General features: G+C 40.9%; 3 protein-coding genes and 1 long non-coding RNA gene across 8 annotated transcripts; 1 reads left to right on the top strand and 3 right to left on the bottom strand.

Annotated features, from left to right (window-relative positions):
- Positions 1-172,726: 172,726 nt before the first annotated feature.
- On the top strand, positions 172,727-947,584 carry DLGAP1 (DLG associated protein 1). Of its 4 annotated transcripts, none has more exons than XM_089678097.1 (13): positions 172,727-173,012; positions 265,279-265,351; positions 393,491-393,568; positions 549,344-550,383; positions 589,255-589,472; positions 649,891-650,068; positions 652,567-652,807; positions 830,574-830,938; positions 837,735-837,826; positions 871,101-871,525; positions 903,442-903,533; positions 910,354-910,506; positions 936,161-947,584. In XM_089678097.1, exons 4-13 carry the CDS (start codon positions 549,415-549,417, stop codon positions 936,374-936,376), a joined length of 2,949 nt encoding a protein of 982 aa, XP_089534223.1. In that variant the 5' UTR covers positions 172,727-173,012; positions 265,279-265,351; positions 393,491-393,568; positions 549,344-549,414; the 3' UTR covers positions 936,377-947,584. The 4 variants fall into 4 exon arrangements, with proteins under 4 accessions (XP_089534223.1, XP_089534243.1, XP_089534254.1 ...); XM_089678117.1 differs by having other exon boundaries at positions 936,066-936,168; XM_089678128.1 differs by lacking the exon at positions 936,161-947,584 and adding an exon at positions 910,829-910,964.
- LOC149473429 (uncharacterized) lies at positions 835,399-867,837 on the bottom strand. Its single transcript, XR_016312826.1, has 2 exons — positions 867,727-867,837; positions 835,399-835,745 (listed from the first exon to the last, which is right to left on the bottom strand). It is a non-coding gene; the product is annotated as an uncharacterized LOC149473429 (long non-coding RNA).
- Positions 947,585-966,946: 19,362 nt separating the features above from the next.
- On the bottom strand, positions 966,947-983,521 carry TGIF1 (TGFB induced factor homeobox 1). The gene is made up of 3 exons (XM_089678144.1): positions 983,116-983,521; positions 975,016-975,242; positions 966,947-968,385 (listed from the first exon to the last, which is right to left on the bottom strand). The coding sequence occupies exons 1-3, from the start codon at positions 983,129-983,131 to the stop codon at positions 967,819-967,821; spliced, it is 810 nt and encodes a 269-aa protein (XP_089534270.1). The 5' UTR covers positions 983,132-983,521; the 3' UTR covers positions 966,947-967,818.
- Positions 983,522-1,073,025: 89,504 nt separating this feature from the next.
- LOC149473431 (myosin regulatory light chain RLC-A) lies at positions 1,073,026-1,099,984 on the bottom strand. Of its 2 annotated transcripts, none has more exons than XM_089678145.1 (4): positions 1,099,826-1,099,984; positions 1,087,384-1,087,589; positions 1,083,521-1,083,682; positions 1,073,026-1,073,874 (listed from the first exon to the last, which is right to left on the bottom strand). In XM_089678145.1, the coding sequence occupies exons 2-4, from the start codon at positions 1,087,565-1,087,567 to the stop codon at positions 1,073,702-1,073,704; spliced, it is 519 nt and encodes a 172-aa protein (XP_089534271.1). In that variant the 5' UTR covers positions 1,087,568-1,087,589; positions 1,099,826-1,099,984; the 3' UTR covers positions 1,073,026-1,073,701. The 2 variants fall into 2 exon arrangements, with proteins under 2 accessions (XP_089534271.1, XP_089534276.1); XM_089678150.1 differs by lacking the exon at positions 1,099,826-1,099,984 and adding an exon at positions 1,088,650-1,088,672.
- Between the last annotated feature and the right edge of the window lie 32,247 nt (positions 1,099,985-1,132,231).

Below are 1,132,231 nucleotides of genomic sequence, written 5' to 3' on the forward strand. Positions count from 1 at the left end.
TTTCATTGTCAGGTCCCCATTCTGGATATCCTTTTGTCTACAGCTACATCTTTATGAAAATTATAAATTGGACAGACCAGAAAGCAAATGTGGTCCTGTTATTTCTTCATCACCTATCATATATTGAACTACATAGTCTTGCAATACTTAAACAACATATGTGGACTGTTTTGGCATTATTCCAAGTACCCCAATGTTCTTTGAGGGAGCACCCCTGGGACTTTTACCAGGCATATTGAACTAGTAGGCCCAAGAGTAGACAAACATCATGATGTTTAGATTCTATTTCCCAATCGGTCTGTTCATTCTTTGTAATTCTTTAGAAAGATGGAGTTTATGACTAGGTTAAAAGAAGTCTATACTGACCCATCTCAACCTTCCTCTGCTCATAACCCTTACCTTACAGTATTAAAGCAGAACTCCTGGTAAGCAGCCAAGTACACAGCTGAAGTACAATTAGAACTGCTTCATTTACCAAAGCATTTGTAAGTCTGTACAGCCAGTCTGGCATACATGCCACACAGTACAGCCAGGTCCTCGACCATCATTACAGCAGGAACATAGCCTCGTTAATAACACATATAACCAAGTCTGATGACCGGACAGTAAAGAAATAACAGTACAATGTGCACCAGCAGAGCTATCCTTATGGCAGCACAACAATGCAATACAGCCTATTGGCTTCATATCTTATTTTGAGTATTCTTATACAGTGGACTACCGGAGGCTGGTATCAAGACTAATTGGGGTACTTAAAGTACACCTGTGGCTAGATTATGGAGTTTAGAGTTGTTACATAGTCTTAACAAACAATAAAGAGCTTTAATAAAGAGCTACATGTAGCTACATGTATTATGAACTAATATTTCCTCAAAGATTACAACTGAGACTGAAGTAGGGTTTCATTCCATTATTAGCAGCTTAAAAGTACCTGATTTACAGTATGTTTATATTAAAGGGATGGCAAGCTGTCAGGTCCATGCTATTGAAGAAAAGGAGATCAGAGCAGTGGAATCAGTGGTTCAGTTGCAAGCTTAAGCTTTGTAGATGAATTTCTCCACATTGCCTGTAGCTACAGAGCTGAATGGGGATGATTTTAAAGTGCATTTTCTGCTTGTTTAGAATATGTAAATGATGTACGGTAATATGTATAACCTGAGCACAGGTTCACGTTGCCATTTTTTTTATATACTGTGCATATATATATATATAGTTGTGTTCAAAATAATAGCAGTCAGACATCACTAACCTGATCAATCACTGTTTTTGGTAGAAATTATATTTCTACATGGCAAATCATTTACTAGCAGGTGTAGTAGAGTAATAGAAATCCAACAGACCCAACAGTCATGACATGCATGCTGCTGATTCTGTGTAATTGAATCACTAATTGAAAGGGGCATGTTCAAAATAATAGCAGTGTGGAGTTCTATTAGTGAGGTCATTCATTCTTTGAAAAACAGGTGACAATTATTGTCCTTATTTAAGGAAGGAAGGCAGCAAATGTTGTATATGTTGGTTACAGTGCATTTCTCTCTGAAATTCTTAGGAAAATGGGTCGTTCCAGACATTGTTCAGAAGAACAGCGTACCTTGATTAAAAAGTTAATTGGAGAGGGGAAAACCTATAAAGAAGTGCAGAAAATGATAGGCTGCTCAGCTAAAATGATCGCAAATGCTTTGAAATGGCAACCAAAACCTGAAAGACGTGGAAGAAAGCGAAAAACTACCATTCGAATGGATAGAAGAATAGCCAAAATGGCAAGGACTCAGCCAACAATCAGCTCCAGGAAGATCAAAGAAGGTCTAAAGTTACCTGTGAGTACTGTTACAATTAGAAGACGCCTATGTGAAGCCAAGCTATCTGCAAGAAGCCCCCGCAAAGTCCCACTGTTGAAAAAAAGACGTGCTGAAGAGGTTACAATTTGCCAAAAAGCACATTGACTGGCCTAAAGAGAAATGGTGCAACATTTTGTGGACTGATGAAAGTAAGAAAGTTCTTTTTGGGTGGCCGGAGACAGTTTGTCAGACGACCACCAAACACTGAATTCAAGCCACGATACACTGTGAAGACAGTGAAGCATGGTTGCGCAAGCATCAGGATATGGGGATGTTTCTCATACTACGGTGTTGGGCCTATTTATCGCATACCAGGGATCATGGATCAGTTTGAATACATCAGAATACTTGAAGAGGTCATGCTGCCTTATGCTGAAGAGGAGATGCCCTTGAAATGGGTGTTCCAACAAGACAACGACCCCAAACACACCAGTAAACGTGCAACATCTTGGCTCCAGACCAACAAGATTGACGTTATGGAGTGGCCAGCCCAGTCCCCGGATCTTAATCCAATAGAAAACTTGTGGGGTGACATCAAAAATGCAGTTTCTGAGGCAAAACCAAGAAATAGAGAAGAACTGTGGAATGTAGTCCAATCATCCTGGGCTGCAATACCTGTTCACAGGTGCCAGAAGTTGGTTGACTCCATGCAACACAGATGTACAGCAGTTCTCAGAAAGAGTGCTTATACAACTAAATATTAATTAAGTGATTCAAAGGAAAGCAAAATCTTCAAACATTTTTCAGTTTATATAGTGAATGTTTGAGTTTGTAAAGAAGAATGCAAACACTGCTATTTTTTTGAACAGTCTAATATTCACTTTTCTTCAATTTTTTTAGAGGAACAACACAAATTTGATATATTTTTCTTCATGTTTTGATTTGGAATAGAATGTGTAGTGTTCCCAATGCATTTGTGTGTATGGAAATAAAAGCTATTAGAAGGATTTTGAGCTTTATTCACTTTTTTCAACATTTCAACACACTGCTATTATTTTGAACACAACTGTATGTATATATATTTAAAAGATTTATTTATTTAAAAATATATTTGTGATTTTAATGAATAGATTACTTTTATAAAAGGATAACATGAACAAAAGGAAGTGTTTAAACATTTTCTTTTGAACAACATAAACTGCAATATTTTATTTACTGTAGGCATGTCCTATTTTCTCATGATGCCTAAATTGTAATGTGGATTAGAATTGCTTGACTGTAGTTATATCAAACAGCTGGGACAACTGCATTTGTACTATGCATTGAAAAATGGTTTGGAGATGTAGCTGTGACATAATGATTATCCTGTAAGACTCTGAATACATATCTAGAAAAATGATAAATGGTTTAAATATGTATAGGGACCTGGGTCTCTGATTTTCTTTTAAATGGTAGCACTTTGGTTTTGATTGACAGTTTTGTATATCATCTTAAATGTTTGCTGTGGTTGTAGAACAAACTAGCAAAAGGTTAAGTTGATTTAATGAATGACATACGATAGCATTGGAAACAAATGACAGTAGAATAATCGGACTGAACAGAAGCAATAGTCATAGGTGAAATATCTAAGCAAAGAGGAAAAGGACAGTTTTGGTATACAATATACCAGTGGTAGATAGGGATACACAAAGAGGATCAGAATCTAATCTGTGCCTGCTATTAGCCCTAGTTTCTTTAAAGAAGGAGATAACTTACTGTGTGACACTTCTTGCTTATGGCCCTTGGATTTGCTCCACTGGCAACAACAGACAGCCAAACAGGCACAGAAGCTGTGCTGGTAGAATGCAAAATTAACCAGAAACAAGCAAGCGTTTTTTACTGGCAGAGTAACTATTGTACAGACTAAAGTGTAATACATTTCCCCTTCCCTTTCTCATATACCATGTGTGAATATTTTCTCTTATTTAGCAATCCATATTTCCCCTAGAATGTCAGATTATAATAGTCTTAACTTGCATCCTATGTTCCATTAATCCACAAAATGTATACACTACAAGAGTAAACTGCCTTTGTCTGTGATAGAACAGATAAATCCATCAACTTGGTTTTTATGCCCAGGCTTATTATATATTTTGCAGAACTCTCCCATGTAGTGTCTACGTTTTATCCCTTAGTAACTGCACCACTTTATCACACTTTCATATAGAATGGTAGAATGGTGAGACGCTCTTAGGAAGTTATGAAGGATTAAGGTAACAAGAGGTCTTGTAGTCTCATACTTATGTCTTTACTACTTACAGGGGTCATTTCAACACTTAAGCCTGGTGCACACATTAAGATTTTTTTTTTCGTTCAACCCAGTCGACTGAACAAAAAAAAAACAGAGAGATCACTGTACTAAACAAGCAATGATAGTGCAGTGATCTCTCCCGCCATGCCTTTGTATTCTGACAGGAGGACTCCCACTCTCCCCCTGCCCTCGCCACAACACACTAATAAGGGCTTGCAGCCATTGGTGAGCACTGATTGGATGCTGGTTGTCTAGTATGTCCCTTCAATAAAAGCCAGTCCTTAGACTGGCTTCTGTCAAAAGGACAGCTGTACACACGGTGCGACTGTTGTCCAGTTCCTGCTGAACTGGCCGATATTCAGACCATGTGTACAGTACCCAGCTTTAGGCTTTATCCCACAGCCTGTTTACCTTGGAAAATCCAACAAACCTGTAAAGCATTCAGTCTGAGGGACAGTTTACTACTTTTACTTCTCTCTGGGACAATCCAGATCTCTCAAAACTTTCCTCAGTCAGATGGATGATCCACCTGGCAACCATATGGCACTCTTAAACTACCTTAGTTACATGAAGTCATTTTCTTTACTACGACCTGAATTTAAACTCCTTACTTCATATTATTACAGACACATACAAATAAGACATGCTTTGCATGTACAATTCCCTTGTAACCAAGTACTAAAGCTGGCCATACATTATGCAGTTTTCTTTTTTTGTTCAATTTACTTTAGATTTACCAAAATCAGGGGCGGACTGACCATTTGGAAACTCGGGCACTGCCCGAGGGCCCGGGGTCAATAGGGGGCCCCATGAGATGCCCCTGGTACCTTTTTCATAGGCTTTTTTGAGTTTGGGCAAGGACACAGGGGCCCCATGATCCCCTATTGCCCGGGGGCCCCATGAATTGTCAGTCCGCCCCTGACCAAAACCATATAATATGAGGTCAAACCTAAACACTTTCAATTTGTATGCAGTCAGACAGGCCCTTGTACTACACAGTTAAAGATAAATCTAAAGGAAATGAAACAAGAAAATTATATAATATATGGCCAGCTTAAGGGTATCAAGGCTGTTTATTTGGACATCATTTTTCTTAGGATGATCAACCACTTATGCAGTTATGTACTAAAGATACTATCATTATTAAGAAGGACCATTGGTTCATTATCCTAGAAGAGACTACTAAAGTCTCTTTAAATCACCCACAAAGACTCAACTCTTCTGAACTCTAAAAAAAGACTGTCACGAACCTGTGGTAGTGAGCCCTTGTAGACCACCAACTCAGGGTTCCCCAGAGAGCAGAGTCTATGTCCCAGCCTGCTTGTTCTTCAGAGCCCCTGATGGTGGGGATGGACTTACAGCAAACTAGAACCAGGTCGCAGCCCCCAGGTATGCGCAGCCGAGGATGCAGAGACCACTCGCATTAGCAGAGTGTAATGGCAGGAGACAACAGGGAAGCCGGTAGATAAGCTGAGGTCAGGACGAGTGGAAATCACGCACAGTCAGTGGACGAAGCTGGGGTCAGTACACAAGTAATCAGATTCAGAATACAGGAGTAGCAACAGACAGGAGCTCAGAGAACTAAGAAGTTGCTCAGGCAAATTGGTTAGAATCAGGGGCGGACTGACAACTCATGGGGACCCGGGCAATAGGGGATCATGGTGCCCCTGTGTCCTTGCCCAAACTCAAAAAAGCCTATGAAAAAGGTACCAGCGGTACCATCTCATGGGGCCCCCTACTGACCCCGGGCCCTCAGGCAGTGCCCGAGTTTCCAAATGGTCAGTCTGCCCCTGCTTCAACGTCAGTAAGAGTAAATGAGACTCGATTGGAGTACTTTAAGATTACCAATGGTACGAGACAGGGCTGTCCACTATCTCCAATAATTTTCATTCTTACCTTGGAGCCCTTTCTCTGCTCGGTCAGGAGTAATCCCAATATTGTTGGCTACGTCAAACCTTCAGGGCATTACAAACTTGCTGCTTTCACAGATGATTTGATTTTCTTTGTCACTCGCCCGAGTATGAGCCTACCTAATATTCTGAGGGAATTTCATATATATGGGGGCTTTCAAAGTTCAAAATAAACTTTGCTAAATCAGTGGCACTTAACGTCATAATCCCACTCCAGGACCTTCAACCTCTCTGTAATCATTTCTCTTTCCACTGGGCAGAACGATCAATCACATACTTGGATACTGAGATTACCAATGACCTTGTGGATCTTTATCAGGTGAATCTTGTCCCCCTACTTCAAAACATTACTCGAGACCTGAAACTATGGTATGCGCTGACGTTAACGTGGTTTGGGAACTGCAACACCCTGAAAATGACTATACTCCCACAGATTCTCTATCTGTTTCAGGCCTTACCTGTGAACATTCCCCTTCTTTTCTTTAAACACATCCACTCCTTGTTTTGGGAATTTCTATGGTCCCACAAGCCATTTAGGTTAAAATTCCAAGCTGCCATTTTCTGGCTCTAGGTAGAGGGGGTTTAGGCCTCCCAGATATAGCATGTTATTATCAGGCCTTTCACCTCACGAGAATTGTGGACTGACACTGTAATAAGGACATGAAACAGTGGGTGGCAGTGAAGGGCAAGGACACTATCATTTCTCTTCGGGGCATACCTTGGCTAACTTCTTGGCTTCCAGTCAAGGTACAGACCCACCCAACAGTCGGAACCTCGATCCGAGTAGCTCATTCGGTATTCTACTCCACAGGCCTCTTCCCAATGACCTCACCCATGATGCCTCTTTTAGGAAATCCTGACTTCGCTCTACACTTTATTAATAGAAACCTCAGGGACCTTTGCCAGTCCATGAAATTTCGGCTGGTTGACTTTTAGTCTCATGGATGGCCCCCCAACCAATTCTGACTTATCCCTCTGTACTGACCCCATGATGTACACCAGCAAATGGTAGTAACAATATGAAGAAGTGGGACTTAAACATTGTAAATATGGAAATGTGAGTGCGGGGTTGGAACAGCTCAAAAAGAGATGTTTAAATGTTTTAACATTTTATATAGTCCCAGTAATTAGCTTAAACTCCTAAAAAAAAGATAGAGGCCCCTGGAGTGTGAAGTACGGGGGGCTCTATTATGAATCTTACCAAATAACAGCACAGAGAGAGTGAGAAAAAAGAAGAAAGGGAAGGGAGAAATAAAAGAGGAGGGGGGATTTGCCGTGGGGTGATAGCAGTCACCCTTCTACCCTCAAAGGTGGTAGGAAAGGGAGAAATAAATTTCAATAGGAAGAGAGGGTTCAGACATGCAAGGGTCAAAGGTGAAGTAGTTGTGTTGTAAAGTGGAATACCGGTTGGTAGTCCAACCAGGGTTGGCAGATAGAGAGAAATTTATCATGTTTGTCTTCCAGTATAGCCGTCAGTTTTTCATTAACAAGAAAACCTTGAATTCTGGAACACACACACAAATTTTCAATAAAAATTTTTTTATCCAAAAAAAGCATAATGTCCATTAGTGTTCAAAGTCATGATGAGAGCCAATCAGGAATACAGAAGCAGAAGCTTAGGGCAGGCAGCAGACAGGTTAGGGGCCAGGGGACAAACTGAGTCATTACCAGAGTAGCTGAATGGATATACTTTTACATGTACAGATGCATAGGTGAGGATCCAAAGGCAAACACAAAACAGTATCAAAAGGGCTAAGTTAATACAAGAACATAAAGCTATCAGTAAAATAACAATCAATAACACACAAAAACAACAGTCGATCTATGGCCAACTTTGCTAAGTGTAGCACTTTTGCACATTTCTAAGAATAATAAATATATGCATGATAGGATTATAAACTAATTAAAATTATTCAAAAGTTAAACATTCTAATAAAGCTGTATTTATATCTGGTGATCCAGCATGTAAAGTGTTTGCAGATGTAACCTGTTGAGGGTAAATTTGTTTCTTCAGATATCTATTTTAGGTGGTACTGTGACAAATGCAGATATCTTCCCTGTGGTTTCAGCTCTTTCTCAGCAGTGACTGCCCATTTAGAAGAAGCATTTTAATTTTTATACAATTTCAGTGTTGTTGACCCACCTGGCTCCTCATTTTTCACCTGTGCTTCACAATCCTTTTATTCCTATGAGTAGAGCTATATTCTGGATGACCTCTGGAAGTCTTCATGAGTACAGCTACCCATAAAATAAATAGGGCCTCAGCATAGAATAAAGAGCATCCATGTTGGCAGTAAGAAAAACAAAACAGTGCTAAAGGTAAGTATAAGCACATGGACCTGCACTCAAGGGGTGAGAGCTGTACACATTCTATTTTGATATGTTGCAGCTCCATCAGTTTCTATTTGCTAAAATGTCACATAGCAGCACTTTCATGCAAAATAAATGACAAGTTTTACTGGATATTTTTTTTATTTACAAAATTTTGATATACTCCTCTAACAGATGTGTTGACAGTGAAGGATCAGCACAATACAGCGGGTCAGTGTTGCCAACCTATCAGACTGAAATTCACTGACATGACACCCAAATTTTACTGGCATTTCCAAAAGTTAAAAAATTACAGTTTTAAGTGCAAACAAGTACAATATACAATTAGCAATGTGATTTAAGCTTGATATTAAGGCGAAAAACATATTATTTTATTTTTGATATAGTAGGTAAGTACCTCAGGGACAGGACTCTGGAGGGCAAGAAATTAGAATGGGCAGGCACACACATGAAATTGACTCTCACAGTGATACTGACAGCAGTGTGCAGCAGTACGGATGATAATGACACCTCACCGACATGACATGTCCCCTCCTGAGTCACAGGGACGGGCTCTCTCCATGCCGGGTGGTCCATTCAGTCCAAACAGCACTGACAGACCTCGCAAAGACTCCGGCTGCTCGGCTCCCTTGCACCATGACATCACACAACATGCTCAGGCACCACCTCTGCTAGACCCGCTCCCCGCCAGAACTGCCCAAACACGCTGTAGCAGGCACGTGGATGGTCTTGGTCAGTTCTGAGCTGAGCATCACAGCCATATTTTTACCTGACAGCCTTTTCCTTTCGCAGGCATTTACTCGCAGAAGAAATGTGCTTGTTTTTTTTACCCGCTGTCGGTAAAAATACTGACAGAAGACAACACTGCAGCAGGTATACACTCCACTCAAGACAAGACTACCTTTAACATGTACACATATCAGTCATAAGGTGGTAATGTTGAAGCTTGAGGAATCCAGACCATAGCAGGAAAATGATCTGGCTTATTCAATTAAAAAATGAAAAGCACAACAGTATATTGCAGTAAGTAAACTCATATAGGAGCAGAAATCTAATTTCAGTTTTCTGAAAACAGATAATTGAAAGTGGAAAAATGCAGAAAAAAAATATATCCATTTATTTTTTGCACCTGTTACATTGTCAGAATTTATGCCCTAGGAGAGAATCTTGGGAAAGATCCAGAAGAAGTAAAGCTGCAAAATGCCAGTAAACAGATTGTAGAAACTGTTATTCTTCAAGCAGTGCAACAAATCTCTCAAGAAGAAATGAAGGAAGAGAACAGACAAAACAGAAACACAGGTGAAACATTATCAGCAAAGAGAAGCAATGAAGGCCATGGCAAGAAATGAAAGAGTGGGGCCATGTCTCAAGTGTTGCTCTATGGCTGTAATAGAGCTTTCCTCCTTAGTCACAGAAGCACTTGCAGAGCAATTTTACCTTCCAGCAAACCAAAGCATTATCTGAATGTAGGACTGACTGTGATAGTTAAAAGCACCACTTGCTGTGAAACATTTTTTTGTCTTTTATAGGAGGAGAAAAATTCCCTGGTGGGATGATGTCTTTTAAACCAAGTGAAAGGAATGGATAGAGGCAATGAATTCTGTTCTAGTATGATATGGACAAATTTGCTGTTTTGCACATTTAAGTTAAAAACATTTAAGTGTATAATTTTCCTGTCATACAGTATGTCTACATGACATGGCATATATTTTATCCCATTGTTTAAATCTCATTCTCAGCAGGTTTATGGACTTTTTCAATAAAATGTTTGTATTAAGTGCAGTAACTTAATACCAACCAATAAGAATCCATCTGGTTGTGATATGGTATTAGCAGGGTAAATTACTATTGCCTGCTATTGGTTATGGCACTTAAAAATGAGAACCTTTTGTTGTATAATGCCACTACTTTTCTAAAATGTTGACAGTTTCAGTTTGCCGTCCACTGAATAGTATTGGGTTTTTATAGTAAGGGCATATAATGAGCAACTGTAATGTACAAAGTGCGCAATAACACATAGCAACAGTCAAAAGTGATCTCTTGGCTACTCTTTGCCCTACTTTACTGAATGATTTATTTCATTTTTAATTTATTTTCATTTTATTTCACAAGACTTGGTCTAAACATGCAGGAAGTATATGGCTATAACCGTAGTTCATGTATTACAAAATTATTTATGAAATAAATATTGAAAACAAATAAGATGAAATTGCAATACAAATAAATACCAGCATATTATTTTACCATGAGTATTTAGATTGCAACCACTTTGTACGTTTTCTTCTAACTTCAACATAGCCTATTGTATGAATTTTTATATCTTGCTCTTCATTTTGATCCAGCTGAGTAAAGTGATGTCTAAATGCTTTATATGAGATTCCCATTTTCCAACCACCCTCATTATAACTGACCTTTCATTAACAGTGACCCACGAGCAAATCCTCTATTAATGTAACATATGCCTGCTTAGCTAATTGATTGTCAGAACCCCTATGGCCACAAGTTTCTGCTGTGAGTAGTGTATTTGATGATTCCACTTAATTGATTCTTAATGAATAATTCTACCTAGCCTAAAAAATTCAGTTATGAGTGCTATTCTCTATCAAAGCTTGGCAGCTTCAAGCAGCCAATGGCTTTTGTTGTTTCCACTCTGTTGTGAATGTTAAAGGGTGCCAATGAAGGAAGAGACATGGCAGCTACTATTACTGGCCTGATTTTCTTTACAGGCACAGGCTCCGGGGCTGTAATTTTCTTACTCTGTGCACTACACATGTAGGGAGGCAATGTAACAAGTATGCATCAATTATGAGTGGGGATTCTGACCTGTATAGTTTTTCAGAGTCATTAACTCACAAGGTTGTAAAGTATGAATGAACACAACAGCCTTATAGATTACACCATTAAAATAAAGTTGCAAACAACAGCTTCCACTAATGCATTGGTTCTTGTTTCATAGATCACCAGGGCCCTTCTTCACACAGTGCAGATAAGAATAACCACTGCTTCTCCAATCTTGTCTTGGTGATTAATGAAAACTTGCTATACAGATTTTAGGGACTTTTGATAGCTACCAAATGGCAGGAATTGTACCAGTTTAGAAGCAGTCATTTTTATCTATCCTGGGTACCTGCTGACCACCTAGCAAGTCATGATTGCTGTCATTTGGTGTAGGGCCTCATTTTCTTCCTTGAAAATATATACAATTCTTTACCTACCTAATATTTCACTTGCTTTTGCTAACAAGATAATTTTACTAAATAATGGTAGATTAAGGAAGTGTGAGACTTAGCTTCAAATATAGTGCTTTGAAGTATGCAGTCCACAGCAAACTTACGTTTCAGGGCTTTTCTGCCCACTTTTGTTTAACCACCTCAATATCAGCATGTTACACCCCCTTCCTTTCCATGCAAGACTGTTGCCAAATATATTTGATACCTTTTTGTTATTAAATAGAGCTTTATTTTACTGATATTTAAAATTAACTGTTCCATTATTCATAGAAGAACGTTCCCTGGAGGATTGCATTGCATTGAGCGTGCATTGTGTGCATGGATAGATGTCATGGACAAATCCAAAATACCTTTAAAACAATTCTACATACATTCATTGGTGGTCAGTGGCACTTTAAGATGTCCCAGAACAATCCCACAATCATTGGTGTCCAGTGCTGTGCAGGGGGCATGCCAGCACAAGTCTTACTACTGGAGTACAGGCAGACTCTACAGGCAGGCAAGAAGAATGAAAAGAAGCAAACTGACCATGCTGGGATTTGCTTTCATGCCTGCCATGGTCAGCTTGAAATAGGAAAGTGGGGGGATTGGCAGGGTCACCAGGTATTCACATAAAGGAAGCAATGCAAAGAGAACAGGATACTTTTTAATACAAGTATATGGTCATGCAGACAGATATCAAAATCATGAAATGTTGAGGTAACATACACTTTAAATCCTCCTTCCCCTATCTCCATTTGGAAATAATAGGGTTGAGCTCTTCAATTTAACCACTTGTCCTCCAGAGGATTTACCCCACTTCCTAACCAGGCCATTTTTTACGATACGGTGCTGTGTTACTCTAACTGACAGTTGGACAGTCATGCAACACTGCACCCATATGAAATTTACGTTCTTTTTCCCCACAAATAGAGCTTTCTTTCGGTGGTATTTGATCACCTTTGCGGTTTTCATTTTTTGCGCTATAAACAACAACTGACAATTTTAAGAAAAAAACAATATTTTTTACTTTCTGCTATTAAACATGTCCAGTAAAAAAAATTAGAAAATCAAATTTCGTCATAAATTTAGACCAAAATGTATTCTGCTACATGTCTTTGCTAAAACAAATTCAATACATGTAAATTAATTGGTTTACGTGAAAGTTATAGCGTTTACAAACGGCGGCATATATACTGGAATTTTTTTTTTCTTTTGACTAGTAATGGTGGCAATCAGCAACTTTTAGCAGGACTGCGGCCGGAATTCTGACACTGGGGGAACTGACATAGTGTCGCTGACATCCCCAGTGACACCAATACAGTGATGAGGGCTAATAAAAAGCACTGACACTACTAATGGCACTGGGCAGCAAGGGGTTAACATCTGGGGCGATCAAAGGGTTAACTGTGTGCTGTTTCATTATGTTGGTTGTGTGTTTGCTACACTGTAAGCACACTGCTTTGTATGGTTCTCCTATGCAGAACCATACAAAGCAGTGTGCAGGACCTGACAGGGGAGAGATCTGTGTTGATTATATACAGGTCTCTCCCCCTGTCAGAGATACTCGGCAATCACCGGCCGGGACCCAGTGATTGACAGCCAAGGCCATGAATGGCAGCACAGGTAGGGCATGCGCACCTCCTACCTGGAACTGCAAAATCACGTATATATACACGTGATTTTGCGCACCCGTGCCACCCTGTAGCAGTATTTCTGCTATAGGGCGGCGTTGAAACCGGATAAACTACTTTACCGCTTACATTTGTGATCACTGTTTTTGGCCATCACAGCAACCATAATGCACAAAGCCTTTTTGAGCAGCTCTGTGCCTTTTGCAGATGCTCTCCACTGCTAATAACAGCAGAAGCACTACACAGTGCACATTTGATCATGCACATAAATGTAAAAAAAAGGTAAACAAAAAGCAGTTTTTAGATGGCCTGTCAGAATATTTACTCCCCCTAGAAAAGTTCCCCTCACCGGGGTTCTTAACATCACATAGAGAACAACACAATGCAATGCTTTTCAGCCTCCTGGATAATTTTCATCCACTCAGACCCACAGAATGGCTCCTGGCTACTGAGTTGCCCAGCCGAGGCTGTACAGCCTCCCTGCCTGTTCAAACACCATCTCTCATGTCTCTCACTGTGCATGACAGTGACCCACTTGCTTCTCATCAGACATTGGTCTGGTCAGAGCACCTGACTGTCATGCATGGACAAAGATATCTTGCATTTCTATCCATGCTCATATGTGGCTTCCTGTAGCATGACTTTCCTGGGGAGAGAGTAGCACTGCCTGTCCAGGCTGATTCCCTTTCGTGGGATGACACCCAGTCTCACACCTGTTCAGACATGCTTTCAGTGCTAAACTAGTCACTAACTCCTAAAAAAGAATACTGCTCATTTGCTACTTCCAAAATAACATAAAAATATAAAAAAGTGGACTTTACTGGCATTGAAGGGGAATACACAATCTTATAAAATACAAATGCTTTATTACAAAACATTAAAATACATAGGACTGTAAGTCATATAAAATCCAAATGCGAAACCAATGCATAAGGGACAGTTTATTCGCTAACAAAGAAGACCACTATAATAAATAACCAAAAATAATATATTGTATAAAGATACATAAGATGTGGTTTTGAGTCCTCATGAGTCAACGCGTTTCTTTTTTCCACTTCCTCAGCAGTGGTCACTAAACATATAGAAAAGCAGAAAAACACCTTATCCATATGCATGCAATCAGCATGATGGGCCCCCCTGGGTGGGCATTGAAGCACAAATACCCAGGGGGCCCACCATGCCAATTGCACGCATATGGATAAAGTGCTTTTTCTATTAGAGGATACAATTACCTGTACTCAATAATATTTTGATATATGTACAATACTGTTCTTAGGACATTCCTAGCACCTATCACCATCATAGGTACTCTCCTTCATTATAGTCCTTTCCTGGTTAAAACAAGCCTGCCCACTGCAGGACAGTATATGGCTTCTCAACAGGATGATTTCCCCATTCATTTCCAGTTCGGAGATACCTCTTCTCAAACAGTAGCTCAAATAACATTTAGAGGGGAAATCCCCAGTATGCAACCAAAAATACAATCTATACTTGGCTGTGACCACTCTGGCACAAATTCCCGGGGGGCCAGCTTAACCACTTGCCTATCGGGCACTTATATCCCCTTCTTTACCAGGCCAATTTTCAGCTTTCAGCACTGTCTCACTTTGATTGACAACTGCGCGGACCTGCAAGATTGTACCCATATGAAATTTTTATCATTTTTTTCTCACAAATAGAGCTTTCTTTTGGTGGTATTTAATCGCTGTTGGGCACTTTACTATTTGTGCTATAAACAAAAAAATTGCAACAAATTTGAAAAAAAAAAAAAGTTTCTTCGTCTCTATTATAACATTTTTCAAACAGGTAATTTTTCTCCTTCACTGATGTGCGTTGATGAGGCTGCACTGATGGGCACTAATAGGCGGCACTGATAGGCAGCACTAATGAGGTGGCATGGATAGGCAGCACTGAGAGGTGGCACTGATATACAGCACTGTTAGGTTGCACTGACTGGCATCACTGCTGGGCACTGACTGGTGGCACTGCTAGGCATTGACTGGCGCCACTGCTGGGCACTGATTGGCACAACCGCTGGGCACTGACTGGTGGCACTGACTGGCAGCACTGCTGGGCTGCACTGATGGGCACTGGTGGGCACAGGTGGGTGGCACTGGTGGGCACAGGTGGGTGGCACTGCTGGGCACAGGTAGGTGGCACTGCTGGGCACAGGTAGGTGGCACTTCTGGGCACAGGTTTGTGGCACTGCTGGGTGGCACAGGTGGATGCACTGTTGGGCACAGGTGGGCGGAACTGGTGGGTGGCACAGCTGGGCACCGATCACCAGGGCACTGATCATTAGTGCCCTGATGATTGGTGCCGATCCCCGCTCTGACAACTACCGGTTCTCGGCAGTACTTTCCTCACACTCTGACAGCACTGCTGGGTGGCACAGGTGGGTGCATTGCTGGGCACAGGAGTGTGCACTGCTGGGCACAGGTGGATGCACTGCTGGGCACAGGTAGGCGGAATTGGTGGGTGGCACTGCTGGGCACCAATCATGCCCTGATGATCGGTGCCGATCCCTGCTCTGACAACTGCTGTTTCTCGGCAGTACTTTCCTCATGCTCTGACAGCGTGAGGAAAGTGCAGCCGAGAACCGGCAATTGCATTTCCCGGTGATCAGCGTGTCATTGGACATGGCTGATCACGTGGTAAAAGGCCGCTGTGATTGGCCTTTTACCACATCACATAATCAGCTGTGTCCGTAGGACACAGCGTTCATGGAAATTGCCGGATGCGTGCTACCGGGGACGCGCAGGAGAGCGCGTTCTGGGAGGACGTCATATGATGTCCTCCCAGAACTGGCTGGCCGCAGTGTAGAATTTTTACAAGTACATTTCCAAGAATGTAATAAATGAATGAACAGTGTTATTAGATAAGAGAAGGATATTAAATGACGTGACAAATAAATCAACAGTACCGACGGGGTGGGGAAGTGGTAGTGGGAGTGGCAGGGGTTCAAGAAGATTGGTATCAGAACTGTAGCAGTGGTCTTCTTCAAACCTGAAACTGACACATTCACCTCTATAACCAGGCAGATCCATTGGTTTAGGTAATAGGCTGCTGCTGCTACATGATCTAGCTTTCTGTACAATACCTGAACCACTAGATCTGCTTTGTTATGGAAATGAATCTATAGAGTTGGGATACCATCCTTCTTGACCCCCCAGGTACTGTTTATATATTTATAACATCAGTCATTCTCTTTCTCCTGCAGACACTGGTTTTAATAAATTAATTAACAAACTCAGAGGATTCCATTCTAAGTACAGCCATAGGTTAAACCAGCCTTTCTCATTCAGGGTGCCTTGGCAAAATGTCTAAAAATTGCCCAAAACATGTATACAAGCCAGCGGGTGGAACAAGCCTGCTTTTTAGTTACACAAAGTCACAAGTTTTCATTACGCACCATTACAACCTTCTAGCTGCCGATGTCCTGACAACCAATGACATCATAAGTTGATAAGAAGGATTTCAGCTGCATGCACAGCATCCTAGTTTGACCCTTCCCTGCCCCTCTCCATCAGTGCTGGGGTCACATTAACTCAGTGATTATTATTATTATTATACAGTATATAGCGCCAAAAGGTTTGCTCAGCGCTGTACATTATAGTGGGGGACAGTACATGAGACAATACAGTAACAAAACAATACACGAGGGGTTCGAGGGCCCTGCTCTTTCGAGCTTACAATCTAGGAGATTGATGGAGAAATACTGAGGGGGAACAGAAACATTGGAATACTAGTCAGTGCCAGTGTGCAAAAGTGTGTTTGCTCTGTAAGAATAAATCACCTAACAGTGGGTGTCCTACATGTGTGGATATTGCTGCGTAATATAAAATTATTAGAATAGTTTTTCACATTTTAGAATGTGGTACCCTTTTAAAACTATGGATAGTCCCGAGGCACCCTTTAAAATTATGGACAGTCTTGAGGCACCCCATTCTAAAATGGGGTGCCCCAAGACTGTCTATATTTTTAAAGGGTGCCACAGGACTGTCCATAATTTTAAAGGGTGCCTTGATTGAAAAAAGGTTGAGAAACATTGGGTTAAATCACTGAGAAGGGCTTGCTTATTTTTAAAGTTGCCTAATAGTATTCAACTAGAAGAGAATATATCCTAGAAAGAAGTATTGAGTTACATGCAACAGTGTTTCCTTTTACATATATCACTGACAAGTGCTGCCCTCTATTACATAGAAGAGAAAATAGCCTAAGAACATTTGACTAGGAGAAAAAATACCATAAGAACATTTGATTCGGCTCATTTGTCCCAACAGCTGATTACTTCTCATAGAACACGTACACGCAGTTTCGCTGGATGAATTAGCTATGCAAATATTTTATAGTGCAAATAGCCATCTTAGTTTACCTTTAACTGCTTTTCCACCGGGGCAATTTTTAATTTTTTGCACACTTGTTCAAATCTGCATTTTTTGCTAGAAAATAATTTAGAACCCTTCTGAAAGCAGAGGCCTTGGAGAATAAATTGGTGGGTGTTGCAATTATTTATGTCTTATAATATTTGTGAAGCCTTTTATTAAATGCAAATTTTCAGAAAAAAAAATACGCTAAAGGTTGTAAATGCATTGTTTTAAAATTAAAAACATGTCACACTTACCTGCTCTATGGTTTTGTGCAGAGCAGCCCCTATCCTTCCCTTCTGGAGTCCCTTGCTGCATTGGAGTGCCATTAAGAAGTTATAGCACCACAACTCAAAGGAGTGAATGGCCCTTTAAGTGATAAATAAAACAATATTTGCACTCTTGCTGGCATTCTTTTCCCATAGCGGTTAATAAACTGGAAAGGAAAGACACCCATGGATATGAGCCTTGAAGTGAAACATTCTGGTGGTAGTTTTATGGTGTACACATTGTTCAGGCCCCATTCCATTAAATTATACAATGGATATTTGCAATTAAAATACCCCTTAAGACACTTTTCAAATAATAACAGTCTATTTTATAGGAGACACTTTTACCTCTGCATGCATTTTACTTTTTAATTTTCCCCAACCAGATAACAGCTAAATATATTCTTTTTTAGTTAATTAGAATGTGATTATTCTGTTTTCTTGGCCTGTGCGTAACAGCAGCTTTAATCAGGAAATAAGATAAATTTAATTTCTACGGATACCAAGTACATGTGTTTCTGTCCATTTTATGTTGTGATCTTTCCAGAACAGCATTGTAGAAGAGGACAGTATTCATTATATTTGTAGATCAAATAAACCCAATAATAAAATACATTGTTACGAATTTCTGTCAATCTCCTTCTTTGCAGTACTTGTTTTAATGAGCAGAGTGGGCTGGTTCAGGTATATGTCAAGGATAGATTTTCTTACACAGACCAGTTCCAAGGTTGGAAGCAGTGGCGGGATAAAATTCTCTTTCACCTAAAGTAAAAAAAGATGTCAAAGTGCATCAAAGTTTCCACCTGAAAAAGAGAAGTTTGCAAATTGTATTCTTGTAATTTTTATAAAGGCACTAGAATTGTTTCATGTACAACGCAATATATATTTTTCTTGAACCTGTGCTACAAAATGTAGGAAGTAAGCAAGCCTCAAGTTCTTGAGGTTTAAAAAAAAATGTGTTCAAATATGTATTCTTAAAAAAGTACCTTCTATTGATCTCAGCTTCCAAACTTCCAAATTCCTTTGTTTTTGCTGTTGTGATCCAACTTCCTCATAGAGTGTGGCTACATTCGTTCATCATGCTCCTGTAGGATCATAGCCACCCTCTCTTAGTTGTTCCCGAGATGGATAGGGACCACTGATTATGGACTAAGGAATTTGCAGTGGGCAAAGAGCAGTGTACATGACTTCACCTACCGTTCACTGCTCATTCCTAACAAACGTAAGTGACAGGAAAAGGAGAAGTTTGGAATCTCATTGAGGATGTTGCAATGTGCAGAAAAATGAGGTAAGAAACAATTTCATGAAAAATAGAATACAGGGCCATTAAGTAGAGGATGTATATGGAGTATTTATGGAAAAGAGGATATCTTTTAGTAACACTTTCACTGTTATCAGCAAAGCACTGCTGTCACTTTTACAGCCAGTCTGTTCTGCTCTGTTTATAAGAGGCATTGCCAGTGCTCCTGTGATCACCCAGACCCACAAAGATACTTTAGCATGGTGTCTGCTGGGTTCATAGCATATGTTTCTTGTTGCAGGAAACGTGGTACGGCACCCAGCCAAGCCTAACCAGCCCACCTGTGGCTGTAAAGTTCATACCTTGTAGAGGCCCCAGCAGTAGACCTCATTGCAGCCCACACCACACCAGTTCGTTCCCAGGAGACTGCTATCGGTGGTCATAATAACAAAGTGTCCACAAGATAGTTGCCTTTCCTTTACTGAGCAGAATATCAGAGTATTTGCAAGACGTTCATCCAGCCTTCCAAATGGAGATAGTACATCCTTAAATTGTATGTTACTGTGTACTTGTGTATTTGTGTTAAAAGGTATCCTGTTCTCTTTGCATTGCATTCTTTTTGTGAAATACTTGGTCATCCTGCCAGTCCCCCTGCTTTCCTATTTCAAACTGACCACACTAGGCATACTAGCACATCCTTCTCAGCGTGGTCAGTTTTCTGGCTATGCTAGGAGCACAGCCTGCCTATCCATCAACAGTCATACTTGTGCTGACATGCCCCCCCCCCCCGCACAGCTCTTTACTGGGAAAATCAATGTATTGCAGCTTCTCTGCATCCTGCTGACACACACCCCCCTCCCCCCACAGTCTTCACCCCCACCTCTTTTGCAGCTGAGAACAGAGGTTATGTGATCACTTTTAAAAAAAAGAAGAAAGGTATTCATACCTTCAGCCTAGCAGCACTAGGGTCGTCGGTTCAAAACCCAAACATGACACTACTTGCCTGGAGTTTGCATGTTCTTCATGTGCCTGCGTGGGTTTCCTCTGGGTATTCCAGTTTCTTCCCACTTACCACATCCCAAAGACATGTTGGGAGGTTAATTGGCTCCTGTGTAAATTGTCCCTGGTATATGTATGAATGTGAGTTAGGGATCTTAGATTATACACTGCTTGAGGGCAGGGACAGCACTACATAAGTAGCAGTAATAATATATATATATATATATATATACAGTGGGGATCGAACGTTTGGGCACCCCAGCTAAAAATTTGTATTAATGTGCATAAAGAAGCCAAGGAAAGATGGAAAAATCTCCAAAAGGCATCAAATTACAGATTAGACATTCTTTTAATATGTCAACAAAAATTAGATTTTATTTCCATCATTTACACTTTCAAAAAAACAGAAAACAAAAAAATGGCATCTGCAAAAGTTTGGGCACCCTGCAGAGTTAATATCTTGTACTGCCCCCTTTGGCAAGTATCACAGCTTGTAAATGCTTTTTGTAGCCAGCCAAGAGTCTTTCAATTCTTGTTTGAGGTATCTTTGCCCATTCTTCCTTACAAAAGTCTTCCAGTTCTTTGAGATTTCTGGGCTGTCTGTCACGCACTGCTCTTTTAAGGTCTATCCATAGATTTTCAATTATGTTGAGGTCAGGAGATTGTGAAGGCCATGGCAAAACCTTCAGTTTACGCCTCTTGATGTAATCCCCCGTGGATTTCGAGGTGTGTTTAGGATCATTATCCATTTGTAGAAGCCATCCTCTCTTTAACTTCAGCTTTTTCACAGATGGCATCAAGTTACCATCCAAAATTTGCTGAAATTTTATTGAATCCATTTTTCCTTCTACTCGTGAGATGTTCCCAGTGCCACTGGCTGCAACACAACCCCAAAGCATGATTGATCCAACCCCATGCTTAACAGTTGGACAGAGGTTCTTTTCATTAAATTCTGTGCCCCTTCTTCTCCAAACGTACCTTTGCTCATTCCGGCCAAAAAGTTCAATTTTAACCTCATCGGTCCACAGAACTTGTTTCCAAAATGCATCAGGCTTGTCTATATGTTCATTTGCAAAGTTCAAACGATGATTTTTGTGGTGAGGACGTAGAAGAGGTTTTCTTCTGATGACTCTTCCATGAAGACCATATTTGTACAAGTATCTCTTTATAGTGGAATAGTGTACCACAACTCCAGTGTCTGCCAGATCTTTCTGGAGGGATTGTGCAGTCAAACGTGGGTTTTGAATTGTTTTTCTCACAATCCTGCGAGCTGTTCTGTCTGATATTTTTCTTGGTCTTCCAGATCTTGCTTTAACTTCCACTGTTCCTGATGACTGCCATTTCTTAATTACATTCCGAACAGAGGATATTGACATCTGAAAACGCTTTGCTATCTTCTTATAGCCTTCTCCAGCTTTGTGAGCGTCAACTATTTTCAGTTTCAGTTTTCTAGACAACTGCTTAGAAGAACCCATGGTGCTGATTGTTGGGGCAAGGTCAGATGAGTCTGGGCATTTAAAACCTTTGAGATTGACATCACCTGGTCTTCCCAGACGATGATTGAGAACAATCCATGACACTGGCAGGTCTCAGCTTTGCAAAAGGGGCAGTGCATGCTATAAATTCTGCAGGGTGCCCAAACTTTTGCAGACGCCATTTTTTTGTTTTCTGTTATTTTGAAAGTGTAAATGATGGAAATAAAATCTAACTTTTGTTGACATATTATAAGAATGTCTAATCTGTAATTTGATGCCTTTTGGAGATTTTTCCATCTTTCCTTGGCTTCTTTATGCACATTAATACAAATTTTTAGCTGGGGTGCCCAAACTTTCGATCCCCACTGTATATACAGTCATAGTCAAAATATTGGCATTCCTTCATTGCAATTTTTGATCAAATTTTCTCTTTTGTACCGAGTACCGAACGTGTTTGCTGGAAGTGCGTTCGGCCGGCACCAAGAGGTTAAGAAATACAGACATACAGTACTTATGCCCCTTAGGGCAGTACACATTAAAGCGGAACTGAACTCTCTCAATCAATAATAACTACTTTTAATCCTTATACTACTAACCTTAGAAAATAGATAGGAAGGTATATTATATTTACTTGTTTCAAAAAATTTTTTTCATTTCTGCAGTAGCATCCTGGTTTCTGGCCTAGATCAAAATGATGTCATACATCTTGGGTGTCTTCATGGTATTTGTTTTCATCTGGAGCAAGGGCTTTTTCTGCTAAGCACACCTTCCTGCCTGCATGCCTGGCCTACAGACAGATGGATTCCAGGAAGTAAATCATCTACCATTACTCAAGATGGTTGCAGCTATAAATGGTGAGTGTTTTTCAAATCAATTTCTCAGCAAAATAAAGCATGAAGACATGGATGGAAGGATGTGTTTCTGTGAATAATACAAATAAATTAAATAGCTTTTTAGGTTTGTGGTGCTTGTGGTGTTTAGTTCTGCTTTAAATATCACCATTTGAGTTAGAGGTTATCAGATTAATTTTAGAGCAGGGGCAGACTGACCATTTGGAAACTTGGGCACTGCCCAAAGGCCCGCAGTAGGGTCCCCATGAGATGTCCCTGGTACCTTTTCCATAGGCTTTTTTGAGTTTGGGCAAGGACATAGGGGCCCCATGATCCCCTATTGCCCGGGGGCCCCATGAGTTGTCAGTCCGCCCCTGTTTTAGAGGCAAACCTTTAGTATAACATCATATAGGTTAAATAAATGTTTTTAGTGTATGTAGCTTGTGTATAGTTTTTTGAACCTTCAAACTGCACAGAAAAAAAGTTGGCAAACGATTGGGCTGGTGTCTTCCCAATGATTATTCTTGGGAATACAATGCCTATGAATAGTTAAGACACCATTTCCAATAAACCCCTAACTAGTCCACTCAGGAAGCCAATTCTATATCCCATGTGCATGCTTCCTGCCTTATAATCTATGTCTCCTGATCAATGACTAAATGGCATCCAAGGGCAGCAAGGGGAACAAAGGTTCAATCTTCTATGACTTAATTGGCCTAATAAGGGATGACATACTTCCTTCTAAGGCAGGATGAAATCTGAAATTGCATTACATCTCTATTTAATGAATCACTTCAAAGGTATGAGGAATATGGTCCTATAAACCTGTGCTGGACATCCAACCAGTGAGTGAAGGGCATGGAGAATGCACATGGTGAAAGGAACACCTTAAAACTTATCCAGTATTTCCACCGTGGGATAGCATATTACTATATAATATTATAGCAGTAGCAAATTTGAGAGTTTTCTTTTTCCTGAAACTTTTGGAAATCTCAGTGAACTTTCACCAGTTTGGCAAAAAGCATTGTCAATGAGGAATGCAACATTTATATTTTTATTAAGGCTGAAATGGCTTCTCAAAGTTACAAAAGCTTCTTTCAATAACTTTTTAAAAAAGTTAAACAAAAACATAGAGGTGACAGTATGTGAATAACAAAGAAATACGCAAAATAAATACATGATATACCCTGGAAAAATACACAAAAATACATAAAATACACAGAAAAATACGTGAAAATACATGAAAAAAAAACAAAAAACACATATACAACAGTTTGAGATAAAATTCTTCACTGTAAAAAAAAAATTGCTTAAGCAGCTTAATAGGCAAAACTGAGAGTTTCCACTTTGGTGACATTGTGGCAACAGTAAAATTGATTTTGCCAAAATCACTCCACTTTTCCCTTTTTAGAAGTCATTCACAAACATATTTTTCCAACTTTGTGTTAGGACGTGCTACGATATTGTTTCACTATTTGTGTACATACTGTTATAAGTATTAACACATTTAACTATCTCACCAATGCATATATCTCACAATACCCTGACACAGTTTATAGTTCTCAACATGAAAGGTTTCTTTTTGTGCTTAAATAGAAAGATCAATGCTCCCATCTAGTGGTTACATACAGACAAGCCAGCTGCTAGGAACCTGATGGAACAGAACCAATAATCAGTTTTTTGAGGTTAATGAGAAAAAAAAATATATTTTAGACACTGAAAATACAGGAGAAAATAATAGTCTCATAGATATTTACCAGTACATTAGCAATATTATAATAGATTTTCTCATTTTTATAACCCTGGCTCTGATACACAGTATGCTAACTGAAATAAGACTGGTGATATATTTCATACTTTTTTTTGCTTTTAAACCTTTGTATCCATATAGGCAGGAGTTTGTACTACATCAGGGTTTCTCATCCAGGGTTCCATGGAACCCTAGGGTTCTTCCAGAGGTTCCTAGGGGTTCTTTCTTTTCTGTGTCTCAGATAAGTTCCCACTGACACCATTGATCTTTTTAGCAATCTGTAAGGGGGCAATTCTTCCCAATGACCACAAGTGTAAGTAACATTCTTCGCACTGACCATCACACTAATGTATTATGAATTGTAGATATAGTCATTTTAATCAGAGACTGAGACTAAAATGCTATTTCAAGGGTTCCTCTGTGTTGAATAGGTTGAGAAAGGCTGTACTACATAGTTGATGGTAGACCTAAAGGAGATTGTATAATCAGATCACATAGTGTATAGTCATCCTTAGGCAAGTAAAAGGGTTCACCTGTACCCTTCTGGCAGACATAATGTAATCCAAGAGAAAAGAGCTGTGAGTAGGTTTCTTGAAGCAGAGAACTTGTGTAGTATAAAGCCTTGTGATTGTCAGGGCAGGAACGCTGGAACGGGCAGGCAGGCCTATGGTACGGTCACGCTGCGACTGACGATAGCCACTACCCACAGACCGGAGTCCCTCAGGGCGCGGAGTCTAAGCCCCAGGCTACCCTTCACCAGGGCCCCTGATGGTGGGGATGGATTTGACGCAGCCTGAGACCAGGTCGCGGCCCCCGAGTGACCCCAGCTGCGATAACGACTGCCGCCAGTGGCGTACAGCTGGTGGGAGCTAGATGGGAACACGAGTAGAGTAGTCAGACAAGCCGGGTCAATAACAACGGAGCAGACAGTACTAGACGGTAGGCAAAGAATACTCAGGTCACGGGCCGGGTTCAGCAACGGGAGGTCAGGTAAAGGGTTAACACAGAGAATAGTCTTGTCAAAGCCGGGTCGGTTACCAGGAGAGCAATGGGAACAACACAAGAGCTTGCAACAGGGCAACATACAGGACACAAGTGCAGAGCACACTTGCAGACAGCAGGTTTAAATGTGCTCAACCACACCCTTCTGAGGAGGAGCCGCAGAAGCCTGAAGGCATAAAGGTTCCCACCATGCTTTGCAGAAAACCAAGATGGATGCCAGCTCATGGAGATGCACAAGCTCTGAAGAAAGGTAGGACCTTGACAGTACCTCCTCCTCAAGGGCCCCTGCCCCTCCGCGGCTCAACAAAAGGTTTCCGAGGAAATCGGGCGTGAAAAGCGCGGAGGAGGGCAGGAGCATGAACATCCGCGGAAGGAACCCAGGAACGTTCCTCGGGACCATAACCACGCCAATGGACCAGAAACTGTACCCGACCGCGGACCAACCGAGAATCCAAGATGCGGCTCACCTCATACTCCTCATGGCCGTCGACCCTGATAGGACGAGGCCGAGGCGGAGAAGCAGTAAAGCGATTACAAATCAGAGGTTTCAACAGGGATACGTGGAAGACATTGGAGATGTGCATCCCAGGAGGAAGAGCAAGGGCATAGGCAACCGGGTTCACCCTGCGAAGAATGCGGAAAGGGCCAACAAAACGGGGGGCCAGCTTTGGTGCGGGCACCCGAAGCTTGAGGTTGCGAGTGGACAACCACACCCGATCTCCGACCTGGTATGAGGGAGCGGGCAACCGTCTACGATCAGCCTGGAGCTTCTGGCGCTGTGCAGAGTCCTTCAAGGACCTCTGAATCTGCCCCCATGAGGAGCGCAGAGCAGCCAGGTGGTTATCCACAGCCGGAATGTCCTGTGGAGAGAACAACTCAGGCAATACAGCGGGTTGGAACCCATAGTTGGCCATGAAGGGGGACATCCCAGAGGAGGAGTTGACAGCCGAGTTCCTCGCAAACTCTGCCCATGGCAGGAGATCGACCCAGTTGTCCTGATGATCCGATATATAGCAACGAAGGAATTGTTCCAGGGCCTGGTTGGAACGCTCCGCAGCCCCATTGGACTGAGGGTGGTAGGCCGAAGAGAAGGAAAGCTCGATACCCAACTGGGAGCAGAAGGTGCGCCAGAACCTGGACACAAACTGGCTCCCACGGTCCGAGACAATCACCTTGGGCAACCCGTGCAAACGAAAGATCTCCTTTGCGAAAACCGTAGCCAGTTCTTGTGCAGTCGGCAATTTCTTGAACGGAATGCAATGGCACATCTTAGAAAAGCGATCGATCACCATAAGAATGACCGTATGACCTTGAGACGCAGGAAGATCCACAATAAAATCCATGCCCAGGTGTGACCAGGGACGCTCCCCATTGGGAATGGGTTGCAAAAGGCCCAATGGAAGGTGCCGAGGAGATTTATTCTGGGCACAGACCGAACAAGCTGCTACATATGAGGCGATGTCAGAACGGAGAGATGGCCACCAGAATAACCGAGAAACGACCCAGGACAATTGGTTCCTACCAGGATGACCGGCAGTCTTAGAATTATGGTAGGTACGTAGCAAACGGGTACGCAATCCCTCAGGTACAAAACATCTTCCAGCCGGTCTTGCAGGGGGAGCGTTAGTTTGAGCTGCCAAAATCTGCTCCCCAAGGGGAGAAGTCAGGTTGGTACGAATGGCAGCCAGGATCTGGTTTGGAGGAATGACCGAGGTCGGCTCAGTGTCCTCCCTGGACAGCTCAGAGTATTGCCGCGACAAGGCATCAGCCCTGACATTCTTGGAACCAGGCAAGTAAGAGACCACATAGTTAAAACGTGACAAAAACAGAGCCCACCTGGCCTGACGGGGTGTCAACCTCTTAGCCTCCGAGAGATATGTGAGGTTCTTGTGGTCAGTGAGAACTAGGACCGGGACCACAGAACCCTCAAGCAGGTGCCTCCATTCCTTGAGAGCCAGAATAATGGCCAACAACTCCCTGTCTCCAATCTGGTAGTTGCACTCTGCAGAGGAAAGCTTCTTGGAGTAGAACCCACAAGGAAGTAGGGGTCCCTCGGGTGACCGACGCTGGGACAAGAGAGCGCCTACTCCTGTCTCAGATGCATCAACCTCGAGAACAAAAGGCAACCCAGGATTGGGATGAAACAGAATTGGGGCCGAAGTGAAGGCGACTTTCAGAGCCTTGAAAGCTGAGATGGCCTCGGGTGACCACTCGTGAGGGTTACTGCCCTTCTTGGTCAGGTCTGAGAGAGGCTTGGACAGTGTGGAAAAGTTCCTGATAAACTTCCGATAATAGTTGGCAAATCCCAAAAAGCGCTGAATGGACCGAAGACCACTGGGACGAGGCCACTGCAGAACTGCTGAAACCTTCTCAGGGTCCATAGAAAAACCCACCGGGGAAATGATGTAGCCCAAAAAGGCAACCTGGGATTGGTGAAATTCACACTTCTCGAGCTTACAGAAAAGCTCGTTTTCACGCAACCGTTGCAGCACCCGCTTAACATCCTGGATATGAGTCTCCATAGACGCAGAGTAAACCAGGATGTCGTCCAAGTAAACCACCACGCACTGCTGCAACAAGTCACGTAAGACATCGTTAATAAACTCTTGAAAGACCGCGGGTGCGTTACACAACCCGAAGGGCATAACCAGGTATTCATAGTGGCCGGTTCTGGTGTTGAACGCGGTCTTCCACTCGTCGCCCTCCTTGATCCGTACGAGGTTGTAGGCAGCCCTAAGGTCGAGTTTAGTAAAGACCGTTGCTCCCTTGAGGCGGTCAAACAACTCGGTGATCAACGGAATAGGATAAGCATTTTTAATTGTGATCCGATTGAGACCCCTAAAATCAATGCAGGGTCTCAGCTCACCTCCCTTCTTTTTCACGAAAAAAAACCCAGCTCCTGCTGGAGATGTAGACTTGCGAATGTGCCCCCGGGAAAGCGCATCCGCAACGTATTCCTCCATGGCCTGATTCTCTGCCACCGAAAGAGGATACACCCTGCCACGCGGAGGAGTGGCACCAGTTTGTAAGGTTATGGCACAATCGTATGGACGATGAGGAGGCAGAGCACCGGCACGCACCTTGTCAAACACGTCCACGTACTCCCCATATTCAGTGGGCAGCACAGAGTCCGAGGAGGTGCACAGCACCTTAACCGGACCACGGATGCAACCAGCCCCACACCGTGGTGACCATGAGAGAATCTCGGCCGATCGCCAATCAAAGGTCGGATTGTGCCTCTGAAGCCAGGGATAGCCCAAAACCACGGAGTAGTGCGGGGAAGAAATTACCTGGAAACAGGCCAATTCCCTGTGAACAGCCCCAATAGCTACCTCCACCGGCAGGGTCTCGTGGGTAACCTGCGATGGCTGCAAGGGCCTGCCATCTATCGCCTCGAGAACCAATGGAGTCTCTCGAGCCTGCAGAGGAATGGAGTACTGGGCAGCAAACGAACTGTCCATAAACAAACCGCCAGCCCCAGAGTCTACCAACGCCTGGGCCGTCACCGAGCCTCCTGCCCAAGAGAGGACAACGGTGATAAGCGGTTTATCTTTACGGGAAACCGGGGACGAGGAAACTCCACCCAAGATCTGCCCCCGACAGGATCTCAGGTGCGGGCGTTTCCCGGACGGACCGGACAGGACTGCCGAAAATGCCCCCCGAGTCCACAGTACAGGCAGCGACCCTCCCGACGCCGAGAGGCCCGCTCCCCCTCGGATAGGCGAGCAAACCCCAGCTGCATGGGCTCACTACCAGACAAACCATCCCCAGGAGGCGTGGGAGGAGAGGGAGGCACGGGTGGGACAGAAAACGTAGGCGCCAAACGTTTAGGAGGCCTCCGCAGACGCTCCTTAAATGAAGGCCTCTCTCTGAGCCTGGTGTCAATCAAGATTAGGAAGGAGATGAGTGCCTCTAACTCCATAGGCAGTTCTTTGGCTGCAATCTCGTCCTTCAATGCATCAGAGAGACCATGAGAGAAAGCAGCCACTAGAGCCTCATTGTTCCAACCCACCTCTGCTGCCAAAGTACGAAATTCAATGGCGTACTCGGCAACTGTTCGTGAACCTTGATGCATGGACATGAGCAATTTGGCAGCAGAAGCGGAGCGAGCGGGCACGTCGAATACCGTACGGAAGGAGGCAACGAAACGGGTAAACACGTGAATCACCGGGTCATTCCTCTCCCATAAGGGATTAGCCCAGGCCAAGGCTCTATCAGAGAGTAGCGAGATTAGGAAGCCCACCTTTGCCCTCTCAGTAGGGAAAGCGTGAGGTATTAATTCAAAGTAAATCCCCACTTGGTTAAGGAAACCACGACACTGACTCGGTTCCCCCCCAAAGCGCTGAGGAAGAGGGGCAGAACCAGTCATACCCCTGGGTACCGCGGGTTCCGCAACAGATGCGGAGGTAGGTGCAACAACCGGAGCAACAGTGGGAGAGTCCACCGGAGTAACAACTGACCTAATAGCCCCAGGAGTAAGGTGCGCTGTGCGTGCAAGCAGAGCCTGCAACGCCTGAGCGAACTGATCCAACAAGCGATCCTGTTGGTCAAGTCTGGCGAGTAACATAGGGATCGAAGGCGTACCTGCACCGTCAGGATTCATGGCACTTGTGTAATGTCAGGGCAGGAACGCTGGAACGGGCAGGCAGGCCTATGGTACGGTCACGCTGCGACTGACGATAGCCACTACCCACAGACCGGAGTCCCTCAGGGCGCGGAGTCTAAGCCCCAGGCTACCCTTCACCAGGGCCCCTGATGGTGGGGATGGACTTGACGCAGCCTGAGACCAGGTCGCGGCCCCCGAGTGACCCCAGCTGCGATAACGACTGCCGCCAGTGGCGTACAGCTGGTGGGAGCTAGATGGGAACACGAGTAGAGTAGTCAGACAAGCCGGGTCAATAACAACGGAGCAGACAGTACTAGACGGTAGGCAAAGAATACTCAGGTCACGGGCCGGGTTCAGCAACGGGAGGTCAGGTAAAGGGTTAACACAGAGAATAGTCTTGTCAAAGCCGGGTCGGTTACCAGGAGAGCAATGGGAACAACACAAGAGCTTGCAACAGGGCAACATACAGGACACAAGTGCAGAGCACACTTGCAGACAGCAGGTTTAAATGTGCTCAACCACACCCTTCTGAGGAGGAGCCGCAGAAGCCTGAAGGCATAAAGGTTCCCACCATGCTTTGCAGAAAACCAAGATGGATGCCAGCTCATGGAGATGCACAAGCTCTGAAGAAAGGTAGGACCTTGACAGTGATCTGCAGAAGGCCTCCACGTGGCCCGAGCGGCGTGAAATCACCGGCTAGGCTACACCCCTTTTTAGGATTAAGCCTAGCCGGTGACGTCACGCCGCTCGGGGCACGTGGAGGCCGGCGGCCATCTTTATTCCTGTCATTTGCTGATGTGAGTGTACTATCTTATGTGATTTATAAATAAATTGTAAATACTACACTATCGAGATCTTTGCTTGGGCTCATTTTATTACGAGCCCCTCCCTTTCAAGGTGGATCCCTGATTTGGTGCCCCATACCTATCATTGTGAGGTTTTCCATGGTGGATAGCATAGCATCTATGATACTTGGATCGTGACCCCCTGCTGGATGGATGAGTAATATCCCCTGGAGAGAGATGACACAGTGATCACCTGTCTTGCTGCTGGTTTGCCAGATGATCTCCTGACCCTTGCCTTTCCAGACCCAGATGACCAGGAGTGGTCAGACAACTCAAAGGCGCATATGTATGCACTATCTGGTTAGTGCATTATATACTCATTCGCAATCACGGGAGTCACTGATTTCACCATTGTTTGAATTTTGGACGTTATTTGATTATATGTCACTTACTGCACTGTAAACGTCATTACCATAGACATTTGACACATGTCATTATTTTAGCGCTCCACAGAGCACTTATATGTATTTATGTCACATTATTGCTTATTTATACCTTTTTAACATAGCGCTGCATTTCTTTCACAATTTTCACATCAAAGGTTTACAGTTTATACCTGTATGCTAGCTGCTCATTTCTCACTTAATCCTAGTATATCCCCTCGTTTTACTATATCAGCATGGATGTCACACCACTACCTTAAACTCAATCTTTCCAAAACTGAGTTTGTAATATTTCCTCCTCCCTGATTCCCCCACTCACGACTTTAGCTTTCAGATCAACAGCACAACCATTGGTCCTCCCCCTCATGCCAAGGTGCTAGGCGTAATCCTAGACTCTGACCTCTCCTTTGGGCCCCACATCCAATCACTGGCTAAATCCTGCTGCCTCAACCCCCGAAACATTTCCAAAATCCTCCCCTTCCTGACCAATGACAGCACAAAACAACTTATCCATGCCTTGGCTTTATCCTGCCTTGACTACTGCAACTCCCTCCTCACTGGTCCACCGTTACACAGGCTATCCCCCCTTCAGTCTATTATGAATGCTGCTGCTAGACTCATACACTTTACCAACCGACTGCTGCCCCTCTCTGCCAATCCCTTCACTGGCTTCCAATAACCCAATGTATAAAGTTAAAAATACTAATCACAGCTTACAAAACCATCCACAAAACTGCCCCTAGCTACATAGCCAACCTCATCCGCAGATAACGCCCAAATCCTCCACTCCGCTCCTCCCAAGATATCTTCCTCTCTAGCTCCCTCATCACCTTCTCCCACGCTCGCCTCCAGAACTTCTCCAGAGCCTCCCCCATCTTCTGGAACTCCCTACCACAGTATGTCTTGTCAGCCCCCACCCTGTCTGCCTTTAAGCGATCTTTGAAAACTCACTTATTCAGAGAAAATATAATACCCTCCTGCGCTTGATTGGAGACAATAAAACCTAACGAATAGCTGCTATCACCTAACCTGGTTCCAAAAGGTGCAATATAATTGTAAAAAAATGGTGAAACGCTAACAATACAGTACAAAACACAGGAAATATAAAATAAACATACACATGACAAGTAAATTGACATAAAAAAGTGATAAAGCAAAGTGATGATCCAAACGGATCGCATAAAGTGCTGCTGATGGTGAACAGGTAAAACCTGTACTCTGACAAGTGAAACCTTTCCCAATTTGGAAAAAAGACATCAAGTCAGCCACCCCTAGTCCACTAGGGGACTGACATAATAAATCATGTGACCCCCTATGGGGGTGAAAACACGGCAAAAGTGACCAATAAATAAATAAAAAAATTAATATAATCACTCCTATTGAAGTAAATTGAACATGTAACCATAAATAAAAGTCCAGAGGAAACTGTATAAAAATCCACACTCGTGCTGGAAAACAGTGAATATCCAACATGCAGAGTAACTGTTGGTCAGCAGCTGTGTGCTCGTGGTAGCTGATCTTCAAACACGGTACAAATAAATCCTAAATGGCAGAAATGGCCCCTCACCTCAAAGCGGTGACCACAAGGGCCAACTCGCCTTATGAATTTCAATCCGAAGCAACGTCCAGGACAGGAAGTAGTATGGAATCCACTGCTACTAGCAATCTCAGGTCACACTCCCCACATAATGTCAAAGATATAAAAACAGAACATCCTCCATAGTGTAAAACCTTTTATTAACATCAATAAGCAAAGAAAAAAAAAATGCCCACTCACATGTAGAAAATAGTAAAAACACATTACCACCACTTAGTATGGGTGTACTGCATGGATCAAAGAATGGAGCCAAGACATGCGTCCAACCAGAAGTGGGTCACTGGAAATGACGCACCGGGTACGTCATATTGTATTGTCTCCATTATGTTGTAAAGTGATGCGCAAACTGTTGGCGCTATATAAATCCTATATAACAATAATAATGCCATTGGGTCAGCATGGTAGACAGATAAAGATCAATTGTATAAGGTATCAGTACCATATTCCTTGAAATCATTGAGAATTAAACCATCTTTACAATTTACAAGTTTTACATTTTGCAATTGACAATTTGGGTTAGATTTACTAAAACTGCAGCACTCACAATCTGGTGCAGCTGTGCATGATAGCCAATCAGCTTCTAACTTCAGCTTGTTCAATTAAGCTTTGGCAATAAAACCTGGAAGCTGATTGTTTTCTATGCGGAGCTGCACCAGATTTTGCACTCTCCAGTTTTAGTAATATCCCTTTTGTGTCAAGAGGCAAAACAGTGAGAAAGAGGTCATTCAAATCCACATTTCTTCATGAATCAAAAGAACACATGCCAGCTTTACCTAATCATAGTTAATATAGTACCTCTTTTTGCCAAGAATAATGAAAACTGCTCCTGAGGTCCCTCATGTGACCTAAAACCTAGGCAAACATCACATAGTCACAGGTTGTTAGAAACATTATGGGTGGTTTATGTAATCAAACAGACCTTGTCTTCTAAATGATTATCAGCAAGGCACAAGGTAGGAAACCAAACCCTTATATGCAATAAACTAATATAGCCACCATCATATTTATGCATTACTGGGACATTAACAAAGGCCAATAAACTGCATATCTAAGATACGGCCATCTCTATTCAGGGACGGTCAGTCCAATCGAATTTTAATGTTTGTTTTTGGATGCATCCTGTTTTTCTACCAATAAATGTTTTACTTAACATACTACACTATGGGCATTCTTCCATTTTGACCCCTGTGGGGAGCATTTAATCCTTTAGACACCCAGCACCAGCCCATGGCCTCCTGAGAGGGAGCCTCCTGTTTAACCCTTGTGAGCTGCACCCACCTATCCCTTAAGGGGAACTCTGGACACCCCTGGATCATCAACATCCAAAGTCCCAGGACCCATCCACCCTGAGAGGGAGCCCTTGTTTCTACCTACTGGTCCAGATGATTACCTTGATGATATCAGGATAATATATTTAAACGTGCATTACTATTGCGCGTCCGGTGAGTGCGCATTTCTACCGCTATCACAAGCACAAGCACCTTTTGAAGCTTGGGGACTTTAAGAGCACTTTTTAGTCACCATTATGGATTAATTTGCCCAATGTTATTTTGTTTAGGATTGATACTCATCATATGTTTCTATATCTATATGTATTAATACTCATAAGTACGCTCATATTTTATTGTTTATTTATTCCTCCTGTGGTTATAATTTAAATCATCAATTTAGCGCTGCACTATTTTATTTACTGATTTCATTAAGGTTTTGTTGGTTACCTTGAGTGCACAGCTGCTGACGGGTCAGCGCTCGCTTCTTACACTTTTATAGTAAAAAAGACTACCATCCCCTTTAAAACAAGTCTTCACTTTCATTGATATAATTGTGCAGCCTACTGCTCAGGGATTCATTTATTATTTGTATTATTTACTTGTATTTTCCCTTTAGGAGCAGAAGTACCAAGCTGAATGTCAGACTCTAAAGTTGGGCATACACTAGTAAAATTTCATTTGAAAATGTTTGGTTTTTTGTTCAATTTTCTATTGATAAGTGGATTCAAATCAACATTCATGTTCAACAGTAATGATGAGAAAATGTGTTTTCCTGAATGAAATTCTAACTGGGAATGTGGTTTTCATTTGAGAAACATTCCACATATTGTAATGAAACTTGTTTACTATGTCTAAGATTCCATTCAAATAGCAGGTATGGGCAAAATTTTAGGGCCTTCTTACGAAAATTATTTGATGGCAAGATGGAATGTTCTGACAAATTATTTTTCAGAATTTCCATACAAATGTTCGAATGGAAATCTAAATTTGTATGGGCAGCCTAAGGCAGTCCTATCTGCTGACTGTGCTAATTACATACACTCCTAACATTGTCATAGAACAAAGATACAGTTAGGATTAAATGAAAGAAAACAAAATGCTTTGTTATTATAATTTACTCTTCTTTAACAGATTAGACAGAATGTCTGTTATCAGCTGTGACTAGGATTGGACATCAGGGACATATGCCCTGAGTTTTTCTTGGTGCCCTGATCAGCAGTACCCACAAAAGTGGTTAGCATTTTCCCTATCTAGGAGTCCCTGCAAAGCCATAAGGTGTGTTGTGAGAGCTTTGCAGGGGTCTTTCACAATCAGTGTGGTGCTTAGCAGAGGCGGACTGACCATTTGGAAACTCGGGCACTGCCCGAGGGCCCGGGGTCAGTAGGGGGCCCCATGAGATGCCCCTGGTACCTTTTTCATAGGCTTTTTTGAGTTTGGGCAAGGACACAGGGGCCCCATGATCCCCTATTGCCTGGGGACCCCATGGGTTGTCAGTCCGCCCCTGGTGCTTTGTATTAGAAGTTCTCCAAGGTTCCCCCTTGGCTCTAAAACATAACATAATGCAAAGCTGATAAAAAGCCTGGGAGCCTCGTTGTGCCATTGCTGGTGCTTCTTTGTTTCTGAGTTTGGATAAGGATATCTAATTGTGTACCATCTGTGATACTTTTTATTTGCACTAATATACAATTTTTCAGGACAAGCTTTTGGGGTATACCCCCTTCTTCAAGGTCCAAGCAGTACTAATACACAAAGTTTTGGCAGAATGTTAAAAAAAGACAAACAATGCTGTATGATCTGGTGATATTAATATCATCTGCTCATAAAGCTGCACCTCCAGTAATGTTGTGTACCTCATCCAGTGCAGTAAATGTAGCAAAGGATCTTATGCTGGCGAAACAGGACAGACATTACAAACAAGGATAAACTTTCACAGGCACACCATCCAGGAACATAAGAAAGAAGTTTCTGCACACCTGTGGGACATAATTTCTCACAACCAGACCACACTATGGAAGACCTCAATGTCTTAGTTCTTAAAGGGAATTTCAAAACTATTCAAGAAATGAAAACCTTTGTACTAAGAATGATAGTTCTATTTGACACAAAAGATAATGGCCTAAATCTAGACCTAGGTTTTCTAAATCGCTATTCAACAGTTTTGCGACCCCCTCTGTGACTTTTTCTGAGTTGTCTGAGGTACAGCCAGCACAGGTCCCTTCCCCCCCTCTAAGCTGAGTGATGAGTGATCTTTCAGTATGTAGCTCTTCACCCGCAAGAGCCGATAAGTATTTTTGGGTTCCCCATTCATTTATGAGCCCTAGCTGTGGCACAGCCCCTGCTGACACCACCGTAATACCTTGGTCAGGTATCCCCCTAGCTATAAAACACACAATAATAACACAGCGTTTGATGAACAGTAAATCAGTTTGCATTAAAGCGGAGTTCCACCCAATATATTAAAGCAAAGCTTCTGCCCCCTCCACTGCCACATTTGACACCTTTTGGGGGGAGCAGGAACAGGTACCGCTCCCACTTCTGGGTCATTTCGCCATGGCGAAGTGAGCCAGAAGTTTGTCCCCAAACTCCCCCCCCCCCACAGCCCTCTGGGACACTTCCAAAGTTCCAGACCACTGGGGCCCATGCACGAAGCGCGTTTTGCGGAGTCACAAGGATTTACTGCCGGTTTCCTTTCATGTAGATGGCGGCACCAGCAACCAACAACTTATTGAAGAATTGACTCGGGGTGAGGACACCGCTGGAAGCCTGGACAGGTAAGGGCATTAATATTAAAAGTCAACAGCTACAGTATTTGTAGCTGCTGACATTTAATTTTTTTTTGGGGGGGGCTGAGGGCCATTACTCCGCTTTAAGGTCAGATTAGCAGAAATATACACACGAAGAATCATTGGCTGACGTGCGCAAAAAGTGAACCACACAGGAGAAATAAACAACAGAGTAACGCACAATAAACTTTAACCACTTGTCCTCCTGAGGATTTACCCCCTTCCTGCCCAGGCCATTTGTTGCGTTACAGCGCTGCGTTACTTTAACTGACAATTACGCAGTCATGCAATGCTGCAGCCAAATTAAATTTGTGTCCTTTTTTTCCCACAAATTAAGCTTTCTTTCAGTGGTGTTTGATCCCCTGTGCAGTTTTTATTTTTTGTGCGATAAAAAAAAAGTCCGACAAATTTGAGAAAAAAAACAATATTTTTTACTTTTTGCTATTAACCGTTTCAATACCATGCAATTTTACACCTTCCTGCCCAGGCCATTTTTGAGCTTTCAGCGCTCTCACACTTTGAATGACAATTGCGTGGTCATACAACACTGTACCCAAACTAAAATTTTATCATTTTCTTCACACAACTAGAGCTTTCTTTTGGTGGTATTTAATCACCGCTGGGGTTTTTATTTTTTGCTAAATTAACAAAAAAAGACCAAAAATTTTGAAAAAAAAACATTTTTCTTTGTTTCTGTTATAAAAGTTTACAAATAAATAATTGTTCTTCATAAATTTAGGCCGAGATGTATTCTGCTACATGTCTTTGGTGAAAATAACCCAAATTAGGATGTATTTTTTAGTTTGTAGGAAAGTTATAGAGTTCACAAACTATGGTATAGATCTGAATATTGCTCAATCCTGAAGTACTGACAGCCAATCTAATTTCTTGAGGTCCAAGAATGTCAGAACAGTACAGATATCCCCCAAATGACCCCTTTTTGCAGAGTAGACAGTCCAACGTACTTCATGAGAGGCATTGCGAGTTTTTTGAAGTTGTATTTTTTTTGTCATAATTTTTCGGAAAATGAAAAAAAATTATTTTCACTTTTTTTTTTTTTACATACTGTCACCAGTGCAGTACAGCATCATCATATAACTGGCATGGCGGTTAACAGGGACACTGACTGGTGACAGTATGAAAAAAAATATATATATATTTTTTTTTTTAATTTGTTTTTTTTTTTTATTATATTTAATTTTTTATTACATTTTTTTTAATTTTTTTTAAGATTTTTTTTCATATTTTACTATGACCAAAGTAGTACAATGTTACCATAGTAACATTGTACTACTTTGGGGAAGTGATCAGTATTTTTTTTTTACACAATTTGCTTATAGCAAAGAATTACTTTGCTATAAGCAAGCATTTACCTGAATGAAATCGATTCATTCAGCTTTTTTTTTTTTTTTTTTTGTGCTTAGCTGTGATTTGGTCACAGCTAATCACATGACATGTGCATGTGATTAGCTGTGACCATTCACAGCTAGGCACTAGTATACAATGGATGGCATCATGAATGAAGCCATCCATTGTATACAACTGTCATGTGACCTGCTGTGATTGGTCACAGCAGGTCACATGGTACCAGCAACGGGAGCCGGTACTCGGATCTGTCATGGGCCGTGTCCGAGGTGCACGGCCGGTGACAGATTGCACTGCTGCGTCGTTCTGCATTAGCGCAAACTGCGCATGTGCGGGAGCACACCAAATGGCGTGCACCCGGAGTGCAGAGACACATTTGAAGCCGCCAAAGGGCCATTGGCCAGGCGGCTAATGGTTAAATATGTCCAGTAAAAAAAATTAAAAAATCAAATTTGATCATAAGTTTAGGCCAAAATGTATTTTGCTACATGTATTTACAAAAAAATTACCAATACGTGTAAATTAATTGGTTTACGTGAAAGTTATAGCGTTTACAAATGGCGGTATAGATAATGGAATTTTTTTTTTCAAACTAATAATGGCGGCAATCAGGAACTTATAGAGGGACTGTGGGCATTCTGACACTGGGGGGAATTGAATTGGTGTCACTGACATTCCCAGTGACACCAATACAGTGATCAGTGCTAATAAAAAGCACTGGTACTGTACTAATGCACTGGGCAAGAAGGGGTTAACATGAGGTGCGATCAAAGGGTTAACTGTGTGCTGGGAGTGTTTTACTGGGAGGGCGGTGTGTTGGTGCTTTATTGTAATCACACTGCTCTGGATGGCTGGGCTGTGCACAGCTATCCAGAGCAATGTGTCCCAGCTGACAGGGAGGACTGTCAGTAAACAAAGTAGCCCTCCTCCCCATTGAAGATCCCCTGTAATAACCGGGCCGCAGCTGGAGATGCAAGATCACATATATATATACGTGATTTTGCACACCCCTGCCGCACTGTAGCAGTATATCTGCTATAGGTTGGCGGGGATGTGGTTAAGTAGTCCTAATTATTAAGTGTTCTTTCATGGCAAGACCACTTACTGTTATCTCACATATATATTCTTATTATTATAGCCAAATTTACCACCCTAACTCCTCCCACAGTTTTTACACTACATAGACAGTAATATACTGAAACGTGCGGATTGTTCCCGATTGGTGTGCTATTACTTTGTGGAACGTTTCACCAAATGGTTCATGAAATATCGGCGTTTTTATGGTGAAATTGGTCCCATAGGAATGAATGGCGGAATGTTCAAAACTAGAGTGGGAGCTGACAAAAGCTACAGTGTGAGCTGAAAAATCAGGACATGATTTCTAAACTGCCATCACTCCCTCATTTTCAAGCCCACCTACACAAATCGTATATCAAAACGTTCAGCTATCCCTGCTGCCACTAAAAATGTCCACGGCTAAGCCATGGTCCTGATAGTTTTCACAATATGACCATTTGTTTGCAACTCACGCCGCCCATTGACATTCATTGAAACTCCACTCTAGTCACCTCAAATTTGAAGGGCAATTTCTAAATTGCGACTGTGCCTTCATTTTTAATATTTCAAAGACATACTATTCATCAAAATGTAGGTCTGGGTCTTGTGATTCTCACAATATAAAGCTCTTCGGTGTAGGATTTATAATTTTTAAACTACAACCATTTGAAGATGGCAACCGCCAGTGAAGTGAGCAAGTTGGAGTAGTTTGTTTTTAACTGCTCTTCTCTGCCCTTGCTGTAGAGTGAGTTGCCATAGGAACCCAGGTGTGTGAGCAGGCAGCAGAGTGGAGGCAAGAACACTTCACACAATTTCCCCAGAAATTGTAGCTTTTCTAGTTATTATCATTATTATTGTACAGTATTTATATAGCGCCAACAGTTTGCTCAGCGCTGTACATTATAATGGGAGACAGTACACGAGACAATACAGTAACAATACAATACACAAGGGGTTCGAAGGCCCTGCTCCTTGGAGCTTACAATCTAGGAGGGAGGGGATAGTGGTACAGGAGGAAATAGCTGTGGGGGATGGAGTGGTAGGAAGAGTGGAGGAGATCGGCAATTAGGTGAGGGTGGGGTAGGCTTCCCTGAAGAGATGGGTTTTTAGGCTGCGCCTAAAGGTGAGGAGGGTAGGTGACAGTCTGATGGATTGGGGTAGTGAGTTCCAGAGGATGGGGGAAACCCTGGAGAAGTCCTGGAGATGGGCATGGGAGGAGGAGACCAGGGAACAATTGTCCTCTGCAGGACTCAGAATTTAATCAGAGCTCTCCTACTGAGAGAATTTCTCCCAAATGAGCAGAAAAGGAGAGACCAAGAATGTTAGGCTAGCTCGCTTATGGGCTTCTAGTAATCAGTATCAGTGTTTAACTCTCTGAGGGTTTCACCAAGCAAAAAATCTCATATAGAACCTATCACACAATGCAGGAGAAACTCTTCTGCCAGCCTGCTGGCGCTCTTTACATTGGTGCACAATGGAGATGTAGTCCCTTTTTATTAAAAATGTCACTTCCCTAGAGATGATGACACAGCACAGTTCCAATTAATAAAGGCAACAAGCTAGGAGTTTACTTTAAATGCATCAAAAAGGGTATGGTGGTCATTCAAACTGAGGAGGGGGGAGAGCAGAATTTAGCAGGAGTATGTCCCTTTAACTGCAAGACATGGCTGGTGGAACTTGTGGCTTCTTCATATAGAATAGGACTGATGTAATATGCCTTTACATTTTACAGTTCCTGCCCATCAGGCAAGCAGAAATGTTTAAGGCTGATATACTGTGTGCAGTACTTAGATGGGCTACTGGTGTAGATAGGTCGCAGCACTGATTGGTCTCTATGTGGCAGCCCGTGTTGTAAGAATCCTGGACTTAAGTAACTGGCAACAACAACTGAACTTGTAACATATGGTGGTGTGGTATGGGTTAAGAATCCCCTTACGTGGTCCCTCAAATTAGCTGGGGGGCCCCTTTTTTTCACAGTCATCCCATGAAGTAGTGCCAATGACGATGACCTAGTCTACTTGAATGTAGGATTGACTACCCTGCTTCTCAGTATGATCAGCAATCTGGAAATTCCCTTCTCCTCTGGTCCTCTGGTTCAGTCTGATCCAGCCTGACACCTACTGGATAAGTACTCCGCTGTCACACACATCCTGCCTCTCTCTATCAGTCTTCTCCGCTCCTCCTTTGTATGCTCCTACCCCTTTGCTCACTCACTTGGGATCTGTAGATCTATTTCAGCCAAACTGAATGAAGACATCCTGCTTGTAGTATACAAGTCCCAGCATTCTTAGCATTGCTGTATGATTTCTTGTGTCAACTGAACTGCAGAGATCTGCCATCTTGTGGCCATTTAACAATCTGCAGTCAGTAACAATGCAGTGTGTTACAAGTATTATGAATGAACAATCAGTGTTGTTTGTTCATTCATAATAATAAAAGATCACACAGAGTTGTGGCTCTGTGTAAAGTATCTGCCTATACCCTGTATGATAAGCTCTGATTGGTGATCCCATTCTCCCCAGAATGCACCTCTATATGCTGGCTGTAACTCCACTCCCTTTTGAACCCCAAATTATGAGGATTCCTGCGGGGGAGATTCAACCAACACAAAGCCTTCACCCCACTCTCCACCCCTGATGTGTGCTCATTTGATGTCAGTCATATAGTTGAGCTATTTATCCATGGCTGATCATGGATCCATGATCATTTGCAGTAATTAGTGATAAGCAATATAAGGAAATATGGTGGAAGGTTACCGTGTTTGCTTTATCTCACAACTGAAACTCATGCAATGATCACTCTTGTACTTTAGCCTTTTTCAAAAAGGTCTAGTCTTTTCAAACATTTTTTTAAATATGTAAAAATGAACTCGTGAATAATATTATCAATGTTTGTCATTGCTTTAAAAGCATTTTTATGCAAAGTTTGTAATTCTGTAGGCGGTATCCATATTTGCTTATAACAGTAGTCTCCAAACTGCAGCTCTTTGCTTGCTTTTATCCGGCCCTTGGGGCACTATTTCATCCACTGATACCAACAATGAGGCATAATTCACCCCACTGATACCAAACTAAGGGGCACAATTTCTTCCAATGACACCAATAATGAGGCACAATTCCTCCCAATGACAACAACAATGGGGCAAAATTCCTCCCAATGACACCAACTATGGGTCACAATTCTTCTCAATAACACCAACGACGGGGCACAGTTCCTCCCACTGACGCAAACAATGGTTGCAATTTTTCCCACTGATACCAAAAACGCTGTCACCAAAGATGGGGCATTGTCTATTCCCATTGACGATGGGGAGTTTTCTATTCCCAATGGCCACAGTTCGGCCCCCCTAAAGTCTGAAGGACAGTAAACTGGCCCTTTGTTTAGAAAGTTTGGAGACCCCTGGCTTACAACATACTTAGGCTCTGCTTCCTGATTTGCAGGGCTGCACTATGGTTGCATTTTACTGACTTTTTCTTACAATGCAAGATCATTAGTCAGCCGACTCACTGAAAACATTGCAGTCCCTGTGTAGCTGATTTCCTATTTTAACACTTGTCTGGCAGGGAGGTTTGAAGAGCAGGTAAATAAAAATGTGAAAGTCACTAAAAAAAAAAAAAGAACCCTTACATTACCAGAGTCCATTGAAGCCACACCACATTTAGTAGCTTGACAATAATTCTATAGCTAATACACCTACATAAATGTGCTTTACAGTGTTTTGTAAGGAAACACAGTTTTGATTGATACTCTGCTGCTGTTTTTTTTATTGTTATAAGCTGAAAAATAGACAAAAATTTGTGGAAATACGAATATTTTCCTATTTTACACAGTTTTTAAGTCTTTGTAAAATAGTTAATTTTCAGACACTGTATTAGACTCTAACAGCTGCAGCCTGCCTGCTTTAGCTGTCATTGAGCCTTTCTCTGTTCAAAGCACAATGACAACTAAAACCAGTCGGTTTGTTTGTAAACAAATCAATATGATCAACAGGACTGGCTGCTGTGGTTATCACATGATCAGGAACAGTGCTGATTGATTCATATTAGTTAGAAGTTCATTAGCTGTCACTGACAGCATAAACCTATAACAATAAGCTGTAGATTAACTTTTCTCCCTAATGATGAACTGTGCTTGAAAACATTAATCTAGATATTGCAGGCATCTGGGTGTTAGGGCAATCTCTGCAATAAATATGTGTTGACTGAAAATGCACTATACCTATATCACTTTAAGAGGATCAAGGCTTTTATCATACAGTAACTCCTATGCACAGAAGGCTGTTATGCACAGAAGGCTGCTTTTGCTATGTGCACCGATATTTTACCATACTGCTCACAGTAATGATTTAACCTAGGTTTTCACTATGTCTCAGATCATACATCTTTACTTCATTCACTGTAGAATGCGCTGTAATATGACCAAAGTGAACAAAAAGGTGGTAAAATAGATGTATTATCAGCAGAAGAGGTCAGTATGGAAGCTAGAAATGGCCTGCTACCTTTATAACTGACATCTAATGTAATTTAAAGCCTATTCCAACATGCTACAAATGTGCACGTTTTATGTCACACAGATCTCTGTTTTTCCATCTTTTTATAGAAAGGCACATTATCTGACCATATGCATTGGATAACTCAGGAATCCCAGATGGCATAGTAATAAATGAAGCTTTTACAGCAGATGTAACATTAGGAAACTCAACCAAGTGTTCATTGTTAAAGTAACTGATCAACATTTTTGTCCTCTATATAATTTTATCATATCAATTATCTATGCTATAACTATAAACTGTTATTTCAGTTCATTTAAAATTGTGGCCATATGTTTTAAAATGTTTTCTATCTAGTTAAATTGTTTTTGAGTCAAAATCAGCTCCTATGTTTTACAATATATAAAACAATATACAATATATAAAAGAAAGTTGACGACCATTGCTATCTCTGGGGGGTCAGAGATGGCCATAGACTGTGCATATAGTACAGGAGATGGTCAGAGACTGCAGACATGATACAGGAGATGTTCTGAAATTGCAGACATGATACAAAAGACTGTAGACACAATACTTGATATGGTCAGAGACTGTAGACATGCTGCAAGATATGGCCAGATACTGTGGACATGGTATAAGAGCTGGTCAGAGACTGTGGACACAATACAAGAAAGGGTCAGAGGCACCAGAGCTCTAGTGAAAGATGTCAAATAGTATGCAGTACAGAACCATAACATGATATTTGACAGGCATGTTAACCCAAAATCTATATTCATTATGTTTGTCATTTGTTTTGCTTTGTACTTTTTAGGTAATTTGTGGTCAACTTTCTTGGGGGATCTGGGGGGGGGGGCAGAGATAGCCATAGACTGTGGACATAGTAAAGAAGAGCGTCAGATACTGCAGACATGATACAGTAGACAGTCTGAAATTGCAGACATGATACAAGAGATAATCAGAGACTGTGGACACAATACTAGATATGGTCAGAGACTGCAGACATGATACAAGATATGCCCAGATACTGTGGACATGGTATAAGAGCTGGTCAGAGACTGTGGACGCAATACAAGAGAGGGTCAGAGGCACCAGGGCTCTAGTGAAAGATGCCAACTAGCATGCAGTACAGAACCGTAACATGATATTTGACAGGCATTTTAATCCAAAATCTATATTCATTATGTTTGGCATTTGGTTTGCTTTGTACCTTTTCTTGGGGGATCTGGGGGGGTCAGAGATGGTCATAAAGTGTGGACATAGTACAGGGGAGGGTCAGAGACTGCAGACATGATACAGTAGATAGTCTGAAATTGCAGTCATGATACAAGAGATAATCAGAGACTATGGACACAAAACAAGATATGGTCAGAGACTGCAGACATGATACAAGATATGGCCACATACTGTGGACATGGTATAAGAGCTGGTTAGAGACTGTGGACACAATACAAGAGAGGGTCAGAGGCACCAGGACTCTAGTGAAAGATGTCAACCAGTATGCAGTACAGAACCGTAACATGATGCATGTTAACATGCATGTTAACCCAAAATCTATATTTATTATGTTTGGAATCTGTTTTGCTTTGTACCTTTTATTTAATTTGGGGTAAAGCAAGAAATACAAACCTCTGAAGTATATTATTGTGCTTTTACTAAACAAGAATGCTGTACACACAAACTACTTACACTAGTAGGAAAACAATACATGACATACAGAGTATTACAGGTAAGCATACAATATACACACACACACGCTTTCTATCCTACCTAGCAAATGAGTATTGACAATGTAGGGATACACTAAAAGTTACATAACTCAGGTTAAAGTGTAGATTTAGTGTCGTCCTTGTACCCAGGTCTGCTTCAAGACTGCAGTCAAGTCCTTTGTGTCCAGCACATGGCTGTGTTATCTCCTTTCTTTTCTCCCCCCATTTCCTGCCAACCTCACTTCCTGTTTACTAGCCTCCATGAACCAGTCAAATGAGTTGATTAGCATTTGAATAAAGGAAGCCCAGCCTCTGAAGTTACTGATTTTGGTAACTAAAATGTATTATTCCATATGTTTATGCTATTAAAAAAAACACTAAAATAGCCATAGCAACACAGCATTGTACCTCCTTCTATACAGTTTTCTTAAAGCAGTGTTAAACTCAAAAACTAAAGTTGAATATATTGTAGTTTACTAATCCTTAAAAAGTGGTGGCTGCATTAGTTTAGTTACTTTTTTCGGCTATTCCCCTTTATTTCCACTTAACACACTTCCTTTCTTAGGGTGTCTCCACTCTGTATGGAGGAGCAATAGAGATACCTTTAAATAGCAGCATTATTAATCACTTGCCCTCTGGAAAATTTGTCCCCCTTCCTGACCAGGCCACTTTGTGCTATTTGGCTTTGCGCTATTTCAACTGGTAATTGCACGGTCATGCAACGCTGTACCCAAACAAAGTTTGTGTCCTTTTTACGGACAAATATAGCTTTCTTTTTGGGGTATTTGATCACTACTGGGATTTTTATTTTTGTGATGTAAACAAAAAAACCCTGAAAATTTAGAAAAACAACATTTTCTACTTTCTGTTATAAAAAATATCAAATAAACTCAATTTTAGTCATAAATGTAGGCCAAAATGTATTCTGCTACATGTTATTGATGAAAAAAAAACTCCCAATGCGTGTATATTAAATGGTTTGTGTGAAAGTTATAGTGTCTACAAACTATGGTATATACCAGCAATGGGCAAACTACGGCCCGCGGGCCGTATACGGCCCGGCGGACCTTTTAATCCGGCCCGCGGAGCTAGGCTCCCGCTAGGCTCCTCTCACAGTCCGCCCTGAAGACCGGTGTAGCATGAAAATCTGTCTCCTATGAGGATCTGTCCCCCTCGACGTATCTGCGCATGTGCCGGAGATCGCCGATCGGCTGCTAATGCCTGAAACTGGCACATGCGCAGATATGTCGAGGGGGAAAGATCCTCATAGGAGACAGATTTTCATGCTACACCGGAACGGCGCGGGAACACGGCGAGAGGAACGCGCGGAGCAAAGGTAAGTGAATTGACACAGGGGGGACTTGGGGACTTAATATGGGGAATGAATTACTATGGGGGATGAATTACTATATGAGGGATGAATTACTATGGGGGATGAATTACTATATGGGGGATGTATTACTATGGGGGATGAATTACTATATGGGGGATGAATTACTATAGGGGGGATGAATTACTATATGGGGGATGAATTACTATGGAGGATGAATTACTATGGGGGATGAATTACTATATGGGGGATGAATTACTATATGGGGGAGGAATTACTATATGGGGGATTAATTACTATGGGGGATTAATTACTATGGGGGATGAATTACTAGATGGGGGATGAATTACTATGGGGGATGAATTAATATATGGGGGATGAATTACTATGGGGGATGAATTACTATATGGGGGAGGAATTACTATATGGGGGATTAATTACTATGGGGGATTAATTACTATGGGGGATGAATTACTAGATGGGGGATGAATTACTATGGGGGATGAATTAATATATGGGGGATGAATTACTATGGGGGATGAATTACTATATGGGGGATGAATTACTATATGGGGGATTAATTACTATGGGGGATTAATTACTATGGGGGATGAATTACTATATGGGGGATGAATTACTATGGGGGATGAATTACTATGGGGGATGAATTACTATGGGGGATGAATTACTATATGGGGGATGAATTACTATGGGGGATGAATTACTATATGGGGGATGAATTACTATGGGGGATGAATTACTATGGGGGATGAATTACTATATGGAGGATTAATTACTATCCTTACTATGGGGGAATATTACTATACTTACTATGGATGACACATACACATCATTCATCTACTCTTGGTCCGGCCCCCGGGTCCAATATATGAACCCATTGCGGCCCTCAAGTCAAAAAGTTTGCCCACCCCTGGTATATACTGTATATTGGAATTTACACAGCTTTTACTTTCTGACTGCCTAAAACATTTCTTGAGGTGCTAAAATACCAGGGCAGTACAAAAAAGCCCAAATGACCCAGTTTTTAAAAGTATACACCCAAAGGAATTTGCTGAGAGGCATGTTGAGTCCATGAAAAATTAAATTTTTTGCCAAAAATTTTTGAAAGATGACAAAACATTTTTTTTTTTTTTTTACACAAAGTTGTCACGTAAGTGATATATTGCTCATACATGCCATGGGTATATGTGGAATAACACCCCAAAACACATTCTGCTACTTCTACTGAGTATGTGGATACCATATGTGAGAGACTTTTTGGCAGCCTAGCCACATACAGGCCCCCAAAATCCAATGACCACCTTCTGGCTTTCAAAGGGCATATTTCCTTATGTCACTTCCTCACTACCTATCACAGTTTTAGAGGCCCTAAAATGCCAGGATAGTACAAACCCCCCCCCCCCCAAAATGACCCCTTTTTGGAAAGTAGACACCCCAAGGAATTTGATAAGAGGCATGGTGAGTATTTTTCAGATATAATTTTTTGTCACAGGGTTTTGAAAAAGAACAAAAGAGAAGAAAAAATACATTTTTTATTGTCTTTATTGATTTTCCAAAAACAAATGAGATCTGCAAAATACTCACCATGCCTCTTAGCAAATGTATTGTAGCGTCTACTTTCCAAAAAGGGGTCATTTGGGGTGTTGCTTCAACTATCCTGCCATTTCAGGGCCAACATTAGAAGCTTATGCCACACATCACCCACTCTTCTAATCTGTGGAGAGGGCAATGTTAGATGCACTAAAAGATTTAGATGGACTCAACTTACAAATTAAAGCTGAACTGCAAACAAGCATTTCAGCATTTACAGCAACAGTTGTTCTCCTTATAGGATAAAGATTTTCATAAATTAACAAAATATGACTATTGTAAACACCCCTGTCAATAGTTAATATTTTTTTTCTTAGCCCTCTATCTATCCCTTTTGCTGGGCAACTTAGTCTGTTAAATGAAGTTGCAAAATAACAGAAGTACTGCCTGGATCAATGGCTGAAATATAGGGGAAAGAAGTATTAAAAAGAAAACAAATGCAGCTACCATATCTAGGAACTGGCAATCTGCAATATATTACATTTTTGCTTTCGTGTTTAATACCACTTTAGGCAAAGTATTTTTTGTGAATATTCTGCAGTTTGTTTTTTACTTGCCAGTAATAGCACTTCTTTTTGCAGGCTGACACCACTAACCCACTATCTATCAATTAGAAGCACATTATGAGCCTTCAATGTGTGCTCCTTAAAGTGGATCTATACCGGTAATGCGATCCTTCGCCAGCTGCTGACATCTTTGCTTGCGACTTCTTCTGGGTTCCAAACTTAGGTGGTTGTGATTGGCCAGGCTGAGATGATGTCATTACCATGCTTGTATGGGAGATCATTCATCTCAGCAGATGCTGAAATTGTGTGGACAGGCAGTTGAGAAACTTTAATGCAAAAGAGTTGTAGTATGTCTTTTCTATATTAAACATTCCGCATGTTCACAAGTTTTTGTTTTTAGGCTCCATTCACACATGTGCAGTTTGCTTTTTGTCTGTTTTGCAGTGCTTTTTGCAATTCATTTTGCGTATTTTTACATACATTTCTGATGTGTTTTTACCGCATTTTGCATTTTGTTCAGCTCTTTTTTTTTTGTTAAATTGGAATTTTTTTGTTGCTGGGCAGAATAAAAATGCAAAATGTAAAATGCGGCAAAAGCACACTACCATGCATTTCAGCAGCTTCTCCAATGAACTCTATTGTAGCAAAAATGCTGTTTTTTGCTTTTAAAAAAGTCCCTGACAATTTCCAAAAACACAGCAGCTGAAAAAAGCATAGATGTAAACATGTTCCATAGGAAACCATGTTAAATGGGCTGTAGTGTGTTTCTGCAAAAAGCATTAAAAAACGCATGTGAATGGAGCCTTAGATTCAATTTCCACTTTAAGTTAGCCATTGGGATCAGGCTTAGAACCTCAATGTTTTAATAGGGAAACTGCATCTGTAACTGTGCTTGCAAGATGCACTACACTTTTGATTACATTGTACATGTTAGTACCTTACAAATCTCTAATTTATGCTTTGCAACTGGAGCATTCACAGGGAGATGGATGGCCATAGAAAAAAATTCTGTCTCCATTAGTGTTGTGCATTTCTCAGTCTGTGCCAGGTATGTGCAAATCTTTTGCTAGGGGTGAGTGGAGATGGCATCCGTTAGGGGTGGAATCCAGCAAGCACCCTTTAAATTACCATAATTAAAAAGTATATTTTATGTATTTCAAACATAGTACAAATATGACCTTCATTTGTAGAATTGTTTTTACTGCTTTTTATCTGGATGCTACAATAATTGCAAAAGACTAATTTGAATTCTTTGCATTTACTTGTTATGATTGACAGCTGGATATACTGGTGCAATTAAAAGAATTGTGGCCTGTAAATTAGTTTGCTTTGAGGGATCACAAGTACAGCAATCATCCTAAAGCAAAGTAAACTATTTCATAAATGCACACCTGCATGTTGCTATGCACCTCAGGAGGCCCTTTGAGATGGAAAACCTTAACTACAGCTAGAAAATCTGTTCATTAAATGCAGATGCCATTTAACAAATTTGCAATTGTTTTGTACTCTGCATTTCCAGCATTTTAAAACTCATGAATAAAAGGAGCACTATCACACAATAGCTAATTTAATTCATGTGGAATTTAAATGATTTTGGTAGAATGCATTGAATAAAAATGACAGCTTTGTTTAAAATGTTTTATAGATTGAACGGCGTGCTGCCCTTTACCAATACCGGCCAATCAACAGTCTACTATCCTGGGAGTTGCCAGCTTTTTTTGTGGCAGCAGGGTATGCTCTTCCTAGCAGATGTCAATTTCAACTTTTTGTCAGTGCAATTGAGGAATGTCTATGGAAAAGATTCTTATGGATACTTTCTGGTGCTTGCTTCTATCATTTTAATCTTTAATCTTGACTTTTCTACTGCCTTTTATCTATTCCTGACTACTTGGACCAGTCTCTCTGTTATACAAGGCTGCTTAATTACATCCTGCCCTGGTGTTTCCTTGTGTAGCACCAACCTATTGTAGTTATGTTGTGGGATGTTAGGAAAATGTTGTTGTCTTTGCCTACTTTCAGTGGAGCAGCTTTTGATTTCTTTTGGCTGTGCTAGATTTCACAGGCTGCAAATTTTACTGCTCTATGCTGTCTTCTAGAGAGTTCTGGAACATAGGGAGTGGAGCAAGGCAAATTGATAGCATGAATATTTATGGTGCTGTAGGCAATGCCTGGGAAGGCAGACACAGAAGGTGGCTGGGGGCACATAAATAATCAGGGCTTCTTGTTGAAGGGGTTCAAGCTGTTGTTCACCAAGGTCCCGGCTATGTGCATGCTCCCCAAAGCCAGAAGTTCTGGGTATTACTTTTGACTCCTATAGACCAAATAAAGCAGCAGGGCAACAAAGGTAAGTTGAGCTGCAGAGGGTAGGACTTAAGTGAATTCTTGCTTTGCTTGGCATGGGCTAATTTTAAGGAATTCAAGAAAAGCTGCTAAAATCAAATGCTTTGCTGTTACACTTTAGATTAACAATTACAAACTAACATAAAACACTGCCAATATGTTAGGGCCTAACTACGGTTCAGTTGTTTTGACTGTATTTCTACTGCTGCTTAGTGGGCAGCTTGAACTCAGAATGAAATGTATGACTGCTGTGTTCCCTGAGAGGTTCTACCAAGACTTCCACAAACACGTTTGGGAAATGATTTGGAAAATATCATTAAAGATTCCTTCCCCTATGTACTAATACATTTCTGTTCACACTGATAATTTTCTTAATTTGAATTCTTAAAAACAGATCAGATACTACAGTATTAGCTTTTCAGACATTGAATGAGTAATAGAACCTGATGGTGAAACTGGCAAATTCAACAGGAACAACACCTACAGCATCCTTAGTTCTCTTTTCTCAGTTCAGTGTTGTAATTATGCATTGTATGATGTGTGTGGGATTACTAAGTGGGAGCACTGATTTTTTTTTATAGCTAACTTAAAGATGTTTTTTTCTTAGAAAATAGCAAGTTTAAAAGCAACTGAAAAAATGCTCTTGCCTTTCAGTGACTTCTCTTGGGTTGTCCAGTGTTTCTTAAAATGTACTACTTATGCTTTAAAGTGGTTGTAAAGGCTCAAAGATTAAAAAGGCTAAAAAAAGCCTTCTGTTTGTAGCAGCCCTCCCAGCCCCCCTAATACTTACCTGAGCCCCATTGCGATCTAGCGATGTGCATGAGATCCTCGGCTCTCCGCAGAATCTCCCTCCTCATTGGCTGAGGCAGTAGCTATTGGCTCCCACTACTATCAATCACAGCCAGTGAGCCAATGAGAAGGGGGGGAGGGTGAACGAGCCGTGGTTCTGTGTGTGAATGGACACACAGAGCAGTGGCTCAGGAGTGGGACTGCTTGGGTGCCCCCATAGCAATCTGTTTGCTCTGGGGGCACTCGGCAGGTGGGAGGAGCCAGGAGCACTGGCAGGGGTCCCATGAAGAGGAGGATCAGTACTTCTCTGTGCAAAATCACTGCTCAGAGCAGGTAACTACTACATATTTGTTATTTCTTTTTTAAGCCTGCTTTTACTATCACTTTAAATCCCCACCTAACAGCTTTCTACAAACTCTCAAAAAGGGTAGGATATAGTGCAGTGTACAGGGACCATTAGTATGTAAGGAAGTGCAAAGGAATCATTAGTATGTAGGGAAGTGTGCAGAGGTTATATATATGTAGAGCAGTGTACAGGGGTCAGTAACTTGTAGGGCACTGTACAGAGGTTAGTAGTTTCTATGGCTGAGTACAGTGCTCAGTAGTTTGTAGTGCAGAGTGCAGGGGTCAGCAGTTTGTATTAGAGGATAAAGTAGTGCAAAGTTGAGGAGTCATTAGGGCAGTATACAGGGGTCAGCAAAACAGACAAAAGGAGTCAGCAGGGTAGTATACAGGGGTTGGCAGGGCAAAAGACAGGGGTCAGCATGGCAGTGCCCAGGGGGTCAGCAGGGCAGAGAACAGGGAACACAGGGCAGAGTATAGAGATCCGCAAGTCAGAAGATGAGAGGTGAGCAGGGCAGTGTACAGGAATCAATAGTGTAGTGCAGAAGGGGTCAGTAGGGTAGAGGATAGGGGTCAGCTGGACAGTGTACAGGCTCAGCAGTGCAAAGGACAGGAGTCAGCAGGGCAGGGGACAGGGTTCATTAGGGCAGAGGACAGGGGTCAGCAGAGCAGAGGACAAGGTCAGCAGGGAGAAGAACAAGGGCCATTTTGTCAGAGGGCTTGGGTCAGCAGGGCAAAGGACAGCTGTCATCAAGGAAGTATACAGGGGGTCAGCAGAGCAGAGGACAAGGGTCAGTAGGGCACAATACAAGGTCCAGTAACATAAAAGACAGGGGTCAGCAGAGCAGAGGACGGGGTCAACAGGGTGAAGAATAGACATCAGCAGGGCAGATGAAAGGTGTCTGCAGAGTAGAGAACAGGAGCCAGCAGTGCAGAGGACAGGGGTCAGTAGGGCACAGGACAAGGGGTTAGCAGGGCAGAGAACAGGGGTCAGGTGAGCAGAGGACAAGGCTCAGCTGGGTGGAAAACAGAAGCCAGTACAGCAGAGGACAGGGTCAGTACAGTAGAGGACAGGGTTCAGTAGGGCAGTGTACAGGGGTCAGTAGGGCAGTGGATGGGAGTCAAGTTGGATCATAGATTTCACCTATATGCAAAGCAGGGAATTGATGGTGATACATTGCTGTTTGCTCTTTTTTGGTGCACTGATCCCATCCAGCCCTTCTCTCTCATCCATCCCATATGATATCACATACATACACCTAGGATGGACAGGACAGGAGGGCTGGCAGGGATCAGTGCAGTACATTTCTGCATGTCCATTCCCTGCTCCACTCTGCAGGTGGGTGAAGAGCACTTCAGATTGAGGGTTGTCAAGGCAGTGTTGTAATCTACCTGTCACCTGCCCATGAACGACGAGTAGATTGAGATTGATGGGTTGCCGACCCCTATTTTAGACAGTATACTTCCCATCTCGACCAGGGCACTCTGTCAGTATATGTAAATTACCAGTAAAATGGAACGTATAAGCAACTCAGAATGCACAAATAATAACTGCATTACTGATCAAAAATATATTTTTCATACAAGGCTTCACTAAAAGAGGCTTCACTTCGACAAAAAAAAAGAAAAAAGAAAAAGCCAAAACAAGTCCCCAGCTGCAGAGTTTTCCATTTCAGACTTCCATAGCGCACAATCCATTACCTATAAAACTTCCCAGTCCTAGGTGCATATGAAAAATCTCCATTATGGACCTTTTTTTGTATGAATTCTCTTCTGGGCATCATCTTGGGAAACATATGAATGTATTGCTGAGGGGATACTTAATGATGGGTGAAGATTTTTCAAGGATCACAGTGCAGCACTAGGAACGGTGATTTAAAGGGGAAACCCCATTTGCACTGAATTGTGAACTTTGCACATTATTATTAATTATATGGACCTTTCATGTTAAGGGATTTTTCTTGTGGAAAAAAATGAATCGATTTATTTTTTTTATGTGTTTACACATTTGGAAGAATTTTTGTGTATATTAATTTTTTGCAGTTGTGGATTAATGCCTAAATTTACTCAGAAACCAAATAAGAAAAACAGAATCTCTAAAGGGGCAGTCCTCTCAATCATCCACCAATTATCCTGTTTTATTCATAGAAGCTATAATATGGCTTCTATGTATGGAGGAGCTGGACGGAAAGGGTGGGCATAGCTGAGCACTCTGTTTGCTCTATTAACCCCTGCTACATGATCAGATTATGGCGACAGGGGTTGTGGAGGAATTGATGGAGGAAGACTTCAGCTAATAGAGAAGTCAGCAGCGCAAGGGACTCATCCTTCTGACTGTAAGTAATGTCCCTTGTGTTGATTTTTTTTAATTTCTGACTAAACTTAGGCATGCTGCAATTGTAGTTTTAAGGGAAATTTATAAAGTGTAATGTTATTATGAGTTATGCACAGTTAACTATATATACATATAGTGGTACACTAGTTTATAATTTATACTTATTGGTGGTGGGAGATTTCCCTTAGTTGCTAGCAGCTTTATTATTGATATTTTTGGGGTCAGGCATGGTATCTGGGAATATAGTATTATAAAACCTATTACTGATAACAATTTTGAAACATATCCAAAACTGCATTTCCTTTTTTCCAGCAGCAGCAAGGGGTGTTTTTTTTTACTTGAACACATAGGTGACTTTGAGTTAGACTGTGAATTTGTAAAATTGTACAATGGTAAAAAGGGACAGAATTCTTTGTGATAGACAAGACTACATCACATACAGGGGCGGACTGACCATTTGGAAACTCGGGCACTGCCCGAGGGCCCGGGGTCAGTAGGGGGCCCCATGAGATGCCCCTGGTACCTTTTTCATAGGCTTTTTTGAGTTTGGGCAAGGACACAGGGGGCCCATGATCCCCTTTTGCCCGGGGGCCCCATGAGTTGTCAGTCCGCCCCTGATCACATACGACATGTACAGTATATTTCCATAATTTATTGTATTTGTGTTAAAAAAAGACATTTAATGTATTAATTAAAAAAAGACACTCTCCTTTCTCAGTTTTGGAACACTTATTATAATACAATGAATTATGTAGCGTTAATGAAGTATTATGTTCACACTTAGTTTGCAAACTGCCTTGCAAGTGACGACAATTGCACTGCAGAAAGTTAGCTAAACATTCATCTGTACTTTATGAAAATACAGGTTTTGAAGGTTTTTGTTACATGGCAAATTAAGATAGAAAAACGCTAGGTTTCTAATTCCTTCCCAAAGCAGATAATGCAGGACCCATATTTACATTTAAAGGGAAGCTCTACATTTATAACATTTTTCACTATGTATATAAAATCTTTATTTTGCAAATAAATATATAATATGAGGTGTATCCAGGGCTCAAGATTCACAGAGCATTACAGACCTACATAAATTATATGCATAGGCAAAGCTTTTTTTTTTTTCCATATAGGATGGATTAGAGAAGGGACAAAACCCGTCCCCTGTTCCCCACTGGGGAACTGGAGAGTTTTCCTTCACCTCCCAACATGAAAGCACATTGAGGAAATTTAAATTGGAAGGAATTCTCTTCTCAAACAAAAATTGGAAAAATATGCCAGTGTCCCCACTGGCATATTTTTCTCACCTCTTGTTCAGGTGACAACTGTACACATAAAGAAACAAAAACTAATATAGATTCTCCTAAAATTATCATCAACTCTAATATTATTAATATATGTGATTTGCATAGCACCAACATTTTGTGCAATGCTTTACAAACAAGTACAGAAAGATTTCTGTTGATCTGCCATAAATGCACTTAGCTTGTGAATCTTGATATGATGTCAGCCCTGCCTAGTTGTCTTTTGCTAAACTATTCAAACCCTCCCATTCTCATTATATAGTCCAGGATAAGAATTAGGAGGACTACTTAAACTTCCTCAGATAAAATGAAAATTGTGTACAGAACACATGCCAGCTCAGAATGTTTGACATGAACAATAGGCATCTTTTGAACTTTACAAAACAGATATAACAAAATGCTTTCAATTGTATATTTAATGGTCTGAATGATAGAAAATTAGATAACTTCATTGTTAGAGATTAGATGTGAGCTTGGGCATCCTCTGAACTCACCTCCATCCAAACTTCAAAATCACACTCTTTTTTAGTCCAGTCATCTGCAGGCTGGGTCGTTCACTGATCCACAACACGTCTAAACAAGGGGCAGAATGCTGGGGATATCAAGGCCCTTTTGAGGGCACATGGCCATATTTAGTCAGTGTCACTGACTACATATGGATCTGCATCCATATGAGGGCACTGATGTCACCAGCACCCTACCCCTTTGTTTATGTGCTGTGAAATGGTGAATGCCCCAAGCCTGCTCATGATTTGAGTAAAAAGAGTGAAACTTTGAAGTCCAGATAGAGGTGAGTTTGAAGGATCGCCAAACTTATCTCTATTAGGGATTACATACATAAAAGAGAATGCAACGGAAACTGATAGTTTTCAAATTTTCACTGTCTGAAACTCCATATGCTCCATCTGAACAGCACAGGTTGGGTGGAAAGAGGTTTGTTTGCTCCTCTGACATATGTCAGCTATATTTGTGAATTTCAACTTAAGCTATGGAGCTCTGTAAAGAGTCTATCTTTAGCAGAACAGCTACAGACAAATAAGTGAGTGAAACTGTGAGCAAAACCCACAGACAGCTGATATAAAATTGATTATTCAATAAACACAAATAGAACCGACCTCTGCCATTGGATGCCAGTTAACAAAACACTCAAAAAAATCCACAAAAATATATGATTTAATTCAACAAAATCACAAAATTAAAAATGAACAAAAGTATAACTTGTTTTTAAATTAAATAAACTGATGTTTAGTGTAGAAAAAAATCATTACTAAAGGCTACAATAGGTAATGCTTCCTGTTTGACCTTGTAAAACTCATGTAAATGATTTGTAAGCCAAGAATCACTTTGACTAATGGAGTACCTTCATACATGGGTGATGATTTTACCAAATCAGTCATTTTTTTCCTTAACCCTCATTTACTTTCCATACCCAGTCAGGTTATGGTGAAAATGTTGAAATTTGGTGTGCATGCAAGCAGGATAAAATAATTTTGTAAACCATCCCCCACAATGTTAACTTGAAATACCTAAACACACAAGTGGATGATAAATAGCAACAAATAAACTGACTGTCCTTCAGTGTTGTGCAGTTGCTAGTATCCAGAGCATTTCATCTGCCTCAAGAGGACAATTTAAATAATATGTTTGTTCTATAACAGATCATGTCACGTTAATCCTTTTTTTTTTCCCTGGTAGAATAAATTGAGTCCTGCTGAGCTGTATCCTTGCCTTGATCTCCATTAGAGCCAGCTGCTACTGAAACAGAAGAATAATCCTTAGAAGAAGACAGAGGAAAAGGTGGAGACAACATTTTAAGTAATTTGCTATCTGTCAGTAATGTAACAGAATCCCAAATTGAATTGGTGGTGAGCCTGAATGTGCTTATTCCATCTTTTGATGTTTTTGCATTACACATACATCCTATTAATACAGAACTACAGTTACTTTAGAATACAATTGCATGCCTGATAACTGTTTTATCTCTAAGAGGTAAAAAGTAATGAGGCACAGACTTGAATGTTTTTATTCTGGACTTCCATAGAGATTCCAAGAGAAGATGCCAGAGACTTTGGTAACTGCATATATTGTATAGCTTGTATGATGCCTCTAATCCTGGTGTTGCTCTGCCAGGGATTCTTATGAATCAACCACATGATCAGCTTTTACACTTGAACTATGGGGTTGATTTACTAAAGGAAAGTAGACTGCTAAATTTCCAAGGGAAATTGCACCATGCAAGGGATTTCAACAGAGCTTGGTGAATGAGGCAAAGGTCTGTCAACTTCCATCATTCAGTCATGTACAAGCAAAAGTACTGTTTTTTTTTTATTTTTCTTACATGTGATTGGGTAACTTTTACAAAATTATATGTCACCGTATTCTGTAAGCCTATGAAAAGTCTGGTGTAAAGTATAATTTCCTGTGCAAGATGAACAGCATATTTGCCTTTAGTAAGTCAACCCCCTTATACCTACATTAAGTATCCTCTCACTGCAGAAGAGACCCAGTTTGACAAAAAAATAACAGGAACTGTTCTCCAGTGGACCAGCAAAAGTTTCTAGGCCTCAGGTCTCGCAAATCAGAAGGAACTGCTATGAAGTGGAGAAAATCCCTAAGCATCTGTTCCATCACTTTGCTGTTAAACTTTAGCATTAAGGGATACAAGCTAGTCTTAGGGCAATAGGAGGTGCCATCTTGTAGTGGAAAGATGTACATTATATAACAAGGAACCTACCCAGTATATCCTGTATGTAGAATAAGTAACAAAACAGAACCAAGAACAATGACTATGTGCAGCATATAGCCTAGTAACCCAAGAAGACAGGATGGAACAAAGTAAGAACTATGAGAATCACTTAGGTAGCTTCCTTCACAACAGTGCTAACCTTTAATCCATGTTCCATTAACATACTGATAACTGGTATTTTATGTATAAAGAATACAGTTATGTTAGGGAAGGTCAGCTGAATAAAATTGTCTGCTCTGTTAGGAACACTTAAAAATATAGCAAAAAAAAAAAGACCTGCAAACATCATTCAATTATGTGTTCCTATCCGTTATGCAGTGTATTTTACTTACAAAATCAAAGTCTTTCTATTTAGTATTCTACCCTTAGACTTCACTTGCAGACACAACACTTACAAATAAGAAAGTAAATTGCACATTTTCATTTTTTTAATTTAAACCTTTTATTTACAATTATCCAAATATATCTTTGTTAGCATTCTAAAAAGGTCAAAGCTAGGAAGTATAGATTAACAGCACCATGCATGCAAGTATCCATCTATTTGCTCCAATTTAAACATATACCTAAAAACAAATGCAAAATTTAAATATAGAACAGAGTTTTGGTTATTAGATTGGTTGTCTTTGTTTTCTTTCTTCAGGTCTTTTTTCCCTTTATTTTCACCTGATGTTCTGACCAGTAATATATTTCCAGTCCTGGGGTGAAAACGCTCACTCACCATATTGTATTTATAGCAACATTGTCAAGTTAGGGCAGGACTATCCTTCTCTCCTCGTCTGCATAACATAGGGAGAGGTGTTTTGTATTATGTAGAGATATCTGGGAGCACTGCTACCTGATAACAGTCACAGGTTGAGAGCACAGGAAGTTCACAAAATTTTGGCAGGATTTTGCGCTGATGAAACAGATATAGTAAACACTTTTGCTGGTATATTTAACAGACCAAAAAACAAATAAGAGAAGTTGGGGTTTACATGCACTTTTAAGGTCCACAGACCTTAACCATTTGCCGCCTGCCCTATGGCCGAATGGCGGCCAGCAAATGTCATTAGCGTTCCGGGTGGACGCCATATGGCGTCCTCCCGCACATGCGCAGATTGCGCTCCTGCAGAGCCGCGCAATCTGTCACCGGCTGTGTACCTCGGACACGACCGATGACAGATCTGAGTATCGGCCCCCGTTGCTGGTACCATGTGACCTGCTGTGACCAATCACAGCAGGTCACATGACAGTTGTATACAATAGATGGCTTCATTCATGCCATCCATTGTATACTAGTGTCTAGCTGTGAATGGTCACAGCTAATCACATGCACATGTCATGTGATTAGCTGTGGCCAAATCACAGCTAAGCACAAAAAAAAAAAAACCCTGAATGAATCAATGTCATTCAGGTAAATGCTTGCTTATAGCAAAGTAATTCTTTGCTATAAGCAAATTGTGTAAAAAAAAAAAAAAAAATACTGATCACTTCCCCAAAGTAGTACAATGTTACTATGTTACTAATGTAAAATTATGACCAAAAAAATACAACTTCAAAAAACTCGCCATGCCTCTTATGAAGTACGTTGGACTGTCTACTTTGCAAAAAGGGGTCATTTGGGGGATATCTGTACTGTTCTGACATTCTTGGACCTCAAGAAATTAGATTGGCCGTCAGTACTTCAGGATTTATCAATATTCAGATCTATACCATAGTTTGTGCTCTCTATAACTTTCCTACAAACGAAAAAATACATCCTAATATGGGTTATTTTCACCAAAGACATGTAGCAGAATACATCTCGGCCTAAATTTATGAAGAACAATTATTTATTTGCAAACTTTTATAACAGAAACAAAGAAAAACGTGTGTGTTTTTCAAAATTTTTGGTCTTTTTTTGTCAATTTAGCAAAAAATAAAAACTCCAGCGGTGATGAAATACCACCAAAAAAAGCTCTAGTTGTGTGAAGAAAAAGATAAAATTTTAGTTTGGGTACAATGTTGTATGACCACGCAATTGTCATTCAAAGTGTGAGAGCGCTGAAACCTGAAAAGTGGCCTGGGCAGGAAGGTGTAAAATTGCCCGGTATTGACATGGTTAAATAAAACCAGTGCCTAATTCTAAAATAATTAAAACAATTTATATGACAACCAATATTTTCATTTAACAACAAATTGGAGCTTCCAGGTCTTAAGTCAAAGTTCATTTAGACAATATGGGGAAGATTTACTGGAACTAGACAACTGATAGCCAATCAGCTTCTAACTTCAGCTTGTTCAGTTAAGCTTTGACAATAAAATCTGGGAGCTGATTGGTTTCTATGCAGATCTGCACCAGATTTTGAACTTTCCCATTTTAGTAAATCCCCCATATGTTATTTTACATAGGTCATAAGTGGTTGACTCCTGCACAGTTTTGTGGCCATAACACAAAAATTATAAATTACCTAAAACACAGGAAACATTCATTAAGTGGGAGTAGAAGATGGAAGTAAAGTAAATACAATGACTAAATCATTTTTACTGTTGTGTACTATTTCACCCATCTGTTATTTCATTTTTGTTATGCATTGGCCTGCATGATTCTTTGGGTGAAAAGTAAAATTAGGATTAAAATGTTCGAAGCTTGCATTGATCCACCCAAATACTGCATTACATGTTATATTATTTGTTCTAAATCACATTCTTTTGATTCTCTTCATATGAATTAATTCAAGGCCAAACCTCCTTCAGATGATATTTTGGGATGGATGCAAAAAACACACTTATTCGAAGGTATTAGAACTGGCTATTTATTATACAGCATGAAAGGGTCTAACTTCACTAGCTCTTTGGAAATCCAATGCCGATGAATATTTGTTTGCTTTTCTGTATGGCCTGCATATGAAGAAACACGGTAGAATACCAAACTAAGCATACTGTGAATTATTCCTTAAATATCTTTAACAGGTCTTTTCCTCAGAGTTTGGCAAAAACAAAAAAAGAAGCAAAGCATGTGTGCTGCTTATTCAGAAGATGCGTAGGATGTGAAAATGAAAGTACAGACAAGGAATGTCTATGTCTTTGACTTATTCTTGTTATTGTCATGCTATTTTATAGGTGGAACAATGCTGTCTGTTAGTATCACTGTAGTACGCTTGTTAATGGCATTTTCAGTAACTGTCATTGCAGCAATTTGAGCGATTATAGAGCATGATCATTGAATAAACTAACACTTTTCCTACTGATTTGTCAAGTTATAATGTCTGGACTATGTTGTTTCATTGTATTTAGAGAACAGTTAAATGCAGATATATTGCTGAGAAATGTGGGAGGATCTGCTATTATTCACTCGGGAATGGGTTATCCAAGGTATACAACTTGTTGGTTCATAGGGAATAGTAAGGCTACTTTACTAAAAGTGTTAAGAATCTTCACTCAAAATTTATTGTGTGAATAATCAGTTCCAGTACACAACATTTTTTCCTTGTTGTTGCCATATCCAGCATTTGATTATTCTGGGCAGCTAAGCTGATAAATTGGAGGGGGTCAAAGCATACAAACTTGTGCAAGCTTATTTAGCACAAGGGCAGAATGTAAATGGGGTATTATTTACCATTCCACTGCCCTGTAGCACAAGGAGCAATATATTAAAATCCAGGATTTATAGGCTGCACTGATGAGGCGGCACTGATTAGGTGGTACTGGTGGGCATTAATGAGGAGGCATTGATGAGGCTGCACTCATATGTGACACTGATGGGTGGCACTGAGAGGCGGCACTGATGGGCATTAATAGGCGGCACTGACTATCGGCACGGATGGGCACAGATTGGCAGCACTGATGGGCACAAATTGGCAGCAGTGATGGCACAGATTGGCAGCACTGCTGGACACTTTTGGGGCTGCACTGATAATCAGGGCACTGATATTCAGTGCCCTGATTATCAGTGTACATGTCTGCTTTCACACCTGCCAGTTATAGGCAGTACATTCCTCATGCTGTGACAGTGTGAGGAAAGTACTGCCGATAACTGGCAAGTGTGTTTACATCATGATCAGTTGTGATTGGACATAGCTGATCATGTGGTAAAAGACTGCTGATTGGTTCTTTATTATTATTATTATTATACAGTATTTATATAGCGCCAAAAAATTTGCTCAGCACTGTACATTATAGTGGGGGACAGTACATTAGACAATACAGTAACAATACAATACAAAAGGGGTTCGAGGGCTCTGCTCCTTGGAGCTTACAATCTAGGAGGGAGGGGATAGTGGTACAGGAGGAAATGGCTCTGGGGGATGGAGTGGTAGGAGGAGTGGAGGAGATCGGCTGTTAGGTGAGGGCAGGGTAGGCTTCCCTGAAGAGATGGGTTTTCAGGGTGCGCCTAAAGGTGGGGAGGGTAGATGACAGTCTGATGGATTGGGGTAATGAGTTCCAGAGGATGGGGGAAGACCTGGAGAAGTCCTGGAGTCATGAATGGGAGGAGGAGACCAGGGAACTGGAGAGTAGGAGGTCTTGTGAGGAGCGAAGATTACGGGTTGGGTGGTATTTGGATATCAGGTCGGTGAGGTAGTTTGGGGCAGTATTATGAATAGCTTTGTACGTCAATGTTAGTAGTTTGAATTGTATGCGTTGAGCAAGTGGAGGGAATGACAGAGGGGGGTGGTGGATACGGAGCGGTTGGTAAGGTGGATGAGTCTGGCCACTGAGTTCAGGATAGACTGAAGCGGGGAGAGTCTGTGATGAGGTAAGCCGGTGAGGTGAGGAGGGAGTTGCAGTAGTCGAGTCGTGAGATAATAAGGGAGTGAATGAGTTGTTTAGTAGTGTCTGGGGTTAGGAACAAACGTATTTTGGAGATGTTGTGGAGGTGGAGCCTGCATGAATTTGCCAGTGATTGGACATGGGGCTGGAAGAATAGTTTGGAGTCTAGAGTGACGCCTAGAACTTTGGCTTGCGGGGTGGGACTGATGGTGGCGTTATTGGTCGTGATGGAGAGGTTGGGGCGGGGGGGGCTCGGGCTGGGGGGAAAACTAGGAGCTCGGTTTTGGAAAGGTTTAATTTGAGGAAGTGGAGTGACATCCAGTCTGATATGTCGTTCAGTAGGCAGGTGATTCGGGCGGAGACCGAAGGGGTGAGGCGAGGGGTAGAGAGGTAGATATGCGTGTCATCGGCGTAGAGGTGGTAGTTGAAGCCATGGGAGTGTATCAGTTGGCCAAGGGAGGAGGTGTAGATGGAGAAGAGAAGGGGCCTGAGGACAGAGCCTTAGGGGACCCCAACAGAGAGGGGGAGAGAGGGGGAGGTGGCAGCGTTATAGGTAACACTGAAAGAGCGCTGGGATAGATAGGAAGAGAGCCAGGAGAGAGCGGAGTCTCTGATGCCAAGGAAGTATAGTTTTTTTAAGGAGGAGGGGGTGGTCAACTGAATGCCGCGGAAGGCATAGGAGTAGGAGGACTGAGTAGTGGCAATTAGCTTTGGCGGTTAGCAGGTCGTTGGTGAGTTTGGCGGTTACCAGGTCTTTAGGTGTCATGTGATCAGCTGTGTCCAAAGCTGGGGGGGGCGCATTTCTGGGAGGATGTCATATGACACCCTCCCAGAAATGGATGACCGTGCTGTAGCCATCATTCGGCTATGGCACAGTCAACAAGTGGCTAATGAACCCTACAAAATCTTTATGAATTGTGACTAAAAAAGCTGCTGCAGCATGGAGAACACAATAGGCCACATATTTGATGTCATGAAATGCAGATTACTGGTCCAGTGGGACAATATTGTTTTTGACCTGGCACTATTGTTCACTCAGCTGAGTTTTAGGGACTATAAGTAAGATACAGTCATGGCCAAAAATATATCTGTCAGATAATGCACCACTTTGCCCAGAAAATTGTTGCAATTACAAATGTTTAGGCATTCTCATGTTTATTTCTTTTGTTTCTATTGATATGACACAAAAAAGTGGAGAAACAAAAAGCCAAATCTGACACATACCACGCAAAACCCCAAAAATGGACTGAACAAAAGCATTGGCACCCGCAATTAAATATTTGGTAGCACACCCCTTGGAAAAAATAACTGAAATTAATTGCTTCCTGTAATCATCAATGAGTTTCTTACACCTCCCTACTGGAATTTTGGACCACTCTTCTTTCACCATCTGCTCCAGGTCTCTCAGATTGGAAGGGTTTCTTTTCCCAACTTGTGTTTTGAGATCTTTCTACAGGTACTCTATGGGATTGAGATCTGCACTAATTTCTGGCCAGTTCAGTACTCTCCAGTGCTTTGTCTTAAACCATTCCTGAGTGTTTTTTGATGTGTGTTTTGGGTCATTGTCCTGCTGTAAGACCCATGACCACTGACGGAGATTCTGACACTGCACCCCAGAATTCTTTGGTAGTCCTCAGATTTCATAATGCCATGCACAGTCAAGAGATTCAGTGCCTGAATAGCAAAGCAACTCTGAAACATCAGTGAACCTCCACCATGTTTGACTGTAGGAACTGTGTCCTTTTCTTTAAAGGCCTAATTTCTTTTTCTTAAAACAGTAGAATGATGGGCTTTACCAAAAAGCTGTAATTTTGTTTTGTCTGTCCACAGCACATTTTTCCTAAAGGATTTTTGGCATCCTCAGGTATGTTTTGGTAAACTCCAATCTGGCATTTTTATGTTTCTGTGTCAGCAGTGCGGTCCTCCTGGGTCTCCTACCATAGTGTCCCTTTTCATTTAGATGACGACGTATAGTGTGAGCTGACAGTTGTACCCTATGGCCCCTTAAGGTCAGCTTGAATTTGTCTGGAAGTTGATCGAGGTTCTTTATCCACCATTCGAAAAATCCTGTTTGTTGTGATCTTTTCTCTTTCGTTCACATCACTTCTCAAAAATGTTGCGCACAGTGAACACAGGAACATTAAGATCTGTTAATTGATACAGGCAAGGCTTTTTTTTCTCAAAAAATAGGTTCAGGAACTCCCCCTTCTGAGTCACTTTTTGTCCCTGACCCCCTACTCAACTCCCAGTACTGCTCTTTTCAGAGAATACAGAGCTAAGAACCATTTTGTGGTGCCAAATAATTCCTATGGAATTTGTTAATGCTAACAAGAAAAGCAGAAAAAAAAATCCCCTGTAGCCTGCAACAATAGACCCCCCCAGCAACAATAGATTTCTCAAGCAGTAATAGACCCCCAAATTAAAATATCACCCCAGCAACAATAGACCCCCAGCAGCTACAACAGATGTACACATATATATTGTACATTTACATCAGTCCCTAACCCTCAAGTGGTGTACAATCTAAGGTCCCTAACTCACATTCATATATACACATACTAGGGCCAATTTAGACAGGCACCAATTAACCTACCAGCATGTCTTTGGAGTGTGGGAGGAAACCGGAGTACCCAGAGGAAACCCACACAGGCACAGGGAGAACATGCAAACTCCATGCAGGTGATGCCGTGGCTGGGATTCGAACCAACGACCGTAGTACTGCCAGGTGGAAGTGCTAACCATTTAGCCACTGTGCTGCCCCACAGTCAGATTTGGTTGTTTGTTTCTCCACTTTTTTGTGTCATAGCAATACAAACAGAAGAAACATGGGAATGTTGAAACATTTGTAATTGCAACAATTTTCTGAGTGAAGTAGTGCATTATCTGACAGAAATGCAGGGGTGCCAATATTTTTGGCCATGACTGTATATACTGTAGTGCACACATTGACATTAGGTTTCCTTTTCTGTTCAGGTCAGGAATGCCAGAGGCAAAGCAGCAAATAGGAGCTCACCAAAATCCATTTCCACTAATAATCCTTTAAGCATTTATCAGAGTTGCCAGATGTCCTGTCCAAACCCAATCAGTCTTGACATTCTCCTATAGAACTTCTAAATCAGCAGGTGGTTCACTAGGTGGCAGAGATTCTCAGGATTAGCAGAAAAGAAATACAGACATAATTGACACATTTCACTAACCTCCTCCTTTCCTACTGTCACAAAATGTTAAACTGTCCATACTCCTGGAGTTCTGATTGTTATAGTTAGCATACAGTGCTTGTCAGGAAACCTCCCCATACTATTAGTAACAGTTAATCACAATCAGCTGGTCTTGCTATGTAATGTTGAAGAGCTTTTTCACTCGTTCAAGTGGTTTCTTTAGTTCTAATGATTGTCAGGAACATACCCCAGGAATTATAGCCACATAGGTTTGGTTTAGTCACCTTAAGCTGGCCATACATTATACAATTTTCTTGTACAAACAATCACCACGGTGCCATGAAATGTGTCAAGCCAAATGTTAATTTCCAAGAACATGAAGGAAAAAGTTGAAAGTTTGTGCAACAGCGTGTTATATTTCCACAATTCAATCACCTGAGGGTGCCTTTAAGTCTAGGAACATAATGTAGGTAGCTAGAGTAAGGTAATTTTCTTAAATAGATATCAATAACGGGGTTTGTTGCTGACACTTATTAAATCAGAGTAAGCTATTTGGATGAGTGGCAAAGTGTCTTTAAAGAAGTAGTAAACACCGCTTGATGACTTTGTAAATACAGGTAGTCTTATAATAAAGCTTACCAATAGGTACAAGCAATATCTCCTAAATGTGCAGTTTAGGAGATATTCACTATTTCTGCAGCTGATCATGTCACTGACACATGCGCACTGTGCTCTGAATGGAAGCCTTATTTAGTATGCTGTCCATTCAGAACACTCTGCCATGATCATGGCTCCCGTGGAGTGACATTCTCATGACTCGACCATTCAAATGGCTAGGGCTTGTGAACTTGAAAGGAGGACCAGGTGAAGATGGAAGTCCTGTCAGCAGTGACAGCCCTGCTGGGAGGGCTTCATTTTAAGGTAAGTCTTTCATGATGTGCTAGTACACAATGCATACTAGCACATTATGCCATTGACTTGCAGGGGGAAGTTTTTGTTTTTTTTTACTACCACTTTAACATTACATGTGGCCAACTACTACTAGCTATGTCATGACCTGGAGAAATAAAAACATTCACAGTCTTCCCATACTGACTTTAATTGCTCTTCTACCTCTTCTGTATCAATAGCACAATTAGAAAATTGGAAGATATATTCCAACCCATTGGAGAACTATGACACACATACCTAATTCTAAAATCAATTGTTTGTGATCTCCATACAATATATGATTGCTCATTATTTTACATTATGATTTTGTGTACAGTACAACCATCAACCCAGCACATCACAGGAGGAGTTACCAAAATTCCTCCAAACTATACTTTTGTTTTTGCTTGCCTTTTACTTGCTTGTTTTTTTTGTTTCATTATGTAGCAAAGTACCCAATTAGGTAGATCAAATGAGTATTTAAGACCTTGCTGATCTGCTAAACTGAAGCCAGCAAAAGTGAAGTTAGATCCTGAATAGCAAACTGTTTAATGATTTTCTGTTTTGATATACCAAGTGCATTAATTAACCTTTCTAGAATTGATGTACCTTAGGAAAATTTCTAAAACGTTAAAAATGTCTGATTCTTTTCTGTAAACAGACTAACAGGTATTTCCAGTCTACACAGTACAGTTAGTTATATTCTCTACCCAAACATTTGTAGGTCATGGATGTGAACATTCTGCATATGAGGTGTTGCACAAAACTGCTATAACACCTTTAAAATTTAGCAAGGAAATGTTGCTTAACAAACAAGAATCACTATTAAAGTATAACATACAAAAGAGAAATTAAAAAAGCCTTGTTCTATTTCTTCTCTGCAAATGGGTGTGGCCTGGAGTTGTGGCTATTATTCTGCATCTTATATATTTTATCTAAAGTGGGAAAAACAATGATATTTGCAGATGTTGGGCTCATGCAGGACCCATAAGTACTACTTTCTTTTTTGTGTCATCTCTGTGCATCCTCCTCCAAATTTCTTTTTTTTTTGCTGCTGACTTCCAGTTAGAAGGCAGTTATGTTCATTCGGGAAACAAGTTTTGGGCTCATTTTCCGCATCCAACATCTATGTGAGAACTGAAACAATTTTTGCATAAAGAGTGGTGTTAGATTCTATTATCCACCATCCAAGACTTATATTAGTTACAGTCAGGTCCATAAATATTGGGACATCGACACAATTCTAACATTTATGGCTCTATACACTACCACAATGGATTTTAAATGAAACGCACAAGATGTGCTTTAACTGCAGACTGTCAGCTTTAATTTGAGGGTATTTACATCCAAATCAGGTGAACGGTGTAGGAATTACAACAGTTTGCATATGTGCCTCCCACTTGTTAAGGGACCATAAGTAATGGGACAATTGGCTTCTCAGCTGTTCCATGGCCAGGTGTGTGTTATTCCCTCATTATCCCAATTACAATGAGAAGATAAAAGGTCCAGAGTTCATTTGAAGTGTGCTATTTGCATTTGGAGCCTGTTGCTGTCAACTCTCAAGATGAGATCCAAAGAGCTGTCACTATCAGTGAAGCAAGCCATCATTAGGCTGAAAAAACAAAACAAACCCATCAGAGAGATAGCAAAAACATTAGGCGTGGCCAAAACAACTGTTTGGAACATTTTTAAAAAGAAGGAACGCACCGGTGAGCTCAGCAACACCAAAAGACCCGGAAGACCACGGAAAACAACTTTGGTGGATGACTTTCCCTGGTGAAGAAAACACCCTTCACAACAGTTGGCCAGATCAAGAACACTCTCCAGGAGGTAGGTGTTTGTGTGTCAAAGTCAACAATCAAGAAAAGACTTCACCAGAGTGAATACAGAGGGTTCCCCACAAGATGTAAACCATTGGTGAGCCTCAAAAACAGGAAGGCCAGATTAGAGTTTGCCAAATGACATCTAAAAAAGCCTTCACAGTTCTGGAACAACATCCTATGGACAGACGAGACCAAGATCAACTTGTACCAGAGTGATGGGAACAGAAGAGTATGGAGAAGGAAAGGAACTGCTCATGATCCTAAGCATACCACCTCATCAGTGAAGCATGGTGGTGGTAGTGTCATGGCGTGGGCATGTATGGCTGCCAATGGAACTGGTTCTCTTGTATTGATTGATGATGTGACTGCTGACAAAAGCAGCAGGATGAATTCTGAAGTGTTTCGGGCAATATTATCTGCTCATATTCAGCCAAATGCTTCAGAACTCATTGGACGCCGCTTCACAGTGCAGATAGACAATGACCCAAAGCATACTGCAAAAGCAACCAAAGAGGTTTTTAAGGGAAAGAAGTGGAATGTTATGCAATGACCAAGTCAATCACCTGACCTGAATCCGATTGAGCATGCATTTCACTTGCTGAAGACAAAACTGAAGGGAAAATGCCCCAAGAACAAGCAGGAACTGAAGACAGTTGCAGTAGAGGCCTGGCAGAGCATCACCAGGGATGAAACCCAGCGTCTGGCGATGTCTATGCATTCCAGACTTCAGGCTGTAATTGACTGCAAAGGATTTGCAACCAAGTATTAAAAAGTGAAAGTTTGATTTATGATTATTATTCTGTCCCATTACTTTTGGTCTCTTAACAAGTGGGAGGCACATATGCAAACTGTTTTAATTCCTACACCGTTCACCTGATTTGGATGTAAATACCCTCAAATTAATGCTGACAGTCTGCAGTTAAAGCACATTTTGTTCATTTCATTTCAAATCCATTGTGGTGGTGTATAGAGCCAAAAATGTTAGAATTGTGTCGATGTCCCAATATTTATGGACCTGACTGTAATTCACAGGAAAATGTAATCCGTCGTGGATGCCAAAAGCATCCTGGTGTCTCCATAATTTCTCCAAACAGCATTTCTGTAAAGATTAACATGTATTTTTGTGATTGATGACATGTTTTTAGCCTGAAAACTAATGTAGTCATTACATCTAAGGTCTGGTAACCTGCAATAGATTCAATTATTGGTTTTGGGTTTAGATATGCTTTAAAATTGTGGATCAAGCCAAACCTTTCTTTAGTTTTAGATAGAGTTAGGAAAATTTGGTATCTGTGTTAGGATTTTTTGGCTGTGTTTTCAATGACAAGATTTGCCCTCTTTATTTTTCCTGGTAAGCAATGTCACTGGAACTGAAAGATTGGAAAAATCAAAAGTTGTTTAACAAAAGGATTTTCCTTAGTTTGGAATGCTTTATTCTCACTTTCTGCTTTGTCTATATTGCAGAAGGTGAATTCTACTTAATGAATCAAAAATTAAAATAGTTTTATCCATTTCATATATAAACTAAAACAACAAATGTTTGTGTTTAATGACTAAAACTGTTTACAAATTAAATGTGTTTCTCAGAAGTCTTTACTTAGTCTTGTGGGACATTTTTTTTGTTTTAATGATAAAGCTGGTTGTAGTGGGATAATAACATATTTTGCAGCCTGCATATTTGAGGTTCTCAATAAAAACGATTTGCCATTTTTACAAATCAAGAATTTCTTAGGTTACAAAAGGGTTTGTGTAAAGTGTAGACTGGGGCCAATGTGTTCCTTTTTGAATGATGGAAGCCCAGGAAATAAACATAGAAATCTGTTACTGCAATTGTTTTTCTTTTGTTATTTTCGAAAACTGTTAGGAATTTTTTTTCTACAAAGTGACAGAATTGGACAATTACTGACCTTGGTCTGTTGCCATCTTTGGGTCTTTCAGGGATGACTCTGTGTGCTTTTTTAGTATTCATGGTTTTTAATTGTGTAGACCTAGTAAAAATGGAAAATTGAATATCAAATATGTGTGACATGTTTGAGACTTTTACAGCCTGGTCAAATACAGAGGCCCAACATCCAGGTAGCACCTTTAGGCTTTCAAGGGGCATATGTAATTTAATTTGTTGACTACCTATCACAATTTTGAAGGCCCTGGAGCACCAGGGCAATGGAAACACCCCACAAATGACCCCCATTTTGAAAAGCAAACACCCCAATGTATATTGTATGAGGCATAATGAGTCTTTTGAACATGTCAGCTTTTTCCACAAGTTTTTGGAAAATGTAGAAAGAAAATGAAAATTGTTTTTTTTTTTACACAGAGTTGCCTATTTAGAAGATATTTCTAAAACATAGCATGTACATACCAAGAATTACATCACAAAATACATTCTACTACTTCTGAGTATGACAATACCACATGTGTGAGACTTTTCAACAGCCTGCCCACATACAGAGGCCCAACATTCAGGTAGTACCTTTAGGCCTTCAAGGGGCATACGTAAATTATGCATCTAATTTCCTGACTACTTATCACATTTTTGGAGGCCGTGGAGCACCAGGACAATGGAAACACCCACAAAATGACCCCATTTTCTAAATCAAACACTACAATGTATTTTCTAATAGGCATAATGAGTATTTTGAACATTTAATTGTTTTGCTACAAGTTTTTGGAAAATGTGGAAAGAAAATTTTTTTTTTTTAAGTTGTCAATCTATAAGATGTTTCTAACAAACAGCATGTACATACCAAAAATTACACCCCAAAATACATTCTGCTACTCCTTCTGAGTATGGAAACATCACATGTGTGCACGTGTGAGACTTTTCCACAGCCTGTCCACATACAGAGGCCCAACATCTAAGTAGCACCTTCAGGCGTTCAAGGGGCACACATAAATTACACATCTAATTTTCTGACTACCTATCATATTTTTGGAGGTCCCGGAGCACCAGGACAATGGAAACACCCACAAATAACCCCATTTTGGAAAGTTAGAGAAATTTCTAACAAACAGCATGGACATACCAAGAATTACACTCCAAAATACATTCTGCTACTCCTCCCGATTATGGAGATAACACATGTGTAAGACCTTTTCAATGTCTGAACAGATTATGTACCTAACATTGCAACCTGCAGAACAGAAAAATCAACAAACACTGTATAGCAAACAATGTTCTGTAATGGTTGCCTCTGTACGAGTGGTCAGTGAATATAGCATAGTGTAGCTTCACCTACAGCAGTTTCTTTCCCTAAAAGCCAAGGAAGCCTAACCTACTGGTACGTGGCTGCCCTCATAGCATGATGCTATGTTCACTGGCTTGGAAATATAGGAGGCTGAACATCCAGGCAGCAGGCAGGAATATGGTCCCTAAAAAGTGCTTGGTCAGTACAGGGAGCAGGTAGAGATTTGGTAAGCACAGCCAATGTATTTGTCCAGACATCGGACAGGAACATGGCCCATAAAAGGTCCTGGGTCAGTACAGGCAATAGGCAGAGATATGGTCAGCACAGCCAAAGTGTCAGGAATGGACTGGCCAGCTATGGTGGGACTCACCTGCCTTTTGATCTGCAGTACCAGGGCTGGCCAGCGGGTGTTCCCAGCAATCAGAGACTCAACTTTGCAGCCAGCTAACACCTGTAACTGATTATGCTGGGGTATTTAAGGGATGGCCAGACCCACAGACTCTGCCTTGGTGTGTGTTTGTCCTGGGCCCTGCATCCTGTTTCTGTCCTGCATCCTGTTTCTGTCCTGCATCCTGTTTCTGAACCGCTGCTGACTTCTCCTGCTCTGATCCCGGCTCGCTCCTGACCATCCCTCTGTCTGACCCTCTGTACCACGCTGCTTGCTACCTGTTCTGATCCCTGGCTTGTGACCCTGACCAATCTCCGCTTGCTCCCCCTGTACCTACCTGCCCTATTGATATTGACCCAGCCTGCCTGACGACGCTTGCTTGTATGTACTGTTATCTGTGGGTGGTTTGGTTTGTTTGCACTGTATTATGTTTTAGTATTGCACTGCGTTTATGTTTGTATTGTTAGTGTTAATAAATTATATTGTTTATAACATATCTGAGGTCTGCGTTTCCCTGCGTCAGTCACACATCTCTGGTCACACCTGGGAGCCCTGACATTACACAAAGGCCAATCCTGACCAGAAGTGGCTGCACAGGGAAGCCATCTTGGCTTGTTGATGGGAAGGATGGATCTGGATGAGGTTGAGTATTTATCTCTGCTAGTGCTTGATGACAGAGAGTATGCTTATCAGACTCTGAAGGAGTATCCCCGGGATGAACTGCTAGAATGTATACGGCTCGCTCATGTTCTAGTAGATCAGGGCACAGATTTCTCTATGGTGCAGCCATTGATTCAGGTTTGTGTTGAGTTGGTTTCATCTGGTTCCCCCGAATGCAGGGATGAATTTTTGCCACCATTTAGTGCAGACCAGGTTGAGTCCCTGGTGTGGTTATTAGAGGATGATGTGGGTTACTTTCTGGAGCGTTATTCCACATGTTCACCACAGACACTAAGAGATTGTATAAACGCAGTGCAGTCATTGACCAGACAGGCTTTGTGTAAGCTCAGCTTTGTTCAACCCCTACTGCAGACATGGACAGACTTGTTGCACCCAGCCTCAGTCAGCTTACAAAAACCCAGTCCTGCTTCTAACTCTACTCCTGTATTCCCACCAGCTCCTCCAGTTACAGCCCAGTATACTTGGCTATCTACCGCATGTCAGTACCCTGTTCCCACTCGCTGCACCTATCCTGCCTTTAACCCTGTTAAAAAGCCCTCTGTAGCAACTGCTCCCTCTCCTGTTCCATCCTCCAGTTTTTCTCTGTCTCCAGCTGCTCCATTCGTTTGCAGACCTGCGTTTACTTGCAGTGCTCCAGTAGTTAAAACCAGAAAAAAGCAAAAATTCTTTCCAACCAATACCATCCTGCCAGTATCCAAACCGGTGAACCTGCCTTCCGTGACTCAGCCTGAAGCCTCTACTCAGCCGGATGCCTCTCTTCAGCCGGATGCCTCTCCTCAGCCTGATGCCTCTCCTCAGCCTGAAGCCTCTCCTCAGCCTGAAGCCTCTCCTCAGCCTGATGCCTCTCCTCAGCCTGATGCCTCTCCTCAGCCTGATGCCTCTCCTCAGCCTGATGCCTCTCCTCAGCCTGAAGCCTCTCCTCAGCCTGAAGCCTCTCCTCAGCCTGAAGCCTCTCCTCAGCCTGATGCCTGCATTCAGCCTGATGCCGCTACTCAGCATGATGAACTGATCCAGCCCGACGATCCTATTAGGCCAGTTGACTCGATGCCTGCTGTTGATCCAGATGATCCAGTACCTGATCCAGTGCCCGCTGTCGTGCCAATTGACTCAGAGCCCGCTGTCATACCTGGTGACCCAGTGCCCGCTGTCATACCTGGTGACCCGATGCCCGCTGTCGAGCCAGACAATCCGATACCTGATGACCCGGTGCCCACTGTCGTGCCTGTTGACTCGGAGCCCACTGTCTTGCCAGACGACTCGGTGCCCGCTGTTCCGCCAGTCGACTCGGTGCCCGCAGTCTTGCCAGACGACTCGGTGCCCGCAGTCTTGTCAGACGACTCGGTGCCCGCAGTCTTGCCAGACGACTCGGTGCCCGCAGTCTTGCCAGACGACTCGGTGCCCGCTGTTCCGCCAGTTGACTCGGTGCCCGCAGTCTTGCCAGATGACTCGGTGCCCGCAGTCTTGCCAGACGACTCGGTGCCCGCAGTCTTGCTAGACGACTCGGTGCCCGCAGCCTTGCCAGACGACTCGGTACCCGCAGCCTTGCCAGACGACTCGGTGCCCGCAGTCCCGCCAGTTGACTCGATGCCCGCTGTTCCGCCAGTTGACTCGGTGCCCGCAGTCTTGCCAGACGACTCGGTGCCCGCAGTCTTGCCAGACGACTCGGTGCCCGCAGTCTTGCCAGTTGACTCGGTGCCCGCAGTCTTGCCAGACGACTCGGTGCCCGCAGTCTTGCCAGACGACTCGGTGCCCACAGTCTTGCCAGACGACTCGGTGCCCGCAGTCTTGCCAGACGACTCGGTGCCCGCAGCCTTGCCAGACGACTCGGTACCCGCAGCCTTGCCAGACGACTTGGTGCCCGCAGTCCCGCCAGTTGACTCGATGCCCGCTGTTCCGCCAGTTGACTCGGTGCCCGCAGTCTTGCCAGACGACTCGGTGCCCGCAGTCTTGCCAGACGACTCGGTGCCCGCAGTCTTGCCAGTTGACTCGATGCCCGCAGTCTTGCCAGTTGACTCGATGCCCGCAGTCTTGCCAGTTGACTCGATGCCCGCAGTCTTGCCAGACGACTCGGTGCCCGCAGTCTTGCCAGACGACTCGGTGCCTGCTGTTCCGCCAGTTGACTCGATGCCTGCTGTTCCGCCAGTTGACTCGGTGCCCGCAGTCTTGCCAATTGACTCGATGCTCGCAGTCTTGCCAGTTGACTCGATGCCCGCAGTCTTGCCAGACGACTCGGTGCCCGCAGTCTTGCCAGACGACTCGGTGCCCGCTGTTCCGCCAGTTGACTCGATGCCCGCTGTTCCGCCAGTTGACTCGGTGCCCGCAGTCTTGCCAGACGACTCGGTGCCCACTGTCGTGCCTGGTGACTCGGTGCCCGCCGCTTCGTCTGGGGGCCCGAGACCTGTCGCTCCGTCTGGGGGTCTGGCGCCAGCCGCTCCGCCTGGGGGCCCGATGCCTGTCGCCCCGCCTGTGGGCCCGATGCCTGTCGCCCCGCCTGTGGGCCCGATGCCTGTCGCCCCGCCTGGGGGCCCGATGCCTGTTGCTCCGCCTGGGGGCCCGATGCCTGTCGTCCCGCCTGGGGGCCCGGTGCCTGTCATCCCGCCTGGGGGCCCGGTGCCTGTCGCCCCGCCTGGGGGCCCGGTGCCTGTCGCCCCGCCCGGGGGCCAGGTGCCTGTCGCCCCGCCCGGGGGCCCGGTGCCTGTCGCTCCGCCTGGTGGCCCGCTGCCTGCTGCTTCGCCTGGTAGCCCGATGTGCCTCTGCCCGGAGTCCAGCCCGATGTGCCTCTGCCCGATGTGCCTCTGCCCGGAGTCCAGCCCGATGTGCCTCTGCCCGGAGTCCAGCCCGATGTGCCTCTGCCCGGAGTCCAGCCCGATGTGCCTCTGCCCGGAGTCCAGCCCGATGTGCCTCTGCCCGGAGTCCAGCCCGATGTGCCTCTGCCCGGAGTCCAGCCCGATGTGCCTCTGCCCGGAGTCCAGCCCGATGTGCCTCTGCCCGGAGTCCAGCCCGATGTGCCTCTGCCCGGAGTCCAGCCCGATGTGCCTCTGCCCGGAGTCCAGCCCGATGTGCCTCTGCCCGGTGTACCGCTGCCCGGAGTCCTGCCCGGTGTGCCAGTCTTTGATATCCCGCCAGTTACCAGACCCGGGCGGTGGAACATTTTTCCCAGCTAGGACTGTTTGGAGCGTCCTGAGGCCGCTCCTTGAGGGGGGGGTACTGTCAGGAATGGACTGGCCAGCTATGGTGGGACTCACCTGCCTTTTGATCTGCAGTACCAGGGCTGGCCAGCGGGTGTTCCCAGCAATCAGAGACTCAACTTTGCAGCCAGCTAACACCTGTAACTGATTATGCTGGGGTATTTAAGGGATGGCCAGACCCACAGACTCTGCCTTGGTGTGTGTTTGTCCTGGGCCCTGCATCCTGTTTCTGTCCTGCATCCTGTTTCTGTCCTGCATCCTGTTTCTGAACCGCTGCTGACTTCTCCTGCTCTGATCCCGGCTCGCTCCTGACCATCCCTCTGTCTGACCCTCTGTACCACGCTGCTTGCTACCTGTTTTGATCCCTGGCTTGTGACCCTGACCAATCTCCGCTTGCTCCCCCTGTACCTACCTGCCCTATTGATATTGACCCGGCCTGCCTGACGACGCTTGCTTGTATGTACTGTTATCTGTGGGTGGTTTGGTTTGGTTTGTTTGCACTGTATTATGTTTTAGTATTGCACTGCGTTTATGTTTGTATTGTTAGTGTTAATAAATTATATTGTTTATAACATATCTGAGGTCTGCGTTTCCCTGCGTCAGTCACACATCTCTGGTCACACCTGGGAGCCCTGACACAAAGTATTGGTCCGGACAGCAGACAGGAACATCAGGCTTAGGGCCTTGGTCAGATAAGACCTGGGCACAGGGGTAGAGGCTTCTTCCCATCCAATCTCTTCGAAACCTCCAGACAAATAGACCCTGATCTGGGAATTACAAAACCTAGAAAAAACAAAAAAACTGTTTTTCTCTACTTTGAACTCTACTCTGAAGCCCCTCACATATGTAAGACCCCTATCTTGAATTCCACTACTACAATAGCAGAGTAATAGATCAGTCCAAGCGGCAGGCAAAAAACATAGTCAATTAACAGACTGAGGTCAGTGCAGGTTAAAGGCAAAAAAGTGGTTGATAAACAATCCAGACGGCAGGCAGAGGCATAGCCAATAAACAAGCCAGGGTGAGTTCAGGTTGAAGGCAGAAACATGGTTTGTCAATACAGCAGAAAAATTGCAGATGGCAGGCAGAGGCATAGCAGATAAGCATGCCAGGGTCAGTTAAGTTTAAGGCAGTGGCATGGTTGGTCAATGCAGCAGACAAATGATCAGCACAGGTATTAAAACTGAGGATATGGCAGGTTGTTAGAAATATGGACTAATATTTTAGTGACGTGTGATAACGTCAGAAGCAGTCTCCAATGCATAGATCTGGTTGGGAGGAACATTTGGGACAATGAAAACTGGTGTCTCTTCTAACTCCCACTCTGCTGCATACCCGATATCTTTTTTGGCATCTTCGGCCTCCTTCTGTTGGTGGAATGTTCTCAGCAAAATGGTGCTCATGAAGTCTGCTCACAGAATCAGAGCAAATGTTTTTTTTGGGGGGTCCTTTCTAGTAGATAAGGGAAGTGATGATTTCTTCTATATATTTGAGAAAGGTGGTGAGTCTTGCCATAGATTTGTGGTAGGTGACATACACATTATAAATGGCCAAATGAATAAGATAAATTGCAACTTTTTTATAACAGAAATGGGACGTTATCCTCTCCCCCATGTAGAGATTATGATTTTGGACTCACGCAGGCTTTTAGATGGGACCGTGTTTTATGGAAATTTCCATTGTGGTGTCATTGTGCATGGTGGACAGGACTTGCTTGTTCCCCACTTTGTAGCCTTGTGATCACTAAACTTTGTGGGAAGCCTTTCACATTTGTTTGGGTGGCCAAGGTCAAGGTACAGGTGGTAAAAAGGGGCAGACTTGTACAGGTTGATGTGATAACCCTTTTTAAAAAGTGGACATGCCAAGTCACAGACAATTTTTCCACTTGCGCTGTAGGCTGGACACTCAGAGGGCTGGAGCTGTGAATCTTTGCCTTCATACACGCGTTGCTGGTGGCTTCCTGGCTTTCAGAGATCCTTATTCTTTTTGGAGGGACCCTTTACTCCTCTAACGCAGTCGCTGATCCCTTACATTCGACGAGTTCATACACCGAATCAGAATTGGATGGTGAGAGCTGCCCGTTGCTCTCATCCGTCATACTGAGGATTTAAAATGCCTCCTCACTAATGTGATTTTTTTTTTTACATAGCTACCTCTGGTAACACTGGGACAGGTAGACTGCTGATGGTGGGAGTGTGACGGGTACCCTGCTGTTGGGCAGCTAAAGGACAGGTTCTCTGCTGATGGGCTGTTTTGTGATGGGCACTTTGGTGATCGGCAGAACTGATGGACGATGGGTACACTGCTGATGGGCACTGATGGGTGACAGGTAAACTGCTGATGGGCAACAGTTGAACTGATGTGCAACAGGTACACTGCTGATGGGCACTGATGGGTGACAGGTAAACTGCTGATGGGCAACAGTTGAACTGATGTGCAACAGGTACACTGCTGATGAGTGATGTGCACTAATTGGCACTGATGGATGGCAGTAACACTGCTGATGGGGGACAGATTCACTGATGGGCACTGATGGGTGACAGTAACACTGCTGATGGGGGACATATACATTGATGGTTACTAATGGGTGACAGTAACACTGCTGATGAGTGACAGGTACACTGATGGGCAACAGCTACACTGCTGATGAGCATATGGACGATGTGACAGGAGGTCTTTACTGTAGGTGTTGTACAGTACACTATACAGTATTCAGATCGGTAACTCACAGTTCCCTGGCTCTCTTCTCCTCACACAGGATCTGTGTGTGAGGAGAAGAAGCCAGTAACAGTGAGTTACCGGTCTTTGTTTACATTTGTGATCGGCTGTGATTGGACATAGCTGATCACATGGTAAAGAGCCACTGTCATTGGCTCTTTACCTCAATCGGTGATGCACTGTGTCCGAGGGGCACAGCTCACCACTGATCGCCATGATGTGAGCCCCCAGGGGCGCACATGTGTGGCAAGAATGGGAGGACTTCATATGATGTCCTCCCAGAACAAGAGTACAATACAGCAGGTGGGAACTGGTTAATTCAGTCACCATAGAGAAATTGCAAAACCGTCTTTAGAGGTATTTCAAACCCTTCCCCTGTTTTTCTTCTATCTTAAGGCATCTCACCAGTTTTACAAAGGAAGGATAAAAAAAACCTGAACAAAGGTCATCTTGTTTTTTGGAAACGTGTGGAGAAGGTTGGTGGCCTGAGGAAGCTCCAGACCAATTTACTGGTTTTAGAAGGAAAAATGTACATTGCCAGAATAGATGATCCTTGCACAAGGAGAGTTCAAACAACTCCTTTAGAGTGTTTTGATAACATGCTTGATAAATTGTGACAATGTGTTCATCATCATCCTAATCACTGACTGAACAAAGCAAGATCCATACAATTATGTTTATTCACATCTTCTTCTTTGGAAGAGTTTGGTGGAACTTGTATTTACCGATATTATGAGTTGGCATTTGTTTTCCTGCAGAAACAGAAGGAAGGCTAAAACAATGAGCTTGTTTGAGCTTGTTCAATGACTATTAGGCAGCAGTGCAGTGCCTCATCCACACTGAAGCTCAGTATCTCAGTAATAATAAATTGTCAGTGGCAGCCACCATCCATGATGTTGCACTGCTTCCCCACTGAAAGTGATTTACACTTCATAAGCTGCCCCAAAGACCAGTAGAGAGGTTCCCTGATAAACAATGCATTTAGCAGGTGAACACAGGGACCTCATCCCAGTGAAGCAGGATGGACAGCCCAAAGTTTATTCAGACCAGGTAGGAGATATGTGCCAATTTCCTGGATCCTATCCCTTCACAGAGTCAGTGAAAACAACTCGTTTAGAGTTTCTTAACTATGTACTTATTGAAATGAGACAACCTGTTGGTACTCATCATCTTAATCATTGACTGACTGAACAAAGCAGGATTCATAAAGTCATGTTGATGTCCTCCTCTTTGGGGGAGTCTAAAGAGGATTGTTTTGCCTGGGAATGCTATGAGACTATTCATTACCAGAATATTCACTCGCCGGCCACTTTATTAGGTACACCTGTTCAATTGCTTGGTAACACAAATTGCTAATCAGCCAATCACATAGCAACAACCCAGTGCATTTAGCAGCTAGACGACTAGTGAAGATGACTTCCTGAAGTTCAAACCAAGCATCAGAATAGGGAAGAAAAGGGATTTAAGTGATTTTGAATGTGGCATGGTTGTTGGTGCCAGACGAGCTGGTCAAAGTATTTCAAAAACTGCTGATCTACTGGGATTTTCACGCACATCCATCTCTAAGGTTTACAGAGAATGGTCTGAAAAAGAGAAAATACCCAGTGAGTGGCAGTTGTGTGGATGGAAATGCCTTGTTGATATCAGAACTCAGAGGAGAATGAGCAGACTGGTTCAAGGTGAACAACATTAACTCAAATAACTACTTGTTACAAGCAAGGTATGCAGAATACCATCTCTGAATGCACAACACATTGAATCTTGAAGCAGATGGGCTACAACAGCTGAAGACAACACTGGGTGCCACTCCTGATAGCTAAGAGCAGGAAACATAGGCTACAATTTGCACAGGATCACGAAAATTGGACAATAGAAGATTGGGCAAAAAATTGCCTGGTCTGATGAGTCTCGATTTCAGCTGCAACATTCAGATGGTAGGGTTAGAATTTGGCATAAACAACATGAAAGCATGGATCCATCATGTATCAGTGGTTCAGGATGGTGATGTAATGGTGTGAGGGATATTTTCTTGGCACACTTTGGACCCCTTAGTACCATTGAGCATCGTTTAAATGCCACAGCCTACCTGAGCATTGTTGATCCCTTTATGACTACAGTGTACCCATCTTCTGATGACTACTTCCAGCAGGATAATGTGCCATTTCACAAAGCTCAAATCATCTCAAACTGGTTTCTTGAACATGACAATGAGTTCACTGTACTCCAATTGTCTCCGCAGTCACCAGGTTTCAATCCAATAGAGCACTTTTGGGATGTGGTAGAACGGGAGATTTGCATCATGGATGTGCAGCCAACAAATCTACAGCAACTGCATGATGCTATCATGTCAATATGGACAACAATCTCTGAGGAATGTTTCCAACACCTTCTTGAATCTATGCTATGAAGAATTAAGGCAGTTCTGAAGGCAAAAGGGGGTCCAACCCAATAAAGTGGTTGGCGAGTGTAAAACTCCTTCACAAGGAGAGTGGGATCTTCCTTCAGACTCTACTGGCCACATGTTTGATGAATGTGACAGCCTAACAAGTTGTTATCTTTATTCCTGGTTACTTGAACAAAGCAGGATTCATATAATCATGTTCATCCGCATCAACTCTTGGAAGAGTCTGAAGTTGGTAGTTTTGCCTGGGTCTGAGACTGCTCCTTGTCAAAACAGATACCCTCTTCACATGGTGAGTAGAAACAATTCTTTTAGAATGCACTGACCAAGTGTTTAATGAATGTGACAACCTTTTAGGTGTTGTCAGGATTCACACAGGGCTTTTGCTTTTTAAAGCATGAGCGGCGCAGACCCAGTTTAGGTGTGCATGATGCATGCCGATCTGGAGGGACTAAATAGCAAAGAGTCCATTCGTTAGCTTCCCATTTACCACAAAGAAAACTCTTACCTGAAAGTTTCCCCTTACCTTCTTTACAATGATTGGCTATAAGAATGAGGTGACAACTCATGGTTTAGGAAAGTAAGCAAATGGCTTTTCAGCAAATAGGCAGTGGAAAATACAAGTAGATAACAGCACACAGCTTTGAAAGGCTCACAGAAGGACTGACAATCCAAGAAGAAATACCAGAAAGGAAGGTACTGTCATCCACCATCTGCTAACTTGCATAGATCAGTCTCAGCATAGAGGGAGCAGACTGCAGGATGCACAAGGACCTGTCTCAGTAAAAACTAAATCCCTAACAAACAGGGATACTGAGCAGGTATCTACACATAGTTAAGGATAAATATTTTACATGTACAATTGCTACTCATCTTAAAGATATTAAAAGTTACCAATCTACTTCACATTACAGCCCTGGAATTTAAAGTGGTTGTAAAGGTTAAAGTTTTTATACTTTCATGCATTCTATGCATGAAGGTAAAAAAAACCTTCTGTGTGCAGGAGCCCCCCCAGCCCCCCTAAAGCTTTTCTGAGCCTCAAAGCAATCCAGCGATGTGCACGAGAGCCACGGATCTCTGGGGACTCTCCCTCCTCATTGGCTCCCATTGCTGTCAATCACAGCCAGTAAGCCAATGAGGAGAGAGAGAGGGTACGGCTCTGTGTGTTACTGAATACACAGAGCAGCAGTTGCAGGAGCGAGCTTTCTTGGGTGCCTCCATAGCAAGATGCTTGCTGTAGGGCAGTCAGCAGGAGGGAGGGGCCAGGAGAGCTGGCGGGGGACCTGAGAAGAGGAGAATTGGGGCTGCTCTGTGAAAAACCATTGCACAGAGCAGGTGTGTATTACATTTTTTTAAATTGCCTTAATATCACTTTACTAAAGTAGTTCAGAAAACAAATTAACCCCTGGTTCACATATATGCGGCTGTGAGGGCCGCGTTTTGGGCGGGCATGAGAGCCCATTCATTTGAATGGGCTCTCGTGCCCTGTGACACGCAGAGAAGAAGTCCCTGCACTTCTTCTGAAAACACAGCCTGCACGGGAACCTCGGTTCCCAGTGCGGTTGCATTTTCCAGTGTGGGCGGCGTGCCATTAGAAGTAATGGCACCTGCCCGAGGGTCCGCATTCCTCTGTGCAGGTGGTGCAAATGCATGGATTTTCGTGCGGATCCGCAGCAGCACCACCAGCACACATGTGAACCTATCCTCAATGCAATAGGAATTAGCTTGTTTGGTAATACACCTCTAAAGGGTTAATTACTGCTAAAGGGAGGCTGATACCACAGATTCCCAGAACAGAACCTTGAGATTTCACCAGGTGGTTAATGAACCAAACCCTGCCATTCCAGAAAGCAGGTCATGATGAAAAAGTTTTGTTCAGGACAGAAGCAAAGGTAGGAATCTGTCACAGATTTACAATAATATTCTGCAATGTACACAGATCACACAAGGGAATTATCAATAACACCATTCATTTTTTATTAAAACAAAAGTGGAGTTACACTTCAAATAGCCCACGTGAGTCCAAGAAGGTGCTTTCATTTCACCCCAAGCTGCTGTGGAGCTCAGAAAGCATTCAAGCTGCCATAAGGGGATCCTTTTGATCTAGAGAAGCATCACTGAATTAAAGTAAGATGCATCACAGAGAAAAATAAAAAGGTATTACAATCAGGCAGAATTTACATGCCAGATAGCTGCACAGCCATGGTGTCACCCTTAGGAACAGCTGTGCACTTAGCAGGGAATCAATCCCAAATGACATCCGCCACACCCAAGCAAGAAGCCTAGGATATGTTCACCTTTTAGACAAAAATAATAAATGCACATTTTTTTGAACGTAAAAAACTGTGCATTTATTATATTTGTCTACAGGAGCCTGGAAAGCATTGCAACAGTGATCAGTAGATTGCTGATGCCATGCAGGTCTCCTGCAGACCTGTCAGAATATCTGTTTGCCGTACAGGATTCACAGGTAAGCAGATATACTGACAGGAAGCTTCAATGAACTACCACGACGCTCCAGAGTGCTGTGATAGTTCATTGAAGACTACAAGCCCACAGCCGCTAAGGCTGCCAGAACTTGAAGTTCATTCATTCACGGAAGTCCATGAATGAATGACGCAGCCGTGTGGGCGGAGCCCCGCATGGCCATGCTGGTTTCAAATTTGACAGTAAGAGGAGCCTTCTCCCCGTATTATCTTTCTGGGGGGGGGGGGGTGTCACGTGGGGGCTGCGGCTATGGGAACATGTTCCCAAAGGTGAAATTATCCTTTGAGGGTCCACACAGCAGTAACTGCACCTGGGAAGCAACAAGTGGTCTGCCACAAGTTTATTTCAGCCAGGTAAGGTAAACTTCTTGGATCAGCAAGGTGAAGAGGAAAAGCAAGGAGCTGGTAGAAGGAGTTAAAATTATGAGTTAGGTCCTGCAGATGGGGGCATGGGTGGGGCATACCCAGTGGCAGGCTAACATTGAGCTATCAGGAAACTAGTTTTCTAGATTGCTAGTCTAATAGGACTTGATTGAGTCATATGTGAATCATTTAAGCTTTATGGATTGGAAAAACACATAGGGGTTGATTTACTAAAACTGGAGAGTGCAAAATCTGGTGAAGCTGTGTATAGAAACTAATCAGCTTCCAGCTTAATTGAAGAAGCTGATTGGCTACCATGCATAGCTGCACCAGGTTTGTACTCTCCAGTTTTAGTAAATCATCCCCTATGTGTTTTTCCTTGTTCCCCTTTATCTGTTTTTCATGTTCTGGAGGGGCTGTTAAGTAGAAATCTTTCCATAAACCATTGTTGGTAAATTCTTTGCTCAAAAACTGTAGAAATCATATGTGCTATAATTGATATGCTATACTATCCCTATCTTTATCTTAGCTGCTAGGGCAAGACAAATTTCTTGACAGGAAGCAATGAAAGGAATGTAAAAGGAAACAGACATTGCAGAGGGAGGGGGGCGGAGCCCAAACATGGCGGCACAGGAGAGCGGAGAATAGGAGCTCTCCGATAGCCTCCCCCACCTATCCTCCCTAAATTGTCCTGAGGGACTGACTAGCTGAGTCGGAGGGCGGCTGGAGACTGACCTGATGAGAGGGGAGATCCCGGCGGTGATGCGGCTGTCGGCCGGAGAGCGGAGGGGTTGAGCCTGTCTTCCCCCATGAAGTCTGCCTGCGGTGATCCTGGAGAGAGAGTGTGAGGTTGCCGGGCGACAAGGAGGAGTGGCGATAACACATGGGCTGCCGAGGTGTACAGCTGGGAATGGAAGAGACCGGCCGGCGTCTTAGGAGACAGGGGAAGCACTGACATCCATTGCAGAGCTGTCTCCAGGGATTTCTCGGGGTATATGCAGAGGAGGACAAAAGAGACCCAAGGGAATTCCCTGGAAGAGGAGGACAGGGCTGCAGGAGAAAGGGCAACCCTGGACTGCAAACCAGAAGCTGCTCCATAGAGGAGGGTGAGTGAAAGCTGCGGGTCTCCCCAAGTGTTAGTTATTCAATTTGTGTTATTGACTATCTGACATCCAACATAAATAATAAGAAGGGAATTCCCAGAGAGGGTCTGAAGAAAGCAGTGACAGTTTAAGTATATACCCCAGAATCTTGGAAAAGCTCTAAAAATCCTTTATGTGATATGAAAGGGAAAAATAGTAAAGGAAGTATGCCCAAGAACTCCCAAACTGGAACGATAAAAAAATACACGTCGCAAGGGCAGTTAACTCCAGTAAAATCCCAGGAAATAAGTGATAGGAGTGAACTGGAAATAAGCCTTGATAATAGCTTAAGATCTTCCCTGGGACCAGTTAACAATAGCCAACAAACACTGGAAAGTATGGAGTTGGGAGAAACTGAAAAAGAACTGCAAATACCAAATAAAAAGGAAATGGCGGAGATGTTTAAAAATCTAGAAAAATCCATAAAGCAAGAGATGGGGATAATTCGGAAAGAAATGGGACAGTTGTTAACTAGAGTGGAAGAAACGGAGGAAACAGTTAAATCCCACACCCAAATCATCCCAAAATTAGAAAAACTGATAATAGATACTCGGAAGGAACAAAAAAGACTGCTTTATATGATGGAGGATCAAGAAAATAGGGACAGGAGAAACAACATTAGAATAAGAGGAGTCCTAGAGCTGCAACAGGGGGAAAACCTAAAGGAGATTATAGGAAAAATTTTGAACGCCATAATGGATAGATCTGGTGCGGAAATGTACAAACTGGATGGAGTCTACAGGATAGGAAAGTTTCAACAAGAACAAGGCCCAGAAAAATCAAGAGATACAATCGTTCGGTTCCATAATTATAGAGATAAGGATGAGATATGGAAGAAGATTAAAGGAAGAACGAACATCAATTATGGAGGGAAAAGTATTCAAATTTTTGCAGACATAGCAGCTGAGACACTGAGAAGAAAGAGATCATTGAAACCATTATTGGAATTGTTGAAGAAACAGAATGTGCAATATAGATGGGGTCGATCAGCATGTTTGATCGGTTGGAAAGATGGAGTTACAGCTTTTTGAGATACCCTGAAGATATGAAAGACTTTTGTAACAAATTTGAACTGCAGAGAATAGAGATACCGGGATGGGAAGAGGAGGAGAGAGCGTTATATATGTTGGGAAAAGAGGAATGGCAGCTAGTTAGAAGAGAAAACAGAGAGCAAATAGATAGAGGGACACCGGGGAGGAGGGGGGGCAGGTGAGCGGTACATGGACGGAGCTGAGCCCCCAGATAGGAATCAAAAGTGGGACTCTTTCCACAAATGATTTATAGGCAAATAAAAAGCCTACCGGGGGAGGAGGGGTTTATAATGGGGGAGGGGAGGGAGGGGGAGGGAGGAGAGGGGGATGGAGGGGGGGAGGAGGGCTGGGAGAGGGGAGGGGTGGGATTGGGGATAGGGAGTCTTAAAACTGACATCTTGTATGAGAGAAGAGGTATAGGGAAGGGAAAGAGGAAAGGAAATGGTAAAATAGGAAGAAGACAAATAAAACATGGAGGAAATACGCTTTGTAACCCATAATGTAAATGGATTAAATTGCCCGGGTAAAAGATTTCGACTATGTAGAGAACTACAACATAGAGAGGCCTCAGTTGTTTTTTTGCAGGAAACACATCTAGAGTTAAAAAAAAATATTAAGCTATACTCTAGACAACATCCTACATGGTATTACGCAGATTCCCCAGTTAAGAGAGCTAAGGGAGTAGCTATAGGATTTGCAAAAAACATCAGGTTTGAATTGGAAGATAGAAAGACAGACCCGGAGGGGAGGTTTTTGTTTTTGAAGGGTAAATTACATGACATAGAATGTACGCTTGTAAACATATATTGCCCTAATAGGAAGCCAGAGACGTTTTTGAAAGGGGTTATGAGAAGGTTGATGGACTTTGGAAAGGGATATCTAATAGTGGCGGGTGACTTTAACATATGTATGGATCCACAAATAGATACAACATCTGGAGTACAGAGAAGGGGAAATAGGTCCATGGGATTATTGAAAACGGTGATGAAAGAGTGCCAACTGGTGGATAGCTGGAGAATTGTCCACATAAGAGAGAGAGATTATACTTTCTTCTCTAGTGTACATAGGACATACTCTAGATTGGACTATATTTTGGTGGACCACCGACTTGTTGAGGATTTGGTTAAAGTAGAAATTGAAGCAATAACTATCTCGGACCATGCACCTGTAGTAATGGAATTAAAATGGGGAGGGAAAATGTCAGGTGGCCTATCATGGAAGTTGAATGAGACACTCCTCACGGATCCAGATACTGACTGGAAGATCAGGGAGGAGATAGAGAGGTTCTTTGAGGAAAATGAAACAGAGGATGTATCACTAGCGACAGTGTGGGAGGCACATAAAGCATATGTAAGAGGAATCCTTATTGCGATTGGGGCAAAGAAAAAAAGGGAAAGACGAGAGAAGATCAGTGGGCTTTTGAAGGAAATAGCTGAGATGGAACTCCTACATAAAAATAACATAAGGAAAGAGATAGAGCAAAGAGTGATAAAAAAGAGGGAAGAACTAGAGAAAGTAATGGAGGAAGAAAAAATGAGAACTTTTAATAAGATCACTGGTGAAAGATATAGATGGGGAGATAGACCAGGAAAATATCTGATGAGAGCCTTGAGGAGAAAGAAGAATAGGAACTATATAGATAAAATAAAAAACTCCAAGGGAGAGTTAGTCCATTCAACTAAAGGTATTGCAAAGGTATTTACAGATTACTACAGTAAATTATATAATATTGCCCCTAAGGATGTTATAAATAAAGATAAAATGATAAATATTGAAAAAAGAAGGGATTATTTAAGAAATGCAGGATTACCAAAACTAAGTGAAGAACTATTAAACTCCTTAGAAGCTGAAATCACACAGGAAGAACTAAAAATAGCATTAAAAAGTTTTAAGACGGGAAAAAGCCCAGGCCCAGATGGATATACTGTGAGGTATTATAAAAAATATAGTGATTTACTGTTACCTAAATTAAAGAGATATATGGAGGCGTTAGGAGGAGAGATGGAGATAAGAAAGGAATCCCTTCTGGCACAGGTGGTTTTAATACATAAGGAAGGTAAAGATATCACCCATTGTTCCAGTTATAGACCGATATCGCTATTAAATGTAGACACGAAGTTGTATGCAAAAGTATTGGCGAATAGATTAAGAGACCTGATGCCAGATTGGATCCATGGAGATCAGGTGGGTTTTGTCAGAGGAAGAGAGGGTCGAGATAATGGGTTGAGGTCCCTGATGCTTATACAGAAAAGTAAAATGGAAAAAAATCCAGTAGTGCTGCTCTCGATAGATGCGGAGAAGGCGTTCGATAGGGTTAATTGGAATTTTATGATGGATACACTGGAGGTCCTGGGATTGGGTAGTAGGATGAGAAAGTGGATTGGAAAGTTGTATGAAGGACCGTCCCCAATGGTAATGGTAAATGGAGAGAGATCAGAGACCTTTTCAATGTCAAATGGAACTAGACAGGGATGCCCACTGTCCCCATTGTTGTTTGTCCTATCATTGGAACCCCTGTTATCAACAATTAGGAAAAATATAGATATAAAGGGAATAAATGTTGGAAAGATAGAACATAAGATAGCCGCATTTGCGGACGATTTATTATTCTATGTTGGAAACCCGAGGATAACACTTCCTAACCTAATGAAAACAATGAAGGAATATGGGGAAATGTCAAATCTAAAAATTAACCTGAGCAAAACAGAGATATTAAATATAAACCTTCCAAAAAGTGAAAAAGAAAATATACAGAGAGAGTTTCCCTTTATATGGAAAAATAGAGAAATAAAGTACCTGGGGGTAAAACTTACTCCCTCACAGATGAATCTTTATAAAGCTAATTATATCCCAATGTTAAACGAAATCAGAGAGGAATTGAGGAAAATGGGTGGAGGAAATCCTTCCTGGTTGGGTCGTATCAATCTGATAAAAATGGTAATTCTCCCTAAGATACTGTATAAATTTCAGATGATACCCATTAATCTTCCAGAGGTGTATTTTAGGACAATTAAGCGAATGGTAACTAAATATATATGGAAAAATAAAAAACCTAGGATATCATATGAAGTGCTAAGTAGAAATAAAGAAAAAGGAGGGTTGGGAGTCCCGGACTTCAAAAGATATCATAGGGCAGTCATCCTAGCAAGAATTTTTGACTGGACACATAACTCAAAAAGTAAACATTGGGTCACAATTGAAAATACACTTAGTGGAAAGGATTTGGGTAGGAGTGTATGGGAGCCACCACAATTTAGAGAATTAGAAGAGAGCACGAGTGTATACACGAGGATTGTAATAAGGGAGTGGGATAAAATACACAAACAGAGGAAATGGGGTTTTAATTCACTATTAACCGCTTGCCGCCCTGCCACTGTGTATATACGTGTGCAGGGCGGCAGTGGAGCGCAAAACCACGTTTAAAAACGGGTTCCGCGCTCCCGACACTTTCGCTGGCAGGGGGCGCGCGCTCCCGCCGACCCGCGGGTGACACTATTTGATCCAGGAGGGATCAATCATTAGATTTCAGCCAGTGATTTCTGGCTGAAATCACATGATCGGTCCCTGTCCTATCCTGTCCTGTGTTGACATACACAGGGCAGGATATGATGTCATTCTTCTCTGCCTGGACACATTCCGTTCCAGACAGAGAAGAAGACATCCAAAAAGTGAGTACACAAGCACTACACTACAGTTAGAACACTCTAGGACACATTTAACCCCCTCATCGCCCCCCCCCTCCAGTTAACCCTTCACTGCCCTGTCACCAGTGTTACTGATCAGTGAAGCGATTTTTACTGATCAGTGTCGCTGGCGACTTCCAATAGAGTTAGCGCCCCTCCCAGATAGCGCCAGATTGCCCGCCAGTACACCAGTAATCCCGTTTAACCCCTTGATCGCCCCCCCCCTCCAGTTAACCCCTTCACTGCCCTGTCACCCAGTGTCACTGATCAGTGAACCAATTTTTACTGATCACTGTATCAGTGTCGCTGGCGACTTCCGATAGATTTAGCGCCCCTCCCAGATAACGCCAGTTTGCCCGCCAGTACACCAGTAATCCCGTTTAACCCCTTGATCGCCCCCCCCCTCCAGTTAACCCCTTCACTGCCCTGTCACCCAGTGTCACTGATCAGTGAACCAATTTTTACAGATCACTGTATCAGTGTCGCTGGCGACTTCCGATAGAGTTAGAGCCCCTCCCAGATAGCGCCAGATTGCCCGCCAGTACACCGGTAATCCCGTTTAACCCCTTGATCGCCCCCCCCTCCAGTTAAACCCTTCACTGCCCTGTCACCCAGTGTCACTGATCAGTGAACCAATTTTTACTGATCACTGTATCAGTGTCGCTGGCGACTTCCGATAGAGTTAGCGCCCCTCCCAGATAGCGCCAGATTGCCCGCCAGTACACCAGTAATCCCGTTTAACCCCTTGATCGCCCCCCCCCCCCCAGTTAAACCCTTCACTGCCCTGTCACCCAGTGTCACTGATCAGTGAACCAATTTTTACTGATCACTGTATCAGTGTCGCTGGCGACTTCCGATAGAGTTAGCGCCCCTCCCAGATAGCACCAGTTTGCCCGCCAGTACACCAGTAATCCCGTTTAACCCCTTGATCGCCCCCCCCCCCAGTTAACCCCTGCACTGCCCTGTCACCAGTGTCACTGATCAGTGAACCAATTTTTACTGATCACTGTATCAGTGTCGCTGGCGACTTCCGATAGAGTTAGCGCCCCTCCCAGATAGCGCCAGATTGCCCGCCAGTACACCAGTAATCCCGTTTAACCCCTTGATCACCCCCCTCCAGTTAACCCCTTCACTGCCCTGTCACCAGTGTCACTGATCAGTGAACCAATTTTTACTGATCACTGTATCAGTGTCGCTGGCGACTTCCGATAGAGTTAGCGCCCCTCCCAGATAGCGCCAGATTGCCCGCCAGTACACCAGTAATCCCGTTTAACCCCTTGATCACCCCCCCCTCCAGTTAACCCCTTCACTGCCCTGTCACCAGTGTCACTGATCAGTGAACCAATTTTTACTGATCACTGTATCAGTGTCGCTGGCGACTTCCGATAGAGTTAGCTCCCCTCCCAGATAGCACCAGTTTGCCCGCCAGTACACCAGTAATCCCGTTTAATCCCTTGATCGCCCCCCCCCCCAGTTAACCCCTGCACTGCCCTGTCACCAGTGTCACTGATCAGTGAACCAATTTTTACTGATCACTGTATCAGTGTCGCTGGCGACTTCCGATAGAGTTAGTGCCCCTCCCAGATAGCGCCAGCTTGCCCGCCAGTACACCAGTAATCCCGTTTAACCCCTTGATCGCCCCCCCCCCAGTTAACCCCTTCACTGCCCTGTCACCAGTGTCACTGATCAGTGAACCAATTTTTACTGATCAGTGTCGCTGGCGACTTCCGATAGTGTTAGCGCCCCTCCCAGATAGGGCCAGTTTTCCCGCCAGTACACCAGTAATCCCGTTTAACCCCTTGATCACCCCCCCCCCAGTTAACCCCTTCACTGCCCTGTCACCAGTGTCACTGATCAGTGAACCAATTTTTACTGATCACTGTATCAGTGTCGCTGGCGACTTCCGATAGTGTTAGCGCCCCTCCCAGATAGCGCCAGATTGCCCGCTAGTACACCAGTAATCCCATTTAACCCCTTAATCTCCCCCCCCCCAGTTAACCCATTCACTGCCCTGTCACCAGTGTCACTGATCAGTGAACCGATTTTTACTGATCACTGTATCAGTGTCGCTGGCGACTTCCGATAGAGTTAGCGCCCCTCCCAGATAGCGCCAGATTGCCCGCCAGTACACCAGTAATCCCGTTTAACCCCTTGATCACCCCCCCTCCAGTTAACCCCTTCACTGCCCTGTCACCAGTGTCACTGATCAGTGAACCAATTTTTACTGATCACTGTATCAGTGTCGCTGGCGACTTCCGATAGTGTTAGCGCCCCTCCCAGATAGCGCCAGTTTGCCCGCTAGTGCACCAGAAATCCCATTTAACCCCTTGATCGCCCCCCCCCCCCCAGTTAACCCCTTCACTGCCCTGTCACCAGTGTCATTGATTACAGTGAACAGATTTTTACTGATCACTGTATTAGTGTCACTGGTGACTTCCGATAGTGTTAGCGCCCCTCCTAGATAGCGCCAGTTTGCCCGCTAATGCATGGGATTTTTTTTTACCAAAAACATGTAGCAGAATACATTTTGGCTTAAATTTATGACTAACTTTGAGTTTACGATATATTTTTTATAGCTGAAAGTAGAAAATATTGTTTTTTTTCAAAATTTTTGTATTTTTTTTGTTTATAGCGCAAAAAATAAAAAGCGCACAGGTGATCAAATACCACCAAAAGAAAGCTCTATTTGTGTGAAAAAAAGGACATAATTTTCGTTTGGGTGCAGCATTGCATGACCGCGCATTATCATTTGAGTTAGTGCAGCGCTGTATAGCAAAAAAAGGCATAAATTACAGTATCTATACCATAGTTTGTAGACGCTATAACTTTCACACAAAGCAATCAATATACACTTATTGGGATTTTTTTTACCAAAAACATGTAGCAGAATACATTTTGGCTTAAATTTATGACTAACTTTGAGTTTACGATATATTTTTTATAGCTGAAAGTAGAAAATATTGTTTTTTTTCAAAATTTTTGTGGTTTTTTTGTTTATAGCGCAAAAAATAAAAAGCGCACAGGTGATCAAATACCACCAAAAGAAAGCTCTATTTGTGTGAAAAAAAGGACGTACATTTCGTTTGGGTACAGCATTGCATGACCGTGCAATTATCATTTGAATTAGTGCAGCGCTGTATAGCAAAAAAAGGCATAAATTACAGCATCTATACGATAGTTTGTAGACGCTATAACTTTCACACAAAGCAATCAATATACACTTATTGGGATTTTTTGTACCAAAAACATGTAGCAGAATACATTTTGGCTTAAATTTATGACTAACTTTGAGTTTACAATATATTTTTTATAGCTGAAAGTAGAAAATATTGTTTTTTTTCAAAATTTTCGTGGTTTTTTTGTTTATAGCGCAAAAAATAAAAAGCGCACAGGTGATCAAATACCACCAAAAGAAAGCTCTATTTGTGTGAAAAAAAGGACGTAAATTTTGTTTGGGTATAGCATTGCATGACCGCGCAATTATCATTTGAATTAGTGCAGCGCCAAACAGCAAAAAAAGGCCTGGTCATTAAGGGGGGTAAATCCTCTGGGGCTCAAGTGGTTAATGTCACTAAGAAATTCAGATTTTTTCCCCCCGGGTAAAGAGGAAATTTCAGGTAGATGGATTATAAAGGAAGACGCTCAGCTGAGAGATATAATGGAGGGGGTAAACTTAAGAACACTGGAGGATTTGAAAAAGGAAGAGGGAAGGATTTTCACTGGAATAGATATATGGAGATATAATCAATTAAAACAATTCGTGGAGAAACTGACGAAGCCCCTTAGAACTAGGAAAGAGTGGAATGAATTTGAGAAATACTTAGAAGACCGAGGTGACGGGAAACACAGCACTGCTAAAGCATATAAAGCTCTCATGGATTTAGATAGTAAGTTTAAATTAAAGTATATAGAAAAATGGGAAAAGGATTTAGGAGTGGAGTGGGAAGAGCACACACAGAGGAAAATATATAGAATGGTACACGAAAATATTAGTATGCGTGAAGTGGAAATGAATTTTAAATGTTTGACAAGGTGGTATGTTACACCGGTGATAGAGCACAAGATGAGGGAGGAGAAACAACCATGGTGTTGGCGAGGATGTGGAGGATTGGGCACGATGTATCATATATGGTGGGAATGTCCAAAAATACACATATATTGGGAAAAAGTTATAAATCAAATCACGATTATCACTGGAATGGAGATAGGATTGGACCCCGAAATCTGTCTTTTCCATAATTCAATATTATCTGGAAATAAATATAAAGAACTGGGTATATTGAGCTACCTAAATGCAGCAAAAAGTCTGATTCCTAAGTTTTGGCGTAAAGTTGAGGCACCGAGGGAAGAGGATTGGATGAATAGAGTGGACCAGATTGCTAGATTGGAAAAACTCTTTTATATACAGGAAGATAGGATGGTGACATATCATATGAAATGGGAGAAATGGGAGGAGTTTAAAGTAAAGCTAAAGAAAGGTACTGAGTAAGTAAGCATAAAGAAAAGGGAAAGAGAGGACAAGAAGAAAGGAAGGGAAAAGGGGAAAGGATAAGGGAAAAGGAGAAAATATAGTAATTAGCCTTTCTTTCTTACTTTTTCTTTTTCAAACCTCGGTATCCAGAGGATATGAGGTACAAGTCGATCTGACAGATGTCAGGGGTATATAGTAATGGGGTGGGAGGGTTATGGGTTAAGGGAGTTATGGGGAGAAAATGAAAATGACGAAATTAGTGTTTTAAGAGAAACTGTAATGTTATATTTTCAAATTATGGAAATGTGTATTGTTTTAATTGAAAAATGAATAAATATTTAAATTACAAAAAAAAAAAAAAAAAAAAGAAAGGAATGTAAAAAAGTTTTAAACATGTAAATATAATATACTGTACCTTCCTATCTATTTACTAAGGCTAGCAGCAGATAGATTAAAAATAGTTATTGCTTATTTAGAGTGTTTAGCTCCACTTTAATATAAACAATTGTGAACCCATATAGCTAAAGGTGTTAGGGGCAGCTAGACTAAAATTGTTAGACAGGGGTTGAGTATCAGCCCAGGTGCAACAGTGGGAGGGAGGTTAAATTCAGGTCAGAGCTGAGAGGTTCTGCAGGCCAGCTCTCTGAGATTTCCCCCTGCCCTAGAACTTTGGAGAAAGCTCTAGAAGCAGTGGACAGAGGTAAGGAGTGGCTGGTATGCACTCTTGAGGGATCCTGACCAATCCCCAACAGGAGTCTTGGCATTGGGTCAGGACTGCCCTTAAAAGTGACAGAGCCTGCTCAGCTGCTGGAGAGTTTGGGTGGAAGATAAGGTTGTAAGGCTGAAAAGTAGCAGCCTGGGAGGAGGCCCAGATGGGAGAAGGATTCTCCTCCAGGCAGGGGGACCTGGGACGACTGAAAGCTTGGAACTTCACCGGCCCCCCTGAGAGAGGACCACTTATATGGCAGGGAAGGAGCAGCCCAGCTAGAAGACCTGGTAGCAGCCATCAACCCACCACCAGCACAATAGAAGGACTAAGTGAGTAGACCTGCACTACCTGGGCCAGATAGGGGAAGGAGGCGCTCCAGTGGGAAACTGGATTAACCTGTCACCCAGGACGGTTTCATCCTTTTTATGTAGCAGACGATGAATTCCCTGTCCAGGGATTCCTCCAGGCAGCCAGAAAGAGGAGCATATGTTGCTGTACTACAGGAGATGCTGGCTAGCTCTCCAGAAGAGACTGTTTGCTGTAACCACTCGTACATAGTTCAGGAAGTTGTCCTCGGTTTCTCAGTTCCATTGGGCATCCTGTACACCTTTTATCCCATCCAAGCTCTAAATCCCGTAATAAAGCTTCAAAACAAGCTCAAGGTCTGGATACTGACTCCTGAATGCAAGTCTATGTGGAAATGCGTTTTCCTGGCTGTGCAGGACTATACAGGGGACCCAAAACTTCAGCAACTCCTAAAGGGGGTAGAGCTACAATATAAAATATACACACAATGTGATCGAATATCAAGTGTAAACTATTTGAAGTAAATTTACTAAAGGCAAGAAAATGTTCACTTTGCAAAGGAAACTTAGGTTACTGAGGTGAAGCTCTGCTGACTTCCAGCACCCAATCACATGTAAGCAAATATATCTTTTTTAAATTACTTTGTATGTGATTGGATATTCTTTGCAAAGTGAAATTTCACCACATTCACTGAGATAAGTCAAAATCCCCTTGCAAAGTAAAAATTGCTTGTATAAAGAACAGTCTACTTGCCTTAAGTAAATTAATCTCATTATGTGCAAGTCCATCTATAACAACGATTCCAAAAGATATCTTTTCCAATCTAATGCATGTGCACACTTCTCTTTTGTTCATCCAGTTTCCTAGTCACAAAACTGTGCTCTTTGTCACAAGCTTCTGTTCGATCAAAATTCACCATATGGGATGATGTTAATTATATATTACAGAAAGGTCAGTCTGTGCTGTTTGTCCACCCAGGGGCTCGTAATCCCTTAGACTAAATTACTGTTCTTCATTGTTCTATGAACAATATGAATCCTTATCAATCCTCTTATTGGTAAATGCTCATATAGTGGATCCACACTGTAAAAGATTAGTTGCACTTGCTCATTAGTTTTTTTAACTGATGTCCTGGTGTGGAGTGTAATGCAGGACAATTGTTATGCTTTTGAATATTAACTATTACAATAGGCTAGCTTTGCTAGAAAATCCTACAAAAGTGGGATGGTTCATAATTTGGAGTATTTTTAGTCACATATGTCCTAAAGTAAATTGTTATTGTGTTATCAACGTTAAGGTTAGGGTAATTGTGGATTGTGAAATTTTGGAAAATTATAGATAAAAGCAGCCTTTTATGAAAGTATGGCTTTGGTAGGAAACAATAATACCTTTCATTGATTTATTTATAGCTTTTCTAACTATTGTGGTTGTCCGTATGATATCTATTGGCATCAGTAAATACATTATTAAGAAACTATTCCTTGTTAATTCTTATTCAAACACCCTATTTTCCTGAAGGCTCCATGGCAGCACAGCTGGGTGAGGCCTCGCCCACCCCTGCATAATCAGGGCCTAACTCATAAAATTGTGCCCACCTGCAGCCTCGGCGTTCCTTTTCCTTCCTCCTGTGTCAGGGCATATGGCTAGGGTTGCCACCTCATTCCTTTAAAACTGAACGCATATTAATTACAAAAGTTCTGAGGCTAATTTATTGCAGATGAGGCACTAAGGCTACGTTCACACTAGCGTTGTGTGCAGGCGACAGAGAGGCATTTGGGAAGCGTTTTTACCGCTTCCCAAACGCCTCTGCCAATTCTGCACATTACAGCACATGGTGCTGTTCTAACGGAAGCGTTTGCGTCGTGTCGCATTGCGTCGCGGCAAAACGGACGCCTCTGGTCAAGTCAGGAGGCGTTGAAGCCTCCTATTCTCGCCTATGGTGCCACTCCGCAAACGCCCGGCTGGCATTTGCGGTTCGGTTGTGACGCGGCTGCGGGGCATTTGCGGAGCGGTAACACCACTCAAACTGCATTATAGGCATTTGTGGGGCGTTATTACCGCTGAGCAAACGCCTAGCAACTACCGCTAAACCGCGCATACGGCATTTGCGGAGCGTTTGCCGAGCGTTTGCCGAGTGTTAAAAAACACTCCGCAAATGCCGGACCAACGCTTGCCAAACGCTATAGGGGCGTTTTGCAAGCATTGGTAAAACAGCCAAGTGTGAACGAGCCCTAAGTGAGTTTAATTACCACCTTAATCAGCCACAGAACATGTGTAATAAATATCTGTTCAGTTTTAAAGGGATGAGGTGGCAACCTTACATATGGTGTCACCCCTCCTAGCCGTTCCAAAGGGCTAGCTGTCCATCCAGAAGCATCCACATGCTGGACATGGTACCTGCTGTGATCCGCATTCTGCTTGAGGTGCAGTGAGCCCCACTGCTGATCCTCGGGTTTTCGGTATGCTGGCTAAGTAGCCAGCTGTTGGGGGATGTGTATGGGCGGTTTCCGGCAGACATTCCTGCTTTGGCTTATATTGCGAGGCTGGCGGTTCTCTTTGCTGAAGATATGCCCCTGTTCAGGAGGGATGTGGGTCAATGTGGAGTGCAGGCTGGGACCCCGCACTGAGCATGTGCAGAGCTGCCCGGCCAGTCACGAGAGGGGGCGGAGCCAGACTTAAGGGAGCCAAATTTAAAGATGTTTTGGTCAGAAAGCATCTCCTGCAGTGTGTGCTGTGTCTCCTTGCTACCCACCCTGTCTGTGCCTGCTGCTCCCTCTCCTCAGGTATACCTTGCAATTGCAGGGTGTGGTCCTATGCAGTGCCTGTTGTAGATGTTGCCTTACTATGGCTCTCTTGTTTTTTCTCTGCAGAAGTGTAAATATGCCTTCCCCATCAAAAGACCAGCACTCGCAGAGAAGGTAGGGTAGGCGTCGGTGAATCTTCATCTTATTTCAACTCTGGTTTGCATGACTGATATTTGGCATTCTTTCTAGCTGTGCTGTCCCAGTTTCTCAAGTCGCAGACATGATCTTCTCGGCAATCAGAGGAAAGAAGCCCAGGAAAGAGTAGAAGGTGTTCATCCTCAAGAGAAGATCGATGCTCCCGCAGAAGGGTGGAGGTGTCACGGTCTCATTCTGCCTCTAGGTATCAACGCTCTCTGCCACGGTTTCAGAGAGCTAGGCACCATGAGCAACCCAGAACAGGAGGATGCTGGGCATGCCCTAAGAGAGCCATAATGGGCAAGACAGGAAGCAACCAAATACTGAGAGCCCGACAGGAGTGAAATGGTATCATTAATGAAGCAGGCGTTTGAGGAAACGCTAAAAGCATTTGCGACACAGACGCAGTCTTCAACTACTCCAGTCCCGTCCACCTTGTGCTCCTTATCACCTCAATTTCCTCCAACAACACAGGCAAATCCAGCAGTCCGTGAACCTGCAGCATCTGAGGAGGAGGAGAACAAATACGACGACTTCGCCTTAATCCAGCCCTTCATTAAAGAGTAGAGGTAGGCTGTCCTTTGGGAGAAAGAGCCGCAGAGGAAGTTCTTTACAAACGTGAAGAGAGGAAGGGTGAATTTCCCCTCCATGGACGAAATTCAGGACATCATTGATGATGAATGGAAGCAGGCAGATAAAAGAACTGCTTTCAGGAATTGGTTCCAAAAACTGTATCCCTTAAAGCTATATCACTTTAAGTACAAGAAGGTTAAGAATTTGGAGGAGCCTCCGCTGGCGGACGCAGCACTCATGTGCCTTGCGAGGCACGTAACCCTCCCACTGGATAATGCGGTAATGTTCGGGGATGTGTTGAATAGAAGAGTAGATGTAGATCTTAAAAAGATCTACACACTTGATGATGGAGCATGTAAGCTGTCAATGGCATTAGAATCTATTTCTAAGGCCATAGAGACCTGGATCCAGAAATCAGAAATGGTGGTGGAAAACGACCTTGGAAAAGCTGAGGTCCTAGCCTCATTTGCCAATTTAAAGCTAACAGCTTCCTTTATGGCCCAAGGCATCTATTGATCTGGTCAAGATGCTGGCCAGAGTCATGCTTAACCTGGTCACAGCCAGAAGAGCCCTGTGGCTGAGACCTTGGGTCTTGGATCCAGCATCCAAGCAGGGATGGTGTATGATTTCATTTTAAGGGCAATCCTTGTTCAGAAATAAACTAGATACAGCTATTGCAAAAACCACAGGTGGGAAATTGGGTTTCATTCTCCAGGAATGCCGCAAGTTGAACAGGCCCACTTCTTCTCTGGAAAAGGAGTCCCAGAAGTCTTTTTTGAATATCCACCAACTCACACTTGCCACGTAGGGGCCAGATTATTCAAATTTCAACAGGTGTGGGCTCTAAAGATAAGGGATCCTTGGGTAATATCAACCATTCAGTACAGTCACGCCTGGAAGTTCCTCAAGCATCCCCACAGGATCTTTGTTCCAACAAAAACTCCTCTGTCGAAGGGAAAACAGGATGTGCTATGGGAATACATCAAAACCCTGCTGAACCAAGTGTCAATAGTTACAGTACCCCGTCAAGAACATTTTTTTCTGGGGTCTACTCGCCTCTGTTCTTAGGACAGAAAAAGTCACGGTCATGGAGACCACTGAGAGACCTCAGGGATCTCAACAAACACATCAAGAAGGATCGATTGAAGATGGAATCACTGCCAGGGGACTGGCTTCTGTCAGTGAATCTCAAGGATGCATACCTCCAGGTGCCAGTCGCCATAGTCTATCAGAAATTCCTGTGGTTTGCAGTGGGGCAGCTTTATTACCAGTTTTGTGTGTCTGCCCTTTGGGTTAACCACATCGCCCAGAGTGTTTACAAAGATTCTGCTGTCCCTAGTGGCACATCTGAGGTTATTCAAATGTATCACTACTTAGACAACATCTTGATCTTAAGTCAAGACAGGGACACAATTCTTTCACATTGGAAGATAACCATGTCAACCTTGGAGAGCTTTGGGTGGTTGATCAATTGAGAGAAGAGTCACCTCGTGCCGACACAGACTGTGGTATACCTATTCCTTGCATTCTGAACACAATGTCAGTGGCTCAGGGGAAGTCATGCCTTCCAGCAATAAAATGCATGTGGCTTCTCGGGATAATGACTTCAAGCATCCCAAGGGTCAAATGGGTGCAGTGGAATTTGCATCCCTTTCAGAATGGGGTCTTGGAGCAGTGGAGATCAGAGGATCTTGTGCAGAGTATCAAGATCACATCCAAGATGAGGACATGTCTGGACTGGTGGTCAAGAGAGCAGAATCTACAACGGTGCCACTCTCTACTCACAACACAATTACAGGTAGTCCAATCAGATGCCAGCAAAATGGTTTGGGGAGCCCTATGCAAAGACCACTGGGCCCAAGGCCAATGGCCGTTCCTGGCTTCCAGAATGGTCTCCAATGTGCTAGAATTGAAGGCAGCCTTCTGGGTCCTCCTGGCGTTCAAGAGTCTCATTCAGGGTGCGGCCAATCTTAAGAAGCTGTAAAAAACTACGGCGGTAGCCTACATTCGTAAGCAAGGGGTCACTCACAGTGCTTACCTTTTGAGGGAGGTTGTACCGATTATGGAATGGGCTCAATCCAACTTACAGCTGCTAACAGCAGTATATGTGCCCGGCCAGATGAATATACAGGCAGACTACTTGTCCAGAATGGATGTGGACAATGAGTGGGCGCTATCACCACAAGTCTTTTGGGATATAGTGGCATGGGCCTTTCTCCCAGAGGTGGATCTGTTTGCCTCCCTGAAAAACACCAAACTGCCTTGTTGTTTTGCCAAGCTCAATCACCCACAAGCGATGGGGGTGGATGCACTTACTGCGAGATAGAGCCTCAGAACAGCATATGCCTTTTCTCCAATTCCTGTAATCCTCAACTTTCTGCGCAGAGCATGTCAGGAGAAGATGACCATTCTGGCAGTAATTCCAGATTGGCTAAAGAGATCCTGGTATCCGCTACTCCTTTCACTGAATGTCAGGGATCCACATCCCTTACCAGTGACATCAGACCTGCTCACACAGGGTCCCATCTTTCACCCGGCTACAGAGAGGCTGAGACTGATGGCATGGGTCTTTAAAGGTGAAGATTAATCAATCTGGGATTTTCGACCAGGGTCATGAATACCCTGATGAAGGCCAGAAAGGACAGCATTAATACTGCCTATGCCAGAATTTGGAATAATTTTGCCGAATTTGCAGGCAGGCATGATTTTTCACTAGATTCCCTGACAGTGTTGCACATACTGGAGTTTCTTCAAGCAGGTTTAGATATGGGGCTTTGAGTACACTGAAGACACATGTTTCTGCCATCTCTGCATTTATGGGTACTCAATGGGCATCGGGCGCCCTTTCCAAAATGGGACTTGCCCCTGGTATTGTATTTCCTTTCATAAGACACTTTCAGTCATCAGGCCTCGCTGTGGCATCTTTCGCTTAAGACAACATTCCTGCTGGCGATAAGATCAGCCATAAGGGTGTCAGAACTGGCAGCCTTAGGGTTCAAAGAATCCTTCCTCTTTCTTTCCAGATAGAGTGGTGCTTAGACCGACTCTTGGATTCGTACCTTAGGTGGCTTCCAGATTCCACATGACGCAAGAAATTACACTTCCCATGTTACTCTCGGAAAATTCTCAGGAAAGGAAATAAGTCTGCTGGATGTTGGGCATACGTTGAAAGCATATGTGGAAACTACTGCCGAGCTCAGGAGTTCGGATCATCTCTTCATAATCCTGAATGGATCATGGAAAGGCCTTAGGGATTGTAGTACAGTAATCGCCTCATGGCTAGTGAAGGTCATCTCCTTGACTTACAGAACAAAAGGTTTGCCTGTGCCTGAGGGGGTCACGGCACATTCCACCAGAGGTGTCTCAACCTCATGGGCAGCAGCAGGTCAGGTTTCTCTGGAAACAATCTACAAAGCAGCTACATGGACTTCTATCCATACCTTCATGACACACTATCCTATGAGCCTGCAGCTCTAACTACTGTTGGTTTTGTCAGGGGTGTTTTGGTGTCTGCTTCCAGTCAAAATTAAATTGTTCAAGCATTACCCTCCTATATGTGGCTAGTTTATTCCGACTGTGCTGACATGGAGCCATCAGGAAAATGGAAAATTGAATGACAGATACTTAACGTAATATTTCTTTCCTGACTGGCTCCATGGCAGCACAATTCCCACCCAGATTAGTAGGACAATTTATGGAACACTGAGGCTACAGGTGGGCACAATTTTATGAGTTAGGTCCTGATTATGCAGGAGGTGGGAGGTGGAGTCAGTCAAGAAAGGAAAATTACAGTAAGTAATTACATGCTGAACCTCCTAGGTGTGATGTAGTGATCTATATAATGGTGTTGAGTATGAAATATGCTACCATATGTTCTTTTGTACTACGAAGAAATGGTTAGCTGACATGGCTAGAAGGCTTCTGCTCCTAATGTAGCAAAATATAAGAAGGTGCAGTTTGTGATGACACAGAAGACTTAGATTTGCATTTTCAGATCTCGTATCTTGTGAACCTATATCTACCCTTTTTTTTTCTTTTGGGTTTTGTTGCATGATGTGGCAGTGTAAAATTGTTTTTTCTGTAGCTCATCAGCCCTGTCTTTACAAGTATGAGAAAACATTTAAAAAACCTTTTGTGTCTTACCCATACGTGTATATATAGAAGCAATCAACTATCATCTCTTGCCAATATTGTCTGTGAGTGAAGATTAGCAAATACTTACAAACGATTCCTTCATATTGAATCCCAGTTCATCCAAACTGTCTTGCTCATCTGCTCATCTTTAATGTTGCTGCTAGAGATGAGCGAATCGAACCAGGCAGATACACTTTTTGCTGTACTGGAATACTTCTTCTTTTCATTCTTCTTCTTCTTTTCATTCTTCTTCTTCTTCTTCTTTTCATTCTTCTTTTCATTCTTCTTCTTCTTCTTTTCATTCTTCTTCTTCTTCTTTTCATTCTTCTTTTCATTCTTCTTCTTCTTTTCATTCTTCTTCTTCTTCTTTTCATTCTTCTTTTCATTCTTCTTCTTCTTTTCATTCTTCTTCTTTTCATTCTTCTTCTTCTTCTTTTCATTCTTCTTCTTCTTCTTTTCATTCTTCTTTTCATTCTTCTTCTTCTTCTTTTCATTCTTATTCTTCTTTTCATTCTTCTTCTTCTTCTTTTCATTCTTCTTTTCATTCTTCTTCTTCTTCTTTTCATTCTTCTTCTTCTTCTTTTCATTCTTCTTTTCATTCTTCTTCTTCTTCTTTTTATTCTTCTTCTTTTCATTCTTCTTTTCATTCTTCTTCTTCTTCTTTTCATTCTTCTTTTCATTCTTCTTCTTCTTCTTTTCATTCTTCTTCTTTTCATTCTTCTTCTTCTTCTTCTTCTTTTCATTCTTCTTTTTATTCTTCTTCTTCTTCTTTTCATTCTCCTTCTTCTTCTTTTCATTCTTCTTCTTCTTCTTTTCATTCTTCTTTTCATTCTTCTTCTTCTTCTTTTCATTCTTCTTCTTCTTCTTTTCATTCTTCTTCTTCTTCTTTTCATTCTTCTTTTCATTCTTCTACTTCTTCTTTTCATTCTTCTTCTTCTTTTTCTTTTCATTCTTCTTCTTCTTCTTTTCATTCTTCTTTTCATTCTTATTCTTCTTCTTTTCATTCTTCTTCTTCTTCTTTTCATTCTTCTTTTCATTCTTCTTCTTCTTCTTTTCATTCTTCTTTTCATTCTTCTTCTTCTTCTTCTTCTTCTTCTTTTCATTCTTCTTCTTCTTTTCATTCTTATTCTTCTTCTTTTCATTCTTCTTCTTCTTCTTTTCATTCTTCTTTTCATTCTTCTTCTTCTTCTTTTCATTCTTCTTCTTCTTCTTTTCATTCTTCTTCTTTTCATACTTCTTCTTCTTCTTTTCATTCTTCTTTTCATTCTTCTTCATCTTTTCATTCTTCTTCTTCTTCTTTTCATTCTTCTTTTCATTCTTCTTCTTCTTTTCATTCTTCTTCTTCTTCTTTTCATTCTTCTTCTTCTTTTCATTCTACTTCTTCTTCTTTTCATTCTTCTTTTCATTCTTCTTCTTCTTCTTTTCATTCTTCTTTTCATTCTTCTTCTTCTTCTTCTTTTCATTCTTCTTCTTCTTCTTTTCATTCTTCTTTTCATTCTACTTCTTTTCATTCTTCTTCTTCTTTTCATTCTTCTTCTTCTTCTTTTCATTCTTCTTTTCATTCTTCTTCTTCTTCTTTTCATTCTTCTTTTCATTCTTCTTCTTCTTTTCATTCTTCTTCTTCTTCTTTTCATTCTTCTTCTTCTTTTTATTCTTCTTCTTTTCATTCTTCTTTTCATTCTTCTTCTTCTTCTTCTTTTCATTCTTCTTCTTCTTCTTTTCATTCTTCTTCTTCTTCTTCTTTTCATTCTTCTTTTCATTCTTCTTCTTCTTCTTTTCATTCTTCTTCTTCTTCTTCTTTTCATTCTTCTTCTTCTTCTTTTCATTCTTCTTTTCATTCTTCTTTTCATTCTTTTCATTCTTCTTTTCATTCTTCTTTTCATTCTTCTTCTTCTTCTTTTCATTCTTCTTCTTCTTCTTTTCATTCTTCTTCTTCTTCTTTTCATTCTTCTTTTCATTCTTCTTCTTCTTTTCATTCTTCTTCTTCTTTTTCTTTTCATTCTTCTTCTTCTTTTCATTCTTCTTTTCATTCTTCTTCTTCTTCTTTTCATTCTTCTTTTCATTCTTCTTTTCATTCTTCTTCTTTTCATTCTTCTTCTTCTTCTTTTCATTCTTCTTTTCATTCTTCTTCTTCTTCTTCTTCTTTTCATTCTTCTTTTCATTCTTCTTCTTCTTCTTTTCATTCTTCTTCTTCTTCTTTTCATTCTTCTTCTTCTTTTCATTCTTCTTCTTCTTCTTTTCATTCTTCTTTTCATTCTTCTTCTTCTTCTTTTCATTCTTCTTCTTCTTCTTTTCATTCTTCTTTTCATTCTTCTTCTTCTTCTTTTTATTCTTCTTCTTTTCATTCTTCTTTTCATTCTTCTTCTTCTTCTTTTCATTCTTCTTCTTCTTCTTTTCATTCTTCTTTTCATTCTTCTTCTTCTTCTTTTCATTCTTCTTCTTTTCATTCTTCTTCTTCTTCTTCTTTTCATTCTTCTTTTTATTCTTCTTCTTCTTCTTTTCATTCTCCTTCTTCTTCTTTTCATTCTTCTTCTTCTTCTTTTCATTCTTCTTTTCATTCTTCTTCTTCTTTTCATTCTTCTTCTTCTTCTTTTCATTCTTCTTCTTCTTCTTTTCATTCTTCTTTTCATTCTTCTACTTCTTCTTTTCATTCTTCTTCTTCTTTTTCTTTTCATTCTTCTTCTTCTTCTTTTCATTCTTCTTTTCATTCTTCTTCTTCTTCTTTTCATTCTTCTTCTTCTTCTTTTCATTCTTCTTTTCATTCTTCTTCTTCTTCTTTTCATTCTTCTTTTCATTCTTCTTCTTCTTCTTTTCATTCTTCTTCTTCTTTTCATTCTTATTCTTCTTCTTTTCATTCTTCTTCTTCTTCTTTTCATTCTTCTTTTCATTCTTCTTCTTCTTCTTTTCATTCTTCTTCTTCTTCTTTTCATACTTCTTCTTCTTCTTTTCATTCTTCTTTTCATTCTTCTTCATCTTTTCATTCTTCTTCTTCTTCTTTTCATTCTTCTTTTCATTCTTCTTCTTCTTTTCATTCTTCTTCTTCTTCTTTTCATTCTTCTTCTTCTTTTCATTCTACTTCTTCTTCTTTTCATTCTTCTTTTCATTCTTCTTCTTCTTCTTTTCATTCTTCTTTTCATTCTTCTTCTTCTTCTTCTTTTCATTCTTCTTCTTCTTTTCATTCTTCTTTTCATTCTTCTTCTTTTCATTCTTCTTCTTCTTTTCATTCTTCTTCTTCTTCTTTTCATTCTTCTTTTCATTCTTCTTCTTCTTCTTTTCATTCTTCTTTTCATTCTTCTTCTTCTTTTCATTCTTCTTCTTCTTCTTTTCATTCTTCTTCTTCTTTTTATTCTTCTTCTTTTCATTCTTCTTTTCATTCTTCTTCTTCTTCTTTTCATTCTTCTTCTTCTTTTCATTCTTCTTCTTCTTCTTCTTCTTTTCATTCTTCTTTTCATTCTTCTTCTTCTTCTTTTCATTCTTCTTCTTCTTCTTCTTCTTTTCATTCTTCTTCTTCTTCTTTTCATTCTTCTTTTCATTCTTCTTTTCATTCTTTTCATTCTTCTTTTCATTCTTCTTTTCATTCTTCTTCTTCTTCTTTTCATTCTTCTTCTTCTTCTTTTCATTCTTCTTCTTCTTCTTTTCATTCTTCTTTTCATTCTTCTTCTTCTTTTCATTCTTCTTCTTCTTTTTCTTTTCATTCTTCTTCTTCTTCTTCTTCTTTTCATTCTTCTTTTCATTCTTCTTCTTCTTCTTTTCATTCTTCTTCTTCTTCTTTTCATTCTTCTTTTCATTCTTCTTCTTTTCATTCTTCTTCTTCTTCTTTTCATTCTTCTTTTCATTCTTCTTCTTCTTCTTTTCATTCTTCTTTTCATTCTTCTTCTTCTTCTTTTCATTCTTCTTCTTCTTCTTTTCATTCTTCTTCTTCTTCTTTTCATTCTTCTTTTCATTCTTCTTCTTTTCATTCTTCTTCTTCTTCTTTTCATTCTTCTTCTTCTTCTTTTCATTCTTCTTCTTTTCATTCTTCTTCTTTTCATTCTTCTTCTTCTTCTTTTCATTCTTCTTCTTCTTCTTTTCATTCTTCTTTTCATTCTTCTTCTTCTTTTCATTCTTCTTTTCATTCTTCTTCTTCTTTTCATTCTTCTTCTTCTTCTTCTTTTCATTCTTCTTTTCATTCTTCTTCTTCTTTTCATTCTTCTTCTTCTTTTCATTCTTCTTCTTCTTCTTTTCATTCTTCTTTTCATTCTTCTTCTTCTTCTTTTCATTCTTCTTTTCATTCTTCTTCTTCTTCTTTTCATTCTTCTTCTTTTCATTCTTCTTTTCATTCTTCTTCTTCTTCTTTTCATTCTTCTTCTTCTTCTTTTCATTCTTCTTTTCATTCTTCTTCTTCTTCTTTTCATTCTTCTTTTCATTCTTCTTCTTCTTCTTTTCATTCTTCTTTTCATTCTTCTTCTTCTTCTTTTCATTCTTCTTCTTCTTCTTTTCATTCTTCTTCTTCTTCTTTTCATTCTTCTTCTTCTTTTCATTCTTCTTCTTCTTCTTTTCATTCTTCTTTTCATTCTTCTTCTTCTTCTTTTCATTCTTCTTCTTCTTCTTCTTCTTTTCATTCTTCTTTTCATTCTTCTTCTTCTTCTTTTCATTCTTCTTCTTCTTCTTCTTCTTTTCATTCTTCTTCTTTTCATTCTTCTTCTTCTTCTTTTCATTCTTCTTCTTCTTCTTTTCATTCTTCTTTTCATTCTTCTTTTCATTCTTCTTCTCATTCTTCTTTTCATTCTTCTTCTTTTCATTCTTCTTTTCATTCTTCTTCTTCTTCTTTTCATTCTTCTTCTTTTCATTCTTCTTCTTCTTCTTCTTCTTCTTTTCATTCTTCTTCTTTTCATTCTTCTTCTTCTTCTTTTCATTCTTCTTCTTCTTCTTTTCATTCTTCTTTTCATTCTTCTTCTTCTTCTTTTCATTCTTCTTCTCATTCTTCTTTTCATTCTTCTTCTTCTTCTTTTCATTCTTCTTCTTCTTCTTTTCATTCTTCTTTTCATTCTTCTTCTTCTTCTTTTCATTCTTCTTTTCATTCTTCTTCTTCTTCTTTTCATTCTTCTTCTTCTTCTTTTCATTCTTCTTCTCATTCTTCTTTTCATTCTTCTTCTTCTTTTCATTCTTCTTCTTCTTCTTTTCATTCTTCTTTTCATTCTTCTTCTTCTTCTTTTCATTCTTCTTTTCATTCTTCTTCTTCTTCTTTTCATTCTTCTTCTTCTTCTTTTCATTCTTCTTTTCATTCTTCTTCTTCTTCTTTTCATTCTTCTTCTTCTTCTTCTTCTTCTTCGTCGTGCCCCGTGACTGCCCAAATGAGTGAAGTGTGCGGTGATTCTAAGATCGACGGCACTCATCTGCATGTCATACTGACTGACAGTATTATTTCTCTTCCCCAGCAGACTCCAAGGGCATTTAAATTAAAGGTACAGTGTTCTGCACTAATATAAAGGCTCTCTGAAGCCTAGAAACCCTTTTAATAAGTTAAATTCGCATCGAAACGAATTTCTCCCGCAAATTCGGCGAATCAGCCGAATCGAATTTTTGAATAATTCGCTCATCTCTAGTTGCTGCATTAGGTGATTAGGTGGAATGATTACAAATGAATGGAACACTAGACGAAGATATTTTATACATGCATTAGTGTAAAAGCAAACATGGTGCTTCATGGTGAATTTCAACTGGGCTATTTTTTGACAAAAGGGAGCCATGGGAAGGTAAACTAAGGCCCTCAACAGGAGTACTTTTATCCACAGGACCATGAGGATGGTACTGTGGGTAAGGTGGTCAGAGGAGGATAATGTACAAGTGGTATGCTGGATAAACTGGGGTTGTTGCTTTGGGTAAGGATGGCTAATTAGGGGTGGTGCTCTGGGTGTTGGTGGCCACATATTCATGGCAGATAAAGCTGGTGTTTTGGGTAAGGGTGGAGGAGGTTGCTGTTTGAGTTGTGGTGTTGTAGGGAAAGGTGACCATAGATCCATTGCAGAAGAAGGTGGTGCTGTGAGTAAGAATGGTCATATGTGGGTGGCTAAGAATGGGGTGGTCCTGTGGGTTACGGGTGGCCACAAAGCCATAGCAGAAAAGGGTGGTCCTGTGTGTAAGAGTGTTGAGAGGAGGATCCCATAACAGTGGTATAGGGGACCAGTTGGGAGTGGCACAGGTAAGGATGGTCACAGAGCCTTGACAAATGATGGTTTAAATGACATTTCCAGATATGGGTGGTGTTGAGAGTTGAGTAAGGCAGGAAGATGGTTTGGATGGTGTCAAGGGTAAGACTGGTGGGGTTTTATTGGCTTTAATTTGGATAGACGGGTGGGTTTGGGCTAAGGCTGTTGACTGTGCCAGATGTGGGTGGGGTGGTACTATGGGCAATTGTAGCCATAGAACAATGGCAGATAAGGGTGGAGATGTGGGTAAGGGTGGCAAGCTTGAGGTGGTGTTGTAGTTATAGGTGGTCAGGTAATGGTGTTGTGGGTAAAAATGGTCATAGAGCCTTGGCAAGTGATGGTGTCAGGAATGGACTTGCCAATAGTGGTGGGACTCACCTGCTTTGTGGGCTGCAGTACCAGGGCTGGCCAGCGGGTGCTCTCAACAACCAGAGGTTCACTTTGGCAATTAGCCATCACCTTGGGCTGATTGCAGGTGGTGTATTTAAGGGATGGCCAGACCTGCAGTCTGTGCCTTGGTGTGTGTTTTAACATGGGCCCCTGTACCTTATAACCTGCATTCCTCTTCCTGTTTCCTGCCTGACTTGTTGCTGACCCTGCCTGATCCTGACCTCTGCTGACTTCTCCTGTTTGATCCCTGGCTTGTGACCCTGACCATTCTCTCCGCCTGCTCCTCCTGTACCTACCTGCCCGATAGTTATCGACCTGGCCTGCCTGACTACGTTGTGCTCTATATGTGTATGTACCTGTGTATCTATATCAGTTTAGGTTTGGGTTTGTTTCACCTTGTTGTATGTATTTGTGTTAGCTTGGGGTTTGGTGCACTGCGTTTATATTTGTATTGTTAGTCTTAATAAATTATCTTATTTATACCATATCTGAAGCTTGCGTTTCCCTGTGTCAGTCCACACACTTTTGGTCACACCCGCATCCCTGACAGATGGTGTAGATGACATTTCCAGATGTGTGTGGTGATGAGGGTAAGGATAACCATGAAGCCTTGACAGGTGAGGATTTAAGGGTTTGGAGGTCATACATGTAGGTCGTGTTGAGGTAAGGGAGAGTAAAAAACCTAGGTAGGTGATAGCTGTGGTCCTTGCCAAGTAAGCCCCACAGTAAAAATACACGTTAGCAATACAACTTATTATAAGCCCAAAATGGCAGGCCTAAAGTCAGAGGTAGTTGAACTGCAGGGCAAATCAGTGTTAGCACTGGACAAAGCAGAGGCCAGGCACCTCTGTGATTCCCTGGAGCGCCTGGCCAATTTAGACACAGCCTTCAGAGGAGATAGTGGACTGGATCACGAATCCTGTATTGTCTTCTTCCTCTCAAGACAGAGTAGCATGGTTTACTTTTATTAAAAGGAATCAGGCATGGATCACAGAGAACTTCCATACACCCTCTGTGGATGCCACTGATTAGCTGGGGCACACTCACTACACTCATACATGCACTTTTCCCATTTGTTGTTGTTGCTGCTGCTGCTGCTTACACCCATGTAAGAATTAATGCTGCTGCAAAAACCCAATAGTGATTTTTTGGGCACTTCTCCTTCCCTTAGAAAAAAATTGGAAAACAATTCTCAAAGTGATGTAGCACCCTTCTAGTTTAGCTAGGGGGAGCTAGACTCCAAAGATTAGACAGGGGCTGAGAAGCAGTCCTGGTTTAATTGCCAGAGAAGGGTCAAATTGTGGTCAGGGCTGAGAGGCTCTGCAGGCCAGCCCCTCTGGAATTTTCCCCTGCTCTAAGGCTTTGGGAGGAAGGCCCTAGAGGCAGTTGGTGGATCTGAGGAGTGGCTGGCTGCACTCTTGAGGGATCTTAGCCAATCCCCAACAGGAGGTTGGCAAGGGGCTGGGCCACCATTAAAAGTGTTTAAGCCTGCTCAGTAGCAGGACAGTCCGGATGGAAGATAGAGAGGAAGATCTGAGAGGAGGCCTAGTGGGTTGAGGTCTATCTGCAGGCCTAGAGCTGGAAAGGAGGAAAACTCAGAGCTCACTTGCTTCCAGAGCAAGGACTGTCTGTATGGCAGGAAAGGAGCGCCCACCTAAAAGGCCTGGTAGCAGCCACCAACCCACAGGAGAGGATCTGAGTGAGTAAACCTACATCCCCTGGGCAGATAGGGAAAGGAGCACTCTGGTGGAAAACCAGATTAGTCACCTACTAGTGACTGTCTATCTCTTAAAGTGTCAGGAACTGGATCCCCTGTTCAGGGGCACCTCCAGATTGCTGGGGGTAGAGGAGAAGTTCATCTAGGGTTTGGAGTAGTACACTAAGGAGATACTGACTAGTTTTCCTACAAAGACTGTGCTGCAGAGAAGGCTTGTAAATAATTCCAGGAAGTTGTCCTCAGTTCATCAGTACCCTTGGGCACCCTGTACACCCCTAACCCTATTCCAGTTCAAATCCCCTAAATAAAACAACACAACCAAAGCTCAAGGACTGATTTCTGACTCTGGATGCAAAATACATAATACAAAATTCAAAACAGCACTGAACACTACTGCACTCTAACATGAATATGTTTCACATTGTTCTAAATAGATATACAAGTCAAAGTACTTAATTTGTCACCTCTTTTGCTAAAAATGTTAAACAATTGATTCTATTTAAGTGGTTAGATCCCTATTTACATCAAATGAAGGATTAGTTCTAATCAACAGCATACAGCATATAAATAGACAGCTGTAAGGGGTGTTGTTTGCCAATCAGCTATTTTGTGTTTATAATTAACCATACAGTAAATCAGCATGAAGTGGTTGTTGAGCCACAAAATGCATTTCCTTACACATATATTTTTTAACAGTTTTTTTGTGCAGATGCCTACATACAAGCTTTTTTTGGTTAAAAATAAATTTTTAAAAAAACTTTGCATATTTTATTGTTTGTTTTATTTTACATTTCTTCTACAGTGAAAGAAATTTAAAATACATTCAATCTGACCAACAAAATACATGTATGCTATGCAGTCAGTTTTATAAACTGCAGAATTGTTTTTATATAACTAAAAATGCTGATTACATAATTAAATGTAAATATTTTAAATATAATTTAATATTTAATTATTATTGTATTATGTAACATTTATTATTTGATATTCATTATTTAAAATATTTTACATTTAGATGAAATGTAAATGATTACATTAAATGTTAATTAAATGATTCTATGTCACAAAAAAAAAAGTTGTGTTTTGGATAACAAATTCACACAAAAGAAAAGTATGGTATTAGAAGATAGAAGTATGCCTTTCATGTGTAAATTTATTGTGAACCCAAAAACTGCTAATCAGAATGGGTTTATTTTGATCATTCCTGGACCATACATTGTCCATTTGTAATTCTAATTTGTCCAACTAATTTAAACTGGGTAGTTTTGTCTTTCAATATGTGGCCAGCTTGAAGAGAATATTTTTACGCTACACCATACCCAGGTGCATAGTTTCCAACTTTAGAACTTGATAATGAGGGACACTGTAGGGAGAAAAGGACCTGCAGCACAGAAAAATAAGTGCCTGTGGTTTAATTATGCAGAATTTTGGACATGCCTTAACAGGGTCTGCATCTACTTGTAGTATACACCACATTCCTCGTACTCACAAACTACTCTTTAACTGCAGTGACACAATGAAAGTCCTACAGACATGCCAATCCCTCAGCACAAGGGATCATTTCTAAATTGGAAACTCTTTTGTTACAAATGACTTTCTCTGCATAGAATATAGGCAGACAGCTAAAGTCAGCCATAGACTGTTTGAATCTTGGGCAGTTCAGCAGGGACCAAAATTTAACAACATATAGGCAGGCTGAATATACCCAAGTTGTTTGATCGATAGCCACTAGCAGTTACTATTGTGTTCTCCTGATGGGGACGGCTTTCGCTGCCGCCCCCCCCCCCCCCACCGGAACATAATGGCTTTGTTGCAGGGATTCTCCCATCAACACTGACATGGGGAATTAAGTGATTTTTTTTCCCTACAACCCGTGGTTGCAGGAAATAAAATAGCACCATCTATGGATGGCTTAGCACTCTGTCTCATCCTATCTTAAATAAGGACCTTTTAAAACTAGTTGGGGACTACATAGCAGCTGGCAACTATGAATCAGCCATTCTACCCTGGGTTCATCGAACTTCAAAATTCGAATGCTGAGCCCAAAACTTAATTAAAATCATGGAACATATACTAGTGCAAAACATTTTTTTTTTTTATTCCATTTGGCCTGGGGCAGTGATTTTTTTTTAAGCACTGGCATCTATAAAGGAAAAATGGTTTTACATTTCTGGCAAATGGCATTTCCCTTCTAGCTTCTATTAACATAAAACAGCACACAGACACCCCCCAAAGGTCCCTCAAAATATTTAGTATCCTTACTCATTAAAAAAGAAAATGTACCATAATCACAAATGTTTGACAAGTATTTTACTAAACAAATAGAAAGTTCCCCAAAAAATCCCTTTTGTTGTAAATCTGTTGTCAATCACGTTGCCCACCGGCCTGCTGAAATTAAACCTAACAGGCATGCGACCAATTCTGACTGTGCTGCTTGCTGAGTAACTATCATCAGCTATATAAGCGAAGGAGCAGGGATAGGATATTCCCACTGACACAGATACTCGGGGGATTTTTCCTCCCACTGCCACTAATGCTGTGGGAATTCTTACTAATATCATTTCAATATGCTCAGCAACACCTCCAACACCTCCTTTTTTTTGTGGCATTAGCGCAGTAAAGGCTTTTTTCTGGCAACTCAATCATGCAGCTCATTTTTGTTCAAGTATCATCATATTGTGCTCCTTAAAAACAACCACACCTTCTTTTTCCAGAGCAGCTTGTATTTCTACTGAGGTTACCTGTGGGTTTTTCTTTGTAGCCTGAACAATTCTTCTGGCAGTTGTGGCTGCAATCTTTCTTGGTCTACCTGACCTTGGCTTGGTATAAAGTGATCCCCAATTTTTTTCTTAATAAGTGAATGAACATTACTGACTGACATGGATTTGGATATAATTTTATATCTTTTTCCACCTATATAAAGTTTCATTACCTTGTTACACAGATTTTTGACAGTTCTGTTTTGCTCCCCACGACTCAGTATTTAGCCCCCTCAGTGCATCCATGTGAGAGCTAACAAAATCATTGACTATTTATACACAGAAACTAATTGCAATTTAAAAAGCCACAGATATGGGAAATTAACCTTTATTTGCCATTTTAACCTGTGTGTGTCTGTACCAAGGCCAAACATTCTAGGGTGTGTAAATTGTTGATCAGGGCTATTTGAGTGATTTCTGTTGTCATTGTGATTTAAAAAGAAGCCAAACAACTATGTGATCATATATGGCTTCATATGATCTCTATCCTTATATAAAAGAGTTTTTTTGGCATGATCAGTCATATTTTCAATATGAATGCCACAATTTCCCGATTTCTGCCAAGGTATGCAAATTTTTGAGCGCAACTGTATATTACATAGTCCTGATTGCTGTACTCTGGAAATTGTACTGTACATTACACATACCTGACAGGGCTCGATCTAGTGGGGTTCAGGGGTGGGGTGAACCCCCCCCAAAGCTAACTGCCACCCTTCTCCACCCTGGACACTGTACCTATATGATGAATGATACTTCAGGCAGCTGCACTTTCTCCCCTGCAGCTTTATAAACATAGTATACATACTGCCCAGTTGATCAGCAGGTCAGTGGGGAAGGGGGGAGACCAGTGGGGTGGGGGAGGCTGCCTGTACCTCTCCCCTATCATCTAATACAGGTCGGCTATCTCTCCGTGATCTTCACTATCTTCCGAGGCAGTCAGAATTAGTGGGTGGGGCCAGGGGTGTGGCTACCTCCTCTACTGCCCCCACATATTCCTGCACTCAGGAAGATGAGAAGTGGATACAGCAGCCAAGCCCCAGGAAGTCTTCAACACTAGCCATGCTCTAAGTGACTGTCATTACATACTGCCCCAGCCTGCTGCTGTACTGCCTCAGCCTGCCACTGTATTTCCACTGTTTTGCCCCAGTCTGCCACTGTACTGCCTCAGCCTGCCACTGTATTGCCCCAGCCTGCCACTATACTTCCACTGTATTGTCCCAGCCTGCCACTGTATTGCCGCAGCCTGCCACTAAACTGCCACTGTACTACCCCAGCCAGCTACTGTACTGCCCCAGCCTGCCATTATAGTACTACTGTATTGACCCAGCCTGCCAATAAACTGCCAATGTACTACCCTAGCCTGCCACGGTACTGCCCCAGCCTGCCACTGTATTGCCCCAGCCTGCCCCTATAGTGCCACTGTATTGCCCCAGCCTGCCACTATACTGCCATTGTAATGCCCCAGTCTGCCACAATACTGCCCCAGCCTGCCAGGATACTTCCACTGTATTGCCCCAGCCTGCCACAGCTTGCCACAGTACTGCCCCAGCCTCCCACTATACTGCCACTGTATTGCCCCTCCCTGCCACTGTACTTCCCCAGCCTGCCTCTACAGTGAGGAACAGAAGTATTTGAACACGCTGCAATTTAGCAAGTTCTCCCACTTAGAAATCATGGAGGGGTCTGAAATTCACATAGAAGGTGCATTCCCACTCTGAGAGACAGAATTAAAAAAAAAATTAAGGAAATCACATTGTATGATTTTTAAAGAATTTATTTGTCTTGCACTGCTGAACATAAGTATTTGAACACCTGAGAAAATCAGTGTTAATATTTGGTACAGAAGCCTTTGTTTGCAATTACAGAGGTCAAACGTTTCCTGTAGTTCTTGACCAGGTTTGCATACACTGCAACAGGGATTTTGGCCCACTTCTCCACACAGATCTCCTCTAGATCTGTCAGGTTTCGGGACTGTCGCTGAGCAACACTGAGTTTCAGCTCCCTCCAAAGATGTTCTATTGGATTTAGGTCTGGAGACTGGCTAGGTCACTCCAGAACCTTGATATGCTTCTTACGGAGCCACTCCTTGGTTATCCTGGCTGTGTGCTTCGGGTCGTTGTCATGTTGGAAGACCCAGCCACGACCCATCTTCAATGCTCTGACTGAGGGAAGGAGGTTGTTGCTCAAAATCTCACAATAAATGGCCCCATTCATCCTCTCCTTAATACAGTGCAGTCGTCCTGTCCCCTTCGCAGAAAAGCACCCCCAAAGCTTGATGTTACCACCCCCATGCTTCACAGTAGGGATGGTGTTCTTGGGATGCAACTCATCCTTCTTTTTCCTCCAAACACGACGAGTGACGTTTAGACCAAAAAGTTCTACTTTGGTCTCATCTGACCACATGACTTTCTCCTATGCCTCCTCTGGATCATCCAGATGGTCATTGGCAAACTTCAGACGGGCCTGGACATGTGATGACTTGAGCAGGGGAACATTCTGTGCAATGCATGATTTGAAACCATGGCGGCGTAGTGTTCTACCGACAGTGACCTTTGAAACTGTGGTCCCAGCTCTCTTCATGTCATTGACCAGCTGCTCCCTTGTAGTTCTGGGATGATTCCTCACCTTTCTTATCATCAGTGATACCCCACGAGGTGAGATCTTGCATGGAGCCCCAGTCCGAGGGAGACTGACGGTCGTCTTTAGCCTCTTCCATTTTCTAACAATTGCTCCAACAGTTCATCTATTTTCACCAAGCTGCTTGGCAATTGCCCCGTAGCCCTTTCCAGCCTTGTGGAGGTCCACAATTTTGTCTCTGGTGTCTTTTAAAAGCTCTTTGGTCTTGCCCATGGTAGTAGTTGGCATCTGACTGACTGTGGGGTGGACAGGTGTCTTCAAAGAGCTCAGACAGGTACTACTAAGTTAGATTAATGAGTGGAGTAGAGGTGGACTTTTTAAAGGCACAGTAACAGGTCTTTGAGAGCCAGAATTCTTGCTGTTTCTTAGGTGTTCAAATACTTATGTTCAGCAGTGCAAGACAAAAAAATTCTTTATAAATCATACAATGTGATTTCCTGATTTTTTTTGTAAAATTCTGCCTCTCAGAGTGGGAATGCACCTACAATGTGAATTTCAGACCCCTCCATGATTTCTAAGTGGGAGAACTTGCAAAATCACAGAGTGTTCAAATACTTCTGTTCCTCACTGTATACTGTCCCAGCCTGCCACTATACTGCCACTGTATTGCCCCAGCCTGCCACTGTATTGCCCCAGCCTGCCACTGTACTGCCCAAGCCTGCCACTATACTGCCACGGTATTGCCCCAGCCTGCTACTGTACTGCCCAAGCCTGCCACTATACTGCCTCAACCTGCCACTATACTGCCATTGTACTGCCCCAGCCTGCCCCTATACTCTCCCATCCTGCCACTATACTGCCCCAGCCTGCTACTATACTTCCTCAGCCTGCCACTGTATTGCCCCAGCCTGGCACTATACTGCCAGTGTACTGCCCCAGCCTGCCACTATACTGCCTCTGTATTGCCCCAGCCTGCCACTATACTGCCCCAGCCTGCCACTATAGTGCCAGTGTACTGACTCAGCCTGTCACTAAACTGCCACTGTACTGCCCCAGCCTGCCACTAAACTGTCAATGTACTGCCCCAGCCTGCTGCTATACAGCCCCAGCTTGCCACTATACTGTCACTATACTGCCCAAGCCTACCACTATACTGCTCTAACCTGTCGCTACTGCTCTAACCTGCCACTATACTGCCCCAGCCTGCCACTATATTGCTCTAACCTGCCACTATACTAATCCAGTCTTCCACTATACTGCCCTAGCCTGTAACTATTCTGCCCTAGCTTGCCATTATACTTCTTTAAGCTGCCACTTTACCCCCACTATACAGCCCTAGCCTGCCACTATACTGCCCTAATCTGCCATAGCTTGCCATTAAACTGCTATATTCTGCCACTATACTGCCCTTACCTGCCACTATACTGATCTAGCCAGACACTATGCTGAACTAGCATAACCACATCTCTCTTATATACAGTATGTGTGATTAAAGTATGGCACTAGGTTAATAATATGCTGCTTTCAATACCACGCCTGTTTTAAATGAATACCTCATCCCTAATTTAAGTACATTCTTCATCTATAATGGCTCTCTGGGTGCATAGCATTTTTTTTTTAAAATGTAAGCAACTATGTTGAATGCCTTCTATCTCTGCACTGTACACAACCTGGGCAAAGGCAGCAGAGCTCCTGCTCCCCACACAGCACATAGCTGAGATCAGACTCCTTACACACAATGTGCACAGTGCGTAGCTGGCTGCAGTGTTGCATTTCTGACCTGTGAAATTCCATGGTCAGAATGGTAGCACTGCTGCAGTAGCCAGCTGCACACTGTGTAGATCATAGAATCCAATCTCAGCTATGTGTAATGTGTGGTGAGCAGATGATTTGCTGTCTGTGCCCAGGCTGTGTGCAGTGCAGGGATGGGAGACGTTGCTCTGCAGAGTGCCCTGCCAGCAGGGACTCCTAACCTCTGCTGAGTTCTCCCCGCAGTGGCCCCTTTCCTCTGCCCTGCCAGCAGTGACCTCTGCCCTTTGCCTTGTCAGCAGTGACTCCAACCTTTGCCTTTCTAGAAGTGACTCCTGTCTTCTACTCTGCCAGTAGTGATCCCTGTATTCTGTCCTGCCAGCAGTGACCCCTGTTTTCCTTCTTGCTGACCCCTGTTCTTTCCCCTGCAGACTTCTGTACACTGCTTTACAAGTTAATGGCCTCTGTCCCCTGCCCTACAAACTGATGACCTTATCCTCTGTCCTGCTGACCCCCTGTACACTGCCCTGCTGACCTCCCATCCTCTGCCCCCTGACATTTTTTACTGCACCCCCACATTAGGCAGGCTAGATCCAGCCCTGATACCTAACCAAGGTGTTTATTGCCCCAACAGTTGCTTCTTGCTAAATAATTCTTGACTATTATAGATCTTAGTCTCAGAGTCACCTCTCCATCTATATTTTGTGTGCAACAAATTATATGTTGTGCAAGTTTCATTTTTTATAACATGATTCCTTTGTGATATGATTTAGGCTGTATTTGCACAGGCCAATAGCGACGCTATGAATCCCAGCAGCAAGAACCTGCTGATTCCTGCAGCTGGGATTGACAGCTGTGTGTAGATAGCTGGGGCCGCCAACCCTGTACAGTGCAATAAAAGACTGTCAGGGGTCACAACTTTTCATGACTTTTTGTACAGCTAGGTATTTGCTGACAGTTATAAATAGCTGTGGCCACCAACATCCTGCTATTATTGCACTATATTTAGTTCAGTGGCTGCAGCTCTCCACACTCATCTGTCAATCCCAGATGCAGGAATCAATGTATTCTTGCTGCTGGGATTTACAGAGTGGCTAAATACCCTTGTGAATGCAGCCATATGTGTTTATCTGAGACTTTCATTTGTGAGGTCTTGAGAGGTGCTTGGAATACCGATAATCAGTGGTACGGTACTGTAGAATGTTCAAACAATTTATAAGGCTCAATATCCTTAGTGATGTTGCTCTTGTCAAACAGGGTTACCCTAACTGGGTACCCTAAAAGAGACAGAATTCAGAAAGAGAAAGACAGCAGCCAGAACACTCAACCACAATTTTTTTTGGTACAATTTATGTAGCACTATTAATTTACACAGTGCTTTACATACTATTCATTCACATTAGTCCCTGCCCTCAAGGAGCTTACAATCTAAGGCCCCTATCCTGCATACATAAATACACGCACACACATACCCGAGTAAATTTAGATGGATGGAGGAGAATTTTAACTGAAGGGGCTTCAGCACAAGGGACACATCCTACTGCCTGTAAATAGCATCCCTTGTGCTGATTTTTGTGTTTTTTACTTTGACTGCACTTTATAGGCTTTAATATCAGGGCATTATTCTTGCTTTTGTAACTCAAAACATTCTACGTCTTGTAACATGACATTGCTCTTAGTTCTGTCACCTGACAGCCCCAGCCCCAGTAAAATTGAAGCAATTTTGTTCTGTGTGTAATTTTTTCTTTGATAATTTAGAAATTATATAGAAATAATCTTCCTGCCCTTATGTTTGGTACCTAGTCCCTTGAATTGCTGAACACACAATGTCTCCCCCAATATTCAATTTACCAAAACGTCAGCTCTCCAACTCCCTACTATTCAAAACTTCCCCTTAGGCTGTATTCACACTTCGCAATTTTGAATCAGAATTATTGCAGTTCTACCTGTGAATCCAAATTGCACTGCAATCATAGTGTAACACTCTCCCAATCAGCTAGGGGAAGCTAGACTCTAATTGTTAGTTAGGAGGGCAGCCTGGGTGTAATAGCCAGGTGGGTCAAATTCAGGTCAGAGCTGAAAGGCTCTGCAGACCATCTCTCTGGAATTTCCCCCTAGTCTAGGGGTTTGGAGAAAGATCTAGAAGCAGTGGGTGGAGGTGAGGAGTGGCTGGGCTGTACTCTTGGAGGATCCTGGCCAATCCCCAACAGGAGGCTTGGCAAGGGGCCAAGCAGTCTTTAAGAGTAATTGAGTCTGCTCAGCAGCTGGAGAGTTTGGGTGCAAGGTGAAGTGTGCAGAATGGTGTGTGGAGCCTGGGAGGGGGTCCAGGAAAGGGCCTACCTTCAAGTGACAGAGCTGGAAGGGAGGATCTTTCTGCCTCATCGTCCCTTAAGAGAGGACAGCCTGTGGAGCAGGGAAGGAGCCAGGCCAGCGTAAGGCCTGAAGGCACCCACCAACACACAAGCTTGCAGGAGAGACTGAATGAGTAACCCCACACCCTCTGGGCCGGATAAAGGGAAACAGCATTCTGGTAGGGAACCTGACTATCCCCAGTCCAGGACTGCTTTAATTTAAGGTGGCAGTTTCTTGGAGCTCTTGGCCAGGGATTCCCTCAGGCAGCTGGGTGAAGAGGACATTTCATCTGCGGTCTGAGAGGGTACACAAAGAGAGGCTGGTTAGCAATCCAAGGAGAGAAAACCCTTCTGACTGCTTGTACATAGTTCCTGGAAGTTGTCCACAGTTTTGCAGTTCCTTGGGCATCCCATGTATCCCTCATCCCCATCCACGTTATCAATCCCATAATAAAATCTAAAAAAAACAAGTTCAAGGACTGTTTACTGTCTCCGGAATGCAAGTTTGTGAAAAATGTGTGTTGCCTGGCTGTGCAGGACTTTACGGGGACCCAAATATTTAGCGACTCCTAGGGGGTAGTGCTAGAGTAGCAAAATGCGCCATGCATGTTTGTGTGGCATTCTGGAACTACAATGTGTAAATGTCCATGCAGAAACTTCTTTCTGGTGACAGCTTTGAGCAATATGTTTTGCTGCTTTTGACACGCAATTCTGTCACACGACAATTGCAGTGAGATCGCACCAGATTTGAGGCGCCATTAAGAATGAATGGCACCCAACACACGTGGTGCATTTTGCCACGATTGCAGTGCATTTTGAAACCATGGGCATAATCGCAGTGATTTTGACTGTGATTCAAAATCGTGAACTGTGAATGCAGCCTTAACTAACCAATGAATCACATTACCATGATTATGCATGCATAAGTTATAAACAAGTCTCCATACATGTACATCATATGTCATAAAAATATTCCCACAGTGCTGGATGATTCTTAAAGTGCCATATAACACATGAAAATAAAGAAAGACAAAAACATTTAAAATTCTAATTGCCACTGAATTCTCCAACTATGAACACTTCAAAAAGCTTTACACTGTGTAATAATCCTTCTTATGTGATATCTCAACTTAAAATGTCCAAATACACTGCAATCACTACAGTGAACCTCCCCCTTTGTTGTACAATCTGTGTTCAATAGTGTATAGTGAAGTGACATTCCTTATGCTCCTTTAACACTGTAGTGCACCTTCTCCCTTGTGCTTGTTTATCACCCCTGTGTCTCAAACTCTCAACAGAAAGTGCAGACCCCTTAAATATAATCAGTACTTTTTGTTTACCATGCATGGGTTCTCTGTACTCCGTTCCTCCAGTTCTTCCACCAGGATGCAGGACCTCTTAGATTAGCCCTCTGGACCATGGCAACTCCTTACCCCAAATAAAGAATGTCCTTCATTTAGCTGCAATTTATTTCCATAATTAATGGCTTGCCGCCCACTCACAGTAGTTGTACTGCGAGGGGGCGGCCACTGCAGGCTGAGCTATGTACTGGTACATCACAACCTGTCTTCTGGGTTTAGGGCAGGCATCCGGATGAGGAAAGATGTCAGCCAAGCAGCCTACAGTGCATTTGAACTCACGGCCTTGCTTTCACAGACCCATTGCCTTACAAAGTGCACCACCAGCTGGATTTCGTTTTGTAGATTCTCAGCTTACTCGAAACTTGACCCCGTCATGCATTCATACATTGCAAAAAGAGGTCAGCCAAGCACTCAAAGGTGCCCACAGTGGATTTGAACTCACGACCTTGGTTTTAAAGAACCATCCACACTGCGTCTCCAGCTGGAATTGTTTTTGATGATTTTTTGCTTCCCTGATACCTAATCTGGTCAAGAATGCATACATTGCAAAATGAGAAAAGTGGTCTGCCAAGCATTCCAAGGAGCCTACGGTGGATTTGAAGTAACCAAATGAGGTGGGGGCAAAAAGGGTGCTGTTCTGATGGTACGACTGGTCACAGAACCTTGCAAGATATGGGAGGTGTTGAGCGTATAGAGCCGTGCCAAATATGGGGGGTCCACCCCCTCCTAACTTGGCAATTCATACCCACCCACTGCTTGCCTTACCCTGAATACCAGTCTTACCCTTTCCACCTCCACCCTTAAGCAGTCTTGCAGACTGTAGCCATATTTGTTTTCTCACAAGCCAGTGACAATGCACTCTCATCTGATACTTAAGCCAGTGCACTGTGGCTTGCACTTTAGGTTTTAGGTCCCATCTGAGATTCAAACTCACAACCTGGCCCATCACATTACACACTGCGCCACTGGCTGAGTGGATGTGTGGCCCATCAAAAACAGGCTGTCAATAGTTATATAAGCAGTACTATAGTTCATTTGCTGGATTTAATCCTATGAACACTTAGCATCCATGACACATTCCCATCCTTTTGAGCCACAGAGACTTTGCAGTTTTACTGGGACTACAATGTGTAAATTGCAAAATATGAGAAATAGCCATAAAAAAACCCTCTCTCAATTTTACATCTTTGGCTTCAACTATACACCTCTGGTCAATCACTGACTTCACAGGGTCCCTCGCTTTTTATCTGTCTTTTAAAGTCTTTCAATTACTTGCAGTGCTCTGACACAAAGCACCATATCACAAGTGCACATGATACAATTCTGCAAAGAATATTGTTGCTTGATTGATCCAATCCTTTTAATAACAAGCAACACCAGCCTCATAGTCCAATTAGACTTAAGAAAGGGGAACACACCCCAAAAACGCATTGCCTGGACAATCTGATTTTCTTCCATATAAAGGATGCATGTTATACTTGGCTCAATCTGTCAGCAGAGAGCTCTGGCATGGAACCAGATGGAGGAGCATTCATGTGCTTCTATTCCTGAACACTTCTGACAGATTCACAGTGCAGGGCTCATGAAGACTATCATTATCGTATAGCACCGCTGCTGGCCACAGCGTCTGCTGTTCCATACAATCCTCCAGCCTCCCCTCTCCTTCCTCGTGGATCTTATTGCAGTGCTGGACTGATAACCTTCCATGAAAGTGAATCACAATCCTTGTATACAGTATCTCAATAAAAGTGTAACTTATAGCTACAAATGAAGTTATGTTTTTAATTTAAGATAAGCTAAAGAGTGTGCTTTTCTCTCCCTCTTCTACCATTTGGACCATATACCTTCTCCCTGTATCTACCTTGTGCAGATAGGGAGGAGTTGAAAATCTACTAAACAGTAGAATATATAGAATGTCTGCTGAGATTGCAGGACTATGCCACTTTGCAAAACCTTTTCATAGCACAGAAATTTTGCATTTCTTTGCATTTTTTTATGTTTTCATCCTACCAGTATTATTGGAGCAGTTTATCTCCAGGAAAATGACTGCTTCAAAAAGGATGAGAACAGGTTTTTAGGCAAGAAGAGGCAGACATTGGTGATTTAATGGACTTGATTATTAGAAGCGTGAACAGGTTAATTTGCCACAAAGGCCATGTTTGCCAAATGATTTGCTGTGTACTGGTTCCTGGGTTCAATACATTGCGGATGTTGGGTGGGGCTGGGGAAGACCCAGCTGTCAGGACATACATTGGTCAAAAATTACAAAATCAGAAGATGATCCTAAAAAAAGATTTCAGAGACTTAGGTACCACGTTAAGGAAAAAGACCTCCAAGGTAGTATTTTAAGAAATACTTTCTGTGTCATGTGCCCCACTAGGAAATCATTTGGAGTATAGGGAGTCAAACAAGTAGCTGAGAAACTGGTGTAAGAAGGAGGATTTGGGATTCCTTGAAAACTGGGTTGACTTTTCGGTCAGTTACTGACTCTGCTATAGGGATGGACTAAATCTCAATAGGGAGGGTGCAGCTCAATTGATGGAGATAATGCTTAGAAGGCTGGAGGAGTTTTTAAACTAGGTTCTGGGCAGCAATGAGAAAAATATACTCCATATGGAGAGCAAGGGTCTTCAGGGAACCAGAGATAGAGGGGGTTGAATGTTTGGGTGAGCAGGACTCAAACTAGACTGCAGAGAAATTGTACCACCTAAGTCCAATACAAAAAGAATAGTAGAATCAAGTCATAGCTCAAAATAAAGCAATAATAGAATATTAAATACCAATACAAATTAAAATGTGAGTTCATGAATACAAGAAGCCTGACAAACAAAATAGATGAACCAGAATTTCCTTAATTTGAGGAGCACTTTGACTTTGTGGGAATTTCATAAATCAGGTTGACAATTCACATGAATGGACCACTAATATTGAATAGTATATTCTGTTTTAGAGCAGAAGAGCTGAAGGGGTATGTATGTACAGTATGTGAAGAGTAATCTGAGAGATAATATCACTAACAAGAACTATGAAAGTATAGAGTCATTATGGTTAGAGCTCCATAAGAGTGCAACAAATAGTAAATTACTTTAATGTTATAGGCCCCCTAAAATAATGGATGAGGAAGAGTCTTACACAGACTGAAATGGTTGGGAATCAGATCATTACTATGGGTGATTTTAATTATGCCGATATTGATTGGGCAAATGGAACTGCACACTCATCAAAGGCTATACAGCCACCAAGGTCACTTTTACATTACAACTGGAAGTTGGCCAAGGGAAGACAATGTAGGCTCATGGCTGCTGCAGCCATGAGCTTGTTTTGAACTCTTCACAGAGCTCATAACAAATGTGCAAGTTAGAGACAACTAGGATAATAGTGATCATGGCGTATTCACATTTGCTGCAAATTACACAAAAGTGAAGCAAATGACAGGGAAAAGTCACATGTGTTAATTTTTTTTTCTCTTCATTTTTTTAGATGAAAGATGGGTTTGATGGTCACAACTGTAATATTAATGACGTTTCACCAAAGGTATTTGGCTGACAGAAAACCAGGCATAAAAGAGACTAAAGAATGTGAACAAATCACCAGGTCCAGATTGTTTACATCCATGAGTTTTTAGGGAGCTTAATTCAATCACAGCAATTTTAAGGTTTTGGGATTTTTTGGTAAGGGCAGGACAGGTGCCACGAAAAGGCATTTATGATGAAAAATTAAGTGCTTTGACTTGACTTAAATATCGATTTATAGCAATGTAAAACACCCTCATGCTAGACTGAAGTAATGATTTATTGCTGTTTTGCATTTCTCATGAGATGCCATAAATTCTGAAAAGCTACAATTTTTAGAATTGTATTTTGTAACTTCTTTAACAACATCAAGGCAATACATTTCAGGTAAAGAAAATATTGTTACGATTGTTAATATTTGTTTAGGCATTGAAAGTTGTTGCCAACTTCTGACCAGTATAAACCATGAACCATTTGGACACAAGGCTTCGTCAGGATGAACTGGGGCTGTTATAGAGAGTGAGGTTATAGGCTACACACTCATAAGAGGAAAAGGAAAAGAGTAAAAAAAAGAAGAGAAAGGAAGAAAAGGGCATTTTTATAATGAGCAGCGCAACATTGTCATTATTACTGGACATCACAGCTAAAATTTGACACTGTTTTATACTGTAAATATGCAATGAGCAGCTGCCAATATCCAGTAATGTTTTCTCCCCATGTAAATGCCAGGAGTGTAGCTGTGTAGAATACAACATCCCTGTCACATGACTTGAAGGGACAGTGTTATACTATGCTTAGCTTGTCTCTCTATCCTAAAATGATTGTGTAGACTAGATTGTGATCTAAAAAAGGGGTAATAGATTAGGAAATAATAAGAGAGAACATGGTAGAAGAAAACAATGTAAGTCATTTGTTTCCCCCAACACCATCATTGTTTTTATGTGCTCAGATAAACTTGAACCCATAATGTCTTAAAGCTGAAGTTTAGTTATGGAATTTTTTTTTTGCATAGAGACACTGGTCCAGCTTGAACCAATGTAAGTATGTATGTGCCATTTGTTGCCGCTGTGCTGCCCCTGTGGAAGCTGGAAATCTCTGTAGTAGGCACTGTTACTGATTTTGACTAGCTTCTGAGTCCCGTGGTAGACGACATTCAGAGAGCAATATGCATTTTTTCAGCGAATGCAAAGCATTCTTGCATTCTCTGATTGGACAAGTTGGAGATGGTGATGTCACCACCTCACCTCTCCACCTCGTCTAATCCTAGAACACTTTGCATTCATTGTGAATAGTGTTCACCTAAGGTTGCCTGTGCCTGGATGATATTGGTGATCACGATAGTAGTGGTACCTACTACAGTGATATCTAGCTTCCACAGAGAATGACCAGGTATGACACATGCAGTTAAGTCCATATGTATTTGGACACATAAACAGTTTTAGTTTTTTCTGGTATTGACCAAAATATTCAAGCTATAGTTAAGTAATGGATATGGGCTGAAAGTGCACACTCAAGCTGGACCAATGTAACTATGCAAAAAACACCTAAACTTCAACTTAGATAAAAAAATAGAAGAAGAAAATTCTGGATGTTCTCTACATGATCAGAACATGCTATGAAAAAGCAAGTGGTTTGACAATGTATTTGTCCCCTCAGAAGTGCCTGTCAGGGAATGAGAAGATTGCCGCGGCGATCGAATCTGCACATGCGTAGAATCCTGACAAAACATACAGGCAGGCGGGCACTAGGACCCAGGTGCGCCTGTCACGAATGACGGCGCCGGGCAAGCACTAGGACCCAGGAGCGCCTCTCAGGAGTCGGGCGGGCTATTTAAACCCGGCTCTTGCAATGTTCAATTTCCGTATGGTCTTATCTGTGTTCCTGAGAGTAGATTGTTTGTTGCCGACCCTGCCTGACCCTGATTTACTGTCCGTCTCCTGTTCTGATCCCTGTCTTTGTCTGACCATTCTCCTGCTTAACCCCGCACGTTCTGACCTTCTGTTGATGAACCCGGCTTGTGACCTGTTTATCCCTCTGCCTGCTGATTCTGTACTACACCGCCACCACTGTTACTGACCCGGCCTACCCGACGCTGCTCTAGTTACCTCATCACATCAGACTCTTACCCACTATACACCTTCTACGGTGCCTCTACCACAGCTGGGTGAACCCAGGGGCCGCGACCTGGTCTCGGCCTGCTCCAAGTCCATCCCCACCATCAGGGGCCCTGGTGAACAAGCAGGTTGGAGCTTAGATTCCGCACCTTGGGGGATTCCGGTCTGTGGAGTGCTACAGGCTACAGCGGTTGGATTCCTGACAGTGCCAAGGCAAAAGGTGCTTGTCTTTGAGTCTCATGGTAGACTAAGGGCTGGGATGGAGAATCATTTCCTTTTTTCAAAACACAGATGTTTTGGAGATAAAAAGCATGGAGTTACAAAATGCTGCAGACACCACATAATTGACAGCAAAGGTCCAATGTGCCAGTGCTGGCTTCAGGCTGAAAACTTGCCAGCTTCTTGTTATTCTGGGCTTAATCCTCTGGCTGTTCTGCATTGTTCATTCCTGTGCATGTTTTTGGATATTTACTATGGTAAGTGGATAAGTGGATATGTTTGTTTTTACTGTACAATAAATGTACCTGATATCAACCCTTTCCTGCTTTCCATGCAGCTGGAGTAGCAGCCTAAGCATCTAAAAAATACAGTACTCAGCCTGGAGACTCTGTAGCATCATGGTGGTGAGCAGGAATTGGTCAGCACAAGCATGTAACAGTGTTGATCTATGAGAATCACTCTGAAAGAAGGGTACAGAAGTGAAATTCTGAACTAATCTTTTAAGACAACACCATCTTGGCCCTATTTAGATCTGCAGTTGCCTTGGTGCTGCACATGTAATCAGCTATGACACCAGCCATTTGAGGGCTTGACAATTTGGTTGAGGGCTGACAAAAGCACACTAACAACTAAGCACTGGAGTATCCTAATGTGTGCAGTGTATGCAGTGCACATGTGCCCAAAGAGGGAGGGCTTGAGAAAGGGGGTGAGTTTCTGAAACACATTGCCTGCCAGTTACACTGAATCTCCCCAAAAACGTGCATACACCACTCCAACGTGCTACTCCAGCTGCATGGGTAACAGAAGATAATTGAGGAAGGATTGCTGCATGGACCAGGGGTGTGGGAAAGGTATACAGAGCTAGTTCATCTTTGGTGAAAAGGTGACAGTATAGTGAGTTAGTTCACCTTCTCATCTTTGGTGAAAAGGTGAATCAACCCTTTAAGAGATAAGTTCATCTTTGTAAAATAAAATAATAGATGTAGGTAAAAAAGTGCATTATTTATTTATTTATTTTTACTAGAAGCCTGCAGAGCATTACACCCATGATCAGCAGACAACAGGTGCAATCTCAGGCTCCTATAGACTGTTAATGTATCTGTTTGCTCATGCCTCGTACAGGCAGGCAGCTATACGACAGAAAGAATCAATGAACTACCTAGAGAGCTCAGCAGCACCCTGGTAGTTCATTGAGTACTAGATGCCATCAGCTGCAAATCTGTCAGTACTTGTAGTTCTTCCATTCACAGAACTCTGTGAATGAATGGCATAGTGGAGTGGGAGGAGCCCTGTATGGGTGCAGGGAGAAGATCCCCTGCTCGCTGTCACAGGGAAACGAGGAGAGCCTACAGCTGCTGGAATATGTTCCATGTTCCACCCTAAATACAGATGGAACGTGTTCCAATGGTAAACTTATTCTTTATGCTGCAAAAGAACAGGAGAGTTTATTTCTACTTTAAAGTTCACTCAACCATTAAATATTAACACTAAAACACAAACTGCGTATGTTAACCACTTGCCCCAGATGGACATACCCATTTGTCCTCTGATTTCAGTAGTTATGTCAGGGTCATAGCTGCAGCTATGACCGTATCGTCTATACAGCCACTGGATCCCTTTTACATGTGGTGGATCTCAGTTTGATCAGGTAGAGGAGAGACCTGGGGTCTAATAGACCACAGGACTCTAAGTAAAGAGTACCTGTCACTGTCCAGCTATCAAAAGTGATGATATTCATATCTTGTGATAGCAATAAAGTTGATAAGAATAGAGAAAGTGTAAAAAATAAATTTAAATAAAATAAATAATAAAATGTAACAAAAAAAAATTAAAGTGCCCCCATCTCCCCATGCTAACACACAAATGCAAATGCACATGTCTGTCCCGCACGTATATGTAAACAGCGATCACACCACACATGTTAGGTATCGCCACGTATGTCAGAGTGAGCACAATAATTCTAGCACCAGACCTCACGTGTAACTATAAACTGGTAACCTGTAAAGGCTTGTAAAGCTTTGACTATGAAGATTTTTAATTACCACAGTTTGATGCCATTCCATGGGTGTGCACAATTTTATATCTTACCAGACAAAATCTTACCAAACAATAGATTCAACTAAAATTCATTAAAGTGTATTTAAAAAATTTTTTTTTTAAAAACACTGCGCAAATATCTTGTGTCCTATCGTGTGACCCCGTCACCTAGTGTCTGAAATATTTGTGTTTCCTCTGACCTAGCAGAAACATCAGAATAGTTTGTTATTCTTCCCTCAGGCCTTCATGCTAGTTTCAGGGGCCACCTAGTATATGCTTACCTATGATTCCAGGGACAGTGGACTTGAAGGGGTCGTATACCTGGGGTTTTCTGGGCTACTTTGGTAATTATCCTAGTAGTGGGACCTTCTCCCCATTACCTTCTCTGTTTTCCCCAAGGAGGAGAAGTAGCTATCCATGTGGGTGCTAAGGCTCTAGTAGAGCCCTCCCTTACTCACATTTGTTCAGGCTCCAAATCCTCGATGGCTGTTTGAGTTCCTGATGTTTTCTGTTTATTGGTATAGATGGATCATGGCCCCTGGCTTCTCCAAATCTTTTGGAGGGAGAACTGCATGGCTTGGGCAGACTCATACTTCAACCTTCTGGGGATTGGTGAGGCTGGAGCAGAGGCATCCAAAGTCCCTGACTACTTTAATATGGGGGCAAATGACATGACAAAACATATAAAAACACACCGGAATGCATCAAAAACACATCACAAAAGCACCAGAACCATTACTTGAAAAAAACACGAAATTGAGTAAAAATTTATTTTAACTACTCCCATGATCCTCTGACCTTTTCTGCCCACATTGTGAGAGAGTATGATGTGGAGAGAAAATGGAGGAGAGACTGTACATAGATACAGAGCAATTTATAATAATGGTTCAGGATCACCCTGAATTGTATGATTCCCAGGATGTGATTTATAATGGTAATGCCCGTAAAACATCGAAAAGCATTGGCATAAATTGGTCCTGCAATTATTCCCGCAATTCTTGTAGACGAAGAAAGCATAACAGCAGGAGATTGATAAGGAATTGACTTTTCTTTGCATTGCATATTCATTGTAACCTTCTCTCCTGAACCCTTCCACAAAAATCTGTGACTTGTTTGCAGAATGGAGAAAGTTTACAACATGTTTGCTATCTGTCCCTCTGATAACCCTTCAAATTGTCATGTTATCTAATGAGTTAACATAACATGTCACCAATTGAAACAGGTCCAAAAATCTGGAACAAATAGGAATATAATCATTGCATGCTTTCACAAATTTATAGTAAAGAAAAAGCAACAAATAGTCCTTAGATCAGACGTTCCTGCCAGTCAAGAGTACCCACAAGTGACATAAAGTACCAATTAATTTCTATTATCAAGGGCAGTCAAATCCCCTCTAGCATTGCTCTGCTCAGCCTGTTCAAGGGCATTGTATAAGGAGTCTTCAAAAGTATAGCCGTCTTTCTCTAATGTAATTATGAAGCACACGGGTTGCCTTAATGACATTTATTGCATTTTCAGGAATCAGCTACATATTTGTGTGCAATATACGCCATTTATTGGCTAGGATATCAAATGTGCATTCAACATTATACAGGCATGAGTTAACCTGTAATTGGATATGCCTTTGATGTGGCTTAAGACACATTGTGAGTACAGCCGCATTATATTTTCACTTAACCCAAATGCTTCTGCTTCGTCAGCCACAAACACATAAGGGTAGGTTCTGTGGTCCCAGGCCATGGTTTGTCATTAAGAATATTTAATTGTTTATTCCTCAATTGCTGTTTCAATTTTGAATGCTTAAATACAGAGGAATCACTACTGCTACAGTAGGACCCTATGTAAATATATGTGAATTTATAATCGGCATCAAGTTTTGTCAACATTATTATTGAAAATAACTTTTTATAGTTAAAATATTTTATTCTGCTCATTGCGGCATACATATTCTGTTATGCTTTCCATCTAGGGCACCCAGACAGTTTGGAAAATTGCATCTGGACCAAAATAAATCTGCAATTTGTAACCACTGTTCCAGGAGCTGTCATCACTACTTTCTGCAGATTGTGCCATATTGCCTTGCAAGTCCCATTAACAATGTAGTAGATCGTTGATTTGCCCAGGAGAAACTGGAAAGACATAAATTCATAGGAACAACCAGTAGCTAGAAACCTGTAAAGAAAGAAAATAGTTAGGAATCAAATAATTTTTTTTTCAGTTGCTCATCTCAAGACAAAATGGCATAACGTAAAATAATGCTACACGAAAGAACTAAGGATAAAGATACAGGAGAAAAGAAGTGGTTTGGGAAAGTAAAATAGACACTACTTTGTGGAATTTAAAATTGGAATGGCTACACTGAATTGTGGAGCTTCACCAGGATGTAGTGCTTATTTTGCATTTTAAAAGTTTTTTAAGCTAACAGCAATCATTATAATTTTTTTTTATCTCTCAACAGAACCAAAAGCAACTTTGATGAGAGAGGCAGGAGAAAGTGAAGAGCACACCCTTATGGAAGGCCCTTCATCTCCAACAGAATTAGTGACTCGATCCCCAAGTGTTGCTACACAATCCCCTTCTGAAAATTCTCAGTTGGAGCCAAATGATGACCTTCAAGGACCATCATGCAATTTGGGTCTAAGTCAAATTTCCACTCAACTACAGCCAAGAAGAGAATTCAGAAAGGCAGCAGGTCCATGTAGAAGGAGGTTATGCCTTAGAGATCCAATTGAGACAAGAAATGAAATGGTGGACACTTTGCAAGGCTGTATTGCAAAGATTAGGCAGGAAAGGGGGCCACATGTTTGCACTCAGCCTTTGAAAAACTGCAGGGCAATAGAATGGAGACCTTATATAATGATCCATTCAAAGTAATCAAGGCCTACCAAAATGATTCCCAATTTCTGGCATACGTTCCACAGTACCACCACATGCCAGTTGCCCCTGTCAACCAAATTATTAAACGACCTGCATCCCGAGAACCACCATCACAGTACTACTACTCCCAGTTGCCCCTGCAAACCAAACAACTGAACATTCTGTACTCCAAGCAGCACCATCACATGGTCCCCTCAATTACAAATGATTTAAGCGCCCCCAGCAGGAGTGTGTTGCGCCATGCTTCCCTTCATATTCTGGGCAAGCAAGGGGGATGATGCTGCTGAGGAGCTGGCTCCAACATACCACTATCTTTAAATAACTCTTTTTTTTATTTTGTGATTTGTTCCCATTGTTAAAAAAATAAAATCATCATGAAAAAAATCAGACTGTTAATAAAAAAAAAAAAAGAGGTGTTTTTTTTAAACATTGGTCTGCCATTGAATCTGGGCTGACAGTATGTCTCTAAACACTACAGAATTCATCCGGCTGCTTCTTTCACATCATCAATAAACACCAATGATCCAGTGCCACTGGAAGCCATGCATGCCCATGCCATCACACCGCCTCCACCATCTTTTACAGATGATGGTGTGTGTTTTGAATCATGAGCTGTTCCAAACCTTCTCCACACTTTTTTCTTTTTGTCATTCTGGTAAGGATTAATCTTAGTTTCATCCATCCAAAGAATGCTTTTCCAGAACTGGTCTGGATTTTTTAGATGTTTTTTGGCAAAGTCTAATATGGCTATCCTATTCCTCAGGCTTATGAATGGTTTGCACCATGTGGTGAACCTTCTGTATTTGCTCTCATGAAGTCTTCTCTTGATTGTAGACTTTGACAATGATACTCCCAGCTGCTTGAGAGTGTCCTTCACTTGTCTGGATGTTGTGAATGAGTTTTTCTTTACCAAAGAGAGGATCCTGAGATCATTAGCCACTGTTGTCTTCCGTGTACGTCCATGCCTTTTTATGTTGCTGAGCTCACCAGTGCGTTCTTCTTTCTTCAGAATGTATCAAACTGTTGATTTGGCCACTCCTAGTGTTGCTGCTATCTCTCTGATGGATTTGTTTCAATGACCTGTTTCACTTGCATGGACAGCTCCTTTGAACGCATGATGTAGGTTCACAGCAATAGGTTCCAAATGCAAATACCACACTTAGATTGCAGGAGACAAGCAGTTACTCTAGGAGAGCTGGACAGGGCCATAGAAGGTCCTTAACCCATTAGTAGGACCGGTGTTTGCTCCTTTGTGCATGTAGGAACAGGATGAGCACTGCCAGAGCCCTACAAAATGACCTCCAGCAGGCCACTGGTGTGAATGTAATGTCTCTAACCAAACAATTAGAAACAGACTTCATGAGGGTGGCCTGAGTGCCCTAGGGTCCTCTAGTGGGCCCTGTGCTCACTGCCTGGCGCCATAGAGCTTGATTAGTATTTGCCATTGAACACCAGAATTGGCAGGTTCGCCACTGGCACTCTGTGCTTTTCACAAATGAGAGCAGGTTGACCCTGAGCACATGTGACAGACGTGAAAGGGTCTGGAGAAGATGTGGAAAATGTTATTCTGCCTGTAACATCATTCAGCATGACCATTTTGGTGGTGAGTCAGTGATGGTCTGGGGAGACATATCCATGCAGGAACGCACAGACCACTACAGGCTAGACAATGGCTCCCTAGCTGCCTTTAGGTATTGGGATGAAATCTTTGGACACATTGTCAGACCATACACTGGTGCAGTGGGTCCTGGGTTCCTCCTGGTGCAGGACAATGCCCGGCCTCGTGGGGAGAGTATGCACGCAGTTCCTGGAGGATGAAGGAATTGATACCATTGAATGGCCCCCACGTTCACCTGACCTAAAACCAATAAAACACCTCTGCGATATCATGTTTCAGTCCATCCAACGCTGACAGGTTGCACCTCAGATTGTCCAGGAGCTCAGTGATGCCCTGGTCCAGATCTGGGAGGAAATACCCCAGGACACCATCCGTTGTCTCATTAGGAGCATGTCAGGCATGCATACAAGCACGTGGGGGACATACAAACAACTGAGTAACATTTTGAGTTGCTGCAATTAACTTTCAGCATAATTAACTAGCCTGCTGCATCATTTTTTGATTTACTGGGTGTCTTTGAATTCAGTCCTCTGTAGGTTGATAATTTTCATTTCCATCAAACAATGGGGCATCCTTACATTCCTAACACATTACCCAGTCCATATCAGTATAGATAGCCAACATGATGTTTTTCCCCATTGAGATCTGATGTGTTTTCAAAGTGTTCCTTTAATTTTTTTGAGCAGTGTATATTGTGATATGAGGTAGCATGGGAACATCAGCCAGCAGCCATTACTTTTTTGAAAACCAGACAAACCAAAATATAAAAAAAAAAAAACAGTCCAAAGTTCTAGTAAAATGGAATTATATAGCATACTTAATGACAATGTTTGAAGACAAACTGGGGTTAAGGTTCCTCTTTAAGGTTTCCAGACAGGCCACAGGGGTTCAGTAACCGTGTCTCAGTTTGACAAAGAGCTCTACACTTCCTTACAGATTGGGAGCCACTATCTGCACTTTACCTCATTGACATGGTCACTGTTCCTTTCCTGACTCTTCTCACTGAGGCTTAACCCCTTCAGGACCAGATTCTCCACAGTCAGGCTTTGGGTTTCTTCCCACCCAAAGCTTTTTGTACCTATCTATCCAGCGACATCAGTGTAAACGTTTCCGGATGTTGATGAAGGACAGAATAAAGTGTCCAAAAATAACCCTTGCTTTCTTTTTCCCTCAAAAATAAATGGACCCAATAACGCCATGTTCTCTTGCGGGAATTCAGTCCCAGCATTGCTATGGCCATCATCATGAATAAGCCTGCCAGTACAGACATTTTATCCATGCAGCCAGGGGCGGACTGACCATTTGGAAACTAGGGCACTGCCCGAGGGCTCGGGGTCAGTAGGGAGCCCCATGAGATGCCCCTGGTACCTTTTTCATAGGCTTTTTTGAGTTTGGACAAGGACACAGGTGCCCCATGATCCCCTATTGCCCAGGGGCCCCATGAGTTGTCAGTCCGCCCCTGCATGCAGCTAACAATGGAGACGTCCCAGGTAGAAAAAGGAAGTGAACTCACAGGAAATGTGACCTGGAAGCATTGTCTTCATGAAAATAAAAGTTTTTCAAGTGAAATAACCCGCCCCCCAAAAAAAATACAGGAGGAAAAGACACTTTTGGAATGCATAAAAATATCGCCCGGAATGCATCAAAAACACGACAAAAACCGCACGCAGAAACCCATCTGGAATACTTTTTTGTGGTGTGAACTGTAAGCAAAAACGCATCTGGAACATGTTTTCGTGGTGTACACTGGCCCTCGGTGTTTAAAGATATTCTGGAAGGAGCAGACCAAAAATACAACACAGTTGTTATCTCTTTTTCAAAATCTCAACCATTGCAGGAAAACAAAACAAACTGGTCATGAGATGAACATTCTGAAAGCTTAATTTTTTAAAAACAGTAAACAAGCTCTGAATTTCCCAGCTCTGTCCTTATAACTTCAGTTTTTTTAAACTTTTACATCAGTCAATAACTGCTAGACTGTGTGCTCGAAAAAATGGTGTCCTCTTTGTCCCTACAATAGCCTTGATTTTTTCTAATGATACAAACACATCTAATTGTACAAACTGATAGGCAGGCATAGAGGATGGTAGGGGCACATGTCAAGCAACACAGGGGAACAAACCAAAGGTCAACTGTAAATCAAAACTTTTTAGTTTGAGTGGCCAAACAAATGGATATCTGCATTGAGTGAACTGGCACAATCTAGGTTGAATCCTGGTTTACACAAATCAGTTTTCTGCTCTCTAATTAGAAGACTACAAGTCACAATAGTGACATTGTTCATTTATAAATACCCCACTGACTCTTACTAAATCACTAGGGCTTCCGCTGTTAGCTGGAAAATTAAATGTTAATTTTATCCCTGCTGTTAGATATATTATGAATAAGTAAACTACACTATCACAAATCATAAAGAGTTATTCCTTCATGTTTATTCAAATCCAAAATTCCAACTGCCTCTAGACATGCACACATCATATACTCTGATTTATACGCTATATGATTAAAAGTGTTGGTGAACACAAGTAGATACACTGAGTATTAAATCAAGGAGTCACCAAGGCTGTAACTCAGTTTTAGAAGGTATTACATCAATATTAAACAGTGTACTTTCCTGCAAGGTTTGGCTAAATTTGATGCACTGAAAATCCTTGTGGCATTTCATAATTAACTTTTTGTTATAATTAAGTACTGCATTTTTTTTAATTTTACTGATGTTATTAACCCCAGGCATTTGCATTTTATTTGGTTAATAGTTAAAAGTGTGCCTATAAAACTTTTTATTTTTGTAAGATAGAACAGGAAAAGGTTAGAACCCCTGTCAGCATTTACTGATAACTGGAGTTCTGTTGGAGAGATGTTCCTTTTGTACTGTGGACAAACTTTTAGCAGACAGGATGCGAGGGAAAATCTGCAAAGTTTCTGACAACAATAAAAAGCTGACAGAGGTTGCAGCATTTTCCTACTTAAAGAGAAGCTCTGGTCAGTTATAAAAAAATAAAAGTCAGCAGCTACAAATGTTGTAGCTGCTGACTTTTAATATATAGACACTTAGCAGCCCAGGGATCCTGCACTGTCATTACCCGGGCTGGTTCTTCACCGATCTTTGGGTCCCTGTGGGAAGTGACAGACTTGCTGGTGTTTCACAGCCAGCTTCCCACTGCACTTGCGCAAGACGTACTGCACTTTCTTAATTGTCCCGCAGTCTCCTGGAACTTGTGACTTGTCCAAGGAGGTTGCAGGCAGGTATGGGGGGGCCAAACATCCGCTCTGCTCACCTAAGCCTGGACGCAGGTACCTGTCAGAAAAAGGAACCCACTCCCAGAAAATAAATGTTCACATGTTGATGGGGGGGAGGAGAAGAATGAGCATAACTTCCCTTTTCCCACTTTAATGTAAAATAATATATTTTAACTCATGTTTTAAAAAGTATAAACAGTGCAGCAGCAAATGATTATACACCATATATTAAAAACATGTAATAATAACAGAAAATATGAATATTAACAAAAACAAAAAGTCCTCCACAATAGATTATAATGCAGGGCTCACATTCAGTGGTACAACATGCATATAACCATCAGCAGATGTACTCTCACCATCCTTCATTGACCTCACAGTAAAGTTCGGTCATACTGTGCTTTTGTCCCTTAGATGGACCATATTAAATTCCTGGGTACTGCAGATGTTAGTCTCCACAGCTTAAAAATCACCTCCTCCTTTAACTCCGCTCCACACCATGCAAACAAAAATACTGAAATAGTGCTTTATCCCATATAAAATGTATATACACACTCACATTAACCCATTCACGCCTAAGGGTAAAACAAATCTAAATGCCTAAGCACAATTCTGCAACGTTGACATGTGTTAGTAAAACTGTACATATCATCACAACTACTTTGTACATCCACGTGAATTATACCGCTTTTTTTTCAGGACAAATTGGGCTTTCATTTGGTGGTAAATGGTAATGGATATCTCTTGATTTTTTTTTTTATTATCAAAGGAAAACTGTCCCAATATAGTAAAAAAAACACATTTTTTTTTATTCAGCTTTGTGTTTCTTGTTACTACCATAACCTACCACCAAAGAACAACCCAAAATAAATTCTCCAGCTCTTGACGATCGCAGCGATACCATATATGTGTATGTTATTTGTTGTTTGTACCTATAGTACAGCCCAGAAACAATAGTGCACATTTTATTTTTATCTTTTTTTTTTTTTTTTTACCTAAAACACACTGACTGACACTGATACCAATTTTTTTAAGCCTGACCTTTTGACCTTGACCTTTGACCCTGACCTTGACCCAAACAATAACCGTGGCACTGAACTAGATCAAACCTTGATCTAGGTATTTTTTTTATTTTATTTTTTAATATTTATCTTTTTTTTTTTTTTTAACAAACATTTTTTTTCTCTCTATGCCAGGAGTTAGAGAGATACAATGTATCTCTATCCCCCATTCATTGAGAGAGAAAAAAACAAGAGGGCCGGGCTGCACAGTGACTGATCACTGTGATAGCCAATCAGAGGCTATCACAGCGATCACGTGACCCGGAATCGGGAGTCCCAGGTCCCAATCGTTAGAACGGGACCCTGGGCTGTCAGTGACACCGTGGTCTTTGTGCTGGGAGCGCACAGTGCGGCACGCTCCCAGCACAAAGACAGGTACGCATATATGCAGCCCCACGTAAAAAAGCCCAGTTCCGTGAGGCCGCATATTTGTGTGACGTCGGTGTCAAGGGGTTAAAAGGGTGCTTAACCACTTGCCCTCCAGAGGATTTACCTCCCTTCCTGACCAGGCAATTTTTTGCGATATGGTTTAACTAACAATTGTGCGGTCATGCAACAATGCACCCAAATGAAATTTATGTCCTTTTTTTCCCCACAAATGGCGCTTTCTTTCGGTGGTATTTGATCGCCTGTGCATTTTTTATTTTTCGCGCTATAAACAAAACAAACAATTTTGAGAAAAAAAAACAATATTTTTGACTTTTTGCTATTAAACATGTACTAGTAAAAATTTCGTCATAAATTTTGGCCAAAATGTATTCTGCTACATGTCTTTGCTAAAGAAAATCCCAATACGTTATGGCAGTTCTGGGCACTCTCATGGTGGGAATCAAGGTTATACCCCAGAATTTTCAACTAAACTGGTTGAGGGGCTCCAGAGGGTTTAATTAATGCAGAGGAAACTGGCTTTTCAGTTTCCTCATTTGTTTGTAAAGTCCGTTTTGGGACCTGTGGCCTGGAGATTTCAAAGTGATTTGGGAGGGATGAAATCTCCAATCCTGGTTCCATGTTTTCTGAATCCCCAGCACACTAATTATACAGGTGGGTGTAGGGCTTCAAATAATAACCTGACTAGGATTCTGACCTCCACCCTAGCAGACAGGAGGTCCTTGCCCAGGAGTCAGAAAGGCTCCACCTAGGAGAGCTGGGAGCCAGGGCAGCAAGAGGCTGCTAGCTGTGTACCCAAAAGAGCCATTTAGAAAAGAGTCTGCAGGAGACAGACATTGCCTGAAGTGGAAGGCCAGAAGCAGCAGGATTGTATGCATAAGCCAGGAGGCTAAAAGTCTGTGTTTGGAAAAGAGAAATGCTGAAAACCCCTGTGAGGGAAACCTATGTGTTGTATTTATGGAAATTTCTTTTAAATAAAATTGGGCAAAGACGGTCCTTAAAAACAGGAAAGCAAGTGGCAGTGTACTTTAAAGCTCTACCCTTGATGATAGTTCTCACAACGTGTAAATTAATAGGTTTATGTGAAACTCATAGCCTCTACAAATGGTGTTATATATACTGGAATTTTTTTTTTGTACTAGTGATGGCGGGACTGCGGGATTGCGGTGGGAATTCTGACACTGGGGGGCAACTGACTAACTGTCACTGACATCCCCAGTGACACTAATACAGTGATCAGTGCTAATAAAAAACACTAACACTGTACTAATGGCACTGGGCAGGAAGGGGTTAACATCTGGGGAGATCAAATGGTTAACTGTGTGCTGTGTGTGTTTTACTGTGTGTTGTGCTTTACTGTGTAAGCATGCTGCTTTGTATGGCTCTGCATAGCAGCATGCTGGAGCTGATAGGGGAGAGATTTGTATTGTTTACATACAGACCTCTTTCACGTCAGTGATACTAGGCATTGTCAGTGGGGAATCACCGGCCAGGACCCGATGATCGACAGCTGAAGCCGCTAATGACTCCCCCTACCTGTAAATACAAAATCCCATATATATACATGTGATTTTGCACAGCCCTGCCACCCTGTAGCTGTAGTTCTGCTATAGGTCAGTCGGGAAGCGGTTAATCACACCAGATACCTGTATACACAGCTTATACTCTCAGATTTGGCAATATTGTATAATATCGCCCCATAAAAACACTACAGGTTACCACACGTCCACCTTCGAATGAGTGTAGTTATTTTAACTGATGTCTTTGTTGCCATTAGAGAGATTTGCCCTCACTTTCAATCCTGGGAACAACCTTATTAGTGAAGGGATCTCTCCAACAGAGGCTCTGACTACAATAAAAACTGACAAGAGTTCAAACCTTTAACCAAATATTTCTAAAATGTTACTGCTGTTTTGTGAAAGATGGGGGGGGGGTGAAAGGTATTATTGAGCTTGGGTTCAGTCCAAACCTGGGTTCAGCTAAACCCGGAATGTAGCTGTCAGGTTAATCAGCTGTCACCAAGACATTCCTCGTCCCACAGCTGCACAAACACAGAGGAGGGGGGATGCTCGTGACATCATTGATCTAATATGACTTCATGCACAAGCATGTGGGAATGGGAATCTGCCTCCCACAGCTCATCAGTTGGCACTGACAGCTGACTTCCGGGTTTGGTAGAACATGGGTTTAGCCTGAGCTTAGAGCTGAATCCAAGCTAATTCCAAGTCCTGAGGACTGAAAGTGTTAAACCCTCAACAGTGAAATCATTCTGAGTATAACAAGCATGCTTTACTTCATATATACTGTGGGTAAGGGGTTAAGTCTCTGCATTGTGTAAAAAGGATGTTTGATCCTGTTTTCTCTGCCCCTCCTCTTGTTCAAATGTCCACCTGATAAGACAGACTGAACCTGTAGCCACATGCACATGCACAGTTTGGTGTTTATTGCTAGAGAGGTTTTTGGGTTTTTTTCTTGAGAGAGTGCCTGTGATCAGCACAGGGTCAATCAACACTGTCCAGACAGAGGGTCAGGGGTTTTGCATCCTACTAGAGCAGAAAAAAAACTCCTACAAGCTTTAACCAGTGCTCTGGTGAACACTGATAGAAGTCAATACAAGACTGCTCTAACTGCTGATGAGAAAAGGTATTTATTAGTTTATATTTACTAAAATAATTGCATTTTCATGTTCTGTGTACTGTGGGAGACCAGATATAGTGAATGCACGGTCCTGCGTTTAGTAACACTTTAAGCCAGGAGTCATCAAACTATGGCTCGCCGGCCGGATACGGCTTGCCAAAGACGTTTATTTGGCCTGCCAGGCCAGCGGAAAAAAAAAAAACGGGCGCCGGCCAGCAAATAGTTAGGCTGCTCGCTGTGTCCTCGGCCATGAGGACCCAGTGAGTGGCAGCCTGGAAGCCCGGGATTTCACCTGCTGCAGCCAGAGGCGCAGCAGGAGAGCACACCAGGCACCAGGTACAGTGTGTTGTCCAGTGCATTACAGTGCATTTTGTTGTCCAGTGAGTTACAGTGTACAGTGCATTGCAATGTACAGTTTATCAGAGTACAGTGCATTGTGGTGTTCAGTGCATTACAGTGTACAGTGCATGGCGGTGCAAAGTGCGTTACAGTGTACAGTGCATGGCGATGTCCAGTGCGTTACAGTGTACAGTACATTTTGGTGTCCAGTGCGTTACAGTGTACAGTGCATTGCGGGGTCCAATGCGTTACAGTTTACAGTGCATTGTGGTGTCCAGTGTATTGCAGTGTATAGTGCACTGCAGTGTCCAGTGTGTTAGTGTATAGTGCATTGCAGTGCGTTACAGTGTACAGTGCATTTTGATGCCCAGTGTGTTAGTGTACAGTGCATTTTGGTGTCCAGTGCATTACAGTGTACAGTGCATAGCGGTGTCCAGTACGTTACAGTGTACAGTGCATGGTGGTGTCCAGTGCATTACAGTGTACAGTGCATGGTGGTGTCCAGTGCATTACAGTGTACAGTGCATGGTGGTGTCCAATGCATTACAGTGTACAGTGCATGTCGGTGTCCAGTGCATTACAGTATACAGTGCATGGCGGTGTCCAGTGCATTACAGTGTACAGTGCATGGCGGTGTCCAGTGCGTTACAGTGTACAGTGCATGGCGGTGTCCAGTGCGTTACAGTGCATTTTGGTGTCCAGTGTGTTACAGAGTACAGTGCATTGCAATGTCCAGTGCGTTGGTGTTTAGTTCATTGTGGTGTCCAGTGTGTTACAGTGTACAGTGCATTTTGGTGTCCAGTGTGTTACAGTGTACAGTGTGTTACAGAGTCCAGTGCAGTAGAGTGTACAGTGCATTGCGGTGTCAAGTGCGTTACAGTGTACAGTACATTTTAAATATTGTATTGTTTTTTCCTGTTTTTTTTGCACTAAAAATAAGATATGTGCAGTGTGCATAGGAATTTGTTCTTATTTTTTTCAAACTATAGTCCGGCCCCCCCAACAGTGTGAGGTTCTGTGAACTGGCCCCGGTTTAAAAAGTTTGAGGACCCCTGCTTTAATCTATACTGTAGATGCTCTTTTACTTGTAAAGATACAATCATAGCAACTGACTATTTTAAAGAGCAGAGACAGTTTTAAATGAGCACTTAGCAGCCACATATCCCCCTGTCCTTCTCATAAAATATACTGTATCTGTAGTGAGAGATTGCTCATCTTATGATATTTAGGAAGGATTTCAAATGCAATTTGGCAGATTAGTGACGGATGATCTCCTGGTGAGGTGGTATCAAATGACTGTAATTATTAATGCCACCCTTTGTGGATTTGGCTTTCTGTTACATTCTACTGTTATTCTACCCTCTCAGTATATCTGCCACTGTATTTTTTGTGACTTATCACAGGCATAGGTCATTTTTTGACGTTAGTAACCTCCTGTTTAACTTGCCACTTGGCTGGATATCTATAGATATGTCTTAACTAGCTAAGTTTGTAACAAAAAGATATATGATAATATGAAGACGTGCTGAATAGGGATCACTTATATCTTTCCAACAAAGTGTGTCTTCCTTACTCTATGGGTATACATACTTACAGTCATAAACATACTATTTTATGTAAATTCCTAATAAAGGTTATATTTTAATCAGTTGGCCCTTGGGGAGTAGAGACACACATCTTTGTTCAGTTAGAAGTTCTAATTGCCACATAAAATTCATTTTTCAACTATACAAGACTTTGTTGTTGTATACAAGCTGCACCAATGTAAGTTTGCAAAAAAGATGATTCCTAGAGTTCAGATTTAACTTATGGTATGCTACATTCCTTACGACAATCCTGATTGCTTAAAGTGGTTCTAAATATTAACATTTTTTTACCTTAATGCATTTAGGTTCTGTGGTACTTTAGATTCCTAACAGCTCACATCTTTCAATATTGAGTATTTTATGTGTCATGAATACATATAATACTCATGTCTTCTTTTCATTCTTCTCTTTTTCAGATCTCAAATTTCCCTGACAGCACAACAAAAAATAAAATCTATTAAATTTGACTTCAATACACTTTTGCAGATTTTACAGCTCAGTGACCTCCTATCCTAACTTGACCTATGTCTCGTATCCATTAGAGCTTAAAACAAACAAACCTCTAATCTATGCCTCTAATTTGTTTTATGTAACCTTCACTTTCAAACTTGCTATTTTCAGCAGTTTAGTTTAAAAAGAAAATGTTAAACATCATTTTATCTGCTATTCTTCTAGTTTGTACAATGTACAGTTCGATTGGTTGTTTACTGTAATTACTGTAAAGATTATTCCTGTTTTAAAGTAGAATTACAGGAATAATTGTCTATAAAGCAGTTTTAAACCCCAAAACAAAAATATCATTTAGAAATTTTTAGATGTGGTGGCTGTATTAGATTTCTATTTTGGGCTTTTTTTTACCTGGTAATCTAGCCAGCAGTAGATCTGTTATGATCCTTGGGGTACACCACTGACAACCCTAGACCATTCAGAGTATGAATCATTACCCCTACTCTCTGAATACGATCTTTTAGCCAGTGTTATATCCATTTACATGTGGATTTTTCCAAGCCTGTAGACTTTACCTTACACATTAGCCGTGTGTGGGGAACTGTGTCAAACGCTTTTGCAAAATCCAAGTATACCACGTCCACCACCACCCCTCTGTCCAAGGTTTTGCTCCCCTCCTCATAAAAAGAAAAAATATTTTTTTGCAATCTGTCATTCATTTGAAATTTTTGCAGCCTTTATTTCCTTTTTGCATATCCTGTTATTTTCTTTGTAATGTTTAAATGATGATAGCGTTCCTTCATTTTTGTATTTAATAAAAGCTCTTTTCTTATTACACTGTTCAACAGGTAAAAAGTTTTGGGCATAAAATTAGCTAATCTTACATAATTTTGGGGTGCTGAAAACGAAAATGACCCTAAAAAATGTTGATTGGCTCTAGTTTCCATGATATATTCACCCATCTAATGACGTAAGCCATTCAAAATTATGATGCAACTTCAGCTGCATATTGCGCAATTGATACTGGTGACCAATAGAAAATTGCATGTATACTGAGATGATGCAATATTAGCCTTTAATTGCATCACTTCACTGCATAAAAGCTGCAGTATCTGTAGCTGATTGTAGTTCGACAGCGTCTTTACATTTCGTTTTATGCTTATATAGGCTACTCAGTAATGCCTCGAACTTGTGTGAATAAAGCAGATAATTTCTGCTATATCTGCGGTGAAATAACTTTTATCTCACAAAAAAGGAGGATAACAGAAATGATTAAGAAAGCCTACAACTTGTATTTTTGGCTGCAAGATAGGAGACCAGGACAAGAGCTGGGCACCACATATATGCTGCAATTCTTGTGGGACGGCACTGGAGCAATGGTTGAATGGAAAAAAGGCATCTATGCCTTTCACTGTGCCAATGATTTGGAGAGAGCCAACAGATCATGTTAGTAATTGTTACTTTTGTATGGTGCCTCCAATTGTAAAAGGGCTAAATAAGAAGAAAAAGTTATCTGTGCACTATCCAAATATTCCATCGGCAATACGTCCAGTTCCTCATGGAGAGGGGCTACCAATTCCTAAAGCACCAGAATCCTTCGTGGTTGAGTCAAGTGAGGAAGAACCTGAAGCGTGTAGTCACGTGCAGTTGTAAGAGATAGCCCTTTTCCTCGAATACAAGAGAAAAGCCAAGAGAAGCAAAACCGACACAAACTGAAGACAAAACTAGTGAGAATCCTAAGTATTAAAATAATTCAACTTAGCTTATGGCTATAATTTTTCTTGGTAATCCTATGCAATATATTATGCCATTTAGGCTTTGTTATGTAGTCAATATCACTTGCTTTATATTTGTGGAAAGACATCTATCTATATAATTATTGTGCATTATGTAGTCATTACGCCTATAGTAGAAAACTTTCCGTTTACAGAAAAACTAGAGCCAATTGACAAATTTCATTGTTATATTTGAACTCAGAATGTGAAATTCATTAAGAAATGGATCCTTTTGTTTCCAAAACTGGCAAAAAATAAAAATTTGTTGAACAGTGTTATCTATAGCTTTTTAACTTTGGCCGTAAGCCACATAGGTTTGATTTTTAGCCTTTTAAACTTGTTGCCCATGGGAATATATTTGGGGGATGGGGTGAGTGGCAGGTCTGGTGGGGGGATGAGGTGAGTGGCAATGCTGGTAGGATGGATGGGATGAGTGGCAGTATTGGTGGGGGGATGGGACCAGTCAGTGGTAGTGCTGGGGGGGCAGGGATGGAATCGGTTGCAGTGGTAGTGAGAAAGATTGGGTTCAGTCAGTGGCAGTGCTGGGTGGAGAAGGGATCAGTCATCAGTGGCACTCACTTTCTCTCCAGAGTCCAGCTCCCTCCATGCAGCAGGCGGTGGCACAGCGGTGACACCTATCCCAAGATCAGGAGATGGGTTCTCCTCACAGTTCACAACAGAAATCTCATCCAGCTCCTCCTCTTTCATGGGTCAGCTGACCTCTAGTTTCCACCCCCCGGCCCTGACGGCCATGCTGTGAATTCAATGGGTGGCTGCAGAGAGGTTGTGTGAGAGGCGTGAGCTCAAGGAGCAGCTTCTTTGGGCCTCTCCAGCTCTTGTTAGGACATGCGACCCTGGCTGGTGTGCCCTATGGCCTGCAACTGAGTACGGTATGGCCTACCATATACTGTATTTTGGATCCTATAGCATCTGCATAGGCTGCTATGGCAGTAGATCTGCCACTGCTTATATCCATATCTACAAATGTTATTAGACTGCAATCAGTTTATGAAAATTATAAATGTTCTGTTAAGTGACCCTTTACATCATGTGCATGAGAGAGTGCAAATTCTTTTCATGGCTTTATCAGGTTCTTCATGGCAGAAGCAGCTCGTTATATTCTCTGACTCTTTGTTCTTAGTTACAGATTGACATCTGCATGCACCAAAATATAATGTGTAGCAGTTCACAAACCATAAAAATAAATAAATAAATATTAAACCATGAAGACTTTGCAGACACTCCACAGAGGTTTGCTGCTGACTGGGTTATTTCTTTTAGGCCTCCTTTTACATGAGCGCTGAGGCCCAGACACCATGAACGGGTCGTTTGTTTATGTGCCCCTATCCGGAAGGTGCTGCAAGCAAGAAGCCCTGTGTATGAGAACGCAGTTGATGTACTGACACAGCTGCCTGTATTATAGTGGCAATCATGCATGTGCAGGTTAGCGTCTCTCATCTGCACCCTCACGTCTTTCACATTTGGGGCCACTCATGGCTAGGGACACATAAACAAATGGCCTGTTCCCAGTGTACGTGCTTTTGTAATTCTCTCTAAGCTGTGCAGTTCAGTGTATAATCCCAGCTGGGTGCTGGGATGAATAAACTCTTGTGCACATGCATTAAGTCATCATGGGCTGACCATTCAATGGCCAATGGCAGAAGATGCCAAACATCGCTTATTTACAGATTTTAGTTCTGCTTTAGGTCCTATTGGAGAGGGGGGGGATGCTCTTGCTGTAATTTCCAAATATGCAAAGGAAGCATGAGCACTGTTGATTTGATGATCCCACTACTAACACAGAGAATTTTAAAGGCTAAGTTCACCTTCTAAAAAAAAAAAAATAATAAATGCACATTTTTTGCAGGTAAAAAAAATGTGCATTTATTTTTTTATTTATTTCTAAAGAGTCTGCAGAGCATTGCATCCACAATCAGCAGATTGCTAGTGCAATATCAAGCTCCTGCAGACTCTCAGGATAGCTGTCTACCCGTACCTCATATGTGCAGGCAGTTACTTGAGAACAGGAAGAATCAATGGACTATAAGAGTGCTTGAGAACACCAGTTCATTGGGAACTAAAAGCCCTCAGCTGCAATGGCTGACAGTACGTAGTAGTCTATCCACTTACAGGAAACTGTGAATGAGCAGAGCCCCACACAGCCGCCATGTTTTCAAATTGTGACAACGTGTGTGGCGAGAAGAAGTTCAGGGGAGAGGTTGCAGGTGCTGGAACATGTTATATGTAACATCATAAAAAAAGGTGGAACATATAACATGTTCCAAAGGTGAAATTATCCTTTAACCCTTGCTGCAACAAATAGTACTGTTAACAAATAAAGTAATGAGTCCTTAAGCCCTGTTGCTTATGCAGCCTGACTGCATTTCAGTAGTAATATAGGAAGCTTCAGTTTGGCTTTAAGAATTAGTATGTAGTGGGACATGATGCCAAATATAGTCAAAAATAAATTTAGGGTTTACATACACATTAACCTCTCTACTCTTTTCTAAGCTAGAATACCTACTGATGGACACGTGTAATTATAATTGTGCAGGTAAGTGTCCTGGATCAACAGAGATAATGGAATTTCTTGAAAAACACTTAATATATACTGTACATTTGTATTATTATACACAAACACACATGTAATTTCTTTTTTCTAATACAATGATATTTTTTTTTTGCTCTGCATTATAAACGGATGCATTTTGCAGCATGTCAAACCCTGACAGCTTTTTCTTCGTCTCTACAAGTCAACATAGATTTCTACTGTGCCTAATGAGCACACATTTGGTAGTTTAGTACAAAATTAATTTTGAGTGCAGTCATTTTGAATAATTATCAGCAGTTTCCAGCGACAGAGCACTGTTGAAATCTGCTGACTTCGTGTAGTTTTTAGCTATAAATTGTGACATATACAATACGCCTGTCAGCAGCCTAAATGTACAGAACAAGCTCTAGCACTGCAATGTGGCATCTGCACATAGCTCTCCTCTACACCCAGAATCCTTCAGTCTCAGCCAGTTGCAATCTGCAAGTATTGCCACTTCCTAATGGTGTTGAATAATGACCAGGGTGGGAATAAAGAGTGGGGGGCACTCCCTTACCACATGCATACTCCAGATCAGTGGCAGAAAACCAGTGAGCAACAGCTTCATGTCTGCTCTGATAACTATTGCAGTCACATTGCACTCCAACACATGCCCACTCTCGACCCCATCCACCCACAGCTGCAACGAAGAACACACCATGCATGAGCTACTGTACATTCTAACTGCTAGAAAGCAAGCAATTGGCTATGCATGTGCAGCGCACACTCCATGTCAACCATTGGCAGGCAAAAATAAAGGGGGGAGAGAATAGGCATAGGGTTGTTCACCCATTTTAGGACATGCATGAACACGCATTAGCAATGGGGGAAAGGGGTTGCAGTTCTGCATCCTTGCACTGGGTGATGGATGAACCTAATATCTGTTCATGACCATGTACTTTTCTTCCTCCCACATCTTTCTTTATAGTGCTGGGCCAGTAGTAATGTGTGGGATTGGCAGGTGGTGGGGCTAACGATATACACTACCAGGATCTTGCAGATTACAGCGGCACAGAATAAAGAATATCAAAGTATGGGTGTGCACCACACATTGAATTGCTGGTGCTAGAAATTGTTGCAAATACAATGGCAGAGTATGAAATTTAGATGTATAAAGCTGAATAATTTTGGGGTATATATTTGGAATGAGTATTTAACAAGACACTGGAGTATGGAACCAATGGAAATGTATTTGTTTCCTGTGAGGAATACACAATTCCCCCTTTGAAACTTTTCATCGATGTAACATGCTAGGTGGAAGCAATTTGAAGCATTGAGGAGGACTGTCTACTGACAGAGCCTGATCTCTGGGTGGTTAGCATGCTAGACTGGATGCATGAGCCTGGAATTAGGACATGTTCCCTGATTTACTGGCTTAAGTACATGACAGGCTGTCTTCCTGAAAGCCACCTTTCCTTACTAAAGCAGAAATTTATCTTACCCCCATTACACACTCATTGGAAATACAGTACCTACCCTTAATGGTTTCCTGTCCCCCAACCCAAAATAATATAGCTGTACCATGGAGGAATGTTAGTGGTGACCAAGTATTTTTGGCTATTAAAAGGGAACTTGTCACAAATCTGGAAAACTGAATCTGAGCGGGTGGTTAAAAATCCATTAGCAGAATATACCTTTAGGAAAAACTGCAGGTCCAAATTATCAGTAGGGACAACGTTATAGGCAATTAAACTATACGCAAATCTTTTTTGGAGTTCAAGTGATATTAATATTCTCTTGCTGGAGGGTGTGATTGAGCCTGAGATCAGTTGGGTATGACTTAGGATCTCCCAGGAGAATGTTGACAATTGCCAGGTTTTAAATATTGTCATGGGGTAAGAAAAGGTATAATTAATGAGTATATAATTATTTATTAAATTAATATACATTTTGGTATTATTAAGTGTGATTATTCCGGCTGTCTTTTGTTCTTTGTTTTAAACCCTATTTTTCTTTAAGAAAAGGAGGTCTGCAAGCAATTGTATTTGAAGATGGCTTTTCTTTGAAATTGTCTGGCTTCTGTCTGGGGAAGCTGTGCAGATCAGGGGGATAAGGTGGTCACTACAGGGGATCATGGGTAGTTTTGGGGATGGGGGAGGCAAAGAAAGGTACTGGTGCATATTTTACCATAATTCAGAGAGTGATCCTAGTATTAAGTACCACTTTAGGCATGTCCTCCCTCTTTCTGAGCCTTCTTAAAGGCCTGCAAGGCCAACTTTTTTATTTAAGAACCAATCAGGTGATTCAGGCCTGAGGCAAACACAATTTTTACAGGAAAAGTTGAGATTTAGGGCTCATTCACACTAGCTTTGGTCTCTATAGAGTGATATACATTTAGATCACTATTAGGAGAGCTTTTGACAGGCAGTAAGGAGGCATTGGAGAAGAGTATCCCCATTTACTTGAATGAGTCACGTACGGCAGGCGCTTTTCCTGTCAAAAGAGAAAAGAAGTATTATTCTTGCCTCAAAACAAAACAGCATGGCATATGTACACCCCTGGCCACTGCAGTGAAAGGGGATAGTAGTTAAGGGGCTATAAAAGCACGACTCAACTGCAGTGTTTACAGCCTCCCCCAAACACTAGTACGAACAAGCCCTTAAAGTTTAAATTTAGCTGCCTATATCTCTGGATTTACTGATTGTTTTTATATGCGGTTTTCACAGAAGGTAATCTGTGCTTCTGCATTTTTCATCAAATGCCTAGTCTGAATTGCCGGGGGTTTGTGGCAGGTTTACTTAAAACAAGAAAGAGAAATAAAATTATCTAATCTAAACAGCAACTTGGTTAAACTTTACTAAAAATGAAAATTCAAAAATAGGCATACTGCACAACAAGATACACTAATTCTTCAGTTAGTAGTGTGGTAATTAGAGGAACATAATAGCGAATGCAGACTACTGACGCAATGACTAATTATCAAATCTCCATAGCAACGAGGAATTGCAGAAAATATATGCTGTATGTACTGTAGTGTTCCATTAAGTGATCATTCTCTGAGATGGTCCAGGAATATCTAATAGAAAGTGCAGTCTTAGTGAGATGCATATATGGAAGTGAAAAAGGTATACAATATCAAGTCAGGAACCTCAGTTATTAATTATCATCAATGCAAACATGAAATTTAAATACACATAGTGCAAAGTGACATATCTCTGTAAACATCTTCCCCCTAGCCCCTTATATTAACATTTCCTGCATTTCCTCACAGCTCCTTCCTTTTACACAGGTGGTACTGAAACTAGCAGTGTCGGCGACCCAGTGGAGCAGTGGTAAAAGTCACATGTTCTCCTTTTCCTGGAAGTATGGGTATTCCTGCCAATGGATGAAGAGCAAGAAACTGCAAGGGAACTTAGGTAAGGTGAGTATAAGTGGGTTGTGGGATGCCTTTTGTATATACAGTATATTGTGGCAGTGCGGTATCCTGCCACGGTGGAAATCACGATGGAGACCCAGGATTCTCAACCATATAGGTTGAGGGGCTCCAGGAAGATCTCATAATGCAGAGGAAACTGGTTTATCAGTTTCCTCTTTGGTTTATAAAGTCTGTTTTGGGACCTGTAGCCTGGAGATTTCTAAGAGATTTGGGAGGGATGAAATCTCCAATCCTGGGCCCATATTTTGGGAGCAGCCAGCGTGCTGATTGTACAGGTGTGTGCAGGCCTTTTTGGGGAGGCCAGGCCATGATTCTGAACTCCACCCCGGCAGATAGGAGTCAGGAGGGCTCCACCAAGGAGAGGTGGAAGCCAAAAGCAGCAAGGAGCTGTTTGAGAATAGCTGTGGGCTAAAACAACCCTGTGGAAGAAGTCTGTAGGAGACAGATATAGAGCGGTATAGCTAAAAGAGCCAGAAGGCTGAATTTTTTGCTTGATGGTGGATACCCCTGCGTGGGAAGCATTTGTGTTTCTGGAACTTTTTCTTTTTAATAAAATTGGGCAAAAAGGCCCTTAACGAAGCAAGTTGCTGTGTGTTTTAAAAGAAAAGCTCTACCACTTTGAAGCGAGTTCCCACAATATATATATATATATATATATATATATATTTATTTACAGCATGTAACCCTAACATTACTCCTTACACTAACCCTCACATCAACAGTAATTATCACACTAAACTACTTTGCAACCCTACTGCTATGTTATTCCTCACTCTAACCTAATCTGTAACCTCAAAACAAAAATTATTCCTTACAGTAATCCTCTCTGTATATCCAACTGTAAAATGAATCCTCACATTAATCCCCCTAACATGACCCTAACATTATTCCTCACACTAACTCTTCCTGTACCCCAACCCAAGCATTAGTGTCAGGAATGGATTCACCACTGGTGGTGGGACTCACCTGCCATGTGGGCTGCAGTACCAGGGTTGGCCAGTGGGTGCTCTAAGCAACCAGAAGCTCACTCCTGCAATCGGCCATCACCTGAGGCTGATTGCAGGAGGTGTATTTTAGGAATGGCCAGACCTGCAGTCAGTGCCTTGGTGTATTGTTTCCCATGAGCCCCTGTACTTGGTATCCTGTGTTCCTGCCTATCTGCCTAGTTGCTGACCCTGCTTTGATCCTGACCTCTGCTGATCGTCTCCTGTTTAACCCCTGGCTTGCCTGACCATCCTTCTGCCTGATCATCTGTACCGCGCTGCCCGTGAGTTACTGAACCCGGCTTGTGACCCTGACTATTCTCTGCCTGCTCCTCCGGTACCTCGCTGCCCACATGTTGCTGACCTGGCCTGCCTGACTACACCTGACGCTACCCAGACGATCCATCCATCCCGCACGGATCTCTCCCTGTTACCAGGTCTGCCAGCCTCTTCACGTCAGGCTCCTTTCCCCACACACCTCTGATGACGCTCTTTACCATTGCCGGGCATACTCAGGGGTTGCGACCTGGTCTCAGTCTGCTCCAAGTCCATCCCCACCATCAGGGGCCCTGGTGAATAAGCAGATTGGGACTTAGACCCCGCGCCCTGTACAGTACCTAACGGCCTGCCTGACCATTCCACCTCTCCAGCCCTGACTACGCCTGTGTTCCCACACATTTCTGGTCATACCCGGATCCCTAACAATTAGTCTTCACAGTAACCCTTTCTGTCACCCCCAACCCCAACATTATTTTTCACACCTACACTCCCTGTGACCCTAATCCAAATATTATTTCTCACACTAACCCCTCCCTGTCACCCTAACAGTAACATTACTCTTTAAGCTAACCCTCCCTTTATCCCCAATACCAACATTATTCCTCTCATTAACCCTCCCTGTAACCCCATCCCCAACATTATTTCTCATACTAAGAATATCTGTAACCCTAACCCTAACATTAATCCTCACACTAACCTTCCTTGTAACTCTAACTCTAAAATGAATCTTCACACTAGCCCTCTCTGTAAACCTAAACTTAACTGGGCTACAGCACAGTCGGTTGGTTCTGGGAGGGCGTCTATTGATGTCCTCCCAGGACTCCCCCTCCCTTGCGTTCCCTCGAGGCACACATTGGGAATACTATGTGATCGCTGTGTCCTTCAGACACAGTTGATCTCAGAGAACAGTAAAGGACTAAGTACAGCGACCCTTTACCATGTGATCAGCTGTGTCCAATCACAGCTGATCACAGTGTAAATAGACTTGCCAGTTGTCAGCAGTCCTCTCCTCACGCGCTGTGACAGCATTAGAAGAAAGCCAGTAACCGGTGATTTTCACGGGAACATCTACACTGATCACCAGTGCCCTGATTATCAGTGCAGCCTCATAAGTGACAATCAGTGCCCATCAGTGTTGCCTATAAGTGCCCATCAGTGCTGTCTATAGGTGCCCATCAGTGCTGCCTATCAGTGCCCATCCATGCTACATATCAGCAACAGAAACTAAGTAAAAAAAAATGTTTCCAAAGCTTTCGGTCTTTTTTTGTTTGTTTAGCAAAAACTTAAAAACTCAGTGGTGATCAAATGCCACCAAAAGAAAGCTCTATCTGTCTCAATTTTTTTTTGTAAATTTCATATGTACAGTTGTGCTCAAAAGTTTACATACCCTGGCAGAAATTGTGAAATTTTGGCATTGATATTGAAAATATAGTGACTGATTATGCTAAAAAAGCTCTTTTATTGAAGGATGATGATCTTATGAAGCCATTTCTTATCAAATAGTTGTTTGGCTCCTTTTTAAATCATAATGATAACAGAAATCACCCAAATGGCCCGGATCAAAAGTTTACATACCCTGGAATGTTTGGCCTTGGTACAGACACACAAGGTGACACACACGGGTTAAAATGCCAATTAGAGGTTAATGTGCCACATCTGTGGCTTTTTAAATTGCAATTAGTGTCAGTGTATAAATAGTCAATGAGTTTGTTAGCTCTTACGTGGAAGCACTGACTAGGCTAGATACCGAGCCATGGGGATCAGAAAAGAACTGTCAAAAGTCCTGCAAAACAAGGTAATGTAACTTTATAAAGATGGAAAAGGACATAAAAAGATGTCCAAAGCCTTGAATATTCCAATCAGTACTGTTAAATCACCTATTAAGAAGTGGAAAGTTTGGGGATCTCTTGATACCAAGCCAAGGTCAGGCAGACCAAGAAAGATTGCAGCCATAACTGACAGAAGAATTGTGCGGGACTCAAAGAAAAACCCACAGGAAACCTCAAAAGATATACAGACTGCTCTGGAAAAAGATGGTGTGGTTGTTTTTAAGAAGTACTATATGGTTATACTTGAACAAAAATGAGCTGTTTGGTCGAGGTGCCAGAAAGAAGCTTTTACTGCATCAGTGCCACAAAAAAGCCCAGTTACAATATGCCTGACAACACCTTGATATGCCTAACCAGGCCTTTTTGTGTCATTGATGTAGTAAAGGCTTCTTTCTGGCACCTTGACCATGCAGCTAATTTTTGTTCAAGTGTCATCATATTGTGCTCCTTCAAAACAACCAGAGCAGCCAGAGAAGCCTCTATTTCTTTTTCAATATTGTACACTGTCAAGAGATTAATTTTCCTAAAATAAGTGCATTATTTTATTATTATTATACAGGATTTATATAGCGCCAACAGTTTGCTCAGCGCTTTACAATATAAAGGGAGACAATATAGTAACAATACAGCTCAATACAAGAGGGTTTACATTTAGAAACACGGAACTTCAGTTTCCACTGCTTTGACCAATCTTCCAAAACACATTCCATGTTACAGACACCTCCAGAGATATCAGCTCTATTGTATAACTTTGTATCATATTTAGAGATGAGCGAATTATTCAAAAATTCGATTCGGCTGATTCGCCGAATTTGCGGAATAAATTAGATTCGCTGCGAATTTAACTTATTAAAAGGGTTTCTAGGCTTCAGAGAGCCTTTATATTAGTGCAGAACACTGTACCTTTAATTTAAATGCCCTTGGAGTCTGCTGGGGAAGAGAAATAATACTGTCAGTCAGTATGACATGCAGATGAGTGCCGTCGATCTTATAATCACCGCACACTTCACTCATTTGGGCAGTCACGGGGCCAAAACCAGAGTGTGGAGCCACAGTGTGGCGGTGGAGGCAGCAGCAATGGGAGGCCATACAGCACCCTATGACAAAATGGAACCCACCAGCAGTGTGAGGAGACCTGAAAGTGGCACATGGCAGAGTCTGGCGATGAAGTCAGCAGCAATGGGAGGCCGTACAGGGACCCATGACACACTCTGGACCTGGCAGCAGCATGAGGAGGCGGTACAGGGGCCCATGGCAGAGTGGCGAAGCGTAAGCAGCTTAAATTGAAGGCCATACAGAGGCCTATGTTAAAAAGTCCCCCCAGCAGCAGTGTGGGGAGACGACTATCAAGAGTCCAATGGCAGAGTGGCGGAGCAGAAGCAGCTTCAATTGAAGAAGAAGAGGATGAGGATGAAGAAGAAGAAGAAGAAGAGGATGAGGATGAAGAAGAAGAAGATGAGGATGAAGAAGAAGAAGAAGAGGATGAGGATGATGAAGAAGAAGAGGATGAGGAAGAAGAAGAAGAGGATGGGGATAAAGAAGAAGAAGAAGAAGAAGAAGAAGAAGAGGATGAGGATGAAGAAGAAGAAGAAGAAGAGGATGAAGAAGAAGAAGAAGAAGAAGAGGATGAGGATGAGGATGAAGAAGAAGAAGAAGAGGATCAGGAAGAAGAAGAAGCAGAGGATGAGGATGAGGATGAAGAAGAAGAAGAAGAATAGGATGAGGAAGAAGAAGAAGAAGAAGAAGAAGAAGAGGATGAGGATGAAGAAGAAAAAGAAGAAGAAGAGGATGAGGATGAAGAAGAAGAAGAAGAAAAAGAAGAGGATGAGGATGGTGAAGAAGAAGAAGATGAGGATGAAGAAGAAGAAGAGGACGAGGATGAGGATGAAGAAGAAGAAGAAGAGGATGAGGATGAGGAAGAAGAAGAAGAAGAAGAGGATGAGGATGAAGAAGAAGAAGAAGAGGATGAAGAAGAAGAAGAAGATGAGGATGAAGAAGAATAAGAAGAAGAGGATGAGGATGATGATGATGATGAAGAAGAAGAAGAGGATGAGGATGAGGATGAAGAAGAAGAAGAAGAAGATGAGGATGAAGAAGAGGATGAGGATGAAGAAGAAGAAGAATAAGAAGAAGAGGATGAGGATGAAGAAGAAGATGAGGATGAATAAGAAGAAGAGGATGAGGATGAGGATGAAGAAGAAGAAGAAGAAGAGGATGAGGATGATGAAGAAGAAGAGGATGAGGATGAGGAAGAAGAAGAAGAGGATGAGGATGAAGAAGAAGAAGAAGAAGAAGAAGAGGATGAAGAAGAAGATGAGGATGATGATGAAGAAGAAGAGGATGAGGATGAGGATGAAGAAGAAGAAGAAGAAGAAGAAGAAGAGGATGAGGATGAGGAAGAAGAAGAAGAAGAGGGTGAGGATGAAGAAGAAGAAGAAGATGAGGATGAGGATGAAGAAGAAGAAGAAGATGAGGATGAAGAAGAAGAAGAAGAAGAAGAAGAGGATGAGGATGAAGAAGAAGAAGAAGAGGATGAAGAAGAAGAAGAAGAAGAGGATGAAGAAGAAGAAGAAGAAGAGGATGTGGATGAAGAAGGAGAAGAAGAAGAGGATGAGGATGAAGAAGAAGAGGATGAGGATGAAGAAGAAGAAGAAGAAGAGGATGAGGATGAAGAAGAAGAGGATGAGGATGAAGAAGAAGAAGAGGATGAGGATGAGGATGAAGAAGAGGAGGAAGAGGATGAGGAAGAAGAAGAAGAGGATGAGGATGAAGAAGAAGAAGAAGAGGATGAGGATGAAGAAGAAGAAGAAGAGGATGAGGATGAGGAAGAAGAAGAAGAAGAAGAAGAAGAGGATGAGGATGAAGAAGAAGAAGAAGAGGATGAGGATGAAGAAGAAGATGAGGATGAAGAAGAAGAAGAAGAGGATGAGGATGATGAAGAAGAAGAAGAAGAAGAAGAGGATGAGGAAGAAGAAGAAGAAGAAGAAGAAGAAGAAGAGGATGAGGATGATGAAGAAGAAGAAGAAGAGGATGAGGATGAAGAAGAGGATGGGGATGAAGAAGAAGAGGATGATGGTGAGGAAGAAGAAGAAGAAGAAGAAGAAGAAGAAGAAGAGGATGAGGATGATGAAGAAGAAGAAGAGGAGGAGGAGGATAAGGACGAAGAAGAAGAAGAAGAAGAAGAGGATGAGGATGATGAAGAAGAAGAGGATGAGGATAAAGAAGAAGAGGATGAGGATGAAGAAGAAGAGAATGAGGATGAAGAAGAGGATGAGGATGAAGAAGAAGAAGAAGAGGATGAGGATGAAGAAGAAGAGAATGAGGATGAAGAAGAAGAAGAAGAGGAAGAGGATGAGGATGAAGAAGAAGAAGAAGAGGATGAGGATGAAGAAGAAGAAGAAGAAGAGGATGAGGATGAAGAAGAAGAAGAAGAAGAAGAAGTAGGATGAAAATAAGAAGAATTCCATTCCAGCAAAAAGTGTATCTGCAGAGAGCTCCGCTATTTCTGACAGTTCTCTGACAGTTCCTTCACATTTACAGCGGTTGAAACATTGTATCTATTTGTTTCCGAATAAAAACATCTGTATCCTAAATGGAAACAAATAGATACAATGTTTCAACCGCTGTAAATGTGAAGGAACTGTCAGAGAACTGTCAGAAATAGCGGAGCTCTCTGCAGGGACACTTTTTGCCGGCTGTAGAAGGGATGAAAATCGGCCGATCAGGGAAAATTCGATTCGTGCATCCGAAGTTTGCTAATTTTCGGATTCGGCGCGAATCGAATTTTTCCTAATATTCGAAATGAATTCCACTTCGCCAAGTTCGATTCGCTCATCTCTAATCATATTGCATAACTTTGATTTATGTCACTTACACATAGATTATGTTAGCAACCGCCTGGCGGTACCTCTAGCAGTCCACAGGACTGGATTCCCCAGAGCGCGGAGTCTAAGCCCCAGCCTGCTTGTTCACCAGGGCCCCTGATGGTGGAGATGGACTTGGAGCAGACTGGAACCAGGTCGCGGCCCCTGGGTATACCCGTCTGCGGTAGAGAAATCCGCTGGGGGTCTGTTCAGGTGGAGAGCCTGACGTGAAAAGGCAGAAGGCGGAAGCAGGGATGGCTGGATCTGTGCTGGATGGAGGGATGGATGGATGGATGGATGAGCGTGGTCAAACAGGCCAGGTCGGTAACAGAGGGGTCAGCGTAGTACAAGGCAGCAGACAGAAGAATAGTCAGGTCACTCGCCGGGGTCGGTACCAGTAGTTCAGATCAGGTAGGGATATCCAAAAGAGAGGTCAAACTAGCCAGGGGTCAGAGCAGCAGAAGTCAGCAGAGGTCAGGTCCAGGCAGGTCCGCAACGAATCTCAAACAACAGGAATAGAGGAACACGGGAATAAGACCATACGGCGATGAGTGTAAGTGCATGGCAGGTTTAAATAGTGCGCCCTGCCCTGCGATTGGTGCCAGGCAAGCGTCCGCGATCGTGAGTGCGCATGCGTGGCCGCCGCCATCCAGGTCCTAGTGTCCGCTGGCTAGAATGGATCGGCGCTCTGCTCATGCGTGGAGCCATTCGTTGCCGCGATCCCTGACAGATTAAATGGAACAGGACCTACAGTAGTGCTTGCCTTGTGGTACATGACTAATGACTGGTCTCTGTTCTGAATGAACCCAATTTACAACCATGCTCTGGTGGTTATCCTTTAGCCCACTGCATATCCACTGAAGCCCTTAATCCCTAAGGATTAAGTCCTAGCTTTTTCATTAGATCATTATGTGAAACTCAAATGCCTTGCTGAAATCAAGGTAGGCTATGTCCACAGCACCACCCTGGTCCAAAACATTAGTGATATAGTGAAAAAAATAAATCTGATTAGTCTGACTTGATCTTCCCTCACTAAGGCCATGCTGCTTTGGGTCCAGCAAGCTGTGTGTTTTTAAGTAATCACTTATTTTTCTTTTCAGGAGTGATTCCAATAACTTGACTAAAACAGATGTTAAACTCACTGCCTTGTAATTGTTAGCTTCTACCTTGTTGCTCTTCTTGTGGATAGCTACGATATTATCTGTCCGCTAGTCTTGTTATAAGAGATTGATTAAAAAGATCATTTAATGGTCGAACAACTATATTTCAAAGTTATCCTCGATCTCTGGGATGAATATCATCAGGGTCCTGCTATTTCTGTCTCCAGAAATCCTGAAAATGAACCACCATTACTAGAATCAATATGATCCCCCAATTGTAAGTACAGTTTATTTTGGAGAAGACTGAACAGAAGTAATTGATAAAATGGTTTGCTGCTTCCAAGTCTCCCTCAACATAAGTGTTGTGCCCATTTTACATTTTTGTGATCCCATCGTATTTTTTCCTTCTATCGCTGATGCACCTAAAAATGGTTTTGTCTTCTTTCTTAATACATTTAGCTTTGGCAGGACTGAAAATGTGTTTGGCTTCTTTTGTCTGTTTTTATACACTTCTCTATCAGATATAAATCCTGTTTCCTTTAATCTCCTATGAGAATTTTTTTCTCCTTTACTATCTTACTTACCTCTTTAGTGAACCATATTGTTTTTTTTATTCCATTTACTCTTACTAGTTTGCCTGACATTAAACCACTTGTTGACCGTGCTATAACCAAACGATGGCTACAGTGCGGTCATTCAGTTCTGGGAAGGCATCATATGACATCCTTCCAGAACCCCCCCCCCCTCACACACACACACACTCCCCCAGCGGCACGCACCTGGCACTCTTTGTGATCACTGTGCCCTTTGGACACAGCTGATAACATGACACAGCAAAGGGCCAATCACAACGGCCTTTTACCACATGATCAGCTGTGTCCAATCACAAGTGATCATGATGTGAACACACTTGCTAGTTATTAGCAGTACTTTCCTCACGCTGTCACAGGAAAGTACTACCAATAAACGGCAAGTGAAAGGAAGCATCTACACTGATAATCAGGGCACTGATTATCAGTGCTTTGATTATCAGTGCAGCCCTAAAAGTTCCCATCAGTGCCAGTCAGAGCTGGCAATCTGTGCCCAGCAGTGCTGCCAATCTGTGCCCAGCAGTGCCGCCAGCCAGTGCTGCCTATCAGTACCGCCAGTCAGTGCCCAGCATTACCGCCTATCAGTGCCACATATCAGTGTAGTCTCATCAGTGCCTCCTCCTCATCAGTGCCCACTAGTGCTGCTTCATCAGTGCTTGCTATCAGTGCCCATCAGTGCTGCCTATCAGTGCCACCTCATCAGTGGCCATCAGTGCTTGCTATCAGTGCCCATCATTGCAGCCTCATCAATGTACACCTGTGAAGGAGAATTACCTGTTTGCAAAATTTTAGAACAGAAACAAAGAAAAACATTTTTTTTTTTCAAAATGTTTGGACTTTTTTTGTTTAGCAAAAAATAAAACACCCAGTGGTGATCTGATACCACCAAAAGAAAGCTCTATTTGTATGAAAAAAATGTCATAATGGGTACAGTGTTGTATGACCGTGCAATTGTCAAAGTGCAACAGAACTGGAAGATGAAAATTGGCCTGGGCAGGAAAGGGGTAAAAGTGCCCAATAGGCAAGTTGTTAATCTATTAGCCTTAAGGATAGTAGCCTCCTGTCATTTTATGATCCAACCTTTCAATTTTTTTTTTTAGAAATTCCCTTATTTCAGCAAAATTTGTCTTTTTGAACTCTAAAACTTTGGTTTTTGAATATGATTTTTCAGTTCTTGTTATAATATTAAACCAAAGAAATTGGTGATCACTAGAAACCAGATTTCCCCCACCTCAACATCAGACATTTAATCCCCATTTGTCAGTACTAGGTCTAGAATATGATCACCTCTAGTTTGGCTTTTTACTAACTGTTTAAGAGAAACCCCACTCATTGCCTCATTACATCCCTGCTCCTGCTTGTAATTGCAGATTGAGAATTCCAGTTAGTGTCAGGCATGGTAAAGTCACCCATAATTAAAACTTCTCCCTTCATTGCCATTTGAGTTATGTTGTCAATCGACAAGTTATCTTAATCTTCAGTCTGTCCTAGGGGTCTTTTAACTACACCAATTCTAAGGGAAGATCCCTCTCTGCTTCAAAGGCAGACCCAGAGGGGTTTGAGTATTTAATTTGTTTTTTGAATTAATGTTAGCCTTATGCTATTTTTCACATATATATATGGCAGCTACACCTCTGTTGTTCCTGTATAGTATATACCCTGTTATAGTTACATATGTCCCAGTCATTTGAATCCTTGAAACATGTCTCTTTAATTACAACATGCTGCAAGTTTTCCCTAGAAATAACAGCTATTAGATGACAAAGCTTGTTGCCCAAACTACGAGCGTTACTGCTCATGATGTGACAAACTGCCCCACCAACCCAGTCCTTAGCAACTCAAATCCTCACATTTGTTTTAATGTGCTGGGGACAAAAATACTCATCAATTAAATCTCTATCCCATTTCTCATGTCCACAAAAATCCTGAATCATATAATAAGCAGAAATGACCTCTCCTGCGCTCTATGACCCAGAATAAGGGTGGATGGATGGAACTAGAACTTGAAAAATTTGACCACCAATGCATATAGGGTTGTGCAGCTCTAAACAAGGCTGGGGAAGCCCGACCAGTACTGTAAAGTGAAACAAAAAAGAAAGCGCACCAACCTTGCGCATTACCTCAGTAAACCATAATTTTATTAAATTCAGAATGATACAAACAACGAAGTAAATCAAGCATTTAAGTCCTCAAAGGAACTTGAGGCTTCACATTTCTAAAGTAAATTATGGTTTACTGAGGTAATGCGCAAGGTTGGTGAGCTTTCTTTTTTGTTTCACTTCTCATATACTAAGAAGCTCAGTGCCCTTGTGTGAGGGATGAATCTCTTTTGTACAGCTAAATATCACACCTCTTGGTAACATCATGGCTAACATAACCAAAACCTTCAGCTTTGCACCAATCCTTTAACCATACATTGAATTCTGCTATACTAAGTACTTTCCTTTGTTGTGCATTATGGACAAGTAAGACCTCTGAAAATATAACAGTACACTCTTAACTGCTGAAGGTCCTGGCCATAGAGAACACACATCGCTCTGGGACAAATCATTTGTGCCAAGGTGTACAGCAATATAGACACTGAACTCTTCACTAGCTTTCTTGACAAAACAGTAGCACCAGGTAAACACCTCAATTTCCTTTGACACTTTCACATGATTTCCTAAACAAACACTTCTTACAATTGACTCACCAACATATGATTTCTCCTTTTATGAGCCAAATCTGCAACACTTACCTGGTTTGCAACATGAGATATAAACAGTTACTTTTGGCAAAGCAATTTCTTTCTCAGGGACCTCCTTTCCTATGCAGAGAAGGGTTGCCACTCTCACAAGCAACTTTGTTGGCTACGAAAGAATACTATAGGGGTTATGCAATGTCACACCACAAGCTACATGTTTATAGTCCACAGGCCTCACTCTTCCCAACCCAATAGCCTTTCTCCTGTGCAGTCTTTGAGGAAGAGGAGGCTTTTTTCAAGGCAGCTCAACAGAACAAATTGGCTTAGACAGCCTCCTGATCTCACACTGAAGGGCTCAAACCGAGGAATTTAGACATGCAATGTCATCATGTAGACTATAAATCTGCATACAAATGGGACAGCAACCCAACATCGGAAAAGCGCCATAAAAAAGCAAATGCCAAGCAAGTATTGCACTGAATTAAAGCAGACATTGTAAAAATATTTATTCAAACACAGATACTAATCAAAGATAGTTGTTTTTCTCCAAACTCCTGCTGTCCTGCTGTTTTCAAACTACTTCTGTTTAAATTATGCACTTTTGTTTGCTGCACTTCTGTCCTGATGCACTCCCCAAGAGCACACTCCACAGAGTAAACCCTACAGATTTGCTACTCCTCTTAAATACCACTCTAATTAGCCACCAATTAGGACAATAGATCACCTCTCTTACCTATGTTAATTGGTAACACCCAGCACTCAACACTTAAGCCTTATACACAGGGGCTGAAAATTTCATCCAGTGTGAAGCTGTCTGTTCTACAGAAGTTTATCTCACGACTGACGTCTTTCAAATGGGCATGCTGGAAAACCAGAATCTGACCTGCAACATTTGCAACACTAACCTTCCTTGTAACTCTAACCCTAACCTTCTCTGTAAACCGAATCCCCACATTATTTGTCACATTTAACTTCCTTGTAACACTAACGCTGACATTAATCCTCACACTAACCCTCCATCTAACCCTAACATTAATCCTTTGTAACCCTAATATTAACCTTTCCTAGCATGTTTAGGAGAACCCAGCAACTGTAACCTTCATATTTCTCTCAATATACAATTTCTTTAATAGCTTTGTTCTTGGAATGACATACCATTCTTACCACAGAGAATAAAAAAAATTACAAACAATGTCTTAAATTGTTAGTCCTACCCAGGGGCGGACTGAGGGCCTGGGGTCAGTAGTGGGCCCCATGAGATGCCCCTGGTACCTTTCATTGGCTTTTTCATAGCCTTTTTTGGGTGTAGGTGAGGACACAGGGCCCCATGATCCCCTATTGCCCAGGGGCCCCATGAGTTGTCAGTCCCCCCCCTGGTCCTACCCCTTCCTAACTACCCTTCTCTTAAGCATGGGGTGAGTATATAAACATGTGGCCCCTGTATCCCTAAAGGTATGAATAATTATTGCCCATTCATACTCTCATACTATACAACGCCTGGAATGCCATGCAGCAGTCGGTAACTCATTTGATAAAAGGATGCAGCACTCAGCCACTACACACCCTAGCATGAAATTTGTTAGTGATAAGAACAGTTATAAAAGATCTGGGCAACAGCTATCAGTTACTTAGTACTTAGCTGACAGTCAACACATATTATAACAACCTAAAAGATTGATGGCATTATGTCACTGTTACCCAGAATATCGCTTGGCTTTTAATGCATGTGATGTACGTTGAAGTAAATTAATGTTTTATAACTGTACTCTTGTTTACCATTCAGAAACAAACAACCCCACTGAGCACTATAGAAACTGCTATTTATTCTGGTAAGTCAAGACAGTTCCTTTTTATATTTATTCTACCTATTTATATAGCAATGACACTTTCATGGCACATGGAAGTCTTCACATCAATCCCTACAGTCTACTATCTATTTCAGAGAAACACATGCTCACATTCAGAGAGATACCATTAAATAGATAACAATTAACAAATAAGTATGTACTTGGGTTGAGAAAAAAAACCTATGCAAGCGTAGTGGGAAAACGCAATGCCCATGCCCAGAGGTGTTTTATGAAGCAGTGGGCCTGTGTACAAGATCGTATCTTGGGCCCTCCTGCCCAAAGAAATAAGTGCAGTGCTTGCAGTTTACTGCATCATAACATTTGTATGGTTTTCAGTGACTTTAGGTGGTGCTCATTGGTTACATTGTAAAGTAAAGGTGCCTGGGAGTTGTGTGACTATTTGGTTCTCACTTGGCTCCTTTCTGGCAGGATTACCAGCCCCCCACAGCTTTTTTTACTGAAAAAACATGAAAAATATACTACTGACATGCATTTTTACTGACATCCTGAAATATTAGAAACTAAGAGAATTGATGCTAAAAATATATATAAGCAATATTTTACACTCAAAATATGGCTGTAACATGTAGCATGTTCAGAAGGCGAACTTACCCTTTAAGTTACATTCAACACAGTGACAGAGTGCACCAGTCAGAATGAAAGAGGGAATGAGGGGGGCAAAGAGAAAGGGGGGGGGCAGAAGGGGGAGGGAGAGAGATAGGGAGGAGGGAAGGGAGATTGAGAGGAAATAGGGAGAGGGAGAGAAAGATAAAGGAAGAAAGATGGAGAGGGAGAGAGAGAGAAATAGAAAGAAGGGGAGGGGGGAGGATAGAGAAGGGGGAGGAGGCAAAGAGAGAGGGGGTAAAAGAGAGAGAGATGGTAAGGGGGAGAGGGATGGGGTGAGGGGAGAGAGGAAAGGGGGAAGGGAGGGGGTTAAGAAAGAGGGATGATAAGAAAGAGAGAGAAAGAGATGTGGGGAGAGAGATGGGGTAAGGAGAGAGAGTGTGGAGGAAAGAGGGGGGTGACGGGGGGTAAGAGAAAGAGGGGGCAATGAGAGAGACACAGGGATAAGAGAGAGATAGAGAAGGAAATGAGGGGAGAGAAATGGGAAGACGGGAGAAAGGGTGAGGGGAAAGAGAGGGAAGAAGAGGGGAGGAGAGAGAGAGATGATCATAGGGAGGAGGGGCATGAGAGAGGGTAGGCATCTGTAAGCAGGCATTCTTCCCACTGACTGCAAGTGTAAGAAGCATTCTTCCCATTGACCATCACAATAATGCATACTAGTGATCTGTGGATATAGTACTTATTAACAGGGATTCCCTGAGACCACAATATTATTTCAAGGGCTTCTTTATATTAACATTTTGAGTAAAGCTGTTCTAGACTTCAGTACAGAAGGGTTAGAGTATTAACCACTCAGCCAACATACTGCCCACCAGTCCCAATTTGCCAGATTGGCAGATTTCACAGTGTAATTGTTGCTTCTTTGCTTTTAATTTCTACTTTAGAACACTTGTATAGTGAAAGGGCTGCTGCAGTATTTCAGTTAATTGCTACGTTTTAAAAAAAATGTTCATACGTAACTGACTTTTTCAGCATACTGTTAGATATATGCTAAAAAGTCACACACCTTAATACATGCTACCAGGGCCAGATTCACATTTCAGGAACCTATAGGCAGAGAATTCTGAAGCACCCCCCCATTCGCAAAAAAGCCATGGGCACTAATTCTTCTTTTGAAGCTTCATTGACAAACTGCTGAGATACAGGAAGGGAGGAAGTAAGCAAGGAAGGAAAGAAGGACTCACATGGATGGTTTGCCTCAGTCAGAAGCATCAGAGTTGCCAAAGGCTCAGACTACAATTTCCCACCCACACATCCCCTTCACAGAAGCTGCACAGGCTGGAGTGTGGGCAGGCACAGGGGGAGGCAGAGCAGATCCAGCCTCTCTTCTCTCCCATTGGTGCAGAGGATGGGGTAGGGGATGGGCTGCTGAGCATTGGGCACTGTGTAAGAATGCAACAGAAGATGGACATTTAAAAACAGATGAGGCATTAGAGATATAGGGGGGGGGTGAGGGGGGGTTGCAGCTAAAATCTGCGGGGGGCTCAGCCCACCCCAGCATCTCCGTATATCCAGCCCTGGGGAACACACAAGGGCTGCCCAGAAATGAAGGGAAATCCATCGGATAGTCTGGAGTGACTTGTGCTGCTGTGGGAGTAGTTACAAGTACCGATCTCCCTGTGTGCTTGTAACTGCCCCCACCACTGCACTGATCACCCCCGACTGTTAATTGCACCTGCTGCAGGAGTTACAAACCAGGGAGATATAACCTCCTCTACTGGCATACAGGTGGACCAAGGTCATGAGGTATGAAAAAAAGAAAAAACTCCTACAGAAGGGCACCCCTCTAGGAAGGGACCTGTAGGCACATGCCTACAGTGACTATTAGCATATCCTGCCCTGAATGCTACTTAAATCACGTAAGAAAAAGGCTTCCTATAACCTGCCTGGACTGTATATATTTATCAATCTTTGTAAAGCCTGAGTATAATAAATGTACCAATTATCTACAGTAAAGGTGTGTTGTCCATTATACAGTATGTCTTTACCTATGTTCCTTTGTCCATTTCCATGTTTATAAGCAGGGCCGTATTGGACATCATGCTGCTCTAAGCACAACTGGAGGATTGTGCCTTTAAAAGAAAAACTCACAATAGGCTATGCTAGTAAAGGCAACTTGTTTGTTTTAATTGCACTGCATCTTTTCAACCACACAGACCACCAAACAAGAAAAAGGAGAAATGACGTTTCCTGAATTATAGAGCCTTCAGACTCAAAACCACCCACACCTCTTTACCCCTACAAGCCTCTAATAGAATTTAGTCACAAATGTCCAGAGATGAGAAACTAAATAGGGAGAGCATTTGGCATCAGAGAATTTTATTCTTTCTGCACAGATTACACAGTTGATCTGGACTTTCTGCTTTGTATCTGTAGTGTCCTCCTCGTTAGGCTGCTGAGTAAATTTAGTTTTTGGCTGCTTTTGTAATCAGAAGAGCAGAGATTATTTTGCCTGATCTTTTCAGGGTTTCACAAGCTGGGAATTTGACTGCTTCCCCTACCTCTAGAAGAAGCTTCTGGACCTTAGAGTGGAGCTTTACCCATAACAACTTGATAAGAAATAATGTTCTTTAGCAAGGAATATACATTCCACATTAATAACTATGTTAACAAAATGAATGTGTGGTGTAAATGACCTCCAGCATTTTTCGTGCTTTTGCTTGCTGGAGACTGCCATTTTGCTGAAGCCCAGAGCCCCTGAACAGTAGTAAATCATACAGCAGAACTAAACCCATCGATTTAACGGTTTCAAAAAACAGATATATTCCTGGAATGCCAGGAATGCTAACTGTCACATTTGCTTGTGTCCTCAACCAAACTGTCAAACCATCAAATGGCTGAATTCATAACTGATCACATGTGCAGCATTATGACAGTTGCAGCTCAAACAGAAGCAGCTTCCTTGGCTGTAAAGGATAGGAGGGTTTAATTCCGCTTTAAGGTTGTCAGCAGATTGGCCTCTACAAATTCAGCAGTGCTGAGCATATGCAGAAAACGGTGAGACAGTGTATTACTGCATTTTAAACAGTATAGGCACTTATTTGTAATGTTTTATATAGCTATAGGGGTCAACCTGATGTGATCTAGCAGGACTTAATTTTCTGACAAAAGTTCCACTTTTAGGAGGGAAAATTAAAATAGCCAGTCTGACTATTGATCTGACATTGGCCTAGCCAATCCCAGAGGAGGTGCATCCAGATGGTAGCTGGGAAGCTGATAAATAGTCTAGAATTTTGGAGAGAGGGTCTTTCCCCAGCAAGGAGACTTCCCAGCCTTAGAGGGGGCTGTTGACCCTCTGAGGCAAGCCTTGGATTGTGCTGCTGTTCTCTCAGGTCTCGGGGCTGGAGACCTGGAAGGGACCTGGAACTGGTTGCAGGACTTCACCAAGGGAGGATTTTTCTCACTCATTGGGAGGTATCCAGAGGAAGCTGGAAGGCAGCAGCTGTCCTTGGGACTTATGTGTAATGATCCTGAACTAATTCCTGATGACTGTGTGCTTTTTGGGATATAAGTGCCAGATGTTTCTCTGATTGATACAGCTCCATTAGGGACTCTGGCCATTCCCCTGTTCTCAGGAGAATTCTGGACTGTGAGTTTTGTGAAGAGTGTCCACCTGTACTGTGCAGTGTTCCTGAAGTTGCTCTGGGTACCTACAACTGTGCAATTGTGCAGGGTAACCAGGTGCCTAGTGACTAGACTCATGGTTCCCAGCTGTGAGGGTTTAGACTGTCCTCTCATTATTTTTCTAGCCATTTGGAGTATCCCATGCCAAAATCCCTCTCCCGTTACAAGTTCTATATGCAATAAATTACAAAAAGACATCTCGTAGACTGTTTCTTGGAGCCAGAGTGAATGAACTGTTGCTTGGGTGACTGACATGCTCTATGCTATTTGGGAAAGAACCAGTTAAATATAGTGACCCCTGTGGGGAGTAGCACTACATATCTTTTAGTCCACTATGCAATACTGTCACATCTGATTTGTTGCCATCACTTCATGACACATATTAAGTTGATTAAGTTTTGATTTACATTAGTGTTTTTTGGACTATTATTTTTTTTGTGATCACACATCTTTTGAAGGTATAACATATTTATATTTATTTTGTTTTTCTTGCCTATGTGAGAATGGTGGCAGGGCATCCTTAAAAAAACATTTGGAAAACGGTAAAAAAAAAAAGGGATGCAGAGCCACATGACATCATCACGCCCAGAAGTCAGAGGTCAGCCATCTTAAATTTTATTCCTACTGATGTTTATCTTTAAGGGGCAATGTAAAAAGGCGATTTATCTAGTGCACTGGAGTTTTAGTGCTCTACATTGTGAGTAGATTTTTATTCCTTTGAGTTAAAAAAGCTACTGAGTGTGTTGTACTGCACCATGAGAGGTTATGTGTTTTTTCTCTCTTGCTGAATGCGCTGGGTCCTGAGTTACATAGCGAGTGATAGACCTGTCATAGACTCTTCTAGCGGATTGCTGCACATGTCGACCTTACTAGTGTGTAGATCAATTTTTGAGGTGAACAGCAACAGTGAGAGGTGGTGGTACACAGTGGTGGAGCACATTTAGGCTCCATTCACACCTGAGCGTGTTTTTGAATCGTGGGCTGAATTGCCGTAATTCTGCCTGTGTTTTCAAAACACTCTGATAAGATGACAAATTGTACAATGCAAATTTCAGGCGATGTCACTCTGGCGTACATGTGGGAGTTCAGTCAGATTCGGCACTGCTGAATTTGTACAGTGAGCTGCAAGTACAAGGTCAGACAGACAGGTAAGTAACTTTAATGTAGTTGAGACAAAGCATTGTCTCTTCTGCATTAAAAATCCTGCCTGTTCACCAATTTTAATTCCTTAGCCTAAAATTCCACTTTATTATCATTTATGTACTGTCTTTATTTGATTGTAATTTTAATATCTTAATAATTTTGTTTAGTCTAGTTCACCTGCTTCCCCGCTGCTCTATAACAAAACTACTGCTATAGGGTGGCAGGGCTGCGCAAAATCACGTATACGTGATTTCGCATTTCCAGGTAGGGCCCAACCCATGCAGCCATTGGCGGCTACAGATGTTGATCACCTGGCCAGGGGCGGACTGACAACTCATGGGGCCCCCGGGCATTAGGGGATCATGGGGCCCCTGTGCCCTTGCCCAAACTCAAAAAAGCCTATGAAAAAGGTACCAGGGGCATCTCATGGGGACCCTACTGACCCCGGGCCCTCGGGCAATGCCCGAGTTTCCAAATGGTCAGTCCGCCCTTGCAGCTGGCCGAGGAACAGTGACAGGGAGAGACCTGTGTGCAAACAACACAGGTCTCTCTCCGGCCAGCAGTAACATGCTGCTGTGTACTTGTCTGCACAGCCGGAGAAATACTCAGTAGGATGTTTTCCTATTAAAACACACACAGCACAGCACACAGTTAACACTTTGATCGCCCCAGATGTTAACTCCTTCCTGCCCAGTGTCAGTGCTTTTTATTAGCACTGATCACTATATTAGTAGCACTGGGGATGTCAGTGATAGTCAGATCCCACCCAGTATTAGAAGCCCGCCGCAGTCCCGCTATAAGTGCCTGATTGCCTCCATTACTAATATTAAAAAAAGGATAAAATTACAGTATATATAACGCCATTTGTAGACGCTATAACTTTCATGTAAACCAATTCATTTACACATATTAGGATTTTTTTTTTTAGCAAAGACATGTTGTAGAATAAATTTTTGCCTAAAGTTTGATTTTTTTTTAATTTTTTTTACTGGACATGTTTTATAGCAAAAAGTCAAAAATATGTTTTTTTTTCAAAATTGTCAGTCTTTTTTTGTTTATAGTGCAAAAAATAAAAACGCAGAGGTGATAAAATACCACCAAAATAAATCTCTATTTGTGGGGAAAAAGGACATAAATTTCATTTGTGTGCAGCATTGCACGACTGTGCAATTGTCAGTTAAAGTAACAAACCGCAAAAGATGGCATGGTCAGGAAGAGGGGGGGGAGTAAATCCTCTGGAGGGCAAGTGGTTAATGTTGTTTATTTATTTGATTGCAGTTTTAGTTATTTGTTGCACAGTTTGGCTTTTGTAATCACAATATTGTTGCACTGAACTTTGGGAGTTAGCGTGGTAACATACGACAGTGAGCAGCGACAACAACATATTTTTATTTTTTTTTTCTCCTGTAGGACTTGTTTTTGGTTAGTGCGGTGATTTTTTTTTTGGTTTACACACAAAAAAAAAATAGAATTACAAAAAGAAGTGCATGGGGGGGGGGAGATTAGATTGGGGGCAAACTTTCACTTGAAATGTTCATGCCTATAGGAGGTTTTAGTGGCTGGGGTGCATGTGAGGCTCTCCTTATCCTGAACACTGCCAGGCTTTTAGCAGGTTGCAGCACCCAATAAGCCTCTGATTTGCAGGCTCGGTTGCATGGGAATGGGCTGATGCTTCCAGTGGTGATGTGTAGAAGAGAAAAAAATCCGAAAGCCACATTAGCGTCGCCTTCTCCCAGGGAGCTGCAGCTGTGTGCTCCTCCTCCAGCCTCACCATTCACAGACTGGACTAGTGGAAGTGCCGTCTTCTCCTCCATCCACACAGCCTGCCGCCGCTCTGTACGCACTTCTCTCCCCTTCCATCATCAGCAGAACACAGCCAGCCTCATCCCCGGGAGGACGCCTCTCTCTGCTCCGTCCTTTCAAGCCATTCTATGCAGGATTAGCCAATCGTTTGCTCCTTTGCACAGACACGTTATTCCGCTTGGTTTTTCCATTGACTGACACGTCCTGTCAGAAAGGTAAGGCTTCCAATGCTTCTTTTTTATGATGGGGAACGCTCGGCCGCCGTCATTGCTGTAATAATGCAGGCTGAGCTTTCAGCACCTGTCGCTGTCCAATGCCGGCTCATTCATGGGAGCTAATGCTCGGCTCTGGAGGGTGAGCTGCGAACTCCTGTCCAGCTGCCTCTGTGCCTACAGCTCGTGTGCTGTTTATTAAGACACCCAACGTGGGGTCATCAAGACTCTCCTCCACCATGGGGATCATGAGGACTGTCACCCATCAGGGGGATCATGAGGACTGTCACCCATCAGGGGTCCATAGGGACTGTCACTCATCAGGGGGGTCATAACGACTCTCCTCCACCATGGGGATCATGAGGACTGTCACCCATCAGGGGGGCCATGAGGACTGTCACCCATCAGGGGGGCCATCAGGACTGTCACCCATCAGGGGGGCCATAGGGACTGTCACTCATCAGGGGGGTCATAAGGACTCTCCTCCACCATGGGGATCATGAGGACTGTCACCCATCAGGGGGGCCATCAGGACTGTCACCCATCAGGGGGGCCATCAGGACTGTCACCCATCAGGGGGGCCATAGGGACTGTCACTCATCAGGGGGGTCATCAAGACTCTCCTCCACCATGGGGATCATGAGGACTGTCACCCATCAGGGGGATCATGAGGACTGTCACCCATCAGGGGGGCCATAGGGACTGTCACTCATCAGGGGGGTCATAACGACTCTCCTCCACCATGGGGATCATGAGGACTGTCACCCATCAGGGGGGCCATCAGGACTGTCACCCATCAGGGGGGCCATCAGGACTGTCACCCATCAGGGGGGCCATAGGGACTGTCACTCATCAGGGGGGTCATAAGGACTCTCCTCCACCATGGGGATCATGAGGACTGTCACCCATCAGGGGGACCATCAGGACTGTCACCCATCAGGGGGGCCATAGGGACTGTCACTCATCAGGGGGGTCATTAGGACTCTCCTCCACCATGGGGATCATGAGGACTGTCACCCATCAGGGGGGCCATCAGGACTGTCACCCATCAGAACTGTCACCCATCAGGGGGGTCATCAGGACTCTCCTCCACCATGGGGATCATGAGGACTGTCACCCATCAGGGGGGCCATCAGGACTGTCACCCATCAGAACTGTCACCCATCAGGGGGGTCATCAGGACTCTCCTCCACCATGGGGATCATGAGGACTGTCACCCATCAGGGGGGCCATCAGGACTGTCACCCATCAAGGGGTCCATCAGGACTATCACCCATCAGGGGGGCCATGAGAACTATCACCCATCAGGGGGGCCATCAGGACTGTCACCCATCGGGGGGGGGCATCAGGACTGTCACCCATCGGGGGGGGGGTCATCAGAACTCTCCTCCACCATGGGGATCATGAGGACTGTCACCCATAAGGGGTCCACCAGGACTGTCACCCATCAGGGGGGCCATCAGGACTGTCACCCATCAGGGGGGCCATCAGGACTGTCATCCATCAGGGTGGCCATAAGGACTGTCACCCATCAGGGGGGTCATCAGGACTCTCCTCCACCATGGCTATCATGAGGACTGTCTCCCAACAGGGGGGACATCAAGACTGTCACCCATCAGGGGGGACATCAAGACTGTCACCCATCAGGGAGGACATCAAGACTGTCACCCATCAAAGGGTCATCAGGACTGCACCCACCATGGGGGTCATCAGAACTGTTACCAACCATGGGAGGTTATCAGTTCTGTCACCCACCATGGGAGGTCATTAGATCTGTCACCTACCATGAGGGGCTGCAGGACGGTCACCCATCGTGGAGATCATAAAGACTGTCTCCAGCCATGGGGATCATCAAGATTGTCACCCACCATGGGGACCATTGAGATTGTCACTCACCGAAGAGATCATCAGGACTATTACCCACCATGCAGTCTTTAACTATATTCTCCTCGCACACATTCCTGGAAGTATGGCTCATCATTGGAGGGTGCTGTAGCAACTACCAGCTGGGACTGGAAAAATCATAACCAAATATACATATTTGCCAGCACACCACAGATCCCCAATATGAGTCAAAAAAAGGTTATTTTTGCAAAAAAATCACATCACAAAAAGTGCAATATTTCGGAGCCGTGCAGGACCCCTTCATCACATGCCTGACGAAGGGGTCCTGCGCGGCTCCGAAATGTTGCACTTTCTTTTGTGATGTGATCTTTTTGCAATAAACACCTTTTTTGGACCATATTGGAAAACCATGGTGTGCTGGCAAATATGTATGTATATTACCCACCATGGGGATCATCAGGACTGTCACCCACCATTTGAGTCTTTAGGACTGTCACCCACCGTTAGTGGTCGTCAGGACTGTCACTCACCATGTGGGCAATGAGGACTATTACCCACCATGGAAGTAGTCAGTACTGTCACCCATAATGGGTGTCAGCAGGACTGTCATCCACCACAAAAGGTCTTTCAGACTATCCCTCACAATGGGCGGGGTCACCAGGAATGTCAGCCACAAAAGGGGTTTCAGGTCTGCCACCCACAATGATGGTCAATAGGAATCTCACACATCATGGGGGTCATCAGGACTGTTACTGATGGGTTACTCCTTGAACCCACAGTCATCCACCATGACAGATCATCAGGGTTGACAGTCCCACTAGGACTGTCACCTATATTGGGGGAGGGGTCACAAAGACTGTCACCCACCTTGTGGGTCACCCACAATGGAGTTAATTAGGACTGTCACTCTTTATGGGGGTCATCAGGACTGTCACCCCCAATGGGGGTCATCAGGACTGTCACCCTTCATGGGGGTCATCAGAACTGTCACTCACCATGGAAGGTCACCAGGACTGTCACCCCCAGTGGGGGTCATCTGGACTGTCACCCACTATAGGAGTCATTGGGCAATGGGAGCAATGCAGAAATACCTTCTTTCATTAATTATCATTGTTTCTGAAGCCAATGGCTCCAGCTTAGAGAGTTCTCCAGTAAGGTTACAAAGGATGGATAGACTTCCAGGCTTATTCCACAGAGCAATCATGTTACTGCTTGCTATAGTCTGATAACACGAAAAGATTGGTTGCTATAGAGGAGTGCACTTTACACACCATCTGTTATTTGAGTGAATAAAGCCTACGCATGTTGGGGTGTGTTGCAGTCCCACATGAATAGGATTTTCCTGTACATAGAAGAAGTAATTTGGTAACAGGGATTTGTATAGGAAAACCACAGCTGATTCAATGGCGAGTATGAGAGCTCTATACTCTAAATGGAAGTAAGCATACAGCAGAGTTTGTTCTAGCTCTTCTCTGCAGTGTGATGCCATAGTGAACATCCACAGTCTTGCAGCTACAGCTTTCTTTTTTTGTGTCTGAATGGGATTGGAGACACAAGGGGTAGAAGCAGCTGAATGTAGGGGCTCTTTAACGTAGTCTTTGAATGTGACTGCAGGGTGAGCACATGTGTGGGCAACGTGCACAGTCCGCTTCCCACACAATCTGTGATGTTGGGCTCCCATGCTGCAGGCAGACAGTGCTCCCTCTGTATATGCCCTGTGGCAGCAAAAAAGGATAATGTCAACTTCTCACATGTTGACCAGAAAGATTGTATTGCTCTAGGGCAGAAAGATGCATTGGTGGCACCATATCCCTTGGGCTTCTCAATCATTGTGACATTACATTTTATTGGAGATCTCACCCACGTGTGCAAACCATTTTGGTAATTATACTAGATTGCAAATATTACAAGTTAGCATGCTTGTGAGATAATTTGCATATGCTTGCTATCTGTCTATCCATCTAATCTACCTATCTCATATACTCTAAATACCAATTGTGTGATATATATATATATATATGCACAACGTTTGGTATCTCAACACCGCTTTGCTTGGATCCTTGAAACAGGACTGGTAATCTGAATTGGAATATAGAATACTGTGATAATATGCAACTAAATATATATAATATGACTATTCTACTTATCGCAGAAAACATATATAACCAATTAATTTACAGAGAAAAGTCACCTCTTTCTCTCTGGCATTTATAAGCACATGCCTTCTGTACTAATCAGAAATCCTTTATACTTACTGCATCTACTCTTTATATACCCTAATATTATTTTATATGGATAACTGAATATATCAATTGCATGTGTATTTATTAACTATATAGATTCAATACTAGTAAATCCTCTGGACCACAGCAGAAGCCATAGCATTCATAGATTAATACGTTTGACGACAGGTCTACATCACATCACTTAATGCATTTCCCCCACCGTTTTATCGCTGCAAGGAACAGCCAGTTCGCTGCACGTGGAGCTGTAAATGAACGCATATAACATACATCACTCATTTCATGGAAAAGATCTCGATGACTGGTGACACTCCGGCAGCTTTTTAAAGTTTACTTTGGGCTTATACCATTTCCAAACTGAGTGTGGCAGTGGAGATCCCTAGAACTAAGCTATTGAAGAAAAAAAAGAGGCTGTTTGAAACTGGCATTATCAGACATTAGTTACCATATACTGATCAAAGGTTAAACTATTTTAGACGTGTTTTTTTAAAAAAATGTGTGCTTTGTATTGCAGCTTCTTTCATTAAAACTGATATAAAAGTAGAAGGAAAACTGGCAACATTATTTTGCAATGGTTAATATTAAAGCAATTAGCAGTTACCTATAATGATGCATCAGAAGTCATGATATGTTTCTGACATCAGTCATAGATGATGGTACAGTCTGCTTTTCTTGGGTTACTATGAATCATCAGTCTTTGCATTGCCTTCATAAATAAGTCATATGCTTTGTTACAAGAACACTGATGTGCAGTTACCCACAATGACCACATATGCTTTCATCAGTTTAGCTGGGTCATCAGTATGTACTGATTTATGATTGATTATTGGGTATTGCATTTTGTATTTGATAAATGTTATACACGCTATATACATCTAAGACTGTGTGACGCAATAATTATCTGTTATTTTCAATGTAAAATAATTGCTAGTCTTTTTATAACATTTGAAAAACAAAAACAGACTTAGAATACTGAAAATATTTCAATGTGCTATATTATAAACACATGTATGGCTAACAGCATGCTTCCCCCTTTATCAGTCTTCCAGTACAATGCCCTATATGGACACTTCGTTGGAGCTAGTGTAAGAGGCGGTAAACCAGCCCCATTACGCATCCCATGCCTAAAGTGATATTCCTTACTTATGCTGATGTTGGGACTGCTGTCATTTTTTTTTTCCAATATATTTTTTCAGTTCCCATCTAGCTTTTATGCTTGGGCACTCTACAATTGTAAGCCTTTATTACAATATACGTGAGGGACTGAGAAGGTTGGGTGCACTTCAAATGGAGCGCCTCTGACTAATAAGATGGGGTTAATAGTTTTTGTCAGTGTTATTTTAGATTGCCATCCATATAAGTCATAATGTATGGTCCTTTAGCAACTTCACTCTTAATGTGCAAGGGTGGTATAGAGGGGACCAGTTGCAGCTGCTTTTTGTTTTTGATAATTAGCAAATCATAGTTTTATTTATCAATGTGCACACGCCTTGGGTATATTATTCTGAATCGTTAGGTTTGTGGATTAACAAAGATATATTTAGTACAAAATAGTTGATATGTGCTCAGCTATCTACTGGATATGGCATCTACATAGGAAATTGTATTATTTATGTAGAGGAGTAGAGCCTTAGCCAGGCTGTTATATGATGAAAGGGTCTTGCATGGGTCCAAAACATTGCATTCTGCCTGCATGTGTTCACCTTGAATAAAACTTCTGGACATTATTTAAATATTCCTGGTCTTCTTGCAATATGTAATTTGTTCCATGATGTTCCATGATGTTATACAAAAATGTTTTGATTTATAATATTTTGCTTAGACGTGGAGTGTGTTAGCATAAGAGCCCCACCATCCCTATGGCATCTCTAGTAGTGAGATCTTCCATTTTCAACTAGGTTTCCTCTAGAAGTTGCTAGGGAAGTTCCTTGAACTAAGCTGATTAACCTCCATTGTGATAGTACCTGTATAATGCCAGGTCCAGCATTACTTGGCAGGGCCAGCAGCATGAAACCAAGTCATTTAGCTGTCTGTAAGGGCATTCTTCCAATTGAATCGACACATTAGGTGGCACCATCCACACCTACAAATTCATATAAAAAAGTGTATAAGTAACAAAATAATAAAAAGGAAAGCATCTCTTAAGAGAGTGTAAATACCTTTTCATACCAATATTAATATTGGTATGAAAAGGGTATTTACATTCTTGCACCTGACCAGTAATGCCAGAGCCATTTTTGCCATTGATCTTTGATGAATTGATTGAAGTTACGGGTTTCTCAGAGACCAGAAAAGTATTTTAAGGGTTCCTATGGGGTAAGAAGTTTAGGAAAAGCTAATTAAGGGCTTTTGCCTAGCTACATAGATGTTTCTAGATGCCTGCATTCTTGATAACATAAAATTAGTACAAAATCCAGCATGGAGAACGGGACCCCTATGTATTACAGAACTGCATTACAGACCTTGAAGACCTCATTATAGGTGTTCCCAGGAATCATGACATGCCTGATGAAGGGGTCTTGTGTGGGTCCAAAACATTGCATTCTGCCTTGATGTGTTTACCTTGAATAAAACTTCTGGACATTATTTAAAGATTCCTGGTCTTCTGGCAATATGTAATTTGTTCCATGATGTTACCAGCTTCCGTCTGGCAATTGCAGCAGCACTCTATTACTTCTCAGCCTGCTATAGGGACATGTGGAATAGGAATATTATTTGTGGGACATTGAAAGGGTTCTTTCCTCTCTAGCACTCTTCAACCTGCTGTAATTTAACATTTGGGCAGATGTAGCAAATAAAGAAAACCCATGCTGGAAACTGTCACTGCTGAACTTTCCTTATGGAAATGCTAACTCCCTTGCTTTTGTGGTGAATCTCTAGTTTTTGACCCTTGTTAAATAGTTGGCAATAGTATGAAATATAATTAAACCCAGAAGCCTTTATCTTACCGGCACGCTTTCAAGGGAAGAGATAATGGGGAGGGGGTTTGATAACAAAGTGATTCATTTATTCTTCAACAAGAGAGATCATCTGCTTGAGACTTACTAAAGTATCTGTCACACGCAGAGCAAGCTCATAGTGGTATGGGGAAGATGGAAAGAGAGAATAAAGAGAATCTGTCACCTTCAGAAGAACACTGACATGTAAAGACAGATGAGTCCCTGCTGGTCTGCATTGTCTTGAATAATGTAATAATACATTCTCTCTGGATGCTGCCATGCTGAATAATTCTCTGCACTGTCCAGACATGGAACAGGACAGCTACATCAATTTTTAGGCTGTTGCCTACAAAAGGGTTAAAAATTACATCAAAGACACCACAATAATTTATTTTTAATGTTGAGCCCTAGGCAAAAGGCTCCATTCACACTTCGCAATTTGGAATCACGGGCAGAATCACCACAATTCTGCCAGAGATTCCAAATCGTGTAGCAATTGCTGCACATCCTTTATCCTGTATTTGGGTGCCATTATCCTTTTTTGGCACCCTAAATCCAGTGTGGTTCTGCCTTCATTGTCATGCGACAAGATCACGTGGCAATTGTGGCAAACCGTACTTTAAACATGGTGTAAAAAACAAAAAGGAGCAGGAGCTTCTCTTTTCAGGTGACAAATGCACATAGGGCAGCCAATGAAGTGAATTGGCTGCCCTATGTGTGACACGAGCAGGTATGCACCATTTTCTGCTGTGTCTGCTTTACTATATCATAATCGTTTTTTCATTTGTAACAGATAAGATTTAAAATCAGCAATTCAGCACCTCTAACTCTATAACTTAGTATAAAGCTGCTTGGGCTAAGCATATAAACAGTATCTTTGCATGGACACTAGACATAATTAAACCGTATGCTCAATGTGTATGTTAAACAGGGGCATCCCTAGGGTTGGTGTCAAACGGTGCCGGAACACTTGGTGACACCCCCTCTCTCTCTCTCTCTCTGCCCTCTCTCTCTCTGCCCTTTTTCTCCCCCCCTTTCTCTCTCTCTCTGCCCTCTTTCTCCTCCCCCTCTCTCTCTCCCCCCTACCTACTACATGAAGCAGCAGTGCTGTCACCAGGGTCCGGGGATTACACACTGACCTGCTGCATACTCTGCCTGCCCCTCCAGCTCTCCGACTTCAGCACCTGTGGCAGGGACGTGGACCCACCCCTCTGCTGAAACTCCAGGAGGAGAGGTGTCCGAAGTGCCTGCCTGACTGTCCGTCCCCTCAAGGCTTGCTTATTTCAGCAGTGGCACATACAGGGATGGACTGAGCCTTTCATGGGGCCATGTAGTGACCCGGGCCCTCGGTCAGTCCGCCCCTGGTGGAACGGGTACGGTGTCACCCCGTGCAAAAGGTGTCACCCAGTGCGGCGCGCACCCCCTGCATCTGCCTAGGGATGCCCCTGGTTTTAAATGCCATATTTAGAGGGATTTTACGGAGGGGGAAGGGGGTTCCTGCCCTTAAACACACCACCTATGTGTCCCTGTACAGAGAGGCATTTTGAGACAGGGGCATTTACGGGCAGAAAAAAAACCCAAGGCCAAACGTGTTCAGGAAAGGAACGTTACATCATCTAAAGGCTCTTTAGTGCTAGGCGCGTCAAGCACTTGGGTGTTCATTCATTTCAGTGGCCAGAATGAACTAATAAAAAGTCCTGTGTGCATGGGGTTTTAAAGTAGCTGTGAGCATAAAATGTTATAGGCACGTTCTAATACAGTTATAACTATGCAGTTTCAGAAATGATCTTTCTTACCTTTTTTAGAAGATTACAAAATTCTGTCATGTGACCATGTACTGTATCTCTTCTTCCTGATGATGGGAAGGCAAGATTACAGGACACTGTGCAGACACATGGTGTGCCTGTATTCCATAGTGTGTTTAAAGTGGAGTTCCACTCACCTGTCAAAAAATAAAAGCAGCTACAAAAACTGTAGCTGCTGACTTTTAAAAAACAGCCACTTACCTGTCCCTTGGTCCCGTGGTGTGTCCTCCGCAGCCTGTTTCACCGACCGTCCTGGATTCCAGGAGGCCGGCATCTTCAGTGTGGGCACCTGGCTGTGACCGCTTGCGGCTTCACAGCCGAGTACCCACTGCGAATGTGCAAGTAGCGCTGCGCTGCATGAATGGTCCTGTAGTCTTCTGGGACCTGTCACATGTCCCAAAAGACTACAGGAAGGGAGGGAGGGAGGACACCTTCCAATTCCGATCGCCTAGGTGATCAGACTGGAAATGGGTGCGGGTACCTGTCAAATTCAGGTACCCTCCAAAGGTGCCAATCCTTAATGGGGAGTGGGAGAGCAGTCCTTAAAGCGGAATTTCCCCTTTTGGGTGGAGCTCCGCTTTAACCTGATGCAGGCTGTGCCTGACCAGGGGGCATGTTCAAGAGGAAGACTGTGATTAGGAGATGGTGTGTGCCAGAGGCAGGCTGTGATTGGTCAAAGTGCATGGTGGCTAAATAAACAACCCAATACATGCATGCTGTGTGTCCTGTGCCTCTGAATGGCTAGCCAATGGATGAAAACTGACAACATTAACACATATCAGCTTCTGTACTTTGTGTGGTCAGTTTAGTTTAGAACAAGAAAGAAAGGTGACTGGCAGGATCAACCAGGCACTGTACTTCGGATGAAAAACATACATGTAAATGATAGAGACTATGATTTTTAAAATACATATTTGAACACACAATATATTTAGCCCTGGTTCACACCAGTGTGACTTGACATGCAATGCGAGAGTTCAAAGTCACATGACAAGTTTTACCCTATTAGCGGCAATGGAACCATTCAAATCTGTGAGATTCAAGTCGGAGCAACTTGGAAAAAGGTTCCTGCGCTATTTTTGTGCGACTTAATTGCAACGTGCATTAATATCTGGTAAATGAAGTCACACAGTGTGTCAGCAAGCCATATTGAAGTCACACTGAATAAACAGCTTTGAAGTTGTAGAAAGTAATGCGATTTCAAAGCCGCACTAGTGTGAACCAGGGCTAGAGTAACATACACTTAACCTGAACGCTATTATACTTGAAATTGAATTTCTGAATGCCCAAGTACTCTTATGTAGAGCCAATGGCGTTTTAGTTCTTAGCTAAATAAACCCTAATGCAAAACAAAGCTCTGGAATTTATAGAACAGTTTAGAGAAAATAAAGACTATCATAATGGACCTATTTCTTTAAAAATGCTAGTTGTCTGGCTGTGATGCTGATCCCAAAGCTTCAATTCTTTATAAATCACTGACCTGGAACAGGCTTTCAGTTCTGATTTTTCTCCATGCTTGTTTTTGTCAATGGTTCAAAAAGTGTTGAAGTCATTTTCAGAAGAAGGTCAGCAGAGACCGTCTCAATATTTTCACAGTAGAGGGGACTTGTAATGATGAATAGAACCATGTTGATATACTTAAAACTACAATAAATAGATAGAAAAAAAACAGCACTATTACAAGTGCAATATATATATATATATATATATATTGCTATATCTGTAAGTGCCACAACTGAATGAATAATATACTAGTGCATTCGCAATATCATATCTACATATAATATCATATACAATCCTACAAGTGTCTTCTTGTATAAATGTCTTTGTAAAAAGAATCGTTTTATAAAGTGACAGATGATTCAGCCAAAAGATTTTTTTTAGTCCCATACACCATCCAATCTTCCTGTGAAATTCCCGATCACATTGAAATTCTTTCCATCTTCAAAGACATAAAGTTCATATTCTCCTTCATGAGAAATACACTGAAGTGCCCATCATCACACCATATGGGTGTTCTCTTACCGGCTCCAATGAACCCCACTGAAATACTGTAGGTCGAATTCGCTTTCGTTATAGATAGTTTATATCAAGATCCTCCTTAAAGTATGGTCACCAGCCTTCCGTGGACAAAATGACATGGAAAAGGCACAAGAACAGAGAACCAGAAGTGCAGACTGCAACTCCTTTTTTATTAATATTAAGTTAAAATGCACTCACAAAGGATAAAAGGAAATGTGCATATACAAACACCACATTTAGAAGACTCTGTAAAAAAGGCCTCCTATCGCCATCCAGCATGATGACGTCACTGCCCACCCAGGGCAGTGCAGTGGCAGCTCATGTGCAGAATGACCATTGCCTTCAGTCATTCATAATCGGTCCAGGTTATTTAAACCAATGCAGCTCAACATTATGCTGCCAGGTGCAGCTGTACAGATGGACCCATAGACTTCTATACTGCTGGGTACAGATGCATACAAAAGTGTATGCTGTAGCTGTGGGGTTTTTGACACCCATGTGATTGAGCCGCAATGGTGGAGAATGCAACAAATTTGAAAAGTCTGTGAATACTGCATTGCTGATTGATTCACGCAGTAAGTGTTTTATCTCGAATTGAAATAAATAAAAATAATGCAATAATAATGCAATAACAAAATAAATATACATGTAAAAATGAGAAAAGAAAGCTGTGATGGTATCTTTCGTTGAAATGTGATATATCCTTTCAGCTGACAAGGAACTACAAGCCCCAACATGCCCTTTAAGCAAGAGGTGCCCCCTGTCCACCCCATCCAAGAACAATGCCGATAAATGTCTTATTTAGAAGTACGTTCTGCCAGCCAGCTTCCAGGGCTTCTTCTCTGTAGCTGCACTGAAGTTAGGACACTGACCCAAGGTCACACACTGCAGGTCTTCTGGAAACTGTATCTGTAGTTAAGTGGTGCCGGCTCAGAGTTCTAATGTAAAACTCAGATCATTTCAGACAATTTGGCTACCTCAAGAATTACTTTACTAAGAAAAGAATGCTCTAATACTTACCAAACAGATGTTTACTGTTTCAAAATGATCTATCTACATACAAGAAAAAATGTAATCAGCCTTTATTATATTGTACAATTCTTCTAATATCACACAGCAGTAATGGGTACAATTATATATGTTCTATTACACTACAGGCTTTTAAAATAATGTAGCAGGAAAAGAAAAATAAATGGCCGCTTGATTTAAACACCATAAATGTAAATGTTTTCATTTTTGTATATTTAGTTTTCTACCTGAATGCTATAGCATGTCCATTAAAGCCTACTTTCAGGCATAATAATATACTTCACATTGCCCCGTTTCCCCAGCTGATTCCAGGTATTAAAGTGGATCTAAAGGCTTATTTTTTGAAAGAAAAAATAACAAACATGATTATATTTACCTGCTGTGTGTGGTTTTGCACAGAGCAGCTCTGATCCTCCTCTTCTTGGGTCCTCCGTCGGTGTTCCTGGCCCCTCCCTCCTGTCGGGTGCCCCACAGCAAGAAGCTTGCTATGGGGGCACCTGCTGCTCCGTGTGTCCATTCACACAGGAGCCACCACTCAGCCCCGCCCCCTCTCTTCTCATTGGCTGTGATTGACAGCAGTGGGAGCCAATGGCTTCTGCTACTGTCTCAGCCAATGAGAAGAGGGAGTCCTGGGATAGCCAAGACTCCAGTGCAAATCGCTGGATTGAGAAGGTACTCAGGTATTAGTGGGGGCTGGGGGTGATGCTGCACACAGAACCTTTAGGACTCGCACACTTGAGCCTTTAGAACCACTTTAAGCTTCTTTTTTGAATCTATGGTCTTGCAATCTTCTCCTTCTCAGTTCTGGAATTGGAGATCAGTCCTTGAAGCCCCTCTTCTTGTCAGTCTCCGAGGGCTTTTGTTGCCTCCCCTCTCCAACATTATGCAGTATTTTTTACTGTATATGCCCATAGATCCTCTATAAGTATTACATTCATCTCAGCGGTATTTCCAAGAACCCTTCATTTATTTTTGGAGAACTCCTGAAGGAAGTAGGAGACCAGTTGGCATGAAAGGTATCCATTACCATCATTCCTATTTACACTACAAATGCCAAGCTCCCCACATTAACATACTGTGACATTTCAAATGAAGATGAACTAACTGACTTCATTTTACGACATGCTGATTTGTTTTTAATGTGTGTAATAGAATTCCTCTACTACGTGGGACAATAGGTCCCGTGATATAAAATTGCGTCTGTGGAAGCATGCATCTGATGGTGAAACATGATAATGTATTATTTATTGGACTGCACAGAATTTCACTCTATGCCCACAATTACATATCTAGATTAAAGAACAATTCCATACAGCTGGTGAAAGCTATCAGTGAAATACTGACACTAATCATCACACACTGCAGCTGTGCTAAAATCACACAGTCACTTAGCCCTGGTTCACATTTGTACGTTCCTGCGGGTCACATATTGCACGGGCACGAGAGCCCATTCATTTGTATGGACTCCCATGCCCCAGGACAAGCAGGTTAGAAGTCCCTGCACTTCTTTGGAAAGCACAGCCCGCAAGGGAACCTCGGTTCCTGGTATGCTTGCGATTTCCAGTGTGGTCGGCATGCCATTAGAATTAATGACACCTGGTCCACATTCTTCTGTGCGGGTGGTGCGGCTGCATGGATTTTTGTGCGGATCCGCAGCGGCACCACCCGCACAGATGTGAACCTAGCCTGAGTTTGCCTTACTACTGTATATAAAACCCAATCACTAACAACTTTTTTGCATATTATTCCTCATGAACACTGGATGTTTTTACAGCTGTTGTTTTTGGCTTTTTGCGTTCTTTTCTACAGCCCATAAACTCCCCAGCATGTTATCCTATCTGACCATGCACTCATAGGCTGTAATAAATGTTTTTTGGCAGGGAAAAACCCCCAGAACTAGTGGGTATCTAGAGGAGTTATTTTGTTGTAAAAATGCTCTACTGCTGAAAAAAGGTAAAACGCAGCAAACCGGCATTTTTGGAAATTTTTTGAGGCAAAAAAAATTTGAGGGGGGGTGGTAAAATACGCTAAAAATCGCAAACACGGAAAAACAGCTGAACGCTAATGCAAAATGCTGAAAAACTTGCATTTTTAACATGACTTTACACAACTAAAGCTACCAGCATTATTAAAATGCCCAGCGTGCATGGAGCCTTATTGTTATTGTCAAAACATTTTTTTAAATAATACCTGGTGATTCAGCCTTGGAGGTACTTGTTCAGGCAGTTCCTCCTTTACAGTGACATTGCTCTATCCGTTGATCGTGTCACGCATTCAATGGTGACTACAAGTAGCTGTGCTGATGCGTATTGCACATCCATGTTCCATTATTATTACCATTAGCTAACATGCCCTGAGAAATGGCATGCAGTTGTTTCAGGAAGTGGCTGCACAGAGGCTGCAGGAGATCAGCAGTGCTGATATGCAACAAAGGATAAAAAACAATATTTTAATAAAACAAAACCATAGTAACTGGTTATGATACATGGTTATTTGGCAATCTAAATGACACTCAGAAGTTTATGTATATTTTATTTTAAATAATTTTTTTTAATTTACCAATTTAGGTATATAAAATAGAAAAAAAAGGGGGATAAAGGAATAGGGATAAGGGTAGGAGTAGAGGCGAGGTCTCACACCATAGACAAAAATTCATTACAAAGGAAGGTTTCACAGTCATGTCAAGATAAGCCTTGAGATGTGAAGTCAAGATAAGCACAGGGATGTAGGAGGATAGGAGAGTAAGAAGGGAAGTGGTCAACAGCTGTCTCAACTAATAATGCCAAAACCGAAAATTCGGATGCACTTGCCGAAAATCAAAACCAAAACAGACAGTTTTTGTTTTTTTTTTAATTTTTAAACTCAATTAATATGGCTGACATTTTGCATTGAAGTCATTAGGGTGGGCGTTTTTGCATTGAAGTCAATATAACACAATTTTGCATTGGAGTCTATGGGATGTAATTTTGCATTAAAGTCTATAGGACACGATTTTGCATTGAAGTCTATGTGATGCAATTTTGCATTGAAGTCACTAGGGGATGTTTTAGCATTGAAGTTAATGGGGGCGTGATATTGCATTGAAGTCACTAAGGGGTGATTTTGTGTTGAAGTCAATAGGACACAATTTGGTGCTTTTTTTATCACCACCTTTATATTGGCTTTTTAAAATACTAAAGACAAAATTGTGGAGGTTAGATGAAAGGTTTAGTGTAGTTTAACCACTTGCCTCCAGAAGATTTACCCCCCATTTTTTGCTATTCAGCACTGCACTATTTCAACTGGTAATTGCGCTAACATGCAACACTGTGCCCAAACAAAATTTATATCCATTCTTTACACAAATAGAGCTTTCGTTTGGTGGCATTTGATCACCGCTGGGTTTTTTTTGTGATATGAACGAAAAAAGACCAAAAATTTTGAAAAGAAAATATTTTCTACTTTCGGTTACAAAAAAATACCTAATAAACTCAGAGTTAGTCATACATTTAGGTCAAAATGTATTCTGCTACGTGTCTTTGGCAAAATAAAATCTCAACACATGTGTCCTAATTGGTTTGTTTGAAAGTTATACATACTATGGTGTATATATACTGGAATTTACACAGCTTTTTCTTTCTGACTGCCTATCACATTTCTTGAGGTGCTAAAATGCCAGGGCAGTACAACGGCCTCCCAAATGACCCCTTTTTGAAAAGTAGATACCCCAAGGAATTTTCTAAGAGGCATGTTGAGTCCATGGAAGATTTTTTTGCCACAAATTTTTAAAAAATTAAATGTTTTTTTTACACAGAATTGTGACTTAAATGATACACTGCTCATGTATACCATAGGCATATGTGGAATAACACCCCAAAACACATTCTGCTACTTCTCCCGAGTATGGGGATATCACACGTGAGAGATTTTTCGCAGCCTATCCATATATAGACCCCCAAAATCCAATGACTACTTTCAGGCTTTCAAAAGGCATATGTCTTCATATCACTTTCTCACTACCTATCACAGTTTCAAAAGCCCTAAAATGCCAGGATAGTACAAACACCCCCCAAATGACCCCTTTTTGGAAAGTACACAATCCAATGAATTTGATAAGAGGCATGACAAGTATTTTGCAGATATAATTTTTGTCATAGGGTTTTCAAATGATAAATAAGAAAAGAAAAGTACACTTTTGTTTTCTTTCTTCATTTTCCAAAAACGCGTGGCAACAAATGAGATCTGCATAATACTCACGATGCCCCTTAGCAAATATCTTTGTGTGTCTACTTTCCAAAAAGGGATAATTTTGGGGGGTGCTTCTACTATTCTGGCAGGGTCTACATTAAAAGCTTATGCCACACGTCACCCACTCTTCTAACCACTTGAAGCCACTTCTACCCGTACATTGCTTTGCCTGTAGCTGTCATCCATTTGCAGTACATTGCAGGCGGACGGTTGGCAAGCGAATAATACTGTTGGTAGTTAAACCAAGATCTATACATCAGACCAAAAAGTTGTTAGTCCACCTTTTCCAAATAAATACCTATGCAGGTAAGGTGTGTTTGTAGATGAAAACAAACTGTGCATCTCTGACTAAAATTAAATAATGCTCTTGCTATAGGTGTAGACCATTTACCTACCTCCTGAAGCCTGACTTGAATTGGAGGTTGAAGTGATGAGAGGACTTCCCCTGGCAGCTCTGCATGAGTATCCCCGAGTGTGAGAAGAGGGGCACAGGGCACGAAGAAGCATGGGTGCCGGTAATCAGGTAGCAGGTAGTAAGTAGCCTTTGGACAGCAGTCAGCAGCAGTGCAGGTACACCAGAGGAAGACCAAGGATGGTGGTCTGCAGGAAGGGACCCAGGAAATAGACCTTAGAAGCATGGCGCTGAGACTGGAAGGACAATCAGTCAAAGGTATATACAGGTATCCATTGAGATAAAGGACGTGCTCAGATGGCAAGCCAGGGTCAGCATGGATGGACAGCAAGGACGTAGTCAGTAGCCAAGCCTAATGCAGGCCATAGATGGTTCGTTTATTGGCGGAAAGAATAATCAGCCGATTTTCGCACTATTAGTGGGGCAATGGCATCAGCCGATTTTCGCGGTTCCTCCTCATTTTGTTTATCGGTCATGCTGGAAAATTCATCATAGCCTGCAATAGACCTACACGAGGATGTGAAGTAAGCATAGTCAAGCAGCAACATCAGAGGCAAGCCAAGTCCCAAATCCACAAAGCAAGGTCTGGAGCAGACATGGTCAGGAAGAGGAGATCAGACAAGAGCACAGATCATCAGTAGCTGAAGAACATCTAGCGATTAACACACATCAGGACCTCCTTTAACCACTTGCCGTCCAGACACTGTATATAAACGGCCTGACGGTGGCAGTCCAGGGGCGGGTTGCTGTTCATAAACGGCACCCGCCATTATGGACTGTGCGCACTCCCTAGGAGCGCGCAGCACTGCGATCCGTTGCCCGCTGTGTCCTCCAGAAACAGTGGAACACCGATCGTCATAGGGGACCTCTGTGCGAGGTCCCGATCATGTGATCACTGATTGGCCAATCAGTGATCACATGCAGAGTAGTAGGCAAGATGTCACTTCTGACATCATTGCTTACTACGTGTGAAATCTGTGAATGATCGATCACAGAGGTTACATGGTACAAGGCTATTCACAACAGCCTTGTACCATGTGATAAGCTGTGACCAATCACAGCTCACACAGTAGTTCTCAATGGCTACAAGAATGCAGCCAGAGAGAAGGAGAAATGATTGATTTTACAGCCTTTATGGGTGTAAAAGCAATCAGTGTAAAATTAAAAAAAAAAAATCTTCATCACCCCCCACAAGTAGTACAGTGTCACCATGGTGACACTGTACTGCTAGGGTGACAGTATGTAGAAAAAAACCCATAAATAATAATATAAAAAAATAAAATAAAAATGTAAAAAAAGTTTTCAAAAATTATAATTTTTGGCTATAAACTAATTTGGGTTATTTTTTTTTACTAAAAAGATAACCGAATAAATTTTGGCCAAGATTTATGATGCAAAATTTTATAAGAAAAACACTTTTTTTCAAAATTTTTGAAGTTATTTATATAGCAAAAAAAAATAAAAATCCCAGTGGTGAATAAATACCACCAAAATAAAGCTTTATCTGTTTTAAAAAAATGCTAAAAAAATTCATATGGGTACAGTGTTGCATGACCGCGCAATTGTCATTCAAATTGTGATAGCGCTGAAAGCTGAAAATTGGCCAGGACAGGAAGAGGGTAAAAGTGTCCAGACTGGAAGTGGTTAAATAGGCAGGTTATTGCAATTCCATTGGACTTGCACGAGCATGCGCCAGTACGCACATGTGTGCGTGCCGATGCGCACTGGTCCACATAGATGTCAGTGCATGCTGGTCACTGGCCATCTGTGCACAAGCTTCACATGCATGAGCATTAGTTGTACGAGTATTGGTCTCTTGACAGGAATACTCCCAGGACATTGGTAGGATGTTTTTAAGTGAGACCTAGTCATTACTGCTCACCTTCACTATCACAGGTGTGAGCTTTTTCTCTGATTCAAACTCTCTTCCCTAATGAAGCAGCTCTGAGCTCAGCGTTTGAGAGCTTACTCCTGTGATGGTGGAGGTGAGCAGTAGCAGCTAGGCCTTATTTAGCAACACCCCAGCAGTGTCCTGGGAGTTTTCCATTCAGGATTCAGAAGGTATGTAAATGACCTTCACCTATAGGTTCACCTATATTCAGCTTTAGTCAGAGCTGCACTGTTTGTTTTTATCTACAGACAGCCCTTATCTGCTTATTCAGTTTTTTGGTAGAGGTAAACTAACCATTTAAGCAAAGAGGTTCAGAGTGATCTGAGTCCAATGTAAGGACAGTTCCTCCAAATGAGGGACAATAGGGAGATATGATGTGAAAAGCATCAGTTTGTGTTCCAGCTTCACTAGCAGGTGTGTTCCAGGATCACCACATTGATCGACAATGGGGACTACAATGTCTGAATGAAAATCTGAACTATTAAGCAAGTAGGCTGTGCTTCCTGGGGGCATCTCAAGGCATCATTTATATTTTACTGGAGTATATCGTTAAAGTGTGCCAATGGTTTTACCTTCAGTAAGCTCACATATTAACTGGATATATACAATTTTTTCATTGTTGGCTGCAATAATTGTACAATAGGGGGTTGCAATTTACAACTCAGCTCCTCACAGCTGAAGGTTAGCCTCTAATTGGTGAGAGAAGGTTCTCTGCTGGATAGAAGTGCATTGTGTATAACATCAATCCTTTTATCTGGTATCCACAGAAGCAGGGTATTGTTTGAGATAGCCTTCATTTCTCCCTACAGATCCAAACCTCCCTGGAAACAGCACAGTGAAAAGCAAACTGCAGAGATGGGCAACTAGTGATTCACTTTCCTTTGTTGTGGAAGGATGTTCTTTTTTTAAAGCTGAACTCCAGGTGTATATAAAAAGTGCAAATGAATGCAGATCTGCATTAATACACCATTAAGAGTAGTTTTTAAATAGAAGCAATGCAAGTACCCAAATCTGTTTCAGTTTGCAGACCTCTTTACAGCTGAGCTCAGACTAGAGTAGGGAGAAGCAGAACAAGGAGCCTATCAGTTGTGCTGCAGTGCTCATATGCCAACAAGGAGAAGGCTAATAGGAGAAAGAGTAGAGTGAAAGAGATAAGCACATAGGTTTGCTGTTTCTGCTTCCACTGTCCAGTCATAGGCTGAAAGAAGGATGAGACATAAAATTGTTACTTAGCTGCAGCAGAGAACAGTTGGGTCTCCTGCCCTGCCATAGTGGGCTGTGCAGTGTGGTAGAGCTGTATACATCTTAGGACTGGATGGACAGAGAGATATAGATTTTTTGGTATCTTAAATAGCTCTCACATATAAATTCTCTGTGTATAAAGCTATTTCCTGGAGTTCAGCTTAAAGCTAAAATACAGGAGACAGATCTTCATAATGACTGCCAACCAAATATAAAATTATTTTTTATTTATTTTATTCTTTATTTTTTGTGCATGTGCAAGCAAAATCTTTTTACATATTTTATATTGACAAGTTAAGGATTCTAGATTGTCTGAGAAATTTTGATAGTATATTAGTAGATTGTTATATTCAGGTATTCTTTATGTTTTCTTAAATAACACACCAGTGAATATCCCTGAACATGTATAATGGATCATGCATCTAGAAATAACTACACGGTACATGACCAGCATTACATACCTTGTTAATGCAGAGACCTGATATACAGGAATATATTTGACTCCTTTTCTTGAAATGGCATCACATTTTTGGATAAAAGTACTCCAACCTTTTCCTCTTTGGGATCCAAAACTGTAAAAATAAAGGTACAGGATTTAGAAATACATAATTTAAAGCCCTACTTAAAGTGGTATTAAACCCAAAAGGAAACATTTATTATTTTGCAGCTTACCAAACAATGTTTTTTTTATGCTTCCTTTCCTTTATTTTTTTACCTGGGACTAGTTATTGTTTTTCATAAGAACAAGCTCTCTTGAAGATGTACAGGGATGCAACAAACCATTTAACACTGACATGGGTGCTTACAATGATCAGCTTTTATTTATTTATGTAAAACCTTTATCCCAAAAGAAAAAAAAACTGTTTTCTGTAACTGCTTTTAAAGTGCAAGCTAGAGCTTGGCTTCAATTTACTAGTGTATCTAAATCTGCTAGTACATTTAACACTCCCCTCCCCCCAGATTAACATTGCTGCTGTGTAAAAGTGTCTCTGTTGCTCCTTCATCCACATTGTAGGCACTCTAATACAGGAGGTGTGTTGCTGGCCAGATCACTAAGTGAAAACAGAGAGGAGGAAAGCCTGAAAAAAAAAAGGAAAACTAATGCAGCCACCACATCTAATGCACATCTAAAGCTAAATTTTTGTTTGTTTTGGCTTTAAACGACTTTGTGCATCAATTACCTTATTCTTTAGTCTTGATTCCAAACACCTCTCACTAAGCCATCCTGCAATGTAATGGATCAACGTCACAGTTTCCTCTATGAGCCAAATTAATTTCCTGCCCTGGAGGCCAGGCATTTTTCCCTGCTTATTATCTTTTTTGGGCACTGGTCCACACACATCCTCTGGAGCCTATGAGAGAGGACCTGGTCACTGGAAGTGTTGCCTCCACCAATAGGGGGTGTCCACATCACAGAGAACAAGGGGGCACTCTTTATGTCTGGAGGAACAGAAATTCCATCTCCAGTGGAAAGGTTTCTTCACAGTGAGAGCTGTGAAAATGTGGAATAGACTCCCTCAAGAGTTGGTTCTCGCCAGCTCAGTGGATTGTTTTAAAAAAAGGCCTGGATTCTTTCTTGGATACACAGAATATAACTGGATACTACGATTTATAGGTAAAGTTGATTCAGGGAATATCCGATTGCCTCTCGGGGGATCAGGAAGGAATTTTTTTCCCCTGCAGGAGCAAATTGGATCGTGCTTTTTTGTTTTTTTTTGCCTTCCTCTGGATCAACTGTGGGTGTAGGATTATAACTTTTTTTTTTTAAATGGTTGAACTAGATGGAGTTTTGTCTTTTTTCAGCCAGACTATGTATCTATGTAACATCAAGCAGGCAGAATGTGGACACCTAAAGGAGGACACCAGAAAGTAGAGCAGAAGAAGAGAGAAGGCCACATGGCTTCAGGTAGGTAAGATGAGCACCTGGATAGTTTTTTTTTTTTTTTTTTTCCATACCAGGAGTTAGCTGGGGGTGGGAAGGGGGTTGCTGAGATCCTAGAGTTGGGCTTTGAGTTCGAAGCATCCATGGAAGTCGCTCGCTGACGGTGTGTACTGCATGAACTGATTTTACTGCTGTTTACAGCAGTCTTGTTTGATAACATCATTGCGTGTTCCCCAAAACATTCTCAATAACAAACATTCCTTCTACCATCAATGTTTTCCCCTATTAAAAAGAAAGAACTATATGTGACTCTGCAGCTAGCTTGAACAGATATGCCAGAAGTGACAGCCTGATTGGAAATGCATTTTATATAAATAGTGCTGTTATTTTTTTTTCTCTCCCTGGGACATCATGTTGCCATGACTACCAACAGGATGGTATATTAATTCCAGACATTTTCGTCCAAATAAATTGTCGAGTGTTTTGTGCGATGAAAAGTTTGGCTTTTAGTCTTCTGTTTGTGAGTTAAGGACTTTTTTCCTACTTAGCCTGCAAGCCCAACCTGCGTCAACTCAGTGAAACTGAAAATTATTCTGCATTTGTTAATCACATTGGTTGTGAAAATTTTACAAAAAGGACGTAGTGTTCGCAATGTGTTAATTATCACACATTCTTGCTTTTGCAAGAAGGGAAAGAATATACAGATAATGAGCAGGGAAGATAAGTAATGTGCAGGAATCCATCGCTGCCAATCAGATCGCATTATATTGCAGCCAAATCAGAGAAAAGTAATTGGTTACTTTGGATTGCTGATTATGGATAGGCTGCCACTCAGAACTTTGCTTTTTATCTTACTAGGTATTAGTTGCCTAGATTATGGTTATGTTAAAATGGATTTAGAACCTTAAACCTAAACCCATAAATAAAGATGCAAAATATTACAGCATACCAGCCGTTAAAGTGGTTGTAAATCTCTGATATGAAATATGAACAAAGCATATCCTTCTATGGTGTATGCTAGCCTCAATCCAAAACACAAAGTCTAATTTCTATCTGCAGTCTTGTTCCTCCGCTATCTGCATGAGTCATTTCTGACCGGTTGTGTCCACTCTAAAGAATCAAGGGGGATGGGAGAGGAAGACTCCAGCACACAGCATGCATTGACAGCCTAGCTGTACATGTTTCCCTATGACAGGGGTATTGAATTAAAATTTACAGAGGTCCAGTCTCTACAGTTTTCTTCCAGCAGAGTTCTGAATTGCATTTTTGATTCTTAATGGCAGCTTGGAGCATTGGCATACGCTGCACATTTTTGTGACCGCCAAACAAGTTTGGTGCAGCTCAATTTTAAAAAAAGGGTCAGGGACTTATTTTTCTGCATTTCTGAATGTAAGACAGCCCATTGAAATGAATTGGCTGCCTACAGGTAGCAATGATGTAAACCTAGCCTCAGACCCTTCACATTACAATTCCATCATTACAATAGTGTTTTCAGTCCTGCGCATCACAACCCCCCTTGACATCACAGCCCCTCTTCACATCACAATTCTACCTCCTTTACATCAAGATCACCCCATTACATCACAGTTTTCCCCTTCATAGCAATGTCTTCAACCCCCCTTCACATCAATCCCCCCCATTAATTCACCTCCCCTTCACATTCTTGTCCTCAACCCCCTTTATATTAGCCCCCTTCTCCTTCACATTACTGTCTTCAGCCCACCATCACAGTACTGTCCTCACCCCCCCATACATTCCTGTCCTCTACCCCCTTTATATTAGCCCCCTCCTCCTTCACATTTCTGTCCTCAGCTCCCCTTCATATCATCCCTTCACATCCTTGCTGTCACCCTACCTCCCCCCTTTTGTATCACCCCCCTCCTCCTTCACATTCCTGTCTTCACCCCCCCCCCTTTACATTCCTATCCTCATGCCCCCCTTTTTTTATCACCCCCCTCCTTCTTCACATTCCTATCCTCAGCCCCCCTCCCACTGCCCTTATATCACCCCCCTCCTCTCCTTCCTGTCCTCGGCCCACCTTCACAGTACTGTCCTTGCCCCCCCATACATTCCTGTCCTCAGCTCCCCCCTCCCCCCGTATATCACCCCCTTCTCCAGATTCATGTCCTCGGCCCCCCTTTACATCCTCCTTGGCTTTCCCCACACCCTTCACTGCAGTGACATAGTTCTCTTCAATGTCCTACCTACACAAGGTGGAAGGCAGGAGGAACATCCATCTAGAGCCGACATTAGAGGCAGGACGGGAGCTGCACAACTTTTCCTACTAACCAGCTTGTGATTGGTTGCTAGCATCCAATCACCTGCTGGTTAACTTGAAAAGTTAACTTGGCAGCTCCCACCCTCCATCCGGAACTGTTCTGCCTCCAGTGTCGGCTCGATGAGGTTGACAGCAGTGACGGCGGCTGACCGGAAGAGCTGGCTCCTAAATGGCAGAACCACAGCCAGTCCGGATGGGAGAGTGACCCGGTCCAGATCCAGACCGCTGCCCGCCATTTATGTGTGCCCTATGAGATTGTGTAGAGAGGGTGTGTTCGTTCCCTCTACTTTGGTCTCAGATTACACTCAGCTCTGCTGTCTGTGCTGTGCAGTGTGTGACATCAGATTCATTCCCCCTGCCTCTAGATGGATATAAAGCTGTGTAAATTCTGCTCTTTAAAGCGGTAATACACTCAAAATTTAATATATTGCAGCTTACAAATCTTTACACGTGGTAGCTGCATTGGTTTTCTTTTTTAGGCTCCCCCCCCCCCTTTTTCACCTGTTAATCTGGCCCATAACACACTTCCTGTATTAGAGCGCCCCCACTGTGGATGAATGAGCACAAGGGGCACAACAGAAAGCATTGTCATTCTGGGGTTGGCAGAGAGTAGTATTAAATAGGCTAGCAGATTTAAATACACTAACACATTGAAGCCAAACGCCAGCTCAGACTTTTATAATCAGTTACAGCAAACAGGTCTTTTCTTTTCAGAATAGAAGTTTTACATAAATAAAAGCTGATCATTTTAAGCACCCCTGTCAGTGTTAAATGGTTTGTCTCAACATTGTAAACGTATACATCTGGAAGAGAGTTTTTTTCTTTTTGAAAAAACAAGAGGCTTACTGGCTCGCTTAATAAAAAGAAAGAAAGCCTAAAAAGAAAACTAATGCAGCCATTACATCTAAGAATTGGTAAGCTGCACTATAATAAATGTTTGCTTTTGGGTTTAATACTGCTTTAAACTGATGTAGAGAAGAGAAGGCTGCAGATAAACAGGTACAGCTTATACAGGGGGATTTGTTTCATCTCTGTGCACCATATGATGCCAGGAACTTTATTGGGTATATGTAAGGGTTTGTTGTTAAAATTAGGAGAACAACCTAAAGTGATATAGATACAGCATGATGAGTTGTTACTGACAGGATCAGCAGTTATAATTATTGGGGAAAAAAACCTTTGGCAGGAAAGTTTTTCACAATATGCTGTGCATCCTTGTACATTATGGCAGAAGCCCTGGGGACCCTCAGTGGACATTAGTTATGCTCTAACTAGAGTATATGAAAGGATGTTTGATTACACATTACAGAGGACCAATAATTTCCATATTTAAAAGATGAACAAGTATTTAGTAATATTATTGGCAAGCTACAGAGCAATATGCAATACTCCGCCTAATACCTATCTCTCAGTTAATACTCTACCACAGGATACTGGAGACAGGATGTACTGGAGTTTGTTAGCACCTGTGTCTTGTAATTACAGTATATACACTTCAGAATAAGCAGACTTTATATATGTTTTGTTCAGTCATTAGCACTGCTCCAGTGATTTTGTTTCTGTATAGAGCCTGAGGCATTCAGGGCGATCATGACCCACTTAATCTACTACAAAATGCTAAAGTGATTGAGTGCATTATATAATTGAGTATACATCTAATGTAGGTGCGGTATTTACCACTGCAATTCACAGGGCCTGAGTTTGTGGTTTGTTGCATTTTTTGTTTTAGTCTAGATATGATGTAATGTAGCAGTGCAGCTTCATATTTTCACTAACGTTTTCACTAATAAATAAAAAAAGCTACTACTTCTTCTCGGGTAATTGTTGAAATCCCTGGCAATACAATATATCAAAGAATGACTCCAGGACATTATTGGTATCTGCAGCATAAATGTAAAACTTAACTTCAGGAAAAAGTCAACACATTGCACATATATATATATATATATATATACACACACACACACTATATTGCCAAAAGTATTGGGACGCCTGCCTTTACACGCACATGAACTTTATTAGCATCTCAGTCTGTAGGGTTCAATATTGAGTTGGCCCACCCTTTGCAACTATAATAGCTTCAACTCTTCTGGGAAGGCTGTCCACAAAGTTTAGGAGTGTGTCTATGGGAATGTTTGAACATTCTTCCAGAAGCACATTTGTGAGGTCAGGCACTGATGTCAGACAAGAAGGCCTGGCTCGCAGTCTCTGCTCTAATTCATCCCAAATGTGTTCTATCAGGTTGAGGTCAGGACTCTGTGCAGGCCAGTCAAGTTCCTCCACCCCAAACTCGCTCATCCATGTCTTTATGGACCTTGCTTTGTGCACTGGTGCGCAGTTATGTTGGAACAGGAAGGAGCCATCCCCAAACTGTTCCCGCAAAGTTGAGAGCATCAAATTGTCCAAAATGTCCTGGTATGCTGATGCCTTAAGACTTCCCTTCACTGGAACTAGGGGGCCAAGCCCATCCCCTAAAAAACACCCCACACCATAATCCATCCTCCACCAAACTTTACACTTGGTACAATGCAGTCAGGCAAGCACCGTTCTCCTGACAATCACCCAACCCAGATACGACCATCAGATTGCCAGGCAGAGAAGTGCGATTTGTCACTCCAGAGAACACGCCACGGTTGCTCTAGGGTCCAGTGGTGGCGTGCTTTACACCACTGCATCAGTTGCTTTGCATTGCACTTGGTGATGTAAGGCTTGGATGCAGCTGTTTGGCCGTGGAAACCCATTCCATGAAGCTCTCTACACACTGTTGTTGTGCTAATCTGAGGTTTGGAGGTCTTTAGCTATTGACTCTGCAGACAGTCGGTGACCTTACTTCCACTTTGTTATAATACCACTAACAGTTGACTGTGGAATATTTAGTTGCAAAGAAATGTCACGGATGGACTTATTGCACAGGTGGCAACCTATCACAGTACCACGCTTGAATTCACTGAGCTCCTGAGAGCAACCCATTCTTTCACAAATGTTTGTAGAAGCAGTCTGCATGTCTAGGTGTCAGATTTTATACACCTGTGGCCAAGGAGATGATTGGAACACTTGAATCCAATGATTTGGAGGGGTGTCCCAATACTTTTGGCAATATAGTGTGTGTGTGTGTGTGTATATGTGTGTGTGTATGTATATATATATATATATATATATATATATATATATATATATATATATATATACATATGTGTGTATATATATGTGTGTGTGTTGGACAAAGTTATGGAAATGCCAGGTAAAAAAACGTCATTACCTATTACGGTGTCCAAGACAGCCTAAATTCTCGAGAGAATTGACAAATATATGTCTTGGATGGTGGATAATGGAATCTGATACCAATCTTCATAAAAGAATTGACCCAGCTCTAGCAGATATGCAAGAGATAGAAAACAAGCCCCAACCTTGTTCTCCAAAGTTTTCCATAGTGGCTCTACCATATTGAGCTCAAATGACTGAGGTGCCCAGGGAAGGTGCGAGACTGCTGCTGCATGCTAGTTAAACCTCAATTTGACAGCAACATGGTCAGCCGAAATTTGTACAGTCGCTGGCAGTGACTCTACCTTTCAAGGTGAAGATGGGGCCTGCAGAATACCAAGATATGGCTGCCCAACCCATGATTGCGCTGCCACTATGCTTTACCACTGGCACAAGACAGTCATGGTCGTAAGCTTGGGACAGTGTTTGCTATGTGTAAACACATCTGTTGGTTGGGGACAGTGCAAAGCTTGGTTCGCTGGACCATGCTATAGTCTTCCATTGATCAATAATCCACAATTTATGGGTGTTGCACCACTCTCTCCTCTTCTGAGCATTAAAATTGGTCATGCTAGGTGTCTCATCAGGCAGCAGAAGCAAAAGAATGGCACATTACTTCTGCTTTCAGCGTGAAAAATGTCTTAACTTTTACACCTGCAAATCATGTAGTATTTCCATTCTTTTGTCTAACCTCTGGATATATATGGTGTTTGTATGTATATACAGGTGAAACTCGAAAAATTTGAATATCATGCAAAAGTTCATTTATTTCAGTAATGCAACTTAAAAGGTGAAACTTATATATGAGATAGACTCATTACATGCAAAGCAAGATAGTTCAAGCCATGATTTGTCCTAATTGTGATGATTATGGCTTACAGCTCATGAAAACCACAATCTCAAAAAATTAGAATATTACATGCAATCAATAAAACAAGGATAGTACATAGAACAATATCAGACCTCTGAAAAGTATAAGCATGTATATGTACTCAGTACTTGGTTGGGCCCCTTTTGCAGCAATTACTGCCTCAATGCAGCGTGGCATGGAAGCTATTAGCCTGTGGCACTGCTGAGGTGTTATGGAAGACCAGGATGCTTCAATAGCGGCCTTCAGCTTTTCTGCATTGTTCGGTCTCATGTCTCTCATCTTTCTCTTGGCAATGCCCCATAGATTCTCTATGGGGTTAAGCTCAGTCGAGTTTGTTGGCCAATCAAGCACAGTAATCCCACGGTCATTGAACCAGGCTTTGGTGCTTTTGGCAATGTGGGCAGGTGTCAAGTCCTGCTGGAAAATGAAGTCAGCATCCCCATAAAGCTCGTCTGCGGAAGAAAGCATGAAGTTCTCCAAAATCTCCTGGTAGAAGGCTGCGTTGACCCTGGACTTAATGAAGCACAGTGGACCAACACCAGCAGATGACATGGCTCCCCAAATCAACACAGACTGTGGAAACTTCACACTGGACTTCAAGCATCTTGCAGTGTGTGCCTTTCCATTCTTCCTCCATACTCTGGGTCCTTGGTTTCCAAATGAGAGGCAAAAGTTGCTCTCATCAGAAAAGAGGACTTTGGACCACTGAGCAACAGACCAGGGGTGTGTTCCTTTAGCCCAGGTAAGATGCTTCTGATGTTGTTTGTTGTTCAGGAGCGGCTTGACAAGAGGAATATGACATTTGAAGCCCATGACCAGGATCCGACTGTGTGTGGTGCCTCTTGAAGCACTGACTCCAGCCTCGGTCCACTCCTTGTGAAAGTCCCCAATACTTTTGAATGGCCTTTTCCTGACAATCCTCTCCAGGCTGTGGTCATCCCTGCTGCTTGTGCAACTTTTTCTTCCACACTTTTCCCTTCCCCATAACTTTCTATTAATGTGCTTTGATACAGCACTTTGGGAACATCCACCTTCTTTTGCAATTCCCTTTTGAGGCTTTCCCTCCTTATGGAGGGTGTCAATGATGGTTTTCTGCACAACTGTCAGGTCAGCAGTCTTTCCCATGATTGTGATTCCTACTGAACCAGACTGAGAGACCATTTAAAGGCTCAGGAACCGTTTGCAGGTGTTATGGCTTAATTAGCTGATTAGAGTGGGACACTTTGACCCTAGAATATTGCACCTTTTCACAATATTCTAATTTTCTGAGATTGTGGATTTTGGGTTTTCATGAGCTGTAAGCCATAATCATCACAATTATGACAAATCACGGTTTGAACTATCTCAGGGGTGGGCAAACTTTTTGACTTGAGGGCCGCAATGGGTTCATATATTGGACCCGGGGGCCGGACCAAGAGTAGATGAATGATGTGTATGTGTGAATTAATATAAATTAAATTACCTTTGCTCCGGGCGTTCCTCTCGCCGTGTTCCCGCGCCGTTCCGGTCTTCAGGGCGGACTGTGAGAGGAGCCTAGCTCCCCTCACGTTCGTCACGCTGCCCCGCCTACACGCATCCTGACAGCCAATCACTGGCTATCAGGATGTGAGTGGCAGCGAGACTGGCCAATCATTGCATTTGAGCGCGCTGAATGATGCAAATGTTTGCCTGTCCTGGCTGTTTTTTTTTTGTATCACGCTCCGCGGGCCGGATTAAAAGGTCCGCCGGGCCGTAGTTTGCCCATTGCTGGTCTATCTCATATATTAGTTTCACCTTTTTAAGTTGCATTACTGAAATAAATTAACTTTTGCACGACATTCTAATTTTTCGAGTTTCACCTGTATATGTGTGTGTGTGTGTATATATGTGTGTGTATATATATATATATATATATATATATATATATAAATTAGTATTTTTCCAGCATTTTACCTGTCAGAAGATTTTTGATCCAGACATCCCTGCCAAGCAGCATAGCTTAATTGCTAAGGCCAGTTTTCTGCATTGCTAAGAGCATGCTTCCTGGTGGTGACTGAGTAACTGCCTTGCTTTCTTGTTCTCCCTCTCCTGTCTGTAAGTTTCTAGTGTTAGACTGACAGCACTGTGCACTATCCATGTCACAATGTTTGTCCTGTGTAAGAGATTAAAGGAATTGACATCAAGATAGATTTAGAAACACATACTAGCTGCATTTGTATTCAGAATACATTTAAAGTGGAACTAAACCCTTCCATCTTTTTCAGCTAAGGAAGCTGCCATTTTAGCCTCTGTCTGATCTTCAACTGCCATGGTGATGCACATGTGGTCAGTTATGACATTAGCCATTGGATGGTTTCATGGATCGGTTGAGTGCACAAGCAAATGTGATGTTGCATTCCCAACACATGCCCGGAATGCAGCTGTTTTTTAAATTGTTAAATTGATGAGTTTAGCTCTGCTTTAAGGATTTTCTAGTGTCACATAACTAATAGTGGTAGTCTTTGTTTGCCAGGAATTCCATTTTAAAAAGTGCTAATTGTCTAATTTGGTAACATGAATATATACTTCAACTGTTATTTTTAAGATGTTTGGTATGCTTACTAAAATGACTAGGCATGGCATGACTAGGCATGACTATCTGCACATGATATGTATTTTTTCAGTGTAGTTTTGTGCCAGTTTCTTCTCTTTTACTGCAAAAGATGATATTGGCAGACCTCAGAAGGCAACTGTTAGGCTTCTTGCCCACTGGACATTTTTTCTGCTGATCCTAGGACCATCTGGCTTTTTTTTCTGCCTCTAAATGCCCCTGCACGTTAGCCTATGTTTCCAAGCACACATGGATAGGAGTTTAGAGGGGGAGGGGTGTTTGGAGGCAGACAAAAAACACTGCTAGTGCCTCCAGGAGCACCAGCATTTTGGCAGGAAAAAACGCTTGATGCCTGTAAACGCGTTTAAACGCACCTAAGCACTATGCGCATTTAGCACTTAAGCACTATTTCATTTCAATGGCCAGAATAAATAAATGAATTAATGCCCAAGCGCTTGACGCGCCTAAAGGCACCTTAAGTTTTTTACAAGTTTACAAGCATCAAGTGTTTTTTTTCTGCCAAAACACTGCTGCCAGGAGGAAAGTCATCTAGGAGAAATAGCAAAACATCCTGTGTGCATGAGGCCTTCATGTAACAAGAAATTCAACAGAATGGAAAGTTGTATCCAATATATTAGATTAGAGATAAACCAGTGATTCTCAGTGACTGTGCATGTCCAGCGAAAGGAGGACAATGATACGGTACAATCACGCCTAGTTTGAAGGCAACTGCATGTAAATTGGCTTGAATCATCATAAACAATTTTACTAATCCTTTAATTTCAAAATAATCTGTTTGTTTCCTTCAGAGTTCTGCTGTAAATTCCTTGAAGGATTGATTATCCTTTGAAATCACAATACACTTGAGGTGTGACACAATACGACATTGTTTCAATGGATATACAGAGCAGGTGGTTATTAGGATCTCATTGCAGTAACTAAAACAGAAATATTTTCCAGTCTCAAGTCTTCCAGTCTTGTCTGCTATAAAGTGTATCTAGCCCCAGATTTAAAAATGTCTTTACCCATATAATACCCCCCCCTCCACCCCTTTGAAAAATAGACACCTTGTCTGCTTATCCGTTAGACCAGCCATGCTCTAAGGACAGACATTTAGGGCAGCTGCTCCTGACTTGTTTTTTAAAGTGCATGCCCCAGCAGTGTCACCCTTTTCCTTCCTTTTTAGTTATTGACCTGAAGAACATGTGTGCATATTCAGGTGTTGGGACAGAGTATCAGCTGCTTTAAAGGAAAGCTCTACTGATAGATGCAAATTAATAAGCTTCCATTGCTAACCTTTTCTACTTAACCACTTCAAGTCTGGACACTTTTACCCCCTTCCTGTCCAGGCCAATTTTCAACTTTCAGTGCTATCACACTTTGAATGATAATTGGGCGGTCATGCAACACTGTACCATATGAATGTTTAGCATCTTTTTGAGACAGATAAAGCTTTATTTTGGTGGTATCTATTCACCACTGGGATTTTTATTTTTTTTGCTATGTAAATGTCCAAAAATTTTGAAAAAAGTGTTTTTCTTATAAATAAAATTTGCAAATAAATAGTATTTCATCATAAATCTTGGCCAAAATTTATTCCGTTTTGTTTTTAGTAAAAAAAAAATAACCCAAATTAGTTTATAACCAAAAATTATAATTTTTAAACTTTTTTTTTACTTTTTTTAAATTTTTTTATATTATTTGTTTTTTTTTTTCTACATACTGTCACCCTAGCAGTACAATGTCACCATGGTGACACTGTATTACTTGTGGGGGGTGATGAAGATTTTTTTTTTTTTTTACACTGATTGCTTTTACACCCATAAAGGCTGTAAAAGCAATCATTTCTCCTTCTCTCTAGCTGCATTCTTGCAGCCATAAAGAACTACTGTGTGAGCTGTGATTGGTCACAGCTTGTCACATGGTACAAGGCTGTTGTGAATAGCCTTGTACCATGTGACCTCTGTGATCATTCACAGATTTCACACGTAGTAAGCAATGATATCAGAAGTGACATCTTGCTTACTACTCTGCATGTGATCACTGATTGGCCAATCAGTGATCACATGATCGGGACCTCGCGCAGAGGTCCCGTCCGACAATCGGTGTTCCACTGTGTCCGGAGGGCACAGCGGGCACCGGATCGCAGACAAGCAGGGTGCAGGGAGGCCGTTTATAAACGGCCACCTGACCCTGCACTTTCACCGTCCAGCCGTTTATATACATGGGATAGATGGGAGGTGGTTAACCACTTAAAGTCCAGACACTTTTACCCCCTTCCTGTCCAGGCCAATTTTTAGCTTTCAGCGCTGTCACACTTTGAATGACAATTGCGTGGTCATGCAACACTGTATCCATATTAATTTTTTAGCATTTCTTTGAGACAGATAAAACTTTATTTTGGTGGTATTTATTCACCACTGGGATTTTTATTTTCTTTTGTTATATAAATGAAAAAGTCCAAACCTTTTGAAAAAAAGTTTTTTCTTATAACATTTTTTAAATAAATAATCTTTCTTCATAAATCTTGGCCAAAATGTATTCAGCTATCTTTTTAGTAAAACAAAAAATCCAAATTAGTTTATAACCAAAAATTATAATTTTTCAAAATTTCTTTACATTTTTATTTTATTTTTTTTATATTATTATTTATGAAAATTCCCACTACAAGCTGTAACCAGACACTGATAGAAGTCACAAGACTGCTATATACTGCTGATGAAAAAAGGTGTTTAGCAGTTTATATTCACTAAAATAATTGCATTTCCATGTTCTGTGTACTGTGGGAGACCAGCTATAGTGAATGCAGGGTCCTGGGGTTTTTTTTTAACAGTTGCGCCAGGGTCCTGGGTTTAGTAACACTTTAAGCATTGCTTAAAAGAACACAAAGCAAAAGGCTATATTGCATATTGCTCAATGCTGTATGCTCTTCTTATTACTGGCAATGTGGTAATGATGGTGGTGAGCAGGGGCGGACTGACACCTCATGGGGCCCCTGGGCAATAGGGGATCATGGGGCCCCTGTGTCCTCGCCCACACTTAAACCACAACCAAAAAAAGCCTATGAAATGTACCAAGGGAATCTCATGGGGCCCCCTAGTGACCCTGGGCCCTCGGGCAGTGCCCAAGTTCCCAAATGGTCAGTCCGCCCCTGGTGGTGAGATTATGGTATACATTTTCCTTTAGATTGTCCCCCATGTGTTTTATTTTGATAAATGTAAATCCCACACATTCTACCTACAGACCTTGATATGCAGCATCTTCCTCTTCTTAAATAGAATTGCTTCATTAATGGTATACATAATGAAAATCACCCCCTATGTAGAGAACTGGAATAAAATATGTAAAGTGTGCAGCCTGATGATAAAAGCATGACAGTTTACCTCCATGTCATCTGGTGACTTGTAAAATGTCTACAACAGCATTGTTCTGCAGTCATTAAATTATGATTATTGTTTTTCACAATGATTGTTGACAGTTATTGCTGGCATTACCAATCTCCCTGACAATGGTGATCTTCTTAGCTAGCTGCTACAATCATTTGGGTGAATTAACATCTGAATGACAGTTTAAATGCTCTCTGGAAAATAACATTTGTGTACAAATTAGTGTTTGTTTAATGAAGCCACAATAATGGAAAGAAAATGGACTGGGAATTGTACATTTTTAAGTTGTCTTTGTGATTTCTAGGACCGGTAATTTGTGAACCAATCTTTGACCTATTTATTCACATTACAGATAGTGCAGTGTATGCGTGACAGTGTTTTTTTTTTTTTTTACATAAATGTGAAATACCTTTTGTTTTTTTGCTAGATGTTAATGATATATCAAGGGAAACTGACAGCATAATTATTCCAAATATGTATATGTGTTTAGGGGCAGCATTCCAGATGTATTTGGGAAGTTTTGAAATCTCCACTGAATATTATAGGGTTCTCTATGCTGCAGTCATAGGGAATGCATTGGAAATGTATGAGAAGCATAGCACATGCATTTTCAGTGGCTTTGCCTTGTGTTTGTTGTGACCAAAAGGAGCTTGTAAAAATCAAAGCAACTTTAAAAGTATCAGTATCAAAGTGTTAGTAAATAAATATGTTATTCAAAGCAACTGGCAACACATTACTTTTTTTTACAGTGAACCTGTGGATAGACTATAGGAAGTAAATTCTTTACATATTCAGAGCAGTCAGTAAATTCATTTTAAAACAAATCCTTATTTATCTCTTTATCAGCATTGTGGAGAAATGTATCTTCAAAGTTCAGAAATGAGGCACTGACATATCAACTACTTTCCTCTTTGCTTTCTATGGTAGCAGAATGCCTTTTATGTAAACACACACTAGATGTAACTGAAACCTGACTTTGGGGTCTTTGTTGTGATCTTTGAGGAGCATTGAGAATTAATTACTTCAGGCAGCTAGAGAGGTTAGTGAAAGCTTGTTTTAAAAGTTCATTTTACTCATTGTTAACTACTTGAGTCTCATTGCCTTTTTCTGCCTAGGTCCACCATTTGAATTCCAGAGAAATGTTTTTGTCATATTGGTAATGTCTTGTTTCTACACTTTATACCTTTTAATATGTATTGTCTTCCCTAAGGTGCTATACGTTGTTTTTCAGGACAGATAGAGCTTTAATTTGGTAGCAGATTTAGAAATATATATTTGTTTTTTATGGGAAAAATGTGAAAAAAAAAATTGGGAAAAAATGCAGCCTTCTGTTATTTTTCCAAACGCAACACTTACGTAAATTGCACACCTCTGTCATGTACCTGATAGAAATCTGAATTGACAAGGTCAGCCTCTCTTGTATCTCCAACCCAGGCTCCACTGAAGGTGGAACAGATAGTGCCTGCACATATTGATTGCAGAACGTGCGGCTAGAGGTGTATCCTCAATAAATCAAGCAGGGCATTCAGTCAGGAACAGCTGAGCTTAAGGAAGCACTCCACTGGAACTGCAAGATCTGGGTATGTGGCTTGCCGGAACTTCTGATAAGTGTGAGACCGGAACACACCGTGACAACTGGAGCTGATATAATAGATAGCCAGGACAAGCACTCGGCAGGACTATAGAACCAAACTGGAGCCGGAAACATAGGAGTAATAGCTAGGGTCAACAACGAGCAGGCGATGAGATACCGGAACATCATACAGGGACGAGGTCAGGAGGAAGCCAGGATCAGAAATCGATGAGCAGAGCATAAGCAGGATCCAATAGCAGGTCAATGGTAAGCCGTGTCAGTAACGGATACACACAGGATACAGCAGGAAACAGAATTAGCTGAAGACCATTCAGCACTGACCGAGAATAAGAGCCTCCTTTAAATAGTCCATCTGGCACCAGAAACTGTGGGCACGCTCCCGCTTGCATGCACCTGTGTGCACACTTTTTTGCTTGCATGTACGAGCCTACGCTCATTTTTATTAGCGATGTGCCTGTGCTTGTTTCTATGCGCGATGTTGCATGCATGCGCATTTCTATGTGCCAGTCGCGTACAGGAATTCCCTTATAGCCTCCTCATATTTCCCCCCAAGTCTGCTGATTAAAATGATACCACGTTAGTGCAATATTTCTGTCTAGAGGAATAGTAAAGTTCAATGTGGACACACTTTATTCCCCTTTTGGATACTACAATGCGACATAAAGGAAAAAAAAATCAGTTCCTTTAAATTGGTAACATAGTGTAAGGAAAAGTTTGTTTGGCGAAAGCACAAAATTAGCACTTTTTCACGGGTTTGCAATTGCTAAAAATCCAAATTTCATTGCATTTACATGAGCATGTGCAGAAGTATTATCCAAAATGTGACAAAATTATATATAAATCAAAATAAAAATTAACCACAAATAACAGCGCTACCCACAAAACAAAATATCAATAAGTAAATGATTAAATCCACCACCAAATGATTATGTGCAATATAAATTAAATAAATATAAAGAATCCTCATAGAGTCCATTCAGTAAAGTCCACACATCAATATTGAATTTGATCCTCAGTAAATGAAGCTATGAATCTTCCATCACCAGTGCAAAATCCAGTGCTTTAACACCCCATCAAAATGCACACTCACCAGAAGCTGATGAATAACCAGCATATCTTTGTGTATCCAATGATAATACTCCGCAGCTTAGCTTACTCCAGCTTAGAGATATCCATAAACTCCATAGAGCACATGTAGGTAAGATAAAAGACACTCGCCATAGTGCAATAATGTATAAAACAATTTATTCAGAATTTCCCCCCATAAAACCGCACTCACATTAATTTAATAGAATTCAAGCATTGCAGATATGTTTCTCATCACATAAGAGCTCCCGTCTCTTCACAGCAGCGTCTCACCCGCCTACCTGCAACCAAGATGGTGTTGTTGCGATCACGTGGTCCAGACACATGGAGCGGCGTGCGTGATGACGCCACTGGTTAAACCAAGCTCTAATGCGTTTCATCATACGACTTCATCTGAGGGAGTGGTAAGCAGTGCAAGGAGCGTGCTGTTATAGAGCCGCCTCCTTGCTTATTGGTCACACTAATGAATAACACTTAATGGCTTGAATATGATGAATGATGCAGATGGTCAGATAACTCTAATCTGTCCATCACACCTCATCCAAACAACAGCATCATCTTGTGTCTAAACATAATATAACAGCAGGACAATTACAATAAATAAAATTAAATTAAAATAAATCAATATTAAAATAAATCATATATATCTAAATAATATTTCTAAACAATAAATAAACTATACATAATCATATTAATTAATAACATAAAATTAAACTAAACTAATTAGAATGAATAAATTAAAATGCAAATAATCAAAATAAATTAAATTAAGCATCACTGATAAAGCAATTTAAGTCAAGTTCAACGTTTAAACCATTCGGAGATAAAGCTTCGGTCCTATATATCCATTTTGTTTCACACTTGGATAATTCCCTAATTCTCTTTGATCCCCTCCAAGCCTTAGGAATGGATTCTATAGCCCAAAATTTAATGTTAGTTGGATCACTGTTATGATATTTTTTGAAATGTGAAGATACGCTGTGATATTTGTATCCTTTCATAATATTCTTTATATGTTCAAGTACTCTAACCTTTAATTGCCTATTAGTTCTCCAATGTAGATGAGACCACATGGGCATTCTAAACCATAAACCACATAAGTAGATTCACACGTTAATAATGAGGTGATGTCAAACTCTCTACCATTAAATTTGGAACTAAATTTGATTAGTCCTTTAAAATTGTGGTTAACAATACGGCAGGCAGAACACTTCTTACAAGAGTAGAAACCCTTCCTATCCACAAACATACCTTTGGGTTTGGGGGGATCTAAGATCTTTTGGACTATTTTATCTCCTATAGAGGGGCTTTCCTATATATGAATATAGGTCTATCTGGAATGAATCTCCCTAATATTTTATCCATTCCTCAATATGTGCCAATGTTTATAAAAAATATCCTCAACATCTTTATATTGTATATGATAGTCAGATATAAATCCCCATTGGGGTCTGTCATCAGATTCCAATTTAGGCTTACAGTCAGGTCCATAAATATTGGGACATTGACACAATTCTAACATTTTTGGCTCTATACACCACCACAATGGATTTGAAATGAAACAAACAAGATGGGCTTTAACTGCAGACTGTCAGCTTTAATTTGAAGGTATTTACATCCAAATCAGGTGAACGGTGTAGGAATTACAACAGTTTGCATATGTGCCTCCCACTTGTTAAGAGACCAAAAGTAATGGGACAGAATAATAATTATAAATCAAACTTTCACTTTTTAATACTTGGTTGCAAATCCTTTGCAGTCAATTACAGCCTGAAGTCTGGAATGCATAGAGATCACCAGGCGCTGGGTTTCATCCCTGGTGATGCTCTGCCAGGCCTCTACTGCAACTCTCTTCAGTTCCTGCTTGTTCTTGGGGCATTTTCCCTTCAGTTTTGTCTTCAGCAAGTGAAATGCATGCTCAATCGGATTCAGGTCAGGTGATTGACTTGACCGTTGCATAACATTCCACTTCTTTCCCTTAAAAAACTCTTTGGTTGCTTTTGCAGTCTGCTTTGGGTCATTGTCCATCTGCACTGTGAAGCGGCGTCCAATGAGTTCTGAAGCATTTGGCTGAATATGAGCAGATAATATTGCCCGAAACACTTCAAAGTTCCTCCTGCTGCTTTTGTCAGCAGTCACATCATCAATAAATACAAGAGAACCAGTTCCATTGGCAGCCATACATGCCCACGCCATGACACTACCACCACCATGCTTCACTGATGAGGTGGTATGCTTAGGATCATGAGCAGTTCCTTTCCTTCTCCATACTCTTCTCTTCCCATCACTCTGGTACAAGTTGATCTTGGTCTCATCTGTCCATAGGATGTTGTTCCAGAACTGTGAAGGCTTTTTTAGATGTCATTTGGCAAACTCGAATCTGGCCTTCCTGTTTTTGAGGCTCACCAATGGTTTACATCTTGTGGTGAACCCTCTGTATTCACTCTGGTAAAGTCTTCTCTTGATTGTTGACTTTGACACACATACACCTACCTCCTGGAGAGTGTTCTTGATCTGGCCAATTGTTGTGAAGGGTGTTTTCTTCACCAGGGAAAGAATTCTTCGGTCATCCACCACAGTTGTTTTCCGTGGTCTTCCAGGTCTTTTGGTGTTGCTGAGCTCACTGGTGCGTTCCTTCTTTTTAAGAATGTTCCAAACAGTTGTTTTGGCCACACCTAATGTTTTTGCTATCTCTCTGATGGGTTTGTTTTGTTTTTTAAGCCTAATGATGGCTTGTTTCACTGATAGTGACAGCTCTTTGGATCTCATCTTGAGAGTTGACAGCAACAGATTCAAATTGCAAATAGCACACTTGAAATGAACTCTGGACCTTTTATCAGCTCATTGTAATTGGGATAATGAGGGAATAACACACACCTGGCCATGGAACAGCTGAGAAGCCAATTGTCCCATTACTTTTGGTCCCTTATCAAGTGGGAGGCACCTATGCAAACTGTTGTAATTCCTACACCGTTCACCTGATTTGGATGTAAATACCCTTAAATTAAAGCTGACAGTCTGCAGGTAAAGCACATCTTGTTTGTTTCATTTCAAATCCATTGTGGTGGTGTATAGAGCCAAAAATGTTAGAATTGTGTCGATGTCCCAATATTTATGGACCTGACTGTATCCACTAACAGTTGATCTCTAGGTATCTTATGTATTTGTTCCACTGTATCTTTTTTTTACCAATTTTATAACCTTTATCAACAAACCTATCAACAATAATAGTAGACTGAGTTAGAAAATCACTCTCTTGACAACAATTCTTCCTCAATCTAATAATCTGGCCTTTAGGTATGTTCCTAAGCCATTGGGGATGGTGCCCACTGAACCACGGCAGATAACTGTTCTGGTCAGAGGGTTTAAAGTAGGTTTTGGTTAACAATACATCATTCTCCCTAAAAATAGTAAGATCCAAGATGTGCACAGCATCAGTACTATATTGGTACTCCAACTTAATATTATTAGGATTATTATTTAGCCCATCAAGGAAACTCAACAATTCATCCTCCTCACCTTCCCAAATAATAAACATATCGTCAATAAATCTCTTGTATAGCAACACCTGTTCACGTTGATGGTTAAAGACAAACCTATCCTCCCATTCTGCCATGAACAGGTTAGCTATACTGGGTGCAAAGCGAGCTCCCATGGCTACACCCCTCTTTTGAGAAAAAAAATTCACTATTGTACCAAAAGTAATTGTGGGCAAACAAAAGTCAAGAGCATCCCTCAAAAATTTCTTTTAATTATAAGGTATATCTTCCCTCCTACTTAATGCCCAATTAAGTGCCAGTAGGTATCATCATGCAGTATGATGGTGTATAGGGATGATACATCCACTAGATATATCTTAGAATGATTATTAATCTGAGTTTCGGTAAGGAATTTCAATAAATGTTTGGTATCTCGTAGGTACGTTTTAGCAGACGATACACTAGATTGTAGAAATACGTCTAGGTATTGGCCCACTCTCGCAGAAACTGATCCAATACCATTGACAATGGGTCTGGCGGGTAAGTAGTTCTTATCTTTATGGATCAGGTGTGTAGAAGTGCATTCGAAAATTTGTTTCGCTTATGTGAACATTTCACTCTTGTGCGATAAATGCAAATTTTCAACGAGATCATCCAATGTCATTGTTGGGATCTGGGAATTCATCTAGGAAGAGAATATATATATATATAATATTATTATTATAAAGGATTTATATAGCGCCAACAGTTTGTGCAGCGCTTTACAATATATATATATATACACACACATCAGCCAGCATTAGATCTCTGTAGCAGTGTTCTGTTGCTGTAGGGAGACACTGAAAAGAGCTGCAACTCAAGTCATTAAGAATTTGTTTATATGGTAATGTTCACAGCCTGGGTATGGGTTCACTTTCAACCTGCACTAGAAAAATGTGAGCTGTATTCAAGTGGAATTGATTTCTGTGCACATCATAGTTTTTTTTTTTATTTGAAATATTATTGAGAATTACTAAAGCCTCTGTCAGTTTTTATTTTGTTGTGTGTGTCTCACTGGGGAGATTTCTCTATTTCCTTTTCTGATGACAATTGATACTTGTGTTTTCAGATGTCTTGTTTTCTGTTTTTTGAGAAACTCCATTCAAAACCATTCAAATTCTGCATGCTGCACATTTTACAATGCACCACAACTTGTTAATACGAACAGAATTCTAAAAACAATGGATTTTCTTATGTCCATGATTTTAACTTGCAATGAAAAATAGGTGAAAAAAGGAAACAAGGGTGTACTCTCATCGTGCATTTCTGTGGTACACCACATATTTATTAAAAAAAATATATAGATATATACTCACAAACCAAAAGAGAATAAAAACAGAGCAGGTAGTCTGTAATGTCAGTCCAATGGAATACTGAATCCTTATAGGGATAGGCTAACGCATTTCGGGAGACGAACTCCCTTCTTCAGAGCTTTTTTTAATAAATACGTGGTGTACCACGGTACTGCATGATGAGAGTGCTCCTTTGTTTGCTTTTGTTCACCAGTACCAAGATTTCCCGATCTTTCAAGGGCTACACCTCAACGTTTGACATTCAGAATTCATTCTAGTCTGCGTGAAGAGTTGAGCGCTGGTTTTGTTTGTACTTTTGGGTTGCAATGAAAAATACAGTAAGGCCCATGGCGAGATATCTTGCCTGAATAAACCATACATGAATGAGGTTGTAATGCCAACCACTATCTTGATTTATTTACAGAAATTGTTTTTGTCTGCAATATAATACACATAGCTAATGCTGTTATACAGTACAAACACAGTGACCAGGTGAAGAGCTCACCATATGCTCTCTGTGTGAGAGAGTGCCAAAATTACATGGCTCGATACTCATCCTAATGTCTGCCAAGACTGTGCTGTCACAGCAGCCTTACACCTGGGATATCGGCCTGGTGAGCTGCTAGTTTTGAGGAAGGTTTAGTAATAATAAGCAGCAACATTCAGTAGCAGGTGCAATATGTACAATGAGTAATGTCATATTTAGATGTAGCACACTGGGCTACACGTATGAACTATTGGTCTTACCTTTTCAAGTTGCAGCTGTGTTCACAGTGGTAGACCCTTCTGTGTGTACTGTGAAAAATAAGTGAATGCGGGCAATCTCAGCTTTTCAGCATCCAGGTATACATACACAGAAAATTACTTAACGGTGGAAAGAAAAAGTATGTGAACCCTTTGGAATTAACTGTTATTCTGCAGCAATTTGTCATAAAATGTGATCTGATCCTCATCTAAGTCACAACAATAGATACGCATAATGTGCTTACTCTGATAACACACACAGTCCTAATTTATTGTGTCTTTATTGAACACACCCATTAAACAATTACAATGTTGGAGGAAAAAGTACATGAATCCATAGACTAATTACTTCAACGAAAGCTAATTTGCACAGTAGTTTGCACAAATTGGAGTCCAATGAATTTGGAGATGTGGTTTAGAGCTACTTTGATTAATAAAAGACACTCAGATATTTTGAAATTGCTGTTCATAAGAATCATTAGTTGATGTGAACCATGCCTCACAATAAAGAGTTCTCTGAAGACATATATTCAAAAGTAGTTGGTCTGCATGAGGCTGGAAATGGATACAAAGCAATCTCAAGGTGTTTAGACATCCATTAGTCAACAGTTAGACAGATTGTATATAAGTAGAGACAGTTTAGTACTGTGGCTACTCTTCCTAGAAAAGGGCACAAGCCAAGATGACTTCCAAGGCACAATGCAGAATTCTCAGTGAAGTAAAGAAGAACCTCCAGTAACAGCTAAAGGCTTGAAGGCATCTCTGGAACTTACAAACATCCCTGTTCATGAGTCTACATACATAAATCTTTGAACAGAGAAGGTGTTCATGGCAAAACACCATGGAGAAAGCTTCTGCTCTCCTAATAAAAATACTGATGGACTGATGAACTGATGGACTGATGAACTGATGAAATGAAACAAATTGAATTGTTCAGGAAAAATATTCAGCACTATGTATGGCACAAAAAGGGCACAGCTTACTAACATGAAAACATCATTTCAAAGGTAAAGTATGATGGAAGGTGGATTTGGGTTCGCTTCACTGCCTCAGGGCCTGGACCACTTGGCATCATCGAGGGGAAAATGAATTCCTAAGTTTACCAAAATATTCTACAAGATAATGTCAGGGTGGCTGTCTGCCAGCTGAAACTTAATGGACATTGGGTGATGCAGCAGGACAATGACCCAAAGCTCTGAAGTAAATCCACCACAGACTGGCTTCAGAAAAAGAAAACATGCCTTTTGGAGTGGCCCAGTTAGAGCCCAGACTTAAACATCATAGAGATGCTTTGGAATAACCCCAAGAGAGCCATTCACACCAGGCATTCTATAAATATGTCTGAGCTGAAGCAGTTTTGTAAAGAGGAATGGTCAAAAATTCCTCCTGAACGATCTGATCATGAGCTACCAAAAGTGCTTGGAGTCATTGGTGCCAAAAGAGATTTGACCAGATATTAACTCCAAGGGTTCATTTACTCTTTCCTTCAGCACTAGGAATGTTTAATTGATATGTTCAACAACGACACAAGAAATTCGAATTATTTGTGTTTTATCAGCTTAAAGTGCTAGTAAAGGTAATTGTTTTCAAATAACAAACGTGTTATACTTATCTGCTCTGTGCAATGGCTTTGCATTCTTTGCAGTTTTTTTTTAATTCTAATTTGTTTAATGTTGTTTGTCTAATGTTGTGACTTAGATGAGGATGAGATTACATTTTATGACAAATTACCATAGAAAACCAGTTAATTCCATGGGGTTCACATGCTTTTTCTTGCCACTGTATTCAGCTTCCAATGCATTTGGAACCCACTGTGGTAACCTGTAGGTGTTAGAAGTAAATAACATTGTATTCTTCAGTACTGCAATAGCCTGTGGCATGACATTTCATTAAGTTGATATGCCCAGAGGCAAACCTAAGTGCATCCTGGAGACAACTTTAGAAGACAGCAGTGATTTTCATTGCTGCCATGTTTTGGCAGAGGGAGAGGGAGCTTTTGGTGCCAATCTCTGGCAGAGGCATCCCATACTTTTGGTAAGAAGGTAAGCATGGAATAGAAAATTTTCTTAGTTTAAAGCAGTGTAAACCCAAAATCAAAAATTGTACAGTATATATTGCAGCTTACCAATCCTTAGATGTCATGGCCACATTAGTTTTCTTTTTTTAGGATTTGTACCCTTTGTTTTCTGGCCAGTAACTCTTGTATTACAGTGCTCCCACTCTGGATGAAGGAGCACAAGGGCACCTTTGGACAGCAGCATTGTCAGCCTGGAGGAGGGGAGTGTTGGATGTCCTAGCAGATCTACATCCACTAATAAATTGAATCCAAACTCCATCTCACACCGCAGTTACACAAGCAGTTACACAAGCAGTTACATCCAGGGGTGGACTGACCATTTGGAAACTCGGCACTGCCCGAGGGCCCGGGGTCAGTAGGGGGCCCCATGAGTTGCCCTTAGTACCTTTTTCATAGGCTTTTTTGAGTTTGGCCAAGGACACGGGCCCCATGATCCCCTATTGCCCGGGTGCCCCATGAGTTGTCAGTCCGCCCCTGGTTACATCAACAGTTTTTTCTTCTTTGGGGATAAAGGTTTTACATGGATAGATAAAAGATGATTGTTGTAAACACTCCTAACTGCTACATTTGCAGGGCAGCTTGTTCAGTTGAAAAACAAAAGACTTACTGGCCAGATCACCAGGTGAAAATAAGAAAGCCTAAAAAAACTAATACAGCTGTCCCATTTAAGACTTGGTAAGCTGAAATATAATAAAGGTGTGCTTTTGGATTTAATAGCACTTTAAGGAGTTAAAACATATACTGCCAATTTGCACATTTAGGGCATTGTGACAGTCTGTGTATGAAGCTGCCTCTCCCCTGGTTCTTTCAGGTATGGGGGAGTATGTGACCTCAGTGCATGCTGCAGCGCTCATGTCCAGGAGCCAACTGCTAGGCCTGAGCGCTATCACATGATAGAGGGGTGATAGTGGAAAAGCAGGTGTCAGGAAGGTCATTTCAGTACAGAAGTTGGTGCCTCTGTAGGAGCACAAGTGAAGGTTCGCTTGTGCATGACTACATAGACAAAAATGTACACAAATGCATACATGAGCTTGTTCTGCTATTCTTCACAATGAATAGACTTTTTAAACTGGATTGCTGCACATAGCCAGTGTTGACTTGTCTTCAACAGTACCTATAACCTGCATCCAGTATTTCCTGATTGACTTCTTGATCTCTACCTGGCTTGTCATGACCTACCCTGGCTATCTACCTGTACCGACCTCTGCTTGCTCCACAACCATGCTTCTGCCAGCTGCTCTTGTTCTAGATCTGCTCATCTAAAACCGACCACATCTCGGAAACTGACTTCACACCTGCTATTGATTTTGTATCCAACATGCATGTCAGCTGCTGACCTGGCCTGCCCAACCTCAGAACAGACCTGAGCTCCTGCACCTACCTCTGCTTACCTGCCTGCAGCTCCATTTGAATGCACCTGCCTGCTCACCAATCTGTTCATCCAGTTTTTGGCCATCATATCTGCAACTCCAGTGACTGTTTTACTGATTGTCATCCTATAGGGAGAGTTCACACATTACGAACTCATGACTCCTATTCACCTGTACCAGCATCCAGCAGACTATCAAGGCACTTGTTCCACTCCTTGCCCCTGCACTACCTGTACATCCCATTAGGGCCCTGGGCACCATATTTCTCAATACATCAGTGAACCTCCAACATGTTTGACTATAGGGACTGTATTCTTTTCTTTAAAGGCCTCATTTCTATTCTGAGAACAGTAGAATGATTGGCTGTACCAAAAAGCTATAATTTATTTTAGGCTGTCCACAGCACATCCTCCCAAAGGGATTTTGGCTTCCTCAAGTAAGTTTTGGCAAACTCCAATCTGGCTTTTTTTATGTTTCTGTGTCAGCAGTGGGGTCCTCCTGGGTCTCCTACCATAGCGTCTATTTTCATTCAGATGGCGACATATAGTGTGAGCTGACACAGCTGTACCCTGTGCCTAAAGGTCAGCTTGAGTTTGTCTGGAAGTTGATTGAGTTTTTTTTAGCCACCATTTGAACAACCTATCATTGCAATCCTTGATCATTTTTTCTCCCTCGTCCACGCCCAGAGAGATTAGCTACAGTGCCATGGGCTGTAAACTTCTTGACAATGTTGCGCACAGTGGACACAGGAACATTAAAATCTCTGGAGATGGACTTGTAACCTTGAGCTTGTCCATGCTCTTCTACAATTTTTGTTTTCAAATTCTCAGACAATCCTTCACTGCTTTTTCTCTTCTCCATGCTCCATGTGGCACACAGAGACACAGAACAGAAATGTTGAGTCAGTTTTTCACCATTTTAAATGCCGGTGTGATTTCTATATTGTCACACCTGTTAATTGATAGAGGTGAGTTTAAGTACAATTTACAGGAGCATCGCAAACTTGGAATGCAGTTATTTCTTACAATTTTGAGAAGGTGAAAGCAGTCACTTTCCTGCCAAGAGCATGTACTGGACAGTTAAGGAGCAGCAACAGATGGATGAGATTATCTGTCTCTTTTCTTGTCAGCATCTTCCATATCAGCACACGTGAATACATCTGATTGGTCTCCTAGGGCTGTTTTCCTTCTCCCAGTCTGAGTGCTTCTGTACAGGTGATAACAGGCAACTGGAATCAAGCAAGTTCAAGTACTTTCACTAGTTGCGTTTTTATATATATATATATATATATATATATATATATATATATATCATTTTTTTTTTTTTTTATCCCCTCCCTAAGGAGGAATGCTTTATTAATTGAAGACAGCAGTTATATGACGAGATAGCATGGGAAAATCAGCAGACACAGATCCATATTAGTAAGTAATATATGCTGTCAAATAAACATCAGGTACAGATGGTTCAGAAGCATTTGGAATAAGCGTGTACTATGAGATCCATTATGTAACCTTGCATTTTCCATTAAGACTGCATACAATAATTAACTGAGGAGATTAACATGATGTTGAACTACATTAGGGAACGCTTTGTGGTAAGAAAGAAGGTAAAAAATTAACAGGAAATTAACACATTTCTGTCTTGAGTGTGGTTTATCACAAATGGTTTATCATTGTGCTGTGTGTCTAAATTCTATATCATGTGATGGGTTTGGGTCCCCCCCACCAAGGATGTTTACAACCATTTATCTGATTGCATCATAACAGATCTTCGTGGACATACCACAACGAAAATGTATTAAATTATTTTTTATTATACATGTATGGTTGCATTAAATGGTATTTTATTTAAATCTGCCTGGAGCTTAGCTTTAAAAGTATGGTTTGAGTTATGGTTAGGGTCAGGAGTTGGAGGTTAAAGTGGTTGTAAACCTCTGACATGAAATATGTACAAAGCATATCCTTCTATAGTGTGTACTTGTCTCAATCCAGAGCATTATGTGTCTGTTCTCTGCCTCATTCCTCTGCTATAAGTCCCTTCTGACAGGTTTTCACAGCGCCAAGAGGTAAAAAGGTGACAGGGAAAGGATATCCAGCACACAGCCTGTGTTTTACATCCTAAGCTCTGTTCCTGTAAACTGTGTTAAGGGGGTGTGCCCCTTCCCTCCAATCAGCTCTCATATCTCCTCACTGAGCTCTGCAGAGTGTGACTTCAGCTCCCTACCCCGTTTTTGAAAGCTCAGACAAGCTGTATAAATTCTGGACTTTGAACATCTGTAGAGAAGAAAGAGCTGCAGATAACTTATTTTTGAGGATTTTAAGTACCAAAAAGTGCTGCGCTCCACTATTACTGATAAACATAAATGCATATACAAGTGCTCAAATAACATCTAGTGCAGTCCTCTTATAAATAACAAAACAAAATTGTCCATATACAATTCTTCAGAATTCTTGTGTTCACTCTTAATGAATACAGTACTTCTTAATACACCTCCTGTGTTGAAATTCACTTTTAAAAATCATGCACCCCCAAATGAAAGGAAAATGATGAAGCCACGTGACCGGTGGCGTAACGTGTAGGGGAGGGGCTTTGACGTCATGACGCTTGATGGTTCCATACTGACACCAGCTGGTTATACTTAAGATATCGTCCCTGCCAAAGTTCAGGAGGCTACACTTTTTTAATAAGGCAATTTCTGTTCATTGATAATGTGAGTGTGATGCATTTTTTAATAGTTGTTTAAAGGATAAAGCACTATTATCTGATTAATCTTTTAACATATCCACCGTGGGAGGAGAGCCAACGGAGGAGTCAAAGAGATCCCACTCAGCAGGACACCATTCCATCCACATTTGGTCCACTTAAAGCGGAGTTCCACCTGAAAAAAAGTCAGCAGCTACAAAAACTGTAGCTGCTGACTTTTAAAATACAGACACTTACCTGACCCTTGGTCCATCGATGTCCTTACCACCGATGGATTCACCGGCCGTCTTCTCTCCCTGGTGCCGGCATCTTCAGTGTGGGCACCTGGCTGTGACATATTGCAGCTTCACAGCTGGGTGCCTACTGCACATACGCAAGAAGCGCTGCGCTTTGTGAATGGCCCCGTAGTCTTCTGGGACCTGTCACATGTCCCAGATGACTACGGGGAGGGAGGGGGAGGACAACTTCCACTTCTGACCGCCTAGGTGATAAAAGCGAAAGTGGGAGCGGGTAACCTGTCAAATTCGAGTATCCGCTCCCCAAAGGTTCCAATCTTTAATAGGAGTGGGGGGACAAAGCATTAAAGCAAAACTTCCCCTTTTGGGTGGAGCTCCGCTTTAAGGGGACACCAGCTTTTCATGACCTCACTTAACGGTTTGGTCACATTTTGAGGTGAGAGCACAACTGGTGGGGGTGCACGATTTTTAAATGTGAATTTCAACACAGGAGGTGCATTAAGAAGCACTGTATTTATTAAGAGTGAACACAAGAATTCTGAAGAATTGTATATGGACATTTTTGTTTTATTTATAAGAGGACTGCACTAGATGTTGTTTGAGCACTTGTATATGCATTTATGGTTATTGGTAATAGTGGAACGTGGCACTTTTTGATACTTATAATTAATTTAGCACATTTGTATGGGTATGTGTTAGGTGCAGGTGATCTACTTATTTGAAAAAAATATATTTTGGATTGGCACATATTAAGCGTTCCAGCTGCTCCCAAGTTTTGATTATAATTTTGTTTTTGAGGATTTGTTTCATCTCTTTGTATCACCTGAGGCCGGTCACTTCACTGGGTATATGTGAAAGTTTACAACTACCTTAAAGTGGAACTTCATCCTCCTTGTGACGTTCCCCCCCCCTCGACCCCTCCTTCCCTCTGCATGAATAGGACAGTGTTGTTTTTTTTTTTATTTACTTTTTTCATTACAAAAGTATTGCCCCACCCCTCCATGCATTTAATTCACCTAGGAGAATGACGTGCACAGCGCTCGCTGGGCCTCCTTGGATATGCATGTCATATATCACAGGAGGCCTTTAGGCTTTCATTCAGCAAGTAGGAGGGGGTGAACCTGGAAAAGCTGGCGGGCCTCTTGATGACATCATGAGTAAGATGGCGACACAGGACCAAGCGGTGTCTGTTGACAAAACTATGTCATTGGGACAACTCTGGATCCAGTGGCTGGGTGAGTATCCGTACTGTGCCTACATCACCACCAGGTAAGTAGGGGTATAGAAAATAAAGGAAGGGAGGTAAGTGGAAGATCCTCTTTAAGGTTCAGATTAAGGTTACATTTTAGGGAGTTATGTGTTGGGCTATATTTTAGAGTTGTGTTAAGGGTAAAATTAGGGATAAATATCAAGGTAAAATTGAGGGTTAAGTGTTAGGCGGAAGTTAACAGAAACTTGTAGTGTAGAAATATGAAAGATACCATTGCCAACCCCACCTTCTGAAAGGAATATTTTCATGTCTCACAATTGATCGAAATGTCTCCTAGATTGTAATCTCCAAGGAGCAGGGCCCTCCTTTCCCTCTTGTATTGAACTGTATTGTTGCTGTATTGTCTCCCGTTATATTGTAAAGCGCTGAGCAAACTGTTGGCGCTATATAAATCCTGTATAATAATAATAATACTTTCTGAATCATTGACTGGAAATACGTATGTAGATTAGGAGATCTGATTTCACTCTGACTTTCACTATGTCTATTCCAGGCAAGTGACTAAGAAAGTATCTCAGCCTGATACATACAGCCATTTAGAATTTTAAGAAGTAAGACAGTTTGTCAGTTAAATGTTAAGGAAGAGTCTCAGACTAGGCTAAGGTTTAAACATTCAATTGTAACTCAAAGGAAAACAGCTATTTTTGACCTTTTGCTTGGTCCAGATAGGTTACCTCCAGTGCTATTTATACTAGGTGTAGATTGGCTTCTGGGGATGCTAAAAATCCTAGTTTTTATTCATGCCCAATACTACTGTCAGCTTTGATTCTCCAGGCACTGCAACTGACAGTTCAGGCTAGTGTACAGTGTAGAGATTCAGTCATTCAATCTCCCTTTTCTGTCCCCTCACCCATTTACAAAAAGCCTTTTCAGGGGAATACAAGACATCATGTGTTTGGATGAGAGGAAATGAGGGTAGAGATAGGTAGATGGGATCTCCCCTTATCTATTCACAGACTGCCTTGTATTTGGTGAAAAGAATACAAGGCTTTTTTTGTGTAAGGATGAGGGGACAGAAAAGGGAGAGTAAAGCATACAATAATTCACTGTTCTATAGCCAGAGATGTCTGTTGCAGTGCCAGAAGAGCACAGCTGAGGGTAATATCTGGCTTCAATAAAACTGGGACTGTTAATATCCCCGTCAGCCATCCAGGGCTAATGTAAAGAGCATTAGAGACAACATAGTTTTTCCTAGAGTTTCACTTTAAAGCCAGGTTACAATTAGGAGTCGGAGAATAGAGGAACCCACATAACTTTCAAACCCCACAGAACTGCCTGGCTCTAAATTCTCAGAACTAAAAACCAACATACTGCCTTTAGAATGTTTTCTGTGCAGGCAGTTGTATGAACACATTTATTTACTGTCACCCTAGTATATGGACCCCCAAAGCAATCCTTGGTTACCAAACAGGCATCAGACTTCTGACAGCATAAGTTTGTAGGATTGTCTACTTCAGCACTTGAAGATGAAAGGTGTGCAGTGGACTGTAAAAATCTTCATGTGAATTACACAGAATATAGATGCGATTTACCATGTGAAATAAGATCACATGATCAGTGTGCTATTAGAATATAGACAATTGTGACCACCTCTAATATTTAGGTTTCATTCACATACAAGAAGATTTTCTCAGCATTCATAAGAAAATTAAGCCCTGGTTCACACCAGTGTGACTTGTTATGTGATTTGAGAGATCCAAATCGCATGACAAGTCACACTCTATTGTCGGCAATGAAACCGTTCATACTGGTGCAACTCTGAATCTGAAGATAGTTCCTGCACTATTCAAGCGATTTCAGGTGCAACTTGCATAGATATCTGTGCATGAAGTAGCTCAAATGTCAGGTAAATCACACCTGAAATCGCACTGACTGACCTGCGGCTTTGAAATCACACTACTTCAAGTGAAGTCGCATTCAGTGTGAACCAGGGCTTAAGGGCACAATTCAATGATGCTTTTATGCCGTTTTTGATTAATTTTATATATACCTTTCTATACCTGTTACTTTTAACAAAGCGGGTTAACAAGGTGTTCATACAGTTCCTATAGACCGTAATCACCCTCTTAGAAGTTTTCATAAATAAATGTTGTAGAACAGTGGATTTAAAGAGGTATTAAACCCAAAACCAAAAATGCAATATATTGCAGCTTACCAGTCATTAGATATGGTGGCTGCATTGGTTTTCTTTTCTTTGGCTTTTTTCACCTGGTGATCTGGCCAGTAACACACCTCTTGTATTAATGAGACACCACTCTGGAGGAATGAGTACAGAACAGAGCAGACAGCAGCTTTGTTAGTCTGTGGGAGGGAGTGTTAAATATATTAGCAGATTTACATACAACAACAAATTGAAGCCAAATTCCAGCTAATACTTTATAATCAGTTACAGCAGTGGTCTCCAAACTGCAGCCCTGGGCTAGATGTGGCCCTTTGCTTGCTATGAGACACTATTCTGCCAGCTAACATCAACAATGGGGCACCATTTCTCCAACTGACACCAACAATGGGGCACTATTCCTCCCAGTGATACCAAGTGTGGTGTTGTTTACTCCCACTGATGCCAGGAAAATTTCCACTCCCCCTGGTCACTGTCTGGCCCCCTAAAGTTTGAAGGACTCCCGCTGGCTACAGTCTGGCTCTTTGTTTAAAAAATTGGAGACCCCCGAGTTACAGCAACAGTTTTTTTTCCTTTTGGGATAAAGGTTTTACATGAATACATAAAAGCTTATCATTTTAATCACCCCTTCAGTGGTAAATGGATTGTCTCATCCATGTAAACTGATACAGTCTGCTGGGGAGCTTTTGAAAAACAGACTTGCTGACTGGATCGCCAGATAAAAATAGAAGAAAGAAAGCCTATTAAAAAAAAAACTAATGCAGATATTACATCTAAGAATTCGTAAGCTGAAATAAAATAAATATTTCGTTTTGGGTTTAATATTAAGGGGAGGGATTTCCCATTGCTATTTAAGCGGACTATAACAGGAGGTGTGCGGCTTGAGAACGCCCTGTGGGTAGGGTGAAACGCGTCAACGCACTTCCGGTTGGCTGTCCGTACGTCCCGCGTCATTTCCGGTGAGTGGAACACACGCTGAGCGGTGCGTTCCAAGCGGCCATCTTGCTCATTGTTGAATGGTGTATCCTGTCATCCTGTTGTTGGATCAGGCTGTGAGGTCTCGGCTTTAAAGAACGTGGAACCTGTGAATCTGTGGCAGTTTTAAAAGGAATAAACGCTGTTTATGATCATGAGAAATTTGGAGAGAGGAAAAGGTAGGAGCGAGTGGAGGAATATCTTTCAACCTTGTGGTGGAAAGGAATCCTGGAGGTCTTAAAGGGGTTTAGGAGCCCAAAATAATCCTAAAAGGCGCAACACTCACCAACATCTGGTGAGTGTGGTTGATGTTGTTTTTTTCACTGGTGGATGGTGGAAGTATCATTTCTGGTACTGGGGAGAAAAGATTTTCCATTTTTATTTTTATTTTCATTTTTATTTTTCCTTTGGACTTTAGTTATTTTGGACACTTTAGTATGAATATCACACCATTATTTAATTTATTCACATATTGATTTATTATTTCTTGTCACAGTTATTATAGAAGGTGTATGTACATTTTTATATCTATTGAGGTGGTGATTTGCGCTGTTTATTGCTTCTTTGTATTTTGGTTTGTTTGACCTGTGTGCAGCAGCAATTCACAACCTTGGTATTTATTGGTTCTTTATGGGGTGGTCCTGTGCGCTGGGGTTTGTCGTTATAATTAATACCAATTTAGTTGGTTATTTTTACCATGATCTATAAAAATAAACTCTGTCAAGGTGAACAGAACTCCGCAAAATGATTAAGCTGCAGTTCAGTACTTTGAAAAAAAAAACCACAAAATAACTGATTGCAAATGTTTATACCCCCTTCTAAGCAGTATTTAACAAGATTAAATCCACTTTAATTCAATGTTCTGTGACAATAAAATGTGAACATTTCCAAGGGGTGAATACTTAGGAAACTGTAGAAACCTGATGTTGTTAGCCATGTGAATAGCACTATTTGCCAACATTATGCCTGTTTTAGTACACTACGTTAATACAGCTACATGCTGCTAGTTTCAATGAGGCCTTAGACTTCTATTGTCTGTATCTGTCTTTCCAAAACTTTGAATCAAAGAGTACTTGAATGTGACTGTAACAATTTGTTAAACAGGAAAACATTAAAGTAGTACTAAAGCCTTACATTTTTTTATCTTGAAAATACTGGTGCTGAGCAGTTGAACAGTGAATAATAAATGCATCTTGATACATCTTGCAGTCCAGAAACATTTACATTTAGAATGATCACCACTACAGCCTTAGGATTTCTCAAACTTATACAACCACTTACATACTAATCACCTTATACCCTGCTCCAGCTTTCTCCTCCTCCTCTTGAAGCTTCAGTCTGTGGGCAGAACCCCGATGTCATCATCAGGGGCAGACTGACCATTTGAAAACTCGGGCACTGCCCGAGGGCCCGGGGTCAATAGGGGGCCCCATGAGATGCCCCTGGTACCTTTTTCATAGGCTTTTTTGAGTTTGGGCAAGGACACAGGGGCCCCATGATCCCCTATTGCCCGGGGGCCCCATGAGTTGTCAGTCCACCCCTGGTCATGATGTACAATGTAGGGACATTAACCCAGTAGTACATGTTTTAGAGGCTGGAGTATGACCGCAGCCACTTGCAGCTTACAGAATAGATGTGTGGAACCATTAATAGCACTAGAGGGACCCCACTGGAATGAGGACAGTGGGCCCCCATGCACTGCAAGGGTGGATTTCTTTATTTTCATGGAGTTGGGCTTTAAGTTTTTACTATATTCATGAATGTATATTTGGTGCTATCACAAATGAATAAAAATCTTGTTCTGCTTCAGCAATCAAAGCACTGAAAGTGTGAACTCTATAACTGATCCAGTTATGGTGAGATAGCTTTACTTACAGTCTCAGTAGCTTAGCAGACAAGGACTCAATCCAAATGCCATCTTGCAGATCGTAGAAAGCTTTATTCCCAAAAAACTTGGGCAGATTATAACAGATAAACATCAGATAGGTCAAAACATCTTATTGTGTCTAGCTCCAGCAGAATACAGCACATTTGGTGAATGGAGGTTAAAGCATACATAAGAAGAGTGGGACTAACTAAATAGTGCATCCCATAGCTATGGAGTGGGGTAGGGACAAAAAACTATAAATCAGCACTCATTTTATATATTGGCAGAGCTTAGCATGGCATACATGATAGATTTTCAAAATTAGTATTGTGTTTACTGTAAGCAAGTTGTATAGGTTAGACACTATCTATTCAGTATTTAAATACTTAAAGCGGAGCTCCACCCAAAAGGGGAAGTTCTGCTTTAAGCCTTTGTCGCCCGCTCCCCATTAAGGGTTGGCTCCTTTGGGAAGCAGGTACCCGAATTTGACAGGTACCCGCTCCCATTTCCGCTGCGATCACCTAAGGTGATCTAAAGTGGAAGTTGTCCTCCCCCCCCTTTCTCCCCGTAGTCTTCTGCGACACTTGACAGGTCCCAGAAGACTACGATGCCATTCACAAAGCGCAGCACTTCTAGCGAATGTGCATTGGGTGAAGCTGCAAGCTATCACAGCCAGGTGCCCACAATGAAGATGCCAACGCCGGGGAGAGACAACGGACGGTGAAACCAGCCGTGGCGAGGACACCGCTGGACCGAGGGACTTGTAAGTCTCTCTATTTTAAAAATCAGCAGCTACAGTTTTTGTAGCTGTTGACTTTTTTTGTTTTCAAGTGGAACTCCTCTTTAAATTGGTTTCTATAACCAAGACATTTTTTACCTTAATGCATTTCCTGCATTAAAGATAAGTCTAGGCAAGCCAAAAAATGTAACGTTAGCAGCTACAAATACTGTAGCTGCTGACGCTTAATATAAGCACACTTACCTGTCCAGGGGTCCAGGGCCTTCGTCACCCTGTCTAGTTCTTCACTAGCTTCTGGCTTCCCAGCATCAGCATTGCAATTAAGGAAAATCAGAAGTGAAGCCTTGCGGCTTACGCAAGTCGCGCTGTGCCTTTTGATTGATCCTGTAGCTCTTCTGGGACCTGTGAAGTGTCCCAGAAGATTGCAGGGGGAAGGAAGGGAACCAGATTTCTGTCTCAGTTCGCCAAGATGAACTGAGCTGGAAGAGGGAGCTGGTACCTGTCAAAACCAGGTATTGGCTCCCCCCAAATAGTGCCAAATGTGGCAGGGGAGGGAAGGAGAGTGCAAACTAGGGGAGCTTAGCCTTTTGAGTGGAGTTCCACTTTAATGTAAAAATGTCTCAATAGCAGTATAATCCCCTCACCCCCCTAAAGACTTACATGAGTCCTCAATTCAGTGCTGTGCCCATCTACAGAGGCTCTCTTCTCTCTCCCTGCATTCACAGGACAGAGAGGTAGCATCGAGTCATTGGCTCCTGCTGCCATCAGTCAAATCCTGAGAGCAGGAGTCGGGACCAAGCTGCTGTGTGTGTGTCAATGCATGCACACACCCCTGCTTGGGACTTGGGAGTGAACCTGTCCCATAGCAAGCAACTTGCTATTGTGGCAGAAACAGAATTGGAGGGGCCGAGGGTGCCTGTAGGGGACTCCAGAAGAGGATTCTTAGGGCTGTTCTGTGCAATTCCATTGCACAGAGCAGGTAAGTATACCAAGTTTATTATTTTAGGGGAAAAAAATTAACGTTTACAACCACTTTAGGTTATTGGTTGTTTGAAATGTATTTATGCCACTTTTGATTGTAAAATGCACAGTATAATTTATTATCCAATTAAGTGTATGTAAGTATGGAAATGTTGCTGGATAGAATTTCTATATTTGTTTTTCTCCCTAGAGTTAATGTGTCTCTTGTAACAGTGAAATCTCACCCACAGTGCATCTGTGTGTCTTTTTATTGGTGTGTCTGAGTGGCAGTGATCAGTGAATTGGGGAAGACTTCCTGTTATGCACTTTCCTGAGACCATCAATAACACAGTAAAACATCTGAGCTCTTGAACTAATTCCCTGCAAGATTCTGCCTGACTAATGACCTTTAATCATAACCCTCTGCGCTCCTGTCAATACTATGCTAGATAAACATCTGTTAAATCTGAAATCCTATCTTTTTAAACTGTGAACTAAATGTGCAGGGAGAGCTTCAATCAATCACTAACAACAGATACACAGTGGAAATACATTTTTTTCATTGTTTGCCTGAAGTTTTGCTGTCCAGAATGTTGTATTTTATAGAATTTAGTCTATATCATTTTAGCGTCCAGTAGTAGAGACTATCGCCGTGACAAGTCTGAAATTTGAATACTCCTGTACTGACAGTGAGAAATGCTTTTTCTATAGATGAAGGTTTAAAGAGGACCTAAGCTGTGGAAGCCATGGAAGCAGAGGGCAAATGACCAGTCACCAGTATTACCTGTGGTCTTCCTGCAGCTGATCTTTTCCCCAATTTTGATTTTACCATTCCCTGTTCAGCACTGTGTCTCTGTGTAGGGATGGCCATCTTGGTAGAAGAGCAGGGCTGTGTTTCCTTATGTCAGATTTGAACCTTGATGGCTGGTGATCTGACGACTGGAGTAATGTTAAAGAAGCAGCAGGAGAGGAGCAGAATCCACAGAGCCACAAAATGAAAGAAACCGGGAGATGCTTACATTGCAGCTCTTTAGGGACGGCTTTCTCTCCAGCAAGGAGAACAGTGAAGAGTACAAACGTGGCATTACACAATCCAAATCTCAAGGAGAATAGCAGTCTTAGGAACGTTGCTCAGAACATCTCACACTGCAGATATATAGCTAATAGGCTTAATGCAAAGGAAATGTACTTCTATCTTTCCGGCAGAAATAAAGACTAATTGTACTATTTCTTTTCAAGGGTACGGCTTAGGCACAATTCACATATTTAGATGTTCAGTATAAGATAACAGGCATACACTTTAGGACTTTAAACAACTTAAAAAGTCACCTCACAAGCTCTTTTTATGTTATATTATTAATTCCCAAAGATCACATCAAAAACTCTAAAGTCAGTTTGTCCACTTCTAAGAGTTTTGAAACAACTGCTGGTTATTTACAATAGAGGGCTGGCAGCCCAATAAGGTCTGTTCTATAAAAAAATAATATTTCTTGAAAATGTATTTCTCCACAATGCTTATAGATACAGAGGAGAATGAGGGCTTATTTGAAAGTGTTTTTACCACTTGCCCAGAATATGAAAATACTTTGGTGCGCATGATCTATGCACAGGTTCACATTTAGGGGTTTTAAAGGTATTTTGGAATGGTAATATTAAACACTGCAAACATAATATACAGTATAAGCCCTTTCTTTGGCCAACAAATATATTTTAGAAGCCAATGCTGTTTTCTATAAAAGAGCCCAATACAGAAACTAGCTTACCTAATCACGTAGTACCAGAGTGCACACATAGGTTGAAAAACGGGGCACTTTTTTAAAGGTTTTATGAAAGCATAATTACAATGGCATCTGTGAAAACTATCAAGGCGTGGAGTTTGGTTTGAAATAACACATGTCTGTGTTCACATTTCTGCAATACTGCATGCTGACAAACTCAGAATCTGATTTATAGGTAGTTTGTATGTTTTTCCCTGTGTTTAAGTAGGTTTCTGGGAGCTCCTGTAGCTGTGTGTGTTTTTAAAAAGCACTAGGGACATTAGTCTGTAAGCTAGTGTGGCAATAGGGACTAATGTAATTTTCTCAGTGTTTATAGCAACGAGACACAATACACTGTCAGTATACATAATAAATATAAAATGTAAATAAATAACTGGAGTAGTAAATTGTCTATTCAAGCCTCATTTATTAATAGATCAGCATCACTGTCTGACTATATATAAATATCTGATTATCTTTTTTATTGCTTAGATGTCAGTTTGCTTGCAGTGCTGTATATTCTGTATACATTTTTTGCAGAAAGAGAAATATAGCAGATTGCAAAAAAGCATTTATTTGTTTTTGTAAAATTAAACAATTGAATAAGCCAATTAGCGGTTAGCACTTCTGCCTTACAGCACTGGAGCCCTTGGTTTAAATCCTTGCCAGTACACTGCCTTGCATGTTCTACTTCTCTGCTTCTATGGATTTTCACCAGGTACTCTGCTTTTCATAGGTATGCTGGCAGATTGACCACTTTAAAACCAGTATGCTAAACACCCTTCTTGCCAAGGCCATTTTTCAATTTTCAGCACTATAATAATTTGACTGGCAAATACTCAGTGATGCAACACTATACCCAAATTAATGTTTTATTGTTTACTGTATAAAAGAAAATTTTGAAACAAAATATTTCCCATTCTGCTATATAACTTTGAAAATAAATATTCATTCTTCATAAATACAGACCAAAATGTATTCTGCAATATTTCTTTGGTGACAAAAAAAAAAACAAAGCGAATATTATTTAGTCTGCATGAAAGCTATAGAGTCTACAAACATTTCCAAAATGACATTTTTGGAAAGGAGACACTTCAAGGTTTATAGTAAGAAGCACTGTGATTTTTTTAAGTCGTTATTTTTAGACACAAATTTTTGCAGTATGAAAATTTGTAAATAAAATTTAAGATTATTTCACAAAAGGTATTTTTTAAGGGGCATAGTGAGTCTTTTGAGGATTTAATTTTTTTGCCACAAGTTTTTGGAAAATGCTAAAAAAAAATGTAAATGTATTTTTTTTACACAAAGTTGTTAATTTATGTAGACAGCATAGACATACTTAGAATTACACCCCAAAGCACATTCTGCTACTGTGATTCCAGGAATGCAGTTGTCAGCAGAGCATAGCTGGTACTGGTGTCTTGCAGGAATGTAGTCAGTGGGACATGCAGATGGATCCATTCAGGCAGAAGGCAGAGATGTGGTCAATAAACAAAGGATCGGTCCAGGCAGCAGGCAGATTGGGGAAATAACAGGCAGCAGGAAGAGGCAACACTGCACTGGTATGGCAATGATCGGGAACATGGTTGCTGGCCTTATTGGCTCTGGTAACACTGTACTGATGTGGTGGTGATCAGTGAGACTGTTAATGTCTGTACTGCCTCTGGTGACACTGGTGTGGCTAGTAATCAGGAATATTATTGGTGGATGCACTGGTCTGGTGACACTGTCACTGGTGTGGCAATAATCAGGAACACTGTTGGTGACCTAAACTGGTTTGGTAACACTGGGACTGGTGAGGTTAGCGATCAGGAACACTGTTACTGGCTTATACTGTTTTTTTGGCACTGGAATTAGTGTGGTGGCGATCAAGAACACTGATGTTTGCTTACATTGGTCTGGTGACATTGGTAGCTGTGTAGCTGTGATCAGAAACACTATTACTGGCTTATACTGGTCTGGTGACAATGCGACTGGTGTGGCTGTGATCAGCCACACGGTTACTGACTGCACTAGTCTGGTGACACTGAAGCCCTGGAGAGACACAGATTTGCACAATTGAAAGATTTACTTTCTTTTCTCCAGTGAAAAGGTTACAGTTGATTATTGGTCACAAAGAGATTTTGAAGCATGTTGGAAAATCTTATGGTTACATCAAAATTGCTTTTTTTCCATTAAAAATTGTTCAACACTACACTAGTTTATAGCTTATGTGAACTAATCGCTTTGTAGTAGATCAAATGTTTTGACTTTTTACAGCACTAATGAATAATTCTTTGAATAAGTTTTAGAAAAATATGAGTTAATTTGTAGTTTATCTTTTTTTAAAAAAATATTATTTATTTGCTAAAAATTATCACTTAGACAATGTTTTTGGCTTATTAAAATTTGTTCCTGGCTAACATGGTACATCACTTTTTTTGCTTTCTGCTCTTAATAAAAAATACATGTAGGATGTTCACACTCTATTTAACAAATGCCTTTCTTCTTCTGAAAAAAAGAGTGCAATTTTCTGTATGCATTTTGATATTGAAAGCAGTGAAAGTGTTATCGTTCAGTAAACCAACCCACACCAAAACTGCAAACTTTGGCCTGGGGTCCAGATCTTCAATTGCTCTGGACACAGAGTTGTTAATAAACCCTTATGAATATTTTACATTGTTCTGTCCACCTCGAATGATGCTGTTAAAGAACTAGATGTGGACACATACTTACTGTGAAAGCTCCAAGAATGACAAACAAGACAAGTTTACATTCAAGAAATGTTAGATACACAGTGCTATGTGTTGCTTGATAGTTCTTCTGTCACTGCAGTTAATCATAATTCCCTGAAAAGAATCACAGAGCTGAAAATACAATACAGAAACACGTCCACAGAAGACATAAGTTGTTACTTAGAGATGGCTAAAATCATGACAGTGGCATGGCCAAAAAAATAAACTCTTTTGTAAGCTCGTACTTAGTTACTACTATGAACAAACTACTTAGCTTATCCCCATGAAAGAATTACATGTATGTTACTTACGCCACGACTCCCTATTGTGGCTTCTCTGCTTCCTTTTAGTGTGCTCCAATGCTGAAGGAAAACCTTCAGTGGAGTTTGCAGTATCTATACAGACACTGTGGCAGCTTGTTTATAGAAGGTTCTACAATGATAACCGTATCAGCTGCTTTACATTCTGCTCCAGACATAAAGACTAGCAGGTAAATTGTGATCCTGTATTTTAAGCAGGATGGTATTTCATACACACAATCCAGTCCCAAGGGAAAAAAGAGAAAACTTGCCCATGTCTAAAGAATATGCACTATTTTTTCCAAAAGTATTGGGACACCCCTACAAATCATTGGATTCAAGTGTTCCAATCACCTCCATGTCCACAGGTGTATAAAATCAAGCGCCTAGGCATGCAGACTGTTTCTACAAACATTTGTGAAAGAATGGATCACTCTCAGGAGCTCAGTGAATTCAAGCGTGGCACCATGACAGGTTGCCATCCATGCAATAAATCCATCCGTGAAATTTCCTTGCTATTAAATATTCCACGGTCAACTGTTAGTGATATTATAACAAAGTGGAAGCAACTGGGAACACCTGCAACTCAGCCATGAAGTGGTAGGCCACGTAAAATGATAGAGTGGGGTCAGCACACGCTGAAGCGCATAGTGCACAGAAATCACCAAATGTCTGCAGAATCAATAGCTAAAGACCTCCAAAACTCATGTTACAATAACAGTGCGTAGAGAGCTTCATGGAATGCGTTTCCATGACCGAGCAGCTGCATTCAAGCCTTGCATCACCGAGTAATACAAAGAGTCAGATGCAGTGGTGTAAAGCATTCTGCCACTGGACTCTAGAGCAGTGGAGATGTGCACTCTGGAGTGATCAATCATGCTTCTCTGCCTTGCAATCCAATGGAGGTGTCTGGGTTTAGCGGTTGCCAGGAGAACGGTACTTGCCTGACTGCATTGTACCAAGTGTAAAGTTTGGTGGAGGGGGGATTATGGTGTGGGGTTGTTTTTCAGGGGGTTGGTCTTGGTCCCTTAGTTCCAGTGAAGGGAACTCTTAAGGCTTCAGCATACCAGGATATTTTGGACAATTTCATGCTGCCAACTTTGTAGGAACAGTTTGGGGATGGCCCCTTCCTGTTCCAACATAACTGCACACCGGTGCACAAAGCAAGGTCAATAAAGACATGGATGAGCAAGTTTGCAGTGGAGGACCTTGACTGGTCTTGACCTCAACCCGATAGAACACCTTTGGGATTAATTAGAGCAGAGACTGCGAGCCAGGGCTTTTCGTTTGACATCACTGCCTGACTTCAAAAATGTGCTTTTGGAAGAATGGTCAAATATTCCTATAGAAACACCCCTATACCTTGTGGACAGTCTTCCAAGAAGAGTTGAAGCTGTTATAGCTGCAAAGAGTGGGCCAACTCAATATTGAACCCTAGGGACCAACTTTCAGGGGTTGGGCTTGGCACATTAGTTCCAGTAAAGATACAGTACTATTGGTGGGTGCATCCTCATATGTGCCACATCCCTGAATATGGCCCTACACCATGTAATACCCCCTATGGGACTTTCAAGGCACCACATGACAAATATTAAATAAAAGGTTCTTTTTAGTCTTTATTCTTACAATGTTTGCATAAAAACACAAAACGGCTTAAAATCCCGATCTAAACTGCATTACATATGATATGCTCTCAATAGTGTACATGAATTAGATGAGTAGCTCCATTTACCCAACGCATTTCAGAGATGCATTTGAGAGATAGACACTCTTTCCTCAGGGGTTGTGGAATATACAGTCTTAGTTAGAAAGCCTTGTATTTGACCAAGTAAAGCCGTATATTAAAAACAAATAGTTGCTGCCAGACTGCACCGTAACCCAGATGGTAAAGGGTCCCCCAATATGGACAGGACTCCCTACAGAGCAGGAGTGGAGCGCCACAATGGCCACTGAGGCCCAAAATATGTCGACCGTGTAGTTAGTTTTCACAGAGATACAAAGTGACCACAGTTAAAACATGAGCAGCAGTATGTCCTAACAGTTTCATACACCAAGAGAGTATTGCTTCAGCAATACTCTCTTGGTGTATGGACCTGTTAGGACGTCATTACCATCTTGTCATTACCATGTATTATTTTATTTAAAAAATATAAATTTAAAATTTTTTGAAAATGACCTTAAAACTACATGTTAAAGTTTATATGATAATTTAGTCATTGAATTTACATACTGTATATTTTTAGATGAAAGGCCTCACCTTTGCTCTTCCTTCAATCCAAGGGTCCTAATTTCTCTAATCTCAGGTATACGCAGCTCAGCAGAGACAGTTAACAATCTCATAGTTAATATATTGATGGAGATATTATGTTTTTTTTTAAACATTAGAGTCCTTAGAGATATCTAAAGTTTCAGTTATACAGATTCTCACTTGTGATCGCACCTAATGAGAAAATATTATACATGAATGAATTCAAAATTAATTAACTAATTAACTGTAAAATATCGTATTGTCTCGATATTTTATTAACTTGTATTGATGAGAAATGTTCAGATAGAAAGTCCTTCCACTTCTTGCATAAACTCAAAAAGATGATTTAATAAGAATATTGCATAAAATTAGAAATAAAATATTGGAATACAGAATTTTTAAATAATGTCCAAAAAATATAGTTAAGTTCTTGATAATAAGATTGTATATATGTATGTATGTGTGTGTGTGTGTGTGTCTCAAGGCTTCTAGCAAAGAGTGTCCTTAAAAAGTCTTTGTTCTGCTCTTAAAAGCGCAATCCAGCCCCCACCATCTCCTAAAAATGGGCTGATCTTCTCTTGTGTTCCTTGTAGTCCCACCAAGATAATTGGAAACAGATGTGTATATATAACAAACCTCCAGTCTACTTCTCCTAAAGTCTGAGTGTAACCTAAGAAGGTCTAGAGATTCCATCAATCAGAGTAAATTAGATGTATTACACACACACACATATATATATATATTCTCCTAAAAGTAATCTTAATAAGAATTATCTCATATATAAATATCGTAATCAAGAAGTATTACAGTATAAACCTAACATGTATGAAATAGATTTTTACAATTCTCTAGTTAGTGAAACATAATCGCTTACATAGATGGGGGAGGATGGATAGACCAATTGCTACCACATGTGTGGCTTGAATGTAAAGAAAACCCAAGATATATGTTCATATGTATATTTACAGACTATGAAGTCTAATTACTTACTTTTCCCAATCTAGAACAAATATAAATATAATAACTCAATTATTCTATTAAGATCCAACTCATCCATACATATGTTAGTACTGTTAATAAGAAGATATTAGATATTAGGTTAAGGAAAGCTTCTAACATTAACACATTTGATTAAAGTACACCTGTAATGATAGAAATGCATTGGCTGACACTGATGACCCTTCCTTCTGGAACTTCTGGTTTCATGTTAGATGCAGTTTAGATATTCACTGTAACATAAAACATCTTTACTTTTTGTGTTCAGGTCCAGCTCAAAAAGGTTTGGAAATGTACAAGGAGTTTTGACTTTGAGTTTTATTTCCTGATTACTTGTTACAGGGCTGTGATTTGGGAATATTCAGATCAGGTACAGCCTGACAAATACTGTAGTATTAAAAAGGAAGTTTATTTTTGTAGTTTAATTAAAGCTTTAATTCATTATAATTTTAAGCCCTTTTTTTTAAACATGTAGGAAATAAAGAGAGATTAAAATACCACCATCCCAGGTACTGAATTTTGTGGGCAATAGAATATTTTTAGGCAATGAATATATGTTCTTAATTAAATGTTTCAATACTTTTCCTAATTATTTCAAAACAAGCCTTTTTCCAAAATTATAAACTGTTCATACTACTTGCTTTAAAAAATTAAAAAGAGGGAACCTAAATTATTATATATTAATTTTGCTCAAATACAGTCTAAAGTATATTTATTGAATTCAACTATTTGGATAATAGTTTTCAGATTTCTAGACCCTAAACAAAATTTGCCCCAATGGCACACTTTTTTTTTTACTTCACCCTTCCTTTTCTTAAACAGGTGAGATGAATTGATTTGAAAAGAATAACATATCTAAAAGCAGAGAGGAGGAGATGATGGGCTATGTGTGTGTAATGCTTACTTTTGTTGTTTTAGTTGGTTTTTTTTGTCATATTCTGTTACATTTTGTACATAAACTAAAAGCTGAAATTGTAAAAAGGGAATGATCATGCTGTTGACAAACTATCCAGTGATGTGATAATAGTATTTTCTGCTCCATGTGAGGCATCTGCTTACTCTGAGCCTGCCCTAAAGACACCTGCGTTACAGTCTGACAGGTGCAGCACCTTATTCAAAATCTCCATCTGCTACACTAAAACAAATTACAATTGATTTTAATTTATTGCATGGACATTTCTCAGAAGGTGAATCGCAAAGACAAAACTTCAAAATTTTATGATAGGAACATGCTAGGTCATAGACACAATTGGGATGTCCGTGGTTAGATTGTACATTTACCTTTCATTGCAAGGGTTGTAATTCCATTTCTCTCAAGGAACATTATCAGCAGCTTTCTCCCTGTATGTATGTGAGTTTCCTTTCTGTGCTATAATCAGCAAAAGAAATTTGAATAATTATCACCAACTTACAATTTTTTAAGCATGTGAATGGTAGGGAACAATAGATTGCAAGCTCCTATGAGTTAGGGATTAATGCAAATACTATGCACATGTACTATGGAAAGTGCCATGTGATATACCAGTGCTATACAAATATAGGAAATAAATAAGTAATACATAAATGTGATGACATTTGAGTAATAGGTTTCAATGAATCAGCAACCATCTGCTTATCCTATCCACTGGTGCAAACTCACTAAATGGCAGATTGAAGGACAGTTTAGATACATGGCAGATCTGTAAGCTGATATGACAATCCACTTATTTCCACAAAGAGCTTTTGATGGCAGTAACTGATGCTAGAGAGCTGTTTACTGCATGCAAGGAATTTAATTATATTTTACTCCTTTGTATAGGTCTGGCATGGAAAGTACTGTACCTTATATACTTCACAACCAGGGGCGGACTGCCAACTCATGGGGCCCCCGGGCAATAGGGGATCATGGGGCCCCTGTGTCCTTGCCCAAACTCAAAAAAGCAGTGCCCGAGTTTCCAAATGGTCAGTCTGCCCCTGTTCACAACAGGTACATTTAGTACAAATAGATGGGTTGATGATTTGTAAATATATCTATTGTAAGTACCTGATTTTGTCTTTATTTTAGCCTCCTGTATTTCTCTATGCAGCAGGAAAAGATGAAGGGATGTTTCCAATGGGGCCAGTCACACTTATGCATTTAAGGGCATCATTGTAAAGCAATATGCCAGAAGTATGCATGAGTCCTAACACACACACACACACACACACACACACACACAAAAGCTGCTGACAGCTACAACGTGCTGGCACCTAAAGTAACCTTAAGTCCCTATATATTGTTGAAATTTGTAGAAAATCTATTTCAACTTCTTATACTATGGCACATTAAATACATTAGTGTATATTTATAAAAAAAAGTACAGTAAAGCACAACAACCCTATGTATGAAAAGTACACTACATGGAAAATGCCTTGATGCTAAGGGTCCTTGCACACAGTACTGATGTATGAAAGCTGGATCTTTCTGGGAGAAATTTCCGGCACAAAAAGTATAGTATAGTTTATATACCATAGTTTGTGCATATATGCTCATACAAATTCTTCTGGCTTCAAAAACTCAAGAACTCAAATACAAATATTCAAATTATATACTCCATTGTGCAAGAGTGAGATGCGATTTATGGGTGTCTTCGCAGTATTCACATGCATGTATTTGAAATACTGACCAGTAACACAGATTTTTGTATTTAAACGCAGCACTGGTATATTGATATTTACATGTCTGTGTGTACAGGCCGAAAAGAGTGTAAGAGCTTCAATAATGATCAATCAGAATTCTTGTTTAATGTTTAAATCTTTTAAAATAACTATTGGGGCCTCTGGACATACTTTCCTGCTGTTTGGTACAGAAGACTCATCATCTGCACTGGAGAGTACTTTCTGGCCCACAGTCAAGCCTTGGTCCACGCCTTTATGTACAATGCTCATTCCTATTGTAATATTTGTTTATAATCCAGAATACTTTAGATGGCCATAGACAGTTTGAATCTTGGCCAGTTCAGCAGGAAACAGCCAAGATTCAAACCATGTATGGGCAGACTGAATATTCCCAAGTTGATCCATCTATCAGCTTGGGTACAGCCAGCTTGTCAGGTTTTACATGTGAATATTGCCAATGCCCCCCCTCGCTGTGAGAACACAACCTGTGGTTTGCCAGCTTTATTGACTTCCATGCCACTTATCTACTTCTATTATATTGTGGTGACTACAATTCTGGATATGGGATACATCCTGTATTCTGTAAAAACTTAAATAAAAATTTATTGTAAGTGAAATAACTTTGGAATCTGACTGGATGCTTAGGTAACAACACATTTTATTGTTTTCACAAGTTTTATACACAGTCTCCCATGTAGTATCTTCTATTCTCTGTAAATATAACTCAGAATAGCAAACATATTTTATCACTTAAAAAATGATATCCTTAAAATATTGTCAATATTCACAGTTTGAGGAATCTCTTTAAATTAACTTTGCCCATAACTCACACAAAGAAGTCCTAATGTAGAACCAATTGTAATGATTATGATATAACAGTTTTTTAAAGACCAACTACAACTATTCTGAAAAATCATTATCCCATCTGTACACTGTACAGAATGCAGAATATCAGATTTCTAAACAATCTTCCCTCTGTAGTCTATCTTTCAAGGTCATATAAATATTTTAATACGCTTATGGTGTTATTTTGTAATACTGCATAGTTTCCATACCTGGAAAAGATTGCAAGACTATATCTTCTTGTGGTGTGTTGTGCATGTCACAACAATTACATGTTGTGCCTTGATTGGTTGGGACATTTTGCAGGATATGGTGGGGTGGGGGTAGTGGTGTGCTACAGAAAAAGGGACAGAAAAAGGGACACTTGGTAATTTATGACTAACTGCATCAACGTTCCCTGACTATGCCATTGTTTCTCTTGCCATTTTAGGAATGGCAATATTTTTTAGAGTATGAACTACAAAAATAAATAAATAAAATTAGTAAATTTAATACGCTTGTGTGTCCTGGTGATTCTAGAGCATGAAGTGTTTTTGCAGAGCTTTGAGTTAAAGTAAATTAAATCCTCACATATACCCAGTGAAGTGAGTGACTTCAGGTGATATACAGAGATGGGAAAAATCCTCCTACATAAGTTGTACATGTTTATCTACAGCTCTGACATTTCTACAGCTTTTCAAAGTCCAGAATTTATACAGCTTATCTCAGCTTTCAGAAAGCAGGGGGCAAGGAACTGAAGTTACGCTCTGCAGAGCTTATTGAGAAGAGAACTGAGAGCTGAATGGAGGGAAGGCACACCCCCCCTCCTTCCACCCGCTTCACACAGCACACATGAACAGAGATGAAGCTATCAATCACAAGCTGTGTGTTGGAGCTCCCTCCGCTGTCACCTTTTTATCTTTTGGTGTCAGAAAAACTTGTCAGAAGTGACTCGTACAGAAAAAACGGGGCAGAGCTGAGGAAAACTGAGAGCTAATTGGAGGGAAGGGTAACACCCCCTTAACACAGCTCACAGGAACAGAGCTTAGGCTGTCAATCACAGGCTGTGTGCTGGATAACCTTACCCAGTCACTTTTTTACCTCTTGGCATCAGGAAAACCTGTCAGAAGGGACTTATACAGATAGCAGAAGAACTATACAGCAGAGAGAAATGACACTAAGTGTGCTGGATAGAGACAAGTATGCATTATAGAGGGATATGCCCAAGTTCACATTTCATATGAGAGGTTTACCACCACATTAGGTGGACTAAATGTGATTGTCTAACCTAGCCTAATTTATGTCTTACTTCTGCATACTAATCTAATATTCAGATATTACACTTCCCCCTTAGACTTAGCCTTATACTTATCCAGTTGTTGCATTCAAGTGTAAACAGGGCACCAAGACAATAATTGTTTTCTGTGTGCCCTTGTGGAGACCAGTGGTGTATTTAGGTCTTGTGCTGCCCTAGGCAACACAAAAATCATTTGCCCCCACAGACATCAACTAACATCACCACCCCCTTCCCCCTCCTGCGGAGAGAGCCTGACATTGACCAACAACACCCCTGCCCCTCACCTAGGAGAGCCTTCCACTACTCCCCCCCCCTTCCCAGTGATAGAAAGAAAGACACTCATCTTCACAGCTCCAGACATCCCCGGGAATGAGAGTCAGGCCCTACATACACCATCTAGCAGCCTGCAGCCTCTCTTGGATCCCACCTGGTTCTCATGGTTCTCCTAGATTGTAAGCTCCAAGGAGCAGGGCCCTCGAACCCCTTGTGTATTTGTCTCCCATTGTAATGTACAGCGCTGAGCAAACTGTTGGCGCTCTATAAATACTGTGTAGTAATAATAATAATGGTGCATGTATCCCTTCTTTCATCCTTTCTTTTGGGAGGAGGTGCTGCCCCCCTAAAAAAATGCTGCCCTAGGAAAGTGCCTTGTTTGCCTTGTGGTAAATACACCCCTGGTGGAGACTCACTATTTTCCAGTGCAGAAACAGTTCAGATTTTAAAAATCAGAAACGGTTATGAGCTAGGACCAGGGTTCTTAACCTGGTGTCCATTAATAAGCTTCAGAGGGTCAGATCAAAAAATAACAAAAAATAACATTTACATTCGCTACACAGCTTACCTCCTCCCCTCCACCACCCTTGTCCCAATCAATGGTTTCCAATTGAAAACGCACAGTGCCACTGCTTATAGCGCTGACCACTAAGTGTGTCTTGACTCGTGGCCCATGTTCATATATTACATTTGTATCATTGTTCTCTGCATGAATGCCATCTTGTGCCACTCCATAATAGCAAGTGCTAATTCTCATTTTCTAGCTGTAGTAGAAATAGTAGTAGTTTTGATCAAAATTTTAATTGTTTTGTTTAATTTGCAAATGATTGTATTTCATTTTTGTAATGAATGGCCATTAATTTTTGTATGAAATGTTTTGTAAAGATTGTTTACTTTATTCAATCTTGTGTATGTCATGTGTATGAGGCAATCAGGTTTCAATAAAATAAAGTACATACTGTATATTCATTGCATGCAAAGTAGTGTTTATGTGAATATTTCTGGGGAGGGGGTTCATAGCTTTCATCAGATTATTAAAGCGGTTTGTGACTCAAAAAATGTTAGCAACCATTGCTTTAAGATAATGTACAGATAGGAAGAGTAGAATAAGGCATAATAAATTGTCAAAGCCAACAATTGGTTATTGTATTGGTTGCATGAGTATTGTGCTTCTCCGTAGAACTTACTGTATATACTGTAACAAATTATCAAATTGATTTTGGACCCCAACTGACAGTTTGTAAAACATAGGCTTCATTTTTTTTTGATGCGTTCATGGAATTTGCAAAAAAAAAAAAATTAAGAATATAAGTAAGGGGTTAGGGATGATTTGCTAGTACAATGTCAAGACACAAAGGTTGGCCGCACAACCAACAATGTAGCAGATAAAATCCTTTATTAGAATCCTTTACAAAAAATGTGGTAAGAACATCACAGCTTCAAGACTGGACAGAGAAACAGTAGATGCGTTTCACACGAACTCGTGCTTAGTCTTTACTAACTAAGCACGTGTTCGTGTGAAACGCTTTTACTTTTTCTCTGTCCAGTCTTGGAGCTGTGATGTTCTTACCACATTTTTTGTGAAGGATTATAAAAAAGGATTTTATCTGCTACATCGTTGCTTGTGCGGCCAACCTTTGTGTCTTGACATTGTACCTGCGATTACGAATCGGGCCAGCACTGACGTATATGTAGAGGGCAGGGGCGGACTGACCATTTGGAAACTCAGGCACTGCCTGAGGGCCCGGGGTCAGTAGAGGTCCCCATGAGATGCCCCTGGTACCTTTTTCATAGGCTTTTTTGAGTTTGGGCAAGGACACAGGGGCCCCATGATCCCATATTGCCCGGGGGCCCCATGAGTTGTCAGTCCGCCCCTGGTAGAGGGGCCATACATCTACGACACTCACTTGGAGCGGTTCGCTTGTCTCCCTGGCATGATTTGTTAGTACTATTGGGTATTTGGCAGAGCATGGATTCTTATACTGTATATATTGCTACTACAGCATGTTCCAATATAAATAGTCTTGGACAACAATTAATAATTTTTTTAACAGTTATCATGCACCTATAAATTGTTTTCAATGTTTAGTTAAAATTTTGTTAATGTAGAATTATGGGCAAAACCTTTTTTTTTCATTTTGGATAGAGCAAGGGAGGGTCATTACATTTACAGCACTATATATTCATGACCGGTCTACATTTTTAACTACATTTTGGTTTTAGGTCATACTTTTTTGTATTGTCTCATCTTGTGGTGATGGCTAACTGAGCTATTTACCTAAATGTCTATATATGCAATTTTTGTAATAAAGCATAATTTTTTGAATAATTTTTGAGTATCGCCTTCTGTGCATGATGTAACCGCTTTTTCTGTGAATCCCTTTTCACCCCCCCCCCCTTTTTTTTGGAGGGTTATAAACCCTGTCAGATTTTTTTTTTTGCCATCTGTGTCCCATTGCTGAGATTTGCCTTTACTTCCTGTCCCTGAGCCAAACAGGAAGCAGGAGGAAATCTCTGCAAATTAAGGGAATTCCTTGAGGACCCCTAGGTCTCCAGGCCCAGTGTCCCCATTGGAAGATTTCTCCTCTATTACTTTTCTGGGGACAACCCAAAATTTTGGATTTTCTTATACTTTCACTTTCAATGATAATGGTAAACAAGACAAATAGAGAGGATGATTCTCCCTAATGTGAGCACAGACAGCAATAAAAACTGACAAGCATTATAATCCCTCTCCACTCTATCCAACATTTTTAAAATTAGTTTTGCCTTTAGTTATACTTTAAAACATTTTCACAGTACAACAGTATAAAACATATTCTTCAGCAATGCTTTCTAACAATACATTGGTCTAAATAGCCACTATGTCATGTTACTGCTTTAAGTCTCATTGCATCTGTTCTTTACAAGATGTTAATACTCATGAAAATATTAAGAAGAATGTAGAGTTCTTCTTGATTTAAATGTTGGTATGTGTTAAAGTGACACTAAACTTACATTTTTATATACCAAAATGCAATATGTACATAATTAGAATACACTGTCAGTAGATTGTACCATCTATCTCTCAATTCCAGCCTCTTTCAATCAGAGTGCTCAGGCATCCTGGGGTGCCTTCAGGTATCTTCAGGGGTGTCTTGGCAAAATGCCTAAAAGTGTCCAAAAACTGTATAAAACCCAGCAGGTTGATCGAGCCTGCCTTTTAGTTACACAAAGCCTTAGATTTTTACTGTGCAGCATTACAACCAGCCTACGACAACATAAAAAAAAACCAATGAAGTTGTCAGCTGATAAGGACATCCTTGCTTGCTCCTCTCCTGCCCATCTCTGTCAGCACTGGGGTCACTCTAGCTGAGTGAGGGAGAGAAACTGAGGGAGAAGAGAAACAATGGAATACTAGCCAGTACCAAGCTGCAAAGGTGTATTTGCTGTGGAAGAATAAATCACCTCTCACGTTGGGTGTCCCACATGTGCAAATGTTGCTACATTCTGTAAAAGTATTAGTTTAATTTTTTTACATTCTGTAATGGGTGCTTCAAGATTGTGAAGAATTCTAAAGGGTGCCTAAATAATGTGCAGAATTTTAAAGAGTGCCTTGAGATTGTGCAGAATATTACAGGGTACCCTGACTGAAAAAAGGTTGAGAAACCCTTCTCTATGCTATTGTTTGTTTGTTTGTTTTTTCTTCTCTCAAACGCAAACTTATTTCTGTTGTTCTCAGACTTACTGTCCCAAGGTGGTATCGTTCTCCATACCCCCTTGTTTATGTGAACATAGCTACCCTTTCTTACTTGCCCTCAAGATGGACTAAACATCTACCTACAGACACATTCAGCTCTATGGGAATTGTAGTATGAATAGAGTAGATCATACACAGGAAAATATTTGGCACACAAACAGAGAACCCTATTTATCACATAGAGCTGGACAGATAAAAGAGTCCATAATGCATATATGTGTCATCCATGAACAAAAGTAAAGTCTCTGGATTAAAGGTCAAATAGCCAGCGCTTTAGAGTAGCCAGTTCCAAACGAGCTAGAAGGAACTCTGTGGAAATAAGAACACAAGGGAACAGTGCATCTAAGTGTAGCAATTCAAAGATACTTTAATGGTTTAAAAGTAAGCAACTCACAAGAGTTAGTAGAGATCGCACTTGTATACATGTAAGTCCTGCTATGCAGTCCCGGGTGGACTCACTGGGTTTCTCGCCAGGCAAGGTAGTGAGCCGGAGGTGGCGCTGGTGGATTCCAGTGCTCCCTGTGGTGAGCTCTAAGGCTAGGAGACTCCACAGGCTGAACGATGATGCCACTTTCGGGTCAGCAAGCGGAGGGGACAGCACACGTTCGGAGCATGCTCCTTCTTCAGGCCATCTTTACTGTGGTATATTTGCTCTGATGTGGACGCCCTCAAGAGTAGATCATGTGACCAGAAATAATGGCAGTACTTGCTCTACACTGTTAGCTGTGAGGTGAATCCGTGAAAGATAGGGAGCATGCAGAGGACAAAAAAAGAAGCCTGAAAAGAAGAGTAAAAGACTTAAAAAAAAAAAAATAAAGCCTTAATATACTCAATATTTTAGTATAGTTGATGTAAAAAAAAATTAGCGTTACTGTAAAGTTTTGAACTTGTAATTATGTGTCTTCACAGAATAATTTGCGTGAATATTCACTTTCACTATCAAGTCATGTAAAAAACAGATCCAAGTTTACTTATTTCATCTGCACATGATTGGATACTTGAAGTGAGTATTTATACAAATTGTTTTCAAAGATTCTTAACTCCTCCAGTAAATCAGCCTCTATGAGTCAACCAATTTATTGAAATAATGCGCTCCAGCATTGCTGTTCGCTTGTGTCAACGGTTGGAGAGAGATACAGTATTTGCATTGAGCCACTGGGAGCTATCTCTAGTGCCTAACTAAACATTTCTTTATTTAACTCAATATAAGTAATAGGAAGAGCAATCTTGTCTAAATAGTAAAATCATATAAAAAATTACTTGTAATGCCTGACATTGTTCAAGCTCACTCAGAATGACAATTGTTTAGTTTTGAAGTAGATGTAAGACAAATCACCATAATCTCATATAATCTTTAATTTCTTAATGCAATTTTAAAAGCAATTTTCAGTAATTTAAATTTGCCTCTTTCAGTAGATTAACACTTGCTGATCCTGAGACGTTGGTTGTTGTTCAAGAATTTCCATAGGGTGACAGTGTTCTGCCCATGTCTTCTACTGTAACTGTGCTCTTCCAGGCTTCCATTGTGAACTACAAAGGGCTATTTCAACACATATGAAGCAGGTATGGTCCACTGTGGTCAACATCAAGAACTCTGCTTTAAGAAATGACATCCATCCATGCATGAGTGCTTGTAGACAGGATGTGGTTGTCAAAGGTAGCACTTAGATGCACCAGAGATTGGAAAACAAAAATTTTAAATTTGTCATAGTTTAAAAGAAACCATGACAATTGTTTATGATACACGGTGCTTTAGTAATCTAAATGTCATTCTGTTAGGGTTCATATTCACTTTAAATAAAACATTGTAATAATAATTCAAAATGTGAGTTCGGTAAAAGCATCCCTTTAATGCTATATAGGTAAATTGTTTCAATAAGCAATAGTCTATGAAAGGTATTTTTATGAAAAGAACTCTGTCAAATGTGTTCTACGTTAAATACACTAAATAAGAATTCAATGTTTTATTCCATAGAAATTTTTTCTCTTTACTGTTCTATGAAAAATTTCACAGAACAAACAAGATGATAGCTTTCCCATGTAGAATGATTTCTGAAAACCTTCAAAAATTACATACTCTTCTTTCCCTTTTTACAAATATGCCAAGATTAATTTTATGCTCTGTAGAGCACAGCTAGTGAGACAGCGAAACAGAGTGACATTTCACACAGCCTGAGTCAACTTGCTGCTATGCCTGCTGGGAAGCAATGCACAAGCTAAAATTGTAGCACAGAAGTCAATGACTGGTGATCAAAATAGGTTATATAAGCCATTCTCAAGCTCTTATTGCAAGGAGCAAGAAGAGGATATTTATGGTTAAATTGTTCAACTAAGCTATCATCCACACACCTGGCATGTCAGGAAATATACAAATGATAGTAAATGTGTCATGCAATACATTGGAAAGTATATGATTAGCAGTAACTAATGGGCAATTAACACCAATGTGCTGAAAACATTAGGTCACAACCAAAGTTGGGTATGTACCTAATCATCTGGAAACTCTAGTGACTGGGAGTTCTAGTAGATCACAAGCCTAACAATGGCATGCAATGCCAAGCTGCGGTTTCTAAAGAAAGCAAAATCCTCTCTTGTATTAAAAGAGGTATAGTCTCCAGAGAGAGATATCATTTTCCCCCTGTACAAATCATTAGTAAGACCTCTTCTGGAATATGCAGTTCAGTTTTGGGCACCAGTTCACAAAAAGAACATTGAGGAACTGGGGAAAGTACAGAGAAGGGCAACCAAACTGATAAGAGGCATGGAGGAGCTCAGCTATGAGGAAAGATTAGAGGAACTAAATTTATTCTCTCTTGAGCAGAGGAGATTAAGGGGGGATATGATCAACATGTATAAATACATCAGTGGTTCATATAGTGAACCTGGTATAGAGCTATTCACCCTGAGGTCATCACAGAGGACAAGGGGGCACTCTTTAAATCTGGAGGAAAAGGTTTCTTCACAGTAAGAGCTGTGAAAATGTGGAATAGACTCCCTCAAGAGTTGGTTCTGGCCAGCTCAGTGGATTGCTTTAAAAAAGGCCTGGATTATTTCCTAGATACACAGAATATAACCTGATACTAACATTTATAGGTAGTGTTGATCCAGGGAATATCCGATTGCCTCTCGGGGGATCAGGAAGGAATTTTTTCCCGTGCAGGAGCAAATTGGTTAATGCTTTGCTGGGTTTTTTTTGCCTTCCTCTGGATCAACTGTGGGTATAGGATTATAACTTGTTCTTTTATTTTTTTTTTATGGTTGAACTGGATGGACTTTTGTCTTTTTTCAGCCAGTCTAACTATGTAACTATATAACTATAAGTGATGTTATCACTGGAGTAGCATGATGACATACAGTAACTATAAGGCAAAACACACATTTTCCTTTATGATTAAGCCCCATAGGCAGAGTGAAACCTGTCAAAGGAGCAAAGGCAGGAGAAGTTCAGGTTGAAGCTGTATCTTCATCTCTCTATATAGTGGCTGTGTTCTGATGTGCTGCGATTCCACCTTCCGTTTTCCTATCTGTTTCTGCTAACTTGAATGAGCTTGTGTGAACGTCAGCATCCGATCTGTGCATCAACTGCAGAGGGAAGTTTTGCAGTGCTTTGAGTGGCGCTTGAAGTTTTTTGCATATGGGTCACACTTTGGCTTTTGTTGAATAAGATATCACTTTTATTCTTCTATACTGTATAGGGAGACTTCAAAGATCCTTGCCCATTGTGTTGACTGCAGAAAACCTTTTAATGCCAAGAAAACAAAGCACATAGGCTGCTGTTCCTTACTGTAGATGCTGCTTCTAAGAACTGATGTAGGGTTTTCAGTGCTAACTAAATTTTTATCACCATAGGTATAAAACTGCAGAATATTATCTTGAATTCAACACTAACAGTATGCTGTCATCATCACTATAGACTACTCTGTACTAAATTGTACTGCAAAAACTCAACATCCAGCTTAAGCAAGAATAGTTGATTGTGGAGCTGTATCACCGCTCAAAAGTCTCCCAGAAAACAACCTACATCAGTGTTGGTTCCCAGCCATACTCTGAGCCCTGTCACTTATTCCTTGTTATAGACATGAAAACGTGAGGCCACACAACCTTTCCCACCTTTCCCACTCACAAATTGCAAATGTACATCCCACGGGATGATACTCCATACATATCTGGGGAAAGGTTGATAAATGTCCCCTTTTTTTTGCTTGGCAGCTGGCTCTCAATGCAAGCATGGGTCCGTACTGACAATCAGGAACCAATCAGGATGATTCCACATCATGTGATCACTTTGTCAGGCTATAATAAGAAAGAGAAAAAATACCTACACATACATATAACATTAGTCAGAGTTCTTGTCAAGTCTTCAAAGGCTTAAACAAGTAGGATATTCCTACAGCTTAGCTCCATGAATATGTATACAGTATATATATAAAATATATATATATATATATATATATATATATATATTCTTTCTTCACTAAAGTAAAAAATAAAATTGCAATTTAAACTTTTTTTTGGTCAGGTAAATATGAAATATTGCATATTTATATTCCGTAATCTAAATAGTGGCCAGCAGATAGAGCCCTAAGCCCTTTTTAATTTGTTTCCCAGGCTATCATTTGCTGTTTTCAAAGCTTAATAACTCAAAAATAATACTTAAAAGCAAAATTGTATAAGCAGTGACTCAGTCTCCCTCTATCACCCTCCCTGCTCTATTTTTTTTAACAATAGAAATGTTTATTGAAAATTTGCATAAGACTTACAAACAATAACTCATTCATAATATAGCATAATGTCATAGTTATACAGTAGTATGTTTCATAGGTTGACATACATACACTAAAGCTTGAAAGCCTGTAATTCCAATTTGAATGGATGTTAGCTAACAAGCCACTGTCCAATGCGTATGCAGCGTAACAGCAGGCATTGTATGTTCAAAGCAGGAAAATATGTCTCTGCTCTTTTTTTGATGGCGTGAAGAGTTTCAATCAGAAAGACATAGGGATTTATTTTACTAATGGCAAATAGAATGTGCACATTGTAAGTGCAGTTACACTCATTTTTCCCCAGAGCTTAGTGAATGTGAAGCTTCACTTTGTAAAGAATACCCAATCAGGTGCAAGGAAAATTAAAAATTCACACTTGCTGGCATATGATTAGATGATGGGAATCATCAAAGCTTCACTACATTCATTAAGCTAAGTTGGTGAGAAGGACCACTGTCCTTCTCACCAAGTTGTGACAAAAGACTGGTTTACCTCATGCCATGCTGTCATTTATGCAACAACACTCTCAGCTGCGCCCTGCACAAAGATTTTCCAGCTTTCAGAACTACAATCTAAATGCCAACAGACTGAGAGTGATTGCCACTGGGTTAAGTTAACTAAACAATTAACCCTTTAAACCCCAAACTGCCACTAGATGGCTTTGGGCATATCCACCCTTCACAATAACAGTAATGATCATGATGATTTTTAAAGTAGACATCTGTACACACACTGTCACCACAGACAGATATATTCAGAGATTCTACTACAGTAGCACTCTTCAAGAGACAGGGTTTTCTTTTAGTTTGCCTTTGAACGTTTAGAAACAGTTTTAATGCTTTTCAAAATATAGTTTAACACATTCCCACCTGGCCTATAGCAGATTGACAGCTGGGCGGGACACTCACTGTTGTGACTGGGCGTCATATGACATCCTGCCAAAACGAGCAACTCATGCGGCCGAGGGGCCACGCAGTGGCATGATCTGTCACTGGCTGTGTCCACGGGACACAACCGATGACATATCACTACACCGACCCTTTGCCAATGTCATGTGACCGCTGTGACGAATCACAGCAGATCACATGTCGATTGTATACAATGGATGGCTTCCTGTCATGCCATCCATTGTATACAATTATGTTGTAAGCTGTGAATGGTCAAGGCAGTCACATGATACAGACAGGGTCAGTCTCAGCCCATCTGTATCATGTGATCAGCTTTGCCCAATCACAGCTAATCACAACAAAAGACTGAATGAATTTGTTTCATTCAGTAACAATGATTGCAAATATCAATGAAATACATTGGTATTAGCAATCATAATGTGTTAAAAAAAAAAATCCTGATCACTTGCCCAGAGTAGTTCAATGTTACTATGATAACATTGTATTGCTTTGGTCACAGTGTGCTGAAAAAAAGAAAAAAGGTAATAAAAATTAAAAAAAATAGAAAAAAAATACCAATTCAATTATTATCAATATTTTCACCAAAGCAATGTAGCAGAATACATTTTGACCTAAATTTATGAAGAAATGTTATTTATCTGTAAAATTTTATAACAGAAACGAAGAAAAGTGTTTTTTTTTTAAAAATTTCAGGTTTTTTGTATTATTTATCAAATAATTAAAAACTCAGTGGTGTTTAAACACCACAAAAAGAAAGCTCTATTTGTGTGAAAAAAATGATAAAAATTCATATGGGTACAGTGTTGCAGGACCGCGCAATTGGCATTCAAGATGTAACAGCGCTGAAAGCTGCAAATTTGATTGGGCAGGAAGGGGGTATAAGTGCCTGGTATTGAAGTGATTAATAATGAAAAGGGTAAAATGGTGCAAATAAAATATTTACAAAAAACAAAAATAATACAAAGTAACAAAGAGACAACAATGCAACAGAAAAATAAAAGGAAGTTGAGGGTGAGAATACTTAGCAATGTTCTGGTTTGCGGAGTCCACCGAATAAGCAAAATTGGTACAGTGGCTCTTTCAAGTCCGGTTAGGTGTTCCTTGGTTTGATGTTAAAAAGAGAGCTGTCACTTTCAGGAGCAGTCTTCTTTTTCTCTGATATCAAGGGGGTATTGTCAGAGACCATCTGACCAATTAAGCGGCTGAGGGTTGGCCATGGGGAGGTCACTGTGTTTATGGCTGTATCATGGTCCTCCCTTACACACAGTTTTATATTATTGTTAATATCTTTCAATATGTATGGAATGCATTCTGGAAACTGGTAGATTATTGTTCAGCATTATATTTCATGTCCAGGGATTCAAAACACAGGGTATCTTGGATAGGTCTGTCACCCAGGAGGTATCTGGCTGCTATCTCACCTTCTGTATACTATAGCTTAGTCATGTATGATCTTGATTTGTTCGGTATGACATTCCCCATTCAAATCTATACTTAATATTGATGTGTCTTGATCTTGTCTGATTTTATGAATTTTGTGTAGCTTTTTTAAAATTTTGGAGCAGGGGGTCTCCGAAAGGTCACCACAAGCCTGACTGCTTTACGATCCCCATTAGCCCTGGTTAAGCCATTTTACTGCATGCAGTGTATCCCTAATGGGTTTTATTGCCCTACAAACTGTGGGTGACAGAACTGAAGGATTTTGTGACTGTTTTACGATGGGTCAGAGGGAAGTGTTAATTTCTGCTGACCATAAAAAAATCTACAGATTAACAGACATCCTGCCAGGACTTCAGTTAGCTATTTACAACTCTGGCAAAGCCCTGTGTAAGGGACCGCCTGGCGGTACCACTAGCGCTCCACTGATTAGGCGCTCCCAGGGCACGGAGTCTAAGCCCCAGGGTACTTGTTCACCAGAGCCCCTGAAGGTGGGGATGGACTTGGAGTACCCGGAGACCAGGTCGTGGCTCCTGAGTACGCCTGTCAGTGGTAGGGGTATTCGCCAGGGGCTCCCACGGGGAAGAGCCTGATGTGAGGAGGTCGGGAGACCCCGGTGGGATGGATGAGCAGGTGCAAGGTCAGACAAGCCGGGTCGGTAACAGTGGGGTCGGTGCGGTACAAAGCAGCGGGCAGAGAATAGTCGGGTCACACGCCAGGTCAGCAACAGGAGGTCATATCTAGTAAGGGGCATCCAGGAGAGTGGTCAGGCAAGCCAGGGGTCAGAGTGGGAGAATACAGCAAGGGTCAGGTCCAATCCGGGTCAGCAACTTACAGGAAACAGGATCACAGGTACAGGTATGCAGAAGAGACCAGAAGGCACTGAATGACAGCTCAGGGCCGTTTAAATATCGCGCCCTGCGCTGTCATTGGTGCCCAGCGCGCGACCGCGGTTCCTACTGCGCATGCGCAAGCCTGAATGCCGCGGTCGGCCAGGAACTGGTGCCCGCGTCCCTGCAGAGAGCGGCGCACTGCGCCTGCGCCGGGACCAGCGCCGCGGGGATCCCTGACATTGCCCCCCCCCTACGGGCAACCTCCGGGTGCCCACCCGATCTCTCCACCACGGGTGATCACGAAGAAACTCCCGGACAAGCCTAGGTGCATGGACATATTGGGTAGGTTCCCAGGAGTTGTCCTCCGGACCATAACCCTTCCATTTAATTAGGAACTGGGTCTGACTCCCCCTCCTTCAGCACTTCAGGATTGCTTCTACCTCAAATTCCTCTTGCTCTTCGATAGTTATGGCCTCCGGAGGTCTGGACTCTCGATCTGGAAAAGGGTCAGGGACAACTGGTTTCAGCAGGGATACGTGGAACACTGGGTGGATCTTGAACGTCTCAGGGAGGATGAGCTCATATGCCACTTCGTTGATCATTCGCTTCACACAGAAAGGGCCTACAAACTTTGGTCCCAATTTTCTTGACGGACACAACATTTTCAAATTTGTCGTTGCCAACCAGACCTTATCCCCAGGCTGCAGCACCAGGTCCCCCCTTTGTTTCTTATCAAACGCCTTCTTGTTATCCTCCTGGGCCCTCGTGATGGCCTCCTGCAGTAGTTTGTTGTTGGAGGAGAAAAATGCAAGTGCGTCTTGTGTTGCTGGAACTGGGCATTCCGAGACCAGATCAGGGAGAAAGACAGGATGAAATCCGTAGTTCGAAAAAAACGGGGATTGCCCCGTTGCTGAATGGTTAGTGTTATTATAGGCAAATTCTGCCAAGGGTAAGAGCGATAGCCAGTTATCCTGTAGGAAGGATGTGTAATAACGCAGGTATTGCTCCAGGGTCTGGTTAGTCCTCTCTGTTTGTCCGTTGGTCTACGGGTGGAATGCGGAGGAGAGGGATAACTTGTTATCCAATGCCTTGCATAGGGCTCTCCAAAATTTAGACGTAAATTGAACCCCTCGGTCGGATACAATGTCTTCTGGGACTCCATGTAGTCTTACAACTTCCTGGATAAAAACTCGTGCAGTTTCGGATGCTGACGGGGTATTCTTCAATGGCAAGAAGTGGGCCATCTTAGATAGTCGATCGATGACCACGAGGATGGCGGTGTGGCCTTGGGACGGAGGGAGTTCGACTATAAAGTCCATTGCGATCCTCTGCCATGGTCGTTCGGGGATCGGCAGAGGTCGCAGCAGTCCCCAAGCCTTGCTCCTTGAAGGTTTGTTCCTTTGGCAGAGAGTGCAGGAATTCACATAACGTTTGCAGTCCCTTGCCATGTTCGGCCACCAAAAAGAACGTTGAAGACGCTCCAGGGTCTTTGCTGGACCAAAGTGTCCCGCCATCGGGTGGTCGTGACAATGTCCCAAAACCTGGGTTCGGACCTCTTCAGGTACCACGATCAACCCCTCCTTCCATAGGAGTCCCCCCTTGTTCTGGAGGGACACCCCAGAAAGGGTTGACATAGCCGTGGATGCGTCCATCAGCTTTGACCGTAGGTCTGTCTGGAGGGCCAAGAAGTTCCCTGAGGACAGAATGGTATCGGGAGTTGGTTCTTCCTTTGGGTCCTCGAACATGCGTGACAGCGCGTCGGGTTTCGTGTTCTTGGACCCTGGTCTGTAAGTAATATGAAATGTGAACCTGGAGAAAAACAGTGCCCATCTTGCCTGTCGTGGGCGTAACCGCTTGGCAGTTCTCAGGTACTCGAAGTTCTTATGGTCGGTGAAGATCAGAATAGGGTGTGTGGCACCTTCCAACAAGTACCTCCATTCTTCTAATGCCGTCTTGATGGCCAACAATTCACGATCGCCAATATCATAATTCTTCTCGGCTGGAGTAAGCTTCCTGGAAAAGAACGCTACGGGATGTAGGAGTTCTTTGGTGCCTCTCCGCTGGGACAGGATGGAGCCCACTGCGTTCTCTGACGCATCTACTTCCAAGATGTATGGCAGGGAAGCATCTGGATGGCCCAGAATGGGTGCCGTAGTAAACAGTTTCTTCAGGGCCTCAAAAGCTCCCTGGGCCTCTGGTGTCCATCGGAAACAGGTTCCAAGCTTGGTTAATTGAGTTATGGGGGAGACCAGACCCGAGAAGTTCCTAATGAATTTCCGATAGAAATTTGCGAACCCAACAAAACGCTGTACACCCTTTTTATCCGTGGGCGCAGGCCAATCCAAAATTGCAGAGACCTTCTGAGGGTCCATCGCGACCCCCGTGGTGGAGATAATCAGACCCAAAAACGTGATGCTAGAATGCTCAAAGCTGCACTTGTCAGCCTTGGCATACAACCCATGCTGGCGCAACCTCCTTAATACTTTTGCCACGTGTATCCTATGATCCTTCAACGAGGGTGAAAAGATCAGTATGTCATCTAGGTATACGATTACAAAAATATCGAGGTAATCCCTGAACACATCGTTCACGAAATGCTGAAATGTGGCTGGGGCATTGCGCAGCCCAAATGGCATGACCAGGTATTCAAAGTGCCCAAACCGGGTACGGAATGCCGTCTTCCACTCGTCCCCCTCCCTTATGCGGACCAGGTTATAGGCCCCCCTCAGATCCAATTTAGTAAATACGGCCGCAGACTTCAGGCTCTGAAATAGCTCTGGGACCAGGGGCAAAGGGTAACGATTTTTAATCGTGACTTTGTTTAATTCACGATAATCGATGCAGGGTCTTAGTGATTTGTCTTTTTTCTCCACAAAGAAGATTCCCGCCCCTGCTGGTGACGTGGAGGGGCGGATGAATCCCTTTTGGAGACTATCCTCAATATATTCCTTCAGGGTCCCCAATTCACGTTCAGATAGGGGGAAAATCCGCCCAAAAGGAATCTCGGCCCCAGGCAACAGGTCGATGGGACAGTTATAGGGGCGGTGGGGGGGCAGGATCTCTGCCCCTCGCTTACTGAAAACGTCCAAGAAATCATGATACACTGCAGGAATAACCTGTTTAAGGTCTGAGTCCCCTTCAGAGCATAGAAGGACCTGGGGGGTTGCTGGGCCCGATGTGCGACAGTGTCCCTGACAGTATGGAGAAGGGAACTGTATAGAGCCAGTCTCCCAGTCAATCTGGGGGTTATGGGCCCGCAACCAAGGGAGCCCCAGAATGACTGGGAAAAGGGGTGACGCAATGGCATCTAGGCGGAGGAACTCCTTGTGCTGATTGGCGATTGTGGTGGCGATAAGGGGGGTCTCCTGATTAACCACTCCAGATTTAATTTGGGAGCCATCTGCCAAAAATATGTTAAGACCCCTCTTTCTGGGCTGAAGGGGAATCTCCTGCCGGTGGGCGAAGTCTAAATCCAGAAAACAACTGCACGCCCCCGAGTCAACTATGGCTGTCACCTCCACGATCCTTTCTGGGAGCTGAAAGGAGAGGGGGACAACCAAGTACTGGGAGGGACTGATATTGCCAATAGAAAGGGAAGAAAAAGAGGTTGACTTACTCATTTTCAGAGGGCAGGATCGCACCATATGACCGGCTTCGCCGCAGTAAAGGCAGAGGTTCAGGGATCTTCTCCGCTGGTGTTCCTCGGGTGATAATTTAGGCCGAGCCAGACCCAGCTGCATTGGTTCTTGAGTGTCTCCGGACGGTGGGCTCTGAGTATTCAGTCTGGTTAGTGGACCGGGCCCTTGGACCGGAGCCCATGTATTTCCGCGACCCTGACCGGACCTCTCACATCTGCGTTCCCGCAGTCTCCGGTCGATTTGAATTGTCAGCGTAATAAGGTCTTCTAAGGACTCGGGTACCCCTACTCGGGCCAGCTCATCTTTCAGGGATTCTGAAAGACCCATACGGAACTGGTGCCGCAGAGCGACCTCGTTCCAGCGTGTGTCCCCCATCCAACGTCTAAATTCTGAGGCATACTCCTCCGCCGCCCTGCGGCCCTGTCTAAGCGTGTATAGCGTTGCTTCGGCGGAGGCTGCCCGCTGTGGGTCATCGTACAATGTGGCCATTGCCCCAAAAAAGTCATTTACCGTCCCCAGGTGAGGGTCACGGTTTTCCCTTAACCGATGGGCCTAGTCCTGGGGTTCGTCCTGTAATAGGGAGATGATAAATCCCACTTTAACCGATTCAGTCACGAAAGTGCGGGGTTGTAACTCAAAAAATAGGAGGCATGAATCACGAAAAGACCGGAAGCGAGTGTGGTCTCCGCGAAAACGTTCCGGCAAGGGTACTCGGGGTTCTGCCATTGCAGGTGAAGCAGACGCCCCTGTGGCTGGCTCAGCAGCCTCTCCAGCTGGAGGCGCAGAGTCAGAGGCCTGTGGGGTAGGATCAGATACCGAGAGGGTCTGGAAGCGGTTTTCCAGATGCATGCACTTGTCCTGCAAGGCCGCTATACCCTGTGTCAGGGCCGAAAGGTGCCTGCAAATCTCTTCCAGCGGGGCGGATCCTCCTCCAGGCTCAGTCATGGCCTTCTGGTACTGTAAGGGACCGCCTGGCGGTACCACTAGCGCTCCACTGATTAGGCGCTCCCAGGGCACGGAGTCTAAGCCCCAGGGTACTTGTTCACCAGAGCCCCTGATGGTGGGGATGGACTTGGAGTACCCGGAGACCAGGTCGTGGCTCCTGAGTACGCCTGTCAGTGGTAGGGGTATTCGCCAGGGGCGCGCCCTGCGCTGTCATTGGTGCCCGGCTTGCGACCGCGGTTCCTACTGCGCATGCGCAAGCCTGAATGCCGCGGTCGGCCAGGAACTGGTGCCCACGTCCCTGCAGAGAGCGGCGCACTGCGCCTGCGCCGGGATCCCTGACACCCTGTGTGCTGGTATCTGCTGTCCCTAAGTTGAGATAACAGGCTTTTTGAAATGTGACTAAGTTACGGCTATAGAGGTACATTCCTAGCTATTTGCGGCTGTAGTGTGTAACTGTTCTACACAACCTTCATGGCGACCTATGATTCTTGAAAAACATGGCCACCAGACACAGCTTTTTGTGTGCCCAGTACATGATATCAATACATCTCCCCCCCTTAGGTAGTTGCATTGGAGAGAACTGCAATTTCTCTCCTGACACAACTGACTCCTGTTGGCTCTGTTTGTCCTGACAATCCAGCAGCATTGCAATAGTTGCTGCCCTTCTTATGCTGTATGGTGAAATTCTACCTACCCCATCACACCTTCAGTGTCACTTAAAATTCTCCTTCCCCTTATCCTCTTCCTTTTTCTGTTGGGTTCCCCAAGGTTCTGTTCTTGGACCTCTCCTATTCTAGATCTACACCTCCTCCCTGGGTCAGATGATTGCCTCCAATGACTTTCAATACCATTTCTATGCTAAAGACACCCTAATATATCTCTCTACCCCCCCCCCCCCCCCAGCTCACTCCATCAGTCTCCTCACACATCATTCATCTACAAACAGACATATCAGCCTAGATGTCACAACACTTCTTGAATATCAATTCATCCAAAACCAAGCTCATAATATTTCCTCCCCAATGTGCCCCTTCCCCTGGCTTCTTTGTCAAAATCAACAGCTCAATTATCAACCTGTCCCTGCATGCCAAGGATCTAGGTGTAATCCTGGGCTCTGAACTATCCTTTCGGCCCCACATCCAATCACTGTCTCTTGCCACCTCAACCTTTGCAACATCTCTAAGATATGCCTCTTCTGAACCAATAACACCACAAAGCTTCTAACTCATTCCCTGGTCATCTCCCGCCTTGACTACTTCAGTTCATCATGAATGATGCCGCCAGACTCATCCACCTCACCAACCGCTCTGCTACTCCTCTCTGTCGTTCCCTCCACTGGCTTCCACTCACCCAATTAAATTTCAGAATACTAACAACAACTTACAAAGCCATCCACAACTAGGCCCCCCAGCTACATCACTAACCTTGTCTCAAAATACCAACCAAATTGTTCTCCTCATTCCTCCCAAGATCTCCTGCTGTTCAACTGCCTTGTTACCTCCTCCCATGCTCTCCTCCAGGACTTCTCCAGAGCCTTTCCCATCTTCTGGAACTCGCTACCTCAATGTGTCCGACTATGTCCTACTCTGTTCACTATTAGCCCATCACTGAAAATTTTTCAGAGAGGCCTATTCTGTCCCCACCTAACAACTGTACATGTATTTTCTCCATCAACCCATTCCCCACAGTTATTACCTTTTGTATCTCTTGACCCTTCTTCTTTGATTATAAGCTTCAACAAGCAGGGCCCTCTGATTCCTCCTGTATTGAATTGTATTGTAATTATACTGTCTGTCCTTATGTTGTAAGGTGCGGCATAAACTGTTGGCGCTATATAAGTCCTGTATAATAATAATAACTTTCAAAGTGCAAGGTCTATTTGCCTTCAGTAAATCAAACTCATGGCCTGAAAGCAAACAGCTTCTGTGATGTTCTTCCTTTTGAAATACCAAAGTGCTCTGTATTTAATTTTTATTGAAAAATATACCTAACCCACAACTATTATACATTGCCTTTAAACATGCTTGAAACAATTTAATTATGTGCAGCATATCAGCATGCCCACACCAAAACAGCAAAATTAGCTTAATATAAGAATTACTTTTTTAAAAAAAGACTAAATTAGAAACCTACCATTATTTGCACAATTCTCAAGCCAGAAGGAGAATTCTGGAGCACGTCAGGGCTTATGTAATAAGATAAATTAAGAACAATAGTATGCCATTATTTATACAATAGCATCCCCTTATAAAACAACTTCCTTTAGTTCTGGTACTGAAAATGACTACAAGTTGAATTCTAATTGGCTGCCAAGAATTACAATGCATCAGTTGTCTTTACATCATATTATTAAATAATATAAACCAACATATACAGCGCTTACATAAAAAGTGCACAATAAATAAAGTGCAAAACAATGAAAGTCCACATGTGATTCCTATAATTATGATGCAAACCAACAAATGTCCACATGTGATTCCTATTTTTATAACACAATAACGTTTATGAGAGACTGAATATATGTTCTACAAATTAGTCCATCATCCATAAAGTGCAACCGTTCTTCCACAACGGAGTGATATAATATAAAACTTCTGTGAAATAAAGTGCTTCATGTAAAATCCACCTCTTCCTGATTCTTGTGTTCCACTCCACCTGCGTGTACCACCATCACAGAAAACTCACCAGATAGCCTAGCCATGACCTTCTCAGTTAAGAATAGGTTTATATGCACTTGTTTATGTATATGGTATCCCCCATTCCAGTTTGTCAATCCACCATGCACCTCATTATAAGCTTCACCATAGGTATCATGTGTTAAAAGGGGAGAAGGAGACTTCAATAGTGTAAAATACCCTTTATTAAAATATTACATCAACATATCTAAAACCATCTGTAAATATGCTCACATTTCATAGTGCATTAAGCCCTGCACTTGGGTTTAAACATTCAATGTATTGCCCGTCTCTCTCTCAGAACGCTCCACACTACTTGCGTATCTCACCACTTCCAGGTCACCAGATCGTACCTTCTTGTAGCCCCGCCTTGACGTATGTTTCATCGGGCTGATGTCATCAGGCAGGCATTTATTGGTTTGCACCATAATTATAAGAATCACATGTGGACTTTTATTGTTTTGCACTTTATTGTGCATTTTTATGTAAGCGCTGTATGTCTTGGTTTATATGAATTATTGCACACTTTTTGTATATTACAGTAGCTATTGTGTAACAGGGGAGTCAATAGAGCGCAGGTGTTTTGGTTATATATATTATTAAATGGGTCAATTTATGCTCTCACATTGACAGTATTGAGTAGTTAAAAATCAGACATCCCTGAAGATAGTTTGTCAATTTGGGAATGAAATGCATATTCAATAGAAATTACCTGTCTGAATTGTGATATTGATCAATTAGTATCGTATAATGCAAATTATGAAATGTTCTAATAAATGTAACATAGTAACCATGGGTTTTTTCAGAGGTACTTCTTTTTGCCGTGGCCCTTGGTTGCCTATCATGCAGTTTTGTTGAATCATGTAGAGTCTTAGGCCTTGTTCACACCATATGTACAGAAAAACTGATGGAAAATGACGTGCAGATTTAGCTTGCAGAGACATCAGTTTACATCAGTTTTCATGCTCGCCTCAATGAGTTTTATATGCATTGCAGGTTATTGCGCAGAAAAAATCTGCACATGATGCTAGCTTTGTGGTGTGAACAGGGCACATAGAGAACAATTGATTTTGCTGTGCCCCTGCAAATCCCTGCAGATAAACTGACATCTCTGCACCATGGTGCGAACAAGCTCTAATTGCTTTATATTTTTCTTCTGTTGTGTAAAACCAAGTAGGGATCCAGCAGGTAAATCCATTTTTAAGTAGAAGGTGTTCCAGCTTAGCCATTGTCATTGATATCCAATTTGTTTAGCAGCAACATGCCTTGATTGTAAATGTGCAAATAAATAGGTATTTGGGATTGAAAATTTTTCCTTAAGGGTTTGAGACATCTTAAAAGTGATCTTTGTGAATAGTTAATGGGCATAATTTAAGCAGAGCTCCACCCAAAAGTGCAAGTTCCTCTTTAAGGACTGGTCCCCTGCTCCCCGTGGGGAATTGGCAGCTTTGGGGAGGGGGGGATGGGTATCCGATTTTGTCAAATACCCACTCCCACTTCTGCTCTAACAGCTTAGTGGATCCAAAGCAGAAGCTGTCCTCCCCCCTCACTCTCTGCAGTGTTCTGAGACATGTGACAGGTCCCATAATACTATGGGACCATTCACAATGCGCAGCTCTACTCATGCCGCAAGCTGTCAAAGCCGAGTGCACACACCTAAGATGCCGGTGCCGGGGAGAGATGGCTGATGAACCCAGCTAGTGTGAACACACCGCTGGATCGTGGGACAGGTGAGTGGCTGTTTCTTAAAAGTCAGCAACTACAGATTATTTTTCTCACCAGAGACTGGAGCTCCTCTTTCAGGTTATGAGTTACCCATCTTCCCACATCTGGTAATTTAAATAATTCCATAATAAGCAGTTTATGCCACAGAGGAGTATTGAGAAAGACATCTATTCTGCGCCCACAGATTGGAAATATTTTAAGAGACAGCTTTAATATAGATACTCCAGAACAAGGATATGGATAATTTCTTTAAGATTAAACAGCATTTCAAAGGTTTGCTTCAGTAGTCCTTGCGTGGGCACCATGCCATTATTTAGATTGGAAACATTCACCAATGTATAAGAGTCAGTTACACTGCAAGGTAATATCCCTGCAGATTAGGAAGGGCTAGACCAGTCTTTTTCAACCAGGGTGCCTTCATGTTTCTTCAGGGGTGCCTTGGCAAAATGCCTAAACATTGCCCAAAAATTGTAAAAAAAGCCAGCGGGTGGATCACGCATATTTTTTTAGTTACACAAAGCCACAGGCTTTCATTGTGCACCATTACAGCCTTCTAACCACTGGCATCCTAACAACCAGTGACTTCATTGGTTGATAAGGAGGACATAGGGCACCTGCATAACATCCTTGTTTGCTGCTCCCCTGCCCCCCTCTGTCAACATTGGGGTCACATTAGCTTAGTGAAGGAGAGAAACTGATGGAGAAGAGAAACAATGGAATACTAGTCAGTACCAGTGTGCAAAGGAGTATTTGCTTTGGAAGAAAAAGCATCTCAAACATTGGGTGTCCTACAAATATGGATGTTGATGCATTATGTAAAACTATTACTTTAATTTTTTACATTTTAGAATGTGGTGCCTTGAGATTGTGCAGAACTTTAAAAAGGTGCCTTGACTGTATAAAGGTTGAAAAACACTGGGCTAGACCACCACTTTGCATAGGTAGCTGGAGAGTTTCCAAGGAGATCCTAGGTGCATTAGGACCCCGGATAAAAGAAGACACTACAGCATTAATTTCTGAGACTATTTTCTTAGAGATATAAATTGGGACATTAAGTAACATATATAAAAAGGGTAGTTTGAAAAAAACATTTTAAATAGATTTACTACCCATTAGGTTTAGTGGCAGTTTAGTAATACAGTAGTAACACACTCCTTGTGCCATTGTATAAGGAAGTTCACATTATTATCAAGATAAGAATGTAAAGGGGACTGGATCTCAATTCCTCAGTAACAAAATTTAGACATTTTTAGGGTAATAGCAGGGGGTAAAGATGGTATATATTGTTGGTCTATTACAGAATTAATTACCTTATTCAAACGAAGTGCCAATATTTTTGTAAGTACCTTGTAAGGATTTTTAGCACGTTAATTAAGGATATACTGTAGGTCTCTAAGACGCACAAAATGTGGGATCCCTAGTTGATCTTGGTATTAAAACAACGTTTCTCTTAATGAAGCTGGCAAAGCTCCAGAATGGAAAGCGTAATTGTATGAAGTCAACAGTTTAGGAGTGAATTGTTCTTTATAAGTCAAATACCATTTGATGGGATAACCATCTAGAACAGGTGAGAAGGATGCAATAACCATATCTATTTCTTCTTCCGTAATAGGAAGATCCAGCATAGAAGCATTTTGTCTAGATAATTTGGGAACATTCATGTTTACTAAGTACTGGGATAAGGCACTTTTTCATATTTACCTGACTAAAATCTGGATAAAAGTCTTTAAGTTTGAATATATTATTTATGAAGTTATCAAATATTATTATTACTATACAGGATTTATATAGCACCAGCAGTTTGCACAACACTTTACACCATGAGGGCAGACAGTACTGTTGCAATGCAATTCAATACAGGAAGAATCAAAGGGCCCTGCTCGTTAGAGCTTACAATCTAAAAGAGAGGGTCAAGTGATCCAAAATGGGAAACTGAACGGTTTGCAGTAATCATAAAAGGAACAGTAGGTCACATCCTGGATTATTTAACATTTTGTGTTTATTATCGCTTTAAACATTTTCAATTTAATATCAGATAATTAATAAATGTATCAATATTATGCTGCCCTCTAGTTTATTTACTAATTGATACTATGTGTATTTTATTTCAGATACTCCTACTGCTTTTCTGCAGAATGCTGCTCATTGCTGCTTTTCCCTATCATAACTAAGATCATTTTTGCTGTAAGTAATTTATACATTTTTAATTATATTGGATATTTAATGTTAACTTAAAATGTGTTTACAGTGCATGTTTTAATGTAATGCAGATATGTTGGTAAACTATATTACAAAGTATGTATTACAGTGTGCTTTCAGCAATATGATATCTGACAACTGAGATGCTGACAAGAGGCTTTCAAAAATAGTATCACTTTCTTCTTGAATGAGGTTGTTGATTTTTCTAAAGCTTATTGTATTATGAGTTCAAAGGCATGGGTTCAGAATTGTGATGGGGAAATGGCTACATATATTTTTATTATTAAATAATGATAAATACATTTTGTTAATCAGAAGTATCAGCCCACTTTCATTAAAACAGATGAAAGTAAAGTCCACAATCTTGCCCACCCAGGGGTTTCAGTTGCACACAGCAATATAGGTAACAGAAAAATACCAAGCCACCTGCTGTTGCTTCATCAGTACCACTGCACTTTACATTGGTCCCTCACCTCATTCTCAGCTCTCCAGGCTCACTCAGGCTTGGCTACAGCACCTTGCTACACATGACCACCCCTGGCCTCTTGGTAGGGGTTGTCCTGACACCCTGGTCTCTCACATTTCTCTGAGATTTTGAGATTCTTTCAGTCCCCTGGACTCTTTCCTAGTTGCCTCAGCTCTCTCAGTCTTCCAGACACTCTCAGTCCCCCAGACTCTTTCAGCTGTCCCAATTCTCTCACTATGATGGGCATGGAATCTCCAACATAGAACGCTGTCTCCTGAGTAGATCACCTTTGTCTCAAGACAAGATCATAAGCCTGTCTTCAGATGGGAGCACACCTCCCTTTTGGTTGCAGCCTTGAGCTATTCCCAAGTCTTCATTATAAGGGCTGCGTTCACCTAGAAACATACCCTGCTGAACTTCAACAAAGCCAGGACACTAGGTTGGAGATTTCTTCCCACCCAGGACACTTTGAAATCTCCAAACTACAGAGCCCAATCTAGGAATCCATAGAGGTGTAAAAACGTTTTCTCCACTCACAATCGATACTCCAGAGTCCCACACTTTGCACATGTAAACATGTGAACCCTCTTTCCTTTTTCCAACCATTTTCACATTGGCAGGACCTCGTACTATGAAAAACATTATTGTTAACAGCATGCAAACATGATAGACATTTAGTCACAGCACATATAAAAGTCCAATACCCTTATCATCTAGAGTTATTTATCTGTCTTGAGTCTTATTGCCATTTGGGAAGGTAGAACATTTTTGGCACATCATGGATTAACATGGGGAACTGTGACCTCAGATAAACAGAAATAATTATATGCTGCAAGTGGAGGATGAGGGTTTGCTATACTATACACTGACTTGCTGGTCTAATCAACAGTTATCACAAACTGTATGATTAAAGCTGTATTCCAGGCAGATTTAAAAATGAAAATGAATGCAGTTATGTTCTCATTTAAAATAATTAAATGTATTTTTAACTGTAGCTAGAGTTAATACCTGAATTTGATTTGGTATCAGCCACCTGTAATACCCTGTACTAACACAGAGGCAGTACAGTGGCTTAGCGGTTAGCACTTCTGCCTTGCATTGGGGTCCCCAGTTTGTAGACAATATCTAATGTGACATTTCTCCCTGCTGTCACCTAAAATACCACCCCCACCACCATTCTTGCTTGCTGCCTTGCCCACTGCACTTCTCTCTACCTCTCTGCACTCCCTCCCCCCTGCACATCCCTGCATCAATCCTATACTATGGCTCCCCTGCAGCCTCCGGATTCCTTCCTCTGCACTTCTGCTGGCTCTCGGCGCAACAGTGGAGCCACAAAAGAAAAGAAAACACATCATTACATCCCCCCACCGCTGTTCCAACCCTCCATGCAGTGTCCCCATCCTCACCCAGCTCCTGGCACCTTTCCCGGCAGTGTAGCTGGCCAGCTTTCTCTCCCCTTTTCCGCTGGCAGCAGCTGTTGCTCAGGAGGAAGACCGCTGTAAGGATGGAGAGCGGGGGGGCTGATAAACTTGTGTTTATCAATGAACATAGAGAGTGATCGGTACCGATTGCTCCTATGTTCATTTATCACTGTGGTGTAGTAAACAGTGTTTACTCTGTTTATGAATGAATAGAAGCCTCTATGCAGAGACGTCTGCAGCTGAGGCTGCAGAGAAAGGGACTGAACTCTGTGTCTTCAGTCCCTTTCTCTGCCTCAAAAAAGAGACATCAGGGGTCTGTTTTAGACCTCTGACATCTCACTAAAGCCTCTCCCCCACCCCCACCCCTCCAAAAAAATTGTACAGATTGTTTAAAATAAAATTGTAAAAATATTAAAATATAAAATTAAGAATAAAATGTAAAAAATGTTATGGCCTTGTTCACACAGGGCATACACAGTGTACACCCCTGCAAAGCCATGTTTACCCACTGCACCGTGCACCCCAATGCAGGCAGTTCCATTGATGTCAGTTAGGATGCATCAACTGCACAGGAACAGCCAACACTCCCAATTGGACATCCATGTGGGTCCGGGTGCATGTCACCGAGCTCAACTGTCTATGTTCAGGGCTGTGCACCCATACGGATGTCAGATTGGAAGCAGCGGCTGTGTCCGAAACACCTGGGCTTCCCCATACAAGTAAACACAGCCCTTCACGGGCATACACTTTAATACGCCCATGTGAATGAGGCCTTTGTAAGAATCTAGTAGTAATTTTGTAAGGTATATTGTGTTTGTGTCCGCTAATATTGATTTTTGAGTATTTTTTGTGTAAATAGTGATTTGATAAACATTTGTGCAACTATTGCGGGGCCTAAAAGTTCAGTAGCATTATTCTACAGGTCATGTGCTTTCAGAAAATGTATGGTTTGTCTGGTCTGACAAACTCTGAAAGCTGTAAGTGGAAAATGATAACCACAGATTTTTAGAGTAAATTGTGTTTATTTACAGTTTTACGCATCCCCAGTTTTCACCAAAAGATGCTATTTATAATTTACAAATATTTGTTATGTGTTAACTCAATGCAGCTTTAGCTTCTATATTTAGCAGGAATTTTGTACGTTTTTCTATGTTTGCATCCGCGAATAAGAATTTTTATAGCAAATATATTGTTTTGATTATTTCTACTGGTCCTATTCAGTAAGAAAATGCATGGTATGGCGTTTGGTGGTGGTGGTGGTGGGGGGGGGGGGGTCTTTAAGAAACTCTGAAAGCTCTAGGGAAAATATTAAAAAAAAACTATGGAAAAGCTGCAAAAATGGTCTGGCCACCTGAGTTTAAAAGTAGAGCACAGGGCCTGGCTACAATATTATTAAACAAATATTACTTGGCAATCATTTACATTCCATTCAGTTGAAATAAAACTGTTTATACCATTGGGTTCCTGTATGTGAAGTGTGATTCAGACTTCTGGCCCCTACATCACTGCTGTCTTCTGTAAAAACATAGGAGCTGGTGGATGCAACCACAGGAGATCAGGCATCTGAAAGTGTGTGAGACACTAAAAGATACTTAAGTTAGCATAGACAATTTTTACTTCTTTGATTTCTAGGTATTGCCTTTTTTTAAATCTGGCAACAGAGTAACTTTAACATTTAATACTTAAAATGGTTGAAAACCTTGGAAATGAAAAATTAACAAGCCCTATCCTTCTATTGTGTGTACTTGCCTGGATCCAAAGCACCTCCTGTGATTTATATCTGCTCTCTCTTTCCTTTGCTATCTGCATGACTGCCAAGACCAGATAAACCAAGGAGAAGTCCTCATCCCCTCTCCAGCACACAGCAGGTGATTGAGAGCCTCAGCTGTGCATATTTTCCACTGAGATTGTGCAGAGGGGGTGTGTCCTTTCTCTTCACTCAAGCCTCAGATCACAATCAGCCCCCTGCTGTATGCTGTACAGTGTGTAATGTTAGATCCCCACCCCCTGCTTTCTGGAGCTCAGAAATTCTGTGTAACGTGTACTTTAGGAGGCTGTAATGAAGAGAGGGCTACAGGTAAACAGGTCCAACTTATGTAGGAAGATTTCTTTAACCTCCGTGTATCAGCTGTGGCTAGTTAAGTCAGTGGGTCGATGTAAGCGTTTACAACCACTTTAACCCCTTACACTTAACCTAGCCTTATTCTGTGGCATTTTCACTTCAGCCTGAGCCAGGATGCCCTCTGTAAATGGCTAACAGCCCTGTGTCAATATTATGCGGCACACAGGCCCTGGAGCCTAAAGAAACCTCTCAACAGTACCTGCACAATATTTTATAAACTCACTAAGAAAGCTTTTCAAGGTGCTTTTGAGTAGGTCTTCAACTTCTTGTCCATATGTTGGGAACAGCTAAGATTAAAATTACAGTTAAAGTGAAACTTCACTCTCTCTCAGTCAACATTGACTATTTTTAATCCTTATGCTGCTAGCATTAATAAACAGATGGGAAAGGATATCATATTTACTTGTGTTAAACTTTTTTTTTTTACATTTCTTCAGTAACTTTATGGTTTCCATGCCTAGGAAAATTGTCATACATCCCAGCAGTCTTCAGAAAGGGAGGGAGGGTTCTCAGCTCCGCCAATGCCTGAGCTAAGGGCAGATGGATTCTGGTAAATGCTTCATGAATAATCTGCCCTTACGTAAGATGGCCACTGCCAGAAATGCCAGGGGCTGTTTTTCAAAATGATTTATTAGGAAAATAAAGCATGGAGACATGGATGAATGGGTGAATTTGCATTGAATATTAACAATGAATTAAATATCGTTTTTGGTTCGTGGTGCTCAAATGCAGTGCAGTTCCACTGTCCCATGGCTGAGAATTGTCGCTATTCTTTCACGTTTTCCTGATTTATGGATATAACATTTTGGCTATACTTTGGACAAACTCAGCAGATTCAAAATGCAAGCTTTAAAAGCACTTTTGGTCTCTTCATCAAGCACAACTCTGCTCTATTGGATTGAAAAAAACAGAGTAAAAGAGAATTACATAGGGAGAAGAGACATGAACGGCCATTAAAAATGAAACAGAGCACAGATTTAGGAGCAAAGACAGAACACATGAATAGGCAAACAGAACACGGCAAAAAACTAATGTTATTCCACTTATGGCACTTATTACAATTTTTTCTTTGTTAAGTCACTACATTTAGGTAAGTGTCTTTGACAGAAGCACAGTTACACTACATGAACAGACACACCAACTTCCTGACTTTGTGTGTAAAGACATAAATACCATAAAAAATTCAAGACATCACTTTCAGAACTTGTCAGACTACCCACTGGGTTAGGATTTGTAAGGTACCATACATTTTGCAGCTCTACAAAACCAACAATACATACAGACAAAGTTGAAAAATTACAGCAAAGTTCCCTTGCATAGAATCAAGTAAACAATAAAGAGTTGCGATCTCAAACTTTTACTGGTGATTAACTAGTTCTCATTGGACATACACATATATATATATATATATATATATATATATATATATACACAGTACTGCTAGACGGGTGGGCTTTAAAGCAGAGCAGCCTCTTATACTTTATGCATTATTGAAAAGGACTTTTCTATGCTGAGAGCACTGCCACCTCCTGGTACAGTATCTAAAATGTTACAGGCAGCTCCCAATGCTTGCAATCAGGAGCTTCTTGTCATGTGACTGCCATGACAGCCAATCACAGTGGTCACGTAATTGGAACAACCACCTCTGCTTTTCAGCATTTAGATTCACTTAAAGAAACGGGGCAGCAGTAGCAAGGGGTTAAACTTTGTTTCCCAGTAGATCCATCCTGCACCCTACAGCTGGGGCAAATTTTTCCTTGTCACATTTCTTCAGAGCTATTATTACTATTCAGATATAATACTACTCTGATCCTTACTCTTGCACTAAATGGTTCTGTACTTTGAGCCCAGGCCAGTGTGAGGATGTAGGGGGAGTGTTCATGACAGGCTGGGCTCACAGAAAGTTGGCTGAACGATACGGTCCATCATTAAATCCACAAAATCTGTTGAAGTAGACCTTCTACAGGATACAGCATCAAATTGAAGATGATTAGTGCAGCAAAATCTGTTTTTTAATTTTGAATCTGCTGGGCTGCATATTTTTTATTTTTCACAAAAACTGGAGTTCAAATGTAAATATATATACAGTACTCAGCATAAATGAGTACACCCCGTTTGAAAAGTAAGATTTGAATTAATATCTCAATGAACACAAGAACAATTTCCAAAATTTTGACAAAACTGAGTTTTATAGAACATTAGTTTAGCTCATTACATGAAAGTAAGGTTAATATTATAACTTATATTACAAAATCTTTAGGTTTACTTAAATTGATGTAAAAATGAATACGCCCCACAAAAAAAACTACTCCATTTAGTATTTTGTATGACCTCTATGATTTGTAAGTACAGCACCAAGTCAAACAGGGACAATTTACCAAGCATTATCTTGCCGCATCTGAATATGTGGTAAGATACTACTCAGCTAATAAATTACAGCATGAGTTATATCATTAAGTCATGTGGTATTTTAGTAGTAAAACATTCTTTTATGTTTCAGCTGTCAGCAGGATTCCTCACTGACAGCTGAATGTAAAAAGAAATTGCCGGCATTGCCCGACAAATAATTGTTTTTTTTAAATGCTGTGAGGTCCCCTCCCCATCCATACCAAGCCCTTCAGGTCTGGTATGGATTTTGAGGGGAAACCCCACACCAAAATTAAAAAAAAAAAATGGCATGTAGGTCCCCCCAAAATTCCATACCAGACCCTTATCAGAGCATGCAGCCCGGCAAGTCAGGATGGGGGGGAGTGAGTGCCTCCCCTTCCTGAACCATACCAGGCCAAATGCCCTCAACATAGGGGGCTGCTTCGGGGCAGAGAGGCTCTCCTCCCAAAGCAGCTTGTCCCCATGTTGATGGGGACAAGGACCTCTTCGCCACAACTCTAGGCATTGGTTGTGGGGGTCTGCGGGTGGGGGCTTATCAGAATCTGGAAGCCCCCCTCCATGTGAATGAGTATGGGGTATATGGTACCACTACCCATTCACAAAAAAAAAAAGTGTAGTGTAAAAAATGACAGGACACTGTCTTTGACAAGTCCTTTAATAAAAATAAAAATTTAAAAAAAACCCCTCGAAATAGATCCCACGTCAATCATGATACCTGCCGCCACAGCTGACCCGAAAAAGAAAAAAAAACGCTCTGCTTTTGATGCTGGCTCCCGCCATCTAACAGTTGCACCATGATGACAGCTCCTAAATACTGTGATGATGTCACAAGGGGGTGGGGTTACCCAGCCCGCTTTTGACATCATGCACTGTGATTGCCCAAAGGATTGCACCTGACCTGTGGTCTGGTGCATTGCTTTGGCCAATCACAATGCACTGTCAGGGCACAGTGCATTGTAGGGCACAGCGGACGAATAACCCACCAAACACCCTTACCATTCGTGTGCTCAGCGAACGCACAAACAGCCAATGTTCGAGTCGAACATATGTTCAACTCAAACATAAAGCCCAACACTAATTGCAACATCAATCTTTTTCCATTTTTAAAGAATTACCTCCTTTAGAGCCTGGATGCTGGCTTGATGCTCAACTTGTCTGGATGCCTAGATGCTGGCTGGATGCTCAACTTGTCTGGATGCCTAGATGCTGGCTGGTTGCTCAACTTGTCTCTTCAGAATTCCCCATAGATGTTCGATTGGGTTCAGATCAGGAGACATACTTGGCCACTGAATTACTTTCACCCTGTTCTTCTTCAGAAACTCAACAGTGGCCTTTGTTTGTTTGTTTTTTTGTCATTGTCATGTTGGAAAAGTGCACGATGACCAAGGGCACGGCGTGATGGTAGCATGTTCTCTTTTAATATACAGCAGTAGATCTGTGAATTCATAATACCATCAATGAAATGCAGCTCCCAAACACCAGCTGCACTCATGCAGCCCCACAGAAGGACACTGCCACCACCATGTTTCACTATAGGCACCATGCATTTTTCTTTGTACTCCTCACCTTTGCAACTCTATACTGTTTTGAAGCCATCCATTCCAAAAATATTTTTCTTGGTCTCATCACTCCCAGTAGTCTTCTTCTTTTTTAGCATGGGCTCTGGAAAGTTCTAGGCAGGCTTTTTTGTGCATGGGCTTTGGAAGAGGCTTCCTTCGTGGACAATAGCAATGCATGACAAATGCAGTCTCCTGCGCTTGAATGGAAAATCCCTATCCCTAAGCAGCTAACACCCCCCTTCAACCATAAAGTATAAATAATCAATATATAATGGTGCAGCGCTAAATAAATACTAACATAAGTGACCAAAATCAGACTAAATATAATCAAATAAATAAACAATCTTAAGTGAAAAAGTGTACCAATAATAAATAAGTAAGTGCACACACACAATCAATATAAAATCAATATAAAAGAATAACCCCAATAACGGGGATCACACTAAGTGAATAACATAATTAGTGCATGTGTGTACAAAAACACTCTGTGAAGTTATTACATATATATATATCCACTACAAAAAAAGGCCACACACTGTCCCAATAATAGATATAAATAGGTGCTCCACAGCAATAACTCGCGTGTAAATAATCATAAATCCAGTGCCAACAACTCGTGAATCCAAAAACATCCAAAGTGCCCCCTCACCTCCTAGCAGTGACCACAAGGGCCAGCTCGCTTTAGGGTAAGAGACGCTTTCCCAGGACACGCAACACATCGGTACGCGGTGACAGCTGAGGGCGGGGTAGACTTCCCTGAAGAGATAGGTTTTCAGAGTGCACCTAAAGGTGAGCAGAGTTGGCGATAGTCTGATGGATTGGGGTAAGGAGTTCCAGAGGATGTTGGAAGCCCTGGAGAAGTCCTGGAGCCAAGCATGGGAGGAGGAGACAAGGGAGATAGAGAGTAGGAGGTCTTGTGAGGAGCGGAGAGTACGATTTGGGTGATATATGGAGACAAGATTGGTGATGTACTTTGGGGCAATGTTATGAACGGCTTTATACGTCAGTGTTAGCGTTTTGAATTTTATCCATTGGGCAATTGGAAGCCAGTGGAGGGATTGGCAGAGGGGGGTGGCAGATACGGAATGGTTAGTTAGGTGGATGAGTCTGGCCGCAGCATTCATGATAGACTGAAGTGGGGATAGCCTGCGGAGAGGTAGGCCAATGAGAAGGGAGTTACAGTAGTCGAGACGTGATATAATATGGGAGTGAATGAGTTGCTTAGTGGTTTCCGAGGTTAGGAACGGTCGTATCTTGGAGATGTTGCAGAGGTGAAGTCTACATGAGGTAGTCAGTGATTGGACCTGGGGCTGAAAGGACAGATTGGAGTCTAGGATAACACCTAGTACTCTGGCTTGAGGGGTGGGACTGATGATAGTGTTGTTGATCATGATGGAGAAGTCAGGGAGGGGGGGGGGGCGCGGGCTGGAGGGAATACTAGGAGCTCAGTGTTGGAAAGATTTAGTTTGAGGAAGTGGAGTGACATCCAATCCGATATGTCGCTTAGTAGGCTTGTGATACGGGCGGAGACTGAAGGAGTGAGGTGAGGGGTAGAGAGATAGATTTGTGTGTCATCGGCATAGAGATGGTAATTGAAGCCGTGGGAATTTATCAATTGGCCAAGGGAGGAGGTGTAGATGGAGAAGAGAAGGGTTCCGAGGACAGAACCTTGAGGGACCCCAACAGAGAGAGGGAGTGAGGAGGAGGTGGTAGCGTTATAGGTAACACTGAAGGAGCGCTGCGATAGATAGGAGGAGAACCAGGAGAGAGTGGAGTCTCTTGGCCTCCAAGAGAGTGTAGTTTTTTGAGGAGGAGGGGGTGGTCATATTTGTCAAAAGCCGCAGAGAGGTAGAGGAGTAGGAGTACTGTATAGTGGCCATTGGTTTTGGCGGTTAGCAGGTCATTGGTGAGTTTGAGTAGGGCAGTTTCGGTGGAGTATTATATATTATATGGTTTTCTTCCAGAATAATTTATAGGGAAATGAGAAATGAGGAGTGATCTTTGTTCTGTATAGGTAATCACCCTCAGAGCACGATACTTTTAAGCAAATGTACTTCTATATCTAGTTTGTCTTTTGACTCTGAAGCTTCAGATAGTATCAGTGTTTTGAGGACTAGAGCATTGTTCTGCAATCATTCATAAATCCTCCTATTTTCCCATGCAGCTGTGATAATAACAGTAATAAGGTTTGGGTAGATGTTGTCTCAGATGTCTCATTTGGATGAGCAGCACAGCACATTGCCAGATGGACCATTAATACAGTTCACAGAAAGCATATCATGATCTTCTGAATGGCACTACCTGGGGTTGGAGAAGGCCAATGCTGTTAGCTGGACTTTTTCCATTGTCATAAAAAAAAATTCTGTATATTTGTTGGAAAAAGTTTGTAAAGCCTTAGGCCCACTACACACTATTGTTTGGAATACGTATTTTGTTATAGGATGTGAAAAAGCAATAATTTAATGCAAACTTGTTTACATCGTTATGTGCAATGCAGCAATTTTTGTATGATAATGGGCTTGATTTATCGTAGACATAGAGTGCGTTCCCACTGCAAAGTGACTTTTCACTTAGCTTGATAAATGTTGTAAAGCTAAATGAAAATTTACTTTGCAAATAATACACAATCATGTACAATAAAAAAAAAAATTTAAATGATTTTTATCACACATGATTGGATGAAATCAGCACAGTTTTACCTCATTCACAGTGGAAAGTGAATATTCACTTAGACTAGTGAATGAGTTGAAGCTATTAAATTCACTTTACAAAGTAAAAATCCACTTTGTGCTGACTTCAAGCATCCAATCAAGTGTGAACAAAATTCTTGGGTTTTTTTTTTTCTCTTTTCTTGCACATGATTGGGTGTACTTTGCAAAATGAATTTTGACTTAAGTTGACCTCATTCACCAATCTAAGTGAAAATTCACAGTGCAGTGTGAATCTGTCTTTTAGAGTTTGAAACGGGTCCAGAACAGGCTATATAAGCATCTGTAATAAATAACAAATAAATCTAACACCTGCTTCTACAATCCCAAAAACCATTTCCTTATATAAATACCTGGCTGTCTTGCTAATCAAATGGCCAGTTTGCACCAGAAACAGACCTGAGAACAATATGTATACAAGTTATGCTATCCTAAAAGTTTGCCAAATTGTGCTACTACATACCTTGAGACTCAATCACCTCATAAAAACAAACACACACATTTAACATCCCCACTCACCTTAGAATGAACCAAGATAACTTATCAGGACAGGGAAAATAAAAGAGCATAATCACATACTTGTAAACTGACTTTGCATTACCATCAATATATAATGGGGGGAATTTATCAAAACTGGAACAGACAGAATCTGGAGCAGCTGTGCATAGCAATCAATCAGCTCCTATATTCAGCTTTTTGAGTTAAAGCCTAGGTTCACTTTTGGAACATGTTACATGTTCCACCTGCTTTTAGGGTGGAACATGTAACATGTTCCAGCTCCTGCCTCCTCTCACCCCCGATCCCCCCTCCCTGTGACAACTTCTCCCCGCTGTCACATTTTAAAAAGAGCGTGGCCATGCAGTGCTTTTCCCACATGGCTGCATTATTCATTCACAATTCCTGTGAATGAATGCCTACAAGTACCATCAGCCATTGCAGCTGATGACTTGTAGGTCTCAATGAACTGTGAGGGCACTGGTGAGCTCTCATAGTCCATTGATTCTTCCTGCCATTCAGTAACTGTCTGTCTGTACAACATATATGAGCAGACAGCTGTACTGAGTGTCTGCAGGATCCATGCATTGCACCCATGATCTACTTATCTCAGGTACAGTGCCTTAAAGAAGAAAAGAGACAGGAGGCGCCATCTAAGTGTAGTAATAACACGGTATTTAATAGCAAAGGATTAAAAACACTCACACAGGAAGTAATAAAACAACCTCATCAGTGTATATGAGAGATGACCGTTCCTCAAAACGTTCTGCAGGCACCACCGGTGGTTGGTGCAATAGCAGCTGGGCTGATGGAGGTGGTGAGAGACACTACAGAGTGGTGGTGTTGTAGAGCTAATCCAGCGGCGTTTGCGCAGGAAGGAGCCTAGTAACCAGTCTGGAGCACAGCGGCAGGATGTGACATCACAGGAAGAGGCGGAGGGTCAGTGGGGAGGAAGAGCACAGACATGGGAAAGTCAGGCTATGCGCTCGGAGCCTCTAGCTCCTTCTATTGGCCCGGTGGACCTTGGGGAAGTAGCAGCTTAAATAGAAGACACTGTCAGGTGTGGAACAACAATGCTCAGCGGAGATTTAAAGACACAGTACCATGGAAAAAACCGCATATCAAAGCACAAAGCTATAAAAAATATATAAAAGATATAATGATAATAAAAAGAGAGCAATGAACCATAAAACAGAAAATTTTGAAGGATATATATGTGTATAACGGTATACACATACTGTTATTAGCAATGATAATAAAAATGGTAATGAATGTAAAATTGCACAAATGGTAGTGTCAATAGCATGGAAAAAAGATGTGCGTTTATTGTTTTGGTTTTTTTTTTGTAAAAGGTGAGCTTAGCCTTTAAAAAGTAACTCCACTTTTATGGGAAAAAAATAGAAAATTAAAAGAAAATAATGTAGTGTATACAATTGTGACACAAGTCATATTTTGATTGAATGTTATTAAAAATTACCTTATCTTTTCAATCTGCAACCACTGTAGTTTTCTGTAAAATCCAATGCAAAATTTCAACCTGTACACTAACTGAGAAATGCCATTTCCTGCTTGTGTGATTGGCTCACTGATTTTCCTAGAGGTCTGCACAAAGATACAAGTCCGATTTTGGGCATCCCCTGCAACAAAAATATCCATTTTGGTAAAATACTCCCAAAAGGAAATCACATCTAAAGAGATGCAGACGCTGCCACTTTTCTCATTAGATCTCTGCAAGTGCAGAAACTGAATTATAATTAGTCACTCCCATACAGATTCACTCTGAAGGTGGACACGGACAAACGGCTATTTCTTCAAAATAAAAAATGGTAGGAATCTGCAACAAGGTTTGTTAAAATCATTGCAATGTGTGTAAATCACCCAGAGGGGAATGCTTTTTTCTCAACAAAAGTGGAGTTACTATTTAAAGTGTAAGTTCACCTTGCAGATTTTCTGTAAAGGTGAACTAACACTGGACCACCAACCCATCCCCCCCCTTCAGTCCCGCAATTCTCTGCTGTCAGACACCAGCATGATGTTTCATCAGTCCAGGGGTTTGAAATCCCCGCAGCTTTCTCTCCTCTCGTGACAGTGCTGTCAGGATGTGCTAGATGGATTCCTATTGGTCAGTGCTGTCCATGTGACGGTGCTGACCAATTACAATCCCTCTGGTCCCTACTCCATAAACAGTACGGAGAGGAGATTAAGCCGAGGATATTAAGGGATTTCAAATCCCCTGAAAATCAAAGCATCATGTCGGTGTCTGACAGCAGAGGATCGCAGAACCAGTGGGAATGGGAAGGGGGTCCAGTGTTAGTTCACCTTGCAGATATTCTGTATAGGTGAACTTACACTTTAAAGTGTTACTAAACCCCATATCCTTCATTCACCATACAGTGAGGAACAGAAGTATTTGAACACCCTGTGATTTTGCAAGTTCTCCCACTTAGAAATCATGGAGGGGTCTGAAATTCACATTTTAGGTGCATTCCCACTCTGAGAAACAGAATTAAAAAAAAATCAGGATATCACATTGTATGGTTTTTAAAGAATTTATTTGTCTTGCACTGCTGAACATAAGTATTTGAACACCTGAGAAAATCAGTGTTAATATTTGGTACAGAAGCCTTTGTTTGCAATTACAGAGGTCAAACATTGTATTTAGGTCTGGAGACTGGCTAGGCCACTCCAGAACCTTGATATGCTTCTTACGGAGCCACTCCTTGGTTATCCTGGCTGTGTGCTTCGGGTCGTTGTCCTGTTGGAAGACCCAGCCACGACCCATCTTCAATGCTCTGACTGAGGGAAGGAGGTTGTTGCTCAAAATCTCACAATAAATGGCCCCATTCATCCTCTCCTTAATACAGTGCAGTCGTCCTGTCCCCTTTGCAGAAAAGCACCTCCAAAGCATGATGTTACCACCCCCATGCTTCACAGTAGGGATGGTGTTCTTGGGATGCAACTCATCCTTCTTTTTCCTCCAAACACGACGAGTGAAGTTTAGACCAAAAAGTTCTATTTTGGGCTCATCTGACCACATGACTTTCTTCCATGCCTCCTCTGGATCATCCAGATGGTCATTGGCAAACTTCAGACGGGCCTGGACATGTGATGACTTGAGCAGGGGAACCTTCCATGCAATGCATGATTTGAAACCATGATGGCGTAGTGTTCTACCGACAGTGACCTTTGAAACTGTGGTCCCAGCTCTCTTCATGTCATTGACCAGCTCCTCCCTTGTAGTTCTGGGCTGATTCCTCTTCTTTCTTATCATCAGTGATACCCCACGAGGTGAGATCTTGCATGGAGCCCCAGTCCAAGGGAGACTGACAGTCATCTTTAGCCATTTTCTAACAATTGCTCCAACAGTTGATCTATTTTCACCAAGCTGCTTGGCAATTGTCCCGTAGCCCTTTCCAGCTTTGTGGAGGTCCACAATTTTGTCTCTGGTATCTTTTGACAGCTCTTTGGTCTTGCCCATGGTAGTAGTTGGCGTCTGACTGACTGTGGGATTGACAGGTGTCTTTAAAGAGCTCAAACATGTGCTACTAAGTTAGATTAATGAGTGGAGTAGAGGTGGACTTTTTAAAGGTACAGTAACAGGTCTTTGAGAGCCAGAATTCTTGCTGTTTCTTAGGTATTCAAATACTTATGTTCAGCAGTGCAAGACAAATAACTTCTGTAGCCTCCCTGGCGGTATTCCCGAGTGTAGCTCAAGGTAAAGTTTCAGTACCACAAGCGGTAACCCCGAGCTACACTCGGGCTTACCATGCGGCGCTGCTCCACGATCCCTCGGTCACTTACCTTGTCCTGCGCTCCCGCAATGTCCCTCCTGCGGTGTCCCCGGCAATGTAATCTGGCTGATGCCGGCATCTGTCATCTGGGTTCCGTCCCCTGCGACGTTGGGACATACGGGGGACGGAACGGCGGGAAATTTGAAAATGACAAAAAGTGACATTCACAAAAATCACTAAAATCACATAGTAAAACATTACTGTACCAAACCATTTCACATACATTTTGTCCCTAGTGCTTTGTCCTGTGCCCTGCCTTCATTTTTACTGTTCTTTCTACCTGGAAACTGAGAAATGTCCATGGCATCCAAAAAGCATCCCTTTAGGTCAAAAGCGGTTTTAGACCAGCTAGAGAACAGCCATAGTAAATTAGAACTACTTGCAGAATTGAGTGATAATGATTCGTGGGGAAATTCGTCATCAGACACTGAAAACGATTTTGCGACTAAGCTCAGTGATGTGCGAACTTGGAGCTATATTTCAAATTTCAGTGTTTTTGGTTTGATTATATTATTGAATTAAATTTATTATTATTATATTATTATTTTTTATGATTATTTATTAAATTATAATTTATGATTTCGTGTTTCAAGTTTTATCCTACCCGGGATGTTTACTAGACTCTTGTTCGGACAGATTTCAGTGAATTTTTCCTAAGAATTACAGGCCTACAATATAAAACGCCAAATTTCCATGCAAAATAATGGTACCGCTTTCAGCACCAAAAATCTGAAATAATCATACCGCCAGGGAGGTTAAAATTCATACAATGTGATTTCCTGAATTTTTTTTTTAATTCTGTCTCTCAGAGTGCGAATGCACCTACAATGTTAATTTCAGACCCCTCCATGATTTCTAAGTGGGAGAACTTGCAAAATCGCAGGGTGTTCAAATACTTCTGTTCCTCACTGTATCTGGCCTCCCACAGTACACAGAACATGAAGATGCAATTATTTTAGTAAATATAAACTGCTAAATACCTTTTCTCATCAGCAGTTAGAGCAGTCTTGTGACTATTATCAGCGTCCAGCAGAGCGCTGGTTAAAGCTTGTAGAAGGAGTTTTCCTTCTCCCCTGATCGGCCTATGAGGCTGCAAAACCCCTGCCCCTTTGTCTGGACAGTGCTGATTGGCCCTGTGCTGATCACATGCACTCTCCCAAGAAAAAAAAACTCTCTAGCAATATACACCAAACTGAGCATGTGCAGCTTGCCCTCAAAGCTCTGTTCTATCAGCAGGTGGATTGGGGACAGTAGAAGGAGGTGGGGATCAAAGAAGACAAATCACAACAAAAGACTGAATGAATCAGTTTCATTCAGTAACAATGATTGCAAATATCAATGAAATACATTGGTATTAGCAATCATAATGTGTTAAAAAAAATCCTGATCACTTGCCCAGAGTAGTTCAATGTTACTATGGTAACATTGTATTGCATTGGTCACAGTGTGCTGAAAAATAAAATGGTAAAAAAAAACAATTTTAATAAAAATTAAAAAAAATTATAGAAATATTTGAAAAAATATACAAATTCAATTATTATTATTTTCACCAAAGAAATGCAGCAGAATACATTTTGACCTAAATTTATGAAGAAATGTTATTTATTTGCGATAGAAACGAAGAAAAGTGTGTGTTTTTTTTTCAAAAATTTCAGGTGTTTTTTGTTTTATTTAGCAAAAAATAATAAACTCAGTGGTGATTAAATACCACCAAAAGAAAGCTCTATTTATGTGAAAAAAATTATAAAAATTTCATATGGGTACAATGTTGCATGACCGTGCATTTGTCATTCAAAGTGTGACAGCACTGAAAGCTGAAAATTGACTTGGGCAGGCAGGGGGTATAAGTGCCCGATACTGAAGTGGTAAAAAAAAAAAGACACTGTTCTAATAATAAGTGGTTGGGGGGACCTGTACACCACTAAATTTAAAAAATATTGAATTTTTTTTGATTCAGCCAAATATGAAATATTGAAAATTATTTCTTATTGACATGCTGAGCCAGCTGTTTACAAAGCTTAGTAGCTGAAGCTCAAATGCATATACACAATTTGACTCATCACCCATTAGTATCTCCTTTGTTTAGACAGCATGCCTCCTTTGAATCAGAGAGAGTCTGAAAGAAAACATTCTGCTTTACTGTTTCTGTAGAAATCTCATAGACTTCTGTTACTCTAGGGTTATAAGTGTGACTGTCATTAAATGTTTATTGTTGTATAAAGTGATGATTTTATGTTTAAAGTACAAAAATTATGAAATATAAGCGTGAAATTGTATAAACTTTAAAAAAGGTTACATTAAAATGACCCAACACCACAATAGTTTCCCTTCAAATATTAACAGTGATAAAATATAAAAGAAAAAAGTCCCAGTTTCCATTAAACTAAAATGCAGGCTAATTAATTGATGGCAGCTTCTCTGTTCTAAATAGGAAAAGAAGAAAGGTCTGCATCATTTCTTACAGAAATTGGCTAATTAAATTTCCAAGCATTCATACATATAATTGAAAAGCGCTTAAAATCTATCACAAACTGAGCACAGTTAATGGTTCCCAAAACAGTGCTAGACTTGGGAAGTTGCGTGCTTCAAATTTGTCTTTGTTATATATAGAAAGACCAGGACACCACATAGTTGCAGGTAGTGGACACTAAAATGAAAGCATCCAGGTGCAAGTCAGTGTGAGTGATTTACTAAAACTGGAGAGTGCAAAATCTGGTGCAGCTCTGCATAGAAACCAATCAGCTTCCAGGTTTTATTGCCAAAGCTTAGTGAACAAGCTGAAGTTAGAAGCTGATTGGCTACCATGCACAGCTGCACTAGATTGAATATTCAGTGAGTATGTTCAGAACAAGGGCTATCCTACAGTTATCAGCATATAGCTACAATTAGAAAGTCATTCTTTTACAAAAGTGCGGTGATTTTCAGAAAGAGATTGGTTTAAATTAGGGATTTCATTGAGTTTCAGAACTGTTATGGATTTCTCAAGAATAGCAATGTACAACAATGTGGAATACAATACATACTTAATGTACAAATTCTCATAGGATAGGGTCACCTGTGTGCTGTGTGCATTCCTTTACTGCTCGTACTGACTTCAGTTTTCATAATGCATAGAAGTTCTACAGTAACAGAAGATGAGCTTGACAAAAAATTGGCGTGTTTTTTTATGTACAGACATAGTCAAAAAAATCAATTTCCACAATATTTATAATTCTGCTCAGATAATGTGATTTATACCTGGTCCTTGCCCTAGGAGTAGGTCTATTTTTTTGTTTACTTGTAAACATCAATATTTGTTTGCTAGAAAGTTACTTAGACCCCCAAACATTTTGTATATATATATATATATATATATATATATATATATATTATATTGCCAAAAGTATTGGGAAACCTGCATTTACACACACATGAACTTTAATGGCATCCCAGTCTTAGTCCAGTCTTGGCCCACCCTTTGCAGCTATAACAGCTTCAACTATTCGGGGAAAGCTGTCCATAAGGTGTAGGTATGTGTCTATGGGAATGTTTGACCATTCTTCCAGAAGCGCATTTGTGAGGTCAGGCACTGATGTTGGACGAGAAGGCCTGGCTCACAGTCTCCGCTCTAATTCATCCCAAAGGTGTTCTGTCGGGTTGAGGTCAAGACTATGTGCAGGCCAGTCAAGTTCCCCCACCCCAAACTTGCTCATCCATGTTTTTATGAACCTTGCTTTGTGCAGTGGTGCGCAGTCATGTTGGAACAGTAAGGGGCCATCCCCAAACTGTTCCCTCAAAAACGTTGGCAGCATGAAATTGTCCAAAATGTCTTGTATGCTGACGCCTTAAGAGTTCCCTTCACTGAAACTAAGGGGCCAAGCCCACCCCTGAAAAACAACCCCAACACCATAATCCCCCCTCCACCAAACTTTACACTTGGCACAGTGCAGTCAGGCAAGTACCGTTCTCCTGGCAACCGCCAAACCCAGACATGTCCATCAGATTGCCAGATAGAGAAGCATAATTCATCACTCCAGAGAACATGTCTTTACACCACAGCATCCGACAATTTGCATTGCACTTAGTGATGTAAGACTTGGATGCAGCTACTACACTGTTGTTGTGCTAATCTAAAGGCCACACAAAGTTTGGAGGTCTTTAGCTATTGACTCCGCAGACAGTTGGTGACTTCTGCGCACTGTGTGCTTCAGCATGCGCTGACCCGATCTGTCCTATTTCGAGTTGCTTCCACTTTGTTATAATACCACTAACAGTTGATGGTGGAATATTAGGTAGCAAGGAAATGTCACGGATGGACTTATTGCACAGGTGACAACCTATCACGGTACCACCTTGAATTCACTAAGCTCCTGAGAGCGACCCATTCTTTCACAAATGTTTGTAGAAGCAGTCTGCATGCCTAGGTGCTTGATTTTATATACCTGTAGCCATGGAGGTGATTGGAACACCTGAATCCAATGATTAGGAGGGGTGTCCCAACACTTTTTGGCAATATAGTGTGTATATATATATATATATATATATATATATATATATATACAGGTGAAACTCGAAAAATTTGAATATCGTGCAAAAGTTCATTTATTTCAGTAATGCAACTTTAAAAAGTGAAACTAATATATGAGATAGACTCATTACATGCAAAGCAAGATAGTCCAAGCTGTGATTTGTCATAATTGTGATGATTACAGTTTACAGCTCATGAAAACCCCAAATCCACAATCTCAGAAAATTTGAATATTACATGCAATCAATAAAACAATGATTGTACATAGAACAATATTGGACCTCTGAAAAGTATAAGCATGCATATGTACTCAGTACTTGGTTTGGGCCACTTTTGCAGCAATTACTGCCTCAATGCGGCGTGGCATGGAAGCTATCAGCCTGTGGCACTGCTGAGGTGCCTTCTATGTATAAAACACAATAATAAGAAATTAGACCCTGACTGAAGAGTCACATGTGTTCTGCATCCTATTATCAAACTAGCCTCCTGTTTCAGTAGCTGTTTATCACAGTGTGCTCCCACAATGTTGTTCTGGACCTTGGCAATGCGGCATAGTTTTAATTGGTTACTATCTAAATTTTGTCATATTGTGTTTACATGTCAAGCAAACTGCATATCCAGTCAATGATGAATGTAAAATGTTCCACAGTTCAACATCTTGACTTAATTTTTCTATGTCACCGTTATTATTACAAATACTGCATCTAAGTTTGAGTACATGAATAAATGGTGGTATTAGTCATTCCTGGTAGTTCAGTCAGGGCATTTATCTGTGAACCACTAAAGAGTCTACAATGTACCGTCTAACCCTGACATATGACTTTTGTTTAGAAAAGTGACTTACTCAACTGTAATTGTTCAGAAAAACATTTTGTGCTTCAAACTTGTATATTTACTTATATATGAAATAAACTTGCAATTATAGATTTGTAGTGCAAAGGATATGAAAACTTACATATGTGTATAAGCTGGGTATGCAACACTAGTTGGATCTGTACTGCTACTGTTTTCTGTTTGGTTTGGTGTTGTGCCCTCTGTTTTGAGCATACTTATATTTTCAATGTAAAAACGTTTGCTATATAAAGATTATCTGATAAAAAAAGAAAATTATTAGAATCTGTGTCAAATTTTAATTGCTGTCTGTGTGATCATGGGAGAGATTTTATGTAATATCCTGTAATGGTGTCTAATTGTGATAGGGTGCCCCTGAGGGAGAAAATGAGGGGAAATCTCTACAATGGGGATGTTGACGCCTGTAAACAAATGGCTTCATTTAAGTGAATTATAACTGGCTGCTATGAATTACAGCACTTGGTCCTTGCACTGATAAATACATAAGTCTGTTAAGTGTCACATCATGTTACTTAGAAGTTAACATGCTCATGTGACTGAATGATATAGTTTCCAATTTTTAGTTGAATTTTTAATCCTTTTGTTTGATTGCAATATAGGTAACAGTGTTTTCAATGACATGTAGTTATCATTTCTGAATTGATTTGTGTATTGAATGGACAAAGAGGAATATCTAGTTTATCCAACTTGTGTGATAGTCTATGATCATAAATACTCATGTGTCAAATATTTTTTTTTATAGCTTAGGGGTGATTGATCACGGTCTATCCAACCTCCTCTTTTTTTTAAATGTAAAGCAGGTAAGTGTAAGGCTAACCATACATTGTACACTTTTCTTTCTTTCAAATACAAGTGGAAGGAAAGAAAATCACTCAAAAGAGAATTCTTCTCACAGGGCTCTTGTATTCTGCTGGCCCACAGGAAGCTTTCCCCACCGGCAGAATACAGTGATCACTGCTGGTGACTATAGCCTGTCAGGTTGGTTGTACTGACATCGATCGATAGAGCAACTTCAGAACAACCAGCCTGCCCATAGATAGATTGAAATTTGACTGGCTCCTGCTGAACTGGCTGAATTTCAATCCATCTATGGCTAGACACAAGGACACAGTAGCATCTCAAAGAATGAACAAATGATCATAGCTGAACAGTTATGACTGAACTGAAAAATGCAACATATGCAGCCAAAACACAGCAAGTAAGCACAAGTACATTATATACGTACCATGTGATTCTATAGCAATTTATGTCAGAAATTGTGGCTGTTTGACAGCCAAACAACAACCAAACTGTTAGACAGAACAAATTTGGTTGTTTTGCAAGTTGTCTGGTAAGTGTGCTGGGAAATCCTTTGTTTATGATGTGCATTGCCCTTCCATGTGCACTTTGCTGCTTAGGCTGGATCAGGGGCGGACTGACAACTCATGGGGCCCCTTGGAAATAGGGGCCCCTGTGTCCTTGCCCAAACTCAAAAAAGCCTATGAAAAAGGTACCAGGGGCATCTCATGGGGCCCCCTACTGATCCTGGGCCCTCGGGCAGTGGCCAAGTTTCCAAATGGTCAGTCCACCCCTGGGCTGGATATAGGTTGGGACAGTTGCCAATTTTTTGTACAGTTGGCTGAATTGGATGCAGGTACACAATGAATACCTATGCTGTCATTGTGCTGTATCTGGATCCCTGCATCCCTCCACCTTTAACCACTTGCCTACTAGGTACTTTTACCCCCTTCATGCCCAGGCCAATTTTCAGCTTTTACTGGGGGCACTGACAGGTGGCACTGATGGGCACTGACGGGCACCGATAGGCAGCACTGATGGGCGGCACTGACTGACAGCACTGACTGGTGGCACTGACTCGCGGCGCTAACTGTTGACACTGATGGGCGCAACTGCTGGGTGGCACTGATGGGCACAACTGCTGGGCGGCACTGCTGGATTGCACTGCTAGGCGGCACTGCTGGGCAGCACTGATGGATGGTACTGCTGGGCACTGATGGGTGGCACTGAACTGATGATCAGGGCACTGATCATCAGTCTTTGTTTTGGATAGAGTGAGGAAGGGTTAGAACTTATGTCAAGTTTTTATCGCTGTGCGTGTCTCTGCTGGAAAGAACTGCCTCCTCTGTTTGCCGCGGTGATCATTGTCACTCCAACCGAAATTGATGGGAAATCCAAAATGTAATGGCTGTCATTGGCACAGGAGGTACTCTTCCAAAGGGGACACTGTTACCAGTAACATCAGTCTTAGGCTTCATGTACACGAGCAGCTGCTAAACTCGAGTTTAGGAGCTTTTGGCATTTTTTTGCCAAAGCTCCTAACTCCACTCCATAAAACATATGAGTCCATATACACATACAGGTGAAACTCGAAAAATTTGAATATCGTGCAAAAGTTCATTTATTTCAGTAATGCAATTTAAAAGGTGAAACTAATATATGAGATAGACTCATTACATGCAAAGCAAGATACTTCAAGCTGTGATTTGTCATAATTGTGATGATTATGGCTTACAGCTCATGAAAACCCCAAATCCACAATCCCAGAAAATGAGAATATTGTGAAAAGGTGCAATATTCTAGGCTCAAAGTGTCCCACTCTAATCAGCTAATTAAGCCATAACACCTACAAAGGGTTCCTGAGCCTTTAAATGGTCTCTCAGTCTGGTTCAGTAGGAATCACAATCATGGGAAAGACTGCTGACCTGACAGTTGTGCAGAAAACCATCATTGACACCCTCCATAAGGAGGGAAAGCCTCACAAGGTAATTGCAAAAGAAGTTGGATGTTCGCAAAGTGCTGTTTCAAAGCACATTAATAGAAAGTTATGTGGAAGGGAAAAGTGTGGAAGAAAAAGGTGCACAAGCAGCAGGGATGACCACAGCCTGGAGAGGATTGTCAGGAAAAGACCATTCAAAAGTGTTGAGGACTTTCACAAGGAGTGGACTGAGGCTGGAGTCAGTGCATCAAGAGCCACCACACAGACGGATCCTGGACATGGGCTTCAAATGTCGTATTCCTCTTGTCAAGTTGCTCCTGAACAACAAACAACGTCAGAAGGGTCTTACCTGGGCTAAAGAAAAACAGACCTGGTCTGTTGCTCAGTGGTCCAAAGTCCTCTTTTCTGATGAGAGCAACTTTTGCATCTCATTTGGAAACCAAGGACCCAGAGTATGGAGGAAGAATGGAGAGGCACACACTGCAAGATGCTTGAAGTCCAGTGTGAAGTTTCCACAGTCTGTGTTGATTTGGGGAGCCATGTCATCTGCTGGTGTTGGTCCACTGTGCCTCATTAAGTCCAGGGTCAACGCAGCCATCTACCAGGAGATTTTGGAGCACTTCATGCTTCCTTCTGCAGACAAGCTTTATAGGGGTGCTGACTTCATTTTCCAGCAGGACTTGGCACCTGCCCACACTGCCAAAAGCACCAAAACCTGGTTCAATGACCGTGGGATTACTGTGCTTGATTGGCCAGCAAACTCGCCTGATCTGAACCCCTTAGAGAATCTATGGGGCATTGCCAAAAGAAAGATGAGAGACATGAGACCGAACAATGCAGAAAAGCTGAAGGCTGCTATTAAAGCATCCTGGTCTTCCATAACACCTCAGCAGTGCCACAGGCTGATAGCTTCCATGCCACGCCGCATTGAGGCAGTAATTGCTGCAAAAGGGGCCCAAACCAAGTACTGAGTACATATGCATGCTTATACTTTTCAGAGGTCCGATATTGTTCTATGTACAATCCTTGTGTTATTGATTGCATGTAATATTCTAATTTTCTGAGATTGTGGATTTGGGGTTTTCATGAGCTGTAAGCCATAATCATCACAATTATGACAAATCACAGCTTGAACTATCTTGCTTTGCATGTAATGAGTCTATCTCATATATTAGTTTCACCTTTTAAGTTGCATTACTGAAATAAATGAGCTTTTGCACGATATTCTAATTTTTCGAGTTCCACCTGTAGACTTTTAGCAGAGTTTAGGAACTGCTAAATTTTTTGTTGAGGTTAAACCTGCCTCTCCTAAATGCAGAAGAATCACGTTCAGGATAGGAACGTTTTGACCGTTGACCGCGGGAAAATGCAAAACGTGGCAAAACCGTTGTCTTGTGGTTGGCAGTCAGGGAAGGCTCCTGTACATGAAGCCTAATGGGGCATCTTATATCAATTTAGAAAAATTTCCTTCAACTGGAAGTGAAAAGAAATCTCTCCAATAGGATCAGTAACAGCAGAAAAAAAGGTAACCAACACCATCAAAAACAAAAAAAAAAAGATTTTGGCTTTAGATATCCTTTATCACACAGCTTGAAAGCTAAAATGCATATAGAGTAGAATAAAGCGTATCATTTTTCAGCAGGGCTCAGTCCTTAAATTGTTACTAAACCCAGGACCCTGCATTCGCCATATCTGGTCTCCCACAGTACACACAATATGGAAATGCAATTATTTTAGTAAATATAAACTGCTAAATACCTTTTCTCATCAGCAGTTAGGACAGTTTTGTGATTTCTATCAGTCTGTCTGACTGTGACTCACTGGTTAAAGCTTGTAAGAGGAAGTTTCATTCTTCCTTGATTGTCATTTGAGGTTGTAGGACCCCTGACCCTCAGTCTGGACAGCGCTGATTTGGCTCTATGCTGATCACATGCACTTTCCCAAGGGAAAAAAAAACTCTCTAGCAATATACACCAAACTGAGCATGTGCAGCTTGCCTCGATGTCTCTGTTCTTTCAGCAGATGGATTGGGAACAGTAGAAGGGGAGGATCAGAGAAGACAGAATCAAACATCCTTTTTACACAGTGCAGAGGATTTACCCCTTAGGTCCCACAGTGAGTATAACAAGCATGCTTTACTGCATATACAGACTGATTTTACTGTTGTAGGTTTAGTAACACTTTAATTACTATCAATTGATGAATCTTTTATGTATGATCCTGTACTCAGTTCTGCCAGGTGACTAAATGAATTCAAGTTGTACAGTCAGTACTCAACAGCTAGGTTAGGGTGTATTTCCAGTGGTGTACACAGCTTTGCTGAATACTCTCAAAGTATAAAACGTAGCTCCAATTTCATTAATAAAATGCTAGGCTTCATGCACAATGAAGCTGCCTGTTTTACAGGTGTTTGATTTTTTTTTTCTGCTCCCAAACGCCCCTCTTTGTTCGCCTATGTGTCCATGCACACATAGGGGTTGAATTACTAAAACTGGAGAGTGCAAAATCTGGTGCAGCTGTGCAATCGGCTTCCAGTTTGTTTTTTTTTCAAAGCTTAACTGAACAAGCTGAACTTAGAAGCTGATTGGTTACCATGCAGAGCTGCACCAGAATTTGCACTCTCCAGTTTTAGTAAATCAACCCCATAGGCTTTTAGAGGAGTTTAGAGGCAGAGGCATTTGAGGGCAGAAATCTGAATGCACCAAAATTGTGTTCAAGAGAGGTGCCTTTGGGCAGAAAAAGCTGAACGCACCTAAGCGTGTGTAAATGCATCTAAACGCACCCAAGTGATAGACATGTTTAGCGATTGAGCATTTCTTCATTTCATGTTACAGAATAAATGAATATACTGGGCAATGAAATAAACAAATGCCCAGGCACTTGACGTGCCTAAGCAAGCCTAAACGTATTTGCAAAAATACGACCTAAACTAGCCATAGCTGGATCAAATTTTGGCTGGTTCAGCAGGGATTGGCTGAAATTTGATCCATCTATGGGCATGCTGATTGTACCTAAGTTGATCCATCACTAGCAATAATCTTTTTATTATTTATTTATTACAGGCACTTATATAGCGACGTCACTTTACGCAACGCTTTACATATATATTGTACATTCACATCAGTCCCTAACCCACCAGGGGTGTACAATCTAAGGTCCCTAACTCACATCCATACATACTAGGACCAATTTAGACAGGAGCCAATTAACCTACGAGCATATCTTTGGAATGTTGGAGGAAACCAGAGTACCAGGAGGAAACCCACGCAGGCACAGGGAGAACATGCAAACTCCAAGCAGGTTCCCCGTGGTTGGGATTCAAACCAATGACCCTAGTACTGCCAGGTGGAAGTGCTCACTATTTAGCCACTGTGCTGCACATTTTGTTCTCCCAGCAAGGACGGCTCCCCACGCACCCCGCAAGAAGAGCACATGCCTTGTTGTTATTTGATAGTTCAATTTTTAGCTGGCATTTTTTTGTTAAAGCTGACAAAAAAATAAAATTTGGCTTTCTTGTATGGGATCACTTTGTATACTGTTAGACCCCTTTCATATGACCGCTCCGGTCTGGTCCGCCTTTCCATTTTTCAGGCAGACCCGATCAGAACAGAACCTCCATTCTTCTCTATGAATCGGCGGGTGTAAATGGACATGTGTCCGGTTACACCCACCTACATACAATCTGATCGGATCCACTAAAAACAAACAGATGGAGATCTGTTCCCCTCCATCTGGCTGGATCGGATGGCAGTTGGGTGTAAACGAACAGGCGGTAAGTTTACTTCTGGCCACCTATAGAGGATTGCGGGCTGTGTCCACATAGTCAGTAGGGATCAGCACACAGATCCCTGCTGAGCAAGTGAATGGCAGGCAAAGTCCGCTCCGTGTGTAGATGACTCCTTTAAAATATTATTTCCTGCTTACGTAAGTAGCTCAATGCTGTTTCCAACGGTGCATCTTGTCTCTTATTACAACTCTGGGACTAATTCTGTAACTGTATCAACAAAATTCTCAGCACTCAGGAAGTACGATGTTGCTTGCTAAACCTTTAAATGGACCAGAGTATTGTACTTTCCAGCAAAAGTGGGATTTTATTTTAAATCACTTGTTAAAACCATTTAAAGGACCAAGGGACGTATTTGTCCCATGTTTTTAATTGCCTGTATCATCTGATTAAGAACTTCAAATACTTTTTTTTTTTTTGTTTGAGTCAAAATATTAGTTTTTATCAACAAATGGATCTAGCTTTTTGCCAATTATTTCATGAAATGGCTTCGTTACAGCAACTGAAGTGTAGGAACTTTAAAAACAAAAAATTGATTCTTTTGGTGCTCCGTAATCTTATGGTCCTCAAAGGGTTAAACTGGTTGCTCAGCTATGTACTGTATGATTAGTCTCAATAGGACTGTGAATGGTCACTAGATATGTGCTTTCAGTGTTTTTCTTTATTTTCCAAACTAAAATGAAGAAAGAGATTTTCGAATTAAAGACTTCTTATAATGAATTTCATAATATGACATTTAAAATGTTTCATTGATTAAAAAAATTCAAAATGCAAACTTGGTTACCTTTCGTTTTGAAGGAACATGGTTAACTACTGTGATTGGTCTTTCTTTCACTTGGAGGGACAGGTAATCCTCTCTTCAGGACATCAATTTATTATTCCTGTAGATTACAGGTTTCATAAAAAGTTGGGTTAACAGGCCGCAGTGGGAGCTCTAACCCTCTCATCTGACAAACTAGTTCTCCTGCTGCTCCTCTGTTTGACTTCTTGGCTTAATGGAATATGTGTCTAGATTTAAATTTAGAAAATCAGGCAACAGAATTGACCAGAATTTAATCTACACATTTCCAGTATTGTTGGCATAATAGATAGGTTTTGTTGCTTTTGTAGCCTAAAGCTAAAGACATATTTACTTTCCTCTGAAACCTGTTGCCTAAAAAATATATTTTAGTTTTTAATTTGCTCTTCAAATTAAAAGGTTCCTGCAATCATCCACACAAAAGTTGATAAAAGAGTTTAAAATTAAAAAACGCTAGATTCAGCCAATAATGCAGTATACATTTGCATAACCACATAAATACATGTAAAAAATATTGTCGTTAATGTTTTTAAACTTACTTAGCATTGAACAAGTTGATAAAATGCAAATGACCCTTCTTGGCATCTAGAATAATTACTTGTTCGCACATGAGTCATGATTTCTCTATAAGTAGTTGAAGGAAAGAAGCTATATGAGTTTTGTCAGCCTCAGCATTTGTAGTGTGTGGTGCTTTTGAAGTGGTCGTGCAGATTACATACTAGCCCATCTAGCCACTGAAGGGGGACTCATGTAAACACAGATCTACACATGCGAAGGAGAAGTGGGGGAAACACAAGAATGCTGCATATTTTCAAATATTTTTAATACAGGGAATGTTAGAGTAATGTTGATTAAAATAAAACAGAAAATACTGCATTTGACCAGTATATGGTGCTAAATATCATTGGAAATTTCTGTGATACTTAGCTCCATCTAGCAGCCAAATGTGGTATTTTCCATCTTAACTAAAAAAAAGATAAAACATTCTATCAGTACAGGAAATAACCTAATAACATTCGTTTTGCCCCATTCACACAGAATGAACATGCATGTACTTTTACTGGACAAATTGCTATATAAATACACTCCATTGTGTTTCCATGATATTTGCTGTCTTTTGATTTCAGAAGCATGGTAAAGCAGGTCCAGGACTTTTTCAGCTGGAACATACCAGGACTCTGTACTGCCACCTCTAGTATGGATACTGGTAACTCCGACACAAGTCTTGGCTGTACATAAACTGGCGGTGTGGCTTGGGTGTGGTAATGCATCCCCCAAAAAATCTCAAGGTCCAAACAGCAGCTGCCATACAGAGATATTTTGTTAGAGCATTCAACTGCAATGAAATAGTGTTGGACTATTTTACAGCAGTCAGGCCTCTTAACAACCCTGCAATCGCATTCTCTTCCAGACACTGTCCTTGGTGGAGTATTATCATATGCCTGCTGCTGAAGGCCATCCTTATATTGAGGCAATCCAAGATTTTTGCTTCAGACAGCTCCTAACTCAGTCAGGTGGGGAGGAGGAGGCCAGAATAATGGGATGTTGGTATTGACAGTACAGTTTGCCTGCCTGCCTGCTGCATTTGCCCTCTTCAGTACTATAGAGTGATGGGTATGAGCATCTCTGAGTTCCAGATAAGCTGAGCTAAGCGCTACTGGGTTCTGATAGTCTGATGCACTTATCTGCCAGCACAGCACGGTAGTCGGACTGGCACTGGCTGACGGTAGGTGTGTTTATTCAGTCTCTCCTGCCACCCATGCTGCTGAGCGCTCTCAGTACAGGTATTTTTGATTCACAGAGAACATAATATTGTTGAGGATACTGAGATCTGTATTGGTCACTGCTGGGGACACTGAGAGCTGTACTATTAACTACTGGGGACAGAGATATCTGTACTGGTGGCTAATGGGGACACTGAGATCTGTACTGGTCACTGCTGGGGACACTGAGAGCTGTACCAGTCATTGCTGGTGCCACTGAGAGCTGTACTATTCACTAATGGGGACACAGAGATCTGTACCGGTCATTGCTGAGGATTCTGAGATTTATACTGGTCATTGCTGGGGACACCGAGATCTGTACTGGTCATTGCTGGTGCCACTGAGAGCTGTACTATTCACTACTGGGGACACCAAGATCTGTACTGGCCGCTACTGAGGATTCTGAGATTTATAATGGTCATTGCTGGAGACACTGAGATCTGTACCAGTCATTACTGGTGCCACTGAGATCTGTACTATTCACTACTGGAGACACAGAGATCTGTACTGGTCACTGCTGGGGATTCTGATATTTGTACTAGTCATTGCTGGTGCCACTGAGATCTGTACTGGTCATTACTGCTGCCACTGAGAGCTGTACTATTCACTACTGGAGACACAGAGATCTGTACTGGTCACTGCTGGGGATACTGAGATTTGTACTGGTCATTGCTGGTGCCACTGAGATCTGTACTGGTCATTACTGGTGCCACTGAGAGCTGTACTATTCTCTACTGGGGACACCGAGATCTGTACTGGCCACTGCTGAGGATTCTGAGATTTATACTGGTCATTGCTGGGGACACTGAGATCTGTACCAGTCATTACTGGTGCCACTGAGATCTGTACTATTTACTACTGGGGACACAGAGATCTGTACTGGTCACTGAGATTTATACTGGTCATTGCTGGTGCCACTGTGATCTGCACCGGTCATTACTGGTGCCACCGAGATCTGTACTGGTCACTGCTTGCTGGGGATTCTGAGATTTATACTGGTCATTGCTGGAGACACTGAGATCTGTACTGGTCATTACTGGTGCCACTGAGAGCTGTACTATTAATTACTGGAGACACAGGGATCTGTACTGGTCACTGCTGGGGATACTGAGATATAAACTGGCCACTGATGGGGACACTTAGACTTTTACTGATCACTGCTAGGGAGATTTGTTGCTGGCTTGGAGCTCTATTGTTGCTGCTGGGGAATGTATTCTCTAAAAAGGAGCAGCGGTGAAAGGTTATTTAATGGCAGAGACAAGGGGCAGTCCTTGGAAATGGGTAGGGGGCAGAGACAAAGGTGACCTAAGTGGGATTACCTGCACTTATACTTAGAGAAAAAAGCCCTAAGCACGTCTCTATTGTAGAAGGGAAAGATGCCAAAAACTGTGCTAGGCATAGGAACCGAATAAAATCAACTGGCAGCTCACCGGCGCTTTATAATACTGCCACCTGCAAGAGGTAGCCTACTTTGTTGTTTGTTTGCACACCCATTTCTACTGTATTGTTAATGTGCTTCAGTCTGTAAAATGAGAACATTTTATCTTGATACTGGGTGTTGTCATCCTTCTTTTGATTGTGATCAAAAGATAAATTGCATACGCTCAATCTATAGTGCAAATGAGGCAGTATTTTTTCCTGCATTCCTTTCTTCTGCTGCAAAGCTTGTCTTTTTTACATGTTATTTTAGAATATGATTACACAGCAGCATCCAAAAGCTTGTGATATTGTACTTTCATAGACATAAAACAAAGAGTAATTATATATCTAGAACCAGTGTTTCTCCCAATTTGATGAATTCCTTAACAAGCTTTTTTGAAATTACAGAGCTGCATTGACAATGAAAGGTTCTGAAGAAGGGAAAAAGAAGGACATTTATCTACATATTTGCAATTCAGATAATAGCTGTACTCATTCAAACTCAGATGTTTCAGAAATGTTTTGTCATTACAAAAATCACAGGAATGCTAAAATAGATGCAGTTATCCTATAATAAGATTGTGAATATTTTTTTCTTGTTTTCTTCTTGGATGGTTGACCTTGCACTGATAATCAGTAGGTGTTGCTGAAAATGATATTGGGAAAAGAGTAAGAACTTTAGTGCATTTAAACTGTCATAGACAATGACATTCCACTTTTACTGTCTGCTTTGTTAGGTAAATATTTGTATGTTCAGCTGGTAATTTTGCAAGGTGTAAAACCTAGTACACACGATCAGAAAATCGTACAAAAAATACCGCTTTTGAAGCAAACGTACGATAATATGATTATTAGCACACAGCCTTTGTCCAAAATTATTCGAAGGTACAAGCACGAAAATTTTTCTTGTACGATACCAGATAGTACAATTTTTGTTTAATCAGTATAGTTTGCATCCGAAAATGCATTAAAATAAATGATATCACTTCTGAATTTTTATTCTGTCCTCCGAAAAATTTTTGTATCTTTAGTAACCTTTTTATTATCGATATGAGACTAAAGACATGCAAAAAACAATATGCAAAAAAAAAACTGACCATCATTCGTCCTATATTCTCATTGTGTGTACAGGGCTTAAAAAATTGTAATGTTGACCCTTTGTTTTTTTTCAGGATTATACTTAGCTTATCTATTATATTTATTGCTGTCTAAGGTAGTACATATTTTGTGATAGAGGTAATCATTAAAAGTGATTTACTAATGGCTTGAAGAATGTTTGCTTATCCAAGCGAATATGGTGAATGTGTTTTCACTTTAAAACTCAGCTTTATGCAAGGAAAATAAATGAAAAAAAAATATCTTTACATGATTATTTCAAGCCTTATGTAATAAAGTAATTTAACTGTCACCATGCAAAGTGAATATACTATTTTTTGTAAAACAATCCTTCATAGGTATCTATGTTGTACATAGGCAGGGATTTTACCTAATTAGATTTGGCTACAGCATTACCGCTTTTGCACTCACTGAAATGTCATCAAAACTCACTTCACATTTTACCATGCCGACTACTTTGTTGAAATTGCTCAGAAAAAGAAATATTAAAAGGCTTTGTTTGGTAACAAAGCCATTTGATCATGATGTAAACACTTACCACTACTACTTTTTTTTTCTCATTGTGCACCTAAAAAGAAATACTTTTTTTTTAAAGAACACAGTGCTCATTTTAAAAGTAATATAAGTTTTAAAAAAATATTTTTAAAAATCATTTTGTTTCACATGTATAAAGGGTTAGCGTTAGGCAGGCCATAGACCAGGGGTCTCAAAACTTTCTGAGCAAGGGTCCAGATAATTGTTCCTACGACTTTGTGGGGGCTGGACTGTGGCCAATGTGAACAGAAAATGCCCTGGGAGCAAACAATTCCCCATCATCGGGCCACATTTAGGAGACCACTGCCATAGACGATGCAATAACCAAATGAAAATGTTTCACATCGTTAGTGTGCCAACTGCAACATGTGATTTTCATGCACAATCGAAAGTGCCTGAGCCAACATTTTAGATTTTTATTAGAAAAGCAAAACAATTGATGGCCTAATCGAATTAGCTATTTTCATTTTTTTTTCAACAGAACTTTAGGATTTTGACTGATCTATGGCCAGCCTTAAGGTTGCTCTGTTCCTCAGTATCTAACGTCTTGTACCTAGCTAATAAGGGGCTATTTTCTGGCACATGAGCAGCCCCAAAATAGTTAAAAGAAACCATTTACTAAAAGACCTCAGTTTATCCTTGCTGACTGACTACAAAAAAAGTTTGATTTTGGGAACATGTCCTGATTTTTTTTTTTTGACATTTCAGAGAAATTTAAATTCTCAATTTTGCTCATCCATAGTTGTAACCTTTACTAGAGTCCATTCTAGAGCACCTAGTGAAGGAATTGTGTTCAGACTTCATACAGATCCCCCCACATCACAGTCTTCCCGTTATATCACAGCCCCCCCCCCCCCCCCTTACATCACAGTCTTCCCTTCATATCACAGTCCTCCCTTCATATCACAGCCCCCCCCTCACATCACAGCCCCCTTCACATCCCCATCACAGCCCTCTTTATATCACAGTTCTCCCTTCATATCACAGGCCCCCTTACATAAAAAGCCCCCCTTACAGCACAGTCCTCCCTTCATATCACAGTTCTCCCTTCATATCACAGTCCTCCCTTCATATCACAGACTCCCCTTAAATCACAGTTAAATCACAGCCCCCCTTCACATCCACATCCCAACCCCCCCCCCCTTACATTATGGTCCTCTCTTCATATCACAGTCCCCCCTTACATCACAGCCCTCTTTACATCACAGTCCTCCCTTCATATCACAGGCCCCTTTGCATAGAAAACCCCCCTCCTTACCTCACAGTCCCATTACATGCACATCACTGACCCCCCTTTCAATCACATCCCCCCAACTTATCTGTCCTACCTTACATAGCAGGACAGAAAGTAGGAAGCATGACAGGTCTGGAGTGAGGGTGGGAGATGCACAACTTTTTATGTTAATGAGCAGATGAATGCTTGCTAGCAGCGCCCTGTGTTCTAGCAACCAATAACCTGCTTGTTAATTTGAAAAGCTGGGTAGCTCCCAGTCTTCGTCCAGACCTGCCATTCCTCCTACTCTCTGTCCTGCTGTGAAGATGAAGTGCCAGCTATATTAGGATAGGACTGTAGCTCAGTCCAGGTTTGAAACATGGTCCACCATTCAGTGATGCCTATCCTACACCATAGGATATATTATTTTTATATTCCCAAATGAGACCTGGTATAGTCTACATCAGGGGTCCTCAAACTACGGCCCGCGGGCCACATGCGGCCCGCCGAGGACATTTATCCAGCCCACCAGGCAGGGGCGTATCTGCCGCGAGGCAAGGGACTAGGGTTTGGAAGGTCGGGAGAGCTCGGCAGGGCTCGGGTGGGAGGCAGGAGGGCGGGATCAGCAATTCTAGAACAGGGGAAGGTGGGCTTGGCTTATGAACCCGCACCACTCACCTGGCCTCTCTGCAGCCAGCCGGCCATCTATTCTGATCAGTGCATGCAACCGTCACTGCCGGAGGGCGGAGCCTAGAGCTGACCATGAAGAGGGGGAGCAAGAGAGGAGACTCCATCGCTGCATGTCGGGTATCATGGCCACGGACCCTAGATAAGTGCAATAGATGATCGATCTCCTCCCTCTCTCTTTCCCCCCTCTCTCCTCTCTCCCTTTCCCTCCCCCCTCCTCTCTCTCCCCCCTTCCCCTCTCTCTCCCCCCTCCTCCCTCCCCCCCTCCTCTCTCTCTCCCCCCTCCTCTCTCTCTCCCCTCCCCCCTCTCTCCCCCTCCCCTCTCTCCCTCCCCTCCTCTCTCTCACCCTCCCCTCTCTCCCTCCCTCCCTCCCCCCTCTCTCCCTTCCCCCTCCTCTCTCCCCCCTCCTCTCTCTCTCCCCCCTCCTCTCTCTCTTCCCCTCTCTCTCCCCCCTCCTCTTTCTCTCTCCCCCTTCTTCGCCCCCCTCCTCTCTCCCCCTCCTCTCTCTCCCCTCCTCTTCCCCCCTCCTCTTTCTCTCTCCCTCCCCCCCTCTCTCCCCCCTCTCTCCCCCCCTCCTCTTTCTCTATTCCCCCTTCTCTCTCTCTCTATTCCCCCCTCCTCTCTCTCTCTCCCCTCCTTATCCCCCCCCCCTCTCTTTACATTGTACACAGATCTGACCCAACAAGGTGCCCTGCATTTACCGTATATTTCGCTCCATAAGACACACTTGGGGGGAAATGTCTGTGAGTCCTATGGAGTGACTGACCCAGTATTCCCGGCGCCGTTGTATGTCCGCAGTCTCTGGTCATCTCCTCTACTATGTCCGCAGTCTCTGGTCATCTCCTGTACTGTGTCCGCATTTGTTCATAGTTTTTTTTTAAACTATGGTCCAGCCCTCCATCGGTCTGAGGGACAGTGAACTGGCCCCCTGTTTAAAAAGTTTGAGGACCCCTGGTCTACAGCATTGTAAGCAACACTTATAAATGCATTCATCTTGTTTCCTGTGTATGAATGTTTCATATATTAAGCTACATTCACACAACAGAACAATTTGCATGGCTCGTTTCACAAAGTGAGAAATAATCCACTTTCCTTTAAATCTAGAAAAGTATCACTACCTGAATGAATACATTCTACTGTAAGATGGCAACTGCTGCCATAATTGTTTGTGTAAGTCTTACTCTTTATAAGATTGAAGTTAACTGACAGAACTATATATAAATGCCTTCTGTTTAGTACTGCAGAACACCTCCCTTATGGTCAGAGTCATTCTGTGTTGCTTTTTTTGTAATTCAATTTCCATACACATTCTCAGAAGAGCTATAAAACCTCTGTGCTTGTTATTGATTTATAACCAGTGCACTTCCATTATCCCATTGTTACCGCTATGTAGGGACACAAAGATTGCTTGGCAGCTGCAACAGGCCTCTCTTGAGCCACAGACAAAGAAACATAGCATTTGCATCTTGTGTTTAATTATTTGGTTTTCAGAACAATTACTTATGGACCTGTGCAAAATGGGCTAACGTCCTGATCTTGCCTATATCTCGGGAAGTACTATAGTTAGCACATGTTACATTCTTTGTTTTACCATTACAATCAAATTTCAAAAGTTCACAGTCAGTGAACCATTTTGTAAAGGTTAGATTGCTAAATGCCGCCCATTTATTTTATTTCCATTTAGAGACTATAAAGTAGAGTAAGCATATAATATGAATTACACGTGTGACAAAATGAAAGGTTGTGTTTATAATTTATTATGATGGAGTGTCAAAATGTAGATTATGTTGACTGTATCTGAATATTAATTTTATTCTGTCAGAGATAGACACTGTTGGCGTATGCAGGCATTGTGGCATAAAATGTTTTTTGGGGTTTTTTTTTAAGTATTTTAGCTCACAACATATCAGGGAAGTGCTGTTTAACTTCACATGACCTTTTCAAAAATGGACCACGCTCCACTGTCACCTCCTGCTGAGGCAATTCATAGTCACAAGTATGATATTGCAGTTGAATGATTTAGATGGACTACAGAGAATAGCAGAGTAGAGTATGCATTCTAGTGCCTAAAGTGTATTAAACCCAAAAACAAACATTTTAAAGTAAGTAGTCACCTAGGACAGGATCACCAGGTGAAAATAAAGGAACACAGCCTGAAAAAAACATAAGTAATGCATAACTAATGCTGCCATCACATGTAGAGGTTGGTAAGTAGCAACTCACTCACGTAGATGATAATGTGCATAAAAATGTGGTGGTGACATGTCCAGTGAAACGTGGACTGGAAGTGACATTGTGGCCAACAGGATGGGGATGGGCAACACATTTTGAGGCATCACCCAATCCTCAAGCCAAGGCATTGCTAGGAGCATGCTGAGTCTTTTTATTCTTAGTTGCAATTAGATATTGCAGACTGGGTGGTGCAAAGAGGTAACTCTGACAGTTTTGGAAATATAAGGGACAGACAGGGGATGGTTTCCTGTGGAAGCAATTCTAATCTGAGTAACAATAGTGCTAATTAATGCCAAATTCCTCAGAATGGAATGAACTTTTTTTTTTATGTAGTATTGGGTAGTGGTAGTAGTAGAGGGTGTGATGAAAAAATGCAATTGGAGGAACAGTAAGGAATAAAAATAAGAAAAGAATAATACACAAAAAAGAACATTTAAAATAAATATTGAAATAAAAACTAAAAAAGAATGAAAATTAAAATAAAAGTAAAAATAATAAAGAACAATAAAGTTTATACTGCAGAACTGTAACAAAATAGGGAAAGGCAAAAAAAACAAAATCAAAAAAATCAAAAACAGATGGCAGAATGGATTACTATACAGTAGATGGGTAGGTGATTAAAATATAGTATGGATTTAAATTTCCTCATTGAGGCTTCTTGGAGTCAGGGAATTCAGTGTGAATATCCAATACGGTTCCCTTTCAAACAGCCAAAATCATTAATCTGTAGACAGTATCTATACACATACACATAGGCCCTTGGAGGATTTGTTATGGAACTTAGCAAACTGTCTCGGGACACTATGCTTAGTGTTCTCTTCCTCTAAAAACCTTCTATGTTCTCCAAATCTGGCCCTGAGTGTTCTTATGGTTCTCCCAACGTATAAGAGGCCACATGGGCATGTGAGACAGTATGTGACATATTTGGAGGTACAGGTCAGGAAGGAAGTGATAGAGTGGGACTTTCCATTAGTGCTGAAGCGTTTTTGACCTGTGTCACCGGTTTGCATGTAAGGCACTTTAATTTCCCACACCGGAACATGGATCATCAAAGAAGTTACTGGGTTGCACTCTAGGTTTGGGAATGGCAGAGATCTTGCTGTGTTCTTTTCGGCCTTTGATGTTGGGCCCTTTTCTGTAGGAAAACGTTGGATTTTGTTGATATAGGTGCCTTCAGGTGAGGATCCTGCAGGAGGATCGACCAATGCTTTCAAAAGTTGTTTTCCTTCTGTTTATACTGATTGTGATGTTGAGTGATGAATCCGATACCTTGCTGCCTTTATTTGTCAGGTTTACTGGTACTGGGTATGCTTGAGTAGTATGTATGAATAAGTTTCTTTAACTAATTCCTGGGGTGATTAAGAAGTTTGGACTTAAAGCAACATTAAACCTTTGTTTTTTTTTTTACTAAAGTAACAAACGTGGCATACTTACCTGCTCTGTGGTATTGCACAGAGCAGCCTGGATCCTCCTTTTCTGGGGTTCCCTGCCAGCGCTCCAGGCTCCTCCTCTTCAACAGGTGCCCCCGTGGAAGGCCGCTTTTCATAGGGGCACCCGTGTGGGCTTGCATCCATTGACACAGAGTGGGTGGCTCAGCACAGCATTTGATTGGCAGCAGCAGGAGCCAATGGCTCCCACTGCTATCAGTCTGCACAGGGAGGAGGGAGACAGTGGCAAGAGCCACTGCTCTTGTGTAGATCGCTGGATCAGATTGGGCCCGGGTAAGTATAAGGGGGGGCTGGGGGCATCCTGCAGCTCAAAAGGTTTTTCACCTTAATGCATGGAATGCATTAAGGTTAAAAACATTACGACTTTAGAACCGCTTTAAGGACTTGGCTCTGAAGGATGAAGTCTTCCTTCCGTGTGCAATTTTGGTGAAGATAACAGAACTGATTCTTTTTAATATTTTGTATTCATTTAGGATGGAGGCAACTCGTGTAATGTAAATACGATTTGCCTGCTGTGGGTTTAAAATGTTTTCTGGTAATTGTGGTTATCTGAACCAAGCTCTAAGTTAAAAAAAAAAAAAAAACACTGAAGATATATCACATATGTAAGTGAAGGATAATCCAAAGGGATTGTCATTAAAAAAATAGAACAAATTCAGTGACTGAGTATAGTGCCCCATCTCAGATGATGCCGTCTATATACTGACCATATTAGATGATCTGTTGGGTGAAGGAATTGTTAAACCAGATGTATTGAAGCTCCCAGTATCCCATAGTTAGATTAGCATGACTGGGGATGAAGTGTGCCCCCATAGTTGTGGCTGTTTGTTGTATTTAGTATTAGCTGTCAATATTGACATAGTTGTGCTCTAGACAGTTTTCTTTTTTGTTATCAGTGTTCCATTTGGGAGATTTCCCCTCATTTGCTTTTACAGAGATGCAACTTCAGAAAATTTCTTTAAGTGCAGTTATCACCAGAACAGATGTCCAGTTGAAAGATCGGCATTCAATGTTTGGTGTACTTACAACTGTAAAATATTGAATTTCACATCACATTTTGTTATATTGACAATGGTCACCTAGAAAACAGGGTGGGGATGGGAATGTGCTTTTTGTTATTATTACAAACCCAAAATGCTTGCACACCTAAATTTTACCTTCCAGACAGAAGAGCAGCCACAAGTAAATATGTATACATATAGAACTCATATCAACTATTTCTATTTCTGCCACTGTGTTGCTGCCTAACTTAATTTAGATGTAAATAAAACTATTCTAGCAAATAATAATTAGCTAAAGGATGTTCGTTTGGAATTAAAGGTGTTAAGGAGTCATTCAGTAAAATGAACTTTGTGTCTGTGTAGCAACGTATTTACCAGCCTTGACAAGCATCTCCAATCTGTCTGCACCCAAAAGCCAACCCACCACACGGCTTGTGAGATTAGAAAAGTGGATAACACAGTCTGCCTGAAAAGGTTCACATATGTTTGTAGTGAGATGCAGCTCCAAGAAATGGTGAATCATTTTTTTTTTTTTTGATGAAGAACTTGCCAGGAAAAAAAGAGAATAAACTTAAGAAACAAAAAAGTTGAAATACTTTATGTAACTATATTGTATTATGGGATCTTTGTATACTTATGTTGCCTGTTAGCTGAGCAATATAGTTATGTGTTGACAGTGCACACAGTATAAACAGATGTGTCTAAGGCAGTGTTGGCAGTTTGTCCCTTTTAAAATTAACCTGTGTCCAGACAAAAGTATTTATCTCTGTAGCTTCATTTATTGCGGAGAAATTAATCTTCAAAGTTCACAACAGAGAAACTGAAATTGTATCCTTTTTACTATTACTGTCTATTGCTGCAGAATCTTGATAGCCTGCCAGTAGGCTCCATTCACATGTGTGCGACACACATGTGCATGCTTTTTTCATGCCTTTTCAGCAGGTTTGTTGCACAACAGCATAGGGCAGCCCATTCACTTGAATGGACTGCTCTATTCATGACAAACGTGCCAAAGTAGCTCCTGCACTCTTTTTAGGCAGTAAACCTTGTGCATTTTGGGGCTAACTGTGTTTGGGGTATCAATGATGTGCTTTTGCGCATTTTTGGGAAAGCATTCAGAAATACTTCTGTGCACGTCCTCGGAACGTGATTGTGTGATTGGGGCCCTAGATGTAAACATGTAAGCAGGTGTCTTCTTTGCCAAGCTGGCTGCAAAGTAGACACCTATGTCCATAGACACATACAGCTTCTGTTCTAGCAAGCCATGCCCTTGTTCCCTCCGATACCCTGTGGGTCCTCTGCCCTTAGTACCTGCCTCTGCAACACAGTTTATGGACAATGGTTGTATGAGTACTGGGGCATTTTTTTACCTTAATGCTGTAAATGCTTTTAGTGCTACTTTAAATACTGATACATATTAAATACTCACATACTCAGTGTCTGTGGCTAGCTAAAAGCAGACAATGTACTGACTAAATCACACGGAACATGTAAAACATAGACTTGTCATTTATTAAAAAAAGAGAGTGATCACTTTAGCAAGGGAGAATGTCACCAGCACACCGAGGGTCACCAGTATAGGTGATGTCAACAGCCTGATGAAGGATACCTGCAAGACTCCGAAACATTGCCTAGCTGTAACTAAGTGATCTTTCATTAAAACTTTTGGACCCATGCTGGTGATCCTTGGTGTGCTGGTGACTTTCTCCCTTGCTGATTCTGTTCAGTTCCAGCCGATAGTCGCTGCAGCACCCACTTATACACACAGCCATTTTTAACGCAGAAACGTGTGCGTTTGATTGTACACTTGCATTCTGATCAGGGTGGATAAAAATCAATGATTTTTTTATTTAAATCGGATTTTTTTAATTTAAATCGGATTTTTTTTATTTAAATCAGATTTTTTTAAATAAAATGCTTTTTGAGGAAAATATATTACCATCCAAAGGTTATTCCATCATGAAATAAAGATTAGTTTTTTAATTATGTAGAATAAGGCTGTATATGTTTAATTTTTTTGGTAAATAAATTCCATGAATCCATTCACAATGTCATGCTCTTCCAGAGGTTTTTGTAAGATTATTGGGCAGTTTCTCTCCATACAAGATATTATCACAGATGCTTGGTTTACTTTTGCAGTTCTCAAAACTGAATTTGACTCAGCGGAGATCACATGCCTCTTCTTCACAGCAAAAATGTTATAACATGAACAGAGTTAAGAAAAAGACCTTAATCCTAACTTCTACAAACCTATGAATACAGAATCAACCCCTTCAGTGCTACGTTTCAAGAAGTTCAGTGAATAGAATAGAAACAATATTTTTCTGATTGTTTGGAGTGGAATAGATCTGCACGAGAAGAAAGTGAAACTAAGTGTGAGGAGGAAGGGGCTGACAGTCTAAGTTTCTTAAAATTTATATATTTTGTTTAGCCAAATTAGTTAACAAAGATGGATGTTTGTTTAAGCAAATAACATATGCTGGAATGTTATTGTTTCAGTTGAATAAATCTATTTAAATTGTTATTCTATAGGTAATGATTATTTTTCTCCTTCCTGGGTACAACAGAAAAGTTGTCCAAATATGAATTATTAACCTATTAAACTGGGGATAAAAAAACTAATATGAAAAGTTGTTATTCTAAAAATCTTCATCTACTTGCATATTAAAGTTATACCAGCAAGAATTAGTCTTTATGTAGAAAACTATGATTTAAATCAAGCCTTACTGACTAGTGATTTAAATCGTGATATAAATCAGTTTGATTTAAATCAAATCCACCCTGATTCTGATCACTTTAGTAGACCACTGACAGCTTTGTAAAAACTTTAATGAAATTACATTTTGCTAAGATATCTGGAAATATGTAAAGTGGTTTTAAAGGCAGAACATTTTTTACCTTCATGCATTCTATGCATGAAGGTAAAAAAACCTTCTGAGTACAGCTCCCTCCCCCCAGCACACACCCTTATACTCACCTTAGCCCGATCTTTATGTGCATGAGAGCCAAGGCATTTCAGATTTATATATATTTTATCATTGCTGTGGATGCCCTTTTATAGCATTAGTTTCACCATTACCTCTATTCATCAGTAGTATGTTTGTGGGCTGATGACTACTCCTCCCTCATAATATATATATGGATATATACTGGCTCCTTAATTAATTAATCTGCTTGTGACAGTTATGCAGACAGTATAAGCATAAATTGCCAGACCAAAGGGAAAATGGCCGCTCCGCAGGGCACATGTGCACTACGCCTGTGCTACTCTAATATGGGGTTGTATTTGGAGCCAGTATATCCCTTTATTGGATGTATTCCTCATTAGCCCCAGTGTTCTGAAGCTTTCTCATCCACAACAATGCTTTCCATGATCATGCCTATGACAAAATGGCCGACGGAGAGCTATTTAAACTCATGAGACCATCTGTGCTGTTGGTTCTCCCTCTGATGAAGTGCTATTTGCACGAAAGGCCTCAGGAGGAACTAGACAGTACAGCACACTTCTGCCGCCTGGTGCTGGATTGAAGCCCGGGTAGCTATTTTAAATGAAGGTACCTGTCAGTATCCAGCATATCTGGAGGAACAGGAGCCCCGTATCCAGGCTGATTACCTCATTTAGCCTAAAGAAGGAACTCCTGGCCAAGGGATTCAACACCGTTCTCCAAGGGCTTGATGACTGCACCATAGGATACAGTTCACCGGATTGGCCAATCTACTCTGGAAATTTATATATGTATGCACATTATCTATGCGCTTCTGGTGAGTGTGCATTTTTCACTTTTGGTTGGAGTCACACGTTCATCTGCTATATTTCTTCTTGATACAGACTCTATATCTGTTTACGCATTCACATGCGTTTATATATGTGGACATATTGTTTTTATTTGTTTTGAGCGCTACACCCCACTTATTTATCTGTAAATAACCAATTCTGCTAATAGCCAAACTTGTGTTTTGTCCACTTAGGCCAACACAACACAACAGGTTTTCTTTAATCCCCCATCCCTCCCCAGCAGCATATGGTCACCTTTTCATTTGCTTTCTCATCAATGAGGCAGGAGGTTCCGATGTGTGGACCTTAGGGCATAAAGGGGCATGTGACTTACTCTACAGGGCTATCACACATTGAATCCATAGCCTTAGCCTTGTGTAAGCTCTGACTTCAGCGACTCATTGCTTACACAGGGATTTTCTTTGCTTCTGCTGATTTAATTGAGCAGTGTGGGAGCAAAAAAAGTATATACTGTTGATGAGATCTGCATTAAAGTGAATATGTTACTTTTCCTGCACAGGTTTGTGAATTTAAATGCCAATTCTGTTGCTTTTTATTATACACAGATTGGGAAAAGATGTGTTTCATACATTTTTATACCTTAGAAATATGTATATGGTGTTTTTCAAAGATTAATGTAAACTTTCCATGCTAATAACATTTTATCTAGTTTCCTTTTATTTTTAAAAAGTACAGGGTCATTTTAAGATTGTAATACCCGAAGTCAATCTACAAGTCAATTCACACTGTTCTACGTTATGTGTATGTACTTTATAGTATACTACAATGCAAACAGATGGAAACTTCTTTTATCCTTTAGAGTATACAGTATAGTATAGTTCTGTTTTGTGCAACCCAAGAGGAATAATGTCTTCATACTTCCTCTTGCATGGCTGCCTTCCCTCATTCAGTACCAAATATTATTTACATTTTAACATCAGAAGTGCTTGGTATCTTCAACCTTTTTTTATTTTCTTTAAGGGTATCTTTCTCATTCTCAAGGATGAGGTTTCTTTTCTTCAGTTCTCAGCAAACTTTAGTTTGTAACATTTTAATAAGGCTGCCAGGAGTGGATGAATGCCTTCCTGGTTTCTTCATAGAGCATGCAAGTGTTGTGGTTGAATTTCTTCATCCATGAAAGATGGCTTTGTGAAATGCTTTATAAATTATGCATGATTGATGGTGTGTTATAACTTTATACAATCAAGTAGCTTGATTCTGCAGAGCTCAAACTGAGCTCCCATTTTTAGGACATTAAAAGGATTGGACCAGCCTAGACTGTTGCTATGGATACGCTAAGTCATACATCTACCTATTTTAACAATAGGTACTGCATATATATAATATAATATAACATAATATACTATTTTATATATATATATATATAGTATAGTGATTGCAGTTAACCTTTCGTGTCAAGCAGAAGAATAATCACTAATATGCATGTTATTGTAAGCATAGTTTCTGCTAGACAATAATGAGTTTGTTTAATGCCAGGCTGTTTTCATCCAGGATAAAGATATTTCTTGTGTTGCCGATTTCCCATAAGACTTCCTGTTTTAGTGTCAATCATTTGTTCTAACTCTTGACATATTTTCTTGCCTCTAAGACTGCGGTCAGTACTCCTTCATTAAATTGTGTCTAGGCTTATCACGCTACATATAATGGATCACTAATGGATGACATGAATCTTGGTTATTGATTCTAAAATAGTAGCTTTGCCCTTGTGTACGTGTTTTTACTAATGTTGTTTGTTGCTGGTTGGCACCACTGCTATTAATGTCATAATTATAATTGTGTCAGCAACTGCTTATTCGGAGTTCTAAAAGGTTTAGTTCAAGAAAAAAAAATCATATACCATCTTCATTTCCAGGAACTTCAAAGTAATGACAGCTTTGTTAAAGCAGATCAAGCTTTTTAGGAAACTGAACTATGTAAACACATATTTTGACAAAAATGCAGTGCATAGTATTTAGTAAAGTGGTACATTTGGTATCATGGTTTTTTAAAAGTAATCAAACAGTAGTTTCTCACATGTGCTTACTTCTATAGAGTAAGGTTACCAAACATGAAATAAGGGCATACCCTGCTGACCATGAAGACTTTGAAACCACATCCACTAAACCACGCCAATTTGTAGCTTCATACCCCCAATTTTAACATACCCTGAAATAGTTAAAGACTATTGGAACAAGATGTAGACATTCTTGTTATAAAGACAAAATGCCTCGGACACCATGAGTAGAGAAATTACATGGTGTAGTGCGCTGCAACGAAGTTTGGGGTGTCCAAAATTGCTGTAACAATTTAGGGTGGTATGGTTAAATAAAACCCAAGCATTTGCTGCTATGTGTCAAAAGTTCAAAAACTACAAAGTGCAAGGGTCAGGCATAAGTATTATAGAGAGTTCAGAGTACAGGAGTAAGTAACACACAATGTTTAGAGGCCGGAATAAGCAGGGGTCAGGAGTAAATAATGTCCAGATTGCAGAGGTCAGGCATTGTAAAGTAATTCACAGATAGAAGAGGTCAAAAGTAAGTAATACATGGAGAGCAGAGGTCAGGAGAAAGTAACCTACAGAAAGCAGAGGTCAGAAGAAAGAAATGCAAAGATTACACAAATCAGGAGTAAGTAAAGCACAGAATGCAGGAATCATCAGTTAGTAATGCACATAGTGCAGTGGCAGGAGCAGGGGCATAAACACCAATCAGCTTCCAGGTTTTATTTCCAAAGCTAATTGAACAAGATGAGGTTAGAAGCTGATTGGCTACCATGCACAGGGGTACTAGATTTTGAGTGAACCAGCTGTTAGTAAATCTCCCCCAATGTTTTTTTTTTCATCCTACTGTGTGTATTTCTCTCTCTCTCTCTCTCTCTCTCTCTCTCTCCTCTCATTCTTTCTTTCCATCTCTCTCTTATTTTCATTCTCTTTGATTATCTCTCCCGGTTTCTTTTTACTCTCCCTTTTTCTTTTTTTTTCCATAAAGTCTCCCTTTTCCTTTTTTATCTGTTGTTTTTTTTCTCTCTCTCTATCTATGCAGCCTTCCCTTTCACTTTTTGTCCTTTTGTCTCCTGCCTCCCTTCTTTCTTCTTCCCTGTTGTCTTGTCCATTCACCCTTTTGTTGTTACATGCAGGCAATACGTGTTTACTGTTCCGCCTGGCTATAAACAAATCTGAGTACAGGTTTACTTTAAACTTTCACATTTATAGAATGCTGCCATCAAGTGAGGACCCAGCGAAATTGTTAATTCCATAGCAGCAGCAATTGTTACACACTGCGTGAGGATATCCTGTCCATACCATATCCTGCGCAGTCTACTTTACCCTGACTTCTCCTCCCATACAGCATCTCTCACATCCCTGGGGGTGAGAGAAGCAGCTGCCATGTTCATCAGTACTGCCCACTACAAATCACACATAAGTTCTGAGTTCCATGTGCCAAGCTTCCAATTGGCTGTGAGCCCTGCCAGTAGAATCATTTTTGCCACCATTTATATTCACCAGCAGATGGCGAAGTCAGAGCTGGTATTACAGCCATTGTGTTTACTTCTGCCCTCTATGGTGTGACTAGTAGACAATAGGCTGCAGCCTGGTGGTTGAGAACTTCTGCTTTAGTTATAATCTGTTTTGTGTTCTATTTTGGGGTTTATAGTGTACTGTGTAATTATTTGTTTTCAAGCCTCTAACTACTAATTACAATACATGTTTTCTGGTGCATTCATAAAATAAATGTTGATATTATTCACAGCCTATTCTGGATGGTGTGGAAAGTGTGGCAACATATAGTGTCCAACCAAATTTCCTGAAGATTAGGTATGTTTTTTTTTTTGCATAATTACATTGGCCCAGCTTGGATTAATGTAAAGATGCATGTTCCATATGTGACCGATACCGGTGGAAGCTGGAAATCACAATATGAGTAGGCAGCACTACCACAGTAATTTCCATGCCAAGTGGCTGCTTTTCTGCATAGTGAACACAGGAGGTCATTTGTTCAGGACCGTGCAGAGAACACTTTGCATTTCCTTGAAGATTGTGATCTCATCTCCCCTCCTCTCTACCTTGTCAAATTGCACTCACTGAGAAAATGCATAGTGTTTTTTGAATGGCACAGGATCGAGAGGCTATCAATGATCGCTGTAGTAGTGGTGTCTACTACAGTGATTTCCAGCTTCCACAGGGCTCAGCCAGATTTGACACATGCATACTTACATTGGTTCTAAGTTGGACCAAATAACTATGCAAAAAGAGCCATACCTAAACTTCAACTTTAAGGAATTAACTGGCATATTCAAAATAACAATGCAAGATGTAAATGCTGAATGCACATACAAAAATAAAATAAAAGAGACTATAGAAATCAATCAGAGTCCATGGCATACTGATCTGTTACTGCACTTTGTATTTATTGATTTACTCCTTGCACTGTTATTTAATAAGCTTGTACTTCTCGTCAGTTGTATGGGTACTGGATTTTGCGCATCATTACTGCTCTTTGTAATGGCTTAATGAATAAACCTAGATGTGTCATATTTTACCATTAGAAGCTGCTGAATGGTGACTGGCATTACCTAATAAACGTTTAGGAGTATGTTAAGTGCGTATTTTGAGAACATTTATTTTTGGTCCTGGTACACGCATACCACTCAGATGAACATGACAATATATTGCCACTTAACAGTCTTCCCAGTTTCTATTGCTAAAACAATTACTCTTCAGAAGATAATACAAATGTATCCCATAGTAACATGTCATGTGTACATTTTTTTTAGTTTTTAACAGAGTCTGGAAGGTTAGAATGTCTAACATTAGACCTGTCAGGTTTTTATTGCCTTATTTATCTGCACTTGGGAAATACACCCTCTCTATATCCCGGTTGCCATTGCCACTGGGGCTGATACTTTGGAAAGATTTCTACTCACTGCCTGTGATGCCCATGGGAGAACTAGTAAAATAGTTATTCCCAATGGGATACAGATTGCAAAACAGCTGACAGGGGCAGTACCTATTTCCTACGCTATTGAAAAAAAAAGAGTTTTGGCTTTATATATTGTATATTTTTTAAGGATTAGAATAATGTTATAAGAGAACGAAAAACACGTATGGGATGTTTATCAAAACCAAATTTGCCATTCTGGTTCCTCTCTCCATCCCCTTCACCCACCCTCATCAATATACCTCTGTGCACCCCCCTTCTTAAAAATATTAAAAATAGAGGTTTCAGGGAGCCCCAGGGTTAATCTCGGGTCTTTGGCCAGGGGTTCCTCTCTATAGCTTCAACAGAACCGTTTGACACTATCTTTCTGTCCTCTAATATATCATCATATATTTGAATATCTGTTTTTTATTGCATTGTTCTTTGTCATCTTCTACTGTATGTATGTTTGTTTTTGTACTCTGCTATCCAGTGGTATGCCCTTGTTTTTGTGAACCTCTTGTTATAATAAAAAAAAAACACGAATTTTCTTAAAGTGGTTCTAAACTCTGATGTTCTTTCTTACCTTAATGTTTTCTCTTTCTACATTAAGGTAAAACACCATCCACTGCCTGTTCCCACAGCACCCCATCCCTAACACCTGAATCCTCTATTGATCCAGTGCTGTGCCCAGCTGCAGTTCTTCTCTCCCCTCACTCTGCTGTCACAGACTTCATTTATAGCAGTGGGAGCTACTGGCTCTCACTGTTATCAATCAGATCCTGAGAGGAGGGTGTGTGACCGAACCATGCTGTGCAAGTCTATGGACACACACATCCCAGTACAGGGGGAACACTTACAGGTGTTCCTCCATAGCAAGCAGCAGTAGGGGAGAGGCAATAGCAGGGGACCTCAGAAGAGAAGGCATGGGACTGCTCTGTTCAACACCATTGTACAGAGCTTAAATGCTTAAACTTAAATGTATAACATCTCCTTTTTTAGAAAAAAAAAAGTTTTACCAGGGTGCAATCCAATTCTATATGCAATAATATGATTTCACAACTTTCTTGTATATTCTAAAATGAAATGGGCAGGACAAAAATGAAATTGTTAAGTAATGGCTTGCTTTAACCATATTTTCTAGAGGATCCCCAGCAGACAATTCACTAAAGCTGGCATTCATAAATATTTTATTGTTTAAAGTATTGCCCTTGAAAACTGTATCATTAATATTGTCAATTGTAATACATTAATATTTGTTGGTTAATTCAGAACGTGCTTGTTCAACAAATTGATACATTTTGAAGAGAGAAAGAGGGCACCCACTTGACTTTGACATTCTGTAATGCTGATCACCAGCCTATTGGCAGTAGATTGTGATAGAAATAGAATAAGCTTTTCATGTGTTTTTTGTGTGTGTGTGCAGGGTATGATTTAAAAATCAATAGTGTTTCTCTTCTCCAGATTTATTAGGCTACGTAAGAAGACCAACTAAAATACAAAAGCTAATTTCCTGTGTTCCAGGCAAAAACTAGCAATCTTCTGGGCACTGTGCCAGCCTGCCACATCAAATAACTCTGTATAAAGGTCAAAGATATATTGCAACAAAGTATGAAGATATCTAATATAAATCTGTGCAAAGGTTAATGATACCTATAGATAAAGGTACTAAAAATAAGTTGAAAAATTCTTTGAAATATCAGAGATTTATAAGAGGTAAGGAGAAACAGAGACATAAGATGAGTGTCATTTTAATAATTAATCAATCAATGTCTTTGGTTTCTTAAGCGTCAAGTATTTTTACTGGAACTTTATAATTTAAGGCTTTAACAGAACAGATAATTGCCTGAATGATGAGATAGGGAGTAACTGTAACTTGCAGTTTACTAAACAGGTGAAAAGTTTGAAGCAATATTGCAAACACGTTCAAAGACATGCAAAGACATGCGTACAATGTAGAATAATACAAAACAGATTATTAAAGTTGTTCATACATGGGCTCTTCACAGCAATGTCACTGTCACTCAGTCAGGCTGACATGTGACTGCATAGCATAGTCTCTTTAAGACTTTATAGCAACAGTGAATCTAGCTGAGAATCAGTACTTCAGTAAAACAGTTCAGAACTTAGTGTTACTAAATCCACAACAGTAGCATCAGTTTGTGTATGCAGTAAAGCTAATAGGCAGATATAGACAGGATGTAAATATGCTGCTACTGTTAATATGTACAATACGCATATTGTCTATTTTTTCTACCTTATTTGTTTGTACATATGCCCTTCCAAGTTTGTTCCCTTTTCTCCTCCCTGTCAGCAGCCGACTGGCTGTAGCCTCTAGCGGCCCACTGGCCGGAGTCCCTCAGGGCGCGGAGTCTAAGCTTCAGTCTGCTAGTTCACCAGAGCCCCTGATGGTGGGGATGGACTTGAAGTAGCCTGAGACCAGGTCACGACCCCTGAGAAACACCAGCTGTGGTAGAGGCAAATGCCAATGGCGTAGAGCAGATAAGAGCCAGATGTGAAGAGGTATGCGTGGTCAGACAGGCCGGGTAGGTAACAGCGGAGCAGACAGTACAGAGCGGCAGGCAGAAGAATAACAGGTCACAGGCCTGGTTCAGTAACAGGAGATCAGGCAATAGGATCAGGCAGAGAATAGTCAGGACGAGCCAGGGGTCAGAGCAGGAGAGGACAGCAGTATCAGGATCAGGCTGGGTCGGCAACAAGGCAATCAGGAGTACAGAACAATCAGGAACACAGGAACAGGGAAAAGGACCATAAGGCAATTTGGAGATGCACAGGGCTGATTTAAATAGGGCACCCTGTGCTCTCATTGGTGACAGGCGCGCGTCCGCGGTCGCGAGTGCGCATGTGTGGCCGCCGTGATCACCTAAGTCTCAGTGCTCGCTGGCTAGTGCGTGTCGGCAATCTGCGCATGCGCACACCTCCGAGCGGCCGGGATCCCTGACACTCCCCTTTTTCAGTATGGGATGCCCCATTCCCGGGCTCAGGAACAAATTTTTCTTCTTCCTCAGCCAGTGAGGACATGGCTGTTTTCTAGTGGGGGGTGAATGTAGCACCCCTCTAGGTAGCAGGAGCTGATGATTGTTAGGCTGAGTAGCATCCTGGGTAAATTGTCAGCAAGGTCAAACTTGTGTCAGGTCTGAGAGGCTCTGTTCCTTGATACCTCCCCCTGCTCTAGGATCTTTGAGAATATTCTAGAAGCAGTGGGCGGAGGTGAGGAGGGACTGATCTGCATACTTAGGGGATCCTGACTAATCCCCAGGCAGGAGGTTTGGCATGGGGTCAGGACAGCCCTTAAGTGTGACTGAGTTTGTTCAGCAGCAGGAGAGTTCAGGTGGAATATGTGCGAAAGGAAGAGATGCAGGAGCCTGGGAAGGGGCAGTGGGAAGTGGTCTGCCTACAGGCTGGGACCTGGACAGGAAGATCACTCAGCCTCACCAGTCCTTGGATGGAGGACTACCTGTGGAGCTAGGAAAGATACCCACACCATCATTAATCGCATCATGCAGCAATATGGACTAATTTTCAACCACGATGACTCACCACACTTTTGCCACTAAATGATAGAATCTCTGCTGTAATGTAAACAGTCCCAGGGATCCTGGGTGACAGGAGGTGGCAACCCTAGATATAAAGGCCAGTTTCATGATCACAAATGGTTGTGTCAAGTTATTGTGTTTGGTCATCTATGAGGGGCAAGCAAAGATCTGCTGATACCACCTAAGATTTGGCTTATGAGATAGGAATCGAAAAGAGGCAACCCGACTAGCAGACTTTGGAGAATGATTGCCTAGATCTTCTGTTACAATTGCTACCTAACAAGTTGCCTTCTGGTGAGTGCATTGTGGTGGTGGATCACTCTTTGAACCCCAGAGCACTGTGTAGAACTGGACACTTTGTTGTGATTAGTAATATCACATTACTTTTTCACCAATACACTTTGGAAGGACCTTTTAATGTGATATTGCATTGTTTGCACTGATATATATTTATTGTCATTTAAACTTGTGACATATTCTTTGCATTTGTTTTATGCGCTGCACTCTTTGTATATATCCTGGGTGACATATTTGACCAATCAGGGTCATGAACACATTTGATAAATGAAGTTACCTGGTAGGTTAATTTACATTCAAGCATCCGAGGATTTAGGCGAGTGAGCTAGCTTAATTTGGCCAGTACGTTCGGCAGTTTGTCAAACTGCAAACAGGTTGGATTCAGGTTAAATGGGAGAACCCGAATCTCATCCTTAACTGTGAATATCTGTAAGCAGAGATGCTACAGTAAATACTTTACTTATGATGAAACACTGAAATAAACCTTTACATACTAGGTTAGAAAGGCCTTGAGCAGTTTCTATGGCAACATCCAAAGCTACTAGAATGACTACCTTTGAATGAGTGGATAACCAAAAGTTAATTCTACACATAAATGCTGCACTGCATATACAAATAAGTGACAGTATTAAGTAAACATTCATTTTTAAACTGGCTTAAGTAAAAAAAAAAGTAAAAAAAAAGTAAAATAGGATGAGATACAAACACTTTTGGGACTATAACATTTTAAGGTAAGAAAAGATATATTTATTGCTAAGCAAAACCATGTACAAAAACTCTGACAAGAATAATATAGTTTATGGAACTTGGATTATCCTTAGGCTGCCCTTGCATAGGTCAGTTTTTTTAATTCAGCCAGCCGGCTGAATAAAAGAACTGAACCGATTCCCCATCCTCACATTCGGTGTGGATGCAGGAATCCATCCCTTTGTGTCTTTGTATTTTGACAGCGGGGACACACCCCCACCTCCTCAATGTCAGAATACACAGATAAGTGCTGCAGCCTACTGGCTAAAGTGCTGATCGAACCAAAATTTTTCAGCAGCCTCGTTCATGAGAAGTCGATTGATAAATCAATATCTTATGAATGGGAATGGCCATACATGGATTGACATTTTTCTGGTTCCTGCTGAATTTCGATCCATGTATGACCAGCTTTACCTGGGATTCTGATTGTTTGGAAATTTCCCAGTTGTCCCTTTGTGATCTTTTTAAAACTGTCCCTAAAACTACACTGCTCAAAAAATTAAAGGAGCACTTTGAAAACACATGAGATCTCAATGGGGAAAAATATCATGCTGGATATCTAAACTGATATGGACTGGGTAATGTGTTAGGAACATAAGGATGCCGCATTGTTTGATGGAAATGAAAATGATCAACCTAGAGAGGACTGAATTCAAAGACACCCTAAAAATCAAAGTGAAAAAATGATGGTACTCAGTAGTTTGTATGGCCCCCACGTGGTTGTATGCATGCCTGATAACGTCAGGGTATGCTCCTAATGAGACTACGATGGTGTCCTGGGGTATTTCCTCCCAGATCTAGGCCAGGGCATCACCAAGGTCCTGGGCAGTCTGAGGTGCAACCTTGTGGTGTCAGATGGACCAAAACATGATATCCCAGAGGTGTTCTATTGGATTTAGGTCAGGCGAGCGTGGGGGCCAATCAATGGTATCAATTCCTTCATCCTCTAGGAACTGCCTGTATACTCTTGCCACATGAGGCCCAGCATTGTCGGCATTGTTGTGCACCAGGAGGACCCCAGGACCCGCTGCAGCTGCGTAGGGTCTGACAATGGATCCAAGGATTTCATCCCGATACCTAATGACTGTCTGCCATTGTCTAGCCTGTAGAAGTCTGTACATCCCTCCATGGATATGCCTCCCCAGACCATCACTGACCCACCACCAAAACGGTCAGGCTGAACGATGTGGTGTCGGGCAGTGAGCACAGGACGTCGGGCCCTCAGGCCACCCTCATGAAGTCTGTTTCTTATTGTTTGGTCAGAGACATTCACACCAGTGGCCTGCTGGAGGTCATTTTGCAGGGCTCTAGCAGTGCTAATTCTATTCCTCCTTGCACAAAGGAGCAGATACCAGTCCTGCTGATAGGTTAAGGACCTTCTATGGCCCTGTCCAGCTCTCTTAGAGTAACTGCCTGTCTCCTGGAATCTCCTCCATGTTCTTGAGACTGTGCTGGGAGACACAGCAAACCTTCTGGCAATGGCACATATTGATGCACCATCCTGAAGCAGTTGGACTACCTGTGCAACCTCTGTAGGGTCCAGGTATCACCTCATGCTACCAGTAGTAACGCTGACCCTAGCCAAATGCAAAACTAATGAAATACAGTCAGAAAAAATGAGAAGGGAAAAAATGTCAGTGGCCTCCACCTGTAAAACCATTCCTGTTTTGGGGGTCATCTCATTGTTGCCCATCTAGTGCACCTGTTGTTAATTTCATTAACACCGAAGCAGCTGAAACTGATTAACAACCCCCTCTGCTACTTAACTGACCATATCAATATCTCAGGAGTTTAATTGACTTGATGCTATACTCTGATTAAAAAGTGTTCCTTTAATTTTTTTGAGCAGTCGATTTATAGTCTGATTATATAGGAACACTCCATCCAGCCCACAGTCAACAGTGTCATCTCCCACAGCATGCGATATGCACGTTGCATATGAAAGGGCAAAAAATGTTCCTATCACAAATAAAAAGAATTGCATCACTTCTATGCTCTACAAATGTATCCATGTGAAAGTGTCTGTCATCACTATCATGGGTTAGTTTACCAAACATTTACAAACATGCTGGTCAATAAATACAAAGACTCGAGTGCGGAAATCTGTGATGCAGGCTTGTACACAATGAGATTGACGGGTTAATTGGTCAGGCATTTCCAACAGTTAAAATGTTTGTATACATTTAAATAAAAAGACTTTCTCCCACCAGCAGTGCAGTGTTAATACATATGAAAACTAGCAAACACACTTTTAAATTAATGTTAAAGTAATCAGCGTATTAATTTATTATCATTATTTTTATTATTCAGGATTTATATAGTGCCAACTGTTTGTGCAACGCTTTACAAAATAAAAGGAGAAATCACAGGTACAGTACAATTCAAGACAAAAGGGTTAAGAAGACTCTGCTTTTGAGAGCTTACAATCTAAGGGGAAGGAAAGTGATACAGAAGGTAGTAATGGTGGGGGAATAAGTTGTTTGAAAAATGAAGATTTAGTTACTAGCCAGAGGCAAGATAAGCTTTCTTGAGTTGAGTTTTTAGGGAAGACAGGCAAAAAGGTAAATAGCTAGAGAGATTATAGTAAATTGTTCCAGAGGAGGGTAGAAGCTCTACAAAAGTCCTGGATGTGAGCATGGGAGGAGGTGACAACAGGGCAGGAGGTCTTGGGGAGAGTGAATGGAGAGCTTGATTAATATTTTGAGGTGAGGTTGGTGATGTAGCTGGGGGCAGACTTGTGAATGACTTTGTAAGTTGTTGTCATTATTTTGAGTTTTATTTGTTGGGTGATCAGAAATCAGTAGAGGGATTGGCAGAGAGGTGGCAGATATTGAGCAGTTGTTAAGGTGGATGAGTCTGGCAGTGGAATTTGTGATAAACTGAAGGGGGATTAGCCTGTCTAGAGGTAGGATAATAAGGATGGAGTTGCAGTAGCCGAGATTTGGACAGTGATTGGATGTGTGCCTGAAATGAGAGGTATTTTAATATTTAATAGGAGCAAAAAAGCATAGTGTTATAAGGGCATACTGCATCCCAATGTGCAAAATGGAGGTAAAAAATATAGCAAATAGACATTATTTTTGTCTTTGTATGGCAAGGGCTAAAGCTGGGGAAACCTGAGCTGAAAATCATCTGAAAATGTTAATTTCGTCAGGAACTGGTCTACTTTTAGCCTATGTGTACAACTGTCTGTTCTACAGAAGCCTGTTTTACAAAGACATTCTGTCGAATGGGCATGCTTGAAAACCTGATCAGTGTATTTTGGCGGGGGGGCCGCACTAACATGGATTGTTTTAATACAACAACCCTTCAGTTTTTTTTTACAAAATTTGTAGTGTGTACCCAGATTGGGGAAAACAAAACCATCAACAGTTTCCTCCAACACTCCAAAGACATGCTGGTAGGTTAACTGGCTCCTGTTTAAATTGGCCCTAGTATGTGTATGTATGAATGTGAGTTAGGGACCTTAGATTGTATGCTCCTTGAGGGTAGGGACTGATGTGAATGTACGATATACAATACTGTGCAAAAGGTTTGAGCAGGCGTGAAGAAATGTAAAGTAAGAATGGTTTCAGAAAAATGTATTTTAATTGTTTATTTGTATCAATTTGAAAAAAGCACAGTGAGTGAACAGAAGAAAATTTTAAATCAAATCAATATTTGGTGTGATTACCTTTTGGCTTCAAACCAGCATCAATTCTTACATTTGCATACTTTACACACATGTATAAAGTTAAGGAATCAGGTGTATGATTAACCAATTATACAGGTGCTAATGATCATCATACTGTATATAGTTTGAAACATAGTCATTAACTGAAATAGAAACAGCTGTTTAGGAGGCTTAAAACTGGGTGAGGAACAGCCAAACTCTGCTATTAAAGTGAAAATGTGAAAGACAGTTTAATGTCACATCAAGGCAAGACTGAGCATAGCAATATGACAAAAGGTAGTTACTACTGCATCAGCAAGGTCTCTCCAAGGCAAAGATTTCAAAGCAGGGACTTCAAGATGTGTTGTTCAAGCTCTTTTGAAGAAGCACAAAGAAACATGCAATGCTGAGGACCAGTGGTCAGACAAGGAAACTTAATACAGAAGATGAAAGGCACATCCTGATTACTTCCCTTTGACATCAGAAGATGTCCAGCAGTGCCATCAGCACAGAACTAGTGGAAACCAGTGGGACCCAGGTACATTCATCTACTGTCTGGAGAGGTCTGGCAAGAAGTGGTCTTCATGAAAGAATTGTGGCCAAAATGCCATAACCCCGATGTGGAAACAAGGCTAAAAAACAACTATGCACAAAAACTTAGAAACTGGGGTGCAGAAAAATGGCAGCAGGTGCTCTGTTCACGAAGGGCTGGAGAGTGGTACAATAATGAGTGTCTGCAGGCAACAGTGAAACATAGTGGAGGTTTCTTGCAAGTTTGGGGCTGCATTTCTGCAAATGGAGTTGGAGATTTGGTTATTTTGTCCTTCTGGTGAGAAAAACAGGAAGATACTTATCCATCATGCCATACCATTACAGAGGTGTGTGATTGGCCCCAAATGTATTCTGTAGCAGGACAATGGCCCCAAGCATATAGCCAATGTCATTAAGTACTATCTTCAGTGTAAAAAAGAACAAGAAGTCCTAGAAGTCATGTGTTGGCCCCCACAGAGCCCTGATCTCAATATCAGCAAGTCTGTCTGGGACTACATGAACAGACAGAGGGATCTGAGGCAGCCTATATCCACAGAAGATCTCTGGTTAGTTCTCCAAGATGTTTGGAACAACCTACCTGTCAAGCTCCAATAACTGTGTGCAAGTGTACCTAGAAGAATTGATGCTGTTTTGAAGGCAAAGGGTGGTCATACCAAATACTGATTTGAATTTCTCATCTGTTCATTTATTTTCCATTTTGTTAATTAATAAAAATGAACTAATAACACTTCTATTTCTGAAAGCATTCCTAATTTGCAGAATTTTTTCACACCTGCCTAAAACATTTGCCCAGTAGTCTTTATGTAAAGCACTATATAAATTGTTGGCACAATATAAGTACCTGTAATAAAAAAATAAAAATAATTAAACAGTTGTTAATTTGCAATTCCCAACAGTGGCTGAATCACTTCCCAATGCAGTAAGATCCCCTGTCAGTCAAACAGGGCATGGCGGAGGACATGTACAGGAGTGATAGACAAGGTTTGTAATTTTTCTGACTCTATGTACCTCTGCACATACAGCCATAATCCTGCTGTGCGAGTTTTTCAGAGGGGTGACAATGCACAAATACATTGGAGGCAGTTGCATGGTCATCCTCTGGTTGATCATAAAACCATAAGCTCCATTTACACAAATACAACTGGGAAAATCATCAGTTAGTATTTGTTAGATTTTACTGTGCAAGAAGCCAACAACTAGCTTATACAGGTTTTAAGAAACATGTCCTGATTTAAAATTTTAGGCTTACATACATTTTACTTAAGGAAAAGTATAGATAAGTCATGCTGTAACAAGTGTTAACACTTTCTTTTAGCCAGGCAAGCTACAAGGTACAGCGTCAAAGAGTTTGTCCTACCTTTGAAGTGAGCACTTAAGAACTAAACTAAATTTTGTCTTATTATCAACAAGTGAGTGGAGAGGTAGATTATTTCTTACTTATCATATAAGGGAAAAAGTGACATAGTAAATGGAATGGACTTTGCTATGGTCAATAATTTCAACTGACTTCTCAAATGGACTATGCTATGGTCAAGTGACTGCTGCATTTCTAAGTTTTACACTGCCGTCATTGTGGCCAAATAGTGTAGAGAACTATATACAAACTACACTAGATTATAGCAAGTAATAAAAAAATGTAATTTGTTGGTCTGACTGCACTTAGGCCCCGAAACCTGCACACTAGTTGATTTCTGGATGTTGCTAGGGGATAGAGCACATCTCACCATTAAGCCTGCTTATAGCATTGATCGTTGAAGTGTTAGTAAATGACTGTAATCATCTCAATATAGTGACCTCTATTGCTTCGTTCAGTATGGGCACTGGAATGCGCTGGAAATAGGCCTCTTGCTAAGGAAATCTTATTTTCTATATTGATTATTGGTAAAACCCATATTTATGCTAAAATTAACCTAGTCTTAACACTTACTGCAAAAACAACTGTTATATCTCCTATTAAAATCATTTAATTCAGATGAACTAAATGCAGCCAAATAATAGTTCCCAAATCTAACAAATTGCTTCATTATTGACGAAGAAAAGACTGGAATCAACGAAAGGCAGTGTTCATGCTGTCACTGTGCCGCTTCATCTACCCACGTTATTCTTTCTTTTAATCTCCAATCCACATTGGATTCCCTGTTCATACCAGAGTTTTCCATCACTGCAGCAATCACTGTTTCTGTTTACCACAGGGGTTGATAAAGGAATTTTTAATAGACAAGCAGCAGATAATTGCTGTATACTGTGACTAGCATTCTTTAACATGTTCCTATATTACATAACAGTAAACCACATTACTCTTCATTTTTTTTTTACTTATTTTTTACTTCTTTATGTAGTTATTTATTTATTTTACTGTAGAAGACTTGCTACATATAAAACAAGCTGGGGACAATGACCAGGGTTCCCCATAACAACAGGCTAGAATTTTCCAGCAAGTTTTCGACTGCTGTTTTGAAAATGAAGAAAAGATGCTTGCTTGCTATGGTGCAAGCTCACCTTTTCATTTTCCTCTATTTTTTTGAGGTACATCATTAACATATTATCATGTCCACCATAAATCCATAAACAAAGATTTTTAAAGGTAAATCTGTACTGAGATATACAGAAGCTACCATTCCTGATGTCCTGCTGAAAATGTTATTGGCTTAGCTGTCTCTAACGTCAATATTACTGGATTATGGACCTGTGTGTACAATGAAAAGTCAGAGTGAATTCAAAACTCTATAAATGCATAATTGTTCAGGTCTGTGACTTGGAAACTTTTTAAGCCATTGAGTCAGACTGACAGGCAGCTAGCATTTTCAGAAGAGGTCAGGAATGGTAGCCTCCATATTTTTTCTGATACAAGCTTGCTTTAAAATTATGCTCTTTGAAATGTTTAAAAGTAAAAGTTCTGCCTAAAAGAGAAATACAAGATGCCTGCTCTTACATTTGGTATCATTGTATGGTGACATGGCAGCTAAAAGCAAGCCAGGCCAAAAGTAAAAAAGGTTTTCCACCTTTAATAAAGATGGAATCAGATATTTTGCAGTGTGTGCTCTTTATCAGGATTTTAAGTTGCACTATATGAATATTGCTGTTGAAACAGCAGGTCCTCGCCTATAAGTTGATATTTTCTGACAATGTTATAGCCCAACTGTAGTTTCCAAGTTCTGTTTAGGACTTAGCAAATCTGCCCATGAATCTGCCAGTGTTTGCTGAATCCTGCTTGAAATCTGCAAAACCCAAACTAAAAGGCATGGGGAATTGGGCACCGTTTTTAAAAGGGTACTTTTCATGCTACCTTGAGGATGAACTGGAAAAAACACCAATCCTTTAAATTACAAGCTTGAGAGATGTCTTTAAGCTGTATGTGGTGTTATGATAATATGATTTTCATGGACAGTGTCAGCAACACCATATTCTAACATCACATATTTAATAGATTTTTTAAACTTTTATATTAAGCTTGGCTTAAATACAACAGCAATACCCCAATCTGATTCATTTCAGTTTGAAAAAATGCTATTTTAGGGAGTTTGACTGTGATACCTGACTTTTTATCAGTTGGTAATAATCTGGAATTTACTAATGGAAGTAGATGTCACAAAAGATATAAAAGCTACAGGAAAGTTTATTCTTAAAAAAAAATATAAAGCCAAAGCCCCCAAGTTGTATGAATTGGCCAGTGGCACAACACTTTAATGAGCTCCTTTTTTTCATAGTACCACATAGTATTGTTCTAAATGTTTAATAAAATGACACAAGGGTGTGTACAACTTCAAAGCCAAAACCCCCATTCCATACCATTATGCCCAATATTAAAATTCCCAAATATTTAAAATATAGACTTCAGGTATGTGTTTGTTAGAAATTGGAAAATGTTAGGACAGTAAGCAAGCACTTGAATAGGCAGCAAATAGAAAGACACAAGGCAAGCTTTATCTTGCAATAAAAGTTAGATTGTAATTTTTGAGAGACTGTAGCCACAATTACGGTTCACTGACTGGACAGTATATAAGCAGCTTGGTTATGCTACAATAAAAGAGAAAGAAATAGAGATAAGCCCGGTTTTATCTTGAATTAGAATTTTAGTATATTATTTAAGAGACTATCTCCAGAAATATTGTACAGTGGCTGGACAGTATGAAGCAGCTTAGTAGGACTGCAATGTAGGAGAGAAAGAACAGTCAGGTTTCATCTATCTTGCAATAGACATCAGAGTGTATTAACTGGGAGACAATAGCCACAAATATTGTTCAATGACTAGACAATATGTAAGTAGCTAGGTTAGGCTACAGTAGGAGGTATGAGGGTAAGATGAGGCAGTCTTTATTGGGAAATAGATATTAGAGCACATTATTTGGGAAAAAATAGCCAAATATTTTTGAGTGTTGGCACACTGGAACAGGTCTCAATTAAATTTGGCAGCTTAGATTCAGTTGCATAAACATTGTGTGACACCAGTGCTGCAACACCAGAATAGGCCGAAAACTATGCTCAGCTAAAAAAGTATTGAGCAGCAAACTGTTGAAATTTGGCAGCTGCGGAAACTTAGCTTGACAATGGAGAAGATGAAGCAGTGGACTAGGCCAGAAGAGGTGGCAGGAGCTGGTATTGGGGCAGGAATCATTTTCTAGGGCGGAAGGGAGGGGGCATATGACAAAAAAGTTTAGTCTGTAGCATCAGAGACAAGCAAATTCACCTCACCATAACAAAACCTTGTGTTACACTGGCTGCTGGGCACACTAGAAGCTCCAGCACATACTGTGCAAGCTTTGGTCTGTGGTCCAACCTGTACAACAAATAGTGCATGGGATCCTAACCTATGATACTGTCTACAGCAACACAGCAACCCTGGACCCAATATAGTCAGTAGTCATGTCGCTTGGGCACTGCCTGTGTGTACTGCCTACAGCTGGGCCTGACTGCTGTGGTTTAAGAAAACTCTTAAATGTGGTGCTGAGAAAGCTGCCACTTCTGCTCCTCCTTTCAGGGATCAGGGGATTGTAGGCACTTTAGTCATTAGAGGAGATCCTGCCTCACAAAGAGGTTCTCATGGAGCACCTCCTCAAAGTTCTGCATACTGGGCAACCTCTGGGATGGTTACAGTAAATTGGCCACCCCATAACTCTTCTGCCTTCTGTTGCCTCTGCCTCTCATGGATAGAGACAGAAGGCAAAAAGTTCATGCTGGTCTTGAAACAGCAGCGAGTCCACCACTTCTTCCTGCTGTTGTGCCTCCTGTGCCTATAATGCCATAGAATGTTTGTGCTGAAGAAAAATTAGAGGGATTGTATTACTGATCTCTACCTAATTGCAGCTCACCATTTTTATTGCCTCTTCAAAAGGCACTTGACTTTGCCTGGCTATAGACTACCAGCTCTAGCGCAGTGTGACTCTTGTCTCCCAGGCATATGAGCTGAAACACATTTAACCTAGGTTATTGCAAATGCTCTAGGGCACCTGGAGGTTAATGCTGGTTCTGGAGAACTAGAAGATGAGGCCAGCGAGGAAGAGGGGGTATGAGTTGGACTGCTATGTTGAGGCAAGACACATGGCAGAACAACCAATCTCAGCAGTGTGCCCAATCCTGCAATTTTCCAACCATCAGAAGATTTCCATGATGTGCAATGAAGTGTCCCTGAGCATGCTTATTGGACCATCTGACCTTTTGTCATTTGTATTTTGCTGCTGACAGCAAAGTCCAGCGACAGACACATTATTATCCACATGCTGGTGGAGGGCAGGAGTAGCCTTCTGGGCAAAATAATAGAATACTTGCTACTGTGGTGAATTTGAACCCCATTAAAATCAACAGAAGCTGAATGTCATAAAACAGTTCTGCGTATTTTCTGGGCTAACATGCTAGGAATTGTCAAGTGGCATGCGGGGTTGGGTGCTGCTCTGGAAGGCCAAAAGCAAAAAAGTGTGTTTTTTTGTTTTTTTTATACCACTTGGTGGAAGAAGCAATATTAAAGTGGAACTTTACTCTGTCAATCAACATTGACTGTTTTAAATCCTTATGCTGCTAATATTAGTAAACAGATAGGAAAGTATATATATATAATATTTTAAAATCATTTTTTTTGTTTACATTTCTTCAGTTACTTCCTGGTTTCAAGGCCAAAGGAAATTATGTCATACATCCCAGGAGTCCTCAGGAGGGGAGGAGTTGTTTTCTCAGCTATGCACTCCCTCCTGCCTACATGCCTGAACTAAGGGCAGGTAGATTCCAGAAAGTAAATGCTACACGAATCATTTGCACTTACTCCAGATGACCATGGCCAGAAATGCTAGGGAGTGTTTTTCAAAGTGATTTTCCAGCAAAATAAAACATGGAGACGTGGGTGGGTGATATGTTTTGGATATTATAAATTAATTAAATAATGTTTGGTATGTAGTGCTCAGATGCAGTGTAATTCTGCTTTAGAAATGCTTAAAGTGAAACATTAAAAATTCTAAACTCTAATCTAACCAACCTACTACAGCAACACTGACATTTACAAAGAAGAAAATTGTACTGAAATTGAAGAAAAATTGCAGCTCCTGGCCACTTTGTTCTGTTTTGGGGGAAAAACAATCTGGGAATTTCATTCACCTATACCAGACCTTTACCTACAGTAGATGAGGGTCTAGCATAGATGTTAATAAGGTACCACCACAGACAAAAACAATGGTATAGGGGTTTCCCCAAAATTCACAGCAGTCCCTTTAGGCAAGTACCATTGACTGCAGGAAGCTGTCACATTCATCCATGCCAAATGCCCTAAAAACATACCCTAACAGTGAGAGTTCGGTCCGAACTTACGAACTTGCAATATATATATATATATATATATATATATATATATATATATATGTTTGTTTGGGTTTTTTTTTTGGGGGGGAGTCTGATTGACAATAAAACGTTTAGTTTGTAGCATCAGCAGCAGGGGTTTTGTATTCAATAGTAATACAAGGCTGATTTATTTTAATTTAAGTGTGCCTGGCCACACTGTCAGATTTGTCCTTCCATAATAACACCTCCTGCTGCACTGAAGGCCCTCTAGGGCAGAACAATGTCTGCAGGGCAAGCCAGAAGACCTCCTCATAGTGCAACATTTTGGGCTTCCTCTAGGATGGTATCAGTAGATTGGTATTGGGGTATATTCGTGTATTCGGGATCTGCTAGGGAACCTCCCAATAATGATTCTCCTCTTTGATTACCTAAATATTTGTGTTCTTGCACAGTCATTTGAACATGAAAGACTCCATTCACTACAAATTAGCTGTAGCAGAGGAACCCAAGTGCTGAGAACAACACTGTTGAACAGTATTCTCCGTAGGCTAACACACACTGAAAATGGCTGCTGCCAACCCACCTTTTTATAGTGAGGAGATACTTTCACATAATAAACCAATATTGATTCTTCAAAGCCTTCTAACATAAGTTTAAAGACCAGGCAGTGTATTATGGCTACCATGCATGGCTAGGAATGAGTCAATCTACAGTAGCCTGACCTTTGTTCTCTGCAGATCCATAGTGGTAAACCCTCTTTTCAGAGTTAAAGTAGATTTGACAAGTAAAAGGTCATTTTTATTTAAGCTTTAAAGTTACATTTGTTTAAACACTTTGTTCATATATAGGATCCACGATTATCCTTTCACTCTGGTATTATGACTACATAATGAAATACAATGTAATTAGTAAATTCCCAATTCTAGGATTCACGTTGGATAAGTTGCTGAATCCTCAGGGTAATTTCTTACAAATACTGTAATTATAACAGCAATTTTGAGCAATTATTGAGGCATTGGCATGAAAAAATGAATAAGGACAATGTGATTTCTGGGAGATTATACAATTTTTCTCATGAAATATACATTGGAACTAGCATGTGTCATGTATCAGGTGTCAATGACTCAGTAAATTGTGAAACAAGGATTAAGGTGACAGCCATGGAATATGTACATGCAGAAAAATATGTTATTGGAGGCAGGATCTTTGCTTTGTGTCTCATAGTTTGCTTTAGGATAATGGCTGAGTGCAAGTGAATTTCTTTATGCAGTCTGCAGTCTCCATCTCTCCTTTCTGCTGTGTGTTATAGTTCTAACAGAATAAGAGAACTGATCATTGAATAAGAAAACAAGACAAATAAAAAGTAAGCCAAGGTGAGCACAATGATCTAAAGAAAGTGTTTAACTTTTATTTTGTGAATAGTAAATGCTGCATCTTGTTATATCACATTCTCTTTTTGAGCCAGCAGGTGGAGGTTTAGATCCCTTTTCAAATTTTTTTGAGTTTACATTTCTTCTACTGAAAGACAACTCTTTGTTTACAGGCATAATAGCTCAAGCTGGAATGTATAGTCGTAGCAGTGATTTATTGCATTGCAGTTGTTTCCTATTAGAGCCTGGCTGGCTAAAAGGAGAAGATTACTACTCTGCTTTTTTTTTACCTAACCAACAAGGTTTCAGGAATTCTTGGTTATATATTAAATACTCAAAGATTGCATATGCATAGTAAAAAAAACAGATCTAAAACATCAATTGTTTATTAAATTAGCTTAATAAAAATTGGACAATATTTTAGGTTTAGGCAGGGCTTTTTTTCTCAGAGAATAGGTGCAGGAACTCCCCATTTTGAATCACCCCTTGTCTCCACCTCCGTCCACCTTTTAGCACGGTTCCTTGGTTCCACGCCTACTCACCTCCCAGTACTGGCCCTTTTAGAGAATACAGAACCAAACCATTTTGTGGTACTAAGTAATTTGTATGTAATGTGTTAATGATAACAAGAAAAGCAGTAAAATAGATCCCCTGCAGCCAGCAACAATAGATCCCCCAGCAGAAATAGATACCTCAGCATCAATAGACTCCCCCAGCAACAATAGACTCCGCAGAAAAAATAGATCTCTGCACAACAATAGATCCCCTCAGCAACAAATAGATCCACCCAGCACAATAGACTTCTGCAGCAATAATGATACCCCTGCAACAAAATACCAGCTCAGCAACAATAGATCCACCTCAGAAATAACAGTCCCCCAACAGCAACAACAGATCTTCCAGCATCATTAGACCCCACCCTCAACATTAGATGCCTACAAGCAACAAGTATCCCCCCCAGTAACATAAGACCTTCCCAGCAACAACAGATTCAACATCAGCAACAATAAAGCTCCCAGCAGCCAGAATCAATAGACCCTCCAGCACACCCCAGCACCCCTTGCCATTACATACATTCAGTGCTGGAGGTGCTGGAACTGCATTCACCCAAGTTCCCGCTGAAAAAAAGAACTGGGTTTAGGTATATGAAACTGTATGCTGAAGTTGTATAGCCACTTCCAGTTCAATTGGCTGAAATGCTATTTGCTCACATGTGTGAAATTTGGCTACAGCTAATAAATTACCAAAAATTTGAAAGACGGATCCACCCACGCCCTGATCTTCCTGTGAAGACAGAGTTTAGGAGCAGTAATGAACACACAGCTGTTGTAGTTTAAGTTGTAGAAGACCCATATGCAAAGAGAGAATGTGAGCTCTCATGTATAACTCATTAGTGTCCTTTTGTGTGTACATCTATTTCTGTCATGGTGCCACGTGGCTAAAGTGTGTCCGTCTCAGGAATTTACAGGGCTGCCACAATATAATTTACTCACAAAGACTGCTGACCTTTCTGCATCTGTTCTCTGCCTCAATTCTTCATTCTCTGTGACTGCACCCAGTACCAAATGATCTAGCCTCATAGCACAGCCCCTACAAAGTCAAGCTTACATGTTTCTTCACTCATATATTAGGAAAATGCCATTGGTGTGTCAAATGCACAATATGACTACCTTCTAATGTTTAGGGCCACCTTAATATGGTGAGTAAATGTTTATAGATTCATTTTTTTAATTATTCTAATTTCCTTTTCGATGGCAATATTTGCTCCCTGAACTCAAATATTGTCCTGAGAATCTCGAAACAAGTGTTCTATTATAGAAAGACACAATGTATTAAAGATTTGCCTTCTGTGGGCTGTTATAGTTGAGTGAGGCTGCTTATCCCAATTCATGGGCATATAGATTTGCCTATAGTGAGGAGTGAGAGCGAGCCAAAATGCTAACTTTCTTGCTGAAGTTGGTTTTTGCCTCCTGAACAGCTCTACAAGAAATCTGAACCTACAGGTAGATTTCTGGTGATATGTGCCATCTTGCAAGTGGAAAAATATTACCTTAAAGTGATTATAAATTCAAACCATTTTTTTACCTTAAAAGAGAGGTATGTTTTTTTTTTTTCTAAATCATACTTACCTAGGTGGAGAACTGAGCGATCAGACACTGCTTATCGTTCAGTTCTCCCTGCTACTCTGAGCAGAGAGCGGTTACTGTCCGCAGGGCTGTGGATAAGGGGGTACCACCAGTCCTGCTGTACAGGGCCCAGGCTAGCAAGGGGTCCCAGGCAGCTGGGTGAATCAGATATGGGCAGCAAGGGTGATCGACACAGCGGGGGGCAATTACTGGAACGGAACCCCTGTATGGCTCTCTCTGCAGCGAATGAAAGCTGTCTTCTTTTCCTCTCCCTCCCACTGGCAGCTGCTGCAGAAAGAGCCCTACAGGGGATCAATTCCAGTAATTGCCTTCCCACCACACCCATCACCCTCCCTTTGCACCATACGTTTTCCCCTGCTGCCCAGGCCCCCATCTTCACAGTGCTACCAGTTTCCTTCCTCTCCTGTCCAGCGGCAGCTGAAAGCACACAATAGGATCCTTAAAGGATGGAAAGTGGAGGAAGGACCCGGTAAATATATCATATTTACTAGTCTCTTGGTTTCCTGAATGAACACAATGAGTGATTGGTACTGATCATCACCGTGTTTATTCATAAATGAAGCATAGTAAATGTTTTTTGTTTTTTTTAGGGGGGAGGGCCCTGTCAGGTTGGCTGTATGGGGCCCTGTGGTTTCTATCAGTAGCCCTGACTGTCAGTCACCGCTGCCTGCTCTGCTGCCCCTGCCCCTGCATTCACTGGAGTGCTGGACTGTGGAGGGGGCAGGGACGGGAGTGGCTGTCTCAGGCTCTCAGCGGCATATGGTCAGGATCTTTTCCCAGTCTGCATCGGCTGAGTGACATCAGCCAACAACGAATTTTAGGCCACTGTCCGCTGAAAACGGGTCACAAGAGTGCATAACGAACTTCACTTCTCTGATCCACAGGAGAAGTACAGCCAAACACGCTTTAGCTGTACTTCTCCTTTAATGCATTCCCTACACTTTAATTTCATTCACTCTTTGATCTTGCTGTTGAACTGAATAACAAACTACTTGTGAATTATTAGTGTTTCCCAGTCTAATTATCATGTAAACTTCTATAATTGGGAAGATAAAGCTGCTTAAATATCATGTGTAGGAACAGCTGATGTAACAATAGATGCTTTCCAGCAGTTTCTGAAGTCTTATTTGTGAATGAGTGGACTTAGAGGGAATGTGTAGTCTTTTAATGAGGTATAGAGAAACACAATAGAGATGAGCTTGATGTAAATAAACCTATCAATATGTTTCAAAATTTTGAAACCTTGGTAACTGTGTCTAATTTGTGATTATATACAATATGTTGGCAGCTATTTTGCCCATTATATCTACAGATTCTGCCCCTTGCTTTGCAGATCTGCATAATGGCTGTGCTTTATTACTCTTTTACAAATGCAAATCTATGAGTCTGGCGACTTAGTAAAAACAGTGTGCTCCCTATATTTTCTTAACAGTTGTTAAAGCTGATCTAAACGCAAAAATAAAAAATAGTTTATTCAGCTTACTGCCAGTGAGATGTGGTAGCTGCATTCATTTTCTACTTTTTTCTTCTTTATTTTCACCTGATGAAGCTTCCAGTAACACACTTTCTGCCCTAGGTTGCCTACGCTCACTCACTGTATCTATGGAGAAGCAGCATTGTCACCCTAGGGTAGTATACTAATTATGCTCCCCTTCTCTGTTACTTAGAAGGCAGGAGTGCTGCAAGCCTCAGATATAGCAGAAAACAGTGTCACTAAAATAAGCACAACACAGGTAGATAAGACAGAAAGTTATGAGCTGATCAGGATTAACAGATTTTTTTTTACATATCACATAGATATAACAAACCAATTTCAACTGTGTATTTATTGGACCAAAAAAAGCAATTAAGAAAAGTTCATTTTAGGATTTGCATACACTTTAAGAGTGAGAGAGCAATTGCACTGACTTATCAATTGCGACGTTCACTGACTTATCTGAGCATCTCTAGTGCAATAAAAGTAATATAGAAAAATATAGTAAAAAAAAGATTAACACTGTAATAATAATGGAACGTGTGCACCCCTATGCTTTCCCTCTAAGGAGTATGAGTGTGCCACTGAAGAAATGTAGAACATCATGTGAACCTTACATAAATATCAAATGGCAATTGCACCACATGAAGAAAAACATATACTGTATAAGTGCATCTAGAAAATAGGCATTTCATTACCTTATAATGGCATAAACTTATGCATCCAATATCACTTTCAGTAAAATAAATGTGTTTGTGTTTCCTAGCTCCAGTCCTAAGGGAACACTGACACTGAATATCTTCCATATCTCCTTACTAAATCATGAGTAACATAATTACTGTAGTTCTTTTAAAATGTCATTCACCAGGGCTCTTTCCTAGAAGTGTAAAACACAGGACCTGATACAGTGGTAAGGATCGGATTTGGTGAACACTGTGATTGAGAACCTATGCAATTGTAAGGCTTGAATGATGCCTGTTTCAAAAGCATCTGCATTTTCAGGATTGGTCTATTCTAAAAAAAATACAGTGTGCGCATGCTTTATATGTATGTAAATTTCAAAGGTACTTGCAAAATATAAATTAAATGTTTTACTTTAGTTTACCTAGTTGAAAAATGACTGCTCAATAATTTAGGGAAAATTACACCACAAACCGAATCCTTCAGTTGATTACTAAGTGATACATTCACTATTCGGTGATTGCACTATAGGCACTGCCTTAGACACCACATCTTAACCGCTTCCTGTCCACCCTATAGCAGAAGTACTGCTACAGGGTGGCACGGGGGCACAAAATCACGTATATATACGTGATTTTGCACTTCCGGGTAGGGGGCGCACGTACGCCCTACCCACACCGCCAGTCATGGCTTTGGCTGTCAATCTGTGGCTGTGATTGCTGAGCATCTCAGAATGGGGGGAGAACTGTTTGTTAACAATACAGTTCTCTCCCCTGCAAAGCAGCGTGCTTACAAAGAAACGCAGACACAGCCCACTATGTAAAATAGCACACAGTTAACCCATCGATTGCCCCACGTGTTAACCCCTTCCTGTCCAGTGCTATTAGTACAGTGTCAGTGTTTTATATTAGCACTGATCATTGTATTGGTGTCACTGGGGATGTCAGTGACACCAAGTCAGTTCCCCGTGTCAGAATGCCCGTTGCAGTCCCGCTATAAGTCGTTGATCACCGCCATTACTAGTAGAAAAAGAAAATTCCAGTATGTATACTGCCATTTGTAAACGCTATAACTTTCATGTAAACCAATTAATTTACACATAATGGGATTTTTTTTAGCAAAGGCATGTAGCAGAATACATTTTGGCCTAAATTTATGACAAAATTTGATTATTTACATTTTTTTACTGGACATATTTAATAGCAAAATAGTCAAAAATATTGTTTTTTTTCTCAAAATTGCTGGACTTTTTTTTATAGCGGAAAAAATAAAAACCGCACAGGTGATCAAATACCACCGAAAGACAGCTCTATTCGTGGGTAAAAAGGACGTACATTTTTTTTGGGTGCAGTGTTGCATGACCGCACAATTGTCAGTTAAAGTAATGCAGCGCCGTAATGCAAAAAATGGCCAGGTCAGGAAGGGGGGTAAATCCTCTGGAGGGCAAATGGAGAAGAATATCAGCAACTAAGATGTTCAGACCACACCAAATATAGGTCAAGACGTCCAAGCACAACTTTTCTAAGGGCATTAGTAAGGGCAGATGTTTTTTAAAAGTGTTATATAGACCGTTCTTATATCGTTGGCTTAACCTTGAGGTTATTTTCTTATGTCTATTTAAAAAAATACAGTTTCTATCACAACAACAAGAAGGTGGGAAGTTGCTTCAAACTATATGCTGATCAGCAGTAACTGATCAGTGCCCAAACCACCACCACTACCAGGCACATCCACACCCTGAAGAATTAGGCAAGAAAACCCTTAAGGTAAAATCTTCATTTTTATTTACATTTTAAAATGCAAAGAAATTCACAAACAGTGCATTTTATTGATTTAACTATAAGGTGTATCTGAAATTAAATAATATGTAAATACTGAATATATATTAAAAAATGTACATCTCCAGCATCTCAGCAGGACGGTAGTTTTATTTATCGTTCACCTTACTCATACTCAAAAGATCTGTTATAGAGAATATTTGAAAAATACATTTTTAAGAATAAAAAATCTGAAGGTCATGGGTTTAATGTAGAGAGCAAGGGATTTACTTGCTGAAGGGTAGTATAAGGGTGATTCAATTTAGAACACAGCATTCAAGCTTTCTACTTCAAGTAATGGCTCTTTTTTGTGTGTAAATTTTGTTTCACACCTGCAGTTGACATAGCCTTTTCAGGTTGCTATCTTGAGGATAAAATGCACGCTACTGTTCATCAGTCTACAAGTACAATTTTATAACAGCATCCAAGCCTAATGAAAATACTAAATCATAAGCAGCTGACACTTTGGAACTGACAGATCAATAATTTGGAAATGTATAACATTGATTAGGACTGTGTGGAAAGGAGTGCAGCTAGATGTAATTAACCTTGTTGAAACTGTGCTCCTGTTGACATCAAATGTTGTTATAAAATGTTATTACACTTGTAATACTCTTTACAACTTAAAAGAACACCCACTTTGTTGTTTTCCACTCCTCTACTCCAACTTCCCCTGATGTTCTTTTGGACAAAACACTTAGGAAAGCACATGTTGCACTAACTTCAAATGCCTCTGTCTACTGAGTTGAGCAGTGGCTGATGTGAGTTCTTATGCCAGCTTTTATTCATTTGTATGTTTGCTTTTACATATGTTTTTTATTTAATAAATACTGTACTATGAAGTCGTGCACCTAGTTTTTGTATTTTATTTTATGGAGAGTACATATCTGAAACTGTGAGATAAAATTCTTGGATCAGAATGTTTGAGTTCCTGCAGTGGAGTGGCTTTATCAGTAGAAGTGATTAGCCCAGCAGATGATCAGACTGGAGGCATTATAACTCTGGTTTATAAAGTGGTCAAATCTTGATCTTCTGGTGAGTGCACACTTCACTGCTCACAGCTCAGGGATGGGATACATTTTCTCATTTCTGTTTCAATATTTTTATTGTTTTAAGAGTAGAACATAGAAATAGGTGTACAACAGTGGCCCAATAGATCCTCGGTGGCCATACAGTATAAACTCGCATCACAGGCGAGGCTCACAGATACAAAAGGATCCTAAACAACAATGATATAGACGTAGATTAAACCAAATCCCAGGGTGCCAAAGCTCAAAAGCTACCATCCTCTATATCTATTCTGAGGGACCATTCCCTCCAATCTTCCTCCTCTATCTCCTTACCCATATTCCTCTCCCAGGCAAGCATATACGGTAGTCTACCCGAGTTAGAAACAAACAACTTTACAATAATACAACAATACAAACTTGAGATGCCCCCCTTCTGAACATTGCCTCGTAGACATCTGCTTTCAAAAGCTGTTCGCATGGCGACATCAATGGTATTCCTTTGTAAGGAGCAAATGAAATGTAGGATTTGCTGCAGACAAAATTGTTCAGCTGCAAGCATTCCAAGTTGTTATACAAAATGAGAATCCGGGTATACACCCCTATGACCCAGAAAGTGTCCCACCCGATACAAGCCTTTTTTCATCCACCAATGGAATTCATGTGGCCGCAAACCAGGGGGAACTCTGGGTTTCCAAATATAGGTGCCAGGAGAAAGGAGAACCGCCTGTTTGCGGGCCGAATCCCATAGGTGCAAGGAGTGGGACAGCGTGGGGCAAAGGACCACCTTCCTTTTCTTAGGGGAGATCTACATCAAAAGGTCAATAGGAAGAGGAGCACAAGCCTACACTTCTAGCACTATCCAATCCAGTTGATAAAAAGGGGCGTCAATTTGTGACAAATCTGTGAGTAATCTGAGCTGCCCAATAATATTTTCTGAGATCCGGAACCCCCAACCCCCCAGAATCTCGTGACACATATAACGATTGGCATCACAATCTATGGCTCCTAGCTCCCCAAATAAAATGAATCAATTTGCTCTGGAGTCTATGAAGATCAACTGCTGGAACAACTATGGGTGGGGTGCGAAAAAAATAAAGTATTCTAGGTAAGACTACCATCTTACAATTGCAATCCTACCCATCCAAGACAAGGATGCAGAAGATGACCACTGTTCAACGTTCCTCAACAAATGTGCCCATAAATGTGAATAATTTGCTTTGTATAGTGTCGCTATAGAAGAGGCAAGCTTAATTCCTAAATATGGCAAAGAATTTGTCTGTCACATAAAGGTAAAGTGGTTCTCAAGGTTCTGAATGGTATCCCCCCACAAGTTGATGTTGAGGGCCTCAGACTTCTTCCAGTTCGCGGCCAGACCAGACACGCTTTGAAATCAAGCCAGAAGATCAATAAGAGATGGTAGAGAAGTATGTGGGGACATAAGAAAGAGGAGTATATTATCAGCGAAAAGAACACATTTGTGTTGTTTGTGCCCATTGTCTATACCGAGGATGTCAGGGTGAGTCCTAATGGCCACTGCCCAGGTTTCAATAGCAACAAATAATGGCGGCGAGAGAGGGCAGCCTTGACTGGTGCCAGATGCAATTGAAATAGGATCCAAGAGATACCCCCGCAACTGTATTTGCGCCGAAGGATTGCTATATAGTGCATGAAGAAAAGCCAAGAATCTGGGTCCAAAGCACCATTGCAAGAGGATTCAAAATAAGTACTCCCAAGAAATGGAGGCAAATGCTTTCCGGATATCTAATGAGAGCATCATACCTCTCCGTGTACTACCTCTGTCCCATGAAGACTGCAAAATAGTAAAAAGATCAAGGGCTCTCTGTATTTGATCCGAGGCTTGCCTATCAGGTATAAACCCGACCTGGTCCTTATAGATATAATTAGTAATAAAACAATTCAATCTGATAGTGTAAATTTTCACCAAAGGTTTCAAGTCTGTATTTATCAAACAGATTGACCTTTAATTAGAGACATCAACATTTTTGTTAGGTCTGGGAATAAAGTACGTCACCAAATGTGGGACCAAAAGATGGGCAAATTTTTTATACTACGAGACTGTAAAGCCATCAAGTCCTGGAGCCTTAGCAGGCTTCGACTCCTTGATGGCACTAAGGACCTCGGCTGAAGTAATGTCCCAATCAAGAGCCTCCCTATGGGAGTCCAAAAGGACAGGCAAAGGAAGATGGGCTACAAATTCCTCAAAGTCCTCTGATGAAGCGGTGGGCATATGGTTGTATAAATGTGATAATAGGTGTGAAATTCCTTGAGCACCATTACTGGGTTTTGGATCAGTGAGCCATCCGACAGTCTAAGCTTAGGAATTGATGTCAATTGCGGTCTAGGAGTCCGTTTCCTCGCCAGTATGATAGGGTCACCCAAATGTTCAGGCTGAGGCTGCTGAGAAAGTTGGGAGGAACTCAAGGCTAGCTATAATGGTCCTTTGGCTTGTAATAATCTCTCCCATGGCCCTGTCTAATGAGGAGCTGGTAGATTGTGGAGATCCCCTACCCAGGCAATTATCCTCAGAAGGGGAGAGTGGGGGATCTTGCTCACGCTGACTGGGAGAAGAGAAGTCCAGAGATGCAGCCCCCCAGGTCGCAGTCTGCCACGTGTCAGGAGCTGGCAGCGGAGTTGCGGCGCCCATGTTGGATGCAGCCTGTCCGAAACTTGGGTCTCCTGGAGGTGCACCAGTGCCAGTTTATGTTCCCCTTCACCATAGGGGTGATGCCAGAGATGATAAGGGCTGGCAGGAGTCGGTCTCGAGTGGTTGCGTCCCCCCCGGCTGCTGATATCACCGGCCATTGTGCGGCGGAGCAACAGGATCAAGCAGCCACCATCCTCCGCTGCATGCATGCATCTACAACATTTTCTCATTTCTTTTATCACACAGATTGATTGAAGAAGAATTCTGTTCACTTTACATTTATTTATTTATTTTATTTATTTATTTATTACAGGTACTTATATATCGCTGTCAATTTCCGCAGCATTTTACATATTTATTACACATTCTGATCAGACCCTGCCCTCAAGGAGTGTACTTTAAGGTCCCTAACTCACATTCATACATACATATAATAGGGTGAATTTAGACAGGAGCCAATTAACGTACCAGCATGTCTTGGGAGTGTGGGAAGAAACCGAAGTACCTGGAAGAAACCCACACAGGCACAGGGAGAACATGCAAATGCCAGGCAGGTAGTGCCATGGTGGGGATTTGAATCAATGACCCTAGTGCTGCTAGGTGGAAGTGCTAACTACTTAGCCACTGTGCTACATTTTTTCTTAACTCTTTTTGGGTTATCACTTTTCTTTTTCTTAATCAGGTTTTTTTATTTATATAAGGTGTGTTCAGTTTGGCACTACAATTTTTTTATTTATCTTTTTTCTTACCATATATCGGGGCAATTTTGGCTTTGTTTTGGTATTTAGAGCTCTCATTTGACTTAATCCCCATCAAGCTTTTTCTTTAATTTGTTGTAGGTTAAAAGCATGTAAGTTCTGATCATGAAATAAAGTTGTTTTTAGTCTGCTGGTCCACTCTGCTAAATGCTTTCATAAGCAGCTTTTTTACAGACCATGTTCCCACACCATAGTTCTTATTGCATATTAAAGCGATTGTAAAGGCTGACATTTTTGTACATTCATGCATTCATCCCCCCACAGCTCCCCTAATACATTCCTGAGCCCCATCTCAATCCAGTGCTGTGCACAGGAGCAGCGGTTCTCCCTGGTCTCTCTCTTGGCTCCTGCTATCAACCACAGCCAGTGAAAAGTGACCAGGGAGCAGGGCTGAGCCACTCTCTGTGTATCTTATAGACACACAGAGTGGGACTCAAGAGTGAGCATGCACGAGTGCCCCCAGGAGCTCCGGCAGGGAAACTGAGAAGAGAAGGATCACGGCTACTCCATGCAAAACCATTCCACAGAGCAGGTAAGTATGATATGTTTGTTATTTACAAAAAAAAATTAAGCCTTTAGTTTCACTTTAGGTTCATAATATATTTACTATCCCTGAAAGGCCTCTCTATTCTTTGGTAGCCAGAATGCTTGAAAAAGCTGCTGGGCACCAGCATCTTGGATACAATGTCAATTAATCCAGTAGAATCAGGGCTGTCACTTTTGTGACACTCTGCATGCTTCACGTGCATGCGTGGTATTGCTTAAGCTAGGTGCACACGCCTGTTTCCAAAAGAGATCTTGCTGAATAGAATTTCCATACTTGAATTGATCTTCACAAGTGTCATTGCTGATAAAAAAAAATATCAGCATTATTTTCTTGCTTGTGCCTGATGCCAGTTTTCATGTGTGCACCATGTCAATGACAAGCTCAGCTAGGAACTAAGCATGGTGACTTGGTGATGGAAGGTGGGACTGGGAGCTTCTGGGGTCAGCTTAAACTGGAATCCAACAAATTTTGAAAGTGTCTAATTAAAAATAAAGTTAAGGGATTGAGCAAATTAAGCAACAACAACAAAAAAAGAATAAATGGTGATATCAATAGGTTTGTATTAACAGCTAATGCAAAAAACTTTTATTTGGAAAGTCTCTTTAAATCAAAAATCCAGGAGCTGACCAAGGTTGCTGACTCTTAATTAGAAGACACATCACAGTTGCAAGAAACACTATTAATCTTGAGGTAGAGTGCCATCTGTTACAGAAAATGTGACTTGCTTTCTGTGTTTCTCAAGGGGTGATTGAATTTGGCACATCACAGTCTAAATGAACAATGCCTGTCCTCAGAAATGAACTTGATGTAGCCGGGGATTTGATGTGTTTGTTTATATTATTAAATGTTGAAAATTTATTCAGCATCAACGGGAAAATAAATAAAAAAAACTTTAGCTATCATTATTTAACACAAAACTAATAACGTTCTGTGTCAAAAGCAGGCTAACATGGTTGTACTTAGTAATGTATCTGTCATTTAACTATAAGAAATAACTTTCTAGGATATTGTTTGGCAATTTTAAAGTGGAGGTTTAGCAGGTTTTTTTTATTTTTCAACAGCTTTAGTTACAGTACATTACTTACAGTTGTGTTCAAAATAATAGCAGCGTGTTGAAAAAAGTGAATAAAGCTCAAAATCCTTCTAATAGCTTTTATTTCCATACACACAAATGCATTGGGAACACTACACCTTCTATTCTAAATCAAAACATGAAGAAAAATATATCAAATTTGTGTTGTTCCTCTAAAACAATTGAAGAAAAGTGAATATTAGACTGTTCAAAAAAATAGCAGTGTTTGTATTGTTCTTTACAAACTCAAACATTCACTATATAAACTGAAAAATGGTTGAAGATTTTGCTTTCCTTTGAATCACTTAATTAATATTTAGTTGTATAAACACTGTTTCTGAGAACTGCTGTACATCTGTGTTGCATGGAGTCAACCAACTTCTGGCACCTGTGAACAGGTATTCCAGCCCAGGATGATTGGACTACATTCCACAGTTCTTCTCTATTTCTTGGATTTGCCTCAGAAACTATTGGATTAAGATCCGGGGATTGGGCTGGCCACTCCATAACGTCAATCTTATTGGTCTGGAACCAAGATGTTGCATGTTTACTGGTGCGTTTGGGGTCGTTGTCTTGTTGGAACACACATTTCAAGGGCATTTCCTCTTCAACATAAGGCAGCATGATCTCTTCAAGTATTCTGATATATTCAAACTGATCCATGATCCCTGGTATGCGATAAATAGGCCCAACACCATAGTATGAGAAACATCCCCATTTCATGATGCTTGCGCAACCATGCTTCACTGTCTTCACAGTGTACTGTGGCTTGAATTCAGTGTTTGGGGGTTGTCTGACAAACTGTCTCCGGCCACTAGACCCAAAAAGAACAATCTTAATTTCATCAGTCCACAAAATGTTGCGCCATTTCTCTTTAGGCCAGTCAATGTGCTCTTTGGCAAATTGTAACCTCTTCAGCACGTCTTTTTTTCAACAGTGGGACTTTGCGGGGGCTTCTTGCAGATAGCTTGGCTTCACATAGGCATCTTCTAATTGTAACAGTACTCACAGGTAACTTTAGACCTTCTTTGATCTTCCTGGAGCTGATTGTTGGCTGAGTCCTTGCCATTTTGGCTATTCTTCTATCCATTCAAATGGTAGTTTTTCGCTTTCTTCCACGTCTTTTAGGTTTTGGTTGCCATTTTAAAGCATTTGCGATCATTTTAGCTGAGCAGCCTATCATTTTCTGCACTTCTTTATGTTTTCCCCTCTCCAATCAACTTTTTAATCAAGGTACGCTGTTCTTCTGAACAATGTCTTGTCTGGAACGACTCATTTTCCTCAGAATTTCAGAGAGAAATGCACTGTAACCAGCATGTACAACATTTGCTGCCTTCTTTCCTTAAATAAGGGCAATAATTGTTTTTCAAAGAATGAATGACCTCACTAATAGAACTCCACACTGCTATTATTTTGAACATGCCCCTCAATTAAAGATTCAATTACACAGAATCAGCAGCATGCATGTCATGACTGTTGGGTCTGTTGGATTTCTATTACTCTACTACACCTGCTAGTAAATTATTTGCCATGTAGAAATATCATTTCTACCAAAAACAGTGATTGATCAGGTTAGTGATGTCTGACTGCTATTATTTTGAACACAACTGTACCTGTGATAAAGAGTGTCCAACAAAGTGCAGGCTGCTGGATTATGTAGAAATCTTAATTGCAGGGTTGCCCTGTCTTCTTCCTGCTGTAGAACATTCGGTGCTGTGTGAATTAACAGCTTCAATTCTTAAAACTATAAAGAAAAAAAGTTTAATGTTTACATTTAACTTTGCTTAAATACAGCAGAAAATTAAAAAAATGCCTTTTAGGTAGTTTTGTCTGCAACAAATGTTTTTTTAATCAAGCCATAACAGGCCTGAATTTACCAGTGGAAGTAGTAGGCACAACAGATCTAAAAGTGATGGAAAAGTGTTTTCTCTTAAAAAAAAAAAACGAAAGCCTTCAACTTCATACAAATTGACCAGTGATAGAACAGTTCAGAGATCCAATATTCCTTTTTGGACTACCTTTTAGTGTGTGGCAGCAACAACTCTAGTTACTGTTAACCGCTGGGCCCCTTTGCAGTCTTTTTGTCGTTTTCATTGTGATTTTTTTATTTTTATTTTCTTTCAGATTTATCCATATTTGTTTACTTTTGTTTTCACAAAAAAAAAAATAATTTGGGTTGGAGTAAAGAGGTGTGTTTATAAAAAAATTTGCTTTGTGAATGTCTCAACATTCATGTAAGAATAACAAATAAAACCCTTAATGTTTGTAATAGGCGTGTAGTAGGTTACTTGTTGCCTTTCACCAGGCAAAAAAGGAAAATACCTTTAAGAAAATTTGACCATGTGAGTTAACACAAAGAAAAGTGCCTAACACTGTAGACAAAAAAAATGTGTCCAGCAGGGGAAATAATATGAATGAGGCTTCTGCACTGGTGTGCAGTGCAGTGCAATGCAGTGTAAAGTACAGTGCAATGAAAAGTGAAACATTTAGCAGCGGTATTATTGCCACTACTAAATGTGACATCTTCCTTCTGGTTGTTAGGGTACCCATAAACAAGATAAAAAGCGTGGGGTTTCCCCTCGAATCCATACAATACCCGTATATGAGCATGTGACCTGGGTGGCCAGGAAAGGGGGAAGATGAGTGTTCAGTCCCTCCATGAGCCTTACCAGGCCACATGTCCTCAACATGGGGGGTACTTTGCCAGGGGAACCCCTTGCCCCATGTTGATGACGACAAGGGCCTCTTCCCCACAACCCTGGCCAAGGGGTTATGGGGTCTGTGGGTGGGGACCTATCAATATCTGGAATCCATCTTTAAAACTAAGGGCACCTCTAGATACCACACATTGCTAATGTGACCTCTTTCTCCTCCTCCCTCTCCTCCCATCCTTCTACTCTTCCCCTTCACCATTTCCTCCTCCACTGCTTTCTATTTGACTATGGAGAGAGTATTTGCCCCTGAATTATACATGGTAAAGTATTTGTCTGGGTCAAGGTCTGATGTTCTAAAATGCTATAGGATATACCAACAATATTGAACTGCAAAGGTATGCACAAACTCAAGAAATATAAACTACACTCAGTTAAATGTGCTTTTTTTATTTAGTTTTTCTGTGTTGACTTACAAGAATTTCTTTATGAACTATGTATTAATCGCTGAAATCTTTTTTGCGAAAGCAGAGTCCTTTAAATATTTGTTTAATTGCACAAGTATAGCCAGACACACAGTACAGAAAGTATCTTGCACACAACTGTTTTCAGTTTATTAGCTGTTAGCGCTACAAGATATGGACAAATGGTTTCTTTAGTTGAAAGGGTAACTAAACCCAGGACCCTGCATTCACTATATTTGGTCTCTCATAGTACACACTATGTATTTTAATAAATATAAACTGCTAAATACCTTTTCTCATCAGCAGTTAGAGCAGTCTTGTGACTTTTATCAGTGTTCAGTAGAGCACTGGTTAAAGCTTTTAGGAGAAGTTTTCTGTCTGCTGTAGGAGGCTGCCTAACTCCTGACCTCTATCTGGACAATGTTGATTGGCCCTGCGCAGATCACATACACTCTGCCAAGGAAAAAAAAAACCTGTCTAGAAATACACACCAAACTGAGCATGTGCAAAGTGTCTCCACACAATATGTTTTATTAGGAGATAAGAGGGGAATACTGGAAGAAGGGGAGGATTAGAGAAGTCAGGATCAAACAGAATGTTTACACAATGCAGAAGATTAGCCCCTTAGGTTCCACAGTGAGTATATCAAGCATGCTTTACTGCATATACAGACCGATTTTACTGTTGTGGGTTTAGTAACACTTTAAGACCTAAAATTTAATAATAGAGAACAGCCAGTAATACTATAGTGCCCAGACAGAAATGCCATCCCCTTAAAAAGATTTCAGGATAGAAATATGAAAAGATCCCATGGCAAATGTGTTTTTAACGTTTACAATGTGATGCCGCAATCTTTATTCACTGACCTCAAACTAACATGCAGGTCACTCATTACAATTTCACTGGCCTTGTGCTAGTTCTGGATCAATGACCCACTCAGAAGTTAAGCCAGGAGAAGAATGGCAGTCTTGGCAGATCCCATATTTCTATCCTTTTAACACAATGAAAAATATGAGGGATTTTCTTTACTTAGCTCTGACCTTTTTATCATAATAATAATGAATATATATATATATATATATATATATATAGTCAAATAGGGGCTTATTTGTTCATTAAATTTGCATAGTATGCTTTTGGCAGAACCTGATATAACCCATATTTTCTCTTTATGTCCTGCAAGGAAAATCCCCTTATTGATATGGAAAATCTTCATACTTATTCTTACACAGGAAGAGACCATTTTTTCCCATTGATAATTCTAAGCTTAAAAAGGAATTCTGTGTTTCCATGGAAACTTGCTTCTGTAGATTTAAGCACAGCATAAAAAAACAAAACTATGTAATACATTTATGTCGATGATAAAGATGAAGATTTCTGAGGAATGATTACAGTAGTTGGCTTATATTTTAATGAACAAGAATATTTTCTTTAATTATTACTGATGTTTTATTGTGTAATCAGTTGTTTCACTTTGAAAAGGTTTGGATGTATGTACAAGTTTTGGGATGGTAATTATATTGCTCTTCACATGACAAGAGTTAGTATATTTTCCAGCTTGTATATTAGCCCTTTCACAGTATATTTCACTATTTGTCGTATTTCTTGTTCTTCCTTGTTCACAGTACGCACAATGAACACTGAACTAAAATGTATATTCAGGGTTAGGCTAGAGAATGTGGAGGTTCTGCTGTTGAGACTTCAAAGCCAGCGTCTTTGGAGGGGTAAGTTGAAAATGTTACTAAGTATTTAGGGTTACTTAAATGATGGTTAGTGCTAGGGTAAGGGTTTTAAGGAGAATAACTACAGAATTGCAGGGAGAGTTACTGTGCTTACAGGAAGGGGTAGCGTGATGGAAGGAGACTGCAGGGAGATACTCTCTGTATCCAAAATTACAAGTATTGATCTGCCAGTACTAATAGCTAACATACCATCAGACAGGCCATACCTTTTATTATACTCATAGCTGGGCTAATCAATACCGACAGTGGAATTAAATTAGGCAGCTCTAGAGATTGCTGATATTGCTGTGAACCCCTCTGCCTAGTAAGAATCTTGGCAATGGCAAAAGAACTGTAAAAATTTAGTTGAGTCAAAAGTGTTGTTTAATTTGCAGGTGAAGCCTGCTGGGCTGAACTACCACTGTCACTCAAATTCAGGTTGAACATTATATGGTACATTTAGATTGTGTACACCAACTATTGCCATCATCCACTGAGCATGCTCCAGTTTCAGTTCCCTACTAAGGTATTCATTTTCTCCTTCTTATTTGTGCAGCTCATATGACTACAGAAACACATGTGGCAGTATATATAGTGGTAAATTACACTCCATCGCTCCCTCCCTCCCCCTCTATGCCCTCCAACTGCCAAACAGTATATAAGAGATATAGAGAAAAGTGGGATATAGTATGTTAATTGATTAAAGTCACTTAGAAACTCAATGAAAAGCTTAGTTTTAACATAAATCAGTATTAAGTATATCAAATTGCAATTGCTAACTGTAAAGTAAATAAAGAGCTTTGGCTGTAGATGTGTCTGAACAAAATGAAAGCTAGTGTCAATCATCATTGACTTTGCTTACACCCTATTAATGCACAAAAATACACCTTTGTTTATCAATAATGATTTATAGGGAGCTGTAAAACAGTTTTTTGATATTTATAATTTAATTTGAATTAAGTATTTTAGTCATGTGACTAGCACAGCACCAATGAGGGCTGGTCAGACACAAACTCATTCTGTAGAGAATATACATCAGCACAGTAATAAAAGCCCCTTTCAAGGATCTTTCCCAGCAGATGCCAAAGAACAGGGAAATATCATATGACCACACAATAGCACTACACAAATAAAAAAAAAAATACAGTAGCGTGATAAACACTCACTGGCCACTTTATTAGGAACATTTTGCTAGTGCCAAGAAAATCTCCCCACACCATTACACCACCACCACCACCAGCCTGAACCATCAATACAAGCCAGGATGGATCCATGCTTTCATGTTGTTTACGCCAAGTTCTGACCCTACCATCTGAATGTCACAGCAACCAGTCGGCCCATTCTCCTCTGACATCCAGAAGGCATTTTTGTCCACACAACTGCCGCTCACTGGATATTTTCTCTTTTTCGGACCATTCTCTGTAAACCCTGGAGATGGTTGTCTTTGAAAATCCAAGTAGATCAGCAGTTTTTGAAATACTCAGATCAGCCTGTCTGACACCAACAACAACGCCACGTCCCCCTTCTTCTGATGCTCATTCTGAACTTCAGCAAGTTGCCTTCACATCTACATGCCTAAATGCTTTGAGTTGCTGTAATGTGATTGGCTGAGTAGCAATTTATGTTATCAAATAATTGAACAGGTATATCTAAAATAGTGGCTGCTTAGTGTATATGATTTATGCGAATGAATTATGGCAATTAACACTTCTCTGTTTAACATCACTTTAAGATCACGTAGATCCTGTCACAAACTGGAAGATAATGCTATTTTTGTAAAAACGGGGGATTCCTATAGTGCTTGGGGATGAGGGACGAACTGATTTATAGCCTCTCCATTCAAAATCCATTTCTTGTTGATCTCTTGATTGACAGGTACAAAGACCCTTTATTAGACTTTTTATTAAAATGTTGACATCTGCTATCAATTCAGTAGGATCTAGTTGGTTGCAAAACAACAGCATACGCTTGTAAGAGTTTTATAGAGATACTTTGTAATAAATGCTCACTTACCAGATATTCTGTTGGGGAAAGAAGCGTCAGACTAATGCAAGAGAATGAATTCCCACAGATATTCAGCCACAGTATGACAGGTCTGTACTAGCTTGACTCCCAAGTCCTTTAAATTTCTGCAATGTATTCACTGTCAGGAAAACAAAAACACACAAAGAGCAAAGCTGAAGATTCAGGGCTAAACAACTGGTGGAGCACCTAACGAGATAGGGATGAATGCTTCGATAAATCTGCTCACTCATATACAGTAACCAATGCAATACAAAGTAATATCATAGAACACCCAACCTTGTGTTGTCCATTACACATTTTTAAGGAGCTTAGCATATTGCTTTTTAATTTCAGCTATCCGATTTTGTTCAAGAAAAAATCTTTTTTTTTTAATTCTCCTTATATAGTTAGGTATTCAATTAAATAATAACAAATAATAATTTAAAGTGACAGTCATTTATAATGAGTGAGATGCTTATATTAACCGCTTCCCTGCTGCCCTATAGTAGAACTACTGCTACGGGGCGGCAGGGCTGCGCAAAATCACATACATATATAGGGAGCACGCGCGTTGGCGGCTACAGATTGGCCATTGGTGGCTAGAGATGTCAATCACTGGGGCCCGGCTGGAAATTCCCCGCTGCGACCAAGTGATTGGCGAGTAACACTGACAAGGGAGAGACCTGTGTGTAAACAACACAGGTCTGTCTCCTGCCAGCTAGACCATGCTGCTGTGTATTTCTCTGAAAAGTAGAGAAATACGCAGCAGCATGTTTCCCAAGTAAAACACACACAGCACATGTTGTAAAACACAGCACAGCACACAGTTGACCCTTTGATTGCCCCAGATGTTAACCCTTCCTGCCCAGTGACATTAATACAGTGTCAGTACTTTTTATTAGCTTTTTAATACCACTATTTGTAGACACTATAACTTTCATGTAAACCAATTAATTTACATGTATTGGGATTTTTTTTTAGCAAAGACCTGTAGCAGAACACATTTTGTCCTAAATTTATGATGAAATCTGAGTTTTAAAATTTTTATATTGGATGTTTTATAGCAAAAAGTCAAAAATATTGGTTTTTGTTTTTCAAAATTGAAAATTGTCGGGCTTTTTTTGTTTATAGCGCAAAAAATAAGAAAAAAAAAGATGATCAAATACCACTGAAAGAAAGCTCTATTTGTGGGAAAAAAGGACATAAATTAAATGTATGTACAGCATTGCATGACCATGCAATTGTCAGTTAAAGTAACACAGTGCCGTATCGCAAGAAATGTCCTGGTCAGGAAGGGGGGTAAATCCTCCAGAGGGCAATTGATTAAGAGTTATAGTAGAACTACAGGCAAAACTAGCAAGTGAGGGCTGTAATTGCTGTTTTTTTTTTGCCGTCTGTGTCCTATTGGGACCTCTACTTCCTGTCCTATATCCAAAACAGAAAGTGAGAGGAAATCTGGACAAATTAAGGGAATCCCTTGAGCCCCCAGAACTAGTGTCCCCATTGATAGATTTCCCCTCTAATACTCCTCTGGGGACAACCCACACTTTGGGATTTTCTTTTACTCTAAGTGATAACAGTAAACAGGACAAACGGTAAATCTGCCTAATGGGGGTTCAGACAGCAAAAAACCTGGCAGGGGATCTAAAAAAAAGGTTTGCCTTTAGTTATACTTCAAATGTTATTACTATTGTTTTTAAAAATGTATCTTCTGTTCTTGTTCACCTAATTGTGCCCTGACCAAGTTGGCCACCCTCAAGTATGCGGATTCACCCTATTCCCCCACTTCCCTGTTGGGACCTGTACTCCTCTTGCCACAGTCTCCAGTTCATGCTCATCTTTAGAACTACACCATTTAACTGTTTAGCTCCAACAGACGGACTTAGGGAGGTCATTGATACATGCTGCTTTTGCAAACTAATATGTCATTTTGTCAGGGTATATCCCTAGTTTATTGTTTAAGGCCAAAAGAGAGAAATCATTAAAATAGATTGTACAATTGTTTGATGGTAAAAGAGTTAGGGTGCTCTATCATATTATTAAGAGAATAAATTGCTTTCATCAGAAGATGCCAGGTAACCATTACAAGGAAATAAAGTTAGAATAGATCTCGGTCTAAATGACAAAAAATTTCTTTTTTTTCTGATTCATACACACTAACCATACTGATAGTGGTCACATCACTTCCGCAGAACAATTCTGAATTTTTGCCGCAAAAGACAACAATGGTTTTATATTTATCTAGGTGTGTCCAACTGATTTCAGATGACATTTGTAGGCTACCATCAATAATTGCAGTTATTTGTGTAGCATGAATATGCAGATTCAGGCCTAAATCCCACATATCTGGTAATATCTATTTCTGGCTTTCTTTTTTTACTGTTACTCTGAGAAGAATTACAAAAACAAGGACACTAACATAATGACAGGGTTCCATCATGACAAAATGCAAAACAAACACCTTGGGGGGGGGGGGGGTAGAGCTCTGTACTGAAACCAATCAGCTTCCAGGTTTTATTGTCAAAGCTTAACTGAACTAGCTGAAGTTAGAAGCTGATTGGCTTCCACACACAGCTGCACCAGATTCTGAGTGATCCAGTTTTTAGTAAATCTCCCCCCCATGTGTAGAAAATTGAGCCAATCTCTCATGTACATTGATGTTTGGCAGCTCCTGTGTGCCGAGGCATAAGATCCCAAGTGTATTCTGACACCCAGGAGCCGCACATGATCTGACTGACCTCAAATACAAGTGAATGGCTATATGCAGTTGTGCTTGGGTAAACACGGATGCCTTCTCCGTCAACGTTTTACTGTGCATGCACTATGCATTTCTCCCCAAATGCAAAAGTTCTCCATGCACTTGTATTAGTGGCTGTACATGGCACATGTGGCTATCCGGGCATCAGAAAGCACTGGGGATTTTACATCTCAGCACACAGGATCTGCTAAGCACCTGACTTGGAGAACAGCCACGGCCTTCTAGCAAATGTCATTATAAGACAAAAAGAGAAGAAAATATAGAAATATTTACTTGTTTCTTGTAATTACCTATCTTGTTCTCATCACCTTTACAAGTTCACACCTACAGGTAAAACTTGAAAAATTAGAATATTGTGCAAAAGTTCATTTATTTCAGTAATGCAACTTAAAAGGTGAAACTAATATATGAGATAGACTCATTACATGCAAAGCAAGATAGTTCAAGCCGTGATTTGTCATAATTGTGATGATTATGGCTTACAGCTCATGAAAACCCCAAATCCAAATCTCAGAAAATTGGAATATTGTGAAAAGGTGCAATATTCTAGGCTCAAAGTGTCCCACTCTAATCAGCTAATTAAGCCATAACACCTGCAAAGTGTTTGTTGAGCAGTTGTGCAGAAAACCATCATTGACACCCTCCATAAGAAGGGAAAGGCTCAAAAGATAATTGCAAAAGAAGTTGGATGTTCCCAAAGTGCTGTATCAAAGCACATTAATAGAAAGTTATGTGGAAGGGAAAAGTGTGGAAGAAAAAGGTGCACAAGCAGCAGGGATGACCGCAGCCTGGAGAGTATTGTCAGGAAAAGGCCATTCAAAAGTGTTGGGGACTTTCACAAGGAGTGGACTGAGGCTGGAGTCAAGCCGCTCCTGAACAACAAACAACGTCAGAAGCGTCTTACCTGGGCTGAAGAAAAACAGACCTGGTCTGTTGCTCAGTGGTCCAAAGTCCTTTTTTCTGATGAGAGCAACTTTTGCCTCTCATTTGGAAACCAAGGACCCAGAGTATGGAGGAAGAATGGAGAGGCACACACTGCAAGATGCTTGAAGTCCAGTGTGAAGTTTCCACAGTCTGTGTTGATTTGGGGAGCCATGTCATCTGCTGGGGTTGGTCCACTGTGCTTCATTAAGTCCAGGGTCAACACAGCCGTCTACCAGGAGATTTTGGAGCACTTCATGCTTCCTTCCGCAGACGAGCTTTATGGGGATGCTGACTTCATTTTCCAGCAGGACTTGGCACCTGCCCACACTGCCAAAAGCACCAAAACCTGGTTCAATGACCGTGGGATTACTGTGCTTGATTGGCCAGCAAACTCACCTGACCTGAACCCCAAAGAGAATCTATGGGGCATTGCCAAGAGAAAGAGGATAGAAATGAGACCGAACAATGCAGAAGAGCTGAAGGCTGCTATAGATGTATCCTGGTCTTCCATAACACCTCAGCAGTGCCACAGGCTGATAGCTTCCATGCCACGCCGCATTGAGGCAGTAATTGCTGCAAAAGGGGCCCAAACCAAGTACTGAGTACATATGCATGCTTATACTTTTCAGAGGTCCGATATTGTTCTATGTACAATCCTTGTTTTATTGATTGCATGTAATATTCTAATTTTCTGAGATTGTGGATTTGGGGTTTTCATGAGCTGTAAGCCATAATCATCACAATTATGACAAATCACGGCTTGAACTATCTTGCTTTGCATGTGATGAGTCTATCTCATATATTAGTTTCACCTTTTAAGTTGCTTTACTGAAATACATGAACTTTTGCATGATATTCTAATTTTTCGAGTTTCACCTGTATGTCCTATTCATAACTCTGCATGTGTGTTACCACTTGTGCTACAACAGTGTGATTTCAGCCTAAGGTTTTAACAAGGTAACTAGTAAAATTTTAACATGTCCACTGAGCAAAGTTGGTAACTGGAGAGCTGAAAACTGGAGAAAAGTAAAACGTATTCCCTGATCACGTTTCATCTTTTATTCACCAGGATAATGAAACAAGAAGCCTTTTTTGCTATGAGTAATGTTCCTCCTAGTTTTTGTGCACCGGATTTATAAATCTGCTTCAAGTAATGTGTTTTTTCTACAAATAATAACTCTCTTCAGACAACTATATATGCCAATGAGTAAAATATGGACAGTACTCATACAAGACAATCATTTCTTAAAGTAGACCTATCATATAGGATAGTTTTGTGCTAAGTGTATGCATACTCAGTAATGTTTAAAGTGATACTAAACAGACACTTTAATTTACATTGTCTCTTCTATTTCTGTATGTGGAGGATGGCACTGTAATTATTTAAAAAAAAACATCAAAGTACATTTTTCCTAATCCATATAGAGCTGTCACATGTCACAAGAACCATCATCCACATACAGAAATAGAAGGGACAAAGCTCTTTCCCAGCCTGTATGAAGGGGAACATAAGTAGGAACATAAGTAGCAGAAGTCTTCTAGTCTTCTGCTGCTGGTCACATATTCAAAATAAAAAAACAGTCTTTGAAATACTGCATACAAATAAATAATCAATATAAATAAACTGTTTTAAATCATCATACAAATATATATTTAAAATAAGATATTTATTATTTTTTGGCAGTAACATGGTGTGGGCATGTGTCTTAGAATAAGAGGGAGGTGAAGCCTCCATCAATTTACATTTAATATCCTGCCCCCATTGTGTTTAGCAGGATAGTGGGCATGGAGGAGGAGGAAGTGGGCCATCATGTGGGTACGCCACATGTGTGACTCTATAGTCACATGGGCTGCTCAGATGTGATTGGGGGGAAATTCTCAGCATAGAAACTTACTGAAAGTTTAGCATGTGCAGTAGCTGCCAACACTGCTCTACAAAATCCCCAACTGCATTGGGGACATGGACAGAATAGGAAGATAGAGAACAACAGGATCAACCAGGTTTTTGGCAGAATACAGAGTAATTGTGACTGAATGAGTATGAACAGCATGTAATACAGCATTTATTGATAGTTTTTATGATATGGATATAGTGACACTTCAAGTGTAATGCTTCCAGGTATTTATAGCATCTCACAGAGATCACAGTACTCTTCAGCCTTTATCTGTTTTTTCTTTTTCTGTTTTTCTGTTTTTTCTTCGGAAGGATAGCACCATCGTTGTTAAAGCATCACCCAGAGTCTACTTTCTGGACTGAGAAGCTCAGAGCTGACACAATCATTTAAACCATGTTACTGGCACGATTCTTGATAGAGTGTACAAATCTTTGACACAGACTAAAACTACAGCTTTTCTGAAACATTTTACTGTCCCCGTATATTGTGACAAGTCAGATATTTAGTCATGCAGATACATTGAATTACTAAAAGGTCCAATAAATATTGTTTAAAATTAAAGGGGAAACCCAGACTTGTTTTTTAATATTGCAAGGAATCAATAAGGCCCTTCCACACAAAGGGTCCGATTAGGTCAGCTTTTCAGGCCGACCTGATCAGACGGTACATTCACCCGTATGGACCGGTAGGTGTAAATGGACTTATGTCTACACCCACCTACCTGTGATCCGGTCAGCTAAAAAAACAAAAGTGGACCTGTCCACTTCTGTCTAGGCCAGGAGTCTCCAAACTTTTCAAGAAAAGGGCCAGTTTACTATCCTTCAGATTTTAGGGGGGCCAGACTGTGGCCAGTGGGGGTAGAAAATGTCCCAGGCCCAGCACCAGTGAGAATAAACATGGCCTCAATGTTGGTGGTCAGTATCAAGAGGTATAGTGCCCCATCATTTGTATAAGTGGGAGGAATAGTGTCCCAAGGGCTGGATAAAGGCTAGCAAAGGGCCACATCTGGCCCTTGGGTTTGGAGACCACTGGCTTAGGCCTTCTAGTCTACATACACCCAGCACCCATAGAGCAGAACCAAATCCAATCTACATAAACTGAGCGGACAAGGATGTGTCACCCACCCACTTTAATCAGCAGAGGATCAACAGATAGATTCCCTGCTGATGAAAACAGTCAGCCCCATGTGAAAGGGCCTAAGGGTAACTGTTGGGGGAATGTTATTGCTGTCTTTGTACCTTTTGAGGAAATTTGCTCTAAAGTGACAGTTGTTGCCAGGACAGGAAGCAATAGGTAATGCAAAGTTTTACAAGTGTCACCAGAAGAGGAGGCAAAGGAAATGTGTGCTTATGACAGCTGTCAAAGGTGTGATGTTCTCTAATGTTGGGAAAATCTCACAAATCAGGAAATAGACATTAAAAAAATGTGATGCTAATCATTCTTCACTCCATAAAAAAAAAGCTTTGGCTGAAGTTCTACTTTACAATTATTGAATAATAATAGCTAAATTCAATATTCTTATCATTTATTTTTTTATTACCTTGCCTTGCAGTTTTAAAATTCTCTCTTCCATAGAGCTACATTAAAACTGCTGTTCTCGGAAAAGCAGACGGAAGATAAGTCACATTTTAGTTCACTTTTTTGCTCTTCTATAATCTCTTTTACTGCATACTTCTTCAATATATTAGGTTATCAAAGTTTTTGGTGTGTTCATTTACACCCTGAATAGAGAGTGAGCTTCACAGAATCTGACATCTCACTGATCTTCACTGTAATGGTATTTCAGGAACTTACTAAAAGGCCTTGCGCACAGGATTGCTTGTGGCTTGTAAAGCGTTCTCCAAAGAAATGTACAAAACTGTTCAGCTGAAGACAGAAACCATCTTAGTAAATGTAGGTCAGAAGAAACACTGGAGCTCTATGTAAATGCTGGAATTATTTTTTTGAATCATAAACACAGTAAGAAATAACTGTGATTTAGAGTGGATTGTGGCTCACATATGAGAGCTATTCATAGAACAATGATTGAATCTCTGGCACAAATGGAGTGATATAGAAATACTTCAAAATGCTAAGAGACAAGTGCACATAGTGAAAAGCATAGAATATCAGTTGAACATACAGTAAAGTGTTCTACCTGTTTGATACATGCTGTTTATTGATCTAGAAGGTACAGCAACTTATGAATGCTTTCCTTCTGTCTTGCTGGAACATAACAATTACATATTAAACATAAAAATAGCTATCTTACATAACAAAGTATGAGTAAAGCACATTTCAAATTGAGTTGTGAATTGAAATTAAAAAAAAATTGAAAAAATAAAAATTGAAATTAAAAAAATAGGAATCGTCTTCCAATTCCCACAGTCCCTAATAGAAGAAAGAGTGTAACCTTTCACAGAACAGATATATCACAAGGGATTTTTATTAAGTAGGCTTTGCATGTTACTCTAATGTAGCCATGGCCTGTCACAATGCATAGCTAAATCATTCACCATATGACACTTGATACCCTTATTGTGTCTCATAGGCCACAGTTCTTCCAATCTTCCAATCTCTTTTCCCAATGCCATGGAAGGTGCAGGGTTTTTATATCACCAGTAGTAGTGTTGGGCTCACGCAAGTAATCTAAGCAGCATCTTTATTAGAAACCACTTCAAGGTAGCCATAGGGTTGATATATATATATATATATTATAGTATATATATATATTATATATAGTATATATATATATTATAGTCAATATGTTTAGGTTCCAGTTCCACTGCCTTGTGTACACATTTTTTGTATTGCTAAAGTCACAAGCAGCTCTCCAGGATGTCAGGAGGTGTCATCAATATTAAATTGGCTTGTTAGGAACATGGAGCTCATCAAATACCAGAATATCTGTTTATCTGTGGTTTTAAATGTCAAGATGCAAGTTCTCAAATGCAAATATTTTTAAGAATTTTGCAAAAAATTGATTCAGATGTTGAACAGCTGAATTCATCCCCATCTGATAACAACAAACTCACAACTGAATCAGAATTTGGACCTTAAAAAAACCCATTACACCTGACAGTGTTTTCATAGTGATGGTGTGGCGAAACTGAAGCAAAAATGTCCAAGCAGCTGCAATGAACCCCAAAGATTTTGAAATTTCCTTATATACTGTGTATATATATATATATATATATATATATATTACTAGATGATCCATTTCATCAATGTTACGTGAGATTTAGACAGCCATGGTAGGGGACCACTAAGACCCACTGGGATGCAAAATGTCCGTGAAGCAGAAAAGGCAGTATACTTACCTCTCCAGCAGACTTTGTATCCTAAGTTCACTCTATACCAGCCTTTGTCCCCGGCTGCATCCTGTGGTTCCGTCCTCTGACCCCTACTTCATTGCAGAATTTAACACTAGTGTAGGAGTCAGAGGATAGAACCATGTACCATGGCAGAGAACACCGGAATCAGATTTTCCAATAAGTATTAAATACTAAAGAGACTGGCAGAGGCTGAAGCACTGAAACAGAGGGAAGGTAGTAAATATGGGCTGTCAGAGAGTAAAGCATAATACTACTTTTGCAGGGCCTTTTCAGCAGCTTTTTTAACATGACAAGTTCACTGTAATTGTTACGAATCCGCCTGGTGGTGCCTCTGGCAGCCCACTAGACAGGAATACCCAGAGCGTGGAGTCTAAGTCCCGGTCTGCGTGTTCACCAGGGCCCCTGATGGTGGGGATGGACTTGAAGCAGACCAGGACCAGGTCACGACCTCCGAGCAATCCCACCCGTGGCAGAGGGAACCTCCGGGGATGGATACAGGTAGGAAAGCCAGATGTGAGGAGGCCGGCAGGCCCAGGCAGGATGGATGAATGGAAGGATGGATGGACGGATCGTGGTCAAACTAGCCAGTTGTCACCTAGGGGGGCAGCGAGGTACAGAAACGGCAGGTAAAGGATAGTCAGGTCACACGCAGGGTCAGTATAGGGAAGGTCAGTCCGCAGAGAGGTCAAAACAAGCCGGGGGTCAGGACAGGAGAAGGCAGCGTAGTCAGGGCAATCCGGGTCAAAATCAGGGGAAGGCAGCGTAGTCAGAGCAATCCGGGTCAACAATGGTACAGGCACAGGAACACAGGAACTCAGGTACAGGAAGAGACCTTGCGACAATCTGTGACAGTGCAGGGCATTTTTAAATACCGCGCCCTGCAGGGACTTTCGGCGCCTACTGCGCATGCGCGAGTCTCCCTCAGCCACGGCCGGCCGGGACCTAGTGCCCGTATCCCGGCGCGAGCTAACAAGACCGCGCATGCGTCGGGCGAGACGCCGCGGTGGACCCTGACAGTAATATTTTATGAGCTAATGAGATGAAGCAAGTACACAGCAATAGAAGTCAGATTCTAATCTGAATACTATTGCCTGTTGACTACTGTTAGAAAGACAGCCCAGTAACACAAAAGTCAGAAGGAGGTCAGCACTTGCAAGCTATGTATTTATCTTCTCATGGGGCTTCTTCTTATTTTTTAACTTTATGAAAGAATTAAAATACATCATGCTACTCCACTCTTTCACCCCCTCAGATCACTGTACTGCCAATGAGTTGGTAAATGGTTAAAGCAGAATTCCAGATATGGATGTCTTTAATTAGTTACATTGGTCCAGCTTGGACCAGTTTAAGTATGCATGTGTCATACTTGTGGAAATCACTGTAGATGACACCACTACTACCAGGGGAAGACTGACCATTTGAGCTCTCAGGCACTGCACGAGGGCCCGGGGTCAGTAGGGGGCCCCATAAAATGCCCCTGGTACCTTTTATAGGCTTTTTTGGGTGTGTTTTGAGTGTAGGCAAGGACACAGGGGCCCCATGATCCCCAATTCCCCCATGAGTTGTCAGTCCACCCCTGACTACTACAGTAATTGCTGCTAGCTTCCAGGTCCTGTGTTGAGTTGCTGGCCTGCTGCTTAATGAACAAGGTTGACTGCTCAGAATGGGTGCCAAAATGTTCTTTGGACAAGTTGGAGAGGGGAGTGATGACATCACAATGTTCACCTCGTCCAATCGAAGAAGGCTTTGCATTAATTGAGAAAATGTAAAGTGTTCTCTAAATGATACCCGTACTGAGCAAGGACACATGTACTGTACAAACTAGTTCCTTCTATATACCCTATAGTGAACTGTGGCACTATTCTATGTGTCATAAATATCCCAAACAGTCAACGCTTTATAAATATAAATATCCAATGATAATGAATAATGAAAATGAAAATCCACACAAAACAAATCACCCAGTACTATAATAGTGCAAAAATAAAGTCCCATTAATGTCCAATCCTTTCTTGAAGCAATTTTGACTTCAATCTTCTCCAATTTAAATTGCTCCACACCAAGTGCTTAGTGCCATCAAATCCCTATAGGGCACTCACCAAATTCATATACCTCACATTCTCATGTTCGGCATATAAAGCATGGTGTTTATATATTCCATTCCGATAGCAAGACCATCCCGATATGCTCAACGTCGATCAGTATTCATAAAGAGAAAATTGAAAACTCCAATAGTGTGATTTTGTTAAAACACCATTTATTATCTACTAGAATGCCATTTACAAACAACAAAACTGTAAAAGCTTTATGGATCAATTTCTGTATGGAACACCATAGCCAAGCTGACTATGTAGGCATCTCATCCAGCTCCTCACTAATTAGTCCTGGAACGTCACTTCTGGTCCAACATACTACGTCACTTCCGGTTGCCATACAGCCATGTCCTGACGTGTTTCATCATTCTGAGTTTGTCCAAGGATCTCCTGGCTGATCCCACTCCCCTAGCTGATCTGCACTCCCACTGTTCTTTAAAGTGATTCTAAAGGCTGAAGGTGTTTTACCTCCATGCACTGTATGCATGAAGTTTAAAAGCCTTCTGTGTGCAGCTCCCCCAGTCCCCCAATACTTACTTGAGCCCAATCTAGATCAAGCAATGTGCAGTAGAGCAGTAGCTCCCCCAGGTCCCAAAATCCTCAATGGCACAGAGTCAATGGCTGCTGCTGTTGTCGATCACAGCCAGTGAGGATGGAGCAGGGGCAGGGCTGAGCCATGCTCTGTGTGTCAATGGACACACAGAACAGGGCTCAAGAGTGAACATGCATAAGTGCCTCCATAGTCGCTTGCTATAGGGGGCATGTAGCACAGGGGAGGAGCCAGGAGCATTGGCAGGGGACCTGAGAAACCATTGCACAGAGCAGTTAAGTATAACATGTTGTTTATTTTTTTTTAAATGTTTACCTTTAGTATCACTTTAAAATAAGTGTTCCTGGGCACACTTACATCATCCAGACCACAGCGATCTCTGCTTCTGTGCTCAGTGATCTATGGAAGTTCTGTGCCTGGGCATGGTTTGTTCTCAGACTGAAGCGAACCTTTCTGGACCACAAGTTAGCCATGCCCAGAACTACCTCTACTAAGCGGTTCTAGGCATTGTACAAGTAACCTTTCCTCAGCATGGTTTGGAGCACTCACTACACAAATGATCCTGCCCAAGGGGTGAACTCCACACACTCAGTACTAGGGTTCCATATGGTTTACATAATAGGATGGAAGTCAGCCAATTTTTGAAGTGAAATCTTGTTGTTTTGCAGATGTTGGTTTTTAGACATCATCATTGTTTTCATTGCTATATTTATAAATAGGAGTGATTACACAACATTTGCTAGTAAATATTTATCTTGAGAGGGGGGCATGCTCTTTTGCCATACAAAGTTTTTGCGTTCAGTTTGTATTCATTTTCCATTTGATATTAATTAACCTAATTGTATTAAATAAGTCAATACTGCTCCCACATTTGTTTGGATGAACTGTGCCAATATATATATATATATATATATATATATTTCATGTTTGATTTTATTTTTGTATGCTATGAGGAAGGCTTTCACTGAAACGCTTTAGTTTCTGTAGATCCTGTGTTGATATTTTGTAGCCAATAAAAATATATTGAGAAGCATCTGCGTTGCTGGCTAATTTCCAGCTTTCAGCGCTGTCACACTTAGAATGACAATTGCGCGGTCATGCAACACTGTACTCATATGAAATTTTTATAATTTTTTGGAGACAGATAGAGCTTTCTTGGCATTTAATCACCTCTGGGTGTTTATTTTTTGCTAAATAAACCAAAAACAACTGAAAATTGTTTTCTTCATTTTTGTTATAAAATTTTGTAAATACGTGATTTTTCTTCTTAACTGATGTGCGCTAATGAGGCTGCAGTGATGGGCACTGATAGGCAGCACTGATAGGCACTGAAAGGCAGCACTCGTAAATGGTAATTATAGGCAGCAATGATAAGTGGCACTGATAGGCGGCACTGATAGGAGGCACTGACTGGCACTGTTAGGTGGCACTGAAAGGCAGCTCAGATGGACACTGATATGTGGCATTGATGTGCACTGGTAGGTACTGATTTGTGGCATTGATGTGGCACTGATGGGCACTGACAGCTGGCATTGATGGACACTGACAGGTGGCACTGCTCGGGCTACACTGATCATCAGTGCCCTGATGATCAGTGTACATGTCCCCTCTGAGGGATGCCGATTACCAGCTCTCCTCCCTTAACAAGCTATCAGCATGACAGCTCGTGAGGAGAGAAATACCAATAACCGGCATTTCCCTATTTACATGCGATGAGCTGTGATTGGACACAGCTGATCACATGAGGGAGCCGACATCTTCGGCTCTTTCCGTTGATCGTGATCCACTGTGTCTGAGGGACACAGCGCACCACCAATCGCAACGCTGCGTGCCCCTGGAGCCGTGCATGCGCGGTTAAAGTGAGAGGTTGTCATATGACGTCCTCCCAGAATGAGAGAACTGCCTTGCGCCCATCATTACCTTATATGGCAGCAGGGGGTGGTTAAAGACTACAAGGGGTGAACTATGCCTGAGCGTGATTAAAACTGCCAGTGTGAATGCACGCTTAATCTCATGCTACTGAGAGATTTAGCTACTTGGCAGCAATCATATAAATTTTAGCCCATTTAAATCAATGCCCTGCTAGAGGGATAGTTGTCAACAAGTGGTGAAATCTAGCCAGATATTAAAATTGCCTCTGTGCATATTTAACTTGTAAGTCTATGGGCAGGTGCAGGGTGGTGTGGCAGATGTAATTACGGAGATAACCAGATAACCAAAAACTTGTATTAAGAAACCGGCACAACTTTACAAATGGCCCAGCTGGAGAGCACCACACTGGGTAACACTCTCAGTTCTGTTCAAGTTGAGAACACAGCAGGTTCTGATGCACCAGCAGCGTCTGTCTTTAAGGGCAGAACGTAGCCTGGCCAGGCTTGTGTGGTCCCAATGGGGAGGATTCCAATGCAGGAAGGTATGTCTCTAACCTGTTCCTACTTGTTTGGAACCTCTCCCTAAAGCTAATAACTTTCCCCGACAGATGGATGCTCTTTCACTGCACTATCCACACCAAAACCTGGGAGCATGGACCTAAAAAAGCTACATGCAACGCAGCCAACCAGAACACTTCCTCGGGAGACAAGGAAATCATAGAGAAATCACGTTTCTCCTGGCTTCCTCTCCTGCAGTACCACTCCGGTCAAGCACCACCTGCAGTGTTGAAAGAAGACTGCATCTGTCTACAAATCTTTGAAGAGAACTGAAATAATGCAGAAGAACTGGGGCATGGAGGACGGAGGCTGAGCACCACTATATTATAGCATACTTGTATGGGATAAGGTATTTTAGAGAGAGAATTTTATTAGCAAGGCATGCTCTTGAGGTTTTCCTCTGAGTTCTTTTGGTTTTTGAGTATTTTTTCCTAAAATACTTAGTAACTATTGTTGGCAGTCTTGTTCCATGAGTGACAGTGTCTCGGGGCATTCCATAACATAGCGGAACAAATTAGGACTAGTAAGAAATGTAGACCTGCATTTGTGACACATTCCTGCCTTCCTCCTGAATGCGGTCACCATGGTAATGAACCTCTACTACAATGAACACCTCATCATACAACTGATACATGATTAACAATCCTTCTGTAGTGTTGGCGAAGGTGGCTTTAATTAATACTCCAATATCTTCTGCTGCATATCCTTTTCCCTGACACAAGTAAAGTAATCCTGTGTAGGAGTATTTTTGTGAGTAGATTTTTTAATGCTTATGCAGTAGTAACAACGGTTGTCATGCTGTCATCTTTGTTGCTATGGAATTTTTTTTGAAATGCGTGTTTCAGTTGAACATGATCTGCCAGCTTAGCTCTCACATATATTTGATGAAGATGTTTATTTTGAGACTGACATCATTTAAAAGGCAGGCGTGGCTACCTCTAGCAGCTCCAGGTGAGTCGAGACAAGAGATAGCAGCTTACCTGGAGTGGATTTGTATGTGATAAGGTAAGCAGAGCTTGCAGTCACCAGCTTCTATTGAGATGCAGGAATTCCGTGGGATAGAGTGTGTTACGTATTTGTATGATATAGCCAGTACATGCTTCACATCTTTCTATGAAATTAGATCCTTAGTAACATAGAGTTCTGGCGCTTTAGAAACACCTGCTGTTTAATGATATTTTTTAGTAAACATTGTAAATCATAGGGGATTTAAAAGGGAAAATTAGCTAATCATGCTACATTGTATGTAATCACTGAGGCAGCATTTATCCGTTACAAGGAAATCTATAGGACTCTTTGTTACAAATGTTAGTAGATAGAAGCCTGAGTGGAAGGCAAACTTTGAACAGTCAGAATATGACTGTAGCTAGCTTCACCTATTAGGAATGGAGTTTTTAAAGTGGGGGTTTTAAAGTGTAAGATTCAAAATGCATTAGGGTTTATATACTAAAGGCAAATAGGCCATTCACTTTTCAAGGGAAGATGCACTTTGCAAGGAAACTTGCCCCAGAGCTTAGTGAATATGTTGAAGTTTTGCTTTGCAAAGAAAACTCAAGTGTGTACAAGGAAAATATAAAAACAGCATTTTTGATTCCACATGATTGGCTGATGGAAGTCAGCAAAGAAAATTCTCTTGCAAAGTGCAACTTCCCTTACATAATTACATAGTCTGGCTGAAAAAAGACAAAAGTCCATCCAGTTCAAACATAAAAAAAAAAAAAAAGTTATAAACCTATACCCACAGTTGATCCAGAGGAAGGTAAAAAAAAACCCCAGCAAAGCATGATCCAATTTGCTCCTGCAAACAGCAGTCTGTTTGCCTTTAGTTAATCAATCTCACTAACTTGGTTTTAAAGGTGTAAGATGTTATAGTTCTTTTGATGTGGACTTCACCAGCTAGGTTGTCTCTGTTTGGTCATCTGATTAAATCACAAAAACATACTCACGATTCCAGAGATCCAGTTTTTTGTACGGATCCAACCAGGGTTTTTTTCTCAGAAAATAGGTGGAGGAACTTAACCACGATCCCCCCAAAACCCACACATTTCAAACCACATGAAAATGGGTGTGGTCAAATTTCACTAATAGTGGGAGGGTCTTAAAGGGGCATTAAATGTCCGGCATACAGAGTGCAGAGTTTGGAGGGGTTACACACAGAGTGCAAAGTTCAGGGGTGCACTATGTACATAGTGCAGAGTTCAGGGATGCTCTACACAGAGTTCAGCCCTCTTCCACAGCTGCTTACCTCTGTATCCTCATCCACATTTCCCTTTCACCGCTTTTCATCTCTGACCTCTGCATGCAACTCCCCTCCACTGCCCCCCCCCCCCCCATTGAATGTTCCACCGTCGTCCACATGTCTTACTTTTGTTGCTTTATTAAGCTGAAGCACCCAACTGGCTCTAGTACCTTCCTGCACACTGTAGGTGGCTCTTCCTCTCTCACTTGTAGGGACATCATTCAGTGTGGGTGTCAGCATCTGCAATGCACCCCAGGCACCTGCATCTCCTTTGTCCCCATCCTGCACTCAGTGGGAGCCACTCAGGAGATCAGATCTGTCAGAGCATTTGGGGGCAAGCTGTCACTTGTAAACACAGAAGTTGAACTTCTGTGTTTACAAGTGATAGTGGTGAGCAGGGAGCAGGGGGCCTGAGCCAGAGGTGGTGGAATGGAGTTCCACCAAGTTCCAGCTAAAAAAAAGCCCTGAATCCAACGTACCACTGTTGCATGACAAGTCCTTTGCTCCCATCTTCTCCTTTTGAGGTCTCTTCTGGGGTCCTTGTAGTTATCTCCTGATGATGGATATGCACCATGTCTTATAATCAGGGGGAAAGCAGGAGGAAGAGATAGTTAACCCCTGATGATGTGGCACATGCACAGTAGATTAACCACAGACTCCTGGGATGCAGGAGGCTGAGGGCAACAGAATCATCATCCTTGCCTAGATGAGAATCCAGAAAGTTAACAACCAGTGATCAAGAGCAAAGAATGGCCTTGTGTGTGGTACAAGTCACCATAGTTGTAACTCGCACAGGTTTGTGAATTCCACACTGAAGGCACTGAGGCACATGCTCCTACAGTCTTGGAAATATCAGATATTTTCTCTGGCTTCGAGTCCAGTATATGCTGCTGGGGAAGACTGAATTAAATCAAACCAATTGTTTTGCCATGAATGTGCAATGTACAAGTTTACTTTAGGCCTAAACCTTAAACTAAACTCCACATTCTTGACCTTAACATAGCCCCTCAACTAATATAGCAGTGCTAGATCTTAAATGTCAGCACTGACAATTCTCGATCCATTTTAGGGAAGTGTTTGGAGTTCTATTTTTCCTGCTCTTTCCTTAAATGGGTCTTCCTTCTTTGCTCTCTCAGGAGATGCTAGTGGACCTTGCCCTCTGGGTTTATTACAGCCCATGTATGTATGTATTGTGCAGTGTAGTTGAAAATAGAATTTATTCTTTCTGGTTATTGTATTTCTGTATAATCTCCATGGAAGCACACTCTATCTGTTCTTATCTACCTATATGTTCTTAGAATTCTGTTTTCTTTCTCTGTAAAATACTGAGGAATGAGAGGAAGAGGTGGACAAGGTAATTTTCCTTTCTGGCCCTTGCAAGTAGGTAGGTCACCTCGCTAAGCTGAGTTGTCATGGAGATTATGCAGACAAATAGCTACTGAGAAGAGTTATTCATGTTTTATATAATTTGGATTTTGCTTTACTATTTTTTTCAAATAAAGGGTCAGTCAAGCAGTAACCTTTTTAGCTTTTGATAGATGATGAGTTAAACCACTTGAAATTATTTTTTTTATACCTTTATACCCTATGCTTAATTAGTTGGCTCTGCAAAGCTGCTGTGGCCATTGTGAGGGGTTTCCGCGCTGCCTGTTTGATTTTTTAATTGAATCTGTATTATGGAAGATACCAAGGAAGCTGGGACACAAAATGGTCAACAGGAGCACCAACAACTCCCAAGTGGAAAGGAAATATGGCAGATAGTTTTCACCACTGAAATACCTAAGACATATGATATTTAAAAAATTTTCTACCAGGCAGATAAGTCAGCAGGTTATAGTCAAGTTAATCAATGTTCATTGTATACAGACACTGATAAATCTGGCCTGGGCAACTAGGCATTGATTTTTTTTATAAATGTTATTTGTATCGGCCTGATGTAGTTGTAACTACAGGAAGATAGACACAAGAACCCCTTGTGTGTACAGTGACAGCAATGCCTGTTTGTGCAGTGTTCCATGCAAATGAGTATAATTACTGAGATAAATGTATCTAATTCTGCAAAATTGATCATGTAATATCTTAAAAGCAGGAAAACCTATCAAATTTGAGGATTAAAGTATAAAATGTCAGTTGGGAATAGAGAAGTTAAATAAACATGAAACACTAGAAGTTATAATAATCTAAGTGAGCATATTTTAAAACTGTACCATTTAACAGAGCAAATTGCCAAGCTAGTGGAAGGTAATTTGTTGCATAAGCAAATTCTCTTTTTCATATATTGTATAAGAATATTTGATTTACATATAATAATTATTTTTTCAGTCAATAACTGTTAATTTTTTTTATCAAGCACTGCTAATAGCAGGAATTTGCAGCGTATTCACTCTCAGCTCTCCAGTGAATTGGCTCTAATCAGCACAGAGCATGAACAGTGTGGGAGGGCCATATCTATGAGGAATTAACATAGCCATATCAATTCATAAACACTTATGAATTAAACATGGGCCTGTATATGTTGCAATGTAATTAGTTTAGATGTTATGGTAAATGTTTCAAATTTAAAGGATGGTTTAAAAAGTTTGCGTTCTATTTCATTAGCTTTATTAATAAATAAATATATATATATATATATATATATATATATATATATATATATATATATACAGTGTATGTGTATATATATATATATATATGTGTGTGTAAAATGCAGCGCTATACAATATTACTGAATAAAGTGACAATAGTGATATATTCAAAGTGCAGGTGTTAAAATAGCGCTAAAGTGAATAATATTGCATGGGTGTCCTGCAGCGAGTGAGTAATATTTGCAGATAAATATAAATATAAAGTGACAATGGTGAACAGTCCAATATAAAATAAATGGATGAGATCATTCGGATGAATCTCAAAACTTCCCAGAAATCTCTGTGATGAACGGGTAAAAAGTGACTCCGTGCTAGATTAATGCTATATGAATGCACTCACCAGAAGCGCATATTAAATGTGCATAGAAATATATCCAACTCCTCCACAGGTAAGTAAAACTTCCATCAGGAAAATCATGGTATGGAGACAAGGAAACATCACTGGCTTCTGACAGCTTTGACAGGGATGACTCCGGCACCACCACTGGCCTCTCACTGTATCACAGGGATGGCTCTGGAAACCTCTCCACCATAGATAGAGGCAGCAGGAATATTGCAATCCACCTGTCACAGCTCTACTACTCGTCCACACTCAGCATTTCCTCTACACAACATCTTTATGAGTCCCTGAATATCTATCTACATATATATATATATATATATATATATATATATATATACAGTGGGGCAAAAAAGTATTTAGTCAGCCACCAATTGTGCAAGTTCTCCCACTTAAAAAGATGAGAGAGGCCTGTAATTGGCACCATAGGTAGACCTCAACTATGAGAGACAAAATGAGAAAAAAATTTCCAGACAATCACATTGGCTGATTTGGAAAGAATTTATTTGCAAATTATGGTGGAAAATAAGTATTTGGTCAATATCAAAATTTCATCTCAATACTTTGTTATATATCCTTTGTTGGCAATGACAGAGGTCAGATGTTTCCTGTAAGTCTTCACAAGGTTGGCATACACTGTTGCTGGTATGTTGGCCTATTCCTCCATGCAGATCTCCTCTAGAGCAGTGATGTTTTGGGGCTGTCGCTGGGCAACATGGACTTTCAACTCCCTCCAAAGGTTTTCTTTGGGGTTGAGATCTGGAGACTGGCTAGGCCACTCCAGGACCTTGAAATGCTTCTTACGAAGCCACTCCTTCATTGCCCGGGTGGTATGTTTGGGATCATTGTCATGTTGGAAGACCCAGCCACGTTTTATCTTCAATGCCCTTGCTGATGGAAGAAGGTTTGCACTCAAAATCTCACGATACATGGCCCCATTCATTCTGTCCTGTACATTGATCAGTTGTCCTGGTCCCTTTGCGGAGGAACAGCCCCAAAGCGTGGCGTGATGTTGCCACCCCCATGCTTCACAGTAGGAATGGTGTTCTTTGGATGCAACTCAGCATTTTCTCTCCTCCAAACACGACGAGTTGTGTTTCTACCAAACAGTTCTATTTTGGTTTCATCTGACCATATGACATTCTCCCAATCCTCTTCTGGATCATCCAAATGCTCTCTAGCAAACTTCAGATGGGCCCGGACATGTACTGGCTTAAGCAGGGGGACACGTCTGGCACTGCAGGATCTGAGTCCCTGGCGGCGTAGTGTGTTACTGATGGTAGCCTTTGTTACGTTGGTCCCAACTCTCTGCAGGTCATTCCCTAGGTCCCCCCGTGTGGTCCTGGGATTTTTGCTCACCGTTCTTGTGATCATTTTGACCCCACGGGGTGAGATCGTGGAGCCCCAGATTGAGGGAGATTATCAGTGGTCTTGTATGTCTTCCATTTTCTAATTATTGCTCCCACAGTTGATTTGTTCACACGAAGCTGCTTGCCTATTGCATATTCAGTCTTCCAAGCCTGGTGCAGGTCTACAATATTGTTTCTGATGTCCGTTGACACCAGTTTGGTCTTCACTGTAGTGGAGTTTGGAGTGTGACTGTTTGAGGTTGTGGACAGGTGTCTTTTATACTGATAACAAGTTCAAACAGGTGCCATTGATACAGGTAATGAGTGCAGGACAGAGGAGCCTCTTAAAGAAGAAGGTACAGGTCTGTGAGAGCCAGAAATCTTGCTTGTTTGTAGGTGACCAAATACTTATTTTCCACCATAATTTGCAAATAAATTCTTTCCAAATCAGCCAATGTGATTGTCTGGATTTGTTTTCTCATTTTGTCTCTCATAGTTGAGGTCTACCTATGATGCCAATTACAGGCCTCTCTCATCTTTTTAAGTGGGAGAACTTGCACAATTGGTGGCTGACTTAATACTTTTTTGCCCCTCTGTATATGTATATATATATATATATATATTTATTTTTTAAGGATAAGTTCACCTTTGGGAACACCTTTTTAGGGTGAAACATGTAACATGTTCCCGTTGCTGCAGCTTCTCCTCAATCCGCCACTTCTAGTGACAGCAAGCTGGGGATCTTCTCCCCAAACTCACAATTTAAAAAAAGGTGGCCATGAAGATTGCCTTGCAAACTGAACAGCCTATTTGCCTTTAGTAAATCAACCCCATTAGATACATAAAGGATTATCTAGGAGAGGTCTATTCTAGTATAAAAATCAGCATGTTTTTATAATGAGAAGAAGTCATAAAGTCAATCCATGAAAACCACATATGAAATTGTTCTTCTTTGGTTTATGGGGAGTAGTTTTCAGTAGAACCTTGTTAAGGTGGAAATGGTAGCTAGCTAGGTTGTCACCAGAACAGCAGAAGTGAGGTGGAGAATTCATTTTTTAAAAACATCCCAGAACAGGATTGGAATTTAAAGTGACACTAAACAACAACCAGATTCTCAAAAAGCAATCCATAAACATCCACTGCTCAATGCCATGTCATCTATTTTCTTGTTGTGTCTTTCTGTCTCATTGTAATGTCCTCACAAACTCTGCTTTCCTCCTGGAACAAGCAATGCACGTTACTTGCAGCCATGTGCACTCTTCTATGCACACTGCAAATCCAATAGTCCATAGTCCCCAGTCCATCAAGCAAGAGAGGGTGGCTACATTCCCACATACAGAGGGGCCATGGCAAACAAACGTAGCCACCTCTCACAGGAAGTCAGATCACAGCAGCAAAAGAAGGAATTTGAAGATTTGGAGGAGACTGATAGCAATAGATGGTACTTTATTGAGTTAGGAATACTGTATATACCAGGGGCGGACTGATCATTTGAACACTCGGGCACTGCCCGAGGGCCCGGGGTCAGTAGGGGGCCCCATGAGATGCCCCTGGTACCTTTCATTGGCTTTTTCATAGGCTTTTTTGGGTGTTGGCGAGGACACAGGGGCCCCATGATCCCCTATTGCCTGGGGGCCCATGAGTTGTCAGTCTGCCCCTGGTATATACTTGAATAGATTTTTTTTCCCCAGCATTTAGTGTCACTTTAATGGATGCTAATCAATATTTTTTTTTTCTTTTGTCAAACAAGAAGTGAAATCAAGGTTTGGATATTCAGGGATGCTCATCAATCTTTTTTTGTCGTATGTATTTGCACATCACTAATACATGCTTTTCTATTCAATGAGCAGACACGCCTTTGCTGAAAATGAAATTTGATGACTCTGTATGCTTTTGTACTGCTGTCTAAAGATGAGTTATTTTTTTTTCTGTATAATGAACAGGCTATTTCCTTACAGAGTGCAAAGTGTTAAACAAGCAGATCCAATGCAAATCTGCAGTTTCACCAACACTGACATGAGCAATGTCACTATGCAAAGCCAAGTGGTGGCACTGAGATTTAATGCAAATAGTATATGTAGGTTGCCAAGGAGATAACTTTATAATGTCACAGTTCAGTGAGCTTATTAGGGGAAAACCTTGAGATGTGTGACACCTTGTGACACCCAGCTCTGAGTGTTTGCCATTGATCTGTCAGTGTGTCATAGGTAATAGTGCAGCAGGAACTGCCTACAATCACATGTTGGGATAGTGATACATGTTCTGCCTCTTTACTAGCAGACTGACTAATGGCACTTGGTGGCTGCACAGTAATAGCAAGGACTACATTTAAAACATGTTTTTTAGGCTGGTGATATATGAAAGCTTTTGCCTGATGCCAAAAATATTTAACAAATTTACAAGACAATTGATTTTTTTTATCTATAAAATATTTATTATATTGTACATATTTTCATATAGGAAAACCATCACAAAATTAATGATAAGTAGGAAAATATCAAACAATCCTATCTATAAAATATTTATTATATTGTACATATTTTCATATAGGAAAACCATCACAAAATTAATGATAAGTAGGAAAATATCAAACAATCTGGTTATCCAACAAAAACCATTCATTATTTCGAATCCAAAATAGATTGTAAGGAAATGAATGATCTGAATTCAAATTAGAAATTAACTTGGATTTGACATTAGAATTAGAAAATGAATTCAAATTTGAAAATGAGTTTGAATTTCAAGTGGAAACATATTGCAATAAATACAGTAAGGTATAAAAGTGAAATAAGATTCCTACTTAGGCAGCTTTATAAAATAGAATAAAACAAAATAGAATAAAAGAGAATAGAATAGAATATAAAAGAATACAATAGAATGTACAATAAAAGAATAGAATAGAAAAAAAATAGAAAAGATTAGAATGGAATAGAAGAGAACAAATAAAGCCATCTTTCGAATTTCAAAATTCGAATTTCAATTTCGAATTGATTTGAAAATAACGAATATAAAAAACAAATCTGAATATACTAAATGAATTTAAAAAAAACCAAATCATTCTAACATAAGGAATATGATGAAACAAAATTATTAACTTAACAAAGAATATGAAACTAAACAAATGTTTTATTTGTGCACATCTCTATTATTAAGCATTGTAGTTTATCCAAACTAACTTAACTAGCTAAAATAACTTGTTGATTTTATTTCAAATAAAAAAGCTTTTGCAATGCATACTGAGAACAGGGTCATTGTTACTCTTTTATCCAAGGCACCCTAGGGCACCGAGGAAAGGGTTAATGTGCCTTGTGGCATAGATGTGGGTGTAATCAATGTGGGCTTGTTTAAAAAGTGGAAGAAAGTTTACCTTCTACATGCAGTAGGCATTATGTTAACATAGCTACCTTTATTCCTTACATGTGCAAGGCTTTGGTACAGATCATGTTGATCATGTTATATTAGTAGCCAGGTAAAGAGTTTCCACTATAGACTTCATCTAAAGTATTTTTTTTATAGGGAGGTAGTAGCTCAAAAAGAAATCTCAATTGCCCTATGAGAAAGCAACAAAAACACAGTTAAAAATAAAGAGGAGCAGAAAACCTTGACTTTGGCATATCTTTAGTTATACTTTAACTGCTTTCCATCCTTCAGCCATTCAAATATGGCCTTGGTAGCAAGAAGGTATACCAGTATCAAGGCTGCAGTTGCTGGTGTTTTTTTAGAACCCAGGATCAGCTTTCAGGTAAAAGTGATCTGAGTGACTCTACAGCCAACCAATCACTTTTACAGGACTCAGAAAGGGGCCTCCTCTCCCGTTGCCACTCACTGCCACCACTGTAAACAGTCAGTCTGGCTGCCCACAGATGAGATGGAGGAACATCTGTTTCCTGATCTTCTCTGTGACAAATGAAGCCAGGGGCAATGAGTATTTTGGCACTTCCAGTTTCAGTTGACTGGTACAGCCAGAGAAGCACCAATCAAACAGATCACTGTTTGATTGATTGCCGGAAGGGAAGAAGAAAAATCAGAAGTCTAAAGGACTCCTGATCTCTGTATAATAAATTACTTGTCACTGCCCCTAGCAATCACTAGGGGTGTTGTTCATCCCTTGTGTTAGCAATAAAGTTGAACTAAAAAAAACAAATAAATACAATAGAAAATGTTTAAGTACCCCCATCCCTCGTGAAAATGTGTACATAGGTCTCGCACGTATATGTAAACAGTGATTACACCACACATGTATCATACATACTAGGGGGAGTACAACTGGGGGAATCAATGGTGGAGAAGGATCTGGGGATTCTGGTAGATCACAAGCTTAATAATGGCATGCAATGCCAAGCTGCAGTTTCTAAAGTGAGCAAAATCCTCTCTTGTATTAAAAGAGGTATAGACTCCAGAGAGAGGTATCATTTTCCCCCTGTACAAATCATTAGTAAGACCTCATCTGGAATATGCAGTTCAGTTTTGGGCACCAATTCACAAAAAGAACATTGGGGAACTGGAGAAAGTACAGAGAAGGGCAACCAAACTGATAAGAGGCATGGAGGAGCTCAGCTAATAGGAAAGATTAGAGGAACTGAAATTATTCTCTCTTGAGAAGAGGAGATTAAGGGGGGATATGATCAGCATGTATAAATACATCAGTGGTTCATATAGTGAACTCGGTGTAGAGCTATTCACCCTGAGGTCATCACAGAGGACAAGGGGGCACTCTTTACGTCTGGAGGAAAAGAGATTTAATCTCCAAATATGGAAAGGTTTCTTCACAGTAAGAGCTGTGAAAATTTGGAATAGACTCCGTCAAGAGTTGGTTCTGGCCAGTTCAGTGGATTGCTTTAACTTCTTGCCGACCAGCCACTGTAGAAATACGGTGGCAGGTCGGCACAGCTGGGCAAAACCACGTTTTAAAATGTGCGTTTGCAAAACAGGTAGGGGGTAGGCGCATGCCCGCCCTACCCATCCCGCCGATCGCGATCGTGGGTGTCAGTCACCAGGTCACGGCCGGTCATTACCTACCATGTCCCGGCGATTATCGGCAATCACTGACAGAGAGGACACTGCAGCCGTGCTTTCTGTCAGACCCCTGTCAGCTTCTGACATGCTGATCTGGAGAGAAGAGTTTATCTCTCCGGATCAGCCTTGTTCTGTGCAGTACACACCCCTGCCCCCTAGTAAAACACTCCCCTCACACAGTTAACCCTTTCAGTAAATAAAAAAGTTAACTCCTTCCTCCCCAGTGCCATTAGTACAGTGTCAGTGTTTTGTTTTTTTTGCACTGATCACTGTATTGGAGTCACTGTCAGTGACCCCAAGTCAGTTTCCCCCAGTGTCAGAATGTCCGCCGCAGTCCCGCAGTCCTGCCATAAGTTGCTGATCGCCGCCATAAGTCACTGATTGCTGCCATAAGTCGCTGATTGCCACCATTATTAGTACAAAAAAAATTAAAAATCTGAGTATCTTTCCTGCCATTTGTAAACGCTATAACTTTCACGTAAACCAATTAATTTATGCGTATTGTTTTTTTTTTAGCAAAGACATGTCGCAGAATACATTTTGGCAGAAATTTATGACTAAATTTGATTTTTACATTTTTTTTACTGGACATGTTTTATAGCAAAAAGTCCAAAATATTGTTTTTTTTCCTCAAAATTGTCAGGCTTTTTTTTTATAGCGCAAAAAATGAAAAACACACAGGCGATCAAATACCACCGAAAGAAAGCTCAATTTGTGGGAAAAAAATGATGTAAATTTCATTTATGTACCGTATTGCATGACCGCGCAATTGTCCGTTAAACTAGTGCAGTGCTGTATAGCAAAAAAATGGCATACATTTTTTTTTTATGCTTGAACTGGATGGACTTTTGTCTTTATTCAGCCAAACAAACTATGTAACTATGTAACGTGAGGTATTACTGTGAGAGTGAGAACAATAATTCTAGCACCAGAGCTCACATGTAGCTCTAAACTGGTAGCTTGTAAAAGCTTGTAAAGTGTTGGATATGGATAATTTTAGGTACTGTAATTTGTTGCCATTTCACAAGTGTGCATAATTTTATGTCTTCACATGTTTAATATCTATTTGCTCCACACATCATCTTTTATATTTTACCAAAATTGACTATTATATTGTGTTTCAAGTTAATTTAACTGTATTTTTTCGTGAAAATTTGCATTTGATAAACAGAAACAGCCACCATTTTATTTTCCAGGGTTTTTGCTTTCAGAAAATATATAATGTTTGAGGGTTCTAAGTCATTTTCTAGCACAAAAAAATGCTGATTTTAACATGTATGTGAGAAATGTCAAAATTGCCCCAGACAGCAGGAGAGTAAATTCATTTAAAGTATAACTAACAGTAAAACTTTTTTTTAAGATTTTGGACAGAATGGGAAATGTATTAGAACACCTGACAGATTTTTATTGGGAGATTCACTGTCTCAATTTGTCCTTTGTACTGTTATCACTAGGAGTAAAAGGTAAAGAAATCACAAATTTTGTGTGGTCATCAGAACAGGAATGGAGGAGAAATCTTCAATTGGGGACGCTAGTTCTGGTGACCCTGGTGACAACCAGGGATTTCCCCGTTTTTGTTTTCAAGAGTTTTTCTTTACTCTGCTCATATTTTACTTGCCATTCATAAAACGCAGGCAGTGTGAAGCCTGTAGTGTCCATTGATGTGTATATGGCAGCACAGTGGCTAAATGGTTAGCAATTCCACCTGGCAGCACTAGGGTCATTGGTTCAAATCCCAACCACTTTTTTTTCTTGTTAGCAGTGGCTCTAAACTCTGTGCATTCATGAGTCCTGGTACACGAAATGTTCAATGAAAAAAGAACCAGGAAAAAAGAAAACAGCCACTGACGATCTTTTAAAAAAAAAAAAAGCAGCGGTGCAATATTGAGAATGCAGGCAGGAGATGTGAATGAGACAGCATGTTACAGAAAGAATTGTGTTGATACAGGTACAGGGGCGGACTGACAACTCATGGGTCCCCCGGGCAATAGGGGATCATGGGGCCCCTGTGTCCTTGCCCAAACTCAAAAAAACCTATGAAAAAGGTACCAGGGGCATCTCATGGGGCCCCCTACTGACCCCGGGCCCTCAGGCAGTGCCCGAGTTTCCAAATGGTCAGTCCGCCCCTGTACAGGTAAAAAGTAGAGATGCATGAATACCGATACCTAGTATTTCATGAGTACTCATTAAATACTACCCATACATTAACAGATACTTTGTGGTGTGATTTGTGTTAATGGATTCAAATTGCACTGCAAAGATATGCTATTCCTGTCCAAATCGCATGTAGTCTCCCCACTGCTTCTGTGTGAACCCAGGCTTCTCATAGCCCGACTTCACACAGGAGTGGTGCAGCTGCAGGCATACCATGCTTAGTGTCAGTGGCAGGAGAGGAAAGAAAGCGATGGGGATCTGAAATTCCTTTCTTTCCTCTCCTTGCAGTAATGACAGTTCAGGCTGGACAGCATCTGATTGGTCAGCACCATCCATGTGACTGTGCTGACCAACCAAAAGCCCTTTAGCCTGAACTGTCATTCCTGCAAGGAGAGGGAAGAAAGCTCCTCTCTCCTATCCTACCACTGACACTCATCATAGGATGCCTGCAGGGAGGTTTCCTGCACCGCTCTTGTGTGAACTCGGGCTATGACAAGCCTGGGTTCATACAGAAGCAGTGGGGAAACAACAAGCGATTTGAACAAGAATGTTTCTATTTTTTGTGGTGCAATTTGTGTCCATTAATGCAAATTGCACTGCAAAGTATCGGTACTCAGTAACAGCAAGTACTTGACCGAAAGTGTCAGAACTCATACTCGCCAATAAAAAAACAATATCGGTGCATCCCTAGTAAAAAAAATGCATTTCTTTTGAAATGTAGATAACATTGGCTGTTTAATAAGGTGGTAGAGGTCAGCTTTAATAAATATGCCCTTTTTTTTCTTTATACAAAATATCGATTTAACCTCTGACGTTGTCTGAACATTCTTGACAGCTGTAAAGTTGAATTCTTTACAGCTGAAGTAGAGTTCTTTGGTTTAATGAATTCTAGGAACAGTACAGTATTCAGCATATGTGGGTCCCTCTTTGGTTTTGTTTCCTAGAGCAGGGGTTTCCAAAATTTTTAAACAAAGGGACACTTTTCTGTCCTTCAGGCTTTAGGGGGGCCAGACTGTGCCCACTGGGGGTAAACCATGACCCATCTTTGGTCTTAGGTTGAGAAAAAGTTGGTGTCAGTGGGAGAGATAGTGCCCCATTGTTGGTGTCATTGGGAGGAATAGTGCCCCATTATTGGTGGTCAGTAGAAGAAATAGTGCCCCATTGTTGGTGTCAGTGACAGGAATAATGCCTTAAGGGCCAGATAAAGGCAAGCAAAGGGCCAAATCCGGCCCCTAGGCCACAGTTTGGAGACCACTATCCTAGAGCCTAAAAGCAGTCATGCACATTGTATATTAGGAAGGATGGGAATTTTGGTGGCAAAAGATTACATAGAGCTTAAGGCACAGTAAATGTAATTCATTGTCTAACTTTAATACAGTTGCTGTAGGATTTGTCAGTCTGCTGATTTATTTCCTGTGTTGCTTAGAGATTTGTATAAAGCTGAACTCTAGGTAGATAAAAATGACACAAATTAATGTTGCTCTGTATTTACAAATACATAATTTTTTTATGCAGCGCAGTGTAAATGACTGAATTTAACATGGTATAGGGCTACTGCAGTCTCTCTACAGCAGAACTCAGGTTTGGAAAGTAGAAGTAGCACAAATACCTATTGAGCTGTGCTGCAAAAATGCATGTTAACAAGGAGCAAGCTGATAGCAGGAGAGAGCAGGGTGTTAGAGAATTAAGCTCAGCATCCTGCTCACTTTCTTTTTGCTGCCCAGTCACAGGCTGGAGGAGGGACATGGTGTCTAAGGTTTACTTAACTGCATCAGGAAAAAAAATCAGATTTTCTGTCCTGCCAGACAGGGTCCTGCTGCGTGACAGAGCTGTGTAAATCTCAGGACTTGATGAACAGAATTACAGATCCTTTGATGGGTAAAATAGGTCTTGTATATGTTTTTCATTTGTCTATTTAGCTGTTTGCATGGAGTTCAGCTTTAACCAGTTGCCAACCAAGCTATAGCTGATAGACGGCTACTGCATGGTCGTCCAGTTCTGGGAGAGCATCTATAGATGTCCTCCCAGAACCCTGCCCCCCTGCATATCCACAGGGCATACATTGGGCGTGCTCTGTGATCACTGTGTCCTTTGGACACAGCTGATCACAGATTGGGATAAAGGGACAATCACAACGGCCCTTTACCATGTGATCAGCTGTGTCCAATCACCGCTGTCACTGTGTGAGAAAAGGAGAGCCGATAAGTGGCGATCCTGTGATAGGGCACATTTACACTAATAATCAGGCCACTGATCATCAGTACTCTGATTATCAGTGCAGCCCCATGAGTGCAAATCAGTGCCCATCAGTGCAGCCTCATCAGTGCCCGACAGTGCAGCCTATCAGTGCCCATCAGTACAACACAAAATGATATACTAGCAGTTGCGCTGGTCCTCATAGCCCAATACTGACTGGTATATATATTTCAATAGTTGCATAAAACACTGGTCACTGCAGCCTTCTAAGAATCCACCAGGTGGCAGGATCACATCTGCTAAAAACAAGAGAGAGCGCAATTCTGCCCTAGTGTAACACAGTTTATTGTAAGAAAAATTATATAAACTTCATCCAATGTACTCACATGGTATAATAGACTATTCCATGTGAGTCAAGTCATTCCTAGCCACCTCTCCTGGATCACCACGTTCATCATCCAGAATGATGATCCCTGAGGCGCTGGAAGACAGCCTCAGTAACCTTTTTCTATGGAGCCACTCAGGATGGTGATTTGACAAAAGTGGCCACGCTTCCAAAACAAGTCTTCATAGAAACCTGTCGGTGTGTTCCTTCCCAACTTGCTGGTGTCTCCATCTTCCTCTAGGTGCATGTGCAGTGGGTCCTGCATGCTGTGTTGAGTGGTGGTGGCTCCACAGTGACAGGGTTACTGAAGCTGCCTTCCAGAGCCTCAGGGATCATCATTCTAGACAGTGACCATAGGGATCTGGCTAGGAATACCTTGATGTGCCTATTTATGCTACTATTCCATGTGAATGCACTGGATGAAGTTTTTATCATTTCTCATACAATAAACTGTATTACACTAGGGTGGATTTGTGCTCTCTCTTGTTTTTATCAGTGCCCATCAGTGCAGACTCATAAGCACATTTCAGTGAAGACAAATTACTAATTTTATAACATTTTATTTCAACATTTTTTTGTTTGTTTAGCAAGAAAAACAAAAAACGAGTGATTAAAAATCACCAAAAGAAAGCTCTATCTGTCCAAAAAAAAAAAACAGGATAAAACTTTCATATGGGTACAGTGTTGCATGACTGCGCAATTGTCATTCAAAATGCAACAGCATCGAAACCTGAAAATTGGCCTGGGCAAGATGGGGGTGAAAGTATCCAGTAGGGAAGTGGTTAAAAATACATGCATCCTTTTAACCAGTTAAAATGACTTATCTCCACCTTTATATTATTTTTTTCCTATGCATTGATTCAATCCTGTATGGTTGCTTTACCCTGAAGCAGAAGCCAGATAATTTCTCTACTTAGTCTTAACCTTTCCTATCAATCCATGTCTGCTCTATACCTAACCTTGTTTTGTGCTGTGTGTACACTTGTTCCTCAGTGTAATAGAACACTACCAGAGCTACTGTGTTTTTTAATGAATTGACTTTAATGATTTATCTCTTGTTTTTTTGCTGTATTTATCTTACTATTTTAACAAATGTGCGTATTTACCTCACATTCGATATTTTACTTTGATGAATTGACTCATATTATCTCATGCAATATTTCTGAAAAATTTGTCACATGACCTTCATATCGCATGTGGTAACCTTTAGTGAATTGACCCCAAAGGATTATAAAACAAGAATACATTTCACACTTTAAAAAATTGCTTTAATTCATTTTTATAGAAGATAAATGTACTAATTGCAGAACATAGCAGTTGTTTAGTGAACAAACATATGGATTAACATTTTATACAATAATAAATGATCAAATAATATAATAAATAATATAATAATTTTTTTTAAATACTTGTATTAGACATAGGGACAAATATTGAACTTTAGTGCAATAATATAAGTTATTATTTAAAGTTTTCAAATATAAATACCCTTACAATTGCTTTTTGATTTTGTTTTTTTCTTATCAACTGTGTTTGTATTATATTTTATAGATTAATTTTACTGCTTATGTTCATTCTCTGTTAATTCCATTCCATGGAGTGCAAAAGTTAGCACAAACTATTGATGCATGAGTGACGTGTGATGCTTTGTGCTTTGTTAACTCAATAAATCAGTGCCAGCTTTGTCAATTTGTCCATGGGGATTCCAGGCAAGAACTGCCCCAGCTTGCACAAAACTAAATGTTTCTTTTTTTGTAAAATTTATAAACTTCTGAAGTGACCTAGTTTTGCAAATTTGGCCTTTTTTTATTTCTTACTCCCATAGAACCTATTATTCATTTTATTTATTAGCAGCCTATTTATAACTGGTATTTTATATCCTATATTGCGATATCATGTAGTATATTGGCGTTATGTCTTGTTTTTTCATGCTTTTATTTTCAAATAATATAACGGGAATGCAAGTAGTGACAAAAACACAAAGTACCGTAGTTTTAAAAATAGGCAACATACTCCAGTGCAGTCCACTGAAATATTTGAATTCTGTTATAAATAGAAAAATGACGTGGTGTAGTCACCCAATGGGGTGCAGCCAAACAAAGTATGGGGTTTGACTATCTGCTGTTATTGAAAGCACCAATAGAATGTCACAATAACAGGAACCCAATTATAATGAGTCCATAGAGAAATAGGATTTCTGGACTGGTCAATGAGTAGGATATTAAATAAATGGAAACTGTTGGCATTGTGTAGAAATGTAGTAGATTTTGTATATGTACAAGAACTTCAGTTACTAAAAGAGGAGAATGACAAAACCAAATAAAGTCTGTAAAAGAATCATTCTAGAGAGCCCAATGACATCTTTAGTTTTGTGCAAAGTAAAACAACATCAGTAGACAACCAGGGCTAAGAAAAGCCCGAAAGGAGGATATCAGGTGAACCAAGTGGCTTAAATAAAAAAAAAACAGGCTTTATTACAGTCATAAAATACACAAGAAACAAAAAGCGCAAAATATAAAAGGTTACAAAAGACAACGTTGTCTAGTCAAAGAGGAGAGCTGTATAGCCAGCACACCACACAAACACCACACTTATCCACACAATATGGATTGAACAAATAGTAATAGGCAAGGGGGACTAAAGTCCATGAATGGTCACCACTATAAGGCAATAGATCTGTGTCATAAATGCAACCTCAGCTATCCAGAGGTATGGGTGTTGTGTAGGTAGTCCTAGGTCCAGTTGTGGTCATGTATAGAGTAAAGACTACATACGGAGTGTGCGTGAAGATTCTTTAACACAGTCCAGTCTGGTGAATGTCAAAGTAGCAAGTCAGCTGCCACTGAAATAGGGGTGATCGTCCCTATGATAGTGAGTTCACCGTGGGGAAGGTGCAGGTGGCCGTACGATATAGTAATAAGCATGTGTGCATCATACATCTAGGCTCACCCATCCTACTTCAGAGCATCCATAGCGACCGTCAATCCATCCAGGGCATAGCGTCTCTTCTCCTCTCCACGTTATGGCAATCGCTAGAGCGTTCTGCTCTTAGAGAGGTCAAAGGGAAGCATATCGATGTGCAGCCTACAGTGGCTGTAGATTATATAAGCTACTTGGTCAGCCTGGTAACCTCCTTTCAGGTTTTTCTTAGCCCTAGTTGTCTGCTAAATAGCTGTGAGTTGGATCGCACTATTCAATTGCTTTATTTTTTAGGTGAGTCCGCTTCATCACGCGGGGTTCAATAGACCCTTTACCAGGTGATAGGGCAATTACTATGTGTTGGTCCATGGCATCACTTTTAACTTTTAATTATAAAACAACATCAGTGTCTTATAAACGTTTTACCTTTTTTTTATGGTGGTTACTCATCCATACATGTTGTCTCAGGGGTACATGTTTAGGAGGTGCTTCTGGGTTGTTGAAGAGTTGCTTTTTATGAGGATACATTCCCAGTTTTGAACCTACATGTCCCATTTTGTACCTTTTATTCAGAGGAACTGAAATATACATGTTTTTTGGTTGGTTGTAGACTTCACAATTTGGGAATGAGACTGTTGACACCTCTTTCTAGAAACTGCATGTCTATCCACAGGGATGGACAGTGGAAGGCCAACCACCATACCTGCTCTTAGATGTGTTTGGGGATTGAGCTTTAGGAGTAAGATGGATACAAGAAAGCTTATTCTTTTGTCCTGAGGAAGCAGAAGTGCTTTACAACACGTAGATTGATCTAGATTTTGAAATGTTAACTTTCTATATTTGTGTATTGTACATATTTGTCATGTTTAATACAAACATCATATCTCCTCATATATTTCTGGGAGAATATTTAAAATATTGCATGTAATAAAAGTGTAAACATTTTAACATAGTTTGCTTTGGTAATTACAAATACAGAATATCCCTGTGTGGGTGTATTTAAAGTTCCATATATGAAACGTTATTTAGATTAGAATGAATATGGATGATGCCCCCTCGGAATATATTCCCACTATGTGTATCTTTTCATGACTCCATATACACTCAGCTTCCACTTTATTAGGTACACCTTGCTAGTGCCAAGAAAATATCCTCCACACCATTACACCACCAGCACCAGCCTGAACCTTTGATACAAGGCAGGATGGATCCATTCTTTCATGTTGTTTACACCAAATTCTGACCCTACCATCTGAATGTCGCAGCAACCAGTCTGCCCATTCTCCTCTGACATCAGAAAAGCATTTTCGTCCACGTAACTGCCACTCACTGGATATTTTCTCTTTTTCAGACCATTCTCTGTGAACCTTAGAGATGGTTGTGCGTGAAAATCTCAGTAGATCAGCAGTTTTTGAAAAACTCAGACCAGCCCATCTGACACCAACAAGCATGCCACATGCAAAGTTACCCCCTTTCTTCCTCATTCTGATGCTCAATTTGAACTTTAACAAGTCATCTTCACCACGTCTACATGCCAAATGCACTGAGTTGCTGCCATGTGATTGGCTGATAAGCAATTTGTGTTACCAAGCTATCTAACAGGTGTACCTAATAAAGTGGCTGGTGATTGTGTGTGTGTGTGTGTATGTATATATATATATATATATATATATATACTTGTTTTCTTTCTCTAATTGGATTCAATTCTAAAAGTGTGTGAGTCTTGGTTAAAAGTTTTGTGAATTACTGGGTGAGAACAGAAAACGTGAATTTGCAGACTCATTTTGTGCTGTTCTCAATTTAAAGCCCAAATGAAGTCTCACACATTTTTAACTTTTTATAGTCATGTTACATGTTATCATTTGTTACTGATAGTGTGTTGGAAAGGATTAAAATTTCCTTTTTCTTTTAGTGAATTTGCTGCTTTTGCTCTTTTGCAGCTTTTTACTGGCAGAGCTGAGTAATATTTTTGCCTTTCTTAACCTTTTTGCATCTCAGTGCAGATAAACTCCTTTAGCCTTCTCCAGTCACTTCCTGTTCACATGTACTTGCTCCTTTGTCAGCTGAACATCATTTCTTTGAACCAGCTTCTCGATGGTGGACCATGCCTGTTCAATGTGTGTCAGCAAGTCCTATTGTAGCCTACACCAAGGGCACATGTGACAAGTTGACACTACTAGACTACATCTAGGAAACAGTTGTCACCCAATAATAGGAAGTGCATTCTTGGTAGGAATACCAAAGATGAAAGCTTCAGATTCAAAAAGATTGGAAACACCTTTGGAAATTACATTAACACTTTCAAGCTTATATAAGATTATAGTGTTTGGGTTTACACATACTTGAAATCTATTTCAGTTGACAAAACTTACATAAAACAATATGTAATGAATGTTTAAGAGATGTCTAAAAAGTGCAACAATTGGAAAAATATAATTTCGTTATCGAATTTCGAAAATGTATTTTAAAACATTATGTCAACAAACTAAATCCTTTAGCACTGAGTAACAGAATGTTTCATAATCAATATTTTTCAGACGTATAAAAATAGCATCCCTGTCATGCAATTAAATCCCAGTCTTGTTGCCGAAGCCCTTATCAGTCTTTTACATCCTGGAGGTTTTGTGGTATTCGATGAACAGAGGATGCCACTGGCAACAATGACGTACATTTCCAGCATTATTTTAGGAAATCCATTCTCTGTTCTCTGAAACAGGGAAGAAGCAGTTCTTTTATGATTCACATAGCTAGAGCGATCTGGAAAAACATACCCAACATAAGCACACATGGCATCTAATCCCTGCATGCTGGCTGTTCAGAACAGCACAATGTCAATTAACAGTGCTTAATTAAAATGGATATTATTATTTCCTGTTCTGTATCTTAATTATACTCATAGCTACATCACCAAACAATTCTATAGAATTAAGAAAAAAGCCAGCGTTTATGTTTCTTGCTTTTCTTTGCTAACACCAATTGATGATATTATATATTTACTGGATATGTGATGTCTTGAAAAATCATTATAAGGCCTCCTGGCTCTGCTTCTATCTTATATATGATTGGAGGCATTCCAAAGCAATGGCTAACACTACAGCATACTAATTCATTTATTAGTAATCTGATCAATCTCATATATTATGATCGGCGGTGCCTGAACCAATGCTACTCCCTTTATTATGCTGTAGGGCACTATAATATTACCATGGGCTACTATAACTTTGTATATATGTTGGACATGTTATTTATTTATATCTGAAGTAATAAAAGCTAGAATAGTATGCAGTTTTATGTGCATATAATTACACAACCCTTTTCTGGTAAGGTAAAATTTATTGTGCCTGACCAGTGGTAGCCATATTTTTTGGGTTACCCATTTAACTACTGACCAAGTAAACCTATTCACCATGTATAGAAAAAGAGGTTAATAGCTTGACATACTGTATGCAGATAAAGAACAACTCTTTGCAATACCCTGAATTCTCCCTTCCTTCACTTTCAGTCCAATTGGTGTGAAGAGAAAAAGAGGAAAGTAGTCTGTATAATTCAGTGCTGACCAGACGGATACCCTATTGGATACTACAAACCAAGAGCACTGCTAGGACATTGTTAGGGATATAATGCCCATTAGTCCCAGGGGCAATTATTCAACTGTACAGTCCACACATATGGTATGTCTGCCCCGGAAAACCTGACCTGTCCTAAACTGTTTTCATGGTAACAGTAGTAATTAAGTACATACACCTTACCAGTATTTGTCTTCCAAATAATCTCTGTGTCCATGGGGATCCGCTTTGCATCCTAGACCAGGTATTTTTTGTGTATGAAGTTGTAATGCCTATGAAATGTGTTGGCCTTGGACCCTTTGTTTCTTGGGTAACTTTAATAATAAAGCATTATTGCCCAAATTCCAGGAGCATGAAAAGTGACTGATGTCATTTCTCTAGGCTAAAGGAACAGAGTGACAAGATATTCTGCTTAGAGTAAGATAAAAACTTGTTTATGGAATTGAACGTGTTTATGACATCTAGTAATGTCACATTAGAAGATAAGAACCTGTTTAAAGATGTCTACTTTCTTGAAAAGTTAGAAATCTTTAAGTTTAGGGTAGATGAGAAGATGTTTGGGGTAGATAAGAAGAAGTTTAGGGAAGATAAGAAGCTGAACTGAAGCAAAAGTGTGACTTTTCAGATAACGATGTGGAATCAATATGGTGTCTGAGCATGACTCTGTTAGTCCGTAGTTCCGGTGCGTGGTGACGCATTTCCGGCGTGAGACGCCATTTTGCTACACCCAGGAGGTCCACATTCACATGCAGTACACCCACACATCAGTGAGGAGGGAAGACTGCTTGTAATAGGTTTTCTTGGCTCACTGGATTGGTGAGCTATTATTCTTCAGAACCATCCTGACTGATCAGGGGCAGTAGGAGCCCCACAAAGGAGATCCAGGGAAGGAAGGAAGCTGCTGGCCATTGTAAATCAAGGATCCAGGGTGATCCTGCAAGCCTATTGGCCCCTTGGGGTCACTAGGAGGAGGTGAGGAGGCAGTCTAGCCGTTAACAGGAGAAGAGTTTGGCACAGTCACGGATTTATTTAATTATCACTGCTGCACACTGCATGATTTGATTCATTCTCACAAAAGGACATTGTTTAAGACACATTTATAAATGTTTATTCTTTTTGGCACTGTGTGAGCACTGCTAAGAGTTTCTGTATTGGATGAAGTTTGGAGTTTTTTATAGTAGTTGTGTGTACACTATTCTTATGGTTGTGCTTAATAGTAGTCATATATTTTTAATGATAGTACACTTATTTTCTAAATGGGTGATAGATTTCTGTTTTGATATTTTAGTTTGGCACTAATTTTTCTTTGTCACTATTGTATATTACTATATTTTATATTGATTAATTAATATTGAGTATTAGACACAGTCTTTTAGAGCGCTACACTGTTTTTTATTAATTCTATGCTGTGACGCTGTCAAATGATGTGTCTATTTCATGCTGTAATGCTCACATTATTATTGGTGTGTGTTATTATGCAGATTGTGATGATTATAAGATATATACTTCTGTGTGTTGTGTGATAATAAAAGTGGAGGTTTTGACAGTGCAAGAATATTGCAGTTGGATTCTGTTATTTCTTGGAGTGAATGCTATGATGTGCCAGGGCAGGTATTCATTGGGTAGAGGGTCTTTCACATGCGTAGAATATGTAATGGTGTAAATGCTGTTTAAAAGTACCTATATGACTACATGTTGATTGTGTGCGTGTATATGACTTGCTTTTAGTTATTGCACCCAGCATTTGCCGTTACAGAAGTATACTAAGAAAAAACTATTCTAAGTTTTAAAACAAAAGGGGCTGTTTTATAAGATCTCAAACAAACAATATACTGCATATTAACATTAGGAACCAATCGGTTTTTAGCTTTGTCTTTCAAACGTTTATTGGAAAAATTAAACCTGAAACCTGATTGGTGGCTATGCTTGACATTGTTTTGGGAATTTGATAATATTAAGCAAGACAGTTTTCCTGTTAGTTATCTCATTAATAGATATTTATAACTTTATAACATTGTACACAATGGCTTGTAACAGTGTTGGAAGAGTGTGTAAATGTAAATACAATTAAAAAATATTACTTTTTCAAGACATGCAAACCTTAGCCTGTGCTCAGGAACTCTTACATGTACGACAAACCGGCAAACTCTAAAAAGTTTCAAGAACTACTCATCTGAATAAAGCCATTTTATAAAATAAAAAATGACTGATATTCGGATGAGGGATTAAAGACAGGTGGAAAGGTGAGATGAGGAAGACAAATACCCTGCAATAGAAAACCAGTACTGATAACGCAGTCTTCCCTTTGTGGTGTTGTTAACTTAGCTGTGTATGATAATTGCATAACAACTTATATAGCAGTTCAGCTGAAGTTACTAAGACTTGCCACTAGAATGGACTTGGCTACCATGCTTGATCTTGTTTACTGTAACCTACTGGTATTGCAAATATAAAGTTACTCTTCTCTGGGGTAGAGGTAGCCAAAGCTCTTTTGCAAAGGTTTCTGTTATAACTTTATGAGACTAAGGAATAACCCTAGTAATTTGATAGACAACCACAGACAGACAGTAGATATTGGGTTGTTTACTGTAAGATGAACTCCAAGATACAAAAAAATACTCTTGCAGTGAGTCCCCCCATATGCTGCAAGGGTGAAATGATCATTAAATCTAGGGGTAGAGGAATAAAATGTAATACTTACCTTCCCGCACTCCCCTAGCAGTGTGTGCTCTTCTCTCTGATGTTGCAGTATAGGGGCAAGCTTAGCTGTCCTCACATACAATGCAAGACTGCGGGTCAGAGTGGCAAAGGGAAGAGGTTTTGGGGGGGCTGTGCATACAGCATAGTAAAAGCCTGCTAAGGCAAGGAATGAGGAAGTATTTTTGTAATGCTGTCCACCTTTTTCACAACAGATGTGAAGAGCCTGGCATGAATTATGCGGGAAACCCCCACACCTTTTTTTTTGTTTTTGCATGGGGCCCAAATTAACATGTATTAGGATAAGGTTCTGGTATAGATGAAGGGAATGCCCGCCCATTTGTATATAAACAGAAGTAAAGTGGCTAAAATTGTCACTTACTGGTAATTCAAACAGCATTTTATTTTTTTGCAAATGTCAGTTTTGCTGTAGTAGGTTGTATACATCATACTGATGCCACAGGCAGATTAAGGGCATCCCTCAGGCATTTTATTTAATGAAATTTAGCATTTTTAATGTTTTCACTTGAATTATTAAAATTCCTGCTCCCTCCTAAGTATTTATATGCAGTACTGTGTGTGTATATATATATATATATATATATATATATATATACAGTCAAGTCCATATATATATTGGGACATTGACACAATTCTAACATTTTTGGCTCTATACACCACCACAATGCATTTGAAATGTAACAAACACGATGTGCTTTAACTGCAGACTGTCAGCTTTAATTTGAGGGTATTTACATCCAAATCAGGTGAACGGCGTAGGAATTACAACAGTTTGCATATGTGCCTCCCACTTGTTAAGGGACCAAAAGTAATGGGACAGAATAATAATCATAAATCAAACTTTCACTTTTTAATACTTGGTTGCAAATCCTTTGCAGTCAATTACAGCCTGAAGTCTGGAACGCATAGACATCACCAGATGCTGGGTTTCATCCCTGGTGATGCTCTGCCAGGCCTCTGCTGCAACTGTCTTCAGTTCCTGCTTGTTCTTGGGGCATTTTCCCTTCAGTTTTGTCTTTAGCATGTGAAATGCATGCTCAATCGGATTCAGTTCAGGTGATTGACTTGGCCATTGCATAACATTCCACTTCTTTCCCTTAAAAAACTCTTTGGTTGCTCTTGCAGTATGCTTTGGGTCATTGTCCATCTGCACTGTGAAGCGGCGTCCAATGAGTTCTGAAGAATTTGGCTGAATATGAGCAGATAATATTGCCCAAAACACTTCAGAATTCATCCTGCTGCTTTTGTCAGCAGTCACATCATCAATAAATACAAGAGAACCAGTTCCATTGGCAGCCATACATGCCCACGCCATGACACTACCACCACCATGCTTCACTGATGAGGTGGTATGCTTAGGATCATGAGCAGTTCCTTTCCTTCTCCACACTCTTCTCTTCCCATTACTCTGGTACAAGTTGATCTTGGTCTTATCTGTCCATAGGATGTTGTTCCAGAACTGTGAAGGCTTTTTTAGATGTCGTTTGGCAAACTCTAATCTGGCCGTCCTGTTTTTGAGGCTCACCAATGGTTTACATCTTGTGGTGAAACCTCTGTATTCACTCTGGTGAAGTCTTCTCTTGATTGTTGACTTTGACACACATACACCTACCTCCTGGAGAGTGTTCTTGATCTGGCCAACTGTTGTGAAGGGTGTTTTCTTCACCAGGAAAAGAATTCTTCGGTCATCCACCACAGTTGTTTTCCATGGTCTTCTGGGTCTCTTGGTGTTGCTGAGCTCACTGATGCGTTCCTTCTTTTTAAGAATGTTCCAAACAGTTGTTTTGGCCACGCCAAATGTTGTTGCTATCTCTCTAATAGGTTTGTTTTGTTTTTTTCAGCCTAATGATGGCTTGCTTCACTGATAGTGACAGCTCTTTAGATCTCATCTTGAGAGTTGACAGCAACAGATTCCAAATGCAAATAGCACACTTGAAATGAACTCTGGACCTTTTATCTGCTCATTGTAATTAGGATAATGAGGGAATAACACACACCTGGCCATGGAACAGCTGAGAAGCCAATTATCCCATTACTTTTGGTCCCTTAACAAGCGGGAGGCACATATGCAAACTGTTGTAATTCCTACACTGTTCACCTGATTTGGATGTAACTACCCTCAAATTAAAGCTTACAGTCTGCAGTTAAAGCACATCTTGTTCGTTTCATTTCAAATGCATTGTGGTGGTGTATAGAGCCAAAAATGTTAAAAAATTGTCGATGTCCCAATATTTATAGACCTGACTGTATATATAAATATATATATATATATATATATATATATATATATATATATATATTGCTTTGGTACATGAAAATCCCATATCTGTTGCCTGGGTGCCTGGAAAATGTCTAGAACTATTTTTTTAACATTTGGCTCCTGTTGACTTCAATGGGATTCAGATTCTGCACTCAAACTTATTTAATGTTCATCAAACCTGCCTCGAACTAAACCCAGATATGTTCAGTTTATCCTTAGCTGTGAATGTTTTTAATTCCTTTATTGATCATGTTCTTACTAAAAAGGTAAGTGTCAGCACCATAGATCACACCAGAATCTCTGTTTGGTTTGTTTTATATATTTATACACATGGCTTTTTTTCATTAGGAATGTGGGGGAACACGGGAACCTCCATTATTAAATGTATGTAATGGCAAGGGGTGATGAGGTGTGGTGGCTGCTGGGAGATCTATTGTCAATTGGGGGAATCTATTGTTGTGGGGGGCCTATTGTTGCCAAAGAGGTCTGTTGTTGCTGGTGTAGGATCTATTGTTGCCAGGGGGTCAGTTGTTGTTGGGATGAATTTACTGTTGAGGGAGGGGGCTATTATTGCTGGCTGCTAGGAGGTACTGCATATTATTTTTGAGGTGGATCTATGTCTACTGGGGGGTATTATGTTCCGGGGGGGGGGTCTGTTGTTGCTTGGGAGTCTATTGTTGTTGGCTGCAGGGAGTTTATTTTATTGCTTTTCTTGCTATCAATAACAAATTCCATACAAATTACTTAGCACCACAAAATTATACTTGGGTCTGTATTCTCTGAAAGGGTCATATTGGGAGGTGGGCAGGTGGTGGAACCAGGAGACGGTGCTCAGAGGTGGGTAGGGGCAGAGACAAGGGTGGACTCGGAAGTACCTGCACTTATTCTCTGAGAAAAAAAAGCCTTGTTTATACCTAAACACAAAACAGACATTTACTTTCTAGTGGTTTGAGAGGCCTAAATGTGGCCCGTGATAGGAGATAAAGGGTATACAGTTTATTTGTGCCTCTTTAAAGAACCTCTGCTCCTTATAACTGAAATGATCCAGTTGAAATGGATCTAGTTCTAATGGATTCCATCTTGAATGCTTACTCTAAAACATTTCTAGTTAAATACAAGTTAAGACAAAAATATGAAATTTATATTGGATGGTTTCATATAGTTTGAAATAGTTTTAGTTGATAATATTTCTTGAAGAGTGACAACAATTAGTTTCTACTGCTTATGGGCTCCATATACCACACAGGGGGCACATATGGCTCTTAAAATAAGAAACAAATGCAAAGCAACAGGATATATACTGTACAGTTATAGTTATATACAGTGAGCAAATGTTGAGTCAGAAAAAAAAATCCTAAAAGAACTTAGGGTACAGCCCTATTATAATATAATGGGAAGAAAAACATCAGTATATTTGCTACCTGTTATGCAAACCTCTAGTTATATGTAATATTCAAGTTCAGTTGCTTTATTGGGATTCATGTTTCTTGTCTATTAGGAGCATATTTTTGCACTGAAAGGTGTTTTTGTAACCATAATAATTATATGCTATATTTAAAATGAAAACTTTTGTGTAGACTTTGTTTCTATACTCAGTACTTTAGTTTTCATCCTTAAAATTATTCAGAATGACATTAAAATGCTATTTTAGGCTTACATGTTTCTAAACAGATGGTGAATTCAGATATCATGGCAACTGGAGCTGAGTATATTTCTGCTTTATCTACCTTAAAGTAAACCTGTCATGAGTGAAACACTGGAGCTGCTTTTGTTGACCTCCTTTTGAAAATGTTAGTTCCAAGACTAATCTTCTGGCAGCAGCATTTGTTAAATCACTTACCTTGACTGAATAGAAAGGTCCAAACAGATTCAGAAGATTTTGCTGCATACAGCATGACAGCCAGAGAATGTGTATTTCACAATAAGTGGTCAGCAATGGCAACCTCTAAATTATTCTTAGTACAGGACATGTTTTAAAATTGTGGTTAAAGTTTGAAAGTGTGTACGTTTTTTGTTTCTAACTAAATGTTAAGGTGTACGTAAAGCCAATTTTTTTTGGTAGCTTTAGATGGAGTTGGAAAAGGAATAAAATGTTTGTCAAGTTTTTATTGTTACTTTGCTCTGCAGAGATTTTCAATTGTTAGCAACTGCTAAAATTGCATCAAGAGAAGCTTATATGGCAAACAGTCTTAATCATAGCATTGATTAAGACTGTTTGCCAAAACATGTAAGCTTCTTTTTCTACAATTTTACTGGCTGTGCTAACACAAGCTATGTTTTAACAAGGACATACTGTATGTTGGATGCATGCCTTCCTATCTTGGATTAGTGTGCTATATACAGTAAATACCAGTAATGAATAAATGGTAAATACGTACAGCTACAAGTCAAAGATAATCATTTAACATTTAAAAATGTTAATGATATATTGATTAGTTGTTATAGATTATTGTCCTTTGCAGTTTATTCTTTTCCATTTTTTTTATAAAGACCTTATTTATGTATTTATTAATTCAAGCTATGTTAAATTTGTTCCTGCTTCATGTGTCAATCCTTTATTTCCTCTAATGGACATCTCCTCCTTATACAAGCTATATATTATTCCTTATTGTATTGACAGACTTTTTTAAATGTGTACTCTCGTTTACTTAATAAAAATATATTTGAACAAATAAGTTGTTTAGTAATAGTTCTATTTCCTCTTCTTTTTCAGAACAGCATAGCATTATTGATTGTTCCTGCATAATTCATTTAACATCAGCCTAGTGACAATGAAGAACTGACAAAAAAGGTATGATGTCCTCTATATTGTATATTACTTGTTATGCTATTATGTTTATTTTCTTGCAATTCAATTTCTTAATCATATTCTGTACTGCTATGAAGTTACTAGTATAAGTACCTGATTCCCCAAAATGTCTTGAAGAAGGATATTATTTATAAATTCTGTGTTTGTCATTTATATATTTTAATGTGGTGTTAAGAATAACTTTTATATACTATATTGTGCAGTTACTAATTTTGGTTTTTTTTTTAAATACACCTGTAACACAGCAGTAAAACATATATTATTATTCAAAGAGGACCTGTTGGCCATTCTAAACTTTTCAAATTAATGTTCTGCAAATGGGCAGGCACCACCAGGCGTCGGCTTACACATTTGTTCTCCAAAAAAAGTCTTCCTAGTGCGTCTTTGATCCTGGTTTTTCTTGTTCAGTGATGGTGCCCTTGTTGCTCATACTGGATGTTGAAGGAAAGACGCTTTGTCAACACATTCTATCTTACTTTAGCATTGGCAGCTACAAAAAAAGTGCTACATCACTTGTACAATGTTTTTTTTTTAATAAGAAATATTATTTATTAATGTTTAAAGCATACATAGCACAGAATGCAGTACCAAATATAACACATAATGAAAGAATCAGCCATTAACAAAAAGAACAAAAGTACTAACAGAAAATTTCCAGAGTTACCAGTTATCCAATGAACAAACAAGTGCAACTAGATTGTGGTATTATTATGCAGTAAAGGCACATGCAAAACCCCACAGACACAGAGCAGTAGATGTTCCCCTCCAACAGTGGACCAGTGGAAAATACAGCAGATAAATCTTCCTACATGATAATCAAGGTGAACAACACAACAGGCAGAGCACATCATGAAAGGAGAATCACAACAGCCTATGCATTATCAAATCCAATGGGGCTAAACCCAGAGTGGCCAACCATGCTTCCCAGAGTTTCTCAAATTTACCTGGGCACCCACGATGTTGGTAAATTAAACGATTGTATCTCAAGATGGTTCCCATATTCTGCCTCCAATCCTCCATAGAAGGGGGAGTTTCTGATTTTCAACACACAAGAATAGCCTTGCGTGCCTGGAACAGAGCCTTGGAGAGGGCTTCTAGTATAAATGTATCTTGGGTAACATTTTCTAAAATACCTAAAAGACATTGTTTAGGGTCTACAAGTAGGTTAGTTTGAAACACCAAATTAAGAGTGTTGATCACTTCCTCCCAGTATTGATGAAGTTTCTGGTCTTCCTCAAAAGCCCCCACATCTTGCTCCCACTGCCCCCTTGCCCTATTTGGGTATTTTTCTAAGTAATCTGACAGAAGCATGGTATAGCAGAGAGAAATAATCCCTTTATCAGTTGTAGCTGAGTGCAAATATTTGAAAATGGGGATGGGGGAGGAGTGCCATAGGGCTGACAGGACTTGAGCGGCAACTGCATTTTTTAACTGCATGTAATAAAATAGCATTGTAGATGGTAAATTATACCTGGACTGCAAGGTATCAAATGACACGAGTTGACCATTGTCGAATATATGTTTCAAATGAGTTATCCCGTAGCATTTCCACTTAGAGGCATATTGTAGCTTGGCCAGTTCTAGTAATGCCTCATTATTCCATATGGGACTATATGCGATGTGACCTGTAACCTGCTGCAGCTGCTTGACCTCGACCCAAATTTTATGAATTAGTGGATAGGTAGGGAAGGACTTATTTGGTTTACAAAAAGATTAAGTCTCAAGACCTTCTGGTAATGAGCCAGAGGCCATACAATGTAACATCACTTGTAGCGTAGAATCATTAGCCGTGACATTCGTGGTGCCTCCTTCCCCCATACCTTTATGCAGACGTTACACCTGGCTAGCCAGATAACACAACCAGGGATTGGGCAAAGCTATCCCCCTCTATCTTTAGGATGCTGTAACTGTTCTATCCGTATCTGTGGTGGGCAGTTTCCCCAAAGTAAGGAGCGGAAAATAGTATTTATAATCGAGAGGTTTTTCAGCGGAATCATTACTGGCGAATTATAAAGAAAATACAATTGGGGCATAAATATCCTTTTTATAAGATTCGCTCTACCTGCCAAACACAACCAGAACCATGGTCTAAACCATATCTTCAACTTGTCTTTAAAGCGAGTCAACAACGGGGCTAGATTTAATCGACAGTAGTCTAGTAAATTGGAACTAATGAGATTACCCAGGAATTTAAAGGAGGATACTATTATAACCGGACAGAAAGTAGACATTGTTGGGTCCGTGACCCCATCAAGTGGCAGCAGGGCCAACTTAGACCAGTGTTAGCCCAGAATATTTACCAAATTGAGAGATTATATGCATGGCTGTTCATAAGGATGAGCCTGTATCACCAAGCAAAAGCAATACGTCGTCTGCATACAACAACATTTTCTCGTGGATGTTACCATATCGAAAACCCACCACCTCCTCACTAACTTGTACAATTTCTGAATGTCATACATGCCACTTAAATCTAAAGAATATTGGCTGTGACCCCTCTTCCTCCACAGTAACAACACTGAATTACTGGACAAAAGAAGCTTTGTCGACACGTTCTGTAGTTCAGCAGCAATAGCAGTTAGACATAATTTGTACAGTTTATAAACATCATATGCAACTTCACCTGAATCTAAAAGACTTTAATCGTCCCTCCCACCAGTGCACCTGCTTAGCCACCCACCCCACAAACCAAAGTCAGCAAGGGCAGTTCCTGATTTAGTGGCATATTTAGTAACTCTAGCTTCAATGAAGATCACAGTAAGCATGACTGGACAGAAATCCAAGAAAGCACTAAAACCGTGATCTTCTGAACATCCCAGTGTTCGAAGCTAACAAAAGTTCAACCATGAACTTCGAACTTAATGCAAGTCTATTGGAATCGAACTAGTAAATTCAAAAGTGTACATTTTGAAGGCTCATATGCAAGTTATTGGCCATAAAAGGGGTATGGGGACTTGGGTACTGCCCTGATGGACATGAATGAGTGAAAAAAAAATCAAAAAATATTGTTTTTAAAGGGGCATTTTTCATTGCTTAAAGTAAAAAAAAAAAAAGAAGAAAAATTCCTTTAATTATTATGCTTGGTGGGTCCCCTTAAACTACTAGCAAAGTTGCATAGCTATACAATGCATAGAACCTGCAACAGCAGGGCTGACATTTTTGTTAAAAATTACATTTTTATTAAAAAAAAAAAAAAAAACAGCATGGGGTCCCCCCCCACCAATCCAAGCCAGACCCTTTAGGTATGGTAGGAAGGTTATGAGGGGCCCCATAGTCATTTTTTTTTAAGTGCGTGGGGTACCCCCTAAAAGCCTGTGGGCCTGTTAGGACTTTTAAGGGGAACCCTACCCCAAAAGAATGGGAAGGAAAGCATGGGGTCCCCCCTAAATTCCTACCAGACCCTTGAACTGAGCACAGGCCTGGCAGGGCAAGTAAGGGGTTGATGATCGAGCAGCTCCCCACTCCCTGCAGGTTACCAGGCCACGTGCCCTCAGCATTGGAATAGTGTCCCCATGCCAATGGGGAAAAGCGCCTCTTCCCCACGCCCCTAGCCCGGTGGTTGTAGGGGTCTGCGGGAAGGGGGGTTCATTAACACCAGGGTACCCCTTTAATCTCCTCCTGCCCACCATATAAAAAAATGACAGATGGGCGGCAGTTCTCTTGTTCCGGGAGGATGTCATATGACGTTCTCCCACTCTAATTGCGCATGCACGCCCCTGGGGGCATGCGGCACGGCGATTGGTGGTGCACTGTGTCCGTGGGATACAGCAGATCACCGGTCAGAGTAAAGAGCCAATGACATTGTGTGATCAGCTATGTCCAATCACAGCTGATCGCATGTAAACAGAGAAATTCCGGTTATCTGCAGTCCTCTCCTCACGCTGACAGCGCTTGAGGAGAGGAGAGCCGGTAAGTGGCATTCCTCAGAGGGGACATCTACACTGATCATCAGGGCACTAATGATCAGTCTAATGATCAGTGTAGCCCCATCAGTGCCACCTGTCAGTGCCCATCAATGCCACATATCAGTGCCTACCAGTGCACATCAATTTCACATATCAGTGCCCATCAGAGCTGCCTTTCAGTGCTGTCTATCAGTGCCAGTCAGTGCTGCCTATCAGTGCCAGTCAGTGTCATCTATCAGTGCCCGTCAGTGCCGTCTAACAGTTCCAATCAGTGCCGCCTAGCAGATCCAATCAGTGCTGCCTATCAGTGCCAGTCAGTGCCGCCTATCAGTGCCATATATTAATGCTGCCTTTCAGTGCCCATCAGTGATGCCTGTCAATGCCCACAAGGGATGCCTGTCAATGCCCATCAGTGCCACCTACCAGTGCCTCCTCATCAGTGCCCATCAGTTTGTTTAGCAAAAAATGAAAAACCCAGTGCTGATTAAATACTACCAAAAGAAACCTCTATTTGTCTCAAAAAATTATAAAAATGTTGTTTGGGTACAGTGTTGCATGACCGCGCAATTGTCATTCAAAGTGTGACAGTGCTGAAAGCTGAAAATTGGCCTGGGCAGGAATGGGGTAAAAGTGCCTGGTAGGCAAGTGGTTAAATAAGGGGGCACCCTGATGCTGCCCCCACACCTTGTTAATGAGTAAGGGATACTTGTACCCCTAGCCATTCACTTAAGGGTTATATTTAGAAAAAATAAAGATACCAGACATTTGAAAAATTCCTTTAATTGAACAACAAAAAAAAAACAATAGGTTTTGATAAGTCCTTTAATAAAAAAAATCCAAACATTTCCATTGTCAATCACAGTGTCCAGCATTGTTACGACAACACCAACTCGTTGAAATAAAAAAAAACCTGATGCCCACCGACCTGCCGAGCACTCGCCGCAATCTGACATATAAATCCTGTATAATAATTCACTGCTAGCTATGCCCAATTGTGCTGCGATTGGCTGGCGCATTGTGGTCAGGCGCATTGCTCTGGGCAATCATGGCTCTCACAATGCACTGTGAGAGTGCAGTGCATTGTTGGGTGCTCGGTGGGCGAAAAGCCTGCCGAACGCCCTTACCGTTCGTGTGTTTAGCAAAAACACGAACGGCTGATGTTCGAGTCAAACTTACGTTCGTACATCGAGCTCATCTCTACTAAGAAAGAAAATCTGAAAAAAACAGCTGAAGATCTTAAAATACATCTGTGTCTAGATTATGGACATTAAAATATTTGCATATTTTTAGTGATCAGTAAAAAAAGCCTTTAAAACAAACCCTCAATTACTAATTGTGTTGCAGGCACTGAAATTTACCTTCTGTTAACAACGGCACAAAAATAACTGCTCCTCCATCCTGAATGTGGCAGCCATCCATGTAAAGAAATAGCACTAGCTGTGATCTGTTGGAAACTGACTTGGCTCAGACTTTGAAGCTTTTCTATTATCTTTGAGGAGGAATTAGTCCACAGTAACTGCAGTTACAGAGCAAAGTGCTTGTTTAAAGTTCTTTTAGCGCTTGTTAAGAATATGGAAATACATTATTATTTTAATGCCCCTTGTTAATATGTATTTTATGGGGAATGCACTTTAAAATGTAATATTATAATATAGAATAGCTTTATAAGCAGAGCAGCTCTGGGAGTTTGTATGAGATACACTCAATAGCTTGCCATTAGAGCTACTCCAAGAGAAAAACTGGTGCTGTAAGCTTAAGTGCAAGAGAGTATTTTTTTTTATATGTGAATAGTTGAAAAGATTCACCCATTGTATCACTGTTTGTTCAAATACCCTGAGGTTTAACTGGCACTGGGCTTCAGTTTTCTGCTCCCCAGGCCAATTTTAATGTACTACCCTCTGTTGCAGTTCCAGGGGCTGCCAGCAACTAAACCCATCACAAACTTAGAAAACCTTGTATTAACCCTATATATACAGTAATCAAAAGCTTACCACTAATGACAAAAAAATAAGTCTATGACATGAAAAATTTTTCATTTCATAGTGCAGCTGGTTAGTTTTGAAAAGCACAGTGACAACAATTTTTGCAGACTCTAGAAATATTCCTAGACATCAAGAAAGCTTGTGACTCATGAGTTCTGTGCACCTCCACTGATATAAATGAAAAAGTTCTACTCTACTTGATGAATTGAACATTTTGCTAATATTTTCTACATAAAATAGACAATTACCCAATGATGTTTTTCTAACCAGATTTTATGTAATCATTTACTTTGATTTGATTATCCTAAATGCACCTTGATGCACAAACTACAAATTAAGCTTTTACATTTCAGCAACTTTCAGAGTCATTGTGACTTATCAAACCTTGTACATGTAATTATTAAGAGTGTGGCTGAAGCTGTAATGAAATTATTATGCTAAGGAATCTGGGTCACTTTTTATGTAATTAGTAGGCAGTTTTATCCTATAATTTTTAAAACTACATTTTGTATAGAATTAAATACATTGAAAGTTTACATGGAATATGACAAAAAACACAATGCTTTTATATCCCTTCTAATAACAGGCCTACAGTATACTATGCCAACATTTTTTCACTGTACAGCATACATTTCTTTTAAAAAAGTAATACGCAATATATTTAAATAAGGTGGAATTATTAGCTTTTCTTTTCTTCTTGCCGTACTTACACCTACTCAGAACCTCTCGCTTCTGTAAAATAGCTATATTTGGCCATAAGAATTTTCACCTGCTGGTGAAGCTAGCTCATAGGGTTCACAGACAAAGCCAGCTAAAAGTTCACTTTGCATTTTAAAGGCAACTATTTACCAGCCAAGGTAGTCATATGGGTCATACAAGCTCTGCACCAGCATGTTGGAACATTTTGTGCTTTTGATCTGAAAATATAAATGTATCAACTGCTAAAGTGCATAGTTCAGACTTTAAATGCCCTTTTCAAAAAAGGTTTGGGGGATATATATAAAATAACAAAAACAGTGACCTCCAGGCATGCTTTTTCTAGATTAATTAGATTGACATTCTCTTTATTTATTTGTTTATTTAAATACCATTTTTATAATGCTAAAGGTCATTTATTGTTAATTGTCAATTCATTTTACAGTTCGCTGAAGATGTAAAGCTGTGTTGGGGTGATTTCCTGTCATTTTTGTCCCAACTGGATGTGATTGGAACTCTTCCAAATAGGGACACAGATGGAAACCAAAACCTGACAGAGGCTCTAGCCCTTCCCACTCTATCCAAAACTAAAAAAAAGTCTTGATTTGGTCTTTAAAGTACAGTATATGTAATCCTAATAACTAAAATCTCATCATCAAGTAAAAAGAAATTTCCTGTTCACATTTAATACCCAATTATGTGCAGATGAAATAAGTGAACACACATTTGCTTTTCACATGATTGGATAAATGAAGTGAATATTCACATGATTTATTGAGATTCTATTATGGACATATTATTTGGATTGAAATTAATGTTCCTTTTTCCGTTCCAATTTAAGTGAAATTTTTCAACTCCTTTAGTAAATCCACTTCACTGTCTCCATACATAGCCATATTCATCCTCTTCAACTCCTAGAATAAAATGTATGCATAACAGTGTATGTATGGACAATACTTTTTGTTTTGTTATGGGTAGAGTAGGGAAGAGTTAGAATTGTTATTGTTTCCTTTGTCCCTGTTGAGGAGATTCACACTTTTACTTATTGCTTTACTTGGTGACCATTGTCACCAAGAATGAATGTGATGGGAAGTCTAAAATTTTAATATTGCCAACAGAGCCAGGGTTGAGGGGATGAGGGGAAATCTTTCAATGGTGACACTTGTTCCAGTGACAACTGTCTAAAAAAATGCACCGCATAGCCTGTGTAATGACATTCCTGGGATTTGCTGCTGCCATGTACAGCTGCCTATTGAGTTGCATTAGAAGAAGCAGCTGTATGCGTTTGTGTGCTGAGGTTTTCGTAAAGTACCCGCATGCACATTTATGTATGCTCCTAATTATGATCGTGTGTGTTCAGAACATACACCAGCTCGCATGTGAGTGCTTTATACAAACCATGGAACATAACCACTTATAGTCACCTCTTCTAATGCCTCTCACTAGGTGCATATACTCAACAGCAGTGGGTACTGGTAATGTCATCATGCAGGCTGTGCACACTGTATGGCCCCTGAATGATTGTGTGCATGAGATCTCAGTCTATTGTCACCAGAACATGTGTCCTCACACTTGCTGTTGCATTTGGAGGAGATCAAGGAAAAGGAAATCTTCCCAAAGGAAGCAAAAAATTAGCTGACAGGAGGTTAATCCTTTCCTTACTCTATCCAGAACTAAAAAAAAAAGTTTTGGTTATACATATTCTTTCAGATTTGTGCTAAATGAGACAGATGTAAAGGATATCTGCTCAGTTTTAGTGACTATAGTCTCATATAAACATATTTGCAATATTAGACAATGAGTATGTAAATAACTCGTCTGTCATTATATGACTAAACTTTCTTTTCACTGCAATGGACATCATGCTGCCAAGGGCCAAATATATTCCATCTTTGGAAGGCATCCTAAATGAAATCTACCAAGGGAGAAATACATAGACTACCATCCATGACTTCCTTTTTAAAATACTAGGTGACTGACTATTCACATCTCGGAATGTATTTTTCCTTTGTATAACATTGAAATAAAAATAGAAATTCATATCATCTAACTATATTTTGATACAGTGAATAATGTCTCAACACATCAGTGTATAGGAACAATATCAAAATTCTCTATGCCCTTCAAAATAAAATATTTGGAATTATTAGCTTAACCTCTTGCTGTCCACGTAAAGGATATCTGTGGCAGCAAAGAGGATGGACTTTAACTGTAATGCCACATATATGTGTCCATGGGTAGCAGAGCTGTCTGTGCTGAGAGCATGCTGACTGAGCATTCCCAACACAGTGACAAGCTGTCAAAGACAACTCACAGTCTGTACTAATGATCAGGAGTTGGCGGGATGTCTCCTGATCATGTGCATGCCTGGGGGGCCTGGCTGTCATAGTGGCCCCCCAGCCACGCAGATTCTGTTAAAGGGATGCTGGGGCAGGGTTGGAAAGTTGGTAAATGTGATTTGTGCAATTCCAATCAACAAGCAATTAGAAAGGAGCTTTCGCTGATAAGCTGATGGGCTGCTCTGGATTTACTTACATTGCACTGCCTCTTTAGGCCCCTTGCAGACAAGAGTTTCGATTTGGTATTTCTGTCAGTTTTTCAGGTGGACCTGATCGGAAGGTCCATTCCTCCCTATAGACAGGAGGGTGTAAACAGACTTGTCAATTTACACCCATCTACCGCCAGGTCTGATCAGGCCCACTAATAATAACAGGAGAGGACTCCATCCTCTTACATTTAAGTGCAGCGGATCGGTGGTAGCCAGGTGTAAATGGACAGCAGAGTCTGTTTACTCCTGGCCACCCATAGAGCAGAGCAGGCTCTGCATATGTCCACTCTACAGAAACTTAGCAGACACATGTGTCATCTACCCGCTCTGTTCTGATCAGCAGGGGATCAGCCCTTATTCTGACTAATTAAATATACTAAGAAGTGGCATTTGAAATGACAACCTTTGGCTTCATTGAGGAGAGGCTTTGCCACATATACCATCTTCTGAATTTCTGATATCAACATTCCATGTCATGTTTGAATGGTTTTAATAGAATCATCCTATATTGATGATAAAATTCCAAAAGTGTCTTATGTACTTGAGCTATTTTCAGATTTGGATGTAGACTTACTCCAACTGTATGATAAACGATCAGATTCTGTAGCAATTAGGAAGAAACACAACATTGCTGCTGACATGTTTTGATGTACAATTCTGAAGATGTCTTATGAAACTGTAAACTCCTTGCTTCACTGACCTCCCTGTATAAACATCTTACATAAAATGTCAGTGAACTCATCTGCCTTTCATTTTATGATTTTATTTTTATGTAACTCTTTTCAGCCCTCCCTACATTAGAAGACTTAAGAGCACATGCTTTTTAAGTATTCCACAGCCACTGCTTCCTCTTCTGCTCATGCTACTGTTCTTGTTACTTTACATGTTACAACTACAGACATAATATTTATTTAAAGCATATCTAAACCAAAGAACAAAAAAATGATATATTGTGCTTACTAGTAAACAGATGCTATGGCTGCATTTGTTTTCTCTTTTCATTTTTTTTTCCTTTATACACCAAGCACTCAAGAAATATAAAGCAAAAGGTAAGTTAGAAGTCGGGCAGCAGTTAAGTTAAATATAAGGATCAAAAGATGCTTCTATTTAAAGCATAACTTAAGGGGCAGATTCAAATGACACAAATTAATGCAGTTTTCTAGTCATTAATGAATCACTGAATGTATTTTCTTAAGTGTCATTAACTGTTCTTGACCTCGTATCAGCCTGTTACAGTCCTTATACAGCAGAGCAGGTGGTGAAAGAATGAAGCTATAAAAGGAGCCATTCCATTATTGTGTGGAAAAGAATGATACTGATAGGAGTAGACATCAAAGTGATGGAGAGATTAGCTCATCAATGTGCTGATTCTCCTTTCACTGTCACAATACAAGCAGGGGTGGGCCCAGGATAACTGGGGCTCAGAGAACATGAGTTAACATACTCTGGCCATTAGATTGTTGACATTTAGCAGCAAAAAAATAATTGGTGGTTGGTGGTGGTTCTGAATTGAAGCTGAATGTAGCTTTATAATAAGGGACTCAGAGATGAGCATACATTAGTACCCCTTATTACTTATCCCCCTCCCAAAGAAAAAAAATAGACATGTAAATAAACACACAATGCATAAAAGTCCTTTAATAAAATAATTGCCCCAAAATACAAAATGTTTCCTCATGTAAATAGATTATCAGTCAAATCCTTCATACGGGATCATGTACACTGCAGCTGATAAACTCACATTTAGGAACTGTTCAGCGTTTTTTTCAGCAGCCCCTCTACTCTCCCTAATGTCTTCCTATGTGTCCATGTACACATCTTCGTTTACAGTCGTTTACAGGCATTTGAGTTTACAGTCGTTTTTTTTAATGCAGAAAACTTGCGTTCAGCAGTAGATTTTATCAGCGTTCCTGATGCTGTCCAGAGCCTTTTTTCATCATGAAAAATGCATGCAAAGCGTTTTCAAGGTACTCAGATGGACAAACCACTGAACACAGGATGTTCCTACCAAGCTTGTCACACATTGTAATGAACAATTCACACTTCAGACCTCTCCCACCCTTGGAAACAAAAGATATGTTAATGACCATTCACACCTCAAATTCCTCATGAGACCCCCTGCCAGGTGCCCTTAATGACTCTCTTCACCAAACACCTTTCCCACCCATGGAAACAAAAGAAATATTAATGAGCAACTCACACCTAAGCTAATTTCAACACATACGGCTATCTCTGCTTCTACTCTCTGTATTTTTCTGAAACAGTCTAAAATAGTTAATAATTTACCACTTTTCAGTGCATTTTGGGCATTTGGGAGGTTCTCCTGTGCTTATCTTTTAAAAAACGCTTCTAAAAGCAAACGCACATAAATGCACATAAATGTGTAATGCAAACGCGGCTAAACAGACGTGTTTTTTAACCTACGTTTTCCAGCAGTCGGTTTTCATTGTTCAGAAGAGTCCCGTGTACATGTGGCCTAAATGTAGTTCCAGTGTTAATCACAATGACTTGCCGCCATGACTACCTTCCACCTGTCAGTTTTACCTTGATGACTCACCGCCCAAAGATCTTGACCCACCTCAAAATGACAGCTTCCTGGTTGACTGGTGTTTGTAAACAAACTAGCTGGGGATCCAGGGTGGTGCCATTGAAAAGTAAAGCAACCTCTTATCTAATGTAAACACCTCACTGAGTGCTTGCCATCTGGCTTAATGCAAATCCCATGCGAAGAATTATGTGGTGCATACACACTGGAGGAAGATAAGGCAGAAAGCAGAAGACAGGATATCAAGTTGACAAGGTGCACTATATCGGAAAGAAGTTAGCAGAAAGGAGGTTGTCACAGTTTTGTGAATCACAGCTGGATGTAATAATCTAGGGGTTTTATACAGAAAACAAAAACAGACAGTAGTAAAATAGTATAACTGAACACAGATCTCAGAAAAAATTAACACATGGTGTTGAGATGTTAACAGATAAATGTCTCGAGTATTGGGAGCTGATGTAGAGTTTTTTATGTTTCTCCAACTGCTTGTTTAACTGCCTTGCTAGGTTACTCATAAATTGGTCTCTTGGGTCACCGAAGCACAAGTTCACCTCTCAAAGAGCTTGATAGAGATATATATATATATATATATATATATATATATATATATATGTATACTGCAAAATCCTCTAACAAATGGGTGACATAGGACATCCTCCACTTTTCATTATCATCAAAATTGTATTATGCAAAACTAGATAAAGACATGAGCTGACAGTTGCCTGTCCTAGCCAGAGCTGGTGACTATCTCATGTTCAGTGAATCCCCATAAGAAAACAGCTCTTGGGTGGAATGGACTGTCGGACAAGTTAGAGAAAGTGTATTGATCGTTATTAGTGAAAATATCTCTTCCACTCCCTACATTTTCTATCAGCATAAACATGAACACTTGACTGAACTGGACATCCACGTTCATAAAGCAGCCTGCTGAGAGCCTCAATTGTAGTCTGTGGGCAGCTTTGGCCTGCTTGCTTTGTCCTGATGAAGAAGTGAGGTGCTTTCAAAGGAGGTCATGAAATTACTGTGTCACAGCTTCTTTTCCCTTCTAGCTAGCATCCTATTGTTACCCAGAGCCCATTTCACAACTACAGTATATGTGTAATATAGAGCATAACTATATATGTTACATAGAGCCTCACATGTTATTTATATATTTAGGAAATTACTTTACAAAGAAGTGCTCAAAATGTCAAGTAAGTTGTAAGGCTAGTGCAAGTCTTTTTTTCGTGTGTCGTCATTTTTATTCCTGTTTATTTGTTTTGCCTTTTATATATAGCTCTAAAATATTGTTCCAAACTCTTGGAGGAGACCTCAGAAAGTATAGGAAAACATACAAGCATGCAGATAATTTCCCAGGTGGGATTTGTACCCAGTATCCCAGCAATGCAAAGGAAGCATGCTAAGACCACTGTGTTGCCTGTGTTTTTTTTCTACAACTAACTTTACCTTTCCAGTTACCTGCTTTGTCATCTTGTTAAATTTATTATTCAGGAGTCAGTTGAAAAGCCCAGTACAAATGGCTGAAAATACCATGCCATACAAGGCCAGGTTTACCTTCATTATAGAGCCCACTGTAGAGATTGTTATATTTCCCCCTTGCAATTAACTAGTAGCCAACCGCAGATAGCCGAATGATGGCTTCACTGCGGCCGGCCAGTTCTGAGTGGACGTCATATGACGTCCCCCCAGAACGCGTTCTTCTGCGCGCCCCAGGGGGCGCGCACCCGGCGATCTCCGTGATCGCTGTGTCCTACGGATACAGCTGATCACATGATGTGGTAAAAGGCCGATCACAGCGGCCTTTTACCACGTGATCAGCGGTGTCCAATGACACGCTGATCACAGGGAAATGCAAGTGCCGGTTCTCGGCTGCACTTTCCTCACGCTGTCAGATCGTGAGGAAAGTACTGCCGAGAACCGGCAGTTCTCACAGCGGGGATCGGCACCGATCATCAGGGCACTGATGATCAGTGCCCTGATGATCGGTGCCCAGCAGTGCCACCCGCAAGTTCCGCCCACCTGTGCCCAGCAGTGCGCCCACTAGCTCCGCCCACCTGTGCCCAGCAGATCACCCACCTGTGCCCAGCAGTGCACCCACCTGTGCCCAGCAGTGCACCCACCTGTGCCACTCTGCAGTGTCACACACCTGTGCCCAGAAGTGCCACCTACCTGTGCCCAGAAGTGCCACCCACCTGTGCCCACCCACCTGTGCCCACCAGTGCCACCCACCTGTGCCCACCCACCAGTGCTGCCCACCAGTGCCACCCACCAGTGCATACCAGCAGTGCTGCCAGTCAGTGCCACCAGTCAGTGCCCAGGGGTTGTGCCAGTCAGTGCCGCCAGTCAGTGCCCAGCAGTGATGCCAGTCAGTGCCGTCTATCAGTACCCATCATCAGTGTCACCTATCAGTGCCGCCTATCAGTGCTGCATATTAGTGCCGCCTATCCGTGACACCTCATTAGTGCTGTCTATCAGTGCCGCCTATCCGTGCCACCTCATTAGTACTGCCTATCAGTGCCCTTTAGTGCTGCCTATCAGTGCCCATCAGTGCTGCCTATCAGTGCCCATCAGTGCTGCCTCATCAACGCACATCAGTGAAGGAGAAAAAATACCTGTTTGAAAAATTTTATAATAGAAACAAACTTTTTTTTTTTTTCAAATTTTTTGCAATTTTTTTATTTATAGCGCAAAAAGTAAAGTGCCCAGTGGCGATTAAATACCACCAAAAGAAAGCTCTATTTGTGAGAAAAAAATGATCAAAATTTCATATGGGTACAATGTTGCATGACCGCGCAATTGTCAATCAAAGTGCGGCAGCGCTGAAAGCTGAAAATTGGCCTGGTAAATAAGGGGGTATAAGTGCCTGGTAGGCAAGTGGTTAATAGATGACACATTCTAGGAACAGTTTGAACCTGATGGACCGAGAGTATCTTCTGGGTTTAACATAATTATATTCATTCTTGAAGTATAAGGCAATCCCTTGCAGTTCAGTGAGTATTAGGTAAAACAAACTGGCTGAAAACATTTCTTCCATTTTGTATAAATAGATATAGCAGAAGGCACAGCCACACATTGATGGCTTACATACCCATACTAATAGGCTCTGAATTACTCTTTCCTGTATCCTTTCCACAAGAATGAGAGGGCTGTTATGTACAGCTGGTGCACATAACTCCTTTTTCTGCCAACTCTAGAAGTTATACATTCTAGTTCTCGAAAAATTGAAATATGACTGCTTTAACTTAGCAGGTCAATTCTAGCTATAATGTCCAGAAACTGACAGTTGGTTGTCACATGACTAATATCAGAATTTATTATCTGGGATTCAAGATTTTTTTTTTACATTTTATTAAAGCCAATCTCCATGTTTACTGTCACCTTAATAGTTTGTTTGGACCAAGCTGTCCAAACAAACTATTTCCTTCACTGAGTGGCTCCCTGACATCAGGCTCCCTGACTTAGCCAACCAGAGGAAGCTTTGCATTCAGTCACAGAATAGAAAGCTGCCTATGAATGGCTCAGCACTATGCCTTCTCTCTCCTTTGCCCGCTATCATACCCCACTTCTTTCTCTGTCAACCCCAAACCATGGTCATCACACCTGTACCTCTACTTTTTCACTTCCACCTGTTCTTGACCAGCTCATAGTTTGCCCACTCCCTGCTTCCCCTCCACAATCATTTACTTTCTGGCTTCTACTCTCCCCAACATTGACTAGTTTATGGCCTGTATCTTCTCTATTTCCTCTGTGATTACCCCCACTCTTGTTCCTGTGCTTTCACTCTTTTTTTTCATGTGTTTCCTTTACTGTATGTCTCCCTGATCCACAGACTGCTCTTTATTTCCTCTCTCTCTTTTCTTCCAGTGTACTATGATCAATCCCTTTCTGCCTGCATTACCCCCTACTCTATGATCAGTTATTATATTACTCTGTTCTCTTTTACCCCATGATAAGCCTGCTTGACCAAGTAGTATGTGTACAGCAAAAATATTATCGGATTGGACAGTTGTACTTGCCAGTTATGAATTTCGCAAAGGTAAACAAAACCCCAAACATTCATTTTTGCCTTAATTGTTTTTTATACAGGCATGCTTTTTCAAATTATTATTATGTCAATTAAAACTATATCTGAAATATAAACAGGTAGAACAGCAACCTGAATAAACAGTTAATTTGTGCTGAATACAGAAAGTTTATTCAGCTTACCTTAATATAAATTATGTCTAAAATCAAAGTGCAGCCAAAATAAAAACACCATAAAAATCAGCACAAGGGACATAACTTACAATAAGTAGGATGTGTCTCTTATGCTCATGCATGTTCTTTTAGGTAAAACCTTCCTCCTTCCATGCCCCCCCACCCTCGCCACCATAACCTTTGGCTGCGGTGGGCTCTTATCAAGAGGGGCTGTCACAGGCTCTTATCAAGAGAGCCCAACTATGCCTTCTTTCCGCCTAGCTTTTCATTCATAGAAGCCATACTACAACATATAGAAAGGAAACAGGATCTATGAATGGAGGATGAGCGGATTATGTCCATCCCCCTTATTCATAGATCCTGTATCATTCATACATGGGAGATGGTAATCTCTGGGAAGATTCCAAAGTATTTAGGGAGCTATTTTAATTTTAAACACATTTCCAAAGAAACAGGATAAAACAATTGAGAATTCAAAAAAATCAATAGATTAAAAAAAATACAGTTAGTGTAAAAGGATATTTTATTATTAAACTTTAGAGCAGACCAGTTCTAGATTGGGAGGGCATGTTGCAACATGGTGTAACCCCTGCTGCTACACTTACTGATAATGTATCCCTTCTCTTCCCATGACTGTTATATTTGATTGACTATGACATGAGTTTCATTAGACTGGGTTAGGTTGAAACAGGACAAATTACTTGAATCCTTTGAAATAATAAATCCTGACATAACAAGGACATTTTGCTATTCATCTGCAATCATTTTGGTTGCAAAGCTCTAGAATTATGTAAAAGCGGAGGAGCACAATGCAGTAACACACAGTGACATACATACCTCTGGTAACATTTTAGTTTGTCATTTCTCTGTGTGCTGCATTGTAAAAATTCAACTTGGTTCTTGGTTTCTGACAAACAAAATATACTGTATACTATAAACTTAATAATTATACATTAGGTCCCTTTCACACTGCGCTGATGCAGTTTACCCACAGCGTGGGTGCATTGCAGTGTACCCAAGGTTTTTGTGTCGGTTACCTGTGCTTTCCTATTGACTTCTATTAGATTGGGCATTTTTGGTGCTTCTGAAAGCATACCAAAGAAGCAGCATGCAGGACTTTTGGTGCGGTTTCAGAAAATGCTCCAAAAATACCTGATCTAATAGAAGTCTATGGGAAAGTGCAGGTAACCTGCACGAAAATCACAGGTACACTGCGCTGCACCCTCAGTCTGGGGAAAGCCCACCGGGGCAGTGAAACCATTTTATGTTCTCTTTCAAGGTAGCATTATATACAGACTTCTTACATATGTTGTGATTAAAGCTGAACTCTATACAGATGTACTGTAAGGCACACAAATTAATACAGCTCTTTATTTATTTCTACCTCGTGAAATGCATTTATATAAATGCAAGCAGTGAAATAACCTGAATTTGGCTTCGCATCAGCTTTGTGTAGCACCCATGCAGCAGATCTTCAGATTGAGAGACTGGAGCATGCTTTGGAGCATGTTGATAGGAGGAGAGAGTAGAGGGACAGAAAGGTCTACTGCTTCTCCTTTCACTGTTCTATCACAGGCTGCAGGTGCGGATAAGACCTGTGAGTGTTAGCAGTGCTGAATTACCAAATAGGCAGAATAGGCATTAGCCTATGGGTCCCATGCTGCTAAAGAGCCCTCCAACAATGGATCAAAATAATGTTGATTTGATCTTAAAAGAAAACAACAGTGAAGCTTTCTTTACCGCTTCCCATCTGCCCTATAGCATAGATACTGCTACAGGGCGGCACGAGTGTGCAAAATCATGTATATATATATATGTGTGTGTGTGTGATTTTGCATTTCCGGGTAGGGGGCACATGTGAGCCGCGTGCGCACCCTACCCGCATCATTATTCGCGGCCTCGACTGTCAATCACCGGGTCCCAGCCCTTGATTACTCACTGTCATCCGGTGATCAAGGAGCATTGCCGACGGAGGGAGAGAACTGTAAGTAATCAATGTAGTTTTCTCCCCTGTCAGCTCCTGCACACTGCTATGCATGGCTTTTTCCTGCTCAGTGCCATTAGTACAGTGTCAGTGCTTTTTATTAGCACTGATCACTGTATTGGTGTCACTGGGGATGTCAGTGACACCAAGTCAGTTCCCTCCGTCAGAATGCCAGCTGCAGTTCCACAGTCCCGAAATTGTTGATCGCCACCATTACTAGTAAAAATAAAAAAATAGAAAAAAAATCCCAATATATACTGTATACTGCCATTTGTAAACGCTAAAGCTTTCACGTAAACCAATTAATGTACACGTATTGGGATTTTGTTTTAGCAAAGATATATAGCAGAATACATTTTGGCCTAAATTTATGACAAAATTAGATTTTTTTAAATTTTTTACTGGACATGTTTAAAGTCAAAAATGTTCTCAAAATTGTTGGTCTTTTTTTTTTATAGCACAAAAATAAAAAACGCACAGGCTATCAAATATCACCGAAAGAAGGCGCTTTTTGTGGGAAAAAAAGGACAAACATTTCATATGGGTGCAGCATTGCAAGACCGTGCAATTTTCAGTCAAAATAATGCAGTGCCATAACGCAAAAAATAGCCTGGTCAGGAAGGGGGTAAATCCTCTGGAGGGCAAGTGGTTAAATTGTTTACAAAAGACAGAAAACAATAAGTCAATTCAAAGAGACAAAAACTTTACAACAAAGACTCTATAGAGAAAATACTGTATTAATGTAATGTACCCAATAACAACTTAAATGCACATGCCTGACAAAGGGGCCTGCACAGCTCCGAAACAGTGCACTGTGTCCTCTCTGATGCGATCATGTTTCAATAAAGATTTGGATGCTATTCAACGATCCGAGGTGTGCTGGCGAATATGTGCATTTGAGTTTAGCACAAAGTTTACTCCGGCATGTGATTTTTGCTTAACTTTTGAGGGTCTACCTTACGGCAATGTCAGGGACCGCCGCGGCGATGGTCCCAGCGCAGGCGCAGTGCGCCGCTTCACACAGGAATGCGGGCACTAGGTCCGGGCCGGCCGCAACGAGCCCAAGCATGCGCAGTAAGTGACGCAGGTGCGCGCCGGGCACCAATGACAGCACAGGGCGCGGTATTTAAATCGCCCTGAGCTGTCATTGAGTGCCGTTCGGTCTATTTCTGTTCCTGTGTTACCTGATTTGCTGTCAGTACTTACCTGGATTGTCTGACCTTGCTGCCTTCTCCTGCCCTGACCTCTGGCTTGCCTGACTTCTCTTTTGTATGCCCCCTATGTGTTCTGATATACTGTTGCTGACCTGGCGTGTGACCCGACTATTCTCTGCCCGCTGTTTTGTACCTCGCATACCCCACGGTTCCCGACCCGACTTGTTTGACCCTGCACCTGCTCAGCCATCCATCCATCCCGTCGGGATCTCCCGGCCTCCTCACATCAGGCTCTTCCCCTGCGGGAGCCCTTGGCGGATACCTCTACCAGTGGTGAGTGTGCCCAGTAATCGCGACCTGATCTCAGAGCGCTCCAAGTCCATCCCCACCATCAGGGGCCCTGGTGAACAAGTGCTCTGGGACTTAGATTCCGTGCTCTGGAAGCACCTCACCGGTGGATTGCTAGAGGTACTGCCGGGTGGTCCCTTACAGGCTGTTAGTATTTTTAAAACCACGTAGAAAAAAAAATGCACCAAGCATGAACTGCTATCATTAAAGGAGAGTATAGGAGACCCTGCTGTGTTTTAATCTAATCCTAATATTTCTCTAAAAAGCCTCAGTATGGCATATGATTTGGGGCATTTTGCTATGCACATGCGTATCTTTGTGTGCATGAGTTCAAGTTTTCCTATGACAGAAAAGGATAAAGGATATTTTGACATGCTACTTACCGTATTTTTTGCTCCATAAGACGCACTTTTTTCCCCCAAAAAAATGGGAGAAAATGTCTGTGCGTCTTATGGAGCGAATATGGAGTGGCCAGACCGGTATTCCCGCTGCCGCCGTGTTAGAATACCGGGCCAGCCGCTTGGCTCTTCTGTGCAGAAGAACCTGCTCCTCAGTCCTACCTGCTCCTCGGTCCTACCTGTTCCTCAGTACAGCGGTGTCCTGCTTTCAATGTCCGTCTTCTCTCCCTGGCGCTGGCATCTTCAGTGTGGGCATCCGGCTGTGAAGCCGCAAGCTGTCACAGCCAGGTGCCCACTGCGCATGCGCTAGAAGCACTGCGCTTTGTGAATGGCCACCTGTAGTCTTCTTGGACCTGTCACATGTCCCTCAAGACTACGGGGAGGACAACACCGCGGAAGTGGGAACGGATACCTGTCAAATTTGGGTACCCGCTCCCCCCCCACTCCCAAAAGGTCTGCAGTCTCTGGTCATCTCCTGTACCATGCCTGCAGTCTCAGGTCATCTTCTGTACCATGTCAGCAGTCTCTGGTCATCTCCTGTACCATGTTCACAGTCTCTGGTCATCTCCTGTACCATGTCCGCAGTCTCTGGTCATCTCCTGTACTATGTTTGCAGTCTCTGGTTATCTCCTGTACTATGTCCACAGTCTCTGATCATCTCCTGTGCCATGTCCGCAGTCTCTGGCCATCTCCTATACTATGTCCGCAGTCTCTGATCATCTTCTGTACTATGTCCGCAGTCTCTGATCATCTTCTGTACTATGTCCGCAGTCTCTAGTCATCTCCTGTACCATGTCCGCAGTCTCTGGTCATCTCCTGTACTCTGTCCGCAGTCTCTGGTCATCTCCTGTACTAAGTCCGCAGTCTCTGGTCATCTCCTGTACTATGTCCGCAGTCTCTGGTCATTTCCTGTACTATGTCTGCAGTCCATTGGTTTAGAAAATTTTTTTTCTTGTTTTCCTCTTCTAAAATCTAGGTGCGTCTTATGGTCAGGTGCGTCGTATGGAGCGAAAAATACGGTAGCTTAGTAAATGCATACATCATTGCTTAGAAGCCAGTTAAATTATTAATTGTATTTTTTTTTAAATGTTGCACTGATTCCGTAATGTCCCATTTAGGAACATGTGTCACATAATTAGCACTGTATGCATTGAACACCAGTGTACCACCAAGTAGACAGGTTCAAGGATTGCAGTCACTATGTGCAGAGACATACTGCAATGCAATCATACTATAATGATTTAGTAAATCAACTCCCATCATCTGAGTGTGCACTGTATGAGCTGAGGCAATTAACAGGCAGCAATTGACTGACTTCAAGTGACCTCTGACCCTTTGATATTCCCAGGAAAGTATCAGGTTTAGGCCACTTGCACACGATTGTAATAATTTATTAATGTTCATATGCAGGATCCTGCTGGCAGAAATATTTTGATTAGAAACACAAATTATATTCCATAAGCATAACCTGTTCCATCCTTTTCTAGCTGCCTGTGTTTCAATTTACATATATATGCTCATATACGCAAATATACACGCATACGCTTAAATTATTAGCATTTTCTGCCTGGCCTTAGACTACGTATGCAAAGTTAAATCAAGGAGAAACAATTCTTTTCTATGCAATTCTGCAGAAGTATATTCATTTAAGTGTTACTAAACCCACAACAGTAAAATCAGTCTGTATATGCAGTAAAGCATGCTTGTTATACTCACTTTGGAACCTAAGGGGTTAATGTTTCAAATTGTGTAAAAAGGTTGCTTGATCCTACCTACTCTGATCCTCCCGTTCTTCTGCTGCCCCCAATCCATCTGCTGATAGTACAAAGTTCTAGGCTTCTAGGAGCACAAGCTCAGTTTAGTGACTGGACACCGAAAACCCTGCAGGGCCTCATTTGCTAGATGGCGCTACACCCACACATTAAGTATATATTCAATATAAAAAACAATAAAGCTACCCAGGTGTAAAATAAACTTAGTGGAAAGAAATGTGACACAATATAAAAAACAGTTTTGCCAGTAAACTACTGGCCAACCATTTAGTACATTATATAATATCACATATTTTCATATTGTGTCACATTTCTTTGCACTAAGTTAATTTTACACCTGGGAAGCTTTAGTGTTTTTTATATTGAATATATATTTAATGTGTGGGTGTAGCACCAGTTAGCAAATGAGGCCCTGCCGGGTGTTTACTTTATCAATCCAATAATCAATATGAGAGATCTTTATTTTATTATATACTTATTGTTTGTCGTAAAATTGTGATTTAGGTGGGTGGGGATTATTTTAATTTTATTTTACCACTCAAGTATTGATCTTTAGAATATTTTTAAAATATCTTGCACTTTATATTGGACCTATAGCACAACATCATTTATTAGTTTTGATTTTCTTTTGAGTGGTGGAACACTTTTGGTGTCTGCAGCTGTATTTTGGTTGAGTTTTTCTTTTCTGAGACAGTGCATAAGATTTTTGTCTTATCCAATGTAAAATTGTGAAAGCCTGTGCATTGCACCCACAATTCGCTGATCAGGGTTGAAGTGCTCTGCAGGCTTTAATGCAAACATTGTTTCTTTCTTTTTTTTGTGTTGGTGCATTTATTAATTTTTTTTGTATCCCCTGCTATTTGGCAGGGCTGTGTAAATGTCAGGAATAGATAAAAAATACAAACCCTATGCCAGGAAAACAGCTCTCATATTATAAAGTATGTATTTCATCTGTGTATTTAGTTGTTTGCCTGGAGTTCAGCTTTATCAAAAGTTTCTGCTCATCTGCCAAAGTCTAGCTGGCATTTGCCCTGTATATTGTGGGTTGTTTTTTTTTAACGTGCTGTTGGTAGTGTTGCATATTGAATTGTACTTTATGAATTTTTAATTTAAGTTTAAAAACCTCAGTCTGCCAATGTGAGTTTATTTGAAAGGAGGATAAAAGGTAATAATAGAAAATATCTTCAGGTTCATTTATCATCTATTTGAGAGAGATCCATGTGTCCCCCTAGAACTGAAAAAGCTTTATAAGCACAAAATGCCATATACGATCATGTAAGAAAGCTAGGCAATGCATGAAGATGAGAAGAAACATTAAAAAAGCACCTAGGTCTTCAGAAGAGTAATTCAGTTATATTAGTTCAGCTCAAAACCAAGTTTACCTAGCTGGAAGAAAATGTACAATACTGTATGAGAAGTGCATTTGACTGGTTGTTTGTGACGTACATCTATTTATGTTCTCTCACTTTATCTCCTTTATCTCTCTCCCTCTAATGTATTGTTGAATTATTTTAGTAGTAGGTGAGTATACCTAAATAACCATCAAAGCTTATTTTAAAATAACAACTAAGCTTTTAAGAAAAGACAATCACAAGGTTTGTAAACCACTACATTAGTTGGCTTGTAATCAATTGTACTGAACCCTGTTTTATTAAAATCAACAATTAAAATGCCTACCGGCAAGAGCAATAAAATTTGTCTCTTAGACAGTCTTTTGCTATTGATTATGTGTCTGCACTGGAATTGAACATGCAACCTTTATAGTGTGCTGCTTCTACACTCAGGATACAAATCTAAATTCAACATCCTTACCCAATCAATGATCTGTATGTAATGGCTGCAACATTTTAATTGGTCAACTTGATTATGTTTGCTAGAGGAGAAAAGCACTTTGACAGTCAAGTAGATAAAGTACACCAAGGTCTTGTGTTGTCAGCAGTTTTCTCAAGTAATGCAATTTCACACTATTCTTGATAACAAATGCCATTTTAATTGACAATTGGTTGCAGTGCAGTCCTGTTAAACATACAATTCTGGTTTTACCAAAAAGCTACTTGCCAAAAACATGTGGAAAAAAGCCAAATCTTTATCAGCAAAATGTCTTAGGTCAGTATGTTCAGCATTTCACAGCTGGGATAAATATTACCCAAGCTAAAACATTCCGTTATAGACAAATAATTTTTTTTTTAATTAGACTATGTTTACCTAACTAAATAACATACGTTTTGTGATTGAACCATTAAACTATCCACAAATGGATAATATAATAATCCTCCATGTAACTTTAATTGATTTTAAATAACCGTAGCATTGCTAAATTGCCCAATGAAAACCTTGCAGTATACGACTGTTGGAAATTTCTGGTAAATGTAGATCAGTAACTTTTTTTGTTGTTTTGGTTAGAGTAGAGAGGGTTATAAACTCTGTCTGACCTTTATGGCTGACTTTGTCCATTAGGGAGATATTCCGATTTGGTTTGAGGGGGAAAGGTTAGAACCTCTGTTTGGTTTTTGCGACTGTTTTCTGTCACCCAGTTTGTAATAGGAAGTGGAAAGAAAGCAAGAGTTCTTCCAGTAGGATACATACCAAAATAACAGCACTTTAGTCAGTAGAATGAGGAAGGATTAGAACTTTTTTAATGTTTTTATCAGATTTTATGGAGATTTCCTTAGGTCCTCTCACTGTATATTACTGGATTAGGAAGTGGTTTGAAATCTCCTTGACGAAGACATAATCTAAATACTTCCATAGAGTGTTTCTGTTTTGACCAATAGGTCATTTTAATGCATGCTTAAAGTGTATTTCCACTTTTGCAGTCAAATTGGGATATTACCTACTTTATATTTGTTACATGTCCACCATTCACATAGCATAATTTTAAAAATTGCAGCTTACTTTTTTTAGATGCTCTATTCTGGACCCTCCAATAAGGAAAAAGCCTACATAGTTCCCTTCAATTAGGGAAGGGAGGGGGCTGGGCAGCTGTGTTTGCTATATTTAACCCTGTCTGTCATATGTTGGCAGATCTTCATTATCAATAACTAAATTTAAACATTGTCTATCCTAACAAATGATTAAAGGTTTAGAAGATGGGCTTCTTGCATTGAATGTTAATATGCACAGATTTAGGACAAGGGATTGAACTCAGTGTTCAGTCCAAATGTTTAGGGTATTCAGCATGGATGAAGTGTCAATGTTTGCTATGAAAACATTGGAAAAGGAGCCTTACATCTTGACTAATTATGGCTGTGGCCATATTTGGGCAATGATGTCACCACTATCCCTACCTCTTCCTTTATATACCTGACTATTGTCTCCATTGGGGATTGGTTGTGTGGGTCATTGCATTTTTATTTTTGCCAAGGCAATGAGATTGACTATGGATTTACAATGAGGCATTATTTTGGGATTTTTTTTTTGTAATAAAGGAGTGTCAAACATTTGGGTGGATTTATTTCTAGGTTGCAACTCTTTTTTTGTGTTTGAATTATTATAATAATTATTATAATACCACATGGGGGTGGTATCTGGGGCCCCCTTAATTATTAAAGGGGGCTTCCAGATTCTGCCCACAGACCCCCACATCCATTGGGCAATGGTTGTGAGGAAAAGGCCCCTGTCCTCATCAACATGGGGATAAAGTGCTTTGGGCAACCCCTATGTTGAGGACATGTCGCCTGGTTTGTTTCAGGTAATGGGGGCACATCTTATCTGGCCAGCCAGGCTGCATAGTCAGATAAAGTGTCTGGTATGGATTTCCTGGGGGACCTCACACTTTTTAAAAAAATGTTTGTGTAAGGTACCCCCTTCAAAGCTACGCCAAACTCAAAGGGTCTGGTGTGCATTTTGAGGGGCATTTTTTCTGCATTCTTGCTATAGCACATGCTACAGCAAAAATTACAATTACAAAAAAAAAGTTTAAATTGCTGGCAAATTACATTAATTGCCAGTTTCTGGCACACAAACTAATACAAAGATCCCCTAAAATGCATAGAAGACTCTTGGAGTGTCTGCATGCTGCTTTTTTTTTTATCAAAAAGCTGGTAATGACAGCTGTAAAACCATTTGCTGGCACTTTTAAAACATATTTTCTTTGTAAATGTCACTGCTAAGAAATCACTGCTCTCAGCTGCATGGAATTAAAATTTTTGCATTGGTTCATGTTCCCCAGGGCAGTGCCGACCCCACATGCTATTTTTTTTTTTTTTTATATACTCCCTTGCATATGACTCCAGAAAATGTGCAGTTATAATCTGACAGATTTGTCTCCTATTGATTTAACTGAGGTTTGTGTTCTGCATTTGAACTTTGGCAAACCCCTGCCAAACCGAGCCCAGGGCTGTTCTACTCATATATACTTAGGACAGCCTTGACACATTTTACTGGGAAACATTTAAAAGGTAAGAAATATTTTTTTAAAAAAAGGAATGCTGCGTAAATGGGGACATCTACAACAAGGACAAAGGCAGCAATTAAAAGATAGAAAAATAGCGTTTTTTTGATATTCAAATAATTTTTTTCATTGAGGAGTGCAAAAAAAGGATAATAGAACCATGCCCAAAAATGGCAAAAGCAAGATTAGGCATATTACAAATGCATTCTGTAGGGCATTGTTTACAATCATATGTTTCATCATGATATGATTGAGATAAAATGGTAAGTATGGTCATAGTTGGTTGAGAGTTGTCATTATGAAACAAACATCACAGCAGGTCAGATAATCACCACACTATCCAAAATGAAAAACTATCATACTGCAATCATAGCAAAATATGGTACACGTATTTGTGTGTCGTTCATTGTTAATTACACCTGAAAAGTGTGCATTTTTACTGTGATTGTGTCTCAGCAATCACAGCAACACTCATGGCACGAAGCTTGTTGCCTAAAAGGAGCAGGAGCTTCTTTTGGATGACAAGCTTCATGCAATGTGGTCTGCTGAGATTTCTGCGTGACCATCGCAGCAAAACAGCACTGCTTTTCAGATGCCATTAGAAATGAATTGCACACAAACACCCATACCGCATGTGGCCATTATTGCAATGCAAATTGGAATCATGGGCAGAATCGAGGAGATTCCATCCGCTATTTCAAATAGCCAGATGTGAACAGGGTACAGCTGTCACTCACCTGAAATATGTAGCCAGATCATAAATTATGACTTGCTTTGACTTTTTGGCTGAAAGCATTTTCTGGGTCTGTAAGCAAAAAAGTATTAGGCACACTGAGCATTTCCCCGGCTCTTCATAACGCTTTTTCTCCTGGCAAGAGAAAACAGCATAAAAAATGCACCTAAACCCTTAGTTTGAAAATGCATTTTGGCGCATCACGCATGTGGTTGCTTATAAATTCAATTTGCCAGAATATTAACTTATTTTGGCTAATTTATTTTGGCTACTGAAATGAATGAATGCTTCCAAGCACCTAGATTTGTCTCCTACTGATTTAACTGAGGTTTGTGTTCTGCATTTGAACTTCTTTGAAGTTTGGCAAACCCCTGCAAAACCGAGCCCAGGGCTGTTCTACTCATTAATACTTAGGACAACCTTGACACATTCTACTGAGAAACATTTAAAAGGTAAGAAATATTTAAAAAAAAGGCATGCTGCATGAATGGGGACATCTACAACAAGGACAAAGGTAGCAATTAACAGATAGAAAAATAGCGCTTGGAAGCATTTAGGCACATTTAGACACGTTTAGGTGTGCCAGACCTTCTTTCTGCCAAACCGCTCCTCTCCTGAATGCGCAAATTGTAGGTCTTTTTTATGCCTCTTAACGCCTGTAAACGTCTATGTGTGCACGGACACATAGGCTAACAAGGAGGGGCATTTAGAGGCAGAGAAAAAAAGTTAAACGCCCTTAAAAGCTGCTTTTTGACACCCAGTATGTATGAGGCCCTAAAGTCAAAGCCAGACAAGCAACTAGCATTTTCAAAAGAAGGCTAGGACTCTATACTTTCCATTTAAACACCAAGCCAATTTAATTAAATACAAAAGCGGGGTCCAAATCTAGCTGAAGCGGATTTACTAAAGAGTTTCAAAAGGTTTAGAAAATAAAATGTGTGACGTGTCACTTCAATTATCCAATCATGTGCAGAAATAAATAAACAGAGATTTTCTTCTCACATGATTGGATAATTGAAGTGAATTATTCTATTGTGCGACCTTTTCAAGTTATTTAATAAATACACCTATGTATTAGGTGTACCATATGCATAAATACCCCCAAAATCTAGATCCAAGGACATCATGAAGTGTTTGTTTTATATTTTTGCCAAGATTTGTAAAGTTGCAATCATGCCAAGTATTCTCAAGTCTTGCAAGTCAAATGCAATAATGAACACGATAGAAGCAAGTATAGATTATTACGGAACTGTGAATTTATCAAGATAGAATTCAGCTTACAACTGAGAAAATATATCGCGTTTCTAAGTATGTGTCTATAATTTTACTTAAAGTATGTTAGTTTGGAATAATGAATGAAAAAAAGGTAAAATATAAATACCTTCTCCACGTTATCTTCTGAAATTTGTATTTAAGGCTGGAATGTTCTCATTTACTCACACTCCCTAAAGGAGCATTTTGTGGGGTTATTTCTACCTATTCCTATGCATTTTTTAATTGTGACAATGTGAATTTGTACTTTGGCGTATGTAATGGAAGTAGAGTACTGACTTCTGGGCTTCCAGCCAATACTGTATCCTTCCAAAAGTATTAAGGTGACAGCATGGTATGATACGTAATGCCTAAATATTTGCACCTACTTGATAGAAATTGATAACAAAACCACCATAAGATGATGCCACGCATATTAAAGGAGATGGTGGTTTTCATACACAGGAAAAACCCAAACTTGAAGAAATTTGCATTGTTTCATGTATTTCATACACACAATGGGTAGACAGACACTTACCTCTCTGCAGACAGCATTTATTTAGGTAGCTAGCCATTACAGGGTTTCATTTTGAAAAGTAAGCCAAGTTCAAATGTTACATATAGTAAGCAATAAAAATGAGCTGTGCTCTCTACTGTACACAAAAAAAAAAAATACCCATTAACACTTGAATGGCCATAGCAGAAAATAAAATAAACCCAAGAGTAGAATTGTTGCTGGTAGCAACCAATCAATATATCATTTTGTGGACAAATTCTTTTGGGTTGCTAAGGAAAACAACGTTTTTGTGCATTTTCTTTTTTCCGTTTTAATGAATCAGCCTGTAGATTGCTTATTTGTTGTTTAGCAGTGCTTTATGGGGTTGATTTACTAAAGGCAAATCGGCTGTTCACTTTACAAAGAAACTTTTCCCTTAGCTTGATGAATGAAGTGAAGCTATGCAGACTTCCATAATCAAATCATGTGCAAGCAAAATATTTTTTCTTCTATTTTCCTTCGATGTGATTGGGTATTTTTGTAAAGTGAATTTTCAGTTCATTCGCTAAGCTAAGAGAAAATTCCATTTCAAACTGAACATTTCCTTGCAAAGTAAACAGCCTAATTGTCTTTCAAACCCTATATATTTTTTTCCACATTTACTGACACAAAGGGTAAATTTTCAGTTTCCTACCAAAACTGCAAAAATAAGATAAAAAAGAACAAAGAACCTATAGTAGGTAAACCACAAACCCAAAACTGGGGAAAAGTTAGCCTTGACTGCCTTGGATCTCTGCCTCCTCATTGGCTGAGACAGCAAGTGGGAGCCATTGGCTCCTTCTGCTGTCAATCACAGCCAGTCAGCCAATGAGGAGAGAGAGGGGGTGGGCCAAGCCGTGGCTCCGTGTGTGAATGGAAACATGGAGCAGCGGGTGCCCCCATGGCAAGCTGCTTGCTGTGGGGGCACCCAACAGACAGGAGGAGCCAGGAGAGCCTGCGAGGGACCTGAGAAGAGGAGGATCCCAGCTGCTCTGTGCAAAACCAATGCACACAGCAGGTAAGTATAGATATGTTTGTTATTTTACAAAAATAAAAAAAAGAACCTTTAGAATCGCTTTAAGGTACAAATTAGTTAGGCTTTATAACCACTTTAAGCATACACCTGAGTCAGGGCTGTGTTTGAGATGCACAGGTGTTCTGTGGCTCCCACTGCTGTCAATCACAGCCAGTGAGTCAATGAGAAGAGAGAAGGGGTGGGGCCAAGCCGGGGCTCCGTGTGTGAATGGACACACAGAGCAGCAGGTGCCCCCATAGCAAGATGCTTACCATGGGGGCACCCAACAGGAGGGAGGGGCCAGGAGCACCAGCGGGGGACCCAAGAAGAGGAGGATCTGGTTAGCTCTGTGCAAAACCACTGCACTTAGCAGGTAAGTATGATGTGTTTGTTATTTAAAAATAAATAAGCCTTTAATATCACTTTTAAAGTAACTACTGAGAACCAATAAGTAGTAGATTGAACTTGAAAATTAAGTCATTTTAAGATCAGCTCTTTTTCTGAATAGAACAAAAGAAACATTGCTAAAGTTCTGGAGCAGTAGTTGAGACTAATCTGTACTCCTAATTGACCATATCTAGGAGGAAATTGTTAATAATAAGTATCCCCATTTTCATGGGAAGAAAATTTGCAGGAAAAAAAATTAAAAAAAAAAAAGCATGTACATTTGCTATGAGTCACATTGTAATGGAATGTTATAAAAAAAAAATTTCTGTAAAATGAAATGCAAAATGGCAACCTGGAGGCGTTCTGTACATAGATGGTGTATAGAACACCTCCCAGAAAAGTCATCTACTGCTTGTATGATTCGCTCACTGATTTTCCCAGAAGTCTGCACTAAGATACAAGTCAAATTTTGGGCATCTCCTGCAACAAAAATGTCATTTTTGGTGAGATACTCCCAAAGGGAAATTTCATCTAAAGGGATGTAACCCATACCACTTTCTTCACTAGAACCCTGCAAGTACAGCAGCAGATTGATAAATATAAAATCACTCCCATTCACATTCATTTTGCACATGGACACAGACAAACAAACAGCTATTTCTTCAGAATTAGACCTCATGTACACTGCTGCTCCTAAATGTGAATTTAGGAGCTTTTGATGTTTTTTTTTGCCAAAGATCATAAACTCAACTCAAAAGCCCATTTACACATAGGCTTTTACCAGAGTTTAGGAGCAGCAGAGTTTAGGGGCAGTTAAACGTTCCTCTCCTGAACACAGAAGAATAGTGTTCAAGAGAGGAACATTCTGGGCCAAAAAAACATTAAACATGGCAAAACCGCATGTAAATGCAGCTGAATGCAGTACCACGTTTAAGCGTGTTTTTGCCGCTTTTAGCATTTTTCTGCTGCGAGGAGAGCTAAATGTCTAGGAGAGTTCATGTGTAAATGAGTCCTAACAAAAGGTAGGAATCTGCAGTAACCACTTCCCGACCAGCCGTTGCATATAAACGGCCGGACGGTGGCAGTACAGGGTCGGGTGGCCGTTTATGAACGGCCTCCCCGCACCCTGCTTGTGCGCGCTCCCTGGGAGTGCGCAGCACCGCGATCTGGTGCCCGCTGTGTCCTCCGGACACAGTGAAACACCGATCGTCGGACGGGACCTCTGTACGAGGTCCCGATCATGTGATCACTGATTGGCCAATCAGTGATCACATGCAAAGTAGTAAGCAAGATGTCACTTGTGACATCATTGCTTACTACGTGTGAAATCTGTGAATGATCACAGAGGTCACATGGTACAAGGCTATTCACAACAGCCTTGTACCATGTGACAAGCTTTGACCAATCACAGCTCACTCTGTATTTCTCAATGAGTGCAGGAATGCACACAGAGAGAAAGAGAAATGATTGCTTTTACATCCTATATGGGTGTAAAAGCAATCATTGTAAAAAAAAAAAAAAATCATCACCCTCCACAAGTAGTACAGTGTCACCATGGTGACACTGTACTGCTAGGGTGACAGTATGTAAAAAAAAAAAAATAAATAAAAAGTAATATAAAAAAAAATGTAAAAAAATGTTTAAAAATTATAATTTTTGGTTATAAACTAATTTGTTTTTGTTTTTTTTTTACTAAAAGATAACGAAATACATTTTGGCAAAGATTTATGATGAAATATTATTTATTTGCTAAATTGTATAAAAAAAACACTTTTGTTCAAAATTTTTGGACATTTTCATTTACATAGCAAAAAAAATAAAAATCCCAGCAGTGAATAAATACCACCAAAATAAAGCTTTATCTGTCACAAAAAAATGGTAAAAAATTAATTTGGGTACAGTGTTGCATGACTGCGCAATTGTCATTCAAAGTGTGGTAGCGCTGAAAGCTGAAAATTGCCTGGACAGAAAGGGGGTAAAAGTGTCCGGTCTGGCAGTGGTTAAAGTCTCCAGATCTCCCAGAGGGGAATAGTTTTTTTCTCATCAAAAGTTGATTGTATTGTATGTTTTATAACATGTACTAAACATCCTTTCACAACTCCATAATGCTGCATAAAGTACCCCCATAACATTTTGTTTAACAATCAGGTTACATTTTCTGAAAGCAAGTAGTGACAAAAGAAACTTTTGGCCATATTTTGATCCAAATGAGCCTGAAATTACTAAAATAACTTTCTCAAACCAAATACATTTCTATTGATCATGACTTCAAGTAGAAACATATCTTTATTATTTATTTCAGTACATGAATGTTGATCATAAAACAGTACGACTATGGATTTGTATTATAAATTGCTGAGATAAATAACAAGACAAATAACAGTTAGCATAGTTCTTAAAAGAAACACTCGTTCAGAGAGTTCTAGAGTCACTATGCATAAATTAAAAAATGAAAGCAGGAGGGAATAAACAGCAAAAACATGAAATTAGGGAGTTATAACTATATTTATTTTGTTGCTTGGAATAAGACCTGGAAACTTAAAAAAAAATCAAAGAAATGATAGCCCATCTGTTTGCCATAGACATAAATGAAAACCCGTGAGCAATTATAAATTACCTCAAAAAACAATTAAAAAATGAAAAGCCGCCCACACCTACACATACGCATACAAATGTGCTAAATGACAAAAATCATACAATAACTGTGCCGCACTTCTCTCAAATATACATAGTGACATAAAAAATACTGGCATAAAAATATTCCAAATGTGAAGTAGGTAATGAAAAAATATAAAAAACAATATACACAATAACTATAAACTAATGCAGTCCATCTCCACACCGTGATCCTTTCATCTCAAAAAGACTTGGTTTGGTCAAAAATGGCGTGCGTCCTTTAGGTGGACATATATTGATGGTATGACTTCTACCAAGATTCTCCTTCACTGTTGATTCAGTGCCTTCCTTCTCCTCCACTCTGCTCAGCTCCACTCTCCCTGGAGGCCATCATCCTTACACTGGACCATTCCTCACCGGTTCACCGCACTCAGCTTCTTCTCTCCTCAGGCCACGGCCTCCCATATACATTACATAGGGATAGATCCATAGATATCATCTGGATTTTTTTTAAATGGCACATCCTAAGGTGAAATAGAAAACCCATTATAACCCTTTGGTTTGGTAGACACCATGGGGCTTATTTACTAAAGCTGGAGCACTCAGAATCTGGTGCAGCTGTGCATGGTAGCCAATCAACATCTAACTTCAGCTTGTTAAATTAAGCTGTAGCAATAAAACCTGGAAGCTGATTGGTTTCTATGCAGAAGTGCACGAGATTCTGAGCGAACAAGCTTTAGTATTGGTAAGATCTTAATATAACAGCTCACAACAACACCCCAATGAGACTCTGAAGGGTAAAGAGACTAGAGATGTGCACAATGGAAAACATTTTTCATTTCTTTTCAGATTTGTTTATTGTGTTAATAATTTTGTTTAATTAAATTCGTTATGTTGCAATTTCATTTTCAGAATTAATTTCATATATTCGGATTCATTTTGTATATTTGTTATTTTTAAATTGATTCGAAATTTGAAATTCGAATTTCAGAAGATGGCTATATTCCATTTATTCTATTCTATTTTTTTCTATTCTATTCTAATCTATTCTATTCTACTCTTTCCTCTTCTATGCTTTAATTTTCTATTCTATTGCATTATTTTCTATTGTGTTCAATTCTATTGCATTCTATTCTATTCTGTTTTATTCTATTCTTTTCTGTTCTATTCTGTTCCTTTCTATTCTATTCTGTTTTATTATATTTTATTCTACTCTGTTTTATTATATTCTCCTATTTTACTTTTATACCTTACTGTATTTATTCCAATATGTTCCATTTCAAATTCATTTTCAAATTATTTTCAAATTATTTTTCGAATTTGGATAATTTATGTTGTTATAATTTATTTCGGATTTGTTGAAATTCATTACTATTGTGATGTGGAAATACAAATATTTTGTCAGAATTTCAATTCATAGCATAAACAAATCGCACATGTCTAAATGATGCAATATACTGGTATAGTAACTGTTCAATATGGTCAAAGGCTAGTTTCAATCCTGAAAAGGAACTTTAATTCTGAATGATATCAGCAGTTTTGCAATGTTTCTGTAATACTTAAAGTGTTGTACATCTATTGTTTGTACCCAAATCAATAAGAAATAAAAGTGCTTCCTTTAACCTGCCTACAGCCATTGTAATCTTCCAATAAATAAAGACCTCATGGGCAATGGACTGCCAATTTCCTATATATCTTCATTAGAGAGAGATTTGAATGAAAATGTAATATGACTATTCATAGTTAAAGGATAACAATATTAACTAGAAAAACAACATATCTATTTAAATAAATATAGTAGTGTCCCGGCATGATGAAATTGAGGGGATTTCTATTACAGGTTATTTATTAATGGCATGATGTGTTTCATGAAAAAAAGAATATGGAACTCACGGGTTTATTTACTATAGCTGCAGAGTGCACAATCAGGTTCACTTCTTCATAAAAACAATCAGTTTGCCGGTTTTATTGCCAAAGCTTGATTGAACAGGACAGAAGCTAATCGGCTACCATGCACAGCTGTACCAGATTCTGAGTAAACCAGCTTTAATAAAGCGCCCCCACAGTATTTAAGAAATCTGGTCAGAAAGTGAACCTTAAAGTGGAACTAAAGTCCACTATACTCATTTCTCCTCCAACTATACAGCGTTCATGAGCTCAGCACCAAGTTCTCCATCCGGTCTTCTTTCAGCTTTGGCATCTTCGGCCTTCTAAAATGGACAGCCTAAGATAACATAACTCCTTGTAAACGCACACGAGAGTTTATTCTTCCAGGCACAAAGGCATGTTAAGAATGCACAATAAGCTGTGAATGCTGATTTAGAAACATGATTCATTGCAGAAACAAGTGTTCATTGCCCCCTCTGAAATGTGCCAGGCTAAGAAATGGGAGAACTGAGAAAAGCTAAAGTGATACAATTTCAGAAATACATGCATTCATTAAACACATGGGAATAACCAAGCAGAATCAATGCTTTTGTATTATCAATTTTCTCCTTGTTAAAATCTGACATTTTGCTATACAATAAAAGGAATATAATGTACATGAATGTATGTTAAGCTCCCATGAGGATGTGAAAACTTGAATGGAAATTGTCTTGCTAAGAATGGTAATTTTTTTTTTTTTGATGATTTGGAAGAATAAAATCAGCAAAAATGGCTTACGTCACATCAAATGCTACTTTAATATACGTGCCTGTGTGATTTAGGCAAGTAGTTATACTCGAGAGGTATAAGGATCAATACATGACATAGTAATTTAGTAAGACTAAAAAAAAAGACCAATGTTCAATCAATTTTATATCCCAATTTTTCCTAAATGTTTTATACAATTATAAAATGTAAAAACCATCCAGACCTGCTGTATCATTTTTTTAAAGCAAATTTTGATCAAGATGGTTATCACACATTAGACTTCCAGTCAGAAACATACAATAGGGAAGTACATAGGTTACCATTCAAATAAAAAAAGGAGTAGATGAAGGTGGGCTTGAACTTTAAGTATTCAATCAAAGAAATGTTGAGTATGATGGATTGATTCTATAAAAAATATATACAAAAAGTGAAAAGAGGCGTAGAACTACTAAATATCTCAAACATACCACAAACATGAGGTTATGTTGTGTGCTCTTTGTCAGTTCAGAATTGTAAAATAAACTCAAATTATAAGCCAACTGCGGTGTAAATAAAATGTATTTTTAATGAAATGTTTTGCGGAAAGTGTAAGTACTTGAAGCAATTTGTTACTTGATAATGTGCCACCAGTCTCAGTGGTTAAGGCTTTTGCTTTATTTATAAGTACTAATTTAGAGTTTGGCTCCTTGGATGTGGGATATGGTTGAAAAAGTGTAAACAGTCTATGCTCCCACTAAAAAAAAATCATGTTTAGCTTTGTCTAATACTTGCGAAACTTTAAGTTAATCAAGATTCCCCACTCTTGCAACAGGATTAATGTTTTTATGTTATTGTCGAATCCTTGTATTCAGTTTTAATGATTAAAATCTTATGGAAAAAAATCAATATTACAAGATGAATGTCTGAATTAAACACAACACTTTCTTTTTCTTGGGTTTAAAGAACCTTCTGCTAAATATAAACTGTTTAGCCTCCTCCCCTGTGCAAAATCATTGACCAATTACTTTGTTCCAGTCTGCTCCCAGAGATGTGATTATTCCCGTATTTGGTGCTACCGTCTTGCCCTTTGAAGAGCATGGAGAAAATGATGCCCGTCTGTGAACTACATTTCCCATATCAAATGCACCTCTGTCTTTTTTGTGATAGTCATGTTTCACCACTCTTTCCAACCAAAATCAATGGTTAAGCCGGCCATATATGGAGTAAAATTCAGCCATTTCAGCAGAGACCAGCCAAATTTCAATCCACGTATGAGCCAGACGATTGTACAGAAGTCGATTTGCCAACTGTCTTCTGTACAACTGCCCTATGGGATTTTCCCTCTTGATCAACGCCACCAGGCCATAGCTGGCAGCAATGATCAGTGTATTCTGATAAGGAAGTCTCCCCACTGTTAGAATATAATAGCTCAGCAGGAAAGATTCCCCCATCCACATCAAGTATGTGGATAAGGGAATTAAAGCAGAGCTCCACCCAAAAGGGGAAGTTCCGCTTTAAGCCTTTGTCCCCACTCTCCATTAAGGATGATAAAAGACAACCCTGTGTGGTTCAAGTTATATCAGGAAAAGAGAACAAATTCCCTTGACTTTGACCCCAGCAAAAAGGGCTTTTATAGAGTCCTTCTCAGAGAAGGGAAGGAGACAAGAACTGGAATGTGTCTGAGATTTTACCCAATTGACTATATGTAGAGCTCTGAGATAATTATCTCTAGCTTGTTTGCCTGGAAAAAATCTAGTTTGATCAGGCTGCATTATATCTGGAAGGAATGCCATAATTCAATTCACAGGATCTTAGAGATGATCTTAGTGCCCATACTTAACAGGGAATTTAGACAGAAATTTTCACATTGAGCCTGATCTTTCCTTTCTTTTGGGATTACAGTAATGTCTGCTAACAAGTATTCAGTTGGAAGGATCCCAACAAAGGAGTTGAAATAGTGAGTAAGAAGGGGGGGATGAGGAGCAGTAGGAAATCTTAAAAGTATGCTTCAGTGTAGCCATCCAGGCCTGGACTGTTAACATTCAGGAGATCTTGGACTGTGTGTTCTGTTTCCAGTTAGGCAATAAATTGACCAAGGAACTATCTCTTTCTTTAATAAAAGAAAATCCAGGTTAGACATTAGGCAGTTTTTCCATGTTTTTCCATGTTTTATATCTTTTCAGGTATATTAAACTTTCCTACAGGCTCTGGAAAAGTGCATCCATGATGGATTAGGTGTTAATATATGTGAATATTGTGTGTTTTACTTGTCATTTACAGAAGATTTAAGCAGATGTGAAGCGTTGTTCGCATAATATCAATAGTAGCAGTGCATAGATTAACTGTGAATTAATTGCCACATTCATTTAGAGAACTTACATTGCTATAAGCATTATTCAGCAGAACATATCTGAATCAATGTAAATGAATCATAAGACTTAAATTAAAAATATAAGTTTATGTAAAAAACTAGAAGGCTTCTGGTCACGATATGGTTGGGATATGGTTGGGATATGGTGCCGGACGATGTTAAATTACTTACTGACTTTGATCTGTGTAGTGACCCAGCCAGATACCTGCTCCTTCTATCAGATCTCCCCAAAAAGCGCTTTAAACAATCTATACAGATTAATTTGCTGAATGCTGCTAGGGTGTGTATCCCACTTGTCTGAAAGCAGGAATCCTCCCCTACGCTCACACAGTGGTTTGCAAGGATTGAGGACATACATTCCATGGAAACCCTCTCTGGGAGGTGGTTCTACTGGACACTGGACACTGGACACATGCTCTTGAGAATAAGGGAGGGCTATTTCTGGGGAGGACTGAGGTTCATTCCCTTCACTTACTCCCCCCCCCCTTTTTTTTCCCCTTTGTTATTCTCCCAGTCTTCTTACTTTTCTCTCTGGGTGGCCCCTTTTAGAGAGGGCTGGTTCTTGTTCTTTCTCTGTTTCTGTTTGTTACAATGCTACAGGCAAGATGTGAGATGGTCACAGTGTTTTGGTTGTTCCTAACATGTCAATCTGAAAGGTAGACTCTTTTCGTGCCATTGATGTCCACAATCTTGTTTATTTCTGATCTGATTGTGACTGCTGCTTGATCTACAGTACTTACCCCTTGTCTTTCTGTCTGTACCTCTTGAAAAATGAAAGTAATGAATGTTAATAATACAATTTTATACATATATATATATATATATTGCACACACTATATTTCCAAAAGTATTGGGACACTTTAATGGCATCCCAGTCTTAGTCCATAGGGTTCAATATTGAGTTGGCCCACCCTTTGCAGCTATACCAGCTTCAACTCTTCTGGGAAGACTGTCCACAAGTTTTAGGAGTGTGTCTATGGGAATGTTTGACCACTCTTCCAGAAGCACATTTGTCAGGTCAGGAACTGTTGTCAGACAAGAAGGCCTGGCTCGCAGTCTCCGCTCTAATTCATCCCAAAGGTGTTCTATAGGGTTGAGGTCAAGACTATGTGCAGGCCATTCAAGTTCCTCCACCCCAAACTTGCTCATCCATGTTTGTATGGACTTTGCTTTGTGCACTGATGTGCAGTCATTTTGGCACTGGAAGGGGCCATCCCCAAACTGTTCCCATAAAGTTGGGAGCATGAAATCATCCAAAATGTCTTGGTATGCTGATGCCTTAAGAGTTCCCTTCACTGGAACTAAGGGGCTAAGCCCATCCCCTGAAAAACAACCCCACATCATAATCCCCCCTCCACCAAACTTTACTCTTGGCACAATGCAGTCAGGCAAGTACCATTCTTCTGGCAACTGCCAAACCCAGACACGTCCAATGGATTTCAAGACAGAGAAGCGTGATTCATCACTCCAGAGAACCCATCTCCACTTTTCTAGTCCAGTGGTGATGTGCTTTACACCACTGCATCTGACACTTTGCATTGCACTTGATGATGTAAGGCTTGAATGCAGCTGCTTGGCCATGAAGCTCTCTATGCACTGTTGTGCTAATCTGAAGGCCACATGAAGTTTAGAGGTCTTTAGCTATTGACTCTGCAGACAGACAAATCCTGCACACTGTGCGCTTTCACATGCACTGACCCCACTCTGTTTTACATGCCCTACCACTTCATGGTTGAGTTGCTGTTGTTCTGAGTTGCTTTCACTTTGTTATAATACCACTAACAGTTGACCGTGGAATATTTAGTAGCAAGAAAATTTCAGGGATGGTACCTATCGCGGTACCACGCTTGAATTCACTGAGCGCCCGAGAGCAACCCATTCTTTCACAAATTTGTAGAAGCAGTCTACATGCCTAGGTGCTTGATTTTATACACCTGTGGCCATGGAGGTGATTGAAACACCTGAATCCATATGATTTCGTGAGGTGTCCCAATACTTTTGACAATATAATGTGTGTGTATATATATATATATATATATATATATATATATATATATATATATATATAGTTTGATTCTCTCTTTATTTCTTTAAAAATAAAAAAGATAACACTTTAACAATTGCTCAAGCTTGATTACATTTTCTGAAAACTACAAACCAAGATGCACTGTAAACATTGGTATTTAAATTCATTAATTGGCATGAAAGTGACTTCGGTAATGATGTAGATAGTCACATCGAAGATAATCAGACCTCAAGCCTTTTTTATATGTTTCCTTGATAATAAATAATAACAACAGTAATCTAGACTTTAAAATAAATAATTGGTCCTTTGTGCAGAAAAGCTGACATTTGAAAAGATTCTGAAAATAGATTTTTTTTCCATTATTTTTTTCATTACTTCTGCTCTGGTTCAAGGATGTTGGTTATGTGCCAGAGGGAGTTTCAAGTCTTTCCCATGTACTCATTTAGTTTAATGTTGAAGTTGCACCCACCGGGCAAAGTGTCATTATCTATGTGTCTCAGTAATGTTCTTTGCAACAGAAATGTTGCAAAATAGAGTGATGGAAGCTGTAAAGATTTACATGTCCAAACACTTTTTATATTCATTATTTGTTTTTGACAAACATTATAAAAAAAAAATTTTAAAAAATAGTACAGTTATCTTTGATTGGAATTATACTTATACTTGGAATCATTTTTCAGATAGAAAAAATACTCTTTTCTTTACCATGAAAAATAAGATCAACTTAAATACAAAAATAAACAATATCTATCTATCTATCTATCTATCTATCTATCTATCTATCTATCTATCTATCTATCTCATCCATATCACCCATTGGCATTGGTATTTTCACAGTTGAACCATCAGTGCTATAAGCTTTCAGTGCAGGACTGCTTTTGGCACCACATTTAAGAATAACCATTACTTTCAGGATATGCTACCATGTCACTGCAAGTGTGTTGTGGAATAATTTAGGGTATAAATTAGGTTAGGTACCCAAAATGTCTGTTAATCCTGCCAAACATCCAGTGTTCGTAAAACATTTTGTGCACTGAACTGCAATCTCATACAATGATAGCAGCCTTCTTAGTTCTTTTCTGTGAAATAAAGAACACCTTCCCCTATGTTATGAAGATAAGGAGGGGAAATGTATTTGTAGGTGTTTTTTTAATTTTGTTAAGATTGGGGAAAGGATAAAAACTCCTGGTAGTTTATGTCTTGCTGTCTGTTTCCTATTTTGGAGATTTCAGCTCCTGTCCCAAATACACTATAGGAAATGACAGAAAATCTCTGTGAGTGGAATTCAGGTTTTAGACACCAGAGGATGTGTCCCGTTGGAAGAGTTTTCCTTTTGTCCTCGTTCTTTTGGGTATATGTACACTTAGTGTAAATTCAATGTCTGCTTTCCTTTTAATGTTACTCATTAGCATGCAAAGCAAAAGCATCAGCTTTCACTGCTGCATTGATGTACAGCTATCCACAGTACTACACTTCCTATGAACATTTAGAGATATGAGCAGAGGATACTGAAGTAGGTAAAATTGTCAAGTTGTCTTGTATTCCAGTCTTGGTCTTCACATGCAGGGCCAACAATGCTATTTACCATTTAATGCAGGAGTTTCAGCAATGTCAGCCCATAGAAGGAAATTAGGTACAGTCTGTATTTCCGGCAGGATCACCAGGTATGTTTTGAAATTAATAGAGATCTGGCAAAGAATTACCAAAGAACAGTGTATATGTACGGACATGTTCTGCTTTATGTAGAGTTTTAATTTGTGACCACACATGCACTTTAACGTATGTGTAACCCCTAACGGTGAACAACTCCTATTTTTTCCTTTTGGTCTTTTAGAAATACCTTTAAAGTGTTTTGGTATATCTTTTGGGTATATGCAAAAAAAATACCTGTTGATTCTTCCAGAAATCTAGTGAACTTGCTGTGCTTTCTGGCTGAAGTGCGCTATTGTCAGGATCACCAGGTAAAAATCAGGTAAAAGGACCAGTAGGCTGCAATATACTGTATTAAACATTTGTTCTTGCACATAGAAACATTATTAATGTCAGGGAGGAGGTTAGTGTGAGTAGTGTTAGGGGGAATACCCCCTCCCCCCCCCGAAGTCCTCTGGGATACATGACAGGTTCCAGAAGACTGCAGGACCATTCACAATGCACAGCGCCGCTCACACAGTGGGCACCCAGCTATGAAGCTGCAAGCTGTCAAAGCCGGGTGCCCACAGTTAAGATGCTAAAGATTACCGTTGAACCTGGCTGGAGTGAGCACATCGTTAGATTGAGGGACAAGTGAATAGCTGTTTTTTTTAAATCAGCAGTTACAGTTTTTGTAGCTGGTGGTGTTTATTGTTAGCACAGGAGACTGGAACTCCTCTTTAAGGTAAGAAAATGTTTTATCGCTCTTTGTCCTCTCCCTTCCCAAGTGGCTTGCTATGGGAGCACACAAAGAAGAGGAGAAGCCAAAATCGACAGCGGTGGACCCAAGAAGAGGAGGTTCAGGGCCACACTGTGAAAAACGATTGCACAGAGCAGGTGAGAATAACATGTTTATTATTTTTATTAAAAAAAAAAAAATTACCTTTAGTGTCACTTTAAATCCATGGCAGTGTTTTTTGATTGTTTTAGTTTTTATAAATTGTTTTTGTATGTTAAGACAACCTTTTTCAAGCAGGGTGCCCAGACACCCTGGGGTGTCTTGAGGTTTCTTCAGGGGTACCTTGGCAAAATATCTAAAAATTGCCCAATACTTGTATACAAGCCAGCGGGTGGAACAAGCCTGCCTTTTAGTTACACAAAACCACAGGTTTTCAGTATGCATCATTACGACGACCTAGCAACTGGCGTCAACCAATGACATCATCAGTTGATAAGGAGGACGTCATTTGGCTGCACATAATCTTTGTTTGACCCTCCCCTGCCCCTCCCTGTCAGTTCTGGAGTCACATTAGCTCAGTGATGGAGAAAAACTGAGGGAGAAGAGAAACACTGGAATACTAGTCAGTACCAGTATGCAAAAGTGTATTTGCTTTGGAAGAATAAATCACCTCTAATGTTGGGTGTCCTACATGTGTGGATGTTGCTGCCTTATGTAAAAGTATTAAAATAGTGTTTTACATTTTAGAATGGGGTGCCTTAAGACTGTCCAAAATGTTTAAAGGGTGCCTTGAAATTGTCCATAATTTTAAAGGATGTCTTGACTGATAATAGGTTGAGAAACACTGTGTTAAGATATAGGATATCTAAGAAAACCACAACAAAAATCAAATCTAGAAATACTGTATATAATTAACCTATAAATAAATATTAAAATAAGAAAATTAAACCCAAGTATCCAGAGCCTCACAAAGTCTGATCTTTTAGTTTATCCGCAGACTATAACAATCCAATATACTTTTTTGTGACACAAACATTTGCTCTTTGCTCATTGTAATCATTTTAGCTATAAGCAGTACAGCCTGCAGAGTAACCAGGCTAAAGTACTCAGCTGGACTTTTTAAGGTGACTTTTACCAGGATTATATAATGAACTAGTACAAAGGCCAATGATGGTGCACTGCGTATGTCAACGCCGAGCAACCAATCAAATTATAATATTCTTTTGGCTCCTGAAAGTGTACAGAGCAGAGGGAGTTAATATGTATGTGAATTCACAGATGCAAACTCACATGCTCAATGCATATTATTTAGCTACCACATTGGCATTAACACATTTAAAAAGCAACTGTTTCTATCTTTTTTTGCTCTATTATTGCTTTCACATCTTCTGGGAAGGCTAGGGCTGAAAGCCCCTGTCAATGGGCTCTGGGTTGGGGAAGATGGCATGAACAGATTATAGATGATACAAGCACACTATGGGGACATTTACTAAAGTTGGAGAGTGCAAAATCTGGTGCTGCTATGCATAGAAACCAATCAGCTTCCAGGTTTTATTTCCAAAGCTTACCTGAGCAAGCTGAAGTTAGAAGCTGATTGGCTATCATGCACAGCTTCACCAGATTTTGCACTCTCCAGTTTTAGTGAATCAGCTCCAATGTGTTTGTACTGCATCCTTTTTCTCCAAACAGCCAGCACCAGATTGGCTTCTCTGCTTTGTGTGGTCAGTTTAGAACAATGTCAAAGGAGAACTGGCAAGATCAAAAATGTAGTTCAGATGTAAAAAGTAGATGAAATAGTTAAAGCAAATCTGTTTTTTCCTGAATAAGTGAAATACAGTTTTGCTTTAGGCCTCGTTCGCACCGTACATGCATAAAAACTGCGCAGAATTCACTTGCAGAGACATGAGTTTACATCAGTTTTCATGCATGTTTCCAAACTTCTGTTACGTCAGTATTTTTTCTGCGCAGAGATATATAACATTAAAAAAATGTTCTCTGTGTGCCCTGGTCACACCACAATGTTGATGTCATGTCAACTTTTTTACCCTGCAGAAAACAATCTGCACATGATACTAGTGTTGTGGTGTGAACAGGGCAAATAGAGAACAATTGTTTTCTTGGTACTCAAAATGTGTGCAGAAAACCTCATGTCTCTGCACATGGTATGAATGAGGCCTTAGGCGCTTTTCACAGGAAGGTTCCAATCAGGTCTATCTGTCAGTTTTTCAGGAGAACCTGATCAGACTCTCCATTCAACCCTATGGATCAGTGGGTGCAAAGGGACTTTCGTCAGTATACTCCACCTACTTCCAATTTGATATAAAAAAAAAATGGAAGGAGATCCACCCCCCTCCATCTAGATGGAATAGATCAGAGGGCAGTCAGTTATCAATGGACAGTGGAGTCTGTTAACTCCTGCTGGTTTGTGGAACAGAGCGGGCACTGTCTGTGTATATGTACTCTGCATGAACTGAACAGACATGGACCTGCCATCCACCTGCTCTGATCAGCAGAGGATCAGTGGAAAGATCCCCTGCAGATCTCAACGGAGTTCACCCCATCTGAAAGGGGCCTTATATATAGTTTTGGAAACTGTTAGATGTTTACTTCCTTCTGGTATCAATAGTCCCACACTGAGGTGTACAGCATTGGGCCCCAGCTACAAAAACCAGCATATCCTAATATCAGTAATCCTGCACAATGGTAACAGCCAGTCATATGACTACCTACCAGTATCCTTACAAATACCATTTTTGGGTAGCCCAGAATTTTATGACTGTAGTGTTGCTTCTCTTTTTCCAAATACAACTATGCTTAGAAGTACCCTCGTTTCTGTATTTTTCATATATGATTTTTATCTTTGCTTTGATTTCTAAACATACTTTAAACCTTTTAGCCACAATATATATTTAACCTCTATGCACAGAAATAGAAAGTAATGGCAAAAGTAACAAGGACTAAACAATAAAAACAAAAACGTTCTATCTCCTTTATGCTTTTGCTAATTAAGAAAGTATGTTGATTTGCAGTGACTAGATCACATCTGTAAATAGGGCACATCTGAAGATTTGCTTTCAAGTGTCTTCCTAATCTCCTCTATTTCATTTTGTTGCATAGTGACACATTTTCCACACATGTCCTTTTCGATTACCTTCATACTGCTTGTACGATATGATTTTCTGCTTTTGCTATGCTTTTAATAAGATTATCAATAGCTATCAGATTATGGTTCCAACCTTCATTTAAAACTCACTTGAATATTCTGCAATATTTAACCCTGCCACATAGCTGTGATAAAATCTGCATCTATAGGTAGGGAATGCTGCCTATATTATTATGAACTGTTGTGATATACTCCTCCAATGGAGCAAAGGTTGATTACAGCTGTAGCCCATAGAAACCATCCAGCTAACCTGGTTTGGGAAAATCATAAGCAGGGGCGGACTGACCATTTGGAAACTCGGGCACTGCCCGAGGATCTGGGGTCAGTAGGGGGCCCCATGAGATGCCCCTGGTACCTTTTTCATAGGCTTTTTTGAGTTTGGGCAAGGACACAGGGGCCCCATGATCCCTTATTGCCTGGGGGCCCCATGAGTTGTCAGTCCGCCCCGATCATAAGAAAGGAGTTCGATTAGCTGCACCTCCAATTTTTCCTGCTTTCCCTAAATGAGTCTTATTTCCCTTTTAGTAAGTCTTCAATATAAGGCTGAGTTAAAAGTCAAGCTGAAAAGGCTTCTAGCAGAGTGCCCATTTACTCATCATAGGCAGACACAAGCCTCTTTAACTTAATTTCCCACAACTCTAAACCTACAGTGCAAATCAGTCATCAATCACTTAGTCCAGCAAAGTAGAACCAGCATTGATCAGACTCTTGCCACAACTGATAGCCCACCAGCCATTGATACTGCCCAATGTCATTGACCAAATATGGACCATATTTATGTCTCAAGGAAAGGCCCTGTATCTTGTTTACAATTTGAAACAAAACAGGGGAGAGCAGGATCCTTGGTTGCTAGGATGCTGAGAGCTGCATGTGCCCTAGAAAGCAATGATTCTGTGTGGCCACTTAAGGCCATTTAGTTTGCCCGGTAAGAGTTTGGGACAGACCCTTTTGTAGCTCTACCCCCAAAGGAGCTGCTGAGTGTAACCGATTCTTTCCCAAAACAGTGCAAAGGCAACCAAGCACACAGCAACAATAGTCCATTTGCTATGGATCATTAATATCCAGGGGTTGTCTTTCAGAAGTTTATTTTCTAGTAGAAACTTGGGAGGGGATTTGGGATGATGCAGGATACCCCAAGGAGAAATTGCTAGTATAGAACACTGCTTACTTAGCTGCAGTAGCACTAGTGTAGGTAGATTGGAACAGTCCATGGTTCACGACTAGAGACCATGAAGCAGTATGAGCACAAGTAAAGGCATACTGGATCAGTCTACAGTTCACAGCTGGGGACCATGAAGCAACAGGAGTACAAATAAAGGCATACTAGGACAGTCAACAGTTCACGGCTGGGGACCATGAAGCAGTATGAGCACAAGTAAAGTGATGCAAGGCTTGAACAGTGTCCACCAGCAAGAGCCGTAGTTACACTGGAAATCAAGTCAGCGGCAGGACCGGAATCGAAAGTGATATCAGACGTAATGGCGTCAGTAGGATGTGGGCTCTACAATGCTTCTTTGTCAAACCATCTGGTCCGCTCACTTGCGTTCCAGTGTACTTACCGCTCTTGCTGGTGGACACTGTTCAAACCTTGCATCCCTCCTCAGCTGGATGTCTCCTTCATAAAACAGTAGCTTCCTGGTTCCATCTGCCAGCATTGGCTGCTTTCCATCGAGTCCTGCTAGTGACTAAAGACTAATGAGCCTGTCTTTCTTCTACTATTTTGAATACATTTTTAACCATTTTTTAAAACTGTTTTTAATAAACTGTATGCTTAGATGGTGGTGCCTTCTGTTTTTTTGTTTATTGTAGTGCACAGAGATCATCCAGTACTCTACTGGAAGAGCTGTAGCCATCATACAAGTGAATTTCCTTAATTGGACTAATTTTCCTTGGGACTTTGTTATTCTACATTTTATTTTATGCCACTGGGTTTGTTTTTTCTATGAGCACAAGAAAAGTCATACTGGAACAATCTACAATTCACGGCTGGGGACCATGAAGCAGTATGAGCACAAGTAGAGGCTTTATTCATTGGATCCTGGTGCATGGACAGTCCATAGGTGCAGCCCCTTTGTCAAGCAGTTCATAGTATTCCAGGGGCATAGGTATTTGGTATTCAGCCCATAGGACTCCAGGGGCAAACAGCCCCTCTTCTATCAGCTCACAGATCCATCCCCACAGGAGGAAAACAGATCAGCTCCTCAGGACTCCAGACTCTTTAACAGCAACCTAGCCCCCATCTGGGCACAGTTCCCCAGGGAGTGGCTAGGCCCTGTGGAATATTCAGACTAGTCATTTGAATTTTCCCTCCCTAAGTGTTAAAAAACTAGAGGCAGGGGGAAGTAATCAAACTCTCAGCCCAAGCAGACCAAACCAATGCATGCAACAGTACAAACAGCAATGTGCTGCCACTTTGCCTTGTGAACTGTCTGTGCAGTTAAAGCATGGATTTTACATTTCTTCTAACCCTTGTAAAGTAATCATTTGTATGCTGGCATTGATTTGTTGTTTCATTTTATTTTTACTACCAAAATAATTTTAGAGAAGTAATAGTATATATGTTCACTTGTTATCATTTCATATGCACAATCTTAAGTGTCCTCTAATTTATCGAGATACCAAGAGGTTTTAATCATAAGTAACTGCTGCTTGTTTATAGGATTAGACCCGAGAAATTGGTTCTGCAAATAATTGTTATTGCTAATCAATATTTATGAGCGTTTTAAAAGCATAATAGGAGGATTTATTCACAGACGGGCCTTATGCCTAACAGAAAATGGAAACTAATAATTCATCTCTCTTTCCAGTATGTGCACAGCTCACTTGTGAAGGCAGAAAAATTTAGGAGCCTGGTTGCCATAGTGCCAAATTACTGTGCTCATTTAGGCACGCTGTAATGCTGCAGATTACTAATTTTACAAGTGACTAACACAGCACAGGGATAATGCTGCATAATTGCACATTTGCTTCTAAAAACTGTCACACTTACTAAATATAGTCACAAGTACATTACTTGTCATTATTGTTCTTTGCTTCCCTAATAGATTGTATTTTATTTATTGATTTGTCATGTACATTTTGTATCTTGAATGAAAAAGGTAGCAAAATGTATTCTAATTAGGCGTAATCAATTAGAACAAATGTCCTTTTAACTATCCTTGTGTTGCTTCCTGAATTATTGGCTTGCAACCAACACAACCATCTCTGCTATAGATACGAAAAAACCACAAACTATTTATTGAGAAATGTATAAAATGATACATATATTATAAATGATAACATTGAACTTTAATTAATATTTACTAGTCTGGATGCTGTCAGGAAAACCTCCACAGGAAATGTCATGCCATTGCTTGAGTGCATGTATGTAGACAAGAAGTGGCTGCAAAGAGGCTGCGGTAGATCAACAGCACTGACATGTAAGAAAGATGTAAATTGTAAAAAAGATTTAAAATGTAAAAAAGATTTAAAATGTAAAAACAAGTGTTTTTATAAGAAACACAACATACACACAAATGTTTTAAATCGCATTTTCCTATTCTAATGTCTGTTGTATGGCCTGTACTTTCAAAAAAATATTTTGATAGGCTTATGTCTACAATTTTATTAAGAATTTCAGTCTTTATTTCAGAGATGGGTATATGAACTCCGTATAATATTCTTTCACATAATGTGAGCGATCGTCCCACTACTTCTGAGCTTCATCAAGCATTTTGCACCTCAGCACTATGTCAGTAGGAATCTATATGTACTATAGTAAAAAAAAGATGAAGCTTGACATATGTGGCTTGGCTGTCATTTCTTGTAGACACCATAAAACAGGTCAAGTTTCCAGTGCTAATTTACAGTAGACACTATCTTGTATGAATAGGCACAAAACCTACCAAGCGTAGCTCCAAAGTGTTTTAAAGCTGAACTTCAGGCATGTTTGAAAACAAAAAAGCAAAACGCCAATTAACGCAATTTTGTATTCATTACGAAAATTATGCAATGTGTGTTTCACATTTATCTAGTGCAAGGACTGGAATTTCTCTTGTTATCAACTTTCTTTATCCCCATGTACAGCAGCATTCAGACAGGGGAGGGTCAATGAGCAAGGAAGGGAGATATTTTGATGGAATGTTTTACATGCAGTTGTTCTTCTGAAGTAAAGTTTGAAGATCTGATTGTGTTGTCTGGCAGGGGTGTCTGTATCAGAAAACTGGTTGCAAAAAAATACAAAGGCAGATATGCAGGTTACAAAGGGGTAGATTTACTAAAATTGGTGCAGTCTGAATCTGGTGCACCTGTACATGGTAGCCAATCAGCTTCTAACTTCAGCTTGTTCAGTTAAGCTTTGACAATAATGCAGGCCATAGATGGGTCAAAAATCGGCCGATTTTTCAGCCAAAAATAAAATCGGCCGATTTTCGGATCGTTAGTGGGTTAATAGGTCGGCCGTTTTTGGTATTTTTTTATCGGTAAAGTTTGAAAAAAATCGGCTGATTTTGCCGATCGGCCGATTTTTTGCGGCAATGATGGGCAAATCAGCCGATCTTTTTACCGATAAAAAATCTGCGCATGAGCAGTGACCTGCAAGAGGAAGACAAAAGGAAGAAGAAAAAGAAGAAGAAGAGGATGAAGAGGAAGTGGAAGAAAAAGAAGAAGAGGAAGAAGAAGAAGAAGAAGAAGAGGAAGAAGAAGAAGAGGATGAAGAAGAAGAAGAAGAAGAGGATGAAGAAGAAGAGGATGAAGAAGAAGAGGATGAAGAAGAAGAGGATTAAGAAGAAAAAGAAGAGGATGAAGAAGAATTCCAGTTCGGCAAAAAGTGTACCTGCAGAGAGCTCCGCTATTTCTTTGACAGTTCTTTGACATTTATAGCGGCTGCAACAATGTATCTATTTGTTTCCAAATAAAAACATCTGTATCCAAAATGGATACAAATAGATACAATGTTGCAGCCACTATAAATGTCAAAGAACTGTCAAAGAAATAGCGGAGCTCTCTGCAGGGACACTTTTTGCCGGCTGTAGACGGGATGAAAATCGGCCGTTTTGAATGATCGATTTTTCATTTTTTTAAAGAAAAATCGGACGGTTTTCTCCCCATCTATGGCCTGCATAAGGCTCCATGTACACGGGACACTTCTGAACGATGAAAACTGACTGCTGGAAAATGTAGATAAAAAAGTCTGTTTAGCTGCGTTTGCATACCATGTTTATGCGCGTTTATGAGTGTTTGCGTTTTTAGAAGCGTTTTTTTAAGATAACCTCAAGAGATCTTCCAAAATGCCCAGAAAGCACTGAAAAACAGTAACAAATTAACTATTTCAGACATTTTGAGAGAAATAGAGAGCAGAAGCAGAGAGAGCAGTATTTGTTGAGATTAGCTGTCTTTTTTTTGTGGTGTTTGGATGCGTTCCAGCTCATTTCTGTACAGAAATTATTGCAGCAGTGTCTAACATATTTTCCTTTTCATGCAAAACCTCAAAGTACGGTGTACCAGGTCCATTTGAGTACTTTGCATGTATTTTTCATGATGAAAAAAGGCTCTGGACAGCATCTGGAAATGGAAGAGTTTAAAAATATTTTCAAGCGCAATTGCCTATGAATGCAGTTAGCCACGTTTACAAGCGTTTCGCGTTTGAAACGCTGATACAATCTACTACTGAACGCAAGTTTTCTGCATTCAAAAAAACAACTGTAAACTCAACTGCCTGTAAACGACTGTAAACGATGATGTGTACATGGACACATAGGAAAACATTAGGGAGAGTTCAGGGACTGCTGAAAAAAATGCTGAACACATCCTAAACGTGAATTTATCAGCTGCAGTGTACATGAGCCCTAAAACCTGGAATCTGATTGGTTTCTATGCAGCGTTGCACCAGATTTTGCACTCTCCAACTTTAGTAAATAAATCCCAATGGTTTAGATATAAGTATTTCAACTGTATATTTAGCCGCTTGCCTTAAAAAATTATGCTTAATTTGTAGACGTTCTTTCAGTGGCACAGTGGTATGTCCCATAATCAGTACCCTTTGTGGTGCAACTTAGTATATAGAACAGATGATTAATGTGAATTTAATTTAAAAATGGCAAATATCACGTTCACAGTAAGGCTAGGTTCACACCTATGCAGTTTGCGTTTGAGCCGTTTCTGCAGTGTGTTTTGTGTTGCGTTTTGGCACCTGCTTTTTTACATTTTTTTTATGTGTTTCGTATTTTTATTTATTTTTTTTTTCTTGGTGCTTGGCAGAATGCTTTAAAAAAAACGTGGCAAAAACACAGCAAAAATGAACTAAATGCTTTTCTGCAGTTTTCCATTGAAGTCTATAGAACTGAACACAAAACTTTTGCGTTCAAAAAAGTCCCTGACCCTTTGCAAAAAACGCACCTGGTGAAAACGCTGAGATGTGAACGTGTCCCATAGGAAATCATGTCAAATGGACTGTACTGCATTTCTGCAAAATGATGTGGCAAATGCTTAGGTGCAGGGGCGGACTGACCATTTGGAAACTCGGGCACTGCCCGAGGGCCCGGGGTCAGTAGGGGGCCCCATGAGATGCCCCTGGTACCTTTTTCATAGGCTTTTTTGAGTTTTGGCAAGGACACAGGGGCCCCATGATCCCCTATTGCCCGGGGACCCCATGAGTTGTCAGTCCGCCCCTGCTTAGGTGTGAACATGGGGTAAAGCAGAGCACTACAGGCAGCGCAGGTCTGGAAATAGGATTTAGACTTCTGCAGAAGTAGGCAGATGGTTCCAGGTGAGAGTAGGTAATGTGGGACCCCTCCAAGGTGCAGGATTCAGCTGGTATTCCCAGCAGCTGGTGGTGGAGATGGATTTTGCTGCATGATGACCCCAGGTCACAACCCCCAGGAAAACACAGCTCAGGTCCAGTAGTGAACCCAGGTAACCAGGAACAAAGCCAAGGGTTGGAACAGGTAGCAAACTCGGATAGCCAGAAACAAATCCAGGGGTCAGAGCAGGTAACCTACATAACCTACATAGCCAGGAATGAAGCCAAAGGTTGGTATATGGGCATCAATGGTGGGAAGCAGACACATACAGGGCTCACACAGCTAGCTTGCAAAGCTATTGCTCAGGCAGCAAGCTGAAAGCTACACAGTTTAAATAGGCTACGCAAGAGGAGTAAACCCTTCTGATTGGTTGCAGCCCAACAGGAAGGGAAGGTTGCTGTTTTGACTGACCACGGCTTGACTGAGAGACAGATAGCCAGGATGAGCAGGGACTAACCGTGTTTCTGATTATATTGATCAGCAGGTGGGACCAGCCAACACCTTTTGGCCCTCAGTCCTGTAAAAGAACAAGTAGAGAACAGAGCATATGCTGTGGAACCACAAGAACCAAAAAAGAGCATTGCTATTGAACTACAAAGTAACATATTGGCTCAAGTGCTGGTCTGTGGAACCACAAGTAACAGATCAGCAGGCACTTTTATTGCAGAACTATGACACTCTTCTTTTGCTCACATTAAGAAACATATTTGAAATATTTCTTAGACTACAGTATTAGTGAGAAGTCTAAATCGTTAGTAGAGCTCTATGTAAAGATTACGTACACTGACACCACCACAGTGCAGGTTTTAGTGCATACAATATAAAACTGACCTCTGTAAAGCAGCTTGGTGACTTGTAAGATCCTTTTTTTCTGTGTGTACCAACACTGTTTAAAGTGGCATTAAACCTAAAGAAACTAAAATATAATAGGCTGCAGCTTGCCAATCCTTAACCATAGGTTCACAACTTTTGCAGAAACGCAGTACAGTCCATTTTAACATGATTTCCTATGGGACATGTTCACATCTCTGCTTTTTCACCTGGTGCATTTCTTGGAAAGGGTCAACGACTTTCTTGAACGCAAAACATTGCGTTTTTGGTTCCATAGACTTCAATGGGAGCACTGCAGAAAAGCATGGATTGCGTTTTTGCTGTGTTTTGCATTTAAAATCTGTATAGCAACAGAAAAAATTTAAAAAAATTAAAAAAAAACACAATACGCATCAAAAACACGGCAAAATCACAGAAAAACGCAAGTGCTAAAATGCAAAACGCAAGTGCAATGCACAAAACACCTCAAATGCAACTTGCATAAATGTGAACCTAGACTAAAAGAGAAGTGCTGGGTTTGTTTTTTTTTCTAAATCATACCTAGGTGGATGCAGCATTGGTCCGATGCTGCATCTGTCCCTTGCCAGCTCTACATGATTGCTGAGTTCCCACAACCGCTCCGAGTAGAGAGCTGTGACTGTCATTCACTGCTCTCTGCTCTGCCCCCCCCCCTGCTCACTGGAGTGCTAAGCTGAGGAGGGGGAGGGAGCGACTGGCTCAGGCTCTCAGTGGCTCACTGAGAGGTTGAGCCAGGTGCCATTTCAGACTCTAGGGTGGATCCCGACTTTAACCACTTGCCGACCGCAATTAACCGAATGGTGGCTTCACTGCGGCTGGCCAGTTCTGGGAGTGCATCATATGACATCCTCCCAGAATGCACCCTCCCGCGCCCCCCTGGGGCACGCATCTGGCGATCCCCGTGATCGCTGTGTCCTACAGACACAGCTGATTACATGATGTGGTAAAAGGCCAATCACAGCAGCCTTTTACCACGTGATCAGCCATGTCCAATTGCACAGCAGATCACTGGTAAATGCAGTTGCAGGTTATCGGCCGATAACCAGCAATTGTCAGAGGACAGATCAGCACCGATCATCAGGGCACTGATGATCAGTGCCCAACAGTGCCGCCCAGCAGTGCCACCCACAAGTGCCCATCAGTGCCACCCACCGGTGCCCATCACTGCCACCCACCGGTGCCCAGCAGTGCCCAGCAGTGCCACCAGTCAGTGCCCAGCAGTGCCGGCAGTCAGTGTCGTCAGTCAATGCCACCCATTAGTGCTGCCTATCACTGCCCATCAGTGCCGCCTATCAGTGGCCATCATTGTTGCATATCAGTGCCAGCTCATCAGTGCCACCTATCCGTGCCGCCTATCAGTGCTGCCTAACAGTGCCCATCAGTGTTGCCTATCAGTGTCCATCAGTGCCGCCTATCAGTACCCATCATTGTTGCATATGAGTGCCAGCTCATCAGTGCCAACACATCAGTGCTGCCTATCAGTGCCCATCAGTGCTGCCTCATCAACGCACATCAGTGAAGAAGAAAAATCACCTGTTTTCAAAATTTTATAATAGAAACAAATAAAAAAAATTTTTTTTTTCAAAATTTTTGCTCTTTTTTTGTTTATAGTGCAAAAAATAAAACACCCAGCGGCGAGTACATACCACCTAAAGAAAGCTCTATTTGTGTGAAAAAAATTATAAAAATGTCATATGGGTGCAGTGTTGCATGACCACGCAATGGTCACTTAAAGTGCGACCGCTGAAAGCTGAAAATTGGCCTGGGCAGGAAGGGGGTATAAGTGCCTGGTAGGCAAGTGGTTAAAGTCAGGATCTTTCCCCAATAATATTCAAAATTGTGTTGCGCTCCACTAACAAACACAAATATAAGTGTATTATTGATCTTATGTGACCAAATATATTAATCATATATCATATCGTGATTTTCCAAATACCAAATATTGATATAGAAAAAAATTCCCATGAACCATAAATTAAATTTCAGTGTTAAAGTACTCAGATACTGTATATAATTAAAAAATAAATACGGTGATCAAATTAAATAATATAAAATTAAATAAATATAGGTTAAATTCATTTAATCAAAATAAATAAATATAATCAAAAGTCCACTTCGTGATGATTTTTCATATAGTGCTCCTTCTCCTCTATGATCTCACCTTATTTTTTGACCAAACCCTTAAGTAAGGTCAAAACAGTTTGTGTCCCTTTATATGGGCTAATGGGTAATTTTCAGACTGTATCCTCATCCCAGGTGGATGGATAGATGAATGTAGTAATATGCTTTTTCCACAGGGGGTCTTGCTGTCCTCCAGAGCCCTGTTTTCCTGGGTTAAGATGGATGGATGGATTTCTCCCTCTCTCCTCCAGGGGGTCTTTCCACTTCCTACTACTCCTCTCCTTATTTCTCCATGTGTTGGTAACATCCAACCAAAAAATAAAATATATTGCCTTATCTTTTTTAAAATATTTATTTAGGCTTCAAACATTAACACACTCACATTTCAGAACATTTAAAATCACTTTGTGTTGTATTTTGGTATCCTCTGTGTGATCTCCACACTATGCCTATACTCACCGTATAAAATTCCTTCAAGCGTCGTGAGGTCAGAGCCCTTCCCCTACGCGTTACGCCACCGGGTCATCAGGGGTATTCGATAGGACAGCACAACGCTCATTGCCTTTTATAGGGCATTCGGGCCCCATTTTGCTGTGGTCCGCAAATGTGGGGCAAAATGCTGATGTATTTCCTGGCTTCATGTACATGTATATCACTCGAGATTATGGTTGCTCTATTATTATTTATATATAATTTTCCCAATTTTAGTAGTGCTATGGTTCTAATAACTCTATATATCTCTGACTTATGTCACTCTAATCACGCTTTAGGTACCAACGTGGAAATTACACATAAGGATTAGCTTACATAATTAAAGCAACAATACTCCGATGGCTGTGATAATACTCTACATCCTGTATGAAACTAATTATTAACATATTAAAAAATACTATCACAATGACTAAAACTTATCCATTTTATTCTCAAACTCTTTTTTGCAATGTCTATGCATAAATTAATATTTAAACTTATGATATCAATTAATCATCAACCTTAATCTATAAAATTAAATATAAATATACAAAAAACTATCTAACCCCACCTTTTACATATGCTACTAATATTCCTATCTATTGTTTTATTTTTCCCTCTCATAATTATTAATATTTTTCCTTCTATATATTATATTAAAATATGTAATAAATTATGGGCTATAAAATTATATTATTTGTGGATTTATAAAAGAAATGTTTCTATGGAATATAAAATATTGTTATTACTCCTACTTATTTTATTTTTCTTTCTATTTTTTATTTTTATTCTCTCTACCTAGAGCCAGATCACTGTATCTACTACCTTTTTTATTCTTTAAAAGATTTGTTAAAAAGTTAAAATTAATTTTTGTAAAAATATTTTTAAAACATATTTATATAATTTTAATCTAATAATCGATATATTCCAATATCCTTCACTTAATAATTACTAATGAAGCATGATAAATCAAATTCTTTGTTTAGGCCCATTGGAGCTAGGCTTCTCATTTCATGTATCCATCTAGATTCTTTTTTACTTATTTCTCTTATAGTATTGTTCCCCCTCCAATGACTCTTATGTTTTTCAATGCCCCAAAATTGCAACTGACTTGCATCTTTATTATTGAACATCCTAAAATGCTGTGATGCATAATGATATTTATAATCTCTATTTATATTGTAGACATGTTCCTTGATCCGTTCTTTTAAAGCTCTTTTCGTACGTTCTATATAAATAAGGTTACATGTGCATCTTAGGGCATATACTACCCCCTTTGTATCACATGATATAAACTGTTCAATTTTGTATTCTCTATTATTGTGTGTATTTTGAAATGTGAATCTTCTTTTAGGATTGTTCTTCACCCTACTACAGCTATGGCATCTCCCACAAGCATAAAAACCCACTACCTGAAAGAAACTGATATTCTGTGCTGGTATCGGTGGCTCTAAAATATTTTTCATCAATTTATCTCTCAAATTGGGTGCTTTTCTATATATAAATTTAGGTCTTTCTGGTATTATATTTTTTAGATGTTTATCAAATTTTAACACATTCCAATGTTTAGAAATGATCTTTTGTACTGCTTTATACTGTCTGTTATATTGTAAGACTACTGGTACTTCCATATTTTCCTTGGTTCCTTTTTGTTTATCCAGAAGGATATTATTCCTATCTAATTGCCCTACTGTATTCCTTTCTTCCTCTACTTTTTCTAAGTTATATCCATTATCCTTAAATCTTTGTACTAATACTGCACTTTGGTGTCCATTTATGAACCAGCGGTAATAGATCGCTGCTCAGTTCTCCGGCATTCTCGGAGAACACAGTTCTCCTGTGAATGCCGTTTATGAAGCATATGTAGATCAGTTCTCCAAACGAAGGGAGAACGGTCTACAAACGCTGAAAAACGACTGATTTTACTATAATCTCGCGAGATTACAGTAAAAGATCAGTTTACTAAACAGAGGTAAATTATCTCTGCTTAGTTTGCGGTTCCTCCGATTCTCCAGCTCTGGGCTGGAGAATCTGGAGGGAGAACACAGATCTCCAGAGAAGGGCTGAACATATTCTCCTGGGTGTCATAAACTGTGAATGACCAGAGAATAGCTGTGATCCTCTGAATCGCAGCTATTCTGTGTGTCATACACGGACACCTTTATTCCTTGTAATCCTTATCTTTAGTGCAATTTCTCTTTAACCGCATAAATTGTGCCCTCGGGATATTATTCAGCCAGGGTTGATAATGGCAACTATTTATTGGTATATACAAATTTCTATCCGTTTTTTTTTTTAATATATATATATATATATATATATATATATATATATATATATATATAAAATGGGTCCCTCTTTTTTAATCTGAATGTCCCGAAAATTGATAGCATCTGGACTAATATTCCAACTTAATGTATTATTTTCGTTATTTCGATTTAAACTTTCATAAAAGGTTTTTAGGTCTTCCTTATCACCTTCCCATATAATTATCAAATCATCAATATACCTTTTGTACATAATTATTTATTTTATGGGATTATTGAAAATGGTCTCTTCTTCCCATTTTGCCATATAGAGGTTAGCTATACTTGGGGCGAACTTAGTGCCCATTGCTACACCTCTTATTTGTAAAAAGTATTAATTTTTGTACCAGAAACAATTAGGATTTAAACAAAATTTCAAACATTTTATAATGAACCTTTGATGTTTTGTTGGTATCTGGGAATATTTGTTTAGAGTCCATTTTGCTGCCTTTATTGCCCCTTCGTGATTAATATTAGTATATAGAGCTGATATATAGGATCTTTCCCCAGCCCACTGTCAGCTGAAAACAGGTCACAAAATAGCATTGGCTGTACTTCTCCTTTAAATGTACTGACTGCATTAGTGTTCTTTATTTTGTTCCCGGTGATCAGTAACACACTTACTGCCTTAGGGTTTCTCCACTTTGCGGGAGCAACAAGACTCTTGATTAACAAATTAAAGCTGAACTCCAGATAACACTTTTGTAGCAGTTGCATCAACTTTTTTTTTTCCTTTTTTTTTTTTTCCTTTTTGGGAAAACTGTTTTATATAAAGCAACCCTGTCAGTGTTAAATGGCTTGCTCTGTAAGGCAGCCACGACATCTAAGAATTGGTAAGCTGTAATATATTATATTTTTGTTTTACTTTTTAAATTTAACACTGCTTTAAAGTGGTTGTAAAAGAAATGAATTATGAACAAAGCACACCCTTCTATACTATGTATTTGTCTCTATCCAATGCACTGAGTGTGATTTCTCTCCGCTGCCCTATTGCTCTGTTATCTGTGTGAGTCACTTCTGACAGCTTTTCCCAACTCCAAGAGATAACTGGTGACAAGGGAGGAAAGCTGTAGCATACCCCATGTGATTGATAGCCACAGCTGTGCATGGCCCGTGTACTGTGTGTGTGTGTGTATAAGGTGGTGTTTCCCTCCAATCAAGACTTAGAGCTTTCATCACTGAGATCTGCAGTGTGAGACTTCAGATACCCGCCCCCTGCTTTTCAGAGCTAAGAGATGCTGTGTAAAATGTGTGTTTTGGAAGACTGTAGCAAATAGAGTGCTGTAGCTAAACAGGTACAACTTATGTAGGAGGATTTGTTTAATCTCTGTGTATCACGTAATGCTAGTCACTTCAGTGGGTATATGTTCGGGTTTACTACCACTAATTTAACTTTTGTGATTTTTGTAATATATCTTAGTGCTGTTGTATTATGGAAATTTTTGGTTTTATAAGTGCATGTGAATGAAATGGACTTATTACTCCTCAATTTGGTCTTATGCTTGTGTAGTTGTGCTCAGGACTTTTGGAATTGTCATCTACCAAACAGCATTTTTAACAAAAACTTTATTGCTTTAGGTTCTTGTAAACAAAACCCTCCCTGGACCCTACATTTCTAACGTTTCGCCCAAAAAATTTGCTTAAGTTTTGCACTGCATTGCTGTGTAAATTACCACCTGCACAACTTCATCCCATTGATATTTAAGGCAGGCCACACATGGTTAGTTTTTTTTCAGCCTCTATTAGGTTGGCTGTAAAATGCTATTTTTTTAATTTTGCTTACACAGCAGGCTGTAGGGAAAAAATTAAGGTAGCTGTGAAGGGTCTTTTTTTCTTAAAAAAACAAACATTAAAATTTGCCAACTCTGTCCAATTGTATTGCAGAGTGGCCACTTCATTTTTTGGGGTCTTCTACCACTGCTCTCTGTTCTTCCTCTTCTACAGTGTTCCCTCAGAAAGCTGTGTGCTGAGGGAGCATTCCTCTGGGTACATTCCTGAGATGGGATGTGTGCATCCATAGACACACACAGCACAGCTCCCCCCTAACAGGATTTGACTGACAGCAGCAAGAGCCAATGCCTCCCACTGCTCTCAGTGAGTCTTGGGAGGATTGTGATATGACTAAGTCTTTAAGGAAAAGGGGATGTGGGGGAAAACAGGTTTGTCAGAATGTACTGGTCAGTGGCTGCAACTTATCAACTGAAAAATTTCCCAAAATGTTCCTTCAAATAAAGTTGATTGTTTAATCAACTTTCTTCAAAGGAAACATGTTGGAAAATTTTCTGTTTCCAGCTAACAGTTTACAGAAATGGATTTCAAGTGCACTTACTGTGAACACATGCTTATCTTTCAAACAGGTTGGCAAATCTCTGTTGGCCACTCATTGGCAAAGTACTTTTAATCGCTTAATGTTTTATACAATTGTCTGTAAACTGTAGAGAAAAAAAGTATATGAGATGCTGCAGCCACTGACCAGCACATGTGACGATAGCAAATCTGTTATACTGGAGCACTCAGAATCTGACGCAGCTGTGCATGGCAATCAGTCAGCTTTTAACTTCAGCTTACATAGTTACATAGTTAGTCTGGCTGAAAAAAGACAAAAGTCCATCCTGTTCAACCATCAAAAAAAAAAAGTTATAATCCTATACCCATAGTTGGAAGGCAAGAAACCCAGCAAAGCATGATCCAATTTGCCCCTGCAGGGGAAAAAATTCCTTCCTGATCCCCCAAGAGGCAATCAAAAATTCTCTGGATCAACTTTACCTATAAATGTTAGTATCCAGTTATATTCTGTGTATCTAAGAAAGAATCCAGGCCATTTTAAAGCAATCCACTGAGCTGGCCAGAACCAACTCTTGAGGGAGTCTATTCCACATTTTCATAGCTCTTACTGTGAAGAAACCTTTCTGTGTTTGGAATTTAAATTTCTTTTCCTCCAGACATAAAGAGTGCCCCTTGTCCTCTGTGATGACCTCAAGGTGAATAGCTCTACACCGAGTTCACTATATTAATAACCACTGATGTATACATGTTTATCAAATCCCCCCTTAATCTCCTCTTCTCAAGAGAGAATAAATTCAGTTCCTCTAATCTTTCCTCATAGCTGAGCTCCTCCATGCCTCTTATCAGTTTGGTTGCCCTTCTCGGTACTTTCTCCAGTTCCCCAATGTTCTTTTTGTGAATTGGTACCCAAAATTGAACTACATATTCCAGATGAGGTCTAACTAATGCTTTGTATAGGGGTGTGGTGGTTTATGTAAGGATTTATTCTATTTATGAAGGGCGGTGTCCCTTTCCCTTAGATGAAATATCACAGTGCCTCCAGCCGTTAAAATACGGCAAATATTTAGTAAACCAATAATTTGGACACCTTGATAATTTGATCACCACTAATTATTAGACCTTGAATTCTTTTAGCCAGTATGATTTCGTACCATACACACAAAATTTGCCTTATAATAGATAAATATAAAAATGTATTTATGTACAAAAATTATATATATATTAACACAAAACGCAAAAGACTGGTGATGCATGAATACTGGTACACACAATCAAAGATATACCCTACCAATATCATACATAATATAATGTTTCTAAATAATGGGAAACAATATAACAATTTTTTGAAATGATAATGATCAAAAATTAAATTTATTAATAACTAATAATTTTAGAGTATCTCAGAGGTTATTTTCTCACACCCCGTGGCCATAGGAATGGGAGAAGATATTCCCTGAAAAATTATACTCTAATTATTAATTTTTAATAATTTATGAAATATGAAAAATTTGTAATATGACACCAACAATATCTAACCGTAATACGGGATCTCCCTATATATATATAAACACCCAATACAGCTGTGATCACTCTAAGGTAATTCTATTACTCTACACAACAGAGAAAATATGCAATGCAAAATTAAATGGACAGTCTCACCACACCCAGATCTAGGAATATGACACCTCCCAGTGGATCCAGCTGGCAATGGAACGCCTTCAGAATGATGACCACAGGGGAAAGTGAGATATAGTTCAATAGTGTAGGAGAATGTAGGAAGATAGAAGTACAGAGATTTAGAAGTAAAGTTTTTAGAAGTTTGAAAGGATGGAAGAGTTGATAGACAGCAGAGATGGATTTCAGTCTCTCCAGATATCTTCAGTCAGTTTTCAGTCAGGTTCTTCAGTCAGTTGTTCCTTTTTCAATTAGGTTTTTTTTCAATGAGTTTTTTCTTTAGTGAGTTTTTTCTCTAAATGAGGTGCATGGGTTTTTATACCATCTAACTATTGTTCTAAGAGACCCTCCCACCAGGCTCTTTGATTGGCTGGTTGAGAAATGTATGTACATAAGCTATTTCTCACCTGTCCGCCAGATGGCAGTCATGTACCATAGAACAATTTGAGTATTGATGATGACTCACACCTCGGGTGGAACTCAAGGTGATTTCAGGTATTAAATATACGTCTTATCCAGATATATATAGTTGATCATACCTATAGTGTTCTAAATAGGAACCATGGAATATCTGTGTATATTCGGTTATTCATTTCCCTGAGATACAACTTGTGTGAAAGCATTTGTTTCCTGATAAGACATACAACTAATGCTAATTCACAATATATCTTACTTTTCCTCATCTCAATACTCAAGTTAGTGATATACAATCCCCATTCTGCTGAATATTTTGTGGTGTGTGAAACATACTCTTTATAATATCCTATTGGTAGTATGTTTTTTAATAATATCTCTGTGGGTAGAGATATCCAGTATTTAGCCTTATATTTCCTGAATTTAACCTTTTTGTGTTAGAACCAGAATTCCCATGAGGAGAAAAGACCCTCTGTTTACCTGTCCATTGTGTTGGAGTCAGGGTAAACAACCGTTTATACTTTCAACCTTAGTGGATAAAAGCATATTGTGATAGTTCGAGAGTTTGTTGGTTCATCACACTCTGCAAGGTTCTGGGCAAACTTTCAACCAGTTGAGTTTCTGTCTCTTTATTGTCTTTTTGGTTATGTGTGATGACTCAATGTTTGAAGGTCCAATGTCTCATCTGGCTGTCTGTTTAACTTTTGTAGATGTATTCAATTCAACCCCAATATATAAACAGTATTCGTTGACATATCCCATTCTTGCTAGTCTCATAGTATACACTTGAAACTCCTCAGAATCCTAGTCTTAGACCACCTATGGATAGACAAACAGTCTATTGTCTCTAGGAAAAAAAAAATCCCTTCACCCATTATTTACATTTCTTAACTGGAGGGTCATTCGATTCATTTTCAACCAAGACAAGTTAACCCTTAACAGATGGCTAGGCTGGTTTGCTGTCAGAATTAAGGTTATGTTTTGATAAATAATTTCAAAAGTCCACAACAGGGGTAAAATGATATAGCTCTCTCTCTGGAGTCTATGCCTCTTTTAATACAAGAGAGGATTTTGCTCACTTTAGAAACTGCAGCTTGGCATTGCATGCCATTATTACACATGCGATCTACCAGAACTCCCAGATCCTTCGCAACCAATGATTCCCCCAGTTGTCCCTCCCCCCAGTATGTATGATGCATGCATATTCTTAGCCCCCAAGTGTATAACCTTACATTTATCAACCTTAAACCTCATTTGCCACATAGTTGCCCAATTAAACAGTGCATCGAGGTCGGCTTGTAAATTGAAGACATCCTGTAAGGACGTTATTCCACTGCACAGCTTGGTGTCATCTACAAAGACTGAAATGCAGCTTGTTCAATTAAGCTTTGACAAAAAAACACGGAAGTTGATTGGTTTATAGACATGCTCATGCCAGAAATTGTTGTTTCGTTTTGTTTTGGATGCATTCATTCTTTGAAGAATTTCGTTTTGTCATATTTGTTATGTTGAACTAATTTTTTTTTGGAATTTGTTTTGTATCTTCAGCATTCGTTTCGTATATTTGTTGGTCCGGATTGATTAAAAAAATTTTGGAGTTTTTTCAAAAGATTTCTATATATTAGTTTTTGATTTCAATATTTCAGGTGAATTTGTTATTCATATATCTAAAGTATTCAATATTTTCAGACGCAACGGAATAATCAATGCAAAATTCGGTGGCCCCAAATTTTTCAAACCTAAGAATTGAACTAGACTGTGGAGCTAAACTGACTGACTGCAATAATTACAAAATCAATTCAAATCACAAAATTACTTGAATCGATAATTTTCGAACAAATTCAAAAATTTGATTCATTTTTCCATGAGCCCAAACTACTCTCACATCATGTGACATCATCCTAATGAAATTAATGCATTTATTAATTTTATTATAACTTTTTTTTTGTTTTGATGACATTCATTACTATTAGAGATGAGCGAATCGAACATGGCGAAGTGGAATTCGTTTCGAAGATCAGGAAAAATTCGATTCGCGCCGAATCCGAAAATTAGCAAACTTCGGATGCACGAATCGAATTTTCCCAAAAAATGGCGGCGACATGTGTGGCGACGGAGCGGGGATCTCTGGGAAGGCGCGCAGACAAGGCGCGCTGACCCATAATGCATTCATTCATGACATGTGATCGCATTAGCCAATCAGCAGCCAGCCAGCCAGCACTGTGTAATGGTGGAGCTATAAATTGCGGCCATCTTAGAATTCTCCATTAGCCTCCGGTCATTCAAGAGAGACAGACCTGTCTGTATTAGGGACAGAGTTAGGGCCACAGAGACTTTAGGGCCACAGAATCGTTACTCAGGGACACAGAATCGTTACTGAGGGACACAGAATTGTTACTCAGGGACACAGAATCGTTACTGAGGGACACAGAATCGTTACTCAGGGACACAGAATTGTTACTCAGGGACACAGAATCGTTACTCAGGGACACAGAATTGTTACTGAGGGACACAGAATCGTTACTGAGGGACACAGAATCGTTACTCAGGGACACAGAATCGTTACTCAGGGACACAGAATCGTTACTCAGGGACACAGAATCGTTACTCAGGGACACAGAATCGTTACTGAGGGACACAGAATCGTTACTCAGGGACACAGAATCGTTACTGAGGGACACAGAATCGTTACTCAGGGACACAGAATCGTTACTCGGGGACACAGAATCGTTACTGAGGGACACAGAATCGTTACTCAGGGACACAGAATCGTTACTCAGGGACACAGAATCGTTACTCGGGGACACAGAATCGTTACTCAGGGACACAGAATCGTTACTCAGGGACACAGAATCGTTACTCGGGGACACAGAATCGTTACTCAGGGACACAGAATCGTTACTCAGGGACACAGAATTGTTACTTTCTGCTTCACAACCACTATTGAATTAAAGAGTATGTCAGACAACACGCAGAGGAGTGGCAGAGGAGGCAATGTTTCAGGAGCGAGCAGACGTGGCAGCAGAGGAAGGGGTCGAGGCAGCACTAGTCGCAGCCAGAGGCCAGTGCTCCCGGTGTCATCCAGCGGTCGTGTCTCCACCGAAAACCCTGCCGTCATCGATTGGTTGACTCGGTCGTCTTCCTCTTCCCAGGTCACCTCTGACACCTACAGGCAACGGTCGGTGGGTACGTCAGACACAATCGTTAGTTGGCATGGCCCGGGAGCAAGCCCACTGAAATCACGTGTCCTCTACCTGCCCCTGTCCTTTGGTGTTCCCTCACCAAGCAAAGTATCGCATGCTGTGGGCTCAGCCCCACTGTACAGTGAGGAAGAGCTAACAGAGGGCGGTCAGGAACGGGGGGAGACATCCGCCTCTTCAGCAGCCAGGCGAAGAAGAGTGGCTCGGTAGCCGGTCTAGAGACAGGTCTGTCTCCTGACCCACACACAGCCGAGGGGGCTAGAAGTGACGCGGAGACCCTAATTGATGATGATGAGGCTGATCGCACTTGGCAGCCTCGTCGTCATCAGGCTATTGCTTCCGCATAATCAGGAGAAGAGGGTGCCAGCTTGCCAGCGAGCAAAACAGTCGGTGGGTTGCCCAGGAGGCAGCAGGGTCGCAGCAGTGTCAGTGGAGGCAAACGGCCACGGAGTAGAGCACCAGCTCCACTGCAGCCTACCACCACGGCCAGTAGTGGTGCCGGTGTGCACGGAGGAAGTAGCAGTCAGCCAGTGAGGAGTAGCGGGGGCAAAGTTTCCTACTCGGCGGTGTGGCAATTTTTCATCAAGCCGCCCGAGGAAGTAAACGTAGCCGTATGTCGACTATGTGGCCAGAAAGTCAAGCGTGGCCAGGGGGCCCATGTTGGGACTACAGCGTTGCGTCAGCATATGCAGCGTCGCCATTCGGTGGCCTGGGAAAACCGTGATAAAGATACGGCAGTTCTGCCTGCCCCAGCCCCCGCTCCATCACCCGCTCCGTTACTTGCTCCGTCACCCGACGTCAATCGCCCTCTATCAGCCAGTCAAGGCTCCAACACCTCTGCTGAAGGGAGTTGTCGCTCGTTGGCATCTTCCGCTCGTTCAGATGCTCCTTCTCCTGCTACTCCTCTTCACAGATTCTGTCAGCAGTCTTTCTTGGAATCCGTTTCCAAGAGACAACAGTTTGCGAGCACGCACCCGACGGTGCAGAAGCTGAACATCCTCCTGTCCAAGTTGCTGGTGCTGCAGTCCCTCCCTTTCCAAGTGGTGGACTCAGCACCTTTCCGAGAAATGATGGCTTGTGCCGAGCCGCGGTGGAGAGTGCCAAGCCGGCATTTCTTCGCCAAAAAGGCAGTGCCAGCCCTGCATTCACATGTAGAAGAGATGGTGGGCCAGTCTTTGAGCATGTCGGTCTCTGCCAAAGTGCACGGCAGCGCCGACGTGTGGAGCTGTAACTACGGTCAGGGACAGTACATGTCATTTACGGCCCACTGGGTGAACGTGGTGACGGCACAGCCGCACCAGCAACTTGGACGGGTCACGCCGCTTTTGCCTCCACGTTTGCACGTCCTTGGTCCAGCAAAGATGTCCGCCTCTACCACCTCTTCTTCCGCCGTGTCCTCAGCCGCCACCCCCGTGCCAAGTCCCATTAACCGACCGGCATATCACATGTGCAGGGCGCAACGGTGTCACGCTGTGCTGCACCTGGTATGCCTTGGCGAACGTAGTCACACAGGGGAGGAACTTCTGAGTGTAATGAACAGAGAAATCGACAGATGGCTGTCTCCGCGCAAACTGAAAATCGGAACCATGTTGACCGACAACGGAAAGAACATGGTGTCTGCTCTGCGTCAAGGAAGGTTGTGCCATGCGCCATGCATGGCTCACGTGTTCAATCTGGTTGTCAAGCGGTTCCTAAAATCCACCATCCCACTGCAAGACATCCTTAAAATGTCACGTAAACTTTGCATGCATTTCAGCCATTCCTACACCGCAAAGCACACCCTCCTTGAGCTGCAGCGGCAGAACGGAATTCCACAGCATCGCCTGATCTGCGACGTTGCAACAAGGTGGAATTCAACCCTACATATGTTAGACCGCCTTTACGAACAGCGAAAGGCCATCACCGATTTCCTGATGTTACAAGCGGATAAAGGTACTCCCCTGTGTAACTTAGATGTCAGCCATTGGCAGCTCATGCGTGACACCTGCCGCTTGCTCAGGCCCTTTGAGGAGGCCACGCTATTCGTGAGTCGGCAGGACTATGGGATGAACGACGTCATTCCTCTGTTGCACGTCCTGGAACAAATGCTGTTAACAATGGCTGGTCAGGGTGCGGTAGACGTGGCGCTCAGATCTCAACGCCACATGACCCCTGGGGGGGCAGGACAGGAAGAAGAGGAGGAGGTAGAGGAGGACATTGGTGCTCAGGAATTATTGAGTGAAATGGGTGGTTTTTCCACTCAGCGGACAGGAGTGGAGGAGCAGGAGCATCTGGTAGAGGAGGAGGAGGAGGAGACAGAGGACCCAGACGCACCGTGGCAGTATGCTGTGGAGATGGAGGCAGGGAGTCCCTCGCATTCCTTGGCACAAATGGCCCATAGCATGCTCGGTTGCTTGCGTAGCGACAGCCGAATAATAACCATCAGACAGAGGGATGACTTTTGGCTGTCCACCTTGTTGGACCCTCGCTACCGTTCAAAAATGGTGGCCTTTTTCACACCTGCTGAGAGGGAGGCCAAAATAAAGTACTATAAAAACCACCTATGTAGTCAGTTGGTCTCTGCCTTTCTGCGCCAACGTCCATCCTCAGACACTGTGGGCCCTGTGCGCTCGCGTTCTGCTGCCATGGCAGCAGGGGAGGGGTGGGGTGGTAGGAGCAGTGGCAGCTCCACCAGCAGCGGCTGCCTCAGTCTGCAGTCGATGATGAGTAGCTTTCTTCATCAGCGCAGTGAGGAAACTACTAACCAGCCGCAGCAGCAGCAGCATCAGGTGGACCTGGAGCAGGACCTCAAACAACAGGCTCGGGCCTACTTGGACAGCACCCTGCCAACCGAGGTAGACAATCCCCTTGACTACTGGGCAACGAAACTTGACCTTTGGCCCCAACTAGCTGAATTTGCCCTTGAAAGGCTGTCATGCCCGGCCAGTAGCGTGGCATCGGAGCGCGTGTTTAGTGCGGCAGGAGGTATTGTAACTCCGCGGAGGACACGACTGTCCACCCAAAGTGTGGAGAGACTCACGTTTGTGAAAATGAATCAGGCGTGGATTAGTCTGGATTTCAAACCACCAGTTCCTGACACAACTGACTAAATCCGCCATGAATCATGCCCCAAACATGTTATTATTTTTAACATAGGCCTCTGTATGGCCTTCAATTTAAGCTGCTTACGCTTCGCCACTCTGCCATGGGCCCCTGTACCGCCTCCTCTTGCTGCTGCCAGGTCCAGAGTGTGTCATGGGCCCCTGTACGGCCTCCCATTGCTGCTGACTTCATCGCCAGACTCTGCCATGTGCCACTTTCAGGTCTCCTTACACTGTTGGTGGGTTCCATTTTGTGATAGGGTGCTGTATGGCCTTCCATTGCTGCTGCCTCCACCGCCACCCTGCGCCATGTGCCTCTGTCATCTGCTCACGCTGCTGACGGCTTCCGCTTTTTAACCGAGGCCTGTGTTTGGCTTCCGAATACTGCTGCATCCACCGCCACCATGCGCCATGTGTCTCTGTCGTCTGCTCACGCTGCTGACGGCTTCCGCTTTTTAACCTAGGCCTGTGTATGGCTTCAGAATAATGCTGCCTACACCGCCACCCTGCGCCATGTGCCTCTGTCGTCTGCTCACGCTGCTGCCAGGTCCATACTGATTCATGGCCCCCTGTACCGGCTCCTCATGAACGTGGTTCAGCGGGTTTGCATCACTTAACGGCAAATCGTTGACAAACGCTGGGACGTTCAGTGTTGTGCGCATTAAGCCAGACACCAAAGGGCAGCAGAGACCTGTTATTACTCGCTCAAGCATGGCTGAACAAAACCAGTCTCTACCACAAATTGGACCCAGACCTGCCCAGGGTCTCGTAAGTAGATTGTACGGAGGAGTAGAGTTCGTTATTGGAATTAACTGTGAGGGACTTTTAAACCTAGGCCTGTGTATGGCCTTCAATTGAAGCTGCTTCTGCTCCGCCACTCTGCCATTGGACTCTTGATAGTCGTCTCCCCACGCTGCTGCTGGGGGGACTTTTTAACATAGGCCTCTGTATGGCCTTCAATTTTAGCTGCTTACGCTCCGCCACTCTGCCATGGGCCCCTGTACCGCCTCCTCATGCTGCTGCCAGGCCCGTAATCTGCCATGGGCCCCCGTACTGACTCCTCATGCTGCTGCCAGGCCCGTAATCTGTCATGGGCCCCTGTACCGCCTCCTCATGTTGCTGCCAGGTCCAGAGTGTGTCATGGGTCCCTGTACGGCCTCCCATTGCTGCTGTCTCCATCGCCACACTCTGCCATGTGCCACTTTCAGGTCTCCTCACACTGCTGGTGGGTTCCATTTTGTCATAGGGTGCTGTATGGCCTCCCATTGCTGCTGCCAGGCCCGTAATCTGCCATGGGCCCCCGTACCGACTCCTCATGCTGCTGCCAGGCTCGTAATCTGTCATGGGCCCCTGTACCGCCTCCTCATGCTGCTGCCAGGTCCAGAGTGTGTCATGGGTCCCTGTACGGCCTCCCATTGCTGCTGTCTCCATCGCCAAACTCTGCCATGTGCCACTTTCAGGTCTCCTCACACTGCTGGTGGGTTCCATTTTGTCATAGGGTGCAGTATGGCCTCCCATTGCTGCTGCCAGGCCCGTAATCTGCCATGGGCCCCCGTACTGACTCCTCATGCTGCTGCCAGGCCCGTAATCTGTCATGGGCCCCTGTACCGCCTCCTCATGCTGCTGCCAGGTCCAGAGTGTGTCATGGGTCCCTGTACGGCCTCCCATTGCTGCTGTCTCCATCGCCACACTCTGCCATGTGCCACTTTCAGGTCTCCTCACACTGCTGGTGGGTTCCATTTTGTCATAGGGTGCTGTATGGCCTCCCATTGCTGCTGCCTCCACCGCCACACTGTGGCTCCACACTCTGGTTTTGGCCCCGTGACTGCCCAAATGAGTGAAGTGTGCGGTGATTCTAAGATCGACGGCACTCATCTGCATGTCATACTGACTGACAGTATTATTTCTCTTCCCCAGCAGACTCCAAGGGCATTTAAATTAAAGGTACAGTGTTCTGCACTAATATAAAGGCTCTCTGAAGCCTAGAAACACCCTTTTTACACGTTAAATTCGCAGCGAATATATTCGCCTCGAATCGAATTTATTCCGCGAATTCGGCGAATCAGCCGAATCGAATTTTTGAATAATTCGCTCATCTCTAATTACTATGTCCAATCGAATATTCGTATAAATCAGAATCTCAGAAAATAAAATTTTCGTCCCAAAGCTGATTTGTTATGAAATGTGCGTCTGTTGCTTTGTTGCTTTCTATGCAGAGCCTATTATTATAATTTTTCATTTATAATTTTTGATTATAGTGTTCTTTCAGGTTACATATGCCCTTGTGTTCTCTTTCTATGCAGAGCTGCACAACATTTTGCATGCTACGGTTTTAGTAAATCTCCCCCAATGTGTTATACAATGCTGGTACGTTCTTAGCCTATGGTGTGTTTCCTGTTATATTATTTTACTTTTTAGGCAGTATTATGTGTTGATTAATTAAAATTATATTGTCTAACATTGTACACAATACTGCAAATACATGTGAACTGAACTCAAAATCAAAACCATTGGAAGAAAGACCATGGTTATTAATTTTGATATGTCCTGGAGGAAATATCATTTATAGGCTATTTCTCTTTGTTAGGGTCCTTGTCAGGTTTTTATTATATATTTACTATGTTTACACCTTTAACAATAAGACGTGTATAACTACAAATAAATCTTTGACATGTCCTAGGACTTGATGTTAGCATGTGGTATGATGAATGAAAGTGAGACTTTATTTAATCATAAGCTCATAAAAATACAGACAAGGATGAGACACAGACAATACTTGACCCTAGAGATTCATCTTAATGGAAATTTTCAAAAGTAAACTTGTGCTGAAACATAGACATTTATTTCTCTAGCATTCATGCCAGGAACAATAAAATCAAATCAAGGCAATAAAGATAAATAAATCCACTAACTGCACCAGCAAATATTGTTGCACAGTCCAGTTTTCTCACTGTTGAAGATGATAGTATTGTAAAAAAGATATTAAACGATCTAATATGGTGTCTAATGGTAGAGCTGATGCATCCCATGGCATTTTGTCCAATATATTTCCAATGCTTGGTAATGTGGTGTCAATGCCTGGCATCTAATAGTTTATAAATCTAATTTCCTGGCATATAATGGGCACTTGTCTTCCTCTTCTAACTTTTGTGCTGGTTCTTAATCTTTTTATGGCAGCTATCATTACTTGAAAAATATTTTGTTGTATGACCCAAACTTTATTTTTGGAAATGATAACTGCTTTCTACTATCCTGTCTTAGAAGTTTGGAAAATGCAGTAATGATTTTGGAAAATGTTTTCAACTGACAATAACATGGAATTAAATAGATTACATGTTATAAATAATATATAATACTTTAATAATATTAAAATAAATATATATAATATTACAATATTATCTATTATTTACAATAATTTATGCACTACTTTATAATACTATTATATTGTTTAAAATATTACTTTTAAAATAAATAATATTTATAATATATTATATATATTTATAATATATAACACTTGAATAATATTAAAGTATAACTAAAGGCTTTTTTTTTAGTTTTGGATATAGGGGAGGGATTAGAGCACCTGTCAATTTTTATTGCTATCTGTGCCCCCGGTAATGGCATTCATCCTCCCTATTTGTCCTGTTTACTATTATCATTGAAAGTGAAAGTAAAGAAAATCTAAAGAATTGTCCCCAGAAAAGTAATAGAGGGGACATCTTCCAATGGGGACATTAGTTCTGGGGGTCCTGAAGGGATTCCCTTAATTTTCAGGGATTTTCTCTCACTTCCTGTTTGGCTATGGGATGGGAAGTGAAGGGAAATTTTCCCAATGAGATACAGATGGCAAAAAACTATTTACAATGGTTGTAACCCTCCCTTGCTTTATCCAAATGAAAGAAAACATTTTGCCTATAGTTCTACTTTAAAAGATTTTTTCAAATTTTTAATAGATTGTGAACTTCTGTCAGGTTTTAAACGCTGTGTCCTCATTGAAATGATTTCCCGTGTTTTATCTGACACCCAGTACTCAGACAGGAAGTGAGGGAAGTAACATCAGTGGGAATACAGATAGTGACAAAAGCCAGACAGAAGTTCTCGCTCTTCTCCAATCTACATTTAAAAAAAAATGTTCTATGTTCCTACTAGGGTGATCCCCCCCTTATTTTCTTTTCTGCTTGACACCCATCAAATGAAAAAGAAATAAGGAGAAATCTCCCACACAAGGTCACAAGCAGCATTGAAAATCTGGCATAGAACCTAACCATTCCCTGCTCTGCATAAAACTGAAATAAAGGTTTTCGCTGAAGTTTGGCTGTAAAGTTTGAGTTCCATAAAATTACTTTTAATTATTAGTCTTAATTTCAATGAAAGGTCAGTGGGGAAAAAAAACAACACCCTTCATTATTTTTAGAATAATAGTGCTTTGAAATGTGTAATTAGTTTAGTACTCAGTTTGTCATTTCATTTCATAAAACTGCCTTAAAACACATATAGCCCAGCTAGAGTTTTCTAATACCGCAGGGTGTTTGAGATTTTGATAAGAGAAGAATGGATATTGGAGAATGTTTATGTTTTACCTGTGTTTGATTGTATATAACATTACGCCTTTAGTCCTGCTAATGGTGTATTTGGCATGCATTTTCCCTGCTTGACAATGTCTATACCATATTATTTTGCCTTTTACGGGGTATTCATTTAATTTCAAATTAACATTTGGCTAATAAATAGGCAGCTGCTTAGTGGAGTAAATGACTCATACAGGAATATTTATTTGTTTTAGGTCTAGAATTCAAGAACACCTATCAAAGACGGGAAAAAAGCAGCTGTTTTTAATTCCCTATCCAATGTTTCACACAGTGTACTAGAAGACCAAAGTAACATTTCATTGTATTTTTCTTGGGCAAAAAAAGTTTACTAAAATAGCAGTGAGTAATATATAGATTATTAAAAAATACTAATGTCACCAGCACAATTAAGGTCATCATGTTGTTGTCCATCTACAAACCACCAACACAGCTCACATCATAAGTAGGTATGAACACTCTTGTTAAAGGTTAGCTGTTACATTTTTTGTTTATACTTATGTCACATCTTATAGGTTTCTGTAAGGCCCCTTTCACATGGTGTGTCCAATCAGGTCCTTTGTCAGTTTTTCAGGCAGACCTGATTGGATGATCTATTCACACCTATGGACAGGCACGTGTTAATGAACTTGTGTCCACTTACAACCGCTTACCTCCTGGTCAGATACTATCCTCTAAAAAAAAAAAAAAAAAAACAGAAAGGGATCTGTCATCTTTCCTTTAGGCAAATCAGAGGGTAGTTGGGTGCAGTGGCCTCACTAGGGGGGTGCAGGGGGTGCAGGATGCACCCGGTGACACCATCACAGGGGGTGACACCAAAATGAAAAGAAGAGCTGTCAGTGGCTGTCATCCATCCGAGTGGAGTGTCCCCCATTCTCTCCCCGGGTACCGGGGCTCCTCATCCCTCCTGCAGCCCCAGGAACAGCAATGCCATGTCGGGGGTGAGATGTCGGGTCCCGGCCGTTTTGACATTCTTTGGGACATTCAGCCCAGTCACAGAGTTAAGCAAATTAAATAATCCAATCTTTTCTTAACTTTATCTATACCACTATTTTAGAACTCTTTTAGAATAGTAATCCTCTGATTGGACGGCTCCTACTCTACATGTCAGTCCATGAATGGTAATTACCCAGCACAGAGCCGACCCCTCTGCATCACACATCACTGGCTGGTCCCTGCACAGGACATGCTTCCATCTCCCAACACAGAGCCCAGGACCAGGGTGACACCACGTGTTACCGCATCGGGTGACACCAACCCTAGTGACGTTTCTGGTTGGATGTAAATGGACAACGGAGTCAGTATACTCCTGGCCGCCCATAGAGCACAGCAGGTTCAGTCCGTGTCCTCTCTGCATAAACTGAGCAGATGTGTATGCCATAGCCATCCCACTAAGCTCTGATCAGCAGGGAATCTGTGAGCAGGACCCCTGCTGATCGGGACAGAGTTCACCCCATCTGAAAGGGACCTACCAACTAATAAAAAAAAATGGATGCAAAAATGGATGTAGACTGATATAAGCTGATGTAAACTGAACTGAACTGAAGAAATCCGAACTGAAATGTAAACTGATGTAAACTGAACTGAAGGCGGATGTGCAAACTGATGTAACCTGAATCTATATTCATCAATATTTTTTCACAAAAAAAATGACTGAAGTAATGACTCCTGTGTGAAAGGACCTAAAGTATCACTAAACCTAAGCTCCTTTTTCACAATGGTTCGCTTTTTCTGAGCTTTTCCAGGGTGACAAAAGTGTATAACAACTATTCCCTATTAAATCCTATGTAACTGTTCACACTGCAGGTGCACTGCACTTTGAAAAGTCCTGCATGCTGCATCTGTGATGCAGTTTTTCAAAGGCACACAAAATGGCACCTTCCATTGTTAATCAATGGAAACGCATCATAAGCACCTCTGTGTGGAAGCGCCCTTAAGCTGCACACTATCTCGTCAGTGTGAATTGGCCCTAAAAGTTATTTCCTATTTAAAGGCTTATTTCCCATTTGTGTTCTCAAATTATATGCCAAGAGGGGTATAGCTATGGGGGCACTCAAGCAGGCTCGCTCCTGAACCACGCTCCTGTGTGTCCATTCACACACGAAGCAGTGCTTGGCCACGCTCTCCACTCTTCTCATTGGCTCACTGGCTGTGATTGACAGTAGTAGAAGCTAATGGCTCCTGCTGCTATGTGACTCAATGAGGAGAGAGAGAGACCATGGAGAACCCCTACTTTCATGCATATTGCTAGATCAAGGTGGGGCTCAGGTAAGTAGAAGGAAGGGTTAGGGGAGGGAGCTGCACCCAGAAGGTTTTTTACTTTAATGCATAGGATGCATTAAGGTAAAAAAAACTTGAACCTTTCGAACCACTTTAATTAGCCCCCAATGCCATCTATGATTCGTATACTAATCTGTTCTTGCTCTTATCAGAACACAGTGGGAGCTGCACAGTCAACACAACCAAAACTGCAAACTTCTATTTCCCATTTATTCCTTTAAATAGTCCATCTCTTATATGTTTCAGTGGTGGCCTTTCTATGAGAGTAAATGGGATTTTTCCATGCATGTGAACAAGTATGGGACTGCTGCCATTAGGATCTAGATGTGGGCTAGGAAGTTGACGAGACCATTTATTAGACATTTGTGAAAAAAAAAACATTAGTCATTTAATCATAAATTACGGAACATATGCTGAGTATTAAGGTACATTGAGTTATACTGCAGCCTTCAGGGGATTGGACACTGGGGAAATAAAGCTATAGGGACAATCCAGTATAACCTCTTTCACTCCCAACATGCCTCCTTTTTTTTGCGAGTGTCCTAGGAGGATGGTTGTTTTCTCCTTGCTCTGAAAGAAGCAAACTATTTTCTTTTTATCAAGACTTCATTTATTCTAGCAAGTGTCCCAGAAGGGGCTCATTTTGCAGCTTTCCAGATCAGCTACCTTTAGCATTGCTATACCAGGGCTCTGCTGGGAAGAAGAAGCAGGACCAGTCTATGATGTGTCCTAAGGCCACTGGGCTCTGTATTAGGCACTTACTGTACCTAGACACCTTGAGGTGTATTTTTCTTTTAAATTTTATAGCAATTTGTCCATCCATTTTGTGTGACAAAAAACAAATGTTATTAGGCTATTTCCTGTGCTTTTCCAATTGTTTTCAGTTATTTAAAACAAAAAATATTGCATTTGGCCACCATTTTAAGTCAATGAAAAACATTCATGCAGCACAGGAAATAGCATAATAGCCTATTAGCCTCATAACATTAATATTTGGTCCCACAGAACAAATGTACATGCACTTTCACTGTGGAAATTGTCATGCAATTTTTGTTATTAATATACCCCTTGTGTGTAACAATTTGAGTTAGCTGCAGAGGGCTCTACAGGTCCAGAGTAGTGATGCACCTAGATGGAGTGTGCCTACTGGGAAGGCATGTGGGGCATGTCCCCTAGACGTTACCTCCTGTTCTTCAACATTCTTGTGTGGCACTGCAGAGCAATTTCTGGACTTTAGTTGTGGTGATCCAGGGCTTTGCACGTTTTATAGGGAGCCTTAGCGGTGCTCTTACTCCTGGCTAGTTCCCCTAAGGGAATTACCTAGGTGTTACTGTCTCACTGCACATGCATATGACATTTGGAGATTTTGGTGTGGACTTACCATTGGACATTTCACCTCCCCTTCTGCTTGTGCACCACCTCCATGATCCACTGGGTGCATTGGGCTCCATGTCGCATGGAGTGACAGAGTAACAGACAAGCATTAGCCGTTCCTGCTGGAGCAGCATGTTTGTGAGTACACTTGTGGGCAATTCTTCACTTGCATACTTTTTTATGGTGTATCACAAGCAAAAGAGCTTCAATCTAGTGGGCCTTGTCAGCTCCTGATCCACTAGACGTGTTCTTCCTAAAGTACCTGACATACAGTCCGAATCACTGTCCCCTGCCTGAGTCACAGGACTCCTATGAGTCTCCTATATCCCCTTGGTATTGTCTAAGGAAGAATTATCACCAACAATGTCTAAGTTTATAAAATAATTGCAGATATCTTAGCTGACTGATGCAGGGGCTTCACATGTGCTTCCAGAGTTCTTCTATGAAATCCCTGAAGCCACAGTTGCTTCTTCACAGGCCGATGATGATGAGGACTGTGCCTTTATCTGAGTACTTGGTGTCCAAATCTGCAGTCATGACTCCAAAACCTTGAGAATAAAGCAATCCCCTCTGGGTAATCAAAGTGCATTGCAAGGATTTTTAAAAACTTTCTTGAAGATTCCTACCTGTTTCTGCCCTGAAGAAAAGGCTGTTTGTCCTTTGGATGCTGATTCTGAATGGGATGACTCATTCATTTCAATGAGCTGGTGCACTTTCAGGGTTTAGATGAAAAAAAGTTGCAGTGTCTGTATCACTTTAGAATTGATGAATTCTTAGTGAGTATCTTACCAAAATTACATTTTTATTTCTGAGGATAGCTAAGGCTGTATTCACACATGTCGATTTGGAATCTCTGCAATTCTGCCCACAATTCCAAATCACAGCAAAAGACATGTTTTTCAGTTGGGTGCAATTATTCATAACATCCTAATGTATCTGATTCTCATCTTATGTTCGATAATGTATGATAATGAAAATAGGATTTTTGTCTTGGAGTACATTACAGGCCATGCTTGGAGTCGGATAGGTTATACAAGGCTGTCCTTACAGCTTTGTTTTGCCAGTGTCTAATCTTCTGAAGGCAGCAGCATAACTAAATGTACCAGAATAGGTAACCTGTGCCCTGTAATGTACTCTAAGAAAACAATTTTAGGGTAAGTTGAAAATCCTATATACTGTACTGTTTGTAATATGTTAAAAGTTATTTTGAACTGTCAGCAATAGTCCAGCAAGGCTGGAGTGAGCTGCATGTGCGCCGTAGAATCTATCCTTTTCAGTGATTATGGCCAGACACTGAAGATTGCCAGACTTCCTTGCTTTAGGGAAACATAAACTACTGGAAAAATGTCAGAGGAGTCACAAATTGACAAGTGCACTAGAAGTACATTTATGCTTTAACGTTTATTAAAGTTGTAGTGGGACCCCCATAGAGGCCAGCAGTTTGTAGGTCTTTCCCCACTATCACCCCACAGCCAGGCACACATGCAAGTTCTCTCTCTCTCTCTCTTGGCTCAAGACAGTCTAGGGTGTTGTTTTCTTTTTTCTTTTATTTTAGGGATGAACTTGGAAGGGGATTGGGAAAAGTATAATGCTCCAGTAACTTGCTATAAAGAAACTTGACACTGAGGACACTGAAGTTGCTTCTTGAAAGCTAGAACTCTTGGAACTTAGAACACTGTCCCTGTGTAGCAAAAAGCGGACAAGTTTTGCAGAGTAGTGTTTAGGAGATTGAACCTTCTTCGGTGAATAGTCCAAGCAATAGCCCCCTTCCTGCAAAATGGATTCACTATGCTCTTCAGGACAAACTTCTTAGCATACACATAGCTTACTTTCTAGCACATAAGATGGGTGGTAGCTCTCAGTCTCTAGAATCTCTCCCCGTCTGTACCCACAGAACACCTCTGGATATAAGGTGGCCTCCCACCAGTATCTTGCAGGCAGCTTCTCCCGTGGTACCAGACTAGATCCTCAGATGACAGCCCTCTCAGACAGCCTTCAACAGCAAACAGCAGCTCCAGGCCTTCTAGCCTCTTGGCTGGGGCCTCCACTCTACTGGCACATGGCAGGATTGTCTAGAAGGGTAGATAAGCCCCCAGGCGATGATCTTCCCTTAGCAAGAAGAATACCCAGCTGTTCCCTTCTCGACAGTATTAATGCTTTCTCCCAGAATCCTCAAGGCTGACCCTCTTAGAGATTAGCTGGGACTACATAAATATTAAGCTGCTGATTAATATGCTTCCACCTCCATTATCCAAAGCTCCTCCAGGTGAACAAGGAGAAACAAACAATCAGGCAGCCCCTGGAACACAGAGCAGAGCCAATTAATCGAACCCAGCTTCACTGATTACAGTGAGCTAAACTCCATTTACCTATGCTAACACATAACTGTAAACCCCAAACAGAATTCCAGCCTCGCCAAACTAAATTTTCCTAACGGAACAAATTAACCCCATTGAGTACAATGGCCACAAACTAAATTTACTTATCCTAGCACCTGACTAGGAGGGTGCTACAAATTTAAAGTTGTCTTCACAAGAGATGGGCAGAAATGTTTATTTTAATGTTTTAATGACAGCTGTCTAATATGGATATTTCCCTCATTCATGAAACATTTCCTATTATATCCTGTTGTGTTTCAGGACAGGAAGTGAAGGGAAATTTCCCCAGAAGGACGCAAGCAGCAATAAATTTGATAAGGGTTTCAACCTTTGCTACTTTATCCAAACCTAAAATAAAGGTTTTAAATATGTATGCACTGGTAAACTAAATAGCTTTTGGTCTATTTTGCTAAACTTGCTTTTGAATGTTTACAAGTTTATAAACTGATCTTTATGAAACTTTTTTACTACTCATATACAATCAAAATCGTATTATTTATTTTATTATTGAAATATAAAACATTTAGAAATATTTAATATAGCAGATTTTAATTTGTACTCACGCAGAGCATTCTTTAGTTTTAAATAAGGCAGCCCAGCAAAAGCTGCTTGCTTTTTGACAACCTCTTTCTAACTCATAGAGCCATGTGAACTAAAGACAGGGAGTGTCCCTCCTGCAAGAGACACAGATGTGTGCTTGTTTTAAATAGATATGAAGAATAGCAGATATGTTATACTTTCTTTACAGCATAGAAATAAAGAACTGCATTCAGACATGCATGCACATGAAAAATCATTATGCAATATTCACAACATAAGAAACAAATAGCCCTTTATATATTATGTTCAGTCTCAAAGATAAAACATAAAATATGCATAAACACATTGGGGTGGGTTTACTAAAGGCAAATAGACGTTGTACTTTGCAAGTGCAGTTGCACTCATTTTCCTTAGAGTTTAGGAAATATAGTGAAGCTCTGCTGATTTCCATCATCCATTTATGTGCAAGCAAAAATGCTGTTTTTTTATTTTCCTGGCACCTAATTGGGTATTCTTAACAAAGTGAAGCTTCATAACATTCACTAAGCTCTGGGGAAAATAAGTGCAACTGCACTTGCAAAATGCACAGTCTATTTGCCTTTAGTAAATCACTCCTATATACTCACTTCTATTATATACACAATTTACCATTACAGGACTAGTATTAAGCCTGGTACACACCCAGCGGGCTGAATGAAAAAAACAGACAGATCACCATACTAACACAAGCAATGGTTGTGAGGTGATCTTCCCCGCTGTGCCTTTGTGTTCTGACAGGGGGACTGCCCTCATACCTGAAAACACTGATCAGCGATCGCAGTCATTAGCTGCCAGTGCTGATCAGATGCTGATTTTCCAGCATTCCCATTCAACAGAAGCCGCTCGTAAGACAGCTGTAAACATGGTCCGAAAGTCGGCCAATTCCTGCCGACCTGACTGTTTTTGGACACTTTTTCAGCCTGTGTGTACCCAGCTTTAAAATCTATCCAAATAATTTCAAAAATATATTACAGTATACATTGACTACAGTCCAAACATTCAAAGTGAAATATAGGCAAGAGAGAGGGCAATCTTTCCCAGTGTAATTTCATCCAATAGTTATTCTATTCAGGCAACACTCTAATTGTAAATCGTCAAACCTGATTTATTGTCCATAAAGGTCTGCTGTCTATGAATAGTGCAGTTTGGAAAAAAGTGACAGGCATGGTTATTTGTAAATATTCCTAAAAAGTAATGCCATCTAGTCTTCAACCGTGCATTGCTGGAGTTCCCATCAAAGTTACTGTCAGCTAAATTGGGTGAGAGATGGGGTGCATACAGTCAGAGTTCTAATGATGTCAATTCAACACTGTTGGCTTTTTTGTTTTGTTCTTTCTCCAACTTTTATATACAATACATTTATTACAAGTGAAGCCTTTTTTCTTTTATAATCCCAGTAATCTTAGCTAGCCAGGTTGCAGCAAGATTTATAAATAGATAATGTAAGTGTCTATTGCATGATAATTTGGTCTTGGCTTGATGGATTTAGGAGGTATTTTAGTGTGATAAAGGCAACAGATCTGAAAGAAAATTGAATACACTTTAAAAAAGTTGTCAAAGCAGTACACTAGAGGTTTGATATGCTTACAACATGAATCACAGTAAACCTGAATTAATTTGATTGTACTTAAAACACTAAAGTTGTAATTTTTGTCAGTGTCAGCTTTTATGGATCATGACAAACATTACCGAGATCAAATGAACATATTTTTATGTAATAATATTATTACCATACTGCCTTGGTCTTCCACCTATTCCAATTTAATCGAGTTCTTTTGTACACAGTTGAGATAACATTTGTGCCCTAATAAATGTTTCGTTTTTAACTTTACAACAGAATGTTTTGCCAGAAGTTTCAAGACCACCAAGTCAATGGGTCACAGACCAGAACAACTCAATTAGACCTTAAAGCAGTAGTAAACCTGAGGGGGGAAAAAAGCAACTCTCCTTGCAAGGCAATGTTATATTGTGAAAATTATGAAAGACGTACCTTTAAACGACACCCCTCCAGTGGCGCGCTGTCACCGCTGAGGAGGCTTCCATTTTCACCCGTTCTTCCTTCCAGGTTTGCAGCACACAGCTCTGAAGAAAGGGCATGCGCCGATGACATCACCGGCTGACGCTCACTAGAATATCTACCAAACGGTAAGCTTTATTATAAGCTTACATGTAGGTAAAACTAAAAAAAAGAGTTTACTTCTACTTTAAACTGATATTAATAAGAAACTGTGCTTTTCTGATTGAACCTAAAGGAATACTTGCGGGTCGATTTACTAAAACTGATGAGTGCAAAATTTGGTACAGCTCACATGGCAGCCAATCAGCTTCTAACTGCAGCTTATTCAATTAAGCTTTGACAAAAAAAAACCTGAAAGCTGACTGGATTCTATGCACAGCTGCACCATATTTTGCACTCTCCAGTTTTAGTAAATCAACCCCAGTTATTCCTTGTGAGTGTGATGCCTCTGTGTCCCTGGAACTATGGCATGGAAAGACTTTCTTGTTGACTGTAGTAGGTGGAAAGATCTGTGAACTAAGCTGCCTCTGCCATTAGTGCAGGAAATAAAAAAAGCTGACAAGGATTCTGCTTGCTGGCATCCATTTAAAACTGAAAAAGTGACCTCTTAAGGGGATTTCTACCTTCAAATTGAACTACTCCCTTATTCCCCTCTCAATGATTGTCCATTGAAGGGTCTCCTCTCCTCCACAGTTTAAGGTACTCAAAGGATGACTTGTCAGCATTGTAGAGCTTTTAATTATCATTTTCCTTGACTATTGTTCTCCATAGGGTATTTTTACAAACTATACACCTTCCATTTATATAGTATATCATTAAGGGCGTACTATCAGTGCAATATATGCCATCCTACAAATGATGATTGTGCAGTTTCTCAGTGTATACAGATGTCAGAATGTCTCAGAGGTCAAATACTGCTTAGCATTCTACAGTACTCTTCAGTGTGCTGACTTGTTTAATGACTGTATCCAAAATGTGATCTGTGCTTAGCAAAGATAAATTTGTGAAAGAATATATATATATATATATATATATATATATATATATATTTATTTATTTATTTTTTTTGCAGGGAATTTTGCTGTCCCTTTAATGCTAACAAAATGTGTCACAGAAACAATATATACAAGTATCATGGTTTCAGCAGTGGAGTAGCAATAAATGAATTGTCCATAGAACATTTAAAATAATAATAATGAATATTAATTGGAAGTGTGCATTGTTTTGTTTTCAAAGCATAGTATATATGTGAGATATATATATATATATATATATATATATATATGTATATACACACACACACTATATTGTCAAAAGTATTGGGACACCCCTCCAAATCATTGGATTCAGGTGTTCCAATCACCTCCGTTGCCACAGGTGTATAAAATCAAGCACCTAGGCATGCAGACTGCTTCTACAAACACTTGTGAAAGAATGGGTCGCTCTCAGGAGCTCAGTGAATTCAAGCATGGTACCGTGATAGGTTGCCAAAGTGGAAGCAACTAGGAACAACAGCAACGTAGCCAAAAAAGTGGTAGCCCACGCAAAATGACAGAGCGGGGCCAGCATATGCTGAAGTGCACAGTGCGCAGAAGTTGCCAACTGTCTGCAAAGTCAATAGCTAAAGACCTCCAAACTTTGTGTGGCCTTCAGATTAGCACACAACAGTGCTTAGAGAGCTTCATGGAATGAGTTTCCATGGCCGAGCAGCTGCATTCCATCCTTACATCACCAAGTGCAAAGCATCAGATGCAGTGGTATGAAGCATGCTGCCACTGGACTCTAGAGCAGTGGAGACGTGTTCTCTGGAGTGACAAATCACGCTTCTCTGTCTGGCAATCAATGGACATGTTTGGGTTTGTAAGTTCCCAGGAGAACGGTACTTGTCTGACTGCATTGTGCCAAGTGTAATGTTTGGTGGAGTGGGGATTATGGTGTGGGGTTGTTTTTCAGGGGTTGGGCTTGGTCCCTTAGTTCCAGTGAAGGGAACTTTTAAGATGTCAGCATACCAAGACATTTTTGACAATTTCATGCTCCCAACTTTGTGGGAACAGTTTGGGGATGGCCCCGTCCTGTTCCAACAGTGCACAAAGCAAGGTCCATAAAGACATGGATGAGCGAGTTTGGGGTGGAGGAACTTAACTGGCCTGCACAGATCCCTGACCTCAACCCGATAGAACACCTTTGGGATGAATTAGTGCGGAGACTGCGAGCCAGGCCTTCTCATCCGACATCAGTGCCTGATCTCACAAATGCGCTTCTGGAAGAATGGTCAAACGTTCCCATAGACACACTCCTAAACCTTGTGGACAGCCTTCCCAGAAGAGTTGAAGCTGTTATAGCTGCAAAGGGTGGGCCAACTCAATATTGAACCCTATGGACTAAGACTGGGATGCCATAAAGTTCATGTGCGTGTAAAGGCAGGCGTCCCAATACTTTTGGCAATATATTATAATAATCAATTATATATATGTATATAATCAATTTCCTCCTAAAGTGAAACTTCTGAAGCAAACATTTTAATCTGTGATATCTTAGGCTAGGTTCACACCTATGCAGTTTGCATTTGAGCCATTTCTGCATTGTGTTGTGCGTTGCATTTTTGCACCTGTGTTTTTGACTTATTTTAATGCGTTTTGCTTTTTTAAAATTTTTCTTATTGCTAGGCAGATTTAAAATGCATCAAAAATGCACTGCATGTTTTTCTGCAGCCTTTCCATTGAAGTCTATAGTGCCAAAAGCACAACTTTTTGTGTTCAAAAAAAGTCCCTGACCCTTTCCAAAAAACACACTGGGTGAAAACGCGGAGATGTGGGCGTGTCCCATAGGAAATCATGTTAAATGGACTATACTGCGTTTCTGCAAAAAGCTGCGGAAAACACTTAGGTGTGCACCTAGGGTAAGGTTGGTCATAAATGTATTGATAAACACTCCACTCAACAAAAATTGAGTCGAACAGTGACTGCATCCTATCAGACCCAACAGATGTTCAGCAGCAGCAGCACTGTATTTTGGAAGCAGCTGTGAAAATTGCATCTGTCAATGCTGTTTAGCAGGACAATCAATAGATTTTCTCAGATGATTTTCTCTCATTCAGTCTGCGGGCTGAATGAGAGGAAATCGAGTTATATGTCTATCCTAAAATAGTGCTGGATAAACCAGTGAGTTTGCTTCTTTACTATTCATAGATTTATATAGTGAAAATATGTGTGTTTCACTCCTATTTTCATCCTGTTTGTCTCTCTGGCCACTTTGAACAGAGGTGGATCATCCACATGACAACATAAGGCATTGCCTAGGGTCTGGTGGATGTCCAGGAAGCCTAACTACAACCCTCACTATACTGCAGCAAACCAGGGAGATAGGGCAATTGGTGAAAGATGTGACAAATGAAAATGCATGTGCAAGCAATTGGTGTCCGATGGGGCCATGCCAGTGCAGAAAATGCAAATGGAGCATTTTCTGCACATATTGCAATCATTATCAATGTCAGTGTAAGGGAAGAGGGGTGGCAAAGCCGCTACCTTGCTTATGGTCCCATTCTGGCATAATTTATCTCTGGTCACTAAGCATCTCCTTTAAAAATAAAACCATGAAATTTAAAGAAAAAGTAAGAAATCAAATTTTAGCTAAACTCTTTATGTTTAAGTTTTTTTTCTTATAGAGATAAGAAGGGTAGAACCTCTGCCCAGTTTATTGTGATCCCACACTTCACATGTTTTGCAATTCTGGATGAACATAGATAAAATTGTGTATAAAACCAAGATTTTGCACATACAAGCCTCTAAGAGAAGTGATGGGATATCTGCTTGACAGGACTATACAAAGCAATACAAATTAACAAAAGTTCTTACCCTTTCTTATACAATGCAATTATTTAAAAAAAAGCATATTTATAAACACATTATTCGTAATTTTCAACAGTATGATCAAACTATCACTGTGTTAAAAATATGTCATAGCCACCCTGCAGTGCAATAGCTTTTCTTTAAATTAAGTGTTCTTGCATGGCAAGACCACTTACTGTTATCTCACATATATATTCTTATTATTATTGCCAAATTTACCACCCTAACTCCTCCCACAGTTTTTACACTACATAGACAGTAATATACCGAAACGTGCGGATTGTTCCCGATTGGTGTGCTATTACTTTGTGAAACGTTTCGTCAAATGGTTCACGAAATATCTGCGTTTTTGTGTTGAAATTAGTCCCATAGGAATGAATGGCGGAATGTTCAAAACTAGAGTGGGAGCTGACAAAAGCTACAGTGTGAGCTGAAAAATCAGGACAAGCTTTCTAAACTGTCATCACTCCTTCATTTTCAAGCCCACCTACACAAATCTTATATCAAAACGTTCAGCTATCCCTGCTGCCACTAAAAATGCCCACGGCTAAGCCATAGTCCTGATAGTTTTCACAATATGACCATTTGTTTGACATTCATTGAAACTCCACTATAGCCATCTCAAATTTGAAGGGCAATTTCTAAACTGCGACTGTGCCTTCATTTTTAATATTTCAGAGACATTCTCACAATATAAAGCTCTTCGGTGTAGGATTTATAATTTGTAAACTACAACCATTTGAATATGACAACCGCCAGTAAAGTGAGCAAGTTGGAGCAGTTTATTTTTAACCGCTCTTCTCTGCCCTTGCTGTAGAGTGAGTTGCCATAGGAATCCAGGTGTGTGAGCAGGCAGCAGAGTGACAAGCCACTCCACCCAGTTACTCCGCCCACTCCAGTTGTAGACTACTGGTGGAGGCAAGAACACTTCAAACAATTTCCCCAAAAATTGTAGCTTTTCTAGTTATTGTCAATGAAGTCCCCAGCATGTTATCCTATGTGTCCATGCACATATACAGGTGAAAATCGAAAAATTAGAATATCGTGCAAAAGTTCATTTATTTTAGTAATGCAACTTAAAAGGTGAAACTAATATAGGAGATAGACTCATTACATGCAAAGCAAGATAGTTCAAGCCATGATTTGTCATAATTATAATGATTATGGCTTACAGCTCATGAAAACCCCAAATCAACAATCTCAGAAAGAGAATATTACATGCAATCAGTAAAACAAGGATTGAAAAGTATAAGCATGCATATGTACTCAGTACTTGGTTTGGGCCCCTTTTGCAGCAATTACTGCCTCAATGTGGCGTGGCATGAAAGCTATCAGCCTGTGGCACTGCTGAGGTGTTATGGAAGACCAGGATGCTTCAATAGCGAGTTGGAGGAAGTGGTGTGACATCCATGCTGATATATCAGTCAGTAAGTTAGTAATGCGAGAGGAGACTAAAGGGGTGAGATAAGGAGTAGAGAGATACACTATATTACTACTAAGGTCACCCTCTGGCTCTACCCTTCACTCTTCAAGTCATATCTTCAATCTCTCCCTTTCTACTGGCATCTTCCCTAACTCTCTAAGACATGTGCTAGTCACCCCCATACTTAAAAGGCCTCACTGGACCCCACCAACCCGGGCAACCTAAGACCCATCTCCTTACTTCCTTTTGCCTCCAAACTCCTTGAATGTCTAGTCTACAACTGGCTGAGCTGCCACCTTATTGAGAATAACCTTCTCGATCCCCTTCAGTCTGGATTTTGCCCTCAGCACTCCACAGAAACTGCTCTCCTAAAACTCACAAACAACTTACTAACCGCTAAAACCAATGGTCACTACTCAGTACTCTTAGTCTTGGTTCTCTCCACTGCCTTCGACACATTTGACCACCTCCTCCTCAAAAAACTCTTACTTAGTCTCTGTGACTGTACTCTCCGTTGGTTCAAATCTTACCTATCTCACCACACCTTCATTGTTACTTACAACTCTACTTCCTCCTCTCCTACTCTTCTTAATGTCGGGGTCTCCCAAGGTTCTGTCCTTGGACCTCTCCTATTCTCGATCTGCACTTCTTCCTTGGGTCAGATGATAGCTTCCCATGGTTTCCGATACCAATTCTGTGTTGATGACATACAAATCTATCACTCTACTAACAGACATATCAGACTGTATGTTACACCACTTCCTAAAACTCAATCTATCCAAAACTGAGCTCATAATATTTCCTCCCCCACGTGCCTCTTCCCCTGATCTCTCGGTCAGGATCAATAGCACCACTATCAGCCCATCCCCTCATGCCTGGGTGCTAGGAGTAACCCTGGATTCTGAACTCTCCTTTCAGGCCCACATCCAATCCCTGTCCAAATCATGCCGCCTCAACCTCCGCAACATCTCCAGAATATGCCCCTTTTTAACCAATGATATCACAAAACTCCTAATTCACTCCCTGGTTATGTCTCACCTCAACTACTCCTCAACTCCCTCCTCATTGGCTTACCTTTACATAAGCTAGCCTCCCTCCAGTCCATCATGAATGCTGCTGCCAGGCTCATCCACCTTATCAACCGTTCAGTGTCTGCTACCCCTCTCTGCCAATCCCTCCACTGGCTTCCACTCGCCTAACAAATAAAATTCAAAATACTATCAACTAACAAAGCCAACCACAACTCTGCCCCCAGCTACATCATCAACCTGGTCTCAAAATATCAACCAAACCGCTCTCTTTGATCCTTCCAAGACCTTCTGCTCTTAGGTTCCCATGTCATCTCCCATGCTTGCCTCCAGGACTTCTCCCGAGCTTCTCCCATCCTAAGGAACTCCCTACCCCAATCTGTCCAGCTATATCCTAATCTATCCATCCTTGGACTATCCCTGAAAACCTGTCTCTTTAAAGAAGCCTATCCTGCTTCTAACTAGTAAACTGCCTTTTATTTCCTCCATTAGCTCATCCCCCACAGCTATTACCTTTTGTATCACTCAACCCTTCCTCCTAGATTGTAAGCTCTAATGAGCAGGGCCCTCTGTTTCCTCTTGTACCAAGTTGTATTGTAACTGTAATGTCTACCTTCATTTTGTAAAGCACTGAGTAAACTGTTGGCGCTATATAAATCCTGTATAATAATAATAATAATATATTGCCAAAAGTATTGGGACGCCTGCCTTTACACACACATGAACTTTAATGGCATCACAGTCTTAGTAGGGTTCAATATTGAGTTGGCGCACTCTTTGCAGCTATAACAGCTTCAACTCTTCTGGGAAGGCTGTCCACAAGTTTTAGGAATGTGTCTATGGGAATGTTTGACCATTCTTCCAGAAGCGCATTTGTGAGGTCAGGCACTGATGTTGGACGAGAAGGCCTGGCTTGCAGTCTCTGCTCTAATTCATCCCAAGGTGTTCTGTCGGGTTGAGGTTAGGACTCTGTGCAGGCCAGTCAAGTTCCTCCACCCCAAACTCACTCATCCATGTCTTTATGGACCTTGCTTTGTGCACTTGTGTGCAGTCATGTTGGAACAGGAAGGGGCCATCCGCAAACTGTTCCCACAAAGTTGAGAGCATGAAATTGTTCAAAATGTCTTGGTATGCTGATGCCTTAAGAGTTCTCTTCACTGGAACTAAGGGGCCAAGCCCAATCCCTGAAAAACAACCCCACACCATAGTCCCCCCTCCACCAAACTTTACACTTGGCATAATGTAGTCAGGCTAGTACTGGTCTGGCAACCACCAAACCCAGACAAGTCCATCAGATTGCTAGACAGAGAAGTGTGATTTGTCACACCAGAGAACACATCTCCACTGCTCTAGAGTCCAGTGGTGGCATGCTTTACACCACTGAATCTGACGCTTTGCATTGCACTTGGCAATGTAAGGCTTGGATGCAGCTGCTCGGCTATGGAAACCCATTCCATGAAGCTCTCTACACTCTGTTGTTGTGCTAATCTGAAGGCCACATGAAGTTTGGAGGTCTTTAGCTATTGACTGCAGACAGTTGGCGATTACAGCATGCACTGACCCCGCTCTGTCATTTTACGTGGCCTACCACTTCATGGCTGAGTTGCTGCTGTTCCCAGTTGCTTTCACTTTGTTATAATACAACTAACAGTTGACTGTGGAATATTTAGTAGCAAGGAAATTTCACAGATGGAATTATTGCACAGGTGGCAACCTATCACGGTACCACATTTGAATTCACTGAGCTCCTGAGAGCGACCTATTCTTTCACAAATGTTTGTAGAAGCAGTCTGCATGCCTAGGTGCTTGTTTTTATACACCTGTAGCCATGGAGGTGATTGGAACACCTGAATCCAATGATTTGGAGGGGTGTCCCAATACTTTTGGCAATGGTACTTGAAGCCATGGGATTTAATCAAGTGACCAGGGAAGGATGTGTGGAGTAGATGGAGAAGAGAAGGGGTCCAAGGACAGAACCTTGGGGGACCCCTACAGCAAGAGCAAGTGGAGAGGAGGAGACTTGAAGGTCAAGAGAGTGGAGTTTTTTTTGAGGAGGAGGGGATGGTCATTAGTATAAAAAGCCACAGAGAGGTCGAGTAGTAAGAGTATGGAGTAGTGGCCATTGGTTTTAGCAGTTAGTAAATCATTAGTGAGTTTTAGTAGGGCAGTTTCAGAGGAGTGCTGCGAGCGAAAGCCAGACTGTAAGGGGTTAAGAAGGTTGTTGTCAGTGAGGTAGGAGATCAGACGATTGTAGAGTAAGTGTTCTAAGAGTTTAGAAGTAAATGGGAGCAGGGAGATGGGTCTTATGTTGTTCAGGTTGGTGGGATCAGTGAGGGCTTTTTAAGTATGGGAGTGATCTATATATCATATTGTAAAGTGCTGCGCAAACTGTTGGCGCTATCCTGTATATTAATAATAGTAATCTATGCATGCTTTAGAGGGGAGGGGAAAGTCCCAATAGAGAGGGAAATATTTAAGATTTGAGTGAGGCAGCAAAGGATAGAAGAAGAGGGAGACAGTAGTAATTGAGAGGGTACAGGATCCAGGGGACAGGAGGTAAGATGGGCTTCTGAGAAAATTTTAGTGACCTCTTTGGTAGTAGCAAGGTCGAAAGAGGAAAGGGTTGAGGGTGGTTTAGTATAGGGTATACTAAGTGGGATAGATATCTGTGCAGTGGAAATACCCCCATGAATTGCATCAGTCTTGTTTGCGAAATGATTGGCAATCCCATGAGCATTGAGTGAGGTACTGGGTGAAGGTAGTGGTGGAGAAAGAAGAGAGTTAAAAGTAGAGAAGAGACAAGAAGGACTGGATGACAAGGCATTATTAAGAGTGACAAAGTAGGCTTGTATGGCAGCATGGAGGGAGGAATTGTATTTTAACCCCTTCACGCCTAAGGGTAAAACAAATCTAAATGCCTAAGCACAATTCTGCAACATTGACGTGTTAGTAAAACCGTACATATCGTCACAACTACTTTGTACATCCAGGTGGATTATACCTTGTTTTTTTCAGGACAAATTGGGCTTTCATTTGGTGGTAAATGGTCATGGATAGCTCCTAATTTTTTTTTATTATTAAAGGAAAACTGGGCCAAAATAGTAAAAAAAATAATTTTTTTAAATTCAACTGTGTGGTTCTTGTTACGACCATAACCTACCACCAAAGAACAACTCAAAATACATTCTACAGTTCTTGACGATCGCAGCGATACCATATATGTGTATGTTATTTGTTGTTTGTACCCGTAGTACAGTCCAGAAACAACAGTGCGCATTTTGTTTTTGTCTTTTTTTTTTTATATAAAACACACTGTCACTGACATTGACATTAACACTAACTGACACTGATACCAATTTTTTTTTTTTAAATCCTGACCTTTGCCCTTGACCCTGACCTTTGACCCTGACCTTTGACCCTGACCTTGACCCAAACACTAACCCTGGTACTGAACTAGATCAAACCTTGATCTAGGTATTTTTCTTTATTTTTTCTTTTATTTTTTAATATTTATTTATCTTTTTTTTTTTTACAAACTTTTTTTTCTCTCTCTGTGTCAGGAGTTCGAGAGATACAATGTATCTCTCTTCTCCATTCATAGAGAGAGAGAAAACAAGGGGGCCGGGCTGCACAGTGATTGATCACTGTGATAGCCAATCAGAGGCTATCACAGCGATCACGTGACCCGGAATCGGGAGTCCCGGGTCCCGATCGTTAGAACGGGACCCGGGGCTCTCAGTGACACCGCGGTCTTGGTGCTGGGAGCGTGCCGAGCGGCGCGCTCCCAGCACAAAGACAGGTACGCAAATATGCGGCCCCACGGAAAAAAGCCCAGGTCCGTGAGGCCGCATATTTGTGTTACGTCGGCGTCAAGGGGTTAATAAGGCAGATTTATATAGGGTGAATGTTTGCTGGGATTCTGGTGTCGCCAGTCTGCCAAGGTTGTAATGGTTGGGGCCTGATACTTTATGTAGTTAGAGAAGCAAGTGAGTCCCGTGTGGATGAGAGTGAACTATTGTAAACAGAAGTGGCCAAGTCAGGGAAGAACAGAGAGATTCTGTCATAGAGGTGGTCAGTTGCAGAGTAGAAAAGAGAACAATTAATGTGGTGAAGGTTTCTGTGAGTAATTGTTTGCTGCTTGGAGGGATAGGTGGTTGAAGACAAGGACACTGTGAAGGTGATGAGGTTGTGATCAGAGAGAGGAAAGGGGGTGTTGTAGAGGTTGTAGGGAGTGCAAAGATGGGAGAAAACAAGATCTAAGGTATTCCCACCAGAGTGAGTGGAGGACTGTGTCCATTGTGTTAGGGCAAAACATGAGGTTATGTTGAAAAATTGGGGTGTAGCTGGGTTGTTAAAATTAACTGCTTCCCCGCCGCCCTATAGCAGATATACTGCTACAGGACGGCAGGGGTGTGCAAAATCACGTATATATATGTGATTTTGCATTTCCGGGTAGGGGGCGCGCACAAGCCGCACGTGTACACTACCCGGTCCGCCATTCTGAGCATCTCCGATGGGGAGGAAGACTGTTTTGTTTACTAACAGTCTTCCTCCCTGTTGGCTTGGGCACAGCCATCCAGAGCAGTGTGCTTACAGTGAAGCACACACCCCTGTCCCCTAGTAAAACACTCTCTACGCATAGTTAACCCTTTGATCGCCCCTCATATTAACCCCTTCCTGCCCAGTGACATTAGTACAGTGTCAGTGTTTTTTTTATTAGCACTGATCACTGTATTGGTGTCACTGGGGATGTCAGTGACACCAAGTCAGTCCCCTCCCCAGTGTCAGGCTGTCTGCCGCAGTCCCGCTAAAAGTTGCTGATCGCCTCCATTACTAGCAGAATTAAAAAAAAATCCCGGTATCTATCCTGCCATTTGTAAACGCTATAACTTTCACATAAACCAATTCGTTTACACGTATTGGGATTTTTTTTCAGCAAAGACATGTCACAGAATACATTTTGGCCTAAATTTATGCCGAAATTTGATTTTTTTTTATTTTTTTTACTCGACAAGTTTAATAGCAAAATGTCCAAAATATTGTTTTTTTCTCAAAATTGTCAGTCTTTTTTTTTATAGCACAAAAAATAAAAAAAAATCCCACCAAAAGAAAGCTCAATTCATGGGAAAAAAGGACGTAAATTTAATTTGGGTTCAGCGTTGCATGACCACGCAATTGTCAGTTAAAATAACGCAACGTCGTAACGCAAAAAAAGGCCTGGTCAGGAAGGGGGGTAAATCCTCAGGAGGGTAAGTGGTTAATGGGGATGTTAAAATCACCAAAAATTATAGTGGGTATTTCAGAAGAGAGAAGGAACCAGGCAGAGAAGTTATCAAGAAAGTATGACACTGGTCCAGGAGGCAGATAGGTCACTGCAATCCTCAAAGAAATGGGAGAAAACAGCCAAATTCATTGAGTCTTGAAAGAAAAGAAGGATAGAGAGGGAGGGGTAGGAAGGACTTGAAAGGTGCTCAGTGGGGATACAAGCAAACCAACTCCACCTCCTTTTTGACCACTGAGTCTGGGTGAGTGAGTCCAGTGGTAGCCTCCATGGGAGAGGGCTGTAGAAGAAGCAGAATCTGATGCTTGAAGCCATGTTTCTGTAATCGCTACTAGGTTAAAGGACTGGGAGACAAAAAGGTCATGGACAGAGGTGAGCTTATTACAGACAGAGCAGGCATTCCAGAGTGCACATGAAAAAGGGGGGTGGTTATTGGGAGCATGGGGATTGAGATTAAACTGAGTGGATTACGGTTATTGCTGGAAGAAGGAGGGTGCCTGGTGTGGGGTCTTAGATACTGGAGGACCAGGGTTCGGGGAGATATCCCCAGAGGTTAGGAGAAGGAGGGTGAGGAAAGTAAAATGGGAGTGGGATGTATATGAGTGCACATGCCTTCCTGTCCTGGTGTTTGGGTCAACAGGTGTGTTAAGTATTAGCAGCAGGTGATGAGAGCAGTAGTAGGGAGATGGTAGAAGTGAGGGTGATATGTGTAAGCTTTGGGGTGGAGAAGAGGGGTAATGAAATTGGATTTTGAGAACAGAGGATGCCAATATGAGAAGGAAGTGTAGAGGGGACATATTAAGGGTAGATGGAGTGGGAATCAGACTTGTAATAGATGCTTTCCAATATGATTTGCTTGCAGTCCATCCAGAGTGGAGTAGAGTTTTTTGTTGTGGCTTCTTTCTGTTTTAGTTATCCTGCTTTAGTTAAACAGCTGTGCTCAACTGCTGCTGGGCACTCCTGCAGAAAAAGCACTCACACAGGAAAAATGCCCTCTGTGTGAATGTGCCCCCTGTGTGGTGATCATTCTCAGTCTGGAACACTGTAGTTTATTGTAAAATTATAGTTTCACTGATGCCAGAAAGTACAGATAGTGCTATACTTCTAGCACTGCGACTAAGATGACCACAGGTCATTTTAAACCCACCCCAGCCCCTTAAGATCAAGTCTGGAATGGAATTTGGGATGAAACCGTCACTACTTTTTTTTCCTTTTTGTATAGGACCTCCCCATGAAATCCATACCAGAAAATCATCAAGTATAAGGGTTTGGTATTGATTTAGGGGGGGGGGAACCATGCCGTTTTTATGTTGTTTTATTCTGAAGGTCTGGTATGACTTTTAAGGGGGTAGTAATACAATGAATGGCTTCCTGCTGCTTCCAACAGGAGGTTTGGGCAACTGAATTGGCCAAATAGTTTGGGCGGTCAGCAAACCCGGAACAGAGAGAGTTCACAGTGAAACCTGAACTGCCACACACACAACTATCATCATTAGAGGTAACTTGTTTGACTTGTGGTGTGTACAAAAAAAAACTTTTTTTCTGGGGTTCTTCTTTAAATGGGAATTGAACTAAAAGAAATAAATATTTGCAATGTTATAAAGGGCATCTAGAAGTCCCAATTGTGCTTAAGCAGTGCACTGAAATATTTACCTTTTGTCTTGACTTCCTCAAAAAATAGAAGTGAAGACGTTTTGAGTTGGGTTGCCTCTACCAAGATACCTTCTTTATACAGAGATAGTGTAGAACAAGTCACTGTAAGTCATTAACAGGGAAAACATTAGCTGCAGGAATACCACAACCAATATTGGTGATGGTTCTTTGCCATTTGCCTGCCTTTTCTTGACAAAGCTGAGCATAGTACCTCTTTAGCTGTGCCATATTTATGTTATAACGGAACTTCACCCAAAATGGGAAGTTCTGCTTTAAGTTCTCCTCCCCTCCTCCTCTTCTATATTTGGCAAATCATTTTGAGTAGGGGAAGCGGGTACTTGGTTTTGAAAAGTACCTGCTCCCACTTCTGCTCAGATAGCCTAGGCGACACGAGCGGATGTTCTCCTCCCCTATTTCTCCCCGCAGTCTTCTTGGACACGTCACAGGTCCGAGAAGACTGCAGGACCATTCTCAATATGCAACACGGCTCACACATGCACAGAAATCAGCATAGCTGTCTGCCCACAGTAAGAATGCTGGTGCCGGGAACATGAAGGCTAGTGAAGAACTAGCCTAGATGAGGATGATAATGGACCCCTCAACAGGTAAGTGCCCTTTTATTAAAAGTCAGCAGCTACAGGATCTGTAGCTGCTGACTTTTATTTTTTTTCCAGAGTGAACTGCTTTATTGAAATTCATAGACAGACAGGCACTTCCCTTACTGCACTCATTGATGAGAAAGAAGAAAATAGGGAGTTATTTGACCCAGTGTTGCATAGAATTGCTCCAATCTGGGGCTGAAAATTCAGTGACTGCAGCTGCATCACTTCACCCTTGGTATGTAGTGGGCTAACACCTGCAGGATCGCTGTGAGGGAGCGATGAAATGCCTGTCTTTAGCACTTACTTTGGCCTGGAGAGACAGTCATCCTGACAGCAGACTGACATATCAGTGAAATGTGACCTTGGAAATTGTAGGAGTCTGCAGAAAGATTCTGTGAGGAAACCACGCATTTCTATTGCTGGCAGCTGTGAATTATGCTTTTGTAACCAACATTTGCTTGGAAAGAATTGTATTTGATTGCTGTGACTTTGTAACTAAAGGAAGCTCTGTAATGTTTTTCAGCCTACAGACCTATAGTTGAGGATGGTCTGTGATACTCTTATTTGTCAAAAGATTCTGAAGCAGGTTTTGAAAGGTCTTGATAGGTATGACCAAGGGTTATAACATGAAGAGGTCCATTTCTAAAGTATTGGTATGACCCTACATTTCCCCCCATAATATCCATACCATCCCCTTAGTTTAAGCATGCATCCTAACTGGCTATGAAAGGAATAAAAAGAAGCATGCTCCTCTCTCCCCTCCTAAACCATACCAGGTCACAAGCCCTCAACATGGGGGATATTATGTTGATGAGGACAAGGGCCTCTTCCTCACAACCTGGGCTCAGTGGTTGTGAGGGTCTGTGTGAGAGGAGCTTATTAAAATCCAGAAGATCCCTTTAATAATAAGGGAGCATTCAGATACTGCCTGCCATGTGAATGAAAATGACATATATAGTACCACTACTGATTCACAAAAAAACAAAAAACAAAAGCACAGTTTTTGCCAAATCTTTTACAAAAAAAAGAAAATCTAAATCAAAAAGTTGATGTACATCCATCATCAATCATTTTGCCCAGCAATGTATATCCATGTCAGTCACCATGCCAATGTGGAGGACATGTGACCTTGTATGGTTCAGGAATGGGGGAGAGCATGCTGCATGTTAAAAAAGGGTCTGGGTGGATTTTTCCATGGACGTCACACATTTTTTTCTTTGTTTTTTTGAGTGGAATTCCCCTTAAAATTTGTGTCTAAAAGGTCTGGTATAGAACACCTGAACTTCAAATATTTTCCCAAAGGGCCTGTTATATAATTGGGGGTATCATGCCTTTGTTTGTTATTTTTGTGTGGGGTCTTCCTTAAAATTCATACCAGACCAAAAAAGCCTGTTATGAATTGGGGGCAGAACATCATTCAGTTTTAACTTTAAACTATTTCCGCCCCTTACATGGCCAGGGATTCTGGGCTATGTAAGTGAAAGAAGCTGGTGACATCACTGGCCGTTAAGGACTTGGCAGTGTCTGCACCCACTGGCTCCCTCAACAACCATTGACAGGGAAGCTGTCATGTATATTAAAGGAAATCATACACCTACTATGCATGATGTTCAGCTCCTGCCAAATAGGTCAGATGCTTTTATGTGAACCCTCAGTTTGTGCCTGTGAGACTTTTAAAACAAAAAAAGTTTGAGTATTCAAGATTTTTGTTATATAGCACTGGGGTCTCTTTGTTTGATGTTATCCACAACCATATGCCACCATTGTGTTGGTGTCCTCCTCGTGGTCTGGATTCTTTCCACAAGTCAAATATCTACTGGTATTTTTGTGTGGTTGCCCAACTGCCACAGAGACACAAGGAAGGATTCCAGAGCCTGATGTGAGTTATTTTATATACTCTGTGTATAGAATAACTCAAATTTATTACAGTGCTCTATATAATACTTATTTATTACAGCTACTTATATAGTGCCATCAATTTACGCAGCAAGTTATGTACACACACACAATATATATATATATAATATATATATATATTATATGTACATCAACTCCTGCTCTCGAAGAGCTCACATTTAGGGCCATAATAGGGCCAGTTAACCTAGCAGCATGTCTTTGGAGTGCGGGAGGAAACTGAGTGTGGGAGGAAACTGGAATGCCCAGAGAAAATCCACACAGGCACAGGAAGAACATGCAGACTCCAGGCAGGTAGTGCCAAGATTGGGGTTTGAACGAACAACCCTAGTGCTCCTAGGGTGGAAGTGCTAACCTCTTAGTCACTGTGCTGTCATATACAGTACTATACAAATATGGGAAAATAAAAGACAATGCTCCGTTTTCACTGTAACATCCACATTTGACAACATTTTTTTTCTGTCCTATTTGGCAAAAGTGAAGAGCAGGCACAATGTAATATTGTTTTCCCAGTGTTCTTCTCATTTTATATTTTCAGCAGTACCTAAAGACGAGCTAATTTGTGACTTGAAGAATCATTAATTTTACTTCTTCCTGTAGGCTTTTTGTAAATTGTGAAATCAATCCTAACTGACAAAGATTAAGGATAGTATGTCATTTCCACAGTCTGCACATTTATATATGTCAGCTAGCCTTTTATCTTATTTGGTAAACCAATTTACATCCAAACTTTTCTTGATGAAAGCTGGTGTGCTTATTGTGACATTTTATCATTGATGTATTGTCTCATCCATAACATAAAGTTTACATCCTACATCAGTGAAAGTATGTAACAACATGCCTACTTTGGGATATGGTGTGTAGGCAATTATGTAAATTATTAATTAATATCCTGCATATAAATGCAGTTATGATCTATATTTAGATTTACTATTTAGATTTACATATTTAGCATATTATTTGCTGAATTCTTTAAATCTACCTCATGTTACATCTTGTCCAACACAAATTCATTCTAGTAGTTTATTCCCTCAGTAATTGGTAATCTGATTCTCAGTTGAAGGCTATAAAAACATTCTCAGAAAAAAATTGTTTTATTTCTGTTTAGCTAAATACTTATGAAAAATCCACCTATATCACCAGAAGTAAAGATGGTAGTCAGATAGAGGAACAATATGTGCATGTATCTTGTTATTGCTTGATTATGTTATTAACTAGCATCTATGTTGACAAAACAACAACAATCAACCAAATTTATTTTAAAAAATACACTCCTGCCAGTCAAGTATTTCTCTTAAAAAGAGTATAACAGGTAAAACCAGCCAGGTCAGGCAAAAAGCCTAAAGCAATTGTGGTCAACGTTTTTGATACAGGGAAACTTAAGTGCAACTCCTTCAGGCATGCAACAGGAATTAGCCAGACAGTGAACATGCCATAGGCTTTGTTGGAGACTGGGAACATGCTTCAGAGACACATGATATGAAACTGCTAGAGTTCACTGCTATTACAGCCCTTTTTAACCACTTCCATTACAAGGCACTTTTACTCCCTTCCTGCACAGGTCAATATTCAGGTTTCAGCACTTTCACACTTTGATAGACAATTATTCAGTCATGCAACACTGTACCCAAACTAAACTTTTATCATTTTTGTTGAGACAGATAGAGCTTTCTTTTTGTGGTATTTAATCACCACTGGGTTTTTTATTTTTTTGTGATAAAAGTGAAAAAATACAGAAAATTCTGAAAAAAACGAGTTTTTCTTAGTTTCTATTATACAATTTGCAAATAAGCAGTTTTTCTTCACAAATGTAGGCCAAAAATGTATACTGCTACATATCTATGGTCAAAATAACCCATATCAGTGTATATTTTTTAGTCTGTGTGAACGTTATAAAGTCTACAAGCTATGGTACGTATCATTGAAAATTTATCAACCATGATGTGCTACCTCACTACTTGAGGCCCTAAAATGCCAGGTCAGTGCAAATAACTGCCAAATGACCACTTTTTGGAAAGTAGATAGTCCAAGGTATTTAGTAAGAGGCATGGTGAGTTTTTTTAAGTTGTAATTTGCCCACAAATGTTTAGAAAATTAAGAAATTAAACAAACATTTTTTTCACAATATTGTCATTTTAACAAGTTATTTCTCACACACGTCACAGGCATACTTTCATTTACAGCCCAAAATGTATTCTGCTCCTCCTCTTGAGTAAGGGAACACCACACGTGTGAGACTTTTTCACAGCCTAGTCACATAGACAGGTCCAACATCCATGGAGCACCTGCAGGCGTTCTAGGGACATAATTTAAACACCTCAATTCCTAACTAGCTGGAGCACCAGGACAGCAGAAACACCCACAAAATGACCCCATCTTGGAAAGCAAACACCCCAACATATATTCTTTGAGGCATAATGAGTCTTTGGACACAAAGTTGTCAATTTATAAGATATTTCTAGCACACAGAATGGACATACTAAGAATTACACCACAAAATACATTCTGCTACTCCTCCTAAATATGGCGATACCACATGTGTAGCACCCTCCTAGTTAGGTGCTAGACTTTGTATAGCTAAGATAAGTATAGCTGTGTTTCTCTGCTTAACAGAGAGACTGTTAGGAAAATCTATTTGGGCTCTCTGCTTACCAGAGTGCTGTGATGGATTAGTTAAGTGTGCTCATGATGCTCTGGTGCTGCTGAGTTTGCCTTGAGTTCTACCTGCATTTAAGAAGCTATGAGAGCCTTCCAGAACCTGGGATGGAACTAGGCAAATGAGCAGCATGAATATGGACACAGCCCTGGCCAGTTGCAGGGGATGGTAGCTCCATTGCATTCTCGGGGTGGTATTTATGTTCGGTGAGCACATGGGTTCAGCGTCCTTCCCCAAAGAGGATTGCACCAAGCCAGGCTGGAGGCAGGCTTGCCTCACCTGGCATTTGCTGCCTGAAGGCTCTGAAGTTAAGAAGAGTGACTCTGGTTCTACAATAAGCTGACTGAGGGGAGATGTCTGTGAAAGATCTGTCTGGTATCACTGGAGAGAGTCACTTGGAAGTTTGGAAGGAGCCTGCCATTCTGTCCTTGGACTTGCGAGTATAGACACTGAGAGATCTTGGGGACTCTGTGTGCTCTGCTACCCCTCTGGTGCTTGATAGTCAGCGTTGGTCTGAACAAAGAGAACACTAGCTGGTGTTCTGAAGGGCAGACACTAGATGTCCTCAGTGAGAATAGTTCTAATTTTGGAGTATCCTACTAAATTTCCCATCCCTGTCCCCAGTTTGGCAATAAAACTCCAGAAACAAACATCTCCTAGACTGGTCATTGAAGACAACGAGTGAAAGTGTGTGTACTTGGCTGTAGAAAATACTTTGTGCCTGGCTGTGGGGCAAAGCAAGGGGAGACCTGGGCAATAAATACATGTGGATCCTCCAGAGTTAGCGCTGCACATGTATAAGACTTTTTCACAGCCTAGCCACAGAAGCCCAGAATCAAAGGATCACCTTCAGGTGTTCCAGGGGCATGATAGGCTGCACTGATAGGCTGCTGTGACAGGTACACTGATCGGTTGCACTGATGACTGAGGTGACAGGTACACTGATTAGGGCTACACTGATGACTGCGGTAACAGGTACACTGATAGGCTGCACTGATGACTGCTGTGATAGGTACACTGGTTAGGGCTGTACTGATGGGCTACTATGACAGTTACACTGATTAGGGCTGCACTCATGGCTGATGCTGTAACAGATACACTGAGGGGCTGCACTGATGGGTGTTTTGTAACAGGTGCACTGACAAGCTGCACTGATGGCTGCTGCTGTGAAAGGTACTCTTTTATTACAGGGCTGATCAGTCAATTAGAGCACAGTACTGAATGGGTTAAAGCAATAACCCACTGTTCCGTTGTTCTCCTCCTCACACAGGATCTGTTTGTTGACATCATGTGACCGGCTGTGATTGGACACAGCCGATCACATTGTAAAGAGTCGCTGTCATTGGCTCTTTATCCTGATCGGTGATGCTCTGTGTCTGAGGGACACAGCTCACCACCGATCGCCGCTTTGTGCTCCCCCAGAGGTGCACACAGGCAGCGATATGTGGAGGACATCATATGATGTCCACTTAAAAAACAGCCCACTTAAAAAACTTAAAAAGTATCACACCATGTCATTGAGTGAGAAAGTGGCACTCATTCACACTGTTTGAGGGGTTCCAGGATGTGTGTTTGGTAAAGAGGAAATTGGTTGTTCAATGTCCCCTGGATTACTAAAGCCAACCATAGACAGTTCAAACCAGCTGAGATCTGAACAATGTATGGACAGGCTGAATGTAATCAAGTTGATTGATCTGGGCAGGAGCCTCATACCTTAGCCCTCTGGGACCACTGTGTACCTGAATAAAAGGAACATACCCTTGCAGATCCTGCTGCTGAAATCAATACTACTGGAAACATTGATCACAGATGAACCTGCACTGGATTGGGACTACACAGCAGCTGAAAAAGTATTGCTGATACCACTTAAACCTAGCACATGCTGCAATCATTACCTAGCACAGAAAAATCACAAGCATCTCTGTTGTATTGGATTTTCCTTCAGTCTGCTATGTACAGTACAGAAGAAGTTCAGGCACTGTCAGTTTTTAGATGTGCTACTGTTCTCCACCCACCCCTGTTCGTATTGGGGTTGATGTAATAAAAATGTAGAGTGCAAAATCTGCTGTAGCTCTGCATGGTAGTCAATCAGCTCTAACTTCAGCTTGTTCAATTAAGCTTTGACAATAAAACCTGGAAGCTCATTGGTTTCTCTCCAGGGCTACGTCAGATTTTGCACTCTCCAGTTTTAGTAAATCAAGCCCCTTGCATCTTTCGATAAACCTTTAGAAGACATCCTTGGACTTGACTGTTGTTACTGTAAGAAGTACAGCTGATTGAGTACTGTTCCTAGGGACAAGGTTAATCTGAATTGTGGAGTCCTACTTGCAATATACAAGGCCCAATTGATTGGAGATGGTACTGGAGAGACTCTAGCATGGTTCCATACTCCCATCCATTGAAGGCTCATCCTTTTGTTTACCAGACAGGTGCAATGATTTTAGTAGTTTGAGGAGAGACAAAAAATATATTATGGCGCAAAGAAAAGCTTTACCCAAGAGAGAGGGTATCTGGATGTCTCACTTATCCAAACATTAAGTCATTATTTATTTATTTCAGGTGCTCATATAGTACCATCAATTTACACAGTGTTTTACATATATAACATACATTCACATCAGTCCCAACTTTCAAGGAGCTTACACTCTAAGGTCCCTATTCACATTCATGTATATTGTATACATACTAGGGCCAATTTACCTACCAGCATGTCTTTAGAGTTTGGAAGGAAACCCAGACAGAGAGAAAATGCAAACTCTGTGCAGGTAGTATCATGATTGAAACTCGAACCCAACAACCCTAGTGTTGCTATACAGAAGTGCTAACCACCTAGCCAATAATTCCTCATTTTATGACAGAGTATGGAGCTAATCCTTTATGCCTCTGGGTACAACATATCCCTCACTGATTTAGTGGAAGGCTTTTTGATTCCTTCCTATGTTGATCTCATCATAACCTGACTGGTTGTACTTTCCAAGAAGATGTTATATAACACATTGCATATGGAACTGCATTTAATGGAAGAAATATATTGATGATTAATAGTAAGGATCTTTATTATATTTATACTTCTCTGCTAAACAGCACTAGAGATGTTTGATGAGTTTACAGTCATTTAATCCTCAGCCATTCAAATTGTTTGCTTTATCTTCAATGTGTTAAAGCTTTTAATGCATCCTCTTCATGATAACTGTCATCTATTATTTACCAACAGCATTAAATGGCTTTTGCCATCTCCAGCAAAATATTAAAGCAGATTGAAACAGCAAGAGGCATTGCTTTATATTACATGGAAAATATTTGATGCTTCTAATTGCTTAATTCTACTTGATAAGAATGTACAATAGGAAAATGTAAATATTGGTAATAATTTAATTAAAACTGCACTCTAGGCACACAAACCTTTCATTTAAATATATTTCTCAATAGCCACAAAGAGTATTATTCAACTTTGTGTGTATCAAATGCTTTCGAAAATCCAGATATCGCCTTGTAAAAGTAGTTGTGATATGATCACTGTACAGTACATAGCTTATGCAGAAAGTAGAGCTGTGGGTAGGACCCAGCAGGTCCTCCTGCCACATTCTGTCTGAAAAAAACTACTGGCTGGGAAGGGTAGTAGGGTATATACAAGAGAAAGCAACAATGACCTATATTTGTTTTTCAGGAAGCTCCTGCATGGAGGTAAAGTGGCTCTTGTATTTATACAGTATTTGTATAGGCTGGATTTTAGCTTTAAAACTACTTAATGAATTAACCAAACAAGGAGTGTTGGGTTTTTTCGAGTGGTAACACAATCAGATTTAAATATCCCATGGATCCTTGGCTATAGGTACCTGGATATAATTGAAGTGGCCCTATAAAGGGACGAGGGATCATTTCATACAGATTTTAACATTTCAGACTACTACTTGACTTTGTGTGTGTATGGCATGGTGATATCTAAGTGCAATATATATGAGCAAGTGATTAAAAGAATATGTATAGTTTATTCCATATATTTTCTTTATGTATTACTTCAAGAGTTAGGGAAATACATTTTCCTTATTTATTTGTTTCATTTTATTCAGTTTAAAGGAACCAGCTCTGACAACCATGCCTTTAGTTTGACACAAGACTTTGATTTTCTATGCTATAACTGCCATTTCAGTCATCTTGAAATCCACACTTTCAGTGTTGAATCACTGTGGCTTCTTTGCTGATACCCTCTCTCATTGTCACTGGCTCTGTTGACAATGCATAGTCTGTTGCCTGCATACAGCAAATCAGCAGTGACACCACTGTGCTGGCCATTCTCCCTTGTATGGGAAGGGCTGGAGGTACTATATCCTCTTATGCTGCAGATGCTGCTCCATTGGTACACTCTCTGTCTGTCTCAGTGTACCCCATTCAAGGACCTTCATCAGTTTCACTGCCAAACCATCACATTGATTTACAGCTCTATTGCTTCTGTGGCCACTGACATTGCAGACAAGATGGCAGCACCCAGCAGCAAACAGCATGCATTTTTCCTGGAAGCATGGAGGCACATTTGAGGATTTTTGCCTGGCAAAAATTATGCTAATAAAATAGAACACCATGTCCCTTGAATATAGCATATGCATATAAATATTTTCTATATGCTATTTTCAGCTAGCAATTGCAAGTCCACTTCTGGTATCCTGCTGTATTAGATTGCTTGCTTCTTACCATCACTCTGCCAAGTAAGATCTCAGGTTCCACATAAAATCCCAGTCCAGATGACCTCAAGTGATTTCAAGCTACACAGCCTCACCTTTCCTATCTCCTATTAAAGTTAATGCAAAGCTAGTGCTAGGCTTTCTTCTTATATAGCCAAGTATGCACTGCCAACACTAATGCATAGACATGTCCAAAAACAATACAAATGTTATACCAATGACACAGCAAGGAAAGGTGAGTATAAGTTGCTGGACAATGGAAGGTTATCTTTTGCCCTGCATGGGCAACAACATTAAAAACAAATTATAGTAGTTCTAGGTAATATATATTTTTTAGTTTATACATTTTAAATGGCTTATATAATTTACTATTGATTAAAAAAAATCATTTTACAAAACAATATTTAAAGGTTCACCCATTACACAGGTGTCACAAAGTATTATGAATTTTTTAAAGGTAGAAGCCATTTGCCTTCAAACTGTCTTTTTTATCTCCTAGGTGATGCAACTAGTCCTCTACACCAATTTTGGCCATTTAAACATCCTTGATTTATTCTAGTTTACTTGCATTGCTGCCGTGATGCTATAATCTGAAGTGTCAGCTTGTATGTGTTTTACATGCCCTGTCCTTGCTGCAGTCATTCTAGTACAAGAGGAATAGGGATGTGGGTCAGTAGAATCACTGAGCATCAAGCTGTTTTCCTGAATCTGGAGCTGACAGTATGCTTTCTTCTGCATCATATTATAACTAATGGCACACGCTTCATCATACAGACATTGACGTTGTACTGCCTGTAGTTTGATTAACCCCCCCCCCCACCCCCCCATGCTAGAGAAAGTTCTGAAAAGGAACAGTGCATTGCATGGAGCTTTGAACAAACAAATGAGGAGTACACTGTGCACATGGCATTTAATATGAGCCCTAAGGCTTTGAATCTAAATATTCTGTTTGGGCTAAGTCCCACTACAGTTGTGTAGATGAGGACATAAGTCAGCTCAGGGCAAGTGTCACACAAGTGACTATGCTTCCTAAGCACAAGGGAGCTGAAAAATTATTTCCTTTAAAGCCTCACAATTTGGTATTTTGGTAGTCCTTTTGTCCCTTTGGTAAACTACACTAGTGAACATGGCCAAAATGCATGTTCTTTAAAACCTCTATACAGAGGTGTCCCTAGGGCTGGTGTCACCCAGTGCAGTAACACTTGGTGACACCCCCTCTGATGATCCCCGCAGGATCGTCGGCATGCAACCTATACACGGTGACACCGGACCTGCTCGAAGAAAAGGTAAGTTGTAAAGAAAGTCGATGATCCCCGCAGGATGAATCGGATCCATCCTGTAGGGATCGTCGGCTTGCTTTACAACTTACCTTTTTGTGAAGCGGGTCCAGGTGTCACCCCGTGCAGTCGGTGTCACCCGGTGTGGACTGCACCCCCCACAACTGCCTCGGGACGCCGATGCCTCTATACATTGGTCAGGTGAAATATTTCTGATGCCCCAGGAGCATTTAGAGTCCACCTTTCATACCATAGTTAGGGTGTAACAGAAAACATGTTCATCTACACCATCCCCAAAACCTTCACTGTCTACCCCACTTGACTCATTGGGGTTTATTTACTAAAGCTGGAGAGTGCAAAATCAGGCTCACTTCTGCATAGAAACCAATCAGTTTCCAAGTTTTATTTCCAAAGCTTAATTGAACAAGCTGAGATTAGAAGATGATTGGTTTCTATGCAGAAGTGAGCCTTATTTTGCACTCCTCAGCTTTTGTAAATAAACCCCAATGAGTGCATCTTCCAGGTGAATCCTGTGATATATATTTTTTTAATTTAACATGGCTGTGCATGACTCCGCCTACACAACTGCTTCATCCAGGTTGGTTGCGGGTTGCAATGACTACAAATCCAATCTGCCATCATGGCATTTGAGACCTGTGCAGAGCATGCCACCAATTCTTCCCCCCTCATTGCAGTTCAATCTTTCTCCAACCAAGTCAGTATCTTTGTACAGACCTGGGGCTGGGGGGAAAGCTTTGCAGGAGCCTGTGCAATGCACCTGCAACATTCTGCTCAAAGATAAAATGCTCTGCAGGATTCATTGAAAATAAATAAATAAATGCACATTGGTCATGAGATTAGTGTTGCTGCATTTACTATGTTTTTAGCTTTTAAAGTCATTTGACTTTATTTGGCTCTGAAGAAAGCAGCACATGACCTACTTCCAAATCTTGTTGGGCAGCTGTGTATATGGTTTGCCCAGTTTGGTGAGCAGGAAAAGTACCCACTTACCCACCTAAATTTTGCATGCATGTTTTAGAGGTATACAAATATCACACATGCCTCTTCTGAGGAATGCAGCATGGCTTCAGAAGACCATTGATTACACTAACTTTCTGAAACCTAGACACTATAGCTTAACTAGAAGTATTTTTGTCATGGAACTGCTTCTACAGTATGTTTGTTTCTAACCATAGACCTTGTGCATGCCTTGGCACACTTTATTGTGGCATGGATTTCTTTAAGCTATTGTCTCTAAAACTATAGTTCAGAACTCATATTGGGTTGCTCACATGTGCACAATCATGTGTAGGTGAAATAGCACATTTTATCTATGTTTCAAATCATATGCTATATATCATACCATACGCTAGACCTAGAATATAAACCATTTGGTTACTGTATCACAGAGAGAATTTGTTTCTTTGGGGACGAATATGTAATAAATATTCCTATCAACAATACTACCACCTCTTTCAAAATCTTTCAATCTAACCAATATGACAGTACAGACATGTACGGAGGATCAGAGCACATGCTAGGCAGGAGTTAGAGGGAACTACACAAACATGGCTGTGAAGTAAAATGACCTAGGGCAAGTTCAAAATGTCAAAAAGAAAATGTGGAAAAAAAAAAGGATTGTGTCATGTTAGCCATTGATTACTAAGTACGTTTAGACTTTAAGTGATACCCTTTACTGGCTAACTTAAGGTGTTAAATGTGCAAGCTTTCTGGATGCCTCATATTATTTCTTCAGGTTTTATACATTTTTCCTGAAGAAGGGACCTGAGGCATCTCTAAAACATGCCTCTTTACTAAGGTAAGTTAGCCAATAAAGGGTGTCACTTGGATTCTAAACTTTATGCTCACAGCTGCAGTAGAGCTTTCAGAACTGGAACACATGCACAATGTGTTATATGGCTGTTGTCATTTGCCTTTGCTGATATTTTGGTAAAAATTATCAGGTCCCAAGAAATAACAATTTTCCTATACCCCTGCTCTAATTAGCAAAATTGCCGTAACATTGTTAATATCTGTTTGGCCAAATATGCTCACAATAGCAAAAAAGAAGAGGTGGGAGGTTGGCAACAGCTCCAGGTAAATAGATAGTAATAGAGCCCAGATTGTCACTTGAACAAGATCCAGGAAGGTTATAATATCAGCTGTTTTTATTCTGGTCTTCGTTGGGCCAATATTCATTCTTTTGGAATAGAATAATAAATATCTGAAATATAAGCCACATAAATCAATGTATATTGTGAGATACACTGATTTGCACTCTGGTTTCAATTTTCCTATAGAAGAGATTATTTAATAGTGAGCATTGGTACTTTTCAATTTCTTTTTTTGAAAATAATTTGCTTCTTAATGCCTCAGGGGAGTGAATCCACAGAAACAATGCTGAAATGCTCTGAAAATTTATTGTGCTGCTCATGAGATCAGATGAAAGTGAAGGGGACATACAATCCTCTTCAGCTGAAGATTTAACCTCTCTGTGGTTTCCTGTGTAGCCTCCTAAGTAGGCCATAAATGTTTGTACTAATGATCTCATGAAATATACATCATAATTTATTTATCATAAAAAATCCAGGAGAATGCCTTGTTCCTGTATAAGTTTAGTCATCTTTACTGCAGTTTATGAATAGAAGCTTAATGCTAGAATCGACAAAATAAGTTGCAGCTCTCACTTGACACGATCTCATTATTTGTTAGGATTATCTGGGATGATGTGTATGAAATAATATTTCATATAATGGTGCAGAGAACATCTTTCAATCCAAATCACATCATTCAAAGCTCTGCATTCTGTAAGCAATGTTGTTGTATGGATATATATACTAGCTTTAAAAACCAAATACATTTACAAAAGTCATTGCTTTTCTGCATTCCTATTATTTTTTTTTTTAACCAAGCATTTTCTAGCTTTCTTTAAGAGAGCATTTCAACAATATAAGAGCACATCCAGAACTTCATATGCTGCTTTTATCTTGGGAAAAAAGAAGAAAATTTTGCATTTGTATATAAATGTTTCAGATCAGAAAAATAATATACTGTACATTTTCTTTTAAAGCACACCTCCAGAAAGGGTAAAATGCCCACCACATTTTATTGCCGTCTGTGTGGCATTGAGGGGTTTTCCTCTAATTGCTGTCTCAGTTATAGTGGTGGGGTAAAGGGACAGGAAATTATGGTATCTCTCTACAATGGGGACAGATTAACTGAAACATAATTTTATGTGCAATGTGGAAGAGTTAGGACCTTAATACTTTGTGTGCCTTCTAGTTTTGTTGATCCTCACTCCCTTGATTTTTCATGCTGCTCTCACAGGCATAAAATACATGTTTGGGGAGGAATCTACTAAGTGTGGAGCAATCCCTTTCAAGGCAGAAATGTAAAAGCTTCCTTTGCTGATTTGGTTTTGAAGACTGTCATTTTGGTTCACCCTTCCAAATGTGATGCGTTATTGACATGAAACAAGCATGTGTCAGGATACCCTAGAGCAGTGATGGCCATCTCACTTGATATAGGGGGCCTCAAGTGTGGCTCCTAACATTAGCAAAGGGTGGCACATTCTATTCAGGGAATGCAACACTACAGAAAGCTGTCAGAGACTGGAAACAGGAAACAGAGGAGGATTAAAGACTATGGGCATGCTACAAGAGATTATCAAAGACTGCAGACATGGTAAAGGAATGGTTGGAGATTGGGAACATTCCTCAAGAGATAGTCATAGACTGGAGACACATTACATGAGACCACTAAAGTTTACTGTTATTTCAGCCTCTTTGCAAATCGCTGCTTGATATTTATCTTAGCAAAATCCTTCACAAAAGATCAGAGGAAAAAAAGTAATGAGTATAGAAATAGGCAGACTTTAAAAAATAAGATAGTGGGAATTAAATAAACCAAGCCATTTAATTATTAGAAGTCATTATATATGTTTTTTTCCTTTACTAGCATGAATAAGCACTTGATGATGGCTTCGCAACTGCCAAGGAGCTGCGGGTCGGGCATCAGGACTCTAAAGCATCATGGTCAGCAATAGTAGCTCCTGTATTTCTTTAAGTGAAGGCTTCCTTTAAGGCTATGATATACACAGACACACAGATTTAAGCAACTTGCTTCTTATGGAGCCACGCTACATGAACTGTCATGGATATAGCATATTTAAAAAGTCAAAAATCTTTTTTAAACACCTCCAAAGTGTATAAATGTTCAACTAACATGCTGCTTTGTATATACAGTAAGTTGTAAAAAAGGATATATTTTATTTGTGACTGTTAAAAACAAGTAAAGCAAACAACATACAAAAAATAGTAGGTATAGCTAATAAAAACTTTAAACCTCTAATCATAGTTACAGATGTGTACCTGATAACAGGAATTGGTCTAGATACAGTGGTACTCCATATGAATAGATCCAGTCTCCAACAGGAAAAATCCCTGTACACGGCAAAGAATAATAGAGATAGCTTTAATTTGAAAAAATGTGTTGACAGACACACAGATCCTTCTCTATCCTTGATCTATGCAATTTAACCTCTACATTGTAGGTTGTAAACATGTTTTCCCCCAAATGCATAACTTTACATTTATCCATACTGAACGTCAGTTGCTAAATGAACCAGATAGTCCAACTTCATGTAAGAACTGTATTTTTCTTCATAGCTATATTTCATCTGCATGCATAGAAACATTCATAAACCTTTTAGTCGTGAATATTTGATTCCATGCTAATAATACGAGAAATCTACACCCCTATAAATGGACAGCCTATCACAAACCTAATAAACATACTGTACATACAAATATGAAAATTTATCTGCAAAGCAGATTTATATAAAGTGCAAAAACCATGATACATAAATGTATTAAATTGCAATGACAAATACATTTTTCTGTCAAATAAATCAGTAATGACCATATGATTCACACTTCTTTACCATAAACACTATCAATAAAGGTGTATCATTAATGCATTTTTTCTTGTTTGTATTCCAGTGACAGAACTCTGCACTGCTACTACCAATCTTATGAATAGAAAACTCACCTTAAACTGTTAAGACCCTTAGCGTAACAGAAGGGCTTATCTTAATTTTGTATTTGACGGTTTCAATGCGTTCCAGTGGTCTGAAAGGATGGCCTACCCTTTTTTGCCTCCTTCAGTTTTCTTTTGGGCCATCACTTCTCAGTCTTAATTTTATTTTAACTCTGTAGTTCAAACAAATCACTTTATAACAAGTAGTGAATAAATTGTGCTGCGTCACAGTCCAACATCAGTGTGGAAAAATCTTGTTTTTGTGCCACCACTTCTTCCAAAATTGCTTCACCTCATGTGCTGCCACAATGCACTCACCACAGATCCATGACTCCCTTAATTAAAGGAAAAGGTCATAAAGCACTTGATATCCCAGATGCTCTTTAACTGCTGCTGCTCACTTTCCTCCAATCATCAGTATTTCTGTATGCCCGTGTCAAGGATCCGGATGTGACCAGAGATGTGTGGACTGACACAGGGAATAGCAGGCTTCAGGAGTAATGTAATAATAATATAGTTTATTTGTGCGATACACCAATATACAAACGCACCGTGCAAGTAAAAACCAATAGATACTGGCAGGATGGTACAGGTTGGAAAGAATTTTCGCTTCTTCTTGGGTTTGGATACTGGAGCACTGCAAGTGAATGCAGGGCTGTAAACGGAGGGAGCAGCTGAAGACAGAGAAGAGCTGAAGGATGGAACAGAGAAGGGAGCAGTTGCTACAGAGGACTTCTTGACGGGGTTAAAGGCAGGATAGGTGCAGCGAGTGGGAACAGGGTACTGACATGTGGTTGATAGCAGGGTATACGGGGCTGTAACTGGGGGTGCCGTCGGGAATGCAGGAATAGAGCTTTGAGAAAATAGATTAGAAGCAGGACTGGGTTCTTGCAAGCTGACTGAGGCTGGGTGTAACAAATATGACCATGTCTGTAGTACTGGTTTAACAAAGCTCAGCTTACACCTAGCCTGTCTGACCAAAGACTGCACTGCGTTTATACAATCAAAAAAGCAATCTGGATCATCCTCCAACAACCATACCAGTGACTCTACTTGTTCTGTACTGAATGGCGGAGAAAAGTCATCCCTGCTTTCAGGGGTACTGGACAGAGCCAATTCAGCATAAGCCTGGATTAATGGCTGCACCTCAGAAAACACAGTGCCCTGATCTACTAGAGAATGAGCAACCCGCATACACTCTAGCAGCTGATCCCTGGCCCACTCCTTCAGAATCTGATAGCAGTATTCTCTGTCTTCTATTACTAGCAGAGACAAGTACATAACCTCCTCAGGATGCATCCTTCAAAAACAACAAGCCAAGATGGCTTCCCCGTGCAGCCACTTCTGGTCAGGACTGGCCTTGGTGTTATGTCAAGGATCTGGATGTGACCAGAGATGTGTGGACTGACACAGGGAATAGCAGGCTTCAGGAGTATGTAATAATATAGTTTATTTGTGTGACACACCAATATACAAATGCACCGTGCAAGTAAAAACCAAATAATCAGAAACCTTCACCCAATATATAGAGAACAAAAGAGTAGTCAGGGCTAGCCGGGGTCATACACAGTTGATCAAGCATGGGGTAGGGAGAGGCAGACAGGACACGGAGCAGATCACAGGAACAGGAACAGGTTCAGGAAAACAGGTTATCACAGGCACATGGGAACAAAACACCAAGGCACTGGTTACAGGCATGATTGCTGCTTAAATACACCTCCTGCAATCAGCCTCAGGTGATGGCTTGATTGCAGGAGGTGAGATCCTGGCTGCTGAAAAGCACCCACTGGCAAGAACTGGTACTGCAGCCCATCAGCACCAGCAGCGATGAGTCCTTTCCTGACAGCCCGATACCTCTACATCAATATAAGCCAAGGACCATAAAGAAAGACTCTCTCATTATGTAGTATTTATTAAAACATTTCAATAAAAATGTCAGTAAAAATATTGCACTTGTAAGTAGAGTGCCCAATATCTTGGCACCAATACACTGAGTGAGTATGTCAGGAATCTAGGAATGACCAGAAAGGTGTGGACTGACACAGGGAAACGCAGGCCTCAGGTACAGTATAATACAGTTTATTATTAGCCACCCAGATGTATATATAAACGCACAGTGAGCAAAGCAACCTTCCACTAATCTTAGGAGGTGCAGGAATACAGGCGTAGTCAGGGCTGGAGAGGTGGAACGGTCAGGCCGGCCGTAGGGTTCTGTAATGACCGTTTGGTGGTACCTCTAGCGGTCCTCAGGACAGGATTCCCCAGGGCGCGGAGTCTAAGTCCCAGTCTGCTTATTCACCAGGGCCCCTGATGGTGGGGATGGACTTGGAGCAGACAGGAACCAGGTCGCGGCCCCTGAGTACACCTGCTAGTGGTAGAGGGATCCGCCAGAGGTATGTGCAGGTAGGAAGCCTGATGTGAAGAGGCAGAAGGTGTGAGCAGGGACGGCTGGATCCATGCAGGATGGATGGATGGCAGAGTAGTGAGCGTGGTCACACGGGCCAGGGCAGCAAGGTACCAAAGGAGCAGGCAGAGAATGGTCAAGGTCACAAGCTGGGTTCAGTAACTCATGGGCAGCGCGGTACAGGGGATCAGACAGAAGGATGGTCAGGCAAGCCAGGGGTTCAACAGGAGACGGTCAGCAGAGGTCAGGATCAAGCAGGGTCAGCAACGAAGCAGGAACAGAGGATACCAGGTACAGAGGCTCATGGGAAAACCTACACCAAGGCCCAGATCACAGGCCTGGTCATGCCTTAAATACACCTTTCTGCAATCAGCCCCAGGTTTGGCTGATTGCAGAAGTGAGCTTCTGGCTGCTGAGAGCATCCGCTGGTCAGCCCTGGTACTGCAGCCCATACGGCAGGTGAGTCCCACCACCAGTGCTGAGTCCATTCCTGACAGAGTATGCACTGCCGTTCCATGGAGCTCGGCTTGTATTCCAAATCCTGGAAACCGGAAGTGATGCCAGTGATGTAACCTGATATGACGACTGTAGATGCAGCCTCTACATGTTTTGCCATTTGGCATTTTCAGGAAGCTCTGGTCTGCCATATTCCCAAGGGTATTTATAGTGTACCCTCTTCAATAATTGGTCAGTTACAATTGCTCTTCAAGAAACAGAATTCCATACTATTCTGGTTCACTGATTAATACATTCGACGTGTGGATTAGTGCCAACATTTACAATATCAATTGCAAATGCAAGCAATAAAAAAAAGATATTTATTATACCCTAAAAAACAATTTATAGAATGGGGAGTCTGTACAGTCATGACATTCACCCTGAGTAGCCATAACCTATTTTAAACCTCCCTGTTGATACATATATAGCCATCTAGTGTCAATATAGAAATGGCCTCATGAAACCCACTACTTTATTGGCTATATAACATCTATACCCCCCTAATCTCACTATTTCCTTCTAGTTTTATCATCCTTCTAGATCCCTCTTACCAACCTAATTCTTACAGCTTCACTGCTTCTATTGTGAACTTTAAGGATGAATTACTCAATACGGGCTGTAACTATAGAGGACAATAGGGGCTTAAATAAAGGCCAATGAGAACATGCCAGATTTGGGTATGCTAGCCTTTGACACTACAAGGAAGTGTTGAAATTTGCATGGAAGGATAAGATGGGATTTGGAAGACATAGGTGATCCCTGGGGTACTGGACAAGATATGGGAAGGTATGTGCAGGTACATCAAGGTAGCAGCATTATGCTGTCATTATTTTTGTTTTTTTTAACATTTTTGTGCACACCATAGAGCAAAAAGCTGCATTCATTTTATACTGCCATCATTAAAGAGATGATAAAAAACACGTTTATAAAAATCCTTCAATTATCATATACTGAAGATATTGTACTACATACTGTATATGTATGCATTATGCCAGAAGTTCACACACCAGTCAGCACATGAGATTTTATGCACATACTGTATCTGTACTTATACTGCCTTATTTGCTCCAATAGCACAGCATACATTTTTTTCTTTTACCTGCTGCTTTGTCTAGTTCAAGTGTATTTCATTGCTTAGCAAGACAGTAAATTATTCACACATTCTTGCCTTGGCACATTTGAATGTTCAAGGTGAACAGCAAACTAGGACTACACTGTATGTATTGAATTTTGCTAAATGTTTAGTTTTTATTTGACACCAGGCAATCCATGGTGCCAGTCTGTTGCCCCTTTCCTGCTCACTGCAAGTGATTGACAGACTCAGATGTGCATGTTTCCCTATAAGTGTAAAGAGGGCATGTCCATTCCCTCCACTCAGGTGTCAGAATATAATCAGCTCTCTGCTCTGTGCTGTCAAATTTGTGACATCAGATCCCTGTCCCCTGCCTCCTGGAAGCTGGGAAATCTCATCTGATCTTTGTGCTATAGGATACTCTAGAAGCAAGAGGACTGCAGATAAAGAGATACAGCTTATGTGGGAGGACTTACTTAATCACTGTGAGGCTTATCACTTCAATTGGGTTTATAAAACAGTTTACTATCTCTTTAAGCTGGAAATGTAAACAATAATATTGCTGGAGTTAAAGCAGAACTCCAGATCAACATTTTGTTTTTAAATTATGTTGTACAACTAGTAATTAACTTTCACAAGGTATATGCCATCTCCAGGGTCGCTAACCTTTCTTTAATGTTTACTTCTTCAATAATTCCAGATAGTACTGCTCCTAAAATATATATATATATATATATATATATATATATATATATTTATATATGACCTTTTTATATGCTCTCATCTCATCTTATTCACAGAACTCCACGTATTTTTTAAAGGGTTTGCAGAATACAAGGTATTCTGTGAATGGATAAGGGCAGAGGGAGACAATTTAATAAAACTATGGCTTATGGGTATGAGAGTTGCAGCAAGGTAAAAGTAAAGAGAGAGCTATATTATCCGGCATGAATGAAACTAAAAATATTAAAGAATGGGCAGTGATCCTGGCGTTGGCATGAGAATTAACCATTTGGTAATCAGCACATTTTAATAAAAAATATTTGTCTGGAATTTTTCTTTAAACTGCAAAGAAAAGCATAATGCAACTAATCCCTTTTACGCTTCATTCACCAGACATTCACCTTATTTTCAATGAACTCATGTATCAGTTTGTATACGGCACTTGCACTGAATAGGGCTTAGTGAGTTGCCATGGAATTGTTCCATTCGGTTAATCTTCCATCCAGCTTCACATTATTAGAGGCCCACACTGCTTTCAGAAGCAGGGGAGTTGAACTGTGCTGTAACTGTAAGAGATGATGCTAACTTGACATTGTAATATTAATGCTATCCCTATCTTCACTCTGTTCATTGAAATTGGAAGTGACATGTAACAAAAACCAATGACATATCACATAATACAGCGAGACAGAATGTGTTTTATTGGTTGTGTCATGCATCACAGAACAGATATACCTCTGTAAGTGTGCGGAGCCAAAAAGTCTTAATAAATAGGGCACTGCCGGAGCATTTCACTTTGCTCTGTCATTTCACAGTGTTATTCAGCATTGGTGAGTGGGAAATGACCATATAAATGTATTGTCCTCCTCGAGGTACTAACAGACACTGGAAGAAGATCCTACTAATTATGGCTGGATCATATGGTGATCAGGATGTCAGTGGACAATACATTTATATGGTCATTTCCCACTCACCAATGCTGCAGTGTAGGTGGGTAAGGAGTGTGTGTAGATGTCAGTAGTTGATATCTAGACATTTAAGCAGATCTGTCTGTAGCTCTCGCTTAAAGCAGTTCACCTTTAAAGTAAACTTGTGCTGAGAAAATCATGTAGGGTTTGTTGCTGACCTCTACTTCTGAAGAGGTTTGTGATTATCATAATGATCCTGTGGTTTCAAAATTTTGAGTTACTGACCTGAAACAAAATGCAGATCAGGTGTTCTAATATTTTATTTATTTCAGGTACTTATATAGTGCTGTCAATTTATGCAGCGCTTTACATATACAGTTGTGTTCAAAATAATAGCAGTCAGACATCACTAACCTGATCAATCACTGTTTTTGGTAGAAATGATATTTTTACATGGCAAATAATTTACTAGCAGGTGTAGTAGAGTAATAGAAATCCAACAGACCCAACAGTCATGACATGCATGCTGCTAATTCTGTGTAATTGAATCACTAATTGAAAGGGGCATGTTCAAAATAATAGCAGTGTGGAGTTCTATTAGTGAGGTCATTCATTTTTTGAAAAACAGGTGGCAATTATTGCCCTTATTTAAGGAAGGAATGCAGCAAATGTTGTACATGCTGGTTACAGTGCATTTCTCTCTGAAATTCTGAGGAAAATGGGTCGTTCCAGACATTGTTCAGAAGAACAGCGTACCTTGATTAAAAAGTTGATTGGAGAGGGGAAAACATATAAAGAAGTGCAGAAAATGATAGGCTGCTAAGCTAAAATGATCGCAAATGCTTTAAAATGAAAACCAAAACCTGAAAGACGTGGAAGAAAGCGAAAAACTACCATTCGAATGGATAGAAGAATAGCCAAAATGGCAAGGACTCCAGGAAGATCAAAGAAGGTCTAAAGTTACCTGTGAGTACTGTTACAATTAGAAGACGCCTATGTGAAGCCAAGCTATCTGCAAAAAGCCCCCACAAAGTCCCACTGTTGAAAAAAAGATGTGCTGAAGAGGTTACAATTTGCCAAAGAGCACATTGACTCTCCTAAAGAGAAATGGCGCAACATTTTGTGGACTGATGAAAGTAAGATTGTTCTTTTTGGGTCTAGTGGCCGGAGACAGTTTGTCAGATGACCCCCAAACACTGAATTCAAGTCACAGTACACTGTGAAGACAGTGAAGCATGGTTGCGCAAGCATCATAATATGGGGATGTTTCTCATACTATGGTGTTGGGCCTATTTATCGCATACCAGGGATCATGGATCAGTTTGAATACATCAGAATACTTGAAGAGGTCATGCTGCCTTATGCTGAAGAGGAAATGCCCTTGAAATGGGTGTTCCTACAAGACAACGACCCCAAACACACCAGTAAATGTGCAACATCTTGGTTCCAGACCAACAAGATTGACGTTATGGAGTGGCCAGCCCAATCCCCAGATCTTAATCCAATAGAAAACTTGTGGGGTGACATCAAAAATACAGTTTCTGATGCAAAACCAAGAAATAGAGAAGAACTGTGGAATGTAGTCCAATCATCCTGGGCTGGAATACCTGTTCACAGGTGCCAGAAGTTGGTTGACTCCATGCAACACAGATGTACAGCAGTTCTCAGAAACAGTGCTTATACAACTAAATATTAATTAAGCGATTCAAAGGAAAGCAAAATCTTCAAACATTTTTCAGTTTATATAGTGAATGTTTGAGTTCGTAAAGAAGAATACAAACACTGCTATTTTTTTGAACAGTCTAATATTCATTTTTCTTCAGTTTTTTTAGAGGAACAACACAAATGTGATATATTTTTCTTCATGTTTTGATTTGGAATAGAATGTGTAGTGTTCCCAATGCATTTGTGTGTATGGAAATAAAAGCTATTAGAAGGATTTTGAGCTTTATTCACTTTTTTTCAACACACTGCTATTATTTTGAACACAACTGTATATATTGTACATTCACATCGGTCTGTAGCCCTCAAGGGGTGTACAATCTAAGGTCCCTAACTCACATTCATACATACACATACTAGAGCCAATTTAGACAGGATCCAATTAACCTACCAGCATGTCTTTTGGAGTATGGTAGGAAACTGGAGTACCTGGAGGAAACCCATGCAGGCACAGGGAGAGCATGCAAACCCCAGGCAGAAGGTGCCGTGGTTGGGATTCAAGCCGACCACCCTAGTACTGCCAGGTGAAGTGCTAACCATTTAGCCACTGTGCTGCCCAGCACAGTGAAGTCTAGCTTTTCTTGATGCCTTCTCTTATTGCATGCTTTTCCTGGCCTGACTCTGAAAGTGATGAAGTCAGAGACAGCCAAGCCTTTAGCACTTATTACACTGTTGGGCTCCCTAATCCTCCCAGTGCAGGCTTTTGTTAAGCAGAACTCAGCTTTTCCCCCTTCCCCCCAGTAGCTTCCCACCCCCTTCCCTGAACTCCAATCCCTGCAGTCCCATACCTTTAAATAAGGGCAATTTACTTAAAATCCAGATCATTCTAGTGATATCGGTGAATAGTCCTCACGGGTGCACAATACAGTAAGCGTTGTTCCGTGGATCAACACTGTGGACCTAAGCTACATGATCACACCCCCTCTGGGGTGTGCAATTGAACGCCTGGAATCATAGAAAGTGGGCTGGGCATCATTTAACCTGGAAGAAGAGAAGCAGTCAGGACTGTTGAGTCTGCAGGAGGCAGTGGTGCAGAAGATCTGCGTATTGCTACAAAAATACTTTTTATTATTTCTACTGCTAGGCAATACCTTAAAAAAACTAAGTTTCAGCTTTGATTATCGATGCATTGAGCTTGTCAATTGAGAAGAAAATTAAGGTTGCCATTAGTGTCCTTGTTGGCTGACTTCCCACCCGGCCTATAGCAGATTGACGGCCGGGCGGGACACTCCTCCTTGTGACTGGGTGTCAAATGATGTCCTGTCAAAAGGAGCCGCTCATACGGCTGCGGGGCCACGGAGCGGCGCGATCTGTCACTGGCTGTGTCCAATGAGATTTTACTACACCGGCCCTTTGCCAGTGTCATGTGACCGCTGTGATCAATCATAGCAGATCACATGTCAATTGTATAAAATGGATGGCTTACTGTCTTGCCATCCATTGTATACAATTGTGTTGTTAGCTGTGATTGGTCAAAGCAGTCACATGGTACAGACAAGGCCAATCATAGCCCATCTGTATCATGTGATGAGCTTTGCCCAATCACAGCTAATCACAACAAAAGACTGAATGAATCAGTTTCATTCAGTAACAATGATTGCAAATATGAATGAAATACAGTGGTATTAGCAATCATGTGTAAAAAAAAAAAAAAATCCTGATCACTTGCCCAGAGTAATTCAATGTTACTATGGTAACATTGTATTGCTTTGGTCACACTGTGTGGAAAAAATAGAAGAAATAATGTAATAAAAAATTAAAAAAAAAATAAAAACACTTGAAATAAATACAAATCAAATAAAATAATTATTTTTATTTTAATTATTTTACATACTGTCACCAGTCAGTGTCCCTGATCACTGCCACACCAGTTATATAATAACGCTGTACTGGACAGGTAACAATATGTAAAAGAAAAAATCTGTTATTTTTTTTAATTTCTTCATTTTCCAAAAAATGGTAACAAAAAATTACAACCTCCAAAAAACTCACCATGCCTCTTACTAAATACATTGGACTGTCTATTTTCTAAAAATTGGTAATTTGGGGGGTATTTGTACTATCCTGGCATTTTCAAACGAAATGAGATAGGCCGTCAGTACATCAGGATGGATCAATTGTTTTATTTATATATATATATATATATATATATATATATATATATATATATATATATATATATACTATGGTTTGTGGACTCTATAACTTTCCTACAGACTAAATAATATACACAAATTTAGGGTATTTTCACCAAAGAAATGTAGCAAAATACATTTTGATCTAAATTTATAAAGAAATGTTATTTATTTGCAAAATTTTATAACTGAAACAAAGAAAAATGTGTTTTTTTCAAAGGTGTTTTTTATTTAGCAAAAAATAAAAAATTCAGTGGTGATTAAATACCATCAAAAGAAAGCTCTGTTTGTTTGAAAAAAATGATAACATGGGTACATGACCGCAAAATTGTCATTCAAAGTGCAACATTGCTGCAAGCTGAAAATTGGCCTGGGCAGGAAGGGGGTAAAAGTGCCTGGTACTGAAGTCTCAAAAACTGGCTTTAGCTCTTTGCAGAAGTGACTTATAATAAGTAGATACAGCATCATGTGATTACACTACCGGAGGCATCACCCTAAAGTAAATACAACATAAAACCAATTCAGAGAGATATAGGGTAACCAATCCAAGATGGGGAGCCATGTATAGGCCGCTGTGACTGTCTATTTAATATACCGAGTCTGCCCATTTGGCTTTTTAGGCATTCTATAGGGTCTTCTCACTGGCCAGTGGGCGTTCTTCATTTGCTCTCTGTTTAGGGCCAGGCTTGTCTTGTGGAGGGGTATAGCTATTCTTCATGATCAAAAATATCTTTGAGGAGTAGAAGGTCCAAATGAAGCGGGGTGTTCTGCAAAACCTTATAATACACTGCCTCAGTTACACCCACCATATTATGTTTCAGTGTTTCTTGATATACTGTACCTATTGGCAATTTTATGAATTAGTTTTTGTAATGAAATATTATTGTATTTTAAAATATATGTAATATTCTCTTTATTTATTCACTACAAGTGGCATACTTAGAGTCCAGTTTATATATGATTTGGGTTTTGTTGACTCATAATAAGGATGTAGTAGGTGAAATATGAGTTATTTATCATTTTTTTTCATTACCACAATAACTAAATTGAAAACATCTGTATTTCTTCATTTTGGAGGACGAAACCCTAAACTGATATATCTAGGGAGTTCTTATATTTAATACCACACAAAAATGCAATTAATAATTACTTTCTAAGGAGCTCATCTCAAGTAATTTTAGGGAGTGCACCTTTAATTTTCTGGCAACAGCTGCCAGATAATCTTAATCAAGCTACAGTGAATATTTAGAACAGATTCATGTGTGACTGACAAACTAGTAAGTCAACTGTGTATTAAATGACTGCACACTGAAATGTGCATTTCATGATAACCCACAAATATGAAGCAGGGAATTGTGCATTTTACATTTTTCTATTTTTATAAGATATATGCTCTGAAATGAATTTGCAAAGTTGCAGAAGAAGATAATGCAGCATAAAAAAATGAATCTGATTACACAAAAGTAGGGGATGAAACACTGAAGCGTAGATTAGAACTGCTGTCTGTAGCAACCAATCAGGTTTCATCTGTCATATCTTAGAAAATAAGAGGTTACTTTGGGTAGCATTTTCTCTTAAAACTATTTAGTTTTTTTTGTAGTCATAAAGTATTTGCCTTTAAGATTGCAACAGAACAAAGAAATACAATATAGCACAATGAGAAGTATCTATAGAATATAATGCATACAATGCTTATTCAGAAGTGGCACTAGGTTGGCACATCTTCCACTGTATGTATTACCAACATAGAATCTCTATAAATAAAGATATGCAAAAAGTATAAATTATTAATACTCAGGAGCATACAGTTCTATAGTAATATCTTACTGTTGTGTGCAGAAAAACACACACATCAATATTTCATACACAGGGCAAGGGTTTGATCATAAAGTAAAACATCATATAAAAGAATGTACTGTACATAAACAGGAACACAATCCTTAATGGCTTCAAAAGTCATTCTTGAGATTTGTCTGCAGAGATGTTTTGCTACAGCAAAAGTTTCTCTATAAATTGCATGCTGTAATTTTCTTCATTATTAGAAGAAAACTGCATACATAGAAATTAAGAAAAAGTCCTGTACAAAATGAACTAATAAAAAATCCTTTGGACCTCTTGCCAGTTTGTGCCATCCTAAAAATAAAGTTGGGACCCCCAAAAATACATGATATTGTAAGGGAAACCCACCAGTTAAAATGCATTTTAACTTTCTTCCTTAAAGCAAAATTTAAAGGAAAAAAAATTAATTGGTCCCTTTTACCATGAAGTCAAAATAGTTAGTAACCAGGAGCAATGCTCCCACCTGTTTATTGTCTGGCCTGCAGTAAAAAAAAAAAATCCCAGACAACTGCATATTATGCAGTATGGAGTAGGATTCTCCACTGTTTTCATTCTTAATCCATATTGTTTTGTTTTTATTTTAACTTGGTGTAATAAATCAATATAAAAGTTAGGAGAGTTGTAAAATCTGAAAGCTTTTTATAACAAACACCTCAAGAATCCCAACTCTATATTAGGGATGCTAAAGCAAACTAATAACAGCCCACTAAAAAAACCATCTACTTAAAATGGCCACAGCGATTTTTATGACAGTCTGTAAAGATTTTAAAAAAATATTTACAGATTCATAAATAAAAAAGGTAAATTTTAAAATAAATGTTGCATCACTTTAGAAGAAAAATCAATCAACTGAATCCTTGCATATTGGGTAAACTGATTAGAGGGTAACTCCACTTTTGTGGGGAACAAAATAGCAAAAAAAAGAAGAAAAAAGCATGTACAATTGTTACACAAGCCATAAAGCCATATTGCAATTGAATATTATTAAAAATTACCTTTCATTTTCAGTCTGTACTTTTCTGTCAAATGCAGTGCAATATGGCTACCTGCAGGTGTTCTGTACACAGATGGTGTAAAGAAACACGCCCCAAATATGTCATTTCCTGCTTGTGTGATTGACTCGCTGATTTTCCAAGAAGTCTGCAATAAGGTACAATTTTTGGCATCCCTTGCAACAAAAATTTCATTTTGGAGAGATAGGGAAATCATGTCTAAAGGGATGCAGACCAAGACAATTTCCTCATAAGATTCCTGCAGGTGCAGCAGCTGATTGATAATTATAACCACTTTCCATCCACCCGCCTGCCTGCAATGTACTGCAGACAGGTAGCAGCTACAGGACCAGTGATGTACCCGTACATCGCTGGTGTTGTATCAATACAGGGGGGCCTCTGCGTGCCCAAGAGGGTGCACAACCCTCCTCTCCACATCTGTTGTGTCCACTGGACACAGCAGAATGCAGATCCCAGTGAACGGGACCCGGTGGTCATGTAGTCACTATCCAATCACATAATCACAATGACAACAAAGCTGTTATGAATCAATTCTGATTTATAACAGCTCTGCTTCTCTTCCTGGTGAGCTGTGATTGGTCCACAGCTCTCACATAGTACATGGGGCCAATCACAGCACCCTGTACCATGTGACCAGCTGGAGCCAATCAAGGACCAGTGTACTTTGAACTGTCATGAACTTAACCCATTCATGACAGTTGAAAGCAAACATTGCACTGCAGGAGCAATAATCTTTATTGCTCTTGCAATGCAAAGTGTATAAAAAAAAAAAAAAATTCCCTGATGGTAACATTGTACTACTTTGATGAAAGTATTTTTTTAAGTTGTAATAATAGTTAAAAAAAAGAAAAATAATGTTTACAAAAATAAAAAAATGACAAAAGAAAAGAAGTTTCTTTTGTAAAAGAGATAAAGTTTTTTTTTTTTAACAACTGGCCGAATGCCCACCCACAATGTGCAGGATAGCGGCGGCTCTGGGCAAAGTGACGTACCCTTATGTCATTTTCTATTTCCGGCTGTGCGTGCGCATGCGTGCACCCCCCAATGCCCCTAATACCTGTCCAGGGGAGGAGAAGAGAGAACACAGCACTGAGTAAAAGCACTACATTTTATACGCACACACATTAGATCAGCACATTTAACCCTTTGATTGCCCTTATTAACTCTTTGATCACTCTGTCACCCAGCCAGTGCCATTAGTACAGTGTCAGTATATAGAATTATTCAGTGATCACTGTATTACTGCCACAAGCAACATCAGATAGGGTCAGGGTCTGTAAGCTCCCCTCCCAACCTGTGTCAGCTAGCGTTAGATTGCCCTAATACTATCGCACTCATGCTATAGGTCGCTGATCACCGCCATTACTAGTTTAGTGTTTGTAAAGATCAATATATTGATTATGAACAGAACTATACTAGTGCCTCCAGTGTATAGTGTATCTAAAAACGCAATGTTAGCAGGATTCACTGTCAGTACTAGTGTTTAGCCACTCCGCTGCTTTTCACTGAAGATTTGTATCAATTGATTATGGGCCAAAGCACTTTATATGCACAATACATGGCCACCCACCCAAATTCAACTCAGAAAAGGCTTGGTCTTTAAGCGATTAGAAGAGTAGATGGTATGTGGCATAAGCTTGTAATGTTGGCCCTGAAATGCCAGGATAGTAGAAGCACCCCCCAAAATGACCCCGTTTTGGAAATTAGACACTCCAAGGTATTTGATAAGGGGCATGGTGAGTATTTTGCAGATCTCATTGCCACAAGTTTTTGGAAAATGAAGAGAAAACGAAAATGTATTTTTTCTTTTCTTTTTTTCTTTTTCAAAACCTTGTGACAAAGAAACTCACCATGCCTCTTATCAAATTACCTGGGTTGTCTGCTTTCCAAAAAGGGGTCATTTGGGGAGTGTTTGTGCTATCCTGGCATTTTAGGGCCTCTGAAACTGTGATAGGTAGTGAGGAAGTGACATGAATAAATATGCCCTTTGACAGCCTGGAGGTGGTCATTGGATTTTCAAGTCCTGTATATAGCTAGGCTTCAAGTCCTCTATGTAGCTAGGCTGCCAAAAAGTCTCTCACATGTGCTATCACCATACTCAGGAGAAATAGCAGAATGTGTTTTGAGGTCTTATTCCACATATACCCATGGTAAGCATGAGCAATATATCATTTAAGTGACAACATTGTGTAAAAAAAAACATTTTTTGTAATTTTCAAAAAATTTGTGACAAAAAATAAAATCTTCCATCGAATCAACATGCCTCTCAGCAAATTCCATGGGGTGTCTACTTTCCAAAAAGGGTTATTTTGGGGTTTTTGTACTGCCTTGGAATTTTAGCACCTCAAGAAATATGATCAGCAGTCAGAAAGCAAAAGTTCCATAAATTCCAATATATACAGTCAGGTCCATAAATATTGGAACATCGACACAATTCTAACATTTGTGGCTCTATACACCACCACAATGGATTTGAAATGAAACAAACAAGATGTGCTTTAACTGCAGACTGTCAGCTTTAATTTGAGGGTATTTACATCCAAATCAGGTGAACGGTGTAGGAATTACAACAGTTTGCATATGTGCCTCCCACTTGTTAAGGGACCAAAATGGGACAGAATAATAATCATAAATCATACTTTCACTTTTTAATACTTGGTTACAAATCCTTTGCAGTCAATTACAGCCTGAAGTCTGGAACGCATAGACATCACCAGACGCTGGGTTTCATCCCTGGTGATGCTCTGCCAGGCATTTTCCCTACAGTTTTGTCTTCAGCAAGTGAAATGCATGCTCAATCGGATTCAGGTCAGGTGATTGACTTGGCCATTGCATAACATTCCACTTCTTTCCCTTAAAAAACTCTTTGGTTGCTTTTGCAGTATGCTTGGGGTCATTGTACATCTGCACTGTGAAGCGGCGTCCAATGAGTTCTGAAGCATTTGGCTGAATATGAGCAGATAATATTGCCCGAAACACTTCAGAATTCATCCTGCTGCTTTTGTCAGCAGTCACATCATCAATAAATACAAGAGAACCAGTTCCATTGGCAGCCATACATACCCACGCCATGACACTACCACCACCATGCTTCACTGATGAGGTGGTATACTTAGGATCATGAGCAGTTCCTTTCCTTCTCCATACTCTTCTCTTCCCATCACTCTGGTACAAGTTGATCTTGGTCTCATCTGTCCATAGGATGTTGTTCCAGAACTGTGAAGGCTTTTTTAGATGTCGTTTGGCAAACTCTAATCTGGCCTTCCTGTTTTTGAGGCTCACCAATGGTTTACATCTTGTGGTGAACCCTCTGTATTCACTCTGGTAAAGTCTTCTCTTGAATGTTGACTTTGACACACATAACCTACCTCCTGGAGAGTGTTCTTGATCTAGCCAACTGTTGAGAAGGGTGTTTTCTTCACCAGGGAAATAATTCTTCGGTCATCCACCACAGTTGTTTTCCGTGGTCTTCTGGATCTTTTGGTGTTGCTGAGCTCACCGGTACGTTCCTTCTTTTTAAGAATGTTCCAAACAGTTGTTTTGGCCACGCCTAATGTTTTTGCTATCTCTCTGATGGGGTTGTTTTATTTTTTCAGCCTAATGATGGCTTGCTTCACTGATAGTGACAGCTCTTTGGATCTCATCTTGAGAGTTGACAGCAATAGATTCCAAATGCAAATACCACACTTGAAATGAACTCTGGACCTTTTATCTGCTCATTGTAATTGAGATAATGAGGGAATAACACACACCTGGACATGGAACAGCTGAGAAGGCAATTGTACCATTGCTTTTGGTCCCTTAACAAGTGGGAGGCACATATGCAAACTGTTGTAATTCCTACACTGTTCACCTGATTTGGATGTAAATACCTTAAAATTAAAGCTGACAGTCTGCAGTTAAAGCACATCTTGTTTGTTTCATTTCAAATCCATTGTGGTGGTATATAGAGCCAAAAATGTTAGAATTGTGTTGATGTCCCAATATTTATGGACCTGACTGTATATTCCATAGTTTGTAGATGCAAGAACTTTCAGACAAACCAATTAATATACACATATTATGATTTTTTTTTTACCAAAGACATGTAGCAGAATACATTTTGGTCTAAATGTATGACTAACTTTGAGTTTTGATATTTTTTATAACCAAAAGTAGAATATATCTTTTTTTTCAACATTTTTGGTCTTATTTCATTTATATCACAAAAAATAAAACACCCAGTGGTGATCAAATATCACCAAAAGAAAGCTCTATTTGTGTGAAAAAAAAGAACATCAATTCTGTTTGGGTACAGCATTGCATGACCGCACAATTACCATTTGAAATAGCGCAGTGGCAAATAGCACAAAATGGCCTAGTTATTAAAGGAGGTATGTCTTCTGGAGGACAAGTGAATAAAGACACTGCCATACAGATTCACTTCACATGGACACAGACAAACAGCTACTTTTTCCAAAACAACAAAAGGTTGGAAACTGTAACAACGTTTGTTAAAATCCTTGCAATGTACATAGATCACACAGCGGGAATGTTATTTTCTCAACAAAAGTGGACTTACTAAAAGAAACTATATAGTGAAATATTATAAAACCAAAGATGATATTTTTCTGTTGCACTTTTTATATAGCGGCTCTTTAGTATACTAAAATACATTGTTCAGCCAATGACTTTGTAATAATAGAAAATATTGTGTGTTACAAAACTGCAAGAAGAATTTTGTCCTGTCAATTAGTAGGAACATAAAGTTAGAAAGAACAGAAGGGCTTTTTCTGTTACTGGAATAATGTCAAACTTCAACCTTCCAATATCATCGTTATGCAAGACTACAGAAACATTAGCAATTATAGTTGTAGCAATAACATTTTTTTTCATTGAAAAAACATGTTCATGAAAATAATATTTTTTGTAACTAAAATGTTCTTCATGTAATTCACAAACCGTTTAGTACCTTGTAGCATTAAAAACCCTATGCTGAAATACCTATTCTTAGAAATGTATTGCTTCAGGCACCCTATGGTGCCAAGCATGTGATCAAACACTAAGGCACTGGTTACATGATCTCAGCTGAAGGGACATTCAGGAAGACTTGGCTAGTTAGTGGCTCTGCCTGAACACTGACATTCTTCCTTACCTGAAATGTTGTAAAAGTGAGGATAACAGTACAAGAAAGGTACATTTTTAAGAACATTTTTATAGTCTCTTGATGTATAGAGATTCCTGTGTTATTGCAAGTCTTTAAAAAATGAATATATAGCAGGGGCGGACTGACCATTTGGAAACTCAGGCACTGCCCGAGGGCCCGGGGTCAGTAGGGGGCCCCATGAGATGCCCCTGGTACCTTTTTCATAGGCTTTTTTGAGTTTGGGCAAGGACACTGGGGGGAACTGACTTGGTGTCACTGACATCCCCAGTAACACCAATACAGTGATCAGTGCTAAAAAAAAAAGCACTGACACTGTACTAATGGCACTGGGCAGGAAGGGGTTAACATGAGGAGTGATCTAGGGGGTGGTGTTTTACTAGGGGGCGGTGTCAGTGTGCTTATAGCGTAATCACACTGCTCTGGATGACTGTGCTGTGCACAGCCATCCAGAGTAATGTGCCCGTGCTGTGCACAGCCATCCAGAGTAGTGTGCCCATGCTGTGCACAGCCATCCAGAGTAGTGTGCCTGAGCTGACAGGGAGGAGAACTTATAGTAAACAAATCAGTCCTCCTCCTCATCGGAGATGCTCGGTAATCACCAGGCGCAGGTAGGTAATCACCAGCCAGGACCTGATGATTGACAGCCGTGCCCGTGCCCCCTACCTTAATTCTGTTTTTCCTGTTGTGTGTGCCTAGGACACATCTACACTGGTTTATATTGGCCATAGCAAAAACACCTAAAAAACACCTATATGAAAAAATGCCTATAACATTTTCAAATCTGCTCGAAAAAAATACTCAAAAATACCTGAAAAAAAATGATTGAAAAAACGCCTGAAAACAATTAGCTCAGTGTGAATGTAGACGGACATATTTGCAATTCTGCTCCAAAAAGTGCTCAAAAATGCCTGAAAATGGGCAGCTCAGGATGAATGTAGACTGTCATATTTGCAATTCTGCTCAAAAAATGCTTGAAAAAAACGCCTGAAAGTGCTCAGCTCAGTGGGAATGTAGCCTGAAAGTTCCTTACAAGGTTCCTTTGAAGGTCATACACAAACATTTCAGCAGAAAACCTACTATATTTCTGATGTGCACCAAGTGCCTCCAGCTGTTGGGCTTCAAATTGCAATAATCTGAATAGCCCTGTACACACAAGCAGTTAACGACAAGCAGTCCTCACATTATTTGGCAAATCTGGATGCTCCACAATGTGATTTTTTTTTAGTGGGTCACTTGAGGCTGTTCAGCTTGTGAAGTCCCTAGTCCTGCAAATCCTAAATTATTTTGATTTTTAAGGTCTTATTTCAGTCCTCATTTTCCAACAGTCTTTATAGTCACTATTATTGCTATTGTTTCTAAGATGTACTAGCAGTGAAACAACAGCTGTTCCCCCCTTTTGTTATGGTGCTTTAGTTTCACTTTCCAAGTAGAGACAGAGCATTTTCAGTCAAACAAGCCAGAAATTGCTGGCAATTTATTTGATCTGTGGAAAAGAACTTTGCAATGCACTACTGCTTGTAAGAGACGCTCAGTATGCGTTGGAAGCAGAAGACTGTCTTATGCTCATGCTCATGCTCCTGTGCATGCTCATAATTCTGAGCAAAGGCTCAATGCAAAACGGGCATTAGCACACACATGCAAACGTATTAGCGTGTGTACAAAATATATGCACAGGTGCACGTGCATGCGGCACTGTTGCCAAATGGCCTATTTAAGCTCTACTATGACTTAAATGGATTGCTGAGTGGTCTTCAGCTAGCTCCTGCTTAACCTGAGCCTTGACCTGCTATACCTGCCTACCCATGTTTGAATCGGCTTGCCCCTGACCTGTCTATGGATTCTTGCCTGCCTGCTGTGACCTTGGCTTGTGTTCTGACTTGCACTCCTCTACCTTGCTACCCGGCTGTGTACCGATCTCGGCTTGTAGCCTGACTCTGTCCTATGCCTGACGTTCCTGCACCTCGCTGCCCAGCTTTTGATGACCCTTTGGCTTGTGTCCTGGCTACGCTGCTGTCTGCCAATCTATTGTCACTGTGTTCCAATTCCTGGTTCCTGCCTGGTGATCTACAGTCACCACTCTGTTTCCTTACACCTTCTTCATCACTACCAGAGGTAGAAAGAAGCCCCCTGTCCAGCTAGATCTCCACCAGAGACATGACACTGCTGCTGATTATGCATGGAATTGTGCAGAGCAACCAAGCAGTGCACTTGCAAAGCTAAAAAGAGCAAAGTCTCTATGTCAGCCTCTGAAAAGTATTCTTCTCTTCTATCAAATGTTGTTATAGGCTCTGCAAGAGTTAAATAGCTTTACTGCTGCAACAAAGACAGGCATTTCACATTTTTGGAGGCAGTACAATTGTGTCCTGGAACTCTACCTCTCCAAAGTGCTCTAAGACATATTGTATATTGCTAAGGTCCCACTTTTTCTTACTGAATAGTCAACTAATAACAGCCTGTACTGAAACAGAAGCAACAAAGGCAGATACTCATTGCATTGAGACAGAAGCAGCTCTTGAGGCTGAAGCTGAAAGAAAGCATGCATGAACATAAGCACAGGCCCAAGCACAAGATGTAGAAGCACAGGTTCAAGCACAAGCCCAAGCCACTCCAGCCCAAGCCAAGGTACAAGCTGCACAGATTCAAGAAAAAGGAGAGGGGATGGGCGCTAAAGGAGCAAATAGTCATACAATCAAAACATAAATTGTGATATAAGTCTATCAATTGTCCATAATATGAATAGTGTATGGACACCAGTGGCAGCACCCTGCAGAGTGAAGCCGAGGCTCTCTAAGCTGTATGAGAAAAGAACACAGAGGGGCGCCAGACTAAGTGCAATATATTTACAGGTCCATTTATTAAAGATAAGCAAATTGGGAACTCATTATTATACAGATATGACTGGACATTTAAAAACCATGTAGGAAGGTCTCCGTGGTAATCCAGTGGGTGGAATGGTCATCCCAGTCAAGGCAGGAGCAGCGGTGTGTGTCCAAATGCCGTTGGAACCAGTGTGGAATGCAAAGATGGTTCAGCACCGGAGGGGATGGCACCGAGGAGACGTCACTCCGTACAGGGGACTTTAACGCGTTTGAGGGGGAACTCTTACCTTGGTGTACATGTTCTGATATGTGGAAATCAATGACAAACCTTTCTAAAAAACTCTATAAATACAGCATATTGAACTAACATAAAAACAGCTTGTAAAACAATGATATGGAACAGAAGGTAAACAGTGTACATGATAATTGGCAAAATGATAAGTGTGACATTAAAACAGCTTTATACTTGCATGCACATATACTCATATACACATGTAAGTATATATATATGTACATACCATATGTCAATACTAACCACATATTACTTACCATCCCAGGTGAAATAGTGGAATGGGTATTTCACATATACCTAAAATATTTTAAAAAATATTACATTATTTCACAAATATTGTATAACTAATAAAAATGGAGAACATGTAATGATGTATAGTTTATAAACTGGTGGCCAATATTGTGGATACACCTTACATTTTTACAAACTTTTTCAGTTTAAAGTAATTTTCATATAAAAATCTCTAAAAATGTCATAGCACGAGTAAAATTTAATATAGTAAATGGATGCCTTAACACAAAAATCTTTAAATAAGTTCAATTTTGGCTGGAAATGTACCATAATGCATCTTGGCTATTATATAGCATAAAAATGATAATTTCAAGCTTGTCACAATGTGTTTTTTCAATAACGTGTTGGATGGCCTTTGGCGTTAACTGCTGCCTGACACCTTCTAGGCATTGACTCTACAAGTCTTTTGACATCCTCTTCTGTGATCAAATGATGCCAAGAATTGATTATAGCCTCAATGAGTCCTCGCTTGTTGCTTGGATTCCTTCTCGAGACCATGCGTTTCAATCTTGACCACAGATTTTCGAAGGGATTCAAGTCAGGGCTATTTCCAGGCCAGGAAAGCCTGGAGCTCCATCCTGTTGAAAAGTAAATTCTGTGCCTTTGCCCTCTAAGTCGCTTATTGATGGAATCAACTTTTGTTCCAGGACCTCTTTGATGTATTGCTCTGCATTAATAATGCCATCAATAACCTGCATTCGTCCAACACCATACCAAGACATGCAGCTCTATATCATTACGCTTTGAGGGTGTTTCATTGTTGCTGTCATGCACTCAGGAAGGCATTCTTCACCTGACCTTCTTTGCACGTATCAAACATCATCACTTCCAAAAATAGAAATTCATGTTTTATCACTCCGAATAATTTTTTTCCAATCTTCTGTTGTCCAATTTTGATGTTCCTTGGCCCATTCAACTCATTTCTTTCTTTGTTGGCAGTTCAAAAATGTTTTTTTTCTTCATATTCGAGCTCTTAATCCAGCAGCAACAAGTCAACTTCTTACTGTTCAGTCAGACACTGACAGACCCCATTTGACAACACCTTGTTGATATCCTTGATAGAGGATTCTTTATTCTGCAAAGCAAATCTTGCAATTCTTCTGTCAGTTTTGGATGTTCTAGTTTTTCCTTCCTCTGCCTTGCTGTGTTTCAATACTTTTGGTGTTCGTAAATCGTGCGCACAGCTTCTGGACTCCAGATGCAGAAACTCCTTGACCCATTTTACTGGCAATTTTGCGAAAACTATAACCTTCATTTCTTAATGTTATTGCTGTTGCTCTTTTCTTTGGTGACCAATCTGACCTTTTAATTGATGGCATCATTAACTGCTACAAATATAGTTATTTAAGTACATTTTAGGTCAAAACAGCACAATATTATTTTAATTTAATTATTTTAATATAATTTAAAAAATACATAAAATAAAAGTTTCCTAAGCTCTATATGCTTGAGGTGATTGTAGTCGTATTAGTGCACTTGCGACAGAAACAATTGAGTACTGACGTGATACTTTTTTTTATTTATTTGTACTAACATACAATTTTGAGGACAAGCTTTTGGGGTATGTCCCCTTCTTCAAGGTCCAGGCATTTCTAAGCTCTATATAAAATGCAGGCATTGCAACTAGAATCTCCTTTATGCAACATAATGCTTTATTCTGACCAAATTCTATAAAACAAAATACTATACACAATAATAGACAAACGAAAATTGGCAAAATTTCCTCAAGTTTTCACCAGCTAGCTTTCTGTCGATAATTTTCAGTAAATCTGCTCAAATTAACTCAAAACTTGTATCATATGTTGTCAAAAATATTTTGTTTACCATTGTTATCAAAACTGACAAAACCAGAAGGTGTATCCACAATTTTGGCCACCAGTGTAGAGGGAAAAAACAACTGTATGAGGGATACGTATGAAATATGTCAATTTGGCCAACAGAATTATATGCTTACATAATAGAAGTAATGTCAATCTCCTCATTGACACCCTTGGGAGCTAAAGTATCTAACATAAAAATCCAGTAGGTTTTTTGTCGGCATAAACGCTAAAAGAGTTCTACTTGGGAGAATTTGTCCGATATGTATTCAATTACCCAAACTTTTAGATCACCAGAGGATTTGTTGTGAAACTCCCAAAAATGTCATGGTACGCTATGGATCATTTTTCCTTCTTTTACCAGTCTCTGATGTTCACCAAATCTCTTACGCAGAGTTCTGGGGGTGAGACCAACGTACAGCATGTCACAAGGACATGTGAGGCAATATACCACATACATGCAGGAACAGTTGTGGAATTCACCAATATGAAAGGTCTTACCATTGTGGGTGAAGGACTTCTGGCTGTTCTGTACATGTCCGCATGTGAGACATAATGGCTTTTTGCAGCGGAACATCCCTACTAGGGTGATGAGTGTAAGTTGTTTTTTACCAATGGATTGCTTAAGAGATTTAGTTTTACTTGGAGAATCTTTACTTTTAACATTGGGAGCTTTTATATATGCAAAATTTGGATTTGTAGTGACAAACTGAGGTGTGGATCTTGATTCAAGATGAACCAGTGTTTCCTAAAAACATTTGCCATCTTGCGATGTTGAGAATGGTATTGTGTAATGAATCTGACCTCAGAAATTTCCTGGTCTTGGGATTTTGGTGCAGGAATGTCATTGGACAGATAAGTGAGGTAGGCTTGGTCAACCATCTCTGTGGGATATCTCTTTTCAAGAAATTTCTGTTTCAAAAGCTGACTTTGTGGCTCATAATCCTCTAGTCTAGTGCAATTATGTTGTAGTCTACAGAATTGACTTTTGGATACATTCTTAATCCACCTAGGGTGCTAGCAACTGGAAAATGCAAAAAAGAATTACCTGCAGTGGTTTGTGATAAATTTTGGCTATGATGCAAGAATAAAAATGGCTAAGTTCTAAATCCAAAAAAAGAATGTGACTGGGCCAACTACAGACGTGAAGGAAAGGCTAAATGGGTTTGAGTTGCAATACTCAATAAATTTCTGCACCGATTCGGCTGACCCATCCCAGATCAGAATGATGTAATCAAAATATAGTGACAGTAGAAGACCAGGTGGGACGCAAAGGGATTATTATTCCAAATGTAGGTGGTTTTCCATAGTCCCATTGACAGATTGGCATAGCTAGTGAAAAAAGCCATGCCGGTCTTCTGCAGGTAGAATTCATTATCAAATTGGAAATAATTATGTTCTAGACAGAACTTTGTAGCATGTAGAATGAAATTAGATTGTTTTGTGCTCAGTTGGGAGTCATTAGGCATGAAGTGTAAAACTGCCTGTAGACCCACTTTGTGAGGTTTGGACGTATATAGAGAACAAACATCCAAAGAAACCCACAGATATGTAGATTCCCAAGCATATGGATGTAGAAGCTCCAGGAGGTGGGTGCCATCACGAATATAAGGGAGAGCTTGTGCTAACGGCTGGAGAAAGTGGTCAATATACAGGAATTAACTGGTGGCAAAGCTTTCCATGAATTATTGTCATTTGTTGTCACAAACTGGGATGAACAATTAAGATGAGATGGCTGAAAAAGTGTGCTAATTGTACCTGTCACTGGTGTGGAGGGGTTACTAGTGGGTGGATTGGGGTTATGATCCCTATCTAATAGAGGGTGATTTACTGATTGGTGTGCAGTATGATTATAAGTAGACTGAAAACGATCCAAAAATGGGACAGAGGAATTATGTGCAACAGATTTACCATGAGTGGATGGATTATCAGAGATGGTACCTTTTTTGGGGGAATCTGGGCTGAACCATCAAAAACAGTACCTCTTTTTGGTAGAAGCTTGGGCAAGAGAGCTTTCTTGGAACCCATATTGTTGTTATGGTTGTTTTGGTTTTAATTTTAATTTTTGTTTTTAACCAAGGGGCTGCCTAAGTTAGTTTTTGGAGGGTTGATCTGTATATCAAAATTATTTTTATGGTATGTATTGGGGCATGCCAGTACTTTGTTAGAGGCATTTCTGAGGAGCTCATTAGTGTATCTGATGGAAGAGGGAGGGAAACCAGGGGTACCAGGGCTAAATTTCAATAATAAAAGAGAGGGTATGTTGGATTGGTGGCTGAGCAGGGGCTAAGGCAGGAGCAAAGGCTGTACAAGTTGCACAGGAAGTCAGTAATGCTCGGAACATCACAAATGTTATGCACAAGACCACAATGAATCCTCTAGTATAAGATACTGCAGCACTGTAACATACGATTCAATCAGTAAGTAGCAGCCCTAGTCAAGCTCAGAGTCTTTATACAAGCACACTGGCACTTTCTGCCAATACAGACACTCAATGCAGCTGCTTACGTGCCTTTGCAGACCCTCCTGAACCCAGATTACTAGATCACCTCAGAACCTATTAGGACAGGCACAAACTACCTGAGAGCAAAAGGACAAAATATCTGGATGCCAAACTTCTGCCTGAACTGAACCCATCCATCACTCCATTTTTTCCTCCAGCATCTAGACACAATGTTTCAGGTACTACTACCTACAACAACAGTGAAGGAGCATCTGTCACAACAAGATCTAAAAAAAACTGAAATGTCAGACTTTTCAAGTACATGACTCCCAATGAACTAATGAACACTGGCCTTATGAAGTTCAGCAGTCGCCCAGAGAACTATAAGAGTTATAAGTACATTTTCAAGTCAGTAGTCCATGACCTTGGTATTCAATTTTTGTAAGTAATTGATTTGTTAATAGACTCAAAGCTGTCTCAAAAGACCTAAAACTGTTTACAACCATGAACTAGACAAGGGCTTTAATCTCGCATTGGGAGAGATTAGAACAAACATACAGCAGCCTTAAAGTAATAGAACTTGCCTTACAAGGATTTTCCTAGACCGTCCAACAAGGGCAAAAAGAAGTCACAGGAACTAAGTGATCTACTTCTTGAGCTTGTAATCACCAAGGAAGACCCACATCTACCAGGTTTTAGCTACCTAGGCACTGCACATGGCATAAAATCAGTCATAGCGTAGCCTAGCCTTACAATATCAAAGCAAATTGAGCAACAATGAGTTTATAATATAGGGAGGAACGTTAAGCGGTTGATTTACTAAAACTGGAGAGTGCAAAATCTGGTTCAGTTTTGCATAGAAACAGTTTTTTTGTGAAAGCTTATTTGAACAAGCTAAAGTTAAAAGCTGATTGGCTACCATGCGCATCTGCACCAGATTTTGCACTCTTCAGTTTTAGTATATCAACATCTAAGTCTCCTTTCCACCTTTCTCCTTTTTTCAAAGTTCATCAAAGACTTTGTCAGAGCTAAGACTGGTCCAAGCTTGTCGATTATCAGCTTGGGCATTCCTAGGTACCCAACTACAAGAAGAGAAAACATCAACACTAAATATAGATACCCTAGTAATGGTGTCTCTGATTGAAAGCCAGAAGTTACACCAACTACCAGCAACAACACTGAAGGCAAAAAAAACCCCAAACTGCTTCTGTCTTACTCGTGCATGCAAGAAAAAACCCTTTGAAGATTGCATGGTGTTTCTAAGGAACCATGCCATGTGCATCCACAGAGCACTTTTCCAGAGACTGCCAGGCTACAGTTAAGGGCTCAGAATATGACAGTGACATATGCGTATGCCAGTCTTACACTGAAGGACCCTTTAAACAGAACTCTTCATCCACTAAAGATATTACACTCAAGTCAGATTATGTCTAGTAGAGCCATGATCAGTCAACTCCAACGATCATATCTAAATATACTGAACTACATTACAAAGGGCCTTCAATTAAAACCAGTGCCAAAATATGTTTGGTCAAGGTGCAACCAAACAATTTGCAGTATTTATGCAGTTGTAGTCATTAATTTGTCACTTTGACCTATTTAATGTAAAGGTAGAAATGGTGTCCTACACATTGCATACATATGCTGGTTCAGTAAAAACTGTGGGAAAAATTGATTCTGATGAAGATTTCATTATTTCAGGCATAAAAGGAACTGAAGGAATTCATCTTATTACATTCATCAAGTGCAATCAAATACCTAATGATTAAGAGGAGATCCCTACACCAAAAGGAACGTGTCATCCATTCTTCATTGACTTGACTGGTTACGTTCCACCGCTTGACAACAATGCAAAAATCATACTTCTGTTCTGAAGAGACAATCAAAGAGTGCACAAATTACATGAGTAAATCAAAGATTGTAACAATGATGTCTATGCCTAAGGAAAGGAACTAGGTTGTGTCATTATCAGTGCAATGCACTAATATCAAACATGATATCAAGCTTGTGCTTGGAGCAAAGTAAGCTAATTGTGAGTCCCTAATAAGAATTTGTACGTTTCAGCCCCAAAGCATTACTGGCGTTTTCATGCTACACTAAAAACAATGGATTTCTTCATATGTTTCTAATGCAATAATAATAGAAAAAATCCTATACGCTAAAAACAGATGGATGGGGATCCATCGGATCGGATTACAGTCAGGTGGAAACAGACAGGTGGTCCATTTCCATCCGACCGCCCCATAGAAAAAAGCAGGATGTTTCTGTGTCTGCTCTGCAGCAGTGGAGCAGAGAGATGTCATCTGACTGCTCAGTGGGGATCAGCGGAGAGATTCGCTGTTAAGAAGACGGATCCGCTAATGGGTCTACCCCATCTGAAAGGAGCCTTAGAGTCAAATGTTTTCAATAGTTCCTGGTTTTAAATATTTAAAATAGTTCTGGGTTTATTTTAGGGTACCTAGTAGTACTCAGGTGCAGTAGCCATAATTCCAAAATTACAAAAAGTTATTGAAAAACATATATATATATATCAGTAGGGATGCCTGAAACTGTTGCTCTCCATACCTAAAGTGTAACTTAACCCAAAAACTGAAATTTAATATATTGTAGCTTACCAATTATTGGATGTGATGGCTACATTAGTTTTCTATTTTTCCATGTTTTTTTCATTCACTCTTCATTCACTCTTTCACTATATCTATGGAGGAAGTGCAATCAAATACCTAATGATTAAGAGGAGATCTCTACACCAGAAGGCAAGTGTCATCTATTTTTCTTTGACTTGACTAGTTATGTTCCACCACTTGACAATTATGCCAAAATCATACTTCTGCTCAAAAGGGACATTCAAAGAGTGCACAAATTATAAGAGTTAATCAATGACTGTAACAATGATTCCTATGCCTAAAGGAAGGAACTAGGTTGTGTCATTATCAGTGCTTCTTGCTCCAGTATAAAGCAGATTTCAAACAGTGATTGCACCTGTAAGACTATTTTTAACAGAATTCAAGACACCACAGGAACTAACAAGAAATGTCAACTCTGACAACAAAATTTCTCAGGAGTGATCAAGTCTACATGAGAATCATCTTCCAGCAGTGTTGATGAAACAACATTTTAAATTACTCCGGACAGCAGCAGGACTGAACCTTCAACAGGTGACCTAAATCTAATACCAAGATCTAAACTATACTGATGTTCATCAGTTCATAGATAGTGTATCTAGTGACTTTAAATCTACTTTATTAGATGTTTTAGAGTTGCTTACAGAGAACTAACAACTTCAGGCTATTTTGTCAGAGACAAAACTACACTTGTGAGCTGTAAAACAGTTACGCCCTTACGCTTAAAAAATCTTGACCAGAGCTTCCTTTACTTTGATTCTCCCTTCTGCCAACAGAGTCTTAGCCTAACCTTTACTTTAGCTACAGATTTGCCCATCAAGATCCAAGCTTGCACTACTGGCAATGCACTGAAGGCACTCTAAGCAGCTTCTCCCCGCTGCCACTTAAACCCCAGGTTCTGAAGGCAAACTGAGTCGTCTATGCTCACTTCTCAGATGCAAAGAATAGAGTCACTGCACATTGAATGAATCACAAACTATCACATTTATTGTATCACATCCACAAGCATGGCAGTGACAGCTACCACCCTGGGACCACCCCCTCTAATGCGTTTCACTCAGGAATGACCAAGAGTACAAAAACAACACACGTGATGCATCTTAAAGTGTCATCTATTTTTTAAAGAAGAAGCAAGCAGTGTCCTGCTTATAAACTAATTATAAACTAATGTATCAATAAAAGAAATCAGCCAAAGAATAGAACACATCAAAATTGACAATATAAATACAAGTTAAAATTTTTACACACTGACGCACACACATACATACATGTACAATATATGTATACAGCCTTGAACCTTACTCTTTGCACATAGAACTTTGGCTAAAAACTTTTGGTGTAATAAAATCAAAGTTGTATTCTATGTGCAAAAATGTAAAATATAAAACTTTATTTATATTGTCAATTTTGGTGTGTTCTGTTCTTAGGTTGATTGTATTGTATTCCCAATGCATTTGATTATACCTGAATAGTCTGTTAGCAGGATACTATTGCCATATACACTCATCGGCCTCTTTATTAGGTACATGTGTTCAATTGCTCGGTAACACAAATTGCTAATCAGCCAATCAAATGGCAGCAACTCAATACATTTAGGCATCTAGATGTGGTGAAGATGACTTGCTGAAATGCAATCTGAGCAACAGAATGGGGGAAAAAGAGGGATATAAGTGACTTTGAATGTGACATGGTTGTGGGTGCAGGATGGGCTGGTCTGAATATTTCAAGGGTTTACAGAGAATGGTCTGAAAAAGAGAAAATATCCAGTGAGTGGCAGTTGTATGAACAAAAATGCCTTGTTGATGTCAGAGATCAAAGGAAAATGGGCAGACTGGTTGATGCAACATTCAGATGATAGGGTCAGAATTTGGCATAAACAACATGAAAGCATGGATCCATCCTTCCTTGTATAAACAGTTCAGGATGGTGGGGATGTAATGGTGTGGGGAATAATTTCTTCGCACTAGCGACATGTACCTAATAAAGTGACTAGTTCATGTAGGTTTCTTCTTTTAACATTAGACAGCACTTTAAGATGCACCAGATGCTCTGTTTTTGTACTCAGAGTGTTGGATATATAAGAACCCGTCTCTTGGCTCTAACCGCCTCTGTGAATAAGCCCTGATTAGGTGAAATGTGTTAGAGGGGGCGGTCCCTGGGCAAGAACAGTCACTGCCATGTATGTGCATGTGCTACAAAAAATGGGAATGTTTTTGGTTCATTTGGTGACAATGCAGTCAACACACCAGGAACCCTGCTAACAGTGAAGGGCCTAAGAAGCTTGTCAGAGTCATCAACATCAGTCACCATGTCAGAACATTCTTTTTTTCACAAACTGGAAGAAGTGCTTCCTAAAGATGAACTTGTAAAGAAGTACCATCAACCAACTAGAGAAACTATCCTATTTCCACCCATAAGGGATCTTGCAAGGGTTGACACCCTTGGAGAAGTGACCTGATGTCTTCATGGACTGTTCCAGATGTGTCAGGTTTAAGACACCAAAGACTTATCTGAGACTCCATCCATCTCCTATGGACTCGTGGATATTTTTGCATTTTTCTTTATGTTTTTAAGGTCCTGGGGCAGTTTCACCTGTGTTTATGGATTTTATCTTTGTTTTCAAGTTTCACTTTTCAAGCAGAGACAGGGCTTATAGAATTGTCTTAGAATTAGAATGGTCTTCTAAAATACTTTAAAAAACTGGAAAACATCCATTGTGTTGTATTTATCTGAAGTAAAACCACATTGGACTTGACGTATTGTATGTGTCTTATTGAAGAGTTAACCTGCCAAATCAGCAAGTGGCCATACTGGCTGCAAAGACTGGGTCTAAGGGGGCATGTCATTGTATATATCAGCATTTCACACTAATTGCTGTTTTAACAGAAATAGGCTTTTAGTTGTTATAGAAAAGTGTTATGTAGAAACACATCACTGATTCATGTATTATAATGCTGATTCTACCACGAATATGAAACTGATCTTATAAACCGATAACTTGGCCTACATAGATCATTTAATGGCCTTAATTCACTTAGTGGGAAAAACATGCCTTGCACATGTCTAAAAATGTGATATTTTAAATATTCCTTCTCATTTCTAATGTGTCAGCTTGAGCCATGATGGAAACTGAGAAAGTAATACAACTGCAATGTTAATTTAAATTCTCTACACTCAGATTTCATGGAAAAAGTTCTATAATGATCAAATTGCAGTTTACATAATTATTGCTAATTTGTGTCTGAAAATTATTAACATTTGGATGTTTACCTCTAGCTAGACTTTTAACTACGACAAGGTAGTAAATAAGCTTTTGTAAAGACATCTCAGGTAACTTAGTAAAATTAGCATTCAGTAAATCCTCATAGGGGTTGAACTGTAAAATAACAGCAAGATAAACAGAATATGTTTTCTATACCTACTTGCAGACCACCCACCGCAGTTTTACTGTGGCAGAGAGGCTCCACTGTGCCAGATTACGTAAATGTTAGTGGTCCGGCATCTCCAGGTAGGGGGCGTGTGCACGCACGCCCGCCTCCACTTCTGTGCTGACAGCTACAACACAAGCAGATCAGCAAGTCCCAGCCAATGACAGTTCAGTGCCTTGTGTTGAAAAAACAACACAGGGCTCTGAACAGAGAGCAGAGATGTGGCTGTTCTTTTCTCCCTGCAAAGCAGGGAGATGGAACAGTCACATATAGTAGTAAAAGCAGTACATATTACACAGATTACACATATTAGGCACACAATTTACCCTTTGATTGCCCTAGATGTTAACCCTTTCCCAGCCAGTGTTATTAGTACAGTGACAGTGTATAGTATCAGCTCTGATCACTGTATTAGTGTCACTGGAGATGTCAGTGTCATTTAGTCAGTTCCCACCCAGCGTCAGTTAGTGTCAGATTGCTCACCGTTCTATCACAGTCCCACTATAAGTCGCTGATCGCCGCCATTACAAATATAAATAAATTCATAAAAATTCCAGTATATATACCATCATTTGTAGACACTATAACTTTCACGCAAACCAATGAATATACACTTTTTACCAAAGACATGTAGCAGAATACATTGTGGCCTAAATTTATGAAGAAATTAGATTTTTTAAATTATTATTTGATATATTTTATAACAAAAAATAGAAAATTATGGGTTTGTTTTCAAAATTTTCCATCTTTAAACCCAGTGGTGATCACATACCACCAAATGAAAGCTCTATTTGTGAAAGAAAAGTTACATACATTTTGTTTGGGTACAGCATTGCAATTGCCAGGTAAAATAGTACAGTGCTGAATAGCAAAAAATGCCCTGTTATGAAGGTGGTAGAACCTTCTAGAGCTTAAGTGGTTAATTATTGTAACTGAGTGCAACAGGATATTATCCACTAATCAATATATTCACAGTGAACAATAAAAATGTTATGTGTATGAAACTGCGTATGGGCAAACTAATTCCAACAAAGTGTGAGCTTTTCAGGTACCCCAACCCTTTATTTGGGATGCATACCATTTTCTGCCACTATACTTGTTACTTGGCAGTAAGGCAGCCTTTTGTCAGCGGGGTTCTCAGCTAACAGCTGAATATAACCAGACCTATTGACAGCAATTTAAAAAATTTTTAAAATCTGGAAAAAACAGCATGCCCTCCCCCCAGTCCTTACCAGGCCCCTCACGTCTAGTATGGATTTTAAGGGGAACCCAATGCCAAATTATTTTTAAAAAATGGCATGGGGTCCCCCCAAACCAGACCCTTAACTGAGCATGCAGCCCGGCATGTCAGGAAAGGGGGGGGCAAGTGAGCCCCCCCTTCTGAACCATACCAGGCCACATACCCTCAATAGGGGGCCGTTTAAATAAATACGGCAAGAATAGCTTAATGGAATGTAGCTTTCATCTTTTTTATATTGCTTGATGGTGAGCAGAGGCAGGCAGCAGGAGTTGGCACTTGGACTGTCCATGAATGACCATGAATGACAAGAGGCATGGATCATAAATGGTACTGTGGATCTGGGTATGACTTCACAAGCTATTCTATAACTTTTAGGCACTGGGTAACATGATCTCTCAGAAATTCACCAGATTGTTCAACTCAGCTCATCTTTCAGGGTAGGCATTAGGAGTTCTTACCAGGACAACTTTCTATTACTGAAGCCTGTGAGCATATAACGTTTGGCACACAAAGAACACCCCTCTGCTAGGTTCAACTCTGTTCCACAAATTGTTTTTGTTTTACTGGTGCATAACCATCTTAGAATATTGTGAATGTATTTTAGATGATGTGTGATTGAATTGTATTGGTAAATGATGTCTCTTTGCCTGTAGGGGTCTTAATCTATTTTACATGGTAGATAATGTAGCAGAAAGAAAAAGATGTATTTTGCTGTGTCCTTATATGGGAAGCGGAAGTCAAAAGGGACTGATTTACTAAAGGCAAATAGGCTGTTCATTTTGCAATGGAAGTTGCGCTTTCCAAGGGAATTTTCTCCAGAGCTTAGTGAATGTGGTGAAATGTCAAAGATATTCAATTAGAAAATTACAAGTAAAAAAAAAAACTGCAAAAATAAAATATATAGTGTTGCGCTCCCAAACCTCAAATCAATATATTATTATTTAAATTTGATCTCTATAATAAGGATCACAGTAATTAAGAATGATGTGTGTAAGTGAACATAAATACTAATACACTTATAATTTAAATTAGTACAAATAAATAATGTGCATAACAAATAAAATAAAAACTATAAAATAAAAATAAAAACAAAAAATAATCTAAAAAATAAAAATAAATATAAAGCAAATGTCCCAAAAAGTGACTTTGTGCTGGAAAATCTTCAATCTACAAGGATTATAAATCGGTGACTGCTTGTGAATCCTCCCTCAAGTGAAGATGTGCGCTCACCTCATAGGAAGCCTGCAATCAGGCTATATAAGCTTGTGGTTCACCTCCTTTGGAACCTGCTTGTTTAGAACTCCTGCTTTAAGATATCCATGGTATGCGACATATGCTATAGGATGAATCTCCTCTCCAGAGGGTGCAATTCCTCTATATTTTCATCTCCATGCGATTCTTCACTGCAGTGGTTCTGTTTCCTGGGGCTCCCCACCAGCTGCTGAAATCTTCAGCCAGTTTGCTTATAGGTACCGATTTCGGCCATTTTCATTGTCTGGGTGGAGGTGATATCACTCCAGCGCATGCGCAGTAGACCATTTATCTTAGCTTTACCAGAATTATACATGCACAGTTCAGTGATGGGAAGATGATTGGAGCCAAATAGACTGGACTGAGCGCACTGGCAGGTAAAGAACTTTAATGCAGAAGTTCTGCATTAAAGTTCTGCATTAAAGTTCTTTACCTGCCAGTGCGCTCAGTCCAGTCTATTTGGCTCCAATCATCTTCCCATCACTGAACTGTGCATGTATAATTCTGGTAAAGCTAAGATAAATGGTCTACTGCGCATGCGCTGGAGTGATATCACCTCCACCCAGACAATGAAAATGGCCGAAATCGGTACCTATAAGCAAACTGGCTGAAGATTTCAGCAGCTGGTGGGGAGCCCCAGGAAACAGAACCACTGCAGTGAAGAATCGCATGGAGATGAAAATATAGAGGAATTGCACCCTCTGGAGAGGAGATTCATCCTATAGCATATGTCGCATACCATGGATATCTTAAAGCAGGAGTTCTAAACAAGCAGGTTCCAAAGGAGGTGAACCACAAGCTTATACAGTTGTGGCCAAAATTATTCAACCCCCAATGCTGTAAAGGGGTTTAGGGACTATAGTGTACATTTGGAATTGTATTCAGAATCAAATCCTACAAGGACGTTGTAACTACCCAAATGCAACTAAAATGACATCAATTGTTTATGTAATACAGTAGTAAATGGTTCTTATGTGGTTTCTTCATTGCCACAATTATTCAACCCCTTAAAGACTACCACTCTGAAGAACAGAGGTTCATACAGGTGCTTTCCATCAGGTATTGAAAACACCTGTGGATGTCACCGAGCAGCAATCAAGCATAATAAGCACCAATTAGGCAGCTTTAAAATGACTGTGATACTCAGCTCCTTCTAGACATTTACTGGTGTGGTTACAAACATGGTGAAGGCAAGAGAATGGTCCAGGAAGACAAGAGAAGAGGTGATTTCTCTTCACAGGAAGGGCAATGGCTATAAGAAGATTGCAAAGATGTTAAACATACCAAGAGACACCTTAGGAAGCATCATTCGCAAATTCAAGGCAAAGGGCACTGTTGAAACGCTACCTGGTCGTGGCAGAAAGAAGATGCTGACTTCGACTGCTGTGCGCTACCTGAAGCGTAGAGTGGAGAGAAGTCCCCGTGTGACTGCTGAGGAACTGAGAAAAGATTTGTCAGATGTGGGTACAGAAGTTTCAGCCCAGACAATAAGACGCACACTGCGTAATGAAGGCCTCCGTGCCAGAACTCCCAGGCGTACCCCCTTGCTGTCTCCAAAGAATAAGAAGAGTCGACTGCAGTATGCCAAAAGCCATGTGGACAAACCACAAAAGTTGTGGGATAGTGTTCTGTGGACTGATGAAACAAAATTAGAACTGTTTGGGCCCATGGATCAACGCTATGTTTGGAGGAGGAAGAACAAGGCCTATGATGAAAAGAACACCTTGCCTACTGTGAAGCATGGTGGAGGGTCAATCATGCTTTGGGGCTGTTTTGCTTCTGCAGGTACAGGGAAGCTTCAGCGTGTGCAAGGTACCATGAATTCTCTTCAGTACCAGGAGATATTGGATGGAAACGTGATGCAGTCCGTCACACACCTGAGGCTTGGGAGACGTTGGACCTTTCAACAGGACAATGATCCCAAGCATACCTCCAAGTCCACTAGAGCATGGTTGCAGAGGAAAGGCTGGAACATTTTGGAGTGGCCATCGCAGTCACCAGACTTAAATCCGATTGAGAACCTCTGGTGGGACTTAAAGAAAGCAGTTGCAGTGCGCAAGCCTAAGAATGTGACTGAACTGGAGGCCTTTGCCCATGAAGAATGGGCGAAGATACCCGTAGATCGCTGCAAGACACTTGTGTCAAGCTATGCTTCACGTTTAAAAGCTGTTATAACTGTAAAAGGATGCTGTACTAAGTACTAAGATTGAATGTCACTTGGGGGTTGAATAAAACTGATAATGCTGTGAGCACAGAAAAGACATTTGTGGTTATTTCATTATAACTGTTATGTTATATTTGTCTGACCTACAAGTGCCTCTTTAATGTAAATGTAAGCAAGATGACTGAATGATCAAAAGCAATGTCAAACTGGCCAAAACACTCAATTTCAGTGGGGGTTGAATAATTTTGGCCACAACTGTATAGCCTAATTGCAGGCTTCCTATGAGGTGAGCGCACATCTTCACTTGAGGGAGGATTCACAAGCAGTCACCGATTTATAATCCTTGTAGATTGAAGATTTTCCAGCACAAAGTCACTTTTTGGGACATTTGCTTTATATTTATTTTTATTTTTTAGATTATTTTTTGTTTTTATTTTTATTTTATAGTTTTTATTTTATTTGTTATGCACATTATTTATTTGTACTAATTTAAATTATAAGTGTATTAGTATTTATGTTCACTTACACACATCATTCTTAATTACTGTGATCCTTATTATAGAGATCAAATTTAAATAATAATATATTGATTTGAGGTTTGGGAGCGCAACACTATATATTTTATTTTTGCGGTTTATCACATTGGTAGTTATGTGCTAGAGCTTTGCGATCCATTATTAGAGTGTATTAATAAGGAGTTTTTGTCTACTTTCTGGCTCGCGAGATATTTTAAATAAAAAAAAAACCTGCATTTTGATTGCACATGATTGGATGATGGAACTCAGCAGAGCTTTGCCTCATTCACTAAGCTCTAGGGACATTTATCTTGCAAAGAGCAACTTCCCTAACAAAGTGAACAGCTTACAGCATTTACTTGTAGTAACTGTAAATAACCCAGTGCCTCTGGATTTGAGACTTTATAGATCGAGTCCCTGGAAAATACAAGAATTCAGACCATTATTAACCACCCATTTCTGAAATAGTCCACATTTCATAGATAAATGCTATATTTTATAGAATTAAATTGTGCCATGTTACACAATTTGTGTCTAGAGAAACTAATCATGGGTCTACTGAATGCTCTTGTTACCTTATTCTGCCTTTCTTACTATCCCAAACCTATCATTACCCTTTTTTAGCATGTCATTGTGGTAAGAAGTCAGCGAGATCACATGAGCATTGCTTTAAACCTGGCAATTGCCTCCTAAAAGGAGTAACCATATCAGCAGTGGTCCCTTTAAAAAGAGGCACACTGCGATTACCTCGACTGCAGGGAATCAGTCATCGTCACTCAGCATACTATGCTTGAGCTTTGGATGCTTATAAATACTTATTCTCAATATCCCTTGAAGCTAGAATGCTCCACTGAAAATAGTTCTGATCAAAGCCATGTAAGCATGTCATTTTCCAGTCTGTTTTATTCATGCTGTGCTGAGGAAGAGATCTTGGGAAAATGCTTGCTCCATCTGCCTTGGCTGCTTCAAGGTGTTCATTTCTTTTATGTTGAATGGCAAATTCTCAGAAGCTGATGCTTTGTGATATAAACATTTGCTTATTAAAAGTTCTAACACCTTTTATGTAACGTGTTGTGCTATGTTAAACAATGTCTTGGAATTAGGTCATTCCTGCTGAGTGAGGTTGAACTTTATCTTGACAAGCTTCCTTCTGATATTATGAATTGTAGTATAAGTGAACAGAACTGCACATCTGGGAATTAAATTCTGCTCATATAAGAAACTTTTGTTGTTAATGATCAGTATATATTTTTTTTACCTTTTATAAATGAATTGAAAGTATTTTTTTTTCATTAACACTAGAAAGGTCTTTGACCTTTAGCTTGTCCCAGAATGTTAAGGAACATTGCACATAACACTGGCACACAACTGATCACTACCCAATGACTGCACAACTTTTAGCAAATCTCAAACAATTTCTGCATACCCTTTTTGCTGTGCTACCCCATATGGTAGAGTGTACAGCAGGCAGAGAGATTGCCTCTTTCTTAACCACTTGATCTCCAGAGGATTTACCCCCCTTAATGACCAGGCCTCTTTTTGCTACTCGACGCTGCACTAATTCAACTGATAATTGCGCGGTCATGCAACGCTGCACCCAAACAAAATTTACGTCCTTTTTTTCACACAAATAGAGCTTTCTTTTGGTGGTATTTGATCACCTGTGCGCTTTTTATTTTTCACGCTATAAACAAAAAAAGGCCAAAAATTTTGAATAAAAACAATATTTTTTACTTTCAGCTATAAAAAAATACATAGTAAACTCAAAGTTGGTTATAAATTTAGGCCAAAATGTATTCTGCTACATGTTTTTGGTAAACAAAATCCCAATAAGTGTATATTGATTGCTTTGTGTGAAAGTTATAGCGTCTACAAACTATGGTATAGATACTGCAATTTACGCCATTTTTTTGCTATACAGCGCTGCGCTAGTTTAACAGACAATTGCGCGGGCATGCAATATGGTACATAAATGAAATTTACATCCTTTTTTTCCCACAAATTGAGCTTTCGTTTGGTGGTATTTGATTGCCTGTGCGGTTTTTATTTTTTGCGCTATAAAAAAAAAGGCTGACAATTTTAAGGAAAAAAAACAATATTTTGGACTTTTTGCTATAAAATATGTCCAGTAAAAAAAAATTAAAAAATCAAATTTAGTCATAAATTTCTGCCAAAATGCATTCTGCGACATGTCTTTGCTAAAAAAAAAAAAAACCAATACGTGTAAATTAATTGGTTTACGTGAAAGTTATAGCATTTACAAATGGCGGGAAAGATACTGGGATTTTTAGGGGGTTTTTTTATACTAATAATGGCGACGATCAGCGACTTATGGCGGGACTGCGGCGGACATTCTGACATTGGGGGGGTACTGACTTGGGGTCACTGACATCCCCAGTGACACCAATACAGTGATCAGTGCAAAAAAAAAACACTGACACTGTACTAATGGCACTGGGGAGGAAGGGGTTAAGTTTATTTTTCAGGGAAGGGTTATCTGTGTGAGGGGAGTGTTTTACTAGGGGGCGGGGGTGTGTACTGCAGGGGACGCCGCTGATCGGGAGAGAGAAACTCTTCTGTCCCGATCAGCTTGTCCTGGAGCTGTCAGGGAACTGACAGAAAGCACAGCTACTGCAGCTGCGCTCTCTGTCAGCTATTGCCGCCGATCGCCGGGACATAGCGGCGGCATGCCTCGCGCGCGCCCCCTACCTGTTTAAAAAACACACGTTTTAAAACGTGGTTTTTGCCTGCCCGCCGCCGTATTTCTACAGTGGCTGGGCGGCATGTGGTTAATATACAGCTATTTATGTCAGGTCTCCTTATCTGCATTACTAAGAGGTTTGTCTAAAAAACACAGCGCTAATGATCTGAAAAAAGAGAGGAATATACAGTGAAGTGAAGCCTCTCTGCAGGGAGAACAGACAACTGTGGGAAGGGTTGGTGGGAACCCCAAGGCACTCAAGGGCAAAGGATAAGTCCATAGAATTTATCAGCAGGCACCTATAGTTGCCAGATTGCATACCATACACTTAGAATGATAAGTGCCAGGAGCCATGGCGAACGGGGGCCCTGACTGATAGTAGGACATAAGATGTTTTCTAGCTCAGGCTGCTTTTACGTGTTGTCACAGCTTTATTGGCAGTACTTTTTTCAGATCTTTTAATTAAAAGTTTTGGAAAAAACAAAATAACAAAAAAGAACAACAACAATACACTCACCAGCCACTTTATTAGGTACACCTGTTGCTTGGTAACACAAATTGCTAATCAGCCAATTACATGGCAGCAACTCAGAGCATTTAGGCATTTGTAGATGTGATGAAGATGACTTGCTGAAGTTCAAGCCGAGCATCAGAATAGGGAAGAAAGGGGATTTAAGTGACTTTGAACGTAGCATGGTTGTGGGTGCCAGACGAGCAGGTCTTAGTATTTAAAAAATGGCTGATCTACTAGGATTTTCACGTACAACCATCTCTAGGGTTTACAGAGAATGGTCAGAAAAATAGAAAATATCCAGTGAGCAGCAGGCAGCAGTTGTGTGGATGAAAATGCCTTGTTCATGTCAGAGGTCAGAGGAGAATTCATACAACCAATTTATTTGTCCTAGGACTTTAAATGAGGCACAACACACACGACCAATGAATAACTAGTTTCCAACATTAATTTTTAATAAATTAATAAACTTCTCATTGCTTTCAAAAAGAGAATAAAATGGTAACAAGCTAATTTGCAATAAATCCATATTATTATTATTATTATACAGTATTTATAAAGCGCCAATGGTTCGCTCAGCACTGTACATTACAAAGGGGGACAGAACATGTGACAGAACAATACCAATACAATGCAAAACATGAGGGGATTGAGGGCCCTGCTCTTTCGGGCTTACAATCTAGGAGGGAGGGGATAGTGGTACAAGAGGAGATAGCTGTGGGGGATGGAGTGGTAGGAAGAGTGGAGGAGGTCGGCAGGTTAGCAGGGGGTGGGGTAGGCTTCCCTGAAGAGATGGGTTTTCAGGGTGCGCCTAAAGGAGAGGAGAGTAATTGATAATCTGATGGGTTGGGGCAGGGAGTTCCAGAGTATGGGTGACACCCTGGAGAAGTCCTGGAGGCGGGCATGGGAGGAGGAGACCAGGGAACTAGAGAGAAGGAGGTCTTGTTAGGAGCGGAGTGTGCATACTGGGCGGTACTTGGATATTAGGTCAGTGATGTAGTACGGGGCAGTATGGTGGACAGCTTTGTACGTCAGTGTTAGGATTTTGAATTTGATCCGTTGCGCAATCGGAAGCCAGTGGAGGGATTGGCAAAGGGGGGTGGCGGAGACGGAGCGGTTGGAAAGGTGAATGAGTCTGGCAGCCGTATTCAGTATCGACTGAAGCGGGGATAGCCAGCGGTGAGGCAGGCCAGTGAGGAGGGAGTTGCAGTAGTCGAGTCGTGATATGATGAGGGAGTGGATGAGCTGTTTAGTGGTTTCTGGGGTTAGGAACGTGTGTATTTTGGCGATGTTGCGGAGGTGGAGTCTGCACGAGTTTTTTAAAGATTGGACTTGGGGCTGGAAGGATAGGTTGGAGTCCAGAATGACACCAAGTACTCTGGCCTGCGGGGCGGGTTTGATGGTGGTGTTGTTGGATGTGATGGAAAAGTCAATGGGGGGTGGTGTCCGGGCTGGGGGGAAGACAAGAAACTCGGTTTTGGAGAGGTTCAGTTTAAGAAAGTGGAGCGACATCCAGTCTGATATGTCGCTCAGTAGGTGTGTGATTCAGGCGGAGACCGAGGGGGTGAGGTGGGGGGTTGAGAGATAGATTTGTGTGTCATCGGCATAGAGGTGGTAGTTGAAGCCGTGAGAGTGTATGAGTTGGCCAAGGGAGGAGGTGTAGATGGAGAAGAGAAGGGTTCCGAGGACAGAGCCTTGAGGGACCCCAACAGAGAGGGGGAGTGAGGGGGAGGTGGTAGCATTATAGGTAACGCTGAAAGAGCGTTTTGACAGGTAGGATGAGAGCCAGGAGAGAGCAGAATCTCTGAGGCCGAGGGAATGTAGTTTTTTGAGGAGGAGGGGGTGGTCGACTGTGTCGAAGGCCGCAGATGCATTTAATGCATTTCATACATAATTGGATATACAATTGACCATATACAATCAGGATGTTGATACATAATTACATTAAAATTGCATTTCAAATTGCATTTGCGTTTCATGACTCTTAGTTCACTTCTTCAGGAGTAGATGCATGTATAATATCTGCAAGGTAAAACATCAAGTATATAACAACCTAGTAGTATCTTATAATATAAAGTAGTTCTAATCTCAAGGGTCACCAGAGGAACCCTAATACTTACTAATCAGCTAAAAATATATATGACAGTATTTCCAAATAGTGATCGCCAGGGGAGTCTCACCCGGGAGCTGTGGAAGTACGACTCTGTAAGAACCCAAGGGGAAAAGCCATAAGCAGATTCAAAGTGGGTGGGCAATCATGATGGCACCCAAAATAATTACTATGGAAAGAAATTTAGATATACATTATAGTAATAAATGAATGATGAATTCAAGATGAGTGATAGGCGACAAAAATAATAAAATGCTTAATGCTGGTTGCAGTATAACTATGAGTAAGGAGACATATGGTGAGTAAGTATATGAGAGGTGTAAGACTGCAGCTAGTGGTAGAAGAAAGACATCTTGGTCTCAATGTCTACTCCACAAAGAGGTGTGCCAGGAAAGAGAGAGAGACCACCAAGTACCCAGAGCCGAATGTAAAGACAAAATATAAGCATCCAAGGCATGAACCACCAAAGATCAGAAGCTCTCATTGTAATACTGAATAGATATTTGAGTCACAATAAGAATGTAGTGCAGCACTGGCAGTAATTTAGCAATAATAGAGGAATAAAGGAAACAAGATCACTTTATGACATGTACTTCACCTGGTGGTATGAAAAAGAGAAAGAAAGAGGGACCCAAATCACAGAATCCAGTCAGAAAATGAAAGAATATAACAGTGAAAAATAGACCACCATGTACCCAAGGCCAAATGCCAAAACAAATATAAGCAGCCAAAACATAACCCACCATGAATCAAGAGCTGTACATCAAAGTGTTGCTTCTCATTATCCTCATGGAGCTAACCACCTCCATAAGCTGCAACTATTTTCGCCCCAGGGGCTAATCAGCAGTCCCTCCCAACACCATGTGTGTGCAATCAAAGAGGGGAGGCACTCAACAAGTGTGGCTGCTCAGTTTCCTCATGGGGAGAAAAAACCCCCCAAAAAACACCATTTTCAACTGCTTCCACCATTTGTCCCCAGGGGCTAGTCACTGTTCCCTCCCAACACCATGTATGTGCAGTCAAAGAGGGTAAGTGCTCAACAAAAGGAGGCATCCACCGCCACGCAGGCACAATGGCGCTGTAAGCGCAATACCCCTCAAGGCTGCAGTAAGATAGAAAAACGTGCACTGGTGTGATGATGCCGCAATGACGCTGACATCACACATCAAGCGCAGACTATTTTTGGAGAATTGGCAGACTGGTTGCTGCGCAATTCAGATGGTAGGGTCAGAATTTGGCATAAACAACATGAAAGCATGGATTCATCCCGCCTTGTATCAGTAGTCCAGGCTGGTGGTGGTGTAGAGGCGTGGGGGATATTTTATTGGCACTAGCAAGGTGTACCTAATAAAGTGGCCATTGAGTGTACACAGCAGTGAAAACCATTGAAGGGGTTCTTGGAATATTATTACAAAGATCAGGGGACAAGGAATAGCAAGGGTTACATTCATAACATATTGAGGTGTGGCTTATGCTACCATCTACATGGTGACAAAAAGTGTGAAGGGGAAAAGTACACAATAAGATGGGGACGTCCCTATGACGGAAAGAATCATGTAATTTATTGGCAGTATTTTACTTTATTAATGTTTAAGATGGCTTCGGAGCTGTGGGCTTTGTGTAGTTGAACATCTTCCTGTAGCTGTAGGGCATTTTCTCATTAAAACAAAACTTTTTCCATAACAATTTGATTAAAAAAAATTATGTTCTTTAGCAGGGAAGATGCATTCCACATTATTAAATTTGCTGCCAAAATTAGTGTGCGCTGTAAATTGCCTCCAGCATTGTTCCTGTTTCTTCTTGCTAGGGGATGCCATTTTTCTGAAGCCCAGAAATCCTGAGCAGCATTAAATCTTTAGGCTGTCAGCAGATCAGCCTCTAGATTTTCAACAATGCCAAAAAAAGAGCAACCGATCATGTGTAGAGCAGTGTGAGACATTGTATTACTGGCTTTTAAGCAGTATAGACACTTATTTTTAGTGTTTCACTTAGCTATACCTGTAGAAGGGGCCAGCAGGAAGTGATATAGCAGGACTTATTTTTCTGATTAAAGTTCCACTTTCAGTTAAAATGTGCAGTATATATGCCTAGTAGTGACATGTTGACTTTAAAAAGTCATGGTATTTTTGTTACCTCAAATAACCTCATAATTTAAGGTATATTATTACCACATAGCTACCTAATCTGCTTATGAAAACATATTTGGAAACTGTTTATGTGACGTTATATAGTAACTATACATTTGTTTTCTGTTTCTGATGTTTTACCGAAAGCCAATGCCTTATACTGTATATTCCAGGGATAGGCAACCTTAAAGAGGTAGAGATCTACCTGAACAACATGGGAGAAGTCAAAGATCACCGAGCACAGTGTTACCCAGTTTCGTCTCCTCACACCTGATTTAAACCTCTAATTGCCATACTGCCACGTTGAAAATACATGGCAATCATGGGTTTAAATCACGTGGTGAGGAGGCAACATAATGCCTCCTGACCACTTGTCAAACACACTCGGATCACTTTTCAGGGGAGCAGCAGTGCCTGCTTTACTTGTGAATGAGCCCTCAGTGGCACCCTTAGGGCTCATCCACAGGTACATTTTGGGAGGGCGGGGTGATAAAACCCTGCAGTTGAGTAAATTTCTCCCCCCCCCAGACCGCTAGCCAGGATAAGAGGTGGAATACAGTTGGTATCACTCCGCATGGAACAGGAGCCAGTACTGCAGAGGAGGCATCAGTTTATGCAGCTCTTGCTCCTAACTACAGTTCCAACTTCACTAATAGTCCCTCTGCATTGCACTCTGTTCGATGCTCTGGGATGGTGGGTCAGCAAGCCCAGACCGTGATCTACCTGTCACCTGGTCGAGATCTACTGGTTACAGACCCCTGGTATATACTGAAAGTGACTTACAGTTCTTCACCTGGTCACACGTTATTCAGTCTGTGTTATTCATATTGTTAACAGTAACAGACAATTAAGAACTCATAGGTCAGTAAATTATACAAATGGCTAAACTGGCTAAACCCCCAAATGTGGTTACCATTAGCAGAGCCTCTGCCATCTGAGTATACATTTACTTACCAGTTTCACTGGAACAGACAGAGCTTTCAATACAGAATGCATTTTTTAATTACAGAAATTAATAGTCACTGAAGTTTTTCTTACAACTTGCTATTGGAGCATCCCCTATGCTTCTGTGGGTATTTATAGGGTAATTATATTTAGTTATTAGAAAACTGTCCACAAGTACTAGCATCTGCTTTGACGCATTACATCTAACATGTCTTTTCTGTTTTATAGGCCTTTGCTTAAGACCTCTACACTGACCACATCAAATAGTCAATGACTTTGACATATCCTTCATCTCAATTATGAAAGGCATATCAAGCAGCCGTAGCCATCATCATGGGGTTGTTTGTGATTCAGTATGTGAAGCCTTGCCTCATCACACAGACAGAAAGCCATATTTGCTGAATCCAGTAGATCCTCATCCTGCAGATCATCCTTACTATGCTCAAAGGAACTCCTATCCAGTAGAATGCATGATGTCCTATGGGGATCAGATTGCTAGTAGTACTTTTCCAAGGAGACATTACAGTTCTCATCATGAGCTTAAGGATGAGTGTGCGCTAGTCCCCCATGGAACAGTTGGAAAAGGTAACCGCCTTCCTACCAATCTCTTGGACCAATTTGAAAGACAGATACCTATCAATCGAGATGGCTATCACACGTTGCAATACAAAAGGAGTGCCGTGGAGCATCGTGGTGACAGTCCTGGTAGGATACGTCACTTGGTTCACTCTGTTCAGAAACTCTTTACAAAATCCCATTCTCTTGAAGGACCAATGAAGGGAAATAGCAATGGAAGCAAAGCCAGCCCAGATGAAATGCAAACAGTGAGATATGGTAAGAGGAGTAAAAGCAAAGAAAGAAGAGCTGAGATGAAACCAAGAACAAACATTTCAGGGTGGTGGGGCTCACAGGATAATCTAGACAATGATGTTTGCATGTACCATGGACCCTCTACAGTCATGACTATGGGTAGATGCCCGGAGCGTTCTGCATCTCAGTATTTCATGGAGGCTTACAATACACTTAGTGAGCATGCGTTAAAGTCATCAAGAAGCAATAATGATGTGAAATGCAACACTTGTACAACAAACTTACCTGTGAGTTTACCTGTAAGTTTGGACAGCCAGATGTTGAAGAAAAGTTCTTGGGCATCAACACTAACAGTAAGCAGGGCACGGGAGGTGTATCAGAAACCTGCAATAAACATGGAGCAGGCACTGGTGAAGTCTGAGTCTTGTCAACCAGAGAGGACTTGTCAGTATCTACAGGTATGTTATAAAAAAAATTTATGTGATATATGTTTCTTTTTATTATTGTATTCTTTCTTCACTTACTTATCTGATAGTTTCAAGAATATTCCTACTTGTGTGGTAGGTCAGTTATCACAGGTGCATTATGATGATATATCACTCTTATCCACAGGATCTCTCTTCCTTATGAGGATAGGGACCCCTGCACATTATTCATGTACAAGGAGTGTACTCTACTGTTTCAAATATCCCTTAGTCAACTATTGCTGCAAACACATTTTTTTAACTGTCAGATGTGGCACACAAACCTTTATGACATCAGCCTAAATGTAAAGTTTCAAAAGTCACCAAACATACATGCTTTTCAAAATCCTCCAAGGAATTAATTATAGTTCTAAGCTTGTTCTATCCTCATTGACTGGTAACATAAAAAACTGGAACATGTTATTCTCTGTATGTATCTCACTTGAAAAATATTGTCAACAATACGTCTCACATCCCATCTCAAGTCTGTGTTACATTACCCTTACCGAGGTACAAATTGTACTAAAGATTGATTTGCCTATTCCTTTATTATATGGAACTAGACTGAGCAGTGTACAATGCAGGAGGTGTATATTCAAAACCCAATATTCTTAGGTGCTTAGTATGATAGGGAGATGCCACACTCAGTGTTCCAGATAAAGGAAAATGCTAAAACTACTATATATAAAAGATGCGCAAACCCCTATAAGCAAATTAATAAATAATAGGTTAACATCCTATGCAGATGTTTATCCAAATTCCTCCCCAAAAAACAATATAATACATGAAACAATGTGAAATAATGAAAACAAAATCGATGGATTAAAATTAAAAAATAAACATAGAAAAGTCCACTTCCAGTGTCCAGGTTTAGGTCCCAAAGGGCAATTAAATACTAATATAGATGATACATGCATGAATCCCACATGCAGTGCTCCTGGACCATCAGATAGCGAAAGTGCCACCCCCTTACCAGATTTCAGTGATCTCTGAATGCAAGAGCTCAAAACCACTTAGGCACCTAAATGAGATCACTCCAGGATCCACTGCAACTTTCAAGCCCAGTCCAGTCAACCTGCAGTTTACAGGGTATAGAAAAGCATAAAACACTTCTATGTTGTACACTGGTGGGTGTGATTACATCACAGGCCGCTAACCCATCCCAACACATTTTGCCCACAAATAGAACTTTTTTGGGACAATCAACCCATTGATTTATCCCCTTCCTTGGAAATGCCAAAGCATGCAAGGGTCTTTACTACACATTTTATGAGACTGTCCACTACTTGCTAACTTCTGGTCAGGGGTCAAGGCCTCTATTAGAAACAGGCTTAATTATTATATAACACACCACTTTCATTCAAGAGATTCAAGAATTCTCTTGTCAATTTTCTGAATGCTGTAAAAGCTTGCATTTCTGCTGATGTGGAAAAAGACAGACTCACCTAGCATGGCACAGTGGCATACTAGAATCTCAGGCACTGAATTGATGATGCAGCTCACAGCAGACTCGAACAACCAATTTGAAAAAAAATTTTGTACAGTACTGTATATGAATGTCTTGGATTCTGTATGTAGAAACACTTACCTCCGATGCTCAAACTTCCTAACTGTGTATTTAGCCTTGGGACTCATTTTCTGGCAACCCCCCTTCTTCTCTCCCCCCGCCTTTTTTCCTTCACTTCCCCTTTCCTAGTTTCTAGGTATCCATTCCATTACCACTACCCTTACCCCTCCAATGATACCATTTTCTTTCCCTACCTCATTACCCTTCTACACCTTTGGGGGATTTGTTTTATGTCCTCCACCACTCTCCCCCAACATTCTTCTTCCCTTTAACTCATAATTATAAAATGCAGAGACTGCCACAATATCAGTATGATGTCTTAGCATCTCATAGTAATTTCTAGATACAAAAAATGTTTTGCTCTGTTAGCAATTACTCATACCCATCAAGATTTGTTAATATTCTTACTATCTGTAATCACTTTGGATTCTGATATGTAAGACTAGATGTTTAATTTTGTCTCACTTTGGTCTGAATAAATAAAGAATTCATACAAAAGGGGGAAATGATTGGTACCTGGTCACACAAACATTTTCCATCAGGTACCATTATGAGTCCTGAATAAAGCTGCATTCAATGTTCAGTTATTCTGAAATGAATTAGAATGGGGATTCCCCGCTACAAATTTGCCTTAACTGCTTTACAAAGGGTCCTTCTACTTACAAATTGTTGCTTAGTCAACATTTAATAAAAGGAGGGTTATTATTTATTAGGTCAATGGGTATTTACTGCAAGTAGGATCATGTGCATATACTTTAAGATAAAATACTGAGTCCCAGAAACGTGGAAGTGTTTAAAGTAAACCTGTGAAGCTCAAAATATGGGACCTGCCCCTGCTAATGTGTATTGTTAAGATGCAAATTCAAAAGGTTAAAGTGAGTCAGTGATCTAGAACAGGGGTCTCCAACTGCAGCCCGTGGGCTGGATGTGGTCCTATGCTTGCCTTTATCTGGCCCTTGAGAAACCATTCCTTTTACTGAGGCAGTATTCCTCCCACTGAAAACACTAATGGGACACTTCCTCCCACTGACACCAGAGATAGGGAACTAATTTTCCCACTGACACCAATTATGGGGCACTATTCCTCCAACTGACTCCAATGATTGGGCACTATTCCTTCCACTGACATCAATAATGTTATTTTTTTTACTCGCTTACTCACATTGACCACCAAGCCTATGGCATTGTTTGCTCCCACCAATGCCAGGGTATTTTCAGCTCCCACTTGCCACAGTCTGGCCCCCTCTAAAGTTAGAAAGGCAGTAAACTGACCCTTTGTTTTGAAAGTTTGGAGACCCCTGCTCTAGGACGTATGTTCCACTATGCAGAATGAAAGCACAGGCTTTCCAGATCTCACAAGCAGTATGTTTATTCTAGGTATTGAAACCAAGATCTGGGTGATAGTCTTGAGGTCTTTACATTTAAAAACCAAATCAACTATGCCCCCACATGTCTTATTGTCTGCTGGTAGTAAGTGCAAACTACAGTGCTCTTTTGAAAATTAAGAATTTAATCAATATCTCAATGAACATAAGAACAATTTACAAAACTTAAGAAGTCTTCTAGGCATGGAATGAACAAGTTGGCATCATGTAGCAACATCTATCTTTTTCCATTCTTCAAGAATTTTAGAGCCTGAATGCTGGATGGAGAGTGATGCTCAACTTGTCTCCTCAAAATTCCCCATAGGTGTTCGATGGGTTCAGATCAGGAGAAATACTTAGCCACTGAATCACTTTCACTCTGTTCTTCTACAGAAATGAAAAAAAAAATGGCCTTAGATGTGTTTTTTGGATCATTGTCATGCTGGAAAAGTGCAAGACGACCAAGGGCATGGAGTGATAGTAGCATCTTCTCTTTCAATATAGAGCAGTACATCTGTAAATTCATGATACCATCAATGAAATGCAGCTCCCTGACACCAGCAGCACTCATGCAGCCCTACAGAAGGACACTGCCACCACCATGTTTTACTGTAGGCACCATGCATTTTTCTTTGTACTCCTCACATCTGCGACACCATACAGTTTTGAAACCATTAATTCCAAAAACATGTATCTTGGTCTCATCACTCCAGAGTACAGAGTCCCAGTAGTCGCCTTCTTTCTCAGAATGAGACATGGCAAATTCTAGGTGGGATTTTTTGTGCATGGACTTTAGGAGAGGCTTCCTTTGTGGATGTCACCCATGCATGCCATTCCTCTGCAGTGTATGCCATATTGTGTCATGGGAAACAATCACCCCAGTTTGGCTTTCTACTTCTTTAGCTAACTGCAGTGAACTTGCATGGTGATTTTCTTCAACCCTTCTCATCAAAAGACACTCCTGTCAAGGTGTTAACTTCCATGGACGGCCTGGAGGTCTCTGTGAGATGGTTGCAGTTCCACTTTGTTATATTTTTGTATCAATTTTGTTACAGTATTCTGACTGATAAATAAATCTTTGCTGGTCTTGTAGCCTTCACCTTTTTTGTGTAAAGAAAAGATTTGCTTTCTCAGGCCTTGTGACTTTTCTCTTCCATTTGGTGCCATTGCTGACATCATGAAATGGGAAGGGGTTTTCTTTGTTAAGTAACGCTCTTTTATAATCAACTGTCTGCTGGACACCTGTTTAATGACTAATTAGACTCACCTGTAGTGTAAGTCTTGTTAATTAGGATTTTGTTGTCTAAAATTTAGCTTTGTTCCTAAGACGTTCGTTGGGGTATATTCATTTTTGCAACATGGTCTTGAATTAATTAGTTAGGAAAAATACATTTTTGTGTGTGAAAATTAAAAAATCTTGTTTGCCATCAATGGTCCGCATTTGTGGGAGTATTTTGTAGTATAGTTTCCCATACAAATTGTTGATTCTGAAAATAAAGTAAAGGTTTTCTGACAAATCTGTTGGGGTGTACTCATTTATGCTGAGCACTGTATATTAAACATAGTGGAGCTTTTTAAACGCGAACCAGTACTTTAGTCACACAGGAAAATTAACAGGTTCACTGGTGGTGACTACATCTAAAACACATAATCACCTTCCTTTCAATCTCCTGCCCTTTTGGCTGCTGAGAGCATAGAAAAATTTTAAGTACTCCAATTAAAGGGGAAGCATGTCACTCACTCACTTTCCTCCCATGTGACAGAGTTGGTGATTGGCTGCTGTGTAGAAGCTGTGCTGTCTAAAGTTGGTTGGTAGAGAGCCCCAAGCCCTGTGTAAGCTTCAGGTGGTGACTTTGAGCTTACACAGGGCTTCCCCGGTGTGAAAACGAAAGCAAACTGAGTATGTGCACTGGTGGTGTGGCCAACGTTAAACTAAAGCTTTTGCTTTCCCTTGCATGGGCTTAGTTTGTATTTTTGTATCAGAATAAGCATATTGTATCAACAAAACCTTGATTTGTATTTTGCCCACTGTGACTTTTCCCTCCTGACTTTCATAGAGAGCAGCTCTGAACACAACCTTAGTGCTGCTTGTTTTCATAATAAGTCTATTTAAGCCAAGATCTGACATACCCAGAAGTTTCCCTATACATAACCTTGCAGTTTGTAAATAAAATCATTGCCCAAAGTAGCTAATAGCAATTGCCAAAAAAAAAACAAAATACTATTACGTTCAGATAAAAACATAAAGTTTGGTTCGGTGACAGGCTCTCTTTGATAAGCTGTTTCAATGAGGGCTGCATAGAAATTATTCTTAAGATGCTAATCATTTTGCTCTGCTTTGTAAATCATCCAAAGATCTGTGACGTCATAGGAGTCTGCTGCTTTTGAAGGGGTGGACATTTGGAAGAATAGCACTGAGTTGTGTGGAGCAACTTTGAAATGTCTGTGTTGTGTCCCCACATTATCAGCTGATCTTCAAACAGATATAAAAACAATCCTTAGTTCCAGTAATGTACTCACTTTAGTGAAAATAATCATTTATGGGGTTTTTTATATCTTGCTCCATGCTTTTAAAAACCCATATAAAATGTTGGCTGCAAAATGACATTAGGCTCAGTTCTGAAAGTTTGAGGGTGATCCTGTCACCACAAGGTCATTTTTTCAATAGCCCATCTGTCAAACAAAACTTACCTTTCCAGCAGCCCATTTATTGAAAAATCTCTGCTTCTCTGCCCCCAGCCCATGTATGTATTCTTCAGTTCCAAGTGTGTAGAATATTTGCTCCCCCGCCCATATTTTGTGGTTCCTTCCAATGGCTGAAACTTTACTACAGGACTATAGTAAGTCAGTAGGATGAACCACAGTTTTTTGCAGGGGAAGTAGGTATTCACCCATTTGACAGGTCGAATACTTGCAGCTGCTGCAAGGCAGAGAAGCAGCAACTTTTTAACACACATACCACAGGAAAAAGTAAGTATATTAATAACCAAAAAAGGAAGAGCGATAATGTATGAGGGATAAATTACACACTGAATATTAGATAAACACACTATTTATAATATCTCTAAAAAAGAGAGGCAATTTCACTCTCCCTATCCAACATAGAAAAACCAAGAATTGTAATCTCCTATGAGGCATATCTATCTGTAGAGACATTAGTAAAATCTGTAAGATTACCCAAGGAAACTGAAATAGTTATTATAACTCAAATATGTCCAAACCTATGGCACAAAGTAGATAATACATACTGTATATGTAAAGTAAATAGAATAATTAGTCTTAGAGTCTGGAAGTAATGGAATATATACACTCACCGGCCAATTTATTAGGCACACCTTGCTAGTGTCAGGAAAATATCCCCCACACCATCAGACCACCACCACCAGCCTGAACCATTGATACAAGGCAGGAGGGGTCCATGCTTTCATGTTGTTTATGCCAAATTCTGATCCTACCATCTGAATGTCACAGCAACCAGTCTACCCATTCTCCTCTAAACGTTGACATCAATTAGACATTTTTGTCCACACAACTACCACACACTGGATATTTTCTCTTTTTTGGACCATTCTCTGTAAACCCTAGAAATGGTTGTGCATGAAATTCCTAGTAGATCAACAGTTTTTTAAATACTGTGACCAGCAAATCTGGCATCCACAACCATGCTACATTCAAGTCATTTAAATCCCCTTTCTTCCCTATTATGATGCTCGGTTTGAACTTCAGCAAGTCGTCTTCATCACATCTACATCCCTAAAAGCATTGAATTGCTGCCATGTGATTGGCTGATTAGCAATTTGTGTTACCAAGCAATTGAACAGGTATACATAATGAAGTGGCCGGTGAATGTATGTATGCATTTATTTTTTTATACTTCTAATTAGATGTGTCAGGTTGTTATTTGAGTCTAAGCCACTGTAAAGTGGATGTAAAGGGTGAAGTTTTTTTTACCTTCATGTATTCTATGCATGAAGGCAAAAAAACCTTCAGTGTGCAACTCCCCTATTAGCCCCCCAATACTTACCTGAACCCGATCTTGATCCAGTGATGTGCATGAAAGCAGCGGCTCTCTAGGGTCTTTCTCTTCTCATTAGCTGAGACAGAGCAGAGGGAGTCAATGCCTTCACAGCCAGTGAGGAGGGAGGAGAGGGCAGGATTGAGCTACACTCTGTATGTCTATGGGAGTCTATAGGCTTGGGAGCGAGCATGCACGAGTGCCCCATGAGCAAGCAGCTTGCTCTGGGGTCACTTGGCAAGGAGAAGCAGAAAGAAGCTCTAGCAGGGGACCTGAGAAGCCATTGCACAGAGCAGGTAAGTATGATAAAAAAATTTTAAAGAAAAAAAACCTTTAGAACCACTCTAATTTTCTGATGCGTTTATCAGTCACTCCAGCCAGCTCTTTTTGTAGTTTTACCTTAAGTAAGTGGAGCTGTATATGCAAGGATGTTTGTTACCACCACCCCACCCAGCTATCCTAGTTACTGTTCCTAGGGCCTGCCCACAGACTTTCCGTAGGCAGAAGACTCTTATTTAGTTTTTCAGGTTCACCTATATTACCAAAAAGTGATATAGTGTACCCTGGAGATCCCTCCTTCCAGGTGCCACTGCAAGAATTTCATGAACCCTTTTAATGACATGACAAGATCTAAGAAGTGCTTCTGGGGCTACTGAAAGAAGGTACTACTATGGAGAAGGAGGTTTGGGGTTGTATTATATAATTTTTGGAGATCAGCTTTAAATAAGTTCACTGGACTGTTTGCTGTAAATACTAGAGTTCTTGCCAATTTTTAAAGAGAGAAACTAGCAGAGAGGAAACGGTGACTGCTCAATAAGCCATTGACTGTGTAAACTGATGCCACACTGCCAGTGACTTACTATAAGTTTGCTGTCAAGAAAGCAAGTGTATGCAAACTATTTAAAGTATGGCAAGTCTGAAGGTTTTGTGTGATTTGTGTTTGTAATGAAACATACCCAAATTTCAGCCTTTATGAAGCTTAAACTCTACCATGGTATGTAAGTGGACCCTCTATGTGCATCTCACTTTGTGCATCACCCTCTTAGATAATGAAAGTTCAGTATTTTGGACAGGATTGGTTGGATGGGGTTGCTCAGCTTGTAAATAATAACAGCTTATGAGGCATTTTATTGAAATGTTGCCACTTGGAAATCTATGTGATAATGATAAATGTTAATGAAGAACTTTTTGCAGTTTGACAAGTTGTCCCTCAGGTTTCGACATCGACGAAATGTGCCACACTTACTATTTGGCTTGCAGCTTTTTTAGATGTTTACAACATCTGAACTTTTGTTACTTCTCACTGAGATACTTTTGTAAATCAACAATCATTTTCTTTTTATGTTGTGTTCACTGAATTTTGTTAGATTTAGTTATTTGTTTTTCCTTCTTTGTGTGAAGCTGCTCTATTTATCACGAAGCGGTTTCTGTGGCAATAGAGCAGAATCACACGCTGAGCCTTCTACTCTCCAAGACTGAGCAATATTCAGCTTGCTCCCCATGCCAATGAATGATTATTGACATTGCTCCTGAAGGCTGGCATCCAATGAGCTTTTTTATTGTGGGAAAAAAAAGAAACCTTGATATATAAGGGAAGCTGAGGAAGCGGGGAAATGATACAGTCCTCATTTTTTTTGGCTGTAACATCTAACAAGTTAAGGTTGAGTAATATCTGGCAAGGACACTAAATTACATGTGTTAGACAGTCAGTACTGAGCAGTCATTAAGCATTGTTCTCTCGTTCTGTGATCTCATTTCATTAATTATTTGCATGCTTAAAGAAAGCTTAAGTTACAAATATAGTGTTTGGTGAGTGATTAAACACTCCCCTCCAGTCCTTCTGTTTACTGCCATAGTCACCCACATTGAAATGGCAGAACGATGAGAAAAACCTAAATTTTCTTCGCTGGCTTAAGTCGATCAGATGATGAACATAATTTATCAAAAACAATGTTTATATGCATTTTCTACAAGAAAGGTAAGTCAGTGAATGTTGGGAGGCATGTATTGTATTATTACTATAGTACTATAGCCTGCATGTTAGTCTAACAGTTCTTTGGTGTAATTTGATGCCATATGTTTTTGCTTTTTGTTCTGAATATTGTGCATTGCTTTATGTAGGCATGTATTGTATAGTAATGCTTAGCATATATCTACTTGTAAATAAACTGGATGTGTAGTACATATCTTATTATTGTACAGTTTTCCTTGTAGCATTTCAAACCTATTTGCACATGTATACTTGGTAGGACTTTTTTTTATGTTTTCTGACTTGTATGATATTATATCTACTGGTACTTGTTATTTGAATAGTATATACGTATGTTAAACACTGTAGTTAAAAGCTATGCATGTTGCATGCTGTAAATTGTCAGAGGAAAGACAATATGTTGAAAATTAAGAAAACGTTGTTTGTTAAAAAAGTGGTCAATGTAATATAAAGGGATCCAAGATTTGCCTATGTGCTATATGTTTTAAGACAATAGGCATTTGACAGGTTTAAAAAGAATCATAAATCTGACTTCCATCTTATTTGTGTATAGCACTGTCAGAAAACAGAGCCCTGTAGCGTTGCATATCTTTTTAAACATTGGATTTGGTTATCTGAGTCAGCAGTTTGACTCAGGAGCTGGAAGTCAGTGTGGTGTAAGGTCAAAGAGTCAAGAAGGCAGAAGCCTCCTCTGAACCCCTAACTCTTCAACTGATGTGTTAGGCTCAGACAAAGAAGGAAATGCTAATTATGGAAAAAAATATATTCCTCTTTAAGTATCTAACAGTAAACTTTCAAAAACAGAGTAGAAGATATATATACTCACAAATAATGAAAAAAAAGATTTGTAATCAGAATCATTCTGGGCAACCATTGGTTTATCACCAGTCATGAAAATAAAAATCCAAAATTACGAGCATGCTTGTGTATTTTTTAGGAAGGGTATGGTGACATAACTTCAGCATGATACAGAAGATTTAGAAATGTAAACTTGTGATTGTTTTTATATTAATTCAAATTCCATCATGTCCTTTCTGCCATTGGTAATTAGTACACATAAAAGGGTTCATTGTATTAAAAATGAACTGCCATACTCATAGACATTCATTTTTATTATCTAGAAAAAAAAGGAAAACATCTACACTTTTCTTTGCATTAGTATGAGCATGTTTCACTTAATAGGAATGCCGCTGTGGAAATGCAGACTTAAAATGTAAGTGTCCCTTTTGCTAGCTGTCATTTTTTAGCAGTTGGAAGATGTAGAGACACTGAATGGCATGTGCCATGAGATTCGTCAGCTGTTATTTGTCATTAAAGCAGCATGGAGGCCGCCACTACTGACTTATCTTTAAAATGGCTGTAAACCCTTACATATACCCAGTGAATTGACTAGCTTCAGATAAGACACAGAAATGAAACAAACCCTCCTATATAAGCTGTACCTGTTTATATGCAGACATTTCTCCTCTACAGCCTTGTAAAACACACAGATACAGGATTTTTCTCAGAAGTAGAAAGCAGAAGGATCTGATGTCACACACTACAGAGCTAGAGCACAGAGCTCCAGTGAAACCTCAAACCTCAGTGGAGGGAAGGGACACACCCCCTCTAACCACTGCTATGGGGAAATATACACAGCTGAGGCTGTCAGTCACCTGGGGTGGGGGGTGTCTCCCAGAAGACTGTTTTGTTGGCTTAGAGTCTTATCAGTGTCTCATTCAGACAGTAAAGAGAGGAGAGACCAGGGAGGAACCGCACTCGATGCTTTGGATTCAGACTAGTACACTCTATAGAAGGATATGCTTTTGTTCATTTTTCATTTTTTGGGAGGTTTACAACTACTTTAAAAGAGAAAAAACAGCTTTCTGGCTGTCATGGTGACTCCATTATTTCAAAACTATAGTTCATAGTCCCTGAACAAGTATGATAAGTGCTTTTGAATTCATTCAAACTTTCCTGATTTGCATACTTTTTTTAATCAGATTTTTTTAAAGACACAAGCAGTAGTGTAAAGTGAATGGAAGTACCATAAACAGTGCTCTCAGCCCTCAAATACACTTAAATTAAATTTAAAAAAATTATAAACAAATGTATATATATAAATAAACATATAAAAAAAGAAAAAGAAAAACTGCCACCAAATAAAGTGCCAATATTGTGCCAAAGAAATAAAAAAAAACTCAGAAAAAAGTCCACTAAGTGTAGTCCATATATATAAATCTTTCTTCAATAATGATATATTCTCCACAATCGTGAATTCTTCTGTGCTCAACACCCCATCTAATTCACAAGCAGTAGTACCACAGTTTCCCAAAGCGTCACTCACTGTGCAGTTACTGGTGTATGGGACTTTCATGGCACCCACTCAAAATACAACCATATGAATAAAAAAAAATCTGAACCTATTGTTGCCAAAATTAACATTTTAAAAAATAGGCTAAACATATATCAATATTATTATACTCTCATGAACATAGAACATACTGATGTAAAGAACTTCAATGATCGACCTAAACATGAATGGAGTGTCCATATTCATTATAGATTTCTGGCCTGTTTCAAGTTTTCTCTTCTTCAGGGGAAAAATAGAACAGAGATAGATCATACAGAACAGAAAATAGAACATAAGAAATTTGTATTTTTCAGCCTATGACAATTTAAAAACAACCCACTCTGTGCAGTCCTGTAGTTGTCAGACCCAAAAGGGGAGGGGCACAAGAATACGCAGAGTCAGGGCTTATGGTCCCTTTTAGGGCTATTGGCACCTTTTAGCTCTTGTTACCACAAATGCATTGTTACTGTCAAACTCCCCATATGCCTTTTTACCTTGCTATATATTCTATCTTAGTCTATTCATCATTTTGATGTGGTTTCACTGAATGTAACCTCTGCTTATGCTTTTTTTTCATATTCTCAGTTTGAATTATTTTGACAACTAGAGAATTTTGAAATTAAAGTGTTACTAAACCCACAACATGAAAATCAGTCTTTATATGCAGTAAAGCATGCTTGTTATACTCACTGTGAAACCTATGGGGTTAATCCACTGCATTGTGTAAAAAGGCTGTTTGATCCTGACTTCTCTGCCTCTCCTCTTGTTCAAATGTCCATGCTGATAAGACAGACTGAACCCGTAGCCCTTCTGCACATGCTCAGTTTAGTGTGTATTGCTAGAGAGGCTATTTTTTCTTGGGAGAGTGCATGTGATCAGCACAGGCCCAATCAACACTGTCCAGGCAGAGGTTAGGGGTTTTTCATCCTTCTAGAGCAGAAAGAAAACTCCTTCTACAGGCTTTAACCAGTTCAGGGGTCATGCAGCCTCAGAGGACAATCAGAGGAGAATGAAAACTCCTCCTACAAGATTAACCAGTGCTCAACCAGATAGTGATAGAAGTCAAATGATTGCTATATAATGCTGATGAGAAAAGGTATTCAGCAGTTTATATTTACTAAAATAATTGCATTTCCACGTGCCATGTACTGTGGGAAACCAGATATAATGAATGCAGGGTCATGGGTTTAGTAACACTTCAAAGTGGAGTTCCACTCAAAAGCGGAAGCTCCGCTTATTTGCCTCCTACCCCCCTCCACTGCCATATTTGGCACCTTTTGGGGGGGAGCAGATACCTGTTTTTGACAGGTACCCACTCCCATGTTGGGCTCAGTTCACCATGATGAAGTGAGCCGGAAGGTTGGCCCCCTCCTCCCTCCCACAGTCTCCTGGAAACTTTCACAGGTCCCAGAAGACTGCCAGACCAATTAGGAGGCACAGCGTGACACCGCCTGGTGCCCACAGTTGAGATGCCAGAACCATGGAGGAGAGAAGGGGAAAAGGGATGGCACGGGTGAGAACATCGCTGGACTCTGGGATAGGTAAGTGTGTGTTTATTAAAAGTCAGCAGCTACAGTTTTTGTAGCTGCTGTCTTTTAATAAACACAAAAATGGCTGGAACTCCGCTTTGGGAGATACATCCTAAAAACATCAACAGAGTCTAAATTTCCAGCTGTCAAAATCACAGCCAGAATTTGCTTTGTATTACACAGCAGCAGTGTAATAATATATTTGCAGATGGTCTATAAGGAAATACAAAGTAACAATGAATTGTTTCATTATATTTATGGTTTTATTCATATATAGATCAAATGAATCACCTTTGATCTGCATATGACATCAGTCAAAAATTGTATACAACTTAAGTATAAAAAAACTAGTAAAAGCAGATCTCCAGACATTTACAGAATACAAAGTGTTCTGTGAATGGATAAGGGTAGAGAGGGACGGACAAACAACACTTCAGCTTTCATGTATGAGAGCCACGGCTACCGCTATAGCAAGAGCTGTAATATTAAGCTGGAATGACAAAGTAAATATTAAAGAAAGTGAAGTAATATGTAAATTGCATATACCTCATTAAAAATAAACATTTTCATTTTCAGAATTTAAAAAAAAAAAATTTGCCTGGAGTTCTGCTTTGACCTTTAGTTAACCTTAATCAACCCTAATTATATCCCCCCCCCCTTATGCACTGAGCTATTTTTCTGCTGATTGTTTTTTTATATCTATGTTTGCCATCAATACTTTTTTGCAATCAAATGCAAAGCATTATTCTGAAAAGAAGCCTAGTTTGCTCCCACAAAAAAAAATGTTTTGCCAATTTACCAGACCCATAGTGGAAATGTTACTCTGGTCCATAAGGGGTAACAGGTATGAAAGCAAAAGCAGTTCTGTATTTTACCTTTTATTATACAGTGCGCAACATAAATGAGTACACCCCTTTTGAAAAGTAAGATTTTAATCAATGTCTCAATGAACACAAGAACAATTTCCAAAATTTTGACAAAACTGAGTTTTATGGAACATTTGTTTAACTAAATACATGAAAGTAAGGTTAATAATATAACTTAGATTACACAATTAGTTGATGCAAAAATGAATACACCCCATGACAAAAACTACTCCATCTAGTATTTTGTATGACCTCCATGATTTGTAAGAACAGTACCAAGTCTTTAGGCATGGAATGAACAAGTTGGTGACATGTTGCAACATCTATCTTTTTCCATTCTTCAAGAACGACCTCTTTTAGAGCCTGGGTGCTGGATGGAGAGTGATGCTCAACTCGTCTCTTCAGAATTCCCCATAGGTATTTGATTAGGTTCAAATCAGGAGACATACTTGGCCACTGAATCACTATCACCCTGTTCTGCTTCAGAATGCAACAGTGGCCTTAGATGTGTGTTTTGGATCATTGTAATATTGGAAAAGTGCACGATGACCATATTCTCTTTCAATATAGAGCAGTACATCTGTGAATTCATGATACCAGCAATGAAATGCAGCTCCCAGATGCCAGCAGCACTCATGCAGCCCCACAGAAGGACACTGCCACCACCATGTTTCACTGTAGGCACCATTCTTTGTACTCCTCATTTTGCGATGCCATACAGTTTTGAAACCATCAATTCCAAAAACATTTATCTTGGTCTCATCACTCCAGAGTACAGAGTCCCAGTAGTCGTCTTCTTTATCAGAATGAGCCCTGGCAAATTCTAGGTGGGCTTTTTTGGAAGAGGCTTCCTTCATGGATGACACCTATGCATGCCATTCCTCTGCAGTGTACGCCGTATTGTGTCATGGGAAACAATCACCTTAGTTTGGCTTTCTACTTGTTTAGCTAACTGCAGTGAACTTGCATATCAATTTTCTTCAACACTTCTCATCATTAGATGCTCCTGTTGAGGTGTTAACTTCCATGGATTGCCTGGACGTCTATGTGAGATGGTTGCAGTTCCATCTTTGTTCAATTTTTGTACCACGTTTGCTACAGTATTTTGACTGGCAAGTAAAGCTTTGCTGATCTTCTTGTAGCCTTCACCTTTCTTCTAAAGAAATTATTTTCTTTCTCAGGCCTTGTGACATTTCTCTTGCATGTGGTGCCATTGCTGACAACATGCCATGGGAAGGAGTTTTCTTTGTTAAGTAACACCCTTTTATAATCAACTGTCTGCTGGACACCTGTTCAATGAATAATTAGACTCACCTGTAGTGTAATTCTTGTTAATTAGGATTTTGTTGTCTAAAATTTAGCTTTGCTCCTAATACTTTACGTGTGTGCAAATGAACAAATCTTGTTTGCAATCAATGGCCTGCATTTGTGGGAGTATTTTGTAGCATAGTGTCCCATAGAATATGTTGATTTTGAAAGGAAAGTAAACAAGGAAAAGAGGGAAAATTCCTGATTGTAAGCCGCCATCCCCAAAATAACAATTAGATGAAGAAGGAGGGACTCCTTGGACTTGGGACTTTGAAGGCTTAAATAGTACCAAAAATATTACATATTTATTTGTGAAAAATTGTTATGACAAATAGACATACAATACAATACATCATACAGAGTCATAGTACAGCATCGAAACCAGAATATGAATTTACATGATAAGGAGTTATCTATGACTATGTTTGACTGGCCATAGAGGATATGAATTATGGTTCATAATTCATATCCTCTATGGCCAGTCAAACATAGTAGATAGTATAAATTTGTACTTTTTTAATATTTTTTGTACTATTTAAGCCTTCAAACTCCCAAATTCTAGGGGGTCCCTCCTTCTTCATCTAATTGAAAGGAAAGTAAAGGTTTTCTGATGAATCTGTTGGGGTGTACTTATTCATGCTGAGCACTGTGTTAGGATGTATGGAAAATAAACGTTTTATGATTACCGAGTACTGCTGTGGAAATGCTGCTGTGATGTGGATCCTTGTTGCTATAATTTTATACAGTACTACAGGAAGTAGTACAGGACAAGTTATTTCTATGAAGTTAATATGGCTGTAATATTCCTGGGTAAATGCAGTGAAGGTGATTAAATTAAAATTCAAAAATTTAATTTGTGAAATGGGTGAAAAAAAATATTATTATATAATCTATAATTTGTGTACTGCTCCTCAACAGTAAACATTCAGCTACTCTAAAAGATTATTAAATAATTTGCCACTATTATTTGTGCCACATCCATAATAATCCCAAACATGTATAGGCAGAAATTTTGAAGAAGCATTACTTGTGGTGCTTCGAAAGTCCTGCCAATTAAAAATGTCGGTCTAAACTATAAAAGATTAACATATTTATGCAAATCTGGTAAATTACATCTGTAACATCCTAAAAAAACGTTTCCTGAGAGGTAATGATATCTGCAATTTTCAAATAATTACCAATGAGGGCTGTCTTCTTTTGGAAGGGGTTATTTCCTTGGGTTTCAAATGGAGGTTTATATAAAAAACTGCTTATTGGAAGATATATATGTACTCTAGTGAAATTACTCCTGTTGATGGGGTCCATTATGTATAAAAAAGTCAGACATTCTGTATATAGCCCTACAGAACAGACAGTGCACAGTCCACATGTGCTTTTCTGCTTCACTGTAACAAGGAAACAGGAAACTTTATTCAGAGAAAAGACATAGAGTATACCATAGGTGCAGCTACACACTTATAAACATTGCCATCTACTGGTTGAAGAATATACTGTATATCTACTGAATATTGATGTAATCGTTGCACAAAACGCATGAACACTGTATTCCAACCCAAAATACAGTCCACGGTTAGTGTTCTGGTTAGCAAAGGCAATTTGGTTCCCCTAAACATCCAGTGGGTGGGGCACTACTTAAAGATCACCATGCCCAAAAGTCCTTTCTCATTTTGGAGAGGGTTATTTAACTGTTTCCAAAACAGCATTACGTGAAAGTCTCCTCATTTGTATTATATAATCTAATAAATCACTATACTGTATGTTATAATAATATTCAAATATGAATAGGAATGCTGTTTTAAAGGGCTATGCAGTATTACAGTATGATTATATATTTGGTTTGAAACAAATATTGTCACAACAGTGATCACAATTGTGTAAATTCTAACTGTATCTCTGAAAACCATGCTTCTCCTACACCTCAATACTGTTCTGTAAGATGGCATAGCACACTGAGGGCTCGCCTTCTACCATGGCTACACCCAGAAACGTAGAGCTAGATGTATACTTTGTGTGCCTCTAGACCAGCTAAGTCACCCCTCCTATTGCAGTTGACTGTTTTGTGCATCTTACTGCCATACACATGCATGCTTAGTTGAAATCGTTATAGGTGTTGGTCACGCTGCAGAATGATTGTTTAGTGTGGTTGAGTGTTATGATGCACAGCACCCATTTATGCCTAGTTTAGCCTAGTTCTAATCTGAGTCCTGGAGCCTGGACCCTTTCTAGAGCTTTGGATGGGCTAAAGCCTCTATTTCTAGATCCACATCTTCCCTATATGTATGTGAGCTGACTGAGGCTCAGGGCTCTATCTTGCTGTCTCTGCTGTGAGAGCCTGCTTCTGCATAAAAAGGCTGATAGCAGAACACTGGGGTGGTAGGTGCTGCTTGATCTGGGCGCTCCCTGCCTTGCATTGCCTCAGGAAGATTGTTTGTGAGCGTAGTAGAGTTGTGCGAATATTGATGAAGAGCTTGCACATGGTCATCACTGTCACACTCTTCACATTTGATGATCGCTTTACAGTCCTTTGCAAAGTGTTCTGTGGAGGTACAGCATTTGTAGCAAACCCCAAATTTCTTCAAAAGTTCCTTACGTTCTTGGAGGGTTTTCTTTCTGAAGCCGATATGTTTCTTAAGTGGATGTGGTTTGGTATATATTGGACACTGCTGATTTGGGTCCTCAATTCTCTTGTTTTGATCAGTCTTTTCAAGAACTGTAGCAGGTGCAGGTAGAACATTAGTCCTTTTCACTAACGCTGGACCTCTACGGTCTCTGTGCGACATACGTGTGTTTGTAGGTCTTGGAGAGAGTGTACTGAGAAGGTTACAGTCCCCATATGAGAAACTTGGGTCATTCTTAGTGTCTGCAATTTTTTTGATGAACTCGCAGAAGTAGGAAAAAGGAGGAAAGGCAACTCTATGTACTTCCTTATACTTTGATCCAAGCGCTGCCCATCTTTCTTGAATTCCATATGGTAGCTTGAGAACAATAGACTTGATGCCATGAGGTGTCAAGGTAACTGAGACCAAGTAAGTTGATGTCAACCTTAGCAAGTTGAAGCTCTAATAGAAAATCACTGAGTTCTTGAAACTTTAGATTGTCGCTAGCAGAAATCCTTGGGAAGTTTTGCAACCTTTTGAATAAAGCATCTTCAATGGCCTCTGGGCGGCCAAAGGTATGTTCAAGTCTGCCCCAAGCAGCATTAAGGCCTGCAGCAGGGTTGTCAATATGAACTGCTTTGAGCCTCTTGATGTGTTCAGTAGAATTACTTTGCTATAAGCAAGCATTTATCTGAATGACATCGATTCATTCAGGGTTTTTTTTTTTGTGCTTAGCTGTGATTTGGCCATGGCTAATCACATGACACAGCTGGGCTGTGATTGGCCCAGCTTTTGCATGTGATCGCTGTGACCATTCACAGCTAGACACACTAGTATACAATGGATGGCATGAATGAAGCCATCCATTGTATACAACTGTCATGTGACCTGCTGTGATTGGTCACAGCAGGTCACATGGTACCGGCAATGGGGCTGGTACTCAGATTTTTCATTGGCCATGTCCGAGGTACACGGCCGGCGACAGATTGCGCCACTGCACGGCTCTAAAGGCGCGCAAACTGCGCATGCCCGAAAGGACGCCAACGGTGAGGGTTTTTGCCGGCCGGCATTCGGCCATAAGCTGGGCGGGAACCGGTTAACAAGCTGTCTGCAGAGCATGTATTTAGCAAACTGTGACATGTCCGTGTTTTCATATTTTGGGTGCATGACTGCAGGTGGAACAGAGTTGGTTGTGACAGTTGGTGGACTTACGTGGAGTCACTTGGGAACATATATGTTGCTGCTAAGGCATTCAGTGCTGGACATGGCTTAAAGGCCATTGGCATGTTGGTTTGCAGAGTAGTGCGTTTGCTAGGAGGTACTCTGTTGGTGCCAAAGTATGATGGACGGTCTGTTAAATACATACCACTGTCTGCGGCTAGCTGAGATGCTGCAGTCTGATGTATTGGCGGATATAAGGGCAAATGGTCTTGAGGTACAGTAGGTGCAGAGAAGAGACTTTGATTGAGTACTTTGGCTGTTGTGACAGGGAGTTGACATTCTGGAGAGGTGTGTGAAGAATCTGAGACATAAGATACAACTAAGTGTCTGGAACTGTTGTCTCTTTCGTTTTCACAAGCGGCTTGTTCTAAGACCCTTAACCTTGCCATGGCTGTGGCATGCTCACATTGTTTTTCCAAAACTTCAAAAAATGTTGATTGGCTCTAGTTTCCATGATATATTCACCCATCTAATGACGTAAGCCATTCAAAATTATGATGCAACTTCAGCTGCATATTGCGCAATTGATACTGGTGACCAATAGAAAATTGCATGTATACTGAGATGATGCAATATTAGCCTTTAATTGCATCACTTCACTGCATAAAAGCTGCAGTATCTGTAGCTGATTGTAGTTCGACAGCGTCTTTACATTTTGTTTTATGCTTATATAGGCTACTCAGTAATGCCTCGAACTTGTGTGAATAAAGCAGATAATTTCTGCTATATCTGCGGTGAAATAACTTTTATCTCACAAAAAAGGAGGATAACAGGAATGATTAAGAAAGCCTACAACTTGTATTTTGGCTGCAAGATAGGAGACCAGGACAAGAGCTGGGCACCACATATATGCTGCAATTCTTGTGGGACGGCACTGGAGCAATGGTTGAATGGAAAAAAGGCATCTATGCCTTTCGCTGTGCCAATGATTTGGAGAGAGCCAACAGATCATGTTAGTAATTGTTACTTTTGTATGGTGCCTCCAATTGTAAAAGGGCTAAATAAGAAGAAAAAGTTATCTGTGCACTATCCAAATATTCCATCGGCAATACGTCCAGTTCCTCATGGAGAGGGGCTACCAATTCCTAAAGCACCAGAATCCTTCGTGGTTGAGTCAAGTGAGGAAGAACCTGAAGCGTGTAGTCACGTGCAGTTGTAAGAGATAGCCCATTCCTCGAATACAAGAGAAAAGCCAAGAGAAGCAAAACCGACACAAACTGAAGACAAAACTAGTGAGAATCCTAAGTATTAAAATGATTCAACTTAGTTTATGGCTATAATTTTTCTTGGTAATCCTATGCAATATATTATGCCATTTAGGCTTTGTTATGTAGTCAATATCACTTGCTTTATATTTGTGGAAAGACATCTATCTATATAATTATTGTGCATTATGTAGTCATTACGCCTATAGTAGAAAACTTTCCGTTTACAGAAAAATTAGAGCCAATTGACAAATTTCATTGTTATATTTGAACTCAGAATGTGAAATTCATTAAGAAATGGATCCTTTTGTTTCCAAAGCTGGCAAAAAATAAAAATTTGTTGAACAGTGTAATTAATGAACAGAAGGTGTTAGCTACCTGAGAGAGAGCAAATTACATGGATTACGGTATGGGATATCCTGAGATTGGGGCTGTGGATCATACATTTGTAAAAGACAGCACTATCTAGCAGCTAGAGGGCAGATTCTTATCTGTAGGGTGCTATGGGAGATGCTTTCATTTCCAGTTTACAGCTCCACTGGCTCTCCCAATTCTTTACCTGCACATAGTAATGAGCAGCATGACAGCAGCAGCTTTGTACCCAGAACTCTCTCCATTTGTAGAGCTTCCTCTCTCCCTGATAGCCGTACACACATACGCAGTCCCTTCTCATCCTCTTCAAGCAGGGTTGGGTCACAGTTCTGTCTATTAGAGGCCCTCTCTCCAGGGAGGAGGGGGAGCGAACAGTCCACCCACCCTAGCACCAATTTGGCAGGAAGGAGTTGGAGGGAGAAAACACAGCCCGCACTTCCTCCTGGCATTTTCTTTCTGGCTGACAGCACTGGGCTGAGGCTGATAGGAGTATTGATGCCACTGTCACCACTCCTGTCAGTGGCACCCCTCTCAGTGTGGCACCCGGGACATATTCCCTCCTGCCCCCTCTAGTTTCGGCCCTAATTAGTACAATGACAGTGTATAGTATTAGCACTGATCATTGTATTAGTGTCACGGGAGATGTCAGTGTCATTTTGTCAGTTCCCACCCAGCATCAGTTAGTGAAAGATTGCCCACTGCACTATCACAGCCCCGCTATAAGCCGCTGATCATCACCATTACTAGTACAAAAAAAGATAAATAAAAATTCCAATATATACCATCATTTGTAGACACTATAATTTTCATGCAAACCAATCAATATACACTTATTGGGATTTTTTTATTGGGATTATTCCATTTCATCCAATAGTGTTTTAATTTAGATAAGTGTATCAACATTGAATTACCAAAGACATGTAGCAGAATACATTTTAGCCTAAATGTGTGCAGAAATGTAATTTTGGGGAGGGGGCTTTGTATATGTTTTACAGCCAAACGTAAGGAATATTGTTTTTTGTTAATGTTTTTGGTCTTTATTCATTTTACATAACAAAAAATAAAAACCCAGTGGTGATCAAATATAACTAAAAGAAAGCTCTATTTATGTGAAAAAAGTCTATAAATTTCATGTGAGTACAGTGCTGCATGACTGCACAATTGCCAGTTAAAGTAGTGCAGTGTCAATTAGCAAAAAATGGCCTGGTCACAAAGGGGGTAAATTCTTCAGGAGCTGAACCTTAAAGCTTGCTGGGGAACATTTCTTTTTTTGTGAGGGGGCTGACACATGAGAAAACCCCTATTACTGGCCCTTCTAAGCCATCTGACCATAGTTGAAAGGCTAGGAAGTACATAATTGGTAGTTGGTTGCCATTAGTAAGAACAGCTGAATTAATTTATGAACTATGAACAATGAGGATTTGCCACAAACTCATGCTTGACCCAAACTCATAGCTCATCATTATTATTATTATTCAGGATTTATATATTTATAAGATGTTTATATAGATCCTTATCCTGCATGCTGGGTGATACAAGTTCCAGAAATAATATATTGCTTTAGACATTTCTGCAATTAAAATAAAATACAAAGAGATTCAATGCTGATACACTTATCTAAATTAAAACACTATTGGATGAAATGGAATTATCAAGTTTATTATATAATCATTGCTGCTGAAGTTACAATTCTTATCTAAAACAATAATATGAAGACTTTAAATATGAGAGAAAATATATCATCCCTGCTGTGTTTGACAGTGCTGTACAAACAGAATTATTGCCATATGTTTTCTTCCTGGGAAGCAGGGGGAAATTGGCTTGTCCTGGTTCATAAAAGCTTTGAAAATTAAAAGCATTATACATAAAAAATGTGTTCTTTGCAATGCTTCAGCAAAAACAACCAAATAAATACCTTTACTAGGAGTAGTGTGGCCAAAAGCAAAGGTGTCAAGTCCCATGAGCACCCACCGCAAAGACATACAAGGTTGTGTCTCACCTTGGCAGGACAGTCGTTATCATGGCAGAAGATCTGGTAATCACAGAATCTACCAATGTAGTATAAACTAGCCACGCCCTGTTTTGTATAGGTTTGCTTAAATGTGAATATCCAAGAATGTCTTTACCTATCTAGTGGAGCTAGCCTTCAGATTGTTTACTCACTAAATCCAGGGCCTCTCACACCAGACTCTGCACAATGGCATGGCGATATATTCACTGATTCCTTTTACAGGTAAAGTGCAAGGCACGTTCAAGTCAAACCAGAACTTTTGAGTTTATATAATATAAAAACAAATCTCAAAGAATGGAAACTGCATTTATTTTTCGACATACTCCCCTGATACATTTATACACTTATCACAGCATTTAACTAATACCTGGAAAGCTTTGGCATAGAAAGATTTGTCTGTATGCCTAAACCATCCTAGGAAATTCATGAATAATTGTGTTCATTGTTCCAACAGAAGGATTTGTCTCTTGTGCAATTTTACAACAGGTTATGCGTTGATTACCAAAGATCAGGCGTCCCACACGCTGAATGTTCACAGGAATGACTGCTGTGGGGTGGGAACCACCATGGCCGAGATCATCATTGATGGATGTATGGCCATCTTTGAGACGTTTACACTATCAATTGTCTTACTGTGGCTGAGCGTCTCATCACTGTACTGTGCTTGAAGTCTTCTGTAGATATCTGCAGTTTTTACGCCGTTGTTTACAAGAAACTTCCTCACCACACGCTGTTCCATGCACGCACTAACACTGTTGTCTGCCATCTTGATTAATGGTCTCTGGACTGGCCCGAGACATGTGTACCACCTGTCAGTAATAGGACACATTTGCCACTTACTACTGCATGTAGTACCGCCATGCTAGTATCCCTTTTCATACCTGCTTTTAGTCATGGTTTGAAATGAACACCCCTCGTATAACTGAAGGTTAAAATTTTGTTTTAGTTTTAAATACAGTGGAGAAAGATTAGACCACTTGATAGGTTTTTTTTTTAATTGATGACTGTGTGAAATTCACCCTCTTTGTTTGTTCTGTTTATTGTTATCACTGAAAGTGAAAATTAAATCCACCATTTTGGTTGTAACCAGTTTTCATGGGACTGAGAGTGAGCTCTGCAGTCACTTTTGCAGCAGTTGTTTTCTTATTTCGGGTCACAGTCCTGCGCAATGTCTTTTTGTCTCGTTCGATCAGTTGACCATGTTTCCAGGAAACTGTATATGCTGTCATAACTTTTGATACTGTACCTCGCATCACAGCAAATAAATTGGCAACTTCAGTGATAGAGGCACCAGCTAAGCGGGTACCAGACATTTACACTCTTTGAAGCTCAGTAAGGTCTGATATGACTCTATACTACTAGTAGCGCACACAGTGAATGACGCAAGTGAGGCTTCCCAACTGTTGGCTAGGTGTCTCATCACACAACCGAAGCAAAAGAATGTTACATCACTTCCACTTTCAATGTGAAACATGTTGTCACTTTCACACCTGCAAATCATGTAGTGTTTCCATTTATTTTTGTCTAACCCCTGTATATGGTGCTACCACCATTATGTGGCATCTCTTCTCTCCTGTCTATAGAGATTCTCCTGAAACAATGATTTATCTGCCATCCTCTGCCTGCTGGTACTAATCTGTTATCTGTGGGCTGCTATGAGTGGGACTTTGTCCTTATTCAATATTTTCTGCTACTCCCTTATATTATGGTGATTTTTATATTTATATTCAGGAAATATCTTGCTGGCTCTTTACACTGGAACCTGTGTATGACGTTGATAGAGGCCAATAACATCGTAGCTGGTACTGTAGAGCTACATTCCCCAATTGCTGCTATTTTGGTGGTTTTCCTTTCATCATTTTTTTCTTTTATATTTGGCATCAATGTTTTTGGCTGCACTGTTATAGAGAGTGAACAACCAAGTGGATCCTGAAGAAGCTCTGTATGGGCGAAAAACGTCGATCCACTTATTCTACTTCACGTTTTTTTTTTGTATATTCTTCATGTTGGAATTGCAGCTAATGATATAAGCTTTTATAATGTGTCTATTTTAATATGGAAATATGAATGTGGTTTTTGATGTTTTTTTCAACTTGAGTGATATTTAGGCACCTACAAATCCCCACATTCCCATGGCCCCTAGAGGGACTGTCAGGAATCCCGAGGTTCGCCACGGCACGCGGGTCTGCGCACGCATGCTTTACCTAGACGCATGAATCTGCGAGTGCGTAGGATCCCGACAAGACCTACAGGCAGGCGGGCACTAGGACCCAGGCGCGCCTGTCACCAATGACGGCGCCGGGCAGGCACTAGGAACCAGACGCGCCTGTCGGATCCAGGTGGGCTATTTAAACTGGCCAGTGCAATGTCCAAATTGCCTTATGGTCTTTCCTGCTGTTCCTGTTGTATCCTGTGAGATTGCTTTATTGCCGACCCTGCCTGACCCAGATTCTGTTGACCGTCTCCTGCTCTGATCCCTGGCTCGTCTGACCATTCTTCTGTCTGCTTCTATACGTTTTGACATCCTGTTACCGAACCCGGCTTGTGACTTGTTTATCCCTTTGCCTGCTGATTTTGTACTGTTACGCCTCTACTGTTACCGACCTGGCTTGGCTGACTTCGCTTCCCTCCACCTCTTCACATCAGGCTCTCACCTGCTATGTATCACTGGCAGGTACCTCTACCACAGCTGGTTGTACCCAGGGGCCGCGACCTGGTTTCGTCCTGCTCTAAGTCCATCCCCACCATCAGGGGCTCTGGTGAACAAGCAGGTCGGAGCTTAGATTCCGTGCCCTGGGGAATTCTGGTCTGTGGGGTGCTAGAGGTTACCGCCGGTTGGTCCCTAACAGGGACAATGTGGGAACTCAATTTTTCATTTGACAATTTAAGGGATAGTGCCATATATTCATATATATACACTTACTGGCCATTTTATTAATAACACCTTGCTGGTGCCAAGAATATATCCCCCACACCATTACACTACCAGCCTGACCCATTGATACAAGTTAGGATGGATCCATGCTTTCATGTTGTTTACGCCAAATTCTGACCCTACCATCTGAATGTTGCAGCAACCAGTCTGCCCATTCTCGTCTGACATCAACAAGGCATTTTCGTCCACACAACTGCTGTTCACTGGATATTTTTCAGCCCATTCTCTGTAAACCCTAGAGATGGTTGCGTGTGAAAATACCAGTAGATCAGCAGTTTTTAAAATCCCCAGACCAGCATGTCTGGCACCAACAACCATGCCACATTCAAAGTCACTTAAATCCCCTTTCTTCCCCATTCTCATGCTCAGTTTGATCTACAGTAAGTCGTCTTCACTACGTATACATCGCTAAATGCATTGAGTTTCTGCCTTGTGATTGACTGATTAGCAATTTGCGATAGCAAGCAATTGAACAGGTGTACCTAATAAAGAGGCTGGTGAGTGTATATATATATATATATATATATATATATTTATATATATGTGTGTGTGTGTGTGTGTGTGTGTGTGTGTATGTGTTTGCGTGTGTGTATGTGTGTGTGTTTTTAGTCCAGGATAAGGAGATTGGCACGCTCAAAATGCCAGTCTGGCATTGTCCTGATTCAATTTACCATGGATGGGACATCTATCATGTATGTTTTAAAAAAACTATGCCATGGTGAGACATACCCAGCTGGTACCAGCAACATGTGCAGCTGAGTACATCTTAAACGTGACTACAACTGATGTATCAAAAATGACAGATTATGAAATAAATTTCCCTTGGAATGACTGGCTCTATGTACATATACATGCTGCCAGACAAAAAGAAATCTGCTTTCTTGATGATAGCTGTCATATCTTATGATAGTAATACCACTTCTTGATGTACATATAAAGATAATGTTTGGTGTACTTACATCATGCTGAATATGTGGTTAGGTTGTGTACTTGCTGTGTTTTAACATCAAGCTGTCTTCCCTAAAATGTTGCATTTGGGAGATAAATTGTGATGCAGAGATGCACTGACCGTAGTTGTTCGGTGATACAGCTTGGTGACAATTGGTGACAGAAGGTATAGTCTTGTAATACATTATAAATACTGAACTCCCCTTCTTTAAGCGTAAGTCTGTTTAGAAACTCTGTTCTTTTATGTTTGTCTTTCTCTTCTCAGGAAGCCATAAGAAATCCCTCCAAAGTGAGGGAATCCCTGGAAGACTTTCAGCCCTATTACTGTTCTAGGGACAACCCAAAATTTAGGATTTTTATATTAACTTTCAATGATCATAGAAAAAACATGACAAATATTATACGTAATGGTGACACAGACAGCAATAAAAACCTGACAGGGTTTTAATCTCTCTCCACTTTATCCAAAAGTAAAATAAAGGTTTTGAATTTATTTATACTAAAATGTTCTTTAGGTTACATATCGTACTTTTTGACCCAATTAACTTTCTGTGCTTCTCTATGCAATGCAGGCAGGGGCAGATCATATCTGGTGCAGCTGTGCATGGTAGTCAATCAGCTTCTAACTTCAGTTTGTTCAACTAAAGTTTGACAATAAAACCTGGAAGCTGATTGGTTTCTATGCAGAATTGCACCAGATTTTGCACTCTCCAGTATCAGTAAATCAACCCCATGGTATTTACATGCAGTTTGCCTAGCTAAAAAGAGAAAGAACAGGAAAAGGTAAAAGAGTTTTAAATTGTAGGTTTAGGAGCAGGATTTAAATGCTAGGGTAAGGTTTAGGTTTAAAAAATAGGCTCAGTTGAAGAATGATTTTAAGGGATTTGATCACAAAGGTAAGCAGTTATCTGATGTTTGCATCTATCAGCACATCTCATGTCTGCTGTTGTCTCCATGTAATCTAGAGGTTTGGTTTGGCCTCTAATGGGAGCTTTTAGATTTGTTTCTGCAGTTGCTTGGCTGAAGCTCTTAAAGATCTGGCAGGCTGGTGTTTGGATAGAGCCGCCAGTTCTTATGATGTACTGGCACGTTAAATAAAACCATTTTGTGTTTTATGTTTTTTTTTTTTTTTATCTTTATAAACACATGTTTTGTTTCTCGCTGTAGTGCTTGCATTGTGCTGGAGGAAGTTGAACAGCATAAGATTAATACAGTACATTAAGGGTTTCATTAGGGTCTGCTTGTTTATATAGCTCCAGGCTAAGTGATTGTAGACTACTAATGAAAATGCACAATTTATCTCAAAAAGAGCAAGACCAGACATTCCTTTCATGAAAAAAATGAAACATCGCTAATACAAATGGGAAAAGGTGTACAGGCGTACCTCGGTTTATGAATTTAATTTGTTCTGCAGGACTTTTCGTATTGTGAAAAATTTGTAAACCGAAACTCGGTTTCCCAAAGGAATGCATTGAAAACCAATTAATCCGTTCCGAAGGTCAGAAAAAAGTAAAATAAAAGTATTTTATCTGTTCGAAACTCTTTATAAAATGCACTTTAAAGGCATAAATACTGTACAGGGACATGATTAAAAATGAATCTGTAAATGCATTGAAAATCAATTAATTCATTCCGGAGGTCAGAAAAAAGTAAAAAAAAGTCTTATCTGTTCAAAACGCTTTCTAAAGGCATAGTACTGTACAGGGACATGATTAAAAATCAATTCATAAATGCATTGAAAACCAATGTAATCCATTTGTATTGCGAAAAAAAACTTAAACAGAGGATTATTTTCAATGGATTTTCATTCGTAAACCAAAAATGACATTAACCGAGGCGTTCGTAACCGAGGTACACCTGTAGTGTTTAGTTAGATAGTTTGTGAGAGTTTAAAAAAGTTACTTCAAAATACTTCTTTGTTTCCATTTGTCTTTAAGCTCATAAATGCTATTGACAAAGAAGTAGGGCTTGCAGACGTTGTGGCTATGACTGAGCTAATGTTTCTAGGAGGCCCCAAACACTTACAACCACCACTTAAATCGGTATTAAACCCCAATCATTAAATGTGGTGGCTGCATTAGTTTTCTTTTTTAGGCTTTTTACCCTCTGCTTTCATCCAGTGATCTGACCAGAAACAAACCTATTGGGCTATTTCATCTGGAGTGCCTACACTCCAGATGAATAAGCAAAGGGGGCACATGTGGACAGCAACATTGACAGTTGGTGGAAGGAGTGTTAGATGCACTACTGGATTTACACTAACAAATTGAAGCTGGACTCCAGCTGACACTTTTTTTTCTGTTTTGGGATAAAACTTTTGCATAAAGAAATAGAAGCTGATCATTATAAGCACCCCATATCAGTGGTAAATGGTTTGTCCCAACCCTCTAACTGCTGCATTTGCAAGACAGCATGTTCTTTTGAAAAACAACAGACTTACTGGCCAGACCACCAGTTGAAAGAAAGAAAGACTAAAAAAGAAAATGAATGCAGCCATGCAGTTGATTTTTATTCACTTTTGACACTTTTATTGTGAATGAGTATGAGGTGCTATGTACCCTATACTCATTGACATACAGGGGAGGATTTTGGGGTGCCCTTGTTATAGGGGGCTTCCAGATTCCGATAAGTCACCCTTGCAGACCCCCGCAACCACAGCCCAGAGTTGTGGGGAAAAGTCCTTTGTCCACATGTGGCCTGGTATGGTTCGGGGGGGGAGGGGTGCTTGCTCATCCCTTCACCCTTTCCTGACCTGCTGGGCTGCATCCTCAGATAATGGTCTGGCATTGATTTTGAGAGTTACCCCATGCTTTTTTTTTTTAAATTGTAGCTTGGAGTTACCCTTAAAATCCATACCAGACCTGAAGGGCCTGACGTGGATTAGGGGGGACGCCAAACTGTTTTTTTTCCCAATTTTTAAAATATTTTTAATCACCAGCAATAAGTTTGTTTATATTCAGCTGTGAGCGGGGAACCCCACTGACAGCTGACTCGTCAGTGGTTAAGGACATTGGCAGCTGCCCGCTCCTTATGTGTTTACTTGTGTTTTTGGTGAGGTTCCATTGAAGTCTATTGCACACAAAATGCAATCTGCTGCGGGAAAAACAGTCCCTGACCCTTTCAAAAATGCACAACTGCTCAAAGCGCACAGATGTGAACTAGATCCATAAGAAATCATGTTCAATGAACTGTAGTACATTTCTGAAAATTGGAAAATGCACTGAAATCCACATAAGTGTGAACCTAGGGTAAGTAAGTACATATTTTCAGTAATTATTTCAGTACTTTTTGCAGTTTATACTATAATCACTCTTCAAACTTGCTTAACAACTGAGGAGCACAAAAACTACAAAAAAGATAGTTCATCTAGTTCAACCAGTAAAAAGGAAAAAAATATATACAATCCTATATACAGTACACAGTTGATCCAGAGGAAGACAAAAAACCCAGCAAAGCATGATCCAGTTTGCTCCTGCAGGGTAAAAAATTCCTTCCTGATCCCCCGAGAGGCAATCGGATATTCCCTGGATCAACTTTACCTATAAATGTTAGTATCCAGTTATGTTATGTGCATTTAAGAAAGAATTTAGGCCTTATTTAAAATAGCCTACTGAGCTGGCCAGAACCAAGGCAGTCTATTTCACATTTTCACAGCTCTTACTGTGAAGAAACCTTTCCATATTTGGAGATTAAATATTTTTTCCTCCAGACGTAAAGAGTGACCCCTTGTCCTTTGTGATGACCTTAAAGTGAATACCTCTACACCTACACCTAAGTTCACTATATGGATTACAGTTAGGACCATATATATTTGGACACAGACACAATTTTATTTTTTTGAGGTATTTACCAAAACATATTCAAGCTATAGTTATATAATGGATATCGGCTGAAAGTGCACACTCTCAGGTTTAATTTGAAGGTATGTACAGTGTAGGAGGAAACAGTGTACACAGGAGAACATGCACACTCCAGGCAGGTGGTGCCATGGTTGGGATTTGAACCAACAACCCTAGTGCTGCCAAGCAAAAGTGCTAAACATTTAGCCACTGTGCTGCCCACTAATGCTTTGTACAGGGGTAAAATGATATCTCTCTCTCTCTGGAATGTATACCTCTCCTAATACAAAAAAGGATTTTGCTCACTTTGGAAATCGCAGCTTGGCATTGCATGCCATTATTAAGCTTATGATTTACTCAAACACCAAAATCCTTCTCCACCATTGATTCCCCCAGTTGTACCCCCCTAGTATGTATGATGCACGCATATTCTTAGCCCCCAAGTGCATAACCTTACATTTATCAACATTAAACCTCATTTGCCACATAGTTGCCCAATTAAACAGTGCATTGAGGTCGGCCTGTAAATTGGAGACATCCTGTAAGGACGTTATTCCACTGCACAGCTTGGTGTCATCTGCAAAGACTGAAATGGGATTTTTAGTCCCAGACCCTATATCGTTTATAAATATATTAAAAGTAAGGGTCCCAACACTGAACCTTGGGGTACACCACTGACGACCCTAGACCATTCAGAGTATGGATCAGAATATGGATCACAAACCACTATTCTCTGAATTTGCCAGTTTTCTATCCATATACAAACTGATTTCTCCAAGCCTGTAGACTTTACCTTACACATTAGCCATGTGAGTGGAACTGTGTCAAACACTTTTACTAAATCCAAGTATACCACGTCTACAGCCACTCCTTTGTCTAAGGTTTTCCTTACCTCTTCATAAAAAGAAATCAGATTTGTTTGATGACTTCTGTCGTCCATAAATCAATGCTGGCTATTGCTTAAAATATTTTATAGAAGTTAAACTAACAGGTCTATAGTTACTTGGTAAAGACATTAATTCCTTATTAAATATTGGCACCACATTGGCCTCACACCAATCCAGTGGTACTATGCCAGTCATTAAATAGTCCCTAAAAATTAGAAACAATGGCTTTGAAATGACAGAGCTCAATTCTTTAAGGACCCATGGGTGTATGACATCCGGTCCAGGTGCTTTATTCTCCTTTATTCAGTCTAAATATTTCTGGACCATATCAGTTTTGACCCATTGTGGATCATTTGGGGCTGTGTCAATATCATCCCTATTATGGACATGAGCTCTCTCCATGCTCCTTTGTATACACAGAGCTTAACGTGTTACTAACCCAGGACCATGCAATTACTGTATCTGATCTCCCACAGTACACAGAACATGGAAGTGCAATTATTTTAGCAAATATAAATTGCTAAATACTTTTTCTCATCAGCAGTTAGAGAAGTCTTCTGACTTCTATCAGTGTCCAGCCGAGCACTGGTTAAAGCTTGCAGGAGGAGTTTTCATTTTGCGCTAGGAGGAAGCAGAACCCCTGAACTCTGGACAGTGCTGATTGGCCCTGTGATGATCACATGTACCTCTATAGCAGTACAGACTAAACTGAGCAGAGTGACTCCACATGCTATGTCTTATCAGGAGATAAGAGGGGGATACTGAAAGAAGGGGAGGATCAGAGAAGTCAGGATCAAACAGTGTTTTTACACAATGCAGAAGATTAACCACTTAGGCTCCACAGTGAGTATAACAAGCATGCTTTACAGCATATACAGACTGATTTTACTGTTGTGGGTTTAGTAACACTTTAAGAAGTCATTTAATAAATTATCCTTCTCTTTGTCCCCAGTCACCCACTCTAGATTAATTTGTAAAGGGCCTACGTGCTCAGACCTGACCTTTTTACTCTTAATACATTTGCATAATTTTTTGTGTTGAATTTTTGTGGCCCTGATTTTCTTTTTACATATTTTATTATATACTACAGTATATCAGCCACACAAAGAGTGCATTATTTTCAATAAGTCAGCTGACTTGCATTGTAAGAAGGAGCAGAACTATTGCAAAATGATTATGTAGCACTACAATGCAGAACGCAGAGCCTGTGTATGTAGAGAACAGATATACACTAGCTGCATGTAAATACAGTTATATTCTGTACATAGAAATCATTTTTTTTTAATAGAAAATATATTGGTAAGATTGATTACTTCAAGCTGATTTCTTTATTCCCTTTGATGAAGTATGAGCTTTTTAACAGGACATGTACATCTTAATGGTTTTTAGGAGACACGCATTAGCCCTATACTTTTTTGGCAACGGGGTTTTCATGTCAAATACAAGGTAAACACATGCTAAACCCTAAGACCCCATTCACACTTTAGGAATCCAAAGCATGGTAAAACACACGCCACGCATTTGAATGCCATTCATGCTGAATAGCACCCCAAGCCTGTTGCGATTTTTCTGCAATTGTTGCACAACAAACCACCTGAGAATCACAAAAACACATATGGTTCAGGGCCAAAATTGGGTCCCTGAACGTCTTTGGCATGGCAAATGTGCATAGGCAGCCTATTCAAGTGAATGGGATGCCCTATACTCAACACGCAGAAACGCGTGAGCAGGAACCCGCATTGCCACTACAAGATATGTGAACGGGGCCTTAGTCCCTCCCTAACATATAACCCTAATTCCGAATCATCCTATTTGAGGGCATAAACACCTTACCTATACAGTACCCAAAACACCATCCATAGTGCTAGTTAACCCTTTTTCTACATCACCCCTCCCTGGGTCAGATGCCTGTGTACTAAAATCACACTGCACTGGCATCAAAATCACACAGAATTGAAACTGCCCTGTTGTGCAGATATTGTGCTCCTAAACGCCAATATGTACTGTAAATAAAAAAGTGATAATACATGTATTTGACCCCTATAGGCTTATACATGTGATGCAGTGATTCCTTTTTATTCCCAGGTCAGCACTGGCACCATCATATTTCATGTAATGTCAACAAGTCATGGATGATATACATGGCATGACAACTTTATAAAGTCATCATGCTTGTGGCAACCTATTTGCTCCTCAATAACAGCAAAAACATTTCTGCTCTGCTGATTGGTGCTTAACCAATTCAATACCGGGCAATTTTACACCTTCCTGCCCAGGCCAGTTTTCAGGTTTCAGCACTCTCACACTTTGAATGACAATTGCGCGGCAATACAACATTGTACCCAAACTAAAATTTTATCTTTTTCTTCACACAACTAGAGCTTTCTTTTGGTGGTATTTTATCAACACTAGGATTTTTACTTTTTGCTAAATTAACAAAAAAAGACCAAAAATTTTGAAAAAAAACATGTTTTCTTTGTTTCTGTTTTAAAAGTTTGCAAATAAATAATTGTTTTTCATAAATTTAGGCCAAGATGTATTCTGCTACATGTCTTTGAAAATAATCCAAATTAGGATGTATTTTTTAGATTGTAGGAAAGTTATAGAGTTCACAAACTATGGTATATATCTGAATATTGATCAATCCTGAAGTACTGACAGCCAATCTAATTTCTTAGGTCCAAGAATGTCAGAACAGTATAGATATCCCCGAAATGACCCCTTTTTGCAAAGTAGACAGTCCGACGTACTTCATAAGAGGCATGGCGAGTTTTTTGAAGTTGTATTTTTAGTCATATATTTTCGGAAAATTAAAAAATTAAAAAAATTTGTTTCATTATTTATTTTTACATATTGTCACCAGTGCAGTACAGCGTCATCATATAACTGGCATGGCGGCGATCAGGGACACTGACTGGTGACAGTATGAAAAAAAATATATTTTTTTTTTATTATTTTTTAATAAATTTCTTTTTTTTTTTAAGATTTTTTTTTCATATTTCACTATGACCAAAGTAGTACAATGTTACCATAGTAACATTGTACTACTTTGGGGAAGTGATCAGTATTTTTTTTTTTACACAACTTGCTTATAACAAAGAATTACTTTGCTATAAGCAAGCATTTACCTGAATGACATCGATTCATTCAGGGTTTTTTTTTTTTTTTTTGTGCTTAGCTGTGATTTGGCCACAGCTAATCACATGACATTTGCATGTGATTAGCTGTGATCATTCACAGCTAGACACTAGTATACAATGGATGGCATGAATGAAGCCATCCATTGTATACAACTGTCATGTGATTGGTCACAGCAGGTCACATGGTACCGGCAACGGGGACCGATACTCAGATCTGTCATCTGCCGTGTCCGAGGTACACGGCCGGTGACAGATTGTGCCGCTGCACAGCTCTGCAGGAGCGCAATCTGCGCATGTGCGTGAGGACGCCATATGGCGTTCACCCGGAATGCTGATGACATTTGCCGGCCGCCTTTTGGCCATAGGGTGGGCGGCAAATGGTTAAAGAAAAGCCATATACAGGTAAAACTCGGAAAATTAGAATATCGTGCAAAAGTTCATTTATTTCAGTAATGCAACTTAAAAGGTGAAACTGATATATGAGATAGACTCATTACATGCAAAGCAAGATAGTTCAAGCCGTGATTTGTAATATGTGTGATGATTATGGCTTACAGCTCATGAAAACCCCAAATCCACAATCTCAGATAATTAGAATAATACATGTAATCAATAAAACAAGGATTGTACATAGAACAATATCGGACCTCTGTAAAGTATAAGCATTCATATGTACTCAGTACTTGGTTTGGGCCCCTTTTGCAGCAATTACTGCCTCAATGTGGCGTCGTGGAAGCTATCAGCCTGTGGCACTGCTGAGGTGTTATGGAAGACCAAGATGCTTCAATTAGCGGCCTTCAGCTCTTCTGCACTGTTCGGTCTCATGTCTCTCATCTTTCTCTTGGCAATACCCCATAGATTCTCTATGGGGTTCAGGTCAGGTGAGTTTGCTGGCCAATCAAGCACAGTAATCCCATGGTCATTGAACCAGGTTTTGGTGCTTTTGGCAGTGTGGGCAGGTGCCAAGTCCTGCTGGAAAATGAAGTCAGCATCCCCATAAAGCTCGTCTGCGGAAGGAAGCATGAAGTGCTCCAAAATCTCCTGATAGATGGCTGCGTTGACCCTGGACTTAATGAGGCACAGTGGACCAACACCAGCAGATGACATGGCTCCCCAAATCAACACAGACTGTGGAAACTTCACACTGGAATTCAAGCATCTTGCAGTGTGTGCCTCTCCATTCTTCCTCCATACTCTGGGTCCTTGGTTTCCAAATGAGATGCAAAAGAATGAGATTGCTCTCATCAGAAAAGAGAACTTTGGACCACTAAGCAACAGACCAGGTCTGTTTTTCTTATGCCCAGGAAAGACGCTTCTGATGTTGTTTGTTGTTCAGGAGCGGCTTGACAAGAGGAATACGACATTTGAAGCCCATGTCCAGGATCCATCTGTGTGTGGTGGCTCTTGATGCACTGACTCCTGCCTCAGTCCACTCCTTGTGAAAGTCCCCAACACTTTTGAATGGCCTTTTCCTGACAATCCTCTCCAGGCTGCGGTCATTTCTGCTGCTTGTGTACCTTTTTCTTCCACACTTTTCCATTCCACATAACTTTCTATTAATGTGCTTTGATACAGCACTTTGGGAACATCCAACTTCTTTTGCAATTACCTTTTGAGGCTTTCCCTCCTTATGGAGGGTGTCAATGATGGTTTTCTGCACAACTGTCAGGTCAGCAGTCTTTCCCATGATTGTGATTCCTACTGAACCAGACTCAGAGACCATTTAAAGGCTCAGGAACTGTTTGCAGGTGTTATGGCTTAATTAGCTGATTAGAGTGGGACACTTTGAGCCTAGAATATTGCACCTTTTCACAATATTCTAATTTTCTGAGATTGTGGATTTGGGGTTTTCACGAGCTGTAAGCCATAATCATCACAATTATGACAAATCACGGCTTGACCTATCTTGCTTTGCATGTAATGAGTCTATCTCATATATTCGTTTCACCTTTTAAGTTGCATTACTGAAATAAATTAACTTTTGCACGATATTCTAATTTTTTGAGTTTCACATGTACTGTGAGCAACATGATAGGAAACTTTAGGGATCCCATAACTGTCTTTGTGGGAAATATTATTAAATTTCCCATATGGCTATTTTCAATGTAATCTTTTTGAAGGAAAAAAAAGGATGGGACACTGACTTCACTACAGTCTTCTTTATTTTTAAACTATATTTGAAACTGAAGCTATCAGAAAGTCAGGACACTTATAAATGTTTGGCATGTAATGGTCTATGGTGACCTGGCTTTCCAGAGCCTTCAAAGTAAAGCATTTTTCCACATTAAAGAAACTGCTATGAAGGGCCCCATCATGTTTCTTTTTAAGGCATTACAAAACTGGATATGTGATAGGTGAGCTTTCTATTCACAACCAGAATTAATACAGATAAGATGGAGATAAGCTATTGAGGTCAAGTCACTATGGAGCAAATTCTTCTCAAGCGGCAGCTGCAGGTACATTGTGTTGCCGTTGTCATCTTGCTTTCATTTTCATTCAATATATACAATTTTGCCTGGTTATCCTGGTGACAGCTCTTATGCAATACCATTATTTCATAATGCTTCAGGAAAGGCTATTTTTTGTGCTTATGCATCAGATAACTAAGTGTTCCACTTTCTCAGATTTTGTCCTGGTAAAACATATTCATGAGGATCAATGCCGATTACTGGTGAGACACATGAAAGAATTATAGCATTGTAGTCAGAACCTTGTGTTCGCATTTCAAAGTAACATTTTGTGTCAAGGGCATGAGACAGATTGTTGAAGCCACTGACAGATCTTTTAAGTTCGCTCAGGAAATACGTTTGTCTTTGCTTGCATTTCTTTTCAGCAGTACAGTACTGGGAATGAGTCAAGGCAAGGTAGTATTTCCTTAAATTACTTCCCCATGGCCACTTCAAGAGGATGTACTAATCCACACATAGGAGCTGTGCACTTTTATTTGGATAATGTTCAGCAGAGCAACCCGTCTTTTCCCAATATCATCCTCTGGAGTGTTCATACACATTTGTGTTCCTGCAGTAGTGCCCCCCCAACCCATTAGAGGATTCAATTCCTCTTGGTGATACCCTTTTGCTTGAACACTTGTAGGATATGTACTGTGTCTGTTGCAGGTCATTCCATTTGATACATCTTGTATTAAAAAATGGTCTGACCACACATGATTATAAACCGTGAAGCTGTGGGAAATTCCAGCGAGAATTACAGTCAGAAATGTTTTAATACATTATTCTAGCTTCCCTCCAGCAAGAAAATTGTTCCATTTTTATTGAAGAAAGACAATAAGATGTCCAGAAGGCAAACCACACGGCATATCTTTTACTGGAGTTCTTTCTCTGTGATCTTAAAGCACCAGGAAATCTAAATGACAGCGTATTATATAAAAATAAAGCTATTAATATATAATTATGTGAATTATGTCCCTCAACACAGTAAAATAAAAGAATGTCACGGAGGAGTTACATGTCATATAAGAGTACTAGACCACAAGCTGAGGGCTTTTGTTTAAGCTGTAGGACTCCAGAGTGGTGCAAAATGTGATTTAAAATTGGTACTTAGTTCTTTTATTCTGAGAAGAGAAGGAATCATTATCCCATGCAAACTTGCGCTAGGAACATGATTTCCATAAAATATAATCTACAAACAGCTCTGTTATATAATTAATGTTAATGTTGAGCAGATATAAAGGATACAAACGAATGCATCTTTATATTAATAAATCATTGAATGTTATTTTTCTAATGCAAATAGTATAAGCCCATTGCAATCCACTGTACAGCAGTGCATGAACTTGGAGGAGAATCAGCACAAGCAGCAAATCAATTGTGCAGTTCTCATGTACTAATAAGATGCACATTGATGGGACATAAAAATGAGCTCACCTGTCTGTTGCTTCTCCTTTCACTGTGAATTTACAGACTGGGAGAGGAGCAAGACCTGTGTGTGGTAAGCCAGCCATAGATGGTTTGAATCTCGGTTGGTTCAGCAGGGACCAACCAAGCTTCAATCCATCTATGGGCAGGTTTATTGTACCCAAGTCAACCCATTGATTGAATTAGATGCTACTAGCATGTTTTATTTCTAGCATGCGATTATTGCCCACGGCTATAGCCGGTAGCAATAATCACTGTTTTCTCCTGGCAGGGATGTGTTGTTGAGGGAATCAAGCAAAAATCGCATCATCTATGGCCTACCTTACTTAAAGTAGAATTAAATTCAGCTTATGCTACATTGCTGTCATGTGCCTGCGAGCAGGATGAGTGAACTCCATTCAAAATGGCTGAAGACTGGTTCCCGGAAGAAGCCAGGGAGAAGATGAGTGAACTACATTCAAGCCAGGTAGATTTCCATTCCTTCAAGCCAGGGAGAAGATGAGTGAAGATGAGTGAACTCCATTCAAAATGGCTAAAGACTGGCTCTCGGAAGAAGCCAAGGAGAAGATGCCAGTGTCAGGCTATTGGAGCAGAGGCAAATATTGAGGGCTTTAGTTTTGCTTTAACTACAGTAGAGAAAAATCAGCTCTTCTGCCTTGACAGACAGGGCTATGGTATGTGACAGAGATTTACAAATCTCATAACTTGAAGGACAGAAATACGTGTATAATAACTTCATCTGTATGTTTAGCATTTTGCCATGTTCCTAAACCAGTTATTTTTCTAAAGTCTAGATAGGCATTGTTTTGCGTACCAGGATTTGGACATTATTTTTATTAGTATTGCAAATTTTTTTTATCTTAGGTTCCCCAGGATGAATGGAGTGGATATACCCCCAAGAATAAAGATGAGGAGATTCCATGTCGACGAATGCGCAGTGGCAGCTACATTAAAGCCATGGGAGATGATGACAGTGGAGACTCCGACACAAACAGCCCAAAGCCATCTCCAAAGATTGCAGCACGAAGAGAGAGCTATCTTAAGGCTACCCAGCCATCACTTACAGAACTCACCACTCTCAAGTAAGACAGATTTCTAGTCTTCATTGTAAGGCTAGCACGTGACTTGTAGGACACAATGTATGTCATGCACAAGCACTCGAGCTAGCAGTTAAGGTTTTTTTTACATAAATTAATGACAGACATTTATACTCATAGGTATTTGGACCAGTAACAGCTTACAACTATTCTACAAGATATTTGAACAAATGTATTGCTGCTGGCAATATTGTTGACTATTCTAATTTATGTGAGTTAATGTTCATGGCAGGTGCTCGTGAATAGTGAGTGATCAACATTATTGTTGACATTTTGTACCTTTGTGCAGTTGTTTTGACATTGACAGCACTCCTTTTATTTCCATTATCTTCTGTGACCAAAGTTACAGTCTTTCCACTGTGTGTAGCAGCCAATGAGCAGAGGTTAAGAGAATGGGAAGGACCCATTTAAAAACCTCAGCACCCAGGAGCAAGCTGCCATTAATGTGTTGTTTTGAGAAGGAGAAGGGTTAGATAGAGTGGGATGCTGCTAGGTAGGGACTTCAGCTACTATATAGAAGAGTGGGAGACTGTTGATGTAATGCTCTTAGTTTAATTTCTGCTTTTATCATTGTCTATATTAGTTAAAAAACTCCAGGCAATTCTACATCTCAGAATTATACAAGTCATCACAGTGTCACCATGTTTACTGAACCGCAAACAGATTATTCAGGCAGGAAAACTTTTTTTGTACTTGCTTGCAAAGCTAACAATTGTAATACTGCTGACGCTTTGACTCTGAGAGGAAAAGCCAGTGGCATTAAGTGTATTACTGAGCCATGCTATTAGTGCATGTAATGATGATGCTTTTTCTGTTCTTGTCTGCAAAACTAACACTGATAAAATTGTGTTTTTGTGAAATAATATTATATCACATTAAGGCGCACTGCATTTGTCAGATTGCCAACTGTTACCATTCTGAGATCTATACTTCAACAGCAAAAAAGATTTATTAGCTGCAACTTTCAAAGGCCAATTATAGTGCAACACAGGTTTTACTTCTCTATAGAATGATGTATAGGGAAAATGGCAGTTTGCTGTATAGCCATATTGCTGTACTCATTAGTTTGTTACACGTTACTGTTTTTTCACACAATGTGATTACAAGAAATTATTCTTGCATTACTTGGAGGTGTGACTGCTGTGTTTCCTACTGTCCTCCTGCAAGCCCTTCAGTTATTTTACACAGTCTCAAAAACAGTCACACAAAATCAAACTGCTCATTCAAGAAACTGCTGGCTTGTAATGTTTTTTTTTCCATAAAAGTTGAGGCATTCGGTTGGCTTGCGAAAATTTACACATTACAACAGACTTATATTTTTGTAAAAACCATTGATGCAGTTCAGTTTGATATGACCCATTTTTCATTCCTCTTACAAGGTATCAATTCTTTCTGTATGCACAAGCCCCTGGATTGCTGACCTCTTGGCCTGATTTTGTTACTATGACTGGAAAATTGTCAGTTCATTGGTTTGTGCACCATAGCCTTGACATTGTGTTTTGTTAGTATGACTCACTTTGTTGCCTTCATTGGAAATGCATCAATTCTTAGCTTTGGACACAAGAATTTGGTTTTCCTGATTTCTTTGGCTCACCTTATCTTCACTGTAAATGCATCGATTCCTTGCAATGTGCACCAGAATTCTGATGTCCTGCTGTTTTGGTATAGTTCACTTTGTTACCTTCACTGGAAAAGTGTCAATTTTTTTTTTTTGTGCTTTGGAGTCCTGACTCACTGTTCTCTCTTGACATGACCCACTTTGTAAATTTCACTAGCTAATATAAAAACAAATTTCCATGTAGATGCTTGACTTTCTAAAGCACTGCATTTTATACCTGGATGTGTGGTGGAGTTGCTGTAAAATGTTGTGAAATGTAGTATATCTTGTGTTATTCTAAAGTCATGAAGAAAAAAATCATCTAAGGACTTCAGCCTCTATAAGGTGAAGTTCTAAATGTTATTGTGGGTCAGTCAGTGTAGCCTGTGTTTATATTTGGAACTAAAAGACAGACCAGGAAAGATATGGTCTAACACTTGGATTTATATATAGTCCTAGACATCATGGGAATGGAATAGAGAACAGATGTAAATTTCTGGCACCACAGTCTAGAAGTAAATGGGTATTAATTAAGGATATCGATAGATGCAGGGTTCATAGAACAATTGAGAAGCCAAAAAGGAAAATATCCTGCTCTGTCACATTCCTGAATTCCTAAATTTAGAGAAGCCCCAGTAGAAAATGCAAAAATACATTGCTTGACCTAGAGCAAAGTTAGTAAATTTATGGCCACCATATGTCCCTGAGATACTGAGAAGTTTTAACCACAGAAGGTTTAACCACTTAGCAATTATACTACATTGAATTGCTACCATAAGCTCCAGCCCTCTCTCCTCCACTATGACTGTCTCCCATTCCCTTCCCTACCATTAGCTATTATTTCTATCCCCTGAAGGAACTGTACACTTTTTATGAGATAAAACATAGAGGCAATAGAAGACCACATCTACATGTTCATGCATTTCTTTTTCTTGGAAGTTATTATTTCAGTGGGCTAAATGTGTCTTATGTAATATCCAACAGTTATTAATAGACAATTAGAAATAAATAAACAAAACATCTGTTACCATTTTACAATCTGCAAATATGTCTTTATAAACTGATTCTTCTACTATGTTAAGAGTCCTTGTACCTCACATTTCATTCTCTGTGGCATGTATTTTTAGAAGCTAATTTTTGCACATAATTATGTCAACTTTGCATGCAGTTACATAAAACTAATTACAGCTTGCTCTGCCTCCCATGAACTGTGATAAAAGTATGCAAACCAGCTCTTCTCTAATGCAGATAAAAACAGAACATAAAGTAAATGTTGCTTATGCTAAAAATAATGAAGGCACATGCATTTTGGTAGATAACAATGGTGATAATAACAGATCATCAGATTATTTTTATAATTTAAACATGTCTTTTCTAGTAAAAGAATGAAGTAGAGTTATTAATATTCCTCTGACACATCACCCTTTTCTGTTTCAATAATTTTGATTGAAATTATCAAGTAATTGAAGGCAGACGTCAATAAAAGAATACAGATAATCATTCAGCAACACAACCAGGTAGAGTTACAGAAGAATCATAAAGATAAGGCACATATATCAGGTGCAACAAGTTTTTCTAGATTGTGTCATCAGACATATCAATAGTGAGTATCGATAAAGTATTCAAGTATGATGGATCTACACATTCAATACATTTAACCTTTACTTTAATATCAGATCAACACTAAATAAGCAGAAAAAGTTGAGACAATTACCCTAATGAGGCATGGCCCATTTCACTCCATCAGAAATCTTACATGCATATCTAAGAAGAGCAGTGAAGAAAGAGAAAAGAAGGGAAAAGGGAAGTGAACCGCAGTCCGTCCGAGAGCCATTGCCAGCCGCCACCACAGCAGTTATTAAGATGAGGATTGCATTAGAAGTATCCAGGGGTTCCAGACCTTTTTAAACTGCAAGGAAGTATCTTTCAAAATGCTGACCATCTTTTTATTGTTCATTATCCAAGTTAGTTTTCATCACAAATCTACGGCTAGACTTGGGTCTCTATTGCAATTTTGGGCACCAGGAGGATCAAGTTTATTAATGTTTAAGTATGTCTGGGAATCCCTACAACTGGCTCATTAAGGAGGATAACCCTGGGGTTTTTAAATTATGTTCACCATTGTAACTGAGTAAATCAGGGCTTGAACACTCATTCAAAAGCATTTGACCTTTAAACACGTCCACCATGTGTGAAGCATTGTTACCACCTGTCTACAGCCCCTAAAAACAGAGAGTGGTAAAACCCTGAACATTTTTAAAAGGAGATCAGGTACTAAGTAACAACAGGATAATATTTTGTAACTGGCTTTAATGAGTGCAAAATTCATAATGCCTTTGTATATTCTAGAAGTCAATTTCTCCTCATCTACAGGTATCTCTATCCTTTTCCCATACTGTTATATAGGGAAGTTAATTTGTTACTTTAACAAATTTCTTGTACAGTATTGAGATGCCTCCCCTCTGAGCCTCACCATGAAGACACTTGGTTTCATAGGCAATTCTTGACACATTGTCATTAATGGTCTGCAAAGTGAATGCAGAAAATGTATGTTCTCCTGCAACTGGTTCCGCTCAGTGCTCAGCATCTCAAGCTCTTGGGTAAAGTGTGATAGCGAGTGGATATCCCATTGATCAAGAAAATAGCCTGTATTATACAGTCTTTTATTCAACCATCATTGAAATTCACGGGAGTGAAGGCCAGGTGAGAATGCCGAATTGTTGAATATTGGAGCAACAGGAGTGTGCGGGGATTTCAGCAAAGTTAGCTTAGAAGAGGAATCCCATAAGTGGTGGGAATGGGACTGTGTAGGACACAGGACCACTTTCCATTGCTTTGGGGAGGTCCACATCAAAAGGTCTATAGGAAGGGGGGCATGGACCTACGACTCTAGTGCTATCCATTCTGGACTGTAGAATTTAGCATAAATGTGGGTCAATTGAGTTAAATGAGCAGCTCTGTAATCTTGCCTAAGGTCTAGGACCCCCAATCCTCCAAACTCCAGCAGTGTATAAAGTGTATGACATACCACCCAGGTTACCTCTGGGGCCCCAAATAAATTTCAGAAGTCGAGCCTGAAATTTATGGCATTCATTGGTTGAAGCAGCCACAGGCAAGGTTCGAAAATAGTATAAGATTTTAGGTAATACTACAATTTTAACAGAGGCAATCCTCCCCATCCAGGATGAACAATTAGAATTCTACATCTCTACTTCCCTTAACAAAGAGTCAAATGGGTGGGAATAATTAGCCCTATAAAGTGTTACCATATTGGAGGTCAATCTGACTTCCAAATATGGTAATGAAGACAATTGCCACATGAACTTGTATTGGCTTTTAAAACTGTTCAGAGCATCCTCTTCCAAATTAACATTAAGGGCTTCAGATTTCTCCCAGTTTACCTGGAGGCCAGAGATCTTCCTAAATGGGATGAAAAGGTCTAACAGCACTGGTGAACAGGTGTGTGGAAATGTGAGGCACAGTTGTTCTATTTGCCTACAGTCTCCACACCAAGAATACTGGGGTTGGACCTGATCGCTTTGGGCAAAGTTTTGATAGCAATGATGAATAAAAGAGGGAACAGAGGGCATCTCTAGTTCCAGATGCAGTAGCAGTAGGCTCAGATTTATAGCCCTTCAATTGTGTCTGAGCTGAGGAATTGCTATATAGAATATGCAAAAAGGAAAGGAACTGAGGGCCTAAAATCTTAAAAGGATAGATCCAAGAGATGGTGCAAAAATAATGTGGTGCGGTGTACCTTGCATCTTGGGCAATTAGGAGAGTCTCTCCTGCACTGCAGGTGCAGTTTTACAGAAATCCTATAAGCATGGTGGAGAATAAATAATTGTGATATTTTGTGGGAGGCAGAGAGAGAAATCTCTGGAACAGACTCCTTTGCAGCATTCCAGATGTCACCAGCAATTTCCTCAATATCTTGGGTCCATTGTGTTCTACTACACAAATTGGCAGGATCTTGTAGCCAATAACTGTGAATAAATAGAAATCATGCCCTTTTTGTGTGTTGCCTGAGTAATGTCTTTATGCAGAGTGGATTCCGTCAGTGTGAGGTTAGATAGGAGAGATTGGGCTTGTAAAGTGTGATGTATTTGAAGATACTGGTAAAATTGTTTGTGGGCAAGTGCAAATTCAGTTTGAAGTTGTGCAAAGGACTTTAATGTTCCCCCAAGAATACAGTTGATCCACAAATTTCAATCCCTTCTCCCTCCAGTTTTGGAAACACTCTAGTTTAGCTAATTCCACATAATTAGCATTGTGCCATAGCGGGGTACCTGGTTACATGAATTGAAGTTTTCACAGTTTGCCAAAGAGTTAAGGAGGCTTAAGGAGGAAGTGCTGGTAGAACCATTTCAAGGTGGAAGAAAGCAGAGAGAGTGAGATCTGGAATGGAGATTAGGCCCATGATAGGATCCCCGGTATCGAGTACAGTTGCAAGAAAAAGTATGTGAACCCCTTGAGATTACGTGGAGTTTTGCATGAATTGGGCATAAAATGTGCTCTGAACGTCATCTAAGTCACAACCATAGAAGAACACAGACTGCTGAACATAATACTACACAAACATTAGATGTTGCCATGGTTTAATTGCACATAATATGTAAACATTCACAGTGCAGGGAGGAAAAAGTATGTGAACCTTTGGACTTAATAACAGTTTGACCCTCCTTTGGCAGCAATAACCTCAACCAAACGTTTCCTGTAGTTGCAGATCAGACCTGCACAACGATCTGGAGTAATTTTGGACCACTCCTCTTCACAAAACTGTTTCAGTGTGGCAATATTCTTGGGATGTCTGGTGTGAATCGCTCTCTTAAGGTCATGCCACAGCATTTCAATGGGGTTGAGGTCAGGACTCTGACTGGGCCACTCCAGAAGGCGTATTCTGTGCTGTTGCAGCCATTGTTTTGTTGAATTACTTGTATGCTTTGGGTCATTGTCCTGTTGCATCACCCATCCTCTGCGGAGCTTCAGTTGGCAGACAGATGGTCGTACGTTTTCCTGCAAAATGTCTTGATAAACTCTGGAATTCATTTTCCCATTAATGACAACAATCCGTCCAGGCCCTGAGGCAGCAAAGCAGCCCCAAACCATGATGCTCCCTCCGCCATGTTTTACAGCGGGGATGAGGTTTTGATGTTGGTGTGCTGGGCCTTTTTTTCTCCACACATAGTGTTGTGTGTTCTTCCCAAACAACTCAATCTTAGTTTCATCTGTCCACAGTGTATTTTGCCAGTAGTGCTGTGGAACATCCAGGTGCTCTTTTGCAAACTTCAAACGTGCTGCAATATTCTTTTTGGACAGCAATGGCTTCCTCCGTGGTGTCCTCCCATGTACTCCATTCTTGTTTCATGTTTTCCTTATTGTAGATGTGTCAACAAAAATGTTAGCATGTGCCAGAGATTTCTGTAGGTCTTTAGCTGACACTCTGGGATTCTTCTTTACCTCATGCAGCATTCTGCGCTGTGCTCTTGCAGTCATTTTTACAGGACGACCACACCTAGGAAGAGTAGCAACAGTGCTAAACTTTCTCCATTTGTAGACAGTCTGTCTTACCGTGGACACATGAACATCAAGGCTTTTGGAGATACTTTTGTAACCCTTTCCAGCTTCATGCAAGTCAACAATTATTGATCGTAGGTCTTCTGAGAGCTCTTTTCTGCGAGGCATGGCTCACATCAGACAGTACTTCTTGAAACCAGTAAACCCAAAGCAGGTGTGTGTTTTTTAAGGGCAGGACAGCTGTCAGCAACACATCCAATATCATCACACTGATTGGAGTCAAGGTTGGCTCACTCCTGGCTCTAAATAGCTCTGGGAGAAGTCATTAAGCTAGGGGTTCACATACTTTTTCCTCCCTGCACTGTGAATGTTTACATGTTATGTGCAATGAAACCATGGCAACATCTAATGTTTGTGTAGTATTATGTTCAGCAGACTGTGTTCTTCTATTGTTGTGACTTAGATGACGTTCAGAGCACATTTTATGCCCAATTCATGCAAAACTCCACGTAATCCCAAGGGGTTCACATACTTTTTCTTGCAACTGTAAATCCCACCCTACTAGGCGCTGAAGTTGAACCGCCAGGAAATATATTCTGGAGTCAGGAACTGCTAAGCCCCCTAAATCCTTGCCATACTGTAAAGTGGATAGTTTAATCCTAGCCATCTGTTTTTTCCAAACTGAACTGAGTTTCTATGTGGTAAAACCATTTCTTAGGAATCCATACAGGAGAATTGTGAAATACATAGAGGAGTTGGTGGGGCCCATACCATTTAAATTAAATTTACCCTCCCCACGATTGAGAGGGGGAGTTTACACTAGCTGTTACACTTTGATTTATGTTTTGGAGCAGGGGTAAAAGATTAAGGTTTAAGTATTGTCTCGAATCAAGTGTGACCACCACCCCAGATACTTAATTGAAGTAACTATTTGCATCTGCTGCGCTCAAACTGGAAGGGGAAGATCTACATTTATGCCAGTTGATTTGAAATCCTGAGAAAACGCCAACACAATCTATTAGAGACATAACAGTATCTAGAGATTTGGAGGTGTCACCCAAATACAGAAGGGTGTCATCTGCATACAGGGATATTTTTTCAGTAAGAGTTCCTCTATTGAATTCCACAATGTCTGGGGACTTCCATATTAGTATTGCTAAAGGTTCCACCGCCAGGGTGAACAGCAGGGGTGAAAGAGGACACTTCTGCCTTGTCCCCCTCTGGAGCCAGAAAGAGTCCGAAAAATCCCCATTAATGCGTAGACGGGAACTAGGGGCAGCATATAGGATGTGTACCCATTTGATAATTGAGGTAATCCGAATCTGGACAGCAGCACCCATATGTCCATTCCACACTGCCAAAAGTTTTGGCAGCGTCTAATGACATGATGGCCCTGACTCCAGGGTTATCTACTGCGAATATTATTGGCCATCGCTCTGGAAGGAATAAATCCAGATTGATCTTTATGTATAATTTTACTAATGATCTTTGCCAGTCTGGAGGCCAAGACACGGGCCAGCAACTTAGCATCCATATTCAGGAGGGAAATGGGGTGGTAGGAGTCTGGGTGTAACTTATCCTTTCTTGGTTTCAGTAACAATATGAGTATGGCTTCATTCATTGAGGGAGGTAATCTACCCACTTCCGCTGCGGCATGTAACATTTTAAGCAAAGCAGGGAGAAGTGTTTCTCCATAACTATTGTATATTTCAAAAGGCAGGCCATGAGATCCTGGGAATTTATTATTGGGGGCCATCGCCAAAGCCTCTGAGAAGGGGATTCCAGCTCCCTCCGGTTGGCCTCAGAGAGAGTAGGGAAATTACAGGAGTCTAAAAATTGAGTCAGCTCAGAGTGTGTGGCGCTAGTTTTAGAAGCATAAATGTACTCACTCTGGAGCCACAGGAAGGGCTATCCTGGTCATCTAGATATGAAGAGCTCCAGTCTGAGTCCGTAGGATCTAAGCCCAAGCGATGGGGCCCAGGAGCTGTTTCTGTAAGTTCTCGCTGGTGAGCGGCCTGGCAAACAACTTTTTTGCAGCCTCCTTCTGCTTCTCCTTTGCTATACGAAGCGGGGTACCGCCATCTTGCCAGCCAAGTCAGTTACTGTCCGTGTGTCTTTTCCATGCTTTGCCATCATGGATCAGAGGGAAAAAGGGATAAAATAAGCGTCAAAGTCAGGGGTTCACCCGGGGACCAAAGAAGCGAATCTGAGTAGAGGACACGGTGCCTATCAGGAGGAAAGTCAGGATTGCCAGCAGAGCTGACTAGGCACATGTCTCATTGCATGCGATGTTAGCCACGCCCCAGGAATTTGCTAATATTGAGGACATGCACTTGTGATTATTTAATATAGGCAAGTTGGGGCTATTCTGGTAACGCCCTTGTTGTAATGTTTGTCATGGAGGAGTGGAAGAGGACTCCAATGGCAACCTGTGAAATTCCAGTGTACTTTATGTCCAAGAGGGTTAAGGCAGTGCTGGAAAATAATGTTGGCCACACAAAATATTGACACTTTGGGGTTTATTTACTAAAGCTGGAGAGTCCAAAATCAGACTCCCTTCTGCATAGAAACCAATCAGCTTCTAACCTCAGCTTGTTCAATGAAGCTTTGGCAATGAAACCTGGAAGCTGATTGGTTTCTATGCAGAAGGGAGTCTGATTTTGGACTCTCCAGCTTTAGTAAATAAACCCCTTTGGGTCCAATTTGGATATTTTCAGTTAGGGGTGTACTCACTTTTGTTGCCAGCTGTTTAGACATTGATGGCTGTGTGTTGAGTTATTTTGAGGGGACAGCAAATTTACACTGTTATACAAGCTGTACACTTGCTACTTTACATTGTAGCAAAGTGTCATTTCTTCAGTGTTGTCACATGAAAGATATAATAATATATTTACAAAAATATGAGTGGTGTACTCACTTCTGTGAGATACTGTATATAGCACCATCTATTTATGCAGCACTTTACATATATATTGTACATTCACATCAGTCCCTAACCCTCAAGGGGTGTACAATCTAAAGTCTCTAACCTACATTCATACATACACATACTAGGAACAGTTTAGACAGGATCCAATTAACCTACCAGCATGTCTTTGGAGTGTTGGAGAAAACCAGAGTACCCAGAGGAAACCCATGCAGGTACAGGGAGAACATTCAGACTCCAGGCAGGTGGTGCTGTGGTTGGGATTTGCACTGCCAGGCGGAAGTGCTAACCATTTAGCCACTGTGCTGCCCACATGACTCCCAAAGACAGAGGCATGATGTGACTTGCAGTTCCGAGACAGCTGGAGGGCTACAGCTTGAGCACCCATGCTCTAGATCATCGATTCTTGCCAGGGCTTCCTCCAGCTGGACATATATTTTGCTGATTTGGTCTGTTTTATTGTATGTTCTAGTAACTGTTGCTTTAAGTGTTGTCTCTATGGTATTTATACAATTACTCAGCTCCTTAAATTGTCTGCTAGCTTTCTCCAGCCCTTGTTCCCCTAAGGCAGAAAATCATTCCAAGATAATAGGATCATTGGTTTATTCAGGCTGCAGGAGTTGGGATGGAGCAGAATATACAGTAACTCAGGCTGGCTATGAGACTGCTGTGGCTAGTGATAATTTCTCTCATAGCTCTGTCTAGGGATGACTCTGTAGATTGTGTGGAGTCTCTACCCACGGAGTCACCCCCATAGTATAGGACCGATAGTGTGTGAATGGAGGCGTGGTCCCCCAAATCAGTGGAGAAGTTCCCTGAGATGGCGGGCACTTGGTCTTCTTTTTGGAGCAGAGCAAGAGCAGTTACCAGAGCTGCAGCCACCATAGTGTCCTCTGTTGTGTCCGGGACTCAATCTTCAGAGGGCTTGGCTGTAATGGCTTTCTGCTTCCCTTGTCATGCGGTAGGTGCCTGAGGTGTGGGACACCGGTAGATGTCCTCTGTCAGGGTCCCTAGGTGTGGCTCAGATTAGTTATAGATGGCCAGTACGTGGCAAACTGGGAAGTACAAGCATACTCTATGTTCTGCTGTGCTCATGCACTTCCCACACACCACCCTTTACAATAAATATATTAAAATAGCCAATCAGATTTCACTTATTAATGTCACACAAATAATGACTTGTGAACAGCTTCCGTTAGATATTGCACATTTCATAATATTGTTTGCTTTATTAAGCAGCATTGTAGAATGTATGCAAATTTGCATTGAAGCGATATTAAAGGCTATTTTTTTTTACTTAAATTCATACTTAATTGCTCTTTGCAATAGCATTGCACAGAGCAGTCCCTTGCCTCCTCTTCTGGAGTGTCCCACTAGTGCTGTTCGCTCCTTCTACTTATAAGTGTCCCTCAGCAAGACGTGTGCTGAGGGGACACCTATGCAGATGCTCTCCCGTGCTAGGCTGTGTATGTCCATAGACATACATAATGTGGCTGGAACACGCCTTCCACTCCCTCTTCACAGGATTTGACTGACAGCAGCAGGAGACATTTGCTTCCACAGCTCTCAGCGTCTTCTGTGAGATGGAGAAGCGATGCTGCAGATAAGACAACGCTGGGTGGAGGGGTCAAGTAAGTGTTTGGGGGTGCACAATAAGTAGTGGTACATTTTTTACCTTAATGTACAGTATAATCTACAGTAAGTTTATTAAACTTTTACAGAAAGTATTTACATTCCACAAGGTAATTGACAGTTATTAACAGTGAGGATTTCCAGCATAAAAATACATGACAAATCAGTGTATATATAGCCCCTGTGAGTGTTTCACATCATATACCATATAGTAAAATATTCACATTTTGATAATAATGATACAAATAAGCCAAATATATTAGTAGACATAAACTAACACTGCTCTATGTCAAAATATGACCAGAAAAATCTAACAAGAAGGAGCATACATTGACAATACATTGTCAACTTAAACATTGACAGGAGTCAGGAGGAAAGGGGATGGTTAGAGCCATCTATAAGTGTAACCACTCACAATATCCCCTTAGAAGCTAAAAGTTTAAACAGTATCTGCTGGTAGGAGAGTAGAAAACTATGGACAAAGAGGGGACCTGATGAGAAGAGATCGGAAGAACATAAAAGGAGTAAAAGTTTGAAAAAGGGAGAAAAAAAAAAAGAAAAAAGAACTCAATGGGAAAGGGGAAAAACCCCATATCACAGAGATCGACACCACCTCCAGTTGGCACAGCTCACAACTTTACTAGACCAGAAGTAGCCTTCGTGCAGTCCCAAAGAAGACTAACCAGATATATGTTGCACATTCAGCTGAGTATCTGAAGTGAGACCATATAGATCAAGTGATCTTCTAAGCATCCAGATTATTATTTTCCCAAGAGACCATTCGCTCCAATTGACATAAGAAGTCCATTTCACATACGAAAGCAGACAAAAAAGGGGTCACTGACTCCAATTTCTAGCTATAATCGTATGTGCACAAGTCAGAAAATGTCACCTATTTTATTTTGTTTGTACAGGGTGACCAATGGGAGTCGGACATTTTTAGAACAGATAGTACACAGTAAGTGGTAATGGGAGGGGGACGAGCTAGGCATCTTTTCGCCCCCACTGGATTGCCAATTCAGTCACAATGAAGCAGTGGACGTTACAACATTGTGTGTTTGCTTACGACAGCTTTGTTTGAAATGGTGAGTCTATCACAGCAACACAGTGGCTGTTTTGGCAGGATGGTGCATACTGCCAACGCACCAATGAAAGTTCTTCAAAACATGTTCCCTGGTCACCTCTTTTTACATTTCGGCAATGTGCCATGGCCCCCAAGGTCTCCTGACTTGTCATCATGTAATTTCTTCCTATGAGGGTACCAGAAAAGCCGTGTGTACACTCATAAACCCTGTAATTTGAATGAATTGAAGGATTCCACCTGACAAGAAGTGCTCATGATTGATCAACAGCTCTTGGCTCGAGTGATGAACAATTTCAAGTGAAGGATTGAAAGCTGCATTCAAGAGGATCTAAATAGCATTATTTTTCATAACTGAATAAGTAACTGAAATGTCATGTCTTGACCTCTGTTTTTGTGAAAATAAATAAATTTCAAGTTGAAAATCTACAGAGTCCTGTTTTTTTTCAAAGCTGTCTGACTCCCTTCGGTTACCGTGTATGATCCCAACAGCATAGACAGATAGGTGACTGTAGGAGTATTGGGGAAACTATCAAACACAAGTTTATAGTAAAATTGGAAGATTTAATCCCAGAAAGGGACTATCAGGGGCATGCCCCCAAATATGAGACATGATACCAGGAGCACTAAAGCATCACCAACACATATTTGGAATGAATAGCGTAGTTGGACATCTGTACCACCTGGATAAAATCTTGCAGTTATGCTGCCACGCTTGAATTGAAATGGAAGATTTGTGTGTGAATATATATATATATTTTACAAGTTTCATCAAAACTGAGAGTTGCTACATACATATATGGAGAAGGATATGGAGGAATGTATGTAGACCAGGGATATGTTGGAGACCAACAAACTGAATCACACTGAGCACTTAAACCCAGATGCTCCCAATCTGCAGATTAACATTCTCAAGCACAGTTCCCCATGGCAGGAAAATGTTATTCTGTGCTGAGAACTAGTACGCATCAGATGGTTCCTGTCAGAAATGGACTTGCCAATAGTGGTGGGACTCACCTGCCTTGTGGGCTGCAGTACCAGGGCTGGCCAGCGGGTGCTCTCAACAACCAGAGGTTCACTTCGGCAATTAGCCATCACCTGGGGCTGATTGCAGGTGTATTTAAGGGATGGCCAGACCTGCAGTCTGTGCCTTGGTGTGTGTTTTTCCATGGGCCCCTGTATCTTGTAACCTGCGTTCCTGTTCCTGCCTGACTTGTTGCCGACTCTGCCTGATCCTGACCTCTGCTGACTTCTCCTGTTTTATCCCTGGCTTGTGACCCTGACCATTCTCTCCGTCTGCTCCTCCTGTACCTACCTGCCCGATAGTTATCGACCCAGCCTGCCTGACTACGTTGTGCTCTATATGTGTATTTACCTGTGTATCTATATCAGTTTAGGTTTGGGTTTGTTTCACCTTGTTGTATGTATTTGTGTTAGCTTGGGGTTTGGTGCACTGCGTTTATGTTTGTATTGTTAGTCTTTAATAAAGCGTCTTATTTATACCATATCTGAAGCTTGCGTTTCCCTGTGTCAGTCCACACACATCTGGTCACACCTGCATCGCTGACAGTTCCCAATCCCAATTGTGTGATGAGCTTTAGAGCCAATCATGATATTCATATTCAGGCTAGAAAGGTTTGTTTACAAACAAACCTCTCCAGTTTCTGATGACACTGTGCCTCTCTCTTTGTGCACTCACTGTACACAAAAAAAGAAATACAGTGGTATATATCATTACAGATTTTTATCCAGTTGCCAGCTTGTAATAAAACACATGAGCAGGGTATATATTAAACAATATACCAAATAAAAACTTTACCGTTTTGGCTTCAATGATCTGTCATTAAGAGGTAAAATATAATATAAAATAGCACTGTAATGGGAAACCAGGAGAACCCCACAAGAGGGGCAAGCCTTTGATTAGGTCTGTGATTAGTAGACAGGGAAACATATGGTGAATAGATATAGCCATTCATTGGCTGCAGCGCCATGGAGTACTTAAACAAAAGGATATGTTGGGAATCGGGAGATATAATTTATATACAAGCTGTGAATAATTCAGTACATAAACTACTGATTTACAGATATAGGACATCACAGTCTCTTCTTGTTCATCTTATATTCAACAAGCGTTTAACAAATTCTTCTTAATAATCCAAACTAATAATTCTAAGTACCCTGTGATTGTTAAGCTTTTGTAATGGGCTTAATTAGGGAGATCAACATATAATGTTTCATGCTGTGTGCATTCCAATCCTGCCTGCCAAAAATCATATTAATGTTTAATTAGAATATCTGTAGTGAGTCATTTGTAACAGTGCAAAGGGTAAATTTAGATCAGTAGCATTTATTACTTTTTACGTTAACACCATTGTAGTCATTAAGACAGTGAATTCACCAAGGAGAGTTTTGTTCTACAAGTAAAAAATATGCCACAATAAACTAGTTTGTTTACAGAAGGTAGAAACATTAAATATTGAAGAGCTCTGTGATCTTGGTTTTAGAGCCATCTCATGCCATATCAGCTATGAAGGCAAGTGGAATGCATGTTCATGATGCTGCAATATCTCTGGTGTGGAGTGAAAAAAACTGCGTCCATGCAGTCTCAATACATGTTCCACTTGGGGAAATGCAATGACCTAGGTGTGTACCTCCCCATACAGTAGGTGGACCCTGGGAAAGTGGTGCCTAAGTGCACAGCAATAAATTATTGGGTTTTAATTGTGAAGGAAACTCCAAAAGATAAACCAAAATTCAGTGCAGGTTTCAAACTAATTGTTTACTGTAGGTATGCTGAAACTATTCTTTTCTTGGGGAGATTTTAAATAATTGTCTTAAATAGTTAAATATAAATTTGAGGGGCTTCTGATGCACACAGTGGGTGTCATTTGAAGTCTTCATAGACAAAGGAATAATAAGCAAACACAAAAGGGACCTGCCACAAAATCATTGTAGGGTGACTTGACTTTAAAAGATAAACCCACTAATGAGGCATGTAGGTTTCTTAAATAATTGTAAAAAATAAATTATACTAATTATTTTCATAGAGTTGGAAGTTTAACGGATGTATTGAATTGGAAAACATATTAGCTTTAACGTGATCTTATTTGATTTGTTACTAATTATAAAGGAAACTCACAAAAAGAAACCTGAATTCTGACTCAGATTTACAGGACTTTTCTAATGTAGATTTCCAGTGCAGGTTTCAATCTAATTGTCCACTGTAGGTATGCTGAAAATCTTCTTTTTGAGGGGAGATTTATAAATAATTGTCTTAAATACTTACTGTAGATATAAATTTGGGAGGCTGCTAATGCACATGGTGGGTGTCATCTGAGGTCTCCATATAAACAGGAATAGTAAGCAAACACAAAGGAGAAGAAAATCATTAATACATAGTTTTCCTAAATAATTGTAAAAAATAAATTATACTAATTACTTTTATAGAAGTAGAAGTTTAACAGAGGTTTTAAAATGGAAAACATAATAGTTTTATGCTGATCTTATTACATTTTTTACTATTTGCATTAGGGTACATACAAACAGACTTTTGCAGGCGCAAGGGAGGTCTAGTGTATAAATTTGATCTTTTGTTGCTCCCGGGGAGCTGCAGGTGGCTCATACAGCCAGCCATAGAAGAGTATGGCTGCACGCACCTGTACTAATGTAAGCTTCAGTTCTCTTTTACATTTGTCTTTTGAGTATTACATCGTACGTGCACACACAGGGTAAATACCAATACAAAAGAGCATTGGTGTATACATGAGTACAAGAGCGTTCAACCATGCACTTCTTTGGCCAACTGTACATGCTACCTGCAGCTCTCCAGGCCTACTGTAGAAAAATGTCTTGAGTTTTTCACTACAGCTCCCTTGTGCCTGCAAACTTCCATGTACATGTACCCTTAAGCCAGTGGTGTATTTAGGTTTTGTGCTGCCCTAGGCCTGACATTGACCAACAACACCCCCCCCCCCCCCCGAGAGAGCCTTCCACTAAAACCTCCATCCCCCCCAGGCGAGAGAGAGAAAAACACTCACCTTCACAGCTCTGGACATCCCCCGAATGAGAGTCGGGCTCTCCATACACCATCAAGCAGCCCACAACCTCTCTCAGATCTCACCTGGTCCCCATGCCGCATGTGTCCCTTCTTCCATCTCTTCGTCCGGGAGGCGCTGCTGCCCCCCTGAAAAATGCTGTTTTATCTATATCTTTTCTTTATTTATGGAATCACATTTGGCTGTGTGTACACCCATGTCACTGAGCAGAGAGAAAGAGAACAAAGAGAAGTCCCTCTTACTATTCTGCAAGCAAAAGTCTTTTTTTTTTCAGTTAAAATGTTACTAAACCCATGACCCTGCATTCACTATATCTAGTCTTCCACAGTACACAGAGCATGAAAATGCAACTGTTTTAGTAAATATACACTAAATACTAAACACTTTAAGCTGTAATCTTAGCCTGGTAAACATCTGAGTTGAGGTTTGGGTTCACCACTACCATGGGTTCACAGCAAATACTGCATGTTTTTCTGTCTGAGATAGAAAAAGCATAGGGAGTGCTGCTAACACTGGATAGCTTAGTGTAGGGCTTGTAGGCATTGGCAGGTCTGTTAAAGTTGGTGTAATACCTTACTGAGTGTTATGTAGGTGACAAAATGTGGTGTATCTTAAATAATTGGGGAGTGGGGGAGGTTTTTTTTTCCTTTTTTCATCTTTTGTTCTATATTAATGCTGCTGGTGTCCTGCAAACTCTTTACAGCCTGTCTCTGTCCATGTGCACTAAAGTGATAACAGTCTGCATGTGTTTTTCACAGGGCATATTTCCTAATTGTTGCTGGATGCAAATATTTTTTTTTCACATGCATTTTTACTTTCTAAATAGGGAAAACAGTTAAATATGCCTGGGCAATGTGCCTTAGCAAAGAAACCTATAGTTGGGAGAACATGTGACAGAATTATTTATAGGCAGAAAATTTGAGGTGAGTAGGGCACGGTCATCCCATAACACAGAGTGCCCAAACAAGGGCTTTTATTATTAACTTTGCATTATTAATTTTCATGAAAGCTAGAAATTAAAATAAAAATAGGCTTTTCAAATGATATTGTCATGTTAAAGATATGAGATTATAGTGGTTGGGTTTACATCTACTATAATAAACTATGCCTGAGTTCTTTGAATTGAAGTGCTGGGGCACATTTCTTTTCTTTATGTGCCTTGCCTATTTGCACAAATCTGTACAACCAAAAACTGTTTTAAGGATTAATATTTGTCTGCATTTATGAATTGACAGCTAGCTCTCCAACTGTCAACTTTTAACTTGGGATGATTAAAGAGCACCAGGCAGCTTTCGCTGACAGTCCATCCAAGAGCAGCCTTTTTTTCAAAGCACTCCATCTCATCCTTTAAAGAAAAAAAATAAAAACATAGTGAACCCAAACACCGCACACCCTTACTCCAGGTACGCTGCAACACCCTGCTGTATCCCCATATTTTTCAAAAATATTAGAACTATAGCCCTAAGGTGTAGTTTGGCAAAAATTGTCTAGCGCCAGGACGTGACCATGTGGAAGCACAAACAAGGCAGATGTTTTTCTACACTATACATTTAGGTATATCATGTCAGAGACATCTAAGAGAACGTACAAGTAGCATGGCAATTTTGTGAGCAGATTGAAGAGGGAAAAGGTTTAGACACAAGGCAGGTGTTTTATTATACTAAAAATAAAACCAAACTGTCCCAGAGAAACTTTAATGAAAATTGACCAGCAGCAAGATAGTGCTTGAATAAGACAAAATGTGTAAACACAATACAGTTTTTCTTTGTCAGCAATTTAATTTAAGTGCCAAGAAAAGATTCTAGTTTGAGTGTCTAAGGGCCAAGATCTGGGAGCTATTCTGCAGCAAAGTCCATCACTTCTTGCAGGGTGGGCTGGAAAATACCAAGAGGCTCCTTAGGATAGGTTCACATCTCTGTGTTTTGTGTGGGTGCATTTGCGTGGGCACAGCAGTCCATTCATTTGATTACAAATGATTTACACATGTTCTCACTCCTGCATATGTGTGAACTTAAGCTTAGACTTTTTACCTGTAGGACATGGGCAAATTGGCTACTGGCACTACATTTGCAAGACAGCAAGCACAGGTCTAAATGAAGAGACAAAAGCAATGAGAACAGGGACAAATGTTGCGAAAGAAGACACAGAAGGTTGTCTTCTAAGAAAATTAGAGATTCAGCTCTTTCTTGATTTTTTGACAAAGGGAACGAGGGAAAGAAATAAGTTGGACAGGTGCCAGTGGCAGGTTTAATTCTAGTTATGAAAAGTAATTTTTTCAGGCACAATTAACCCCCCCCTTTCCACACCACCACCACCGCCATTGTGCTGAACGTCTGCTCTCTTTGACATCATGTGCAGCAGGGCAGGCTAAAACCTCAATCACACATTGGGTCATCTTCAGCCAGTAGTGCATTCTTGTAGTCCATGATGTGATCAGTTGTGAGCATTTGTTACAGCCTTTCTGACCCTTCCCCTGTTTGTTTGAGGCAGGAATGGCCTAAATAAAAAAAATGGAAAAAATGAAAAGTAAAATGAGATCCATAACTAATGTTTAACAAAAAGGAGAAACTTAAAGGAATAGTGATGGTGGGTGGAAAAAAGTTAAAGCCTATGTGCAGCCTAAATAAAAGCACAAAGTAGGATGGGTCCTTTGTGCTGATGCCTCTTTTATGTGAAATATTCCTTTGTTCCTTTGTCCAATTGCTGCACTGAAAGATTATGACAGTGGGGGGGCATGGACAGAGGAAGATTTCACCTAAAAGAAGAAGCATCAGCACAGGGGACACAGTCGGTCATGTCCCTTGTGCTGATTTTTGTGTTTGTTATTTAGACTGCACTTAAGCTTTAAGGTAGGAATACCCAGGCAAGGAACTGGAGAAGTGGAACTGTTTTCACCACATGGTTGGGGGGGTTAGAGTATAGGTTTTTTTTTTTTGCAGCTCCAGATGCTTGCTGTCAACTGGAGCTGCACTGTACAGCCATTGTACAATCTGTGGCTACTGTCTCTCAAATACTCAAATAATACAAACTAGTGTTTATTTTAGAGTTAACTCTACCTTGTCCCTCCTTCTGATATGGTGGCTTGACCAAGCTGCTTACATACTGTTCAGTCACTGGTTTGTTAAATGTCCCTCATGACAGTACCCAGCTTCCTATGCTCTTCGTTTAGCAGTAGCTTGCCTATTACCCTTGAAAATGTCCAGAATTTGGTATCAAGATTTACCACCCTTAGACTTCAATTGGATCCGGTGGTAAGTTCAGGTTTTGAAAATTTCAAACATGATTCAATGCACCCCAGGCAGATTCAACTATCCCTACGGCAGACATTATCTTTACTTTATGTCTCATTGACACAAGAAGTCAAAGGAAATTGTTACAAATGGGTCAGAGGCAACAAAAAAACTGTGTTTGTAAGTATAAGCTTGAGGTCTGCTTTGAAGATTATTAAAGAGAGTTCAGTTATTTTTAGCTACTTATAATAGCATAAATTAAAGTGATTTGCTATTGCTGTTTCAAAAGGTTAAAAATAAATCCATCTCTGTTTAAAATGTATTTCATTTATTTTTTTTCTGCCCTACTGTTTGCACTTCTGAAGTCCACTGCAGTCAAGATCTAAGTCCCAAAATATCCTCAGCATCTGGCAACTTTCAGATGTGTCTGAAACCTCACTGTGTCTGAAGCCTAAAGCTCACTGTGCTTCATGAATCCTTTTTACTGGCCCCTATGTCCCCTTCTTCAAAGTCCAAGCAGTACTATTACAAATCACAAAGTTTAAGCAGTAATTTTTTATTGATTTTTTGTAAACAAGGTTACAGAGCAGCACATTGAATAACCGAGTACAGAGGATAATAATAAGGGGTACAAAAGGATATAGTATGATAGGGATGGCAATCCTCGAGGTCCAAAAATGAACAAAGAAGAGCTAAAGTAGACTCTGTGGTGCATTAAGACGTCAGCTTTTAGAAGTCCAAAAAGGAGAAGGGGGAAAGTTTATGGGTGGAGAATGTGGAAGTAAAAAGGGGAGGAATCGGTAATGATAAGCAACATGTGTTAGGTACCTGGGAAGGGAAGATAGTGGGGAGACTATAGGAGAGGGAGGGTGTAGTATGAGATCTCTGGAAACTTAATTGTACCAAGACCAAGAGGTACATGTGAAACAAAGCTAAGGAAGGGATAGGGAAGCAGGGGGAGGGGATGATACTCTCGGGGGAGGAAAGGGTCCCAACACTTCAGCATAAACTACCCTGTACATCCAAGCAAGGGTGTAGCAAATGTTTACATCCAGTGTTTGAGTTGTGATCAGCCATATCTGTCAATTAAGTGGGTGTTGTCCCATCTTAGTTAGCACGGTAAGGGAGTGGAGGTTGATTGGCTGGGCGCTACAGATTGAGGTAATGGGTGGTGATATGGAGCAGGGTTTTTGCAGGGGTGCCATGTGGACCAGACTTGAAAAATATAGGTTATATTATCCTAGCTGATGTTAATCAGTTCTTCCATGGTAGAATATTGACTATCTGAAAAAAACAATACCAACGGGCCAGCGGAGATTGTAATTTCCTAAATAATTTCTTTAAACAGCAACAGAGTCCCTTTAAGTTTGCAAACTGCTCATCTATTTGAAGCTTTTTGCTTGTCAAAGCATTACAACTTTTTTGTACTAAAAGAAAAGGAAGTTGTCTTATGTTGATGTCTACAGTAAAATAAACAGTCATCCGATATCTCATGTTCAGCAATCCTGTTGGGAACTTGAGACATATACCCTTCTGCCATCTAGCATGCTTTGAAATGTAAATGGCTTCTTGTGGGGTTCTGATTTGCATACTTTTATCCCTGCTTGAAGTGTAGGGGGTACTAAGAAGATTAGGTTTATAGGAAATGGTAAATGTGTTAACTGCCAATGTGATAAAGCATTGCTGAATTCATTTGTGAAGAATTTTAGGACTATAAATTAAAAAATAATTTTTCTGTAAAAGTGCAGTATATGTCTTTTACTTTTAGTAATTACCTAAACATATAACTGTATGGGGAAATTATGATGTAATTAGATGACCTACTGTATACGCAATGAAAGTTCAAGTTAAATATCTTTGTTATATATTATAATTGATGCTTTATATATGAAGAAATTTTATATACAAGAGTTAGGCTGTGCTGCTGGAAGCATGATATATTCTTTAATTAAATATGATTTTGGGAGTGTGTAATGAAAAAAAATAAGCCGATTTTTAAACTGCAAGCGTTTCTTCCACATCTCACGGGGGATTCTGGCTTATGCTGTAAGAAAATGTCCAGACTGATCCTGGAAAACGAAAATGGCTCTGATTGTGGTAATATGAGCCAGCACATCCTGTATGAGTAATTGAGACAGGAACGTGCAAAATTCAGATGCCCATCTCTGTAGATTTGAATGATTATTTTGGTTTTCATTGCCCATTCAATCACACAAATCACAGAATTTAGTGTGTAGAAATAGTAACATATTATTATGGGCTTTTTGGATGTAGTAATAATATTATTATTATCATTATTAATATTGTACAGGATTTATATAGTAACAGTAATATAATTAATATTAATCCAGGCTACAGTGATGCACATAGTTTTGCTGTACTGGAATTAAAATATAACAAAAACCTATAAGTTAAATTAAAGTAAACGCAGTAACATGCAAAGCCACTGCTTATTTAACTGTTTGTCTACTGAGGCATGTTTTTTATTCCTTACATACATATTAAAATCTGCATTTTTGCTAGAAAATTAATTAGAACCCCAAACATATCAGAGGCCCTGGAGAAAAAAATGGTGGCTGTTGCAATTTTTTTTGTCATACTATATGACATATACACTTAAATGGGTTTTAGTGCACAAAACACAACATAATATTCTTTATTTTTGAAATAAATAATATGATGTTGCATCAAGTAAATAGACACTGTGAGCTATGGAACTAGAGTTTTTGCTCTCACTCCAGTGTTTATAGCAATACCTCACACGTGTGGTGCAGTCACTGTTTCACATATGCATGCTGGACCTATGTGTGTGTTTGCATTTTCATAGCACGAGGAAATGGGGGTTACTTTATATACTTTTTTACACTCTTTTTCATAAACTTTATTGCTATCACAAGGGGTGAACAAGCCCCTTGTGATAGCTTTGGAGTTGCAGGTACTCTTTATTGAGACATCAGGCCCCAATGTCTCCCCTAGCCTTCAAAGCATCTGATCAACCATAGACTGTGTTTGAGCAGATGCTTTCCAGGATGTACTGGCCAGGGAAATACAGCACTGAAACCGGAAGTGACTAAATCCTCATTTCTTCCAACTTCATTTATCACAGAGGAGGCTGAGGAACGGATGTTATCAGGGCAGCAAGCCATTAAAGTATATCCTTCTGGATAGAGTAGGGGAGTTTTAAAAGCAGTATATTTTGCTGTCATTTGAGTTTTATTAGGGCGATTTCTCTTCACTTCTTGTTCTGTCGACTCAACATGAAGTAATAGCATATCTTTCCAATGTGAGGGAAATATTCTCTTAGACAGTTGTCATGGGAACATGTGTTCCTATTAAAATATTTCCCCTCTATTCATGTTCTGGTGGCAACTCAAATTTTTTGGATTTACCGTCACTTTCATTTCCCGGTGACCATGGTGATCAGGTCAATTGGAGAGAATAAATCTAAAGGGAGGGCACAGACAATAGTAAAAACCCATCACTACTGTATCTAAATGTATATAAAGGTTTGACTTTAGTTGCACTATAAGCTTTAAAGGATTTATAAACCCTAGAACAAAAATGTAATATATTGCAGCTTACCATTAATGAGATTACCGGAGATCACTAACTCAAAGATGCAACCAAGAATGGAAAAATATTGTATTTAAAAACATGGTAATTGTTTATGTAGTTTAGCAAAATACAGACTTTCGGTTATGGTTTACATATACTGTATTGAACCCTGTTTTACTTATATTTTCAGTGTTGTATTAGTTGAGAGAAAAAAATGGTTTTAACAACCTCAAACTGGTGTTTAGAACATTATAGCTGAATAGATTGAACAAGTAAGTCTATTTTCACATCACTACTCAATTACAAAATAGATTGTTTAATAATGAGATATGCTTCCACAGAAGTTGAATTATACTTTAAAGTGTTCCTAAACCCACAACAGTAAATCAGCCTGGATATGCAGTAAAGCATGCTTGTTATACTCACTTTGGAAACTAAGGGGTTAATCCTCCACACTGTGTAAAAAGGAATTGTGATCCTGTCTTCTCTGATACTCCCCTTCTTTTACTGTTCCCAATCCATCTGCTGATAGAACAGAGCCTTGGGGCAAGTATTGCAAGAGAGTTTTTTTTCTCTTGGGAGAGTGCATGTGATCAGCACAGGGCCAGTCAGCGATGTCCAGACAGAGGGCCCGGGTCGTGCAGCCTCATAGGGACAATCAGAAGAGAATGAAAACTTCTTCTACAAGCTTTAACCAGTGCTCTGCTGGACACTGATAGAAGCCACAAGATTGCTTTAACTGCTATGAGAAAAGGTATTTAGCAGGTTATATTTACTGAAATAATTGCATTTCCGTGTTCTGGGTACTGTGGAAGACCAGATATACAGTAGTGAATGAAGGGTTCTGGGTTTAGTAACACTTTAAGGGATGTTGTTTTCTTAACGTTTTGCAGAACATATGCTATGGTTGAACTGAAGTAAGAAGTATCACAGTAATTATTGGCTAAACATAGTTATTCCTTTTTTAATTGCCAACTAGGTGATCTGGTAGGTTTTTAATCAGTGATCTAAATAAAGTCAGGTCCTTTTACTTGCACATAGTGCACTTTCTGTGATATAAAGTTACTGAACATAGCAGATGAATGTATAATCATGAAAAAATGTATTTCAGCATTATGGTCTAATGCATGCTCTGGATAAATGGATATGCCTCTGAATCTGATCATGTGCAAATCAAAGGTGGAGCAAGCAGGTTTCATTTGTTTTGTACAATGTAAAAAACAGAGTCAGCAAGTATCATCTTACTTTTCAATGCAACATTTCAAGATAAAATAAAGAGACATCTTTGCATATTGTGAGTGACATGAACACAGGTGGCAGGAAGGAAGTGACTAAAGACCCCTCATTTATTAAGACATAATTTCCACTGTTAAAGTGTTTGTAAAGGCTCTGTTTATTTTTTTTAATATTTATTATGTTATACTTGCCTGCTGCGTGCAATGGTATTGCACAGAGCGGCCCTAAACCTCTTCTTCTGGGGTCCCTCACCGATGATCCTCCTCTTCTCAGTAGGCCACCATAGGAAGCCCCTTTCTATGGGGGCGCACCTGTGGAATTGCTCCTGAACCAGGCTGTGTGTGTCTATAGATACACACAGTGCGGCTCAGCTACCTCTGAGCTCTCTGCTAACAGAATTTGCTTGACAGGAGAAGGAGCCAATTAATTTTGCTGCTGCCTTTCTGTCCTGTAAGGGGAAGAATACAGACCAGAGCCTCTGCAGACAGACATTGTGCTGGATGGAGATTGAACTCGCTGAAAGCAATTCAAAAGGTACATTTTTTTGTAGGGAGGAAATAACAAACATTTCTATACTTACCTACTGTGTGCAGTGGTTTTTCACAGAGCAGCCTGGATCCTTATCTTTTTGGGTCCCCGCAGGCTTACCTGGCCCATCGCTCTCGTCAAATGCTCCCACAGAAAGCAGCTTGCTATGGGGCACCAGCTGCTCCGTGTGTCCATTCACACATGGAGCCACGTTGCCCCACCCCCCCTCTCCTCAATGGCTGACTGGATGTGATTGACAGCCGCAGGAGCCAATGGCTTCCACTTGCTGCCTCAGCCAGGAAGAGACCCGGAACAGCCGAGGCTGTTGTTCACATTGCTGGATCACGATAAGGCTCAGGTAAGTATTGAGGGGGCTGGGGGCACTGCTGCACACAAAAGGTTTTTTTAGAATGCATGAAGGAAAAAAACCTTGAGCTTTTGCAACCACTTTAAGTATAGGGGGGAAGTGAGGGGGTGATTCTTCTACTGGCATTCTACTAACATTTTTGTTACCTTAATGCAGGGAATACTAGTTCACTTTGGAGGGCAACAATCTTTTTAATTCCAACTTCATTGAATTGTTGGAAAAACATGGTGCATTAAACTAAAATAGCCAGAAGCTTTTGAAAACCTTCTGCCCTTTATTACTAATCCTGTGGCTTTGGACGCTCTCACTGTGTAGTTCCATTGTGATCCATAAAGGACTCCATAGGACCTCATTACCGGCTGACACTGAGCTAGAGGACCAGAAAAGGTGTGTTATCACATATTTTGTAGCTTCTTATGGCCTTTAGAGAAATTAATACAATTTTTTTTTTCATCTGGAGTTAAACACATGTATTTTACTGCAGAAAAATGCACACAGAGGATGATACTTGTAGACTGCAGTAGTGCATCTTTTAGTTTTATGTACCTTAGATGATATATCAATTTTTTTCTTTTTGATGAAGGAATCCGATCAGAGTTTTTTTATTACTTTGGATCCAATGAGGAGAAAATAAAAATGACAAATGCCATTATGAAAAAGGGATAAATATAATACCTTACCATTGCTGAAAATAAAACGCCAAGGTTAATTGTAGTGCTGAAGGTGCATATTATCTGATCAGCATCTGTCAAGCATGCGGTTCAGGCTCATACTTAGAAGTGAGTTCTTGGATCAAGTCAGAACTATTATTCACTCCCCCAGGAAGTGTTCCTGAATTAGAAGATCTCCTATGTTTTGTTTGAGGTGCATATAGCAGAATAAAAGCCAGTGGATGAAGCTCACACCAAGGGTTTAGTCAGGAGTTTCAATTATGTTTGCAAGACACTCTAGACTTTTGTTTAAATAAAGACATTGCTCAGTATTACAATAGAAGAAAATTTGGAATACATTCAAATTTAATAAAAATAGCATTGCCTATTCTAAACCCTTTGATTAGTATAAAATATACCATGTCAATCTACAAATATATCTGGAATTATTCCATATTTAATCTTGGGCTTGCTGGCCTTGGAGGGGCAACATCATCTTTGGTGTAGAATGTGAGGATCTGATAATCCTTCCCCCCCCTGGGATACACAGCAGAAAACACAGATCTGAATCTACTACAAATTGTCAGATTGAATAAAATAAAACAGCACAAGCAATAGCCTATCCAGCACTAACTGTGCATAAATTCTTTTGACTTATAAGGTGAAGACCTAATGTCAGGAATGCTACAATAGAACATCCTGTGCTTACATCATCAAAATGTATATCACCTCACAGGTCAATATTATGTGCTTTCCTGTCAGGCAGGCACTCAGATACAGTAGGAACACAGCTGCTGTCAGTTAAATTATGCATCTGTCTAATGGAGCCAGATGCAGCCCTTTACTCACCACTCTGGCAAATCAGTCCCTTTTCAGGCCCAAATTAGCCAATGTTAATTTCACTGCAATATGACTTTTACTGGCTATTTTATAAAAACTGGACTGAGCTGACTGACACATAGATTCTTTCAATCACTTTCCTATTGTTTCTATCTCAGTGGGCATAACATATTGATATCATCATGCTGTACCATCTGTTTAGAATGGGAAAACTTACAAAATGTCCTGTTCACAGCAAGGGTCATCTGACCTACTGCCCCTTTTATAATAAGGATCATTGCATACCCTTCTTAAGCACAGGACAGGAGAGAAACTGATAGTGTATGTTGCACAGTGAGCTGAACAATACATATAAAATGCACACGCATTATAAAGCCAGCTTTAAAGTACATTTGTCATGAGAAAAATATGGGGCTTCCAATGCTGCCCTAGCTTCCTGGCTGGGTTTGTTTGTAATATTCTCCTAGATATTAGCATGTGCCCAGCAAATGAAATTAAAAAGAAAAGTCAGTTATTTATCTTCTCATCATCCAACTAATTAAAGTGTATGCCTGGGAAAAACAAAATAACTACATTTATGCAATACAAGTCATTTTCCCCTGAGTTTCGTCTCTTTAAAAAAGCAGTAACTATAGAAAAATACCTGATGGTCCTGTCAGGAATCCAGTGTACTCTTAACTTTCTATGCTGAGCTGCTAAATGCTGCCTCTTTTACAATGAAAAACCTCACACTGTTGTTAGCATTGCCTGATTTCATGCCTGCTGGACTACAGAACAACTACCCTTTATGTTATGTTAGTCTGTTACCTTGAAGTGAAACTTTAGTGAGAAAATAAGGTCCTGCTAGATCCCTTCATGCTGGCCCCTTTTTCAGGTACAGCTATGTAAAACAATAAAAAATAAGTGTCTATATTTTTTGAAATCCAATATTGTGTCTTGGCTTTATTGTCTCAAAGATGGACCACTGCGCTAGAGTCCCTGCCCCTGTGCAGCAGCCCGTAAGGTATACCAGGGTGGCAGGTTAATGGTCTATTATTTTGCCCATTGCTCTGGTCATTCCAGGGACTTCTGTCATCCACAGCCTATTGACTTTGCTTTGTCCGGAGTTGTCAAATAGGTACAGTGGCTTACACCATAATGTGAGACATGGGCCCCAAGTTCCTTGGCTCACACATTTGGGTTTTCCCCTACTAGGGACCATGGACCTCTGTCAGGTAATTTTAACATGGCCATGGAATCTGTGGAATCTGTGATTGCTGTCTTATAGGGAGCCTCACACCTGGCATATTCCTACCTGAAAAGATCTTAGAAAAATCTGTTTGATGACGTTTGGCAGTTCTACCATAGCAACACTAAAGATTACACCTTTTACTTACCAGCTTATCAGTCCTATTTCAAGAATCAGCTACTTTTTCATTCCCCACTGCTATCTTGATGCACTTGGGGCCTCCAGCAAGAACCCATGTTTATATCTGGTCATGCTCCTATAACTGTAACTGTAACTACAGGTCAGGCCTATGAGAAACCCTGGTGCTAAAAGCTCAATGAGGGCCTTCTACAAGACAAATTGTTCAAGGCCACATTGACAAAGTAATTATTGAACTTAAAAATACCACTAACATCTCACCTATGTGCAATGGGAGGCACACAAATGTGGCATTAGGAGAATGCTAATGAACAATGGAACAGGGCGTAAAATGGAACGACTGGCAAAATCATCCTGCTCGATAACCGAAATACAGACATTACAAATTACGCACAAAAAATCACTGGCAGTAGACCAGACCAATACTGTACTTCTAGATAAAGTGAAAGTGATGTACAGCCAAGGCATGTTCTTCAAATGTATATATTCAGATTGTGTTGTGCTAAATAAAATCCCAGTGTTCCCAAAATTATTGTATACGGACATAATCATGTGCATTCAGTTTGAAAAAATTATAAGTAAATCAAATACTGAATACATAAATAAACAATATAAAATGAATATAATGTAAGCATCAATTTGTATCTTTCTTTTGTGTCCACATTTAATTTATGCATGCTACCCTTGTGGCTGAATGCACATGATTATGTCTGTATACAATAATGTTTTAGTAACATTGGGATTATATTTAGCACAGCACAATTTTAATATATTGATTGAAAGTGATTTTTTTACAGTGTGCATGCAGCTTGATAATGGAGGCTGTTGAGCAAAATATCTGATTTGAATGTTCTACAAAATTGGTAACAAATTGGGCAGGCTGTTAGCACTCTCAGTTTGAGAAGGTCAAAATCAAATATTTGTACTTCAAATTGTCATGACCCAAGGTTTAAACACAAAGTCAACCGAGATGGCAGACAGTTTCCAAGATATATTTACCTCCCTGTACAATCTCCCTGACCTTCAGCAAAAACACCACAGCGAACACAGAGAGACCAATACAGACCAATACTTGGTGGATTCTTGACTCCTGAAATTGTCACTCCAGGCACAAAACTCTAAGGTAAGGCCAATGACTGAAGTGAAAGGATCCAGGTCCTGAAGGGCTCATTCATATCTACTATGTCTTTGTGAAAGACGTTATCTCCCTGGTTGACCAAGGCATACAAATCCATCCTGCAGGGACACTCCATTAATAGGAAGATCTTTCATGTTCATATAACAGTAGTGCCTAAAGGAGATAAAACGCCCTTTGCTCTGCACAAGCTATAAGCCAATTTCACTCTTAATCACAGATCTCTTTACAAAAATCTCAGCCACTCACCTCATCCCCCATTTGTCTCGGTTTATTCACCACGAACAGGTAGGGTTCATGCCCTGTAGAAATGCCAGAAACAACACCTGTTGGACACTTAATGTTAAACATTTCTATCAGCTGAGTAGGAAAAGGCTTTGAACAGGGCAAATTGGAGATTTCTAACGCAAACATCCAATCACATTGGACTAGGTGATATGCTGAAATGGATAAATGCATTGTATGCGCACCCTGTTGCAGTGAATAAGGTAAATGAAGTGATCTCTCCAGATTTTACACTAGCCAATGGCACTCTCTAAGGCTGCCCACTTTCACCACTTATTTTCACTTTAACACTTGAGCCCCTTCTAAGACACTTACAAGCTAAATCTGATGTCACAGACCTAGAGGTTGGGAAAACACAAAATAAAGTGGATACTTATGCAGATGATTTTTAGCACTAGGCTGAAACCTACTATCCCCAACCTTCTGCAAGATCTAGAGATTTATTCCAAACTCTCCAACTACAAAATTCACCTGGAAAAGTTGGAACTACTAAATATTAGCATTAACAAACCCCCCTAACCACCTTCAACTTCGTGCTATGAGAGTTAACTTTCCTTCTAAATGGGTGACTGGGAAATTAAGTACTTTGAAGTCTACCTTACTTCAATAATTGAAAACATCTTCAAGCAAAACTTCTCACCTATGTTCTTAACACTCTGACAAGACAAACAAAGATGAAACTGCTTACACATGCATTATAAGGCTTGGGAGGAGCAGCATTCTGAAAATAAATGTGCTCCCCTGACTGATGTATCTTCTTCAAACCCTCCTGATCCATATCTCCCTCACGTTTATGAGAACTGAAAATGTGAATTCACATGGTTTCCTGTGGGCAGATTGGCCTCCAAGAATCAATTCCGTGGCCCTCGGCCTACTGAAACACACAGGGGTTATGGGTCTTCCTGACCGATTGGAATACCACCAAGCTGTTCACCTTGCAAGGGTCATAGAGTGGTGCAAGCGTACAGTGGTAAAGGGGTGAGTAGCCTTAGAGTAGGCCATGTCTCTGCTTCTTCTTCAGGCACTCCCGTGGCTACCCACATATAGTCATAAGGCAATCAAAGTCCACCCATTAAAAGGCACCACTTTGAAGATGAAAAGCATAGACCTTAACTCTCCAAACTTCTCCCTTATGACACTGGTAACTGTTAACCCCCGACTTCCCTCCAGGCCTACAAGATCCACATTTTCACTCCTTCATACACAATCATAGTTATTAGAGGCTGTTGAAAATCAGTAGCAGAAATACAAACTGTGGTCAAACCACCACCTCTGGAAAGTCATGTAACTGTTTTAAAGCCTTTTTTCTCTGCCCCGATATGCACTTTTCATCTCCTACACCACTCTCATTACTCCATCTGTGGACTTCATTCCCCCATTCTTATCTAAATGGAAAGGAGACCTCAACCAACAATTCACAACACAACTACATACTCTATTTTGCACATAAATCCTCTATTTCCACCAGACTTCAGGAGTTTGGCTATTAGTTACCAACTAGATGGTACAGGGCCCCTGCAACAGTACTGCCCTTGGGTCCAGCTTTTTTGGTGAGAGGTATGAGAAGTGATCCAAGAATTCACTGGGCTATCTTGAGAGAATGACCTTACAACTTGCTTCCTGCAGATCCACTTTCCAAGCGGAAATATTGCCACCCCCTGGTGATTCATTGAGGTCTGGTCCACACCAATGCACTGTTTTTTTGTCTGTTTTGCAGTGCAGTTTTGCATTTTTGCATGCTCGTTTTTAACGCATTTTGCTTTTTTTCAGCTCACTTTTTGTTAAAGTAGATTCTTTTTTTTGTTGCTGTGCAGAATAAAACTGCAAAACTCGGTAAAAACATGACAAATACGCACTACATGCATTTCAGAGGCTTCTCTATTGAACTCCATTGTAGCAAAAATGCTCCTTTTTGCATTTAAAAAGTCCCTGACGCTTTCCAGAAACGCAGCAGCTCAAAAAAGCATAGATGTGAACATGTTCCATAGGAAACCATGTTAAATGGACTGTAGTGCGTTTCTGCAAAAAGCACTAAAAATTGCATTGGTGTGAACCAGGTCTTACTGAATGTTGTGAGAGCCTGTATAGCGGCCAAATGGAAAGACATGGCTTCCCCCCATGGTAGGGCAATAGATCACAGCAGTAAATGAACTAATGAAAATGGGAGACCTTACTCTCTCTCTTAAGTGATGAGGTAAAAGGTTTCACAAGGCTTGGTTCTATCAGGTCCATTTTACATTTGAAGACATCCCAAACACTGTACCTGGCACTTGTCCTACTTTCTCTCAATTTCCATACTCCCCCTCCTATTTCCCCTTACCCACCCCTCCCCTTCTTTCTACCCTACTGAGGTCTATCTGTGTTCCAGATAATGTTAAGCATTGTATTATTTCACCATTATGACTACAAAGCTCCCCATTGGGTTATTTTCTTTTGATTGTTGGTGTATGCAGTAGAAATGATTATTTGACATGCAATATATGTTGTTGTCTTTTATTTCACCTCCCTTATGAGATTTGATAATTTAAAGTTACTTTATATCTATAAACTTGCTTGTTCAGACATTTATGTTAAATAAAGAATTTACAGGAAAAAAAAGGGAACATGTAAATGTGTGTCCAATCACATGTAGGTGAATTTCTAAAGAGATTCCTTTTTCTTGATATGCTGGTGGAAATGCACACAAGTTAAGCTCTCCTGACTCATTTTACACTTTATTAAATTAGACTCTTCAAATATGACCTGCTATACCTGATGTACTGTATATAAAAGTATATTTCACTGCATCCTTGTGCCTGAGGGGAACACAGAGAATTGTCGGATATTATTTAACTGTGTTTAACAGAAGTGGCGTTAAAACAAATGACTTATAAAGGTGAAATATATGTTTTATAGCAAAATTATAGTAATAATTTATGTAGAAAGTTCCTAAGGGTTCAGAAACTTTTTCTTACCATATACCATGGGTTTTGTACATTGTAAAATTGTTCAGTACATAAACTAAAAGGCAGATTTGATATGATTCACAGTGAAATGCAAATCTTCAATTTTCTATAGTTGTCAGATCAGTTTACCTACAACAAAAATAATGATTTTCATGTTTCTTATAAGTTTGTGATATAATGTTTAATCTTGACTGTTTGTTGTATAATTTTATACATTTATGCAGGCATTGCTACTGATTTATATCATTCAATACAAAAATAATTTATTATAATAGCCAATGCATTTTGGAATCTTCATCTTTACCTGGAAAATATTTTAGAAATAAATCATCTTGGCAGTTTGAAGTTCTTAAAGCAAACTCAGAACTGGAGTTTTTCACAGGGTGCCTCCAGCATAAATAGTACGTTTTATGACATTTCAAAAGGTGTTCAAACTTTTTAAAGCTTTGTGTTGTGTGCAGCTATCTAGTCAGTCAGTTTACATGATTTTAGATTAAAGCCAACTACAGGAAAAAATGTTTTATTTTGTTTTTATAGAGTGGGAAGAGTTAGAGTCACTGTGAAGCTTTAATTGTCATCTGTGTTCCTGTTTGGGAGATCTATTCTTATTTTCTTGTTAGGAAAAAAAAATGGTTGGAAATCTATTTTCATATAAGCAAAGACAAAAATATGTTTGGTAGTTTGAAGAAGAATTAAAACTAACAATATCTGTATCACTGTCTAAGTTTTCCTGTGCTTGTGACTTTCTGTCCCTTTATGAGTGGCACAGGGAGAGATAGTGAGTCACAAGCAGAAAAAAAGACCTGACAGAACTCTTTTCTACTCGAACAGAGGTAAACACTCTCCAACAAAACTCTCATGGGTGGAGCCTAAACATGGCGGGGACGGAGAGCACGATGTGAGGGCTCTCCAATAACCTCCAAACTGACCCTCCCGAGACCCTCATGAAGAGAAGCCCTACCTGACTGAGGAGGGCTTCAAGCGGGGAGAGACTGGCGCGGTGAAGGGAGAGGAGAGCGGGCACGGACCTCCGGGAGGAGAACTCGCTGCGGAGATTCCAGTGCAGCTGTCGGGTTGCCGGGAATCGAAGCAGGGCGGTGTGAGCACGCTGCTCACCGCAAAGCACTACTGGGAGGCAGAGACGCCGGCCGGTTCCCTGTCAGAGCGGCAGTGACACACCGGCTCCCCCCTGCACTACATGACTGGAAGAGGAGTGATGTTGTTGGGAGTGGGGGCCCGGCTGCGGAGGACTCTTGAGGGAAGGATCCTGGGTCTGAGTGACCCAATAGAGTGAAGAGAGCTACCCTTCTTTCTGGTGAAGATCTTGGACAAAGGGCACGAGGAGAGGAGTGAAACCCAGAGGAATCCCCCCTTGGACTGAGCTGCTGCGAAAGCTCTATCCCTTAAGCTCGGAGCCACTGCTTGGAGAAGAAGATGGGTGAGTGAGAGCTGCTGGGGGCTTATCGTATGGGGGAACCCCGAGTGATATGGGAAATCTAGGGGTGAAGGAGAGGAGGGTAGGATTCCCTGGGCTAAGAAAGAGAAGATGAGAAGAGCTCCAGGTGTCCTAGGAGAGTAAAAATATAAGGGAAAACAGCTGGTTTTGTCTGGTGTATAAATTAAAGGACTGATATCATTCCATCTGGGGAATAAGAGAAGAAATCAGAGATTTAGAGGAAATGAAGAACAAAGGTCCTAAGGGAACAGGGCCCAAAGGGTCTCAAACAGGTACGATAAAGAAATTTACATCGCAAGGAAATATTACGCCAGAAAGGGCCCAAGGCGCAAGCGCAAAAGGGGAAATGGACATTTCTCTGGGAAACAGTCCTAGATTATCAATGGGTATGAATAGTAGCTGTAGCCACCTAACAACAGAGGGCTTGGAAAAAAAAGAATTAGACGGTGAACTACAAGCACCAAATAAAAAGGAGATGATAGAAATGTTTCAAAATTTGGAGAAAATGATAAAGCAAGAAATGACAGTTGTGCAGAATGATCTAGGACACCTGCTATCGAGAGTGGAAGAAACAGAGGAAAAAGTTAAAAACCAGGCCCAAACCATAGATAATCTAGAGAAAAAAATAACTTACTTGGAGAATACCCAGAAAAAATTGCTCTATAGGATGGAAGTTCAAGAAAATAAAGAAAGAAGATGTAACCTTAGAGTTCGAGGAATTCCAGAGCAAGTAAAAGAGGAATCACTATATGACCTAGTTGTAAAAATTCTAAACTCCATAAGAGACAGACCTGAAACAGACGGGATTAAACTGGATGGAGTGTTTAGAATAGGAAAGTTTAATCAAGCTGCGGAGAAGGAAAGATCAAGAGATACAGTGGTCCAGTTCCAAAAATTTGGGGTCAAAGATGAGATATGGAGGAAGATTAAAGGAAGATCATTAATTAAGTATGGAGACTTAAATATCCAAATTTATGCGGACCTAACACCAGAGACCCTATGGAGAAGGAGATCCCTGAGACCCTTGTTGGAACAAATGAGAAAACAGAACGTTCAGTATAGATGGGGTACCCCAGCTTGTTTAATTGGCTGGAAAAATGGCGTAACAGCATATTTGAGATACCCGGAGGAACTGAGTGATTTCTGTGACAGACTGAAACTGCAAAGAATGGCGATAGTGGGGTGGGAAGAAGAAGAAAAAGAAAGAAGGGAAACAGAAGATACAAGAAAAGAGGACTGGCAGCAGGTCGGGGGGAGGGGAGGCCCGGGGGTGGGGAGAGAGTGGAGGGAAAATTGAGAAAAATAATTTTTTTTTTTTTCCTCTCTTTTCCCTCTCTTCTATCTCTCTCGACCCCCCCAGGCCCCACCTTTGTTGAAATGGTAATCCCTCGGGAGCTTCGGTTGAGGGGAGAAGTAAAGATTTTTGTATTCTCCTGTGGATAGAGAGAGGGGATCTGGGGAGGTTGAAGGAGAGGCTAGCCGGCCATGGGTGGAGCTTACGCCCAAAGCATCAAATCAGTGGTGGAAATAGATCCACAAATAATTTATAGGCAGTATTCAAACCTAAATATGGGTAGGGGGGAAAAAAAGATCGAGGGATGGGGGGAGGGGGGGTGGGAGTTGGGTTGGAGGGAGGGAGGGAGGGGAGGAGGTATTGGGTTAACACTCTGCATGACAGTAGGGATAAAAAGGAAGAGGCAATTTGGAAGAGCGATGGAGCGAACTGGGAAGGATGGAAGAAATACAGTTTATAACCTATAATGTGAACGGGTTGAGTTGTCCAGGGAAGAGATTTAAGTTGTTTAAGGAGTTACATCATAGGGCAACGTCAGTGGTATTTTTACAGGAGACGCACTTTGAGATAGAGGCAAATGTGAAATTGAAATCTAAATACTATCCAATATGGTATTACGCAGACTGTCCAATTAAAAGAGCAAAAGGGGTTGCAATAGGTTTGGCAAAGAATATGAGATTTGAGCTAGAGGACAGAAGAACCGATCCGGAGGGGAGATTTTTATTCTTAAAAGGTAAACTTCAGGAGATTGAGTGTACTTTAGCCAATATATACTGCCCTAATAAAAACCCGGAGATGTATATGAAGGGTCTGTTGAAAAAATTAATGGAATTTAAAAAAGGGCGTTTGATAGTTGCAGGAGACTTAAATTTCTGTATGGACCCACAAAAGGATAATACCTCCTCTGTGCAAAGAGAGGGGAGTAGGTCTCTGAGAGCTTTGAAAAAAGTGATGCATGAATATCAACTAGTGGACATCTGGAGAATAATGCATATGAAAGACAGAGACTATACCTTCTTCTCTAATGCACACGAGATATACTCAAGATTAGATTACATCTTAATAGACCATCAACTTATAGAACATCTGGTTAAAATTGATATAGAGACAAGAACGTTCTCGGATCATGCCCCGGTCGCAATGAAAATGGGATGGGGAAGAAGGTGGACTGGAGGATTAGGGTGGAGGTTAAATGAGGCTCTTCTTCTGGATGAGGACTTAGCTCAGAAAATCGAGAAAGAGATTAGGGTTTATTTTAAGGAGAACGAAACAGAGGAAGTATCAATAGCTACAGTTTGGGAAAGTCACAAGGTATTTATAAGAGGAATCTTGATTGCGGCAGGAGCAAGGAAGAAAAAAGAAAGAAGAGAGAGGGTCAGTGGGCTTCTAAAAGAAATACTGGACCTGGAGCAGATCCATAAAAAGAAAATAACAAAAGATACAAGACAGAAGTTAATGGATAAAAAAGATGAGCTAGAGAGGTTGATGGATGAGGAGAAGAGAAGAGTATACAACAGGGTCTTAAATGAGAGATATAGATGGGGAGATAGACCAGGAAAATATCTAATGAGAGCTTTGAATAAAAAGAAAAATAGGAACTATATAGAAAAGATAAAAAGTCCTAAGGGGGAGTTGGCCCACTCAACTAAAGAGATTATTAAAGTGTTTACGGAGTATTACAGAAAGCTATATAACATTAGTCCCCAAGGTCCTCTAAAAGAAGCTCAAGAGGGAATCAATGAAAAAAAGATGATATATTTAAAAAACGTGGGATTACCAAAACTAAGTGAAGCACAGTTGAACTCCTTGGACGTGGAAATTTCCCAGGAAGAAATTAAAACAGCATTAAGAAGCACAGGGGGGGGGGGAAAGCCCAGGCCCGGATGGCTATACAGTTAAGTACTATAAGAAATTTAGTGAAGTGCTGTTACCCAAGCTGGAAAAATATATGAATGCTCTGGGAGGTGGGATGGAAGTGAGGAGAGAATCTTTACAGGCCCATGTAGTACTTACTCATAAGGAGGGAAAAGACCCATCTCAGTGCTCCAGCTATAGACCTATTTAATTATTGAACACGGAAACCAAACTGTTCGCAAAGGTTTTAGCAAACAGGTTGAAAGATCTAATGCCTGAATGGATCCATGGAGATCAGGTGGGCTTCGTACCTGGGAGAGAGGGTAGAGATAACGGCTTGAGAACCCTGATGCTTATTCAGAAAAGTAGGAAAGGGAAAGCCCCGGTGGTGCTCTTGTCAATTGATGCAGAGAAGGCATTTGATAGAGTGGACTGGGGCTTTATGATGGACAACTTAAAAGTGCTGGGGATAGGTGATAGAATGCGTGAGTGGATAAGTAAATTATATAGGGAGCCTACTGCAATCATCACGGTAAATGAGGAGAGATCAGAACCCATTGGAATGTCTAATGGAACAAGACAGGGTTGCCCACTGTCCCCTTTACTATATGTGTTGTCACTCAAACCTCTGTTGTCAATAATAAGGAACAGTGGAGCGGTAAAGGGAATTCAGATAGAAACTATAGAACATAAAGTAGCGGCGTTTGCGGATGACTTATTGTTCTATGTGGGGAATCCCCGAATAACTCTCCCAAATATAATGAAGATTTTGAAGGAGTACGGTGAACTATCAAATCTAAAAATTAATCCAACGAAAACAGAGATCTTGAATATTAATATATCAAAGAATGAAAAAGAAAAACTACAAAAAGAATTCCCCTTTATATGGAGAGAAAAATAAAATACCTAGGAATAAAACTCACTGCCTCATCTAAGCATTTGTATAGATTAAACTATATTTCTTTGATAAACGAGATCAGGGAAGATTTAAAAAGACTAGAAGGAGGAAACCCATCCTGGATAGGACGTATAAACCTAGTCAAAATGGTAATTATGCCTAAAATATTGTATAAATTTCAAATGGTACCAATTAAAATTCCAGAGGCCTTCTTTAAGATAATAAAAAAAATGTTAACAAGATACATATGGAAGAATAAAAAACCTAGAATAGCATATGAAACATTGAGTAGGACTAAAGAGAAAGGGGGATTGGGTCTACCAGATGTCAAGAGATACTATAAAGCAGTGGTTTTAGCAAGAATATATGACTGGACATTTAACCATAAGGGGAAAAGTTGGGTAACTATTGAAAATGATCTTAGTGGAATTAGATTGAGTCAGATGATATGGGTTCCAGCACAGTTTAGGGGAATTAAAGAAAGCACAAGTATTTACACTTTAAATGTTTTAAGGGTATGGGACAATTTACACAAAAACATGAAATGGGAATTTAATTCTATACTAATGCCTCTCACAAACACTGAGTACTTTCCCCCGGGAAAGGATAAGATATCAGGGAGATGGTTTAGAAAGGAGGATACCCAACTGAGAGATGTTCTGGTGGAGGGGGAATTGAGATCACTTAAAGAATTAATAGAGAAGAAGGGAGATATCTTTATTAGAATAGATGAGTGGAAATATCATCAATTGAAATGCTTTATTGGAAACCTCCCGAAACCCCTGAGATTAAAGAGGAGTGGAATATGTTTGAAAGGCTGTTAGAAACACAAAGGGATGGGAAGCACAGTATTTCAAAAACCTATAGAATACTCACAGAATTAGACACAAACACAAAGTTAAGTTTTATAACAAAATGGGAAAGGGACATGGAAGTTGGGTTTGACGAGGACAAACAGAGAAAGATATTTAGATTGATACACGATAATGTTAGTATGAGAGAGGTTGAGATTAATTATAAGTGTGTGACACGATGGCACATTACACCGAGTGTTGAGCACAAGATGAATGGGGAAAATTCAAAAATGTGTTGGAGAGGATGTGGAGAGATAGGCACAGTGTTTCACATATGGTGGGAATGTCCGAAAATCCAGGTTTTTTGGAAGGTAATAGTTAAATTGATTGAAGAAATAACTGAAATCGACATAGGGTTAGACCCAACGACGTGCCTCCTACATAATGTGGAGACATCTGTAAATAAATACAAAAACTCAGGCGTCTGGTACTTCTTAAATGCGGCGAAAGGGTTGATACCCAAGTTTTGGCAGAAAACTGAGGTACCGAAGGAGGAAGACTGGATTAATAGAGTAAACCAGATATGTAGAATGGAAAGATCATACCATATGCAGGAAGATAGCATGGGAGTTTATTATATGATATGGGAAAAGTGGGAAAAAGCAGGATTGAAAGAGAAATATAGGAAACTATGAACTAGGATGTTAGCTAAAAATTAATAAGCCTCGAGAGATTAGAATGGGTTAGAGTCTGCAGGGGGGGAGGGGGGGTGGGAAGGGACGGGGTGGAATGGGAAAGAAAAGAGTTTTTAGAAGGGGTAATGTAGAAATGTTATAAATGTCTATTTATATGTGAATTGTTTCCCTTTTTGGGTATTTGTATTAATATGAAAAATTTAATAAATATTTAAATTAAAAAAAAAAAAGAACTCTTTTCTACTCTATCCAAAACTAAAAAAAATGTTTCTATATAGTATACGGTATATTGTTCCTTTGCTACTATTTTAAGGCTAGAATGAGTTTGGTTGTAACTGTGAAAGTTTATTACATGGAGTATTAAAAATGGAAAGTCTGATGTTGAATACATACCAGTTGTTAATGCATCAATACCATAAAGCAGCAGATTGGCACAATGTAGCGAAGATTAAAGCATTTCTTCATTTGGGGTATCAGCAACTTTAGCAAATGAACTCTGTGCTTTGGTAATGTTGCTCTCCAAGGTACTGAAGCCGTACAGTAACAAAAGATGATACTATGGGGTTGCATTGTGCACTTTAGTGAAATTTGCACCAAAATGTAGGGAATGAGGTGAATTTTTGCTGATTTCCACTATCCAAACAACTACAAGTAAAAATGGTGTTCCTCCCACACAACGTGCGGTTGCATGAAATGCGTAGGAGGAGCCAATAACGCTGTGACATCACGTTGCCGGAGCAACATGGAGCCCCGGAGGCCATCTTTGATTCAGGACAGTTAGTCCCAATACCTATGCTACACACAGTCATTTTACTTTGATGTATGCTACTTTACCTGGATACCTGTTATCATTACCTGGATGCTTTTACCTTTAATAAACAAGCCTTACTACACTATGGGGATTTCTCTACTTTAACTCCCTTGGGGAGGATTAATTTACAGATAACCCAGTATCCAGTCTCCAGAGAGGGAGCCCCTGTACACCTGGTGAGCTGACCCATCCATCCCTTAAAGGGATCTCTGGCACCTTTCCAGTTTATATCAGAGGCCCTAGGATCTTTACCTATCCAGTGAGGGATTTAACCCTATTCCTGCCCAGATTCGGATGACATTGATGACATCAGGATTTTAATAAACCAATGCACATTTTATTATGCGTTCCGGTGAGTGCGCATTTCTCCTACACCTGATTGCACAAGCACCGAATCTTAGATGAATGCAGGATTCCTATTTGCACTAACAGTCACTCTATGAACTATATATATATATTTTAATATATTATATATATTTTATTGATTTTGATACTTTTATGTACCTATTTTTAGCGCTGCACTTTATTTTATCTTGTCTGTTTGAGGTTTATTGGTTACCTTTAGTGCTCAGCAACTATTTACACTTTTAAGTGTGCTCACAACCATCTTCTGCTATTTGACAAGTAAAAATGCTGTTTTTTATTTTTCTTGTATATGATTGAGTATTCTTTGCAAAATGAGACTTCACCACATTCACTAAGCCCTGGGGCTTATTCCCAAAAAGTGCAACTTCCCTTGCCAAGTGAACAGCCTATTTGCCTTTCATAAATAAACCCCTATATTGTTTGGATGTTTTTGTTACACATACGGGTAACATTAATCCTTGAAAACACAATAGTGATGTGTTCGTTACTGACTGTATTTCAGCCTTAAATGGTGTCTTAAATGGTGGAAATGTTTCTACAAAAGCATTTTGTCATCTGTGCATGTGGTAAACATATGTTACTGGAATACGTGTTTAACAAGGGGACACAAAGAAGTGCAGAAACTAAGAATGGTGTTTTGCTGGTATCCACAATTTGCAGTTACGCACAAACATATAACTTGCATTGAAAATTACATCATAAATGAGTGTCTTCCTGCTGTAAAATCTTTTTTTTAGAATCATAATCTGCCATAACCTTGTGAGATCTTATCATATGAAATGTTCTAAAGCATTGTAATATCCTCTTGCTACAGGACATCTGTTGCAGTGAAATAGACTAATTTAATTCTAACACGATTTCTTATTTCTCATGAAAAAGAGTTTCAGAAAAACAAGTAATTAACTTTAGATACAGTTATACAAGTCATTGCAGCTCATTTAAAAGTTGGTATTTCTTGGACTGTTTGTACAAATGTGTAAATATAAAGGTGCCTTTGTTGTGCAGAGTGGTCATCCCAATAATCCTTTGGGTATGTTAGCTCATTACTATTTCCTGCATAGGAATGAGTATAAGGAGCATGAATAATTAGAAGAATCGTTTGGATGAGCAGGTGGCTTTATGAACCTTTAGAAGGCAATCTGAACTGACAAAGCAGTTTCTTTGCAAGTTATTTTGGCAACATCTTTGACAATAGTGAGAAAATTAATAGGTTATATTTGAGAATTGGTATTTTTTTTGTAATTTTTAACTAGGACAGTGAGACAGTAATATTCATATCCACTTTGATCTCTTATAACTATAATGGATTTTGATACACACAGTGTAACCATTGCAATGTTTTTTGGTTATATTGTCAGGCTAAATTTGCCTGAAGTTGGCTATGGATTTTTCAGACATGCAGGACAGGCACCATATTAATTTACATTTATAATAATGTACTATTTTGTTGCCTGGTCCTAGAATATCAGACTGTCCATAAAAATGCACAAGGGTTGAGACAGTAAGAGCACTTTTACTTATCTGATCCTCTATTCCCATGGCAATGGGCATTCCCTTCAGCTCCAGCAGCAGACTGTCTCTCAATATCCTCATGACTCATAGAGGGCTTTGGATCCCGCTTTAGGTGTCCGTTTATGACACAGAGAATAGCTGTGATTCAACAGATCTCAGCTATTCTCTGGTCATTCACAGTTTGACACTCAGGAGATCATGTCAGCCCTTCTCTGGAGATCTGTGTTCTCCCTCCAGATTCTCCAGCCCAGAGCTGGAGAATCAGAGGGACCGAAAACTAAGCAGAGATAATTTACCTCTGCTTAGTAAACTGATCTTTTACTGTAATCTCGCGAGATTATAGTAAAATGAGCCGTTTTCCAGAGTTTGTAGACCGTTCTCCAGCGTTTGGACACCGTTCTCCCTTCGTTGGGAGAACTGCTTCATAAACTGCATTCTTTGGAGAACTGTGTTCTCCGAGAATGCCGGAGAAGTGAGCAGCGATCTATTACCGCTGGTTCATAAACGGACACCTTAGTCTTGATTATGTCAGAGGACCTTAGACCACCAGAGAGTAGAAGAGAAGAAGCTGAAGGGACCAGCCTAGCAGTGTGGCAGAGCCCGGGGAAGCAGAGGATCTGGTAAGTTAAATTTTTTTCACAGTCCCCTAGGCATAAATAAGCAGTTAACCCTTGTAGCGTGGGAATAGTCCCACTGAATGGGAGGATCTTTTATTTTTCTGGAGTTCAACTGTGAACTCCCTTTCAATCCTTCCCAGCCCCCTTTAGGGCACACATTCACTGTCTTTTAACTTCACCTTAGCATTCCTTAGTCTCTCACTGGTAATCCAGCTCATCACACCACTGCAGTTTTGGAGCATATGAAGAACCCACAAATAAACAGCCAAGCAGTGATGTGGATAACCAAAGAAAGGCCCTCCCACTTTTTGCTGCAGGAAGAGAGAAGAATCAGGACCTGGTGCATCACGTGACCTCAGAATTAGAGAAGCATCTTGGGATTTTAGATTTTTTTAAATTTTAACATGGCAATTAGTTAACGTGTAAAGGGGGTGGGAGTTGGGGAAGCGGTCCCCATAAAACATGTTTAAATTATCAAATGTTCCTTCCTTCTGTGGAATATTCAAGCCTTTGTTAATGCTAATAATCCATATTACTACAAAAGAAATACTTTTCATTTTTTCTGAACTGGAAAAGAAAAAGTTTTTTGCTTCTGTTCAGTAATTGGAAATGTTACCCTAAACAGTTTGAACATGTCTGAATGTTCAAGCTACTGATGACTAAAGTGCTTTGTTTAATTGTCTTTCTCAGGCTTTTTTTCTATAAAGCATAACACCTGGCACCGCCAGGTCTTTTTGGCTCAGTTCCTATCTATGCTGAATGATCATGATTAGTATCTACTCTTTTTATTCACTAACCACCTTCAAGTGTTCTTGGGATGGTGCCATCTGGCCCAGGGATTTTGATGTAAGCTTCACACTAACTCTTTTAGTTTTTATATTTGTAGCTAAAATCTGATCAAGAAACCTTTGTAACATTTATGAAGTTTTACTTGTTAACACTTTTTAAATTGTCCCTGAAGGGTTTCTAGTTACAATTACACACACACACACATTTTAATGTTATTAGGCAAAAATGCAAGATGTGATTTTATATTAGATCTCTGTTCAGATCTAATGATTATGCATGACTTTGTACCACAGGGTCACACTAGGCCACAATAGCTCTGATACTGTGCATCAAAGTGGACTTTGAAAGACCTGGAATGCCTTCTCCCCTGCTACCATTCAGATCCAAAACTATCTTAAAACTTGATTCAATGGCTAAGGAGAACTAACTTTAAGGATTTTTGAATCATAATTTTAAGTTTACCTTTACATAAATTATTTGCTGTACATCAGGAAGTTTGTCTGAATGAAAACGTTATGGATCTCTGATATAATTAACTGGGTAATATTATTTACTTAAGATAATATATCTTAACCACTTCAGCTCCGGAAGATTTTGTCCCCTTCATGACCAGGGCATTTTTTGCCATTTGGTACTACACTACTTTAACTGCCAATTGCGCAGTCATGCTACACTGTGCCCACATTAAATTTATATAATTCTTTACACACAAATAGAACTTTCTTTTGGTGGTCTTTGAGCACCACTCTGTTTTTTATTTTTTATTATATAAATGAAAAAAGACCAAAAAAATTTTTTAAAAACCCAAGATTTTCTATTTTCTGTTATAAAACATATCCAATAAAAATAAATAAATAATTAAATAAAATCTCTTTATAAATTTAGGCCAAAATGTATTCTGCTACATGTCTTTGTTCAAAAAAAATCACAATAAGTGTATATTAATTGGCTTGTGCAAAAGTTATAGTGTCTACAAACGATGGTATATATACTGGATTTTTTTTATACTGTACCACTATCAGCAAATTATAGTGGGACTGTGATAGAACAGTGGGCAATCTGACACTAAGAGGGTTATTTACTAAACTTTAAGAGTGCAAAATCTGGTGCAGCGCTGCATAGAAACCAATCAGCTTCCAGGTTTTATTTTCAAAGCTTAATTGAAAAAGCTGAAATTAGAAGCTAATTGGTTACTATGCACAGCTGCGCCAGATTCTAAGTGAACCAGTTTTAGTAAATCTACCCCTAACTGACACTGGGTGGAAACTGACTAAATTACACTGACATCTCCAGTGACACTAATACAGTGATCAGGACTGATAATGTACACTATCACTGTACTAATGACATTGGCTGGGAAGGGGTTTTGTCTAGGAGCAATCAAAGGGTTAACTGTGTGCATTACCATGTGTAATGTGTGCTGCTTTTACTACTAGATGTGACTGTATTATCGCTCTGGTTTGCAGAGAGAAAAAAACAGACACATCTCCGCTCTCTTTTCAGAACCCTGTGTAGTTAGTAAACACAGAGCTCTGAACTGTCATTCGCTACGCCAATCAGCAGCTCCCAGCCATAAATCATTGGTCAGGACCTGCTGATTGGCTTTTGCTGTAGCAAATGACAATGCAGAAGGGGCAGGGGCATGCTTGCCCCCTACGTAGAAATGGCAGATCATGTACATGTACAAGATCTTGCGCAACAGGGCCAGTCTGCCATAGTAAAACTGCGGTAGGCAATTCCCAAGCAGTTAAATTATCACTGTAACAACCTGAAATTTTTTGTTACATTGATAAGACCTTTTGTCTACTCCCATGTTAAGTCTATAACTATATTGAACCCTTGAGGTGACTTTGTGGTAGATATCTCTATCTTGGCTTTACCTGTGATTCTGTATATACTGAGAAGTTTCCTAGGAGGAATATGACACAACCTTTGGCTTTTTTTCTAATACTGAGGTGCATTGCAGTAAGATAACAGGACTGGTTGGGCAACCTTGCATGTACAATAGTGAGAAAAGTCTGATAAGGAATTGAGATTTGATTTGTTTTTGAAAATTTTTATTAAAATCATCACTGGACACTTTGGGGTTGAGCAAGAGAATTTGTCTGGCTCTGAGTAAATGAGGGGAAGCTCTACTGACTTCCATCATCCACTCATATGCAAGCTAAATGCTGTTTTTTTATTTTCCTTGCATGTGACAGGGTATTCTTTGTAAAGTAGAGTTTACTTCATTTACCAAGCTCTGGAACAAATGCCCTTGCAGAGTGCAACTGTCTATTTGCCTTCAGTAAATCAACCCCTTTTTCTTGCATTTGTTACTTTTAATTTGGGGGAATCTACTGGACTTTGAGAGAAAATGTATTATAATGATTATAATATGTTGTAATTATCATATAAGTTTTTGTAGATTCCATTATATAATTCATGTCTGGATATCCTTCATTTTGCAACTCCAGTGCCATGACACTACATGAAATTTTATCTATTTATGTGGTTGGTAGAACCAAGTCCATGATACAGCCTTATATTTTTTACTTGCAGGGCAGTGGCGAAGGAACAGAGGTTACAAAGGTCTTAATTATAACCCAGCCTCTACTTCTGGGGGCTTGAAGGGCCTCCCCTTCTCGCTCAAATTCCTCTAATGATAGAGGGTTAAAATTACCTGCACAAAACTAATCATTGGCAAAGAGGCCTCCTCAAGTCAATGAAGTGATCACTGTTGAGGAAATAGCAACTGGCTTCCTCTGTGCTCTACATCATAAGTTCTCATCATCATACGATACAGAATGCCTTGTTAGGGACCAAACTTAACCTCAGATATCACCTTTGTTTTCTTGTCCCTTAAGGGACCCAGTAATATTGAAATCTATGTTACTGAATACTGGCTATATCAGTTTCCTGAATGGATGTTAAAAAAAGAGAAAAAAACTCATCCACAACATTTCCTCAGGTAATTACAGTAATGAGAGTACTTTTTTTAGAACCTGAGAAGTTTCAAAAGGCTATTTATCAAAAGCAGAAACCATTGCTTGTCAGTCCCAATGGGAAGCTACTAACATACAGTATATTTCTAAGATAGTAATAATTTTTTCTTCAGAAGCACTTCTTAGGTTTTTTGGCAGTTTCAGTCACATTATTTTAGGCGTGACTTAGATATGCGTGCAGAATTAAAAAACAATTTACCAGTCTTAAGAATATCAACCAATAATATACAATATGGATACTCAATTCCTGTACTTGAAATCAGTGTTAAATAGAAAAAGCTGATCCTACTCTTCCACAGCACACAGGTAAAACAGTTTGCACACCCTTGGAGAATTGCTAATATACTATACAGTATTTACCATTTTTTTAAAAAAACATGAGTGAGCAGGCAAACACATTTCCTTTATTTCTTATGGGATTCATATTCAACTGTAGGTCATAGCAGAATGGCACAATCATAAAATAAAACATGGCAACAAGTAAACAAATGAAATGACCCCTGTTCAAAAGTCTGCATACCCTTAATTCTTAATACTGTGTATTGCCCCCTTTAGCATCAATGACCTCATGCAGTCTTTTGTAATAGATGTTTATAAGGCCCTGAATTCTTGCAGGTGGTATAGCTGCCCATTCATCTTGGCAAAACGCCTCCAGGTTATGCAGAGTCTTTGGTTGTCTTATATGAACCGCACATTTGAGATCTCCCCAGAGTGGCTCAATTTTATTAAGGTCAGGAGACTGTGATGGCCACTCCAGAACCTTTACCTTTTTCTGCTGTACCCACTGGAAGGTCAACTTGGCCTTGTCATGCTGGAAAGTCCAAGAGCCTCCCATGTTCACTTTCGTGCAGAAGAATACAATTTGTCTGCCAGTATTTTGTGCTATCATGCTGCATTCATCTTGCTATCAATTTTCACAAGATCCCCCATGCCTTTAGAGTTCACACACCCCCAAAACATCAGGAACCATCACCATGCTTCACAGTGGGGATGTTATTTTTGTTGCTATAGGCTTTGTTGACCCCTCTCCAAACATAATGCTTATGGCTGTGACCATAAAGCTCTATTTTGTTCTCGTCACTCTGGATTAATGTGTGCCAGAAGCTGTGAGGAATGTCAAGGTGTTGTCGGACATATTGTAACCGGGATTTTTTGTGGCATTGGCGCAGTAGTCTTCTTTCTAGCAGCTCAACTATGCAGCTCATTTTTGTTCAAATATCCTTGTATTGTGCTCTTTGAAACAACCACACCGTCTTTTTCCAGAGCAGTCTGTATTTCGTCTGAGGTTACCTGGGGGGTTTTCTTTATATCCCGAACAATTCTTCTGGCAGTTGGGGCTGCAATCTTTCTTAGTCTACCTGACCTTGTCTTGGAATCAGTGATTTAACAGTACTGACTGTTTCAAGGTTTTATCTATCCTTTTTTTATTCTTTTTCATCTTTTTAAAGTTCCATTACCTTGTTGCACTTTCTACAGTTCTTTTCTGCTCCCCATGGCTCAGTATCTATCCTGCTCAGTGCATCCACGTGAGAGCTAACAAACTCGTTGACTATTTATACACAGACTCAAATTGCAATACAGGTGTGGAAATGTAAACTTTAATTGCCATTTTAACCCGTGTGTGTAACCTTGTGTGTCTGTACCAAGGACAAACATTCCAGGGAATGTAAACTTTTGATCAGGGCCATTTGAGCGATTTCTGTTATCATGATTTAAAAAGAAGGCAAAAAACTATGTGATAATAAATGGTTTTATATGATCATTGTCCTTAAATAAAAGACTTTTGGTACGATCAGTCATACTTTCAATATCAATTACAACATTTGTCAGGAATGGACTCAGCACTGGTGGTGGGACTCACCTGCCGTGTGGGCTGCAGTACCAGAGCTGACCAGCGGGTGCTCTCAGCAGCCAGAAGCTCACACCTGCAATCAGCCAAACCTGGGGCTGATTGCAGAAGGTGTATTTTAGGCATGACCAGGCCTGTGATCTGGGCCTTGGTGTATGTTTTCCCATGAGCCCCTGTACCTGGTATCCTGTGTTCCTGCTTCATTGCTGACCCTGCTTGATCCTGACCTCTGCTGACCGTCTCCTGTTGAACCCCTGGCTTGCCTGACCATCCTTCTGCCTGATCCTCTGTACCGCGCTGCCCGTGAGTTACTGAACCCAGCTTGTGACCCTGACCATTCTCTGCCTGCTCCTTTGGTACCTTGCTGCCCGCACGTTGCTGACCTGGCCCGTCTGACCACGCTAACTACTCTGCCATCCATCCATCCTGCACGGATCCAGCCATCCCTGCTCACACCTTCTGCCTCTTCACATCAGGCTTTCTACCTGCACATACCTCTACCACTAGCAGGTGTACTCAGGGGCCGCGACCTGTTTCCTGTCTGCTCCAAGTCCATCCCCACCATCAGGGGCCCTGGTGAATAAGCAGACTGGGACTTAGACTTAGGAATCCTGCCCTGAGGATCGCTAAAGGTACCACCAGGCAGTCGTTACAGAACCCTACGGCCGGCCCGACCATTCCACCTCTCCAGCCCTGACTACGCCTGTGTTCCTGCACCTACTAAGATTAGTGGAAGGTTGGTTTGTTCACTGTGCGTTTATATATATATATCTGGGTGGCTAATAATAAACTGTATTATTATACTATACCTGAAACCTGCGTTTCCTTGTGTCAGTCCACACCTTTTTGGTCACTCCTAGATTCCTGACAACATTTCATGATTATTGCCAGGGTACGAAACATTTTTTTCCCCGGAAAGGTAGTTTTTTTTAGCCATTTTGTATTTTTTATTTATCCATTGAAGCAAATCTGTTACGCTAGCTTCCTATTAACATTTGAACATAGGTCAACTTTAAAGAGTAAATCCAGTTTTGAGGAAAAAAACAATCCCCTCAGGATGAGCAATGTATATTACAAGGATTTAAACTAATTTTGTTGTAGATTCCTATCTTCTTCTGCTGTGACCATTTCCTGTGCAAACTAATTGTGGATGGGAGGGTTTGGTTTATTATAATCATCTGGTGCATTCTCAGTATTTTGATGAGAAAGGTTGCAAGTCTTTGTATCTTTAAACGTAAGCCTCACAAAACAAATACATTTCTAGTGCAGAGGAAGCCTAAAATCTTACTTCTGGGAAAACAGTGAGCCAATCACACATGAGGGGAATTATATTTTTGAAAGTATTCTGTATACACCTCCAGGTTGCACATTGCATTGAATTTGTACCAAATTTTATAATGCTGCAGATTGAAAGGGAAAAGTAATTTTTAATAGCATCAAATTACAATATGGCTTGTGTAGCAATTGTATATGTGATATTATTTTTTTCCCATAAAAGTGGAGTTACCCTTTAAAATGACATGAGCAATTACAAGCTGAACTCTTAGAGCTCCTCGTCCAGCTCAAGAAATACTGCAAAAATATTGTAGTTGTAATCAATTCAGAAAGGCCAGCATTCATCAGGGCTACATGCAATCCATTGTAGCCATGTTTGTCAAGCTTTCATAGCACTTTTGAGGATGGAAGACTGAAGCTTCCTGTCTTAGGATTCTATGATTTGCAATCCCTACCAAAAGAAATTCCAAGGATAGAACTCAATGCTCAGATTCAGGGCCATTTAAAATTAACAAGTTAGCAACCATTGGGATTTAGCACATGAGGCAGCCAGCTGCACAAGATAAATGTTGGTATAAAAATAGAGCCACCCAGCCATCGGCTGTATCGCCTGAGTGAGTCTAAAGGCAACATTTTAATGTTTGACTGGAGTGTACCTGTAAGTAAAATCTCCCAGTTCTGCCAAGCCTAGTGGTTTGGATGGATGTTCTGCCTATACCATACATCTGGTGGTACTGCTGAAGTAAGATATGACCTTATCAAGATAAACCATGTGTTTGTATGCGTTTCAGAAGCCTAACCTGAAAATCAGGATGATTCAGCGACCAAACTGCTGGATCATGATGCTTCCGATGCAGAACCGATCCAAAAAAATAATACTTTTACTGACTGTCATATAAAATATCCTTATAAGTATTGCCTATTTTTCTACAAAACCAAAATGTAAACTTTTTATAAGCACAATAGCACATACTGTATATATTTTTGCAGATTAGTACATGACCCACAATATACATTTTCCTGGGAGTCCACATTACTCCCAGTACTATCAGCAATAATCTATTTCATTCCCAACTACCCAAAGCGTGTTATTAAAATCATCCATCAATGAAATTTGTATTTTTATTTTCTGTTTTTACACTAGTAGCCCCCAAGACTCAAGAACCCTGCATATAAATTTTTCACAATAACAAAACTTCAGCCTAGAGGCACTCATTTAATCGAAACAGCATTTATAGTCTTGTTTTTGCCAGCAAGAAAGGTGGATGAGACCATTTCAGTTCTCCTAAGAAAAAGTCCAACTTTGCTATTGTGTTTCGTAAAAGGCACCAGTTCCTGCAGGGGATATTTTTAATATAGTTCTCTCCAGTAGATTGCATGCATTTCCTACTGTATTACCCAGAGTAACAACTGACACATTACGAGGAAGGCAGTAATAGTACAATGCAACAATTCCTTTGCACCGTGTTTCACAGAAATGAACATGTTCTGTAAGGTGACAAATGGGAAAAATATTATATTGTGACACTTTTTCTCTAACAGGTCAAAAGTATAACTTGAAAAATAGCCTTTAAAGAAAATAATTTAAGGTCTTTATATTGTTATGTCTTGTTAATTCTCATGGAAGAAATATTATTTGTCTTGTATAAAAAAATTTGGTTCAGTCTGTCTCTCTATTAGCACTGAATTGATATCAACTCATGGTGGCTCTTTTCATGGTTGTTCTATTGTAACTATTCATTGAGTTTTAAATAAAATACATCTTGTGCAAATATGTAAAAAGACTGCAGGAAAAAATCATTAAGATCAGGATAAATAATACTATAGAGTTCCTGGACTTGAAGCTTGGATATCTAAAAAGGTATGTTTATAATGGTTCTTGTCTGTTGGAACTTGGTCACTCAGAGGCATCCTGTGGAGGGCTGGTCTCACAGAATTGGACCCATCCCACTTGTGAAGGACAGTGGAGTTGGGGGGGGGGGGGGTTTGAGGAGAGGAAGAGGGGTGTTTTGGTGTTTTTTTTCCTTTCTCCCTCTTCTCTCCCTTTTTCTCTTTTTTCTCCTTTCTCTCCCCCCCCCCCCTTTTTTTTTCCTCTCTCTTCCTTCTCTTTTAAAAGTAGGGCATCGGGAGGCTTGATATATGTTACATGTGTCTGTGATCAAGAAATGGAAATAGTGGTCTGGACGGGTCTACGTGTTCTGAGTCTTACGCTGATGAGAAATCAATAGTCGGAGATACCACGTCAGACTCCAGGGCTAGGATATGGGCCAAAGGGTACAAAAAAGAGGGGGTGGGAGGGAAGGAGGTTCAGAAGGGACAATGGGGAGGAGGGGGGAAGGGAAGTCAAGGTCACTCTGAAGATTTTCTGTTCCTAACTGTATATAGTTGCACTTCTGTAAGTTAGTATAAAGATTGAGAAGAGAGTCAACAGTAGGAATGAATGTGATTAATTTTATGACCTATATTGTGAAAGGTCTGAATACCCCAACTAAAAGGCATAAGATCCTTAGGAAAATCCATTTACGTTCCATTGATAGTTCCGACGCATATATCACAGGATACAAATGTTAAGTTAACTTTTAAACATTACTCAATGTGGTATTATGCTGATTCACCTATTAAACATTCAAAAGGGGTAGCAACTGGACTAGCAAAAAATGTAAGATTTACAGTGGAAGATAGATTGGTATATCCAGAAGGTTGGTTCTTATTTTTGAAAGGGAAATTACAATGAATAGAATGTACATTAGCAAATATTTGTATTTATATATATTTGGTTGGCCTGTTCCTGTTAAGAACACTTTTAGATTTTAAAAGGGGCTATCTGATTATGGCAGGAGACTTTAACCACTTGCCTACCAGGCACTTCCCCCCCTTCCTGCCCAGGCCAATTTTCAGCTTTCATCGCTGTCGCAATTTGAATGACAATTGCGCGGTCATGCAACACTGTACCCATATGAAATTTTTTATAAATTTTTTCACACAAATAGAGCTTTCTTTTGGTGGCATTTAATCGCTGCTGGCTGTTTTATATTTTGCCCTATAAACAAAAAAAGAGCAAAAAATGTGTTTCCATTATAAAATTTTGCAAACAGGTAATTTTTATCCTTCAATGATGTACGTTGATGAGGCTGCACTGATAGGCAGCACAGATGGCCATTGATAGGCAGAACTGATGGGCACTGATAGGCAGCACTGATGGGCACTGATGAGGTGGCACGAATAGGCAGCACTGATGGGCACTGATAGGAGACACTGATAGGTGGCATTGATAGATGGCACTGATGAGCTGGCACTGATGATGCTGCACTAATGGGTGGCACTGATGGGTACTGATAGGTGGCACTGATGGGCAGCACTGATGGGTAGCACTGCTGGGCACTGACTGGTAGCACTGCTGGGCAGCAGTGATGGGTGGCACTATGGGTGCCGCCTATCAGTGCCCATCAGTGCCACCTATCAGTGCCAGCTCATCAGTGCCACCTATCAATGCTGCATATCAATGTCTCCAATCAGTGCCCATTAGCCTATCCTTGCCACCTTATCACTGCTGGGCACAGGTGGGTGGCACTGCTAGGCACTGCTGAACAAAGGTGGGTGGCACAGGTGGGCGGCAATGATGGGCACAGGTGGGCGGCAATGCTGGGCACTGATCATCAGTGCCGATTCCTTCGCTTACAATTGCCGGTTTTCGGCAGTACTATCCTCACGCTGTGACAGCGTGAGGAAAGTGCAGTTGATAACCGGCAAATGTATGTACCCAGTGATCTGCTGTGTCATTGGACATCGGTGATCATGTGGTAAAAGGCTGCTGTGATTGGCCTTTTACCGTATCACATTATCAGCTGTGTCTGTAGGACACAGCAATCACCGGCGTCGCCAGGTGCGCGCCACTGGGGGCACGCAGGGGGGCGCGTTCTGGGAGGATGTCCATGGAAAGGGAAGGGAATGGAATAGAAGTAGTATGTGGAGATTAAACGAGATGCTTATACAGGAAGTAGAGATGGAGAAAAGAATAAAGAAGGAATTAGAACTATATTTCACACTTAATGAGACTGAAGGGCTATCCGTTGCAACAGTCTGGGAAGTGCATAAGGCATACATTAGGGGAATCCTGATTTCGATAGGGGACGAAAAAAAGAAAGAACAGGGAAAGAAAATAACAGCAGAATTATTTGATTTAGAAGACAAAAAATAGAAATGGAGGTACAACAGAATATAACCCAAAAAAGAGAAGATTTAATGGAACAGGAAACGAGAAGAGTCTTTAATGTGGTGGCAAAAGAAAGATACCAAAGGAGGAATAGACCAGGGAAATATTTAATGAGAAGGTTAAGGGAAAGGAATTTGAGAAATTATATAGAGAAAATAAAAGATGAGAAGGGAGAAATAGTTTTTTCAACCAATGATATCGCTAAAACATTTAAAAAATACTATAGTAAATTATATGAAATAAAATCTAAGAACTCAAAAGAACTAGAAGGAGAAAGAAAGAAAAAAAGGCAAGCATATTTAGAGAAGACCAGACTACCTAGACTAGAGGAAGAGAGATTAGCCGCCTTAGATAAAACAATATCGCAGGAGGAAATTTATGCCACATTAAAGAGCACAGCCGCAGGAAAATGCCCTGGACCAGATGGACACACATTGAGACATTATAGAAAATATAAAGAACAACTTATACCTAAGATGTGTATGTACATGAATGCATTGGGCAAGGGGATGAGAGAAAAGTCACTGCAGGCATATATCACAGTGAAACCGAAAGAGGGGAAAGACCTGTTCCAGTGTCCCAGTTATAGAACTATATCACTATTAAATTTAAATACAAAACTACATGCAAAGGTCCTAACAAATAGAATGAAAGAGTTGATATAGGACTGGATTCATTTAGATCAGGTGGGTTTTATCCCAAGCAGGGAGGGAATGGATAATGGATTAAGATTGTTGCTTCTTTTGCAAAAGACTAAAAAAGAGAACTATCCAGTGTTAGTGCTGCTTATTGATGCTGAAAAAGCCTTTGATAGGGTAGGCTGGGGATTTATGTTTGATACACTGGAAGCACAAGGAATTGGGCCCAGAATGTTGCAATGGATAAAAAAGTTATATATTTTTCCATCAGCAGCAGTGTAGTTTAATGGCTCACTGTCACAATTTTTTAAAATGTATAATAGAACAAGGCAGGGATGTCCACTTTCTCCCGTAAGTTTTGTTATATCCCTGGAACTGCTATTAGCGACTGTACGAAGGAATATAGATGTAAAGAGAATTTTGGTTGGAGATGTGGAACATAAGATCACGGCATACGTTTGTGATAGAATCCATAAGCAAAGGGGTTGGGAGTATAATTCACTGTTAATACCACTCTGGGGAACAAAAGTTTTCCCCTGGGAAAGAGAATATTGCAGGTAAATGGATAAAAGATAGAAATGCACGTTTAAAATATATCACTGATAATGGAGGATTTAAAAGATAAGACAGAAGTATTTTCTATGTTGGATGAGTGGCATTACTATCAACTAAGACATTTTGTTACAGCGCTCCTGCAGCCACTAAGAACGGGGAAGGACATGCATCCATTTGAAAAACTCTTTAGTATGGATACAATATGAAAACATGTTACTTTTCATATATATAAAATTCTTCCGGAGTTATCTGGATTTGTCCCGCCATCGTTCATGGAAAAGTGGAACAAAATTAAATGAACAAGAAAAAAAGAAAATATTAAATTTAGTACATGGTGAGGTTGATATGAATATAGTAGAAATGAACTATAAATGTTTAGTAAGGTGGTATATTACCCCCAATGTGGCACATAATCCATGACCAAAGAGTTAACTTTTATGTTGGAGGGGATATGGGATGAATGGAACAATGGCACATATTTGGTGGGAGTGTCCTAAAATACAAGAGTTTTGGCAAGGAGTAATACAACAAATACAGGAGATAATGGGGATTAGCGTATTGAAGGATTTAACGGTGAAACAATATAAGAACATGATGATATTTTATTTATTAAATGCGGCTAAAGGATTAATCCCTAGAGTCTGGCAGATACAGGAAACCCTGAAAAAAAAACATTGGATAAATAGAGTGGAGTTTATATATAGGATGGAGGAACTATATCATGAAGGAAAGAAAACCTGGGATATATGAAAGGACTTTAAAACTAGAGATGAGCGAATTATTCAAAAATTCGATTCGGCTGATTCGCCGAATTTGCGGGAGAAATTTGATTCGATGCGAATTTATTCGCCGCGAATTTAACTTATTAAAAGGGTTTCTAGGCTTCAGAGAGCCTTTATATTAGTGCAGAACACTGTACCTTTAATTTAAATGCCCTTGGAGTCTGCTGGGGAAGAGAAATAATACTGTCAGTCAGTATGACATGCAGATGAGTGCCGTTGATCTTAGAATCACCGCACACTTCACTCATTTGGGCAGTCACGGGGCACGACGAAGAAGAAGAATGAAAAGAAGAATGAAAAGAAGAAGAAGAATGAAAAGAAGAATGAAAAGAAGAAGAAGAAGAATGAAAAGAAGAAGAAGAAGAATGAAAAGAAGAATGAGAAGAAGAATGAAAAGAAGAATGAGAAGAATGAAAAGAAGAATGAGAAGAATGAAAAGAAGAATGAAAAGAAGAAGAAGAAGAATGAAAAGAAGAATGAGAAGAAGAATGAAAAGAAGAATGAGAAGAAGAATGAAAAGAAGAATGAAAAGAAGAATGAGAAGAATGAAAAGAAGAATGAAAAGAAGAAGAAGAAGAATGAAAAGAAGAAGAAGAAGTATGAAAAGAAGAAGAATGAAAAGAAGAATGAAAAGAAGAAGAATGAAAAGAAGAAGAAGAAGAATGAAAAGAAGAATGAAAAGAAGAAGAAGAAGAAGAATGAAAAGAAGAAGAAGAATGAAAAGAAGAAGAAGAAGAATGAAAAGAAGAATGAAAAGAAGAAGAAGAATGAAAAGAAGAAGAAGAGTGAAAAGAAGAAGAATGAAAAGAAGAAGAAGAAGAATGAAAAGAAGAAGAATGAAAAGAAGAATGAGAAGAATGAAAAGAAGAATGAGAAGAATGAAAAGAAGAATGAAAAGAAGAAGAAGAAGAATGAAAAGAAGAAGAAGAATGAAAAGAAGAATGAAAAGAAGAAGAATGAAAAGAAGAAGAAGAAGAATGAAAAGAAGAATGAAAAGAAGAAGAAGAAGAATGAAAAGAAGAAGAAGAAGAATGAAAAGAAGAATGAGAAGAAGAATGAAAAGAAGAATGAAAAGAAGAAGAAGAAGAATGAAAAGAAGAAGAAGAATGAAAAGAAGAATGAAAAGAAGAAGAATGAAAAGAAGAATGAAAAGAAGAAGAAGAAGAATGAAAAGAAGAATGAAAAGAAGAAGAAGAATGAAAAGAAGAATTAAAAGAAGAATGAGAAGAATGAAAAGAAGAATGAAAAGAAGAAGAAGAATGAAAAGAAGAAGAAGAATGAAAAGAAGAATGAAAAGAAGAAGAAGAAGAATGAAAAGAAGAATGAAAAGAAGAAGAATGAAAAAAAGAATGAAAAGAAGAAGAAGAAGAATGAAAAGAAGAATGAAAAGAAGAATGAAAAGAAGAATGAAAAGAAGAAGAAGAAGAATGAAAAGAAGAATGAAAAGAAGAAGAAGAAGAATGAAAAGAAGAATGAAAAGAAGAATTAAAAGAAGAATGAGAAGAATGAAAAGAAGAATGAAAAGAAGAAGAAGAATGAGAAGAAGAAGAAGAAGAATGAAAAGAAGAAGAATGACAAGAAGAATGAAAAGAAGAAGAAGAATGACAAGAAGAATGAAAAGAAGAAGAATGAAAAGAAGAAGAAGAAGAATGAAAAGAAGAAGAAGAATGAAAAGAAGAAGAAGAATGAAAAGAAGAAGAATTCCAGTACAGCAAAAAGTGTATCTGCAGAGAGCTCCGCTATTTCTGACAGTTCTCTGACAGTTCCTTCACATTTACAGCGGTTGAAACATTGTATCTATTTATTTCCGAATAAAAACAGCTGTATCCTAAATGGAAACAAATAGATACAATGTTTCAACCGCTGTAAATGAACTGTCAGAACTGTCAGAGAACTGTCAGAAATAGCGGAGCTCTCTGCAGTGACACTTTTGCCGGCTGATCGGGGAAAATTCGATTCGTGCATCCGAAGTTTGCTAAAATTCGGATTCGATGCGAATCGAATTTTTCCTAATATTCGAAACGAATTCCACTTCGCCAAGTTCGATTCGCTCATCTCTATTTAAAACATCCAAGAGATATTTAGAATTGATTGGAGTGTAAAGGAGAGGAAGAACCAAGGATAGGAATAAGCATCTGTTTAGTAAAAGGTAGGTAGGGAAGGAGAATGGAGTGAAGAAGAAAGATGGTAGGATTAAACATTGGAACAGAGAGGAAAAGAAAGGAAGGAGACAAGCAAAAAAAAAAAAAGGGAAATAGTAGAAGGTGACTGCAAGGGGAGGAAGTAGGGAAGAGGGGAAGGTAATGTGTAAAATGTGTTATTCAAACTGTGGTTGTAATGTTGTGGAAAATTTGTTGCATTTGAAATGAGAGAGAGATGAATAACATTATACATATGGAAATTATATTTTATATACATTATATTAAGCAGTTTTTACACTTTTTAAGGGACAACAGAAATATACGTTAATGGGTGGCCCCTCCAGGATATATATGAATTCTAGCTGCCTTTCCATTTAAAAACATTTGGAGACATTCAGGAAGAACAGCACGAGTGTCTTATAGTGATGGTGTAGTTATATTTATTACTAAGTAGTTTTGGGGCTCCTAGAAAATTATACAATCCACATGGCATGTTTTTTATTTATAACTTATATGAAATATAGTTTGTATGTTTTTTATTGATTTGCATGCTTTTTGAGCTCAGTGTTAGTTACACTGTTAGTGCCTAAGGATACTAAACCCAGGACCATGCATTTACTATATCTGGTCTCCCACAGTACATAGAACATTGAAATGCAAATATTTTAGTAAATATAAAAGCAGTAAAGGTGACATTCACAGAACATTCACTGCAGGTGGACCTTCCTTCTGAATCTGTTTAATATACTGTGAATGCAAGGCCATCTTTAATATTGATTGGACCTTGGAAAAAACATTTTCTTCAGCCCCCATACACTTTTGCACCCCCATCATTACACAGGACCCCCTCCCCCATACTGCTCCCATTATTACACAGATCCCCCCTCCTCCACCAACACACAGGATCCCTCCCCCATCCTTCCATACTACTTATTGTTGAGGGTTGAGAGGCAGAGAGGGGAGTTATTGTTTAGGCTGGAGAGGTGGGGAGGGGGTTATTGTGTAGGGTGGAAAGGTGGGGACTGGGGTTATTGTTTAGGGTGCAGAGGTGGGGATGGAGTTATTTAGGTTGGAGAGGCAGGGAGTGGGTTATTATTTAGGTTGGAGAGGCAGGGAGTGGGTTATTATTTAGGGTGGAGAGGCATGGATGGGGTTATTATTGAGGGTGGAGAGGCATGGATGGGGTTATTATTGAGGGTGGAGAGGTGGGAAGGTGGTTATTGTTGAGGGTGGAAAGGTGGGGAGGGGTTATTGCTTAGGGTGGAGAAGTGGGGATGGGGGTTATTGTTTAGGGTGGAGAGGTGGGGAGGGGGTTATTATTTAGGGTGGAGAGGCAGGGAGGGGATTATTGTTGAGGGTGCCAATCGCTGTCATGAATTACAACACTCAGCAGCCCCAACCCACCTCCAAGAAGTTCTGCGGCAAAGTTGTCAGAGGAGGGGGGGAGGGAGAGCCAAGTTCAGGGTTGAACACATTGTCACTGAGGAACACACACCAGTCACCTGGCAGAGTGGGGTCACCTGCTGAAGAGCTTGGGAAGGGGGAGGGGCACAGCACATCTTTGGGGAAGAGACTTGCTGCACTCAGACTGAGCTAAGGTTGGGGGGGCAGAGTCAGTCTGGGAGGGGCGGGGCCATTAGAGAGGATGCTGTGGGGACACTTAATTTGTGCCAAATACCGTCAGGAGGGAAAAACTGATTCACTTAACTTATCAGTGTGGACTCAAGGGACACCTGCTTTGGGCCTCACATCAAAAACTGAGCCCAGAGCAGCAGCCCCTTTTGCCTTGTGGTAAAGATGGCCCTGTGTGAATGGCTCACAACCAGTGAATGTTTGGTGAATGGCACAATTGCTGATTTAAAAATCTGCCCGTTTTAACACATTATGGCATTGACTGTTATCTATACCTTATATATTATCTATTCATTGTTACAGAATTTCAAATGAACATTCTCCAAAGCTCCAGATTCGTAGCCACAGTTACTTGAGAGCAGTGAGTGAAGTTTCTATCAATAGAAGCATGGACACCCTAGACCCATCAAGCCTTCTAGCATCTCCTAAATTCCGCTCTAGAAATGAGAGCTATATGAGAGCCATGAGCACAATCAGTCAGGTAAGTTATTCCATTGCCTTTGTTCCCTTGCTCTCATTTGTTGTTTAATAATGGGATGAACTGGTAATTTTTGTATTTTAACTTGTTAATCTAAGATTTATTTATTTATTAATTTTTTTTAATAGGCATTTATTTAGTGCCATTAATGTACGCAGCACTGTATATTCATCTCAGTCTCGACCATGAATGAGCTTACACATGCATGCATACACACACACATCTTACATGCATACATACATGCACACAAATACTAGGGCCAATTTAGACAGAAGCCAATTAATCTACCAGCATGTCTTTGGGTTGTGAAGAAACCTGAGTACCTGAAGGAAACAAAACCAAATCATGCACAGGGAGAACATGTGAACTCCATGTAGACAGTGTCCTGATGTTCTGCAAGGCAGAGGTGGTTACCACTAAGCATACAAAAAAAAGCAAAAAATAAAGTAGGACTGTATTTCCCATAGAAGCACTTATGTGTAAGACAATGGGGCAACACCATGCCTCAGCATTTACAGAAGAGTGTTCTGATTTAATTTTACTTATCTGGTCATGTCTGGACATTTATGATTATATTCAGTATGGTCCTCTTTTGGAGAGGTTATGAGAAATGGCCGTCTCTAAACAGGATAACCTGTAGGTAAAAAATAGAATCAAAACCTTCACTAAGTGGAAGAGTGGGTTTGATAATACATTTGGCAGTGCTTCCATCCAGGACAGGGCCTCTGTATATAGAGGGAATTCTCTTCCTCGGAAATCAACCAGTAATCTAATCAAAGTAATTGAAAGCAGAAATACTGAAATCAGCATATAATATTAGCCATAAACATATAGATGCATACCAGTCTAGAAATAATACAAGCTTTATATAAGAAAAGATTAATAACAGTATATACATTTAATGTAAAAACAGATATTATCAGCCTAATAGGAGTCCTGGTGGAATTGTGCACATATACCTGGGTGCAGTGGCGTCCCGAGGCAGGTGCGGGGTGTGCAGTCTGCACCATTTGACACCGACCGCACGGGGTGACACCGGACCCGCTCCACAAAAAGGTAAGTTGTAAAGCAAGCTGACAATCCCCACAGGATGGATCCGATCCATCCTGCGGGTATCGTCGGGTTTCTTTACAACTTACCTTTTCTTGGAGTGGGTCCGGTGTCACCCCGTATAGGTTGCATGCCAACAATCCTGCTGGGATCATCGGCATGCAACCTATACGGGGTGACACCGGACCCGCTCCAAGAAAAGGTAAGTTGTAAAGAAAGCCAACGATCCCCGCAGGATGGATCGGATCTGCGGATTGAGCATAATAGATCGGAGTCCAATCCGCAGATCCCATCCATTCTGCGGGGATCGTCGGAGGGGGTGTCACCAAGTGTTACCGCAACGGGTGACACCAACACTAGGGACACCTCTGCCTGGGTGTATGTATAGTTGTTTATAGATACCTCCAGATGAATGTTGCAGAAAAGTCCAGTTGCAGGAACCCCAGAGGATGATGCAGCATTTGTCTTTATGAGAAGACAAAATCAGCAGTGATGAGACCCTCCAGGCATTACCCAACCAATCTGGAACACAGTCCTAGTTATCTGTTACTGTGCATGTGAGATAGTAATATGACAGAGATACTCTGTTTGTCATGAGGATTCAGCAATACATTCAATAAGGTATGGGCAGTTGCAATTAAACTATTAGAACATTGAAAAAGCTGCATAATCATCTCTTCTGATCTGGTATTAAGTAGCATGAACAGAACATGTGCCTGAGGCCTTATCTCTCTCCACTTCCTCTTTCCAGAATATTTTCCCAACAAAACCTGAGTCAGGAAGTGACATACATAATTTTACATAACAGTGTGATACTACCAGCTAACAGTTGAGGGCAGCAGATCCCTACATCAGCAAGAGAGAACTGTCAAGTAAAGGGACTTAATAGGATGTTGAGAGTCAGAAGACTTGCTGTAGTTGAGTAAATATGAAACCATATCTCTTTTCTCCCCTGCTTGTTGGTATGCACTATTAAAATTTAACTGTGAACATAGAGCTAACATTAGTTTTTACTAAATTAATAACATGACTCAAAGAATGGATCTTGTGCAAAAGGGCATCATCATTCAGATGTGCCTAATAGTTTAGTATGATGTCAATATATTGCAGTGCAAAGATTGCCCAACCACCATCTAAGAACAACTACAGTAACAGAGCAAAGCTCTTTCAGGAATGTTACAAGCACTAGTTATCAGCACAACGTACTTGATAATAAAATACAGGAACCCATTCAAATGGCACTGATTAGTTACTAAATTATAAATTGACAACATTTAAATGACTAAATGAATTTAAGGGTGAGGCTGTGTACAGTGACCACAGTTCCTGTTTTCTGGTGTCTGAAAAATATTATATATGTACATGAAAACCATTAATGCTGACCTGTACGGTTTTTTTTTTGTTCTTTTTTTATAAATGTTTACTTAATGCTGCTTATTCCATATTTCCAGGTTAGCGAAATGGAAGTCAATGGTCAGTTTGAATCTGTCTGCGAATCTGTTTTTAGTGAACTAGAATCTCAGGCGGTAGAGGCTCTGGATCTTCCCATGCCTGGTTGCTTTCGAATGAGAAGCCACAGTTATGTTAGAGCAATCGAGAAAGGATGTTCTCAAGATGATGATAGTATAATACTTAGACCATCATCACCTCCACGCACAACTACTACAGTAAGGACAATCCAGAGCAGCACTGGTTAGTACTACTATATTTCATTCACTATTAAATGTGGCTTTCAAAAGGAACTGCAGTACACACTGTCTGGTTCAAAACTAAGTTGGCTTTGATTCTATGGAATGCACCTGTCACAATTCCCATTAAACAATGCACCTATAAAGAAGAGAGAATACTTACCTCACCCCGTGCCACCAAACACAACTCTAAAGAGAAAACCCTGGCTGAAGTTTCTTCTGAAAAATTCTACGGGTGTCAATGTCCAGTGTCCCCTGCTGCACTCACTGGTTCCTCCCACTAATCTTCAACTCACTCCTCTGTTCTCTAGTGATGTAGGGGTTGGCAGGAGGAACCACTGAGTACTGGGGGGGGGGGGGACACATGAGATCAATACTCATGGATTGTAAGCTTAAAAAGGAATTTCAGCTGGGATTTGTTTTCACTGGAGCAGGGTTTAGTGATATGAGTGGCAGGAGAAGTATTTACTTTTTTCTATACTGATGGTTCTATACTGATGGTGTTTTTTGGGAGTTTTCTGATGTGTAAAGGGTCATTTTTAAGTGGAGCTGTTAATAAAAGTTACAAATTATTCAGTAGGGGGACCATTCATGTCAACAGTTTTGTGTGCAACATTTGTCCAAATACTGTATATTTTGACTCATATGGATAATTAGTTTTATAAATGTAAGCTTTGCTCTTTCTGCATTTTATATACTCTTACTTAACTACTTAAAAACAATTGTCTATAGTGACCTGCCAACTTTCCTCTTTTATATTTTCTTGAAATGAAACAAGGAATCTGATTGGCCACTTTGGGCAAGTTCTTCATTTTCTGTTTTCTGTCTCCACTTATATGCATTGGTATCTTGTTGAAGAAGTAAAGCTTTCTGCTGGGCATTGAATTTGATGTATGAGATTATCTGTATAATGTCTGGCCAATTCATACCCATGTCAGTAATATACAGAGGGTCTCACTTTTGGGATAGGCTGAAGCTATGCAGATGCATTTTGCGGGTTATTTACTAAAACTGCATGGTGCAAAATCTGGTACAGCTCTGCACAGAAACCAATGAGCTTCTAGGTTTTATTGTCAATGCTTAATTGAACAAGCTAAAGTTAGAGGCTGATTGGCTACCATGCATAGCTGCATCAAATTTGGAGTGCTCCAGTTTTAGTAACTCTTCCCCATTGTGTGAATGTGTGTGTGTAGTGTGGAGCTGACTTTTTAAAGGGCATGCTCAAAAAGGTTGTCTAATTGCTGTAACCTGCTATAGTGCATTTGAATTAGGACACTTGCTCTGCGCCCTGTGGACAGTTTGCATGTAGTTTGGTATGCATGGCAAAATTAATGAGGGAAAGTTCTGGTTGCTTACTCTACATCCTTATCATGGAATGGATTAATAAATGGTTCTGCTGACCTCCGTGGGAATGCAATATATATTTTCTATACACAAACATACATATTTTTGGAGCCACGTTTCTATTTAAATTGTTGATGGTATGTTTGCAGGTTTTTGGTATCTCTGAAATGTGCATTTTTATCAATTTTCCTAGTTGAGATTTCTCCAGTGTTAAACAGGATGCTTTTATGAAAAAAAATCAGTATTTGATGGCAGTATCTGTTTGAGAAAGAGTGATTATCATATGCGCTATTGAGTCCTACGTTCCTAATTTCCCATAGAATTATAATGCTCTCCTATAGATGATTATCTTCCTGTACATTTATGATGCATATCACAAACAAAGATTACAACAATCAACAACATAGCAAGCCACCCATCTAATTAAAACTATTTTTTTCTTGCAAACAAGGAATCATTTAACATGTAATCTACAGTAATGTAAAAAGTTTGTTTTTCTTCCTGACAAATCCCATTCTCATGAATAGTTAACTTCATATAATGTTAAGGAATTACTATATTTTTTAAAGTGTTTTTAATCTGATTAAGTGTAGTGGCATAAGCATTGTAGAATAATTCTGTAAAAAAAAGAAACAGTGGTTCTAGTAATTAAAGTAGAACTAAAGGCAAATATTTTTTTCCCATTTTTATAGAGCAAGGGAGGGTTACAACCTCTGTCGTTTTGTTCTGCTGTGTCCTTTTGGAGAGATTTCCCCATACTTCCTATCCAAAAGCTGAAACAGGAAGTGTAGTGGATTGTGATAGACAGTCCACGTTTTATTAGATGATCAGTAAAATGACAATTTTATAGTCTTGTTACTTTCTGCTTCTTGCTCTTTAAAAATTCCTTACTCTCTTAAGTAAACAATCAGATATAGGTTGACAGAACAATGATGATAATTAAGATGGCGCCTTCATCCGGAGTCTCACCCTAGGTGACTCATTAGGAGAAAAGTATCTTTTAATGTAAACAACCCCCATAAAAGGGAATGAGTCTTTTTGGGGAAAATGACTGGAAGATATCAACACGGATGGAAGAACACGCAGAAACCCAGTGGACTTTTCACCCAATCAATGTATATGCTTTGTCTGCATCATAAGCCCTATAAATGATACTGTTAGTTCCTCAATAAAACAGAATTTTAGGAAGTTGGCAAACTGCGAAGTGTCAGTGTCTAACTTCCACGTGCATGTATTCTCATATTAATTTGGCTCACTGGTAGATCACGGTAAATGGTCTGTAAGTGACCGAGTTCAAAAAATTTTGTCGCCCAGCGTGGAGCCCAGGTTCTGAACACCGGATCAGCCGACCCAGAGTGGACAAGGGGGACCGTGGAGCATTCCAGACGCGGAATCCCTGGTTGTCACCAGGGTCACTAGATATAGTGTCTTCATTGGAAGATCTCCACTCTATATCTGTTCTGGTGACAACCCAAAATTTGATATTTTCTTTCATTTTCACTGTTGGCAATAATGGAAAACAGGACAAATAGAAAGGATGAATCTTCCTAATGGAGATACAGATAGCAATGACATGTGTACATGTTTTTTCTAATCCTTCTCCAGTCTGTCTAAAACTAGAAAAACATTGTCCTTTAGTAATAATTTACAATATAAAAGCTGTAGGTAAAACACACTGGTCTCATTCTGTGAAGTGAAATACCAATATTCCAGAGATTCAATTGGTCAAGTGTGTTATATAAACAGCAATACCAGGCACTGTTGTTAGGTACCACAATAAATATGATTTGTGAACCAGCCAGTGTGGTGACAAGGAACCCCATCACTCACAGTTGCAGTTTTATTGAGAGCTCGAACTGTTTGCAAATCTTAATTTGCCGACCCACCTACTGGTATCCAGTACTGTTGTGAGCACCATTGCCTTTACACGCTTGGATTTCGGTCAACAAGATGACGAAGACATGATGTTAGGAAAAAAGTCCATGTGATACTATACTAAAGGGTTCAAAAAGCAAGGACTTTATTTCATTTTCCCTAAAAATCACTTTAAAAAGGGTCACACTCTTAGGCTCCATGCTCACTGGCTTAAAAAAATGTCAGTGCTCTTGGTAAAACAAAAACACCAATTTTGAGTGTTTTTTGCACTAGTGTTTAGGAGCGTTTACCATTTTTTGTTCTGCCAGAAAAACATTCTCAAAAATGTAAAACAGAAGGGTTTTTTTTCTCTGCCTCTAAACTCTAAGCTTAAGAAACTCCTCTAGACTACCAAATGTGCATGGACACATAGGATAACATAGGCAGCTTCTATAGGCAAAGTGATAATCTCTTCTAGAAGCAGCATTTTTTAAAGCCAGCGTGAATGGATCCTCAGTGGTTATGATGAGATGAACTTTATAATCTGGGTTTGGACAAGGTAAAAACTCAATAATATTGGGTTAATATAAATTAAGTTAGAGCTATGTTGAATCAGCAATTTTGTAGGAGAGAAGAATCAATGCTACAAATTGGTAGTGCGACTAATTAACAGTTATTTGTGGCTAGTGATTTAACCACTAAAGCTAAAGATTTATTACTAAAAAGCAAGTTGTCACTGCTACAAGTTAAACCAGCTTTGGGTCAGTGTGCTTCTGCTACAAGTTGTTCCTTTCACGATTTGTAGCTAAGCCATTGAGATGAATGAAGAGTAATTGTTGTTGGTGAGCTGGTTATAGACATGAAACTTTGCACAAGCTCAGTCCTGATTGACTGAGCTATAGATCGCTGTAAAATTAGTGAGTTATCAATTCCATTCTATTACAAAATAACTATGATTTACTTGGTGAGAAACCACTTTAAAAAACACATATATATATATATATATATATATATATATATATATAATCGCTGCAAATCGCCCATCACACATGGCCTAAAGGGAAACCAAAGACGAAGAAACCATGTCAGTACATACCTTCCCATATTTGATTTCATCTCTGTATTTATGTCCTTTAAGAAAATGTTTTCTTCCTTTCAGTGGCAGAAACGTTTATGAATTATCCATAATTAATGAGTGTCTGAATCAGAATATTTCCTCATTTGCATTCCCTTAATCATAAAGTGATGAAGGCGAGGACATGCCATGCCAGAAACATTCATCGTGGAGTTTAAAACAGATGTTGTTTTGGAATGCACACATTCTGGGAGAGGGTATGAACGATGCTCCCATTGCTCAGAATAGCTTATCATTATATAATAGCGGGGAATGTGTGAGCAATATTCTCTGTAGTCTACATCTTTTCTATAGACAAGGTTTTTATATACAGAACATTTAAGAATGCTGTAGAAAATGCAAATATAGTAAAGGTTTGGTTCTATCCTTGAAACAACAAGAATTTAAAGGGGTAAATTTACTAAAGGCAAATAGACTGTGCACTTTACAAGTGCAGTTGCACTCTTTTTCCTTTGGAGTGTAGTAAATGTGGTAAAACTCTGCTAATTTCGATCATCAAATTATGGGCAAGCAAAAATTGAAAATGTGGAAAATGAATGCAGCTTAACTTGCAAAGTGCACAGTCTATTTGCCTATAGTAAACCCACCCCTTAGTATTGTTAATAAAATAATTGCCAAATTACTGAAATAAGTATGGTGCCACCTTAAAGCCCAACTTGAAAATGATCCCTTGCAGCAGGGCTGTGCTCGCACTTGTTTAGTCTAGGGGGGAGTAAAAGCACTTTTACCTACCTGATCCTCAGCTTCCCTGTCAAGCAGCACTCCCCCAGGCTCCATGGTAGACTGTCCCACAGTGTCATCACATCCAGTGCAGGGCTATAGACCCTGCATTGATCTTGATGACATTTGAACAGCTCAAGTATAGGGGAGAAGATGCTGCTGGGACCCCTAGACCTGAACAAGCAATTATCCTTTGCAGTGTTATTTAGTTCAGGTATTTATATAGCACTGTCAATTTACACAGTGCTTTACATATACTGTACATTTAAAGCAGTCTTTGACCCTCAAGGGGTGTACAATCTATGGTCTCTAACTCACATTCATACATACACATACTAGGGCAAGTTTAGACAGAAGCCAATTAACCTACTAGCATGTCTTTGGAGTGTAGGAGGAAACAGGAGGAAACCCACACAGGCACAGGGAGAACATGCAAACTCCAGGCATTGCTGTGGCTGGGATTTGAATCAATGACCCCAGTGCTACCAGGTGAAAGTGCTAGCCATTTAGCCACTGTGCTGCCCATTGGCACAGTCCCACTGCAAAGGTTTAAGTTTCCTGGAGTTTGGCTTTAAAACAATTGTGTTTACATGTTATCACTTTGTTGCTAATCCAAAAAACAACAGGTTTAAACCATAATGTGAAAGTCTTTTGGTATATTGAGCTACATAGTATTTGACTGTGGCTGTCACTAAGGGTACTATGACCACTGGCAACTTCTGTGAGGTGTAGGAAAACACCATTGTTTTTGAAGTAATGAGCACAAGGGATATTACTTAAATCAGCACAAGGGATATTACTTACCTTCAGTGTTATGGGTCCCTTGTGCTTCTTATTGAGTAGAAATCTTCCATCCTCAGATGCCACCCCACTGGAAGATTACGGCAGTGAGGATTAGTAGAATTGAGCAACTGTCACAGACTCCCTTTAAAAGTGCCCCACAATGCCCTCCCTTTACACCCCCCTCCTCCATTGATAAAATATAATACTACAGCTTCTATGAATGAAACACGATCTATGAATGGAGGGGTGGACCTTTCAACTGTCCACCCATCCTCCGTTCATAGATTTTGATTCATTCGTAGGAGCTGTAATATTTTTTGCAAAGTGAAACTCACAATTTTGTTCATCCCTATTTACATCCTGAAGTGCAGATGAATACACATGAGATGATTATTTTGCCTGGCATAGTTTTTGTAATTCTATGCAGGTCCTGTAAACCGCAGGTACACTTTGTAGAAAACATTTCCGCATCACAGCTTGTTCCAAAATATTGGTAAACCCCCTACAACGTGTTGATTGGACAGTGAAGGATAAGCAGGACACTGATGCTGGCACTTTCCCTATCAGCACATATTCACTGCAGCAGAACCTGATGAGCTGGTGCTGCCATCCCTCTCCCGTGTGAGTATATTACAGAAAGATTACATCAAGACAAATTCAAGTACTTGTATTAGCAGCATTTATAAATACAGTTAATCATTTTATTGAATATATACCTCACTGAATGTGTGGATTTTTATTTTTACCTAGTGCTCAGCTATGACCTAATTTTATAATAACTGCATCAGGATTTACAATTATTACAATCTTTTAGCTTAGCGAATTTATCTGATTGCCATTATTGGGATCAGGAATGATTTTGTTCCCAGCAAAGCTACAATGGCAAATGCTTCTTGTCTATATTGCTAATGTTTATGTACAAAAAAATAGTCAGCCAATTCCACTGCAAAAATGAATAGAATGCCATGGTAAAGAACAATTCTGTTCTTTACTGTTCCTGGAGTGGAAATCGGCATCAGAAAACTTCACTAGGTGTTGTGTGGGTGTGATTAAATTCCTTGAAGGTGTTGTGCTGTAAATGCAATTTCTACCTTCTGAAAAACTCCTCTGGCAATAAGTGATAGACAATAAAGCATAATTAGGGTTTTTTTAACTTTTGAAACTGTTTAGATATTCTGGACAAATTTCTTATAAGATCTTTGATAATACATATGAATACATTAGGAGATTATTTTAGATGCCAGGGGTTATGATTAAAGTTCTTCACAGTTATCTTTTTTTCTGCTGTGAAAATCTTTATTACCAAAAACCAAATGAAAATGTCAGAGTTACAGATACAATAATAAAGTGTAGCGCTACCCCTGCAGGAGCCATTTGGTGGATTGGGTTCTCTGTTCTTCTGCCTCAACTGAGCAAATAGATACTGTACTGCTACTGGGAGCACAAATATAGATAACCTGCACACAACTAAGGTTCAGTATCAAGAAACAAACATCAGACTGGTCAGCAGTACATGGGTTGCAGTAAATAGCAGTATAAATAAATGAGTAAGTAAAGGATTAGATCAATCACAGTTCACTAGACAATGGGGGAGATTTACTAAAACTGGTGCACTCAGAATCTGGTGCAGTTGTGCATGGAAGCCAATCAGCTTCTAACTTCACCTTGTTCGATTAAGCTTTGGCAATGAAAGCTGGAATCTAATTGGTTTCTATGAAGAGCTTCACAAGATGGTGCACTCTCCGGTCTTAGTAAATGACCCCCAATATGTTCACTAGGCTATAGCAGCATAGAATGGAGTTCATCTGAGTAAACCTGGTAATCCGCAATATCAGCAATAAGTAATGGCATCAGAAAACAGTAACAGTAATAATACACCATACTGGGATTACTCCTTTGTAAACAGTATAACCACTTCAGAGTGCACTTCATATATGAATGTCAGCAGTGAAATTTAAGACTCCCTAAAGAGGTACCTCATACTATGGATGATGAAAAAAAAAAAAATTCACCATTTTTTGTACTGGGGAGAGTGTCCAGACACCAAGACATAGAAGGTGAATCTTTGACCAGAACAGACAGCAATAAAATATTACATAATTAGTAAATTCTATAGGTTTTAACTATTTCCAACAAAAAATAGCTTGAAATGTACTATAATATCTATACTACACCTATTCTGAGAGTGCTCTGGTCTGGTCACATGATTGTCTCCCAGCACCAGCTTCAAAGTAGAGGAGGGACAGCTGACAGCCAATGCCCTATGGGTGATATATAGGCATTGCAGCCATTGTTGGTAATCTCTCCTTTTCATTGAAGCTAGCTGCTGGAGAGATAATGTGACCAGACTGGAACTACCCTCAGAATAAGTAAGTATAGAGATCTTTCCTTTACAGGGTAGTTAGAATAAGGCTTAGAATTGGGGTGGGAGCAGGAATAAGTATAGTTAGTATTTGACTTTAGCATCCTGAAAAAACAAATACAAGTATAGTATGAGAAGGGTAGCCCATGTTCAGATAATGCCATCAAATCAGGTTCATTATGGAGTCACTACAACAACCAACAAAGTCATGTATGTTGGAACCCATAACCTGATGCTGACTTGTTTTGGACTCCAAAGCATTTATCAGAATAGTTTGATAAACGATGTGAGGAAAGGGAGGTGCAAACCCTAAACATGCCAGAAAGTTTAGTAGGAAGCAGGGGCGGACTGACCATTTGGAAACTCGGGCACTGCCCGAGGACCCGGGGTAAGTAGGGGGCCCCATGAGATGCCCCTGGTACCTTTTTCATAGGCTTTTTTGAGTTTGGGCAAGGACACAGGGGCCCCATGATCCTCTATTGCCCGGGGACCCCATGAGTTGTCAGTCCACCCCTGGTAGGAAGACTACAGTGAATTTCTTAGTGTCCTTAGCTTTACTGTGATTACTGCCTCTTCCCACCATTGGCTACATGTGGCCGTTGTTCCAGCCAGTTGTGTTTTGTGAGGCCTCTTCCTGGCATCATTCATTACACTACACCTAACAGTCCTGTCCAGTAATCCTTGGGCCAGGAAGACCATGCAGACTGAATCTTTACTTAAAGCGGTTTTAAACTTCAGACGTGAAAAATGAACAAATCGTGTATTTTTATAGTTTGTACTTGCCTCAGTCCAAAGCACTGAGTGTCATTTCTCTCTGCTGTCTAGTTCCTCTGCAATCTAAATGACTCACTGCTGAAAGGTTTTCTAAAGGTTTCTCTGAGCTGTGTAGTGTATGATATCAGATCCCCGCCCCCTGCCTTCTACTGCTGAGAAATAGCCTTTGATCTGTGTGTTTTAGGAGGCAGTATAGAAGAGAGGGCTGCAGATAAACAGGAACAACTTATGTAGGAGGATTTGTTTCATCTCTGTATGTCACTTCACTGGGTATCGGTAAAGGTTTGCAACCACTTAAAGTTTTACTTTAGGAACACTATCATATTAAAGTTATCAGAAACTCTACTTACATACTGATTCATATCAAAAACACTGTAAAACCACATATGCATGTTTGTCACATTTGTGCTGCGTTTTTACTGCGTTTTGTGATGCATTTTTTATATGACACGGTTTTCAATGCATTTCAATGGGGAGGTAAGGTTTTGGTGTGTTTTTACAGCACCAAACCTTCACCAAATATGCAGCAATCAGGATTTTACTAGAGATCAAGTACTGATATTGCTTGTGAGCTAATATGGTGAAATTTAAAAGTGCTTCAATTAATCAATTATTCAAAAATAAATGCACATATGGTTCACTAGCTCCTTGCACCAACTCATAAATAGTGCTGACAGCTCAATAAATGATATAACAATAGTGCTGCGCTCCCGTGCTATTAATAGTGTTTACTCATAATGTGATTATTAAATAAATAAATTAACCAAACATTCATCTGTGACTTATATCCATGATCAAACTGTAAAACTGATTATTACCATCACTGGTGAAAAAACAAAAACCAAATATTATGGTGACCAAAACAAAGTTATATAGTTTCCTCAATGCAATCCAATTAAATAAAAAATATATAACCAAGAAAAAATGTCCATATTAAGTGAACAGTCCTCCTAATAATGAAAAAAACTTGTGACATCAAATGGATGAAAATACCGATGAGTATTGCTTTATTATGCGCTCACCTCCTTTTTAGCCTAATAAAGATTTAGGCTAAAATCGCTTTTTGTCCTAAAAGGACAAATGCAACTTCTCCTGCTCCAGAACTCCTTCTCAGATGATTCCACGTTGCAATATACTAATGATCCACCTGGTGTCTCTCCAAAGTGCTGCTCCCTGTGATGGATATGGAAGGATGGATTCCTCACTCTCACCTCCAGGGGTCTATTTCTCCTTATATCCCCTCCAGAACTCCACATATATGGTACCAAAAAGAAAACAAGAAATAGTGCCTTATCCTTTTAAAAGTTTTATTAATCAAAAGAATAGTCCCACTCACATATAAAACAATTAAAATGCGCCCCTGATAAGAAGCCTTTGTGTGTGCTCTGCACACTTCCTATACTCGCCGTAGACAAGCCGACAGAACGTGGTGACGTTGCTACACATAGTACTTGAATTTACTGTTTTATTGCTTGATGTTCTACAACTCGTCATGTTGGTGGGTTGCGTTTCCTGTCTTTCTGTATAATGTTTCTAAAAATCCTTAATAAATATATTGAAATATAAATATACAATCTGAAGTCCAGGGGGGATATTGCTTAGTATATAATATGTTTGTTTACACAAAGAAAGGAGATACCTAGCAAAAAATTAATATTCTTCATATGGAATACAGAATTCATATTGATACGCACGTATGTATTATGTCAGTCACTTGTTTCCCTGTATAGTTAAAGGAGATCTATGGTCACAGCATACATTTTCATTTTATAACATCAGCATTGTAATAGCAATATGAAGAATATTATTAGCAATATTATTATTGTATTTTACAATCCAATATAAGCTTTCTTGAAAAATGTATTTTCATGTTGAAAGTACTGTCTGTCCGCTGATCATCTCTTCACACAGTTTCCCAGATTACCTGCATGCTTTGCTACTTCTCCTCTGCTCTTTTCCATACCCGGTAGCTTTTGAAAATCCGAATTCTTGAGAATTCTTGAGAAAGATTAGTTTACATATAGCCAGCAGGAGCCAGAAGTATGCAATATATACTGTGCAGGGGTCCAGGTTGGGGTATCGTACATAAGGCAGGTAATACTCATATTGCAGGGGTCAGATGTGTTATGTACAGAGTGTGGAAAGCAGGAGTGCATAATGCACAGAGTGCAAAGAAACACAGCGCCTCTAAGTGTGAGTCTCCAAGATGTCCGGGATCAGCACATGTGGCGTCTGACATCATCAAAATGTGATGCGTTTCTGAGCATGTGCAGGATGAGATGAGTCCAGGCGCGCTCTTTCATCAGGCAGCTTGGAGACTCTGCCAGGCTCCACCATCCATGCTGCATATGCACAGCACCATCTGCTGGCAGACACCTTGGAGATTCCACCAGGCTTACCATCCATGTTGCACATGCACAGCACCACCTGCTGACGGACTCAATCGATCTGCTCTCTGGATCAGACACACAACAACATCTGGCTACAGACATCTCACCCTCTTACCTATGAGCCTGTTTTTAAATTCTAAGATGTGAGTTACTACTTATCTTTCTATTAGATACCTTCACAGTACACACTTAGAGGCGCTGTGTTTCTTTGTTTCCCTTCTGCAGAGTTATGCTTTGCTCCTACGCAGCTTGCCCTTAGTGCCTACTGGACTATCCTTACCCCTGCCCATTTGGAACTCATCAAATATACATGGACTGCCACACCATGCGCCTGTTGTAGCGTGCAGGGGTAACCTGTATGTAAAGTACACAGTTTAGGAGTCAGCAGTACTGTATATGGAACCCAGTGCACAGAACCCTTTTTGATTCTTTTCACCACCACCCTGTTATATGTATACACAGCAGTACATCTCTGCACATACATGGACACTGCACACACGTGCAAACAACATACATACACACTGCATACACATAATGCATAATACATACACAGTGCATACAAATACATGCAACATACATACACACTGGACGAAAGGACCACCACCCAGAGGTACTTCACCCACCATATTTGCAATAAGCCTTTCCTTTCAGTGATCCTGTGTCTCCTGTTCCCTGTGCAGACCAGCACAAAACCACTTAGCGGCAGGAAATGTGCTGTTTTGTTTTGCTGCCTGGATTATTCACCAAGAAGAGGGCAGAGCCATTAAGCACTTTGTCCTGCTGTAAAAGGAAGTGTGCTGTTTATGCCTTGGGGTAGCAGAGGATACAAAACCAGAGGAGTCATAGTATTGGGGTAGGGCTATATTAGGGTCTTACTCCCAGGGTGGGATACCCAGGACACAGGACTCTTGGATCCATCCATAGTAATACCCCTGCTCAGGGGCAGACTGACAACTCATGGGGCCCCAGGCAATAGGGGATCATGGGGCCCCTGTGTCCTTGCCCAAACTCAAAAAAGCCTATGAAAAAGGTACCAGGGGCATCTCATGGGGCCCCCTACTGACCCCGGGCCCTCGGGCAGTGCCCGAGTTTCCAAATGGTCAGTCCGCGCCTGTCCCTGCCACTTCTGATTTTCTGTACCAAGGGCATATAGTACATTACCATAAATCATAGGCTTGTGTTCTGCTCATTTAACAAGAAAATAGAAGTGCGTCACTAAAAATACCATGTACATATAATTTCATCAGTGAAATAATACTTTTGAAGGTTAGAACATTTAAAAAATATCAGACTTTTATAGAGTTGATATTGAGTTGTTTGAAGTGATATTTCATCATGACATGAGATGTTTGTTTAATTAATATCACTCACAATGATCAAGGCTGGCTATGATGTGTACTTTCAGTGAACAGCAATATTGTGCATATACTTTGTGCCTTCAGCTCAAGAGACTACTGCTTTAACAACAGAAGGAATCTTCCAGTCACTTCCTTTGAAACATCTAGATCAAAGATCTGCACATTTATTTTTATTTCTTGCATCAAGTTTTTGGTTTAATGTATTTTACTTTAAAAAAAAAAAACAAAACCAATGTCATATTCAGGTAAACTGCCACACCTGGCTTTAAATAAAGGGCTTTGACTATAACTGAGAAAATAGTTTCATTCTGTGAATTACATAACTAATTCACCCCCGCACACCCCTTTAAAGCATACAAATAGAACTGGATCTAGGGTGGTGCTGGGGTGGACTGTGCTCCCCCCCCCAAGATTTTAGCTGTGCCTCCCCCCCCCCCAGGTCTCTGAGTACATGGGCCAATCTGATGCAGACAGTTGATGTAAGGGGGACTCTGATGGGGACCCTAATGTAAGGGAGCACTCTGATGGAAACATCTCATGTAGAAGACACTCTGACAGGGACCCTGATGTAAGGGGGCACTTTGTTTGGGACACCTAATGTAAGGGTGCACTTGGATGGGGACCTTGACGTAGGGGAGCACTCTGATGGGACATCTGATGTATGTGGGTACTCTGATGGAGGCAGCTTGTGTAAGGGGGCACTCTGATGGGGACACTTATGTAAGGGGGCAACCTGATGGGAACCCGATATAAAGGGGGACTTTGATAAGGACTTCTGATGTTAAAGGGGACTCTGATAGGGACATCTGATATAAGGGGGCACAGGTTCTGTTTTATCATCTTATTCTAATGATAACCTAATATTTACTAGTGTTTCCCAGGTCATGAGACTTTTATAGGCTGTAAGTGACTCACAAACAGTGTTGACATTCTGCCCGCTGACTTTTTGTTACTGCACCCCCAGATCGGATAGGCTAGATCCGGCCCTGCAAATAGTCCATCTAGTTCAATCAATAGAGAAGGCTGAAATCTGTCATCTGCCAAGGATATGATTCTTGTTGATAGCAATTAAAGATCAGGTTCATCAACATTTTGATTGGCATTTTGGCTTTAATGTTGACATATGCAACATGCAATAATGCCCACCACCACATTGGAGAGTCTTGAGAAACTGACTACTAAGTTTGGCAAGTGAGCCTTTGGGTGGCAAAATGTACCTGTTTAGGTCACTGGCTCAGATTACATACCTATAATACATTAGGATATAGATAAGGAGTATATATTTTTAAATCAGTGAATGTGACATTCACAACACAATCCCTTCAGGTTTATTTTATTGGTGCATGTGTATTAAATTACAATTATTAATAATCTGTTCATTAATGACCTTTTTCATTTCCCACTTCCTACTGAAATCCTTCATTTTTATAACCATCCTTGGCATCTCTGCTAGTCTAACATACCTCATTCCTAGCATCTAAAATAATGAATGACAACCATCCTAATCACCCCAACCTAATCACCCCCAATCTATTGCAGCACATCCTCTTTAAATAGGCTCCTAACAGCAACACAGAAGTAGTTCAGGCACTAAGCTTGGACTACTTTTTTTGCATTTATATCAGTCCTCTAATATGAAGATTAAAGAGGAGCTCTGGTCAGTAAAAAAAAATTAAAGTCAGCAGCTACAAATACTGTAGCTATTGACTTTTAAAAGACACTACCAGCCCAGGGATCCAGCACTGTCATCACCTGGGACGGTTCTTTGCCGGTGTTTGTGTCCTCGGTGCCACCATCTTCTTTGTGGGAAGCCATCTTCACAGCCAGCTCCCCAATGCACATGTGCAAGTGGTGCTATACTTTCTGAATAGACCAGCAGACTCCTGGAACATGCAACATGTCCTAGGAAATTGTGGACAGAGGGGGGAATGAAATTTCGCTCAGGTTGCCCAGGTGAGCCAAGCAAAAGAGCAAAAGTGGGAGTGGATACCTGCCAGATATAGATACCCGCTCCCAGAAACAAAAACATCCAAAAGAAGGAGAGGACAAGGAAAAGCAGAACATCCCTTTTTAGGTGAAGTTTGGCTTTAAATAAACACCTATGATTACTTGTAGAAAGTCACCCTGATCAGCTACCACTGAACTCTGAGCCAAGTGGTGCTGTGTTTTTCCAGTTTCCAATAATGAAATGCAATTCTTTTTCCTAGCAACTCTCCTGCTGTGTGTCTAATTTCCCTGAGTCTCATCAGATGTAATACAACATGGCTTCACCTTACATACACAGTGTGATACAAAGTGGGGCAAGGATTAGTTTTCCATGCTTTTGGGGACATTAAAGAATGTCTTCTCACGGCTAAACATGGGCATTTGTGGAGGTGCAAAAGGAATAGCAGGCACATAATGTTGCAGTCCATGTAATGATGAATAAATGGATAAAGTTCCAGTTAGGCTAAAGGCAATCCAGTAAGCACCAGGGTAGGCTGCGATGGAGTGAAGCAAACTCTGGCGTGGAAGAATAAACAAAGGACAAAGCTCCTCTAAGTGTAAACTGTATGACAATTTTAATAAAAAGGTAAGTATAACAACTTACATCTTTGAACAGTAAAACAGGCTCTTAGGGATAAGTGTAGTATGTCTGTCGTCAGATGTAGGAACTGCTCTGGAGAGGACGTACCTTGGTCGGTCAGCAGAAGGCGCTGCAACAGGTAAGGCATCAATGGTAAAGCCTGGTTGGGTCTCCAATATGTCCAGAGCTAGTGGCGTTGGGCGTCTGACGTCATCGGGATGCAACGCTTTTCTGTTGAATCATAACTCTTAAATGGTAATACGTAGGACAGGAAAAGGCCTGTTCCTAGGCTTAGCTGTGGCTTCAGATTTCAGAATGGTGTACACCTGATTACTGCGTAAAATGTTAAGATGAAATTGCCTGTAACATGGTTTTATAAGATTAATATCTTAGGCCAGCCATAGACGGCTCAAATTTCGGCCGGTTCAGCACCATGTGTGGGTAGGCTGAATGTACCAAGTTTCTCAATTGATCAACTTGGGTACAGCTAGCCAGCCATATCTTACATGCGATTAGTGCTAGAGGCTGGTATAGCCTCTAGCAATAATGAGAGTCTTCTCCTGGCGGGGACAGCTTCCCCTGCTCCCCACTGGGAGAATACAAAGACTCGGCAGGAGGGATTCCCTTGTCAACACTGTCTGTGTTGATGGGGGCAACCCATGGTTAAGGGAAAGAAATTTGCACCATGTATGGCCTGCTTAAGTGTCCTCCTTTGGGGCCGAGCACACTCTATATCCAAAAAGGACTTGACTAAGTGGTACAACAGAAATAGTTCCACCCACATCCAAGTTTAGCTGTTCTTCAACTAGATTCCTAGGATCCTAATCTGCTTTCTGTTAAAAACAATATACAATATCATGATTTTGTTACATTCCAGAAACTTAAACTGTCTTAAGCAGAGTGAAAAGGGTTAGTCGATCTTGCTTTTTAATCTCCTAATTAGGGAAACACTTTGTGTTCTAGCAGTTTGCTTAGCAATCCAAAACCACATAACCTCTTTAACGTCTTTAATAAACATCAGTTATTTACAGAGCTCAATAACGCAAGCTAAAATTTACATAAACAAGAAACAAAGGCAGTGTGACTTTTCCCCTTTCCTTCTCTTCCCTCTATACAGCCACGTACAGAGTTTTAAGTAAACTTCTGCTGTGATCTCTTTCTAGAAAATCCCTAGGTACTGTGTCACCTGTCTACAACAAGTGTGTGTGTGTGTGTAAATATATAGATATATAACATATCATTGATCTTTACAGTTTCCCTTTCAAGTAGAACTATAGGTAAAATGTTTTCTTCATTTTGGATAGAGCAAAGGAGAGTTATAACCCCTTTCAGATTTTTTTTTGTCATCTGCATCCCATTTCAGAGATTTCCCTTCACTTCCTCTCCCATAGCCAAATAATGTCCCATATAGGATATCCCTGCAAATTAAGGGAATCCAATGTGGACCCCCAGGTCACCAGAACTAGTGTCCCCATATGAAGATATCCCCTCTATTACTTCTCTGAGGACAACCCAAAATGTGGGATTTTCCTTACTTTCACTTTCATTGATAATGGTAAACAGGCCAAATAGAATCTCCCTAACAGGGGCACAGAAAGCAATATAAACTGACAGGGTTCTAATCTCTCTCCACTCTATCCAAAACTAAAAAAAAGTTTTGCCTTTAGTCATACTTTAATATGTACATTTTTTGCAATGATTCCCAGTCTGAAATAGCCTCAAGGTAATTATGCATGGCCCCAGTCATTCAAAAAGAATTTATATACAGCTGTACATCTTTCCTGCTACAGTCTACAGTTTGTACGGAGCTACTGAACAGTTCATAGGAAGATTTCAAATACAGTCTGAGTGACAAGAGGCTGTAGTCCTACCCAGGGTTGGTGTCACCTGGTGTGGTAACATGTGGTGTCAGCCCTCCAGAGAGGAAGGAGCGATGCCGGCGTAGTGGTAAAATGAGTATCCCGTGAAGATATGTATCCCCTGAAGCAACTGCACATGTGCCGGTTTCAGGACGAAGAAGCTGATCTCCGACTTTAGCACAGAGTTGCCACAGTTATCCCCTAACAGGCTCCAAACTGCTGAAGCTGATCCCGCAGAGCACTATGGGTTGCAAGATCAGTTAACCCCGTATAGGTTGAACATAAAGGCAACACTTCCTGGAGTCCTTTAAATAATTTTATTTGCCTAGAGTTGTTGTTCTGGTCAAACTTTCATGAGAGGCATAAAAAACTGTAGATACACTTGGGGTTTATTTCAGTCTGAAAATATCAATCTTTTTTTTTTTTTATAATTTAAATATTTATTCATTTTTCATTTAAAAAAACGATACATATTTCCATATATTAAAAATATAATATTACAATTTCTCATAAATCATTGGTTTCGTATCATTTTCATTTTCTCCCCATAGCTCCCTTAACCCATTACCCGCCCCCCTCCCACCCCGCTACTATATACCCCTGACATCTGACTAATTGGCTTATATCTCATATTCTCTGGAAACCTAGGTTTGAGAACCGAAGAGGAAGACTAAGAAAGAAAGAGATGCTAATTACTATATTCTCTCCCTTTTCCCAATCCTTTCCCCACCTCTTTTCTCTTCGTTTCTTCTTATCCTCTCTTTCCCTTTTCTTTATGCTTACTTACTCAGTACCTTTCTTTACCTTTACTTTGAACTCCTCCCATTTCTCCCATTTCGCATAATACATCACCATCCTATCTTCCTGTAGATAATAGAGTTTCTCCAATCTAGCAATCTGATCTACTCTATTCATCCAATCTTCTTCACTCGGTGCCTCAACCTTACGCCAAAACCTAGGAATCAGACTTTTTGCTGCGTTTAGGTAGCCCAGTATGCCCAGTTCTTTATATTTATTTCCAGATATCATTGAGTTATGGAAAAGACAGATTTCAGGATCCAATCCTATCTCCACTCCAGTGAGAATTTTGATTTGGTTTGTAATTTTTTCCCAGTATGTGTGTATTTTTGGACATTCCCACCAAATGTGATACATCGTGCCCAACCCTCCACATCCTCGCCAACACCAGGGTTGCTTCTCCTCACTCATCTTGTGCTCTATCACCGGTGTGACATACCACCTTGTCAAACATTTAAAATTCATTTCCACTTCACGCATACTAATATTTTCATGTACCATTCTATATATTTTCCTCTGTGTGTGTTCTTCCCACTCCACTCCTAAATCCTTTTCCCATTTTTCTATATACTTTAATTTAAACTTACTATCTAAATCCGTGAGAGCTTTATATGCTTTGGCAGTGCTGTGTTTCCCATCACCTCTATCTTCTAAATATTTCTCGAGTTCATTCCATTCTTTCCTAGTTCTAAGGGGCTTCGTTAATTTCTCCACAAATTGTTTTAATTGATTATATCTCCATTTATCTATCCCAGTGAAAATCCTTCCCTCTTCCTTTTTCAAATCCTCCAGTGTTCTTAAGTTTACCCCCTCCATTACATCTCTCAACTGAGCGTCTTCCTTCATAATCCATCTACCTGAGATTTCCTCTTTACCTGGGGGAAAAAAGTCTGAATTTCTTAGTGACATTAATAATGAATTAAAATCCCATTTCCTCTGTTTGTGCATTTTATCCCATTCTCTTATTACAATCCTCGTGTATACACTCGTGCTCTCCTCTAATTCTCTAAATTGTGGTGGCACCCATACGCTCCTACCCAAATCCTTTCTACTAAGTGTATTTTCTATTGTGACCCAATGTTTACTCTTTAAGTTGTGTGTCCAGTCAAAAATTCTCGCTAGGATGGCTGCCCTGTGGTATCTTTTGAAATCCGGGACTCCCAACCCTCCTTTTCCTTTATTTCTGCTTAGCACTTCATATGATATCCTAGGTTTTTTATTTTTCCATATATATTTAGTAACCATTCGCTTGATTGTCCTAAAATACACCCCTGGAAGATTAATGGGAATCATCTGGAATTTATACAGTATCTTAGGGAGAATTACCATTTTTATCAGATTAATACGGCCCAGCCAGGAGGGATTTCCTCCACCCATTTTCCTCAGTTCCTCTCTGATTTCATTTAACATTGGGATATAATTAGCTTTATAAAGATTCTTCTGTGAGGGAGTGAGTTTTACTCCCAGGTACTTTATTTCTCTATTTTTCCATATAAAGGGAAATTCTCTCTGTATATTTTCTTTTTCACTTTTTGGAAGATTTATATTTAATATCTCTGTTTTGCTCGGGTTAATTTTTAAATTTGACATTTCCCCATATTCCTTCAGTGTTTTCATTAAGTTAGGAAGTGTTATCCTTGGGTTTCCAACATAGAATAATAAATCGTCCGCAAATGCGGCTATCTTATGTTCTATCTTTCCAACATTTATTCCCTTTATATCTATATTTTTCCTAATTGTTGATAACAGGGGTTCCAGTGATAAAACAAACAACAATGGGGACAGTGGGCATCCCTGTCTGGTTCCATTTGACATTGGAAAGGTCTCTGATCTCTCTCCGTTTACCATTACCATCGCAGACGGTCCTTCATACAATCTTCCAATCCACTTTCTCATCCTACTACCCAGTCCCAGGACCTCCAGTGTATCCATCATAAAACTCCAGTTAACCCTATCAAACGCCTTCTCCGCATCTATCGAGAGCAGCACTACTGGATTTTTTTCCATTTTACTCTTCTGTATAAGCATCAGGGACCTCAACCCATTATCTCGACCCTCTCTTCCTCTAACAAAGCCTACCTGGTCTCCATGAATCCAATCTGGCATCAGATCCCTTAACCTATTCGCCAATACTTTTGCATACAGCTTCGTATCTACGTTCAATAGCGATATCGGTCTATAACTTGCACAATGGGTGATATCTTTACCTTCTTTATGTATTAGGACCACCTGTGCCAGAAGGGATTCCTCTCTTATTTCCATCTCTCCCCCCAACGCCTCCATATATCTCTTTAATTTAGGTAGCAGTAAATCACTGTATTTTTTATAATACCTCACAGTATATCCATCTGGGCCTGGGCTTTTTCCCGTCTTAAAGCTTTTTAATGCTATTTTTAGTTCTTCCTGCGTGATTTCGGATTCTAAGGAGTTTAATAGTTCTTCACTCAATTTTGGTAATCCTGCATTTCTTAAATAATCCCTTCTTTTATCAATATTTGTCATTTTATCTTTATTTATAACATCCTTAGGGGCAATATTATATAATTTACTGTAGTAATTTTTAAATACCTTTGCAATATCTTTAGTTGAATGAACTAACTCTCCCTTGGAGTTTTTTATTTTATCTATATAATTCCTATTCTTCTTTCTCCTCAAGGCTCTCATCAGATATTTTCCTGGTCTGTCTCCCCATCTATATCTTTCACCAATGATCTTATTAAAAGTTCTCATTTTTTCTTCCTCCATTACTTTCTCTAGTTCTTCTCTCTTTTTTATCACTCTTTGTTCTATCTCTCCCCTTATGTTATTTTTATGTAGGAGTTCCATCTCAGCTATTTCCTTCAAAAGCCCACTGATCTTCTCGCGTCTTTCCCTTTTTTTTTTTTGCCCCAATCGCAATAAGGATTCCTCTTACATATGCTTTATGTGCCTCCCACACTGTAGCTAGTGATACATCCTCTGTTTCATTTTCCTCAAAGAACCTCTCTATCTCCTCCCTGATCTTCCGGTCAGTATCTGGATCTGTGAGGAGTGTCTCATTCAACCTCCATGATAAACCACTTGACCTTCTCCCTCCCCATTTTAATTCCATTACTACAGGTGCATGGTCTGAGATAGTTTTTGCTTCTATTTCTGCTTTAACCAAATCCTCAACAAGTCGATGGTCCAGCAAAATATAGTCCAATCTAGAGTATGTCCTATGTACACTAGAGAAGAAAGTGTAATCTCTCTCTCTCATGTGGACAATTCTCCAGCTATCCACCAGTTGGCACTCTTTCATCACCCTTTTCAATGGTCCCATGGACCTATTTCCCCCTCTCTGTACTCCAGATGTTGTATCTATTTGTGGATCCATACATATATTAAAGTCACCTGCCACTATTAGATATCCCTTTCCAAAATCCATCAATCTTCTCATAACCCCTTTCAAAAACATCTCTGGCTTCTTATTAGGGCAATATATGTTAACAAGCGTACATTCTATGTCATGTAATTTACCCTTCAAAAACAAATACCTCCCCTCCGGGTCTGTCTTTCTCTCTTCCAGTTCAAACCTGATGTTTTTTGCAAATCCTATAGCTACTCCCTTAGTTCTCTTATCTGGGGAATCTGCATAATACCATGTCGGGTGTTGTCTAGAATATAACTTAATATTTTTTTTTAACTCTAGATGTGTTTCCTGCAAAAAAACAACTGAGGCCTCTCTATGTTGTAGTTCTCTATATAGTCGAAATCTTTTACCTGGGCAGTTTAATCCATTTACATTATGGGTCACGAAGCGTATTTCCTCCATATTTTATTTTCCTTCTTCCTATTTTACCATTTCCTTTCCTCTTTCCCTTCCCTATACCTCTTCTCTCGTACCAGATGTCAGTTTTGAAACTCCCTATCCCCAATCCCCTCCCTCTTCTCTCCCTCCCCTTCTCCCCCCCCCTCCATCCCCCCCACCTCCCTCTCCCCCCCCTCCCACCAACACCACGACCCCCTCCCCCCCTCCCCCCTAATAGGTTTTTTATTTGCCTATAGATCATCTGTGGAAAGAGTCCCACTTTTGATTCCTATCTGGGGGCTCAGCTCCGTCCATGTGCCGCTCACCTTCCCCCCCTCCTCCCCGTTGTCCCTCTATCTATTTGTTCTCTGTTTTCTCTTCTAACTAGCTGCCATTCTTCTTTTCCCAACATAAATAACTCTCTCTCCTCCTCTTCCCATCCCGGTATCTCTATTCTCTGCAGTTCAAATTTATTACAGAAGTCCTTCATATCTTCAGAGGATCGCAAAAAAGCTGTGACTCCATCTTTCCATCCAATTAAGCATGCTGATCGACCCCATCTATATTGCACATTCTGATTCTTCAACAGTTCCAATAATGGTTTCAACGATCTCTTTCTTCTCAATGTCTCGGCTGCTATGTCTGCAAAAATTTGAATATTTTTCCCTCCATAATTGATATTCGTTCTTCCTTTAATCTTCCTCCATATCTCGTCCTTATCTCTGTAATTATGGAACCGAACGATTATATCTCTTGATTTTTCTGGGCCTTTTTCTTGTTGAAGCTTTCCTATCCTGTATACACCGTCTAATTTATACATTTCCGCACCAGGTCTGTCCATTATGGCATTCAGAATTTTTCCTGTGATCTCCTTTAGGTCTTCCCCCTGTTGCAGCTCTGGGACTCCTCTTATTCTAATGTTATTTCTCCTGTCCCTATTTTCTTGATCCTCCATCATATAAAGCAGTCTTTTTTGTTCCTTCCGAGTATCTAATATCAGTTTTTCTAATTTTGGGATAATTTGGGTATGGGATTTAACTGTTTCCTCCGTTTCTTCCACTCTAGATAGCAACTGTCCCATTTCTTTCCGAATTATCCCCATCTCTTGCTTTATAGATTTTTCTAAATTTCCAAACATCTCCGCCATTTCCTTTTTATTTGGCACTTGCAGTTCTCTTTCAGTTTCTCCCAACTCCATACTTTCCAGTGTTTGTTGGCTATTGTTAGCTGGTCCCAGGGAAGATCTTAAGCTATTGTCTAAGCTTATTTCCAGTTCACTTCTATCACTTATTTCCTGGATTTTTACTGGAGTTAGTTTTCCCTGCGACGTGTATTTTTTTATTGTTCCAGTTTGGGAGTTCTTAGGCATATTTCCTTTACTATTTTTCCCTTTCATGTCGCATATAAAGTTATTAGAGCTTTTTCAAGATTCTGGGGTATATACTTAAAACTGTCACTGCTTTCTTCAGACCCTCTCTGGGAATTCCCTTCTTATTCTTTTATGTTGGATGTCAGTTGGTCAGTAGCACAGCTTGAAAAACTAACACTAACACTTGGGGGAGACCCACAGCTCTCACTCACCCTTCTGGAGTAGCTTCCGAGTTGCAGTCCTGGGATGCCCTTTCTCCTGCTGCCTTGTCCTCCTCTTCCAGGGAATTCCCTTGGGTCTCTTTGTCCTCCTCTGCATATACCCCGAGATATCCCTGGAGACAGCTCTGCTGTGTATGTCGGCTCTTCCCCTGCCTCCTAAGACGCCGGCCGGTCTCTTTCTCTCCCAGCTGTACACCTCGGCAGCCCACGTGGTATCGCCACTCCTCCTTGTCTCCTGGCAACCTCACACTCTCTCCCCAGGATCACCGCTTGCAGAGTTCATAGGGGAAGGACACGCTCCTTCTCTACTCTCCGGTCAACAGCCGCATCACCGCCGGGATCTCCCCTCTCCTCAGGTCAGTCTCCAGCCGCCCTCCGACTCAGCTAGTCAGTCTCTCGGGACAAATTAGGGAGGATAGGTGGGGGAGGCTATCGGAGAGTTCCTATACTCCGCTCTCCTGTGCCGCCATGTTCGGGCTCCGCCCCCCGACTCTGAAAATATCAATCTTGATGTGAATAGCATCATAACCTAAAAGTCCAGCCAGCCCTCAAGACACTCATGTGTTATAATTTTCAGACATAATATTTAAATATTTTATGTGATATGTACCTTGTTTTGCTGGAAATACGGAGTCGTCAATTGTCTACCAACATACTTTGTTCTGCTGAGTGCAACGACCTCTGTGTATCTTTGGAATAATAACAAGCTCCCCTTTTAGCTTCCTTTTTCTCCTGCCTGTTGGCGCAGTTGTAAACCCCAGACTCTCAAAAAAAAGTGATGTGCACATGCTGTCAACACTAAAAGTAAGCAACAGAATATTTTAACAAGAATCACCTGAAGATGCCTGGTTTACCGCAGTGATGACACCATCATCAACATTTTAACTATACACTGACACTGTCTTTAGACAACTTATGTCACTTTCATATAAAATTTCCGGGACCATCTGGAAGATATGCCCTAGGTAGAGTCAGTCAACTGGCATGTTATTTTATGGGAATTTTATATATTTCCACAAGCAAACACACACCATGCTGAGGAAATGAGAAAATATATTTTGTGTTAATTTGATTTGCTTGCTTTTCACACCCACTCTATGCATGGATGGAAAAATGATTAAGCTAATCCTAGAGACTTTGGGAAATGCATGTTATGAAAATGAATTTGCCCAAGGTGATCCGGGTCATATTCCAAGTCAGTCTATCTATCTATCTATCTATCTATCTATCTATCTATCTATCTATCTATCTATCTATCTATCTATCTATCTATCTATCCATCCATCCATCCATCCATCCATCCATCCATCCATCTATCCATCTATCCATCCATCTATCTCTCTCTACTTCCCCTATCTATTCAGCTTGTCTACCTTCCTTTTTTCCTAGTGGTCCTTGTACGTTGAATGTATCTTGAAAAGTGTATAGCACTGAGAAAATATTAGCAATACAAATATGACGTTTTTGTTCGTTCCCTAGGGTTTCTTTTGGAACGTATACATTTATATCCCTTGCACACAGGTTTATTCTATTTCCCAATACATCTGCCCACCAAGTGTCACAGGAGGTGAAATACATTACTTAAAAGGTATATTAAATTTCATTATAGGCTGCACTAAGCTCTATGACCACCATAAGACCATAAAAGGTTATGTGTATCCCATAGATAAGAGATGATTGTAGCTAGGATCTCCATGTATCAGTAGGCCAACACAGATAGCCTGAGCATGGTGAACAAAGTATCTTGTCTTTCAAGAAGAATTTCACTTTGCCATTCAAGGCAAAGTGACTGTCTGTGAAAAGGATATTCCATAACAAAATTATTCCAGCACTTCCAGACACGCCTGCCTCTTTCTCAGCTGGTACAAATTACCCTATGGTTCCAGGTAAGGGGGAGCTGGGATCTCCTCCCTTGTGACAGTGTTCGGGTCAGTCACTAGCCCTGTGAGATAGAGGGGGTGACATCACTCTTCCCTCTAAGATCTGCCACAAGCGAAAGCCTAGTACACACTATGAGAAAATCGGACGAATGATCATCCGATTTTCCACGAAGATGCGTATAATTATGTAACCAACAATAGTATTAACCTGTACAAAAATTCTTGACTGACAAAGGCAAACATATCTACCTACTCGCATAGCAGAAGAGAAAGTGTAGGGTCGTTCTGTGCTTCTGATCATGCGTTTTTTTTTTCTATTTGATTATTTTCGTACGATTACTGCACACATTAAACAAAAATTGGACATTGTGTTCTCCTACGATAAACATTTTCTAGTTTTCACCCTCGGATTTTGTTGTCCGAAAAGTCGGGATCGGCTATCGAAAGCACTATACTAACGATCAGATCATCGACAATTTTTCCTCAAATTGATATTTTCATATGATTTTCGTATGGTGTGTACAGGCCAAAACACTGGGCATTTTGGTGCCAGCTTCAACAAAGGAAGGAGTAGCAGAGATTAGCTAGAAAACTGAGTGTCAGTGGGTCAGGGCTGGAAGACGACCTTTTTGCATACACTGTGAAAGCCCTGAATGGTTCTAAGTATATGCAATCCAAAGAGGTGCTCTCATTGAATTGTATGTATTTGGATTCTCAACTCTGGGTCCTTTCCTTGTACCTGGGGGTGGTCCCGTGTTGCAGAGTGCTGCCGAACCAGAGCCAGTGTGCCCAGTGACATTTTGGTGACCCTAAGAAATTCTGAATCCTGTCTGTGCTTGTGTCAGAATGGTTTTAAGGACAGTGTGAGGAACCATGCAGATCATTCCTTCGGTCAAACTGTATCTGTTCTATACATTATTGAGCACTGGGCATAACGAAGTGAAATGCTTTGCTGTACCTGCTTGCTTTAAATGAGAAATAAACTCACTGAATTTGAATTTCTGATGGAAGTAAGCACCTTTTGATTTAAAGACATGTAAACATCCTCTGCTCTTCATCAAAAAATACCTCTGATGTCTATGACCAGCTGTATTGCATTCTATTATAGTTAGGCAGATTGTTCATATTGTGAGATGTGTTTAAACTCGACTGAATAAACGATAACCCTGAGGATTGTAATTATTCCAGAATGGAATGTCCTCTACGCATTCATTGGAGAGTGCATATGAGGTTACCCTGCTTTGTATTGGTGTGTTTAATTATAAAAGGAAGTGTTTTTCCTGTCTAAGCACTCTTGGATCCTCTTCATTATTCCCCACTTACATGGAGCATTCAGAGCCTGTATTTTCAGCATGATTTGATGGTGCGATATATATTCTGTCCCAGTAACCTTTCATACAGATGGTATATTGTGCCTGCTAAATATGATTGCAGGTCTTGAAATACAAACAGCTGTACATTTTGATAGCTGAATTTAACAGAAATAATACAGTTCTATTCTTTATGTTGGGAGAAGAGACAACATTGTTCATTGCTGGGATTTGATTGAACAGAATGGCTTGTGGAAGAAGAATAGTTTTTTTTTATTCTGATTCATCAAAGAACGATTGTCAGATTCCTGATGTTGTAAAGTAATGCAGGTTGCTCGGACACACACCAAGGCCTAAATGACTAATACAGAGCAAACAGGCAGCAAAGATGTACGGTTATCTATAGCAATCAAGCAGGCTCTAGCCCTTGGCAGTTTAGTCAGGCAACTCAAAGAAAACTTTTGATTGGTTGCTATGCTGTCCAAAATATTCAGTTATCAACAATGACAAATAATATAGCTATATTGCCTTGCATATTAAAGTAGTACTGCACTGCATCTGCCACAAACAAAAAATGCTATTTAATTCATTGTTAATATTCAAAGCAAACTCGCCCATCTGTCCATGTCTTCATGCTTTATTTTGCTGAGAATACATTTTGAAAATTACCCCCTTGCATTTCTAGCAGTCATCTTGAGTAAGGGCAGATGATTCATGTAGCATTTACTTCCGGGAATTCATCTGCCCTTAGCTCAGGCATTGGCTGAGCTGAGAACCCTCTCTCTCTTCCTGAAGACTTCTGAGATATATGACATTATTTGCCTAGGCAAGAAACCAGGAAGTAACTGAAGAAATGTAAAAAAAAATATAGTTTTAAATAAGTATATATGATACACTTTCCTATCTATTTACTAATGCTAGCAGCATGGGGCTTAAAAATAGTCCATGTTGATTAAGAGAGAGTGAAGCTCTGCTTTAAGGGTCTTTTACTCAGATCGCCATGAGCATGGAGTCTGAATATTTTTATAATGTGTTCCTGCATCATGCCTTGTATTCCAAAATAAATGTCCTGATCACTTATTTTCTTTATTGTTCATTAGGGAGTTATGTACATCCTATATCATATGAAGGTGTGAATTACTGTTTGTATACAGATGACAGAGAAAAGCACAGCTGACATCAAATAAACTTTGGACTACAAACATTTTTTTAACCCCTACTATTCTGCTATAGCAGCTATCCTGGGGTCTAAATATTTTTTAGTAGCTTAGCAGACAGATTAAAATGTGTCCAGTTCAGAAGGGACCGAGTGAACTGTGATCTTTCTGGTGCTCTCCTTGTTCTACAGAAGTTGATTGTTAGATCACACTGAAAAAGTTATATCGATCAGCAATATCACCAGTAATATAGTGGTCACTTGTTAGTGGTCAACATACTGTAATTGTTTACGTGCATAACAATTTGTTATGCCAGGAAATGCCTGGACAATTAATTTAGTCAGTTAAAGGTGCTTCCAAATATAACAATAAATTATAAAAATTATTTAACTGACTTAACTGATTTAACTTTTAGCCAAACAAAACCTGTTAAGAACACAAATCAGATCTATGTGAATAATGACTCGGTTATGAAATAAATTAATATTTATTTACATAAGTCACTTACAACACATAATATACTAGCTGGCTGTGATGCACATAGACACCAAAATAATTTGCATAAACCTTACAAAATTTGCTCATAGCAATAGAGTATGTATAGACATAGATATATATGTAGAGTAAGTACAGTGCTCAACATAAATGAGTACACCCCAATTGATTTGTTAAAAAACCTTTACTTTCCTTTCAGAAGCAACATTTTCTATGAGACACTATACTACAAAATACTCCCACAAATGCGGGCCATTGATTGCAAACTAAATTTGTTAATCTGCACACACAAAAAAGTATTTTTCCTAGAAAATTCATTCAAGATCATGTTGCAAAAGTGAATACAGTCCAATGAAAGTCTTAAGAGCAAAGCTAAATTTCAGACAACAAAATCCTAATTAGTGAGAATTCAACTACAAGTGAGTCTAATTATTCATTAACAGGTGTCCAACAGACAGCTGATTATAAAAGGGTGTTACTTAACAATGAAAACCCCTTTCCATTTCATGCTGTCAGCAATGGCAACACATGGAAGAGAAATGTCACAAGACCTGGGAAAGAAAATCATTTCTTTACACAAGAAAGGTGAAGGCTACAAGAAGATCAGCAAAGCTTTACTTATTAGTCAGAATACTGTAGCAAAATTAATACACATATAACAAAGATGGAACTGCAACCATCTCAGAGAAACGTCCAGGCTGTCCACAGAGGTTGCACCTCGACAGGAGCATCTTCTGATGAGAAAGGTTGAAGGAAATCACCATGCAAGTTCACTGCAGTTAGCTAAAGAAGTAGAAAGCCAAACTGGGGTGATTATGTTCTGTAACATAATACGGCATACAGTGCAGAGAAATGGCATGCATAGGTGTGTTCATACAGGAAGCCTCTCCGAAAGCCCATGCACAAAAAAGCCCACCAAGAATTTGCCAGGGCCCATGCTGAAAAAAAAGAAGACTACTGGGACTCTGTACTCTGGAGTGATGCGAGCAAGATAAATATTTTTGGAACTGATGGCTTCAAAACTGTAGAGCATCACAAAGGTGAGGTGTACAAAGAAAAATGCATGGTGCCTACAGTGCAACATGATGTTGGCAGTGTCCTTCTGAGGAGCTGCATGAGTGCTGCTGGTGTCGGGGAGCTGCATTTCATTGATGGTATCATAAATTCACAGATGTACTGCTCTATATTGAAAGAGAAGATGCTACCATCACTCCGTTCCCTTGGTCTTCGTGCACTTTTCCAGCATGACAATGATCCAAAACACAAATCTAAGGCCACTGTTGCATTTCTGAAGAAGAACAGGGTGAAAGTGATTCAGTGGCCAAGTATGTCTCCTGAACCCAATCGAACACCTATGGGAAATTCTGAAGAGACAAGTTGAGCATCACTCTCTATCCAGCATCCAGGCTCTAAAAGAGGTCGTTCTTGAAGAATGGAAAGAAATAGATGTTGTAATTTGTCGCCAACTTGTTCATTCCGTGCCTGGGAGACTTGTTGCTGTCCTTGCAAATCATGGAGGTCATACAAAAAAACTAGATGTAGTAGTTTTTGTTGTGGGGTGTATTCATTTTTGCATCAACTAATTTTAGTAAAACTGAAGATTTTGTAATCTAAGGTATAATATTAACCTTACTTTCATGTAATGAGCTAAACAAACGTTCAATAAAACTCAGTTTTGACAACATTTTGGAAATAGTTTTTGTGTTCATTGAGATATTGATTAAAATCTCACTTTTCAAAAGGGGTGTACTCAGTTATACTGAGCACTGTAAGTTTGATCATTAATTTCTCCCCACAGACAAAATAACCAATGATAACTATCAGAAAACAGTCTGTGTTTTATGGAATTTCAACAGTTATTCCCCTGCAGAAGGAATAAGCATTAAACTAAGCAAAACTGTATACCAATATGGCCAAGAACAAAAAAAAATAATATTAACACTAAAAATAAAGTAAAAAATGTGGGTGGTTATGTTATCGTGAGGAGAACAATTAGGTTACACCAAGAAAAATGACAATAAGCTTAACATTCAAGTCAAGCAAAAGCACCAGAATATAGATTATATTTACCCTCCAAGTATCAGGTAAACCAAAGATGGCTGCCAATTTATGGGTGGAATTAAGCTCTCACAAAATGACATCTAGACAGGCTAGAATTGTGTGTCCTGAGTGTGATCAGATTTGTAGTCTCTTGGATGGTCAGATGGAGTCAGATGGGTGCAGTCTTCCCCTCTGTCTACTTGACTTCCTCTTTTATCTCACTGCACACAATACAGTTAGAAAATTTGAGTAAAGCAGCCCAGAAAGTGGCCCAAAAGGTAGTACCTTCTTTCTATTGGAGAATTTGTCTAATAATCTGGCCTATGTTTCTTTTTGTATTACCACCCTTTTGCCACTGAGTGTCATTCTAAGATAAGTCCTGACTATTTTGAGTTCCTTGAAGTAACTAATTTCAATATTTTACTATAACAAATTGGACTTTGTGAAAACTGTATATGCCTTGGAGGGTAGATTAATATTACCAATTTCTTGTATACCAGTATTTTAAATGTAAAACCTTAGCTGTAAAGAGTTGTAGTTTCATGTGTATCGATTAAAATATTATGTATGCACATATAGGACAGAAAGGCAAACTATTATATATATATATATATATATATATATATATATATACACACCCACACACATATTCATACACGTACATATAAACCTAATAAATTGCATACTTAACTACCTATCGATTATAGATATGGCAGCACACATACAATATTTCTGCAAAGATAAATTCCAACACACTAAATATATAATGGGATTACACATAAATAATCTATGTTAATGTTCAGAAATCCTTTTTATCATTGGGGTATTGTTTTGAGATAAAATCTATTTTTATACAGTATATCCAATCAACCTGGATATCTTGCAACATTGTGTTACAGTTTAAAATCATATATTTTTAAATATGTCCATGATATTCATAATGGCTTTGTCCAGAAAATGTAGTCATATGAATAGTTTAACATCCCATAGAGATCCCTTTCATAAGAGGCGTTTGTCTGTTGTTTACCATTCCCAGAGTTGAAACAATAGTGAGTCATTGAATGACTATGCTGTTAATTTGTTGTGTCCACAAGTCTACCTGGTCACATATACAAGGTGTCTCCACACTTCACATTTATGGGGCCTAGAAATGCTGGTAGGTATTGTTCAGTTTTTCCAGGTGCAGTAAATATGTGATAAACCCATTGTTCCTGCACTGAGAGGTGTCCTTGCTTACCTCAGTTCCATATACACTTTATTTGCAAGAACAAACTATCTGAGTTGGGAATGAGATTGTCTCTTGCGTGAACTGTGACCTGAGACCTAAAAGTGACCCTGGGTGGTTGGGACCTATTCAGGAGCGTATTTACCACAAGGCAAACAAGGTATTTGCCTAGGGCGGCATTTTTCAAGGGGGCAGCGCTGCCCCCTGGAAAAAGGGACACATGCGGTATGGGGATCAGGTGGGATCCGAGAGAGGCTGCTGGCTAGTTGACAGTATATGCAGAGCCCAACTCTCCTTCCTGAGGATGCCTGGAGCTCTGAAGGTGAGTGTCTTTCTCTCGCCGGGTGGGGAAGGTGGTGTTTGGGGAGCAATGGTAGTGGAAGGCTCTCTTGGGTGGGGCAGGGGAATTGTTGGTCAATGTTGGGCAGCACAGTGGCTAAATGGTTAGCACTTCTGCCTGGCAGTACTAGGGTCGTTGGTTCAAATCTCAACCACGGCACCACCTGCCTGGAGTTTGCATGTTCTCCCTGTGCTTGTGTGGGTTTCCTCTGGGTACTCTGGTTTCCTCCAACACACCAAATACATGCTAGTAGGTTAACTGGCTCCTGTCTAAATTGGCCCTAGTATGTGTATGTATGAATGTGAGTTAGGGACCTTAGATTGCATGCCCCTTGAGGGTTAGGGACTGATGTGTATGCACAATATATATATATATGTAAAGCGCTGCGTAAATTGACGGTGCTATATAAGTACCTGTAATAAATAAATAAATGTCTCAGGCTCTCTCCTCCACGGGGCGGGGGGTTGCGTGGTTGGTGTCAGGCTCTCTTCAGGGGCGGGGGGTGCAATTTTTGTGTTGCTTAGGGCAGCACAAAACCTACATACACCACTGGGCCTATTGACTTTAAAACAACTATGATTTGAGCTGGAGAAAAGATGAAAATATAATTCCTCTCATAGAAATTCTGACATATTAGCTGACTACATTGCATTTTTAATAAAAGTCTAAGTTTAGTAAAAAAAAACCAAATCAGCACAAGATAAATAACTTGCTGTCAGTGTGAAGTGTCCTTTGTGTTGCTGGCTTAGGTTTGGCTGGCTGGTTTAGTTAAAGTCTTCCTCCTCCAATGCCCCTCTACCCCCACCGCTGCTGTGGTGGGGGTTACTAGAGCTGAGGGAGATGTGAATGGTACTCACCAAGAGCTGCTCACTATACAAGCTCTCTTTCTTTCATAGAAGTCGTACTATTGCTTGTATGAATGAAAAATTATCTACAGTATGACTAGAGAAGAGGCAGACAATTGAAAGGTGCTTCTTCCATTCATAGATCATGTTTCATTGATAGAATCAATAATACAGCTTCTATGAATGGAGGAGCGCGGTAGAAGGGCGTGCATAGTCGGGCATTCTTGATGAGTGCCTGTCACAGCTCCGCAGTTCCATTAACCCCCATCGCAGTGGTAGATTACGGTGCCCCGGTTTGGGAGAAGATAGGAAAAGGAAGATTTCTACTAAGCCCCTTTCGCATGGTTGCTCCGATCAGGTCCGCCTGTCAGTTTTTCAGGCAGACCTGATCAGAAAGTCCATTCATCTCTAAGGACAGACGGGTGTAAACTGACTTGTGTCCATTTACACCCACAAACCTCTGGGTCCAATTGGTTTGCTAAATAACTACTTCAAGTGGTTATACTGGGATGATGTCTGCAGCTGCAGGCATCATCCCGGTACCGTTTTTTTAGAGCTGGCAGTCGGCTCTCTTGTAAAAGTAATCCTAGTGGCTAACTAGCTACTGGATCGCTTTTGCAAGCAGCGGGAGGCAATGCCCCCCCCCACCGCTGCCATCCAAGCCTTTCTTGGGCTGTCCCACCCGATCAACCAGTTGATCATATTGATAAATAAAGACCACTACTGCTCTGTTCACTTCTATGATATAGGAAACCAGAAACGATGACCATACATAACTTCCCGATTCCCTGGATGTAAACTTCGCCATTTTTAAATATGAAAAGCATTTGATCACATTGATCTTGGTGTGATCAAATGCTTTTAAGGGCAGAGGAGGGATAGAGGGTCTCTCCATAAAGAGTATCTGTCACTGCTAATTGCTGTCACAAGGAATGTTTTCATTCCTTGTGACAGCAATAAGAGTGATAAAAAAAGTGTAAAGCAACAGTGTAAAAATGAAAATAAATGAAAATAAATAAATCAAAATGTAAGTGCTCTGTTCACCTGTGCTTGCACGTAGCCCACATGTTGGTCACGCACGCAAACAGTGGTCGTCCCACACATGTGTGGTATCACCACAAATGTCACATCATAGGCAGTAATTCTACCACCAGACCTCCTGTGTAAATCTAAAGTGGTAACCTGTAAAGGCTTTTAAAGCGTCACTTATAGATAGAAAAGATTACGTCTTTTGTTGATGTTGCACAATTTTAAAGTGTGACATGTTTGGTTTGTATTTACTCAGCTTAACATCATCTTTTATTATCTTACAAAACATGGGTTATATATTGAGGGTTTTTTGCATTAAAATTAGAAACAGTTTTTTTTTCCTAAAAAAATTGTGTTTGAAAAACCACTGCGCAAATACCATGTGACATAAAAATCTGCAAAACCCACCAATTTATTCTCTAGGGCCTCTGCTTTAAAAAACATATAATGTTTGGGAGTTCAAAGAATCTAGCAAAAAATACTGATTGTTACACATAAACAAAAACTGCCAGAAAAGTCTTGGTCTTCAAGTGGATAAAACGGAAGGAGACTCCGTCCTATTTCATTTAGGTGGAGCAGATTGGAGGGCTGTCAGGAGTAAATGGACAGAAGAGTCCATGATAGTCACCCATAGAGCAGAGCGGGCTCTGTCTGCAGAAACAGTCATCTGCCAACTCTGCTCTGGTCAGCAGATGATCTGTGAGCTGATCCTCTGTTGATAGAAATGGAATCTGCCCTGTGTGAAAGGGGCCTTAACTGGGAGACAGAAGCACAACGGACACGTGACATTAATAGTAATTAACATCCCTTCTAATGATTTTTTTTTTTATTAAATATAGGCTTTAATTTAAACATCCTTATTTACAAAGAACGAGAGAATCTAGAAAATACTGATCATTTTTATATAATAAGTCAGTAAAGGATGCTCTAGCATTATGTAATGTACTCATTTATGGTGTTTTATGTTTCATGAAGCATGTTTGTTTCTCTGCTTGCCAATTGTGTTTTAGTGCTGTTCATTCGTTGTGTTTCTCCTTTGCCTCAGCTGACCTCAAAATGTATTGAAAGCTTGTGTAGACTGGAATATGCCACATGCTTTCAGGTGCATTTAAGATCAGTTGGAAATGCTTTTGAGATCCTTTTTAGTGCTTCACAGGTGCTTCTGACCTTCTTTTGACCTCCTTTTAAGCAGCGCCAAGCTGCTTTTTCATTTATAATGGCTTATATGAGAATAAAAGGAGTTGAGACACAAGAGAATGCCCGTGTACAAAAGCCCTTATACAGCACACCATGCCGCATGTATGCAAGCAAAGTATTAAAGCAAGAGGGTTGATGTGACAGCCAAGAAAAACAACATTGGCAGAATGAGAGGTCAGCAAGGGCAGCTTCCATGTTTTTACCAGGAAAGGTTTCCTTTAAAGGAACACTTACCCCTGGTTCACATCTTTGCGGCCATGTGGGCCGCGATCTGCACGGGCATGAGAGCCCATTCATTTGAATGGACTCCTGTGCTCCGAGCACGCAGAGAAGAAGTCCCTGCACTACTTGGGAAATGGCAGCCTGTACTGGGAACCGAGGTTCCCAGTATGGTTGCTATTTCGAGCGAGGGCGGCGTTCCATTAGAATTAATGGCACCCGCCTGCGGGTCCCACATTCCTCTGCGGCTGCAGTTATTTGTGCGGGTCTTGCAGCAGCACCACCCTGCACAGATGTGAACCAAGCTTTAGGGTCCCTTCACTTTCAAAGGCGGCCATGCGGGTCATCCTTGCGCGGGCACGAGAGCCAATTCATTTGAATGGACTCTTGTGCCCTGGGACACGTACAGAAGAAGTCCCTGCACTACTTGGGAAATCACAGCCTGCATGGGAACCGATGTTCCCAGTGTGGTTGCGATTTCCAGTGAGGGCGGCGTGCTATTAGAATTAAGGATACCCGCCTACGGGTCCTATACCTCTATGTGGGCGGTGCAGCTGCAGGTATGTGTGCGGGTCCCGCAGGGGCACCACCCGCAGAAATGTGAACCAAGACTTAGGGTTCTTTCACTTTCAAGGGCGGCCAGGGAGAAGTAAAAACAGGTAGCCCCCTGCTGCCCACCAGAATGTTAACATTACTGCCTGACAAGGCAATTTTAACTTGAGATGCAGAGTTTGACAGGCAGTAATGCCTGTCTAATTTGTCCATTGAGATCAACTACAATCTGGCACAGTCCCGCAATGTACAATTGCCATTTATCAATGTACAAAAAGTGAAAAAAAAAAAAGGCATCAGTAAGCGGAAATAACACCTCCTAAACGCCTACCAGTTGCAGCCATATTGCCCACCGCAGAGCACTTTTCAGAGGACAGCAAGCATTACTGTCTGCCTGAAAAAGCCCTTACAATAAATTTGCTGTGCAGTCATTTTGGATATAGCGGGGAAGGATTAGAACTCCAGTCAGGTTTTTAATACTATCCAGGGCATTAATACTTGATACTATCCATTACAAAGATTTGCCATCACTTCATGTCCTGCTGACAGCATTTTACCAGGAAGGATTTGAGGGAAAACTTGCAACAGGGACACAGCAGAAATAAAAATCTTTTATTTCTGCCTGTTTTGCTCTTGTTGGGTTCCCTTCACTTCAGGTCTAGTAAACCTTGTCAGCAGGACATGAAGTGAGGATATATTTCTAACACATCCCCATATAGCAGAATGACCTAAGTTTTTAACCCTTTTCAGCTGTGAAAAAAGTGTCTGGATATACATTTGGGTTCATTTTATTAAAAAAAAAAACTCTGTGTGAATGACTCAGGATTCACGCAGGTGTCGTGATTAATCACATAATTTGTCTACTATGTTTATTTCCGTCACAATGCAGTTTGTTCCTGATTGAAGTTATTTGGGAAATGACTGCGTTATGGTCACTAGATGGAGCTCACGATCATAGATATAGAACATATCAGACAAATTATGGGGATTAATCGTGATGGCTGTGCGAATGCAGAGTCATTTGCACCCAAAATCTTTTACAAACAGACCCATTAATGGCTTGCTGTTCCATATGTTTTCATTTTCATGGTAGTATTTTATATGTAACGTTGTAGATGTTTCATGTATTGCTTATGTGCACATTATACAACCAGTACCCTTGCTGAACAACATACAGGGAAAGACATCTAAAGGCATCCAGTTATGCATGGGGCAATGTAGAAATTCTGAAACACAGTAAATGTTTTAAAGAGAAACTCAGTTCTGCATTTCATTTTACTATTTCATCGCCCTGAAGCCTGCATTATGTTCCATCAGTCTGGGCTAGATTGAAGACATGAGGGGTACAGTAAAGCACATTCCTTCTGCTGCATTGTGAATCATAAAGTACAGAACACATACTGTAGGTGTGACAATTTAATTCCCAGAATGGACTGTAAAAAAAATATCAAACACCTCTGCATTCTTCAAAAGATCATATAAAATTTGTAGACGTCATCCTTTGTGATCTACTGTCAAGATTTGAGGTACCATCTTTGCAGAAATCTTTCTCCTTCACGAATCCTTTGTTAGAATATGCTGCACTGTTGTCCTGTTAATGTTCAATTTTTCTGTCATCATTCCCACACTCAATGTTCAATCTGAGCGTACAAGGATTCTCACTCTGTCCACATTTGCATCCATCCTGGCTACCCACTTCTTGCATCATTGTGGACATCCCTCCTTAAACCACCTATGCAATTCAGAAACACTTGATTTCTTCATGAAATATTCACCACAAGCCTGTTGTAACATTGCTAAAGTTTAATTCGCACTTTTGCAAAATTTGAAGTTAATCCAAATTCCTATCACCCATTTTCCACCAACAGCTTAACGCACATAGGTGTTATTTCTTCTATTACTCCATAAAGACTGAATTAACCAGTCTGCAACCCAGGAGAGTACAAGTTAGAACATGTCAAAACAGTCTCGAGTCTCGAGTGGCTTTGTAACTCACCACCATAGTGCTACACCACCGGCATTCCGAGAATAAAATTATCACACCTCATGCACCTAATGCACAGATATCTTTTACACTTCTAAAGTGAACAATTGTTTAAGAAATGTATTTTGAGAAGAATAGTAACATTGTACTTTGATCATACTCACATGCAGAAAAAGAAAGAGAGGACATTTTCCATCCTGGATAGTCAAGATCTATAACTGCTTCTGGACTGCAGTCCAATTACTGAAATTAAAACTGATTGGACTATGTGTCAAAGTTTATGCATGGGCAATGTCCTGAGCTTACCCCATAAAACAAATTAATTCTATATCTATTCACTGTATGCTGGATGTCAGGCATTTAAATAATCCTACTGTAAACATTTGTCTAATCTTCAGTAGTCACATTACATTTTTCCATATCTTTTTATGTACTTTAATATGGTGGGCTGGTTTATACTTTAGTGATCTGTTGGGGTGCTTTAACATGTGCTACTTCATTCGTTGCACCAAGGCAGTCCATTTTATATCAATGAGCTACCAATATGTCACAATAAATCAAAAATGCAACCAACCCTTTTTAGGGAACCAGGGCACCACATTGTTTGGTATGTGTGTTGTGGTGCGCTGCAGTGTGTCATGTGTTGCACTGTACAAACCGGAAAGTGCAGCAATGCACAGGATTCATCATACTTGGCCATACAAGAGTTCACAAAGTTGCAACAACACAGGAATATCAGATTCTGTAGTAGGCCAGTGCATCAGATGATTTTTATTTTTTATTTTTTTGCTATTTTGTTTGTTTTTGAAAAAGTACATCAAAATAAAAGAAAAAGACAAACTAGCAATAGAGTTGCATCAGATGATTTTAATGTACACCTGTCCTGAGAGAAATAGGAGGGCTGCCATTGTTGGCCATTGCAAGCCTTCTTCTGAAAATTCTAGCTTTCTGGCAATGTCTGGCATCAATATTTCTGACTCATACAAACTGAACCAGCATGCAGCAAATGAGTGTCAGGACAAAGTGAAAAAAACGTCTTTGTATCTATACTTGTTCCAGGTCAGTGACTCAGAAAACAGGCATCAGTATGACTGCCAGACAACTAGCATTTTCAGACGCTAGCAAATGTACCCTACATATTTCTCGCAGGACAGTTTTTCTTTAAGCAACAAAAAGCAATTTTATTTCCTCCAAACCATTTATTAAGTGAAAATAAATACTGTAAGGTTGCAAGTGGCTTGCTGTCGTTTGCACTAATCCGTCACAACTGCAACCGTTGCTATGAAACCTAACATCAAAAATAGTAATGTTCCTGTGATCTCCGAAGGTAGAATGCTAATGCTGTGCTGTTCTTTGCAAACAATATGCCCTGCATATAAAGCAAGCTCCTAACAATTAAACTCAAGCAAACAAATCTTCAAAAGAATATTGATTTACAGTGCAGCAACGGTATGAAGTGGAAATCATTTTCCCCTACTTTTTGGATTCTGTCTGCAGCTGTCTAATTAACATTTCCACAGATGTGTTGTTTTAGTTGTTTAAAAAGAGCCAACTCTCCCATAAAGAGTAAGATATCATGATCTAGAATAACAATATAAAAATAATTATACAGAATGATGGAATTTTGGTATACTGTGCCTACCATACAGTATATAATAGCAAATAATGAATTACCTTATTCAATAAAGAGTGCTAGCTTTTAGCTCCTGTTCATATATACCTATTTGGTGCAATTAAATACATGTGAAACAGTAATACACATGATAAAATCTGTACTGCTACAGTACTTAAACTCCATAAAGAAGAAACAGAGATGAGAATGGTACCACTGAATATAGTGGCTACGTTGCTACCTTATTTACCTGCCAGAGTTTGGTCATTAGAATGCTTTGAATTGGTCTGGTTGGAGCCTAAAGTAGTTGTAAAGGTGAAATACTTTTTATCTTAAAGTGGTTGTAAAGGATTTTTTTTTAAATAACAGACATGTCTATACTTACCTGTTCTGTGTACTAGAATTGCACAGAGCAGCCCCAATCCTCCTCCTTTCGGTTCCCGCATTGGCACTTCTGACTCCTTCCCTCTTGCTGGTGCCCCCAACAGGAAGCCAATTCCCTACGGGTGCCTTCATATGGGCTTGCTTCAGAGTCGTTCATTGGCACTGACACCTGGACTGGGACCCCCCCCGTTTCCTCATCACTGGAGTTTATTGCCAATGGCTCCTGCTGCTATTGATCTGCCCAATGAGGATGGACAAAGCCAGGAGAGCCTCATGCACAGCGCTGGATCGCAATGGGACTCAGATAAGTATAAGGGGGGCAGTGGGAAATTCTTTTACACAAAAGGCTTGAGGCTTTAGAACCACTTTAATGCATTCACTGCATTAAGGTAAAAAACCTTTTAAGAGATGCCCCCCCCCTGAAAGCCCCGCCTAAATAGTCACCTGAGCCCAATCTCGGTCCAGGACTGTGCACATCTGCAGCAGCTTCTCTCTCCTTTCCTGGCTCTCACAGGTTGGACTGAGAGCAATGGGAGCCATTGGCTCCTGTTCTGTCAGTCAAACCCAGTTACCAAAGAGGGGGTGGACCAAGCCAGGCTTTGTGTCTGAATAGAGAGAAAACACAGGTGGCGCACAAACCTAGTGCATTATCCAAGGTTTATTGTAGGAATTAAATCATAAAAACATACTCACAGACGAAGCATGTATCTAAAAAGCATAGAAAAATGACAATGGCCACAACGGCGGGCAAGGTGTTCTCACAGTCAGTGCGGTCAAATGGCTGACGCGTTTCGGGGACGAATCCCTTTCCTCAGAGCTGATGACCAACCTGTATGGAGGTCAAGTAGTAAATAACCAGGGCTAGATGCCTTGGGAGCAAAGCTCCACCTCCTCTACTTGTTATAAGATGAGGGGTTGGAGGGGGTTATTTAAAGTGCAATATTTTGTAGTTTTTATAAACGCATATACATACATATATACACATGCATATACACACATACAAAGAGATATGCATGCACTAAGAAGCAAAGCAAATAAAAAATTATTAAAAATACATGAATATAGCACCTGCAAATGTAAATAAATAGAAAACATTTTTTATATATAAAAAAAAAAAATGTTTTCTATTTATTTACATTTGCAGGTGCTATATTCATGTATTTTTAATAATTTTTTATTTGCTTTGCTTCTTAGTGCATGCCTTTGCTCCCAAGGCATCTAGCCCTGGTTATTTACTACTTGACCTCCATACAGGTTGGTCATTTGAAAGGGATTCGTCCCCGAAACGCGTCAGACATTTGACCGCACTGACTGTGAGAACACCTTGCCCGCCGTTGTGGCCATTGTCATTTTTCTATGCTTTTTAGATACATGCTTCGTCTGTGAGTATGTTTTTATGATTTAATTCCTACAATAAACCTTGGATAATGCACTAGGTTTGTGCGCCACCTGTGTTTTCTCTCTATCCAGTGGCTGATTTCCCCGTCTGAGGAGGGCTGCACCCCTGGAACATTTCCTTTTGGTTGTCGCTGTCCTGGTACCCTTGGCTTCCCTTTTGGCTGTGCATATCCTGAGGCGCTGGAGAGTACATACGCTATTTGTGTCTGAATAGACACAAGTGCCCACCATAGGATGTGGCTTCCTATGATGGACACTCAACAGGAGGGAGGAGCCAAGAGCACTGAGGGGGGAACCCTAGAAGAGGAGGATCAGGGCTGCTCTGATCCTCTCTGCAAGAGCAGGTTAATATGGCATGTTTGTTATTTTCATTAAAAAAAGGGGAAGCTGTACAATCACTTTAAACAAGACTAAGGATCCTTTCCCTACTTTCATGCCATGTTTAGCCCTAATGATTGGTCTCTCAATACTACATCACAGGAGAATGTCACATGCTACACCAAATGCATAAATATTTCAATTGGCCCCTGCTGTAGGTGTCACAAAAATAGATGTGGGATTTTATAAGGTAAATAGTCACTGACTTTTCAGCTTTTACATGCTGAAGCTTGATGTTCCTCAACTTTAATAAAATATGTACCTCTTTATAAAACACTGTGTTTACCACATTCGCACAAGTTTTGGATAGCGTAGACAAGTGCTAGAAATTCAGGTTTTTATTGTTGTGTCCCTGTAGGTAAGATTTCCTCTTATTTCCATTCCTGGACAAGATTTGTAGGAAATCTCCCTAATTGGGATGTGGAGACACAAACTGCAATAAAAGCTTGACAAAGGCTCTAGTACTTTCTAACTTCACCCAGAAATTTGCAAAGAGATTTTTAGCTGGAGTTGGGCTTTAGTTTCAAGTATCCCTTCACATGTGGACACTTTTTACCAGTGCCCCAACTGATTTCCAAATGCTCCATTATAATTTGAAGTAATTGCGTACTGATATCTGTTTTACATGCTGTATGCCAAATTCCAAAAAAGATACTGTAAGTTTTTACTACTCTCCAGACTGCCTCAGAGTGACAGTAGAACAATGTTCTGGATGAAGTAATGAATAAAACCTCCCTGGCGAGAAAAGAGACCTTTAGCCTGAAAACACCCTTGACCTTGTCATTGCAAGAAAGACTTCTTTTCAGGAGAAGGCTACCAACTCAGAAACTCTGCTCACAAAAGTGATGGAGATGAGAAAGGAAATCTTGCAAGTAATGATAGACAGAGGAATATCTTAATAGGTTCAAAGGGCAGTCCTTAAAGAGCTGAAAGAAACAGGTTAAGATCCCATGGAATCACTTTGGTATGTTTAGAGGAAACAGTGACAAAGGCCTTTATTAGGGAGTGAAAGAAAAGTTGTCTCTGAGAAAGAAGTAGTAAGGCCAAGATTTGATTTTTGATGGTACTCAAGACCAAATGCTGATCCTAACCAGACAGGATAAAGAACATAATTAATCCCATGGAGAATGTACTGGGGTAGACTTACAGAGAAGTTGATTATTCAACTTTCAGGAGTGTAAGGATGACCAAATCTGATGGGGTCTGTCTCTCGGAAACCTGGGCTTCAACAGCCAAGCAGTTAAAACCAGCAACCCAAAAGCATGGTGGCAAACCTCCCCCTGGGAAAGAAACTATGGATGATTTGAAGTGTGCAGAGAGAGTCTGCCAGGAACCTGACAAATTTAGTGTATCGTGTTCCTCAGGCCAGTTTAGATTGATGAGAGTATACTCTCTATATCAAACCTGCTGAGTAGGCAAGGGAGGAGCATCAATAGAGGAAAGTGTAGATCAGGATGAACTGATAACACTAAGTCACCAGTGCATCCACTGCAAAGGCTAGAGGATCCCTGGGTCTGGGGACAAACCTGTTCAGTCTGTTGTCAAATGTTCTGCGCCCCCCACCTGTGGCAGAGGAATTGAAACACCTGGGGTAAATAGAGCATTCTTTGGAGTTCAGATGTTGATGACTGAGGAAGTCTATCCATCAATTATCTTTCCCGGGAATGTGCTGGGATAGAACTGCCCAAACCATAATCAGATCCACTGCTCTCAGATTGATAATGTATGCCACTGCCATGGCAATGTCCAACTGAATCTCGGATGGATGACATCCCAGATGAGAGGTCCAGAGTTGAAGGTTTAACCAAATTTCAGAATGTTGATTGAGAGATGAGCTTCCTCCGATGGCCAAGTTCCTTGAACCAAGAGGTTATCCAGAACTCCTTCCCAGCCTGAGAACCTTTCATACCATTGGGGGGAAGTATTTTCCCAATTCCAGCAAGCCTGGTCAGGTGTATGGGATGATTCAGAGCCTAAGCTTGCTTGTCCCAAGCAGGTCCAGGACCCTTATGAAAACTGGAGGGATGGCATCTTAAAGCACAGGAGGAGACTAAACCTGCCCATGTACCAAACGTACCCATAAGGATAGTGGGATACAACTAACAAAAACATTTTTTAGTCCTTTCTATTAAAATAAAGAAAGGTAGTGTGTCCAAAACCCAGCCTATATTTCCTTAAAAACATAATACTTACACAACCATGATATTTAAATAATATGAATATATTAAATTTTCATCTGATTGCAGAAGGAGTCAAGTGAAATCAAAACTGAATTATTTTATATATATATTATACTTTTTTTTCTTTATCAGTTTAGGAAAGTTAGTAATACAACATTCTGCATGCATTTTGTTTTTGATGCACTGTTTGGCATAAAAGTAATATCAGATTTTGACCCACTAAAACTCCAAAGTCCCAGTTCTAAAAAAAACAGGGCCATGTATATGTTCAAGACCACACCAACCATTGCAGATGGTGGTAATCCGTAAAAAAGTAGGAAGCAGAGGGGTGGAATTTTGAACTTCAGTAATGGGACTGAATTCTCCATCAAAACCAAGAAATCCTAAGTTGCCCAGAACTATTGCAATATAAGTAATAATATAATTTAAAGCGATGGAAAAGGCTGAAGGTTTTTACTTTCATGCATTCTATGCATGAAGGTAAAAAACCTTTGGTGTGCTGCTCCTCCCACAGCTGCCTTCATACTCACCTGAGCCCACTCTCGATCCAGCGATGTGCACGGGAGCCTGAGCTGTTCCTGGTCTCTTTCTCCTTATTGGCTGAGACACAGCAGCGGGAGCCATTGCCTCCCACTGCTGTCAGTTACAGCCAGTGAGCCGATGAGGAGAGAGTGAGCGGTGGAGTTGTCTTATGAATGCATAGAGTGGGGCTCAGAAGCGAGCACGCAGCAGTGCCCCCATAACAAGCTGTTTGTTTGCTGTTGGGGCCACTGGTCACAGGGGAGGAGCCAGGAGCACTGGTGGGGGACCCAAGAAGAAGAGGATTGGGGCTGCTCTGTGCAAAACCATTACACAGAGCAGGCAAGCATGATATTTTTGTTATAAAAAAAAAAAAACCTTTAGAATCACTTTAGGTACATTCAGCCACAGGTTTTGTGACTTTTATACAAAGCTTATAGGAAAATAAATGGAGCATATTCCTCCTCCTCCTCAGTATCATTGGGTGAGGCCACTTCACTTGTTACATTTATGCTTCTCGGCAGTCAAATACTGTTTGATGTATTTCATGTTGATTTAAATGATGTACATTTTAGTAAGTCTTGCTTGTATGCAAGCTGTGTGTCTGACTATAGGAGCCATTGAACACAGTCTTCACATTCCACAAGAGCAAAGACACGGAGAGTACAAGTAGTGCTATCTCTAATTAGTCAGCATGGTGTGCATTAGGAGGCACAGAGAATCATAAGTTGTGAAGCAGAGATGTGTGTAGAAATGTGAGTGCATAGAACTTATAACGATAAGGGGTACCATTACATAAGATATGAAAGGAAAGGGATTAGAGGCAGTTGTGAATATTATACAGAGAGGGAATAAAATAACTACTATATGGGTGTTGGGAAGCAGGAGCAGGGAGATTTGACTAATGTTTCTGGAAAACTATAGAGCTCTAGTCAACATTGCTGCTAGTCCTTATGTCTTCCCTTAATCACCGTAGGGAGTGTCAACCTGTTCTTTCGGCCTCATATGAGCTTTGAGTACTCTCTTCTGTCGCCTATTATGAGCTCAGTGGCTGCAGCAGAGGAGAGTAATCACTGCACATGTGTGTCTGAAAGAACAGGAAGGTTCTCCCCCATGGCACTAGGGGGTGCCGGTCCTAACAGCTGCTCTCACCCTACAATAACAAGGGATGGAGCCATCAGAGGCTGCAGAAGAATTTAAAAGGATTCTTTTTAATGTGGTTTTGGCCTACATTCTTTAAAAGAGAAGTATGGGTTTGTAAAAAAATAAACATTTATATTCACCTAGGTAGAGACTGTCAGTCATAGATCTTTGCTTGGGCCCTCCAATGCTCAGTGGAGCACCAGGTTGAAGAGAGGACAAGAGTGGCTGTCTCAGGCTCTCAGCGGCTCACTGAGGGTCCAGATATCTGGGTAGATCCTGACCATATGGTTTGGACTTTTCAGAGCCTGGACTGGCGGAGTGTTATCAGCTGACAGCGTGCTTTAGCATGAACTGCACTCCTGTGATTCCTAGAAATACAGCCAAAATAGCTTTAGCTATACTTTAAAACTCCTTTAAACTGAAAGGGAGCCATAGCTGGTAGTTTCAGCATACTATGCTTCTATACCCATATGGGACAGCATACTGTTCTTCTTGGTAAAGGTGAACTTTCTCCGTATAATTTTTTTTCAATAAATATATAGCACATTGATGGGCTTTTTAATATACAGTTGCAAGAAAAAGTATGTGAACCCCTTGGGATTACGTGGAGTTTTGCATGAATTGGGCATAAAATGTGCTCTGAACGTCATCTAACTCACAACAATAGAAGAACACAGTCTGCTGAACATAATACTACACAAACATTAGATGTTGCCATGGTTTAATTGCACATAACATGTAAACATTCACAGTGCAGGGAGGAAAAAGTATGTGAACCTTTGGACTTAATAACTGGGTGACCCTCCTTTGGCAGCAATAACCTCAACCAAACGTTTCCTGTAGTTGCAGATCAGACCTGCACAATGATCTGGAGAAATTTTGGACCACTCCTCTTCACAAAACTATTTCAGTGTAGCAATATTCTTGGGATGTCTTGTGTGAGTCGCTCTTTTAAGGTCATGCCACAGCATTTCAATCGGGTTGAGGTCAGGACTCTGACTGGGCCACTCCAGAAAGCGTATTCTGTGCTGTTGCAGCCATTGTTTTGTTGAATTACTTGTATGCTTTGGGTCATTGCCCTGTTGCATCACCCATCCTCTGCGGAGCTTCAGTTGGCAGACAGATGGTCATACGTTTTCCTGCAAAATGTCTTGATAAACTCTGGAATTCATTTTCCCATCAATGACAACAATCCGTCCAGGCCCTGAGGCAGCAAAGCAGCCCCAAACCATGATGCTCCCTCCGCCATGTTTTACAGTGGGGATGAGGTTTTGATGTTGGTGTGCTGTGCCTTTTTTTCTCCACACATAGTGTTGTGTGTTCTTCCCAAACAACTCAATCTTGGTTTCATCTGTCCACAGTATATTTTGCCAGTAGTGCTGTGGAACATCCAGGTGCTCTTTTGCAAACTTCAAACGTGCTGCAATATTCTTTTTGGACAGCAATGGCTTCCTCCGTGGTGTCCTCCCATGTACTCCATTCTTGTTTAATGTTTTCCTTATTGTAGATGTGTCAACAAAAATGTTAGCATGTGCCAGAGATTTCTGTAGGTCTTTAGCTGACACTCTGGGATTCTTCTTTACCTCATGCAGTATTCTGTGCTGTGCTCTTGCAGTCATTTTTACAGGACGACCACGCCTAGGGAGAGTAGCAACAGTGCTAAACTTTCTCCATTTGTAGACAGTCTGTCTTACCATCGACACATGAACATCAAGGCTTTTGGAGATACTTTTGTAACCCTTTCCAGCTTCATGCAAGTCAACAATTCTTGATCGTAGGTCTTCTGAGAGCTCTTTTCTGCGAGGCATGGTTCACATCAGACAGTGCTTCTTGAAACCAGTAAACCCAAAACAGGTGTGTGTTTTTTAAGGGCAGGACAGCTGTCAGCAACACATCTAATATCATGACTCTGATTGGAGTCAAGGTTGGCTCACTCCTGGCTCCAATTAGCTCTGGGAGAAGTCATTAAGCTAGGGCCTCACATACTTTTTCCTCCCCGCACTGTGAATGTTTACATATTATGTGCAATTAAACCATGGCAACATCTAATGTTTGTGTAGTATTATGTTCAGCAGACTGTGTTCTTCTATTGTTGTGACTTAGATGACGTTCAGAGCACATTTTATGCCCAATTCATGCAAAACTCCACGTAATCCCAAGAGGTTCACATACTTTTTCTTGCAACTGTAGGCCTGGAGTTCAGTTTTAACCTGTACTAAAAAAAAAGAGAGCTAGAATCTGATGTTTGTGAACAACCCTTTGTATTGCTCATAAATGATAGAGTAAGTATACCTGTTATTACCTCTGTCCAAACAAAAGGTGTTCTCAGTAATATTAATGTCATGGCATTATTCTGTTTTATGCACTTTTTTACCTGAATTGCAAAAGCAGTTCATTTTCAGCTATGTATTGATACATAAACTGTAGTATGGATTGTGTCATTACTGTTTGTTTAGACTATGGACAATTGGGTGTGAAGTTGGTAAATGGGCATTGCAGGTGGTAGTAACAATCACCATGGACATCTCAGGGACCCCAAAGCAGGAGACAACCCAATGCTACATCCTATGTTTTGCTTGTACATTAACCACTTGCCCTCCTGAGGATTCCCCCCCCCCCCTTCCTGACTAGGCCACTTTTTGCGTTACTTTAACTGACAATTGCGCGGTCATGCGACGCTGCACCCAAATTAAATTTATGGCCTTTTTTCCCACGACTTGAGCTTTTTTTCGGTGGTATTTGATCGCCTATGCATTTTTTATTTTTTTTGCTAAAAAAAAAAAAGACTGTCAATTTTGACAAAAAAACTATATTTTTTACTTTTTGCTATTAAACGCATCCAGTAAAAAAATTTAAAAAATCAAATTTCATCATAAATCTATGCCAAAATGTATTCTGCTATGTCTTTGCTAAAAAAAAGACCAAATACATGTAAATGAATTGGTTTGTGTGAAAGTTATAGCCTTTAGAAATGGCGGTATAGATACTGGGATTTTTTTTTAATCCTTTTTACTAGTAATGGTGGTGATCAGCGATTTATAGTGGGACTGCGGCGGACATTCTGACACTGGGGGGGAACTGACTTAGTGTCACTGACATCCCCAGTGACAGCGATACAGTGATCAGTGCTAAAAAAAAAAGCATTGACACTGTACTAATGGCACTGGGCAGGAAATGGTTAACATGAGGGGCAATCAAAGGGTTAACTGTGTGCTGGGAGTGTTTTACTAGGGTGCGGGATGTGTGTGATTCACTGTAATCACACTGCTGTGGATGGTTATGCTGTGCACAGCCATCCACATCAGTGTGCCTGAGCTGACAGGGAGGAGGACTGTTAGTTAACAAAACAGTCCTCCTCCCCGTCGGAGATCCTCGGAAATCACCAGGCGCATGCGAGTAATTACCGGCCAGGGCCCGGTGATTGACGGCCAAGAATGGCGGCGCGGGTAGGGCGTGTGTGCCCACTACCTGGAAATGCAAAATCACGTGTATATATATATATATATATATATGTGATTTTGCGCATCGCTGCCGCCCTGTAGCAGTATTTCTGCTATAGGGCGGTTGGCAATCGGTTAAGCAGAAAATGATGTTAATATAGATATGTAACATCATGCGATGGATGCCACTACATATAGATGTGGACTACTGTGAGTATTCTTCCTTATGCTGTGAAAGTCCCTACAACCAACATGTCATAGTTTGACAGTGCTTCTCTCCAGAACACAAAGAAAATGCCTCCTAAATAAAGGTCTGCAACTTCACTGTGTATTTAAATGGGACAATCTAATTCCTGTTATACAATACACAGAAACCAATTCTGTCTACTAGACATTATGCTTGGCGGCTAAATCTATTGTATTACAGAATATGCATTGTACAGCTCTGTAGGGATGAATATGACGAGGCAATTAAATGCACTTCTGTGAGCTTCCTTCCATCTGAGTCATAATAATGTGGGTTCTTTCCTGCTCACTGTGCTCATGCCTTGAATCTGGTGCTGTGAGTGGGTGTTAGCAGAATATAAATAACTTTCTAGCATAGAAAGGTACAATGGAAGAATTGCAGTGGTAAACGTGTGCATTCATGTGAGTCAAGAGGAAGACAATGGGTGACCTGGTGTGAAGGTTCGGGCATTGCAAGTCTGCACAGAACAATCTTCTAGAGAGATGTGTAGAAACAACGCTTTTTTTTCTTCATCATATTCAACCTGCATTATGCATGTACTGTATGTACATATCAGAGACATGAATAACACTCACAGCGTGTGGCAGGGAAAGCAAACACTATTACAGTACATTACATATCTTTATATTTATTCACTAAACAACATGTTGTCTAATATGAATATATGAAACACCTTTTATGGTAACAATTTTTATGTAAGGAAATATAATGTTCGAATATTAATATACTGTTCATGTCAAAGTGATATTAAAAAACTGTTTACAGCTCTAATCCTTACATTTTCCCATTTAAAGGCATGTTAGATTTACTGATGGCATATTTAAAGCAGTGGAAAGAGCATTGCAAACGTACAAGGTGTGGTAACCCTTAGCAAGTAATTATTAATTTAATTTTTACTTTGCAGGAGTTCAGGTTATAAGAGATGATTGACGATTAGTTGTTATGGGATACTGCACATAGAATATTACTAGTTGCCTTGTTAAAAAAGCCCAGAGGAACATGTAAAAAGCCATGAGTGTTATAGCCATAGCTAGCAACAGATTTTACTTTTATTAGTTAAGAGCAGCTACAGCACTGAACCCTAACAAAGTTATGCAAAGAGGTATGGAGCTATGGGGCTGATTTACTAAGAATAAGGTGAAGCAATAGATGTTAAACACCAAACTTCACCTGAGTGAAACAACTAGGACCTTGCCGTGGTGAATGCAAAGCTACTTCACCTTGGAAAATGACTTTTAATAAATGTCGAATCATGATAGTCACGTTTATATAGTAGGCAATGCTAAACTTGGTCCCTAGAGGGTATAGAAGCGCAGGATTAAGCCAAGATCCCATTTCTGTGTGTGTAAAAAGAAACAATTGGCAGGTGTGATATGTTGTTTGGCTTCTTTTGATGCTAATTCTATTATTAACTCTCTTCTTTTGTAGTGTTTTTTACATGTTCTGCAAACAAATGCATTTTTTAATGAATGTTACAGAGTAATGCATACTATTTTCTAATGTTAAATGTATATCTAAAAATTTCAGTTATACCCCTATTATATGAAAAATAATTTTTAATGTCCAATTCAAATTTTCTTATAATATCTACTTATAATTATATATCTTAATTCTTGAATAATGGTACTACTATGTACGCTACAGTATGGTCAGCATTGTTGCTTAGCACTTCTGCCTAGCAGCACTAGGGTTGCTGGTTCAAATCCCCCCTTGGCACTAAATGCATGGAGTTTGCATGTTCTGCCTGTGTGGGCTTTCTCCCACACTTCAAAGACATGCTCGTTGTTTTTTAGGCTCCTGTCTAAATTGTCTCTAGTATATGAATGTGAATTAAAGACATTAGATTGTAAGCTCCTAGAAGGCAGGGACTGATGTGAATGTACAATATATATGTAAAGAGCTGTGTAAATTGACAGCGCTATACAAGAACCTGAACTAATTTTGTGGGGGGGGGGGGCTTGCTCTTCCACCCCTCATTCCTGGCCTGCAAGACTGTATGCTCAGATAACAGTGTGACAGTGACTTTGGGGGAAAGCCACACTTTTTTTTATTTTTGGCCCATGGGGTTCCCCATCATGAGAGTTATATCTCTGATTATGTGACAAATACATTTTAATGTCTAATACAATTGTTTTATAATATCTACTTCTAATTATATATCTTAATTTGTTAATCATGGTACTACTATATATTCTACTTAAAGTTAAGGGCAGCATAGAGACTTAGTGGTTAGCATGTCTGCCTAGCAATACCAGAGTCATCAGTTCAAATCCCAACCATGCTACCACTTGTCTGGAGTTTGCATGTTCTCCCTGTGCCTGCATGGGTTTCCTCCCACACTCCAAAGACATGCTGGTAGGTTAGCTGGCTCTAGTATGTATGAATGTGAGCTCATGGAGGTGTATAATTGCCTCTTCTCTAAGCTTACCTGTAGGTAAAATTATGAAAGAGGCGTTTACTACCACTTTAAAGCAGTTATTCTTTAAAATGTTCAACATATGTAAGGAAATATAAATTGCTTGAGATCATGTCGTTAAAAAGATTTTTTTCTGCTGTTCACCTAGTTCTAGGAGGTGAACTCATTAAGACGGTCGCTAAGTTTTTTGACCATCAGTAAATTCCAAATTGTGTCTATTTGTGGACTGAGTGCTTTAGTAAATCTCTTCTCCGTCTAAAAGTAGTCAGTTGTTTATGGGATTGTGACAATTTGCAGACAAGGTGCTTTAGTAAATCAACCCCTCAAGTGACAGAAAAATACAGACATTGTAAAAATAACTTTTATTAGTGCACACCTATGATGCTGCAAGAAGGAAAAGGAAGTGGGGATAATAAGGAGGAACCTATAGTGAAATCTAGAGGCTCCCTTTACAATTAGGGGTGACGAAGTATCTGCCGCCTCCTGGGGAAATTTATACATGTACTTTACATTAATAACCCTTACCCATTGCCAGTAAACACACACAAACTTTGACAAAGTACTTTATTTCAAATAAAAAAAATAAAAACAGAGAACCCCCCCCCAAAAAAAACCCCAGAATACTAGCACTGTGGGTGGCGTTATTGATGAAATCTGCATAATGGGTCAAGGGTGGTTTGCAAGGGGGTTTCCACAATGCCCCCCTTCCCATGCAAGGTACCCCCAATGTTGAAAAGCATGTGGCCTGGTCCAGTACAAGAAGAGGGGGGCTTGCTCACCGGGGAACCATTTACACAAGGGACAGTACGTATTCATTAAAAAGTGGGCAAAACTTGTTTCTGGCTTCCCTCAAAATGTATACCCTTATCCAGGCATATATCCTGGGTGACCAGGAAAGGAAACAAGTGTGCAGCCTTCTCTTCCTGTACCAGATCAGACCACACAAAGTACTTTAACTGATATAAGAAAACAAGCACAAAAAAGCTAATGTAAATCCATGTCAATGTCATGTCCAGCAATGTAAAATAAAGCTTTCTGATTCCACTATACATTCCTCCCATATTACCCTCATCACCTACTTGGGGCATTGGTGGTAGGAAGGAGGGCCTTGTCCCTAAAAATTGCAAGGGGGAGGCTTTGCCAGTTACCCTCCCAATATCCAGAAACCACAAACAGGCAGTGTTCATCTCAATCTAATGGTAGACCTGAACCAGAGCCTCATAAATAAGCCTGTTAGTGTTTATCTGTTCTCATTCCCAAGCCTTAGTCTCCTAATCATACTGACAGTTACAATTTAAAATAGTTTTTGGGGATTTTAAATTCAGATACCTCTTTGTAGTAGCTACTTTAGGGGTAGTACTATCCCAGAATGAATGATACAACAGTCAGCATCATGCTGGCCATTCATTACTACTAATGCCAAAATCTACAAAGTGTTTCCCAGTCTGCAGTTACCTATTCCTGCAGTGGTACACAATCAGTTAACAGGGCAGCAATGAAGAGTAATCTGTTCACAGCAAGCAAGGTCATAGTAACAAAAAAAAAACTATTTTACACTGTCACTGGAAATGCAATTCTAAAGATGAGATTCTCACTGTAACTGTAATAAAGAACAATCCTGTCAACTGGTACCATAGGGTCCCTGCTATAGGGAACACTGCCCTAGTATCAGAATTTTGAGGTTGTAGGGATTTAGTAACATCAAAGTCGACTAACTTGATGCTGTAAAATATAGTACTCAGGAATACTTGCCTATTACTAGGATAAATATATATATATATATATATACCTGTGCTAATAAGAACCACAATAGATAATCAATAATTAAAAATGAGGTGTAAAACATATAGCAGCTGAATGCAAAAACCCTGATACTAGGCAATCAACAATAAATACATAGAAGTGCAGCGCTTCAAAATGTACAAATATTCATAAGAAAACAGTGAAAAAAGTGTCAAAAAAATAGTCCATCCAAAAATAATAGAAAAGTCCCAGAGGCTGTGATGAAACAAAAGAAAACCAAGGACAGTTGCCATGTCCCCAACCACTACTACAGAAGGCTTACCAGAAAGGCATGACCCCCTGTTAACAGTGGTCAATCACGGTTTGTTAAACAATCCAGAAAGCCGATCACTAGTATCCTCCTCCAGATCTCCAAAACAGCAGATAAGGATCTTCCAAACAATAGACTTTAATTGGGGTAGCTAAATCATTCAGGATAAGGCTTGGACTCGTAGTGGAAAACGTGCAAAGAAAGAACGTTCCACATACTGTAAAACCATAATCACAACATCTATTTAAGGTATGGTTGCACTCTCATGTAAGCAAACATCATTAGGCATTGATTGGCAAAAAAATCCAAATGTTCCAATTTCCAAAATGGCCACTGGCCATTAGTACATGCGCAGTAGTGTGTGTGCATGGCTCCACTCAATGTGTTTCATCACAGGTAACGTCATCAGGGGCACCTTTTCACTTGTCTATTACTATTTGTGGTAGGTGGTTAAAGGGGAATATAATGATTATTGATCATTTTTGATTGTTTGCAAGTTCACATACCAGTGATGTGTATTTTTACTTGTTAAGAATCTTGCTTTTACAAATATGTACTACAGGGTGGCACTAGGTTTGAATAGCATACTTTAAATTATAATAAGAAAGCCAAACACTACCTTTATGTTTCTCAGACTGTAAAAGTCCACTAGCTAAGATACTACAATATCTTCAAGGAGATGAGGCATGTCCCTTCTCTAAATCATTCAGATTCACATACCAGTAATGTCATTTTTATCTGTTTAAAATCTTGCTTTTACAAATATTTACTACAAGGTGACACCAAGTTTAAATAGCAATCTTTAAATTCTAATAGGAAAGCCCAGCACAACCTTTATGCTTTTCAGACTGTAATAGTCCACTAGCTAGGATATTACCATATCTGTTAAATCATTCAGGTCTCTATTTAACAGCTGCCCTCCAAACTTCAGTTTCCATGGAAGGCTTTGCCCATTTAAAAATAAAATATATACAGCATATAAATATATATAGAATTAGTTGTGGGTGGGCCTAGACTTTTTGTTTGCCAATGCCCAACCAAGCAGACCAGAGTCATGAGAAATCTACATTAAAGCAGCACTCCAACTTGGGAGCAAGCACATGTCTCATCCACTTCACAGCAGCAGTACACTTGACTAACTGTACACAATCTTCCTTCCATGGTGCAGCACCAAGGAGCCTGTATCCCACTCTCCAGCCCAACTCTGATGTTACCTCACTCCCAGTGACATGCCATTGAGGATCCTTCTGCACATTCTTCTCTGTGACAGACCGCTAGAGACACAGTGGCTCCATGATGCGGGTCCAGTCCCAGCCAGATGTGTGGCATAAGCCACTAGGAAGGGAGTTGCGTTCAGAAACACCCTCGCTACCAGAGTACACCATCATCCTTGCTTAGTCACACTGTACACACGTCAGCTGACAGCTTAAGCACCAAAAACACTACCGGTTGCTCATGGCAATGGCAATCAGAACATCCACTTATTGCATTCTCCACCTGTAGACCTTTGGTAGTACACATCCCCAGCTGTAAGCCCTGTTCTTTTCATACACAAACCTTACATGCACCCTTTGTAAGAACTTAAGATCAGGCATTTAGTAACTTTGGGAAACTTTTACTGAAGCTTCTTGCAAGTACATAGTTAATAGAACATAATCTCTCACAGTTCATCATAGACACAGTTCCAGTTCATCCTAAAGCTGCCCATATCAATATTATTATTATTATACAGGATTTATATAGCGCCAACAGTTTGTGGGCACAACATGGGGGCAGACAGTACCGTTACAATACAGTTCAAAACAGGAGGAATCAGAGGGCCCTGCTCATTAGAGCTTACAATCTAGGAGGGAGGGTCAAGCGATACAAAAGGTAATAGCTGTGGGGGATGAGCTGATGGAGAAAAAAACTCCAGTTGTTAGGTGGGGGCAGAATAGTCTTCACTAAAGAGGAGGGTTTTCAGGGACTGTCTAAAAGCAAACAGATTGGAGATAGACAGATTGGGGTCGGGAGTTCCATAGTATAGGAGAGGCTCAGGAAAAGTCCTGGAGGTGAGCATGGCAGGAGGTGATGAGGGAGCTAGAGAGCAGGAGGTCTTGGGAGGAGCAAAGAAAATTAGGTTGGTATTTAAAGACTTGGTTAGTGATGTAGCTGGGGGCAGAGTTGTGGATGGCTTTGTAAGTAGTTGTTAGTATTTTGAATTTAATATGTTGGGTGAGCAGAAGCCAGTGAAGGGATTGGCAGAGAGGAGTAGCAGACACTGAATGGTTGGTAAGGTGGATGAGCCTGGCAGCAGCATTTATGATGGACTGAAGGGGGGCTAGGCTATTTAAAGGTAATCCCATGAGGAGGGAGATGCAATAGTCAAAGCAAGAGATGACCCGGGAGTGAACTAATAGCTTTGTGGTGTCATTTGTTAGGAATAGGCATATTTTGGAGAAGTTGTGGAGGCTGAGGTGACAGGATTTGGAAAGTGATTGGGCATGGGGCCAAAAGGATAGTTCAGAGTCCAGGATTACAAGTACCTTGGCATGCGGTGACTTGCAGATAGTTGTGCTATTGATCTTGACAGAGAAATCAGGGGAAGAGGTACGTGGGGAAGGAAAAATTATGAGCTCAGTTTTGAATAGATTGAGTTTGAGGAAGTGGTGTGACATCCAGGCTGATAAGTCTGTTAGTAAATTAGTGATGCGTGAGGAGACTGAGAGAGTGAGCCGAGGGATAGAGAGATAAATTTGGGTGTCGTCAGCGTAGAGATGGTATTGGAAGTCATGGGAAGCTATTAACTGACCCCGGGAGGCGGTGTAGATTGAGAATAGAAGAGGTCCAAGAACAGAACTTTGGGGGACCCCGACAGAGAAAGAAAAAGGAGAAGAGGAAATAGAATTGTAGGTTCAGTTGGATAAGTAAGATGAGAACCAGCACAGAGTACTGGAGACCAAAGGTGTGGAGTTTTCTGAAGAGGAGGGGGTGGTCAACTGTGTCAGAGGCAGCAGTGAGGTTCAGAAGTAGGAGTATAGAATAGTGTCCAATTAGCCATTAACAGATCGTTTGTGAGTTTTAGGAGAGCAGTTTCTGAAGAGTGTTGACAGCGAAATTCAGACTGAAGGGGATCAAGAAGGTTATTCTTGGTGAGGTGGTTGCTCAGTCAGTTGTAGACCAGACATTAAAGGAGTTTGGATAAAAAGGGGAGTAAGGAGATGGGGCATAGGTTGTTAAGATTGGTGGGGTCCAGTGAGGGCTTTTTAAGTATGAGGGTGACTAGTGCATGTTTTAGAGAGTTGGGGAAGATGCCAAAAGAGAGGGAGAGATTGAAAATGTGAGTTAAAGAGTGTAGGATACAGCCAGAGTGTGAACGTAACATTTGCGATGGAACAGGGTCCATACCAATAAATAAGAAGAGTCCCATCTGTAAGGTCCATGTACTGGCTCCAACACCCTGGTTGGGTACCCCAAAAAGCAGAGCATATGTTCCTCACAGACTTACATCTTGCAGCACAGCTCTAGTTTCCATGGGGAAGGCCCAACCCAACTGTAGAAGGTTGCCTCTCCTTGTATTTATAGGCTACCAAAAAGGGGCAGAACCACAAATATCTGGGATTTGGCAACCTTAACTGTTCCCTAACCTTCCTGGGCAGTCTGTACACAGAACTCACTAATAGATACACAGTACAGTGCAATAATTAAATATAGTGTGCACCCCAAATGTAGGCACCTACCTACATATATATTTTTTGTCAGTACAAAAAAAGAAAGAAAATTAAAGAACTACAGATGTCCTTAAAGATAATGGCCCCCAAACAGTCTAAGTAAAATAAGATAAGTACATTGATTCATATGAGTCAGAACAGCAAATCCTGGTACACAGAGAAGCAGAGTGGTAGTATGTCCCAGTAAGGAACCTTGCACTTTTAGAGACCATGGACTACCTATCCTATGGATGACATTTAGCAACTTGTCAAAACAAGGATCCCCATAGGGTCCAGTGGGGATCCTTGTTTAAGAGCATTGGGACTATGGGACAAGATTGCAGTGAGGTGCTTTCTAATAATAAAATACAATGCTTCCTCAATGGGCCACTGGTGTCACACAAGGCCTTCCAGTTGAAGAGCCTACTGCATGCTTTGCCATTAAGTAAACTGGTAAGTAATCCCTTTTAACCCCTTTTTTACACAAAGTGTAAAACTGCTTAGAACTGCTTTTATTATGACTGAAAATACTGGTCAGTTTGGATATACCACTAGAAAAAATAATTTAAAGTGGTTGTAAAGACTCAAGGTTTTTTACCTTCATGCATTCTAAGCATGAAGGTAAAAAATCTTCTGTTTGAAGAAGCCCCCCCTAATACTTACCTAAGCCCAGTCCCAATCCAGCGATATGCACAAGAGCCTCTGCTCTCCCAGGTCTCTCCCTCCTCATTGGCTGAGACAGCAGCGGTAGCAATTGGCTCCTGCTACTGTAAATTATAGCCATTTAGCCAATGAGGAGAGAGAGGGCATGGGTCCGAGCCAATATCTGTCTGTGAATGAACACACAGAGTAGTGGCTTAGGAGCAAGCCTGTTTGGGTGTACCCATTGCAAGCTGCTTTCCATGGGGGCACTAGGCAGTGGGGAGGGGCCAGGAGCACCAGTGGGGGGTCCAAAAAGAGGAGGATCGAGGCTGCTCTGTGCAAAACCACTGCACAGAGCAGGTAAGTATAACATGTTTGGTATTTTTTGTCTTTATGATCACTTTGAGTATCTGTAAACCATGATTAAATTTTGAGTTAGTCACAATGCATTAACCATATCCAATGTGCTATCATTTTTCATAGTTGTGAATGTTATGTATTAATGAAAAATGAAATTTAACTGCGGTTGATTACTGCATTACTTAATAAAGCACCATGAAATGCAATACACAACTTTATAATAGAGCAGATAAGATAAGTGCTCCTGAAAGCTTTATTTGCTACTAGACCACAGTCCTGGGTTATGTTGTGTATATTTTTGGTCCTTCATGTTTTGATCATGTACATTACATCCTGCATCCTGCAGAAAAAAGATGTGTTGTGATATTACCAGTTTGTGATCTGTCATCTTGGAATAATATATTGGTTTTTGCGCACAGCTCACTGGTAAATAAATCATAGGAACATTTGGTCATGATTCATTTATGTAGGTGATTCAGTATATGAATCACATTCACATAAACCTATTGTATAAGCAAAGCTTAAATAGCAGTCTATTCATTTAGTAAAACTTAAACATTCATACTGTCATATAATACATACAATAAATCTTTAAATAACCCTTAGTATCTGCAAACACAAGTCAGACTGTTACAATAGTCACAGTTAACCAATGGCTTATGCTGCCATCTCCTGGACGCAATAGAGAATACACATTATTATCATTTGTACGTAAGCTGATCTTCCACAAAGAATTGTTCTCTATTTTACATCAACCAACACGACATTTCAAAATGAATGAAACACTGGTATTAGAATCATCATGTATGTATTACTTTTTCACTATCAACTATAAAAAATACTTTGTTCTATACTGTGAATATTATTAACAAAGTTTCATCTTCATTGATTAATGTAAACTGTTCAGGAATTAACTGGATGTACATTGAAGCTTAATGTAATTTGTCTTATGCATTAGCAGCCAATTTATGAAGATAATGCATGCTATGTTAGATTTTGGTGCTGAGATCCTAACATCTGGAAGTCCTTTGTATAAGGGGTTAAGCTCAAAGAAAAAAAATGTTTTTAAAAATGTGAGCCTACCCTGACACTTAGCTCGCCAAGTTCTTTAACTTATAGGGTAACTCTGCTATTGTGGGGGGGAAAAATAGCAAATAATAAAAAAAAATAATAAGATAGTGTATATAATTGGGACTCAAGTCATATTGCAATTGAATGTAATTAAAAATAACCTTTCCTTTTCAATCAGCAGCACTGTAATTTTATATAAAATGCAATACAATATGGCTTCCCGGAGGCATTCTGTACACAGATGGTGTACAGAACGCTCCCTAAAGATGTCATTTCCTTTTTGTGTGATTGGCTTACTGATTTTCCCAGAAGTCTGCAGTAAGATAAGTCACATTTTTGGCATCCCCTGCAACAAAAACAACTTTGGTGAGATGCTCCCAAGGGGAAATCATGTCTAAAGGGATACAAACCTCCTCATTAGATCCATGCAGGTTCAGCAGCTGATTGATAATTATAAAACCACTCCAATACAGATTCACTCTGCGCATGGACACAGACAAACAAACAGTTATTTCTTCAGAATAACAAAAGGTATGGCTCGGCAACAAAGTTTGTTAAAATTTTTGAATGTACACAGATCACTCAGAGGGGAATGTTTTTTTCTCAAACAAAGTGGAGTTACTCTTTAACCATGTCCCTAATTAACTCTTAATGTAGTAACAATGGGCAAAAAAATGACAGGATGCAGCCTGTTAATAGCAATAACACAGCAATTTTTGTTTTTCCGTGTTCCCCTGTTCTTCACTATTCATTCTGCAATAAAATCACTGCAATGTTGAGTAAGTTTAGAAAGACTTTAAAATGATTGTAAAGCTTGTTTTATTTGTATTATTAAAATGACAAACATGTTCTACTTACCTGCTCTGTGTAATGTATTTGCACAGAGCAGCCCCGATCCTCCTCTTCTGAGGTCCTCCACTGGTTCAGTGGGCTCCACCCCCCAACTCTCCCCGCCAAGTGCCCCCGTAGCAACCCACTTGCTCTTGGGGCACTCATGCATGCTTGCTCCTGAGGCCTGTTCTGTATGTCCATAAGACACACAGAATGATTCTCTGCCCCATCCAGCTCCTCACTCCTTTTCACTGGCTCTGATCAACAGCAGCAAGAGTCAATGGCTCCTGCTGCTGTATCTGAGCCAATGAGGAGCGAGAGAGCCAAGAGAGCCTAGGCTCTTGTGCATATTGCATGATCAAGATCAGGCTCAGGTATGTATTTAGGTTGCTGGGGGGAGGTGCATGCAGATTTTTTTTTACCTTACTAAATAGAATGCATCAAGGTAAAAAACCTTCTGCCTTTACAACCACTTTAAGAAAGTAACAAATAAAAAAGCTCAACTTTTTTAAGCATTTACAGGAATTTTTGTTATCTTTTGGAAAAAAGTTTCAAACCATATGAATAAAAAAATGACCATTGTAAGCATTGTAAGCACCCCAGGCACTGCATTGTGCTGCATTAAAAAACACAATATATTGCATGTTAAAGTACGCTGCATTAAGGCAGCTCTTCCATTTTAAATAGGCTGCCAAAACAATACAACATAGGATCAACAGACATAAACTATTTCTCCTGAAGCAGTGCACCACAATACATAGGTGGGCATTGTGGTGTGCTGTAGTGTGGGTAAGTTGAGTTAGTGTGTTGGTGAGCCATTCAGAATGAATAGAGTCCCAAAGCATTGCAATGCATAAGGCATTGTGCTGTGCATTGCAGTAGCACGCTTTTTACAATCTGTTACCGCAATACATAGATCTGAATGGGCCATAATAGTTTGGTCTGCATGTAAATGTGGAGAAAAACATAAATACTTGTGACATAGAGTAGGAAATCATTTATTTAATGCCATCATTAAGGGTGTTAACTACATACAGTTACCAGAATAAAATATGTTTTGCTATTGAGGTCCTTCAAATTTAAAGGCAGCTTTACAAACATGCAGCGCTAGATACTAGAGCACAGTTTATACACACAATATATATACATGCGTGATATCACTCTAAGGGTGATCAATAAATATAAAAGTTTGATGTAATAGTGCGGATCATGAAAAGATCCTAATTCAAGGTGAGTGGACGTCCTGATCCAAGGTGTGATGATAGGTGTGATCACACAAATAGGTGAAAAACGCACTCACCAGATGTGCGTTTAATATACGCAATATGTAATCCTGCGTCACCAGGTCATAAAACGATCATCAGATCCCAGATCAGATTGTACCCAGATCACCATCCCGGCTCCACGGAAGTAAGGTCATCTGAAACCGCTACCAGGTATCACCACCGGGGTTCTGAGGTTCAGATGGGCACTGCGAATGATAGCACTCACACAGAGTGCCCAATAAGAGACCTCATAGCGTGATACTGCTTTAGATGCCTCCTTGCTGTTCTTTCACATGTGTTTGTCTGTGAGCACAGACAAATATATATTAATGCAGAAATTTACAGTTTTAAAGATACCCATTATTGGCTATTGTAAAGAGGAACTTCACTAAGTTTTGTAAAAACTCTAAAGTCAACAGCTACAAATACTGAAAGCTGTCATCTTTAATAACCTAATTTAACAAAAAAAGAGTATTCAACTTCAATTCCAATTCAACTTCAATCCAACTCCTTAAATGCAATATCAAATAAATTGTCACAATTCTTTCAGAAATATTTCTCCTTATGAAGGAAGCACCAAACCATCCTGTAACTAGCTACTTTGCAACACTCCATATACAGACTTTATTTGGAATCTTTACACATATTTAGATATTTTTACAACTTTAATTTTATTATTTATTACTAAAACATTGCTTTAACTTTGTTCAGAAGGCTTGGCCAGTTATATCATACATGCATATACCGTGGCCTAACTATAGCCATAGTAGACCATGAGTCTGCTGTGTGGTCCAAAAACAGAAAGGGGGCCCCACTAGATTGGCTTTCTGATGTCTTTATTCCAGAAGAACAGACATCAGATACACAGGATCATGCTGTTGCTAGTCACAGATCACATTTGATTGGAATAGACTTCAAGTAGAGGTAGTGTGACTCAGTCAACAGTAAATAGATTCAAGCATTTGTTTTTGGGCGCCCAGGATTTATAGATGCAAAATCCAGCCCCATTGACAACAGTCTATAACAAGTTTAAATATGCAGTGGCTGGATGCTGCAGCAAATGATACTCACATTTACTCATGTAGATGCTGCTGGCTAGACTAGCCAATTAGCTTTCCTACATAGCCCTGAAGAAGAGTAACTTCTGGCCCTCGAAACACGCTGGTATTCTTTTAGTATAAACAATACATTCATTTGGGCTCTTATCATTTGGTCTGGTGCACTTTCCGTTGTATGTTTTTTTATTTCTGGTAACCTGCTGTATACTCACAGGAGGGTAGCCCTCTCTGTTGTAAGCAGCCTAACCTAAGCCAGTAAGCTCTCCAAATGTTTGTGTCCTCTCAGTACTCTGTATAAACTTATACCAAAGTCCCAGAACCTCTTGGGTCCTTTTATGTCTTTTTTAGAGCATAATTTCAGCCGGTCATACACACAGGGGCATGAGGCTGACCATAGAATTATCACAATGTGTACAAAGTATTTTATCACACTAAAAATAGGGGAAGTTTTTCCCTACGTCATACTTTTAACAATTCTGAATACTTTGAATGTTTTGTATGTTTGCTATTTTGTTAATACACAAGAAGGCCAGGGAACTCCCTGCAGCTGTACATAACCCCACACACCCCAGAGCTGGATCCCACCATGTCCCAGGATGATAAAAGAATGGACTGTTCTTTTCTATTATCTCCTAAATTATAAAACATTCCTAACCATCAAACTAACGGATGATACATATTGTTTAGTATCTAGCTTTAACAGCACAAAGTTTATTTGTATTCTTATTATTTCATTAATTCATGTCCGCCCTTTTTTATTTTTTCCTGCTTATCATTTTGACATGATTGGGTTCAACCATTGTTCATTAAAGGGAACGTATAGTTTATCATGTTTGATTAAAGATGTACAAGATATTAGTCTGGTGTACATGACCTTATCAGTATGTGCTAAAATTTTCAATTTTTTTTATATGTGCAATTTTAATTATATTTGTACATGGGGGGGGGGGCAGCCATGTTTGCTAATTACATATTCAGTTTCTGCTTCTGTGTGGTGCTTTAGTGTTCCTTCTAACAATGCAAGTCTATCAGCTTGATAAAACAGTAGAGACAGTTTATTACTAAGTTAGGCCCATTTTACACGGGTCCGCCTGTCCTTTTTTCAGGTGGGCCTGACTGGACCCTCCATTTTCCTCTAGGGGCAGTCAGATGTAAATGGGTGTCTGTTTACACCCGGCTACCTCCAATCTGATCCAGCAAAATCAAACGGAAGGGAGATCTGTTCCCCTGTGTATGGCTGGATCACATCGGAGGACAGTCAGATGTAAACAGGAGAGCTGGCTGTGACCGTGTCCATTCTGCATAAGTGGAGCGAACACGGACTTGTCATCCGGAAGCTCCCCTCAGCTCAACAGGGGATCAGCAGACAGATCCCCTGCTGAGCAAAACCGGATCTATCCCATGTAAAAGTATTTATTAGCTTGGTGACTTAAGCAGGGTATACATTAAGCAATTTTCTTTCCTGCAACCATGGATTGCAGGAAAGAAAATTGCTCGATTCCCTCATCAACACATTCAGTGTTGATGGGGGAATCCCTCCAGCAGAGCTTTTGTATTCTGATAGTGGGAGGTTTCCCAGTTCTCAGAATACAATGATCACTGACGGCTGCTATAGCCACTGGCAGTGATCGAACGTGTTAAAAATTTTATATATAGCTCTACACAACAGACAGTGCACAATTCACACGTGCTTTCCTGCTTCACTGCAACAAGGATACAGGAAACTTTATTCAGAGAAAAGACATAGAGTACTGTATACCATAGATGCAGCTGCAAACTTATACACGCTGCCATTTACTGGTTGAAGGATATATATGTAGCACCTTCCTAGTTAGCTAGGGGGAGATAGCTAATTATTTTTTAGATGGAAGGCAGAGTAGCAGACTGGGTGATAGTCAGATGGGTCATATTCGGGTCAGGGCTTAGAGGCTCTGAAGATCAGTTCACTGTTACCTCCCCTGATCTAGAGACTTGGAGAAGTCTCTAGAATTCATTGGGTGGGGGTGAAGAGGGGCTGATCTGCATACTTAAAGGATCTCAACCAATCCCCCCCAGGCAGGAGGCTTGGCATGGGACTGGGACAGCATTTAAGTATGTCTGAGCCTGGTCAGCAGCAGGAGAGTTTGGGTGGAAAATGGAGTGAGAGGAAGAGATGCAGGAGCCTGGGAGCGGGCCCAGTGTAAAGGTGTCTACCTACAGTCTGGGACCTGGACAGCAGGATCGCTCAGTCTCACTACTTCCCAGAGGGAGGACTACCTATGGAGCCAGAACAGGAGCCAGCACATCAGAAGGCCTGAGGGCAGCCACCTACCTAAACTAGCTCACAGGAAAAAGACTGTGAGAGAGTGAGTATTCCTACACCCCCTGGACCAGCTAAAGGGGAAAAGATTACCTGATCAGCTCTTTACCCGGGGCTGTTCATCTTAACGTGGCAGGCACTGGATCCCCTTGCCCAGGGATTCCTCCAGACAGCTGGGTGAAGAGGTGGATATATCTGGGGTCTGGGGCGGTATACCAGGAGAGGCTGGAGAGCTCTCCCAGAAAAGATTTGCTGTGTAAAGACTTGTGCATAGTTGCTAGGAAGTTGTCCTCAGTTTACTGTTTCTTGGGCATCCCATCCATCCCTCAACCCCATCCAAGTTATTACCCCTAATAAAATCCAAAAAAACAAGTACTGTGTGCTGTCTGTGGAATGCAAGTCTGTGGAAAATATGTGTTGCCTGGCTGTACAGGACCCAAATCTTCAGTGAAAGGGATAGCGTTACATATCTCTACTGAATAATGATGTAGTTGTTGCACAAAATACATGAACACTGTATTCCAAAAAAACTGCAAAAACTCGACAAACTGGTTGTACTGAAGTCAATCGATTAATTGACGTTTAGTACATATACTCTGCCCATAGAAGGGTTGAAATTCAGCTGGTCCCTGCTGCACCAGCTGCATTTTAATCCATCTATGGCCAGCTTTAAATAGATAGATTCAAATTTTTCGGGTTCAGCAGGATGTGTGGCTCAACAGAAGTTGATCTAACTATTGACTTATGTCGAACGGCTTGCTATGTTCTGACAGCAGAGAATCACCACTGTCAGAATTCAATGATTCAGCTGGGAGGATTCCTCCATCCACCTCGATTGTGTTAATAGATGGAAATCTGTTTTTTTTTTTTCTTCTTTCTTAAGCCCGCTGGCTAAGCAAGAAAAAAATAATCAATCTATAGCCAGCCTTAGGTGAAACTGTATTCACTTCAAACATCCAGTCATTCATCATTATGATTGTGCTGTCTCACTTGCCAAAGGAAGGTGCAGGAGGTAGGAAAGGGTAGACAAGCTTCTGCAGGTTTGCTGTGTAAAACAGCCTCCCATTCAGCCATAAAAGTTGGGTAGTATAGGCTGCTGTAGATATGTGCCTGTACCTTTGTGTGCCTACACTTTATACACTTTAAGCTTTATACAGCAGTTATTGGTATGACATGTTCTTTTTAAATATGCCTGCTATTATAGGATTGTGTTTTTTATGTTATCACTGACCTCAGCTGAGACTTCCATCTTTGGTTTCTGATTATTCTTTCTCAACCTGCTTGCTAGTAATAAAAATAGAATGAGGTCTGATGCACCCAGTGATTTTGCATACAAAAAGAGGATAAAATGGTAACAAGTTGATTTGTAATAAATCCATATTAATGCATTTCATCCATAACTGGATATATTATTAATCGCATACAATCCAGATGTCAATACATAATTACTTGACGCGCTTCGTGGCTCTTCATTCACTTCTTCAGGAGTAGATGCATGTATAATATCTGCAAGGTAAAACATTAAGTATGTAGCATACATAGTGGTATGCTGTAATATATAAAATAGTTCTAATCTCAAGGGTCACCAGAGGGACCCTAATACTTACAAATCAGCTAAAAATACATATGATGGTGTTTCCAAATGGTGATCGCCAGGGGAGTCTCACCCGGGAGCTGGGACAAGCCAGAAGCAGATTCAAAGTAGGTGGGCAATCATGATGGCACCCAAAGTAATTACTATGGAAAGAAAGTTAGATATACATAATAGTAAGAAATGAATGATCAAATCAAGATGAGTGATAAACATCAAAAATAACATGCAACGTTGGCTGCAGTATAACAGTGAGTAGGGGGACATATGGTGAGCGAGTATATGAGAGGTGTAAGAGACTGTACCTAGTGGCAGAAGAAAAGGCATCTAGGTCTCAAAGTCTAGTCCTCAGAAAGAGATGTGCCAGTAAAAAGAGAAAGACCACCCAGTGCCTGCTTGTTAGTAAGTTTTAAAAAGGCTAAAACACATACGGGACAATTTACAAAGCGTTATCTTACCCCAACTATGTGTTTTTTAAAATGTTTGTTGACAATCGCTAAAAAAATACTACTAAAATAACATATAATTTATTATTATTATACAGGATTTATATAATGCCAACAGTTTGCTCAGCACTTTACAATATAACGGGAGACAATACAGCAACAATACAGTTCAATATAAGAGGGAAAGGAGGGCCCTGCTCCTTGGAGCTTACAATCTAGGAGGGAGGGGCTAGTGGTAGAAAAGGTAGTAACTGTGGGGGATGGACTGTTAGGAGGAGTAGAAGATTCCATTATTAGGTGAGGGTAGGATAGGCTTCTTTGAAGAGATAGGTTTTCAGAGATCGCATAAAAGTGAGCAGAGTAGGTGATAGTCTGATAAATGGGGTAGAGAGTTCCAGAGGATGGGGGAAGGTCCGGAAAAGTCCTGGAGACGAGCATGGGAGGAGGAGACAAGGGAGCTAGAGAGCAGGAGGTCTTGCGAGGAGTGGAGAGTACGGTTTTGGTGATGTTTGGAGACAAGATTGGTGATGTAATTTGGGGCAGAGTTATAAATGGCTTTATACATTATTGTTAATGTTTTGAATTTTATCCGTTGGGCAATGGGAAGCCAGTGGAGGGATTGGCAGAGAGGGGTGGCAGATACAGAACGGTTAGTAAGGTGGATGAGTCTGGCAGCAGCATTCATGATAGACTGAAGAGGGGATAGCCTGCGATTCGGTAGGCCAATGAGGAGGGAGTTGCAATAGTCAAGGCGAGATATAACAAGGGAGTGAATAAGTTGCTTAGTATTTTATGAAGTCATGCGTTATATTAGTTGTGAAAACATGCAGTATTGTAACGAGTCATCGGCAGTCAGTGGGTTTCCCACTCTTTAACAACCATGACAGTTACTGGTTGTTAAGGACACCAGAGCCTGCTCCTTAAAGCGGAGTTCCACCCATTTTTTAAAGTTCCTCTGATTACATGGTTCGTGTGTTGTCCAGCACGATTTGGATAACATTTTTTTTTTCTTAATGTAAATACTTTAAAATCATATTTCAGGATTGCAGTTCCGGTCCCGGCCGCCTAGGCAATGACGTGTTAAAGCGATTCGCAATGTCTCCTGGGATGTCTTTTCCTATATCCCAGGAGTCCTTTGGGTTCCTAGTGACTGAATATTGCATTACTTCGAAAATGGAAGTGACGAGAATGGGTGGAGTTTGGCGCCATTTTACCTGAGTCCAGTGTGGGAAGGAAGTGTAAGATCTGTGCTGTTCTAATTATTGTTGCGGGTTTGCTCCTTTCCAGACCTCATTTGCCTTCCGCCTGGTGTGATTTGATGGACAGGTTGCCATAAGGGGGCAGGAACTTCCACCGTCCCCACCATTGTTATGGCAACCTGTTCTATACAAGTGCCAAGCAGTGTCAGTACTGCACAGGCGCGAGATCAAGTGGTGCATGCTGTGATAACCAACAGCACCAACTCCAGGAAAAATATCCTTGCGGGCTTCAGATGCCCACAGACATCATGGCGCCTGCCTGCTTCCAAGATCAAGGTAAAGATTTACATATTTAAAATTAATTAGAAGGCTATAACTTATAACTTTATCCAATTGTTAATGTTCTCGAAAAGGCAATCCTGGGTCAACTTTAAAAAAAAATTCTTCTGGGGACTGGAACTCCGCTTTAAAAACCAATACATAATGTATGCCTTGACCATTACTTAATCGCCATTTAATTTTTTGTTTTCTTCTTTGACTTAATTTTACTGTCTTTTTATGTGGTATTTATCGAGTGTTTTTGCTATTTGCACTAAATACTGCATACTGGCAGTAGTGGCTTGACATTTTCAGTATGGCATTCAATATGTGGTCAAATCACCTTTAGTGAATTGTCCCCATAATCAGCACATTTACTATGCTGTGAATGTTCAAGCATCAGGAACATTTCAGTAAATAATTAGAGGGGCTAATACAGCTTTAGATTAAAGGCCATAGACATGAGCCCAAGACTGCAGGTAACAATAAAAATGGTCTTTTTGGTGTAATTCCTTGTATCTCCTCCAGTTTTGTTATAATGTGGTAATGATTGCATTCTTTGTAGCAAAAAATAAAAAATTATTATTCCGCTGAAATAACTGTTTATTAAAATGTCCAGTGACACTTCATATTACAATGCCTCCAATATTGTTCTATCGTGTAAATGCTTTAGTTATATAAATATTCTGGAGTGACTACTTCTGCTGTGCAGAGAAATACAAAGCAGCATGTCCTTGCTGACAGGAGAAAGACCTGTGTTGTTTACACACAGGTCTCTCCCCTGTCAACTCAGCCGACAATCACTGAGTTCCTGCCAGGAATCGCTGTCCAGGACTCGGTGATTGACATGTCCAGGACTCGGTGATTGACATGTCCAGCAGCCAATAGTGGCGCGGGTAGGGTGGTCCCCTACCTGGAAATTTAAATCATGTATATATATGTGACTTTGTACAGCCCTGCCACCCTGTAGCAGTACTTCTGCTATAGGGTGGCGTGAAAGTGGTATGTAAACCCAAGATTTCATATTCCTGATATGTGCCTGCTGTACCATTTACTTGTATGGAAAATTATCCAGTTCTCTTTGTATTTCTTCCTTTGTGTGAAATCCCTGGTGTTCCTGCAAGTCCCTCTGCTTTCCTATTAACCACTTCAAGTCCGGACACTTTTACCCCCTTCCTGTCCAAGCCAATTTTTAGTAAAAAAAAGTATTTTCTTTAATATTATTATTTATATTTTTGGGCTTTTTTTAACATACTGTCACCCTAGCAGTACAGTGTCACTGTACTACTTGTGGGAGGTGATGAAGATTTTTTTTTTATACTGATTGCTTTTACACCCATAAAGACTGTAAAAGCAATAATTTCTCCTCTCTGGCTGCATTTTTGCAGCCATTGAGAAATACTGTGAGAACTGTGATTGGTCACAGCTTGTCACATGGTACAAGGTTGTTGTGAATAGCCTTGTACCATGTGACCTCTGTGACCATTCACAGATTTCACACGTAGTAAGCAATGATGTCAGAAGTGACATCTTGCTTACTACTCTGCATGTGATCACTGATTGCCCAATCAGTGATCACACGATCGGGACCTTACACAGAGGTCCCGTACAGCGATCGGTGTTCCGCTGTGTCCTCCAGATCGCAGTGCACATGCTCCCAGAGAGCGCGCAAAGACAGGAAATGCGGGAGGACTTTTATAAACAGCCTCTAGCTCCTGCACTGCTCCTGTCTAGCCGTCTATATACATGGGCCGGACGGGAAGTGGTTAGAAACTGACCACACTAGACATGAGAGCACACCGTGGTCAGTCTTCATGCAGTGCTGGGAACTCAGCCTGCTCTCCTCCAATGCTCAGACTTCTTCTGATACACCTCCCCCAACCCACCTCCCACCTCCCCTGCACAGCCATTTACAGTTCTGCTGTTTCTCCTCCCCTTGCTCTCTGTTCTGAGCAGCATAAGCAGTTTAGAGCGTAGGTGATCACTTATAAAATAGGAAAAAGGGTATTCATAATGTTTTGCCTTTAACTTCTATTTATCTCCTAGATTGTAAGCTCGAAAGAGCAGGGCCCTTGACTCCCTCGTGTTTTGTTTTGTTACTGTATTGTCTCATGTTCTGTCCCCCACTATAATGTACAGCGCTGAGCAAACTTTTAGCGCTATATAAATACTGTATAATAATAATAATAATTTTAAACTGAATGGGTTGATGTTTTACAAGGTGAGGTTTGGCATGTACTTTAATGCTAGTACGGTATATGTTGTCTATTTAATACCAAACATTTATTTACATATTCATTTTAATTCTGTTATTCAGAGTTGAATAATGTACTCTTTTTTTCCCTGATGAGGCAATTCCTGAGTATACCTAATTAGATTAGATAAAATCTCCAACTTACCGTTCAATTATCTTAGCTGCAGGGTGTGGATTGCTGTGCTGTGGAAATCGCTGGTCATATTTTAGCTTGGGGAATTATTTATTAGATCTGGGAAGATGATAGCAAGCTTTTAAGATACACAAGATCTTGAAATGTCTAAAGATCTAAAAATGTGGAAATATTTTGACTAAGAGTGGATTCCCATCCTGCAGAAGATGAAGAGAGTTTTAATAGAGTCCTCTCAGGAACTAGAAGCTGAAAGAAGCCATCTGTCTTAATTAGGTTTATTTGAAAAAACAATATGCAAAGATCAGTAAGCCATAGCAACCACTCATCTAGAATTTTTTATTGCATGATTGCTGCTAAAGTGTATTGAAAGCCAGATCCTTTTTGTGTTGGATAGAGTAAGGGAATGAGAACATCTGTCAGGTTTTTATTGCTGTCTGTGATTCACCTTGGGGCTCATTATCACCTAAGCAGAAAGTGATCGGAAACCAAAATTCTTCAGCTGACACCAAAACAGAAGGTGGAGGTAAATCATTCGACAATGACACCTGCTCTAATGATAACTATCTAATACAGGAATTCCCCACTTTACAGAGATTTCCTTTCATTTTGTGTTTCGTCTTTAGGACGACAAGTGAAGAACCCCCCTAATGGCACAGAGACAGGAAAAAAAAATTTGGCAGGGGTTTTATCCATTCTGTATCCAAAACAAAAAAAGGTTTTGGCTTTAGATTTACTTTAACTATGAAAGGGTGACGTTGGATCGCCTGCCATGGGTTAGTGAGCTTTATACAACAGAGGGCCAGAAGGAAAATCTCATCACTCAGGTCCGCAAAAGATTCAGAAACCTTTGAGCCCTGTCACACTTATCCATTTTTGGGGTAAAAAGCAGAAGAAAAATGCATTAAAAATGTATACTTTTAAATCTCTTCATACCAGTGGACCAGTGGGTGTGTTGCGTTTTTAAAACTTCTGCATGCTGCATTTTTTATGCATGTTTAAATATCTCACTAAATGCACCTCCCCATTAAAATGAATTAAAAATACATCAAAAATGCCCTCGTGATGCATTTTTGGTGCATTTTTTGAGTCACTTGTCCAAGTTTCACAGGTGCATGATTGGAGTCAGGAGTCCAGAAAATGCAGCGATTACACACATGCGTTGCAGCACATTTTTCAACAGAGCAGTGAAAAAGCACCCAAAGGGTGACTTAGCACACCAGATTCCACGAGTAGCTTAGAGGACTACTGTACCTTTTACTAATTTTTTACAATGGCCTCTTCTCCTACATAATACCCCACATGGAAGAAAAATATATTTTAAATATATTTTAAAAATATTCTTCCCAAATATATTAACATATATTTGAAATAGTACAATTTTTGGCCATATTTAATATATATATAATATATTTATTTATTTATTATGTTGTAATGCGTTTTTTATATATTACAAAATATATAAAAAATATTTTTAAAAATAAATTGTAAAATATACTGTATGTCTTTAAAAATACATTTAGTCTACATTTTTGAAATGCATTTACAAATATATGTTAAAATGACTTTTTACATGTTAAAAAAAATCTGAAGAATATATTTAAAAAAAAATTGCGGATATTTTGTAATATATAAAAAACGCATTTCAACATAAAGGATATATATACATATACTGTATATTGAAATATATTTTGAAATATATTGAATATGGACAAAATTGTAGTATTTAAAATATATGTCAATATATTTGGGAAGAATATTTTTAAAATATATTTAAAATATATTTTTCTTCCATGTGGGACAGACCACAGACTAAGCCTATACAGGGCACTTGTGCTGAGTTCCTTAATGCAATGTTTGTTGAAGGAGTACTTTAAATATGCATACACACTTGGGGACAGCCATATTTCTCAATACCTACTCAGACTCTGCTTTTAGCCGACCATTAAAAGGCTAAGTTCACCCTCTGAATAAAATTGACCATACAGCCAAGAGGCCCCAGTTCATAAAAAAACAGAAAAATATAAGAAGGTGCGGCGCTGATGGATATGACATAGATTCTATAAATCAATATATATCTTTAGATGATCAGAAAATGTATAATAGAAATAATGACCAATATAAACTTGAGTAAGCAATAATGTCCAGGCAAATCAACACATAGAAATAGGAAAGCCCAGGATCAAACGGTAGAATTTCGCACTCACCGGACGCGCTATATAAAAGCGCATATGTAGTGTGACCCCTGGAAATCACTCATCAGGCGGGTACAGTGGGTATCCGAGAGCAGGGGATCTTGGTAGAATGGACAGCATCCAGATCCAGAGGTCCTCTTTAAATTAGATGAGTAGTGGACGAGGAACTCCCTCCGGTGGCCAAAATAGGTATGATGTCCTACAAATGAATTAGCTCCAAGTAGGAGCCAAAGAATCTCTCATAGTGTAGTAAGTAAAACCAGGAACATTTATTCAAAAATAGTAAAATCATAAAAGACAGGGCAGAAAACACTGAATCAGTGAGTGATAATAATAGTGTGACTGACCAAGAGTAATATGGCCGCCGGGCCTCCTCGTGGCTCCGGGCGGCTAAACTGTCACGCTCTGCTGGCTCCTCCTAAGGCCTTTCGTGCTCCAGCACATCATCAGAGGGGAGGCCAACAGCAGCATGACAAACCCTCTCCCTAAATAGCGGTGTATGGCAATCACACATGTGTGAAGCGGCAACGCCATTTTGCCGTGGTCGGCACCATTGCGCATGCGCGGCCATTTTGCCGTGGTTGGCATCACTGCGCATGCGCTACTCCATGGGCGCCATTTTGCCATAGGTCTGAAATCGTATTTCAGACAGCATTCTCACCCATGGCAATACTGTGTTTCCACAGCCTACCATAGTTAATCCCAAACGATGCAGACCTTAAAATACGCTCTTTAATAATGCAAGTGGCACAACACCATCACTATAATGATGCTGTTACCATTCGCAAGGAGTCACTTTCAGGCGCCATTTTACTGAAGGTCAGAATAGGTGCTCATTGTACATGTTCAGGAAAAATAGCAGCCAAATCAAAATACAAGAAAGTGAACAAAAATACCAGTTAATCTGGCGGCAACATCATAATCTATAGAGTATTTTCCTTATTTCACATTATGTCAATGATATTAATCAGTGTGCATAAAAATACAGGTAGGTGCCCTACATAAGGTGACTAGTGGACAAGCTAAATATTTCAGGTACACACATATAAAATGTAATGCAAGATATGTAGGAGAAAGAACTCAATTTAAAATACATATCACAAGCAATAGTGATATTACTGGCATGTTTTAAATAAATAAAAAGTATTTGAAAGATACTAGTACAAGAACCCTGCACGTCAAAAAACACCCAGCGCTCATATTTAGCACTGAGAGACCATCATAAATGGTTATAATTAATCAATTTGAATTATAATTAATTAGTTCATTTTAACAGTGACCATGAGTGTAGGTCACATTACCATAAAAAATGGCCAAGGAAGGAAAATAAAAACATATAAAAGATGAACTGCGATTAAAAAGGCGTCACCAACAAAAAAGCAACACTAGTAATGAAGAAGTAAGAGAAATAGACCTAGACCAAGAAAGGTAATAGGGCGAAACCCAATCGCGTTATACTATAACTAACTGTTAGCAATAAAACTATTGACGTCAATTTCAATGTTAAGTCCCAGGGGGTATAAGGTTCCCAGCTCATATACCCATCTTGTTTCTGCCTGGGACACAGCACGTGTTTTATTCCCACCCCTCCAATGAGGGGTGACGACGTCAATGGCAGTAAACTTAAGGGAAGTGGGATCCATGTTATGATGTATTCTGTAATGATTTGATAAGGAATGATCCTTATACCCTTTTCTGATGTTTGCCACGTGTTCTCGCAAGCGGTCCCTTAAACGCCTTGTGGTGCGTCCCACGTACTGTTTAGAACAGGGGCATTGGAGTAGATAGACAACATATCTACTGTGACAGGAAATGAAATTCTTAATAGCATAAGTTCTACCTGTTGTGTGTGATGTAAACTCAGTGATCCTGCGTTTCCTAGTATTATCACATCTACAGATCACACACTTGTTACATGGGCTAAACCCTTTCATATCAGAAAACAAGGAGATACGGGCTGGGGGGTCTATCACATTGGGTGCTAAATTATGCCTAATAGACAAAGCTTTTCTAAACATAATTTCAGGTCGTTCAGGCAAGATATTACTCAGAACCGGATCAGTAAGTAAAATGTCCCAATTTCTCTTAATCAACCCACTGATAGCTTTATGCTGTATATTATAAGTAGTAACAAATGGGCAGACTTTAGTTTGAATAGGTCTGCGATTATCCTGTAACATGATATCCCTATCGGAGTCTGCAACTGACTGTATTGTTTCCATCAGACAACTGCTGCTGTAACCCTTTTCAACGAATCTTTCTTTCAAGATCATGGCCTGGGAATAGTACATGTCCAGGCTAGTACAGTTACGTCTTATCCTGGTGAATTGACCCCGTGGAATGTTCGCTAACCAGGAAGGGTGGTGGCAGCTGTGCGTAGGGATATAGCTGTTACGATCCGTGGACTTGAAAAAAGACTCCGTAATTATCTTTCCTTCCACATTAGAAAGTGTAAGGTCAAGGAAGTTTATTTGTGATTTACTGTACACATATGTTAAACTTATATTATGTGTGTTGTTATTTAATGTTCCAAAGAAGTTCACAAGTGATTCCTCACTACCATTCCATAGGAGGAGGACATCATCAATGTATCGCCCGTAGAGTGCCAACTCGGGCCAATCTCTGGCGTAAATGATGTCCTCCTCCCATCTCGCCATGAAAAGATTAGCGAGACTGGGGGCAAACTTGGCTGTGACCTTATTAAATTCCTTATTTTAAGGAAAAGAAAGAAACTCACATATTTAGACAGGGAGATTAATTCAGTAAGGGAGAAACTTACACCATTTAAAGAGAAAGATAACTATAAGAGTGAATCAGATAGACTTAAAACACACCTGGAGGGGGTAGAGAAAGAGCAAAAATTAAAGAAAAAGAAAAAGTATCAGAGGGACTGTAAAGATTACTCTGATGGAATAGTCTTCCAATGGCAGAAGGAGAAAGAGACCCCACACGCTCCTCTCACCAATACCCCTGTACTCTCTGATAACATGAATAAACCTAGACCAATTTTAAAATATCCCCTTAAGAAGACTCCATATCATCAATATCACAATACTAATAATATTACGACTTATCGATCTGAGCCTACACAACGCTTACACGATGAGAACATAGGGTCTAGAGACTCTTTCTGGCACCCAAATAGCTATCCATCTGGGTATAGAAATTCCCCTTATAAGGACTCTAGGAGTGGATCCCAACATTGGAACACTCCTAGAGTAGAAGGAAGGAATGATTTTTCCCACGCCTCCCCTAGGCAATATTATAATAACCACCCATATTACTCTGATGGTCCCCAAACATGGAGAAATGACCATACACATTATGCGTCCCCACGTCAGTTTAGAGGCCACCCTAATCAGAACAACAATAGGCCTTTTAAACCCAGTCCCCAGATATGGAGGAATGATCATGTAAATTATGCGTCCCCACGTCAGTATAGGGGCCACCCTAATCAGAACTATAATAGGTCCTTTAGACCTAGTCCCATGCGCTCTAACCATCCGCATGCACATAGGACCCCCCAAACTCCCCCTAGGCGCATTACCCATCCCAATGGTGGGAATAATGGGAATAATTATCCTAAGCAACCTTTTTTAGGAGAAGGCAAGGTGAGAAAAAGGAAGGACACAGAAGAGGGAGACGAGGAGGGAGAAGATTGCACAGATATAAGCAAGAAAAGAAGGATATAGTTGGAAAAGGGTTATTTAACCTTAGTAATATTGATCTTAATAATGATGAATTACGTTTGTTAGATAAGGGTTTAAAATATGCTCCTGCCAGTAAACTTGATAAATTTAAAGTTTACATGGACATACATAAGTTCACCAGACAACTATCCCTAAAAAGATTCTTCGCCAATAAGCCTACCTCTAACAATATGCAGGCAGACCCCTTTGTGCATTCCAATTTAAGGAATGCCTCTACATATAACCCCCCTCCGCAAACCCATTCTTATGTAAACATCTTCAGAGATAAGGTTCTGAAAGAACTAGGGCATTTAACTGTGAAGCAACCATATAATAGGACAGGAGATATCACAGCGATGAGATCACTTCTTGAAAAAAAGGATCTAGTTATTAGACCCGCTGACAAAGGGGGAGGGGTCGTGATCCTTAATAAGTCTGATTACATCTTAGAAGTCATGAATATTTTGAATGACCATACGACATATTCTCCACTACCTAGTGACCCACTTTTTGGTTATAAACGCACATTGAAAAAAATCGTTGACTATGGTTATGAACACGGAATCTTAAACAAAAAGGAGAAAGCTTTTCTCATCCCAATTGCGCCCAAATTACCCATTTTATATATACTTCCAAAGATTCACAAGAATCCCACTAAACCCCCGGGACGCCCAATAATAAGCGGGATAGGATCCCTTTGCTCAAAGGTGGGCGAATATATCGACCACTTCCTGCAACCTTTGGTAGTACAAACGCCTGCTTACCTTAAAGATACAAAACAGGTACTTAATCTAATTAAAGATTTTACAACATCAGCAGATACATTTCTTGTGACAGCAGACGTCGCCTCACTATACACTAACATCAAACATGGCGATGGAATGGAAGCAGTTGACTATTACTTATCACATCATAGCAATCTGCCGGCTACACAGAAAGAATTCATTCTCAAATTACTTGATTTTGCAATGACCAATAACTATTTTTGGTTTAATAAGACCTATTACTTGCAGATCAAAGGTGTAGCTATGGGGGCCAAGTTTGCCCCCAGTCTCGCTAATCTTTTCATGGCGAGATGGGAGGAGGACATCATTTACGCCAGAGATTGGCCCGAGTTGGCACTCTACGGGCGATACATTGATGATGTCCTCCTCCTATGGAATGGTAGTGAGGAATCACTTGTGAACTTCTTTGGAACATTAAATAACAACACACATAATATAAGTTTAACATATGTGTACAGTAAATCACAAATAAACTTCCTTGACCTTACACTTTCTAATGTGGAAGGAAAGATAATTACGGAGTCTTTTTTCAAGTCCACGGATCGTAACAGCTATATCCCTACGCACAGCTGCCACCACCCTTCCTGGTTAGCGAACATTCCACGGGGTCAATTCACCAGGATAAGACGTAACTGTACTAGCCTGGACATGTACTATTCCCAGGCCATGATCTTGAAAGAAAGATTCGTTGAAAAGGGTTACAGCAGCAGTTGTCTGATGGAAACAATACAGTCAGTTGCAGACTCCGATAGGGATATCATGTTACAGGATAATCGCAGACCTATTCAAACTAAAGTCTGCCCATTTGTTACTACTTATAATATACAGCATAAAGCTATCAGTGGGTTGATTAAGAGAAATTGGGACATTTTACTTACTGATCCGGTTCTGAGTAATATCTTGCCTGAACGACCTGAAATTATGTTTAGAAAAGCTTTGTCTATTAGGCATAATTTAGCACCCAATGTGATAGACCCCCCAGCCCGTATCTCCTTGTTTTCTGATATGAAAGGGTTTAGCCCATGTAACAAGTGTGTGATCTGTAGATGTGATAATACTAGGAAACGCAGGATCACTGAGTTTACATCACACACAACAGGTAGAACTTATGCTATTAAGAATTTCATTTCCTGTCACAGTAGATATGTTGTCTATCTACTCCAATGCCCCTGTTCTAAACAGTACGTGGGACGCACCACAAGGCGTTTAAGGGACCGCTTGCGAGAACACGTGGCAAACATCAGAAAAGGGTATAAGGATCATTCCTTATCAAATCATTACAGAATACATCATAACATGGATCCCACTTCCCTTAAGTTTACTGCCATTGACGTCGTCACCCCTCATTGGAGGGGTGGGAATAAAACACGTGCTGTGTCCCAGGCAGAAACAAGATGGGTATATGAGCTGGGAACCTTATACCCCCTGGGACTTAACATTGAAATTGACGTCAATAGTTTTATTGCTAACAGTTAGTTATAGTATAACGCGATTGGGTTTCGCCCTATTACCTTTCTTGGTCTAGGTCTATTTCTCTTACTTCTTCATTACTAGTGTTGCTTTTTTGTTGGTGACGCCTTTTTAATCGCAGTTCATCTTTTATATGTTTTTATTTTCCTTCCTTGGCCATTTTTTATGGTAATGTGACCTACACTCATGGTCACTGTTAAAATGAACTAATTAATTATAATTCAAATTGATTAATTATAACCATTTATGATGGTCTCTCAGTGCTAAATATGAGCGCTGGGTGTTTTTTGACGTGCAGGGTTCTTGTACTAGTATCTTTCAAATACTTTTTATTTATTTAAAACATGCCAGTAATATCACTATTGCTTGTGATATGTATTTTAAATTGAGTTCTTTCTCCTACATATCTTGCATTACATTTTATATGTGTGTACCTGAAATATTTAGCTTGTCCACTAGTCACCTTATGTAGGGCACCTACCTGTATTTTTATGCACACTGATTAATATCATTGACATAATGTGAAATAAGGAAAATACTCTATAGATTATGATGTTGCCGCCAGATTAACTGGTATTTTTGTTCACTTTCTTGTATTTTGATTTGGCTGCTATTTTTCCTGAACATGTACAATGAGCACCTATTCTGACCTTCAGTAAAATGGCGCCTGAAAGTGACTCCTTGCGAATGGTAACAGCATCATTATAGTGATGGTGTTGTGCCACTTGCATTATTAAAGAGCGTATTTTAAGGTCTGCATCGTTTGGGATTAACTATGGTAGGCTGTGGAAACACAGTATTGCCATGGGTGAGAATGCTGTCTGAAATACGATTTCAGACCTATGGCAAAATGGCGCCCATGGAGTAGCGCATGCGCAGTGATGCCAACCACGGCAAAATGGCCGCGCATGCGCAATGGTGCCGACCACGGCAAAATGGCGTTGCCGCTTCACACATGTGTGATTGCCATACACCGCTATTTAGGGAGAGGGTTTGTCATGCTGCTGTTGGCCTCCCCTCTGATGATGTGCTGGAGCACGAAAGGCCTTAGGAGGAGCCAGCAGAGCGTGACAGTTTAGCCGCCCGGAGCCACGAGGAGGCCCGGCGGCCATATTACTCTTGGTCAGTCACACTATTATTATCACTCACTGATTCAGTGTTTTCTGCCCTGTCTTTTATGATTTTACTATTTTTGAATAAATGTTCCTGGTTTTACTTACTACACTATGAGAGATTCTTTGGCTCCTACTTGGAGCTAATTCATTTGTAGGACATCATACCTATTTTGGCCACCGGAGGGAGTTCCTCGTCCACTACTCATCTAATTTAAAGAGGACCTCTGGATCTGGATGCTGTCCATTCTACCAAGATCCCCTGCTCTCGGATACCCACTGTACCCGCCTGATGAGTGATTTCCAGGGGTCACACTACATATGCGCTTTTATATAGCGCGTCCGGTGAGTGCGAAATTCTACCGTTTGATCCTGGGCTTTCCTATTTCTATGTGTTGATTTGCCTGGACATTATTGCTTACTCAAGTTTATATTGGTCATTATTTCTATTATACATTTTCTGATCATCTAAAGATATATATTGATTTATAGAATCTATGTCATATCCATCAGCGCCGCACCTTCTTATATTTTTCTGTGTATGCCCGAAGGTTTGCTGTGATTGCCTTGGGTGCTTTGGCTGCTGCTGTGAGAGCGCTCACTTTCATATACTTTTTTCTCATAAAAAAACACTCTGCAGGTTAGAAACATTTTGCATCATTTAACCTGTTCCCGCCTGGCCATCAAATTGCTATGCAGCGGACGGGAACCGGTAAATTTGACAAAATTTTCATTGTTCCCAGAACAAGCCACGCTGCGGGCATGATCTATCACCAGCTGTGTCCACCAAACACAGCTAATGGCTGATCAGTGTACCGGCCCGCTGCCAGTACCATGTGATCGCTTTGACCAATCACAGCAGATCACATGACAATTGTAAACATTGAATGGCTTTGTTTCATGCAATTCGTTGTTATTATTATTATTATTATACAGGACCTATATAGAGCCGACAGTTTGCTCAGTGCTTTACATTATGACTGTGTTGTTAGCTATGATTAGTCACACTGATCACATGGTACAGGCAGGGCCAATCACAGGACATCTGCACCATGTGATTAGCTGTGGCCAATCACAGATAATCAAAACAAAACAAACTGAATGAACTGATTTCATTCAGTGAAATGCTTGCTTATAGCTGTGGAATTCAATAATATAAGCAGTTATAATGTGTAAAAAAACCATTCTGATCACTTCTCAACAGTAGTACAATATTACTATGGTAACATTATATTACTCTGGTTACAGTGGGTTAAAAAAAGAAAACAATATAATAAAAAAAGAAAGAAAAATTAAAAATGATTACATTTTTTTTTCGGACTCTCTACAGTCAGTGTGATCACCGCCACACCAATTATATGATGACGCTTTACTGCACTGGTGACAGTATATAAAAAAATAAATTTTAAATTGTTTTTTAATTTCTCCATTTTCCAAAAAATTATGACAAAAAATTACAACTTCAAAAAATTTGCCATGCCTCTTACTAAATACTTTGGACTGTCTACTTTCCAAAAAGGGGTCATTTTGTGGAGTGTTTGTACTGTCCTGACATTTTTGGGCCTCAAGAAATGAGATAGGCAATCATTACATGAGAATTGGTCGATTTTCAGATATATACCATAGTTTACGGACTCTATAAATTTCCTACAGACTAAATAATAAACACTGATTTGGGTTATTGTCACCAAAGATATGTAGCAGAATACATTTTGGCCTAAATTTATGAAGAACAATTATTCATTTGCAAAATTTTATAACAGAAATGAAGAACATGTTTTTTTTTTAAAAATGTTTTGTTTATTTAGAAAAAAATAAAAAACCCAGTGGTGATTAAATAGCACCAAAATAAATCTCTATTTGAAAAAAAATGATAAAAATTCCACATGGGTAGAGTGTTGCATGACTGTGCAATTGTCATTGAAAGTGTGACAGTGCTGCAAGCTGAAAATGGGTCTGTGCAAGAAGGGGGTGAAAGTGCCAATATTGAAGTGGTTAAATGTCATATCTGTAGGCTATATGAGGCACCCCCCAAAGCCTGGTGAGTGAACTTCTATTTTAAGCAAACAGCTCCATCTTGCCCTGGAGCTTGGGCATGCCATACATTACAGCTCACCCCCAGCATCACAGGAGTGCGCTACCTCCAGGGTGGACTGACCATTTGGAAACTGCCCGAGGGCCCAGGGCCATAAGATGCCCCTGGTACCTTTTTCATAGGATTTTTTGAGTTTGGGCAAGGACACAGGGGCCCCATAATCCCCTATTGCCCGGGGCCCCATGAGTTGTCAGTCCACCCCTGGCTACCTCCCTCATTCAAAACCTGTGCATGCACAGTGCACTCAGCATAGGGTGTACCGTACATTCTAGGCAGGACGGGGTTGATCACATACAATGGGAGTTTTTAGGCCAAACTTTGGGGAGGTTGCTCATGTGTAATATGTGTGGCACTTAAACCAAGCAAATTATTTCTAAGCTGCAGAGTGTTTTTTTTAACCTGCTGGGATCCCTTGACTGCATAGACAGTTTTATTCAAAAGGTGAAGGTGAACTTAGCCTTTAGTAATGATGCATTCCCTGATGACTGACATAGTGGGGTTGATTTACTTGAAACTGGAGAGTGCAAAATCTGGTGCAGCTCTGCAGAGAAATCAGCTTCTAGGTTTTATTGCCAAAACCTACTTGAATAACCTGATGTTAGAAGCTGATTGGCTACCATGCACAGCTGCACTAGATTTTGCACTCTCTCGTTTTAGTAAATCAACCCCACTGAGTGCTCCCTAAGGCTAGGTTTACATCTGTGTGCATGAAAATCCATGCAGCTGCACCACCTGCACAGAGAAATGAGGACCCGCGGGCGGGTGCCATTAGTTCTAATGGCACGCCGCCCGCACTGGAAAACGCAATGAGGTTCCCATGCGGGCTGCGTTTTCAGAAGAAGTGCAGGGGCTTTTTCTCTGCGTGTCAGTCGGCATGAGAGCCCATTCAAATGAAAGGGCCCTCGTGCCCTCGCAAAACGCAGCCCGCACAGCCGCATATATGTGAACCGAGGCTTACTAAGTCCCTTTTCACATGAGGCGGAGCCCTCAGCAGATCTGTCTGTTGATCCCCGCTGAGCAAGTGGATGACAGGTCCATGTTCACTCTGCTCATGCAGAGCTGACACAGACACTGCCTGCTGTCCTCCATGGGTGGTCAGATGGAAACCGATTGCCTATCCATTTCCATTCGACTGCCATCTGACAGACGGGGAACGCCTTTTTGGCAGATCGGATCAGATGTCTGCAGGTATAAACGGACACATATCCGTTCACACTCGCCGCTCCATAGAGGAGAATAGAGGTTTCGATTGGGTCCGCCTGAAAAACAGGCAGGCAGATCAGATCAAAACATTCATGCGAAAGGGCCCTTAAGGAGCTGAGAAGGTTCACTCAAACTTTGTGTGAATATTTACTTCAATTATCCAATCACATGAAAAGCAAATTCATGTTCACTATAAATGTGCAGATGCTTTTCACATGATTGGATAATTGAATTGAATATTCACACAATTTTGGAGTGGAGATTTTCAAGCTCGTTAGTAAATTAGCCCAATTATCTCAACAGATGTTCAGAGAGGGACAGAATAATTCCTCTGTGGCCACTCACTCCAGATGTTAATTTGCAAATCTTTATATTTTAAAGATAACTCAGCAACATAGGGGTTGATTTAATAAAACCGGTGCACTCAGAATCTGGTGCAGCTGTGCATGATAGCCAATCAGCTTTTATAACTTCAGCTTGATCAGTTGAGCTTTGACAATAAAACCTGGAAGCCGATTGGGCAAACTAGGCAGAAAAGAAATCCACTGCCATGGTGTCCTGGAGCAGCTGCAATTTGGCAGAAGAAACACTTGAAACTTGTAAACGTACGTAAACAGGTCTAGACGCATTTAGGCATGTCAAGCGCTTCGAAGTTAATTAATTTAATTGGCCAGAATAATGATTTATTCTGGCCATTGAAATGAATTAATGCATCAAGTGTTTTTTTCTGCCACTGCTCCTGGACGCACTGGCAGTGGATTTATTTTTTCTGAAGGAAAAAAAAGGTCAGGCACCCCTAACAGCAGCATTCAAATGTTTAGTGTATATTGAACCTAACATCTACAGTCATGGCCGAAATTGTTGGCACCCTTGATATTTCTCCAGGAAATCATGTATTTCTCACGAAACGTATTGCATTAACACATGTTTTGCTATACACATGTTTATTCCCTTTGTGTGTATTGGGACAAAACAAAAAAAGGGAGGAAAGAAAGCAAATTCGACATAATGTCACACAAACCTCCAAAAATGGGCTGGACAAAAGTATTGGCACCCTTTCACAACTGCGGATAAATAAGAATGTTACAAGCATGTGATGCTCCTGTAAACTCACCTGGGGCAAGTAACAGGTGTGGGCAATATAGAAATCACACCTGAAAGCAGATAAAAAGGAGAGACGTTCACTTAACCTTTGCATTGTGTGTCTGTCTGTGCCACACTAAGCATGGACAACAGAAAGAGGAGACGAGAACTGTCTGAGGACCTGAGAACCAAAATTGTGGCAAAATATCAACAATCTCAAGGTTACAAGTCCATCTCCAGAGAACTAGATTTGCCTTTGTCCACAGTGCGCAACATTATCAAGAAGTTTGCAACCCATGGCACTGTAGCTAATCTCCCTGGTCGTGGACGGATGAGGAAAATTGATGAAAGATTGCAACGCAGAATAGTCCGGATGGTGGATAAGCAGCCCCAAACATGTTCCAAAGACATTCAAGCTGTCCTGCAGGCTCAGGGAGCATCAGTGTCAGCGCGAACTATCCGTCGACATTTAAATGAAATGAAACGCTATGGCAGGAGACCCAGGAGGACCCCACTGCTGACACAGAGACATAAAAAAGCAAGACTACAGTTTGCCAAAATGTACTTGAGTAAGCCAAAAGCCTTCTGGGAAAACGTCTTGTGGACAGATGAGACCAAGATAGAGCTTTTCGGTAAAGCACATCATTCTACTGTTTACCGAAAACGGAATGAGGCCTACAAAGAACAAAACACAGTACCTACGGTAAAATATGGTGGAGGTTCAATGATGTTTTGGGGTTGTTTTGCTGCCTCTGGCACTGGGTGCCTTGACTGTGTGCAAGGCATCATGAAATCTGAGGATTACCAAAGGATTTTGGGTCGCACTGTAGGGCCCAGTGTCAGAAAGCTGGGTTTGCGTCCAAGATCCTGGGTCTTCCAGCAGGACAATGACCCCAAACATACGTCAAAAAGCACTCAGAAATGGATGGCAAAGAAGCGCTGGAGAGTTCTGAAGTGGCCAGCAATGAGCCCAGATCTAAATCCCATTGAACACCTGTGGAGAGATCTTAAAATTGCTGTTGGGAAAAGGTGTCCTTCCAATAAGAGAGACCTGGAGCTGTTTGCAAAGGAAGAGTGGTCCAAAATTCCGGGTGAGAGGTGTCAGAAGCTTATTGATGGTTATAGGAAGCGACTGATTTCAGTTATGTTTTCCAAAGGGTGTGCAACCAAATATTAAGTTAAGGGTGCCAATACTTTTGTCCAGCCCATTTTTGGGGTTTTGTGTGACATTATGTCATATTTGCTTTTCTGCCTCTGTTTTATATTTGTTCCAATACATACAAAGGGAATAAACATGTGTATAGCAAAACATGTGTTAATGCAATACCTTTTTTGTGTGAAATACTTGATTTTCAGGAAAAATATCAAGGGTGCCAACAATTTCGGCCATGACTGTATAAAGGAGGTACACTTTCAGAGTTAAAGTAACAAACTTGGCCACTTGTTGCAAAGGTGCCTGTAGACTTGCAAAGCTCATTGTCAGATTACTTAGATTTCAGTGTGCTATTTAGTGGTGTACCGAAATCAAAATTCTGGTGCCAAAACCAAAAATTCAAAATGCACTTGGCCAAAAACCAAACCAAAACCAAAATGCGCAGTTTTTAAGAATGATGATAAATTTTTTGAAATAATTACACTTTGATAAAAAAAAAAACAATATATACCCCAATTTTTTTGTATAATATGAAAGAGGATGTTACGGCGAGTATATAGATACCCAACTTGTCACGCTTTAAAATTGCGCACGCTCGTGGAATGGCGTGAAACTGCGGCACTTAAAAATCTCCATGGGTGATGCTTTAAAAATTTCTACATGTTAGCAGTGTAAAGGTACCTCACGTGTGTGGTTTGAACACAGTTTACATATGTGGGCATTACCTAAGTCGTTCACCACTCCGTGCGAGCACAAGTGGACAGGTGCACTTCAAACTTTTTTTTTTTTAAATGTATTTAATGTTTTTTGAGGTTTTTTTTACACTGTCCCTTTAAAAAAAATTGTATTCACTTTTATTCTTATCACAAGAAATTCATGCATCCCTTGTAATAGAAATAATTAGTGACAGGTCCTCTTTATGGAGAGATATGGGGTCAATAAGACCCCACATCTCTCCTCTGCAATGTAAAGTATTAGATAAAAAAAAGCATTGATCTAGTGCTTTAAAAAAAAAATGTCCGGAACGGGAAGTGCCATTGCTCCGCTCTTCCAAGGGCATAGAGATGAGTGGCGGCCATCTTTCCTTTACTCATCTCTATGCCCAGCGCCAGGATCGATGGTTTCTCAGGTAAGGCTGAGAATTATGGATCGGTGGCGGCAGTGGCGAGGGGCGGGCGGCGACGGCAGGAGGCGACGAGGAGCGGGTTTTTTTCAGCACCTGTATCGGTGCTTTTTTATTTCGCTCAATGGCCAGAAGGGGTGTTTTTGGTTGAAACATTTTGGCCACCGAAATTTCAGTGCATCCCAAGTGGTAATTCTATAGAAACAAACACAACATGTAATTTGTGGCCCCAATGTCAAGACATTTATCAGACATTTTATTACTGTGAAATAGAGGTTTCAGCTTATTTGGCAAAAGTTATCCCGTTAGATTGTTTAGGTGATGGATATGTTTTATCTCTTATGCTCTATATCTCCCATGCTCTGAGATCTCCCAGCCAGATATTCCAAATGATTCCTCTTTCTTACATATTCTAGCTCCAAGTGGTCCTTGGTCACTGATCAATCTGCACCTGAAATCCTAATGTAAAAAAAAAAAAAACAGATTTGTCATTACATCTTAAAAGGTGAAGTTCTGCTTTAAGGCTATGTCCCCCCCGTTAAGCTTTGGCACCTTTGTGGAGGCCGGTACCTAATTTTGACAGGTACCTGCTCCCACTTCCGCTGTAATCACCAAGGTGATTGGAAGCAGAGGTTCTTTTCACCCCCCCCCCCCTCCCCAGAAGACTGCAGGACCATTCCATTCACAAGGTGCAGCGTGCTTTGCGCATGCACAGTGAGCACCTGGCTATGAAGTCGCTAGCTCTTACAGTGCCCACACTAAACATGCTAGTGCCAAGGCAGAAGACGGCTGGTGAACCCGGCTAAGGTGAGGACACCGCTGGATCACAGGACAGGTAAGTGACTGTTTTTTAAAAGTCAGCAGCTACAGTTTTAGTAGCTGCTGACTTTTATTTTTTTACATCGGAGACTGGACCTCCGCTTTAAGTTACTACAGCATCATTCAGCTGCAAGCCAAACAATGCATTCATGCTGTGCACAGTGAAGTCATTTCTCCTTAACAAAACAAAAACTGAAGCTATAAGTGATATGTGCAGATTTGCTGCATGTATAATATACTTTGGCCAGCAGAGGGTGCCATGAAACCAAGGATTCAAGAAAAGCGCCTGCACCATAAACACATTTGTAAATACAGACCATGATGAAATTAATGGGAAGGAACAGAATGTAAAACGGGAATCTTAATTATTACGGTACTTTTCTGAACCAAGGTTCTATCAGATGTATTATTACATTGGAGACTGAAGAAAATAACTATGTATTACTTTGTTACTTATTTTCTCATAGGATGCTAATAAAATATGTACCCACCCCTGTACTCCTCTCATTGAAAGCAGCACTTACACTAAATTATTTTATTCAGATTATTGAATGTGAGTAATACATGTAACCTTTATACAGTATATTCATTCTCTTTTAATTAACAGACCAAATTTTCCATCAAAAGAACTAATCGTACAAAAAAGTGTTGCTTCAACTGCTTAAAGCTGAATATTGGTATAACAAACATTGTCTAAATACAAGAGTTGTGTGCATTCTTACTTGAATATTACTGTGCTTTGTGTATTTGTTCCAGATCTCTGCAGTAATCCAGTGAGCATCTTGTAATAAAGACCTGTCATTGCTGCACTCTATCTTTGCGCAGGATGACTGGTCTTGTCTTCGCCCCCTCCTGCAGTTTTCTGCAGGCAGCCTGTAGTGGGTGGAACCTGCTGGGCCCCTCCCACAGCTCTGCTCTCTGTATGGGCTATGTACAGCACAGCGATTATGGTACTTCTACTTTTACAAGGTATTATCTGGGTTTGCAAAGGCATTTGGTGCATACAAAGTGGATTTACAGTACATCCGTTGTGGCTATAAAGGAATACAGTATATTTAAATAAAAAAGGAATCTATATATAAATAATATGTTTAGTAGTATTAACCACTTCAAGCTCTCTTCCCGCCGATGTGGCGCATATATGTGACCTCACAGCAGGTGGAATTTAACGCAGAGAGGCTGCACATATCCTATGTAAACAGCTCCCTGTGAACTCCAAGCACAGACACTGGAGGGGACTAGAAAGCTCCGGATGCATACTAGCGATCAGGAGCGTTCCAGTCATGTGACAGCCAATCACAGTGGTGACATGTCCCAAGGGACAATTATGTATGAGAGGAACTGCCCACTTTATAGACATTTTCTCCTTCTGTTGCATCTCTAGAACAGGAAATGAAAGAAAATCTCCCCAGTGGGACACAGACAGTAAAAAAAAAAACTTGGCAAGATTTTTATTTCTTGTCCACTCTATGCATAAAAAAAGTTTGGCTTTAGCTTTGCTTTAACTGGTAAAAAGGTAAAGTCTGATTGGCTGCTATGAGTTAGTGAAATGTGTACAGCAAAACACAGGGCCAGGATCTATGGTAGTAAAATCTCATCACTCAAGTCTCAAAGAGATTCCTGAAGGGTGACTTAGCACATCAGACTCCACCGGTAGAATAAAAGGATTACTGCAGCTTTTCCTAATCTTTTACAATGGCCTCTGCTGCTATGACATGATATCTCTACCCACAGCCAGCCCTTTCTTGTGATGACATATATGCTATATTTTGACATATAAAGTATACAGCTTTATTTTCTCATGAAACAATGGCACCAAACTGCCCATGTAACTTTTAGCCACTTTAAAGCAGAACTAAACTCTCCCAATCAACATTAAGTATTTTTAATCCTTATAATATTAAAAAAATAAATTAAATAGATAGGAAGGTATTGTATATGTACTTGTTTAAACTTTTTTTAAACATTTGTTCAGTTGCCTCCTGATTTCTAGCCTAGTCCGAAATGATGTCATACATCCCAGAAGTTCTCCTGGATATTTTATTTTCTTTCATCTGGAGGAGGGGCTTTCTCAACTAAGCACACCCTCCTGCCTGCATGCCTAAGCTAAAGGCAGATGGATTCCAGAAAGTAAATGCTACATGAATCATCTGCCCTTACTCAAGATGGCTGTGTCTTGAAATGCTAGGGGGTGATTTCTCAGCAAAGACATAAAGACATGAATGGATGGGTGAATTTGCTTTAAATATTAAAAATGAATTAAATAGCATTTTCAGTTTGCCTGAGAAACAACCAGACAAGTTGGGAAAACATTTAAACATTCTTATTAGAGTTGTGATATGAGTGGCATAATCAGTGAAATTGACAAATTTTTATATTCTATTATATAGGACGTACTGAAAAAAATTACCAAATTAAATTGTATTTGGAAAAAAAAGCAATTTAAATTTTTATTTGAATTGAATCAAACATTTCTACTGAGTGTGAAAAAGACTCAAGTTATGTGTGTGGCCAGCATTAATCTAATATACTGATCCTGTTTTTTTCACCTTTGCATTTCTACCAAGACCGTTGTCAGAGTATTCCTTTTGCTAGCTAGTCCTTTGCAGAAACAGCATACTTAACCTACATATCATGTTATGGAACTCTCCGTGGCTAAATATAATAATTTAATGTACCCAGCAGATAATTCCAGATGTTAGTGCTATGCACATCTTTACAAGTAACACACTACATGTGCGTCATTTATTAAAGGGACTGAAATAAAAAAAAGGTCTGTTTTGTCCATAATTATGAGTCATATTCAGACCTGTATATGAAAAATACAGTGCTACTCAAATATATATATGAAGAACTAATCATTCATATCATAACAAATAATCTATACAAATAAAAAGAAGTGCATTACATTAATACATCAATGCATCAATAAATATATAAAATAAAACAGTAATTCTCGACAAAAAAAGTTCATCAAATCAAAACATCAATAGTTCAACAGTAGGTTTTTTAAATACAGTATCTTTTAAATATTTACACAGCAGCTTGGGTTGAGGATGTTTAGCGTGAGCACAGAAATTGTTTGCATACTAAAACCCGCACTGACAGTAGCTTTGGAACTTAATGCAAAACTTCATCCTCAATGGGAAGATCCGCTTTATGTCCTTCTCCCTCCATCCACTACCACGCTTGGCACATAATTTTGTTTGGGGAGGGGGGAGCGGGATAACTGATTTTGACAGGTGTCCGATCCCACTTCCCCCCCAGATCACCTAGATGATCCAAGCAGAAGTCCCCCCCCCCCCCCCGCTTACACCGCAGCCTTCTGGGACACATCACAGGTCCCAGAAGGCTGTAGGTCCATTCATAAAGCGCAGAGCAACTTGTGCATGCGCAATGAACCTCCCTGGCGGTATTCCCGAGTGTAGCTCAGGGTAAAGTTACGTACCACAAGCGGTAACCCCGAGCTACACTCGGGCTTACCATGCGGCGCTGCTCCACAGTTCCTCGATCACTTACCTTGTCCTGCGCTCCCGCGATGTCCCTCCTGCAGTGTCCCCGGCAATGTAATCCAGCGGATGCCGGCATCTGTCATCTGGGTTCCGTTCCCTGTGACGTCGGGACGTACGGGGGACGGAACTGGCGGGAAATTTGAAAATGACAAAAAGTGACATTCACTAAAATCACATAGTAAAACATTACTGTATCAAACCATTTCACATACATTTTGTCCCTAGTGCTTTGTCCTGTGCCCTGCCTGCATTTTTACTGTTCTTATTGCCTGGAAACTGAGAAAAGTCCATGGCGTCCAAAAAGCGTCCCTTTAGGTCAAAAGCGGTTTTAGACCAGCTAGAAAACAGCCATAGTAAATCAGAACCACTTGCAGAATTGAGTGATAATGATTCGTGGGGAAATTCCTCATCAGACACTGAAAACGATTCTGCGACTTTGCTCAGTGATGTGCGAACTTGGCGCTATATTTCAAATGTCAGTGTTTTTGGTTTGATTATATTATTGAATTAAATTTATTATTATATTATTATTTTTTATGATTATTTATTAAATTATAATTTATGATTTCGTGTTTCAAGTTTTATCCTACCCGGGATGTTTACTAGACTCTTGTTCGGACAGATTTCAGTGAGTTATTCCTAAAAATTACAGACAAAAAAATGTACCGCTTTGAGCACAGAAATATGGACATAATCAGATCGCTAGGGAGGTTAAAAGCTGGCTGTGATGCCGCAAAGAGTCCATTATCAAACGTGCTGGTGCAAGGGATGTCAGGACTAGCAACGAACTGGCCCAGGTGAGCACAGTACTGGACCCTTGGACAGGTAAGTGTCCTTTTGTTAAAAGTCAGCAGCTACAGTTTTTTGTAGCTATTGACTTTTATTTTTTTCTTTCTAAGGTGAAGATTTATTTATTTAGTTATTACAGGTACTTATATAGCGCCGTCAATTTACGCAGACCTTTACATACATATATATTGTACATTCGCAACATTCCCTAAGCCTCAAGGAGCGTACAATCTAAGGTCCCTAACTTACATTCATACATACACATACTAAGACCAATTTAGACAAGAGCAAGTTCACCTACCAGCATGTCTTTGGAGTGTGGGAGGAAACTGGAGTACCCAGAGGAAACCCATGCAGGCACAGGGAGAACATGCAAACTCCAGGCATGTAGTGCCATGGTTGGGATTCAAACCAGCAACCCTAGTACTGCCAGGTGGAAGTGCTAACCAGTTAGCCGCTGTGCTGCCCATATGTAATATAGAGTATATCTAAACCCAAGAACAAACATAAATGGCAGCTTAAAAAGTATGGGTAATTGCGAGCGCGTATAAACAATGAGCAGCCAGCATAAAAAGGTGAACCTCTACACCTCTAAAAGATAAATATAATAAATATATGCAGCGGTATAGTATAATAATACAATAAATAATGATGAATAGTCAAATGAAAACTGTGAGCACTGCTGAGGTGTGAGTACGGTGATGACGTGATACTATGTCTTAAAATGACATATCAATATACAGGGAAATAATGGTAAATAATGTGACAGAAGTGAATTGTTCATTCAAAATGCAATGCGGGTCCAGAAGAAATGGTGATCGGTGCTCCGTGCTGGTGAACTTCAATGACGAGGACCAGTAAAATTATGCACTTACCAGAAATGCATAAAATTTGCGTATATATACGATGTATCCTTTAAGGGGTCATCTGGGTCTGGGCAGGGGCTGCGGGGTCATCAAGCACAACATGGACACACAAGGTGGTACTGCTCACACACAGGTCACACTCTGCTCACATCACCTCCAGAAACAGCTCCAAGACATCAGCCAATAAACAGCTCCAGATTTAGGGAGATCTCCACCTTTGGAGGGCTCGTAAGCAACAAGCCAAAGACAAATTATTATATTTATAAATGGCAGCTTACTAATCCTTGGATGTAGGGGCTGCATTAGTTTTTTTATGTTAGACTAAGAACATTTCAGTAAGTACAGAAATGATATGTTAATCTCATCAGAAATGTAGCATCCTTGTAATTTCCTGTGAGCTGACATGAAAACATCAGCTTAATTTTGCTTTTTTTCTGTAAACTACTAATCTTCTTACCCCTCATGCAATATAGATGTACAAAGGACGACATGCTTGTGGTCTGACCTGGGTGACAACTATGGCTCCCTCCAAAGAAACAGTAGAGTAGTGAGCATAGCCACCCTAGGATGGGAAGTGTAATATTTGCAGGATTATCTGGTGAAAATGAGGAGAACAAAAAACTAAAAAAGACCCTCTTCTATAGATTGCTAGGGACTGCATTAAAGATTAAAAAAATAAAATGTTTGTTTTTGAATGTAGACATGTTTTACGAATTCTTGTATGACACCCTTGATAAATAATGTCCTTTTTATCTATTTACTGCGGCTGCTAATAATTAGCTAGGTAACTGTCTCACAGCAGTCTTTGTAATGAAAAGTTGCTGCACCTGACCCGTTGTTTTAAACTGAACAACCCTTCACCACATTTATGCTGCATCTGGAGTCCAATGAATAAGACAGAAAGCTTGTGGTGGGTCCCTGATTAGTCACAGTACATAAACGCATCCTCACATGTATCGCATCCGTGCTACAAGTAGATAACATTGCTTTGCATGATGTGTATACTTTCATATGGTCTTAAGATTGGTAAGGTTGGCATTTGAGGTAGTAATATGTGGTTGGAGAATCCCTCCAGAAACCCCATCCTTGTGGTAACAGAGTTAACCTGTTGAAGAACATGTCACACACATAGACTGCAGGAGTGTATTTTAGGAGTCATCTAAAAAATAAAACTGGCAGTGTGGTTGTCCCATGATTTTGGTTACCCGTGCTGAGCAGTTCATTTCTATAGTGAGCTCATCTGTTACAGCGTTTGGAAAAATCTGACACACAGTCCCTTCCTTCCCTAATTTTATTTATTCTGTATTTCCAGATGTTTTATTTCTACTGAGATATGTGGTTTGGCTCTCAGTATTTTCCTAGTGGCCATGTTAGGTCGTATCCATCTGGCTACAAAAAGGGATTTGTGCATACTCTTGTGTGTCCCACCATTCAGCAAGAGTGTATGATCATGCTTTGGCCCAAGACTGGCACCTTAACAACAGGACCAGAAAATATAGCTACTAATGGTCACCTAAAGTAAAAAAAAATAGCTTTCAGCACTGGGAGATTAGTTACGATAGTTTTTGGTGCAAAGAGTGATGTCCTACCTTAAGGTATCCCCCCTTCCCATCACACCAACCCTCCCTGTAACCCTAACACTAATCCTTGGTATAAGCCTTACACTTAACATCAAACTAACCCTCTTTGTAACCCTAACACTAATGCTTGGTATAACCCTTACACCTAACATCAAACTAACCCTCCCAGTAACCTTAACACTAATCTTTGGTATAACCCTTACACATAACACCAAACTAACCCTCTATTTAACCCTAAAAACGAATCACTGGTGTAACTCTTACACTTAGCACCAAACTAACCCTCTCTGTAACCTTAACACTAATCTTTGATATAACCCTTACACCTAACACCAAACTAACCCTCTCTGTAACCCTAACACTAATTCTTGGTATTACCCTTACACTTAACACCAAACTAACCCTCTCTGTAACCTTGACACTAATCCTTGGTATAACCCTTACACTTAGCATCAAACTAACCCTCTCTGTAACCCTAACACTAATCCTTGGTATAACCCTTCACTTAACATCAAAGTAACCCTCTCTGTAACCTTAATACTAATCATTGATATAACCCTTACACTTAACATCAAACTAACCCTCTCTGTAACCCTAACACTAACCCTTACACTAATCCTGCTTGTAACCTTTATTATAACCCTTTCACTCATACTAACCCTCTCTGTAGCCCAAACACTAACCCTCACACTTACACTTTGTGTAACCTTTACACAAACGCTCACACTAACACTTTGTGTAGTCCTAACATTAATGTGATGTCATCACGTGGCCCGTGGCAAGCGGCTGTAACTAGTCTGTTTGAAGCGTTCATGCTAGCACTGTGTTAGTGCCATATCCTGTAAGTGTTTTACATTTATTAGCAGTAAAAGTATTTTAAATGGAGAACACTAGTGGCTTTTTTTTTGCTTTTTACAAACATATTCCTAAGCTTGGAGGTGCTGAGAGAGGCAAGTCTGGTACCAGAGGATTAACCACTGAAAGGGACAAGCATATTATGACCTTACTGTTCATTCAGTGGTCATAACCTGGAAATGAACAGCCACTATCCACTTTTGGTGGAGGTACGTTTTGACACCTGAAGTTTCATTTTGATATTATGATACAACATCCTGAGCACTGTGGTGTTTCTGCTTAATCTTTGGACTTTGTTTTATCATATGATTGAATGGAGGACTTTATCATTTATTCACAAATTGTCATCTGTCCACAAATGTGGATTGTGTTCACTATATGTTATTGAAATATGATTGTTATTGTAGATTTTGATATTTACTAGTTTTTGATGTTTCGAAGGGTTGTGCTGCACAATTTTATTGGTTATGTAACCCTCAATGTTACCCTAAACCTCTCATTAACTCTCTTCGGTAATCCTCCCTGTACCTAACACTGGACCTCCTTCTAACCCCATCAATCACACTAACCTTCGCTGTAACCTTAGGACAACTTTCACACTTATTGCTTGCATAACCCTAATACTAACCCCTTAAGGCGGCCATAGATTTCCGATTTTCTTGCCGAATTATCGGCCGAAATTCGTACCGTTAGTGGGGAAAAATGTTGGCCGTTTTTCTTAATTTTAAGAGATTTTGAAAATCGCCCAAGCTGGAATGATTTGTTAGATCGGCCGATTTGACAATAAATTGACTATGAAGAAAAAGAAGAAATAGAAGAAATAGATTTTGCAGAAGAAGAAATAGAATATCAAGAAGAAGAATAGAAGAAAAGAGGGGAAGATGAAATAGATTTTGCAGAAGAAGACGGAGAAGAAAAAAAGTTGCAACATTGTATCTATTTGTATGCATTTCGGATACAGATGTTTCTATTCAAGTACAAATAGATACAATGTTGTTTCTCTTCTTCTTCTGCATAATCTATTTCTTCTGTCAAATATAGTAGCGGGTCTCTATGCATGGATACCGCTATTATATTAATTGACGGCCGTAGACAGGACTAAAACCCGCCAACTTTTTTTTTAAATTAGTGGCAACGTCGGCCGTCTGAACGACCGATTTACAACTTTCCCCACATCTATGGCCTGCTTTAGTCCTTGTTCACACAGGACATACCTAACCATATGGTCGTGGAAAGCTATGTATATGGGTGTTCTGTGAATCCTTGTCCAGGAAGTCCCATTGCTGTCAACTGGGACACAACAACTGCAAGGACATAGCCGATAATCCCAATGTGACATCCATGCAGGTGTGGGTGCATGACCCCGAACGCATTCTAGGGAAATGTGAACCCTTGTTTGTATACTCACCTCTCCTGCAATATAATCCTTTGCTTAATATACAGACCTGTCCTGTGCTGAAAGTCCCAGGGCTGGAATCTTCTGCCTTTAGGGCAGTGATCTCCAAACTGCAACCCGAGGGCCGGATGTGGCCCTTTGCTTGCCTATATCTGGCCCTTGAGGCATTTTTCCTCCCACTGCTATCAGCGATGGAATTCTTGCCACTGATATCAACCATAGGGCACTATCATTCCTATTGGCACCAACAATGAAATGTAATTCCTTTCGCTGACACCACAATCAGGCACTTTCCCTTCTACTGACACCAGTGAGGAGGCACTATTCCTCCAACTGACACAAACAATGGGGAACAAAAGATGAAACATTGTTCACTCCCACTGGGCACAGACTTGCCACCCTAAAGTCTGAAGGATGGTAAAGTGGCCCTTTGTTTAGAAAGTTTGGAGACCCCTGCTTTAGGGTGTCTACACACTTCCCATCTTTGCAAGTGATGTGCTTATTTAAAACCAGGATCTTGAGCATAGGTGGCTCCTGAAATTGTTATATGAGAGGTCAAAACCTAAATAAGGGCTCACTGTGGTGTGGTAGTATTTTTCAAATTAGTAGAAAATCTCTGTGTGAACAAAAAATGATAATTCCCTTTTTTTATGGAGAAATGGGAAGGAGGCTATAATCTTACATGTGCTACAATCACATGTACCTGAAGTTGAAGAGCAGGGGGGTAGGAATGTGTGGGAATGAGATTTAGGGTCTGCATATTTATTGTTAACCACTTTTCTCTGAATAATTGCATGTGTATGGCCTTATGGTAGTTATACACATATCAATTTGATCAAACCATTTTTCACTGGATTGGACAATATGATCAAATCTATGACTTATCAAAATGATACATGCAGTACTTTGACATAGATCAATTTTGAGCAAAGCTGATCAATTTCTTTAAAATTACAGTATTCTGATTAGTCGGAATGGGAAAAGACTGATATGATTGCTAAGTGTATGGTGCATCTAACAATCTTTTGGATCTTCAAATGGTATTGTTCAGTCAACAAAAATGATTGTATATAAAATTTCTTAATGTATGGCCCCATTAAAGAGACCTTGCCAGACCAGTCATTTAAAAAAAGTCCCAAACGAGTATATGTAATATATTTTATGCAGTTATTTACCAATAAAAAGCCTTCCTTGTGAAGACATCAAAAAAGTCTAAGACTGCATCTTAGATGGCAGCAACTTCAGAAGACTCCAGAAGAAGTCTATAGCAGCCTTTCTCAACTAGGGTTCTGGAGAACTCTAGGTATCCCCAGAGGTTGTTAGGGGTTCCTTGAGCAGTGATGGTTTGATATCCTGACTGATGGTGCCCAACACCACCCAGCAGAACTACTGAAATGGGACCTGTAGAGATTCTCCTCTCATTCCATCTTTCTCACTGGCCACCAGTGTAATAGGGCATTCTTTCCACTGACCACTATTGTAAGGAAACCCTTCTTTCATTGACCACCAATTGGCTAATTGGCTACCATGAGATGTAGCTATAAACATTTTAGCCAGGGTGCCCTGAGACCTAAATTTTATTTCAAGGGCTCGTCAATACTAGAAAGTATGGTTTATAGTATTCCCATTTGTTTCCCCACCTGCACCTACATAAAAGTTTATGTAAGAAGACAAAAGGAAGGGATGAAGGAGCTGGGACAGTATAGACAGTAATTAGACACTGCCGGAAGAGGAGAGGGCTATGATGTTGCAGAAGGGAGAGGGAACTGTGGTTGGGCTAGGGAACTGACTCTTTCTGGAATGGTCATTTTCTCCATCAAGTTCAAAGGCACATTGCAACTGTATAAATGTTTATAGAAGAGAAAAAATGGTCAGTCATTTTAAATACTTGATTTTACTATGTTCTTAGTTTTTCCATAATTGGAGACAGGGTCTCTTTAAGATCACTGGAAATCTAAGTAGCTCTACTCAGCACATGTAGTATATAGAGTAGTGGCGTGAAATCTTGGCTCACAGGAAGCTGTCACATGATCTGTTTATAAGGACTAATAATTGTTTAGTAAACTAAGATTTCCGGGACCAGGTAAAGGTCCTACTTTAATGTTTGTTAAATGAAAGGAGTGTGATTGCTTGCCTAAGAGTAGATTTCCCCTTCAAAGTGTTCCTGTTCTTCCTGGAGAAGAGGAATGTACATCTGTGCACTGTATACCACTACCACCTACAATACAAGAACCTAATCTAACCCAGCAAAAAATGTGCTCAGCAAAACCTACTGCTTCACATAGTATTTACTTATGCATTCCTGAGACTGTCTCGTCCCGCTTGGTTTATGGAATGCTTTGATTTGCTCATGTGGTGAGGAAGCAGACTACATCCTTCCAAGAGAAAAAAAAGAGTAGGCACTGACCATGAAACAGACCTACTGGGAAACTGCAGGATATGTAAGGTGAGCTATACACTTCTACAGTGCGTCCTGTCTGCTCAGAATTCAAGCTGTATATTAAAGGTCAGTTTATAGATTTGAAATACATTCAATATTCTTTTCTGGGCCTTTTATATGTTTCTAAGTACAATCAGTTTTTACATCACTTCCTGGTGTCTAAAGTTCACCCACTGGAATACAACAAAAAATTCATTGGTATTGCTAGAGTCCATGTTAGAATATTTACCTAAATTAAGCTTATATTTCCTTACCTTTTATAACAAAAAATGAATGGCAATCCGCAACTACAATGATGTGCATTAACATGCAGCTTCCATACTTAATTCTAACTTCTGAATGGCCTATATTGATAATTGCTTATCAAATGTGTTTGCAGTATTATTACATCAAAGCAGATTTTTCAATGCTTCCGGTCCTTAGATTTAAAGTGACAAAAACACTCTGGTAAAAAAAAAAATATAATAAAAAAAAATATATATATATATATATTTATGGACAAAAATATTGGCACCCCTGCATTTCTGTCAGGTAATTCACCACCTTGCCCAGAAAATTGTTGCAATTACAAATGTTTAGGTATTCTCGTGTCTATTTCTTTTGTTTGTATCGGTATGACACAAAAAAAAGTGAAGAAATAAAAAGCCAAATCTGACACATTCCACACAAAACTCCACAAAATGGACTGGACAAAATTATTGCCACCTTCTCAAAATTGTAAGAAATAATTGCATTTCAGTTTTGTGATGCCCCTGTAATTTGTAATTAAACAAACCTGTATCATTTAACAGATCTTAATGTTCCTGTGTTTAAGGTGCACAACATGATACAGAAGTTTACAGCCCATGGCACTGTAGCTAATCTCCCTGGACATGGACAAAAGAGAAAAACTTGATCAAAGAAGGATTGTTCAAATGGTGGATAAAGAACCTCAATCAACTTCCAGACAAATTCAAGCTGACTTTCAGGCACAGGGTACAACTGTGTCAGCTTGCGCTATACTTTGCAGTCTGAATGAAAAGGGACTCTATTGTAGGAAACCCAGGAGGACCCCACTTCTGACAGAAAAACATAAAAAAGCCAGATTGGAGTTTGCCAAAACTTACCTGAGGAAGCCAAAATCCTTTTGGGACAGATGAAACAATATTACAGCTTCTTGATAAAGCCCATCATTCTACTGTTTTCAGAAAAAGAAATGAGGCCTATAAAGAAAAGAATACAGTCCTTACAGTCACACATGGTGGAGGTTCACCAATGTTTTGGGGTTGCTTTGCTGCTTTAGGCACTGGATGTCTTGACCGTGTGCATGGCATTATGAAATCTGAAGACTACCAAAGAATTATGGGGTGTAATGTAGGGCCCAGTGTCAGAACGTTGGGTCTCTGTCAGAGTAGGACAATGACCCAAAGCACACATCAAAAAGCACCCAGAAATGGTTTCAGAAATCTCAATCCCATAGAGTTCTCAAACACCAGTTGGGCAAAGCAACCCTTCCAAGCTGAGAGACCTGGAGCAGTTGGCGAAAGAAGAGTGGTCCAATATTCCAGTAGAGAGGTGAAAGAAACTCATTGATGGTTACAGAAAGCTATTGATTTCAGTTATTTTTCCAAGGGGTGTGCTACCAAATATTAAATTGAGGGTGCCAATAATTTTGTCCAGTCCATTTTTGGCGTTTTGCATGGAATGTGTCAGATTTGGCTTTTTGTATCTCCAATTTTTTGTCATACCAATACAAACAAAAGAAATAAACTTGAGGATGCCTAAACATTTGTAATTGCAACAATTTTCTGGGTGAAGTGGTGCATTATCTGACAGAAACACAGGGTTGAAAATATTTTTGGCCATGACTGTATATATATATATATATATATATATACTGTATCTATACACTATTTTGCCAAAAGTATTGGAACACCCCTCCAAATCATTGGATTGTGGTGTTCCAATTACCTCCATGGCTACTGGTGTATAAAATCAAGCACCTCGGCATGCAGACCGCTTCTACATTGAGAAAGAATGGGTCGCTCTCAGGAGGTCAGTGAATTCAAGTTTGGTACCGTGATAAGTTGCCACCTGTGCAATAAGTCCATCCATGAAATTTCCTTGCTACTAAATATTCCACGGTCAACTGATAGTAGTATTATAACAAAGTGGAAGCAGCTAGGAACAACAGCAACTCAGCCGTGAAGTGGTAAGCCGCGTAAAATGACAGGGCAAGGTCAGCGCATGCTGAGGGAACAGTGCGCAAACGTCGACAACTGTCTGCAGAGACCTCCAAACTTAGTGTGGCTTTCAGATTAGCCCAACAACAGTGTGTAGAGAGCTTTGTGGAATGGGTTTCCATGGCTGAACAGCTGCATCCAAGCCTTACATCCCCAAGTGCAATGCAAAGCGTCGGATGCAGTGGTGTAAAGCACACCACCACTGGACTCTAGAGCAGTGGAGACGTATTCTCTGGAGTGATGAATCATGCTTCTCTGCCTGGGAATCTGGTGGATGTGTCTGCGTTTGGCGGTTGCCAGGAGAATGGTACTTGCCTGACTGCATTGCGCCAACTGTAAAGTTTGGTGGAGGGGGGATTATGGTGTGGGGTTGTTTTTCAGGGGTTGGTCTTGGCCCCTTAGTTCCAGTGAAGGGAACTCTTAAGGCATCAGCATAACAAGACATTTTGGACAATTTCATGCTCCCAACTTTGTGGGAACACTTTGGGATGACCCCATCCTGTTCCAACATGACAGCGCACCAGTGCACAAATCAAGGTCGATAAAGACATGGATTGTTGGTTTGGGGTGGAGGAACTTGACTGGCCTGCCAGAGTCCTGACCTCAACCCGACAGAACACCTTTGGGATTAATTAGAGCAGAGACTGTGAGCCAGGCCTTCTCCTCTGAAATCAGTGCCTGAGCTCACAAATGCACTTCTGGAAGAATGGTCAAACATTCCCATAGACACACTCCTAAACCTTGTGGACAGCCTTCCCAGAAGAGTTGAAGCTGGTATAGCTGCAAAGGGTCGACCAACTCAATATTCAACCCTATGGACTAAGACTGGGATGCTATTATACTTCATGTGTGTGTAAAGGCAGGCGTCCCAATACTTTTGGCAATACAATGTATATTTGTAGCACCTTCTAGTGTAGATAGTTATTTAATGTAGCTAGAGGCTTGCTAGAAGCCTGGGTGTGAGACAGAGGGTTTACTTCAGGTCAGGCTGGAGGGCTTTACAGGTCAGTCCTCTGGTTCCTCCTCCTGCTCTAGAAGCTTGAAGAAGCTTCTATAAGTCCTAGATTGTATGCTCTGAGGAGCAGGGCCTTCCTATCCCTCTTTTATTGAACTGCATTGTTGCTGTATTGTCTCCCTTTATATTGTAAAGAGCTGAACAAACTATTGGCTATATAAATCCTGTATAATAATAATAATAATAATAAAATCAGTAAGTGGAGGTGAGGAGGAGTTGATCTGCATATTTATGGGGGTCTGACCAGTTCCAGGCAGGAGGCCTGGCAGTGTGGCAGGCTAGCCCATAAAGATGATAGAGCCTGGCCAGCAAGGGGAGTCGGCTGAAAGATGGATCGTTGAAGTGCTGCTGTGTAGCCTAGGAAAGGGCCCCAGAGAAGGGGGATTCTGCTTCCAGGTTGGAGATTGGAGGAAGGAGGAATGCTGAAAGAGGGAGCTCCACTGCCCTGCAGTCCACTGGGGAAGGACAGCCTGCATAGCATGCAAAAGAACCAGGCCAGTGATAGGCCTGAAAGCAGATCTATCCACAGCTGCAGGACAAGGACAGTATGAGTACCTCTTCACCCCCAGGGGCCTGTAAGTGAGAAGTCTGCTAGATACTAGTTCTTGGCAAGTCTTTAGGGGACAGTCTAATGCTTACCCAATCCCTTGTCCTGGGATCAGATACCTTAGTCAGGTAGGTTGGTATTTTGTTCACAAAGGAGACCCAGAGCTCCTATAAGTTTTCACTTTGCTAAAAAACCCACTCAGGGGACACCAATTTCCTAGGAGATTCCTAAAGACTGTCGTGGTTCCTGCTGGAACACAGTCAAATATCTGTCATTTTTGCAGTGTGCCAGAGAAGGAAACTGTCCTCATTAATTTTATTCTTCAATCAAGTTGGCCATAACCCCTTTTCCCTATCCAAGTTGAAATCCCTAATAAATACAAAGTAAAGGGGGACCTGAAACCAACGTCTCTCAACAGGGTAGCATTACATATTTATTCAAGTATGTGTTCTTAACTCAAAAAATTACCTTCTAATGCTCTCAGCCTCTTCAAATCTCCAACTTCCTTTTTTTGCAGCTCCTCCACTGTTGTTGTCAGTGGAAGGAATGGTGCCTCATCAGTGGGAGTAGTCCTTCAAGGGCCAGATAAAGACAAGCAAAGGGCCACATCCAGCCAGTGGGTCGCAGTTTGGAGACCACTGACTAAAGCCTAGTACACACTATAATTTTTTTTCAGGGACCTGTACACAGTCCGAAAAACCGTTTTTACTGTACTGGCTGATTTCAGCCGATATTCGTCCCGTGTGTACCCAGCATAAGTCTAATTAAGTTTAATAGAAGATATTTAGCAAATCAAATTCTTGCTTATATTTTTATACAGAAAATGAAAGGTCACTTTGAAGAACTTGAGCTGTTCTTCCTTCATATGCTTTGATTACTAAGCTCGTTCATAATAGTGAATTATTGAGGTAATTTACTAAAAAAAAAGTTGAGAATCTTCATATATAAATTTGTGTAAGCATACACTTAATTTATACAATCGCGTGAAAAGCAATTTCCTATTAATTTTGAATACCCAATCACGTGCGGATACTTTTCACATAATTAAATCGTATTTAGAGTGAAGTTTCTGAACTTCTATACGCTCCTTTCACACAGGCAGCCAGTGGCAGTAAACACAGGCAGTTGATCCTTATTTTTACCATGTTTTCTATGTGCCCTGGTGTGTGTGGTGCAGCATGTCAACATTTTTGAGCAGTAAACTGGACGGCACGAATGCAACTCACCACACTGCTATGCTGTGCTGTGACGTGAATGAGGTGTCAGTATGTGACACTTTATCAGGGCCGCTGATAAGGGGGTACCACCAGTCCTCCTGTAAGGGGCCCAGACCAGCATGGGGGCCCAGGCACCTGGGTTAATCGGATGTGGGCAGGGAGGGTGAATGGCACAGTGAAGGAGTAATTACTGGAACCAATCCCCTGTATGGCACTCTGCAGCAGCTGAAAGCTGGTTTCTCCTCCTCTCCTTCCTGCTGGCTTTCAGCTGTTGCAGAGAGAGACATACAAGGGATTGGTTCCAGTAATTGCCTCCCTGCCACACAATTCACCCTCCCTGTGCACCATATGTTTTCCCCTGCTGCCCTGGCCCCCCTGTGTGCCCCCACCCCTGCAGTGCTTCAGGCTTCCCTCCTCTCCTTTCCACCGGCAGCTGCAAGCACACAATAGGATCCTTCAGGATGGAGAGTGGGGGAAGGGTCTTGTATACATGTCCCATTTCCGAGCCCCTTTCTTTCCTGAATGAACACAATGAGTGATTGGTACCAATCACTCACTCTGTTCATTCATAAATTAATCATCGTAAACTTTTCTTTGGGGGGGCCCTGTCAGGTTGGCTTTATGGAGCCCCATGGTTTCTAACAGCAGCCCTGCACTTTATATAAAGTTAATGGCTTGTTAACACACGCAGAAAAAACACTGCGTGTAGATGCTATAGTAATGAATGAGCCCATACACACAGTTGTGTCCAGGACCACACAGATCTGCAGATTTTAAGCATGCATGCACATTATTAAATGCTCAAAAAATGCATAAGCTGTCAAAAGAACTGTAAACATCTATTATTATTATTATTATACAGGATTTATATAGCGCCAACAGTTTGCTCAGCGCTTTACAATATAACAGGAGACAATACAGCAACAGTACAATTCAATACAAGAGGGTTAGGAGGGCCCTGCTCCTTGGAGCATCTAAGCATTGTACGCATCTAAATGCATCTAAATGCAACTTAGCATGAGTACTTTAGGAGCATCTTTTATTTTAGCATATTTTAGGATCTTCTGCTAGCTCTGCCAGCAATAACTTGCATTCCATGCAGAAAATATGTAAATGCCTATGTGAATGAAGCCTTCACGCTCATTGATGTAGGCAGAAAAAAAAGCTGCTTTAGATGCGCAGAGGGTATAGCTTTGTGTGCATCTAAATGCAGCACTAGAGTAATCAATGAGACCATATACAGAGTCGGGTCTACATGTGAAAATGTGCACCGCATTTAGCGGTGCACATAAAAATTAGGACGCAGCTGCGTCCAGGGCTGCATAGATTTTATGCATGTATAAATGCACATGAATGCATGTAATCACATAAATGCATGTAAATGCACGCACACATACATGCATAAACCATTAGAACCGGATATTGTATGTACTCTCCAGCGCCTCAGGATATGCACAGCCAAAAGGGAAGCCAAGGCTTCCAGGACAGCGACAACCAAAAGGAAATGTTCCAGGGGTGCAGCCCTCCTCAGACGGGGAAATCAGCCACTGGATAGGGAGAAAACAGGTGGCGCACACACCTAGTGCATTATCCAAGGTTTATTGTAGGAATGAAATAATAAAAACATACTCACAGACGAAACATGTATCTAAAAAGCATAGAAAAATGACAATGGCCACAACGGCGGGCAAGGTGTTTTCACTGTCAGTGCGGTCAAATTGCTGACGCGTTTCGGGGACGAATCCCTTTCCTCAGAGCTGATGACCAACCTCTGATGCTGATGTATGGTGTATGGACAGAAAGAGCCTCGCTGTTGATGCCTGTATGCATCTAAACACTGTACACATCTTAGCACGAGTACTGTAGGAGCGTATTTTATGCAGGATCTTCTGCTACCTCTGCCAACAAGAACCTGCATTCATTCCATGCAGACAATACACAGACATGTGCCTGTGTGAATGAAGCCTTATGCTTAGTACACATGAGCCAAATATCATCCGGTATCAGGTGGTTCAACAGAAACTGGCCAACATTCAGCCCGTGTGTACAGCAGCCTGACCGACAGAAGACAGATTTTGTCCAGCTTTTGTGGAACGGGCTGGGAAAACAGCAGCCGATTGGCACCTAATCAGCGTTTGCATTGGCAATAAGTGCTGACCGGTGTGTTCTGGCGAGGGACAGTCAACCTGTTAGAACGCAATAGCTCAGCGGGAAGATTGCTGCAATAATATCGCATAGTAATGCCGGCCATACATGGGTCGAAATTCGACTGATTTTTCATCTGAAATTTGGACCTAAGAATAATCGGACGATTTTCTCTCTGTTAGTGGGTCAATGGCACTGGCCGATTTTCGTGGTTCCTCCCTTTTTCGGTGATTGGGCATGTTGGAAAATTTGTGAAAAACAACCAATTTTACGACTTGATGATGGTCAAATCGTACGATCCTTTTTCCGAAAAGAATATGCGCATGAGCTGTGGAAGGAACAGACGTTTCGCCTGTTATATGGGGTGAACTTTATGACTTGGTCGGCCAATTTTCTAAATCATTGATGGCACCATCGGATTACCGAGCGAACAATGTTTTCGATTTTTTGTCTAAAGCTGCTCGATTATTTTGTCATTCAGCCTGCTGGGTTGAACAAAAAAGAATTGCCTGTGTTTACCAGGCTTTAAATACAAAACTTTGGCCTACAACAGAAAAAAAACAAGTAGGCAGAGTGATGTGTTGAAACACGCAGTGCACCTCTCCCTGCCAGAGCCGACACTAACAATAGCCTATACGGTAAAACGCGGCGTTATACCATACAGGCCAGTGTGGGCCGGGTGTTTTAGCTGACCTGCCACCTAGATGACTTCAATTAACAAACAAAAAACAAACAGATTCCTGCCATTGTAGTGCTCACTAAGCAAACTCTTAAAAAGGTTTTTCAGCATAAATCCAACTTCAGACTAAAATCCTTCTGTCAATGTCACACCATTAGAAAGCATTTCACGGGTTTGGAAATTGTAAACATGTCAGGCGTAGGGTTATTGCAGCGCGCTGCACGCCTGTACTCCACTGCTGAAGTATGACAGAGAAGGGGCGGATTTTCTGTAATTATATGTTTGCTGTGGGTGGCTGAATGGTGAGGTAATGTGCATCATTGTGTTCCCAGGAGCTGAACTTTACTTCAGGCTCACCAGGCATGTAAACCAGACACTGCTTTTGTTTGCATTCTTAACCGAGAGTCAAGGAAATAAATGTTCACGTGGTTGTTAGACCATCTGCTGTTGTTGCATGGAGCTTAACTTCAATAGAACATTATGTGCAAACCTGAAAACTTGAGACTCTTTGTGATCACAAAGTCAAAACTTTTAGATCCAGCAAATAAAAAATAAAAAAATAATAACTTTACCAACTGCTGTCTGCTAGGGAAGAATTAGCTACGCTTATATAAAAGTACCAGATGAAATGAAGTCTTAGCAACAAATATCAAATGAAAGAAACTAGTCACAGCTGACTTTTCAGGTTGAGTAGTAGGGGTTAAAGCAGCATGAAACCCAAAAGCAAACATTTATTTAATTGCAGCTTATTCAGTCTTAGATATGAGGGTTGCATTAGTTCTCTTTTTTAGGCTTTTTTTCCTTTATTTTCACCTGATAATCTGGCCAGTAAGTTTGTTGATTTTTAAAAGAACACAGTGTTTTGCAGATGAAGCAGTTAAAAGGAAGAGACCAGGGGCGGACTGACCATTTGGAAACTTGGTCCCTGCCTGAGGGCCAAGGGTCAGTAGGGGGCCCCATGAGATGCCCCTGGTACCTTTTTCATAGACTTTTTTGAGTTTAGGCAAGGACACAGGGGCCCCATGATCCCCTATTGCCCAGGAGCCCCATGAGTTGTCAATCCACCCCTGGAAGAGACTAACCATTTACCACTGACAGGGGTGCCTACAGTGATCAGCTTTGATTTATTCATGTAAAACCTCTATCCCAAAGGAGAGTTAGGAGTTTTAGCCTCCATGCACACTGGGTGTTTGAATAACGCCGGTAACGTTAGCTGTGTAAAGATTTTTAGAGGGTTTTTTTTTACCAAAATAAATTCAGAAATGCTGGTTTTCCACGATTTACCACGTTTTTCAGCGTTAGAGCTTTTTTACAGCTAAAAAACTCCTCTAGAACCTACTAGTCCTGGGGGTTTTTTTCAGCCAAAAAACGGCCCTGCTAAAAAATGTTGATTACAGTCTGTGTGCACGGGCACATAAGATAACATGCTGGGGAGTTTACTAGCTGTAGAAAAAAACATCAAAAGCCAAAAACAGCAGCTGTAAAGCCGTCCAGTGTACATGAGGACTTAAGATAGTGCTAGCTGGAGTTTGGCTTCAATTTATTAGTGTATCTAAATCCACTAGTACACCTAAAACTCCCATTCCTTCCTGACAATGCTGCTGCCCAAAAATGCTCCCTGTGCTCCTTCATCCAATATAGGAGTTGTGTTACTGGCCAGATCACCAGGTAAAAACAGAGGGAAAAAACTATAAAAAAAAAAGCAAACTATTGCAGTCACTACATCCAATGACTGGTAAGCTCTGATATTTTAATATTTTATGGTTTTGGGTTTAATACCACTTTAAGTCCGTGGACTGAATAAGAGATATCAATGGGTTTTATAATACATGCTAAAAGGTCAAGCTTGCAGAGCCACCTATGGCTTGAATATCAGACAATTCAGCAGGAATTGGCCAACATTTGAGCCATCTATGGCTAGCTTAACATATACCTTCACATCTTGGCTAGCTTAACATATACCTTCACATCTTGGCTAGCTTAACATATATCTTGACATCTTGGCTAGCTTAACATATACCTTGACATCTGGTAGTTGATTCCCTTGCTCATAAGGATAGGGTAAGTCACTTCCCCTTGTATGCAAGCGGGAAGAAACACATCAAGGAAGGCTGGTTTTTGGGTGGAGACATTACTACACATAGTCCATCGATTATTAAAAAATACTGCAAGGGGCGCTAAGTGGTGTGCAGGCTGACATTCTTTCATACTGGTATTGGATATACTTATTACCCTGATGCAGAGAAAATCTTGGTATTGATGAGATCTTCTGGTTAGACATGGGGGGCCCTCTCCTGATCTTTTCCAGTGGTAGGTGCTCCTCAGTGATGCCCTGCACTCACAATTTGTCGTCATTCTTCTGAGTTGAGTGACTCTGAGTGTCATTCAACCAAAAAGAAGTACTGCAAGAAACAGTGCTAGTTTAAAAGTGGGCATTGCAGTCTGGTCTGTTTTTTGGGCTTGAATGAAAGAAATGTATACATCTATGGTCACCTTAAAGTGGTTCTAGACCATAGATTTATACATTCTATGCATGAAGGTAAAAAACCTTCAATGTGCAGTACTTCCACCCCCCAATCCTTACCTGAGCTCCCTCTGATCCAGCGACATTCTTGACAGCCTCTGCTGTCTGGGGACTCCTCATCAATCACAGCCTCCTGTAAATCACAGCCAGTGAGCCAATGAGGAGAGAGCAGTGGGCGGGGCTGAACTGTGGCTCTATGTGTCTTATGGATGCATAGAGCAGTGGCTCTGGGACGAGCACAGAGGTGCCCCCAGGGCAAGCAGCTTTTCCAGGGGCACTGCTTTTAGGGGAGGATCCAGGAATGCTGCCGGGGACCCCAAATATGAGAAGATCAGGGCTGCACTGTGTAAAATCACAGCACAGTGCAGGTAAGTATAGACATGTTTGTTAATTGAAAAAAAAAAACTACCACTGAAGAGGTCACTAAGGTCTTCTCCGAAGCCTGCCTCACCACCTTCCCCCTTGACCCTGTCCCCACACAACTCCTACGGTCACCCTCCTCCTCCATACTACGCTCCCTCATTCACATCTTCAATCAAATACCACCCAACATGTACTCCTCGCTCCTCACAAGACCTCATACTCTCTAGCTCCCTGTTCTCCTCCTCCCATGCCCGACTCCAGGACTTCTCCAGGGCTTCCCCATACTCTGGAACTCACTACCCCAATCTATCAGACTGTCACCTACCCTCCTCACCTTTAGGCGCACCCTGAAAACCATCTCTTCAGGGAAGCCTACCCCGCCCTCACCTAACTGCTGATCTCCTCCACTCCTCCTACCACTCCATCCCCCACAGCCATTTCCTCCTGTACCACTATCCCCTCCCTCCTAGATTGTAAGCTCCAAGGAGCAGGGCCCTCGAACCCCTTGTGTATTGTATTGTTGTTCATTGGTGTGAACTATGCCATTGGAAACCGTATAACCTATTATCCTTGTGCTTTTAATGCAGAAAAAAAACATGCTGGACTGCATATGGTGTGAACCAGCCCTTAGGGTAATGGGATAAATTATTTTTTTTCTGTCAGCAACATCATCAACACATTGGTCAAGACATGAAGGTTGATATTAAGGACAAAGAAAGCAATGTGAATGTTTTTCCATGAAGCAGCTGTACCATCTGCTGGCAGTGAAAAAGAATAGAATTGATGTTTGATATCCTTTCTTGGATACAACAGCATAACATCATAGTGACAGTATCCGCTCTTCAAGGTCTGTTTAAAAATAATAAGAAAAAATGGTGTAGAATTAGGAGGACATAAAAGCAGGAACTCCATATCAAACCAGCTCTGTAACTGTCAAAGATATATAAGTATATGACCACAGCAAGCACAATCATATTATACAGGCACAGTATTATTTCACGCAAATCGTTTCTCTCATCTCTAGTGATTTGTCAAACTTTAGCCTGTTGAAGAATGTAAACAACAATGAAACACGGTTCCGGTGGTTGGTTAAGGCAGCTGCAAGAGAAAATACTGGAGGGGACAGAAAAATGTAAGGGTGTTTACTGGAAAATGCTTTAACAGGTGATTTGGCATTTTTTTTTAACAATAAGACTGCACGGTGTCTAGTCTATATTCCCCAAATTCCCCAAGAATTGCTGGCTCACTACTTGCAGATGCAGACAAATTCAACCTGATCTGGACTTACCTTTCTCTTGTGCACTATTGTTAGTAACAATAATAATATAAAGGTAAAAAAGCGAGCGCTATCCAAACAGCAGCTGAACACTCAAGGTAACCAACATAAGCCTTATAAACTGAAATAAGTAAACAGCGCAGTGCTAAAACTATGATGAACAGTATAGAAAAATAAAACAATTAGAGTTCAATGAAATGAAAACAGTCTGTGTGATTATAAAGTGCCAGGTGACTGGTAAAATTCAATGGCGGTGCTCCGTGAGAAATGGCAGAATTACGCACTCACCAGATGCGTAATTATTATATGCATAGAATATCACATCCAGAGGTTTCCTCATCAGATATGGGTCTGGTCAAGGTTAAAGTAGTCCTCCCTCAGGGTAGTGGTCATCAGATGCCCAGAATCTAGAGTCGTTGGCTTGAAAACCCAACCACGGCACCACCTGCCTGGACTTTGCATGTTCTCCCTGTGCTTCCATAGGTTTCCTCTGGGTACTCCGGTTTCCTCCTACACTCCGAAGACATGCTGGATGGCAAGCATTAAATAACCAGGAGGACTACAAGATCCAGTATAACTCTTCATGCCCCATCAAAGCGTGAATGACTCTTAAGTCACAATAAGAGTCCACTATAGTTGGAGTATTTATTTGCAGAGCCCAGCATTATGATCCAGTTACCTTATCCAGAGAAGGAAGACATCCTGTAAGCAGGCAGCTTCTTCTACCTATCCCTTAAAGGGACCTCTGGTTACCTGGATCTGAGTAATTCTGATTCTGGGCATCTGATGACCACTATCCTGAGGGAGGACTACTTTATCCTTGACCAGACCCAAATCTGATGAAGAAACCTCTGGATGTGATATTCTATGCGTATAATAATTACGCATCTGGTGAGTACGTAATTCTGCCATTTCTCACAGAGCACCGCCATTGAATTTTACTAGTCACCTGGCACTTTATAATCACACAGACTGTTTACATTGAACTCTAATTATTTTATTTTTCTATACTGTTCATCATAGTTTTAGTGCTGCACTGTTTACTTATCATTGTTAGTAACAACCAACAGATCCTTTTTAAAGCCAATCTATAATTGGTTACCATGGGTTATTCCATACCATTGGCTTTTGTTCTTTCTTAGTAAATTAAATCTTGTAGGGTTTTGTCAGTGGAGCTTGATATGCAAAACACAGGAAAGTTTGGTAGTACCCTAGAAACCAACCCAAAGTAGACTTGTCAGTTTAGTGCAAATAAGAGTATCCAAGAGGTGCAGGGACTTTCATGTGAGTTCACACAAAGTAAAAAGCATACAAAATCTTTCAGAGAGCCCACTGGCTCAGGTTAGACTGCTCACAACAGACAATACTACCCTCTAACCAGTATCCCCAGCAGTTTACCAGACAAAAAACATGCACAAATGGAAAGAGCACCAGACCAAAGGATAAAAGTGTCCAAATTATTTGTTAGTTTTTTAAAAAAAAAAAGTCAACACATTTTGGGGGTCAGAAAAAACTCCCCCTGCATCAGGGCTTCAGCTAAAATAAGAACCTTTTATGGACTCAATATAAAGCTGTCATAGTCATGTTCAGAGGTCAGTATTTATAGCAGTGAAGGATCACAGAGAAACCATCAGGATAATGCACAAGCAGGTCCCCCCACCTATATGGTGTCTTAGTAAAAGCCAGTCTCCACCAGAGCTCTTGATTGTGGAGAAAGGTTTTGCTGCGCGTTAATGCCAAGCTGCTGTCCTCCAGATTGCCCTGCCAGAAGTTGAGCAAGCTGGGGTCCGGTAGCAGATATAACAGGTAGGGGTTAAGCAGAAACATAGTCAGTAAGTAAGCAAGGGTCAGTAACAAGTGGTTTCAGTTTGGGATCAAGCAGAACTGTAGTTGAGGAACAAGCCACAAATTTGATACCAAGTGGTAATGAAGATACAGACAGCAGCAGGAGTGCAAGGAGTAAGATATTGGGTGGAGAAGAGCACAATAATCTGGAAAAGAGTAAGTGCAAAATAGGAAGTTCATGGGAGGAGCAAAGATCTCCAGAAACAAGATAGAAAGTAAGCCTGTTCACAGGATCAGGCCATGGAGCTGTCAATCATCTCAGGTGGCAGAGTAAGAAGAGCCACTGCCAGATGCAACAAAGGTCCTCGGTTCAGATCTGGGTCCTGACAAGAGCTTTCCTGTGTAAGTCTGTGTAGGGAGGCTAATTGCTGAATCAGGACCAGGGGCAGACTGACCATTTGGAAACTCCGGCATTGTCCGAGGGCCCGGGGTCAGTAGGGGGCCCCATGAGATGCCCCTGGTACTTTTTTCATAGGCTTTTTTGAGTTTGGGCAAGGACACAGGGGCCCCATGATCCCCTTTTGCCCGGGGGCCCCATGAGTTGTCAGTCTGCCCCTGATCAGGACAGTTACTGGTTAGCAGTATCTGTGTGAACATTCAAGGCAAAATGCTGTTGCCTTGCCTCCTGACATCTTTCTTAAAAATTGTGGGGAAGGGGCTCCTGAGAAATGTAGTTCTGGGGGTATTGACTACATCTACAGTAACTGAGCTCCCAGAGGTTGCCCCTGCTAGAATTAGAAGTAATAAAAGCTGAACAAGGTCAAAGACAGTGAATAAATAGCAATTCCTCGGTACAACTTACTCTAAGTGAATAACCCACTATAATTAACCCTTTCAGAAAAGTGACACTTTCACCCTTAAAAGTAAATACAATTGTAACCAACCTTTTCTTCCACCTAACTGTCAAACTCATAAATCAAATCCTAATACAAATCACTCCTATTCCAACCCCAACACAAATAAATAAAATAATTAAAAAATAAATCGATAAAATAAATGAATAAATATCCAAAATATATGTCCAAAATATACGTCCAATCAATCAATAGTCCAAGAGAAACTTTTTCTTAATCCAGTGTAGAGCTTCCGATCCTCCTATCGCTCTTCGTAAACCTCAAAAAAATAAAACTATAATAGTGTATTACCTTCTACAAATAGATAACATAAACGTGTATAATACAATATCCGTGCAAATAATGAACAAGTGCACTAAAATAAATTGATTCAGCTGTGAAAAAACATGTGTATCATGCAAAACAGCATATCGTGTATACTCCAACAAAAAGTGGAAAGAAACACAGAAAAAAAAAAATTATATATATATATATATATATATATATATATATATATATATATATTAATCAATAAATAAAAATATAAAAATATATACACCAAATCAGTAATTTGCGAACACTCCAATTCATACGGTGAGCAATCCGTGATCACCTCCAACTAGTGCAATTAAATTATTACCCTCAGGAAGTAATGACAAGCTTATCAGGATATCCTTGGTCAGTTAATAGCCACTTCCCAGCTTTCAATCATTCCAGTGGCCCATCCTCCATAATCCTCATAAGGGTAAAAAGGAGACTTCAAAAGGTATGTATATAAAAGCATAAAGACATTTATTAAGATTCTTACATTAAAGTATGTTGAAATCGGCCATTCAGATATGTTGAAATCCACTCCTGTATGTCACAGAGCAGCATCAGTGTTCCTAGTTCAGGAAAACACGTTTTCCAATTTTCAAAATGGCCGCGACGACACTTCCGGTTTCGGCATGAGTGCATCAGACGTCACATGCCCCTTTGGCACTACATATAACCAAAGAATTAGTGCAAATACATGGAGTAAATTAAAAGTCCAATACACATGCGAAGGAGATATAAAGTAGAATAAGCCCCTTTAATGGGACATCAATGTTGTCATTAATGCTTCAAATCTGGTCAAGAAGATGAAGAAAATCCACCATCACCAACACCCAAAAAAGTCTGCCTCTTACCAGATAAAGTTGACCCCCTGGTTAAGGTTGGGTCAAAATGTGCAATACAGAATCCAAACGCATGCCATGGACCTGGACACTCAATAACGTTAAACGATCAAGCTCTTGGCCTGGGGATCAGACAAGTCCTGTCTGGAGAGCTGAAAGGTTGGTGGAAACAAACAAGGTCACACCAGGCAAAGAAGCTGCTTGTGTTCATTAACCTCTATGGAGGGTGTGGCAAAGCATCAAGAATTTACTAAGCTGAAATGTGCCACCTCTTCTAGCAGGCTGGGATTGAGTGTGATGTGATTGGTTTATTTTCTCTGTTCAATTTTTGGAGTTAAAGTTTGGAGCTCTACCAGTGTCCAGATCACAGCCAATTTTTGGAATTATCCAACAGTGTTTTCTCCATCTACCATTGGGGGCCAGTTTGATCCTCTGACGTTATTAAGTGTCTGGGTCCATGGCATGCGTTTGGATTCTGTATTGTGCATTTTGACCCAATCTTAACCAGGGGGTCAACTTTATCTGCTAAGAGGCAGACTTTTTTGGGTGTTGGTGATGGTGGATTTTCATCATCTTCTTGACCAGATTTGAAGCATTGATGACAACATTGATGTCCCATTAAAGGGGCTTATTCTACGTTATATCTCCTTCGCATGTGTATTGGAATTTTCACTTACTCCATGTATTTGCACTAATTCTTTGGTTGTATGTAGCACCGCACTTTTATGTTTTATTATCCAAAATACATTCACATTAACAACAACAGTATGAACTGTTAGAATGGCCAGGAAAATGTTTGCATAAGATATCTGTAATGAATTGAACGTTCTGGCATAAAAAATGCAACAAAAGATTCAAGGTGTTTTAGAACAAGTGGCAGATCACTTACATAAATGAGTCGGTTTACAAACTGATGAAAATAGTCAAATATTTTTATGACATTGAGTTGAGGAAGCAGGTCATGTACACTAACCTGTCAATTAGGAAATTAGACAGAGAAATATTTCTCTCTAGGGATTGGTGTACTCTGTTAAGCCTAAGGAGAAACAAGCAGACAAGCACATCCCCTGGTAGGATGAACACTTGTGCTACATGATTGTACATTACTATTATCATTTATCTGCACTTTGAAGGGTTGATAAGTGTTTAATTCCTGCCCAGGGGCTTCTTGGGCTTTTAAAACCATAAATGTGTATGGATATCTCTTTCTGTCCTGTGATTTTTTAAATAGTCTTGATTATACAGTACTGCATGGTCTAATGTACAGATGTTTCTAAGATCCGGAATGTGGATTTTTTTGCCTTAATTCATGCAGGGAGGGTTGAACAACTAATGCACAATACACTGTATATAGTACAAAGACCCATACCGCTGTTGGACTTATTTGAGTACAATGGATAGAGAAATAAATACTTTAAAAACTGTAGTAACATAAGGAAAGTAATTACTAGGAATGCGCCAATGCCCTTTTTTGATCGACGAGTACTGATACTTTCGGTCAGATACTCTCCGATACTAAGTACCGATATTTTGGTTGCAGGTGCAGTGGGGAAACCGCAAGCGGTTTGGACAGGAATAGCATTCCTGCTCAAATTGCATGCTACTCTCTGTGGTACAATTTGCGTCAATACATTTTGCATTGATGCAAATCCCACTGCAAAGTATCAGTTTCAGGTGTTAAGAGCATTTTCATGAGTACTCGTACTTGTGAAAATACTCAGTATCGGCTCTAATACCGATACCAGTATCGGTATCGCTGCATCCCTAGTATTTACAAATTGGTTTTTAGAAAGTTAATGTAGCCATATTAATGAAAGCTGGTTTCTGATTTCTGAGAGGAATAAGCTGATTGGATGATATCTGAAAAAACAAATGGGATGAAATTAATTTTGGATTCATTCATTATGTTCATTTGTTACAAAGAGAAATGGAATGAGCTAATCGGACGATTTTCGAAAGAACGAAAATTTGAACATTAATTTCAGATTTTTTTCATTATGCTGTGATTCAGAGATTCTAAATGATCCACCTCCAGTCAACCCAAGCACAATAAATAGGAATCATCATCTTATTTAACTTTTATACCTTACTGAATTTATCTCAATATGTTCTCATTTCATTATTGTGTATTTTTTAGAATAATGAAAAATGTTAATGCAAAATGAAAACAAAATGGAACTGAGAGGGCAAATGGAGCAAAATTCATTTCGGATCATTCGTTATGCCGTTACGTTATTTCAGATGCTTCAAACATTAACAAAAGGCCCAAATTATCATGTCAACCGAATGAAATGAAAGAACACAAATGAACACAAATGAATGTTTCATCATAATTTATTTTGAATTTGTTAAAACTTGTTACTATTGTGATTCGGAGCTTCGTGTACATCCAAATCTCCAAATAACAAAAATTTCATTTAAACTATCAGAGAAACATGAGGGCCTTCATAATCTCCTTCTTAAAATGCCTGTTGCCTGGATGTTACTCACTATCTGATTTCAATACTTTCAGTTACTTTTAGGAAAGCCTGAGACAAACCACTACTCTTTAGACGAACATACTGGACACTGTGTAACGTGTACGATTTGGCCAGCCATGCATGGATCAAAGTTCGCCTGGTTCAGCAGGAACCAGATGAATTTCGATCCATGTATGGGCTTGCTGGTTGTACACAAGTCCGGCAACACTGATCATTGTATTCTGTAATGGAAAAGGATCCCCAAAGGCAGAACACAAGGAAGGATTCCCCCACCAGCACCAAGTGTGTTGATGGAAGAATTGGCACTTTTTTTTTTGTTCAATCTGCTGGTTGAATAAAAAAAATGTATATGGTATGGCCTTACATACTTTTATTACCTAGCGTACTTTTATTTGAGCTGCAGAGAATCTCATGAGTCTTCTCCTTAAGCCACTCCCCTTCCCTTTTGGTGCTATTTCCTGATTTACCAGCAGATGTTACTACTTCATAACAAAAAACTTAATATGTATTTAGAACTTTACATTGAATTTCTTTTATTTATTACATATAAACTTTGAAGTGTTTCATTATATCTGTTAAAAACAAGTGCAAAAAATACCAGTTGATTTTACCAGAAATCTTGCGAGCCGATAATTTCCCGAAATCTCTGCCTGTGCAAAATGAGGGGGTTAAGAAGGTGAGGAGGTGGAGGCAGATGAGGAGAGGTCTGGTTCTTTTTAGTCTATCAGAAATGAAGAATGTGGGGCTGACACCCTGTTTAGGAATTCAAAGCTGTGTTGTCATTTCAGAAGAAGGTAGGAGCAGACTACATTTCTGGCACACGTAATTTTGTTCTTACAGGAATAGAACATGTGCATGTATTCCAGATATGTACTATATAATTTTTTTATTGTTATTTATTTATTTATTTATGTTATTTATTTTTCCCTTGACATATGTACTTTAAGTATATGAAAAACATTTACTATCTAATAGAAATGTTAGGTATTATAGGTATTATTAAGAGGTGAAAAGGCAAATGTGTTTTAAACTGCAATGTAATATTGTTTTTCTTTTTGTACTGTGCTGTTCCAGACACTTACAGCAATTACTGGCCTATTTGCAAAAGTTCCTCTGTAGAGCTCCCCCTTGAAGAATTGCCTCCTATATCACCTGCTACAACAGTCACTTTCGTTCTAGCTACTTCTGTGTGTCATTTCTTAGTGACACATGGGATTTCACAAGGAGTCTTTTAAATTTTAACCTGGAAAAATGATGAATTTTAACATTCTCCATGTTTTCCTGTGTAGCTGTCATGACTCAGATTACACAGCCTCTTATGCTTGATAAATTGAAATGCACTTCACTCAGGTCCTATTTAAAGCAAACCTTGATTTATTCCTTGTCCTTTCATGTTTCCCTTGTCCTTAATCCTTACTGGCGTAGACTCTTTAACTGTGAAACAACAAGGATCATTACTGTCTTGAAGCAATAGGAGGTGGGGGTTTGCTGGGTTGCAGTGTTTTCAGTGGTTTTATCTATGCCCTCAGGCCTGAACATAAGACTTCAAGGGAACTTCTTGTGTGCTTAGACAATACTGTCAGATCTCAGGAATTTGTGAGCCTCAGCCATGTCTTATTTCGTAGAGTTGGAAGAACACAAACCAGGAGAACACTGAATAAATAAATGTATATTTTTTGTCTGTCCTGCATTGATCTTATGCTGAAGTTTGGGCTCTACAATAAATAAACTCATCTGTGTTATAGAAGTAGTTTGATGATAGATAGGAACTAACATTCTACATAAATTATTTCATCGATTCCTCCTCTTATTAACTCAGAGCTGTCAAATCTACCTCATTAATTCTGGAAAGTGCAAGAGCCTACCTCATGAATTATAAACTGAATTGAATTTAAGCTGGCCATTCACAAACGAGGTGGAGGAATCCCTTCCACCTGGATATTGTATTCTGGTAGTGGCTTCTGCTATCAGCATACATTGATAAGTGACTGCAGCTGCTGATCGAGAAACATTTTACAGCATATCCCTTCAAAAGAAGTGAACCAAACAATTCTGTCAAGCAGGAACAACCACATGGTCCAACCTCAACTGGAAGAATTTCGAACAGTGTAAGGCCAGCTTGAAGCGGAGCTCCACCCAAAAGGGGAAGTTCTGCTTTAAGTCTTTGTCCCTCGCTCCCCATTAAAGATTGGTACCTTTGGGGAGTGGGTACCCGAATTTGACAGGTACCCGCTCCCACTTCCACTGCGATCGCCTAAGGTGACCGGAAGCGGACCTTGTCCTCCCCCCCTCCCTCTTCTGGGACACGTGACAGGTCCCAGAAGACTATGGGGCCATTAACAAAGTGCAGCACTTCTCACCGTGGTGAGTACACCGCTGGACTGAGGGACAGGTAAGTGACTGTATTTTAAAAGTCAGCAATAGGAAGAAGGGTCAGTCGCACACCGGAGGATAGATGAATATAATGTGTATTAATTGATCCATAGGATACAGAAAACACTAGGACATGAATACAGTTTTTGTAGCTGACTTATATTTTTATTTTTTCAGCTGGAACTCTGCTTTAAGGTAGGCTCAAGCATTTCATAGTTGGTAATTAATCTGAAGAAGATTGTTTAGAGATTATACAATTGGACAATTCTCAAGACCTTCTTGAGAAAAGCAGGCGGTGCCCTGCAGAAACGTTGACATTCAGTAAAATACATTGGAAAATTCTCCAGCTGTAAGTCCTGTTGAGTGCATGCTGCATATTCTATGTACTTTTTTAAGGGATTGCACCCAGGCCAATACCCCTACATGCTTGTGTGGTGGCCCATCTCTACACTACCCATTACTGTACATTTATTGTATATATACATACACAAATCTGTTTATCAATAAGTTTTGCATACACTATACATAAACCTACCTAGACCTTTGTTTCTATTGTTCTTATATACAGTCCTATTCTAAAAATAATTGTATAAAAGATTGCATGTTTTCCTAGCACATGTGTATTACAAAAAATAGGATTTGTCCCGATTAAGGACCACATTAAGTTAGAATTTAGTTTGTTCCGATAAGAAACGAGATTAATTTTCCATCATTCACCTAAGATATTTCTCATCACTACAGTGGAAAATAATCGATTGTCATTTGTCCCCACTGACCATTAGAACATCCAGTGAAGGTTTAAAAAATGAACAATTTTGAACAAAATTCTGTGTACTGCTTAAGATTGGGAGTTAAACTACATTTGGGTCTTATCTGCATACAAATTAGGTTACACATGAGCGCATAAGGTGGTAAGGTAAGGATCCATAGTGAGTGAGTATAGAGCATTGGCATTCAAATTTTGTAGTCAGAGATCATTTTAGTTATTTATTTCAGGTACTTATATAGCACTATATATATATATATATATATTACATTCACATCAGTCCCTAACCCTCAAGGAGTGTACAATCTAAGGTCCTTAACTCACATTCATACATACACATACTAGGGCCAATTTAGACAGGATGCAATTAACCTACCAGCAAGTCTTTGGGGTGTGGGAGGAAACCCACGCAGGCACAGGGAGAACATGCAAACTCCAGGCAGGTGGTGCTGTGCTTGGGATTCAAACCAACAACCCTTGTACTGTCAGGCAGAAGTGCTAACCATTTAGCCACTGAGCTGCCCTACTAGTTTTTGATGTTTTGAAGGGTTGCACTGCAATGTTATTCTAAACTTCCCATTAACTCTCCTCCGTAACCCTCCCTGTACCTAACACTTCCTCCTTTTAACCCCAACAATCACATTAACCTTCATTGTAACCTTAGGACAACTTTCATACTTATTGTTTGCATAACCCTAATACTAACCCCTTAGTCCTTGTTCACACAGGACATACTTAACCATATAGCCATGGAAAGCTATGTATACGGGTGTTCCATGAATCCCTGTGCAGGCAGTCCCATTGCTGTCAACTGGGACACAACAACTGCATGGACATAGCCAATGCTCCTAATGTGACATCCATACAGGTGTGGGTGCATGACCCCGAACGCATTCTAGGGAAATGTGAACCCTTGTTTGTATACTCACCTCTCCTGCAATAGAATCCTTCACTTAATATACAAACCTGTCCTGTGCTGAAAGTCCCAGGGCTGGAATCTTCTGCCCTTACTTTAGGGTGTCTACACACTGCCCATCTTTGCAAGTGATGTGCTTGTTTTAAACCAGGATCTTGAGCATAGGTGGCTCCTGAAATTGTTATATGAGAGATCACAACCTAAATAAGGGCTCACTGTGGTGTGGTAGTATTTTCCAAATTAGTAGAAAATCTCTATGTGAGCAGAAAATGATCATTCCCTTTTTTATGGAGAAATGGGAAGGAGACTATAATCTGACATGTGCTGCACAGTTTTGGCAATTCCAGTGAAATGACTGGGGCAAAATACAATACAATTATGAGAAAACAGAATTAACAGATAGTCAGCTGATTCTAAGTGTGTGTATTTTTCAAGGACTTTGGATGAGAAAGGAAAATACAGCTAAGAAACTGGAGAATGTTGAATGGGTGTAAGGAGTATTTTTGAGGTTATTACTGCATGCGGGAGTGGAAGTGTACATGTTAAAAAGAGATGCAGGAATTTAGAATACAGAGAGATGAGGAACAAGGTGAGAAGGAATGGTAATAAAGTGGGACATGGGAATAAAGGAAGGAATCATTTGCCCAGTTTAAACAATTAAGAGCGTGAAACATGTTGGGAAAGTCATGGGATGGAGAGATGGAGTAGATCAGAGTGAAGCAGGGGCGGACTGACCATTCGAGCACTCGGGCACTGCCCAAGGGCCCGGGTCAGTAGGGCCACATGAGATGCCCCTGGTACCTTTCATTGGCTTTTTCATAGGCTTTTTTGGGTGTGGGCAAGGACACAGGGGCCCCATAATCCCTTATTGCCCGGGGGCCCCATGAGTTGTCAGTGAAGCTACTTTTATTTAACTTTATGCCTTTAAAATATGTATCAAAGCATTTTTCAATTGATGGTTGTTGGGCAGGAGAGGTCTGCTTACGATTGGTTTATCAGCCATTTGTAATCTATAAAGGGAGGCAATACAGCAACAATACAGTTCAATACAAGAGGGTTAGGAGTACTCTGCTCCTTGGAGATTACAATCTAAGAGATAATAATATATACCAAACTGAGCATGTGCAGCTTGCCCCCGAGGCTCTGTTCTATCAGCAGATACATTTGGGGACAGTAGAAGAAGGGGAGCATCAAAGAAGACAGGATCAAAAATCCTTTTTACACAATGCAGAGAATTAACCCCTTAGGTTCCACAGTGAGTATAACGAGCATGCTTTACTGCATATACAGACTGAATTTACTGTTGTGGGTTTAGTAACACTTTCAGTCAACTTTTTTGAGCTTGGTGGTGCTTGCAGGGCCACCCACAGTTTGAATTTCAACCAATTCAGCAGGAGATGTCTATGGGGGGCCTTTACACATACACAATATTTAGTGTGTATATATATATATATATATATACTTGGTTTACTTTCTAACATACATAAAGTTTATAATAGTGACCGGAAATATGTACTTCCTGAAAAAACACTGTTTCCCTAGGAAAGCATTATAAGTGGTTTAGATTGCAGGACAGTGTGGATATGAGAGTGGAGAAGTTTGATTGCCTGGGAGATGAGAGAGCATTCCTTAACTCCTGCAGAGCATGTTTGTATATCAGGAAATCCTATTTAGCATTTTTGTTTCTTCTCCCCAACATCGTTCAACCACCAGTGAATGCCTCTTCAACACTTTACAATGTTTGCTGTGCCAGGGTTGTTGGCTGGCACATTGTTTTTTAGTGAATTAAATAAGCCCATTGTTCCATTCGATCACAGCCTAGTCATACTCTGTTAGTTCTGACCAGACTTATTGCAGGAGTATGTTTATGGAGAATCGTGTCAAGAGATCCGAAACTGAAATTCTCAAAGTTCATTTTCTCAAGACTTTTTGTTTCCTAAATCAAATTCAGGACAGATGCAATTTCCTGCCTCCAGCCACTTCCCCCTCCTTGCTTGATAGGCAATCAGTGTGCTCAGACAGCATTTACAGTAGGTGGGATCAAGATATGTGCCTGTTCCTTCTCGGCTCCACTGACAAAAGGGATTATTGAGATTGGGTGAGGAGTCCAGGTGGCTTGGCTCACTCCAGAGTACATCATACAGAATACCTTGACAGGAAGATCTCCCCAGCAGCACACATCTATGACTTCAATGTCTATTACAGACTTTTCTACAGAAAGCTGTGATTGTTTTGCAGAGGAAGCCAGAGTCTGCTAGTTCTCTTTACAGAAGACGGGAATGCAGGGAAACAAAAATTGCAGGGAGAAGTGCTGCTAATTTTAGTATAGCGTGTTTTTTTTTCTGAAAAAACTTGACTTCCACTTATTTTCATATTCAGGTGCTTGTGAAAGAAATTTAGTCCTCATGCACACTTGACGATTTTACAGCTGCTGTTTTAGGCTTTTAATGTTTTTTTCTACAGCCAGTAAACCCCCCAGCATGTTATCCTATTAGTCCATGCACACATAGACTGTAATCAACGTTTTTTGGCTGGGACTTTTTTTGGCTGGAAAAAAAACCCAGGACTAGTGGGATTCTAGAGGAATTTTTTAGCTGCAAAAACTCTCTAACTCTGAAAAACGTGTTAAAACGTCACAAACCGGTGCTTTTTGACCCAAAAAATTTTTTTTGTTGGTAAAAAATACCCTTAAAAAAGCAAATGTAGAAAAACGCAGGAAAACGCAGCTAAACGCAGCAAAATGCTACTACACACCAATGCAAAAACGCTAAAAAAGCTGAAAAACTCATGTTTTTAACGTGACTTTGCACAGCTAACATTACCAACGTTATTAAAACGTCCAGTGTGCATAAGTGACATATCGTAATGGATGTCACTCCACTTCCTCAAACTCAATCTTTTCAAAACGGAGCTCATACTATTCCCTCCAGCCCGTGCCCCTCCCCTGATCAAGATCAGATACAACCATCAGTCCCTCCCCTCATACCAGGGTACTAGGTGTAATCCTAGACTCCCATATGTCCTTTCAGCCCCAAATCCAATCACTGTCCTAATCTTGTAGACTTTACCTCTGCAACATCTTCAAGATACTCCCATTCTTAACCTCAGAAACCACTAAGCAACTTATTCACTCCTTTGTTATCTCTCGCCTTGACTATTGTAACTCCCTCCTCATTGGCCTACCGAATCGCAGGCTATCCCCTCTTCAGTCTATCATGAATGCTGTTGCCAGACTCATCTACCTTTCTAACCGTTCCATATCTGCCACCCCTCTCTGCCAATCCCTCCACTGGCTTCCCATTAGACAATGAATAAAATTCAAAACATTAACAGTAACAAATAAAGCCATTTATAACTCTGCCCCAAATTACATCACCAATCTTGTCTCCAAATATCACCCAAACAGTCCTTTCCGCTCTTCCCACGACCTCCTGCTCTCTAACTTCCTTGTCTCCTTCTCCCATGCTCTTCTCCAGGACTTCTCCAGAGCTTCCCCTATCCTCTGGAACTCTCTACCCCAATTTATCAGACTATCGCCTACTCTGCTCACTTTTAGGCGATCTCTGCAAACCTATCTCTTCAGGGAAGCCTATCCTGCCCTCAGCTAATAATGGAATCTTCTACTCCTCCTATCAGTCCATCCCCCACAGTTACTACCTTTTGTACCATTAGCCCCTCCCTCTTAGAGTGTAAGCTCCAAGGAGCAGGGCCCTCCTAACCCTCTTGTATTGAATTGTACTGTTGCTGTATTGTCTCCTGTAATATTGTAAAGCGCTGAGCAAACTGTTGGCGCTATATAAATACTGTATAATAATAATAATGAGGACTAAAACTCTGACTTTAGACAGTGGGCTTGATTTACTAAAACTGAAGAGTGCAAAACCTGGTGCAGCTGTGCATGGTAGCCAATCAGCTTCCAGGTTTTATTTTCAAAGCTTAATTGAACAAGCTGAAGTTAGAAGCTGATTGGCTACCATGCACAGCTGCACCAGATGTTGTGCTCTCTAGTTTTAGCAAAATCAACTCCACACTGTTTTATAGCTTTTGATTGAGTTTCTTGCACAAGAGGGCTTCTGAGCCACAGATTGCGGTTGTGTAATGAGGAATCTCCACTGCTTGTACTCAGCAGCCACAACATTCTCTTGCCTGAATACAATGGTGCTGCCAAACAGTGACTGCATCCACCCAGCTTAGTTGATTTTTACATTGATTTTTGTCAATCCAGATGCTGCTTGCATGGCCATCCCATGAATTGTGGCCAAATTGGCTAAAATAGAAGCTGTCTATGGCTAACCTTAGAAACAGAACATTTTTACTGCTATCTGTTTTCTTATTGGGGATATTTACTTCACTTCCTGTGCTGGTGACACTAAAACAAAAAATGAGGATGCAGTTGTCAATTCAACAGAAGGACATACAGAATAAATAGAAACAGGCAGCTGTTTTAAACCCTGTTGTTCAGCTTTTTACATTGCTGTACCTCAATAGACCCAATCTGTCACCTGCTGACTTGGCACCATGCACAGGCAGCTTAACTCTACAATAAGACACAGAGGTTCAATACAACACAATTTTACTTCAGATGAGTGCAGTACAGAGAAAGTTTTTCCAGTCTTTTAAAGTGTGATTGTCTTTCCTGAAACCACGGGAGAGTTTAGCTGGGACTGAACTAACTAGTGCTAGACAGTGTGAGATTCTAAATCACAGAAGTAAACAATTTGTAGTGTCACTAGATGTCAGTGTACAACAGAACAATAATAACCTGATACAGTTCAATAACAGTTCAAACAGTAAAAAAAAATGGATAGGTGGGACAGAACATCTTTCCCCTCTACTTAATAAATTTGCTGTTGACTCTGCCTTTATCGAAGAGATATCCCATCAGTTCCTGTCCTTGTGACACCCTGTCATTGTGACAGCTTCCTATTGAACAGTAAGGACACCATTTATTTTGCTGATCAATATGTAGCACTACCCTCTTAGGAGTCGCTGAAGTTATGGGTCTCCCTATGGTCCTGCACAGCCAAAAAGCACACATTTTACACACAGACTTGTATCCGGAGACAGTGACCAGTCCTTGAGCTTTGTTTTGAAGTTTGTGGTGTATGGGATGCCCAAAGGTAATGGCAACAGAAGAAAAGCTCCTTAGCAACCATGTACAAGTCTTTACACCGCAGAAACTCTTCTGAAGAGCTGGCCAGAATCTCCACCCCAGACCCTAGATGAAACCTCTCCTCACCCAGCTGTACTGGGTGAATCCCTGGACAGGGGATCCAGTGCCTTCCACTTCAGTGTGAAACAGTCCCGGGTAAGAGAGCTAATCCAGTTTCCTACTAGAGTGCCCCTTTCCCCTTACTGGCCCAGGGGGTGTAGGTTTACTCATTCAGTCCTTCTCCTGTGCTGCTGGTGGGTCAGTGGCTGCTACTACACCTTCTAGCTGGGTCGCTCCTTCCCTGTTGCACAGGTGGTCCTTGCTGTGGGAGCTGGTGAAGTCCTAAGCTTTCCTCCTTCCACGTTCTTCTGTTTGTAGGTGAGCCCCTCTCCATCTGGCCCCTCTCCCAGGCTCCTGCTCTCCAGCCTCACTTCTCCATCTTCCACCTGAAATTTCCTGCTGCTGAGCAGGCTCTGTCAATATTAAGGGCTATTGTGGCCCCATGCCAAGCCTCCTGTTGGGGATTGGCCAGGACCCCTTAAGAGTGCAGACTAGCCACTCTTTACCTCCACCCACTGCTTCTAGAACTTTCTCGAAAGCTCTAATGCAGGGGGAAGTCTCAGAGAGCCAGTCTGCAGAGCCTCTCAGCTCTGACCCAAATTTGACCCTGATAGCTATTACACCCAGGCTGCTACTCAGCCCTATTCACTGAAGATTAGAAATCTAGCTCCCCATAGCTACCTAGGAGGGTGCTACAAATAGATATGTATAAGCAGGATGACACAGGGCTGTGATTGGCATTTGTTGTACAGAACTCTGTGGTATTTAAAGTGCTACTAAACACAAAGGTGTTTTAGCTTTGGTTCATGAAGTACAGATTTTCCTGTAACGTATGGTCTGCTTCCATGAGAGTCCACCTTTCCTGTATGCATGGGTGGTCCCCGAACCACTGCTCCTCATCCTGTATGTAGTCATCTCCTTTGCTTAATTGTCTGCAAATGAGACGGTCATGGGTTAAGTAAAACACACAGCGCCCGGCAAACCATGCCCCTGATCCCACCTCTGAGCTGCTGACAGACAGCTGCAAGAGACAATTTCTCACCTCTCTCCTACAACCAAGAAGTTCAGGGGAGCAGCTGAGATCACATGGAATTCGGCATCAGCAACAAGAACAGCAGGTAAGTGTTTGGGGCCAGGGGGTTAGGGGACCAGGGGGGAGGCGGAAAATGCAATTGCGTTAGGGCGTCTTTTACCTTAATGCTGTGAATACATGTTTATCGCTTAGTGCAGTGGTCTCCAATTGCAGCCCTTTGCTTCCTTCTATTCAGCCCTTGGACCAAAATTTCCGCCAGTCAGCAACAGTGGGGCACAACTCCTCCCACTGGCACCAACGATGGGCCACAACTCCTCTCACTGACACCAACGATGGGCCACAACTCCTCTCACTGACACCAATGATGGGCCACAACTCTCACTGACTCCATTGATGGGCCACAACTCCTCTCACTGACACCAACGATGGGCCACAACTCCTTTCACTGACACCAATGATGGGCCACAACTCCTCCCACTGGCGCCAATGATGGGCCACAACTCCTTTCACTGACACCAACGATGGGCCACAACTCCTCCCACTGGCACCAACGATGGGCCACAACTCCTCCCACTGACACAAAGGATGGGGCACTATTCCTTCCACTGACACAAAGGATGGGGACTTATTCCTTCCACTGACAGCAACGATGAGACACTGTTTACTCCCACTTACATCAAGACATTTTCTACTCTACGTTGGCCACAGTCTGGCCCTCCTAAAATTTGAAGGACAGTAAATGGCCTTTTGTTTAGAAAGTTTGAAGACCCCTGGCTTAGTACTTCTTTAAGGTATTACTGGCATAACTATGCATGGGATCTTGTCTATTGGCATTCATTTCCTACATTTGAGGTGCGTTTGAGACATACATCAAACACAGTTAAGTAAAATCTTATTGACTTTAAATGAGTCTTACACAGTTCAGAGGCTGTGTTTGACCAGATTTGCATTTCACTGTGTTTTCTTGGACTAATGTCAGTATTCTCATTGCATACGTTCCTGGATTAGGATCAGAAGTAGCAGGTGCTGCAGAAACAGGCAGCTGGAGACTGGAGGCATCACGGGGCAATGTACATCATTGCCAGCACACCACGAATCAACAAGTACCATCTGAAAGTTTTATTGTAGAATGATCAAATCACAATGGACAAAGTGCAGCGTTTCGGAGTCACGCAGGACTCCTTTGTTAGGCATGTCATAAGTATATACAGTGGTACAGCGATATTTAAAGTGTTATCCACTAATCAAGATCAGAGAAAAAGGTGACCCCCGCCCATTGTCCATTGTGATGCGATCATAAAAAACATTCAGTACTTGTTGATCTGTGGTGTGCTGGCAAAGATGTACATTGACGTGTTTTGTTGGACAGAGCATGTGTTTAAACTGCAGGCAAAGCAGGTTCAGCATAGCCTTTTCCTATGAAACACTGTCTTTTCCATTTAAATACAGCTGCATGGGTTTGAATGGGAAACACAGCGTTCATCACCACAAATCCTAAAGAAGAATGAAATACATGAGGACACCTGGAGGTGACTGTTATTCAGAAGAGGGGCCATCTGAATAACACTGCACTCACTACCTCACACTTAAAGAAGCCATGACAGCCTTGGAATGTCATAGTTGTGACAGCTGCAGCCCACTGTTGGCATCTAACTGAGGCCAAACTAGAATGCTTTTTCCTTTGGAACTGCAATTCAGTGTGTAACGTACAACATCATTAATGTAGCACCATTACACAGCTTCCAGACAAACACATTCACACACTTACTCTTTGGTTTCCGGAAGTTTGGAGCAGGAAAGCATCTGGGGCACTCAGCCGTTGTTTAGCTGAAGAACAAACAATGCTTCATAGATTAAAATGGCAGAAATGCATCAAAGAAGAAAGGCTGCAGATTAATGATTAACATAGTGATTATATAACCAAACATTTCCACTCTAAGTTGTACTTGTAAAACCTTTATTTCCTACGATACAGCTGTAAATGTTTGGTATTATAGTCTCTCTTGTTAATATCATTTGTAGATGCCTCTGTCAGGTGACAGTTACACCTCACGCTTGAAAGGTAGTTCTTAACAGTGGTCAAAGGGAAGCAGCTTCAACTGAGGCCAAGGATAAGTGGGCTTATAAGCCGCTGACAGGTATGAAGTGCAGATTCCCAGATGCTTAGATTTGCGGCAGGTTTCAGTACCTCCTGCTTAACTCAAATGCCGGGCCATTGTGATAGGCAAAGCTCAAGTTCTTCTTCGGGGCGATGGACTCCTGTTTACCACCACTGAAAGAGTTTACCACCACTTGAAAGAAAGTACTTTTGTTTACCACCTAAACTGCACCCAAACTACGGACTTTAAACTATTTACATATAATGACAAATAGGCGGATCGTTGTTGAATCCCCCAGGAGATGTAGTGCATATAGCACTTGGTCCTGTCAAGATCCATTCAGTGGTTTTGGAATAAAATTACATGTCTTTTGTGTCTGTGCTGGCTGTAGCTCCACCCAAGACTGAAGCCCAATTTATAGGTGTTCCTATGGGGGAGCTACAAGCAGCACTAAAGCCACCACCCCCTCTTTATTCTGCAGCCTTCCATCTAACATGGAAGTCCTGTGATTCCTCTGCTCTCCTCTTCCATCTCCTCTGTACCAAAAATATTTCATTGTACTGAAGGGAAAGACTGAATCCAGCCACCAGCTATTCAGCGTAGAGAGACTACAGCAGTAGTTGTGCTGTGAACTAGAATCTTTCTCAGACAAATGAGCCCAGACTCATCTGCCAGCTATACAGGGAGAGAGACTAGTATAGTAGCTGGCTTGTGTTGTTGTGGGTTTGTGTTTTTGTGAATGATGGCACTCTCTCCAGCACACCATTATGTACAACAAACAAATCAACACATACTACTGTAATCTTTCTCCCCTGAATTGCCAGCGGGCAAGTCTGGGTTCTGTTTTTCTTGACAGTACAAAGAAAGAAACACAGGTTTGCCAGATTAGATAGAGAACTGCAGATTTTTCATGGCAGCCTTCAAAGGAGGTGTGAGTTGTGTGGGCTTGGTGCACACTGTCCATCACAACCCCTCTGTGTGTGCTGGCAATCAGAATGATATATTTTTCCTTTATGCTCGGAATGGTCAGGCGGCAGTGAGGGTGGAGAAGGGCAAGCTGTCAACCACAACCACTGTACAGACTTATATGAAGCCAAGTGCTATGTGCACGAGGTACCCTAAGGAATTTAACAAGCAGTTTCAACTTCTGGCAATGGCTCTTTTTAAACAAATCTCTAACATGTCAAGCTGCTTTAAGGACTCATTCATACCAGCAGTCATTGCTGGTTGTAGCTCCACCCCAGACAGAAACCCAAATTTTGAGTGTTCCTATAGGGGAGGTAAAGGTAGAACGCAAAACATTTCCCCTTCTCCATTCTACAGGACCTTTTCCTGTGCAATCTGTGGCAAATATTCTCCACTTATACTGATTACAAAATGAGCAAACAACCACCTGCAGCCGCCAACAAGTTTAGAGAAGATTACTCCAGTAGTAGCTGGTGTCTTGTGCTATGAATGACAATGGCTGGAGAGGAGCACAGTCATTCACAAAAACGCAAACCTGCAACAACACAAACCAGCAGCTATATTAGATGGGAGAGAGAATGGCATAGTAACTGCCAACTTGTTGTTGCAATGCTCATTTCCAACTGTCGTCTTTCACTACACAAGCCACTAGCTTGTAGCCATCTCCTCAGAACTAACTGATGGCTAGGAAATTCTGAGCCCAGTCTTTCAGCAGTCCAAAGGGAGCAGAGAAGGAACAGGTTGCATGGGAAGGGGGGAGGGTTGCAGATATATAGTCTGGCAGCATACAGAGGAGACAGACAAATAAGAGCAAAGTGTGCAGACAAAGTGTAGTGGGTGTATAAACATTTAATTAAGGAAGACAATTAGCAACTCACATAAAGTAAGATGAATTATGCTTATCATGGTTCTCAAAAGGATCCCCAGCTAGGTAGGACACCTAGAAAACTGTCACAATGGATACACTGGATATGGTCCAGATGGAACCTGCAATAGCTAAGAGAGACAGCAAGGGGGCACCAATCTAAGTACAACAAGGTGAAGAGGTGGACACAGCACACAGTAATTGGCAACTTACAGTGTGTGGATGATCTCATGCATCACAGCCATTGGTGCATCTGCAGCTGGGAGAAGGAGGCATCCAGGATCCCAAGATAGATCTGCTGCAATGGGAAGGATGTGGTAGCTGGAGTGACCAGGCAGCCTCAGAACTGGAAGCAGGAAGCAGAACGTGTGAATGACAATTTTTAGCATTCAGAAAAGGCTGGGGCTGTTATGATGTACTTCCATCATCATTCACCTACAACACCTGCAGTAACAGGGTAAACAGTTAATAAAGGGCAGGCCCACTCTCCTGGGTGACATCATTGCCCAAATATGACCATGTGCGCATATATGCCAGTGACATCACGCTATTCGTGTCTCTTTGTTTTTATGGCTGGGGTTTCCGGAACAGCGAATTAATGAGGCAAGGTGATGTCACTGGTTGAGAAGAGGAACAGCAGGTGCTGGCACCTGCCGCTAACTTGGCAACCATTGAAAGGTTGGAAGCTGTCATAGACAGTAGCAGTAGAAATACTACTATATATGATTTGTGTCTCCAGCCAATCAGTGCTTGGACAAACACCAAAACAGCTCAAGTTGTATCTGAACTTGTGCTTAGACCAAACCTTGAGCTCATCCCTGATAGGAAGTGATAGGTGTCTAAATCAGAGCTGTGCAGTGCTGAAAATGCCAGAGCAGAAAATTTAGAGAGGCATTACTGACAATTGCAGTGGGAGGTCCAAGTTTTATTAGTGGGAGGTCCAAGCTTGCCAGTCTACAATGAGATGCAATTGAAAAGGTAATTCCTAAACTGTAACTGCTCTCAAATATTGAGATACTTTATTGTATATTAGATTATATTAAAATGATATCTAGAAATACTTTTAATTCAAATACAAGGTTATGTGTGCATTTTAGAATGTAAGGAAATGTTAAAACAAATACTTTTTTTTTTTAATTGCCTGTGTTAGATTGACTTACATTGGTATGCAGTAAATCATAGTGTCCAGAATATAGAACTGAGGCAGAAATGAGTCAAACATTTTTTTGCTGTGTTTATAGATCCTTCATGGACCATCACATTTTCTGCCACTGGCAGAACTCATGAACTAGACATGAAAAAATATATGTTTTGGCATCTCTAATCTTATTGGAATTGAAAAATACTACTTTTTAACCCAAAAGCCACTGTACACTTCCTGGCAAGTCATCAAACTAGGTTAATTTAGAAACATGAGTACCAACATGTCTTCTTCAGCTTTGTACATGTGCTCTGTAGTCCCATAGGTTCTATTAGATTCCCATCAACCTGTATGTTGCCGGTAGAAGTAGAGATCAACTAAAGTGCCAAGGTGAAGAGGACATCTCAGTGTTTGTCCTTAATGGGCAGTGAACAGTGGCTTCTGGGTTGGAAAGTGAGTATTTTTCTAGAAAAAAATTAGGAGTGATAGGAGGGAACTTATTTATTTATTGTGGGCAGCACAGTGGCTAAATGGTTAGCACTTCCGCCTGGCAGTACTAGGGTCATTGGCTCAAATCCCAACCACAGCACTACCTGCATGGAGTTTGCATGTTCTCCCTGTGCCTGTGTAGGTTTCCTCCTGGTACTCCAGTTTCCTCCCACACTCCAAAGACATGCTGATAGGTTAATTGGATCCTGTCTAAATTGGTCCTAGTATGTGTATGTATGCAAGTTAGATTGTACACCCTTTGAGGGTTAGGGACTGATGTGACTGTACAATATACATATATGTAAAGCACTGCATAAATTGATGGTGCTATATAAGTACCTGTAATAAATAATAATTGTCCAATTTTGCAGTTATCTTTTAATTTTGGACTGGTTAGACTTCTAGTTTGAACAGGGCTAACCATAGGGATTTCATGTTTTGACAATAAAAATGAGATTAAAGTTAATGGCTTTTGTACTTTAAAGGTTATATCCTGTACAGTTCTTAGAAACATTTTGTAACCTGCTGCCCATAACAATCTGCTAGTCATAGTTTAACGAATATGTGTCTGCCTTTGTCTACTGTCATATTTGCTTTACAGCTCTTAGGCAATAATCCACATGTGCTAGCTTCAGCTGTCAAACATCTTGGTCTCCTGCCAGATCCAGTAACCGCCAACTGTAAGTGAAGTAACAAAGAAGAGAGCACATGTTGATATAAGAGTTAGAAAATGTTTCTCTCAAACACACCCATCCTTACAGAGCAACGGTTATTCTAGTGGAGGAAAGAATCCTGTAGATCTTCTGATAAGGGAACATAACAGATGGCTTCATTCAGTAAACTGAACTGGGAGTAATGTGAATTGTGAGAGCTGTATTATAATCTAGTAGTGTCTGGTATTGTTTAAAGGGATATCGAGTTCTAAATATATTTACTCTCAGTAAAAAAAAAATAAATAAATAAAAGATACTATATCCATATTAATAGTTTCAGCTCTGGGCCACATAAGAACTGAAGGCTGTTTTTTTGTGTGATGTGCCCCTCCCCCCACCCTCCTTTATTTTAAACCAATAGTCCTTGATAAAAGACCATGCTCTACCGATGATCCAGAGTAAGGAGGATCTTAGGCCACCCACAGATAAAAGACCAGGTGCTACTAATGTTACAGAGTAAGGAGCATCTTAGGCCACTCACAGAAAAAACACAATGCTGTACTGATGATCCAGAGTAAGAAGGATCTTAGGCCACCCACAGATAAAAGACCATGTGCTACTAATAATACAGAGTAAGGAGCATCTTAGGCCACTCACAGAAAAAAGACCATGCTGTACTGATGATCCAGAATAAGGAGGATCTTAGGCCACCCACAGATAAAAGACCATGCTCTACTGTTGATCCAGAGTAAGGAGGATCCTAGGCCACCCACAGATAAAAGACCATGCTCTACTGATGATCCAGAGTAAGGAGGATCTTAGGCCACCCACAGATAAAAGACCATGCTCTACTGATTATCCAGAGTAAGGAGGATCTTAAGCCTCCCACAGATATATGACCATGTGCTACTGATGATACAGAGTAAGGAGCATCTTAGGCCACTCACAGAAAAAAGACCATGCTGTTCTGATGACCCAGAATAAGGAGAATCTTAAACCTCCCGCAGACAAAAGACCATGCTTTACTAATAATCCAGAGTAAGGAGGTTCTTAGATTATCCACAGACAAAAGACTATGTTCTTTTGTCTGTGGATCTTATACTACCTACAGACAAATAACAGTGTTCTACTTACGATCCAGAGTTAAGAGGGTCTTAGGACCTTGCTCTTGGACCAGAGTAAGGAGGCTCTTAAGTCACACACAAACAAAAGACTGTGTTCTAATGATGATCCAGAGTACGAAGGATCTTAGGCTACCCACAGACAAAAGACCAGGCTCTGCTGGTGTTCCAGAGTAAAGAGGATCTTATACTACCTACAGACAAATAACAGTGTTCTACTTATGATCCAGAGTTAAGAAGGTCTTAGGCCACATACAGGCAAAAGACCATGCTCACTAGGCTTGTGAACAATTGGTTGGATGTATTATCCATAATACAAAATATCATTCCATAAACAGAAAAAGTAAATAAAATATTTTTTAATGAAAAACATATATGCAAAGGTGCTATATCATATTGAAACTCTTAATTCTCTCCTTTGTGACCAGAGTTCCTAGAAGCTTAGCTTCCCAGACCAAAATTAGTAGTGTGAAAATGCATTAATAGACTTGCCTATAACTGCGTGACTAATTTGTCAGGTTGACAGTGGGATCTGCTCACACCTATTTCCCTGCTGCAATGTTATTTAACATTCTCACGGCACAGGGTATCATGTTTGAGGATTTCTGTTACCAAAAGATTTTATTGGTAAGCAAACAAAGGCATATGACAGGAGCTCTGGATATAAACATAAATAAATAAATAGAACTAAAGGCAAACATTATCATCTTCTTTTCAGATAGTATAAGGGAGAATTATAACCCCTGCCCAGGGGCGGACTGACCATTTGGAAACTCGGGCACTGCCCAAGGGCCTGGGGTCAGTAGGGGGCCCCACGAGATGCCCCTGGTACCTTTTTCATAGGCTTTTTTGAGTTTGGGCAAGGACACAGGGGCCCCATGATCCCCTATTGCCCGGAGGACCCATGAGTTGTCAGTCCGCCCCTGCCCCTGCCAGTTTTTTTGTCATCTGTGCCCTATTTAAGGGATTTCACTTCACTTCCTGTCCCATAGCCAAAACAGGAAATGAGGGGAAATCCTTCCAAAGTGAGATTGATTGTGACTAGGTTCATGAGAACTAGTGTTCCCATTGAAAGATTTCCCCGTGATTCCTATTCTGGTGATAACCCAAAATTTGGGATTTTCTTTCACTTCCCCTTCAGTAATAATGGTAAGCAGAACAAATAGACAGGGAAGACAGACAACAATAAAAACCTTGCAAATGTTAAAATCCCTCTCCACTGTCCCCCCAAAAAATTCAGTTAGTTATACTTTAAATCAGAATACATACAAGTTTATAACGGCAAGTCAATTGTCATGAATAGGCATATTGCAGTCACAAAATAATGGTAAAAAAGACATATTATTCATATGACAGAAATTACCAAAAAATCTCTTTCTAGTCTTTCCTGAATTAATTATTCACTTGATATCACAGATTTCTGCAAACTAATTATAAATAGATAGATAGATAGATAGATAGATAGATAGATAGATAGACAGACAGACAGACAGACAGACAGACAGACAGACAGACAGACAGATAGATAGATAGATATACACTATATACACCTGACTTTACACGCACATAAACTTTAATGGCATCCCAGTCTTGGTCCTTGGGGGTCAATATAGAGTTGGCCCACCCTTTACAGCTATAACAGCTTCAACTCTTCTGGGAAGGCTGTCCACAAGGTTTAGGAGTATGTCTATGGGAATGTTTGACCATTCTTCCAGAAGTACATTTGTGAGGTCAGGCACTGATGTCGGATGAGAAGGCCTGGCTCGCAGTTGCCACTCTAATTCATCCCAAAGGTGTTCTATCAGGTTGAGGTCAGGACTCTGTGCAGGCCAGTCAATGTCCTCCACCCCAAACTTGCTCATCCATGTCTTTATGGATCTTGCTTTGTGCACTGGTGCTCAGTCATGTTGGAACAGGAAGGGGCCATCCCCAAACTGTTCCCACAAAGTTGGAAGCATGAATTGTCCAAAATGTCTTGGTATGCTGATGCCTTAAGAGTTCCCTTCACTGGAACTAAGGGGCCAAGCCCAAACCCTGAATAACAACCCCTCACCATAATCCCCACTCCACCAAACTTCACACTTGGCACAATGCAGTCAGGCAAGTATCATTCTCCTGGCAACCACCAAATCCAGACACATCCATCAGATTGTCAGACAGAGAAGCGTGATTTGTCACTTCAGAGAACATGTCTCCACTACTCTGGAGTCCAATGGCGGCATGTTTTACACCACTGCATCCGATGCTTTGCATTGCACTTGGTGATGTAAGGGTTGGATGCAGCTGCTTGGTTATGGAAACCCATTCCATGAAGCTCTCTCCGCATTGTTGTTGAGCAAATCTGAAGGCCACATGAAGTTTGGAGGTCTTTAGCTATTGACTCTGCAGACAGTTGGCAACTTCTGCACACTGTGTGCTTCAGCATGCACTGACCCCGTGTCAGGAATGGACTGGCCAGCTATGGTGGGACTCACCTGCCTTTTGATCTGCAGTACCAGGGCTGGCCAGCGGGTGTTCCCAGCAATCAGAGACTCAACTTTGCAGCCAGCTAACACCTGTAACTGATTATGCTGGGGTATTTAAGGGATGGCCAGACCCACAGACTCTGCCTTGGTGTGTGTTTCTCTTGGGCCCTGTATCCTGTTCCTGCTCTCTGTTCCTGTCTGATTCTCTGCTACCTGTTCTGATCCCTGGCTTGTCTGACCATCCCTCTGCCTGACCCTCTGTACTACGCTGCCTGCTACCTGTTCTGATCCCTGGCTAGTGACCCTGACCATCCCTCTGCCTGACCCTCTGTACTACGCTGCTAGCTACCTGCTGAACCTGGCCTGTGACCCCGACCAATCTCCGCTTGCTCCCCCTGTACCTACCTGCCCTATTGATATTGACCCGGCCTGCCTGCCGACGCTTGCTTGTATGTACTGTTATCTGTGGGTGGTTGGTTTGTGTGCACTGTATTATGTTTAGTATTGCACTGCGTTTATGTTTGTATTGTTAGTGTTAATAAATTATATTGTTTATCACATATCTGAAGTCTGCGTTTCCCTGCGTCAGTCACACACCTCTGGTCACACCTGGGAGCCCTGACATTACACCAAGGCCAATCCTGACCAGAAGTGGCTGCACAGGGAAGCCATCTTGGCTTGTTGCTGGGAAGGATGGATCTGGATGAGGTTGTGTATTTATATCTGCTAGTGTTTGATGACAGGGAGTATGCTTATCAGACTCTGAAGGAGTATCCCAGGGATCAACTACTAGAATGTATACGGCTCGCTCATGTTCTAGTAGATCAGGGCACAGAGTTCTCTGAGGTGCAGCCATTGCTTGAGGTTTGTGCTGAGTTGGTTTCATCTGGTTCCCCCGAATGCAGGGATGAATTTTTGCCACCATTTAGTGCAGACCAGGTAGAGTCCCTGGTGTGGTTATTAGAGGATGATGTGGGTTACTTTCTGGAGCGTTATTCCACATGTTCACCACAGACACTAAGAGATTGTATAAACGCAGTGCAGTCATTGACCAGACAGGCTTTGTGTAAGCTCAGCTTTGTTCAACCCCTACTGCAGACATGGACAGACTTGTTGCACCCAGCCTCAGTCAGCTTACAAAAACCCAGTCCTGCTTCTAACTCTACTCCTGTATTCCCACCAGCTCCTCCAGTTACAGCCCAGTATACTTGGCTATCTACCGCATGTCAGTACCCTGTTCCCACTCGCTGCACCTATCCTGCCTTTAACCCTGTAAAAAAGCCCTCTGTAGCAACTGCTCCCTCTCCTGTTCCATCCTCCAGTTTTTCTCTGTCTCCAGCTGCTCCATTCGTTTGCAGACCTGCGTTTACTTGCAGTGCTCCAGTAGTTAAAACCAGAAAAAAGCGAAAATTCTTTCCAACCAATACCATCCTGCCAGTATCCAAACCGGTGAACCTGCCTTCCGTGACTCAGCCTGAAGCCTCTACTCAGCCTGATGCCTCTCTTCAGCCTGATGCCTCTCTTCAGCCTGATGCCTCTCTTCAGCCTGAAGCCTCTACTCAGCCTGAAGCCTCTACTCAGCCTGAAGCCTCTACTCGGCCTGATGCCTGCATTCAGCCTGATGCCGCTACTCAGCATGATGTACCTGATCCAGTGCCCGCTGTCGTGCCAATTGACTCAGAGCCCGCTGTCATACCTGGTGACCCGGTGCCCACTGCCTTGCCAGATGACGCGGTGCCCGCTGGCAAGCCAAATGACCTGATGCCTGGTGACCCAGTGCCCGCTGTCATACCTGGTGACCCGATGCCCGCAGTCTTGCCAGACGACTCGGTGCCCGCAGTCTTGCCAGTCGACTCGGTGCCCGCAGTCTTGCCAGTCGACTCGGTGCCCGCAGTCTTGCCAGACGACTCGGTGCCCGCAGTCTTGCCAGACGACTCGGTGCCCGCAGTCTTGCCAGACGACTCGATGCCCGCAGTCTTGCCAGTTGACTCGATGCCCGCAGTCTTGCCAGACGACTCGGTGCCCGCAGTCTTGCCAGACGACTCGGTGCCCGCTGTTCCGCCAGTTGACTCGATGCCCGCTGTTCCGCCAGTTGACTCGATGCCCGCTGTTCCGCCAGTTGACTCGGTGCCCGCAGTCTTGCCAGACGACTCGGTGCCCACTGTCGTGCCTGGTGACTCGGTGCCCGCCGCTTCGTCTGGGGGCCCGAGACCTGTTGCTCCGCCTGAGGGCCCGAGACCTGTCGCTCCATCTGGGGGTCCGGCGCCCGCCGCTCCGCCTGAGGGCCCGAGACCTGTAGCTCCGCCTGGGGGTCCGGCGCCCGCCGCTCCGCCTGGGGGTCCGGCGCCCGCCGCTCCGCCTGGGGGTCCGATGCCTGTCGCTCCGCCTGAGGGCCCGAGACCTGTAGTTCCGCCTGGGGGTCCGGCGCCCGCCGCTCCGCCTGGGGGTCCGAGGCCTGTCGCCCCGCCTGGGGGTCCGAGGCCTGTCGCCCCGCCTGGGGGTCCGATGCCTGTCGCCCCACCTGGGGGTCCGATGCCTGTCGCCCCGCCTGGGGATCCGATGCCTGTCGCCCCGCCTGGGGGTCCGATGCCTGTCGCTCCGCCTGAGGGCCCGAGACCTGTAGTTCCGCCTGGGGGTCCGGCGCCCGCCGCTCCGCCTGGGGGCCCGAGGCCTGTCACCCCGCCCGGGGGCCCGGTGCCTGTCGCCCCGCCCGGGGGCCCGGTGCCTGTCGCTCCGCCTGGTGGCCCGCTGCCTGCTGCTTCGCCTGGTAGCCCGATGTGCCTCTGCCCGGGGTCCTGCCCGATGTGCCTCTGCCCGGAGTCCTGCCCGATGTGCCTCTGCCCGGAGTCCGGCCCGATGTGCCTCTGCCCGGAGTCCGGCCCGATGTACCTCTGCCCGGAGTCCAGCCCGATGTGCCTCTGCCCGATGTGCCTCTGCCCGGAGTCCAGCCCAATGTGCCTCTGCCCAGAGTCCAGCCCGGTGTGCCTCTGCCCGGAGTCCAGCCCGATGTGCCTCTGCCCGGAGTCCAGCCCGATGTGCCTCTGCCCGGAGTCCAGCCCGATGTGCCTCTGCCCGGAGTCCAGCCCGATGTGCCTCTGCCCGGAGTCCAGCCCGATGTGCCTCTGCCCGGAGTCCAGCCCGATGTGCCTCTGCCCGGTGTACCGCTGCCCGGAGTCCTGCCCGGTGTGCCAGTCTTTGATATCCCGCCAGTTACCAGACCCGGGCGGTGGAACATTTTTCCCAGCTAGGACTGTTTGGAGCGTCCTGAGGCCGCTCCTTGAGGGGGGGGTACTGTCAGGAATGGACTGGCCAGCTATGGTGGGACTCACCTGCCTTTTGATCTGCAGTACCAGGGCTGGCCAGCGGGTGTTCCCAGCAATCAGAGACTCAACTTTGCAGCCAGCTAACACCTGTAACTGATTATGCTGGGGTATTTAAGGGATGGCCAGACCCACAGACTCTGCCTTGGTGTGTGTTTCTCTTGGGCCCTGTATCCTGTTCCTGCTCTCTGTTCCTGTCTGATTCTCTGCTACCTGTTCTGATCCCTGGCTTGTCTGACCATCCCTCTGCCTGACCCTCTGTACTACGCTGCCTGCTACCTGTTCTGATCCCTGGCTAGTAACCCTGACCATCCCTCTGCCTGACCCTCTGTACTACGCTGCTAGCTACCTGCTGAACCTGGCCTGTGACCCCGACCAATCTCCGCTTGCTCCCCCTGTACCTACCTGCCCTATTGATATTGACCCGGCCTGCCTGACGACGCTTGCTTGTATGTACTGTTATCTGTGGGTGGTTGGTTTGTTTGCACTGTATTATGTTTAGTATTGCACTGCGTTTATGTTTGTATTGTTAGTGTTAATAAATTATATTGTTTATCACATATCTGAAGTCTGCGTTTCCCTGCGTCAGTCACACACCTCTGGTCACACCTGGGAGCCCTGACACCCCGCTTTCATTTTATGTGGCCTACCACTTCATGGCTGAGTTGCTGTTGTTCCCAGTTGCTTCCACTTTGTTATAGTACCACTAACAGTTGACCGTGGAATATTTAGTAGCAAGGAAATTTCACGGATGGACTTATTGCACAGGTGGCATCCTATCACGGTTCCACACTTGAATTCACTGAGCTCCTGAGAGCGACCCATTCTTTCACAAATGTTTGTAGAAGCAGTCTGCATGCCTAGGTACTTGATTGTATACACCTGTGGCCATGGAGGTGATTGGAACACCAATGATTTCGAGGAGTGTCCCAATACTTTTGGCAATATAGTGTATATATATGTAGCCTGATGTTGGCTATACATAAGGCAGTTAAGTTACAAAAACTATTTTTAATCAGTTTATTATATGGATATTACATGGATTAAGGCAACCTACCAGCAGAACTTATTTATTTTATTTATTTCAGGTACTTATATAGCGCCGTCAATTTACGCAGTGCTTTACACATACAGTCATGGCCGAAATTGTTGGCACCCTTGATATTTCTCCAGGAAATCATGTATTTCTCACGAAACGTATTGCATTAACACATGTTTTGCTATACACATGTTTATTCCCTTTGTGTGTATTGGGACAAAACAAAAAAAGGGAGGAAAGAAAGCAAATTCGACATAATGTCACACAAACCTCCAAAAATGGGCTGGACAAAAGTATTGGCACCCTTTCACAACTGCGGATAAATAAGAATGTTACAAGCATGTGATGCTCCTGTAAACTCACCTGGGGCAAGTAACAGGTGTGGGCAATATAGAAATCACACCTGAAAGCAGATAAAAAGGAGAGACGTTCACTTAACCTTTGCATTGTGTGTCTGTCTGTGCCACACTAAGCATGGACAACAGAAAGAGGAGACGAGAACTGTCTGAGGACCTGAGAACCAAAATTGTGGCAAAATATCAACAATCTCAAGGTTACAAGTCCATCTCCAGAGAACTAGATTTGCCTTTGTCCACAGTGCGCAACATTATCAAGAAGTTTGCAACCCATGGCACTGTAGCTAATCTCCCTGGTCGTGGACGGATGAGGAAAATTGATGAAAGATTGCAACGCAGAATAGTCCGGATGGTGGATAAGCAGCCCCAAACATGTTCCAAAGACATTCAAGCTGTCCTGCAGGCTCAGGGAGCATCAGTGTCAGCGCGAACTATCCGTCGACATTTAAATGAAATGAAACGCTATGGCAGGAGACCCAGGAGGACCCCACTGCTGACACAGAGACATAAAAAAGCAAGACTACAGTTTGCCAAAATGTACTTGAGTAAGCCAAAAGCCTTCTGGGAAAACGTCTTGTGGACAGATGAGACCAAGATAGAGCTTTTCGGTAAAGCACATCATTCTACTGTTTACCGAAAACGGAATGAGGCCTACAAAGAACAAAACACAGTACCTACGGTAAAATATGGTGGAGGTTCAATGATGTTTTGGGGTTGTTTTGCTGCCTCTGGCACTGGGTGCCTTGACTGTGTGCAAGGCATCATGAAATCTGAGGATTACCAAAGGATTTTGGGTCGCACTGTAGGGCCCAGTGTCAGAAAGCTGGGTTTGCGTCCAAGATCCTGGGTCTTCCAGCAGGACAATGACCCCAAACATACGTCAAAAAGCACTCAGAAATGGATGGCAAAGAAGCGCTGGAGAGTTCTGAAGTGGCCAGCAATGAGCCCAGATCTAAATCCCATTGAACACCTGTGGAGAGATCTTAAAATTGCTGTTGGGAAAAGGTGTCCTTCCAATAAGAGAGACCTGGAGCTGTTTGCAAAGGAAGAGTGGTCCAAAATTCCGGGTGAGAGGTGTCAGAAGCTTATTGATGGTTATAGGAAGCGACTGATTTCAGTTATGTTTTCCAAAGGGTGTGCAACCAAATATTAAGTTAAGGGTGCCAATACTTTTGTCCAGCCCATTTTTGGGGTTTTGTGTGACATTATGTCATATTTGCTTTTCTGCCTCTGTTTTATATTTGTTCCAATACATACAAAGGGAATAAACATGTGTATAGCAAAACATGTGTTAATGCAATACCTTTTTTGTGTGAAATACTTGATTTTCAGGAAAAATATCAAGGGTGCCAACAATTTCGGCCATGACTGTATATATTGTACATTCACATCAGTCCCTAACCCTCAAGGGGTGTACAATCTAAGGTCCCTAACTCACATTCATACATACACATACTAGAGACAATTTAGACAGGATCCAATTAACCTACCAGCATGTCTTTGGATTGAGTGAGGAAACTGGAGAACCCGGAGGAAACCCACGCAGGCACAGGGAGAACATGCAAACTCCAGGCAGGTGGTGCCGTGGCTGGGATTTGAACCAACGACCCTTGTACTGCCAGGCGGAAGTGCTAACCATTTAGCCACTGTGCTGCCCAACTTTTTTTTTTATTTTTTTTTCCACATTTTGTTATGTGACAACCAAAAATGTAAATATATTTTATTGGGATTTTATGTGATAGACCAACACAAAGTGGCACATGATTGTGAAGTGAAAGGAAAATGATATTGGCGGTTGTGCCATACTCTTTCCATTTTTGGATGATGGATTGAACAGTGCTCCACGAGAAGCTTGGGATATTTTTTTATAACCTAACCTTGCTTTAAACTTCTCCACAACTTTATCCCTGACCTGTCTGGTGTGTTCCTTCACTTCATGATGCTGTTTGTTCACTAATGTTCTCTAACAAACCTCTGAGGGCTTCACAGAACAGCTGTATTTATACTGAGATAAAATTACACACAGGTGGTCTGTATTTACTAATTAGGTGACTTTTGATGGCAATTGGTTCCACTAGATTTTAGTTAGGGATATCAGAGTAAAGGGGCTGAATACAAATGCATGCCACACTTTTCAGACATTGATTTACAAAAAGTTTTTAAAACCATTTATCATTTAAATGTGGAAAATTTTAAGGGGTATGAATACTTTTTCCAAGACACTGCGTGTGTGTGTGTGTTTGTGTTTGTGTTTGTGTTAGGGGTATTAGAAGGGTTGTCATGAGAGGGGCTATTCAATCACCTTTTTTGACTGCTAGTCCCCCAATTTTATATTTAAGTGACTGTTCAGACCTCTGCTGACAGCTCCCCCACACACACACACACACACCTGTTCACTGGGAAGATCAGTGTTCTGCTGTTACACACACACACAACTTCTCACAGTGTCTTTTTGTCTCTGCATTTTACATCGGCCTCTGCCTTTTTTGATCAGGCTGCTGTTGCCACACCCCTCCTTTCTCACAAGGAGTCTCCGCTTCCATCTCTCTAGGCACCTTATGCAACTGAGAGGTTATGTGATCACTTTAAAGAAAAAGTTATTTTAAAAAAAAATTTTTTTTATTTAAATATATATATATATATATGTACACCGCTCAAAAAAATTAAAGGAACACTTTGAAAACACATCAGATCTCAATGAGGAAAAATATCATGCTGGATTTCGATACTGATATGGACTGGGTAATGTGTTAGGAACACAAGGATGCCCCATTGTTTGATGGAAATGAAAATTATCAACCTACAGAGGACTGAATTCAAAGACAACCCAAAAATCAAAGTGAAAAAATGATGCAGCAGGCTAGTCGATATTGCTGAAATTTCATTGCAGCAACTCAAAATGGTACTTAGTAGTTTGTATGGACCCCACGTGCTTGTATGCATGGCTGACAATGTTGGGGCATGCTCCTATTGAAACAACGGATGGTGTCCTGGGGTATTTCCTCCCAGATCTGGACTAGGGCATACCTGAGCTCCTGGACAGTCTGAGGTGCAACCTGGCAGCATCGGATGGACCAAAACATGATATCCCAGAGGTGTTCTATTGGATTTAGGTCAGGCGAGCGTGGGGGCCATTTAATGGTATCAATTCCTTCATCCTCCAGGAGCTGCCTGCGTACTCTCGCCACATGAGGCCGGGCATTGCCATGCACCAGGAGAAACCCAGGACCAACTGCACCAGCGTAAGGTCTGAAAATGGGTCCAAGGATTTCATCCTGATACCCAGTGGCAGTCAGGGTGCCATTGTCTAGCCTGTAGAGGTCTGTGCGTCCCTCCATGGATATGCCTCCCCAGACCATCACTGACCCACCACCAAAACGGTCATGCTGAACGATGTTACAGGCAGCATAACATTCTCCACAGCATTTCTGAACCCTTTTATGTCTGTCACATGTGCTCAGGGTGAACCTGCTCTCATTTCTGAAAAGCACAGTGCGCCAGTGGCGGACCTGCCAATTCTGGTGTTCAATGGCAAATGCTCTATGGTGCCGTGCAGTGAGCACAGGGCCCACTAGAGGACATCGGGCCCTTAGGCCACCCTCATGAAGTCTGTTTCTGATTGTTTGGTCAGAGACATTCACACCAGTGGCCTGCTGGAGGTCAATTGTAGGGATCTGACAGTGCTCATCCTGTTCCTCCTTGCACAAAGGAGTAGATACCAATCCTGCTGATGGGTAAGGACCTTCTTTGGCACTGTCCAGCTCTCCTAGAGTAGATGCCAGTCTCCTGGAATCTCCTCCATGCTCTTGAGACTGTGCTGGGAGGCACAGCATGCCTGACAATGGCACGTATTCATGTGCCATCCGGGAAGAGTTGGACTGCCTGTGCAACCTCTGTTGGGTCCAGGTATTGCCTCATGCTACTAGTAGTGACACTGACCCTAGCCAAATGCAAAACTAGTGAAAAATAGAAAAGATGAGTAGGGAAAAAATGTCAGTGGCCTCCACCTGTAAAACCATTCCTGTTTTGGGTATCGCCTCATTGTTGGCCATCTGGTGCACCTGTTGTTAATTCCATTAACACCAAAGCAGCTGAAACTGATTAACAGCCCCCTCTGCTACTTAACTGACCAGATCAATATCCCAGGAGTTTAATTGACTTGATGCTATACTCTGATTAAAAAGTGTTCCTTTAATTTTTTGAGCAGTATATATATTTACAGTTGTGTTCAAAATAATAGCAGTCAGACATCACTAACCTGATCAATCACTGTTTTTGGTAGAAATAATATTTCTACATGGCAAATAATTTACAGGTGTAGTAGAGTAATAGAAATCCAACAGACCCAACAGTCATGACATGCATGCTGCTGATTCTGTGTAATTGAATCACTAATTGAAAGGGGCATGTTCAAAATAATAGCAGTGTGGAGTTCTATTAGTGAGGTCATTCATTCTTTGAAAAACAGGTGGCAATTATTGCCCTTATTTAAGGAAGGAAGGCAGCAAATGTTGTACATGCTGGTTACAGTGCATTTCTCTCTGAAATTCTGAGGAAAATGGATCATTCCAGACATTGTTCAGAAGAACAGCGTACCTTGATTAAAAAGTTGATTGGAGAGGGGAAAACATATAAAGAAGTGCAGAAAATGATAGGCTGCTCAGCTAAAATGATCGCAAATGCTTTAAAGCAACCAAAACCAAAACCTGAAAGACGTGGAAGAAAGCGAAAAACTACCATTCGAATGGACAGAAGAATAGCCAAAATGGCAAGGACTCAGCCAACAATCAGCTTCAGGAAGATCAAAGAAGGTCTAAGGTTACCTGTGAGTACTGTTACAATTAGAAGATGCCTATGTGAAGCCAAGCTATCTGCAAGAAGCCCCCGCAAAGTCCCACTGTTGAAAAAAAGACATGTGCTGAAGAGGTTACAATTTGCCAAAGAGCACATTGACTCATTGATTGGCCTAAAGAGAAATGGCGCAACATTTTGTGGACTTATGAAAGTTATGGAGTGGCCAGCCCAATCCCCGGATCTTAATCCAATAGAAAACTTGTGGTGTGACATCAAAAATGCAGTTTCTGAGGCAAAACCAAGAAATAGAGAAGAACTGTGGAATGTAGTCCAATCATCCTGGGCTGGAATACCTGTTCACAGGTGCCAGAAGTTGGTTGACTCCATGCAACACAGATGTACAGCAGTTCTCAGAAACAGTGCTTATACAACTAAATATTCATTGAGTGATTCAAAGGAAAGCTAAATCTTCAAACATTTTTCAGTTTATATAGTGAATGTTTGAGTTTGTAAAGAAGAATACAAACACTGCTATTTTTTTGAACAGTCTAATATTCACTTTTCTTAAATTTTTTTGAACAACACAAATTTGATATATTTTTCTTCAGGTTTTGATTTGGAATAGAATGTGTAGTGTTCCCAATGCATTTGTGTGTATGGAAATAAAAGCTACAGTTGCAAGAAAAAGTATGTGAACCCCTTGGGATTACGTGGCGTTTTGCATGAATTGGGCATAAATGTGCTCTGAATGTCATCTAAGTCACAATAGAAGAACACAGTCTGCTGAACATAATACTACACAAACATTAGTATGTTGCCATGGTTTAATTGCACATAACATGTAAACATTCACAGTGCAGGGAGGAAAAAGTATGTGAGGCCCTAGCTTAATGACTTCTCCCAGAGCTAATTGGAGCCAGGAGTGAGACAACCTTGACTCCAATCAGTGTGATGATATTGGATGTGTTGCTGATAGCTGTCCTGCCCTTAAAAAACACACCTGTTTTGGGTTTACTAGTTTCAAGAAGCACTGTCTGTTGTGAACCATGCCTCGCAGAAAAGAGCTCTCAGAAGACCTACGATCAAGAATTGGTGACTTGCATGAAGCTTGAAAGGGTTACAAAAGTATCTCCAAAAGCCTTGATGTTCATGTGTCCACGGTAAGACAGACTGTCTACAAATGGAAAAAATTTAGCACTGTTGCTACTCTCCCTAGGCGTGGTCGTCCTGTAAAAATGACTACAAGAGAACAGCGCAGAATGCTGCATGAGGTAAAGAAGAATCCCAGAGTGTCAGCTAAAGACCTACAGAAATCTCTGGCACATGCTAACATTTTTGTTGACACATCTACAATAAGGAAAACATTAAACAAGAATGGAGTACATGGGAGGACACCACGGAGGAAGCCATTGCTGTCCAAAAAGAATATTGCAGCACGTTTGAAGTTTGCAAAAGAGCATCTGGATGTTCCACAGCACTACTGGCAACATATACTGTGGACAGATGAAACCAAGATTGAGTTGTTTGGGAAGAACACACAACACTATGTGTGGATAAAAAAAGGCACAGCACACCAACATCAAAACCTCATCCCCACTGTAAAACATGGCGGAGGGAGCATCATGGTTTGGGGCTGCTTTGCTGCCTCAGGGCCTGGACGGATTGTTGTCATTGATGGGAAAATGAATTCCAGAGTTTATCAAGACATTTTGCAGGAAAACGTACGACCATCTGTCCGCCAACTGAAGCTCCGCAGAGGATGGGTGATGCAACAGGACAATGACCCAAAGCATATAAGTAATTCAACAAAACAATGGCTGCAACAGCACAGAATACGCCTTCTGGAGTGGCCCAGTCAGAGTCCTGACCTCAACCTGATTGAAATGCTGTGGCATGACCTTGAAGAGAGCGATTCACACCAGACATCCCAAGAATATTGCTATACTGAAACAGTTTTGTGAAGAGGAGTGGTCCAAAATTACTCCAGATCGTTGTGCAGGTCTGATCTGCAACTACAGGAAATGTTTGGTTGAGGTTATTGTTGCCAAAGGAGGGTCAACCAGTTATTAAGTCCAAAGGTACACATACTTTTTCCTCCCTGCACTGTGAATGTGTACATGTTATATGCAATTAAACCATGGCAACATCTAATGTTTGTGTAGTATTATGTTCAGCAGACTGTGTTCTTCTATTGTTGTGACTTAGATGACGTTCAGAGCACATTTTATGCCCAATTCATGCAAAACTCCACGTAATCCCAAGGGGTTCACATACTTTTTCTTGCAACTGTATTAGAAGGATTTTGAGCTTTATTCACTTTTTTCAACACACTGCTATTATTTTGAACACAACTGTGTATATTATTATTATTATTATTATTATACAGTATTTATAAAGCGCCAATAGTTCACTCAGCGCTGTACATTACAAAGAGGGACAGAACATGTGACAGAACAATACCAATACAATGCAAAACATGAGGGGATGGAGGGCCCTGCTCTTTCGAGCTTACAATCTAGGAGGGAGGGGATAGTGGTACAGGAGGAGATAGCTATGGGGGATGGAGTGGTAGGAAGAGTGGAGGAGGTCAGCAAGTTAGCAGGGGGTGGGGTAGGCTTCCCTGAAGAGATGGGTTTTCAGGGTGCGCCTAAAGGAGAGGAGAGTAGGTGATAATCTGATGGGTTGGGGCAGGGAGTTCCAGAGGATGGGTGACACCCTGGAGAAGTCCTGGAGGTGGGCATGGGAGGAGGAGACCAGGGAACTAGAGAGAAGGAGGTCTTGTGAGGAGCGGAGTGTGCGTGCTGGGCGGTACTTGGATATTAGGTCAGTGATGTAGTTCGGGGCAGTATGGTGGACAGCTTTGTACATCAGTGATAGGATTTTGAATTTGATCCGTTGCGCAATTGGAAGCCAGTGGAGGGATTGGCAGAGGGGGGTGGCGGAAACGGAGCGGTTGGAAAGGTGAATGAGTCTGGCAGCCGTATTCAGGATCGACTGAAGCGGAGATAGCCAGCGGCGAGGCAGGCCAGTGAGGAGGGAGTTGCAGTAGTTGAGTCGTGATATGACGAGGGAGTGGATTAGGAACGCGCGTATTTTGGCGATGTTGCGGAGGTGGAGTCTGCATGAGTTAGTTAAAGATTGGACTTGGGGCTGGAAGGATAGGTTGGAGTCCAGAATGACACCAAGTACTCCAAAGGGCCCAAGAACAGAGCCTTGAGGGATCCCAACAGAGAGGGGGAGTGAGGGGGAGGTGGTAGCATTATAGGTAACGCTGAAGGAGCGTTGTGACAGGTAGGATGAGAGCCAGGAGAGAGCAGAATCTCTGAGGCCGAGGGAGTGTAGTTTTTTGAGGAGGAGGGGGTGGTTGACTGTGTCGAAGGCCACAGAGAGGTCAAGGAGTAGGAGCACTGAATAGTGGCCATTAGCTTTGGCGGTTAGCATGTCGTTGGAGAGTTTGAGTAAAGCGGTTTCGGTGGAGTGTAGGGGACGGAAGCCGGACTGCAGGGGATCGAGGAGGTGGTTGTCGTTGAGGTGAGAGCATAGGCGGGTGTAGACGAGGCGCTCGAGGAGTTTAGATGTAAATGGGAGCAGGGAGATGGGTCTGAGGTTGTTCGGGTCATTGGGGTCCAGGGAGGGCTTTTTAAGTATGGGGGTGATGTGTGCATTTTTCAGAGGGGAGGGGAAAATGCCTGAGGAGAGGGAGAGATTGAAGATGTGGGTGAGGGAGCGTAGGATGGAGGGGGAGAGAGGTCGTAGGAGTTGTGAGGTGATAGGGTCGAGGGGGCAGGTGGTGAGGCGGGCATCAGAGAGGATCTTGGAGACTTCCTCGATGGTAGTAAGGTCAAAGGTGCGGAGTGTTGGGGGAGCTTCAGTATGAGGAATGTAGGGTGGGGTGGAAGTGGAGGTCAGAGCAGTGGTAGGGCCGTGAGAGAGGGGTGATGAGGGGGTAGCTGAGAGAGGGGGAACGGGGTTGGAGGGAGTTTGAGCAGCGACGAAGTCCCTGCGGGTTATGTCGAGGGGGAGGGGGGATGAAGGGGTAGCTGTGTGAGAAGGGATGGGTTGAGAGGGCGTGTGAGTTGCAGCGATGTCCTTGCGAATTGTGTCAATCTTGTTTTTGAAGTGATTGGCAATCTCAAGGGCGGTGAGTGAGGTGCTGGGTGGAGGTGGGGGTGGCGAGAGTAGAGAGTTGAAGGTAGAGAAGAGTCGGCGAGGATTGGAGGAGAGGGTCTTGATGAGGGTCAGGAAGTATATATATATATATATATATATATATATATATATATATATATTCTATTTTAAACAGAATGGGTTGTTTTATAAAGTAAGGGTTCTTTAAGTACACTACTTATAGCATAACCTAATTATCATTGTCATTTGTAGACACTTTCATTTAGCAACAATTGCTGATTCATCTCAGTCCTAAAGGGTAGTTCTCAGCAGTGGTCAAACTGTAAATGTTGCTGGATAGGCATGGCCTATTCCTTTTTCCGTAGTGGTATTGGAACGATCTTTCAGGGATCACAGAGACTCCACAAGTGACAATGACTCACATGTTAAACTTAAGTGAGCTGATTATTCCAGTAGCTGATCATTTTGGTCACATTGCTTGTAAAAATCAGGGTTAGGTTATGTAGGCTCCCTTCTTCAGGGGCGGGGACTTATGTGATTGGTTCAATGTAAAGTGAAGAATTCATCTGCCTTATAAAACACTAAACCTATCTTTATTTTTTAACGGCCAGTTCAGTTGAGTGAAGTCGTTTTTTTTCCAAGGAACCATAGCATGAAGATCTCAGAACAAACTTCAGTTCTACATAACAACCTGCTTTTTTTCTGCTGTACTTTTGTGGTAGTCACTTTGAAGCCCAATCCGTTCTTCAGGATTAATCACCCAAGAAGTCTGAATGCATCCCACCAATATTCATCTAAGAATGAGTCTTTTGAAGTCACCGTGACGACTCCACTGACTCCCACAGAGGCACTGAGAAACCACTGGGCTTATTCATCCAGGCTGTCTAGATTCCTCCTGTTAATATTTGATAGCAAATGTTCACCATAATGAATGAAGGTGGATAAGCAAAAGTTAAATTTGGAGGCCTAGAAATGTTGTATTGAGCCGTGTCTTTGAAAGTGCAGCTCGAAAGATTATAATTGAGAAGAGTGTATAGCACACCCTGCTCAACGTGCTGTGAAGAAATATCCCTCCTGTTCTGGACTATTCATGCTGTATTTATTTGAAAGGGGATTAAGTCCTAGGGTGCCCTGACAGGAAACATCATGTGATTAAGGAGAGGGTTCAGTCACAGCTTAGACGGCCTGGAAGCAGAGGGAGGAAATGAATTCTGCTCCACTTGATGCATTTGGGGTGAGTTATAAGCAGAGGGTCACTACATTCAACCCCAAGATCCAAGACTTTCTGACTTGGGAGTAATTGATTGCTTTATAAATTATTATATGTGGAAAGCTGCAGGTAGCTTACAATACCTAATTAATAATTACAACTAAAAGAGGAAACAACAGTAAATTGATGTGCTTTTTTGTTATTTAATTATACCACTTACATTTGTTATTCAGGCTTTAAAATGGATAACGGATGACAAGTAGGTAGGTGTCAGACCTTTTGTAAACGTATACTTTTGGGAAAAATGATTCATAGAAAAGTAATTGTGAATTTTTTTTGTTATCTTGGATTTACTTTTGCAAAATACTTTAACAATTTTATCCATTAAATATCTAACCTGCATCTTTTGTTTCACTTTTTGTTACCTACTTGCATTTAAAGAAATTAATGTATAAGTATCTGGACTGCACAGAATCGGAGATATTTGACACTCATGTAACACTGTTGTGCAGCTTTTCATTCTCTGTTAGTTATTTCTGAGGAAAAGCTGGAAACAAACATGATAGTTTTGTGGTAAGACTAATCATTTACAAAAACACCATTCCTTCTATACCATCTTTATTGCTACTCTTCATTTAAGGAGCACAAACTGCAAAATATTTTTAATGAATGCATATTTTATTTAGTTATTGTTTTGTTTAAAAAAGTTCCTGTCACCAAATCATTAATTTCAACAAAAACCTTCCCATAAGATCACATGTGCAGGTAACATATTTTAGACAGGCTATATACTTATAAAAACCTCTCTTGTGTAGATATCCAAATGTCCTGAGACTGCTGTTGGACCCCGCCATTTTGGATGTGTTGTCAGCAGCCCCAGCAGACATAAAGCAGTAGTAAACCCAAAAATAAATATTTACTATCCTGCAGCTCACCAATCTTTATAGGTAATAAAACCGAAAGCAACATTTATTATATTGCAGCCTAGATATGACGGATGCGTTCGTTTTCTTTTTTATGCTTTTCTTCTTTTATTTTCACCTAATGATCCTGCCAGTAAGTCTATTACTTTTTAGCAGAACAAGCTGTCCTGCAACTGTAGTAGTTAGAGGATTGAGACAAACAATTTATTATTGACAGGGGTGTTTATAATGATCAGCTTGTAATTCATTTTTTTTATTTGTGTATGTAAAGTATGTAAAACCTTTATCCCAAAAGGGAAAAAATTTTTGTTGTAACTGCTTATAGAGTGTTAGCTGGAGGTTGGCTTCAATTTGTTCATGCATCTAAATCTGCTAGTCAGTCTTATACTACATTCACACTGGCGATTAGAGCCAGTGCGAATTGTAGCGGTAAGAATCAGAGGTTCTTGCTGTGGCTCTCAGCAACTAGGTGCGATCGCTGCCCCATTCACTGTAATGACAGGTTGCTAGCGGCCGCAGGTATTCACAGCTGTCCGCACAGTCAGTGATTACATGCAGTGGCGCACTTTGTGTGGTGGTTGATGATAAAGCTACCCCGATTGATGACTTGATTGTTGCTCCAGTCTTTCAAAATCTAAGGTACTGTATGGCAACTTTTAAGTGATATCTAAACCCAAAGAAAAAGGAACAAAAAAAAAATATATATATATACACATACAATTGCCAAAAGTATTGGGACACCAGCCTTTACACGCACATGAACTTTAATAGCATCCCAGTCTTAGTCCATAAGGTTCAATATTGAGTTGGCCCACCTTTTGCATCTATAACAGCTGCAACTCTTCTGGGAAGGCTGTCCACAAGGTTTAGGAGTGTGTCTCTGGGAATGTTTGACCATTCTTCCAGAAGCGCATTTGTGAGGTCAGGCACTGATTTCGGACGAGAAGGCCTGGCTCGCAGTCTCCACTATAATTCATCCCAAAGGTGTTCTATCGGGTTGAGGTAAGGACTCTGTGCAGTCCAGTCAAGTTCCTCCACCCCAAACTCGCTCATCCGTGTCTTTATAGACCTTGTTTTGTGCACTGGTCCGCAGTCATGTTGGAACAGGAAGGGGCCATCCCCAAACTGTTCCCACAGAATTGGGAGCATGAAATTGTCCAAAATATCTTGGTATGCTGACGCCTTAAGAGTTCCCTTCACTGGAACTAAGAGGCCAAGCCTAAACCCTGAAGAACAACCCCACACCATAATCTTTACACTTGGCACAATGCAGTCAGACAAGTACCATTCTCCTGGCAACTGCCAAACCTAGACACGTCCATTGGATTGCCAGACAGAGAAGCATGATTTGTCACTCCAGGGAACACATCTTCAGCACTCTAGAGTACAGTGGTGGTGTGCTTTACACCACTGCATCTGATGCTTTGCATTGCACTTGGTCATGTAAGGCTTGGATGTACCTGCTCAGCCATGGAATCCCATTCCATGAAACTCCCTATGCACTGTTGTGCTAAAGTGAAGGCCACACAAAGTTTGGAGGTCTTTAGCTATTGACTCTGCAGACAGTTGGTGAATTCTGCGCATGCGCTGACCACACTCTATCATTTTGCATGGCCTACCACTTCGTGGCTGAGTTGCTGTTCCTAGTTGCTTCCACTTTGTTATAATACCACTAACAGTTGACCGTGGAATATTTAGTAGCAAGGAAATTTCATGGATGGACTTATTGCACAGGTGACAACCTATCACAGTATAACACTTGAATTCACTGAGCTCCTGAGAGCAACCCATTCTTTCACAATTGTTTGTAGAAGCAGTCTGCATGCTTAGGTGTTTGATTTTATATACCTGTGGCCATAAAGGTGATTGGAACACCTGAATCCAGTGATATGGAGGGGTGTCCCAATACTTTTGGTAATATTTGTATATATAATTATATACTGCAGCCTACCAATTTTCAGATATGATGGCTAGATATTAGTTTTCCTTTTTTTCAAGCTAAGTACATTTTCTGCAAATACAGAATATTTCCTATTGATCTTGTTACATATATTGTGTCCTTGTAAATTCCAGTGCACTAACTGAAATCTCAAACAATGTTATCAGCTTTCCAAGCAATCTTCTGTAAACCACAAAACAATGCACCTCTGTGTACTGAGATAAGTATGGAGTAGGGGTGTTTGTTGTTCAGAAGTCAGAAGAGCAGTCTGGGGTAGCAATGCTGATTCTTCTTAGATGGAGTATAATAAATCATACATGGCTCAATTTTTTTTTGCTTAACCAGCTGGCTGAACAGAAAAACTGAACCGATTTCCCAATCCACACAATAAAGGTGGATGTGGAAATCAGAATACACAGATCAGCACTGTAACCATTGACTGCAGCTGCTGATTGAGTGGCTTTTCTCCAACAGGTCCAGTCTGTTGAGCAGCAGAGGCCACACATGGAAATATCAGAATCTAAATACGACCAGGTCCTGCTGAACCCACCAAATTTCAGTCCATCTATGGCCACCTTAAGTTGTCAAACCAGAACATGAAGTGTGTTGCTGGCAGGATCACCAAGTGAAAATAAAGGAAAAAAAAACATGAAAAAGTAAACTAATGAGGTCACCACATCTAAGGATTTGGCAAGCTGCAATATTTAAAAATTTTTCTTTTGGGTTTAGCTATTATTATTTTTATTATTATTCAGGATTTATATAGTTCCAACAGTTTGCTCAGCGCTTTACAATATAAAGGAGGAGACAAAACAGCAGCAATACAAAAGGGTTAGGAAGGCCCTGCTCCTGGGAGCTTACAATCTAATAGAGAGGGGCTGGTGGAACAACAGGTAATAACTGTGGGGGATGAACTGATGGGACACAAATAGAAGATTCAGTTATTAGCTGAGGGCAGGATAGGCTTCCCTGAAGAGATAGGTTTTCAAGGATTGCCTAAAAGTGCCCAGTGTAGGATATAGTCAGACAGATTGGAGTAGAGAGTTCCAGAGGATGGGAGAGGGTCTGGAGAAGTCCTGGAGATGAGCATGAGAGGAGGAGACAAGGGAACTAGAGAGCAGGAGGTAATGGGAGGAGCGGAGAGGACGGTGTAGGTAATATTTGGAGACAAGATTGGTGATGTAGCTCGAGCCAGAGTTGTAAATGACTTTATATGTTATTGTTAATGTTTTTAATTGTATTCATTGGGCAATGGGAAACCAGTGGAGAGATTGGCAGAGAGGGGTGGCAGACACCGAATGGTTGGTACAGTGGATGAGTCTGGCAGCAGCATTCAGGATACACTGAAGAGGGGATAGCCTGCGATAAGTTAGGTCAATGAGGAGGGAGTTACATTAGTCAACACCAGAGATAACAAGGGAGTGAATAAGTTGATTCCATGGTTAAAATGTGGTGTATTTTGGAGATGTTATTGAGGCTAAGTCTACAAGATTTGGACAGTGATTGGATTTGGGGAGAGGTCAGAGTCCAGGATTACACCTAGTATCCTGGCTTGAGGGGAGGAACTGGTGGTTGTATTATTGATCTTGATGGAGAAGTCAGGGGAGGGGAAACAGGCTGGAGGGAATACTATCAGTTCAGTTTTAGAAAGATTTTGAGAAGTGGTGTGACATCCATGCTGATATGTCAGTTAGTAAGTTAGTAATGCGAGAGGAAACTGAAGGAGTGAATCAAGGAGTAAAGAGATAGATTTGTGTTTAATCAGCATAGAGATGGTACTTGAAGTCATGGGAGTTTATCAAGTGACCAAGGGAGGAGGTGTAGGGTGGAGAAAAGAAGAGGTCTGAGGACAGAACCTTGGAGAACCCCTACAGAAAGAGGAAGACACAGAGTTATAGGTAACACTGAAGGAGTGCTGGGATAGGTAGAAGGAGAACCAGGAGAGATCCAAGTCTCGAAGGCCAAAAAACTGGAGATTTTTGAAGATGAGGGGTTATGCTTTAGCATGGCTATTAAATACTTTTAATGGTGTGCTTTGAAATAAATACCAGGGTACTTTTTGTACATCCTGAAACTTCAAACTCCAAACATCTGCAAGCATCTCACTCACTTACCATTAGAATCAAATACTGAAATTTTCAATCCAGATATGGCAGCAGATGTATTGGTTTTCTCTTATTTTCTATAATGTTACTTTTTCTAAGCCTACTTTCCTTTCCTGCTTATGCTGTGTACTGGAAATAGTTTGATAAATGGCAATTTATTTCATAAACGCTGTGAGATTGCATGTTGGACCAGCTCTATAAAACCTTGTTGAGAAAAAAAGCTTTCAGCAACTAGACAGTGGATATAGTTCACATAGTACATTATAATTTTTGCAATATCTTGTATCTAGCAATTTCTGTGTTTTACTTAAAGTGTACATTATCTTTGACTATCTAGTGGAAATTAGTGCACTGCATATAGTGTTGTTATTAATAAATTGTTCAGATTTTTAACTGTAAACAATAAAGCTGAACTTTACCCATAACAACTTTATATAAAATAATGTACTTTAGCAAGGAACATACATTCCACATTAATAATTATGCTACCAAAATTAGTGTGTGCTGTAAATTGCCTCCAGCATTGTTCATGTTTCTTCTTGCCGGAGGCAACCATTTTGCTGAAGCCCAGAACCCCTTTGCAGCAGTAAATCTTTAGGCTGACAGCAGATCAGCATCTACATTCTCAGCATAGTGCTGAAAAATAGAAAGCAACAGAGCATGTGCAGAGCAGGGTAAGACAGTGTATTACTGGATTTTAACCACTTGACAACTGGGCTATAGCTGAATGATGGCTACAGCATGGTTACCCAGTTCTGGGAGGGCGTCACATGACGTCTTCCCAGAACGCGCCCCCCCGCTCACCTCCCAGCGGCGCGCACCTGACGCTGTCTGTGATTGCTGTGTCCTACGGACACAGCTGATCACATAACAAGGTAAAAGGCCATTCACAGCATCCTTTTACCACGTGATCAGCTGTGTCCAATGACAAAGCTTATCACAAAGTAAATACAGTTGGCGGTTATTGGCAGCACTTTCCTCACGCTGTCACAGGCAAGTGGTTAAACCGTATAGGCACTGATTTTTAATGTTTTCCATAGCTGTACCTGCAAAAGAGGCCAGCCTGAAGTGATCTAGAAGGACTTAATTTTATTACTAAAATTCCACTTTAAAGTGGTTGTGAAGTCTAAGGGTCCATTCACACCAGAACCTGCACATAACTGCGCATTTTTGAATGCATGTTTGCATGCATTTGAATTGCATTTGATGCGCGCTTGATGTGCACTTGACGCTCATTTGTATGCATTTTGCACTGCATTTATCATGCAGTTGCAGTACATTTTTCAATGCATTTTGGGTTTGGCTTTCTTCTATTTCCTCTATTTCTTCATAGTTTGTAGAGAGAAGCATGTCCCATCATTGGTGCAGGAAGAAGAGGGGTCCGTGTGATCACTGGGGGTCCATGTGATGACTGGGGGTCCATGCAATCACTGCACTGTGTTCTGGAAGACTTTATGACTGCTATGGCTATCCTGATAAACACATGCAGTAATCAACTTACCAGTGTTCTCCTTTCTGTCCATTTCTTCCTAATCTGGGGAAAATCTTGCTGTACTTTTCTCCCAGATCTGCCTTTTTCTTCTGTTGTCCTTATAATGCTTATGTCTGGGGTCATAGAGCACAAGGTACTCCAGGGCCATTGTGATGAGGTCCTCTGCATTTATGGGTGACATGTATGCCATTATGGCTGTACACTGGCTCTCCACACACACCACATGCACAGATCCAAGAAGTGGAATGGGGTGGGAAAGGCCATAGAGGTAGGGACAGGTTATAATATTCAGTAAAATCATTTTTATTTTTTAAAAGGTGAACAGTGCGGTGAAGTGCAGTGCATTTGAAGTGCGTTTGTAATGCATTTTCAGTGTGTTCACCTGCATTTGCAGTGCAGAAAAATGCAGCATGCTCTACTTTTTTTTTAACTGTGCTGCACTGGAATGATGTAAACTATGCCTATAGGATTACATTGATTATGACTGTCTATGCAGTTGGAGTGCAGTCCAAAATGCAGCCAACTGCATCTTACTGTGTTTGATGTGAAACGGCCTAAATAGGTTTTCTTTCCCATAAAGCTGTCTCTGCATTAAGGTAAAAAAAAACCTCACTTACTGTACACACCCCGCCCCTAAACACTTACCTGGCTCCTGTAAAAGCTCCAGAGCTGTCCCGTCTGCAGCACCGCTCCTCTATTTCTCAGGTAGACAGAGGCAGCACTGAGAATCATAGGCTCCTGCTACTGTCAGTCAAATTCTGTGAGGAGGGAGCGGGGGTGTGGCCAGGCTCAGGAGCATGCACGTGCATGGGTGCCCCTTTAGCAGCCAGCTTGCTGAGGGGGCACGCGGAAGAAGAAGGAACGGACAGTGGGGGACTGCGAAAGAGGAGGTAAGCAACAGTTCTGTGCAATATTGTCGCCATTATTTTAAGCAAAAAAAAATAACCACTACTATCACTTTAGTGCTGCTATTACAAGTCAGCAGTGGATAACTAGTTGTTTTCTTACTGTTTATATACATGTACGGTACTAAAGGAGAGTGTGTAGAGTTGGGTATCATTTAAGATGGCTACACCTTGAGAATAGTACATTGTGACTAGGTAATAGTAGACTAGTATCTGTAGATACGGCCAGTAACACCAATTCTAAATTCACCCAAAAATGGTGAATGAATAAATGAGTCCTTTGACCCCATTGCCACCACTCTAGCACGTCTGTAGCCTGCACTAATCTTGTAAAACTTGGCCTAGGTTCTTTGAGCCTAGTATACACAATCAGAAATTCGTGCAAAAAAAAGCCACTTTCGAAACGATCGTATGATAATCTGATCGTTAGTACACAGCATTCTTCTGAAATTATTTGAAGGGACAAGCACGAAAAATGTTCTCGTACAACACCAGATTGTACGATTTTCATTTAATCAGTACAGTTTTAGTCCAAAAATACAATACAAACACACTACATTACATAACTTTCAAAATTTTATTCTGACGTACAAGAGTTTTCGTACATTTAGTAACCTCTTCACTTTCAATATGACTAGTAGAGATGAGCGAATCGAAGTATCCGAAGTGGAATTCGAGTCGAATATCGGAAAAATTTCGATTCGTGCCGAATCCGAAAAATAGCCTAATTCGGACGCGCGAATCGAAATTTTTCAGAAAATGGCGGCTGACATGTGCGGCGACGGAGCGGGGATGTCTGGGAAGGCGCGCAGACAAGGCGCGCTGACCCATAATGCATTCCTCAACTACATGTGATCGCATCAGCCAATCAGCAGCCAGCCAGCCAGCACTGTGTAATGGTCGAGCTATAAATAGCGGCCATTTTGGAATTCTTCATTTGCCTGCAGTTATTGAACAGAGGCAGACCGCTCTGTACTAGGGACAGGGACAGAGTTAGGGCCACAGAAACGATAATTGGGGACAGAGAAAAGTTACTTAGGGACAGAGAACCATTACTCAGGGACACAGACTTGTTAATGAGGGCCACAGAATCGTTATTTAGGGACAAAGAAACGCTAGTTAGGGCCACAGAATTCATACTCAGGGACAGACAGAATTGTTACTCAGTGCCAGAGAATTGTTACTTAGGGCCACAGAAACGTTATTAGGGCCACAGAATTTTTACTCAGGGACAGACAGAATTGTTACTGAGTGCCAGAGAATTGTTACTCAGGGACAGACAGAATTGTTACTGAGTGCCAGAGAATTGTTACTTAGGGCCACAGAAACTTTAATTAGGGCCACAGAATTTTTACTCAGGGACAGACAGAATTGTTACTGAGTGCCAGAGAATTGTTACTCAGGGACAGACAGAATTGTTACTGAGTGCCAGAGAATTGTTACTTAGGGCCACAGAAACTTTACTTAGGGCCACAGAATTTTTACTCAGGGACAGACAGAATTGTTACTGAGTGCCAGAGAATTGTTACTCAGGGACAGACAGAATTGTTACTGAGTGCCAGAGAATTGTTACTCAGGGCCCCAGAAACTTTACTTAGGGCCACAGAATTTTTACTCAGGGACAGACAGAATTGTTACTGAGTGCCAGAGAATTGTTACTCAGGAACAGACAGAATTGTTACTGAGTGCCAGAGAATTGTTACTTAGGGCCACAGAAACTTTACTTAGGGCCACAGAATTGTTACTCGCACAGACACAGAATTGTTACTCGCACAGACACAGAATTGTTACTGAAGGCCACAGAACTGTTACTTAGGGCCACAGAATTGTTACTCGCACAGACACAGAATTGTTACTCGCACAGACACAGAACTGTTACTGAGGGCCACAGAACTGTTACTTAGGGCCACAGAATTGTTACTCGCACAGACACAGAATTGTTACTCAGGGCCACAGAACTGTTACTTAGGGACAAAGAAACGCTAGTTAGGGCCACAGAATTCATACTCAGGGACAGACAGAATTGTTACGGAGTGCCAGAGAATTGTTACTCAGGGCCACAGAAACTTTACTTAGGGCCACAGAATTTTTACTCAGGGACAGACAGAATTGTTACTGAGTGCCAGAGAATTGTTACTCAGGGACAGACAGAATTGTTACGGAGTGCCAGAGAATTGTTACTCAGGGCCACAGAAACTTTACTTAGGGCCACAGAATTTTTACTCAGGGACAGACAGAATTGTTACTGAGTGCCAGAGAATTGTTACTCAGGGACAGACAGAATTGTTACTGAGTGCCAGAGAATTGTTACTTAGGGCCACAGAAACTTTACTTAGGGCCACAGAATTGTTACTCGCACAGACACAGAATTGTTACTCGCACAGACACAGAACTGTTACTGAGGGCCACAGAAACTTTACTTAGGGCCACAGAATTGTTACTCGCACAGACACAGAATTGTTACTCGCACAGACACAGAACTGTTACTGAGGGCCACAGAACTGTTACTTAGGGCCACAGAATTGTTACTCGCACAGACACAGAATTGTTACTCAGGGCCACAGAACTGTTACTTAGGGACAAAGAAACGCTAGTTAGGGCCACAGAATTCATACTCAGGGACAGACAGAATTGTTACGGAGTGCCAGAGAATTGTTACTCAGGGCCACAGAAACTTTACTTAGGGCCACAGAATTTTTACTCAGGGACAGACAGAATTGTTACTGAGTGCCAGAGAATTGTTACTCAGGGACAGACAGAATTGTTACGGAGTGCCAGAGAATTGTTACTTAGGGCCACAGAAACTTTAATTAGGGCCAGAGAATTGTTACTCAGGGACAGACAGAATTGTTACTGAGTGCCAGAGAATTGTTACTCAGGGACAGACAGAATTGTTACTGAGTGCCAGAGAATTGTTACTCAGGGACAGACAGAATTGTTACTGAGTGCCAGAGAATTGTTACTCAGGGACAGACAGAATTGTTACTGAGTGCCAGAGAATTGTTACTCAGGGCCACAGAAACTTTACTTAGGGCCACAGAATTTTTACTCAGGGACAGACAGAATTGTTACTGAGTGCCAGAGAATTGTTACTCAGGGACAGACAGAATTGTTACTGAGTGCCAGAGAATTGTTACTCAGGGCCCCAGAAACTTTACTTAGGGCCACAGAATTTTTACTCAGGGACAGACAGAATTGTTACTGAGTGCCAGAGAATTGTTACTCAGGAACAGACAGAATTGTTACTGAGTGCCAGAGAATTGTTACTTAGGGCCACAGAAACTTTACTTAGGGCCACAGAATTGTTACTCGCACAGACACAGAATTGTTACTCGCACAGACACAGAATTGTTACTGAAGGCCACAGAACTGTTACTTAGGGCCACAGAATTGTTACTCGCACAGACACAGAATTGTTACTCGCACAGACACAGAACTGTTACTGAGGGCCACAGAACTGTTACTTAGGGCCACAGAATTGTTACTCGCACAGACACAGAATTGTTACTCAGGGCCACAGAACTGTTACTTAGGGACAAAGAAACGCTAGTTAGGGCCACAGAATTCATACTCAGGGACAGACAGAATTGTTACGGAGTGCCAGAGAATTGTTACTCAGGGCCACAGAAACTTTACTTAGGGCCACAGAATTTTTACTCAGGGACAGACAGAATTGTTACTGAGTGCCAGAGAATTGTTACTCAGGGACAGACAGAATTGTTACGGAGTGCCAGAGAATTGTTACTCAGGGCCACAGAAACTTTACTTAGGGCCACAGAATTTTTACTCAGGGACAGACAGAATTGTTACTGAGTGCCAGAGAATTGTTACTCAGGGACAGACAGAATTGTTACTGAGTGCCAGAGAATTGTTACTTAGGGCCACAGAAACTTTACTTAGGGCCACAGAATTGTTACTCGCACAGACACAGAATTGTTACTCGCACAGACACAGAACTGTTACTGAGGGCCACAGAAACTTTACTTAGGGCCACAGAATTGTTACTCGCACAGACACAGAATTGTTACTCGCACAGACACAGAACTGTTACTGAGGGCCACAGAACTGTTACTTAGGGCCACAGAATTGTTACTCGCACAGACACAGAATTGTTACTCAGGGCCACAGAACTGTTACTTAGGGACAAAGAAACGCTAGTTAGGGCCACAGAATTCATACTCAGGGACAGACAGAATTGTTACGGAGTGCCAGAGAATTGTTACTCAGGGCCACAGAAACTTTACTTAGGGCCACAGAATTTTTACTCAGGGACAGACAGAATTGTTACTGAGTGCCAGAGAATTGTTACTCAGGGACAGACAGAATTGTTACGGAGTGCCAGAGAATTGTTACTTAGGGCCACAGAAACTTTAATTAGGGCCAGAGAATTGTTACTCAGGGACAGACAGAATTGTTACTGAGTGCCAGAGAATTGTTACTCAGGGACAGACAGAATTGTTACTGAGTGCCAGAGAATTGTTACTCAGGGACAGACAGAATTGTTACTGAGTGCCAGAGAATTGTTACTCAGGGACAGACAGAATTGTTACTGAGTGCCAGAGAATTGTTACTCAGGGCCACAGAAACTTTACTTAGGGCCACAGAATTTTTACTCAGGGACAGACAGAATTGTTACGGAGTGCCAGAGAATTGTTACTCAGGGCCACAGAAACTTTAATTAGGGCCACAGAATTTTTACTCAGGGACAGACAGAATTGTTACTGAGTGCCAGAGAATTGTTACTCAGGGACAGACAGAATTGTTACTGAGTGCCAGAGAATTGTTACTCAGGGCCACAGAAACTTTACTTAGGGCCACAGAATTTTTACTCAGGGACAGACAGAATTGTTACTGAGTGCCAGAGAATTGTTACTCAGGGACAGACAGAATTGTTACTGAGTGCCAGAGAATTGTTACTCAGGGACAGACAGAATTGTTACGGAGTGCCAGAGAATTTTTACTCAGGGCCACAGAAACTTTACTTAGGGCCACAGAATTTTTACTCAGGGACAGACAGAATTGTTACTGAGTGCCAGAGAATTGTTACTCAGGGCCACAGAAACTTTACTTAGGGCCACAGAATTTTTACTCAGGGACAGACAGAATTGTTACTGAGTGCCAGAGAATTGTTACTCAGGGACAGACAGAATTGTTACTGAGTGCCAGAGAATTGTTACTCAGGGACAGACAGAATTGTTACGGAGTGCCAGAGAATTGTTACTCAGGGCCACAGAAACTTTAATTAGGGCCACAGAATTTTTACTCAGGGACAGACAGAATTGTTACTGAGTGCCAGAGAATTGTTACTCAGGGACAGACAGAATTGTTACTGAGTGCCAGAGAATTGTTACTCAGGGCCACAGAAACTTTACTTAGGGCCACAGAATTTTTACTCAGGGACAGACAGAATTGTTACTGAGTGCCAGAGAATTGTTACTCAGGGACAGACAGAATTGTTACTGAGTGCCAGAGAATTGTTACTCAGGGACAGACAGAATTGTTACGGAGTGCCAGAGAATTGTTACTCAGGGCCACAGAAACTTTACTTAGGGCCACAGAATTTTTACTCAGGGACAGACAGAATTGTTACTGAGTGCCAGAGAATTGTTACTCAGGGCCACAGAAACTTTACTTAGGGCCACAGAATTTTTACTCAGGGACAGACAGAATTGTTACTGAGTGCCAGAGAATTGTTACTCAGGGACAGACAGAATTGTTACTGAGTGCCAGAGAATTGTTACTCAGGGCCACAGAAACTTTACTTAGGGCCACAGAATTTTTACTCAGGGACAGACAGAATTGTTACTGAGTGCCAGAGAATTGTTACTCAGGGACAGACAGAATTGTTACTGAGTGCCAGAGAATTGTTACTCAGGGACAGACAGAATTGTTACGGAGTACCAGAGAATTGTTACTCAGGGCCACAGAAACTTTACTTAGGGCCACAGAATTTTTACTCAGGGACAGACAGAATTGTTACTGAGTGCCAGAGAATTGTTACTCAGGGCCACAGAAACTTTACTTAGGGCCACAGAATTTTTACTCAGGGACAGACAGAATTGTTACTGAGTGCCAGAGAATTGTTACTCAGGGACAGACAGAATTGTTACTGAGTGCTAGAGAATTGTTACTCAGGGCCACAGAAACTTTACTTAGGGCCACAGAATTTTTACTCAGGGACAGACAGAATTGTTACTGAGTGCCAGAGAATTGTTACTCAGGGACACATAATCGTTGAATTAAAGAGTATGTCAGACAACATGCAGAGGAGTGGCAGAGGAGGCAATTTTTTAGGAGCGAGCAGACGTGGCAGCAGAGGAAGGGGTCGAGGCAGCACTATTCGCAGCCAGAGGCCAGTGCTCCCGGTGTCATCCAGCGGTCGTGTCTCCACCGACAACCCTGCCGTCATTGATTGGTTGGCTCGGTCGTCTTCCTCTTCCCAGGTCACCTCTGACACCTACAGCCAACGGTCGGTGGGTACGTCAGACACAACCGTTAGTTGGCATGGCCCGGGAGCAAGCCCACTGAAATCACATGTCCTCTACCTGCCCCTGTCCTTTGCTGTTCCCTTACCAAGCGAAGTATCGCATGCTGTGGGCTCAGCCCCACTGTACAGTGAGGAAGAGCTAACAGAGGGCGGTCAGGAACGGGGGGAGACATCGGCCTTTTCAGCAGCCAGGCGAAGAAGTACTGGCGAGGAGAGTGGCTCTGTAGCCGGTCTAGAGACAGGTCTGTCTCCTGACCCAGACGCAGCCGAGGGGGCTAGTAGTGAGGCGGAGACCGTACCTGATGATGAGGAGGTTGATCGCACTTGGCTGCCTCGTCGTCATCAGGCAATTTCTTCCGCATCATCAGGAGAAGAGGGTGCCAGCTTGGCAGCGAGCGAAACAGTCGGTGGGTTGCCCAGGAGGCAGCAGGGTCGCATCAGTGTCAGTGGAGCCAAACGGCCACGGAGTAGAGCACCAGCTCCACTGCAGCCTACCACCACGGCCAGTAGTGGTGCCGGTGCGCACGGAGGAAGTAGCAGTCAGCCAGTGAGGAGTAGCGGGGGCAAAGTTTCCTACTCGGTGGTGTGGCAATTTTTCGTCAAGCCGCCCGAGGAAGTAAATGTAGCCGTATGTCGACTATGTGGCCAGAAATGCAAGCGTGGCCAGGGGGCCCATGTTGGGACTACAGCGTTGCGTCAGCATATGCAGCGTCACCATTCGTTGGCCTGGGAAAACTGTGATAAAGATACGGCGGTTCTGCCTGCCCCAGCCCCCGCTCCATCACCCGCTTCGTTACTTGCTCCGTCACCCGACGTCGTCAATCACCCTCTATCAGCCAGTCAAGGCTCCAACACCTCTGCTGAGGGGAGTTGTCGCTCGTTGGCATCTTCCGCTCGTTCAGATGCTCCTTCTCCTGCTACTCCTCTTCTCGGATTCCGTCAACAGTCTTTCTTGGAATCCGTTTCCAAGAGACAACAGTTTGCGAGCACGCACCCGACGGTGCAAAAGCTGAACGTCCTCCTGTCCAAGTTGCTGGTGCTGCAGTCCCTCCCTTTCCAACTGGTGGACTCAGCACCTTTCCGAGAAATGATGGCTTGTGCCGCGCCGCGGTGGAGAGTGCCAAGCCGTCATTTCTTTGCCCAAAAGGCAGTGCCAGCCCTGCATTCACATGTAGAAGAGATGGTGGGCCAGTCTTTGAGCATGTCGGTCTCTGCCAAAGTGCACGGCAGCGCCGACGTGTGGAGCTGTAACTACGGTCAGGGACAGTACATGTCATTTACGGCCCACTGGGTGAACGTGGTGCCGGCACAGCCGCACCAGCAACTTGGACAGGTCACGACGCTTTTGCCTCCACGTTTGCACGTCCTTGGTCCAGCAAACATGTCCGCCTCTACCACCTCTTTTTCCGCCGTGTCCTCAGCCGCCACCCCCGTGCCAAGTCCCATTACCCGACCGGCATATCAAATGTGCAGGGCGCAACGGTGTCACGCTGTGCTGCACCTGGTATGCCTTGGCGAACGTAGTCACACAGGGGAGGAACTGCTGAGTGTAATGAACAGAGAAATCGACAGATGGCTGTCTCCGCGCAAACTTAAAATCGGAACCATGTTGACCGACAACGGAAAGAACATGGTGTCTGCTCTGCGTCAAGGAAGGTTGTGCCATGCGCCATGCATGGCTCACGTGTTCAATCTGGTTGTCAAGCGGTTCCTAAAATCCACCATCCCACTGCAAGACATCCTTAAAATGTCACGTAAACTGTGCATGCATTTCAGCCATTCCTACACCGCAAAGAACACCCTCATTGAGCTGCAGCGGCAGAACGGAATTCCACAGCATCGCCTGATCTGCGACGTTGCAACAAGGTGGAATTCAACCCTACACATGTTAGACCGCCTTTTACGAGCAGCGAAAGGCCATCACCGATTTCCTTATGTTACAAGCGGATAAAGGTACTCCCCTGTGTAACTTAGATGTCAGCCATTGGCAGCTCATGCGTGACACCTGCCGCTTGCTCAGGCCCTTTGAGGAGGCCACGCTATTCGTGAGTCGGCAGGACTATGGGATGAACGACGTCATTCCTCTGTTGCACGTCCTGGAACAAATGCTGTTAACAATGGCTGGTCAGGGTGCGGTAGACGTGGCGCACAGATCTCAACGCCACATGACCCCTGTGGGGGCAGGACAGGAAGAAGAGGAGGAGGTAGAGGAGGACATTTGTGCTCAGGAATTATTGAGTGAAATGGGTGGTTTTTCCACTCCGCGGACAGGAGTGGAGGAGCAGGAGCATCTGGTAGAGGAGGAGGAGGAGGAGGAGACAGAGGACCCAGACGCACCGTGGCAGTATGCTGTGGAGATGGAGGCAGGGAGTCCCTCGCATTCCTTGGCACAAATGGCCCATAGCATGCTCGGTTGCTTGCGTAGCGACAGCCGAATAATAACCATCAGACAGAGGGATGACTTTTGGCTGTCCACCTTGTTGGACCCTCGCTACTGGTCCAGAATGGTGGCCTTTTTCACACCTGCTGAGAGGGAGGCCAAAATTACGTACTATAAAAACCACCTATGTAGTCAGTTGGTCTCTGCCTTTGTGCGCCAACGTCCATCCTCAGACACTGTGGGCCCTGTGCGCTCGCGTTCCGCTGCCATGGCAGCAGGGGAGGGGTGGGGTGGTAGGAGCAGTGGCAGCTCCACCAGCAGCGGCTGCCTCAGTCTGCAGTCGATGATGAGTAGCTTTCTTCACCAGCGCAGTGAGGAAACTACTAACCAGCCGCAGCAGCAGCAGCAGCATCAGGTGGACCTGGAGCAGGAGCTCAAACAACAGGCTTGGGCCTACTTGGACAGCACCCTGCCAACCGAGGTAGACAATCCCCTTGACTACTGGGCAACGAAACTTGACCTTTGGCCCCAACTAGCTGAATTTGCCCTTGAAAGGCTGTCATGCCCGGCCAGTAGCGTGGCATCGGAGCGCGTGTTTAGTGCGGCAGGAGGTATTGTAACTCCGCGGAGGACACGACTGTCCACCCAAAGTGTGGAGAGACTCACGTTTGTGAAAATGAATCAGGCGTGGATTAGTCTGGATTTCAAACCACCAGTTCCTGACACAACTGACTAAATCCGCCATGAATCATGCCTCAAACATGTGCCACTTTCAGGTCTCCTCACACACTGCTGGTGTGTTGAATTTTTTGACATAGGGTGCTGGCAGATTACGGGCCTCCTATAGCTGCTGCCAGGCCCCTAATCTGCCATAGGCCCCTATATACCGCCTCCTCATGCTGCTGCCAAGTCCAGAGTCTCTCATGGGTCCCTGTACGGCCTCCCATTGCTGCTGTCTCCATCGCCACACTCTGCCATGTGCCACATTCAGGTCTCTTCACACTGCTTGTGTTTTCAATTTTTTGACATAGGGTGCTGGCAGATTACGGGCCTCCCATAGCTGCTGCCAGGCCCCTAATCTGCCATGGGCCCCTATATACCGCCTCCTCATGCTGCTGCCAAGTCCAGAGTCTCTCATGGGTCCCTGTACGGCCTCCCATTGCTGCTGTCTCCATCGCCACACTCTGCCATGTGCCACTTTCAGGTCTCCTCACACACTGCTGTTGTGTTGAATTTTTTGACATAGGGTGCTGGCAGATTACGGGCCTCCCATAGCTGCTGCCAGGCCCCTAATCTGCCATGGGCCCCTATATACCGCCTCCTCATGCTGCTGCCAAGTCCAGAGTCTCTCATGGGTCCCTGTACGGCCTCCCATTGCTGCTGTCTCCATCGCCACACTCTGCCATGTGCCACATTCAGGTCTCTTCACACTGCTTGTGTTTTCAATTTTTTGACATAGGGTGCTGGCAGATTACGGGCCTCCCATAGCTGCTGCCAGGCCCCTAATCTGCCATGGGCCCCTATATACCACCTCCTCATGCTGCTGCCAAGTCCAGAGTCTCTCATGGGTCCCTGTACGGCCTCCCATTGCTGCTGTCTCCATCGCCACACTCTGCCATGTGCCACTTTCAGGTCTCCTTACACACTGCTGTTGTGTTGAATTTTTTGACATAGGGTGCTGGCAGATTACGGGCCTCCCATAGCTGCTGCCAGGCCCCTAATCTGCCATGGGCCCCTATATACCACCTCCTCATGCTGCTGCCAAGTCCAGAGTCTCTCATGGGTCCCTGTACGGCCTCCCATTGCTGCTGTCTCCATCGCCACACTCTGCCATGTGCCACATTCAGGTCTCTTCACACTGCTTGTGTTTTCAATTTTTTGACATAGGGTACTGGCAGATTACGGGCCTCCCATAGCTGCTGCCAGGCCCCTAATCTGCCATGGGCCCCTATATACCGCCTCCTCATGCTGCTGCCAAGTCCAGAGTCTCTCATGGGTCCCTGTACGGCCTCCCATTGCTGCTGTCTCCATCGCCACACTCTGCCATGTGCCACATTCAGGTCTCTTCACACTGCTTGTATTTTCAATTTTTTGACATAGGGTGCTGGCAGATTACGGGCTTCCCATAGCTGCTGCCAGGCCCCTAATCTGCCATGGGCCCCTATATACCGCCTCCTCATGCTGCTGCCAAGTCCAGAGTCTCTCATGGGTCCCTGTACGGCCTCCCATTGCTGCTGTCTCCATCGCCACACTCTGCCATGTGCCACTTTCAGGTCTCCTCACACACTGCTGTTGTGTTGAATTTTTTGACATAGGGTGCTGGCAGATTACGGGCCTCCCATAGCTGCTGCCAGGCCCCTAATCTGCCATGGGCCCCTATATACCGCCTCCTCATGCTGCTGCCAAGTCCAGAGTCTCTCATGGGTCCCTGTACGGCCTCCCATTGCTGCTGTCTCCATCGCCACACTCTGCCATGTGCCACATTCAGGTCTCTTCACACTGCTTGTGTTTTCAATTTTTTGACATAGGGTGCTGGCAGATTACGGGCCTCCCATAGCTGCTGCCAGGCCCCTAATCTGCCATGGGCCCCTATATACCACCTCCTCATGCTGCTGCCAAGTCCAGAGTCTCTCATGGGTCCCTGTACGGCCTCCCATTGCTGCTGTCTCCATCGCCACACTCTGCCATGTGCCACATTCAGGTCTCTTCACACTGCTTGTGTTTTCAATTTTTTGACATAGGGTGCTGGCAGATTACGGGCCTCCCATAGCTGCTGCCAGGCCCCTAATCTGCCATGGGCCCCTATATACCACCTCCTCATGCTGCTGCCAAGTCCAGAGTCTCTCATGGGTCCCTGTACGGCCTCCCATTGCTGCTGTCTCCATCGCCACACTCTGCCATGTGCCACATTCAGGTCTCTTCACACTGCTTGTGTTTTCAATTTTTTGACATAGGGTGCTGGCAGATTACGGGCCTCCCATAGCTGCTGCCAGGCCCCTAATCTGCCATGGGCCCCTATATACCGCCTCCTCATGCTGCTGCCAAGTCCAGAGTCTCTCATGGGTCCCTGTACGGCCTCCCATTGCTGCTGTCTCCATCGCCACACTCTGCCATGTGCCACATTCAGGTCTCTTCACACTGCTTGTGTTTTCAATTTTTTGACATAGGGTGCTGGCAGATTACGGGCCTCCCATAGCTGCTGCCAGGCCCCTAATCTGCCATGGGCCCCTATATACCACCTCCTCATGCTGCTGCCAAGTCCAGAGTCTCTCATGGGTCCCTGTACGGCCTCCCATTGCTGCTGTCTCCATCGCCACACTCTGCCATGTGCCACATTCAGGTCTCTTCACACTGCTTGTGTTTTCAATTTTTTGACATAGGGTGCTGGCAGATTACGGGCCTCCCATAGCTGCTGCCAGGCCCCTAATCTGCCATGGGCCCCTATATACCGCCTCCTCATGCTGCTGCCAAGTCCAGAGTCTCTCATGGGTCCCTGTACGGCCTCCCATTGCTGCTGTCTCCATCGCCACACTCTGCCATGTGCCACATTCAGGTCTCTTCACACTGCTTGTGTTTTCAATTTTTTGACATAGGGTGCTGGCAGATTACGGGCCTCCCATAGCTGCTGCCAGGCCCCTAATCTGCCATGGGCCCCTATATACCACCTCCTCATGCTGCTGCCAAGTCCAGAGTCTCTCATGGGTCCCTGTACGGCCTCCCATTGCTGCTGTCTCCATCGCCACACTCTGCCATGTGCCACTTTCAGGTCTCCTCACACACTGCTGTTGTGTTGAATTTTTTGACATAGGGTGCTGGCAGATTACGGGCCTCCCATAGCTGCTGCCAGGCCCCTAATCTGCCATGGGCCCCTATATACCACCTCCTCATGCTGCTGCCAAGTCCAGAGTCTCTCATGGGTCCCTGTACGGCCTCCCATTGCTGCTGTCTCCATCGCCACACTCTGCCATGTGCCACATTCAGGTCTCTTCACACTGCTTGTGTTTTCAATTTTTTGACATAGGGTGCTGGCAGATTACGGGCCTCCCATAGCTGCTGCCAGGCCCCTAATCTGCCATGGGCCCCTATATACCGCCTCCTCATGCTGCTGCCAAGTCCAGAGTCTCTCATGGGTCCCTGTACGGCCTCCCATTGCTGCTGTCTCCATCGCCACACTCTGCCATGTGCCACATTCAGGTCTCTTCACACTGCTTGTGTTTTCAATTTTTTGACATAGGGTGCTGGCAGATTACGGGCCTCCCATAGCTGCTGCCAGGCCCCTAATCTGCCATGGGCCCCTATATACCACCTCCTCATGCTGCTGCCAAGTCCAGAGTCTCTCATGGGTCCCTGTACGGCCTCCCATTGCTGCTGTCTCCATCGCCACACTCTGCCATGTGCCACATTCAGGTCTCTTCACACTGCTTGTGTTTTCAATTTTTTGACATAGGGTGCTGGCAGATTACGGGCCTCCCATAGCTGCTGCCAGGCCCCTAATCTGCCATGGGCCCCTATATACCGCCTCCTCATGCTGCTGCCAAGTCCAGAGTCTCTCATGGGTCCCTGTACGGCCTCCCATTGCTGCTGTCTCCATCGCCACACTCTGCCATGTGCCACATTCAGGTCTCTTCACACTGCTTGTGTTTTCAATTTTTTGACATAGGGTGCTGGCAGATTACGGGCCTCCCATAGCTGCTGCCAGGCCCCTAATCTGCCATGGGCCCCTATATACCACCTCCTCATGCTGCTGCCAAGTCCAGAGTCTCTCATGGGTCCCTGTACGGCCTCCCATTGCTGCTGTCTCCATCGCCACACTCTGCCATGTGCCACTTTCAGGTCTCCTCACACACTGCTGTTGTGTTGAATTTTTTGACATAGGGTGCTGGCAGATTACGGGCCTCCCATAGCTGCTGCCAGGCCCCTAATCTGCCATGGGCCCCTATATACCGCCTCCTCATGCTGCTGCCAAGTCCAGAGTCTCTCACGGGTCCCTGTACGGCCTCCCATTGCTGCTGTCTCCATCGCCACACTCTGCCATGTGCCACATTCAGGTCTCTTCACACTGCTTGTATTTTCAATTTTTTGACATAGGGTGCTGGCAGATTACGGGCTTCCCATAGCTGCTGCCAGGCCCCTAATCTGCCATGGGCCCCTATATACCGCCTCCTCATGCTGCTGCCAAGTCCAGAGTCTCTCATGGGTCCCTGTACGGCCTCCCATTGCTGCTGTCTCCATCGCCACACTCTGCCATGTGCCACTTTCAGGTCTCCTCACACACTGCTGTTGTGTTGAATTTTTTGACATAGGGTGCTGGCAGATTACGGGCCTCCCATAGCTGCTGCCAGGCCCCTAATCTGCCATGGGCCCCTATATACCGCCTCCTCATGCTGCTGCCAAGTCCAGAGTCTCTCATGGGTCCCTGTACGGCCTCCCATTGCTGCTGTTTCCATCGCCACACTCTGCCATGTGCCACATTCAGGTCTCTTCACACTGCTGGTGTGTTGAATTTTTTGACATAGGGTGCTGGCAGATTACGGGCCTCCCATAGCTGCTGCCAGGCCCCTAATCTGCCATGGGCCCCTATATACCGCCTCCTCATGCTGCTGCCAAGTCCAGAGTCTCTCATGGGTCCCTGTACGGCCTCCCATTGCTGCTGTCTCCATCGCCACACTCTGCCATGTGCCACTTTCAGGTCTCCTCACACACTGCTGTTGTGTTGAATTTTTTGACATAGGGTGCTGGCAGATTACGGGCCTCCCATAGCTACTGCCAGGCCCCTAATCTGCCATGGGCCCCTATATACCGCCTCCTCATGCTGCTGCCAAGTCCAGAGTCTCTCATGGGTCCCTGTACGGCCTCCCATTGCTGCTGTTTCCATCGCCACACTCTGCCATGTGCCACATTCAGGTCTCTTCACACTGCTGGTGTGTTGAATTTTTTGACATAGGGTGCTGGCAGATTACGGGCCTCCCATAGCTGCTGCCAGGCCCCTAATCTGCCATGGGCCCCTATATACCGCCTCCTCATGCTGCTGCCAAGTCCAGAGTTTCTCATGGGTCCCTGTACGGCCTCCCATTGCTGCTGCCAGGAGGCAGCAGGGTCGCAGCAGTGTCAGTGGAGGCAAACGGCCACGGAGTAGAGCACCAGCTCCACTGCAGCCTACCACCACGGCCAGTAGTGGTGCCGGTGTGCACGGAGGAAGTAGCAGTCAGCCAGTGAGGAGTAGAGGAGGCAAAGTTTCCTACTCTGCGGTGTGGCAATTTTTCGTCAAGCCGCCCGAGGAAGTAAACGTAGCCGTATGTCGACTATGTGGCCAGAAAGTCAAGCGTGGCCAGGGGGCCCATGTTGGGACTACAGCGTTGCGTCAGCATATGCAGCGTCGCCATTCGGTGGCCTGGGAAAACCGTGATAAAGATACGGCGGTTCTGCCTGCCCCAGCCCAGGGTTCCATTTTGTCATAGGGTGCTGGCAGATTACAGGCCTCCCATAGGTGCTGCCAGGCCCCAAATCTGCCATGGACCCCCGTACCGCCTGGTCACGCTGCTGCTGGGCCCACAGTGTGACCTGGGTCCCTGTACCGCCTCCCATTGCTCCCACTCTGCCATGTGCCACTTTCAGGTCTCCTCACACTCCTGCTGGTTTCCATTTTGTCATAGGTTGCTGTATGGCCTCCTATTGCTGCTGCCTCCACCGCCACACTGTGGCTCCAAACACTGGTTTTGGCCCCGTGACTGGCCAAATGAGTGAAGTGTGCGGTGATTCTAAGATCGACGGCACTCATCTGCATGTCATACTGAGTGACAGTATTATTTCTCTTCCCCAGCAGACTCCAAGGGCATTTAAATTAAAGGTACAGTGTTCTGCACTAATATTAAGTCTCTCTGAAGCCTAGAAACACCCTTTTTTAAGTTAAATTCACAGCGAATTTATTCGACTCGAATCGAATATTGTCCACGAATTCGCCGAATCAGTCGAATCGAATTTTTCATTTCTTCGCTCATCTCTAATGACTAGCATGCAAAAAAAAAAAACAGACGATCATTCGTCCGGTATTCTCATCGTGTGTACTCTCTGACCTTCAGTGGAAACCAATGGCGATTCTGTAATCCAACGCCTATCACTATTGCAGTCTCATATGTTCATTTAGACCTTTATTTTACCAATTAAAGATGTAAAAAAGGAAACAAATGTGGCATATTACCAGTGTAGCAGGTTTTATAAAATGTACTCATCTCTGCTTGTGACATGAATCCAGGTACTGAAAGACTCAATCTAAACATTCTGAATAACTTATTGAATGTTGCAGTGTTCTTTTTAGGTGATAGCTTCCCTTTTGTAGGACACAGGGAGTATATTATCCAATATCACAGTGTGAGTGTATTTTTATATTTGAATGCCCTGTGTTATTTCTGTGTGTACAACCTACAAGACACTTGGCATGCAGAGTCTTGTGAACATAGTTCTTTTTTGTTCTCCGTATGAGCCATTTAGATGTTTATTTGAATTTGGCTTCCACTTTGCCGGAATACTGGAAATATGACCAGAGTTGTTGATTTAATTGATGGCTCTTCTGGCAGTAGGTTTTAACACAATGGTAAAATGTGAGCAAACATACTTCCATTCAGCATTTTTCTTTTAATGGAGATGTTCAAATTTAAGAACCATGAAAGATGTGTTGTCCCTTTTATGATTCTAGTCATTTGTAACTGGAATTGACAGCAACAGCATGTATGTTTCTGATAGAAAAAAAGTGTGTCTATGCATTTAGGGGCTTTTTGTTTTATATGCATACTGTAGTTCAATTTCTTGAGTTGCTCTCCTTTCTATAAGAATGACTGTACATGGAACATTATATTGTGGCTACTGCAGGGGCGGCCTGACCATTCGAGCACCCGGGCACTGCCTGAGGGCCCGGGGTCAGTAGGGGGCCCCATGAGATGCCCCTGGTACCTTTTTCACAGGCTTTTTTGGGTGTGGGCAAGGACACAGGGGCCCCATGATCCCCTATTGCCTGGGGGCCCCATGAGTTGTCAGTCCGCCCCTGGGCTACAATGTCATAAAGGCCTATAACAAGCAGGCAAACAAAGAAGTAAAAATTCAATTTACTTTATTTAAATATAGCAAAGAATAGTTAGACAAAGTTTTAACTTTGCTAAAAAAAATTATCCTTACATTAGATTTAACTTATCGCCTGTAATCAGATGAAAATACAACTCATACTGACACTGGAGCACTACTGTCTGCGAAGAGAAAAGGCAGAGCTAGAGTGAGTGACTTTCTGTCTCCACATATATATTGGAACAAATAGTCCTTTCTAAACTAGTTCTGAGTCAAATCATAAACTGCCTCTAACACAGAAAAGAGGTCCTTGGAACTTTTTTAAGTTTTAGATTGGGTATGAAAGGGTAAAGCCCCTGCCAGGTTTTTTTTTTTTTAATCTCTGTACCGCTGGGGACATTTCCCTTTATTTCCTGTCTCAGAGGCACGACAAGAAGTTAGTGGAAATCTACCAAAGTGAGGAAAATGCAATTCTTAGACAGTTCTCCCTGGAACAAGTGACCATTTACATCTTGTTCAGGGGACAACTTTAACATTTTGCACTTCCCCTCACTTTCTTTCTCAGTTACAATGGTCACCAATACAAACCAAGGGAATAGAAGGGTGAATCTCGTCAAAGCCACACTTGATCTTGCTGCTACAGCTCAATGGAGGGTATCCATATGTTAAAAGTAATGAGAAGAAAAGAGAAAAGTACACACATCATGTAAAAAATATAGCACTTATTGTACAAAACAAGGATGGCAACTCAAATTTGACCAGCCTGCAACAATGCACAACAGGCCAGCATAGGACAGTACAATATAAGCCAACATGCCATGGCCAGTGGTGGGACTGAAGTAAGTTCTGGCAGTTGCCACTCCTGTAGAAAGATCTGCTCCATGGATGACACATCTGGCAGTATTCTCAGTCTCCTGATTGCACCTAGATGGACAGGGAGTGCAGACTGTGTGCAACTGTGAGTCCAAAACAGTACAGGCAATGCATTTCCAGGGTGTCTCCCTCTTTCTCAAGCCTTGAAAGGATTGAGAAAGAGGGAGATATACCCTTAAAATGCATAGTGTTGTGGAATGTTGTGTTGTGATACTTTATCTGGGGAGCAGTGCACTGTTGTACAATAGATACAGATGGTCATTTTGTGTTTAACCAACATTTTCCTACAGCACAATTTAAAGGTTATACGCTAGTTAGGATCAATCCAGGGTGCAGCATATCAACTGGCAGATAGTGAATATTTGCAGATGGCTCTTGGTCAACAATGTTGTTGGAAACTGAGTTAGAATTTTATGCCATACATATTATAAAATTTTTCCAAATACACAGTTGATAGACTGTTATACGTATCTGCATTGTTTTTTCAAATGTGAGTCAGCACAATAAAACCTAAACATGTCCCAAGTTCACCTTTGTCCTACAAACTCTTTCTCCATTACTAGTATCTGTGCTACATCCACATGTCTCTTCATTACAGGAACACCAGGCAATCTGTTGATATTTTTTGTACAACAAAAATCTAATTCAAAACAGAATCAATAGGTGTTTATTAAATATTTTTGTTTTTTCTCTTTTCAGTATCTTCATGCATCACAACATATAAAAAGACACCTCCTCCGGTACCACCCAGGACAACAACAAAACCTTTCATCTCCATCACAGCTCAAAGTAGTACAGAATCTGCCCAAGATGCCTATATGGATGGACATGGACAAAGGGGGGACATGATTAGTCAGTCAGGGCTCAGTAATTCCACTGAGAGCCTGGACAGTATGAAAGCACTTACTGCTGCTATTGAAGCTGCCAATGCTCAGATCCATGGCCCGGCCAGCCAACACATGGACAACACCATGACCGTAAACTCTACATCAACTGTTTCCACCATCGCTGCAGACGACAGAAAAAAGAATCAGTTCAGGAAAAACCTATCCATTGGAATACAGGTAAACAAAACTTGTTACTAAATAACACATTATTAGTTCAGTTAATTGTAGAGTGTTAGAGGGAGAAACTCACTGTCTTATCTTTGGGACTTCAGCAGCAAAATCTCCAAGCTGAGTGTTCCCAGCCAACTTTGGGCCACCCAACGTCTTCTGTTGCATTCTATATAATATAAAACAAATGAAACTAGCAGAGGGACTGGGATCCTCTTATCTTGGACACTGTGCAGACCTGAAAACCAAAGCAAAAATAACTTGTCACCAGATTCTTAAAGTGCACCTGTACCCAGGCTATGGACAGCAGACTAGATTTATATTATAAACAAGCAGTAAAAGATCTTTAAAACAAGCCATTATTGGCCTCTCTAGCCAATGTGAAGTCATTCATTCTCAAAGATCCTCAAAGATTACAACAAAGATACCAAACTAAGGTTTCAGCTTGGAAACACCTGCTTTTTGTTTACATTAGAGGATTAGCTGCTTGCCAATGTCTGTTCTAAGAGAAAAAAGATATCACTGCCTGTGTTGTGAACTTTGAGAAAGATTGTAATTGCTCCACAGTGCTTATAGATGCAAAGATGAATAAAGGCTCATTGTAAGGTGTTTTTACAGTTTTTTTTAAATATAGTAATATAATAACACTCACTGCCACATCTGAATTGTACATAAAGCAACTAAAGAATGAATGCCAAACTTTACTGTCATGACAAGGAGTACTCAAGTCATGTCATAAAATATATATTTTATGACAAATGCTTAAAAAAAATTATGTAATATAAAATCCATATACGTAACAAAACAATTGTGTTTTTGCTGTGCATTATTAAAGCCAACTGCATGGTATCGAAACATATACAGTAATACACTTAAGAGGTTAATTTACCTAATGTTGAAATCCAATCATTCCTCACGGGTCAATGCGTTTCTCATTTAAGCTTCTTCAGGACTCATGAAGATTACTGCAGTGGTAACTATACAAAAAAGCACAATATGCAATTATGCATGTTAGTCTTTTTGAAGCATATGTAATAAAATGTATATTTTATGACATAACTTGTGTACTCCTTATCATGCCAATAACATTTTTCATATGCTCTTTAGCTGCTTTTTTAGAATATATAAACACTTTAATGTGCATGATCCAGGCACAGTTTCACCTTAAACAATATAAAACTGCTGGATATTTGAAATGTCCTGAAACAGTGGAAAAGAGACAATTTCTTTTTAAGTCATATTTCCCTCAAACTTCTTTTGCTGATTCAAAGGAGCAGATATTTCCAAGAAAAAAAACACACCTACACACATTTTTTTGTGAAAGTTTTAATAATTGTGTTGCTTTTCATGATGAACTCATAGATGAATGGCTAGATGTTTTGTAACAAAAGCGATAAAGTTCACATATATTTCTGGAGCAAGCTTTCTGAATTGTTAATACTTGTTTATGCATTTGATATGTGACTGAAAACTTTTAATTGGACAATTGATCAGTCAATTCACATATAAAAATATATTTCTATGGGATAAACAATGTATTTATTGAACGTATGTTTTATGGTAAAGGGTTTGTTTAAACAAGCCTTTCAAATATCCATGTTGCAGATTTGTAAGATGCTTAAAGGCTAAGTTCACCTTTTCAAGCATAAATTTACATTTCATAACAAATAACATGTCATAATGTCTTTTCTGGCCAAGCCATGTGCTTTTCTCTTGCTTACTTAGTCCATGGCAGCCTTTAATCTGCACCTTCTCTTTTCAACATTTCAAAAGATGCATTTGGAGCCCTGGTTGTAGAATTATGCGACCATTCAGGAAATATCATATCCCATCATGCACTGCCTTACCTTTCTGAACCATGACTTAAGCACTGCAGCACTGAGCTGAATTAAGCTAGTGAAGAAGTGGTCAGGAGCAATTTCCTGGAGGAGGAGGGCAGGAGAAGGGTGTGTTTTACTGAGGTCAACTGATGAAGAACTTCCTCACTCTACTAATGGCTCTGGCGTCCTGCATGACGGATACTAGGAAGACATTGAGGAGTTTTCTATAGAAGAAAGCATAGGCTGAGCTGAGGTCTTCTCCAGAGGAACATTAATGGTATATTGGTACCTATGGAAGCCTGTGCTTTAGAAAAAAAAGATGAACCTAGCCTTTAAAGCAACTCTATCATTGATTTGATAAATAAAAAAAGAAGGCAACGTGCAAAAAAAAAGTACTTGTTCCTTGATTCTTAACTGTATTGCAGAACAAAGCCACTCTCAGTATCATCAATGTCAGACACACACCTGGTTCCAGATTATATGCTGTGGTTCTACCCAATGGGACATACGTAACTCCTGAGGTAGTAGCCAGTGGGTAAAACCACACTGCACAGTAGGGGGACCAGGTCTCCAACAAATTCAGAAGTATGTTGCATGTTGAAAATTCTATCCTTCCTATCTTCATGACTTTTGCTGAACAAGTTGCTTTACTGCTGCCAGAAATTGCCCCACTATAAACCAGTCCGAAGATGTGGTGGCAGCATTAGATTCATTTTTTAAGGTTTTTTTTTCTTTTATTTTCACTCCTGCCAGTAACAGTCTGCTCCTACAGTGACCATGCTCACTCACTACACTGTGTCTATAGAGGAGCAGCGGTTTCACTTTTCCTGATTTGCACCAGAAACACCTCGCCCTTCCCTTGTCTATATAATCTAAGGAGGAGGGATAGTGAAGTTCACAGAAAATAGCTGAAAAGCTGATAATGTTTGATATTTCAGTTTAGTGCACAAGAAGTTACAAGGAAATAGAATTTCTATCTGGATCAACATGTATTTTTCGGTACCTGCAATATGTTATGTTTTTGTTTTGGGGTTTGGGTATATGTTGATTGTATATCCAGTGCTTGGAAAAGAATTGTTTGGAAGTACACTTATCCTTTAAGAATCCATAAGTGAATGAGCCTGTATAGCCATAAAAACTGGTTTATAATGCCACGTTTAATATCTACATGACAATGCCACTGCTTATAACTTGTACCTTACTTTTTTAATGCATTGTTCTAGGTTTTTAAGCTTACAATAATATTTTACCATGCCTATTGTGATAAATTTCCTGTTTAATAGTTTGTATTGAGGTTGTGGCAGTCAGTCTATTTTCAGTGGCAGCTGTTGATTCTCTTAACTTGTTTTACTGGGACATCTATTATTAGAAAAAAGAAAAACATTAAGCTTAATGAGAAAGCTGTACGGATAGCATTTGCTATGGCTAATAGTTACATTAGTATCCAAATACTAGAGCTATCTTGAGATAGATACATAGATAGATAGATAGATAGATAGATAGATAGATAGATAGGTCTGCAGCTATCTATTTAGGGCTTTTATGTCTGCTCTGTAAGAATGCAACATCTCCTTCCAACACTGAAGTCATATTCTACGTGAAACCAGCTACACGCGTCACAATCTGATTGTTATGCTAAATGGTACATAATCAAAATGTCTTGGATAATTGATTTTAAAAAATACACCGAAAAGGAGTGCAGCCAGCTTTACATTCTGCTCAGATCTGAACATTCTCATGACTGAGCTTTCCTTTGCACAAAGCACTACAATGTGAAAAAAAATGCACATATGCATAATGCTTCACATTGCTCTTCACAGTGAGAATGGGGGCTTAGTGCGAGTAAACTGATCTAATGGAACCATGCATTTCAGTAAAAAAAAAACCCGAAAGGAGTTCCTGATCCATCCCTACTCAATGGAAAACTAGAAAAGTTTTGTCTGGGCTGGAACTACACTTTAAAAAAGACTGTACAATCAGATGGTAACATGTGGGCAGTGTAAACACTACAAACATATGGCATCTGCCCCAACCTATAACTGGCCTTTGCAGCAAGGAGCACATGGAAGGGCGACACATGTCAAACAACAACAAAGAAAAATTCCCAGCTCAGCTTACCAGAAAGCCTGCAGCAAATCTTCTAACAGTTTACGTTAAAAACAGAGGTTTAGTTTGCTCACATTTGCAAATACATGCGTAAGCTGCAGAGCAATTTCATGGCACCCCAGTATTATCTGCAGTCCTAACTCTATAAATTTTGAGAGCCTCCGTTGTAGGAGCACATATATAATAATGGATAGACTGAGGACAGATATGCCTGGAGGGAGCTCACTCCTCCATAAAGGCACAGGGGTGCACTGGACACCCAGAATATAGCACAATGGCAGACAAGGTGTCCAGTGCACTCCCTCACTAAATTACCAATGGTACAAACAAACGGCAACTGCCCCAATCTATAACTGGCCTTTGCAGCAAGGAGCACATGGAAGGGCGACGCATGTAAAACAACAACAAAGATAAATTCCCAGCTCAACTTACCAGCCATCCTGCAACAAACCAAATTGTCCTTTCTAACAGTTCACATTAAAAACAGGGTGTAGATCGTACGCAACCGCAAATACACGCAAATAAAGAGCACGCCCAGTGATATATAGTGTAGGCTAAATTTTTTTCCTGAAGTAGTTAATAGTATCTGGCTGATTGTAGCTGTTGTCCATAAAGGACTAGGTTAGCTAAAAGTGATATTTTAGGTATAGGTAGAGCTTGGAGGGCTAGGTCGGCTTTTGACTTCTTGGATATGCCAGAAATGAGATCTCTCTGCCATAGTCCATAACTCTGCTCCCGTTCATCAGGAAGTTGGGGTGTTCTTGCCCACCTTTGCATGTTTAAGCTTCTGCTGTTTCTTTTCCACAATTTGGAAAAAATTAAAACTCCAGGGAGAGTCAGACTTCCTCATAATGTCACAGCAGGATCCAGATATCTCATCAATAGGATCCCTGAAAAACATAAGGAACTGTTATTTAACTGTCCACAGTTTCCACTAAAAAATACAATTTTGCAAATGCCTCAAGTTGTCTAAATATTGGTAGACCATAGTAAAGAATGTTAATAGAGTGTTACTGACAGATATTGACCAAAACCTTAAAATTAATCTGTTGGGCATATTGGCACATACTAATACCTGTAATAAGGCTACTCTTCCCTAGCACACATGTTGATTGGTCAGATATGGCTATTTTCACAACTCCCCATATTCCGTCTCTGAATAAATCATGTTAATACTACCTTACTGTATCTAGAGACAAATTGGTGTACAAATGCAGAGTGCATGTCCGCAAAAGTTTTTGAAGCTATCCAGCGGTTTGCTGTCCTCACATGACCTAGCTTCACTACTGCACACACGATGGTAGACAATACAATAAGTATATGTGAATTTTACGGTATCCCTTGAATAATTCAGTACAATAAGGCTATAAATAGCATAAAGATACACTTTTCCCCAAAAAGTGTAAAAACTGTGAATATAAATGTGCTAATACCAATATTCCCAAAGTATATATCACATAAATATATTAAAAGAAAAAAAAATTCAAAATGTAACAGTCCAAGAATAGATAAGAAATAAAATTAAATAAATAATGTTATAAAAAGTCACTCTGTGCCAACTTTAATCATCAATCTTCATATTCAGCCTTTCAATGGCTCAAAGAAACCTCAACATAAAAAGAAAAATTACATAGTGCATTATCTTAAATAAAATATAAATGAAACAGATGTGATAAACGCAAACAACCCTGCGTGATCACAAATAGTGAAAAAAGTGAAAGTGTCAAAATAGTGCCAGTGAATCAATCCAGTGAAAAATATGCATCCAAAAACAACATATGAAACACTGTGTCCACTTCTATAGTGAAAGGAGTGAATGCCCTTACCAAAAATATGTAAATAATATGCCTTTACACCTCCCAGCGAGGGTATTATCACAAATTCTGCTTCAACCAAAGGATCATCACAGCCTCATGGATCAGATCAAGATGTCATCCAGATATAGCAGCTTTCAAGTATAACCATGAATCTCCACCAATCCACAGATGCCCACCATATATAGAGTAAATCATAGCGTAAACCCGCATATACAATTTAAAATACTTTATTGAATATGCTTACATCATGATTCCTCTTTAAAATAGCCTTTATCAGAATATCCAAACCTCTCAGAGAACTCTGGATATCTGGATGACATCTTTATCTGATCCATGAGGCTGTGATGATCCTTTGGTTGAAGCAGAATTTATGATAAAGGCATATTATTTACATATTTTTGGTAAGGGTATTCACTCCTTTGACTATAGAAGTGGACACAGTGTTTCACATGTTGTTTTTGGATGCATATTTTTCACTGGATTGATTCACTGGCACTATTTTGACACTTTCACTTTTTTCACTATTTGTGATCACGCAGGGTTCTTTGCGTTTATCGAGTAGGCGATAGTCTGATAGATTGGAGTAGGGAGTTCCAGAGGATGGGGGAAGCCCTGGAGAAGTCCTGGAGACGAACATGGGAGGAGGAGACAAGGGAGCTAGAGAGTAGGAGGTCCTTTGGAGGTATACATAATTGAGTGCTTGTTTGCAATTCACTTACCCATTTTTTACTGTATATGTATTTCTAAGTCACTCTATTATTATGTTGGTAATGGGGTCTTGCTTCTCCCTCTGCCTCATATTCTTAAGCTAGCTATACAGTATACTGTTAGATTTTGTTAGAATCTAATGGATTCCTCCATCTTCACTTATAGCACAGATGGACATATTCCATCTGCTGGGCCACTCTTTTCTGATGGCCGCTGCTGATGTGTTTTCTATTTGGCTTCTTTCTGCTTCTCAAAACAATTGCAAACTGACACTCTAGGCTGCTTTACATGAAAGGTTGGCTACTTCTGGACTGAGAGATAAAAATAATACTTACTAGTCTGTGTTTTTTCCAGGTTGATGGGCAAGAAGAAACCGCTAACGCAGAGCAGAGAGAAGCAGCTTACCGATATCAATCGGTAGGAATTCAAGTAGAAGAAGAAAGAGCGTAAGGATTCTATATACCTCATATGCAGTAGTGGTGCTACTAGTAATGTTAGAATATCATAATGGTGTGACATTGTGGGGTTGATTTACTAAAATTGGGAATACAAAATCTGGTGCAGATGTACATGGTAGCCAATCTGATTCGAACTTTAGTTTGTTCAATTAAGCTTTGATGAAAAAAAAACCTGGAAGCTGATTGGTGTCTATGCAGAAGTGCACCAAATGTTCCACTCTCCAGTTTTAGTAAATCAATCCCTGTATCTTTATCTGTTATTTGTAATGCATGGCATTAGATTTATCCTTAGGAACAGATATATAAAAAATGTGTCACACCTGGGAACTATTAACAACAGATAAAAAAAATATAGGAAAATAAATCGGGGAATAAAGTGGAGTTGTTGCCATAGTAACCACTCAGGTTTAATTTTTTTTTACTTTGTGGGAAAATGCAGCAAGAAATGACTAAGGTCAACAATTCCATTTTGGTGCCATTTGTTCCTAAATAGCATTGTGTTTTATATGCCCCGCACCCCCATATATAATTATATCTTTTTATAATTAACTCCAGAGAATTTAAAAAAAACCTTTAAATGTTTGTTTTTGCCTAAGTTGCCAGTGAAAAGCACATTTACTTACCTTATCTCTAGCTCCTGCAGGCTCTTCTTCTTGTTATTATTATACAGGATTTATATAGTCCAATAGTTTGCTCAGCACTTTACAATATAAAGGGAGACAATACAGCAACAATACAGTTCTATACAAGAGGGTTAGGAGGGCCCTGCTCCTTGGAGCTTACAATCTAGGAGGGAGGGGCTAGTGGTACAAATGGTAGCAACTGTGCGGGATGGACTTGTAGGAGGAGTAGAAGATTCCATTATTAGCTGAGGGCAGGATAGGCTTCCCTGAAGAGATAGGTTTTCAGAGATCGCCTAAAAGTGAGCAGAGTAGGTGTTAGTCTGATAAATTGGGGTAGAGAGTTCCAGAGGATAAGGGAAGCTCTGGAGAAGTCCTGGAGACGAGCATGGGAGGAGGAGACAAGGGAGCTAAAGGTATCCAACTGCTCCCTCAGAGCCTACGGCACTCCTGGCAGTGGTCACGGCTCTGGCATCATCAAGTACAATGCAGGATCATTAGTACTGCATTGTAATTGAAGACACTGAGGCCACAAACTGAAGCATGGGAGAGAAAAGGAGAGCAGGGAAGCAAGAGATAAGGTAGATTAAAGTGGCAAAAAAGAGCATTTAACTCTTGCAGTTGAACTCTTCCTGGAGTTCAACTTTAGTCTATGGGAATCCAGTATTACAGTAAGGCATGCCACTGAAAAACTTAAAGAACTGGGTTTGGTGTGAAGTCTTGCAGCTTTTGTCCAAGAATCAACTACTCCAAGTTATACCTACAAGCGGCATCAACTTTTCTCCATTAATATATCAACCATTGCATATCCGTGGAAGGTTAAACTGTGAGATTATTCCAATAGTAAACAGGTAATATACTGTTTAGATTGCTTTAACAGAGGTGAAGACCTTTCCCAGCTAGAAGCCCCCAGGCAGGGGGAGTGTCCTGTGACACTACTATCTGAGTGATGGCCTTCTCCATGCTCATGTGGTTTTGTTTACAAGTAATACTTCAGCAGTGCCTTCAACTGTCAGACTGATCTGTCTTTTCACCATCAAGTGGATTCCATGTCAGAAGATTGATCATGTGGGTTTGGTATGGTCTATTGTTGGGTTGAAGTGACAGATATTCAGCAAATAAATTAATGCTCATGCACACAAAAGATTCAGGAACTTTTTTTGCACTGCCAATTTAAGAAGCTAAACATAATGCATACATAAAAAAGTGCTACATATGGTATGGTAGGGTCATTTTTGGAGCATGATGATATTTTAAATTAGGTTTTCTTTTAATCTGGTTTAACAAATCTACCTGTTCCTTGAATAGACAGGATAAACTGCTCCTATGAACATCGTCTGCTAATAAAAGTCTGATGTTAGACCGCCAGGCCAATTTTAGAATTTATCTCCTATGACTACATATATTTGCGGCTGCACACTGCACAATGACATATACATAATAACCACGTTCATGGTACATAAATACCAAATTCATTTCAAATATTCATGCTTACTTTCACGAATATAAAAATGTAAATAAACTAAATTTGCTGACTTCACATCCAACTTCAAATTTGTTTGCTTTCAGCTAAGCTGCCTCTTGAAGCAGGCAGACATCAATGGTTTCCTGTAACAAGTGATAGAACTCTGTACCTTACCGTTTTGTGAATGGCTGGTTTACCCGCTAATTTAATTAAGATGACTGAAAGCTGAAACAGTTGATCACAAAATAATATAATTTCAAAACAAGGAAGGTATAGTTTTTGTATTTTGTTGTAACGTGTTATGTAAGTGTGAAAGTGACCAACTTATTATAAATAATCTCAATAGTCTATATTTCTAGTCTGAAAGCAGGGGATCAGCTGGACTACAGACTCCAACATAGTGACTTTTATTCAAAACATCTACTTGTCTTAGCTCCAGGGCTGCTGTTAGAAACTATGGGGCCCCATACAGCCAACCCGACAGGCCCCCCCCCTACCTCCCACACAGTTATGAATGAACACAGCGAGTGATCAATACCAATCACTCATTGTATTCATTCAGGAATGGAAGGGGCTGGTAAATGTGACATATTTACCAGACTATTCCCCCACTCTCCATCCTGAAGGATCCTACTGTGTGCTTGCAGCTGCTGGTGGGAAGGAGAGGAGGGAAGTCAGCAGCACTGTGGGGGGTAGGTGCACGCAGGGAGGCCTGGGCAGCAGGGGAAAATGTATGGTGTACAGGGAGGGTGATCATCGGGTGCAGCAGGAGGCGATTACTGGAACCAATCCCTTGTATAACTCTCTCTGAAGCAGCTGAAAGTCAGCAGGAGGGAGAGAAGAAGAGGGCAGCTTTCAGTTACTGCAGAGAGAGCCATCAGTTCAGGGACAAGGTCATCCAGTGCCCAGGGCAAAGAAGCCAATATGCACCCCCCCCCCCCCCCGGTGTGTGATGTGCAAGCTTAGAGGATCCCATGCCAAGCTGTCACTCACTTGTCAAAATCACTGCCACTGTCACTACTCCTATCAGGCTTGTAACTGATGGAAGGCGCCCCCATCCCTACAGAAAACCACTGTGTCCAGGACAGCCGGCCATTACGCTCACCCCTTGTCCCGTCCCTAAGAACCATACAGGGGCTTTGTTCCAGTAATTGCCCCCCCCCACCATGCCGATCACCATCTCTGCCCTTATCCGCTTCACCTAGCTGCCTGGGTCTCCCTGCTGGCTTGGGCCCCGTACAAGAGGACTGGTGGTGCCTCCCCTATCCACGGCCCTGCTCAGCTCCATACTATGCTGACCCTGCTGTAGGTAAATCTGGCAGATATGTATAGCTTTGTCTAGAGTACTTCAAGATTAATTTCCAGGCAAACAACTAATGCACAGGTGAAATATATATATGGGAGGTGTGTACATGCCAATCCTTAGATATACACAGCCCTACCAGACAGCACAGCTCGGTTGGTGACCTGACTTTCCCTTACTGTAGTTAGAGCAATACAGCTAGGTCACCATCCTGCCCACAGTCTGTGATTTAACAAAAAAAAGAGCAGCAGCATGATGAGCCCATCCCTCTGCTCTTTCCTCCTATCAGCAAGTTCCTTGTCCACCCATGTGCTCGTTACACACCTGATTTCAAGTGTCTTTAATGTTGCCCTTTTCTCTTCCAGTCTGAGTTCTACTTTACAACAGGCTGATAATTAGCCAAATTCAGATACTTACTCAAAAAGCAGTAAAAAAAATTAAAGTGGTTCTAGAGATCCTACATTTTTCACCTTCATGCATTCTATGCATGTAGATACCCTTCAGCATGCAGCTTCCTCCCCAAGTCCTCCTTATACTTACCTGATCTTGAAATCAATCCAGGAATGTGCACGAGACCAGAGGCTCACCCGACTTTCTCTCTGCTCATTGGATAGAGAGGCAACAGCAGGAGCCATTGGCCAGTGAGGAGGGAGCAGGGGGCTGGGCAGAGCTGGCTCGGGAGCAGGGGCGGACTGACCATTTGGAAACTCGGGCACTGCCCGAGGGCCCGGCGTCAGTAGGGGGCCCCATGAGATGCCCCTGGTACCTTTTTCATAGGCTTGAGTTTGGGTAAGGACACAGGGGCCCCATGATCCCCTATTGCCTGGGGGCCCCATGAATTGTCAGTCCGCCCCTGCTCGGGAGCAAGCTCACAGGAGTCTCCCCATAGCAAGCGGCTTGATATTGGGTACTCAGCAGGGGGGAGGAGCCAGGAGCACCAGTGGAGGACCTAAGAATAGGAGAATCAGGGATGCTCTGTGCATAACCATTGCACAGAGTAGGCAACTAAGCCATGTTCGTTAATATTATTTTTTTTTTAATTTACCATTAGAACCACTTTAATGTATTGATTTTGCAACAAATATATCATTAATTAGTGTTTGTTTATATTTAATGTCAGCCAATTTCTTCCAGACATCTTTCTTTTAGTTCAGTTCATGCATTGGTTTATTTCACTAAAGCTGTATGCATGCAATATCTTTTATATCGAAAATGTATATTTCAGTGCAATAAAGAAAAACTGCATCACACACATTTACTACGCACACAGTTTCTAAATTTTTTTTATTATAATTCAGACTCTCCAGTGAAATTTAAAAAAAAAAGTGCAGGAAAGCAGCCATATGGGGTGAAGTAAAATTCTGCTTTATGAGATACAATGCCTGTATCATATTAGGCACTTGCAACAATACCGTTAAGTACTGTCCATGATATTTTTTTTGTAAGTTATGTTTTCAGTACAACCTTTCAGAGTGTCCCCTTCTTCTCAGTCCTGATTCTTGAGATAAAATACCTATATTATCCGAAATGATATTTCTGTGAAATGGACATAATTAATGTTTTTGGTTGCTATCAGAAATGTAAGCCACATTTTATCAGTCTAATTCATTACCTACAGCCCAGTGCTCTTAATTATGCAGGACGAGATAATGGAATGCATTAGTGATCCTCCATGAAAGGCCTCCCCCACTGAACTGATTTGAAGGAATGTCACAGCTTTCTTTGTTTCATGGCCTTTTAACCCACTTCTTGACTGGTCACTCATCACTGCCCTCAGTGCAGATCTCTACAGGGAATAGTATGCGGTATACTACGATTTTAAACACATGCAGTGCAGATAGAGTTTAAACATGATCATTCCATTCTATTGTATGGGCTTGGGAATGCATTTGGCATCAGGCTGTCAAAGCATGCAAGCATTCTGACAGCTTTGTTTAATTCCCAGTTGGGCTACCTTCTAGCAAACTGCATGCTAGAACCTATAGTTCACATCTAACTGCCAGGTCAAAGGCATGTAATGACAGGTTTAACCCTAACACTTTGCTTTTGTTCTTTATATATACTATGTCATGCATATAATTTATTTAAGAGCTTGTTAAGTCAGTTTTAAAATCTAATTTCCGTACCAAAAATGTAGGATGCCAATTAAAATACCAGTATACAATTGCAGTGAGGCAAGAAGCCAAAATACTCATGGTTAACCGACATGGACACAGGAACATGCACACTTTGATCAGAATGGTAGGATGGATCTTTAGATTCCTGTATCATTATGAAGTCCATTTATCAACAGCCATATGTTTAACTAGAACAGGTAACTTTATTGCATATTTTTGTCTATGCATAGTCCTTGTTTTTATAACATCAAATCAAAATAGTTTAAAATCGGATTCCTGGATCCAAGAACATTTAGAACCAGAAGATTGTTTTTTTAGGGACTCAGATAAACATATATGTGAAGAGAGAGAAAATGTGGTTGAGTAAATCTGTCACTGGCTAAAGACACCATGGACAGAGCAATTTTCTCTCTTGCAACCACACAGTTGTGTGGAGCCATTGTGTTCTGCCGGGGAGGGGGAGCTGTCCCCTCCTGAGGAACACAGTGATTTCTGCTAGCAGCTATAATTGCTGCTAGCAATAATTGCGTGTAATATCGGACAGGCTGGTTGTACGTACCCAAGTTGATCAATGGATCAACTTGGGTACATTCAGCCTGCCCATACATGGTTCAAATCTCAGCTGGTTCCTGCTCAACTGGCCGAGATTCTAACTGTCTATGGTTGGCTTTAACCTAGAAAAAATAAGTTTAAGTAGTAAACTGCAAAAAAAAAAAAAAAGAATGGGGCTCCTGCCAGATAATGTCATAATGTGCTAGTATGCACCACATACTAGCATATTAGAGCAGACTTACCTTAAAACAAAGCCCCCCCCCCCCCCCCAGCAGCACACTGTCATCACTGCTGGGGCTGGGGTTTCCATCTTCACCAGTCTCCTTTCCAGGTTTGTGGGCTTCGGCCATTTGAATGGCAGAGCCTCAATGACATCACTCCCACTAATGCACACATTGGTCATGCCCACAGCGCAGACCTCTGAATGGACGTCCATTCAGAGCACAGTGCACATGCGCCAGTGACGTCACCAGATGCTGCTAAAGTACAGTGCATTGATAAAGTATCCAGACCCCCTTCACTTTTTTCAATTTTGTTATGTTGCAACCTGATACTACAGTTGTTTAAATTCATTTTTGTTCTCATTAATCTATGCTTTGTACCCCAAAATGACAAAGTAAAAACAGAATTTTAGAAATGTTTGCAAATTTATGAAAAATAACAAACTGAAATATCACATTGGCACAAGTATTCAGTACATGCCCTTTGCAACAACACTTGAAATTCAGCTCAGGTGCTTCCCATTTCTCTTGATCGTTGCTGAGATGTTTCTACACCTTGACTGGAGTCCATCTGTGCTAAATTGAATTGATTGGGCATGATTTGGAAAGGCACAAACCTCTCTATAAAAGGCCTCACAGATGACAATGCATACTGTATCAGAACAAAAGTCATGAGGGCAAAGGAACTGCCTGCAGAGCTCAGAGACTGGATTATTAAGCACAGATCTGAAGAGGGCTACAAAAAAATTCTGCTGTGCTGAAGATTCCCAAGAACACAGTGGCCTCCATAATTCTCAAATGGAAGAAGTTTGGCACAACCAGAACTCTGAAAAAGCTGGTCACCCAACTAAACTGAGCAATCGAGGGAGAAGGGTCTTGGTAAGAGAGGTGACCAAGACCCCAATTGTTACTCTGACAGAGCTCCACAGATCCTGTGTGGAGATGGGACAAAGTTCCAGAAGGACAATTGTCACTGCAGCCCTACAACGATCTGGGCTTTATGGCAGAGTGGCTAGATTGAAGCCTCTTGTCAGTGCAAAACACATGAAAACCTGCTTGAAGTTTGCAAAAGCTTTTCTGGTACCAACTTTTGGTGCCCATGGACATGAATATTATGTGACAAATTCAATAATGACAGCAATATAGAGTTTGTACTCAAGAGCAGAGAATATCGTCTTCCAGATTGGATATATTTGTGGATATAGCAGTCTGCATAGTAAGAGACATGATTAGTGGATAGCCATGCTTCAAATACTTGGTACATTAGCAAAATAAGGGAACTTTTGAAGATGTCCAAAACGGATTTTCCCTTACCAGATTGGCTATCTACTATCTAGATAAGACGCTACAACTAAAATGATTCTGACAGGGGCGGACTGACAACTCATGGGGCCCCCGGGCAATAAGGGATCATGGGGCCCCTGTGTCCTTGCCCACACTCAAAAAAGCCTATAAAAAAGGTACCAGGGGCATTTCATGGGGCCCCCTACTGACCCCGGGCCCTTGGGCAGTGCCCGAGTGCTCGAATGGTCAGTCCACCCCTGGATTCTGATGAAGGTTTCACCCTGTGTTTGGGTGTCCTCAAAGAGTGGCACATAGAAATGTATGCTTAAACACCTGATTTTACTCATATGTCAGTATATAGAAATCAGAAGTGCACATACCCAGCCAACAGACCTTTCCTTGAGGTCCACTAGTCCTGATGGGCTGAATATAATCTTTATTGTCAGGAGCCCTTGTAAAGCATATTTACCCGTATCTGTTATTTCATTGGTTCATTTGAATCAATCAAAGATTTCTAGTGGCTCTTGGGTCTCTGTTGTACAGTTGTTGCACCCAATTACTGCCACCAACTATAGCTATTACAAAGGAATATCATTACTTTCATAGGAAAAAGGCAGAGAGAAAATGGCAAACTTCCTCCAGATGGCCAAGGAGTGTCCTTCCATACAAATTGAACTTTTTTATGGAGACCTGGCTGTTACAACCAAGGCACATAAGAAGATTCAGTTTTAGGAGGACTGATCAATTTTTTAAGACTGTAATAGTTTTACAATTTTTTTACCCGTAGGACAAAGCAATCACTATTTCCTTAGTGAGGAAGTGAGAAAATATTCAATTTTAGAGGCACAAAGAAACAGCTGCTATTTACACAGTGAAGTACTCCTGTCCTGCAGCTGACATAGATGGTGTATTATGTTGCATACAGGTTTAGCCAGTCTGTAATGTCAAGCTGCCCAATACCTTACACCACATCTCTTCACTGCGTTATTACCAAAAATGATAACTGGTAGATTCTAGGGAGAGTCTAGGCAATCTGAAGCCAGTGAGAAGTAAGAAATCCCAAATCCCATTACCCCTGTCTGTCCTGCTATCCAGCCAAGTATAGTATGCAGTTTTATATTACCAAACATTTTAGGCTAGAAGGGATTCATGTGAGGCCTCCCTCAATGTGCTTCAAGTGGTTCTAAAGGCTGAGGGTTTTTTACCTTCATGCATTCTGTGCATGAAGGTAAAAAAAAACTTCTGTGTGCAACAAACACTTAATTTGTCACTTAAATGTCCACGATTGCCCAGGGGCCCCATGAGTTGTCAGTCCACCCCTGGGTGTCCCCATTGCAAGCTGCTTGTTGTGGGGGCACTGGACAGGAGGGAGGGGCCAAGAGAACCAGCGGGGAACCCGAGAAGAGAAGGATCCAGGCTGCTGTGTGCAAAACCACTGCACACAGCAGGTAAGTATAGACATGTTTGTTAATTAAAAGAAACAAAGACAAGACTTTAGTATTACTTTCAGTTATACAAGAGCTCAGATGTGTGTAGAAAAATATTTTCACTGTAATAAGAACCTTATTATGGAAATATCACATTGCTATTAGTCTGTGATACATTATCTTTTAGGCCCCATGTACACAGGGGCTGTTCTCCTGGCAGGAGAAAACAGCTTCAAAAACACACTTAAGCCGTGTTTTTGCAAATGTGTTTAGGCACGTTAAGCGCTTGGACGTTCATTCATTTCATTGGCCAGAATATTGATTTACTGTGGCCATTGAAATCAATAAACACTCAAGCACTAAACATGCCTAGCGCTTAGGCATGTTTATACATGATTAAATGCGTTTGGGCACATTTTTTTTCCAGCCAAAATGCTCCTTTCTTGAATGCACAGGTGATGTTTTGTTCTGTCTGTAAGCTCCTGTAAATGCTTTTGTGTGCATGGATACATAGGGGTTGATTTCCTAAAACTGGAGAGCGCAAAAAAAACAGCTTCCCTGATTTTTGTCAAAGCTTAACCTCTTGTGTCCAGCCCAGGGGCGGACTGACAACTCAAGGGGCCCCCGGGCAATAGGGGATCATGGAGCCCCTGTGTCTTTGCCCACACTCAAAAAAGCCTATAAAAAAAGGTACCAGGGGCACTTCATGGGGCCCCCTACTGACCCCGGACCCTCGGGCAGTGCTCGAATGGTCAGTCCGCCCCTGGTCCAGCCACAGCCCAGAGCCCTGTATTGAAAAACACAAAGAGAATGATCTGTTTGTTTGTTACCAAACAGATGTTTAGTAAAAAGCAACACACATTACACATTGTTAGGCACACATTTAACCCTTTGGTTGCCCCATATGTTAACCTCTTCCCAGCCAGTGTTATTAAAACAGTGACATTGTATAGTATTATCAATAATAACTGTATTAGTGTCACTGATGATGTCAGTGTCAATTAGTGTACCTCCCAGCCAGTGTCAGTGTCAGATAGCTTGCCGCACTCACAGTCCCACTATAAGTTGCTGAGGACCACCATTACAAGTATAAAAAAATGAATGAATTAAAATTCCAGTATGTATATCACAGTTTATGTACAGATTTTTTTTTTTTTACCAAAGACAGGTAGCAGAATACATTTTGGCCTAAATTTATGAACAAATTTGATTTTGTTTACTTTTTTATTGGATATGTTTTATTACAGAAAATAAAAAATAATGTTTTTTTCAAAATTATCAGTTGTTTTTCATTTATATAATAAAAAAATAAAACAACCTAGTGGTGATAAAATACCACTAAAAGAAAGCTCTATATGTGTGAAAATAATGATATAAATTTATTTTGGGTACAGTGGTGCATGACCACGCAATTACCAGTAAAAGTAGTACACAGCAAAAATGGTCTGGTCATGAAGGGGGTAAAACCGTCCAGAGCTAAAGTGGTTAACTGAACAAGCTAAAGTTAGAGATTGATCGGCTACCATGCACAGCTGCACCAAATTTAGCATTTTTAGTAAATCAACCCCATAGGCTAACATGGAGGGGCTTTTAGGGCCGGTTCACACTATAGAAACGCAGTCCAGATGCGTTCCGGGTGTGTTTCTGAATGCGAAGTTTCAAAGTGTTTTTGGCATGTTCCAGGGGGGTTTTAATGCGCTTTTGACACGTTCTGGTGCGTTTTTGATGAGTTCCAGTTCTTTTTTCCCCCCTCTCTTTTTCTTCAATTTAAATAGGGACATGTGCGTTCCAGTGCGTTTTTGCTACGTTATGGTGTGTTTTTAGTAAATCAACCCCATAGGCTGACATGGAGGGGCATTTAGGGCCGGTTCACACTATAGAAACACAGTCCAGATGTATTCCGGATGCATTTAATGCGCTTTTGACATGTTCTGGTGCGTTTTTGATGAGTTCCAGTTCTTTTTTCCCCCCTCTCTTTTTCTTCAATTTAAATAGGGACATGTGCGTTCCAGTGCGTTTTTGCTACGTTATGGTGTGTTTTTAGTAAATCAACCCCATAGGCTGACATGGAGGGGCATTTAGGGCCGGTTCACACTATAGAAACACAGTCCAGATGTATTCCGGATGCATTTAATGCGCTTTTGACATGTTCTGGTGCGTTTTTGATGAGTTCAAGTTCTTTTTCCCCTTTTCTTTTTCTTCAATTTAAATAGGGACATGTGCATTCTGGTGCATTTTTGGTACGTTATGGTGTGTTGCAGTGCGTTCTTGATGCATTTTACCGTGTTCCAGTACAGTTCTGTGCAGAAAAAATGCAGCATGTTCTACTTTTTTTCCTGCAACTGGAATGCACTGGAAATGAAAGCACTGATGTGAACTATGACATTGACAACCATATAATCTACTTTCTTTGCATTTTGGATGCAGAAAAAAAGCAACTGAAATGCATGTAGTGTGAACTGGCCCCCTTAGAGGCAGAAAAAAAATCAAACAATTGTAAAACATATGCTTTTGAGTTCAAGTGTGTGCAAGACCTTAATGCTATGAAGTACTGTTTTTATACAATTTTTATTTTAGAATTTTTGGCTGTTTGTGGAAAAGTTAAAAGAAAATAAAAAATTAAATTACTGAAACAATTTTGGAATATGGCCAAATGTGTTGGATGTAGCTTCAACATATAATAAAGTATGTTTCTCAGCTATCCTATTAGAAAACAATGAGATACAATAGAATATATAGGCAGAAAAAGTGACCACAAACATTTCTGAGTGAATTCCTTTTGCAAACACATGACTTCACTAAAACGGAATTTATGCTAAAACATGATACCAAAAACAAGTAGTATATGCTGCAGCTTTTGTTTTCAAACAAAATAGGGCTGTACCTTGAGCCTGGTTTCACACTGATGCAGTGCAGAATTCGCACCGGTTTCTGTACTAATTTCGCACCACATCACAATCGCACTCGGTTCATGCGAACCCCAGCGAGTGTGTATGTTAACTTAACAATACCCCAAAATCGGTTCGCAAAACACGCTGCGATGTGCAGAATGTGTAAAGACCCATGCAATCCGATTCTAGTGCGGACCAAAAAAAGGGTCCTACACCTTTTTGGTGCGGATGTGGTGGGATTTGAGTTATACAAAATGTATGGCTCAAACCGCACCGCACAGACTTCGCATGCGATTTGCACAGGAACGCGGTGCGGTTCCTGTGTGAATCAAATGCGATATGCTGCACCGCAGAAGTGTGAACCCAGGCTGAAAGTCAAATTCCCTGTTGAACTTTATGGCAAAAATTTACTTTTTGAAGTGTTTAAACACAAAAAAAATCACATATAATACATACAGCCCTGATATATTGAGCTGAAAGGGATCAGGAAATTAGATTACGTAAAATACTTTCCAGTCAAATGTGAACATTTTGGTTTTTTGCATTTAAACTCAGGAGACTCATCTTGCCTGCATAGTGGAAATACATTATCATGCTGCCATTCATCTGACACAGCTGGCTGCCCTGCTAGCTAAATCCCTATAGCTGTCAGAATCCATGTCTTCTGAATGTGACCATTGTGTTCCCAGGTTTCCGTATCTTCAATCCCAGAGCAGACTCCTGTATAGTGCAAATCCTATAGCATTTGCAATGCACAGAATCATATAGCAAGGGTTTTCCATTCTACGCTATGCCCTGTGTTATACAAATACTGTCTACATACAAGATCCATGAGTCTTTTTGCTAGGATCTTGTTTTGTGTATTTCTTCCAGATCTGTGAAATAATCCAGTGTGAAATTGCGTATGTGCAGGAGCCTACTGCAATAAAGACCAGTCACTCCTGCTCTCTCCTTGTGCAGGATGATTAGCTTTATCCACCCCCTCCCATATGTTTTGATGGGCAGTCTGTAGTGAGTGGGCTTGTTGAGCCCCCCTACATCTCAGCAAAGGCTATGTACAGCCCAGTGAGATGTCACTGCTACTTGTACAGTGTGATAATTGTGCTCGAAAAGGCATTTGATGCATGCAATGTGAATATATATCCCTTGTGGCTATTGAGCAATATATTTGAAAGTTTTTTATGTCTGGAGTTCACCTTTAACCACTTCCTTACCGAGCCAATTCTGGCATTTCTCCTATATATGTCAAAATCCATTTTTTTGCTAGAAAATGACTTAGGACTCCCAAATATTATATATTTTTGTAGCAGAGGCCCTAGAGGATAAAATAGCAGTTACTGCAATGTTTAATGTCACAAAGTCTTTGCGCAACTATTTTCCAAACGCAATTTGTTTGGGAAAAAATACACTTTAAAGAATTGAAAAAAAAACAAAACACAATATTTAACTAAATTTTTGTGTAAAATATGAAACATGATGTTATGCCAAGTAAATAGATACCCAACATGTCATGCTTTAAAATTGCTCATGCTCGTGGAATGCTACCAAACTACGGTACTTAAAAATCTTCATAGGTGACACTTTAAAAATGTGTACAGATTACCAGTTTAGAGGTGCAGAGGAGATCTAGTGATAGAATTATTGTTCTCACTCTGCCGTTCGCGGAGATACCTCACATGTGTGGTTTCAACACTGTTTATATGTTTGCTTGACCAGGGGCGGACTGACAACTCATGGGGCTCCCGGGCAATAGGGGATCATGGGGCACCTGTGTCCTTGCCTAAACTCAAAAAAGTCTATGAAAAAGGTACCAGGGGCATCTCATGGAGCCCCCTACTGACCCCGGGCCCTCGGGCAGTGCCCGAGTTTTCAAATGGTCAGTCTGCCCCTGGGCTTGACCTAGATATGTGTTCACCACTGCGCTCGAGCTTCACCACTGTGCGCACTTTACACTTTTTATTTATTTTATTAAATTATTTTTATTTTTACACTGTCCTTTTACAAAAAAGTTTTTGATCACTTTTATTCCTATCACGAGGAATGTAAACATCCCTTGTGATAGAAATAAGCAATGACAGATCCTCTTTATGGAGAGATCTGGGGTCAATAAGACCGCACATCTCTTCCCTACAGTGTAAAGCATTAGATTTTTTAAAAAAACATTGATTAAATGCTTTAAAAAAAAAAAAAGCCTTCTTTACAATAGGCCGGAACTGGAAGTGACATAATGATGTTGCTCTGGTCCTTCTAGGGCTAGGCCATAGAGATGAGTGGAGACCATCTTCCCTTCACTCATCTGTATGCCCAGCCACCGCTATCCTCAGATTGGTTTGCAGGCTCACCGATCTTCAAGGTAAGCTTGAGAACCATCAGAAAGCGTTGGGGGGGGGGGGCATCCCCTCCAACTGCTTCTAAAAGTGATCTAGTGAATCCGTTGCTCAGACCACTTTTAGCAGAAAGGGAATCACTTGCTGAAAAAAACAATACCCGGGTTATGGCACGTTGCTGCAACCATAACCTCGGTATTCCACTTCCAACCAAGGACGTCTTTTTTCTATGGCCTGGTTGGGAAGTGGTACCCCAATTCCAGGAAATCTAAAAATCCCCCTTGAAGTGTAACTGGGCCCTCATGTCAAGCATTAACTTCCTAAAATCTAGGGAAAAGTAAAAGCAATTTTAGTTACCCAATTCTTCACTCTCTTGTCTATGGTGCTCCTCCATGCTCCAGCAATGGACTGTCCCTCAGCATCCTCACGTTCAATGCAGGGTTATGGAGCAGGCATCGGTCTTGATGACATCATGACCTTAGACAACTGGAGCAGAGGGGAGAAGACACTGCTGGGACCGATCAAACAGCATAAAAGGGTGGAAGAACTAAGTAAATCTTCTTTTCTATGCCACTTAGACCTCAATTAGCAGTTGATTCTGCAATGCAAGCACACCTCCACTAAGAGAGAACTTTGAAGTTTCCCTTGGACTGTAAGGTCAATAAATGTATTTAGCATTGCCTTAGCATAACTGACTTAATTTGTCTGGATATAAGCCCCCTTCCCGATGCAGTACTGGAATTAGCAGGGGCAGCCCTTTGCAGGGTTCTGTCTGTGCGCTTCCCTTGCTGCAGGAATGTGTGTACAGTAACATTGGGTTTGACATATGTTTGCTGCTGCTCCTTTATTGTCCAGTCACAGGCAAAGGCAGGTCCTTATTGTTCAATGTCTGTGCAGTCTGCAGAGATGTGAGACAACAGGTAATCGTCTACTACTTCTACTACAGGTGTAGCAATTGTGCATACAGAGATGGACGCGGTCATCCATCTTGCTAAGGATCCTCCATCTTGTATCATTTCTACTCCCAAATCAGCTTCCCTCCAATTGCCCCCCTCCCTCAGGAATGTGGTCTGTATGATGCCAGAGATCACAGGCACAGTGGAAGAGCTGCATGGTTATAAATCCCACACTAGCTGGTGCCCGGATGTCTGTTAGTTTCTCAATCTGAGATATCGTAACACCATAAACCAGTCCTTCACTGAGCTTCAAAGACATTCCAGCTAACTGTAAAACAGACTCACATTTAAAAATCCCCTTTTCCATATAATTTTATATCTGGAGATATGGAAGACTTACAAGGAAACCAGGCATATATTCAGATCAGTTACTTTAATACAAGTTGGCTGATGTATTACACCCCCTAGCTGAAATCTACACGAGAGCAGAAAATAATATGTCCTTAACCGTCCCAAGCAGGTATGTCATATTTAATATCTAGACGTTCAGCAGATGCCTCTGCATATTAATCTACTAGTGGCAAGGCTGCTACATGCACCGAGGGTAAGTTATGGATCATGATATAAACTGGAATGGATTTTGGTTCTAGCTTGGGTCTCCGCCTGCAACACCCTCCCCAAATGAGGCGATTGGTTCTCTGCTTCAAGGAGACACCCTGCTGAGTTCCTAGAAAGGCTGTTATGCTTGGAGCAGAGAGTTAAGTTGAGTTAAGTTGAAGAATTCTCCCTTTTAACATCGGAACCAACTTTGGGAGAAAAGGCCCTTTTGCTCAGGAAACTTGATCTGCTTAACCCAGGACTTTTGGCAAGTACTCTACCTCCCTAAACTTCCTTCTGTTATCTCTTTGCTGTGTTATTGCTCTCTGTATTTATATATATATATTGGCTACATCTTTTTCTGTAAATATTTTTATTGCACCCTTTTGACCTTTTAGTAATAAATCTTACTTTCTGAAAGTGTTGAACTGTTTCTAAAGCTCTTTAATGCAAACTAAGAATTCATGTCTCTGAAGAGCGCTACTGTGTGTTTTAAAACGTCTGCATACATCTGTCTGCAGTGACATTGTGTATACAAACAATTATTCAAACATCATAGTGTTATTGCTAATATTGCCAAGTTTCCTCTTTCTCTGTACAAAAAGGAGGTGGTGGCAGTGTGAAGGGTAAATTGCATAATTAACCTGACCAAGTAACAATCGCTCCCAGGCTGCAGGTACCTAGGTTGTGGTCCATTAGCTGGAAAATCTTTGTGCAGGGTGCAGCTGGACGTGGCATTGTTAGGCATGTGACAGTGCAATTTTAGATTGGCTAGTCCTTCAGTCACGAGTTTGGTGAGAAGGGCTGGGGTCTGACGCTGCGATCGTCACAAGAGGCACTCATCTTCACCGATCCTCCGACACAGGGAACTGGCACCTGGAACTTTCCACCTGCTTCACAAGCTCCACACATAAGGGATGATTTACTAAAACTGGAGAATGCAAAATCTGGTGCAACTGTACATGGTAGCCAATCGGCTTCTAATTTCCATTTATTCAATTAAGCTTTGACAAACAAAAATGGAAGCTGATTGGTTTCTATGCAGAGCTGAATCATATTTTGCACTTTCCAGTTAGCTTTAGTAAATCAACCCCATAGAGCCTGAATGAGAAAGGGAAGCCACTGACCATTTAAAAGTCATAATGTCAGTTTACTAAACTCTCCATTGTACAGACTGTGCCACCTAGTATACACAGATTCCAACGCATTTCACTCCAATCAGAGCTTACTCATAGGAGAAAGGTGTGCTGTCTTGTTGGGTGACTGGATTACAAGATTGGCTAAATACCACTGATATCCTTTGGCAGATAACCATTCCCATGGACCACCTGCAGAAGTTCACATACAGTAATATAATGTATGTACTATAGATATAGTGTGTGTGTATTAAATATAGATATTTGAAACAGTCATGGGCAACAAATACATATTTTCAAATTTTTGTTTTATAAAAAAATTCAGCCTTGCCTGTCTGATGTTTTAAAGCGAGCTCCTCCCAAAAGGGGAAGTTCCACTTTAAGTCTTTGTCCCCCGCTCCCTATTAAGGATTGACACCTTTGGGGAGCAGATACCCAAATTTGACAGGTACCAGCTCCCACTTTCGCTGCAATCACCTAAGTCGATCAGAAGCGGAAGTTTTCCTCCCCCCTCCCTCCCTGTAGTCTGCTGGGACTCTTGACAGGCCCCAGAAGACAATGGGGCCATTCACAATGCGCAGTGCTTCTCGCGCATGCGCAGTGGGCACCCGGCTGTGAAGCCGCAAGCTATCACACCCAAGTGCCCACACTGAAGATGCCGGCACCAGGGAGAGAAAAACGGCCAGTGAAACCAGCTTTTTTGTAGCTGCTGACATTTTTTTTTTTTCAGCTGGAACTCCGCTTTAACATCCTAGTCACCCAAGGATATCCACCTCCATGGTTGTAAACCATACATTGCATGATAGACACTACAGGGCCCATTCATACCAACCCAGTCTGTTGTTGTGTGTTAAACACATGCATGTTAATGAATATTGCATTAAGGTAGCCCACTAATTTCAAAGATGTGAGATTAGACTCTGATCTCTCACCTATCAAATGAAAGGTTGCACACCTTCTCCAATACCTCCCAACTGACCAGACATTATGCATTTAGAATTTGTGACACCATAGTGCACCACAACACTCTGTACTCTGTTACCATGTGCTGCTCAGCACAACAAGTATGCTATGGCACCATTCCCAATAATTGGCACTGCAGCACACCAACATGCATAAGAGGCATTACTGTCACAGTGACCTGGTTCAGATCTGATTAAAGAAATATCAAAAAAGGAGACTTTTTGGATATATGAATTGGAGTCTTTAGTACCAAGAGGTTTAAACATAGATATTGATTTAAATTGTTTTTTGACTAATTTTTAAGATAAATATTTTAAAATATTGATTACATGTAGTGATCGTTATATATAGTTTATTTTAATTTGGTTTATATTTTTATAAAAAAAAAAAAAAAAAATATTTTTTAATTTTTTTGTGTATGAGAAGAGTTGTGCATGGCCCTTTAAGGGTTTTTCTGTGGTTTGAAGAGCCATGCACAGGATGGTATATATTGCTTTTCTGCATATATTTATGTTTTTATATTTATATTTTTTTGTGGGTGATTTTGAAGGAGAACGGTATTGTGCTGATTCAAACCTGCAGGGTATATATATTTAGCTTTTTTGTTTATATAATAGAGTATATGTATAATTAAATTGGGAAACACCTGTTCTAGCCGGCGTGATTAAGGAGACTAGGAACGCAGTGATTGGCTGGGTGTTAAAACTATGTAGATGAAGGGTGGTATTTATAAGAGCTGTCTGACGTTCCCATCTGTAACGCCCCTTGATGACGTCGGTGTGACGAAACCGGTTGGGCGTAGCTTATTTGATGTGGATGTTAGAGAGCCTTGCTGGTCTGTGCTGTATGGGAGAGATCTGCGGTGAGCGTTAACTGTATCTCAACCCTTTTTTGCGATTGAAGCTGGTGTCTGTTGGACACCTTGTTTGTGAGTTTCCTTATACCTTTTTTATTAAAGAGATAAATGAAAAAAACGTATTGCACCATTATGTTCTCTTTTTTGTCCCTGAGTGTACTGCATGCTCTCATGGAGGTATGAGACAGAGTGGAGAAGTTCATCATAAGAGCTTGGGCTGCAAAGTTGTTTGGCTGTGATTATTATTATCTGGAAGTATCTGAAACATCACCATATCTATTTGGACATCGGGTTCATTGCTCCCAGAGCACAAGCGCTGTTGCTGGTTTATAATCTGACCAGCCATTAGCTCTGGTGAGTTCATTTAATCTCCTTTGGTGGTGGATTTCTCACAATTGGTTCAAGTCACTGAAGATATATATATTTTTTTGGACACTAATTTATGTTTGGACACTCTAATTTATTTAAAACACTAATGTTTTTTGGATGATGACATACACTTTTGTATAAGTTTGTTATTAGCGCATACCTTTTAATTTGGATTATTGTTGCCAAAATTTATTTTGGGTGGGATATGCTGCTGACACTTTGGTGTTTTTTGTAAGTGGCGCTTTTTTCTTCTTTTTTAATTTGGTACTGGACAGTGAACTGGTGTGAATGGATCTTTAAATCGCATTCAGTATATATTACATAAAAGGGCTGTGCCAAAAGCTAACATTAGAAGTGTAGTAAACCATAACAAACTGATTTCACTTTCCTGAAGTTTGATTAGTGAAAGTTGTATTTTATTTGGTTAATTTTATTTTAGGTACTTCTGATACCTGACCTGTAAATCAGTGAACATTTATTCCCCAGAATTGGACTTGCTGTTTCATTAAAATCCTGCTGCCATGCTCTATTTATGTGAAATCATGCAAGAAGCAGGATGACTCAGATTGCTAAAACTGGATTACAACAAAAGAATTAAGCGAGTCATTGCATTTGATATGTTCAGCATTTGATGTCTCATATTTGGAACAAAGAGCAATTACCCCGAAATTACGGTAAACTCTTTTCACATAGCAGAGTTTTCTGTTCACTGGTGTTAGGCCAGCACTATGTAAACACATACACACAGACTATTCACACTGACATTCAGGTAACTGAAGCATCTTTAAAGACATGAAAGAGATCATTGTTGGCCTGATAGCAAAACTTTCATTTGAAGTAACAATAGCCGCACTGATGGAGCGAGGGATCTGGAGGCATGCACGTTGGCACTTGTCATATCTATGTTCCAACTCCCTCAATAGAATGTTCATAAACAGGGTCACATAATACAAAGATGTACCTGTAAATGAGTTAGCTTTCGTAACAGTACACACAGGTATCAGAGGATTGTGAGCACCCTCCCATACACCTGTCCTAATGTGGTGTATTGTCTCAAATGGTTCAGTACACAGGTGCTTAAAAAGGTCTTCTTTGCTTTGAGATAGCGTATATTGGCAGAAAAATGTCCTGTAATGTCTAGGCCATGCCTCCTCCACTATGAGCCCCCATTTCCCAAGAGGATGACGGAGCGGAGAGTAATACTACCCAGGGACACATGGTAGTGGATGACCATCTGCATCTAGTACCTGTGTCTATGAGCCCTTAGCATGCTCCTGCTTTTTCTATGGTCTGGTAAAAATTCCAGAATGGAAAACAGGATTCTAATGGGCTTTGAATGGCCACACACATAGTGCCATACTTAATATAATGATGTGTTGTACCATATAATCATTGATTAATGCAGTGATGCCTCTTACTGGCTAACTTAAAGTGGCCAAAACCAAGAATGTAATTTATTGCAGCTTGCTAATCATATATGGTGGCTGCGTTTGTTTTTTATTTATTTAGGCTTTTTCCCTCTGTTTTCACCTGCTGACCTGGCAAGTAACACACTTCCCGTATTAGAGTTTTTCCACTCTGGATGAAGGAACACAGGGGGCACCTTTTGACAGCAGCATTGTCAGTCTGGGGGACGGGACTGTTAGATGGACTAGCATATATATATATATCTTACACACGTTATATATATCATATATACACACATAAAAACATGTGGTGTGTGTATGTTTATTTGCATATGCGTACACTAAATATATAATACTGTATATATTTATATACAGTGTGTGTTTATACAGAACAATAAAGCTGATATTAGTAAAATCTAAAGGTATCAATGGTCATAGCAGACCGGATCTATCTATCTATCTATCTATCTATCTATCTATCTATCTATACACATGTTCTCTATTCTGCTATAATTTATATACTGCTCAAAAAAATTAAAGGAACGCTTTTTAGTCAGAGTATAGCATCAAGTCAATTAAACTCCTGATGGTTGTTAATCAGTTTCAACTGCTTCTGTGTTAATGAAATTAGAAACAGGTGCACTAGATGGGCAACAATGAGAAGACCCCCAAAACAGGAATGGTTTTACAGGTGGAGGCCACTGACATTTTTTTCTGACTATTTTTCACTAGTTTTGCTTTGGCTAGGATCAGTGTCACTTCTGGTAACATGAGGTGATACCAGGATCCTATAGAGGTTGCACAGGCAGTCCAACTCCTCCAGGATGGCACATCAATACGTGCCATTGCCAGAAAGTTTGCTGTGTCTCCCAGCACAGTCTCAAGAGCATGGAGGAGATTCCAGGAGACAGTTGCTCTAGGAGAGCTGGAAGCGCCATAGAAAGTCTTTAACCCATCAGCAGGACTGGTATCTGCTCCTTTGTGCAAGGGGAAACAGGATGAGCACTGCCAGAGCCCTACAAAATGACCTCCAGCAGGCCTCTGGTGTGAATGTCTCTGACCAAGCAATCAGAAACAGACTTCATGAGGGTGGCCTGAGGGCCCGACATCCTCTAGTGGGCACTGTGCTCACTGCCCGGCACAATAGAGCTTGATTAGCATTTGCCATTAAACAGCAGAACTGGCAGGTCCACCACTGGCACATGTGACAGATGTGAAAGGATCTGGAGAAGCCGTGGAGAAAGTTATGCTGCCTGTAACATTGTTCAGCATAACCATTTTGGTGGTGGGCCAGTGATGGTCTGGGGAGGCATATCCATGGAGGGATGCACAGACCTCTACAGGCTAGACAATGGCACCCTGACTGCCATTAGTTATCAGGATGAAATCCTTCGATCCATTGTTAGACCCTACGCTGGTACAGTGGGTTCTTCCTGGTGCACAACAATGCCCGGCCTCACGTGGCAAGAGTATGCAGGCAGTTCCCAAAGAATGAAGGAATTGATACCATTGAATGGCCCTCACGCTTGTCTTACCAAAATCCAATAGAACACCTCTGGGATATCATGTTTCAGTCCATCCGATGCTGCCAGGTTGTACCTCAGACTGTCCAGGAGCTCAGTGATGCCCTGGTCCAGATCTGGGAGGACATACCCCAGGACACCATCCATTATCTCATTAGGAGCATGCCCCGATGTTGTCAGGCATGCATACAAGCACGTGGGGGCCATACAAACTACTGAGTACCATTCTGAGTTGCTGCAATGACATTTCAGCAAAATGGACTAGCCTGCTGCATCATTTTTTCACTTTGATTTTTGGGGTGTCTTTGAATTCAGTCCTCTGTAGGTTGACAGTTTTTATTTCCATCAAACGATGGGGCATCCTTACGTTCCTAACATATTACCCAGTCCATATCAGTATAGATATCCAGCATTCCCCATTGAGATCTGATGTGTTTTCAAAGTGTTCCTTTAATTTTTTTTTTGAGCAGTATATATACTGTAGATACCGTATCTGATGCTCATATACACACAGAGCACATACTGAAAATGTGGGATATCACAGAGTTCTGGAATGATATCAGTCTGTAGAACTCTGAACGTTTCTGTAGAAGATTCCTATATACAGAGAGAGATCCAGAGATCCCAGAGGGAGAAGATTGTAGTTCGGCGGTATGTAGTGGGATCACCTCCAATGATCGGACCCGGGATGGACAGACAGAGCGGAAATCATACACATCACCATCCATATATATAGTTGTCACCTTCCATTTCCATATATTTACAGTGCATCCAGAAAGTATTTACAGCACTTAACTTTTGCCACATTTTGTTATGTTAAAGCCATATTCCAAAATGGATTCAATTAATTTTTTTCCTCAACATTCTACAAACAATACCCCATAATGACAACGTGAAAGAAGTTCGTTTTTAAATCTTTGCAATTTATTAAAAATAAAAAATGAAAAAACCACATGTACATAGGTATTCACAGCCTTTGCCATGACACTCAAATCAAGCTATCAAGGGAGAAGGGCCTTAGCCAGGGAAGCAACCAAGCACCCGATGGTCACTCTGAAAGAACTCCAGCATTTCTCTGTGGAGAGAGGAGAACCTTCCAGAAGAACAACCATCTCTGCAGCGCTCCACCAATCAGGCCTGAGGGTAGACTGGCCAGACGGAAGCCATTCCTCAGTAAAAGGCAAATGGCGGCCCACCTGGAGTTTGCCAAAAGGCTCCTTAGGGATTCTCATGAGAAACAAAACTCTCTGGTTTGATGAAACAAAGATTGAACTCTGTGGCCTGAATGCCAATGGAGGAAACCAGGCACCGTTCACCACCTGGTCAATACCATCCCTACAGTGAAGCATGGTGGTGGCAGCATCATGCTGTGGGGATGTCTTTCAGCAGCAGGAACTGGAAGACTAGACAGGATCGAAGAAAAGATGAATGCAACAATGTACAGAGACATCCTTGATGAAAACCTGTTCCAGAGCGCTCTGGACCTTAGACTGGGGTGACTGTTCATCTTTCAACAGGACAACGACCCTAAGCACACAGCCCACAAAACAAAGGAGTGGCTATGGGCCAACTCTGTGAATGCCGCCGGAGCCCAGACTTGAACCCAATTGAACTTCACTGGAGAGATCTGAAAATGGCTGTGCACTGAAGCTCCCCATCCAACCTGATGGAGCTTGAGAGGTACTGCAAAGAAGAATGGGAGAAATTACCCAAATATAGGTGTGCCAAGCTTGTAGAATTATACTCAAAACGATTTGAGACTGTAATTGGTGCTAAACGTGCTTCAACAAAGTATTGAGCAAAGCCTGTAAATACTTATGTACATTTTATTTTTAATTTTTAATAAATTGCAAGGATTTCAAAATTAACTTCTTGTCTTTGTGGGGTATTGTTTGTAGAATGTTGAGGTAAAAATTAATTTAATCCATTTTGGAGTAAGGTTATAACATAACAAAATGTGGCAAAAGTTAAGTGCTGTGAATGCTTTCTGGATGCACTGTAAAGTTCAGCAGTGCGGTTCAGTGTAATGTCTTGGTACTGGGGGCTCACTTCAGTGTTGGGGATGTCTGGTGCTCACAGCTCTACACCCCAGGGATTGGGTTTCCCTATCTCCTTGCTCTTTTTCAAGTACCAGATCCATGCCGGGGACAGTGTTAATGCTTTGATCACATCACCAGCACACCACCAAATCATTGTCTCTGTCATATTAGCCAGCTCATGTTAGGATGTGCGGCCCTGGCCCACCAGGCAAATGCCCAGTGTGCCCTGTGGGCAGTCCATGCCTGAATACAGCCTACAATGACTTTAGTGTAAATGTGTAACAGATGAGATAAAATACTAGTAATAACAATAATAATAACAGTGATAATAATATAAATAGGCATCTGACAAACTAATTTGATCTCAGGATTTGATGTGTACGCACAATACATAATTATTATAATACTGCTTTACCTAGTACTGTATATTAGAAATGACTATTGTCTCATATATAAACAGCAGAAAGAACCCTGGGCTGGAGATCAAAGGATTCTTTTCAATGGAAGATGATTCTTCAATTAGAGTTGGAAACAGCAACATGTGGAAATGGAAAATGTACTAGGATATGTATCAAAGAAAATTAAACAGAACTATAACAAAGTAAACAGTATATACAACATATTAACTAATACAAGGAGTACATGGTTTACAAAAGAAATGTTTTAAAAGAGATACACTGGAAAATGAAGAGAGAGGGAACTCTTTGTGCAGGGCAAAGGAAGACTAGTAGCAGTAAGGAATGTGATCATATAGGCAGTAAATGCAGCAGTTCTGAAGGTTTCAGGAAGGGCAGAAGTGTGCTTTGTGTCATCATAAGTTCACTGGGGGAATGTCAGTCTGTGAATGGAGTCTGGGGATGGCTAAAAGGTCCAGTGCAAACAAGACGTCAGTGAGACAAGTTTCCTTTTATAGTGTAGTTTTGTGCTACACTATATATAGATTTACTGTAGATATAGATATTAATATAATATACTAATATACATTTAGGATAAGCAGTAAATTAAAAAAGTATCGATAATAAGGCACATGTGCCAATTAAACTTTTAACTAATGAACAGCCTAAAAACTGGGTTATCCTCAGGGGCGGACTGACAACTCATGGGGCCCCCAGGCAATAGGGGATCATGGGGCCCCCGTGTCCCTGCCCAAACTCAAAAAAGCCTATGAAAAAGGTACCACGGGCATCTCATGGGGCCCCCTACTGACCCCGGGCCCTCAGACAGTGCCCGAGTTTCCAAATGGTCAGTCCACCCCTGGTTATCCCAACAAAAAATAAAATTAACCATAAATTTTAAGAGAAATGAATACCAGTATTTCCTTATTCACACTAGGTTTTTTCAAATCACTGGCAGAATCGCCATGATTTGAAAACGCTCTGTAAAAGTGTGAAAATGCAGAATCGCATTTTCAGGTGCAATTTATTTCAATTGCACCATGATCACGCAAACAACCGATTGGTCTTGAAGAAGGAGCTGTGCGCATGCTACAAAACACATCACTGTTCCATGCCCGTTCCTAACCCCTTCCACTTCCGGTTGCGGTCTCCTGGACAGTGTGCGCTCCAGCGTGCGTTCCAGCGATCTCGGAACTTGTGGCGGCCATCTTGGACAACTGATCCTCAGCTCCCAGTGCAGCTGCTGGCTGGCACAGCTGGTTCTCGCATGGAGAATTGAGCCTCTGCACTCTGAAAATTCTATTGAGCCTGTTTTAACTAAAAGTTTGTAAGTGTTTCTAACCGTCATTATTAAAGATTCTTCTGGATATAATGCCCTTAGAAGCACCTACTTGTTCTATCCTCTTTGCTGGATGGGCTCTCTCTTTGCTGGACAAGCTGTCTCTTTGCTGGATGGGCTGTCTCTTTGCTGGATGGGCTGTCTCTTTGCTGAACGGGCTGTCTCTTTGCTGAACGGGCTGTCTCTTTGCTGATTGAGCTGTCGCTTTGCTGGATGGGCTGTCTCTTTGCTGGACGAGCTGTCTCTTTGCTGGACGGGCTGTCTCTTTGCTGGACGGGCTGTCTCTTTGCTGGACGGGCTGTCTCTTTGCTGGATGAGCTATCTCTTTGCTGGATGGGCTGTCTCTTTGCTGGATGGGCTGTCTTTTTTCTGGACGAGCTGTCTCTTTGCTGGACGGGCTGTCTTTTTGCTGGACAAGCTGTCTCTTTGCTTGATGAGCTGTCTCTTTACTGGATGGGCTGTCTCTTTGCTGTATGGGCTGTCTTTTTGCTGTATGGGCTGTCTCTTTGCTGGACGAGCTGTCTCTTTGCTGGATGAGCTGTCTCTTTGCTGGACAGGCTGTCTGTTTGCTGGTTGAGCTGTCTCTTTGCTGGATGGGCTGTCTCTTTGCTGGATGGGCTGTCTGTTTGCTGGATGAGCTGTCTGTTTGCTGGGTGGGCTGTCTCTTTGCTGGACGAGCTGTCTCTTTGCTGGTTGAGCTGTCTCTTTGCTGGATGGGCTGTGTCTTTGCTGGATGGGCTGTCTCTTTGCTGGACAATCTGTCTCTTTGCTGGTTGAGCTGTCTCTTTGCTGGACGGGCTGTCTTTTTGCTGGTTGAGCTGTCTCTTTTCTGGATGGCTGTCTCTTTGCTGGATGGGCTGTCTCTTTGCTGGACGGGGATGTCTCCTTGCTGGACTGGGCTGTCTCTTTGCTCAGTTGGGTCCAGCAAAGAGAAATCCCAATCCAGCAAAGACACAGCCCAGTCCAAGAAGGGACATCCCCATCGAGCAAAGAGACATATCTGTCTAGCAAAGAGACATCCTGTCTCTCTGTGGATTGGAATGTCTCTTTGCTGGATGGGAATGTCTCTTTGCTATATGGGGATGTCTCTTTGCTGGATTGCGATGTCTCTTTTGTCTCTTTGCTGGATGGGGATGTCTCTTTGCTGGATTGGGCCATCTCTTTGAATATATAGGGGGCACTGTGATTAGATTTCTAGGGGCACTGTGTAGGGGCACTGTGATATAAAGGGGAATCAATACAGTGCCCCTTTATTATTATTATTATACAGGATTTATATAGCGCCAACAGTTTGCTCAGCGCTTTACAATATAACGGGAGACAATAGAGCAACAGTACAGTTCAATACAAGAGGGATAGGAGGGCCCTGCTTCTCGGAGCTTACAATCTAGGAGACAGACAGTGCAGTCCCCTTTATATTACAGTGCGGAGGACCGACTCCGTAAATATTCCGTCACCAACTGCCCCCGCGAATGCCCTTGCAAATTGGCTGTTCATCTAAAATGCCTGAGCCTATTTTTTATCCCAGTCCGGACCTGCTCTATGAATTCTGTGACACAGCAGTGCCAACTCACAGGGCATAGTGAATACATGTCACAGAATTCAAGGCATTAAATGTGTGGAGATCTTCACAAAGTAAGTTTACAGACTTCAAGATTGTTCAAGTTTAGGCTGGAAATATTTGCAATACAACGTGGAAATGAAACCAAAGTACTAAACACATAATTATAATTAAACCTAATATCGAACTTCAACTCACCATTAAAAGTAGAACTATAGGCAAACCTTTTTTTTTTCATTTTTGATAGAGCAAGGGATGGTTATAACCCGTCAGATTTCTTTTTCACCATCTGTGCGGAGATTTCCCTTCACTTCCCATCCCATAGCCAAACAGAATGGAAAAGAAAATCCCTGCAAATTAAGGGAATTCCTTGGGAACTCCCAGGTCACCAGGAGGTTCCCCATTGGAACATTTCTTGGGACAACCAAAAATGTTGGGGGGGGTTTACTTTCACTTTCAATAATAATAGTAAACAGGACAAATAGAGAAGGTGAAGCTCTGCTGAACACTGATAGAAGCCACAAGACTGCTCTAACTGCTGATGAGAAAAGGTATTTAGCAGAAATGTTGCACAGCAGTATTATTGAATTCCCTAATTGTTTTGGGACCCCCTTCATCAGGCATGTTTCCCCCCAAGGAGGTTCACAAATGTACTGTCCTTCCACATTCTTATGTTTGGTATACACTGGCATTTTTTTTCTTTCAGCGAAAAAAAACTAGAAAAAAATGAAGAGCTCTAGAGCTCGCTGTACTAGCTATATGATGTTGGTACATGTGACAGACCCAACCGGGACTCATGGTAGTTTTGTGAGTAATTAAAGTTGGGTTTTTGCAGGTCAGCTGGTTGACTCTACAGGTTGTGGCTCTATTGCCTCCTTGTGACTTCGAAGAACATAGAACCTTTCAGAAGTCAGTAAGCAGGAAGGGGTGGAGGCCTAATCTGCATATTCATTGGAGGGTCTGGCCAATTCCAGGTTTGGAGGCCCTGGTAGAGTGGTGGACTGGCCTATTAACATGGGATTGTCAGGCTGACAGAGGGGCCCGGTGGAAGATGGAGTGCTGAGGAGACTTTTGGTGCCTAGGAGGGGTCCCCTAGGTCTTGGGGGGGCCCTAGGTCTTGGGGGGGGGCAGCCTCCAGGCTGGGCTTGGGCTGGCTCAGGAGGATACATTTAGCAGAGAGCCATGAATGGATCAAAGCCTGGAGCAGCAGGGGGATCTACAAGGGGAAAGACTGCCACATGTAGCAAGCTTATTAAGGACAGCACTAGGCTCAATCCTTAATCCATGTCTCGGGAGATCTTCCCAGAAGCCAGGAGGGCTGATAGTGCTTGCAGGCTGTGTAGCTAGGAGCAGCTCTACAGGGGAGAGAAGACGTCTCTGCATGTAGGTACAAGAAGTAAAGTGATTTTTGAGGGGGCTGCTAGTTCCTTACCCTTATAGGGCACTTGCTATTTTTCCGCAACGACTGACGGCTTTCAGGAAAAGACCAATCCAGGATCTGCCTTTGTACATAGGAGGGAAGTGTCCACTTCCACTGATTCAAGCCAAAATGGGCATTCCATAATCCCTATTTCCCTATCCAAGCTGATTTCTCCTAATAAAATAACAAAACCAAGCCCATTGACTGGTCATTGTCTCTGGATGTAAATTAGTGTGAACAAAAATACCTGTTGCCTGGCTGTGTGGAGAGAGGCTTAAAGTGTTACTAAACCCACAACAGTAAAATCAGTCTGTATATGCAGTAAAGCATGCTTTTTATACTCACTGTGGAACCTAAGGGGTTAATCCTCTGCTGCTTGGTCCTGTTTTCTCTGCCCCTCCTCTTGTTCAAATTTCCACCTGATAAGACAGTCTAAACTCATAGTCACATGTACATGCTCAGTTTAGTGTGTATTGCTAGAGGTTTTTTTTTCTTGGGAGAGTGCATGTGCTCAGCACAGGGCGAATAAGCACTGTACAGGCAAAAGGTCAGGGTTTTTTCATCCTCCTAGAGTAGAAGTAAAACTCCTCCTACAAGCTTTAACCAGTGATCTGCTGCTGAAGTCACAAGACTGCTCTAACTGCTGATGAGAAAAGGTATTTAGCAGTTTATATTTACTAAAATAATTGCATTTCCATGTTCTGTGCACTGTGGGAGAACATATATAGTGAATGCAGAGTCCTGGGTTTAGTAACACTGTAAGGATAAAGCTGGTGGAAGGAGTTTTCTTTCTGCTCTAGGAGGATGTAGAACCCCTGACCTCTGTTTGGACAGTGCTGAACGGCCGTGTGCTGATCACATGCACCCTCTCAAGAAAAAAAACCTTTCTAGCAATACACACCAAACTGAGCATATGCAGAGTGTATCCACAGAGTACGTCTAATCAGGAGATAAGAGGGGGGCACTGGAAGAAGGGGAGGATAAGAGAAGTCAGGATCAAACAGCATTTTTACACAATGCAGAGGATTAACCCCTTAGGTTCTACAGTGAGTATAACCAGCATGCTTTACTTCATATACATACTAATTTTACCATTGTGGGTTTAGTAACATTTTTATATTATTTAAGTGGCACACACAACAGTATAGTAAGACTAAGACAAAGATTACGACATGCATTACCTGATTCTCTTCCTCATGTCTTCTACATCAAAGCCCATGTGTATGTTTTGGACGTTTATTGATGTGAGACGTTTGGAACACTGTCACTTTAATGAGCTCAGAGACTATGAAAGCAGTGGGTCAGGTTACACTGAAGCATGTGGATTGCCTATACCCATGTTCCCACGCCTTCAAATGTTTAAATGGATTTATCTGTTAGTGAAAGACCTGCGTTATCAAAAAGAGGAATGCAAACACTGCACAGTTCTAGCTGGTGTAGACAGTTGTGATGTCACTTCTTGTCAATGTTCCTCCATACAGCCAGGAACTTTGGATACATTTGAAAAGCACTGAGCACAGGGGAGCCGAATGCTGATAAGTGCACGGCACATTCTGTAACGCTTGCGGTTTGGAGAATGCTGTTTGTATTATGTTCAGCAGGTTCAGGCTTGAATAGTAAATATTTGATCTACTTTCAATACCTCGCAGGAGCTTCACATAGATGGTGTAATAGTATAATGCAGTCATTAAAAGCTGCCACCTTGTTTACGATTTGGAAGAAGCAATGTTGAAATCGTTTAAGTCCCGTGAAACCAGTAAACATTACATCTTTCTACTCTAGGAGGATGCAGATCCCGTGACCTCAGTCTGGATAGTGCCGATTGGCCCTGTGCTGATCACATGCACCCTCTCAAAGGAAAAAAGAGCAATACACACCAAACTGAGCATGTGCAGAGTGTCTCCACACAATATTTCTAATCAAGAGATAAGAGGGGGGCACTGGAAGAAGGGGAGGATAAGAGAAGTCAGGATCAGACAGCATTTTTACACAATGCGAAGGATTAACCCCTTAGGTTCCACAGCGTGTACAACTTAGAGGTCTCAACTGTAAAACTAGTTTACAAGGTTTAGAAAGACATTGCCAAAACCTGTTACTCTGTATTTGTGGTTAAGGCTACATGCACATGGGGTTGTCCACCTGCAGTGTGTCCCTCCTGGCATTTTAGTGCACCCAAGAGGGACAGGTGCAGCATCCAGTCCCATTGCAGGCAAATTGTCAAAGTCTATGGCTGGACAGGGCTCAATGCTGTATAGAGTGGTATTGGCAATTAGGGTGCTGTCCATTCAGGGATGAGGATCACTAAAATTCTGGTGGGGATGAACTGCAGCTGGACAGCCCTGTGTGCAATGGGCCTTTAGGATACATGCAGACTGATGTTTTAGCCCAGTGCAGCCATTTTCAACCAGTGTTCCATAGAACCCTAGGGTTCCTCCAGAGGTTGCTAGGGGTTCCTTGAGCTGTGGTTCATTGACCTCTCATTTGTTGGTGACTGTATGGTTCCAGGGCCTGCACCACTTTGCAAAGCCACCAGTTACCTTATAAGCTGCCTGTAAGGGTGGTATTCTGGTCACCACTGTAAGGGTTGCATTGAACACCAACACAAAGGGAATTTGTGCCATTAACCACCTAAAGTTGGCTTAAGTAAGGGTTCACTGAGACCTGAAAACTATTTTGGTGGTTCCTCCAGAGGTTGCTAGGGGTTCCTTGAGCTGTGGTTCATTGACCTCTCATTTGATGGTGCCTGTATGGTTCCAGGGCCTGCACCACTTTGCAAAGCCACCAGTTACCTTATAAGCTGCCTGTAAGGGTGGTATTCTGGTCACCACTGTAAGGGTTGCATTGAACGCCAACACAAAGGGAATTTGTGCCATTAACCACCTAAAGTTGGCTTAAGTAAGGGTTCCCTGAGACCTGAAAACTATTTTGGGGGTTCCTCTGGTTTAAAAAGGTTGAGAATCACTTGTCTAGTGTAAAAAACCGCTTTTGTTTCCGTGTTCTGGTAGCTGCAGGTGGGGTGTACAGATGGCCCTAGAAGTGAGTGGCTGTACACCTCTGTATGTGCATGCATAGCGCTGGATTTATAAGGGGCAAAAAGGAAAACTGCCCTGGGCCCCCTGACAGAAGAGGCTCCCCTCAATAGAAAAGTCATATAAATAAAAGTGTATCAAATAATACAAAATAAATAATAAAATAATATAAAATACATATTATTAAAAAATTACTTTCTTTTCTTAAATGTATCTTGGGAAGTAATATTTTGCCGGTCATCCTCTGTAAAAGTTTTTTACTCTGGACTGGTATATTATATTAGTTTCAAAAATGAAGTTTGTCAGCTCAAGTGAACCACACATAGAGAGCTTACACTTTTAAGGTAGGTGGACAATGGCTGCGTGTGCGTGTACAGGTGACCTCAGAATGATGGTGTGTCATGCATTTGAAAATGTGTGACTGTCATTGAGAATGTAAACCAACTCCATGTATGAGGGCCCCCCCCCCAAACCTGAAGCGCCTTGGGTCCCCCAAGATTTAAGTCTGGCCAAATGCACATAGTGTATATTCCCAAAAGGAAAATATGTCACATAGGAAAATTCCATGTTTTTTTATGCTAGGCATATTTTGTACACAACGTCTGTGTTATTCTGCAAAATGAGGAAAATTCCCTTCTCTGTAGACAGTTGTCACCTGAACAAGCAAGTAACATTGTCTGCATTCCATTTTTGATTTCACAAACTCAACAACTACACACTAGTTGCGGCTAGCTTGTATATTTGAGATTTACCACTTTTTTTTATAAATAAATATGATAAAGTCCTTGTGGTATTTATTTCAGCTATTTTGTTACTAGCTATCATTGTGCAAATCTAGTTATTGATATCTTTTAAAGTCATACTGGTACCCAGGGCCAGAACAAGGGGTGGGTAGGAGGGTCAGCTGCCCTGGCCGCAGCAGAGCAAAGGGGGCAGAGAATGATTGCAGGGCTGTACACCCAATCTACAACATGTTTTAGTAGTGGGGAGGTGACGCAGTTCCTCCTCCAAGCCCTGGGCACTGGATGGATCTGTCCCAGTACTGCTGGTACCTAATAAACTTGATGGTGATGAAGATGACAGTCTGACAAAGAAACTCTGAGGATGTATTGGGCAATCCATTGGGGATGTGTCATTGTAAAAGAGTTTAACACCCCTGCTGAAGGGGGAGAAAGGAAACATTGGGCAAGATGGTAAAGCTGGAGAGTATGGTGGAGCAGTAGTTAATGGTGATATAACTGGGTGTAGACTTAGTTAAAAAGGAAAGGGGTAATTTTGGATATATATGGTGCCAAAATATGGTACAGTGGTAAAATAAAGCCAGTTAACAAATTCAAAAGCTCTTGTCCATGCTAAACAGACTAACTTGAAATGCAATCTGGCTTGCCCTGATAGAAGTCCTAACCCTTCTCCACTGTTTGTATTGCTGTTTGAATTTATACTGATTATAGATGCTCTGACTTTAACAGACACCCTATGTTTATAGACCTGCTGAATAACTGATTTCTGATTTCCCTTAATTAAAGGTTGCGAAGACTGACCCGATCAAACAGTGTTACTGCTGCTGTGCAAGCAGATCTGGACCTCAGGGAGCATTTTGAATGTCCAGTGGAACTGGCTGAACAGGAATTTCAATATAGTCGGCCACTGACCAAGCAGTATTCCCGAGATGCTTGTACCTCCACAGTCAGCATCCAGGGCTCAGGCAATCATTACCACGCCTGTGCAGTGGAGGAGGACTTTGATGCTGATTTTGATCCTTCCATACTACCTCCTCCAGACCCTTGGATCGATTCCATTACAGAAGATCCATTGGAAGCAGTTCATAGGTCAGTTTGTCACAGAGATGGACATTGGTTTCTAAAGCTTCTGCAGGCAGAAAAAGACAGGATGGAGGGATGGTGCCAACAAATGGAAAGAGAAGAACATGAAAATGATCTGCCTGTTCCAAGTAAGTACTATTAATTGTAATTATTACTTCTATTTTTTTCAGACACTGAGATGTACAGTACATACCTACAGCAGCTTCTAGGCTTGATTTACATTATGCCTTATCTTAGCACATGCGCATTAATGCAACATGCTGTCAAGCTTTGGGGCATGCTGTGTTGTAGCAGACCATAATGTTTGGGCACTCATCGTCAACACACAAAAACCTGCATTTGGTGGTTGTAAACCCTGACATATACCTAATGAAGTGACTGACCTCAGGTGATACAGATAGATGAAACAAATTCGCCTACATAAGATGTACATGTTTATCTGCAGTCTTTTCTTCTCTACAACTGTTCAAAGTACACAATTTATACAGCTTGTCTGAGCTTTTAGAAATCAGGGAGTGGGGAGCTGAAGTTCCACACTAGAGAGTTTTGATAGCTTATTGGAGGGAAGGGACATGTCCACCTTTACACAGCACACAGGAGCAGAGCTGAGGCTGTCAATCACAGGCTGTGTGCTGGAGCTTCTTCCCTGTCACCTTTTTTCTCTTGGTGTCAGGAAAAGTTGTGACTCATGCAGATATCTGAGGAATGCGACAGTAGATAAAATGGACACTTAGTGCTCTGGATTGAGACAGGTACACACTATAGAGGGATATACTTTGTTCATATTTTATGTCTGAGGTTTACAACTACTTTAACCACTTACGCTCCAGAGAATTTACCCCCCTTCCTGACCAGGCCATTTTTTGCGATATGGCACTGCATTACTTTACCTGACAATTTTGCGGTCATGTAGCGCTGCACCCAAATTAAATTTAAGTCCTTCTTTTTCCCACAAATAGAGCTTTTTTGGTGGTATTTGATTGCCTCTGTGTTTTTTATTTTTTACACTATAAACAAAAAAAGACCGACAATTTTGAAAAAAAACCCCAATATTTTTTACTTTTTGCTATAAAACATGTCCAGTAAAAAAAAAATTTAAAAAGTCAAATTACATCATAAATTTATGCCAAAATGTATTCTGCGACATGTCTTTGCTAAAAAAAACCCATCCCAATACATGTAAATTAATTGGTTTATGTGAAAGTTATAGTATCTACAAATTGCGGTATATATACTGGAATTTTCATACTAGTAATGGCAGCGATCAGTGACTTATAGCAGTACTGCGGTGGGCATTCTGATACGGGGGGGGGAGGGGACTGACTAACTGCCACTGCAATCCCAATGACACTAATATAGTGATCAGTGCTAATAAAAAGCACTGACACTATACTAATGACACTGGGCAGGAAGGGGTTAACATCTGAGGCGATCAAAGGGTTAACTGTGTACTGTGTTGTGTTTTACTGTGTGTGATGTGTGTGTTTTACTAGGGAGACAAGCTGCTTTGTATTGCTGTGCTGTTTTGACATCATCAAAATTGTGACATCATCTGCCAGCCTCTCTACCTCAGCCAATCAGAGGAAGCCATTTATTCCCTGATTAAAAATACAAGGCTTCCAGTGAATTTCTGCATAAGCCCGACTCTGTTGTGTTCCGGAAGTAGCCGTACCAATGCCGGTAACACAGCTCTGATGCTACAGTTTGTACAGCGCTGACAGCTGGCGCATCAATTAGTACAGGAAATAGTTTCTTTCGGCCAGCTTGGCCCAAACAAACTATTTAAAGTGAAGATATGCCTAGAGTTAGGCTTTAAATGATTGACTGTTGTGATAGTTCAGTATCCTTAAAGTGACAGTCACACTGAATGGTGCTGCAGGTATGCGGTACATCTTGGTGCCTGCACTTCATACCTGTCAGCACTTTTTAATAAATGAACAATAATAATGACTAATTAGATGCAACAAAATCTGTAGCATTTGTTGCACATCAGAAAAACTCTGCTGGATGAATGACATTTCTTTATCCTCAAAGTATTATGAAAGCAGGGAAGTGTATCATCATTAAATCATTGCAAAAGCAAAACAGGTATGTGGGCCAGATAAGTAACTCATCAGTGAGAAAAGAACCCAATAGAAAAACTAGCAAAACAACCTCTGCCCCATGCACAGCACAACACAGCCTGTCTGTTACACTGTCATCCTTGAACATTGGCTCTTTTGAATGTGTGCAAAGAACATAGAAGGACATTGGTATAACTTGTCACAAGAAACTCTCTTTACAATTCCTATAAGTCATCATGCACACTGGACGTTTTTACAGCGGCTGTTTTTGACATTTTTGTCTACAGCCAGTAAACCCCCCAGCATGTTATCCTATGTGTCCATGCACACATAGACTGTAATCAACGGTTTTGGTAGGGACGTTTTTTGGCTGGGAAAAAACCCAAGACAAGTGGGTTCCTAGAGGAGTTTTTTTAGCTGTAAAAATGAGCTAACGCTGTAAAACGATGTAAACCGGCATGTTTGGACTTTTTTTGACCAAAAAATATCTTTTTTTTATTTTTTAAAAAATAAAAATAAACATTGGTAAAAAAAAACTGCTAAAAATGCAAACATGGAAAAACATGGGAAAATGCAGAAAAATGTGGGAAAACGCAGAAAAACATGGGAAAACGCTGCTAAACGCTAATTATTATTATTATTATACAGGATTTATATAGCGCCAACAGTTTGCTCAGCGCTTTACAATAGAACGGGAGACAATACAGCAACAATACAGTTCAATACAAGAGAGAAAGGAGGGCCCTGCTCCTTGGAGCTTACAATCTAAGAGGGAGGGGCTAGTGGTACAAAAGGTAGTAACTGTGGGGGATGGACTGGTAGGAAGAGTAGAAGGTTCCATTATTAGCAGAGGGCGGGATAGGCTTCCCTGAAGAGATAGGTTTTCAGAGATCGCCTAAAAGTGAGCAGAGTAGGCGATAGTCTGATAAATTGGGGTAGAGAGTTCCAGAGGATGGGGGAAGCTCTGGAGAAGTCCTGGAGAAGAGCATGAGAGGAGGAGACAAGGGTGCTAGAGAGCAGAAGGTCTTGCGAGGAGCAGAGAGTACGGTTTGGGGATTTTTACTAATGTAAAAATTTTTGCTAATGCTAAAAAAGCTGAAAAAAGCGTTTTTAGCGTGACTTTACACAGCTAACATTACCACCGTTATCAAAGCACCCAGTGTGCATGGAGCCTTAGAAGTATTCGCCTTTCCTCATACCCCTTTGAGTTTTCGTATTTTATTGTCATAGAACTTTGAATGAAAGCAGGTTGAATTTAGATTTTTGGCACTAAAAATAGATTCTCATTTGAAAACAGATCTCTAAAAAGCAATTTAAATGGATAACAATAAAAACACAATTGATGTCATAAGTGTATACCCAGGGGTGGACTGACAACTCATGGGGCCCCGGGCAATAGGGGATCATGGGGCCCCTGTGTCCTTGTCCACACTCAAAACACACCCAAAAAAGCCTATAAAAAGGTACCAGGGTCAGTAGGGGCCCCCTACTGACCCTGGGCCCTCGGGCGGTGCTCGAGTGCTCGAATGGTCAGTCCGCCCCTGTGTATACCTCCTAAAATGACACAGTTAAGTACTTCTGGGATTGCGATTTTGAAAGAGCTTTAAATGCCAAATAATGTAGGGCCCATTACGATAGGCATGTTATGGTAACACGCAGTATAATGCATGTTTTACTGCAATAAGTTATATAGTTAGTCTGGCTGAAAAAAGACAAAAGTCCATCCAGTTCAACCATAGAAAAAAAAAGTTATAATCCTACACCCACCGTTGATCCAGAGGAAGGCAAAAAAAAACCCAGCAAAGCACGATCCAATTTGTTACTGTACTATATATTTTGAATGGCACCACAACACATTACACAGTGCCAGCCAATGGACAATGCACCGCAGCCCATCACAATGCACATGGTATGCCTGGAAGTGTGTTGTGTTAAAAAAAAAGTGCTTGTCCAGTTTTTGGGGTGTTAGGGTAAGCTGCCAATCCCTTCAAAATTAGACTACCTTAACCCCTTCACACCATCTCCCAGCAGTTCTTTAAGTGAGCATTAATGCCCAGGAGGTGGTATGCAGGACCAGGACAAGGGGTGTGCAGGAGGGGTGGCTGCTCTGGGCACTGTTGTATCGTGTGTTCTGGAGCTATATAAATACTGTATTATAATAATAATAATAATGTGAGGTGGGGGGCACCACAAGGAGATTGGAGGAGTGGATTTGTGTTGGGAGGAGGAATTTGGGGGGACGACAGGAGTAAGAATGGTTGCAGGAGGGGAAATTTGGGGAGTGTGCTAGGAGTGGTGAGTTGGGAGGATCTGTGTTGGAAGGGGGGAAGAGGATTTGTGCTAGGAGGGAGGGATTTGGGGATTTGTGTTGGAAAAGGTAATATGGTGGTGGGAGGGAAGATTTGTGGTAGGGGGCAAAGAGTTGTGCTGGGAAGAGAGGATTTCATTTTATGTTTAGGGGGTAAGCATGCAGATTAGTGCTTGATTTTTTTGGGGGGACAGGGAATTTTTGATGACACATAATGCTTCTACATCTTGGGGGGATGGCACAATTTGACATGTTCGCCCTCGGCTCTAGATGACCTTGTCACAGCACTGGTGGTATGGCTTCGGTACCATGCAAGCACGGCAATTTGCTCTCACAGCAGTCACATGATTGGAAGGCCATCTTGCTGGCTCCCAGTCAGAAGTTTTGACTGGGAACTGTCAGTGACAACTGGGTCAGTGTGCTGGAAAAGTGTTGTGAACACACTCTCCGCACACACCTTCCTGACACCATGAACATATATGTGTAGCGGCTGAGCATTAAAGCCCACCTTTCTTGCTGACGCCCCACATGGAAGAAAAATATATTTGAAATATATTTTTTAAATATTCTTCCCAAATATATTGACATATATTTGAAATACTACAATTTTGGCCATATTCAATATATTTAAAAATATATTTCAATATATATATATATATATATATATATATACTGTATGTTGAAATGCGTTTTTATTACAAAATATATGAAAAAAAATTTTTAAATACATTTTAAATATACTGCATGTCTTTAAAAATACAAATCTACATTTTTGGAGTTCATTTACAAATATATGTAAAATATATGTTAAAATGACTTTTTTATATGTTAAAAAAATCTGAAGAATATATTTTAAAAATATATTCTTCAGATTTTTTTTAACATATAAAAAAGTAATTTTAATATATATTTTTACATATATTTGTAAATACATTCCAGAAATGTAGATTTGTACTTTTAAAGAAATACAGTATATGTGAAAATGTATTTTTAAAAATATTTTTCATATATTTTGTAATAAAAACACATTTCAACATACAGTATATATATATATTTATTGAAAGATATATTGACATATATTGAATATGGCCAAAATTGTAGTATTTCAAATATATGTCAATATATTTGGGAAGAATGTTTTTAAAATATATTTCAAATATATTTTTCATCCATGTGGGGCATTTGCACAATACACTGTCATCAAGAGGCTAACGTAGAGCACCATAACACAAGGACAAAGTTTAAATGGGCCCTATCTATCAATACACAAGTGGCATCTCAGGGTATGGTTTTACTAAAGGCAAATAGACTGTGCACTTTGCAAGTGCAGTTGCTCCAGAACTTAGTAAATAAACGGAAGCTCTGCTGACTTCCATCATCCAATCATATGCAAGCAAAAATGCAATTTTTTAAAAAATTTTCCTTGCATGTGATTTGGTATTCTTAACAAAGTGAAGCTTCATCTGATTTACTAAGCTGATAACTGCACTAGCAAAGTGCACAGTCTATTTGCCTTTTGCAAAATCACCCCTTTGTCTCAACCACTTTAGAAATTGTTGAACATGAGCTGATGACACATGGGCAGTTTTGAACCCAAGGGAACCAGTCATAAGATAGCAGGCTGCTGGCCAAATTAGGCCATTTTAGGTCAATGATGTCACCAGCATCCCCACCACTTTTTAACGTGATGCTGGGGGAGGGGCAAGGAATTTCACAGCTGAAGCTGATTGGGATGGCAGTCTGCTTTCCTGGTGTCACATGGGACAGAAAGTGAGAAAACAAACTCCCTAATGAGGTCACAGACAGAAAAAAATGTTTACCTATTTACCTGTATCCAAGGCTAAGAAAATGCGCAGGTTAGACCTTAAAGTGGTTGTAAACCCTTACATATACACACTGGAGTTACTAGCCTCAGGTGATACACAGAGATGAAACAAATCCTCCCACATAAGTTGTACCTGTTTATCTGCCATATTCTCTCCTCTACAGCCATTTAAAGTTCAAACGTCAAAGGCTATTTTTGAGCTTCCAGAAGGCAGGAGATCTGATGTCATACACAGCACAGCACTGAGCTGAGTGTAATTTGAGACTTGAGTAGAGGGAACAGGCACACTCTTCTGTACTCAATCTCAAAGGGAGAAATGCACAGCCAGGGCTGTCAATAACCTGCTGTGCGCTTGGTGAAGGAGGCATCTCCCAAGATTGCCTGGTGTTGAGAATAACTGTGATTCATGCAGATAGCAAAGGAAGAAGATAGCAGACAAAAATCACACTGTGCTTTGGAGTGAGGCAAGCGCACAGTATAGAAGGTTATGTTTTGTTCATGTTTCATCTTGGAGGTTTACAATCACTTTAATTCAGGCTGATACTTTACCTGTTTTGGTAGACAGCAGCTAATAAGTCAATATTCTGCTTGTCAAAATTACATAAATGTGCTTAAGTAAATGTTATGAGCAGTAGTTCTATTCTGTGCAGGTATAACTGATGTTAGGGCTCGTTCACACTTGACTAATTTCTAACACTTGCCACATGCCCCTATAGAGTTTAACAGGCATTAGACAGGCATTTGGAAAGCGTTTCCAATGCTCCTCAAATACTCCCCAAATGCTCCCATGCACATTTTTGAGGCATTTGATATGCTCTTGCCAAGCATTAAAACTGCACCACAAATGCCTATAATGAAGTTTATTGGTATTAACGCTGTGCAAACGCCACTCAACCGCCTTGCAAACGCCCCACAAATGCCTGCCAGGTGTTTGAGGAGCATCACCATAGGCTTGAAAGGAGGCTTCAACTCCTCTTGACTTGACATGAGGCGTCAATTTTACCGCGATGCTAATGCTTCAGTGTGAACAGCACTGTGTGCTGCCATGTGTAGAATTTTCATAAGTGTTTGGGAAGCGTTTCATAGGAGTGTTAAAAACTCTTCCCAAATGCCTGTCTAAGGCCTGCTAACAAAGCTAGTGTGAACTTAGCCTTATGCAGAAATTTGTGAATTGTGCAACAATTTATTTTTTTGCTTTTGGTTTAAGCCCCTTTCACATGACCAGGTATGATCAGGTTTATCTGCCAGTATTTCAGAAGGACCTGATTGGAAGTTCCAAGTAAGTCTGTGGGAAGGGAGATGTAAACTGTCGCGTGTCATGCCATGGATCTGAAGTAGCCTGATGTAAATGGACGCAAGTCCATTTTCATCTAGCCAGAAAGATGCAATTCCTAGATTGTGAGCTCGAAAGAGCAGGGCCCTCAAACCCCTCGTGTATTGTATTGTCTCATGTTCTGTCCCCCTCGCTAATGTACAGCGCTGAGCAAACCCTTTGGCGCTATATAAACACTGTATAATAATAATAATAATAATAATATGGAACCAGTTTTAAAATGCAGCAAAAAAACTGAACAGTGACATCTGTCCCATTTTGTCCTGACTCTGCAGGGTATCTGTTCATGAATCCCCTGCCGTATAGACCAGATAGAGTCCATGTGAAGGGGCCTAAGTGGTCTTTCAAAGTGACACTAAATGATTTTCCTATAGTCCAAAAATAATCCATACATACACTATATTGCCAAAAGTGTTGGGACGCCTGCCTTTACACGCACATGAACTTTAATGGCATCTCAGTCTTAGTCCGTAGGGTTCAATGTGGAGTTGGCCCACCCTTTGCAGCTAAAACAGCTCTTCTGGGAAGGCTGTCCACAAGGTTTAGGAGTGTGTCTATGGAAATGTTTGATCGTTCTTCCAGAAACGCATTTGTGATGTCAAGTACTGATGTTGGACAAGAAGGCCTGGCTCTCCTCTAAAATTCATCCCAAAGGTGTTCTGTCGGGTTGAGGTAAGGACTCTGTGCAGGCCAGTCAAGATCCTCCACCCCAAACTCAGTCATCTATGTCTTTATGGACCTTGCTTTGTGCACTGGTGCACAATCATGTTAGAACAGGAAGGAGCCATCCCCAAACTGTTCCCACAAAGTTGGGAGCATGAAATTGTCCAAAATGTGTTGGTATGCTGACACCTTAAGAGTTCCCTTCCCTGGAACTAAGTAGCCAAGCCCAACTCCTGAAAAACACCCACACCATAATCCCCCCTCCACCAAACTTTACATTTGGCACAATGCAGTCAGACAAGTACAATTCTCCCGGAAACTGCCAAACCCAGACATGTCCATCAGATTGTCAGACAGAGAAGCATGATTCGTCACTCCAGAGAACTGATCTAGAGTCCAGTGGTGGGGTGCTTTACACCATTGAATCCAGTGCTTTGCATTGCACTTGGTGATGTAAGGATTGGATGCAGCTGCTTGGCCATTGAAACCCATTCCATGAAGCTCTCTATGCACTGTTGTTGTGCTAATCTGAAGGCCACTTTGGAAGTCTTTAGCTATTGACTCTGCAGACAGTTGACGACTTCTGCACACTGTGCGCTTCAGCATGCGCTGACCCCGCTCTGTCATTTTACGTGGCCTACCACTTCATGGCTGAGTTGCCATTTTTCCCAGTTGCTTCCACTTTGTTATAATACCACTAACAGTTGTCCGTGGAATATTTAGTGGCAAGGAGATTTCACGGATGGACTTTTTGCACAGGTGGCAACCTATCACAGTACTACACTTGAATTCACTAAGCTCCTGAGAGCGACCCATTCTTTCACAAATGTTTGTAGAAGCAGTCTGCATGCCTAAGTGCTTGATTGTATACACTTGTGGCCATGGAGGTGATTGGAACACCTGAATCCAATGATTTAGGAGGGGTGTCCCAATACATTTGGCAATATAGTGTATGCCCTACTTGGTGGCTCTGTAATCTAATGTTTCATTTACTGTGTTTTTCTGCCTCCTTGTAATATCCCCTGTCACCTACCGAACCTTTCCTTTTCCCCCTCACTTCCTTTTTTGTTTAGAACAAGCAGTGCACTGCTCTATGCATGCTACAAATCCCAAAGCCCATAGTTCATGGATCATCTTTGGATTGGGCAAGAGAGGATGGCTACAACCACTTTAACCTTTTATCTAGGGGCTCAATATAAGCAGAACCACACCTTGGCCAGTCTTCTCTCTTCTCTACGTGTGCCTATACCCTTTTGTCTCTAGATCTATTACAGCAGATGTGTGCTTCATATAACTTGTTAACCAGCACTATTCTTCCTTTTCTTATCTATAACACTCCAATGGACAGTAGACAGTGACAACACAACATATAACCACCAATCAATTCAGTTTGATTAACAGTAGTAAAATAGGTACCCTTTGTCCTGAAAATGCCTTACTGATCAAGGAAGTCTGTTAAATCAAATGTAAGGAAAGGGCTTACCTCAGCCTTCTGATTATCAGAAATTCCCAGATCGTCTCAAGCTCCTCTTTTTGGATTTTCAGGGTCATCTGGAAATCCCTTCCTAGGTAATCCTTTCCACACGATCATTTAATTTACTAACATCATGGGTGCCCAGGTAAATTTGAGAAACTTTGGGAAGCATGGCTGGCCACTCCGGGTCTTGCCCCACTTGATTTGATAATGCATAGGTTGCTGTAATTACCCTTTCATGATGTATTTTGCCTGCTGCCTTTTTACAACCTGCACAGGTTTAGGCTACTTTCACACTGATCCGCCGCAAACACGCCTCACAAATGCCTCAGATTTTTTGCCGTGTTTTTGCCGTGTTTTTTTTAAAGGACACGTGACTTAAAACTGCACCAAAAACGCTTCTCAGAGGTGTTTTGCAGGCGCTTTCCATTGATGTCAATGGGAAGAGTCGTTTTTGGGGCATTTTTTTAACTCCCCAAACATGGAGTTTTTTCACAGCAACACAAGCGCAACACCTCAGTGTGAAAACATACATAGATATACATTCACATACAGTATCTCACAGAAGTGAGTACACCCCTCACATTTTTGTAAATATTTTGTCATATCTTTTCATGTGACAACACTGAAGAAATGACACTTTTCTACAATGTAAAGTAGTGAGTGTACAGCTTGTATAACAGTGTAAATTTGCTGTCCCCTCAAAATAACTCAACACAACCATTAATGTCTAAACTGATGGCAACAAAAGTGAGTACACCCCTAAGTGAAAATGTCCAAATTGGGCCCAAAGTGTCAATATTTTATGTGGCCACCATTATTTTCCAGCACTGCCTTAACCCTCTTGGGCATGGAGTTCACCAGAGCTTCATAGGTTGCCACTGGAGTCCTCTTTCACTCCTCCATGACGACATCACGGAGCTGGTGGATGTTAGAGACCTTGCGCTCCTCCACCTTCTGTTTGAGGATGCCCCACAGATGCTCAATAGGGTTTAGGTCTGGAAACATGCTTGGCCAGTCCATCACCTTTACCCTCAGCTTCTTTAGTAAGGCAGAGGTCGTCTTGGAGGTGTGTTTAGGGTCGTTATCATGTTGGAATACTGCCCTGTGGCTCAGTCTCCGAAGGGAGGGGATCATGCTCTGCTTCAGTATGTTACTGTGTTAGCACAGTGTCAGTGCTTTTTGTTAGCACTGATCACTGTGTTGGTGTCACTGGGGATGTCAGTGGCACCAAGTCAGTTCCCGCCAGTGTCAGTCCCACTATAAGTCTCTGATTGCCGCCATTACTAGTACAAAAAAAAAATCCCAGTATATATGCCGCAATTTGTAGACACTATAACTTTCACATAAACCAATTAATTTACACGTATTGGGATTTTTTTTTAGCAAAGACGTAGCAGAATACATTTTGGCCTAAATTTCTGACAAAATTAGATTTTTAAAATTTTTTTACTGGACATGTCTAATAGCAAAAAGTCAAAAATATTGTTTTATTTTTCTCAAAATTGTTGGCCATTTTTTTATAGCACAAAAAATAAAAACTGCACAGGCCATCAAATAACACCGAAAGAAATCTCTATTCATGGGAAAAAAAGAACATAAATTTAATTTGGGTGCAACATTGCATGACCGTGCAATTGTCAGTTAAAGTAACGCAGCACCCTAACACAAACAAATGGCCAGGTCAGGAAGGGGGGTAAATCCTCTGGAGGGCAAGTGGTTAAAAGGGTTTTACCTATAAATCTGATCACTATTGATTGTTTCCATATTACATATTTGAATAGAATTTTCTTTTTTTAACCTTCCTAGCGGTAATCCTGAGTGTGACTCGAAGTTAATTTACAGTACCAAAAGCGGTAACCCAGAGCCACACTGGGGATTACACTGTAGTCTTGTCCTCCGATCCCCCGATGTCCTCTGGCCGTGTCGTCCGTTCGATGCTGGCATCCATCTTCCGGGTTCCCTTCCCTGCGAGCGTCGGAACGCAGGAGGGCAGAACCGGCGGGAGATTAAAAAAAGTAAAAACATGACATACACACATGACATACACACAATACATTGTAATCTGTTAGGATGACATTACTGTATCAAACCATTTCACCTAAATTGTGTCCCTAGTGCTTTGTCCTGTGCCCTGCTGCACTGTTACCATTCTTTCTGCCTGGAAACTTGAGAACGTCCATGGCATCCAAAAAACATCAAAAGCGGTTTTAGACCAGCTAGAAAACAGCAATAGTAAATTAGAACCACTTGCAGAATTGAGCGATAGTGATTCCTGGGGAAATTCATCATCAGACACTGAAAGTGACGACAGCGACGATTCTGCGACTGAGCTCAGTGATGTGCGAACTTGGTACTCTATTTCAAATTTCAGTGTTTTTGGTTTGATTACATTATTGAATTAAATGTATTATTATTATATTATAATTTTTTTATACTTATTTATTATATTATAATTTATGATTTCGTGTTTCAAACTTTATCATACCCGGGATGTTTACTAGACTCTTGTTTGGACAGATTTAAGTGAGTTATTCCTAAGAATTACAGGCCTACAACATAAAAAAACAAATTTCCATGCAAAACAATGTATCACTTTAACATGCAAAAGTATTGACATAATTAGACCGCCAGGGAGGTTAAACCAGAGTTTACTGTCACTTTAAGTTTCAGGTATATTAGGTTATTAGGTTATTTTAGGTTATTTTAGTTTTTCAGGTTTTATTTTCAGACCAGTAATAGCTACTAAGTAAGAAAAAGCCCTTAGTGTTTGTAATCTTGCTAAAAGCATCCTTCTAGCCTGCGTAGTAGAACAGTCCCAGATTGTTATCAGTCTGGCTGTCAAACATCATCTCCGAGTTTATTTTACTTGAGAGACTCCAGCAAAGAAAATGGGAATTGTATTGAAAGGATTTTGCTTGAACTGCTGCTGCTGCTAACATGAGGTCTGGCCACTCCCAGTAAAACGATCCAGGCCTTTGTGGGACAAAGCAGCCCTTGTGTGAAACAGCTGCTTCATGGACCTAGCTCATTACAACTTGACAACAGCCTGTAACACTGCAGGGATCTGTGTGCCATTATCTCACTGGCAACTGAACGGCTTGATGGATGAAATAGTCGCAGTCCTAGCTGGAAACACAAAGTGCATGTGAAGGGACTTCCACAGATATCTGTTCTCCCTCAATCTGCAGGAAATAGATTTCTAGAGTTGGATTGGATGATGTTATTGTGAATGCTCAGCGCAGTGCAGACATCAATAGAAGAGCACATGGCTGGCTGAAAAGGCCTAGTTGTTTTTCTTCTGTGCGTAGAATGCACATGTTGAATGTTTATTTATTTCAGGTACTTATATAGCGCCGTCAATTTGCGCAGTGCTTTACATATATATTGTACATTCACATCAGTCCCTAATCCTCAAGGGGTGTACAATCTAAGCTCCCTAACTTACATTCATACATACACATACTAGGGCCAATTTAGACAGGAGCCAATTCACCTACCAGCATGTCTTTGTAGTGTGGGAGGAAACCGGAGTATGTTGGACTATATTCCTTTTATGTCAAGCCTACTATGTGCTATGATCAAATCACATAAAACAGAAATCAGTATTTAAAGTGTTACTAAACCCCGTACCCTGCATTCACTATATCTGATCTCCCATAGTTCACACAACATGAAAATGCAATTATTTAGTAAATATAAACTGCTAAATACATTTCTCATCAGCAGTTAGAGCAGTCTTGTGACTTCTATCAGTGTTCAGCAAAGCACTAGTTAAAGCTTGTAGGAGGAGTTTTCTTCCTGCTCTAGGAGGATGTGAAACCTCTGACCCTCTGTCTGGACAGTGCTAATTGGCCCTGTGCTGATCGCATGCACCCTCCCAAGAAAAAAAAAACTCTCTAGCAATACACACCAAACTGAGCATGTGCATGTGACCACTGGTTCAGTCTGTATCAGGTGGTCATTTCAAAGAGAGGAGGAGCAGAGAAGTCAGGATCAAACAGCCTTTTTACACAATGCAGAGGATTATTTATTTATTACAGGTACTTATATAGCGCTGTCAATTTATGCAGCACTATACTTATATATTGTACATTCACATCAGTCCCTAAACCTCAAGGGGCGTACAGTCTAAGGTCCCTAACTCACATTCATACATACACATACTAGGGCCAATTTAGACAGGATTCAGTTAACCTACCAGCATGTCTTTGGAGTGTGGGAGGAAACCGGGGTACCCGCACAGAAATCGCATGTGATTTGCACAGGAATGCAGTGCGGTCCCTGTGTGAATCACATGCGATATGCCGCATCGCAGAAGTGTGAACCCAGGCTAAAGCTAGGTTCACACCTATGAAGTTTGCGTTTGATCCATATTTGCACTGCGATTTGCGTTTTTGCACATGCGTTTTTGATGCATTTTGTTTTTTTACTTGTTGCTAGGCAGATTAAAATGCAAAACACATCAAAAACGCACTACATGCTTTTCTGCAGCATCTCCATTGAAGTCTATAGAACCAAAAACTCAACGTTTTGCATTTAAAAACCTCCCTGACCCTTTCCAAAAAACACACCAGGTGAAAACGTGGAGATGTGAACCTGTCCCATAGGAAATCATGTTAAATGGACTGCTGTGCATTTCCACAAAACGCAGTGGAAAATGCATAGGAGTGAACCTAGACTAAGGCTAGGTTCACACCTATGAAGTTTGCGTTTGATCCTTTCTGCAGTGCGTTTTACGTTTTTGCAAATGATTTGATATATTTTGTGGGGTTTTTTTTGTTGGTAGGCAGATTAAAACGTGTAAAAAAACACATCAAAAACACACTACATGCTTTTCTGCAGTGTCTCCATTGAAGTCTACAGAACCAAAAATGCATCGTTTTGCATTTAAAAAACTCCCTTACCCTTTCCAAAAAACGCACTGGGTGAAAACGTAGCGATGTGAACCCGTCCCGTAGGAAATCATGTTAAATGGACTGTAGTGTGTTTCTGCAAAATGCAATGGAAAAAGCATAGGTGTGAACCTAGACTAAGTGAGAGAACTACAACTACCGTCAGCCTCTGAGGCTGACAGCATGTAGTTTTCAATGAACTACCAGGGTGCTGTTGAGCGCACTAGGTAGTTCATTGATTCTTCCTGTCATTGTGTAACTGCCTGCCCGTGCGAGGTATAGGCAGACAGCTACACAGACAATCTGCAAGAGCTGTGCATTGCACCTGTGATCTACTGATCGTGGGTGCAATGCTTTGCAGGCTCCCAGTAAAAATTAATAATAGATGTACATGTTTTTACCTGCAAAATTATGTGCATTTTATTTTTTTTTCACAAAGGTGAACTTATCCTTTAATACATACTGCAATGTTTTTGCCAGTCTTTGTTTTTTTTTGTTTACAACTATATATATATATATATATATTTATTTATTTTAGTATTAATATTTTATTTTATATTTTATTAACTTTTATAAAATCCTTATTTTACAGATAAATCTATAAAAAGAAACTATTTTTTTTGGCAGGTAAGTTTTATGGAGGCCATACATGGGTCAAATTCCGAACTAATTTTCTTTAGAAAATCGGAAATTTTGTGTGTTTTGTAATCCGATGGTGCCACCATTGATTTTGAAATTTGACCAACCAAGCTTTCAATTTGTTGCTACTAAAAGAATTTTCATGGCCAAGAATTTTCTTTTCTTTCCAGGTCACAGCTCATGCTCATTTCTTTTTCAATTACATTTCTCGCACGATTCTCCCATCATTGATTAGAATTTGGTTCGTCTTTCAAAAAATTTCCAACATGCCTGATCACTCAAATGCGATGGTCACACGAAAATCGCCCATTTCTGTAACCCACTAATGGTGCGAAATTCGAACGAAAATTCTTAGAAAAGTTTTCTAAAGAAAAGTATTTCGGAATTCAACCCGTGTATGGCCGGCTTTAATGACAGAAGAAACTTGTTGGCACTGTATGGGGGAGATTTACTAAAACTGATGCACTCAGAATCTGGTGCAGCTGTGCTTGTTCAATGAAGCTTTGACAATAGGACCTAGAAGCTGATTGGTTTCTATGCAGAGTTGCACCAGATTATGCACTCTTTAGCTTTAGTAAATAAACCCCTTTGCCTCTGCCAAAAAACCTCTTTCTCAGCCTGCTAGCTTTTGTTTTTCACAAATGACATTACATTACAACATTTACACCACAGTCACATCGGGTGCAACTTGGCATGCGATTTGCATGCCATGCAACTTGCAAATTGTATGCCAAGTCACACCCTATTGTCCACAATCAGAGTAGTCAAATCGGTGCGGTTCCAACTTGGTCGGAACCGCACCAATTTCTAAAGTAGTACATGTACTACTTTTGGTGAGATTTGCATAGACATCTGTGTCAAATGTCTTGAAAATTGCACCTGAAATCGGCATGTTCACTGTTAGGCCCCATTTACACAGGACGTTTCTATGATGGAAATTGCTGGAAAACGTAAGTTAAAAAATTTCAGTTTAGCCGCATTTGCATAACTCGTTTATGCGCGTTTATGCACATAAAGAAGCGTTTTTTAAAGATAAGCACAGAAGACCCTCCCAAATGCCCAGAATGCACTGAAAAGTGGTAAATTATTAACTATTTCAGACTGTTTCAGAGAAATACAGAGAGTAGAAGCAGAGACAGCAGTATGTGTTGAGATAATTAGGTGTGAGTTGCTCATTAATATTTCTTTTGTTTCCAAGGGTGGGAAAGGTGTCTGCTGGAGTGAGTCATTAAGGTCACCTGGCAGGGGGGTCTTCATGAGGAATTTGAGGTGTGAATGGTCATTAACATATCTTTTGTTTCCAAGGGTGGGAGAGGTCTGAGGTGTGAATTGGTCATTACAATGTGTGACAAGCTTGGTAGGAAAATCCTGTGTTCGGTGTTTTGTCCATTTGAGTACATTGAAAACACTTTGCATGCATTTTTCATGATGAAAAAATGCTCTGGACAGCATTGGGAACTGGAAAAGTAAAAAAAAATTTCAAACGCTTATAAACGCGATTTGCTGCATTTAGACGCATTTACAAGCGTTTTGCATTTGAAACGCTGATAAAATAGACGTCTGAACGCAACTGTAAACTCAACTACCTGTAAACGACTTTAAATGAAGATGTGTACATGGACACATAGCAAAACATTAGGAGGAGTTCAGGGGCTGCTGAAAAAAAAACGCTGAACAGATCCAAAACGTGAGTTTATCAGCTGCAGTGTACATGAGCCCTAGGTCGCATGATTTCAAAGTCGAGCTTGATGTGACCGGGGGGTAAGGCTCCATGTACACTCATTCCTAGAGGAGTTCTGCATTTTGCATGTAGAAGCACCTAATGTTATCCTATGTGTCCATTCACATTAGGTAGTATAGAGGCGTTTTTGAGGCTCAGCATTTACAGGCAGAAAAAAACCCTTCTGTTTTGCATTTTTGAGAGCGTTTTTTTGGCAGAAAAACACTAAACACTCCTAAATGCTAGTACAAAGAACGCTCATAATTAGCATTTTTTCTGCCAAGAGCAATGGCGTTTTTTTTTAAAGCCAGTGTGCATGGAGCCTAAAGCTGGCCATAGATGATTTGTTTCAGGAGGCTAATCAAGAAAAAAAAAGATTCCTCTATGTACACACGCGAGATAGATGGCGGAATACTCCCGCTAGGCCATTGTATTGTGATAATGGGACTCTCCGCTGTCAGACTACACTGATCAGTGGCTGCAGCCACTGATCAACAATGGTTTTCCAACATTCCCGTTCCACAGAAGTCGATCTTTAGGGATGGCCACACATGGATCAAAATTGGACAGGTCATGCTGACCCACTTGAATTTCGAGCCTTCTATGGCCAGCATTCTAGCTCAGTGGAAATTCTTGGCATGTCATGGGTGCTGGAACAAAGGAACTTCTGTGTACATGCACAAGAGTTGCATCATCCCTGGCAAATCAATAGAGATGGCTGGAGGCTCTAAACCCAAAAGAAGAATTAACTGGTTTTCAATGCATATACAAATTTTCTTTAATCATGTCCCTGTACAGTATTTATGCCTTTAAAGTGCACTTTATAAAGAGTTTTGAACAGATAACACTTTTTTTTTACTTTTTTCTGACCTCCGAATTGGATTAATTGGTTTTCAGGCATTTGCAAATTCATTTTTAATCATGTCCCTGTACAGTATTTATACCTTTAAAGTGCACTTTATAAAGAGTTTTTTTTTTTTTTTTTTTTTTATATTTCAATGGTTTTTATTAATTTTAAACAGAGGCAACAAAACACACCCACGCAGGGGCTATCAATTGCACCAATAAAAAAGGCATAATAGAGCAGACAACGCTCTAATTCTAATAAGGCAAAACGTATGTCCACGCAGGGGCTATCAATGGCACATAGGTTACAGTAACATCAGTGAAACTCTGAATAACGCAACTAAAGGCAGCTGTCCACTGTCACACCAAAACAAACAAAAAAGAGAGAAGAAGAACAGAGAGGAAAAAAAAACAAAAACACACACACCAAAGAGCAGGGGTCCACGAGCGCCAATACCAAACTCCATTACCTCCCCACACTGGCCAGGGGGAGCGTGGGAAAGGCGTATTGCAACCACGGCTCCCATATTTTCAAAAATTTATGTTGAGAGTTGTTGCATATACTCGACATCTGTTCGTTGAGCATCATAGTAGTCATACGATCCCGCACCCCCTGAAAAAGTACAAACGGACTCTTCCAGGCCTGAGCAATTGTCCTAGTGGCTGATAAAAACAAATAGGAAGCCAACCGCTGCTGATGAGCCAAGAGGCTCGGTATGGGGCAATGAAGCAAAGCATACCGAGCATCCCGGCGTATGGAGAGATGGAACAAAGTGAAAAGGAGGCCAAACACACGAGTCCAAAAACGAACCAACCTCGGGCATGACCACCAGATATGCAGTACATCGCCACGATAACCGCAACCCCGAAAACATCGATCACTACAGGCAGGGTTAGCCTGGGCCAGACGAGCCGGAACCCAGTGCCAACGAAACAATACCTTATAGGCTGCTTCCAGCGTGGGCGTATTAAATGAACATTTAGCTATGAGTGACCAGGCCCTATTCCAGTCCTCCGGATCCACAGCCACTCCCAGGTCGCGTTCCCACTGAACAACATATGAAAGAGAAGTGTGCGATGAGCGTCTGTTCAAAGCTGCGTAAAGAAGGGAGATAAGGCCCGGGGCACCTGGGTGCTGCTGGCAAAGCCGTTCAAAGGCAGATTTCTGATATGGAAAAGCAGAAGTGGCCCTCAACGAGAGTAGCCAGTGCCGCAATTGAAGGTACCGAAAAAATTCCGCTGGGGGAACATCTCGAGACTCCCGAAGGACATTCCAGGTGGGAAAGGACCGAAAAATCAAAAAGTGTTGCACCTGTGAGAAACCATGAGCCACCCACCAAGAAAATGCCCTCGGGTGATCTAGACCCGGCGGGAAAAGAGGGTTGTTAACGATTGGAAGCAAGGGCAAGAAGGGTGACATCAGGCCACTGGAGTAACGTACCGAGTCCCAGACTTGTAGGCCATGGAGCAACATCGGACTCAGCGCCATAGGGCGCAGGGCAGGGGGAACTTTATAAAGAGTTTTGAACAGATAAAAGTCTTTTTTTTAAGTTTTTTTCTGACCTCCAGAATAGATTAATTGGTTTTAAATGCATTCCTATGGGGAACCACGTTTCAGTTTACAAATTTTTCGCAATGCGAAAAGTCCGGCAGAATGCATTAAATTTGTAGACCAAGGTTTGCCTGTATATTGTAAATTCACATCAGTCCCTAACCCTCAAGGGCTGTACAATCTAAGGCAAATTTTAGACAGGGGCCAATTAACCTACCAGCATGTCTTTGGAGTATGGGAGGAAACTGGAGCACCTGGAGGAAACGCACTCAGGCACAGGGCGAACATGCAAATTCCAGGCAGGGATTCTAACCAATGACCCTAGTACTGCCAGGCAGAAGTGCTAACCATTTAGCCACTGTACTGCCCCTATACTTAACCCTTTGAGGACCATAAGATTACGGAACGCCAAAAGAATCAATTTTTTGTTTTTAAAGTTCGTACACTTCAGTTGCTGTAACTAAGCCATTTCATGAAATAATTGGCAAAAAGCTAGATCCATTTGTTGATAAGAACTAATATTTTGACTCAAACCAAAAAAAAAAAGTATTTTAAGTTCTTAATCAGGTGATACAGGCAATTAAAAACTTGGGACAAATACGTCCCTTGGTCCTCAAAGGTTTTAATTTGGGCAATTAAATATTAATGAAACTATTCTACATTCCCTTTAATGCAATCAGCTCACATTTCTTGTGTCCTGTTCTGATCAATGCTGTGATTGTTACAGATTTAAAATATACCTGGATTACCTGATACAAATAAAATGGTTCACTTTATTGAGGAAATCTGGGTCTGTTTAAGTAAAAGAAGGGATTGGATTGGTCAAACGAGATATCTTTTAATGACAAGACAAATGATAAGTCTGACATTCCAAAGTGTTTTGTAAACATTTCCTGGTTGTGCATGTGCCATACATGCCGGTGTTGAATGTACTTTTTATTTAGAAGAGCAGGTTATGGAGGCCAAAAGTCATCCCAGGCTGTGTTTTTCCAGTAGATAGGGATTTCCAAAAATGGCATCTGTAGGGACAAACATTTTGCATTATCTGATGGTGAGGAATTGCTGAGGGTGGAATAGATGCCCAGTGCCAGCTGATTTTTTATTGCCAATAGCAATGTTTCTATTCAAAGACTGTGCCCAGACTGCTTTGTTTGCCTACAAACCCAAGACCTGCCACTATCTGATGCCATAAATTTAGGAGTATCTATAACATGGACACGTATTTCACGAGTGAGTGGTAGTCAATAGTGTCCCTGTCTGTCCTGTGCCATATGGTCTACATTCACAATGATAACTTCTGTAAACTGCGAAGATCAGTTGAGTTGTCACAAAATTGGCCACTGAGCTTCCTTTAGCAAAAGTCTTTGGCTGGGACCTTGTGTCTATCATGAAAGCACAGCAGTCAACTCAGACAGAAAGACAAAGACATTCTTGACATTATTAGCTACTTAGTAACAGCACAGGCAGGCAGATTTACAGACAATGTCTGACCAGATACCAGACCTTTTCTTGCTGTTCCCCTGTGCAGCTCAAGAAAGTTGGGAATCAATTATTTTGCCATGTTGACTAATTGCCGTGAAGAGAAGACATTAGGTGATGAAAGTTTATCTAGCCCATTCAGCTTTTTCTTCACAAATACATTTTATAAAATGAATATGTCAATTAATTAATCAGATCAAAAATGCCAGATACACAAATCCTCTGCCTCAAAAAATAGAAATGTTTTTATTGACTTAATGCTATGGAAACAATCAATAGTGATCAGACATATAGGTAAAACCCTTTAACCACTTGCCCTCCAGAGGATTTACCCCCCTTCCTGACCAGGCCATTTTTTGTGTTACAGCGCCTCATTATTTTAACTGACAATTGCGCAGTCATGCAACGCTGCACCCAAATATAATTTGTGCTATAAACAAAAAAAATGAACAATTTTGAGAAAAAAAAACTATTTTTGACGTTTTGCTATTAAACATGTGCAGTAAAAATTTTAAAAATCAAATTTCATCCCAAATTTAGGGCAAAATGCATTCTGCTACATGTCTTTGCTAAAAAAAAAAAAATATGTGTAAATTAATTGGTTTATGTGAAAGGTATAGCGTTTACAAATGGCGGTATATATACTGGAATTTCTATTTTTTATTTTTACTAGTAATAGCGGCAATCAGCGACTTATAGCGGGATTGACATCCCCAGTGACACCAATACAGTGACCAGTGCTAATAAAAAGCACTGACACTGTACTAATGGCACTGGGTAGGAAGGGGTTAACATCTGGAGCGTTCAAAGGGTTAACTGTGTGCTGTCTCACTACTTGGGCTGTGTGTGTGCTTCACTGTAAGCACTCTGCTTTGTATGGCTCTGCTATGCAGAGCCATACAAAGCAGTGTGCAGGAGCTGACAGGGGAGAGATCTGTGTTATTTATACACAGGTTTCTCCCCCGTCGGAGATACTCAGCGATCACCGGGTGCCGGCAAGTAATCACCGGCCAGAACCCAGTGATTGACACCCGAGGCTGTATATATGCGGCCTTTTGCGCACCTGCGCCACCCTGTAGCAGTATTTCTGCTACAGGATGGCGCGGAACTGGTTAATATTTCTTAGTTTGATCAGAATGTAAACAGTAGACATGTACGTTTTGTTTTGATTAGTTTTTGGGCCAAAATTCTCATTTTCAGAGATTCAGATGTACACGAATCTTAGAATGGACATAGTAACGAATGAGAACAATTCCAAAAAAAAAAAATTATAGCAAAATTAACTAATGCATTTGTTTCATTTGGATGACGTCACCTAAATAGTAACATTTGAAATAGTAGTTCAGGCACATAGGGAAATTAATTCAACTTTCAAATTCATTTGATATTCGGACAACAAAAGGATCCGAATTTCGTTCCATTTTTTTCATTTGGCTGCAAATTGTGTCAGTCGAATGTCCAATCAGCTCATGCCTTTTCTTTTGGTGGATTGGACTAGCACCAAAATTATTGAATCCATCCAATTCGAATCCATCCAATTCAATAATATATTGGATATACAGTAAGCCAATCCTCCAGAAAATCTGCTACATTTTTCAAATCCGCCCGGACCAACGAATAAATGAAATGAATGCCAAAGATATGAAACAAATTCCATAAAAGAAAGGGAACAACATAACGAATATGATGAAACTAAATTCTTCAATGAAAGAATGCATCCAAAATGAAACAAACATTTTTGGCGTGCACATGTCTAGTAAATAGTATTGTTTGAATGAATGACTGGATTGATATTTATACTGCTAATATCACTGTACTTAAAGTGTTACTAAACTCACAACCAGGGGCAGACTGACCATTTGGGAACTCAGGCACTGCCCGAGGGCTCGGGGTCAGTAGGGGGCCCCAATGAATTGCCCCTGGTACCTTTCATAGGCTTTTTTGGGTGTGGTTTGAGTGTGGGTGAGGACACAGGGGCCCCATAATCCCCTATTGCCCATGAGCCCCATGAGTTGTCAGTCCGTTCCTGCTCACAACAGTAAAATCAGTCTGCATATGCAGTAAAGCATGCTTGTTATACTCACTGTGGAACCTAAGGGGTTAATCCTCTACACTGTGTAAAAAGGATGTTTGATCCTGACTTCTCTCACCCTCCCCTTCTTCTACTGTCCTCAATCCATCTGGTGCAAGAATAGAGACTTAGGGGCAAGCTGCACATGCTCAGTTTGGTGTGTACTGGTAAAGAGGGTTTTTTTTTGCTTGGGAGGAAGCATGTGGTGAGCACAGGGCCAATCAGCACTGTCCAGACAGAGGGTCAGGGGTCCTGCAGCCTCATAGGACAGTCAGAGGAGAATGAAAACTCCTTCTGCAAGCTTTAACCATTGCTAGAAGTCACAAGACTGCTATATACTGCTGATGAGAAAAGGCATTTAGCATTTTTACTAAAATAATTGCATTTCCATGTTGTGTTTACTGTGGGAGACCAGATATAGTGAATGCAGGGTCCTGGGTTTAGTAACACTTTAAGTGTAAAGCTTTATTCAGGCCTTGACAATCTATATGAACAAAAAAGTTATTTTAGGAATATTTTGCCATTATGTAAGTTAGCAGAATGTTGGCTATGCCACAAACTTCCTAGCACAGTGGAGAGATTGGATTTTCTCTGCTCTCATTCATAATTGTCTTAGGCAGTATTTTCCTGAAAAGGGACAACAACACATATGAAAACAGTGTTCATAAGTACAGTAGATACATTTCAAATCCATTTTTATTGCTGTAGCTATAATCGCTTCCACATCCCAATATATAAATTTGTCGCCACTTCCTATATAGGATATGCAGTAATAGTTCATTTAAAAAAAATTTAGTTAAAAAAAAAATATCATAATATGTATGTTGTTATATTTAACCGCTTCCCGAACGCCTTATAGCAGAAACACTGCTACAGGACGGCACAGGTGCGCAAAATCACATATACCGTGTTTCCCCGAAAATAAGACACTGTCTTATATTTTTGTTTGGCTCAAAAAAACACACTAGGTCTTATTTTCGGGGTAGGTCTTATTTTTTTAATGTACAGTTGTGGACAGGGGGTGCAGAGGGGAGCTGCAGGCAGTTGTGGATGAGGGTTTCTATAGAGAGGGCTGGTTGATGACAGTTGTGAGCTGCAGTCAGGTGTTGCAGAGGTGAATTGACAGGTAAGTTTCAGACATGGTGCAGAGATGAGCCACAGACGGTGCAGAGATGAGCCACAGACAGGGTGCAGAGATGAGCCACAGACAGGGTGCAGAGATGAGCCACAGACGGTGCAGAGATGAGCCACAGACAGGGTGCAGGGGTTAGTTGCAGACAGGGGATGCAGAAGTGAGCTGTGGCTGAGGGGTGCAGAGCTGAGCTGAGCTGTGGCTGGGGGGTTCAGAGCTGAGCTGAGGCTGGGGGGGTGCAGAGGTGGGTTGCAACTCAGTTGACCTCTACACCGTCCAGCCGCAGCTCACCTATGCACCCTGTCCTCAACTCACCTGTCAATTTACCTTTGCAGCACCTGACTGCAGCTCACCTTTGCATATCCCCCCTCCCCCTCCACTGCCCTCATATTATTATATTATTATTATACAGTATTTATATAGCGCCAACGGTTTGCTCAGCACTGTACATTATAGTGGGAGACAGTACACGAGACAATACAGTAACAATACAATACACAAGGGGTTCGAAGGCCCTGCTCCTTAGAGCTTACAATCTAGGAGGGAGGGGAGAGTGGTACAGGAGGAAATAGCTGTGGGGGATGGAGTGGTGGGAAGAGCGGAGGAGATTAGCAATTAGGTGAGGGCGGGGTAGGCTTCTCTGAAGAGGTGAGTTTTTAGGGTGCGCCTAAAGGTGAGGAGGGAAGGTGACAGTCTGATGGATTGGGGTAGTGGGTTCCAGAGGATGGGGGAAGCCCTGGAGACGGGCATGGGAGGAGGAGACCAGGGAACTGGAGAGTAGGAGGTCTTGTGAGGAGCGGAGAGTGCATTTTGGGTGGTGGATGGATATCAGGTCAGTGATATAGTTAGCTCATACGGTTAGCTACCTTTGCAAAACACCAGACGGCCCCTCTCTATAATAACTCCCGTTCTGGGCCCTATCTTCCCATATAGTGCACCAAGTGCACTTACCCACTACTCTGCCTCTTCCCCACTGGCCAACAATCACCCCTGGGGCATTGGCTTCCATGGATTAGGCTGCAGGATGAGATGCCCCGTCCTGCCCCTAAGCACACTGCTCCCTCAGATATCTGTTCCTTCCCTGTCCCACAGTAAGTACAGATGTAGGGAGGTTCTGTGGGAGCGGATGGTGCTGTCACTTACAAGAGGGATTGTCACTTGCAAACACAAAAGGCGCGCTTCTGTGTTTATAGGAGACAGTAGATACTGGTTTATACAGGGCCAGAGCCAGAGGTGGTGGAACAGGCACAGCCATCCAGAGCAGTGTGATTACAGTGAAGCACAAAGACACCGTCCCCCAGTATAACACTCTCAGCACACAGTTAACCCTTTGATCGCCCCTCATGTTATCCCCTTCCTGCCCAGTGCCATTAGTACAGTGTCAGTGCTTTTTTTAGCACTAATTACTGTATTGGTGTCACTTGGGATGTCAGTGACACCAAGTCAGTTCCCCCAGTGTCAGAATGCCCACCGCAGTCCCGCTATAAGTCGCTGATCGCCACCATTACTAGTAAAAAGAAAAAATCCCAGTATATATACCGCCATTTGTAAACGCTATAACTTTCACGTAAACCAATTAATTTAAATGTAGTGGGATTTTTCTTTAGTAAAGACATGTAGCAGAATACATTTTGGCCTAAATTTATGACAAAATGTGATTTTTAAAAAAAAATTTCTGGACATGTTTAATAGCAAAACTTAAAAAATATAGTTTTTTTTTTCAAAATTGTTGGTCTTTTTTTTTGGAACAAAAAATAAAATCCTCAGGAGGGCAATAATAATAAATAATACAACATATCATGATGAATCCCGGGAGCGCTTTTTCATCAGTTAGGTACCCTCTGGTCTTTGGTCTTCTTACCTCCTAACTTGGCATGGACAGCCAAGACTTGCTTCTAAGTAATGTCCTGCCACATTCATGACAGGAACAGAAGTTCTTTCCCTGGATGCATCAGTGGAATGCATTTACTAAATTACATTCCACTGAGGCATCTAAGGAAACTCTTGGCCCCAGATGGTCTGTGCCTTTCATGGCAATGCTGGGACTTCAGGTTTACTGAGCAACAGGAGGAACCAACCACCAGAGCTGCACAACACAGCAAGATAAACCCAGAAGAAAGTGAGAAGTAGCCAAGCACAGAATTAAAACATGAATGTCAAAGAAAGGAAATCTGGTATTCTATGTACTTTATAGATATTTATTGTGGAAGATCACAGTACAGAAAGTGTTATATGGGATATATGGTAATATCACATGAGTATATTTTTCACAAAATCTATAAAGTAAAATTAAAAGTGATAATAAATTAAAGTAAAATATTGTATTCCATAATTGTTTCATCTTTATGTTTCCTGTATTATATATAAATATGACCAGGATTTAATGTTTTATAAATAAAAGGTGTTTCTATAATACTTAAAGTGCTGAGCAAACTGTCGGCGCTATATAAGTCCTGTATAATAATAATAATAATAATAATACTTAAAGGGAAACTAAAGTGTATTACATATGTATATTAGATCATTCTTGTGATTTTTACCCAGAAGTCATTTGTGATGTGACTTTTACACTTTTACATGTTCTTTTTTTTTCAGTTTTTTTCAGATTTGTAGATTGTCCTTAAACTTGATGTGTACATCAGTGTAGTCTGCATAGCTACAGAGCAACTACTCAGATTAACCACTTGAGCTCCCGAAGGTTTTACCCCGTAATGACCACGCCATTTTTTGCTATTTGTCATTGTGCTACTTTAACTGGCAATTGTGTAGTCATGCAACACTGTACTCAAAAGAAATTGATATAATTTTTTCTTTTGGTGGTATTTGATCACCACTGGGCTCTTTATTTTTTATTATATAAACAAAAGAAGGCTGACATTTTTGAAAAAAAAACAATATTTTCTACTTTCTGTTATAAAACATATCCAATATCCAATAAAAAAAGCTAATTTCTGCATAAATTTATGCCACCATGTATTCTACTACGTCTTTGGTAAAACAAAAATCCCAATAAGTGTATATTACATGTTTTTGGTGAAAGTTATAGCATTTACAAACTATGGTATATATATTTGAAAATTGATCAATCCTAATGTACTGCCGGCCTATCTCATTTCTTGAGGCCGTGAAATGCCTGCACAGTACAATTACCACCCAAATGTACCCCTTTTTGGAAAGTAGATAGTCTGAGGTATTTAGTAAGAGGCCTGGCAAGTTTTTTGAAGTTGTAATTTTTTGGGAAAAGCAGAATTTTTTTTTATGTTTTTGCTTTACATTTTTTTTACATTTTGGAGTTGATTTACTAAAACTGGGGAATGCAAAATCTGGTGCATCTGTGCATGGTAGCCAATCAGCTTCTAACTTCAGCTTGTTCAATTAAGTTTTCGACCCTGCAAGCTGATTGGATTCTGCACCAGATTTTGCACGCTCTGGTTTTAGGAAATCAACCTGTCACCAGTGCAGTACAGCTTCATCATATGACTGGTGTAGCGGTGATCAGAGATACTGACTGATGTGGAAAAAACAAAAAAATAAAATTTATAATTTTTTATTCAATTTTTTTAAACATTTAACTTTTTTTACACCCTGTCATCAGAGTAGCTCAGAGTCACTATAGTAACACTGTACTGCTCTGGGGGGGGTGTGATCAGTGAAGATCACTGTTTAAGCAATAACTTTAGCTGTCATGAATAGGTTTCCCATTTATGAACAGCTTGCTTTTGATTATGATCTGTGATTGGCTAAGCTAATCACATGATACAACTAACCAGGTACCATGTGATTTCTGTGGGCCAATCACAGATCACAATAGTAAGCAAACTGTTCATGAATGGAAAGCCAGAGGTTGTTTATTGTTATCATGTGATCGCTATGACCATTCATAGCAATCACAGGACACCAGGTTACCGGTAACAGTGAAAGGCTGTGTCTGGTGGACACAGCAGTCACAGAAGGGGCTCACTGCATGCTCTTAAACAGGTGCAGGCTCAATGACATACATATACATGACTGAGTCTCCATGTGCAACCCCGCCAGAGTACTTCTACTGTGCGGGAGCAGCACGTGGTTAAAAGATGAATCTCCTGTTGTTTGCAATCCACCTGAGCAGATTGACAAGCTTGCACGGACAGAGAGAAATAGTAAAATGTTTTCACTGGGTAGCACTACTGAAACGAAAGCAGGGTCTAAATATACAGTTAGGTCCATATATATTTGGACACAGGCACAATTTTAGTTTTTTTCAGGTATTTACCAAACCATATTCAGGCTATAGTTATATAATGGATATGGGCTGAAAGTGCACACATGCAGGTTTAATTTGAGGGTATATACATCCAAATTGGAGGAAGGGTTTAGGAATTACAGCTCTTAAGAGTAGCCATCCCCCCTTTTTCAAGGGACCAAAAGTAATTGGACAGTTGAATCAAAAGCTGTTTCATGGCCAGGTGTGGACTACTCCATTATTTCTTCATCAATTAAACAGGTAAAAGGTCTGAGGTTGATTCTAAGTGTGGTATTTGCATTTGGAATCTATTGCTGTGAACCTACACCATGCGTTCAAATGAGCTGTCAATGCAAGTGAAACAGGCCATTGTAAGGCTGCAAAAATTAAACAAATCGATCAGAAAAATAGCATCAACATTAGGAGTGGCCAAATCAATAGTTTGGTACATTCTGAGGAAAGAAAACGCACTGGTGAGCTCAGCAACATAAAAAGGCATGAACATCCACAGAAGACAACAGTGGTGGATGGTTTCAGGATCCTCTTTATGGTAAAGAAAAACCCATTCACAACATCCAGACAAGTGAAGGACACTCTCCAGGAGGTGGGTGTATCATTGACTTCACAAAAGCAAATACAGAGAGTTCACCACAAGGTGCAAACCATTCCTAAGCCTGAAGAACAGAAAAGCCAGATTAGACTTTGCCAAAAAAACATCTAAAAAAGCCAGACCAGATCCAGAAGAAAAAAGTGTGGAGAAGGCTTGGAACAGCTCATGACCCAAAGCACACAACGTCATCTGTAAAACATGGTGGAGGCAGTGTGATGGCATGGGCATGCATGGCTTCCGGTGGCACTGGGTCATTGGTGTTTATTGATGATGTGACAGAATACAGAAGCAGCCAGATGAATTCTGCAGTGTTAGAGACATATTGTCAGTCCAGATTCAGCTAAATGCAGCAAAGTTGATTGGACGGCGCTTCACAGTACAGATGGACAATGATTCAAAACACACTGCAAAATCAACCCAGGAGCTTTTGAAGGAAAATAAGTGGAATATTCTGCAATGTCTGAGTCAATCATCTGATTTCAACCCAATTGAGCATGTATTTCACTTGCTGAAGGCAAAACTAAAGGCAGAAAGACCCAGAAAAAGAAAGAACAACTGAAGACATCTGCAGTTAGAGCCTGGCAAAGCATCAGAAAGAAGGAAACCCAGTCTTTAGTAATGTCCATAGGTTCCAGACTTTGGGCAGTCATTGCCAGCAAAGGATTCTCAACAAAATATTACAAATGAACATGTTCTTTATGATTATATTCATTTGTCCAATTACTTTCGGTCCCTTGAAAAAGAGGGGATGGCTACTCTTAAGAGCTGTAATTCCTAAACCCAATTTGGATGTACATACCCTCAAATTAAACCTGCATGTGTGCACTTTCAGCCCATATCCATTATATAACTATAGCTTGAATATGTTTTGGTAAATACCTAAAAAAAAACTAAAATTGTGCCTGTGTCCAAATATATATGGACCTAACTGTATATTGGCCCTATGTACATGTATAATTTTAAATCACACATACAAATAGTGGATTTCATTTACCATATATAAAGATTAGATGATCATCTTCACAAGTGTATCTGAAGGAACTCTTAAAAGATTTGTTGATTCTCTAAAAATGTCCGTTGCAGTAAAAGTCCCATGCGTTTGCTCTGTACTGCTGTATATAGGCAACATACGGATTAATCAATTTATTTAAAGGAGCAGAAACTGTTTATTTAGCAAAATTAACGCTTACTTAGCTTAGTAAACTTAGTAAAACTCACTTTGAATACCCAGCATGACTATTACACATCCATGACTAGATGATTGGAGTGAGCACAGTGAACACTCTACATTCCCTTAAAGCAGAACTCAAGTCAAAGGAATGAATATCCTTTAAAACTACAATAAAAAAGAAACTTTTGCTGAAATGCTCACCTTCTGTCTGGAACTATTTCATAAAGTACTTATTTTTCATTTAGAAATCCTTAGGATCCTGGGTTGATTAACAATCAATGACATTCAACTCACTTTCCCTGAGCCCAGGCTGTCAAGAACACACCCGCCGCCTGTGAATAGACAATAAAAGGAAAAGGAGCAGTGATGAACTAATCTCTCTGTCACATTGCTTTCCCTTCTAATCAGCAAGGCAAAAGGCTGATAAGCCAAAGTTGAATACCCATAGCTGAATCAATATTCAATCTTGCCTCAAAATATCACCCTGACCATCCTCTCTGCTCCTCCCAAGACCTCCATCTCTCTAGTTCTCTTGTCTCCTCCTCCCATGCTCATCTCCAGGACTTCTCTAGAGCTTCTCCCATCCTCTGGAACTCTCTACCTCAGCCTTTCTCAACCTTTTCAACATGGAGTAACCCTTGAAATAGCTTTCTTGTCTCAGGGAACCCCTGCTAAAAATTATATAGCTACAACTGATCATACATTGGTGTGATGGTCAGTAGGAAGAATGCTCCTTACACTTGTGATCATTGGGAAGAATTTTCCCCTTACAGATAGCAAAAAAGATTAATAGTGTTAGTGGGAACTTATATGAAAGGATGAAATTGCTCATTGCTCAAGGAACCCCTAGCAACCTCTGGAGGAACTCTGGTTGAAAAACCCTACTCTACCTCAATCTGTTCAGCTAGCTTCTACTCTGGCCACTTTTAGGCGATCCCTAAAAAACTCATCTCTTCAGGGAAGCCTATCCCACCTCAAACTAACAACTTAACTACCGTATTAACTCTTCCATCAACTCATTCCCCACAGTTATTAACTTTGGAACCACCTGCCCCACCCTGTTGGATTGTAAGCTTTTATGAGCAGGATCCTCTTAACCCTCTTGTATGTTATTGTATTGTGTAACTGTACCCTTTATATTGTAAAGATCTGTGCAAATTGTTGGTGCTATATAAATCTTATAGGAAGAAGGGTCAGCCGCACATCGGAGGATAGATGAATATAGTGTGTATTTATTGATGCATAGTATACACAAAACACCAGGACATGAATACAGGACCTGTTAACGCGTTTCACATGATCTCGTGCTGTTTATGATTAAGCACAAGATCGTGTGAAACGCGTTAACAGGTCCTGTATTCATGTCCTGGTGTTTTTTGTGTCCTATGGATCAATAAATACACACTATATTCATCTATCCTCCAGTGTGCAGCTGACCCTTCTTCCTATTGCAATGTATGTGGTGGCGAGCCAGAGCCTGCACCTGTTGTGGATTGATCTGGATTGTTTGCCTGAGCGGTATACCTTTGTTCTTTACTATATAAATCTTGTATAATAATAGCAATTCAGTCAGTTCAGAAGGGACTTGACAAATTTTGATCCATGTATGGGTACTGTGGTTATACAGAAGTCAATCTACCAATCGACTTCTGTACAACCATTTAGCTGGAAAATTTCCTCTTCATCAGCTTTGCAAGCTATTGCTTGCAGCACTGATTAGTGTATTCTGATGGCGGAGAAGCCTCCCCATTGTCAGAAAACATAGACACAGGGGGGAGGATTCCCCCATTCACATTGAATGGAGTCATTTTTTTAAATCAACTGGCTGGTTGAGCAAACAAAAAAAAACTGACCCATCTTTGGCTGCCTACATTTACAAAAAGTACAATTAGTGTGCTAATGATTGCAGACACTTTTAAAGACAATTGTTATCTTATAATTCAGCTTTAATAAATCATTTCCACCACTGTAAATGTATATATCACATATAAATATGTATGTTATGAAAGTGAAACTAAGTCGGTCTCGTTTCCTTTTGCAGTCTTAGAGAAGATTCGCAGTGCGGTTGGATGCGCCCAGCTCTTGATGTCACAGAAATTCTACCAGTTCAGAGAGCTGTGTGAGGAAAACCTGGTATGTAGACCTTAGATCCCTCCTTAAAACATCACTAAATGATCACTTCCCATGTGGATTGGGTTTCTTACAAAAAAGTGAAATATGTGAAGTGATATATGCAGCTGAGCCACGCTTTGCTGAGCTCATGCTTCGGGAATTTTCTACACCCTTATTTTCATGTCTGGTTCAGCATGCTCTACAATTACAAAGAGTTTTCCTGTTTATAATCCCCCTTTTACAATTCCCTGGCAAACATCAATGACTTGCATTGCATACAGCACCTTGTTTGTGTTTCCATGTGTGCAACTGCCCAGGCATGCTTACACCAGTGCTAGCAGGAGTAATTGTATTTCACTTATGCGCTGATGTAACATGCCTTTCTAGTTATTAGGTATTAGCACTTCTGATGACCTAAATCCCGGTAATTGCTGGATTTATTCTTCTTCACTTCACATCTGTCATATGCGATTTTATAATGGGAAAATGATACAGGCTGTAAGCTGTGACTCCGGCTTTGCTCTAGATATCTCTGAAAACTGACGCGGCATCTCCTGAGAGTGGGTGAGACAGATGGGCAACGTTTTTACCCATTAAACTGTTAGTCAGTAGATGAGTAATCACAATGTCAGCCTAAGGTATGCAAAGACCAGCCACCATTTATTTTAGAGTGTCACTTGTTCAAAAATGTCCATCATGGGTTCACAAATAGTATACTTTAATCAAGACAGATATTTCAAAACATGATACCCAATCTCAAATATATTTGAGTCTATAATCTTAAGATATCCAAAGGCAACAAAAGCATTTTCCTATAATTCGCTTGTGTCAGATGTGTTTCAGATGTCCATTTATAACCAAGATTAACCAGAAGATCTGCTGGTAGACTTAATGGCTAGTTGAATGCTGAGTAATCATGAGACAATGACCGTTCCTTCTCAAAAGGCTTGACTTTTGTAGAAATAGGTTTGACTCATGCTAGCTGGGATACTTTGTAGAATGTTGCAGCTGTTAGAATGACAGTCCATACAGTGCTTAAACTCAGTACTGATAGGGTCAGATAGAGCTGTAAGCAGACCTACCACCCCTTTGTGTTTTTACTGGTGTGTCCTATTGCTCTGCCAAAATGCTTTTCCTCCTGTGTGTCCATGGAATGCACTGAACCTATGCACGTTAAGCAATAATAAATGTAGATCATGTTTTTTTTTGTGAGCATACATTTTACTAATAAACATATCACCGAAAACAGAATTTTGATGCATTTCACAAATAAACTGATGTGAGCACAGCTTTACTTTGCATTCTTTTTATTATACAAAAGGGTGAAAATGTGGAACTCCACCCCCACCCAAAAAATTCACCTAAGTGGAAGTGTGAGCAGCATTAGCCAAATTTGTCTAAATACCATACTTTGAAATATCTCTGTAATAATATACTTTAAGGGGGTTCCCACTTTCAAGGGCACATGTGGGCTTTTCGAAGCTTGTATCTTGACATTGGGATGATTAAATGGGCATCCAAAGTCCACAGACATGCCTAATTTACATAATTATCACAGCGCTCCTTCAGTGTTACCTGTAACGCTGCCACCTCCCCCTCACTCCCCCTCTCTGTTGGGGTCCCTCAAGGTTCTGTCCTTGGGCCCCTTTTCTTCTCCATCTACACCTCCTCCCTTGGCCAACTGATACACTCCCACAGCTTCAACTACCATCTCTATGCCGATGACACGCAAATCTACCTCTCTACCCCTCGCCTCACCCCTTCAGTCTCCGCCCGAATCACTAGCCTTCTGAACGACATATCAGATTGGATGTCACTCCGCTTCCTCAAATTAAACCTTTCCAAAACCGAGCTCCTAGTTTTCCCCCCAGCCCCCCCCCCCCCGACTTCTCCATCATGACCAACAACGCCGCCATCAGCCCCACCCCGCAAGCCAGAGTACTAGATGGCATTCTAGACTCCAATCTGTCTTTCCAGCCCCAGGTCCAATCACTGACAAATTCATGTAGACTCCACCTACGCAACATCTCCAAAATACGTCCGTTCCTAACCCCAGAAACTACAAAGCAACTCATTCACTCCCTTATATCACGACTTGACTACTGTAACTCCCTCCTCACTGGCCTACCTCATCACAGGCTATCCCCACTTCAGTCTATCTTGAATTCTGCGGCCAGACTCATCCACCTTACTAACTGCTCCGTATCCGCCACCCTCCTCTGCCAATCCCTCCACTGGCTTCCGATTGCCCAACGCATAAAATTCAAATTACTAACATTGACATACAAAGCCATTCATAATACTTCCCCAAACTACATCACCGACCTATATCCATTTACCACCCAAAACGTACTCTCCGCTCCTCACAAGACCTCCTGCTCTCTACCTCCTCCCATGCCCGTCTCCAGGACTTCTCCAGGGCTTCCCTCATCCTCTGGAAATCACTACCCCAATCCATCAGACTGTCACCTACCCTCCTCACCTTTAGGCGCACCCTGAAAACCCATCTCTTCAGGGAAGCCTACCCCGCCCTCACCTAATTGCCGATCTCCTCCACTCTTCCTACCACTCCATCCCCCACAGCTATTTCCTCCTGTACCACTATCCCCTCCCTCCTAGATTGTAAGCTCCAAGGAGCAGGGCCCTCGAACCCCTCGTGTATTGTATTGTATTGTTACTGTGCTGTCTCGTGTACTGTCTCCCATTGTAATGTACAGCGCTGAGCAAGCTGTTGGCGCTATATAAATACTGTATAATAATAATAATAAAAATTACAGAGTACTTTGTTGCTGAAAATGGAAAGTTTGATTAACTAGTTGTCCGCTGCCCTATAGCAGAAATACTGCTACAGGGTGTCAGGACTTGCCAAGCTCATGTATATATACACGTGATTTGCATGGGGCACGTGCCACCCTACCCATGCCGCCATTGGTGGCTATGAATGTCAATCACTGGGTCCCGGCCGGAGATTTTCAGCAGCACAGCAGAGAAATACACAGCAGCATAACACTCAGCACACAGTTAACCCTTTGATCACCCCAGATGTTAACTCCTTCTTGCCCAGTGTCATTAGTACAGTGTCAGTGCTTTTTATTAGCACTGATCACTGTATTAGTGTAATTGGGATGTCAGTGGCAGTTAGTCAGTCCCCCCCCCCCCCCTTGTGTCAGAATGCCCACTGCAGTCCCACTATAAGTCGCTAATTGCCGCCATTGCTAGTATAAAAAATAAATAAAAATTCCAATATTCGGTATATACCGCCATTTGTAGACGCTATAACTTTCACGTAAACCAATTAATTTACATGTATTGGGATTTTTTTTTTAGCAAAGACGTAGCAGAATACATTTTAGCCTAAATTTATGACGAAATTTGATTTTTTGTTTTTTTTTACTGGATATGTTTTATAGCAAAAAGCCAAAAATATAGTTTTTTTGCTAGATATGTTTTATAGCAAAAAGCCAAAAATATTGTTTTTGTTTTCAAAATTGTTGGTTTTTTTGTTTATAGCGCAAAAAGTAAAAAACGTACAGATGATCAAATTTTACCGAAAGAAAGCTCTATTTGTGGGAAAAAAGGATATAAATTTCAGTTGGGTGCAGGATTACATAACCACACAATTGTCAGTTAAAATAACGCAGTGCCGTATCGCAAAAAAAAAAAATTGGCCTGGTCAGGAAAGATGGTAAATCCTCTGGAGGGCAAGTGGTTAAGCCAACAGCAGTCATATTTCTGATGGTTCATTGTGACTCACCCCTTCTTGATCTCCTCAGTTACCTATTGGTTTCAAAGTGTGATGGGCAGCCTCATTAACCAACAAGGAGCTGGGGAGAGTTGAAAGCCCCAACGGGTTGAGCTGCAGTTTCTTAATAATGCAAAGTTAAATAGGTAAATCCTGAATAATTAAAAGAAAAGAGCAAACAGCTGGTGCAAACACCTAGTGCATTATCCACGGTTTATTAAAAAATGTATAAAACACAAAAACATACTCACAAACGTAGCATGTATAAACTTTTTGTATGACAATGGTGATGGCCACAACACGGGCAAGATATCCAACTGTCAATGCGGTGGGGTGTCTGATGCGTTTTGAGGGTGAATCCATTTCCACAAGCTCTGAGGGAAGGGACTCATCCCCGAAATGCATCAACAACCTGACCGCACTGACAGTGTTGTGGCCATCACCATTGTCATACAAAGCGTTTATACATGCTACGTTTGTGAGTATGTGTTTGTGTTTTATACATTTTTTAATAAACCGTGGATAATGCACTAGGTGTTTGCGCCACCTGTTTGCTCTTTTCCAGTTGTTGATTTTTCCCATCTGAAGAGGGCTGCACCCCCGACACTTTATCCATAGGCCACCACTAGCTTTGGTCCCCTGGCCTTCCTTTGGCAATTGATTCCTGGAGCGCTGGAGAGTAAACACTTGTATACTAATAATAGTGCACACAGAATTTGGTGTAGTCAACAAAACTAAGCACACAAACACTTGTACCTCAAAGTGTAACATTAAAGTTTCAGAGTTTAATCATAAAAATAATCTTGCAAGTTTCTTTGCAAAAGGTGCAAAAGTCTGCTGCTGTGCTATGTAATAACTATTACTGTAAACATTGCAGGTATATGTGTACTGTATATGTTTTTGAAATATGAATTTACACCCACAGAACCACTTATTCTTGCTTTATATTTGATGATAGTACCGATTAGTGTTACTGGTTGGAAGGTGAATATCACATTAATCATTCCGGAAAATGATCTTAAAGCCAAAATCTAGGTTTTCTTTAGTTTTGGATAGAATGGGGAAGAGTGAGAACCTCTATTTTTAATGCTGACTGGGAGATTTGTTTAGTCAGATTTAAAATGCTGTTTTTCTTTACAGAGGAGATTTATCTTCTCTTCCTGTTTTGTCTGACAAATAAGAGGCAATCTTGGGAGGAGCAACAGCAGTATAATTTTGACAGAGGATCTAAGCCTTTTTCACTTTGCTAGAACATCTGTCTGTGTCCCTGTTGGGGGATTTCCTCTACCTTCCCGTTATGTCCAACACCTATCAAATATACAGGAAGTTGGAAGATTTTACCTTACCTCCTGTTCTATCAAATAGACAAGAAGGTAAGTAGAAATCTCCTAAACAGAGAGACAAAGACTGCAATAAATTGTTCACACAGAATCTAATCCTTGCCCATCCAAATAAAAAGCAAAATTGGCCTGATGTAGACTTTAAGATTTAATTTAACCAGCGTAACAAACACTGTGTAAGCAGGGGCGGACTGACCATTTGGAAACTCGGGCACTACCCGAGGGCCCGGGGTCAGTAGGGGGCCCCATGAAATGCCCCTGGTACCGTTTTCATAGGCTTTTTTGAGTTTGGGCAAGGACACAGGGACCCCATGATCCCCTATTGCCCGGGGGCCCCATGAGTTGTCAGTCCGCCCCTGTGTGTAAGTTCACATTTCTTACCATGTTTCACGTTACACCCATATTTAAGGTGTAACATAAAGCATTGTCACAATCCGCAGCCCCCATCCTCAAACTGCTCTCCTATTTTCATTGAATTTGGGGATTCTTCTCCGCGCAGGCCTGCCATTCATTCTCAGAGATCTGTAAATGGAAAGACTACAAGTCCCATGATGCCATGGAAGAGGGACTCATAAATCTCAATGGAGTGTAAGTTCGGTGACACCACAGCACTTGTAGTCCATTGAAAACTTCTCCAAGCCCCATATCCGAAGGTCCATGCCTCAGTACAGACCTGTGGCTGAAAGAATAGTCTGCAGTAAACTGTGTATTGCGCTTACAATCCACTGTTTGCAGGCTACAGTGCAAAAATTAATAAATGTACATTTTTTAAATCAATGGTGGTGCATTTTTTAGTTTTTGCAAAGGATGGCTTTAATATTTAAATAAAAAAAGCTATATATCTAAACACACACTGGAAAACAAATAGAAATTGCTTTATCTGCAAGTCTGATTACATCAAGCTGTTTAATGACTAGCACTTATGCCTTGCAGCAATAGGGTGCTTGGTTCAAATCTTGGCCAGGACATTATCTTCATGAAGTTTACATGTTTACCCTGTGTTTGCATGGTTTCCTCTGGGTACTTAGTGTCCTCCCATATTCAAAATACATGCTGGTATGTTAATTGGTTTCTGCCTAAACTGTAGAATTGTGTGTACAAATCATCTACACACATGTGTCATCAGCATGGAGTCCACTAGCGTGGAGTGTCATCTCCACGCTAGTGCCAAGGCAAGCAATTGGAAGGAATAAAGAAGGACCTGGTGACCTACTACATAAAAAATAATCACGAAAATTCAATGGAAATGCTCTCTAGTGTACCAGACATGGTGCCCAGAAAGCTTGCCCATAGAATCGCCAAGAGTCTGATATAACTGTATGGATATAGGTTTCAGATAATTAGGCTAGCTGAAACCATTTCATGACAAGTAATGCACAATTCATCTAAAGTGTTTTTAATTATCTCTGAAGTTTTGCAATGGGGTACCCATGAACATAAGATTCCCACAGGGCATTTATCAGGTCTGTCAGATACTATTGTACTAGTTCTAGTAGAAGACATTCTGATTTGATAGGTTACAAAACTGACTCATTTCTAATTTTTCTATGTGTTACTGTCAAAATAAGTGCTGTTTTGCACCTGAGCCTAATATAAGGTGGAGCCATTCATGTTTATGTAAAAAGTAAAAAATGGTGAAAAAGATTTTTAGTTTGTTGAGTATATATGAGCTCTGATGGCATTGGTAGGTAAAATGTTTTCCTACCATGCAATTTACAAATAGAATTGGCTTAATCCTTGCTGTGACTGTGTTTTGCAGAATCCCAATGCTCACCCCAGGCCAACATCTCAGGATTTAGCAGGGTTTTGGGACATGTTGCAACTGTCTATAGAAAATATTAGTATGAAATTTGATGAACTTCATCAGCTAAAGGCCAACAACTGGAAACAAATGGATCCTATTGATAAAAAGGTAGGTAGAGCAAAGTCTGCCATTTTTGTTATATATAATCAAAAGTTCATTTCCATAGCTTTTTCGCATTCTCAATGTCAGAGCATTAATATGAATGAACCAACCCATTGTAAACACAGTGAGCACAGAGGATTTAACCTGTTAAGCATTGATAGGAATCTTTTCAGACTTACAGTACTTAATTGGTTGATCAACTTTTAGAAGGGTGGACAAATCATTTTTAATTTTGGTATTTTCTTTTTTATAGTTTTTTATAAAAACATAAACAAAAAAAAACTAACAAATAGGTTTGCAAAATTATTCATTTACTTGCACATTCCAGGCGTTGCTACCAAGAAAATTAAGGAAGCACAGAAAACACCACTGAACCTGGTACTCACCACAAAAAACAGCAACAAAACCTACAAAGGGACCTCTGCCATCCTTCAAAACTAGGACACAATAAACCCTTTAACTTACTTTGTGTAATTATTTTTATCTTTTTGGTGGGGTGTTCACACTCAGGTAATATTTTGATACATTCCCTTAGGCTACCACTTAAATGTAGTACATTACTATTTAGATGGAGAGCTGTGAGGCCTTGACTATTTAGTCTCTTCTGTGCTCTTATAGGGTACAAATGTCCTGCAAGAAATGTTATTTGCTGCCTCTGTATAAGTTCATCTATAATATTTCAGCATACATACACCATTTCACAACAACTGGCACTCAGTATTCCTGTATTAATTATTTTGAGAAGGAACCTCCAACAAAATGTATCTTTAGGCTTGAAAAGAGTGGTAAAGGGTTAGAACTTTGGTCTGTTTAAAGCTGTGTCTGACCAAACTATAGGGATCACTTCTTGTCTGTCACTCATACTAAATGTGTGGGGAAAGGTAATATTTAACTGTTCCATTTTAAGATAAAATGATCAAGGTTTGAATACTTTCACAGCATTTCATCAATGAGTAAAAACAGAGGCACTGATACTGTAAGTATTCAGTATCTATGGCTGTTTTTCTTTATCTATGAGTGCGCATAAATCATGAAAGCATTCAATTTTCATTAAAAAAATTTATAGAAAGAAATGTTATAGAAAGAAAAGAACTTTCTAAACTACTGTATATCACCCAAGAAAGATACTATTATGTGTAAAGATATACTTCTGTCCATGTGATACTTATCTTAGTACTATTTTGCAGAGTGATGATTTGCTATTTTAAGAACATACAATTGGTCTTATCACATCTTTCAAGTCAATAATTTGCATATAAGGCATATCCAAGAAAAAAACAATAAGTATGTAGATGCCAGTGCAGTATACTCCATAAGGCCATCTTCCTACTTTGTTTCCCTAATTCTGCATAATTTACAGCTTTAAGGCAGAAGCCAATTTCCAAGATAGCACCATTACAAGCATCAAGACTGCATACAGTATAAGGACAAACATAATATCCATCCTGACATTCCAAAGTTCCAAAGTTAAATTCTCAAAACATATGAAATACTTATTTTTAATACACATAAATATTCTCATGCAAGAGTTAATATTTGAAGCTTCATGTAACTTTGTGATCTACCTCACTAATGTCTTCCATTATTAGCAAAATTACTGCTAAAAAAGCTGAAGGCTGTCAATGTATAGTAACAGTTTTTAATAGATAGATAGATATTACAATACAAAATAGATGTATATTACATTTGTCTTCTGATAAAGTATGATCCTTTTCAGTGCAAATAGAATTTATATCACATTTACTTACTGCTTGTTAGCTCTTGTGATAATTACAAAACTGTCTGAAAATGAACTGCTCCACAAAACCATGTAATATCACAGTGTAATCATATTAGATTGCACATTTTCATTGGGGGTAATATGACAGCTAGGGCTATACTGGGACATGTGCACAAGAGATTCATTGCATTACTGATGCATTTTAGTACATTTATCTACAGTTTATAAGAAGTTTTTACTTGCACTATCATTAATCTATGAGGGAGGTGAGTTTATCACACTTTCAACATACCAAAATGCAGAGGTGTGACTGCACCCTTAGAGTAGACTGTTACTCTGCATAGTTATTATTACAATTTTTTACTCAGCACCATATGGATACGAATTTAGGGATACCTAACCTTCACATCTATATGAACTTTTTGGATATACCTTTCCAAAATTATGGGCATTAATTTGGAGTTGCCTGCCTCTCCTCCCCTCCCTATCCTTACAGCTTTAATAGCTTCCACTCTTCTGGTAAGCCCTTCCTCAAACGTTTGAGTGTATCTGTGGTAGTTTGTGCCCATTCAACCAGAAACCATTTGTAAGGTCAGGTACTGATGTATGGAGGAAAAGGCCTGATTTACAACTGGCAATCCAATTTAACCAAAAGGTGTTCATAAGTGTTGAGGACAGGTCTCTGTGCAGACCACTCCATTTCCCCTCACCAAACTCATCAAAGAATGTATTTGAGGCCCTGGCTTTGCACACAGAGCCACAATCAAGCCAGAACAGAAAAGGGCATTCCCAAAACTGTTTCCATGGGGTTAAAAGCACACAATTATAAAAAATGTATTTGCACTCTATGCTGTAGTATTAACATCACCTTTCACTGGATACATCTAAAATCTAAACCCAAAAGTTTGGGGGGGTGTCCACAAAATTTGGCCATATTGTATAACGTCATATCCCTGCAAAATCTGAATGTGTGTGGCAACTTTAAAGTAGTTATAACATTAAAATGCTTAGTTACCTACTCACTAACTTACTCTACCACTTATGAGCTTTGAGTATTTTTCTTCACTTAGGATAATGAATAAGATCAAACCAACTTATGGAGTTCCAGGGGATTTTTTTATTTTTTGTAAGTACCCTGCATATGACTGAATGTTGAAGGTGAACCCAGATTCCCCGAACTAAGTGAAAACTTTACTCACCCTGTAAACTATATACAGGACAAAGTATATTTATAGATGCATGTGCCCGGCACATGTGTATATTTTTTTAAATGTCCTGCTTTTACAAACAAGAGACCTACTTTGTTATAACCTTCTAAAGGGAGACTGTCATAAAGCAAGATGACAGATTTACTGATCCAATCTGAACACCCCAGGACCCTGCATTCACTATATCTGGACCCTGCACTGGTTAAAGCTTGTAGGAGTTTTCTTTCCACTCTAGGAGGAAGCAGAACCCCTGACCTCTTCCTGGACAGTGCTAATTGGCCCTGTGCTGATCACATGCACTCTCCCAAGAAAAAAAAAACCCTCTCTAGCAATACACACCAAATTGAGCATGTGCAGAGTTTCTCCACATGATATGTTTTATCGGGAGAAAAGAGGGGGACACAGGAAGAAGGGGAGGATCAAAGAAGTCAGGATCAAATAGCATTTGTACACAATGCAGAGGATTAATCCCTTAGGTTCCACAGTGAGTATAACAAGCATGCTTTACTGCATATACAGACTGATTTTACTATTGTGGGTTTAGTAACACTTGAAATGAAGAAGTGCCAGGGTGCAGAAATTGAAGACTGGAACTTGAGAGTACTGGTATCGGATAAAAAGGAGTACCACTGGTGCTACAACTTGGATCCTCCAAGATGTAGTTATAGATGGGGTCGAGTCACAAGCCAGGTCCAGTAATATCTGGTCAAGAAGGCACCGAATCATAGGTAGGATCAGAGGTAGGAATATTCAGAGATCAGTAACTTGCAGTTGATGGGTGGAATCCTGGTCAGAAGTCCATTCTAAGGTTGGTGACAGAGAAAGGCAGTGAACATACGCAGATAGGGTAATCTAAAAGCAGGTTAGGTGAAAATCGGGTGAATGACAGAGTCAATATAAGCATCAGAATCAAGAACACAGGAGCAAGACTGAAGACCATTCAGATTTCAGCTCAGGTTTAAATAGCCTGCTTGACAGCAGTGGATGTGCCCCCGATTCTTCACATGTGTGTGCATGTAGATGTGCACAACAGTGTACGTGTAGTTAGGTTTCTGTGCCCATAAACATGTCCATGATTATGGGCACATGTAATAGCCTGACAGCTGGCTTGATGTTCCTGACAGCAGCACTAACTTCACTCATAGACAAGCTAGGTTCACAACTAGTACATTTCCTGGCAATTGAGGAATAACTGTTTTCATCTGAGTCTTATCATACAAGTCTTTTCTTCCACTGCTTCAGTGAACAGTTCATAGTAAACCTGGCAGCCATTCTGAGGTGAACTTATCAGCCATTCTAAATTTGAAAGGATAACTGTGGTCTTAAAGGTTCTGGATCAATTGTTTAGGTTTTAAAGTGACCTTTTAAGAAATCTTTGTGACACTCCCAGACAGGAATGAAACAGAGTTTACAATATGGTAGCTTTCTTCAAAGAAGCAATAAGTTCTTTCATTCTGATTTAGAGCAGCAGATATTGCTCTTAACAATTTAAAATATAATTTTGATGAGAAAAGCAGTACAAGAAAATATTCACAAAAATAATACAGAACAGATCATTAACCTCAGTAAAATAAATGGGATTAAAAGCCAGAAGGACTTAAAGTTTGCCTGTTCCTTGACTTCACACATGATTCAATTGCAGAGTAATCCAATTTGGTCAGATCAGAGTCACCAGAATTGTGAATAACCCTAAGGCCTCTTACTGATGTTTGAGCATCTGCTTTTTTGGATGTAATTTTAGGCATTGGTTTTGCACATATTTGTGCGTATTTATGCGTGTATATGTGTGTTTGGGCATTTCTGAGCACAATATATTCTTAGGGAATAATAGTTATGCTCATATGTGTGTATTTGCGCAAAATAGTGAGCATGAATGCAGATGTTTCTATTTTTTATTTTTTTTGTTTGCTCAGGAATACACAGCACTTGTTTACGTACCTGTGTGTACAGACACATTGTAAACAATGGGCTGCATTTTAGATCAGTTAAAAAAAAACACTGCACTGAGCTTTTTCAAGCTTCAGTGTGCAAGAGGCCTTAGGACCAGTTCACACTACATGCGTTTCAGTTGCTTTTTTTATGCATCCAAAATGCACAGAAAGTAGGTTATATGGTTGTCCATGTCATAGTTCACATCAGTGCTTGCAGTTCCAGTGCATTTTGGTTGTAGAAAAAAAAGTAGAACTGGCTGCATTTTTCCTGCACAGAACTGTAGTGGAATGCATCAAAACACATTGGAACGCACTGGAACACACCAAAAATGCACTGGAATGCACATGTCCCTATTTAAATTGAAGAAAAAGAGAGGGGAAAAAATGAACTGGAAAGCATAAAAAACTCACCGGAACACGACAAAAACACATCGAAACGCGTCAAAAATGCACTTGTGGAAATGCATCTGGAACGCATCTGGAACGCTTTTCTATAGTGTGAACTGACCCTTAGGCAGGCCAAAGACAATGTGACTTTCTATCCTTCAATCATGGGTTGCAGGAAAGAAAATTGCTTGCTTCACACTGACTGTGTTGATGGGGGAATCCCTCCGGCAGAGCTATTGGGTTCTCCTGGTGGGAGTGAGGGGAGCCGTCCCTGCTAGGTGAACAAAGTGATTATTCGTAGCAGCTATAGTCGCTGGCAATAATTGCATGTAAATATCTGACATGGTGGTTGTACCCAAGTCACACAACAATCAAATTGGGTACAGTCAACTAGCCCATAGATGGTACAAATCTTGGCCAGTCCCTGCTGAACTGGCTGAGATTTGAACTATGTCCTGCTTTAGTATTTCTTCAAAGGTTCGATGGAGATGACAGCTGCAGCTGCCAATTTGCAGCCATCTTTTCAGGTTTCTGAAAAGAGCATTTACAGGAAGGACACTAATGGGATTTATACATGAATTATGATATAAAAGTGATATTGTTACAGTATATAATCTGATATTTGAATATAATCTTTTCAAGGAGTTAGAGCTGCACCACACACATCTATACAAGTTTACAGAATTAACATAAGAGAAGGGTGCTGAAGGATCTGGAGCATGTTTTGTGATGCTCGGCAAACACAGAATTAATGACAACTGTATCTATATTTCCAGATCACAAGGCTTTACAATCCAACAACCAACATACTATTGAGCACAATGAAGTTATGGTTTTATAGACATCAAATATGGTACATATCAAATGCATATACAGTGGGGCAAAAAAGTATTTAGTCAGCCACCAATTGTGCAAGTTCTCCCACTTAAAAAGATGAGAGAGGCCTGTAATTGGCATCATAGGTAGACCTCAACTATGAGAGACAAAATGAGAAAAAAAATCCAGACAATCACATTGGGTGATTTGGAAAGAAATTATTTGCAAATTATGGTGGAAAATAAGTATTTGGTCAATATCAAAAGTTCATCTCAATACTTTAATATTTTGATATTTAATACTATATCCTTTGTTGGCAATGACAGAGGTCAAATGTTTCCTGTAAGTCTTCACAAGGTTGGCACACACTGTTGCTGGTATGTTGGCCCATTCCTCCATGCAGATCTCCTCTACAGCAGTGATGTTTTGCGGCTGTCGCTTGGCAACACGGACTTTCAACTCCCTCCAAAGGTTTTCTATGGGGTTGAGATCTGGAGACTGGCTAGGCCACTCCAGGACCTTGAAATGCTTCTTACGAAGCCACTCCTTCGTTGCCCAGGCAGTATGTTTGGGATCATTGTCATGTTGGAAGACCCAGCCACGTTTCATCTTCAATGCCCTTGCTGATGGAAGGAGGTTTGCACTCAAAATCTCACGATACATGGCCCCATTCATTCTGTCCTGTACATGGATCAGTCGTCCTGGTCCCTTTGCGGAGAAACAGCCCCAAAGCATGATGTTGCCACCCCCATGCTTCACAGTAAGTATGGTGTTCTTTGGATGCAACTCAGCATTCTCTCTCCTCCAAACACGACGAGTTGTGTTTCTACCAAACAGTTCTATTTTGGTTTCATCTGACCATATGACATTCTCCCAATCCTCTTCTGGATCATCCAAATGCTCTCTAGCAAACTTCAGACGGGCCCGGACATGTACTGGCTTAAGCAGGGGGACACGTCTGGCACTGCAGGATCTGAGTCCCTGGCGGCGTAGTGTGTTACTGATGGTAGCCTTTGTTACGTTGTCCCAAGCTCTCTGCAGTTCATTCACTAGGCCCCCCCGTGTGGTCCTGGGATTTTTGCTCACCGTTCTTGTGATCATTTTGACCCCACAGGGTGAGATCTTGTGTGGAGCCCCAGATCGAGGGAGATTATCAGGGGTCTTGTATGTCTTCCATTTTCTAATTATTGCCCCCACAGTTGATTTATTCACACCAAGCTGCTTGCCTATTGCAGATTCAGTCTTCCCAGTCTGGTGCAGGTCTACAATTTTGTTTCTGGTGTCCTTCGACAGCTTTTTGTTCTTCACCATAGTGGAGTTTGGAGTGTGACTGTTTGAGGTTGTGGACAGGTGTCTTTTATACTGATAACAAGTTCAAACAGGTGCCATTTATACAGGTAATGAGTGCAGGACAGAGGAGCCTCTTAAAGAAGAAGGTATAGGTCTGTGAGAGCCAGAAATCTTGCTTGTTTGTAGGTAACCAAATACTTATTTTCCACCATAATTTGCAAATAATTTCTTTCCAAATCAGCCAATGTGATTGTCTGGATTTTTTTTTCTCATTTTGTCTCTCATAGTTGAGGTCTACCTATGATGCCAATTAAAGGCCTCTCTCATCTTTTTAAGTGGGAGAACTTGCACAATTGGTGGCTGACTAAATACTTTTTTGCCCCACTATAAGATTTAGGCCTCGTTCACACCATACGTGCAGAAAAATAGTTGGAAACTGATGTGCAGGTTTCACTTGCAGAGACATCAATTTACATCAGTTTCTGCACACTTCAATGAGTTTTATACATGTTGCAGATTCCTGCACAGAAAGCACTCTGCACGTGCTACTAGTGTTGTGGTGTGAACAGGGCACATAGAGAGCAACTGATTTTGTTGTGCCCTTGCAGAACGTATGCAGAAAAACTGATGTCTCTGCACCATGGTGTGAAGGAGCCCTTATTGAGTTCAGTACATTCACTGGACACTGTAGTATAGCAATGTTTATTGTCTAACTGACTGCCATCTTTATACATCAGTGTAATCGCTATTTATGAATGTAACTCCCTCACTGTACAAATTATGGAATATGAATAGAGTTCAAATGTATGAAAGTAGATATGTATGTATGTGTATTGATTCTAGACAATTTTACCAAAGGGCTGCGTTAAGAGTCCCTGGCTCAATGAAGGTTTATGACAGCCATTTCCAAGCTGGCTGATTAACAGGCTTGTGCAGAATCCAGCTAAATGTTTATGCATTCCATTCAAACTGATCTGCCTTGTGTCCATGTGTCTTGAAATGGTTGTTTTAGTGTGTGTGGGGGGTGGTTAAAATTTAAAACTGACCTTCTTCATTGCTGACGCCTGATTTTTTGAGAAATGAGAGTGGAACTGTGTTCAGTCCTATTCTCCCCACTATGTTCTTCAGACCTCAGAATTGTCACACACACTCTTACCTTTTTACTAAGCTAAGTGAACATTTATTTGGTGAATGGTGTCATCAAATGAAGTTCATCAAAGAAGCAAATTGAGAGCCCGTATAACAATAAAAGGAGTCTAAAGCTCCAAGACAACACACAATATTATTATGCAATATTTTATATTTACATGTCTAAAAAGATTTTTACAAATTATTTTACAATTTCATTCCTGAACATATTGAATTAAGAAGTTACATACAAAACTGATAAACATTCATACCTCACCCTTATGCTCTCTTCATCGTTGTCAATTAATTAAATTAGAGACCTCAGATGCAGACAAATGTACCCTCTCACAGCATTGATTCTAAGCATCTTCTTTATAATGTTGCACTTGTGGCTCAACCATAAGCAATGATGATCATGTTCATCTCCGGCTTGGCACATGTGAACTTTTGTATTCTCTATGGCTGGGCCTGAGACCTGTGCACATCTGTAGAAGATAACTATGAACCCTGAAAGATGCAGTCACTGCCTGGTTTCTGCATGCTTTTCCAATGAAGAGGTATATTTGTCTGCACTAAGTTCTACTATTATATTTGCAGTGTCTAAAATAAGCTAGTGAAAGGATATTTTTGATTTTTTTTTAAATCATGCAAAATAGGGGGCAACTGATGGTAACAATTAAAGTCTCATCTGTAGTACACTTTCAATCCTTTGATAGGTAGCTAAGCTTTATTTCTGGAACTAGTATTTACCTACCATCCAGGTTACTAAGGCACTATGATTGGATAACTGGATGGTGGCTTAGGTTTGGTAGGTTCTTGATGTGAGATTGTAGCTGTATTAGTGCACTTGCAACACTTGACTACTTGGACCTTGAAAAAGGGGACACGCCCTGAAAACATTTCCTCCAAATTTGGACGTTAGTGCAAATAAAAAGAGTATCACAGACAGGTTTGGTAGATTGAAATTTAGCTGTACAGTCAAAACAGTGTAGACCCTCCACAAGGGGTCACACAGAAAATGTCTTTCTAGCTAAGAAAGATTATAGTAGACACTACAACATTTGTTTTCCTAGACAAACTTTGAGTTTTGCAAGTTTATAAAGGCTGAAAGGTTCATTTCAATTTTCAAAAATGTCAGAGATAAAAGTATGATGTGTCTTAGTAAACCCCTGCCTGAATGGCTAACATTTGCCACAGATGTTACAATGTTCTTGGTAAATGTATCTAAAGGAGGTTATATAGAAATTGTAAAATTGGAATTTTAACCAGTGTGGACAGCTTTATGTGGCTTTGCCACTAGCTTAATTTAAAATTAGCTTGAAAAATATCTTAACAAATCTGCATTGTTCACTGTAGTAATAAAGGTCACTCTGTGCAGATGCTGTACCAATACCAAGATAACCAGGGAGAACTATGTAAACACAGTGCAGTTTTCCCAGATAAAAATATCACATTTATGTTTGCTTGATAATTATTTTTTAGAATTTGCAGCTGGTGCTTATGGCAACATTATGGTTACATTAGTAAATACATTGCTTTTTTAATCTTTTGTACTGCTGGAGAACTTTCAAACAAATAACGTAACAAAGGACATTTTATGCTCCGTTTATCACAACTGTTTTGTCTTTTTTAACTTACAAATGTAGGGTCATTGTTTTAAACAAAGACACTAGCCACACATTGATACAGTCCTATTTATAAACACCAGAGAAAAGGAAATTCTTCACAAAATTGAAAATCTTGCTCATAGTGACCAATAGGATACCTTGTTTTCATTTCCAAGAGAATAAAAGATAAAGCTTGATTGATTAGTCAAAGTGGATAGGATTTCCACTTTTTTGCCATTTTTAATCTGTGCTTATTTTTTGAAAAGTTACAACCAAGAAGGTTGGATATTACCAATGATAGGTGTACCTAACAATATTTTTTCCTGTTAGGTCAGCTTTTTTAAACAGTAATTTCTATAAGTAGATTGACTGTTCTGTTCACGTACAACCTTCCGGTTGAACTAACATGACACTCCAAAGCTCATTTTGTGCTCTCTCTCTCAGTATGATTCAGATGCTAGTATTGTATAATTACTTTGTTGATTAGTGTTCCAAAGTAAATTACTATTATTATTAATATTATTATTATAATAATACAGGATTTATATAGCGCCAACAGTTTGGTCAGTGCTTTACAATATAACTGGAGACAATACAGCAACAGTACAGTTCAATACAAGAGGGATAGGAGGGCCCTGCTCCTTGGAGCTTACAATCTAGGAGGGAGGGGCTAGTTGTACAAAAGGTAGTAACTGTGGGAGATGGACTGGTTGGAAGAGTAGAAGATTCCATTATTAGCTGAGGGCAGGATAGGCTTCCCTGAAGAGATAGGTTTTCAGAGATCGCCTAAAAGTGAGCAGGGTAGGCAATAGTCTGATACGTTGGGGTAGAGAGTTCCAGAGGATGGGGGAAGCTCTGGAGAAGTCCTGGAGACGAGCATGGGAGAAGGAGACAAGGGAGCTAGAGCGCAGGAGGTCTTGCGAGGAGCGGAGAGTACGGTTTGGGTGATATTTAGAGACAAGATCAGTGATGTAATTTGGGGCAGAGTTATAAATGGCTTTATACGTTATTGTTAATGTTTTGAATTTTATCCATTGGGCAATGGGAAGCCAGTGGAGGGATTGGCAGAGAGGGGTCTTAGGCATGGGTTTTTTAAAAATGCCAAAACCTGCTAAGACCTTCCCAGCTCACTCACTCTTAGATCCCATCTTTAGCCCAGGCTTAAGATCCATCAACCCACGGATTCCAGATTCAACAGCAAACTGGACAAATTTGTCTAGGAACCCTCAGGCCTTCACAGTGGATGTTGTGGTCACTCCATAGGATCAGTTCAACCTGATCTATGCCTTTCCTCCTCTATAGCTCCTCCTTTGTCTGCTTTGCAGAATCGAGGTGGAGGACATTCCAGTGACCTTCATACCAAACTGACGCAGGAAGTTCTGGTACTCATACTATTGGCAGACTCTTTGTGAGCCCTTTCAGATACTCTAGACCAGGGGTGGGCAAACTTTTTGACTTGAGGGCCGCAATGGGTTCATATATTGGACCCGGGGCCGGACTAGCTGCTGGCCGGCCTAGCCACTACCATGCCATCCATAGTAAGTATAGTAATATTCCCCCATAGTAAGCATAGTAATTAATCCCCCATATAGTAATTCATCCCCCATAGTAATTCATCCCCCATAGTAATTCATCCCCCATATAGTAATTCATCCCCCCTATAGTAATTCATCCCCCCTATAGTAATTCATTCCCCATATTAATTCATCCCCCATATTAATTCATCCCTCATATAGTAGTAGTAAGTAAGTAGCAAGTAGTAAGCCAAGTCCCCCCCTGTGTCAATTTACTTACCTTTGCTCCGCGCGTTCTTCTCGCCGTGTTCCTGCGTCGTTCCGGTCTTCAGGGCGGACTGTGAGAGGAGCCTAGCTCCCCTCACGTTCGTCACGCTGCCCCGCCTACACACATCCTGACAGCCAATCACTGGCTATCAGGATGTGAGTGGCAGCGAGACTGGCCAATCATTGCATTTGAGCGCGCTGCCCTGGCTGTTTTTTTTTTGTATCACGCTCCGCGGGCCGAATTAAAAGGTCCGCCGGGCCGTATACGGCCCGCGGGCCGTAGTTTGCCCATTGCTGCTCTACACCTTCTATTCCAAGGACCGGTCCACCATTCTCCTTCTCAGGTCACTGGTTTTAATAGAATGCCTCAGGTCCTGAGTGACAGGGACCTATCAGATTTGATCATTCCTAAGCTCATAAAGGCTAGGAAATAATTGTATTGTAAAGTTTAACAATGCACTTGGAAAGGCTGCTTGCTAAGAAATTCCACTCTAGAAAGTGGATGCATCCTTTCCTACCTCCAGTCGGATCTGGATCGGCATCTGGTCTTGAGTAACATCAAGGGGCAAATATCGCCCTGGCCATTTTGTTTTAAAGACAGTTGACCTCGCTTTCATGTCTTAGTCAAGACCTTTGTGCAAAGTGTTGCTCAAACTGCTTTCTGCTTTCCCTGCGTTCCCCTGTGACTCTGTGGGACCTTTACCTAGTTCTCTCAGCTCTTGAATGGTCACCCTCTAAATACAGTATATTTGCAAAATTCCCTTGTTTGACCCTGCTAACAAGGTGGATTTTTTTATTGCTATAACATCTCTGTTGCGAGTCTCTGAGTTAGCAGCCTTGTACCGTAAAAAGCCTTTTCTAGTGTTACACAAGGACATGGTTGTTCTGCAGCCTAAAACCTCTTTTCTTCCTAAGGTGGTTTTCGTACATATATCTTAAGCATTGTCCTACCTCCTTATGTCCTGCTCTGAAACATGTAAATGATTTTCTGTCCACTGTCTTGATGTAATATACACTGTGAGTCTACCTTTGGAGTCACTCTTTGTTCTTTCTAAAGATTGGAGCAGGGGGCTCCATCATTGCTAGGTGGAATAAACAGGTCATCATTCAAGCCTATAGTCTAGAGCAGGCCTTGAAATTTCCACTCGCCTGCTCACCAATGGCGAGTGGAAATTATGGTGGGGACGAGTGTGTCCCCCAGGGCCGTCTTGCTGAGCAGGCTCGGAGCTCTGGCTAGATCTGTCATTGGTACTGGGAGCCGTCAAACTGCTCAATAGCTGAGCGCATTGAAAGTAAAGGAAGGAGTGTGTGCTGTGCTCTCTGCCTCCCCCTAGAGTGCAGTACTCGGCTCTGTGAGTAAACAATGAAGTACTGCAACTTTTTATGGGGGGGGGGGTGTTTGTGTGTGTGCCTACCTAATTTCAGCTCACTCTGGTCACATGATCCTCTGTCAGCCAGTGATGGCTTCAAGGGAGAGGAGAGAGCACTTCACAGCATGCATGCGTGTTTGTACATGTGTGTGTGTTTGTGTATGCATGTCAATGTGTCTGTGTATATGTACATGTGTGTATCTGTACATGTGTCTACGTGTATATATATGTATGTGTACATGTGTCTGTATGTACATGTGTGTGTGTGTTTGTGTGTATGTACGTACATGTGTCTGTGTGTACATGTGCCTGTGTATGTATGTACATGTGTCTGTGTTTATGTACATGTGTCTGTGCGTGTGTATTTCTGTGTATGTACATGTATCTGTGTGTCTGTACGTGCCTGTGTGTGTATACATTTGTCTGTGCGTGTGTGTGTGTCCATGTGTCTCTGTACATGTTTCTGCGTGTGTGTGTGTACAGGTGTCTCTGTTTGTGTGTGTTTGTTGGTGGCGAGTAACTCTTAAGGCCTGGCTAGTAGCTCAGGACTTGAAATTTTAAGCCCTCTAGAGAATTTAAGACTCTAGAGGATAGGATTCTTCCCTTCCCTGTGAAGATGCATTCTGCCAGATGCTTTATGGGCTTTTCAGCATCAGGTATTTGTTTCTGAGGTTTGCAAGGCTACCCCCTGGACTCTTGTTCAAACGTTTAAGCTTGGGTTCTGTCAAGTCCTTGACCCTTTGTTATATGGGTCTGTTTGTTTGCTGTGTTCCCTTGGTTAAGACTCAAAGCCTGTGCCCTGAACTGTGTGATTAAGAAAATAGGATTTTTGATTTACCTGTAAAATCCTTTTATTGGAACACAGTACAAGACATGGGTTACTCCCCTATGTTCTTTATGATTTCCCTATTAGTTGCTACAAAACTGAGGCTTGCTGGAAGGGGGAGGAGAAATATAGGGGATATCCCTACAGCTTTTTTGCCAGTGTCCAATCACTTGAAGGTAGCTGTGTATAATGTATGGTTAACACTAAGATCCTGTGATCATTATGGATCATGAAGATTTTATTTGAAATGAACATTACTTGCATTTTACTGGTATGCATGCTGTGGAATAAACATTTTCCTACATATACTTATTTTTAGTTGTATTTCTTCAAGTAGCCTAAACAAGTCAAAATAATTTTGCAGATGAACTAATGTTAGACCAAATCGCTTAATGACATTTATAGCTAATGTATTTCTTCAGGAGCAGCTAATGTAAGTTCCTTAACCTCCCTGGCGGTATGATTATTTCAGATTTTTGGTGCTGAAAGCGGTACCATTTTTTTGCATGGAAATATGTATTTTTTTTATTGTAGGCTGTAATTTTTAGGAAAAACTCACTGAAATCTGTCCGAACAAGAGTCTAGTAAACATCCCGGGTATGATAAAATTTGAAACACAAAATCATAAATTATAATTTAATAAATAATCATAAAAATAATATAAAAATAATAAAAAATTTAATTCAATAATATAATCAAACCAAAAACACTGAAATGTGAAATAGAGCGCCAAGTTCGCACATTGCTGAGGAAAGTCGCAAAATCGTTTTCAGTTTCTGATGACGAATTTCCCCCACGAATCATTATCACTCAATTCTGCAAGTGGTTCTGATTTACTATCGCTGTTCTCTAGCTGATCTAAACCGCTTTTGACCTAAAGGGACACTTTTTGGATGCCATTGACATTTCTCAGTTTCCAGGCAGAAAGAACAGACAAAATGCAGGCAGGGCGCAGGACAAAGCACTAGGGACAATATGTATGTGAAATAGGTTGAAACAGCAATGTTTTACTGTGTAAAATGAAAAAAAAAAAAATGACATTTTTTAAAATTTTTAAATTTCCCGCTGCCGGCGGCGGCGGCGCTCGTACGTCCCGACGTCACAGGGACAGGACACAGAAGCCGGATGCCGGCATCGGCCGGAGGAGATGGCCGGGGACGCTGCAGGGGACACATCGTGGGAGCGCAGGGTAAGGTAAGTGAAGAACACATGCCGGAGCAGCGCCGCATGGTATTCCCGAGTGTAGCTTGGGGTTACCGCTTTTGGTACTGAAATGTTACCCCGAGCTACACTCGGGAATACCGCCAGGGAGGTTAAAGTGGAGTTCCACCTGAAAAAAATAAAAATAAAAGTCAGCAGCTACAAAAACTGTAGCTACTAACTTTTAAAATAGAGTCCCTTACCTGTCTCTCGGTCCAGCGGTGTCCTCACCACCGCTGGTTTCACCAGCTGTCTTCTCTCCCTGGCGCTGGCATCTTCAGTTTGGGCACCCAGCTGTGACAGCTTACAGCTTCACAGCATGGTGCCCACTGTGCATGCGCGAGAAGCGCTGTGCTTTGTGAATGGCCGTAGTCTTCTGGAACCTGTCACGTGTCCCAGAAGACTACAGGGAGGGAGGACAACTTCCCCTTCCGATCGCCTAGGCGATCGTAGTGGAAGTGGGAGCAGGTACCTATCAAATTCCTATACACGCTCCCCAAAGGTGCCAATCCTTTATTTGGAGCGGAAGACAAAGTCATAAAGCGGAACTTCCCCTTTTGGGTGAAGCTCCACTTTTATTTGATTTTATATAAACTGCTTGCAGTCTCCTGTACCTGCCTTTATCCAACGTTTTACCCTGGAGAAACCTCTGAAATTATTTTTAGGTCATATGGAACTATTGCTTAAAATGATAACTATAGTTGATGGTAAATATTCATGAAATTAAATAAATAATAATGACCAGAAATGATGTGAATATTGTAGTGCCCTTCTTCATTAGTGGTCAGTGGAAAATTCCCTCCTAACCATTGTGGCCAGTGAAGGAAAGGCCTCCTTACACTAGTAGTTGTGAAGAAGGGTCCCATTCATTGGTGATCAGTGCCTCTTTACACTGGTCAATCCACTACTTCTTGAGAAGTGAGCAGTTCACTACTGCTCAATACTCAAGGAACTGCTAACAACCCTCTAACAAATTTTGGAGGAACCTTGAGGTTTCACAGAACCTTGTTGAGAAAAGCTGCATTAGACAGTTGCTCTCAAACTAAAAAAAAGAGGGGCAATAATATAATCCAGTCAAGTATGCCACATACAAATGACAAGGAACATGCTTATAAGAGAAGGGAGCAGAATAAGTGAAGGGATGACCTCATCAGTCTGCTAGATGACTGGATAGAGTGAATAGGCAGAAATACTAATAACTTTGCAGACAAAACGGCTCCCTTATGTATTTCATCTGTGCCTTTAGCTGTTTGCCTGGAGTTAAGCTTTAATGCCCTTTGTGTTTTGCTACAAAATATCACAAAAGCAGCAATTGAAAATGATGGTCAGAATCTCAGAGCATCAATTAGAAATTGGCTTACATCTCACTGAACAACCAAGTTTTGAGCTTCTGTGGCTTGGTTCACACTCTGCATCCCATTTAAAAAATTCTATCTTGGCACAGAGGCCACACAGTTGCATACCAAAGCCATACCAAACATCACATTACAATCACTTTACTTGGGCGTTGCTTCTGTTGACCAGAAGGTATCGAAGAAGCTTTGTTACAGTTAGTAAACTTGTAAAAAGATTAAACATATATTAATTAAAATGAGGTTTGCCAACTTACTCAAGCTTACTCATTGTATTCCTGTATTATGGTGCATGTTAGTCATAGTTCACCAATCCCAGTATTGTGTACACATGCTTCGTTTACCTGAATACAAACTACAAGTAGACTACATAAGCTGACTGCAGGGGCGGACTGACCATTTGGCACTGCCCGAGGGCCCGGGGTCAGTAGGGGGCCCCATGAGATGCCCCTGGTACCTTTTTATAGGTTTTTTTGAGTTTGGGCAAGGACAAAGGGGCCCCATGATCCCCTATTGCCCGGGGACCCCATGAGTTGTCAGTCCCCCCCTGGCTGACTGATAAATTAAGTTATATAATTAGCTTCAGTTGCCTTATAGTTATAGTGCTTTGGCTATGCTTGTGGTTTAAAGGATACATTTACGTTTATTTATATTAAACTCATATTTGGGGTGTAACATGTAATATTACGAAATTAACAGCACCCAAAAATGTTCCTCCCCCCCAAGCCCCGATTGTGACAGCGGTTGGGGGATCTTCTCCGTGCACCCGCTGTCACAATTTAAAAAGAGGGTGCCCGTGCAGGGCTCCGCCCACCCGTGTCATTCAATGGCTGACAGTAGTTGAAGGAACTACAACTACTGTCAACCATTGCTGCTGATGGCTTGTAGTTCTCAATGAACTAAGAGGGGCTGGTGAGCTCTCTAGCAGTTAATTGATTCTTCCTGAAATTCAGTAACTGCCTGCCTGTAAGAGGTACAAAGAAACAGCTACACTAATGGTCTGCAGGAGCCTGACACTGCACCCGCAATCTCCTGATCACAGGTTAAATGCTTTACAAGCTGCTAATCAAAACAACTAATACATGTAAATTTTTTTGTACCTGCAAAAAAAGATGTGTATTTATTATTTTTTTAAAAGGTGAACATAGCCTTTAAGACAAGAAGGATAATTCTACGTTTGTTTGTGTTGAGGAACTCTAGCCATTTTTTAAACATTTAATATAGAATGAAGAGTTAGAGCTTCCTTAAAGTCAGCCATAGATGGATGGAAATCTGGCCAGTTCTGTAAGGACTGGATGAATTTCAATCCATCTATGGGCAAGCTGGTTGTACAGAAGTCGATCTCTTGATTGACTTCTGTACAACCAGCCTGTTGGAATTTATTTTACCCGACTGGTGCTGCCGGCTAAAGCCGGAAACACTACCCATTGTATTCTGTTGGTAGAGAAGGCTCCCTATCAGCAGAACACAATAGCGGGAGCCAGTTTGACATTATGAAAACTGTAAATCCTATTAGTAGACTGAGTTATCTGATTTTACTGCATTGCACAGACAGTGTCAAACTCTACCAACATTCCTTTCAGTTCTTGGTGGCAGTTTGAATTCCCTGGTAGGGGTGATTGGCAGCTCTATAAAAAGGTAATCGTGTAGTATAAAGCTTTTTGCTAGATTTTTATGATTACTAGCAAGAAGCATGAAGATCACTGAGTTGCCACAGACCAATAACCAGGTCTTCAGGCAAAATACAACATTTAGTAATATACAGTATATGTCTAGTGAAAAGCTAGAGTGGCCAAAGTTTGACATTTTTTTGGACATACCACTTGAAAGAAAAACTAATGTTTCATAAATTTGGGGTTTTGTAGCAGAAAGTGATCCTTTTTCCTGACAACATCCACCTTGGGCATGTTTTAGAGACCAGTTAGCTACTATCCACAATGCAATTCCATCCATAAGTTATACTTCCTCTTTTCTTAAACTGTATTAGAAAATTAACTTTGGCAATGAGGAAGTGATCCATCTCAGAATCAGGAAACATTAGCAGTGCCTGAGATGAATTTATGCAAATTTACTAGTGACTTGTATATTGGCTGTAGATCTCCTTTAATCTTATCTTCCTCTTAGCTAAATATCCATGACCAATTATTTTTCTTAAATTGGACTCCAATAACTTTAGTAATTTTGACATTGCACATTATTTAGCCAATCCCTTGCTTGCTAGAGAATAAAATTCTAAACACCTGCTAAATCTACTCAGAAATGTTTTAGTGAAGAACTGCTCTTGTAGCCTATAGCAACCAATCGATGTTTCTCTTTCAGTCTCTTGCAGTGCATTAGAGCATGAGACAGAGACTTTACTGTCTGCTCTTGGCAACAAGAGCAGCCCTTCCTTCAAATACTTTCAATCATGACTGTGGTATTTTTACTTAGTTACGCTTCAACACTCCAGTAATGTATATCATGTAGGTTATTCAGTTCAGTAATATAAAACCCTTGTGTATAGTGCCTTTACTTGTTCTTTATTTGTTCAAAAGGGCTTCATATGGTGTTGTTAGAAAAATTATGTCAGAAAGGCCACATTCCAACTGGTTTCAGTATATTTGCATTCATTATTTAAGGTTACTGTAGCCAACCATTCACAAAGCTCAGTATAACCAATGTTTAATAATAGTGAGGATGATTGAATAGACTTTCATGGACTTTCATAGAAGAGATTTTGTCGACATAAAAGGAGAAATAAGTGATTTGTCTTGTCATGTGTAGTGTAAAGTAGCACTTTTCTCTAGGTTTAAGTATTTTATACTTTGACCTGAAAAGCCATACAATGACTACCTCTATCACTTAATAGTGTTATTTTAATATATAAATCACATACTAATTAAAAGGAGCCCAACAAAACGTAATGACAAGCCATACATATTGGAAACAAATATGAGAAGGTTTTTAGTTCATTTAGTTAGGATCATTTTAGAGCTTAAATGGGCTTCTTTCTTTGGTTGGAGCAGGCCTGGGTTAGATCCGCAATGAAGTCCTAACTTTGGTCAATGGCTTCAGTGAGCAGACCTTCCCCTCCACCTCTGGCAAGATGAAGACAGGTTGTACTATCTATACAATCTATTTGCGTCTATTTGCGTCACCATCCTATAAGTTTCCCATATGTTCCAACAGAGAATCTACGAAGGGCTCATGGTATAGCAATTATTGTGTAATTGTCCTTCAGTTAAATCATAATGGGGAAAAAAAGGAAGCTCACCTGGGGCAATGACAATGTTAGCAAGTCACAAGTTTGACATATCACATCTGTCCTTGATGTGGAGGGCTACAATTCAGTGGAAAATAAACTCCTCTCCTTTCTACCCAAAATGGATTAGTGTTTTTTGGATTTTTTCAATAATTTCCATCCTAAATTTAACTCGATATAAATTCTCTTGCTTCAACCAACCCACATATGACATCCTAGTCTGACTGCCCTTGTTTCCTGGTTTTTATTCATTGTAAGGTGGGCATTTGACTCCAAAGTTCGCTGGGGCATAGATGATTTCCAGTTGTGGAGAATGATTTGTTTGTTCTGCCTCTGCATACTGGAAAAAGCTAACGGGAGGAACTGAACCCCTGAACTCTAAGCAGCACTCCAAGTGAAAGTGCATGATCAATGTCATTTGGAGAATGTCAAAAGAAGGTAATCAGCATACTTCAAATATTAAAAAATTAAGACTTCTTGATACTTATAATGCATATTCTTGTATGTGCGAGGGCCGCTAGCCGCTAGCCTTACTGATGTCTTTTTTAAACAGGATATTTAAGGATATGCAAGCAAAACACAAGGTTAACAGTCTGGTTTAGTTCAGATACTGGTCCAGTTTATGTATCAAGCAAATCCTTGGGGTAATAGCTTAGCGTTTCCAGGACAGGGGAAGTCCAGAAACACAATGACCATCTTGTAGATCCTATCAAATCACTTCCCTGTTCAGATTTGTGTGCTGTTATTGCACTTTGGCCAGATATGACCAGACATGCATGTTCCAATGTATTAGTGACCTCATTGTAATATACAGTTAGGTCCATATATATTTGGACACAGGCAAAATATTCATACTTTTGGCTCTGTATGCCACCAGAATTAATTAAAACAAAACAATCCAAATGAATTTGAAGTGCAGACTTTAAGCTTTAATTCAAGGAGTTGAACATAAATATCAAGTACAAATCTTAGGAACTGCAACCATTTTTATACACAGATTTTCAGAGGCTCAAATGTAATTGGACAAATTAATATAATCATAAATAAAATGTTCATTTTTAATATTTTGTTGAGAATCAATTACTGATAATGCCAGGCTCTATCTGCAGCTGTCTTCCGTTGTTCTTTGTTTGTGGGTCTTTCTGCCTTCAGTTTTGCCTTCAGCAAGTGAAATGCATGCTCAATTGGGCATAGATCAGGTGATTGACTCGGCCATTGCAGAACATTCCACTTCTTTTCCTTCAAAAGCTCCTGGGTTGCTTTTGCAATGTGATTGTCCATCTGTACTGTGAACCACTGTCCAATCAACTTTGCTGTATTTGGCTGAATCTGGGCTGACAGTATATCTCTAAACACTTCAGAATTCATCCGGCTGCCTCTGTCTCCTGTCACATCATCAATAAACACCAATGACCAAGTGCCACTGGAAGCCATGCATGCCCATGCTATCACACTGCCTCTACCATGTTTTACAGATGACGTTGTGTGCTTTGGATCATGAGATGTTCCAAGCCTTCTCCACGCTATTTTCTTCCCGTGATTCTGGTACAGATTAATCTTCGTTTCATCCATCCAAAGAATGCTTTTCCAGAACTGGTCTGGCTTTTTTAGGTGTTTTTTGGCAAATTCTAATCTGGCTTTTCTATTCTTCAGACTTATGAATGGTTGCACCTTGTGGTGAACCCTCTGTATTTGCTCTCGTGAAGTCTTCTCTTGATTGTAGACTTTGACAATTATACGTCCACCTCCTGGAGAGTGTCCTTCACTTGTCTGGATGTTGTGAATGAGTTTTTCTTTACCTTAGAGAGGATCATCCACCACTGTTGTCTTCCGTGGACGTCCGTGCCTTTTTTTGGTGCTGAGCTCACTGGTGCATTTTTCTTTCCTCAGAATGTACCAAACTGTTGATTTAGCCACTCCTAATGTTGCTGCTATCTCTGTGATGGATTTGTTTGATTTTTGAAGCCTTACAATGGCCTGTTTCACTTGCATGGACAGCTCCTTTGAACGCATGAACGCATGATGTAGGTTCAGAGCAATAGATTCCAAATGCAAATACCACACTTAGAATCAACTCCAGGCCTTTTACCTGCTTAATTGATGAGGAAATAATGGAGTAGCCCACACCTGGCCATGAAACAGCTTTTGATTCAATTGTCTAATTACTTTTGGTCCCTTGAAAAAAGGGGGATGGCTACTCTTAAGAGCTGTAATTCCTAAACCCTTCCTCCAATTTGGATGTACATACCCTCAAATTAAACCTGAGAGTGTGCACTTTCTACCCATATCCATTATATAACTATAGCTTGAATATATTTTGGTAAATACCTGAAAAAACCTAACCTGTGCCTGTGTCCAAATATATATGGACCTAACTGTATATACAGTTCAGTAGGATGCATTGTGATAGGAACAGTTTAAACACCCCACTCAATGCTCAGAACATTTTTATACGTATTAATGCAGTTTCTATGTGCTACATTCCACAATGAAGCAACAGAAGTATGAAGAGCCCTACTACCTTGAATAAATTACCTAATAAACCAAAAACAAGTAGACATCTACCATAGTAAAGCAGACTACCTCAGATCAGATTTCAATTAATTCTTAGGTGTCAGATCACTAAGGGATACAGCACAAGCATTTTATTTTTCACTTATTTATTATATAAGCCTCAAAGGTAGGAGCTTTGAAGGATAAGCCATACTATAGGCCATTTCCCTGATGTGCATTGAAGCTACAAATGGGTTGTACAATCATAATTAAAGCATCTGAATATTATAAGGGAAAATCAACACTAAACATAAAATCTAAGTAAAAACACAGAACATAGAAATGCTTTGATATACACAGCAAAATACTGTTTTTTATCAACACTAAACATAAAATCTAAGTAAAAACACAGAACATAGAAATGCTTTGATATACACAGCAAAATACTGTTTTTTAACATTCTAGAAAAAATGTCATTGGTATGTAAATGTCTATGCTTATTAATGTGTCATACAAAGTCTCATGGAAACAATTAGCAAGTGCCTCATTACTAGTAAAATGGTTTATATTGTACACAAGTAAATGATCTGTATTTTGGATAAATCTCTTCAGTAGGCATGAAAGCTACAGTACTTTCAAGAAAACAAAAACAAGTGTTCACAGGTGCTTTCTCATCAGACCCTAACACATCTCTTCTCTTACATCCAGCACTTATTCCACATATAGTGAATTCTAAACAGTTGACCTTTCAGCTGAGGTCAGTGTGCCCTACGAGAAGCTCCAAAATAGAGCACAACACACAAAATGTGACCAAATGTCTTCAAAATACTTATGTTCGTGGCAGGGGCGGACTGACAACTCATGGGGCCCCCGGGCAATAGGGGATCATGGGGCCCCTGTGTCCTTGCCCACACCCAAAAAAGTATATGAAAAAGACAATGAAAGGTACCAGGAGCATCTCATGGGGCCCCCTACTGACCCCGTGCCCTCGGGCAGTGCCCGAGTGCTCAAATGGTCAGTCCACCCCTGGTTCATGGTATAGCGCAGAGTTGTACATCCTGCAAATTATTGTTGAGGGTCTCCAAATGAACAAATTTAAAAGTTAATATGTTGAACCACATTTTTGGAGTCTTAGAATAATGTACAAATAAAAGAAAAAAATTACATGGTTTGATGAAAAGTGGTACACTATATATTGAGGTTGATTTACTACAGGGGCAAAGAATGGTAAATAAGCAAGTAAATGTTTACTTAGCTAAAGAATAAGTTAATTTTGCATATAAATTACTAAAGAAAGGCTATTCACTTTTCAAAGTGTATTTCCCTTTGAATAGTTGTGTTCACTTCAATCATCCAATTACATACAAGTTTAAATCCTATTTTTTTATTTCTCTTGATTGGGTATTCAAAGTGAACACAGTTTCACCTTATCTGAGGGTGTATACTTTGCATCATGAATGTTTATCTAACTGAACAGCCTTTGCTATTTTAATAAATCAACCTCAATGTTTGCTTCTTACATCCTAATTATGGGAAATACATATTTGTTTTTTGCCATAACCTACAGCAGACAGGGATTTGTTTAGCTAATGTAAAAGGAATATGTTTAGTACTCTCCAGTGTCACCACCAATGGTGATTCTATTCAAGTACTTATTGTTATACGTGCTGTAGTAGTTACTTGCACTTTTTGGCAGTGAGACAAGGAGTTGTTTTACATGACATAATTGAGTGTCTATTTAATAATTATTGCAAAAATAACTGTGATGCTTTGTACAGTTTCAAAAGTAAAAGCACTGATGTTACTCCAAAGTTTAGGTATACTAGATATAATTATCTGTACTGTAATATAAGCACCCGACCTTCATTCAGTGATCAGTACCAATGATTTGTTGCAAATAAAGTATGACAATGCTCAGTTATTTCAAAGTAATCCAAAATGAATAAAAAGTATTGATGTATTTAAAATGTATGTTGTTGTTGTTCTTCATGTTAATAATCTAGCTGTCAAAGTTGTCATTCCATTATTGTGCACCATGGCTCTGAATGATTGTTTTGCTTCCTGTTTATTGGAAAGGGAGAGATATCTGACACTAGGTAAATGTAAAAACTTTGATAGATAAATAGTAGCACAGATCAGGTTGACGTGAATATCCAACACAAGGTGAATTTAAAAACCATAATAGGTAAATAGTAACACAGATCAGTTTAATGTAAATACTTCACTTAACAAGAAGGGAAACTGTGAGATGATAACAATGGATGTAATATTCAACTGGTAATTTTTATGGTATTAAATTTAAGAACAACACCTCCCAAAACGTTTTCCCTCTTTTTCAATGGAGTAGAGTCAGTACCTTTACTGCTGTCAGTGGGATCTCTCTTCTGTCACTGGCACAGCTGTGACAAGACAAGCTTGACTTTTTGTCCTTCTAGATAAAACAATGAAATCTGAGCTTGGCCTGTCAAAGCCATGCTATGGGGAAGGAGAAGGAATGACTACCAGGATCAGAGGAGGCAATAAAAAGGCAAAAAATGACCCTGGTCTACTCCAAATGAGAAAAAAACAGTTTGGGATGAAAGAGTTTTTAATAATGTTTCTATCGACATTACACTCAGCCAGTGCAAACTCTAAAGTAATCACCATACAATTTTATGTGGCATTAATTACAGTTGTTTTTGTTGTTGATGTTTCTTTTCATTTTGACTACCACTTCACACAATCTACAAAGAAAACAAAAACATTGGGGTTGATTTACTAAAAGGTATAAAATGTCTTAATGTTTACAAAGAAACTTTTGCTAAAATTGGCAAAAAAAAAAACGTACACTTGTACCCACAGTTAGCTGATATTTTTTGGCAAAACACGTAAGGAAGTTTCATTTATTATTGCAAAATAATAAATGACATATAGAATGATTTGGGCCACGTTATCATTAGAAAATAAATTCATTAATTCAACACAATATCAATCACTAGGAAGACACTGCGGCCAGGAACAACATGGCTGCCTCTCCTGCATGCCTATAATTGGAATTCTTTTATAGCCTTTGCTTTTTTTTTTCTCTTCTTCCAGCAAGGACTCGATCTAGTTACTTTATATGTATCTGCAGTTTTGTACTAGTAACTCTACCCCATTGTTTTCAAACACTCATAATTAAAAAATAGCATATACATTAAATGATCACATCCTAATGCATATTTTGCTTTAACTAGCTAACGAGACAAGGACATAGGGAGAGATGGAAAAGCTGCTTTCACAGCTTGTATGGAGAACCTGTATAATACAATAAACCTTCTGCTTTAATCAGGAGAGAAGGGCCCCTCCTCCCGTGCCAAAGAAGCCATCGAAAGGTCAGGCCCCACTGGTCCGGGACAGATCTCTGGAAAGCACAGAGAGGCAGCGGCATGAGGCCCGGAAGCGGCTGATGTCTGCAAAGCGTGCTGCGTCTGTCCGGCAGAATTCAGCTACCGAAAGTGCGGACAGTATTGAGATCTACATCCCAGAGGCTCAAACCAGGCTATGAAGCCATCACAAGTGACACTGGGGGAATATTATATATACCTATATATATATTTATGACACAGAGTAACGTATATAATATATCCTCTAGTTTGGTTTGGAACCACAATCATGTGTATATGATTTTTTTTGTATTCTTCTGTTTATATTGCTTTTTCTCTTCTTTATGTCATTCCCACCCTGCTATCATACATTCTTCTAAATTGTTGTGTATGCAAACAGTTTTCTGAAGCTATGATCCTGTTCTCCCCACATACCCAACTTTATAACAATCTGTGGGCACTAATCAGTGCTGTGTACTCTGCACAAGGACCTCCTTTTATTTTATACGTGGATAAAATAAAAGAAGAACAATCCTCTGTATAGAACTCCTTGCAGTGCCCCATTTCACACTCTTTTTGTCTAGAGCTACAGTAGTCTGTAATCTAGTGTACAGCAATAGAAAATTGTAGGGTATACAGTACTGTGGACTCTGATGTCTTCCTATTCTTAATGTGAAAAAGCATGGGCTCGAATTCCCACTTCTTTTCTATGTAGAGCAGATGGAGCACTTTATTGTAGGCCACAGACGCACCTATCCCCAAAGGCAACAGGTGACAGAGGAGAATAGCTGGGCTAGTAAAAGATGTTGGCAGAGAGGGCAGGTAACTGATCTGTGCACACAAAGGTTTTCACACCTGCCTTTATGATGGCTAGCCACATAAATACATATCATGCATATGCTATTACTGTGATCTTGAATTTAAAGGAAATATTGTTTATTATGCAAACTTTGACACATTTTCTGTGCTAACAAAAAAAGATGTTATGTTATACATTTGGCATTAGATTAACCTAATAGAAATGCAATAAAAATGACTAAATTTAGGTCTTTATTCAAAGGCGATCAAAATTCTCAATGATTGAGTTCATAAAGCTTAACAGTTAATCAACAGTTAAAAAATAAATAAAAAACAGCTTTGGTCCAATGTTCACTTTTTAAAGAGAGGGAAAGAGTTAAGTTTTATAAAGCTCACCTTTTTTTTAGCCTTTATTGGGGCTCCTCAATAGCTAGATCCCTGCTTTTGCTAAACTGCATTATCAGCAGGTTTAGGGCCAACTGATAGGCTTTGGGTTTGTGTTGATGGTGTCAGTTTGACATCAGTTTAAGATGCTTCCTTGACTTGTATTGGAAAGCAACACCCATTTGATGAAAAAAAAGCCCCTCGACACATGCCTAAACAGACTAAATTCACAAAGTTAAAGTATTACTATACCCAGGACCCTGCATTCACTATATCTGGTCTCCCACAGTACACAGAACATGGAAATACAATTATGTTAGCAAATATAAACTGCTAAATACCTTTTCTCATCAGCAGTATATAGCAGTCTTGTGACTTCTATCAGTGTCCAGTAGAGCACTGGTTAAAGCTTGTAGGAGGAGTTTTCACTCTCTAAGAGGAAACAGGACCCCTGACCTCTGTCTGGACAATGCTGATTGGCCCTGTGCTAATCACATGCACTCACCCAAGAAAAAAAAACCTCTCTAGCAATACACTCCAAACTGAGCATGTACAAAGTGACTCCAAACCTGTTCTATCAGGAGATATTTAAGGGACAATGGAAGAAGGGGTAGATCAGAGAATAGAGGATCAAACATCCTTTTTACACAAGGTGGATTAACCCTTTAAGTTCCACAGTGAGTATAACAAGCATGCTTCCCTGCATATACAGACTGATTTTACTGTTGTGGGTTTAGTAACACTTAACATGCTAGAATAAGGATACTATTTTTTTTTAAAGTGACAGTTATTTTCAGCTAAGCCCAATAAGATTTGAAAATTACAATCATTTTGCTTAATTGAAGATACTTATCCTGGAGTCAAAGCTTTGTGAAATGAGCATTTAATTTGCTGCCGTGCACCAATATCTTCTAAGCTTCATTTTGAGCTGGTCAGGATAGACATATTGGAGATTTTTTCAAGTTGACAGCAATACCACTCAAACCAGAGAAGAAAGGTTATCTTGACCTACACTACGATCTATAAGCTGGTTGCCTCCAACTCCAAAAGCCAATAGATATCTGTTTGCATATCAAAAGCTAGGATGGAAGATGCAGTCTTATGACAGCTGCATTGATATGTTTATACAGCTCTTGTATTACCCCTTCTATTGTCATCTAGTCAATATGGACATTAGCAGTCATGCTGAATTGCCATTTATGTCTATTTTGGCCACCACTGTATATGACAGAATCTGACATAGACTGAGCTATCCAAAAGAAGAAAAGTGTTGGGCAGCTGGCTTTGCCTATGTATTTTCATCTTTAGGAAATCTATACTAGCCCTGTGTAAAGGGACCTTATTTACATATTTAATAGGTTCTTCTTAAAAGTCAGTCTCTAATTACTATCACAGACAGGTTGGTGCAAGTGTGGATTATGGAGACCCAGAGACACCTGGCCTTTCAGAAAATAGAAGATCAACTGTATCTAAAATATGATTAGAGATATAAGAGGAGTTACGTTTGTAAAAATAGTCTGGTGTGGGTTGATGACATATCATCCTGATATTTACAGACTTATCATGTAAGCAAGGATGGGAAAATGAGCAGCAACTCCTAGCAATCACTGGTCATTCATCTTTCATTGATCGCTCTAGAGTAAACCGAAATCTGTTTAATATAGGTTACTTTGCAAATCATCATTTCTTTTAAATAACTCTGCATATCTCTTTACGTGTATTCTATTCTGTTTTCAGTTGATTTTTAAACATTTGTTTTTTTTAGTGTTCATATCTTTCAAGGTGCCTGGGAATAGATGGGGTGGGTATTATATAATATATATACAGTGATGCACTTTACTTTTCAAGAACAAAAAACAGGTACGTAGGAGAGACAGACCTGTAATGACATTTATTATTATAGAATCGTCATATAATGAAGCATTATACCTGGTCTTTTTCTGTAAATATATGATAAAAGCCACTAGCAATGATAGTAAGCAGATATCAAGTCCTAATTAGCGCAAAATAAATTATTTTTAGATTTATATACAAAGAATACAAATGTTACGGAAACTAAGTAAATATTGTAAAAAAAACTAAATCTACTTGAATCATTTAACCGGAAATTGTTGGGGAATATATATGGCATTTTTTTTTATCAGTTTTATATTTATTTAATTGTAATAGCATTTTTATGTTGTATTGCATGGGAAAACTGTATAAAATGCAGAAAAGTGATTTATAGTAAACACTACTTCATGTTGCGATAGAGAGGTTGCCAATATTGTATCCCCGCCTTAGCAGAACAGACAAACACATTAACTATCCTTCTAGCCATAGACATGAGGCAACGGTTGGAAGATCCTATTTCATGCCATAATCATAAACATCGGCTAAGTATGTATGTCTATGCCTCTGTGGACATGGGCCGGTCTTCTCTCAGGGGAGCAGCAACAACCAGCTTAAACTAGCATTATAGTCAACAAATTTTCCTCTTAAGTTCAATCAGTCTGGGGTGTCTCCACAAGTATGTGATAGTTGTTGAATTATTCCCCAATCTGACTATTATTTGACAAACTGAACAATAATCATCTCGTTTTGAAGGGTAGCATAAGTCTGTTCTTGACGCAGTCATAGATAGAAGCCTCATTACATTTATGTTACAGTTCTGGGAAGCTTAATTCCAGTGCAGTGTAATTACAACTAGCCATACATAGTACAGTGTGATTGCATAAACTTTGCCCAGTCTCCTTTAACTTTACCAAATCTAAAATGGGGAGCTACCAAAATTCTTTTAAATTTCATCATTGATCTACATACTGCAGTTGTTGGTAGATCTAAAGGAGATACTACAATTAGACAGCAGGTGTATGGTTATTGTACATGGATATCAGGCATAGAAGCATGTCTAATGCTTTAAGGTGCTTACTAATAGCTTGCATTTGAAAGGCATTTGAATTGTGTTTGAGATGTTTTTTACCAAACCTTCACACTAACTTGTATACAGGTAAAAAGCAAAGAAAAGGCAAAACTAAATGTAGGTAGAAAGTTAAACCTGGTCCCCAATTCAAACACTGTACTTGTTTCTTCAAAAATGCTTCACAAATGTAATGCAATTGCAAAGCAAAGCACAGATACCTATGTACAGTAGGCCTAAAGGTGAAGCAAGGGGCCTTTATGTTTAATGGTCAAAAATGAGCAGATCAGAAGCCTCATTAAAGACATTGGTTGGGTTGGCTTGTAAGAACTAGAAGTCTTAGGCTGCATTCACACTTGTACGACTTCAACGTAGTACGAATTTGGAGTGCAACTTTGACACAACTTTAGATGGGTGCAACTTGGATACGACTTTGGCATTCATTAATGTTAATGGACAACTGTTTCATTTAAAACATTCGGGTGCAACTTTAATAACTTTTGAGGGTTTACATTGCAGTCTATGCCACTCAAGTTGCATGAAAGTCAGACCAAAGTAGTGCATGAACTACTTTGAAGTCGATGCAACTGTAAGTTGTACATATTTGAATGGTTGTGTTTGAAAAACATGAGGTACGACGTGTCATGAAATTTTAGTGTCCAAAGTCGTATGACAAGTTTCAGAAGTGTGAATGAAGCCCTAAAGAGGCAATGTCTGGGCAAAGGTCCCCCCCTCTTCCTGATACACACCTTGCCAGCGTCCAGACACTGCTTCTGTTGCAGTTGGCCCTAAAATCCTGAGTGTCACATAATGTAGGATCTTATCGTTCCCTTAATGATCTGACAGGCCTAGTATTCTAATATGACCACTGGCTGCTATATCTGAGCACTGTCATATTATTATACAGGATTTATATAGCGTCAACAGTTTGCTCAGCGCTTTACAATATAACGAGAGACAATACAGTTCAATACAAGAGCGAAACGAGGGCCCTGCTCCTTGGAGCTTACAGTTTAGGGGACATATGCTTCCCCTTTCCTGAAATCATTTTTAATGTCTGAAGCAGAGGAAAAAGTGACAAGGAGCACTTGCCAAGTAAATGAGACTGCATAAAAAATATATAGTCATATGTATGAAGGTTTTTATTGCCCTCCATTTAGCTTTACTTACTTTTACTTATTTACCGCTTAATTGTCAGGGGTCAGAGGTCACCTGAAGTTTGAAGGCAGCTCCCGGTCAACTGCCTAACAACAGCACTGTCTGTCAAATGCAATGGGAACATAGTTATGTATTACAGAGCCCTATAGTTATAAGAACTGTAAAATCTACAAGGGGGTCCATTATTTGACACCTCTCATAGGGCCAGATTTATATTTTCTGCACTCCTAAGCCAATTGAATTGTTTGGGTTCCTCCTGCACGAGTTCATTGGTTTGTCTCTAACAAGCTTATATGTCATAGCAACACAAGGCATGCAGAGGCTTATAGAGACAGTTTGCCCACTCTGTGTGAGTATACCAGGAACCAGTGACTATGGAAGAGTTTTGTTCTAGGAGTTCAGACCCTGAGCAGATGAACTTTAAAGTGTATTTCCACATTTGAAGCCAAATTGGGATACCACCTACTTTATAATTGTTAAATTTGCATAGCTTAACCTAAAAAATACCTATCATTCTCCTTTTTTGTAATACTTAGGAGGGGGCTTTAGATTTATGTTTAGTTTGTCTAAACTGTGCTGGCAGTTTTCATTATCATTTATAATCTGGATTTGCACACTGTCAATCCTAATAAACGGTTAAACATCTCAGAGCTTGGGTGGTACCTTGTATACTAATACGCTTTTTTTTTTAAAAAAAAATGTCTCTCAGTTGGTCCCTCTAATAAGCTGCCTATAGAATTATGCATATAAACCTGCTCCAAAGAAACTAGAATGGTTCAGTTTACCATCCTTATCTGGGTTGCGATCAACTAATCAGTGCATTGCTTTCCAAGTTCCTGTAGGAAAAAAGAAAAAATGCACACGTTTTTTTACTTGCAAAAATATGTGCATTTATTATTTTTTCTCAAAAGGTGAACCTAGCCTTTAAGAGGAATATACACTAGTAGAATTTCATTAGACATTTTTTGTTCCAGGAAGGTTTCTTCATTTTTATAATCGGTAGTGGGGGCAAATCAACATTCACTTTAACCACACAGATGAGAAAATTTAAAGGAACAGGAAGGAAAATTTCCCATCGGTGAGTGTTGTTTTCGTTTGGGAAATTACATTCATTCCAAAATCGAATGTTGAAAGCAAATGAAATTTTGAAGTACTTTTGAATTTGATTCATACAGTCATTGAATGTACAAGAATTGTCTACTTGTGTATAGCTAGCTTTACACAGAGAAAATTCTGTGAATTCATAATTTAAAGGCAAAGTTGTGCTATTACTGCTGAAAAAGATATGATTTATAATAATATACCTTGAGTAACACTAGAAGTTTATTTTTTAATGCAAATTTATATAAAATACAATAGTTACTAAGAAAGTATGCACAAAGCACAAAGCTGAAATAATTTAGCTAGTTATTCAGGGTATCAAGTTTAAAATGGTTGTAAAGGCTGAAGGTTTTTTACCTTCATGCATTCTATGCATTCTATATTCATTCATATTCAACCTTTTACTCCCCACAGCTCCTCCCTTATACTCTCCTGAGCCCCCTCTCGATCCAGCAATGTGCACGGGAGCCTTGGCTGTTCTGGGTCTATCTCTCCTCATTGGCTGAGACACAATGGCTCCCATTGGCTCCCACTGCCATCAATCACAGCCAGTGAGATAATGTGGAGAGAGTGGGGGGGAGCAGGGCCGAGCTTTGGCTCTATGGGCTTTATGGAGAGCGGGGCTCAGGAGTTAGCACACACCAGTGCTTCCATAGCAAGCGGCTTGGTATTGGGGGCACTGGTCAAGGGGAGGGGCCAGGAGTGCCAGCAGGGGAGCAGAGAAGAAGAGGATCGGGGCTCCTCTGTGCAAAACCATTGCACACAGCAGGTAAGTATGACATGTTTCTTAGTTTAAAAAAAAAAAGGAACCTTTGAAATCACTTTAAAGTATAAGATAGAGTAGGGAAGGTTTTTAAACCACTGTTTTTTTTCAGCTGTTTCTTTAGAGAGAATTTATTTCACTTCCTATCCTGTTGACTCAAAGGGAGTGAGAGGTTATCCTTTTCATGAGAGGAAATACCCTCTTAAACAGTTGTCACAGGAACAAGTATGCCCATTGGATAATTCCCCTATATTCCTGTTCTGGTGGCAACTCAAAATTTTGCAATTACTCTCACTTTCATTCCCGGAGACAATGGTGATTGGAATAGAGAGAGTGATTAGAGAGAAATTAGTTCTAAACCCTCACCAATCTATCCAAATCTAAATAAAAAAAAGTTTGCCTGTAATTAGATTTTAAATGGTCAAATAAACCAAAGGATTTTATGTTCCTTAGCTACTGATAAGTCATTAAGAATTTTACTGTAGTACAGATTAATTATTAAGATTATAAGATAAATATATTTGTACAAATCAATTAAATATAAGCTCAAATGTAAAAGAAAGCCTCCAATTGGTTACCACATAAAACAGTTTTCTCCATATTGATGCACGGCGCTCACTGTTTCTTTTTTCAGAACATTGTAAATTAAAACTTGTATTTGCACAATGTAAGAATAGACCAACTTTAAGGTGGAACTAAACCCATAGATTCAACTGTTTCCGAAAACGGTTATATTCAAGGCATGGCATGAATGATAACTGAGCCGTCAAGCCATCAAATTGCTGGTGTCATAACTGTTCGCATTTGCAGCACTATGTCAGCTGCAGATCAAACAGTGGTAAAGATGGCAGCTTCCTTGACTGCAACAGATAGCAGGACTTAGTTCCACTTTACAAGGTGACAGCTGTGGAAACTGCACTTTTACATTCATTTATATACAATAAGTTTACTCTTGCTAACAAGACATGATACAGATACAAGCAAATGGTTATAATAAAAAGAACAATTAATAAAATGGAACATAACTGATATTTGAAATCACCTTGGATTTACCTGTGTCGGCTATTCTTAGGTGTCCTTTTAGATTATTATTATTATAACTATGATTGTGCCAGAAGCCTGTCACTTACAATGCATTATGAGTTGGCATGGTGTACCTGTCAGTAGACTGGATATGTTTTAGAATGAGAGCCTCTAGCGAATATGACATTTTAGACATATTAGTGATGTTTTTCCTGCTTGTTATAGCTGTTCTTGCCAGTAACACCCACACAGAGATATCCGTGATTTCTGCACTCAAATGTATTTATAGCACTCTACTGATTATAATGTATACTTTTCAGCTGCGATATACATGTACAGTGTTAAATAACCAGACAGTTCATTGGTGTCAAACTGCACATATCATGACAATCAAAAAGATAATATTCCCATCAGGTATGCCATTATTGGATAATAACCTGTAAATATTGAAGATAGAACAGACAGTCCATATTGACAGCTCAAAGTAATCACTATTGACAGCAAGCACTGAACATCTAATAGACTAGACTTCTAATGGATCGTGTTTGGTTATGACCTGTTAATTACATCCAGTATCTTTCAAATTTTAAACTTTTTAAGATTTGGGAAGTTCCCATCACTTGTTGTTCCAATGACAGGGTTCACCATAACAGAAAAGTGGTGGGTAATTCAAAACTTTACAGCTGTCCCCAGTAAAAGACATGCAGGGAAATCTTCCAGAGGGATCATCTGTTTTAGTTGCCCAAGGGTGGGCTTTTGACTCACTGTAGGGAGATTTCTGCCATGGAGATTTCTGCCCCAATAGGGCACAGGCAGTGATAAAAATCTGATAGAGGTTATAACTATCCAAAACAAAAATTCAAAATGGCTAGATTTTCACTTTACAGCATATGTATAGGCTAAACTCTTTTTTGGTGGGATTTATAACCCCTGCCAAGTTAATATTGCCATCTGTGTCCCTGCTACATAGATTCATCCACTCTATTTGTCCTCATGAACCAAATGATTGAGACAGACTGTAACAGGAAATCCAAAATGTTAGAGTTGTCAACAAATCAGCAGGGGAAAGTGGATTTTCCAATGGGGACACCCATTTACAGCAGTCTAAAGAGGAGAATTCCCATCATTTGGAAAAAATGTCCTACCCTTCCTGTTTGTTGAGACACAGACAGCAAAAAAACCTGATTTTTTTCCCATTCTGAAACTAAAAAGAAAGCTTTAAAGTCCAAATTTAGATTTAGTCAAACTATATGTTTAAATCGATTTATAAAAAAAAAATATTTCTAAATGTCTTATTGTTGTTTTCTGTATAATTCCAGATGTCAGCTGCACCTCTCACACAGAGAGCAGCAGTCTCTCTGCAAAGGTCCCATACTCCCCCTGCTGAGTCAGACTAAGATCTCTACAATCAGCAAAGCGTATGCTCCCTGCTGATTGCATCAGAGGGCATGTTGGACCTCTACAGAAATACTGCTGCTTACAAATGGAGTGCAGCGGCTTTTCTCTACATCTGACTTTAATCATCACAAGTGCTACACATTAAATTAATAAGATGCACACTGCTGGAGCTTGCATATATATATACTTTGTAGTTGACAGGTTCTTATTTATTTTTTGTAAAGCTGAACTTCAGACAAACAGACAAATACACAGTTGAAATACGTGTATGGGAGCTGTCCTACCTGTTGTCAAAGATTTATATTTCTTTCCATCCAGCCTTGAGATTTACACAGTATGGCCAGAGAGCTAAACAAACCTGATAATTTGACAAATTTCTATTGGTGTTAGGCAGCTTATCTCAGTCACCTCCATTTTCCCAGCCTATTATTGGACACTGAAAGAGCAGCAACAGTCTGATGGAGTCAACTCCCTATTTTCATTTTTAAAAGGCTGGCAGTGCAGCTTGCCACACTAAAATATGGACCTGACCATTTGCATTGGGGCACCATTTAAAATTAACAGCATGGTTCAGATGTTGCATTACATTGTGGTAACAGGCAATAAAACAGGCATTTTACCATACATTACCATTCTACAAAGATGTGAACAGCTGGTATTTTTTAATATCTCCCTGGAGTTCAGCTTTAACTGTAATGCCTATTGGGATGGAGATGGCAATTTACTAAGACTGGAGAATGTATAGCAGTTGTGCTTTGCAACCAATCAGCTTCTAGCTTTATTTTCAAAGCTTAACTGAACAAGCTGATTGGTTACAATGCACAACTGCTCCAGATTCTGTCTGCTCTAGTTTTAGTAAATTCCCCCCAAAATGTTTAATTTTTTTTGTTTTGGCTATTTAGTATATAGAGGTACAATGCAATCATGTTTCTGCCAAAAATGTGACAGCATGGCTGCAAGATCTTTAAGTGCAAAGTGCAGTTCCACTCTTGTCATTAACTCTCTTTAGCTATTATGCATGTACTGCAAAACATATCAAAAACAAAGTAGGCCTCATTGTATATAAAGGAAATGTGCAGTAAACTACAGTAACCAGTTGACAATCAACTTTGACTGGACCAGTGCAAGAGTCAATGAAATCATGTCTGGTTGATCTGGGCTTACTGCACACCTGCCTTCTTTGCAAAATAAAGAATATAAGGCACAGGTGTGTCCTAAATTAAAACTGGCAAATAAATATACCTCCTAATTGTCCCTTTTGGAGGGCGCATTGCCAATTGTTGACCTCCAAATAAAGGAAGTTTAGTTTATCTTTTACTTCTGACACATATGGCTTAAGACATACTGATTTGGTGTGTTAGAATTTGGGGAGGTGTTTTTTTTAATTAATTTTTAGCTTCAAATGCGCTGTAAGTTTACATATGTTTAAAATATATACATCATATTCTCACTATCCTAAAAAATAGTCTTACAGATATCACCATTCTAATAATTTACCATACATAACATCATAATCATATATTTAAATACATATTTACTGATTGGTTATAAGAGTTGTATTGAGAACTGGGACTTGTTCAAATGAGTATTCTATTTTTTTGCAATGTTGCCATAACTCTGGACCTTTTTTGTAATGAATGTTAATGAATTAAAATATTAGATTTTTAATATTTAACTGAGAAAATGTTTTATTTACAAGTCAATTGATTTCCACAGTGTTCTGTCAATGTTATAATGTGCACTACTGAGTTATATTTAAACTTGTGCATTAACTCTTCTATTTTTATTTGAACTTTGTATTTGATTGCCTAAAATAAAACCATACATGGAATGTGACAAGTGTCATATTTGCATTCCCAGATGTGATTTTCAAAGTGTTTGTTTAATTTAGCTAACGTTTTGAAACTGAAAGATTTTTGATAGTCATGGATGAGCATTTTTATGGATTTATGGAAAAGAATTTTCCCTGGTATAACTTCCAAGTTGGTGCGTGGACTGAAAAATTGTAAATAAATAAATGTTTCCCATAATGTAAAAAAAAAAAAGAAAAAAAAAAGAAATTAAATGAATAAAAATAATTAATGCATTGCTTGTAATGGTGGTGAATCTTTCTTTTGTTTGTAGAATACTACAGTGTTGAATCAGAAACAGACAAATACTACAAGGATATGCATTACCATGACAAAACTTAGAGGCACAGTTTCAACAAATGTATACACAAAATTAGCAAAATCACAACTGCATTAAAAGATAAGCCTATAAGGAACAAATGGCTGTTTTAACGATGAGGAGGAGCAAAAAGTAATATCTTAAGCTAGCCATAGATCAAATTTTGATTTTTTTTGTTTAATTTCTCTGAATTTCAGTCCATGTGTAGGCATTCCTGTTCAACAGAAGTCAATCATTAGAAATGGCATTTGGAGAATCCTATATTTGCAGTTTTTTAAAGGCCAATAATTGCATAAACATGCATGACTGAGCTTGCTTGTTTATACCCTGTGTTGATACCCCGGATTATTACTGTGTAACAGCAGCAATCATCAGGGAAAATCCAACCCAGTTGCTTATATCTTCCTTCAAGATTTATCTGCTTGGATATTTATGCAAAGGTTGGGGGCCTGCCACATACATATGACTTCATTATCTTGATTACACAAAGATTATTACACAGCTCCAGGTACTGATCTTGTCTTACCTTTATTATTGAAGACTCAGCTTTACCAACTTAAACTTTTCACTACATTGCATCTGAGCACCACAATGAAAAATGCTATTTAATTCATTTTTAATATTCAAAGCAAACTCCCCCATCAATCCATGTCTTCATGCTTTATTTTGCTGACTAATCACTTTGAAAAACACTCCCCTATCATTTCTAGTCACGGCCATCTTGAGTAGGGGCAGATGATTCATGTAGCATTTACTTCCTGGAATCCATCTGCCCTTAGCTCAGCTGCAGCATTTCAAATGCTTACTTGCTGTATTTTCCTTTCCATATATGATTTATTGTTAATACATTAGCGATGTGCCTTTAAGCTTGCCAAAAATGTGACTGCTCCAGAGAGAATCATTCTTTGGCACAGACCCTCCTTCGTTACATGTCATAGCCCTCTCCTTTTCTAGAAGTATCTAATTACTGTCTGTGCTGGCCCAGCTCATTCATTGTTCCCTTCACCTTCCTACACAGACTGTGATGTAGCTGCAAAAGAAGGAATGAAGGAAAATACTACAGAGTGTCACTTGAAGTGGAGCTCCACCCAAAAGGAGAAGTTCCGCTTTAAGGGTTGCTTCCCTGCTCCCCATTATGGATTGGCACCTTTGGGTGGCGGGGGGGGGAGCGGATACCCAAATTTGACAGGTACCCGCTCCCACTTCCGGTCCCATCGCCTAGGCAATTAGAAGCAGAAGGTGTCCTTTCTCCTTCCCTCCCTGTAGTCTTTTGGGACATGTGACAGGTCCCAGAAGACTACAGGACCATTCACAATGTGCAGCACTACTCACACATGCGCAGTGGGTACCCGGCTGTGAAGCCGCAAGCTATCACAGCCGGGTGCCCACACTGAATACAGGACGGCCGGTGAAACGGGCTGCAGGGGACACACTGTGGGACCGAGGGACAGGTAAGTGGCTGTTTTTTAAAAGTCAGCAGCTACAGTTTTTGTAGCTGCTGACTTTTATTTTTTGACAGGGTGAGTGGACCTCCGCTTTAAGTGACAGTTCCGAGTCTGCTAATATCACATCCAAGATGGTGTTACCCATTAGTAGTCTTGGTCTTTTGGATAGCTACACTCTGGACAGGTAATCAACATGCATAAAATATGTTGAATGCAAGTGCCCAGCAGCAGACTCAGTGCCTTTGGATGTCCACACAAGGAAGGCCTTTGCAGGTAAATAAACTGCATAAAATATGTTTAATGCACATACATTTTATGGGAAGATTTTTTAAAATAAATGGTCTACTGGCCGGGTTTCCTTTTTAAGCTCTGTCCCTTTAAAGGAAACTGTGCTGACAGTATTGTTGAACTTGTAAAACTGGTAGTAATATTGATGCTCTTTCAATACATTTTGAAGCACTGACATGGAACAAGCATGCAAGTGAAGTCAGAATGCACGATCTGTATGACTGTTGCAGGTCAGTGATATTGAAGATGTTAGATCAGCATGACAGACAGACAGCTAGCATTTTTAAATTGGAAAAGTCTGCAATGACAGCTTTGAGGTTTTGCTCAGCACAGGTTTCCTTTAACTTGCACTGTCCAAAGAGACTACCATTATAGGACTGTCAGGGAAGTCCAGATCCTAGTTCAAAATTAAACCAGGATCAGAAAGATGCACAGAAGAGTATTTTCTAGTTAAAAAAGCTAATAGTAGACATCTAGTATACCTTACAACAGTGGTCCTACAAAAGAAATGATATACTATACTTTTGGCCAAATATAAAATGAGCTAAGCAAAGTAATGTATTTGCTCACAATTACTCGATGAATTGTTAAAGTGGTAGTAAACTGCATCCAAAAAAAAAGAAGAAAAAAACAACTCCTGCAAGGTAAAGGCATCATGTGCTAGTGACAGCTCCCTGGAGCTTCCATCTTCACCTGGTCTTCCTTCCTGGTTCACGAGTTCTGGCCGGCTGACTGGCCAAATCACCACACGTGGGAGTCCTCAGCCACGGTACAGTGCTCTGAAGGAATAGTACGGGAATGCCATTCCTTCAGAGGGCATGCACCGGCTATCAGAAGGGGGTAATATCTCCTAAACTGTTCACGTTTAGGAGATATTAATTTTACCTACAGATAAGTTTTATTATAATCTTACCGGTAGGTAAAATTATTGAAGAAGAGTTTACTACCACTTTACGCTCTATTAATTGTTAAGCCAGGCTCAGCCCGGCTTTCTTAATGGAGTAGAGCAAGGAGCTGATGCTGACTTATTTTACAGGTACCAGTGGCCATCAGTGAAGATTTTTTCCCTTGCCTGATTAATTACTGCAAATGTGGCCAACATAACCATTACAGTTGCAGCATTAACTATATTAGATACAGTGATACTTTTACAGGAAAAAGCTAAACAATTTCTGATGGATTCACATTGTGGTGATAACATAGACAGTAAAAGCTCTATAAATGTGCTATCTACCTATCTACTACTATCACTTATTGAAGAAAATTAAAGAATTAATTTTTTTTTACCAAAAAAAATAAATAAATGCGCATTTTTTGCAGGTAAAAAAATATACTTTTGTTTTTGTTTTTTTGTTAGGGGCCTGTAAAGCATTGCACCCATGCATGATCAACAGATCATGGGTGTAATGCCACAGTCCTGCAGATTGTCTGTGTAGCCGTCTGCCCATACCTCTGATACAGGCAGTCAGTTACAATGACAGGAAGCTCAATGAACTACCTAGAGAGCTCAACAGCACTCTGTTAGTTCCTTGTGAACTACAAGCCAACAGCCGCAAAGTCTGTCGGTACTTGTAGTTTTCCCATTCACAGAATACTGTGAATAAATTATTCAATCGTGTGGGAGGAGACTTGCACAGCCACGTTTTATTCAGATTGTGAGAAGATCCCCAGCTATGTGTAAAAATGGGGGATAAAGGGGTAGCAGTGGGTGGTGCATCTGTAATATGGGTGTAATATGCAAAATGTTACAAAAGGTGAACTTATCCTTTAACATTCAACAAAATTGACAATGAGATCCATTCAAAACTGATAGGTCAGATAGGTGTTCAGGGCACATTTATAGCCATTAGAGAAGCATTTACATACATAGTAAACATTTGGTCAGTTGAAGCACCTTCATGTGAATGCAGTTCTTTATAAGTTTTTAGTACTGCCGATATCCCAACCTTTCATTATCTTTCTAATTCTGGATCAAGCAGCACAAAACTTCATAATATAAAAAAGAAGAGAGAGTAATGCTACCAGGCTCATTTCATGTACCAATCTTTTGGGACAGCGAGAAATAAACTTTTAGGAAGGGGGTCTAGCTAAAAATAATAAAAAATGGATTACCATCAATTCTAGTACACAAATTAAATACCATGATTTTGGAGCATGAAAACATTATGCAACACTTCTTCTGCTACAGAACAGGTCGGTTACCTGCCTGCCCCAAGTTTAAGACATTTGTATAATTCATATACTAACCTTCAAGAGTAATGGGTTCCAGGTTACACCTAAAACCAGCAAGAATTTGATTAGTAGCAATGTTATTTTGTTACATTAGACCTTCCATTCTTAACCTTTTAACATGAAGGAACCCTTGAAATAATTTTCACGTCTGGAGAAACCCCTGACAATGACTGCTGTATCTACAACTCACTGCACATTAGCGTGGTAGTCAGTGGGAGGAATGTTCCTTACTTTGGTGCTCAATTGAAAAATGCCCCTCCTATAGATATCTTAAATTATCATTGGTGTCACTTATCTGAGAGGTAGATTGCTCATAGCTCAAGAAACCCCTAGCAACCTCTGGAGGAACCCTAGGATTTCATGGAACCCTAGTTGAGAAAGGCTGCAGTGAACTTTTTTTGTGAGAGAAACTAAGAGGCCAGCAATGTTATATCCTACAAACATGCCTGTGCATATAACCTACAAACACTACAACTGTACTTTAGAAGTATAGACCATCAGTCAAACCCTTCCATGCAATCCTGGATGATTTTCCTCCAGTGGGACTCTTTGAGGGTTCTTCAGCAGTCCAAACTGTCCTAGAGATATCCCAGTCAATTACGGTCTATAACAGGGGTAGGCAACCTTAAAGAAGAGGAGATCTAAGTGAACAACATGGAAGAAGTCAAAGATCACCAGGCACAGTGTCACTATCTCACACCTGATTTAAACCTCTAATTGCCGTACAACAGTGTCACAATCGCATGCATTGCAGGTGGTGAGGAGGCAACATATCGCCTCCTCACCACTTGTCAAACACACACAGATCGCTTTTCAGAGGAGCAGCAATGCATCTGCGAACTTCCTGGGTTAGCTTGCGCTATGCAATAGACTTCTATTATATCCGGAGTGGTCTACTTTCCTGCATTCAGGAGTTTTGGTGTGCTTTCAGAAAGTGCACTAAACCTGCAGGAAAGCTTGCAGGTACACTGCACTGCACCTGTGGCATGGGTAGACTGCAGTACATCAGTGTGAAAGCAGCCCTATGCTATTATGCCCAGTGTATTGCTTCACACTGACCTGAAGATCTCTTCTTTCCTGCTGCTGGCACCACTCTGGAGATCGCTAGCCCAGATAAGAGGTGGAGTGCAGTTGTTATCACTCCACATGGGACAGGAGCCAGCACTACAGAGGAGGCTTCTGCTTAAGTGCCTCTTGCTTCAACTTTACAAGTAGTCCCTCTGCATTGTACTCTGTTTAATGCTCTAGGATGGCGGGTCAGCAAGCCCAGACCATGATCTACCAATCACCTGGGCATGATCTACTGGTTGCTGACCCACGATCTATAAGTACCACAGTACATGCCTAACCACAAGATTTCACTAGAAAATATAACATTGACCCTGATGACTTTGGTTGTTTGAGGCATTATGCTGAAGAACATATGTTGTCATTAGATGAAAAGACAGAAAAAAGTCTAGTATATAATTGGTATTCTTTGAGGTCTAAGGCTTGCCTCAGGCCTCCAGTATTACCACAGAAGGCAAAGGAATTTAAAACCACAGATAACAAGCATTTTATTAGTATCATCACACAAAATCTGTGATTTTATAGGTACATTAGAAAGGTATATTACTATTTTTAATTGTGGCTGTTAGTGTAATGACTATTTGTTCCTGAGGCTTTTGGAAGAATATTAGAAGCCCTTGACTTCCTCTGCTCAAGGGTAGGGCATCATCCTTCAATTAATAGTGTACCAAGGCCACTAGACAGAATAAGGCTCCAAGATTACAAGCAGCTTCAGAATTGCTTCTACACTGTCCCAAACCAGCTAATTCATAGATAACCAAGGGAGATAATATTTTCCAGCATGAAGGTACGTCAGGAAATTCACAATTATTGCTGACTGAAAAGTTTATTAAGCAGGTAAGTTCGATAAATAGAAGCGTAAAAATGGAAAAAATAAATAAAAATAAATTCAGTACATCTCTGCAATATATGCCATGTATCTTTAAATTCACTGCAAGTACAGAAAAAAAAAATTGTTGATCCACTATAAACCCAGTGAACCCCAAACGTCTTGATTGATCTGCCTCTGCTACACTGAAATAACAAGCAGTATTGTCAGCCCTGCTTGAGTTCCCACTTAGAGGACTACAGAAAACACCCCCCTTATCTTACGGAGATGTGGTAGACAGGGAGATGTTCTGTAGACTAGTAAAGGAGAACTGGGCAGGGCAGACAAAAACTGCCTGAGATTTCAGTCCAGTATATGCACAGTGTTGACAGCTCAAAATGAAAATTTTGAGCAACCTGGATTTCAGCAGATCATATTTTTCTGTACTTGCAGTGATTGTAATGGGATAAGACATGAGAAAATTAGCATGCATTGCAGAGATGTACTGATGTTTTAATTATTGATCAAACTTTTTAAGGGCCCTTTCACACTGGCGGATTCCACCAAGCAGATCCACCTGCTCATCCATCTGTTTTTAGTGGATAGGATTGGATGTCGGGGGGTGTAAATTGACACATATCCATTTACACTCGCCACTTCATAGAGGATAATGTAGGGTCTGATCGGGTCTGCTTAAAAAACTGGTCCATTTTTGGTGATTGACATACCAGTAAAATCTGTTTCTTGGAGTATAGTACAGGACAGTAGTACAGTTGTATTCATTACAACTGGGTTATATGCAGGCTAACTTCAGGTGATTGGATGCTGGAAAAAAAGGAAGGTTGTAGGGACATTCCCCCTATATAACTCTTCCCACCAGCTAGCCTCTGTTTTGTAGCAAGCAGTAAGGAGATCATAAGGACAAAGGGAAAGGCCCTGTGTTATGTACTGTACTCCAGAAAACAGATTTTACTGGTAATATAAAAATCCTATTTTTCTATCCATACAGTATAGGACACAGACTCTTTATTCATTACAATTGGGACATCTGAAAGCAATCCAACAAAGTGGTGGGCAACACAGTAAACAGCATCCATAGGCCCACATAATAATAAATGGGTCAAGAAGGCTATATAGAGAGAGTCGCCTTTAGTACTTTACTCTCCAAACTGTTATCAGAGGAGGCTTGAACCTCCACCTGGTAGATAAATACAGTGAAGGAAATAAATATTTGATCCCCTGGTGATTTTGAATATTTGCACACTCACAAAGAAATGATCAATCTAAAAATCGAATGGTAGGTGTACTGTAACACTGAGAGACAGAATAGCAACAAAAAATTCAAAAGAAATGCATGTCTAACAAATGATGCACTGATTTGCATGTTCATGAGGGAAATAAGTATTTGATCCCCTTCACAAAACATGACTTAGTACTTAGTTTAGCCTCTGTCAACGTTATGTTGCTGTTGTAGTGTATATCCAAAATATAGATGTAACCTGTATAGTTGAGGACATACTTGTGTGATTAAAAAGGTTTGTTGAATACTGGATACTAACATTTATAGGTAAAGTTGATCCAGGGAATATCCGATTGCCTCCCGAGGAATCAGGAATGGATTTTTTTTCCCTGCAGGAGCAAATTGCATAGTGCTTTGCTGGGGGGGGGGGGGGGGGGTTTTGCCTTCCACTGGATTAACTGTGGGTATAGGATTATACCTTTTTTTTCTTTTAATGGTTGAACTGGATGGACTTTTGTATTTTTTCATCCAGTAAGTATAATACATAAAAGTGCAGCGCTTAAAAAAGTGACAAATAATCATAAAGAAACAGTGAAAAAGTGTATCAAAAAATAGTCCATCCAAAAATTAAAGAAAAGTCCCAGAGGCTGTGATGAAACAAAAGAAATCCAAGGACAGTTGTTGTGTCACCAACCACTACTACAGAAAGCTTACCAGAAAGGCATGACCCCCTGTTAAGAGTGGTCAATTGCACTTTGTTTAAACACTCCAGAAAGCCGGACACTTGAATCCTCCTCCAGATCTCCAAAAAAGCAGATAAAGATCTTCCAACAATGGACTCGGAGTAGAAAACATGGAAAGAAAAAGCGCTCCACATAGTGTAAAACCATAATCACAACATTTATTTAAGGTATGGTTGCACTCACATGTAAGCAAACATCATTAGGCATTGATTGACAAAAAAAATAAAAATTTTAGTTTCCAAAATGGCTGCTGGCCGTTCGCGCATGCGCAGTAGCATGTGTGCGTGGCTCCGCCCTACGCATTTCGTCACAGGTAACGACATCAGGGGCACGCCCACACACCTAACCACACTCTTTATATAGGACCTGAAGCCCCAGAGGATCACATTTAATTGGCCACACTTGGCAAATGAAGCAGGAAGTACACCTGCTAAGTAATCAGGCTCTGATCAACTAGGAACATGGCCATCTAGTGCCATCTATGTAACTATGTAATAGGGAAATGTGCAACAATTTCTATATTCACACTTATTTAGGGTTTGATGCACCAAGTAAAAAAAGTGTTGCATGGCAATTTGAATGATAGTGGTGTGCAGTCCATCCCTACCAATAAACCTCTACTTTCCCGCCTCGCTGTCTGCCCTTCCTCACTACAGAATATAGGTCCTCAGGCCTGCCCTGAAGTCTAGGGGGAGGATGTGTGGCCTTTTGGTTGCTTCCTCCCCTGTTCCTGGGGGTCTCTCTTCGTGAGACCCCCTGATCTAGTACTTGGTGGTCGGCTTCGGCTAGCCACAAGAAAAGGGGTCTGCCAGGCCTTTTGGCCAGGTGGACAATGTGGAAACCTCAGTCCCTGTCAGGAACCGCACGCTCCGGGGGATCAGGGTAGAGGTCCTACCCCTTCCGGGGGTGGACTAAAGCACACCCCTAAGTTCACTTTTTTGTGTTGGTGTTTTGCACTTGTACGTTTTTTGTTCACTTATGGGTTTTTCGTTTTTTGCACCTCTGCGGACTTGGAATTCAAAACAAAAAAAAAAAAATATTTACAACACTGTGGTAGTAGTTTACATTTCAAAACTATTTAACTTAGAATATTGTCGCAAGTGTTTGATCGTTTTGGTGCACACTGTTGTAAATTAACCACTTCCCGTCCGGCCCATGTATATAAACGGCTGGACAGGAGCAGTGCAGGGGCTGTTGGATGTTTATAAACGGCCTCCCCGCCCCCTGCTTGTGCAAACACCCTGGGAGTGCGCAGCACCGCGATCCAGTGCCCGCTGTGTCCTCCGGACACAGTGGAACACCGATCGCAGTACGGGACCTCTGTGTGAGGTCCCAATCAAGTGATCACTGATTGGCCAATCAGTGATCACCTGAAGAGTAGTAAGATGCAACTTCTGACATCATTGCTTACTATGTGTGAAATCTGTGAATGATCACAGAGGTAACATGGTACAAGGCTATTCACAACAGCCTTGTACCATGTGACAAGCTGTGACCAATCACAGCTCACACAGTATTTTTCAATGGCTGCAAGAATGCAGCCAGAGAGAAGGAGAAATGATTGCTTTTACAGCCTTTATGGGTGTAAAAGCAATCAGTGTAAAAAAAAAAAATCTTCATAACCCCCCACAAGTAGTACAGTGTCACCATGTACTGTACTGCTAGGGTGACAGTATGTAAAAAAACCCCCCAAAAATAAATAATAATATAAAAATAAAAATGTAAACATTTTTTTTTTAAAAATTATAATTTTTGCTTATAAACTAATTTGGGTTAATTTTTTTTTTACTAAAAAGATAAATGAATACATTTTGGCCAAGATTTATGAAGAAAGATTATTTATTTGCAAACTTTTATAAGAAAAACACTTTTTTCCAAAATTTTCTGACTTTTTCATTTATATAGCAAAAAAAAAATAAAAATCCCAGTGGTGCATAAATACCACCAAAATAAAGTTTTATCTGTCTCAAAAAAATGCTAAAAAATTGATATGGGTACAGTGTTGCATGACCGTGCAATTGTCATTCAAAGTGTGATAGCGCTGAAAGCTGAAAATTGACTTGGACAGGAAGGGGGTAAAAGTGTCCGGACTTGAAGTGGTTAACAGAAACTGTTGCATATCACTTTTAAAGTAATGCAGCATTGCTGGTGCAAAAACACATAGAACTTGTGTACTGGCATTGTTGGTTTAGTACATGGAAAATGCACTGATATTTTCACACCCCCCCCCCCCCCCCCCAAAAAAAAAAGTGCCCTTTCATAATCCCACACTGTGCATTTTTAGGAATATATCTTTATCCTAGGTGGCGTTTGAAAAAGGCAGTGCCAAGTCAGCATTCAGCATCCAAGTCCCTCTTATCCAGGCTGGCCAAGTTTAACATCAATGTTTGAACTAAGCATGAGCCATTCAGAAATCCCATCCCATCCAAAAAACAAGAGTTATCTGCACAAACATGGATTGGTCAGCTTGGGAGAGCTCAACAGACATGTGCACTCTTATTCCTGGCGAAGAAGCGGGCAATATTGGCATGAAGACTGCTGAGGTAATTGGATAATTTATCCTTAGAGATTTTGAAGAACACGGAAGATTAATCACATGCCAAAATCCTGCTGCTACTGCAGCTACCAGCTGTGAATGAATGAATGCCAAGGAGTGAGCAAATTAATGAATGCCTAGGAAAGACTGGATGTTTATGACCGAACGTGCCTACAGGAGAATGCCAAAACTAGCCAGCGAAGGAATGGCAATATTTCTAGAAAACCTGTAAAAAGAGCCCTTCAGGAAACTATATGTCTGTACTCCTAACAGCAAGACTCGTCCAATAATAAGGCCATTTTTCAGGTCGCACTGTTCTGTGTGCTAGAAGATATTTATATTACACTGGGATACATCAGTTATTATGGCACTGACAACAACCATAGCACACCTACAGGGGATACTTCCATTTACTATACAATCCTACATTCAGTATTGTCACATAAAAACACTAACCAGCATTTTAAATGGAATTGGGTTGAATTTTTTTTTTTTAACAAAATTGTCCCGTGTCTGCAGGCTTACTACCTGCTTACCAGGAACAAATGCATATTTTCAGGATTAACTGGGAAGCTTTGAACCTCAACTCCAGCCAAAACTTCTAGTTTTGAATGAAATGGCAAAAGGTTAGAACTTCTACTGGGTTTTTACTCGTGTTTGTGACACCATGGAAGAGATTGTCTCGTGTTTGTGACACCATGGAAGAGATTGTTCTTCCCCCCCCCCGATTAAAATTTTTTATTGCAGAATAGCTATGCTATCATACATACTGAAAGTCACATGTCCCCTGGGTTTATCGCTATGATTGCACACATTATTATTATACAGTATTTATATAGCGCCAATAGTTTGCTCAGCGCTTTACATTATAGTGGGAGACAGTACAGTAACAATACAATGCGATACACGAGGGGTTCGAGAGCCCTGCTCCTTGGCGCTTACAATCTAGGAGACATCACCAGACACTGATGTAGTCTAAATATGGGTGTCAGTGCCCATTGGGCCCCATATGTTCTTAACCTCGGAAAATACTAAGCAACTTATTCACTCCCTTGTTATCTCTCGCCTTGACTATTGTAACTCCCTCCTCATTGGCCTACCGAATCGCAGGCTATCCCCTCTTCAGTCTATCATGAATGCTGCTGCCAGACTCATCCACCTTACTAACCATTCCATATCTGCCACCCCTCTCTGCTAATCCCTCCACTGGCTTCCCATTAGACAATGAATAAAATTCAAAACATGAACAATAACAAATAAAGCCATTTATAACTCTGCCCCAAATGACATCACCAATCTTGTCTCCAAATATCACCGAACTCGTCCCCTCCGCTTCTCCCATGACCTCCTGCTCTCTAGCTTGTCTCCTCCTCCCATGCTCATTTCCAGGACTTCTCCAGAGCCTCCCCCATCCTCTGGAACTCTCTACCCCAATCTATCCGACTATTGCCTACTCTGCCCACCTTTAAGCGATCTCTGAAAACCTATCTCTTCAGGGAAGCCTATCCTGCCTTCAGCTAATAAAGGAATCTTCTATTCCTCCTATCAGTTCATCCCCCACAGTTATTACCTTTTGTACCACCAGCCCCTCCCTCTTAGATTGTAAGCTCCAAGGAGCAGGGCCCTCCTAACCCTCTTGTATTGAACTGTATTGTTGCTGTATTGTCTCCCTTTATATTGTAAAGCACTGAGCAAACTGTTGGAACTATATAAATCCTGTATAATAATAATAATAATAAGACAGTTGTGTTCAAAATAATAGCAGTCATACATCACTAACCTGATCAATCACTGTTTTTGGTAGAAATGATATTTCTACATGGCAAATAATTTATTAGCAGGTTTAGTAGAGTAATATAAATACAACAGACCCAACAGTCATGACATGCATGCTGCTGATTCTGTGTAATTGAATCACTAATTGAAAGGGGCATGTTTAAAATAATAGCAGTGTGGAGTTCTATTAGTGAGGTCATTCATTCTTTGAAAAACAGGTGGCAATTTTTGCCCTTATTTAAGGAAGGAAGGCAGCAAATGTTGTACATGCTGGTTACAGTGCATTTCTCTCTGAAATTCTGAGGAAAATGGGTCGTTCCAGACATTGTTCAGAAGAACAGCGTACCTTGATTAAACAGTTGATTGGAGAGGGGAAAACATATAAAGAAGTGCAGAAAATGATAGGCTGCTCAGCTAAAATGATCGCAAATGCTTTAAAATGGCAGCCAAAACCTGAAAGACGTGGAAGAAAGCGAAAAACTACCATTCGAATGGATAGAAGAATAGCCAAAATGGCAAGGACTCAGCCAACAATCAGCTCCAGGAAGATCAAAGAAGGTCTAAAGTTACCTGTGAGTACTGTTACAAATAGAAGACGCCTATGTGAAGCCAAGCTATCTGCAAGAAGCCCCCGCAAAGTCCCACTGTTGAAAAAAAGACGTGCTGAAGAGGTTACAATTTGCCAAAGAGCACATTGACTGGCCTAAAAAGAAATTGCGCAACATTTTGTGGACTGATGAAAGTAAGATTGTTATTTTTGGGTCTAGTGGCCGGAGACAGTTTGTCAGACGACCCCCAAACACTGAATTCAAGCCCCAGTACACTGTGAAGACAGTGAAGCATGGTTGCGCAAGCATCATAATATGGGGATGTTTCTCATACTACGGTATTGGGCCTATTTATCGCATACCAGGGATCATGGATCAGTTTTAATACATCAGAATACTTGAAGAGGTCATGCTGCCTTATGCTGAAGAGGAAATGCCCTTGAAATGGGTGTTCCAACAAGACAATGACCCCAAACGCACCAGTAAACGTGCAACATCTTGGTTCCAGACCAACAAGATTGACGTTATGGAGTGGCCAGCCCAATCCCCAGATCTTAATCCAATAGAAAACTTGTGGGGTGACATCAAAAATGCAGTTTCTGAGGCAAAACCAAGAAATAGAGAAGATCTGTGGAATGTAGTCCAATCCTCCTGGGCTGGAATACCTGTTCACAGGTGCCAGAAGTTTGTTGACTCCATGCAACACAGATGTACAGCAGTTCTCAGAAACAGTGCTTATACAACTAAATATTCATTAAGTGATTCAAAGGAAAGCAAAAGTTTCAAACATTTTTCACTTTATATAGTGAATGTTTGCGTGTGTAAAGAATACAAACACTGCTATTTTTTTTGAACAGTCCAATATTCACTTTTCTTCAGTTTTTTTAGAGGAACAACACAAATTTGATATATTTTTCTTCATGTTTTGATTTGGAATAGAATGTGTAGTGTTCCCAATGCATGTGTGTATGGAAATAAAAGCTATTAGAAGGATTTTGAGCTTTATTCACTTTTTCCAACACACTGCTATTATTTTGAACACAACTGTATATATACTGTAGGTGACATGGGTGTGAGGCTCAAAGCAAGCCAACAGTTCTTTCAAGTCTTGCACTCCAAATCAGTCCGGGCTGCACTTGAGGTGCACTGACAGTGTGTGGCAATTAAAACAAAGGCACATTGACAGGCAGTAAATGACAGTGAACACTGCAGTCAGCAATTCAAAATTCCAACACAGCATTCCAGATCCTTCAAAAATGCAAATTACACAGTCTGAACATCAGCCAGTTCAGCAGGAACCAGCTGACATCCAGACCATGTGTACAGTTGTCTTTCCAAATGAAGACTGTCTAAGGACCGGAAAACCAGTGCTGCGTACGCCACTTATTGTTTTCTGCCGCGGGGCGAGGGGACCCCCAAAATCAGAACACAAAGACACAGCAGGAGAGATCGCTGCACTAACATGCTTAGCTAGTACAGCAATCTCTCAGGTTTTTTTTTAGTTCAGTCCACTGGGTTGAAGGAAAAAAATCTCAATGTGTGTACCTGACATTAGAAGCAAAGCACAAAAGCTCCTGTATCCTTTAACCTCTTACCTACCACTGAACGGGTTTAAAAGGGGCTGATATACTTTTTAATTAACAAACTACAACAGGCCAGTGAATACAAATGCATGCAAAAAGTTACTTATATTCCCTTGTTCTGGATGTCTTCGAGCTGGTCACATGACACGGGTTCTACAATTTTTCATTGATGTTTGGAGGTCTTTAAGAATGCAGAAAGAAGCTCTGATGTGACGATGTTTCTGCATCATTATACCGTGAATGCATGAGGTCCTGGACAGAATTACTGCAGGGGACAGTGCCAGAGAAGGAGTATTGCAGTTTGAAATGTATTTTATTTTTTTATTTCACTACTGCTAGGTCACCATTAAAAACAAACAGCCCAGGCATTGAGAACATCCAGACCTATGTTCTTTGATGATAAAGATTTGAAGAGGGATGGTAGATTGAACTGCCACAAGTGTAAGGTACCTTGAGCAGCCTTCAAAAGCCTGCAATGAAGGTAAATGCTGACCATTCTGACAGTGCGATCAACATTTCCAGATAGTGACAAAGCTTATTTGACCTTTCCAGGCAGGCTATTAGTGTGTTGGGCAAATAGGATGTGTAGGGAAGGGAGGTAGTGTCAACCTTTGGCTTTAGCGTTGGGAGCTTTGGCTGGCTCAACACCCTGTTTGGCTGTTGTAGATATGTCAGAGGTCTGCACTGTGCTCAGAGCCAGTTCACATACATGCAAATTGGATGTGTATTGAACCGCATCCAATTCGCATGGCATGGGAAATAACATTGCTTCCTATTGTGCCTATTCACAAATATCAGGTGTAGTCAGAGTGCAGTTCCAGTGAGAATTTGAAAAAGAAAAAGAAAAAAAGGCCCATCAGTTTTCTGAGCAGTGCGGTCTGGTTCAGCTGCAAATTCTGCTGCTCAATCAGGCAGATCATCAGTTTTTGAAAGTGACTTCATCCCCTTTTTTTCCTGCCCTGAACAACTGCTTTGTAATTCACTGTAAAAACAGACCTTCAAAACCGCACATGTGTGAATCCAGCCTCAAGTCAAATGACAGCTAGTCCCTCCAATAGGAGTTTTATTTTTGCTAGGACACCTTTAATGAAATGCTATTCCACTAAGCAGTTTTAAAAAAAAAAAAAAATAATCTGCAGAACACGAGCCTACAATACATTCTTGCAATGTACAGTAAGGAGATTGTTTCTTGTCAATATTGCAGTTTCACTTTAAGTCTTAAATTCCACTCAAAACTTTTTTTTTTTTTTGACAGTGTGGGAAAGGGTTAGGGTTTTATAGTTGGTAAAGGTTTTATTATGTCTCAGTTACTGAAATGTCCCTTCAGGACTGCATAATACCTATTCAGAACAGGAAAATCTGCCCAACAGCAATAATAAATCTGGCATAGGTTCTCATTCTATTAAAAATGTTATGTCATCTTTTGAACAACATTCCCCTCCTGTCCCTGTGATCTGACAGGAGTTACGCCCCGATCACATCAAACCAGACTTTGAAATCGTGCGACTTAGTCCTCATGCACACTTGACGTTTTAACAGCTGCTGTTTTTGGCTTTTGTACAGCCAGTAAACCCCCCAGCATGTTATCCTATGTGTCCATACACAGACTGCAATCAACGTTTTTTGGCTGTGAAAAAAAAAAAACACCCCACACAGGACCAGTGGGCTTCTAGGAGTTTTTTAGCTGTAAAAACACTGCAACACTGAAAAACATTTTTGGACTTTTTTTTTTTTTTAACCAAAAAAAAAAAATTTTAGCATAAAAAAAAAACTTCTAAAAAAAACACAACACAGAAAAACACCGTTAATCATGGCAAAACACTAATGCAAAAATGCTAACAAACATTGAAAAACTCACGTTTTTAACGCGACTTTACACAGCTAACATTACCGGCATTATCAAAACACCAAGTGTGCATGAGGGCTTACAGTGAAGTCGCATGATTTCAAAGTCGGCGACATGCCAGTTTCTGGTGCAATTTGCAAAACATCCGAAATCGATGTCTATGCAAATCGCACCATAAGTAGTGCATGTACTACTTTAGAAATTGGTGTGGCTCCAACCAAGTTGGAACCGCATTGATATGACCGCTCTAATTGTGGACAATAGGGTGCAACTTGGCATGCGATATGCAAATCGCATGCCAATTCGCATCAAGTGTGACTGAGGTTGTAGGAGGCAATCACGCACACAAAGTCAGTACTGCCGCCGTCTCTGCCGCTCTGTGCAATGTAATCACAGCAATCACTAATGTAAACAGGGAAGAAAAAAAAAAAAAAAAAAAGGTTTAATGAATGAATCCAATAATTAAATCCTCTGGCTGCAAAGGGTTGAAGCTGGGGCTGGATGAATTGGGGAGGGTTAAAGAGTTTATCCACGACATGTAGCTACTGTACACAATGCAATTTCATTGCAATGACATTTCCAACTTTCGTCTACTAATAATGGAAGACTTGCACTTGGCTTCAGTATGCAACTTTAAAAGGCTAAGCACACCCTAATATTTTTCTTAACCACTTCAATACCAGCGAGGTTCTTTAATTTCCCCCCCCAAAAGTGGCAAAAATAAGCTCACCTTGGGATGATTACTTTCCTAAAAAAGGGGCAATTTTGGGGAGTTTTGTTTTGACATTTTTATTTTACAGAAAGGGAAATCATTCACTGGCTAGGAATTGCATGGAACGCCCGAATTTGCCAACTTACCACAATCACTGAGAGGGGTTTTCACTATTATTTACAATTTATCTAACAAGGGAGGCTCCATGGACACTGGAACAAAATGCTGGTACAGTGCCTTGAAAGTATTCATACCCCTTGAAATTTTCCACATTTTGCCATGTGTCAACCAAAAACAAAATGTATTTTATGTGATAGGCCAACACAAAGTGGCACTAAATTGTGAAGTGGTAAGAAAATGATAAAAATGGTTTGCAACTTTTTTTTTTTTTTTTACAAATATCTGAAAAGTGTGGCATTCATTTGTATTCAGCCCCCTTTACTCAGATTGCCCCAACTAAAATCTAGTGGAACCAATTGCCTTCAGAAGTCACCTAATTTGTAAATAAAGTCCACCTGTGTGTAATTTAATCTCAGTATAAATACAGCTGTTCTGTGAATCCCTCAGAGATTTAAGAGAACATTAGTGAACAAACAGCATCATTAAGGCCAAGGAACACACCAGACAGGTTGGGAATAAAGTTGTGGAGAAGTTTAAAGCAGGGTTAGGTTATAAAAAATATCCCAAGCTTTGAACATCTCACGGAGCACTGTTCAATCCATCATCTAAAAATGAAAGGATATATGACAACTGCAAACCTACCAAGACATGACCATCCACCCAAAACTGACAGATCGGGCAAGGAGAGCATTAAATCAGGGAAGCAGCCAAGAGGCCCATGATAACTCTGGAGGAGCTGCAGAGATCCATAGCTCAGGTAGGTAATCTGTCCACAGGACAACGATTAGTCGTTCACTCCACAAATCTGTCCTTTCTGGAAGAGTGAAAGTCATTGTTGAAAGAAAGCCATAAGAAGTCCGCTTTGCCGTGTCCTCCACATGGCTTTTCGCAAACATGTGGAAGGAGCTCTGGTCAGATGAGACCAAAATTTAACTTTTTGACCTAAAAGCAAAACGTTAAATTTGTGGCAGAAAAGTAAACAGTGCACATCACCCTAAACACACCATCCCCACCATGAAACATGGTGGTGGCAGTATCATGTTGTGGGGATGCTTTTCTTCAGCAGGGAAAGGGAAGCTGGTCAGAGTTGAGGGGAAGATGGATGGAGCCAAATACAGGGCAATCTTAGAAGAAAACCTGTTAAGAGTCTGCAAAAGACGTGAGACTGGGGCGGAGGTTCACCTTCCAGCAGGACAATGGCCCTAAACATGCAACCAGAGCTACAATGGAATGGTTTAGATCAAAGCATATTCATGTGTTAGAATGGCCCAGTCAAAGTCCAAACCTAAATCCAACTGAGAATCTGTGACAAGACTTGAAAATTGCAAAATAGCTCAAGCTCTGTTAGATTGGATGGAGAGCGTCTGCGAAGAGCAAAGAAGAATAGGCAAAAATGTCACTTTCTAGATGTGCAAAGCTAACAGAGACATACCCAAACAGACTTGCAGCTGTAATTGCGGCAAAAGGTAGTTCTACAAACTATTGACTCAAGGCGGCTGAATACAAATGCACGCCACACTTTTCAGAGATTTGTCAAATATTTTGAAAACCAAGTATCATTTTCTTTCCACTTCACAATTATGTGCCACTTTGTGTTGGTCCATCACATAAAATACATTTACATTTTTGGTTGTAACATGACCAAAATATGGAACAATTCAAGGGCTATGAATACTTTTTCAAGATACTGTAATAGTGTTTTTAGTAGCGTTGGAGCATTTTTTTAGCATTCTTACAGTAAAAAAAAAAAAAAAACACTTTTAGGAAAAGCTGATAAACAGCTTCAAAATGCTATTGTGCATGGAATCATAAAAATGTGCAGAAGAAAAAAAAAAAAAAAAAAAAAAAAAACACACCACACACACACACAATCCCCCCATCCACAAGAAGAGCAAAGCTGGAACTACAGCTGTAAGGTTTAGTCACTTCAGGAGTTCCAGACATAAAAGAACATAACTTTTGATTGACTGACCCAGATATAAACTACTATGCACACCTTTTTCTATGCACTAACACTAGTACACATTATTGCAACCATTTCAACCCCTGTACAGAATCAGGAGTACAGCACTTTTTTTTTTTTTCATGCATATAAACAAAAAACACACACAAGGTTCTTTGTTATTTCTATATTACAAAAAGAAACATACAAAAAAAAAATATACATGTCAAAAGAAACAAATCTTTACATAGCAGTTAATAGTCCAAAAAAGGGAACAGTATCCAGTTACATGGTATTCTAATGCCATTCCCAGGTAACAAAAAACACGCATATTTTACATTACTTTAAACAAAATATTTTATTATATACTGAAAAAAAAAAAAAAAATGGAAAACGAAAATGTGGTAGACAGTATGTGAGCATTATCTGCTGCTCTGGAATGATAAAATGTCTGTTTTTCTAATATTGCACAGTCTGAAAAAGGTACCAAAAATTTTTTCATAAAAAAAGTCACAATCTTGGGAAGTATCTCACATTAGCAAAATCTACCAAGAAACATAACGCCTGTTTCTACAGTAGCTCTATCCTATAGAAACATTGGAATGAAAATACAGTATAGTCGATGTAGGTGTAACCGTATAATATATACAATTACACAAACAAATACTTGCGATCAGCTCTCCTTCACCCCTGAGTTTAAGTTATTGAAAGTTTGAATGAGCCCATGGAAAGTTTCGAAACTCAACATCCTTTAGAAACAGCTACAGAGAATCCTCACAAAAGTCAAAGGCTGTAGTCACAGTTTATTTTCTTTTTTTTTTTTTCTTTTAGGGGGCGGAGAAAAAAAAAAAAATAATATATGTCTTAGGTCGAAAGGGGTAAGACTTCTTTGTGTCATGAAAGCTTCACTTTGACAATCCCGTGTGCAAATAACAGGAATATATATTTATTAAAAAAAAAAAAAAATAATAATGCAGAAGGTCTTTGATATCAACAACTTGAGTTCAAAAGAAATGTTCTGAACACTTTGCAAGTGGGGAAAAGTTAGGACAATAATTTCGACTGCAACTCCATCTCTGCTGCTCGCTTGAGGGCAACATCAACCAATAACTGGAAGCCACTGAAATCCTGATTGTGATCTGGTGGTGTAGGTGGAGGAGTGTTGAAAAGTCCGCTTGTGTTTTGTCCTAGTTTAATAGTGTCTTCGTGGCATACAAGTGAGGTCTCTGTTAGGTTGTTTGCCTCGGTCTGCTGCTGGTCTGGGATCTGTCCAGCATTCAACACATGGGTGAAGTTGAAAGGAGCATCGTTTAGTGATGTTACAGTGGTATGACAGATGACTGAGGGGCGAGCCAGGAGAGACTGCTGAGAAGACAGTTGAGAGGCCAGTAACTTCCCTGAGTTCTGGTTAGATCCTGTTGAACTGATGCGAAAAGAGTTTTCATCTATAGTGGGAATGTAGGGCTTTGTCCCCGTGGGAGAGTCCATCTGGATCACATCAGTGATTTTGGCCCCTTTTCGAGAAATGGTGAACTGATTCGGATCCTTGCCATCTTTTCTTAACATATCAGGCAACAGTCTACGCCGTGCATTGATGAACCAGTTACAGACCTGCAAAAACATAAAAAATAAAAAGAATCAGTGTGTTATATGCACTTAGACAATATAAAATTAAGTACTGGAGAAAAAAAAAAAAAAAAAACCCACTTGGATCATCAGCTGTTTCGAGCAATGACAAGCAGCCTAAGCATCAATGAACGAGGATACAATGCTGCCCAACCCTACTGTAATTCTGAGATTGAGTAGGAATTTGAATTACATAAAGCATTTGGATTTTTAGGAGCATTCCCAGTTACACCCATGCAAAAACTATGCATATAGGAGGAAGTGTAAATTACATTACAGATTAACTGGCTAATGCTCGCACACAATATCACAAAAAATAAAAAAGAGGTTTTGAACCACTTAAGGGAATTCGTACTTGGAGAGAAAAAACCCACACAAGAAACTGAAAACCAAGATTTGCCTCATCCAGTAAGAGCAAAAAAGAATAATTGTGCCACATCCCTAATTATATCATGCGATAAAGAACCAATAGAATGTGACTTTTGAGGCATGACATTATATAATAAAAAAGTTTTATTATATAAAGTTGTGCCTTAAAAGTCCCATTCTATTGGTTCTTTATCACACGATTTGACACCTAATGGCCAACCAAAGAAAGGTTAAAACAGGAAAAAAAATGTGTAAAAAACACTGCAATACTTGGCTAATTTACTAAAGTTGTGAAACTTATCAAATAAGTTGTGTGAATATTCACTTCAATTATCCAATCATATACAGTCAAAATAAGTAAACAGGAATTTGCTTTTAACACGACTGGTTAACTTCTTTAGCAAATCAGCTTCTGTGTATCCCACACAAGCCCGGCTCCTGGTCATAAGACCAATGATAACAGAAAAATTTTGGACAGTTTATTTTCTCTTTCATTCAGCTCAAATATTTAAGTAAGCATTTATTTTATGCAAATCTGCTGTGAAGTTGCCAGCTGCAGTAAAAAAAAAAACAAACAACTTATTATGACCACAATGTAACAAGTACTTCATGTTCAACAATTTGCATATATCTGTATTATTCACAAAATAACATGTAACAAGTACTTCTCATGAGCGCTTCAGTTTGATGGTTCAGTCTTTACATGTGTACCATTTATACTAGATTTTTTTGTACACTTTTTGAAAGAAGGTGAATCATAATGTAAGAATATCAAAATGTGTTACCAGTACATAAGAGCCGTTTCAAGGTTTTTGTTGCTGGAGGTCTTTTCATCATTATCTTTCCCACAGTATTAAAAATGTTCCTCAACTTGAAAAGTCTTACAACTACAGTCACATCTGTACTTGTGAAACAGCAGCCAATACTGACACAAAGGGCCAGTTGTCAAAATACACATAAGAAGCCCTACCTAATAAAGCCCGAGGACAGATACATTTATGAACCGGCTGAATGCTTTTATTTTTAACTGTTACTTGCATGTCATTTCCCATACCTTAGGCAAATGGTGGGAAATTTTCCTTTGAAACAAGATGCTGTTTGTCTTCTAGCAGAAAGTACGGTGACTCACTAGACTGCTGAACTTACTGTGCTACCAGGCATGTCTTCAATGACCTCATTCCAAGGTGCACAGCCTTAACCATTAGGGCTCATGTACACTGCAACTGATAAACTCACGTTCAGGAGCTGTTCTGCGTTTTTTTTTCAGCAGCCCTTGAACTCACCCTAATGTTTTCCTATGTGCCCATGTACACATCATAGTTTACAGTCATTTACAGGCAGTTGAGTTTAGTCAGTTTTTTGAATGCAGAAGACGGGTTCAGCAGTAGATTTCATCAGCGTTTTAAATGCCAAACGCTTGTAAACGCAGCTAAATGCGTTTATAAGCATTTGAAATTTTTTTTTTTTTTTTTTTTTTTTTTAAACTCTTCCATTTCCAGTTGCTGCCCAGAGCCTTTTTTCATGATGAAAAATGCATGCAAAGTGTTTTCCCAGTACTCAAGTGAACCTGGTACACCATACTTTGACGTTCAGCATGAAAGAAAAATATGTTATATATGTGCAATAATTCCTGCACAGAAATGTGCTGAAACACATCCAAACACCACAAAAAAAAAAAAAAAAAAAAAAGCTAATTTCAACAAATACTGCTCTCTCCATTTCTCTCAAAATGTCTGAAATAGTTAATTTTTTACTGTTTTCAGTGCATTCTGGGCATTTTGGAAGGTCTCCTGAGGTTATCTTTAAAAAAAAAGCTTTTATAAACACGTATAAGCACGGTATGCAAACGCTGCTAAACAGATGCTTTTTAACCTACGTTTTCCAGCAGTTTCCATTGTTCAGAAGTGTCCCGTGTACATGGGGCCTTGCACTGCAATGCAGCCTTGTTCTCGGGATCATGAACACAAAGCCTAACTTCAAAAAACAACCCGGGAACTTATCCTAAAAAATTACTGGGCTTGCATTGGAACCAGGGGCGGACTGACCATTTGGAAACTCGGGCAATGCCCGGGGTCAGTAGGGGGCCCCATGAAATGCCCCTGGTACCTTTTTCATAGGCTTTTTTGAGTTTGGGCAAGGACACAGGGGCCCCATGATCCCCTATTGCCCGGGGGCCCCATAAGTTGTCAGTCCACCCCTGATGGGAACATTTAAAAAGTGCTTATGAAACATCATGAATGAAACCTGGTTTCCATTCTGACACATTCAATGAATGGTGGTTATCAGGACAGATAAAGGGGGAATTTCCCCAGCAGGGACAGACAGCAATGAGAACCTGACAAATGTGCCAATACATCATCACTCTAGCCAAAGGTTCTGGAAATCATGTTCCAGACAGAGTACGCTCAAATTAGTTATATCAACAATATCCAAGATTTATTGCACCATGTCAGCTTAAAATTGTAACAGTTCAGAAGCACGAGTGAACAAAAAACACCGGAGGCTCTAGCTGTATAAAGCTGCATTAAAACTGCAAGTTTTTCTGCATTAGTGTATTTTAGCACAGAAACATTTTGGCTGAAAAAAAAAAAAAAAAAACCCCAAAAACTATTCTTGAAACCCACTAGTTTTGTGTTTTCTTTTGCCAACCAGAAAAACACCCAAAAAAAAACACTGATTAAAGCCTATGTGTGTATGGACACATAGGATAGCATGCTGGGGAGTTTACTGGCTGTAGAAGAGGAAAAAAAAAAAAAAAACACCAAAAGCAACTGTAAAAATGTCCAGTGTGCGTGAGGTCTTAAAACACTTTGGACATGATAAATTTCATAATGCTGATCTCAGACAGGCAGTAGTCTAACTGTAGACAACTATTAATAGCAGCAGAATCTGCATTTCTACAGGGAAGATGACATTGTTTTTGTTTTTTAAATTCTTGAAGAGTATATTTGAACTGGAACACTCAGAAGTGAATTCCCAAGAACACCATCACGGAAAGGACTACATACAACTAGAAACTCAAGACAGAGTCCTGCCCTGTCTCTACCATGCTATTTGTCAGTAAATCAATCCATCATATTTAACAGCGCATAACCAGGCTCAGGAATTGGGAAGGGTGGGGACCAATGTGCCAAATTCCTAATTTTGCTAAATATAGAGACCCACATTATAGATGAATCTAAATAATGTATCTTTAGATCAGCACAGACAAAGGCTAAGCTTGCAGTTAAAAGTAGTTGTAAAGGCAAGACATCTTTTGCCCCAACTCATTCTCTGCATTAAGGTGGAAAAAAAAAAAAAAAAAAAAAAGGGAAAGAAAAAAGTCCCAGTGATTGTATCACCATCTCACCCCCCCCCCCCCCCCCCCCCTAAATATGTACTCGAGTCCTGGATCGATCCAGTGCTGTGCCCATCTGCAGCAGTGCTGGTTCTCCCTTCCCACCCTCACAGGATTAGAGAAGGCAGTAAGAGCCATTGGCTCCTGCTGCTGTCAATCAAGTCCTGAAACGAGGGAGCAGGGGTGGGGCCAAGTCATACTGTGTGTCTATGGACCCATACAGCCCGACATGGGAGCAAGCCCACAGGTGGGCTATCATAGCAATCATCTTCCTATGGTGGCACATAGAGAAGAGGAGCTTAGGGCACCAGTGGGGGACCCTAGAAGAGGAGCTGCTCTGTACAATATAATTGCACAGAGCAGGAAAGTATAAACATTTTTTTTCTTCCCTTAAAATAACAAACAAGAGAAGAATTTATCCTTTACAACCACTTTACAGATTTCTATTCCAATATAGATTTACAAGAAGGCACAAACTTCTGTTGACCAACGCAAGCATTAATATTTTTTTCCTCCACTTTTGTAATATAAAATGTATAAAAGTGCATTGCATTAGCACACAGGTGTCAAACTGGCAGTCCTCCAGCTGTTGCCAAAGCACAAGCCCCATGAGGCATTGCAAGATTGACAGCTACAAGCATGACTCCCAAAGGCAGAGGCATGATGGGACTTGTAGTTTTTCAACAGCTTGGAGGGCCACCAGTTTGACACCCTTGCATGATGTCAAAAAGTGAATACCAAACAGAACGCCGATGTCACGCTGCCACTTCCAGTTTTGGGTCTGGCGATCTTCTAAGTACACTGCTGTTTGTTTTTACCTATTAGCATCTGGGTGCGTTTTTATGGATTCTATGTACTTCTGAAGTTGTTTTAATGAACTACTACACTATAGTCGGTCTCTTTCATGTTCGGCACCATGCGGTGGGCGCACCTTTCCCCACATAGTGACATTATGGGTAATCCAACTCCCCTTAGTGATGAAGGCCCTAGGTGGATGGATGGATATATGGAGCTGAAAGACCATAGATGGATACTGTGATTGGATATTCTGAACGCACTATTTGCTGCATTGGCAGCTTTGGAGCTGGTGAGTGCGGTATTACTCTCAGTCACAAGTGGTGGTGATTTTTCTGGATGGTGGAAGTCACACCCTCGGATAGTTGGAATTTCAAAAGGACTATTTATGTAACCTTACAAATTCAGTGGATTGATTGCTGTTGTTTGGTATTCACTTTTTGAAGTAGTAAGGCGCTGCGTTATACATTATATTACTTTAGGGTTTTGTATATTTACCCACTTCTAGCTGCATGGCACAAAAACTCTTTAGCGCCGACTTGTCACACATCTGAATATTTTTCTAATATGACAATAAAGTTGCCTAGAATTTTGATATTAGACATTTAAATGGCAGAAGCTGTACCCCTTTAAACATCAGAAAACAGTACCAATTACTGTTCTGCTATAAGTCATCTTAATTTATAATGCAAGCTAAACATTTCTTTTATGCCAGATTTCATCTCTTAATGTCTCCAAGCTGCATCACTGTCATACCAGCTGTTGCATGTCAAATACATCTGTGTTCAACTAACATTTTCAGATTGATCAGCATAAGACAAGATGCTTGAACACCTCAAATGATGTAGTGAGGATATGGAATGAAAGAATCATTTTAACAGTCTTCAGTACTCTCGTATCCATTAGGGATGCATCGAAATTTTGGCCGATAAGAAAAAAAGCACCAATACAGGTGCTGAAAAAACCCTGCCCCTTGCTCAGTAGTTCTCAGTCTTACCTGAGAAACCATCGAATGATCCCAGCGCTGGGAATAGATATTAGTGAAGGAAAGATGGGCTTCACTCATCTCTATGCCCTTTGAGGAGCAGAGCGATGTCACTTCTGATTCCAGCCATTTTTTTTTTTTTAAAGCACTAGATCAACGCTTTTTTTTTTTGATCCAATGCTTTACATTGCAGAGGAGAGATGTGGGGTCTTATTGACCCCATATCTCTCCATAAAGAGGACTTGTTACTAATTATTTCTATTACAAGGGATGCATGCATTTCTTGTGATAAGAATAAAAGTGATAAAAAAATTTTTTAAAAAGGGGCAGTGCAAAAAAAAAAAAAAAAAAAATATATATATATATATATATATATATATATATATATATAAATAATAATAATAATAATAAATTATAATAATAAGTACAACTATTAGAACTCATTTAAAAAGTATTTTTTCAAAAACTGCATTGTACACCATTTGTCACCATGGAATAGACACTTGTTGAAAACTGCACCAAAAGCAAAAATCTAATTATTGCACCACACTAATATGCATAGAAAATTGCTGTGCCATAGACAGGTTCTGAAGAGCTCTAATATGCACAGTGGCTCTTCCTAACATAACTAGGAGCTGCCCTACTCTCACAGCTCTTTACTGGCCATCAAGGCTGTCTATATCATTGATGAACCAACAGGAAGGTGTGGCAGGTTGTTGTGGGCCTGTGAGCTATTGACACCACTGGAGGGTATTTGCATAGTAGAATGCCCCAAGACCAAAAAGCACCCAGGCATGTAACAAGATGTTTAAAATGTTTCTGTTGCCGGTGTTTTAATCCTGAAGCGTGAGAAAATTGCTACAGTTGTATGTAAAGCACCGGGAACTTTCATTTTTGGATCTGCAAATATCTCAGCTGTGAACAAATTTGCAAACGTTTATGAAAAAGTTCATATATTGACAGGGAAGAAGTGTGATTAAGTTTGGATTTGGCTTTGTGCTAATAAATGCATTTACCTCTACAGTTTAAACTTTTCTTTTTACATTTTTGTAACATACTAAAATATTTGTGCAATAAAGTTTCTACCCCGCAGTCATGAGAACTATGTGAAAGAATTTCTTGCACATACCTGTAGCGTAGAGAGATGAGTCTGCCGGGACAGAAGAGCCTTCTCTTGTTCTGAGGGGTAGGCATTGTATCGATGTTCATACAGCCAGTCTCGAAGAATCTGTACTGACTCTTTGGGTAGATTTCCACGCCTCCTCCTTTTCCCTGAGCCAGCAGTGGAGGAGAGGTCTAGCGGAATATCCATACCATCATCATCCTCAGTCTCACTGCCTGACAGAGGAATTAAACCTAGAAGCAAAATAAATATGTATTACCACAAATGCTGCAAATACTATCATCAGACCTAAATAGATTTAATAAGATGCACACAATTTTAACCCAACTTTCTTGCCAAGTATCTCCAACATCACAGTTAAAGGGAAATTGAACCTATTGCATTGTTTGCCAGTTACGTTCAAGGCATGCCTCTGGTGAGAACTGTCACAGTTGCCAGCATGTTTATGACAGGCCTCAACCAATGTATAAGCTCTCAAAGGATTGGTGTCATAGCTGATCACGCATGCAGCACCCTGACAGCTGAAGATCTAAAAACAGGGAGGACAAGATGGAACTTTCCACAGCTGTAAAAATCAGGGAGGTTTAATACACTTTAAAGGAAGGTTTCTAGTTGGTACTTTTGCACCATTTTATGACCTAACATTTATCCTAACCAGGTGTATATAATACAGCTACAGTGTTCCTACACTTCCCTTAAGATGTTGTGGTGGTGCAGTACTTTGTGTAACCTATGTTTGCAGACAGTTTATGGGCATGAGGTAGGGCTTCACTGGGCCCATCTTCAACGTATGTATGAAATCTCACCCCTACCTTCAAAATTCAAATTTCCACCCCCCCCCCCCCCCAGGGCAGAGGCTGATAGAAGAGCAGCCGTACTACACTTAATCCATATGCATTTAGCAGTGTGGTGCTGGCAATATACACTCAGGGACACAGGGGAAACGTCAACCACTTTTTAACCGCAAAGACCCAATCAGATCAAAACCATTTCCAACTAAACCATGATCCATATGATCGCAAAGACCCAATCAGATCAAAACCATTTCCAACAAAACCATGATCCATTTAACCGCAAAGACCCAATCAGATCAAATCCATTTCCAACAAAACCATGATCCATTTAACCGCAAAGACCCAATCAGATCAAATCCATTTCCAATGAAACCATGATACATTTGATAACTTTTGTTATTGAATATGAATCTAAAAATTCTCTTTAAAATAATAAAAAAAAAAACACTGTATTGTTGCTATTCCTAAAAGATTGATCAATAGGGATCCTGAGGTTTTACTAATGAAAAAGTAAAATAGAATTTCACAAAACACTGGATTTTGTAGACAAGTAAAATAAATAAAAAAAAAAAAAAAACAACACATTCTGTAGCAGAGCTGACAAAGTTACACAAAAGATTTCTTGAGCCAACAGGTAAAATACTGCTAATGGTCAAATTTATGGCAATATTACAAATGGCAATTACCGTTATTGCCCACGGTTTTGTATGATCCTGCCAACTCTGAATTCTTAAGTCCACACCTACTTAATGAATGCATTGTAATTACTTCACTATCCAATACAAAGGTTTGTTGCAATAACTGCCAAATGGAAGCTGTCCAACAATTCCATAATGGAAAGAGTGGGTAACCATCAAATAATTCTATTAAAATTAAAAACAAAAATGATTGTGGACATGTTTGTGCCCATGTTTCTAGAGATGTGCATTTTAAAATGGCTAACCTACTGGAAACCAGTATATACACCAATATTCTTTTTTTGTCAAAACCTGTGCTAGCCATACACTCTCCACAGGCTGAATGAGAGAAATCCTTTAATTCCACTATCCATACTAAAATACTAAGGATCTACACTGCCAGCTATTGTATTCTGACAGCAGCAGCACTACAGGCTGTCTAAATACCCAACCAGTGACTGCATCCGAATGAATCCAGTTGCTGTTCGGCTGACAATTTTTCATCCAGCTCTTTCAAATCCACTTTTAATTTTCAGTCAGTTTGGACCTCAAATATTTTCCTAAAGTGTCTCTTTGCAGGCTAGACAGCAAATATATGACTGTTCTTACAAGGTTTTTGCCTTTGTTTTGTCCATTGTAGACATTACAGACCTTAAAGTTCATAATGGAGAAATTGGGGTAATAAAAAAAAAAACCCCACACAACTTACAGAACTGTCACCTCCAAAATAAAAAGGCACATCTGTACTTCTAGAATGCAAATCTTCTAAAACCTAAAAAGGCAAATATACACCAGCTCCTGTGTTCCAGAGCTATGACCCATCTATTCCTGTGGCTAAAGGCCCATAACTAAGGTGGAGGGACAGAATTCTCCACCACATGAGATGGTCTAAATTAACATAATAAAGCTCCCTTGATGTTCTAGAAAAAAAAAAAAGTCTGAATTATGTGCAGGCAGCCGACGGTACCTGTTGTGGCATAAAATGACCACAAAAAAAAAAAAAAAAAACATTACATCCACATAAACATGTTGATTCAGCCTCAAAACATGCATTGAAATGCACAGCTAACCCACAGCACCCTCAGAGCCTGTCGCAGCATTCATGAAGTGATGAATGCTGATTAAACAGATATCAATCACTGCAAATTCCTCAAAAGGTCCATATCAGTTGTGTGGTGGAATCAATCTGTCACAGATCTTTGACAATGTCTCATAGAACATTTCTTACAATCACATCGTGCACAGTGCCATGTGACTCAGTGGTGGTACCCTGCCTCACTTCTTGGCCATTGAGACTATGGTTAAAGCCACAAATGTTTTTGTTAATTGCAATAGCTACCACAAACCAGCTAGGGTGTAACATGACAAGACGTATACCACTACAATTTCTCCTATATCACAGAATTCTGCATTAACATTGAAACTGACCACAGAAACAAGTATGTGATGCCAGAAACACAATACTGAATGACAGCCTAGTGTAAATGACCCCAATGCTGCTTACACATGCCCCCCCCCCCCCCCCCCTTCTATTGTCCATTACGTTTTAGTGCTTAGGAAGGAGCCATTTCCTTTTCCAGTGTCTATGACCGACACTGACATCACCTTGTTAGTACATTATTTTCCCCTGACACAGAGCTGACAGATGACTCAAAACGACTGTTGCAAAACAGAAACCCGAGGGCTGCTTATTTCACCTCATTTCACTGCTGTGACAATCCACTTTAGACATTTAAACAAAAAGCAAGTTGAATAATCTTCTGTTGGAGCTCCTATATTACATTAAAATAACCATAGAATCCCGGGTTATTGTGTATTATAATAAAGTGGTGATCACACAAACAAGACTGCAAGCCAAAACGTTTCTGAAGGAAACGAAATCCGTAACCTACCATCTGCTCCTCTTGCTTCACAGATCCCAGATAAAAGTTAAAAGTGAAGCTATGATTACTTGTTGCTTTGTAGGAGTTATTGTGACCTTCATAAAGCGCGGGCTAACACTCAGAATACATGCCAAACAATATAACTGCACCAGGATATGTAAACACATGTGAAAAGAACAAGGGATCTGTGTCTGTCTATCCCAACAGGAAACTGCCCAGACCAAAAACACTAGTAGTCATAGTTCTTATCAGGTGAGTAAGTAAACAGTACAGTTAAAGCCCTTTCTGCCTGAAGTGCATTTGTCATTCTTTAATTGTTACTTATTATACAAGATACAAGTCTTAAACATTATCTACAGCTAGTTGAAAGGCCTTAGACTAGCCAACATTTTCAGCACAAAGGAGGCGGTTTATTAAAAGGTAAAGTGCAGCTTCATTTATAATAGCAACAAGCAATTTTTACATGGTCTGAAGGCAAAAGTTACCCCATAAATAAATATTTCGAACATGGCTTTCACCGGTTTATAAACACCTTTCTCCTTTAAGTTCAAAAGGTAAAAAAAAAAAAAAAAAAAAAAAAACAAAAAACACAAAATAAAGAAGGAGGAAAACAAAAAACTTCTAAAGAAACTGCAGTGAAAAAAAATAAAAATTAAAAAAAGGTTTTCCTTTGAGTTTGTCTTTATAAAGACTTTCTTTTTTTATTATTTTTTAAAATATGTTGGAGCTATATTAAAGTTTCCTTATCAGTTTTTCTTTAAAAAATAATAAAAAAGAAAGCTTTTATAAAGACAAACTGATCAGGAATCTTTTAATATAGTGCAAAAACATAAAAAAAAAGAGTTTTTATAAATAGGTTTGTCCTATATTAAGGCCTCCTTATCAGTTTGTCTAACAGAAGAAAAAAAAAAAGTGTCAATCTGTATGAAAAAGGCCTTCAATTGTATAAAAGGCCAAAAAAAAACAAAAAAAACAAAAAAAACAAAAAAGAATAATTTGTATTTTTTGGAAACACCTTTTTACATATTCCAGCCATGCTGCAAATAAACTTCATGTCAAGCGATGTGCCCACGACTGCAACCTAGTAGTAATTGTCAAATACACTGATCTACTTGGAAGGATAGAAAATGCTTTACCACCCACAAAGCAACAGTTGATTTTCTATGTGTGAAAAGGTAAACTGGGGGCTGCATTGCTCTGCATACAGAAGATTCCATGGGGGTGCAATATAAGCACAAACTTCAAAGAGTTCACTTCAAGCCTCTGCTGTAGCAGCTGTCTCTTTGTATAAAAGGAGTAGGCAGTTCCACAACACAGGTTTGATTCATAGATTTTATAAACTGACCTTTAAAATGCATTAAGCCACCAAAAGTTAAAAAGGTGACAGTGACAGATGTCACTACATATTACAGTTCTGAGGGTGGAAGTGGTAAGAGGAAAAAAACAAAAAAAAAAAAAAAAAAAAAAAAAAAAACACGTGGTGCTGCTGAGAAAAAACACAACACACATTATTTGCTAACAAAATAAAACTGCAGCCTAAGGAACAAAAAAAAAAAAAAAACCTATTTACACAATTGCCCTAGGGGAAAAAGACAAACTGACAACAAAAGTGAAGACATTGTAAAACACCAAAATAACACATAAAACCAATATATAAACAGCAAAACTAAATTGTAAGACTTGTGTGTAGTAATAAATATTAACTTTCAGACTTTGGATTAAAGAGAAATAATGGCACAAAAACACGGTACAAAAAAAAAAAAAAAAACCCAAAAAAAACCAAAACAAAAACAAAGCAAGCAATATGCAATTTAGTTACAGCACTCAAACGCCTTTCAATACCCAGAAAAATGGTAAAATATGAAAAGCAGATCCTTTGTTGGTTGTTTTTGGGGGGTACAGCACAGGGTTGGGCTCACCAACAAAGAAAACTTGGTTTTACAGCATGGTAGTACAGAAGGTGCTGTTTTCTTGCCAAACTAAAAACGACAGAGTGAAGACTTGACTAGTCATGCTACCAATGTTACTTCTAAAACAAAGCAGACTGCATTGGGCAACTTGTCAGTGGAAACATTTCATAAAGGAATTAAAGGGACTTTCCAGTGCAGCAAATGTGTCAAGTTCCCCTTCATGGGAGCAACATCAAGTACCTCCTACATAGAGGCTAAGGAATCTATAAACAGCCTTAGAAAGTGTAATATTCTTAGTATAAAAAAAAAAAAAATTAAAAACAAAAAACAAACGCTGATTTCCCAAAACTCGCTGGTTACGTTTATTGTCCTTCAGGACCACATCTACTTTACTGCATTGAAAACATTTTTTTCACACAAAAGAAGAGCAATATAAACTTCTCTAGCCACAAACTGAACAAAAGATCCAAACATGTCCAAATGGCAGGGGGATGGGGAGGCAAGTCTTTTGTTTCAACGGCTTGAAAAAGTTTCAAGCATCTGCAAGCACTTTCTCACATCCTGATCTGTCAGCAGTACTGCCCCCTCCCTGTCACCCTGTTCCTCTCCTTCCAACGTGCCCTGCTGTCTAGTGTCTGAACAATGCTGAGCACACACAATCCCCTTCACATGGCACATACAAAGTCAGCTCTTTTCTCAGCTACTCACTCTAGAATTTCTTCCACCCGCTGAAGCAGCGGACAAAGTCCTCAAAGGGTCCCTGTGCAATAACAGTTCTTGGGCCTTGCATTCATCTACAGTCAATGTGTAGAGATGGTTGTATTGAGGATATCCTGGAGACTCATACACCATGATACGTAACTGGGGTCAGACAGCAAACAACCTCCCACTTTTCTCCCAGTCCAAATGGTGTCAGGGGAATTGGGAGAAGCAATCTGTGTGACGATGCTAGTCAAGCAAGGGCTGAAGGAAGTCCTAGCTGACTGATACCACCTGGACATAAACCTGGAGAATATGCGGACATCCACTTTTCATCTAGTCTTGAGTCAATCACTGCCCTCACTTCTGGTCCAAATGGTGTCTAAAGGAAATTAGAGAAGCTGTGTGTTGATGTTGACCAGGCAGGGAGTGAAAGAGGTCCTAGTTACCTGATACCACCTGGACAAATGGTGAGGGCACAATAAAGAGAGCCTTCCATTTCTTGTCTGATCTGGAGTCAATCACTGCCCTCACCTCAAGACTAAACAGCATCTACAGAAATTGTGAGAAGCTGTGTGTTGATGTTGACCAGGCAGGGAGTGAATGAGATCCTAGCTGTCTGATACCACCTGGATATAAACCTGGAGAATGGTGAGGGCACTATAAAGAGAGCCTTCCATTTCTTATCTGGTCTGGAGTCAATGTCTGCCCTCAAGTCTAAATGATGTCTACAGGAATTGTGAGAAGCTGTGTGGTGATGTTGGCCAGACGGAGTGAAGACATTGCTTGCTGGCCGATACCAGTTGGACATACTAAACCTGGAGAATGGTGAGGGCACTATTAGGAGCGCCTTCTCCTTATCACCTGGTCTAGAATCAATGTTCTTGCTTCCAGTCCAAATGGTGTCAAGAGGAACTGGGAAAAGCAAAATGTGTGCAAATGCTGGTCAGGCAGGAGTGAAGATTGTTGCATAAATGTGAACAGTGAGGGTATCAAGAAGAGAGCTTTGGTTTTCCACTTGGTTTAGAATCAAGGAAACAAAAAAAAAAAAAAAAACAAACAACTCTTGTGTCATGGGGAAAACCTAGTGCAACTGAAAGTTCTTCCGACCTTTCAAGTGATTTCAAATTCCGCCCGTGTAAGGTGCATCAGAAAAAAATAAACGTGGAAAGTATGACAGGTCCTGTCATAAGAAAGCTCCGGTGTTCATACACGTCACCCATGCTATATGTGAACTAACAGGCCAGCATGCTACACCACAGTGTCAGAGTGCAGACTGGAGCACATGGTACTCTGAGGAACAAAGGAATTCAAACTCCAGCAGCCAGAGGGGATGTACTGAGCTCAAAAAAAAAAAAAAAAAAGTTTCAAGACTTCATGGCTCCGGCTTCCAACTCCATCCAACTCTTGGGAAAGTGGTTAACAAGGGAGGATTTTGTACAGAATCAGCAAAATAGCTGTCCTGAAAAGTTATTTCCCCATTCCCCTCAGGAATGCAAGCCTGATTTCCAAACAAAGACTTTCCCAGCTGCGTGGGCCGCTGTGGCTGATGGCACAGACATGACATTGGGGTGGAAAAGCCTGGGATGGAGCCTGGGACAGGCGATGTATGGGTGGAAGGGTGAGCTGGGAGCACAGGGTCCCTCTAGTCCTGGCCAGTCCATGTGCTCGCAGTGACGTCCCTCGTGCAGCAGCAGAAACTTTCTTTGTTCCACAAGTGAGGAGCTCAGCCATGCGCTGGATGATGGGGGGGGGGGGGTTCTTTGTGTGCAGCTCACCCACATCGCCAACACATGCCGTGGCGTGCTCACAACACACTTTTATTACAGGAAAACACCAGATACAGGGCACGATTCGGGCACCAGCCACAAAAAGTCAGGAAAAGTGTCACAAAGCACTTTGAAGGCTACACAGATCTATGGAGTTAGTTTACATGCAGTTCAAAGGGGGGGGGGTAAAACTCTGAGCAGGACTATGGGGGGGGGGTTATGATGATCCGAAATACACGGAGCGATCTCTTTGACAGGAGCATAGGGAGAACAAACATCTAGAGAGACAACAGTCCGCTCCCCTGTCTATCATCATCATCACCCCCCCCCCCACCCAGTACACATCCCCCCCCAGTACAGAGCCCAGCACCTACCTTTCTTCGCCTTCATGGTCAGCGGATGATGAGGAATTAAATGGCCGGCTGGGCTGCGTGTCCTGGGATGTCCTCCGCTCAATCACTCCGCTGACTTGTCCAAGTTGTTGTTTCCTCCCAGCACCATCAGATCCCCCCCGAGTCTCCTCGTCCTGTGTGATCCCAGAGTCAGGTGAAGGCAGGGAGAGGTAGATGGAGTGTCTTCCCCTCGCAGCACTAATGAGTAATGCTTAGTGATCGGGCTGTGTGCTCCCCTCCCAGGACTGTCAGACACACAGGGAGGAGGGGGGTGGGGGAGGAGAGATGATCAGCCCTGCTGGATGGCCCCCTTTTCTCCCTTCCAGACACACTGCATACAGGCTGCAGGCAGGGGGAGCCAGGCACCGAGCACACTCAGCACACCGCTTCCTGTTATTCGCTGCAACTCCCAGACAGCCGTTTGATCATTAAACTGCAGAGGCGGCTCCGGGAGGAGGAGTGGTGGGGGGGGGGGGGTCTGATCTGACAGCTGCCTCTCCCCGCCCCCACCCCCCATCACTAAACTTTACCGGAAACTTCCCCCCCCCCCCTTCCCCACTGATAGAGGACACCGGTCACCCACTGACAGCACCGGGGATGTGTCATCACAAATATCACACAGATGACGGATCCACGGGTCAGCCATGGAAGGAGCGTGACAGATCCAGGATGACATGTCAGCATGGGACATGGCACACCGGGGGGGTCATACATGTCCTGTGCTCATCACACTCATCACTGTGCTGCCTCCTCCTCTGACATCTCAGCTGTCACTATGGGGGGTCCGCAACCGGGGGCATCATAGTCCTTTATGGGGGGTCAGCTTTGGACAGATCATAGGAGTTCTCAACGAACGGGAGGGGGGTCATCATCCTAGAGATGATCAGTCATCAGACATATGCGGCCCATCAGAGTTCTCAGGATCATCATTAATTATCGAGATTCCTGTCAATGGGAAGGGGGGTGTTATAGAGATCATCACAGACCTGTCAATGAGGGGGGGGGGGGGGGCGGTTGTTGGAGATCATCACAGACCTGTCAATGAGGGGGGGGGGGGCGGTTGTTGGAGATCATCACAGACCTGTCAATGGGGGGGGGGGGCGGTTGTTGGAGATCATCACAGACCTGTCAATGGGGGGGGGGGGCGGTTGTTGGAGATCATCACAGACCTGTCAATGGGGGGGGCGGTTGTTGGAGATCATCACAGACCTGTCAATAAGGGGGTCCTTATAGAAATTAGAGATCGTCAGAGTCCTGTCAATAAGGGGGGGGGGCGGTTGTTAGAGATCATCACAGACCTGTCAGTGGGGAGTGGTCGTTATAGAGATCATCAGAGTCCTGTCAATGAGGGGAGGGGCAGTTGTTAGAGATCATCACAGACCTGTCAAAGTGGGGGGGGGGTTGTTAGAGATCGTCACAGACCTGTCAGTGGGGGGTCGTTATAGATTATAGAGATGATCAGAGTCCTGACAATCGGGGGCGGTTGTCATAGAGATGATCAGAGCCCTGTCAATGGGGGGGGGGGGTATCGATACAGAGATCATCGGAGTCCTGTCAATGGGAAATCATCAGAGCCGTCAGTGTGGCTCCTCGTTCTATAGATCATCATAGCCATCAGTAGGAGTCATCCTAGTCCTCATATTTGTTTTTATTGACATCCGATCCCCTATGTAATCCAATCCTAGCACGAAGTGCTCAGCACCCATATGGAAGCATAGGGTGACGTCATGGTGCTGGGTGTCCCCCATGGACAGGAGACGTCACGGCTCTGCGGCTGATCCTCGCACAGATTTCACTTTTGATTCTGTCACTACAACCGCCGCCGGGTGACGTCACGGCGCACGTGACCCGCCTGTAGAGCCGCCCGCTGTATGGCGCTGTGTGCGGCGGTTGCTCTGGGCTGTCAGGATGTGTCAGCTGTCACTGGCGTGGACGGGAAAGTGACATTCTGGCGGCATCGGTTCCCCTTTTGTGGCCGCTGAGATCCGCAGAGTGAAGCTGTTTATCAGTGTCAGTGCTGGGGGGGGGAGGGGAGGAGTGTTATGGAGAGACAAGACATCGGATTCCTGGTGCCCTAGAGAGGGCACAATGGGGGGATCAGTAAGGATGGAGGAAAGTGCGCCAATTTCTGCATTCACACCTATGGTGCCCAGACACGTTTTGATGAATGATTGATATCTTTTCCAGTTGATCTGTTCTGATAGGAATAATCGATCGATAGTGGACAGCTCATTCTATCGATGTAACACACAAGGGAAAGTGGATTCCATATGATATAATGGGATCCCAATTTACAATTGTAAATTATGCCTCGTACACAATGAGAAAATCAGATGACAGCGATCACCCGATAATCTGATCATTAGTACAGTTTTCAGGAGCCAATCACGACAGTTCATATGAAGCATGAAAATGTTTCTCATAAAATGACAGAATAAAGATTTTTGTGTAATTAGTTTTTGTATTTGTACGAAAAATTGTGGGTGACCAAGACCACGCATGTCTAGAAATGAAAGAATACAATAAATACAAGTACTATATGTATGAGAGCTTTCATATCTTTAGCAATGTTTAGATTTTGATATGAAAATAGCATGCCAAAAAACCGGACAATCAATCGTCCAATAATCTCATAGTGAGTATGAGGTTTATCAATCACATCTCTGTTTCCATCATGTAATCTCATAATCTGATCAATCGAAACATGATCGTATTTATGAACAATCTCAGTGCTGCTGTTTAATGCAAAACGATTGATGATTTTCTACCCTGGCTGATCTAGTTTGTTCAAATCAGATCTAAATCAGAAAGGAAATTATGGCTCTTCAAATGTTTGCAGATTAGATCGTTTTGAGTGGTTCCCACATCGATCAAATAATAAAACTGAAGAGTGTATGGCCAACATAATTTAGCATTTTACTTAAAAAAAAAAAAAAATAAAAGCGCCACACATTAATTTGTTGCAAGGTAATGGTACTGCTAGTCCAATCACATCCACTATTCAGACAAAATTTTCATGATTCAGATTTATCGCAATCACAATAGTAATTAATGTCAACAAATCTGAAATAATATAAGGAAAACTACAAAATAATTTGTAGTCATTTGTTTCATTCATTTGTGACTTCAGAGGGTTTAGTAAGTTCAATGTTACACTATATTGCCAAAAGTATTGGGACACCCCTCCAAATCATTGGATTCAGGTGTTCCAATCACCTCCATGGCCACAGGTGTATACAATCAAGCACCTAGGCATGCAGACTGCTTCTACAAACATTTGTGAAAGAATGGGTCACTCTCAGGAGCTCAGTGAATTCAAGTTTGGTACCGTGATAGGTTGCCACCTGTGCAATAAGTCCATCCATTAAATTTCCTTGCTACTAAATATTCTACAGTCAACTGTTAGTGGTATTATAACAAAGTGGAAGCAACTGGGAACAACAGCAACTGTAACTGTAAAATGACAGTGGGATCAGTGCATGCTGAAGTGCCCAGTGCACAGAAGTTGCCAACTGTCTGCAGGGTCAATAGCTAAAGACCTCCAAACTTCGTGTGGCCTTCAAATTAGCACAACAGTACTTAGAGAGCTTTATGGAATGGGTTTCCATGACCGAGCAGCTGCATCCAACCCTTACATCACCAAGTGCAATGCAGAGCATCGGATGCAGTGGTGTAAAGCACGCCGCCACTGGACTCTAGAGCAGTGGAGATGTGTTCTCTGGAGTGATGAATCACGATTCTCTGGCAATCTGATGGGCGTGTCTGGGTTTGGCGGTTTCCAGGAGAATGGTACTTGTCTGACTGCATTGTGCCAAGTGTAAAGTTTGGCGGAGGGGGGATTTTGGTGTGGGGTTGTTTTTCAGGGGTTGGGCTTGGCCCCCTAGTTCCAGTGAAGTGAACTCTTAAGGCGTCAGCATACAAAGACATTTTGGACAATTTTATGCTCCCAACTTTGTGGGAACAGTTTGGGGATGGCCCCTTCCTGTTCCAACATGACAGAGCACCAGTGCACAAAGCAAGGTTCATAAAGACATGGATGAGCGAGTTTGGCGTGGAGGAACCTGACTGGCCTGCACAGAGTCCTGACCTCAACCCGATAGAACACCTTTGACATCAGTAACTGACCTCACAAATGCCCTTCTGGAAGAATGGTCAAACATTCCCATAGACACACTCCAAACCTTGTGGACAGCCTTCCCAGAAGAGTTGAAGCTGTTATATCTGCAAAGGGTGGGCCAACTCAATATTGAACCCTACGGACTAAGACTGGGATGTCATTAAAGTTCATGTGCGTGTAAAGGCAGGCGCCCCAATACTTTTGGCAGTATAGTGTATGTGCCACACTCTGTATTGTTATGATTGGCCAAAATCACAAAACATCAAAGTTGCAAGCAACTCTCCAACATAACTAATGAATCTGAATCTTTCAAAATAACATCCGAAAATATGAATCGATTTGGAACAATGACTTTATGAAACAAATTAAAATATACAAAACAAAGCCCTAAAACAAATCAATCTAACATAACGAATAAGATGAAACTAAATGATTGACTTAGATCAGTGTCTCCAAACGGAGGCCGTGGGCCAGATGCAGCCCCTAGCTTGCTTTTATCCAGCCTTTGGGGGACTATTTTCATCCACTGACCCAATGCCTCAATGATGGGGCATAATTACACTGTTCAACAAATTTTTATTTTTTGCCAGTTTTGGAAACAAAAGGATCCATTTCTTAATGAATTTCACATTCTGAGTTCAAATATAACAATTAAATTTGTCAATTGGCTCTAGTTTTTCTGTAAACGGAAAGTTTTCTACTATAGGCGTAATGACTACGTAATGCACAATAATTATATAGATAGATGTCTTTCCACAAATATAAAGCAAGTGATATTGACTACATAACAAAGCCTAAATGGCATAATATATTGCATAGGATTACCAAGAAAAATTATAGCCATAAGCTAAGTTGAATCATTTTAATACTTAGGATTCTCACTAGTTTTGTCTTCAGTTTGTGTCGGTTTTGCTTCTCTTGGCTTTTCTCTTGTATTCGAGGAAAGGGCTATCTCTTACAACTGCACGTGACTACACGCTTCAGGTTCTTCCTCACTTGACTCAACCACGAAGGATTCTGGTGCTTTAGGAATTGGTAGCCCCTCTCCATGAGGAACTGGACGTATTGTCGATGGAATATTTGGATAGTGCACAGATAACTTTTTCTTCTTATTTAGCCCTTTTACAATTGGAGGCACCATACAAAAGTAACAATTACTAACATGATCTGTTGGCTCTCTCCAAGTCATTAGCACAGCGAAAGGCATAGATGCCTTTTTTCCATTCAACCATTGCTCCAGTGCCGTCCCACAAGAATTGCAGCATATATGTGGTGCCCAGCTCTTGTCCTGGTCTCCTATCTTGCAGCCAAAATACAAGTTGTAGGCTTTCTTAATCATTCCTGTTATCCTCCTTTTTTGTGAGATAAAAGTTATTTCACCGCAGATATAGCAGAAATGATCTGCTTTATTCACACAAGTTCGAGGCATTACTGAGTAGCCTATATAAGCAGAAAACGAAATGTAAAGACGCTGTCGAACTACAATCAGCTACAGATACTGCAGCTTTTATGCAGTGAAGTGATGCAATTAAAGGCTAATATTGCATCATCTCAGTATACATGCAATTTTCTATTGGTCACCAGTATCAATTGCGCAATATGCTGGCTGAAGTTGCATCATAATTTTGAATGGCTTACGTCATTAGATGGGTGAATATATCATGGAAACTAGAGCCAATCAACATTTTTTAGGGTCATTTTCGTTTTCAGCACCCCAAAATTATGTAAAATTAGCTAATTTTATGCCCAAAACTTTTTACCTGTTGAACAGTGTTACCAACACTGACACCAATGAAGGGGCACAATTCCTCCCTATGACACTAAAGATGAAGCACAATTTCCCCCCAATGAAACCAACAATGGGGCTCAATGACACCAATGATGGGGCACGATTCCTTCCAATGACACTAAAGATGAAGCACAATTCCCCCCAAGGATACCAACAATGGGGTCCAATGACATCAACAATAGGGCACAATTCCTCCCACTGACACCAAAGATGGGGCTTTGTTTATTGCACTGACATTTGGACCTTTCCTATTCCCTATAACCACAGTCTGGCTCTCCTTAAGTCTGAAGGGCAATAAACTGGCCCTTTGTTTAGAAAGTTTGGAGACCCCTGACTTATGGCGGCCATAGACGAGGTCGAAAATCGGCCAATTTTTCATCCGGAAAAAAAAATCAGCCAATTTTTGCACCATTAGTGGGTTAATTGGTCGGCCGTTTTTTGGGCTTTTTGCACATTTTCTTTATTGGGCATGTTGGAAAATTCACGGCTGATTTTCCCAGCAATGATGGGCAAATCAGCCGATCGTTTTACCAATAAAAAATCTGCGTATGAGCTGTGACCTGCAAGAAGGAAAAAAAGAAGATTGTAAGAAGAAGAATTCCAGTCTGCTATTATATTTTATATTAAAAAGTCTTGCGGTTGCAACAAATGTATCCATTTGTATCCAAATAAAAACATCTGTATCCAAATAATGTATTACAATGTTTTAAAAACATTGTAATACATTATTTGGATACAGATGTTCCAGTGCATTCGAGTTCCACAACAAAAAGTAGAACATGCTGCATTTTTTTCTGCACTGAACTGTACTGGACACGGTAAAACGCATCAAAAACGCACATGTCCTTTTTTAAGCTGAAGAAAAAATGCACTGGAACGCATCAAAAATTCACATACAGAAATGCATCCTGACTGTGTTTCTATGGTATGAACCGGCCCTTAACCGCTTGCCCTGTGCCCTATAGCAGAACTACTGCTACAGGATGATAGGGCTGCGAAAAATCACGTATACATATGTGATTTGTATTTCCAGGTAGGGAACACGCACGCGCCGCTACCTGCACCACCATTGATGGCTAGTGATGTCAATGACTGGATCCCGGCCGGCACTCGGTGATCCTTTGGGAAAGCTGACAGGGGAGAGACCTGTGTGTAAACAACACAGGTCTCTCTGCTGTCAGCAAGGACATGCTCCTTTGTATTTCTCTGCACAGCAGAGAAATACAAAGCACCATGCCTCCGGAATAAAACACACAGCACAGAATTAACCCTTTGATCAGCCCAGATGTTAACCCCTTCCTGCCTAGTGTCATTATTACGGTGTCAGTGCTTTTTATTAGCACTGATCACTGTATTAGTGTCACTGAGGATGTCAATGGCAGTTAGTTCCTCCCCAGTGTCAGAATGCCCACCGCAGTCCTGCTATAAGTCACTGATCGGCGCCATTACTAGTATAAAAAAAAATTAAATACCAGTATGTATACCGCCATTTGTAGATGCTATAACTTTCACGTAAACCAATTAATTTACACATATTGGATTTTTTTTTAGCAAAGATGTGGCAGAATACATTTTGGCCTAAATTTATGAAGAAATTAGATTTTTTATTGGATATGTTTCATAGCAAAAAGTATAAAATATTGGGGTTTTTTTTACAAAATTGTCAGTCTTTTTTTGTTTATAGTACATAAATTTCATTTGTGTGCAGCGTTGCATGACCGCGCAATTGTCAGTTAAAGTAACACAGCGTCATATCGCAAAAATGGCCTGCTCAGGAAGGGAGGTAAATCCTCTGGAGGGCAAGTGGTTAAAGCAGAACTAAACCCACTGATTTAACAGTTTCCCAGAACAGTTGCATTCAAGGAATGCTGTGAATGAGAACTGTCACAGTTACTACTCTGCTTTTGTTAGCTCTCAACCAACAGACTACTGATCTGGTCATAGAAGTGAATGGCTGTACATAGCCATAGTTTGGTACACACTGATTCATAGACACACACATGGGCCTATGACCTATTCTCTGAACGTGGACATTCCGCATACAGGGAACATGTCATACACACGTGGTGTTTACACCTATGCACATAAGCATGATCTTATACCTGAGTACAGCTGCGTACAGCCATTCACTTCTATAGTTGTATATACCGGGGTAGAATTACTAAGGTTAGGTTCACACCTATGCAGCTTGCGTTTGATCTGTTTCTGCAGTGCTGTTTGCGGTGCGTTTTTGCTGCGTTTTTTATTCCTTTTGCATTTTTTTAAACGCAAAACACACTAAATGCTTTTCTGCTGTGTCTGCATTGAAGTCTATAGAACCAAAAATGCAATGTTCTGCATTGAAAAAAGTCCCTGACCCTTTCCAAAAAACGCACTGGGTGAAAATGCAGAGATGTGAATGTGTCCCATAGGAAATCATGTTAAATAGACTGCAGTGAATTTCTGCAAAACGCTGCGGAAAACGCTTAGGTGTGAACCTAGACTAAGGCTGGCCGTACATTATACAATTTTCTTGAGATTTTTGCTTTAGATTTACCAAAAACCATATGAGAGGTGGTCAAGCCCAAACAACACTTTCAGTTGTATCCAATTAGGCAGGCCCTTGCAATACACAGTTGAAGGTAAATCTAAAGGAAATTGGGCAGAAAATTGTATAGTGTATGGCTAGCCTAAAACTGGAGCACTCAGAATCTGGTGCAGCTGTGCATGGTAGCCAATCAGCTTCTAACTTCAGCTTGTACAATTATGTTTTGACAAAACAAAAACTGGAAGCTGATTGGTTTCTGTGCATGGCTGTTCCAGATTTTGCACTCTCCAGTTTTAGTAAATCAACCCCCAACGCCTGTCACTTCCCAGGTTGATCCCTCCATTAACTTCAGTACTGTACAACCAGTACAACCTGTACAACCTGCAATCACTGCCAGCAGCTATAGCGGCCAGCAGTAATCATTGTATTCTGATGGCGGGAAAACTTCCCACTGTCAGAACACAATAGCTCAGTGGGAGGCACTGTCAGGGTGTCGAGCAATTTTCTTTCCTTCAACCCATGATGGAAGGAAAGAAAATTGTATAATGTGTGGCTTGCTAGACATGTGCACGCTAGAAATTTTTGTTTATTTCAGCATTCATTCATTGAAGAATTTTGTTTTGTCATATTCGTTACATTTGTATCATGTGTTTTTTTCTAGATTTGTGGTTGATATTCCGTTTCTATCATTTAAAATACACCTATGATAAAAATGATAGACCCTTCATTTCTTTGTAAGTGGACAAACTTACATAATCTGCAGGGGATCAAATAATTATTGTCCCCACTATACAAGCCATTCATGCTGCATCTGCGTTTCCCCAGCACACTAAAACACCAGGATCGGACACACAGAGGCCAGATGCCCTGTGTACAAGGAGCCTTAGCCTAGACCAATGGCTTCCAAGCATGCAGGAGATAATACTGCCACCATCTTTTTTTTTTTTTCGCTAAATGGTTGTTTCATGAAACTAATGTGCCAAGTGTATGGCTTTTGGTTGTAACACTGTCCAACCGTCTTCAGCGGGAAAGTTTGACAGACAATGGCACATGGCAAACGCACTGAGCCAAGTTAATGGGGTTGTAAACCTCAGACATGAAATATGAACAAAGCATATCCATCTATAGTGTGTACTTGTCTCAATCCAGAGCACTAAGTGCCATTTCTGTCTGCTGCCCCATTCCTGTGCTAAAAGCATGAGTCACTTCTGACGAGTTTTCCTGACATCAGAGAAAAATGGTGACAGGGGAGGGACCTTCAGCTGATTGATAGCCTCAACTCTGTTCCTGTGTGCTGTGTGAAGGAGGGTGTGTCCCTTCCTTCCAATCAGCTCTCAGAGCTCTCCTCACAGAGCTCTGCAGTGTGAAATTTCGGCTGTCCACCCCTTTTTTTTCTGACAGCTCAGACATTTTTTTTTACTGGACATGTTTAATAGCAAAGTCAAAAATATTGGGTTTTTTTTGCAAAATTGTCGCTTTTTTTTATAGCGCAAAAAATAAAAAGCGCACATATGTTCAAGTACCACCGAAACAAAGCTCAATTTGTGGGGGAAAAAAGGGCGTTAATTTAATTTAGGTGCAGCGTTGCACAACCATGCAATTGTCAGTTGAAGTAACGCAGCGCCGTAATGCAAAAAAACGGCCTGGTCAGGAAGGGGGGTGAATCCTCAGGAGGGAAAGTGGTTAAAGAGGATCTAAACCCTCCAATCCTTTACAGCCAATGAAGTTGCTTCTGTTTGATCTGCAACTGCCATAATGCTGCACATGTGATCAGATAGGACACCAGCCATTTGTTGGTTTGACAGTTTGGTTGAGGACACAAGCAAATGTGACAGTTAGCAATCCTGGCATTCCAGGAATGTAATTGTTTTTGATCAAATACCAACGAGAGAAATCTCAATTTGTGGGAAAAAAGGGACATAAAGTGTAATTTGGGTACAGCGTTGCATGACCGCGCAATTGTCAGTTAAAGTATCACAGCGCTGTAACACGAAAAATGGCCTGGTCAGGAAGGGGGGTAAATCTTCTGGAGGGCAAGCGGTTAATCAGCCACAGAACCTGTGTAATTAATGTGTTCGGTTTTGAAGGGATGGTGGCAACCCTAGCCTGGTGGGAACAAATCTTTATTGTGATTTGGTGTGGCCGCTGCAACAACACTGTAAAGTGCTGAGCAAACTGTATAAATTATACGCTATATAAATCCTGTATAATAATAATGAAAACACAGAACGTGCGTAATGTGAGGAAAAAGGGGGGGGGCCTGACTTAAGGCCTCCTTTTTTACCTCATGGGACTGCGGCACCTGTGGGCCTTGTGACAGGTCTGCTGACCCCAAGAATCTTCTAGAATTTCTGGGGGTCCATGCCAGTTTGTCCACCTTCCCTTGTCACAGCCATTATTAAGTGGCGTGTCACTTTTGTTTACAAAGAGGGAACAGTTTCAAAAAGTTTAAAGTTGGTGTTGAATCCGACTCGAGTCGTAGTGGCTGAGTTGTATGAAGTCATTTGAATTTATGTTTTATGTGTAGTTGTTGATAATAAAAGGCCACAGCCAATTACTTATCTGCTTATAAACTTTATTGCATGTTTATTTGCTCGCTGTTGGCAATCTCATGGCAATTGTTGATTGGCCAGACAGAAAATGGGCCAATATGTACGTGTTTCCCCTTGGTAATCCCCCTGTGGTTACTATAGACAACGAGAACATTGTCAGTCAGATGTGATGAGAGCAGCATGGTGCCTGCTTGTTGTTGTGATGAGGAGGTGACATGTAAGTAGTGGGAGGACCAGAGGAGAGCACACATTGCTCTGCACACACCTCCTATGTGACAGGGAGGAGGAGAGGACACTCAGGGCCAGGTGGTGAAGTCATGCAGCAGAAAGTGCCTGGTGATGGCAGACGTGGCTGGGACTCTCCCTCGCACAGGCTGATTGGTGGCTCATATCCGGCCTCATGGTGGGGGCTGACTCACTACAGCCGGGGGAGGGGAGACCTGATTCTGCCTGCTTCCCGCCTCCACCTCCCCCCCACCTCATTTACTGCTCACTGGCAGCTGAAAAACACAAACTGCTTTTGTTCAACCGCCAAGCTGCAGCTTGCAAGGGTTGTAAAACGGAGCCATTCCTCCCAGCCAGCCTTCCTCTCCCCCTCAGCTCTTTTCACTCAGCACATGACCTCGCTGCCTGCAATAATGAGAAGCAGAGCCTGCACCAGGCAGCCAGGGTCAGCTCCTCAGTCTGCACACTGGAGGGGGAGGACATGACTGTATAGACAGGGAGAGGCAACTGCACTCTACAACTTCTTGCAGTCATTGTTAGAATGGTGAGCATTTCACTGGACACAGGAAGACGTGTGTACGATATAGAATGTCCTACTCACCGCTATATACATACAAGCAGGGCCCCTCCACAGCTTGTTAGGGCTTCCTGGAGCAAGACACTCATGTCTTCCCACAAACAACAGTCATGTTTTCATGACTTAGGGGTGTCTGCTCCACTGACCACCAATACTGTACCCAAATGACATTTTTACCTGGTTCTTTTGTAGACAAATGGAGCTTTCTTTTATTGGGATTTAATCACCACTGTTTTAACCACTTCCAGTCTGGACACTTTTGCCCCCTTCTTGTCCAGGCCAATTTTCAGCTTTCAGTGCTATCACACTTTGAACGACAATTGCCCGGTCATGCAACACTGTACCCATATGCCTTTTTTAGCATTTTTTTTGAGACATAAAACTTTGTTTTGGTGGTATTTATTCACCACTGAGATTTTAATTTTTTTGCTATATAGATGAAAATGTCCAAAAATTTTGAAAAAAAATGTTTTATAAAATTTTGCAAATAAGTAATCTTTCTTCATAAATCTTGGCCAAAATTTATTCAGTTATCTTTTTAGTAAGAAAAATAACCCAAATTAGTTTATAACCAAAAATTATAATTTTTCAAAACTTTTTTTTTACAGTTTTATTTTTTTATATTATTTACGTGTTTTTTTTTTGTTTGTTTTGTTTTTGTTTAACATACTGTCACCCTAGCAGTACAGTGTCATCATAGTGACACTGTACTACTTGTGGGGGTGATGATTTTTTTTTTTTTTTTACACTGATTGCTTTTACACCCATAAAGGCTGTAAAAACAATAATTTCTCCTTCTCGCTGGCTGCATTCTTACAGCCATTGAGAAATACTGTGTGAGCTGTGATTGGTCACAGCTTGAAACATGGTACAAGGCTGTTGTGAATAGCCTTGTACCATGTGACCTCTGTGATCATTCACAGATTTCACACATAGTAAGCAATGATGTCAGAAGTGACATATTGCCTACTACTATTCATGTGATCACTGATTGGCCAATCAGTGATCACATGATCGGGACCTCACACAGAGGTCCCGTACAGCGATCGGTGTTCCTCCGGACACAGCATTCACCAGATCGTGGTGACGCGCGTTCCCAGGGAGCGCACACAGTCCAAAATGGCGGGCACCACTTATGATCGGCAATCCGCTCCTGCACTGCCCCCGTCCAGCTGTTTATATACATGGGCCGGACGGGAAGTGGTTAAATATATTTTTTATGGTATATGAATGAAAAAATACCAAAAATGTTTCTGTTGTAAAATTTTGCAAAGAACTAATCTTTCTTCATAAATTTAGGCCAAAATGTATTTTGCTACATTTCTTTGGTAAAAAATAACCCAAATCGGTGTATATTGTTTAGTTTGTAGGAAAGTTATAGTCTACAAACTATGGTATATCCACTCACCGGCCTCTTTATTAGGTACACCTGTTCAGTTGCTTGGTGACACAAAATGCTAATCAGCCAATCACATGACAGCAACTCAATGCATTTAGGCATGTAGACATGAAGATGACTTTCTGCAGTTCAAACTGAACATCCATGGGGAACAAAGGGGACTTCAGTGACTTTGAACGTGTCATGGTTGTTGGTGCCAGATGGGCTGTCCTGAGTATTTCAAAAACTGCTGATCTACTGGGATTTTCCCACACAACCATCTCTAGGGTTTACAGAGAATAGAAAAAGAGAATATCCAGTGTGAGGGAAAATGGAATAGCCATTTTATATATCAAACATTTAGTTTTGATTAAGTGGATATATTGAATGTCTTTTTTTTGTCATTTGAAGTCTTATTGTGTAACAGCTGTATTTCTTGTGTTAGAATGCTGTTTACACCTCCAGCTGGGAAGATTGCTATCTAAAGGAGTTATGGAAAGTAACATACCTGTGTGAATGTCCATTGTCAATGAACTCCACCAGAAACCAGAATGAAACTTCAAAGCAGTCAGCTAGGTTCCCACCCATCTTAGGACATATAAATTGTATTAGATTTCCAAGACAGATCATTACTTTGAATCCAACACTATGTATTGTTCTGCTCTCCCTGCATGTAGGTCTAGCTACATGCTTGTATAATAAACACATCTACTTTTCATTCTGGCTTCAGTAGTCAAAATGTTACTGAAACACGAGTTTTGGGTTTCCCTAACACCAGTGAACCACAGTTGTGTGGACGAAAATGCCTTGTTGAGTTCAGAGGAGAATTGGCAGACTGTTTCGAGATGATAGAAAGGCAACAGTAACTCAAAAACCACTTGTTAGAACCAAGGTATGCAGAATACTATCTCTGAACGCACAACACATCGAACCTTGAAGCAGATGGGCTACAGCAGTAGAAGACCACACCATGTGCCACTCCTGTCAGCTAAGAACAGGAAACTACAATTCGCACAGGCTCACCAAAATTGGACAATAGAAGATTGGAAAAACATTGTTCTGATGAGTCTCGATTTCAGATGCGACATTCAGATGGCAGGGTCAGAATTTGGTGTAAACAACATGAAAGCATGGATCCATCCTGCCTTGTATCAACGGTTCACACTGGTGGCTTAATGGTGTGGCCAGTGGACACAGCAATCACAGGACCATGTATATGTATGTGCCTGGACATCCTCCCAGAATAGGAAAACCCTGTAGCCGTATTCTGACTGTACAGCAGATAAACAGGCTCTGCGCTGCTCCACTGACCACCAATGTAAGGGGGCTCTGTTTCACTGTCCACCAATGTAAAAGGACTCTGTTCAACGGACCACCAATGTAAGGGGGCTCTGTTCCACTGACCACCAATGTAAGGGGGCTCTGTTCCACTGATCACCAATGTAAGGGGGCTCTGTTCCACTGATCACCAATGTAAGGGGGCTCTGTTCCACTGACCACCAATGTAAGAGGACTCTGTTCCACTGATCACCAATGTAAGAGGACTCTGTTCCATGTTCCACTGACCACCAATGTAAGGGGGCTCTGTTCCACTGACCACCAATGTAAGGGGACTCTGTTCCACTGACAACCAATGTAAGGGGACTCTGTTCCACTGACCACCAATGTAAAGGGGATCTGTTCTACTGGCCACCAATGTAAGGGGGCTCTGTTCCACTGACCACCAGTGTAAAGGGGGTCTGCTCTACTGGCCACCATTGTAAGGGGGCTCTGTTCCACTGACCACCAATGTAAGGGGGCTCTCCTCCACTGGCCACCAACTTAGGAGAGCTCTGCTCCCAAAAAGACGCAGAGCAGGACCATAAAGCAGAGAAGAGTCAGTAAGTGGGCTACAGTCCCGACTGACTTTTTCAGTATCTTTAGAGGGGGTCATTCGGACCCCTTCTGTAGTGCAAGCTGAATGAGAGCTGGTTGGTGATTGCTCAAGCTCCAGGCCCCCTGTGATTCTGGTCTGCTATGTGTGCGAGGGAAATCCTCTTAGGGTGCTCACAAGAGATGCTGCAGCAGGAAATCATCTGGGTACCAAGTCACCCTCAGTGGAGGGCTCAATGTACCCAGAGATTGTTTTTTTTCTGTTGCAGTGCAAAAACAGCAGTCAGGTTCCTTATTAGGAAGGAGTCTACGTAGCATTCCCAGGTCACAGCCTAGCACAGAAAGGCGCCAAATTAAAATTAATAAAAAATTGAGCTGCAGCCTGTTGTTGGATGTGACTGAAGGAGTCACAGCCTGGCTCCAGATTAACCCCAAAGGGGCCAGAATACAACACGGCACTGGGGCAGGGCATACGCCTTAGCTTAACTGAATCCAAAATGGTAAACTTAAGGGGGGCAAGCCCTATCCAGATCTTCACCCCCTGGGTGGGCTCACCCCATAAGGGGTCTGAACCCCTGGAGGTCCCTGGACCTGTATAGCACCCTGCTTGCGAACCCATCACAATGTTTACCACGTCAAATTGAGTGCCAAATGCAGGATCCTGTGCCCTTGATAGTGGAGGCTAGCTCCGCATCTTTCTTCCAGAGGGGGATCAGCATCCTACCCCAATGTGATTCAGAAAGCTGCACTGGCAATGTAGCACCTAGGCACTGGAAGTAATCTATTGAAAAAAAGATGCAGAATATGGAAGAAGTTTCTTTTGGAGGGAGAGAAGACATTTGTTGCCTAAGGACACTAGCAAAAAAACTGAAGGCATGCTGGGAGGTGGAAGAGGTTAACCAGGGCTGTCAGTATGGATTTTGCTTTGTCAGGGTCTAATCACTTGAAGGTAGCTACTTAAAGTGGAACTTTACCCATCAACAACCTAATAAAAAATATTCTTTAGCAATGCAACATACATTCCACATTAATAATAATGCTACCAACATTAGTGTGTGCTGTAAATTGACTCCAGCTTTGCTTCTCTTTCTTTTTGCTGGAGGCTGCCATTTTGCTGAAGCCCAGAGCACCTAAGCAGCAGTAAATCATAAAGAGGAACTAAACCCATAAATTTACTGGCTTCAAAAAACAGATATATTCCTGGAATACCGAGATTGTTAACTGTCACATTTGCTTGTGTCCTCAACCAAACTGTTAAACCATCAAATGGCTTGTGTCCTATCTGATCATATGCACAGCATTATGGCAGTTGCAAAGCAAACAGAAGCAGCTTCATTGGCTGTAAAGGACTGGATGGTTTAGTTCTTCTTTAAGGCTGTCAGCAGATCGGCCTCACAAATTCAGCAGTGCCTAAAAATGCCAAGCAACTGAGCATGTGCAGAGCAGGGTAAGAGAGAATGTATTGCTTGATATTAAACAGTATAGGCACTTATTTTTAATGTTTTACATAGCTATACCTGCAAAAGGGGCCATCCTGAAGTGATCTAGCAAGACTTAATCTTCTGACTAAAGTTCCACTTTAAACAATTGGTGAATGAATTACCAGCCTGTGTTCTGCAATGTGTGGTAAAAAAAAAAGTTTTGGCTTTGCATATACGTTAACCTTTTTGCTGCCAGGCCCTGTGCTCCACTTTTTAACTCAGGTGGCCAGACCTTTTTGGCAATCTTTCCATTGCTTTTTTATTTTTCCCTGACAGCTTTCAGAGTTTGTGAAAGTCCCCCCAAACCATACATTTTCTGAAAGCATAGGACCAGTAGAATAAAAGGAAGGTGCTACTGATTTTTTTAGGCCCTGTGATATTTGCGCAAATGTTCATCAAATGGCTATTTTCACTAAAAATACACTAAAATTCTTATTAGTGGACACATACAGGGCAAAATATTACAAAATTCCTGCTAAATTCCTACTAGATAAAACTGTATAGAGTTAACACATAACAAATATTTGCAAATTTTGAATTGCTCCTTTTTGTGAAATGGTGAAAACTGAAGGTGTGCAAAACTGTAAATAGGCACAATTTACTCTACAACTCTGAGGTTATCATTTTTCCCTTACAGCTTCAGAGTTTGTAAAAGATCCCCCAAACAATGTTTTATAAAAGGAAAAGGACTTATAGAATCAGAAATATGTGCTACTAATTTTTTAGGTCCCACAATAGTTGCGCAAATGTTCATCAAATTGTTTTCACTAAAAATACACTAAATCATTATTAGTACACACAAACACAACATAAATTACAAAATTCCTCCTAAATTGCTACTAAGGCTTCGTTAACATGGGGCGTACTAACCTGTATGTCCGTTGGGGGCCATGTTTACCCACATGGGGATTTACAAGTGTTCTGTGCCAATTGACTGACAAAATTCAATTCAATTGGGCACAGCCACTGCTCCCAATCCGACATCCGTGTGGGTGCACAATCTTGAATGCAGTGCGAGCTCAGGGACATGCACCCGAACCCACATGGATGTCAATTTGGTAGCAATGGCTGTGTTCGTGCAGTTGCTACATCCCAAATTACACCAATGGGACTGCCTGTAAAGGGATGCAAGGAACACCCGTGAACCCCTGTGCAGGTAAACACAGCCTTGCAAGGACTGTAGTATGCCATGTATGAACAAGGCCTTATTATGTTGTGTTGTGTTTTGTTTATTTTTTTATTTTTTTACAATTTTATTTTTTAATATCTTTTGTGGGGAGGGGCTTTGGTGAGATATCAGAGATCTAAGAAGACTCCTGATGTCTCTTTTTTGAGACAGAGAAAGGGACTGAAGACAGTCCCTTTCTCTACCGCCCCGAGCTGCACTGTACATGAATGAATAGGAGTCTGTACAGAGACTCCTATTCATTCAAAAACTGCAGTATAGTAAACAGTGTTTACTATACTTCAGTGATGAATGGATAGAAGAAGCTCACTATATCTGCTCTCCCTCATGATGACAGCTTTCCTCGTTTGCCCCATCTGAAGCTGCAGCCAGCAGGAGGGGGAGAAGGGAGAGCTGGCCAGCAGGGGAGAGATGCCAGGGGATCGGAGCCCCAGGGGACAGATTGCTGGAGCTCCTGGGGATCGGTGGAGCCCCACCGGAGAAATAGTGGAGTCGCAAGTGATCGGTGGAGCTGAGGAAAGAACCAGTGAGTAGGGGCGGCATTACAGGGATCAAAATGAGGACAGGATATACATTTTTAAAAAGCCCCTGTGGCTGCCCTGCAGCACCTGAAGCCGATGGCTGCAGGGAAGCCACAGGAAATTGGTGCAGATCAGTGGAGCATGGGGGGGGGGGGGGAATCAAGACTGGAGACAGGGTTTCACATTTTACCTGCACAACTCTGATCAGCAGTTTGTTAGATGCTAATCAGAGCAATCTGTTTGTTCAGCAGAGTCTGCTGAACAATTCTGCATTAAGTTCATGGTAGCTGAAGTGACCATGAGCTTATAGCAGAGGAGGAATGCAGGTCTGTACAGCATGCAGACCTGGCCAGACAGAAACAGTGCTGTAGGCCTATAAGCCTTACGGACCTGGCAGTGAAAGGGTTAAAGTGGAACTAAACCCATCGATTTACCAGTTTTTGAAAATAGTTACATTCCCGGTACGTATCGGGAATGTAACTGTTACATTTGCTTGTGTCATAAGTCATAACTGATCACATAGGCAGCACCATGGCAGCTGAAGATCCAACAGAAGCTAAGATGGCGGCTTCCTTGGCTGAAAATGATAGGAGGGTTTAGTTCCACTTTAAATTCACAAATTTGCAAGTATAAAGGTGTTTATTTTTGCCATGTAGCTTTAAAGTGGTTGTAAACCCTCACATACCCAGTGAAGTGACCGGTCTCGGGTGATACATGAGATGAAACAAATCCTCCTACATATGTTGTACCTGTTTATCTGCAGAATTCTCTTTTCTACCTCCGTTTAAAGTCCAGAATTTATACAGCGTATCTGTGTTCAGAAAAAAGGAGGAGTGGGGTTTTTTTTAGGTGTAGTGTATTGTATATGTATATATTCATATAAAAATAAGTCTTCCACCGTCAGTGACGTGTCATTTTTTACTATTTTTTCTGATTCGGGTTCACCAACTAATATTTATGCAATCATACTTTCCAATAAATGAAAAATATAACTGAACACACTTTGTGAAAAAATGCAGCATTACATACTGGCTGGCTTTTTGTCAGTTTGCTAGGGTGACATGTTGCTCTGCCTGGGAATTTGGTTTCTTGGTTTGACTAATCCAGTGACTCACAGGCTCAGCAGGTGAGAACAGAGGGATAAAACGCACATGTCCAGTAATTCCCTCCTCCTCACAGCCCTTTTTTAAATGGAAAGAGAAGGTTGTAAAATAAATATATAAATGCTTGGACTGGAGTAATACATGAATTTAAAGAGTGGAATAAATGACATAGAGGATCTTCAATATTAAATGACTAAAAAAGGTACCTATTCGCCCTGTAATGAATGCAGTGGCATCTGCCCCTTCTTGGGCCCCCAAAATTCTTCTACTTGGAAGCCGATATGGCAGCTTGGAGTTTTTAGTACCTAATTTTAGATCTAAACAGAAATGCACATATTACATATGCATTAGTAAGAAATAGCTTTTTTATATTATCTGCAATAAATTAATAAATAGTTATCGTTAAATTAAAATAGAAAATTAAAATTAAATCTCTTAAATAGTTAATCGTAAGAATTCTATTAATTGTTAAAAAGTATGTACAAGATTGTTAGTGAGTAATACTTCAAAAACAGTATACAAAATTGGTAATTTAAGCTTTGAAGGACTCATTTACACCAGATGCAATCAGGTATGTTTTTAAACACAGTATTATTTATTTATTTCAGGTACTGATATAGCGCTGTCAATTTACACAGCACTTTACATATATGTTGTACATTCACATCAGTCCCTAACCCTCAAGGGGTGTACAATCTAAGGTCCTTAACTTACATTCATACATACACATACTAGGGCCAATTTAGACAAGATCCCATTAACCTACCAGCATGTCTTTGGAGTGTTGGAGGAAACCAGAGTACCTGGAGGAAACCCATGCAGGCACAGGGAGAAACTCCAGGCAGGTGGTACCATGGTTGGGATTCGAACCAACAACCCTAGTACTGCCAGGTGGAAGTGCTAACCATTTAGCCACTGTGCTGCTCAGTACAATACAAATGCATATGCAAGAAACATGAATGTATTCCTGTTGCAGTGCTTTCATGTGCTGTTAAAGAAAAAAAAAGGAAAGCATTCTGCATTTTTTTCTGCACTGGAATGCACCATAAAGTGTGCAAATGCACTGAAAACGAGTACAAACGCATGTAGATGCATCTTAGTAAAGAAAATTAATTTAAATAAAAAGAATACTGAAAAAATTGCAGCGCAAATGTACTGGAAACGCATGCAAATGTGCATGCAGAAACGCATAGTGAACTCATCAATTGTGGGGTAAATGAGCCCTAAGAGATGAAGGCTGTGCATGACATAATCAGGGTCAAGTATTATTAGCAGAAATTGTTCATTTAAGTATATATGTTATATGAACTGTGACTTTTTTGCAGCAGCAAATGTAAATGAATAGCTTTGCCACTTTGACATAATGTCATAATATTCATTCACAAAAAAAATTCAAAAATAAATTGAAAAAAAAAAGAAAAACAATGTCCCACAAGGTAATTCAAATGTCAATCACGTCCAGCATTGTAGATCCGTGTCAGTCAAGATGAGCGATGCCATATTGTGACGTCACCCAGGATCCCTGGCGGATTTGTTTACAGATCTGTTCAGTGTGTGCTCATCAGTAACCTAATGAGAGGCATGCAGATTGCACTAGCTTTCAGGTCATGAATCCATTCAAGCATATGGTGTGTATTGGCACTTTGTGGTGCCTCCTAACACTAAATATGGCACCACTGGATTTCTGGCAGAAACAGCCATTTATTTTTTAATAGATATAACAAAACACTTATATGTAACCACTTCCTGCCTGGCCTATTGACAAATGATGGCTGAGAGGGATCTTATGACGGTCTCATGAGCGTCCTAGCGGCCGCGCAATCTGTCAGATGACAGATCATTGTACCGGGCTGGTCCTGGTACTATGTGATCGCTGTGGCTAATCATAATGATCACATCATTTGTACAAAATTCCTTTTTTTCATAGTCATTCATTGTGTACTGTTGTGATGATCTCTGTGATTGGTCACAGTGATTCCATGGTACAGGCAAGGCCAATCACAGTGCATCTGTATCATGTGATAGCTGTGGCCAATCACAGCTCTCACAATAGTACACATTGGCAATGAATGGATGCCATTCATAAAAATGATTGCTTAAAACAGTAATCATCATTATAATAAGCAATCATAGTGTAAAAAACAATCCTGATCACCTCCCCAGATTAGTAGTGTCACTATTATAACACTGCACTGCTCTGATCACAGTATGTAAAAAAAAGTTGTGAAAAAAAATGTAAAAAAAAGTTTAAAAAATTGCAAAGCAATTTTTCTTTTTTACATACTGTCACCAGTCAGTATCCCTAATCACTGCCAAACCAGTCATATGATGGCACTGTACTACTCTAGTGACGGTTTGTGATAAAAAACTGATTTTATTTAAATTCTTCATTTTCCAAAAAATGGTGACAATAAATGACAACTTCAAAAACGCTCAATGCCTATTACTAAATAGCACAGACTGTCTACTTTCCAAAAAGGGGTAATTTGGGGGGTATTTGTACTATGCTGGCATTTTAGGGCCTCAAGAAATGAGATAGGCAATCAGTACATCAGGATTGATTCATTTTCAAGTATATATACCATAGTTTGTAGACTCCATAACTTTCACACAGACTAAATAATATATACTGATTTGGGTTATTTATACCAAAGAAATGTAGCAGAAAAATTTCAACTAAAGCAAAACGTACATGAATCAAAATTTGGCTGGTTCAGCAGGTACTAGCCAGATTTCAAGCCATGTATGGGCAAGGAGGTTGTACAGAAGTCGATTTTCCAACTGACTTCTGTACAACACCCCATCAGATTTTCCCTCTTTGATCAGCACTGTAGGCTATAGCCTAGAACACTGATCAGTATATTCTGACAGTGGAGAAGTCTCCCTGCTGTTAGAATACAATAGCTAAGCAGAAGAGATTCCCCCATCCACATCAAATGAGTAGATAGATGGGGATATCGGGTCAGTTTTTTTTGCCAGTTAAAAAAAAACTGACTAATCTATCAGCTGCTTAAGACAGAAACCGCCAACACAGGGGACACTTCTCATACTGTCTCTTGTGAACTAAATGTTTTTGGGTTTTTTTTGCTTGTACAAAAAGTCATACTATTTTTACCCATATATGTATGTATTTATTATCATTTTTTTAAAGCAGCACAGTGGCTAAATAGTAGCACTTTGGCCTGGCAGCACTAGGGCAACTGATTTGAATCCCAATCACTGCACATCCTGCCTGGAGTTTGCATGTTCTCCCTGTGCCTGCGTGGGTTTCCTCTGGGTACTCCGGTTTCCTACCACACTCCAAAGACATTCTGGTAGGTTAATTGGCTCCTGCCTAAATTGGCCTTAGTATGTGTATGTATGAATGTGATTTAGGTACATGATATTGTACGCTCCTTGAGGGTTAGGGACTTTTGTGAATATACAATATACACAGTATATGTAAAGTGCTGCATAAATTGACGGTGCTATATAAGTACCTGTAATAAACAAAATAAAAGCATACCTAATACTTTTTAGTGTTTGCTTTTATAGCAGTTCACTGACATTGTTAGGCAGTAATTGGTTGCCTAGGGCCATACAGACCTGTCATCCTCTTTACATTCTCCATCTGCATGGTAAATCAAGCATACATACAGAAAAGAAAACAAATGTCTTTCTAAGACCACTTAAAATGACCCCCCATGACCTCCTGTCTTAGGACTGCACAGCTGTAAAAACCCTTGGTGGCTTGCAACAGGTAAACTATTTTTATACCTAACCAGTGATGGCTCATTTTTCAAAGCTTTGCAGGACTTGAGAGCTATGGGCTCCTATAAAACCCGAGCTGTTAGTGAACATTTTGGAAGGATATGGCGCTCTGCCAAAGGGTTAATTCAAACCAGCCACATTTGCAAATCTCCTTTGTGATTGTCTGCTTTGGAGCCCTTGGCTGTAACATGGGAAAACCTTAATTAACATCACCAGAAAACGCTGTAATGTAAACAAATAGGTGAATGCATTTTAATGAAACTATTATATAGGGGAGGTCTGGCTTTTCTAAATGTAAGGAGCTCTGCTAAGAGGAATTGAGGACAATTGGAAACACAAACAAGTCTTCATGCAGCGGTTATGTCACTCTACCACATGGTGGAATGCAGTGTAATCTGAGCTCTCAGAACAGATCACTTTACATTCTCAGCAGCATGAAAAACATGTGCAGGACTCAGACTCAGCATTCTGCCTACACTGACTACTGTCTGAAGGACATTGGTGTCTATGGGGGGAACAGACAGCAGATGGGGGATGTTTGATGTGCATGGATTCACCACATTCCCACTATTCATTGCCTTTTTTTTTTTACAGTTCTCTCTAAGGGCTCATTTACACCAACAGGCATTCACTACTACATTTTATTTATTACAGGTACTTATATAGTGCTGTCAATTTATGCAGTGCTTTACATGTATAAATATTGTACATTCCCATCAGTCCCTAACCATCAAGGAGCAAAAAATCTAAGGTCCCTGACCCACATTCATATATACCAGTGTTTCTCAACTCCAGTCCTCATGGACCCCCAACAGGTCATGTTTTCAGGATTTCCATTATTTTGCACAGGTGATTTGATCAGTTTCACTGCCTTAGTAATTACCACAGCTGTTTCATCTGAGGGAAATCCTGAAAACATGACCTGTTGGGGGTCCATGAGGACTGGAGTTGAGAAACACTGATATATACACATACTAAGGCCAATTTAGACAGGGGCCAATTAAGCTACCAGCATGTCTTTTGGAATCTGGGAGGAAACTGGAGTACCTAGAGGAAACCCACACAGGCACAGGGAGAACATGCGTGGTGGTGATGCTGTGGTTTGGATTCACACCAGCGCCCCTAGTGCTGCCAGGCGGAACTGCTAATCATTTAGCCACTTTGTTTTTTTTAATGGTTGAACTTGATGGACTTTTGTCTTTTTTCAGCCAAACAACTATGTAACTATGTAACTGTGCTGACCCAACATTGTTGCATTGCATCATTTACTTTATTTAATAAATGTCACAAAATTACATGTCATTCAATTTCATGAACTGCAGCATGTTGCCGTGTAGTGCATAACAACACACTTCCCTGCTTGAAAATACATATCCTGCTTTTTTTTTTTAAATATGTAAATATTCCAACATTTCATATTCCTGATAGGTGTATATAAAGAGACAAAAAGAGGATGCACAGACCTAGTGCATTACCTTTAAAAATGAGATTTATTGATAAACAGTAAAATACTCACAAGAGAAATAGTTTGCTCAGCGCTTTACAATATAACGGGAGACAATACAGCAACAATACAGTTCAATACAAGAGGGATATGAGGGCCCTGCTCCTTGGAGCTTACAATCTAGGAGATCAAAAGGAAAGCATGTCAGAAGGGATGCAATGTGGTCCAAAACCCCTAGAGGTAGTCTGGTCGGGGACTGTGGACCTCTGGATAGCTGGTGGTTGACGCGTTTCTAGGTTGTACCTCTTCTGGCTTTGAGGAGTGTGGTCAGCTGTACTGGGAACTCAGTGAGCTCTACTCCAATGATCAGACTTCTGCTGACATGCTCCCCCTTTGCACAGCGATTCACTGGAAAAATCAGTGTCCTGCTGTTTCTCTTCCCCAAACTCTAATGTGAACAGAGGGTATGTGATCACTTATAAAAAGGGGGAGAAAAATGTATTTATTTTTATTACATTATTAATGTTTTTTATATCTATACACAAATGTTTTGCCTTTCCTTACTATTTTAAATGGAATAGGTTGTTTTACAAGGTGAGGGTTTACAATCACTTTAAGTACCTTGGTGTAAACTGAAACAAAAGGACATAAGGCAAATTGCCTTGACTGTATGTTGGGACTGCAGTGGGCAATGCTGCTGCCAACAGGGCTGGTGGGAACAAGCCCTTAGGCTACATTCACATGGCCACACAGGGGAGGCCAAGGGCGGTTGCCAGTAAGACTCAATAGATTTTTGCTGGTGGTTTTAACTGCTGCCTGCCCTGGACACGCTATGAGCACATAGCAGCGGCTGTCAGATTTGTACTCTGTACATAGCAATGGACATCGCCACTGTTGTTTTTAAGTAACTGCTCATCTGCGTGGTTACATGCGAAGAGAGCCTCCGACTGACCATGGACGCAAACAGTGGCATCCAGGGTTATCCATTTCTGCAACGTTCTGGCCACAGCCAATCAGCCAGTTTGTATGCAGCCATAGCTCAAAGTTCTGCATTCAGAAACAGTGATTAGCCACCTCTGAATGCAGCAAACTATGTGCCCCTGGCCAACCGTGAGAAGGTAACCTTAGACTCCAACTCCCCCCCCGCCCCATATTTACTACATTTATTTCTAAAACACTGCTGGAAACCTAGGGAATGTAAAGAAGTATGGGCTTTACAAAAAAAACCCAAAACATTATACTCACCTATGTGGATTCTGCATCTGTCCCCCGCCAGTTCTGCACCGAGAACAGAGTGGTCAAGTACTGCTGATTGCTCAGTTCTCCTCTCCACTCCGAGCAGAGAGCTGTGACTGGAGCACTAGGCTGTGGTGGGGGTGGAAGAGGCTAGCTCAGGCTCTTGGTAGATCCAGAGGCTGAGCCAGATGCTAGTCCAGGCTTCTGGGTGGATCCCGACCATAAGGTCAGGATCTTTTCAGAGCCTGTACCGGCTCTGGGATGTCAGCCAACAGCAGAGATTAGCCCACTCTTAGCTGAAAACAGGTCACAAGAGTACAGAACAAACTGCATTCTTGTGATCCATAAGATAATTGCAGCCAAAAAAGCATTGACTGTGCTTCTCCTTTAACTTTTTCTGTGACAGGGAGGACACCCTGGCCAGTAAGTGAAGGAAAATAAAGAGCACACTAAGGGCCCATTCACATTGTTGCATCGCGAAACTGCGTACTACTACAAGATGTTGCAATTGCAATAATTTTGAATTGCACCTTAACTCACTGATCTAATGCAACTACATTGCAGCACACCACAAAGTACAGTTTTGCATTTCCATAGGTTATGGTGAAAAAAAATAGTGCCTGCCTACTTTTTGCTGCACTGCAATGTGTTGGCAACCCATTCAAATGAATTGGCCGCCTTAACGCAGTGCACGTCAATGCATGGGGAAATGCTTGTTAACTTGTGTTTATTCATATAGCAAGAGTGCAGACATGTGATTTGATGTAGGTTCTAATGCTTAGCTGCTCTATAAGAAGCTTAAAAATAAAAGATATGGTTGTTGTTGGGCTTCTTAAAAACCACTTGCCTACCGGCACTTTTATCCTTCGTGCCTAGGCCAATTTTCAGCTTTCGGCGCTGTCGCACTTTGAATGACAATTGTGCGGTCATGCAACACTGTACCTATTATGACATTTTTATCATTTTTTCACACAAATAAAGCTTTCTTTTAGTGGTATTTAATCACCACTGGGTGTTTTATTTTTTTCACTGTAAACAAAAAAAAGAGCAAGAAATGTTAGTTTCTATTATAAAATTTTGCAAACAGGTAATTTTTCTCCTTCACTGATGTGCGCTGATGAGGATGCACTGATAGGCAGCATGGAGAGGTTGCACCAATGAGGCAGCACTGGTGGGCATTGATGAGGAGGCACTGATGATGCTGCACTGATATGCAGCAATGATGGGCACTGATAGGTGGCACTGATGGGCAATGCTGACTGACAGCACTGACTGGCGGCACTGCTGGACACTGCTTGGTGGAACTGCTATCGGCAGTACTTTCCTCACGCTGTGACAGCATGAGGAAAGTGTTGCCGATAACTGGCAACTGTATTTGCTTGGTGATCACGTGGTAAAAAGCCGCTGTGATTGGCCTTTTACCTCATCATGTGATCAGTTGTGTTCTTAGGACACAGCGATCACGGAGATCGCCGGGTGCGCGCCGCTGTTGGCGCGTGAGGGCATCATATGACAGAACTGGACAACCGCGCTGTAGCCCCTCATTCGGCTATAGCGGGGTAAGGATGTGGTTAACCATGCTACCCACTTTTGTTTAGATCACCTAGCACTATATTTTTAAAAATAATAATGAGAAAATTGCAAAACACTAATAGGAACATACACACAGCCCTAATAAACTAGCCATACGTAACTTGAATGTTGTCTGCTTCTGCAGGAAAATCCTCAGCAAAACAGTGACTGTGTCCTATCAAATGCAATCCCTGTTCAAATGGATTCAACCATCCGCGCTGAACATAGATTTTCTCTCTTTAAGACTACAGGCTGATCAAAAGAAATCTATGTGTATATGGTAGGGTTGCCACCTCATCCCTTTAAAACTGAACACATATTTATTACACAGGTTCTGTGGCTGATTGAGGTGGTAATTAAACTCACTTAATGCCTCATCTGCATTAAATTCAGAACCTGTGTAATTAATGTGTTTGGGATTAAAGGGATGAGGTGACAACCCTAGTATGGTTAGCCTTAGGCCTAAAGATGAGCTCAGGCATGTTAAGATACTAGTCTGAGCCCAGCTGAGCTCTCTCACCAGGATGCTGTTGCTGCAGACGACCAATCATAAGAGTCTGGGACATTCCCCCAGCCGCACTACACAAGGAAACATTGTCTCCACTGTCACAATCAGCAGGCAGTGCTGTCACTACATATGACCCACTCCAGTGAATGTGGCCGCACAGCAACTGCCCTGCAATGCACGTGGTTGCAGAATGGTGGTGCAGACTTTGTGGGGTTAAAACAGGCACTGAGGAGGTGACCTATCTCCTTACCACCTGTCAAATGCCACTGAAAATCAATCCACTGCAAGTTGCTTTTCAGCAACAAAAATCCAACTGTCCAGCACCTCAAGAATACGTTAATGGATAAGTTCACCTTTCATAACATGTTACATCCATATTCAGGATGTAACATGAATGCACTGCTCCCCCGCTTTGACGGCTAGCAGGTGATCTTCTCCCCCCTCGCTAGTTGTCAAATTTAAAAAATTGTGGCCATGCAGGGCTCCATCCGCCCGCGTCACTCATTTACTGTGTTCCGTGAATGAGAAACTACAAGTCCCAACAGCCAATAGCAGCTGTCGGCTTGTAGTTCTCAATGAATGACCACCCTAGCTGTGGAGTGCTGTGGTAGTTCATTGAGTCTTCCTGTCAGTATATCTGTTTGCTTGTACATCTTGTACAGACAAGTAGATATACTGACAGGTCTGCAGGAGACCTGCATGGTACCAGCAATCTGCTGACCACTGGTGTTATGCTTTACAGGCTCCTGCAACAAAAATAACTGCACTTTTTTATTTTACCTGTGCATTTATTCTTTTTTGTATAAGGGGCAGTTCACACCACATGCAATCCACTGCATTTTTTTCCTGCATCAAAAACACATTGATAGTATGTTACATGGTTTCCAATGGCATAGTTCACACCAGTGTGTTCATGTTCCAGGAAAAAAGTAGAACATGCTGCATTTTTTTCTGCACTGAACTGTACTGGAATGCAGTAAATTGCACCAAAAACACACCGAAACACATCAGAACGCTCATCCTTAAGGTGAACTTATCCTTTAACTGTCAGAGGTGAGTACTCTCCTGCCATTCACTTCTGACTGGGTTCACTGACTCACATATACAGTGCTGCTGTTAGAAATCGTGGGCCCCATACAGCCAACCTGACAGCCCCCCCCCCCCCAAAAAAAAAACCCCTTTGTTTACTAGGCTTCAGTTATGAATGAACACAGTGAGTGATTGTTACTGATCACTCATTGTGTTCATTCAGGTAAGGAAGAGGCTGGTAAATGTGACATATTTACCAGATCCTTCTCCCACTCTCCATCTTGAAGGTGCTTGCAGCTGGAAGTGGGAAGGGGAGGAGGGAACCAGGCAGCACTGTGGAAGTGGGGACACACAGGGGGGGCTTGGGCAGCACGGGGAAATGTATGGCGCAAAGGGAGGGAGATGGGTGTGGCGAAGGGGCAATTACTGGAACCGATCCCCTGTATGGCTCTCTCTACAGCAGCTGAAAGCCAGCAGGAGGGAGAGGAGAAGAAGCCAGCTTTAAGCTGCTGCAGAAAGAGCCATACAGGGGATCGGTTCCAGTAATTGCCCCCCATGTTGTGCTGATCACCCTTCCTACCCACATCCCATTCACCTAGTTGCCTGGGCCCCCCCTGCTGGGCTGGGCCCAGTACAGGAGGACTGGTGGTACCACGGCCCTGCACATATATCAAAATAGATCTAATAAAGCTTCACAACACCCCCAAGTCTGTGGAGGTTGGCATTGGGACTGGTGGACATTTGCTTTTCAGCAAGTCTGTCACATGTGTGAAACCAATGTGCACATTTGGCCCTGTGAGAGTTCTCAATCACCACTTTGATTGTCTGGACATGTGTAACATACGTTAAAGATCACCATTCTACCATCAGCTTGTTTTTTTGTTCTTTGTAACATTTGTCACAGAAGAAATTGTAATAAAGGAGAAATCATTAGGCATGTCTTCCTGCTGTCATTGCACGAGCAGTACAGCAGGACTGGATAGTGGAAGTAATGCGGTATGGGAAAGGAAGTACGCTTCCTCTGTGTGGAGTCCTCAGGCCTTTCCATCTGTATGACTGACTGGGCCATCATCACACTGCAGCTGCTACAAATGGAGAGAAGACTAGTAGAAGTGTTTGCATGTGAGGAGCTCACCTGACTGCACTCTCTGTGGAAAGAATCATTTATACAACGCCTAGAAACTACTTTGCCTGGCCTCAGACATAACACTGGGGCTCATTCACTAGAGCTGGAGAGTGCAAAAACAGGCTGACTTCTGCATGGAAACCAATCAGCTTCTAACTTCAGCTTGCTCAATTAACCACTTGCCCTCCAGAGGATTTCACCCCCTTCCCGACCAGGCAATTTTTTGCGATACAGCACTGCGTTACTTTAACTGACAATTGCGCGGACATGCAATGCTGCACCCAAATGAAATTTATGCCATTTTATTCCCACGACTAGAGCTTTCTTTCGGTGGTATTTATATCGCCTGTGCAGTTTTTATTTTTCGCGCTATAAACAAATAAACCCGACAATTTTGAGAAAAAAAACAATATTTTAGACTTTTTGCTATTAAACGTGTCCAAGTAAAAAAATTTGAAAATTTAGGACAAAAATTTGCTAAATGTCTTTGCTAAAAAAAAATCCCAATACATGTCAACTAATTGGTTTACATGAAAGTTATAGCAGTATAGATACTGGAATTTTTTTTTCTATCATTACTAGTAATGGCGGTGATCAGCAACTTATAGCGGGACTGTGGGACTGCGGTGGGCATTCTGACACTGAGGGGGACTGACTTGGTGTCAATGACATCCCCAGTGACACCAATACAGTGATCAGTGCTAATAAAAAAGCACTGACACTGTACTAATGGCACTGGGAAGGGGTCAACATGTAGCACAATTAAAGGGTTAACTGTGTACTGTTTCACTATGTTGGCTGTGTGTGTGCTTCACTGTAAGCATACTACTTCACTTTAAGCACACTGCTTTGTGTGGCTCTACTATGCAGAGCCATACAAAGCAGTGTGCAAGAGCTGACTGGGGAGAGATCTGTGTTGTTTATACACAGGTTTCTCCCCCATCGGAGATACTCAGTCAGCAGGTGCCAGTGAGTAATCATCGGCTGGGACCCAATGATTGACAGCCAAGGCCGAGAATGGCGGCATGGGTAGGGCACGCACGCAAGCCCCCTACCCGGAACTGCAAAATCACGTATATATATATACATGATTTTGCGCACCGTGCCACCCTGTACCAGTATTTCTGCTACAGGGCAGTGCGGAACCGGTTAATATTTGGTAATAAAACCTGGAAGCTGATTGGTTTCTATGCAGAATTGAGCCTGATTTTGCACTCTCCAGCTTTAGTGAATTAACCCCATAGTGCGCGGATTGTATGATCTTTCCATAAACATGCAGAACAGTTTCTGCACACTCCTAAATGACTGACTGTGTGGGAAAGATGTGATTGTTTGCAGACAAATGACATTGTTTCACAGGGCTTGTGTCAAGGTGGTAGGCTGGGTCTATAAACATGCGCATTCAGAAATAAGGGTTTATATAGGGCCCGATCACACCAAAATGCGGCGCAGGAAACCTGTGTTCCATATGTATTTCCCACACTGTATTCAAAATGCACTAGGTGAGCAATTTTCTGCAGGTGTTAATGTACTTCTAATAACACCCCAAACTCAGATCACTAATGCAGTGCGTTTGCCTACACCAAATCGCATGATACTGCGGTACCATGTGATCCGGTTGCAGTGCACTTTTTTTTTAGAAGCAAAGCAGTGCGTTTCTAAATGTAGAGCATGCACTACTTTTAGTACGATTTCAGCCCATATAAATGAAGGGTCTGAAAATCGCACCGCACTGAATCACACAGGAATGGGATTCAGGTGTGAAGCAGCCATAACACTTGCATGAGGGGGGTTTGTAAAAGCAGACAGTTGAGCCCCCCCAACTATCCCCTCTAAGTGTTTTCTGCAGTGTTTTGCAGAAATGCAGTACAGTCTATTTAACATGATTTCCTATGGGACATGTACCCAGGGACAGGTTTAACATTCGAGGCACCAAAATGTGTGTTGTCCTGTGTAATCCATAAAACCAAAAGCAGGCCATACATGGGTTGAATTCCGAATGATTTTTCGATCAAAAATTGAAAACATCATTTGATCTGTAATCCGATGCTGCCACCAATGATTTCGAAAAACATTGTTTTTCACAAATTTTCCAGCATGCCCGATAAACAAAATGGGGAGGAACCACAAATATCGGCTGGTGCCATTGCCCCACTAACAGAGTGAAAATCGGCCAATTATTCTTAGGTCTGATTTTCGAATGACAAATCGTTCGAAAATCGACCCATGTATGACAGGCCTTAGATATAGATATCTGATGTCTTAAATATGGAAGAATGAACACAATGCTGAAAAAAGTTATTGAGAAGCTTTCATCCGTGGTTCACACCTAAGCGTTTTCTGCAGTGTTTTGCAGAAACACACTACAGTCCATTTAACATAATTTCCTATGGGACATGTTCACATCTGCGTGTTTTCACCCGGTGCACTTTTTGGAAAGGGTCAGGGACTTTTTTTAATGCAAAAAGTTGTGTTTTTGGTTCTATAGACTTCAATAGAACACTGAAGAAAACCATGCAGTGCGTTTTTGATGTGTTTTACATTTTAAATCTGCCTAGCAACAAGAAAAATAAAAAAAAAATTTAAAACGGAAAATGCAGGTGCAAAAATGCAAAACACAATGCAATGCAGAAACGAGTCAAACACAAACTGCATAGGTGTGAAACTAGCCTTAATCAGACCCTAAAAGACTTGTAATTCTATTACACTCTTTATACATTTCATTACTTATACTGCTGACTGCAGGATTAAGTTACAAATGATGTGAAAAAAGACACAGCTGCATTTTTGTTTGGTTAGTTGTTCTGTCGGTTTACTGTCATTCCCTGCTAACAGCCCCTTGTATTATGCAGCATATTCTATGAGTGCTGGTTACTCTGCTATTCACCACCACGCTGCTGGGAAGTGACGTCTCTTTGACTCATCCAGCAAAAACAAACTGATTGAGAAAGAACTGCCAAGATCACGTGTTCAAATGACACATTTTGGAGTGACTTGCAGGAAAGCTGTCAGACAAAGACACTGCGTACCGTATAAGGTAACACATAGTAAAGAAAACAAATATCGAAATCATCCTACAGGATTTGTACAAGCTGTCATAAAAGGATTTTGATGAGCCCGGCAGTGTGTGGACTTTTCATAGGAAATCCCACGTAATAAGGATACATAAATCTGTATATTATTTTATATAAAAGGGGATTGCTGTGCCCAATATAAAAATGGATTTATTATGTAAAAAGGTTTCTGTAGTCCATAGCTTTATGCCATAGCTGACATAAAAGTGTTACTAAGCCCACAACAGTAAATTTAGTCTGTATATGTAGTAAAGCATGTTTATTATACTTACTGTGGAACCTAAAGGGTTAATCCTCCGCGTTGTGTAGAAAGGCTGTTTTATCCTGTCTTCTCTGATCATCCCCTTCTTCTACTGTCCCCAATCCATCTGCTGATAGTACAGAGCTCTAGGAGTCACTCTGTACATGCTCAGCTTGGTTTGTGTTGCTAGAGAGGTTTTTTTTCCTTTGAGAGGATGCATCAGCAAAGGGCCAATCAGCACTATCCAGAAAGAGGGCCAGGAGTCATGCAGCCTCATAGGACAGTCAGAGGAGAATGAAAACTCCTCCTACAGGCTTTAACCAGTGCTCAGCTAAACACTGATAGAAGTCACAAGACCACTATATACTGCTGATAAATTCACTACAATAATTGCATTTCCATGTTGTGTGTACTGTGGGAGACTAGATATTGTGAATTCAGGGTCCTGGGTTTAGTAACACTTAACGCTATAGATATACATCTATAGCTGCTGTTAAAAGAAAAAGGAGACAACAATTAATATTTTGTTTACAGAACGTATAAAAACAATGGGGCAGCACAATGGCTAAGTGGTTAGCACACTTCCGCCTAGCAGCACTAGGGTCCTTGGTTCAAATCCCAACCATGGCCACAATCTGCCTAGAGTTTCCATGTCTCTGGTTTCTTCTCACACTCCAAAGACATGCTGGTAGGCTCCTGTCTAAAATGCCTTAGTATGTGTATGAATGTGAGTGAGGGACCTTAGATTGCAAGCTCCTTGAGGGCAGGAACTGATGAGAATGTACAGTATGTAAATTAATGGTACAATATACTGTATATATGTAAAGCACTGTGCAAATTGATGGTGCAATAAAATACTTAGGCCTCCTGCGCACGGCCATATAAGAATGCAGTAACCAGTACACAGGATTTTGCTGCCAGCAAGAAGTGATCTGTACACTGTACACATATAATGTTTAAGTAACGTTTACATGACCCTATTGCTAGGACGCTTCTCAGGGCAGCCACTGCGTCCGTCCCTTGCAAGGATGCAGGCGGCAGCTTCTCTACAAAGCTGCTTAGTGTTCTTTGCTACTAGGATGCAGGCAGTTAATGGTGCCTAGTATACTCTGTTGCTAGGATGCAGGTGGCTCCTGCTACTTAGCGCCCTCTGTTGCTAGGATGCAGGCTGCTGTTGTACTTCAATAGAGTACATTTGCACTGTATGTTATATGCATTAAACTTTAGTGCAAACATTTATATGCATACAACACAAAATAGGTTCCATACGCAGGATGACAGATGCAGATTTTTATAGTTTTATAATTAGTCCTGATCTTTACAGATTTGTGTGCATGGATTCAGAAAAACATTAGAACTGAGTTTAGATCCATATAAAAAAAAGAGTTTACCGACTGTTCATTGCATCCAGTTAGCGTTACAGAAATCACAGAAGCTGATTAGTTGCCATGGACAGAATTTTGTTTTTGTTAGCAAACTTTTCATATATAAATCCATGGTGACAATTGATATGTTTTCCTCTACAGGATTGCTGGACAGGATATAAGGGATGTGTTCAACTTGGCTCTGCTAATCTCCTAAAATGCATCCATCAATGTTATAAAACCCATGTTACACAAAGGAATTTATGAAAATGGTATTGTATGTATAATAAATTTCTATATACAGAAGTAGTTGCAATGTATAATAAATATGCTTTAAATGGACAGTTACCTAAATTAGGTATAAATTCTGCTTTTAGTAACGAGATATTAAGATAATTTAGGGATACATATATAAAAGCTATAGGAATTTCTGTAAATTGAGCTCATGTGCTAATCTGTGATCATGGTGTAAGATATTTTTGTACACACAGCTGTTTTCTTGTGTGTAAACTCACAGATGAATGCTATATAAAGAATTAGCAGTTCCAGATTACCTCCTTTGGGCAGTCCTCTTTCTCTGTGGGTGGCTATGGTGCCAGTGTCTTCCTCCTTGGGTAACACAGACTGTTTCTGGATGGGATAAAAGTGTTGTTGCTCTTGAAGGGTTTTTGCAGTTCCATGGATGCCAAAATCTGAAAATGATTAGGTCACCTTAAGGCCTGGCTCACACTTATGTGATTTCTAATGCGAAATTGAGAATGCGCTGAATCGCATGACAGGTGAAATAATAGGGTTTTCACATATATGAGATCCACCCACAGTGCGATTTTGAAAAGGGTACTGTGTGATTTTCTGTGCACTGTGGTGCGATTTCCTGCCTGATACATGTGACAATTCGCATCAGAATCACACGTGCAACGCTGAAAAAATCACTGCCATCATAATCGCACCGCATATGTGTGAACCATGTCTTAAGGGATCAAGAAGTATTTGCTCCCTGCAGTTGTATTGCAACTTTCACAGAACATCAACAAGGCTTCCCATTAAGCAAACTGTTGACCTGATAGGAAACTGTTCAATGTTCACCTCCCTATTGGCTTCACCCATTTTATTATCATCAAAGATTGTTGAAGAAGCAAACCCATTATTAATTGGATGAAGAATGGACTTGATGGGGAACTACTATGCTATTATAATCAGGCTCTGCCCTCAAAATTATTACATGCACCACCAATGCAAATCAGCGCGGTAGTAGGTCCATTATCACACCAAGAGGGAGAAGATCTGATGGTAAACCAACATTCTACCATCACTTCTCAGGCACCCTCCACAAATATTACATAAAATCAACACTAACTTTTCGGACTGTCAGAATGCTAGTGTCTATGAAATCTTCCTACTCTTAATCACAAAGAAAGACGACCTGATGGGGAACTAGTGACTGCACATAATCATCATGCTCTGCCCATCCAACAGCTCAACTCCCAACAGTAGACAGGAGGATGTTGAGGAAACTTCTGGAGGGCTGAAAGTAAATGATCAGCCCTCCAGAAGTTTCCTCAACCCCCTCTAATAATCCCCCCCAATCTCTTCTAACCAATTGAAGGCATGAAAAAATAATGAAATCTAAATAACTTAACAGTATCTGAGCACCACAAATTGAAAAAGCTTCTTAATTCATTTTTAATATTCAAATCAAACTCCCCCATCCATCCATGTCTCCATGCTTTATTTTGTTGAGAAATCACTTATAAAAACACCCCCTAGCATTTTTAGCATAACCATCTTGTGTAAGGGCAGTGTTCCAGGCAGATGATTCATTTACATTTACTTCTTGGAATCCACCCACCTCTAGCTTAGTCAAGCAGGTGTGCTTAGCTAGAAAAGTCCTTCATCCCCTCCCACAGATCAAAGAAAAAAATGCCAATGAAGACTCTTGGTGCGAAAGACAAAATTTTGGCCTAGGCCAGGCATCAGAAATCAGGAAAAAACTGAAGAAGTGTGAAAAAAGAGTTTAAAACAAGTAAGTGTAATATGGAGTCCTGTCTATTAACTAATGCTAGCAGCATAAGGATTAGACATAATTAATGTTGATGGAGAGAGTGTAGCTCCACTTTATTAAAAAATATCAAACAGCGCAAATAAATGATACAATACAATAAATAATAAAAGAAAGAAACTTATAATAAATAAAATGAAAAAAATGAAAAAATATAAAGTTGAAAAGTCCTTTGCCGTCTAATGTACTATTACTTCCGGTGAGTAGAGCGCAAGCCGGCGTGCGGTGCTCTCAGGGGCCATCTTGTTGAGGGTGGATTCTCATGCTGTCATCTATTGCTGACTGAGAGATCTTTAAACCCTGGTGATGTGGTGTTCTGGCTCCATTTAAAACAATAAATGCTGATTATATTCTTTGAAAATGTGAGTGGTTTGGTATTTGCATTTTATCCTGTCTTGCAGTATTACACTATGTATATTTCTTCTCTGTACTAACTATCTCTTTATGGTGAGTGATCTCTGTTGATCCTGGAGGTTGGAGGCTGGTTTATACTACGGTTTGGAGGTCTGAGGCATATATCTTACCTGCATTGGGGGAGTACCATTTAAACCTGGTGACTGGAGGCTGTACTGATTGGGTCTAGGATTCCTTAAAACCCAAAAATAAGGCATTTTTTTTCACCAATATCTGGTAAGTGCGGTATGTGATCTGAGCACTAACAGGTGTGAACACAGGTCAAGGGTCTTTTGGATAAGGACTTTTCAACTTTATTTTACTAACCATACTCATCCTAATAATTTTTAGAGTGGGACTATTCTATATATATATATTTTTTTTATTTTATTTATTATAAGTTTATTTCTTTTATTATTTATTGTATAATTTATTTGCGCTGTTTGATATTTTTATTATTATTTTATTGGTGTTTACACTAATGAGCAGCAGCATTTATTTAGGAATTATTTCACTTTTTTTTGGCGTTGGTGATTTTTTATGTAGCTCGACTTTAAACCACTGTCACATGATGACCCAGTCCCATGTCTTCTCTTCCGTTTACATGAGCAAGGTCCTTCTACCAGTGTCGACTTTACTAAGTGATGTGGGAATATCCTATTGGCTGCCTAGTGGCAAGGTCTTCTCGGGATCCAGAAGATAAGTGATTTCAGGGCAAGGGGACCGTCAGGGACCAGCTGATGCTGGCACATATGCAAGAGTCAGATTAATGGTCTCCCCAAAGAGCCCTTAGATTTAGCCAAGTGGTTTCTGGGACCAGTAGGCTGTATGAAGGCTGAACCGTCACTTGTATTGCCTGTATCCTGGAAAATATAGTACTTGCTAGCAATTGGTTTGATTGTTTATGTGTACCATTATGAACATTCATTCCAGTCATACAGTGAAGGAAATAAGTATTTGATCCCCTGCTGATTTTGAATGTTTGCCCACTCACAAAGAAATTATCAGTCTAAAAATCGAATGGTAGGTGTATTGTAACACTGAGAGACAGAATAGCAACAAAAAATTCAAAAGAAATGCATGTCTAACAAATGATGCACTGATTTGCATGTTCATGAGGGAAATAAGTATTTGATCCCCTTCACAAAACATGACTTAGTACTTGGTGGCAATCACAGAGGTCAGACGTTTCCTGTAGTTGGCCACCAGGTTTGCACACATCTCAGGAGGGATTTTGCCCCACTCCTCTTGGCAGATCCTCTCCAAGTCATTAAGGTTTGGTGGCTGACGTTTGGCAACTCGAACTTTCAGCTCCCTCCACAGATTTTCAATCGGATTAAGGTCTGGAGACTGGCTAGGCCACTCTAGGACGTTAATGTGCTTCTTCTTGAGCCACTCCTTTGTTGCCTTGGCCGTGTGTTTTGGGTCATTGTCATGCTGGAACACCCATCCATGACCCATTTTCAATACCCTGGCTGAGAGAAGAAGCTTCTCACCCAAGATTTGATGGTACATTGCCCCGTCCATCGTCCCTTTGATGCGGTGCAGTTGTCCTGTCCCTTTAGCAGAAAAACACCCCCAAAGCAGAATGTTTCCACCACCATGTTTGACAGTTGGGATGGTGTTCTTGGGGTCATAGGCAGCATTCCTCCTCCTCCAATCTTTGGGGAGGAGGGGTGTAGTTGGTTTCCAGAGAAGTAAGAGACTCATATATTTTTGTTTTTCTTTTTTGTTATACGTTTTTTAGTTTTTAATTATTGATTGTTTTATGGACCTTTAGAATTTTGGTTTGGCTTTCTGCTGTTTATCTTACCAGAGGTACTCTTGGACTGATGGTTCCCTAATACGACCAGAGGTGCTCTTGGACTGGTGGTCTCCTCCCTGTTCTCTGCTGAATAAGGCTTTCTTGTATTTTCTACCAATATTGATCTTCATTTACATCAGGTGTTACTATTGTACAGAGCATCATCGGTTGGTAATTTTCTGCCTTTACTTTATCCATGTGTTTTTGCTTTACATTTTCATTGAGTTCATTATGTTTTAATTGTTTTTTTATTGTTAATTGGTTCTGTACTTTTTTTATTTCATTATATGCACTGTTATTTTGTTTTCCTAAATTCCCTGAGGAAGTGGGTCTTATCCCACGAAACACGTTGGATTTCTGAATTAATTATCCATTTTTCTAATTCAACTCTATGGAAATACATTTGACCAATGACAGTTTACTTATCTAATGTTATTCTTGGGACTCTTAGACTCTTGCTTATGATGCTTTTGCATCCCGGGCCAGGGCCTTCCCCCCTTTTTTTTTGTTACTTATAGATTTATATTTTGTTTTTGTTGCTTTATTATGTATGTGTCTATTTTGGATGACCAAATGGTCTCTCTTACCACTTATGTGGTTTTTTAATAATAAAACTTGTTCTATATTATCTAGTGTTTTCATGTTGTGCATCTTTATATTTTCATATGGTATGGTGCTTTAAAAAGGAGTTCCAATATGGCGCCCACGCCGGAAATGACGTCACCGCGTACCGGAAGTTCCTCCAAGGGAGGAACTTCCGGTACGCGGTGACGTCATTTTCGGTGTGGGCGCCATATTGGAACACCTTTTTACTACCCATGCAGTACACCCATAGCATGAGGTAGAAAGTTGTCATGAGATGAAGGAAATGTGTGTGGGCATTTATTGTTATGTGAATAATATATAGCAATTAAACAAGATTACACTATGGAGGATCTTTTTGTCTTATTATGATCCTTTATGGGAGAGCGGTTTTGCTGATATCTGTTTGGAGGAGGCTTTTAAAGGAGAGGAGCATATGCCACCATTGAGGGGGATCCTGTGAGGAATTAATTCCTGTAAGGATTGGTGTGATCCCAAAAGTGAGCTGGCCCTTATGGTCAATGCAAGGAGGTGATGGGTCATTTTGGCCACTTAAGGATTGACACTTTTGCTGTGACCACCTACACACGTCATCACTTGCACGATATTGCGGTTGGAGCACGTGTTTATGTTTAATAATTTTGGACTATTTTTATTATTTCAATTTGGGGTTTATCATTATATATGTATATATTTGTATTTTGTTAAGTGTGGTGTGTGACACTTAGCACTGTTTGCATTGTATATATCCCCATGTAGGGGACTCACGTTTTATGTATTTTGCACTAATTTACATAAGAATATTGGAACCCTCAATCGTGGATTAAGGGGGATTAAGTTTTCATTCACCAAATGATATTATTTATTATTTTTTCACAATTATCATCACACTTCACCGTTTGATTCTGTTAAGATCATATCACGTTATATTATCACTTTGATTTAATTATTTGAGTGTTTTAAAATTTATTACTAGCGCTACACTGTGGGTTGTGGATAGTGGGATGCAGAGGTGAGATTTGGACAGGTTTGCAGAAGTGAACTTTGGACAGTGGAGTGCAGAGGTGAGTTGTGGATAGGTGTGCAAAGGTGAGCTGTGGATGGGAGGTGCAGAGATGATCTGTGGATGAGATTTGCAAAGGTGACCTGTGTACAGGGGGTGCGCAGGTGTTGTTTTATTAGGGGGAAAACATTCCCTTCAGTTAGGTATTGTACTGGGGGCATTTGCATGGAAAGCTCTGTACTGGGGGGCTAAGGAGAATTTGGCACAAGGTCATTTTGGTTTTAACCTGGCCTGTGAGATACTAAACCCTGTACATAGTGTACTCCTGAACCCTGCACCCCGTACATAACTCACTACTGAAACCTGCATGCTGTGCGTAATGCATATACAGTGGATGTACAAAAAAATAGAAATACAACATGATTTGCAGGTGTGAAAGTGACTACATGTTTTGCGTTGAAAGCAGAAGTTATGTAACATCCTTTTGCTTACGCTATGTGATGAGACACCCTAGCTAAGAGGTGGGAAGCCTCACTTTTGTCATTCACTGCATGCGCTGCTAGTAATACAGAGTCATGGTCAGCTTACTGAGCTTCATAGAGGACAAATTGGTCCCCACTTAGCTGGCTCCTCTGTGACTGAAGTTGCCAATTTATTTGCCGTGTTGCAAGGTACAGTATCATAGGTAATGATGGCATATACAGTTTTCAGGAAAACATTGTCTGATAAGCATAAGTGCAGTCAGCATGGTCTACTGACCGAAAGATACAAAAGGACATTAACATTTTGCAGCTAACTGCTGGTTGCTGTATTTGTTTTCTTTTTTTCAGGATTTTTTTAATATTTATTTTCACCTGGTGATCCTGCAGATAACAGACTTTCATTCCATGAGTGGCTGCATTCACTCCCCCACTGTATTTATGGAGGGAACTGTGATTTTTCCCCCACAAAGGCTTCCTCTTTTACAGAAGACGATAGTATTGTTTGTGCTTCCAATTTCTCTTACAGGGAGTAACAAGGACACTATTTCTGGCAAAGCCAATCGAATGCAACTACCACATCTATGCACTAGTAAGCTACAATATACACTCACCGGCCATTTGTGAACTAAAGACTTAATTTTTTTTTGCTTGTAAACAGTCATACTATTTTTACCTATATACACTCTCTGGCAACTTTATTGGGTACACCTGTTCAATTGCTTGGTAACACAAATTGCTAATCAGCCAATCACATGGCAGCAACTCAATGCATTTAGGCATCTAGATGTGGTGAAGACGACTTGCTGAAGTTCAAACTAAACATCAGAATGTGGAAGAAAAGGGATTTAAGTGACTTTGAACGTGGCATGATTGGTGGTGCCGGATGGGCTGGTCTGAGTATTTAAAAAACAGCTGATCTACTGGGATTTTCACACAAAATCATCTCTAGGGTTTACAGAAAATGGTTTAAAAAAGAGAAAATATCCAGTGAGTGTCAATTGTGTGGACAAAAATGCCTTGTTGATGTCAGAGGTTAGAGGAGAATGGGCAGACTGGTTTGAGATGATAGAAAAGCAACAGTAATTCAAAAACCACTTGTTACAACCAAGGTATGCAGAATACCATCTCTGAATGCGCAACACATTGAACCTTGAAGCAGATGGGTTACTGCAGCAGAAGACCACACCGGTTACGACTTCTGTCAGCTAAGAACAGGAAACAGAGGCTACAATTCGCACAGGCTCACCAGAATTGGACAATAGAAAATTGGAAACATTTTGCCTGGTCTGATGCGTCTCAATTTCAACTGTGACATTCAGATGGTAGGGTCAGAATTTGCTGTAAACAACATGAAAGTATGGATCCATCCTGCTTTGTATCATTAACGGTTCAGGCTGGTGGTGTAACAGTGTGGGGGATATTTTCTTGGCACACTTTGGGCCCCTTAGTATCAATTGAACCTCATTTAAATGCCACGGCCTACCTGAGTATTGTTGCTGACCATGTCCACCCCTTTATGACTACAGTGTTCCCCTCTTCTGATGGATACTTCCAGCAGGATAATGTGCCATGTCACAAAGCTCAAATCATCTCAAACATGGCAACAGGTTCACTGTACTTCAATTGCCTCCACAGTCACCAGATCTCAATCAAATGGAGCACCTTTGGGATGTAGTAGAATAGGAGAGTCACATGAAGGATGTGCAGCCGACAAATCTTCAGTAACTGCATAATGCTATCATATCAATATGGACCAAAATCTCTGACGAATGTTTCCAAAACCTTGTTGAATCTATGTCACGAAGAATTAAGGTAGTTCTGAAGGCAAAAGGGGATCCAACCCAACAAGGTGTACCTAATAAAGTGGCCAGTGAGTGTATAACATTTTGTTATTGGTTTTAGATATCCTTTTAAGGAAATTGTAGTGATAGAGATGTTTAAATGCATGTTTGCAGCACAAAAGATGTACGACTGAAGACATTGCACAGTTTGAGTTAGATTGTTCACAATATTAATACTTTATTCCACTGCCCTTTGCATCCTTCTCTACACCCTCTCCATGCACCAGCCCTGCCCCCTGAGTCCTACTTCACTTATGGTCACCTCCCCACTTCCACTATGAGTGACACTCCGCATCATATAACCAGTTCCTGTGAATCTGTCAATATCACACCGCCTTAGCTAGTTCTAGAGAAGAGGCTGCATGTTACGTGACCAGCTGGAAGATACCTGGAATTAGGGTATTTATGTATGCTGAATTTTATTTTTAATTGATTGCAGGGAGGGATGAAGTGGGGGAGGGGAGAAGCACTGGGAGAACATTAAACTGGAGATAGGATGTAAATATTTACTTAGAAAAAGTTTATTAAAACAGATAAAACATCACTTTAAAATTGTTGAAAACAAAATAAAATTCCCTCTAAACCATTAAAGCTCCCCTTTGAATAAAAAAGCAAAAGAGTACTTTAGCTTTTTGGCAATGTTATACTATAAAGGATTTTTCTTTTTAAAGCTAACACTTGTGGAAATGTAATTCCAAATCCATAAAACAATATTGCATTATAGCACAGTGAATTTGACGTTCTGTTTCCTTAACCTGACTTCTAGCTTATTTAGATAGAGGTAGTTCCGTGTCTTGGCTGGTTAAGTGAATGTACGAATAAATACACATTATGGCATAAAAAGAACATTTCCCACCAGTGCTACCATTAGTGGGAATTGAGAAGTCACTGGCCTTGTGTTCTCTGTAAAATAAATTATACAACAATGGTGGTCTACCTCATATTCTTGAGACATTAAGGCTGTGTATAAAAGTGCTGCTTTTCAGTCTGCATAATCTCTGCTCTAGATGTCTCTACATGTTTCTACTCCTCTGAAGGTGGTCAGATGGCTACAGATTACAATTACTTGAGACAGGTTTCTCCGGTTGTGGATTTTTAAACTCTATCAGCACAAGATGAGTGTAAGGCAAGTTCCTGGTGTTTCTGTAACAGCCAGAGTGCATTGCTCTGCAGGCTCCCTGCACAAAGAATTTTCCATTTGCTGTGTATGAAATATTCCCCACTAGATTCATTAATATGGATAACATATTTTATAGGATTGTTTGATATATAAAACCAGAAAACCTATGTATAGAAGTTTTATTAATGTGGTGTTTCATTTCAAATGAACCTTTACACCTTTCGCAAAACACTTTGTCCCTGTTAAAAAAAAAACTGTCTTTAAAGCATACTAAAAAGCTTTAAAGACATGCTAACATGACATACAACGATATTGATTGAAAAGACACTTTAGCAGGCCTCAATTTAAGATTTTCTATATTACAGGGAACAAATAGAAATGTGAATTGTACACAAGTATCACCTTGCAAGATTTACATTTACAAAGTTGATGCACAGAGACAGACAGAGTTCCTATCTCTGTACACAGTGTAGCAGAGCAGCAAAAACAATAATACAGGCCATTATTGTGCAAAATATCTTAATACACCCTCTGTTTATTAAAATATATTAAAAAAACACTCAAAATAGTTTGGGACCTCAGATTGTACACCCCTTGAGGGTTAGGGACTGATGTGAATGTACAATACATGTATGTAAAGCGCTGTGTAAATTGACAGTGCTATATAAGTACCTGATACATTTACAAATACAAAATAAAAGTGCACTTTAAACCAGTGCACAACAGTAAAATCACATTAATATATTGTCGTTGCCCCCTTAACATTCCACCTAACAGTACCACCTCTCCAGATACGGCTTTCCGTGCAAACTTCCTGATTAGCGTGTGACATCACTAGCTCTTCCCAATGCGTCCGTCACAGGCAGTGACTTCCTCAAGCTGAAACAAAGGGTGGATTCGATAGCTAATAGCAGGCTGTCTATTGGATAAGGACCTGCACATGCTGTCAGTCACGATGGGTTTGTATAACAGGGACTAGGATTGGGCAGGTGCCTGGTCACTTCTTCTTGGATAGGACTACCTCCCAGCTGTTATTGATGTAACCCTCTAGCACCTTGTGTCATACTCCTGGCCAGAGGCCCGCTTTCGACATTGCTGTCCATAGCCATTAATATTTAAAATATAATGGACTATCCACACATGAAATGCATTTTTTGCACTTTACTGTAATTTCACATGACATCTGATATCACATTTGACATAAATAAATCAAACAAAAATCCACATAAAGAAACATGCTGTACACCCATGAAAATAATGTACTTAAAAGTGATATAAAGTGAGAAAGTCCCAGTACAATCCCTTCTTTGGTGACGTATCCCAAATGTTCAGTCATATGGTGACTTGAATTGTGTTGAACCTCCACTGTAGGTAAGAATGCTCACTCACCAAACTCCATCGCTGTCTATGCAAATAGAACAGCAAAACACGCTTGATCACAAGTTGAGACTTCACCACAGCAACTTGGTACTTAATTCAATCCGATCTCTCTCCATTATTTTCCTAGTCCATTCAATGGGCAGCACAGTGGCTAAATGGTTAGCATTTTCGCCTGGCACTACTATGGACGTTGGTTCAAATCCCAGCCATGGCACCACCTGCCTGGAGTTTGCATTTTCTCCCTTTGCCTGCGTGGGTTTCCTCCAGGTACTCTGGTGTCCTCCCACACTCCAAAGACATGCTGGGAGGTGAATTGGATCCTTTCTAAATTGGCCCTAGTATGTGTATGTATGAATATAAGTTAGGGACCTTCGATTGTACGCCCCTTGAGGGTTAGGGACTGATGTGAATGTACAATATATATGTAAAGCACTGCGTAATTTAATGGCACTGTATAAGTACCTGTAAATAATATTCAATTTTGAGATTAAAAACCACATACACTGTTAGAAATTCGTTCATTTGAGAAAAATTTCCATCCTGCTCCTTTTGCATTTTCCCTTCAATGTAGTAGATCACAAACATCAACTTGATTCAACTAACAATTAGAAAAACAAATGTTCATAGAAAAAATGTTGAAATGCTATTAGTGTAAAGCCAGCTTTAGAGCACTTGCCCACAGCTGATGACAGCAAACAGACTCATGAATGATGCTGTTGGTCAGTTGGTAATCTTGTAGTCTAGCTCAGCAACCATGTTCTTTTTGTAAATGTAGTTTTATTCTTTAAAGGCCGTCCCTTTCTCTTGCAAAAATTTATTTTGTTTCTACCCTTTAATGGTACAGTAGTTATGTGTTGTCAAGCTTGGTGACCTGACAGCTGCCTGATCTTGTGCTGACAACACACATTTATTGTCATGAAAGGGAGGCAGGTGATAGGAAAGAAACTGTCAGACATCAGATGACCTCCTATCCCTGACTCTCAAGACCCTCAAAACCAGGACTGAGGCTCAGGCACTGTGACTACAGTTAAATAAGAGCTACATATCCAAATATCTCATAAGTGAGTAATCCTACACAATAACAATGTTGTGAAAGTGAATGCTCTAATTGTTGCATAAGCCTGACAAGACAGGTTCTAAACCTGTCAAAAAACTACCCAAGTCACACTGAGTTTATACCAATATAAAAAGCAGGAGGCTTTGTATTTATAAACAGCAATTCATTGATTTGCTGGATTTACAATATGGGCATTATTTTGTATTCATTGCTTTCCAGGCTAGACACCTTTCAAAGGTTTGCCCCCTGCATGTCTCCCCTGCTCTCCAGTGGATGTAATACAGTGCACATTGCACTGCATTACGTTATTTCCCGGCTTTGATGGCTGGGAAATCTGTCAACAGGGACTTGGAAGTGACATCATAATGTCACTTCCAGGTCAGGACAAGAAGAGGAGGGGAGCAGACATGTCCGCTCTCCTCAACCCCCTACATGGGTTGCATTTGATGATGTTACTGCCCGCCGAATGCTACCTATAGCATATATGCCAAAGCTTCACTGTGACCACAGCAGCGTGAGCTAACATGGCTAATGGCTGCTACCACCATTCAACTGCCTATTTTACCTGCTAACCCACCCCCCAGCTTTCTGTGCAAACGAGGACTAAAGCTGGCCACATATGAATTGAAATTTGGCTGGTTCAGCAGGGACAGGGATTTTGATCCATGTGTAGCCACTGTGGTTGAACAGACATCGAACTACTACTTGACCTCTATTCGACTTTTGTATTTTTTTTTTTGCTTGATCAGCACTGCAGGTAATAGTGTAGGCTGCAGCTTTGATCAGTGTATTCTGACAGCGGGAAAGTGTTACCGCTGTCAGAATATATAGACACAGCAGAGAGGATTCCCTCATCCACATCAAATGTGTGGATGAGGGAATCAGGTCAGTTTTTTTCTTTCAACATGCTAGTTGAAAGAAAAAATCTGATTCAAGCATGGCCAGCCTTATGCCTAGTACACACAATGAGAAAATCGGAGAAAGAAAATTGCATTCAGAGCAATTGTCTGATAATCTATTTCTTAGTACATGGCTTTCGAGAGCCAATCATAACAGTTCATGCAAAATTATCCGAAAGGACAAGCATGAAACTTTTTCTCGTAAGATAACAGAACAAGCAATTTTTCTGTAATTAGTACAGTATTTGTACAAAAAAAAATCGAGTGACCAAGACCGCACATGATCGGAAATGAAAGATTACCTTACAATACAATGCATTACATCACATCACCGAAGTTGTATTCTGTCCTCAATTATCATCTGAATAGATATTTGTAAGCAATATCAGCAGTTCTTTTATGAAGTGAAATTAGTTAAAGTGGTTGTAACCCCTCACATATAACCAGTGAAGTGATTGGCCTCAGGTGAAATGCAGAGATGAAACAAATCCTCCCACATACGTTGTACCTGTTTATCTAGAGCCATCTGTCCCCTACATCCATTAAAAGTACAAAATGTACACAGGATCTCTCAACTCTGAAAATCAGAGGGCGGAGAGCTGAAATTACATCAGTAAGAGAGCTCTGAGAGCTGATTGGAGGGAAGGGACGCACACCCTTCACACAGCACACAGGAACAGAGTTGAAGCTGTCAATCATAGGCTGTACCCTCCCCTGTTACCCTTTTTCTCTTGGTGTCAAAAAAACTTGTCAGAACTGACTCATACTTACAGCAGAGGAACAAAGCAGTGGACATACATTACACTTAGTGCTCTGGATTGAGACAACTACACACTATAGAGGGATATGCTTTGCTCATATTATATGTTTGAGGTTTACAACCACTTTAATGTTCTGTGCACAGTGGTCATTTAATAGTGCACATAATATTGTCACCCCTGTTGTCAGAGCCAGTGCTTCCACTAGGCAAACTAGGCGGGCACCTGGGCTCAGCACAGGCCAGCACTTTTGCTTTGTGGAATGCCACCATGTCATGAATGATCCTCCAGCTGAGGGGATGGGCAGCAGAGGGGAGGAAGAAAGGAGAGAGGAGGATGCCAGGTGTCTGGGGCCAGTGTAGTAGATGAGCAGCTGCTCCTTCTAGTGTTCCTCTCAGACTCAGTCCCTTACTGTAAGCCGGCTGATCACTGTGGAGTTCCAGACCTTCTATTCACATTCATCAATGGAGGCGCTGTGCTATTGGAGGAAGGTAATGTCTGATTCTGATGTCTTGCTCCTGTGTGAGTGTGACCCGGCCAGCCATCCATCACATGTGTAATGTGTCAGTGAGTGATGACATCATCATGATCCCACAGCCTGTGTGTGGGCTGGGCTGCCTGCTGTCGAGGTATTTTATCCCCCCCCCCCCCCCATTGCCTGAGGAATTCTAGCCTGGGATCTGCCAGAGTGTGGATCCATCATCCTCCACTCACTGCAACTGTCACCCTGCCACTGCCATCCACAGATACAGTCCGTCTGTGACACTAATTTTGTCTTTAATATTGGTTCTGGTAGCATCTTATAGCACTTGTTTTTGCAAATTTATAGAAATTTAGTAGTTTCATGTTTTGTTGATTTTATATTTTCTACTGTCTTTGAACTTTTTTTTATGGGGGGGGGGGGGCAAGTAGCTGGCTGTTCTTGCCTAGGGAGCAAAATAGTCTAGCTCCGGCCCTGCCTGTTGTAAAATATCACGGATGTAAACATAATGCTCCTGTGATCTGTAAAAAAAAATATAATATCTCTGATTCTGTGAGAGTTCATACAGGCAGCACAGACTGAAAAAGACATGTCAGTGAGCTCCTGATCCCCACTTGTTGAAAGCCATACTAACTAAATGGAGAAATTATGCTTTTAATAATATTACTAGTTCTATGTTGGCTTAAAATATATTCCTCTAATACATGCACAGATGCTGAACTAGTAAGGTGGTCCTGTATGATTTATGAATCAGTCATTTTTTTAAATCCATGTGTTTGGAGTTTCTCAGATCTGCAACTATTCATCTATATAGTCTCTGATCCTGACCACATGCACAGTCATGACAGCTCCGCACTGAACTTTGCTTCCCTCTAGTGGCAGATTTCCAGTACCTTTTGAGCATTGAAAACAAGAGATTTATACTGAGAAAAGATTCACTTTTGTTTGCTCCACTCTCAGTATATCCAAATCTGATCTAGTGGAGATAGTGTGTTAAAGTGGAAATAAACCTAAAAAAAAAAAAATGCTGACAGGTATGATTTTTTGACAGATGTGACCCTATTGGTCTCTTCTGTTATAAGTGCTTGTGATGTTTATGTACATGGAACCATGTATGCTAGCTCAGTGTACATTTAATGTACCGCTCTCTGCTGTGATGATGTGACTTCCATGCAGATGCGCAGGGGAGTGACATCATCAACCGAGTGTCCATGACTGGCAGGAGTGCTGGCAGCACAGTATTGGAAGGCCTCATTTTTCTGATAAAGCAGGCCATACATGGGTCGAATTCCGAACGATTTTTCGATCGGAATTCGAAAACATTGTTCGTTCTGTAATCCGATGGTGCCACCAATGATTTCTAAAATCTGTCATTTTTCGTGAATTTTCCTGCATGCCAGATAAACAAAATGGGGAGGAACCAAGAAAATCGGCCAGCGCCATTGCCCCACTAACAGAGCGAAAATCAGCCAATTATTCTTAGGTCCAATTTTCAAATGAAAAATCGTTAGAAAGTCGACCCATGTATGGCTGGTCTAAGTCTGCCATAATGTCCACCTATGCTGTGCATAGTAACAGTGGTGTATCTAGGTTCTGTTCTGCCCTAGGAACACAAAAGCGTCCACCCCAACCTTTCCCGCAGAGAGAGCCAGACACCGACCAACATGCCTTCCCCCGCTCCACTGTGGAGAGAGCCAACAACCCCCCAAAAGAGAGAGACTGACAATGACCAACACCCCTCACCCCACCCCAGAGAGAGCATAACACCAACCAGCAACCCACCCCCCCAATGGAGAAAGCCTGACACCAACCAACACCACCTCCCCCCCACCTGGCCGAGAGAGCCTTCCACTACCACTGCCTCCCCCATACACCCGCCGCCACCCTCCTCCCATCCCTGACAAGAGAGAGAAAGAAACTCACAGACACTCACCTTCACAGCTCCGGTCATCCCCAGGAATAAGAGACCGGGCTCTGCATACACCATCAAGCAGCCTGCAGCCTCTCATGGATCTCACCTGTTCTCCATACACCATGTGCTCCTTCTTCTGGGGGGCACCGCTGCCCCCCTGAAAAATTCCGCCCTAGGCAAATGCCTTGTTTGCCTTGTGGTAAATACGCCCCTGCATAGTAACACACAATGGCTAAAAGCTCTTGGAGCCCAATAAAACAGGTGCAGGTTTAATTCTGCTTTAAAGCTGGACTCCAGGAAAAGTTAACATTGTCTAAGTACAAAAGCATTGTGTATTTTCACTTGTATCTTGGCGTGCTTTGCGCATTTTTGCCAGATCTGTGCAGTTATCCAAAGGGGCATTTTCCCTGTGCAGGAGCTTCCTGTAAAAATGACCAGTCCCATCTGTCTCTGCCCACCCCCCCCCCCCCCCCCCCGTAGCTTTTAGCAGGCAGCCTATAGTGCATAGGTGTCAAACTGGCGGCCCTCCAGCTGTTGCCAAACTACAAGTCCCATGAGGCAGTGCAAGATTGACAGTTACAAGCATGACTCCCAAAGGCAGAGGCATGATGGGGCTCGTAGTTTGGCAACAGCTGGAGGGCCACCAGTTTGACTCCCCTACTGTAGTGGATGGGCTTTAAATGTTCATAAGTTTATTTACATTATTTAATTAGTAGCAGACAGTTCTGATTTCTATGCACTTATATTAATATCAGAAATAAAACAGTTGAGTGAAAAGCACTGCAGAGGACTGGCAGGTGTCAGTGCTGGATTATATCTCTCTGGCACCTTCCTCCATGCTCATGAACTAATAAACCTTACTTTGCTAATAAACTGAGAAACATACATTTTTCAATTTTATATATTGTTACAGAAGTAGGAAACAAATTTGATTACCTGGTTGTGGAACTATGTTACAGCTCACTGCAGGGAAATGGGTTAGTTTAAAAGGAAATTATATTGGTTTGGGTGTCTATATTTTTTTTCTTGTCCCTTTTTCTATCCATTTTACTGTATGTATTTGATCTTTGTTTTACAAATAAACATTAATAAACAAAGCTTAAATCCGGGTACAAAAAAAATAAGTTAAATATATTCCTCAATGACCACAAAGAATACAAATCTTCTTTGTGTGCACCAAATGCCTTTGCAAACCCAAATTTTACCTTGGAAATGTAGCAGTGACATCATCACTATGCTATGCATAGCCTGTGCTGAGAATAGCGCTGTGGGCGGGACCCAGCAACTTCACTTAAAGGCTGCCTGCAGAAAATTATAGGAGATGGCGGAGACAAGACCAGTCACCCTGCACAAAAACTGAAAGCAGCAGTGACTGGTCTTTATTACAGGAAGCTCCTGAACAGAGGTAAAGTTTCATACTGGATTACTCAACGGATCTGGAAGAAATACAAAAGTATACCAATATTCAAATAAGAATTCACATGCCTCTTGTATTTGCACAATATTTGCCTTTCCCAGCATTAAGACATGATAAGAGACTGCCAGAGGATCATAGGTTATCTCAGGAAAACTTTGGAGGAAGCTGTCTGATGTGTATTTAGTTCTTATGTTGCCCTAGGCAACACTACAATTGGGCAACACCCACCATGGCCAGCACCCTCCTGACCCCCATCAAGCCTCGCTGCCTCCACCCTCATCCTACCAACACCCCCCCCCCATCCCACCCTCAGAGAGAGAGTTATTCAAGCACTAACCTTAACCTCTCCAGAAAGAAGCCGGTCATCCGCCCGAGCCAAGCCCAGTGTCTTCCTTGTGCAGGAACTCCGCTTACACCCTCCAGCTTCCCGCAACCTCCAGGGATTTCATGGCAGAGCACAGGCAGTGCCTCACCAGGTCCCCATCCTTGACACATGTGTCCCTACTTCTGGGGTAACTGCTAAGCTGTGTAAACAGGTTTTTCTTTACATCAGTAGAAAAGGAGTTTTTATTTATTCATATATTGATTGATTGATTTTATTTATATTTATTTATATATTATTTAAGGGCATATATAATTTTGAGAGCGCTGTTTATGGTATTTCCATTTATTTATAAATAAGTACCGGTATTTATTTCCTGTGATCATCAGCTCGATCTAGTGGCCATAAGCAATATTTTCCTGATTCACTCTATTCTGTATGAATGAAAGACATTCAACCTGGAGAGAAAATAGCATAATAATATTTGTTTTTGCCCTCATTCACACAGAACTATATTATTTGCGGGATTATCAGGTGAAAATAAAGGAAACACAAGTCTTAAAAAAGAAAAAGACCACCACATCTATTGACTGTTAAGCTAGAGCAGGGCTGTAAAACCCTCAAAGGGTCAGTTGTACCTGACTAGATGTCCAGAGCACCCCCTCCCCCGTGCATCAGATGTCAAGAGCCCACCACCATCAGATATCAAGAATCCCCTACCCTCCCTTACATCACAGTGCACACCCCTTACCTTGCGCCGCTGTTGGGAAGAAGCTGGGGGCGGAGCTGGGAAGGGTTAGGAGGAGGACCAGAGGAGGGCTGGAGTCAGCTGTCAGAGTCTGCTGATTGCTGAGACCAGAGGAGGCAGAGAAGAGGGGATGCTGCAGGATCTGTAGGAGGAGTTCTGTCCTCTCTGCTGCCAACTGCTGAGATGGAGGGGGGTGTAGAGACAAGCCTCTCCATGGCTGCACAGAGAAGAGTGGGATCTAGCAGAGGAGTTCTGTCCTTCTCTCTGCTGCCAATTGCTGAGACAAGGTAGGGAAGGAGAAGAGGGGGTGCTACAGCTGCAAGAGAGGTACTAGGGCCACATGAAATGACCTGGCAGGCTGGATTCGGTCCCGGGCCTTGTGTTTGACACATATGAGTTAAAGTGCAAATCTTGTTTTTGGGTTTGGAAAGACGTAAACCTTGGGTTTAGCTAAAAATAAAACATAAGAATCAGCACAAGGGACTCCCAGTTAGTTTTATGTGTCTTGTGTTGATTATTCTCCTTTCAGTAGAAATGTTCCTCCATTCTGATGACTGGTAAGCTGCAATATATTACAATTTTTGTTTTAGGCTTACTTGTATTTTAACCCCTTGTTTTCATACTCATTTCTTCTGGTGAGGATGCTCTGCACCAATTTCTAACCTCTCCTGCGTTGAAAGGTTCCAACACCATATTCTACTTTGATTTTACTGTGTCCCTAGCAACTCTCTAGGATGCCACATTATGCCAGAAATGTGTTTCTAGGTGTAGCTTGCTTCTTGTATCCCAATACTCATTGTCCCATACACAGCAACGTTCTGAAATCAACAGATCCAGTTCTGTCATAAATGACAAATAAGTATAGACCCTAATGGGGATTATGATGCAGAGGGGTTTGGAAAGGTCAGGTGCTGGGCTGTACTCCACTTTCAACGTTACTTTTACATCTCCTAGATTGTAAGCTCCAAGGAGCAGGGCCCTCCTATCCCTCTTGTATTGAACTGTATTGTTGCTGTATTGTCTCCTGTTATATTGTAAAGCGCTGAGCAAACTGTTGGCGCTATATAAATCCTGTATAATAATAATAATTCCCCTTTTACCATATTAGCTCTAAACAAGACACTAAATGAAATTCTTTAGCAGATAAATCCCTCTATCCAGTGCATTACTGTGGTGTGTGCAAAAACAAATAAACATTTTCACATCTTTTATACCATAGTTTGTGACTTTATTACTTATTTTATTACCTTCCTACTTGAGAAACATCCTACAACTTCTAATTATGTTTACAGAGTCAGCTCTGTCTACAGCTAATCAGATATCCTGTAATAAGTGATTTCTAGTGCCACCTGTCTGACCAGAGTATGTCTTTCTCAAGATGGCCATAAACATTAGACAGTGGTTGAACATTAGCAAACAACTAATCTGTGATAAGATATCTCTTTTCCTCAGCTTGTAACTAACTAGGTTTTCATATATCTTACAAGTCTGTTCCTATATGCCATTAATAATAGGCCATCTTCTGAAAAATTCATATATGTTGAATCCTATTATTAATGAGCGCCATCCCAATAATATATAGACTAGTTAAAGGTACCCCTTAGACATGCCAATTGTTTTCCGATCATTCTTCAAATATTGGGCAATGATCATCTAAAGTTTTTGCGTACCTTATCCTGGAATACCCCATCTTCTATATATCAGTTGTTTTATTTAGTATTTCTAAGACCCCATGTACACGGGACACTTCTGAATGATGGAAACTGACTGCTGGAAAATGTAGGTTAAAAAATGTCTGTTTAGCCGCGTTTGCATACCCTGTTTATGCACATTTATGAGCATTTGCATTTAGAAGCGTTTTTTTAAAATAACCTCAGGAGACCTTCCAAAATGCCCAGAATGCACTGAAAACAGTAAAAAATTAACTATTTCATACATTTTCAGAGATATAGAGAGAGCAGTATTTGTTAAGATTAGTTGTCTTTTTTTGTGGTGTTTGGATGTGTTCCAGCTCATTTCTGTACAGAAATTATTGCAGCATTGTCTAACATATTTTTTTTCATGCAAAACCTCAAAGTATGGTGTACCAGGTCCATTTGAGTACCGGGAAAATGCTTTGCATGCATTTTTCATGATGAAAAAAGGCTCTGCACAGCATCTGGAAATGAAAGAGTTAAAAAAAATTTCAAACGCAAATGCTTATAAACACAGTTAGCCGCGTTTACAAGCCTTTTGCGTTGGAACGCTGATAAAATCTACTGCTGAACGCAAGTTTTCTGCGTTCAAAAAAACGACTGTAAACTCAACTGCCTGTAAATGACTGTAAACGACGATGTGTACATGGACACATAGGAAAGCATTAGGGTGAGTTCAGGGGCTGCTGAAAAAAACGCTGAACAGATGCTAATGAGCCCTTACTAGACACAAACGTAATTGCAGATTAAGACAATGGACTTCCCCATCCACAGGAATCCTGCCCACTCCACTATTGTCTTCTGACAGCTGGACACCTCTGCTGTCAGAATATGCTGATCAGCGCCACAGCCAATTGGCTTTATGCACTGATTGAATGAAAAAACATTCCCATTGAGTCCTCATGCACACTGGGCATTTTAAAAATGCCGGTAGAGGTTGCTGTATAAGTTGCATTAAAAAAGCAAGTTTTTCAGCATTTTGCATTAGTGGTTAGCTGCGCTTGCTGTGTTTAACTGCGTTTTTATGTGTTTTTTCACATTAGTGTTAACAAAAATAAATTGGGGCTAAAAAAAAGCTAAAAAACACAGGTTTGCAGCGTTTTGTGGCATTTTACCACCTTTACCAGCATTAGAGTTTTTACAGCTAAAAAAAGCCTCTAGAAACCCATTAGCAGGGGTGGACTGACCATTTGGAAACTCGGACACTGCCCGAGGGCCCGGGGTCAGTAGGGGGCCCCATGAGATGCCCCTGGTACCTTTTTCATAGGCTTTTTTGAGTTTGGGCAAGGACATAGGGGCCCCATGAGTTGTCAGTCCGCCCCTGCCCATTAGTTCTGGGTTTTTTCCAGCCAAAGAATGCTCCTGCCAAAAAACGCTGATTAAAGCCTATGTGTGCATGGACACATAGGATAACATGTTGGGGCATTTACTGGCTGTAGAAAAAAACACCAAAAGCTAAACAGCAGCAGCTGTAAACATGTTCAGTGTGCATGAGGCCTAAAGGAAAGCTGGTTGTTAGATAAACTTCTCTCTAGTGGGAATGGCCATAGATGTATCAAAATTTGACTGATGCTTGCTGAAATGACCAAATTTCGATCTATCTATGACCAGCCTTAGACATGCTCCAATGCTGCAATTTTGTTATCATTAGGTGTTGGTTTCCTAATTATTTTAGTATTCAGGCCAATCACCTGGACATCTATGCATTTATATTGAGTGCAGGAATGTGGGTTTCCATAAATGCTTCCAATGGTGAATTTGTATAAATTACCTCTAGAATATTCATAGTCACCAGTCTACATTGGTCAGTTATTTTAGTAGTTAGTTAGCCCTACCCCACTGACATCTAGAAATTCACTTCTTCCTCACTCAGCTAACTCTGCAGTTGCCTGTTTGTCTGAATGTGATATGGAATTATTGCCATGCGCATAGTTATCAAGCTCCAATAAAAAAACAAAAACAGTTTAGCTTCGTCCAAAATAACTGACATTTTTCAAAGCTTCAATAATGGTTTTTGGGAAAGTAATCAGACATTGACCATTAAGCCATACAAGAGATTTTTTTTCTGCAAAGTCTAGTGAACTGAAGTGGGATAAAAGAACAATGAAATTGGAAAAATCACGATTTCAAAGGTCTGGGTCTAGGAAAATAGCCCAGCCCCCAATATCTGCTATCTCTGGACCTGCTATCTGCTATAGCCAGTTAATAAGTTATTGGCATATTTTATGAATGGAGCCAGACACAACATGACCTGAATTGTCACTTTACTTAGCACAGTGAAATATTGTAACATTTCAGAGTGGTGACTCTTTCTTAAGAAAATATTGTTTTTGACCATTTTAAAGTACATATCTCTTAATTAATGTATGAATAAATCTATGAAACATATTTTTCAAAAGTCAAAGAAGTGAGAAGCATCTGTAAACATAGCTCAGGGAAATTAACTAAATTATTATTGAAATTGCTAGTTTGCACATCGTGATAAATTGCATTAGGCTACTGTGAATTAAAGCCTAAGTTTAGTTAATTTTCTTTCTCAATAAGCACAAGGGATGGTGCTTACATTTAATGAGAGGAATCCCTTGTGCTGGTAGTTGCTGTCCTAGTCAAAATCTTCCATCTTCTGCCCCTGCAGATCTTCCAGTGCTGTGGGGCTAGTACAGTTGCTGGACCTGTCATAGGCAGGGGCGGACTGACCATTTGGAAACTCGGGCACTGCCCGAGGGCCCGGGGTCAGTAGGGGGCCCCATGTGATGCCCCTGGTACCTTTTTCATAGGCTTTTTTGAGTTTGGGCAAGGACACAGGGGCCCCATGATCCCCTATTGCCCGGGGGCCCCATGAGTTGTCCGTACACCCCTGGTCACAGGCACTCATCGAGAGTATATAACTAAATAACTAATCAGCCCTCCTTCTCTATTCATAGAAACTGTACTGTAGCTTCCAATAATGAAAAGCACCCTATGAATAGAGGAGGTGAACATTTCATTCATCCACTTGTCCTCCATTAATAAGCGCTTTTCATTGAGAAATCCATACCTCCCAACTGTCCCTGATTTCGAGGGATTGTCCCTGATTTGGAACAAAGTCCCTCTGTCCCTCTTTCCTCCTCATTTGTCCCTCATTTTGTCTGATCTATATAGTTGTGTATAAAATGCACTATTTATCTTTCAATTTCTTCATTGTTGCACTTGTAAATTTCAAAAGCCAATATTAAAGAATAATAGTGATTAAAAAAAAGTCACTTGTGGGTTTAACCACTTGCCCCCCAGAGGATTTACCCTCCTTCCTGACCAAGCCATTTTTTGCGATACGGCGCTGCATTACTTTAACTGACAATTGCGCGGTCATGCAATGCTGCACCCAAATTAAATTTATGTCCTTTTTTCCCACAAATGGAGCTTTATTTCAGTGGAATTTGATCACCTGGGTGTTTTTTATTTTTTGTACTACAAACAAAAAAAGACTGAAAATTAAAAAAAAAAACAATATTTTTGACTTATCCATTAAAAAACGAAAAAAAAACTAATTTCGTCATAAATTTAGGACAAAATGTATTCTGCTACATGTCTTTGCTAAAAAAATATCCCAATATGTGTAAATTAATTGGTTTACGTGAAAATTTCTACAAATGGCAGAATATATACTGGAATTTTTTCATACTAGTAATGGCGGTGATCAGCGACTTATAGCTGGACTGCAGCAGGCTTCTGATACTAGGTGGGAACTGTCTAACTGCCAATGACATCCCAAGTGACACTAATACAGTGATCAGTGCTAATAAAAAGCACTGACACTGTACTAATGACAATGGGCAGTAAGGGGTTAACATTTGGGGTGATCAAAGGGTTAACTGTGTGCTATTTTACTATGAGTGCAGTTTTACTGTGTAAGCATGCTGCTTTGTGTTGCTCTGTTATGCAGAGCAATACAAAGCAGAGTGCTGGAGCTGACAGGGGAGAAATCTGTATTGTTTACATACAGACCTCTCCTCTGTCAGTGTTTCTCGGCGATCGCTGGGTGCCAGCAGGGAATTTCCAGCCGGGACCCGGCAATTGACAGCTGAAGCAGGTAGTGCACTCCCCCCCACCTGGAAATACAAAATCATATATATATATATATATATATATATATATATATATATATATATATATATATATATTTACACATACACACATGATTTAATGCAGCCCTACCGCCCTGTAGCAGAAGTTCTGCTATAGGGCAGTCGGGAAGCAGTTAACTAATCTTTTTTTTTGTATAGTTACATAGTCTGGCTGAAAAAAGACAAAAGTCCATCCAGTTCAACCATTATAAAAAAAAGTTATAATCCTATACCCACAGTTGTTCCAGAGGAAGGCAAAAAAAACCCCAGGAAAGCACGATCCAATTTGCTCCTGCAGGGGAAAGAAATTCCTTCCTGATCCCTTGAGAGGCAATCGGATATTCCCTGGATCAACTTTAATTCTCCTTTACCCCTGGTTCACATATTCGCATTCCTGCGGGCCGCGTTTTGCGCGGGCACAAGAGCCCATTCATGTGAATGGACTCCTGTGCCCGGGACTCGCAGTGAAGAAGTCCCTGCACTTCTTTGGAAACCGCAGACCGCAAGGGAACCTCGGTTCCCAGTGCGGTTGTGATTTCCAGTGCGGGCGGCGTGCCATTAGAATTAATAGCACCCACCCGTGGGTCTGCATTCTTCTGTGTGGGTGGTGCGGCTGCACGGATTTTTGTGTGGATCTGCAGCGGCACCACCTGCACAGATGTGAACCTAGCCTTAAGCAGGCATGGCAGGGTATGTGTCTTATTTATTTATTTCAGGTACTTATACAGCGCTGTCAATTTATGCAGCGCTTCACATATTTTTTGTACATTCACATCATTCCTTATCTCTCAAGGGGTATACAATCTAAGGTCCCTAACTTAAATTCACACATACACATACTAGGGACAATTTAGACAGGATCCAATTAACCTAATAGGTGTCCCTCATTCCCATCTCAAAAAGATGGGAGGTATGGGAATGTCTTTGGAGTGTGGGAGGAAACCAGAGTACCCAGCGGAAACCCATGCAGGCACAGGGAGAACATGCAAACTCCATGCAGGTGGTGCCGTGGTTGGGATTCGAACCAACGACCTTAGTACTGCCAGGCAGAAGTGCTAACCATTTAGCCACTGTGCTGCCTGTGCCTACATACATTTGCTAATAGGTGACCCTCATTCCCAGCTAAAAAAGATGGGAGGTATGGGAATCTATAGCGTGAACTTTATGATTCGTGGAGGGGGGGGGCGCAAAGGGCAAGCATAGTCGGCACACTTGATGAGGTACAGCAGCTCTATTAACCCCACAGCACCAAAATATTACAGCAGAGGGGGTATGGGGGGGAAGGGGATTTCAGCAGCCACCAGCACAAGGGACACTTCTCAATAAATTAGGTACTGTCCCTTGTGCTGAAAAAACAACTAAATTCTCAGCCGAGAATGTTTAAAATATCCCATTTCACCTGTTGATAAATCTTCTGCTATGATTCATTGATCTTTTTTTTCCAAGGGAGCTTGAATAGTGTTTCTAGATAACATCCTGCATTGTTGTATTTTACACTCACCATTATGCTTGGTACTAAATGCCTCTCACAAGCTGTGTTTTTCAGCCTTGAAGCTCTTATCACAAGGATTACAGCTCAGACATTCTGAGACAGTGACTCAGCACCTGATGACACCTGAAAGCATGTTGCCAAATAGTCAAACAGCAGAACAGGCTCTGCTGTCATCAGTGGCCAGCCCTGGGTGAGCAGTAAACAATGGAATTAGTATGCAGGATTCCAGAAGAGTATTGCCTCAGGTGAAAGGAGACAAGATGAAACACACTGCTCCAATTTATTGCAAAGTGACAAGCTATCTTTCACTACTGAAGGACATAACATACGCATTGTAATATCAGAAAAAAGAACAATTGTTCTAATAACGTGTCAATCTTCTGTCAATATTATTTTTGTGCCACATCTAAACAGGGATGCCACGCATTTCTTGTATGCGTTTTCCCTCCATTGTGTAGAGCGTGTTTAGAAGAAGTTATCAATCAAGGTCAGCTTTTAAAGCCAAAGCTTTGTTCTAATATAGATGATGTAGACAGCCATAATATCAATGCGATTTCACACTGGATCGCACAATATAGGAATGTAGAATGGCTGTATGCATGACAATTGAGGTTGAGTCTGGGTTCACATACGTGCAGTGCGGTATATCGCATGTGATTCGCACAGACACCGCACTGCATTCCTGTGCAAATTACATGCAATTTGTATGCGGTGCGATTGGAGACATACATTTTGTATGGCTCTATTCGCACCGCACCCGCACCAAAAACGCGCAGGACCCTTTTTTGGGTTCGCACTAGAATAAGATCGCATGGGTATTCACACCTATATGATCTGATTCTGCACATCGCACTGCGTTTTGTGGACTGCTTTCGAGGTGTTATTAACTTAACATACACACCCGCAGCAGTTCACATGAACAGGGTGCAATTCTGATGCGGTGTGGAATTCGCACTGAAAATGCTGCAAATTCTGCACCACATCAGTGTGAACCAGGGCTTAGAGTTACCAGTGTCATGTATTTGTCCAGATATTATATAGCATGGCAAAATAACAGGTTTTATGTAAGTTTTCATGTGCGTAAGAAAGGGCATTTCATCTTCCTCTTTAACCCCTGGTTCACATGTATGCAACTGTGCAGGCTGCGTTTTGCACATGCACAAGAGCCCATTCATTTGAATGGACTCCTGTGCCCCTTGACACACAGGTAAGAAGTCCCTACACTTCTTCTGAAATGCTGTCTGCACGGGAACCCCAGTTCCCAGTACAGTTGCGTTTTCCACTACGGGCGGCGTGCCATTAGAACTAATGCGGATTTGCATTCCTCGGCACGGATTTTCATGCGGGTCAGCAGCCGCACCACCCGCACATATGTGAACATAGCCTAAGGGTGGATTCACACGTCTAAATATATCCTGCTTAGGATCAGCTGCTAGAACCCCAGTTGAGGGTTCCTGCATTTAACTGCGAGTAGGTAGCCCCATTGAGAGTATATTAGTTCACAAATATGCAGCGCTCAAAATGAACATATAAATAAATAAAGTGAATAAATTAACATGCTCACTCTGTGTAATAATACCATGCGTGCATTATAAACCATGTGCATACATAAATCAATAAATATATGTCTGAATACTGTTTGTGCCTATTTTCTATGTCACAACTCATAAAACCATGAGCATCATATAATCCAAAAAGTTATTTGAATGCTCTTTATTTATAGGTTTGCATCAGGCTGACAGAGCCAATTGGAAAACATGAACAATAAGACTTATACAGTCAGAAAATTACATCTTCATTCTGCCAGTATGGTCAATGCCAACAGTTCAAATAGGCGGCAAAAAAACAGAACAATAAACAATCATTCTCCATATCTGCTATAAGTGGAGGTAAACAAAATACATAAGATCAAGATAACTAAGCTTGTCAAGGTAGTAGCTGGCTAGAGACAGTTGCTCCACTATTTTCAAAATAATTCCTTCTGTGGCTCTTTAATAAAGTTTCATTGTGCTATACCACAGTCCATATGTAAACATGTGACTCTTCCTGTGCAGCTCTGTAATGTACTTCACTCCACCAAACAATGTGCTTTCCTCAAAATACAATAATTGTGGGTTCCAAGTGCATTCCACATAACCCTCTTGTGAGCCACACTCACCAGATTGCATGTGACCCCTTATTAGAATAAGGAGGTCTTAGGCTCTCTGAAACATATAATCCAGCTTCACTGGGATCTTTCCCATGTCTCCTTCCTTAAAGGATATCAACAGGACCAATCCCTAAAAATGTCCTACAGACGAAACGCGTTGGTCAGGGACACATTAGTGACATCATTTCCACTATTTGGACTTCATGGCCATATTGGATCACAGGCAGAGGTGTCCACAGTGTGTGTATTTTTATAGGGTGGTATTACACTATGGCTGTGTGGCGATTGGACGCAGACAACCATTTTGTTAAGATCTACCATCTTGTATCATACTCTGCAAATGTCATTCTCACTCCGTTCAGTCTACCCCCTCCCATTTTTGAATGGCAAGTGGTTTGTGTGTGTGTATGCTGGGGTCACAAGTACATCAGGCACAGCTGGATATGCTTCATGGTTGTAAACTTAATTAGCTGGTCCCATGATGTCTGTCAGACTCTTGCCTTGGCCTGGTCGTAAAGCTATAAATCAGTCAGTCACTGGACATGAAAAGCATTCCAGAGTGGCAGTAAAACGTACATCCCACTTGAATCACTTTCCATACAAATTCATAAATCCCGACAGGAAAAAGGTACATTAAAAAAAGCATATATTCAGATAGGTAATTTTAATACGAGTCACCTGACACCTTACACCCCTATGTGGCACCTACACGAGAGTAGAAAGCAATATGTTTTTATCTGGAACGGTAAGATATGTCATATTTGGTGTCTGGACATTCAGAATATGATTCTGCATATTATTCTACCAGTGAATAGGATTCTATATATACCTATGGAAGGTTATTGACCATGGTAGAAACTTGGGAGGGATTTGGGTCACAGCCTGAGTCTCCGCCTAACACCCCTCCCCAAATAAGGCGATTGGCCCTTGGCTTCAGTAGACACCCCCTGCTGGGACACTAGAAAAGGCTGTCATGCCTGGAGAGATGGATGAAGAGATTCTCCCTTTTAACATCAGGAACCAACTTGGGGAGAAAAGGTACCCTTTTTTTCAGGACACTTGATCTCTGCTTAAACCAAGGATTTCTGCAGGTATCCTACCTTCTGAAACTTCTTTCTTTAGCTGCGTAAATTGACGGCGCTATATAAGTACCTGAAATACATAAATAATCTCTCTGTTGTGTTATTGCTCTATTTATATATATATTTGTTACATCTTTTACTGTAAATATTTTTATTGTACCATTTTGACCTTTTTAGTAATAAATCCTATTTTCTGAAAAAAGTGTTGAACTGCTTCTAAAGCTCTTTAATGCAAACTAAGAATCCCTGTCTCTGAAGAGTGCTACTGTGTGTTTTAAAACTTCTGCCTACATCTGTCTGCAGTGGCGGTGTGTATACAGACACTTATTCAAACATCATTGTGTTACTGCTATGATTTGTGAGTTTCCTCCTTCTCTGTAAAAAGGTGGTGGTGGCAGTGTGAAGGGTTAATTGCGTAATTACCCTGACCCAGTAACAATCGATCTCAGGCTGCTGGTACATAGATTGTGGTCCAGCGAGCTGGAAAATCTTTGTTCAGGGCGCAGCTGAGAATGGCATTGTTACGCAAGTGGCAGCGCGGTCTTAGATTGGCTGGTCACAAGTTGATGAGAAAGGCTGGGGTCTGACGCTGCGCCCGTCACAGGCTGGTTTCCCTGTATTCATTTTGGAACTATGGAGAGTGCTGAAGGTTGGCTTTCATGGTGATATCCTATAAGGAGGGAGACACAGGGAAGGTCCAAGTGGAGCTGGATTTTATGTTTTACAGTGGTTAGGATCTTATTCTACAAACTCAATTCCAAAAAAGTTGGGACGCTGTATAAAACATACATAAGAACAAAAGGCAAGGAATTCCAAATCTCATAAACCCAAATTTTATTTACAATATAAAACATATTAAGTGGTTAAAGTTCAGCGTGTGGCTGGCTGCCCTCCGAGCACTCGTCCAGCAGTGTGGATGGGGCGATCAGTGTGGGAGGCCGTGTCCTCTTCTTCATGGGTTTTCCGGGGGGGGGGGGCTGTGTGATGGGGGATGGGCCTGTGTTATCCTCCGTAGGGCTGTGCATGGGGAGGGATGGGGGAGACTCCGGATATTCTGGAACAATGGGCTGGGCTCCACACTCACCCCCCATGTTATTTCCACTCACCAAATATGAGCAGGTGGGTGGAAATTTTGAGGCTTGATCTACAGTACATAATATTATCAAAAGATTCAGAGAATCTGGAGAAATCTTTGTGCGCACTGGACAAGACAGAAACGCAATATTGGATGCCTGTGATCTTCAGGCACTCAGATGGCACTGCATTTAAAACAGGTATAGTTCTGTAATGCACATCACTACATGAGCTCAGGAATATTTCCAAGGATCACTGTGTGAGAACACAGTTTGTTGTACCATCTAAAAATACAAGGTAAAACTCTATGATGCAAAGAAAATCTATATCTGAATATGATCCAGAAATGCTGCTGTTTTCTCTGGGCCAAAGCTTATTTAAAATGGTCTGTTGCAAAGTGGAAAACTGTCCTGTGGTCATATGAATTTAAATTTTATATTCTTTTTCGGCAACCATGGACTCTACGTCCTCCAAACTAAAGAGGACTGGGACCTTATGGCTTGTTATCAGCGCTCAGTTCAAAAGCCTGCATCTCGGATGATATAGGGATGCATTAGTGTGTATGGAATAGGCAGCTTGCACATCATCCAGCATGCCGAATATCCTCCCATCCAGATGATGTCTTTTTCAGGGTGGGCCTTGCATATTTCAGCTAAATTGAATACAGCATCTATAACAGCATGGCTTCATAGTAGAAGAGTCTGGGTGTTTACCTGGCCTGCCTGCTGTCCAGACCTTTCACCAACTGAAAATATTTGGAGTGAAGGGATCAGAAGTGCACTACATACAGAATACAGGGATCAAGCGTGTGCTACATACAGAGTTCAGGGATCAGGAGTGTACATCATACAGTAAGCAGGGTTCAGGTGTGCTTCGTACAGAGTGCAGGGTTCAGGAGTGTGCTATGTACAGAGTGCAGGGTTCAGGAGTGTGCTATGTACAGAGTGCAAGGTTTAGGACTGCAGATCTCACTGGCCACTTTACACCTAAAAACAGCACCCGGCACCGCCTTTTTCCCCAAATCAGCCCCTCTTCCAGTACAGCGCTCTCCTCCCACCCCCAAATTCCCCTGTTTGCCAGTAACAGACAAAGAACTCAATGTGAAAAAAAGAGGATTGCTGCTACAGAAAAACAGCAACAACTTACCCCAGGACTCAAAGAAGAGTGTAGCTGCAGGGTGGGCAGGCCCAGGATTCAAGCTGCTGCCCCCAGACTAGCGTCGGGTTCCTAGGAATACAGAGGGATGGAGGACAGTTAATATTGCTCCGCCAAGACTGTCTCAAGGCTGCAGCTGGAACTAGAGGAGCAGCGTCAGCAAATGCAACTGTATGATGAAGAGAACTGGAAAAAAAGGCGCTGTGGAAAATGCTCTCAGACAAGCACCTTAGTGGAGGTGCATCTTTATTGGGTGAGATAAAGTAGCAAGTGTAATAAAATTAACCAGCCTGAAGTGGACAGTGTGATTCCAATGGACGGCCCGTCCGCTCTGAGGGGAGCTGAGATCAAAGAATGCTCCTGTCGGCTTCAAATCACGTGGTGTCAGCGTACCAGTGTCCTGGGTGGTGTCACCATGGCAAACGAAGGCAGTGTCCGGCGTTGGCTTCAGCTGGGAGCATATGTGGGGTTACCAAGACGACATGTTTCGCGCAGTTGCGCTTTGTCAAGGCAAAGCGCAACTGCGCGAAACATGTCGTCTTGGTAACCCCACATATGCTCCCAGCTGAAGCCAACGCCGGACACTGCCTTCGTTTGCCATGGTGACACCACGTGATTTGAAGCCGACAGGAGCATTCTTTGATCTCAGCTCCCCTCAGAGCGGACGGGCCGTCCATTGGAATCACACTGTCCACTTCAGGCTGGTTAATTTTATTACACTTGCTACTTTATCTCACCCAATAAAGATGCACCTCCACTAAGGTGCTTGTCTGAGAGCATTTTCCACAGCGCCTTTTTTTCCAGTTCTCTTCATCATGCATATGATTAACAAGGCAGCAGTGGTGAGCTCATGATTAACTGTTCACATGTTTCCACCTGGAGTGGCCTCTCTGCGCTCATTTGTATGAGTTTTCCAAATGCAACTGTATGTTCACTCTAGTCAACGGCCACCCCACTTCTATGGAAAAATAAGCTCAACTCACTGCCAGTGTCTACTGACAGAGGTGCCAGTACACTGTCTAAAAAAAATGATTATTATGGACATTTCATGTCTGTAACAGACAATCATGGACAGCTGTAAAAATCACTGATTTTTGCAAAGTCTCTGTGAATTTACAAATGGTTGGCAATCCTGCCGCCTATATTCAATGCCGGTGTGGAAGAGCCTTTGGAGCAGGTAGGGTAAGGAGTCTGATACTTCTGAGTATGGAGGTATGTATGAGCACAAGACTCTCTCCATTGCCTTCCCACAATGCATTGGTCTATTGCCAGAGCGAGCCTAGTGTTTGTTTCGTAGGATGATATGGGTTTGTGTTGAAAGGTACGGGGGGCTCCAACGAGTAAATGGAGTAGCTCTGCAATAAACATGTTACTTAGTTTTGAGAAGACAATGTACAAAATGTGCTGTAGGGCAAATAGTGCTGACCGCTGACAATACATTTACATACAGTCATATGTATGTATATATATCGTGAACCCCAGCGCACAAAGAAATTTAAAACGTGATAAAGATACCGGTATGCTGCTGTGCAACAGTGTAAAACACCAATATATAAAGACAAGGTCTTGAGAACGCCCTATGGGTGGGGCAAAACGCGTCAACGCACTTCTGGTCTGCCATCAGTATGATCTATGTCACTTCCGGTGAGTGGAGCGCACGCTGAGGGGTGCGTTCCAGCGGCCATCTTTGATGTCGGGAATACAGTGTTATCCTCTGCAAACTGCAAGGCTGTGAGGTTCCTGGTACTATTTTGCATATGTGGATCTGTGTGAGCCGATGAGGCTATTAAACAAATGCTTTTAACTTACTTTGAACATGTGAGTGGCCTGGTATTATTATTAATTTATTAAGTGTTACTGGCAGTATTACGCTATGTTATTTTTTCTTCTGCACTGCTGGAGCTTTTGAAGGAGTGAGCTGAAGGAGAGCATTGTACCAATCAAGGTGGAAAAGGAGCTCTGGAGAGTTTTAGAGGGGGCATAGGATCCCTAAAATCCTAAAAGGCGCAGTACTCACCAACATCTGGTGAGTGCGGTTGATATTGATTTGTCACTGGTGGATGGTGGAAGCACATATTTCTTTAGGAGAAGATTTGTTTATCATTATACACCTTTGGGAAGAAGGACTTCCCAAATTGTCAGTTGACTCCAGCAAGGGCGGTGCAAACACAAGAAAAAAACACACCAGCCTAGTGCATTACCATAAGACTTTAATGAGTAAAAACATGAATGGCAAACTACTCACAAAAATAAAAAGTCAGTTGCATGTATCAGTCTAACAAGCCACCAGGAGCACATCCATCCACCAGGGCACAGCTTACGCATTTCAAGGGTGAGACCCTCTTCCTCAGAGCTCAGCTGATACCTGCAATTGACCTTTCCCTGGAGCACGGACGAACAATATTATTTTCAGCGGTGCAATGTACGTTTCGGTGCATCACACTGCTTACTTTTTTAAAAAACTTTATTTGAATTGTCACATAGTGACACTTCATTCATATCTCTGCAGAGCCACGTGGTTCATTGCGCTGCTGTACGATGACATGCAGTGCCATCCAGTGCGTTGTGGACAAATACACACATGCTGCATTTTTCCCCACACTGCACCACACCACACTTTACAACAGCATTGCGGTGTGTACAGAGCACATAGAAAACAATTGTTTTCTATGTGCTCTTGCAGTGACTTATGTTTATCTAGTGCAAAACCGTAGGGCATCCTACATAGGGTGAATGAGCCCATAAAGCATCGAAGGGTACAGTGTTTCTTAGCATAGCAGATCCTTTCAACATTGATTTTTAAAATATTTTACCAAGTGCCCAAGAACAGATATCTCAGTATATACAGAACTAGGCAAGGATCTTCTCTATCATATGATAAAATCCTTACATCTTTGCTTACTTACCTACAGGCATTTTCCCCTGAAACACAGGATTCTTACTTTCGGCTGTTTCCATTAATTACATAGCCATATCCCAGACATGAATCATTGGCACTTTATTTGCTCTTATCTTTTCAGGTGCAAATGATATGCTACAGAACAGTTTACTGCACTCCACCCCTCAGTAAAAGTATGGCTGTTCTACATTTTTCTCCTCTAGGGAATGAGAAAGCTTCTATTAGCAGCTCTTACAAATTAGACTCACAAATACACACGCCCAGATACATGCAAGGCTTTTGGATTGTCAGGGCTATGCTCAGTCTATAAATATTCAGCAGATGCTTGAAACTTTAATTAAATGGCCACCCTAATATAAATTGAACATACTCAGCCTGATCAGTAATTTGTTACTTTGTTTTTAAAGTGATGTTTGGATTTATAGTAGTGTGTCAATGTCAGAAACTGGTATACTTTAGGCTCCTTGCACACTGGGCATGTAAAGTCACGTTAAAAACATGAGTTTTTCAGCTTTTTTTTTTAGCGTTTTTGCATTAGCGTTTAGCCACTTTTTTTTAGCTTTTTTTACCCCCAAAATTTTTTTGCTTCAAAAAAAAAATTTCAAAAACGCCAGTTTGCTGCGTTTTACCATGTTTTTCAACGTTAGAGCGTTTTTACAGCTAAAAAACTTCTCTAGAAACCCACCAGTTCTCTTTTTTTTGCCAGCCAAAACACACCCTGCCAAAAAATGCTGATTATAGTCTATGTGTACATGGGACACATAGGATAACATGCTGGGGAGTTTACTGGCTGTAGAAAAAAACACCAAAAGCCACAAACAGCAGCTGTAAAAATGTTCAGTGTGCATGGGGACTTAAAATGTAACTTCAGTTTTGTTGAGAAAAAAAAATAAAACATTCCCCTCTGGGTGATCAATGTACATTGCAAGGGTTTTAACAAACTTTGTAGCAGAGTCTGTTTCTGTTCTTAAGAAAAAGCTGTTTGTTTCACGATATCCTTTCCATACTGATATCTGAATGGGAATGTCTGAATTCATTATAATCATGGCGCGCTTTCAGTGTTTTAATGTGGAAACTGAAGTGTTTGCAGCATTTTAGAAATTGTTAACCCTTAGGGAGTATTGTATCAAAAATTTAATTCCTATTGCAGGGAATGCCTAAAATTTGTTTTGTAGGTTAGTGCAGATGTCTGAGCATCTTTAGATTGAAACGGAAAGGTCGTTTTTAATTGCACCAATTTACAAAATGGCTTGTCCAGTAATTTTACATTTTATTTAACATATTTTTTTTTTACAAAAGTCATAAAACGTTGGAGGAAATTATGTCACTTCCGGGTTGGAGGTGGCATTCCTCCATCTTGAAGAGGGGAAGAGTATAAAAACAGTACTGGCAAACACATCTCCATTGCCTGACAAAACACATCACAATCCTGGTGATGATATGCAAGTTTGACGCCAACTAAAGTTGAATTGCCTATGGGGTGGATTTGCTACTTTTTCTTATGAGATATACATGGGGACTTATGAATCAATAGTGAGTATCTGTATTATCTCTTTTGACCTCTATGGCAGTCTTGTATAGACTTTTTAGTGCAATATGTGACTATATAGAAACTAGTCTTAATGCTTTATTGAAATTCAGTTATTATTTTCAGCCCCTCGTTAGAATATAATTGTTTAAATGCAATTTTTGCTATATAATATTGAGCCCCATTTTATGTGATTGTTTGCTGATATAGAATTACACTGTTTACTTGAGGCTTTATATTTGCCTCCATTACATACGATTAACACCCCAGTCACACCGATCTGACTTTGAAATCGTGCAACTTCCTGTGAAATTTCAAGATTTCAAAGTCGGATTGTATTCCAACTTGAGGTGCGACTTGCAAGACATCTGCTGCTTGCAAGACACAGATGTTTATGCAAGTTGCACCATGCACTACTTTAGAAATTGGTGCGGCACCGAAAGTTGGAATTGCACCAATATGACCGCTTTAATTGCAGACAGTAGGGTGCGACTTGCCATGAGATTTGCAAGTCGCATGGCATGGCAAATTGCATGGCAAGTCGCACCCGGTCTGACCAGAGTCCTAATGGTATAATCTGTATTATTATTATTATTATACAGTATTTATAAAGCGCCGATAGTTCGCTCAGCGCTGTACATTACAAAGGGGGACAGAACATGTGACAGAACAATACCAATACAATGCAAAACATGAGCGGATGGAGGGCCCTGCTCTTTCGAGCTTACAATCTAGGAGGGAGGGTATAGTGGCACAGGAGGAGAAAGCTGTGGGGGATGGAGTGGTAGGAAGAGTGGAGGAGGTCGGCAAGTTAGCAGGGGGTGGGGTAGGCTTCCCTGAAGAGATGGGTTTTCAGGGTGCGCCTACAGGAGAGGAGAGTAGGTGATAATCTGATGGGTTGGGGCAGGGAGTTCCAGAGGATGGGTGACACCCTGGAGAAGTCCTGGAGGCGGGCATGGGAGGAGGAGACCAGGGAACTAGATAGAAGGAGGTCTTGTGAGGAGCGGAGTGTGCGTGCTGGGTGGTACTTGGATACTAGGTCAGTGATGTAGTTTGGGGCAGTGTGGTGTACGGCTTTGTACGTCAGTGTATGAATATATTATTTTCCAACTCTGTATATCATCACTAAAGGTTTATATTTATGATGAATCCATATATATATTTCTCCTTATATGGTTATAATATGATGCACCCTTTCAATGACCCCTTTCCCAGTCAGCATTCTTGTGTCCTGGTGGGCTACATCTTCCTCACCCAGCCATCTGGTGTGTCTGCTGTAACTGGATCAAGGGAATGTGATTTTAAACATTCATGTGTTTTTGGTCACCTGTAAAAATAATAAAAAAAATGTCTTTATGTATACTGGATATCTTACTGTATATGCTCTCTCTACATATAGAATGTACCCCTTTGCCCCGGAAAAAGGTGCTCTGAAATGAGTTGGACCATGCCCATTCAAGAAATTGAAAACTGGTGGTTTATCCAATTAGGTCAAGAGTACATATGGGACTATGGGGTGAGAGAACAATGTAAAATATTAGTAATATACATCAGCCAAAATGTTTTACATACAAGCACTGTTTATTTCATATAAAATAAAACTGACATTGAGTCATTTAAATATGGTTTTGTTTGTACATATCTAAAATGTCCCAATTTGTGTACTTTAACAAGTCGTAAAAAGTATTGTTAGCAATGTGTAACCACAATCCAGCCCCAAATCGAGCCAAAAGGTTTTATGTATGTTGTATAGAGCGTGGAAGGGTTTCAGCCTGTCAGGTTTATATTGTCATCTGTTTCCCTGTTGGGGAGATTGTTCTTCACTTCTTGTTAGGATAGGAAGTGAAGGGAATTGCTCAGAGAGACAGACAAAACACATTTTAAAAATCTATTTTATTGGAGTTTATGAAGAGAATGTACATAGACCAAGTGACTTATTCCATGCAGGGCATGCCACCTGAGTGTCCAACAAGAAACATAAAAATAATGAAGCAATAAAGTGTGTGTGGCTTGTGTTATGAAATGGATAAATACAGTAGTAATTGAGATTCCCACTCTAGGTCCAGTCCCCATTAGGAGCAAGTGGTAGGAAAAGGCAGAAGTCCCCTTAGCTTTGCAGCAGCTGACCATCAGATTTAGTTAGGGATTATTATTATACAGGATTTATATGGCGCCAACAGTTAGCGCAGCGTTTTACAAAATGAAGGTAGAAATAACAGTTACATTACAATTTGGTATAAGAGGAACCAGAGGGCCCTCCTCTTTAGAGCTTACAATCTAAAATTAGGCATCATTGCCATAGAGGTGTCCTCAAGCCACCTTACCCAGACTTTAGTGGATTTCTTGGCGCAGTCTCTGTTGGAGTGTGTATCTTGGAACAGGAGTAGATTTGAGATCACCAGTTGCTTCCAAAATTACATAGCAGGAGGAGATGCCTTCTCATGGTTATGGCCTTCCTGGCATAGAACAGCAAAAACCTAAGGAGTTTCCTTTGACAAAACACATTTTTAGTGTGGAAGGACTAGAACTTTTCATTATGTTTTGATTGCTCTCTGCGGATTTCAGCCCAATTGACAGACACAACCACCATTTCTTGTACTGCCACAGAAAGTGAGAGAATATCTCATCAATAGCATCACTGACAGGAATAAAGACCTAACAATTATGTTAAAGTGCGCCTGGACCCAAAAACATACATGTAATATATTGCAGCTTACTAGTCCTTAGATTTGGGGGCTGGGTTTTCTTTTTTGTGGGGGGGGGGGGCTTTTCCCTTTATTTTCACCTGGTAAACCTATGATTAATTCATTTCCTGTCCCAGCGTGGCTACACTTGCTCTCTGTGTTTATGGAGGAAGCCATGGTTGTTACCCAGGCTGAACTGCAAAATGGCATCTTCCTGGCCAAAAAAAATAAAACGTACTTTTTGAAATGAATGTTTTTGCATTTTGTAGTATTCTGTGTTATGGAAAGTGTGGCTGCGGTCTAGCTCTGGCCTTAGGTACACCAGGACTTCTCCAGAGCCTCTCCCATCCTCGGGAACTCTTTACCTCAGTCTGTTAGGTTATCTCCTACTCTGGCTGCCTCTAGGCGATCCCTGAAAACTCATCTCTTTAAGGAAGCCTATCACACCTCCAACTAACTGAACTTTTATCACTTCCATCATCTCCACAGTTATAACATTTTGTACCACTTGCCCCACCGTGTTAGATTGTAAGCTCTTATAAGCAGGGCCCTCTTAACCCTCTTGTATTTTGTTGTATTGTAACTGTACTGTGTATTTTTATATTGTAAAGCGCTGTGCATATCCTTGGAGCTATATAACTCACGTATAATATTATAACTATTATTTTTATTCTTAATCTTTGTTATTTGTATTTTAAGTTGGTCATTTAGAAAAGACAAATTAAAATATGTATTGTGCAGTAGTACAATGAACAGGTATTCTTGTGAAAGTTCCCTCTTTCCAGCATAAACTGTAAAGAAGAGGCATGAACTGTCACTTACTCAATATGCTATGTGCATACTGAGCACTGTGTGCTCATTCCACTGCATAGCTTGATGGAATGTGATTCCTGTTACTGCTGTGAAAGTATCTGAGTGAAGAAGGGGGATGAGTTAAAATCTGCATGGCATTTCAAGAGGCTCTTCTAAAATGAATGAGTTCCCGGCATTGATAAACATTCCTATGCAGACACTTCAGGATTTTAAATATAAGATGTTCCTTATACTGCACTTTTGAATCCAGATACAATTCTTGAGTGCCCACGCTGGTTTTATGCAAGGCTTATTTTATTTTCTTTTAAAAGTGGCGGCCAACAGCAGAATCTGAAACTTCTACGTGTAGAGACATCTACATGGAGACGATTCGGAGTTGAGGTTTTATTTTTAGCTTGTGATAAGCAAGTTAGGATTTGGTAGATTAGGCTGGGCCTTATATGTTTGTGTAGATTAGCTCTGGGTACACAAGATCCGAATATCGGTTGGTTCAGCAGGAACCGGCCAACATTCGGACAGTGTGTACAGCTGTCTGTCCGACAGAAGCCAATTCAATGATCGGATATTGTCGAAGGGACATGCTGGAAAACCAGCAGCCAATGGCTGTGAGCACTGATCAGTGTGTTCTGGTGGGGGGACAGACCCCCTGTCAGAACACAATAGTTCAATGTGACAGATCACCGCACTAACATCACATCCTTACTACAGTGACTTCTCTGGGTTTCTTTTCTTCAGCGTACAACAAAAACAAAAAACTTAACGTGTACCAGACTTATAGGATAAGTTTACCTTTAAAAAAAAAAAGTACAGTGCCTTGAAAAAGTATTCATACCCCTTGAAATGTTCCACATTTTGTCATGTTACATCAAAAAACGTAAATGTATTTTATTGGGATTTTATGTGATAGACCAACAAAAAGTGGCACATAATTGTAAAAGTGGACGGAAAATGATAAATGGTTTTCAAACTTGTTTACAAATAAATATCTGAAAAGTGTGGCATGCATTTGTACTTAGCCCCCTTTAGTCTGATACCTCTAACTAAAATCTAGTGGAACCAATTGCCTTCAGAAGTCATCTTATTAGTAAATATAGTCTACCTGTGTGTAATTTAGTCTCAGTATAAATACAGCTGTTCTCTGAAGCCCTAAGAAGTTTGTTAGTGAACAAACAGCATCATGAAGGCCAAAAAAACACACCAGACAGGTCAGGGATAAACTTGTGGATACGGTTAAAGCAGGGTTAGGTTATAAAAAAATATCTCAAGCTTTGAACATCTCACAGAGCACTGTTCAATCCATCATCTGAAAATGGAAAGAGTATGGCACAACTGCAAACCTGCCAAGACATGACCATCCACCTAAACTGATAGTTTGGCAAGGAGAGCATTAATAATCAGAGAAGCAGCCAAGAGGCCCATGGTAACTGTGGAGGAGCTGCAGAGTTCTACAGCTCAGGTGGGGAAATCTGTCCACAGGACAACTAATAGTCGTGCTCTCCACAAATCTGGTCTTTATGGAAGAGTGGCAAGAATAAAGCCATAAGAAGTCCCATTTGCAGTTTGCAAGAAGCCATGTGGGGACACAGCAAACATGTGGAAGAAGGTGCTCTGGTCAGGTGAGACCAAAATTTAACTTTTTGGCCTAAAAGGAAAACACTATGTGTGGTGAAAAACTAACAGTGCACATCACCCTGAACACACCATCCCCACCGTGAAACATGGTGGTGGCAGCATCATGTAGTGGGGATGCTTTTCTTCACCAGGGAAAGGAGAGCTGGTTAGAGTTGATGGGAGGATGGATGAAGCCAAATACAGGGCAATCTTAGAAGAAAACCTTTTAGAATCTGCAAAAGACTTGAGACTGGGGTGGAGGTTCACCTTCCAGTAGGACAATGACCCTCAACATACAACCAAAGCTACAATGGAATGGTTTAGATCAAAGCATATTCATGTGTTAGAATGGCCCAGTCAAAGTTCAGACCTAAATCCAATTGAGAATCTTTAGCAAGACTTGAAAATTGCTGTTCACAGACATTCTCCATCCAATTTGACAGAAAAATGGGCAAAAATATCACTCTCTAGATGTGCAAAGCTGGTAGAGATATCTCCAAAAAGACTTGCAGCTGTAAAAGGTGGTTCTACAAAATACTACAATACAAATACACTCCACACTTTTCAGATATTATTTGTAAAAAATGTTGAAAACTATTTATCATTTTCCTTCCACTGCACAATTATGTGCCACTTTGTGTTGGTCTATTACATAAAATCACAATAAAATACTTTTACATTTTGGTTGTAAAATGACAAGATGTGAAAAAATTTCAAAGGGGTATGAATACTTTTTCAAGGCACTGTAAAAAAAAGGTGCATTTATTATTTTTTTTACTTGGAGCCTAGAAAGCATTGCACCCGCACACAGCAGATCATGGGTGTCATGCAGGACTCCTGCAGACTTGTCAGTGTATCTGTGTGCTCGTACCCTGTATGGGCAGGCACATGCACACTGACAGGAAGAGACATTGAACTTTCACAACACTCAACAGTGAAATGGTAGTTAATTGAGAACTACAAGCCAACAGCTGCAAAGGATGGCGATACTTGTAGTTTTCCATTCACTGAATTCTTTGAGTAAATGATGCAACTGGGTGGACAGAGCCACATATTTTTAAAATGGTAATAGCAAGCAGAGGGAGAAGATCCCTTGCTAGCTGTCACTAGATGCAGTGGAGCGGGCAGTGACTTCGGCAGTGGGAACATGTTACGTGTTCCACCGAAAAAACAGGAGGAACATGTTACAATTTCCTAAAGGTGGACTTATCCTTTAAAGTCTTATGCCGGCCATAGATGATACGATTTTCTTTCCTGCAACCTTTTCTACCATTCTACCAGGTTTCCAGAACATGGAAGTTCTACCTAATTTTAACAGTCATTCCACTGGAGAAATTGAGTTGCAGAAATCCAGGAGAATGATAAATAGAGGTAAGGAGGTGACTGGCAGGTGGAGCTGTCAGCGGAGTCAGGAGACCACGCCTCGTTCCAGGGCTGATACCGGTCCCTGAGAGGTGATGTTGGTTTGTGATTCTGCAGTGGGAAAGACTTGTCTTCTGGTCAGATTTAAAGATGGTGCATTCCTGGCTGGAAGTTTCATCTCCATCGTTGGGATTGACTTTCGGCTCTCAGTGACCAGGACACAGAGGAAAGGAGGATTTGGAGTATTGCCCTATTTGACCTATGTGATGTGGGTGAATCGGTGGAGGGGAGCATGCATGCCTGGTGGTGGTGGATATTACACACATATATTAAAGGAGAAGACTCATGGAATTACACCTCTGTTATTCACTTTAATATGGACTATCACTTTGTATTTATTTTCTCAGTATCTATATGATTATATATTTTATATTTATTTTATAATTTGTATCTTTCGTTTATTGTGCATATTACATGTTCAACAGTATATCAAGGATTAATGGTTGTATGCCCCATATTAGGGAGCTATTTGGACCTTATTTACACTATTTGGTTTGTGTCACTAATATTTGTGTGGTATTACATATAGCTTTTTTCCCTTTAATAAGGATCAAGTTGGATATAATATTGATTTTTATTCAATTATGTTTTTGTAAGGGTAGTAGTTTTTTTGTTCTTTTTTTTAATGCAGCACTATTTCTCTTATAAATTCATTTTAGAGGTAGAGATGTGACTCCCTTGTTCTGCATAAGTGTGTACGAAAAGAGGGTTTGGGACCTACACCAACTGGAAGGTGATCTTTTTGTATTAGTTGTATTTAAAAATATCAGATCAAAATGAAAGATTAGAGGAACTGAATTTATTCTCTCTTGAGAAGAGGAGATTAAGGGGGGATATGATCAACATGTATAAATACATCAGTGGTTCATATATTGAACTCGGTGTACAGTCATTCACCCTGAGGTCATCACAGAGGACAAGGGGGCACTCTTTACGTCTGGAGGAAAAGAAATTTAATCTCCAAACACGGAAAGGTTTCTTCACGGTGAGAGCTGTGAAAATGTGGAATAGACTCCCTCAAGAGTTGGTTCTGGCCAGCTCAGTGGATTGCTTTAAAAAAGGCCTGGATTCTTTCCTAGATACAAAGAATATAACTGGTTACTAACATTTGTAGGTAAAGTTGATCCAGGGAATATCCGATTGCCTCTCGGGGGATCAGGAAGGAATTTTTTTCCCAGCGGGAGCAAATTGGATCATGCTTTGCTGGTTTTTTTGCCTTCCTCTGGATCAACTGTGGGTATAGGATTATAACTTTTTTTTTTTTATATGGTTGAATTGAATGGACTTTTGTCATTTTTCAGCCAGACTAACTATGTAACTATAAGACAAAATTTGACAGGTTCTAAAAATGTATACAACTTATTTGGAAATACTATGACGTACAGAAATGTCTTTGAGGAGAGTCAGCTCTGCATATGTCTTTCTAAAGTGAACATCATGTCCATTCAGGGAAAAGCGACAGGGCCTATCTAAAGCCCACCCACCCCTGACCAATTTTACTCACCACTCCAGTACTCCCCCACTACTATATCTTCTGTGGCCATCAGTACAAAATACCCATTACTTTTGGGTAGGTCAGACTATTTGACAACCTCACATAATGCATTGTTTGGGCCTTGTCATTGGCTCATACCCCTGAACTCTGCATCATGGAAGGAAGTCACAGGCAGGTACGGACTGACAACTCATGGGGCCCCCGGGCAATAGGGGATCATGGGGCCCCTGTGTCCTTGCCCACACTCAAACCACACCCAAAAAAGCCTATGAAAGGTACCAGGGGCATCTCATAGGGCCCTCTTCTGACCCCGGGCCCTCAGGCAGTGCCCGAATTCCCAAATGGTCAGTCCACCCCTGGTCACAGGCTTCCCCATACATAGCATTATTATCAATGGAGCCATCTTAGCATGTACAGTATATGAACATTTGTAAAAAAAAAAAGAATGAATAGAAAAGAATTTGCAAGGTTCATAACAAATTCTTACAGATACCAGAACAGGAATGTTTCTGTAACGTGCTTCTTGTAATGACATATTGCCTGTAGGCCTCTCACACAATGACAGCTATAGAATCTGTTATCACGTGAGTGCCATGGTGCAGAGGATAATCATTTGTCATGTTTCCAACAAAGTCTCCCAAGACTGGACAGACTAACAGATGCTGCATATGGAAAGTGCTACACATGACATGTACATGCTATGGCCTGGCATTCTGTGCCTCCAGCTGCTCAGTGTGTGGGCTCAGATCACAGGTGTTCGCTGCGCTAGTTGAAAGGAAATCGAACATTTGCAGTCCCGCTTGCTGCCACATTGTGTACATAGTCTATTCTCTGTGTGTGGCCATATTTAGTCATACATCCGTTCACACAATGCAAATGGTCTTCAAAGAACTGCAAGTGGGAGCTAGAAACTGTGCTTTTACTTTCAGCATCTGATCAACGTTGTACATAATGCCAGTATTATGCCGTTGTCTGGTACATCAGATGATAGTTGTTTTAGAAAATGATTTACTGAAAGAATAGAGAATTTTCACTTTTGAGATGTAACTTTTTTCATTTAGCTTAGTGACTGAAGTGAAGCTGTGCTGTCAATCATCCAATCACGTGCAAGCAAAAATCCTGTTTTTTTTTTTTTCCCCTGCACATGATTGGGTACTCTTGGCAAAGTGAAATTTCATTAAACTTCACCTCAATCACTAAGCTAAGTGAAAAAAATCATTTTGCAAAGTTAAAATGTACTTTACATATGAATATGAATTTTACATTTGAATACAAATATGTATAGATAAATATCATATAAATATAAAACGTCATGGGTGGGATTTATTAAAACTGGTGCACATAGAATCTGTGCATGGTAGCCAATCAGCTTCTAACTTCAGCTTGTTCAGTGAAGCTTTGACAATAAAAGCTGGAAGCTGACTAGTTTCTATGCAGAGCTGCACCAGATTTTGCACTCTCCAGTTCTAGTAAATCTACCCAATATGTATAAATATAAAAAGTATTATTATTTCATTGTAAAATAATATTATTAAAATTATAAATAAATATATTATATATAAAAATATATAATTATGAATGTTACAAATTAATTTGTTCTGCTCTTTTAGGAAATTCTACCTCTATATTTCACAGCTATTTCCCTCAGAATCCATATGATGAATTCAAATGCGGGATTTGTCACCTACACACAATTGCATATTGAACTTTCCTGGACAGCAGGTTAAACCTTTCAGGTGATAGTCCGCCCTCTATACACCGCATGGTTAATCTGGTGCTGCCTCAATATAAACTGATCTATAAAGGACGGGCCTGCCCCAAAACATTTACGACAGTCTGGCAGCCTTGGCTGGATATAGCAGACTCTTTTTGGGGAGATGATGTCTTGTCATAACCATTGTCACAGGGTTCTATGGTTTGAGGGGTTGGATTTTACATGCTAATGATTTCCTCTGATTTGTAAGGGAGTTGATGGTGTTTGTGTGTGACTGTTTGTATGTGTTTGGCTGTGTGTTTGTATGTTTCTGACTGCTTGCCTGTTGTTAATATTCTGTTCTGTGATTCTCTCTTGTTATATGTATGGGGTTCCGGTCTGCAATAATTTGTTGTTTGTGTCTTGATCCCCTTTTCTGTATCCTTACTTTTTTATTTTAGTTTTGAGTTCCTCTTTTGAGTCTTTTTCTTGTTCTGTTCTTGTTTGTGTTTTATAAATGCAAAATAAACACCTTTTAAAAAAAAACCAAAACCTTTCAAATCCTTCTGAAAGTGTACATTTTAATTAGACAGCATAAGCAGTCCTTATCATTACAGGGCTTCTAGGAAGCATGTTAAGGCAGACTTTGCATTCAAACTGAATTTTGGAAACATCCCTTTGTGATCAAGCCACTTCTGTGTATTACTTTTCTCAGCAATCTTTCTCAGTTTACTGAAGAGGAACCCTTAAAATAATTTTCAGGTCCCACGGAACCCCTTGCTAAAATCGAAAGTCAGTGAGGAAAATTCCCCCTGTACATTGGTGGTCAGTGGGAAAAAATGCTCCTCTTACAGCAATGGAAAGAATGCCCTCTCTTCCAGGCAGATAAAAAAAAAGATCGACCCAGAAATTTGCAGGGACTCTGGAGAAATCCTATAGTTTCGCATAACCCTGATTGGGAATGGCTGTCTTAAGCTGGCCAAACATGGAACGGAATTTGACCAGTTCAGCAGGGACCAGCCAAATATTGATCCATGCATGGGGTAGCTGGTTGTACACAGGTCAATCTATCGATTGACTTTTGTACAACCAGCCTGTCAGGTTTTACCCAATGATCAGTGCCGCCAGCTGTAGCTGGCAAAACAGATCATCATTGTATTCTGCCGGCAGCGAAGGCTCCCTGCCGGCAGAATACAATTGCTCAGCATGAGTGATTCCCCTATCCACATGGATTGTGTGAATTAAGGAATCAGTTCAGTTTTTAAACCCCAAATTCTCAGCCTCCTGGAATACCAGGTCACATATCCCAAGAAGCAGCAGGAGCAGGGACAAACAGCAGCCAGTAGGCAGAGCTGGCACACATTATCTGGGGCCAGCTGCCTGTATCTTGAAGTCGCTGGGGACAAGCTGCCTGAACCTTGCAGTCATTTGGGGCAAGCTGTCTGAATCTGGAAGTCATTTGGGACAAGCTGCCCCCCTGTGAGAGGCAGCCAGCTTTCATGATATTAAGGGCTCGTTCACACTTGACTTTATTTCTAACTCTTGTCAAACACCCCCTATAACGTTTGACGGACGTTTGACAGGCGTTAGACAAGCATTTAATGCTCCTCAAACGCCCTGTGCGTGGTTTTGAGGCGGTTGATAGGCATTTGCCAAGCGTTAAAACCGCTCCATAAACGCCTATAATGAAGTAAAATGGTATTAACGCCCCGCAACTGCCTCACAAACGCACTGCAAATGCCTACCAGGCGTTTGCGGAGCAGCACCAAAGACTTAAATGGGAAGCTTCAACTCCTGACTGGACACGAGGTGTCAGTTGTGCCGCGACGCGACAATAATGCTTCAGTGTGAACAGCACTGTGTGCTGCCATGTGCAGAATTTTCATAGGCATTTGAGAAGTGTTAAAAACGCTTCCCAAATGCCTGACACCTGCTGACAAAGCTAGTGTGAACGTAGCCTAAGTCCTGATGCACACAGGACGTTTTGCAAACTCTCCTAGAAGCCTGTCCTCCTGGCAGCAGTGTTTTGGCAAAAAGAAAAAAAAAACACCTGCTGCTTGTAAAAGTGTGTTTTGGGAGCGCTTAGGCAAATTTACAGGCATGAAGCACTTGGATGTTAATTCATTTAATTGGCCAAAATAATAATTTATTCTGGCCATTGAAATGAATTTACACTCAAGCGTTAAACGCGTTTACAAGCATCAAGCATTTTTTCTGACAAAACTCTGCTTCTCCTGGACGCACTAGCAGTGGGGGGGGGGGATCACCTCTAAAAGTCCCTGCTACTAAACGCTGCTAAATGTCTGTGTGCATGGACACAGGCTAACAAGCAGGGGAGTTTAGAGACAAGAAAAAAACCCTGATGCCCCTAGAAGCAGCTGCAAAAACATCCTTTGTGCATGAGGCCTTTAGAAGATGGCAGCACGTGACCTGATCGGCAGATCACAGCAGGATGAAGCTGGATTTACTGGGCAGGCATGTGAATCAAGGACATTCCAGTCTAACAGGTAAGGAAGAGGGGTTACAAAACAGAAGAAGTGAAGTTCCTCTTTAAGGCAAGCAAGGACAGAGGCTGATCCTTGCAGGTGAACTGTAAGGAGTCGCAGAGGTTTGCCACTCTCTAGCAGAACTCCCTTTGAAGATCAATTCTAAGGCTGGTCATAGATGAGTCATCTGGTTGAACTAAACAAAAAACAATGGGGTTGTACAGAAGTAGATCATCAACTTCTGTACAACCACTTTGCCTATACATGGATGGAAATATGCCCGGTGCCTGCTGAACATGCCAAATTTCGATCCATGTATAGTTATCTTAGGCAACAAGTGAATCCAATCAGTAAACTACTAATAGACATGTAGACAGATATCACTACAACAAGTCTGTTTAAAAATCTTATTGAGTAAACTACTAATGTAATAAAATAAACAAGCCTGCTTTACTATAATCTGAATTCTCTGTAATCCTTTGTAGGCAGCCTTTATGTAGCTTCACAAAAGTCATGATTTGCCTCATCCCCAGAGTGTTTAATCCATTATGCCACACCACTGATCTATATCATACATATAGCAACATACATCACTCTGTACCTCGGACACTAGATGTTATTTTATGATCCTATGTTCAGTGTAACATCACTGTGCACCCATAAACTAACATTATTCCTCATCGATTTCATTTGCACCGAAACAGTTTTCCCCCAACCATTCCGGACCACATTTTGGCTCCTGTTACCAGCCTTCCTTTGCCTCACTGCATCTGTCTTAGATAATACAGCCAATCCGATGTAATAACAGAGGGGAAATAGCTCACATACTTTAGCAAGTCATTGTGCACTGAGCACTAATACTGAGATGCAGCTGCCGGGGATTGTCTTAAAAGGAGGACTTTTCAGGATAAGGAATTAAACAGATCTGAAGGCCAAGGAGCCATTTGTGAAAGGCATCACACCAAGACCATGAGAACAGTTAATCACGTTGTTTTTTTATGAGAAAGTGTAGCACTGTGACTGCAGTGAGGCGGTGTAACCTGAAGACAAGGACATATATATATATACTGTATATGCACAGTGTGTATGTGTATATATATATATATATATATATATATATATATATATTTATTTTTATTTTTTTGTGTGTGTGTGTAAAGAAATCCATTTATTGTACTGAGCCACATACTGACATTTATATGGCATTGTTTACCTTCAAACCCATTTTTTTTTTACATTTTTAATGTAAACAGCTATTCATACTAAAAATTCCTGATGGAAGAGCTGGGGAGAGGTGACAGGGATTGGAGAAGGCTGCAGTAGAGATGACAGAGACCAAAACAGGCTGAGGGAGAGGTGACTGAGGAGAAGACTGGAGGAAAAGTGACATGGATGAACAAGCTGGGGAGTGGGGGAGAGACTAGATCGAAGTAGGTTGGCAGGGAGATGACAGGGATCAGAGCAGACTGGGGGAGAGGTGACCGGACCAGAGCACAAAGGAGATCTGCTGGATCACATTCACAGTTCTGTGCACCTCTTGCAATGCTGAAGCAAGCTTGTAGAAGATGACAGCTACAGCTTTCCCTTTTTGCTTTGCCATGGATTAGAACGAGGGTCACCAACTTTGCAAGCAAAAGGTCAGTTTAATGTCCTTCATACTTTGGAGGGGCTCAGTGGGTGTACAAAATACCCCAATGCCAGAGGGAGTAAACAATGCCCCAAGTTCATAACACTTGTGGGCATTAGGAACAGTGACCCTTCGTTAGTATTAAATAGTACCGCAGCATTGGTGTCCACATCGTTGGTGTCAGTGTGAGGAATAGTGCCCCATCATTGTGATAGTGGAAAGAATAGTGCACCAGTGTTGGTATTATTGGGAGGAATAGTGCCCCATCATTGGTGTCAGTGGAATGAATAGTGCCCCAGTGCTAGTATTATTGGGAGGAATAGTGCCCCATCATTGGTGTCAGTGGAATAGTGCCCCAGTGCTAGTATTATTGGGAGCAATAGTGCCCCATCATTGGTGTCAGTGGAAGGAATAGTGCCCCAATGCTAGTATTATTGGAAGGAATAGTGCCCCATCATTGGTGTAATTGGGAGGAATAGTGCCCCATCATTGGTGTCAGTGGGAGGAATAGTGCCCCATCATTGGTGTCATTGGGAGGAATAGTGCCCCATCATTGGTGTCAGTGGGAGGAATAGTGCCCCATCATTGGTGTCAGTGGGAGGAATAGTGTCCCATCATTGGTGTCAGTGGAAGGAATAGTGCCCAAATGCTAGTATTATTGGGAGGAATAGTGCCCCATCATTGGTGTCAGTGGAAAGAATAGTGCCCCAGTGCTAGTATTATTGGGAGGAATAGTGCCCCATCATTGGTGTCAGTGGAAGGAATAGTGCCCCAGTGCTAGTATTATTGGGGGGAATAGTGCCCCATCATTGGTGTCAGTGGAAGGAATAGTGCCCCATCATTGGTGTCAGTGGGAGGAATGGTGTCCCATCATTGGTGTCAGTGGAAGGAATAGTGCCCAAATGCTAGTATTATTGGGAGGAATAGTGCCCCATCATTGGTGTCAGTGGAAGGAATAGTGCCCCATCATTGGTGTCAGTGGAAGGAATAGTGCCCCAGTGCTGGTATTATTGGGAGGAATAGTGCCCCATCATTGGTGTCAGTGGAAGGAATAGTGCCCCAGTGCTGGTATTATTGGGAGGAATAGTGCCCCATCATTGGTGTCAGTGGAAGGAATAGTGACCCATTATTCTTGTCAATCAAGGAATTGTACCCAATGGTTTGTCAATGGGAGGAATAGTTTCATAAGGGCCAGATAAAGGCAAGAACTGGGCCACAGTTTGGAGACCACTGTGGTCTCCACTTGCCTTTAGACAAATTTGGACTGGAGGTACACTGAACAGATTGTGGGAGTAATGTAAGTCCCATTGTTGCTGTCAGTGTTATCAATATTGACCCACACAGCATTTGTGTCAATGCCAGCAATGGTAACTGTCAGCATGTGTCAGGGCCAGCAATGATGACCCTCAGCACAATAATAAATGGTTGTCTTTCATTTAAATAGATATGGTTGTACAAGGACATATTAATCTATTCTACATAAATACTGTGGTGGGGGATTTACTGAAACTTGGAGCAGCTGTTTATCGTGAATAATCAGCTTCCAGCCTTCATGTCTGCTCTAGTCTTAGTAAATTTCTAACAGTACATACAGGAAAATGTATCATATTAGTAACACAGTCAAGAAGGTATTGTGTAGATTCATTATCTTGTGTGGCGCAGCAATGACATCACACTCTCCACCTCATCCAATCAGAGAATGCTTTGCATTAATTGAGAGGATGCAAAGTAATTTCTGAATGCCACTCATGCCCAGTGGCTGGCCTCCTATATTCACAATGCAGCAGGCCAGGTGAGCTCAGCATGGGACCCAGAAGGTAGCAGAGATCAATGTAGTAGGGGTACCTACTACAGTGATGTCCAGTTTCTAGAGGGATCCCACAGGTATGGTATATGCACAGTTACACTGGGCCAAGCTGGAACCAATGTTACCATGTAATAATATCCATACCTGGAATTCTTTTAGTCTTCAGAGGGCATCAGACATAAGAGTTTTGGATACGTGGGCAATATCAAAGCACAAGATGTTTCTTTTCAAAATTATTTACATATGTTAGGATTATGCAATCTTTATATCATGCATGTCAGTAATTCTAAATCAAGGCAGAACACTAGATTTACTATAATGCAATAGACATATGTAGGGATGCTAAGGTTAGAGATACATGGGGACAGTCTCTGAAACAGAGTTTTAACTGCTTGTCTACAGTTACAAGAATCAGAATGATTTCCGTGTATTGCAAGTGAGCCGTCTGCCAACAAGTGGTAAACCAGGCCATAGATTCCATGGTGGAAGAAAAGAAAATTGCTCAATTAATCATTGTGTTCTAATAGCAGGGAAGGCTCCCCTCTGGCAGAACGTAATAGCTCTGAGGGAGGGATTTCCCATCAACACTGTTTTGATGGGGAATCTCTCCCTCAGTGTTATTGCGTTCTGCCGGCGGGGAGCCTTCCCTTCCAGCAGAGCACAATGATTAATGTTGCTGGCTATAGCCGGTGGCACTAATCGCTTGGGAAAAACCAAAAGAGGCTTGTGTGCAACCAGGGTGCCCATACATGGCAGCAGTGGCAGTACTACGGTCACTGGTTCAAATCCCAACCATGGCACCACCTGCCTGGAGTTTGCAGGTTTTCCCTGTGCCTGCGTGGGTTTCCTCCAGGTACTCTGGTTTCCTCCCATACTCCAAAGACATGCTGAAAGGTTAATTATCCCTAGTATTTGTATGAATGTAAGTTAGGGACTATTGATTGTACGCCCCTTCAGAGTTAGGGACTGATGTGAATGTACAATATATATGTAAAGCGCTGCGTAAACTGACGGCGTTATATAAGTACATGTAATAAATTTTGCTGGCCCTTGCTGAACTTTGATCCATATATGGTTAGTTTAACTTTTTCAGTCTTCATTGTGGCCTTAGAACACTCAATTACTTCAAAGATCTGGTTTTTCCAGAGATTGTGGTTGTACTGTAGCTGCAGCTAAGGAAAGGAAGGGTCATACAGCCGGGAGCATTTTTCATTTAAACAAAGGTCTTTCCTAGGAGGGCATTTTACTACTAATAATTTGCATTTGTTAAGCATTATACACTCACCGGCCACTTTATTAGGTACACCTTTTCAAATTGCTTGGTACCACAAATTGCTAATCAGCCAATCACATGGCAGCAGCTCAATGCATTTTGGCATTTAGATGTGGCGAAGACAACTTGCTGAAGTTCAAACCAAAAATAAGAGTGGGGAAAAAGGGATTTAAGTGACTTTGAACGTGGCATGGTTGTTGGTGCCAGACTGGTTGGTCTGAGTATTTAAAAAAAATGCTGATCTACTGGGATTTTAAAGCACAACCATCTCTACAGTTTACAGAAAATGGTCTGAAAAAGAGAAAATATCCATTGAGTGGCAGTTGTATTCCGGTACTAGCAAGGTGTACCTAATAAAGTGGCCGGTGTGTGTATATATGCTAAATATAGCTCGAAAGAGCAGGGCCCTCGAACCCCTCGTGTATCACATTGTATTGGTATTGTTCTGTCCCCCTTTGTAATGTACAGTGCTGAGCGAACTATTGGCGCTTTATAAATACTGTATAATAATAATAATTTATTAGGTGTTTTTGCAGCAGACATATTCATGTTTATATGAGTATGATTTTGGATGTACATGTACTTTTATTTAACCGCCTCCTGCCCGCCATATAGTAAAACGACGGACGCAAGGCGGTTCTCTCGTTCATATGACGTCCTCCCATTCTCAGCGCGGCAATCGACGGTGAGCTGTGTCCCTCGGACACAGCGGATCACCGATCCACGGCAAGAGCCGAAGATGATGGCTTGGTCATGTGATCAGCTGTGTGCAATCACAGCTGATCACATGTAAACAGGGAAATGCTGGTTATCGGCGTTTCTCTCCCCACGAGCTGTCACGCCAACAGCTTGTGAGGAGAGGAGAGCCGGTAATCGGCATTCCTCAGAGGGGACATCTACACGGATGATCAGTATGCCCTGATGATCAGTGTAGCCCCAGCAGTGCCACCTGTCAGTGTTCATCCATGTCACCTGCCAGTGCCCATCAGTGCCACATTTCAGTGCCTACCAGTGCACATCAATGCCACATATCAGTGCCCATCTGAGCTGCCTTTCAGCGTCACCCATCAGTGTCGCCTATCAGTGCCATATATGAGTGCTGCCTTTCAGTGCCCATCAGTGATGCCTGTCAATGCCCATCAGTGCCACTTACCAGTGCCTCATCAGTGCCCCCTATCAGTGCCCATCACTGCAGCCTCATTAGTGCACATCAGTGAAGGAGAAAAATCACTTCTTTACAAATATTTATAACACAAACTAACAAAAAACTTTTTTTTTTCAAAATTTTTAGTGGTTTTTGGTTTGACTAAGAAAAAATAAAACCAGAGGTGATTAAATACCACCAAAAGAAAGCCGTCTCAAAAAAATGATAAAAATTTCATATGGGCACAGTGTTGCATGACTGCGCAATTGTCATTCAAAGTGTGACAGCGCTAAAAGCTGGAAATTGGCCTGGGCAGGAAGGGGGTATAAGTACCCTGTAAACTAGTGGTTAATATCTGCATTGATTAAGATCAACATGTCAATTAATGTGCTCCACCTAAAGAGGTTTTTCCTCTACGACTAAGCCCTTTCTGGATAAAATGCATCAGCTGAGGGATCTAAGCAGTATTTCTGTGTACATTGTCCAGAACAATAGTTTATTTGCTGCTGCTATCATCATAGTGCGCCCAGCTTCCTTGTTTGTGAATTGTTGGGAGTGGAAACAAGCTCTGTTCAGCCAACACCTGTGCCCACATATGCAGGTTCCCTTATCAGCAGTCCACTTCAAGTAAACCTGTCACAAGGAAAATATGAAAACTGCCATTGATGACCTCCTGCTGAAAATGCCAGTTTCCAGACACTTTGGATTTAATATTTGACTCACAGACCCAGAAAAATGTATGGAGATCAGGCAAGTCAGAAATCTTTATCTGCACACTTGTATGGTAGCCACTGGACAAGCGTGATAGTAGCCAGGCAACTTGCATTTTCAGGAGAGGTCAGCAATGGCCTCTTCTCACTGAGATGTTTCGCAAACACCATTCTAGTTCAGGTCCCTCCAAAAAATACTGATGTTAGGAGGCTTTGGTGTTGCATTGAGCCGCTTACAATTCATTTCTGAATTGCATTGGGCTGCTTTTGTATTCACATTTTGCTTATTGCAGGCATTTACACTGTACCATTAATATACATACTGTACATTCACATCAGCCCCTGCCCTCAAGGAGCTTACAATCTAAGGTCTCCATCTCACATATACAGGCCAGCTTAGACAGTTAACCTACAAGTATTTCTTTGGGTGTAGGAAACAACTGGATTATCCAGTGGAAGCCTATGCAAGCGCAGGGAGAATATGCAAACTGGGTATAGTGTCTAGGCCCAAAATTCAAACCTTGGACCCCAGTACTGCGGGGGGTTGTAGAATGCCTAACCATTGCGCAGTTCATGTTCACATACAAGCAAAATGTTTATATATGCCCCTCACGGTCACAAAAGGCCACTGTCATCAGTGTAGTACACAAACAAAATGTTAAAAGGTGTCAATTTATGTATCTGGGATTACTGTTATTGATCTGAGGGTTACTTACCTCTTACAAATGCTAAAAGCATATATACAGTCAAATCTTTTCATTTTCAGCTTTGGAGTGGGTAACTGGTAAGGTAATATGTTTTTCTGCCCGTCTGCTGTTTCCACAACAGGAGGTTCAGTGGGGAAACCTGATCCCATGACAGTTGTCTGTCCAGCAGATATTTTTCACTTACTTTGGAAATATTATTTAGAGCAGACCCAAAGCTTAAAAGAAAGCGATTTGGTTTTAGTGATAATAAGCAAGAAACACTGCAGAAGATGCTCATGGCATAGCTTGGAAAAAAAATACCACTACAACACAGAGCCTGATAAAAACACTTTTATTTTAAAAAATGCTGAAATATTGAAACAGATTGGAAAATAAAAGTGTCTGTTCGACCATTTCCACATGGCAAATTTACGCCATCATTCTTGGCCCCCATGGGACTCCCTAGGTAACTCCCTCATTGTGTGCCAGTCTTAGAAAACATATATATGTATATCCAGGAGATGAAAAGAACCATGTGCAGTGCAGGCAGCTGCCAGATGTAGGAGTGTGATCCTTAGCAGGTGAAACACGTACGCTTTTAGCATATTGCTAGTTAAGAAGTATGGTGACATTTACATATTTTTCACTTGAACTACTGCAACTATGAGAATTGTTTCCACTCTGCCAGACCACATTGAGAATTTTTTTGATTGACAGTCATTTATTTTCCTTTTTTTTTTTATTACAAAATAGCAAAAAATCCAGCTAAGTCAAAAATGAATCTTGGTCGTCTGTGCAGGAATTCTTAACACTTCGTAGTAACACGTTACAATTACATCTTCTGTTTCCAGTTTGCTTATACAGATGTGCGTATGCCAAACAGGCCTGGAATAAATCCATAAATACACAGAGAAGGTTTAAAGAGCTACATGCATGCACAGTTCTACCAGGAGGAGAGACTCAGAGAAGGCAGGAAGCTAAAGAACATCTTGCAGCGGCTGTGACAAAGACTTAATCATCCTTGTCTTTAGCTCCATGTTTCAATATACGTGTGAACTCAATGTAATTGAAGTTGCCCTTCTTGTCAATTGGTGCCTCTCTGAAAAGCTCATCCACTTCTTCATCTGTAAATCTGTCACCCATTGTGGTCAGCAGTTCCCTCAGATAATCTTCAGGTATGATGCCTACAAACAGATAAGATAAACGATGAGGTGCTAAATCTCAAATAGCGGGTCTTTGTTTGCAAAGTGTGTTGAACCCCATGATCACATAAAATATAACCCTAATTTATGGTACAAAAACATTTGCATGATGATGGCAATCATTAACCCTTTTATAACCAAAGGGCATTAAAGTTTAGATGCCCAGGACAAAATTTATCAGCATTGCTTAACTACAAAGTCCATGACTGACATGCCAACCCTAAAGTGCACCTGTACCCAAGACACTGAACATTAGAGTTTTACATATCCTTAGCAAGCTGTAAAAGTTCTTTAAAACAAACCATCAATAACTGCTCTAGCTGTATATACTGTGAAGTAATTCATCATCACAGATCACAACAAAGACTCTGAAGTCAGATTTCCCTTGGTTTCTAACAACTTACAGTACCTGTGTGTTTACATAAGATTGCTGACAAACTGCCAAGTTACTGCTGCCAGAGAAAGGAAAGGTGAGGAGTTGTGATTTTAGTGCCTGTGTTGTGAACGCTGAAGATGAACTGACAAAGCCTACAGCTACAGAGGTCAGTTAGGGCTTGTTTTTTTTTTTTAAACCCTTGCTAGCGGTTTTAAATCCTTACATTTACCCAGTAAAATGACTAGCATCAAGTAATACACAGAGGAGTCAAATTCTTCTACATAAGTTGTACCTGTTTATCTACAGTCTTCTCTCCTCTACATCGGTTTAAATTGCAGAATTTTTAAAGCTTGTCTGAGCTTCTAGAAAGCAGGGGGGTGGGGAGCTGAAGTTACACTCTGCAGAGCTCAGTGAGGAGAGCTGATTGGAGGGAAGAGATGCACCCCCCCCCCTTGCACAGCACACATTAACATATTTGAGGCTACCAATCACAGGATGTGTGCTGGAGGTCTCTCCTGTCACCTTTTTTTCTCTTGGTGTCAGGAAAACTTGTCAGAAGTGACTTATGCAGAGGAACAAGCCAGCAGACAGAAATGACACTTTGTGCCCTGGTTCACCATTTGATAAAACCCTGGTCATTTTTAATCAACATTTTCTATTTCATAATTGTATCAGACAGAGTGACTATTAACCACTTGCCCTCCGCCCTATAGCAGATGTACTGCTGCAGGGCTGCGCAAAATCACCTATATATACATGATTTGCATTTCCGGGTAGGGGTCTCGCACATGCAGCCCTACCTGCGATGCTATTGGCGGCTAGAGATGTCAATCACCGGATCCCAGCCAGCACTAGGTGGGGAAAGCTGACAGGGGAGAGACCTGTGTGTAATCAACACAGGTCTCCCTCCTGTCAGCATGGACACACTGTTTTGTATCTCTCTGCTGTGCAGAGAGATACAAACAGCATGCCTCCCTAGTAAAACACAGCACAGTGCACACAGTAAAACACACACATCACACAGTTAACCCTTTGATTGCCCCAGATGTTAACCCCTTCCTGCCCAGTGTCATTTGTACAGAGTCAGTGCTTTTTATTAACACTAATCACTGTATTAGTGTCACTGGGGATGTCAGTCCAGCTATAAGTCGTGGATCACCGCCATTACTAGTATAAAAAAAAAATAAAATTCCAGTATATATACCGCCATTTGTAAACACTATAACTTTCACGTTAACCAATTAATTTACATGTATTGGGATTTTTTTTTTCAGCATAAACATGTAGCAGAATACATTTTGTCCTAAATTTATGAAGAATTTTTTTTTCTATTGGATATGTTTTATAGCAAAAAGTCAAAAATATTGTTTTATTATCCCAAAAGTCGGGTTTTTTTGTTTATAGCGCAAAAAATAAAAACCACAGAGGTGATCAAATACCACCAAAAGAAAGCTCTATTTGTGGGGGGGAAAAAATGACAATTTCATTTACAGCGTTGCATGACTGCGCAACTGTTAGTTAAAGTATCGCACTGCCATATTGCAAAAAATGGCCTGGTCCGGAAGGGTTGTATATCCTCTGGAGGGCAAGTGGTTAAACCGAGGCACAATGCCTAAAGGATAAAACAGAGAGAGGATCAGGCATTCAACCCCCACTGAGCATCTCTTACTTCTCTGCACCCCACCAACAAAAGCCACATTTCTTCTTTTTTTTATTTTTTATTCTGAATAGAGAAGGGAATGGTCAGAACCATAATTTTCTTTAAAGCAGAACTCCGGGCAAAAATATAATTTCACCATGCATGAGCTTAAGGGTACGGTCTTGTGTGGGGAAGATCGGTAGAGTTCTGCTTTAAACATCCTTGTCCAATCTAGGATATTTCACTTGATGTCAGCTACTATAGACACAAAAGGAAGAAGAATTCTCTCCAAATAAGGGAAATACCCTCTCAGACAGATGTTCTAACCCTTCTCTAATCAAAACTACAAAAAAAAAAATTGAATAGAAACAGCAAAAAGCGTCAGCTGGTAGTTAAAGGGATTACGTTAATTTACTAATCCTTAGCACATATTATGCAAAGGAACATTTATATACAGACTGTGGACGGGAAGGAGTTAAACAGACATAGCACTAGTATTATCGAATGCTGAAAAGACTGATGGAGATGGCAACACTGGAGTGGAGGACGAAAGGGGATACAGACGACCAGAGAGCCAAGTAAAAAAAAAAAAAAAAAAGTTTCTCTTGCAGGGAACCTTGGGTACAATTTTTTTGAGCTTTCGGTTACCAGTTTACTGCTAGAAATCTGCACCACACCATTCAAACTATTTTGTTTTCTGGAAAATTAATAGGTATTTTTTTTATCTTACTGATTAAATAAATATGTATTGATTTTTTTCAGGATAGTTACAGTTCTATCAAATCTTATTACAGCAACTATTAGCACAGATGTAGAGGTTACTCAAATCAAGATATATGAGGAAATGTGTGCTAATACTTTTAAATCCATCATTACTGGCCAAAATTTAGAACTTTGATAGGGTTATTCTAAAAGAAATATTTTAGAATGTACAAAAAACAAGGTACGAGTTAAAGTGCATGTAAACTTGAACATTACATTTCTCTTACTTGCTCTCTTTTATTATAGCGGTTTGATAATTGCAAAAACAAGTAGATGTTCAACCAGCAAGAAATCTTGGTGAACCAATTACAGCTCTGAGGCAGAAAGCACAGGAAGTTCTCAGTTAGCATTGTTCTCTATCCTGTGTGCAAAGCAAATATCAGCTGCACTGGAAGTGGGACAGGTACATATTTATCTGTGTATTAATTTTACTTTCATACACGGGGACAGACACATTTGTTCATTCATGACATAGCCTCTCCTTCCTGCTCTGCAGTGCTTCACCGCTCTCAAAATGCAACTTTATGAGTCAGATGAGTCACTGAAGACAATGCACTAGTGGCTGATCTTATCCCACACACACAAAAAAAAAAAAATCTACCCTTGCAGCAGCACTACAATGTAGGGCTATTAACCCTGTAATATAGGTGGTGAGGGCAAGTGTGAGACTGCGGTCTTGAGCTGCATAGAGAGGAAGCTGCGGGGGACCAGATGGATGGAATAAGGCTACGTTCACACTAGTCTTGTTAGCAAGCGGCAGACAGGCATCTGGGAAGCGTTTTTACCGTTTCCCAAACACCTGGAAAATTCTGCACATTGTAGCACATGGTGCTGTTCAAACAGGAGCGTTAGCGTCGTGGCAAAACAGACGCCTCTGGTTGAAGCCTCCTATTCAAGTCTATGGTGCCATTCCGCAAACGCCCGGCGTTTGCGGTGCACTTGCAGGACGTTTGTGGAGCGTTAACACCATTCAAACTTCATTAAAGGCGTTTGTGAGGCGTTTTTAATGCTTGGCAAACACCGCTAAACCGCGTTTGCGGAGCGTTAAAAACGCTCCGCAAACGCCAGACCAACGCTTGTCAAACGCTATAGGGGCACTTGGCAAGAGTTGGAAAAACAGTCAAGTGTGAACGAGCCCAAAGTTAAGTATTCCTCCTTATTCTGGTGCACCCTAGGTGAAACAAGCATTTAATCCTTGCAGGTGGGGCCCACTGTGAGGGGATTTATTTTTATTTATTTCATTTCAGGTACCTATATAGCGCCATCAGTTTATGCTGCGATTTATACATATATTGTTCAGGGTAGATTTTTTTTCCAATTCCTGAACTTAGTCTTTAAGCAGTCAAAAAGAGTCATTAGATTTATCTACGGACTCAAGAAGCCAGTTTGAAAATCCCTACATATATCCTAATACAAAGCCATATGCTGCCCTTTGGTATTTGTCATGCAGCCCATGGACCCCAGCAGCCTGTAGTGGTAGTGAGGGCACTGATCTGTAAGATGTCAAGAGAAGTGATCTCTACTAGCTTCATATACAGTGGGGAAAATTATTTGATCCCCTGCAGATTTTGTAAGTTTGTCCACTTACAAAGAAATGAAGGATCTAAAATTTTTATCATAGGTGTATTTTAAATAATAGAGACAGAATATCAACCAAAAATCCAGAAAAAAAAAACCCACATGATACAAAATGTTATACATTGAGTTGCAGTTCAGTGAGTAAAATAAGTATTTGATCCCCTACCAACCAACAATAATTCTGGCTCCCACAGACTGGCTATGTGCTCATGTGGTACACAGATTAGTCCTCTCAATTTAAGAAGGTGCTCCTAATGACAACTCCTTATGTGTATAAGACACCTGTCCACAGAATTTTTCTTCCAGTCAAACCTTGCCCCCATGGGCAACACCAAAGAGCTGTCAAAGGACATCAGGGATAAGATTGTAGACCTGCACAAGGCTGGAATGGGCTACAAGACCATCAGCAAGAAGCTTGGTGAGAAGGAGACAACTGTTGGAGCGATTATTTGCACATGGAAGAAATACAAAATAATCATCAATCGATGAACAAAAGCAGATAAATTTGTAGTCCAAAAAAAACTTAAATGAAAATCCGTGTAAAGTGCAAAGAAGTGTAGCAGCTGAACACCAATAACCTGATAGTAGGCAATTCAAAATTACTGTGCATAAAGTGCAGCGCTTAATAAATCTGAAATACATAAATAATGGTAATATAAAATGTCCAAAATGGAGAACGAATCAGAAGAAGATAATCCCCAAAGGTTGTGATGAAACAGGAAAATTTCCAAGGATAGCTAATATGTTACCAACCACTCACATGCAAGGCTTACCTGAAGCGTAGCTTGTGTACGTGGCTCCGCCCTACAAGTTTAGTCACAAATGACGTCATCAGGGGACACACGCCCCACCACACTCCTTATATAGGACCAAAGCCACCAGTAACCCAGCTGAATTGAATGTAGTAACCAGTATGTTTACCATTATGAACGCAAAAGGCATCCACATAAAATTGATAAAATTAAAATATGCGTACATAAAATGAGTATATGGATAGTGTTTCAGCCTTAGAAATCGTCCTCTTCTGCATTGCTACCTCGCCAATCCGGAACATACTTCTCCAAAGCAATAAAGGTGGTACCTTCCGGGTTGTTTGTTATTTTTTTAAAGCATAGTGTTTAGAGACACTAGGTTCCTTGTAGCCCTTCTTTATATTGGCAATGTGTTCACCTAAACGAACATGCAAGGCACATGTTGTATGCCACACATACTCTAAGCCACATTGGCACCTTAACAATTAGACCACATATCTGGTTGCACAGGATATAAACCATCGTATTTCATACTTAATACTAGTTTGTGTGGCAACAAAATTAGCTTTAGAGGAAGGAAGATGACTATTACTTTGGCAAGCTTTGCACTTCCTACAGGGGTGGTAACCCTCCATATTTACAAAAAATATTGGCCTAGTGGGTGGATCTGGCACAAACTGGCTCGCTTTCTCCTTGATGAGATTATCATGATCATAACAATCCAGCTCCCACATCAATTTATCCAAATTTTCTGCATTATATACCTTTTCAAGAAACCTTGACTAAAGTATCAAATCTTCTTTTACATAGTCCTCTCTAAAAGGTACAATTACGTCTGAGACGCAAGAATTGTCCCTTAGGTATTGCTGACAACCATGAAGGATGATGGCAGGATTCAAGAGGAATATATCCATTCCTATCTGTTTTCTTGAAAAAAGTAGAAGTTGTACGTACCCCATTGACTATGGATAACCTTAAACCAAGGAAATGTGCCGAACTGGAACTAACTTCATGACTCAATATTATACCTCTTTGGTTATCATTCAGAAAATTCAAAAAGGAATCTAATGAGTTGATGTCCCCATCCCAAATTAGAAGGATATCATCAATAAAACGCCTCCAAAATATTAATTCTGGCCTTTGGTTGCCCAAAACCATGTCCTCTTCCCACTTTGCCATGAAGAGGTTAACCATACCGGATGCAAACTTAGCCCCCATGGCCACTCCCCGTTTCTGCAGAGAATACAAACCCTTATGCCAAAAATAGTTATGGGTCATGCAAAATTGGAGTAAATCCATAAAAAAATTTTTTTGAAGCTCTGGGATGGAACTATCCCTGCTCAAAAAGAAGTCCACTGCCTCTAAACCTAACTGATGGGATATGGATGTATAAAGAGATGATACATCAGCAGTAGCTAACAAATAACCTGACTTCCAATTAATCCCTAATACATTAATGACATGCTTGGTATCCCTTACAGTAAATATGATAGTGCATTCACCACCAATGGCTTCAAAAAATGATCTATATATTTGCCTGCTCGAGCTGTAAATGAATCTATGCTACTGATGGGCCTACCCAGAGCGTTTTCCATACTTTTATTATCTTTGGAAAGCAATACATGACAGGTAGCCTAGGAGCAGAAGGTATGAGATATTCCTTCTCTTTTTTATATAGGATACGTCTTTATATCCTTTCTCCACTAATACTTTAAGTTCCTTTTGGTACTGCAATACAGGGTTACTCCTTAACATAGCATAAGTATCCTCATCTGATAATAACCTAGCCATTTCATTATCATATGCTATCTTTTCGAGAATGACAATAGCGCCACCCTTGTCCACGGGGCGAATAACAATGTCTTTTCTAGTACAAAGTTTTTCCATTCCTATACAGATATCCTTATGGGGCTCAACATTTTTAAACCTAACTGACATAAGATCTTTTAAGACTAAATCAAGAAAGACTGAAATACTGGAAGGTACATTACCAGGAGAGTTTAATAGAGAAGCATTAGATAAGTTTGAATGAACAAACTGCGAAGAGGTACTTGGCTGATTCTTTACAGGATTGGTGGGGAGGTATATCTTAATATTAAGCTTCCGTGTATATTTCTGGATATCAATAAATGTCTGAAATTTATTTAAATTGTAGGGAGGAGCAATTTCAAACCCCTATCCAGAGTAAACTCCTCCTCCTTGGTCAAAATTGTACCACTAAGATTGATGATATCACTATCTACATTCTCCTTCTTTTGGACTGTAAACACCTCCCCCCTCTTTTGTGTCTATGCCCCTTTTGTGTCCCGTCTTTGTAGCTAAATGAAAACCCTGATTGTGATTCCCAACACCTCCATCTAGATTCCTCTGATGTCTAAAATCACCTGGAGGAGATAATGGGTGCTTTCTGATAACCCTTAGTTCCATGTCCATTTCATCCCCTCATGGGGCAAATCTGCTATAGGTCGTCACCTATATGGTGACATACTATTTTTATTTTAATTAATTTACGTGACATTTATCTTTTCAACACTAGATGGTGTTATATCATGTTTCAACATCTGACTGATCGATTGCTGGATTAGTTAGAAGGCGTGTCGTCACCTTCCCTTGCAATTTGTAACAAATGGGGGTGATCCTCTGGGGCTTTGGGTCCTATATAAGGAGCGTGTTTACGTGCCCCTGATGATGTCCTTTGTGAAAAAACGTGTAGGGTGGAGCCATTTACACATGATACCAGCTGGTGGCCATTTTGGATGCTGGAAAGAATTGATGTTTTTGTTTGTACACACTTGTTCATGTCTACTACCACATGAGTGCAATTTTATATGAATAAAGGATCTTATACTATGTGGAGCAATTTATTCCTTTTGCATGTTTAATGTCACGAGTCTTGGCCCTACACCTTTCTGGAGTGGATAAAGTTACCCCAATAGGGGATTGCTGTAGAAAGACCTTCTAGATATCTCTCTTGGGGGATTCAGAGGAGGATTGCACCTGCTAGCCTTCCTGGTTGTTATCACACAAGCGAGTCTGACCGCTCTTTACAGGGGGTCATGCCTTTCTGGTAAGCCTTGCATGCGAGTGGTTGGTGACACATCAGCTATCCTTGGAAATTTCCCTGTTTCATCACAGCCTTTGGGGACTATGTTCTTCTGATTCGTTCTCCATTTTGGACATTTTATATTACCACTATTTATGTATTTCAGATTTATTAAGCGCTGTACTTTATGCACAGTTAATTTGTAGTCCAGCCTGTATGGCAACCATGGCTGTCTCCAAAATACAGTGGAGGAGTGAGCATAACTACCTAGGGACAGAAAGGTGTTATTTACTGGATTATGATGCGAAAATAAAAAGGTAAAAAATATAAATAAAAACAATACACATAGAACTGGTAAACGTCAATATATTAAATGTTTGTTTTTGGGTTTAGATACGCTTTAATGCCAAACAGCTGCTAAAAATTATCCTGTAGCCAAGTGTTCATGGCAAAAGGGCAGGAGGAAATGCTCAAGAACCTTTTATGGGCTTTAGTGGGACCTGTGGTGTGACTTAACACCTAGTCATCTACATGAGACCAAGCACTGAATGGTGGAAGTTTTCCAAAGTTTGAACACCTAATAAGTGAATAAACAATACTAGTCAAGGGACATGTTAATAAATGTATTGCAAGTAAAAGATATTGATTTTCATATTTTCTGTAAAGCTACAGTATTCGTATAACAAGACATGCCTATCTTACCTTTAAGTTTTGCTGGTCCCTATATAAGTCCAGGCTTCACCAATCATGTTAAGCATACCCTTGGAGGGGTCTCCAGGGTCTGAGAATCATAGAAATGGACCACGCCACTGGACCTGCATAGCACCCTGCTGTTAACTACACTTACTGCACTCATTGCCAAGGTGGGCACCCAAGCAGGATTCAGTACCCAAAGCAACATTACATGCCCTGCCAACTGTGCGGGGTCTGGGTAGGGTTGCCAAGGTATTTCGAGAGGTTACACCAATCTGGATGTACTGCTTCTATTATTATAATAGAAGGCAGTGAAGAGTTGATTGAAGAATCCAAAATTAAATAAAAGGGCAAATTTGAAAAAAAAAAAAAAAACAACAAAAAGTCAAAAGCATAGAAAACTTCTCCATAAGGAAGAAGGCCATCACCTAAGGACACTGACAAAAAAACGGAGAGCTTTTGGATTGGGGTTACAGAAGTATGCCTAGAGGGGCTCGCCCATCAAAAGCTGTCAAATCGCCTGAAGGTAGCAGCCTTTAAACCAGGGTCCAAGAATATCTAGCTGGTGTCTTGTACAAATTAAGTTATGCAAAATCAAAAATGTGTTGCCCCTACATAAAACCATCTATATGGCCACAGTGGTGGTCCACTAGCAAATTTATGATTGTTACTCTGCATAGGATAAATGTAAAGTTCACTATATAATGACCAAACAAGTAATTATGTGTAACGTTTTCAGTTTTGTGATGCAAACTCAAATTACAGAACTGTAAAGTAAAACTCACCAACTCCCTCTTCATCAAAGCAAGCAAAAGCATTCCTAATTACATCTTCAGGGTCTGTGCCATTCAACTTCTCTCCAAACATTGTAAGGAACATGGTAAAATTAATGGGTCCAGGAGCTTCATTCATCATGGCTTCCAAGTATTCATCTGTTGGGTTCTTACCTTAATTAGAGAAAGGAAAAATGTAACATGATAGAAATTTAACCACGACGTTACTAGAGTAAATTTTTCCATATTGGCACATGCGCTAAAATGCATTTTTTTTAGGCATGAAATTTACTTAAACCACCAAACATGATATATTTTCTAAAAGCAAAAACCCCGGGAGAATAAAATGGTGGTAGTTGCAACTTTTTGTAACATATCATTAGATATGCACACTTTTATCAATTACAAAGTTGATTTGTACACAAACATAATATATTATGCAAAATGCAGAAAAATATGAAAGAAGAGGTTGCAACGAAGGAATACATACCCACAATGTCAATCCTAAAAGCAGAACTACACTGGATCTGAGCACCACAAACCAAAAATGCTATGCAATTAATTTTTAACATTCAAAGCAAACTCCCCCTTACATCCATGTCTCCATGTTTTATTTTGCTGAGAAATCACTTTGAAAAACTCCCTCTAGCATTTCTGGCCATAGCCATCTTGAGTAAGGGCGATGATTCATGCAGCATTTACTTCCTGTAATCCATCCGCCCTTAGCTCAGACATGCAGGCAGGAGGATATGATTAGCTGAGAAAACCCCTCCTCCCATGCTGAAGACTACTGGGAGATATGACATCAAAACTGTTTAAAACAATTACATTTGATATACTTTTCCACCTATTTAGTAATGCTAGCATCATTAAGATTAAAACAGAATGTTGATTGAGAGAGTGAAGTTCCACTTTAGAACTGCAGACACCTGCGAAGCAGTGACAAACACTGGTCCCCAAAATTGTCCATAGGTGACAATTTAAAAGGTTTTGGTTATCAGGTAACCTTGAACTATTGCCCTAGAATTATGTTCATGTTTTTTTTATCTTTTAAATAACTTTTTTTTATCTTTTTTCACAATTACCTTAATTTCTATTACACAGCCCCTATGTAATGGCATATTGTAACGACAGGTTCTCTATACTGAGATATTGGGTCTATTAGATGTCCCTTGCAGCTAATGGAGCACAGACCGCACACCATTAGCTTCTCTCCTAGACAAAGTGCCTGAGGAATGACAGCCGAACAAGTGATATAATACACGTCACTCCTGTATCAAATCACCGAAGGGGAGTTCAGCGAATGGTTGTTAATAAAACAATGCTGTTAGAGAAGTGGTTAAAGAACACAAAAATTTACAACGGACATCTTTTATTTATGCCAACAGCCCTAATAAACATTACCAATGGGCACACTAAAAGCTACATGATAGCAGCAAGCAGTAGAAACCACAGAAATAATTTGATCTAGTGCTTTTGGAGATGAGCAATGTGTTGTTGTACTATGTTTTTCCAACACGCTGTAAGCAAAATCTTCAGACCTCATTTTATTTAAGCAGAGTAGTGTGGATGAGCTGACAATTGGTGTTGTGCAGAGTTTTCTTGGATGAAGCATATCCTATCTGACCTTTCAACTGATTTAAAGTTCTGCAACATACAGGAAGGGGTGTGCGTGCATGTGTGTGCGTGTGTGCATCTTTAGCAATGCTAGACAGCTTCCCTGACCAGTGGCCAAAAGTACTTAAAATGCACGTTTTGCATTTGAGAATCAGATTTCAGCTCTGTTTACATTCAAAGCTCATCAGCTAAATGGTTAGCACTTCTGCCTGGCAGTATTAGGGTCGTCGGTTCAAATCCCAACCACGGCACCCACCTGCCTGGAGTTTGCATGCTCTCCCTGTGGCTACGTGGGTTTCCTCCGGGTACTCCGGTTTCCTCCTACGCTCCAAAGACATGCTGATAGGTTAATTGGCTCCTGTCTAAATTGTCCCTAGTATGTGTATGTATGAATGTGAGTTAGGGACCTTAGATTGTACGCCCCTTGAGGATTAGGGACTGATGTGAATGTACAATATACATGTAAAGCGTTGTGTAAATTGACGGCGCTATATAAGTACCTGTAATAAATAAATAAAATCTACACCAATTCCCAGAAAGGATAAAAGTATATTCAAAACTTTCTGTACTACAGATGAAAGCTTCCCCCTTATTCTTGCTCCTGTAGCAACTAAAGTATTTGTAATTCTCTTTCTTTCAAGTGAAAGTGATCAATAAAAAAAAAAAAAAAAAAAAAAAAAGATAAGCAGCAATAAAAACGTAATAAAGGTTTTAACACTCCCAGACAGTATTTGCATGTCTTTTGGCTTTAACTACACTTTACAGTAGAGGAAAACTTTCGCTTCCAAGGGTGACCTCACACCATAATATGGCACACCAACCTCTCACCATGCAGTCATCCAGCAATGGTGGGTCTAGGACCACCCTATCCCACTGCCACTTATAACCACTCAGATGTGCAATTACAGGAATACACCCACGTTGTCTGGCAACAGTACCCACTAAGCACTGCATCATAAAAGAAGTAAACCTTCTAATTCATTAATAAACTACAGAAAACATCATTGTCCAGTTAGCAGCTATATCATCTACAGATAACATGCAATCTCAAGGCAACAGGATATATCTAATGCAGTAAAGAGCCAATCCTTTGCTATGAGAATATGGAGGTGAATACTACTGCTTTTTCTTTACTTAACTTGCAGCCACACTGACCTAACTGCTTTAAGTCATAGGGACTTTTGACTTTCCATCCAAATCTCTATACAGCCAAGCAACTAATATTTTTAGAAGAAAGTGAGAAACTGGAGCTCCCATATATCTTTTAGGAAAGTTTTCCTACCATGCTAATCAATTTAAATCATGCCAACCATGCTAAACAATTTAAAGCATTTAAAGTGTATAGTCAAAACTTTTTTTTAGTAGCACACAGAAGGGCCAGTAACACTGCCAGGTTATTACTGCTGTCTCCGTCAGCACTGGAAAGATTTACCATCTCTATTTGTCCTGAGCATAACTGTTCCCAGAAGAGAAATGTGGGCACCTGTTCTGCTGACAACTGTCTTAGGGCTCATGTACACTGCAGCTGATAAACTCACATTCAGGAGCTTTTCTGCGTTTTTTTTCAGCAGCCCCTGAACTCTCTCTAATGTTTTACTATGTGTCTATATACACTATGTCATTTACAGCCGTTTACAGGCAGTTGAGTTTACAGTTGTTTTTTTGAACGCACCAAACTTGCGTTCAGGAGTAGATTTTATCAGCATTTCAAACACCAAACGCTTGTAAACGCAGCTAACCGCATTTATAAGCGTTTGCGTTTCGAAGCGTTTTTAACTGTTCCATATCCAAATACTGTCCAGACCCTTTTTTCATCATCAGAAATGCATTCAAAGCATTTTCCATGTATTCAAATGGACCTAGTACACTAGTGCAGTCAGTTGCAGGTTTTGCGTGAAGGAAAGAATAGGTAGCACGTGGTGCATTATGCTCATGATGGGATCCTTAGTGAATACAACCAGAAAACATACATCTCAACACATACTACTCTCTATTTCTCTCAAAATGTCTGAAATAGTAAATTTTTTACTGTTTTCAGTGCATTCTGGGCAGTTTGGAAGATCTCCTGATGTAATCTTTAAAAAGACTCTTCTAAATGCAAACACGCATAAACGTGGTATGCAAACAGACGTTTTTTAACCTATGTTTTCCAGCAGTCAGTTTCCATCGTTCAGAAGTGTTTTCCACACTCTATGTATAGGGGTTTGGTTAAGCATACACTTCACCATTCATTTTTACAGAACTACCACATAACTTACCAAGGGATGCAAGCATATCATGCAGATCCTCCTTGTCAATAAAACCATCCCGGTTCTGATCAATCATGTTGAAGGCCTCCTTAAACTCCTGGATTTGGGACTGATCAAACATAGCAAATACATTGGATGTTGCGCGCTGGGGGCGCTTCTTGGTGGTTTTGGTCTTTGCTCTTTTGCTTGACATGTTGGCGGTGGTGTTGATCTAACTGAAATAAATATAAAAGGAGTAAGCAAACATATCATCACAGTATAACTAGGGCTTAAGCCTATTATGTGCTGTGTTGCCCTGTTTCACTGTAATTTAGGCCAAGGCTAAAAGGTATTACAGACTGGATTTAGATTATATCACAGACTGACCATGATGTTTTGTAAAATCCAGCTTTTTACTTAGAAAACCAAATAGAAAGAGCTTTCTATGTTACCCAGCTGAAAACAGATATTAGCACTTGAGTTTAGCAGATGGTACTAAAACAGAAGCCATCTTCAGAAAAATATTTAAAATACAAGGAAGTAGATTTATCAAACCAACTACCAATAGAATCATGAGCACATCAGTCTGCATTTATTTCATTTACAAAATAATTTGAGGAAGGTTTAGTGTGTATTTGCAACCTCTGCTTCTGCAGTCCTGGGCAGACATTGGTGACATTTTTTCCAAAGTACTAAAACAGATCTGACACTTTTAAGATTAAAACTTATGCACAAATAAGTCCTCAAAGACACGATTCATATTGGGGCAGTATGAATTGTGAGCAGAAATGCATCTATCAATTTTTTTTCTCATAGTAAATCTGTCTTAGGCAGGCATAAGCAATTTTCTTTCCTTCAAAGACAGGTTCCCTTATATGAATCCCTTCTTTTATGCCATTGTATTCTGATGGAAGGAGGTTCTCTTGCTATCAGAATACAATGATTACTGCTAAATCTGGCAGCAGTAATTGTAAGGGAAAAAAAAAAAAAAAAACCTGACAAAATTTGATAGAACTTCAGTACAACCAGGCTGCCCATCGATGAATCGAAATTTAGGCTGCCTATGGCCAGCTTTAGTTTGTCTGCTCCTTTTCCACACTGCTTTACTATGTAATAAATCTCCCTCCACAAACGCCAAAGATGGCCAAACACTAAGTGAATGGATGGCACTCCTGGCCCCAATCTGTTTGACAAAAATTGATGGACTTTTGTTGAATTTTCAGCCAAACAGTGGCTGTACTCAACCAGTGTATGGCCAGTTTAAGCTTAAAATCATGAAAGCGCAAGAAAACTCACCCAACTGCTCTTCAAATGGCAATCAGAGACAGTGCTCAGAGCAGGTCTTCAAATAGGCTTTGTGATACCCCCGTCATCGTCTGGCATTAGCACACATTCCCTACACTAAATGTAACAACCAAATAAATCTAAGCTTTATTTACTAGTATGAGATCATTGTGGAAACTATGAAGAGGAAGGGGGAACAGCTGAAAGAGCTGCATCACTGCAGAGAAAACAAATACTGACAGAAGCGATCAAGGTATTGTGTAAGATCAAAGTATTATAAAACAGTTAAAACAATAGTGATGTATCCACCTTCAGGCCTAGTAAAATATTTATATATCTTTACAGTTATAGAAGAACATTAGTATAGCTATGTATTAATTAATAAAAAGACTGATGCAGTAACAAAAAAAAAAAGTTGCATACTTTTAGTATAATATCCAGACGTATGTCTAGGTTAACTTCCTACAACAACAAAAAAAAAGAGAAAGAAAATCCCTATGCTGTCTCATCAGCTGACTGGTGAGGGGCTGATGGACAAGAAAGCAGATCATTAGCAGCAATTTAATCAATTAGAAAACCCACAGACATGAGATGACAACTGACTGACAAGCCATATTCAATCCCATAACTGTGAGATGTCATGCTTTACCACACAGCTTTCAGTCACCCACCCGGAACTAGTATACAGATAAGAAATGTCATCTTTCCTCTGACATTTAATTTGCTGCATAGTGGTTCCAGGTCCGTGACTACCAAAATCAGACACAACCAGAACCAATTTTCAGGAGGAGGCTAGCAATGGCAGCTCCATATTTCTTTTATTAAAGTTGTACTCAAACAGTAGGTAATACTGCCAAGTGTATGTACACTACTTCCTAGTTCTCCTATCCTAGTTAATGAATTGTCATGACAGGTTAGTTTTAAAGGATAAGTTCAGATAAAGGACAATTGCACATCTTTACAGGAGCCTGGAAAACATTGCACCACTGAACTACAGATCACAGGTGCCATGCAGGACTCCTGCAGACTGTCAGTGTAATGTGTTTGCACATACATTGTACAGGAAGGCAGTTTCACACTGACAGGAAGAATCAATGAACTACAAGAGTGCCCAACACTGCAAAGGCTGTTGGTAGTTTCCCCATTCACAGAACTCTGTGAATGAATGATACGGCCGGGCAGGTGGAGAAGACCCCCGCTAGCTATCACTACGGGGGATCGGGGGCCACACCTACAGAAACATGTTACACCCGGAATATGGGTGTAACACATAACATGTTAGGAAAGGTGAACTTATCCTGTAATGATGAACGTCACAAAACTGTTAAATACACAGATGAAATACATATAGTATGAGAGTAGTTTTATCAGCAAAAAACAAAAAAACTATTTCTGCCTATCCAGTTCTACGATTTACACAGCCTGGTAGGTCAGGAGACCTGATTTCTCTCTACTGTGGTTAAGAAACACTTACAGGTCCCTGAGAAACAGCAGAATGATATGCCTATCTATCCGCCATTCTGCTTTGGCTCCTTGTGCTGCTTCTCCCTCTCCGTCAGAGCATTACTGTTTAACCACTTGGTGACCGTGCTACAGCCATATGACGTCCTCCCAGAACACGTCCTCCCGTCATCTCATTCCTATGTAAGCTTCCAGTTGCAACTTAGAGCTTGCACAGGGTTTCCCTTTGCTTTGGAAAGGTAAATATGTGAGACCAGCCATACTTCATAACTAGTCACAAACTGGGTCTGATTGCTGTTCTCTGTGTGATAAGAGTTAGCTAGGACCATGCAAGCTTCATTACACAGACATACTTGATGACAGTGATCAAATCTTAAGAGTGTACCTGTGCATTTCCCCATGCAGGGTAAAACAACTGACTTTAAGACGGGTCTCCCATATTTACCTTTTGAAAGCAAAGGGAAACCCTGTGCAAGCTCTAAGTTGCAATTGGGGCTTACATAGGAATGAAGACTCTCTACCCACTCCCATGTGATGGACAGAGGGAGGGGAGTCACATGCTACACCATAATGGTACTGTATTCTTCTGTGCTCCCAGTGACCGAAAAGTCAGAGGGGGAGTGAAAGGAAGGCGAGTGTGCTGTTGGAACCACCAGAAAAATGAACATTCTGCTTTTCCAAGCAAAGGCAAAACAAAGGTTCACTTTAAATGATAATGCTATAAAGCATTTTATCACACAGGCCAAAGGGTTAATAAACACACAATCAAAATGTAGATGTCCCGGCCATAGTAGCATTGATGCTAAAAATAAATCAGAAAAAAAAAAAATAAAAGACTTTTGACCCTAAATTCCTAACAAGCTGCAACATGTCTAAACCTAGCCAAAGGACAAGATATTTTAAGTCAAACAGAATGCCAATTATGCCACGATCATGACTCCTCCCTTTAGAGGTGTGCCAGATACAAGGCCTGTCATATTTCCACAAATGTATCTCATTACCTTAACCAGGATCCAGAGACCCAGCACAGAAAACACAGAAATATGTATAACATGCCCAAGCAACAGATCAATTTGCCAGCATGATCTATGCACCTTAACTGCCTCCCACCCGCCATATAGGGCAATGATGGGTGCAAGGCAGTTCTCTCGTTATGGGAGGACGTCATATGACATCCACCCATTCTAACCGCGCTTGCACGGCGATCGGCGGTGCACAGTGTCCCTCAGACACAGCGGATCACCGATCAACGGAAAGAGCCGAAGATCATGTGATCAGCTATGTCACAATCACAGCTGATCGCATGTAAACAGGGAAATGCCGGTTATCAGCATTTCTCTCCTCACAAGCTGTCACAATGACATCTCGAGGGGAGAGGAGAGCCAGTAATCAGCATTCTTTGGAGGGGACATGTGCACTGATGATCAGTGTGCCCTGATGATCTGTGAAGCCCCAGCAGTGCCACCTGTCAGTGTCCATCAATGCCAGCTGTCAGTGCTCATCAGTGCTACTTGCAAGTGCCCATCAATGCCACATATCACTGCCTACCAGTGCATTTATTAATACGTGTGAGCCACTTATTATATATATAAAATATGTGATATGGTTCGCTGACATTAATCACATCCTCATTCAATGTGTATTTCAAAAAAAGAAAAAAACAATAAATGTCGCGCTCCCAATTTAGTGTTAGTTATACAATGCTGTGTACCAACATACACTCTAATTTAATTACTACCAATTAAAACACGATTAATGTGAATCATTCAAACAATAAAAAATTCATAAAAACAATAATGTGTGCCACCTAACTGCAACTAATAAATATTACTCAAAAAATTAAGTGAATTTTTTTTTTCCAAAAAAAGTTTATTGAAAAAAAATACAGATTGACACAAGAAAATGTGCAAATGAAATGTACATAGGACATGTTGCAATACTTATATCAAACAAAAGAAAATGAAGTCCAACACAAGAATGATCAATGTGGATGAACTAGGGAGTATGATGACCGCCATAATGTGATCCAAGGTGATGTTTGTGACTTCCAGTGAATCCTTAATGTGACTAGGCAATGCGCTCACCTCCTTATAAGCCTAATATATAGGCATACTCCGCTTTTTGTTCACAAATGGAACCTGGTGTGATAATTTGTTGCACCGTGTGATGGATGGTGGGTATGCCTTATATGCTTCTTAGTAATCCTCTCCTCATGTGCCAGTATCCCTGCCGGGATCTCTCCCTCCTTCTGCTGCTGTTTTTCTCCTCCTCCTCCGCAATCCTGTCCTAGATGTTCCTCAGTATCATGGTGTAAGGAAAAAAATGGGGATATAGTGCCTTATCCTTTTAAAATTGACTTTTATGTGCCCAAATATTGCACTCATATCTCTTAAAAACATCAAGAACTTTTCAAATAATCTTTAGCTGTGTGCGCCGCACACAGTGTATACTCACCGTCCACGGGTGCAGAGCAACGTCGTAGCCCCCCCCCCCCCTACACGTTACGCCCCAGGTCACGTTGCTTCATCAGGGGGTTGCGATTAGACGTTCACTTCACCCATGATCTCCGCCATTTCACCAGAGACTTTTATATTGTTTATAATAATTCACTTAATTTGAGTAATATTTATTAGTTGCAATTAGGTGACACACATTATTGTTTTTATTGAATTTTTATTGTTTTTTTGAATGATTCACATTAATCATGTTTTAATTGGTAGTAATTAAATTAGAGTGTATGTTGGTACACAGCATTGTATAACTAACACTAAATTGGGAGTGCGACATTTAGTGCCTACCAGTGCACATCAATGCAACATATCAGTGCCCATCTGAGCTGATTTCAGTGTCACCTATCAGCGCTGCCTATCAGTGCCAGTCAGTGCCGCCTATCAGTGCCAGTCAGTGCCGCCTATCAGTGCCATATACGAGTGCTGGCTTTCAGTGCCCATCATTGATGCCTGTCAATGCCCATCAGTGCCACCTACCAGTGCCTCCTCATCAGTGCGATCTGTGCCACCTATCAGTGCCCATCACTGCAGCCTCATTAGCACATATCAGTGAAGGAGAAAAATCACTTATTTACAAAATTTTAAAACAAAAACTAAGAAAGAACTCTATATTATTCAAAATTTTTAGTTGTTTTTGGTTTGTTTAGCAAACAATAAAAAACCCAGAGGTGATTAAATACCACCAAAAGAAAGCTCTGTCTCAAAAAAAATGATAAAAATTTCATATGGGTACAGTGTTGCATGACCGCGCAATTGTCATTCAAAGTGCGACAGCACTGAAAGCTGAAAATTGGCCTGGGCAGGAAGGGGGTATAAGTGCCCTGTAGGCTAGTGGTTATACAAGTCAAGGAAAACTATACTGAAAAAAGTACTGGTTGTTGACTTCTTCTGAAAATGCTAGCTGCCTTGCTGAAAGAAGTTTAGTTTTAAAAAGAGCTCATCACTTTGCCCACTGCTGCTCACGACTGCAGTGAGTTCCTGCCACTCTATCCTCCATCGCAGCTGGCAGGAAAATACCCAGCGTCAAATCCTGAAGACACCAGAAACATCACCACTGCCATGTAACAGTGCTCCACTATAGACAAACTGTATAAATTCTTGACTTTGAATGGCTGTTGAGGGCAGATAAACAGCTACAACTTATGTAGGAGGATTTGTTTAATCTGTGTATCACTTAAGGCCCGTTACTTCACTGGGTATAGGTAAGGGTTTACAACCATTTTAAAGTGATGCGGTTAGCACAGGGTCACTTGTATATACAATCATGCTTGCAAAAAAAAAAAAATAAATTATATATATATATATAATATAATATAAATTTCCTTTTCAGGTGGTCTGTGGCTTGAAACACAGCTATGTCACTATTCAACTGAAAGTAGTGCTTATTATTAGGAAGGAACCCCAGGAAGGTCCCAAAAGGTTTAATCCTTAATAACGTAAAGAGGAGCTCCAGTCAAAGCTACAAAAAATAAAAGTCAGCAGCTACAAAAAAACAGTAGCTGCTGACTATTTAAAAACAGCCACTCACCTGTTCTGCAATCCTGCGGTGTACTCACCGCAGCCGGTTTCACCAGCCACTGTTGCTTCCCAGCACCTTAAGTGTGGTCACCCGACTGTGACAGCTTGTGGCTTCACAGCCATGTGCCCACTGCGCATGCGCGGGTAGTGCTGCGCCTTATGAATGGTCCCATGTCCCAGAAGACTACAGGGAGGGTGGACAACTTTTGCTTCCGATCGCCAAGGTGGTCACAGTGGGAGAGCGGGTACCTGTCAAAATTGAGTACCCACTCCCCAAAGGTGCCAATTCCTCATGGAGAGCAGGACTTTCCTTTTTGGGTGGAGCTCCGCTTAAAGTTAGCCAATAAACTTTCTACACTAAATGTATTCAAAATAATGTTACAGCGCGATAACTGTTAGGCTAACACTGCTGCAATAAGATTTTGATCTGACTTTTAGGGCGATTATGTGATGCAACTTTGATAAAGTTTGTATATTCTATGGGACCAAAATTGCTCTAGAAACACCACCAAAGTGATACAGGATCCTTTTCCAAAATCACTCCATTCTGAGTCACATTGTAGTGAGCAGACATAATTGAAAACAAGGTGATTTCCCCTGTCACGCAATTCTGTGCAACTCAGGTTGCATATATAATCGCACTAGTGTGAACAAGGCCTTATAGTTATTTTTGTGTGTGAAATACTTTGAGTTTTCTGCAACAATAGTGAAAAGCTACTGTATTTCATAGCGGGTACATAGCCTTTTTTACCTGGTGGGTGTGTATTTACAAATATTGAGCACTATAATTTCCAAATACTGACTCCAGCTGATAGTAATGTTTACATGACCTACTGGCTAAGAAAAAGTAAACTTTTGGAGTTTTTTTTTTTTTAAACAAGAGTGGTAACAAGAGGACAACTAAGTGATTTTCAGGACACTATTATTATTATTATTATACAGTATTTATAAAGCGCCAATAGTTCGCTCAGCGCTGTACATTATAAAGGGGGACAGACCATGTGACAGAACAATACCAATAAAATGCAAAACATGAGGGGATCGAGGGCCCTGCTCTTTCAAGCTTACAATCTAGGACTAAGCAGAGTGCACTCATGAACATAACTGATGTTGCATTAGGCTTGTGACAGGCATATTTTAAAAATAAAATTTCACAAGAGCTTTTCAAGCTGATAAACGAGAGCCTGCAAATTCCTGAGAGTAGCTGTACTGAGATCTTAAACATGCTCCTGTCCAGAGCAGTGAACACATGTTCTTGGTATATAAACAATAAGGTTTACCAAATCAACTACTTGTCTACACAGTATACTACACTCTCTTTTACTGAAAAATAACTTGCAAGACTGGATAGCCTCTAACTGAAAAGGGTGTGGAACAACAAAAAAGACAAAACACAATAGACTTCCTGACATGACTAGACTAGTAATTACACAGAATAGATCCTAATGTAGTTAACTGCTGTTTGCAGTTAGTTAACAACACAAGCAATATGTACAAGACATTCTTCAATAAGAGAAAACATTTGGAGCCTGAAAAAGTCCAGCTTTGGTTGTGCAATCCCCTCAGTCAGGAACATCTGCAATTGATTTGGAGAATTTTTAAAGCATTTCTTACAACCACTACAGTTTATATTCTGTTGCATCCGGGATTCTTTTGTGGAATTCAATAAAAGCAAAAATACTTTGCAGTTTACTGTTTATGTCCAACAAGAGCGGTTTATTTTCAAAAAGGTTTACTAACTGGAAGAGAACACAGACTTGGGTAAAATGTTGAAAATGTTTTCCTTTGTACGAGCCTGCATGTTCAAGATCATGTTATGTCTAACAAATCCGGAAGACGGAGGAAGGAAACTAGTGCTGTGATGCCCAATGTGTTACATTCTGATTAACCAGCAACAGGCAATTTAGAGAAAGCCTACATATATACAGTATATTCAGTCATCATGGATACAACTGTATCAATACATTTATAAAGAAAGTGTTTCAACTTTGATTCAAACTTTTTATAACAAATATGGCAATGCAGCCATTTATGAAAATATTATTTCAACAAACAGCATCTAAAAGATTATATAATTCTGTAAAGCTACAGAAAACTATCAGAGACTGCAGCCATGCTACAGCAGACATTCATCAACAGAAGACACATTACTTGAGACTGCTAGCGATCTCTGCTATGACAGCCCCTTTACAAATCAATGCTCCCATATTTGTGCTCTCTAAAAAAATAAATTGTGCCACTTTTGATCTTTCTCTTCGCAAGATCCATTATAAAACATCAAAGAGCAAAAACATGAAAAAGGAGAGATGGAAAGCATAGAAAAAAGTAAGAGCGTGTGGAAAAAAACAAAATCAATTAAGTACTAGAGGCCAGGCCAATGAATAATTTTTCTTCATTGATTTAGGTAAGGAACACAAAGACTACTGTCTGCTGGGGCCACACAGTAAGGTTGGACATAGAAATGTAGCCAGTTCAGCAGGAACCGGGTGAATTATGATTCATCTGTGGGCAGGCTGGTTGTACTAAAGTGAATCTATCGATTGACTGCAGTACAACCAGCCTGTCAGGTTTTTCATTTCGATCACTGTCAGCAGCTATAGCCACCAGCAGTGATCACTATATTTTGCATTGGGCCAGTGGGAAAGGCTCCCTGTGCACCCAACCTGCAGAACACAATAGCGCAGTGGGAGGGATTCCTGTGACTGAAGGAAAGAAGATTGCATAGTGTATGGACTGTCTAAAGCCTCATACACACAATGAAAATATCCGACGAAAGATCTTCCTTTTCTTTTTTTTGCATGCTAGTCTCATATTGAAAATGAAGAGGTTACTAAAATTACAGAAATTCTCATATGACAGAATACAATTTCAAAAGTGATGTAATGTATTGTAATATAATGTATTCTTTTGTTTCTGAGGATGTGCGGTTTTGGTCTCCGGATTTTTTATGGAAAAATACTGTACTGATTAAACAAAAATTATTCGTTCTGGTAATGTACAAGAAAAATTTTCATGTTTGTCCCTTTGGATAGTTTTGCATGAACTGTCGTGGTCAGCTCTCAAAAGCTGTGTACGAACGATCACATTATGGGACGATCTCTGCTCAGAGCGGCTGTGAGAACTCAGCGGTCAAGTGAACGTTGAGTTCTCACACTTAGGCCCCTTTCACATGGGCGTTCCATTTTTTTCATTTCAGTCACTTTTTTCCCAAGAAAAAAAAACCCAGGTCAGTTAACATCAGTTTTTCATCAGTTCCTATCCGTTTACATCCATTTTTCATACATTTACAGCCATTTTTTGTCTGTTCCGGGGTTTCTGTTAAACGGAAGAAAAAAATGGATGTTAACGGATGCGGACATTAACGAATGTAAATAGATGATTATCCGTTTACATCCGCTAGTCCATAAAATACATGGGTGTCCGTTTTTCATCACTAAACGGACATATGGAACGCCCGTGTGAAAGGGGCCTCAGAGCCGGGGGGGGGGCGATACTGCATCCACCTAGGTAAGGGGAAAAAAGCCCTACTTCTGTTTTAAAGGAAGCCTCTTCCAATAGAAACATGGAAGCTCCTGATTATGTCATCTCTTTTTGCAATGCTAACTGCCTGGCTGTCAAGCTGATCCTTCAGTTTCAATACCCAGACCAAGCATGGTGATGAGCAGTTCTGATTATACAGGGACTTTTCTGATAGCAGTACCTGTACCCAGTATTAAAGATTGCAGATCCCAGACTTCTCCCAGCAATGCTTTACTGCAGGGGTGGGCAACTGTGGCCCTCCAGCTGTTGGTGAACTACAAGCCCCATCATGCCTCTGCCTTTGGGAGTCATGCTTGTAACTGTCAGTTTTGCAATGCCTCATGGGACTTGTAGTTCTACAACAGCTGGAGGGCCACTGTTGCCCACCCCTGCTTTACTGTAATCACTGAGCCAACCACAGACAACAGTACAGTCTATTATGTATATCATCCAACATTGCAGTCTATGGATCACCCCACAGTACAGTCTATGTATGATGTAGATCATTCCACAGTGCAGTCTATTGATCATCCAACATTACAGTCTATGTATGATGTAGATCATCCAACATTACAATCTCTGTATGATGTAGATCACCCCACATTACAGTCTCGGTATCATGCAGATCACCCCAAATTACAGTCTCGGTATCATGCAGATCACACCACAGTACAGTCTATGTATCATGCAGATCACCCCACATTACAGTCTATGGATCACCCCACATTACAGTCTATGGATCATGCAGATCACCCCACAGTACAGTCTATGGATCATGCAGATCACCCCACATTACAGTCTATGGATCACCCCACATTACAGTCTATGGATCATGCAGATCACCCCACAGTACAGTCTATGTATCATGCAGATCACCCCACATTACAGTCTATGGATCACCCCACATTACAGTCTATGGATCATGCAGATCACCCCACAGTACAGTCTCTGTATCATGCAGATCACCCCACATTACAGTCTCTGTATCATGCAGATCACCCCACATTACAGTCTATGTATCATGCAGATCACCCCACATTACAGTCTCTGTATCATGCAGATCACCCCACATTACAGTCTCTGTATCATGCAGATCACCCCACAGTACAGTCTCTGTATCATGCAGATCACCCCACAGTACAGTCTCTGTATCATGCAGATCACCCCACAGTACAGTCTCTGTATCATGCAGATCACCCCACAGTACAGTCTCTCTATCGTGCAGATCACCCCACATTACAGTCTATGGATCACCCCACATTACAGTCTATGGATCATGCAGATCACCCCACAGTACAGTCTATGTATCATGCAGATCACCCCACATTACAGTCTATGTATCATGCAGATCACCCCACATTACAGTCTCTGTATCATGCAGATCACCCCACAGTACAGTCTCTGTATCATGCAGATCACCCCACAGTACAGTCTCTGTATCATGCAGATCACCCCACAGTACAGTCTCTCTATCATGCAGATCACCCCACATTACAGTCTATGGATCACCCCACATTACAGTCTCTGTATCATGCAGATCACCCCACAGTACAGTCTATGTATCATGCAGATCACCCCACATTACAGTCTCTGTATCATGCAGATCACCCCACAGTACAGTCTCTGTATCATGCAGATCACCCCACAGTACAGTCTCTGTATCATGCAGATCACCCCACAGTACAGTCTCTGTATCATGCAGATCACCCCACAGTACAGTCTCTGTATCATGCAGATCACCCCACAGTACAGTCTCTGTATCATGCAGATCACCCCACAGTACAGTCTCTGTATCATGCAGATCACCCCACAGTACAGTCTCTGTATCATGCAGATCACCCCACAGTACAGTCTCTGTATCATGCAGATCACCCCACAGTACAGTCTCTGGACCATCCAACATTACAGTCTATGGGTCACACCATGCTACAGAAAGTGATGGCCCGCCATCCACACACAGCCATGGCCCAGGTGTAGTACTGCAAGTCCCAGCCCCCCGGCGTGTCAGGTCTGTGTAGGTGATGAGCACACCCGGCCCTGTGTGCTGGGCGCGGCCCCTGTAGGCCAGGTACAGGAGTGACACCCCGGCCCTCCTATCCCTCCTCTCACACACATGTATATTCCTCGTACGCCGGCCTCATCCCCCCGCACACGTCTTGTTCACCTACCGTAATACTCACCCTACACAGAATGGGGCACACAAGCGGCTGACTGCTCTCTTCTCCCACACAAACGGAATCACCTCACAGCCCCGACCAACACCCCTCACAGACACTCCTCCACACAGTCACTTCCGCATTACTCGCCACGGGGAGCGGATGGAGCTAACCACTCCCCCCCGGGGGGTCATCGAACCCCTCCACCAAGGATTATACTTCTTCTACGAGGCGCCGGAGCTCGTCTGTAACGCGTTTATAGTTAGTATAATGTACACAGGGGACACAAGTGACCTATACAATCCTGGTGTATGAACATAGGGCTAGGCTCCCCCCAGGTGTGAGGGTGGTACATTCCACATCAGAGGGCGGGACACATTCCAGGGGGGGTGACGTCTGTGAGACATCGGCTGACACATGTCCTTGTATGGAAGCGGAGCCTGGGATCTCGCGGGAGTTGGAAGAGTGACCAGCGCGTGCCAGGCTGGGAGTGTGTGATAGGACGGAAGAGGAGCCTGTAGACGGACAGTTCCAGTCCTAGTTTAACCACCAGCCTACAGGGCACTAATACCCAGGGGCGGACTGACAACTCATGGGGCCCCCGGGCAATAGGGGATCATGGGGCCCCTGTGTCCTTGGCCAAGCTAAAAAAAGCCTATGTAAAAGGTACCAGGGGCATCTCATGGGGCCCCCTACTGACCATGGGCCCTCGGGCAGTGCCAGAGTTTCCAAATGGTCAGTCTGCCCCTGCTTATAACCCCTTCTTGCCCAGGCCTATTTTGATGCGGTGCAAATAGAGCCATCCAAAATGTATGTCTCCAATCACACCGCAAACAAATTACATGTGATTTGCACAGGAATGCAGTGCGGTTCCTGTGCCAATCACATGCGATATACTGAGTCGCACGTATGTGAACCCAGGCTTAGGCTCCATTCACATATATGCATTTTGCGTTTGATGCTTTCTCCAGTGTTTTTTGCAGTTTGTTTTGTTTTTTTTCTACACGTTTTTGATGCGTTTTTACTGTGGTTTGTTTAACCTCCCTGGCAGGTTTTCCCGAGTGTAGCTCGGGGTAGAATTTCTATACCGCAAGCGGTAACCCCGAGCTACACTCGGGCTTACCATGCGGCGCTGCTCTGGGGGTCCCTGCAGCACTTACCTTGTCCTTCGTTCACACGATGTGTCCCCTGCAGCGTCCCCGGCCATCTCCTCCGGCCGATGCCGGAGGAGATCCGGTTTCTTGTGTTCCGGTCCCCGTGACAACGGGACGTACGGGCGCCGCCGGCGGCGGGAAATTTAAAAAATGTCATTTTTTTTTTTCAATTTTAAATAGTAAAACATTGCTGTTTCATCCCATTTCACATACATATTGTCCCTAGTGCTTTGTCCTGTGCCCTGCCTGCATTTTGTCTGTTCTTTCTGCCTGGAAACTTAGAAAAGTCCATGGCGTCCAAAAAGCATTCCTTTACGTCAAAAGCGGTTTTAGACCGGCTAGAGAACAGCGATAGTAAATCAGAACCACTTACAGAATTGAGTGATAATGATTTGTGGGGAAATTTTCCTAAAAATTACAGCCTACAATAAAAAACTATTTCCATGCGAAAAAATGGTACCGCTTTCAGCACAAAAAATCGGAAGGAATCATACCGCCAGGGAGGTTAAAGTGCAATTTTTTTTTTGTTGCTGGACAGAATAAAAATTCAAAACGCGGCAAAAACGCACTGCTATGTATTTCAACAGCTTCTTCATTGAACTCTATTGTAGCAAAAATGCTGCATTTCTGACTCTCCAAAAGCACAGCAGCTCAAAAAAGCATAGATGTGAACATGTTCCACCGGAACCATGTTTAATGGACTGTAGTACGTTTCTGCAAAAAGCACTAAAACACATTGGTGTAAATGGAGTCTAACACACAATCTGTTCTTCCCAGGCACCAAGATAAGTCCAGTTGATTGAGATTTTAACAGGCTTCTGGCAGCAGGTTGTACACACCTGTGCCAAAGTTATCAGGTTTTTTTTACACTCTAGGGCAGGGTGGGCAACTGTGGCCCTCCAGCTGTTGTAGAACTACAAGTTCCATGAGGCATTGCAAAACTGACAGTTACAAGCATGACTCCCAAAGGCAGAGGCATGATGGGACAGCACAGCCATCCAAAGCAGTGTGCTTACAGTGAAGCACACAGACACCGCCCCCTAGTAAAACACTCCCTGCACACAGTTAACCCTTTGAGCTACCCTCATGTTAACCCCTTCCTGCCCAGTGCTATTAGTACAGTGTCAGTGCTTTTTTTATGCTCTGATCACTGTATTGGTGTCACTGGGGATGTCAGTGACACCAAGTCAGTTCCCCCCAGTGTCAGAACGTCCACCACAGTCCTGCTATAAGTTGCTGATTACCGCCATTACTAGTAAAAAAATAAAATCCCAATATATATGCCACCATTTGTAGACATTATAACTTTCACATAAACCAATTCATTTACACGTATTGGGATTTGTTTTAGCAAAGACATGTGGCAGAATATATTTTGGCCAAAATTTAAGACGAAATTAGATTTTTAAAATTTTTTTACTGGACATGTTTAATAGCAAAAGTCAAAAATATTGTTTTTTTTCTCAAAGTTGTCAGTCTTTTTTTTTTCTTATAGCTCAAAAAATAAAAAACGAACAGGTGATCAAATATCACCAAAAGCAAGCTCAATTCATTGGAAAAAAAGGACGTAAATTTAGTTTGGGTGCAGCATTGCAGTTAAGGTAACACAGTGTCGTAACACAAAAAATGGCCTGGTCAGGAAGGGGGGTAAATCCTCAGAAGGACAAGTGGTTAAACCATTGCTATGTAGAAAAAGGTGTGAAGGTAAGTGTGCTCCTCCAGTCAGCTCCCAGCACTCTTCACTGAGTGTAGCTTTTTTTGAGACAGATAGAGCTTTATTTTGGTGGTATTTAATCACCTCTGGGTTTTTTATTTTTTGCTAAACAAACCAAAAACAACTGAAAATTGTTTTTAAAAAAAGTTTTTTCTTAGTTTCTGTTCTAAAATTTTGTAAATGAGTAATTTTTCTCCTTCATTGATGTGCACTAATGAGGCTGCACTGATGGGCACTGACAGGTGGCACTGATGGGCACTAATGAGGAGGCACTGGTAGGTGGCACTGATAGGCATTGACAGGCACTGAAAGGCAGTACTCATATATGGCACTGATACGCAGCACTGATAGGTGGCACTAATGGGCACTGATAGGCAGAACTGACTGGCACGGATAGGTGGCACTGATTGGCACACTCATAGGCAGCACTGACTGGCACTGATAGGTGGCACTGACTGGTACTGATAGGTGGCACTAAAAGGCAGTTCAGATGGGCACTGATATGTGGCATTCATGTGCACTGGTAGTGACTGATATGTGGCATTGATGGGCACTGACAGGTGGCATTGATTGACACTGCCAGGTGGCACTGATGGGGCTACACCAGGGGTGGACTGACAACTCACGGGGCCCCTGGGCAATAGGGGATCATGGGGCCCCTTTTTCCTTGCCCAAACTCAAAAAAGCCTATGAAAAAGGTACCAGGGGCATCTCATGGGGCCCCCTACTGACCCCGGCCCTTCGGGCAGTGCCTGAGTTTCCAAATGGTCAGTCCGCCCCTGGGCTACACTGATCATCAGTGCCCTGATGATCAGTGTAGATGTCCCCTCTGAAGAATTCCAATTACTGGCTCTCCTCTCCTCACGAGCTGTCAACATGACAGCTCGTGAGGAGAGGAATGCCGATAACCGGCATTTCCTTATTTACATGCGATCAGCTGTGATTGGATACAGCTGATCACATGACAGAGCCAAAGTCATCAGCTCTTTCCACTGATTGGTAATCTGCTGTGTCCCAGGGACACAGCGCACCACTGATGGCCGCGCTGCACACCCCCGGGGGCACGCGCGGTTAGAGTGGGAGGATGTCATATGATGTCGTCCCAGAACAAGAGAACCGCCGACCTCCCATGATTTCCTTATATGGCGGGCGGGAGGTGGCTAATGTAATATTTGATTTAATCTCCATGTGGTATGAAAGAAACACATACAAAAGTAGCTATAACCTCTACAGTGCTCGATCTGCAGAAATGAAACCATATGGGTGGCACACACCTCTTATACGATCATAACTAGAATACAGTTAATAATACTTTAGAATCCAATGCTTCTGATGTAAAATTACAGCTGGAAGTATGCAAACGCTCCCACTATATCTGCTAACTTGTATGCAAAAACACAAACTAGGTAACAGAAAAACAAGTTGATCGGCAAGATCTTTTGAAAAACTGACTAAAAATTTTATAAATTCAATCATAACTAAGAAACTAGAGCAAATGCAGTCTAGCCAATTAAATTTTTTTGAATCAGCATCCCAAGAACAGGTCTAAAAACCATGTTACAAAGAAAAAAGGTTTTTGTTGGGGTGTGTTGTCATTTAAGCAGAGCATAAGCATACTCTTATGGACATACATGACATGACAGGGACTGGATTTGTAATGGATAAAAACAGGCTGGCTATAAAACATAAAATACAATGCTACTGAGCTGCATTGTAGAGGAGTGTTACTGCCAATTGTGTGCACTATACAAGTATTATCTATCTATTGACACTCTTTATGGATTCCCCTGATTATCTAATAAAGACATTTTGGGTTACCATACATCAATTTTTTATTCTTGGTGTATGTGGTTTATGTTTCTTATATTGTGTTCAATATCCTAGGAAATTTCTACAGCATTTGTTATTATGCTGTGTTCTCTTTACTGTCCAGTAGAGGGCACTTTTGTACATTGAAATTGATATTGTAATACTGTCACAACTCTGTATTTCTACTCTGTATAATGTTTTCCAATCTGTTTAGTAAATAAAAACATGTTTGTTTGTTTTATTGTTAACGGTCTATAAAGCTTTTCTATTCTGTACATATTACCAGAATCATTTTTTTTATCACCAACCGGCATGCCTTACATATTTGTTTGGCTTGAGCTCTGCATGCCTAGTCATTTACTGTATTTAGCACAACTTATTTAATAGGATTATGAGGAGTATTTTTTAAGTCCATAGAAATACTGGTGTTTTACTGGAACTGTTTAGTATTGATTTACTTTTTGCAACATTGTAAGCAGTGTGAATTATCTGTAAGATGTCCACTGGTGGGAAGTAGTTGAATTAAAATAATTATGTTGACAAGTCAAGAATCTGGTGAGAAATAACATCCACGGTGTACCCTGTCACTGCCTATCAGTTCAGGAATGCAGGATTGTGTCCAAGCCCAGCGAAAGACTTACAACAATTGACCTTCCTTCTCCCTGTCAGTTACTATATTGTCAGAAGTATTCACGCCTGGATTTCTTTCATGGTTAGCTGATCATCAGAGTTTAATTAATCTGTTTGTTCCAGGAAATTGGGTGTATTATGGGGCTTAAAGGGAAATGTTTGCTCATTGCCCCCATCAGAAAGGATAGGGGTTAAATTAATGTCATCATCTCTTCCTATTTGCCAGGGGGAGGGGGTTTACCCCTTTATATCTTCAGTACGCCTTTTAGAGATGGCCATAAACAATATCTTTATTCTCCAAAAATAATTCATATACCTCCACTATTTGGTGGCCCTATAATCTAGTTTTCATTAAATTGTTTCTTTGCCTCCTTGTAACAGCCTCTGTGAGCTCCTGAGACTCTCCTTTTCCCCCTGACTTCTGTTTCTTTGGAACAAGCAGTGTGCATTAGTTGCAGTCATGTACACAACTCTCTGCCCACTACAAATCTTCAAATCCATAGTCCCTAGTCCATCTTGGGTGCAAGTAAAAGAGGGTGGCTACATTCCTACATACAGTGGGACCATAGAGAGCGATTGTAACCACCCTTTAACACAAAGTCAGATCAAAGCAGCAAAAATGTTTTTGAGTTAAAATACAACTCTGGGCAAATATAAAATGATTCTTTTGTAGTGGGGCTGCAACTGCAAAGGTTAATAGCTCATTTTGTCTAGGAGAGAGGAGAAACAGTTTTACTTACCTGATCCTCTGGTAGATGGTGCTCCCCCACGATCTGACAGTGGACTGTCCCTCAATGTCCTCATTTCTAGTGCATGGCTATGGACCCTTCTCTGGCCTTGATGACGTTAGGAATCTAGACCGGTGGAACGTGGGGGTGCAGATACTGTAGAGATTGGTCTAGCTGTAGGGAAGATTGGATCAGGTAGGTAAATCTTCCTTTATTGTTCCAATAGACATAAGTAAGCAACTAACCCTTGCAGTGTGAGCACAGCCCAACGGCAAGGGGTAATTTTTTATTTGCCTGGATAAAATACTTTCTTGGATAGATTTTTTTCAAACCAAAGTTTAGTGTCACTTTAACCACTTAACCTCCGGAAGGTTTTACCCCCTTGATGGCAAGGCCATTTTTTGCTATTCAGCATTGTGCTAATTTAACTGGCATTTGTGCAGTCATGCAACACTATAAGCAAATTAAATTTATATAATTTTTTTCATACATATGGAGCTTTATTTTGGCGGTATTTGATCACCACTGACTTTTTGAATTTTTATTATATAACTGAAAAAAAGACCAAAAATGTTGAAAAAAAATATTTTTATACATTCAGTTATAAAACATCCTATAAAAACTAAAAAATCAAATTTCTTTATAAATGTAGGCTCAAATGTATTTTGCTACATGTCTTTGGTTTGTGTGAAAGTTATAGTGTCTGTAAACTATGGGATATTAATTTAAAAATTGATTTTTAACACTTTGCTGTTACAATTATGATCACTGTAACAGCAATGGGTTACATCCATAACAGCTGTGATTACTAGTGATCTGTGATTGGCTACAGATAATCACATAGTACAGGGTGCTGTGATTTGCCTAGGTTCCATGCGATAGCTGTGGGCCAATCACAGCATCATTCTATAGGAAGCACAGCTGTTATGAATGACATTGTATAGCAATCAAAGTGGCTGGGTACCAGGAGCCACAATCCTCTGTGTCCAGTGGACTCAGGTGGTCACGGAAGCTGTGCGCCCCTAACCCGGAACAGACTGAATGACCTACATGTACATGCTCCAGCCTGCCAGTGCTGCCCACCTGCAGTAAATGTACTGTGAGCAGGCGTAAAGTGGTTAAATTGAAAGATAAGACTAACTCTAACTATTCCTAAAAATGTTCCTTTCCCTCTCCTCCTAGCTATCATGCATACACTATAAGAAAAAAAATTGGTGTACTTTACTTATACATTGCTAAAAAAAACCAAAGGAACACTTTGAAAACACAAAAGTTCTCAATTAGGAAAAATATTATGCTGGATATGTATACAGATATGGAATGGGTAATGTGTTAGGAATGTAAGGATGCCCCATCGTTTGATGGAAATGAAAATTATCAACCTACAGAGGACTGAAAAAAAAAATCAAAATCAAAGTGAAAAAATGATGCAGCAGTCTAGTCCATTTTGCTGAAATTTTATTGCAGCAACTCAAAATGGTACTAAGTAGTTTGTATGGCTTCCGCATGCTTGTATGCATGCCTGACAACGTCGGAGCATGCTCCTAATGAGACAACAGATGGTCTCCTAGGGTATTTCCTCCCAGATGTGGACCAGGGCATCACTGAGCTCCTGGACAGTCTGAGGTGCAACCTGGCAGCGTTGGATGGACCAAAACATGATATCCCAGAGGTGTTCTATTGGATTTAAGTCAGGTGAGTGTAGGGGCCATTCATTGGTATCAATTCCTTCATCCTTCAGGAACTGCCTGCATACTCTCACCACATGAGGCTGGACATTGATGTGCACCAGGAGGAACCCAGGGCCACCTGCACCAGTGTAGGCTCTGACAGTGGGTCCAAGGATTTCATCCCGATACCTAACAGAAGTGCCATTGTTTAGCCTGTAGAGGTCTGTGCATCCCTCCATGAATATGCCTCCCCAGACCATCACTGACTCACCATCACGATGTTACAGATAGCATAATGTTCTCCATGGCTTCTCCAGACCCTTTCACGTCTGTCACATGTGAACCTGCTCTCATCTGTGAAAAGCACAGGGCGCCAGTGGTGGACCTGCCAATTCTGGTGTTCAATGGTAAATGCCAATTGAGCTCTATGGTGTAGGGTGGTCAGCATAGGGCCCACTAGAGGATGTTGGACCCTCAGGCCACCCAAATGAAGTCTGTTTCTGATTGTTTGGTCAGAGACATTCACACCAGTGGCCTGCTGGAGGTCATTTTGTAGGGCTCTGGCAGTGCTCATCCTGTTTCTCCTTGCACAAAGGAGCAGATTCTATTCTATTATATATGGTTTAATATCATGTTTTTTATCATATATGTTTTATGTATGCTATGGTGTCCAAGGTTCATAGGGGCAGACCTGCTCTGATCCCGCCCATTGCTCCATGCTTGGAGGGGAGGGCCGGGTATCCCTTGGTCATTTAAAGGCAAAGAGGACACTTGTTAAAAATGAATAGATAGCGCGCAGAAAAAAACACTTGTTAGGTTCAGCTCTGAAGAAGGGAGTTCCTATCAGACGGTCCCGAGATGGGACGGGCCTTCTAAGTCTGTATTTCTTGTACATGCCTGCTGTTTCCATGCGTTTGTGAGTGTGTTTTTGTCTCTTGACATTTGATTAAATTTTATGAAGGTAATGCACGATGAGTCTGCGCCCTCTTGTGTGTGTTTCTACATGACTTGATGCTATACTCTGATTAAAAAGTGTTCCTTAAGCAGTGTATTTAGTCCAATCCATTGACATGATCCAGCAGCTCCAGCTCCTAGTGAGTGGCTGCTGCTGGGAAGGGGAGGGAGCATGACAATGGAGGAGCCATTGGAGTCTATGGTTGACAGCTCGATTTGGAGGTCTCCAATACTTAGGGGAACTGGAGCTTCTGAATCACGTGACTGGATCAGCTTAAAAGATAAGTACACAAATATTTTTATACAGGGTGTGTAGGTAGGTAGGAGGAGGGGGAAGGAACACTCTTAAGAATAGGTAGGCCTCATGCACACTGCAGCTCAAAGACGCTGCTCCTATGGGAGTTTGAGCTGTTTTGAGCTTTTATTTTTCCCTGCCTGTTAACTCCTCTCCATGTTAGCCTATGTGTCCATTCACAATATAGGCGTTTTCAGGAGTTTAGTAGCAGAGGAGTTTACAGGCAGGAAAAAAACATCACTTGTGCATTGAGGAGAGGAGCTTTTGAGCATAGAAAAGCACATTAGCTTGCATTAACATGCAGTAGCGCTCATTCCCATGTTAATCTATTTTAATTGCCAGAATTCTGGCCAACAGAATACATTAATGCCAGATGTGGGAACCCGCATTAATATGAATGTGCATGAATGCATATGCAAAAACACAGCTTTTTAATACTTTTTTTATTCTGAAAACTCCAGTGTGCATGAGGCCTTTGAGTTACCCTCACCCCTGGTTCACATATATGCGGCCGTGCGGGCCGCGTTTTGCACGGGCACAAGAGCCCATTCATTTGGGACTCCCGTTTCACGCAGGGAGGAAATCCCTGCTCTTCTTTTGAAAACGCAGCCCGCATGGGAACCTCGGTTCCCAGTATGGTTGCGTTTCCCAGTGCGGGCGGCATGCCATTAGAATTAATGGCACCCGCCTGCGGGTCCGCATTTCTCTGTGCATGTGGTGCGGCTGCACGGATTTTCGTGTGGATCTGCAGCAGCACCACCCACACAGATGTGAACCTAGGGTTACTAACACTTAGTCAAAATGTCCCTTGTCTTGAGAACGTTAATTAAAGAATATGTTACTCAGTCATTTCATATTCCTGATATGTCTGTTGTATCATGTACTTGTGTTAAAAAGTATCCTGCTCTCTTTGTACTTCTTCCTTTGTGTGAAATACCTGGGGAGTTATTTACTAGAAACTGGAGAGTTCACAATCTGATACAACTCTGAATAGAAACCAATCAGCTTCCAGGTTTATTGCCAAAGATTAATTGAACAAGCTGAAGTTAGAAATTGATTGGCTACAATGCACAGCTGCACCAGATTCTGATTGCTCCAGTTTTAGTAAAGCTTCCCCCTGGTGTTTCTGCCAGCCCTCCTGCTCTTCTATTTCAAACTGACCACACATGTCATAGAAGCATATCCATCCCAGTGTGGTCAGTTTTATGGCTGTGCTGGGAGAACAGCCTGCCTGTCCCCCAATGATCAGACTTGTGCTGACAACCCCCACCCCCTCCCTGCACAGTTATTCACTGGGAAGGTCAGTGTACTGCTGTTTTTCCACCCCCACCTCTCTAAGCTCCTTATGCAGCGGAGAACAGAGATTATGTGATCACTTAAAAAAAGGGGTATTTATAATGTTTTTTGTTTAAATATGCACAAATGTTTTGCCTTTCAATTCTATTTTAACTAGTTACAGACTTTGGATTTGCTACACAAGCCCAAAGAAAAGGTCATCATTGTACACAGGATGTGCGTATCACGTCCAGTTCTTCTGCCCTGCTCCCCCTTCCCAGTACACAGCAATTCGGCTGTGATTAATCTAACCCAGATTAATATTCATTAGTGCAACCAAATATAATAGTCACTAGTAGCGCTGTGATATAACCAAAAAATTATACAAAAAGCAATACAAACAAAAAATAGTCCTCTTAAATCACCACTGTGAATTACATTTTGTCCAATATTATAAGCAAACACCACTTAAAAGTCCAACACAAGTGTCTTCTGAAACCACACCAGTTGTGATTTCATATGTGCAGACTCCTCCAAATTCAAATAAAACTCACCAGAAACTATTTCAGAGCAAGAGGAAGAGGCAAGTCCTCGAAACGCGTTAGCCTATTGGATGTTTACACTCCCTATTGCGGACAGTCACGTAGCACGGTTTTGACCAAGCTGTTCTTTATTGATGTGCCTTTGATTTTACTGTCGTTTGTGAGTACAATACCTATTTTTATCTCTTATTAAACATTTTTTATGGTAATGCACTAGGCCGGTGCGCCCTCTGTTTTTTCTTTCTCCATTCAGTATATTTGGATTTCCCCAGTCTATTGAAGGTAGCAAGGTGTGCTTATTCCAGGACATTCATGATTTGGTCCTAGCCTACATTGAGTCCATCCCCAAGCGCAGGAGCATTTGTGTTTGCCAGTAACATTGTGGGCAAGTAATCATGAATTTTTATTTTTTTTACACATTATGATTGCTTATACCAATGTACTTGATATTAGCAACCATTTTTACTGAATGAAACAGATTAATTCAGTCTTTTGTTTAGCCTTTAGTTTTGATTAGCTGTAACTGGCCAAAGCTAATCACATGGTCCAGATGGTCTGTACCATGTGACTGCTGTGACCAATCACAGCTAACAAAAAAATTGTATACTATGGATGGCATGAAAGGAAGCCATCCATTGTATACAATTTTCATGTGATCTGCAGCATAGTGATCTGTCATCGTCTGTGTCACATGAACACGGCAGATCACACTGCTGTGCAGCCCCGTGTGAGCAACGCCTTCTGACAGGACTTCATATGATGTCCACTCAGAAGGAGGAGCGTCACGCCCGGCCATCAATCTGCTATAGGCTAGGGGAGAAGGTGTTAATTAACTGAAAGGCAAAACATTTGTGTATATAGTGTATACACAAATGTTTTGCACATGTTAATTCAGGACACCTTAATGGCCCCAAGTGCTGCTGTACATAGGAGGCTGATAGACCAATTCAGGTATTTTTACCAGTTGCATTTAAAACACATTTAACTATATTTTTAAGAAATATATTATAAAATTTTTATTTTAACTACATTCATTGGTGATTTTTTATATCAGCCTGCAGTTCAGCTTTAGAAAAAAGGGTGAGCCCTGGAGGGGCAGATTTCCATAATAAATTGCCCAAAGCATTTGTCAAAATGTTTAGTCAAAGAGTAGATCAGAAACAATTCACACAGGGCACTCCACCACACCATCAGGTCATAACAGATTAGTTCTAATTTTGCAAAATAAAATTAATAAATATCTCCTATTCCTATTTAATAATATTTTAGTAAGCTTATAATAAATTATGTTGTATTGAAGAGTAATAACAGAATCTATTGAATGTCAAAACTCTAACCATAATCCTGGCATCCCCTGCACAGTGTACATAGTATCCTCATAGGACTGTAACTGATACAGGAGATGTATAATGTATCAATCAGATTTATCCCAAATCCCCCGCAGGGTGTTCTGGTACAGTGACAAAACCAATAAATCAAGAGATGGTAATGATGTTTTGACTAGGTCTTGAAATTGTATGACTGCAGGGTGTTCTTTCTTTTTCACTGTACCATGACTGGAGCTGGATACAGTTATATCACAAAAACGTCTGAAAATGTTTTCATAGATTGCGGTTAAAAAAATTTCCAAAGAAACTGAATGGTTCACAGATATTGAAATGCTTCAGTAAATTCTGTATTTTTCTGTAGATGGAATATTTTAGGACATTATTCCAGTCTAATTTTTGAGCAGTAGTCATCATTTTAAATAAAAGATCCTTAGCATACATGTCAAAATCTAAATACATAAAAGATAAGTTCACACATTTTTTGAACCTTCAGTTTAAATTAGCTAAAAACATTCCACATGTTCAGTCTCAGAGTTTTACCGTAGTAAGCAATGATGTCATGAATGGATTCCATTCATGATTGTTGTTTACAAAGTGACATGTGATCGCACAGCGATCATGTGGTGTCTGGGCCAATCACAGTGGCTCGATATCGAGCACTGCAATCTGGACACAGCAGTTGCAGATCATGCTGCTGCATGCCCCAGGATGAGTGCGCATGAGCTGGGTGATGTACTGGTACGTCGCAGTGCCTGCTCAAGCTGCCAGCCAGTAGTAAAATTACTGTTCACCAGTCAACAAGTGGTTAAAGAAGAACTGCATAAAAACTATCAACTGTTGGGACAATGAACACCTTGGTCAGGACTATGTATTGTATAACATAATGTATAGGGGTGCAGGGATCAGGAGTCCTTGTGTTACATCAGAGTCCCTTCCTATATCAAAATTCCCAGACTCCCCTTTACATCAGTATATCCAGCATTTCCCTATATATCAGGGTTTCCAGAGTCCCCAGAGGTCACCTTTACATCAGAGACCCCTTTATATCAGAGTCTACAGAGTTCCCCCTTACAATGTAAAGGGGAACTCTGAGGACTCTGATGTTAGGAGGAACTCTGAGGACTCTGATCTAAGGGTGGCCTTGGAAACCCTGATTTAAGGGGGGAAGCTGCAGACCAGAATGCTGAGTCCTCCCTTACATCAGAGTTCCCAGTGTTCCCCCTTAAATCAGGGTTCCCAGAGTCCTCCCTTACATCAGAGTTCCCCCTTAAATATGGGTTCCCAGAGTCCTCCCTTACATCAGAGTTCCCAGTGTTCCCCCTTAAATCAGGGTTCCCAGATTCCCCTTTACATCAGAGTCCGCAGAGATGCCACTTGGTAGGAACTTGGAAGTGTAAACCACCGTGAAGGCTACAGGGGGAAGCCAGCCTCTGTATGTTTATGGACAGTTTTGTCCCATTCATGGACATTTATGGACAGGTGAGAACCAGGTGTTTTTACAAACTGTCTGTTAAATTTATGGATGATTGGTCACCTGCCTTCTACCGAGTCAGAGCTATAGCTCTGCAATCAACAAAGCTTATGCTCCCCACTGATTGGAGAGTTCTGTATCTGATTCAGCAAAGGGGTCTATCTGATCTCTGCAAAGAGACCACTGTCTCTCTTCAGAGAGCAAGTGTCCTGCACTACAGCCTACTGGCATTCGATCCCTTGCAGATTTTGTACGTTTGCCCACTTACAAAGAAATGAAGGGTCTATAATTTTTTCATCATAGGTGTGTTTTAAATGATAGAGAGAATATCAACCAAAAATCCAGAAAAACACATGGTACAAATGTTATAAATGAAGTTGCAGTTCATTGAGCAAAATAATTATTTGATCCCCAAGTAATACATGACTTAGTACTTGGTGGAGAAACCCTTGTTGGCAAGCAGAGAGGTAAGACATTTCTTGTAGTTGGTTACCATCTTCAGACACATTTCAGGAGCGATATTGGTCCAGTCTTCTTTACAGATCTTCTCGAAAACCTTAAGGTTTCTTGGTTGTCGCATGGCAACTCGAAGTTTCAGCTCCCTCCATAAATTTTCTAAAGGATTAAGGTCTGGAGACTGGTAGATCACTCTATGACCTTAATGTGCTTCTTTTTGAATCCACTCGTTTATTGCCTTGGCAGTATGTTTTGGGTCATTGTCATGCTGGATGACCCATCCATGACCCAGCTTCAGTGTTCTGGCTGAGGGAAGAAGGTTCTTATCAAGATTTTACAATACATGGCCCTATCCATTGGCCCCTGAATGCGGCAAAGTCGACCTGTACGCTTAGAAAAGAAATTGTCTCAAAGCATAATGTTTCCACCTCCGTGCTTGACTGTAGGGATGGTGTTCTTAAGGTCATATGCAGCATTTTTTTTCCTCCAAACACGGCGAATTGAGTTAATGCCAAATAGTTAAATTTTGGTCTCATCTGACCACAGCACTTTCTCCCAATCCTTCTCTGAATCATTTAGATGTTTAATGGCAAACTTCAGATGGGCCTGTACATGTGCCTTCTTGACAAGGAGGACCTTGCGGGCGCTGCAGGATTTCAAACCATGGCGGTATATTGTGTTATCAATAGTTTGGTGACTGTGGTCCCAACTGCTTTGAGATCATTCACAAGATCCTCCTGTGTAGTTCTGGGCTAATCCCTCACTTGTTTCATGATCATCCTTACCCCATAAGGCGAAATCTTGAACGAAGCTCCAGACTGGGCGATTGATCAATATTTTGTATTTCTTCCATTTGCGAATAATCACTCCAACAGTTGTCTCCTTCTCACCAAGCTTCATGCTGATGGTCTTGTAGCCCATTCCAGCCTCGTGCAGGTCTTCAATCTTGTCCCTGATGCCCTTTGACAGTTCTTTGATCTTGGTCATGATGGTGAATGGAAGAAAGAGATACTTTGGACAGGTGTCTTTTATACACATAACAAGTTGTCGTTAGGAACACCTTCTTAAATTGGCAGGGCTAATCTGTGTACCACATGAGCACATAGCCAGTCTGTGCGAGCCAGAATTATTGTTGGTTGGTAGGGGATCAAATACTTATTTTACTCACTGAACTGCTGCTCAATTTATAACATTTGTAACGTGTTTTTTCTGGATTTTTGGTTGATATTCTAATACAGCTATGATAAAAATGACAGACCCTTCATTTCTTTGCTGGTGGGCAAACTAACAAAATCTGCAGGGGATCAAATATTTATTTTCCCGACTGTATGTGGTGGCTGGGCTTTAACGCAGAGCCACTGCACATATGCATCCATGGGGAATGGCTTTTCTGAGAGCATGCTTACTGTAACACAGCCGTCATGATAACTGTCACATTTGCTTGTGCTCTCAATGGGACTGTCAAACCATCCAATGGCTAGTGTCATAAGCAGGGGCGGACTGACCATTTGGAAACTCGGGCACTGCCTGAGGGCCCGGGGTCAGTAGGGGGCCCCATGAGATGCCCCTGGTACCTTTTTCATAAGCTTTTTTTGCGTTTGGGCAAGGACACAGGGGCCCCATGACCCCCTATTGCCCGGGGGCCCCATGAGTTGTCAGTCCGCCCCTAGTCATAAGTGATCACATGTGTAACTGCAGGTCAAACAGAAGCTAAGATGTCAGCTTCCCAAGCTGTAAAGGATAGGGGGGCTTAGTTCCACTTTAAATAATGAGAAACTGATAAAAAAAATACACTTGAAATAAACACAATAAACTCCCCTCTTTCTAAACTTTTTCATTAAAATGATAAACAAGATCCCCCCCCCATTTTTTTCTTTTTTAGCATGAGTTCATTAATCAAACCTTTGTGCTTACATTGTTTTCAGTGCAACCAGGATGGTTTTGATGAGTGAATGAACAAATTAACCGATCAGACTGGGCACAGGGCCATAAGAATTTTCCTTGAGCCCACACACCACTTACAAAACTTAAGAATTGAGAATGATGGTTATGGCCTATAAAATACACTGTACAAACAGGAAGATTATTCCTGCTACTTGTTAATCCTACATGGGATAAAACTAATATCTTGTTTGTTTACACCCGCCTGTATCCAATCTGCTAAAAAAGACAGATTTGGATCCGTTCCCCATGCCTCTAGAGCAAGGGTGTCAAACTGGCGGCCCTCCAGCTGTTGAGAAACTACAAGTCCAATCATACCCTGTCTTTGGGAGTCATGCTTGTAACTGTCAATCTTCCAATGCCTCATGGAACTTGTAGTTTGGCATACTCTAGGGCAGTGAGCCCGAGTGCCCAAACTGCAACACAAAACCAACTTTTTTATTTCAAAGTGCCAACACTGGAATTAATCACTTGCCTACTGGGCACTTCTACCCCCTTCCTGCCCAGTACAATTTTCAGCTTTCAGTGCTGTTGCACTTAACAATGACAATTGTGCGGTCATGCAACACTGTAACGATATGCAATTTTTATCATTTTAAAAAATTAAAAACATAAAAGGTTTCCTTTGCTTCTATTCTAAAATTTTGCAAACAGGTAATATTTCTTCTTTGATGTGCGTTGGTGAGGCTGCACTGATAGGCAGCACTGATGGGCATTGATGAGGCGGCACAGATAGGTAGCACTGATGAGGCGGCACTGGTGAGCGTTGATGAGGAGGCACTGATGATGCCATGATATGCAGGAAATGATGGGCACTGATAAGCGGCACTGACTGATAGCACCAACTGGAGGCACTGACAGACGGCACTGAGCGGCGGCACTGCTGGGCATCATTGATGGGTGGCACTGATGGGCAGCTCTAATGAGGTGTCACAGATGGGTGGCACTGATATGCGGCACTGATTGGTGGCACTGATAGGCGACACTGATAATGGGTACTGATAGACAGCACTGATAGGTGGCACTGACTGACATCACTGCTGGGCACTGACTGGCGGCACTGCTGGGCACTGACTGGCACAACCACTGGGCACTGACTGGTGGCACTGATGGGTGGCACTGACTGGCAGCACTGCTGGGCTGCACTGATGGGCACTGGTGGGTGGCACTGGTGGGCACAGGTGGGTGGCACTGGTGGGCACAGGTGGGTTGGCACAGGTGGGTGGCACTACTGGGCACAGGTAGGTGGCACTTCTGGACACAGGTGGGCGGCACAGGTGGGTGCATTTCTGGGCACAGGTGGGCGCACTGCTGGGCACAGATGGGTGCATTGCTGGGCACAGGTGGGCGGAACTTGTGTGTGGCACTGCTGGGCACCGATCATCAGGGCACTGATGATCAGTGACCCTGATGATCGGTGCCGTTCCCTGCTCTGACATCTGCTGGTTTTTGGCAGTACTTTCCTCACGATCTGACAGCGTGAGGAAAGTGCAGCCGAGAACCGGCATTTGCATTTCCCGGTGATCAGCGTGTCATTGGACACGGCTGATTACGTGGTAAAAAGCCGCTGTGATTGGCCTTTTACCACGTCACGTGATCAGCTGTGTCCATAGGACGCAGCGATCACGGAGATCGCCCAGTGCGCGCCCCCGGGGGTGCGCAGGAGAGCGCGTTCTTCCTCTTCTTCCTGGCATGCCCACTGAGATGGCTCTGCATGCCAGCTCTGGCACGCGTGCCATAGGTTCGCCATCACTTCTCTAGGGTATCGGAGCGGATGACATATGTAAACGGATAGGTGGTCCATTTACATCCGACTACCCCATAGAGAACAGCAGGCAGTGTCTGTTCTCTCTGCACGAGCGGAGTGGACATGGAACTGTCATCCGCCTGCTTAGCAGGGATCAGCAGACAGATCCCCCACTAAGCAGGCAGACCCGCTTTGGGGGAGTCCACCTGTGTGAAAGGGCCCTAACAATGTGTAATGTGTTCTGCTTTTACTTTACTATATGGCAAGGAAAAAAAACAGCCAGATTGCTGTTCCCTGCACACATAATTCTGTGTTTTGTAAACACAGAGCTCTGTGTGTGATTGGACACAGGAGATCAGCTGACTTCAGCCAAAATCATAGGCTGAAATTAGCTGCCAAATTTTTGCTGTGTCCAATCACAGCACAGGTTGGTAGGGAGTGCTCATGCGTTCACCCACAGACCCAGAAGAAGGCAGTCACATATATATACCTGTCTGCGCTTGCACCTGCCACCCTGCTGCAGTAAATGCACTATGGCAGGGCAGCAAGGGGTTAAAATAGCAACAGAGTGGCATTGAAGTGATACTGGACTCTAGTTTAAAAACAAATATCTATTCAAGTATGTTTTCTTAAAACAATGTACTTTCTATTACTCTCAGCCTTCTAGAGATCTTGTAATATCATTTTTGCTGCTGTGATCTGACTTTCTGTTATAGGGTGTCTGTATTCATTCTCTATAGTTCCACTCTCTCTCACTTGCTCCTGAGATGAACTAGGAGCTTTGGAGTGTGGGATGTGTAGTGTGCATAGAGCAGTGCACATGAGTTCAACTAACATGCACTGCTTGTCCCAAACAAACAGGATTGAAAGGGAAAAGGAAAGGTTCAGGAACTCATGGAGAACATTACAAAGGTGAATAAAAAGACAGTAGGAATTGATTTTATGAAAAATAGATTATTGAGCCATTAAGTAGTGGATCTGTTTGGATTATTTTGGGAGAAAAAAGGATATTGTTTAGTGTCACCTTAAATCTGAATTCCGGGCATTCCGCTACTTTGTAAAAACTGCAGGCATACCATGAGTTAAGTCTAACAAGGTGCCTGCCATATCTTAGACTTGTCTCTATTGTTCAAATCTGACAGGTTTATTGTGCTCCAGGAAGAAAACTTCTGGAACTCCAATGCTGTTCACTGTGATCTCAGTTCCTTCAAGAGCAAAGTCGCTGGAACTGCTATACACGCCTCTCCTCTCCTTCTGCCCATTCACAGAAGCCTTTGTATTATGTGAACTTATTCACAAAATACAAAGGCTTCTGTGAATGGGCAGAAGAGGGGAGGGGTAGGCATAGCTGCTTTCTGTGCTTTTCTCCTTTCACAGCCAGAGTGTATCACCAAGGAGTGCAATTAACCTGTCACATATAAATAATAGAGATAGAGATAAGAGGTGACACACACCTAATTGGACTTAACTCATAGTGTGTCTGCACTTTTTGCAAAGTTGCTGAATTCCTGGAATTCAGCTTTAAGGTATATCAGCATGTTGGGGGGACCACCGACTTGCATCCCAACAGCCATGGGGATACCTGTCTATAGAAAACGTTATTTAGTTAGTGTTATAAGTAAAGGAAAAACTAAAATGTCAGAAGCAGATGTCTCTGTATCACTATGTTGGAGATACATGTCAATTGATCTGTTTTTACTGACATCATCATCCCTCTCTATTGCAGCAGCTGTTGCTGTTCATCCAGTAGCCTCTTTACCAGGAAGAAATACACTCAAACAGTTCTCTTCCGCATGTTTCCAGTGTTTGGATTTGCAATAGAAATAACAAAGTACATACTGATGAGAAATTGCCCAAATCATTTAAAATAATCCTAATTTAATAGTAAGTAAATTGGATTCTTATTTATGTACTAAAGATATGATGTACATTGGATATAAAAAGTCTACACACCCCTGTTAAAATGTCAGGTTTCTGTGATGTAAAAAAATTAGACAAAGATAAATCATTTCAAAACTTTTTCCACCTTTAATGTAACCTATAAACTGTATAACTCAGTTGAACAACAAACTGAAATCTTTTAGGTGGAGGGAAGTAAAAATGAATAACTAAAATAATATGGTTGCAATAGTGTGCACACCCTTAAACTAATACTTTGTTGAAGCACCTTTTGATTTTATTCCAACACTCAGTCTTTTTGGATATGGATCTATCAGCATGGCACATCTTGACTTGGCAATCTTTGCCCACTCTTCCTTGCAAAAACACTACAAATATGTCAGATTGAGAGGGCATCTCCTGTGCACAGCCCTCTTCAGATCACCCCACAGATTTTCCATCGGATTCAACTCTGGGCTCTGGCTGGGCCATTCCAAAACTTTCATCTTCTTCTGGTGAAGCCATTCCTTTGTTGATTTGGATGTATGCTTTGGGTCGTTGTCATGCTGAAAGATGAAGTTACTCTTCATGTTCAGCTTTCTAGCAGAAGCCTGAAGATTTTTTGCCAATATTGACTTGTATTTGGAACTGTTCATAATTCCCTCTACCTTGACTAAGGCCCCAGTTCCGGCTGAAGAAAAACAGCCCCAAAGCATGATGCTGCCACCACCATGCTTCACTGTGGGTATGGTGTTCTTTTGGTGACGTGCAGTGTTGCTTTTGCACCAAATATATCTTTCGGAATTATAGCAAAAAATTCAATCTTGGTTTCATCAGACCATAACACATTTTTCCACATGCATTTGGGAGACTTCAGATGTGTTTTTGCAAAATTGGCTTGGAAGTTTTTCTTCATAAGAAAAGGCTTCCGTCTTGCCACTCTACCCCTTAGCCCAGACATTAGAAGAACACGGGAGATTGTTGTCACATATACCATGCAGCCAGCCTCCCAGACCAGTTTTCTTCTCATCTTTTCATCAATTTTGGAAGGACGTCCAGTTCTTGGTAATGTCACTGTTGCGCCATATTTTCTCCACTTGATGACTGTCTCACTGTGTTCCATGGTATATCTAATGCCTTGGAAATTCTTTTGTACCCTTCTCCTGACTGACACCTTTTAGCAATAAGATCCCTTTGATGCTTTAGAAGCTCTCTGCGGACCATGGCTTTTGCTTTAGGATGCGAATAAGAAAATGTAAGGAAAGACCTACTAGAACAGCTGAACTTTATTTGGGGTTAATCGGAGGCACTTTAAATGAAGGCAGGTGTGTTCTGACTCCCATTAAACATTATTTTGAATGTGATTGCTTAACTCTGAACACCACTACATCCCAAGTTATAAGAGGGAGTGCACACTTATGCAACCACATTATTTTAATGTTTTATGTTTACTTCCCCCCATAAAATATTTCAGTTTGTTATTCAATTGAGTTGTACAGGTTATAGGTCATATTAAAGGTGGAATAAGTTCTGAAATTATTTATCTTTCTCATTTTTTGTACATCACAGAAACCTGACACTTTAACAAGGGTGTGTAGACTTTTTATATCCACTGTAGTTTATAGGCAATAGAGAAGGGAACAAAGCATTGTACCAAGTCACACATTATATTTAAATTATTTATATAGGAATAAAACAGTGAAATGAAATCTGTTCAGTCAGCATAAAGGTATTAAAGGTGAAGTACATAAAACAGATTAAATATTAAAACTGTAACGCTTGAGGTGTGTCTTCCCTTCGATGATTACAATTAGAGACGAGCGAATTTCTCAAAAATTCGATTCGGCTGATTCGGCGAATTCCAGTGTGAAATTCGATTCGATGCGAATTTCTTCGCTACGAAGATGACTTATAAAAAGGGTTTCTAGGCTTCAGAGAGCCTTTAAATTAGTGCAGAACACTGTACCTTTAATTTAAATGCCCTTGGAGATGAGGAAAGAGAAGGAGAAGGATGAGAAGAAGGAGAAGGAGAAGGATGAGAAGAAGGAGAAGGAGAAGGATGAGAAGAAGGAGAAGGAGAAGGATGAGAAGAAGGAGAAGGATGAGAAGAAGGAGAAGGAGAAGGATGAGGAGAAGGAGAAGGATGAGAAGAAGGAGAAGGATGAGAAGAAGGAGAAGGAGAAGGATGAGGAGAAGGAGAAGGATGAGAAGAAGGAGAAGGATGAGAAGAAGGAGAAGGAGAAGGATGAGAAGAAGAAGAAGGATGAGAAGAAGGAGAAGGATGAGAAGATGGAGAAGGAGAAGGATGAGAAGAAGGAGAAGGATGAGAAGAAGGAGAAGGAGAAGGATGAGAAGAAGGAGAAGGAGAAGGATGAGAAGAAGGAGAAGGAGAAGGATGAGAAGAAGGAGAAGGAGAAGGATGAGAAGAAGGAGTAGGATGAGGAGAAGGAGAAGGATGAGAAGAAGGAGAAGGATGAGAAGAAGGAGAAGGATGAGAAGAAGGAGAAGGAGAAGGATGAGAAGAAGAAGGATGAGGAGAAGGAGAAGCAGAAGGAGAAGGATGAGAAGATGGAGAAGGAGAAGGATGAGAAGATGGAGAAGGAGAAGGATGAGAAGAAGGAGAAGGATAAGGATGAGAAGGAGAAGGAGAAGGATGAGAAGATGGAGAAGGAGAAGGATGAGAAGAAGGAGAAGGATGAGAAGAAGGAGAAGGAGAAGGATGAGAAGAAGGAGAAGGAGAAGGATGAGAAGAAGGAGAAGGATGAAAAGAAGGAGAAGGATGAGAAGAAGGATGAGAAGAAGGAGAAGGATGAGAAGAAGGAGAAGGAGAAGGATGAGAAGAAGGAGAAGGATGAGAAGAAGGAGAAGGATGAGAAGAAGGATGAGAAGAAGGATGAGAAGAAGGAGAAGGATGAGAAGGACAGTTCTGTGACAGTTTCTGTCTATTTCTGACAGTTCTGGGACATTCACTCCATACAGCTGTTTCAACCGCTGTATGGAGGGAATGTCATGGAACTGTCAGAAATAGACTATTAATGACAGTTCTGGGACTGTTCTTCCATGCAGCGGTTGAAACATTGTATGTATTTGTTTCCATAAATGGATCCATTTATGGAAACAAATACATACAATGTTTCAACCGCTGTATGGAAGGACAGTCCCAGAACTGTCATTAATAGTCTATTTCTGACAGTTCTATGACATTCCCTCCATACAGCGGTTGAAACAGCTGTATGGAGTGAATGTCCCAGAACTGTCAGAAATAGACTATTTATGACAGTTCTGGGACTGTCCTTCCATACAGCGGTTGAAACATTGTATCTATTTTTTTCCATAAATGACATTCTGCAAATACACTTAGAGGAGCGCTGCAGATACACTTTTTGCCGGCTTGTAATTAATCTTATTTTCATCCTACTTCTTCTTCTTCATCCTCATCCTCATAAGAAGAAAAAGAAGAAGTAGGATGAAAATAAGAATAATTCCAAGCCGGCAAAAAGTGTATCTGCAGCGCTCCTCTAAGTGTATCTGCAGAATGTCATTTATGGAAAAAAATAGATACAATGTTTCAACCGCTGTATGGAGTGAATGTCCCAGAACTGTCATAAATAGTCTATTTCTGACAGTTCTGGGACATTCACTCCATACAGCTGTTTCAACCGCTGTATGGAGGGAATGTCATAGAACTGTCAGAAATAGACTATTAATGACAGTTCTGGGACTGTCCTTCCATACAGCGGTTGAAACATTGTATCTATTTGTTTCCATAAATGGATCCATTTATGGAAACAAATAGATACAATGTTTCAACCGCTGTATGGAAGGACAGTCCCAGAACTGTCATTAATAGTCTATTTCTGACAGTTCTATGACATTCCCTCCATACAGCGGTTGAAACAGCTGTATGGAGTGAATGTCCCAGAACTGTCAGAAATAGACTATTTATGACAGTTCTGGGACATTCCCTCCATACAGCGGTTTCCGGCAAAAAGTGTATGTGCAGAGTTCCTCTATTCTGCAGATACACTTAGAGGAGCTCTGCAGATACACTTAGAGGAGCTCTGCACATACACTTTTTGCCGGCTTGGAATTATTCTTATTTTCATCCTACTTCTTCTTCTTCTTCTTCTTCATCCTCATCCTCATCCTCTTCTTCTTCTTCTGAGGATGAGGATGAAGAAGAAGAAGAAGAAGTAGGATGAAAATAAGATTAATTCCAAGCCGGCAAAAAGTGTATGTGCAGAGCTCCTCTAAGTGTATCTGCAGAGCTCCTCTAAGTGTATCTGCAGAATAGAGGAACTCTGCACATACACTTTTTGCCGGCTTGCAATTATTCTTATTTTCATCCTACTTCTTCTTCTTCTTCTTCATCCTCTTCTTCTTCTTCTGAGGATGAGGATAAAGAAGAAGAAGAAGAAGAAGAAGTAGGATGAAAATAAGATTAATTCCAAACAGGCAAAAAGTGTATGTGCAGAGCTCCTCTAAGTGTATCTGCAGAATAGAGGAACTCTGCACATACACTTTTTGCCGGCTTGGAATTATTCTTATTTTCATCCTACTGCTTCTTTTTCTTCTTCATCCTCATCCTCAGAAGAAGAGGATGAGGATGAAGAAGAAGAAGAAGAAGAAGTAGGATGAAAAGAAGAATAATTCCAAGCGGTTGAAACATCTGTATCCTAAATGGAAACTAATAGATACAAATTGTATCTATTAGTTTCCATTTAGGATACAGATGTTTCAACCGCTGTACATGTGAAGAAGCTGTGAGAGAACTGTCAGAAATAGAGGAACTCTGCACATACACTTTTTGCCGGCTTGGAATTATTCTTCTTTTCATCCTACTTCTTCTTCTTTTTCTTCTTCTTCATCCTCATCCTCATCCTCTTCTTCTGAGGATGAAGATGAAGAAGAAGAAGAAGTAGGATGAAAAGAAGAATAATTCCAAGCCGGCAAAAAGTGTATGTGCAGAGTTCCTCTATTTCTGACAGTTCTCTCACAGCTTCTTCACATGAACAGTGGTTGAAACATCTGTATCCTAAATGTAAACTAATAGATACAATGTTTCAACCGCTAAACATGTGTTCCTTCTGTCAGAGAACTGTCAGAAATAGCGGAGCTCACTGCAGGGACACTTTTGCCGGCTGATCGGGAAATGTTCGATTCGCGCACCCGAAGTAGGCAAAATTTCGGTTTCGCCGCGAATCGAATATTTCCTGAAATTCGACTCGAATTCCGGTTCGCCTGGTTCGATTCGCTCATCTCTAATTACAATTCCTTACTACATAAATAGCAACTAACCATATATAAACTATATGCTAAACTAAACTATATCTCTTTGATAAATGAGATCAGGGAAGATTTAAAAAGACTAGAAGGAGGAAATCCATCCTGGATAGGACGTATAAATCTAGTCAAAATGGTAATTATGCCTAAAATACTGTATAGATTTCAAATGGTACCAATTAAAATTCCAGAAGCCTTCTTTAAGATAATGAAAAAAATGTTAACAAGATATATATGGAAGAATAAAAAACCTAGAATAGCATATGAAACATTGAGTAGGACTAAAGAGAAAGGGGGATTGGGCCTACCAGATGTCAAGAGATACTATAAAGCAGTGGTTTTAGCAAGAATATATGACTGGACATTTAACCATAAGGGGAAAAGTTGGGTAACAATTGAAAATGATCTTAGCGGCAATAGATTGAGCCAGATGATATGGGTTCCACCACAGTTTAGGGGAATTAAAGAAAGTACAAGTATCTACACTTTAAATGTCTTTAGGGTATGGGACAATTTACACAAGAACATGAAATGGGAATTTAATTCTATATTAATGCCTCTCACAAATACTGAGTACTTCCCCCCGGGAAAGAATAAGATATCAGGGAGATGGTTTAGAAAGGAGGATACCCAATTGAGAGATGTTTTGGTGGAGGGAGAATTGAGATCACTTAAAGAGTTAATAGAGAAGAAGGGAGATATTTTTATTAGAATAGATGAGTGGAAATATCATCAATTGAAAAGTTTTATTGGAAATCTACCGAAACCCCTAAGAATAAAACAGAAGTGGAATATGTTTGAAAGGTTGTTAGAGACACGAAGAGATGGGAAGCACGGTATCTCAAAAGTGTATAGAATACTCACAGAATTAGACACAAACACAAAGTTAATTTTTATGACAAAATGGGAAAGGGATATGGGAGTTGGATTTGATGAAGATAGACAGAGAAAGATGTTTAGATTGATACACGATAATGTTAGTATGAGAGAGGTTGAGGTTAATTATAAGTGTGTGACACGATGGCACATTACACCGAGTGTAGAGCACAAGATAAATGGGGAAAACTCAAATATGTGTTGGAGAGGATGTGGAGAGATAGGCACGGTGTTTCACATATGGTGGGAATGTCCGAAAATCCAGGCTTTTTGGAAGATAATAGTTAAATTAATTGAAGATATAACTGAAATTGACATAGGATTAGACCCAACGACGTGCCTCCTACACAATGTGGAAACATCTGTAAATAAATATAAAGATTCAGGTATTTGGTACTTCTTGAATGCGGCGAAAGGGTTGATACCCAAGTTTTGGCGGAAAGCTGAGGTACCGAAGGAGGTAGACTGGATTAATAGAGTAAACCAGATAGGTAGAATGGAAAGATCATACCATATGCAAGAAGATAGGATGGGAGTTAATTCCAGGAGATGGGAAAAGTGGGAAAGAGCAGGATTGAAAGAGAAATATAGGGGTGAGCAGCAACCAAGATGGCTGCTTTGTAAATTAACTCCTCGGCCGCCGGACACATCGGCCGATTTTCTCTCCTCAGGGGGGGGTCCCCCTGTTTCCTCCCTGGCCCCCTGTCTCTCTGGTGCCCTGATGGGCAAAAAAACGCCGGCCGCCCGTGCCTCCAGCTTCCGGCAGGCTGCTTCGGAGTTTGCGGCCTACCCGCCGGAGATCGCGGCTGAAGCCGGGGCCTCGATTTTGGGCCGGCCGCCGCGGACTTCCAGGACCCCGGCCACGGGTTCGCGGCTCCCGCCCGGGACCACAGATGAAGCCCCAGCCGCGATTTTGGGTCCCCCGCTGTCACCATCCATAGGTGGGTCGGACCCTGGCAGTGTAGAGGACCTGGCACCAGAGCCATCCCTGCAGTCTCCCATCCCATCTCTGCGGGATGCTGAGCTCCTGCGCCGATTCCAATGTATGCTGCAGTCCGAGTTGTCCTCCGCTACCTCCAAGCTGGCCGACCGTCTTTCGCAGGAGATTCGCGAGTTGGGCAACCGGACGAACGACCTCGAAGATAAGATGGACGCTGCGGCCACGGTCATGGAAAATCACGAACAGGATTTGTGCGACCTCAAGAAAGAATTGGCGGACGCACTGCTACGGCTTGAGGATTTCGAAAATCGTTCCCGCCGTGGCAATCTGCGGTTAAGGGGTATCCCGGAAACGGTCGCGGATCTTACTTCCACTGCTACAGCTCTGTTTCAGGAGCTGACACCCGCTGTTCCCATTGACCGGCTTGAATTTGACCGCATACATCGTGCGTTGGGCCCCAGACGACCGGATGGGCCCCCGAGGGACATTATCATCAAGTTTACGTATTACCGCACTAAGGAAACTATCCTCTTGGCGGCCAGAAACAACCCTGACCTCAGCTTCCAGGGGCATCGCTACCAGCTCTTTGCGGACCTCTCTCAGACCACTCTTCAGAAGCGTCGCCAATTGAAGCCCTTCACTTCGGTCCTGGTGAAACACAGTATCAAATACGCTTGGGGCTTCCCGTTTCGCCTCACCTTCACCTACCAGGGCCGCAGTCATTCTGTGGCTACGCTGGAGGAGGCCCATTCTCTTCTGGAATCTTTACACCTTCTTTCGCCTGAGGCTGCGAATCGGAGCCCAGCTCATTCATCTGGATCCCCGGCAAGGCCGCTTCTTCCAAGCCGCATCTGGGAGCGGTCATCCAATAGGAAGAGGGCCCTCCCTCAGACCTCTTCACGATCAAGTCCTTCCTGTTCTTCTCCGGGCTGAAGATGTGTCTTGGACTTCCCATGTATCATCTCACCGATGGACTTCCTTGACGGGACCGTGAGTTTGGCCCTTAGGGCTCCCCCAGTTTGTCAGCATTACGGGTTGGGACTGCTCCAGTGTGCCCCCTTGGGTTCCTTCCCTGGTTGGGGGGGTCTCCTCATGGATTCGAGAATTATGACTTTCTGCTGCCGCAGCCTATTTTGGGCCTGGGTGATGGTATTCCGGTTTTTGTTGGTAGCACGGAGTGAGGGTTCCCTCTGGTTTCGGGGTGGGAGGTTGATCTGGTAGGCCCGGTTGGGTGGGAGGGGGTTAGCCCCATGGTTCTCTGGGTTGCTATGGGGAGGTCATCACGGTGGCCTAGCTCCTTTAGTTTTATTGCTTTGGTACCCCGTTCTATTGTGTTTAGTGCCTTATTGCCCTTTTGCCCCCTGGGGACTTATGTTTCTGATGTTTCCATTTGCAGCCATGTGTCCGGTGGCAGAGCCACCCCTAACTGGTATCCTTCCTTTGTAGGATGCACGTCACCATTGGCGTGACACGATTGCACTATTGTATATTCTTTTTGTGTACTTTTCCTTCTTTCTTTCTTTGTTTTTTTTTCTCCTTTGGTTTTTTTTTGTTTTTGTTTTCTGCAGGGTTCCGGGACGCCACGGTCCGATCGCCATTGGGAGCAGAAATTGCTAGCTGCTTTATGGTTTCTTCTGCTGAGCGCGTTGCCCTGATGCCGCCATGGCCTCGCCCCTTTTGAAAATTCATTCGCAAAATGTTCAAGGCTTTAATTCGCCTCAGAAGCGGGCTAAAGTTTTTCATCACCTCAAATCACAACAAATTGACGTGGTATGTTTACAAGAGACCAGGTTTTCTCAGTCCTCCGCCCCGCGTTATCTTTCACCTCACTATCCCACCTTTTACACGGCCTCGGCCCCTGAGAAGCGTCGGGGTGTCCTGATCGCTTTTAAACGCAATCTCCCCTTTGTCTGTGCTAGGAATATAGCGGACCCCACGGGCAGGTATCTGCTTCTGCAAGGCACCCTCTGGGATCAGGAGGTTACTTTTGTCTCTTACTACGCGCCTAATCGTTTTCAGGATAAATTCTTTTCACATCTTTGCACCATTGTTTCCCGACACTCCAAGGGTCTTCTTGTTGTTTTGGGGGATTCAAATGTTACTTTGGATTCCGCATTGGATAGGCGCTGAGCACGGGGGGTGGCCCCTTCTCATGACTTGGTGCTGGAGGAACGTATGCGCTCTCTCCTGCGGACAGCGGGGCTGGCGGACGTCTGGAGGGAGCTTCACCCAACGGAACGCGACTTTACATTCTATTCCAGTCCTCATGATAGTTTTTGTAGAATTGATCATATATTTATGCAGGTTCAGCAGCTTCCCTTGGTCAGGCGGATAACTATTCCCTCCTCGCCTTGGTCGGATCACGATCCCTTGGTACTTCTCCTTGCCCTCTCTGGGTCAGAACGGCGCCCATTTCATTGGCGCATCAATGATTCTTTATTGACCACTCAGGCTACCTGCCAACAAATAGAATTTTTTTTACGAACATACTTCACGGAAAACGCGGGATCGGTCTCCTCGGCAGTGCCCCTATGGGAGGCGCATAAGGCCACGGTGCGGGGTCATGTTATACAGCTGGCGGCGGTCCGGAAGCGGGAGCGGGAGCGCCGACTTTTGGAGCTTCATTCTCTCCTGGCCTCTGCGGATGCGCGTTGGAAGTCCTCTCCATCTGCGGCCCATAAACGCGCTCGGGACGCTCTGGCGGCAGAGTTAGACCTACTTGCCTCTTCAGAGGCGGAACGGGCCCTGCGTTGGACCAAACACAAATTTTATTCCTGTGCTAATAAGCCAGGCCCGATGCTGGCCAGGAAACTCAATTCTGTGGGGAAACCCCATAAACCGATTCGACTGCGACTTCCTACAGGTGGCTGTACTTCTAATCCCCAGCAGATTGTTTCCCGTTTCTCAGACTTCCTTGCACGCCTCTACGCTAAACCAGATCCCTTCCCCGTGGCTCAAGCAGAGGCATTCTTTCAAGATCTCCGACTTCCTGGGTTATCCGAGGCAGCACAGGTGGCACTCAACGCCGGTGTCACTGTACCAGAAGTGCTCCAAGCTATCAAATCTTTACGGTCCACCGCGGCCCCAGGTCCCGACGGCTTTTCCGGTCTTTATTATAAGAAATTCTCAGCCTTGTTGGCGCCCTTTTTGGCTGAGTATTTTAATGCGTTACGACAGGGCTCCTCGCCCCCCCCAGATGCGCTTAGAGCGCATATCGCCATGATTCCTAAGACGACCGATGATGTACAGGAACCGCAAGCCTTCCGGCCTATTTCTCTTCTTAATGAAGACCTGAAGATATTGGGCAAGATCCTTAGTTTCCGCATTAATAAATATTTGCGTAGCCTGGTCCACAGGGACCAGGTAGGGTTCGTCCCCGGGAGGCAGGCGGGTGATAACGTTCGTAAGGTGGTCCATCTGATACATTTTCTGCAACAGCGGAAAATCCCGGGATTCTTACTGTCTTTAGACATATATAAAGCCTTTGATTCTCTATCCTGGGAATATCTGCGGTTTGTGCTGTCTCGTTGGGGTTTTGGGGATTCTATTCTTTCTTGGATTCAGGCCTTGTATTCTTCTCCTTCGGCCTCCGTCAAATACGCTGGGTATTTTTCAGATCCCTTTCCTATTGGGCGAGGGACGAGACAGGGTTGCCCCCTGTCCCCAGCGCTCTTTGTCCTGGCGCTTGAGCCGTTGGCTTTGGCGCTTCGGACCGATTGCAGTGTATCGGGGGTTCCTTACGCGGGACAGGAATTCAAACTGAACCTTTTTGCGGATGATGCCCTCCTGACTCTTACTAACCCCCTGACGACGCTTCCTAATTTGCAACAGGTTCTTGAGCGCTTCTCCTTGATTTCGGGTCTCCGTATCAACTTGGATAAGACTGTCGCCCTCAATATTACTTTGGCTTCAGATTTGGTTTCGCGCCTACAATCCCACTTCCCTTACAAATGGGCTTCCTCTTCTCTTGAATACTTAGGCATTCGCTTGACCCCCACTTATGACTCCTTGTTTGCTGCGAATTACTATCCATTGCTTAGCTCTCTATCCTCTCTTATGCATTCTTGGCAATTTCCGCACCTGTCTTGGATAGGACGGGTTAATTCGGTGAAAATGACCATCTTGCCGAAATTGTTGTATTATTTTCGCACACTCCCGGTGCGGGTTCCCCCTCATTTTCTTCGGTTGCTTCAGGCGAAGTTAATGCGTTTTATCTGGGCCGATAAGCACCCCAGAGTATCCAAAAGTACGCTTTTTGCCCATAGACTTCAGGGTGGTCTTGGGGTGCCTAATGTGACTAAGTATTATCAAGCGAGCCAGATTGCCCCGCTGTCTATGTTGCACGCCTCTTCCGACGTCCCCCTCTGGGTCCTGTTGGAACTACCTAATTGTGCCCCTATCGCACTGTCAACGCTTCTATGGCTTCCCCCTGCCCTGCGCCCTATGGCACTGAGTCCGATGTTACTTCATGGCCTACAAGTTTGGGACTCGGTGCGTTACTCTGGTGGTCTGATGTCACCTTTTCTGCCTTTGCTCCCAATTATTAACAACCCTCTTTTCCCGCCGGGTTTGGATCACCCAGGGGCGTTTTCTTGGTGGGTGACTAATGGTTTTTCGCAGGTGCGACACTTTTTGATTTTTCGGTCCTTTCCCACCTGGGACTCTCTTCGGGAATCCCGGAATATCCCCCCGGCGGAATTTTTTCGATATCTTCAATTGCGACACTGGCTGCTCTCGCTGCGGGGTACTTCTGCGTTCCCGTACCAGAAATCTGCCTTTGAACAGCTCTGCCAACTGCGTCCGGGCGCTCCGGGCCTTATATCCCTTCTTTGTGCAGCTCTGAACAGACGCTCGTCGCATACTTCTCTTTCATATGTTGTTCAGTGGGAGCGTGACCTGGGAGTGGCTGTGGATCCGGAGGACTGGAATAAGGCCTGGTCACTCATAGCTAAATGCTCATTTAATACGACCACACTGGAGGCAGCCTATAAGGTATTGTTTCGTTGGTACTGGGTTCCGGCTCGGCTGGCCCGGGCTAACCCTGCCTGTAGTGATCAATGTTTTCGGGGTTGTGGTCATCGTGGTGATGTATTACATATCTGGTGGTCATGCCCGAGACTGTTTCATTTTTGGTCTCGTGTATTTGGCCTCCTTTTCACCTTGTTCCATCTCTCCATACGCCGGGATGCTCGGTATGCCTTGCTTCATTGCCCCATACCGGGCCTCTTAGCTCACCAGCAGAAGTTGGCTTCCTATCTGTTTTTATCCGCCACTAGGACAATTGCTCAGGCCTGGAAGAGTCCGTTTGTCCCTCTTCAGGGGGTGCGGGATCGTATGACCACTATGATGCTCAACGAACAGATGTCGAGTATCCGCAACGACTCCCAACGTAAATTTTTGAAAATATGGGAGCCGTGGTTGCAATATGCCCTTCCCTCACTCCCCCCGGCTAGTCTGGGGATGTAATGGCGTTCGGTATTGGCGCTCTTGAATCCCTGCTCTTTGCCCCCCACCCCTTTTTTTTTTTTTCTTTCTCTCTTTTCTTTTTTCTCTCTCTCTCTGTTTTTGGTGTGACTGGACAGCTGCATTTAATTGTTATAATCAGTTACATTACTGTTTTGTACCTTATGTGCCACTGATAGCCCCTGCGTGGGCGTACCTTTTGCCCTGTTGGCATTAGAGCATTGTTTTTCCTTTTTTTTTTATTTTGCATTTTGTTTATCTGTGCAATTGATAGCC

The sequence above is a fragment of the Staurois parvus genome, unplaced genomic scaffold, assembly GCF_062004578.1.
Source record: "Staurois parvus isolate SC_StPar_1 unplaced genomic scaffold, SC_StPar_1.0 ptg000015l, whole genome shotgun sequence".
In the NCBI taxonomy this organism is placed as follows: domain Eukaryota; kingdom Metazoa; phylum Chordata; class Amphibia; order Anura; family Ranidae; genus Staurois; species Staurois parvus.

Coding starts and splice junctions, on each gene's coding strand:
- DLGAP1 (XM_089678097.1), top strand. CDS start 549,415: ATGAAAGGCATATCAAGCAGCCGTAGCCATCATCATGGGGTTGTTTGT. Junction 650,069..652,566: donor CCATGAGCACAATCAGTCAG/GTAAGTTATTCC, acceptor CCATATTTCCAG/GTTAGCGAAATGGAAGTCAA. Junction 910,507..936,160: donor TGGATCCTATTGATAAAAAG/GTAGGTAGAGCA, acceptor TGCTTTAATCAG/GAGAGAAGGGCCCCTCCTCC.
- TGIF1 (XM_089678144.1), bottom strand. Junction 968,386..975,015: donor CTCATCTCTCTACGCTACAG/GTATGTGCAAGA, acceptor ATGTTTTTGCAG/GTCTGTAACTGGTTCATCAA.
- LOC149473431 (XM_089678145.1), bottom strand. CDS start 1,087,567: ATGTCAAGCAAAAGAGCAAAGACCAAAACCACCAAGAAGCGCCCCCAG. Junction 1,083,683..1,087,383: donor TGATATGCTTGCATCCCTTG/GTAAGTTATGTG, acceptor TCTCTAATTAAG/GTAAGAACCCAACAGATGAA. Junction 1,073,875..1,083,520: donor CTTTGATGAAGAGGGAGTTG/GTGAGTTTTACT, acceptor ATCTGTTTGTAG/GCATCATACCTGAAGATTAT.